This window comes from Myotis yumanensis, unplaced genomic scaffold (genome assembly GCF_028538775.1).
Source record: "Myotis yumanensis isolate MYYU_CA2020_CCGP unplaced genomic scaffold, mMyoYum1.0.hap1 SCAF_1, whole genome shotgun sequence".
In the NCBI taxonomy this organism is placed as follows: Eukaryota; Metazoa; Chordata; class Mammalia; order Chiroptera; family Vespertilionidae; genus Myotis; species Myotis yumanensis.
In genome coordinates, this window is record NW_027223752.1 from 30,242,831 (window position 1) to 31,227,171 (window position 984,341).

The 984,341-nt window shown below is 44.8% G+C and overlaps 16 protein-coding genes, 1 long non-coding RNA gene, 3 other non-coding genes and 5 pseudogenes across 58 annotated transcripts; 9 read left to right on the plus strand and 16 right to left on the minus strand.

Moving 5' to 3' along the window:
* The first annotated feature begins 16,587 nt into the window (after positions 1-16,587).
* Positions 16,588-22,457, plus strand: LOC139011335 (uncharacterized). Its single transcript, XR_011471596.1, has 4 exons — positions 16,588-17,429; positions 20,812-20,914; positions 21,476-21,774; positions 22,383-22,457. It is a non-coding gene; the product is annotated as an uncharacterized lncRNA (long non-coding RNA).
* Positions 22,458-34,703: 12,246 nt separating this feature from the next.
* On the plus strand, positions 34,704-101,623 carry MIDEAS (mitotic deacetylase associated SANT domain protein). 3 transcript variants are annotated; one of them, XM_070416926.1, is made up of 13 exons: positions 34,704-34,809; positions 79,150-80,851; positions 81,961-82,260; positions 87,199-87,544; positions 89,436-89,502; positions 90,237-90,379; positions 90,526-90,629; positions 90,973-91,048; positions 91,725-91,813; positions 94,655-94,804; positions 95,993-96,205; positions 97,631-97,827; positions 98,168-101,623. In XM_070416926.1, exons 2-13 carry the CDS (start codon positions 79,400-79,402, stop codon positions 98,328-98,330), a joined length of 3,300 nt encoding a protein of 1,099 aa, XP_070273027.1. In that variant the 5' UTR covers positions 34,704-34,809; positions 79,150-79,399; the 3' UTR covers positions 98,331-101,623. The 3 variants fall into 3 exon arrangements, with proteins under 3 accessions (XP_070273027.1, XP_070273029.1, XP_070273028.1); XM_070416927.1 differs by lacking the exon at positions 34,704-34,809 and adding an exon at positions 58,857-59,318; XM_070416928.1 differs by lacking the exon at positions 95,993-96,205.
* A 691-nt stretch (positions 101,624-102,314) lies between these two features.
* On the plus strand, positions 102,315-104,808 carry PNMA1 (PNMA family member 1). Its single transcript, XM_070416932.1, has one exon. It carries the CDS (start codon positions 103,025-103,027, stop codon positions 104,084-104,086), a length of 1,062 nt encoding a protein of 353 aa, XP_070273033.1. The 5' UTR covers positions 102,315-103,024; the 3' UTR covers positions 104,087-104,808.
* A 2,310-nt stretch (positions 104,809-107,118) lies between these two features.
* DNAL1 (dynein axonemal light chain 1) lies at positions 107,119-138,051 on the minus strand. Of its 2 annotated transcripts, none has more exons than XM_070417130.1 (8): positions 137,976-138,051; positions 131,485-131,523; positions 127,646-127,755; positions 126,350-126,405; positions 122,573-122,628; positions 116,663-116,789; positions 114,409-114,549; positions 107,119-112,088 (listed from the first exon to the last, which is right to left on the minus strand). In XM_070417130.1, the coding sequence occupies exons 1-8, from the start codon at positions 137,976-137,978 to the stop codon at positions 112,048-112,050; spliced, it is 573 nt and encodes a 190-aa protein (XP_070273231.1). In that variant the 5' UTR covers positions 137,979-138,051; the 3' UTR covers positions 107,119-112,047. The 2 variants fall into 2 exon arrangements, with proteins under 2 accessions (XP_070273231.1, XP_070273229.1); XM_070417128.1 differs by lacking the exon at positions 137,976-138,051 and adding an exon at positions 137,525-137,675.
* A 2,727-nt stretch (positions 138,052-140,778) lies between these two features.
* On the minus strand, positions 140,779-152,110 carry LOC139002249 (acyl-coenzyme A thioesterase 1-like). 2 transcript variants are annotated; one of them, XR_011470132.1, is made up of 4 exons: positions 151,452-152,110; positions 146,755-146,954; positions 145,806-146,592; positions 140,779-142,977 (listed from the first exon to the last, which is right to left on the minus strand). XR_011470132.1 is itself a non-coding variant. In XM_070403627.1 (3 exons), exons 1-3 carry the CDS (start codon positions 152,014-152,016, stop codon positions 146,017-146,019), a joined length of 1,341 nt encoding a protein of 446 aa, XP_070259728.1. In that variant the 5' UTR covers positions 152,017-152,110; the 3' UTR covers positions 145,794-146,016. The 2 variants fall into 2 exon arrangements, 1 of the variants encoding a protein (XP_070259728.1); XM_070403627.1 differs by lacking the exon at positions 140,779-142,977 and having other exon boundaries at positions 145,794-146,592.
* Positions 152,111-156,245: 4,135 nt separating this feature from the next.
* Positions 156,246-161,358, minus strand: LOC139011531 (acyl-coenzyme A thioesterase 6-like). Of its 2 annotated transcripts, none has more exons than XM_070417035.1 (3): positions 160,575-161,358; positions 159,971-160,173; positions 156,246-157,442 (listed from the first exon to the last, which is right to left on the minus strand). In XM_070417035.1, the coding sequence occupies exons 1-3, from the start codon at positions 161,029-161,031 to the stop codon at positions 156,840-156,842; spliced, it is 1,263 nt and encodes a 420-aa protein (XP_070273136.1). In that variant the 5' UTR covers positions 161,032-161,358; the 3' UTR covers positions 156,246-156,839. The 2 variants fall into 2 exon arrangements, with proteins under 2 accessions (XP_070273136.1, XP_070273139.1); XM_070417038.1 differs by lacking the exon at positions 160,575-161,358 and adding an exon at positions 160,350-160,480.
* Positions 160,912-245,085, plus strand: HEATR4 (HEAT repeat containing 4). 17 transcript variants are annotated; one of them, XM_070416939.1, is made up of 21 exons: positions 169,742-170,566; positions 172,292-172,357; positions 172,721-173,055; positions 174,818-175,707; positions 178,951-179,069; positions 204,292-205,235; positions 206,598-206,782; positions 207,849-207,989; positions 213,782-213,982; positions 215,314-215,457; positions 218,269-218,448; positions 220,865-221,025; positions 221,890-221,994; positions 224,687-224,805; positions 225,482-225,662; positions 226,213-226,282; positions 227,173-227,362; positions 228,020-228,098; positions 229,133-229,292; positions 231,455-231,510; positions 244,260-245,085. In XM_070416939.1, exons 6-21 carry the CDS (start codon positions 204,355-204,357, stop codon positions 244,416-244,418), a joined length of 3,012 nt encoding a protein of 1,003 aa, XP_070273040.1. In that variant the 5' UTR covers positions 169,742-170,566; positions 172,292-172,357; positions 172,721-173,055; positions 174,818-175,707; positions 178,951-179,069; positions 204,292-204,354; the 3' UTR covers positions 244,419-245,085. The 17 variants fall into 17 exon arrangements, with proteins under 17 accessions (XP_070273085.1, XP_070273105.1, XP_070273111.1 ...); XM_070416978.1 differs by lacking the exon at positions 172,721-173,055 and having other exon boundaries at positions 174,818-174,851; positions 175,427-175,707; XM_070416984.1 differs by lacking the exons at positions 169,742-170,566; positions 172,292-172,357; positions 172,721-173,055 and adding an exon at positions 160,912-161,280 and having other exon boundaries at positions 174,818-174,851; positions 175,427-175,707.
* LOC139011520 (peroxisomal succinyl-coenzyme A thioesterase-like) lies at positions 166,174-170,577 on the minus strand. The gene is made up of 3 exons (XM_070417029.1): positions 169,897-170,577; positions 168,840-169,042; positions 166,174-168,044 (listed from the first exon to the last, which is right to left on the minus strand). Exons 1-3 carry the CDS (start codon positions 170,363-170,365, stop codon positions 167,439-167,441), a joined length of 1,278 nt encoding a protein of 425 aa, XP_070273130.1. The 5' UTR covers positions 170,366-170,577; the 3' UTR covers positions 166,174-167,438.
* LOC139011549 (ATP synthase F(0) complex subunit C3, mitochondrial pseudogene) lies at positions 173,250-174,984 on the minus strand (annotated as a pseudogene).
* On the minus strand, positions 174,683-188,904 carry LOC139011509 (acyl-coenzyme A thioesterase 1). The gene is made up of 3 exons (XM_070417025.1): positions 188,236-188,904; positions 177,992-178,194; positions 174,683-175,661 (listed from the first exon to the last, which is right to left on the minus strand). Exons 1-3 carry the CDS (start codon positions 188,813-188,815, stop codon positions 175,086-175,088), a joined length of 1,359 nt encoding a protein of 452 aa, XP_070273126.1. The 5' UTR covers positions 188,816-188,904; the 3' UTR covers positions 174,683-175,085.
* RIOX1 (ribosomal oxygenase 1) lies at positions 230,437-233,580 on the minus strand. 2 transcript variants are annotated; one of them, XR_011471601.1, is made up of 2 exons: positions 231,228-233,580; positions 230,437-230,565 (listed from the first exon to the last, which is right to left on the minus strand). XR_011471601.1 is itself a non-coding variant. In XM_070417018.1 (1 exon), exon 1 carries the CDS (start codon positions 233,539-233,541, stop codon positions 231,637-231,639), a length of 1,905 nt encoding a protein of 634 aa, XP_070273119.1. In that variant the 5' UTR covers positions 233,542-233,580; the 3' UTR covers positions 231,148-231,636. The 2 variants fall into 2 exon arrangements, 1 of the variants encoding a protein (XP_070273119.1); XM_070417018.1 differs by lacking the exon at positions 230,437-230,565 and having other exon boundaries at positions 231,148-233,580.
* Positions 245,086-264,497: 19,412 nt separating the features above from the next.
* NUMB (NUMB endocytic adaptor protein) lies at positions 264,498-401,303 on the plus strand. 11 transcript variants are annotated; one of them, XM_070417051.1, is made up of 14 exons: positions 264,503-264,582; positions 291,882-292,001; positions 310,731-310,859; positions 336,906-336,990; positions 354,232-354,372; positions 361,322-361,396; positions 367,321-367,353; positions 385,148-385,222; positions 387,606-387,746; positions 390,461-390,665; positions 393,449-393,742; positions 395,287-395,436; positions 398,189-398,335; positions 399,191-401,303. In XM_070417051.1, the coding sequence occupies exons 5-14, from the start codon at positions 354,247-354,249 to the stop codon at positions 399,904-399,906; spliced, it is 1,962 nt and encodes a 653-aa protein (XP_070273152.1). In that variant the 5' UTR covers positions 264,503-264,582; positions 291,882-292,001; positions 310,731-310,859; positions 336,906-336,990; positions 354,232-354,246; the 3' UTR covers positions 399,907-401,303. The 11 variants fall into 11 exon arrangements, with proteins under 11 accessions (XP_070273167.1, XP_070273152.1, XP_070273215.1 ...); XM_070417114.1 differs by lacking the exon at positions 398,189-398,335; XM_070417101.1 differs by lacking the exon at positions 367,321-367,353.
* PAPLN (papilin, proteoglycan like sulfated glycoprotein) lies at positions 398,467-439,902 on the minus strand. The gene is made up of 26 exons (XM_070420916.1): positions 439,849-439,902; positions 435,153-435,268; positions 434,236-434,296; positions 433,830-433,932; positions 431,908-432,038; positions 430,007-430,130; positions 429,442-429,522; positions 429,177-429,349; positions 428,894-429,017; positions 428,344-428,470; positions 427,163-427,370; positions 426,231-426,413; positions 425,686-425,827; positions 420,191-420,283; positions 419,798-420,053; positions 418,692-418,806; positions 418,248-418,386; positions 416,921-417,329; positions 416,168-416,305; positions 415,883-416,004; positions 415,514-415,652; positions 414,784-414,921; positions 414,066-414,193; positions 413,837-413,945; positions 411,768-411,934; positions 398,467-403,751 (listed from the first exon to the last, which is right to left on the minus strand). The coding sequence occupies exons 1-26, from the start codon at positions 439,900-439,902 to the stop codon at positions 403,576-403,578; spliced, it is 3,756 nt and encodes a 1,251-aa protein (XP_070277017.1). The 3' UTR covers positions 398,467-403,575.
* A 17,304-nt stretch (positions 439,903-457,206) lies between these two features.
* Positions 457,207-525,116, minus strand: PSEN1 (presenilin 1). Of its 2 annotated transcripts, none has more exons than XM_070417145.1 (12): positions 524,993-525,116; positions 511,307-511,387; positions 511,088-511,215; positions 491,441-491,694; positions 489,086-489,227; positions 484,614-484,681; positions 477,841-478,061; positions 474,632-474,730; positions 471,760-471,846; positions 468,178-468,351; positions 460,183-460,301; positions 457,207-458,436 (listed from the first exon to the last, which is right to left on the minus strand). In XM_070417145.1, exons 3-12 carry the CDS (start codon positions 511,160-511,162, stop codon positions 458,281-458,283), a joined length of 1,395 nt encoding a protein of 464 aa, XP_070273246.1. In that variant the 5' UTR covers positions 511,163-511,215; positions 511,307-511,387; positions 524,993-525,116; the 3' UTR covers positions 457,207-458,280. The 2 variants fall into 2 exon arrangements, with proteins under 2 accessions (XP_070273246.1, XP_070273240.1); XM_070417139.1 differs by having other exon boundaries at positions 511,076-511,215.
* Positions 525,117-529,926: 4,810 nt separating this feature from the next.
* On the minus strand, positions 529,927-575,411 carry RBM25 (RNA binding motif protein 25). Of its 3 annotated transcripts, none has more exons than XM_070417169.1 (19): positions 575,243-575,411; positions 568,313-568,433; positions 564,505-564,554; positions 562,495-562,662; positions 557,970-558,027; positions 556,797-556,957; positions 551,914-552,099; positions 550,559-550,612; positions 550,248-550,331; positions 546,573-546,859; positions 544,813-545,035; positions 544,616-544,705; positions 542,437-542,510; positions 541,002-541,152; positions 537,608-537,932; positions 536,968-537,242; positions 536,550-536,648; positions 534,829-534,876; positions 529,927-530,351 (listed from the first exon to the last, which is right to left on the minus strand). In XM_070417169.1, exons 2-19 carry the CDS (start codon positions 568,416-568,418, stop codon positions 530,259-530,261), a joined length of 2,532 nt encoding a protein of 843 aa, XP_070273270.1. In that variant the 5' UTR covers positions 568,419-568,433; positions 575,243-575,411; the 3' UTR covers positions 529,927-530,258. The 3 variants fall into 3 exon arrangements, with proteins under 3 accessions (XP_070273270.1, XP_070273265.1, XP_070273279.1); XM_070417164.1 differs by lacking the exon at positions 575,243-575,411 and adding an exon at positions 568,545-568,661; XM_070417178.1 differs by lacking the exons at positions 529,927-530,351; positions 534,829-534,876; positions 536,550-536,648; positions 575,243-575,411 and adding exons at positions 537,389-537,462; positions 568,545-568,640 and having other exon boundaries at positions 537,123-537,242.
* LOC138999662 (U6 spliceosomal RNA) lies at positions 567,968-568,074 on the minus strand. The gene has a single exon (XR_011469419.1). It is a non-coding gene; the product is annotated as a U6 spliceosomal RNA (small nuclear RNA).
* A 10,443-nt stretch (positions 575,412-585,854) lies between the features above and the next one.
* Positions 585,855-633,566, plus strand: ZFYVE1 (zinc finger FYVE-type containing 1). 2 transcript variants are annotated; one of them, XM_070417187.1, is made up of 12 exons: positions 585,855-586,069; positions 588,310-589,252; positions 608,836-609,340; positions 612,652-612,866; positions 623,147-623,253; positions 625,437-625,545; positions 626,096-626,193; positions 626,286-626,403; positions 628,716-628,886; positions 629,610-629,790; positions 630,297-630,410; positions 631,927-633,566. In XM_070417187.1, the coding sequence occupies exons 2-12, from the start codon at positions 588,740-588,742 to the stop codon at positions 632,157-632,159; spliced, it is 2,364 nt and encodes a 787-aa protein (XP_070273288.1). In that variant the 5' UTR covers positions 585,855-586,069; positions 588,310-588,739; the 3' UTR covers positions 632,160-633,566. The 2 variants fall into 2 exon arrangements, with proteins under 2 accessions (XP_070273288.1, XP_070273296.1); XM_070417195.1 differs by lacking the exons at positions 585,855-586,069; positions 588,310-589,252 and adding an exon at positions 595,295-595,653.
* Positions 587,816-587,922, minus strand: LOC138999860 (U6 spliceosomal RNA). Its single transcript, XR_011469466.1, has one exon. It is a non-coding gene; the product is annotated as a U6 spliceosomal RNA (small nuclear RNA).
* Positions 633,567-638,725: 5,159 nt separating the features above from the next.
* Positions 638,726-664,558, minus strand: DCAF4 (DDB1 and CUL4 associated factor 4). 3 transcript variants are annotated; one of them, XM_070417216.1, is made up of 14 exons: positions 664,486-664,558; positions 658,437-658,533; positions 654,841-654,962; positions 654,270-654,427; positions 653,462-653,544; positions 652,160-652,262; positions 650,767-650,910; positions 649,871-649,920; positions 646,125-646,204; positions 644,356-644,454; positions 644,128-644,225; positions 642,454-642,627; positions 642,112-642,226; positions 638,726-640,232 (listed from the first exon to the last, which is right to left on the minus strand). In XM_070417216.1, exons 2-14 carry the CDS (start codon positions 658,523-658,525, stop codon positions 640,039-640,041), a joined length of 1,509 nt encoding a protein of 502 aa, XP_070273317.1. In that variant the 5' UTR covers positions 658,526-658,533; positions 664,486-664,558; the 3' UTR covers positions 638,726-640,038. The 3 variants fall into 3 exon arrangements, with proteins under 3 accessions (XP_070273317.1, XP_070273309.1, XP_070273307.1); XM_070417208.1 differs by lacking the exons at positions 658,437-658,533; positions 664,486-664,558 and having other exon boundaries at positions 644,356-644,451; positions 654,841-654,941; XM_070417206.1 differs by lacking the exons at positions 658,437-658,533; positions 664,486-664,558 and having other exon boundaries at positions 654,841-654,941.
* Positions 658,591-698,632, minus strand: LOC139014636 (CBY1-interacting BAR domain-containing protein 1-like; annotated as a pseudogene).
* On the plus strand, positions 683,636-683,826 carry LOC139001484 (U2 spliceosomal RNA). The gene has a single exon (XR_011470051.1). It is a non-coding gene; the product is annotated as a U2 spliceosomal RNA (small nuclear RNA).
* Positions 695,797-695,892, minus strand: LOC139000547 (U6 spliceosomal RNA; annotated as a pseudogene).
* Positions 698,633-699,626: 994 nt separating the features above from the next.
* DPF3 (double PHD fingers 3) lies at positions 699,627-971,071 on the plus strand. The gene is made up of 11 exons (XM_070417223.1): positions 699,627-699,658; positions 814,077-814,237; positions 833,660-833,767; positions 856,964-857,091; positions 865,161-865,256; positions 876,513-876,591; positions 896,511-896,648; positions 914,094-914,222; positions 959,512-959,624; positions 969,845-969,926; positions 970,458-971,071. Exons 1-11 carry the CDS (start codon positions 699,627-699,629, stop codon positions 970,526-970,528), a joined length of 1,137 nt encoding a protein of 378 aa, XP_070273324.1. The 3' UTR covers positions 970,529-971,071.
* On the minus strand, positions 788,152-789,678 carry LOC139008109 (small ribosomal subunit protein uS14-like; annotated as a pseudogene).
* Positions 943,808-944,970, plus strand: LOC139002262 (E3 ubiquitin-protein ligase makorin-1 pseudogene; annotated as a pseudogene).
* Positions 971,072-984,341: the final 13,270 nt, after the last annotated feature.

Sequence of the window (984,341 nt, forward strand, 5' to 3'; positions counted from 1 at the left end):
TGCACAATACAGGAGGCGGCTCCTCCCTGGCTGTAGACCTGGCCCCTTGGGACTATTTAGTTCTATTATTTCTCTCCTGCTCTTTTCTTCTTGCTCCTCCATGTTAAATACTTTTTTATAAATCTATTTTTAAACCTTGGTTCCTGAACAACTGGAAAGATAACTAAACAAGTAATATATAATGTTTTATCTGTGATTAAGGCCATCTCTACATGCACTACATGATATAAAAAATTGAAGTACTTAGGATGTTTAAATCAAACCCATTTTCCAGCTTCTCATCTCCAACCTCCCTTCTCCCAAACACCATATTTGCCTTAACATTGTACACACACTATATTTACTTGTCAAATTAATAAACAAATGAGTAGATGCCTTTGTGTGCTTAACACCATAGTAAGTGCTAGTAATATATCATACGTAAGCGAGAGTCCCTGACCCAGGGAAGTTTGTAATCCAGTTGGGAAGACAGGGAAGTAACAGTATATGGAGGATATAATAAATACCAAAAACAGTGAGATTGGCAATAAATGCTTCATTCATTGATCCATTGAGCAAATAATTATTAATTGTCCATTACATGCAAGCATTGTGGTATACAATGGTGAACAAGATCAGCACAGACCCTCCCTTCACCAAGCTTAGTCTAGAAGGGACTGGGATAAATAATCAGGTAGTTATAATACTGCATTGCTAGGGCTACAAGAAGGGAACCGTAATTAAGATTTAGAAAGAATTTGTAATCCTCATAATATGAGCCCATACCATTACCATGGCCCATTTCATTTAATCTTGATGTTTTCTTGACTAGATTGGTTTTATATTTTGACATGAATTAGTATGCAGTGCTATTGTTAAATAGAGTGTTGAATTTCACTCCCCAGAAAGTTTTCTCCTTCAGTAATGGAAAAACAAAGCATATGTTATTGCAGTAATGACACCCTCACTTCTGATCTTGTCATTTCACAAGAATCTTAAAACAGGAGTTCAGCTTAGAGAAGAGACCTTCAGAGGAAAGGCATGTGCCATAGGAACAACCTGAAAAGCTATTGTTTGCATTTCACTTTTTCCTTTTCTGTTCCCACATTCAATCTGTGAAAAGCCAGAAAAAGATGAGTCTCAGCATCATATAGCCTCAAACACTTCTTTTAAATAGTTCTTGTTTCTTCCCCAGCTGCTCCACCAGTCCTGTGAGACTTCTCTCGTGGACCCTCGGGTACTCCAGAGAGGACTTCCTAACACTTGGCCCCAGCTACTCCTGGCCTTCTTGGCCACTGAAGAAATAATGGGCAAGAGCTTGTGGTTTAAGAGCTGCCAATCCAGCTCTGGCCGGGTGGCTCAGTTGGTTGAAGCATCGTCCCATACACCAAAGGGTTGCAGGTTTGATCACCAGTTGGAGTGAGTAAGGGAGGTAGCCGATCAATGTTTCTTTCTCACATCAATGTTTCTCCCTCTCCCTTCCTCTCTCTAAAAAATCAGTAAACATATCCTAATTTTTTAGGATTAAAAATTTAAATTTAAAAAAAGCTGCTAATCCACACCTCAGGATGCCTTCTCATCAGAACCAGACTCAGTGGAATGCAATCAACACCCTGTCTCAGTGTTTATTATGGCAAGAGATCGTTTCATAAAAAGGTGTAGAGATGTAGAGATGATATGAAGTGAAAATAGACTAAGATTGTATTTGTTACCACCCGGGTATCTCTCTCTTCAGAATGATGCCTGTAATTCTTCACAAGGAGAAAAGTAACTGGGACCAGGAGATGCTCACCCATGTGCACGTTAACAGCACATGTCACATGAGCAGCACACTCTCGGGCTTTTAACCAGTTATCCGTTCACTACTGTAGTCATTGCCCATTTTTTCCTGATATCACCAATCAACGCTGTTATAAACATACCTCCTTTAGTTGATTTCACCATTTCATCAATCTGGACACAAATTGCAATAATATCTTCTGACAGCACACCATCGATGTGCCGGGGTGTGTGAGAGAAGGGGGACTAGGGAAGATTGGGGGGAGGGTATGTATAATTAACTGAGGAATGAAAATAAACTGAAAGGGGTATCAAGTGCAGCTAGTCTAAAACACGATGTGCAACCAAATCCTTGGCAACGGCGTGGAATGACTCTCAGGGAGAACATTCACTTACCAAACTATTTTCAGAAACTGGTTGGGAAGGATTGCTCAGCAGCAGACTGCTGAACATCACCATGAGAAACAGTTGAATGACAGACACATAGCAAAAGCGGATAGATGAACCTAGATAAATAAAGGTATAAGCATTTTTGTGTTAGAAGTCATACTGTTTTGAGTAATTTATTAAGAATTTTATACTTAAGGCTCAGCCAGAAGAAACTCTTATTAAGTAACTCTAGGTGACAGACACTTCAATAGGTGATGTAGTCATCCAACATTCTTCCCTATGCTCTGTGGTGCATGCAGTGCTGCAGTTGCTGAGCTCCCCATCTTAGATGTCTGTGCACACACACTGTCTCCACATACCAGGTACAGTATGTATGTGCATAGAACACATTACCTCTGACTGTAAAGAATAGCATAAGGCCCAGCTCATGCATGTGGGCACCACTGAAACACCTGGAAGCTTGCTGCTTGCTTCCTCGAGGCCTCCCAGGGCCAACTTTAATTCTACAGTTTTGCTTTAGACCCAAAGAGCTGCTTAGACTTGTCTGAAATCCAGCTGCTTTGGTGTTTCCCAGGGATCAGCCTGTGTGGGTCAGGTATCCAGATGGCCATGCTTATGAGATCCATTGGGATGTTTTTTCCCCTTTAATTCATCGTTTTCTCTATGCCTCTGTCACTCATAATCTGCAAGTGTGTTTCATTTAGCAGATCTTGACTCTGTCAGGCCCTGAGTTGTGACTGACGGGGTGGCTGTATTTTCTCTGCTGGGCGAATATAAACCAAAGGGACCAGCAGTTCTCGTGGGGTGGTCACTAAGGCAGGAAGGCTTCCAGGCCCACAGAAACCAGGGATAGTGCTACCGGCAACAAGGTGCACTGTTCCCTCAACAGCATGTGTCTCAGCCCCACAGGGCGTCCAGCGGTCTATGGCTTGGAGGCCTCACGCTGGTGCCACTCTCTCCCCAGCACATTGCCTCAGCACAACCGGGAGAAGGGGAGGAAGCATCCTGGGCAGGGGGCAAGGCAGAGAGGGTGGTGACAGCAGAGAGGATGGTGACAGCCCAGGGAATGCTGACTTCCGGCTGCAGTGGCCATGACCACTTCGTGTCTTCCTCCAGACACAGAAGAAGCACCATCACAGCCCCAGTTGCATGGATAGTATTTTGAAAGATTAACTTTTGTTTTTTCCCCTCCCTCTATATTCTCTTTCCCATTATGTTTTATTGCCTTAGAAACGCTGGCCGGGTGGCTCAGTTGGTTGGAGCATTGTCCCATGCACCGAAGAGTCACAGGTTTGATCCCCAGTTAGGGCACATACCCAGGTTTTGGGCTTGATTCAAGGTCGGGAGGCAACTGATCCATGTTTCTCTATCTCTCTATCTCTCTCTCTCTCTCCAATAGAAACATATCCTTGAGTGAGGATTTTTAAAAAAAGTATATGAAAGGGCAGATGGCAGTCTTTTGTTCCTTGATTAGCAAATCCTTCAGTGAATGTAGGTTTGTGTCTGAAGTAGAAGAAAGAGTAAAGGAAAAGGTGCTGGAGTTTTACAGCGGGACGGTTAAGAAAGTTGAAGGGAACAGATTCCCTTCCTGGCAGGGCTTCAGGGAGGTGGCAAAACCCCACAGAGGAAAGGCGTGGAGGGCCCCAGCCTTGAAAACAAGCTCATGTCCCCCAAGTGGGGCATGGAAACAAAAGTGCCTCCAGGTCTGGAGGGACTCCTGGGAGAGGCATGATGTCGTCTCAGTGTTAACGTTCAACATGACCCGGTGACAGCAGGGCACCTCCCACTTGGAACTGGGTAAGACGGTGGACTCTTCACCTGACCCCAAGGTGGGGAACCCCCAGAACGAACATTTTGGAAGTTGAACATTTTGCCTGTCTGTGGGGATGGGAGACTCAGGCAGGAACTCAATTGATACGGAAAACAAAGCCAGTACTGTTCTGCGCGCCAGACTTTGTGGACTGAGAATTGAACTGTCTGTACATTGATGGGGTGAGCTGTGGAGCTGAGGCTCCGTTTTCCAGCCTCCTCCCTATGTGGAACACCTTAGGCTCGGCCACAAGAGAAAAATCGCGTGAGATTCGGAAGGCAGAAGTGAGGCGGCAGCCTTGGTGCTCCGGAGGTTGACTCAGGACCTTGGGTGTCTCTGTGCTCACACGTCACTGCTGACTTCCTGGCTCACCTCACTGCTGCAGGCAGAGCCGCCGCTGGGCCCCCAGCTCCTCCGGTTCCCACTGTACTTCCTTGTTTCCTGAGATGATTCCCAATGTAAACGACTTGCACTCAAATTGTTATTTTATTCTTGGCTTCTGAGGAAACCTACACGGAACCCCAGGGAACAATGGACTGAATCTGATCAGGCTCAATGTGAAGATCTGCTCTAAGGGTTCAGAAACCATCTACAGGAGAGACAATGTCTAATCGCTGGTCCAGTGTGGGCACCACCAGAGCAGCTGCAGGTCTCAGAGCTGGAGCCGGTTTCTGGTTGTGCCTGTGAGAAGTTGAGGGGGTCCCAGGAGTCCCAGGTTTTTGGTAAATTTACATCCTGCACAGCCACACCAGGAGAAAACGAGTTATTTGTGTATAGCATGCCGCTGGTGCAAAGAGAAGCCCATGAGTATGACCCAGATATATCTGAGCCCCCATTTCCTGCCTTAGGGTGTGCTCTCTGGTCGAAAGAAACTCACGTCTGACTCCAGACAACCTTGAAAGTAACAAAGCCTTTCCTACATCTCTCTCACAGTCCTCAGCTGAGGAAAGAGTTACATTATCCGACACACAGCACGTTCTTCAGCCCCCAGATTGCACCCTTTCTGCAGGTGCTTCAGTCTTTAGTTCTCCGGCACCTCCAGCCCGCAGGGGGCTGTCTCACACTACCCCCCACCTCCCAGTCTGCACACGTGGTTTCCATGTCACACAAACCAAGAGTTGTGCTCAAGAGATTGGGGTTAGAGAAGGGCTCAAGGTAGTGGGGAGGGAAGACCGACTGATTTTATTTCAAAATTGTATTGTCCCTGTTGCATGTCAATTTTAATTCTTAAAGTTTCTCCTCAATTCGGGATCCACCACACCCTTCTCACCAGAGTCAGGCCGCCTTGCAGAGAAAATTAGGGTAGAATAACAGTACTCAGTTACCGCTCACTTCAGCTGGAAGACAGTCCCTAGTTTTTACATCAGTATTACAGGGAGGGTTGCTAACGGCTTCCAAGCCCATCAGTAACCTTCTTAATGTTGGCTTCAAATGCTGATGCAGGTAGCATGGCCCATTGCCCCTTGGCAAGATGTGAGTTTCTCTTTCTGCCCTGGCACAGTCAAGTGCCCAGTTCTCAGGTAGCACCTACCATTGTCCACACACTGAAATCCAGGCCAGGACAAAGGGCTTCAGAAACTGGCTGACCTCCAAATCCTTTCTCATTCCACTCTTTTCTGCGCTGATGTATAAAGTGAAAGTCAATGCGGTGAGACAGAGCAAACTCTATTTTCTCTGCTAATGGAAGAGAGTAGGAGAGAAGAAAACACAAAACAGGCTCTATCTGCACAGGGCTCACGTCGTCCCTCTCATGGGGGCTCGCTTACCTCTGGGCAGCTTGCCTCCGGAGGGGACAGCAGGGCTGCCGGGGCTGTGGGGCCAGGAACTCCAAGATGCACGAGAAAGGCAGCCCTGGAAGGCTGAGCCAGTTCCAAGGCCCCCAAGGGGTAAGCAAAGGAATTCAGGGCAGCAAACCCTTGCTACCTCCGTGCCATCCATCTAGCAAAACCCAGGCAACATGCCATGGAATGGGAAAAGATATTTTCAACTTGCAAAGCCCTGATATCCAAAATAAATACATATTGCAATAAATCAATAAGAAAGGCAACAACCCAAGGGGAGGGGAGGAATGGGCAAAAGACTTGAAAAGGCATTTCACAGAAGACAAAAACAAAACATTAAAAAGATGCTCAACATTAATTACTAGAATAATGCAACTTAAAACAAGAATGAGATACCTTTACACATCTTACAAAAGAAGTAAATATTTAAAAATCTGACAATATCAGCTGATAGTGACGATGCAAAGCAATGGGAACTGCTGGTGAGAGAACAAATTGGTTCAACGGAAAACTATTTGGCAGCTGAATATCCACAGATGCTATGCACAGAGCCTTCCGGCACCTGCCTCAAACCTGACCACTTCTCTTCCAGGTCTCCTAGAGCCTGGTCTGGGTTTGCTATAACACATAAATTAGACCTCTGAAACCTATATGATTTTATTAACCAATTTCACCCCAATAAATTCAATAAAAAAGAAAAAAACAAAGAAATGAGATCTGGTTTGAGGGGCTGGCATTCCTGTCTGTCCCTCCCTTCCTCCATCCCTCCCTTCCTTTTGTCCCTGCCTTTCAAAAGAGTGAGCTAAAACATACAGGCATAAAAATGCATAGAACACATTTGGACAGCTTAACAAATAATTGCAAAGCAACCCTCTGTGGAACCAACATCCAGATAAAGAAATAGTAACTATCAGCATCCAAGAAGATGCCTGTGTATCACCTGCATAATCACAATCCCCTCCATGCCCATTATAACTAATTACTATTCTCCTGACATTCGTGCTCTTAATTTCCTTCATAGTCTTTATAATCTTACCACCTATCTTTGAGCCTTGGCCAGTATGGATTCCCATGGAATAGTTTTCTCTTGCCAACATTCTCTTCCTCAGCATTATGTTCGTGAGAGTCGAGGATATGGCTGTAGGTAGTTGTAGGTCACTCATTTTCATTGCTGCATTGTAGTCCATCACATTAATACCTGTGCTACAGTGCATTTTCCCATTCTATTCTGCACGGACAGGGTTATTTCCAGCTTGAGCCCATTATGAACAACGCTGCCAAGAACATTCTTGAACATAAATCCCGGTGACATGTGCGAGAGCTTTTCCAGGGTGATGACCTAGCATGGCTTCCCTTTAATCCGGGCTTAGCACATTCATGCTTCTTCCCGGTCTCCTCTTTCAAAACTAGTTCTCAGGAAAGGTCATTAAATTCACTCATGCTCTTCCCTACAACTAAACTGACATCAAATGAATTAATTTTTAATAGTAGAATCTCAACTATTTGGAGGTTGGCGGAGGGGTGGGAAATCTATTAGGGTGAGCCCTGAGAAAAAATGTATAGCAGTAACACATGAACCAAGAAAACTAAAGACAAAAAAATCAAAACAAACATGAAAAATACCAAGGTGTTATATTTTTTAAAATCTTATTTCATACTTTCAATAATTTCGTGAAAGAAAAGGAACCTTAAAGACTGTGCTGTCTGAAAAGTCAAACACCAGACACAAGGAGTGAAGTCCCTTACCCAAGTCAGCTGGCACGTAATGGCTAAGCTAACTGAAGTGGTCAAGAAGAAGTCCTTAGGCCAGACACCCACACCCGAGGCCCAGCTCCATCAGCCAGATAAGTCATCTTCTCCAACAGGTTCCCTCGTCTGTGAAATTGACATGATGATAGTACTTACTTCATGAGGTGGTTCTCCTATCACTACAAACAGCAGTGCCTGCCACTTAGTAACTGCTCAAACAGTATTCGGTATCATTCTGATTACTTTAGTTTTTGAAGCTGAGTGTGGACTCTTTCTGTGAGAGCCCAGTAGCAAATAATCTTAGTAGGGTTCACTGAGGCTGTTGGGCAGGTTTAAGGAGGTAAACAGGAGAGAAGAGGGGAAGAAAGCAAAAGCGAAGCTGGAAAGAGAAATAAAAGGGGCACGTGTGCTAGGCAGGAGGAAAATGCCCAGTTTCCAGAGGTGGGTGGCTAAAGGCCAGTCAGAGGGGTGAGCAGAGGGGCTGGGGCCAGGGAGGCAGAGGGAACGCTGTAATAATAGGTCCTGACTGCAGAGGTCTGAGCAGGTCTTGCTGGGTGGGGACAGAGAGGTCAGAGGTCAACTATACATGAATAGCAAGGTTCAGGGGACGGAGTGGGCAGCCAAGAGTCAGCAGCTCCTATGCATGCTGATGGCTTCCCACTCAAACACCAAGAAGTCACTCCGCTTTTCTGTCTCGGGATTTTCTCCTAGCTTACAGCTTGCCCAATCTACTTTGCAGGCACAGCCACAGCAGGAAAGTGTGAGTGTGTGTATTGTGCGCACGCGAGCCAATGTCTCAATTTTCCATCCTTCAGAGGGACAATTCCAGGTAATTTTAAATGGCTCTTCAAAGAGTCTCCAGGGAAACTGTGCCAGCTATAACTAGCTCAGTAATGCATCTTTCATTGGCTTTCCTGTCTTCCCTGTTTCACTCTTCCCTCCTCCTGGTATTCCTGGGATAGCTTCCCAAATAAAATACTGTCACCAACATCCTTGTCTCAGTTCTGCTTTAGGAAGGACCCAAACTAAATTATATTATCTTTTTTTGTTAATCCTCACCCAAGGATATTTTTCCATTGATTTTTTTTTTTTAGAAAGGGTGGAAAGGAGGGGGAGAGACAAAGAGAGAGAAATATTGACGTGAGAGAGACATATCGATTGGTTGCAGGGCTAGGAAATAAGCCTGAAACCCAGGTACGTGTCCTTGACTGGAATCAAAACTGGGACTCTTCAGTCCATGGGCCAACACTCTATCTACTGAGCCAAACTGGCTAGGGCACTAAATTATATTATTATCATGTAGCATAAATCTGAGAGCTGAAATTCAAACAAAACAAAACATAAAACATTCCTTCCCAACCTCTAGCTCAACAGAGCTGAGGAAACGTGATCAAATGGAAATTAGGTTTCTTTCTTTTTCTAAAAGAGAATTATAAGAACAAAGAGTTGAGATCATAGCACAAGCTAAATGTGCTCAGATAAATTAATCAAATGTGGATGGGTATATGAATAGGAGAAAAAAACAAACTATAAAAGTATTAGAAGAAAATGTAAGCACTCTGGAAATATACCCTAGAAAACTTCTCACACAAGATGGACCACACACGAGGTTATTCATTGCAGGGCTGTTTCTGGTAGTGGGAGCTGAAGGCTCCAGGGGCTCACTACTAGGGGAAGGGATGAGTGAAGCAGTCAAGAGCAAGAAACTGCATGTACCACAGCCATGTGGATAGCTTGTAACACAATGTTGAATGAAAATAGTAAGAAATAGAATAAGGTCTGTGACACAATATCGTTTACATAAATCTTCCATACACATACTACATATTTTATAAGAAAACATACAAACCCACCAGAGTGATTGTCTGGTGGGCAGGAGGAATTGGAGTGGGAAATGGGAATAAAAGGAAATATTTTAAAAAGTGTCTTATATGGACCAGTGACGACTGCGTGGAGTATGAACCGAGGAGCCAAGGAGTGGGATTAGATCAATTCTGCACCTCAGGCCCGAAATGAAAAAGAAAATATAGGAAGACACTATTATAACCTTAATGTAGGGAAGGCTTCTTCAACAATGTAAAAACACATAAACCATAGAGTAAAAAAACTGTAACTTTGACTCCATGCACATGAGGCAGCTATAAGATTTCAACACAGCATTTTAGTAATAGCTAAAAATTGGAAATAACTAAAGGTTCACCCAGATGGAAATGGTTAGTTGTGGCCTATTAATACCATAGAATTGAATACTATTTAAGGTCAAAATAATGAAGCTAACCTGCATGTGCTGTCAAAGGGCACAAAAATATAAGGAGGCCATTCTCAGGGTTGTACAGGTCTCACCCGCCTCACCTTAGTCCTGACCCTGTCAGGATATATTGATAGGTTAAAAAAAGCAAGTCAAAGGAAAAACTATAGTACAATATAATATACACTATAAAATGTAGGGTGGAACAAAAAAGAAAGCTATTTTTTATTTATATATGTTCTACATATACATAAATGCTTAGAATGAAGTCTGGGGCATTTAAAAAATAAACAGGTGTCAAAAGCAGGATGGGGAGCCTTAAAGGTTTGCTCCATGACTAGTTTCTCTGTGGCAAGACCTTCCAGAAGTTTTGAGCAATAAGGCCAGTTTTTCCAAGTGGCACTGGGTTCATAAGCACTCATCTTCCAGTGTCATATCCCTGGAGACATTTTTGGGGGCCAGAGCCTGCACTTTCCAGAGCATTCCAGCAGGGGGCAGAAGCATCATGAGCCCGCAGCCCTGGCAAACTGCCCTGTGACCTGGAATTTAGGGCTGGCCCCGCCTGCTTGAGCAGCAGACATTTGGCCTGCTTCTCCACCATTAAAGACTGATTATTTTTAAGTTTTATCGCAGAGTAGCAGATTCGAATTTGTACTCTTCGCTGCATATTTTTAAAATTCTGAACATGCATTTGAGTTCAGGGAAAGGCCTAATTTTTTTTTTTTCAAAATGGAATTGGTCCAATATGTTTATTTTTTTTTATTATGGAAGGTGAATATATTACAATTTTTAAGTATAAAGTGGGAAACTTGTAGGTTTATTATCTGAAGAAAACACTTTAATGTATCTTTTTTCTAGACTTTTAAAAGCATATGTAATCACTTTACCCAAAGGGCCAGCATATTATACATACCATTTTATAGCTGCTTCTTTTCAAGTGGATCGACAAGATTGCGTAGGCATCTTTTAAGGGGTCAATATTAAGTTAATTTTGCATGCACGTTATTAATCCTGTTTTTCCATTAAAAGCATCCTGACACTGAGCAGGATAGACCAAGACTTCCATGCCATTGGGCTTCCAGTCTGGTCATGATGTTCTGAGCCGGAGGGCCTGACATTTCTAAGAGCAAACCAGCAGCAAAAGAAGCCAAGCCATCTTTGGATCTAGACCTCCAAATGGTGTGGAGTTATGACAGCCAAGAGCTTATGTCCCTCTGTGGCCTTTGGTCGGTTTCCCCACACCGTGGCTTCCTGGATGGTGGATGTTATTTCCATTTAGTGGATGACAGAAGATCATCGCAGATCAGCTTAAAAATCTCTCTCGGAAGAGTGACCAAGCTGTCCCTCTGCATATTGTGTGGCCTGACTTACTAGAAAGTAGACTTTGGACAGATAGATGTTAGCTGCTGCTCCTAGAGAAGGTGATTATCTCATTGTAGAAATGTAAAATGTAGCCCTTACTAATTACATCCTTCGGGGAGGTTTTGTTCCAAAAGAATAAAGTAATGGCCTCATCTGCAAAAATATGACAGATTTAAATTATCTTCCTTTCAGGCACTATCCTTCCAGGGGTACTAAATCTGAAGCCTAGAAAACTGCACCAGATGAAAAATAGAGTTTGATTTTTTTTTTAAATGAATTTGTTCCTTGTTTTTGAAGGGATTCAAATAAATAAAAAGTTGAAGGATTTGCTGATAAGTAGAACAAACATACCCTTTGGAGAGGATCAACAACCACACAAAACCAACGTCTAAGAAAACTAAGACTAATTTTGTTACCAACTTTGCAGGATTCAGAGAGAAGATGTGGTATCATTTGCTCAGAGGTGTAATGCAGGATTTCCAAAACCAAACATCTTGACAGACAATGGCTCGGACAGTGGCTGAACGGAATAATCAAAAGCAGAGGGACAATGAGCCCCAGCTGCAGAAAGGGCAGGGTCAGTAGTGAGGTGACAGCGTGCCAAGCTTCAAGGGCCCTTATGAAGAGTTCTGCAGCTGAAGTCCTTCTTCCTCAGTATTGAGGTCACAGATGATCTCCCCTCCCTGTTTACACCACTGAGCTTCAACCCACCTCCCAAACTGTCATTGCCTGGAGCGTCTCCAGCCTCAGTCTGTGGCAGAGAACAGCCTGGTTGGATCCCAGAAAGAATATTGTGTGTGTGTGTGTGTGTGTGCTGGTGGGGGGGGGGGGGGGGGCGGGACGGTGGCGGGGGGAGTGTTCTTTTAATGTTTTGTTTGTCTGTGGGTGTTTTTTTTACATGATGGAAGCCAAAGTTTATTGAAGGTATAAAAGTCCATTTCGCAGAACAACTGAATATGTGAATAACTTTATTAAGGAAGTATCTCATCCCAATGTAAAGGTAACAGACAATCAGAGAATATTATCCCAAACAAACCTGCTGTAAAATGCATTTGTCCTTGGGAGGTGATAGACCAAAAATGAAGAGAGGGGATGGTGAATCTAAATGTAAAAGCTAAAACTAAAATTCTTAGCAGAAAACAAAGGAGTATATTTTCATGACCTTGGATTAGGCAATCTTTTCTTAGATATCACATTAAAAGTACAAATGACAAAATAAAAAAACAGATAAATTGGACTTTACCAAAATGAAAACTCTTGCATTCCAAAGAACAACATCAAGAAAGAGAAAAAAACCTATACCTGAAACTAATGTAATATCAATTGTAATTTTAAAAAAATTTAAGACAATGAAAAAACCTAAAGAATAGAAGAAAATATTTGCAAATAATAGATCTGATAAGGAATTTGAAGTCAGAATAAATAAAACCTCCTACAACTCAATGATAAAAATAAAAATAACTCAATTTTTAAAGTGGGCAAAGGAATTGAATAGGTTAATAAGAGCATGAAAAGGCCACATCCTGCAATTCCATTTATATGACATATCTAGAGTAAGCAAATTCATAGAGATAGACAGTGGATTAGTGTTTGCCAAGACCTGGGTGAGGCAGGGAATGAGAAGGGACTGCTCCTTTTGGGGGTAATGGAAATGTTCTGGAATTAGATAGTGGTAATGACTGCACAATTCTATGAATATACCAAAATTACGGAATTGCACACTTTAAAAACGTGGGTTTTATAGTATGTGAATTATATCTCAATAAAACTGTCAAAATAGATACACAAATAAATTCAGAGGGAAAGGATGGAAGGAAAGAGGAAGGAAGGGAGGGAGAGAGGGAGGGAGGGAGGGAAGGGAAGGAAGGGAGGGAGGGAGGGAGGGAGGAAGGAAGGAAGGAAGGAAGGAAGGAAAAAGAAAGAAAGAGAGAGAGAGAGAGAGAGAGAGAGAGAGAGAGAGAGAGAGAGAGAGAAAGAAAGAAAGAAAGAAAGAAAGAAAGAAAGAAAGAAAGAAAGAAAGAAAGAAAGAAAGAAAGGGAAAGAGAAAAATGGCCCTAACCGGTTTGGCTCAGTGGATAGAGCGTTGGCCTGAGGACTCAAGGGTCCCAGGTTCAATTCCGGTCAAGGGCATGTACCTTGGTTGCGGGCACATACCCAGTAGGGAGTGTACAGGAGGCAGCTGATCAATGTTTCTCTCTCATTGATGTTTCTAACTCTCTATCCCTCTCCCTTCCTCTCTGTAAAAAATCAATAAAATATAGTAAAATAAAAAAAGAAAGAAAGGAAGAAAAGATGGAGGGAGGGAGGTCACAGTCCTGAGCCCCTCTCCCTGATGAGCAGGAGCCCCCGTGCCCTATATATTGACCTGCCCCACATGTGACTGCCAAGGGAGGAGTGAGGGACAATCAGGAGGAGACACTCATGGGCAGAAGTGTAACCAATACCTCTTAAAATGTCCCTTTTCAGTCGGAAAATCCTAGGAGCTGGCAAGTCATGGGAGCTGAGGACACCAGAATCGAGCAAGAGGGATTACAGGAAGGTAGGAGAAGGAGCAGGGGTATTCCCTGAGTTAAAAAGCATAGTCAATTTTATAGTTGCCTGGATCCAGGTGTGAGCAGAGGTGGAGATGTTCAGGGCACCAAGCAGATATTGGGTGGCTCTTAAGGAAACTGACTTAATGGAAGTAGTCATCTACTGTCCCCAAAGTGATCTGTGACATTCATTTTATTCAGTAAGCTTGTGGGCCTACCAGGTACTAGACATAGGCAATAAAAGGAATATAAGAGCCAGGGGCTTGCAACCTGGTGAGAAAGACAGATGATAAGTTACTCTATTAATACAACAGGTGCTATGATGAAAGTAGGTGCCAGAGCACAGAGAAGGATCACCAGATTCAGGGTGGATGATCAAGGAGGGCTGCCTGGAGGAGGAGGCGGCACTTGAGAGGAATAGTGCCTTTGAGGAGATGCTGCCATTTCAGGAAAATGCAATCTAATGAAGCTGACTAACCCTCTTCAGGGAGAGCCCATCACAGCTCACAAACTAATCATCTCTCCTTGTGCTGAGACCTTCATCTTCCATGAGGAAGGACTCTAAGCCAGAGAAGAAAACTGTGGTCACAGATTCTAGTTCTGATGCTGGACTAGGCACTGCACTGCTTTATAATGGTAGAGACCTTAGATCTATTCTACCTGTGAACAATTTTCTCCCCTAATGAATTAGAACTGTGCTCATTCTTCATGTAGATGATATAATTTAAGCCAATGCTCATCCTTTTATACAGGTGTGCGTGCATATGAAGAAAAAGTCAAGTCACCGAATGAAGATCCACTGAGGGGCAGTGGGGTGGGAGTCAGAGTCCCACCTGTAGATGATCTGTATAATCATCTAACCCTAGGCTTCCCTCCCAGGGTCTGAGGTGGGTGTCCTGTGCCTGAGATGGTGATCCCTTTAGCTTTCAGAAAGTTGGGCAGGGCAAGGTGGCTAGAGGAGCCCTGCCCGCCCCCCCCACCCCCACCCCGCCCCCCCCCACCCCCCACCCCGCCCCGGTGCTTTGCAAATGCTACCTTTGACCCTCTGTGTGCCGGGATATAAGTAAGAAAGGAAGCATTGATCTAGCATCAGTGGCATCGCCAGCTCCAGACCTCAAACTCTTTCTTACCAAGAAGGGCCAGAGACTGATGAGTAAATAACTTTTTTGCCATAGCCATACAACTATGATCATAGTTTCTGTTCAGGAAGAAAGGGTAGGGAAATACTACTGTCTCCCACAAATAAGTAACTCACAGTTCGGGTGACCCTTGGGTTAGAGTTCTATAAACCAGCAGGCCTAGCGAATACAATGGGAAACTTGGTCAACTGGAGACGGATGGTTCATACCGACTTTCAGAAGACGGAGGCTGAGCAGGTAACAATTTGATTCTCTGGGTCAACTGGATTAGTGAATCCTGTTTTAATGTAACATGTTCCCAAAATGGCTCTGTTATGAATTGTATTGTGTTTCCCTCAAAAAGATATGTGGAAATCTTAACCTCAGTATCTCAGAATCTGACCTTATTTAGAAATAGGTCTTTGCAGATGTGATTAGTTAAAATTAGGTCATTCTGGATGGAGTAGGAAGGACCCCTAATCCAATATGACTGGTGTCCTAGTAAGAAGACGGTCACATGAAGACAGACAGACGGGGAGGAAACCATGAAGTCAGAGACTGGAGATGTGCAGCTGTAAACCAAGGAGTGCCAGGGTTTGCCAGCTAACCAGGAACCCAGGACGAGGCAAGGAAGGATTTTCCTGTGGGTTTTGGAGGGAGCTGAACTCTGCTGAACTCTGAATTTGGACTTCTAGCCTCCAGAACTGTGAGACAATGAATTTCTGTTGTTTTTTCTTTTCTTTTTTTAAAATCCTCACCCAAGGATAGAGAGAGTGGGGCAGGGGGGGCGGTGGAGGAGAAACATCTACGTAAGAGAGACATCATTGGTTGGGCCTCCCACACGGGCCACACTCGGCTTGGTGCCTGGGAGAACCTGCAACCCAAGTATATGCCCTTGACCAGGAATCGAACCTGCCACCCTTTGGTTCACAGGCTGACACTGAAACCACAGCCACACAAACCAGGGCAAATTTCTGTTGTTTTAAGCCACCAAATCTGAGATGCTTGATTACAACAGCCCTAGGAAACTTACAGGGCCTCCCCAAGCTTATCAGTTTGCACACAAACACTTTGTAGTCTTTATTTGAAGGGCATCATTTCAGCATTTGTGTCCATAAATTTTGTTTTTGCAAAACCCTGGGACTCTGATGATGTTCTCGAGGGCGCTGGAGTGTCCTCATGGAGTCTAGTGCCTGACTCCCGGGAAGTGGGGTCAGATGCCTGGAGAAGCACCTGGAAATGCCGTTTTTAGGTCCTACCTGAGACTGAATGAGGGGAAATTAGACTTCTTTTTTCTAGTTTTTAAGAGACGTTGCACAACTCACACTTCCAGAGGCATTGATGGTCTTTCTCACTCATTCAACTCTTATTGCACACCTACTGTGTGTCTGCGGTGGGTAGACAGTTATGGCCCCTGCCCTCACTGAGCCTCCAGTCTAGGAGCAGCCTCGCACCACTCCACCATTGCTAACCCTCGCCAGGCCTCCTCGTTGAGCAGAAGTTTGCCTGACTTACAGCATATCCCCAGTGGTTATAAACCTCCACCTTTGAAAGAGGAGATGACTCTTTGGACTACCCAGAGTCCTTCCGAGCCCTGTCTGGGGAATGAGATGTATGATTAGGCTGAAAGGAAAAAATCTAGGTCTTTGTCTCCACCCCGCCCCAAAAAACCACAGGGGGAAAAAAACCCCAGACTATCAATACCAGTGGGACAGTTTCATAACTCATCAGAGGATGCTGTGGAAGAACAGTGTTATCAGAAAAGTTTTTTTAAAATATATTTTTATTGATTTCAGAGAGGAAGGGAGAGGGAGAGAGAGAAATAGAAACATCAATGATGAGAGAGAATCATTGATCGGCTGCCTCCTGCAAGCCCCACAATGGGATCAAGCCCACAACCCGGGCATGGGCCCTTGACCGGAATCGAACCTGGGACCTTCAGTCTGCAGGCTGACACTCTATGCACTGAGCCAAACCGGCTAGGGCCAGAAATTTTTTAAATGTCTTGTTACATCATGGTCATATAAGGAAATCCTTTTTAACTTAAGCCTACGGTACTCAGTAGCCTTTCCCTCCTTTCCTTTGCTCTAAAGGAGCAGGATCTTTAACTTTTTTTAAAAAATCCTTACCCGAGAACATGTTTATTGTTTTTTGAGAGAGAGAGAGAGAGAGAGAGAGAGAGCAAGGAAGATGTGAGAGAGAATTTTTAATAGGTTGCCTCCTGTACATGTCTGGACCAGGGATTGAACCCAAAACCTAAGCATGTGCCCTGACTGGGAATGAACCCGAAACCTTCGGGTGCAAAGGAGGATGCTCCAGCTAGTGGAGCCTTCTGGCCAGGGCAACGAGTGTGATCTTTATCTCCTCTTCTTTCTTTCTCTTAATCTCACTCGTAAATATATAGACGATGAGGTCTCAGACCTTTCCAGACAGCCATGCTTCCCTGAGCGATACTCTCGGTTGCCCTCATTATTCCTCCTGACTTGCCCATGGGTCTTCTTCCAAGGCCGTCATCTAATTGTGATGTGAGCCTCATCACAGCTGCCACAACACGTCACGAGACATGTACATGGCACACACTCAGAGCTGAAGCTGCAAGTGAAAACAGGAAGCAGGCAGGCTTTCCATTCCAGAGGGAACTGTCTCAGATGCCTTGGCGAATGACTCCCAGCTTCTGCCTCGGTGAGCTGACCTTTGTTTCAACCTCGAAACTATTTTGTTATGGTGTGTGGAAATGGCAAAGGTTAAATTCAGTGCTTCGGGAGGCAATCGTCTATCTAATAACCACCTTCTGTTATGTCGAATAAGACCATCTCTGCAAAGGGTGAAGAGGGATGCATTTACTCGTTCATTCACTCACCGGACAGGTATGAAGTTACAGGCTACTTTGGCAGATGACGGGAAATCTAAAGCTAGAAACACAGTCTCTACCCTTGCAAGGCTCATAGTAGGGAGAGAGATATAAACCGACTTGAGTGTAACCAGGACCTCTCGAGCCACTCTGCTAGATGTTGGAGACCTATCCCAGCATCCAAACCGCCCTGCTCTCGAGGCGTTCCGTGAGCAGGCAAAGGAGGGGCATACAGCGAGCATCATCAACAGAACTTGCAATCACCCTCTTTTTTTAAAGCCTCTCTGCTCCTTTCCCAAACTCTTCCTGTCACCTCATCCCACCCCAAAAGCAGGACCTTAGCTTTTTCTCTCCGCCCTACCTTACCCCTCCACTTGCAACCTGGTTTATTTAAAAAAAAAAAAGACATCTCAAGTGTCTCTCAAGACTGCTCCAGGGAGCCTAAATTCAATGTGTCTGGTGCTGCTGGACTGTAGCGCGTAAGGCAGGAAGCAAGAGACCAGAGAGGAAGCCTAGAGTCAGAGTAATGTGACCTCATCTGCAGATTATTTTTCATAGTGGCAGCACTTACTTTTAATTTTTTTTTACTGCTTCTAAGGTTGCAAGACTTGGTAAATAAGAAGATAAGATGCCCAGCTAAATTTGAATTTTATATAAACAATGAATATGTCTCACGGCAAATTTGAACATATTTATACTAAACATTATTTGTTATTTATTTAAAAATCAACCCTGACTCCCTCATAAGAGGTATTGTGTCCACCCATCAAGAGGTTTCTACTATCTCGCCGCCTCTCTTTTTGCGATGTTAGTGGCTGGTGATGATGGTCAAGGCCTAAATTGATTATTTCCCTAGAGATTGTAAAATAAATGTTCTAATTCTATCTACCTTTTTTCCTCTTCGTTTCTTTCTTTCTTTTTAATCCTCACCTGCGAAATAAGGATTTTTTTCCCCCATTGATTTTTAGAGAGAGGGGAAAGACACAGAGAGAGAAACATTGATGTGAGAGAGAGATGCATTGATTGGTTGCCTCCTGCTTGGTCCCAGACCGGGCCGGGGATTGAACTACAACTGAGGTACGTGCCCTTGACCGGGAATCGAACCTGCGACCCTTTGGTCCTCTGGCTGACGCTCTAACAACTGAGCCACCGGCCAGGGCTCCTCTTCATTTCTTAACTGGAATATGTCTATAAAGAGAAACTCGCCCACCAACTATTTGGTTTGCCTGGTCATTTTCATATAAGAAAAGTAAGATGCATGCTTAATTCTTTTTATTTATGCATTTTCAGAGTATGTAATTAGTTCCCTGGCATCCTCCAAAGGTGACCAATGAGCTGTGTTCTTTCCCTTGAATGTATCATTATGAACTCAGGGATTTTGACATGTATATCTTTTGATCCATTGCTATTATTATTCTTTTAGACATTCAAATTGTCCCATCTTTGGCCAGTGGGAGCCTCTGGCACTTGGCTTCTGAGTCCTTCTGATGCCACTCCAGTAGTCTTTGTTGGTCCCTTTGCTTTCTAGTGTAGCAAGATGTTCCAGATTCATCTTACACACTTCCAGCCCAGACCTGAACAAGACCTTTCTCTTAGGAGCCCCTTCAGTGGGAAATGATGTTGAGAGACCAAACCTCTCTGACTCCACTATTTAAAACTATAACAACCCGCTGGAACAAACACAAGTTCACATGCTCCCTGAGATCCCCTGGCCCTGATCTGATGATGCAGGCCTGAGAAGAATGGGGGAGACGACTGGCATAACCCAGGCAAGGGAGAAGAAGGGCCTGGATCAGGACAGGGAAATGGCACTGACTGAACTTACGAAGCAGGTTGACCTAGAGACCTCCCAATTCCAGACCAGGAGGCAAAGGCCAGGGCAGATAATTTCTCAGGATCCAAACCTACCCGCCAAACAGCCTTTCTCCGTCTCACCCTCACCCCAGGTAGACACACGTACCAAAACATCGCACCCTTTCCCAAAGCATAGAAAGCAGGATGCACACTGGGGTCCTGGACAAATGCCCAGCTGCCTCCAGGGTGGCCTGGTCTGGGGACAAAGCCGAGAAAGCGCCCAGGGTTTCCTTGTTCCCACTCCTGGGTTTAAGTGAATCTTGAACACACTCTTCCCGGCTACCCAAGGATTAGCCACGTGTTCCAGCAAGTGATTGAAAATCATTACTCGTCTCTTTTGGTTGAACCTCAGACGTTTGAAATGTACACAGCTTGGCAGGCTGGCCAGGGCAGCTGAGCTTTAAGAGGACGTGTCCCAGCCATCTGTTGCCCTGCTTCATACCAGCCTCTGCCCTTCCCGCTGCTGAGGAGCGCAGGGCTTGACGAGCAAATGCAGGACAAAGACAACTGCAGCCTTGGCCTCAAACAGTTGCTCACGCTGTGTCTTGAAGGTGGGGGGAAGGGAAGTTATTGCATCGTTTTCAAGTGCTGTGCCTTCAGACATGGAGTTTTTCCTTCATCTTAGAGATCCAGCCAGTTTTAGGAACAGAGACCAAGGACTTTCCTTGTGATTTCCCCTCCATCGGAGCAGCTCCAACTGTGCTCAGCTCCTCTGAGGTGATTCAGGCATGCAATGTGAAGATTAGAATTTCATTTTAAAATATCTAAGTATTTTTAAAGCTGCTATTAAACCCTGCGGCGTGGCTCAGTGGCTGAGAGTCGACCTACGAACCAGAAGGTCACAGTTTGATTCCTGGTCAGGCCACATGCCTGGGTTGTGGGCTTGATCCCCGTGTGGGGCTTACAGCCGATCAATGATTCTCTTATCACTAATGTTTCTATCTCTCTCTCCCTCTCCTTTCCTTTCTGAAATCAATAAAAGTATATTTTTTAAAAAGCTGCTATTCAAAAGTATGTAGCCTAAAACTATATGGATGCATTAAATAAACACATCTATCCCAAGGAGGTTTAAATTGCATCACCCTGGGGAAGGCAGTCAATTTTATTATTATATTTTTTATGAATAGACTTTATTTTTTCAGAAAAAAATTTTAGATTTGCAAAGAAATTGAGCAGATAGTACAGAATTCCCATATTACCCGCCCCCTTCCCAGCACCCACTTTCCCCTATTAACATCATTCATGGATATGGTACATTTGCCACAATTGATGGCTCGATATTGAGACATTATTATTAATTAAATCCATAGTTTATTCAGATTTCTTTAGTTTTTGCCTACTGGCCTTCTTTCTGTCCAGGATCCCATCCGGGGTACCACGCTACATTAAGGTGTCTGGTCTTCTTGGGCTTCTCTTGGCTTTCCCAGACTCTCCTTGTTTTTGATGACTTTGTGAGTGCTGGGTGAGTATTTTCCTCTGCTTGCAATCCCTCTATCAGGATTTATGTACTTTACTCGTGATAGACTGGAGTTGTGGGTTTGGGGAGGATGATCGCAGAGGTAAAGTGCCATTCTCATCACATCATATCAACGGCCTGTGCTACAACATGATTTATGACTGTTAATGTTAATCTTTTTTAAAAATGTATTTTATTGATTTTTTTTTTTACAGAGAGGAAGGGAGAGGGATAGAGTTAGAAACATCAATGAAAGAGAAACATTGATCAGCTGCCTCCTGCACACCCCCTACTGGGGATGTGCCTGCAACCAAGGTACATGCCCTTAATTGGAATCAAACCTGGGACCCTTCAGTCTGCAGGCCGATGCTCTATCCACTGAGCCAAACCGGTTAGGGTTGTTGATGTTAATCTTGATCACCTGCCTAAAGTAGTGTTTGTCAGATTTCCCCACTGTAAGGTTTTCTTCTTTTAAAAAATTTATAGAAGTGTGAACTCATAGATATTTATTTTATACTTCGGGTTATAATCTAATACTACTTTGTTTCATTCCTCAAATTGTTTCAGCTTTGGCCATTGGGAGCTCTCTGTCGACTCCTGTGCCCCCATCAATGCGGGCTTTTTGTGTAAACTCCGTTTTGTGAGGACTTTGGTACAAGTTCCATCTGGCGTCCCTGAGAGCGGGCTGGCACCGATAGTGGGTGTGTCTGCAAGAATCCATGTTGCGCCAGCCTGGGCACGTCTGCTTGTAAAGAGCAGAGCAATGAAGAACTGAGTACTTCCTGCACCAGCTCCACCGGGCTCCACAAACACCTTTAACAGTGACTATGGAGAGATGACATTGTCTTGTTTGTTTAGTACTTGCTGTAAGTTTTAGTTGTTTATTGCCTAACTTTTATGTTTATGATGAGGATAAAGAGCAGTTGTTGGATATTTTGATAATTACTCATTCAATTCAAACAAAAATTTCCAGTACTTTTCTTTCTAGTTTTTAGATCGGTTTAATTGAAGACTATTATAATCTCAAATTGGGGGGTGGGGGGGGAGGCTGTGGGTAGGAGTTAAGAACGCAAACTCTGGCACAGGACTTCCTTGATTTAAATCCTTGACCTTGGGCAAATTACTCCACTCCCCTGTTCCTCAGTTTTCTCACCTGTAAGAGGGGAATGCTAATGGTAGACCTACTTCAAAGGTTTGTTAATTGAGTTAATATACATAAATTGATTAGAATAGAGCCTGACATATAGTGGGTGCTGTGTAATGGTGTCTATCATTATTATTTACACCATCTGCTATGGTAAGAGTGTTTGTATCCCCCCAAACTTACTATGTTGAAACCCTAATTCCCATGGTGGCATTAGGAGGTGGGGCCTTTGTGGGTGATTAGATCATAAGGGTAAAGCCCTGATGATTGGGATTAGTGCCTTTATAAAAGAGGACCCACAGATCTCTCTCGTTTCCTCTGTCACGTGAGGATCTATGAGAAGTCTGCGACTCCAAAGAGGACCCTCATCAGACAATGATCTTGGACTTCCAGTCTCTAAAACGGTAAGAAACGAATTTCTGTTGTTTATAAGCTACAGCCTATGGTGTTTTGTTATAGCAGCATGAATGGACTAAGAAACCATTGATCTGTATGACCAGAATTTTCTCAGAACTCTGTGACCAAAGCAAAATACAAAAACAAGTTGGATGCTAAGACTGACATAAGACTGTAAATCGGTCAGGGTTCCGATTTAAAAATGCAACAGGAACCGGCTCTGGATGACTTAAGCATAAGAGGAATTTACAGAAAGCATGCTGGGTAGCCCACAGAATCTCTGGGAAGGCCAGAGAGCCAGGCTCAGGGCAGGAATGACAACAAAGGATGCTGGACAGCAGCCAAGAGCATGGCCAGAAGTGTGACACAGAAGCTGTCTAGAGTCCTGCCCTGGCCTCAGAACCCTGGGAAGCTTGTGCCACAACCAGGGCTGGGGCCTGAATGATGACCCTGATGCTGCTGATACCCTGGAATCTGGACATGACGACCACAGCTGCCACCCGCACGGGAAAAGGCTCTTTGAGGCACTCCCTCTGTGGTCCCTGGTTCAGGCCAGGGCAGTGCACCTGATTGGCCAAACACAGATCATATGTCTAAGCTCTGCAGATGAAGGAGGCTGGGAAGCAAGTGTCTGGCCTTTTCAGCCTCTATGGTGAGTGGTGAGCCTTGGGCTCTAATTTCTACTGAGACTCAGAGGGTGGAGTCTTCCCCACACCTGGGAAGGGATTCTGAGGCTGGGCACCCAAAATATGGCAAATGTCATCCATCACCCCTACTTCCAGATTTTGTTCCATCATATTAGCATCATTGATGGACTTCGTAAAAAGCAAAAGTTTGAAAAACACTGGCCCATTGCTCTGGTGTCCCTTAGATGTTTCAAGTCAGAGGTTTAGGTGACTAATTTCTGTGAATTCTAAGGAAGATAGAAGCTCTGCTGGCTGGATTTGGGTCGAATTTCATGGAGGCTCAGACTCTGGGCCTTAAAGGATGTTGCATCCCAAAATTTTGTAAGTGACAGTAGATGCTCCTGCAATTCATAAAATACAAATTCCTTTTTTTTTTTTTTTGGTATATTTTATTGATTTTTTACAGAGAGGAAGGGAGTGGGATAGAGAGTTAGAAACATTGATGAGAGAGAAACATCGATCAACTGCCTCCTGCACATTCCCTACCGGGGATGTGCCCCGAAACCAAGGTACATGCCCTTGACCAGAATCGAACCTGGGACTCTTGAGTCCGCAGGCTGACGCTCCATCCATTGAGCCAAACCTGTTAGGGCTGAATTCCTTTATTTTTTTATGTATTGATTTGAGAGAGATAAATGTGCTGTTCCACTTATTTATGCATTCATTGGTTGCTTCTTGTATGTGCCCTAACTGGGGACCGTATCTACAACCTTGACATATTGGGACAATGCTCTAACCAACTGAGCTACCCAGCCAGGACTGCAAATTCTATTATTTTTTTATTTTTAATTTTTAAAAAATCTTTTTTAAAAAATATATTTTATTGATTTTTTACAGAGAGGAAGGGAGAGAGATAGAGAGTTAGAAACATCGATGAGAGAGAGACATCAATCAGCTGCCTCCTGCACACTCCCTACTGGGGATGTGCCCGCAACCCAGGTAGATACCCTTGACCGGAATCGAACCTGGGACCTTTCAGTCCGCAGGCCAACGCTCTATCCACTGAGCCAAACCGGTTTCGGCAATTTTTAAAAAATCTTTATTGTTGAGAGTATAACATATGCTCCACCTTCCCCCCACCTCTCCCACCCCCATTTACTTCTTCTAGCCCAACCCCCGCCCCAGGCCTTCACCATACAAATTCTTTTAAAAGATACAAAACTGATTATTGTTTTTATCATTTTGCATTGTGTGGCTCAACAGATACTAAAATTACCATTGCCATCTGGAATCTTTGAAATTTTTTGCTCTGGGAAAGAAGCCTTCATATTTGCACGTTGGAAACCCTGTGCATTGTCTAAGTGGAGGAATGGCGTCCCAGAGGTGAAATGACTTATGCAAGGACACACAGCTGGTTTGGTGGCAGGCTCTGAGCCTAGTGCCTCAGTCCTTGGTGTTCCCTCTGGTCATGCTGCCAGCAGCTGGCCCAGGAGCGGGCCTGGCCTTCCAGCCCACAGCCACTGCCTTTCTGACAGGAGACCCAAAGCTGCTTTTGAATACTGGCCTGCGGCCACTGCTGCTGCTTTATTAATTCTTACGGTTTAGTGTGGGAAATCCTGAGTGGCTTTCTCTCGGCCTCAGGCTCCTCCCTGAAGAGAAGAAAAGAGCAAGCAGACAGTAGCCCCCACACTGGTGCTGGGCTTCACCTCTGGACTCCAGCCTCTGCTGGGCTCCGCTCTGGCTCCTCCTGAGTGTGGCTAATCTCCTGCCTTAACCTTTGACTTGTTCCAGATCCTGATAAACAGATTCCCTGGTACTGCAGTCACACCCTGGCTCCCAGCCATGAGGCTAGGTCAGATCCTACCGTCTGCTGCATGCACTCTAACAATGAAACAGCCTGTCTCCTGGTCTAGCCAGCCAGATCTGGACCCAGCCAACCCTGAGGAAGCTCCTGGAAGCAGGGCTCATACCCTGCCCTCCCTGGCATCCTCAGCACCCACCGTGGCCTAGCAAACCCTTGTTGAAGAGATGAATGGCCTGCTCTGTTTGGGTGCTGCCCACATCTAGTCATAACGTACTACAGCAAATGGAGGTGGAGGTGTTGAGAGGACAAACTGTGTAAACTACCTGGGGGCGTTTATGTCTTGTATTGACACTAGTTGTTTAGATCTGAACCCACAATGCCATAGACAAGATTTGGGCTGTGGCTTGCCCAGGTCAGAGCAGGGGAAACCGGTCTTGGGAATGCCAAGAGAACTTCAGGCAAAGTCAACTTAGCTAAACCAGGGAGAAAGACATCCATCCATCCACTGATTCATTCATTCATTCATTCATTCATTCAATAGATATGTATTGAGTACCCTATGTGTCCAGTTTTATGTTAGGCACCCAGAGATTCAATGATGAATGAGACAGACTCTCTGCCCTCAAGATGTTTAGAGTGAGGAAGACAAAGCAGGGAACTGGTATTTACAATAGATTATGAAGCAGGTGGAAATAATAGTAGCTAATATTTATTGAGTGCTCACTATATCCCAGACTCTGCATTAAGCTATTGACTATGCATTGTTTCAGGTTGTCCTCACAGGAACCTATTAGTAGGTACTACTATTACTTCCGTCTTACAGATGAGGAAATAGGGCGTGGAGAGGTTAAGTGACTTGCCCAAGGCCACACAGCTGGAATGAGTGGCATACCTACATTTTCAATTGAGATAGTTTTGCTATAGGGCCAACACTTCCCATTCCTCCACTATAGCTCTGTCTCAGCACAGTAGAGGAACGCACAGGATGCGATTGTAGCACATAAAAGTACGCTGAATGGAAGAGAGCAGGGAAGCCTCCTTTGAGGAGGTGACACATAAGCAGAGTCCAAAAGGAAAATGGGGAGGAAAAGGCATTCCAGATTGAGGGAACCACATGGACAGAGACTGGAAGCAAAGGCCAGGGTGCGTTAATTACTGATTAGTGAACACTGACTGTTTGCCAAGGACATCTAGAAGCTGTAACATCAGTGTCAACATCACTGGCTTATAGTGAATGGAGAGAAGACTCTAAGAGGCTAAAGGGTTTAGCAGGCACCAGTTCACAAAGGTCTTTAAAAGCCAGGCCAAAGGACAGGGGAGAGACGCTGAAGGGGAGTTTCACAATCAGATTGCACTTCAGATAGCTCAGTTTTTAATTATACTTTGGAGAAGGAATAGAGTCAAGCAAGACAGCAGGCCATTACGGTTGTCCAGTCAGGAGCTGACGGTGGCCTGCAGAGGGGATTGGCAGTGGCAAGAGAGAAAAGTAGCCTATGTTTGATTATGTTGTTGTAGAGGAGGTCACCCTAAAACCAGAAGATTGGTGGAGACCAAGACACCTAGGTAAGCCTCAGTGGGTCAAGGCTCAGCACTGGTCCAATGTCAGGCAAAAAGCCAAAGGCTAATCAGGTAAGTGGATGCTAGAAGAAAAATCCAGCAAAAGGTAGTGGGGACTCAGCAACAGGAATAAGAGGCCAATGAAAGGACTTCCGCTCCTGGCAGGCTGGTTGAGGAAAGAGAATTTTCCACTGGACAAGTAGAAATGGGGGAGTCAACGGGAAGCAGCACCAGGAACAGGGTCCCGAGATTATTCTGGACTGGCAGTGAGACTGAGGATGCTCATCTGCAAGACGGAGATGCAGAGTTCCTCCTGTGCGCCCCTTTCTCTGCCGGTAGCCAGATGGGTCCTATTTAATGGGGTCTGGGTTCAAGATCGGTGGGACAGGGCAATGTCGTGAAGGAAAAGAACAGAGCTTGGACCACAGACAGATTGAAGCTGGGACCTCATCTAGAGGCATTTACTAGTTTACGACTCCAGGCGAGTTACTTAATCTCTCCGAGCCTTAGCTCACTCATCTATAACATGAGGATAACAGTATCTACTCCAGGGTTATTGAATGGGAATAACAGTACCTATTGCACAGGGTTACTATGAGGATATGGAGGTTAACATGTGAAAGGCCAGAGTAGGTGCTCAGTCAAGCCATCAACTGTTCACCTTTATCAGAAGTCACTTATGTGCTGGGCCCTGGGCCGAGGGTTTCGGTGCCTTTACCTTCCCTAAGGGAGATATTATGATTCCCATTTTGTGGGCCAGGAAATAGGCTCAGAAAGATTAAGAAATCTGTCCAAAATCAATTGCCAGCAAATGTGTTTTTCTCCAATGTCCACCAGTGTTTTTCTGAACTTTGGTCTGCATTCTCTGTACAACTTTTTCTATATCAACTGACCACCTATACTATTCTTTGCCTGATATTTTATTAAAATTAGTCTCCATTTTTACTTTAATTCAGCGGTTCTCAACCTGTGGGTCGTGACCCCTTTGGCAGTCGAACGACCCTTTCACAGGGGTCGCCTAAGACCATCCGGCATATCAGATATTTACATTACGGTTCATAACAGTAGCAACATTACAGTTATGAAGTAGCAACGAAAATAATTTTATGGTTGGGTCACAACATGAGGAACTGTATTTAAAGAGCCAGAAGGTTGAGAACCACTGCTTTAATTCATTTGCTTTTAAAGAGAGCTTTATTGAGCCCTAACCGGTTTGGCTCAGTGGATAGACTCGAGCGTCAGCCTGTGGACTCAAGAGTCCCAGGTTTGATTCCAGTCAAGGGTATGTACCTTGGTTGTGGGTACATCCCCAGTAGGGGGTGTGCAGGAGGCAGCTGATCAATGTTTCTCATCGATGTTTCTAACTCTCTATCCCTCTCCCTTCCTCTCTGTAAAAATCAATAAAATATATATTTTTTAAAAAGAGCTTTATTGATATCTTAATTCACATAGCATCCAGTTCACCCATATAAAGCGAATTATTCAATGTTCTTTAGTATAGTCACAGAGTTGCGCAACCATTCCCACAATAAATTTTAGAACACTTTTGTAATAAATTTACTTTTAAAGGAAACTTTTTATTGTTCCCATAAATGGAAAACTTATGTTATTTACCATAAATGGCAGTCAAAACAAAAATTAAAAAAGCAACAACACCTAGGCAATGTTATTAAATGCTCTCTAGTTAGCACAGCCTGTGAGGTATCTGGGCTTGAGAATTTTTGCCAAAAAGGGAGATTAGTAGGTGTTAAAGACACACTAGCGCCCTAGCCAGTTTTGCTCAGTAGTTAGAGAATCAACCTTCCAGCCAAAGGGTTGAAGGTTTGATTCCTGGTCAAGAGCAGGTACCCCGGTTGCAGGCTCAATCCCTGGCCCACGTCAGGAGGCAAACAATTCATGGATCTCTCTCACATCGATGTTTCTCTCTCTCTCTCTAAAAATCAATGGAAAAATATCCTCTCGTGAGAAAAAAAAAAGACACATTAGCAGCAAACTGAGACCCTATTTTTAGCATAATCAGAAAAATAAAAAGATAATTAAAAATAAACTTACTTTTTCACTGTGCAATTCAATGCCACATCCTTGGACTCCCTATAACCACCCTGTGTGTACATCCCACACTTGCCTCCTTAAGGTAAGGAAAGTGACTTGTCCAACATCACACAGCTACGTAGTGGCAGATTGGATCTGGAATCCAGGCTTCTAAACTTCTAATACTATGTTCTTTGCACTATATATCACAGTCCTCTCTGCAGTCATTAATTTAAGTTGGTCAAATGCCTAATGTGTGTGCTAGACAGCCCTGTTAAAAATTCACAAAGCATATATGTTATAGCTAGAAGGAACCTCAGAAATAATCTAATACAACTCCTTTCATTTTACATGTGAGAAAACTGATGAATTTGTTCACCTAAGCATGTTTAGAATTGCCTGTCAGTCAGTTGAATAGGACATATAACTAATGATACAGCTACAAACAAGCCAGAATTAATATGATCCTCTCTGGTCCTGGGCTTAAATTAACAAAATTCCTGATATCTCAGTGCTGACCTAGCTTCAGTCTTACTCTTTAATTTGATCCTTTGGTCTGTCACAACTCTGATGAGTAGTTTTGAGATTTTTACTTTCCTTGCAAACTAAAAAGTTAGCCTGCCACAGTTTTATGGATGCTGGCAGAATGCACAAGGCTTCTGGGTCAGAAACAGAGGACTTCTTTAGTCACAGCAATAGCAGCAGCAAAAGTATGGACTTTTTCTTTTCTTTTTCTTTTTTTATAAGGGAATTTTAAATATATTTTATTGATTTTTTACAGAGAGGAAGGGAGAGGGATAGAGAGTTAGAAACATCGATGAGAGAGAAACATCGGTCAGCTGCCCCCTGCGCACCCCCACTGGGGATATGCCCACAACCAAGGTACATGCCCTTGACCGGAATCGAACCCGGGACCCCTTCAGTCCGCAGGCCGACTCTCCATCCACTGAGCCAAACCGGTCAGGGCTGGACTTTTTCTTATGCTGGTTCCCTGATCCCCAATTCCCAAAGATGGTGCAAAGAGGGCCAGTTGATACCTGAGCACACAGTAAGATACATCACGAGAGAGGAATCCAAAGCTTAGGGAACCAGATCTTAAATGACAGACAGCAGGCACGCCTGTACTTTGCTCTGAGAAAGACACTATCTTATAAAGATAGTCAGGAACAAGGGGCAGTCAGTGACTGCTCACAGGCATGCAGCAATGTGACAGACCCACGGAGAATTGTCTCCCAACAACTGTTAAGTACATATATGGCAAGCGAGCCCACAGTCCTCTCGCTACACCAGAAGGCAAGGGATGGGCAAGTGGAAACACAGGTTGACTAGTCCTGTTCTTTGCATATTGATTCTTATTGGTTTCAATTATGGAAAGAGTATGTGGAGGCTTGCTTGTGGATTTTGACACGTGTCTCACTTTTTTGATGCATGTAGCCTCAATTCACTGCCTTGACAGGATTTAGACAATTCAAATTACTCCTTTTGCATAGCTGCCAGAAACCTCCAGAAGCTCCATAACTCCACAGGAAGAAGAAGAGTATAGCCTTCCAAATGTTATTTGCTTCCGGAGATAGTGTATGCTGGGAAAACCCATGCTGGCCATACCTCAGTCATGTCTGGGATGTACACCCATGTCTTGCATCATGTCCATCAATACCTGTAATAAATGTGACAAGGTTTGCCAGTCACCAATCATTAAGATCCCTGACTTGGTTTAGTCTGTAATTTCAAACCAGGACTAATGGGTCACAAAGTCAGGCTTTATTTGTTAAATGAGCTCCATCTCTGAAGGCAGCTAGTTTGTATCTATAACCAAGACCCAGAATTCAGGCCTCTAGCTGTCAGGTCTCAAGGCTGTTAGTTTTGTTCCTCTGTCTGGAGGAAGATGAATTCCTAGGCTCATGGTCGGCAAACTGTGGCTCACGAGCCACATGCGGCTCTTTGGCCCCTTGAGTGTGGCTCTTCCTAAGCCTTAGGAGTACCCTGATTAAGTTAATAACAATGTACCTATCTATATAGTTTAAGTTTTAAAAATTTGGCTCTCAAAAGAGATTTCAATCGTTGTACTGTTGATGTTTGGCTCTGTTGACTAATGAGTTTGCCGACCACTGTCCTAGACTAAAGAAGACCGATGCAGTTCTGTACAGGAGCTTACAGATATTGCCAGAACCACACCAGGATCTGGGATATGGTCCACAGAGAGATTCTGTGGCATTCTATATAGGTCATCAGCCTCTTTGCAGCCACATCAGATGGGAGTTATTCAATGGGCTGGACTGAGGTAGTTGGAGTCTAGAAGGTGAGTCAGTGACCACACCCTCCAACTAGGGGCAAAGGGCAAACATTATGTCAGGAAACCAGGCAAAACTCATCACTACAGGGCAAAGGCCATTCAAGTGGAACAGCCTGGAGAGTAATTCTAAAATTTCTGGGAAGCCACAGATTGTCCAGCTAGTGTAGTAGGCTGCTCTAAGTATAAATATACTCTATACTAAAAAAAGGGTAATATGCTAATTAGACCGGGAGACCTTCCAGGAGACCTCCCAAACGTCCTTCCAGACAAAACCATGGTGGCAGGGCCGAGGCAGAGGTGGTTAGGGGCGAGCAGGCTGGCAGAGGGGGGTAATTGGGGGTGAACAGGCTGGCGGGAGGTGGGGGCAGTTGGGGTTGATCAGGCCGGCAGGCAGAGTGGTTAGGGGCGATCAGGCAGGCAGGTAGGTAAGTGGTTAGAAGCCAGCCGTCCCAGATTGAGAGAGGGATGTCCTGTGGGATCAGGCCTAAATTGGCAGTCGGACATCTCCCAAGGGGTCCCAGATTGGAGAGGGTGCAGGCCGGGCTGAGGGACATCCCCCCTGCATGAATTTCATGCACCGAGCCACTACTATAAATATAATCTAGAGTTGGTGATCCAAAGTGGTCCTTCCATCTCATTACCTTCTGGGGAACTCTATTTGGAATTAGGAAGTAGAAGGAGATATATAAGGGGTCTTTTTCCCTACCCAAGCAATGCACAAACAGCTTTTACACACAGTTCCTTGGAGCTGCTGTAAAGAGTTTTATTTCATGAAGATCCCCAAAGAGCTATAGCTGCTTACGGACTCTATATTCTGCTTCAGTGTATGGACCCTTGTTGTAATCCCAGACAGTACCGCACTCAGAAGAGGAGGGCTGCTTCTTCCCATAAGAAGTCATGAGACCTAAAGTCATCTCAAGAATGTCTAGCAATCTCTTGGCCTATGAACTCAATGACACCTCCCACATTAATGCTAAGACTGCCCTGGCCACTGGGCTTAACTGGTCTCCAGAGTGTCAAAAGGTGGTGGATTCAATCCCCAGTCTCTCTCTCTCCTTTTCAACCTTCCTCTCTCTACAAAAAAGAATAACAAAATAAAATAAAAATTTAAGTGGAGAATCTTTAAAAAAACACACACACAAAAAACAACAACAAAAAACTAAGACTGATGTCCCAGGACCAATATTTATTACTGATTGTGAAAAGACTTCCTCCCTGGTGCAGCGAGCTCAGCCTTTGAGCTGTGCACACCAGTAAATGTTCATCTGTCTCAAACAGGAAAAAGCAACCTGTGCAAGGTGATTGAACTCCAACCTCGATCCCAGGAATGCTGTGCAGGCTTCTGGGTTTGTGCCTTTCTGTTTATTGTGAAAAGAAAGATTTATTTAACCCGGCCAGTGTGGCTCAGTGGTTGCGCATCAACCAATGAACCAGGAGGTCACGGTTTGATTCCCGGTCAAGGCACATGCCCAGGTTACGGGCTCAATCCCCAGTAGATGGCGTGCAGGAGGCAGCTAATCAATTATTATCTCTCATCATTGATGTTTCTACCCCTCTCTCCCTCTCCCTTCCCCTCTCTGAAATCAATTAAAAAACAACAACAACAACATAAAAAAAGATTCATTTATAAACTCTGGGTGGTTGCACAGCCTTGCTGGGGCACAGTGCTCACCAAAAAGCACAGAATTTCCATAGCAGCTTTTGTTTTACTTTTGTTAACCTTTTCTACACGTGGCCTCTACATGGTGGGTGGCAGGCAAGTACTACAGTTAGCAATTCTGAGAATAAACTCCAAGAAATGGTTTGTGAATTGGATGGAGTTCACTCCTAAACCAGGTGGCTGTATACGGACTGAACGTCCAAGGTGCTGTCTTAGAGTTTCTAGCAGCCTGTCACTCTGGGAACCTCCCTGTGAGCTGGCATCCTGGGACTTTGGCCCACCCAGCCAGACTTCCTGCTCAGCTGTAATCTGAAAACTGGGCCTTCTCCTCCTCCGTGTAATACATGTATCTAATACACGATGTTTGGAAAATGCCACTGCATTCATTTTCTATGGCTACTGTAACAAATTACCACAAAATCGGTAGCTGAGAAATAAACAGCTTTTTATTTTACAGGCTAAAATGAAGGTGTTGGTAGGACTGGATTTCTTCCTTGGAGTCTCAGTGACCCCTCCACACAGGCCAGCTAGGAAGACAGTCATTGAGCACGTCTTTGCATTGACTTACGTCCGATTGCCCAAATGTAATTCAGGAAGGGGCCACGGCAGACAGAATAACAGTCCTCCACAAAATGTCCCTGTCCTAATCCCCAGAACCTGTGACTATATTAGGTTACACGATAAAGGGGAATTAAGGCTAAGATAGACTTAAGGTTGCTAATGAGCTGATCTGGAAATAGATTATCCTGGATTTTCAGGGTGGACCCATGTAATCACAAAGATCCTTAACAGTGGAAGAGGGAGGCAGAAGAGGCATCAGTCAGAGGGAGCCGTGGCTATGGAAGAACGATCCAGAGAGACGTAAGGCTTTGAAGTTGGAGAAAAGGGGTCATGCGCCAAGAAATGTGGGTGGCTTCTGCAAGCTGGAAAAGGCCCGGAAATGGATTCTCGTGTTGCTAGGAGAGCTCTGGTTCTCATGCTCCCCAGCCTTTGAGGGAGTCTGCCTTTGTGGTTTCCCATTGGGTGTGAAGGCGGGCTTACAGATCATTTCCCAGATGCCACTTTCCATCAGTTTCACATCCACCTTTCTGGGCAGACTTCACTCAACTCTATGGTTTCCTGTACTTCAGTAGAAAAGATGAAGCCTTGCAACCTGAGGTTCTGTGATCTAGCCAATGTGCTAGTAGAAGCAGTATCTGGGGGGAGAGGGGGGCGGAAGGAAAAGGGTGGATTTTCCCTAAATGATGCTTTTGAGCCACCTTTAAAAAGGTCCCTGTTTTCCACAACAAGCTACAAGGAAGCTAATGTTTCTCTTATGAAAGCCCTCCACTGCAGTTTCAAATGTCTGGTGTTTTTGTTGTTGTTGTTTTAAAGCCACAGCAAAGGCTAGCCCCGTTTTTTTTCTCTCCAGCTTTACTGGATCAGGAATTCATCCCCCAAGACTGCTGCTTAACTACTTTGTTGCTGTTTATCAGAAATAAAAAGATGGCTTTTTGTTGTCGTTCTCAGGGGTGAGCACATTTATTTTGGGTGATGATAACTTCCAGAATGACTCTTGCCTGAAGCTCCTCTTCTCAGGACTCCCTCCTCCCCTCCGAGCCTTCGGCTGGCGATGAAACACGGAATGCATCAGGCCCCAAAGAGATCCTCGGTGTTGAGTGTAAAGGAAGAGGTGGAAATCCGCAGGGGAGGAAACCATTTTGCAGCCTCAACATTTGCAGTCGCTGAATAGCCCCCTGAAGTGTCGTAAATGGTAACCATCCTGCACCCTTAGCACCGTGGAGGTGACGACGACGGATAAGCGTGCAGACAGACCTTTGGAGGAAATGTGGGGAGGAGACCCGTGTTTTTTAAGGTCCTGCTTAGGCAATTATGTGGCAAAACACAGAGCACTCTGCTTTCTGACCTGACCTTCTAGCTAGGCAACACCAAACTGAAAAACTTTCTCTCCTTCCTCCCCCACTGCTTTGTTTGTGGGTTGGGTGTGTTTCTCCTGGAACCTCAGCTCTCTGGGGCCCCTGCACCCCAACACCACCTTCCAGACCCGAGACCAGGCTCGACTGCACTTCTTCAGCGCAGACACGACCCGGCTGGAGCCAGCCTTTCCCAGAGGGGTCCAACCTTGGCGGACGGCCGCCCACTGCTCCCCGGAGCCGAGGGCGCGCAGCCAGGGAGACCGCACCCGAGGCCCTGAGCGCGCGGGCGGGCGGGCGGGCGGCTGCAGGGCCCGGCGCGCCGCCGCGCGAGCTGCTGGGTCAAAGCCTGGGCCGCGCCGCCCGCTCCGCGAGGAAGTGACGACTGCGCCGTCCCGAGAGCAACAAAGTTTGATCTGCGGGCCGCACGGTCCGCGCCCAGCGCCCCTCGGAGCCGCCCGGGGAACCGGCGCGCAGGTGAGCCGCGGACTCGGCGCCCCTCCGCCGCCGGGGCGCCGCCGGGGAGCTCGGAAAGCGTCCGGGCGGGGGCTTGGCCGCGCGGGCGGGGAAGTGGTGGGCCCGCCGCTCAGGGCGCCGGGGTGCGGCGGGCGCTGCAGGGAGGGAGCTCGGCGGCCGGGGTGGGGGCCCGGGCTGCGCGCTGTGGTCGCTGGTTTGCCGCGGGACTTCAAACAGCCCTGGCCGTAGGCGGGCCGCTCCGGGCTGTGCTGATCGGATAGGAGGGGGTGCAGGGAAGGGACTTAGGGCGGCCTGCATCTGGGGCCAGTCCTCCGCCCCGCGCCCCGCAGCCCGACAGGCGGGGCGGCGCAGCACCCCCCAGCCCCCTCCCCGCTTCTCCCCCTCCAGTGCTTCCCGGGGAAGCGTGCTGTTCCTCTTCTCGGCCCTCAGTGAGGTCGCAGGTAGGAAGTTAAAGGAACTTTCTCCCCACTTTCCTCTGCTCTGCCCTCCCGTGAGGAAGAGCAGAGCAACTTAAAAGCTTGGGAAAACAACCTTCCGCATTTCCCAAAAGCAAAGCCAGAGCTGCCCCCCAGCCCCCTTCAAACAAACCCCACCCTTTCCCCTCCCACACCGCGTCCTGAACCTGACAGTAATCACTAAGGCCTAACACTTGGCAACTTCGCCGTAAAAACTGTCAGCACACCCACGTACATGGGTGAGTGGTTTCTATACAAAACTCCAAAACCCGCTTCCAATGGACTCGGTGGCCTGTCGCCCGTTTCTGGTTTCTGAAACTGCTGGGACTGCAGGAATGTGCTGGGGGAACTTCGATGGTGGTTCCCGCCGCTCTCGGTAGCCTCGTGGCTCAGGGTTTTGTTTTGTGTTTAAGAACAGTTGAGAAGTTTATGACATCCCTGCAAAGTATTCCGGGGCTGGGGACCGGCGGGCCGGGCGGGTGGCTCCCGGGCCACGGCAACAGCAGCGGCGGGACGCGTTGGTGTGTGCAGGAATGTACGTCCGTGCGGTGGAGACTCCACACTCGGGATGGCTAGAGGTTGAATGGTGCAGTTCCTAGCAGCAAGCTTCCTGCCGGCCTGTAATTACAGCGCGATTGCACAGTCAGGCATTGTTGGCGTGTATGTTTATACACAGGCTATTGTGCAAGCCGTCAGTGGCAGGGAACAAAACGCAGATTTGCATTGCAAATGCCCGGGACAGATCTGGGCCCGAGTTGCAGTCACCGAGTTCTTTTTGGTTCTTAACCTTAGCTAGGTGATTTATTTCCTTGCCTCTCCCTTAACCTTGGACAATTTGCCAAACGCTCCATAAGTGAAGTGGACCCAGGAGGGCAGGATCCCTCCACTCCCACCACCTTGGGCAGCCTGAAAAGTATCCCAGGAGCCGTACCCTTATTTGTGTCTGTAGAAAATGTGGGATGACGTCAGCAGGAAAAGGAGCCGGGAGATGGCTATCAACCTCCCTAAACGGGAAAGCAGTTTGAATTAGCAGAATTGCATGGTGGCTTGATTGGGGCCTAGTTACAGAAAGGACACGTCAGACATGTGTGACTGAGCTGGCTGGTGAGCTAGACTTTGAGCCTTGAAGTGTCAGCTGCAGAAACTTAGTTGGTGGATCCTAATTCCTTTATTGTGTCCCAGGCAAAGGGAAAAGTGCTGGGGCTTTGAGACTACGTGTCTGTGACAGTGTCTGGGGTGGGGGTGGGGGAGTCAGAGGAGTGACTCATGTATTTTTCTCCAGAGGAGCCAGGGTAGTGGGTCCTTGCACCCCCACCCACTAAGCTGCCTGCTGCAGGAAGGGAGACAAGCCTGCAAGTGCGGACAGAAGTCAGCAGGTCCTCTTTGAGCCTCAGAGGTGGCTAACTGTAACAGAGGGATTTAAAACAGCCATAAAGCACGTACATTGCCCAGCCGGTGTGGCTCAGTGGTTGAGCGTGGACCCATGAACCAGGAGGTCGCTGGTTTGATTCCCAGTCAGGGCACATGCTGGGATGGTGGGCTCAATCCCCTGTAGGGGCATGCATAAGGCAGCTGATTGATGTTTCTATCTTCTATCCTTCTCTCCCATCGTCTCTCTAAAATCAATAAAAACATTTGTTTTTAAAAGCATGTACAGGTTGCATGCGGAGCCATTCACATTCCAAATCTCAACCCACTCTCTTCCTGCCCTAGGTGGGAGACTCTAGGGGGAGGGGGGGCAGCACCCAGCCCTGCTGAGGGTACTGTGTGGCTCAGTGGCATCGCCCACCGTAGTGCTGGAGCTGCCTCTCTGCTTAGAGGGGCAGGTACCAATGGCACCCTGGAGCTCCTCCACGCCTGGCTTTCTCCCCAGCCAAGTAACTGAGTTCCACCTGGAAGGAAAATGCTTTTTTTGCAGCCTCGTGCCAGCTGTGTGTCACGAGCACAGTGAACTTTTGTCAAACCAAAACATTAGGCACAATCCCAGGCAGGCACCTCTGTGCTTCCAGAGACTTGAGGAAAAACATGTGAAATTAGAACATTTCTGGGTATTCTGGGATGTACAGACACAGTTCCACAAGGAAATGAGGTTAAAAGTGAAAACACCAGCACAGGAGGAGTTCCCATGAGTTGCACAACCCCCTGTTCTGGGTACATTTGGTTTTTTATTGAACTTGACTTGTCAAGGTCCTGGTTAGCTGTCTCTCCTGACCAGGGCTGCTTTAGCTAGGGATTACTGGGGCCCAGCACTAGTTTTGAGGAACAGGGGGTGGGAGCAGGCTCTTCTGACCCCCAAAGAAAGACAGCTTTGAGTTTGCAAAGCTTTGTGTTCATGTGGGATCTGCAGAGACTAAAAGTGCCCAGAGGCCCCCCAGGAGTTGGAGCAGGAGGGGCACCCCTTGCAAAGGCTAGAGAAATAAGGAAACAGACTCCCTGGAGTTATGGAGCCACGTGAAGGAATTGCCCGCCCCTATCTTCAGCTCACCCTGGCCGGGTTTTGTGCATGACTCAGGCCCTGCCCCTCGCTTGCTCAGCTTTGCTTCTGCATTCACAGAGCTTGCCCTGCAGAGGTTTAAGACCGGAAACATAATCCTGACTTCCTCTCCCACCTTACCTAAATGCTGATTTATGGCCTGAAGTTGCTGCCCAGTTCGTGGCCCCTGAGCAGCCCTGGCTGCTGCCTCGCTATGCACAATTGGGAACAACATCGGAAAAGCTCTGAATCAAAACTTGACATGTTTAAAAAATAATTTCATTGTTTTAAGAGGAAAAACTGTTGGAGGTAATTAGGGGGCTCAGCAACTCTGGCAAAAACCCCGAGATGCCCCTGAGCGAGGCAGATGGAGAAGTCCCCTGCAAGAGGGTGGTCTTAGAATGGAGGCCTTTTATTTATGTATATTTCTGTTCATCTGCCTCCTCCCAGCTGTTTCACTCCTTACACCACAATGCAGTGTTTTGACATCACGATTTACCTCCAAAATAGGAGGCAGAACACCCCCAGCCAAAAGGGGGCATTCTAGATTCTGAAGAAAGTGCTGCTGTTTTCCAGACGCCTGGCGGTTCTGTCCTGTAAATTTGTTTCCTTCTTTAAAGCGGCCCCCCTTCATTTTTGCTTCTCCCTGAAGCATCTCTTTGTGAGACCCTTAAACCTTTTTTTTCCCCTCGTCTACATGACACAGGGCAATGCTTTACGACTTTCTGTCTCAAGTGCCACTTGAAATACACACAGGGCTTTGAATAAGTCTGGGATAAAGGGCCCCTCTGTAATCTCCCTTAAAATGCCTGTTTGCAAGAGTCACCCTCCTGCTCAGCAACCTTCAATGGCTCCCCACTGTCTGCATGGTAAGGTTCAAACTTCTAGGCTGGCAGTCAGGGGCCTCTACACAGGGGTCTGGCCTTCGCTGTTCTCCTGCCTGAACCTCCGCCCTGACCCAGTGACCCACTCTGTGTGTTTGTCCAAACTGCTGGTGGCAGCATTCCTGCCTCCCAGGCCTCCCTGGAATCCTGGAATGTCTCTTCTTTCATCTCTTCCACTTGGCTCAGTCTTGCTCTCCTCTTAGTCCTCCCTCCTGTTCATGTTCACCTTCTCAAGAATTCCCCCGTCACACTCTGTGGGCCTCCCCCGGGGATTCCAGTAACATCCATTGGGGCCCCAAGCTGAAGAAAATCCAAGGATTTTCAGCTTCTTTTGTGGGCCATGACTCCAATCATACCCTATATTCAGCTTTTTAATGTGCCTTTGGGTGGATCAGTATGATCACTCTTCAAGTACACTGTAAGGCCCTGTTTATATGTCTTTGTGTCCCAGGGCCTGGTGCTCCTCCACTCATAGCAGATCCCCGTAAATGATGACAATAGTGATACAAATGGCATTATTGTCTGCTTGTGCACAGGCACACACAGCCAAGCCACGCACCGAGGACCACGGTTCCCAGTCTTCATTCTAAACGTTTACCCAGCGCTGCCTCCTTCTGTCTGTTAGTCTCTCTTTGGTGCCTCCTGGCTTTGCACCTCATATTCTGCTCCATTTCCAGCACCCCTAACTTCTGGGTGCCAGACAGTGTCTGTCCAGCTTCCGAACTGGCTCCTCTTTGTCCTGATTTTGGCCTGTCCTATGCCCCATGCTGTCCTATGCCTGAGCACCGGCTCTCAGGGAAGACCATTTGTTGCCTGGGTTGACCTGGCCTCCCAAGGGAACCAGACTGATAGAAGGAGTCAGGGACAACTCTCAGGTAAGACTTGTGAGCAAGGCAAAGAGATACTTCTTGGTTGGTTGCAGGTTTCTTTTGCCTGAACAGGTATTGAACCTATAAAACTAGGCCAAACTCGCCCTGGCCAGGTAGCTCAGTTGGTGTGTGAAGTTTCAATCGCTCAATGCGCGCGCGCCTGCACGTGGTATTTTGTGGTATTTTATGGAAGAGCCACACTCAAGGGGCCAAAGAGCCTCATGTGGCTCGCGAGCCACAGTTTGCCGACCACGGGGTTAGAGCATCTTCCTGATACACCAAGATTGAAGGTTCAATCCCCGGTCAGGGCACATACAAGGATCAACCAATGAATGCATAAATAAATGGAACAACAAACCAATGTTTTTCTCTTTCTCTCCCTTCCTCTAAAATCAATCAATAAATACAAATTTTTTTGAAAAAATAAAGAAACCAAAACAAACAAACAAACAAACAAACAAAAAGCTAGGCCAAACTATAAAACTGAGTCTTGGGGAGATCCTGGCTAACCCCTAACATTGGGCTTGACTAAGAAGATTCTCGCCGAAACCGGTTTGGCTCAGTGGATAGAGCGTTGGCCTGCGGACTAAAAGGTCCCAGGTTCGATTCCGGTCAAGGGCATGTACCTGGGTTTCGGGCACATCCCCAGTAGGAGATGTGCAGGAGGCAGCTGATCGATGTTTCTCTCTCATCGATGTTTCTAACTCTCTATCTCTCTCCCTTCCTCTCTGTAAAAAAATCAATAAAATATATTTTTTAATAAAAAAAAAAAAAAGAAGATTCTGTTGTCTCCACCCAGTTCACATGCTGTTAATCTTAACCTTGCCATATAAACGAAATTCATTCTTTTTTAATTGAGATATAATTCACATGCCATAAAATGCACCCTCTAAGCCAGATTTTAAAAATGGTGCAGTCAATATGTTGAATTCAGTTTTAATAGGAAATTCTTGATGAACATATACAGGTGCAACTAGGATTTACATAGAAAAGTTATGCATAAATTGCATTTAATAAACAATATTTTTGAAAAGTGATGCATAAACTGCATTTAATAAACAATATTTTCTAGGATCTGCTGTTTCAGTAGATAATCAGTTTTTAGAACTGAGTAGGACCTTTGGGACTTCTTTCATCCAGCCCCTGCTTTATGGTAATTGCAGTAACAGTGTCTCAGAGAATCATGAAGTGAAGAATTTAAAGCTGGGAAGGGCTCCAGTGGTAACTCTCTCATTTTGAACTAAGGCTCAGAGAGGATAAGTGACTTCTCTAAGGTCACACAGCTGTGAATGGAAGAGTCAGAGCACGAACTCCACATTCCATTCCCTGTTGCCATCCTGCATTGATCACCTAGCCCCGTGGTCGGCAAACCGCGGCTCTCGAGCCACACGCGGCTCTTTGGCCCCTTGACTGTGGCTCTTCCACAAAATACCGGCTCTTCCACAAAATACTGACTTCTGCACATGGGCCACGAAGTTTCAATCGCACTGTACGTGCGCACCCGCACGTGGTATTTTGTGGAAGAGCCACAGTCAAGGGGCCAAAGAGCTGCATGTGGCTCGAGAGCCATGGTTTGCCCAGCCGCAGTTTGCATAATCAGCAGTTCCAGCATGTCTGATTGTAAACCAAGGATTCCATCTCTTTCGTTTTCTTAAGGCAGTACACAAAGATTAAAAAAGAAACTTAAAAAGAAAAATGGGTGCAGGGGAGGGCTTTAAGGAGAAAGTGGGGTGCTTTTTTAATAGACTTCTTACCATCATATTATCTCATTGCAATCTTAGTTGATCCTAGTTGTTATCAACCTATTGAGTTCCTAAAACCTCCTAACCAGTCTCAGTTGGTCAATAAAATTACTTGGTGTTTTCTATGCTTGGAACATAGGTTGTGCAACCCGAGGAGGTGGAGGAACCCTCGCAGTGGTCTCATGAGGGACTTAGGAGAAGGCCCAGGAACACACACTTGGCACCCCATGAATGGCCAATTAACGTAGGGCCATCAGCCATTCCTCACTGGGCATTTATGGAGCAGCTACAGTGCTCTCAGCACTATGTGTGGCACAATGAGGGCTGCAAAGTGGGGTCCCACCTGCTCCTGCTCCTTCCCCCCAGGAGACTGACAGTTCAGCTTCTGAGATAGGTTGTACCCAGAGGCAGAAACAGACACTGGGGTGGATCTGTCACCTAGGAGAATGGAATTTGGTGCAGTTGCATATTCTGGGGATCAGGTTCTAAAATCAGCATGTGAGCTGAAAAATAAGAATCCTATATAATAAAAGGGTAATATGCAAATCAACTGAACAGCAGAACGACTGGTCGCTATGATGCGCACTGACCACCAGGGGGAAGACACTCAATGCACAGGCATGGAAACATGGAACAGATTAATGAATCTCAGAGGGAAGGGGAGAGGGAGAGGGTGGGAAGAGATTAACCAAAGATATTTTATGCATACTAGAGACCCGGTGCACCCTCTTATCTCTGGCCTGCTGGGATTGGCGGAAAGTTGCTCTCCGAAATCCCCTGGGGGGTACTGGATTGTGAGAGGGTGCAGGCCAGGCCAAGGGACCCCACAGGTGCACAAATTTGTGTACCGGACCTCTAGTATAATCAAGATTAACCTTGGAAGTCCATTAGGAGGACACCAGGTAGGTGGCAGACATACTAGCTCTTGATACTTCATCTTAGCCTGTTCCTCCAGTTGTGGGAGAATTTACTCTTTCTAAGGTTGGGCACCAGATGAAGTGGTTGGCTTGAATTTGGGAGCTATGGAATAGTAAACATGTGTGTTTAAATACCGCAGTCTCATTCAGCATGCTGAGATGCTTGTTGGCATCTGCTATCCTTGAGGCAGCAGGTTCAAGGCTCTTAGCCCATGCTCACCCTGAAGAGATGGTGGGTTTATAAGTTAGGAAATAATCAGATGAGGTTAAGAAGAAAGGCTCTTAGAGTAGCTATGGAGTTGGTTTTATTTTATTTTTATATGTTTATTTAATTTTTTAAAATTGATTTCAGAGAAGAAGGGAGAGAGATAGAAACATCAATGATGAGAGAGAATCGTTGATTGGCTGCCTCCTGCACTCCCCCTACTGAGGGGGATCAAGCCCACAACCCGGGATGTGCCCTTGGCCAGAATTGAACCTGAGACCCTTTAGTTTGCAGGCCGATGCTCTGTCCACTGAGTCAAACCGGCTAGGGCCCTGGAGTTGGTTTTAAACTGTAGGTGTATCACCCAGGATTGCAGATGAAGGACTTAGGCTTGGGGTGACCTGTCATTGGTATGAGGCTGGGAGAGGGCAGTGCCAATGTGTAGCAGGTACTTTTCTCTGCTCTAAAGCCTAGTCCTCTATGCCTGCTCTCCTCTCCCCTTCCTAGTCTTCTGTCCCCAGTCTCCCTGCTACAGGCTTTTGCAAGAGGCCAAACAAGGCATCTTCTGTGTGAATCTGGGTCCACTTCTTCTGTGGCCTCCCAATAGCATGTGTTCTGGGACAACTTAGGAGCCAACAGCCACCCCCCTTCCACTTGCACTCCAAGGAGGCTGTTCTGAACTATCCAGTGAGCATTTAGGTTCTTGACCTCCCCAGTCATGGAGAAAAAGAAAACCAGCCATAGCCATAGCAGTGACAACCCTGCCCATCATGGTTTCCGGGGTCCTTTCGCTCATGCCCTCCATTTTTTCACTCACTTATGTTACATGCGTTTATTGAATCCCTACCTTGTGCTTTATTTGCTTTGTGCTAGGTACTGAGGATACAAAGAAAAAGGAGATTCAGCCTCCTGCGTCAGGGTGCTCATGGTCTGTGAGCGCTCATGCACAAAAGCCAAGAGCAGTTAGTGCCACAGATGTCACTGGGAGCATGTTCAGGGGTCTGCTGGGCTCAGGGGAGAGACTGGTCACTTCTGCCAGGCTAGCGGACTGAAGAATATTAGAGAAGGTGTAGGGTGGCCCCAGTGCCCTGCATGGTACCTGTGCTTAGTGAATGCTGTGGAATTAATGAATGAGAGGCTTTCTGGAGGAGCTGATGTTTGAGCTGAATCCTGAGAAACGAGTAGGCGTCCACCAGGTGGCAAAGGGAGTCAGGGCATTCTAGGCCCAGGGAGCATCTCAGGTGAGGCCTGGGCGTGACACAACACGGTCTGCTTTGGGAAGTGCAAGCAGTGGTGTGATGGAGCACTGTGGTGGGAAGGGGTGCTGAGAGGGGCAGGCCGGGGCCAGTCATGGCTAGCCATTTGTGTCAGCCAAGAGGTTTGGACCTTACCTCTTAGTGGGGAAGTCACAGAGGACTGATGGTGTGTGTGTGTGTGTGTGTGTGTGTGTGAGGAGGAGGGAGTTTTGCATTTTATGAAAACAGAAACCATGATTTTGTGCACCTAGTACAGTGATGGCGAACCTTTTGAGCTCGGCGTGTCAGCATTTTGAAAAACCCTAACTTAACTCTGGTGCCGTGTCACATATAGACATTTTTTGATATTTGCAACCATAGTAAAACAAAGATGTATATTTTTGATATTTATTTTATATATTTAAATGCCATTTAACAAAGAAAAATCAACCAAAAAAAATGAGTTCGCGTGTCACCTCTGACACGTGTGTCATAGGTTCGCCATCACTGAGTCCTAGTACAACATGTCACACAGAAAGTTCTCCATAAGTACTTATTAAATTGAATTGAAATTGATCAACCGTTGATCTTTGAGGAAGGTCAAGAAGGAGGACTGAAAACAAGGGTTGATTTAGGAATTAGGAAGTTATTGGGTCTTTGCCCTGAGGGCTTCTCATTTGATTTAACCTCCCTGTGAAACAGGCGGTGCAGATGTTACCTGCCCGAGGGTTGAGCTGACATGTGCAAGTTCTAGAACCCAGGTTTCCTGACTCCAACCCAATTTCCCTGAGCTGCTGGAGAAACAGGGATGAGGCCAAGGGAGCAGTAATACCTTTCATTTCTGATATCAATGCCCCAAACTGGGGCATCTGGTCAGAACCAGTAACAGGGTAGGTTGGTATTTGCAGCATGTATGGTATTTGTTCATATGTGTGATTATTATGTGGCTGTGATCCTCTCAGATGAGTGGGTATTTAGATTAGACTCTTTTCACAAAGGAAAAGATAGACTTGAGCAGATGTGTTGTCTCGGGTGCCTGAGGAGCCAGTGTGGAGGTTGAAGGATATGTTGGGGAAGTCCAGGTCTTAGGTCTGTACATGGCAGAAGCTGACTTGTGCCAGAATAAGGAGAAAAGAATGTATTGGAAGGCTATCTGGTGGCTCATGAAATGTCCTGGAAGACTGGAGAACAAGGCTCAGCATTCGATGAGGACCTGTGGGAAGTTGGGTGGCTGGAACTATAGCCAAGGTGATAATGCCACTGGCCTGGCATCACTGCTGCCAACTGACCTGGATGCTGCCACCCCCTTCAGAGTGAGTTCTGAGCTTGCCTTGCTTTTTCTGTGCAACTCACTCCAGAGGCAAAGCCCAGGCTGAGCATATGGTTGTCAGTTTAGCCCACATGTCCATGTTCTCACTGTTGGAGGTCCTGAAGACTGGAGGTTACAGCTTCCCCAGTGGCAGGTGGAACTCTGCTTCCCACCAGGACTCAATGCCAGGTGCCTGAAACCTAAAAACAGGTGCACATGCCAGATGGACCTGTGTCCACTGTAGAAGCTTGACCCCATTCTCATCCAGATTGGGACGGTGGGGCAATGCTGGACATGGCAGGAGGAGAGGGGGCATTTCCCTTGGCCACTGAAAATTTCCACATCTTGATCTTAATCTTTTTGGACATGTTTCTGAATCCTTTAGCTTCCAGCTAAACTTCAGGATTCTTACCTGCTCTGGAGAGCTGAGCATTTCATTAGCAACTAGAGGCCCGATGCATGAAATTCGTGCAAGAGTAGGCCTTCCTTCCCACCCTCCTCCCGCTGCCGGCACCGGCTTCCCTCTGGCACCCGGACCCTGGCTTCCTTCGCAGCCCTGGCTTCGTCCTTCTGGTCTGATTAGCATATTACGCTTTTATTATTGTAGATTGGACTTCTCCTCTGGAATCTGAATAATTCCAGTGGAAAAGAGAGGTCATCCAGCATCTGGATCGCCCCTGCACGTTAGATTTCACTTGGAAAAAGGACAGAGGCCCAGGCGTGGCTCTCTCTGGCTAACAGGTAGTTACAGTTTGAATTCTGTTTCTCCTCTGACGTTGGGCAAGACTGGCAGGGCCATGAGGTATTTGGGAGGCGCTACCTTGCTCTTCAGTTGGGAGGTCGGTGTTTTGGCTTCAGGCTTGGTTCGTGGAATGATTGAGATCGCTGGTGCCCAAGCTGGCTGAGGCGACAGGACTGGGCACCTTTCCAGTTCTGAAGATGTCGACCTAGTTGAGATGTTCTACCCAATAGCCTGCCCGAGAGAGAGCTAAAGGAAAGAGGGCTTCGTAGCATCCCTGCCCAGGTTCCTCCTCCATAAAGAGGGTCTCAGGTGAGTGCCTGCTCACTTCTTGCCCTCAGATCCTTGGCTGATAGCTCTGTGAAGCAACGGCATGATGATTGAAATCTTGGTAATTCAGTCCCAGTCAGCTTAGACAAAGGAATTCATTTCGGTTAAAAAGAAAATGCAGTTTTGGACTCTTGGCTGTGGTGTTCACTGGTGTGCCAAGAGCCTTTTCCCCGGTGCCTGGAAGCGGGAAGCTGCTGCCTCCGCGGAGCTGGGCGTGTCTTGGGCTGGATTCTCGCAACCAGACTGGAGGTGATTCCTGAGGCTGAGGCTTGGTCACCAATATGGGATCAAGTTGGCCCCTAGGAGGGATGGAGCAGGGCTGTTCCCAGCCAGTGCTGGCTCTGGTACAGTTCACACTGACCTGCCCATTTCTGTCTGGCTGAAATGAGATCGCATTAAAAGCAGCATTGAAGCAGAAAAGGAGTCTTGAGAGGCCCGAGTTCCTTCACTCAAACACAGCTTTGATCCCATCACTATTAAACACCTTTGAGAACTGCCCAAGCTCTGCAGGAGAAACCTCACATTCCTCAGAATGGGGCTTGTGGGAGCCCCAGCCCACCTGCCCACCTTCTCTCCTGCCACTCGCCCTTCCCTCGCACCCGTGTATGTCCTCTCTGCTCCTCAGTGGGCTTGGAAGAAAGCTGCCCTGTGCTGTGTGCATTGTCTGCCCTGCCTGGAATGCCCTCCCCGCCCTCTTCCTCCTGCCAGAAGTCACCTGCTTCCTGCTGCCTTCCTGATCCCCAGCCTTAGCATCTCTGTGGTGGAACTTCCTCACTGTAGGACGCTGGCATCAGGTGTGCCTTCTCCTGCCTGGCGCATAGTAGGTACCCCATGGGCAGCCTGAGAGGATGTGAGGGAGCAGTGGGCAGGCCCAGGACCTGGCCTGGGTCAGGTGGACGTCTGGTTGGTGAACGGGTCGTCTGCATGATGGCCTGTCTTAGCACTTCCTGGTGGAGCCACTGCCAAGGAAACCCCGGTGAGGGTGGGAAGGGACTTCGGGGACACAAAGCCTGGCGCCTGGGTCCCCCTCACCCTGAGGACTCTGAAGAGGCATCTGTGATAGGTGCTGGTTTAATGGTGGCAGAGACTTCCCTTCCCGCGGGCCCCAACCCTTAAAAAAGGATAAGTATCAGCTGCCCTTAGGGCACCCCTTAGCTTCCATGCCTGGTGCTGCCCGCTGGCTTTGCACAGAGAAGGAACTAGAGAAAACGAATCCGCAGATCATGAGAGGGAGTCTGGGGCTCTTTAAGACAGAAGCCCTATTTGGTCTGGTGATAGTCAGGACAGGCTGAGGCTCTTCTTGTGGAGGGGAAGAGGAAGAGATCCTCTTGACGGTGATTGCAGACCGCAGCGAGAGCCCCGAAGCAGGGCCTCGGGCCTTGGTCTGTCTATGAAATGAGAAGCTTAGACTGTATGTGGTCCTTTCCTGCTTGAAAATCCCACAGGCCTGTCAATGGAGCCTGTCAGGTAGTGTGTTTGGTGCATCGTAGTGGGGCCTACGGAATAGTTACCTGGGGCCTGCATGCCACTTAGAGAGTGCTGTGCAGTAGCGTCTTTCCCACCAGGCCGACGAGGAGGACTTTCTTTCTTTCTTAAAATGGAATCACCTTTAGGGCTGAGGCCACAGCATGCCTGGGCCTACTTGACGAGTGCATGGCTTATGTCATTTGCAAAGTATGCTTTCAGACCCTCGAAGCACAAATTTCCTTTAGAAATTTGAAGTGTGTCTTTGTTCTTGGCCCCTGGAAGACCAGCTCCGGGAAGTTGGGGGTGGGGTGGGTTTGGTGTCCAGGGAGGTGTTGGTTTGTTTTGGGAGGGACAGAATGTGGGATCTGCCTTTGTTTCTGCCCCCATAGAGCCTGCTCCTACCCATCCCAGCCCTCTCCCTGCTCCCCACATCTCTCTGTCGTCCTCCTTTATGATTATTCCTCCACAGCAAATCAGTTGAGCTACCTCCAATGTCTACCCAATCATGGGGTGTGCACTCCAGATGCCCAGCCCACTGGGGAGTTGGGAAAAGTGGATTTAAGAGGAGATCTTGACTGGTAGGATTGGGAGGTGTAATCAGGAAAACTACTTTGGAAAATAGATAATCCAGGTAATTCACACAAAACAATATATTTTTAACATGTAGAATGTGAAACTATAAAAATGTTAATTTCCTTTTACCTATTAGTATTACTCTTGGGAATTTATTGTAAGGAAATAATTCTAAACAGGAAAAGAACTATATGCACAAAGATATTTAGAGCAACATTGTTTAAAATAGCAAAAACCTGTAAGTAGCCTAAATGTTCCAGATGGCATATAATTCATGATATCAAGACACAGTGAATATTGTGCCACTGTTAAATTAATATGAAAATTATATTAACTCATGGGGAAATGTGGGTTAATTTTGGTGGAAAAGTGGCTTCTGATTTAGCAGGCAAAATTGTACATACATTTGATGAGTGCCTACAAACTGATGACATTGGCTGTACTATAAATTGGCATAAAGTAAGTACTGGATTTAGGTGAATCGGTTATGAATGGAGTATTTGTGTGTTTGAAATCGTCTTAGAAATATATATATAGTATACATGCTTAAAAAAAGACCTTAACATATCAAAGACTTTGGATCTGGGTAGGAAGGAGGCCAGGGGAGAAACTCCACGCCTCTCGTCTGTTACCACGAAGACAGAACTGCTGTGTGTAACCATCTGCACTGCAGGGCTGGAGAATTCAGATGGGCTGACTTGGGTCATTTAATAACTGGAGCTCTGACTTCACAGGCCCACTAACTGTGTGACTGTGGGGCTCCCCGCGTGGACTCTGCCTGGTGCAGGCGACTTCCAACTGGCTTCACAGCCCGGAACAGTTGTTCCCCGCCTGAGTTTCCAGGGAACCAGTGCAGGGAGCCTGTGTACATTGAGCCTAGTCTCTGAGCCACCCACTCACCTGGAGGCTGCCTGGCCCTGCAGGCCCCAGCCACAGGGGGAGGCAACAGATTCTCTTTTCTGAAGTTCAAACAGACAGCAGGGAGGATGTGCTTTGCAGCCCTGCCTAACCCAGGTGGAGCCTGGTCAGTTACTGTCTAGGGTGTTTCCAGGGTTGCACATATTCATTAAGGTATTGAAATTTAGAGTTGCCCTTTAGTGCTAGCCTCATTAAGCCCCCCGCATTCACCCAGCCTAGCTTTGGCTAAGCAGGCAGGACCCTCGGCCTCCCAGCTTGCCATGAGCTCTGCCGGGACTTGCTAACTGCAGGTATGGCCTTGTGACTGAGCGGCTGATCCTTTTCTGACCACATTTTCGTATCTCTGGCATTTCAGAGCCTCGGGATGCCCAGTGAACAGCCTTCTCACCCGCCACTCCCCCTTGGCTTTGCCTGTCTATGTGTGTAGCTTTTCTTCTCAGCGGGGAACTTTCTTGACATGTGGAAGGTCTGTTTGGGGGGGGCCCATGATCATACCTTCCCTGTGACCAGCACAGGAGATGGAGACTCCTTAGTGCTGTTTGGAGACACAAGAACAAGAGCTCTGGGCAGGCCTGGCCGGGGCAGGTTGAAGCCTGCACAACAGAAGCCACTGCAGCAGAGCACATGTGGAGAGATGGCCAGGCCCTGCTGGTGCCTGGTTTTTTCAAGCATCTATCTCCCAAGGCCATATTGCAGAACTGTCAGAGATTTGGAGGGTTTTTTGTTGTTGTTGTTGTTCCAAGATCAGACTGAAATAGAGCTTTACGGATGGAGGTTTGCCAGGACCAGAGAGAAATTGGAAAGCGCGTGGGTTCAGGGCACGCCTGGATACTCACGAGGGGGACGCAGGCCAGTTTCACGTTTTCCACGACACGCCTGCTGGTGTTATATGTTTGGAGGCCAAGGGTGGGGATGTATGTCCATGTGCTTCCTGGAATCTCGTGTTCATTCCTAGACGCTCTGATCCCATGCCCACCCTCTGCAGTGATCTCAGACCTTCTCCAACGAGATCACTGCTGATGGTGAATTAACTGTCACAGAATCTAAGTAACAAGCTGTCTTCCTGAGTCCAGGACCCAGCAATAACTGCTCATCTCAGTTCCCTAATTTAGAGACCACGTGCTTGCCCCAGGGTTGTCAGCAGCTCAATTTCTTGAAGCTTGAAACACATTTCCATAGAAACAATGCTATAAATGGTGGTTGGGCTCCTAGGCCGGCCCACAAAGAGCCCTGGTGTCACCTCCGTTGCTGAAATGGGTATTAGTAAAATTGAGAGCGCACATATGGCAGGAAGAGTTAGCACCCAGGACGTTGAAGGTTAAATGGTGTTGGTTAATGTGTGTAACTTTTGTTTCTTAGATGAGAGGTGCTCTCCCCGGTAAGGGAAGCTCTGGGGCCCTCCCCCCGCCCACAGTTGTAACCCCTCCTCCCCCAATTTACCTTCTTTCTTCCTTCCTCATCAAGCCAGGAGCCTGGGCTTCCCTGTCCCCTGAGACTTGGGTTGAGGTATTTTTATAATTAATAAATCCTGTTCAGCGGTCCTTACATCATCAATATCATCATCATTATTGCTATTTAAACCATCTTGACCAACTTAACAGAATAAACATTCTACCTTAGCAATTTACATTGTTCAGAATTCTCTTCTGATTGCTGCTAATATGCTTGTGGAAGTTTGTTTTTTAATATTTTTATTATTGATTTCAGAGTGGAAGGGAGAGGAAAAGAGAGAGAGAAAAAAAAGAGAGAGAGAGGAACATCAATGATGAGAAAGAATCATTGATCGGTTGCCTCCTGCACGCCCCACACTGAGGATCCAGCCTGCAACCCAGGCATGTGCCCTGACCGGGAATTGAACCATGACCTGGTTCATAGGTCGACACTCAACCACTGAGCCATGCCTCCTGGGCTGCCAGTGGACATTTTGACATAGTTTCTCAGTTTACCTGTACTATTTCTCTGTGCTGGCTTTGTCACCGAATATTTCATCAAATGGTTTCATCAGAATGTTGCCATGTGTCAGTCCCTTTTTAAAAAATTTAATTCTGTTATCATGCCACGCCATAATCTGAATGGATTTCAACAAGTGCCGTGAGGATCTTTTGTAAAAATTCTTTTTAGGAAATAATTTTAGTTTATTTTCACGGGATCTGGTCCTCTGACCATAATTACCTGGTCAAGGTGTTAAACTCTTATGGCGCAACGCCAAATCACATTCCAGAAAGACTCGAAGTTTACAGTGGCACAGCTATGAATGTGCAGCTGTTTGCTGATGGCCCTACCAACAGCAGTTTTCTTGTTTATTTATTTTCTTATTTTCTACTGACACCGGCCATAATGGGTCCTTAATGGTGTTCTAATGTGCATTTCTTAAATTGCTGCTGAGACTGTACAATTTTTCCTCCTAATGATTTACTGGTTGTGTTTCCTCGTGTGTCAAACCATGCTCATCTCCTGTCACTGTGGAGCCTCCCCACTTCCATCTATATTGGGAAGCACGAAGTCTTGCCTTCCCCACTGCTCCTTCCCTGGGTGGGGCCTGTCCTCACCTGGGCTCACTCATCTGCACACCTGCCTGGTTTCCACCTTCAGCCACTCAGGCCCTCATCTCTCCCCTGGCTGGGACTCTCCTGGGGTGGGAGGGCGTGGAGGGGCAGACACTGGGGGGCTCTGTGACCAAGGCTGAAGGGAGGTAGATATGCAAGGCAGGGGCTTGTCCGAGCGGTTCCAAAATAGGTTCATCGAGTGACCACCTTGGAGAGATTCTGGGAGGAGCCACAGGCTGTGGTCACCCACACAGAGGCCTGTAGGGAACAGGGGCAATCTCAATGACAGGCTGGCCGTGGGTATGAAAACAGTGCATGTGAGATGATAAACAATGGGCCAGTGGCCTTGGGAGGGAGGGCATCTGGGGGGGAAATTAGGATGTGTGAGTCCCATTATAGTGCTACTCCTATTGAAGTGCTATTTCCTTCGTAATGCTACTCCCCTTGCACTGCTACTCAGCTCCACCGCCCAGAGTGGGCTCAGTGTTGCCAGTGTTACAGTATTTTTCATGACAAACCAGAAATTCTGCTTTTTTAGCTTAAACCTCCTGATTTAAAAAAATTTTGACAATACATTTAAGTCAATTAAAATAAAACACATTATATAGGTTGGATAAAATATATCTGGAGGTGAGAATGGTTTGTGAGCCTCCAATATGTGACCCCTCAATATTTGACTTCCTTACTGGGAGAACACAGGCCCAGAGAAGTACCCTCATATAGCAGGGAGAAGGACTGAGGGAGTCCAGCAGTCACATTCCATCTAAATGACCTTGGAAGAGGTGTCGAAACTTTGCGAACCTTAGCCTCCTTATCTATAAAATGGGGATAATGGCTTCCTCTCAGGGTGCTGGGTGGATCCAGTGGGCTGGCATTATGCCACGCATTTAGTAGGCGCTCAGTAAATGTGTTGGTAGGTCCTGCGCGAGGTCATCCAAAAAAAATTAGAAGAAGCACCAGGCTTAGGCTTAGAACTTTACTCTTTTGACTACCAGTTCAGAGCTTGTTCCATATCACATTGGCCTGCTTTCATAGGAGCTCCCAGAGGTGTCTGGACACAGCCCTCCTTCTGATCCCGGGAAATTACAGGTCATTTTATGAGAGTTTGATTGTGCAATAGTACTGAGCTCAAGTCATGGGGCTCTCAGCTCCGTGGACTTGGACCTGCAGGCCCAGAACCCAGGAGATCAAGCTTCAAGGTAGTAGCAGCAGCAGCAACAGTAGTAAAAATACCATACAACACGGAACCTAAGAAGCCAGTGATTATAAGTTGCACCATTATTTTATGTACAACTATGAAAGAGACAATGCTGCTTATTAAAAGCATGACGTGCTATCAGTTGTAAGGTGCATCCTGATTTCAGAGATGTTAAAATGGGGGGGGAGATGTAAAATGGAAGAAATAGAACAGTAATAAAAATAACATGTTAAATTGTACTGCTTACCTTAAACTTTCGCATATATTATTTTATTCGTGCATTTATCAGCAAGCTTTTACTGAGCACCCACCATGTGCAGGCACTGTGCAGGCACTGGGAACACAAGGTCACTAAGATCTCTGTGCCCTGCAGAGGCGCCGATCCTAGTAGAGAGATGGCACAGTAAGCAGCTGCAGGAAAGTGTGTAGGGGATGGAGTAAAAATAAACAACAGGATGCCATGGGAGTTTAGGGGAGGCAGTGGCTTTTCTGATCCTTAGGAACAGAGACTGAGACAGTTTGGGGTGCCTGGGGTTGATTTAGGAAGTGCTGTCAGGAGGAAGGGAGTGAGGGCAGCAGACTAGGGCTGGGTAAGAAGCTAAGCGAGGAAGGATATGCTGCGAAAGCTGGATCCCACAGGGAGCCCTGGAACATGGATTGCACCACCTTGATCCCACCTTGAAGCACGAGGCCTAAACGTTTGGACCCATCCACTTCTTCCTCCACACCCTCCTTCCCCCCAGCCAATCATTGGCTGCCGTGTTCTCTCCCAGCAAAGACTCTCTTTGAGAAGAGGGCAGCTGTGGGCCCCGAGCAGCTGGAGGAGTGCACCAGCCTGATAAAGAAATACGAAAGGGTTCCAGCAGCATACACTCCAGTGTCCTTCCTCTGCATGACGGCATCGAGCAAGGCTTCCTGGAAGAGCTGCCATTCAGCTCAAGTCTAGTGGGAGCCCAGGGTATGTGTTTAACTTGTGGATGAAGGTGGCGGGAGGAGGAGCATGCATGAGAATGCAGACATCTTGGGGAACTTCAGGCTGTTTGGCTGTGTGGACCTGCGGCTGGGAAGTGCGGCAAAGCAGGATCGTGCCGGAAGTGTAAATGCCTAGCAGGCTGGCTACCCCACTGTCAGCTTTTTTCAGTAGGTGATGGGAGCAGTTTTTCAGAAGGTGATGGCAGTGTGGATGGTAAGTGTGCAAGACTAGCAGCAAGGAGAGCAGTTAGGAGGTGAGACAAAACGATAGCCAGCACTTACAAAAGACTTAACATGTGCCACATACTGCCTTAAGCTCTTCTCATTCCATCTGTAGATGAGAAAACCAAGTGGTTAAATACTTTGTTCAAGGTCATCAAGCTAGTATGAGCCAAGGTTTGGACTCAGGTCTCAGCTTGTGCTTTTAATCTGGACACTCCCATGAATATGAATTTTGGATTCTAGTACATGATGTATCAGTATTTGTTTTCATTTAAAAATAATGCTTGCCCTGGCCAGGTAGCTCAGTTAGTTAGGGCGTCATCCCGACCCACCAAGGTTGCAGGTTCAACCCCCTGTCAGGGCACATATAAGAATCAACCAACTAGTACATAAATAAATGGAACAACAGATTGACGTCTCTCTCTCAAAATCAATTTTTAAAAATTCTTTAAAGCATGTCCTATTGGATCTCAGGGGTTCTGCTCCTCTTGGACCACTGCCACAAGGTAGGGAAGCCGAGCTCCAGAGAAGAGCTAGTGAAGGCGTCTCTCTGGGTCTGGGTCTGGGTCTGCGGGGCATGGAGCTGTGCTGAAATGAAATGAGGCCCTTGGGAAGCTTGCGGCTCGGGCTCTGTGAAGAAGAAGAAAGGGTGTTTCTGTCCTCGTGGCCTTGCCTGGCAGCCACACCTGTTTTGTCCTCCTTCTCCCTATGCCCAGCCAGACGTCTCTCCCAGAGTGACAGCAGCAACTGGGGACATCTGCAGAAGCTCCCTCGCAGGCCTGACAAAGGCAGTCAGAACCTGGCCCAAGCCTGCAAGAGAAGGGGGGCAGGGGGAGGTCGGTGGGAGGGTCAAGAGATGTGGACACTTGTGGGCTGGTGTGGCAGGCATGGCCCTGCCCTGGAACAGGTGAAGTGAATGTGAACTGAGGAGGAGGGTCTCCTGGGATTTCAAGGGTTAAAGACCGTTCTGGGACTTCTCAGCACACAATTGCTTAACTTAATGGCTGGGTGGTTTTGAGCTCCAGCTCACTCCCAAAGGACATGGCAAAAAGAGGTACAGAGAAGGCACAGCCATCAAAGGACTGTCCCTGTTCAGGCTGGGTAGGCAGCACTGGGGGAAAGCTTGGTGGAAAGGACATGAAAAGCAGGGACTGGGCGAGAAGCCTTGGAGGGACACCAGGATGGGACACTGAACTGATGCTGGAAAGAGTCTTTCTGGGCAGAGCCCAGGAGAGGGTTGCCCTAAGGCTGATAGAGTGGACCTACCATCTTATAGAAGGAAAAAAAATCTTGCCTGGACTAGGTTCTTGAAAGGGAGAAGAAGCTGGTTTGGGGGGGGGAGGGGATTTAGAAAGGAAATAATAATTGTAATGTCTTATATGAACAAAGCATGATGCAGTATGAGGCAGTTTTGTCCTGTGATTCTCCCAAGTCCCTAGAGCAGTGGTTCTCAACCTTCTGGCCCTTTAAATACAGTTCCTCATGCTGTGACCCAACCATAAAATTATTTTCGTTGCTACTTCATCACTGTCATGTTGCTACTGTTATGAATCGTAATGTAAATATCTGATATGCAGGATGGTCTTAGGCGACCCCTGTGAAAGGGTCGTTCGACCGCCAAAGGGGTCGCGACCCACAGGTTGAGAACCGCTGCCCTAGAGGTGGGCATTCTTTCATTATTTGTGTAATAAATACGTTACAGCACATGGGCTCAGAGAAGGCAGGTGTCGACTTCGGAAGATCGCACAGCACTTTAGCTTTAGTTAGGCAGGACCCAGAGTCAGTCCCAGCATTGTGGGCTTGTGATTTCCTCAGTTGTATTCGTACCCCCAAATCCCCACACTCTGGTAAAGGTTGGTTATTCACTTGTACACACCATGTGTGCTGGCCTCAATGGAAAGGTCCTGACAGAGAAGGGACAATGGAAAAAGAACAGGTAGGCAAGCAAGGGATTGGGGGAGAAGGAAAACCCTCTTTTAAACTGCGAATGTTAGCAGCAGAAAGTTAATGGGGGAGGGGGGGCGGTGGTGAGAAGCTGGCTTCCTTGAAAGCTCCCCCCCCCCCCTTTATTGGGATATAATTCACATACCACAAAATTCACTATTGGAAGCTTCATGGTCTCAGGCTGTCCCAGAAATGGACACTCGTGCTGGCCACTCAGGGCAGTGACTCAGGGCAGGTCACTCTGAGCAAAGTCCAGAGAGCTGATGCAGCCCCAGGAAGCCTCTCTAAGGCCATATTCTATCCTCACCGGGACCCAGAGTTTGGAATCCTGTCTAGGGCGCTTTGCTGCCTGGAGTGTTTCTCAGCAGACACACTCCCTGTGAGCTGGGACTCTGTACTCTTCTCTTTTCCGCAGTTTGTGAAGGTCGATGGTGGAGAAAAGCCCCTTTTTTTCCTTCCCCAAAGGGCATCCTTTTTGGTTGCCCAGAAGCCTGTAGCAAGGGCTTGCTGGAGCTTCTAAAACCAAAACTTTCACTTCACATGTCAGTGATTCTGCACTGTCATATCTGCAGCAAAACTGACCTCCAGGGCTTTCTCGGAAGAGCCGCAGCTTTCTTTACAATTCCTCATCTGCCTGCCTTTGCGAGGTAGGCTTCCCCTGCCAGGCAGGGGCCACCTGGTCAGTCTTGAGCCATCATCCCCTACACACACACACACACACACACACACACACACACACACACACAGCTTTTCCTTCCTCTCTTCCTTTCTGAGATGGCCTGAATTTGGGAGTTTAGTTGGGGTGAAGGGATAAGTTGCTCCAACATGAGCGGAGCTCCTCCAGGTCGCTGACTTCCGTTTCTCATGCATCCTGCCATCTACCTCTGCTTCCTGGTCAGCAGCAGCAGCCCAGCGTGGGACAGGGAGGACGTCCTGGCGGGACTAGGCTGGGGAGTGTCCTTTGGAGTGGCTCCCACTTGTTCCCTGGAGGCTGGGTTCTGGCTCCGTGGTGGCAGGCTCTTCTAGGAATGTGCTCCCCAGCTGGGTATTCTGGTTGGTTGGGAACATCCCTGAGCTGGTCTGCACTGGCTCTCAGGGGCTCCTTCAAGGGGCGAGGCCTGAGGCCAGCTGTAGGGGCTAGGCTGTGGAAGAAGGTCAGGATGGCCACAGAGCTGCAGAGGAACCTGGCAGCAGTGCCAGCAGTGAGTAGTGGAGACCAAGTGGTTTTGCTTTTGCTTTCCTCACTTGCATGAGGTGTCAGTGGGAAGGCAGAAACGAGACAAGTGGAAAAAAACAATAAGGTTTTACCCTGAGCCTCTGCTTGAGAGTTTAGTCTCTACTTGGGGGCCTGCATACCTGAGCATCCGACCTTCAGTTGTTCACTGCCTTTCTCTGGGGGTGGGGGTTGGGGGGGGGAGATAAGAGCGGAGAGGTGACAAACAATTGGCTTGCACTGTGATCTTCTGCAAGTCACTTAACCTCTCTGAACCTCAGTGTTCTCATCCATAGAATGAGAGGGACAAAGCTCTCTCGCACTCAGGGCTATGAAGCAGTGTGTGTGGGGAATGTGCTTTGAGAATTGCTGTGAACAATACTGACAGATGTTAAATCAGAGCATGGGCTTTTCTTTTTGGAGGTGGTCCCCCAGCTCCTCCATTCACTTCATACAATCGGAGAATCATGACTTTTAAATAGGAAGGCATTTCAATAGCTCATCTAGCCCAGTCCCCTGGCATAATTATCTTTGTTTTGCAGATACGACTGTTTTAAGTTGTCGTTATTTTGTCCTACCTGTCATATCAGGGTGCAATTGAGCCCCTTTCCTCCTAGGTGGGGTGTGAGCTGGATGCACACAGGTGCTCAGGCCAGCAAAGGGAGGAAGAGGACAGGAAGGTCATGCCCCTTGGGAGCAAGTGTGGGTTTTTCGAGGTTTAGGCAGAAGGCCTGAGTGGTATGTCATCCACTCAGGAGTTGGGGGGGGGGGGGGGCTTGGGGGCATGCCCTTGCCCTGCAGGCTCAGAGGGCCTGAGAAACCCATTCTGCTGTCTCTCCTCTTCTCCCTGAGAAAAAGCAAGGGATGCACCTGCTTGTCAGGACTGGCCACAGGGGAAAAGTGGCTGTCAGAACATGTTGTTTTATTCCTTCAAATGAAGATCTCCTTCTGACCTATCTCCTTGGAAAACAAACAAAAAACAAAAAACAAAAATGGAAGGAACCAGGAAAAACAGGATTCCCTCCCCTGGACTTTCTATTGGCCCTGGAGCCTCGCTGAATGGGGGTAGTGGGGAGAGCAAGAGAACCTCCCAAGTAGCAGAAATGTTTCCAATCTTTTCAGCAGCCAGGCATCAGGGGGATAGTGGGGAAGGTAGAGGAAATGTGGGCACACAGGGAGAAGCTGCCCGAACCCTGGCCTCAGTTGCTCGAATTAAACCGAGCAGCTTTCATCACCTCAGTAATGGAGAGGTGGGTCTTTTATAGGGGCTGGGGCCGGTTTCTCAACAAACTCTACACGACTAGGATGCTGATGAGCCAAAAGTGAAACTTGGGAAGACTGTTAATGAAGTGCCTTGGAGAGGATTGTGCATGATTTACCGGATCCAAAACCAGAGAGTAATTCTTTGTGGAAGAAAGCGACTTGTGTCCTCCCCAACATCACACACACACACACACACACACACACACACACACACACACTTTCCTGGCAGGCCCGATGGGTTTCCAAACATTTCGTCACCGTCTCCTCCTGACCTTGGTGTGAAAGGAACGAGCCGCGTGGCCTGCTCCAGCAAAACCATCGGGGGGCGCCGCCTGCGCCCGGGGAGGGTGGCGACGGACTCGAGTGGAGGTGAGGTCTGCTGGAAATCCCCAGCCCGGGCCAGCCGCCGGAGGTTTAAAGACGCCTTCCCAGGCCTTATTTGGTCGCAGGAAGTGGGCGGCGCTGGGCCTGCTAGTGGAGGGGCCGACCAGAGACTGTTGTGCTGATGAAGTGGTAGAGCTGGTTCCTGCTCGCCGCCGGCCGCGCGCGCCGTCCGGCCTCTGGGGCTCCGCGCTCCCAGCTCCGAGTTGTGCAATCCTTTGTAGCACCTCAGAGTCCTCCTCCTTCGCTGTTGCCTCTCGCCCTCGCTCTTTTTTTTTTTTTTTTTTCAAGCTGTGAGCTCAACCGATGAGTCAGAGCAGTGCAATCCTGACACTGCATCGCAGGACTGGGGGTGACACGGAGGGAGGGAGAGCGATCGCGAGGCGGACAACACCGGCGCGGGGTGAGCCGAGGCTCCTGCGCCCAGAGCGAAGGGTGACAGCCCGCGTGTCCCTCCCGGGCCCTGCCAGCAAACTTCCCAGTCTCGGGAGGCGCGGGCTGGCGAAAGCCCTGCGAGCGCCGCGGGAGGCGGCGGCGCCTGTTTGTTTTTAAAATCGGGGAGTGCGTGCAGGCGGCTGGAGTCTAAAAGGCGACCGAAGGCGGCAGCCCGTGGCCGAGAAAGGATAGCCGATGCCGGAGCTCGGGCAGGAGCAGGTAAGTGGGGCTGCCGGGTCCGCGGGCCGAGGCCTGCACGAGGCGAGGCGCAGCCCGCCCTGGCGCGGCGGCCAAGGTACCCCCGGCTGCGTGCAAGCGGTGGCGGCTTGGCGCCCGGGCTGCAGCTCTGCAGGCGCGGCCGGGAGCCGGGGCTCGGGGCGCGGCGCGTCAACTTCTGCGGCCTGGGCAACTGTGTGCGTGGGTGTGCGTGGGTGTGGACAAGCGTTGGCTGTTCGGCAGCGCGCCCCTCCGTGACCCCCCCCCCCCCCGCCCCTCTCCGCAGCTGCGTGTGCAGCGCCAACTCGCCGCCGTGTTTGTGCAGCTACGCAACTCGCGCGCGGCCCCGGTCCACCCGGGCGCGGCCCCGGCAGGAAAACCCTCCCCATCCGCGAGGCTGGCGGCAGCAGCGGCGGCGGCGGCGGCCCAGGAACACGGCTGCTCCTCCTCCGCCTAAGCGAAACGTGGTGTCTGCAGGGACCGGCTTGTGTGACAGATCTCAGGCCCCGGAGGCGCGGAGAGGAGCTCGCTAAGTGCAGGAACTTGGTGCGGGAGGCCTCTTCCCCTTCTCCTTCCAGTGTGCACGGGAAAGTGGACATGGGAACTGCCCGCGCTGGGAGTTTGGGAACAGAGGTGCAGGGGTGGCAGGAAACGGGTAGAGCCCTAATTTAGAGTGTTTAGGGCGGGCGGGCTGGCCCCCACGGACCCCGGCGCTGCGGGTGCACCTCAGACCTGTCATCCCTCACACCGCCCCCGCCGGCCCTCGCGCTGAGGCCTGCGGAGCTCTCCCCGGGCTTCACCGGGTACTTGGTTTGGTGGTGTCTGTGCCAAACGCGGGAGCCTGGATTTTGTCTGGCCCCTGCACAAGGCCAGCTTGTTGGAGATAGTCATATCGCCTCCCCTATTCACATAAACAGAATCGTGTGCACCAGGTTGCCCCTCTGAGAGCCCCAACCCAGGACTCTGGATGAGGGCCTGGTGCCTGGGGGAGGGGGGGGGGGGTTTCAAGCCTCAGCCCCCAGGAAAGCAGACCTGGAGGAGATACCTGCCACTCAAAGTGGAGGCCTCTGGGGATTCCAGCCCAACCTCCAGAGTGAGCTACTAGAAGGATGAAAGGGGAAGTTACCAGCCCCATTTAAAACTTTGTTGGTCAGAACTCTGTCGGCTACTTCCTGCTTCCACCATCCCACATGGGACCTGTGTGCCCGGCTCTGGGGCCGGCGGGATGGGTGGAGAGCTGGCTGGGATGACTATGAAGGCCTTGGTGGCACGTGTGTGCAGGGGATTGCGGCGGGGGGAGGGGAGGTCTGGCTCGCTCCAGCAGGGGGAGCCTGGTCTGGTAGTGGCCTGGAGGTCTGGCCTCTCTCCTCCCTGCAGCTTCAGGATTGAGATGGGAGGTGTGGGTAACTGCAGCTCTGAGGGGAAGAAGTCACCTGTCCTGCTCCAGAACCTCCCAGGGATGGTGTGGCACATGCCCCTTTAGAATCAGAAATGCACCCTGGAAATTTCCAGGAGGTATTAGATGGTTTCAGGATGAGGGGGAAAGGAGAAACCTTCCCAGGTTGAGAATTCAAGGGCCCTCATTTTTTTTTTCTGCTCTGGACACTGAATAATAGGGGTGTAAACATTCAATTACTGTGATAAACCACCTCCTTGCATGGCCCTGGCCCAGTCTCCACTCTAATTGGACTGGTCTCTGGCTGATTAGTCTGAGTAGCTCCCAGGGGACAAGGTGGTAAGGAACCTGGAGGGCACCCTCCCAGCCCCCCATTCACGAAGCTTGCTCTGGGACTGCCTGCCCACTTCCAGTGTGGCCTCTCCAGTGAACCCTTACCTCCTCTATCAGCCCCTCACCCCACCCTAGGAAAGACTGACCCTGGGGATAACAGTTCAACTTCTAAGTATGGGATTTAAAAATAGTCAGAGCCCTCGCTGGGTAGCTCAGTTGGTTACGCAGTGGTTCTCAACCTGCTGGCCCTTTAAATACAGTTCCTCATGTTGTGACCCAACCATAAAATTATTTTCGTGGCTTCTTCATAACTGTAATGTTGCTACTGTTATGAATCGTAATGTAAATATCTGATATGCGGGACGGTCTTAGGTGACCCCTGTGAAAGGGTCGTTCGACCGCCAAAGGGGTGCGACCCACAGGTTGAGAACCGCTGGGTTAGAGCGTCCTGATAGGCAAGGTTGTGGGTTTGATCCCCTGTCAACATACAAGAAGCAACCAATGAAGCATAAATATGTGGAACAACAAATTGATATTTCTCTCTCTCCCTTCATCTGTCTCGCTCTAAAAATCAGTAATTTTTATTTTATTTTTTTGGTTAATCCTCACCTGAGGATATTTTTCCATTGATTTTAGAGAGAGGTGGAGAGACACAGAGAAACATCAATGTGAGCAAAACACATCAATTGGTTGCCTCCTGCACGGGCCCCAACCAGGGCTTGGGTCCAAGCCTGCAACCGAGGTACATGCCCTTGACTGGAATCAAACCTGGGACCCTTCAGTCCGAGGGCCAACGCTCTATCCACTGAGCCAAACTGGCTAGGGCTGGGCTACTGCTTTTAATAAATGGAGAGAGAGTGAGAAAAGACAATATGTAGTTACAGACTTAGCTGAGGACCTCCTGTGGCTCCAGAACCCAGGGAAGTTCTGCCCAGTGGAGCCAAGGCCTCTGGGCCCCTGAGTTGGGGAGGAGTAAGAGAAGGATGGTGCGGGTGGTCACACAGGGCTTAGTGGCCTGGAAGGGAATGGGCACAGTCCAGGACTCTTTGGCCTTGATAGCTCCTCTCCTGTAGTTGGGTCTCTCAGAAGGAAACCTTGCTGGTGGTGGAGTAGGGATGGCCACAAGTAGCTGGGAGTTTCTTCCTTTCCTTCCGTAGTCCTGTTTCAAATGCCACTTTGGAGAAGCCTCAGTCTTCTCCTCAACAATTATTTCCACTTTATGTAGTTATTTGTGTATATACTGTAGAATGGTAGTTAAAAACATCAACTCAGAGCCCAGCCGGTGTGGCTCAGTGGTTGAGCATTGACTCATGAACCAGGAGGTCACGGTTCGATTCCTGATCAGGGCACATGCCCATTTTGCGGGCTCGATCCCCAGTGAGGGGTGTACAGGAGGCAGCTGATGATTCTCTCTCATCATTGATGTTTCTATTCCTCACTCCCTCTCCCTGCCTCTCTCTGAAAACAAACAAACAAAACACCAACTCAGAGCTAGAGTCTCTATACCTCCTCCTTAGAGTTGCAGCGAGGATTCTATGAATTACTGTATATGTAAAGTCCTGAAAGCACATTTCAGCTTTATGGTAGCCTCTGCTCTAGTGTGAGCTGTATTGTTCCCACAATGCCTGCCTCTAGTAGGTGTTAGTGAACAAATAAATGAAAGATTTCCCTCAAAAAAAATGTGGGCTTGGCATGTGGTGGGCTCAGTGAACCCTGCTGCTGGGACTCATACTGCACCAGTGATCCTAGTGCTGGTGAACCAGGTTTCCTGGCACTGCCCTGTGGCTAGCCTTCTAGAGAATGTGTCCCAGTCATTCTGACCCCAGCAGGACCAAGTTCAGCTGTCTGCCTTTTGCTCATCCCAGGGAAGAGCTTCCTGCCTGGGAATCTGCTAACCTGGGCATTTCCTTTAGCCAGGCATATTGGCACCCTTCCTGTATTATGTGCATGCATCAGTTTAGAAGCAGCCTGGAAACTCCATTCTTCCCTGACTCACCAAAGGTTGCAGGAAACGCAGCCAGTGGGCTCATTCTGTTGGAAGGGTTGTTTCAGCACCAAAGGACTCTGATTGTGGGGGTGAACTAAAAAAACCTGTGTGTGCTGGGCTAGCGCTATGTGGAATGTGCTGAAGTCCCCAGTTCTTACTTAAGGGATCTGCATTTGCATTCAAAGCAACATCCAGGATACCCTGAGACTGTGAGCTCATTTTATGAATCAGAAGCATTACAGCATAACTTAGGTGTTAGAAACTGCTATTTGGAATCCAGATCGCCCTCCCTCCACCCCCAACACACACACACACACACACACACACACACACACACACTAACAGGGGCTCTCACAGTCATATACTTGGGAACAATAACAGCGGAACTTGTCCACCCCCACTTCCACCCCCACACTCAGAACACCATTCCTGGATGGTATGTGGACAGGACCTGAGCAGTGACTGAAGGAAACCTGGCTGGTGCATGAGAACAAGGCCTGGGTAGACCTGGGTTCATGCTCCAGCCTCTCTACTTGCTGGATGGCTTTGGGCATTGCTTAACTTCCTGAACTTCAGTTTCTTCATCTATAAAATGAGGATGGTAATAATACTTCACAGGGTTGCTCTGAAGGCTAAAAAAGATCCTGCATGCAAAGCAACTGGCCCACAGTAGGTACTCAACAGGTAATGGCTAGCATTTCACCGGCTCCCAGCTAGTTCAGCTGTCTACCTTTTGCTCCTCCCAGGGAAAAGGACATGAAGGATATCCTGCTTGTGGTAGGAGGGCAAATGAAGCTTATTTTCTAACTTCCCCGGCCCTGGCCCCAACTGCCTAAATCGGCCCGACCCTGGTGCCTCTGCACCTTTGCAAGCAATTCTGTCCTTGCTCAGCTCAGCTTCCCAGAGATCAGATTGTACAGTCGGGACTCTACCCGCCCAGGCCTCAGGCTGAACTGCTCACGTGGGTGGGAGGAAGGCTGCTCTCTCAGCCAAGGGAAAAGTCCCCTTGCCTTTGCTTCACCTGAAGCCTTTCTGTGTGACCTCAATGGAGTTTTTGGGTGGAGCCTGGGGTGGGAGTTGTCCCTCCAACGATCACTTTGGCTCTTTCACCAATTGAATAGGGAGAGAGGGTTGTCCACCAAGATATTATATAAGAAGAAAGTTGCCACATGTCAGAAAAGAGCTGGGGTTTTGCTGGAGTGGGGGTGTCTCCCGGAGGGACCCCGTTGCTGGCTGTGTTTTGCAGGGTCTGGTGGGGAGAAGAGGAGCCAGGGGCCTGAGGCTTTCCTGGCAGTGCTTTTTGGTCTTGCTCTGTCTGGAACATAGCCTGGTACTGCGGTGGCCTGGGAAGGTGCTCCCTGTTCCCTCTGCCTTTCTCTCCAGCCGCAGGGAGCTCTTGGTGTGAGCGTTATTTTTTCCAGGCAATGCTTCTTCCTCCACAGGTCTCAGGAAGGGGGGAGGGGAGCAGCCTGGGCAAAGTTTGTCCATTCCAGAGCTTAGAGAGAGAGAAGTATACCAGGCATGCAGCCAGAAGGGGGTTCCCTCTGAGGCCACCCACCTTCTCGGGGGAAATGGGGTTCAGAGAGGAAGGAAAATGATGAGGGGTTTCGATTCCCAGCTTTTTCCAGCAGTTGGGTAGACAGGAGCTCCAATCCAGACTGCTGTTGCCAGAATTTGCCAGTTCCCTGGAGGGGCAGGCCCCAGAGCTCAGAAAGGAGCTCAGTAAGGCTTAGGTGGTAAAACTCACATCCCTGAGAATGCTTGTAGGTTGGTTGGTCGTTCTCCCCCTCTCTCCTCTTCTCCCTTCTCCTCCCTCTTGGAACGTGTACCTGGCTGCAGCTCAGATCCCCTTCCCTATCTGATCTTGCTCTGTCCGAACCCCCAGCTGGCCCTGGTCATAGCCTTGGGCTTCCCAGTTCCCCGGAGTCATCCCAGAGCTGGAAAACGTGTTGAAACATCTAGTCCAGCTCCTTCATTTTCCAATGGGGAAGCTGGGAGGCAGTGAGCTCCTCGAGGTTCCCATAGACTGCCTCCACTTTCACCTGAGGGGTGCAGAAAGAGGAGCTGTTCTGTGGCCTGTCCCTGGTGCCTGCCCCTCCCAGTTTGGAAGTTGGGAGGGCCTCGTCAGTGCAGGAAGAGCCCAGAGGAATACTGTCTCGGCTCCTGGGTGTGGCTCGGCCCTCAGCTGGCTCCATAGTTATTTATTTGTCTGTTTGTGTGTATGTGAGTGAGTTTTGCGGTTGGGAGACTGGATCTGAGTGAAAGCAGAAGTACCCACGCTATGTCAGCTATGCAGCGCACAGATTGCACTCACAGGGACCGTCGGCCGAGGAAGAAAGGGGGCAGAGGCCCCTGTCCCCGGTGGCTGCTGGTGCTCTTTTTTGTCCCCGCAGCGGCGCTTGCACACTTGAGTGTAAACAGCCCTTCCATGTTGCTAGCAGCTGCCTTTCTTTGCTGGCTTTGGGCAGAAGAGGTGCCAAAAATAACCAGGCGGGCACTTCCACTTGTGGGACATTCACTGTGGTGGCTTCAGGACAGCCTTGCTTGCTCCCTGCAGGCCCCTGCTCAGACTTCCTGTGCCCCCCCCCCACCCTCCCCAGCCTCCCTCAGGTGCTAGCACTTTCCCTTTTATTGTTCTTCTTAGAGTGAGCCCAGGAGGGTGGGGACCCCATTACAGGCCTAGAAGCTCTGCCAGGTATTATCAGGGGACTCTTCTTGTCCTACCATGTCCCTGCAGGCCCTGCTGGCACAGCTGAGGCCAGGGGAGGCGTGTGCCGGGTGTGCCCTCCTGGACTCTTAGACTCCTGGTCCTGCTCCTGGCCAGTCCTGCTCTCAGCCAACTGTAGAACTGGAAGAATCAGACCATCTAGCCTCCCTCACCCCCCAGGTGGTGAAGACTGATAGTGATGCCACTCCTGCCCAGCAAGGGGGAGAGGAAATCACATTTATTGGATCCTTACCTGTGCCAGGTACTTCATGTATATACTAACCTCATTTAATCCCACAATAACTGTGCAATGAAAACATTATTATGCCCATTTCCCAATAGGGAAACTAACAGAGAGGCTGATGGTTAGAGAAGCCAGGGCGTAGTCTGTTGGACCCTGAAGCCTGTCTCTTTCTAATGCAGCTCCCATACTTCTCCAGGCTATTTTTGTGTGCACAGGGAGCAATGCTTTGACCCTTGGAATGAAGGGCTGATGGTAGGAATTCAGGTACCATTAGACTGGCTGATAGTGGAGATATTTGGCTGGGAAGGGTGGGAAGACCCTCTGGAGCCTTTATCTGCAAACACTTCACAGCCAGAAGCCCAGCTGAGCCACGAGGCCTGCTGTGGAGGGCAACAGGCTGTGGGGGTCAGCTATGTGGGTGGGGGTGGGGGTGCTGGGGGAGTTGCTCATGCATGTGAGGAGTGGGAAGGCTTAGTTTGGCCTCCCGGACACCTTCCAAGCGGCTCCTCCTCCCAAACATCCCAGCCTCTGTCGCCCTGAGATTATCTCTGGGACCATAGGCTGGGGGCAGGTGGGTTCTTGGGTCTTCTTGGTGGCTGCTGGGTCTGACCCCGGGGCCCATTATTCCAGCTGGCTTGGCCCAGGTCCCAGAGAGTCTGGTTAGTGTGTACTTGGGGCTTGGGCTGGATGTTCTGCTGGTGCCCAGTGCCAAAGGCCTCTGGGTGTATTTCAGGAACAATAAAGAATAAATCAACAGGGAGAAAAGGCCCTGCAGCAGCTGCTCAGAGACTGAAAAAACGAAAGGAATGTTTGAGCATTTGGCAGAGGTCCTGGATCTTGACCAGGGCCTGAGAAAGGGCTTGACACTAACTAGATGGCTGGGCAAGCGAGGCAGGTGGCTCACTGTGCCTACTCTGCAGCCCATCTAGGAGGCCCCAGGCAGAGACCCACCCCCACCCTTGCTGGTTTTTGTGCTTCTTTTCTTTTTTTCCTTTAATATATTTTTATTGATTTCAGAGAGGAAGGGAAAGTGGGGGAGAGAGATAGAAACATCAATGAAGAGAGAGAATCATTGATCGGCTGCCTCCTGCACGCCCCACACTGGGGATCGAGCCCGCAGCCTGGGCATGTGCCCTGACTGGGAATCAAAACACAACCTCCTGGTTCACAGGTTGATGCTCAACCACTGAGCCACGCCGACTGGGCGTTTTTGTGCTTCTCGGTCACTAGCAGGTAAAGGGAAGCCATATTGTTCCCATCTTTTCTGCTCCAAACCAGCAGGATTCCCCCAGCCCCCGGCCATCCGGTAGGTCTTGGTCCCTCTGGAACTGGCCAGGCAGTTGAGCCTGGGCTGATGAAACCACCACACCTAGACCCCCCTCCTCCGCCTCTCTACTGAGACGGACCAGGTCTGAAGGAGTGCTGGGTGTGAATATCCACCCAGGAGGCCCTGACCACAGCTCTCCAAGTCATCAGCCATGTGTCCTTGGACAAGTCACTACCTCTCAGGGCTTCAGTTTCATCAGTTATGAAATAGAAATCTGGACCAGTGATCTAGGGAGTAGGCAGTTAGTATCTGTCTCCCTTACTCAGGATGTGAAATGATCGGCGTTTATTTAGGAATGTAAGTTCTTGAGAAGACACCCATCTGAAAGCCCTATGCAGAGAAGAAGGTTGCTATGGCTGGGGCTGATATTTAGTGGTGGGGACCATTGGCACTAGTAGGAACCCAAGCCTGGAGCCGACTTGCTCCGGACCTCAGCGTGCTGGGGGCGGGGGACAGGAGTCTGGGCCCCATGGGAATTGGAGCATCTGACAGGCAAGAGAGAGTCGGCTTTATTTTTTAAAGCTGTTAGCCAACCATGGGTATGGGGCTGCAGAGTGTTGGAGGGGTGTGGCTTCCTCCTGAGCAGATGTTGAGCCTGTCACATGTTGACGCAGTGGTGGTAATCACCAGTAGCCTCTTCATCTTCAAAGCCACTTTCCTCCCGCCTCTCTTACCCACCTTACCTGACCAGTCACACTTGCAGAAAATCATGGAGTTTTTCAGGCTCTCCAGGGAGAAGACGTAGCAGCATCCATCCCAGACAGTGTGGTGTGGGGCCTCAAGTAGGAGGCTGAGCCTGAAGCCCTGGGGAGGAAGTTTCCAGATAGAATTCTGGGTTCCAGTGCTGGCCTTGCCTCTATACTCCTGTGATTTCAAGCAACTGATTTGACCCCTTGGATATTCAGGTTCCTCATTGAGAAAGGGGAGAGTAATAATACCTACCTTGCACTGAGGATTAAACAGGATCATGTGTGTAGAGTGCTTGGCACATAGGAGCACCCTCAAGAAACGTTAGAGGTGGTGAAGGTGGTGAAGAAGAAAGCCTTATTTTGGTGGTGTTGGGATTTCATCTTGGCTTCAAGCCCTGCCCAGTGTCTTGCCAAAGATGGGGTCTGCCTAAATGGAGACATGAAGCATTGTTATTGGAGTCCTTGATTCTGTGCCCTGCTTGCTCCTGGCTGTGTATCTATCTCCAGGCAAATCTATTTCCTTCTCTGGGCTGCTTTGTGGATGGAGGAATTGGACTAAATGAACACTGACATCCCTTAATATTTGGAATCTGTTCAGCTTCCCCACTTGGGCCCTGCTTTGCTGGTTGGCTCCGAAGAGGGATGCAAGCCACCTTTCCCCGTGTGCAGGCTCTTATTCCAGAGTGAGATCCTACTGACCTAGCAGCTCCCCGCTCACCTCTGCAGTCCCCTCACCTCAAAACCCTGTGGGCTCTCCCAGTTCCCAGGGGTTTTTATGGATTTCCCTGATCTTGAGGGGAACCTGTTTCTGGTGGACTGGGACTGTTTCTTGTGTGAGGGAGTGTTATATACTGTGCTCTACTTGGAAATGCCCCCAAGAAAAGCAGCAGCAAGAGGGAGCATGAGGAAGGAGAGAGTCCACAGCCGGTTTTTGTGGGGTTCTCACGTGTAGCGTTCCTTTTGAGGCCCACATGTATAGATTCGGGATTTTTTTAGAAGGATAATTGAGGGATTTTTCTGGATCTTGCTTCTTCCACTTTAACAGCAGAGTCTCAGTTTCTCTCTCTAAAATGAAGACAGTAAGACACCTTGATGGGGTCCTAGCCGGTTTGGCTCAGTGGATAGAGCGTCAGCCTGCGAACTGAAGGGTCCCAGGTTCGATTCCGGCCATGGGCACATGCCCGGGTTGCAGGCTTCATCCCCAGTGGGGGGCGTGCAGGAGGCAGCCGATCAATGATTCTCATTGATGTTTCTATCTCTCTCTCCCTCTTCCTTCCTCTCTGAAATCAATAAAGAAATATATTAAAAAAAAAAAAAAAAGACACCTTGATGGGAAGTTTGTAAGCATAGGTTAGGGTGTGACATGTGCCTGGCACAGGGGAAGTGCTCTACACATGTTAACTTCCTTCTTTTAGGAAGGATTTGCCTTTTGGATATTCTGTAGACTGGTTGGGGGAGTGAAATATTTGCATGTGAACATTTTCCCAAGGAGAAGCAGGGCTGCATAGCAAGCTGTTACAGCCCCAAAGACCTTTGCCTCCCCAACTTTTTAAATTCTGGGCTCAAACTTGGAGTCAGGCTCAGTGTGTGCTCAGTGTGGGGATGGGAGAGGCGCTTGCAAAAGTTGGAGATCTGAGGCCTCCTGGGGCTGTGCAGGTGTGGAGTACATGGTCTGAGTAAGGAGGGAGTGGCCTTTCTGAGCTGTGAGAACTTGACAGGTTCCTTTTGGCCTTCATTTCCTGCGAATTCCCCAAATTTCCTCCTATTGATTTCTAATTTTACCTTATTTTGATTGGAGAACATATTTAATATGATTTCAACCCTTTTTTTAATTTATTGAGATTTGTTTTATGGCATAACTTACGTTATATCCTAGAGAACATTCTATGTGCTCTTGAGAAGAATTAGTATTCTGCTGTTGTTGGGTAGAATGTTCTATAGCTATCTCTTAGGGCTAGTGCTTTATAGTGTTCAAGTCTTCTATTTCCTTGTTAATCTGTTTAGTTGTTCTGCCCATTATTGGAAGTATAATATTGGAGTCTCCAACTAATTATTGTTGAATTGTCGAATTTTCCTTTTAATTCTGACAGTTTTTTTTACTTCGTGTATTTTGGGGATTCTGCTGTTGGGTGCGTATACCTTTATAATTGTAATATCCTCTTGATGGATAGACACGTTTATCATTATAAAATTTCCTTCTTTGCCTCTACTAAGAATTTTGTCTTAAAGTCTAATTTGTCTAATATTTACATAGTCATTTCAGCTCTTTTAATTGCTGTTGGCATGGTGTATATTTTTCCATCCTTTCACTTTCAACCTATTTGTGTCTTTAAATTTAAAGTGTATGTCTCTTTTTCAAAAATAAATTTTTGTTGGTTACAGAGAGTAAGGGAGAGGGAGAGAGAGATAGAAGGAACATCAATGATGAAAGAGTATTTGAACGGCCACCTCCTGCACACCCCTTCCTAGGAATTGAGCTCGCAACCGGGGCATGTGCCCTGATAGGGACTCGAACCATGACTTCCTGGTTCATAGGTCGAAGCTCAACTACTGAACCACACCAGCCAGGTGAAGTGTGTGTCTTTTATAAACAGCATATAGTTGGATCATGGTTTTTTTTAACCCATCATCTCAACTTCTGCCTTTTAATTGGAATGTTTAATATATTTACATTTAAAGTAATTATTGACAGGGTAGGATTTTTGTCTGCCATTCTGCTATTTGATTTCTATCTGTCTATGTCTTTTTGTTTTCCTGTTGCTGTCTTCTTTGTGTTAAATAGATATTTTTGAGTGTACCATTCCTGACCTGTAAAATGAGACAGAGAAGAGTGGGGGTTAAATGAGATGCGCTTAGCACAGTGCCTGGCAAACAGTAAGTGCTCAGTGGACATGGGCACTTGGTTGTGCCTCAGGCACTGAAAGAGCCACGGTCAGCCCTAGGGCTCGCTGAGAGCAAAGAGCACCCACGGCTCCGTGGGCCCCATCGTGTTTCCTGGGCAGGCACAGCGCTCTGGCAGGCGGCTCCTCTGGGGAGTGAGGAGCAGTGGGTCCTTGGAAACGGCTTAATGGCAGCTGCTGGTCCTCTGGCCTCTCCCCTGCTCCAACACTTGGGCACCCCCTGGGCTGCTTATGAAGCATTGCAGATTTCCCACCTGAGCCACCCTCCACCCCTCAGCAGACCCATGAACCCATCTCTCAGGTTTGGGAACCACTGCTCAACACAGACGGGCAGCAGGGCGTGATAGAGACCTGGTTTGAAGTCAGCAGGCTTGGATTCAAATCCTGGCTTCTCACTCCTGAGCTCAGAATGTGACCTGGAATAAGTTCCTTTTCAGAGCCAACCTTTCCTCATTTCTCAGATGGGAATAAATGGTTACACAGTAAGCATTGAATGTGCGGGCAGTGCTGGTGGCTATTTCATATGGCAGTGGTTCATAACAACGGTGTTTCTTTGATTCCTGGACACAGGCCTTGTCCCCACTTCCCTGCCCTGGGCTCCTAAGTTCCTCACAGGCAAGAACCAATGAATAGTGGCTCCTGGACAGACACCTGGTTACCTGACAAACAGTCCGCTGCCCTCCCCACTGAGCCACACTGCCTCCGGGCCCTGCCTCTCCCAGCCTTGGTGCAGAAACAGAAGGGAATTGCCTGGCTGGCGTGGCTCAGTGGTTGAGTGTGGACCTATGAACCAGGAGGTCACTGTTGGATTCCCAGTCAGGGCACATGACCGGGTTATGGGCTCCATCCCCGGTGTGGGCGTGCACGAGGCAGCCAATCAATGATTCTCTCTCATCATTGAGGTTTCTATCTCTCCCTCTCCCTTCCTCTCTCTGAAATCAATTTTAAAACATATATTTAAAAAGTAAAGAAACAGAAGGGAATTATAGAAGCATTATGACATAGTGGTTAACACTGGGCAAGGGCATGACCATCCGAAAAGACTAAGGAAAGCATGTGCTGGAGGACTGCCTGGAGGAGGTAGGCCTTGAAGGAAGGCAGATTGTCAGAGTGGAGGTAGAGGTTCCAGGCAGAGGAAACAGCTCCAGAAAAGGCCCCAAATCAGGAAACTCTTGTTGGGGTGATCTGTTGTGTATGTATCTCTAGCCCCTGCACGGGACACCTTGCATTATAATCTGTGCTCTGTGTCTCTCCTCCACTGGACTGGGAGCTCTGGCAGGTAGGGACTGTGCCTTGTCTCCCGTGTCTCCCCAGAGCCTAGTGCACAACAAATGCTTGTGGAGTGGATGAAGGGGCCGTGAGCAAACCTCTGGTGCTGCAGAGGCTGTCTGTGTGTTGGGTGTGGGGGGCTGTAGGCAGGGCGAGGCCATGTTAAGGGAGGCCCCTGTGGTGATCCCCTCTGTGTCTTGGCCCAGGGCAGAGACCTGCTAGGGATCCAGGCCTTTCCGAAAAGGGAGGGAAAAACTGGAGCAGCCTACGGTGGGGTGAGCCCTGTAGAGCATAGTGTTGTGAGGAGACCAAGGGCTCCACCCGTCCCCGTGCGCCCCCCTCTAAAGGTTCAGTCACTGAGGTCCTGGCGGTAGGGACAGTTGCTGCGTGTCTTCTGGAGAGAGCCTGACCCCACCAGCTTCCACCCCACCACCCCTGGGTTCCAGAGCTCTGTTGGGAGGGGTTTTCCTGGGCTGCCTGTGAGCCTTGAGGCTCCATCCTTCCCTGGCTCTGCCTGGGACTGTGTGTTTTCTCTGCCTCAGCTTCCCCTTGAAGAAATGGGCCTGGTTATCTTGGCTTTTCATGAGCATCCTGGGGATTGGGGGAGGGGGATAATAGAGGTAGCCACCTGGAGAATGCCTCATCAGGCAAAGGTTCCCCTCTCACAGGATCCCTTTAAAAGCACCTCAGTGCTGGCATTTTAAAAAAAAAAAATATATATATATATATATATATTTGTATTGATATCAGAGAGGTAAGGGAGAGGGAGAGAGAGAGAGAAAAACATCAATAATGAGAGAGAATCATTGATTGGCTGCCTCCTGCAGGCCCCACACCAGGGATCAAGCCTGCAACATAGGAATATGCCCTGTCGGAATCAAACTGTGATCTCTTGATTCATAGGTTGACGCTCAACCACTGAGCCACGCCGGCCAGGCTAGTGTGGCATTTTTATAGTCAAAGCTCAAACAGCAGCCAGCTCGAACCCTGCCTGAGCCTTTTGAGCCTGATCAGCTTGACGGCTGAGACCCCTGGGACTCGTGGATCCCTGGCCCATCTACCTGGCCCCTGCCTTTCAGAGCTGAAGTTCAGTCTGGAGAATGATAACCTAAGACTCTTTCTAAACTAGAAGTGGGCAGCTTGTAAGGCCTGCCCTTTCATGCCCCCAGGGGGAGTGACACTTCTAAGAGGCAGGTCCTCCTCTTTGTAGCTGGTGTCTCCTTCCTTATTGGTTTGCAAACCCCGTGAGAACAGGTTTTGTGTGTCCAGTGGCTGGGAGAAATGGGGCCCTTCAGCCTCGCTGTGAACTCCGGTTACAGGGGGACATACAGCACTGCAAATGAGGGCACTGTGTCCAGAGGAAGGTCTATCTAGGACAGGGGTGGGGAACGCTCGGCCTGCGAAATCATTTGGTCTGGCCCTGCCAAGGCATTAGGGTGAGTTAATTAAATGTTTGACCAAATATAGCAGGCTGATTTTTAAGTTGATAATTGTGTATGGCCCTTGAATGATGTTATAAATATCCAAAAGGCCTTTGGCAGAAAAAAAGGTACTCCACCCCTAATCTAGGGCCTGGGCAGCAACCAAGATGGCAGTTCCAGGCCACATGCCCAGTTTGGCTGTAGCCAAAGGCCTCAGAGTATCTGAGAGAGCTTTTCAAGATGTGAGCCTGGGCTGCAGGGCCAGCTGGGCTGTGCTGGGCTCCCCTAGGAAGGACTCCTCATCACTGCCCCCCTGGCTTCCTAGCCAGACACCTTGGTGTCCTGAGGCCCAGCCCAGCCCAGCCCAGCCATATCAGGACGCACAAGGAGACAGACCCGCAGGCTCATGTCCCTGGCTGTGGTCTAAGCAGAGGAAGCCTTGGGGGAAGAAAAAATGAGGCAGGGGCAGTGACAGGGCTGGCGCTTTCCCAGTTGGCCTGCCTGTGATGCGGGGCAGCAAGTGACAGTCAAGGGGCAGGTAGCTTGTGGACCAGCAATTGGAGAATTTGTGTTTAGCTTAGTTCAGTGGTTGGCAAACTGCAGCTGGCGAGCCACATGCGGCTCTGTGGCCCCTTGAGTGTGGCTCTTCCACAAAACACCACGTGCGGGCGCGCATGTACAGTGCGATTGAAACTTCGTGGCCCATGCGCAGAAGTCGGTATTTTGTGGAAGAGCCACATTCAAGGGGCCAAAGAGCCGCATGTGGCTCGCGAGCCGCAGTTTGCCGACCACTGGCTTAGTTGATGAGGGCCTGGGGCCATTGATGGTGTGGTGGTTAGGAGGTGGGGCCTTTCCACTTTATCTCAGCATCACGGGAACTCTGATCGGGGAGACTAGAAATCAGGGTGGACACGCTGGCTGTGAGTAGTACCTCTGCCCAGGCATGGCTCTGACTCACCTTGGGTGCAGTCTTGAATGAGCATCCCAAGAGGCAGATACAAGCCAAGTTCCAAGAAGTGTTCTGCAGCTGGCAAGTTACTGGGGACAAGGAAATACCTACCTGGAATGTACTGTGCTGAGTGTTGTAGGCATTGAGGAGGCGTTAGGGGCTCATGGTGCAATTCCTGGCTTACCCTTGGGGTGAGGGGAGATTGTCCATGGGAAGCAGTCTAAGGCCTGAAGGATGAGGAGGACTTGGCCAGATGACAAAGGCGGAAGGTGTCCTAGGCAGAGGCACTGCCTGGTCAAAGACCTGGAGACAAAGCAGGAACAGCACGTTGAGACAGGAGCAGCACTGAATGGTGGCTCAAACGTGGCGGGTGAGAGAGGTGGCAGGAGCCCGTCTGCAGGGACTTAGGGGCAGGACAGGGAGTTTGGGCTTTGTCCTATGATAACCTCTTTGGTGCTCAGGGAACTGGCTGGCTTAGAGGTTTTGGGCCTTGTTGGATGCCCTACTTGGGTTAGAGATGCATGAGCTCTCACTCTCCCTCTTCCTAGTGTATGTTGCGGGGTAGGGGTGGCCCCGGTTGTAAGAGCAGGAGCTTGGAACATTAGCTCCAAGGGTCAGGGGGGTCCCCACATCAGAGCTGAGCCATTGGCCGCTGGCACCAAGCTGGGCACCTCCTTCCTGGCTGTGTGACCTTGACTCACAACGGTCTTTTCTCTCAGATGGACACACTGAATGCCCCAAGCATGTAAGTGTCCTTGGTCCCCTGATTGGTCATGGCTTGGTCCCATCACCCTGTGGAGAGGGCTCACTGAACTCTCCCAGCTACTGCTGGGCATGCGGCAGGGTTGCTGATGGCACATGGGGAACGGTATGTGTTCATGTTGCCATCCTGGGCGGGCATGGTGTCACCATCAGCACAGGACACCCAAGGCCTTTCCAGCACCTTCCCTCATGTGTCTGCAAAACACATATGCAGGTTCAGCGTTGTTTTCTTTTCTTGGCGCACATTACTTTCTTCTGCAGAGAGAAACTCCTTCTCACCATTGATCTTCCTAAAAGCCTCTCAGGTCCCAGCCTCCGATTACCAGACTCTACCTCGTCTTCTGCCCAGGGGTACCTGTGGGTCTGACCAGGGACTGGTTGCAGTAGTGAGGCGCCTGGAGGAAGGGAAGAGTGAATGGAGCCTTGACAGAAAGTCAGATTGAGAGAGTGGGTTGCCGTGCCTGGGGCCCCATGGTGACTGGGTTTCCTTTTGCTGTGTTCCTGCCTCTGATGTCAGAGGCCCTGCAGCTGGTCCTGGGGGTGAGCTGCCTGCAGGAGTTCCTCATTACACCCTCTTTCCTGCAACTTTGGGGAGTTGGCCCACAGGTCGGCAACCTTCAGAAGAGATGGCTTCCTTCCTTTTCCTCACTGTGAGGAAAGCCAGGCTGACTTCCACTGGAGAGAGGAGGAGTGGAGCTAAGCAGAAGAAATGGGAGGAAGTGGCTCAGTTCTGGCCAGAGTTGCAGGCTGTGAAGTACCAGCTGGGTAGGAGATGGAAGCCCCACCAGCAGCAGCCAGAACTGAGGCTGGGTGGGCTTGCAGGGGCTGGGAGTCCAGGCCCAGAGGGTGGGCCCGAAGTGGCCCGTGCCGCCTCAGACCTGCCTGCAGGTGGACCTCACACACATGCTGGCCCCTCTGTGGTGAGCCCCCGCCTCTTCCCTCCCTTTCTGTAGGCCTGCGGGTCTCAGCTGTCCTGGGGGAGAATAGAAGAGGTTTACCTGCCAAAGGTTCAGGCAGGGGCAGGGGCTTCCCAGGGACTGTGAGAAGGAATATCTGTGTCCAGAAATCCTTGCTCTGAGATGTTGGGGAGGGAAGGTGTGAAAGGAAGGTGTGCAGAGAGGAGCCTGGTGTCTTAGTGGCATGTCTTGGGGATAAGGAACAAGAGCTTGGTCTAAGAGTCAGACACACCAGCGTTCAAGTCCTGGCTCTGCAACATAATTAATGTGTGATCATTGGCAAGTGCCTTAGTCCCTCTGCGCCTCATCTAGCTCACCTGTGAAATGAATGTTAAAGATAATGCTTTGGCTTCATGCTGCTTTATAAAGCTGTTTTGGGAATTAAACACATATAAAAAAAGCACTTAGGACCTGCCCGGTACAAATACATTATTATTATTATTATTAACAACTACTACTGCTGCTATTTAGTGCCCTGCTGCCTTCCTCCCCTCCTGCCTCCAGGATTCCCAGGCATCTTCCACACTCCTCTCCATTCCCCAAATAATGACCTTTCTTTTCAGGGGATCCTAGGTCTGGGTGTCCGTGATCAGCACTCTTAGCCCAGCCAGCCAGTGGGGGAGACGGGGAGGCCTCTGCCAAAGCTTCTGGGGGAACTCAGCCTCCCCAGAATTGGCCCCTGGATTTCTTCTGAGCTGCTGGCCCTCCTTGATGTGCAGGGTCAGTGATGGGAGGCAAACCGGCTGAGCTTAACCCCTCTGGGCCTGACCAAATAGCTGCAGGTGGTCCGGCCTGGGGAGGTGGGGGCAGGAGCAGCTCTGCCTGGAGCCCCATTCACAGACTCCACTCCCACCTCTCCCCGCCCGGCTGCAGGGCCTGCCATCCTGCGCCTGGTGTCTGGGTGCCCTCCCAACGGCACACACGCACACGTGCACCACCTCCCATCTGCCACGTGGGCTCTCCCTGACCCCAGACTGGCGCGTCTCACTAGGTGACAGGGCTGTGGTGGTGGGGGGCGGGGTGATGTCTGTGTACTGTTGGTGGAGGAGAGGCCCCAGTTGAGATAAGCATGTAAGCGCCTGAGAGGCTTCCAGCCCCTGGGAGACACGTGGACCTTCCAGCCTCCCCTGGGCACCTCCCCTCCCCTCCCCTCCCCTCCCCTCCCCTCGGCTTGAGCATGTTCTTCCTGCCTCTGTCTTGCTTCTGCAGACTCGTACCTCTAGTTCGTTCCTGCCAGTTGGAGAGGCAGAGCCGGGCTCCTGTAGCCAGGACAGCCCCATCCTGCAGCTTGGAAATGGCACCCGGGGTTGTTTTCAGTCTGGGGCGAGCCTTTGGTTTCTGCTCCGAATTGGGGTGATTGTCAGGGAATGAGAGTTTAAAGTAAGAGAAAGGGGTTTGTTCCAAAGGTGCTTCCTGTTCCCTCCAGCACTCTGCTGGGCCAAGGTGCCTCGGTGCCCTCCTAGCCGCTGTCCCTCCTCCAGTTTCCACATGTGAAGAAAAGGGGGTGCAAGCGGGGAGAGTCTCCCTCTCTTCAGGGCTGAGAGCTGAGGAAGGAAATGGAGGAGGAAGTTCCTCCCCTTCTGGGTGCCGGTGAAAGTGAAAGGCATGCAGAGGCCGTAGTGAGTCACCAGCGCTGGGAGGGAAGGGCTGGAAGCTGCGGAAGCCTGCACTGGAGTGATAGCACCCGGCCTCCCTGGGGCCGGGGCATCTTGGGGTGTAGCCGGGGCTTCATACCAGCGCCTGCCGGGTTCCGCCCAGCCCCAGCCCTCCTCTGCTCTCTGCTGGTCTCCTGGGAACTCCTGGGCTGCTAACAGAGACCTGCAGCGTCTAGGGGCTGAGGGCCGAGGGCTGAGGTCAGCCTGGGCTTGCACATGCATTCCTAGGGCTTCCCTAGCCCCCCTCTCCTCCCCTCCCAGCCCGACTGGCTCAGGACCAGAACATTAATTAACCTGGGGAAGAAGTGAGTCATGCAGCTCCCACCCTTACCAACTTCCCTCAGGGAGGAAAATATAACCATTTCTGAAGAAAGTCTTTGAAAATACATGCAAGTTAGACATGTAAGTTATGCTGGTCTTGATTGTATGTTCTGTAGCAGGATAAATAGAGCAGCCTGGTTCTTTTTTCTCTCTTTTTTTAAATCAAGTTAGAAGACAAACAGAAGCACTTGAGTCACACCATGTCATAGAGAGGCCTTCCGGACTCGAGGTCTAGCAGTCTGCTCCCTCAGCATCATACCTTTGCTCTTTGGCAGTGGAGGAGGGTGGGTGAGCACTGCTGAGCAGCTGCTAGGTGGCATCCCGCCTCCAGCCTGCCAGGGCTGCAGAACAGGTTCCTGTGCTAGTTTGGGGAAGACTCTGGCAGCCACCCTCCCACCCAGCAGCTCCTCCCAGGGGTGGGGCTAGGACAGCACACACCCTTGTGGGGCCTCACCTGAGTCTAGTCTTGAGGCCTGGACTCTGCAAGGACCCGGTGGGCGCCTGACTCTGGGACGGCACAGTTGGGAATGACCCCTGTTCTCTCCACTTTCTGGTCTGAGATGTGCTTGGAGCGTCAGAGGAGGCATTGGCTGAACAAATGCTCCTTCTGGCTCTGGTGGGGGGGTCACTGCCTGGACAGGTGGGAGGGGACCAGGCCGGGCTGCCCAGTGGACTGAGGCCTGGCTTGAGAGGGGAAAGGAACCGGAACACGGCCTTCGTCGCCCCTTTTCCCGGCTTGACCGCCGGAGCTCCGGCTGGATCGCAGCCCCCATCCCCCCCGTGGCAGATGCCTTTGTGCAGTTCACAGATTACACCACATGCAGCAGGGCCTTAGAGGCCCCTCCGTCGTCCTTGTGCTGACGTCTGGGGCATCGTGGGAGGCTGTGGCTGACACTGTTGCTCTGCTTCTGTCTGCAGGCTCCAGGACCCCACGGAGCATCATGAACTGGGAAGCGTAGACAAGCTCACGAGTGTCTCCGTGAAGAGAGAGGAACCGCCAACAGTCCTTTCTCCCGGTGCCTGACCACATCACCCAGCACTTCTTCCTGCCCCTGTTCAGCTCCCACGGCTCCCGGACCAGGGGGCTCCCAGCAGGACCTGCCCCTAGGGGATGGGCAACTGGTGAAGTTAGGTCTCATCCCCCCGGGCCGGCCCAGTTGGCCACACCATGAACCTCCAGGCCCAGCCCAGGGGTCAGAACAAGCGGAAGCGTTGCCTCTTTGGGGACCAGGAAGCAGCTGCCAAGGAGCAGCCCCCACCCCTGCAGGCCCCACCACAGCCCCCGGCCCCTCCACAGTCCACCCGAGTGAAGGAGGAGCCTTACTTCGGCCACGAGGGTCCCACGGGGGCTGCCCCTGCCTCCCAGCCGGTGGAGCTCTCCAACAGCCTGGCCCTGCTGAACTCCGTGGTGTATGGGCCTGAGCGGACCTCCGCAGCCATGCTGTCCCAGCAGATGGGCTCGGGCTCCGTCAAGTGGCCCAACTCTGTGATGGCTCCAGGGAGGGGCCCGGAGCGGGGCGGGGGCGGGGGCGTCAGCGACAGTGGCTGGCAGCAGCAGCCGGGCCAGCCTCCGCCCCACTCCACGTGGAACTGCCACAGCCTGCCCGTCTACAGTGGACCCAAAGGGAGCCCCCATCCCGGCATGGTCGCCGCCTACTATAACCACCCCGAGGCACTGAAGCGGGAGAAGGGAGGGGGCCCGCAGCTGGACCGCTACGGAAACAGCGTGCGACCCATGATGCCACAGAAGGTACAGCAGGAGGTGGGGCGGCCCCAAGCGCCCTTGAACTCGTTCCATGTGGCCAAAAAGCCCCCAAACCAAACGCTGCCCCTGCAACCTTTCCAGCTGGCGTTCGGCCACCAGGTGAACCGGCAGGTCTTCCGGCAGGGCCCCCCGCCCCCCAACCCGGTCGCCGCCTACCCGCTCCAGAAGCAGCAGCAGCAGCAGCAGCAGCAGGCGGCCCTGCCCCAGATGCAGCTCTTTGAGAACTTCTATCCCATGCAGCAGCCGCCCTCTCAGCAGCCCCAGGACTTTGGCCTGCAGCCGGCTGGGCCACTGGGGCAGTCCCACCTGACTCACCACGGCATGGTGCCCTACCCCTTCCCCCACAACCCTGATATGAACCCCGAACTGCGCAAGGCCCTCCTGCAGGAGTCAGCCCCGCAGTCCGTGCTACCTCAGGCCCAGATCGCCTTCCCCCGCCGCTCCCGACGCCTCTCCAAGGAGGGCGTCCTGCCTTCCACCGCCCTGGATGGGGCTGGTACCCAGCCTGGGCAGGAGCCTGCCACCAACCTGTTTCTACATCACTGGCCCCCGCAGCAGCCGCCACCCGGCCCCCTGGGACAGCCTCATCCGGAAGCTCTGGGATTCCCGCTGGAGCTGAGGGAGTCGCAGTTGCTGTCTGACGGGGAGAGACTGGCACCCAATGGTCGGGAGCGAGAGGCTCCCATCATGGGCAGCGAGGAGGGCATGCGGGCAGTGGGCGCAGGGGACTGTGGGCAGGTGCTACGGGGTGGGGTGATCCAGAGCACGAGAAGGAGGCGCCGGGCGTCCCAAGAGGCCAATTTGCTGACCCTGGCCCAGAAGGCAGTGGAGCTGGCCTCACTGCAGAACACAAAGGTAAGAGTGGCATGGGGTGGGAGCCGAACCTGGCAGAGGGGGTGGGGTGAGCTGTGTGTGGGGAGAGCAAGGACTCCAGGCCCACGAGGGCACTTGTCTCACTTCATTAAAGGAAATGAAGGAACCTGTGCATTTCAGGGAATTCTGAACTCCCTGCATGCAAAGAATCTCTACCTCGGTGCATCCATAACCTGAAGGGAGATGAGGTTTATACAGGTGCAGGGTTGCAGGCGAAAGTGCATGTACCTGCATTTCCAGACCCAGTGTGCTAAACGTTAGCAGCTAAAAGACAAGAACGTAGTAGTCATTATACAGGTGATTTTACTTGTCAAAATGCATTGAACTGTAATTAAAAATAGGTGCCTTTTATTGTGTCAATTATACTGCAATAAAGTCAATTTAAAAGAAAAGGCAGTGACAGTGGGGGAGAAGAATGAACAGTGAGCATCCATATTGTACTTGGAGTTTCTTACACTTGGTCACAAATAATTTGATAGGGATGCTGTCATTTATCCTATTTCATTGCTAAAGAAATCCCAAGTGGGATTTCCCAAGGTCATAAAGCTAGCATAGAGGCCTAATATCTGACTCCCAAGCCAGTGTTGGCCCCTTCCTCTACTTGAGGTCTCAACCCCCGATGCCTGCAGGGCCAGGCTGATCTGTAGAAGGCTGTAGAATCTGACTTCACTCCAGCCAGCTGCCACTGGGAAAATACATATACAAAGACCGCCCTTACCTGCCACAAGTTCTCTGCTTGCTTTCTTTTACAGAGATATGTTTTAAATATTTAGATAATTTTTTATATGCCACTCACTCACTGTGCAGGCCAAGCAAAGTACATCTGTCAGGCACCTGTGGCCTGAGATGGCCATCCAGGGACCTACCACAGGCTAGGATGGGGGAACCTGGCAGAAAGGAGGTGATAGAGGATATTTGGGAATGTGGTGGGAGAAAAGGTGGTCAGGGTAAAAGGCCAGGTGATCGAAGACCATTGGGAACCATCATAGGTGTTCGAATCCCTGAATCGAATGGGACTAGGAATCCTAGACCAGCACATCGGACTTACCTTCTGAACCTCACCTCCGTTCTCCCTCCCTCCCCTTCTCCAGGATGCCAACGGCTCAGAGGAGAAGCGGAAAAGTGTGTTGGCTTCAACTACCAAGTGCGGGGTGGAGTTTTCGGAGCCTTCCTTAGCCGCGAAGCGAGCGCGCGAGGACAGCGGGATGCTGCCCCTCATTATCCCAGTGTCTGTGCCTGTGCGGACTGTGGACCCGTCTGAGGCGGCCCAGGCTGGAGGTGCTGACGAGGATGGGAAGGGTCCTGAACACAACCCCGCCGAACACAAGCCGTCGGTCATCGTCACCCGCAGGCGGTCCACCCGTGTCCCCGGGACGGATGCCCCGGCTCAGGTAGGAGAGGCTCCCCCTGCAAAAACCTCCAGTACCCGAGTGCTCCTGGGACCTGGGACCCTCTGGGGAAAGGACAGTGTGACTGAAGGAGCAGTTTAAGCAACCCATGGTGATAACTATTTCTGTTTTCCAAACCAGACTGGAAAAATGCACTATGGGGGACAATGAGACCATTTTATACTTGAAATTGGGACTGTCTGGGAGAATGTAGTATGTGTGAATCTCTTCCATTTCAGGTCACCAGATTTTGATAGGGCCTATAATATGGGTCAGGCCTTGTGCTAGGCACTGGGATGTAAATGTTTGCTGCTTCTGTTGGTGCAAGCATGCGTGTTGAAATCTCCTACTAAAATCGAGGTTTTGTCCGTTTCTTCTTTTAGTTCTGATGGTGTTGTTTTATACTTTTCTTTTTAATTGATGTTTTACAGAGAGGAAGGGAGAGCGATAGAGAGTTAGAAACATCGATGAGAGAGAAACATCCATCAGCTGCCTTCTGCACACCCCCTACTGGGGATGTGCCCGCAACCAAGGTACATGCCCTTGACCAGAATCGAACCTGGGACCCTTCAGTCTGCAGGCCGATGCTCTATCCATTGAGCTAAACCGGTTAGGGCTGTTTTATACTTTTTTGAAAAACATTTGTATTTCAGAGAGGAAGGGAGAGGGAGAGAGAGATAGAAACATCAATGATGAGAGAGAATCATTGATGGACTGTCTCCTGCAAGCCCCATACTAGGGGTGGAGTCCGCAACCTGGGCATGTGTCCTGACGTGAATTGAACCTCAACCTCCTGGTTCATAGGTCGATGCTCAACCACTGAGTCATGGGCTGTTTCATACACTTTAATTGATGTTGTTAGTTGCATATTCATTTAGAACTGGATTAGACACTTTTTCACTATGAAATGTTCTTTTTATCTTCAGTAATCTTTTCGCCTTTTAAAGTCCACTTTGTCAAATATTTAGCTTTTTTGGAGGGATGTGTATCTCTTCTCTTTTTTTTTTTAATCCTCTTTTTCCATTGATTTTTAGAGAGAGTGGAAAAGGGAAAGACAGAGAGAAATATCGATGTGAGAGAAACACATCTATTGGTTGCCTCCTACATGAGGCCTGACCAGGGCCTGGGCTGGGGAAGAGCCTGCAACCAAGGTACATGCCCTTAACCAGAATCGAACCTGGGGCCCTTTGGTCCGCAGGCCAACGTTCTATCCACTGAGCCAAACCGGCTAGGGCTCTTCTATCTTTTTACTTTATGCCTTTCTGTATCCTTCCGCTTTTTATTTCTTCTCATATCACCAGGCTTCTATCTCAGATTATTGAGGTGCTGCTTGGAGAACATCCTTAACATTTCCTGTAGTGTGAGTCAGTCAGTGATGAATTTTATTACTCTTTGATTGTCTGAATATGTTTTATTTCATCTTCATTTTTGAAAAATAATTTTGCTAGGTAGAAAATTCTGTGTTGGTAGTTATTTTCTTTTGGCAAATTTAAAGAAAGCATTCTAGCCCTGGCCAGTGTGGCTCAGTTGGTCGAGTGTTGTCCTATACACTGAAAGTTTGCCAGTCTGCTGGTCAGGGCACATGCCCAGATTTCGGGTGTGTGTGGGAGATAGCCAATTCATGTTTCTCTCTCATGTCCATATTTCACTCTCCCTCCCTCTCCTGTCCTCTCTCTCTAAAGCAGAGGTTCTCAACCTGTGGGTCGCTACCATCGGAAAACACATATAGCATATCAGATATTTACATTACGATTCATAACAGTAGCAAAATTACAGTTATAAAGTTATAAAGTAGCAACGAAAATAATTTTATGGTTGGGGGTCACCACAACATGAGGAACTGTATTAAAGGGTCGTGGCATTAGGAAGGTTGAGAACCACTTTTAGGCTAAAAATAAAAACACATTTAAAAAAAGATAAAGAGCCCTAGCTGGTTTGGCTCAGTGGATAGAGCGTCAGCCAATCCCGGGTTCGATTCCAGTTGAGGGCACCAAAAATAATAAATAAAAAAATAAAATAAGATAAAGATATCATTGTATTGTCTTCAGGCTTACATTGTAGTTACAGTGTTGAGAAATCACTATAAGCCATATTGTTGCTCCTTTGAATGTGAGGTGTCTTTTTATTTTGTGTGTTTTTTAAGATTTTTTTTTTTTTTTTGTCCTTCATTTTCAGCAGTTTTGCTGTTACACCTAAATATGGTTTTCTTTGTGATTCTCCTGGTTAGAGTTTGTAGTGCTTCTTGAATATTTCTTCTGCCCCATTTTCTCTCTCTCCTACTTCTGGAACTCTGGTTACACATTTGTTAGAGCTTTTCACCATGTCCCCTATTTTGTCTGTCATGTACTTTTCTATATTTTTCTTTTTTGAGTCTGACCTGTCTTTCAGTTTACCAGTTCTATTTAGCTGGGTTTAATGTGTTGTTAAGCCCATTCATTGAGTTATATTTTAGTAGTTTTTCAGTTACCAGATTTCCATTTGGCTAATTTTTAGAGTTTCTAGTTCTTTGTTGGAATTCTCAACTTTGCCTTCTGTCTTGTTGCACAGTTTTCTTAAAGCTTATTTCTGACAACTCCATTAATGGGATCCCCATGGGTCTGTTTCTATTATCTGTTACTTCTTGTGTTTAAATCACATCTCGCTTTCTTGTATATTCGGTTGTTTTTGTTGAATGTCAGATATGATATACAAAGACTTATGGAGGTAGTTGAAGGCTCTGGATGAAGTTCTCCTCTTCCAGAGAGAATTTATCTTTGCATCTGACAGGTAGCAAATAGCACCAGCTACCCTGGGTTCCTTTAATTTAACCAGAGATTAAATGGCGATAGAGATGAGATGATTTGAAGCTGGGCCTTATTCCAGGTGAGGACTCGTCTACTTCTGATCTGCCTCTGTTCTGAGGAGCTAGCCCTTTGGAGTTCCAATCCACAGGCAGGGAGTTGACCAGGCTCTGCTTCCTGGACAAGCCCTAAACTCCCAGTTTCATTCTGCGGCCTCCGTGAATTTATTTTAAAACTTCTACTCAGTTTCTCAGCCTCTCAGTTGCCTCTTCCAGTCACAGCATCCACTCTAGGGAAAACGCAACTCCAAATGCTGGCTCACCTCTTTGACTTTCCTCCTTTTCCTGGATCTTGGCTTTTTAATTCTTTTTTTTTTTTTTTAATATATTTTATTGATTTTTTTTACAGAGAGGAAGGGAGAGAGATAGAGAGTTAGAAACATCGATGAGAGAGAAACATCGATCAGCTGCCTCCTGCACATCTCCTATTGGGGATGTGCCCGCAACCCAGGTACATGCCCTTGACCAGAATCGAACCTGGGACCTTTCAGTCCGCAGGCCGACGCTCTATTCATTGAGCCAAACCGGTTTCAGCGCTTTTTAATTCTTTGCCAACTTATTTGGTCTCTGATACCTTCAGAAATGTGGTTTTTATATCGAGTCCAGATTTTTTTTGTTATTCTCAGCTGGAAAATTGGCCTAAATGCCTGCCCTCCGTAACAGAAAGGGGAGCTCCAAGATTAACATGAGCAGCAGTCTCTCCTCTCTGGAGTCTCATTCTCTGGTTGGTGGAAAATTTTGTGGTGGAGCCCGGAGGCTTGGGAAGCTTGTCCTGAGGATGGGCAGAAAGGAGCCTGAGCAACTGCACAGCTCAACACACTCATTTCAATGATGAGGAAATAGATCCAGAAAAGGCAAGAGGCGTACCCAGGGCCATTCAGTCAAGTGATGCCAGAACTAGCCCTGGAATTTGAATCTCCTGAAACTCTGTCCAGGAGTACTTTCCCTACACCAGGGTTTTGGGGGGAGGTTTAAATTTAGTTATTTAGTTATTTTTTCTGTGTAGTACAGACTTTTTCAATCTTGCACAGAAATATGGAGAATGCTATAATCGACCCCAATATTTAGCCATCAGAGTATAGTTAATCTTTTTTCATTTGTACCTCCACTTCTCCCTGCCACTGGATATTTAGAGGCAAATCCCCAACATCATATTGTTGCAACTATAAATACTTTGGTTTGTATCTGAAGTACATCACGCATTCGATTCCCAGTCAAGGGCATGTACCTGGGTTGCAGGTTCGATCCCTGGCCCTGGTCAGGGTGTGTGTGGGAAGCAACCAATGGATGTATCTCTCTCACATCGATGTTTCTCTCCTTCCTCATCCCTCCCTCCCTTCCACTCTCTCTCTAACAAAAAAACAAAAAAACAAAAAAACAACAACAAAAAAATCAATAGGGAAATAAAAGTTCTTCAAGGAAGGACTCTCCTGTTAATTTTGTTAGACATGGGCCCCCTGCCCAGCTCAGGTCTTGTCATATGGGGGGTGGGGGGTGTTTCCATTAATGCCTAGAGTTTACGTAGTGATAGCAGCCAGTATGTATTGAGTAATTACTATGTGCCAGGTACTGTCCTCAGTGATTTTCAATATTAATTCATTTAGTCCTCATAGATACCCCATTAAGTAGGCACTTATACCCATGTTAAAAATGATGATACACAGAGAGTTGAGTAATTTACTTTAAGTGGTAGGTAAGGGAGGTGGATCGCAATCCAAGCAATCCAGCTCCAGGGCCTAGGCCCTTAACTATAGTCCTCTGCCCTATCGCATACTTTACAGCAGGAACTATGGGCCCTGGCCCAAATTCAGACGCAAAAATGGTTTCAATATCTTTAAAGGAGTATTTTTGAAAATGGGGGTGAGGGGACTGGGGAGAAGAAGAATTTATAACAGAGACGACATGTGGTCCGCAAAGCCTAAGTGGACTGTTTGGCCCTTGACAGAAACAGTTTGCTGGGACCTGCCACCTGTCTCAGGCTTGCCTTGATGGGTGCGGTGGGCAGACTAAGTTTCAAAGGTGAGACCAGCAAGCAGTGGTCAAGACTTCAGCATCCCAGGACGTAGGAGGCTGAGCCGTCTTGCTTCTGTTTCCTTCTCCAGGCTGAAGACATGAACGTCAAGTTGGAGGGGGAGCCTTCGGTGCGGAAACCAAAGCAGCGGCCGAGGCCTGAGCCCCTGATCATCCCCACCAAGGCGGGCACTTTCATCGCCCCTCCGGTCTACTCCAACATCACCCCGTACCAGAGCCACCTGCGCTCTCCTGTCCGCCTGGCTGACCACCCCTCTGAGCGGAGCTTTGAGCTGCCCCCCTATACACCACCTCCCATCCTCAGCCCCGTGCGGGAAGGCTCCGGCCTCTATTTCAATGCCATCATGTCAACGAGCAGCATCCCGGCCCCTCCTCCCATCACGCCGAAGAGTGCCCACCGCACCCTGCTCCGGTCTAGTGAGTAACCCTTGCCTCAGGGGCCGTGTGGAGAGGGAGGGCAGTGGGCAGGGATGAGACCCATTTTATGGGGCTGCTAGGGATTGGGTTGGAATGCTGAGAGAAAAAGGGCTCCACTCTCTCATCTCTGAGAAAGAGCAGGAAGTTGTCCTGGTTCAAGAATACATGTGGGTGAAGGGGGGTGTCAGCCCAACGGCCTGGGTTCAAATCCCAATTGCACCATTTACTGTTACATCCCCTGTGCGAGTCGTTTACTCTCCCTGGGCATCAGCTTCTTCAGTGTTTAGATGAGAATATTAGTGTAGTGTTTGGTTGATGATGAAATTGCCAATATCCAACAATTTTTAGGTCCATATATAGTGGTTTCCTATGGTTCAACCTAATAGCTTAGCTACCGCAGAAGGTTGTGGTGAGGTTCAGATGCATTACCATATGCACAGCACGTCATTTCATGCCTGACGCGTCATGTTTGTTCTTAATATTACGTGGCAGATCCTTTCTCCTCGGTCATTCTGGCCAAGAGCAGACATTTTGGCTCGCATGGGTTTGAATTGTTGAAAAATGTTGCCCGCTCTACAAAAAGATCCATTTCCCAGAAGAATGTGATAATGCTATCTCCTAGGGTGGGGAGAGGATTCAGTGGGAGTAAATACTACCAGGCATAGCACAGGGGTGAGGCGGTGCCATCACCAGATTAACCTCTGATCCTGACCTCACCCATGGCTTAGCTCTCTGGTGCCCCCTGGTGTCTGTGAGTGAGAAACGGCTCACCTGGGCTGGCTGGCCTTCTGCCCTCACACTTCCACGCCAAGATTCAAAGCTTCTCTCCCTGCCTGGGTTGTGCAGGAAGAAGTCACTGTAGAGACCAGATTAGTAGCAGAGAAAAGGTCTGTCCATGCATGAATATTTACCAAGAACTTGGGTGTAAAGCCTCGAATCGGATCCTCTGAGGGCGCCAGTGATATAGGGGGACACCATGGTCTGTTCTAAGGAAAATACGGGGTCGTTAGAGAGTTAACATGGAGGCCTGGGAGACAGAAAAGCAGAGGTTCCTTGCGGTGTGGGATCAGCAGGCAGTGAGTGAAGCAGACCCTAAGCTCCAAAACCTGCAGAGGCTGCTAGCCTGGGGTAGGGAGGAAAGCATTCACGAGAGGGTGGGGCTAGAGCTGAGCTTGAACTGTGAAGGGGCGGGGAAGACACGCTAGGCAGAGGAAAGGAGTGTGACAGAGACATGGAGGTAAGACTGTGCAGGGAAAGTGAGGGCCCACGTGTAACCAGTCTGCTAGGACCCAGGGTCCAGGCGGGAGGGCGGTGGGGGGCCGAGGTGGAAGGGGACTGCTGAGGAGTGCAGGTTTTATCTCTCGTTGCAGAGAGGAGTCAGCAAAGATTCTGTTTTTGCAGCAAGGGAGTGTCTCTTGATCATGTGAGGCATTAGGAGATTAGCTCAGGAGAAACCGAGGCAGAGAACCCAGCAAGGAAGTGAGAACACAATTATGCAACAGCGATCTGCTTCCCCACCTCACTAGGGTGCAGAAAAGTTTCGGCCGCCTTCTTAGTACAACCACAGTTTCATGTTGGAGTTAACCTGGCGTGGGGGAGCTCCCAGGGCTAGGTTTTGTGCATGATTTCATTCACTCCTCACATTATTAACCGTAGGAGCCCCTTTCAGTGGGTGTGGAAAATGGAGGCACCCACATATTTAGTAAAGTTGCAGTCAGCTGTCACCATGGCAGGCTGGGAGCCGAGACTCGGGATGCCTGATTTCCAGGTGTGAACCTCTGTGAGTCACCACTGTGGTTCTAATGCTGGGAGCAGCCACCTAGGGCTGGGTAGGGAGGGCTTTGCTGAAGGGAGGAGGGGACGGTCTACCAACCTGCCTTTTGTCCCCTAGATAGTGCTGAAGTCACCCCACCTGTCCTCTCTGTGATGGGGGAAGCCACCCCAGTGAGCATCGAGCCGTAAGTGCAGCCCTGCCTCTGGCCCGTGGTGTGAGGGTGGCCAGTGGGGTGCAGGCATCCAGGCCGGCCTTTGGAGGAGAAGAGGGCTCTGCAGGGCCTGCAGAGGGCTGGGCGGCCACTCTGGGCTTTCTTTTCCTCACCCTGCTTCTGTGTGGAAGTCGCAGGAAAAGGAAGGGGCCGGTCTGGTTTGCATTTGCCTCTGAGAATTAGAAGGGTAGTCGGAGAGACTCCTTCCCCGCCTGTAAACCCGGAGCTCCTTCTCCCTTCCCAACACCGGGGCCTTGCCTTTCTGGCAGCACTTGGTGCCATTTGCCAGGTGTCCTCCCAGAAGCCAGATTCCCTTAGACCAGTGGTTCTCAACCTTCCTAATGCCGAGACCCTTTAATACAGTTCCTCATGTTGTGGTGACCCCCAACCATAAAATTATTTTTGTTGCTACTTCATAACTGTAATGTTGCTACTGTTATGAATCGTAATGTAAATATCTGATATGCAGGATGGTCTTAGGTGACCCCTGTGAAAGGGTCGTTCGACCCCCAAAGGGGACGCGACCCACAGGTTGAGAACCGCTGCCTTAGACCCAGCTGAGGCCTTGCCATGCTCAGCCTCTGTCAGCTGCCCTCTGCATCTTCTCCCATCCTCCAAGGAGAAAGTCAGATTCTGCCACCTGCCCCCCCCCCCCCGCCCCCCCCAGCAAAATGAGGCCTCACTTCCTACCCTTCCCACCCCTGCAGACGGATCAATGTAGGCTCCCGGTTCCAAGCTGAAATCCCCTCCATGAGGGACCGTGCCCTGGCAGCTGCAGACCCCCACAAGGCCGACTTGGTGTGGCAGCCATGGGAGGACCTAGAGAGCAGCCGGGAGAAGCAGAGGCAAGGTGAGAGGAGACTTGAGCCAGCAAGCCAAGATGGTCTTGGGTAGGTGGGTGGGCTGGTCGTAACCCCGCCCAGCCCAGCCTGCCCTGAAAGTGATTTCCTCTCCTCCCTCCCCATGCTCCCTCCCTCCCTCGCTCCCACAATGCAGTGGAAGACCTGCTGACAGCTGCCTGCTCCAGCATTTTCCCTGGAGCTGGCACCAACCAGGAGCTGGCCCTGCACTGCCTGCACGAGTCCAGGGGAGACATCCTGGTGAGACACCTCCCCCAGTGGAGGGAAGGGCCCTCAGGGAGGCTGGCCTGGATCCATCTCTGCTGCCCAGGAGCCAGGCCTGCTCACATGCTGATTTGAAACAGGCTGGAGGGTCCAACCAAGTTGGGGGTTGTAGGGGCTCAGCCCAAGGAAACCCTAGTTCTAAACTTCGCAGCACAGGGTCGTGCCATCCACCCCAGTCCCCGATTCTGGGTCACTGGGTCCCCGCCTCCGACAGAGCGGCACTGAGGGCCTTCTGCAGCTGGATTGCGTGAGGAGGCCCTCTAAGTTTTGCCCACTGAAACCCTGCCAGGGCCCTGACTTTTCTTCACTCCCCTTGAAGGAAACGCTGAATAAGCTGCTACTGAAGAAGCCCCTGAGGCCCCACAACCACCCACTGGCAACTTATCACTACACAGGTGGGCCTGGTGGGGGGTGGGTCTAGAGCCTGGAGCCTCAATGGGTCTCCCATCAGTGGGGCCCAGTTAGTGCTAATCACAGCCCTGGGTGGGGGAGATGGGGGGTGGGTAAGCCAAGAGCCAAAGCACTGACTCCAAAGCTGGGGTGGCTCTCAAGGGGCTAACTGTGCCCTGGAGAGGAAGACGGGAGGGCGTGGGCAGGTGGGAGCCCGTCCAGGCCAGGAAACCCAGGACACAGTACAAGGGACAGGGATCCGGGGACTGCCATCCAAACTGCCATCAGGTACCTGGGACTTAGCCAGCCCCTGGAGTGCCATGTCCCGTTCTGGACCCTGTGCTTTAAGAGGGACGTGGACCACTGGGCATCATCATAGCAGCTACTGTTCCCGATCCCTGTGGAGTGGTCCATGTCGTCTGTGCCAGGCTGGGCACCAAGGGTTTCGCATGCATGATCTCATTTAGTCTGCACAACTGGGGAGGCGGCTTCTATTATTAGTTCCCGCTTCACAAGTGAGGGGAGTGAGGTTCAGGGCCAAGTGACGGGGCTAGTAAGTGGCAGAAGCAGTTTGTGGAGCCAGCTCTGACTTGTCAGCTGGTCAGAATCGCCCCCACCCCCACCCCCGTGATGCTCACAGTCCCACCCACCTCACTACCCGGCTCCCTGTTTGCCCCGCAGGCTCTGACCAGTGGAAGATGTCTGAGAGGAAGCTGTTCAACAAGGGCATTGCCATCTACAAGAAGGATTTCTTCCTGGTGCAGAAGCTGGTGAGTTGGAGCTCTGTTTAAGGGGCAAGTGAGGGCAGGAGCTGCCTGTAGGATTTGTGGTTCCCCTACCAGTGGGGGCCTGCAGTCGCTTACCAAGCCCTCTTCAAAAGCACTTAATTCAATGCACTGAGTAGCCTCAGAGAATTTTGTAAACAAAACAAGGGGGGGGGGGGGATAAGGCTTCCCCCGGCCCTTGATTCTAAGCCCCCTTCCCTCACCTTAGGATAGTGTGGCCACACCCTGGGGTCTTAATCCAGAGAGAAGCCTGAATGGGTATCAGACTCAGTGGCATTGAACTTGAAATAGTGGTGCCCGGCTGGCATGGCTGAGTGGTTGAGTGTCGACCTATGAACCAGGAGGTCTTGATTCGATTCCCAGTCAGAGCACGTGCCCAAGTTGTGGACTCAATCCTCAGTGCGGGGTGTGCAGGAGGTGGTCAGTCAATGATTCTCTCTCGTCATTGATGTCTCTACCTCTCTCACCCTTCCTCTCAGAAAGCAATAAAAATATATTTAAAAAAAACAAAACCTAGCCGGTTTGGCTCAGTGGATAGAGCATTGGCCTGTGGACTGCAGGGTCCTGGGTTTGATTTTGGTCAAAGACAGGACCCTTGGTTGCTGGTTCCTCAGCTCTGGTTGGGGTGTGTGCAGGAGACAACCAATCCATGTGTCTTTCTCACATCAATGTTTCTCTCTGTCTCTCCCTCTTCCTTCCACTCTCTCTAAAAATCAATGGAAAAATATCCTCAGGTGAGGATTAACAAAAACAAACAAACAAAACCCCACAACAACTTAAAATAGTGGCTTCCCCGAGGGAGAGCTAGAAGAGAAGGAGGGTTGCAGGCTGAGCTGAGCCCTTCCCCGGGGGCCTGGAGCACTCGAAGGCCATAGTTCGTCTGTGGGAGGAGAGGTCACCCTACGATAAGGGGAACTGAGAGCAACCAGTGACTGTGTAACTGAACTGGGTGGGGCCTCTGCCTACGTCTTGTCAGACCCAGGGCTTCTTTCCAGTAACTCGGCTGACCAGGTAGCGGAGGCCAGAGCCTAGCTGTCCCAGCTTTATCTTGTCCTCTCCCTATGTTCTTCTGGGGGACTAAAGTGCTTTGCTAATTTGCAGGCGCGCAGCTTCCCACCAACCCCGTCTGGCAAAATCTGGGCTGTGGGAGAGTGAGTTGTGTGGCCCACTGAGGGAAAAGGGCTTCCAAGAGCTTGCTTTTTCCTCTTGGGATGGTAGATGGTGCCAAGGATGGCTCTGGGGACTGGGCAGAGTGCTGATGAATTCTCCTACAAGGGCCCTGTTGTGAGATCAGACATCTGCTGGGTTCCTGATTGGGCAATATTTCCAGGAGCCCCTAATGCCTTAATGAAAAGAACAGACCAGTAGCCAAACAGATGATCAGAGAGAATTGGCAGTAAACGTGCAAACGGGATCTAATTAATAAAGTTGCGATTTGGCCATTCCTGGGAGATGGAGCATGTCTGTTTCTCCTCAGGCCCAGAGGATCCTCTCTGCCTCCTTGGGCTCTGTGCATAGGACCTCAGTGCTGCCCAGAAGTTGGCTGAGCAGTCTGCGAGCCTGGGGGAGTGAGAAGAGTCAGAGGAAACAGCCTGTGTCTTCTGTGTGTGGGAAAGTAGCCCAGAAACTAAATCCAGTGGCCAAATAGATTTGTGAAACGGGAGGGCTAGGACTTCAGAGCGTGGGAGGCCCTTAGAGATAATCTGGTCTCACCCCACTCACTGTTTACACATGAAGAGACTTTTCCAAGGCCACACAGCTACTCAGTGGCAGAGTTAGGAACAAGATTTGGGCATCCTGCTTCCTTTTCGGGCTTTCCAGGGCTTATTAGCCTCCCTTGAGGATATGACAGTCCTCTGTCCTCACTTGTCAGTCGCTGCCCCTGGAGAGGAATGGAATTGTTTGTCCACACTGATGAAGAGAGTCTATGTTGCAAGGTCTGTCCTGGCTTTGAATGTGGAGGGTGGCCAGACATTTTTCTTTAAAGAATCTTTTTTTTTTTTTTTTTTTTTAATTTTAGAGAAAGAAAGAGGAGAGAGAGAGAGAGAGAGAGGTGAGAGAGATACATTGATCGGCTATCTCCTGCATACGACCCAACCAGGGATTGAACCCGCGAACTGGGCATGTGCCCTGACCGGGAATCGAACCTGCCACCTTTTGGTGTACGGAATGACGCTCCGACCAACTGAGCCACACGTGCCAGGACCAGACTTTTTTCCCTTTAAGTTTTTATTTTGAAAAAGTTCGAACTTACAGGAAAATTGAAAGAATAGTATAATGAACACCTATATACCCCTCACTTAGATATGCCAGTTGTTAACATTGGCTACATTTGCTTTCTTTCTGTCTGTATATAAACTTAAACATGCACCTATTCTCTCTCTCTGTTTTAATTAATAATTAAAAGTAAGTTACAGCCATCATGACACTCGACCCAAATATTGTCTAAAAACCAGGACTCTCCCGTAAAACCGCAGTAGCATTATCATCAAAGAAAATTAAACTGATAAGTAACACGCTCTAATATGCAATCCATATTCAAGTCTCCCCAGTGGCTCCATGATGTACTTTTTTAAAATTTTATTTTATTTCCAAGGTACTTTATTCATGGTGTACGTTTTAGCTTTTAGAAAAGTAGTGCTGAAGCTTGGTTTAGTTGAATTGGTCAGTGGTTTGTCAGAGCAGGTGTTAGAGAGATGCTTATATTTGGGGGATTGATTGAGTTTAGTGTTTGCTAAGTTTAAGGGGAGACATGAGGAAGGTTGGCGTATCCTCAGGCAGGTGAGCTGAACCTGGAACTCTGACCTCATTTTCGTTTTCAACCAGATCCAGACCAAGACTGTGGCCCAGTGTGTGGAGTTCTACTACACCTACAAGAAGCAGGTGAAAATTGGCCGCAATGGGACGCTCACCTTCGGGGATGTGGATACGAGTGACGATAAGTCAGTCCAGGAAGAGGTTGAAGTGGATATTAAGGTGATTTCCTTCCCATCCTCAGCTGCTGGGAGCCTGGGCTGGGGCTGGGTCCAAAGCAAGCCCTCCAGGAAGGAGTCCCTGGAGGGCAGAGAGAGGAAGGCAGTGTCCCTGATAACCCCAAGTTGTTGATGTCCTGGGCTGGGCACTGGCCGTGGGCCTTTGGGTTCCCCTCTCTGTTGGCCAGTGACGTAGTAATAACACCCTGTGTTGATACAGAACTTGGAGGAAATTTCCCACAGTATTTGCACCAGCGTCAATTTATTGTCCCCTCATAGCAGACCTCTAACACTGTTTCCCAAACTTTAGCCATTCATGTATCACCTTTTTGATTTCTGCTATTTCTGCATCCTACCATATGTTACCATTACTATTTCTGTCATTTCCACATACCACTTGTGCTATTCATATATTTAAGTCAACTCATTTTTACTCTAAAGGGAAGTTTTATATCAGAGTCATACATAGAAAACAAGTACTGCTTGGCATAGACGGTTCTAGTAAAAATTAGTGTATGAAAGTCAAGCAATGTTATTAAATTCTAGCTAGATACTATTATCTGCCAAGGCTCTGAAACGGAGGCCTGACCTCTCTTTAAGTCTGGAAAAGTGTAAAAGACACATTAACACAAACTGGAGACTTTCTCCTTAACATAATCAGGATTGAAAGAGGATTGAAAAGAGAATGTTATTTAATTCTGTCTGTGTATCCACCTAAAGTCATTTCTGGGGTTATAAGCCCACACTTGGTGACATGCTGCTCTAAGATGGGGTGGTTCGGTCCCCATTCTGCAGATGGGAAGGGGGCGGAGGTACAGAAAGCGTTACAAGATAGTTGAGAATGGAGCTCAAGTTGCTGCCTGGCTCCACCAGACCACCCTGCCCAAGAATGTGTCCCTGAGCACATCCGGGAAGATAGGTGGCCTGAGGCGAGGGCCTGGCATGCTCCCTCCCTGCCCCTGGCTCCATTTCAAGTGCTCGGTCTCATCCTGAAGGTTCCCAGGGCTCAAAGCTCACTCTTCTTTGCCAGGCAGACTAGGTGAGGGAGGGTGTGGAGTCAGCACAGGAGCCCGGGCCAGGACTCGCAGGGACAAGTGAGCCCTGGCTGGGTCAGAATCCGTGCACTATGGCTGCATGACTGAGCTCTGTGGCTGAGCTCTAGGGTCACTGCCCCTGTTCTTGTCCCCCATAGACTTCCCAGAAGTTCCCCAGGGTGCCTGCTCCCAGAAGAGAGTCCCCAAGTGAAGAGAGGCTGGAGCCCAAGAGGGAAGTAAAGGAGACGAGGAAGGAGGGGGAGGAGGAGGTGCCAGAGATCCAAGAGAAGGGGGAGCAGGAAGAGGGGCGAGAGAGAAGCCGGCGGGCAGCGGCTGTCAAAGCCACACAGACACTACAGGCCAATGAGTCGGTAAGTGTGACCTCCACTGGGGGAGCCCAGGGCCAGGAGAAGGGCTGGAGCTGGGCCCGAGGGGGCGGGAGGGAAGGCAGAGCAGGAACATGACTAGGATTGTCATCATCATAAGAGCAGGAAATGTATTCAGTGCCTGATGCTATTAACTCATTTAATCCTCATAACCCTATGTGGTAGGTACTGCCATTGTTCCCATTTCACAGATGAGGAAATTGAGGCCCAAGGTCAGATAGCTAGTAGGCAGCCTGACTCCAGAGGCTGCCATTAAATGTCACGCTCTACCGCTTTTGTCTTTGGGACGCAGCGAGCAAGGGTTTATGAAAACGCGGAAGGTGTGTGGGACATGGGGGAAGCATTCATGAGGTGTAGCTCAGGCAGGGCTCCCCTAAGAGAGCTGTGTCCCTCACAAAAATGTCTGGAACTGAGCTGAGGTCATTGGCGTAGCAATAATGGCCCCTCACCCATGTTCTCTGCAAAGTGCTTTCCTGCCCCCGATCTCATTAATTCAGCACAAGAACCCCATACAGTGTGAACCCTCGCTTGGCAGATGGAGGAAACCGGGCTCAGAGGTACTCAGTGACTTGCCTGAGGTTCCACCCCAGGTCCTAGTGCAGTGCTCTGTCCACCACATCACAGGCCAAGAAGCAAGACCTCCAGCCAGAGCTGTTCTTGTCAGGGAGGGGTCCCCCGAGAGAGGCTGGGGATGGGAAGAGTCTGTTGGGGGATCTGCTCTGAGAGTTTTTTTATTTCAGTGTTGTACACTGTGGACAGGCTCAAGGGAGTTCTGACGTTTGTCAACATTTTCCTGTAGGGTCGACCCCGTGCACATGCTTATGACTTCTAATAGCCATCTGGGGCTCCCCTAGCCCCTGAGTACATGCCCTGAGCACCCCTCTCCAGGTCAGCACAAGGTGTCTGTCCTCTGGTCTCTGGCACCTGCCTGGCGTTTCCCATGGTGGCTCATGGTGTCGTGAACTAGATGCCTGCACATCTTCCCCTTCCACGGGACTGTGCACTCTCCGAGGAGGGGCTCCTGTCTGTCACCTCTGTATCCCCAGCACCTTTGCATCACATGGACTTGAATCTCACTTATGGAATCAGGTCATGAATGGACTACATGACTGCAACATGAACACATGTGTCATTAATTGAGACACCAAGTCCCGTCAGATACATGGAGAAGTTCTGTGGCAGCTAGGGCTGTCCCACAATTACCGTACCAGCAACTCTGTAAAGATAGAGTTGGCCAAAGATGGAATGGGTTGCTGAAAAGGCAGTGAGTGCCTTGTCACTGAAAGGATTCAAGAGAATGCCAGGGCGGAAGTGTCTGACCTTTAGGAGTCCTCTGTTCCCTAAAATTCCAGAATTCGGGATCCTGTCTTCCCCAGATCTCTCAACGCCTCTTTGTTTCATTCTCTCCAGGCCAATGACATCCTCATCCTCCGAAGCCATGAGCCCAACGCCCCTGGGTCTGCTGGTGGCCAGGCCTCAGAGAAGCCAAGGGAGGGGCCAGGGAAGCCACGAAGGGCGCTGCCTTTTGCAGAGAAGAAGAAAAAAACAGAGACATTTAATAAGACCCAGAATCAGGAGAACACTTTCCCTTGTAAAAAATGTGGCAGGTAAGATGTGTCTCCATGGGGACCGAGGAGGGAGAGTGTTGGTGGTTGGTAGGCGGGTGGTAGGCGGGCAGAAGGAGGAGGTAGTCTGAGCTTTCGCCTTGTCTTCTGATTGGCTCAGAGGGTTTCTAGGGCTGTGATGTCACTCAGCAGAAGAGGGAAGATGGCACTGAATTAGGAACTCGTCTCTGCTTTAGTTGGAGGGTGAGGGTAGGCTTAGAGGCATTCACCTAGTCAGGGACACACACACCCCAGCCCCCCCCCCCCCACACACACACTCTAGCCTGGTGGCCCAGGGGGTGGGGACAGACCTCTTACTTGAGCCCTTCTTGCCTGGCTGCAGGGTGTTCTACAAGGTGAAGAGCCGCAGCGCCCACATGAAGAGCCACGCAGAGCAGGAGAAGAAGGCTGCAGCTCTGAGGCAGAGGGAGAAAGAGGCTGCGGCGGCTGCGGCCGAGGCCGCTGCCTCCCCCCACCAGACGGAAAGCGCTGGAGAGAGGAGCTGAGGCCCAAGGCTCCGCCTGCAGACCCAGGACTGGCCCCTCTGCCTGGGCGCCCGGCTCTCCCTGCACCAGCCTTGTCAAAGCGCCGCAGGCGCCCAGGAACTTACAGAGGGATCGAGGAGAGAGCACGTGGACTTTTCTCCGGAAAAACAAATAAGACAATAAAATAAACAGCTCTTTTATTTATAAAGGCCCCAGGAGCAGTGTTAAGGGCTGCAGGATCCAGTTCTCTGTGCATTCGGTCTGTCGGAAGTTGTCCTCATGTTTTCCTGGAACTATGAGCATCCCTGCTTGCTGGGGCTGCCCTCTGGGAGGGGCTCCAGCCGTTGCCACTGGTGCCTCTCACACTGGTTCCCCTGCTGCTGCGCAGTCTCTCTGCTTCCTCTTCCCCCAGCTCCCCTTGGTCACCATGGAGAGCCAAGCACAAGGTCACCCCATTGTAGCATTATCCCTCCGCTCCAGAGGACCTCAGAGGCCCTCCCCTGAGCGCTGGAAAAGGGGAGCTCACCCCTGCAATCCGTGTCCAGGCCTAAGCTGGTCCAGCGCTCCTGTCCTCAGAGGCCTCTCTCCCTTTGCTACTTGCTAGCAGCCTGCTGGGGCTGGAAAGTTTTCTCAAATGTTTGGGGAAAGGCCCATGTTCCTGCCCAAGCTCTCAGCCTGCTGGAGGAAGGGGAACTGTGAGGATGGGAGCTGCAGGGCTGGGCCTGAGGGCACTTTAGATAAGCCTTGGCTCTTCCTGCTTCCCACCTTTTGTGCCAAATACCTTTGGGCCCTAGAGACTGCTAAGGGAGCTTAGCCCAGGCCCAGGCCCAGCCTGTCCCTCCTTGGTGCAGGTTTCCTGCTTGCCTCTGTCCTGGCCTTGGCAGCTGCCACCTAACCCCACCCGGTCCAGCGCTGATATCCACAGCCCAGCCCCCAGTCCTGCGTGCTGGAGATTTCTGGATCCTTCCCTGGGAGGGGGAGGTCTCCTAACCAGATTGGACAGGAGCCTTCATTCCTTGACTTGTGTCATTTGGGAGCTATTTATTTATTCTTAATATTTAATTTTTAACATCCTCTCAGGGACCAGGGGCCGCCTGCTTTCCAGAGGCCCAAGTGCATTTATCCCAAAACAAGGCACCTTCTTGGCATCCGCGCCACCCCCCTGTCCCCAAGACCCTACTGCCCCTCACCATATTGCTCTGGAAGCTCTTGCCAATAGGAATGATAGTGCCTGCTGAAAGAGGGTGGGAAGGTGGAAGGTGTCACACCTAGAGTAGCAGGAGCAAGGGGGTCAAAGGCAGTTCTTGTTGCTACCTCTTCTCTAGCTGTACTTGCAAATTGCCTGAGAGGATTGGCTGGAGGCCAGAATTCTGGTTTGTTTCTGGCTTAAAGAAGCCATATTTGGCACGGAGTCACTAACAAAGGACTGGAAGATTCTGGAGGCCCCTTCACTTGCCAGCCCCACAGGAGGGCTGAGTTCTTTTTCTGATTTTGTCCCTCAACTGTCATTATTGTATAAAAGTTCAATGTGAATGCAAGTAAAAGGCAGGCCAACATGTTAGGAAGGAGCCAAAAAGCATTCTGCTAACTCCTGAGGTAGCCGAAAGACATCGTGTTGGTAGCTGGGGGTAGGGAGAAAAGTTTTGTTTCTCAACTATGCACTATCAGGTATTTTTCAGCATTCATGCATTTATATGGTTCTACAAGATCCCAGCTACAGGAGCAACAAAATGCTCCCCCCAGGCTCCTGGACAACTACCTAGATTTCCAACTTCCCAGTTAATTTCCTCCATAAGCTTCTACAAACTCAGTATCCCAAGATTGCAAACTTCTGGCATACCCTCCAGAAATAGGAAGGTAGCAAATTTAGTCTCTCTTCTAAATCACTTGTGTAATATGAGTGCCTTCGCAGCTTTGCCCCAAAGTGCTACTTACGTTTCCCAAGGTTTTTTCTATTTAAATTGTATTTTGTTTCAGGCCTCTTTATGGACATGCTATAACAAATCTCCTTTGTCTAGAGTGATTCTCCTTTTTCTAAACCCATGGAGACAAGACCAGGTGAATGTAGGTGGAGAAAATAAAAATGGTACCTCTCTGTATTAATCCCACCAGAACGCGGCATTTTAGAAGGAAGGGTTCGTGCTCCAGGATAGATTTATATCTAGAATGCATTGTGAAGTTAACATGCTTAGAGGGCAGATGCAATTGCGGCACGTGACCTGCCAATTAAGTAGGTGCAGCCATAGGAGCTGGCGTAAGTATACGTCCTTTATGGTGCTTTCTCCCTGTGAACACGTTAGGCTCATCTTTAGTTTTTCTTTTTTTTTTTTTCTTCTACTCAGCGCTCTTTGCTTTAAGAAGTTAAAATGACAAACACCTCCAGCTTCATAATGCCCTCCCACACCGTCTCACATAGCCGTCTCCCAGCCTCCATCTGCACTCGGCAAGGGCATGAAACTAACCTAGTGCCTGTATTTCCAGACCATTTCTGAGGTCTCTCACCCACCTGAGGACACAGTGCTTCGGAACTGTCCTCCAAGCCTTCAGCAGCCCCCTTCCCAGCGAAGGTACACACCCGTCCCTCCTGCCACCCCACCTCCACCCCTGGCACAGAGGTCGTGTGCTGCTTATGTCTAAAGGGATCCCCTATACTTAACTGCCTCAGTGACCTAACCTCTTTCTTCTCATGTGCCAGAGGTTAAGTTGAAGGAGGAATACAACTTATACTCAAGCCCGAACTGTTTAAATACGCTTTCACTGGGGCAGATTGTTCTTGGATGGTATTTATTACCAGACTGGCCAAGCCTATTAGGTTTACAGGAAGTATGCATACTTTTATAAAACAGTTGTATGTCCTCCACTATTTTGCTGTGTTAATCTTTGCCTCTGATAATTTGCAGCTGTTTCACCTTTTTCTCATTTGTCTCTCAGTTGAAGGCCTTGTTGGAGGGAACAGCACAGGAACAGCCTTGACAGTCTGTAATTATTGTATAAATATTTTAATAGCATATAAATAACTATATTCCTTTTATTTTGAAAAAAAATGATCAGACACTGCCTTTTGTGTGTTTGCTGCCTGTGGCACCCTTTTTTAAAAAGACTGTTACATATTAAAATAGTGTACATATATATAAATATTACCTCTTTTGCTGTACAGTTGTGATAGACCAGACTGAAGATTTTATTTTTTGTGTGCTTTTTATAAAAAAAAATTAATACACTAAAGAAAATCTTGCTGATGTGATTGTAATGTATCTATGTAACTTATTTACTTTTGAATGTTCTTCTGTATCTTTAAACCTTTTATTAAATAAGGTTTTAAAAATTCAGAGTTGAATGCTGTGTTCTTTAGGGGAGATTTTCACCATCTGGGATTGACGTAAGTAGGCCTTGTTTTGCTTGCGGGGGATTACTGGACATTTTTGAACCATAAGGATTCTGTTTTATCAGCCCATTGTCAATGATGTCAGAACTGGAGAAATTAACACACCAGCATTTTCCTGGCTACAAAGGTTACTGAATATAAATCTTTTAACAAAATTTTCGAGCAATCTCACTTCACTGTCTCACACAAAAACATGTAAATGGCACTCTTCCAAATTTTAGTTTCATTTAGATGAAATATGGAGGGTGGAGAATGCGATAAGGAAGCCCTGTGGCTGAAGAGGGTGTTTTCATGTTGAACCAGCCACAGTAGACACGTCCGTCTTAACGGACGCGTTTTCAACAGTATCATCTTAAATCCACTGTTCTTACTATCTTTTAAACGCGGTGCTTTGTTTAAAATAAAAAAACCTCTGGAAAATATGGAAAAAGAAATGAGCCATCAGAGAAACCAGAGCCCTTGGCTGTCACCATGGCAACCACTGGACCCCCGCGGGCGGCGGGAGCGCGCGGAGCTCCGGTCCTCTCAGGCACCGTTGCCATGACTACACTGGCGCTGGGTGGGCCGCGGGGCGGGGCGCGCGGACGCCACGCACTGGGCCGGCCCCGCCCTCCACTGCGGCAGTAACTGCTCGGCTGGCTGCGGGCGGACCACCCGGCGGCCGCTGAGCGCCAGCTCTCCGCAGCCCGCCGCAGCCGCCTAACCCGCCACAACTGCCGCTGCCCGCGCCTCCCCGGACCGCGGCCGTCCTCGCCGCCCAGTGGACTCCCTGCGCCGCGAAGACGCTCCTAGCGGACTGACCCTGCCGCCGCCGCTGCGACCTCAGGACAGACAGTCACTCCCTCCGGGGGTGGCACAGCCCTCGGCCGCCCGAACGCCCGGCTCCGACCGCGAACGCCGGATCGACTCCGCGAGCAGCGACTGCCCCGCGCCCGGCGGCGGAGAGGAGGCGGCCACGCCCCACCCCCGCGCCCCGGCGGCCTCTCCAGCCCGGCGGCTCCTGCCCTCGCCACCGCCCTCGCTCCGGGCCTTCCCGCCACGAGGCCGCACCGCGCCTGCAGGTGGAGGACCCCGGCCGCGGACCCCGAGGGGGCGCAAGATGGCTGCGGCCGCGTGACTGGCGGACCGAGCCTTCCCGACGCTGCGCTCCGAGGACGCGCCGGCCGACTGCCTGCGGCAGCGCAGGTTCGACTCCGGGACTAGCGCCGGTGGCGTCAAGCTCGCCTTCCTCGGGCGTATCCGGGGGGAGTGTCTGCCGTGGTCCTCGGCCCGGGGCCGCGGGGAGCCAGTCTGACCCGTGTCTGTGGCGTGGGCCCCAGAGAGTGGGAAGATGGCGATGACGCTGTTGGAAGACTGGTGCCGGGGGATGGACGTGAACTCGCAGAGAGCCCTGCTGGTCTGGGGGATCCCGGTGAACTGCGACGAGGCCGAGATCGAAGAGACCCTGCAGGCGGCGATGCCCCAGGTGCCCTACCGCGTGCTGGGGAGGATGTTCTGGCGGGAAGAGAACGCGAAGGCGGCCTTGCTGGAGCTCACGGGCGCCGTGGACTACGCGGCCATCCCCCGGGAGATGCCGGGGAAAGGCGGGGTCTGGAAGGTGGTCTTCAAGCCCCCGACTTCCGATGCGGAGTTCTTAGAGAGGCTGCACCTCTTCCTGGCGAGGGAGGGGTGGACCGTGCAAGACGTTGCCCGTGTCCTGGGGTTTCAGGCCCCCGCCCCGGCCCCGGGCCCCGACATGCCAGCAGAGATGCTCAACTATATCTTGGATAACGTGATCCAGCCCCTTGTGGAGTCCATTTGGTACAAGAAGCTGACGGTGTTCTCGGGGAGGGACATCCCGGGGCCCGGAGAGGAGACCTTCGATTCCTGGCTGGAGCACACGAATGAGGTCATAGGGGAGTGGCAGGTGTCTGATGTTGAAAAGAGGCGGCGGCTGATGGAGAGCCTCAGAGGCCCCGCCGCGGATGTCATCCGCATCCTCAAAACCAACAACCCTGCCATCACCACCGCCGAATGTCTGAAGGCGCTGGAGCAGGTGTTCGGGAGCGTGGAGAGTTCTAGGGATGCGCAGGTCAGGTTTCTGAACACCTACCAGAACCCAGGGGAGAAGTTATCGGCTTATGTCATTCGCCTGGAGCCTCTGCTGCAGAAGGTGGTGGAGAAGGGGGCCATAGATAAAGATAACGTGAACCAGGCGCGCCTGGAGCAGGTCATTGCCGGAGCCAACCACAGCGGGGCCATTCGAAGGCAGCTGTGGCTGACCGGGGCTGCGGAGGGGCCGGCGCCTAACCTCTTCCAGTTGCTGGTGCAGATCCGCGAGGAGGAGGCCAAGGAGGAGGAGGAGGAGGCTGAGGCTGCCCTCCTGCAGTTAGGCCTGGAGGGGCACTTCTGAGATGAGGGCTAGGTAACAGCTGCTTTGTGCTGTCTTATAGGTGTGTCTTAGTCAGGTCCTGTTTCTGGGGGGAAGTCAAGGCCTGCATATTCATGTAACATTAGTAAAGTTGTGCAAGGGAGCACCCTGAGCTGCTGTAAGTGTCATGCTAGCATGCTAAGATGCCAGGTAAAGGCACGGACACAGGTGCTCAGTGCAAGCTGTCATCTTGACATCAGTTGTGAAAAAATGTGAAACTTGTGAGACTGCTCATCGAGATATTTAAATGTGAAATTGCATGTTCAGATGTTTAGTTCAGAGCCTGGCTAACACAAGAAGTGTTCAGTAAAAATATGAGCTGTTGTTATTAATAACGTGAATAGTTTTTCTGTTTGATGCAAATTGTTCCTGATTTATATTGATAAGAAATGTGAACTAGATATTCTTAGTGGTTCAACTTGACAGTGCTGTTTCTTATTTTTCATCTGTAAACATCAGGATCAGTTTAATTGGAAAGTATCCTGAGACTACAAAATAGGGTATTAGAAAAGTACAATTATAGAGCTGTGTAAACTAAAATTTTCACTGTACAAGATATAAATTGCATGGAAGGTTAATATGAACCAGTTACAATATCCATTCCCCCATTTCAAATCCTTGTTGATTTGTATTTCTCTTTGTGCCGGTTCTAAGTGTTCTAAGTTTGAAGTTATCAAATACATGTACACAAATAAAAATATATTTAAAAATTCTAGTCTTCTCATTTTCTGACGTATAAAAAATTTTCAGTGTAATTAAAATCTGTATCTTTTCTTAGACTTCAAGTCACTAAAGAAAATCAAACCTCAGGTAAATATGAACTCACTATAAAATGTTAGGAAATCCAGAAATGGGGTTTAGGAGGTCATCCAGCATTTTTTCCTCCCCTTTTAAGTTCCTTTCAGCTAGAAGTGTTTGTTTTGCTGCAAGGATAACTCATACCTGTGTAAAATGAATGTTTCGGTTTTACAGCAGCCATTTTATATCAAGAGGATATAAAAAAGGGAAATATGGCTTAAAACATGTTTATTTGGCTACAGAGATTCAGTGATTGAAGATGTCCATCTTTTTTTTTTTTCTTAATATATTTTATTGATTTTTCTTTACAGAGAGGAAGGGAGAGAGTTAGAAACATCGATCAGCTGCCTCCTGCACATCTACTGGGGATGTGCCCGCAACCAAGGTACATGCCCTTGACCGGAATCGAACCTGGGACCCTTCAGTCCGCAGGCCAACACTCTATCCACTGAGCAAAACCGGTTTGGGCAAGATGTCCATCTTTTGAGATCCAGGTCCTAATCAATCCAGAAGTGGTTACATAAACATAATGTTCAGTGGAGATTTTCCCCCAGTAACAAGGCTTGAAAATTAAAGCCAACCAACCAAATAAATAAAATGATAGCCAACCTGTTATAACAATCATAAGGTAAAAATTATTCATAAAAGGCTAATATTTGTATATGTTCTAATAGATGTCTCTATACACTCATCTCACCTCCTTCACTCTCTTCTCTCTACACATCTCCATATATTTGACTCCCACAACAGAAAGGCAAATCTTCACTCCCCACAGACATGCCCTCATTCCCCCTCTCTCCCATTCACATCTCACATAGCTTCCCCTCCATCGCCCGGCCCCTCCAACACACAAACACACACACACACAATGTGCTGGATACACATACACTCCCCTCACTTCACAATCCTATTTCATACATTCACTCCCACCTTCCCCAGAACACTCCATCATAAACATGCTTCCCCCTCTATACCAGTCTCCCACCCCTGTCATACATTTCCATTTCTCCACATACATGTTCACACTCCTACTCTATACGTACACTCATAAAAACAAATAATGGGTTCATTTTTTAACCCAATATGTTATGGGCATCCTATATCTGCACATAGGAATGGATATATGTTCTTTTTATAGGTGCAGAGTTGATTGCATTTTAGGAGGGAGGGTCATCACCTAGGATTCTTTTATTATAACAATTGTATATATGTGTACACCCACAAATACTTAACACATGTATATGGTATAAAACAATGTCAGGATTTTAGATGTCCATCCTTTGTTCTAGAAAACAATGAACTAAAAATAATGAACTATTTATGATTCAAATTAAGGTTTTCTCTATGGTTTCATTACAATCTGCTTTTCAAAGGAGGACAGTAGCAAGAAATATATCCTTATAACCAAAGAACTACGGATTAAAGAAGTAGACTGTCAAACTACAGGGGGAAGATAGGGGAGGGTTGGGGGTAAGAGATCAACCAAATAACTTGAATGCATGCATATAAGCACAACCAATAGACGCAAGACACTGGGGGGTTGAGGGGAGGGCAAGTACCCCGGGGTAGGGGAGGCGAGGGGGGGGAGGTCAATGCGGGGGGGGGGGGGGAAGGAGATACATGTACTATGTAATACCTTAAACAATAAATTTTTAAAAATAAAGTAGAAACTGCACTGTAGGTCCTATTCTGTGATCAAAATAACATTTGGCTGACAGCGCAGAGTATGTGCTGGGAAAATGTGTAATGTTACTGCTAGTGCTCAGTTCTTCCTGTTTCTTGTCTGAGGTTATTCCAGACCACAAATCAAGGGCTCATCAGCCAACCTTAACCCTATACACTTCCGGAACTAAGGAAAGGACTAGGAGTGGTGAAGTGCAGCAGTAACTTGCTGTACCTGTAGCACTCTTTCTAGGATCCTAATCATTTTGAAATGGTGCCCAGAGAACTGAAGAAGACTTAAAGACCCAGAGAGAAAATTATCATTGGAAATGAGCTACTGGGGGGAGGGGGAGGGGGGAGAGGTGAGCGGGATAAAGAAATGAGTCAGTCTCTCCCTCACTCACACATGTACACACACACACGAAGCTGTGGAATATGTTATCCAAAGACAATTATTTTGGAATTGAATATTCAAAGTTCAGATAGTGCTCTTTATTAGCTAAAACTAATGGTTATGTAACAAAAAAAGATACAAATTAGTTTTTATAAAATAACACAATTTATTACTATTTTAAAACAAGTCTCACAAAATAACGTTCAGAAACTCAACATTTCTAAATAATTTAACACAATAACTTTAGTCATAAAGTTCATGCTACAAAATTCCTGCATATAAAAGATAATTACCAAAGTACTAATAGATGTTAATGGATGTTAAAATGTTCTTCAGAATGGAGTTGGTTCTAGAAGCCAAAGATTCTGGAATGATGCTCGTGATCATGACTGCCATGCTGGGAGAAGTAGCTGGCAAATGTATATTCCTTACAGCTACCAACCCCCCAGTCTGTTGATGGGATTGATCCCTTGAGGCAATTGCACCTCAGAGGCAGGGATCCTGCTGATCAAAGAAACAAATAATTTCCTACCCTCCCTAACATTAGCCACAACTTAATTTAGCCAACATCTACATTTTTTAAATCTAGGCGTAGGAAAGATAACTCATAAAGTTTCTGAGCAGGAGAACTGTACTTGACATGTCCCCGCGAGGCTGACTGCCAATGCAGTAGACATGGAAAGCGACACCAACTAGAGGAATAGGGGAATCCCAGCTCTGATTATGTCAACAGACAACTACTGCAGAGGTGGGCCTAATGCGAGCAAGAATGGGTTTGACTGTAATATCAACATGCAGGCAAGGTATTAACCTATGTGCCCTTTGGGAGTATTTTCAACCAACATCCATTTCATAATCTTAAAGTGCAAATCTACTGAAAAATAGTGTACTCTCTCCATCCCCTTGTTCAATTTGCAGATCATAATTTGGTTGGCTGGTTCCTCTCTAACCTGCCCAATATGGGAAATTAACTAGAATCCAGTTATGACTTTTCCACGAGTCAAGTGAAAATTTATCTTAAGTCAGAAAAGGTAAGACTCAGTTTAGTTTTTCCTTTCAGTTTTCTTCCTTTGCAGTCACTGGTTTATAAAAAGGCAGGAATAGAGATATAGATGTGAAATTTCTAAAGTTCAGTGATTTAAAAAAAAATACCCTTAAATCTTTTCATTGCACCTATTTTATGGTTTTACAAAAAACAACTCAAGCTAGAGTGAAGATAAAGGAATACGGTCAAGTTAGCTGTGTCAGAAACACCAACTCTGCTACACTACAGCTTGCTTTATACTTGACTATTTACAGACACAGTAAGCAGCCCAGGTTAGCTGTTAGCTTTCTCCCTTTCCCACCACTTACAATGTAAAGTCTTTGTGACTAAGTCAGACTGCAGTTAGACACAACTTGTGATCGATGCTTGACATTTCCCCCAATCTTTAAAGTTAATGATTAAATCCAACCTTTCTAGCTCTACACTTTCCCCATTTAGTCCCAAGAAAAGCCCAGGCAAAAGATTCTGGGTCACAGATAACTACCTTCAACTCTACTTACATATCACCAATTCTGACAATAAGTCAACAATTAAGATTCATTTCTTATTCCTCCTCAGTCTACTTCAGCCCACGGGTGAAAGTATCAGAAGAAGCATCTGTTCAAGTCAAAATTTCTCTTTCCAAACAGGAACCACATTTAAGTGCTTACACCACCCCTATTTGTGGAATGGATCCAGTAACCAGACATGCTTCTTCTGATCACATCCAAAACTGGTGTCCACACCAGCTAACTTTCATATATGATTACCAAATTTTATACAATATTTTTCTGTATTTAATGACTGCTAGTCTTTAAAATCCTGTGCATGACTCGACAATGAATGAACACTTTAAAAATGACATGCATTTTCTAAAGTATACTTAAAATGTTAAATTTTAGAGACAAAGCAAAATCTACCATAAACTTGGATTCTGTTGATAGTAAGAGAGAGGTAGGTTAATAATCACTATCCTAAGACAAGCAAAATGCCAAGATAAGACATAAAAGTTGAGGTCCTGCTGGGGGGAAAAATAAGTCGAACTCTCCAGTCCTGAGTTTCTAATGTGTTGTGAGAATTGTTAAAGTGAGCATTACAAAGAAGGGAAACACCAATGAACATTTCCTTCCCCCATGATTACTAAACACACCACCTTCTCTCCTGTAATAACTCAGGTGCCATATGGCTACAGAGTGAGAATAAATGGGCACTGGACAAAAGGAATGTTGGAGTAAAGCACTGGTTCTTAATTATGGGTGGATTTATTCCAGCCCATCTAGCCCAGGGGACAAATGGCAACGCATGAAGACATTTCTGGTTATCACAACTGAGAAGAGGGTTCTTCTAGGAAGTAGAAGCCAGACATGCTGCTAAACATCCTGTACACACAGGACAGCCCTCCAACATTATCAAGCCCAATGTTGATAGTGCCAAGGTTGACTCTGATTTAAAGGAACAAACTCCTATTAACAGAGAACACAAAAACGTTCAAGGCCTGACTAGGTAATACAGTTAGGGAACACAGAAAAGGTTAATTACTTGGTAGACTAAAATTTCCTGTGGAAATATTAAAATACTGAACTGATTCCAGAGCTCTACCATCATTGCAAGAATAGAAGAAATTTAAATGACCCACTAAAATGGCATAATGCTTCAAACCAGGAGCACAGAGAGAATCCATTACCAGTAGGTTAAAGATCTAATCCAAAAAGCACAAATTAAAGGCATTTAATATCAGCTAAATTTGCAGCAGTAAAGGATGAGTTAAGGAATGATTTGAGAGAATATTCTGAACTTCTTAATACACTCTATCTTCTATTTTCTATCTTCTGTTTCCTAGTGGATTCTTAGTTTCATTCCACGCAAAGAATACAAAGAAGTCATTCAAATATTTGTTGAGTGGAACTGACTATGGATATTTTGTGAAATGGACACAGAAAAGCATCTTACATTTCTCTGGGAACTACAGTGATTAAAAGACATTTAGAAACAAAGGGGCCCAGCTGGTATGGCTTAGTGGTTGAGGGTGGACTTATGAACCAGAAGGTCACGGTTCAAATCCTGGTCAGGGCACATGCCCAGGCTGCAGGCTCTGTCCTCAGTAGGGGGCAGGCAAGAGGCAGCCTATCAATAATTCTCATCATTGATGTTTCTATCTCTCCCTCTCCCCTCCTCTCTAAAAGAGAGAGAGAGAGAGGGAGAGAGAGAGAGAGAGAGAGAGAGAGAGAGAGAGAGAACAAGGTGAAAGAGAGAAAATTAGTTTCTCTATTGCAGAACTAAAATTAAGCAAAAATAAGACTGTAAGCCATTAAAAAAATTAAATATGAAGTCATCCATTCCCTATTATAGTCACTTCCAGAATAACTTTTAGAAAATACACCCATACATAGCAATATGGCTTCAAGTCTGCCTACTAGATGAAGTTCATACTACAAGAAAACTTTGGGCCTCAGAAGCTAAGACCCAAAGGCTTTGAAAGTGTAAGTCAGAGTTAAGATTTCTTCCTATCAGATTGTGAGGAAGAGCTAAAAGGAAGCTAAAAAACAATGTTGGGCTAATTTTTCCTTTTTAGGATTGATTGTCGAAGCAGTGGTCCCTTTTGATCAGCATGACTGAGAAATCATGTAATTCCTATTTAAATGATAACTGAAAACTTCTGAAACCCAGTACTACTTATGTAATCAGTTTTTGACTCATTTTTACACAAGTAAATGGGGAAATGAAAATCAATAGTCTCTGGTTGAGGGACTTCAGGCACAATTTGGCAGAGGGCCTCTGACTTCCTTACTGCAATCTATCACTGATTTGGTCGTGGCTTACTATGGACTTCATCTGGTTACTGACTACCATATCTTGCATTCTCAAAAAAGAATTTTTTTCTTATGTGATAAATTCTAAACTCTGCATCCAACTATTGCTCTGTAATTTTGAGGTTAAATCACCTACAATGCTTTACAGAGGAAGCAATCCTCAAAAATATTGCCATTTGCCTGGGATCCCATAATGAAACATCTCTTTTCTCTCCAATACCACTTACATAATTCATTTTAAGAGCTGTTTAACTTAGAACTTTTCTAAAAATATATTTTTCAATACTAAATTTAATTTATTGAAAGGTACCAGATCTAGTCTTTAAGTTCTATACCCTTAGAACAATCATTTCTACCAACATGGTGGTCAACAGATCAAAGTTATTAGGGCAAATTTTAATATATATGAATGACCAAGATTTAAACTAGGCATTCAAATATAACTACCACTTATATATATATTTCCTTATATAACATACAGAGAACTATTTACCCAAAAGTGTGCCTAAGATCAGGTCCACATGGGTAACATGGCCACAGCGCTAGTCAAAGGAATAATCATGACAGTCACTTTACCCACTGGCCTGGATCACGGAATGAATGAGTGACTATGCACAGTGACTTGAGTGGCCACACATGTACACACAACCTGAATTCCAGTTGACAATGTACATATTTTTTGAAAACCAAGTAAGTAAACATAACATGGGCGCTAAGGCCTCCAAGATATTAATTTTTCATTTTTTTCACCACAGCTTTTTCACTATGACTTTGGAGTTTTGCTTCTACGGCTGCTGCCACCGTGCTGCCTTTGGAACCAAAGGCATGACACATTTGTGCTTCTGAGTCGTAAGGGGATGGATCTTTAGGAAAGATGGTCTACAGATTCAAAAGTTAAGCATATATATTTAACTGCCTGACCTAAAAAAAAATTGAATGAATAACCACATTTATTCTTTTGTTAAAAATGATTGTTCAGTCTATAAAGGTTTCAGTAGATGGAGACTGAAGACAAAAAACTGAAAATTTGTAGTTTCTAAAAAGAGGACTACAACATATAAAGTTGGTGTTACCATCTGCGGGGGGCGGGAGGGGGGCACCGAATACGTTAAGAAAAAGAAAAAGACATCATAGATTTGTTTTATCTTAAGAACCTTTCGCTCCACACAGAATCTTTAAAACAGACAATTATACAAAACTTATCTATTGTTCTTATGACATTTAAATAAGTTAACACGAAGTGGAAAACATGGTGTTAGTTTTCTTCTTCCTCATCCTGTTTAATTACTGGGGTACCTAAAATGAAAAAGAAAATTATTTCTGGTCACTCTCAATAGACTGTTAAAATTCTAAACGAAAATATTTTCCCATTAACCTCAGAAGCTCTGAAATGCTGTGAAGTATGCCATAATAAAGTAATTTCATAAAATAATCTCTTTAATTTCAAATGATCCAAAAAGCCTCTCAGGAGAATTCTCAAAGGGATTAATATAAGTACTTAGGAATATATGGCTCTCTAAATGCAGAGTTGCAAATAAAAATGCTTACAGATGCCAGGCATAAAAAATAAAGCACTACGTACTGATAAATGTTTAATAACCAGCTGTGATTTGTAGCAGCTGCCACTTCCTGTGGTGTAAATACTCCCACCATGGCCATTCCGAGCTACTAACATGACATCACCCAACGTGGAGTCGAGAAGAGATACACACTCACTGCCCTTGAGAGCCTGTGCAAGGGGCCTAAAGCTCACCACTAACTTCAGCACTGAACTACATGTTGGGTCTTGGCAAGAGACTCCTCCTATCTGAATCTCAGTTTCCAATCTTAGCCAGCATGATTGGCTAAGAGTGGGTACCCCAAATAAAAAACATAATAATAAATAAATAAATAAATAAATAAAGCCCTATATATACGGAAACTTTGTAGTTAAATACAAAGAAATATTCTTCATTTTTCACAATAAAATATGCAATCCAGTATATCTGATTTTTTATGTTATTCCCCCAAATATTAAACATTGGTAATAAATTGGGGGGTGGGGAGAACCAAAGTACAGAAAACAAAGCACATCTGCAAGCTCTCACTGGCTGGACCAAGGAACTTCTGAGCTCCAGCATTTGAAACCTGCCCACAATCTTACCTAGTTAACTATTTAATCGTAATTCTTTAGCCAGTCACCTTCCAATCCAGCTAAACTAATAAACTCACTGTCTCCCAAACTCATCTTGCACACTCTTACCCCAGGACTCCTGGTTAACAAAGTTCTTCCATTTTGAAATGCCCTCCCCAACTATCCTTCCATCTAAACCTTATCCCCAATTAAGAACTAATTCCAGCCCAGCTGGTGTGGCTCAGTGGTTGAGCATCGACCTATGAACCAGGAGGTCCCAGTTTGACCCTGGTCAGGGCTCGATCCCCAATGTGGACATGCAGAAGGCAGCCGATCGATGATTCTCTTGCATCATGATGTTTCTTTCTCTCTCTCCCTCCCCCTTATTCTCTGAAATCAATAAAAAAAAATTGGGGGCGGGGGGTGGGGGGTGGAGAACCACCACCATAGTAAGCTGAGGTGGATAAAAGGGTTGAGTACTGGCCTTTAGATAGAAGTGGTGAGGGAGAGATAAAGAGGCCCAGAATAGGAAGGACAGAATGGCAGAGTAACAGGGGTGATGAAGAGGGGGCTGAAGGGTTGAGGAACAAGGAAACCTCAACCATAGACAACTAGGCCCTTTGGTTTTGGACTGTGAATATCGGTATGAATATGGTGATGAAGACAATAGGTAGGCTATGGGCTCTGTGCATCATTGCTTCAGGGGCAGTGTGGAAAGCAGAAAGACTGTCAGACTTACTGGCTTTTGTCTTTGAAAAGCCTAAGAAGATTACTGAGAAGATAAGAGTTTGTGTGGAGATGCAGAATGATGTGGAAAAGGAAGGGATAGTGGTTTTCCTCCAAATAGATATAGGTTTTCCTAGAAAGATATTTCCCTGGCTGGCAGAGAAAAAGGAAGTGTTGGGGTCTGGAACAGTTGGAATCCTGACCTGGGTTCCTGGTAGCACCACTGGGAATAGCTAAGACCCCAAGGGGTCTGTGACAATTATCATTTCCAGTTTTTAGATTCAAAAACAAAAACCGTTTGGTGAAATTAAGTAACTCCCACAATGACAAAAAAGATATTAAGTGGTAGAACTGGGATTAGAACCCAGTCAATTAAGGATATCCACTGACAGAGACACCTATCTTAGATCCTGTGTGTGTGTTTGTGGGGGAGAGGGTAAGAGAACACTACAATTTTTATCCAATTGTGAAAAAGTAGTTACTTACCATTTATGTCTAATTATTCTGCAAAATAGTGCCTGTGATTTGAGAATAAGCCCAACTTTTTTTTTATAAGCTTTTGATCTGAAGATGATCTTATACCAGTCTAAATTTCCTAAAAGTTTTTCATTTCACCCTGGCTCAAACCTGGACCATAAAATTTCCTGTGGACAAAAATGGCCTTGGAATAGAGCCAACCTATCATTTCCTTCAGTTTTGCTCCTTTTCATGATTCCATGTCATAAATTCAACTCTTATACCTATGAAATGCTCCTAAGCTGGCTCAGAGACACTCACCATCAAGCTTTTTCAGTCTGGGCACTCTCTTGGTTGCCTCTTCAATCCAGTTCCCCTCAGATGAATGTTTCTCTTCCAAGGGATTGCCTACGAACACCAGGTCTTCCAGGCAGGGCAGTTCTGCCAGCTTCACAAATTCAGCTACAGGTACAAAGAATACCTTCCACATTAAAATGGCAGGTTTTACTGCTATGCTTTCTGGGTTGAATTCCAATATCACTGATGGTGACTATTCAAGACAATTTGTCGTTTAAGATTTTGAAGGAAGTAAGGGTAGTTAGACCATGTGGACTGATTCTCTGAAAACATTACAGAAAGGGAGGGAAAAAGAAGACATACCTCCTCTACCTTTATGCTAGCCTAAGGCTAGGATAAGAAGAAGAAATGGAATTTACAATAAAAAGGAACAATAGCTCTAGCAGGTTTGGCTCAGAGGATAGAGCATCGGCCTGTGAACTAAAGGGTTCCAGGTTCAATTCTGGTCAAGAGCACGTACCTTGGTTGCAGGCTCCACCCCAACCCCGGGCCCTGGTTGGGGCTCATACAGGAGGCAACCAATTGATGTGTTTCTCTCACATCGATGTTTCTCTCTTCCACTCTCCCTAAAAAAAGTCAATGGAGGAATATCCTGGGTGAGGATTACAAAAAAAAAAAAAAAAAAAAAAAAACCACACACAAAAAAACCAACAAATCATTCACCAGTGATAGGTCTTCTTTATGTTGTATTGTATCAGTATGGGCTAAGCTAAACTGTCTGTACTTATTTCCTCTCTCATCTTTGAATTCTTAAAGCAACTCATTGGAGCCTCTACTGCAGAATTTATCACAGTTTTACAACTATTAGCTTATTAGAGGCCCAGTGCATGAAATTCGTGCAGAGGAGGAAGGGGGGCTGGTGTCCCTCAGCCTGGCCTGCACCCTCTTGCAATCCAGGATCGTTGGCTTTTAACCGCTCACCTGCCTGCCGGCCTGATTGTCCCTTAACTGCTTTCCCCTGCGTTCCTGGTTGCCCCTAACTGCTCTCCCCTGCCTTCCTGATTGCCCCTAACCACTCTGCCTTGGCCCCTGCCACTGTGGCTTTGTCCAGAAGGACATACGGAAGATGTCCGGTCTAATTAGCATATTACCCTTTTATTAGTATAGATAAACTAACCTTTCCACTAACCTGTGAACTCCTTGAAGGCAGAGATCGTGTCCTATTTAACTATGTATCTCAAGAGTCTGGCCTATAGTTCATGCACATAATAGGGCTTTAGTAAATACTGAATAAATAATGTACAATGTAAAAGCAACGCTCCCAGCCAGCCCAACTCAGTGGTTGAGCAGCGACCTATGAACTAGGAGGTCATGGTTCAATTCCTGGACAGAGCACATACCTAAGTTACGGGCTCGATCCTCAATGTGGGGTATACAGGAGGCAGCTAATCAATTATTCTCTCTCATCATTGATGTTTTATCTCTCTCTCCCTCTCTCTTCCTCTCTGAAATCAAAATATATTAAAAAAACAAAAGCAAAGTAATATAGATGTCAGATAAGCCTTCCACACAAGAATTATTAAGTTTAAACTGATTTCTTCCAGCCTTTGGACAATTAATTTAATTTTTTTTAAAATATATTTTATTGATTTTTTACAGAGAGGAAGGGAGAGAGATAGAGAGTTAGAAACATCGATGAGAGAGAAACATCAATCAGCTGCCTCCTGCACATCTCCTACTAGGGATGTGCCCGCAACCAAGGTACATGCCCTTGACCGGAATCGAACCTGGGACCTTTCAGTCCGCAGGCCGACGCTCTATCCACTGAGCCAAACCGGTTTCTGCTAATTTAATTTTTTAAAGATTAATAGGACCAGAACCTATTCAATTAAAATCATTCTAAGTAAATATTTAGATGTAAATTTTAAGCATTTAGCTATTTCCCTCAGTGGTTAGAAATAAATGTCCTCCTGCCCTGGCCGGTTTGGCTCACTGGATAGAGCGTCGGCCGGGGGACTAAAGAGTCCCAGGTTCGATTCCGGTCAAGGGCATGTACCTTGGTTGCGGGCACATCCCCGGTGGGGGGTGTGCAGGAGGCAGCTGATCGATGCTTCTCTCTCATCGATGTTTCTAGCTCTCTATCCCTCTCCCTTCCTCTCTGTAAAAAATCAATAAAATATATTAAAAAAGAAATGTCCTCCTTTTGTTCCTTGTTTCCTATTGGGCTATTTTCTATAAATAGAAGGTAGAAGTTAGCAAAGAGCCAGCCTCAGCTTACCCCAGTCTTTCACCTGGTTATTAGACATGTAGAGAATCTTCAATTTCTTCATTACATGGATTCCTTTCAACTTCTCAATAAAATTGTAGGATATCCATAGTTCTTCTAATGTGTCCCCTACGGCTTCCTGAAAAAGAAAGCAATTTTATTTTATTTTATTTTTTTTATTTTTATTTTTTGCTAAAAGTATTACAAAGGGTATTACATAAGTGTCCTTTTTCCCCCCCACCCTTGACAAACCCCTGCCCTCCCTTACCCCCCAGTGTCTTATGTCCATTAGTTATGCTTATATGCATGCATACAAGTCCTTCGGTTGATCTCTTACTCCCCTCCCTCCTGTCCCCCAACCCTCCCTGGCCTTCCCACTGCAGTTTGACAATCAGTTTGAGGCAGCTCTGCCTCTGTATCTATTATTGTTCAAAAGTTTGTAATGGTCTTTATTATCCATGAATGAGTGAGATCATGTGGTATTTTTCCTTCATTGACTGGCTTGTTTCACTTAGCATAATGCTCTCCAGCTCCATCCATGCTGTTGCAAATGGTAAGAATTCCTTCTTTTTTACAGCAGCATAGTATTCCATCGTGTAGATGTACCACAGTTTTCTAATCCATTCATCTACTGATGGGCACTTAGGCTGTTTCCAGATCTTAGCTATGGTGAATTGTGCTGCTATGAACATAGGGGTGCATATATCCTTTCTGATTAGTGTTTCTGGTTTCTTGGGATATATTCCTAGAAGTGGGATCACAGGGTCAAATGGGAGTTCCATTTCCAATTTTTTGAGGAAACTCCATACTGTCTTCCATAGTGGCTGCACCAGTCTGCATTCCCACCAGCAGTGCACAAGTGTTCCTTTTTCTCCACATCCTCTCCAGCACTTGTCGTTTGTTGATTTGTTGATGATGGCCATTCTGACAGGTGTGAGATGGTACCTCATTGTTGTTTTGATTTGCATCTCTCGGATGATTAGTGACTTTGAGCATGTTTTCATATGTCTCTTGGCTTTCTGAATGTCCTCTTTTGAAAGGTGTCTATTTAGATCCTTTGCCCATTTTTTGATTGGATTGTTTATCTTCTTTTTGTTAAGTTGTATGAGTTCCCTATAAATTTTGGAGATTAGGCCCTTATCAGATATGACGTTGGCAAATATGTTTTCCCACGAAGTGGGTTTTCTTGTTATTTTATTGATGGTTTCTTTTGCTGTGCAGAAGCTTTTTATTTTGATGTAGTCCCATTTGTTCATTTTCTCTTTAGTTTCAACTGCCCTAGGAGCTGTATCAGTGAAGAAAGTGCTTTGGCATATGTCTGAGATTTTGTTGCCTTTGTATTCTTCTAGAATTTTTATGGTTTCCTGTCGTACATTTAAGTCCTTTATCCATTTTGAGTTTATTCTTGTGTATTGTGTAAGTTGGTGGTCTAGTTTCATTTTCTTGCATGTATCTGTCCAATTTTCCCAACACCACTTATTGAAGAGACTATCTTGACTCCATTGTATGTTCATGCCTCCTTTGTCAAATATTAATTGAGCATATTGGTTCGGGCTAATTTCTGGACTCTCTATTCTATTCCACTGATCTATATGTCTGTTCTTGTGCCAGTACCAGGCAGTTTTGAGAAGAGTGGCTAAGAAAGCAATTTTATATATATGCTTATTTTTAAACTTTTTTCCTTCCTTATAAACATAAAGACAATGGTCTTCAGAGAGAACCGAGACCCACCTGTCCCCTGGCAGGAGAGCCGAAGGCTGTGTGGGAGTTTTTGGCATTAAAAAAGCCAAGCAGAACATTCTCTTCCTCTCTTCAAACTGATCTGAACTAAGAAAAGGTACTGAAACCACCAACAGGGAAAATAACAGCACTATTTGATCACTTTTATTGACTAGTATAGCTTTCAAATTACTTGCCTATATATTTTATTATTTTATCCTTGTAACATTTAAGATAGAAAAGCAGGTTATTTATTTCTATTATACAGAGCTTAAGGGCTTTTTCTAAGACCAGAATGTTATTAAGTAGTAGAGCTGGGTCTAAATTTCAGGATTCCCACCCCCCCTCCCAATATTTATTATGGAAACTTTCAAACATAACAAAAGTCAAAAGAATTTTACAGTAGACCCCATATCCACTACCCAAATTCTACCATTAATATTTTACTATCCTTTACCTATCAAATATCTGTCCATCTTTCATACAACTATCATTCCATTAATTCACTTTTTTGCATGTATAAAATCAGTTTCCATTATAGTAAGAAAATTATACCATACTGACTCTTAAATGATAGATACAGTCAGTGGTGGCACAAATGGCCCTCTTTCAGACATAAGACGGACTGTAGTGGTTCTCTCCGTCCTGGCGCTCTTAAATCAGAACTTTGTGACTTAACCAAACCCCTCAGCTAGTATTCTGATACCTTCACCAAAGTGATCTAGTTAGTATATCATATATGTCTGTCAGAAGGGGAAATCCATTTTCATATAATTTAAACTTTATTGCTTGCATTTTCATTGCAGTGCATCTGCATCCATTTCATGTCTCCAACTTAAAAAGTTTGAGAGCCAAAACCGGTTTGGCTCAGTGGATAGAGCGTCAGCCTGCGGACTGAAAGGTCCCAGGTTCGATTCCGGTCAAGGGCATGTACCTTGGTTGCGGGCACATCCCCAGTGGGGGGGTGTGCAGGAGGCAGCTGATCGATGTTTCTCTCTCATCGATGTTTCTAACTCTCTATCTCTCTCCCTTCCTCTCTGTAAAAAATCAATAAAATATATTTTTTAAAAAAAGTGTGAGATAGCAGAAAAAATACTGATTAAATGCTGACTAGTTGACTTAGGCTCAGTTCTGGGTTCTGCCACTTATTTAGTGTTGTTTTTATATGTGCAGATGAGGACTTTTGGTCAATTTTAATATAGCCAATTTGTTCAATTCTCCAAGTACTAATTTAGCTTCTACTTAGTTTTCAGCCATTTGGATGCAGCTCTTTTGCCATTACCAAATTTCAGTACATTTTGGGACTTTACTTGGGAATATTACTTTGTAGAACGAGAATTTCTTAAGGCATATTGACTTACAAATGTTGTACAGATGTTGAATGCCCAGGATGTGGTTCTGTCTTTCAGTACATCTTCAATCTATTCTACTGTCTTTTGTATTTCCCTAAATATAAGTACTTGCTAGCCAGCTCAATTAGATTACTATTTGGATAACTTGAGAAGTGATGAGTGCCTAAAATGTGAAACTGACATTCTACAAAGATGGACTAACAAATCCAAAAACTGGACGAAACAGCTGCAATAACATTAGCAGCACTAAATAAAACCTTAAAGAAAATTTCAAAAGGTGTGAAACCATTCCAAGAAACACAATTTTCTACATATATATTAAAAGTAAGTAATAAAGATGAGATTTTGGTGAAGCAATCTGGTGAATAGAATCAGTGAAACCTGGCTAAGTTTGTGTGAACCAATTCAGTAAAAACCATCATTCAATAAACTGGCCCTTTGGAGAACTGGGCATTGAGTGAACAAGCATTCAGCAAATTGGTTCACTTCTGCCAGTAAACAAATAATTTCTTAGTGACTTGCTCTGTAAAATGAGGAGGTTGGCACAATGAAAGACCACCTCACACTCATTAGGATGGCTACTATCAAACAAACAGAAAGTAAGAAATGTTGGCAAGGATAGGGAGAAATTGGAATCCTTGCACACTGTTGGTGGGCATGTAAAATGCTGCAGGTGCTATGGACCAGTTTGGCAGGTCCTCCAAAAATGAAAAATATATGATCCAGCAATTCTTGTGGGCATTTACCCTAAAGAATTTAAAAAAGGGCCCTAACCGGTTTGGCTCAGTGGATAGAGCGTCAGCCTGCGGACTGAAGGGTCCCGGGTTCGATTCTGGTTGAGGGCATGTACCTGGTTGCAGGCACATCCCCAATAGGGGATGCACAGGAGGCAGCTGATCGATGTTTCTCTCTCATCGATGTTTCTAACTCTCTATCCCTTTCCCTTCCTCTCTGTGAAAAATCAATAAAATATATTTTTGAAAAAAAGAATTTTAAAAAGGGTTTCAAAAAGATATTTAAATACTCATGTTAATAGCAGCTTTATTTACAATAGTCACCTTTTGACATGGAAATATATTACTAATATAAAAGTAGGTTTACAGTTGTGAGTACACAAAACAGAGTTTATTTGTGTATTATTACTAATTATTGTATTATTTATTATTATAACCTACTTTTGCCTAGCCCTCCATTGAGTGAGAAAGCAGAAAAAAAATATATTAACCCTGTATATCAATAGTACAAAATATATAACACACAGGCATACACATTTACACAGATATCCATTTGTATTTGCACAGAAAAAATATTAAAGTATACAAAACAATATTATTTGTTACCTCATGGAATTGGGGAAGTAGGTATGGAGAAAAAAAGATTTTCATAGTGTGTTTCATATACTTATAAATTGCTTGATTTGTTTTTTACAATGAACATATATTACTTTTAGAATTAAAAATTTAACCTAATAGATTTTATAATTAGTAATAAAACATATTGCATGCCTACTACATGCATTAAGCACTAAGGTAGATACTAATGAACAAAACCGACGTGCTCATTAGGATTTGTGCGAGCGACAGAAAGAGAGGGCGGGGGTGGGGTGGGGGAGGGATAAACAAGATAGAGAACAAACCAATAAAAATTTCAGACAGTAGCCAGAGCTGGTTTTGCTCAGTGGACAGAGCATCAGCCTGCGGACTGAAGGGTTCCGGGTTTGATTCTGGTCAAGGGCATGCCCAGGTTGTGGGCTCAATCCCCAGTGGGGGACGTGCAGGAGGCAGCCAATCAATGATTCTCTCTTATCATTGATGTTTCTCTCTCCCTCCCCCTCTCCCTTCTTTTCTGAAATCAATTTAAAAATTTTTCCAGACTGTAATTTATATATGTGTGTGTGTATGTGTATGTGTGTGTGTGTGTGTGTGTGTATTGTCAAGAGTTATTGTCACATTAGATATAGGGTAGCTGGGTCACTTTTGAGGAGGTAACATCTGAGCTGAAGTGTGAAAGTTAAGACGGAGCAAGTAATGTGGAAATCTATAGGAACTAAGAGTTTTTTAGGCAGAGGGAACAGCAAGTACAAAATTCAGATGGGAATGGACTTGGTATATTCCAGGAAGAGAAAGAAGGCCAGTAGCTGAAGATTACAGCTAGAAAGAAGAGTAATATGAAATGAGATACGAAAGGAAGACAGAGGCCAGAGCATATATACAAATGGGCTTATAATGTACCTTAATAGTCAGTTTTCAGTTTTATTTTATTTTTTAATCTTTTCTTTTAATTTTAAATCTTTATTTTTGAAAGTATTACATATGTCCTCTTTTCTCCCCATTGACCCCTTCCAGCCCTCCTTGCCCGCCCCCCCAGGTCTTTACCACCCTGTTGTCTGTGTCCATGGGTTATACATCCAGTAGTTTTCAATAGATACCTTCATTCAATTTAACATTCCATGTTTTACAGATTTTAGTGGTCGTGTGCCCTGACTGGGAATCAAACCCTGATCCCCCGGCTCATAGGTCAATGCTCAACCACTGAGCCACACTAGCTGGGCTCCATTGATTTTTTAGAGAGAGTGGAAGGGAGGGGGAGAGACAGAGAAAGAGAAAGATCGATGTGAGAGAGATACATCAATTGGTTGCCTCCCGCATGAGGTATGTGCCCTTGACAGGGAATTGAACCCGTGACCTTTCAGTCCGAGGGCTGATACTCTATCCACTGAGCCAAACCAGCCAGGGCTTTGGGACTTTTTAAAGTTACTTTTCTACTTTATAAAATTTCTTCAATGGACAAATATTATTTTCATACTAAGAAAGAAGTATATGCTTTTGTAAAGCAATAAATAGCAACCTACCAGTCCATTTAAGTTCTTTATGTTGTTTCTTCCTAAAGACAATATCCTCAAGTTTTCTGTAGCGGGGGGGAAAAAAAGCAATTTTTTGTTTATGAGAATCATATTATACAATTGTAAATCTAGTATACTATAGTTTTAATAAATTTTATATAATAAATGTATAAGAGTAAGGAAGGCTGTATTAATTAAAAGTGATAATCAAGTAGAAAATAAGGTAAACATGCCCTAGCTGGTTCGGTTCAGTTGATAGAGCATTGGCCTGTGGACTGAAAGGTCCCAGGTTCGATTCTGGTCAAGCCACATGCCTGGGTTTGGGGCTCGATCCCAAGTTGGGGGCATGCAGGAGGTGGCCGCAGGAGGTGGCCAATCAATGATTCTTTCTCATCACTGATGTTTCTATCTCTCCCTCTCCCTTCCTCTCTGAAATCAATAAAAATATATTTAAAAGAAAATAAGGTAAACACTACAACTGAGATTTCACATCATGCCAGTATTAATTTTTTTTAATTGTTAGCTATTTAGAATGCATGATCTTAAATTGATGGCTAATAAAAATATTAGAGGGATAAAATAAGAGCAAAGAAGATCTGAACTTTAGATTTGAGAGCATGTATATACTTCAAATCTTTTATGGTATGAGGACTCATAATAGAAAACATATTTAAGAATAGTATACCTCACTCCACAAAGGATTAGAAATCAAATTAATTAGTATTTTTTAAACCTTTTACTTTCAGTCTTTTAAATAATTAGATTGTGATTTGGTTTAAAAGATGCCTATTTGTATTTTTTATAAGGATGTTTCTATCTGTGTATCTATAGATTATTTGTGGAATAGAAAAAAGGAAGAAGAAACAATGGTTGCATCCAGTAGTTTTCAATAGACCCCTTCATTCAATTTAATAAGGGAGAAATTGAGAGTGTATGGTCAGAAGACTTCTTTTGAACTATTTACATAAAACCATGTACATGTATTATTTTCAAAATTTAAAAAAAGATTTCTAGTAAAACACAGGAAATCTCATTTGTTCTAAAAAAACTACTTGATTACTTATGCATAAATTATACATTTAGTTTTCACAACTTAAACTTCAATAACTACACTGTCCAACATGGTAACTACTAGTCACATGGCTATTTAACTTAATTAAAAATAAATACAATTAAAATTCAGTTTCTCAGTCACACTAGCTGTGTAAGGGTAGTGGCAACTGTTTTGGGAATGTGCAGACAGTTCTATTGGATGGCACTGTTCTATAACATCCATAAATTGATAGTTAAGAATACAAAACCAATTAACTGAGTTCAAATCCCAACTTTCTAGGGAAGCAACCAAACCTCTTTCAATCTCAGTTTTATCATGTAAAATAAAGAAATACAGTATCTATTTTATAAGCATATAAGAACTGAGATAGCCCTAGCTGGTTTTGTTCAGTGGATAGAGCATTGGCCTGTGGACTGAAGGGTCCCAGGTTCAATTCCAGTCAAGGGCACGTGCCCAGGTTGCGGGCTAGATCCCTGGTGGGGGGCGTACAGGAGGCAGCTGATCAGTGATTCACTCTCATCATTGATGTTTCTGTCTCTCTCTCCCTTTCCCTTCCTCTGTGAAAACAATAAAAAAAAAAATTATTTTTTTTTAAAAAGAACTGAGATAATTGTCTAAAACATTCAGCCTAGCCCGACCAGTGTGGCTGAGTGGTTGAGCATCAACCTATGAACCAGGAGGTCAGGGTTTGAATCTCAGTCAGAGCACATACCCGAGTTGTGGGCTGGATCCCAGTGTGGGGCGTGCAGGAGACAGCTAATCAATGATTTTCTGTCATCAATGATGTTTCTATCTCTCTCTCCCTCTCCCTTCCTCTCTGAAATCAGTTATATATATATAAAATAAAACATTCAGCCTAATGCCTAATCCATGGTAAGTACACAATATATGGTGTGTTTGTGTCTGTGTATCAGGCATATATGTTATATAAACTTTGGTTTTAATTAATTTAATTACTCTTTCTTTGTAAACATTTATAAAAGACGATCTTGGATTATAATAATAATTACCTACTTCATAACTATTGTATTAATCCTCACCAGAGGATATTTTTCCATTGATTTTTAGAGAGAGTGGAAGAGAAGGAAAGACAGAGAGAAACATCGATGTGAGAGAAATACATTAATTGGTTGCCTCCCGCACGAACCCCAACCAGGGCCCGGGCTAGGGAAGAGCCTGCAACCAAGGTACATGCCCTTGACCAGAATTGAACCTGGGACCCTTTAGTCCTCAGGCCAATGCTCTATCCACTGAACCAAACCAGCAAGGGCACTATTGTGAATAATAAAATGAGTTAGTGTATATAAAGGACTTAGAATAGTGCCTGGTACATATAAATGCTCAAGAAATATTAGTCATTTTCATAGTGAGGAATATGTTCTGTCTCTTTAGATAATTAACTCCTTGGGGACAAGAATCACATTTTATTAATCATTTTTAAAAATATTTTTTTACTGATTTCAGAGAGGTAGGGAGAGGGAGAGATAGAAACATCAATGATGAGAGAGAATCATTGATTGGCTGCCTCCTGCACACCCTACACTGGGGATCAAGCCCGCAACCCAGGCATGTGCCCTGACTGGGAATCAAACCATGACCTCCTGGTTCATAGGTCGACCATGCTCAACCACTGAACCATGCTGGTCGGGCAAGTATTATACTTTTTAAAAGTCATTGACACCTTAGCCGGTTTGGCTCAGTGAATAGATTGTCGGCCTGCAGACTGAAGGTCCCCGGTTCGATTCCAGTCAAGGGCACATGCCTGGGTTGTGGGCTTGATCCTCAGTAGGAGGCGTGCAGGAGGCAGCCAATCAATGATTCCCTCTCATCATTGATGTTTCTATCTCTCTCTCCCTCTCCTTTCCTCTCTGAAATCAATAAAAAATATATATATTAAAATAAATAAACAAGTCATTGCCAACTTGATAGGCAAAATATTAATATCTTGTTTTAATGTTTGTTTCTTCACTTGTGAATAAGCTAGGAATCTTAAGATAAGGTAAGTATCCTCAATTATCCAGGTGTTCCCTAAATGCAATCACAAGTAAACTCAAAAGAGAAAAACTAGACACAGACAAAAAAAGAGAGAATGCAATATGACCACTGAGGCAGAGACTGGAGTGATGTGGTTCAAGGAATGTGGCAGCCCTCAGAATCTAGCAGAGGCAAGGAACAGATTCTCCGCTAAAGCCTCCGTAGGGAGTGGGGCTGACAAAACCTTGACTTTGGCCAGTGAAACTGATTTCAGACTCTGGCTTCCAGAACGGGGAGGGAATAAATGCCTGTTATTTTAAGCCATCAAGTTTCAGCAGCCATGGGAAACTAGCACAAGAGTCAGAGCCTTGGCAACTTGGTAGGTGATAATGTCATTAACAAATTTAAGAAGCACAGGAAAAACAGGGATGATGAGAAATTAAAAGTTAAATAGAACCAGGATGAAACACAAGACAAATCTGAACACAAAAATATAACAAAAAATCTGATTTTTAAATTTAAGATATCTCAATTCAAACCCTTAGCTTTAAAATATATTTAAAATGTTCAGGTCTCATATATCTGTAATTTTCTTTGGATAATCAAACTTAAGACAAATGATTTATATATTCTCTCTGTCATCTGACAATTACTGTGGTTAAAACAGGTGCCGGCTTCTGGAATTACGTCGTGTCTCTGGAATGTTTATTCCAATAACTAGAAAATCCAAGAACCATCTGCTATTGTGGATCACTTACTTAAGCCGTTCAGGTTGGCAATTTTTTCAATGCAGTTTGTCGACAGTGAAAGCTTCCTTAAAAAGAACAAAGGAAAACTTGAATTAATATGAAAAAATTGTAAATCGTATATCAGAGATGATTTCTCTAGTGCCCATAAAAGATGATATTTAAGTCATACTTCCTTTTGTCAGTGAATTCTTTTATCCCCTTCAGAAATGGCATATATTCCTTCATTTTAAAATCTTCATAGTTTTTTCTGGTTACAAAAGTTAACATAGACTCATTGTAGGAAATTTAAAAAAACCTCTTTGAGTGCAATTTGGTGTTATCTATTAGATATTTTAATGCATGTATTCTTTGACACAGTAATTCATTTCTAGGAATACATCGAATTGAAATACTAATGCAAATACCAAAAGTTATATGAACTAGGTTATTGATTATATTATGATAGCAAAAAAATGGGGGGAAGTCTATAAACATCCATTAACTGAGGATTACTATACTGTCATGAAAACAAATGACACTGGGCTATTGACACCAACTTGAGATGTCCATGATATGTAGCTAAGTTTTAAAACCATCTAACAGAACAATACATTTTATTTTCTCATGTGTTAAATCTTTCAGAAATGTATATTGTAAGAAGCCATATGTAATCCTAACCACCCCACACTTTCCCCCAGATCACTTAGTTCAAGGAATTTTTAATAGTTCATATATATTTACTTAGATTTTTTCTATACATACTTTAATTATATAAAGACAAATTTTTAAAGGGAGAATATATACAATTCTTAGTCTTCCTTTATTGACAAAATGTTTTTAATATCTTAGTAAATTTCATGCAAAAATATAATAAAAACTAATTTTATTGAATATTTAATGCATGCCTGTTATTCTTCTAAGTATTTTACATGCATTAACTATTTTAACCATTACAACAATCTTGTGAAATATTAGTATCCATATTTTGAGAAACTGAGGTACAAAGATATGAGACAATTTGCCTAATATTCCATAGCCAGAAAGTGGCACAGCCAAATTTAAAACCCAAAAAGTTTGACTCTAGAACATGTGATCATATCCTTTCTGATTTGACTTGAAGAGGAATTATTCATTTTTTTACTTGATACAGTAAAGTCAATTACTATACAGTGTAAATTACTGATCAAATCTGCATATTTTCTAGTCATCCCCCTCTCCCAAGAACTACTAATGAAAAACTGAGTTCCTTAAACCTGGGAATATGGTGGGGGAATAATTCTTTAATTGTCCAGACAACCAGAAGGATGAATAAAGACGAGAACTTACTCGCAATTAGCAAGCATGGACAAGGATGCATCCATCTTCTCTATAGGAGGGATCTGGGCATAAAGCTTTACCTCTTTGGCCTCAGATGGCTTCTGACTGGTTTTCTCTTCCTGTGATAAAAATTAATTTGGAAAAAAATGATCCCTGATTGTAATGTGGAGTTAAAGGAGGCTAGAATTTCCCAAGGCTTTTCTATCTTTATTTCAAAATTATTATTAGAAATTAATAGTTCTGTGCATTTTTTTTTCTAACTATATTTTTATTGAATTCAGAGAGGAGGAGAGAAGAAGAGTGAGACAGAAACATCAATGATGAGAGAGAATCATTGATTGGCCACCTCCCACACACATCCCACTGGAGATCCAGCCCACAACCCGGGCATGTGCCCCTGACCTAATCTAACCCAGGACCCTTCAATCCACAGGCCGATGCTCTATTCACTGAGCCAAACTGGCCAGGGCAATTCTGTGCATTCTTAATTTTTTGTTGTTGTTTTTAATTCTCATTTGAGGATATTTTTTCCATTGATTTTTAGAGAGAGTAGAGGGAGAGACAGAGAGAGAGAAACATCAATGTGAGAGAAACACATAGACTGGTTGCCTCCCGCACAGGCCGACCAGGGCCAACCCTACAATCGAGGTAAGTACGTGCCCTTGACTGGAATCAAACCTGGGACCCTTCAGTCATGGGCTAACACTCTACACCAGTGGTTCTCAACCTTCTGGCCCTTTAAATACAGTTCCTCATGTTGTGACCCAACCATAAAATTATTTTCATTGCTACTTCATAACTGTAGTTTTGCTACTGTTATGAATCATAATGTAAATATCTGATATGCAGGATGGTCTTAGGCGACCCCTGTGAAAGGGTCGTTCGACCCCCAAAGGGGTCTGGACCCACAGGTTGAGAACTGCTGCCTATACAGAGTCAAACCAGACAGGGCAATTCTGTGCATTGTTTATAGTTCACTTATGGACCTTCACTGTTGACTCTGATAATCAAGGTTCTACATGGAAAACTAAAGTAATTCATTGTTAGATCTGAACCAAAGGGGAAAAAAGAGGAAAGAAAATAACTAATTTCTGTAATATTTAAAACTAGAGGCCCGATGCATGAAATTCGTGCAAGAGGCTTGGCCCTCACAGCCGCAGTGGCTTGCCTTGGCCCTTGAAGCCCTGGCTTCATCCAGAAGGTTGTCTGGAAGGACGTCCAGAAGGATGTCGGGAAGGTTGTTTGGCTATCCAGTCTAATTAGCATATTATGCTTTGATTATTATAGATCCTTTAAGAGCCTATCAATTAATAAAAGCAAACACAGAGAGAAGACCAAGATGGCGGCATAGGTAAACACCAGAGACTGCTGCTGCAAACAACCACTTCAAAAATACAACTAAAAGACGGAACGGACATCACCCAGAACCACAGGAAGGCTGGCTGAGGAGAGATTCTTTAACTAGAAGGAAAGAAAACAGCATACTGAGGCTCAGAGGAGGCACAGTGTGGAAAATACAAAGGTACCAAGGTGCGCGCGCAAAGCGGGCTGGTGGCTGAGAGCGCGGTTGTCATTTTCAATCAGGAGGGAGTCTCAGACTCTGAGCTCCAGATCCGGGCGAGTCTCTAGGGACTCAGACTCAAACGGGAGAGGCAGGATTGTCTGGCATCAGTTGGAACGGAGGGCACCTTTCTCTCCGAGGTTTGCAGTGGTTGTGGGGGTTCTGAGAAGCAGAACCTGTGGGAACGGGACTGAGAGCAGCCATAACTGCTCCCTCCGCCCACCCTGTTGATCCCGTGCGACCCGCCCTGCCCAAGCCCTGCGCAGAGCCATTTGCCGGATCGCCTCAGGCAAAGGCTAGAAGTTTTCCCACTGCAGATACAGCTGATTCTCACAGCCAGTCGGCCTGGCGGTCAAATCCCTCTAGTATTAACTACAACAATCAAGGCTTAACTAGAACAAGACTGCGCACAAAGACCACAAAGGGGTGCACCAAGAAAGCATAAAAAATGCTGAGACAAAAAAACATGACAGAAATGGAGGATATAGAGCTAAAAAATGCAATTTTGAGGGCTTGCAATAATGTGCTACAAGCTGCCAATAAACTTGATGAGAGCCTCACGAAATGTAATGAGACCCTCATGAAATCTAATGAGACCCTCGATGTTATGATAAAGAACCAACTAGAGATTAAGCAGACACTGACTGAAATAAAGAATATTATACAGACACCCAATAGCAGAACAGAGGAGCACAAGAATCAAGTCAAAGATTTGAAATGCGAAGAAGCAAAAAACACCCAACTGGAAAAGCAAAATGAAAAAAGAATCCAAAAATACGAAGATAGTGTAAGGAGCCTCTGGGACAGCTTCAAGTGTACAAACATCAGAATTATAGGGGTGCCAGAAGATGAGAGACAGCAAGATATTGAAAACCTATTTGAAGAAATAATGGCAGAAAACTTCCCCCACCTGGTGAAAGAAATGGACTTACAGGTCCAAGAAGCGCAGAGAACCCCAAACAAAAGGAATCCAAAGAGGACCACACCAAGACACATCATCATTAAAATGCCAAGAGCAAAAGACAAAGAGAGAATCTTAAAAGCAGCAAGAGAAAGAGACTCAATTACCTACAAGGGAATACCCATACGATTGTCAGCTGATTTCTCAACAGAAACTTTGCAGGCCAGAAGGGAATGGCAAGAAATATTCAAAGTGCTGAATACCAAGAACCTACAACCAAGATTACTTTATCCAGCAAAGCTATCATTCAGAATTGAAGGTCAGATAAAGAGCTTCACAGATAAGGAAAAGTTAAAGGAGTTCATCACCACTAAACCAGTATTATATGAAATGCTGAAAGGTATCCTTTAAGAAGAGGAAGAAGAAAAAGGTAAAGATACAAATTGTGAACAACAAACATGCATCTATCAACAAGTAAATCTAAGAATCAAGTGAATAAATAATCTGATGTACAGAATGAACTGGTGATTATAATGAATCAGGGACATAGAAAGGGAATGGACTGACTATTCTTGGGGGGGGGGAGGGGAATGGGAGATGCGGGAAGAGACTGGACAAAAATCGTGCACCTATGGATGAGGACAGTGGGTGGAGAGTGAGGGCGGAGGGTGGGGCGGGAACGGGGAGGAGGGGAGTTATGAGGGGGGAAAAAAAGAGGAACAAATGTAATCTGAACAATAAAGATTTAATAAATTAAAAACAAAAAAAAAGCAAACACAACAACAAAAACATCTTCCTGGAAAGAATTCATTGTCTCTAAATAACGTTTCCTTAAATATCAGGTTCAGACCTATATAAGATCAACTGTTTTCTTTGTCATTTCATCTTTCTGTTTTTATACATAATTCAGTCTGAACTAGAACCCCAAAATATAAAGAATTTTGGAAGATATTCTCTTTACAGCACAGCTGAGGTCACAACTATTTACTCTGCAGTAATTTACTACTAAGTTATACCTTAGAGTTTAATTTTGGTACTAAGTATACAAAATTAAAATTTAATTACCAATATATGCTGCCTAATAATATTTTCTAAGTATATCACAACCAGAATATTTATATTGATACAATCCACTGATTTAAATCAGATTTTCCCAATTTTACATGTACTCATTTATATATATGGTGTGACTGTGTTTGTATGGGTGCATTAAGTTCTACACATTTTTATCACCTATGTGGGTTCATGTATCCACCACCACAGTCAACATAACTAAGCAGTTCCAATACCACAAAGGTCCCTTTTACTGAATGGTCAGATTTAAATAACTATCTAAAAATTCTCCTTGCACGGTTTCTAAAAGAAGTTAAAAACTCATATACTCACCCATCTGGCTAGGGCTTCTTTGATTGTTGTTGCCTTTGCCTTAAAAAGAGAAGGAAAAACAAGGCTGTTTTTATTGGTGTAATCTGTTAATTTTTTTAAAAATATATTTTATTGAGTTTTTACAGAGAGGAAGGGAGAGTGATGGAGAGTTAGAAACATCGATAGAGAGAAACATCGATCAGCCGCCTCCCGCACACCTCCCACTGGGGATGTACCCGCAACCAAGGTACATGCCCCTGACCGGAATCGAACCTGGGACCCTTCAGTCCGCAGGGCAACGCTCCATCCACTGAGCCAAACCGGCTGGGGCCAATCTCTTAATTTTTCATGCAATAATTACTAGTCTTTGTATCTACCATTTAAAAAATTAACTTGTTTCTTTGAGACTTTATATGCAAAGAGTTTTTTAATTTTCTCAAATCAGATAGATTTATTTAAATACCTCTCTGAGAAATTAAGGGAATCATGTTGTAATGTCCATTTACATAACTCCCACTTGGTTTTCAAAAAATATATAGCTTTCAAAGCTTGATATTAAAACATGTCATTTCATTGATTCTAAGGTCTACATCTTCTTTCACATGTTAACATCTTTGAAATTCGGACGCATCTTCTAACCAGGAACAATTTACAATTGTCGTGGCCAGGTGGCAGTGGTGAAGTTTTAGAAAAACAAGAACCATTTTATCTCATATACATAGATTCCTTTTTATGCTTGCAAAGGATGACATATAATAAAAGTCTATATGCCTAAATACATTTAAAAGAACTCTGCCAATAAGTACAAAATAAAAATTCTAAGTGATAAGAAATTATTTGTTATAGTTCAATTCCAATTTATTTTTCTTTCTTAGCAAAACATAAAATAATGTCGCACCTTAATAATCAATAATACCTTAGATTCCATTTATTATGATATTTAAAACTTTAAAGATGAGAAAGGAAGACATCTATGGAATTACTGCTAGAGTTCCTTTAAAAAAAATAAAGAGAGCCCTGCCAGCGCGGCTCAGTGGCTGAGTGTTGACCCATGAACCAGGAGGCCATGATTCGATTCCCGGTCAGGGCACATGCCCGGGTTGTAGGCTCAATCCCCAGGGTGGGGCAGGCAGGAGGCAGCCAATCAGTGATCCTCACCCTCTCCCTTCCTCTCTGAAATTAATAAAAACATATTAAAGCGGCAGTTCTCAACCTGTGGGTCGCGACCATCGGAAAACACATATAGCATATCAGATATTTATATTACGATTCATAACAGTAGCAAAATTACAGTTATGAAGTAGCAACGAAAATAATTCTATGGTTGGGGGTCACTACAACATGAGGAACTGTATTAAAGGGTCGTGGCATTAGGAAGGTTGAGAACCACTGTTAGAGAGAGAGAGAGAGAGAGAGAGAGAGAGAGAGAATCTTAAACAAAACAAAGGGAAAGTTTAAAAAGTATATAGCATTATGTCTAGAAAATAAGGGCATAGTAATAAATAACTCTTGGGTTAAAAAATTATAAATTAAAGTAAAATAATAAAATAAAAGACAAGAAAGTAAAAATATGAGAAATACATATAACACGTAAAAGGAAACTTACAGCCTCAAATACATTTATTTTAAAAGAAGAGAGAACAAAAGATAGAAAACAAATAAGCTAAGCATTCAAGATATTTGAAAAAGTACATCATTATAAATCCAAAAAAGGCATAGGAAATACAAAGGAAGAAGTCAATGAGAAACAGAGCAGTGGGAAAAAGATTAATAAAACTAAAAGTTAGTTCTTAAATCTCTGGCAAGCCTGATTGATCAAAAACGAGAGATAGCCCTAGCCAGTTTGGCTCAATGGATAGAGCATCAGTCTTTGGACTGAAGGGTCCTGGGTTCAATTCCACTCAAGGGCACCTACCTCGGTTGCAGGCTCCCGGCCCTGGTTGGGGGCATGTGGGAGGCAACCAATTGATGAGTCTCTCTCACATCGGTGTTTCTCTTTGTCTTTCCCTCTCCCTTCCACTCTCTCTAAAAAATCAATGGTAAAAATATCCTTGAGTGAGGATTTAAAAGAAAGAGAGAGAGAGATACAAGTTAAAAATATAAACTAAATAAGGGGAAATAATACAGATACCACAGGGATTTTAAAATAAAATATGATAAGCAAATACATGGTAATAAGTTGGAAAAGCTAGGCCAAGTATACATTTCTAAAAACAAACAAAAAACAGAAAAGTGCCAGAACTGTCACAAGAAGAATCAGACCAATAACTATTTAAATCATTAAAAAGAAAATTGAAGAGATTTACCCTCATCCTCCTCCCCTAAAGCTCCAAGCCTAATTTTACAAATGAGTTCTACCAAGCTTTCAAGGAACAGATATTCCCTGTTATACAAGTTCTTTCAGGAACCAGAAAAAGAGGGAAAGCTGCCAGCATATTTAAGAGGCTAGAATAACTTGATGCTATAACGAGATAAGGAGCCCTCTTCATTTCTCAACACAGAGTTGAAAAGCCTAGATATGATAATAGGTCTCCAAAGCCAATGATGTATAATGAACATGATAAAGAAAAGTTTATCCCAGGAGCATAAGGATTGTTTAACAACAGAAAAAATTATAAAGGTAAATCATTTATTATTGGATTAAAAGGGGGGAAATCACATTTATTTCAATAAGTGGAGAAAAGCACTTGATAAAGTTCTACATTTTTTAATTTTAAAAACTTATTTCTTGGTTTTAGAGAGAAAGGAAAAGAGAGAGGGAGGGAAGGGAAGAAAGAGAGAGAGAGAGAGATCAATTTGTTGTTCCACTTATTTATGCATCATTGGGTGATTCTTGTATGTGCCCTGACCAGGCATCTAACTCGCAACCTTGGCGTATGGGGACAACATTTAAACCAACTGAAAAACCTGGCCAGGGCCCATAAAATCTACATTTGATATTAAAAGCTCTCATTTAAGAGTTAAAGGGGTCCCAGGTGGCTCAGCTGATCGGAGCATCATCCCATACATCAAAAGGGTGTGGGTTCAATTCCTGGTCAGGGCACATACCTAGGTTTCGGGTTCAATCCCCAGTCATGTGTATGGGAGCCAACCAATCAATGTTTCTCTCACACATGATGTTTCTATCTCTCTCTCCCCCTTTTCTTTCTTTCTAAAATCAATAAAAACATATCCTCAGGAAAGGATTTTAAAAATAAAAGAAAAGCTACATACCAAAAAGCTATAATAAGCACCATACTTAATGGAGAAATTCATTCATTTCAGCAAATATTCATTGAGTATCTACCAGATACCAAACATTCTTCTACATACCTAGTATATATCAACAGATAAAACAAAGATCTCTGCCTTCATAGAACTATTAGCAGGAGACAAATGGTAATACAATTTTGAAAATAAATAAATTATACACTATATTAGAAGATGACAATTGCTAAAGAAAGAGAAAATGCTGAGCTTGGTAAAGGATATCAGGATCTGTGTATATGTATGTGGAGGATGTTTGTTTTAAATGAGGTGGGTAAGGTGAGCCAGACTGGAATGGTAACATTAAAAGTATTCTCTTTAAGATCCCAAACACATCAAGGATGTCTACTATCACTGCTACTATTTAACATGGTACAAGAGATCTTTAAAATGTTATAATAAAGAGAAATACAAACTGCAATGGTTAAAAGTAGGAAACAAAACTCACTTTGTGCAGATGGTCATCTATATAGAAATCACATAGAATAAACTCACAAATATTAGAACAAATGGAGTTCAGCAAGTGAAGAACATTGTTGACAACGTAAACAAAAAACTGGGAGAAGATATTTTCAATGTAAATCCAGCAAAGGGCTGATATCTAGATATATAAGGAACTCCTAAAATTCAGAACCAAAAGAAATATGGAAAAGTTGGCAAAAAACATAAACAGAATATGCACAGAAACTGAAATCCAGATGACTAACAAGAATATCGTAAGGTATTCAAACTCATTAAGAATTGGTGAAACGTAGAATAAAACAATGGAATGCTAAAAAACATCCTCAGACTGGCAAAAGTTAGAAAGTTGGTGACAATGTAGAGAGAAGCAAAAACTAGTAAAGCCAATCTGGAAAGCAGTCTGACAGTGTGTAGGTAAATTAAATCTGCACAGACCCTACGACTCTGCAATCCCACTACTAGTATATTTCCCAGAGAAATCCTTGCATGGGTCCATAAAAAGACACATAAGAACACTTTCAAGTTGGAAGCAATCTAACTATCTATAAATTGGTTTATAAGGTCATTAATTCTAAGGCAGTGGTCCTCAACCTTCCTAATGCTGTGACCCTTTAATACAGTTCCTCATGTTGTGGTGACCCTCAATTTCATTGTTACAAATTGAACATAATTAAAGCATAATAATTAATCAAAAAAACAATATGTAATTATATATGTGTTTTCCGATGGTCTTAGGTGACCCCTGTGAAAGGGTCGTTCGACCCCTAAAGGGGTTGCGACCCACAGGTTGAGAACCGCTGGTCTAAGGCCATGCCATCCTGAACACACCCAATCATGTCTGATCTCGGAAGGTCACTAGTTCCTCTCTAGAGGGCAGGAATCAAAAACTGAAATGCCTAAAGAACCAATGGAACATCATTAATGGATAAAGCTGGCCATGTAAAGAGCCCCTACTTGGCTCTAGAAAACTGTTGACAGGGGGGACTTGGGACAAGAATTACCCTAATATCACATTTCTTCAAACATGAAAACTCCATTAATGAAAGCAACATCCTTATTTTATGTACCATTAAGAAAAGATGCTGCCAATTATATGACAGCAATACAAACATTTTCAATAATATAAAAATGTAAAAAAAAAATGTCTTATGGTGAAATATAGTATTTCTGATTTTTCAAAGAAGCCAGAAATCTCAGTCTTGTGAAATATCCTTTTTTAAGACACTGGAAGCTAATTTTTTTTAATTAAAAAAAAACACACAACAACTATGTGAGGCCCTGGTCAGATGGCTCAGTTGGTTAAAGTGTGGTCCCAATACACCAACGTTGCAGTTGGATCCCAGGTCAGAGAACATTCAGGAATCAGCCAATAAATGCATAAATGGGGGGAACAACAAATAGATGTTTCTTTCTCTCTCTCTCTCCCTCTCTTTCTCAAAATCAATCAATAAAAAAAATATGTAAGGAAAGTCCTTTATAAGTAAATAATACATTATGTGGGCCTGTTATTTCTGGAGGGCACCAGAACTAACAGTTTACAGCCTCCGATAACTTCATCTAATTACTGGTTCTGATTCTTTATTTGAAGATTTGCAATAATTCTTATGGTTCATGCTTGTGGGATTTAGAGTTTATTGTTTCTTTGCCTGAATATAAACCTAGGTTCCAGAACTTTTTCCTTTCCTTGGCAGTGGTTTTAGCTAAATGCCTGTGGAATAAAGTACGGAAGGGATGAGGAATACTTTAAAAAGAGTGGTGTTTAATCTCGTGGTTGAGGATGGGCATGAATGGCTTCCTTATCATTTCCATTTCTTGGGCTCAGTTTCTGCCCACCTATGTAGCATTGGAATCACATAATGAAGACAACTAATTATACTTATTCTTCATAACCTTCTCCATCCCAGCCAGACAATCACATCCTTTGCTGAACAGCTTTGGCTGGGTCTATAACTAACCAACAACATCCCTCTTCACGCTACTAGTGGGAACTGCCAAGCATGCAAGCAAGACAGAGCACATTTTAAGTAGGAATTGAGGAGCATCACTAGGTCAAGCCATTACTTCATAACGGTTTTCATTGGATAAACAGATGACAGATTTCAAAGCTAAGGCAGTATTTCTCAAAGTGTGGTGGGGCCCACTCCAATTTTAGAATAACTTGAGGTGCATTGTCAAAACGCACATGCCTGAACCTCCCCCATCATATTAAAAATTCATAATTTGTATTCCAACAAGCTTATATAGTATTTGGGCCCACTAAAATCATACATACGCACACTGACATTTGAGAAACAGTACCCTAATGCATTCTGTCAGACTGGGTTTCACAACGCTACCTAATAACTGCACTCACAGTCATTCAGGGCAACCTGCGCACATCACAGGTTTAAATACTGCTGCAATGGTGTGTCACGCATCACTCTCGTAGCCAGCTCCCCCACTCCATCTCGCTAGCGGCGGAGGGGGGCATCACTTCTTTGTAAAAGACATCCTCATTCACCCACTCCCTTCCATCACCGTTCCCACCCCAAGCCCCTCTTCTTCGAGAATCTCCTGCTCTTTGCCTTCCCTTCTCTTTGCCAGGGTCCCTCCCCACTAACCCAATCTCTAATCCGCCCAAGCCCCGTCACCCCAGACCACCCAGCTTCTCCTTCGCCCCAGGCCTCTGACTCCAAGGAGCCAGCATCCGCTCCCGGGCTCCCTTCCGCTGTTCAAGGACACCCTCCGCCCTCCCCACTCTACAATCACCCGTTCCCACTTCCAATCTCTTCTCGGCGTGGCTACCAGGCCTGGAAGAGACTCACCATTCCGGCGGTTGCTACTGTCACTGCTCCGGTTGCTAGGGCCCGCCGGGGTCAGTGCGCGTGCGCACTTCTCGGAGTTCGCCGTGGATCCCTACCCCCGCCGCTGTCCTTTCTCTCCGCCCTCAGGTGGCTGGAGCGGGGCATTGTGGGACGGCGGGGCGGCCGCCCGGGTCCTCCTGCCCCGCTGCCCATCGCTCCCCAGTAGCTGCAGCGCCACTGCCTGTGCCGCGCAGGGCTGGGAGCTGAACCCCGCCCGGTGGTCGGGATGTGCTTTTCCCTACGGAAAGCAGTTGCAGCTAATCTGCAGCGACGTACCTGCCGCAAGTTTAAAACTGGGAAACCTCCCTATAACCATTGCCCTTCCCATAAAAGGATTTGTAAAACTCGCTTCCCCTGCTAATTGCCCTTCCTGACCTTCTCTGGACCATCTGCTGCAATTAACCTGGCGTTCTCTCCCTCTGAGGGTACACGAAGCTAAACTCTGCCGAATTTTTTCAGTAACCTTCCTCCAGGATGCCAGAGGCGGCTGAAAACATAGCATTTAGGTTTCACATAATCCAAGTGTCTTTTGACTCCCAACTTTCAAATTAGCCAAAAGTAGTAAACATACTCAAGAGTTGCTAGGGGTCTGGAGAAATGGGACGCAGTTTATAACTGACACAGCCTTTCTGGAGGGCTGGTGGCAGTATTAAAAATACGGACGAAAAAGGCCACACACTACATCTGACAGTGTGCAGGGCGGCCTTACAAACCGGAGAGTCCGAAAGTACCCACAAAGGATGGTCTGAAATGGAACCTGTTGTAATGTACCCCGGGAATCACAGAAGGACGCCTCAAGAAGTCGAATTAAAGAGTCACATTTATTGCAATCCGGGACTATGAGGGGCCATTTTACTTTCCCAAATCTCATAGTGATAAGATGGCCGCAACACCAGATTTATATAGGCAAAAATCACAAAGGTATTGATTACATCTCAAGGTTTGGTTAGCAAAAAAGCAGTTTTCAGAAGCAGAAGCAGCATGTTAATTATAGTTTTGGGTCTCAGAGTCACTGAATTGACAGAAACACATTATCTAGAGCACTCGGGTCTGGAATGAGGAACCTGGGCTAAACTTAGGCATGTTATCCAAATTACAGTTTTGGGTCTCTGGAACACTGAGTCAACAAGGATACGTTAACTGGAGCCCTCTGACCTTGGGATAACTGTGCTGTCCTTCCCAGGTAAAGGAAAATGTGCTTTCTAAGACCAGTATGACCACAACCCATAGGATATTCACATTACAATCAATAAGGCATTTAATTGAATGGGATGATTTATATAATTCAGAAAATCAAAGTAACTTTTCTATTGTTAAACAAAGCAAATACGTACAGAAGCCAAACAGCAGGGTTAAAGTTAAACTACAGTTTCTACCTGAGATGATTGCTACCGTACTTCAAACCTTTCTACCTAAAAGCAGTCCGGGGCAGGTAGTCATGTTCTTAGGCTGGTACTTCCCTAACAAAGGTCAGTCTTTCCCAACAAAGCCTGTCTACTGTCTTTTTGCATCTAGGACAGCGGTTCTCAACCTCTGGGTCGCGACCCCTTTGGGGGTCAAATGACCCTTTCACAGGGGTCGCCTAAGACCATCAGAAAACACATATATAATTATATATTGTTTTTGTGATTAATCACTATGCTTTAATTATGTTCAATTTGTAACAATGAAAATACATCCTGCATATCAGATATTTACATTATGATTCATAACAGTAGAAAAATTATAGTTATGAAGTAGCAACGAAAATAATTTTATGGTTGGGGGTCACCACAATATGAGGAACTGCATTAGGAAGGTTGAGAACCACTGCTCTAGGATAACATACCTTTGGAATGACAGGGTAATTTCCTCCCCTCAATCCCCCACTGCTCAAGGCACAACCACTACACCAGAACAAACCACACACACCCCCACTGTTATTATCATGTTAATTGTTGACTGTTAACTATGCTATACCCACAAATGCAAAAGAAGTATGTGTCTGTTTTACTTTTTATCCAATCTCAGAGACTTCTCTGCTTTGCCCTCTCCGCCTCCCTAATCTATCACCAATGTTTTTCATGTAACCCCTTTAGGTATTGCCCTTTGATTTTAATATATCAGATAAGTGGTAAAACTGCCATTTCCATTGAGATTTTGCTTTCCTGCAATTGTCATCAGTTTGGCTCAAATAAACTCAAAACACTCTTACTGAAAGGGCAAGGGCTATGCCCTCCATCTTGCCTGTATCCTCCATGTTGGGGCCACTAGCGGCCTTCTTCCCGGAAGCCCAGGCCTCTGCTGGCCACGCCCGGGATTTTAAACTAACCAATGACAATCAAGGGAAGTGCGCGCCATAGATATGACCACATCCTGTGTAACAGGACCCGGCTTGCGCCTGGCCAATCGGCAGAGCACAGTCCTTTCTCCTGCCCTTACTCCGACCCCCCCCCCCGCTATATAACCGGTCTCTGGGCGGGGTTGGTTCTCTTGGCCACTTGGCTAGCCGATGTGTCGGTGAGTCTGGTGGATGGAGAGTTCAAGCTAGCTTGAAATACAGATTCTTATGCTTTTGCATCGGATTGGATGGCTCCCTGATGTGGTTTCTTGGGAATCTTGAAATCTGGGCATAACACTTACAAATTGAGACGTTTCTTACATTGATAAAATCTTTTAAAACTTTGCACCTTTGTGACTCAGCAGTTCCACTTCTAGAACTTCATCCTGAAGAAATAATCATCCAAGCACACACAGATATATGTTCAAAGTTTTAATAGTAAAAAGAAAACAACTCAAATGTCAACAAAATTGGTATTGTTGAATATCCAAACAATGACATAATACTTCCATTAAAAATGTTGCTGAAATGCATCTATTGGCATGCATAGTCATGATGTGTTAATTTAAAATGCAAGTTGTCAAACAAAATTTGTATTTGCTCACTTTGCTTGTCTATTTTTTAATTGCTCTATAATGTGGATGTTTTAAATTTTAGAATAAGAAATAAATTTCATTTTCAAAGATGTAACAATCACATTTATAAAACTAGGAAAAAGTAAAAATTTTACTGGAGAAAATAAAAATGTATATTTATGACATATCCAACTTTGTTCTTGTGTGTAGACAGTTAGACATGAGCAGAGCAGGGACGACGGGCCAGGTACAGAAGGTCACCAGTGTGGAAAGCCCCGGGTACCTAGCAACAGGCAAAACTGGTAAAACAAGGACCTTGCCCCCGGGGGTAACGTTTCTTTCAGTTTAGACCCCCTGACCTTTCCATATCGCAGGTCATGCGATTCGATTCGGACCCTCCCCTGACCTTTCCTCCCCTGGCATGTCACTAGTTATGCCGTAGACTCCCTGGGAGGAGGAACAAGGATTGGAAGAGTGGCCCCATTTGACTCCCTGAAGGGCTCCAGCATGAAGGTAACATCTAGCGATAACATCTATGCCTCACTTGTGTTTCAGCTCCAGGCCCAGAAAAGCAGCAAAACCAGACAAGCGATGCCATGGCTGACGTCTGGACCAGTTCATTGACTATGACCCCTGCCCTGGTACCGACCAATCGGCAGAAACCACAACCCTGAAAGGACACACCTGGAAAGCTGAGGACTATTTTATTGGGATCCTCCCCAGAGACGTCCAGATACATGCTCTCCCCTCCTCCTCTTCTTCGCCCCAGGTGTGTTACCTTTAACTTCCTCTTTGCCAAGCTCCAAGGGCCCTTCTTTTGCCTCTGTAACATCTTTCCTAAGCCCACACACAGCTGGCTCACTTTTCCTACCTCTGTGACTTTTTTTTTTCCAGATCTTCAAACCTGTCTACACTCTCCAAACTAGAATTATTATTCTCCTGCAAAAACCTGTTTTTGTTGATGTGGTTGTAATGGAATCTAATCCTTAAACATAGCTCATAACCCAGCAGAGTATTTCTTTTACTCAAAACTACAGATTACCCCAATCTTCATGATTGCTGAGAACATTATTTCTACATGTCATGAATATCTTTTATGTGCTGTATATAAACTATTTCCCACTATATAAACAGAAATTTTCTTGTCTCTGCAAATTAATTCACAATATCTTGGTACATTTCCCATCAAGTGCATTTTGAGTTTCACATCCTCAAAGGTTAAAAATATTCACACACACACCACACACACACACACACACACAAATATTCACACAGGAAAAGGAAAAAGAATTATATAACTTGGATCCTTCCTCTGTTCTTTTAAACCCTGCAAAATGACGAAATGGATTCCAAAAGCTGTTCACCAGAGAATATGGCTTGGGTCCACTTGCTCTTGTTGAAAGGGCCGGCGGGGCACGTGGCCCCGCAGGCATCCGGCAGGGAGGATGACGTGCAGCCATGGCCGAGGCAGCGCCTGACCAGATAGGCGCAGGCCCGCGGACGCCCAGAAGGACCCGGGCCGCCCTCCTCGGCCTCCGAGTCACTTTCGGGCCGAGCAGCGGGCGACCCAAGGGCCAGGTGGGGTGGTGGGCGGCCCGCCTCCCGGTGACGCCCACGGCGGCAGGCCTTGCATGGGAGCCGAGTGGCTGGCTTCCCATCCATTAAGGGACCTCCATTTTGTATGGAACCATGTGCTCAGCGAAGGCTCCTTCCCCCTTGGAAGGAGCCTCTGCTAGCCACACCCACCATTTCTCTGGACTAACCAATGGTAATCAAGGGAAGTGCACGCCATCGCTATGACCACATCCTGTGTAATGGGTCACCAGCTCGCACCTGGCCAATCGGTGGGGGGCACAGCCCCCTCTCCCGCCCCTACTCCAACCCTCTATGAAACCCCTGGTTCGAGCAGACTGCTCTCTCTTTGCCACCTGCTGCTGCGTCAGTAAGGAAGGTAGAGGAGCTAAGCCCGGGCTTAAAATAAAAGACTCTTTGCTTTTGCATCGGATTGGATGGCTCCCTGGTGGCTTCTTGGGAATCTTGAAATCTGGGCATAACACTTGTTGCAGGCCTGGATAACAGAAAGTTGAGGGAAATTTAATAAGAATAATAAGAATAAATTTAATAATAAGAATAATAAGAAATTTTATAATAATTTAATAATAATAAAATTATTATAAAACAGTGTCCCCAAATTTTAAAAAATCTAGCAGACCTTGTGAAAAGTATAGATAAAATACATAGTTTGAAATGATAGAAAACCAATTATGTTAAGAAGCCTTTAATTTTTAAACAAGAATGTGAATCCAATAAAAGAGAAAAATTGTCACAATTAAATGATTAGAAATTTAGCAAAATAGCTAAAATTTTTTAAAAAACACTTTATCACCTAATAGAGTGAATAATTCTTAGGTTATTAAGTCAAGAGATGTATAAATTCAAATTAGAATGAGTATTGTATCAAATTTCAATAGTCAATTTCACAGATTATGATTCTCATTAGTTATTTGCTGAAAAGCCAGTTCCTCCTCTCACTGTTATTGGTCTGTTTTAAAATAGTCCTCTTTTGCCCTAGCTGGTTTGGCTCAGTGGCTAGAGCAGGGGTGGGCAAACTTTTTGACTCGAAGGCCACAATGGGTTCTTAAACTGGACCGGAGGGCCGGAACAAAAGCATGGATGGAGTGTTTGTGTGAACTAATATAAATTCAAAGTAAACATCATTACATAAAAGGGTACGGTCATTTTTTTTTTTTTAGTTTTATTCATTTCAAACGGGCCGGATCCGGCCCGCGGGCCATAGTTTGCCCACGGCTGGGCTAGAGCATCAGCCTGCAGACTGAAGGGTCCCGGGTTTGATTCCTGTCAAGGGCACATGCCTGGGTTGTGGGCTCGATCCCCAGTAGGGGGTGTGCAGGAGGCAGCCCATCAATGAGTTCCTCTCATCATTGATGATACTATCTCTCTCTCCCTCTTCCTTCCTCTCTGAAATCAATAAACATATATTTTAAAAAATAAAATAATCCTCTAAAAAATCTTATATGAATAACCCAAAATTCAGGAGGATGTGTGGGTATGTTAATAATTTGAAACAATAAAAATAATGCTAATTTTGGGTGAACTATTAATACTACAAATTAGGGTGACAATACTTCATTTTCTGCCAAGAAGAACCCAAAATATAGTTTTGACCACAAGCTCCACTGATCACCCAAAAGCAAAGTCTAGTAATTAATACCTTCATTTTCCCCCTCAAGTATATGAAAAAATTAAGATGAGGGCCAGAACTTTTAATATTTGCTAATTCTACACACATTTTATCTTTTAAAAATATATATACAGCCCTGGCCGGTTTGGCTGAGTGGATAGAGCATCAGCCTGTGGACTGAAGGGTCCCAGTTTCAATTCTGGTCAAGGGCACATGCCTGGGTCGCAGGCTCGATCCCCACTAGGGGATATGGAGGAGGCAAGCAGATCCATGATTCTCTCTCATCGATGATGTTTCTCTCTCTCTCTCCCTTTCTCTCTCTGAAATCCATAAAAAACATATTTTTATGGATTTCTGAGAGAGGAAGGGAGAGAGAGAGAGAAACATCAATGATGAGAAAGAATAATTGATCGACCTCATCCTTCATGCCCCCTACTGGGGATCGAGCCTGAAACCTGGGCATGTGTCCTGACCGGGAATCGAACTATAACCTCCTGGTTCATAGATTGACGTTCAACCACTGAATCACGCCGGCTGGGCTCTACACATATTAAAGTTTAGAATAAATTTTCAGAAATTCAGCTAAGATTATTAAAATAAGTTAAGGCTCACCTAGCAAATTGTAATTAATTTTTGGTGAAGGTGGTGAAAGGTAGGTGATGAGTTCTGTCTTCCCCTGAAATAATTACATTGCTACATGGGACTAGAACCTGTAATCTACCTAGTTTTAAATATATTTTTGAAACCTAGTGTGGCCCTAGCCTGTTTTGCTCAGTGGATAGAGCATCAGCCTGCAGACGAAAGGGTCCCGGGTTCGATTCTGGTCAAGGACACTTACCTGGGTTGTAGGCTCCTCCCTGGCCCGGGCCCTGATCAGGGCTCCTGCAGGAGGCAACCAATCGATGTATTTCTCTCACATCAATGTTTCTCTCTGTCTTTCCCTCTCTCTTCCACTCTCCCTAAAAATCAATGGAAAAATATCCTCGGGTGAGGATTGAAAAACAAACAAACAACCAAAAAAAGAACAAAAGAAACCTAGTGTGAAGAAAAGGTTTTTTTAAAAGTACAAATACAGCCGAAACTAGTTTGGCTCAGTGGATGGAGCGTTGGCCTGCGGACCGAAAGGTCACAGGTTCGATTCCGGTCAAGCGCATGTACCTGGGTTGTGGGCACATCCCCAGTGGGAGATGTGCAGGAGGCAGCTGATCGATGTTTCTAACTCTCTATCTCTCTCCCTTCCTCTCTGTAAAAAATCAATAAAATATATATATTTTTAAAAAGTACAAATACAGAGATAAACACACTGTAGAGAATCTAAGTATGTCTTAGTAACTGAATGCCATTTTTAAAGCAGTATCTTGGGATTTCTAACTTTTCTTAAAGATCCTAGAATGGGTGGCAACTAGAAAAATATCAAAATCTGATTAACAACAGAGGATTCTATGAGTTCAGTCTACCACCAATTAGCCTCCAAGTTATCTTGTTAGAATTCATTTCAGCCTCTGACTGTTATGAGCAAGTTATCATAGGCCAATTGTTCCCTATTGTAAAACCAGGGACCTATATTTATCTTGTTCAAAACAGTTGTGAAACCTATGGGACAGATATAGCAAATTAATTATACCTTTTTTTTTTTTTTTAATCCTTGGAAGGATGGGTAAATGGCAGATTAAAAACCGGTTTTTAGCAATTACCTTGAGTTCAAGCTCAAACAAACATGGAGAAACATGGGTAGTACCGAAGCTACAGGCTCTGATGAACTTGAAGTGAGTGTTTTTACTTCTTTTAAAAGCTTGCCGAGGCCATGAGAAGTCCAGATCTCAGTCATCATTTGTCAAAATATCCAATCTGTCCCCTAATTTGTTCTGAGCATATTCTAAATTTAACTGTCTAGTTTGCAAGACTTTACCCCAGATGCAAGTGCAAAAACTCCAAGATCTTCTTCCAAGACTCAATCTGAGCAACAGCATGAGCTTTGAGCTGCCCACCTCCTAAAACAGGAACCCCTAATACCGGGTCCAGGGCTGCAGAGAAAAAGGGGCTGTAAGGGGGATCTATTCTGTGGCCAGCATTAGGGTAGCTTAAAAGAGTGAAATTTGTCTTCCCATGCTCTGTGAGGTGATGCACAGCTATGTCAGCATACACAGAGCTCTTCCAATGCCTGTCATCCTCTCCAACGATAAAAAGGAAATGGGCACTGGCTTTTTCAAGGGGGATACGGCTTTCCCGATAGGCTGGATCCAAGGGGTCCTCCAGCGCTTCTTTAATATCATACGCCCTTGAATTGGTAGCAGAGATTTTGTCCAGGTTAAAAGGCAGTCCCGGCAGGATCAGTCCACCACATGTAAGGGAAGTAGCTGTGTTAGAGATGCAGCCATTGATGCTCACAACTGCAGCTATATTTGGGAGAAAGCTAGCCATGGAAAGGGCCAACTCTGCCCCTTTCCCAGAACCAATCACTCCAATGTTAGGACCTTTGACCTGAAGATTCAAGAAAAAGACAAAGAAGGAGAGAGAAAAAGAAAGCATGATTGGTATTTGTTACAGATATCTTCTAACCCACTAGTACCACTTTCTATATTCACTCTCTCCTAACGCTAATGACTTTATTTTAAATACATTTCTCTCTGGCATCCCACTCACCTTTGGATGACTTTGCACAAATTTAGCTGCCTCTTCAAAGTAATCTAAATTTAAGTCCTTCATAATTGGAGGTAGATCTTCATAGCCAAAAAATGGCAAAGCCAGAGCAGCAAAACCTCGACAAGCCAGGAGACTCGCTCGAGATTCATTTAATCCTCCGTCTCCGAACATATCAATCAAACCAGGAAAAGGACCATCTCCTATAAACCAGGAAACAGGATTAATCTTGAATTAAGTGACAGAATATTTATTTATTTTTATTTTTTTAAAATATATTTTATTGACTTTTTTTTACAGAGAGAAATGGAGAGGGATAGAGAGTTAGAAACATCGATGAGAGAGAAACATCGATCAGCTGCCTCCTGCACTCTCTACTGGGGATGTGCCCGCAACCCAGGTACATGCCCTGGACCAGAATCGAACCTGGGCCCCTTCAGTCCGCATGCCGACGCTCTATCCACTGCGCCAAACCGGTTAGAGCTAAGTGACAGAATATTTAATAAACTGTGATACCCAGCTAACATTTTCTAAGCCAAATTCTAATTGTATCATTTATCTTTTTTAAAAAACATCTGCCTATTTGCTTTGAAAGAAAACATGTTTTGGTTGAAATAGGATTATTGTTGCGGGTTGTATGGTTGTTGTTTTTTTTAATATTTTTGTTGACTTTAGAGAGAGGAAGGGAGAGGGAGAGATAGAAACATGGATGAGAGAGAAACATCAATCAACATCAATTGGCTGTCTCCTGCACACCCCCTACTGGGGATCGAGCTGGAAACCCAAGCATGTGCCCTGACGGAATTTAACCAGAGAACCAGCGACCTCTCAGGGCATGGGATGACTGTCAACCAACTGAGCCACGCCGGCCAGGGCTCTGTGGGTGAAACAAACTCTCTTTGGGCTATTTTGAAGCTGTAAGTGTAAAATGCTTTTATATTTTCCCCCACGAGAAAATTATTGGGAAATTGAAAAAATACAAAAATTAGCACCAAAGATATAGAAGTGTTTTGGTTTCAAGTGTAAGTACCAATAAATCTAAGCAAACAGTTCTGCAGTCTTTGAGTCATGAAAGTATAATACCTCATTTTTAAAAAGATATGCATTTTAAAGGGCCGTTTGACTTTTCAGTGAACTTAAGATACAGAGTCAACAAATCCATAATTTAACAAGGTTTAAACTATTTTAAAGGTTTAATGAAGGTGTAATATAAAGTGAACAATATATATAGTAAAATGTCAAACTAATATCCTCCTTATGTTGATCTGTTATCTGTTTCAACATTCCTAATGGAGATTGTGCTATTATTCACCATTCCAAGAGAAGAATTTCTCAACCAATTGCCTCTTAGTGTTTTTCAGAAATATGTTTTTGTGTTTTTCCAATTAAAAGTGCCAGGCAAATCTACAAAAATAAAAGGCAAGAACTTAAAGATAGAAACAAAATTAAGAGATCTGAAGTCCCAGGACCAGAGGCCAGTTCTAAGTTTTCAAATCTAGAAATGAATTAGGTCAGCGGTTCTCAACCTGTGGGTCGCAACCCCTTTGGGGGTCGAATGACCCTTTCACAGGGGTCGCCTAAGACAATCGGAAAACACATATATAATTACATATTGTTTTTGTGATTAATCACTATGCTTTAATTATGTACAATTTGTATAACAATGAAATTGGGGGTCATCACAACATGAGGAACTGTATTAAAGGGTCGCTGCATTAGGAAGGTTGAGAACCACTGAATTAGGTCTATAAAAGTGAAAGCTAGGGTGTGGATATTAAGGCAGTGATTTTTATAAGGTGCTTTTCTTTTTTTTTTTATATATATATTTTATTGATTTTTTACAGAGAGGAAGGGAGAGAGATAGAGAGTTAGAAACATCGATGAGAGAGACATCGATCAGCTGCCTCCTGCACATCCCCCACCGGGGATGTGCCCGCAACCCAGGTACATGCCCTTGACCGGAATCAAACCCGGGACCCTTCAGTCTGCAGGCCGACGCTCTATCCACTGAGCCAAACCGGTTTCGGCTATAAGGTGGTTTTCTTAACATTCAGATATCTCAGTATATCTTGATCTGTTCTTTTTAAAATTAGATAAACTTTAATCATTTCTGAACTCAAGATTAATTTCAGAAGCCTAAAGCAAACCATGAAGAAGATGTAACATACTGACCCTCAAATCAGTCTGGTAATAGAGTTTGCAACCACAGGCTTCAAAATATTAATCTGATTTACCACATTAAAAAAATAGAAGTTAAAAATAAAAAAGTTTTTAAAAAGCAAAAACAAAACACAAAGAACTTAATTATTTTGTTTCAACTCAGTAATTTAATCCCTGATATGTAAATTTGCTAGGATATTATTGGCTATTTTATTATTTTTTTATTTTTTTATAATCCTCACCCCAGGATATTTTTCTATTTTTTTAAAAATATATTTTATTGATTTTTCATAGAGAGGAAGGGAGAGGGATAGAGAGTTAGAAACATCGATGAGAGAGAAACATCGATCAGCTGCCTCCTGCACATCTCCTACTGGGGATGTGCCCGCAACCAAGGCACATGCCCCTGACCGGAATCGAACCTGGGACCCTTGAGTCTGCAGGCCGACGCTCTATCCACTGAGCCAAACCGGTTTCGGCAGATATTTTTCTATTGATTTTTAAAATATATTTCTTTATTGATTTCAGAGAGGAAGGGAGAGAAAGAGATAGAAACATCCATGATGAGAGAGAATCACTGATCAGCTGCCTCCTGCACCCCCCCACCCCCACTGGGGACGGAGCCTGCAACCTGAGCATGTGCCCTTAGGCCAGAATTGAACCCGGGACCCAGTGGTCCACAGGCTGACGCTCTATCCACTGAGACAAACCAGCTAGGGCTCCATTGATTTTTAGAGAGAGTGGAAGGAAGAGGAAAATGGAGAAACACCGATGTGAGAGGGACACACATTGATTGGTTGGCTCCTGCATGCCCCCAACCAGGGCCAGGAGCCTGCAACCCAGGTATGTACCTTTGACTGGAATTGAACCCGGGACCCTTCAGTCTGGAGGCCAATGCTCTATCCACTGAGGCAAACCAGCTAGGGCTTTATTGGCTATTTTTTAAAAGCTGTCCCCCCCCCCGCCCCCCCCCCCTCCCCGCCACACACACATGTTCTTAGGCCTGGCAGGCATGGCTCAGTGGTTGAGCATGGACCTATGAACCAGGAGGTCAAGGTTCAATTCCGTCATGGCACCTGCCCAGGTTGCGGGCTTGATCCCCAGTGAGGGATGTGCAGGAGGCAGCTAATCAATGATTCTCTCTCATCCTTGATGTTTCTATCTCTCTCTCCCTCTCTCCCTTCCTCTCTGAAATCAATAAAAATGTATTTTAAAAAAAGATTCTTAGTTGTCCCTAAGAATCCTGAGGGTGAGAGTAGGGGTTATGCTAAACTGAGTTAAAAAAAAAATTAAAAACCTTAATATTTCACTCATTGTTTCACTTAGCCTGTATTTATGGAGAAGGTCATAGTTTGGAGCTCAAAGAGTTTTACTGCACCCTGATTTTACCATCACCTAGCTGTGTGATTTGGTTAAAATACTTTAGGCCTCAGTTTCCTCATGTATAATATAAAGTTGTTCTTTGATGTATGAAATGAGCAATGAAACAGTTTTCTCATTATGGTGAAGGTCTCCAAGGCATTAGAGAATGTCAGATAACAACAAAAAATGTTATCTTTGGCCCTGGCTGGGTAGCTCAGTTGGATAGATTATCCTCCCAACAGGCCAAGGTTTCAGGTTGGATCCCCAGTCAGGGCATATATTAGAATCAACCAATGAATGCATAAATTAAGTGGAACAACAAATAGATGTTTCTCTCTCTTCTTTCTCTCTCCCTTTCTCCCTCTCAAATAAATAAATTTAAAAAGAAAAGTCATCTTTACCCTACCATGAAGCCAGTATAAAAGAGTGAACGATATAATAGGACTTCAATCTGGCCTGTGTGGCTCAGTGTCTGAATGTCCACCTATGAACCAGGTGGTCAAGGTTCGATTCCATGTCAGGGCACATGCCCAGGTTGAGGGCTCCATCCCCAGTAGGAGGCGTGCAGGAGGCAGCCGATCCAAGATTCTTCTCATCATTGATGTTCCATTTCTCTCTCCCTCTCCCTTCTTCTCTAAAATCAATAAAAATATATATATTATATATGTCATATTATATGTACATATATTATATATTATACATGTCATATTATATATACATATTATATATACATATTATATATATATATATATGAATTTCAGTCACTTTGGAGCTTGAGCAAGACACCAATGAAAGACAGATATGTATCACTATTCTCGTCATTTTTTCCAAGATATGATAATGGCGAAAGTTAAATGAACACAAAGCTCTGCCTACTAGAGATAGGCAAACCAGCATTTAATGCTAGAAACTATACAGCCATCACGCTTAACACAGCAAAATCAGAAGGTATATGCTCCCAAGGAATAGTGTCTGCAGCACTAGGAATTCGGAGGGTGGGCAGATAAATTCACATTGAAATCCCAGCCACCAATTAGAGAAAAGATTATCGACACAAAGAAATGATGACGCTCGCTTTGTTTTCAGAGGACAAATCAGCTAGCAAAGCAGTCAGCCTTGGTAAGTGCATGCCCTAAAGCCCCTGCAAGGCCCTCGTGGGGAAAGGCGTGCTCACGCACCTGGGGGCAGCAGGAAGCTGCCCCGCACGCGGCCCGTCTGCAGCCGAACGCGGGACAGCTCGGGGCTGGAGAACCAGCGCTGCACCCGGGCCGAGGCCAGCGCCGGGCCCAGCGGCCCCTCCGGCTGCTGCGGCGCGCGGTGGACAGTCACCTCCACTTTGAGCGGGTTTTTCAACACGCCCCTGGGCATCCGGCCGAGGCAGGGGCCCCCGGAGCCCGCCGGCGTGAGGCTCCACAGGAGCCCCATGGGCTCCACGCCCTCGAAGTCGCCGCCCAGAGCCGGATCCCTGGCCAGGTCCAGCCCCCCGCGGGCGTCGGCCTCGAAGTGGGCCAGCGAGCGGAAGAGGCGGCCTCGGTGGCTGGCGGCCGAGGCCCTCAGCGTCACCCGCTCCCCGGGGCGCAAGCCTTCCGCTTTGATGTCCAGGAGCTCGTCGGCCAGACCAGCCTTGGGCGTGACGACCAGGGTCGCGGCCTTTTGCGAGGAACGGGACGGTGTGGGCAGGCCCCTCCGGAGCTGGCGGGGCGCCCCAGGGGTTCGGAGCGCGGCCCCAGCCGCCCGCCACATGGCGCCAGGGTCTTCGCGGGTTTGACCCGGGCCAGAGAGGGGACTGGTACCTGCCAGAGGGAGGGTCCGGGCTCGGGGACGCAGCCCAGCTGGGCAGGCTATGGCCCGAGGGGGCGGGGCGGGGGCAGGAAGGGGCGGGGCCAGAAGACCGACGGGGCGGGGCCAAAGTGGGCGGGGCGGTCAAGAGGACGTGGGCTGGTCCCTGGGGCGCCCTCAGCCAAGGACTGCAGAAAGGGGCGACCTCTGCAGGCCCTGGGGCCGTGGTGCTTTGGGAAAGTCTATGGTAGACCGCCTGAAAGAGGCACAAGTTCATTTCGAACCTACTCCTCCACCAAACCAGAGTGACAGAAATGCCGCCAGTTACCTTCTCTCCGATCCCTCACTGGCCACCAGGTGACACTGTTCCCTAAACCTAAAGGAGGCAACGTGTGCTGGGCTCAAAGGTTGAGCATGGACCTTTGGACCAAGGGCTTGCCAGCTCGATTCCCAGCCAGGGTACATGCTGGGGTCGCGGGCTCCATCCCCACTGGGGGGCATGCAAGAGGCAGCTGACTGGTGTTTCTCTCCATCCCTCTCCCTTCCTCTCTCTGAAATCAATAAAAATATATTTTTAAAAATAAGCATTGGCTCGCATTGCTCAGTGTTTAGAGCGTCGGCCCTCGCACTGAAGAGTCGTGGGTTTGATTCCTGGTCAAGGGCACATACCTGGGTTGCAGGTTTGATCTCTGGCCCAGATCCAGGTGCGTGTGGTAGGCAACCAATCAATGTGCCTCTCTCACATCGAAGTTTCTCTCTCTCCTTTCTCTCCCCTCCCAAGCTCCTTTCCACTCTCAATGGAAAAAAAATATCCTCAGATGAGGCCTAAAAATAATAATAATAAAATAAAAATCAGCAGAGATATCTTGGCTATCAGGATGCCCCCTAAGGACCAAGGGATCCCAGCCCTACATCAGAATCCCCAGCAAAGTCTTCCAGAGCTGGGAAGACAAGTCCCCAGAACTTCTGACTGTAAAAACCAGTGGGGATTGTGGCTAGGACAGAGGGCTCTGGAGTTCCAGGCATTCTTCTTCTTTTTTAGAATGAATATATTTTTACTGATTTTGAAATATGGTAGCAATCATCTCAGGTAGAAACTATAGTTTAACTTTAACCCTGCTGTTTGGCTTCTGTACTTATTTGCTTTGTTTAACAATAGAAAAGTTATTTTGATTTTCTGAATTATATAAATCATCCCATTTGATTGAATACCCTATTGATTGTACTGTGAATATTCCATTGGCCATGGTCACACTGATCTTAGAAAGCACATTTTCCTTTACCTGGGAAGGACAGCACAATTATCCCAAGGTCAGAGGGCTCCAGTTAACATGTCCCTGTTGACTCAGTGTTCCGGAGACACAAAAACTGTAATTTAGATAACATGCTGCTTTGCTTCTGTAAACTGCTTTTTTGCAAATCAGGTTCCTCATTCCAAACCCTGGGATGTAATCAATACCTTTGTGATTTTTGCCTATATAAATCTGGTGTTTCTGCCATCTTATCACTATGAGATCTGGGAGAGTGAAATGCCCCCTCATAGTCCCGAATTTGCAATAAATGTGACTCTTTAATTCAACTTCTTGAGGTGTCCTTGTGTGATTCGTGGGGTACATTACAACAATTTCAGAGAGAGAGAGAGAGATAGAAGCATTAATGATGAGAATTATTGATTGGCTTTCTCCTGCACGCCCCCCTCACTGGGGACCCAGCCTACAACTAGGGCATGTGCCCTGATGGGGAATTAGGAATTGAACCATGACCTCTTGGTTCATAGGTCTGACACTCAACCACTGAGCCACTCAGGCTGGGTCCAGGAGTTCCTCTTAAAGGGCTGGCCCATGGACTTACTTGGACTCTCTCCCTCTGAGGTCCAATGCTGGGGCAGCAGCTCAAAAGAGCCAGGGACATCCTGGGAAGAACGGAATTGTCTGGCTTCAAGGCAAAGGCTGAAGGGCAGCTTTCTCCCAGACAGACGTGCTGGCTGAGGCCATTGTTCTTTGCTGAGCCCTCCCCACAGAGCCGGCAGGCAAGCCATATCTGAGACTCTAACAACTTGGCTTACCCTGATAGCCCCATCCTGATGATTCCCTGAGACCCTGTCCCACCCAATTTCCATTGGCTTTTCCATGCAAATGGCCTCTCTTGCCTCATGCAACAACCCTGTTTAAGGCTCTCCATCTTTGGAGAATACATACATATGTGGCTGATCCCCTAGTTTTAGAAAAATAGCTCAAGACATTTTTACTTCTGCACCACAAAACCATCATTATAGTGCCCATGAATTTTGGATTTTGTGCATCTCTGCATGTGTCATCTGAAAAAATGAAATGCCTTTCACAAGGTTTTATCTTTCCAGTGTTCAAAACCACTTAAACTGGGCCTACTGGCCTTGCTCACTGGTAACCTGGAGGTAACGGTTCAATTCCAATTCGATCTGGGTCAGGGCACATGCCCAGGTTTCGGGTTTGATCCCCAGTAGGGAGGCGTGCAGGAGGCAGCCAATCAATAATTCTCTTATCGCCGAAACCGGTTTGGCTCAGTGGATAGAGCGTCGGCCTGCAGACTGAAAGGTCCCAGGTTCGATTCCGGTCAAGGGCATGTGCCTGGGTTGTGGGCACATCCCCGGTGGGAGATGTGCAGGAGGCAGCTGATCGATGTTTCTCTCTCGTCGATGTTTCTAGCTCTCTATCCCTCTCCCTTCCTCTCTGTAAAAAATCAATAAAATATATTAAAATAATAATAATAATAATAATTCTCTTATCATTGATGTTTCTATCTTTCTCTCCTTTTCCCTTCCTCTCTGAAATCAATACAAATATATATATATTTAAAAACAATGTAAAATGAATGTACATAATAGCTTGTGATTTTCAACTTGCTGAAGTATGTAACAAGTTTATATAAATATTTTTAAATGATCGGTGGTTGACAAAAACATCCATTTGCTTCCAAAATGGCCCATTGGCCTTTCTCACTCTGATGAAGTACATTCAAAAGTATTGGGAGCACAAAGGAAAACAGAACAAAGGGCTGAATTTGGTTATATTTTTTGATTTGGGTGTGTTGTTTTTTGTTGTCGTTTTCTTTTTTAAAAGTGTCTCCAATTAAATTTCTTTTAGGCTTCAACTGCTTTGAGCCACTAAGCTTCAAAGTAAAATTGCTGACAGCCATTTAAAAAACCAATATGTACACAGACAATAGTGTGGTGAAGGCCTGGGGTGGGGGAGGGGATGGCCTAGAAAGGGTCAATGGGGGAAAAAAGGGTACATCTGTATAACTTTCAACAATAAATTTTTTTAAAAAATCAATGTTTACAAATGGTTCCTTATTTCTTATCATTTTAAATCTAAACTCTCCAATTTGGTTTATGGAGACTCAATTATGTGACCCTAACATACCCTTAACTTTCTAGAAGTCCTCATCACGCAGTTCTGCACTATTTGAGCATATCTCCTCAGGCTGGAAGGTAATTCAAAATGTGCGAAGTATACTTTATCAGTAAGAAGAAATTGAGATCTAGGGCCTCATTCATAAAATAAAAGCAAAGCTCAGAGGTGAAGGGATTAAGATGTACAAATTGGTAGTTACAAAACAGTCAAGGGGATGTAAAGTACAGCATAGGGAATATAGTCAATAATACTGTGATAACTATGTATGGAAATATGGGGTGGGGGGAACACTTTGCATATATGCATAATCCATGGACACAGACAATAGTTTGGTAAAGACCTGGGGAGGGGGCAGGAGCAGGGGAGGGAGGGTCAATGGGGGAGAAAGAGGGGCATCAGTAAGGCTTTCAACAATAAAGATACATTTTTTTTAAAAAAACAAAGCTTAGTACAGTAGTCCCCTTTTGTCCATGGGGATACATTTCAAGACCCCCCAGTGGATACCTGAAACCATGGATAGTACCAAACCCTATATATTCAGTACTGTTTTTTCATACACACACACACACACACACACATACCTATAACAAAATTTATCAATTAGGCAGAGATTAATAATAACTCATGAAATAGAACAATTATAACAATATACTATAACAAAAGTTATGTGAACGTGCTGCTCTCTCTCTCAGAATACCTTCTTGTACGGAGCTCGCCCTTCTTGTGAAGATGTGTGATCACAATGCCTGTGAGATGAGATGAAGTGAGGTACTCAGAATAGCACGCAATTTAAACATATGAGTTGTTCGTTTCTAGGATTTTTCATTTAATATTTTCTGACCACTGTTGATCACAGGAAACTGAAACTGCAGATAAGGGGGTACTACTGTATCGATGTCCCAATGGGAATTCAAAAACAAGTCTTAAGCACACGTTCAGGAATGTGTACTGGCAAGAGTTAAGCAGAGTCCATCCCTTAAGGAACTTGAGTGGGCAGGTTCCCAAAGCTCAGATAAGGTCAGTTAGGGCCCAAGGTGTATATGGGACTCTTAGCAATACGGAATCTCAGTCCACAGAACAAGAACACAAGGCTAACTCTAGGCCAGCAATTGAAAGTTGGGCAAGCACTTCTTATGTTTCTCCTGCTTAAGGTTAAGATTGTTCTTACAAATAAGATCAGGGTTAAGCCTATACATTGGATAAAGTTCAGGGGAGGAAGGGGCAGACCCAGCAGTGAAGAAAATAGGGTTGCAAAGGTTGAGAATCCAGTAGGACCTGACAAGGAAGCCAAGATGGTTGCTTTGTTACAAAAAGATTCCTAGGTGCTCTGGAAAACCCAATACATGCTGCATGGATAGGATTTTTATTAATAGTATCTCATCTATGATTGTAAAGTTACAGTTTGCTGTTGACAGATGTCTCACCATTGAGATGTTTATGGAAGAAAGTTTGAATTTGCTGCCAGGCATCTACCTGTGCCCCTGAATGAGCCTTTAGCTCACCTCCATAGTATATTGGTAGGCCCAATACTGCATGCACAGAGGCTCTACTAGGAGGAAAATAAGGTGGGTCGATACAGTGACCAGTTCCTGGGTAGTAGAGTATCTGGGGTCTGTCTTTCCCATGGGCTTGTAACCGTTCAGAGGCCATATAAGCATAGAATTCACTCTTCCAGCTATAATCATCCATGCCAACAATAAACAGGAAGGGTCCCTGGGCCTTTTCCAATGGAATAAGACTTTGGTGGTAAGGTTTTTCCAGTGGATTATTCCAAATATTCATAAAATTGAACAGGCCTGACTCGGTGGTTGTATATTTCCCTAGGTCACTGCCGAGATCAGGAATAATCATATCCTTGTAATGCAGAGGAGCTATTGTGTTGGCCACACAGGAATTGATAACCACAGTGGCTGTGATGCCTTTCAAGAAAGAGGCCATTGAGAGACACAAGTCACCTCCTTTGGAGAATCCAAGGAGCCCAACACTAGGGCCTTTCACCTGATGAGGAGAGAGAGAGAATAAGCTTAGAATTCATAAGTAGAGGACATAAACAGTGATTCTATATTCTCTAGGCAGTTTTCTCAAATGTCACTTGCTTTCCTTCTTTATGCAACAATCTACAAGGTTCAAAAGTGTCTTCTAATAAGCAAATGAATTGATTTCCTAGTACACAGGCCTTCCACTAATATTTATGGGTTCTGGGTTAAGAATACACACAGAGAGCCATTCACCCTATACCTAAATATTTAAAAGTTAAATATCAAATGAACAAACGATTAAATAAAATATATTCTTTTCTCCTACCTTGATAATATGCCTCCATAACAATTTACAAGGTTCAAATTTAAAATCTTGGAACTCATTGGAGTTTTATACTGGAACATGACATAGGGGAGAGCCAGACCTGACCCCAATCCCTGGTCCCTGGCCCACCGCTCTTCTTTTCCACTCCTAGCTCCATCATGCAACTTGAGGGGCCTTTCACACATATGTGAACAACCCAACCAATATGTTTAAAGCCTTGGTGTATTAATATCGAAAGACCCTGAGCCCTGGCCGGTTTGGCTCAGTGGATAGAGCGTCAGCCTGCAGACTGAAGGGTCACAGGTTCTATTTTAGTCAAGGGCACATACCTTGATTGCAAGCTCAATCTCTGGCGCTGGTTGGGGGGCTTACAGGAGGCAACCAATCGATGTGTCTCTTTCACATCAATGTTTCTCTCTCTCTCTGTCTCTCCCCCTCCCTTCCACTCTCTCTAAAAATCAATGAAAAATTATCCTCGGCTGAGGATTAATAAAATAAAAAAAATTTAAAGCCTGGCTGGTGTGGTTCAGTGGTTGAGCACTGACCTATGAACCAGGAGGTCACTGTTTGATTCCCAGTCAGGGTACATGCCCTGGTTGCGGGCTCCATCCCCAGTGTGTGGCTAGGCGAGCAGGAGGCAGCCATTCAATGGTTCTCTCTCATCATTGATGTTTCTATCTCTCTCCCTCTCCTTTAAAAAAAAAAAAAAAAAAAAAGACCCCAAGGAGAGGCATTGGGCCTGAAAGCAGAAACAGTGCAGTTCGGCAGAGAATTCTGGGGTTCAAGATCCCAAGGGCATAGTGAGCGAGGGGCCACATAGGTTCCTGGTGAACACATTCCCTTGGTCCCTTGGACTCCTTACCCTGTGCGCAGAGATGCACCAAAGAAAGGCCAGAGTGTGGTCATCTAAAACAAATGGTCCAAGGAAGAAGCCTCTTTTGCCTAGGTTTGAGGGCAGAACTAATAGTATATACTGTTCTCTTCTTTTTTTCTGAGGCCTTATGTCCCCTAAATAAACCAATCATCACAGTTCAAGATCATCTAGGTTTTAGCAGCTCTGCTAAAAGACCAGTCCATGAATTTTAGCAGAGTTAAATCATCCTACAGACCTTGTAGAATATCTTATTCCTTAACATTAAAATGTGTGGGTCTCGCCCTGACTGGTTTGGTTCAGTGGTTAGAGCATCGGCTTGCGGACTGAAGGGTCCCAGGTTCGATTCCGGTCAAGGGCATGTACCTTGGTTGTGGGCACATTCCCAGTAGGGGGTGTGCAGGAAGCAGCTGAATCAATGTTTCTCTCTCATTGATGTTTCTAGCTCTCTATCCCTCTCCTTCTCCCTTCCTCTCTATAAAAAATATCAATAAAATATATTTTAAAAAATGTATGGGTCTCTAAGTTCAGATAGTAGCAAAGAGTATCTATTCCATTTATTATCACTACCAAAATATTTTAATTCATTTTTTTCCACTATCAGATAAGAACTTTCTCTGCAAAACCCTAATACCATTATCACACTTAACAAAATGAATAATGATTCCTTAATATCATCAAATACAGTCCTCATTCAAATATCACCAATTGTCTCAAAGATGTCTCTCTTTCTAGTCAAACTTTTTCTTCTACACATTTACATTAATCTTATACACGAGAAAAACTGAATCCGAGAGGGCAACTGCCTTATTCAGGATCATAAGGCTCATTGGTAGTAGATATAAAACCAGAACTCAAGGTTAGTCACTTTTTAGTCCAGTTCTTTGAATTATGGTCAAGAATTAAAGGGAACGCCCTGTCGGGGGGCGGGGGATCAGTTGACTGGAGCATTGTCTCATACACCAAAAGGTTGCAGGTTCCATTATTGGTCAGGGCACATACCCAGGTTGCAGGTTCGATCCCTGGTCTGTGCGTGTACAGGAGGCAACTGATGGATGTTTCTCTCTCACATTAATGTTTCTCTCTCTCTTCCTCTCTCTAAAATCAATAAACATATCCTTGGGAGAGGATTTTTTTAAAAAAGAATTAAAGGAAACTAAACAGTCAACTCTTAAGGAATTAGAGAGAGATGGGTAGAAATGGAAATAATAATCCTTTTAATAAAACTCCTGAAGGAGCCTTTGTGTCTCATGCCATACTTCCAGCCACCAAGTGTCCTGGTGGGCCTTTTGGATCCAGCCCTGTGTCCGTTCTGCTTCTCCCCTGCATTCCCAGGAGCACCAGAACCCACCTTTGGATGCTGCAGCATGAAGTCCACAGCTTCTTCAAAGTACTCCAAGTGCACAACATTCAGACTTTCTGGGAGATCTTCAAATCTGAAGTAAGCCAGAGCAAGCACAGCAAAACCATGTCCAGCCAGGAGGCTGGCCCTGTATTCACAAAGGCCACCACCACTTCCAAACAGATCAATGATCCCAGGAAAGGGCCCTGCACCTAGAGGGTACCACAAAACAAAAGGAGCTTTAGACTCTCAAAAGACATTCTTGGGTTTCAGATTTTGGCAATCAGGAAAGAGAAGTTTTTGAAACATGGAAAGTTGAGGGTGTGGGGGTTGGTGGAAGAAGGATCCTTTTTAATTTAACTTAAATATATTATATTAATATACATACAGTTAGCTGGTCCTTCTTCACCTGGGGACATGCCTGAGCGCCAGGGCCTCAGGAAGTGCCATTACACTTGAAGAAAAACTTCCACCCAGAATCCACAACAGACTCGGGAGCGTGGGGACCAATTTTGGTCAGTGGTTCCCAGGCCAGGCAAGAGGTCAGTAGGGTCTCGCACTCCACCCAACTCTCCAGAATGGCCCAGAATAGCCACGGGAGCTGGTCGCTCACCTGGCGGCAGGAAGAGCGTGGCGCGCACCCGGCCCGCGCGCACCGGCTCCCTCCGCACCCCGGGGGCAATGAAATCGCGCTGGTGCACCGTCCGGCCCAGGAGGCGCCCGCCCTCGGGCTCGTGGCCGTCGAGCACCTCCAGCTCCACGGCGAAAGGTTGGTTCACGTCCCGCTTCACCAGTCGACCCCAAGGTTTCTCCGCTTCCATGGCCCAGAAGAGCCCCATGGGCTCCAGCCCCGCGAAGCTGCCGCCCAGCGCGGGCGCGCGCGCCAGGTCCAGCTCGCCGCCGGCGTCGGCGCGGTAGCGCGCGTGGGCCCGGAAGAGCTCGCCCTTCTCGTCGCGCAGGGACACGCGCAGCGTGACTCGCTGCTCGGGGGCCAGGCCGCGCACCACGATGCTCACCGGCTCGTCCCAGCAGCTACGGCCCGCGGGCTCCAGCGTCACGGTTGCGGCCATCTCGGTCTCGGAGAAGCAGGGGCGGCCTGGCTCGGTGGAGTCGAGGGCGGGGCCTGGCGTCCCTTCACCTCCCTGGGGATCAGCCGCTATTGGACCCCTTGCGCTCACTACGTGCCACCGGGCTGGCTGGCTTGTTGACACCTTCTAAGCCGCTGTGTGAAGTCTTGTAGAATGGGTGCACATTCTCGAGTGCCTGAACAGGATAAAGTCTCTGCTGAGAGTTAATTGCTAACCCTGCAATCCAATGTGGTGAGTGTTGAAACAGAGGTACAAAGACCGCTGAGAGTTAAAGGATTGGGAAAGATATGGAACATTCCAGGAGTCTGGACTTCTAAAAAAGCTTCTCTGATGTGCACAGTTGACCTTTGAACAAGGGGCGGGGTGCGGTTAGGGACGTCAACCTCCGGCACAGTCTAAAATCTGTGTAACTAGTAATTAAGGGGATCAGAGGAGAAGCATAGGCCTAATCCCTCCCTGATCCCTCAGTCCTTTACCAAGCCTTTTCCCCTGCGCGAAGGGTCCCTAAAGCGGCTTCCAGAGCAGGTAGCTGTTTATGGGGTAAGACCTCCCTGGGTTCCAGGCTGGCCCTGCTCCTTTTAATAGTGTGGTGATTCTCATCTAGCTACGTAATTAAGCCCGTGACTCCAGTTTCCTTATCTGTAAAAGTTTTTTTGGGTGACGATCACAGCTCTGGTCACACGCAGTGTCAGTGTTGAGTTGTATCAGACTACTGGCAGGAAAAAAAAGTGGCACTTTCAAACGGGGTAATTTGAGGAGCGTTTCAGAACGGGACTATTTGCAAAGAAATGGGCAAGGTTAAAAAATGGTTTGGCGCAGAGCCTTGGGTCTGAAGGCTCAAGGGGAGAGGGCTGCCTGGCATGGGTGTAGCCTTCAGAGAGAGGCAGGCACCTATGGTGAGGTGGCAGGAGTGGTGAGAATGAAAACTGACCACATTGTCCTCTTGCCCTTGGGTATCTTGTGAGTTTTCAAAATAGCCACTTGCTCTCTTTGGCTGAACCTAACCATACAGCTCAGCCTACGTGGGTATAAAGCAGGGTGGAGAACGGTAGATGGAGCGCATGGAAGATGCCCAGCAAATGGAGGCTCAATAAATTTTATAAACTGAACAAAAAGATATCAGATGAGGTCCCCAGTCTCAGAGTTTCGAGAGCTTTCCCCAGTCCACCTCCTTCAGTAATTGCTGCAGCATATTTTTTTAAATTTAAATTCTTTATTGTTGAAAGTATTACATATGTCTCCTTTTCCCCCCCATTGACTTCTTCCCGGCTGCTCCCTGCAATACATTTTAAACACCTGTTGTTTAAAGTGTTTCAGGTTGGCCCAAGCTGGTTTGGCTCTGTGAATAGCAGTGATGGCGAACCTTTTGAGCTTGGCATGTCAGCATTTTGAAAAACCCTAACTTAACTCTGGTGCCGTGTCACATATAGAAATTTTTTGATATTTGCAACCATAGTAAAACAAAGATTTATATTTTTGATACTCATTTTATATATTTAAATGCCATTTAACAAAGAAAAATCAACCAAAAAAATGAGTTAGCGTGTCACCTCTGACACGCGTGTCATAGGTTCGCCATCACTGGAATAGAGCATCAGCCTGAGGACTGAAAGGCCCCGGCTTTGATTCTGGTTAAGGGCCCATGCCCCAGTTTGCGGGCTCAATCCCCCATAGGGGGCGTGGAGGAGGCAGCTGATCAATGATTCTCATCATTGATATTTCTGTTTTCTCCCTCTCGCTGACTCTCTGAAATAAAAAATATATATATTTTAAAAATAGCTGACTGGCGTGCAACCCATGGGATGAGGCCAGGTTAATACACCTCATAGCGACTGGTTGATCGGTCATTGTAGACGTTATGCCGTTAAGGTCGCTGGCCTTTTATTGTATAGGACTAGAGGCCCGGTGCACAAAATTTTGTGCACTCGGGGGAGGGAAGGGGGTGCCCCAGCCCGGCCTGTACCCTCTCGAAGTCTGGGACCCCTCAGGAGATAACGACCTGCTGGCTTAGGCCTGCTCCTGGGTGGTAGAGGGCAGGCCCAATCCCTAGGTGCAGCCCCTGGTCAGGCTCAGAGCAGGGCCGATTGGGGAGTTGGGGCGCTGCCCCGTCATGCACAGAGCAGGGCGGATCGGGAGGTTGCAATGCCACCCTCAGTCACGCTCAGGGTAGGGCCGATTGGGGGGTTGAGGCACCGGCCCCTGTCACACTCAAGGCAGGGTCGATGGGGAGGTTGCAGCGCCACCCCCTGTCATGTACAGAGCAGGGCCAATCAGGGGGTTGGGGTGCTGCCCCCTGTCACGCACAGAGCAGGGCCCATCAGGGGGGTTGGGGCTCCGTACCCTGTCATGCACAGAGCAGGGCTGATCAGGGGGTTGGGGCACTGCCCCCTGTCACTCACATAGCAGGGCCAATCAGGGGGTTGAAGAGCTTCCCCCTGTCACACACAGAGCAGGGCAGATCAGGGGGTAGGGGCGCCGCACCCTGTCACACACAGAGCCGCAGGCCAATCAGGGGGTTGGGGAGCTCCCCCCTATCAGGCACAGAGCAGGGCTGATCAGGGGGTTAGGGCGCCTTCCCCTGTCAGGAACAGAGCAGGGCAGATAGGGAGGTTGTGGCCCCGCCCCCTGTCACACACAGAGCCGCAGGGCGATCAGGGGGTTTGGGCGCTGCCCCCTGTCAGGCTGATCCCAGTGCCGGGAGCCTCGCAGCTCCGCTGATCCCAGTGCCGGGAGGCATATTACCCTTTTACTATATAGAATAGAGGCCTGGTGCACGGGTGGGGGCTGGCTGGTTTGCCCTGAAGGGTGTCCTGGATCAGGGTGGGGGTCCCCACTGGGGTGCCTGGCCAGTCTGGGTGAGGGGCTGAAGGCCGTTTTCAGGTTGGCGGGTGACTGAAGCTCCCAACTGCTCCTTGTTTTCTTTTTTTTTTTCTATTCTGGGCCAGCTTTAGCTCTGAGGCCTCGCTGCTGAAAACATTGATACAATGTTGTGGTCAGGCTGGCTGAAGCCCAGCTGACTGAAAGCCGGTTTCTGGGGTTTTGTTTAGCTTCTATATTTGCAACATAGTTGCTTAGAGTTGCAGTTGAGAGGCCGGCAACTCAGGCGGGGAACGTTGGAGTTCGCCATCACTGGAGCAAGCAAGCCTCCCTGTTCGCTTTAGTGCATGGCTGCCGGCCGCCATCTTGGCTGACAGTTAATTTGATAAAGATATGCTGATTAGCCAATGGGAAGGGTAGCAGTCGTACGCTAATTACCATGTTTCTCTTTTATTAGTGTAGATAATATTTCATTTATGGATGTACCTCCATTTGTTTATTCATTTATCTATTAAAAGCTATCTTGGTTGCTTCCAAGTTTTGGCAATTATGAATAAAGCTGCTATAAACCTCTGTGTGCAGGTCTTTGTGTGGTCATGAATTTTCAACTCCTTTGGGTCAATACAAAGAAATGCAATTGCTGGATTATATGGCGAGAGTATGCCAAACTGTCTTCCAAAGTGGTTATACCATTTTGAGTTCCTATTAACAATGAATGAGTTTCTGTTGCCCTTAGAGAGTGGAAGGGAGGAGGAGAGACAGAGAGAGAGTAACATTGATGTGAGAGAGACACATCGATTGGTTGCCTCCTGCACACGCCCTTACCAGGGCTGGAGATGGAGCCTGCAACTGAGGTACATTACCTTGACCAGATAGAACCCCAGACCCTTCACTCCACAGGCCTAATCAACCACTAAACAACCAACTAGGGCTTCATGACCTTATTTGCCATGAGGGGTCCAATCTTACGCCTGTTTTTTAAAAATATATTTTTATTTATTTATTTCAGAGAGGAAGGGAGAGAGAGAGAAACATCAAGGATGAGAGGGAATCATTGATGGGCTACCTCCTGCAAGCCTACAATGGGGATCAAGCCCGCAACCCGGCCATGTGCCCTGACCTCCTGGTTCTTAGGTCGACACTCTGCCACTGAGGCATGCCACTCAGACTCGTGCTTGTTTTTTAGTTGGGTTGTTTGTTTTCCTATTGTTGAGTTTTAAGTTATTTGTGTATTCTGGATACCAGTCCTTAATGAAATATGTGTTTTGCAGAGATATTTTTTCAGAATCTATGATTGTCTTTTCAATCTCTTAACAATATACTTTTAAAAAATCAATTTGAGACAAATACATTGATACTATGTACTAGGGATTTAAAAAAATAAATGAGACCTTTTATATCTGTAGGGATCTCACAGTGTAGAGGGGAAACTGACCCATAAGTGGTAAGTCCAAACATGTTATAGTAGCTGCTGTACACAGGTACATATAACATAGACTGGGGAACCAGGAACAGAATGGTCAACAGCACATGTTGTGGGTCAGAGAGAGATTTACAGAGGGTCAGCCTATGTAAAGGCAAGAAGTTCGACATGTTGAGAGTGTACTGTTTTAAGAGGAACAGTGACAGATGTGGCTAAGAGGAGCAGGAGGCAGATCATTGAGATTTTAATTAGATAAGCATACATGATCAGAATTGTATTTTAGAAAAATTACTTTGGCATCAGAGTGAAGATGATTTGGGAAAAGATTAAACTGTGAGACCAGGTAGGAGTTAAAAAAAAGTGCCCAAACTGAAGCATGGCTTTGCTTTAGATATGGAGGAGACAGTCTGAGGAAGGAAGTAGTAGTATCATCAGGTCTCACTGATGGGTATAGGAGAGAAAGAGGAAGAAAATTGCTAATCAGTAATCACCTGTGTTTTTTGCTTTTCCTGAATGCATTTTGCTATCTGTGTGGAGTAATATATTGTCTCCAGTAGTAATATTAATTTCATTTATACTCATAATTTTAGATAATTGCCTTTAGACAATACAGATTATAAACTATGGAAATGAATTTTTTCCTGATTCTAGTTTATGTAGTTTATATACCAAATTTTGAATGGTCTTGAATTAAGGTGTGTTTTATGTGATTTAATAATTTAGATTATAAACATACATACAAAAAAGCAAAAAAAAAAAAAAAAACCCACAAAACAAAACAAAAAATAAGCATACATACAAGGGTGTATGTCCTAGGTCATGATGTAAAATGTATTTTTTCCTGTAGGGTATAGTGAATAAAGATGAAAAAACACTGAAGTGAAGCATGTTTATTATTGTTTAATAATAAGGTACTATATCTACAATGTTAGATCACAAAAATTCTCTCCTCTAATATACATGATACACGGAAGTGGTACCTGACTTTTAAGTTGTCTCTCAACTCACCAGTCTCAGAAAATTACTTCATTTTATGGTTTGTATTATTTTTTTTATCATTCTGGTAAAATATATCAACAATTCTTTTTTAAAAAATATATTTTTATTGTTTTCAGAGAGGAAAAGAGAGGGAGACAGAAACATTGATGATGAGAGAGAATCATTGATCGGCTTCCTCTTGCATTTCCCCTACTGGGAATTGAGACCACAACCCTGGCATGTGCCCTTGGTCGGAATCAAACCCAGAACCCTTCAGTCCCTGGGCCCACACTCTATCCTCTAAGTCGAACCAGCTAGGGCTATCAACACTTCTTGATTCCACCTTTGGGTATATAGCTGAAGAAAGCCAAACACTAATTCGAAAGAATATATGCACCCTTTGTTCATTGCAGCATTACTTACAATAGCCAAGATATAGAAGCAACCCAAGTGTCCAACAGCAGAGGAGTGGATTAGAAAGCTGTGGTACATATATACAATGGAATATTACTCAGCCATAAAAAAGAATGAAATCTTACCTTTTGCGACAGCATGGATGGACTTAGAGAGTATTATGCAAGTGAAATAAGTCAGTCAGAGAAAGACAAATACTATATGATCTCACTTATAGTATGTTTATTATTGTTTAATATTATTACAGTACCGGGGAGGAGCCTGCCACCGAGGTACATACCCTTGATCAGAATCGAACCACTGAGACAAACCGACTAGGGCTTTGTTGTATATCTTTAATTGAATCTTCTATAATAGGCATGTGTTACATTAGTAACATTAGTGAAAAAATAACATTCAAAAAAATTACCTAGGCGAAACCGGTTTGGCTCAGTGGATAGAGCGTCGGCCTGCGGACTGAAAGGTCCCGGGTTCGATTCCGGTCAAGGGCATGTACCTGGGTTGCGGGCACATCCCCAGTAGGAGATGTGCAGGAGGCAGCTAATCGATGTTTCTCTCCCATCGATGTTTCTAACTCTCTATCTCTCTCTCTTCCTCTCTGTAAAAACTCAATAAAATATGTTTTTTAAAAAATTACCTAAAATATAACATTAATACCAATGACATGAAGTTGATATGATTAGGGAACAAGTTACTCCCGTATGATTATTAAACATGAGACTTGGACTTGTATCTCTCATGTCAACAAACCAATGCATTACAATTTGGAGGAAGCTCCTTTCTGGGTACCTCCAAGATGTGTGCAGAAAAAGGCCAGAATTTGCTTCCAAGCATCTATCTGGGCCTTAGAATGAGCCCTGGGCTCCCCACCCCAGATCACAGGCTTATCCAGTAATCTGTGCAGGGAAGCTGGGCACATGGGAAAGTAAGGAGGCTCGATGTAATGCCCAGTGCCAGGGTAAGAGATGATCTGAGGTTTTTCCTTCCCATGGGTCTGTAGCCGTTCAGAGGCTATTTGGGCATATAACTCACTCCTCCAGTTATGGTCGTCCTGACCAACGATGAAGAGGATAGGCCCCTGGGCCTTCTCTATTGGAATCATGCTGGGGTTTTCACACCCTCCTACAATATCATTCCGTATGTCCACAATGTCCAGGAGGCCTGAGAAATGCGTCTTGATTCTCCTCAGGTCATGGCCCAATGGTGGGATGCAAGTATCCTTGTAGCATATGGCTTTGCTTCCACTGAACCCAGATCCATTGATGGAAACTGTAGCTGAGATGTTCTTCAAAAATGAGGCCATGGAGAGACAAATATCAGCCCCTAAAGAAATGCCCAGAAGGCCAATGCCTGGGCCTTTTACCTGGAAGAAAAGAAGGGAGAAGAGTCAAGAGTCAAAAACCTACCCAATAGAGCAATGTTTTTTTAAATGCAACTAGATGTGCCACTAGATTTAATATGTGAACTGGGCACAAGAGAATCAAACTAAGCTGATAGGAGTTTCTTCCCACAGAGTAAAGAATATCTGGCTGGACACACAGCAAACACATCTTTAACTCACTGGCAAGTTTGGGAATTGGTTACACACATTCCAGAGAATCGACTGTCCATTAGAGAATGCTGAGTCATGGAGCCTATCAAGTTTAGGTGGGCATGGCCAATGTCTCCACATGCCTGGGTTCTAACTGCGTGGAACCAAGTTCTGTTTCAAGAAGTGAATCATTTATCAGATCCCATCAAAATATGCCAGCAAATGATTAACTTTATACAAACAAAGTGAGATTTCAGCTTAGCTTCTGAAATGCGTGGGCAAATTCTGATCAAAATCTGAGAACATACGCTGTTGTCAGAAAAAGATTAAGAAACAAGTATACAAAACTAACAACTCAGAAGCTCCATAACAATAGGAATTTTAATATTACTAAATAATTCCTTTAAATAAAATCTCACATGTATTTTATGGTTAATTCTGCATTGTGACTCCATCTGACAGAGAAAGTGGAACTAGGCACATAAAGTCAAGGAGTCTCCAAAAGAAATCTCTGTGAAAGAGAGTAGAGCACCATCAGAAGAGTATCACTGGCACAAATGCGTGCAAAGTGATACCTTCTGGAAATATATGGAGAGAGAATGATACAATAAAGGACATTAGGAGAACCTGAGGATGTTGAAGCATGTAGCACAGGGCTTCTTCAAAGTAGTCCGTATTTCTGCTGTCGAATTCCTTGGGGAGATCTTCAAGGCCGTAATAAGCTAGAGCCATTGTGGCAAAGCCATGGGCAGCCAGAAGGCTGGCTCGATACTCCAACAGGCCCCCTCCAACACCAAAGAGATCAATGATCCCGGGGAAAGGTCCAGGTCCTCGAGAAGGGAATATTATAAAAGGAAGGTATTGTATTATTGAAAGGTTTTGCTTTCCTTTTAGGCATCTTTCTAAATTATTTAGTGGGTTCATGTGAACCAAAGGGAAGAAAACAGTTCCCTGAATCACTACTGAAAAGAAAAGGAAGGTCCTTAGGGGAAGGAAAACCTATAGGGTACCTTCTCATTGATGAGTTTACCCTTCATATGATTCTATGATAAATTATCTGCAAGAGAAGTAGACATAGAATCAAGAATCTAAGGGCACATTGCTGGGTTTTTAAAAAAGAATCTTAAAACATAATTTTGTGTTGTATTGCATCAACAATGCTTTTTGTTGTGTATTCATATTTCAGCTGTCTATTTAGATCGAGGAAAGAGATACCTAGAGATGACTTTAGGTGAAGAAGGCAGGAAAGTCTGAAGTGTGCTCTGTGGTAGAGAGGCATGTGAAACGGAGGCAAGGCCCAGTGTACCCAGGCCACTAGGGAAGGGTGACATGGCAATAGCTTCCTTGACCATCATTTTGCGGAGACCTGTACGGCTGATGGTGAGAGGCCTGTAGAGTAGTTCATAGCAAAGTGGACAACATACCTACCGACCCTGATCCGGCTTTTTTTTTTTTAATCTGCATAACAGTACCCACCTCATTGGGATATCATATAAATTAAATGAGATTATGCAAACGAAGTACATAGCTCAGAGCCTAACATCAAAACACTCTGTTTTGGTTGTGGGGCCACTTATTTAGTCAAATGCCAACCTCTCTGACCCTGCCTCCGAGCCAAACTCTCTTAACACAGTACAGCAACCACTAAGGGCCAAGCGCATCTGTGGCCGCAACCCGGGCTCACCTGGCGGCAGGAAGAGCGTGGCGCGCACCCGGCCCGCGCGCACCGGCTGCCGCCGCACCCCGGGCGCGAGGAAGTGGCGCAGGTGCACCGTCCGGGCGAGGAGCCGACCTCCGTCAGGCTCGTGGCCGTCGAGCACCTGCAGCTCCACGGCGAAGGGCGTCTGCACGTCCCGCCTCAAAAACCGCCAAAAAGGCTTCTCGGGCTCCAAGGCCCAGAAGAGCCCCATGGGCTCCAGCCCCGCGAAGCTGCCGCCCAGCGCGGGCGCACGCGCCAGGTCCAGCTCGCCGCCGGCGTCGGCGCAGTAGCGCGCGTGGGCCCGGAAGAGCACGTCCCTCTCGTCGCGCAGGGACGATCTCAGCGTGACCCGCTGCTCCGGCGCCAGGCCGCGCACCACGATTCGCACGGGCTCGTCCCAGCGGGAGCGGCCCGCGGGCTCCACCGTCACCGTCGCCGTCACTGTCGCCGCCATTCTGGCCGCGCGCTGCGCTGTCCGGACGGCGAGCGGGGACGCGCAGGTCGGGCTGGAACCCCGTTGCAGGCGGCGGGAGCGCGCCGGGAGGTCGGACCGGATCGCTCAGGCTCCAGGGACGGCGGGCAGCTCAGTCATCTGCGGGGAAGTTTGGTCTCTTCAGAGCCGGGGACCGCGGGCCGGGTACTCGACTCCTCCGAGGTAAAAGCACCGGCGGCTCTCCTGCTCCGGGCGGGGCGGGGCGGGGCGGGCGGGGGGCGCAGGGGCGGCCTGAGGTCCGGGCGTGGCGCCCCACCCGGCGGATGCTTCTCAGTTCAAACCACCCTGGCTTGTGGAAGTTGCTGGGCAATAGATGCGTGGTGACGCCAGCACTGAATGAGTTTAGGCAGAATCCCAAGAATTCCAGCCCCTCTCACAGGAGAGGGTAACTAAAAAAGAAAAACTCTTCTTGGATTCTAAAACACGCTCAGATCAGTTCCATGAATTTCCACCCCCCGAACATACCCGCATAACCAAGCGTTGAGATCCAGGAGCACCACGGCCAGCACCCCGACGGCCACTTTCACCTCCCCCTTCCCGGAGGCACTCTACCCTGGCTCCCACAAAACGTGTTTTTTTTTTTTTTTCTGGCCGTTGTTTATGGAGACGAATCCTTCAATGTGTTTTCTTTAGTATCTTTCCTTTGTTTCTTTCTTCCTCCTTTTTTAAATTTATATTTTTTATGAATCCTCACCCGAGAATATTCCGCCCCCCCCCCCCCCATTGATTTTCAGAGTGGAAGCGAGGAAGGGGGAGGAGGGAGAGAGAAACACCAATGTGAGAGAGAAATATCCAAGGGTTGCCTCCCGCAGGCACCCCTGGCAGGGGCGAGGGATGGAACTGCAACCCAGGGACACGCCCTTGACCGAGAATGGAACTCCAGACCCTTCGCGGGTGGCCAAGGCTGTAACCATTGAGCGCATCAAGCAGAGCTGCTTTAGTGTCTCTGCTTTTGCTCAGTGATGACACCGCCATCTGCTCTGTGTCTGCTCTGCCGTTGGTGATACCAGAAGGAGGTGGCTGTCCAGTAATTGGGCTTCATGCTTCTTTGTTCCTGTTTAGTGGGAGAGCAAGAATTCCAAGTATGTGACTGAAATCACCTCCTTTCCCCTGGGTGGAATGTTGAGATGGGCTTACACCAAACCAAAGATCACCATCATTGAATACCCTTGCATCAGGGTGGAGTTGGCTTAGTCTGGACGCCTAGGACAGTGGTGGGCAAACTCATTAGTCAACAGAGCCAAATATCAACAGCACAACGATTGAAATTTCTTCTGCGAGCCAAATTTTTTAAACGTAAACTATATAGGTAGGTACATTTTATTAACTTAATTAGGGTATTCTTAAGGCTTAGGACAGTGATGGTGAACCTTTTGAGCTTGGCGTGTCAGCATTTTGAAAAACCCTAACTTAACTCTGGTGCCCTGTCACATATAGACATTTTTTGATATTTGTAACCATAGTAAAACAAAGATTTATATTTTTGATATTTATTTTATATATTTAAATGCCGTTTAACAAAGAAAAATCTACCAAAAAATGAGTTTGGGTGTCACCTCTGACTCGAGTGTCATAGGTTTGCCATCACCGCTGTAGTCTATAAGAAAAAGCTGCCCTAACTGGTTTGGCTCAGTGGATAGAGCATCGGCCTTTGGACTCAAGGGTCCTGGGTTTGATTCCGGTCAAGGGCATGTGCCTTGGTTGCGGGCACATCCCCAGGGGGGAGTGTGCAGGGGTCAGCTGATTGGTGTTTCTCTCTCATGGATGTTTCTAGCTCTCTATTCCTCTCCCTCCCTCTCTGTAAAAAATCAGTAAAATATATTTTTTTTTTTTAAAAAAAGAAAAAGCTGACAAAACAAAAAGCACTGTACTGTTTTTGAGTTTCAGGAGAAAAAATGTCAAGAATTGCTTTATTAAAAAATGTAATTGAGGAAATAACACCATAATCACAAGGTAAAGCATTTTTTATTTTAAATACATTAACCTTTAACAAAAAGTGTTGTATTAAGTCATTGTTTATTTTCACATTAATCATTGTTAAAATCACTTATGTAATTCATCTAAATAATGTTTTGCCAGCTTTCAAAACGAAATCATAAAGGCCCATGTGTATAACCAGAAACATAACTTAAAATTTATTTGTACTAGGAGAATACTTATTCATCTAAGAAGATATCAAAGAACTGAAAATATATTTGCTGTGAAAATTCTTAGTAGTTTTACAGCTAAGTAGTAATCCAACTAGTAATTTATAGCTAAGATGTTCACTTCCATTCTTTTTTTGTTTGTTTTAAATACGTTTCTTATTGATTTCAGAGAGAGAGGAAGGAAGACGGAGAACAAAAGAGAAACATCCATGAGAAAGAAACCTCAATCATCTGCCTCCTATGGAGATGGAGCACGAAACCTGGGCATGTGCCCTCTCCAGGAATCTAACCTGTGCCCTCTTGGTTCATGGGATGACACTCAACCAACTGGACCACACTGGCCCTGTTCACCTCCATTCTTGTTTGTTGTTTTTAATCCTCACCTGAGGATATTTTCCATTGATTTTTAGAGAGAGTGGAAGTGAGGGGAGAGTCAGAGAGAAACATCAATGTGAGAGAGACACATGGATTGGTTGCCTTCTGTAGGGCCAGGGATCCATGGAGGTATGTGCCCTTGACTGGAATTGAACCCTCAGTCCTCGGGCTGACACTCTAACGACTGAGCAGACCGCCTAGGGCTCAAATATGATACTATTTTTGATATTATATGCTGTGAAAAGCCACAGCCAGCATAGCTTTCAGGTTCAAAGGCTTGGAGAAAGAGCTGACGCGCAAATTAAAACACAAGACAAAAATAATAATTTTGAAATTATGGGGGGAAGTCAGGGAAAACTCAACTGCAGTAGTCAAGTTCCACTGAGTCTCCCTTCCCAGCTGCTTTTATTTACTAGAACACACAACTGCCTTTTAGGAATGCAAACAGACATATCAATGGTAATGTTTAGTAAACAGTAAGATTATCAGGTTTGGGGGGAGTTTGCTTTAGGCCTTTGAGTCAGCAGTAGGTAATAAAATGCAAATATTCACCCTGTGAATATCAAGAGCCCAAATTCAGCCTTCTGGCAGACTAATTGCATTTATATTAATTACTGTGGATCTTGGTTTCCAGCAATATGCTTTTCTTGTATGTTAGATAATCATTTATTACTAGAGGCCTGGTAAACGAATTTGTGCACCAGTGGGATCCCTCCACCTGGCCTATGGGATCAGGCTGAAACTGGCTCTCTGACATCTCCTGAGGGGTCCTGGATTGCTAGAGGGCACAGACCAGGCCAAGGTCTGCCCTGGTCCCCACAGGTGCATGATCGGGCCTGGGGAGGGACTGTGGGAGGGCTCCCGGGCATGTCTGGCCCATCTTGCTCAGTCCTGAATGGCTGGACTCTAGCAGCAAGCTAACCAACAGTTGGAGCGTCTGCCCTCTGGTGGTCAGTGCACATCATAGCGAGTGGTTGAGTGGCCTTAGCATATCATTAGGATTTTTTGTTTTAATTAAAGTTTTCATCTTTAATGAAATGACTTTGGAAATAATGTCTATTTCCATGACACCAATACTATAGTGCTCGGAGTCACAGTAAGGTACACAGAATTACATCCGTAATTAATATGAATGCCAACATTTCAAGCAGTAATTTCTGTTACATGGCAAACAACATCAAGAAAGCAACCATCAAACAAAAAAGACCCATAGCTTCAGATAAGGCAAATCTCAGGATAGCGTATGAAAACAGCTGCTGCTTCAGTGAAGGGTTTCTGGCATAACCAATGATAAGGCTGCCAAAGACTGTTCCAATACCAGCACCAGAACCAGCCACTCCTACTGTTGCAGCACCTGCACCAATAAATTTGGCAGCAGTATCAATGTCTCTGCTGATTGCACTGGTCTGAAACTCCCTTTGGATTAGCTGAGGCACACCATTCTGGGCCCCATTAAATACTGCACAGCCCTCTCCAGTCCTAGCCTCTGGTCCAGATAACACTGATGCAGAAATTGGTCTGTATGCAACTCTGGATCCAGCTCGGATCAGAGCGGGGCTGCAGGTGAGCTTGGTGCAGGCGAACATCTTACACTCCCGGGGCAGCGTGGCTGGAGACTGGGTGGCAGGCGGCTTGGGCTCCTCTCCCGCTTTTTTCCAGGAGGCGGCAGCGGAGGCGGCAGCAGAGGTCGAAGGAGTGGGGCCTATCATTAGCATATTATGTTTTGATTGGTTGAACGGATGACTGCACAACCAAACACTCAGCATACTAGGCTTTTATTATACAGGATTAAACAAATTCAACAAGTAATAGTAAATAATTAAACAAATAATTACTGAGCATCAATTATGTACAAGTCACTATTAATCAGTATTCTCACTTTTCCTTTCAGAACTAAAGCCTTGTGTGTTGGGAGAGACTGAAAGGTATGCCTTGTCCATCTGTTATGTTCTCTTTTCCTCCTAAACAACTGAAAAGGCATGTAGTTGACAAAAAGCATGAAAGTTCATTGGTAAGTTCATTTTAACAGTAAGGAAGGAAAAACTAAGTACTTATTAAAAAGAAAAAAACTACACTTATACACTAATTGCCAACGCGGTTCCCAGGATAAATTAACATCAGAGATGCCACACAAATAAAGGATTACAGTGTGGGTGGGATTATCCCAAGTGTTTGTGGAAAAAAATCTGGAGTTGCTTCCAAGCATCCACCTGGGCCATGGCATGAGCCCTAGGCTCTCCTCCCCAGATGACATTTGTGCCCAACAGGGAGTGCAGGGAGGCCCGGCACAGGGGGAAGTAAGGAGGCTCAATGTAGTGCCCCACTCCTGGGTAACAGATTATCTGCGGCTTCTCCTTACCATGGGCCTGTAAGCGTTTAGAGGCCTCATTAGCAAAGAATTCACTCTTCCAGTTGTGGTCATCCTGACCTACAAGGAACAGGAAGGTGCTCTCAGACCTTTCCACAGGAATGAAACTCTTCTGGTCGGGTCCTTCCAAAGGGCTGTTCAGGACATCCAAAATGTCTGCGAAGCCGTCCTTGGTTACCTTGATTCGATTTTGGTCGAAACCGAGAGGCTGCAAGGTCTCATCCTTGTAGTGTAAGGCTCCTCCGACATTGGCCACGGAGCCATTGATGATGACTGCAGCAGTGATGCCCTTCAGGAACGAGGCCATGGAGAGGCAGAGATCGCCTCCTTTAGAAATCCCAAGCAGCCCAACTCCTGGGCCCTTTACCTGAGATAAGGACCGAGGAAAAATAAGGAGCCCATGAATCAGTCTGGTGAGTAGTGCCTGGAATTGGGAGTCAGTTGGAACTGAGTCTAATGTGGGCTCTGCCATTTACCAAGGTTTGCAACCTGGGATATTTACTTATTCCTTCTTTCTATCTTCCCTTCCACCATTTCTCCATCACCACTGTTGGTGACTTTAGCCTCTCCGTTCCTTGACCTCCATGACTTTTTTCCTACCCCACTTCAGCCACCCATTCCCATTGTCATAACCTTAACCAAGTCATCATCAATAAATACCTCATCTCCAAAATCTCAGCTGCAAGCGTTCTACTCGCTAATCACCATCTTAAATACAGTGGGGCCTTGACTTACGAGTGTCCCGACTAACGAGTTTTTTGAGATACCAGCTGTCTCTCTGCCAATTTTTTGCATTGAGTTGACAGAGTAATTTGAGTTAACGAGCTCCTTAACAAGCTCAGTCTCCGAAAGAATTAAACTCGTAAGTCAAGGCCCCACTGTACTTCTGTTCAGCCATTTTAGTACCACCTGCTTCCATTTCTTTGAGACCTTGACTACCTTTTTTTTTTTTTTGCTATCCCTATCTCTCTCCTGTTCATTTCCTACCTCATCCAGTTTAGATTTCAAACTTCATTGTTCTTATCCCTCCCTTGCAAGCACTCTTAGCTAATACCCTTCTTCCTTTGGTCATACTTGCTTGGAAAAGTGATAACCTTGGTTAAATCCACCTTCACTTCCTCTAGGCCTGCATTTGTACAAATAAACATTGAAGGGAAAAATACACATTTGTGCTGGCACATCTTTACTTTCATGACCACACATTTCAAATGTGCATTCATACTGCCCATCACCTCTGCCACACTTCACTGTGTTTGCTTTCCACTTCTCCAAGGACAGGTTCGTACCTCTTCCTATTTGCTCAAGTCTCTCGAACCCCTCTCGATTCCCCTTCAGTTTCAGCTCTTCATACTTCATGGAGAAAATAGAAGCTGTCCAGTAGGAACTCTTCCTCATTTCCCCCTGCCTAATCTCCTTAGTTCCAAATGAGTTGAAGCTCTCTGCCTTCCTTCCTGGTTCCAAAAGTATCTCTGTTTTATCAAAGGCCATCCCCCTGCTTGGTTTGGGATCCCATCCACTCTCATTCTCATAGTCTTTGCTCCTACAACTACTTCTCTCTTTCTCCTCCTTCATAATTTTCTTCTCTCCTGGCTCATTCCCATCAGCGTACTTCCTGCTGTAGTAACTCTTACACTTTAATACCAATCGCTTGACCCCCAAAGCTACTCTGCCATAGTTTTCTCTCTTTCACAGCTAAATTGTGGAGAAAGTTGTTTGTAGTTGTTCCCTTTCTTGTCTTCTAATCTCTACTTAGTCTCCTCCAGGGTGATTTGGATTTGCATATTCTACAAGGACTGGTCTTGTCCTAGTGACCAAAGTCCTGTATTTTGAATGGCCATTTGACCTCTGACCAGCAGTTCTTTTTTCTTCTCATGGCTTCTACAACAGCAGCCTTGATTGGTTTCAAATATTTATTCCTCATGAAAGTGCTAGGAGTTAAATGATATTATTATCCCAATTTTTCAAAGGAGGAAACATAAACTAACCCCAAAGCTAGTATTTGGTGAAATCAAAACTCAAATTTAACTTTTCTCTATCTACATCTTATTCTGATTCCACTATACTCTATCATATCACTTTTTCTAAGAGCTCCTATACTTCCATTTACCATGAGCTCTAACTGGATTGTAAATTAATCTTCTGTTCCTCTGATACAGTGGTTCTCAACCTGCTGGCCCTTTAAATACAGTTCCTCATGTTGTGACCCAACCATAAAATTATTTTTGTTGCTACTTCATAACTGTAATGTTGTTACTGTTATGAATCATAATGTAAATATCTGATATGCAGGATGGTCTTAGGCGACCCCTGTGAAAGGGTCGTTCGACCGCCAAAGGGGTCGCAACCCACAGGTTGAGAACCGATGCTCTGGTACATTAAACTGGGGCCAGCTGGAGGCAGTGATTCCTTTCCCCCTCTCCTCTACTTCCTGTGTCAAACCTAAGGTTCTCAAATGTGTTGGGGCTTATTATAAGCCACTAGAATTTGAAATTCCATAATGCCAACTAAGAACTTCTTTACTAGTAGGAAATATGTCGTAGTAAAATATGATTGTATAGAAACATGGGAAGTGACTATAAAAGGTGGTATGTTGTGGTAAGGAGTGGCTGTCATGAATTAGTCAAGTTCTTGAAAACCAAGGGCATTTATGAAGAGGAGACCTGATATGGAGACCACAAAACTTAGAGAAATTCCAACCTGAGGGTGATTAAGCAGGTAGTTCACAGCTTCTTCAAAGTACTCCAGGTGGAGGGTTTCTATGCTCTTGGGGAGGTCTTCGTAGCCATAGTAAGCCAGAGCCATCACAGCAAAACCCTTCCCAGCCAGTAGACTAGCTCGGTATTCTGGAAGGCCGCCTCCAACTCCAAAAATGTCCACAATCCCAGGAAAGGGTCCGGGTTCTTTGAAAGAAACAAAACACAAAACTAAACTATTCTTGAAACACTTTTTAAAAAAATACTAATTTTAGGGAGACAAGAAGGGAGAGAGGGAGAGATAGAAATATTTATTGGCTGCCTCTTGCACACCCGCTACAAGCCCACAACCTGGACATGTGCCATGACCTGCAATCTGGTGTGTGGAAGGACACTCAACCGAGCCACATCAGCCAGGCTATCACTGAAGCTCTACAGCAGGCATGTCAAACTCAAAGGCTCACACGGGCCAAATAAACAAGGTTTAAGTTTACGTAGGCCGCAAAAAAAACAAAAGCTTCAATTTTCATAGAAACATAGGTTTATTTCGATAGAGACATGCTGAATACAAAGGGCTGAAATAAATGAGTAATCGTTAACATAAAATAATAGAACATTTTGCCCTAACCGGTTTGGCTCAGTGGATAGAGCGTCGGCCTGCAGACTGAAAGGTCCCAGGTTCCATTCCGGTCAAGGGCATGTACCTGGGTTTCGGGCACATCCCCAGTAGGAGATGTGCAGGAGGCAGCTGATTGATGTTTCTCTCTCATCAATGTTTCTTACTCTCTATCCCTCTCCCTTCCTCTCTGTAAAAAAATCAATAAAATATATTTTTAAAAAAATAATAGAACATTTTAATAAAAATTAACATTTTTTCTTGAACATTAACTTACCAGACACTGAATAACTGCACAGATTAATAAGCGTAACACAAATAAACCTATTTTTCTTGTTCTCTAAAAGCGAAATATTTCCTGTTGTGCACACCAAACAAGTCAGCCCAAGACTAATGCCATGGCAATCGGCTGCTAAAATATTCGCTGCTAATATTAGTGGAGAGAAATGGTGCACCTGCACGTAAGGTGAGTAAGGGAAATGAATGCAACTCGATTATAGTCATCAGTCATCAGTGAACATTGTAGTTGGTTATTAATAATTATGTATAACAGGATACTGTAAAAATTAAGTTATGAAATTTGTATTAAAACGTTTCTTACATACCGTTATATTAGCTGTGTCACAAAAATATTCGTTGTGGGCTGCATGTGGCCCGTGGGCCATGAGTTTGACATGCTTGCTCTACAGTGATGTCAAAAGCCAATTGTTGCCTACTTGGTAATGTCAAAGTTTTCTTCATAATCAGAAATGCTGAAAGACCCTTGGTCTTTAAAGATCCAGACAATGGCATAGACTAAGTCCACATTCCCCTCTATACTCAGAGCCTCAAAGCCCCACAGATTTTTACAAAGATTATGTATTACTTTGTGGTTAAAAATAATTTACAGACAATGAAAACAGCAAAATCATTGCCATCTCCCCCAAAATTGACAATGCCAAATGCTAGTGAGAGTGCAGAGCAATTGGAACCCTCATACATTGCTGGTGCAAATGCAAAATTGTACAGCCACTTTGAAAAACAGTAGGGCAGTTTCCTATAAAGTTAAACATAAACTTACCATATGATCTAGCAATCTCACTCCTAGGTATATTTGCCAAGGAGAAATGAAAATTTGTGTCCACACAAAAACTTGTATGCAAGTGTTTGTAGTGACGTTACTCATAATCTTCACAGATTTGAAACCCAAATGTCCTTCAAGCAGTGAGTGGATAAACAGCCATATAATGGAGCGCTACTAACACACCAGATACATCGAGCAACACAAATGAATCGCAAATGCATTATGCTGGACAAAAGGCTACATACACTGTATGATTCCATTTCCTGGGTACTTTCAACATTTACAGAAAAAGCTTGTATTTAACGTGCAAAATTTAAAGAATAATAATAAAGCAAACACTTTATATCTACAATTTTAAAAAACTCAGTACTGAGCATCAAAGGCCTCTGAATATCTGTGCTTCTTTCCTTCCTTTCCACTGTCTTGGCTTTTATTCTCTTGATTTTCGTTACCATATTACCACTTATGTGTGCGTGTGTTAAACAGTAATTTGTTTATTGTGCCTATTTTTTGAATTTTATCTCCATGGAATGAAATGGAATGTATTCTGGAATTTGATTGTTTCATTCAACAGTTTTTGAAGATCATTCATGTTGACTCTTGTGGCTGTAGTTCAAGCACTTTGCTGCTGTAAACATACCTTAATTGATCATTTTTACTGTTTTTGGACATTTGGCATGTTTATTGTTCTTGCTCTTACAAATAATACTTCTTGGTGCACATGAACCAGGAGTAGACTGATATAGTCAACTTTCTAAGTAAAAAATTGTTTTCTTGCCCAGCCAGTGTGGCTCAGTGGTTGAGCATTGACCTATGAACCAGGAGGTCATGGTTCAATTCCTGGTCATGGTATATGCCCAGGTTGCAGGCTCAATACCCAGTGTGGGGCGTGCAGGAGGCAGCCAATCAATGATTCTCTCTCACCATTGATGTTTCTATCTCTCCCTTCCTCTCTGAAAGCAATAAAAATATATAAAAAATATTTTAAAAAATTATTTCCAGCCCTGGTCAGTGGTTCAGTGGTTAGTGTTGGCTTGTGGACTGAAGGGTCTCAGATTTGAATGCCAGTCAAGGGCACGTACCTGTAATGCAGGTTCAATCCCTGGCCCTGATTGGGGCATGTATAGAAGGCAGCCAATTGATGATGTCTCGCTCACATGGATGTTTCTCTCTTTCTCTCCCTCCTGACCCCTCCCCCCCTTCCACTTGCTTAAAGAAAAAATAAATGGAAAAAATATCCTCAGGTGAAGATTAACAACAACAAAATTTTTTTCCAGGAGTAGATGAATATATTCCTTTTAGCAGTGTGAACTCCTTTCCCTCTACATACTTGTTAACAATTGGTAATATTAGACTTCTAAATTTTGAGGGTTTGAAATGTGTAGTTTTATTTTGCATTTCCCTGATTCCTAATAGTATAAGTATCTTTTTTAAAAATATATTTTATTGATATTTTTACAGAGAGGAAGGGTGAGGGATAGAGAGTTAGAAACATTGATGAGAGAGAAACATCGATCAGCCGCCTCCTGCACACTCCCTACTGGGTATGTGCCCGCAACCAAGGTACATGCCCTTGACTGGAATCGAACCTGGGACCCTTGAGTCCGCAGGCTAACGCTCTATCTACTGAGCCAAACCGGTTAGAGCTATATAAGTATCTTTTTAAAAAAAAAAATCCTCACCGAGGACATGTTTGATTTTAGAGAGGAAGGAAGAGAGAAAGAGAGAGAACAAGAAGTGATTTGAGAGAGGAATATTGGTTGCCTCCCATACTCTCCCTGACTGGGATCAAACCCTCAACCTAGGGATATGCCCTGATTGAGAATAGAACCCGCAACCATTTGGTGTACCGGACGATACTCCAACCAACTGAACCACTTGGTTAGGGCAGGATAAAGCATCTTTTTATTTTTTCATTGGCCAATTGCTTTTTATGTAATGGAAAAATTATCCAATAATTTCTTTTTTAAAAACTATATTTTATTGATTTTTTTACAGAGAGGAAGGGAGAGAGATAGAGAGTTAGAAACATCAATGAGAGAGAAACATCGATCAGCCGCCTCCTGCACATCTCCTACTGGGGATGTGCCCGCAACCCAGGTACATGCCCTTGACTGGAATCGAACCTGGGAGCTTTCAGTCCGCAGGCCGACGCTCTATCCACTGAGCCAAACCAGTTTCGGCTATCCAATAATTTCAAAAGATTTCCAGTTAATAGCAAGAGGCCTTCCTCCTTCATGCTAATTTTCTTAAACCTTAATATATATACTGTGGGAGCCTGGCCTGTATGGCTCAGGGGTTGAGACTCGACCCAGGAACCAAGAGGTCACCAGTTCAATTTCCTGTCAGGGCACATACCCAGGTTTCGGACTCCCCAGTAGAGGCTGTGCAGGAGGCAGCGAATCGATGATGTTTCTCTTTCATTGATGTTTCTATTTCTCCCTCTCCCTCTCTCTCTAAAAATCAATAAAAACATTATATATATATATATATATATATATATATATATATATATATATATATATGATGGGAATTATAAGCGAAGTTGTAAAATTGAGAAACCTCTAAGAAATTAAAAACTTGAAACTTCATTACAACTGTCTGGAAACTATTATGCTAAGTGAAATAAGTCAGTCTGAGAAAGACAAATATCACTTATTTGTGGAATCTATTGAATAAAATGAATTGACCAACAAAATAAGACCCAAAGCATGGAGGCATGGAACAGATTGACACACCTCAATGTGGGACTGGGACAAGAAAAGATAAACCAAAGAACTTACATACTTACTAGAGGCCAGTGCAGGGATTCATGCACCAGTGGGGTCTCTTGGCCTGGCCTGTGGGGATCTGGCCAAAACCGGCTCTCCAACATCCCCAGAGGGGTCCTGGATTGTGAGAGGGTGCAGGCCAGGCCCAGGGACCCCACTGGTGCACGGCCAGAGAGGGACGGCGGGAGGGCTCCAGGGTGTGTCCAGCCCAGCTCGCCCAGTCCTCATCGACCAGACTGCAGCAGCAAGCTATCCTATGGGTGGGAGTGTCTGCCCCCTGGTGGTCAGTGCACATCATAGCAACTGGTGCAACAGTGGAACACTTAGCATATAAGGCTTTTATTATATAGGACTAGAGGCCCAGTGCACATTTGCGGGGAGCGGGCCTAAGCCAGCAGGCAGACATCCCCTGAGGGGTCCTTAGCACTGCCACAGAGGTGGGAGAGGCTCCTGCCACTGCCACTGGGCTCACCAGCTGTGAGCCCAGCTTCTGGCTGAGCTGCCTTCCCCCTGTGGGACCACAGTGACCACCAGGAGGCAGCTCCTGTGTTGAGCGTCTGCCCCCTAGTGGTCAGTGCATGTCATAGCAACCGGTTGTTCTATTGTTTGGTCTATTTGCATATTAGTGTTTTATCATATAGGATAGGATAGGCATAGCAGGGGCAATTGGATAGTGAAGACCTACGGGATGGATAGGGGCTGGGGGGGGGGGGGGATAATGGAAGGGAAATGGGAGATATCTGTAATAGTATCAACAATAAAAAATAATTTTAAAAATTACAACTGTAAGTCGCTGCGTGCGTGAAGACACTAAGGGACGACTCACATACAGGACAAGACAGTGCAGGGCAGTGGGAAATTTCATAGAGCTACTCAGAACAGTGCAAATTGTAAAACTTTTTTTTTTTATTCTTTTTTTTTTTTTTAAATCTTTATTGTTCAGATTATTACATTAGTTACTCTTTTTTCCCACCATAACTCCCCTCCACCCAGTTCCCACCCCACCCACGGCCCTCACTCCCCACCCAGTGTCCTAATCCATGGGTGCACGATTATTGTCCAATCTCTTCCCTCACCTCCCACATCCCCCGCCCCCCAAGAATAGTCAGTCCATTCCCATTCTATGTCCCAGATTCTATTACAATCACCAGTTCATACTGTTCATCAGATTATTTATTCATTTGATTTTTAGATTCACTTGTTGATAGATGTGTATTTGTTGTTCATAATTTGTATCTTTACCTTTTTCTTCTTCTTCCTCTTCTTAAAGGATACCTTGCAGCATTTCATATAATACTGGTTTGGTGGTGATGAACTCCTTTAGCTTTTTCTTATCTGTGAAGCTCTTTATCTGGCCTTCACTTCTGAATGATAGCTTTGCTGGATAAAGTAATCTTGGTTGTAGGTTCTTGGTATTCATCACTTTGAATATTTCTTGCCACTCCCTTCTGGCCTGCAAAGTTTCTGTTGAGAAATCAGCTGACAGTCGTATGGGTACTCCCTTGTAGGTAACTGATTTTGTTTCTCTTGCTGCTTTTAAGGTTCTCTCTTTGTCTTTTGCTCTTGGCATTTTAATTATGATGTGTCTTGGTGTGGTCCTCTTTGGGTTCCTTTTGTTTGGGGTCCTATGCGCTTCTTGGACTTGGAAGTCTATTTCTTTCACCAGGTAGGGGAAGTTTTCTGTCATTATTTCTTCAAATAGGTTTTCAATATCTTGCTCTCTCTCTTCTTCTGGCACCCCTATAATTCGGATGTTGCTATGCTTGAAGCTGTCCCAGAGGCTCCTGACACTATCTTCGTATTTTTGGATTCTTTTTTCTTTTTTTTTTTTTAATATATTTTATTGATTTCCTACAGAGAGGAAGGGAGAGGGATAGAGAGTTAGAAACATCGATGAGAGAGAAACATCGACCAGCTGCCTCCTGCACATCTCCCACTGGGGATGTGCCTGCAACCAATGTACATGCCCCTGACCGGAATCGAACCCGGGATCCCTGAGTCCGCAGGCCGACGCTCTATCCACTGAGCCAAACCGGTCTCGGCTGGATTCTTTTTTCATTTTGCTTTTCCGGTTGGGTGTTTTTTGCCTTTTCGTATTTCAAATCTTTGACTTGATTCTTGTGATCCTCTGGTCTGCTGTTGGGAGTCTGTATAATATTCTTTATTTCAGTCAGTGTATGCTTAATTTCTAGTTGGTTCTTTATCACAACATCGAGGGTTTCACCAGTCTTCTTGAAGATCTCACTACATTTATCGGCGGCTTCTAGACAGTTCTTTAAAGACCTTAAAAGTGTGGTTTTGAACTCTATATCCAGCAGTTTGCTTTCCTCCAATTCTGTCGTTTGTGTTCTATTTCTTTGTCTCGGCATTTTTTATGCTTCGCTGTGTTGATAGAGTGCCTTTCTGTGCTAAGTGTCCCAATTACCTGAGGTAGACACTCTTGGTGCACCCCTTGTGGGCTTTGTGCACAGTCTTGTTGTGGTTAAGCCTTGATTGTTGTAGTTATCACTGTGAGGAATTGACCTCCAGGCCAATTGGCTGTGGGAATCAGCTGTGTCTGCGGTGGGAGAACTTCTGTGCTGGAGACACCCCTCTGGGGCTAGACTTGCTTCGATGGGGCTTTTGTGCTCACTGAGTCTGCCCCCTGAGTGTGTCTTTTATGGTTCCACGGAGCTGCAGGCTGGATGGTCCCACTCTGACCTCTGGGCTTCCTGGCTCCTGGATCTCTAGGGAGGTGCTAATCTAGCCTTTGCCTGAGGCTATCCAGCAAAAGCCTCCCTGCAGGGCTTGGGCGGGGCGGGTCCCATGGGATCAACAGGGCGGGATTAGCAATTATGGCTGCTCTCAGTCTTGCCCTCAGAGGCTCTGCTTCTCAGTGTCCCAGTAGTCGCTGCAAGCCCCATGGAGAGAAAGCTGCCCTAGGGTTCTGAGCGATGCCAGACAGTCCCGCTTCTCCCGTATGAGTGTGAGTCCTTAGAGACTCGCCCGGAACTGGAGCTCAGAGCCTGAGACTCCCTCCTGATTGAAAACGACAACCGCGCCCTCAGCCTCCAGCCCGCTCCGCATGCACTCCGAACCTTAGTATTTTACTTCAGCACTGCGCCTCCTCTGAGCCTCGGTATGCTTTTCTCTTTCCTCCTAGTTGTAGAACTTCCACTCAGCCAGCTTTCTTGTGGTTCTGGATGATGTCCGTTCCATCTTTTAGTTTTATTTTTGAAGTGGTTGTTCGAGGCAGCAAACTCCCGTGTTTACCTATGCCGCCACCTTGGTTTCTCGCAAATTGTAAAACTTAAGAATTGTTTCTTTCTGGAATTTTCCATGTAATATCTTCAGACCGTGGTTGACTGTGGTAACTGAAACCTCAGCGAAACACAGGTCTTTTGACACAATTCTTGGACCAGGAACTGGCTCTGCCTCTCTTAGTCTCTCCCAGCCTGAACATGCCCTCTGGGTCAAGCCACACAGTTCAGCTCTTCTCTCAACCTTTCTTTCCCAGCCCAGCAGCCTCCCAGGCGATCTCTCTGGCTCTGGTTTTCCCAGGCCTCATCAGGTACATTGTGGCTCCAATAACTCCCATGTTTGTCTGCAATTGCTCCAGGCAGATGTCTGAAAATCACCCACTGACAGATTTATGTTCGTCAACCTCTGAGACACTCTCCATCCCCACCCACAAACCGTATCAGAGCTGTGGATGAAAGCCCTTGGAGGCAAGAGCACCGAGTCCTCTCAAGCACACACAGAGCTGAGACACAGCATTGCAATGGCATCCTGCTTGCCCGCCTGCCCGCCTGCCCGCCTGCCCTCCACTACATTCCCCTAAAACCCCCGGTCTCCTTGGCAACGCCTGTTTTCCTGGCCTGCTTTCTTCCCAAGATCTGGAAAGACTTGGGTCTCCAGGCTTTTGAAACAAGATTAAAAGGTCTCTTTTATAGCAACTTGCGGAAAAAACTCCTCAGAGGAAACGTGGTTGGCAGGTAGAAAAACCGGGACCTGTCTCCCTGAAAATCACAGCTGTGTTATCGTTTTTCTCCACTGATCACTTCCAGATTATCATTCAGGGCAGACAGCCAATTAGCTAGCCCTCCCGGTCACAGAGCCCGTCTCTGGCAGCGCTCATTTCTCCACAGAAGGGAGCACGTCTGAAGAAGTGAAGGTGGGCCATGTGCAGAACCCGGGGAGGGAAAGCCTGTGAGTGAGTGTGCAGCACAGGAAGGTGAACCAAGAGCCAGCGCAGGCAGGAAGTTTGCCGAAGCCTCGGGACCAGGCCAAACACAAAAGCTTCCTTTCTAAGAGGAAAGAGGGTTGAGCTGTAAGGAAAAACAGAATAAAAGCACTGTCCTGAGTGAAACTCGAAGTGATAGAGCCTGGTCTTGGAGAGCGGAACCCTTGATTCAGGGTCTCACCTGCCTTTGGCAAGCAAGTTCTCTGCAGAAAAGTGGGAAGCACCTTTCTCAGGCTCTTGGCACCTGGCCATCGCTCAGATCTGCCCCAGGGGAGTGTGAACTACAGGCAGCCACCTCTGCTTTGGGCAACTGGGCCAAACAACCCTCTCCTCACTATGACTTCTTTGGAAAGATTGGGTCAGAACAAGATGTTGGCACATCCAAAGTCTGTTAATGAAGTTCACTAACCTGGCAGCATAGTAGGGACAGAGGTGTATAGGGAAAAGATTTGTGCAGCATTCCCTGTTTTCGGTGACAATGCAAACAAGTTGTGTCCCCAGGAAGCCATTGTTTTGGCAGGAAATTGAAATGTACACACAACCAATTATATGGTCCATACCTACTATGGGCTGGTACCCATAAGCACCAAGGACAAAGTCTGTCTTACTGATTTAAAGGGTTTCAATCAGCAGCTCCCTAACTCTGTCCTGAGGGGTACCAGTGTCCCCCAGGGTGTTAGTAGTCTTGTCAGTACATTCCTGTCACTGGAATAAGCTTAGGAACTACTTCCTTAAACAACGTTGGACAGGTTTCTTCACTGTGGGGCTCTTCACTGACCTTAATATGCTAATGTGCCTGTTAGCAGCATTTGCCAAGTGTGTTGACCACAGAGCCCTGTGTTCACAGCGGCTTCTTAAGATCTAATTGGACAGCCATGTTCCAGGGCACACAGTTGGGAAGAACTGCTACAGGCCCTCAGTAAAGAGATGGTGGAGACCTGGGACAAAAAAAAAAAAAAAAATTACAACTGTCTTTTCCTTTTCTTTAGTGTTAATCCTCACCAGAGGATATTTTTTCCATTGATTTTTTTGAAAGTGGGAGGTGGGGGTGGGAGAGGGAGAGAGAGAGGGAGGGAGGGAGGGAGGGAGGGAGGGAGAGAGAGAGAGAGAGAGAGAGAGAAAGAAAGAAAGAAAGGAAGGAAGGAAGGAAGGAAGGAAGGAAGGAAGGAAGGAAGGAAGAAAGAAAAGAAAAGAAAGGAAGAGAGAAAGAAAGAAAGAAAAGCATGGATTGGTTCCAACTGGGGGATGGAACTTGCAACCCAGGTATATGCCCTGGCCAGGAATCCTACTGGCAACCCTTTGGTTCACAGGCCCATGCTCAACCACTGAGCCACTCCACCAACTGGGCCACTCCGGAGGGCAGGATATCTTTCACTTGACTTCTCAGTTTTGCAGCTGGCAGAGCCACCTCCCAGCCAGCCTTACATTCCATTCCTGTTGCTTTGACATGTTAAGGCCCCACGGACCTCCGGAACATTGGGAGCCAACTCCATCCTTTCAGTAGAAGCGGATGAGGCAAAAAAAAAAAAAGAAAAAAAGAAAAAAAGAAGAAAAAATTTGAAGCGGTGTCACTCACCTGGCGGCAGGAAGAGCGTGGCGCGCACCCGGCCCGCGCGCACCGGCTCCCGCCGCACCCCAGGTGCAAGGAAATCGCGCTGGTGCACCGTCCGGCCGAGGAGCCGCCCTCCCTCGGGCTCGTGGCCATCGAGCACCTCCAGCTCCACGGCGAAAGGCGTCTGCACGTCCCGCTTCACCAGCCGCAGGAAGGGCTTCTCGGGCTCCATGGCCCAGAAGAGCCCCATGGGCTCGAGCCCGGTGAAGCTGCCGCCCAGCGCGGGCGCGCGCGTCAGGTCCAGCTCGCCTCTGTCATCCGCGCTGTAGAGCGCGTGGGCCCGGAAGAGCGCGCCCTTCTCGTCGCGCAGGGATGTTCGCAGCGTGACCGGCTGCCCCCTGGCCAGGTCGCTCACAATGATGCGCACAGGCTCGTCCCAGCGGCTGCGGCCCGCGGGCTCCAAGGTCACCGTCGCCGCCATCCTGGCAGGGGCCCAAGAGACTGGTACTTTAGCACTCAACTTTGGAGTTCTGGGCCGTGCCCAACTTCCCAGGCCCCGTCCGCAGAGTCCAGAAGCTCGCAGGACAGCAAGAGATGAGGCCATCTTTTTGCGACTTAATTTCAGACCTCGGATGAACTGAATGGGGATCTGGAGAAAGTTAGAACTGGTGCTTGAGAGCCTCTAATGGCAGGCCGCCCATCTGCAGGCTAAGCGCCCAATAGGCCAGGGCAGCCTGCTAAATTGACACTGGCCCTGCCAATCAGTAGCCTACTTTTTTGTTGTTAACCCTCCCTGGAGGATATTTTCCCATTTATTTTTAGAGAGAGTGGAAGGGAGGGGGAGAGACAGAGAGAAATATCCACGTGAGACAGAGACACAGCAATTGGTTGCCTCCCTCATAAGCCTAACCAGGGCCAGGGATAGAGCCTGCAAGGAGGTACATGGCTTAGACAGGAATCGAACCTGGAACCCTTCAGTCCGCAGGCCAGTGGTCTATCCACTGAGCCAAAACGGCAAGGCAGTAGCCTATCTTTGAAAGCAAGAGAGATCAGACTCACATGAACATGCTCAGAGCCTCCTGGCTGACAAACCTCCACCTTTTTTGGGAAAGAATTTCCTAGTTCTGCCTCTCCAAAGCTCTTGGGCCTGTGCAGTGGACTGTACCAGGGTTGCCCCTGAAGGAGCCTGCACAAAGCCGTCTCCAGTCCCCACTCTGAATGGCTAACTAGTGCAGGGCTGGAATTGAGTTTTAGCACTTGGTTGGTAATAATCATAGGTCTTTTAAAACGTGCAGTGGGGTATTTTGCTTGTAGTATTTGCGCATCTGATGACCTTCCACACCATGCCACCTCTGAGGGGCCTGGCATATTACTGTGTGAGCAAAAACAGCCAAATGAGGTAGCAATTATTATTATATACTGGATTCTCATGTTATTTCTGGGCAAATGGTATCTCCTCCTCATCCTGGATGTGAGGTGAAAACCTTTTCCTACTTTTTCATAAATTATAGATTTTACTCTGTGGTGGATTTTTTTTCATCAAACTTCAGTTCAGGCCTCTTCCAAGACCTTGTACTTGATTTTACATTTATAACTTCATATTCTTTTTAGTAGAGAAATCTGTAAACTGTATATACTTTAAGCAAGCCTATACTTTAAACAAACAAATTAGTAACCTAAATTGTCAGGAGGCAAAAATACAGAAAAGCATTTATTTGGGGTTTAAAGGAGCTGCAGATCTGGGCACACTGATTCAGGTAGCAACCCAAAGTGTCTGCTACAGAAGACAGGGGGTTTTTAAAGGCAAAAGGAGAGTTTGCATAAGTCATTCATAAAGAATTTAAATTGGTGCTGGCACCAGAAAACTAACCTTGGCTAAACAAAATTAATTGCTAAAGCTATCTCTGTGAGGAGTTGCAGGTGTTCTTACAGCATCCTAGAATATTTATAGTTTTGCCTATTTCAAAAGTTCATGTTCTGTCCAGTAAGGATGTGCATGAGACCCATTTCTTTAATGGCCTCTCGACTCCATTTTAAAGCTCCTTAACACAAGTGACTTCATTTTATTTCACATTTGACAAAATAGAGAGCCAGATATTTCTCCAGCAAAATAGCTTTATTCGGGAACAACAGAAACTTGTAATTTGAGACATGCAGTCTAAAGGTAAACCACTGCAAGTCCAGAGCAATGCTCCTTTATGGACTTGGGAGGGGCAAAGTGTGTTGCTTAAGGTCTCTGTCTCCCTGGAGAGCACTGTGAAGCTTGCTCTACCACAGTGGTTCTCAACCTTGGCTGCACATTAGAATCACCTGGGAATCTTTTTAAAATCCTGATTTCTGGGCCTCATCCTCCAGAAATTCTGTTTCTTTGTTACTAATGTTGTGGCCCCACCCATAACAAAGAAACAGAATTTCTGGAGGATGAGGCCCAGAAATCAGGATTTTAAAAAGATTCCCGCCCTGGCCGTTTTGGCTCAGTGGATAGAGCATCGGCCTGCAGACTCAAGGGTCCCAGGTTCGATCCCGGTCAAGGGCATGTACCTGGGTTGCGGGCACATCCCCAGTAGGAGATGTGCAGGAGGCAGCTGATCGATGTTTCTCTCTCATCGATGTTTCTAACTCTCTATCTCTCTCCCTTCCTCTCTGTAAAAAAAAATATATATATATTTTTAAGAAAAGATTCCCATGTGATTCTAATGTGCAGCCAAGGTTGAGAACCACTGCTCTACCAGAACATGGTTTAAAAATTTTTTTTAACAGGACTCAGTTGGTTTTAGTCAAGCAAGCTGTAGCCACCCACAGAAAAGACGGTCACTCATGGTTTAGATTAAGTTAACCACCTGGTCTTGACACTATTGTCCAGACTACCCAAATTCAGCACACCTGGCTAATCTCAAATCCCTTTCTACCTGCTCAGTTAAATCTTCCTTGTTAATCCCAAACCATAATAATCTCTCTTGCCTCCAAAGTCACATTTCCCGTGAAACCACTCACCTGGTCCTATTATTCTGCCTTGTAAGGGCTAAGAGCACTGGCCTCTGTAGCAGTAAGAATTGGGCTTGAGCCCTGCTTATTTGAGTAAATTTCTTAACCTAAGTCTCATTTTTTTCATCTTTAAAACAGAGAGAATGGCAGTATCTATATCACTGCATTTTTGTGAGTACCTGCCATTAATAAGACATGTAGCCCTAGCCCGTTTGGCTCAATGGATAGAACGTGGGCCTGTGGACTGCAGGGTCCTGGGTAAAGGGCACATGCCAAGGTTTCGGGCTCAACCCCAGTGGGGGGCATGCAGGAGGCAGCCGATCAATGAGTCTCTCTCATCCTTGATGTTTCTATCTCTTTATCCTTTTCCCTTCCTTTCTGAAATAAAAAAATATACTTTAAAAAATAGTAAGACATGTAATACTCCAGCAAAGTGCACCTCTTTTCTTCCCCTTAAACTGTAAGCCACTTTAGAGCAAGAATCCCTAGTGTCTGTATCATTACTGGTATTCTTCCTACCACACAGAGTTGTACCAAACAAGATAACATATTTGAAATACTTAGCACAATGCCCAGCATAAAATGCTCAATAAACATGAAAGATTATGTCATACTTTTGTTCCTTGGTAATGACTAACACAGAGCCTTACATATGTGACAGACCTGGGTGTGATTTCCAGCTCTTCCTAGTATCAAACTCGGTTTCCTCATTCCCATAAGGGTGATGAAACGTGTAATGCATATTAAGTACTTAATACAGTATCTGGCAGCCAGTGGATGCTCAATTAATATTAGGCCAGCTCCCTTTCCCATCTTCTATTCCCCTCTCCCCTCATTCCTCCCCCCCCCCCGCCCCCCCCCCCCCCCCCGCCACACCCCCCAAGGTCCTGGTTCCTCCAAATGGCCTGCAAGCTGGCAGCTCCTCTAGGATGAGAACTTCCCAATACGTCAATCTTTTCTTTTTTTTCCTTTTTCTTTCATTTTTAATGTTGACATTTATTTTAGGTGCTCCTCTTGCTCCCCTTTGCCCGCCACTTTAGCCTCTCCTCCTGCCGCCTCACAGGGGCTCTGAGGTCCCGAGGAGTCTGCGGGATCACACTCATCGCCCCGAACCTGGAAACCCGCGGTCCCAGGCTCTCCACATCCCTCCCGTCTTCCTTCCTTCCGCCCCGTTTTCTCTCCGCCCTCCCCAAACTCCATTTTTCGCCCTTCTTCACACTCCACTCCCTATCGCCTATGAATTCCCAAAGCTGTTCCTTTCTCAGTCTCTGACTTTACTTTCATCACCTCCCAGCCCCCCCAATTGCCCCGCCCCCCTCCCTAGACACCCTCCGGCTCCCACCAGCCCACCTGCACTTTCCGCCCCTTCAGCGCCTCTGCCGCCGCCCACTTCCCCCGCGTCCAGTCCTCCGGCCACAGCCGCTGGCCTTCTGGGGGCCTGTGCACCTCCTGGCCGCAGAGGAGGCCTAACCAGCTGGACCGGGTCGGGTTCCAGCCGCCTCAGGGAACAACCACAACAACATCCGCCAACGTTCAGGCCTCGCGCTAACTCTGGTTATTTTTATAGAATTATTATTATTTAAATATGTTTTTATTGATTTTAGAGAGAGAGGAAGGGAAAGAAAGAAACATCTATCTGTTGCCTCCTGCATGCACCCTATCAGGGGATCCAACCCACAACCGGGGCATGTGCCCCGACTGGAAATTGAACGATGTATGGGACGACAACCAACTGACCCACACCGGCCAGGGCTTTTTATTTATTTATTTTTATTTTGGAGAGTATGTTTATTAAAGCTGGGGACACCGAAACAAGGAAGGGCCTAGGGTAGAGGAAGTAACAGGAGGGAGGCTAGGTGGGGTGGGCTAGCCCCCTCCGGTGGGCTGCTTTGGTTCACTGAAATGACAGAGAAAAGGGTGTCTTTGGGAGAGGTTCAAAGCGTTTAGCTCAGTATGAGCTGCTGCTGCCCATTGCTCCCCTGGTTGCAAATTTCCTGGGGCCCCCTAGAGTTTAGGAGATAAACTTCCCCCCTGTGGGGGGAAGAAGAGGTGGAAGGGAAAGGCAAGGACGTGCTCCCAGGAGGGAGAGTGCACCGAACATGGTTAATTTTGATAGAGGCAATTAGGCTTTTACAATATTGAAGTATATTTCTTTTAATCAGCTGTGGATCAAAACAGGCAGGGACCAGGTGCATTAGGTGTCCTGTGACTATCTCAAAGGGTGACAGCTTATGAGTTCCAAAGAGGATGAATCTGAGATTTAGAAGGGCCAAGGGCAATGCTTTTGGCCAAGGTACTTGGAGGGTCTCTACAAATTTTGCCAGTTGAGTCTTAATAATGCCATTAGTGCATTCAACTAAACCTGAGGTTGAGGCATAGACTTGTCAAAGCACCTGATGGCTAAAATGGGTTCTCCAATCACTATGGAGTTCAAGGAGGGTTCCCCAAGTAGGAATAATCTTTTCCAAAAGCATGTCTGCCACAGAGGAGGCAGTAGGGAAAAGCTTCAGTCCAGTGAGAAAACAGACACACCATGACTAAGGGAAAAATGTGTGTGTGTGTGTGTGTGTGTGTGTGTGTGTGTGTGAATCCTTACCTGATGATATTTTTTCATTGATTTTTAGAAAAAGTGAAAGGGAGAGAGAGAGAAAAACAACCAGGATAGGGATCGAACCTGCAACCCAGATATGTGCTCTTGACTGGGAATCGAACCTGTGACCCTCTGGTGGGAGAGCTGACACTCTAACCAGTTAGCCACACTGACTGGGGCCTAAAATATATTTTTATCAAAGTGGCAGGAAAGCTGTATAAAATCCATGTGTCAAACTTTGAATGGTCCATTAGGCAACTTAAGATGTCCAGGAGCAGGGCAAACAGGCTTCCCTGGGTTGTATTTTGGATAAATGGGACAAGTGAGGTAAGCAATCTTTGCAGCCTTATTAATATTTCCCTACCAATACTGGTACATGAATGCTATCATTTTGTCAGTGGACCAATGGTTGAATGCATGTACAGTAGTTAGGAGTGGGAATTTTAGTGTTTCTAGTATTTCTATCAGAAAAAAAACCCATGGCTATTTGTACTAAACTAGTGGCCCGGTGCACAATATTCATGCACATTAAAAGGGAATTAATTAGAGGAAATATTTTAATATTGTTATGTGCACTTTCTCTATAATAGAAGTGTCAGAGATGAAAGAAAATTAGTAAAATGTATATGAAAATCTCCCTCTTGTCAGAGTCTGTGGCGTGCCACGGGACCCAGAGTCAAGTCCCCGCCCACCTGTGCACGCCTTGAAATCAGGCGTGAGACCCAGACCTGGATGGCCCCACCCCTGTCAAGCCCCGCAGGGTGGGGGACATGGCCTCAGGTACCCCGTCAAGCCCCGCCAGGTGGGGGTGTGGCCTCGGGCCCTGGCCCCTGTGCTGGGGTGGGGGACGTGGCCTCAGGTCCCCCAGCCCAGCCTCAGGTTCCGTGGCCCCAGCGCAAGGGCATGAGGGCATGACAACCATTTGCATATTAACTCTTATATAGAACTAGAGCAGTGATGGCGAACCTTTTGAGCTTGGCGTGTCAGCATTTTGAAAAACCCTAACTTAACTCTGGTGCTGTGTCACATATAGAAATTTTTTTTTATATTTGCAACCATAGTAAAGCAAAGATTTATATTTTTGATATTTATTTTATATATTTAAATGCCATTTGACAAAGAAAAATCAGCCAAAAAAATGAGTTCGCTTGTCACCTCTGACACGCGTGTCATAGGTTCGCCATCACTGAACTAGAGGCTCGATGCACGGATTTGTGCACCGGTGGAGTCCTTCGTCATGGCCTCCAGGGATTGGGCCAAAACTGGCAGTCCAATGCCACTGGCTGCTCCTGTCTTACGCTCCTGCTCATCCTGGCCCCACTGCGCCTACCGCCACTGCCACACTGCCACACTGCCACTCCGCTGTGGTCTTTGGGCTGCAGTGGCCAGCCATGAGCCCAGTGTCTGGCGCCCCTTAGTCAGCTGAGCAGCACTCCCACTGTGGGAGTGCACTGACCAGCAGGGGGCAGCTCCTGCATTAAGCGTCTGCCCCCTGCTGGTCAGTGTGTGTCATAGCAACTGGCCGACTGGTTGTTCAGTCGTTAGGTTGTCTGGTCACTTAGGCTTTTATATATATAGATAGGGTTTTTTTTAAAAAGTGTGCTAATACACAAAGTTTACCACTTTAAAATGTATAATTAATTAAGTACATTTACATTGTTGTGCAACCATCACCACTATCCATCTCCCAAACTATTTCATCATCCAAACAAACTCTGTACCCATTGAACGATAACTCCCCATTCCTCCCCACTCCCTCCTGCCAGCCCATGTAAATCCACTATCTGTCTATAAATTTAACTATTCTAGGTACCTCATATAAGTGGAGTCATTCAGTATTTGTCCTTTTGGTCTGGCTTTATTTCACTTAGCATGACTTCCAGGTTTATCCATATGTGTAGCATATATAAGAATTTCATTCCTTTTTAAGGCTGAGTAATATTCTCTTGTATATATGTCACATTTTGTTTTCCACTCATTCATTGTTGGATACCTCTTGACTATTGGGAATATGCTGCTATGAACATGGGTATACAAATATCTATTAGCCCTGCTTTTAATTCTTTTGGGTATATACCCAGAGTGGAATTGCTGGATCATGTGGTAATTCTGTGTAATTTTAGGAACCTTAGCCAAGGTTTTAATATTTAATTTTTTAAAAAGTCTTTTAGTCTTTTCATTTCAAAGAACATGCCCTCTAACCCTTTTGTAAGGGTCCCAGGGTCTGAGCTAAGGTACTAAAATCAGTGGTCAGGTTGATCAGGACAAGATGGCCAGAATAGCATGGTCCCAGGTCAGCTAGAAAGACAAAACCTAGGTTGAGGAGGGTAAAGGAGTCAAATATATGGTGATGGAAAGAGACTTGACTTTGGGTGGTGAGCACACAATGCGATATACGGATGATGTATTATAGAATTGTACACTTGAAACTTATTAGCCAATGTTACACCAATAAACTTAATAAAATAGATTATTGTATAAAGTTTACAGCTATTACTGACAATAAAAACTTTTGCAAAAAAAAAGAAAAGACAGAACTTTATGCCCAGAAATCTTCCCTGCTGTCAAGACAGGTAGTTATTTTCACAAAGGACTTCTGAAAACCAGTAACCTGTAAGCCTGAAATTTTACTATTAAAAATACAGGATATGGTGCTAGCCGGTTTGGCTCAGTGGATAGAGCATTGGCCTGCCAAGGATCTTGGGTTCAATTGCTGCTCAAGGTCATGTACCTCTGTTGCAGGTTCTGCAGCCCCAGTAAGGGTGTGTTCGGGAGGCAACCAATCAACGTGTCTCTCTCAAGTCCATGTCTGTCTCTGTCTCTGTCTCTGTCTCTGTCTCTGTCTCTGTCTCTGTCTCTCTCTCTTTCCCTCTCCTCCTTCCCTTCCACTCTCTCTAGAAATCAATGGGGGGGGGGGGGGGGGGAAACCCCTGGTGAGGATTAAAAAACAAAACAAAACAGGATATGAAGAGTCTCCTTATAAAAAGAGTAGAATTTGTTGATAATCTAGCCAGGATCTGGGGAGCAGGGGAGGTGGAATTGAACTGTGTGAAGGAAGCAAATTAAGCAGGGACAGAGATGAAAGGGGAATGGAAAAGGCCCCAACCACTGAAGCATGCCAGAGCTGGGTTCATGTGTTCCCTGCTTTGCCAAGACTCTGTAGGACTTAAGAACTCCTGTGGGGGAAAATATTGAGCTGCACAGACCTAAAAGTTTTCCTTCCCTTCCTTCCCTTCCTCCCTTCCCTTCCCTTTCCTTCCCTTCCCTTCCCTTCCCTTCCCTTCCCTTCCCTTGATGTGAGACACATAGATTGATTACCTCTGCACGTGTCCCGATCAGGGCCAGGACTAGCCTGAAAACGCGGTACATGCCCCTGACCAGAATTGAATCCAGGACCCTTCAGTTCACAGGCTGTTGCTCTTTCCACTGAGCCAAACTGGCTAGGACTAAAGATTTATTTTTCAAAGAATGACCAAGAAGTCCATTTTGTCACCAATCAATGCAATTTCCAAAAGCTCAGCTCACAAAGAAGGAAGTTTAATAAATAACTGAAAATACCCCTGATTGAACCCCCAGGTTCTGTGAGTAGACTCATGGAATTCTAAAGAGGTGGCTGCCAAGTAACCAATGTAAACAGTTTGGAACATAGGAAACTAAGGAAGGTTTAAGAGCAAAATCTTGCTTCCCTTTGAAGACTTGTGGGAGGCTATTTTGAAGGTAATTTCAAAACACTGCCACTTTACTGGTGTCTGAAAGGAGTCTATTAGCTCAGCTGAATGATGAGAGACAGTAGATGAAAGTAGATGAAAAGATTTTGGATTAGGTGTCAAAAGGGGCTGGCTTCAGGGGCTAACCAGTACGTCACATCTCCTCTCTGGGCCTTGGTTTTGAAATCTGTAAGATAAGAGTAGGAACAGATCACCTTTGTGGCAGAGTTTCCACAGTAATCTCAGGAGACAGCAGTATATGTATGTGATCGCATGGCTAGGAATGGAAATTAGAAAGCAGAGGGGGGGAAATGAAGGAAAATTTCTGATGAGAAAGAGGCAGCAGAGAAGGAATTTGAAACAAGTCCCCGATCCCGCTCTCCCTACCAACCAAGCTTCCATCATACATCCCACAGCTACCTCTTGGGGCTGTGGTTTCTTTAATGTGTTATAAACCCCTGATCTTGATGCAGAGGGTCCTTTAACAATATCTAGGATGGGTAGGAAGAGATCAACTAAAGAACTTGTATGCACATATATACATAACCCATAAGCCACAGACAATAGGGTGGTAAAGGCCTGGGGTGAGGGGTGTGGGCGGGCTAGAAGGGGTCAATGGAGTAAAAAGGGGGCATATGTAATACTTTCAACAATAAAGGTTAAAAATAAAAAACAAACACTATCAGAAGCTGACTGCCCTCCGGGTGCTACCTCAGAACTTGAGAATCTGTGGGTGGAGGTGAGACTATTACTTTTTTTAAAGCTTTCAGACATGAACTGTGCTAAGGTTTATTGCTTTTTAGTATTTTCTTCTGTGGCAGTTTCTACTGCTTTAATAACAGAAGGAAGAAAGCAAAATATTATTCTTTTTACACATATTATTCAACCCATGTCAACAATTTCTGCAGAATAACAGTAGCAGACCCAGGAGGAGAGGGGAGGGAACAGGGAAGGTGAATAGAGAGTGGAACTAAATTGGGAACTTCTGAGACATCACACATTTTGAGCTTAGATTCTGACATCAGGTTTTAACTGAAGGCATGTAGTTTAACCCTTCCAACCCCACACCTGTCTGTCCACCCAAGTACCTAAAAGTGCAGAGAGAATGCTGGTGGTTGCTGCCTACCAGATCGCAGGGCCTCGTCTGCACTTATGCCAGGTTGGAATAACTGTAGGATGCCATTTATTCAACTTCTTATGCTGTCAATGCACAAAGGCACCTGAGACCTGCCACTCTGCTTTGGGTTCTTAAGGGCTGTTTGTTGGGGGAGAGGACTGTGCCTCACAATGTTGGTTTGGATAATATAAATATGGAGTCTCCAAACTCTATTCATAGGCTTTTCTTCCCTCTCTATGCTTCATCTTCTCCTCCTCCTTCATCCCCTCCTCCTCCTCCTCCCCCTTCTTTAATCCTCACCAGAGGATATGTTCATTGATTTGAGAGAGAGAGAGAGAGAGAGAGAGAGAGAGAGAGAAACACTGATTGGTTGCCTCCTGTATGCACCCTGACCAGGGATCGTACCCATAACCTTTTTGGTGTACTGGACAATGGTCCAACCAACTGAACCATCCAGATGGGGCTATGCACCTTCTCTTTTAATTGCCTACAGCTCAATACTACTAAACTGTTCCCTAAGTGCCCAGTGCATCTAGCTGTGGGACCCCAGACTTGCCTTCTAAGGACAATAGTGCCAAGGAAACATGGTTGGGAAGTGCAGAACCTGGCCTTATACTTATCTTCTGACTAAATCCATCCAGGACAAGCCTCTTTGGATCAAACCTTATAACATTTGTCCTATCTCCATTCTTTTTCAAAATGTATCTGTCATGTATTTTCTTCTTTTTATATTATACTAGTGACCCGGTGCATGGATTCATGCACATTGAAAGGACATTAATTAGAAGGTGGTCAGCGGGGCGCGACTGGGTGAAAGGGGCCAGACATGCCCTGGAGCCAGCCTCCCGTGGTCCCTCCCTGGCATCTGCAGAGTGAGCGGGGTCCCTCCGGCAGGTGGGGTCCCTCGTCCTGGCTTGTGGGGATCAGGCTGAAATTGGCTCTCCAACATCCCCCGAGGTTTGCTGTTGTACAGGGTGTGGAATGCAAACACAAGTGTGCAGTAAACCAGATTCGGGGCCAACAGTGCCCCAGCAACATCATAACACATGGCCGAAGGTGAAATCGCACGGCCCCACAAGCAATCTGGCTCCCTCCTCTCTGGTTTTGGGGTGCATCACCCAAGAACTGCTGCTGCCAAGTCACTGCAGCTCAGCAGCTCCTGCATTGAGCGTCTGCCCCCTGGTGGTCAGTGTGCATCATAGTGACTGGTTGGACAGTTGGACACTTAGCATAGTAGCCTTTTATTTAGAGAGATGATAACTATTCTTTGATAATCCTATATAATAAAAGGCTAATACGCAAATTGTCCCCTAGGGAGTTCCACTGACAGGGAGTTTGACCACTTGCTATGATGTGTGCTGACCACCAGGAGGCAGCGTGAAACGAAGGCTCCGGCCAGCAGCCAGCAGCTGGCAGCTGGGGGAAGGAAGGCCCCAGCCTGTCCTGATTGCTGGCCAGGCCTAGGGACCCTACCCTAGTTTATAATAATTAATAATGATTACATGGTATTCTTTCTAGAATGTTGGCATTGTAACCAAAGATTCTTTATGTCCCAGGCTAATGGGCATATATCTAGGGATACCCCCTCCCCCAATCATTTCATATAGGTAGTCATCTTGTTTTTTTAAGTGTTTAGAATCAAAATGCCCCCTGCCTTAGGAGCAAGTTATTGATATACTGATATGTTAAGAATTATAAAATATTCCATTAGGCACTATGCAGGGCAGGAGAACACTAATGTTGTTTTTTTAAAATATATTTTTTATTGATTTTAGAGAGGAAGGGAGAGGGATAGAGAGATAGAAACATCAATGATGAGAGAATCATTGGTAGGCTGCCTCCTGCATGCTCCCTACTGGGGATTAAGCCTGCAACCCAGGCATATTCCCTTGGCCAGAATCGAACCTGCGACCCTTTAGTCCGCAGGTCAACGCTCTATCCACTGAGCCAAACCGGCTAGGGTACTAATATTGTTTTTAACTAACAGTTTATTTTTAACCAGTAAAAGTAGGTACAATTTCAGGAAAACTATCACCTTGTGACCATCCTCTACCCTTGGGACCATGTTGCCTTCGTGAAGAGATGGAACAACCAAATTCCATCTTATGTGCAAAAAATCCTAGAGGGATAGCATATCAATGATGTGGGACTTCATTTGAGTGAGGTTATCCATTTTGGCCAATGACATCTAGATGAAAGCTGGTCCTTAACAAAAGAAATCCACTGAGAGATGAGATTTAATACACAGAAGCCAGTGGGATAAATCAAGTCCTAAGGAGAGAAGGTACTGTGCTGAGTGTTATAAAGGAAAGAGAAATAAGTCAGATCTGAGCTAAAGGGCACCTTGTGCACAGGGCAAGCAAGGCAAGATAATTGTGTCATTGTGCATGCGGCCTACCTGCCCTCAGGGAAAGGCAAGGCCAGCACAGTGAGTGGTAGGGAGTGGGGCTTGAACCAAGGCCAGTGTGGCACAGAGGTTAAGTGCTCTGGAGCTGGACAGTGGCAGTTGGGCTTGAAGCATCACTGCTCTACTTACAACCTGTGTGATCTGAAGTAACTTATCTACCTCTCTGAGCTGCGGCTTCCCATAGGAAATAAAAACTATAATATCTTCCCTGTGAAAAGCCCTTAGCAAAGTACTCCCTAATTGTCAATTATCATTATTAGTCCAAGTAAGTGCTTCAGAAGGAAAAAAATTTTTGAAGCACTAAATCCAGGCAGTGGTTCTCTACAGTGTTTTCCATGCTAGCTAAAACCTGGAAACAGCTTGCCCAGTAATTAAGGAAGAGCTAAGATGATTTATACACTTGATAAAATATTTTGCAGCTGTTAAAAATTCTAACAATGATGACTATGAAACAATATGGAAAAGTACCAGGTGATTTTGAAGGCTAGCAGAGATAGGGCAATGCAGTTAGAGAGCACATATTTAATAATTGAAGTGTCACAGGATTAAAAGTTAAAACAACTGGCATGGACTAGAAGTAATTTATAAATTTTCATATGACATGGAGGCCTGGATAGATAAAGGAAGTTATGGAGCAGGCAGGAATTGAGCTGGGCCTGGGAAATAGAATTTGTGTTAAATATGCAAGAAAGGCTATCTATATATATAGATAGGCTAAGTGACTGACCGTACATCCGTGTGGCCATCCAACCAATGGCCAGTACATATGACACACACTGGCAATCTATGTATATAAAAGGCTAACATGCTATGTGTCCGTCTGGGTAATGACACCACATAGCAATGCCTGGCTTCCTCTGCCTAGTGCAGCCGTGGGCAAACTACCGCCCGCAGGCCGGATCCGGCCAGTTTGAAATGAATAAAACTAAAAAAAAAAGACCGTACCCTTTTATGTAATGATGTTTACTTTGAATTTATATTAGTTCACACAAACACACCATCCATGCTTTTGTTCCGGCCCTCCGGTCCAGTTTAAGAACCCATTGTGGCCCTCGAGTCAAAAAGTTTGCCCACCCCTGCCCTAGTGACTAGCCTCCTTGCAGTTTCTCTAGCCCGGGAACAAGACTTGCTTTATAGCCAGGTGGAAACATTTTACACTGACCAAATGCCTGTGAAGTGTTTTCCCCTGCCTCATCTCATTTGATCCTCACGGAAGTCTTGGAGTAGGTAGATAGGAGACTTGGTGGAATCCTATTTTCGTTTCATTAGCCAGAAAACTGAGATTTAGTAGAAACTTGACCTGACTGAAAAGAAGTAAGAAATGGTGGAACTTGAAAATTACTTCAGGTTTTCTCACTGTGCAGAATATAGTCAAACACTGCTGTAGTTAAATATTTTACTCTCTGTTCTCCCTGCATGATCTATAATAATAATCTGCTTTGTGTTGATATTTACTGCTGTGTTGCTGACAGTTACCTGAAAGAGAAGTTGGGGTGCTTCACTGGGCTGGAAGACATTTGGCTAAATCAGAAAGCAGGCCTAACTAAGCAAGTTTATTCTATATATATAAAAGGCTAAGTTGACATGCACGATACATATAAAACTCTTGCTGGAGCCAATAACATGCGTATGTTTCGATCTGTCACTGTTGATCATGAATTTGGTTGACACTTCTATTATAGAGAAAGGGTGAATAGCAATATTAAAATATTTCTTCTAATTAATTTCCTTTCAATGTGCACAAATCTGTGCACCAGGCCACTAGTCTTTCTATATAAAAGGCTAAGTAACCAGCCGTCCAGCTGTCTGACTGTTTGACTGGCCGGTACATATGACACACACTGGCAATTTAAAAATAAACGTTGACCCGCGCATGTGCGATACATATAAAGCTCTCACTGGCACCAATCTAGACAGAGTAGGAATATTCCTACCTGAACCCGTTTTCAGACATGGTCAGTTATATGTTGCTTTCTCTCAAGTTCAAAGAGCAAGTGACGTTAGAGTTAAAATTGTGAAGACTTGTGCCAGAAACCAATTCCAGCTTGACAGCAGGGCTGAATCTGGAAATTGCTGGTGGCATTTCCCCAAACCTGAAAAGGGATAATTGTTGGCTGCCAGATGGCTAAAAGGGCATCTTAATCTACATGTTATTGCCTCCTACTGGCCAAACACCTGAACAGCCATGGGCTAATTCCCGCATTCTGACAATGGACTCTACTAAACCCTGACCCTTTGAAGTGTATATCTCTGCCTCGCCTTAGGACAAGTTGTGTTAATAAAAAGCATGGGGTCCTGAGATGAGGAGACCTTAGACCTTAGACCTTAGACCTTAGACCTTAGACCTTACATCTTAGTTTCCTTTAAGCTAAGCTCCTCTGACCCCCAAATGCCTTTCAAAATTATGCTTCTTCTCTGGACTCCTATTTAATCTACACACAGCCTACTCCAGATTTCCTGAACCTTTCTTGATGCTGGGACATCAAAGGAAAATTAGTCAAGCACTCTGAAAATGTTTTTACTCTTAATATGGTACACAGGGAGATATTAGAATAAGTTGAATAAATGTATCAGTTATTATTTTTATCAATGTTGTTTTTATATCATCTTCTATTGTTTTTATATCATGTTTTTGTTGTTATATCATGTTGTTATTGTTTATTTATTAATCAATTTATATATTATTTTCATATAAATTTTACTAATTTTCTTTCATCTCTGACACTTCTATTATAGAGAAAGGGTGAGTAGCAATATTAAAATATTACTTTCCTATCAGTGTGCATGAATCTGTGCACCAGGCCACCAGTTTCATATAGAAGGCACAGATGGAAGCTCCACTATGTGAAGGGAGGGATACCCGGAGAAGAGCTAGGAGACCCCTTACGTATCAGGACAAGGTCATTAACTGGGGATCACACTCATGGAGAACCCCGAGTGCCAGGTTGAGTTGTCTGAACTTTATGCTATAAGCATTTGAACAGAGAGAAAGCAACGTTTGAGGAAAAACTGGAAGCATGGAATACTGTTGAAAAGCAGTTATCTCTCGTAAGAAGATGAGGGGCTGAGCTTTGGGGACAAGTGTGAGATTGGAAGCAAGGGTCCGATGCAAGGAATATTTGGAATGTTGTACCTGTTCTTTCTTCCATCCTTCTAATTCACACGACTTTCCCTCCTCCCATCTATCTTCCAAGTTCTTTTCTTTCTGTATTGCTATGGGTTACCAACTTCTATGACCTAGAGCTCTCACCAGTTCCTCTCGTCCCTTTAACAGGTCACTCCTCCAGGCCCTGCCTCTGGACCAGGCAGTGTGGCAGGAAGCATTTGCTGGGAAACAATGGCCAGGAACCAAAACGAAAAGACTTTTCTTCCTCAAGTTCTTTATCGGTCACTCCCCCGAAAGCTGAGAAGGGGCATGCTTTTCTCCTACCTAAACCCAAGAAGCACGGAGGAGTGCACCTCTATCTCCAGCGTGCCTCCAGTCTTTCACTTCAGCCCGCAGCACTGTGCAGACCTCAAGAACCAGTATTTTAAAAAGGCGGCTTCAAACCTCACCTTCTCTCAGGAGGTGGTGTGGCGGCGAGGGCTAGCCAGCTTTCCTTACAGCCAGTGCAGCTTCCATCACCTCTACAATGCAGACAGCATCATCCAGCCTCCCCACATCAGGAAGGCCCGGCCTGAGAAACCCGTCAGCTTCAAGTTGTCGGATTCTTCAAGTCCCTCAGCCAGGGTTACCTCCCAGGCTGAGAAAACAGAAAGTCCTACCTATTTTAGGAAGAAGCTAAGGAAGTCCAAGTCAGGAAGCACAGTCCAGAGAAAGTCTTGCCTTCCCATTCCTCTTTGCTGCATGGATCCAGACTTTCTGAGCCTGCCACCTACTCCAGATCTGGAACTGGAGGGGGAAACCTGGCTTCCGCCCCACGAGAAGGAGGCCAGAGCCTGGGAGGCCATCGTGCTGGAAAAGCTGGACAAGCGCACGGCCAGATGGATACAGAACAAGCGTCCTTTAAGGCCCGGGGTCTCCCCCAACAAGTGGCAGAGCTTCTTGCGCCAACAATACGACTGGAGCCACATCCGGGATGAGCTCAGTTCTGCCAGCGACCTGGAGCTCTTGAAAGAACTGGAGGAAGCAGAGATGGCGGATTTTGAGGAACAAAGTGTCACCCTGCCCACGGAGGAGAAAAAGGAGCCAGAGCTGCTGCTTCCTGTTTATTATCGGTAGACTGGCTGGGCCCCCGACATGCCTTTAAGAATCCTGGGCTTCCCTTCAAGGAATCCTGGGTGGGATGGCTTACACTCTCCCTTCAACCTCTTGTGTTTTCCCTGCCAACCTGCTCTGTCCATCTGCATAAAGTAAGGTTTTCAACCTCAGCACTACCGACATTCTAGGTTGCAGAGGGCTGTGCTGTGTATTGTAAGATGTTTAACAGCATTCCTATGGATGCCACTGGTACTCTCCAGTTGTGACAACCAAAGATGTCTCCAGACATTGACACAGGGGACAGAATTGCTCCCCGGTGAAAACCAGTGCCATTGAAGGGATTGGTTCTCAGCCTTTCCCTTTCTGCTGATCCAGTTATTGTCCAGGTGCTCCCAGAAATGTAAGCATGGTGAGAGTAAGGAAGGCAGAGCCTCCTGGCTCTGAGGTTTGGTCCTGCTTCCCTTTGAATAAGAAGCCAGCATGTCACTGACTCAAAAACTGACTGGCAGCAGGGCAGAGAAATAGACAACCTGAGAGAAGAGGGTTGCTGTGCGTGTCTCAGATTGTCTCCTCCTCATTTATAGCTAGAGGGAGGACTGGAGCTATTATGATACCTCTCATTCCCGAAAGTGAACTAAAAATAAGTGGAAGCTCATTTATTTATCCATTTATTAGTAAAATAGAAATCACATTCCCACTACTTTCCGGTTACTTTGCAAAATGCAACGTAATGAGATAGACATGAACCTATCTTTTAAGGTGCTTACAGTCTGTCCAACAAACATTAAGTAACCACACATAATGAAGTGAGGTACTGTAGGAGGAGGGTCCCCTTCCCCAAGTCCATGCATCCACCAAGGGCACCAGCGTTAAAGAAGGGTAATGCTGGGAGGATGGGACTGTATTGTGCTGTCCAGTGGCTACAGAAGGAGTGGCTCCACCAGGGAAGAGGGAAGGTGGCTGCAGTCAGGCCCTTCTGGCAGCTCCATATTCAAGTGGACCTTGGGGTCAAGGCCAATAGATAGAGGTGTTCTTTAAATGCTCATGTGTGTATGCGTTGAGCTTAAAAAGGAAGGGAGCCTGGCTGGTGTTGCTCAGTGGTTTGAGTGTCATCCCATGCACCAAGAGGTTATGGTTTGATTCCCAGTCAGGGCACACTCCTGGGTTGCAGGCTCGATCCCCAGTAGGGGGCGTGCAGGAGGCAGCCAATCGATGTTTCTATCTCTCTTTCCTTCTCCCTTCCTCTCTCTCTAAAAATCAATAGAAACATATTTTTTTAAAAAATAGGAAAGGGAGTGAGCTGTGGACCTGATGGAAACGAGAAAGTCCATCTCCTACCTTTCCCCCCTTTTCTCCCTCCCTCCCTCACTCCGGCCAAGATTGCCCAGTTACTCGCCTCAAGAGCAGGGTGTTGAAACGACGTCTGACAACAAGGCCGCAGCGGATATCCACAAAGAGATCACCTGCCAGTCCCCCGTCCAGAGCTACATCCGGCAGGTGACTCGCCGAGCTGGAAAGTTTGCTTACTCCACCGACAACACCTTTGAACAGGAGATTTACTTTGGTAATAGAGCTGGCGCCCTTTGGTGGGGGCTAAGGTAGATATGGAGATGGAAAGTAGCTGGGGGATGACACAGTCATGGGCGTGCATGAGGTCCTGGGTGACCCAGGTGTTCATGGTAACATTTCCATAACATTCCCTGCTTACTCTCATACGAGCTATTTGTGTGTGGGTTGTTTTTTTTTAATTTTTGTTTTTGCCGGGGGTGTGTGTGGGGGGAGAGGGGAGATGTCTGGTGGGGAGAAAATAGTTCTTCTTCTTCCTCCTTTCTCTAGCTCTCTATCCTTCTAAGGAGGCAGTGGAGGGTGGGATTGTAAAGCAAGCAAGATTTGGCTTTGGGAACAATCTACCTCTTCTCTGTACACCCTTCTCCCTCCTCTCACTTTGAGATATCCCCCCACTGAGGTGCTACATTGGAAAAAAATATATCACAGGCTTTGGAGTCAGGCAGATCCGAGGTTAAATCCTGGCTTAATCCTTTCTTACTAACCTTCAGCAAATGATATAATCTCTCTGAGCCTTATGTACCTTATTTGTAAAGCAGTATTAAGAAAAATGCACTTAATGTAAACAGTAGACAAGAAAGCACTTACAATGCGTCTTGCCCAACGCCCAGTAAATGCCCACCACCTTCCCTTCCAGCTCGCCTGGGCTTTCCCTTTAGATGCCTGGGCTTCCAGGATGCACGATCTAGGTCTGCATGTTCCACGCTGTTTATCCTTTTCTACTCCCATCTTGTTCCTAAAGTGCTATAAACGGAACGTATTCTTAAAGTGCTTAAGAAAAAGTACTGATGGAGAATAAGAGATGAATTAGGTGGCCCTTCATTAGTAAATAGCTTTTCATAGTGAGAAAGGCTCTGCCTTGACATCCAGGCCTCACAGAGCACGGCAGCCATGCGTCCTAGGGGCTTCAGAGGAGGGTAAAGTGAAATTGGATCTGGTCCCGGTGACTGACAACCCAGGAGGAGAGAGAAGGAAGGTGCTGGGGACTCATTCTTTCTTTTTTATTTTTTGTCCCCTCTGTGTATTTTATTTATTTGACTCATTATTTCCTTATCTGTTCATAGATAAAGTCCAGATCATCCACCGGATTGGTGCAAAGAGAGACCAGATTTTCCTGGAGAACCTCAACCAGTACCACAAGCAGCTAGCTAAGGTCTTCCCGGAAACCCCAGAAAGGTGGACCTCCCAGCCAGTTCCTGAAGCACGTAAGCAGGAAGCTGATAACGGGCATAAAGATGGAAATGTGGCCAAATGTGGCCATTTCCTTTCTTTTGAAAATTCTCACCGAGAATGTGTTTTTATTGATCTGAGAGAGAGAGAGAGAGAGAGAGAGAGAGAGAAACATTAATGGGTTGCTCCCTCTTGCCCCCCCCACCACCCCCCAACCGCCTGTTTGTGTCCCAACCAGGGATTGAACCCGACCGACACCTGCTGGTGTAGGGGACAATGCTCCAAACAACTGAGCCACACTGGCTCGGGCACCATTTCTTTAAGGTCCCTGTTTCGGAGGGCAGGGCACCACCAGCATCCAGGAGAGTCTCTTCCTACCAACTAGAAGTCGTCTCCCTGCCCTGGCCATTGGTTGGGCATCATCCCATGCACGGAAGGGTGGGCGGTTAGATTCCCGGCCAGGGCACATGCCCAGCCGATGGATGTTTCGCTCTCACATTGATGTTTTTCTCTTCCCCGCAATAAAAAATCTTTTTAAAAAATCATCTCATAAAATGATAAAATAGTAACTATAACTAGGAAGAGGTTTTGTGAAGCATTCATTCAGTTGAAATAAAATAAAACTTAGGTGTAATAAGTGCCAATAATTCCATCTTAATGCTTCCAGGGGACGCTTATCAGACCCTGATCAAGTACTCTGCTCTTTTACGTTGGGCTGGCTCTACCCTCCCACTCCATACTCAGGCCAATATCTGCTTCTCAGGCCATAGCGGCATCCTTTACCAGTACCTCATTTTGATTATGTAAAACAGAAAAGGTAGAGAGAGGGAAGGAAAATAGCTAAGAAATGAGCTAATGAAACAAAAAGTGCCCATTCTCCAAGAGACTATATATCCATTTCCCATGACTCTTTCCTTTGCAGTGTCACTGTTGAGGTGGTCCCCTCATGTGCAGAAACTAGTAGCAGTAGTGACCCATTCTTTTCCCACCCACCCCTAAACCTCTGTCTCTAGTGCTGCCTGGCTAGGTATCAGTCATTAGAGTAGAGATGCTACTCATGGTGTCTATGCATAGCTTCCCCAGCACCCACACCCACTCCTCCTTTGTTGAGGACCGCTATTATAAAGCAGTGGAGAAAGCACCCCAGCAGAGCCTTGGGTTAGGTCTTGGCAAGTCACCTTCTGGAGCTTTAGTTGCTTCATTAAAACTGAGACACTAGCCCTAGCCAGTTTGGCACAGTGGACAGAGCGTCAGCCTACGGACTGAAGGGTCCCAGGTTTGATTCCGGTCAATGGCACAAGCCGGGGTTATGGGCTCAATTCCCAGAAGGGGACCTGCAGAAGGCAGCCAATCAATGATTCTCTCTCATCATTGCTGTTTCTATCTCTCCCTCCCTCTCCCTTCCTCTTTGAAATCAATAAAAATATCTATAATAATAAAAGCATAATATGCTAATTAGACCAGACAGCCGAACGACCTTCTGGACGTCCTTCTGGACGAAGCCTGGGCTGTGAGGGCTGAGGCAGCCACCGTGGCTGCGAGGGGCAAGCCCCTTGCATGAATTTTGTGCTTCGGGCCTCTAGTATTTTTTAAAAAGAAAGAAACAAAGTGTACAGCCTGACAGAAAACTCTCTTAGTGTGCCTAGATCATCATGGTTCCTATATACCAAGCACAGGTTTTACAGTACACATCACAAAGGCACCACCTGTTTCTGCCAACAAAGTGTACTGTGCCTTTTCTCCCATAGACAGTCAAGGGGTTGTTTCTTTTTATGCTCCCTTTAGGTGACTTCTGAGGGGGAAGGTGGCAAGTGGAGGTATTTCTACCTGCCTGGAACTCAAGGGCTGGAAGCAAGATAAATGTTGGTAGTTGTACATGTTTATTCTCTTAAGAGTTTAACTGGCAGCGATTTAAGACTTTCTGACCACATCAATTTTAACTCCCTGGGCAGGGGGATACAGGAGGAACAGCTACTTCTCACTTCCAGGAAAGGGATTTTAAGAAGGCAGAGAGAAGTGGGGGAATGTCATATGGCCAAGGATCTATTCACTGGGAGCTGACCTGTCTGGAGCTGGTTCTGTGGCTTCTGGCTGTGCACATCCTACACTGCAAAGGAGGGAATCCCTGAACTCAGGGTGACTGAGTTCCCCCAGTGTGATCAAGCTGGGTGAGCACCATTTTTAGGGTGTGCTCTACATGAGCATCTGAGCTAGATTGCCCTGGAGTCTCAAAGGACTCTTTTTACATTAGAAGAAGTGGTAGAAGCCCTCCTTGCTCAAAGAAAAGAATTGATTCAGAGCAAATCTAAACACGTTTGAGTTGGAATGAGATCTGGAAAAACAGAAGCTGCTGATAGTGACAGATTAGAACATGAAACTAAGAAGCAATGTGGCAAATAACGAAATTAGTAGTCTGGAAATGTTTTGTTTTCTTTTTAAAATATATTTTTTATTGATTACAGAGAGAAAGGGAGAGGGAGAGATAGAAACATCAATAATGAGAGAGAATCATTAATTGGCTGCCTCCTGCACACCCCGACTGGGGATTGAGCCCGAAATCCAGATATGTGTCCTGACCTGGAATCAAACTGTGATCTCTTGGTTCATAGGTTGATGCTCAATCACTGAGCTATGTTGGCCGGGCCGGAAATATTTTTATCTGTTTTGCCTTCTTCTCTACACAACTACTCCTCTGAGAAAGACGCTTTCTGAATCTCATATCAGGGATCACATTAAGTCTAAAAAAATATAACAGCTATAACTTTTTATATAACAACTATCCCATCTAATAAAAGAGTAATATGCAAATTAACCGTCACTCCATCACAAAGATGGCGGCGCCCATAGCCACAAGATAGCGGCGCCCAGTCCCCTCAGCCCAGCAGCTGAAGTGTCCAGGCCTGTTGGCCAGGCAGGTGGCAGGGGAGGTGGGGAGGGGGGCGAGTGGCGAGGCTGGATCCACCCACTCTGGCGGCAGTTCCAGCCTCGCCGTTCCATCGCTGCTGGAGTGTCCGGGCCTGTCACCTGGCCGGGGGCCACGGGGGCAAGCAGCGAGGCATGATCCGCCCACTCCGGTGGCCGATCCAGCCTCGCTGCTACGCCACTGATGGAGTGTCCCGAGGCAGCGAACACAGGAGCAGAGCCGAGGCAGCAGAGACAGGAGGGAGCGAGGCAGTGGAGAAGGGTGGGCTTCAATCCCTTCTCTGCTTCACTCCAGCCAAAAGAAGCCCTATTCTTGCAGGAATAGGCCCGAGGAAGCCCTATTCTTGCAGGAATCTTTCAGCAATGGGTCTCTTGTACTTATATAATACTAGAGGCCCGGTGCACAAAATTCATGCACTCAGGGTGTGTGTGTGTGTGTGTGTGTGTGTGTGTGTGTGTGTGTGTGTGAGGGGGCGGGGTCCCTCAGCCCGGCCTATGCTCTCTTGCAGTCCAGGAGGCCTTGGGGGATATCCGACTGCTGGGGAGTGGACCTAAGCCATCAGTCGGACATCCTTAGCGCTGCCACAGAAGTGGGAGAAGCTCCCACCACCACCACTGCCCTCGCCAGCTGTGAGCCCAGCTTCTGGCTGAGCAGCGCTCCCCCTGTGGAAGCACACTATCTACCAGGGGGCAGCTCCTGCATTGAGCATCTGCCCCCTGGTGGTCAGTGCACGTCATAGCAACCGGTCATTCTGCTGTTAGGTCAATTTGCGTATTAGCCTTTTATTTATTTTTTTCCCTTTTTTAAAAAAATTAAATTATTATTGTTCAGATTACATTTGTTCCTCTTTCCCCCCCCCCCCCCCCCATAACTCCCCTCCTTCCATTTCCCGCCCCACCCTCCGCCCTCACTCCCCACCCACTGTCCTCATCCATAGGTGCACGATTTTGGTCCAGTCTCTTCCCGCATCTCCCACTCCCCTTTCCCCCCCAAGAATAGTCAGTCCATTCCCTTTCTATGTCCCTGATTCATTATAATCACCAGTTCATTCTGTACATCAGATTATTTATTCACTTGATTCTTAGATTCACTTGTTGATAGATGCATGTTTGTTGTTCATAATTTGTATCTTTACCTTTTTCTTCTTCTTCCTCTTCTTAAAGGATACCTTTCAGTATTTCGTATAATACTGGTTTAGTGGTGATGAACTCCTTTAGCTTTTCCTTATCTGTGAAGCTCTTTATCTGACCTTCAATTCTGAATGATAGCTTTGCTGGATAAAGTACTCTTGGTTGTAGGTTCTTGGTATTCAGCACTTTGAATATTTCTTGCCATTCCCTTCTGGCCTGCAAAGTTTCTGTTGAGAAATCAGCTGACAGTCATATGGGTCTTCCCTTGTAGGTAATTGAGTCTCTTTCTCTTGCTGCTTTTAAGATTCTCTCTTTGTCTTTTGCTCTTGGCATTTTAATGATGATGTGTCTTGGTGTGGTCCTCTTTGGATTCCTTTTGTTTGGGGTTCTCTGTGCTTCTTGGACCTGTAAGTCCATTTCTTTCACCAGGTGGGGGAAGTTTTCTGCCATTATTTCTTCAAATAGGTTTTCAATATCTTGCTGTCTCTCATCTTCTGGCACTCCTATAATTCTGATATTAGTCCGCTTGAAGCTGTCCCAGAGGCTCCTTACACTATCTTCACACTTTCGGATTCTTTTTTCATTTTGCTTTTCCAGTTGGGTGTTTTTTGCTTCTTTGAATTTCAAATTTTTGGTTTGATTCTTGTGCTCCTCTGGTCTGCTATTGGGTATAATATTCTTTATTTCAGTCTGTGTATGCTTACTTTCTAATTTCTTTATCGTAGCATCGAGGGTCTCATTAGTTTTCGTGAGGCTCTGCTCAAGTTTATTGCAAGCCCTCAAAATTGCGATTTTTAGCTCCATATCCTCCATTTCTGTCATGTTTTTTTGTCTCCGCATCTTTTATGCTTTCTTGGTGCACCTCTTGTGGTCTTTGTGCGCAGTCTTGTTCTAGTTAAGCCTTAATTGTTGTAGTTAATACTAGAGGGATTTGACCACCAGGCCGACTGGCTGTGGGAATCAGCTGTGTGGAAAACTTCTGTCTTAGCCTTTTATTATATAGGATTTTCTTCTGTTCTCAAAGTTCCAACTGTTATTTGTCCTAATTAGGAAAAATTCAGAGATGCTAAAATCTTTAAAATTTAGCAGCTTGAAGGACCATTCTTCCTCCCAAATTAAAAGCATAAAAAGAACAATTAAACTAGGAATTAATGGCCCATTATACTCTAAATTGCAATATATCAAATATCAAATTTTAGGAGCAAACCCTTTTACATCTATAATTATAAAAACCCAGTGGCCCTAACGCTATAACAACCAAAGACCAGCGCAGGTGGGCAGGGCTGTGAGCGCGGCAAGGCACGTGTGGATGGGCGGGGCTGCAAGTGTGGCAGGGCTGCCCATGCAGGTGGGCGGGGCTGCACAATTTTGTGTGCTGGGCTTCTAGTATAAACATATTTATGTGCCTAAAGGCTGCACAATTTTGTGTGCTGGGCTTCTAGTATAAACATATTTATGTGCCTAAAGGCTGCACAATTTTGTGTGCTGGGCTTCTAGTATAAACATATTTATGTGCCTAAAGATTTATTACACTTATAGAAAGGCTTGTAAATAGCTCAGCTTTCCCCCACCACCACCTTTCTCCCCCACCATCGTGGCTTCTCATGTCTGTAGTCACAGCTCCCTGTGGCACTTGTGCTCAGTTCCCTTTATAACCACAGGAAAGTTTGCTCTTGAGAACATTGTTTTGCCTTGGTCTTAGTCAGAAATAGGAATGAGATGCTGGTTGGAACACAGGGCCTAGGGCAGGACCTCATACTGGCACACTGCACAGCTTGCAGGCCCGTGAAAGGAGCCCCGCGCTGGACTGCTTTGCCCACCCCAGTCAAGGATCTGCTGGTGCAGGGGAGTGAGGACATGTCCATTAAGGCCAAGAAACTGAAGATGCAGGCAGACTCACTGAAGGAGGATGTGCCCTGGAAACTGCTGGTCCTGCGGAGGATGCTGCAGGAATGGAGGACTGCCTGGGCTCTGAGTGAGTGAAGGGGGTGGGAGGCGGGACATCAAGAGGTATCAGTATGTATTTCTGGAGGATGAGAGTCTCAGCTTGGACTGGTGTTTGAAAATCCATCCCTCTCATAAAACATAAAAATCTGGTTGCCTCATCAAGCTTAGACTAGACAAGAGCCTTTCTTTTCACACAATGCTAGTTGACATATGCATACTTTTTGCATGGGTGGGTTTTACTTCAGTAATCTGTGAAAACTCACTATGTTGAGAACTCTTCACAGGCAGGGACCCTAACTTACCTCTGAAACCTTATGTTCACTAAATAATGCGTGAAGGGAAGGTTGAAACATGCTGTCCAAGCAATGGAAATGTAATGGTGATCAAAAAAATCCCAAGAAATACTTATAACTATTTTATTCATATGGTAGTTGTCTGTGGTATAAACCACCCCTCTCCAAAATTCATTCCTGGAGTTGGGATTATCCTATATCTACTTTGCCCTCAGAGATATGGGAGTAGAAGTCTGAGTGACTGGGGCAGAGTAAGCACCTGGTAAGGACTGTTGAAAGCTATAAGATTTAAGGACTTAAGGGCTGCTGTCTTTCAGAACCTAAGAAACTAATTTAGCTACTGCAGGAAGAAGAGAGGTGATCAGATAAACATAAAAGAGTTGAAAAAGAGATACCAAGTAAAAGCCACTATTAGGGAGCATCTACAGATGGTGGGAGCACTGAAATGAAAGCTTGATACCTACAAAGAGAGCAGTTAGCAATACAGTGAGAATGACCTTGAAAGCCAGATGGAGGAGTCCTCAAAGGCAAGGAAACCTGAGGGTAACTTGCCAGGTATCTTGCTAAACTTTGTCTAGTTAACTCATGTACTATTCAGTCACTCAACATAGTATTATTAGTATTATTAATAATAATATTATAGTATTATTCCCATTTTACAAATGAAAAACCTCAGGCTCAGACAGGTTAAGTAACTTACCCAAGGTCACACGGCTAAGAATTGTGATTCCAAACCAGGTATGTCTGATAACAAAGCGCCCTTAACCACTATGTTTTATTGCCCCTTTTGTTTTCCAGATGGTACCAGTGAAGCTATTTAAGAGCGAGAGACAGAATATAGGATGAGATTTGAGGCGGGGGGAAGTTGTTTGGGACTGAACTAGAGAGTATATGGATCATCAGAGAAATAACCTCCCTAAGGATCCCATCTCTGAGGCCCTTTATTTTTCTGAGCTAATGTTTTGCTTGAATTGTCCTGGAGGGGGGGGGGGGGGGGGGGGGGGCGGTGCAGTATGTATCTAACCCTGACCAAGTGGTTCTCATCTCACTTTGCTCCCTGCGTCAGTCATCGAGTGGCGCCATAAGACAATAGAGGGTTTGCTGCGGGGCTTGGTGGACATGCATGATGATATTCGGATCCAAGCCATCATCACGTGTGCCACCGCCGCTTTGGAACGGCCCCGGATTGCCATCAGGCATGGGGACTCAGGTGAGAGCCAGAACTGGACTGCTTGAGCATACTAACTACAGGTTTCCCCTGCTATCCAAAAGTAGAATGCTCCTATGAAACCCTTTGTAAGCCAAAGTGGCGTGAAACAAAGCATTATCTCCCACTTTCTGAAAGCTCAAATGTGCCACTTCGTGTTCATGGAAGTCATTAGTATGGTAATGACATTTTTTAAATGCAAAAATCCTCTTCAGTTTTCTTTCAGTTAGCAAAAACAGGTTTAACAAGACACAGGACCCAATGATCCTATAGAATAAAGAGGTGGTATGCAAATTGACTGTCACACCCTTGCACAAGATGGCCACCCCATGTTGTCAAAATAGCCGCCACAAGATGGCCATCACAAGATGGCCGGCAGGGGAGGGCAGTGGGGGGCAATCAGGCTGGCAGGGGAGGGCAGTTAGGGGCGACCAGGCCGGCAGGGGAGGGCAGTTAGGGGTGACCAGGCTGGCAGGGGAAGGACAGCTGGGGGCAATCAGGCCAGCAGGGGAGCAGTTAGGCATCGATCAGGCTGGCAGGGGAGTGATTAGGGGGTGATTAGGCTGGCAGGCAGAAGCGGTTAGGGGCAATCAGGCAGGCAGGCAGGTGAGCAGTTGGGAGCTAGCAGTCCTGGATTGTGAGAGGGATGTCCCAGATTGGAGAGGGTGCAGGCTGGGCTGAGGGACACACACACCCAGTGCACAAATTTTGTGCACGGAGCCTTTAGTGGAAACTATAAATGCCATTGAAAGGACATAAAACCAATGGACCCTGATTCCTCAAGCACCCTCTCAGATGCCACCTTTTATGTGAAGCCTGGGCTGACACTTTTTCTTCTCTGCTGCAGGTAGCATCCTAATATTATTCCAGTCCTAATATTTATCACTCTATCATAATTGTTTACTTTTCTGCCATCGCTAGCAGGCAAGGAACTCTCTCAGGGCAGGGACTATTTGGCTCTACAAAACTGCCAGGTTTTTTAAAGTTTCATTTCACTTATATCCTGTCTATTGAGTTCCAGATATGGGCATTTTTCCTTCAAGTTTTCAAATTTGTTGCTTCCTGTGCTGGAAAACTCTTCCTCTCTTCATATGATTAATTTCTATATTTTCCCTTCAGTTTTCAGCTAAGACGTCACCTCCTCTGAGGAGTCTTCCCTGCCCCACCACCCAGACTTGGTTTGGTGTCCCTGCTAGACATGTGTCCACACATATACATTTTTTATTATAATTGCTTATTTCCTTGGGTATTAAATGGGATGATATATTTTCAGTGCCTGGCACATAGAAAAAACCTTCAATAAACAGCAACATATATCATAATCTTATCCCCAAATCTTCCACATACATACAAACATCTTTATCTTCCGCCAGAACTATGCCTTTCACGTGATCCCTTTCATGTGTCCTCGGTGTCTAGATTTTGTTTTGTTTCCTCCCCACACCTTCCCAAAGAAAATGATCTACTCATTATTTCTTGAGATAATCAATTGCTTCTATTCCCCTGAAATATATATTTCCATCTAGGTAATTCTTAACACATGGCATAGTGGATTGCAGCAGTAGTACAAAGGATAGATTAGAAGTCCTTAGTCACAGGTCCAGCTTCTTGGAAGTCAGTTAACTTCTGAGTTTCAAATTCCTTATCTATAAAGTGAGGATAGTTGTGGACAAAAGGTTAAGAAAATCCTTCCCCTTCTACTTGAGAATTTGAGCTTTAATTAAATGCATACCTGTTACTCTGCTAACCTGATAAAGACAGGAACTATCTTTATAGGCAACACTGTTTCTGATAAAAATGAACCCTGACTGATTAGTTACATTTGGAGTGGGAAGAACTATAAATGAAATGTAAATATGTAAAGGGGCACCTTCCTTCGGGTTTCCATGAATGCTGTGACTTATATAACAGCATTCCCTTTAGGGACCTAAGATGATATCTGTGGAGTTGTGATAAGAGATCCTAACTCCAGTGAAACATAAGACTTGTCCTCAAAGTGTTTTCCATAGTCCTGAGGTGTCCCCAGAGGGATCTGTGGAGTGCTATACAAACCACCTCAGGAACTCTGGCCAAAAGGAGTGCCTGAGGCCACCCTGTTGGCAAACTGTGCTCCCATCCTATATCCTTCGGAAGACTGGTACTGAGTGGCTTATAACAGTGTTGGCCTGTTTGTTAAACATACACATATTTCAGGTGAGCTCTGCATTAATACCTGCCTTGTCTACTTCAATAAAGGTTGGAAGAATGAATGAGTATGAAAACACTATATAGATGGCAAAGCACTACCTAAATATAATTGCTATTATTAAATATAATAGCCCTAGCCAGTTTGGCTCAGTGGATAAAGTGTCGGCCTGCAGACTGGAGGGTCCCAGGTTTGATTCCAGTCAAAGGCATATGCCTGGGTTGTGGGCTCGATCCCCAGTGGAGGGTGTGCAGGAGGCAGTGATCAATGATTCTCTCTCATCATTGATGTTTCTATCTCTCTCTTCCTCTTCCTTCCTCTCTGAAATCAATAAAGAAATATATTTTAAAAATAATATAAAAGTACAAAATGTAATGTAAAAATACAAAAACATATAGGGTAAATAGGTTGATTTTTATCACTAAAACTAATGGTGAAAGTCACCATAGCCTAGCTGGAAACATGGAGCTGGCATACCCAGCACAGAAGTGGGTCATAAAATCCTGCCCATTGTAGGGGCCCATAGAAGTAAGCACCTGCGACTGGTATGCGGCTATGGGAAGGAAGCTGTGTTTCAGAGAAAAGCAAAGGGGCCAGCACTCCCTTCTTCAGCTCTCTTTTGATCACAGACGAGAAGACTGTGGAAGCCCCATCAATCCAGGACTTGCCAGAGGTTCTACTCCCGCCTCTGGAGGCTGCTCTTGGTGACCAGAATTTCAATGTGCAGATGGCAGCAGCAATATGCCAATATGCCATACAGTCACAAAATCCCCTTGCCCGGGACATCATGCATACTGCCCTTTTGAAAGGTGAGGAACTCTCCATTTCTTCTGACCTGGGAATATGGGGTAAAGAGGAGATATCTTTTTATATATATATAAATATATACTTTATTGATTTTTTACAGAGAGGAAGGGAGAGGGATAGAGAGTTAGAAAAATCGATGAGAGAGAAACATCGATCAGCTGCCTTCTGCACACCTCCTACTGGAGATGTGCCTGCAACCAAGGTACATGCCCTTGACCAGAATCGAACCTGGGACCTTTCAGTCTGCAGGCCAACGCTCTATCCACTGAGCCACACCGGTCAGGGCAAGAGGAGATATTCTTACCATTAGCTTCTCCATCTGTTCCTTTCCATTGTCATGTCTGTGATGTCTATTGTATTGGATTTCAGTTCATCTTAGAACATAGAAAAAGTAGTTTTTCCTAGGTACTTTGACAAAATAGGTACACTGCCACCTAGTGGTGTTTCATAGATGTGTTTGACCAGAAACCATGCCCTTTCACACACCTGGATTTTGTTTAAATTGAAAATATGATGTAACAATATTTAAGAATACTTCCTGAAAATTAAAAATCACCACTTGAACACATCATGCTTCCATTTGTGCACATTAACTTATAGGCATTGTCCACATGCATTGTTGGAGTAGCAATACAGCAAAAAGGTCAAGTGATATGCCCAAGGTGCCTAACTGCTCAGAGATGTGCTTGTTCTTTGGGAAATTGGGAAAAGACAACTGACAGACTGGTTTGTCCTCCTGCATATAGAAGCTCAACAACTTGTTTCATTTGTTTTAAGAAAGCCTCCACTCCAGACTTCCCAATCTCTAAGGGGAGGAAAAACTGTATCTCTCAGCCAGGCCAGAAGTGCCTCATTGCTGTTACCTAACAAGAATCTGTTAAGATTTAACTCCCCCACCACACACACACACACACACACACACGTATGTATATTTTATTCTTTATAATCAACAAGCCACAGAAGATAAATTCTATGATCACACTTAATTCTCTCTAAAGGGTGCGGTCCAAAGCAGAAATCTTCCCTCTTCCCATAGAAAATGTAAGCATAGCCAATGAACCAATCTTTTTTTAAAAACTTTTTATTTATTTATTTTTAAAATATATTTTATTGATTTTTTACAGAGAAGAAGGGAGAGGGATAGAGAGTTAGAAACATCGATGAGAGAGAAACATGGATCAGCTGCCTCCTGCACACCTCCTACTAGGAATGTGCCTGCAACCAAGGTACATGCCCTTGACTGGAATCAAACCTGGGACACTTCAGTCCGCAGGCCGATGCTCTAGCCCAGTGGTTCTCAACCTTGGCTGCACATTAGAATCACCTGGGAATCTTTTTAAAATCCTGATTTCCGGGCCTCATCCTCCGGAAATTCTGTTTCTTTGTTATGGGGTGAAGCCACAACACTAGTAACAAAGAAACAGAATTTCTGGAGGATGAGGCCCAGAAATCAGGATTTTAAAAAGATTTCCAGGTGATTCTAATGTGCAGCCAAGGTTGAGAACCACTGCTCTAGCCATTGAGCCAAATCGGTTAGGGCTGAACCAATCTTTTTAACAAGAAAAATAAAAATGTAATTAGGGTGGGGATTGGATAAGAATTGAGTACATGTTAATTTACACATTGGGATATTTAAATCTTGGAAACATAGAAGTCATTGGGAAATATTTTTATTCCAAAAGAGGGCGGAAACAAGTATTCAGGTCTTTCACTTTCTGCCCTGGATGTAGGGAGCTGGAAGGAGTGTTACTCCCACCCTTACATTAAAAAAAAACCTTGACTAACTTCAAATATAAGGACAGACAATGCCTACAGGGAAAGAGAAGACATGAACACTCACTCACCTGAAGTAGATACAGCTGGGACCAGTAAGAAGCGTTCAGCTAGAATTGTGGTCAAATTAGTGAAGGCCAAGTACAGGCTAGATCTAGAAGAATATGTGAAATCTGTGAGGATATCAGAGATTGGAGAACCCTGTATCCTCTTATGTGCTCTTTTTCCCGGTGTGGGGAGTAAGAACCTCAAGAGATAGGAGATAGGGATGAGTCCTAAGAAGTACCCAGTGTGGTGCAAACCCAAGGGAAGAGATCCTGCTCCCCCCTCTATACTACATAACAGAAACCTTCATCTGTAGAAAAGTGGGAGTGGTAGAGGAGGCAATACCTTAGGAACTTGATGCAATTCATTGCAGCTGGGGAAGATTTCACTTTTGAGATTAAGATTTTTCAGTCTATATTTAAAACCTTATATATAATCCACTTAAATATGGTTAAATATGGAATTGGATTTCTAGACTGAGAGGGGCACAGGGAAGTGAGGTATGAGGCAGGTAACAGCCTTGGATACCAGCCCAAAGGCTGTTCTCTCTGCGGGGTAAACAGGTCACCTACCTGGACTCTATTCACCCCACCGTGGCAGGTAATAGCGTGGACAGCTGGGCTGCAGCTCAGTGCTTGGCTCTGGACGGTGTGGACATTTACCCTGTGATTAAGAGGATCCTCCATCAGCTGTTTTACAAGAAGAATGAGGACACTGAGCACCAGGCTTGCCTGCTCCTGAGCCATCTCAGTAGAAAGATGGTATGTGTGCATTACAGGGTCAGAAAAAGAAACCAAGTTTTGGGAACAGTTGGGTCTCAGTGCATGTAAAGAATCGAAAATGCAGGTGTGGTTGGGTAAGATGATCTCAAGCATAGGTAAAACTAGACTTGGAGTGGTTGAACTGGGGTGGAGAGGTGTATACAAGGAAAAGTGACAACAGTTAGCTTAGACTAGAGGAGAAAAGTAGACTGCAGATGGTTTCTGTGTATGCCGGAAGAGTTGTAACATGTAGAATTTTGCCACAAATTTACCCTTGAAACCACACAGACCTAGAATTCTGTTTACTTTCAGCAGAAACATGAAACACAAAGATTGAGGCACATAAAAATCATTTTAGAAGTAAAGGTAGTTAAAGTCAAGAAGAGGAATGCCCAGGCCTGGTAGCTCAGTTGGTTGGAGGAAACATTGATCAGCTGCTCCTGTATATGCTCCAACCGGGAATCAAACTTGAACCTGCAACCTTTTGGTGTTTACGATGACGCTCCAATTGCCTGAGCCACCCGGCCTGGACAGTTTAGCTTGTCAAATGAAAAAAAGGACAATAGCCAACACAACAATAGGCCAGTGTGAATGAATCAAAATTATACCTACTTTTTTTTTGTCAGATCGGCAAAAAATATATTTTTGGTGTGCTGCAGAATTTTAGTAACTAGTTTACGTGTGCCATGAGATGAAAAAGGTTGGAAGAGCACTCCACATTTTATAACCTATTCCTTGCTAGGGATGAGTATCTCACATGTCTGTGATATTATACTGGGTGCCATGTTAGGATGGAAGTTCTTCAAGGTTCTAGTACCTGTAAAGATGATCATGAACACCCATCCAAGTCTTTCATTTCCTCAGACCCTGATACACACCATGCTTGCTGTGGAGCTGAACAGCCATCAGTGGAAGGATCGGGTTGTGGCCTGCCGGGCTCTTTCACGGGTCAGTGGAAATGTCTGTTTGGTAAGTCTTCTCTTTCTGTGTTTCCAGGATAAAGTCGATGCTAGAGAGCCTTCCACCTTTTGCTGCTATCTAGTATCCCATTCTTACCAAACAGATCTCTGTCCTATTTACTTATTATTGATTTTAGAGAGAGGAAGGTAGGCAGAAAGAGAGAGCCATTTATTGTTCCACTTATTTATACATTCATTGGTTCTTTTTAAAATATATATACTTTTATTGATTTGAGAGAGAAAGGAAGAGAGAGAGAGACTCATTGATTGGCTCCCTCCTGCATGCCCCACACTGGGGATCGAGCCTGCAACCCAGGCATGTGCCCTGACTGGGAATCAAACCATAACCTTCTGCTTCATAGGTCAATGCTCAATCACCAAACCTCGCATTTTGGTGTGCAAAGCAAAAATCTGGCCACTCAGTATGATCACCTGAAGATGTTTTAGTCTGAATTAATTCTGTCTCAACTGCTATAGTACCCTGTTGACAGGAAGCACAGGCGTCACCTGGGAGCTGTTAGAAATGCAAAATCTCACCTCAGGTGAACTCAATCATAATCTGCATTTTAACAATATCATTTTGCCCTAACCGGTTTGGCTCAGTGGATAGAGCGTCTGCCTGCGGACTGAAGGGTCCCGGGTTCGATTCCGGTCAAGGGCATGTACCTTGGTTGTGGGCACATCCCCAGTGGGGAGCGTGCAGAAGGCAGCTGATCGATGTTTCTCTCTCATTGATGTTTCCAGCTCTCTATCCCTCTCCCTTCCTCTCTGTAAAAAATCAATAAAATATATTTAAAAAAAAAAAAAAAAACAATATCATTTTAACATCCAATTCATCTGCACATTCATCCCCTTAGCAGCTATCACTCAGGACTAAAAGTAAAAAGACATGCAGAGCAAGCAGGGGACAGGGTAAAGATGAGAACGTTACATCGGATTGCTGGAATTAAGAAAGGTAGTATGGCCCTGACCGGTTTGGCTCAATGGATGGAGCGTCGACCTGCGGACTGGAAGGGCATGTACCTTGGTTGCGGGCACATACCCAGTAGGAGATGTGCAGGAGGCAGCTGATCGATGTTTTGCTCTCATCGATGTTTCTAACTCTCTATCCTTCTCCCTTCCTCTCTGTAAAAAATCAATAAAATATGTTAAAAAAAAAAAAAAAGAAAGGAAGAAAGAAAGAAAGAAAGAAAGAAAGGTAGTATGTCCCTCAGTTCACCCATTCAGTAAGCAAGCAGTTTCTGACCACATCCTACATCAGGGGTCCTCAAACTTTTTAAACAGGGGGCCAGTTCACTGTCCCTCAGACCGTTGGAGGGCCGGACTATAGTTTAAAAAAAAAACTATGAACAAATTCCTATGCACACTGCACATATCTTATTTTGAAGTAAAAAAACAAATGTTTTCGGCGGGCCGCAGTTTGAGGACCCCTGTTACATGTTAGCACTGGGGATGCAAAGATAATGTCTTCAGTTGGTTATAAATAGCTGTAACAGAAACAGTTTTAAGATAGTATGGGGGTTTTCCCTATGCTTACAGAGGAGAGTTCACTGAGGAGATGACTTTTGAACTAAATCAGAAAAGCAGAGTAGGAAAACATCAGGTACCAGGTAGGGGTGAAAAACGGAGATGTTTCTAGCAGGGAGAATAGCTCAGACAAAATCAACAACTGTAATAATCTTTGTCCCTTCCCCTCTGGGAGAAGTATCAACTGTTCTGGTTTGTCTAAGTCAGGACATAGCAGTTTTAGTGCTAAAACCAGCAAAGTATCAGGCAAATTGCGATGAATTGGTCACCCTATTAATGCATCACTTTCAAATCTTAAGTCTTCTCAAGTACAGATTACATTGCCCCAACATAGTATAGGTTATTTTGTTTGTTTGTTAATCCTCACCCGAGGATATTTTTCCATTGATTTTTAGAGAAAGTGGAAGGGAGCAGGAGAGACAGAGAGGGAAACATTGATGTGAGAGAGACATCAACTGGTTTCCTCCTGCACATGGGGCTGGGGATTAAGCCTGCAACCAAGGTATGTGTCCTTCTTGTATGCATGCATATAAGCATAACTAATGGACATAAGACACTGGGGGGTAAGGGAGGGTAGTGGTTTGTCAAGGGCGGGGGGGGGGGGAAAGGATACTTATGTAATACCCTTTGTAATACTTTAAGAGGAAAATAAAAAAAAAACAAAAAAAACAAAATAGAAACAAAACAAAAAAATAAAAAAAAAAAAAAAAAAAAAAAAAAAAAAAAAAAGGTATGTGTCCTTGACCGGAATCGAACCCACAACCCTTCGGATCCCATCTTACCTGATCAACCCGAAGAGAGCATTACCCTGAGCTTCCCTTGTTGTGCACAGTACACTCACCATTCTGTGGGGACACAGAATGAGAGATCAGACCCAGGAAGGTGAGGGGATATATAGGTCACATAATTACTGAGTCAAATAGGCCAAGGCCATAGTATAGTAGTTTGAAACATGAGCTTAGAAAACAGACCTGGGTCTGAGTCCTGGCTCCAGCACTCAACTTGTTAACATTGGGCAAGTACATCTAAACCTGCATTCTGTCATCTGTAAATGGTTCTATCTGCTTTATTGGATTGTTTGAGAGGATTAAGTGATGGGTAAAATCTCTGAGCACAGTGTCAAGTACAAAACTGATATTCAATAAATGGTAGCTAATTATTACACCTACTCATAGGATATGAAACATAAGTTGATCCAGCTGATGTGGAGAGACTGGAATAAGGAAGTAAGACAAGCAGCTGCCGAAACTCTGGGGCAAATGAATCTTGGGAAAGAGCTGCATGATACAATCAGGTAAACTGAGGCAACATGAAGAAAGAAACTTTTCTATTCTTAAAAAATGTTCAGAGGCCCTGGGATTTAGCCAGCCAGCCTTTGGGGAGCTGCTCTGTATGCTCAGCATTGTACTAGGTGCCACTGCAGGATTATTATTTTTTTTTAGATAAAACAAAAGGTTAACAGTCCTTACAGATACTAACAATGTGGCTAAGGAAAGAATCATTGAGTGCCTACTAGGTGTTAGTCACTATTTTGGATGATTAAGAGTTCAAAAGTATGACATGATTCTGATTATACAGGCAAGATACACAAATATCTAATAAGGTCAAGTTTCATGGAGGACAGCTAAGACTACACAGGCAAAGAGAAGGAAAGACATTTGGGAGCCAAATGTAGAAATGAGCCTGGCACAGGTGAAGGCAGCAAAGAGAACTGTAGCAAGCAAGAGGTGCATGTTTAAAAGTGTCTTTTATTTAGTCATTCGACATAATTAGGTAATAGGGATTCAAGTAAATAAGACAGCCGAGTCTCTACCCAGTGAAACTTAACCTAATAGGGGATAAGGCTGACTAGGAAAGGGTGGAAATGGATAATGGAGAGCCTACAGAGGTTGGATTTTATCCTGAGGGCATTGGGGGGAAGGAGCATCAAAAGTTTGAAGAGGGGAAATAAAAGCACCTGTACTTTACAGAATCAAGCTGAGTCTAGGAAATTCCCAAGAGCGTGTGGAAGCCCTGTCTCTGATTAGTGGGCTCAAGCTCATGACCGCCAAGCTTTTCCCAAGCTTCCTAAACTGCTTCTCTGATGACTTCATGGCAGTTCGGCGAGCAGCCTGTTTAGCAGCAGGTGCCCTGCAGATCCGTAATACAATGGTGAGTCAAGGAAACAGGATCCCATCTTACCTGATAACCCGAAGAGAGCATTACCCTGAGCTTCCCTTGTGCATAGTACACTCACCATTCTGTGGGGACACAGAATGAGAGATCAGAACCAGGAAGGTAAGGGGATATACGGGCCACATCTATCAGTTGGGACCACATTTAGCTCCCAGCCAGCCCAGACTTTACTCTAGAGCACATCCTTGAATCTTCTTCTCACCTTATTTATGGGCTTTAAGATCAACTCCAGTGAGTGAAGTTGTAATTCCACATTATTAGGGGAAAACCTGATGGAGGTATTCAAAAGAAGCCTGTATCACCATATAGATCTGTGAGCTGAGAAAAACAATGGACAGATATGAGATAATTCAGCTAATATATTATGCGTGCAGGGTAATACTTCAGACTCCAGCTCATTTGTCACTAGGATATGTCATTTTTCAGACAAGAGGGGTCCCTTCCTCTCGTTCATTTTTGCTCTGGTCTTCTCCACTCAACATTGCCTTTTATCCATCCCAGGTGTTTTCTTTCTTTCTTATCCCAGGTTTTTGAATGCCTCCGGAATCTGATACAGAAAGATCCTTACTGGAAAATCAAGGCCTTTGCCCTTCGAGGTATGACAGAGAAAATGGCCCCAGCTTCTCAACCTCAAATATCTTTTCCATAAGCTAGTACAAATGACCCCCAGAATTTCTCTACTAAGGGGTGAAGTGTAGGGGAGATGATCACACTTGCTCAGAAGTTCCTTGCCTGAGAAATTCGATTATTTTTTGCTTTTAAATTTTTAGTTAAGGATCCTGAGTCTAGGTCAATGTCAAACTTGTTAAGGCAAAGGGGGTGACAGTCCCTGACAATTTAATTAGTTCCAAGTAGGAATCCACTTGGAAAACACTGTTGGATACACTTGCTTTCTCTGGAGATTTCAACTATAGGACTCTCTACAAGTGAGACCACATTCAAGACTGCTACAGACCTAAAACCCTGCCCTCAACATTTCCTAGTTTATTTTTAAGGATCTTCTACGTTGCTTGAGTCTTTGGCAGGTCCCTAGCAGAATCGGCCCTAGGTAAACCTGTGAAGTTATTGTTCCCCCTTTCTTCACCGATTGGCCCAGCTGACAGACCTGTTATGGGCTAGACTCCATGAAGTGTCACCAGGTATTCGACTAAAGCTTGCCATAGCATCACTCTGCCTTGACTAGGCTAGTTTTCTGAGTTATGAGTCACATATCTCATCCCTACATTTACCTACTTACGATAGGTATTCTCATATCCTAAGGGGCAAGGCTGGGATAGAACACCTCTCCTAGAAATCCTTTGGCGATAATGTTCTACTCAAACTCATCTCCGAAATTCTAATGGTGATTATCATCCAAAAGAGAAGAAATAAACAAAACAAATACTTAGTGGCTGCCTACACATTAATAAAACCATTTCTGGATGTTAGGATATAGCCAGATTAGTCTTAAGTGACAGTGGAAGACACTGCCCTCTGATCTCCGCAGCTTTGGGACAGATTGGCCAAGTGAGTCCCCCGCTGACAGACCTCCTGCTCTGGGCTATACACTATGAAGCGTCACCAGGTGTACGTCTAGAAGCTTGCCGTAGCATCCTAGCCCTCAACCTTCAAGGGGACCAGGTCAGGAACACCTTCCTAGACGTGCTGCTCCTAGAAAAACATGATGCTGTTCTAAAGTAAGCACTAAACCTCTGGTTCCTTCCCCTACCCCGGGTACTGCCCGTCCTTGTTAACAGAATACAGCCTTGTGGCTGCCTAATGGCTGTAAAAGCATGTGCTCACCTGTGCCATTCACCTACTTACCAAAATGGGTAACAGGAAAACGAATTTACATTAGATTGAAAGTCAAGCTCATATAGTTCACGCACCTATTCTCTATCCCAGGTGTTTTAAGTTATTAATTTATTCAATTAACATGTATCAAAAGTGCCTACTGTGACAACAGGCTTTAAAGTAAAAAAGTCTAGGTTTAAATACCAACTCATGCTATGTGAGTCCAAGTAAATTAATTAAACTCTCAGAGCCCCTTTTTTTCTCTTCACATATCAAATGCAGACGATAGTCCATTTTATGGATTTGTGGTGATTAATGTTCACTACCTGTCATAAAGACATTCAATAAATGGTGTTTATTAGTACCTTCAAATATATCATCTCAAAAACTAAGTAACATCCTTAAGAGTTAAACATCATACCACTTGAGGATAAGGCACAGCAAAAGTGCATAGTTAGGATTGGAATTTAGGATTCTTGACTGATTCCAAGTCCTGTATTTTCCAACCCCATGCTTTTTTAAAGGATAGAAACAATCTAAGAAGTCTTCTTATTTTTCAGGGAAATTCACCAGGCAATGAAGATACTCAAGATAGAACGTGAAGGAAACCAGGAAATGCTTCAGGAGGTCAAGAACAAGGTAGACAAATACAAGCTGTGTTTTCAAGGGAAAATTCAGGGCTTGCAAGAATTCTTCAAACCCTTTTTGCCCCTAAAGCATGTGTACACACCATTTCCCCCGATCACGGAAGTACTTTCTACAATCCTAGACAGATACCACATCATTTTTTTTATATAAGTTTTTTAAAAAATATATTTTATTGGTTTTTTACAGAGAGGAAGGGAGAGGGATAGAGAGTTAGAAACATCGATGAGAGAGAAACATCGATCAGCTGTCTCCTGCACACCTCCTACTGGGGATGTGCCCACAACCAAGGTACATGCCCTTGACCGGAATCGAACCTGGGACCTTTTGTCCGCAGGCTGACGCTCTATCCACTGAGCAAAACCAGTTAGGGCAGATACCACATCATTTGAAGACACAAAACATCTGTGCAAAATAGGATTATAAAATCCTCTTAGTAAAAAGACAAAACCAAAATCCTATTAGTTCTATTAAGTAGTTCTCAAAATCAGGGTTTGTTGTTGTTTATAAAATAGTTTCCTATTTTCTCCTCACCATCTCCTAAACCAAAGTTCTTCCCCCCCGCCCCTCCCCCCCCATAGGTATAATGAAGGAATGAGGGACTAGAGCTGGCCTCCTACATTTTCTTTTTCCTTCTGAACTTTTCTGATCTGGGCTCTGTCACCAAAAGAACACTAGCTGAATAGGTGGTTCTAATTTTTCAAAGCTGTTAGAGGAGTGGAAGAAATAGAGTGAAAAGGACTTTAAAAATGTAAAAGATTCTTTCTTCAGATATAATTCACAAAACCAACCTCACACCAAGCAGACATTTCGTAGCAGATTGCTTTCATCATGCCCAAAAAGCTAAAGTTAATTTTTCATTAACAAATGTAAAAATGTCCTACCAATATCACAAGAGAACAATGCTCTCTGGTATTTATGTACCACCTAATACTAACAAGCATGAGCAGTAAGTTACTTCACTAATGCTTTTTGATGATTTGTAGCCTAGTGGTTGTTTTTTCCCAATATTATTTGTTTTGATCTAGATTCAAACACTAAACCAAAAGGACTTGCTGACGCAGAAAATATTCAAGATAGAGAAAGCCATAAAAAAAGTAAAGGGGGAAGCAAAACATATTTACTTGCAACCCAAAGAGGGACAAAAACCAAAGAAACTCTGTACTTTTCTTCAAGAAACTTTTCAAGGTAGGTTTTCCAGGGGTGAGTCCTATGCTTTTAGGATCTGGATGTTTTTGTGGTTTTTTTTTTTTTTTTAAAGTTATTTTTATTCACTTCAGAGAGGGAGAAGAGAAGTAGAAACATCAATGATGAGAATCATTGATTGGCTGCCCCCTGCACATCCCCTACTGGGGAAGGAGCCTGCAAGCCAAGTATGTGCCCTGAATCGAACTGTGACCTCTTGGTTCACAGGTCGACCACATTCAACCACTGAGCCACTCTGGCTGGGCAGGATCTGGATGTTTTGTGACTTAATTATGAGTCCTGTAGGATGAGAGCCAGGAAAGGCTACTACCTCCTTTCCTTATTGGGCTTTTTCTGCGTCCTTCTGTTATTTTTTTCCTCCTCCTACACCTCCCCACCTTGCTTTTATTTACTGTTTTATCCCTTTAAAAAAATGAATGAGGGAGCTCTATTTGAACTGATTTGAAAGTTGGGGGGGGGGGGGGGGAAATGGCAACAAATACATATCTGTCAACTAATGAATCTAAAAATAAAAATAAACCAATAAGGAGAAAAAAAAAGAAAGTTAGGGGGGGAAATGACATTAGAAAAACAAGTACAAAATAAAAACTAATGTAAAACACCCCCAAAAAACCGTATGGGCTTACCTTTAATAGTGGTTACCTCTGGAAAGTGGGGGTGGAGGGAGAGCTATCATATTACGTATATCTATGGTTTTACAACTTTAAAAGAAAGACTTTAGCCCTAGCCGGTTTGGCTCAGTGGATAGAGCGTCAGCCTGGGAACTGAAAGTCCCAGTTTCAATACCGGTCAAGGGCACATGCACGAGTTGTGGGCTCGATCCCCAGTGGGGGACTTGCAGGAGGCAGCGGATCTATGATTCTCTCTCATCATGTTTCTCTCTCTCTCTCTCTCTCTCTCTCCCTGTTCCTTCCTCTTTAAAATCAATAAAAAAAAATTTTTTTTTTTAAAGAAAGACTTTATAAAGTTCTCAACTTTATATAACTGAACCTATCAGTTATGGTGACAGGCTCTTAAAAGTTCCAGATAAAATCTAAATAATGAGGTGAAGACACCAATCTGGACCAATAGATACTTACAAAATCTGTGTGCCCAGGCGTAGCAGCAGCCTCAGGTCATTCAGCCAGCTGCCTACCAGCCACCACCCCAAACCCAGGTCTTCTGGTTCCAAGTCCAATGCTCTCTCTGGTACACCAGGCTCTTTTCCACCAACATGAGAATATTCACTTGCCAGATATGGGGAAGTTTCTTCCAACTGCCAGAAAAAAAATGAGAGTGGAAAGTAACTTGAACACCAGCTTCCCTCAGGGCCAGCTCACTACACGCTGGTTTACTAAAACCTATGATATCATAACTAGGAGACAGTGCCAGCCACTGATGCAAACAAGCACTGAGCAAAAACATACTCCCAAAAAGATAATATATCATAATTTTTCTAATATGATTGTGCTGTTGGGGGTTCAAGTAGCATGATTAAAATGAATAAATTACCTCCAAAGTTATAGAATTGGCCCCAATCCTACAGCTACCAAAGTTACCTTTCACCTCCAGTGGTCGGCAAACTGCGGCTCGTGAGCCACATGCGGCTCTTTGGCCCCTTGAGTGTGGCTCTTCCACAAAATACCGACTTCTGCGCCTGGGCCACGAAGTTTCAATCGTACTGTACGTGCGCTCCCGCACGTGGTATTTTGTGGAAGAGCCACACTCAAGGGGCCAAAGAGCCGCATATGGCTCGCAAGCCAGTTTGCCGACCACTGACCTAGGCCATTATAGATTGTCCCCATCTTCCTTCCCCCCTCCAACATTCCTTCAAACCATGCCACATAATAATCTAGCCTTAGAAAAGGGAAACATGCTTTGGCACTTTAATAACTTTTAACATTCATACAAACTCACAATAACAAACAGGATACTAACCCCAACCCTCCCCCAAACTGATGAATGAGAACTCAAATTAAGGATGCAAAGCAATTCCAAATAAAAACTTCTAATGTCTCAAGCAGAATGACAGCAAGTGCTACACAGTACACTGAAGCCTGAGGAGGATGATTAAGTTCGTATTCTGAAATGATCAGGGATCAAGGTTACTTGGGTAGAAATAGCTTTTTTCCACCTCCAACTTCTGCTTTTATTTCTGTGCCTAGATGTGGTGGTTCCTAAAACATCCTCTGAGTGTTTTGACACTGCAGCAGGCCTAAAGGTAAGTGTGAGCACGGTGATGGTTATCAAGGTAAGAACGTGAGTTTTTTCCCCTCCAGAACAAGGTGGTGGTGGTAGGAAGAGTCAGCACTACTGCCTTGTTTCCAGCAATCAACGAGAAACTAGTTCAGGTAAGAGGCATCTTGGTGAGCAGCAACCCCTTATCATATAACATGGTGGCCAAGGAAAGCTGGTCCTCCACACTGTCACAGGGCAGGTCCCCTACTCTCACAAACTCGGGGTAGGAGCGGAGTAAGAGTTCCATGGCATCAGCTTGCTGGGGTAATATCTCCAAGCACTTGGGCTCTTCCAGGTGATAAACACGGGAGTTTTCCACCGTGTAATAGAGAAACAAATGGCCTCCCTCGCCCAACAGCCGGGCTATCCCATCCTGAAGCATGTGCACTTCTGTTTCTGTTGTCAACTGGGCTCCTACGTTCACAGGCTCTCCTGCCTCCCAGCGAATTGGGAGCCCGTAAACACTTAGTGCCCTCTCCCTGTCAGTTAGCACGGGAGGCAGAGAATCGTGGATGAAGTCTTTGGCTCGCTGGTCAGCCACAGCATCGACAGGAGCAAAGTGTCCCAAGCGGGCAACCAAGACCCGCACCTTCTCCATGAAAGCAGTTCTTCGAGGATCCTTAGAATCCGAATGCTGGGCCCCCATGTAATCCATGAAGTCTCGGGGCAGTCCCCTACGAAACTCCACGTTTTCCTCCATGGCAGCCTGCACCGCCAGAGGCAGCACAGCCTCCAAGAAGTCACCCCAGGTATTGCGCTGGTACGTGGACAAGGTGAGGTGGAGAGAGTGCACCCCATCCTGGCATTCGGCTTGGTGAATGAAGCCCCGAGGAAAATAGAGCAAATCTCCAGGTTCCAGCACGGTCTGCAGCACCGGCTCACCAAGGTCTTCCTGGCTGAAGTTGGGGCTGGACGTCAGGGCCAATTCCTCAGTCGGGACCCGGGGTCGGTAGACACGCCAGAGTTTCCGACCTTCCAGCTGCAGCACAAACGCCTCGATGTCGTCGTAGTGGGGGGCAAAGCCCTGCGAGTTGGGGGGCGTGAGGTAAACGTTGGAGCCCGCCATGCTTCCAAACTGCTCCTGGAGCACAGCCAAAAACTGCCACACGGTGGTCGAGAAGGCCTGGGGACAAAGGAGGCGCAGGGAGCAGCCGGCCTGGTACAGGGACCACGCGGCAGCGGGCAGGGCCCGGCCCGGCGGATTCAAGGTCTCGCGCCGCCCGTCGAGGTAGCGCGCGGCGTCCAGGTGCTGCCCAAACTGCACCTCCTCGTTGCGCAGCATGGCATCCAGGTCGGCGGTAGAGAAAAGACCCTGGTAGTAGGTGTGGTCCTGCCGCCGCACCAGCACCGCCTCCCGCTCCCACAGGCGCCGGTAGAAATGATCGGGTGGCATGGGCGCAATGAGCCATTCGAAGAGGCGTGCTGCCCGCCGCCGGCTGCTGGGGATGCGGTTCAGCTCGGCCAAGACGCGCCGCAATGGAGAGTCCCAGGCTGGCTCCCCGCCGGTGCCACCCACCTGCGACCCCGACAGCGTCGCGGGGGCCGCGGCCGCCAAGTGCTGGGCAGAGAGAAGCAGGGCCGAGGTCTCCACCAGGCGCGAGGGCGGCGCCGAAGCGGGCACCAGGCGCGCCGGCGGGGTCTGCGCCTCCACCAAACGCGCCGGCGGGGTCTGCAGGGAGCGGGCCGCGGGCGAGGCCTCCAGCAGCTCAGCAGGGCCCAGGTGGCCGTACGGCTCTCGCCGGGCCGCATCCGGGGTGGCCGTCGCCCCTCCAGGCGGCGGGTCCCTGGGACCGTCCACGGTCGATTCCACCCGCGAGTCCTCCGAGTCTTCGCTGGGCAGCGTCTGGGCCCTCAGCGCCGCCAGGCGGGACGCAGCGCTTCTCCTGAGCTGCCTGCGGATTTTCCTGGGCCTCAGGGGCAGAACCAGCACCGACCCGCTGTGTGACTGTGGCTGGCGCCGGCGTCTCAGCCGCCCGCGCCTCAGCAAACCCGCACTAGCCCGGAGCCCGTCCATGGTCGCACTCTCCTCCGAGCCGGGAGCCAGCGAGAGGGAGGCGCACGCTGGGCTGGTCGCCGCCGCGGTGTACTGTGGGAAGGGGGCGGGCCTCCAGCCCCCTCGTTGGCCACGCCCACTACTCCACTCAGCGCCTTCTGGTCACTGTATGAACCTTCATTTATTTTTACAATTCTGTAATACAACAACAGTATGTTGCATTGTGTATTCACCACGCCGAGTAAAATCCCCTTCCTTCTCCATTTATTCCCCCTTACACTCTTCTACCTTCCCCCACCCCTTTTTCCCTCTCGTCTGGTAATCACCATATGGTTGTCAGGAGGATTTCCTTTTTGTTTTTTGGGTTTTTTTTGCTTGATCCCGCCACCCTTTTCACCCAGTCTCCCAACCCCCCAACCCCGAACGCCCTTCCCCTCTGACAGCTATCAGTCTGTTCTCTGTCTCTACGAGTCTATTTCTATTTTGTTCATTAGATTCCACATATAAGTGAAATCATATACTTGTTTTTCTCTGGCTTGCTTATTTCACTTAGCAAAACAGTACTTTAATCGAAATGCGTGGCTTCACACTAGAACCAAGGAATCTCTGCCAAATTAACAGGGATTTCATATTTAGAGGGCAATTGTTTTAAGTATTTGTTTTTTTGTTTGTTTGTTTTGTTTTTGTAATCCTCACCGGAGGATTTTTTTCCATTGATTTTTATTTTATTTTATTTTAATTTTTTTAGAGAGTGGAGGGAAGGGAGGGGAAAAGAAACACCAATGTAAGAGAGACAAATCCATTGGTTGCCTCCTGGTTTGGTTGGCTCCTGGTTTGATTGCCTTCTGCACACTCCCTGACAGGGGCTGGGGACTAGCTGGTAACCCAGGTACCTGCCCTTGACCTGGAATTGAAGCCCCCAGACCCTTTGGTCTGTGGGTAGATGCTCAGAGCTAGAGGACAATTTATTTACTTATTTATAATTATTTTAATTTTTTATTGATTTAGAAAGGGAGGAAGAGAAGGAGAGAGAAACATCAATGTGAGAACTACATGGATCGGTTGCCTCTTGAACCTGCTGGGGATCATACCCATAACCTATGCATGTGCCCTGACCAGGAATTAGCCCGAGACTTTCAGGTGCATGGGACAATGCTCCTACCAACTGAGCCACTCCAACCAGGGCTAGAGGGCAATTTAAAAATCAAGTTGCTAGGGACTTCAGTAGAAAGAAAGTTGACTACGTAACTCTTTATTCTTTCTAGTCTCTGCATATTGCATGTCCCAGGAGTCCTCATTTCTGAACAGCATGTTACAGAGCAGTTTTTCACAGAAAGTGCATAAATCTTGTTTTCAAGAAATACCCTCAGGCAAGCTTTGAGATTTTTGTTTAAACCTTGGGTGGTTCTGGTCTTTACTCTGCAGGTGATGGGATTAATTGAAGCCCTCTGTAAATTCCTCCACCCAACTTCTCTTTGCACTTTCTCCATTACAAATTCTCCTGGTTGTTGCCTTCTCTCTGAAAAAGGAGTTAGGACTTGCATTCTTCTTTTTTTCTTTTTAAATATTTTTTTTTATTGACTTAGAGAGAGAGGAAGGGAGAGGGAAAGAAAGAACATCAATGAGAGAGAAACATCTATGGGCTGCCTCCTGCATGCCCCCTACTGGGGATGGAGCCCCAACAGGGGCCATGCCCTGGCAGGGAATCCAAGGGCCACCTTTGGTACAAGAAACAAGGCTCAATCAACTGAACCACACTGGCTAGCGCTCTATTTGCATTCTTGTTATCTGCCCTTCCCATCTGCTCTGGGATTTTGTTTCATTAGCTACAACTTCTCTCTCCAGAATCCTCAATCTCATCTCTGAATCTTATATTAACCTCTTTTTTAAAAAACTCTTTATTATTTAAAGTATTACATAAGTCTCCTTTGTCCCCCATTGACCTCTCCCCAGCCACTCCCACCCCCCAGCACATGCCCTCACCCTCCTACTGTCTGTGTCCATTGGTTATGCTCATATGCATGCATCCAAGTCCTTTGTTGATCTCTTATCCCCATGCCCCCTGCCTTCCCTCATAGGTCGGACAGTCTGTTCTATGCTTCTATGACTCTGGTTCTATTTTTGTTCATCAGTTTATGTTGATCATTATATCCCACATATGAGTGACATCATGTGATATTTATCTTTCTCTGACTGGCTTATTTTGCTTAGCATAATGCTCTCCAGTTCTATCCATGCTGTTGCAAATGGTAAGAATGTCTTCTTTTTTTACAGCAGCGTAATATTCCATTGTGTAGATGTACCACAGTTTTATAATCTACTCATCTGCTGATGGGCACTTAGGCTGTTTCCAAACCTTAGCTATTGTAAATTGTGCTGCTATGAACATTAGGGGTGCATATATCATTTCTGATTAGTGTTTCTGTTTTCTTGGGATATATTCCTAGAAGTGGGATTCCTGGGTCAAATGGGTATTCCATTTTTAATTTTTTGAGGAAACTCCATACTGTTTTCCACAGTGGCTGCACCAGCCTGCATTCTCACCAGCAGTGCAAGAGGGTTTCTTTTTCTCCTCATTCGCGACAGCACTTGTCTTGTTTGTTGCTTTGTTGATGATAGCCATTCTGACAGGTGTGAGATGGTACCTCACTGTCATTTTGATTTGCATCTCTCGGTTGAGTAGTGACTTTGAGCATGTTTTCATATGTCTTTTGGCCTTCTGTATGTCCTCTTTTAACAGGGGTCTAGTTAGGTATTTTGCCATTTTTTTTTATTAGATTGTTTATCTTCCTTTTGTTAAGTAGTAAGTTATGATGCCTAGGAATAATTTTTTTAAAAATATATTTTATTGATTTTTTACAGAGAGGAAGGGAGAGGGATAGAGAGTTAGAAACATCCATGAGAGAGAAACATCGATCAGCTGCCTCCTGCACACCCCCTACTGGGGATGTGCCTACAACCAAGGTACATGCCCTTGACCGGAATCAAACCTGGGACTCTTCAATCCACAGGCCGACGCTCTAGCCACTGAGCCAAACTGGTCAGGGCTCTAGGAATAAATTTAACCAAGGAGGTAAAGGTCCTGTGCTCAGAAAATTACAGGAAGCTGAAAAAAGAGATAAAGGAAGACATAAACAAATGGAAAAATATACCATGTTCATGGATTGGTAGAATCAACATCATTAAAATGTCCAAACTACCCAAATCAATCTATAGATTCAAGCAATCCCCATTAAAATACCAACTGCCTATTTCAAAGACCTAGAAAAAACTCTCCGAAAATTCATCTGGAATTAAAAAAGACCTCAAATAGCTGCAGCAATCTTGAGAAAGAAGAACAAAGTTGGAGGGGTCACAATGCCAGATATCAAGCTGTATTACAAAGCCACTGTTCTCAAAACTGCCTGGTACTGGCACAAGAACAGACATATAGACCAATGGAACAGAACAGAGAATCCAGTAATCGACCCAAGCCATTATGCTCAATTAATATTTGACAAAGGAGGCAACAGCATACAGTGGAGTCAAGATAGTCTCTTCAATAAATGGTGTTGGGAAAATTAGACAGATACATGCAAAAAAATGAAACTAGATCACCAACTTACATCATACACAAAAATAAACTCAAAATGGATAAAGGACTTAAATGTAAGACGGGAAACCATAAAAATCTTAGAAGAAGCTATAGGCAGCAAAGTAGCAGACATTTGTGGTAGCAATATCTTTATCGATATAGCTCCTAGGGCAATGGAAACTAAGGAGAAAATAAACAAATGGGACGACATCAAAATAAAAAGCTTCTGCACAGCAAAAGAGACCATCAACAAAACAAGAAAGCCCACTGCATGGGAGAACCTGTATTTGCCAACGATATCTCCGATAAGGGTTTAATCTCCAAAATTTACAGGGAATGCATACTACTTAAATCAACCTTTTAAATGTGGATCTCTTGTTTACAGGCACTGTGATAGGCATGACAGTTTAATTGTTAATAACAACATAGTCACTATCTCCATGTAATTACTGTTGTTTTGTACATAGATTGTCTTCATTTTAATTTTTTTAGATAAATTCCTAGGAATGGAATTTCTGAATCAAAGAGCAAGATGATTTTTGTGATTATTAGTAGGTTTTACTGAATTCCCTCTGAAGTTTACAATGTTGCAAGCAGTTATGAGCAGATTAGACTGCATGGCCTCTAGGGCATGTCCTGTGATTCTGGTTGATCTTTTTATCTGTTTTAAAAATATTTTCTTATTGGTTTCAGAGAGCAAGGGAGAGACAGAGAGAGAATCTAACTCTGAGTTCCTGGTTCATAGGTTGATGCTCAACCATTGAGCCACACCAGCCGGGCTCTGTTTGATCTTTCAATCCTCTTCCTCAGTCACATTCCTATCTAAACACTTGGCAAACCTTTTAGATTTTGTCCCTACCATATGCCACATCCACGCTTTCTATTTCTCACATGGTCTATTACAGTAGTCCTCAATTGATGGCGATTTTGCCTCCAGAAGTAACACTTAGCTTGTGGGGTGGAGAGGGGGAAGGGAATCGTATAACATCTAGTGCAGCTATTTTCATCCTTTTTCATCACATTGGTAGTAGACTAAGGAGGCAGAAGAAAGCAAAGCGGGGAAATCTCTAGGACTGGATATAAAGCAAAATGGAGAAACACTTCTTTTACATTGGTGGGTACAGGATAATTAATAATTAACATTCACAGCTCACAGAGATAGTATTTGGGAACAAGATAACAATAAGGGGTTCTGTGGTGTACTGATCTGGTGCCAGCAGTTGTGCCTTCCAGGGGTAGGAAAAGAAAATTACTCTGGCCCGGCCAGTGTGGCTCAGTGGTTGAGCGTTGACCCATGCACCAAGAGGTCCCCGGTTTGATTCCAGGTCAAGGCACATGACCAGGTCTCGGGCTCAATCCCCAGAAGGGGACATGTAGGAGGCAACCAATCCATGTTGATGTTTATCATCGATGTTTCTATCTCTCTCTCCTTCTTCCTCCTCTCTTTCAAAAATCAATAAAAACATTTAACAATAAAATAAAATGACTATAATGTGTTTTTAAAATATATTTTTATTGATTTTAGAAAGGAAGGGAGAAGAAGAGAGAGATAGAAACATCAGTGATGAGAGAGAATCATTGATTGGCTGCCTCCTGCACACCCTGTACCAGGGATCAAGCCCACAACTGGGGCATTGCCCTGACCAGAAATCTAACTGTGATCTCCTGGTTCATAGGTTGATGCTCAACTACTGAGCCACGCCAGCCAGGCCAATGTGTTTTGTTTTGTTTTTAAATGAAAGAAAATTACTTTGTCCTTTCAAAAGTATGTTATCCTAGAAGCATAAGAAAAATGGACAGAGCTCACTTAAGGTGAAGGTTGATCTTTGCTAAGGAAGTTTTAGGCCTGGGACATGACATGCCCAGTTAGAAATTTATGATCAGAACATCCTGTGTAGGTACTTTTGGTCACTGAGCTTGTTAGGCCTGCCATGTGCCTCCCACCTAATCCCCTGCTTGTCAAGTTTATTATGTAGCCCCTTTTCTTTCACAATATAAGTAGCCTCCAACCAGTCTCTAACTTTAGTCTCTCCCTAATCAATTTGTAACATAGGTAGCTACAATGTCAATTTTCTCAAGTTGTGGCCCCAAATGTGCCATTGTCCTGCTCAAAACCCATCTGTGTTCCCCATCGACCAATCCAAGCCCTTCAGCTAGATGCTAAAGTCACATAGTGCGACAGCCTTATCAGCCTTGACAACTCTGCTAAACATTACTTCTGCAAGTTAGACTATTTGCTGTTCCTTGCCTATGTTCTCCTTCACACATTTACTCATGCTGTTCCCCTAAATGCTGTCTCCCAATCATCTTTTGTCACTACCCTTATTTAAGTCTATTTCACATTCCATCTTCTCACCAAAGTCTCTCCTATCTCTAATCACAAGAGAACTTGGGCCCTTTCACATGAATTTAGCACATTGTGCTTGTTTTGGTATATAGTGTACTTGTCATAGTCTCTCCTAAACTTCATAGACTGTAAAATCCTTCAAGGAAAGGATTTCCTGTGCTTTTTGCTCTTACTTTTAACACACTGCTTTTCACACAGAAGGTGCACAGAAGTGTCTATTGGGAAGCAGACCCACCAGAATTGAGTCCCTCCCACTCCTAGTACATGGCATTAGCTCAGTCAAGTTACTCTCTCAGGCCTCAGGAATCCCATCTGTAAAATGAGAATAAAAATTGAACCTACTTCTTCTTCTTTTTAAACTTGTATTTTAGCCAGTTGATATTTGGGAAGTGCTATTTTAGTACAAGTTTATTATTATTTTTTCTTTTTTTTTTTTAACCTACTTCTTTATAGGGTTGTTGTAAAGATAAAATAATGCACATAAGGCACTTAGCACAGAGTCTGGTTTAAAGCTAAACACTTACAAATGGTAGCTATAATAATAATTTATTATTATGGCACAAAACCCTGTATTACCTATATGATGACTGGGTGTCACTAGCCTACTTCAGAGGAATCAGGAGTCAGGAAGGCAGAGAAGTTCTTGAATTGGGCAGCATGACAGAGTGGGATAGGGAGGTTAGATTGTTTTTGCATATGCACCGTGGAAGTTGAGTCAGTGGGGCCGATATCAGACAAAACCATTGTGTGAGGTACTGCTCTGTACAAAGTTACCTGGCCAAGAGCCAGAGTAGGGTCTGATACCAACCTGTTCTCCTTCCAAGTCCTGTGGCTTCGTCTAGGGCTGCAGTGTCTGAAGGAAGGGACAGCAGAGGGGCTGTGTGTGTGCTGATGGGGCTCTGACATGTGATCCCCTGGGGAAATGCTGAAGAAGGCAGGTCAAGTTTGTCAATAGGAGCTTTAATTGCCTTTTCAATGAGATTGGTTTTCAATATACAGTGGACACAGTCTGCAGTGAACAAGGGGGATGAGCTGTCCGTGTTTGCTCTCAAAGCCAAGGGACAGTCTGCTCAGCTAGAGGAAGGCTGTAAATTTGTCTTCCGCATCCTGTACAAATATCTCTTCCTCCTAGTCTTTCCTGTGACCTCATCTTTATTTTTTCCAGCATTTTGTGATTTCCTGGAAGAATATTGTTGCTGCCTTGTCTCCTAGTTTCCGTAGTGACTGGGAGGTACCTTTTGGAGCCTGACTTATCTTTAATTTCATCACTTTTCCTGTGGCTCTACTTAGTTCTCACTACAAAAGCAGCTATTAATAACCATTTTTAGGAATATAATTTAAGGACATGGAATAATGTTCCTAATATATCATGAGTGGGAAAAACAGACAAAATAAATATTACAGTTGGATCCCAGTTGGGGTACTTTGTGTGTCGATTTGTATGTGTATATATCTATTCACTCATACACAGATCCATTCATATTACTGAAAAAAATTAGGAGTCTTTCCACTGCAATATTCAACAGTGTTTATCTTTAGATGGTGGTCCAGGTAATTTTTATTTTCTTCTTCTTTGTTTATTTTTATGTTCTGGACTTTCTACATTGAACATGTATCATTTGTGCCATTAAAAATAGAGTGTTTTTTTAAAACTGCACTTTCCCTAATGCATCTTATTTTTTCCAATCTCTAATCATTGCTTGCCTAGCTCTTCTGTTTTTTTAATCAATATAATTCCCTTTAAAAAAACAACAACAAAGGAACTTGACGTTAAGATTACCACGAATCTTCTTTTTATGTCTATAGTTTTGCATTTTCCAGAATGTCATGTAATTAAAGTCATACATTATGTGTAGCCTTTTCAGGCTGGCTCTGTCACTTAGCAACCAGTATGCATTTAAAGAGGTTCATCCATGTCTTTTTGTGGCTTGATAGTTCATTTCTTGTCTTTGACCACTATTCCATTGTATAAATGTACCACAATTTGTTACTCCACTCACATATTGAAGGACATTTGGTTGCTTCTAGTTTTTGGTGATTATGAATAAAGCTGCTACAAACAAGCATTCATGTTCAGGTCAGACTTACTTTTTATCATGACTTGAATTTTCAAAGAGTGTAATAGAAATAATTGATAAATAGAGGAATACATTATGAAAGTCGAAATTAAAATGAAATGGTCCATTATAATTGATTTATTCATTTTTTTGAAAGCAATAAAAAACAAGGTAATAAATATTGGATTGGCTCTTATTATTTATAATACAACATAATTTGATGTGTAGCTGAAATTATGTTATTTGTGAAATAAGAAATGTTATTTCTTATTTTGACTGGAACCGCCATCTTCCAATAATTTGCCGAAGTGACTAACCCAAAGGGGAAGAGGAGAGGCACCCGCTATAGGTTCTCTAGGCCTTTCAGAAAACATGGAGCTGTTCCTCTGGCCTCATACGGGTGAATCTACAAGAAAGGTGATATTGCAGACATCAAAGGAATGGGCACTGTTCAAAAAGGAATGTCTCACAAATGTTACCGTGGCAACACTGGAGGAGTCTACAGTTACCCAGCCTGCGGTGGGCATTGTTGTAAACAAGCAAGGGCAAGATTCTTGCCCAGAGAATTAATGTACATATTGAGCATATAAAGCACTCTAAAAGCTGAGATAGCTTTCTGAAACGTGTGAAGGAAAATGGTCAGAAAAAGAAGGAAGCCACAGAGAAAGGCTCCTGGGTTCAGCTGAAGCGCCAGCCTGCTCCACCCAGAGAAGCGCTTTGCGAGAACCAGTGGAAAGGAGCCTGAGCTGCTGGGACCCATCCCCTGTGAATTCAAGGCATGACAAGTGCAAAAAAATAAAAGACCTCTGTACTGTTAAAAAAAGATACCATAAGAGGCATGGTATTCTTTCTGCAAATGTGTGAGTGGGCATATATCAAAATCTGGGCCCTAGCCGTTTTGGCTCAGTGGATAGAGCATCAGTCTGTGGACTGAAGGGTCCTGGGTTCGATTCCAGTCAAGGTCACATACCCGGTTTGCGGGCTCGATCCCCAGTAGGGGGCGTGCAGGAGGCAGCTGATCAATGATTCTCTCTCATCATTGATGTTTCTATCTCCTTCTCCCTCTCCCTTCCTTTCTGAAATTAGGCTTTTGAGATTAATTAAAGAATAATCAAGTATAAAAATCAGAAATAATCCCATTAAATTCTTTAGGTGTCATAATAAAAATGTTCCTTTTTACTTAACAAAAAAATGAAGATACATATACACAAAGACAAACTCACTGTTTGTAGTACCACTATAGGTTTGTTTCCTACAAGTGCACAATCTGATATATTCCATTTTGCTTGATTCCTAATAAAAAAAATGGATGGTGCATTTATAAGGCTGCATTATCAGGAGAGAACTTCTTTTTATTAGGCATGAAGTGAAAACAATCCTTTTATAATTTTGTACATTTGATTATTAGAAGAATTTTCTATAAACTAGCTTCTGGCCCTATACATTTCAAACCTTGTTTTTCCTCCATTACCAACATTCTTCAGTGTTGGGCACCATAGGCCATATTCTTATCCTGTACCTTCATGTCACATCACCAGTTTGGTGAGTACTATGGGCAGTAGTAGATTTTCTGTGAGGCAAACTTATGTCAGGACGACTAGCAATAAGCGAACCAGTGACACACTGGAACAGGCAGGAGGACTCCTGTCCTGGGGCCTCAACTTTGGAGGGCTCAGCTCTGACCTCTGGACAGATGCCTCCCCATAGAGCAAGGAGTCTATAGGGTCACACCCTGCCTCATAGACCACACACACTGGGTACCCAAGATTCTGGAATTCCCTGCCCATTTTTAGGGCTGTGTGCACTCGTGTCTTCCCAAGGGTGGTCAGCGTTGCAAGTGCGTGTACCGTTAGACTCAGGGGTGGCAAACAGTAGTTGTTCGGAGCAGTATGTGAACATAACTTGGGCACGCAGTCCAAAGTTTCTCCGTGTGTATGTGTGAGGTCCTCACAGTGTGAAATGGAGCTGAGAACAGAAAGAGATGGGTGGGCTGCAGGTCAGCTTTCCTGCACTGCTAAGTTTGGATAAGGAGCTCCAAAGAATCTAAACATTTCAAATGCAGGCCTGGTCTCCTGTCAAGGTAGGTGATAGAATGTATTTTACTCAACAGTTTGTTAGCTTGACTTACAACATTTAACTATTTAGACATATGGAAAATGGGATTCTATTCATACTTTTGTCCTAACCCAAGAATTCATTTGGCATTGAGGATATCCTCTTATTATTCCATGGAGTAATGCAGAAATCTGTTTGATATCAGAACTATTTAGGTTCCTGGGGATACTTTAATCTAGCTTTAATATAGGTACAGTCTCAACCCTGGCCAACACTACATTGGTTTGTGGGGTTGAAATAGAGCAATGCTGGGTCCCCAGGGGCTCTTCACCCTGAGTGAATCCACCTCCTCAACACATCCCAGGAATAAGGCTTTTTAGTCATAGCTACAAGAGTTTCTCAGAGTTGCTGCTACTTCTGCATAATAATAAAGACATAGAAGACAGAGGCTAACCTCAAAGATCATCACACAGATATATACTCAAGCCTTCTTGTGTGGACAATTCAGGTGTGTTCTCCCCATGAGGCTCCTGACTGGGTCAAAGGAGGCAGGTCTTAACCACATAGATTCTATTTTCATATTTATTATAGTAGTTCCTAGAGCTATTTTGATAAACCATGGCTGAAGAGACATTCTCTTTGGCTCTACATTCATATGAGACCATATGTTTTGCCTATGCACTCATGTGTTAATATTTCTCTGCAGCCTGTGAGATCTCGCACACCAGGTCCCTGGTCACGGAGTCCAGCCTTCAGCCTAAACACAAAAAGGAGAAATCAGTCATCATTTGTCAAAGATCTACGCACCGCCTGGGAAAAAAGGATTGCAATGGGACCATTTGGATCTGACAGCGCAGATTTCTAGCTGAGACAAGGTTTTTCCAGGGTCATATCCCCTTCCTTTGGAAGGAAAGGTGATTATTTCTAGGATGAACCCTTCTCTTGCTCCAAGACACAGGTAGCAGTGAACCCAGTCATATTCTTTCATTGATGTTGTATAATCTGTCATTATGCTTATAAAAAATATCTATTTAATAGTAGACTTGTTTTTTTATTAAATACTAGAGGCCCAGTGCACGAAATTCGTGCACGGGTAGGGTCCCTAGGCCTGGCCAGTGATCAGGGCTGATAGGGGCCTTCAGGCTGCCAGGAGGGGCCTTCCTTCGTTCCACACCACCCTCTGGTGGTCAGCGCACATTATAGGGAGCAATCGAACTCCTGGTTTCCCGGTCCAACTCCCACAGGGACACTTTGCATATTAGCCTTTTATATATATAGATATTTTTTATTGATTTCAGAGAGGAAGGGAAAAGGAGAAAGAGATAGAAATATCAATGATGAAAGAGAATAATTGATCAGCTGCCTCCTGCACGCCCCACACTGGGGATTAAGCCTACAACCCGGACATATGACCTGATCGGGAATCAAATGTGACCTCCTGATTCACAGGTCGATGCTCAACCACTGAGCCACACTGGCAGGGCTAGACTTGGTTTTTAAATATATTTTATTGATTTTTTTTACAGAGAGAAAGGGAGAGGAATAGAGAGCCAGAAACATCGGTGAGAGAGAAACATTGATCAGCTGCCTCCTGCACACCCTCTACTGGGGATGTGTCCACAACCAAGGTACATGCCCTTGACTGGAATCGAACCTGGGACCCTTCAGTCCACAGGCCGATGCTCTATCCACTGAGCCAAACCGGTCAGGTCTAGACTTGGTTTTTAATGTGTACCATTTACAGAGGGTTAAAGACATCATATTAAATGATAGAGCATATTTTTCCATATCCCAGAAAAGTCATACTAAATATAGGTCAGAGCTTCAAGTTTTACTAGAGTAAAAATACTGAAAGACCCAGCATCTTTTGCAAGCTATATAAAGAGCTTTCTGAAACCCAAACTAGAATCCCGTTTTTCTAGGAAGGAAATACTAGTAGCTTAGGTGATTTTTTTTTTTAGCCCCAAGCCTAGTCTTATTCTGGAGCAGGTTCTTTAAATGTAGCTCATGGGGAATGAGGAAGCCATGTTACTTGACTATTACTAGCACTGGACAAGCCAGCACAGTCATTTCCCCACTCTGCTGTGTGGGTGGGTGTGAATACTTTTAGATCCGTGAAAAGCATGGCCACAGTTTCACAAGGCCAATTAGCAATTCTCATGAGCCTCAATGTTCTGAACATATAAGTGATTTAAGCATCAAGAAAAGTTGGGAACTATGTCTGTGTCATAAGATGGGACTCTGTACCCTAACCGGTTTGGCTCAGTGGATAGAGCATCGGCCTGCGGACTGAAGGGTCCCAGGTTCGATTCCAGTCAAGGGCATGTACCTTGGTTGCAAGCACATCCCCAATAGGGGGTGTGCAGGAGGCAGCTGATTGATGTTTCTCTCTCATGGATGTTTCTGACTCTCTATCCCTTCCCCTTCCTTTCTGTAAAAAATCAATAAAATACATTAAAAAAAAAAAAAGATGGGACTCTGTATGAGCACATGATACTCTAAAAATTGCCTCAGAAGAGGAGAGAACCAGAATTCAAAGTAGTATGAATCCAGCTTTCTTTCCTAAATATTGATTGTTGTTTAAACCCTAAAAAGCTTTGGGACACCCAATGATTAAAATAAGGCAGTATGAATCTTTCTCTCCCTTTCTCTTCCCCTAATCACATCCTTTCTTTCAGCAGCACTGTTAACATCAGAAGTATGAAAAGCAATATTCTGAACCCCTACTAACTATGGAACATGGTGGGGAAAGAACACTGTGGGATATCAGTTAATCACGTAACAGAAAACCTTCCCTTTTCCTGGCTCATGTAACCCATATTTTTATTTTTTTTAATTTATTTTTTTAAGCACCGCTTTTATTTTTTTTTAATATATTTTTATTGATTTTTTTACAGAGAGGAAGGAAGAGGGATAGAGAGTTAGAAACATTGATCAGCTGCCTCCTGCACACCCCCTACTGGGGATGTGCCCGCAACCAAGGTACATGCCCTTGGCCGGAATCGAACCTGGGACCCTTCAGTCCGCAGGCCGATGCTCTATCCACTGAGCCAAACCGGTTAGGGCACCCATATTTTTATTTATTAGTTTACACCTCTCACCGAAGTGAAATAGTAATCTCGAAAGCACTATCACATATTTCAAAGTTATTTCCACATCTATCAAACCCGAGAATTCTGAGGTCTGGCTACCACAAGTCCTTTGAGACAATAAGTGATTTTGTGCCCTGACTGGTTTGGCTCAGTGGGTAGAGCGTCAGCCTGCGGACTGAAAGGTCCCAGGTTTGATTCCAGTCAAGGGCATGTACCTTGGTTGCGAGTACATCCCCAATGTGGGGTGTGCAAGAGGCAGCTGATCGATGTTTCTCTCTCATCGATGTTTCTAACTCTCTATCCCTCTCCCTTCCTCTCTGTAAAAATCAATAAAATATATTTTAAAAAATAATAATAAAAAAATAAGTGATTCTGTAAGAGTACTTTCTTGGCCCCTTTATCTTTGATTTTGTCACTTCGTAGTGAATGGACTTTATTGTCCACTCTGCATTGCTGGCAAGAACGAGAGAGCAGAACGGAACCCTCCAGTCAGTTAGCAAGGCCAAACAGAGGGTCTTTTAGGACGTCAGCACTGAGAGAGGTATAGCAGCCACAGAAGAAATGGCCCTTGTCTCTGAGGAGTTTACAAGAGGTTTTCTAAGACACACATACAAGAACCTTTCAAAGACAACATGCTCCATCTAGTAGGAATTGTGTGGCTCACAGAAGATGTTCTGTGGGAGTCCCTGTGAAGGGGGCTTTCGAGCACTGGAGTAGAGATGGAGGCACAAAACTTGCTTGGATCTCAGAGATTGCACAAGACTTAGATAGGCAGAGAGGAGGAGTGAAGACCTTCCAGGTGAGGGGAAGGACGGGATAAAGGGCTGGAGGAAGGAATGAGCATGGCAGAGGTCCATGACACTTCCCTTTTCCTTCCTGTTTCCAAATTGGGTCACTTGTTACTTTGCAATAGAGAAGCTGGGCATCCGTTCTCCTTACCCAATCCATTCATATTAACAAAATATTATAATGACAAAATACTACAGGAGTCCCATAGATCCTTTATAAAAGGCCTTGCCTGTCTTTCCTGACTGAAGCATTTGTAGGAGATTTTCTTCTCACAAAGAATGTCTTAGTTGTCTCCTCTTTATTGCTTCTCTTTTCATCTTTCATTCTTCTGCCACAGACATCCATCAGCTTCACTGTAAGCTTCTGTTTGGCCCAGCATGTGGGAGAAACACTGTGCTGACCCTCTCTTGGTCAAGACCTAAGGGACATTTTCATTTTCAACAGAGATTCATGTCTTCACTGGTTGACATACTTCATCTGAGTTAGCATCATTAGTGAACCAACTACATCAAGAGAATTCTTTCTGACCAGACCAACAACTAAGTGGTGGGGTGTGGGTCAAAGAAAAGCATCTGTTGGAATTTTTTCTCTCCCCTACCACAACCTCCTCTTGGTCCTCACTAATAATCCTCTCAACCTACCCCATCAATTTTAAAACATGTTATTTTTTAACTTGAGGCCTGGTGCACAAAAATGTGTGCCCTTGAGTGGGGGGTCCCTCAGCCCGGCCTGCGCCCTCTTGCAGTCTGGGAGCCCTTGGGGGATGTCTGACTGATGGCTTAGGCCTGCTCACCGGGGGATTGGGCCTAAGCTGGCAGTCAGACATCCCTCTAGCAGCCTGGGAGCCCTTGGGGGATGTGTGACTAATGGCTTAGGCCCACTCCCTAGGGAGTGGGCCTAAGCCATTAGTTGGACATCCTTAGCACTGCGGTGGAGGTGGGAGAGGCTCCCGCCACTGCCGCTGTGCTGGCCAGCCATGAGCTGGCTTCAGGCTGAGTGATGTTCCTCCTATGGAAGCACACTGACCACCAGGGGGCAGCTCCTGCATTGAGCGTCTGCCCCCTGGTGGTCAGTGCGCCTCATAGTGACCAGTCGTTCTGCCATTAGGATCAATTTGCATATTACCCTTTTATTATATAGGATTACAATTGTCATACAATATTATACTAGTGTCAGGTATAGACCATAGTGGTTAGACGTTTATATAACTTACATATGTCCCCTCAAAAAGTCTAATACCCACCTGACACCATATAAAATTATTACAATATTATTGACTGTATTCATTTATGCTGTACTTACATCCCCATGACTATTTTGTATCTGCCAATTTATACTTCTTAATCCCTTTACCTCTTTCACCTAGCCCTCCAACCCCTCTCCACTCTGGTATCCATCAGTTTGTTCTGTGTATCCATTTCTTTAAAAAATATTTTTTAATTTATGTATTGATTTTAAAGAGAGAGAGAGAGGAAGGTAGGAAGGCAGAGAGGATAGGAAGGAGAGAGAGAGAGAGAGAGACAGAGAGAGAGAGAGAGAGAGAGAGAGATTTGTTTTTCTACTTATTTGTGCTTTCATTGATTAATTTTTATATGTGCCCTGGTCGGAGATGGAGCCTGCAACCTTGGTGTATCAGGACAACATTCTAACCAACTGAGCTACCTGGCCAGGATTGTATTCATTTACTTTTATTTAATTGATTTCAGAAAGGAAGGGAGGGAGAGAGAGAGAGAGAGAGAGAGAAACATTAATGATGAGAGAGAATCATTGATCAGCTGCCTCCTGCATGCCCCATACCAGGGATCGAGCCCAAAACCCAGGCATGTGCCCTGACCAGGAATCAAACTGTGGCATCCTGGTTCATAGGTCGATGCTCAACCACTGAGTCTTGCCGGCCAGGCTGTATCCATCTCTTGATGTCTGTGTTGTCAGCAAATAGTCACCAAATGCCTGTATTTAATCATCATGGATATACCAGGAAGTATATGCCAATATTTTCTGGCTTTTAGGAGTTTGTTGTCTAGTTGGATAAAATGGGCTTGTTCACTGGAGGCAGTATCAGAGCCTCTCAGAGGTCAAGGTTGAGCTGAACACTGCCTTTTTTGAGACTTCAACTATTTTTTTAAATGAAGTGCCCAGCTGAATTTTTACAAAGGATGGTAGATTTTTTTTATGTATACACTTAACATTGCTTTTAACTAAAAAAATTGACTAACTTTTGAAATGATGTCAAAAATCTAAATTGATATCATAGCAGCATTATTCATAATAGCCACGAAGTGGAAGCAACCCAAATTTCCATCCATTGATCGATGGATAGAAAAAATTTGGTATATCCATCCAGTGAAATATTTTTTGTCAATAAGAAATGAAGTACTGATACATGCCACAACACAGTTGAATCTGGAAAACATTATGCTAAGTGGAGAAAGCCAGTTACAAAAGACCACATTTTGTATGATTTCATTTATATAAAACGTCCAGAATAGACAAAATTATAAAGACAGAAAGTAGATTAGTGGTTGCTTGGGGCTGGAAGGACTGGAGAGAAGGGGAATAGGAATTGACTGGTAATGAGGTTTCTTAGGGGGAATAAATATGTTCTAAAATTAGATTGTGGTGATGGTGGTACAACCCTGTGGTTATACAAAAAAACCCCTGCATTTTACACTTTAAATGGGTGAATTGTATGGTATGTTAGCTCTATCTCAGTAAATCTGATTTTTAAAAGTCTAAATTGAAAGCCTTTCATGACTGTGTGTAGGGCACCAGGCAGTGGTGTGTGTGGTGGACAGAACACGGGTTTCAAAGTCAAACACACCTAGATCCAAATATTCTGTTACTTATCCATCGTGTGACCATAGTTAAATTACTTAAATTCTCAGATTTCTTTTATTCACTGTAAAATGAAGAAAATAACTCCTATTTCATAGCACTGTTTTTTGAATAACATTATTGAACAGTTATTATGTTCTAGGCACTATTCTAGGCTCCGGGGGTACAGCAAGGACTAGGACAGCCAAGAATCTCTACACTATAGCTCATTTTTAAAAATGTAGATCTTTACATGCAATCTCTCCAATGTTGAATATTGGAGATTAATTTTAAAATAATAAAACCCTGTAAGCCAACACTGTGTAAAAACATCTGTGGGCCAGACTTGGGCTGGCAGTTCGTGAGCCCTTGATGTAGGTTTTTCAGATGGTGAGTTTCTAGCATATTGCCCACTTGGCTGAACCTTGGGCCCCTCAGCCTGCTCCCATTTGCTGCCCAGCACTAAATGAAGAATCATTCCTCATAAAATTCAGGGAAATCATCATAGCAAGTAGTTGAGCCAGGCAGTGGCCTGGATCCCAGCCCTCTCTGTAAGATGCTGCAGCCTTCCTCACTGACCCCGTGAGGCCCCCTTCACTTGCCATGCCTGGGCTGAGCTGGAAGTTTGTACAGGATGGGTTTGGAAGAGACTTGTGCTTCTCACGCCTTTCAAGATCATCTGTCCTCTGAGGACCTCTGTGGGAGGCCAATTCAGGACACAGTCTCAGATGTTAGAATTTAAACACATTCTTTTTCCTTTACTGGTTCATAGCTATCACCTCAACCGGTTTTGGCAAAAAATGTAAGTGTGCAGTAGCGGTGTAGGCAGCTCTTTTCTGGAACTCCATAATGGATGATTCATTTAATCTGTTTTAATTCTCTAACATATCCATGATTTCAGAAAAGGAAAAGCAAGTTTTAAATTTATCTTTAAAATATATATTTGATTTCAGAGATGAAGGGAGAGGGAGAAAGAGATAGGAACACCAATGATGAGAGAGAATCATTGATCAGCTGCCTCCTGCATGGTACCCACTGGGGATTGAGCCCACAACCCAGGCATGTGCCCTGACCGGGAATTGAAGCAGAGACCTTCTGGTTCATAGGTCCACTCTCAACCGCTGAGCACACTGTTGTAAATGTTTCCCTCCATGTCCCGCGTGGTTCAGGGTTCAGGATCTGGAAGAGGAGCTGCACACAAATGAAAGAGAAAGACAAGAGATAATTTGGGAATATTGGGGGACCAGGCAGGCAAGTCCAACTCAAGAGCAAGGACTTCCACTGGCGCTCAGGCCTCACCAAGCTTTTATTGATCTGGGATACACCTATAGCATAGCCCTTAGGCAGGCAATTTCCAGTAACACACAGACTAGCCCATCAGCAGGCTATTTCCAGTAATAGGCAGACTATCTTATCAATAAGGATTTACATGACTATCTGGTGGGGAAATTGCTTCAGCTACCATTGACTGGACTAGCTGGGTGCACAGCTCTGACCTTTGCTAGGGCTTCAAGGGTCACCAGCCTTCTGGGTTCTCTGTCTATACTTCTCTGCCAGTGAAGACTATAGGCGGTTTCCCACACCACACCAGCTGGGCTAAATTTATCTTGTAGCTATTCAGTTCAGAGTCAAACAACTTCATATTGCTCACTTACCCATCGACAGAGCAGTAGAGTTTAAAGCTCTGAGAAGAGGGGGTCTAGAGAGAGGGTTTATTGGACCATGCTATCCCATCGACACCAGACTCATTTGGAGTGTTTCATCCCATAGAGTCATGGAATTCCCTACAGCCTCTGAGTGTGAGTCTCCCACAGTGAAGCACATCGGAACTCCAAAGCCTCTGTACATGCAGTGCGATGTAGTAGGAAAATGGTAAACTCAAGTTCAAATTTCCTTCTGCTGTGAATAACTACGTAACCATACAAATTACTTCATCATTTTGAGTTTTACGTTCATCATTTGTAACACGAGAAGAAAAATAATTGTCTTATGGGTCAACTGCAGTGGTTCTCAACCTGGTTGCATATTAAAATTGTTTTATTAAAAACGTTGCAGCCTGTGCCACACCTTTTGCAAACTAAGCCAGAATCTCTGAGGGTGAAATACAGACATCAGTTTTTTAAAAGCTTCAGAAGTCATTCTAATATGCAGTCAGGATTGAAAACAACTGTTACTTGTGTAAAATAGGTACTCTTTTTAAAATTTTTATTTTTCCCATCACCATTTATTCCCCCTCTACCCTCTTCCACCTTCACTTCCCTCATCCCCCGCAATCACCACACTATCGTCCATGTCCATGAGTTCTTTCTCTCTCTTTTTTCTTTTTTTGCTAAATCCCTCTACCACCACCCCAACACCCTCCACACACACACACACCAGAGCTGTCTGCCTGCTCTCTACCTATGAGTCTGTCTCTGTTTTGCTTGTTAGATCAGTTTGTTCATAAAATTCCACATATGAGAGAAATCATATGGTACTTATCTTTCTCTTACTGGCTTATTTCATTTATCACAAACAGGTACTCTTTCGTTCTTAGTTATTCCCCAATTTAAGTTTCAAACCAGCAATTGACTATACTTTAGGTGTATGTTCCAAGATTGCACCACTAGGTGTCAGTCTTACCATACAGTTTGGCTCTTAGGAGCTTCTGGTTCCCGGGTCTTCAGACTTGTAACAAGTATGGACCATCACCACAACCGTTGGCTGAGTGCCTGTCTTATGCCAGCCACAGTCCTAATGACTCTTAAAACATGTGATTTTAATCCTATATAAATTGGGCAAGGTAGTTACTCTCCCAGTTATGAGGAAGCAGAGGGGCAGGGAGATTCTGTGACTTGTACAGGATACACAGTAAGTGGCAGAACTGAGATTCAAGCATCATGCATTCATTCACTCACTCAAAAAAGCCAAACACTTGCTATGCACGAGGTACTGTATCTGGTATTAGGTATCCAGGGGTGAATCAGGTATAGTTCTCATCCTCTGGAAGTTCATTTTTGTCTTTCACTTGTATGTACATTGGAAAAGAAAAGATGGGCGTCTCCTTTTACAGTTGTTCATGGCCTCGGGTCAGCGATGTCTTCCGAAGAACTCAAACACTGTGTTCCTAAGAGGGTAGAATCACCCTTAGGTAGAGTTTCCTGGGAGATACTATAATAAAATGTAAAAATTTTAGGAGCCTATTAAGAACCTATGAGGCTAGGGACGACATCTGGTCTGTTTTACCACTGTCTTACTTACTTATATTCTCAGCAACAAACTATTAGTGCAGGGTATGTGTCTAATTTCTGGTCAATGACTATTGACTGAATGAAGGAATGCCTTGTACTCTGCTAAAAGAGCCACGAGGGAAATATTTCAAGAAGTCTGTACCTTATTCTGGGAAGCAAATCTGAATATTCCCTTCCAAAGGGTAGTACCTTGTTCTCAAAAGCCCCAACTGATTCATCCCTGAGGTGGGAACGCCTCACAGATCCCGGAGAAGGTTCTAAATGAGCCAGGGACCAGAGGATAATGTTGTTACTAGATTTGGTCAGTGGATCCAGAGTCTAATGGCTTCTCTGGAGTTTGTTCCATGTCACAAGGATACCAGCTGTGCCTGTTTCTGAGTTGTCACCCACTAACCAAACAGCTTGACAAGTAAGACCATAGAGATTAGTGGGCTGGATTAAACCTATAGTCCATTCAATAGTCTCTTACCTTGGAGAAGAATATATTCAAGTAGTGGTCCTTATACCTGGTTATGAATCAGAATCACTTGAGGGAGCGGGTTAAGCGGAATCCCTCAAACTAGGAGAGGGACCTGGAATTCTGATGTAGGACCAGGGTTGAAAAATGGCCAGTTTATTCATGTATGGCCCTGCAACTCCTAAATTTGCTCTGATCTTTTCTGTATTCTTCTTATATTGCCTCCCTGGATAAGAGTTCCATGCCTTCATTAACTGCACTTTGAAGTAGTTTCCCTTTTAATCAGTCCTAAGCTTATCTCTACTGGAAGTTTCTAAATGGCATTTAAGCCCCAGGATTTGGAGATTTGAGAGAATAGTCTATGTTGATCATACCCACAATCTTTGTGATACTATAGAATTAGCTCAGCTTTCTCCCTAAAGCATGCCTGGCAGTCACATGTCCATTCTTAAGATTTTTCGTGGTTTACAAGCAGCTCTGGCTTCATCCAGTGATTCATTCTGCCTCAGCTAGACAACCTTTGCCCACTTTGTGCAATAGCAAAAAAATACAATATCTGTTTCTGTGAGGATTATGCCATGGATGGCTGCTACTTAGATTATTCAGGACAGGTAAACATTTGTTGTGAACTTAGATTAAAGTCCTGTTATAAATCTAGTCAGCCTATTAGCCTTGAAAAGGCCAGGAAAGGAAATATGCTGTCATTTAAGTGCTCAGTGAGTAACACATCCCTTCGGAGTGGCAATCTGGATGGTTTGCAAGACAGAAACCAGAGGTGGGAGTGGACAGGAGTGTTTATAGTACAGGGTAGAAGGGGGTGAATAGAGAAGGAGAATACCAGGGTCACATATCTGCCAAATAAAAAGGAAAAGGGTCTGGTTTAACCACTTCCTTAAAATAAAAAATAAAAAGGCTAAGTGGTTGGAGATGGATATTCACAATTGGGGTAATCATTTTGGAATCTCCAAGTGTCCCTTGATGAGTCAAAGTTTCTAAGTAGCCTTACACACATGTAAAAGAAAGAGAGCAGAAAGAGGGCTTGGGAGAGAGACCGAGAGGGAAAGGTGTTATCAGATCACAGCCTGCACATCCTTCTAGGCAACTTTTACTTGGCCAGGATCCAGGATCTGTCTGCACAGAAAAATTATTGGAGCTTGGTTGGAAATTGCTACCAACCACCGATGAGATTTCTGGTTGTATCCCTTATGGACCTCAACAATGACCCTGTTCTCAACTGAGGCTATTAGAGAACAGATCTCCAGGGACTGATCCACCCAAGATGAAAATACTGTGGCCTCTGATTTCAGTGATGCTCTGGCTCTGATATGATCAACAACTCAGAATAATAATAGCTCTTCCTGGCATTCTTCTCATCTAGAGATTTCAAAGCCTCTTACAAATATGTACCCCTCCCATAGGCAGCAGGTTAAGCAACCTCTCTGACATTCATTTTTTGCTTGGGGTCCTCCCATAAATTGATGACTAAGCTGGAAATAGAGTGTGAATCTCATGATTCAAGGTCTCACATTCAACACCCACTCCTTTTCACTACCAAATATTAAGCAGTTTGCAGGCTCCCACAGGGCACAGTTCTTTGCAGGGGCCTGTGTATCAGATCTGCCTGCTTCTTTGCTGTCATCACCTCCCACTGAATGCATTTCTGGTTCCCTGATGTCCTGGCAACTGGGCTGTGCCTTGGTTGTCTGGGATGTGAGAATTGTTGAAGAATCTCCAGAGATTCTTTATGGCTTGCCATCCTTCACCCGATAAGGCACACCCCCACCCCCAATCTCAGGGTCATCCAAGTACTATATCCTCCGACATTTTCTCCTTCTCTATCCTCAATCCTTACCTCCTTTTAGTAGAAGAAGAGGAAACCACAGACTAAGAGCTTGTGAGATAGGAAGGAATGGGAAGGGAAATTTTTTTATTTTCTCTCTGATTGCCCTCTTGTTCCCAGGAGGGGCTGAGGCCATGAACTTTGACTCTAATGAGAGAAGGAGGAAATTAGCAGGATAAGACTTTGCTTCCATCATTCATCCTGAAAGAGTTGCTTTTTTTTTTTTTTTTAATCAGGAGGAGGGATGACCCTTGATGGGGAAATCTATCTCAGAGCCTGAGGGCCACCATTGGCCCAGTATTTTAATTTAATTTTCAGACTGGAATGGTTTCACTGAGTCAGAGGAAACTGAGCTCTCCCTGTTCCCAGTGTTGGTAACTCTGAACAGAATTTCCCCAAAGGAATGATCCTGTCTATGTGAGTCCCACAGAGATTGGCAGTGGGATTCCAAATTCAGAGTATAGGGATGGCCCCATCCACCCCGGTGGAGGGCTTTATTTAGTCATACGTCACCACTGTGCTTTTACATACTAATTACTATAACCACTAGTGGTCATTATATGATAATTAGCACATTTTTTATAACTCCAAGAGCACCACCCCAAAATAAATGATGGTGTAGGATGGTAAGACAGCTCCTAGAGACAACTCCTGACTCATTCATTCACTAAATATTCAGTGAACTACTGCAGGCCAGACCCTGTGCTCGGCAGCTGTGAGCAGGACAGATGTGGTTCTTGGTATCTCAATGCTGTCATGCTGTAGGAGGGACAGGCACTAAGCAAGTTTACACATGGGGGTGGGGGTGGGGATAGGGGATGTATCCAACATAGAAGCACAGTATGTATGACAGGGATACCCAGCCCAGTGGTGGCTGGGAGAGGAGATGTCACGAGGCTCCCCTGCAGTAGTAACTTTGAAGGAGAGATCTGTAGGATTGTGTGGTAGGCAGTTAGAGAGACAGGAGCAGAGCAAGGACAATGAGCTAGGTACAGAAGGTCATCAGGGTGGAAAGCCCTGGGTACCTAGCAAAGGACAATTGTAGGGTGGGACCTTGAGCCAAGGGTGACATTTTCTCCCCTAGCATATGGCTGGTCATGCAGTTGGAACCCCCTGACTGTTCCTCCCTAGAGATAACATCTAGTCCTCAGTTGTATTTTAGCTCCAGGCTCAGAAAAGCCACAGAATCAGACCAGTTGACCCCATGGCTGCCCTCAGGACCAACTGCATTGAATAATGACCCCCTGCCATGGCATGGACCAATCAGTGGAGACCTAGATCCTGAAAGGACACACCTGGAAAGCTGCTGACTATTCTATTAAGATCTTCCTAGGCACCTCCCCTAAAGTCTCCACCCTTAAAACCTTTAGGATGAGGACCCAGTGCGCTCTCCCTCCCAGGAGCATGCCAGCGCCTTTCCCTTTTACTTTCCCTTCCCCCTTCTCCCACATCCCAGCCCCTGCCAATCCACACCTCCCCCCCCCCGCCCCCCCCCCGCCCCCGCAGGCGCATTACCATTACCTTCCTCGCTCCCAAGCTCCTAGAGCCCTTCCTTTGCCCTTCTATCTTGTTGTCTAAGCCCATTTCTTCTAGGGATTGCTTCTTCTACCTCTGTGATTTTATCCATCAATGTTCTTTTACAGTTTGGGTCTTGGCTCTGAATTCTTTCCTAGCCAGAACCCAAGTACTGAGGTTGGTGAGCCCAGGTTTGGTCTGACCCCACCGGTCAGACACCTGGTGCCGTTCCTGCGCCTGCAACAGGACGAGTAGGAGAGTAAACTTACGCTTCTATTCGCATAATTTCCCCAGAGCGTGTTGAACCCAGAGCTGCCTCCTATGAACCCCCCGAAGGAACGCCCAGGTTGTGCCAGTACAGTGCCTCTGACTGCTTCTGTACAGCCTGACGATACCTTGGGAAAATGGGAAGTTTGACACAACTGGAAGACGTCATTACTGTGTCCCACTAAAGAAAGTATTTCAGGGAAGAAGACGACACCAGTGAAGTATGCGTGAAAATCAGGTTTTCTTTTTCTACACCCAGGCCCCACTCTCTGTGCCCTTGGCATGGCTGAGTCTGGGACAGGAAATACGTTTGTCTCCCCTTGAGCAACAACATCCTTCTTATCAGCTGCTGCACGGAGAAGACAGTGATGTCCTTTTGCAGGAAACTAACAGGAAAAGAAAGAAAGCTCACCACTAAATACACTTCCTGAAGGCTAAATGAGATGGCCGCTGCCCGGGCTGCCTGTAGGAAAAGGCTGAGTAAATAAATACACCACCCCTATTGTGTAGGCAGACTTCCTGGGGGGCATGTCCTTGTCTCCTCGGCCCCTCTTTCCCATCTAAGATCAGCCATGCTGCAGAGAACAGACAGAGGTCCCCTCCGGCTACGGAGAGGTATTGTGACTCACAAGGCTCCTCTTTCTCAAACGCAGAGCAAACAGAGTTGAAGAGACAAGAGTCACAAGAAGAGGAACTTGATATTGCTACACACCTCTCTTTCAACCGCACACAACGTTCCTTTCAACTTCTGCTTTGAGTCTGTCTGTGAAAAATCTGGTGATGTCTGGGAATGTGCCAGGAGAAGAAGGGGTCAGGGCTGGTGCATCTCAGAAAATCAGTGGGCTTGTTTAAACCAAGCTGCACAGATGACTCAATTTGGGGGCAGAGGTGTAAACCGACATTATCTCTGAGTATTTATTGAACTCTAACAGTGGAGCACCACAGCCGAAACCACGCAAGAAGGTGACTCGAGATCAGGAAACAGTTCTAGTCTAAAGGATCCTAAGTCATTTCCTTGTAAGGATAGTTGTTTGTTTTCTGTGTGGAACACAGAAGGCGAGAACATGTACAAACATGGGGTGGGGGGTGGGTGGGAAAGGGAGAGGTGAGAGAAATACATAATCTGAATAGATACCCCTCTTCTGAAAAGATAAGTTGAGCTGTGCTCTTGAACCTTTGTCTTTCTACATTGTTTTTGGTTTAAAGATCCATCACGTTAGGAGGTGTTCCCCCCCCCCCCCCCCCCATCTTTCTCATATAGTAATCTTGGATGATCTCTGAGAAATGATTCAAAGCCAAAATAATGGGGTTTCCTTGATTATAGTTCCTCATTTTCTCTGGCCATAGGCCAGCCCCCAACATCCTACTCCCTTATAAGGAAGCCAGCTAGAACCCACCCTGCTGGCTCACTCCAACCTCTTCGTGATCTCTTTCAGGTTGCACACTGAACTCTCCGTTTCCAACTTTCTAATTGCAAAACTCATCTCCTCAGGCTCTCTCACTGCTCCCAATCCAGAGCATGGGTAGGATCCCCCTTCCTCTGACCTCAGTTGAGGAATGACTCAGACTGCACAGTGACAAGCTTTTTTTTCTTAGTATAGGGCAGGCAGGAAATGAACCTGGATCATGGCTTTGTTGCTCATATTTTATGAACTCTAAATCTGAAACTGTGGTCTGGCAAGTATAGTGTACATATGAATAAATGAGACAACATATTTGAAAGTAAGGCCATCCTGGAAAAGTTATCATAGTCTTTTTTTTTTTTTTAAATATATTTTATTGATTTTTTACAGAGAGGAAGGGAGAGAGATAGAGAGTTAGAAACATCGATGAGAGAGAAACATCGATCAGCTGCCTCCTGCGCATCTACTGGGGATGTGCCCGCAACCCAGGTACATGCCCTTGACCGGAATCGAACCTGGGACCTTTCAGTCCGCAAGCCGACGCTCTATTCACTGAGCCAAACCGGTTTCGGCAGTTATCATAGTCTTAACATATCCTTCCAGTAGCTTGGAGTGGCAACTAGAAATCATATTTTCATATAACGTTCGCTAATGGCTACTGAGCACTTACTGTGTGGTAGGTCCTTCTTAAATTATGTAGATACTTTCATTGACTTCTCATAAAAAGTTTCCTTCTATTAGCTAGAAGGGAGAGAAAACCCGTCATCATTTACTTTATAATAACATTAATAATAATAATAGTTATTATATATGTCAGTTATATAATATATGCCAGAGCCAGGCCCTGAATTGAATATTTTTTCTTTCACTTAATCTTTAAATGAAATCTATACGTAGGTATTATTATTATTATCATCATCATCATCATCGTCATCATCAGGCAGTCTGCTCCACAGATTTTTCTCCCTCCTAGTATTTACATCCTGTACCATGTATAATTCCCTCTCCTTTAGTGTGGGTGTATCTAATGACTTGTTTCTAACTAATAGAATGTGACAAAAGTGATGGGATGTCACTTCTGTGATTAGATTACAAAAGTCTATGCTTTTTGTCTTGCTAGCAGTGTTTCCCTTGCTGGCCCTTTCTCTTGCCCTCTTGCTTGCCTGCTCTGATGAAGTAAGCTGCCGTGTTTCAAGATGCTCATGGATAGACCCACCAGACAAGCACTGAGGGAGGCCTTGGGCCAATAGTTCCAGATATGGAGAACAAATACCGTTTTAAGCTTTGGGGTAATTTATTATGCAGCAAAAGAAAACTAAAAGTATTCCATTTGGTAGGTGAAGAAATTAATGCTTAGGGAGATGAATCAACTTTCCCAAAGTCACACAGCTAGTAAATGGCAGAGCCAGGGTTTGAACACATTCAGGTTCAAGAGTCTGAGTTCACGTCTACAATTTTATGAGATTTCAACTGATTGGGAAACTGGAGTTCTAGAAGACATTCTGTTTTCTGAAATCCTTGGAGTATAGCCATGTTTCCAGGAAATTCTTTGTGTGTGTGCAAAACGGATAGACAAAAGTTCAAATCATGCTAAGTACTTTGGCCCACTCCCTGTTGCAAAAGAATGGCTGGTCCACCCATAGATCTGGTGATAGTAACTGAGGGCTCCATTCAATGGCACAAAGGCAGCTGAGAGCTGCAGCCCATCCATTTTGGAAGCAACCAAGCCATCTTACTCATAATATGCAAGATGAGGAGAAGGTATGGTGTGCTATTGGAAAAATCACATGAGCCTTAGAATTGGAAAGCAAATGATTCTGCCTGAAAGAACACTCTCTTCCACTAATCTTTTTTTTTTGCTTCTTCCCATCCTTGAACTTTGAAACCACAGTGCTCTTTGTTCCAGCATGCAAAGCAGCCTGGCACTTCCCTGTGCTGGAAGGTCCCCAATTTGGGATGGTAAATACATCTTCTTCCAGATAGCTTTCCTTTGTTCATCCAGAGCTTCATGCCAGTGGTCACCTTTATGAAATCCAATGAAGATATACCCAGTTGGCTGGCTGCATGAGTGTGTCTTTCCTTGTCAGCTTTGCCCTGGTGCCAGAACAGCAGGCTTTGAACTCAGGGAGGATTTCCAGGTAGCAGAAGAGCAATGGTCCCATAGGGTAGCGTTCTGGCATGGTTCTCTTTTCAACCAGTGGCGGAGGCTGGTATAATTGTGCAACCTGGAGTAAAGTCCACAGCCAGGGAGGTGGGGTGAGACTCTAAGCTGGCTCAGCACTCTGGCCTCTTGATTTTCTTTTTAGCTTTCTTTACCTTCTTTACTGCTGGTCTTCTCTTTCTCTCTCTCATCTCTCTCACTTTTCCCTCTCTCTCTCTCGCCCCAAGCGCTCAGGGCCTCCTCTCCTTCCTCTCCGATCCCGTTCATCCCTGTCAGCCTCCTAACTCAGGGATCCCTAACTCTCACTCAGGGAACCACCTCTTATCAAATATCTTGGCTTGCCTCCAACTGCTGGCAGCAGGCAGCTCTGGCCCTTTCTGAAATCTGACTGATTTTCTTCTTCACTAGTTGTTCTTCTAATTCTTTGGAAATTGTGCGTAGAATCCAGGGTTTGTGTGTGTGTGTGTGGGGAGGGGGGGGGGGGGAGATAAAAAACAAAACAAAATAAACAAACAAAAAATTGAGCTTTTTCCTAGTGAGATTGCTCCGCTGGACTAAAATAGAAATGAAAGGAGACGTGGATTCTACCTCCTTGAAAAGTGATATGATGAAAAGAGGGCAGGAATAGCAAAGAAAAGAGCAGAAAGTAGCATCAGCATATACTAAAGCCCAAGGCAAACCATACGACTCCTTAGATAGTGGGACATCAATTCTTAGTCCTTCATTTTCCACTTAAGCAGGACTTATAAAGGCTGTTTTTGCCTTTAATATACCTGCCATCCTGGTCTTGCTCAAGTTGCTCTGGACAGATACCATCTGCACCACCTCCACAGCCATCCACACAACACAAAGCTGCAGACTCCCTGACTCCAGTGTTCTTGCTGTCTAAGAGGGGGCCTTGAGAGAGATGGAGAAACACATAGCACAGGAAAGAAAAGAGAAGTTGGATGGAGTAGTTACGTTATAAGGTTACACTGTGCATGCAAATTCAAGACATAGGGTATAAGCAATCACCTTCCCAGTATACTGCATGGGCTTTAAGAACACAATAGCTTTCTGTTGGATCAAAGGATACTCTTTAAAGCCCTCCCTCTTCAAGGCTTTATCTCTTCTTACTGGATTGTACATGTTCATTTTGTATTTCTCTTTCTTAACTTACTTTCACAAGGAATGGGAGAGGTACAGTGTATGTGCATGTGCGAGCAAAACATATCTATAAAATATTTGTTTAGTGTATAAAATAGCTGACTTTTGTGGCAATTTTCCTAGTTTTGGGATAGTAATTTTTTGAGCTCCTGAACTTATATGACCAACCTTCTTAGTGAGGCTAGCCTAATTCTATGTTCTCTATGGCACCTAGTCACTATGGATGTGCAAGAGCCATTATTACCCAAAATACCATCATAATGACCATGCCCTCCTGTGACGTTATTGTTTCCTATCTACCAGTACGTTAACTGCCTTCCAACTTGTTCTAAAATTGGTAGGTAGGACACATTGTCAAGACCAGAGAGAAGAAAGCGGCGGGTAATATATTACAAGGCTGTGTTCAGGACACATACTGATACCTCCTTCTCATTGGAGCATCTTTACATTTGCATGTTACTTCCTTTGTTATGGGATGTTAGTTCAAGCTTGCCTTGTGTCTTGGATTCCATCTTATCATGGTCAATGTCTGATCTTTCCTTCAATTGAATGATTCAGGCAAGTCTGAAGTTATTTTGGCTTTTCCACTTTCCTTTACAGGCTTTTGATGAGTCATTGAATTGAAGGGGAGGTTATTTCTAAATTGGAAGATGAGAGAGGGGGAGGAAAGTTCCAAAAAATAACTAGGAAAAGACACCTTGTTGTAATGTATAGTTACTGGAGGAATAATTTCTGCTTAGGTTGGTGATAGAGGTATGTAGTTTATAGGCTAGAAAATGGACATTGTTTTTTTTCTAGATAATGTATCATGCAATTTTAGACTCCTTGTAGCTTGCTCTGCAAAGGACAGGAGGGTAAATATAAGGGATATGGGACAAGGAGTTAGCAGAAAGAAGAAAGAGGCAAGCACAAATTTTCAAAAGTCCAGATTCTTGGTCCCACACAAGTTTCCAACTAATAAAGTAATGCTTATAAGTGGACAACCTCCTGGATCTATCCTAATCCATCTCTGAGTGAATTTGTCATGGCCCATGGGTTTGTGTATTATAGGTGGAGTTGTGAGGAAGGTACATTTAAATCTGTTTTAGAAATTGAAAGAGTAATCAGGACAGCATCTTGTTACTTAGGAGCAGGAAAAGTGGGTGGAATGAAAAAGAAAAGCAAAAAGCTAATGACGAATATATTTCTGTGAGCACAAGAATTTTTATAGCAACACCAGATTTCTCAAAAGCGCCTACTGTGATTTGTACCCAAATGAATAAAAAATGCAATCATTTATTCTTGTGCATTGTGCCAATGTGAGAAAAGAACTGCAATTCATTCAATGGTCCTAATTTAGACTGCTAGGAAGAGGAGCGGTTTAGAAAAAAGGGCAAGCTTTTTAAGTATCTGACACACATCTAGTAGGGCTATTTAAGAACTGCTGAACATTAAAATCAAGTTGCGGGGAGGTGGGAGGAGAGGAATTCTCATTTCCAGAGCATCACAAGGGTGAAATGTGGCCCATTTAGTACAAACTTGCCGATGGCTGCGTGGTCACTTCAGCCAGGGGTGAATCTGGAACCTGGAGAACTTTCAACGCTGCACTTATTAACGACGTTGATAATTGCGACTGAAATGGACCGATTTCTGCTAAGTAAACGGTTGTGCTTTGCCTCTGAACATGGAGACTTCTGGGAAAAACTTCAAAGAAACTGGGCGCATTGGGACCTCAAGAAAAGGAGGAATTTATCTACAGTGCTTTTTCTCTCCCAAGGAGTGGGAAGCACTTCTTAAACACAAGCTCTGATGTTGCTGTTTTCTCAGGACTGCCCTATGAATAAGCACGCAGTGATGAGCCGGAGAGAGGGATGAGTTCACAGAGTAAACTCCACAACAAAAGAGTTAACCCTTCCCGGGTAACCTCCGCTGTGAGCTTCGGCCCCTTCCTGGCTTTCTACTGCGCAACCAAACTGTGCTTGCGCCAATCGCGGCCGTCACATCGCTTACCAGTTGATTTCACAGACACTTTAGCCAGCCTATCATAACTTCGAATTGCCCAACCGCCAGCCAATCACAACTAAGGCTTGGTCTAGAACGCTCCAGGTCCGGGCGGGAGCTAATACCGGGTCCAGGAAAAGGGGCGGTAAGGAAGCTATGACGGACAAGTAAACTAAGCCAATTAGAGCAGAGAGCCGCTGCCTCACTAGCCAATGGAGAGGTAGGAAGTATAAAACGGGGTGGGCCTGTTGTCATGGGGGAGGTGGTGGCGCTTGGTGGCTTCTGGCGGCCGAGGTAGAGGCAGTGGCGCTGGAGTTGGTCGGGGGCAGCGGCAGGTGAGTGCGGGTGACGCCGGCCTGAAGTCTGGGGGCCGTCGCGGGGCGGAAACTCGAGCTCGGCGTTCCGGAGGCGGAGGCCAGAGGAAGGGGCGCTGGAGTGCGGGTCGGGCCGGGGCCAGGGCGGAGGCGGGGGCGGCGGCGAGTTCGCGCTGACTGGGCTGGTGGGAGAATGGCCCGGCTCCCGGCGGCGGAGTTCGCGGCGGCCAGGTAGGCTGGGGCCAGACCCAAGCGGGTCAGGCCGGGACGTCCCTTGGGACGTGGTGCTCGCTCGGGTCTGGAGCACGGACCGCGGCGCGTGTGTGTGGGGTAGGTCCCTGGGGAGACGGGAGCGACCGGGGTCCCAGACAGGGTGGTGACCGGTAATGACCCCGTCGGAGGACGGGGTGACTTGGGAATACCCAGGGCACAGTTTGGGTTCGAGGGCGAAGGGGAACCCTAGAAGTCGGGGAGCGGCCGAGCGGAGTGCTGGCGGGGGGGGTGAGGGGAGGGGGGTCGGGAAACTGGGAGGGGCCCGGGTTCGAAGGAGATGGGAGACGGAGGGCGGCGGGGGTCCGTGATGACAGGGAGCGACCTGAGTCCTAGCGAGGGCGTGGAGGAATGGCGGGGAGCGGGTGGGAACCCCCCTGAGCATCCGTAACAGTCGGAGGGAGGAGGACTCCGGGGAGTTAGGGAGCTGCGGGTCTTGGGAGGGTCGGTCCCATGGAGACCTCGAACAGCTTGGGGCGGAACCGGAGCGCCCTGCCCCCCCACCGCTGGTCTGGGATGAGAGACTCAAGGCTGAACTAGCAACTGCTGGGTCTGAGGATCCCCGGACACCGGGGGTGGGGGGGGGGGCGCGAAAAATCCTCGAGGAGTAACTCGGGTTTGCGACTGGGGTGAGAGGTCCAGCCGGGGAGTGGAGGCTCTTTGAGTTAGGAGTCTGGCTGATCCACCAGCAGGTGGGCGGGGAGAAATAATTTCCTTGTGGGAAGGGAGGAGAAGGTGGGGCGGAGCAGGGGCGAGCCGGTTGCCCCGGAGGAGAGCAGTGGTCTCGTGGAACTGGCCAGGAGACGAGGGGCATGAGCAGCGAGGTCATTAATAAGCTCTAAGGACGTCAGAGAGAGAAGAAACCTCAGCTTCCTAATGCGAAGGTGCCGTCCAGAACCAGAGAGAGGGTCCTGAAGGCAAGGGGAAGGGACTCACCTTCCAGTGCTTTCGGCAAGAAATTTGTTTTAGGGATGACAGCGGTAATATTAGAAAATAGGGACGTTGACAGGACGGGGGCATTTGGAAGAGGAAAGGGGAGGACTGTGAAGAAGTAGGACTGGGGACCTGAACAGAGAGAGGGGAGACATGCAGAGGAGGGGGCGCACCCTTGCCAAATTAGAAATACGTTTGAATTCTAGTTCCACCGCTTAGCTTAGACAGCTTCACCTCTCTGTGCAAAGGTTTTCTCATCTGTATAATAGGGATGATAGTAACTTCTACTTTATAGGTTTGCATTTTTCACACGAGTTAATATTTGTAGGACTTGTAGAATAGTGACTGGTACAGAGTAAGCGTGTGTCCTGGATTTTTAAATAGAGGATGAAGACAGACCAGAGTTCTTTAATGAGGTGGTTCTCAAACTTTAGCTTGCACCGGAATCACCTGGGGGGCTTGGTAAACGACACACGGCTGGCCCCACGGTATCTCTGATTCAGTAGGTCTGGGTGGGGCTTGAGAATTTACATTTACTTCAGGTGATGCTTAAGTTGATCCCACTTTAAGAACCACTGTTTTTTATTTATTTGTTTATTTTTAATTCTAACCAGAGGATATTTTTCTTTTTCTTTTTTTAAGAGTGGAAAGGATGGGGAGAGAGAGAGAGAAATTTAGATGTGAGATCGACTGGTTGCTTCCTGGGCCGGGGATTGAGCCTGCAACCCAGGCATGTTTCCCTGACTGGAATGGAACCGGGGGACCCTTCAGTCAGTGGGCCAATGCTCCATCCAGTGAGCCAAACTGGCTGGGGCAGGAACCACTGCTTTAAATGAAAACAATAATATTGTGGCAAACCTTAAAATACCTGCCTACCCTGCTAGGGTCAGAGGCATATTGCAAAAAAGATCTTAATCCAAGGGGCCCTCTATTTTAAGCTTGTTTTTCAAACTGTGGATCATGATTTACTAGTAATTTATCAAATCAGTTTTTAGTGGCTTACACTATTCCCTGTAGGGGGTGTGCAGTAGTCAGCCAATGGATGTTTTGCTCTCACATCGGTGTTTCTCTCTCCCTTCTCTCTAAAAAAAGAAAAGAAAATGAAATAGATGAACAGAATTGACTAGCATTGCACTTGGTAAGGAAAAGTATTGTTTTGGGAAATTTCTCTCATACATTTGTGTAGTAGGTCACAATGTAAAATGTATTTCTGACAGTCAAAAGACTGAAAAACTGTCTTGAGCCATACAGTGCAGCAAAAGCAGCCCCTCAGTAAGGGCTTATTATTTCTTTGTCTTCTGTTTGTGCTAATTCTTTCTCAGGTTGTGCTAAATTCTATTAAATTTCTTCAGTTTCTGATTTTATTTCTTCTGTGTTTGCCTTATCACATATCGTGTTGTACCTCTTTTTAGATATTGAGACTCTTTGGCACGAGAACTTAAGGGAGGTTGAGGCAGAGAAATGAAATTGGTGTTTTTCAGATGTGATGTGGCACACTTTGTTTCACTTATGCCTCCTTGTTTACCCTTTCTTTTTTACCACCCTACTGTAAAGTATTGTTTGTAAAAAACCCTAAATATACACAGACATATTAAATATTAACACTGATATGGACTGGTTTGAGAACAGTATATATATAGAAAATAAAAACCAAGTATGACACATTTCAAAAGAGAAAAGTGAAAGGATGTTTGTTTTTTAGAGTAAAAGTATCTTAAAACTGTTCATGGCCTTACACTAGTACAAAACATAATAGAAAAGCGTCTTAAAATATTTTTATTTTTTTAAAAATATATTTTTATTGATTTCAGAGAGGAAGGGAGAGGGAGAGAGAGATAGAAACATCAATGATAAGAGAGAATCATTGATTGGCTGCCTCCTGCACGTCCCCACTGGGAATCGAGCCCACAACTTGGGCATGTGCCCTGACTGGGAATGGAACCATGACCTCCTGGTTCATGCTCAACCACTAAGCTGCACCTAGATGGGCTAGGAAAGCATTTTTAAGGGAACCAGATCTATTTCACTGTGTATTTTAGATTTTTGGAGAGAGAAGAAATAGTGATGAAGCATGCAACAGACTGATGTACTAGTATTTCAGAGGTAAGGGGGCAGTGGGAAGAGGTTAACCAAAGAATTTATATGCATACTAGAGGCCCGGTGCAGGACATTCGTGCATTGGTTGGTGCGGAGGGGGTCCCTCAGCCCGGCCTGCACCCTCTCGCAGTCTGGGAGCCCTCGGGGATGTGTGACTGAGGGCTTAGACCTGCTCCTTGTGGGCAGTCGGACATCTTTTTTTAAAATTTTGTTTTATTGCTTTAAGTATTACAAAGAGTATTACATATGTCTCCTTTTTTCCCCCCTTGACATTCCCTGGCCTTCCCTACCCCTCAGTGTCTTGGATCCATTGGTTATGCTTATATGCATGCATACAAGTCCTTCGGTTGATCTCTTTGATTTTTCTATAAAAACTAGGTGGTTTATTATTTGAAAAGAGTTTATTTAGATCTGTTTTTATGGGTATAAGAACAGAGAAAAGCAGCATTGAAAACAGATTGTTGCATCTCTTTAAAATTTTAATCTAGTGGATTTATGTAACCCTTTCATTAATGTTTTGTGAAATTGTGAAGAAACTATTAATGAAGCTTTGCAGTAGAATGTTAAGATAATTTTTCTCTCTCAAAAATTATTTGTAGTTTTATTTCAAATTTTTATGTTTTGTTAAAATTTTTATTTTTGTTTGGAAGACTGCAAAACAACCATTGCATGTTTGAGTTGAAAATCATAAGTAATCTTTTCATAAAACAAATTTGCTAATTTTGGGGAACAAAGGTTCCAAGGATGAAAGCTTTTGAATTCCTTGCATTGAGTTAAATGTAGCATCACTACCACCAAAATGATTATTCTTTGAATTAGTGGTTGCCAACCTTTCGGACCTCACAGATCACCAGTGGTTCACGGACCACCGGTCGGCGGCTGCTGCTTTAAATCATTATACAGTTGGTGGGCACATTTGTTAGATCATTCAGGTCTTTACTAACTGATGGAGGAATGAAAAATCTTAATAATCACGTGTGGGAAAATGTAAAAGCTCATCCTTATAATATTAAGCATTGACTTGTTTTACTTCTGTTTTATTTTTCTTTATTGAGAGAGAGAGAGAGATGACTTGTTGTTCATTTATGTATTCATTGGTTGCTTCTTGTATGTATCTTGACTCCATCAAACCTGCAACCAGGCATATCCGGACAATGATCTAACCAACTGAGCTACCTGGTTAGGGCTACTTACTTTTCCTTTATTTTTTCTTACATATTTTTATTGCTTTTTAGAGAGAAAGTGAGAGAGAAACATTGTTGTGAGAGCTTAACATGTCTACTTCCTGAATGCCCCCCATCAGGGATCAGGCCCATAACCTGGGCATGTGCCCTGACTGGGCATCAAACTGGCAATCTTTTGGTGCATGAGACGAGGTCCAACCAACTGAGCTAACACTGGTTATGGCTACTTATTTGCTTCTCAATAAATGGACTTTAGTCAGTTGACTTATCCATAATTTAATCATACTTATCTATGAATAGCTTTGCTTGCTCAACTCATTTTACAGTGAGATTTCTTAATCAGTAGTGGTTTTTCAATACCAAAGAAACTGTGTGCTCCAGATGGCACAATTTAAATCATTTTAAATGAGACTCAATTTTACATATCAAAGATTATTCATGTAAATGATTTTCAAAAGTGGAATTCAATTAACAGTTAATTAAGTTTATTTTCTATTTCAGTAAAGTTTGTCTTTTATAAGGAGCTTTTAATCTGCTTTCTCCACTTCTTACTATATGGGTAGCCCGTAGCCCTCCAGCTACCCATATAGCAAATCCTAATGGAAATGTTGGTGCTTAAAATCTAGTACTTTCAAAGTACAAAACACCTATATTTGATTTTTAGTTTGCTGGGAGGATTCCTTTCATAGGAAAGGTCGCAGTGAACTTATCACCTTAAAGTAAAGTCTTATTTAATAGAGTACTTGAAAAGCTACATTTTATTTTAGGTTTAATATATTTTGATTTCTACATAATAGATCTTGAATTCTGCTGATTTCTGAATTCCGATGTTTCTTTGATAGGGCAAGGGAGAAAGGAAACAATTGTTTTAATTTTAAAATTTGCTTATCTTATTTTTAAAAAAATCTTGACATATTAAGTCTTTTATTTGCAAAGAAAATCTGTTTCAGTAATATATTGAAAATTTCATTATTAAAGGTAGAAATATTCTGTAAGACTTTAGGATGTTTATTCAGGTGTGAGACACACATACTGATACATATCTTATTGCCATATATGCATTATCTTATTGCCATATACTTTTGAGAATATAAAGTATACATTTAGAAATCTTGGGGCAAAAGGAGGGTTGAAACTAAGGGAGAATGAGAACACTGATGTGCTTAAGGGGGAGTCTGGAGCATCTGCAGGAAGTATGTCTAGAGGAGTGAGCTGTTCTTGGCTGCTTTCCTGGAGTGACATATGTAAAGGAGGATGATCCTATTTGCAAAATTCTCCCATGGACATATTTTTTGTTCTGTGTAGTTTCCATGGCTTGCTTTAATTCTTCCTTTGTTTTCTTCCACTCAGGAAAGCATGTCAGAATGCAAGGGAATAGACTGAGAATTGCTAGTCTTAGAAGCTGGGGGAGCCTGGGTAAGATATTGTAGATTTAGAAGAAGATTGGGCCCTGGCTGGTGGGCTTAGTGGTTAGAGCATCAGCCTGTGCACTGAGAGTCTCGGGTTGGATTCCTGGTCAAGGGCATGTATCTGGATTGCAGGTTCCATCCCCTCCCCTGGTGAGGACGCATGTGGGAGGCAACCATTCAATGCCGACACATCCATGTTTCTCTGTCTGCTCCTCCCCACCCGCTTCCTTCCGCTCGCTCTCTCTCTTAAAAAAAAAAAAAAAGTAAAAAAAAATAGAAGGTTGGACACGAGTCTCTCCTTCTGTAGCTCTTGGAAGTAGGTTCCCAGCAATTGTAACTCGACCAAGCCTTCTCACTGGTCCTTTCCAATGGAGTTTAGGATTAAGCAGTAGAAAGAGATTCCTAGTCATCTTAAATAAATTAACCAAGGAGCTGCTATATTAATAATTAATGTTCAGTGACTTCCTCTTCTCTCCCCACCAAAACTCTATTTCTCTCCACTTGCTTGCTGATACCTTATATTCTTCTAATCAAGATTGAAGTCTTGAGTTTTCTGGTCCGATAGCAAAATCTTAATTGTGGTAACTTGTTTATAGTATTAAGGTGTATATAGTTGATTAGGAAAATTATTATTTGATTAGATTTTTTCCAGTTTAGTTAGGGAGAAAGAGGGATTGAAAGCTGTAGAACATTGCTTAGTGCCTAAATATAAGCAAAGGGAAGCTAGGAGCACAGAAAAACAACAAAATTCATAACTTTATTTAAGATTGACTTTGGCTACCTTTGACCTTAGAAAAGTAAGTTAGTGATGCCTTTGTCTTGGTCAGCTATGCAAAAGTACACCTCAGGTACCTTTCAATTGTGTCAAGGGGTGCTGCTGTGCATAATTTATGAAGATTCATTTAATTACTTTTAATATAACCAACTTTGTTTTAAGGCATTTTAGCTGTCAGTATTCTTAAATAAAAATATTGTTGAAAGTATTACATATGTCACCCTTTTACCCCCCATTGACCTCTTCTAGCCTGCCTCCACCCCTAGCCTTTCACCACCTTATATCAGTATTCTTTAGTTTAGATATACTTTTTTCAACCTGTAATCTCACAGAACCATAGAATAGCCTGATTATGACAGAAATATATTCATAACGACCATATTATTAAATTGAAAAAGGCATAATTTGTGTTCTGAGGAAGCATGATAGAATGGACAAAGTCCAGGTTTTATAATTGTATGACCATGTTTTTTAAATCCTGGCTCTATTATTTTCTAATTGAGTAGTTTATTCAACCTCTCTTAGCCTCAGTTTTGTCATCTGTAAAATGGAGTTTAAATTATCCTCTTTACTAGTCTGATGGTGAGAATTAAATGAAAAACATTTTGTATAGTGCCTTACCTATAGTGGGTGCTCAACATGTAGCAATGTTAATTAGTAATAATTATAACAATATTAGGCCTATTATAGACTTCTCTTTCTAGGAAGGTCTATTATTCCAGATACTATGATTAGTGACAGTTAGGAAAAGCAGAGTTGACTTTAAAGTTTTACATGTATTTTAAGCATTTACATCGATTTGTTGTTTCACTTACATATGCATTCATTGGTTACTGCTTGTATGTGCCGTGAATGGGATTGAACCCACAACCTTGATGTATTGGGATGATGCTCTAACCAGCCAGGGCCTGTATTTTAAGCATTTATTATTTTGTTTTTGTGGTTTGTTTAGTTGGGTGGATTAGACTAAAAAATGTGGCAAATGAGGCTAATATTTTGTGTTGTCACTGGCTGTATCTCTAGCATTACCTGATCCTCTTTCAAATATGTATGCTTTTTTAAAAAAGTCATTTATTTATTTTATTATTATTTAATCCTCACTCGAGGATATTTTTCCTTTGATTTTTAGAGAGAGTGGAACAGAGAGGGAAAGACAGAGAGATATATCCATGTGAGAGAAACATTGATTGGTTGCCTTTTGCACAAGCCCGGACCAGGGCCTAGGCTGGGGAGGAGCCTGCAACTGAGGTACATGCCCTTGACCATAATCGAACCTGGGATCCTTCTGTCCACAGGCTGACACTTATCCACTGAGCCAAACCGGCTATGATTGTATGCATTTTTGTTAACAGTGGGAACCATTAACCTCACTGCTAGAAAAAACTAAACATTATAGATTTAATGATTTTAAGTTAGTTCTAAATTCCAGTTGGAAAGAATCAGGGTATCTATCTCCCCAACATTTAATACATTCCTCTTCACTATTGATCCAGAAGTAGATTTTAGTTCAAATCCAGCTCTACTTCCTTAGGCAAGTTAACTCTTTTGTATAAGTCCTGTACCTTCCTTAGTTAAGGATTTGGTCAGAGGTGAAAGAAAAAATTTTCTACATCTGTAGAAAATTGTTAAAAGCTTCATTTTCTTTTCTTTCCCTTTTTTTAAAAATCAGAATCAGCTTGTGCTGAGCAGATCTGTTCATTTATTTATTTATTTAATTTTGTTTTATTGCTTAAAGTATTACAAAGAGTATTACATATGTCTCCCCCCGCCCCCGACATTCCCTCGGCCTCCCCTACCCCCCCGTGTCTTATGTCCATTGGTTGTGCTTATATGCATGCATACAAGTCCTTTGGTTGATCTCTTACCCCGCCTACCTCCCCCCAACCCTCCCTAGCCTTCCCACTGTAGTTTGACAGTCTGTTCGAGGCAGCTCTGCCTTTGTATCTATTTTTGTTCATCAGTTTATAATGGTCTTTATTATCCATAAATGAGTGAGGTCATGTGCTATTTTCTTTCATTGACTGGCTTATTTCACTTAGCATAATGCTCTCCAGTTCCATCCATGCTGTTGCAAATGGTAAGAATTCCTTCTTTTTTACAGCAGCATAGTATTCCATTGTGTAGATGTACCACAGTTTTCTAATCCATTTGTATTTTCTCTTTTTAAAAAATTTGATTTCAAGGAGAGAGAAAAACTTTGATTTGTTCTTCTACTTATTTATGCATTCATTGGTTGCTTCTGGTAAGTGTGCTGACTAGAGATCGAACCAGAACCCGCCACCCTGGTGTATCGTGATGATGCTCTAACAAATTGAGCTACCTGGCCAGGGTGCTATCTTATCTCTTAAATTGTCTCTTAAAAGCAGGTGTATAATTTCCATAACATTCATCATGTAATGGGTTTTATTTAAATGTCATCAATAGCCCTGACCGGTTTGGCTCAGTGGATAGAGCTTCGGCCTGCGTACTCAAGGGTCCTAGGTTCGATTCCAGTCAAGGGCATGTACCTTGGTTGCGGGCACATCCCCAGTGGGAGGTGTGCAGGAGGCGGCTGATCGATGTCTCTCTCTTATCGATGTTTCTGACTCTCTATCCCTCTCCCTTCCTCTCTATAAAAAATCAAAATATATATTAAAAAAAAAAATGTCATCAATGAATGCAGTTTTTGAATGGTTAACCATTTTAAAGAGTTGATTCATTCTCTTTTTAATTATTTATTATTGGTAGCCTGAAGGAATCATATTTTCTATGATAGCCAAGTCTTAAGTATTTTTGCAAAGAATACAGTATTGAAAGTACTGGCAAGAAAATGAACTGTAAATGTCCATTTGTAGGACTGGTCATCATTTCTAAAAATGTTAATATTAACATGTTGCATCAAAAGCTATTCATTAAAAATTTTTTTTTATTGATTTCAGAGAGGAAGGGAGAGGGAGAGAGAGATAGAAATATCAATGATGAGTGAAAATAATTTATTGGCTACCTCCTACAATGCTCTGTACCAGGGATCGAGCCTGCAACCCTGGCATATGCCTTGACTGGGAATTGAGCCGTGACCTCCTGGTTCATAGGTCAATACTCAACCACTGAGCCACAGTTTATGCCGGGCAAAACTGTTCATTTCTTAATGATCTCTTTCTCTTATATTCTAGCTTAATTTTAGAAACCATACAGTTTTGGTATTTTATCTTGTTTTTGAGTTATTTGTGATATTTAATCTCTTCATAAAGTTATACATTTTTTGTAGTCAGGACTTTGTTTTATATTTTTTAGTATTCTCTGGCATACATAAATGTACTGAATGAATGGTGGGGAGATCCTGATTAGGGTTGAGTTTTACAACATCAAGTAAATGAACTTCAGTTGTCTGAGTTCAAATCCAGCTCTACTTCCTTAGGCAAGTTAACTCTTTTACTGGTAGCTTTAGTTTCTCATCTGTAAAATAAATTGCTTTGAGGATTATATGAGACTAGAGGCCCGATGCACGAAATCATTGCAAGAGTAGGGTTTCCTTCCCCCTGCTGCCGGCACCTGCTTCCCTCTGGCACCTGGGACTCAGGCTTTCCTCTGGCTGCCGGCAGGCACCCAGGACCCGGGCTTCCCTTGCAGCCCTGGCTTCATCCAGAAGGTGGTCCGGAAGTGCGTCCTGTCTAATTAGCGTATTATGCTTTTATTATTATAGACTAGAGGCCCGGTGCACAAAAATTTGTGCACTCAGGGGGGGTGTTTTCCCTCAGCCCGGCCTGTGCCCTCTCGCAGTCTGGGACCCCTCGGGGGATGTCCACCTGCTGGTTTAGGCCCACTCCCTGGGGGATTGGGCCTAAGCTGGCACTCAGACATCCCTCTGGCACCCCAGGAGCCCTCAGGGGATGTCCACTTGCCAGCAGGGAGCAGGCCTAAGCTGCAGTCGGACATCCTTAGTGCTGCTGAGGAGGCAGGAGAGGCTCCCACCACCACCGCTGTACTGGCAGCCATCAGCCTGGCTTGTGGCTGAGCAGAGCTCCCCCTGTGGGAGCGCACTGACCACCAGGGGGCAGCTCCTGTATTGAGCATCTGTCCCCTGGTGGTCAGTGTGTGTCATAGTGACCAGTCATTCCTGGTTGTTCTGCTGTTAGGGTCAATTTGCATATTACCCTTTTATTACATAGGATAATTTATGTAAAGAGTTTATCACAGTACATGGCCTTTAAAAGAGTCTTATATATAATGTTTATGTTGACCAATGTTAACATAATGAAATATGTCTACATATAATATTTGATGTAGATATGGAACCTAGTAGATAAATTTTCATTAAAAAAACATAATAAATAATTTTAATTAAAAAAAATGATCTAGCAAAATATAAGTGTCTTGTATATAAAGTTGAACTATGAGACTTAAACTTCATTTAAATATTAAAAATAATCTTAAAGCCCTCGCCAGTTTTGCTCAGTGGATAGAGCATCAGCCTTTGGATCCCGGATTCAATTCTAGTCAAGGGCACATGCCCAAGTTGCGGGCTTGACCCTCAGTAGCGGGTGTGCAGGAGGCAACTGATCAATAATTCTCTCATCACTGATGTTTCTGTCTCTCTCCCTCTCCCTTTCTCTCTGAAATCAATAAAAAATACATATATTTAAAAAAATCTTGACTTCTTTTCGACTCTGTTGTATTTTTAGTCCAGTCTGTGGAAAAACTTGAATATTTTAATTCAGCTACATTTGTACCTTTAAGTCACAGTAAAGTCTTAATTATTTATATCTAGATTAGCAGTGTTATAGCTAATCCCTAAATTCTTTTGATTATAAAGTGTAGCTATGGAACCTAGTAGATAAATTTTCATTAAACTCAATATCTATTTTATTTAAGATGATATTTAAATATTCAATCTCCTTGACATTGAATATCCTTATCAATAGCTTTCAATCTGTTACCTGCAACTCTTTGGATTGAGGGTGGATGTTTTCGGTTAGTAAAGAGTTTTCAGATCCATTTGCTCATCAAATATTATATGTAGACAAAATTAATACATTCTCAATATGCATATGTATACATACACATATATATTTAGAACTTTTATACATATGTATATATAAATATATGAAGGACATATTCTTACATATTTTTTTTTTTAATTAAATCTTTATTGTTCAGATTATTACATTTGTTCCTCTTTTTTCCCCCCATAACTCCCCTCCTTCCAGCTCCCACCCCACCCTCCACCCTCACTCCCCACCCACTGTGTTCATCCATAGGTGCATGATTTTTGTCCAGTCACTTCCCGCATCTCCCACACCCCTTTTCCCCCCAAGAATAGTCAGTCTATTCCCTTTCTATGTCCCTGATTCTATTATAATCACCAGTTCATTCTGTACATCAGGTTATTTATTCACTTGATTCTTAGATTCATTTGTTGATAGATGCATGTTTGTTGTTCATAATTTGCATCTTTACCTTTTTCTTCTTCTTCCTCTTCTTAAAGGATACCTTTCAGCATTTCATATAATACTGGTTTGGCGGTGATGAACTCCTTTAGCTTTTCCTTATCTGTGAAGCTCTTTATCTGACCTTCAATTCTGAATGATAGCTTTGCTGGATAAAGTAATCTTGGTTGTAGGTTCTTGGTATTCAGCACTTTGAATATTTCTTGCCATTCCCTTCTGGCCTGCAAAGTTTCTGTTGAGAAATCAGCTGACAGTCGTATGGGTATTCCCTTGTAGGTAATTGAGCCTCTTTCTCTTGCTGCTTTTAAGATTTTCTCTTTGTCTTTTGCTCTTGGCATTTTAATGATGATGTGTCTTGGTGTGGTCCTCTTTGGATTCCTTTTGTTTGGGGTTCTCTGCGCTTCTTGGACCTGTAAGTCCATTTCTTTCACCAGGTGGGGGAAGTTTTCTGCCATTATTTCTTGAAATAGGTTTTCAATATCTTGCTGTCTCTCATCTTCTGGCACTCCAATAATTCTGATATTAGTCCGCTTAAAGCTGTCCCAGAGGCTCCTTACACTATCTTCACACTTTCGGATTCTTTTTTCATTTTGCTTTTCCAATTGGGTGTTTTTTGTCGAATCTTTTGTTTGATTATTGTGCTCCTCTGGTCTGCTATTGGGTATAATATTCTTTATTTCAGTCCGTGTATGCTTACTTTCTAATTTCTTTATCGTAGCATCGAGGGTCTCATTAGTTTTCGTGAGGTTCTGCACAAATTTATGGCAAGCCCTCAAAATTGCGATTCTTAGCTCCATATCCTCCATTTCTGTCATGTTTTTTTGTCTCCGCATCTTTTATGCTTTCTTGGTGCACCCCCTTGTGGTCTCTGTGCGCAGTCTTGTTCTAGCCAAGCCTTAATTGTTGTAGTTAACACTAGAGGGGTTTGACCACCAGGCCGACTGGCTATAGGAATCAGCTGTATGGAAAAAGTCTGCCTTCTGGGGAGGCGCTAATCCAGCCTTTGCCTGAGGCGATCGGCAAATGGCTGTGCGCAGGGTTTGGGCGGGGCGGGATCAACAGGGCGGGCGGAGGGAGCAGTTATGGCCACGCTCAGTCCCGTTCCCAGAGGCTCTGCTTCTCAGAACCCCGGCAGCCGCTGCAAACCTCGGAGAGAAAGCTGCCCTCAGGTTCCAACTGATGCCGTATAATCCCGCTTCTCCTGTTTGAGTCTGGGTCCCTAGAGACTCGCCCGGATCTGGAGCCCAGAGTCTGAGACTCACTCCCGACAGAAAACGACAACCGCGCCCTCAGCCACCAGCCCGCTTTGCGCGCACACCTCGGTACCTTTGTATTTTCCACACTGCGCCGCCTCTGAGCCTCGATTTGCTCTTCTCTTTCCTTCTAGTTGTAGAGTCTCTCTTCAGCCAGCCTTCCTGTGGTTCTGGGTGATGTCCGTTCAGTCTTTTAGTTGTATTTTTGAAATGGTTGTTTGCGGCAGCGGTCTCCGGTGTTTACCTACGCTGCCATCTTGGTCTCCTCTATCTCCTACATATTCTTATGTAAGAATGAATTCATAGTAGTTTTGGTGGTTTTCACTGTTTGTTACATCAATGGATGTTGAAAATTTCAGCTACCATTTTCACTTTTAAAAGGCTTGTCATACTTAAAAGCTCTTGGCATACTATTTCTACCTTTTTCTTACCCAAATGTGCCATTTCAGAAATACTAGTATACTTCTGTTCCCCCAGTGTGGCATATGCATTTTAAAAAAATATATTTTTTAATTGATTTCAGAGAGGAAGGGAGAGAGAGGAATAGAAACATCATTGATGAGAGAGAATCATTGATGGGCTGCCTCCTGCATGCCCCACACTAGGGATCGAGCCGGCAACCCAGGCATGTGCCCTTGACTGGAATCGAACCTGGGATCCTTCAGTCTACAGGCTAACGCTCTATCCACTGAGCCAAACCAGCTAGGGTGCATATGCATTTTTTAAAAAAACAGCTTCATTCAGGGATAATTGACATATGATGAACTTGCACAATATTTAAAGTATATAATTTGATGAGTTTTTACCTATTTATACACCACAACCAGGATAAGGAACATACTACTATAAAAGTTTCCTTTTGCCCCTTTGTAATCCATCTCTCTTTCCACCCCCAGAGGTAACCACTAACCTGCTGTTATTATAGATTAGTTTGCATTTTCTAGAATTTTATGTAAAAAAGAGAAATATATGGTGTAACACCTTTTTTGAGAGAGAGGTCTGGCTTCTTTCACTCAGTCTAATTAATTTGAGATATATGTTATTTTGTGTATCAGTAATTTATTTTGATTGCTCAGTAGTATTTCAGTATATGGATATATCACAATTGTTAAAATCTGTCCTGTTGGTAGTCATAGGGTTATTTCTGGTTTTTAGCTATTCAAATAAAGCTTCTATGAACATTCGTGTAGAAGTTTTTGTATGAACACATATTTTCATTTCTTTTGGATATATATCTAGTAGTGGAATTAGTGGATCATATGGTAACTCAGTTTTCCAAAGCAGCTGTACTATTTTATATTCCCATTAGAAGTAGGAATGGGAATTCCATTTTTTCTACATCTTCACCACCACTTGTTGTTATCTGTTTTTTTATTATAGCCATTAGAGTTAGGATGTGATAATTCACTGTGTGTGTTTTAATTGATTTACGAGAAGAAGAGGAAGGGGGAGGGAGAGGGAGAGAGAGAGAGAGAGAGAGAGAGAGAGAGAGAGAGAGAGAGGAAAAGAAACATCGATTTGTTGTTTCACTTATTTAGGCATTCATTGGTTGATGGGCGATCAATCTGCAACCTTGGCTCTAACCAACTGAGTTACCAAGCCAGGGCTCATTGTGGTTTTGTTTGCATTTTCCTATAGGCTAATGATGTTGAGAAATTTTTTATGGGTTTATTGGCCATTTGTATATCTTCTTTGGAGAAATGTCTATTCAGATCCCTTGCCTATTTATGAAATGGGATATTTGTCTTCTATTATTGAGTTATGAGTTATAAAAAACCTTTTCATATTCTGGATACAAATCCCTTATCAGATGAACGATTTGTATACATTTTTTTCCAGTATGTGGGTTGTGTTTTCACTTTCTTTTAAAAAAAATTTTTAATCTATTTTTTATTGATTTCAGAGAGGAAGGGAGAGAGAAACTTCAATGATGAGAGAGAATCATTGATCAGCTGCCTCCTGCATGCCCCCTACTGGGGATCAAGCTCGCAACTTGGGCATATGCCTTTGGGAATCAAACCTGGGACCCTTCAGTCCACAGGCTGACACTCTATCCACTGAGCCAAACTAGCCAGGGCTCCCTTTGGAGGTTCCTTGGTCTCCCTGGGTTGCAGGTTCAATCCCATTCAGGAGGTAACCAATTGATGTCTCTCTCTCATTGTGATGTTTCTCTCTCTCTCTCTCTCTCTCTCTCTCTCTCTTTTTTCCCTCCCTGTCACCTCTCCCTCCCTTTCTTCCACTCTCTCTTAAAAAAAAAAATCATTGGAAAAAAATATCCTTGGGTAGTATTAACAAAAAATAAAATATTTGCTAATTTGGTAAGGAGAAAGTAGTAACTGGTTTCTGAAATTTGTATTTATTTGATCATTTAAAATATGAACATTAATCTTTAAGTATTTCTTTTTAGTGACATTATGTTCCTCTTCTTTGTCCATTTTTTTTTTGAGTGGTTGTTAATTTTTTTAAAAAAATATATTTTATTGATTTTTTTACAGAGAGGAAGGGAGAGAGATAGAGAGTTAGAAACATCGATGAGAGAGAAACATCGATCAGCTGCCTCCTGCACACTCCCTACTGGAGATGTGCCCGCAACCAAGGCACATGCCCTTGAACGGAATCGAACCTGGGACCTTTCAGTCCACAAGCCGATGCTCTATCCATTGAGCCAAACCGGCCATGGCTGGATGTTAATTTTTACACGGACCTGGGGATGGATTATATTAAAAGATGTGACTTCATTTACATAAATGATAAACAAAAAGTTGTTTCATGTCTCTCTTTTTTAAAAAAAATATATTTTATTGATTTTTTTACAGAGAGGAAGGGAGAGGGATAGAGAGTTAGAAACATCAATGAGAGAGAAACATCGATCAGCTGCCTCTTGCACATCCCCTACTGGGGATGTGCCTGCAACCAAGGTACATGCCCTTGACCGGAATCGAACCTGGGTCCCTTGAGTCTGAAGGCCGACGCTCTATCTGCTGAGCCAAACCAGTTAGGGCTCATGTCTCTTTCAATTTAGTTTTGCCTTCCCTCCCTCTAACTACTTTCTAATTCTGTCTGTTCTTGAATTTCATACAGTAATAAAGTAGAACAATTATGGCAATAAAAGCTATGTGACTATGGTCTCTGTCTCAAAATAGTATACTGTATTCACCCTTTTTGTGTTGATGTGAGATGATAAAATGCCTACATGAAATGAAGTGAAGTGAATGACCTTCTGACTATACATCATGTTGACCTTAAAAGTAAAACAGCAAAAATGGGTTTATTTGGGCACAGCAAAGAATGGCAATTTGGGACAAGCAAACTATAGTAAAAGCCATAGGCATGTCCAACAAACAAAGGGCCATTATTTTATAGAGAAAAAGGAAGAAATTGGGAAGGGTTGTTTCAAATGAAAGTTAATTGGATAGAAGCAGGAGTTCAGGGTGATGGGGGCTACTCATTGGTTGAGTTGCTATGGTAGTCGATATCTGTGGGAAAGGCAGTGTACATTTTTCCTGTTGGGGCCTGTAACTGTGATTCATTCCTGTTGGGGGTCTGTAGTTAACAATTCTTTCTGTAGTGGACCTCTAGTGAAGCTATATGAGAGCTCCCCCCTTTAGCCCCCTGTAGTAGACTTCTAAAGTTTACTAAGATTCTTACTCATTACTTTAGTAGTGTGAGATTTCACTTTATTAATTTTCACAGTCAGAAGGATCATCATCTCCTTTGTTTATATATATATAAATATAAATTTTTTTTTTTTTATTGGTTTCAGAGTGGAAGGGACAGGGAGAGAGAGATAGAAACATCAATGATGAGAGAGAATCACTGATCGGCTGCCTCCTGCACACCCCCTATTGAGGATCAAGCCTGCAACCCAGGCATGTGCCCTTGACCGTAATCGAACCTGGGACCCTCCAGTCCGCAGGTTGACGCTCTATCCACTGAGCCAAATTGGCTAGGGCCATCATCTCCTTTGGATGATCCTGGAGCATTGAGCCATGACGATGTCGGTGATTAGATGTCAGGAGCAGATGATGTCAGTGTTTGGGAAAATTTAATATTTTTGGACTGTGGTTTACTGTGGGTAACTGAAACCATGGAAAGCAAAACCATGGATAAGGAAGGGGGACTACTGTGCCCTTTTTACCAGTATTTTTATTTTTTAAGAATTTATTTGAGCCAAAACTGATGACACTGCTGGGAAGCAAGATCTCAAATGTTCCCTACTGTATCCTTTTTATTCGACTTCTTTTGCTTAACATATTTTTAAAATTCCTTTTGTCTTATGTTTATTAAGGAGACTTAATCAGTAGAATATTATAGGAATCGTATGTTCTTTTAAATACAATGCCATTAAAGTAGTTTCTAAACTACAGTTTAAGTATTCAGTTTACCTCAAGTCCAAGTTGTATCTCCTAAGAGTTTTCATCATAATAGCCATTGTAAGCCAATGTGGGGAATTTCTGGAGAAAACACTTCACTTAGGATGAGCATACACCAAAAATGCATAAGAAAAAAAAATGTGCAAATATATTTAAGAGTTTTTTAGGAATATCACTTAATAAAACTTTGGGATTTATTTGTGTCTTAAAAGCACCAATTAAAAAATTCCTCAAAAATTTATATTGTGGCAAGAACACCTAAGTGAGTTACTGAACAAAAAAAGGTTATTTTTAGTATAACAATTACCTCCAACTAAGGATTTTTAAAAATGAATTTTAAAATGAGACAGAATTTGAATAAGACATTTTCATTGAATAATAAATTCAAATAATTATTGTAAACAACAGATAAATTCCTAGGTGGCACCGTATTTCATTTTATGGATATATCAAACGTTGTTTCTCAATTCTTTTGATAGACATTTGCATTATTTTTAGTTTTTGCCTGTTATGAATAAGGCTGCTATAAACGTCCTTGTACAAGTCTTTTTGTGAACATGTTTCAGCTCCCTTGGTTGAAATACCTAGGAGTGAAATTATTGGGTTGCAGGGTAGATGTATATTTAACTTTATAAGAAACTAGAGGCCCAGTGCACAACATTTGTGCACTAGTAGGGTCCCTAGCGGCTGCTGGCTGCCGGCCAGGTACTTCCTCCCTTCCCCCGGCCAGCCCCGGCCCCTGGTCGAACTCCCAGATGACCTCCCAGTCAAGGGGACAATTTGCATACTATGCTTTTATTATATAGGATTGCCAAATGGTTCTCCATTAGTAGTGTTCTCCAGTTGCTCCATATCTTCTCCACTACTTCCTTGGGTTGTTAGTCTCTTTGATTTTTAGCCATTCTAGTGGACGTAAAGTAATATCTTAGAATGGTTTTAATGTATATTTTCCAGATGACTAAAGGTGTTGAGCACTTATTCTTTGTTGTTAAAATCTTTTACAAAGGCAAATTTGTAGATTGATAGTAAATCCTATATAATAAAAGCCTGATATGCAAATAGACCGAACAGTGGAATGACCAGCAGATTGACTGGTCGCTGTGATGTGCATTGACCACCAGGGGACAGATGCTCAACGCAGGAGCTGCCCCCAGCGCACAGGCCCCAACCAGCAGCTGCGAGGGGGGGGGGGAGGTGGTCAGCAGGCAGTGCCAGGTCCGCCCAGGCAGGTGCAAGTGGGAGCCCCAATCACCCTGCTGGTTGCCCCACAGATAGGCCCTGATCGCCAGCCAAGCCTAGGGACCCTACCAGTGCCTCTAGTATCTTAATAAAAGAATCATTTTAATTATTATATATGGACCTAGATTTCTTATCAGACTTGTAAGATCAGAGGTTATTTTGTAATTAAAAGTAAAATGGAAAACATTTATTTCTAGTATAAGATTTTTTAGAAATTTTATATCATAGTGAAATTCATATAGTTTTTTGGAGTTAAGTAAACATTTGCTGTTGATTAATGTTTGTAAGAACTTTATTTGACTGATAAGTAAATGATTCAAAAGGAAGACTCTAGACTGTGTTTTGTAGAGCTCTTTTTTGAATTTGGTATGTTGAATCATTGATTCAAGAACATTAAAATTGCATGATCTGGCTAGTAAACTATTCTGTGTTAGAGCCACACGTGAGAACTGATAGTCTAGTAAGGGTATCAGGTAATAATAATACTAGCAGCAGCTAACACTCTATCCAGACATGTTCTAAGCAATTTAAATACACGAATTTAGTCACCTGAATGAAGGTAGGTACTATTATTGTCTTTATTTTCCAGTTGAGGAATCTGAGATACAAATGTTAAGCAGTTTGCCCAAAATCATAGAGCAAGTGGTCTACTGGGATTCAAACTTAGTCTGGCTCCAGAACTCATACTTTTACTACTCATTGCTAAAGTGATTAAATTAAATGCAATCAGTTTTTGCATTCTTATAGTTTAAGATTTCTAAGTTTGTAAATAGACTCTCTACCAGTTTCTCTTCCTTTACTATCAGTACTCCTGTAATATATACCAGGGGTAGATTTATAGAATGAAAGTTTTATCTGACTTAACAGATGGTGGACAACCCTAGTAACCTGATATTGAGTGCTTTAATTTCTAGAGAAGATGTAATTTCTCTCTTTACCTTAGTTGAGTGTTGGAATTGGAGCAGTTACTTTTAGACGGTCAGCAGTGTTTGTTTAACTGGTCTTTGTGAAAGTCTCTAAATGTAAATGTTTAACATCCTTTGGAAACAAACTGAGTGAGATTTGAGGTTGATGGAATTTGTGTCTGAAAAATGTTGGACCTAATAACAGCACTGCCTAAATACTTGATATTCATAGATATTTATGTGTTGGCACAGATTCACAGCTCTTAAAATTTGTTTTCTTTTGGAATTCCCTGCATACTGAAACCATGGAACTCATCTTTGTCATTAGTTTGGGTTTAGATAAGATTAATCTTTGAGGGAAGGCTAGATTTTTCTTTTTTTAAAATCTCTTTTTATTGATTTCAGAGAGGAAGTGGGAGGGAGGGAGAGAGAGAAACATCAATGATGAGAAAGAATCATTGATCAGCTACCTCCAACATACCTCACACTGGGGATGGAGCCCGCAATCTAGGCATGTTCCTTGATCGGGAATAGAACCGTGATCTCCTGGTTCATAGGTTGACGCTTAACCACTGAGCCATGCTAGCTGGGTGGCTAGGTTTTTGGGGGCCAATTTCCTTGAATGAAGGTTTGGGGAGGGGAGGAAATAAAAGTATATATTGGCTTTGCCTTCACCATGCCTTTTGTGGCCTCCTCTACTTCTGGTTTGGTGTCATTGTATCATGGGTGATGTAAAGAAGTTGGGGTGGATAGGAAGCATTTTGTATGTTTTAAATGAGAGAATATAAATTCTTGAAAAAATAAATTATGAAATATGAGTTTAATTCCTGTGCTGCTACACTATGATTTGGGTAAGTGTTTTAACTTCTCTGGGTTTTTATTTCTTCTTTTATCAAGTGATGGTACTAGACTGGATACAGTTTTGGGAGGGTTTTGATTCTGAAATATTTAAGTTATTCTAATAATTATAATGACTATAATTCAGTTTTCTTATAGCAAATAAATAATACCAACACCATTTATTGAGTAGCATCTATTCCTCACTGATCTTCAGTGAGGATCTTAACTCATATTTCTATATACATGTGGGCCTGTTTTTATGCTCTAGTTACCTGTCCCTTAGTTAGTACTATACTATCTTTATTTACTGTAGCTTTGTAATAAACTTTTAAATATCTCATATGGTGAGGCCCTACCCCTCATTTTGTTGTTCTTTAAAATTATATTGATTATTCTTCTAAATCATTCTTAACCTTTAAAATTCTGTGATTTTTGTGTATAGTGCTGAAGTACTGGTTAGACTCTCTGGGATTTGATTGGTAATTAATACGTTCTTATTGAATGAATATATGACCAATTGCCAGTAAGGTTCTGTAAAGGCTTATGGATAACAAAGTATTATAAGTTAATAGTAAAATTATGACTGACTCTTGAGAATACTGCTAAAATACTTGGCTTTTCTTTTTGGAAGCATATAATTAAATTACTTTGAAATTTGGGTTGGGTGTAATATTAAATATCTTGAATGTTCTCCATGCCTGCAGCCCCATTCCATACTCCCTATGGTGTGCTATTCAATAAGTGGTGTATGTGTGTGTGTGTGTGTGTGTGTGTGTGTGTGGTTTTTACTCAAGAGAACTTGAAGTGATATGCCCTTTACTTTCTCTTCCTTTTAATAAGGCTATTTGGTTTGCTTTGAATGCTTTTTCTTTTTCATTCCAAGCCATAATAGAAACATCTTCTTACATGAAGGCTTCCTTTAGTTTCTTTCTTTTTGTTTTTTATTATTCCTCACCCGAGGATATTTTTTCCACTAACTTTTAGAGAGAGTGGAAGGGACGGGGAGAGACACAGAGAGAGAAACATCTATGTGAGAGAGACACATCTGTTGTTGCCTCCCGCACTCACCCGACATGGGCCGGGGATCGAGCCTGCAACTGAGGTACAAGTCCTTGACCAGAATCAAACCCATGACCCTTTCCAGTGGTTCTCAACCTTCCGAATGCTGCGACCCTTTAATACAGTTCCTCATGTTGTGGTGACCCCCAACCATAAAATTATTTTCGTGCTACTTCATAACTGTAATTTTGCTACTGTATGAATCGTAATGTAAATGTCTGATATGCAGGATGTATTTTCATTGTTCGCGACCCACAGGTTGAGAACCGCTGCTTTTTTAAATTTTATTTTTGCTAAAAGTATTACAAAGGGTATTACATAAGTGCCCCTTTTTCCCCCCCCCTCCCTTGACAAACCCCTGCCCTCCCTTACCCCCCAGTGTCTTATGTCCATTAGTTATCCTTATATAGATGCATACAAGTCCTTCGGTTGATCTCTTACTCCCCTCCCTCCTGTCCCCCAACCCTCTCTGGCCTTCCCACTGCAGCTTGACAATCAGTTTGAGGCAGCTCTGCCTCTGTATCTATTATTGAGAACCGCTGCTTTAATCCAAGGGTCAATGCTCTAACCACTGAGCAACTGGCTAGGATGAAGGCTTTCTTATCACTTTCTCTACATTTTATCTCTTTCGATTCCATAGCGCTTTGTTCCAATACTACGTGACATATTGTCTGCTTTGCATTATAATTAAGTATACCTTTTCTCCCTAGATTATGTACATATTAGGGGCCCAGTGCATGAAGATTGGTGCACTGGGGGTGAGTCCCTCAGCCCGACCTGCACCCTCTCCAATCTGGGAGCCCTCAGGGGAGCCCTCTCCAATCGGGGAGTTTCTGTCTGTCTTTGCAATCATATGAGTGAATTGTCTGAGACCCCAACCCAGTTTGGTTTATTTCTCACAGAATAATAGAAGCATTTTTTTTTCTTTGCTTCATTGGTGGAAATTTCCTGGAAGTTTTAGGATATCTTCCCTTTAATTTTTCCTAGGCACTCTGATTTTACTTATGTCTCTCACCTTTGCTTTCCCTCCATCCCCCACCGCAACAGTAACTTGCTCCAGGCTCACTTTGCTCTAGTGTCTAGGACAGGGGTCCTCAAACTACGGCCCATGGGCCACATGCAAATACAAATATTGTATTTGTTCCCGTTTTGTTTTTTTACTTCAAAATAAGATATGTGCAGTGTGCATAGGAATTTGTTCATAGTTGTTTTTTTAAACTATAGTCCGGCCCTATAACGGTCTGAGGGACAGTGAACTGGCCCCTTGTTTAAAAAGTTTGAAGACCCCTGGTCTAGGAGATCCATCTGCCACCAGAACTACAATTCCCAGCATTCCTGGTGCTCCCCACGTTCTTGGGTTTTCCCTTCCTGCTCTGTCTCCATCCCACAGCCTCCCACTCTGCCAAGTCCTCCAAGCCGCCAGCTCTCCCTCTCTGCTCTCTGTCTAGTGGCTTGGGGAACCTGCAACCTTGGTCGCTGGGAGCGACCAAGGGAGCCATGTCCCCCCAAGCCTCCGGCTCTCCTGCTCTGCTCTCCACCCGGCAGCTTGGGGAAGCAACCCAGGGAGCCACGTTCCCCCAAGCTGCCGGCTCTCCCGCTCTGCTCTCTGCCTGGCGCCTGTGTATGCAAATTAACCCGCCATCTTTGTCGGGTTAATTTGCATACTCACACCTGATTGGTGAGTATAGCAGAGGGATGGTCAATTTACATGTTTCTCTTTTGTTATATAGGATAGGGAACAGGATTCTTGTCACTTTGCCTTATTGTTTTTCTATTTTTTTCCTTAAATTTTATTGATTTTTAGAGAGAAGGAAGGAGAGAGAAACATTGATGTGAGAGAGAAACATCAATCAGTTGTCTTCTGTATGCGCCCTGACCAGGGATTGAACCTGCAACCTGGGTATGTGCCCTGACCGGGAATCAAACCCACCACCTTTTGGTGCACAGGATGATGCTTAACAAACTGAGCCACACCAGCCAGGGCACTTTGCTTTATTCTTTTTTTATTTTTTAAAAATTTTTATTGATTATTTACAGAGAGGAAGGGAGAGGGATAGAGAGTTAGAAACATTGATGAGAGAGAAACATCAATCAGCTGCCTCCTGCACACCCCCTACTGGGGATGTGCCTGCAACCAAGGTACATGCCCTTGGCTGGAATCTAACCTGGGACCTTTCAGTCCACAGGCTGATGCTCTATCCACTGAGTCAAACCGGTTACGGCACTTTGCCTTATTCTTTACTAGAGACCCGGTGAATGAAATTCGGGCACGGGTAGGGTCCCTAGGCCTGGCTGGCGATCAGGGCCAATCTGTGGGGTGACTGGTGGGGTGACCTGGGGCAGCTCCTGTGTTGAGCGTCTGCTCCCTGGTGGTCAGTGTGCATCATAGCAACTGATCTTTTCATCGGTCATTCTGCCGTTTAGTCTATTTGCATATTAGGCTTTTATTATATAGGATAACTCGCACAGTTCCTTGCATGTAGTGGGTTCTCACTGGTGTTTGAATTGAATTAACGATCTCACTCTATCCAGTTTCTCAGTGGTTAGAGTGTTGGCCTGTGGACTGAAGGGTTGTAGGTTCGATTCAGGTCAAGGACACATACTTGTTGCAGGCTTGATCCCCAGGTATGTGTGTGTATGTGGCCGGCAACCAATTGATGTGTCTCTATCTCTCACTTGATATTTCTCTCTCTCTCTTGTCTCTCCCTCTGTTTCTCCCCCTCCTTTCCACTCTCTCTAAATATCAATAGAAAAAATATGTTCTAGGGTGAGGATAAACAGAACAACACACACACACACAAAATAATCTCTGCCCTCATTGAGCATATAGAGTAGTGGGAAGAGATGCACAATAAGAAGATAAGTATATTGGAAAATTGCCATTTGAGAACATGTGACGAAGATAATGATACATTCAAAATAAAAAATGTTACCTTAATCCTGCCCACACTTTTGTTAATAGTCTCTTCATTAAGCTCTCTTCATTCATCCCTTTAAGTGTGCCATCTGTTTTAACTCTGTTTAAGGGGCAGTCTCAATGAACTTGTGGAAGTGGACCAGTTTGGAGTAGTTAAATACAGAATGAAGGTTAGAAATTAGAGACTGTGAGAGTTGATACTTTTTTGAGAATTGTGGCTGCAATGGGTAATTGAGTAATGGGGGAGGAGGTAGAGCATAGCTGAGTAGGGAATGATGGAATACTTTAAAAAATTTATAGTGGGAGATAATGGTACATATTTACATGATAATGGCACTGATCTTATAAAAGAGGAAAGATTGATGATACAGGAGAGAGTCAATTATGGAAGGAAGGAAATTTTCAAGTGCAAGAGATAATATAAAGAGCAAACTCCGGTTGCCCTTTAATAATAATCAGAGATGCTTACTCATTTTAACGTAGGGGAAAAAGAGATAGCTGGTTTAGTTTGGGTGGGATGTTATAGATTTGGTTGTGGAAAGAGTAGGGAGCTTTCCTCTGATGGCTTCTATTTTCTTTTTTTTTTTTTTAATTAAATCTTTATTGTTCAGATTATTACATTTGTTCCTCTTTTTTCCCCCCCATAACTCCCCTCCTTCCAGCTCCCACCCCACCCTCCACCCTCACTCCCCACCCACTGTGTTCATCCATAGGTGCATGATTTTTGTCCAGTCACTTCCCGCATCTCCCACACCCCTTTTCCCCCCAAGAATAGTCAGTCTATTCCCTTTCTATGTCCCTGATTCTATTATAATCACCAGTTCATTCTGTACATCAGGTTATTTATTCACTTGATTCTTAGATTCATTTGTTGATAGATGCATGTTTGTTGTTCATAATTTGTATCTTTACCTTTTTCTTCTTCTTCCTCTTCTTAAAGGATACCTTTCAGCATTTCATATAATACTGGTTTGGCGGTGATGAACTCCTTTAGCTTTTCCTTATCTGTGAAGCTCTTTATCTGACCTTCAATTCTGAATGATAGCTTTGCTGGATAAAGTAATCTTGGTTGTAGGTTCTTGGTATTCAGCACTTTGAATATTTCTTGCCATTCCCTTCTGGCCTGCAAAGTTTCTGTTGAGAAATCAGCTGACAGTCGTATGGGTATTCCCTTGTAGGTAATTGAGCCTCTTTCTCTTGCTGCTTTTAAGATTTTCTCTTTGTCTTTTGCTCTTGGCATTTTAATGATGATGTGTCTTGGTGTGGTCCTCTTTGGATTCCTTTTGTTTGGGGTTCTCTGCGCTTCTTGGACCTGTAAGTCCATTTCTTTCTCCAGATGGGGGAAGTTTTCTGCCATTATTTCTTGAAATAGGTTTTCAATATCTTGCTGTCTCTCATCTTCTGGCACTCCAATAATTCTGATATTAGTCCGCTTAAAGCTGTCCCAGAGGCTCCTTACACTATCTTCACACTTTCGGATTCTTTTTTCATTTTGCTTTTCCAATTGGGTGTTTTTTGTCGAATCTTTTGTTTGATTATTGTGCTCCTCTGGTCTGCTATTGGGTATAATATTCTTTATTTCAGTCCGTGTATGCTTACTTTCTAATTTCTTTATCGTAGCATCGAGGGTCTCATTAGTTTTCGTGAGGTTCTGCACAAATTTATGGCAAGCCCTCAAAATTGCGATTCTTAGCTCCATATCCTCCATTTCTGTCATGTTTTTTTGTCTCCGCATCTTTTATGCTTTCTTGGTGCACCCCCTTGTGGTCTCTGTGCGCAGTCTTGTTCTAGCCAAGCCTTAATTGTTGTAGTTAACACTAGAGGGGTTTGACCACCAGGCCGACTGGCTATAGGAATCAGCTGTATGGAAAAAGTCTGCCTTCTGGGGAGGCGCTAATCCAGCCTTTGCCTGAGGCGATCGGCAAATGGCTGTGCGCAGGGTTTGGGCGGGGCGGGATCAACAGGGCGGGCGGAGGGAGCAGTTATGGCCACGCTCAGTCCCGTTCCCAGAGGCTCTGCTTCTCAGAACCCCGGCAGCCGCTGCAAACCTCGGAGAGAAAGTTGCCCTCAGGTTCCAACTGATGCCGTATAATCCCGCTTCTCCCGTTTGAGTCTGGGTCCCTAGAGACTCGCCCGGATCTGGAGCCCAGAGTCTGAGACTCACTCCCGACAGAAAACGACAACCGCGCCCTCAGCCACCAGCCCGCTTTGCGCGCACACCTCGGTACCTTTGTATTTTCCACACTGCGCCGCCTCTGAGCCTCGATTTGCTCTTCTCTTTCCTTCTAGTTGTAGAGTCTCTCTTCAGCCAGCCTTCCTGTGGTTCTGGGTGATGTCCGTTCAGTCTTTTAGTTGTATTTTTGAAATGGTTGTTTGCGGCAGCGGTCTCCGGTGTTTACCTACGCTGCCATCTTGGTCTCCGGCTTCTATTTTCTTAATGAAAGTGTCTTAAATTAAAAGTGGTGGGAGGAATAGAGAGGAAGGGTGAAGTGTTTAAAGATTGGGGGAAATATATAAAACAGCCACTACAGGGATCTTTTAGAGTAATATTGCTGTGGTTGAGGTTAATTGTGAATTTATGACAGTAACTGTTCTCCTTGGATATGTGATTTTCTTCAATATTCTACTGCTCTGTTGCAGTCTTGATGGTGAGTTGGAGGTGCTAAGAGAGAGGGAGAGGAAAGAGACATGGGAAACATTGAATTGATTGTGAGCAGTGATTATATCGATGAACTGTGAAACCTAAACTGGATAAAAAGAGTGAGTTGGAAAGATCAAATCTTTTATTATATGTATTTCTTCTTTCTGCTTCCTTCTCATTTATGTCCAAAATGACCAGAATTTATACACACTTAGCCACTTGGAATCTCCCATTCTTGTGTTTCATTCTAATGGTTTAAAAAAATCATTGAATTTATTGGAGTAACATCTATATACAGTAGGTCCTCGTGTTACATCGGAGATCCGTTCCTATGGCGCGATGTAATGTGATTTTCGCCATAAGTTGGAACCCATCTACGTAAGCACCTACGCCACTCACATGGAGCACATACACAGCAGTAATGAAGTGAAACAGTAAAAAACATTTAAAAGAAAGATAACAATTCCTGACCTTTATTTGTGGTAAATAAATAATAAAAAACTTAAAGCAAATATGTACATATGTCGAAATGACAGAACTTTTTTTTTATAAATAAATGGGAGATGGCGACGTAACCATGAAACAACGTATGTCAAGTCCAATGTAACCCGAGGACTGCCTGCATATAAAAGCCGAAGTGACCGAACAACCCATTGATCCGTCGCTCTGATGCGCACTGACCACCAGAGGGCAGACGCTCAATCCAGGAGCTGTCCCCTGGTGGTCAGTGTGCTCCCACAGTGGGAGCACCTCTCAGCTAACTGGAATGAGCAGTGCTGGGATGAGCTGGGGTGGCTCCCCAGCCACCTGCCGCTTTGCATACTACTATATCCCTCGGGGGATGTTGGATGCAGGTTTCAGCCCATTCCCTGCAGGCCATGCACAGGGACCCCACCAGTGCATGAATCCGTGCCCCGAGTCTCTAGTTGGTTAATAAAATTATATAGGTTTCAAGTGTACAATTCTATAATACTAGAGGCCTGGTGCATGAAATTTGCGCATTGGGGGCGGGGGCAGGAAGGGTGTCCCTCAGCCCAGCCTGCACCCTCTCCAATCTGGGACCCCTTGGCGATGTCTGACTGCCGGTTTAGGGATCAGGCCTAAACCGGCAGTCAGACATCCCTCTCACAATCCGGGACTGCTGGCTCCCATCTGCTTGCCTGCCTGCCTGCCTGATCAGCCCCTAACCACTCCCCTGCCAGCCCGATCGTCGCCTAACTGCTCCCCTGCCGGCCTGGTCACCCCCAACTGCCCTCCCCCACTGGCCTAGTCACCCACAACTGCCCTCCCCTGCCTTGTGGCTGTGGGCGCCACCATCTTTGAGGGTGTGGCAGTCAATTAGCATATTCCCTCCTTATTGGCTGTGGGCGCTGCCATCTTTGAGGGTGGGACAGTCAATTAGCATATTCCCTCCTTATTGGCTGTGGGTGCCACCATCTTTGTGATGGCATGAGGGCCAATTAGCATATTCCCTCTTTATAAGGATAGTATCTGTATATTGTGGGATCTCCCATTTTAAATAAGCAATTTAAACCCACATTCAAGCCAAATGGATTGAAACACACACACACACACACACACACACAGAGTTAGTGACCTATAGAGCTTGTGAGTGTGATGTCAAACATAACGTTAAAGACTATTAATTTTCAAGTCCAACTTCCTTTGTTAACTTCTTTCTATAAAAAGAACACAGGAAAATAATTTCCTCTGAAAATATCTGGATCCATTTAAGATCTTTCTATGAAATTTGTGACAAGATCGGAACTTAGAATAACTGTTATTCACTGTTAGTACAGTCTTTTTGGAAAACAGTGTGGCAAGCTCTCATGAACAGTTAAACATACACTTACTATAATGAACCAATAGCCCCACTGCTAAGGATTTACTTAAGTGAAATGAAAACCTATAGTCACACATAAATGTATGCTAATGCCCCAAACTGGAATCAATCCCAAATATACTTCAACTGATGAACTGATAAACTTTGGTACATCCATACAGTGGAATACTACTTGTCAGTGCATATAACAACATGGATGGATATCAAATGCATTATGATAAGTGAAAGGAGCCAGACTCAAAAAGCTACATATCCATTTGGCTTGAATGTGGGTTTTTTAAATAATATATTGGAATAAGCAAAACTAAAGGGACAGAAAACTGACTAGTGGTTGCCAAGTTGTAACAGGATGATTTGACTACAGTAGATGAGGACATTTTTGGGGGTGTTTTCTATTGTTTGTATATGATCTATGTCTTGATTGTCGTGGTGGTTACATGATTGTATGTGTTTTTCAAACTCAGAGCTGTAACTTAAAAGTGAGTTTTAGTATATATAAATTATACCTCAATTAAAGTTCTAGCTCATATGTAACCATAATAAAAAGTGCTTTAAAGAACTATGGCCTGAAAAAAATTTTTTTTTTTTTTAGATTCTACTTTTTTTTTTATGGGAGAAAAATGGTGCATAAGCATCATTAGCATTTGTAAAGTTCTTTGAAGCTTAGAAAACTTGTAAATGATGAGTTTGTCTACACCTAGCAAACATTCCTATCATGTTTAAAAAAGTTACAAAATATATCCTTCTTACCTAAGGAAATCAGAAGCTAACACTTTTGAACCTTTTCTACCTTCCCAGCAAACCAATAATGATAATCTGAAAGATTATTATTATTATTATTATTATTTTTAAAATATATTTTATTGATTTTTTACAGAGAGGAATAGAGTTAGAAACATCGATGAGAGAGAAACATCAATCAGCTGCCGCCTGCACACTCCCTACTGGGGATGTGCCCGCAACCAAGGTACATGCCCTTGACCAGAATCGAACCTGGGACCCTTGAGTCCGCAGGCCGAAGCTCTAGCCACTGAGCCAAACCGGTCAGGGCCTGAAAGATTATTTTTAAATGCAATAATGTTACAAAAACCTTTTTCTAACTAGTAGCCTCTGGCAGCTCCAATACTAAGCAGCCAGTTTCCCGTAGTTAAAGAAAGTGTCTTTATAACTAAAGTTATTGATCATGTCTAAGCAAACTTTGTGATGTAGGATCTCTCAAATTTAGCCTTCCTATTATCAGCCAGACACAGGACTTTCCTACCACTAGGAAGGGAGTGGTTTCCAGCTTTGGGATGACACAATTGAGAGGTTCTGAAAAGGAATTAAAAATAGTCTCTAGAAAGAATAACTCAGAATAAAAAGTGTGCTTCATTAAGCATAAAACTAGTAATCTATCACTTAGAATTTAAGTGATAGACCTACCTCTGCCCCTAACTAGCTGTGTGACTAGCTAACCTAATCTAGACTTCAGGCTCTTTGTCTATAAAACAAGGACATTTTATAAAGCCTCTTGGGCTCTGCTTCTGGACCAGGAGCCGAGGAGGCCCCAGTCTTCAGTATCACCTTTTTGCATTTATGTTCCCTATCACTGAGAAGTATTTATTATTTTTTTTGAGCCAGCTATGTTTACTTATATATTTGATACATTTATATATTGATTGTTATTTGGGTGAATGTCCTACACTATCTTGACTAGAAGCCTTTTTAATCTTTCAAAGCCATGGTTTCTCATATTGAAAATTGGAATTATAGTCCCGACCTCTTAGTGTTTCTTTGTGTTGATGAAATATATACACACTTGTATTTATATTATTAGAATAATGCCTAATATATAGTAAGTGATATATATATACACACACACACATGCATGTACATATATACACACATAGACATATATATAGCTGCTATTATATTTCTTTTAAAAAAATATATTTTATTGATTTTTTACAGAGAGGAAAGGAGAGAGATAGAGAGTTAGAAACATCGATCAGCTGCCTCCTGCACATCTCCTACTGGGGATGTGCCCGCAACCCAGGTACATGCCCTTTACCGGAATCAAACCTGGGACCTTTCAGTCCGCAGGCCGACACTCTATCCACTGAGCCAAACCGGTTTCAGCAGCAGCTGTTATATTTTCAAGTGAGTCCTGTACTTCCTTGTTGGTTTCTGTGTGTGTGTGTGTGTGTGTGTGTGTGCCAGAACTCTTGTCAATCACTTTGAAATTTCTGTAAATGTGTCTGGGGATTGGCATGTCTTTAGGCTTTAGGACAGTGGTTCTCAACCTTCCTAATGCCGTGACCCTTTAATACAGTTCTTCATGTTGTGGTGACCCCCAACCATAAAATTATTTTCGTGCTACTTCATAACTGTAATTTTGCTACTGTTATGAATCATAATGTAAATATCTGATATGCAGGATGTATTTTCATTGTTACAAATTGAACATAATTAAAGCATAGTGATTAATCACAAAAACAATATGTAATTATATATGTGTTTTCTGATGGTCTTAGGCGACCCCTGTGAAAGGGTTGTTTGACCCCCAAAGGGGTCGCGACCCACAGGTTGAGAACTACTGCATTAGGGTAAGACATTTAAATCTAATTTTAACCTATGCCCCTAGCAACCTTGAATTGGAGTTTTTTAAATAATAAATTACTTTTTTTTTTTCCAATATAACAGCAGACTGAAATGCTTTGTTTGTATTTGTGGTCGTGTTTTATTTTTTTTTCTTTATTTTTTAAAAAATTCTTTTATTGCTTAAAGTATTACAAAGGGTATTTCATATGTCTCCTTTTTTCCCCCTCCCTTAACATTCCCCTGGCCTCCCCTACCCCCCAGTGTCTTATGTCCATTGGTTATGCTTATATGCATGCATACAAGTCCTTCGGTTGATCTCTTACCCTCCCCTCCCCGTACCCCAACTCTCCCTGGCCTTCCCGCTGTAGTTTGACAGTCTGTTCGAGGCAGCTCTGCCTCTGTATCTATTTTTGTTCATAAGTTTATAATGGTCTTTATTATCCATGAATGAGTGAGATCATGTGGTATTTTTCCTTCATTGACTGGCTTATTTCACTTAGCATAATGCTCTCCAGTTCCATCCATGTCGTTGCAAATGGTAAGAGTTCCTTCTTTTTTACAGCAGCATAGTATTCCATCGTGTAGATGTACCACAGTTTTCTAATCTGTTCATCTACTGATGGGCACTTAGGCTGTTTCCAGATCTTAGCTATGGTGAATTGTGCTGCTATGAACATAGGGGTGCATATATCCTTTCTGATTGGTGTTTCTGGTTTCTTGGGATATATTCCTAGAAGTGGGATCACAGGGTCAGATGGGAGTTCCATTTTTAGTTTTTCGAGGAAACTCCATACTGTCTTCCATAGTGGCTGCACCAGTCTGCATTCTGTGGTCGTGTTTTGGAAATATCCAGGTAGTTGATATTCTTTTAAGTTCTATTGCATGTAGTTTCCATTAGCTACTAATAAAAAAATTAGTGCAATGTGTCTAGAGATGTAGAAGTTGTAATGGAGTGAATTTTAAGTAAGGAAAAAGGAATATAAGACTGTATATAAGGGAGGAAATAAAGTGGTTTTTGAGGTAGAGATTTTGGCTTAGACAACCATAGTTATGACAGAGGTAAAGATCATCTTTGGGAAAGAGGAACAAAAAGGAGGGATAAAATAATAAAAGATAGACTTTCCGTTTGTATGTTTAGATTATAACTAACATGCTTGCATATTATAACTCCTGAAGCCTTCACTGTACTCTAGTGAATTAAACTTTGCCCATGAATTCAGAACCATACATTTTTTTCTTTTAAAATAGAAATGTCAATTAAGTTATTTTTTCTTCTTGAATTTTGGTTTTGAATTAGTGTCTTGTAGATTATTATCTACTATTTTTAAGGGAAGCCTGAGTATATTATTCTGCCCTTTAGAGATGTGTCTAAGAAGATTAGGCTTGCTGATATCTGATCTTAACTTTCTTATTTCTTCAGCTGAAATAATAAGCATATTACTTCCTTTTTTCTCTTACATCAAGCCCTAAGAATGCCTTTGCTTTTATTTTTGTCTTATATTGTAAACTGTTGTGTGCATATAGGTGTTTGGAACCATGAAAGTCTATTATTAAATAAGAGTCATGTATCTTTTAAAGTTTTAAAGTTGATCTACCTGTCATAAATGAGAGCTAATTCAGTATGCCAGCCCATCTTGTAGCCATTCTCAGAAGAACTTCAGATAAGTATTTCTGAGAGGACTGATCTAGTGACAATGTTAGAGGTTAATCAAGATTTTATAAAGTTCTTAATGGTTATGCATGTCTCCTCTAACTGAAGGGTCGTGTGTTTGTTTTTTGTTTTAATGTTTGTGTGCCCCCAAAATTCATGTGTTGAAATCCTAACTCCCAGTGTGATGGTATTAGGAAGTGGGGCCTTTAGGAGATAATTAGGTCACGAAGGTGGAGCCCTCATGAGTGGGATTAGTGCTCTTTGAAAAGGACCCCTTAGAGCTCTCTTGCCCCCATCTGCCATGAGAAGAAGATGACCAGCTATGAATTAAGAGGGCACCAAATCTGTGGACACCCTAATCTTGGAATTCTCAGTCTCTGGAACTGTAGGAAATAAAGGTTTATTTACTGTTTAAACTGCTCAGCCTGGTAGTTTGCAAATAGCAGCTTGTACAAACTAAGCCAAGAAGTAAAAACATTGTGCTTGCTTTCAAGAGCTAGAGATCGTAGCATATAATAGCATAGTTTTGGAGATTTAAAAATAGGGGTTCAGGTCGGGCTCTACATTTATTATTTGAACTTGGGCAAGTCTCTTACTACCTCTAACTCATTTCTGGAAGTAAGATGTGCCAATTTATGGCATCTGGTCGATGGTCATTGGTGCCAATTCAACACCAACAGGAATACCCAGTTTGGGATGCATTGAAGAAGGAAACTTGACTCAGTGCAAAACAGCTCAATTGTGATAGAGCACGACTGTGAAAACAGCAAGGCTCTGAGGCTGCCCTGGAGCCAGGCCCCTCTGCTTGCAGACAGCTCTGCCGCTCTCTGGTGTGCTCCGCTCCGCTCCGCTCTGCTCAGTGCCAGTCTGCTTTGCTTTGTGTGTGGATCTGTGGTCTGCTCTGTTCTGCTCTGGTGAGACTTTTATGTTTCAGCTCAGCCAGGGATATGCAATCTTCAGTCTTTAGAAAAAGGGAAAATGCACTCCCAAACTGAAAGGTTTTAAAAGAGACTTGTTAACTCTTGTCAGACCTACTGTGGGATTCTGGAATGTTTAAGTAGAAGATGATGGATCTTTGTGAAGTAGTATAGTTTGATGGAAAGAACACAGGATTTGAAATCAGGTTTTGAAGTCTGTGTCAGTTTATTAACTATATGACTTTTACCTTTTTGAGAGTGTTCTCATAAGTAATATGAAAAGAATAATGATATTTATCTCATAGAATTGCTATAAGCATAGTAATTAAAGTTTGCAATTAACAAATTAAAATGAAAATGCTTTATAAACTATAACATACTTCTTGAGAGTTACTGTGTTCTTCAATTGGGACATTGGTTGTATTTAGTAAAACAACATATGGGTTGCTATCATATGGGTTAAAAGATTGCCCACCTTTGGTTTGATGTATCACTTTTATTTAGGCTGATTATCCTTAGGTTTTTGTCTGCTTTTTTGTTTTCCTTAATAATGAATTTTTTCATAGAATGAGGATTCCTTCTTTGCCAAAGTAATCATTACATTCAGCTTTGTGGTGTGGAGACTACACTGGGATCTAGCCTTTCTTGACATTACTGGTTCTTAAAGGTCAGAACCTCCCCTGTTAGGTGTTTGGGTCTTTGAGGTGCACTTCTGGTTGCCACAGTGATTTGGTGGGGTGGCTGCAGCACTGGCTCTGAGTGAGCAAGGAGCCAGGAATACCATACATACCACAAGGTATGAGAGAGTTCTGCATGATTTTCGAACATTCCGCCAGATCTCCTTTGTAGGTGAAAAACTTGTTTGTACTTATCTGATCCTAATTCTGTTTTACATTTAAACACAAAGTATTTTTTTCATGGTTTTAATAGATATTGGATTTTCCAGGAATGCAACTGTTGCGTAAACAAATTGTACTTTATTTGTTTTGTTCAGAAATTTAACAATGGTTGTTAACTTTTTCAGAAAAATCATATTACCAATGCATTGCCCCTCATGGTATCTGATTTTCCAGTACAACTTATTGTGTTAATTTACATTTGTAGCTGTCACATTCATGGCATTTTTATGTATCAGTGCAAGTGTCTATTTCCTTATTAATATGAATTCTAGGATGGTTATACTTGAGCATTTACAGAATAAAATATGTGATTTTATTGAAGATTACTTTTTTCATTATCTTAATTTTTAAAATCAAAGATAGGTAAGTGACCTACTTGCATTTAATTTTAGGTTTATGCTCTTAAAATAACTCAACTTTCATTTTGTGGGGTTTCAAGATGGAACCTGTATTTAACAGAAATCTTTGTTACCTTTCTAGGGGAAGGTAGAAGATTTATGTTGGCCTACATTATGGGTATCTGTCCTCTTCTTCCCTTCCCTCTCCTTCTCCTCTCCTTCTCCTCTCCTTCCCCTCTCCTTCCCCTCTCATTTTCTATTTTCCATTTCTACTATGAAGTATTTGATACATAGACAAGAATGTGGTACTGTATCCTGTATAATAAAAGCCTAATATGCAAATCAACTGAACGGGAGGGGGGGGGATGACCAGTGGAATGACCAGTTGCTATGATGCACACTGACCACCAGGGGCAGACACTCAACACAGGAGCTTCCTCGGCCCCAGGCCAGCCAAGGCAGGTTCCAGCGGGGCCCCCTGCAAATCGCCCCATCAGTCGCCCCACAGATCAGCCCTGATCGCCAGCCAGGCCTAGGGACCCTACCCGTGCATGAATTTCATGCACTGGGCCTCCAGTATATAAATAATGAAGCATATAATAAAACCAGTACCTTTGAACCCACCCCCCAGCTTAAGAAATAGAACATTGTTGGTATATTTCTCCTTGATTTTCATTCAACTGTCTCTCCACCAGGGATAAAGCTCTTCAGAATTTTGTTTCATTTATCATTCCCTTCTTTTTAAGTTGACCCCAAATTTCTATGCATTTCAAAAATATATTGTTTACTTTTGCTTATTTTTTAACTATTAAAATGGAACCATATATATTCTTATTTGCTTTGGCTAATCAACATTATATTTTATTTATTTATTTATTTTGATGATATATAAATTTAAAAAAAATCTTATTGTTGAAAGTATTACATATGTTCCCTTTCTCCCCCATTGGCCCCCTTCAGCTCCTCTCCCCCCCCCACCCCCCGCCCTCCATCCCAGGCCTTTACCACCCCACTGTCTGTGTCCATTGGTTATGCATATATGTATATAAGGTCTGTGGTTGATTACCTCCCACCCACCCATCCTCCCCTGCCTTCCCTCCAAGATTCTGCACTCTGTTCCATGCTTCCATGTCTCTGGATCCACTCTGTTCATCAGTTTATTTTGTTAATTAGATTCCACATATGAGTGAGATCATGTGATACTTGTCTTTCTCTGACTGACTTATTTCACTTAGCATGGTACTCTCCAGGGTCCCTCTTTGCTGTCTCAAAAGGTAAGACATTCTTCTTTTTTATTGCTGCATAGTGTTCTGTGGTATACTAGTAAATAAATATACCACAGCTTTTTGATCTACTCATCTACTGATGGGCACTTGGGCTGTTTTCAGATGTTAATTATTGTAAATTGTGCTGCAATGAACATAGGGGTGCATACATTCTTTCTGACTGGTGTTTCGGGTTTCTTAGGATATATTTCTAGAAGTGGGATCGCTGGGTCAAATGGCAGTTCCATATTTAATTTTTTGAGGAAACTTCCTTCCGGTTTCCCTAACGGCTGCACCAGTCTGCATTCCCACCAGCAGTGTACTAGTGTTCCCTTTTCCACATCCTCGCCAGCAATTGTCATTATTGATTTGTTGATGGTAGCCATTCTGACAGGTATGAGGTGATACCTCATTGTCATTTTAATTTGCATTTCTCTGATGATCAGTGACTTTGAGCATTTTCTCATGTCTCTTGGCCATCTGTATGTCAACTTTGAAGTGTCTATTTAGGTCCTTTGCCCATTTTTTTTTTTATCCTTACTCAAGGATATTTCTCCATTGATTTTTAGAGAGAGTGGAAGAGAGAGGGAAAGACAGAGAGAAATATTAATGTGAGAGAAACACATTGATTGGTTGCCTCCTGCACTCGCCCCAACCAGGGCCCAGGCCAGGGAGGAACCTGCAACTGAGGCACGTGCCCTTGAGTGGAATCAAACCTGGACCTCTTGGTCCACAGACCAATGCTCTTCCACTGAGCCAAACCAGTTAGGGCTTGCCCATTTTTTAATTGGAATATTTGTTTTCCTTTTGCTAACTTGTATGAGTTCCTTATATATTTTGGATATTAACCCTTTATCAGATGTATCATTGCCACATATGTTCTCCCATACCATGAGCTTCCTTTTTGTTTTGTTGATGGTTTTTTTCAACATTATATTTTAAAATTTATTTAATCTATAGTGATATGTGTAACTGGTTCATTTTCGCAGATACATGTATTAATTGTATGACTATACCACAATTTATCTTTTCTCCTAAAGATGCACATTTGTATTTTTCCATTTTGTTGATATTACAAACATATTGTTTATGTCATCAGCATACATGTATAAACATTTCTCTACAAGAATGAGTTATAAACATTTTTTTATGGTGACTCCTCTAACGTACATACACACAGTTGAAAGAAAAATGAGAATCAGTATTCATCTTTACTTATTACATGTAAAGCACTCATCTTTTCCATTCTATTCCTCTCTTTCTCTTTAAGGGCTGATTGTGACCTAATGATTCCACTGTTGATTTTTCACAGTTCAAGCTAGTAGTATTGGTTTTCTTTGGAGCATGGGTTTGTTGACCTGGCTTTCCTTTGCTTATAAGGAGGGAGTCAGAAGGCAGCATCCCATGAGGTGAGAGTGCACCTGACGAAGCAGGAGCACTGCTTCTACACCTGAAATATCCTGTTCAATAAAGTTTCAGCTAGGACAAAATTTGGATTCAGTCCTTAAGTACCTGCCACTCCTTGATAGGATGAATTCCCTAGGTATGCCCTAACTAAACATTTTAAGTTATGCTGGAGTCACACCTTTCTCTAAGGAGTCAAGGAACAGGATGATGGGATTGGTTGGGGCTTTCTGTTCTTAATATTTTATGTCAGATTTGGTTCCCCCTTTTACTTGTTTTGGCCATAAACTGTGTATTCTTGAAGCTCAGATCTCAATAGTGTACTCTTCAGTTTTCTGGAGAATTTCTAATATGCATATTCAGATATTTCAGATATTTTTATTTGAGTTCTTCATTCTTTTGTGTTCTACTAGAGACCTTGAGTTTTTTGCCAAAGAAAAGAAAGCTAATTTACATGGGACTTTAATCTCAAGTAGTTTTAAAATTAGGCAAAGAAGCTACATGTTTTAGCTCTGATTCAATGTTTCATTATTAGAGTATATATGCAAATTAACTTACAGAGCTATGCTTTGAACCTCAGTGTGAATATTTGCACTTGGTACTATTCTTTTTTTTTTTTAATCTTTATTGTTGAAAGTATTACATATGTCCCCCTTTCCCCCCAATGACCTCTTCTAGTCCAACCCCAGCCCCGTCCCCCCCAATTGACCTCTTCTAGCCCAGCCCCCACCCCAGACGGTACTATTCTTGATGACTGTGTTGGGGGGTCCTAAATAATAGGACAGGCTCAAGAATAACCAAGATAGTGTTTTGGTGGGCTTTTCTGTTTGTTTTAATTTCATTTTTTAGGACTCAAAAATAAACACAATGTTCATTTCAGCCTAGAAGTTATTAAGGTTTGCATTTTTTTATTGTGATAAAATACACATAACATATAATTTACCATTTTAACAATTTTGAAGTGTATAGTTCAGTGGGATTCAATATATTTACATTGTTCAACCATCACCACCATCCATCTCCAGAACTGAAACTCTACCCATTGAACAGTAACTCCCCATTTTCCCTCCTTCACACCCAGCCCATTGTAACCACCTTCTTACTTTCTGTCTCTGAATTTGACTATTCTGAATATCTCATATACACAGAATTATACAATACAGTGTGGGGCAAAAGTAGGTTTACAGTTGTGATTATGTGAAACAATTTATTCTTTTTAAAAAAAATTATATTTTATTGATTTTTTACTGAGAGGAAGAGAGAGGGATAGAGAGTCAGAAACATCGATGAGAGAGAAACATCGATCAACTGCCTCCTGCACACCCCCTACTGGGGATGTGCCCGCAACCAAGGTACATGCCCTTGACTGGAATCGAACCTGGGACCCTTCAGTCCGCAGGCCGACGCTCTATCCACTGAGCCAAACTGGTTAGGGCAAACAATTTATTCTTGTATTATTTATTACTGTATTATTTTCCATATGAACCAACTGTAAACCTATTTTTTCCCATTCTGTATTTGTCCATTTGTGTCTGCTTTATTTTACTTAGCATAATGTCTTCAAGGTTCATCCATGTTATAGCATGTGTCAGAATATTGTTTTTTTAAGGCTAAATATTTCATTATATGTATATACCATTTTGTTTATGTGTTTCTGTCAATGGACACTTGGATTATTTCCATCCTTTGGCTGTTGTGAATAATGCTGCTATAAACATTGGTGTGCAAATATCTGTTTGAGTCCCTGTTTTAAATTCTTTTGAGTATATACCCAAAAATGGAATTGCTGAATCATATGGTAATTCTATGTTGAATTTTTCTGAGGAACTGCCATATGTTTTACTGTTTTTCTAACATTCATATTATTTTACTTTAGATGTATTTATAATAAAGAGTTAATATGCTAATTAGACCGAACAGCAGAATGACCATCCAATGACCTTCTGGACAAAGCCAGAATTATAGATATGCATTATTATTTTTAATGGCTGTATATGCCACAGTTTATTTGTAGATGTTTCTGTTAATAATCTGCTATTATAAACTATACTATGGTTCATTTATTCATCAGATATTTATTGAACACCTACTATGTGCTAGGCATATGTAATAGCTCTTCTGTACATACATATTTGCACACATCCATTTACTTAGGATAAATTTTTTAGAAGTAGATTAGGACCGTTGGGTTAAACTTTAACTTTAGGACTATTGGGCATATTTTGAAATGTGGTTATTTTCCTCAAAGCTTTTATACTGATAAACCATTGTTAGATACAGCCCTAATAATAGTAAATAGGGCCCAGCTGACATGGCTCAGTGGTTAAATGTCGACCTGGAGGTTACTGTTTGATTCCCAGTCAGGAAACATGCCTGTGTTTGTGGGCTTGATACCCAGTGTGGGGCGTGCAGGAGGCAGCAGATCAATGATTCTCTTTCATCATTGATGTTTCTGTCTCTCTCTCCCTCTGTCTTCCTCTCTGAAATCAATAAAAAAATATTTTTAAAAAATAGTAAATCGGAGTGCTAGATTCCCTATACCTTATAAAACACTGGATATTATTGATCTTTTTAGTATTTGTCAGTCTGAAATGATATTAATTTGTATCTCTTTGGTTACTACTAGTGAAGTTGAACAACTTGTGCTTAGGATTTTATTTCTTCTCTTGTCAATTGTCTATTTATGTATTATTAATTTGTAAAGCTCCTTATATACTAAGGATATTAAATCTTTGTTTTATATTGTAGATATTTTTTCCAACTTATCATTTGTCTCTTAACTTTTCTTCATAATGTCTTTTGCAGTGTAGATGTTTTATATTCAGTTTTAGTAGTCCTTTACAATTTTTATTTTGGTCTATTGATGGCAGCCTTGTCCCATCCTGATTTAACTTTAATATTTTTTATGCATATTTAGAGATTTCTAGAAAATGTTTTTTAGAAATAGAAATCTCTGTATGAACTGATTACATCTATATTTTTGACTAAATTCTTTTTGTATTTTCTTCACCCCCCTCCACCTAAACCCCACCCCACCCCAGGTCTTCCCCACACTATTGTCTGTGTTTCTGACTAAATTTATTATTCTAAGTAGTTAGGAAAATTAGGTGTAGAAGGTAGGTGCGGAATCAGAATTGTATTTTAACCTTTTTAAAAAATGAAAATCTCATAGAGATCAATTAAAACTTTTGTTAAACCAATACTTGCCACAGAAAACAAAGCACATATTGAGCCTAATTTGCTTTTTATTGATCTCTAAGGGTTAGGAATGTATTTCCTTGTTCCTTGTTAATTTAGATATGTAGAATATGGTAGATGGGAGAAATGATATAATAACCCAATGAGATATTCTAGTATTCACTTGCTCTAAAAATTTCTTGATTGTCTGTCATCACTAGAGGGTATTGAAGTGGATGCTCCTTCTGTTTGTATTCTGCTCTTTGCCTTTGTAGCCACTTTGGCTTTTGTTAGTCCCTAAATCACATTCTTTAAAACCTTTAATGGCTTTTAATACTCTGTTCTGTTGCTATGTGTCTCTAATTTTTTTTGTCTTTTCTGTACTTTTCTTTTTGTTTCTTTCCTCTATTTCAACTTGAGCTAAGGATTAAAAGCACTTATTTCTTCTGGTTTTGAAGAAATTAAACATAGCATGTAATCTAATTTTTTATATACAGTTTAGAGTCCCAGTGCATGAAATCCGTGCATGGGGGGGGGGGTGTGTCCCTCAACCCGCCTGCACCCTCTCCAATCTGGGATCCCTCACACAATCTAGGACTGCTGGCTCCCAACCGCTCGCCTGCCTGCCTGCCTGATTGCCCCTAACCGCTTCTGCCTGCCAGCCTGATTGACGCCTAACTGCTCCCCTTCTGGCCCGATTGCCCCTAACTGCCCTCCCCTGCCAGCCTGATCACCCCTAACTGCCCGCCCCTGCAGGCCTGGTCTCCCCTAACTGTCCTCCCTTGCAGGCCTGGTCGCCCCCAACTGCCCTCCCCTACTGGCCCGGTCGCCCCTAACTGCCCTCCCCCTCCTCTGCCGGCCCAGTCACCCCTAACTGCCCTCCCTTGCCAGCCTGGTCGCCCCTAACTGCCCTCCCCTGCTGGCCATCTTTGACCACATGGGGGCGGCCATCTTGTGTGTTGGGGCGATGGTTAATTTGCATATTACCTCTTTATTATATAGGATTCTCTCCAGCTCTGTGTATATTTTAGGCTACCTTAAGCTCTGAGTGCATAGCTCTTCTGGATAGTTGAGTTTACTAGCTACTTGAATGATAATGTATATGTAGAGGAAGTGTCATTGTCATTTCACCTAAAATATAATATTAATAATGATATAATGATAAGATAAAAAAAAGTATTGAGCCTTATGAACTCAATAGTGAATCTGCCTTGTGAAGAGTTGGAGGAGTTTAGGGATCATCTGGTATCTATTTTGTTCCCTCTACAAATATTTGCCTGGCACTGATTTGGTCTTAAAGATACAATGAAGTGCCTGGCTTCATGGAGCTTATAGTCTTTTATGAAAAGAAGGTTGTGAAGAAACTGTGTACCCTTTTTATTTTCAATTATAAGAGAAAGTTTATTTAGAACATTACAGAGTTAGTAGAAGTGAGCCAGATGAGCTGTATAGGCTCTGGAAACAAGTTGCAGAAGCAAAAGAAGGAGCGAACTCCTTGGAGTTTAGGAGAAAGGCACAGGTAATGCTTCTGGGGGAAAGAAGAGAGGTATGGGAAAGGTGCGGGCATACTTCCGAGAAACTGTGTAATCTTATTTAAAGGACTAGAGGCCCGGTGCATGAAATTCGTGCACGGGGTGGGGGTGTCCCTCAGCCCGTCCTGCACCCTCTCCAATCTGGGACCTCTTAGGGGATGTCCGACTGCCAGTTTAGCCCCGATCCCTAATTTGCCACCTGCTTTCTATTGTCTGAATAGTAACGTTGATATGAAGAACCTAGATAGTGGTGTAAACATATGTGATAATGTTTAATTTGCTTTTGTTTCTACTCATACGTTTTTGTACATAAAGAAAGTGGACTTCAAAAAAAAAAAAGAATCCTCATTACATTTTGGTAGTTATTAATATGTCCAAAAGAAAAAGGTTCTTATTTCTTAAATGCCAAATTGGTAAGGAGGAACTGTAAAGTAGGAGGAGGGGAGCCTGAATGAGTGAACTAGGTAGGACAATGCTTCTCAAAGTTTTTGTTGTGTGTGAATCACCTGAGGAGCTTATTAAAATTCAAATTCTTATTCAGTAGGTCTAAGATAAGTCCTGAAATTTTGTATTTCTTGCAAGCTCCCAGATGATACCTATGCTACCAGTTTGTGAACCACACTTTATGAGTAACAAGGAATGAGTGCTCCCATTTTGAGAAGAGTAATTTGGAGTCATGCATCCAGGTTTGGAGTTGTGAAGTGGTACATCACATTTGGCCTTGGTGAAATAGAATTATAAGAGCTGTTAATGTTCATTCATATACTAAGAGAGGGTAGGGTATAAAAACCTATTTTTTGAATGGCATCCAGAATTGAACTTGGCTGGTAGATGGGTTTGAAGTCTTTGAAAAGTTGGTAGGAGATGAAGGAGACAAGAATCATCAGCTACAATGAAAGTAAATACTCAGATAAAATTTAAAAGTTAAGTGTTGACTAGGAAGACTAATTTGTTATTGAGAAGATTTCCTCCTCTCTTTGTACTTACTCTAACATAGCAATTCTAGTTTTAAAAAGTTGAAGTGAATGCTGTTTTTAAAAAATAAATAATATAATATTTTCCATAGGCATATTTTCTGTGGAAAGTATGTCAGATTTCTTTGTTTTTAGGTTTGCATAAGTCTTAAATGTTGTTTGTAAGTTGTCTTTGATTTGTTGCTCTAGTGAAGCGGTTATCAACCTGTGGGTCACGAACAATGAAAATACATCTTGCATACCAGATATTTACATTATGATTAATAACAGTAGCAAAATTACAGTTATGAAGTAGCAACAAAAATAATTTTATGGTTGGGGGTCACCACAACATGAGGAACTGTATTAAAGGGTCGCGGCATTAGGAAGGTTGAAAACCACTGCTATAGTGGAAGCTACTTGGAGCATAAACAATCTGGGAGTTAATTTATGTTCATAGTATTAGCAGACTTTTTTTTTTAGCAGAAGACTTTCAATCTTGGAAGTAGTGTAAAATGTCCAATGGGCATTGAACATTTATCCATAGGGGGAAATTTGGCAAGCCGAATCTTTGAAATAGCAGACTTTTATTTAGTTCTGTGTTTTCAGAAATTTATATTTTCTTTCTGGTCCTATTTCAGTAATACTCTATATTCATAGTTCCTCTTTAATATGGCACCTAGCCTGCTTCAATCTGAAAATATTGGAAAATTACTAACATTCATAATTTATTATGGCTCCATGTTTTAGTATCATTGAAATACTGGTTTCCTTTAAAATAGTTACAATATGATAAGGAGATTTTTAAATTTATTGTGCTGTAATGGAGGAAGAAATATGTGAAATGTAATCATGAACAAAATATAAATATTGCTTTAATTATATTGGCTCATTATAATCAAATACATGTGAAGTGTTTTCACTAGTAACATATCCAATGCGATTTCCGGCATATTTGAAAAGCATTTGCTACACCCATTGTTCTCTGTGGTTGTGTGTGTGTGTGTGTGTGTGTGTGTGTATGTATGTATGTATGTGTATACGTATTTAGTTCTCTTTGAACACAACTGTTAAAACTGAAAGTAAAACATCAAAAGCATTATAATCTGTCTGTTCTAGAATCAGGCCAATGAAGAAATGAAGTGAAACACATTATTAGCTAAAAATACATTTTGCAAATTACATGTGAAATTGTTTTGTGAGAGCATCTATCTATTGGTAATGAAATTTAGCTTTTCTTAATCTGTGTGTTTTTAAAAACATTATTATCTGAAAGTAGGTGTCCATACAAAATAAGTTTCTAATGTCTTCCAGTTTTTAGCTCATTTTTCCTTAGAATCATATAAGCCTTTACTATATATTCTGAGTAGTGAATGAATATTCAGAATGTTAGAAGTAGAAGGAATTTTAGAGCTCATGTAAATCATACAGACACTAGAATTTCTAAAGAGAATTTTAGATTGTTTGCATGGGGATACAGGCTTTTTATTTCCACCCTTTGTGGTATTTAAAAAACAGCTACTGCCAGCTGGCGTGGCTCTCTGGTTGAGCATCGACCTATGAACCAGGAGGTCAAGGTGTAATTCCCGGTCAGGGCACATGCCTGGCTCGATCCCCAGTGCGGGGCATGCAGGAGGCAGCTGGTCAATGATTCTCTGTCATCATTGATGTTTCTCTCTTTCTCTTTCTCCATCTCTCTCTACCCCTCTCCCTTCCTCTTTGAAATCAGTAAAAATATATTAAAACAAACAAACAAAAAACAAAAAAACAGCTACTGTCTGTCACATCATCTCATTTTAACACCAAAAGAGTACGAGGGACAATCTCATAGTAAGCACAGTTGTAACTTTACACCCATGTTTGGTCATGGCTGGCACCTATTCAAGGATTAGATTTCAGAAACCATTATTTTATGCAACCTTCTCCTTTCAGAGATGACGTTTCTGAGCCCAGGGAAATATCAAAGTTCTTAACAAGCAATGCAGAATGATAAGTGAGTTTAGAACTAGGTCTTCTGATTTCCAGCTCAAAATTTTGATCATGTCCTCTTAATCTTCATCACATGCTGAGACTTAGGCACAGATAATTTGTGCTTTAACAAAGTTCATATAGCTAGTAAGAAGTAGAGCTGGAAGTTGAATCCACATCAACAACTCCACTTTTAGTGAAACCTGTGCATTCACTTCCATGTAATCCCACTCTATCAGCCTCTATTTAGTTGTAGTGATGGAATTATAAGTGATTGAGGAGATATCTAAGTTAAGCATTTTCTTTCTTTGAAAATTTCAGATTTTGGCCTTAATCAACTTCTAGGGAAGAGGACCAGTGCCTCTGTTCTTGCAACCAAAGATCTTGATCCATATCCAGAGATTGGAATATTGGTGGACCAGCCATCCTCAAACACCTGACTTAGGACAAGTAAGTGAAAGAGAGAGTAAGGGTAAGAAAAGTAGAATGGGTGCTAATGTTCTTCCTTTCTTTTTCTTGTTAGATGCAAACATTTGACCATCTTTAAAAATTTAACCCTTTATCTTGGTAAAAACAAAGCAGTTGGAATCTTAGTTGGGTGGGGCCAAACATTTTCTTGATTGTAAAATACATGTCAAAATGTTAACAGTAGTGAAACTGACCGGCCGGCGTGGCTCAGTGGTTGAGTGTTGACCTATGAACCTGGAGGTCATGGGTTTGATTCCCAGTCAGGGCGTATGCCTGGGTTGTGGGCTCGATCCCCATTGTGGGGCGTGCAGGAGGCAGCTATTCAATGATTCTCTCTCATCATTGATGCTTCTCTCTCTCTCTCCCTCTCCCTTCCTGTCTGAAATAAATAAACTCAAAAATATATTTTTTAAAAAAGCAATGGTGAAACTTAGAGTAATTAAAATTTTCTTTCTCTTTTATACATTTTCTTTTTTTTTACATGCAATAAACAATATTTCAACAAAAGGATTTTAAGTATAATAATGTTACATGCAGTAAACATTAATATTTTAAAAAATGATTTCAAATATAATGTTACATACAATACAAACTAATATTTCAAGAAAAAATTTTTTAAATATAATATTACCCAAACTGTACAGTCTCTATGCATTCTCCAAAGTATATTCATGAGCACATGTTAGTTATCTATTGTTGCATAACAAACCACCCCAACTTAGTGGTTTAAAACATTCCAGTTATCTGTTTTGCTTATATATCTGCTATTTGTGCAAGGCTCACTAGGTGGGACAGCTTGTCTCTGTCAATATGTGGTGTGAGGTGGAGTAGCTGGAAGGATAGGGGTGGCTCAAGGGCTGGGAGCTGAAATTATTTGAAGTTTTGCTCACTCAGTGTCTGGTGGTTAATGCTGGCTGTTGGCACAGACCTCAGCCTGGGCTGTCAGCCAGAGCACCTACACATGACCTCTTCTTTTGGCTGATTGATTTCCTCACAGCATGGTGGCTGGGTTCCCAGAGAAGAGAGCAAGGCGAATTTGCATGGCATATTTGACTTCGTTTTGAAAGTCACCTAGTGTTTCTCTGCTCTCTTCTATGGGTTGAGGTAGTCATAAAGGTCCACCCAGGTCCAGAGGAGGAAGGTAGACGTAGATCCCACCACTTGAAGAGAGGAGTATGAACATCACATTATAAGAAATGCTATGGATGGAATCTGCCATTGTAGCCATCTTTGGAAAATATAATCTGCCACAGTTTATATTAATTTTTGTTTTTGTTTAGAAAACTTCTTTTTCTTTTTCTTTGTGAAAATATATTTTTATTTCAGAGAGGAGGGGAGAGGGAGAGATAGAAACATCAATGACAGAGAATCATTGATCAGCTGCCTCCTGCATGCTCCCCACCAGGGACCGAGCCTGCAGCCCAGGCATATGCCCTTGACTGGAATCGAACCCGGAACCTTCAGTCTGCAGGCCGATGTTCTATCCACTGAGCCAAACCAGCCAGGGCTTACTTTTTAAAAAAAAAAAATCCTCACCCCAGGATATGTTTTTATTGATTTTAGAGAGAGAGGAAGGGAGGGAGAGAGAGGGAGAGATAAAGAGAGAAACATCTATTAGTTGCTTCCCATATGAGCCCAGACCTGGGATTGAACCTGAAACTTAGGTATGTGCCCTGACCAGGAATCGAACCCACAATCTTTAGTGTACAGTTGATGCTCCAGCCAACTGAGCCTCCTGGCCAGGGCTGTATTACTTTCAAGATAAAGAATATAAATAACATCGGTATATGAAAAAGAGGAGTATTTACTGGAAATTATGGTGTATGAGTCCAATAAGAATTTTGTGTGCTCCTCTTGTCTAATAGAGTCTGATACTGAAAGTAAAATGCCTAAACAGGAAGAAATGAAATACATTTTGAATTTTCTTTTGTATCAACAAGAAGAATACTGCTATTATCAGAAGTAGAGACAAGAACTTATAAACAAGATACAAAATAAGAATTGTAGTTGGGGTTGTGTTTTTTTTTGAGAAAAAGCTAGTTATTTAGTTCAAAGTCTACTTGGGTATTTTGTTTTGTTTTGTTTTAATAGTTTTGAGAATTATTTGGGAAACTGGTTTCCAATACATATAATAGATTTGAGAAACTAGTGCCAATATTTGGTTGTCTTATTGATCACACCAATGATCAATGATTAATTGCCTGTGACAGGTTTGAATATAGCTGGCACTTAATTTCTGGATGTAATGGGATAATATTTTTATTTATCTATCTATCTATCTATTTATTTATTTATTATTTTCTTGTTTAAAGTATTACAAATAGTAGTACATATGTCTCCTTTTTCCCCCCATTGACCTTCCCCGCCTCCTCTACCTCCCAGCACATGCTCTTACCCCGCCCCCCCCAGTGTCTTGTGTCCATTGGTTATGCTTATATGCATGCATATAAGTCCTTCCATTGATCTCTTACCCCCTCCCCCCCCAACAATCCCCAGCCTTCCTGCTGTAATTTGACAGTCTGTTCGATGCTTCTCTGCCTCTGTATCTATCTTTTTGTTCATTAGGTTATAATGTTCTTTATTATATGGGATAATATTTTTAGATAATCCTCTAAGCATTACATGGGGGTGTTGGTCCATTCACAATATCTGGGAAATAAGCTCTAGGGAACATCTTGTTATCTATTAGACTCAGAAAAGTTTCTTGCTGTCTAGGTGCTTTCCCGTTCCTCGGTGATTTACATCATATTAGCCTAATTAAGCAGAGTTGGCTCAGTACTCTTTCCCCAGTACTCACAGGTAGATAGATATTTTGCAGTGAGAAATGACTGAACCAGGTATTGTGACAATAAAGGTAACCTCAGAAACTTGTTCTCAACTGTGAATAATCAGAATTGACTGAATTTATGAAACAATATATTTTAGTTCAAAAGGTACAATAATTGGGAAAGCTATTTTGTTCGTTTGTGTTTTGTTTTTTTTGCATTTGAAAACAAAGTGAGATGTTTTCCCATAGACATAGATTGGGATTAATGATTATAGGTAGTGTAAAATATTGTATTTTAACAACAAAACATATGAACATATATACAACATATTTAAGTGATTAACTTGCCTTTTTTGTTTTAAGCATTTTTTTTTAGCCCACTTTTGATTTTAAGAAATCTGAGTAGATAAATTGCTGATAACATCTTTGTCAGGTTTGTTCACTGCTTTTTTCTTGTCTCCATTCTACAAGACCTATGTTTGAGGGGATAAAAACTCCTTAAGTGAGTGAGATCTACTTTCTGATTGAAACTAAAACAAACAACAATAAAAACTCCAAAAACACCCTATAGAAATTACAAACATAGTGGTGTGAGTCTATGGCACCTTATTCAATCCCTGGAAGGAAGTAAATGATAAGGTTCTCTTGTAAACATAAATTACTTTGGCCTGGCCAGTGTGGCTCAGTGATTGAGCAGTGTCAGCCCATGAACCAAGAGGTCAGGGATCGATTCCTGGTCAGGGCACATGTCCAGGTTGTGGGCTTGATCCCCAGTGGGAGGCAGCTCATCAGTGATTCTCTCTCATTGATGTTTCTCTCTCTTTCTCCTTCCTTCCTCTCTAAAATTATTTTAAAAAAAAAATATATATATATATTTTAAAAGATAAATGACTATGTAAATATTTTTTAAATGTAAAAAGAATTGAATAATAAAGGCAGAAATTATATTTCTTTGGTTAGTGATTCTCCTACTTACCATTATTTTTTGGTGAGATTCTTATTTCTAAAATTATAATAATTCTCAGTTGAAAAATGGCGTTCAGTTCATGCTTATATAGGTTTTTTGGCAAAACAGAAGTTGTGTGACTTTCTTCTTGTTCATGTCTTCCCCCTTCCCCATTGTTAACAAGTATAGTACCTTTTTGTATGAAATGTTTAACAAAAATGTTTAAAATTTGTAGTAAGGAAGTGATTATAGCAAAGCATAAAATTTACCATAGTAGCTATTTTTAAGTGTACAGGTCAGTAATGTTTAGTACATTCACATTGTTGTGCAACCAATCTCCAGAACTCTTCATCTTGCAAAATTGAAATGCTATAATCATTAAACAACACCTCCCTATTTTCCTCTCCCTTAGCCCCTGGAAACCAACATTCTACTTTCTGTCTATGAATTTGACTAATCTAGGTACCTCATGTAAGTGGAATCAAACAGTATTTGTCTTTTTGTTTTTGACTTATTTCACTTAACATAATGTCTTCAAGGATATTCTGTGTTGTAGCATGTGCCAGAATTGCGTTCATTTTTAAGGTTAAATAATATTCCATTATATTCATTTAACTTAAAAATATTCATTTTACTTTAGTATGATGTATAATTACATAGGAACATTTTACTGGATACTGTGGAAAACAAAATGAATTTTAAATTTAGTTGTGAAGGTGAGCTTTTCGTTGTGCAAGGTGAAACTTTGCTTGAATTTTGGGGCCTTGGACAAGTTATTGAATTTATAAGTATCTGTTTTCTCATCTGTGAAATGGGGTCAATAATACCTAACCCCATTTAGGGTAATTATGAAGAGTGAAGGAGATAATTTATGTAAAGTAACCTAATACAGTGCCTGCTACATTGGAAGTACTATAATAAGAGATATTATGATTATATTTGTCTTGGGGGGTGTACATTGTAATAGAGTGGAAGAGCATGGACTTTATAGTGGACAGATTTGATTTTATTCCTAGTTCCACTTTGCACTAGATGTATGGTCTTAGACAAATCAATGAATCTCTATAAGAAAGTTTATTAATGTGTAGTGTTTATGTCTCAGGATTTTTAGAAGGACTAGAGGTTATATATGTACAATGCAGTACCATGTAGGCTCTCAGTAAAAGGCATCTGTTCCTGCTGTTTTTAGTTATCATTTCTTATTTTGGAATCCATATAATAGAGAATCAGTCATTGAATTTACTTTAGGAATTTATGTGAGGTTTACTTTGTGCTAAGAGGAATATTGTTGATTAATAGTGAAATTTTAATCTGTTCAGAAAAATTTGTCAGCTGCAGAAATTGGACTATTACTGTGGGAAACAAAAAGATTTTAAATTTTGTTGTGAAGATGAGCTTTGGGTTATGCAGAGTGAACCTTAGCTTGAATGGTATTGTGCTGTGAATCTCAGTTTTTTTTTGTTCAACACTGTTTTAAGATTGAAACATAAGTGTAAATCTAGTTTATAACTACTGACTGTTGCATAATATTTCATTGTATATGCATTTCTACATTTTACTTATGCATTTTTCTAATAATGGATTTCTGGGTTTGGCTTGGAAACTGCTAACACAAATAGTACTGCTATAAACCTCCTTATACATGTCCCCTATTAACTTATGCAAAAGTTTCTCTGTAGTATATATTGTGGAAAGGGAATTTTAGATACTTAATTTCAGTAAATATTGCTAGATTGTTTTCCAAAATGGTTACCCAGTTTATGCTCCCACCGGCAATGTATTAGGGTTCCAATTTCCTTTCATCCTCACCAGCATTTGGTGTTACCTCTTTAGTCTTGTCAATCTGATGGGTATACTAGTAAAGTATTTTGTCTTAATTGACATTTCTGTGATTGAGTGTGAGGTTGAGTATCTCTTTACTTTTATTTTAAATTTATCTTTATTGTTGAAAGTAATGCAGATGTACCCTTTTTTTCCCCATTGACCCTTTCTAGCCCATCCCCTCTCCCCTGGCCCCAGGCCTTCACCACACTATTGTCTGTGTCCATGGGTTAAGCATATCCTATATAATAAAAGCCTAATATGCTAAGTGTCAAGTTGACCAGTCATCCATTCAACCAATCAAAGTGTAATATGCTAATGACATGCTAAGGCTGCTCAACCACTTGCTATGACATGCACTGGCCACCAGGGGGCAGATGCTCTAACTGGTAGGTTAGCTTGCTGCTGGGGTCTGGCTGATTGGGACTGAGCAAGACAGGCTAGACACGCCCTGGAGTCCTCCCGCAGTCCCTCCCCTGCTGGCCAGCCTCCTGTGTCCCTTCCCAGCCCCAATCATGCACTAGTGGGGTCCCTTGAACTGGCCTGCACCCTCTTATAATCGAACTCCTCAGGGGATGTTGGAGAGCCAGTTTCGACCCGATCCTGCTCAACACAGGAGCTTCCTCCTGGTGGTCAGTGCGCTCCCACAGAGGGAGTGCCACCCAGCCAGTGGCGAGCACAGCGGCGGTGGTGGGAGCCTCTCTGCCAAGAGATCTCGGATTGCAAGAAGGCACAGGCCAGGCTGAGGGATCCATTCCCAAGTGCACAAATTTCCTGCACTGGGCCTCTAGTATGCATATAAGATCTTTGGTTAATCTCTTCTCACCCACCCACCTCACGTTCCCTCTGAGATTCATCAGTCTGTTCCATGTTTCTATGACTCTGGATCTATTTTATTCATCACTCTGTTTTGTTTGTTAGATTCCATATATGAGTGAGATCATGTGATACTTGTCTTTCTCTACCTGGCTTATTTCGCTTAGCATAATACTCTCCAGAGGGACTGCTAAATTGCAGCTATTAAGAACTCTAATCTAAATTGATTATTTTTCAATATGCTAATAGCTTTTTATTATAAAAATAAGAATGTTCATTATAAAACAATCTCTCTATATATAAAAGCCTAAGTGACTGACCAGCCAGCTGTTCTACCAATTGATTGGTAGCTATGACATGCACTGACCTCCAGGGGGCAGATGCCCAATGCAGGAGCTGCCAAGCTGCGGTGACTTGGCAGCAGCGGTTCTTGGGTGATGCACCTGGAACCAGATAGAGGGAGCCCGATTCCAAGGTGCGTCACCCAAGAACTGCCCTCTTGCAATCCAGGACCCCTCGGGGGATGTTGGAGAGCCGGTTTCGGCCCGATCCCCACAGGCCAGGCCGAGGAACCCCTCTGGTGCTTGAATCCGTGCACTGGGCCTCTAGTTAAAATATAGAAAACCATAAAGAAAAGAAAATTCTCATAATCTTTCTACTCAAAGATAACTGCTATTACCATTTTACCTTATATACTTTTAAGTGCCTTCCTAGGTGGTATACACTGGCTCACTAGGCCCAATAATTAATGAATTATGCAAGCCCAAACCATTGATAACTTCATATTAGCTATGATGGCAGTAGTTACACCATGGAAGTTGGCAAATGCCACAAATCACAGCTTCCCTCTTCGTGCCCAATTCCATCCAGAGCCAAATTATTAACACACTACTGCATATGTACATTATATCAATAAGTATAGATCTACTTTTTTTAATGGCTTCATAGAAGTCCTTGCATAGATCAGTGGTTCTCAGTGTGGTTCTTAGACTTTTATTAAAGAGCAGTTGCAAACACTAAAATTGGCCTTTATCCCAATCTTCATCCTTAAATGACTTTTTCCCCCTAGAATGATTGCTTTGGACTTGAATGGCAGTAATAGAGTCTGCCAAATTGCCAAGCTTCCAGATTTATACAGCCTTAGAAATAATTTGATGAGTTAATAATTTACTGCCTTAATTAAGCATTTAATAATTTTGTTCTTAGTGATATCTCCAAAGTTTACAGTTTTGACTTGAATAATTAGTTCTCATACGTACTGCTTGCTCTGAAATAAATGATGAACATTGGCGATGAAATGATACCCCCATTATTCTTTAGTGTTTTATCTTACCTTCCACTATAGTATGGTAGCTTGGGTAACTACGTAGCCTTAGTCAAGTTGCCTAATTTCTTTGTGCCTCAGTTTTCTTACTTATAAAATTGAGCTACTAATACCCATCTCACAGGGTTATCATCAGGATTAAATGCAATATGATATGTAATGTGAATAACACAATTCTCATAGGCACTTAGTAATTGATAAATTCCTTTCATTTTCTCTTCTTAATATAAGTGTTATTCATAAGTTTCTTCTTTTTAAATTTTTATTGAATTTATTGGGGGTGACATTGGTTAATAAAATTACATAGGTTTTCATATGTACAATTCTATAATACATCATCTATAAATTGTGAGTTCACCACCCAAAGTCACCATTTCATAAATCTCTTCTTTAATACTTCCTCTCCTTATACCAGTAGTTCTTAACCCTTTTTGGGGTCTTGTCCTCCTTTCAAAATAGGACATAGGTAATGACTCCTCTTACCAGAAGAATGCACATGTCTATTGAACTTTACCTGCAGTTTTGGAACTTTATAGACACCGCTCTCCCACCATCTCCACCGAAGCTCATGCATGAACCAGGTTAAGGATTTTTGCACATCTTCTTTTGGCATACTATCTAGTCCTGAATTTGATTGTCAAGTCAGTGTAGATGGCTCCTAAATCTGGTTCTCTCTCTTGTGAACTTCTACCTGCTGGACATATTTATCAGGTTATCTTTATGTAGTAGAGAGATTAAAATAAGTGAATAGAGAGATAAAGCACACATTTTAATTACTGATATTATAGGCTAAATAATTTTTTTTTAAATATATTTTATTGATTTTTTTTTTTACAGAGAGGAAGGGAGAGGGATAGAGAAACATCGATGAGAAACATCAATCAGCTGCCTCCTGCACACCCCCCACTGGGGATGTGTCCGAAACCAAGGTACATGCCCTTGACCGGAATTGAACCCGGGACCCTTCAGTCTGCAGGCTGACGCTCTATCCACCGAGCCAAAAACGGTTAGGGCTAGGGCAGGCTAAATAATTTTTATGACATTGTATGGCTTGACTTAGAAATCTGTGCTCCCTGTAGACAACAGTTAATCAAGCTAAATGAGGTTAAATACTAAGGCACAACTGTCTAATTTCCTGGTGTATCTGTTAAAGCTAACTTGTAAACTTTTGAAAAGGGTTTTGGTCACAAATTGTAGCCAGAAAATCAGTTTCCAAGAAACCACAAAATATGGTAACTTCTTTTATTTTTATTATTTAAATATTGTGGTAACTTCTTTTAGATTATAGATTATAGCTAAAATGTAATTTTATCTAAAAGTTCGCTGTTTCAGCTAGTATTATGGATGCCTGTGTGTTACTAGAGCCTCGTGCCTTCATCTCTTCCACTCCTTCTACTCCCCACAGTTTTAGTTAGGACTCTAATAGTTTCAGGTGACAGAAACCCAGTTTAAGGGGGAAAAAGAGTTATTGGCCCAAGTAATTGAATAATCCAGAGTCAAATATGATTTAGTAGAGATACTAGGGGCTCAAAAGACTATCTTAGTTTTATTTCTTATTTCTCAACTCTGTTTTTCTTTGCCTCTTTGCCTTCTAAGACAGGTAGCTTTCTTCATGTAGTCAGCTTCAGTTTATATTAGTTTATATTTGCAGTCTCAGAGAAGAAGAGGTAATCTTCTCCATCATGTCAGAATATGAATGATTCTTAAACTGTGGTCCCTGGACCAGTATCATCAGCATCATCTAGGAATTGTTAACAATATAAATTCTGGGGCCTCTTCCCTGACCTATTTGATCAGAAACCTCAGGGCCCAGAAGTCTGTGCCTTAACAAGCCTTCGCGGTGACTCTCATGTATGCTAAAGCTTGAGAACTCCACTTATCTGTGTCATCAGTGCTCACAGCTGCCTCAAACAGGAGAAGGCATCTTCACTATTAGAAAAAATTTGTGGTTTTATTACAGTCCATAACAAGCACAGCTGGAAATTTTTTTATATATATATTTTTAAATTAAATCTTTATTGTTCAGATTATTACAGTTGTTCTTCTTTTTTCCCCCATAGCTCCCCTCCACCCGGTCCCCCCCCACTCCCCCCCCCCCCCCCGCTGTCCTCATCCATAGGTGCACGATTTTTGTTCAGTCTCTTCCTGCATCCCCCACACCCCTTTCCCCCCCAAGAATAGTCAATCCACTCTCTTTCTATGCCCCTGATTCTATTATAATCACCAGTTTATTCTGTTCATCAGATTATTTATTCACTTGATTTTTAGATTCACTTGTTGATAGATGTGTATTTGTTGTTCATAGTTTGTACCTTTACCTTTTTCTTCTTCTTCCTCTTCTTAAAGGATACCTTTCAGCATTTCATAGAATACTGGTTTAGTGGTGATGAACTCCTTTAGCTTTTTCTTATCTGTGAAGCTCTTTATCTGACCTTCAATTCTGAATGATAGCTTTGCTGGATAAAGTAATCTTGGTTGTAGGTTCTTGGTATTCATCACCTTGAATATTTCTTGCCACTCCCTTCTGGCCTGCAAAGTTTCTGTTGAGAAATCAGCTGACAGTTGTATGGGTACTCCCTTGTAGGTAACTGACTGTCTTTCTCTTGCTGCTTTTAAGATTCTCTGTTTGCCGAAACCGGTTTGGCTCAGTGGATAGAGCATCGGCCTGCGGACTGAAAGGTCCCGGGTTCGATTCCGGTCAAGGGCATGTACCTTGGTTGCGGGCACATCCCCAGTGGGAGATGTGCAGGAGGCAGCTGATCGATGTTTCTAACTCTCTATCTCTCTCCCTTCCTCTCTGTAAAAAATCAATAAAATATATTTAAAAAAAAAAAAAAAAGGATTCTCTCTTTGTCTTTTGCTCTTGGCATTTTAATGATGATGTGGCTTGGTGTGGTCCTCTTTGGATTCCTTTTGTTTGGGGTTCTCTGCGCTTCCTGGACTTGTAAGTCTATTTCTTTCACAAGGTAGGGCAAGTTTTCTGTCATTATTTCTTCAAATAGGTTTTCAATATCTTGCTCTCTCTCTTCTTCTGGCACCCTAAAAAAACATTTTTAAAGTCCTCACTCAAGGATATATGTTTATTGATTTTTAGAGCGAGGAAAGGGGTGGGGAGAGAGAGAGGAGAAGCATCCCCATGAGAGAGAAACATTGGTCAGTTGTCTGCCATACGCACCCCAACTTGGGATCGAACTTGAAACCTAGCATATGTATGTGTGCTGATTGGGAATCGAACTTGCAGCCTTTTGGTGTATGGGACGTTTTAACTAATTGAGCCACCCGGCCAGGGCAGAATTTTTTTTTTTTAATTTAAATTTCTGCAAGGTTATTGTCTGTGCAGTTCATTTCAAGCATTTCAGTTCTCTTTAAGGAGATGAGTTTCTCTAATTTTTAAAAAAAATATTTTTATTGATTTCAGAGGGAAAGGAAGAGGGAGAGGAGATAGAAACATCAACGATGAGAGAGAGTCATTAATCGACTGCCTCCACACCCCCCACTGGGGGTTGAGCCTGCGGCCCAGGCATGTGTCCTTGACTGGAATTGAACCTGGGACCCTGCAGTCTGCAGGTCGACGCTCTGTTCACTGAGTCAAATCAGCTAGGGCTCTCTAATATTTTTATGATGCACTGTCAGGAGGGAAAAAGGAAAGCAGAGTAGCATTTTTTGGTGCCATCTATATATCATGGTGCTTTAATCCCTCACACAGTGGTTTTGTGTCCCCATTGTTGCTGAAAGAGGTTTAAAAAGTTTCCTAAGGCAGTGAGTGTTTCTGATAAACAGAAAAGTAGAGTTTGAATGTAGACATTCAACAAGCATTTATAGAGGACCTACTATGTGCTGGGACCTGTTCTAAGTATCAAGAGTACAAAATGCTTAAGATCTAGTTTTTGTTTTCAAGGAACTCAGTCTTATAAAGAAGATAGACAGTGCAGGGCGATGATTCCTATGACAGTGCTATCTAAAGAGTGGTTTGGACCCCAGCCTGTGTGGCTGTTAGTTGGAGCATCATCTCATACACTGAAAGGTCTCAGGTTCGATTTCCAGGCAGGACACTCACCCAGGTTGCGGGTTCGATCCCCAGTTGGGGTGCATGCTGGAGGCAACCGATAGATGTTTCTCTTTCTCCCTCTCCCTTCCTCTCTCTCCAATAAAACAATGAAAATATATCCTCGGGCAAGGATTAAAAATTATACTATAGAATCACTAGAAGAACTGTGTCATAGATAATACTGGGATATAAGAAGATACAAGCAGAAACAGAAATATTAAAAGAATAGAAATATTTATTATTAGTTAAGTGGCTTTTTGTCTCTAAGCAAGCTTTTTTTTCATCCTTAAGGTAGAGAGAGTTCTCTGAAGGTCTCAAGGATGGAGCTGATTTGGGCCACACATACACATACCCCACCCCAGTAGATTTGATTCTTTTTAATGAATGGGCCATTATTAGCTTACTAGCTGCAGAATGACTCCAGGCTTCACAAAGGTATCCTAGTCATCTTGGGGACTTTTCAGACAGCTAAATTCTGGGAACTGAGTTAGAATTGAACGAATGGATGGAAGTTAGTTGGGCCATGTAGCAAATGAGCTACCTTGTTATCTTCAACTGCTTTGTGTATAAATGAAAAAACCAATACCCTCTCATATTTCTTCATGGTTTTGTTGGTCTTGAAAACAGTCTGTCAGTTTTTACTGTATATTCTGCTAACTTTATGACATTTTGTCAAGGAGTAAGTACATTCAAAAACAGAATATAATAAAAGAGAACTTGTTAATTGGTCATGATGATGGGACTTTTTTTTTTCTAAATAGCCATTGCATATTTTGACATTCAGATATAGACATTTTTACTCTTAAATTTGATTTTATCTACTTTTAATATCTGGCAGTGGAGAAGAGAGTGGTTAGCTTTTTGGCTGAGAGAAACTCCTTTTCTTAACAGAAATAAGTTGCAGTGCATTTCTTTCAATTTTAAGTAAAGATGAATGAGTTTCTATCTTTTTCCTGGAATTTATATTATATCTGGAATTTTCTATATTTCTTACTATTTTGCTTTTTAACAGTAAGTGCAATATGGTAAAGTGAATGTCAGCTTATTTTATAACAATGTGAAAATTTGTCACAACACATTGTTTTATTTTTTTAATGTAATTTATTTCTAGTGTGTGTGTTCTATAGTTACCTCAATTAGTGATCTGGTTTGTAAGCTTTACATTTTATTCTTCTAGGATTTGTCAAAATTCTTGGAATTTTCTGGAAAACAAGTCCAATAGATATGTTGTTTCAACCATTTAATTTTTTTTATTTGAATCACTGTTCTTAATAGGGGATATTAATCTTGCCCCTACAGGAACTTTCGATTTGATGTGAAATACATTAACTGGCTGAATGTGTATCTGTCAAGTTTCTTCTTTAATATTTGATTTACAAATGATTAAAAACTTAAAACTGAGTTGTCAGACTCACAATAGACAGTGCTGATTTTTTAAAGAAATAACAATAACTTAATAATGTGTATCATTTATTCTAATAAACTTCTACCAAATTTTCTTTCTGCTATAATACAGTCATTAAAATTTTAAAGTTATGACTTAAAATAAATTTTTTCTCACAGGAAGTCATAGTTTACAAGGGAGAGGTTTTCCAGAATTTTAGTTTTAGTGGTAAGATTTCTTCTACTAGAATTCTTAAGAAAACATTTGATAGATTGTGTGTCCTTTATTACCTTTTTTTAAAAAAGTATAATCTTAGTGATTAGGATTGGGCTGAGCACTTATCAGAGTCCCAACAAAATCTTAGTGGGTTGCTAGATACTGAAGACCTTAAAAATTCTAGACTTCATTACATAGAACACATTTTGAATTGGAATCTTCTTTATTTCTGTTTCATTTTGTTTTCTGTCAGAATTTTCTGGTAGTATTTAGTTAAGATGCAGGGATTTTCTCCTAGAGATCAGGCAGCCTGTTCTTCCCTTAGGAGAGTTATTCAGTCTTTTTTATTTGTGGTATGTGCTTACCAGGCAGAGTAGCCACTGTATTCTAGTAAGAAAACCTATTGCCAAAACACCCACTAGAGCAGAAAACTGACCTACTTAATGCTGACAAGTGAAAAAAAGTCTGTGGAATTGTACCAGCATTGGATCAACTTCTCTTATGGTAGATAGCGTGGGGGTAAAGAGGATAAGAAAGGATAGTGAACTGCTGCATGGGAGTAACAGAGTAAGAGAATATTAAAATGACTGAATGATTTGATTAAAAACTATTCATTTGGTAAAACTTGAAGACCTCTACAATGCAGCAGTTCTCAAATCACTTTAAACTTAAAAAAGAAAAAAAGAATAGGAAATTCCTAGGGCTTTCATACTAATAATCTAGAAAATCCCTGTAGTTAAGGTTGTTAGCCATTATTTTATGAATAATTGTTTTTTGCAGAATCTGGTAAATTTAAATTTTTTTCAGTTTATTATTTTATCAGAATAGTACATTTTAGAATTTATAGATATTGAAGCAAAGTAGAATATTTATTTACAGCAAGTGACTATGGGCCTTACCTTATCAAAACTCATTGTTACCATTGTTATCCAACCTAATTTCTCTGTTCTCAGAAACATTAGAATCTAAATTTTAGAGCTGTGCTATCCAATACAGAAGCCACTAGCTATATGTGGCTATTTAAATTAATTAAATAATAAAATCTCTAGTTCCTCTGTCAAATTAACCACATTTCCAGTGCTTACTAGCCAAATGTGGCTGTGGCTACAGATATTGAACATTTCATCATTGTAGAAAGTTCATTTGGATAAGATTGTTCTCAAGGCTGCCTTGTTCTAGCATGCTTTACTTGGCATTGTTAACATTTTGGGCTGAATAATTTTCTGTTCTGGAGGCCTTCTACGATGTTTAGCAGTATTCCTGACCTTTCTACTCACTAGATACCAGTGGTGTTCACCCAGTTTGATAACTAAAAATGTCTTCGGATATTGCTGTATGACCCCTGAGAAACAAAGTCAATCTTATTTGAGAACTACTTATCTACTTACATATATTAGTTCTGTATCAGATAGTTTTTATTTCATAAAAAGCTTAGTGGCTTAAAATAAATCACATAATAGCTCATGAGTATCTGGATTGGCAGTTTGGCTTGGGCTATATTGATCTCTGTGATCTGACAGTGGTTTGGCTGGGGCTAGATGGTATAGAATAACCTCATTCATATGTTTATTGGTTGGCAGGATTTTGGCCAGGGTAGGGGTAAGGGAGTTTATTTTCTACATGGCCTTTCCAGCAGACAGATTCATTCAACTAATGGCTGAAAGTTCTAAGAGTATCAAGAAAAGACAAATCCATCTAGTCTCTGCTGACATTTCTAATGCCCTATTGGCCAAAGCAAGTCACATAACTAAACCCTCATTGCAAGAGCTAGAGAAATACTCTTTTTTTTTTTTTAAATATATTATTTTGATTTTTTACAGAGAGGAAGGGAGAGAGATAGATAGTTAGAAACATCGATGGGAGAGAAACATCGATCAGCTGCCTCCTGCACATCTCCCACTGGGGATGTGCCCGCAACCCAGGTACATGCCCTTGACCGGAATCGAACCTGGGACCTTTCAGTCCGCAGGCCGATGCTCTATCCACTGAGCCAAACCGGTTTCGGCTAGAGAAATACTCTTGATAGGAGGAGTAGCAAAGTCACATTGTAAACCTGCGGTCGGACATCCCTCTCACAATCTGGGACTGCTGGCTTTTAACCACTCACCTGCCTGCTTGCCTGATCGCCCCTAACTGCCTCTGCCTGCCTGCCTGATTGCCCCTAACCCCTCTGCCTGCCTGCCTGATTGCCCCTAACCTCTCTGTCTGCCAGCCTGATCTCACCCCCAACTGCCTTCCCCTGCCAGCCTGGTTGCTGCCAATGGCCCTCTCCTGCCGGCCTAATCTCGCCCCCAATGGCTCTCCCCTGCTGGCCTGATCGCCCCTAACTGCCTCTGCCTCGGCCCCCACCACCATGGCTTTGTTTGGAAGGAAGTTGGACATTGGGAAGATGGCCGGTCAACCCGATCTCATTAGCATATTACCCTTTTATTAGTATAGATAGATTATATAGAATAGGATTGCTTAAATGAGGGGGGAAAGCCTTTATCAGTAGGAGGAGATGCTATGGGCAGACAAAAATACATAATCCCTGTATCTGGACTGATAGTCGGCCATATGCACTCTACTGCCAAACCAGTCATTAAAAAATTGAACCACTTTCTTACACCTTACACCAAACAGCTATTGCCCTTAAAACCCCTCCTCTGCCCCCACCTTAGGCTCTGTCTTCGCAGTTCACCCAGATTAGGTTCTGATTGGTCAGTTTCTATGCCAGTTCGTGTCAAAAGCTCTGCCTCCTAGGCAGCCATTGGCTCCTCACAGTTCACTCAGATTTGGTTCTGATTGGTCAATTTCTAGGCCAGTCAGCGTCAAAAGCTCCGCCTCTTAGGCAGCCATTGGCTCCTCGTACTTCACCTAGATTTGGTTCTGATTGGTCGGTTTCTATGCCAGTCAGCATCATAAGCTCCGCCTCCTAGGCAGCCATTGGCTCCTTGCACTTCACCTAGATTTGGTTCTGATTGGTCGGTTTCTATGCCAGTCAGCGTTTCTGGGCCTGATCAGAGAGGTGGGGCTGATCAGCAGCCCCAGCTGAGGCCCAGAGAGAAATCAAGGTGGGGCTGCTGGCCAGGCCCGGAGAGAAAGAAAGAGGCAAGTGTTGATCAGCAGCTGCCACAGAGGCTCTGGATCAGACCCTGCTTCTCTCTGCAGGCCTCTTTCTGGGCCTGATACGCAGCCCCCTCGGCAGTCAGTGCTGGGTCACCGTGCCCACAGCGGTGGCAGTCAGTGCTGGTCTCCATGGCAACCCAGCACTGACTGGAGGACTGACTTTCGGTCAGTTGAGCCTTCAGTCGTTTTGGACATTACAGACCCTGGGTTTTTATATATTAGGATTAGGATGCTTTGAGATTATTTTCTTCATAGGTAATTCCTATTTTTTTAGTGTGAATCTACTGGTAGTTTTTGTCTGAAAGCATTTTTAAATTTTGTCTTTATTTTTGGAGGATATTTTTATTGGACATAGAATTCTAGGTTGGCATTTATTTTCTTTCATCATCCCATTGTCTTCTGATTCAGTTGTTTTTGTTAGAGAGGCAATGTCTTTAATTTTCATCAGCTTTCAATAATGCTTTTCAGTGGTTTTCTTTGTATTTTGAGATGCTTAAGTTCTGTAGACCCTCTTAATTTGTAGCTTGGTATCTTGTCAAGATATTAATTCTGCTCCACTCTTTCACTTTCTTCTGGGATTCTAGATATCTGTGTGTTAGATTTTTCATCTTTTTCCCCCCCTGTACTTTATCTGGATAATTTCTGTTTTCTAGTTCACTTAGTGTCCAATATGCTGTTACAAGCACCTGTTTAATAATTTCCCGTTATGTATTTTTTAAATTCTAGAATCTCCATTTAATTTTTTTTTATAGATTCCAGTTTCCTGGTGAAATTCTCATTTTGCCATCTATTTTCCTGAACATATCAATCACATATTAAAGTCTGTGTCTGATAATTACAATATCTAGATCCCCTTTTGGTCTTTTTCTGTTGTCTGATTTCTTCCTTGACTTTTAGTCATTTGATCCTGTCTCATAACATTCCTAGTTATTTAAAAAAATCAATGTCAGACATTGTGTATAAGAAATTATAGAGGGTCTTGATGATGATATTGTTCTCTAGAGAGGATTTAATTTTCTTCTGGTGGTAGTTAAAAGTAGGAGCAGATGACCTTGATCCAATACAGGGTTGAGATGACTTGATTCTTTGTTTTAGACTTCTTAAGAGCTGATTTAAATCCAGTTTCCCCTTACTCCAAGAGTGTTGTCTTTCAGAGGTATCAAATGGAATCCTGGGGTGTTTGCCAGGGCCTCTCTTCTTGGCAGGCCCTGAACTGTAATTTTTCTTTTTCTAGCACTGTGAGGCTACCAAAAGTTCTGCTTACCTTTTTTGCTTCAAAATAGGCACTTTGCTTAGCTTTTGGCCTCTCACTCCCATGCAGGTTAGGATTCAGTGAATACCCTGAAGGGAAGAGCAGTACAGGATGTCCAGGCTCACTTTTCTGTGGTTGCCTTTTCTCTGGAATCTTAGCTCCTCAAATCCTGCCTGTCTCGCTAAATCCTGAACTCTAATCTCTGTCTCTGCAGTCCTGTGAGACTGCCAAAAACTCTAGCCTGCAGTTAGTTGCCTCAGAAGGAAAAAGTAATGGAGACTGTCAGACTTAACTCTGCATTTCCCTTTTCTCTGGTATTTTAGCTTCTTGCATGCTGGTTGCTTTCTTTGTTAATTTTGTTTTTAAATCCAGTTTTTATAGTTAAGAAAGCCAGGAGAATTGGTCTGGTATAATCTACTCTGTGATAATCTGTAATGGCTGTCTTTAATTTTTTTTTAATATATTTTTATTCAGAGAGGAACGGAGAGGGAGATGAGAGATAATCATTGGTAGGCTGCTTCTTACATGCCTTCTACTGGGGATCAAACCTGCAATCTGGGCATGTGCCCTGACAGGGAATCGAACAATGACCTCCTGGTTCATAGGTCAATGCTCAACTATTGAGTCACACTGGCTGCCTTTATTTATTATTAAATACTAGAGGCCTAGTGTACGAAATTTGTGCACTCGGCGCAGGGGGGAGGTCCCTCAGCCCGGCCTGCACCCTCTCGCAGTCCGGGAGCCCTCGGCAGATGTCCGACTGATGGCTTAGGCCCACTCACAGGTATAAGCCATCAGTTGGACATCCTTAGCGCTGCTGTGGAGGCAGTGTGAGCACTGCTGCACTCGCCAGCCGTAAGTCCGGGTTCTGGCTAAGCAGGACTCCCCCTGTGGGAGCACACTGACCACCACGGGGGAAGCTCCAGCATTGAGCATCTGCCCCCTGGTGGTTAGTGCGCGTCATAGGGACTGGTCGTTCTGCCGTCGGGTCAAAACCGGCTCTCTGACATCCCCTGAGGAGTCCTGGATTGTAAGAGAGCGCAGGCCAGACCAAGGGACCCCACCAGTGCATGATCGGGGCTGGGAGGGACACGGGAGATTGGCCAGAAGGGAGGGTTTGTGGGACAGCTCCAGGGTGTGTCTGGCCCATCTTGTTCAGTCCCAATTGGCTGGACCCCAGCAGCAAACTAACCTACTGGTCGACTGTCTGCCCCCTGGTGGTCAGTACACGTCATAGCAAGCATTGAGCGGCCTTAGCATATCATTATGCTAAGTATATCATTATGCTAAGCATATCATTAGCATATTATGCTTTGATTGGTTGAACGGGCGACTGGACGACCAGACACTTAGCATATTAGGCTTTTATTATACAGTGGGGCCTTGACTTACGAGTGTCCTGACTAACAAGTTTTTCGAGATACGATCCGTCTCTCGGCTGATTTTTTACTTTGAGTTGCGAGCTAAAATTCAGGTTACAAGCCAGCTTCAGATACCCCACCGCTAGTTGGTGCAGCAAACGTCACAGTGAACGCCACAACATCAGCCCAGCATCACGTGTCTCACTCGTTCACTTTTTGATTTGACATACAAGTAATTTGAGTTACGAGCTCCGTCACGGAACAAATTAAACTCGTAAGTCAAGGCCCCGCTGTATAAGATTTATTGAATATTAGTAATTTATAACAAGTATTATAAATAATTTAAAACATATATTAATTACTGCAATAAACTTGACATATAAGGATCCTGCCCTTATGCAGCTTATATTCTTGTAGGGAAGAGAGGTACTAAGTACATATTTATTTATATTGTGATAAGTAAAGAAGTGAGGGGTATTATGAGCTTGTTACAGAAATTAGTTCAAGTGAGAGGAGGTAGTCAAGTACAGTTACCTTGAAGAAGTGATATTTGAGCACAGCTCTGAAGGATGAATGGAATTAACTTAGGGAAAAGTAAGAGGTTCTTAGAACTATGTCTTAGCAACTTTTAGGAGAAAAGAAGCATAGAAGGTTTAAGGCATCCAAGAAGGCCAGTATGGATGGCCTGCCTGATAGGCATTGGCTAAATTATGCCAAGCTTTGTAAACCTTATTAAGGATTTTCTTATCTCTTTTCCTGTGTCTTCCAATTCTGATCAGATCATTAATCTGATTCTAATGTACCTTCTCTCCCAAGACAGTTAACTTTTTTTAATCTAGTTATTTTATTCAGTACAAGTATGTTAGGTGCCTTTTGTAGACAAGGCTTTAAGTTAGGTACTGAGGTTGATTAATGACAATATGAAGCATTGGCTTTAGCTTTAGATTCAGATAAACCTGAGTTTAAATGTCAGCCTATTTATTAGCTGTGTGATTTTGCATCAGTTACTTAATATCTCTGAACCTGAATTTTCTTATGTGTTAAATACTAATAAAGGAAGTGATAATAGAAGGATTAAGTTAGCTAATTGGTAAATATATCCAATAAATGGTGACTCTTTGTAATATTATACAATTATAAACCATGAACTCTACTCTCAGGGTGCCTAAGTTCTATGACATATGACATACACCAATAGTTATAATACATAAAAGGTAATAAATGTTATAAGTAATGGGAAAAAAAAGTAGTGATACAGAGGGAGGAGATATTACATTCAGACTTGGAGATTTGGACTGTTTAATGGTGAATATAGTATGTTTGTTAGACTTGGAGGTAGCTATTTTCAACAGTTAGACATATAACTATACCATTCATAAACATTTACTTTTTTATCAGACTGAACAACCAAACTCCTGATTTGCTCTCCTTCTGTCCTCTGCATCTTGGTAAATGGCAATACCATTCTTTTGATTGTTCAGCCAGCAGCCTTAATTAAAGATTATCTTTCACTCTTCACTTTCTCTGTATACATCCAATTCATTAACAAAATCCTTTCAGCTCCACTCTTAAGATATATCCAGAATCCTGAGAGTAGAGTTCATGGTTTATAATTGTATAATATTACAAAGAGTCACCATTTTGGAAAGGTCCTGAAAAAGAGCAATGGAGTATTATAAATTTATTCATTTGGTGATTTCTGTTGCAACTGCTGCTCCAAATGTGGTCTCTACTGGAGCTGGGGGCACAAATAAAAAGTAGACTACCTAATCTATCTCCACTGCTGTCACTCTGGTTCAAACCATATCATTTCTCACCTAGATTAGTTTAATAGCCTCCTAATTGGTTCCAGCTTTATGATCTATATATCTATATACTAGAGGCCTGGTGCACGAATTTGTGCACAGATGGGGGGGTCCCACCGGACTGTCCTAATCGCAGCTGATTGGGTGGGGCTGGCCAGGGGGAGGGAATGCGGGAGGTTGTGGGCAGCCGATTGGGGGAGGGGCCGTGGGTGGTTGGCCGGTCCGCCCCAACCCCCTGGTTGATCTCCCAGTCGAACTCCTGTTCCAGGGGACAATTTGCATATTAGCCTTTTATTACCTATCTATCTATCTATCTATCTATCTATCTATAAAGAGCCAGGGTCCGTAATGTCCAAAATGACCGGATGGATGACCGAACACCAGGCTAGGGAGCTGAAGGAGCGGGAGCTGTGGGCCCAAACGACCAAAGGGCCTATCCAGCTCTCACGGCGTGGCGGGGCAGTGTCTCGGAGGCTGAGGAGCCTCGCAGGGCGGGGACTTTGAGCACGGAGCTTTGTGGGGTGGTGAGGCAGAGGAGCATCGTTGCGCGGGGTCGGCTGAAGCCGAGGAGCCCCGCGGGCCAGGGGCTGTTAGCATGGAGCTAAGTGGAGCTGCTGAGGCAGAAGAGCATTGTGGGGCATGGGCAGCAGAGGCCGAGGAGCCTCATGGGGCGGGGGCTGTTAGTGTGGAGCATTGCAGTGCGGCAGAGGCAGGGTGGGGGCTGTGAGCGAGGAGCTTTGCAGAATGGCTAAGGTCGAGGAGTCTCGAGGGGTGGGGACTGTGAGCGTGGAGGTTCACGGTGCAGTGGCCATGGAGGTGGAGGAGTGACGCTGGGCAGTGGACATGGCCCTAATTGCAGCTAGGCCTAGGGACTCTGCACAATTTAATTGTGCACTGGGCCTCTAGTCTTATATAATAAAGAGATAATATGCATATTGACCCTCACACAAGATGACTGCCACAAGATGGTCGGCAGGGGAGGGCAGTTGTGGGTGATCAGGCCAGCAGGGGAGGGCAGTTGGGGGTGACCAGGCCAACAGGAGAGGGCAGTTGGGGGCAACCAGGCCTGCAGGGCAGGGCAGTTGGGGGCAACCAGGCCTGCATGGGAGTGGTTAGGGGTGATCCGGCAGGCAGGAGAAGCGGTTAGGGTCGTGGTTGGCAAACTGTGGCTTGCGAGCCACATGCGGCTCTTTGGCCCCTTGAGTGTGGCTCTTTCTAAGCCTTAGGAGTACCCTAATTAAGTTAATAACAATGTACCTACCTGTATAGTTTAAGTTTAAAAAATTTGGCTCTCAAAAGAAATTTCAATCATTGAACTGTTGATATTTGGCTCTGTTGACTAATGAGTTTGCTGACCACTGGGTTAGGGGCAATCAGGCAGGCAGGCAGGTGAGTGGTTGGGAGCCAGCAGTCCTGGATTGTGAGAGGGGTCTCAGATTGGAGAGGGTGCAGGCTGGGCTGAGGGATACCCCCCTCCCTAGTGCATGAATTTCGTTCATCAGGCCTCTAGTATCTAATCTAATAATAGACAAACATGGTAATTGACCATACCTCCGCTACGCTTCCCATTGGCTAATCAGCAGAATATGCAAATTATCCCAACCAAGATGGCGGCTGGAAGCCACGCAGCTGAAGCGAGCAGGAGGCTTGCAGCGGCCCGGCTCTGAGCTCCACTCTGAGCAACAAAGTTGCAATTATAGAAGCTAAACAAACCCCAGATACCTGCTTTCAGCAGGCCGTGGCCTCGGAGCTGGAGTGGCAACAAAGTTTCAATTATAGAAGGTAAATAAATCCCAGAATGAAAAAAAAAGAAAAAAAGGAGAGGCTGGGAGCTTCATTCGCTGGCTTGGCCAGCCTGAAAACAGCCCTCAGCACCTCATCCAGACTGGCCAGGCACCCCAGTGAGGACCCCCTCCCTAAAGTGGGTGCGGGCAGCCTGAAAACAGCCATCAGCCCCTCACCCAGGCTGGCCAGGCACCCAAGCAGGACCCCCACCCTGATCTGGGACACCCTTCAGGGCAAACCAGCTGGCCCCCACCTGTGCACCAGGCCTCTATCCTAGATAGTAACAGTAATATGCAAACTGGCCCTAACAGCAGAAGGACTGGGAATGACTGGTCACTATGACACACACTGACCACCAGAGGGCAGACGCTCAATGCAGGAGCTGCCCTCTGGTGGTCAGTGCACTCCCACATGAAGGAGCTCTGCTCAGCCACAAGCCAGGCTGATGGCTGCCAGTACAGCGGTGGTGGTGGGAGCCTCTCCTGTCTCCTCAACAGCGCTAAGGATGTACTGCAGCTTAGGTCTTCTCCCCGCTGGCAAGTGGACATCCCCCGAGGGCTGCTGGGCTCCCAGGGGGATGTCTGATTGCCAGCTTAGGCCCAATCCCCCGGGAGCAGGCCTAAGCCAGCAGGTGGTCATCCCCCGAGGGGTCCCAGACTGCGAGAGGGCACAGGCCGGGCTGAGGGACCCGCCCCCCCCCCCACCCGAGTGCACAAATTTTTGTGCACCGGGCCTCTAGTAGGATATAAAAGCCTAAGCAACCGGTCAACTGAACAACCGGTCAACCGGTTTCTATGATGCACACTGACCACCAGGGGACAGACGCTCAACACAGGAGCTACCCCTGGTGGTCAGTGCGCCCCACAGTGAGAGCACCGCTCAGCTCAAAGCCAGGCTCACGGCTGGCAAGAGCAATGATGGTGGCGCGAGCCTCTCCTGCCTTCGCAGCAGCGCTGCCGAGCAGTGGCAGGCAGGCAGGCAGGTGCAGCAGGGCTGGGATGAGCGGGAGCAGTGCCGTGCCTGGCCCAGGCTTGGGCTCCTCCCTGGCACCTGCCACTTTGCACCCTTCTACCAGGCCAGGCCTGCAGGGATCAGGCCGAAACCAGTAGTCTGACATCCCCTGAGGGGTCCCAGGTTGCGAGAGGGTGCAGGCCAGGCTGAGGGACCCCATCAGTGAACAAATCTGTGCACCGGGCCTCTAGTCTGTTTATGATGCAGTAGCTAAAGTGATCCTTTAAAAATATAAATCTCATTATTCCTCTGCTCAGAACCCTCCAGTGGCATTCATCTTATTAGGAATAGAAGCCACAGTACTTGCAATATCCCATGAAACCCTATGAAGCACTTGACTTTTTTTCTGACCTCATATCCTACTCTTCCTTCACCAAGGATGCTGTAGCCACAGTTGTAAAAAGACTGTCCCCCTCCCCCCAATTGTATTGTCTTTGCTCTTTTGTCAAACATCAGTTAACTATATTTATGTGGGGCTTTAATTTTAGAATGAGTTAGTCAGTACCCACAAAATAACTTGCTGGGATTTTGAGTGGAATTGTATTGAACCTGCAGATCAAATAGGGAAGAATTGGTATCTTGACTCAATAGTAAGTCTATGAACATGAAATATCTCTCCATTTCCTTAGTTCATCTTTGACTTTATTCTTCAGAGTTTTGTAGTTTCTCATATAGAGCTTGTACATATTTTGTTAGATTTGCCCTAAATTATACCTAAATATTTAATTTTTAGGTGCTAATGTGAATGTTTTTAATTTCAAGTTCCACTTGTTCATTGCTGATGTATAGGAAAGTAATTGACTTTTCTATATTAACCTTATATCCTGCAACCTTGTTATAATTGCTTATTAGTTCCAGGAAGTGTTTGTGGGGTTTTTTGTTTTTTTTATAATTCTTTTGGATTTTCTACATAGACAACCATATCACATTTGTGAACAAAGACAGTTCTGTTTCTTCATTCCCAATCTGTATATCTTTTATTTTATTTTCTTGTCTTATTCCATTAGCTAGGATTGGTGAGGCTCTGACCGGTGGTTAGAATGTTGGCCCGCACACCAAAGGATCTCAGGTTCAATTCCCAGTCAAGAGCATGTACCTGGGTTGCAGGTTTGATCGCTAGCCCCTGTCAGGAGGTGTGCAGGAGGCAACCAATCTATGTGTCTCTCAATTATTGGACTGGTGATATTAATAAAAACTCACCTTGATAATAGTATTGATGAGCCGTTTAACAATTATCCTACAGGATTTTTTGTAAAATATTATTTCTATTTTTTCATTTTCAAAAAAGATTTTTATAATATATTTCTAAAATCATCACCTTCAAAGAAACACCTAACCTTATTACAAAAAGGTATATTACTGGTAAATGCAGGCATTGGTAGAAATGTGATTATTTATTTTTAAATAAATAAAAATTGAGATTCTAAAGAGCAATAATGACTGTTTAGGTTGTTTTGACTAGTAAAATGTCAGGTATGATAGACATAATCACTCTTTGGTGGCAATGATAGGTCTACCATACTTGGATGACATGTCTATTTCTTTCTGGTTTTTTTTCTCATAAAAATTGCTTCCTACCAATGCTGGGAATTGCTTCTTCTTGACATAGCTCTTCCTGTTTTGAGCTCCTTGAATACTGCTGGTCTTAAGAAGGATATGTGTGGAACGGGACTTGTGGGAGTTGTTGTGAACAATGTCTTATCTGTTTGTCTCTTTCTGTATGTACATACAGTATTTTATATTCCAAGATCCAGTAGTTTACCTCTAGCCATTTGACTTTTATCTAAGGCAGTGGTTCTCAACCTTCCTAATGCCGCAACCCTTTAATACAGTTGCTCATGTTGTGGTGACCCCCAACCATAAAATTATTTTCGTTGCTACTTCATAAGTGTAACTTTGCTACTGTTACTAATCGTAATATAAATATCTGATATGCAGGATGTATTTTCATTGTTCGCGACCCACAGGTTGAGAACCGCTGAAAGGGAATTATTTGTTATGAATTAGAGGAGATTGTGGTGCTACATTAGTGTGTGGATCTTATAGTTTACTGCAGTGACTTGCAGTAGTCATCTTTGTTATCTATAATAATAAAAGCATAGTATGCTAATTAGACCGGATGTCCTTCTGGACGAACCTGGGTCTGCGAGGAAAGCCCAGTTCCCAGGTGCTGGCAGCCGAGGGAAGGAAAGCCTACTCTTGCATGAAATTTGTACATTGGGCCTCTAGTATTATAATAAAGTCCTGTTTTCTAGGGAAATTTGAGAACCTCCTCTTTTAATTTTGTTTCCTGTATTTTGTTTAGTTACCATATTAGTGTAATGTAGCAATAATTATGTTACTAACAACAATTTTGTGAGATTTGTGTTATTCTCATTTTACAGATGAGGAAACTGAGGCTTGGTGAAGTTACGAAACTTGTCCAAAGTCACACCGCTTGTAAAGGGCACAACCAAGATTCAGAGACAGGTCTGTCCAACTTCAAACTCTTAATCATGGGCATGAATCTTTTAAATAACTGTGAAATATCAACCTATGATAAGTTGTATTGATACTAATATTGCTTAACTATTGTTTAACTTTTACTGATACATTTTTAATGGTGAGTTTTTTTATCCATAATAATTTTGTATCTTTTAAATATAGTATAACATAGTAATTAAGGGTCTGAGACTCTGCATTTGAGTCTGGGTATGAGTCCCTAAATTTCTCCACTTACTTGTGTGACATTGGGAAAGTTAACTAAACTTTCTATACCTCAGTTTTCCTATCTGTGAAATGATGATAGCAGTCTTATACATCTGATAGGGTTGCTGTTAAGATTAAATGACAATATGTAGAAAGCACTTTTAATAGTGCCTGGTACCCAGTATTATCATCCAGCAACCAGTAAAACATGATCATTATTTCTAATTCTGTTTAGGAAATTTGAATAAAGCCAAATTTGAGAGGCAATATAAGATATCACAAAACTGACATGAACCAAAATTAAATTTGAATAAGGTAAATATAAAGAAAATCATACATTTGATTGAGTTCAGATCTGATGTAACGCAAACTGGGCAACTGCTTACAGGTCTCACATGTACAAGGGTATTGTATGTATGAGAACTACAAATAGGTCTACTGGGATACCCTTTTAGTCCAGTACAATCATTGTATTATGAATGTGTTTTGTCTCTTTTCTTTTTTGTAAAAGAAATTTGTATTTAGAATAGATGTATACATTTTTAGGTGGCTTTTAAGGAGATGGTGTTTTGGTAATGTTCACAAGAATTACCAAGAACAAAAAAACCTTATGGGTTATGTAAAATGTTGGCTATATTTTATCACTTCCAGGAGTGGTTATCAGAGCTTACATATGGTGAACCAATGGGTTTGGTTGATGTTTGAACCAATGGGACATTCAACAGAACTCAGCTGAATACTATCATGTGCTCTTCATTCATACTTGTTCAATGCAGCTGTCAATTCTGAAGTGCCATATCAGCTATTACTACAATTTGGTTAAAATAAAATTCTTGTAATTAGTGATAATAAATTTATGCCAATTGCAAAAATATCTATGAACAGGAGTAATTTGAGTCAAGTTACGCAAAAGTTTAAAGAATGCTATCAGGCTGTAAGGAGATCTGGCTGCAAAATCTGTTAGCCCATTGATCTCCCGGGTTGATTTGGCTAATCTGGCTGGCTAGGTGAGTCTCCCCTTCCTTCCTCACCGATGTGTGCCCCTCCTGAAGCTGCACACTTTGTTGAAGAGAATTACCTTCCCCAATAGAGCAGAGTACCATTTCTCTACTAGAATTTTCAAATAAACTCTCAAAAGCTGTTATTTAAAAAATGGGACTTGTCTTATATGCGAGCCCAAGATCTCTATTGCTTTTAATCTACACATGCATTTAATTTCTTCTTTTCTTCTTTTTTTTTAATCCTCACGTGAGGATATATTTTTACTGATTTGAGAGAGAGAGAGAGAGAGAGAGAGAGAGACATTGATGTGAGAGAGAAACATCGGTCAGTTGCCTGCTATACATGCCCTGATCAGGAATGGAAACCAAACCCACAACCTTTTGGTGTATGGGATAACACTCCAACCAATGAGCCACCTAGCCAGGGCTAATATATTCTTTTTATCATATTGAGCCTTTCTGTCCTTAAATATGGTCTATCTTTCTAGTTTTTTTATATTTAAAAATATATTTCAGTAAAGATCTTTTCTCCATAAAAATCTCTCAAGTCTTCTCTTAGATTTAATTATTAGATACCTTATTTCTTGTTAATATTGTAAATCATATATTTTTCTTGTTTTTCTTTTCTATTTGCTGCTATAAGCTTTTTGGTATATACATCTCTGTTCAGCAACCTTACTAAAATATTTTATTAAAGTATTACAAATGCAAATTTTGTCTTCCTTTCCAGTGCTTATGCCATTTTTTTTTCTTGCCTTACTAGACTAGTTAGGACTTCTAGAACATTATTCAATGCAAATGTTAATAGAGGTCATTCTTATGCTGCACCTAATTTTTGAATAGTGGGCATTGTTATGTTTCACCATTAATAATGTTTGCTGTAGATTTTTGATAGACACTCTATAGGTTAAAGACATTTCTGTTGCTAGTTGGCTAAGATTGTATGTGTGTGTGTCAGAGAGAGAGAGAGAAGAAGAAGAAATATTGAATGTTATCAGATGATTTTTTTGCATTATGAGATCATGTGGTTATCCTCCCTTATTCTGTTAATGCAGTGAATGACAATGATATATTTTCTAATGTTGAATTACCCCTTGCATTGCTGGAATGAACCCAAATTAATCATGGTGATCTTTTCTTATACATTCGGATTTAGTTTATTAGTACTTCATTTAGGATTTTTGCATCTATGTTCATGAGTGAAATTGGCCCATAATTTTTATTTCTTATGTTGTTCTAATTTGATTTTAGTATCCAGATTATGCCGACCTCAAAGAATGAGTTGAGAACTAATTTTTCTTTACCCCTCTGAAAGGATTTATTTAAGACTGGAATGATCTATTTCTTAAAAGTTTGGTTGAACTTCTGTTCAACTTGTCTGGACTTGGTATTTTGGGGGAGGCATGTGGACTTAGTATTTTTTGAGAGGTATGTTTTCGTTTTCTACATGGTTTTAGGGTTTCTGTTTCTAGTTAGGTCAGTTTTTAGAACGTTGTTTTTTTGTTTTTGTTTTTTTTTAAGAATCCATCTACTTAAAATATTTGGCATAAAGCTATTCAAAGTATTATTTTGTTATCTTAAATTTCTGCTAAGTAATATTTTCCCCTCTTTTTTTAATCCTCACCTGATGATATTTTTTCCATTGATTTCTAGAGAGAGTGAAAGGAAGGGAGAAGAGAGAAATGGAAGAGAGAGAGGAGGAGAGAGAGAGACACATCAGTGTTGCCTCCTACACACACCCCTGTAGGGCTGGAGTACCTGAAACCAAGGTACGTGCCCTTGACTGGGAATCAAACCCATGACCCTTTGGACCACGGGCTGGCTCACTAACCACTGTGCAATCAGCTAGGGCCAAGGACAAGATTATAATAGGCCTTAAGAATAGCTGGAACCAGGGACTTAGAATGCTACTAGGACCTTACCTTTTGCCACACTGTCCAGGCAAAAAGGCTTATCTTTTTGTTATATTTAACTTATCTTTATAAAAACACCAAGAGCCTGGCCAGCGTGACTCAGTGGTTGAGCATCAGCCTATGAATCAGGAGGTCACGGTTCATTCCAGGTTAAGGAACATGCCTGGGTTGTGGGCTCGATCCTCAGTGAAGGGTATGCAGGAGGCAGTCAATCGATGGTGTTTCTTTCTCATGGATGTTTCTTTCTCTCTATCCTTCTCTCTTCCTCTCTGAAATCAATAAAAAATATATTTAAAAAAAATCAAGATTTTCAGTTTGGATTACTAAGAGACAGAAAATGATTTAGGAAAACTAAAAATAAAGGGATAGATGAAGGTATACAAGGGAAAATGGAAACAAAACAAGGGCTACTCTGTGAGCATTCTTTTCAGTAGCTTTTTCTCCCCTTCCTGATAACAAACTTTAATGAATAATCAATATTCCATATTACTGAGACTTCTTGAGGTTCCTGGGAGACTGATTTTGTGTTCATAATAGAATGGCAATTTTCTTTTTCTTCTCCTCCTCCCCTCTCTTTTCCTCCTCTTGTTCTTCTTTCTCTTCTTCCTTTTTTCCTCAAACTTTAACATCTTTGAAACTATGATGCATCTCTCATACTGAGAGGCATCTTACTATTGATGGTATTTCACAATTAATGAACAATTATTAACAATTTTTTCTTCGTTAGTGGAACATAAAATAATGATGCATGTTGTATTCGATAGTATCATAGCTTTGATGAAATATACACTATTATATACATACTAGAGGCCCGGTGCACAAATTTGTGCACGAGTGGGTCCCACTGGCCCGACCCAATAGGGGCCAATCAGGGGCGGGGCCGGCTGGGGGAGGCGCCTCGGGAGGTTGGCGGGCTGGCCCCAAACCCAATCGGGGTGGGGGGCTGACGGGGGGCAGGGCCTGCCAGGGGGAGGAGCTGCGGGCAGTTGACCAGCTGGCCCTGCCCCTTGGTTGAACTCCCGATTGAACTCCTGGTCAAGGGGACAATTTGCATATTAGCCTTTTATTATATAGGATGATGACTCTTCATTCCATCCCATTCCCTGCTTGACATGCCCCCTTTTTGGTTCTCATATCTTATGTTTATATCATTCAAGACCTTAAAGGAGGAAATAACCTTTATTTTCTCACCCCGGATCCTCTTCTTCCAGCACATAGCATAATACTTTGTTGGACACAGGGTTATATTTCATTAACAATTAAGCGCCAGGTTTGTTTTGTCTTCCTTTCTGTTTCAGTCACTGGTGACTGACATGGCACTTAAGGTGTTAAGGTAAGGGTGTAGGTATAATGAATCACAGCATAGGCTATGACATATTCATATTAGTGACCAATATTTTAGCTTCATGTGAAAGGAGAGTAATACCTATGTTAATTAAGATCATTTGGATATACAGAACCCATTGCTTCCTGCCAGTTGGAGAATTTCTTGGATGGATGCTTAGTCATCTGATGATGTTCAAGAAGGAGTTTAACCAATGAAACAAAAAAGTAATTATAAAATATAAGCCACTATGAAGGAAATGAGAAGAGTAATACAATAAAGAGTTATAGAAAGTGGTATTTAGAAAGTGGTAAAAGGAGCCCTTATCAATGAGATGACATTTAGGTTGAGACTTAAAGTATGAGTGGGAATCATAAGTTCTTGAAGGGTCTGAGAAAAAAGCATTTCAGAGAGAGGAAAACAGCAGGCACAGAGTGGGAAAGAACTTGCAATTAAATGAAAAGATCATAGTTAGTTGGGGAGAATGTCACTTCAAAGTAAGAAAGGCAGACTGGGGCTTTCCCTTAAATGCTAACATTTACTGAGTATTTGTGGTGTGCTTGGCACTGTTCCAAGCACTTTGTGGGCAATATGAATTATTATGCCATACTGACTTCCTGGATGCTGAGAGTTTGGTTTAATTTGAAGATGCACTGTTATGCAGTGCCATGATCCATTTTACATTTGTAAATATTACACTGACTACTTTGTATACACAGTTGATCAGAGGGGGACAGTGGAGAAATAGAAATTAATACTAGTTGATGGCATATACTAGTCGGGGTAAGAGACAAAAGTTGTCTTGGACCATGGTTCTGATGGTAGAGATGAGCAGTGAACAGATTTAAGATATATTTTACAAGTCTTCTGTTGATGGTTTGTATAAAGGGAGAGGGCTGTGAGGGAGAGAAAGGAGTCAGACTGGAGAGAGTTAAAGAATTGGAGAGATAATTTGTGTATAGATAATTTGTGAAGTTATTTGTCAGTAAAGGAGAGCAGAACTGTTCTATTTCTATAAATTTTCAAGTGGCATTTCTGTGTGTCTGTCTCTCTTTTTAAAATTCTTGGACCCAGTTATATTTTTATTCTAATCTGCCTCTCCAGATTCCAGCACCTTTTTCTCATCCCACACTTGACAGATGCTTAGAGGAAGAAAGTAGTGTAAAAAGTAGGCTAGCATTCTCAGCAGTTCTGCCCATTTTTCATCAAAAAGTTCCTTGCTAAATCAGTCCTCGCTGGCTATATCAGAGCAAAATTATCTTGTTCTATACGTAAAGATTTAATTCTTGAAGGCTGTCTGTGTTATGCAGGGTTAGGGGTGATAGGTATTATATATTTTTAGCTAAGTCTTTTTTTTTTTTTTTAAATATATTTTATTGATTTTTTACAGAGAGGAAGGGAGAGAGATAGAGAGTTAGAAACATCGATGAGAGAGAAACATCGATCAGCTGCCTCCTGCACACCTCCCACTGGGGATGTGCCCGCAACCAAGGTACATGCCCTTGACCGGAATCGAACCCGGGACCCCTCAGCCCGCAGGCCGACGCTCTATCCACTGAGCCAAACCGGTTTCGGCTAGCTAAGTCTTAATGTACCTTAACAGGTAAAGGTACATTAACTGAATAATTCAGTTATTCAGTTATTTTCTCAATTGAAATGAAGTGGTCAACTAAAAGATAAAACTGATTTTGTAACTGAAAGAAAAAGTACTCAGAAGAGATAGCTTTTTAGGAAAATGTTTCTTAAAAATATACAGGTTCTGGTTTTGAAGCCACCTTTGACTGCAGTTTTAAGTAGACAGGGTCTTTCCTCATTTTATGAAGCTCTGGCTTTCCATTATTATCTTTTAGGAGTAAATAAAGAAGCCACATATCAAAACAAAAGAAAGAATATTTTGGATAAGATGAGTGGGAAGATGAAAATTAGTAAGTTAATTTAAAGTCAGTTAATAGGTAAGGATCACAGACTACTGTTTAAATCAGGGGCTCTTAAATTTTTGATAGTTACAGAATCCTTTGAAATTCTGATGGAAGTTGAAGTTTGTCTTAGAAAGTGCACAGACACATGTACATTCAGATTTGTACATAATCTTATGATGTTGCTGAATCTGAAGAACCTGTTGGGTATATGATACCCTGATTGAGAACATGTGATCTAAATTGTAATCAGGCCTGAGGAGTATGTGGCTGGAGAGCTTCGACATTCAAATTGTGACAATGTTCTCTTCTCAAATATCAATCTTTAGGATATTTCAGACAATTTATTGTTCAATTCAAATCATTGGTCTGATAGTTAATAAAGCAAAGTGTTTTAGTTTTAGTTATTGAAAAATTACAATACTCTGTTCTTAAAATATTCTAATTCAAAATGCCATAGTTGGCACAGTTTTCAGAAATAAGGTAGTACAGTATTCAAGATACCCTAACCATACGTTTCCTATTAATATAAAAAAAAGTTGAGCCCTAGCTGTTTTAGCTCAGTGGATAGAGCATCAGCCTGTGGACCAAAGGGTCCTGGGTTCACTTCTGATCAAGGGCACATACCTTGGTTGCAGGCTCCTCCCTGGCCCGGGCCCTGGTCGGGGCTCATGCAGGAGCACACCAGCCCACGTGTTTCTCTCACATTGATGTTTCTCTCTGTCTTTTCTGCTCCCTTCCACTCTCCCTAAAAATCAGTGGAAAAACATCCTCGGGTGAGGATTAACAAAAACAAACAAAAAAGTTCAACTGAAATATAAACAAATTTTAAATTTACTGACGCCCAGGTTTGTACAGAAGCTGAATGAATATATTTTTTTAGCAGTAGGTTTAAAAAAACCTACAACCATTTGTTCTATGTACCTTTCCATGAATCTGTTTATAAATTAACTTTTATCACAAAACTGACTATGAACTTTAAAAATGAATTTTATTAGTCCTGTGTTTATCTCACTGTTGTTAATGAAGTTGTACTTTGTTGCTATTCATTTGGCTCAGTGCCTAAGTGAAACATCTGAGCCAGTGGTACAAGTTAATAAGTTATAAATTGTTTCCTGTTAGACAGATTATGCCAGTTAGGAAAATTAATCCAAAATTCTTAGAATTTATTGTTGAATAGGATTGAGTAGATGACCTACCTCTAAATCCTTTGGCCATGCTCTGAGTCTAGGATTCCTTACATTTTTTCACTTACTTAACTTGACCAAATAAAAAGATTTTTTTTCTTCACTCTAAATCTTGATCAAGTTCCACATCATAAGAAATACTAAAAATCAAAGAGAGAAAATTCAAATATGAAATACTTTATGCTTGTAGTAAAATGTTCTAATTTAATGTAGTGTTGATTTAACATGGTATTTTATGAGTAAACAAATTATTTATTTTTTTAGCAGATGGACAGTCAATACATTCTTTTTCATGTAACTTACCCTATAGAATTCTGGGATAGAATGATGAAGAATACAGTGCAGTTGTATATATTCACATTCAACCATGTTTGTTCAGAGAACAGTAAAATAAAAGTCATAGTTTAAAAATGATTTAATTAAATTTAGATATCTTGCTGTTCTGCTCAGTAAGTTTCTGCTGTACATTGTTTTTGCGCCTCCCATGGTCTGAGCATGCCCTGTGGTTCTAGTGCTAGTTAGAAATTTTTCTCACAGCATAGACCCTAAACATAAGCTTGCTATTAAAAAAAGAAATATCTAGCTGTGTTGCAAGATAGTGTAATATTGTACTTTATGGATGATTTAAGGCATTCCCAATATAATTTTAAATTTATGTGATTTTTGCTTTTATTGCTATCTTTGGGACTTAACCCTGTGAGAAGTAGAATGTCCTGACTTAACCCTGTGAGAAGTAGAATGTGTTAACAAGCTAATCTAAGAAAATTCGTGAATTATTTTTCCCCAAAATATTTTAAATGGTACTCATGATTTTATATTTTAGCTTCTATATTCTTATATTTGGAACCAACTAATACTGTTGTAAAAATTAGAGTAATTTTACCATTTTGAGTCACTCGTGTTTTTTTCTTATAGGGAAACAGTCGTCAGTGTCAAGTTTCCTGGGTGGGTCTTATATATCTACTACTAGAGGCCCGGTGCACGAAATTTGTGCACTGAGGGGGTGGGGTGGCGCATCCATCAGCCCTGCCTGCACCCTCTCACAGTTGGCTATCCTCAGTGCTGCTGCAGAGGTGGGAGAGGCTCCCGCCACCACTGCTGCGTTCACTAGCCATGAGCCCGGCTCAGGGCTTCTGGCTGAGTGGCGCTCCCCCTGTGGGAGCGTACTGACCACCAGGGGGCAGCTCCTACGTTGAGCGTCTGCCCCCCTCCTGGTCAATGTGCGTCATAGCAACCAGTCGTTCTGCCATTTGGTCAATTTGCATATTAGCCTTTTATTATATAGGATGTATATCAAGTATGTGCTGTAGTTTTTTTTCCTTTTTCTGGAATTCTCATCCTACTTGCATGGTTCACTTTTTTACCTCCTTCAATTCTTTGCTCAGATGTTGCTTTAATTTAAAAATTTATTCCTGCCTCCAGCACGTCTAATCCGGATCCCTCTTAACCCTGTTCATCTTTTTTTGCATAACATTTACCATCTTCTAACATACCATATAGTTAGTGGTGTGCTGGTGTTTCACAGCTAGTTCACTGAGCATAGTTCCATCATGAATGATGGTTGATATTTTTGTTTATATTAATGAGTAAGATGAAAGTGAAACAATGAAGATGTATGTCAGAATTTTACTCATTTCTCAATGACCTGAGAAACTGCTTAGCTGAACTGGATAATAGTTTTCAAATAATGGAAGAATATATCCTCAAATTTTTGGGGCTATTCATAATGTAATGGTTATTGACACCACACACTTTTTAAAAAATTTTTTAAAAGAGGAGAATGATGATTTTTATTTTTTAAAATATATTTTATTGATTTTTTACAGAGAGGAAGGGAGAGGGATAGAGAGTTAGAAACATCGATGACAGAGAAACATCAATCAGCTGCCTCCTGCACACTCCCTACTGGGGTTGTGCCCGCAACCAAGGTACATGCCCTTGACCGGAATCGAACCTGGGACCCTTGAGTCCACAGGCTGACGCTCTATCCACTGAGCCAAACCAGTTAGGGCAACACCACACACTTTTAAGTTTAATCTGCATTATTAACATTTGTTGCATTAGTTTCTTAGAGCTAGACAATCACAAAACAATAAATCAAGCAGTGATTGGTAGTTTTGCCAAATTCCGTAGAATAAATACTTTGACCATGGCCAATTTCAAGCCTCAACATGAAGTCACTGAACATGATTTTGTGAAGAGATGTACACTAGCCCAGCATTATGTAGTATTTCTACCATACAGATACAAAAATCATAAATAACCCCAGGAGCATAGTTAATAGTAAAATAATTAGGAAGTGATAAAATTTTTAGTATTTATTACTTTTGTTTTAGAATAACTTATAAGTTTATATAATTTAAGTTGTTTTTTTAAAAAAATATATTTTTATTGATTTCAGAGAGGAAGGGAGGAGAGAGAGAATCATTGAATGGCTGCCTCCTGCACACTCCCTACTGGGGATTGAGTCTGCAACCCGGGCATGTGCCGTTGACCCAAATCGAACCCAGGACCCTTCAGTCCACAGGCCAATGCTTTATCCACTGAGCCAAACGAACTAAGGCTATATAATTTAAGTTTTAACAAAGGCTGTGTTTAACACCCAGTTTGCAAACATGTTGAAAATTTAACAGTTGGATCTTGTCACCCAGCACACCACTACTAGTATAAATAATTTGCCTACTTATTATCTGTCTGACTCCTTCATAGAGGCATGGGTTTTGTTTTGTATTATTTACTGCTGCAAAGCATCGTAGGCAATCAATAAATGCTTGTTGAAATTTTTTAATTAAAATATCTGTGGTCTTTTATATGTAATTTAAAATAATTCATGTAAGCAAATGCCAGTACTAGGTGCTGAGTAAAATATAAATCTTACCTTCAAAGAGATGTAAACCTTTTTTTCTTCATTTTTAAATATAAAGTTTTGATGATAACAATAGCATAAAAATCTTATTTCTCTGAATTATTAGAAGCATGCTGCTCTGAAAAGAATAGAAAGGCTTTCAAATTTGCCTAGCTGAGAGAAAGATATCATATGTTCCCTTTTTTTATAAAAAGGAAAAGATAAAGCATATATACATAGAAAAAGACAGAAATAAAAACCTCTGAAAGTAAATGAAGGCTGTTTCTGTTTAGTGGGATTACAAGTTATTTGGACTTTTCTGTTTCTCCTGTACTTTACAAGTAACATCTATTACTTCTGTGATAAAAATTACTTTAAAATCAGCTTCATTGTCATACCAAAATGAATTTCCCCAAGCAAACAGTGAAGATGATTATTGGTTTACAGTCTTATCATCCTGGGATTTTACTCAATTCTCACTGCTACTCTTATTTTCTAAACTTTCCTAAAATCTCCCTTTTCTCCTACACCACCACCGCTGCCCTAGTTCATTCAGTCTGTCATAACTTGCCCCAAATATTTTAAAAGTCTCCCGACTCATCATCTGCAGCCCTTTCCTCTTCAGATTTGTTTTCCATACTGCCACTAGAGTAATCTAACTGTATTGCAACTCTGATCGTGTCACTGGTGTTTTTTAAACCTTTTAGTGACTTCTGATTATCTATAGGATAAAAATCAAGACCTGATCCTTCAACCTCATTTCTGCGCTTCTCTTCCTACATTACTGCCTAGTGTTTGATTTCCTTCATCTGTGCTTTTGTTGATGCTGTTGCCTCTATCTGAAATATCTTTTGCTTCCCACTCCCCAATGTATGTGGCTAGTTTTTGTTCTTCCTTTAAAACTTAGCTCAGTCAATATTCCCTAGAGCAAGCGTGTCAAACTCGCCAGCAGCATGGATGCAGTCTGCCGGCTGCAAGTTTGACATGCTTGCAGTAAATGTATCCTGAATCTAGACTGTGCTTCCAGAGTATACTCTGTATAGTGCTATTATTATAGTCACTATACTATATTGTGCAGAAATCAACATTTTATGAGGGAAGAGTCACCTAAAGGCAAGAAGGCAAGTTGTCTTATGGATTTCTCTACGCACCAGCATTAACAGTAGGGCCCATCACATAGCAAATTCTCAAAAAATTTTTACTGACCCAAACGGGTTGGATAAGAGGGAGAGGACTTAGGAATAGGAGATAAGAGGTGATGATTTAACTTTAAATAAATGTATTTGAGGCAACATCAGTGTGCTCAAATATAGAAATTTGAGTAAGAGAGCAAGACTTAGAAGTATGATGGGAAAATGGAACTTCCATTTGACCCAGTAATCCCACTTCTAGGAATATATCCTAAGAAAACAGAAACACCAATCAGAAAGGACATATGCACCCCTATGTTCATAGCAGCATAATTTAGAATAACTAAGATTTGGAAACAGCGTAAGTGCCCATCAACAGATGAGTGGATTAGAAAACTGTGGTACATCTACACAATGGAATACTATGCTGCTGTAAAAAAAAAAAAAAAGGAATTCTTACCATTTGCAACAGCATGGATGGAACTGGAGAGCATTATGCTAAGCGAAATAAGCCAGTCAGAGAAAGATAAATACAACATGATCTCACTCATTTGTGGAACAACACAAACTGATGAACCAAAATAGATCCAGAGACGGAGAAGCATCAAACAGACTGTTCAACCTATGAGAGAAGGCGGGCATTGAGAGGGTAAGAGATCAACAAAGGACTTGCATGCATGCATGTGAACATAACCAATGGACACAGACAGTAGCAGGGTGAGGGCATGTGCTGGGGGGTGGGAGCGGCCGGGGAGAGGTCAGTGGGGGAAAAGGGAGATTTATGTAATACTTTAAACAATAAAGAATTTTTTTAAAAAGTATGATGGGAAATCATCATAATTGGGATATAGGTTGGATATTTTTCTTTAAGGGAAGTTGTCAAAGTGATTTCTTTGTCAATGGGAGGTTGGCCTGCTATTACATCTGCAGTGTCTTCCAACACTGATGATTCCCTGGTCTTCTATGTCTACATCTACCCTACCTAGTAAATACCATCCTATATAATGAAAGAGAAACATGTAAATTGACTGTCCCTCTGCTACGCTCACCAGCCAATCAGGCGTGAGTATGCAAATTAACCCGACAAAGATGGTGGGTTGATTTGCATACATAGGCGCTGGGCGGAGAGCAGAGCAGGAGAGCCGGCAGCTTGGGGGGACGTGGCTCCCTCGGTTGCTCCCCCAAGCCACCCGGTGGGGAGCAGAGCAGGAGAGCTGGAGGCTTGGGGGGAGAGCAGAGCGGGAGAGCCAGCAAGAGAGTGGAGCAGCTTGGGGAACTTGGCTCCCCAAGCTGCCAGACAGAGCAGAGAGGGAGAGCTCTTGGAGGACTTGGTAGAGTGGGAGGCCAGGGGACAGAGACAGAGCAGGAAGCGAAAACCAAGAGCGCGGGGAGCACCAGGAATGCTGAGAATCGTAGTTCTGGTGGCAGACGGATCTCCTAGACCTGTGGTCGGCAAACTGCGAATCGCGAGCCACATGCGGCTCTTTGGCCCCTTGAGTGTGGTTCTTCCTAAGCCTTAGGAGTACCCTAATTAAGTTAATAACAATATACCTACCTATATAGTTTAAGTTTAAAAACTTTGGCTCTCAAAAGAAATTTCAATCGTTGTACTGTTGATATTTGGCTCTGTTGACTAATGAGTTTGCCGACCACTGTCCTAAACCAGTGGTTCTCAACCTTGGCTGCACATTAGAATCACCTGGGAATCTTTTTAAAATCCTGATTTCTGGGCCTCATCCTCCAGAAATTCTGTTTCTTTGTTACTGATGTAGTGGCCCCACCCCATAACAAAGAAACAGAATTTACGGAGGATGAGGCCCAGGAATCAGGATTTTAAAAAGATTCCCAGGTGATTCTTAACACAAGCGAACCTAGCCAGATGCTGGATGGGACTGTGCAAGTATGAAGCAGAAACTCTGAGCAACGGCTTTAACCCTAGCTCTGCTGAAGACAAAAGTGATATGAGATTTTGGGACTGGAACATGTGGTGTTCCCCTGGGTTCTTTGTCCGTCCGAGTCAAAGAATGAAACCACAGATGGAAGATGGTATAGCAAAGGTGGGAATTTATTGAAGAACAGGCACAGACTCCCACATGGGGAGGGGAAAAGAGTCCTACCCAGCCCCTTCTTCCACATTTTATAAAGGCTGCAAGTCCCTGTGACCTGATATCCCCTCTGATTAGCCACTATCCCCCTTTTGATTTGGTCACTATAGCAACTCCTGAGCTCAAAAGTCAAACCTCATAGGGGACATGTGAGGCCCTCCTTCTTAGTTTGTAAATATAGGCCTTTTGCTACTCCTGGTTTCCTTGTCTTATGGAAATGTAACCTTTGTAGCTCTGTAGCCCTGTGTTTCTTCCATGGACCTCCTTAATTTTTCTAAACCTGCTTTTTTCACCCCTAAAAATTCCTATTTCAAAAGGGGACTTTTTCCTTGGCTTGATGGAGGGAAATGGAACCTTGGAAACTCGGGGGGTTAATTCCAATCAAATATCACGAGTTTTCCTGAAAAAATAAATAAAAATAAATAAAAAGATTCCCAGGTGATTCTAATGTGCAGCCAAGGTTGAGAACCACTGCACTAGAGCAAAGTGAGCCTGGAGCAAGTTACTGTTGCGGTGGGGGATGGAGGGAAAGCAAAGGTGAGAGACATAAGTAAAATCAGAGTGCCTAGGAAAAATTAAAGGGAAGATATCCTAAAACTTTCAGGAAATCTCCACCAATGAAGCAAAGAAAAAAAAAGCCTCTATTATTCTGTGAGCAACAAACCAAATTGGGTTGGGGTCTCAGACAATTCACTCATATGATTGCAAAGACAGACAGAAACTCCCGGATTGGAGAGGGCTCCCTTGAGGGCTCCCAGATTGGAGAGGGTGCAGGTCGGGCTGAGGGACCCACCCCCAGTGCACGAATCTTTGTGCACCGGGCCCCTAGTCTAATATGATGGGGGTCTATTTTATCTTTTAGTTTCTTCAAATTTATAGTACAGAATGAGTGATCTACATAAAGGCAGAGGATTGAACTACTTTTTGTCATATATGTGACAGGCACTGTGTTAGGATGTAGGGGTACTATTTAAACAAAATATAGTCTACTATTAAGGAAATAGAAAGTTGCTAAAAGTTTTGATGAGTACAGTCATAGAAGTAAGCTGTAGGTGTTAACGGGAGTCATATGAAATGGAAGGACCTAACCCAGGCCAGGTAGGGGCTTGTCAGAAAAAAATGCTAGCTTTCTTGAAGACTCCTGAACTGACTTACTAAAAGATGATGAATAGACTTTAACCAGAGGCAAACAGGAGAAGGTCTTTCTAGGCACGGGGAGGAACATATACAGACGTTCTGAAAGAGGGCCTGTCTTGTTTGGAGAATTGTAGTTTAGTATGGCTGGAGCTTAGCATGTGAATGGGGACTGGTGAAAAGATTGGTGAGTGAAACCAAATGAAAAGGACTGTGTTTGCCCTGCTTAGGAATTTGGGCTTGAAAGTGAACTGAAGCAATTGAAATTTTAATCAGTGTAATTGCGTGGTCAGATTTGTGTTTTAGAAAGCACTCTGGTAGTAGTCAGGAGAACAGAGTGGAATGGACTTCTCTTGGAAGCAAAAAGACCATTAAGTGAAAGGCTTTTGAAATAATTTAAGCAGAAATATCTAAGGCTAGTAGAACTCGTGGTGGTGGTTGGGGAATGAATTAAAGATATACTAAGGAGGCAAAATCAGTGGAGTCACTGATCAGAGAAAGGGTAATTGCAGTGATGACTCTTAGGTGTCTGGCCTAACTAACTCGGTAGGAGAGTGGTCTATTTGTTAAGAGAAAAAAATTAAGTAGAAAGGACTCACTTGGTCAAAAGATTCTTAGAGTGCCAATTTGAGCAAGGCGTATAGGTGTTTTTCATTTTCTGGTATTTGTGTATATTTTTTAAGTGTGATATGAAAGAGTATAACAGTATGTATAATCAAGGAAGCTTATGTAATTCTTTTTGGAAGTCTGTTAGATTAAGGTGGACTCTCATTTAGCTTAGTTTAGGAAGGAGTGATCTACTTCAAGGCAGAGTATTAGACTACCATTTGTCCAGCCCTTTGATTATTTAACATCTACCTCCTATGCTCTGTAAATCAGTTTTGAATTGAGAAATAATAAGCTCATTTTTAGAAAATCCAGAGATTTTTTACATTGCCATTTGTCTGTCAGACTTTTTACCTTTTGAGAAGATATGTGGTAAGATTGACTTATCTGTGTAAAGTAGCTAATTTGATAATAGTTCTGTTGTGTCATTATGCATTTTAAAATACAAAATGACTTTCCTCAGAATGCAAACTTTGATTTTCAAGTCTTTCAGTGGTGTCACGTGGCAATCAATGTTTAATCTCTTGCTGTTTAACACTCCTGACAAAGAGGATGTTTCCTTTATGTAGCTTTGTCACTCATTTTCTCAAGTCTAGATTTCTTTTAGGCTGTGAGGTACCTAAAATAATGAGCACTGCAACTTAACAAAAAATTGGAGGTATTTATTTTATTTTATTTTATTTATTTAATTAAAAATATTTTTATTGATTTCAGAGAGGAAAGGAGAGGGAGAGAGAGATAGAAACATCAGTGATGAGAGAGAATCATTGATTGGCTGTCTCCTGCAATCCCCACACTGGGGATCGAGCCTGCAACCCAGGCACATGCCCTTGACCGAAATCGAACCCAAGACCCTTCAGTCCGCAGGCTGACACTCTATCCATTGAGCCAAACCAGCTAGGGCTAGAGGTATTGATTTTAGATTTTGAGATTTGCTCTGTAAAGGGACACTTACTCATTATGTTTATTCATTGGTTCTTGAATGTTCTGTTATTTCTTATCAGTTAGGTCTTCCTTCTCTATAGTTTTGTGATTTCTGCTGCACCTTTGAAAGCAGTAGAGAAGTGCCTCTTTCAATAACAAAACAAAAAACTGACTATAGTTTAATACTTTTTAATTTACAGAGTTAATGATGAGACTTGTGCTACTTCATTAATTCGTGCTCAATCCCCAGTAGGGGGTGTGAGGAAGCAGTTGATGAGTGATTCTCTTGGACTTCTTTCATATCTGTAATGACTATAGATATGAAAGTACATTCTGATGTCATATTGCTTGTAAGAAATTTCTTCTTTAGAATAATTTTATCCTAGTAGAACTTTTCCTTTAAACACGTTTAAAAGAAACTTTATTTTATTCCTTTTTGTAAAACACCCTTTTATAAAATGGTGACTGTAGTCCCTGCTTTGCTTACTATCTTCAATAATAAGCCAAAAAGGTCCCCAGATTTCAATGTTTCAGACTGAATTTTTTTCCTAAGAAGTATGAAAGTTTTCAGAAATTTTTAACAGTGTATAGTTTGGCCTACATGTACAAATTTTCATTTTTAGGCGTGAGAATGGATTTGAGAGGTAGATCAATAGGGATATACTCATTGAATTATTATAATTAAAGTCTCAGAATAACATCTGTGCAAATCCTAAAAGGTTATTGTTGTTTTACGAGACTAGTATTCTAATTGTCTTCAAAATGTGAAATGATTTGTTTGAGCTTAGTATTAGAGGAAGTATACTAATTGCTCATTTCCCCCCAAACCAAAATCTTTACTTTGATACATTAGTTTTTCATTAATATTGTAAACCAAAATTTAAATATGTGAGAAGGTAATAATTACTTTTTCATATTTCTTTAACTCTGTCTGCAGGTTGTAAAAATTAAAATGAACAAACTACGGCAAAGTTTTAGGAGAAAGAAAGATGTTTATATTCCAGAGGCCAGTCGTCCACATCAGTGGCAAACAGATGAAGAAGGGGTTCGTACCGGAAAATGTAGCTTCCCAGTTAAGGTAAAAGATCACGTTTCTATAAATGTATGTGTAAAAAAGAATGGGCAGTTTATTATATGTGAAGTACCATTAATTAGGAAAGTTAAAAGAAAAGCCTCATAAAACTAATCCTATTAATAAAAGCCTATGTGGTCATGTCGCCCTCACACCGTAACGAGCGATCACCAGGAGGCTGCGGGCGTGCACGGGTGGATGGGGGCTTGATGCTGCATGCGCAGCGTGGAGGTGGGTCCCACGGCTCCGTGTGGTGAGGCTGGGGGTCCCGCGGCGAGGCCGAGGTCCCGTGGCTCAGGCAATCCATCAAGGCCTACCTCTTTGGGGTGATTGATTGTGGGGCTCCTGCACTGTGAGAGGGCACAGGCCAGGCTGGGGGACACACACACACACCCCTCTGGTGCACGAATTTCGTGCATGGGGCTTCTAGTATCTTCATATTCTGTTTCAGTGATAGATTTAATAAAACAGGTTAAAATTAGTAATTTTTCTCTTTATATTTAAACTAGAAGCCCAGTGCATGGATTCGTGCACTGGTGGGGTTCCTCGGCCTGGCCTGCGGGGATCAGGCCAAAACCAGCTCTCCAGTGTCCCCCAAGGGGTCCCAGATTGCAAGAGGGCAGTTCTCAGGTGAGGCACCCTGGGATCGGACTCTCTCCTCTCTGGTTCTGGGTGCGTCACCTGAGAAACACAACTGCAAAGTCATCACAGCTTGGCAGCTCCTGCATTCCCCCTTGTGGTCGATGTGCTTCATAGTTACTGGTCAGTAGGCTTTTATATATATAGACTAGAGGCCCAGCGCACAAAATTTGTGCATGGGGGGGTGTCCCTCAGCCCGGCCTGTGCCCTCTCGCAATTTGGGACCCCTTGGGTAGGGTCCTAGGCCTAGCCGGCGATCAGGGCCTATCGGGGCTTTCCTTCCGCCGGCAGCTGTCCCCACCCCCACCGCTGCCACTGCTTGCCATCTGTGCGGCGCTGTCCCCTGCCACTGGTCACCTCCCTCTGTGGGTGACCGGAGTGGGGTGCGATCACTTGGCTGGCCTGGGCCTCCCTCTGTGGGGTGATTGATCACGGGGCCCCCAGATCGATCGCCCAGCAGAGGGAGGCCCCCTTCCCCATTGATCGCCCCGCCGGCCGGTGGCCAGGGTCTCCCTCTTTGGGGCAGTTGATTGCAGAGCCCCCCCATCAATCTCCCTGCAGAGGGTGGCCTGGGCCTCCCTCAGCGGGGTGATCGTGGGGCGATGGCGGGGCCCCCCGACCAATCGCATTGCACCCGCCTTGGCTGGCCTGGCTCCAGTGTGTGTCATAGTGTGGTCATCCAGACAGTCGTTCTGCTGTTTGGTCGTTCGGTCAGTTTGCATATTATGCTTTTATTAAAATCGGATGTTTTCTTTGTGTACCTTTGTCACAATTTTCTCACGTAGATATCTCTTTTAGGCAAGCAGAGTTAAAGAACTCACACTTCTTCATCTCAATGCTTGGTACAAAGCTATAGTAATCAAAACATTGTAATTCTGGCATAAGGAATGATGTATATAGAACAGTGATGGTGAACCTTTTGAGCTTGGCGTGCCAGCATTTTGAAAAACCCTAACTTAACACTGGTGCTGTGTCACATATATAAATTTTTTGATATTTGCAACCATAGTAAAACAGAGACTTATATTTTTGATATTTATTTTATATATTTAAATGCCATTTAACAAAGGAAAATCAACCAAAAAATTAGTTTGCATGTCACCTCTGACACGCGTGTCATAGGTTCACCATCACTGATATAGAACAATGAAAATAGAATTAAAAGTACAGAAATAAACCTATATGTCTATGGCCAATTGGTTTTTTAAAAGAGTACCAAGACCATTCAATGGGAAAGAGTAGTCTCTTCAACAAACTGGAAGAGAAAAATGGATTTTCACGTGGGAAAAATAAGAATTTAGACCCCCTGCCTCACACCATATACAAAAATTAACTCAAAATGGATCAACGACGTAAATATAAAAGTAAAAATTGCCATAAATCTCTTAGAAGAAAAAACATAGGGGTAAATCTTTATGACCTTGAATCTGGCAATATATTCTTTGATATGACACCAAAAGCATGAGCATCAAAAGAAAAAATAGATAAACTGGACTTCATTAAAATTAAAAACTTTTGTGCATCAAAGTATGTTTTCATAGGAGTGAACAGACAACTACAGAATGGGAGAAAATATTTAGAAATCAGATAAGAGTCTAGTATCCAGAATATATAAAAGAACCTGATTTTAAAATGGGCAAAGGACTTGAATAGAAATTTCTCCAAAGAAGATATACAAATGGCCAACAACATAACATCATTAGTTATCAGGGAAATGGCTTATCAGTACCACAGTGAAGTAACACATCACACCCAGTTGTATGGCTATACTTAAAAAACAAAAACAGAAAATAATGTATTGACAAGGATGTGAAGAAACTAGAACCCTTATATGTTGCTGGTGGGAATGTAAAATCATTCCGCTTCTGTGGAAAGCAGTTCAGTGGTTTCTTAGAAAGCTAAAACACAGAATTACCATATGACTAAGTAATTCCACTGAAAGGTATGTACCCCAAAGAATCAAAAACAGGTACTCAAATACATACAGGTACACTATGTTTATAGCACCACTATTGACAATAGCCAAAAAATGGAAACAGCCCAAATGTCCTTCAGTGGAAGAATGGATAAGCAAACTGCAAAGGAACATTACTCAGCTATAAAAAGCAGTCAAGTACTTATACATACTAGAATGTGGTGAACCTCAAAAACAATATACTAGTGAAATATGCCCGAATACAAAAAGTCACATATTGTATAATTCCATTTACATGAAATATTCAGAATAGGTAAATCCATAAAGACAGAATGCAGGTTATTGGTTGCTAGAAGCAGTGGTAAGCAAATGCTTAATGGGTCAGGTTTTCCTTTTGGTGTGAAAAAAAACATTTTGGAATTAGATAAAGGTGGTGATTACACAACACTGTGAATGTACTAAGTGACACTGAATTATTCACTTTAAAATGCTTAATTTTAGGTAATGTGAATTACATCTCAATAAAAAATGTTAAGATATTTATTATCCACTCCCAATAAATCATCTTAGCAAAATAAGAATAGCATAATATACTAGAGATATACTAGAAGTCTGGTGCACAAAAATTCATGCACTCAGGGGGTCCCTCAGCCCGGCCTGCGCCTTCTCACATTCCAGGACCCCTTGGGGGATGTTCTTTCCGGCTTAGGCCCACTCCCCAGGGGATCGGTCCTAAGCTGGCAGTCAGATATCCCTCTGGCATCCCAGGAGCCCTTAGGGGATGTCTGACTAATGGCTTAGGCCCGCTCCCCACAGAGACATCTTTAGCACTGCCACGGATCCTGCTGCCGCCACCACTGTGCTGGCCAGCCATGAGCTGGCTTCTGACTGAGCAATGCTCCCCCTGTGGAAGTGCACTGACTATTAGGGGGCAGCTCCTGCGTTGAGTGTCTGCCTCCTGGTGGTCAGTGCACATCATAGCAACTGTCGTTAGGGTCAATTTGCATATTACCCTTTTATTATATAGGATTCTTTAAGTGATTGAAAAAGTCTCCCAGAGTCATGCAGAAAACATTTACATTTAATTTAGGAGGAAGGTGAGGTTGCTTTATTCAACATATTTAGAATTGGCAATCATCTTTGCATAAGAAAATAAATAAAAACTGTAAATGTGGGAAATCAATACATTTTTTGTTGTGTTTGTTTCTGCAGATGATGTCTATATGAAAAACTCAAGAGAATCAACCAAAAAATGTTTCAAAGGATAGGAAATTGCAGGGTTTTGGGCTACTTATAAGATATACTAAAATCAATAGATTAAAAAAAAAACAGTTTAGTTAGAAAATATTATGGGTCTTCTGATTCTGGCAGAATGTGGAGTAATCTAACAAAGAAATACTACCAATATAAATATCTAGAAATACTGAATACATTTTCAAACTAAGTTTTACTCTTAAAACACAGCAAGCATTTAATAAGACAGATCTCTTTAGTAACGAGAAATTAAGAAGGGATTTGGAAGCTGATGGGTACATGCCCAGGCTGTGGGCTCAATCCCCAGTAGGGGTTATGCAGGAGGCAGCTGATCAATGATTCTCATCATTGATGTTTTTTTTTAATATATATATTTTTTATTGGTTTCATAGAGGAAGGGAGAGGGAGAGAGAGAGAGAAACACCAATGATGGGAGAGAATCATTGATTGTTTCCTGCAAGCCCCCCACTGGGGATCAAGCCGCAACCTGGGCATGTGCCCCTGACCAGAATCGAACCAGAGAACCTTCAGTCTGCAGGCTGATGCTCTATCCACTGAGCCAAACTGGTTAGGGCTCATTGATGTTTCTACCTCTCCCTCTCCCTTCCTCTCTGATATCCATTAAAAATATATATTGAAAATAATAACAAATTAGCCTTGGCCAGTGTTGTTCAGTTGGTTGGAGCATCAGCCTGCACAGCTGCAATGGGTTCAATTCCTGGTCAAGGACACATACCTAGATTGTAGGTTTGATCCCTGGTGGGACACATGTGGGAAGCAACTGATAGATGTGTCTCTGTCATAGCGATATTTCTCTCTTCTCCCCTCCCTTCCACTCTCTAAAAATCAATGGGAAAAATATCCTCAGGTGAGGATTAATTAAAATTTTTAAAAAACTAGACAGTAATATGTGCCAAGGTACCAAGAATGAGATGTCAAAATTTCTTAAAATGTCAGAACAGTGATGCAAACAGCTCAGTTGCTGAGATTATACTCTTTCCCAGTACTTGATTTTCCTTTTTCCTTGGACCAAGAAATTAAGAATATATTATTGGGCTTTGAAAAAAGCAACATGTCAACTGAACATGAAGGAATACTTTCTAAAGCTGAATTCAACCAGAGTTAATTTAAAAGTTCATTCATCACTAACTTCTAAACGAAAAATACAGCTTTCCAGAATTTGAGTGTAATATGCCTATCACTGTAGCATCTGACTGATGAAACAGTAGTCTTCAGTGACAAAGTACTCTATTATTTCTGGGTGTGACTTCAATTTAACCATCTAGAACTAGTTGACAGAGCCACCAAATCTTACTGGACAGGGCCCGAGCCCAGAGAGGGTTGCCTCGGGCAGACTGGTAGTGTGTGGGTTCTCGACTTTGTACAGGAAAGATTTCACAACACAAATCCAGGTGATTTTGAAAGTATATTTATTAAAGCTGAGAACAGTGAAACAAGGAAGGGCTTAGGATAGAAGCCTAGGCGGGGCTGCTTTGGCTCTCTAGAAATGTAATGGGAAAGAAGTTAGCCGAGGTGGGGCTGCTGTCAGCTCATGGAGAGTCAGCAAAAAGGGGCCTTGGAAACAGGTTCAGAGGGTTAGCCCGAGACAGCTCCAGGAGATGCATGCCTATGGGGGAAGAAGAGGAGAAAGGGAAAGGCGTGGTCTAAGGAGAGTGTGCTGGGACCTTTGTCTTGAGGGTTTTAAAGGCTGGGAGTTTAGGGGTGGTCTTAGGGGAGATCTCAATAGAATATTCATCACTTTCCAGGTGTGCCCTTTTAGGGTTGTGGTCTCCACTGATTGGTCAATACCAGGGAAGGGAGTCATTACAGGTCCTGGTTTTGCTGCTTTTCTTGACCTGGAGCTGAAATACAGCTGAGGCCTAGATGTTATCTCTAGGGAGGAAAGGTCAGGAGGGTTTGAACCGAATGACCAGCTATGGAAGAAAAGGCCACCCTGGGGGGAAGATCCAGCACCAGTTTTGCCTGTGGCTGGGCACCTGGGGCTTTCCACCCTGGTGACCTTCTGTATCTGCTGTAAATTGCTCAGCCCGTTTGTTCAGTCATCAGCTTGCTTTCTCTATTCCACTTGCCAAGAAATTGTCCTAACTGTTTACTATCCTGGCTCACAAACACTTGACATTTTTAACAGCCTATAATATTAAATTAATTTTTTTCCAATTTAATAGTAAAAAAGAGATAAGCAAAGATGACTAAATGTGGAAACTGTCTTAAAACTCACACTATCTCTTATTGAGCCAAAATGGCTGAAGCTAGCACTACTTAAATACCATCTTCAGCTGAAGACAAATGAAAATGTTGCAGGCGGGGGTGTCAGTTAAGGGAGGAAAAAAACACACTATAAATGGGTAAGGTTGTTAGATTTAAATCTTTATCTTCAGAATTAATAAGAGTTTCTAGAGATAAGTTTATTCTTCTCTTCCTGGGATAGCAGGGAGACACCCTTGGAAATGGAGAGTTCCCTTACAAAGGTAAATGTGCCCTACAAAGGATAGCTTCTACTTGGATTTCAGTGCTTCTCCATTGTATGCTGTTTCTTAAAATTGCCAGCCTAAAATAATCCTTATGCTAGAGAGATATTCTGGGGTGACAAAAATGTGTTCCCCTACAGCTGCTAGGCTGCAAACCCATACAGTCTATTCTGCCCTGAATACTGTAGGCAATTATAACACAGTGGTATTTGTGTAATGTGTTGCATTAGGATGTTAAGACAGCTAGATGTCACTTGGCAATAGGAATTCTTCAGTTCCATTTTAATCTTATTGGAGCACTGTTGTATTTGCGGTTTGTCTTTGACTGAAAGGTCGCTGTGCAGGACATGATTGTATATCTTCTTGGATTTTGTATGATTCATATTTGCCCTAAAGAGAGTATACTCTTTCATCTTAGAACTATATATAATGCATATTTACCATGTCAATGTAGAGAATATCCTAGCATGTAGAGAATTTTTATAAGTTTATTTGAGGCAAACTCTCTGCATGCCAGAAGTAAGATCGCAAATGCTGCAGAGAAAAATCCTTCCCAGAATGACAGTTTCCAGTTTCTTTTGATACATTTGGAATTGAGGGGATGGGGAGCTACTCAATAAACATAGCAAAAGCCCTAACTTTTTTCTTCTTTTTACAGTACCTTGGCCATGTAGAAGTTGATGAATCAAGAGGAATGCACATCTGTGAAGAGGCTGTAAAAAGATTGAAAGCTGTATGTATTTGATGGTTACCAGTATTGGTCTATATGCTGTAAATATTTTCTTGAAAGATTTTGCTCATAAATTTTAGTGACCCATAATCCAGTTCTTACTCTTAAAGCAAAAGATGTGAATTCACTGATAAAGAGTAGCTCATGTCCATCCAAAGGTGTAAATTATAAAGATCAACTTCTTCAATTTAGGCCAGACAGTATTCAAAAGGTTCTTCTGGTTCAGAACCATATTAAACAAGTAGTATGAAATCTTTCAGATAAATAATATTCTAAAGCCAGGATAAAATTGTTACAATTAGTGTCTTAACCTAACTGAGATAACTGGGTTATAAATTACTGATTTTAAATTTACTATAAGAAACGGCTTTTTAGGAAAAAATAGAAGATGGGGATATCTGTGTTGGGAGGACTTATTAATTTGACTGCTACTCCCAATTTCCTTTTGTACACCCCTCAAACATAAACAGTATGTCACCCTGCCTCTTGCACAAACTTCAGCATATTTGATAAATAATGTTTCCTTTCCTGTTATGCCATAGAACACATCCTAGGCACATGCCTGTGTATTTAATGAAAGGAGAGAATGGATTCAGAGTTCATAAAGGTTCAGATTAAAGTGTTTATTTCATATTTTGGATAGATTTGAAGAATGTTTCATAAACTCTGACAGCCCTCTTCACAACCTCCTTCTCTCCAGTGTTTCGCCTTCTCCACCCCCACCCCTTGCTCTGAAAGCTTTAAGCATTACTTCTGCATGCCTTTGCCCCGTATAGCATTAAATACTTGTTGCTTTGGATTTGCTGGTATGGTGGGCTGCCTTGATTTTGGCTACTAATGAGTGCTTTTTCTCAGTTTACTTAATAATGAAAACTTTTCTGCTTCTTGATACATTCTGTAGGACCTCTTTTCTATAATTCCTCAATATAAAAGATATAAAATCAAGGAAGCAGCCACTCAGAGAAATGAATTATATCTTGGAAGAAATGCCTAAATCTGTTGTAGAAGGGAAAGGAAGAGAAAAATAACTGATTATACTACGCAAAGAACTAAAAAAATAAAATAAAATATCAATGTAGATACAATATATACTATACACATACCTTTACCTTAGATTACCACAGGGCGTGTGCAGGAAGCAAAGGGTATGTTTACATACCCTTAGAGTCAGATTTTGGTCATTTAAATTCTTAAATGATTGAAGCCCTTCCTAGTCTTTCTGTGCTCTCCAATTACCATAATATTAAAGAGACTTACATCCATGTGTTATGGTACATGAAACTATAATTTATAGACTTGCTATGTCCACCTGAATATATACTTCCCAGTTAAATACAGCTTCAGAAAATGTAATTTTTCAAGAAATATAAAGTCAATCTCTTTAACAAAATAATTTTAAGTTCACTGGAAAAATAAGATGTTTAGCTAAGAACAATTTAACAGTTTAAGTAATGTAATGATTTGTCTTAAGTCATTTAAGGAATTATTTTTAATCCCCACCCGAGGTTATTTTGCCATTGATTTTAGAGAGTATGGAAGAGAGAGGGAAAGACAGAGAGAAATATCGTTGTGAGAGAAACACATCGATTGGTTGCCTCCTGCACTGCCCTGAGCAGGGCCCAGACCAGGGAGGAGTCTGCAACCGAGGTACGTGCCCTTGATCAGAATCGAACCCGGGTCCCTTCAGTCCGAAAGCCAATGCTCTATCCACTGAGCCAAACCAGCTATGGCTAAAGAACATTTTAAATGTCATAAACTACTGACTGAAAGCAATAGACAAATCAGTGAATATACTAGATGGACCTGAAACAAGCTATAAGTAGTTATTAAAGTCTTATAACTTTGTTTTTTAAATAATTCTTTATTGTTGAAAGTATTACATATGTCTCCCACCCCCCCCACCCCACCCCCCATTGGCTCCCTCCAACATCCTCTGTCTTATAACTTCTGTAGCTTACGGTTAGAAGGTCACTGTGGAATGAACCTTTAGAAAGTCTTTTAACTCAGAGTATAGCTTCAGGTTCACTCTCTAAATGAGGAAAATCTAAGGATGATTTAAATTTGACCAGAAGTTTTAAGAAATGGTATTTAGTTGTTTAATGAGTAGTTAACCCTCTTAACTGTCTAGGTTTTTTTAAAAGCCAGTCAGAGAAAGACAAGTACCATATGATTTCACTCATAAGTGGAATCTAAGGAGCAAAACTGAACTAACAAGCAAAATAGAGGCAGATTCATAAATGAAGAGCAGGCTGTCTGGGGGGTGAAGGTGGGCTGGGAGGGTGGAGGGATTGAGTAAAAATGGGAAAAAAAGAACTCAATGCAGACAACAGGTGGTGATTGCAGGGGATGGGGAGAATGAGTTGAGTGGAGATGGAGGAGGGTATGGAGGGATAGATAGTGATGGAAAAAAAGAGAAAAAAAAACCCTACTTTTAAATAGAAATATCTTTATTATATAGGTAGTAAATTTCATTGTATAAAATACAAATGAACAAAAACAGTACATAAAATCTCTTGCAATCCCAGAGATAGCCACTATTTACCATCGAGTTTTAGAACTAATTTTTTAGTTGAGTGAATGTTTTTGTTTTATTTTACCTTTTTTTTTATTTAACCAAGAAGATGAAAAACTATAAGCATGATTATTTGAGTGCAGGACTATTTAGATTATAAAATTTAGTGAGTTTTTATTTTCACCAGAAATAGGAACCAAATTTGTCACTTAAAAAATTATACCTATGCTTAAAACAGTGTCTGGCACACAGTAGCCACTCAATAAATATTTCTGGAATGAATATACAGAAAACAATTCAGTCCTCAATATGTGGTCAAATTGAATCTCATAATAATCACCATAACCATAATTGCATGTCATGTTTTTAAATCCTTTTGCATAACTTTAAAAGATCCTTATTTCCCTATAGTATTTTAAGATTTTTTTAATTGATTTTTAGAGAGAGAAAGGGAGAGGGGGAGAGAGATAGAAACATCAGTGATAAGAAAGAATCATTGATTGGCTGCCTCCTGCATGCCCCCTACTGGGGATCAAGCCTACAACCCAGGCATGTGCCCTAACCTGGAATCAACCATGACCTCCTGGTTCAAAGGTCAATGCTCAACCACTGAGCCACACCGGCTGGGCCATTTCTGAACTTTTCATTCAAGAAATTCTTTGAAAATTTTCAGACCAACCCTATCCAGGAGACTTGTAGCAAATGTTGTTATAATTTTACATAGGGAAACATGTACTTTTAAAAAATAAGCTTAAAGTTTTAGGTAACTGATGTCAATTTCCTATTTATTGTACTCGGACGTCCCCCTTGTATAAATACTCTTTCTAACACTGTACTGAGAAGATTGCAGCAAGTGAAAGTCTTCAGTTTGTTGTTCTTCTTAGATCATATTAATCACAAAAATTCATGATTTTGTCTTCTTTTCATATTTTTGCTATGCAGAAATTCTAGTTGCCTCTCTCCCTAACATTGATCCTAACAAACATCTGTAATCAAATATACCAGATGCTTATATTATGCCAAAAGCTATGTCTCTTTAGGTGTTTCTGTTTACTTTTATAGATCATAAAGCTTCCTCTTAGAGTTTTAAATAAATGCAAGCAAATATAAAAGTGTACAACCTAAAGATTAAAGAAAAATAGCATATCCATGGAAGTAGTTTGAATGTCAGTACTTTAAAATTTGAAGAATTATATAGCTCAGATGTACCAGTTAAATAGCAAAACAGTCACCTTAAACTTAACCACCTAAGTGATCTTTAAACTAAAAATCTAACATTCCAGTGCTTTTTAAATTTATGGGGAATTGAGGAAGCAGAATAGTTTGCAAGTATAGTTTTCTTTTTCCTCAAAGTAGCTCTTTAACATTTAGGATTATTTTAACTTCAATTAGAAGTTATCTGCAAACTTAACATTCTCAAATGAAGAGATACTAAAATAAAATAGTACTTTAAACATATGCTTCTTAGAGCCTACATATGTTTTGTTTTTTACTTTGTGTACATAAAGTTAGTTTATAGCTATTTTTAACTCAATTTACTTTGTGACATAATTTCACAAATTAACCACTTAGGGACTTAGATTGTATGGGATTTGTCTATGGATAATCTGTTGTTCATTTTCAGTGTCTTTATGTCATAGTGCTAGATGAGGAGTAATGTAATTTATCAATCTATTCTGTAAAAAATTTATCAGGCCTTTGATTATCTTGCTTGACACTGATCCAAAGTGCCCTTCCTTTTAAAAGGTCTTTTCTTCCCATTGTCTCTGTAAATGTGTCTCCCTCTGTCTTGGTTTAGACTAGTTTCATTATACTATCAGTTTCTAATATGTTGATTTTTTTATTCACTATTTGATATATTTTTTTCCTAATATATTTTTTTGTTTTAGCAGGTAAAAGAATCATAACTTAATTGTTTAAAAATATATATTCTCTAATAACTACCTTTTTATGCATTTTGCACGTCAACTTTTTTCATTAACATCCGAGATCTTTTATAAAAAGAAGTCAAACTCCATATTTAACAAGTGCTTTTCTGGAAACTAAATTAAATATTAATGGATCTCTTTCCCTTACCTCATTATCCTTAAGAATGGTGAATCTGTTAACTTTGGCTGCATCTTTAAAAGTTGATGGTTGCTCACAGTCTAACAAAACTAGGGTCATCAAACTTGGCAGCAGAGATAAAATGTCAGTCTTATTGTGATAACTACCCCAATTACTTTATTATTTTTCCAGCTTAAGTTCAAAACATTTTATAGAAATATTTGATACTGCTTATCATTTTCAAAACTTAGGGAGCAAGCAAACTATTCAGTTTTTGAATAACTTTATAAATTGTCTGAGAGTCAAATTTTAGGACAGTTGTCTTTTTCTAGATATTTGCCCATCATTAAAAACTGATTATAAAAAGTAAAGGCTTAAAGTATAATTCAACGAAGTCTAGAAAATGTAAAGAAACTTAAGCTAGCTTGGGTAAATTCGAATCCATCTTCTTTGCATAAATTCAGATTTCAAATGGTGGTCAGTTTTAAAGTTTGTATGTACTTAAAAATTGGTGCTGAGACCATAAATAGCTATGTCTGTCTCATGTGCATAATTTCAGGATTGTATACTTGTAACTGTCCATGCAAGTTCTTTTTCTAAAATAGTAACATTTAAAAAGAAAACAAAACCCTAATCCTTAAATGTCAGTTGTGGTCCACAGCTGTGGTTTTGTTCTCGTATGCTTGTTTTCTCTGCTCCAGTGAAATCATTAGCCTGTGTTCTTTATAGAAGATTTATTCTATTTGCAATAGAACATATTTATTATTTCCCCATGATTGCCGTGGAATTGATCAGCACATATACAGATTAATCCTATTGCATAAGTAAGGATTCTCTAAGTGACATCTTGAACTCAGTGAGAAAAAGTCTGACAGTGACCCTTGCTGCACATTCATAATTGAATTTTATGTGTTGCTATATGATTTTGTGATCGTTTGAATGTGAACTGGTTTTATAATTGATGACTTCCACTTTTCAGTTGAAAAATGTGTATGGAACTAATCTATTTACTATTCACTATTATGAAATTTAAAATGCAAATCTCACGAAACCAATATGTCCTAATATTTTTCTCTGCTACCAAATTTGGATAATCTCTGTTCTAAAAGTAGAGACTATAAACTAATTAATTGCTCTGCATGGATACAGGTTTGATTTCTTCTCATTCTTTCCATGGATTCTTAGGCCATGTAGTATGTTTCCCTGCATTTTCATGTCACTTCTGGTATGGATAACTCTTTAAAACTCACTCCCTCCCCTTCTCCTACTTTGCCCTTTACCCAACTTCCATATGTGCTTATTGGTGTGAAACCCTGGGACATTAAGCCCATACAATAATAGCGCTCGACTTGTCCCCCTGTTCCTCCAGGAAAGGAAGTTCTTCAAAGGCTTCTTTGGAAAAGTAAGTTTGATGCCACATTTGTGCTTGCTTTATAAGGAGTTACACCCCTAGTATAGCACTGACATATTTTTTTTTAAAGGAAATACAACTTTGGTATCTTTGTAATACAGCAATTGATTTGATTATATATGGAAATTAATGAATTGGAAAGTTGCTATCTATGGTATTACTTTGTCTGTTGATACTAAATCTGATGATTCCTAGGAAAGTCCAATAGCAAAGTAGGTTAAAAAAGGATTGTCTCTTTATTAAGACTAGGTGTTAAATTTAATTTGATATTGCAAAACTGTTCATATTAGTTGAATTTTTTAGAAGTGGGTTTTATTTAGTGTTCTATATTGACAGAGAAGTGGAAAGAAATATTAAATTCAAGTGAAAATTAAATGTATTGCAAATTTTACACTCAATGCTATTTTTTTCAATCTAAGTTAAATTTCAGGTGAAGTTCTACAGAGCCTAAATAATCTACCTAAATTCACAGATGTAATAAGTGGTAAAAACTATGATTTGAACCCAGATAATCTAACTCTGGAGCCCACATTCTTAATCACTATGCTATATAGTCACTCTGTTTTCCTATTATTTTACAAGTGAACTTTAAAAGATTTAGCCTTGAAAGATGCTAATAAATAAAGAGCTTCTGGGAAAATTACTTTTATTCTCTTTCTCCTTCAAAGGTAGTAAGTAATTAACTTTGGCTTTATCTCTAGTTAATTTACTTTTTTATTAGTTAAAGCATTAAAGAGTCTTTTTTGGGACTCTTTCCCCCTCCCCACGTGGGAGTCTGTACTTGTTCTTTAATAAATCTCCACTAAAAAAAAAAAAAAAAAAAGAGTCTTTTTTAGTGGTTCAAACTAACATTTTATTTATTTGGAGATATTTAAATCATACTAGTGAGTTTGACTCCCATAGGATTTCCTTAAAAGATGCTAAGTAATCCCATAATGGTACCCATGAATAAATGTGACTATCAGAATTTTTTCTTATGTTATTGCAGGGAGAATTATTTTTATGACAGGCTGATTTTATTCTAATACACAATTTTTAAAATTACAAAGTCATTCAAAGAGTTTGGAAAACAGAGGCAGGAGGAAGCATCACTTATAATCTTATCAGAAGTGTACTTTTAAATGCAAAACTACTTTGGAGCCTTTTAAATCTTTCAGGTTGCCATCATTCAACTCACTTTCACACTGTTTTACAAGAAATAGGCTGGGGAAAGAGACTTGTTTTATTGAGTTCAATTGTGGTTTGATAAAAGCTGAAAATGAAGAATTCATAGGACATATAACAGGGAGTTTTTATCCAGTACAGTTTCTCATGAATTTTGACTCTTTCTTAGCCTTTACATCATATGTGATTTAATGATCTCAGGATAACAAGAACAACAGTTATCAAGAAATGTTTCCATCAAACATTTGCATAACAGTAGGTAGATGTAAGAATTATCAGCCCTGATTCTGAATTTTTAAGTCATGGCCAGGAGAACTGCTTCCTCTTTTCACCAAGTTGCTACCTGGACCTGACTACCCAGCACTTCCCTGTTCCTGCTGATGGGTGCAGTGCCTCCAGAAACTTGAGCCATAGGGAACAGATACACCTGGGCCTGTTACCGGGCTCTAGTATTAACCCATTGTAAAAGGGAAGGGGGGAAAACACTGAGAACCCGAAATCATTTTTTCCAAAGTAGCTGCATTAAATTGCTCATTGTTTTAGGGAAGTCAGGAATATACTCAACTTTTTAGGAGGTATTACAGGCAGCTTCATTCGTGTATTTGGCCATACGAGGCCAGTACTCTATTACCAAGTAATTATTGGGCACTTAACATTTGAAAAAGGATTTCATAATTTTAGTATATTTAAGGAGCCCCATGAGCTAAATAATCTATATTCCTATTTTTATGAGGAACTGACTGAACATGGTGATATAAAATGCTTAGACCTCCCATCTATGTCTCTTTTTAAAACCATTGTATTAGAAAAACTTAGTGCAATCTGCCTCCTTGAGTTTTTCTCCTGTGTCCTGCTTACTATTCACACAAAACACTTCAATTCTGGTCACCAAATATGTGTAAATTTTTCCCACACTAAGCAATTCTCTGCAACACCAGCTGGGTGTCCTACAATTTAACTCAATTCTGACACTGCCTAGAGATAATGTCAGATCACACATGTTAAGGGTTTAGTCCCACAACAGTGCTCCCACTCTATGTCAGATGCAAATTATAAGTAGTCGGTCCCCAGGTTACTCACAACTTCTGTCCAGTTTGGCTACAAATTGGAGGTTACCATGATCTCTTCCTCAGGTTTGATTAATTTGCCAGAGCAGCTCACAGAACTCAGGAAAACACGTTTGCCAGTTTATCAAAGAATTTGAAAAAGGATAAAGATAAACAGCCAGATGAAGAGACACATAGGGTGAGGTCTGGGAGGGTCCCAAGCTCAAGAGCTTCTGTCCCTGTGGAGTTGGGGTGTGTCACCCTCCTAGTGTGTATGTGTTTGCCAACCTGGAAGTTCTCTGAACCTCGTAATATTGGGATTTATGGAAACTTTCTCACGTAGGCATGATCAGTTATTCCTTTTTCAGCTCCTCTTCTCTTTCTGAAGGATAGGGAGTGGGGCTGAAAATTCCAAGCTTCTAATCACGGCTTGTTCTTACTAGTGACCAGCCCCCCGCCCCCAGAGTCGTCTCATTAGAACAAAAGATGCTCCTAGTGCTCTTACTACTTAAGAATTTATAAGAGTTTTAGGATCCTTATTTCAGGAACAGGTCAAAGACCAAATATTAGAACAGGAGATGCTCATAATGCTTTAATCACTTAAGAATTTACAAGGGTTTCAGGAGCTCTGTGCTAGGAACCTAGTGGCTGAGACCAATATGTTTTCTATTATGTTACAGGCATTTACTTGTATTCATATAGAGCTTTCTAGTTTATGATATGCTTTGACCTACTTTCCAATTTGCTACTCACAACAGCTCAGTGAATTAGACAATACAGTTCATGAAACTGCATTTACAAATGAATGAATTCATTCAAAAGAGGTCACCCAGTTGGTAGTAAATGGCAGTGCCTGCCTTGAAACCAAGGTTTTCTGAAACCTGGTGCAGAGTTCTTTCACCTACCCGATATTGATGTTCTCGCATTCAAAAGTATTGGCCTTTGCTTTCCTCAGGTATACCTTAATTATAATGAATGAAGAAGTGCTTAATGCAGAGGACACGAGACAGGTCAAGGGCCTGATTGCTTTCCATAAATATGCGTTGTATGGCCTGTGCATGGTTTATAAATTTGAATTGGGTGCCAGTATTTCAAACATTGAAAGCTTGCAAATACACAGTAGGATATCTGTTTTAAGAATTAGAAGGTCTGGCCCTAGCAGGGTTGGCTCAATGGATAGAGCGTCGGTCTGTGGACTGAAGGGTCCTGAGTTCAATTCCAGTCAAGGGCATATGCACGGGTTGCAGGCTCGATCCCCAGTAGGGGGCATGCAAGAGGCAGTCGATCAATGATTCTCTGTCATCATTGATGTTTCTATCTCTCCCTCTCCCTTCCTCTCTCTGAAATCAATAAAAATATATATTTTTTAAAAAGAATTAGAAGGTCTGGCAAAATGGCATGCTTTCTACGTGACAACAGTAGTGGCTTGGGCTGAGTAAGCTAGCAACTATGCCGTTTGGTTGTCTGTCTGCCACAGTTCCTGCAACTTCTTATTGTCCTTACACTCAGCCGGCTTCTCTCATTTTATTACCTGTTTCTAACCCTGTAGAGTTTGTGAACTCCTCCCAAGGCTATTATGTCACTTTGATTTAGGAAGGAGTGGGTAACCATGTCAAACTGTATAAAAATCACCCAAAATATATCTTTTGTAGCAAATCCTGTTAATGTACTGCCAAATATGGTTTTTATGCTTTCATGATTATTAAATGCCATCGTAAAAATGATTATGTTTTAGAGAATTCATGGTTTAAACATAATGCATGGTGATATTGATTTCACCTAATTCTCAAGAATAAGACATTTCATGGTACTTATGACCCACTTAAATCAGGATACTCTCATCTTCATTCTATTTTAGATTTCCCAAATTTCTCCTCTGTGACAAATTGTGCTTAGTGCTTATTTTCATTCTGGATCCTTTTCTTTAAAAGTATTAGAATAGCTGCTGCCTCTTTCCTTTCATTCCTTCCTGTTTTTTAAATTGCCATGCCCTTCTTTAAATTTTATTTTCCTTGCATTTTATTGATACATCTTTTAGGATTTGGTTTATTTTTCTTTTTGAAATACATTATAACACATTCCTGAAGAAAAACAAAAAGTCCCAAGAGTAATCAGAAGATTTCCATTCATCCTTGGTTTCATTTTTTCCTGTGACATAATCAACTAGTATGTCACATGCCCTGGTCACAGACCTTTTCTAGATTTAAAAAAATCAATAACCTAGGAGTTTTTTAAAATTGGTATTTATGAAAAACCCAGTGGTTCTCAAGCTTCAAGTCATAGCTGGTGGCCAAGACATGCTAGGGACTGTGCTAGGCTATCCAGATACAAGACAGTCTATATTTTTTTAGTCCATTTACTCTATTTTTAGATGACTATTTGGCACCTCCTTCTCTTTTCTTAAACCTCCAGAATTTCTTACTTTGTTCTCTCTTTCAGCTGATCACCTTGCCTCCTACTTCACTGAAAAAATAGATTCAATCAGAAGAAAACTCCCATGTGGCACTTCCAAATCTACTCACCTACCTGCATCCATGCCTGTATGCTCTCTTTTCCCTCCTATACCAGGATGCACCTGCTGCTGGCTGAGGCCAGCTCCTCCAGTAGATTCTGATTATTCCAGCTCCTCCTTATTCTAGCAATGCTACCCTCTGTTTCCTCCACAATCAGTTTTCTTTGTCTAGTGCAGTGGTTCTCAACCTTCCTAATGCCGTGACCCTTTAATACAGTTCCTCATGTTGTGGTGACCCCCAATTTCATTGTTACAAATTGAACATAATTAAAGCATAGTGATTAATCACAAAAACAATATGTAATTATATATGTGTTTTCCGATGGTCTTAGGTGACCCCTGTGAAAGGGTCGTTCGACCCCCCCAAAGGGGTCGCGACCCACAGGTTGAGAACCGCTGGTCTAGTGGATCATCCATTAGCATAAAACACAAACCATCCTTTAAAAAAAAAAAAAGGTATCTTCTTGGTGCTTTCAGTTCCTGCTCTCCCATCCTTTGTTAAACTCATTTAATCAGGCTTTTGCCTTCACCACTCCTCAGTTCTTCCTCTCTTCCAGTGTTCTTGTCATCCAACCTATCAGCACCATTTGACATAACCCATTCCTCCGCCTGCCTTGAAACACCCCAGTTCCTTGGAGTTCAGAGATCATACTCTTGTCTATTTCTTACTAGAGGCCCGGTGCACGAGATTCGTGCACTCGGGCGGGGGGGTGGGGAGGACCCTTAGCCCTCTCGCAGTCCAGGAGCCCTTGGGGGATGTCCCCCAAGGGGTCCTTAGTGCTGCCGTGGAGGCGGGAGAGGCTCCCGCCACCGCCACCGCGCTCACCAGCCGTGAGCCCGGCTTCTGGCTGAGCGGCGCTCCCCCTGTGGGAGCACACTGACCACCAGGGGGCAGTTCCTGGATTGAGTGTCTGCCCCCTGGTGGTTAGTGCGCATCATAGTAACTGGTCATTCCACCATTCAGTCAGTTTGCATATTAGCCTTCTATTATATAGGACTAGGGGCCCAGTGCACAAATTTGTGCACCTTGAAAGGATCTGTGGGCCTCAAGGCTGCATTGGGCACAGGGGTGGCTCTCGGCCCATTCTCTGCGCCCCTCCCCAGCCCCCTCCTGCCACGGCCTAAGGTCCCTTGTCTGCTGGCAGCCCCACTCCCACTGCCACTGCTCCCACATGCTGATTGGGGCCGGTGCCAGCCGCAGGTGTGAGCGGTGGCTGCTGCCCCAATCGCCCCTCAGGAGCATGGGGAGGTGGAGAAGCCCTCGGGTGATCAGGGCTGGCAGGCACCGGCAGTGGGTACAAGCAGCGGCACCAGCGCCAGCAGCAGGTGTGAGCGCCGGGCGGGACTGTGGAGCACGGGAGCAAAGAATTTTCAGTAACCACCAGAGACTCATCCCAAAGACAGTGACTGGCGCCCCGCCTTGGTCTGGCACCCCCGTTCATCTGCTCCACCATCCCACCCTGGCCAACACCCGCTATGTTCCACACACCCCCCCGGTGGTCAGAGCATGTCATAGTGACCAGTTGTTCGGCTGTTCGATCTGTTTGCATATTAGGGTGTGTGTGTGTGTGTGTGTGTGTGTGTGTGTGTGTGTGTATTATATACATACATACATACACACACTAATAAAAAGACAAACATCCAAATTGACCGTACCTACGCTTACACCTTAAGCCACGCCCACCAGCCAATCAGAGCGACTATATGCAAATTAACTCAACCAAGATGACGGCCGGCAGCCACGTAGCTGGAGCAAGCAGGAGGCTTGGTTGCCCCAATGATGGTGGAAGCCAAACTTCCCACCTGCTGCGGCCGGTTCTGAGCTCCATTCAAAGCAACAAAGTTTCCATTATAGAAGATAAATAAACCCCAGATACCTGCTTTCAGCCGGCCATGGCCACAGAGCTGGAGCAAGCAGGCTTGCAACGGAGGAAGCCAAGCTTCCCTCCCACCCGCCCTGGCCGGCTCTGAGCTCCTCTCAATGCTACAAAGTTTCAATTATAGAAGGTAAATAAATCCCAGAATTAAAAAAGAAAAAGAGGAGAGGCTGGGAGCTTCCGTCGCCAGGGAGCTTGGCCAGCCTGAGAACGGCCCTCAGCCCCTCACCCAGACTGGCCAGGCACCCCAGTGGGGAACCCCCACCCTAAAGGGGGTGTGACCAGCCAGCAAACAACCATCAGCCTCTCACCCAGGCTGGCCAGGCACCCCAGTGGGACCCCCACCCTGAAGGGGGTGTGACCAGCTGCAAACAGCCATCAGCCCCTCACCCAGGCTGGCCAGGCACCCCAGTGGGGACCCCCACCCTGAAGGGGGTGTGACCAGCCTGAAAACACCCATCAGCCCCTCACCCAGGCTGGCCAGGCACCCCAGCAGGACCCCCACCCTGATCTGGGACACCCTTCAGGGCAAACCAGCCGGCCCCCACCCATGCACCAGGCCTCTATCCTATATAATAAAAGGGTAATATGCAAATTGACCCTAACAGCAGAATGACTGGGAATGACTGGTCACTATGACACACACTGACCACCAGGGGACAGATGCTCAATGCAGGAGCTGTCCCCTGGTGTTCAGTGCGCTCCCACAGGGGGAGCTCTGCTCAGCCACAAGCCAGGCTGATGGCTGCCAGCACAGCAGTGGTGGCAGGAGCCTCTCCCGCCTCAGCAGCACTAAGGATGTCCGACTACAGCTTAGGTCTGCTCCCTGCTGGTAAGTGGACATCCCCTGAGGGCTGCCGGGCTACCAGAGTGATGTCTGACTGCCAGCTTGGGCCCAGTCTCCCAGGGAGCAGGCCTAAGGCAGCAGGTGGACATCCTCTGAGGGGTCCCAGACTGCAAGAGGGCATAGGCCGAACTGAGGGACCCCCCCGAGTGCACAAATTTTTGTGCACCGGGCCTCTGTGTGTGTGTGTGTGTGTGTGTGTGTGTGTGTGTGTGTGTATATATATATATATATATATATATATATATATATATATATATAATGCTGCCTACCTCTGTGAACTCTTCTCTACTTCTCCTTGATGATCTCATAGTGTCATGGGTTTAAATATTGTCTCTAGTGCTGTGAGTTTGAAATTTTTATCTCCAGACATCTTCCCCAAAATCCATAGTGGTTTATATATTAGAAGCAGTATAGCATAGAGGTCAAGGGCACAGAATCTGGGGGGCCAGATTGTTTGCATTTAATCCTGGTTCAACCACTTACTAGCTTGTAACCTTGGGAAAGGTTCTTAACTTTCTGTACCTCAGTTTTTCCATCTATGAAAAAAAAAAGATAATAGCCCACCAGCGTGGCTCAGTGGTTTAACATCGACCTATGAACCAGGAGGTCACAGTTCAATTCTGGTCAGGTCACATGCCCGAGTTGCAGGCTGGATCCCTGTGGGGGACGTGCAGGGAGCGGCTGATTGGTGGTTCTTGACATTGATGTTTCTGTCTCTCCCTTTCCCTTCCTTTCTGAAATCAATAAAAATCTATTTTAAAAAAAGATAATGATAATACCAACCTCATGGGATTGTTTTAAAGATTAAATGACTAAGTATAAGCAAAGTGTATGAAACTTTGCCATAGTGGGTGTTAGGTATCGTTATCATTATCATTAAACATTTCACACCAGATAGCGCACACTAACCAAAATTCTATCTTTCTCTCCCAAGTTAATCTCCCCTCATCTTCCCCAACTCATATACAGCAACTCTGTCTCTGTGCTCTAGCCAAAAATTCTGGATCTTATCGTTACTTCTCTCTCTTCTATACCCTATATCCATTCCATCAACAGTTTCTGTCTCACTATCTCCACCACTGTTGCCCTGGTCCAAGCCAGCTTCTCCTTTCAGCTGAATCATTGCAGTAGTGTTCTGTTTCCTCTGTTTTCATTGTTGCTCCCCTGCCATCTGTTCTCAGGATATCAGCCTGAGTGATCTTTCTAAGACAGGAGTCTGATTGTGTTGCTCCACTGTCCCAGATCCTTCAGTAGTTTCCTGACCTAATCAGAGCCTTTTGGGCCTTGTAGGCCACTATACATGAATTCCCTCTGTTCCTTTTCCTGTCTTCTCCCACTCTCACTCTCACCCCTCTGTTCCATCCACACTAGCTAGTCTCCTTGCTATTCCTTGAGCACACCAGGTGTGCTTCCACCTCAACCTTTGCACTTGCTGTATTTTTCCATTCTTTGTCCAAAAGCCCCATTCTCAGTGAGGACCCTATTTTAAATTCCTAATACCATGCTCCTCCATATACACACACTATTTCCCTTCCTAGCTTTATTTTTCTTTGATTGGGCATATCACCATTTGTCATACCACACATTCTGCTTATTGTTCATCTCTTCTTCACTAAAACATAACTCTGAGGACTGAGGTCCTCATCTAAAGTTTTGTTCACTGCTGAGTCTTCAATGCCTAGCATAGTAGGTGATCTACAGTAATTGCTCCAAAATATTTGAGTTAGTGAATGAAAAAAAATGAATGAATGACAGATACACTGGTTTCAAGTTCACCTTGTAGTGGGAGAAATCAGACATTTAAAAAATGGTTAGCAAATTGTGTAACATTAACGTACCAATAGACAGTGGTTCTCAACCTTCTGGCCCTTTAAATACAGTTCCTCATGTTGTGACCCAACCATAAAATTATTTTCGTTGATACTTCATAACTATAATGTTGCTACTGTTATGAATTGTAATGTAAATATCTAATATGCAGGATGGTCTTAGGCGACCCCTGTGAAAGGGTTGTTCGACCGCCAAAGGGGTCGAGACCCACAGGTTGAGAACCGCTGCAATAGAGCAAAGGAAGAATGTGAGAGGTTGTGATGAAGGTTTCTGGGAGGAAATAGCACCTAAGGCTGACTTAAAACTATGAGTTCCAGTTAAACTTAAAAGAGAAAGGCATTTCAGACAGAAGGAACAGCATTAACAGAATCACCGGGAGGAGGAGACCAACTCGATCATTCATTTAACTTAGGGATATACGAAAGAAACAGAAGATAAGACCCAAGTTTCAGGCATGGATGACCAAGGGATGGGGAAATCATTCATTGTGACAAGAGGTATGATGAATTTGGTTTTGAAGAGATTAAATTTGAGATGCCTATGGATTTTTCATTTCTGCTATTACAAACGTTTGAAATATGAATTTAATATTAGAATAATTCATGGGTTTTCCCCCTCTCCTCAATTAAAAGTGATTTGGCAAATTAGGAGAGCTAAATTGCCTCCAAATTTCTCTCCTTTGCTTTTTGGTTCATGATATGCTACCATCCTTATTTTCCCCAAAAAAATGCTTCTAAAGGCCTCTCTCAGTTAAGAAAATGCAGGAAATAGTATAATTTGGTGTCCCAGATGAAAACTTACTGCACTTTCAATGAAGCAGTCATTAGAGAGATAGTGCCAGTCTCAAATCCTGGAGAAAGCTGCATTTCTTTCCCTTCACTGCTTTGTCCTTTGGGGAATACTCACTGTATCTTAGAATGATAAGACAAAATCTGTTTATTACACAATTACATTCAGAAATTCAAATGTCATCAAACTACAAGATTTTCAGGCCCTTGTCATGTTTTAAAATGAAGCCATGTTTCCTACAAAAGGAAAGAAGTCTCTTCATTTATTACAAGGCACACCATATCATGGTTGTCTGTGAATATATTATTACTCTGTAATGATGGTTATCTGTGTGTAGGTGTGACAAAAAGACTAATCCATGATTCTCTACAAATTGGGTACCTTGATGGCCTCTTTGGTTTGTAGCAGAAAGCTTTGTAAACTAGAATGGCAAATCTCTGTTACTCAGAAAGAGTGACATGCTCTGCCCCTGCTGCCTGAACTGGTGGCTGCTGTTGCTTTGTAACACCTCATAGCTATGCCAAATTATGCTTCCATGTGTGTTGATAGCATTTCTTTACGTCGGCTTACCTAAGGACATCTGCTTAACCTTTTTGCTCTTATATGCCCAGCAGAATTGTTTTGCCTCCAAATATTACTTCTGTTTATGTTATTTAATTGCATGCTCTTACCTCACTGGGATTTTGGGAATCATAGAACTTTAGAGTTGGAAAGCACCTGAGATCTGAGTCATAGTTTAAAATAATAGGACATAAACACATTTGAAAACAACAAAATGGAAAAGAAAAATGATTCAGGGACATAATTCTAAACAGGTTTAAGATTTTAATATCATGAATTACCTTTTCAAAAAGATTAATTAATGTTCACTTTTCAGGGATCACAATGATTTATATCAGGTTGGCATCTGTGACACATTACTTGTTTTGTTGAATAAAGTTTTATTGGAACAAAGCCATGTCCATTTGTTTACTATTGTCTATGGCTGCTTTTGTGCTACAGTGGCAGAGTTAAGTAGTCATAGCATAGAACGTATGGCCTGCAAAGCCTTAAATATTTATCTGGTCCTTCACATAAAAAGTTTTGTCAATCTTTGATTTAAACAATTTAAAAACTTATGTTTCCAATTGGAGACCTGAAGAACTTTCCTAGCTAACACCAATATGTAAAATGAAAGATCAACTGTAAGGATCTTTCAGCCTACTGAGGATATCACTAACTTGTGATCTTCATCCTTTTTCAATTTCTTTTTAAAATGGTGTCTACTGGAGATAGGTTTATAGATAGGGAGATGGCATTCTTTATTGTAATTAGTTATTTCAATTGCCTTTTATTGTGAGTAGCTTTTAAATTTAGAGAGAGTGATCTTACAGTGAACTGAGCTTGTTTTGTTATTATTTCTGTGTTATTTTTACAACCATTGTGTTTCTTCACTGGTGTTTTCATGTTAAGATTGCCTGTGCATTTCTCTTGCAGTGTAAGTTTCCTGACTTAGTAAATTGTAATGGATCTACTCACTACCTGCTATAATTTCCTCCAATATCAGCTTGCTTAATTTCTGTGTTGGTTTATATCTACCCATAGTAAAAGGTATTTAAGGCAGATGACAATTTTAAAATTCTAAGTTGGATATTTAGAGAGTTGAGTGGTTACCTGAAAGTTATACTTACATTTGTCATCTTTCACTCATAGGTGAGCTTGAGCCTTCTACTCAGATTTCACCAATTAAATTCGAAGTGCTCTCCATGTTAGATTCATTTTCTTCCCTCAAAGAATAAGCAATTTTCTCTTTTCTGTAAAACTGTGTTTTTTGTACATTGACACTAGTCAGTGTGAATTCTACCTATAACCTTGAAATTATTATTAAAATAGAAAGTGTTGGAACAGTGGTGATGAAATAATTCTGAATGTCTCTCACCTGCATTACCCCTACCTCATTGTTATTAGTTTCTGAAGTAGTAACTAGTCTTTTTTTTTTTAAAGAGATGTTTGTGGCAAACTCACTCTCTAGTGGACATGTACTTTTCGCTTTTTTCATAGCAGCACCCACGACCTGGCCTCTTTCTTTTTCTCTACCTGAATAAACTTACTTTATTCTCAAAAAAAAAAAAAAAGGGTGTTTGCATCACTAAGATGTATGTAAATTCTACACTTTATACTTAGTTATTTTTATTTTATTTATTTTATTTTATTTTATTGCTGTTTGGTTAGCTAACTTGTTTTTAGCTCCTTGGGATTAGCTTAAGTGTATAGTTTTAGGGCAAACAAAAGCAAAAACTTTTACCTTCTCTCTGTGACTTTTATCATTTTCTAAAAGTTTCTTAGGAATCCTAGTTTATATTATCAGAATAAAAGACTAAAGTTCACAAATAATACAGAAGCATTGCTACTATAGAATCTGGGAGGGAAGTCTGAACTTAATTTAGCTACAGGTTCTTTGAGCCTTAGTATCTCAGTATCTGGTGTAAGTGGCAAACTAGAGTGACATCTGAGTACCAGCACCCAGGTGTATGAACAAATACAGAAAGACTTTATATTTGTTTTCTTCCCCTCTTTAGAGAGATCAGAGGCCATGAAATATGACAAATACAGTACCTAACTGATAGGTTAGCACACCACCATTTTAAAGACATACCTCAAGCCCTGGCCAGTGTTGCTCAGTTGTTTGGAGCTTCATCCCGTACACCAGAAAGTGGCTGGTTCGATCCCTGGTCAGGGCACATACCCAGGTTGTGGGTTTGATCCGGGTGAGGTGTGTGTGAGAGGCAACCAATAAATATTTCTCTCTCACATCGATTGATGCTTCTCTCTCTCTCTCTCTCTCTCTCTCTCTCTCTCTCTCTCTACCTCTCTCTCTCTCCCCCCTTCCTCTCAAGAAAAAGAAAAAGGCATGCTTCAAAAATAGACATGTTTCTATGACAGTGTAATTGGGCTAAGAAAATGTTATAATTCCCTATATATGATAAGGAGAATAAATGGGGAACAATCCCATTTTAAAATGGCCTTTTATTTTTCCCACCTTCAGCCTCCCAACTCCTTGAAGTATATTTATTTATCTATTGGCTCAGATATTGAATATTGCAGGCTATAATTGTAGTAATCAGTAAGAAGATGAATAAAACTTCAAATTTAAATTTCTTACACAGGATTTTCAGTGCCAGTGACAGTCTTCTGTGTCACTAATCAACAGTTTCCTATTTCCTCCAGCAGATATTTAGCACATTTATTCCTTCAAAGTCCGGCTCTGTACCAGGCATTGTCCTGGGCTCCAGGGATATAGCAGTGACGGAAATAAGCCTGCCCTCACAGAACTACCTTCTAGCGGACTCCTGACTGCTACCTAAGTGCTGGTACATATGGGCAGTTACCGTTGGTGGGATGATGATTGTCCCAGTTTTCCCGGAACAGCCCCAATGTGACACCTGTTTCACTTTCAAAAGGCTCCCAGTTTGGACAGAAAATTATATGACCCACCCTAGTTCTAAACTTTTTACATATGTTAATTCATTTAATCCTCATAATAATCCCACGAGGTATGTAAGATTATTAGCATCATTATACAGGTATGGAAACTGAAGCATAGAAAAGTGGAGTAGTTTGCCCTTGGTCATATTGTAAGTGGCAGAACCAGAATTCAAACCCAGACAGCAGCCTGGTTTCAGGGTTTGTGCTCTGAGTTCCTGTGCTATACTGCCTCCAGACGGCTATTGTCAATCTTTCTCTTACTCTGCATGTCTCCCTTCCTCTCGCTAGCCAAGTAAAGCAAGTGATCTCATTTCCTTCACAGATAAATTTGTGGCTCTCTCAAGTAAACTTCCTCAACTTGCCACTCCCTCCTTTACAAATCTATCTTCATTTCTATTTAGCCTCACTCCATCCCTCCATTTCAAGGAAGGGGACGTCTTTCTTTCTGTTTAAAACTTGTACTCTAGTCCCATCCCATCCCACCTCCTGGATGATTCTGTTTTCTAAATTATTCTTCTCTTTTTCTAGGAGGGCTTTCAGTCTCCATCTTTCCACCGCTTTTCCCATTCAGCATGTAAGCATGATTTGTTGTTGAAGATATCACTCTTTCAAGAAGCTTTACTGTTGGGAGGTTTTTTTTCAAGTTTATTAGTAACATAATGATAAATGGCTATCAATTATTCATTACCCTGTTAAATTCCAGGTACTGCATATATCTCTGATCCTTTTACCAACCCTGCTACAGATGAAGAAATGGAAGCTCAGAAGACTGCATAACTTACTGAGCTTATGAATAGTGGCACTGAATTTAGATTCATATTTATCTTCATTCTGTTGTTGGTACATCATGCTAGTTTATCACAATTCTTAAAGACTTCCCTTGATCATGTGCCTCTCCCCCATTACCCTATACCCCTCCTTTTTGTAAATAAGCTTTTTCAAAGAGCGTATTTAATGCTCCAAGACTCTTCTTGCCTCTCATTTGCTTCTCAGCCCATTCTAGTCTGTCTTCCACCTCTGTATTCATCAGGACCTTCCAGAGACAGAGCCACCATCTGTTTCTCTCTCATATGTATTTAGATTATCTATCTCTACATATATTTAGTTAGAGAGCGGGTATTGATTTTAAGAATTGGCTCATACAATTGTTGGGGCTGGCAAGTCTGAAATCTGTAGGGTAGGCCAGCGGGCTGGAAACGCAGGTAGAATTTTAGTATTACAGACTTCAGGCAGAATTTCTTCTGGGGCGGGTGGGGGGCGGGAGGAACCTCTGTTTTTACCCTTAAAGCCTTCAATTGATTGGATTAGTCCTCTTCCACCATATTATCAGGGTAATCTCCTTTACCTAAAGTCCATTGATTGTAAATGTTAATCACACCTACAAAATACTTTCACAGCAACATCTAAACTTGTGTTTGACCAAACAACTGAGCAACCATAGCCTAGCCAATTTGACACATAAAACTAATCACACAACCTCTATCACTATATTGTGTCTTCATTGCTAAATCAAATGGACACTTTTCACATCTTTTCAAACTTGATCACTTTGCAACATTTGACATTTTGGACCACCCCATTACTTCTTGAAACCCTTCTCCCTTAGTTTCAATCACCCATTTTCCTGTCCTTCTGGTTATTTCTTTTCTTATATTTCAAGGACTTAACTCCTTTTCCTACTTCTTTCATTATTGATAGTCTCTTCTAGCCTTGGCCCTTCTATTATTCCCATGATTAATGTCTCTCAAATTTAAAATTCCATCTAGAGTTCTCTATTGAGCTTCAGACCTATTTTTCAATTACCTGTTGGACATCTTCACCTTGATGTTGCACAGACATCTCAAATTTTGCTTGTCCAAAATTGAAGTCTTATTCTTCCCCTTCTCAAACTTGTTTTTGCATCTCTTTTATTCTCTCTTTTTAAAACATGTTTTTACTGATTTCAGAGAGAGGAAGGGAGAAGGAGAGAGAGATAGAAACATCAATGATGAGAGAGAATCATCAATTGGCTGCTTCCTGCATGCCCCTTACTGGGGATCTAGCCTGCAACGTGCCCTGACCTGGATCAAACCCTGACCTCCTGGTTCATGGGTTGACACTCAACCACTGAGCCACACCAGCCAGGCTCCTTTATTCTCTTTCTTATTTAACCTCTCTAGCCAGTTACCCAAGCCAGGAACCTGATAGGAATCCTCAACTTCTCCCTTACAATTACCATGTAAAACTTTCTCCTCTCCATCCCAGTCTTAATCAAGAAGCTCAACCTCATTTTCTCGCACCTGAAATCTTGTGGTCTTTTTGCCTCCTATCAGTTTCTTTCCAACCCCTCTACCCTGCTGCCAGAGTGATGTTTTAAAAATGAAAATCTGTTTAATTGTGTTTAAATTCCTCCAGTAGCTCCTAATTGCCCCCAGAATTAAGATGGAATTCATTAGTTACTCCATGCATTTTATGTAAAGCCCTCCGTGCCTAGGCCTTTCTTACTCTTTATCTCTCACCATGCCTTGCTCACTCATCATACTTTCAAGCCAATATTTATAGAGCCCAGATTTGCCATGTCCAGTATTGCTGTTTTTTCTGCCTGGTATGTCCACTACTTTGGTCAGTTCCCTCCCTCCTTACCCCCATCTGGGACATCTAAAAAAATTATTTTAGTACCCAGTTCTGTCTTCTCCTTTGAATAACCTTCTTTGATTCCACAGATTTGACCATGCCTGCTTTCTGATATCATTATACACTAGAGGCCCGGCACATGGCATTCGTGCACTGGGGGTGGGGGCGGTCCCCTCAGCCCAGCCTGTGCCCTCTCGCAGTCCAGGACCCCTCAGGGAATGTCCACCGAGGGGTCTGTAGCGCTGCTGCGGAGGCAGGAGAGGCTCCCACCACTGCCACTGCGCTTGCCAGCCATGAGCCCAGCTTCTGTGGGAATGCACTGACCACTGGGGGGCAGCTCCTGCATTGAGCATCTGCCCCCTGGTGGTCAGTGCACGTCATAGCAACTGGTCATTCCGCCTTTTAGTCAATTTGCGTAGCAGGGTTTTATTATATAGGATTGTTTTCAGTTCTGTAGCACTCATCACTGTATTTTTTGTTTATCTGAGTGTCACCTTTCAATGGGCTGTGTGAATTCAAGTACAGTATTTCCACTGTCTGGCATATAATAGGCTCTCCTCAGATGTGTGGTAGTGATGGAGATGATGAGTCCGGGTGGATCACACAGCTCATTCAAATAAGGCCATTCCTTTCCTACCGAGGAGTGTTGGGTTTGGACACACACACAGGAGAATGGTAGACGTTTCTTTATCTTTCCTTGTCCCTTCTAGAAGCTGCTGCTCCAACTTTTAGTACCTGGTCCCTTTTGATATATACTTTTTATGATGTTTTGATATCTATTCTCAGCCCTCACTTTGCTTTTGCTTTATTTTGCTCATATCCTTGGAGCAGTTAGAAAGAAAGAAAGCTGTTAAATTGCTATTACAAACTCCCACTCTCCTGTTTTCATTCCATCACAGGAGAAATCTCATATATAAGCTTTTTCCCATGTGATTCTTATGTGCAAAAGAAGTCTTTTCTTAGCAGTAAAAAGAATTCATGTTATAACAATATTTTCAACAGTTTTTTAATTCTCCTATGTCTCCAAAATGTCTCCGTGCATTTTATGTCAAATTAAAAACTAAACTAGTTCTGTCTTAATCCTGGAAGAAAAAAATAATGGTTTAAAGAAAGAATGAAAAATTATTGGGTTTTTAACATGAAAATTTCAGATGATCAAGGTCCTGCTGTATACATTGGGGTCACAGGGTAGTAGAACGGTCAGCATTTCAATTTAGACTCATGTACTACTTCCTACTCTAAATACACTCGTAGAAGCTACTTGTGGTGTAACTCCTTATGTGTTTAAATTTATCTGACTTGTGATTTTCTTGGTTTATTTTTTAAATGAGTGAAGAATCTACTTATGAATTCTTTGCCCTTTATGGAACGTGTTATCTTGGTTTTAATATATCCCCTCCCCTGTACTTATTTTTATTGTATTGTTTTGCATTGCGTTTCTAAAATAATGGCTTTGGCTTGTCTTTTCCTGAATGTTTCTGCAGTTTGGTTTGAGTATATGGCTTTGGGCACCTCTCCTGGACTCCATTTGTACATGTGAATTTTGGAAGGCAGAAGTCAGTGTTTTCTATGGAAGATGACTTTTTAAAATATACATTATATGTGTGTGTCTCTCTCCTTTCTTTTTGGTTTCTCTTAAAAGACTGGAAAGAAAGCTGTTAAGGCAGTCCTGTGGGTATCAGCAGATGGACTCAGAGTTGTGGATGAAAAAACTAAGGTAAAACTTTTACAAGCTTAAATGTAAGCTCATACGTCTTTTTAATTCCTAATGATCATTTATAGTGCCATTAAGCAGTTGTAGTCACTCTGTATCCTTCACTTTGTCCAAAGTACAATCTTCTGAGACTAGTTAATGTTTAGGAAGCCAATTAGTTACTCATTTACCTTATAAAAAATAGAATTCTCTCCGCATTTTGCCCTACATGACGCAGCATGTTTAGCCTACCAAGCATTTTCACTTAATGTTAAGATCTGAGTTCTATTTCTGTTGTTACACATTTAAAAAAAATGTTTAACCCCACAAATTTGATGTAAAAGATGATGGACCTTTTACCACAGTTTAAAAAATATTTTTAAATATGGTGGACCACATTAGAAATTTCTTCTTGTTCCTTAACAGAACTCTGTTTTTAGAAAGTGATATTTGAATTGATTGCTATTTAACTGAAAACCCAATTTAAATGAAATCTTAAGAACTAGTAAATGACTCATTAGATTAACATTTACTTAGAATCTACACAATATCTCAAATCAGAGGTAGCATTTTGCATTTGAAAGAATGTGATCCTACATACCTATAAGAATAGAGACATATGCCCTAGCAGGTTAGACTCAGTGCATAGAGGGTCGGCCCGCAGACTGAAGGGTCCTGGTTTTGATTCTGGTCAAGGACATATAACCTTGGTTGCAAGTTCCCTGGCCCTGGTTAGTGTGCATTCAGGAGGCAACTAGTTGATGTGTGTGTGTGTGTGTGTCTCTCTCTCTCTCTCTCTCTCTCTCTCTCTCTGTCTCTGTCTCTGTCTCTCCGTCTCTCCTCCATCTACTCTCTCTAGAAATCAATGGAAAAATATCCTCGGGTGAGGATTAATAAGATTAGAGACATAGACTCTTCCCTTAGAGAGCATATAGTGTTATATAAGTATATTAATCATTAATTTAAATTTCCTAAGAGACCTAAAGTCTGGAGAAATTTTGGCAAGAAGGCAGTTTTTCAGAAAAACTAAAATGTCACCTGACTTGGGAGAAAGTCTGACCAGTAAAGAGCAGTTTGATGGGTAACTTACCAGATACATTTTAAGTGATTTAATATAACTGCATTTTAGTTATTTTCACCTTCCATCAAAGGCTTTTTCTTAAGTTCAAGAGAAGTGGTAGTGTTAAACGTACATGAATCTTGGAAACAACAATCATTTTATTTAGATTATTTTTAAGAACTTATAAGTGTTTTGTATGAAATTTGTACATGGAGGCTGTTTTTAATTGCTTTGTATAATAATGAGAAAGTGTTGTTTCCCCCTGGTGGTTGCTTATAGCACTGACACTAATTAGTCTTTACACACAGAGTGATAATAATAATCAGTGGATTGTCACTCTTGGACCTATTATGAGTGGAAAAGAAATTTTGCAATCTGTATAGTCTATAAAGGGATCATATTTAGAATATATAAATAACTCCTACATATCAATAAGAAAATTACAGACAACCCAAAAGACAATTTCTTTGCTAAAGAGGAACTTTATAGTAATCATAGTTATGCAAAATAAAATCATAATGAGCTGCCAAAAAAATTTTATTTTCAAATCTTAAAAAAAAAATTAATTTGTTTTGAGAGAGAAACATCAATTTATTGTTCCACTTATTTATGCATTCATTGGTTGATTCTTGTATGTGCCCTGACCTGGGTTTGAATTCACAACCTTGATGTATTGGGATGATGCTCTAACCAACTGAGCTACCTGACCAGGGCCAGAGTTGCAAATTTTTAAAAAATTGACTGGCAAGTTTATGGAGCAACAGGAACGCTCAGCAATCCTACATAAAAGCCATTTGATTTAATTTTATGTTTTACAGCCTCATCTCAGCACCTAGGGATTCTAGGCCATGAAAATATCACACAGAAGAGCCTCAGAATCTCCAGATTTTTAAGAACATTTTGTGTAATGTTTATACTATGCATATACTGGGTCATTCAGCAAGTATATAAACAGAAAGTCCTCAAATTTTAATCATCAGTAAGTTAATAAATAGAAATTTGGGGAATGATGTTATTAAATAAGTTATATGGAAATTGGATTAAATATATTGATTTACATATATTGCACATTGAACATGGGCTCTACCATAATAAAATTGTAATCAGCAAGCATATGTTTTAGAACATGAAGACGAAGTGAGAGAGGCCTCTGGACAGAGGACCTCATGGGATCTCTCTAAGGTCAAATTCTTAGTATTCAGACTGCTGGCCTCAGATTCAGCTATTCCATAGGTTCAGTGCATTAGGTGTGAGGATTCCGTATTATAAAACGAACATTCTGTGCTTTTTCTGAGAAGGTTGAATAACCTCATAATTCTCTGTTCCTTTGTGTTTCCCTTTTTCAAGGACCTCATAGTTGACCAGACAATAGAAAAAGTTTCTTTCTGTGCACCAGATAGAAACTTTGATAGAGCCTTCTCTTACATATGTCGTGATGGCACCACTCGGCGCTGGATCTGTCATTGCTTCATGGCTGTCAAGGACACGGTGAGTTCAACCTGGATTTCATCATGACTAGCCTCAGTCAGCAAAGATCCTTCCGGGTTGGCTCAGTCAAGCACTTTGCACTTGACAAGTACGTGCTGTTACAGTGCTTGGAAGTGCCTACACTAGTCTACTTTCGTTCCTTTTATTCAAGTAATCCACACTCTTGGTGTGACCTTGCAACTCACGGAGCAAGATGACTGACTAGGTGAGATCCATGGTCATTAAAGGAAAGTAGAAGTATTCTGGGAGGGTGACTGCTACACTTTATTTGAAACTTTTCATTATTAGAACCATTTTCAAGATCTTACATGTATTTGCTAAGACATCTGGGTAGATGATATTGGCATTTGAAAGGTGCTTATAAATTTATTTGCAAAGAAACTCCACTACAAATGAAAGAACTGAGTTGGAGTGTATTTCTAATTAATTAAAAAAACAGAAATACTAAATTATGGTATAATGAGTGTGCTAGAAATTGTTACATGGTAGAAATTTTTCATCTTGTTTAAAAATAGAGAATAACCTAATGTATCATCCTTCATGTAAATTACCTAAAATTCTAATATGAAAGATGTCTTTTACATGTTGATGGTGATTTTAACTATAGTTTTAGTACAGCATTGAGTGTATAATTTCTGAGTTTTTAAAAGTCAGACAGAATGAGGCAGAATAGCCATTCACAAAGGTTACAACTTAATACATCCTTGGCAAGGTTTAACCTTAGAGTGGTGACCATATTCTAAAATTGACCAAAAGATTTTTTTTTCTTAAGTTCTTGGAGACAGTGGTATAAACAAATATTAAGAGCTCAGGCTCTGAATCTGATATGGGTTCCAGACCTGATTCTGGTTCTCACTAGCTGTGGGATTTGTAGCAAGTTACTTAACATTCACTAAGTCTTAGTATCCACTGCTATAAGATGGAGATAACAGTTGCAAAAACTAACTTACATTAATGAATTTAAGCACTCTTAGCATAGGATCTGGCCCATGGTAACTGCTCTCAATATAGTGATTGTTATTCCTAGCCAGTTTGGCTCCGTGGATAGAGTGTCAGCCTGTGGACTGGAGGGTCCCAGGTTTGATTCTGGTCAAGGGCACATGCCCTGGTTGCAGGCTCAATCAGGGGGGCATGGAGGAGGCAGCCAATCAATGATTCTCATCATTGATGTTTATATCTCTCTCTCCCTCTCCCTTCCTCTCTGAAATCAATAAAAAAAAAATTTAAATAGTGACTATTATTAAAGCTATTTCTCCAACTGGGTCTGGGATGGGGCTTGAGGAGGGATCTGTCTTCAAGAACTTCTGCCTGAAATCTAAAGAGAAAGAATAAGCTTCCTTGGCCTATACCTCTGTCCTTATAATAGAGCTGTGTGCAAATGCAAACGGGTTCTAAGACTCCTTCGGTACTCTCTCCTATTCTCTGCTTTCACGCCTACCCTTATATCATCCTATTAAAAAGTTAGAAACTCGTGGTTTTATAAAAAATAAATCTGTCAGTTTTTAAGCAGTCATGTGAAATTTTACATTTTATAGTCACTGAAATCTTTTTTTTTTTAATATATTTTATTGATTTTTTACAGAGAGGAAGGGAGAGAGATAGAGAGTTAGAAACATCGACGAGAGAGAAACATCAATCAGCTGCCTCCTGCACATCTCCCACTGGGGATGTGCCCGCAACCAAGGTACACGCCCTTGACCGGAATTGAACCTGGGACCTTTCAGTCTGCAGGCCGATGCTCTATCCACTGAGCCAAACCGGTTTTGGCAGTCACTGAAATCTTAACAGTTTATTGTCATGTGAAGAAAGCAGTTTTTTGGTTTTTATTGGAGAGAGTGGGAGGGGAGAGGAAGAGACAGAGAAACATCGATGTGAGAGAGACACATCAATTGTACGTGCCCTGACCAGGGCCTGGGATCGAGCCTGCAACTGAGGTATGTGCCCTTGACCAGAATCGAACCCAGGACCCTTCAGTCCGCAGGCTGACGCTCTATCCACTGAGCCAAACTGCTTTAACTTTTGCATGTGTGTGGTTGGGGGTAGAGTTGGGGCTAAGAGAGAGCTAGAAGAATATAGGGAAGGTATAGGAGAAAGCCTGAAAGCCCTTTGGGTCTAGAATGGGAAGGGGTGCTTGGGAATAGTATTCAGAAAGGGGGGGACTGAGAAAGCTAAGCTTTCCTTTGCCTGATTCCCTTTTCATTGCTGGAGTTGTATTATTTATTCGAAGTTTTAAGTTTGCACCTTTTATTCCTAGACATGTTGACAGTATATTTAAGCTCCTGAACCTTGCCCTGCCTTTCCAATGGTTCTTAGAAATGCTTGGTAAATATTTCCACTGTTCCCCTAAATAGCAAATAGGGTTTTGCATTTCAAGACTTAGAGCTTGAAACCTTCAGCAGTATCTCCTAACCTGATGGCACAGCTACTGTGAGTGACAGAGGGAGCCTCACTAATAATAAGAAGGTCTCAGTGGCTGCTCACAAAAGCACAGGTTGCCGATTGTCACTTTACTCAATGCCTGTTACAGTAAAGTATCATAGGTATTACCTAAGGTAATTTATTTAAACTAATTTGGCATATTAGTATATTAAAATCTAGGTTAAGCTCCCAACATTTTGCCTTGTGTAAAACAGACTTATTTGTGGTCCAAACTCATTTGTAATTGTTGGTACAGTAACTCTAAAAACATTCTGTGAACCTTCTGTTATGTACAGGGTGAAAGACTGAGCCACGCTGTGGGCTGTGCTTTTGCGGCCTGTTTAGAACGTAAGCAGAAGAGGGAGAAGGAATGTGGAGTGACGGCTACTTTTGATGCCAGCCGGACCACTTTTACAAGAGAAGGATCATTCCGTGTCACAACAGCCACGGAGTTAGCAGAAAGAGAGGAGATTATGAAGCAAATCCAAGATGCCAAGAAAGGTACAGTCTGTTCTACTACAGTGTGTGTTTATTAAACAGTTTTCCCCAGAGGGTTAATTTTTTGAAGCTATCAGGGCTAAGCTTTCTCACAAAGAGAACTCTTAGCAATATGTGAAGAACTCAAGAACAAAGCTGGCCCTGGCCAATGTTGCTCAGTGGTTGGAGTGTCAGCCCACACACCAAGGGTTATGGGTTCAATTTTTGGTCAAGGGCATGTACCTGAGTTGCAGATTCGATCTCTGGCCCGGGTCTGGGCACTTGCAGGAGGCAAGCAGTCGATGTGTCTCTCTCACATCAATGTTTCTGTTTCTCTTTTCCTCCTCCCCTCTTTCTTCCCTCCCCCACCTCTCCCTCTGTCCCTTCCACACTCTGTAAAAAATCAATGGGAAAAATATCCTGGGTTGAAGATTAATAACAACAACCAAAAGCTGAAAATCTAAACAAAGTCCTTTCCTTTAGAGTAGTTTGTTTAGTGGCTTTGAAACTGTTTACCCTTTTTATTATATTAAGCTACCTGGGGAAGCTAAGAGTGCAGTTGAATAAGCTGCAAAGACATTGCCCTCCCTGTGTTTAAAAACAAAATGGAGAAAATCTGTTTCTGGAGCAGATTTTTAATTCAGATGCATCTGATCTGTGTGAGAAGCAGATGCTATCAGGAACCTACATCTTGCCCTAGCCGGTTTGGCTCAGTGGATAGAGAGTTGTCCCTCAGACTGAAGAGTCCCAGGTTCGAGTCTAGTCAAGGGCACGCACTTTGTTGCGGGCTTCATCCCGGCCCTGGTTGGGGTCCTATGCAGGAGGCAACCATTCAATGTGTGTCTCTCACATCCATGTTTCTCTCTCTCTCAGTCTATTAAAAAAAAGAAAGTCCTTAGGTGAGAATTAACGACAACAACAAAGAACCTACATCTTAAAGGAAGAAGTACAAATCCCAGGTCCAGGCTGCAAAGGCCCTACTGACATGCTGCTGGGTGCTACTGTTCTCACTATATTATTACTGCCTTTTAGTGCTTTTGTGAAAAAAAGTTCCTAGATTTTGAGAAGCTAGCCCCTAGCTCTTTCTCCTATAGCCCTGTTTATTTTAGTGTGTGATTTTTGCAGAATGTGTTTTCAGGTACACATGGCAGCATAGTGGAAATGTACACATGCCTGTACAGGCATTCAAGCTACTCAAGAGTCTGTTGCCTAAAGTTGGGTTGGGTGTATAGTGAGAAGGCTTGGTGAAATGCTTTGCATTCTTGTGTATAACTGAGGTTGAAACAAATATGGCATATTTTGGAATTAAACAATTCAGTTTAAATATAAATTAACATAACTTTGCTATTTTTTATCATATTCTTTCAGTTCTAAACCAGCCATTTTGGGTAACTTCATTAATCTAATAACCAAACAGCTCTAATTTTTAAGACCAAAAAAAGATACATGTTTTTATTTGAAGCTAAATTATTCATTGTGATTACAGTGGGGCCTTGACTTACGAGTGTCCTGACTAACGAGTTTTTCGAGATACGAACTCTCAGCCGATTTTTTTTGCTTTGAGTTGCGAGCTAAAATTCGGGTTACGAGCCAGTTTCAGATACCCCACCGCTAGTTGGCGCAGCAAACATCACAGTGAACACCACAACATCAGCCCAGCATCACGTGTCTCACTCGTTCACTTTTGATTTGACATACGAGTAATTTGAGTTACGAGCTCACGAAACGAATTAAACTCGTAAGTCAAGGCCCCACTGTAGTTCATTTCTCATAAGCATTTATGCCAGTATCCTAAAGAATAAGAAACATCGTGTTATTTTTATTAGGAAATTTAATGTGGACAGCTGTTACTTAGTGTGCTCGGTGACCTTCTGACTGGAAGCGTGCTCTTTAACACCACCACATAACACTCCATGCTCCACACAGCAACTGCCAAAGTGGTAGCATCCCAACAGCTATAGCGGGGTTGTGAGGGGAGGAAGTGCTAGAGATTTTCCACATGCAGATTGAGTCTCAGCTGGTACACACATGGAAACAGTCTTATATTTAGTTTATTCCAATTTAAAATTTTACTTCTGTATGCTTTTATTCAGATGAGCCACGATGCATATTGTCTATGATAGAAAGACTGCTTTATGCCATTCTGTAACATCTAATCAAACTTATGCTTATTTAGACTTTTAACTGCCACTCCCAAAGTCCTCTACCCCAAACAAGTAAGCAAACAAACATTGGAAACCATAAACCAGCCTGGCCAGCATGGCTCAGTGGTTGAGTGTCGACCTATGAACTAGGAGGTCACAGTTCGATTCCTGGATTGCAGGCTGGATCCCCAAAGTAGGGTGTACAGGAGGCAGCCAATCAATGATTCTCTGTCATCATTGATGTTTCTATCTCTCTCTTCATTTCTGAAATCAATCAATCAATAAATATGTGTGTGTGTGTGTGTGTGTGTGTGTGTATTTTTTAAAGAAAACCATAAATCATCATTCTTTAAAGGACTTCACATTAGAAGTTCATCTGTACTATTTTTTTAAGCTTGTTCAAAGGCTTATATTATGAATCACTGCATGAAAATCAGAGATCTAATATGTGTGTCTCGGTAGCTATATCATGGGACATGTAGTAGGTTAAATCTTTTATTTGTTTGAAAAATAGATCTGAGCCTTGCTTTTAACCTGTCTTTTAAGAGACATTGGGAAGGAGATGGGTAAAGGACCTACCAGGGTTTTTGAGTTCCTCAGTTGTGTAAGCTCCAATTATCTGAAGACATTGCTAAGGTCCTCTTTCTCTTGCTTGACCTTTAGCTGAAGCAGACAAGACAGTTGTTGGTTCATCAGTGGCCCCTGGCAACACTGCCCCATCGCCGTCTTCTCCCACTTCTCCCACTGCGGATGCCACTGCCTCTCTGGAGATGAACAATCCTCATGCCATCCCACGCCGCCATGCTCCAATTGAACAGCTTGCTCGCCAAGGCTCTTTCCGAGGATTTCCTGCTCTTAGCCAGAAGATGTCACCCTTTAAACGCCAGCTTTCCCTGCGCATCAACGATTTGCCTTCCACTATGCAGAGGAAGACTGATTTCCCCATAAAAAATGCAGGTAATGCAGCATCCACCTGGCTCGCTGGTGCTCTAGCACTGAAACATTATTGTCACTTCCAGTCGAAACACTAATCCCACCGAACTAGCCCTCCCTCGCCCCCCCAGGCTGGTTTATGGTTATATGTATCTTGTATCATTTCCCATCGGGAGAAAAACAAGGTTCCTGGAGGGAGATGTGAAGCATTCATTTCTCTTCAACAGACAAGTAATAGAGCCATAATGGGAATTCCTAGCCTGAGCTATAAGATTTGTGGTTTGTCCTGATGGAAGTGTACTTAACTACCTCTCAGCCAGCCTGCTTCCAAACATCAAGGGTCTCAAGTTTCCATTCTTATCCTGCCATTTGGGACCCAGCAGGGAATTAATTATAAAGATAAACAGCATCACTGTCAGATGTACCAGAAGAAATGGATAAGTGCTCATTGTTCTTGTGGCTGGTTGGCTCCATAGGGAGGAAACTCTAAACAGGCTTCCTGTATGAATCTAAGATCTGTTGTTCATCAGAGACAGTGGGCTTGCTCACACATATTCATTACCTTTCAGAACTGCCACACAGTGCTTTGTGTGGCCTCTGTACAGCTGAGCCAGCCCCGGTAGTTCTATCCTCATCATAAGACCCGGAGCTAAAGTGTCAGATCTGGTCAGTGCTTTTATTGGACTCTATTTCACTTCACTCTGAGACACACCCAGCCAGTGCTTCCTCAGAGCGTGAGGAAGCTCTGTCTCCATAGGGCACTCTCACTGGAGGTGGTATAAAAGTACAGAGAGTTAAGTTCTCTTGACACATGAAACTGGGCCTAAAGAACAGTTCACTAGACGATTACCGAGGGTTGGTCCAGCTCTCAGCTCCTATAAAAACGGAAACTCCAGATGCTTCAAGTACCTGTTTTTAGTTTCATTCTGGAGCAGATAGGAAACAAAAACTAGCATTCTCTTTTCACAGTTGAGCAAATAAAGGAACAGCAGACATTTATCTTCCTCAGTGACACACAGTATCCCGGAGTCAGCATCAAGAACAAAGCCTCGAGAGTCCTGGACCTCAGTTCACTTTTCGATGTTTTCACAGTTACTATACTTTGTACTTTGGACGAAAATGAGAGTGATGACATTATCATGGATTATCATAGAGAAAAGGACTGAGCATCCACTGGTGCCCTTGACTTTAACCCATTTTCTGATAGTTACTAAATAGCTTCAGAGCTTAAATCACACCTGTGAACTGGTTGGAAGACAAACAGGTCACTCATGTCTTCCAGAAACTTCTGGCTAACATCTTGGCACAAAAAGGAATCTGGGGATTTGCAAAGGAGGAAGATATACCTCAGTACATGAACTATTGACATTTCATACCTCCTGACCTGAAAAGCCAATGAAATAGTGGACAGTAATTCTTTTTAAGCTGCTTTTATAGCCCCACCTGTCAGTTGAGACTTTTGCTTTCACAAATAAGGGATACAGTATAAAATGCCACCTTGTACCATACTGTTCTATTTGTATTATTGAGTGTTTCTGTCTGGAGCCATTTTCTGTTTGTCTTTGCAGTGCCAGAGGTAGAAGGAGAAGCAGAGAGTATCAGCTCCCTGTGCTCACAGATCACCAATGCCTTCAGCACACCCTCCGAGGATCCCTTCTCATCCGCCCCAATGACCAAACCAGTGACAGTGGTGGCACCACAGTCTCCTACCTTTCAAGGTTAGTGCCCTGTTAGCCTGCTCAGCTTTTCTCTCTGATACTGGCATTTCATGATGCTGCTCACTAACTGTAAGTTGGCATCCTGAGTTTTCCGAAAGCTGGTCAGACTCATTTCCCTGTTTGATGTCTCAGATGGATTCATTTCCCTGTTCAACAGTGTCCTTGCTCTTTGTTCCCCTTCCTGTTTCCTGAGATGTCTGCATTTGTCATTTTGCATGTACCTACCTATCATTCATCCTATTCTATTAGGAGCTATAGTCCCAACCGACTGCTTCATTTGCCCCTTCACTGTTAAAAGTCAGCGTATCCAGCCAGTTCTCCAGACGCAGCAGTCATCAGAGTTGGTTCTAGGTTATTCTTTCTTTAGCACAGTGGTTTTCAACCCAGGGTGATTTTGCCCCTCAAGGAAAATCTGGCATTCATTGTCTGGAGACATTTTTTATTTGGGGTTTTGCAACTTGGTAAAGGGTGATTGCTAATGGCACCTGTGTAGAGGCCAGAGCTACTACTAAACATCCTTCAATGCACAGGCTAGCCACCCTTACAACAAAGAATTATCTGGTCCAAAATATCAGTAGTGCCAAGGTTGAGAAGCCCTGGACTCATCTAGTCTCTACCCAGTCTCAGGAGGCTCCTACAGAAAAAGGTACTTCTTTTGGCTCTTTAGTTCATTGAACCTTCTATAACAAGTGTCCTAGAATTTGACTTTGTGGCATTGAAGAGTCACTAAAAGTTGTTGTTTTCAGAGTTACTGAGTTAGCAGTTACTGACTCAGAGGTCAGCACAGAGTCTGTATTACTTAAATTACAGACTTAGAATTTGACCTCCTTATAATTGCCATTTCTTTATTTCTTTTGAGAGAGAGCTCAGAAAAAGCTTTGCTGTGAGAACAGTACCCTGCTCCTGTTGGAGTAAACTACAACATGTTTTTCCTACAAGGAATCTCTTTTTAAAAATAAACCTTTATACCAAGGGTCCTCAAACTTTTTAAACAGGGGACCAGTTCACTGTCCCTCAGACCGTTGGAGGGCCGGACTATAGTTTTAAAAAAAACTGAACAAATTCCTATGCACACTGCACATATCTGATTTTGAAGTAAAGAAACAAAACGGGAACAAATACAATATTCGTATTTGCATGCGGCCGCGGGCCGTAGTTTGAGGCCCTGCTTTATGCCTTTAAAGTCATGTGTGCCAAATAGCTTTCCATCTGACAAATATTTATAATATCAGTAATAATAGGCACAACTTATTGAGCCCGTGGTGCCTCCTGCCACATCATGGTAAGGACTCATGCATGTTCTCTCTCTCTTAATCTCTACAACAACCCTTTGAGGTAAGCATTACAGATAAGGAAAATGAGGCTCAGAGAGCTTAAGTAAATTGCCCAACTTGCACAGCCAGGATTTAAACCCAGGTCTTTCTGAATATAGTACCTGCTACATCCAACTGACTATATGCCTATTCACAAGGCAATGAGTGTAAAACTGAATAGAACATAGTCTTTTCCCTGCCTTTCAGGGGCTCCCAGTCGAAGGGTAAGCTAGTTTTTTAGACAAGCCCTGGTAAATAGTACCAAAGCCACAGCATGGTTGCCTCGTCCTAAAGAGGGAATAGTGATAGTGTAGGCAGGGGAAGGTACCTGCTTCTATGCTCCATAATAAATATGAATGATAGATGGACTGAGGAGTAGCAACTGATGAAATAGATGCCCAGAGTACAGGAACAAGGTCTCAGGAGCTTTTGATAGGGGAGACAAGAAAAGAATAGTAGGGGCTTCGAGATATTATCAACATTACCAAAGAGGAAAAAATCTTCCAAAAAGGAAGATAAAATTAATTATGTAGTTAATTATAGATTTACTAAGCAAATGAAAACATATACCAAGTTTGATTTCTCATCTGTAATGGGGATAATACCAGCCTTACTAGGTTTTTGAGAGAATTAAATGAGATAATGCACACTAAAGTATTATTAACATAGCACCTAGAACAGCGGTTCTCAACCTGTGGGTCACGACCCCTCTGGGGGTTGAACGACCCTTTCACAGGGGTCGCCTAAGACCATCGGAAAACACATATATAATTACATTTTGTTTTTGTGATTAATCACTATGCTTTAATTATGTTCAGTTTGTAACAATGAAAATACATCTTGCATATCAAATATTTACATTACTATTCATAACAGTAGCAAAATTACAGTTATGAAGTAGCAACGAAAATAATTTTATGGTTGGGGGTCACCACAACATGAGGAACTGTATTAAAGGGTCGCGGCATTAGGAAGGTTGAGAACCACTGACCTAGAACATAGTATGGAATCATTATATTTATCCCATTGTTGTTACTATTGCCATAACTTGGTCTTTGGGAAAGTGATAGGAGAGGGAAATGCTTTATATACATCATTATGCCAAAGGCTATGCATTAGCTTTTTGCTGCTTGTAAGACAAAGCCGCTCTGTTCAATTTAATTTGAAATTGTTTTTCTAGGCTTTCATTTCCTCTCCCCCCTACACATAGTGTCCTAGAACAGTCATTTGACTCCAGATAGCCATTTTCATTACAACCTCTAATTCCCTCTTTGCCAAAAGGTTTGTGTATCCACTACAAGATGGTATGGTTATCCCAACACCAACTCTTCTGTCTGTTCCATCAGTATTGCACATTGGCCTGACTGACCCAGCTCCAACAGGTCACCTGTGCACCCTGCATGAATTAACTCCATTGATGTTGTCTGCTCCCATTGTAGCTAATGGCACTGACTCAGCCTTCCATGTGCTTGCTGCTAAGCCAGCCCATACTGCTCTAGCATCCGTAGCAATGCCTGTGCGTGAAACCAACCCTTGGGCGCATGCCCTTGATGCTGTTAACAAGGGAATTGCAGCCACACATTCGGGTAAGGTGGCCACAGATGGTGGTGAGGATTCTGGGATCAGCTAAGTGACCCCGGTTTGAAAATCAGCCATTTACCTGAGTAGGAACCAGGGAGAAGTGCTTTTAGGAAAAGTATATTCTCTCCTGGAAATAAACTACTATTAAGAAAGGATGGAGAAGGAGAAAGAACTGAAGAGGTTAAATTGACAGTTCTTAAGACTATGGAACAGAACCACCCATAGAACTTTCATAAAGTACAGATTCCTGGGCCTACCCTGAGGGGGTCTGTCACTGGATTTGGAAATAGGTAGATAAGCCTATAGGATGAGGGGACCCTGCCTCCTATAATGAAGGCCCAAAAACAAGAGCTATAAAAAACACTTTATTTTTGCTTTTCTATACTTTCTAGTTTTTCTATAATGAACATTTAACCATAAAACCAAGAGAATTTTAAACAGTAATAAAGGCAGTTCATCAGGAAGGCAACATGTGTCAGGAAGCCAGGCAGGGGTCATGAGGTACAGAACCAAGTATTTTCTCTTCGTTCTGTTAGAGTAGAAGGTGAATCACCTTGGGCCCTTTGCGCATGTGCAAGATGGTTCCTGTACCATAGATGAGCCACAGCATCAGGGAAGGGTTTCCTGTGCCAGCCAGCTGCCTGGTTCAGTGCAGTTGAGCCATATCTAGACAGCTCCTCAATGTGGCTGAGACAGCAGCATGATCTGACACATGCTGCCGCAAAACTCCTCTGCTAGTAACAGATTATTCCACTAGAGGGATTTGCTCCACGTTAGGATCATTCAGATAACCAAGATCATCAGGTGAAGAAAAACACTCCGAAAGACTGACTCTTTTCTCTCTCTCATGTTGGTTCCAGGGACCGAGTGGGGTCAATCTTCTGGTGCTGCCTCTCCAGGTCTCTTCCAGGCTGGTCACAGACGTACTCCCTCTGAGGCTGACCGCTGGTTAGAAGAGGTGTCCAAGAGCGTCCGGGCTCAGCAGCCCCCAGCCTCAGCTGTCCCACTGCAGCCAGTCCTCCAGCCGCCTCCACCCACTGCCATCTCCCAGCCAGCGCCACCTTTCCAAGGGAATGCATTCCTCACCTCTCAGCCTGTGCCAGTGGGTGCCGTCCCGCCCCTACAGCCAGCCTTTATCCCTGCCCAGGCCTATCCTGTGGCCAATGGGATGCCCTATCCAGCCCCTAATGTGCCTGTGGTGGGCATCACTCCCTCCCAGATGGTAGCCAATGTGTTTGGCACTGCAGGCCACCCTCAGGTTGCCCATCCCCATCAGTCTCCCAGCCTGGTCAAGCAGCAGACATTCCCTCAGTATGAGACAAGCAGTGCTTGTGCCAGTCCCTTCTTTAAGCCTCCTGCTGAGCACTTCAATGGTTCTGCATCTTTCAATGGTGTAGATGATGGTAGGTTGGCCTCAGGAGACAAGCACACAGAGGTTCCTATAGGCACTTGCCCCGTGGATCCTTTCGAAGCCCAGTGGGCTGCATTAGAGAGCAAGTCCAAGCAGCGTACTAACCCCTCCCCCACCAACCCCTTCTCCAGTGACCTACAGAAGACGTTTGAAATTGAACTTTGAGCAGTCCCCATGGCTTATGTATTTTGTCTGTACTTAGGCAAGGGCAGGGGGAGGGTGAAGGTCAAAGGAGCAAAGGAGACTTTGTGTTCCCAATAGCACACTTTTCACTAATCCCAAAGGTCCCAAGGAGTATGTCCAGGTGTGGAGTGCTGTGTGGGGTGATTTTTGAAAAAAGTGAGAAAACCATTCCTAGAGAAGAGCTGTCCTGTTAGGCTAAAGAAGTCAAGAAAATGTTGCCCTTTGTCCCCCTCCTGCCTCAGCCCCTTACAAATCTCTGACAACAGAGAGGCAGATGTATCTGAACAGGAATCTGTATTCAAAGCACATTTAATGGAATATAGAACACAACGGGAAGCAAAACGATCTCCCTTTTTTTTCAGGCCATGCACCTGCCTCCTCTCAATACTGGCCCATCTTAGAGATTGAGAATAGGGTGGCCTATGCTTGGGCCGAGGACAAGAGGCAGGCGGTGCTGCCAGAATCCCAGGAGGGCGCATCAGCAGCTGCCCAGCAGAGCTATATTTTAGGGGTAAAGTTGAGCTTCCATTTTGAGTAAGAATAAATATTATAAATATATATCAAAAAAGCCAAATCTTTATTTTTATGCATTTAGAATATTTTAAATAGTTCTCAATATTAAAAAGTTGTATAAGTTGTAAGTAATCTTGCCAAAGGTAAAAGGGTTAGCTGTAAGAAATTGTACATAAGATTGATTTATCGTTGATTTCTACTGAAGTAAAAGGGGAAAAGCTGGAGGTACAGACCGGATCCCTCGCTTATTTGGTATCAGTCATTGTAAGTAGAGTAGCACATTGCAACAACAATCATGCTTATGACCAATACAGTCACTAGGTTGTAGTTTAAATAAAGAAAATGAAAGAGTAGTATTGTCCTGGTTTTAAACCTATGGTGAAATTCTAATATTATTTTAATGGAATCAGTCTAAATATGCTCTATAGAGAATATGTATTTTCTTTTATATATTGCTGCAGTTTCCTTATGTTAATCCTTTACTTGTTTTAACACTAAGGTGACAATGACATCATATGCATAGACTGGAACGCAGGTTATTCTGTTGGTTTGTCATGTGGGTCTTGGTGGGTTTTGTTTTGTCCTTTAAGTGTATTCCCATGAGTTTTGTGGGGGTGGAGTTTCTGGTTTTATTAGGTGTGTGTGTGTGTCTCCGTGTGTGTCCTCGTCCCCCTCCCTGTGGACAGAACATCCCGTTGCCAGTTGCAGCCACTTGACCTCTGGTAACAACGTGAGATCCCATCTCATTTTTACTTTTGAACGTTGGCCTTACAATCAAATGTACGTTATATATATTTGTACTGATGAGAATTTATAATCTGCTTTAACAAAAATAAATGTTCGTGGTAGAAGCTTTTGCCCATAAAGGGCTGTTCTTTCCCCTTTTCTTTATTAGCAGTTGACTTAGTTCTTTCAGGTCTTGTTCCCTCTCTCCATTCTGCTGTTGCTGCAGCGCTCTAGTTTGGTGGCTAGAAAATCTTTTATTTTCTAATATATTCTTTTATTATTATTTTTCAGAGAGAGGAAAGGAGAAAGAGAGAAAAACATCAATTGATCAGTTGCTTCCCACACGCGCAACCCTCTGGTGTGCGGGCAACACTCCAATTCTCACCGGACAGGGCTCTGGTATATTCTTATAGTTCATATTTGTATTCATTCTTTAGGCTTTGGTTGATCCTAAATGCATCTCTAACATCCTATTCTTGCTGCCTAAAGTGTGGTCTGGACAACAGCATGGACTTCACCTAGGAGCTGGTTAGAGATACAGAATCTCAGCTCCCCACCCTCCTCCAGACCTTGTAAGCAGAATCTGCATTTGAGCAAGATTCACAATCAGATGTCCAGGGCTGGAGCAGTGAGTCTCAACCTTGGATATGTATCAGAATCACTTGGGGAGCATTTAAAATCCTCATGGCTGGGCAGTACTCTAGACCAATTAAATTCAAATCTCTGGAGAGTGGAACCCCTGGTTCTGTTTTTTAAAGGCTCCCACTGTGGAAGAGGGTTGAGGACCAGTGGTTTAGATTGAGTTTTACTCTCACCTTGAACTTCAGCCCACTAGTCTGTGACTAGTTCTAAGAAGAGCTAGCTAACCTCAAACTTACCTTCTGGAAATATGTTACCAATGGGCCAAATACTGGTTTAATTAAAGAACTGGGGAGTCCAAGAAAATTAGAAATTTTCTAATTTCTATAGCAAAACCAGCCATGGTAAATCAAAGGGAATGGTCCTCAATATTTTTAAATGGAAAGAAAAGATCTGTGCCTTGGCCCATGATAGGTAGACTAGTAAGTATCCCTCACTCAGCCAGCATGATCATGATGAATAAAACCTTTCCCTTAGCACCTATCTTTCCTATGTCTCTGAATAACCTGTGTCACTAGGCCCAGCCAGCCCTCTGGAGGATTTGTAAAAAGTTAAGTGGAAAGGGACTAAGAAGCCACATTGAATCCAGGGCTCTTACTTTAGCAGCAAAGAATTGGAAGTCCTGAGATGCAGAATCACTTCCACCAACTCAAACCATTTCTGAAGCCACTTTCTTATTATTATTATATTGCCCTCCCCTCCATTGGGACCACCATCTTGCTGTTGCTGGTTTCTTTAAATATATATATTTTTAATTTACTTCAGAGAGAGGGAAGGAAAGGGAGGCAGAGATAGAAACATTAATGGTGAAAGGGAATCATTGATCGGTTGCTTCCTGCACACCTCCTACTGGGGATCAAGCCTGCAACCCCGGGCATGTGCCCTGACAGGGAATCGAACCCTGACCTCCTAGTTCATGGGTTGATGCTCAACCACTGGGCCACACTGGCCAGGCTGCTGTTTTTAATAATAGACTGGCTTTTATCTGGCAGCAAACATTTGATTCACAGATTCCTACTCAAGAAGGAGCGGCTCCTTGTTGGTCTCAGTACAGAGCAGGGCCGTCGATCAGCTCCATACAGGTGTAAGGCGGTCCTCACAGCCAGCTCTTCTTGTTGGCCTCAGGAGGAGGGCTTCCGGCTCCAGCTTTCCGATGAAAGTAAGCAGCTTTTCCAGTTCTTTCATGCTCAGATAATAATGCAACTGCTACCCTTTCATACTAAATCCCTAGGTGAGCCTTACCTCATAGTTCACTTTCCTGAGAGCTTTCACCAATGTTATGCTGTTAACCATATGCACAGCTGGGCTTGAAGCTGGTTGCTACTTACTACCTGGAAGGTTGAGAGAGGGACTAGAGCACAGGCCACTGTTTGACCCTAGATGAGATCTAGTTCTAGCAAAGCATCCTTCCCTGTCACAGCGGGAGTTAGGTAGGTGTTAACTAAAATAGTTATACACCTCTCTATCCAGCTTCACATGAAGAGAGAACCCTGGTAGCTCATTTTAAAGCACAGTGAACTGCTCCTGTGTACCAGAAATTATAGAGGGAAGTTGTAAAGTAAAGGATATCCTAATCCAAACAGGTTTCTTTCCGTCATGTCAGAGATGCTGATCTGGCCCCTGCTGAGGCTAAACACTGGGTGGGTGGGGTGGGGTGGGGAGCAGTGTCTCCGAAGATAACTCCCTTGGCAGCCACAGAGGAGAGAGCGAGAGTCTCCCTGCCTTTCTCCCCAGCCCTACGAGTTGTTTCAGAACTGGGGCTGGAGCCGGCCTTCATCCCTGCTGCCAGACTGGCTGTGCATGAGGCTGGGCACGAGAACAGCTGGCACAGCAGAAGCTGGAGTAATACTCATTGCCACAGAGCTGGGCCTGCAGGATGAGCTCACAGTTGGCCAGCTCCGGCTGATCCATGCAATCCCTGCCGGGGTCCCTCGGCTGGATGGCCAGTGCTGCAAAACAACAAGGGAGAAAGAAAGGGTAAGGAAGCTCTGTGCGCTGAAGATTTCTCACCATTTCATTTCCTTGAAAGTGGCACTGTGGCTGTCAGATTCCCCCCAAAATGCAGTTGCTCTGTAACCTTTCAATACCTGTATGTACAACTACAGGAGGGATCACAATTTCCACCCATTCTTTTTTTTTTCTTCAATTACAGTTGACATACAATATTATATTCGTTTCAGGTGTGCAACATAGTGATTACACATTCATATAACTTAAAAAGTCTCGATAAGTCTAGTTCCCATCTAAACCATGCATAGTTATTACAGTATTACTGACTATATATTCCCTATGCTGTACTTTACATTTCTGTGACTGTTTTCATAACTGTAATTTGTATACCTTAATCCCTTCCCCTTTTTCACCCATCCTCCTCAACTCTCTCCCCTTTGGAAATCATCAGTTTGTTCTCTGTATCTGAGTTTCTGTTTTGTTTTTTTGTTTTTTTTTTTCAGATTCCACATGTAAGTGAAATCATATAGTATTTGTCTTTCTCAGTCTGACTTATCTCACTTAGCATAATACCCTCTAGGTCCATCCATATTGTTGCAAATGGCAAGATTTCATTTTTTATGGCTGAGTAATACTCCATTTTATTTATATATATATATATATATATATATATATATATATATATATATACCACATCTTTATAAAATAATTTAGCAATACTTGGGTTGCTTCCATATCTTGGCTACTAAAAATGCTACAATGAACATAGGAATGCATATGTCTTTTCAAATTTGTGTTTTGGATTTCTTCAGATAAATACCCAGAATTGGAATTGTTGGGTCATATGGCAGTTATATTTTTAATTTTTTGAGGAACCTCCATACTGTTTTCCATAGTGGCTGTACCAATCTACATTCCCACCAACAGTGCATGAGGGCTCCCTTTTCTTCACATCTTCGATAACACTTGTTGATTTATTGGAGATAGACATTCTGACAGGTATGAAGTGATATCTCATTGTGATTTTAATTTATATTTCCCTGATGGTTAGTGATGTTGAGCATCTTTTCATATGTCTATTGGTCACCTGTATATTCTCTGTGGAGAAATGTCTGTTTAGGACCTTTGCCCTTCTTTAATTGGGTTGTTTGGGGGTTTTTTGGTGTTAAGTTTTGTGAGTTCCTCATGTATTTTGGATATTAACCCTTTATTGAATATCTCAATGAATATCTTCTCCCATTCAGTAGGTTGTCTTTTCAGGTTTTTTATTTTTGTTTCGTTAATCCTCACCCGAGGATATTTTTCCATTGATTTTTTTTTTTTTTTTTTTAAGAGAGAGAGAGTGGGAGAGAGGGGAAGAGACAGAGAAACATCAATGTGAGATTGGTTGCCTCCCACATGTGCCCCATCCAGGGCCGGGGAACAAGGCTGCAAACAAGGTACATGCCCTTGACCAGAATTGAACCCATGACCCTTCAGTCCACAGGCCAACGCTCTACCCACTGAGCAAAACTGGCTAGGGCTCTATTGTTTAAAACTCTATTTCATTTATTTGTACTCTGATCTTTATTATTTCCTCCCTTCTCACTTTGGGCTTTGTTTGTTCTTTTTTCTAGTTCCTTTATGTACAAGGTTAGTTTGTTTGAGCTTTTTATTGTTTTTTTGAAGTAGGCCTGTATTACTATTTCTTTCTCTTAAAACTGCTTTGGCTGTGTCCCATAGATTTTGGGTCATTGTGTTTTCATTTACATTTGTCTCAAGGTATCTTTTAATTTCTTCCTTGATCTCATTGTTAACCCATTCATTGTTTAATAGCATGTTATTTAGCCTTCATGTGTTTTTGTCTTTTTCAGTTTTCTTGTTTTGATTTCTAGTTTAATACCATTGTGATTGGAAAAGATGCTTGGTATGATTTCAGTTTTCTTAACTTATTGAGACTTCTTTTATGGCTTAACATGTTGGCTATCCTGGAAAATGTTCTGTATGCACTTGAAAAGAATATATATTCTGCTCTAAGGTGAAATGTCCTAAAAATGTCAATTAAGTCCATCTGGTCTAACATGTCATTTATAATTTCTTGTTGGATTAATCCCTTTATCATTATGAAATGACCGTCTTTGTCTCTTGTTACAGCCCTTGTTTTAAAGTTGATCTTGTTTAAGTCTTGCTCCCCCAGCTTTTGGGATGGTGTCTATCAGCATGAAATATCTTCTTCCATCCCTTTACGTTGTGTGCTTGTTTTTCTAGCTGAAGTGGGTCCGTTGTGGGCAGCATACGTGTGGGTCATGTTTTTCTACCCATTCAGTCACCCAATGTCTTTTGATTGGAGCATTTGGTCCATTTACATTTAAAGTAATTATTGATAGGTATGTAGTTATTGCCATGTTATTGTTTTTGTAGTTCTTCGCTGTTCCTTTCTTATTCTCTTGCTCTCTTACAAGTGTATGTTGGTGACTTTCTATAGTATCGTGTTTGGATTCCCTTCTCTTTATTTCTTGCATATCTCTTGTAGATTTTTGGTTTGTGGTTACCATGTGCTTCCATATGTTTATAGCAGTCTATTTTAAGTTGATGGTTGCTTAAAGTCAAACACATTCTAAAATGACTATAATTTTTACTCACCACCTCCACGTTTATGTTATGGTCATTTTTTACTTCCTTTGTGTGTGTCCCTTATTTTATTACTGTAATTACACATGATCTTCCTACTTCTGCTTTTAACCTTTGTACTAGCTGTTGATCCACTGCCTTAATACTGTTTGCCTTTGTCAGTGAGAATTTTTATTTCCTATGATAGCTTTGCAGGGTAATCTTGGTTATAAGTCTGTGCTTTTCATCACTTTGAATATTTCTTGCCAATCCCTTTTGACCTGTAAAGTTTCTTGTGAGAAATCAGCTGACAGTCTTATGGGACCACCTTTGTAGGTAACTAACTGCATTTTTCTTGCTGCATTTAAGATTCTGTTTGTCGTTCACCTTTGGCATTTTAATTATAATGTGTCTTGGTGTGACCTATCTTGTTTGGGACTCTGCACTTGTATGTCTATTTCCTTTGCCAGATTAGAGAACTCCTTTGTCTTTATTTCTTCAAATAGATTTTCAATCCCTTGCTCTCTTCTTCTTCGGTACCCCTACGATGCAAATGTTGGTTTATCCTGCCCTAGCCAGTTTTGCTCAGTGGATAGAGTGTTGGCCCTCGACTGAAGGGTCCTGAGTTCGATTCCGGTGAAGGGCATGTGCAGGAGGTAACCAATTGAGGTCCTGTTCCCCTCCCTCCACTCTCTCAAAAAAAAAAAAAAAAATGTTGGTTTATCCCAGAAGTCCCTTACACAAATTTTTTTTCATTCTTTTTCTTGGTTTTTCACTATCTTATTTTCCATATCTGACTCTGTGTTTCATCTAATCTGCTATTGATTCCCTCTAATGTAGTCTTCACTTTTGACTGGTTCTTTTTTTTGTATGATTTCTATCTCTTTGTTGAGGTTCTTACTGAGTTCATCTATTCTTCCACTGAGCTCATTGAACATCCTTATAACCAGTGTTTGAACTCTTTATCTGGTGGATTGCTTGTGCCCATTTCATTTAGTTCTTTTTCTGGAGTTTTGTCCTATTCTTTCATTTGGAACATGGCTGTCTCTTCATTTTGGCTGACTCCCTGTGTTTGTTTCTCTGTATTAGGTAGGTCTGCTTTGTCTCCCAGGCTTGGCAGAGTGGCCTTATGTAGCAGGTGTCCTGTGAGGACCAGTGGAGCAGTCTCCTTATTCACCTGAGCTGGGCGCTCCAGGAGTGTCCCTTATGTGGGTTGTGTTTGCTCTCCTGTTGTAGTTGAGCCTGATTGCTGTTGGCATGTCAGTAGGTGAGATCGACCCTCAGGCTGACTGGCCATGACTACAGAAAAGCTGTAAGGGCTGACCCCAGGAGCAGGAGTTGCTTTAGCAGATCTCTTGTGCCAGCCAAGTCTGCTCGTCCGTGTGTTGTTTGTGGAACTGACTGGGTGGTACTTTGGTGTGGTCTGAAGCTGGCCACTGGCTGTGTTGGTTCTGGAGGCTCTTGGGAAGGGCTCTGGTGCAGGCCAAGGTCAGCCGCCATCTGTGCCTAGCTTGGGGCTGCCTAATGGGAGCTACAAAGTGATTTGCGATTGGTTGCTGCTTGTGCTGGGCTTGGGGGCACCCAGGAGAGGCTAAGCTGCGAACTGAGGCCAGCTGCCATAGTGCCATATTGTGGCCACTTAGTTGAAGCTACACTCCAGGCCAGCATGCGCTGCAGCTTATGCCAGGCTTGGGCCACATAATGGGAGCTACAGGGCACACCAAGACCAGCTGCTGTTTGTTTGGGTTTCTGGACCTTTGGGAGATTTTATGAAAGTTTGCAGCAAGGACAGCTGCTTTTGTGGAAAAGTCACTGGAAGCGGCTTAGGTTGGCTATGAGTTGGTTGGGCAAACAGTGTTGGCCAGGTTAATGGAGAGCTCAGACTTGGCACCCGCCTCCCACCTCGCCGGCTGGGTGTGGGACTTGCCCTCTCCTACCAGTCTCGTCATGGCTGCTTCTGTATATCCTTAGTTATAGGACTTCTGTTTCCTCTTCTTCAGGCGGTTCTCTAATTTAGGTATAATTTGATGTGATCGTGGGGGAAGATGAGCACAATATTTACTCTGCCATCTTGACTGGAAGTCATTTTTGGCCCTGCTTTAGCATGCAATGGTCCTCCCGTTATTCTTTTGCCACCTCAGCACAGCCCATTGCAGACTCCCAAGTATTGACTGACTAGATGATTAAACATCTCGAAGTTAACTCCCTACCCTTACTGTTGAGACCTGACAAGCTAAATGCCCTCTGCCTTGGCCTTTAGATTGGGAAGAAGAAAGAGTAGGAACAGCCCTAAAGAAAAATTTTGAGTTGGCAAGTGCTGTTTTGTCCTCTCTCTCACTGGTTTCCTCCCTCCTCAAAGTTTTGTTTATTCAGTAGTCCCAGTTTATCTTAGTCACTTTGTTTCCCTGTTTCCCTCTCCCACCGAGAAAGCAGTGCGCGTTAGTCAAGGTGATAGGAAAACGGCCTTGTGAGCAATGCTCTAATACTGAGCACAGAGCACTGGTCCCCTCCTTGGCATTTACTAGGAGCTTCTGTATCTTACAAACTGCGAGAGTTTCCGTCTGCTGCTTCATCTTAGGGCCCAAGTGGCCTATCTACTTAACTTCCTTTTTCTTTCTGGCAGGGGCTGTTCCCCGCTTGGCTTGGTCCTGAGTAGCACTTTCCCTAAAGTCAAACCTCTTGGACCTCGGGGAAGGCTTATCCCAAAGTACAACAAAATGACCATTGACTATAGAGGTTAAGCACACCTGCTCCAGAGCCAGACTTCCGGGGCGCAGTCCTGGCTCTCCCACTTGCCAGCTGGCTGACTTTAGGCAGATACTTAAGCTCTCTGTTTCCCCATCTGCAATGGGCACATGAGTGTTTAACTGTGTTTTTTCCCTGTACTATTTTCTATTTCTAAACAATATTTTAAGCAAAAAGAATAAGTCCTCATAGTAGAAGTATGTCCCTTACTCTATTACTCTAGAGAAGCGGTTCTCAACCTGTGGGTCGCGACCCCTTTGGGGGTCGAACGACCCTTTCACAGGGGTTGCCTAAGACCATCGGAAAACATATATAATTACATATTGTTTTTGTGATTAATCACTATGCTTTAATTATGTTCAATTTGTAAATGAAATTGGAGGTCACCACAACATGAGGAACTGTATTAAGGGGTCGCGGCATTAGGAAGGTTGAGAACCACTGATCTAGAGCAAGCATGTCAAACTCAAAGGCTAACACGGGCCAAATAAACAAGGTTTAGGTTTAAGTTTATGTGGGCCACAAAAAAACAAAAGCTTCAGTTTTCATAGAAACATGCTGAATACACAGGGCTGAAATAAATGAGCAATCGTTAACATAATAGAACATTTTAGTAAAATATTTTTTCTTGAACATTAACTTACCAGACACTGAATAACTGCATAAATTAATAAGTATAACGCAAATAAACCTATTTTTCTTGTTCTCCAAAAGCGAAATAAACAGCAAACAAGTTAGTCCAAGACTAATGACATGCCAATCGGCTGCTAAAATATTCACTGCTAGTATTAGTGGAGAGAAATGGTACACGTAAGGCACGTAAGAGAAATGAATGCAACACGATTATAGTAATCAGTCATTAGTGAATGTTGTAGTTTGGTAATTATGTATAACAGGATATTGTAAAAATTAGGTTATGAAATTTGTATTAAACTGTTTCTTACATACCGTTATATTGGCTGGGCCACATGCCCACGAGTTTGACATGCTTGCTCTAGAGGGTGACTGGCTCAAGCACCACCCCCGCCCTAATGCTAACACTAATTTTAGTGTTCGCCACCAAACCGTGACTAGGGCAAGGTGAAACCCCACCCCACCCCCACCCCCCAAAGAAAAAATGGCTGCAGCCTAATCCATGGAATGAATACAGTTAGGAGGGAGGCCACTTCTAGTAAAGAAAGATGCCCCCAAAATATCTAAGATTAGCAACACGGTAGTCCAGCACGGGTGGGAGAAAAGTGGCCGACGGAGGCCATAGTGCTGTTTCCAAGAGGCAGGTCACAGCAGACCTTTCAGCATGGTGTCCCACCAGCCTTCATCAAGCAAGTTTCCCATACAGACGTGTCTACAGAATCACGACCGTCAGGGTCCTCCTAACCGCTCTCTGTCAAATAAATCTGTATTCTGGTTTGTCTCAAGTCTGGTAAGCCTGGTTATTATGTAGACAAGAGATGGATCTGCTGGGCATCATCGGAGGCGGGAAGTAGCTCCTGCAGTAGGAGGCTGTCACCAAGTATCTGAGCACCTGGTGCTGCCAAGACCTGGGCTGGACTCCGGGGACATGGGTCCAGGTCGCTGTTCTAAGGAGCTCACAAACTGGAGGCCAAGTGTCAGTCCAACTCCCTAAGCGACACTTCTACCAGACTTTCAGCCCCTAGCACTGACCAGTCCCCACCCTCATTCTGGCAGCCAGGCGCGTGCCCCCCTCACATTCTTCCCAACCCCGGGCACAGCCCTGCTGCTCAGTGAGCCCAGATGGAGGGTACATGGAGGGCACACTGGGCGTAGGGCAAAGATCACCACCATCCTCCCCACCCTAGCCGCCTCCCCCCTCCCCCCCCCTTCCCCCCCCCCCCCCCCCCCCGTCCCTCTGGCTTATTTGAACACACAGCTCCTGTGAGATTGAAGATTAAACCACAAGCTGTTTCATCAATTCTAAGATGCACTTATTTTCATATTTTAACACCTGTCAAATTGGACTGCAAATTAATTAATGGTGTCTTAGCATTGAATTAGCCTTTTTTTCCTTAGTGGTATGAAAATGCATCTTAAAACATGGTATTTAGATTTAATAACAACTTAGAGCAAGAGCTAGAGAATATAAGGCTGACATATCAACTTACTAAATAACGCAAGGAAAATTCTGCCCACTTACAGGTGTAATAGTTTAGTGAAAAGAACATTTAAGTATGAGGATTAGCGCCATCTTGGCCACAAATCTGTTGCATGACCTGCGGCAGCATCCCTGGAGCTCTCCCGCTGAGCGTCTCGCTTGTAAGATGGCGGCACTAACCCCTGCCTTTCCTTTCTGGGCATATGATCAAAGGCCTTACAGGCACTTTCCAATCGTAGGACCATGTTTTGCCGCCCTAATTAGAATGGACAGATTTTAATGACCTGCCTTAAGTATTATAAACTTCCAGTCAGTCCTGTTTCTCAAAATAAAACCAGTAAGTCTAAAAAATGGTATTTAGCATCATCTATTAAGCTATTAGCAGATGCCTGTCATCCACTTATTTCCTTCATCCTCACTATAGCCTGTCGGGCAGTGAGGAGAGGAAGGCTCAGGGGGCTAAGCCCCTGCCCCAGTCACACTTCCAGGAACTGGCAGAGCGAGTCAGGACTCGGACCAGAGTCCCCGGGACCGCAGAGGCTGCTCGGGAACAAGCAGCCTTTCCTACCTGGTGGGACCACCTTCACCTCAGTGCTGCGGCTGACCGCCTGGCTGCCACGGTAGGTGCTGCACGTGTAGGAGCCCTGGTCCCCGGCCCGCAGGTTGTGGATCAGCAAAGTGCCATCTGGAGACTGGTGGACACGGTGGCCATCGGCCCGTATCGGCAGCCCGTTCCTGGAGGGGAGAGGACGTGAGAGCTGTCCAGAGCCAAGAGGCAGGGGGAGGAGGCAATCCAAGACCTTTCCAGAGTCAGCTGCTCCCTCTTTGTGGACAGACAGCTGGCCCTCACCTCATAGAAGAGGTGGGGCGGTACCCAACAGACAGGACATTATCAAAGCGAAAGAACTCAAGTGACACACACACCAACCGAGCACAGCGCTGAGGGCTGTGACTGTGCCTCCGCCCCGCAGGAACCACACTCCATTAACGAAGGACGGACGCAGGCAGCCAGGAGGTGCCGGGCCCTGTGCTGGATGAAGCACGTAAGCATTCCCCGCCCCCAGGCACTGGGGTGGGGGTGCAGGTGTTGGAGGGAGCCTGGCCTGAGGATGAGGAGAGGGCAGCATGGGGACGCGGGAGCTTGGAGGAAGGCCGTGGCCGGGGCGCGGCTCTGGTCAGGAGAGTGGACTGGATCCAGGGGGTAATAGGACTGAAATGGTATCTACTTTGAAAGGGTCTCTGACTGCAGTGGAGGCTGAGGGACAAGCCTGAAAACAGACCAGGTCAGAGGCTGCTGCACAGGTAGATGACACGGGCAATAAAGGACTGGGAGGAGGGTCAGATGTGGGAGAGGAGAAATGGAGGATAGCGGTTTCTAGGCTGGGGTGCTGGGGGTGCCCCTCCACCATGGGAGACCCAGGACAGTGATGAGGGGTGAACGGTGAGGTTATTGTCCACCATTTTGCATTCGGGTGCCTGTGAGATACCAGGAGGCATCGGGTTTGAGGTCGGGACCCAGATCATGCATCACCACTGGGTGGTCCGGAAACGTGTGTCTGCGTGTTTGCCGAAGGCGATGTTAGATAAACCGAGGACCAAGGCCCAACCCTGAGGGCCATTGGCTCCTAAGGGGTGGCTATGAGGCGATGAGCCAGCGGGAAGAAGCAGGAAGGGCACAGGCCGTGTGGGGATTGGCATGTGTCCAGAGGATTGAGGAGCAGGGCAGTAGCTGGGGGCCTTGGCCAGGGGTGGAGGTGAGGCCCCCGTTCGAGGGCTGCGTGGGTGGACAGGTGCAGACATGCTATAAACAGAGGTGCTGTGAAGAGGAAACTGCTCAAGGACCCGGATTCAGGGAGACACGGGGAGTCCTGAGCGTGTTCCCACTGGGAAGAGCCGGGGGAGGCAACGATATAAGCCTCGTCCAGGGTGAGGGCCATTCCTGTCCTGGGATCACCCTTCACTTGGCCAAGAACATCCTTCCCCTCCTCAGCCTTCAAGGCCCAGCCAGTCACCACATGGCCGCCCCTTCCTGATTCCCAGAGGGGAGTCGGCCTCGCTCTTCAGTGCGCAGACAGCGCTCAGGGGCGACGGGCATCTCCCGCCTGAGGGTTTCTGGGGGCTCTGAGGATCCGGGATCCCCAAAGCCAGCCTACTCGACTCTGCGAGGAGGAGGAAGACAAAAGGTGTGCGCTGAGTGAGTGAATAAGACCCCATTTAGAACGAATGAGTCCTAAAAAGGCTACTGAAGTCCCCAAAGCTGAGTGTGGCCCAGTGGTTCTCAACCCCAGGGAAGATTTGGGCAACATTTGGAGACATTTTTTATTGTCATGACTTGTGAGGAGGTGCTACTGGCACCTAGTGGGCGATGGCCTAATGATGCTAGACATCCGACTGCACAGGATAGCCCAAAATTATCGGGTCCAAGTTGGCACCAGTGCCGGAGTTGAGAAACCCTGGTATGGCCCAGCTAAGAGAAGAGAGCCGTCCTCTGGGGCCTCACTGTGTAGGCGCCAGGCCTGGCGGCAGGAGTGGGAGAAGGGGGTGGGGACGGCGGGGACAGCAGCATCCCTGCAGAGAGGTGGACCGCCCGTGCTCGGGCTGTGCAGCCTCGGGTGCAGGTCTGTGACGGAGCCTTACCGGGACCATCTGATGTTCACACTTTCTCCTGCCACCACGCACAGCAGCCTGGCCGTGTCACCTTCTGGCACCGTCACCGTAGAGGGCAGCCCTGTGATCGTCAGCTCCCCTGGGCCCAAGGAGGGGGCACTGTTATCCACTATGCCGAGCCTGCCCAACCTGTGCCACCTGCCCTCCCAGGCCACTGGCCCCAGTCACCCTTCCATTCCACCCTCCCACTGCACCTTACCCAGAACTCTGAGCTGGACCCATCGCTGGTCTCGGTCCTGCCCATTGAAGGCGACACAGGTGTAGAAGCCACCATCTTCCACAGCCACTTGGCTGATGACCAGAGAGCCATCGGGCAGCTGCTGGTGTCTGGGGGACCAAGCAGAGTCGGGGGCTCCAGCCCTTGCAGATGGAGACGGGGGGGGGGGGGGGGGTCTTCCTTTCCAGGTGGGAGTGGGTCTGACAGGGCCAGTGGGCAGCCAGCTGCCAGCACTCTCATTCACTCGAAGGTGCCTGACTCCTAACCCCGGCAATAAATCATTTCACGTTTTCTGACACAAATAATGTGTGTTTCCAGTTTTTGCTCCACTCATTTAGTGGGCTCACATCCTGGTCCTGCCACTGAGGAGCTGTGTGGTGTTGAGCTTCCGTGGGAAAATGGAGTAGAATTTCATGGCTCTTCTGCAGACTGTGGTGGAGACCGGCCTCACGCTCACGTGGGGCCACGTTAGCCGTTGTGACAGCCAGGACTGTGCCTGCCTCCTTCCTCCCCCAGCCACCACCTGTTCGCTGCCCTGTTCCTGTCCACTGACTGCTCTGCAAAGGCCCAAGGAGCCCTCTGCCCAGCAGCTCCATCTCGAGAGCCCCTGACTGGCCAGTGACTGCTGGCAGCTCCTCCCCCCACGGGCCTGCACAGGGTGGGGTGGGGCCGGCAGGGCGGGGAGAGGCGCTGACCGGACCTGGGAGAAGAGAGGGTCTGCCCGTCTCTCTGCCATTCGATGGTTGGGGGTGGGAAGCCCTCAGTGCGACAGGTCAACCGGATCCGCTGGCCGGGATGGGCGTCCACCACCCCGGGCTGGCTCTGGTCCAGGCGCAGCCTGCAGAACAAGCACCCACAGCCCTGAGGGGCCCCTGCTGCTGCCCCCCTGCCCCCTCCCCCATTCCCATCCATGCATGGGGTCGGGACCTCTGCACAAGCCTCATGGCCCCCTCCTTCTCCAGCCAGACTGAGCTTCCTAAAACCACCCCTCTATCTGCTAAGGACCCATCAACAACTACCGGGGCGAAGTCCAACGGCCACCTCCCCTTCCTCCCCCCTCCCCCCAGACTCTCAGACTGTCTCCTCCGCACCCCACACATCTGACTCCAGGTTGTTGGCCTGGGTTCCCTTTAGCCCCCCGCACCCCCTGCAAACCGTGCTCTTCTTCAAAGCTGTCCTGGGCCCTGACCCTGACTCTCTTCCCTTCCCGCAGCTCCTGAGTCCTGGGCCACAGCCCTGCCCTGTTCCCACTGTTCCTCCTCAAGAGGCTGAGCTCAGGAGCCATGCTTTTCTAGTTCTCACCTTGCAGAGCCCTGAGCAGGGGCCAGCCAGCCTGGTCACACCAGCCTGGGGACCCGTTCTTCCCTTCCCCCATCCACTGATCTCCACGGACCCTGGACCTCATGGGGGAGGCATTGCTGCCCTGTTACCTGGTCGAGGGCTGTGGGTGAGGAGAGGAGATGCCCCCCAGGCCCCCAGCATCCCTCCCTAGGCTGGAGTCCTGAGGACGGTGGCCCGGGGCGGGGTCCCTGGTCTGAGGGAAGTGCCTTGGCATGGTCACGTCACCCCCTGTCATGAGGCCAGGAGGAGGAAGGAGTGAGCTGGGGTGGGAGGGAAGGGTCGGCCCTGAGGCCAGGGTGTGAACGTGGAGAAATGAGGGCCACAAGGAGCAAGCCCTCCACCCAGCCACCTGAGTCCATGGTGCATGCCTGGGCCCAGGGGAGCCCGGCTCAGGCCCTCTCAACCAGTCCCTTCCCCCTTGGGGCCCTTGAGAACCCATTGGGGGAGGGGACAGAGACCTTTGATGCGAAGCTGGATCTTCAGAGAGTCACGGCCTGGCCTGGCGCCACAGCTGTAGGTGCCAGCGTCCTCTGCCCTCAGGGGGCTGATGACCAGGGAGCCATCAGGCTGCGGCCTGTGTCTGAGTGAGTGGGACGGGGGCTTGAGCTCTGGGCTCCTGAGGGCAGCAACGAGCCCGACGCCCCTCAGGCCTCAGTGCTCCAACCGGAGGGGACCGTAGCCCCCGCTCACCCCCATCCCAGGGGAATCCGAGGGGCTGCCCCTGGGGAGGATCCCAAACACACCTGTCAGAGGAGAGGGGCTGCCCGTCCTTCTGCCACCTGGGAGGGGGGTCCATGGAGGCGACACCCGGGCAGAAGAGCCGCACCTCCCGCCCCAGGGGCGCCTGCACCAGAAAGGGCTCCGCGCCGGCCAGGCTCACCCTGGAAAGGTGGGCGGTGAGGACCTGTCCTACTGGCACACCTGCCACGACCAGGGGCCCTTCGTCAGTGTGGCCCATCCCGTCACGGGCACGTGCGGGGCCAGCGGGCGTCCTGGGAGGCCAAGCTCCAGAAGCCCATGGACTAGGGCATCTGCCCTCCCATCCGCCCCACAAGCCCAAGCACTGCCCCTCGGCCTGGCCCTGACAGCAGCAGGGGCGGCTCAAAGCCCAGGCGGGGAGAGGGCGGGAGGCCGCCAGGCCAGTCCCGTGAGGACCAACACGCTCCTGCTGCATTTTGTTTTTAATCTTCCCAAACCTCTCATTACTATGACACAGTCCCAAGAGCAGTGAATAAGTGGAGCCCACCCTAACTGTGAGCCAGTGTCACCATTTCACAGGCAAGTCATGAAGCCCAGCTAGACAGACCCTGGGGACACTGGCAAGGTCCGCTGGCGAATCCGGGCACCGCCAGCTCCTGGCTGCCTGCGCGTCCCCAGGTGTCGAGGCCTCCAGGCGGGATGGGGAGGGAGGGCTGGCTGACCTCGGGGTTTTAGATCCAACGGCTCGGCCCCTGGCCCGGGTCCCTCTCTCCCTCCCTGGGAAAGGCTATGCTCACCTGGAGGAGGAGCTGTGGGAGGGGGGTGCTGGCCGCCCAGCATCTCCGCCCAGCCCAGGGGTGCTGGACCCCAGCTCCGGGCCCCAGGGCCGTTCTCCTGAGGTCTGGGGGTGGTGCACGGCCCCGGGCCTGTGCTGGCCGGCCTCCCGCTGGCCTCCCGGACTGCTGCCACCACCAGCTCTGTGGGTGCTCTGGCCAGCGGCCCCGGGCTCGGGTTGGCGGGGCGCGTGTTGAGACCCCCGGCAGCTGCTCATGCACTCCTCCTCCGAGGCAAAGTTGTTGGCGTTGCCGTGGCAGCCGCCGTACCAGAAGCGGTTACACCGGCCCACAGAGGCGATGAAGTACCAGCGGGGGGCCCAGTCTGTGCAGGCGCCGAGGGCGCTGGGCAGCAGGCACCCCACGGGGTATGCTGAGGGCAGGAGCACGCATGTCACTCAGGCGGCCAACGCGGCCCAGCAGAGCCCTGCCCAGAACTACCCACATCCCCTCGGAGACAGGAGCCCTTCCCATTATGGAGCAGCCTTCGCCCCTGCCCTGCCCTCACCCAGCCCTCACCCGGCCCTGGGGCAGAGTCTGTTCCCTGACCTGCCCTGAGCACAGAGCAGCCTCCTCAATCAGCCTGACCACCTCCACCCACAGAACCAGAGCCTCCCAGAAAGTCAGGCCTGGGAGCTTCCGGGACAGGCTCCCCCGCACCCCTCCCATCCCTGACCAGGCCCATGGAGTCCACACCCAGAGCAACCCGAGGGCTTGACCCAGCCATGAGCCCCAGGAGCCTGTGCAGGTGCCCAGCGAGGGGCCACCCTGTGCCCAGGCCCCTTCGCCAGCCTCTGAAGATGCCTCCAGCCCCACCTGCCTGTGCTAGCAGCCTCCCCGCCCAGCACAGCCGGCTCCACTCTCCACGTTCAGACGTGACCATGGCTGGCCCCTGCCTAAAGCCTCTTGCAGGCCCTGACCCCCAGCCTGCCTGGCCTTCAGCATCTCCGTGTGGGTCCCCAGAATCTCCATCCATGCATCCCTTGCTCCAGCCTCAATACCTCCTTCCAGGACTCGACCCAGGCAGGGCAGGGACACCCCACCCACCGGCACTGACCTATACCACCCCTGCCTCCTCTGTGGGATCCTCTCCCTCACCCCCATGGCAGCCAGGCCGCCGCAAGTGCAAACCGCTGGGAATGAGAACAGTCTGCTGTTCCCTGGCCTGGCACCTAGGAGGCGGTTGGCACATCCTGGTGGAAGAATGAATGATCCACTGAGCCCAGGAAGGTCGTTGGCGTTGAGTGGGGGCCAGAGCTGCCCACCCGGCTGAGGAAGGGCATCCACTCACCGTAGCTGGGCTGGCCCACGCAGCCTTCCCCAAAAGGGCCTGCTGCCGAGGCCACGTTGTCATAGCAACACCCAAACTGGGAGCCCCGGCACTCAGTGGGCTCACTCTGCTGGGCCTGGGGCTGGTGGGCCTGGGGCACCTGGGGAAGAAGCTGGGAACAGATCAGGTTTCTGGTGGGCTCTCGGGGGCCCGGGAGAGGATGGCAGGGAGCGGAAGAGACAATTATGAGCCCACAGTGCAGAACCCCAGCCCTGGGGGGAGATCAGAGGCCCGAGAACAGCAGATGAAACCCCAGCCCCAGACCATCTCTGAAGCTTGTGTCCTCGAGAGGACGACCCAGGCCTACAGGCTTCAGAGACCTCCTCCCTCCAAGGCCAGAGCCGCAGCGTGGCACAGACCAGGTTCCGGGCTGGGCTCCCGCCCACACATGAACGGGACACTCACTGTGGAGGCCACTGCTCTCGACCCTGACCTCCTCCTGTTGTCGCCGTTAGACTTTGCGCAGCCAGCTTGATGGGGCCCCTCAGCCACAGACACCCCGTCAGGGCAGCACCCATACCTAGGCAGACATCACAGCCCTCTCCTCACCACCTAGTCCCTTCCAGGGACCCTGAGCTCCCAGCACCCCCGGACTCCCTGCACTGGGGGCTGACCAGGGGAGGGTCCAGTAGGAGAGGCCGCGTCCCTGAATGCAAGGCATCCCATCGCGCATACCTACCCCAGACTCGGTGTCTACCAGCCACTGAGCGGCCAGCAGGGAGGGCAACACTGACACAGTAAGCAGAGGTGCAGCCCTGATAACTGGCAAATCCTCAACTCACACATCCCACCACCAGAGCGAGGAGGGGAGTGAGCCAGGCCTGCCAGACCATCGGGCTCCCAGGGAGCCTTTATCAAACAGCAGCAGAGGGAGACGGGGCAGAAAGAGGGTCCGGAAGCCAGCACGCATTTCTCCTCACAGCCAGGACTTGGGAGGGAAGGTGAAAGGAAGATCGGAGCAGAGCACCGTCCCCGTGCCAGGCACTGTGGGACCGGTCTCAACCTCACAGTCACCCCAGTTAATGGCTGTCACTGTCCAGTTCTCAGCAGAGGAAGCCAAGATCAGAGAGGTGAAGTCACTTGTCCAAGTCACCCAGCACACAGCTAATAAGTGGCTGAGCTGGGAGTCACCCACAGGCCCCTGGCCCCAAAGTCTGGGTCCTTAGTACCTTAGCCCTGAGGGAGTGGGGCCTGGTTTGGACAGAAAGCTGAAACCCAACCCCCTGTGCCTTCCCAGAGCCTCAGGCGACAGCTCCAAGCTGGCCTCTGCAGAGGAAGCAGGCCTTCCACCCCCACCCGCACGCACAGCACAAAGAAGCGCAGCCAGAGGAGGCAGTCAGGGCTGCAGCCACCTCCGTGGTCCCCATTCCTGGGCTTGGCAAACCACCCACCCTCTCTGAGCAGAGGCTGTCCTGCCCGCCCCCCCATTCCCTACACACACACACACACACACACACACACACACACACACACACGCCTCTCTGACCTGGTGAGGAGGAAGAGGCATCTACCTGCTCTGCTGACAAGAGGCCCCGGGGCAGCCTTGCCACTGTGGCCCCAGAGAGGCCGTGTGGCCATCGGGGCAGCACCCGTGGGGGCTGTGCCTGCAGTCCTGGGGCTCCGGGCCAGACCACAGGGGCTGCTGTTCTGGGGACGGCTGCAGAGAAGAGGCTGAGCCTGGGGCTGGCAGGTGGGGGTCCTGGTCTCCTCTGGGGTTACCCGGAGTTGAGGGTTGCTCCCGGGGTGCCCACCACTGGTCTCTGGAATCTAGAAAGACGAGGAAGCAAAGACACGTGATGTGTCCACATCAGACCCCCTTCTCTGCATCCCCCCTAAACCACTCACCCCCACCCCCAACCTCCACCTCCAGGGCCCTGGGTCGGGGCTTCTGCCAAGCTTCTCACCCAAAGCGGGGGCCTCCCGAGGGCCCAAAGACATCCAGGGGGCCCTGAAGCTGGTGTGCACGTCCTGCCCGCTGGGGGCTTCTGGGGAGCCGGCTGCCGGGGTGGGATGCAGAGGGTGGAGGAGAGGAGCGGCGTGAGCCATGGCCCGCCCTGACCGGCATCTGCTCCCACCCGCTGGTCAGGCAGGCAGGCCGGGGGGACCCAGCACAGCGGATGGGAAATGAGCGGTGCCTGTGATTTCATAAGACACCCGTCCCACGTCTTAAAAGAGCCTTTAATCACATAGAAAATGCTAATATTACATGTTCAGCAAAAAGGAAGCCAGATACAAAGTTAGCATCTGTTTGATCCCAACTATAAAAAAAAAGACCAAAAGTCATACACAATTCTTTAAAATTGGATTGTTGAAAGAACAAATAACCCAATTTAAAAACGAGCAAAGAAATTGAACATGCATTTCCCCAAAGTTACGCAAATGGCCAAAAAGCACATGAGATATTCAACGTCATTGGTCATTAGGAAATGCTAAACACAGCCGAGATGAGACGCTGCTTCGCACCCACCAGGATGGCTCTAATAAAAGAAACCCGAATAGCCTGGCCGGTGTTTCTGTCTCTTTCCCTCTCTCTTCCATTTCCTCTAAAATCAATAAGAATATATATAAAATATATCTATATATTTTAATCTGAATAATAACTGTTGAAGATGTGGACAGACTGGCCTGTCCTCATTGCTGGCAGATGTGTAAAACGGTGCAGCCACTGTGGTAAAGTCTGGCAGTTCCTCAAGAAGTTAAACGTTGGGATTACCATAGAGTCCATCAATCCACTCCTAGGTACAAACCCGAGAGAAATGAAAACCTATGTCCACACAGAAACGTGTACGTGAATGCTTGCAGCAGCACTACCCGATACGGCCAAAGGTGGCAATTACCCAAGTATCCATCAGCAGATGAATGGGTAAACAAATGGAGGTGTATCCATAGAAGAGTTATTCAGCCATAAAAAGCAATGGCATTGGGGTGGGAGGGAAGAGATGAACCGAAGACTTATATGCATATATGCACAGCCCATGGACACAGACAATAGTGTGGTGCAGGCCTGGGAGGGGCTGGGGGCTGGTTGGAGGGGAGTAGAGGGGGGAAATGGGGGCCATCTGCAATACTGTCAATAATAAAAAAATAAATTAAAAAATAAAAAGCAATGGCGTGCTAGTGCATGCTACAACTTGGTGCACCTCCGAAGCATTCTGCCAAGTGGATGAAGCCAGGCGCTAAAGGTGTACGCATCTTTTTCCTTGATACAGTCCAGGATGGGCAAATCCACAAAGACAGAAAGCAGATCAGGTTACGGGGGAGGACGGGGTTCACAGGAAGTGATGACTCGGCGGGTCCACCACGCTCTCTGGTGTGAGGAGCGTTCCTGAAACCAGGGGAGAGCTGGTGGTTGAGCAACACTGACTCCACTGAACAGCACCAAGTCAAACACTTTAAATGTTTAACCGCATGTTATGTGAATTTACCTCAGTAAAAAGAGTCCGTATTAAAAGTAACTGGATTGCTCGAGGGAAGAGTAGAAAGAGAATAATGAAAAGCAGCCTGGTCCGGGGCACCTGCCCGGGTTGTGGGCTCATCCCAGTGTGGGGCGTGCAGGAGGCAGCCGGTCAATGATTCTCTCTCTCATCATGGATGTTTCTCTCTCTCCCTCTCCCTTCCTCTCTGAAATTAAAAAATATTTTTTAACAGGAAAAAGAAAATATAACAAAACATTAATTGTAGAATTTAGAAGGTGGGTACACAGCGCCTCACTATACAGTTATACAGTTTCCATATTTAAAATTTTCCCCTGTCTTGTTCAGCTGGGTAAATTTGCTAAAAATCATGAATTATATCATTAGAATGGGTGGATGTTATGGCTTATTACATTCAATCACCATGACAGTTATTCAAAATGTTTTTCATTATAAAATGTTGGAGAAAAATGCAAAAGACTAAGAAAACGGAAATTTTTAAAAATGATGAATAAAATGAGACTTAGAGAACACACCCAAACGCTCAGAGTGGAAGTTTCTAAGGGCTTTGTGGGTGAGTGTGTGTGCGGGCGTGTGCGCTGGGTGGGATGGGGGGTGGGGGGTCCTTTCTTCTATTTGTTAGCGTTTTTCAAATTTTCCACAATAAGCACATTTTTACACAATGGAAGAAAATTAAAAAAGCAAATGAAAATTCCATTCCCATGTGGACTGCATCTTGCCAGTCCCCAGGGAATATTTACAAAATAATAAGGGTTGGAAGACTTCAGTAGGCATGCAGTAAAATCTTTGTTTTCGTGTTATTGCCCTCCCACCCAGGCCCAAACCTCTCTCCGGACTCAAATTCTCCCTCCAGTTCTGTCACTCCCCCCGCCCCGCCCCCCCCCCCCCCCCCCCCACATTCTCTCAGACCGAATTCCCAGTCCCCAGCCAGCCTGGGACTCTGCCTGCTGTCCTGCCACCTCCAGGCGAGAGGCACCCGTCTGCCAAGCCCACCCTGCCTCCGCTTCCCCTGTGGACTCTCCCATCCATCTGTTCGGCTTCCCCTAGAGCCCAGGACCCCTTCCCACACACCCTCTGGGTCAGGCTCTGCTGGCCCGGCACCTGCCCCTTTGCTTCTATTGCTTTTATAGCACTGGCATGTCTGCGGCCTGCTCCCCACCCGGCTCCTGCCTCCCAGCTGTCACCCCGTCAGTCTGACCCTTGGGCAGATGCCCGGTTTGTCCTCCCCAACAGCTTTCATGGCGTCACCGCTTCCTCCAGAACTTTCAATGGCTCCCGTGGGCTCTCCTGACCAAATAATCTGAGCCCTAAGCAGCCCGCAGCCTGAGACCTCCCGTCGCCACCCTCGCACCCTGGGCTGAGGGCAGAGTACTGAGCACATGGAATGTGGTCAGAGTGATGGAGAACCTGAGTTTGACATTCTTTCATCAGGACTCATTTAATCTTAAATTTAAATACTGACGCTTGATTCATTTATAAGAAAACACCTCAGTATGTTTGGAACAACTTGGATAGTCAATCTACTCTTTCGACTGCACATTTTATGAAATCCAAACGTTGATCACCTATGCCAGTGAAATGTTAGCATCCGAACGGAGCTGTGCTGTAAGTGCAAATTATATATTGGATTCTGAAGATTTATTTTTTTTAAAAATCTCATGTAGAAAGAATGCAAAAATATTCCCTTCATAATTTTTATTTGAATGCACATTAAGTAAAATATGTTATTAAGTATAAGTTTACTTATTTCTTTTTATATTTTTAATGTGGCTCTCAGAAAACGTCTAACGCCGTCTGTGGCTGGCGTTCTATTTCCATTGGCGAGCACTGCTCCGGAGTCTAGAAAGAGGAGGGAGCAGAGGCTGCCGGGTGTCCACTCAGGCACCCACCCCCATGGGCCTCTTCCTTTGACCCCCGACCTCCTCCTGGGCATCCGCTGTCGGCACTACAGCATCAGTTACAGCAACGGGAACCCCGCAATTCCCCACTCTCGCCATGAGCATCTATGAAGCTCCTAGAAATCATGAGACTGGAAAAATGGTCACAAACCAAATGGCCCGAAAGGGGAAAAGCAGACACAAAGCCACAACGTCACTAGGAAGTACGCGAAGCCGCTGCTGGGCGGGATCAGAGGTGAACTAAGCTTCTCTACATAAACTGTTCCTCTAATTTCTCCAGATTCTCCACCATGAGTGCACATCACAACCACCACTGTGCCGGGTGGGCGGGGCAGGCTGGGAGAGGACAATGGGGGAAGGGGACACATGTAATACTTTCAACAATAAAGAATTTTTTTAAAATTATCATGGAGATTATTTCTCTAACAACTCAGCCTGGCCTGGACGTCTCCCTCCGCTTCCTTCCCTTCTGCCGTGTGAATGCCTCTCGGAGGCTCAGGGCCACCCCTGTAGGAAGGTGTCCAGGGCCCTGGGGCCCTGAGTGGCTCTAGGGAGCTGGATCAGAGGAGCCCGAGGGGCCTCCTGCTTATGCATCACGAGGGCCAGGCTGAGGCCGGAGCCTCTCCGCCACCACGGCCCACACTTTGCTCCTGAGTTCTGTGGCGCAGGCACGGTGCCAAGCAACTCCCCACAAGCCTGGAAAGTCCCTCTTACCAACCCCGTTACACAGATGGGCAAACAGTCAGAGAGGAGGGGCAGTTGCCCAGGCCGCATGGTTGGTGGGCAATGGAGTGGAGATTTGAACCCAGCCCAGGTTAGCTGTGGACTCCTGGCCACTGGTTCTTGGCCTCCATGGAATCCTACTGCTCCCCATCTCGGCTCACAGGGCCCCCATCACAGTTCACGGGGTCCCCATCACGGCTCACGGGATCCCCATCACGGCTCACGGGGCCCCCATCACGGTTCACGGGATCCCCATCACAGTTCACGGGGTCCCCATCACGGCTCACGGGATCCCCATCACGGCTCACGGGGTCCCCATCACGGTTCACGGGGTCCCCATCACGGTTCACGGGATCCCCATCACGGTTCACGGGGTCCCCATCACGGCTCACGGGGCCCCCATCACGGCTCACGGGGTCCCCATCACGGTTCACGGGGTCCCCATCACGGCTCACGGGATCCCCATCACGGCTCACGGGGTCCCCATCACAGTTCACGGGGTCCCCATCACGGCTCACGGGGTCCCCATCACGGTTCACGGGGTCCCCATCACGGCTCACGGGATCCCCATCACGGCTCACGGGGTCCCCATCACAGTTCACGGGGTCCCCATCACGGCTCACGGGATCCCCATCACGGCTCACGGGGCCCCCATCACGGCTCACGGGGTCCCCATCACGGCTCACGGGGTCCCCATCACTAGTATGTCAGGGCCCAACACACCTCTCCACTGCACCAGAAGGCCACCCCCACACCCCAGCCAACCCGCACTTTCCTGAATATCACATCCTCACACCAAGCAAGTGCTCACCCCTATGACCTTCCTCCAGCAGCTCCTCACGCCTGGGACACCCTTTCCCAGTGGGGACAATGGGGGCGGGGAAGGGGGGCGACAGACGCAGAAGCAGTGTGTAAGGACAATCTTTCCTGGACCCTCTCCCCTCACTGCACTCAGTCAGTCAACAAACACTCACTGAGTACTGCCACATGCCAGCGAAGTCCAGTGGGGCTGTGAGCAGGAATAAGGAAGGCAGAGACCTGGCCCTCAAGAAGCTTATAACTAGTAGGCCCTGCAAGTCAGATACAACCCTGCAGCCCAAGAAACTAACCTAAGGGTGACAGCAGGTACAGCGAGCTGAGGGGTGGGCTAAGGGACGCTACCTCTGAGGGGAACAGGGCTGGCTCAGTCGGTGGCAGAGAGCTGCACTGTGGGTGGCGAAGGCTGCAGTAGAGGCAGGGGTGGAGGAGGGCTGTCCAGGGGCTGCCGCAAAGGCCCAGAGGCAGAACATGCTGGCTAGGTGTGCGGTGGGGCAGGGGCCTGGCCGGCCTCCACCCCGTCCTTACCCGGAGGAAGAGGGCAGGGCTGCGTGTTACAGGGCTCCACCTCTGCAGGCTTCCACAGCTGCAGGCTCCCGCAGTGGCTGGGTGGCCCAATGGCACACGCCACCTGCCGTCTCCGAGTGCCCGAGCTGCAGCTCTTGGAGCACTAGGGTCCATGGGGTGAGAAGAGAGAACACCATGTATATAGAGAGGACACTATGCAGAGGGAGCAGGCCCAGGCGCAGGGAGCGGGCCCCAGGCACAGGGAGCGGGCCCCAGGCACAGGGAGTAGGCCCAGGCACAAGGAGCGGGCCCCAGGCACAGGGAGCAGGCCCCAGGCACAGGGAGCAGGCCCAGGCACAGGGAGCAGGCCCAGGCACAGGGAGCAGGCCCAGGTGCAGGGAGCGGGCCCAGGCGCAGGGAGAGCGCTCTTGAGGGTACCCACAGGGAAAGGAGGGAGGGAGGGAGCCTGATAATGCATGTCAGACCCACGGACAGACATGTGTGCAGCCACCACCAGAGACCAAGGGACCAGGACTGGGCGGCAGGCACTGGGGGCAAGTACTCACTGGACTCCAGGCGCCTACGTGCCAGGCCTGGTCACTGAGGCGGGGACAGTCGTCGTGCACACAGGGCTCCGAGAGCGGCGGCTGGTCCTTAAAGGAGCAGGCTGAGGCATGCAGCAGAGACCCCTCGTCGCCCCGGCAAGTGACGCTCCTCCTCCGGGTGCCGGCACCGCAGCTGACGGAACACTGTGAGGACCAGGCCGTCAGCAGCTGCTTGTTCTCACCCCAGGAGCCACGCTGGGTCAGACAGCGGAAGGCCCACCGGCCCGGCATGGAGGGCGGACAGCACCCTACTGCCCAGGCCCAGCTCCCAGGACCAGAGAGGCTGAGTCACTCCCCTGAGGTCACACAGCCTGAGCCACGCATGCTGACGCCAGGCTGAGGTGCATTTTCCACCTCCCCTCATTTGCAACTTGGACACAGTTAGGTGTCCGAAGCCATGGCCAACAGCCTCGACTGCGCGAGCCCCTCCCTTGCCCCCAAGCAACGTGCCCAGCTGCCTCCCTGCCACGGCAAAGCCTTGCCCGCCCTGCCTGGGCCCAGAGGAGGACAAGCAGTGGAGCAGGAGGCTAAGCACCCGCTCCTTGTCCCAGCTTTGGCCACAGCTTCCAAGCCCACCCAGCAGGTGACTTTATTGCAGGGGTCCTCAAACTTTTTAAACAGGGGGCCAGTTCACTGTCCCTCAGACCGTTGGAGGGCCGGACTATAGTTTAAAAAAAAAACTATGAACAAATTCCTATGCACACTGCACATATCTTATTTTAAAGTAAAAAAACAAAACGGGAACAAATACAATATTTGTATTTGCATGTGGCCCGCGGGCCATAGTTTGAGGACCCCTGCTGTTTCCACGGCAGAGAGCAACCCTCCCAGCCCTGCCCTAGGCCCAAGACCCAGCTTCTGACTTCCGCCCACCCCTGCCTGGCCCACCTCACCTCTCCCCAGGGCTCCTCCCGCCAGGCTGCACAGCGCTGCAGGTTGCAGGCCTGGGTGGTGGCGGGCTTCCCGGGCAGGCCTGCACACTGGACCTCTTCCATCGCCTCCTCGCCGCCGGCCCCATCGGACCAGACGCAGTAGACGGAGCGGGACTGGGAGCCACCTCCGCAGGAGGCCGAGCAGGGTGTCCAGGGCCCTGTCTTCCAGCTGGCAGGGAGCAGGAACCGGCAAGGCTGGCCCAGCAGCAGGGCCCAAAGCCCAGGCCCGAGGGGGTGCCAGCTCTCACACACAGGAGTGGACTGGAGGCCCCCCGACCCGGCCCATCCTCTGACCATCCGGGCCTGTGCAGCTGGGGGGCAGAGAGCTCTGCACAAAGGCCAATCCCCAGGCCCCCTCGCCATCTCCCACCACCGCGTGCTGGCCCCTGCACCACCAGCCAGGCTGCCTCCCTCTCAGCTCCCCTACCTTCACCCGCATCTCCCTGTGGCCTTCTCACCAGGTCCCGTCACCCCCAGCCAGACTCCAGTCCCTCAGGGTCTGACCTTGGTTGGGGGCATTGCCCAGAGGGGCCGTGCTCAGCCAGGTGCGGAGTGTACGGAGTGGCCCTGCCTGGCCCTGGGGCACAAGGACCCAGGGGAAAGGGCAGCCCCACCACACATGCAAAGGCCCACCATCCGGAGAGGCCAGCTGCCACCATGGCAGGAGGGCGGCGCCAGCCCTGTGGGAGCCTGTGCCTACAGACTACCTGTCCCACCGGGCCCTGCAAGGCGCCAGGCTCCGGGCAGGTGTGGTAAGAGGTGCTCTGTGCACGAACAACTGAACAACGGCATTGCAGGCACCCTCAAGCCCTTCTGCCCAATCCCTGGCCACCCCTGGCACCTGCCGAGCCAACCCCCCTGCGGGCTCAGACAGACGGGGCCTCCAGTACCTTCCCCAGCCCTCCAGCCACCAGCCTGGACGGCCAGGCACTGTGCGGTCAGGATAGCCGGGCCTCATGCTCAGGCTCCTCCACTGCCTCCCCAAGGGACAGCTGCCTCTGCCCCCGCTCCAGCCACAGCCGTGGGGAGCCCTGGATCACCCAACCTCTTTGCCCAACACCTCAAGCAGCCAAGGCACCCCAGCCCCTCCCACCCAAGTGCTTGGGCCCCGCCATGGGTGGAGGGGCTGGCAAGGGCCTCACCGTTGGGTCTGTGGGCAGGAGTGAGGGCTGCAGGGGCGGCGGGTGGCCGGCCGTGGCTGGTGCTGGCACATGTGGTCGGGGTAGACCTCATTGTCGATGGTGCAGAACACGGGGCGGGACTGGTGACCTGCAGAGCCCGGCCATGGTGGGAGCTGGTGAGGCAACAGGCACCGAACGCCCTCTCTGGGCCAGGCCCACGCCCGTCATCTTGATCAAGCCTCAGACGACCGGGGTAAGTGCCGTCATCATCTCCAATTCACAGATGAGGAAACTGAGGCTCGGAGTTTTAGCTACGAGTGACCAAGCGCCTCCATCCCCCCGCCCCCAACAGCTGGTCATGGGCTCCAGGCTTGGCCTCTACTGCCATGGAACCTTCTCCTAAGAGATCTGGTTCTCCCAGCTGAGGTGGGGGCCCTTTGTGGAGCCCCCGGACCCCAGGGTTTCCCCAAGGTGCCCCCGGACCTGCAGATGTCTCAGGTACTTGTCCCCCTCCCTCCTCAGGGCTGGAGCGTGAGGAGAGGACGGCCTGTCCCCTGGGCCGCGGCCTCACCTCCGCCACACTCAGCACTGCAGTCGCTCCAGGAGCCGTGGCTCCAGCTGAAGCCGGGCCAGGGGGTGCTCAGGGGCAGGTGGTACTCGTAGCGCACGCCGGGGCTGGACTCCTGGCTGATGAGCTGCACAGGGGGGTCCTCCTTGAGGCCTGTCACCGACAGCTCCCCCCTCACTCGTTCCCACAGCCCTCCTGCCGGCCCAGGCCCGAGGGACCTGCCACGGTCTCCAGGGGACCGGGTGCCCCCTTCACCCCAGAGGTCTCTCCTGCCAGCCCTGCTCACCTCGATGACCAGGGGCTCCGAGGTGGGGCCGCGGGCATGGAGCCGCTCCGGTGCCAGGTCCCCCTCGGCACCCCGCTCGTAGTGCAGGACGGTGCTGGCCACGGGCAGGGCGCGGGCGGCCTCGATGGTCCAGTGCCCGTTGAGGTAGTACTCACCCTGGATGCTCTTCACCGCTGTGCAGGGCGAGCCCCCCCCTCCCCGTCAGCTGCCAGAGCCCCCACCTCCCCTGCCAGAGCCCCCACCTCCCCAGACCCACTGTCCTCACCCAGGAAATTCCTGCTGGCAGCCACCTCCTCGATGCGGATGCTGGTGGCCCCCGGGGGAACGATGAGGATCTGGTTGTAGCCTGAGGAAGCGGAGACACCACTCAAGCCATAGGGAGGAGCTGGCCCTGAGGGCACCCTGCGCCCAGCTGCACAGACGGGGTCAGGGGAGGGCGAGCCGGAGGCCGCAGGGCTGGGCTGCCTGGGGATGAGTGTCCCCAAAGAGGAAACAGCTTTGCAAAGGCCAGAGAGGGGGGGGCAGGCTTGGGCACCCAGACTGACTGGAGAGGGCAGATAGGGAGGGACGAGAGAGGGCATGTAGGTGGCAGCAGTACAAGATCACACGGGATGCGTGGGCAGAGGTCGGAACCATCAAGGGCCCACAGGATCCTGTGAAAGGGTTTGGCCTCACCCTGATGAGCCATGACCTCGGGCCTTTGAGGCAAGATCTGAACGCAGGTCAGCCCTCAGTGCCATGACCCCCGAGAGCCAGAGCAGCAGACGGGCAAGGAAGGCACAGGCAGCAGACCCAGTCCCAGCTGCCTGCGGAGCCCTGGAGGACCCCACCTCTGCTGAGGTCACCGACGTCAAAGGTGCCGGTGACCGGGTAGCAGGTGGTGCCGTCACCCCCACACTGCAGACACTTGTCCTCCTGCTTTGACGAATCGAGCTTGTGGTCACAGCCCACAACCTGCCAGGCAGAGATGAAGGAGAGTCACCGACACACCGGGATTCGAACCCTGGGTGCCTGGCCAGGTCAGGGAGGAGCGTAACTACAGTTGACCCTTGAACAACACCGGTTGGAAGTATGTGGGTCCACTTGTATGTGGGTCTTTTTCAATAAATATACTGGAAATTTTGGGGGGGATTTGCAACCGTCTGAAACACCTCTCAGATGAACCAGGCAGCTTAGAACTATCAAGGGCTGAGAAGACCTGGATCTGGCCTGTGGCTGACAACCCACCTCTTTTGCCTGCTCAGCACCCACCTCCCCTTCTCTGGCAGTAACACCCCATTTCCTTTGGGGACCATCTCTCCCACAGAGCTTGGACAGAGCTCCCCAACAGTGGGTTTGGGCAAATCGGTGGGCTGTAAGCCTCGCTCAGAGAGAATGGTTGAGAGGAGGCCCAAGTTAAAACAAATCAGAGGCAACCCAGGTCACTGAAACTCCTGGGAATGGAACGACCTTTTTCCCGGGGAGTCGCCAGGCTGGGGCAGCCGAAGCCTGGAGCTGCTGGGGGCCGTCCTCACAGCCCAGGGAAGGAGGCTGCCTAATCCTAAGGCGGAGCCGCAGGAGGGAAGGACCACAGGCAAGGAGAGAGGTTTCCGCAGGCGGCATCACGCACATGCCTGCAGCCAGCCAGCCGTCCCCCGTGGCTTTTTTCTTTTTCTTTTTTTTCTTTTTTTTACGGTTAATTACCATGTTTCTCTTTTATTAGATAGGATTGCTTAAAGTATTACAAAGGGTATTACATATGTCTCCTTTTTTCCCCCACCCTTGACAATCCCCTGGTCTCCCCTACCCCCCAATGTCTTATGTCCATTGGTTATGCTTATATGCATGCATATAAGTCCTTCTTTTTCTTTTTTAAGATATTACAAATGTGCCCAGACCGGTTTGGCTCAGTGGATAGAGCGTCGGCCTGTGGACTCAAGGGTCCCAGGTTCGATTCCGGTCAAGGGCATGTACCTTGGTTGCGGGCACATCCCCAGTAGGGGGTGTGCGGGGAGCAGCTGATCCATGTTTCGCTCTCACTGATGTTTCTAACTCTCTATTCCTCTCCCTTCCTCTCTGTAAAAAATCAATAAAATATTTTTTAAAAAAAAAAGATATTACAAATGTGTCCTAATCTCCCCATTGTCCCCCATCCCCCACTCATGCCCGCACACCCCATGTCTGTATCCATTGCTTATGCTTATATGCATGCATACAAGTCCTTTGGTTGATCTCTCCCTCTTAGCCCCACCCTCCCCTACCTTCCCTCTGAGGTTTGAGCATCTGATCAATGCTTCTCTGTCTCTAGATCTATTTTTGTTTTTTAAAGTTCGTTTTAGCTGGGTTCTGTACTTGCCATCCAGGGGTTGCTCTTACTATGGGGCTAGAGTTTTCATAGGGCAGTGATGGCGAACCTATGACACACGTGTCAGAGGTGACACGCGAACTCATTTTTTTGGTTGATTTTTGTTAAATGGCATTTACATATATAAAATAAATATCAAAAATATAAGTCTTTGTTTTACTATGGTTGCAAATATCAAAAAATTTCTATATGTGACACGGCACCAGAGTTAAGTTAGGGTTTTTCAGAATGCTGACACGCTGAGCTCAAAAGGTTCGCCATCACTGTCCTAGGGGAAAGGTAAGAAGGTCATAGGGCATCTGTGATGAAAGGCAGCTGAGAAGCTCGTCTTGAGAAGACACCCAGCTCATGAGGGCCACTGGCACTGCTGGGGCCGGGGACACTCACCCGGCAGACGCCATCCACACAGACGTCCGGTTTGCCAGGCTCGCAGGGCGTCCCGTCCACCACGGCCTCCCTGTGCCTGTAGTAGAAGCTCTCCCCCTTGGGGATGCAGGCCAGCTCACACTTGTTTGGGGCTGGGAAAGGCAAAGGGGAAAGCAGAGGTCCTAGTGAGGTTCAGGCCTAGCCGAGCCACAGGGGAGCATGGGCAGGGCCAGAAACACACAAACTGGGGGGGTGGGGGGAGCCCTCGGAGCAGCCCCCACTAAGGGGCTCAGAGTCCCACTCCCCTCCCAGGGAGAGGGGATGTTCTCCACAAAACTGCTGCATCTCTGGGGCTCAAGTCTAAGGGGAATCCCAGAATAAGGGAAACACTGGACCTTCGAAGGGGTCTGCCTCAGCATGATCTACAATAACCCGAGTGCGAGCAATCAGGGACCCTCTAAAGAATGACCTATCTGCAGGACGTACGCACATGAACACTTTTGTTCAAAATTATAAAAACTGGCCCGGCCGGCGTGGCTCAGTGGTTGAGCATCAACCTATGAACCAGGAAATCATGGTTTGATTCCGGGTCAGGGCACATGCCCAGGTTGCAGGCTCGATCCCCAGTAGGGGGCGAGCAGGAGGCAACCAATCAATGGCTCTCTCTCAGCATTCTCAGCATTGATGTTTCTCCCTCTCTCTCTCTCCCTTCCTCTATGAAATCAATAAAAATACATTTTTTAAAATGTATGAAGCCTTGCCCTGGCTGGGTGGCTCAGTTGGGATGCTGTCCTGTACCCCGGTGGGTTCAATTCCCAGTCAGGGCACATACCTAGGGTGCAGGTTTGATCCCCCGTCAGGGTGCGTACAGGAGGCAGCCAATCAATGTTTCTCTTAGACTGATGTTTCTCTCTCTTACGCTCTCTCTAAAAATCAATAAAAACATCCTCAGGTGAGGATTTAAAAAAATGTATGATGACTATACAAGAATGTAGGAAAATGCTTGTCACAGAATGCAAAATGGTACATAATTACAAATTAATTTCTCGATGTCATAATTACAAATATGTAAACACATGGAGAAAATGAGGTGAAAGGGCCGGAATGAAATGTTAGCAGTGACCCTAGAAAGGAGGTGGGGTTAGGGTCATTTTTTTCTTGTTTGAATTTTTACACTGATCTAATATTTTATACGCAGTTAAAAAGCCCAGACTGCTAATAGGATTGTAATAACCTCCACAGCAAAGCAGGCACCCCTCTGTGGCCCTTTCTAGCCTTTTCTCCGTGTTCCTATCACATGGAGATACTGAAATCATTTTCAACAGATCCCTCAGAATTCAGGAGGAGCAACAAACGCAATGGTCCCCACTGGGGCACCCCCTCTAACCAAGACCCGCCCGCACCCCAAACGCACTCAGTGACTTGGAACCCAGAGCCCACAGTTTCCAGGCAGGACTGGCGGTGAGCAGGGGACTAACAGGCAGAAGAATTACCCTGCGGTACCTCCTGGCTCATTTGAAGTGTTGTAATTACTTCAAATGTTGTTGTTTCTTCCTGAACTGTATTGCTCTAAAAATTCACAACCTACATACTTTCCTCAAAGCTACCCAGCGCAGCCGGGGCCCAGGACCCTGAGGACCGGGCTCCTGCCACTGGCCCTGCGCCCCTCGCCCCTCGCCACCCTCAGCGCCGCTCTGTGCACAGGGCTCAGGCCAAACCGAGACCCGGGCTCAGATGGCAGAGCCACGGCCACGCTTTGTGTGAAAATGCACGGGGGTCGGGGGCAGGTGGGCGGTGCCGGGCTGCTCCGGGATTTCCAATGGGGCTGACAACGGGGTACACTGCGGTGAGAAGCCACGAGAAACATCCCCAACAGCTGGGAGGCGCAGGAGCGCGCCAGGCGGGGCGCGGGCGCACTCACCCCCGTAGTGGGGCGCACTCACCCCCGTAGTAGGGCAGCCACTGGTACCGCCGGCCCTGGAACTCGCGGCTGTCGAACTCCCCGCACTGCTCTGCCCGGAAGTCGCGGGCACCTGGGGGGCAGCTCTGCGGGGGCAATGGGGCCAGAGAGGAGGAAGGGGGGGACCCACTGGTCCCCGGGAGGTCGGGTCCTGTCCCCCCAACGCCTGCTGTTGCTTTGGGGAGGCGGAGTGGCCGCCAGGGCTCCCCTCCAGGGGCGCGGGGGTTAGGGCTGCTGCGGGGAGAGCTGCGGAAGCTGTCCTTTCTGTCATTGGGGGTAAGGAAGGGGCTTCCGCACCCGCGGTGCACGGACAGGAGGCACCTGGGCCGGGATGTCCCCGGGTGGCGGGTCTAGGAACCTGCCCCCTCCCCCTCCCGCGTGGGCTTTACCTCGATGTGGCACAAGCGGTGTCTGCGAGTGGGGCCCACGCAGCTGGAGCCCCCATCTCTCCTGTGGGACAAGAGCACCAGTAACCCAGCACCCCAGTCCTCCGGGGCTCTCCCGCAGCCCCAGCCTCTGTGGGACTCCTCTGCGGGCCAGAGAGGGAAGTCTGTGTGTGTGGGGCGGGGGGGGGGGGGGGGGGGGGGGGGGGGGGGGGGGCCTGCCCACACACATAAACCCCTCAGTAGGTGCCGTGAGCCCCTCGTTTGTATTTGGGAGGAGACTCAGAGCCCAGCCGTCCTGGAGTTTGACTAACTGGGGGCCACTCTGCCTCTGAAGGTAAATTTCCAGAGAAGCCCCGAGTTCTGCTCTTGGAGGTGAAACGGGGTGTAAATGCCCCCACCTGGTTAGGTGATTCTGCCGCTTAAGGAGAACCAGGCACCTGGGATAGCATCTCACTTTGGTCTTCACACAGGTTCTCAGAGTGACTTAAACCCACTGACGGGCAAGGTGTCATCGCCCCTTCTTTTGTGCCCACCCTCTATAGCACAGGACACATAGTAGGTCTTAAGTCACGTGAAGGGAAAGATCTATACTTGACAAAGGCTGAAGGTAGAGACACTGCACGGGTTAGCATGGCTGAAGATTAATTTGACGGGAATTTACTGCACCTGCCGTGAGCTCTCACTGCATTGGGAGCAAGAGACTCAGGGGTGGGTGAAGCAGCTTGGCTCCAACCCCCCCCCCCCCCCGCCCCGAAATACAGCTGATAATGGAAGCCAAGTGGAAGTACCCGGAAATGATGGATTTCAAGTACTCCATCCATGTTGCACCCAGGACAAAGCTACTGCAGGGGGGGTTCTGCCCAGGTGACCCAGGACCCAGATGATCCCTGCCCCTGCCCTGCTTTCACAGGCTGCCCTACCTCTGCGAGTAGCAGAAGCGCTCCCTGAAGCTGATGCCCCCTCCGCAGGTCCGGCTGCAGGGGCTCCAGTCCCCCCAGGGGCCCCAGGTGTCACTCTGCCGCCTCACCTGGGGAGCCTGGAGGAGAAGACACGCTCAGGAACCGGAGTTAGCACCCAGGGTCCCCACCAGGGCACCCAGAGGCTCACGCCAGCCCTGCCTACAAACAACACTCCCCACCCCCGCGGGCGTCAGGGGCGCTCTTCCTCCTGGAGCCGCTCTTAGGACCCAGCAGCACCGCCAGGCGTCCCGGCACAGTCTACCGCCAGCCAGCTTTCACCAGAAGGAGCCGGAGCAGGTCTTCCCTCTGTCCCAGCAGCCACCACGGCTGCTCCTGCTCCGTGCCAGGCACTATGCTCCCTGACCATGCTCTCCACTGGCCTGTGCAGAGTCCGATTTGACAGTCGAGATGCCTGCAAACTGCCTGGGGGGAGCCCCTGGGTCAGCAGAGCAGACTTTCCCAGGAGGGAGACATAAAAGGGCAGGAAGACAGGCGGCCTATGCAGGTGTCGCCTGCAGGCAGGGCCATGCTTCCCCAGCACCCAGCGTGGAACAGCCACACCGCGCCTGTTGCACTTGCTTCTGCCCCGTGTGGTGGCCTCCCACGGGAAGGGTCTGTGGTTCTGGGCTATTGAAATAAATTAATCTACTCCTAGGAGGGGCTGGGGGGGAGGTTGTGGTTCCTTCCGGCCACTCTGGGCAGACTCCCAGGAGTTCCCCAGCGTCTACCTTCCCTTTCTCCCATGGTAAGAGAATCCTTGACTTGTAGCTGGACACCAGGCTGCTCCCCCCCGCCCCATCCATTTCCCAGACTTCCTGCAGCTAACGTGGCTGTATCAGTAATTCTCATCAATGAGATGTAAGTGTTGGGCAGCAGCCCCCAGTAATCTCAAGAGACAGCTTGCACGTGTGTTTGTCCTTCTTTCTCCTGTACTCCTCCCTGTTGCTTGACAAGCAGGTGGGATGGCTGGAGTTGGAGCAGCCTTTTACACTAGGAGGTAACTCAGGAATAGAGGCTTCAAACAGTGCAGCAAAGATAGAAGGATCCTCCGCAGGTCTGGCCCCAGGGGCTCCAGTCACCCCAGGTTTGAGAGACCAAACAAACCTGGACTTCCGACCTCTGGGTATTTAAGTGGGAGAGGGATCGCCTCTCTCTTGTTGAAGGACTGTTATCTGCGACTCCATAACAAGAATATATCCTCATAGATAGTTTTCCACCAGAAAGATCTGACACCTGCAGCTGCAACTGGAAGTCCACATGTGACACACATGTTCTCTCGTTTAATCCTCAGAGCAACCTGACATCTGGGCACCCACTGCGAGGAGGTCGAAGGCTACTCGGTGTTTCTAAGGGAGAAAGTACCTGGTAGGACCCAGGCACTCAGTGAACCCTGATTTCATCGCACAGCCAGCTGGGGGGAGGGGGGTAGTATTCCCCCAGTGCATGGATAAGGAGGCAGAGGAGCCACGCATAAACAAGTGGACGCAACAGTACTTCAGCTTCACCCCAGGCCTCCGTCCCACCTACCTCACGTGAGACACAGATGAGCCCTAAGGAGCTGGGCAGGGGTTAGGCTGACCACTGCTTGCCAGGAGGCAGAGGTTATGTCTTATTTGCTGGAAGGGACTTTATTTTAGGGCATCACCACCTACGAATCTCTAGTGGGGAATCACTCCCAATTTCCAGAGAAAGAACTCAAGGCCTAATGTGGGAAAGCAAGCCCCCCTCCCCTTCTGCTGCGAGCCCCCAGCAACGGCACAGGGTCTCAGGCGAGTTCATGTGCCCGCAGTTCACCCACAGCTCAGCTCTAACACCCCTGGTGCCCACGCCGAGTGATCCTGGCTTTACAATACAACCAGCACCCTGAGTCACAACAAACCACACAGATGTGCTGAACCACACACGAAACCAAGAAGGAACGGCCGGCCAGACCAAAGGTCTTAGCTTTCACGCTTCAAACTCTTTATCCTCAGTTCTGGCTGGGGCGGAATGGCCAGGCCCTGAAAACCAGTGAACCAGAACAGCCAGGTGTTCTCTCAATGAAATTTAAGCTGGAATTCACTTGATCAAGTTTCTGTCTTAAAGGGGAAGACATTGAGTGTCGAGGGTGGAAGGTGACTTTCCAGGGCCGACCAGCACACACACACACACACACACACACACACTCACTCACACATGCACAGCCTCATCAACACATTCTAAGCTGCGGCCAAGGGGACTGCGCTTTCTCATCCTGCTGGCCTGGTCTGGTTACTAATTACCCGCTGCCCAAGGCCTGTCTGCATGTCAGTCTCGCTCCTGAAGCACAGCCCCTAAGCCTCTCCAACCCACCTTCCCGGGGCAGGGCTGGGCTTACTGTGCGGACAAGGCAACAGGGACCCCTCTGCCACCAGCCACCCTGTGGGGGCGAGGAGGATGGGGTGGGGGGAGGACTGGCCTGAACACGGGGCTTTCTAAACACCCAGCCTTGCAAGCATCCCCTGACCTCACCCTCCCGGCACCTGTGAGGCAGGCATCCACCGGCCCAGGGCCACCAGCCGGCGGGACTGGGGGACCCAGCCTGCCAGATCCGGGCTGTGCCTGTCCACTACACACACTGTCTCAGAGGGAAGAAAGCACATTCAGCCAGGAGCGGCACGGGCGCATTTTGTTTCCCTGTAATTACCCAAACCACAAGCTGGGCTGACTTGGGAAGCCAGAGTGAGCTGGTCCAGTCCGCCCGCACCTGGCCTGTCCTCACCTGCCTCCTGCTGCTCTCAGCACCCCGCCCACTCCTCCTGCAACTCCCACCGGGGCAAGGAGCCCCCCTTTCCCAGGGGGACTGGCTGCCCACAGGGAACAGGTGTGAGGAGTATGAGAGAGGAGGTGTGTGGGGGGGAGTCCAGGGGGCTGGGAACCCACGGCCTCAGGAAGCCTCCCCGCACTGGGTTGGGGGAGGGGGAGGGGCGTGGTGACTGAGCCACTCTCTGCTTCGTCCCTTCTTATCCTCCACTCACTGTTGAAGCTGCACCCTGCCGGCACTAGAACAGCTCGAGAACGGCTGGGGGACCCTGTGGTGGATCGTGCCCCAGCCAGAACCAGAACCAGGGGCCGCAGAGCAGTGAGCCTGGCCCACACCGTCCCCGGGACAGTGGAGGAAGGGGCAGGAGAGTGCTCAGCCGGCAGGCCCAGCCCAGCTGAGTTCACCCCCTGCTGAGCAGGTCGGAGACAGCTACTCAGGTGTTCCTAAGGGAGAGAGCACCTAATAGGGCCCAGGACACTGGGAATCCTCACTCATCTCATCTGCACGGCAACCTGCGGGCGGCATGATGACCCCAAATTGAAGGAATCTGGCTGGTGATTTGCCGTTAGTGGGTGTCTCTGGGCTTCACCCTGGGGTTTGAGGCCGGGTGCCGCGGACCCTTCCACTGAGCTGTGGCCTTCGTGCACCGGCACCAGGAGGAACCCCCCAAGGACCGGATGTGGCACTTAGGGAGCAAGGTCCATGCAGACTTGACTATGGGAACCCGGCAGGTGGTGGGGAGGCCATGAGGAAGGAGCCCACCACGGCTCGGCTCGGTGGCCTGTGCTGGATCGCTGGGCTTTGGAGGAATGCCGGCTGCCCACCGCTGCCTGCCCTCCGGGCCCCTCTCATCCTCAGCTCACACTCCCCCAGAGCTCACATTTACCCCGGCCCACCCCAGGCAGCACGCTCAGTCCTTCCTCTCCCTCCCGCCTCACTGAGGAAGGGCAAGGCTGAGCTCCCCAGGGCAGGAGGGGGCCTGGCTGCCCCTGTGCCTTCCACCCGGCAATGCCAGGGAACTTGGCAGGACCATGCCCAGCTCTGCAGTGACCTGCTCCCTAAACATAGCTGCCTCGGGTAGAAGATTCCCTTGTCTCAGGATCCACACATGCTCTCTCCAGGGAGCCCTGTCCTTTGGCTCCTGTTAATGAAACAGCTACTCGGCTCATCAGTTGGCTCTCTGTGCCCACTCTCTACATTTGCACCAGTGAGGTAGCCACTAGCACCGTGTGGCTATTTAAATTAATTAAAATCAAATTTAAACATTCAGGTCCTCAGTTGCACTAGCCACTGTTCCCTCGCTCAACAGCCACGTGGACACAGTGGCTATCTTATTCGAAAGCACAGATGGAAAATATTTCCAGCTTCTCAGAAAGTTCTAGTGCAGCCCCGCTCCAGATGCTCACACCCAGGGGACGGAATGGCTGGCACCCCAAGGCCCTAGGCCCACAAGGCTGAGGGACAGCAGGGTTTGGTCCCTGGCATCTGGTGGAGGGGGCCACCTAGCTCTCACCTTGGCTGGTGCCAGCATGGCCCCCCTCCTCCCACCCGGGAAGACCACCCCAGGGAGGGGTTTCCAGCATTAGCTGCACCCAGCACCTTCTGAGGGGGTGATGCTGAGGGGGTGCCATTCCTGCAATTGCAAACTGCACCCCCAGCCAGGGGAGCAGTTCTGGCCGCCTAGGTCAGCCCTGTCCTACCTCTTTTTGAAGGAGCTCAGGCTGAGGACTCGCCTCCTCCCACCCCATCTCCCCGACCTTGGCCCTCTCCTGGGGTTGTCGCCACCGCCAGGGGACGAGAGGGGGGATGGGTGGGGACCCCAGCCGACACCCGGCCCCCAGCAGGGCCACCCGGCCCGGACAGGGCCGCACTCACCGAGGCCCCCGGCGCCGGGGCCAGCAGCAGAGCCAAGAGCAGGAGCAGCTGCATCTCCGCCTGCGAGAGAGGTCGGGGTTGGAGCGGGCGGGGCAGAGCAGGCGCCGCCCCACCGCAGCCCCGGCCTCCGAGGCCGGTCTGGAGGGCGGCGGGGCGTCTTCCTCCTTCCCGCCCCGCACAGGTGACCGCAGGCCGCGGGGTAGGGCGCGAGGGCAGCCCGGACCCTGCGAGCGCGGCCGCGCCGCTCACCGCTCGGGAGGGAAGTAACTCCTTTCAGGGTTTCGGAGGGAAAAGAGGGCAGTTGAAAGCACTTCCTTGTTGAAAGCTCAGATTTAAAGCAATCAGATCCACGCTAACTCAGCGAGAGATGCCTTTGTAAAAAGCCATTCCACAAGCTGTTTAAAAACTCACTGATACCGGTTTTTACAAAGTCTCTTCAGGCATTTTAAAAACTAAATTTAAATGCTTTCAAAATGTTAATTGTATCTTACTTTAAACCCAGGCCAGTATTTCTCTGTACTGGGGGAGCTCCCTGGCGGGTCCCTTAAGTTAAGCAGTGTGTGTGCACGTGTGGGCACTGTGGGCACGTGTGCAATACGGGGTGTGTGTGTGTGTGTGTGTGTGTGTACGGAGTGCCTATGGATTTGTCTGTGCGCGTGTGCACGTGCAGTGGGGTGTGTGTGTGTGTGTGTGTGTATGGAGTGCCTGTGGATTTGTCTGTGCGCGTGTGCACGTGCAGTGGGGTGTGTGTGTGTGTGTGTGTATGGAGTGCCTGTGGATTTGTCTGTGCGCGTGTGCACGTGCAGTGGGGTGTGTGTGTGTGTGTGTGTGTGTGTATGGAGTGCCTGTGGATTTGTCTGTGCGCGTGTGCACGTGCAGTGGTGTGTGTGTGTGTGTACGGAGTGCCTGTGGATTTGTCTGTGCGCATGTGCATGTGATGCGTGCACGGGCAGTGTGGTGCGTGCTCCGGCTGCGCAGTGTGCGCAGTGTGTGCAGTGTGCGCAGTGTGTGTCCATGTCACTGTGCTGGAGAATGGAATAAGCAGTGTGTCCCGTTCAGTGCAAACCATCAAACGGGTACGGACATGAATGCTTAAAATTTAAGATCTGAATAAATTAATTTAAAAAGTTAAGATCTGTAAGTATGCTAATGTTCTTTTAGTTTTTAAGTACAAAGTGAGTTCAGTTTGCAAGGCTAAAACAGAGCAAACATAAGCCAATTTCAGCAGAATTGAACCTGGCACGTGTAACGACCTACACGTTCCGTTCCTTTAGCACCAACAGTGGTTCATGTCGTCCTTCTCCTCACGGTCAGATCAGAGAGTCCTAGGGTCGTGGGGTCGCGGGGGCGAGGCGGGCGGCGGGCTACCTCCCTCCCTGCGCCCGCACACACTGTAACGCTTGCGGGAGGGGAGGAGGCGGTACCGGGAGCCTCGTTCCGACTGAAACCGGGGAGCGGCGGGCGATGCTCTCTGCAGGAGACGCCTTAGGGGCGGGGTGAGCCGAGCTAAGGGGGAGACCAGAGAAAGGACCGGGGAAGAGCTTTCCTTCTCATTGTTACCAGGGACGCCCGGGTGCGGGCCTGCCGGCTTCCCGCCTGGGGTCCCCGCGCGCCGCACCCCCGCACCGGCACCAGCGGACGCGGCAGCACCGCCACCCCGGGCACGTGCTCGCGCACCCCACCCGCCCGGGGACCCGCCGGGTGCAGCCCCCAGAGGCGCCGCACGTCGGAAGCGGCAGCCCCCACCGGGTCCCGAGGGCGCGCGGGGCGGAGCGGTGGCCAGCGCAGCTCCCACCTCGGTGGACAGAGCCGGGCAGGGGCCCCTCGGGGGCTCGCCACCTCCCCGACCACTGCGGGCCAGGCGGGCGATTCCGGCGGCAGCCCCGGGGCGAGCCGGACTACGGCCCCTCCGACTTCCTACTTGTGTCCCGGAGCGCCATCGGTACCCGCCCCGCCCAGCCCCGAGCTCGGCCTGGCCACGCAGAACGCACGCGGAGGTTGGACTTGCTCTCCCCGGGGCCGGCTGGTTTCCTCCCGCCCCATTCCCCCACCCCCCACCCCATCCCCGCCCCTGCTGACACCCGTCCCGATCCCGGGGTGAGAGCATGCCCCCCGCGGAGAGGCAGTGGTGCCCTTGGGTCTGAGCCAAGCCGCGGCTGGTCCTGCACCCTGCGGGCACCGGGGTTTCCCCCTGTGGACGGGCCGGTCATCTCTCCAGTCCATTCCCTCTGTGCCCAAGCCTTCCAGCTTTGTGCCATCACCCTCCACACTCACCTTACATGCCACACGTCTCGCTGTCCAGCCCCTGCTTGTCTTCTCTCCTGAGTTCTATACTCTGGCCACACCCGAGTTTTCCCACGGACACGCCGCTGTTTCCCCCACCAGCTGGCTTTTCCCGCTGCCCAGAATGCACGCTGGAAACCCTCTACCATGCAAACTCCTACTCATCCCTCAGGACCCTGGTCAAATGTCCTCTTCTCTAGAAGCCTCCCCCACCCCACAGCAGGCAGAGTCCTGCCCCTGCTCTTAGTCGCGGTCCCTGTCTGCTGTCAGGACATAGGGTGCATCACACGGCAGGAATCTGCGTCTCCCTGACTCAGCTGTGCGGTCCCTCAGGGTAAAGCTTGCATCCCTATCACCTGTGCCCAGGGCACTAGTTGGGATCAAGGTAGGGGCGCAACAAATGCGATACATTTAATTTCCTCTCCTAGTTGTCCTTCCACCCAGGCATTCTGCCTGCCATCCCTTTTTTGGAGCTGGAAATCACCCCCCCCCCCCTCACCCCAGGAAAACAGCGCTGGCCCTGGGGCACATGGGCAGCAGGAGGTCCCTTTAACCTCCTCTTCTGCCTCTGCCCTTGGCTACCCCAGCCATTGGTCATTTCTCTTCTGGCCTCCACTGGGGCAGAGAAAAGTCCCCCATGGGGAGCTCACCCCTAGGACTCCCAGCCCCTGCAGGTCATGTCCCTAGGCCGGACGAATGCTCAGACGAAATGCTTACTTAAAGAGCATTTTGAAACTGACCCATTTCTTACCTACCAGAGGAGAGAGGAGGGGCAGCAGCTGTGTAGCAGGCCCCTGGGGACTCGTGTGAATTCTTAGGCAGAGATAAAGCCTGGCGGAGAAGAGGCAGTGGAGTTACCCAAAGCCTCTCTAGAAAAGGAAAAGAGTTTCTTCCGTTCAAAAAGCTCCACTCCCTGCCCCCATCAGCCTGGGATCTTCTGCACTTGGTCAAAGGTCCCCTGTCAAGTGGGAGGAAGCCGTGGGGGGCGGGCAGCCAGGCATCTTCCCCATCTGTTCTTGTTTTTCCTCTGGGATCCCTTCTTCTGAGACACTCAGGCCCATGACTTCTTACTCCCCACCCAGCCGTGAAGAAGACCCAGAATTGGGGGAGGCAGAACCCGCACACAGTGCTGGGGACAGCCCTGCACCCACCAGCTGGGCTCTAGCAGTTACTGGCTTGAGCAAGGACTTGTCTTCAAACCTCAGATCCTGCCACCTCAGAAGGATGTGAGCACAAACCTAGCACATAATTGTTACACACAAAAAATGGAGTACACAATTGGTGTGAACACAAAAAAAGGTCGCATAGAAAGACCCCAAGGAAAAGGGTAAGACCATCCCTCCCGTTGTAGCTTCCCCTCTGCACTGACCCTGAGCCACTCACTAGCTGCACGAGGCTCCCTTCCACTTAGGACAGCGGTTCTCAACCTGTGGGTCGCGACCCCTTTGGCGGTCGAACGACCCTTTCACAGGGGTCGCCTAAGACCATCCTGCATATCAGATATTTACATTACCATTAATAACAGTGACAACATTACAGTTATGAAGTAGCAACGAAAATAATTTTATGGTTGGGTCACATGAGGAACTGTATTTAAAGGGCCAGAAGGTTGAGAACCACTGAAGTCGTAGGAGTTAGGGGTAGTCTGGTGAGGAGGAGTGGGAGGCAGGTAGCAGTACAGCCCTGGGAGGCAGACAGACCTGGGCTGGGAACCTGCTCTGCTTCCCATTGTGTGTGAACTTGTCATGTCACCTCTTTAAGCCTCAACCGGCTCACACAGAGGGTGACAACGTAATTGGCTCTGTAAAGTTCCTAGTAAGTGCTCAGTAAAAGTTAGTTCCTCTAGCCCAGTGGTTCTCAACCTTCTGGCCCTTTAAATACAGTTCCTCATGTTGTGACCCAACCATAAAATTATTTTCGTTGCTACTTCATAACTGTAATGTTGCCACTGTTATGAATTGTAATGTAAATATCTGATATGCAGGATGGTCTTAGGCGACCCCTGTGAAAGGGTCGTTCGACCGCCAAAGGGGTCGCGACCCACAGGTTGAGAACCACTGCTCTATCCCATGCTCCTTCACCTGTATCCTGGATTCCCTACACCTTGACCAGCTCTGCAAGTTGCAGTTCCACGCCCCGGCCAGGAAGTGGCCAGATCTCTTTGTGAGATTGGGTTCGGATGAGAAGCTGGAGAGAAGAGGAAGGGGACAAAGACCCAAGAGCCTCAGGGCTCCCAGTAGGCACCTCCTCCAGGACGCCTTCCCGATGCACGCCTCTGTGCACTTGAGAACTACTACAGTGATACATTTATCCTCTTTCTCCCTCTAAATTGTGAACTTTCAAGGGCAGGGATCTGTCTCTTTCATCACTGCATCCTGGACCAGAGTTCATGGCGCTCCTGAAGGTATCCCTCAGGAGACCAAGGTGTGGGAAGCATGGCCGATTGACAGCCTCCAGCAGCCACGCCCCAGGACTATGTCCTGAAGGTTCTCCTTGCTCCCTCCATTTATGTTCCCCAACAGATCTCTGCACATCCAACCTGACCTGACACAGGGTTCTTGATTGCAAACCACAGAAAGAACTTCATTAACCGAAACAGAAACGCTTCTGAGAGCAAGGACACTGGGAGCTCATAGAATTGACAGGAAAATGGAGAATCAGGCACAGAAGTGGGCTGGCACCCCTGCCAAGGTCATAGTTCATGGCCCAGGAGCAGATCTTGTTAGGAGCTGTCCTGCTGGGCACCAGACTGCTGCAACCACCACTGTAGGTGACACTGACCCCTGCCACCCCCAGGAACGGTCCTTGGTCCTTGTGGACTCCAACTCCAGCAGGAGCAGGTCTGACCCTGACGGCCAGGGCCCAAGAGAATTGGCAGCTCCCAGATGCTGGGCTACCCCGAAAACAAGTGTCCACGCTCTCCCTGCAGCTCATTGCACACGGTTTTGGTTGAAATGAATTTAGAAAATGCTACTTCCCTCCTCCTCCTCCTCCTCCTCCTCCTCCTCCTCCTCCTCCTTCTTCTACTTCTTCTTTTTCTTCTTCTTCTTCTTCTTCTTCTGTGTCTGTTCACTCATTTAGTCATTCCTTGCATATGTTTGAGTGCCCTCTGTGTGCCAGAAGCTCCCTGGGGAAAGACCCACCCAGTAGTGGCATGTGTTTAGAAACCAGTTCTCCGCTACTGCTTGTGGCACTGATCAATTGCCAGGTGTGAGTACCCAGGGCTGTTTTCAAGCTACAAAGATGATGTCATTAGCCAGAAAGCTGGGAAGAGATTCGCCATCAGCTCTCCCAAGCTGGGGGCTCCAGCACAGACTGTCCTGCCCTGGGGGAGTTGACACTGCAGTGGGCAGTGCATGGATGTTAATTTAGAATAAATGACTCTTTCAATCTGAGTATCACTATTTTCACTGTGAAAGTCATAGAACCACCTGGCCTGTGTGGCTCAGTGATTGAGTGTCAACCCATGAACCAATAGGTCACTGGTTAGATTCCCCGTAAGGTCATGTGCCCTGGTTGTGGGCTTGATCCCCAGTAGGGGGCATGCAGGAGGCAGCTGATGGCTGTTTCCCCCTCATTGATGTTTCTATGTCTCTATCCCTGTCCCTCTATAATCAATAAAAACATTTTTTTAAAGTCACAGAACCTATGATACAGCCCACTAGTAACACAAAAGGAAAAAGAAACACCTCACACTTAAGGATCCTTCCATTTATCACCCGCCGTCTCCCACCCTCCAACACAGTTCCCTCAACAGTCATCCAAGGGGGGGGGGGGGCGGGGCGGAGAGTCTGCCCCTCAGCTTGACGCTGAGCTTCCAGATGCCACCCGATCCTCTGTCCTGCCTCTTGCTGCCCTAAGCCAGTCAGGGCCTTGAAACACCCACAAGACCGCCAGTGTGAGGAGCACTCACTCGGCGTGCCTGACAAGGGCTGTACAAGACCAGCCGCCGGCCTCTGGAGGGCAGTTAAGCCCTCAGAGCTGGGACAGAGGTGTAGCTCCGGACCCTCCTGCAGACCTGCGGCCATCCAGAGGGAAAGAACAGGATTCCTGGGATGTTTCTCAGAGGCATCGGGCCAGCTATGTACGCACCCCACCTGCCCCACCTTCAATCCAGATCCTGGGAAAGGGCGCCAGGAGGAGGGTGAGGCCTGTGAAGAAGCTGGAGTTGGGGCAGGAGGCCAGAGCCAGAGCAGCAGCGAAGGGGTAAAGGCAGGGCTTCCAGAAAACCTGACCTGGTTGGCTCCCACCCAGCGGCTCCAGCCTGAGATCTCATCCCCTCCCTTCCACACGGGTGCACGCGCGCGCGCGCACACACACACACTGCACACGCACGTACACACACGCACGCACACTGCAAGCATCTGGGCTACAATCTCCAGGGGGTGGGGTGGGGGAGCGAGCTGCCCTCCCTCAACCTCCACTTCCTGAATAGGAGGGGCTGGGGACCCAGGCCCCCACCAAGGTCAGTGTGAGGTGCTCCAGCCTGCAGAGCACGGCTGAAGGGTCCCTCTCAGCTCAGGGTGGGCGCCCTGGCCGCCACAGCAAACCTGTGTCCTCGGTTGGAGGGGGTGGTGGCTTCAGGGCTCAGTCCTGTGGAAAGAAGGTCACCAATCTTGTCTGGGATCCTGCCCCCCCCCTCCACTCCCAGCTCAGTGGCTCCTGCTGTTGCTGCTGCCCCCCTTGCTGTAGGGTGGGGTCCTGATCCAGAGGCCAGCAATCAAGGCTTTTTGGATCCTTTCCTCCTGGCCTCTCTCCACTACACTCCAGGGCACTTCTCATCTCCTCTGCTCCATTTGGATAGTTCTCAGTCCAGAAACTGAGAGGTATCTTTGCCTCGTGCCAAAGGCCTGCAAACATTACCCAGGAAGTCAGAGGACCAGCGCCACTCGATTGGGAAACAGACTTCCCAAAGCTCAACCGGAGTGAGGGGAACGCCCCACTAACTTCACGCCGCGTTTCTCCAACCTCAGCCATGTGTGCCCTGTGGTCCGGGACCCGCCTTCACATAACGCCGCTTAAAACCAGGTGTAAGCTCTTTATTTTTGCAGCTTTCTTATAACGAGTATCTGATTACAATATCTACTTCCCATTCCCTTATCAGAAGCTCTTGGGGCCAAATGTGTTTCAGAATTTTTCAGATTTTAGAAGTTTCTAAACTGTCCATGATAAACCTCCCCCAGCAGGTTCCGGGATCAAAAGCATCCAACCAGAAAGTATGACAAAAAACAAACAAAAAGAAAACACATATACACACTCTCACAGCTCTGCCGAAAAACACAATATTCCCTCCACAGGATCAGTCAAGACTCTCGAGGGCCTCGCAGAGTTCCGACAGGCCAGGGCTCACACATTTATGGGAAACCTTCCAGTTTCCAAACCTTTTTTTTTTTTAATCCTCACCCAAGGTTATTTTCCCCATTGATTTTAGAGAGAGTGGAAGGGAGGGAGAGAGGGTTGGGAGAGAGAGAGACATTGACGTGAGGTGAGAAAGACACGTCAATCGGTCCCCTCCCACATTCACCCCAACCAGGGCCCAGGGCTGGGGATCAAAACTACAACCCTTCTGTGCGGGGGGCCAACATCTATCCACTGAGCACACCGGCTAGGGCAGCTGTGGGCAAACTAGGCCTGCGGGCTGGATCCGGCCCGTTTGAAATGAATAAAACTAAAAAAAAAAAAAAGACCGTACCCTTTTATGTAATGATGTTTACTTTGAATTTATATTAGTTCACACAAACACTCCATCCATGCTTTTGTTCCGGCCCTCCGGTCCAGTTTAAGAACCCATTGTGGCCCTCGAGTCAAAAAGTTTGCCCACCCCTGGGCTAGGGCTTCAGAGCCTTCTGAATTTCCTAATGACCAACAAGGGCTGCAGCCCGGCACTGATTTAACACGGCAGGGCCGCGGAGCGCAGGGGTTCTGGAGAGCAGCATCAGCACCGTGCACAGAGACAGCGCCTGCTGAATCCGTGGAGTGGGGGCCCTGCACGCACCCCACCCGGTGTGGGGGGCTGCGGGGCTGGGGGAACGCAGAGCCTGTTCACTCAGCCAGCCCGGGTTGGGGTCTGGCTTTGCCCCTCGCTGGCCGGGACATCTCTGGCAAGTTTAACCTTCATGCATGGCAGTTCCTTCATTTTCCAAAGAAGACAATAGAGTCATGTAAATAAAAATAAAGACGAGGCCCTGGCTGGGTGGCTTAGTTGGTTAGAGCATAGTCCCGATACACCAACGTTGCAGGTCAGGGCACCTAGAAAAATCAGTCAGTGATGCCCAGTGGTTGAGCATCAACCTAAGAACCAGGAGTTCACGGTTCGATCCCGGACAGGGCATATGCCTGGGTTTCGGGCTCAGGCTTGATCCCCAGTAGGAGCATGAAGAAGGCAGCCGATCAATTGTTCTCTCTCATCATTGATGTTTCTATCTTTCTCTCCCTCTTCCTTCCTCTCTGAAATCAATAAAAATATATTTTTAAAAAAGAATCAATGAATGCATGAATGAGTGGAATAACAAATTGATGTTTCAATCTCTCATCAATAAATAAAAATAAAGAATACTACAATTTCAAATTTCCAAGACACAGCAGCAGCTTTAGTGAGATTTTTTTCCCCCGACCTTCCTCCCCAGCTGCCCTGCTCACCTGGCGCCAGCCCCCGCGGGCCCCGAACCACCGTGACCCAGATCCCCACCAACCCTGGAGCCTGGCTGCCCGGCTCGGACGCAGAACGCACTGCCCACTGCCGCCCAGAGCGGGACGGGGCCCCGACCTTTAGTGAGAAATTTTGAGAAACATTGTCAGACTGCATTTTACAAAGGAGCAAATGAAGGCCCAGAGAGGTGATCCAGAAACGGGTCTCCAGCGCCCCCTCTGGCGGCAAGAAGCATAGGCTCTGGCCTCGGACCTCCCTGGGTAGGCCAGCCTCTCCCACTTTCTTGCTGTGTGTGTCTGGGACTGTTACTCGTCTCCTCCAAGCTTCCGTGTTCTCACCTGTAGTGTGAGGATAACAGCCCCCACTCAAGGGCGGGGTGAAGGCGGCCAAGGCGATGCTTGCGATGGGCTTAGCACAGTCTCTGGGGCAAATTCATAGCAGATGTTCAATGGACATTGGTTTTATGGGGCAAGTGTGTTCCTTGGGAGCGTTTCTTGGTTAAATGAGGGGCAAGCAGAAGTGTTAAGAACTGCACTGTCCTCTCGAGTTAGCATGGAGACACTGACCCGGGACAAGCCCATACATTTCTCAAGATGTCACAGACGTGCTCTGGGGGAGGAAGCCTGTTTGGATTTGGCCCTGACCACCAATTTATAAATCCTGGGCTCCTAAGCAGGTAAGGCCAATGGGCTCCAGGCTCCACGCTGTCCACACAGCCTTGTAAACACGGGCAACACTGGTTGTTTGTTCTTCCTGAAAGCATGTTCCCACACACGTGCTGTTTATCGTCCTGCACGGAAAGCCCCTCCCGTGGACCCAGAATCCACTGTTTACTTCGTTTATTCACCGTTGATTGAGCAACTCCTAGGAGCCCTGGGATGGGATGAAGACACACACCCAGCTCCCTCCGACCTCCCGGGGAAGCTGGCCCTCGCACCTCGGGGAGCAAGGCAGCCACCTGAGGGAGGTGCACCCCTCGGTCTTTGTGAGTCTGTCCTTGGGGCTCCCCTCACCTGGCTCAGAGGCATCAGGGTAAACAAGACGGTTCCCTCTGCCAGCTTCCCAGGGCAGGGAGCCTATGCAGGGAGCTGGTCTACGGCCCAAGGCTGCCTTGCTCTGAGAAACACAAGGAGTGTGTTGGGGTTGGGGGGGAGCCTCAGGAACGCCAAACCTCAGAAAAAGGGAGAGAAGCAGCAGGGTGGGGGTGCGGGGCTCCCCCGAACCAGGGACAGAATCCTGGGGCTGGGCGGTGAGAAACTTAGGCTGGGGTGAGTCAGGGAGGGGCTGTGGGAAGCAGCTGGGTTGGCCCAGTTCCCAGTGGGGAGATGGGGCCAGACTTGTTTCCAGACCCGAGAGCAGGGGCCCGGCCAGGGGGCGCCAGGCCTCGCCTTCCTCCCCGCCCGCCCCACCGGCAGGATGGAGTGCTGCCAGGGAGAGACAGGCAGAGCCTTCCAAGCAGCCAGGGGCCGGTGGGGAGGGGACCCAGAGCACCGCCTGCCAGGGACATGTCAGCAGGGCCTGGCACAGTGGCTGGCGGCCCCCAGACCTGGTCTGGGGTGAACTCCCACTGGGATGGGGACTCTCTGGGTCAGATCACTCGCCTCTCCTCCCAAAACTGTTTACCAGTGCATTTGACTTAAAAACAAAAACCCACTCATGCAACAATGATCAAATGCTCGGAGTGCCTTGGTGAATCGTGTCTTTCATGACAAAAGGTTGCGCAATCACTTGCAACAAGTCTGTGACTTACCCCGTGGGTTTACCTATAGCACAAGGTGGGGGAGGGGGATTCCGACCCTTTCCCGTTGGGAAGAGTCCCCCGAAGGATGACCTGCTGCACGTGCACAGGGCCAAGGACCCGGCTCCTATCCCTCCCTGTCCCGGGGTCACTGCCATGGCCCGTCTGACACAAATGGGTGCTCTGGCTTGCAGGGCAGTTTCCTACATCACCACGCAGTACAACAGGCTGTGCCACCGATGGCGCTTGAACCCCGAGGCAGGCTGGCTTCACTGTGGAGACCCAACAGGGCTGAAGGCCCTCGCACGCACATCCGGGAACTCATTTCTGAATGCCACTGCCTGGCCCAGCTCTCCCAGCCCTGTCCTGGAGAGCAGACACCCTCACCCAGTGGTTCTCAACCTTCTGGCTTTTTAAATACAGTTCCTCAGGTTGTGACCCAACATTAAAATTTTCGTTGCTACTTCATAACTGTAATGTTGCTACTGTTATGAATCGTAATGTAAATATCTGATATGCAGGATGGTCTTAGGTGACCCCTGTGAAAGGGTCGTTCTACCGCCAAAGGGGTCGTGACCCACAGGTTGAGAACTGCTGCCCTCACCCCTCACGGTGTCCGCAGACTGGGCCCCGAGGCCCCTGCAGTTATCTAGGAAAGAAAAGCCCTTCCCCTCCACTGGGATGTTGCAGTCTTCAACCTGATGATGCTTTTCAAACAGGGTGGCCTTCTGCCTGGGTTATTTCAGATCTGAGCCCTGACCTGGGGGTGGGGTTAGGGGTGGGGAAGCAGGGGAGGCTGGGTCAGGAGTCTCCCAAACAAGGATTCCAGGCAGGTCCCCACAGTGACAATGGCAGGATGGTGCAGAGGTCCTTTTCAACATTTCAGAAAAGCTGAAGCAATCACACATTCCCATCTACCTGGCTCGGGCAAGTTAAAACCCCGTCATCGCACTGAACAATTCAATGAGATGCTATTTCAGAGCAGACATAGGAGACTCCAATTAGTGAACAGAAAAACCAATGATCGCATCAGGAGAAGCCCGAACCTCTCCTGCTCCTTGGCAGGTGTTGGAGGCGTGGCCGTCACTGACAGCTGCGTCTGGAGGGGACGCACACCATTACAGAACTACGGAACGGCAGGTACTTACGTGTCGTGTAGCTATGCTCACCTGCTCCCCGTGTTGTTTCCACTTTTAAATCACCCTGTACATGTGCCTTTGATTCTAGACCAGGGGTCCTCAAACTTTTTAAACAGGGGGCCAGTTCACTGTCCCTCAGACCGTTGGAGGGCCGGACTATAGTTTTAAAAAAACCTATGAACAAATTCCTATGCACACTGCACATATCTTATTTTGAAGTAAAAAAATAAAACGGGAACAAATACAATATTTGTATTTGCATGTGGCCTGCAGGCCGTAGTTTGAGGACCCCTGTTCTAGTGGCTCTTGTGTGGGGCGTGGCTACAGTGTTTGGACAGGTTCATGCCTCGGACTAAAGAGCAGGCACAGTCCGTTCGTGGCCACGTGCGAGTCCCAGCTTGGAGGGCAGAGCCTTCCCAGCACAATTACAGCCAGCAGCTGTAGTGTAAGCTTGAACCTAAGGTCCGAACACGTGACCCCACGTGCCTGAGTGATAGAGTTCAGGTGCATGTAGTTGAGTAGGGTTGAAACCCAGGAGAATGTTGTAAACATCTTGATCACGCCCTTACTTTGCCTCGTGGCATCTGCTATAAAATAATGACACGGATTGTGGGCGCTGGCACTGTCCCTCAGAGAAGCAGCGTCCCACCGAGACCCAGCTTTCATTCTCCTCTTTTAATCCTTCATCGCCCCCACTCGGGTTCACCCTTGGCCGTGCTGCCGCGGCACACTCTTGACTAGGTCTGCTCCCCCAGAAAAGGAATCACAGTCAAGTCCACCTCGAGGAATGCTGTGGGTCAAAGGGGAACAGAATCCGTCCCTCTTCTGCACGAGGAATTGACCCTGAGTTACTACATAATTGAAACAAGTTTAGAAAGAAACCAACAGATGAACAGAGGGATCAAGAGTGTGTCACCCCTTCTCCCAAGAACTAGGCCTCCCACAAACCTGGTTTCGGAGGCTCTCCTGTCTCTCCCCTCCCGAGGGCACAGCATGCCAGGCTAGAAGTGCCAGCCCAGCGAGAGGATCAGTCTTTGCCGGGCATGGCGCCCCGGTGGTGGGTCAGGTCACCATCCTCCATGGTTCCTACAGTCATTCAGAAACGGATTTGGCTTGCTAATTGAGTTTTCCTTCGAATAAACCATCTTAACTTGAACACCAATGATCCTTGGCTACCTTCCACAGATTTCTTCCTTCCTGATTTTAGTGTATGTTCTTTGCCTTTTTTGCCAATTCAGATTCTCCCCTTCTTCCCAAATTTGGTTCAAATGTTATGTTTCTGGAGAAACTTTATCTTTACCCTGTCCTTTGTGGATCTTTTACCCTGCACTCCCATTCAAACCGGCCGCTGTGGTTCGGTGTTTGAGCGTTGACCTATGAACCAGGGGTCGCAGTGCCCAGATTGAGGGCTCAATCCCCAGTAGAGGGTGTGCAGGAGGCAGCCAACCGATGATTCTCACTCATCACTGATGTTTCTCTCTCTCCTTCTCCCTTCCTCTCTGAAATCAATTAAAAAATGATTTTTAAAAAATTCAATGTGGCCGAAACCGGTTTGGCTCAGTGGATAGAGCGCCGGCCTGCGGACTGAAGGGTCCCAGGTTCGATTCCGGTCAGGGGCATGTACCTGGGTTGCGGGCACATCCCCAGTTGGAGGTGTGCAGGAGGCAGCTGATCGATGTTTCTCTCTCATCGATGTTTCTAACTCTCTATCTCTCTCCCTTCCTCTCTGTAAAAAATCAATAAAATATATTTTATAAAAAAAAAAAAAATTCAATGTGAACATTGTGTGGCTTATTCTCAAGTACGGTGCCATTTCACCTTTAACCAGATCCTATCCCTGCCCCAGAGAAAACAGTTGGGCTACACAAAACGGTGGTACCTACCTAGTGATGCAGAAAACCTGACCTCACGACTCTCGCTCCTCAACCCTGCTCCAGGGCATTCTTCACTCTCACTGAGAGCACCACGGCAAGGCCCCCGAGATCAGAAACCTCGCCCAGCGATGACAAGCCGTCATGCCTCTGTGGGACCCTAGTGACACTGCCTACAAGACTCATAAAAGCAATGATACCTCTGATTCCAGAGGACATGGGCGCCTTTCCTGTTTCTTGATGCCCTTAGCCACTGCCGCCGGGGACACATTCATCTTGTAAACCCTCCAAAGGCAAAGGTCGGCTTTGGTTTCTTCTGCCACAAAGGTAGTTCTGATCAGTAAACCTCAACATTCTGGGTGCTATCACTGTTTCAAAACAAGAGGTTTGGTGGAGTTTGGGGATGGTGATAACATCGATGCTCTAGCAGGCCAACAAAAGTAATGTTGGTATTTTCTACTGATATGACCTGCTCAATGGTTTTTAAAAGATAATCCTCTGGCACATGAAGTAATTGCATTGTACTGCCACCACAAACGTGTCCTGCAAGTTCTTGTTTGGACAGTTTTTACATGAATTTGAGTTAAACATTATTTTTTAAAATATTTTTTCAGAAACTAAGTATTAAGAATAATTATGTTGAGACTTCTCATAGGCTCAACATCGCACCTTCAGAGGCGCAGCCTGCTACTACCCGCTCCACTGTGCTCCGCGTGGAGGACAGAAACAACGTGTGTGCGTTTCAAACTGTTTCCTGATCATCGCTGAGTGCCTCTCACACATTATACTACTTTCATGTAGGAAAACTCACACAACTGGATCCATGCAGCCTTTATTCCTCTGACAAACACAGGAAAATCTGCAACCATCTATCAAAATAACCATCTCTCTTACCAAGAACTTGAAAGGAATTTTAGAAAGATGCATCCACACGTACAAAGCAGTGTCTGCAGGAGCAAAAGCCAGACCGTGAACACGTGGGAGTAAATGATCCAATGAACCCGCATCCCAGCCCCGCCCATCACACAGGAAACAGAACAGGCCTGGACTTGCCCTCCAGACAGCTGAGTTTGAAGCTGCCCTGTTGCAACCATTATTTATTTAAAAAGGAAAATTGCTTTCTGGCAAATCCTCCCTGCTACGCAGATCAGACTGAAGTGCTAACACCGCACTCCGGGGCCCTGGGGGACCCAGCTACTTCCTCGGGGCGATGTTGCAGCTGCCGGAGGCCCTGGGAAAGCTCTGACGTTCAAGAAAGGGGTTCATTTCAGCTCCAGGCTGATTTTTAAGACACAAATCTGTGGTGTTTCCTAGCGGAGGGGGGACCGGGTGCCTTCAGATGACTTGGGACGCGAGCACGCTGGCAGCCTTGTTGGTACACTCTGCCTGGCAGTTCCAACGAGGGCTGTGAAAGCTGAAATCGTTTTTCATCTTCTGTGTTTGGGGGATTTTAAAAACTGGAGAAATCACAAGATCACGTCTGGGCTCACACTTATGATGGTGATACTTTCTTCCCAGAGCAAAACCAAATGTCCAGTTTTCAAGTCTCTTCCTAAATCAAGTCACCTCTGTAACATCAATATTATAAGCACTCAAAAACAGTAACTGTGAAAGGCGTTAATGACCAGTACCGGATATTTTAGAGATGTTAAAGACGGCATATACCAGAAAACAAGAGACTACAGCTGCATTCTGAGGATAGGTCTTTTTAAAAAAAAAAAAAAAGTTTTTTATTGATTTCAGAGAGGGAGAGAGAATTGATTGGCTGCCTCCTGCACAGCCTCTACCGGGGATCAAACTAAACTGTGACCTCCTGGTTCACAGGTCAACGCTCAACCACCTGAAGACAGAGCTTACTCACTGTTGTGTCTTTAGACTCCAGCACCATGCAAGAGATTGAACAAATCTTTTCATAGTAGTGTCGGAACTTTTTCTTCCAGGGCTAGATCACAAGTGGGGAATATGCGAGGCTGGGCACCGGGCACAGGATCAGAGGCTTCCTCGAGACGCCTGGCCCTGGAGGTAGCTTAACTTCTGCCTCACATTCTACAAATTATGAACAAGACGACTGTTGCTTCCATAGTGAAATCAGTAATTTGCTCACTTACGAATGTTTTAAGTTGCTCAGAAAGCTTCTATTTTTTTTTCTCATCAAGAAATTTAGTCATTCATACGGAGAGCTGTGACCCGAAGACCACACACTAACCTACCAAGAATCAAAAACAGGAAAGTGAGCCCTTCCTCTTTGAAAAAACTAAAAATCTTCCCAGTGTGGTTGTTACTTCCACAGGCTGGTGTGTGGCGCCATGCTGCATACAAAACCTCCACTCTGCCGGCCAGACTCAGACCACTTAGCAGCCACTTTTTCCTCCTGTTCTCCTTCCTTTCATTGAGTGGGCTGGCTCGGCTGGCCAGGCTTTCTCATTTGTGTGGCCTGGCCCCGTGGCCACCCCCGGCTCAGCGGACTTGCTACTGTTCTCTTCAGTGACAATCGGTATTTCCCGGTGGGAGACTAGCACTCTGAAATTTCAGGAATGACTGAATTGATTCTAAGAAGATCTGAAAACAAAGTTCTGCGTCTGAGATGGGCGATTTAAAGAATACAATGTGCTCTCTGTGCTGAGATGTGGCTCCATCTTGTAGAAAGTGACAGATTTCTTGCAATCTTTCTACACGGGACAGTAACAGGATCTAAACACACACACACGCACACACCCTCTTCTGAGAGGAGGACCCTCGCACAGATAAATTTCTCCAGATTAGGGTTCCCTCAAGGCGGCTTCAGATCAGATTGGTGTTCAGGGGGCTCTGCGGTAGCTGTTGAAAGGTGTGTCTTTCTGGAGTACCCACGACACTGCCACATGACTGAGGAGAAAAAGAATCTTGGAAAAAAGGGGCTAAACAAAAACAGACGGGAGAGCACCTACTCCTCTCAGCCTGGCTTTCTTGGCACGGCTTGCTTTCCCCCAGTTCTCAACCGCCCAATACGAGCCAGTTTTCACTTGCACTCAGGTCAGTCCCAGCACGCTGCTCCTCAAGGCAGTTTCTGGGAGATATCCCACGGCAGGAAGCAAACATCCTACCCTCCAGGAGAAGCAGCCCAGCCGGGGTTGTAGACAGGCTGAGAGAAAGCGGCAGCAGGTCGAGGAAGCGCGGGTCTCTCTCCCGCCAGATGGAAACTACGTTCCTCACAGACGCTTAGGGTCTGATCACTGGCCCAGGGCGGCCTGCGGCAACAGAAGGGTTGTGCCCTGGCAAAGCCTCGCTTAGAGGTGCCGTGTGCCCACAGGCGCTGGCTCTGTTTATGTGCGTGTCCAGCTGAACGGCCTAGGCCTGACCCCACTGCCCAGTTGACACAGAGGTACACGGAGACGAAAGGCAGAAGGGAAACCACCAAGCGCCCACTGAGAGGTTCTGGAGGAGTCACTCGGGCCTCCTTATCTGCCCACAGGACATGAGCTCATCTGGTGCCACTGGCTGTGGAGGCCCCTCTTTCTTCTGTCGGCACCTGGCTCTCCGCCGGCTCACCAAGGGCAATAATGGGTTCCTCATCTCCTGCTGGCACAGACACACCTGGTTCCTGCCTTTCTACACCACCAGCTCCTGGCTATCGTCTGAACTCTGACCTACTGGCAGAGACACTCGGTTGTACTAAAAAAAGAAAACCAGGACAGAAAGTGCTTCACCACCCATTTCCTCTTCTTTAATGCGACTGTCTTTGGGCACACACTGTATTTGCTACTGAGAAATTATGACAGCGAGGCTGATAGCACTGATTCATAACACATTCTGTGCACCACACAAAGGAAATCCTAGATAACGGATCGTCTGCTTCCACACAGAGCTGTCTTATGAAAGAACCGTGTACGGGGGGAGTGAAGGGAGAGACGGGGAACAAAGAAGGCATCGAGGGCAAGCAAACCTACAAGTCTGTCTAAAAATTAGGAATTTGGGGGCAAAACCAGAATTACCTAAGGGTGATAGAGGATCGTTGTTATAGTTCCATTATTTCCAGAAATTACTGAACTTGGAACCTGAGGTTAACACTTCTGAGATAAAGCAACCTCAAATAAATTCATACTGGCCTTGGGAGGAAATGGCAACCATAGATGGTAATGAGTTTCAGTGCTTGAGAACAAAAATCGTCAAAATCAACTTACACATCTGACTTGACCCAAGGTGAAAAAAAAGTCTTATTTAAAAAATGATAAGTTTGCAGCAAAAAAAGTTTGAGAGTGAAAGTTTGAACCCCTTTTCACCTTCCCATTTTGCTGCTGGTACCTGCTTTCCTCACAGTACCTCCTGAAAAGGTTTAGAGTTCAATACAGACTGATTAGGTTTACACACGTTTACGATGATGAGTCCTGTTTGGTTTAACCACTCCATTTAACACCGTGCTGATGGCAGCCTGAGAGTCTGCAGTGCTGGTAGAATCCACCTCTGAAGCTGCTGGTGGGAGCACAGCAACTTTTTGGCCCATCATTTTTCTTTGTCCTTGTCCCTAAAATCTGGTAGTTTTTTCCAAGGGACTCCGTCCACCACAATGATGCATGTTCAAAACCATTTTCTGTAGACACCTCCTTCCAATGGCCAATAGTGCAGGTGGTCAGGAAGACGTGGAAGGAAGCTACAAAAAGTCCAGCTGGGAATTGTGACTTTGTTAGATGTAGACACAGGAAAATCACCGTTGTTCTTCCCAGATTTTATTATAGTCAAAGGAGAAAAATCCATGGAAGTCTCATCACAAATCTGCTAAATATAAAATTGATGGAATGCTAACTGGTCCATAAAGGGCTGCACAAGATAATCTGTGGCAAAGTAGAAAACAAGCCCAAAGGTGATGGAGATCGGAAGAGCTGGCAATGCTTTCTTGAAAATGGCGAGGAGTAACAATGTAAGGCACAGACCCTGGGGGTAGAGGGGCCAAGACACAACCCAGACATCATTATGAAAGTATTTCGTGCAAAACAACTCAATCGCAAGTCTCGCATTTAATTTAGTTAATTGAATACAATCCTCTGAGGTTAAATTTTAGAACAAATGTTCCCATTAAACCCGGAAACAACTTTTATCTTCCTCTGCAACACAGAATTCATGATGCACACATTCTTGATTCTTCATTCCCTAATTCTAGGTAAGGAGTAGAAGCTGAAAATAAGTAAACTATTCTTGAAAAAATTTAAGTAATACCAAAAATTCTATCTAAAATATAGAGTTGGCTACTCTCAGTTAAGTTTAGCTGCCTAAAATCCCAGAATTGCCCTAGCCGGTTTGGCTCAGCGGATAGAGCGTCGGCTTGCGGACTGAATGGTCCCAGGTTCGATTCCGGCCAAGGGCATGTACCTTGGTTGCGGGCACATCCCCAGTAGAGGGTGTGCAGGAGGCAGCTGATCGATGTTTCTCTCTCATTGATGTTTCTAACTATCTCTCTCCCTTTCTCTCTGTAAAAAATCAATAAAATATATTAAAAATAAATAAATAAAATAAAATCCCAGAATTGAAAAGCTGGGGGTGGAAGTGGGGGCCGGGGGGGAGGCAAAAAGGTACACAGAGTATGCCGATAAAAGTTGATAAAAGTGCCCCAGCCAGGTGGTTTGGTTGGTTGTGGGTTCGATTCCCGGTCAGGGCACATATCTACGTTGCAGTTTTGATCCCTGGTCAGGGCCCATGGTGAAGGCAACCAATTGATGTTTCTCTTTCTCTCTCCCTCCCTCCCTGTCTCTCTAAAATCGGTAAACATATCCTCGGGTGAGGAGTTTTTTTTTTTTTTTTAACTTTATGAAAATTATATTGCTGCTCTCTTGGAAACAGAACAGCCCTATAATATAGTCCATTTTTACTCTAGTTATTGAGGCACTAACTATAAATTCTGGAAGCTAAGCATCATTTCAGGTTTATCCAGAATAAATACTTTTCTTCTTAAAAGATACAAGACATCCAAAAAAATTAACCTCAAAAGAGAAATAAAATACAAGAAAATTCTAACTGGTTAGATTATCATTATAAATCACAAAATAAATGCAATATAAAGGCTGTCATGTAACTTCACTCGCATATGAAACATCAAAGAGAACATCTTTAGTAAAAAAAAAAAGGCAGTAAGAAATATCTTCTGAGTTATTTACTTAAATCATAGTTCTGAAAGCTTTAGGATTCATGTTGTGGCTCTATGCGTAAGCTCTATAGGAGATCATGCATTGCGTTAACTTTTCTCGCCTCATACCTGCTGCCCAAAGGAACTCTGTAGCCTCCAGGTTGTGGATCACATGCAAAAACCACCACCAAACTCAGGCACTAAGTGAGGATCTACTCACCCCTTTAAAGACACAGCTAATTTCCATCATATTTATGCTGCCTGAAGCAGTGGTTCCTAATCAGAAGTACTTACAGAATTTCCTGGGGAACTTTAAAAATAAGATACACAATTGAAACAAATTAAATAAGAATATCTCAGGATGGGGGACACAGTTTTAAAAGGTCTCAGGTGATTTTAATGTGTGGCCCAGTGGAGAACTACTCAGGCGAGGTCTAATTTTTTGTTTTTGAAAAGCTCCCAAGTGATTGGAACACTCAGCCCAGCTGGGGTTAAATGGGACTGGCTGAATCAGAGCTGAGATGAGGTGTTCTGACATGTTTTTATGAGTGTATACTTACAATTAATATGGCTACAAAACAGGCTATGGTTGTGTTCCAGTCTCCACTGGCTGTGGCGGAAGCTTTTCCGACCAGAACACTGTAGAAAATGAAATCTCCTAATCCGAGCTTTACTCCCCCTGAAAAGGAAAGATTACAAATATAAAAAGTTTGTCACTCTTTGCTATGATTTCACAATTCAAAAATGTCACTGCTCTACTCCACCCTGAATGAGAAGTCAGTAAATGATATCATACACAATTAGGCTTGAGCTAGGTCAGTGATGGCGAACCTTTTGAGCTCGGCGTGTCAGCATTTTGAAAAACCCTAACTTAACTCTGGTGCCGTGTCACATATAGAAATTTTTTGATATTTGCAACCATAGTAAAACAAATATTTATATTTTTGATATTTATTTTATATATTTAAATGCCATCTAACAAAGAAAAATCAACCAAAAAAATGAGTTCGCATGTCACCTCTGACACGTGTGTCATAGGTTCGCCTTCACTGAGCTAGGTTTTTTTCTCTTTCTCTTTTTCTTCCTTTCTTTCTTCTTTCCTTCCTTCCTTCCTACCTCCCTCCCTCCCTCCCTCTCTCTCTCTTTCTTTTGTTCTTTCTTTCTTTTTAACAATAGGATTTTCAGCTTCTATGTGGCCGACTCTGGGATCTTAACCAGATACTGCTGTTACATATCAAAAATAATAACACTAACTAATTGTCATCTTTTGAACGCCTAGTTTATACCTGGCACTTGTTCTAATAAATCCTCACAAGAACCCCTATGAGAAAAGTAGCACGCCCCCTTTTTAAAAACAACTTTATTGAGGTACAATTTATTTCATAAAATTCACCTATTTGTGTAAGTGTAGAATTCAATGATTATAAAAAATTTAGAATTGTGTAACCATTTCCACAATTCCCACATTTCCAACGCCCTTATAAAATACCTTGTGCCCATTTAGTTAATCCCCACTCCTACCCAGGCCTTAAGCAGCCACTGACCTGCTCTCTCTGTAAATCTTCCTTTTCTAGACAGTTCATAGAAATGGACTCAGACATTCTGAAGTCTTTTGTGATTGGCTTCTTTCACTTAACGTTTTTGAGGTTTACCCATGCTACTTCATGTCTGTAGTTTGTTCCTTTTTACTGATGAATACTTCCCTGTTGTATGAATATACTGTAAGTTTGTTTATCCATTTACCAGGTGATGGGCACTGGGACTGTTTTCAGTTTCGGACTATTATGAATAATGCTGCCACGAACATTACTGTACACACATATTTTTGTGTGGGCAGATTGTTTTCACTTCCATGGAGTCAATCCCTAGAAGTGGAATTGCTAGGTTATATGGTGAGTTTATGTGTAGCTTTTTGAGAAACCGCCAAATTCCTTTTCATACTGGCTTTGTACCACGAGCAATGCAAGAGGGTTTCAGTTTCCTCAGATGCTCACCAACACTTAGTATTACTAATTTTTATTTTTTAGTCAAGCCATTCTTACGTTGAGTAGCTTTTCATGTGTTTATTAGCCATTATATTTCTCCTTTGGTGAAATGTCTATTCAAAGCATTTCCTACTTTTTACTGGATTATCTTCCTATTAATGGAGTTGTAAGCATTCTTTATATATTCTTTTTTTTTTTAATCTTTATTGTTTAGATTATTACAGTTGTTCCCTTTTTCCCCCCATAGCTCTCCTCCACCCGGTTCTCATTCCACCCTCTGCCCTTACCCCCCTCCCACTGTCCTCATCCATAGGTGTACGATTTTTGTCCAGTCTCTTCCCGCATCCCCCACACCCCTTTCCCCCTGAGAATTGTCAGTCCACTCCCTTTCTATGCCCCTGATTCTATTATATTCACCAGTTTATTCTGTTCATCAGATTTTTTATTCACTTGATTTTTAGATTCACTTGTTGATAGATATGTATTTGTTGTTCATAATTTTTATCTTTACCTTTTTCTTCTTCTTCCTCTTCTTAAAGGATACCTTTCAGCATTTCATAGAATACTGGTTTGGTGGTGATGAACTCCTTTAGCTTTTTCTTATCTGTGAAGCTCTTTATCTGACCTTCAATTCTGAATTATAGCTTTGCTGGGTAAAGTAATCTTGATTGTAGGTTCTTGCTATTCATCACTTTGAATATTTCTTGCCACTCCCTTCTGGCCTGCATAGTTTCCATTGAGAAATCAGCTGACAACTGTATGGGTCCACCCTTGTAGGTAACTAACTGCTTTTCTCTTGCTGCTTTTAAGATTCTCTCCTTGTCTTTTGCTCTTGGCATTTTAATTATGATGTGTCTTGGTGTGGTCCTCTTTGGATTCCTTTTGTTTGGGGTTCTCTGCGCTTCCTGGACTTGTAAGACTATTTCTTTCACCAGGTAGGGGAAGTTTTCTGTCATTTCTTCAAATAGGTTTTCAATATCTTGCGCTCTCTCTTCTTCTGGCACCCCCATAATTCGGATGTTGGTATGCTTGAAGTTGTCCCAGAGGCTCCTTACACTATCTTCATATTTTTGGATTCTTTTTTCTTTTTGCTTTTCTGGTTGGGTATTTTTTACTTCTTCATATTTCAAATCTTTGACTTGATTTGTGCAATCCTCTAGTCTGCTGTTGGGTTTCTGTATAATATTCTTTATTTCAGTCAGTGTATGCTTAATTTCTAGTTGGTCCTTTTTCATATCCTCAAGGGTCTCACTAGACTTATTGAGGGTCTTCCTAAATTTATCAGCAGTTTCTAGAAAATTTTTGAAAAACCTTATAACCGTGGTTTTGAACTCTATATCCAGTAGTTTGCTTTCCTCCATTTCTGTCATTTGTGACCTGTTTCTTTGTCTCCGCATTTTTTATGCTTTCCTGTGTTGATAGAGTGGCTTTCTGTGCTAAGTGTCCTATAGGGCCCAGTGACTCAGCCTCCCCAATTACCTGAGATGGACACTCTTGGTGCACCCCTTTATGGGCTGTGTGCACAGTCTTGTTGTAGTTAAGCCTTGACTGTAGTTGGTATCACTGGTAGGAATTGACCTCCAGGCCAATTGGCTGTGAGAATCAGCTGTGTCTACGGTAGGAGAACTTCTGTGCTGGAGACACCCTTATGGGGCAAGACTTGCTTCAGTGGAGCTTTGGTGCTCACTGAGTCTGCCCCCTGAGTGTGTCCCTTATGGATCTGAGGAGTTGTAATCTGGATGGTCCCACTCTGACCACTGGGTACACTGGCACTTGGATCTCTAAGGAGTTGCTAATTTAGCCTCTGCCTGAGGCTACCCAGCAGGAGCTATGGAGAGATCTGCAGATTCCTCTTCTTTGTTTGGGGTTTGGAGGTGCCCAGATGAGGCCCAGCTGTGAAGCAATGCAAGCTGCTATGGGGCCTTGGGCCTTCTTTTGGATGTTCTGGGTCTCTCTGACCCAGCTGCAGTTTGTTAGGTAATTTTAGATTGCAAAGGGCCAGGTCATTTATATGCAAAAGCCTCTGCACACAGCTTGGGTGGGGCGGGGTCTCAGGGGATCAACAGGGCGGAGCAAACAGCTACGGCTGATCCTCAGTCCTGCCCTAAGAGGTCCTGGGTCTCAGTGTCCCGTGGTAATCGCTGCAAGCACCTCTAAGAGAAAGCCGCCCTTGAGTTCCGCCCGCTGCCAGACAGTCCAGTTTCTCCCCGTATGAGTCTGGGTCCCCAGCGACTCACCCGGAACTGGAGTCAGGGCTGTCGGGAGCTTGTGCCTCCCTCCCAATTGAAAAAGACAACCGTGTCCTCAGTTGCCAGCCCTTTCATGTGCGCCTCCGTACCTCTGCACTTTACTTCCGCACCTCCTCTGAGTCTCAGTGTGCTTTTCTCTTTCCTTCTAGTTGTAGAATTTCCACTCAGCCAGCCTTCCTGTGGTTCTGGATGATGTCTATTTTGTCTTTTAGTTGTATTTTTGAAGTAGTTGTGGAAGGCAGCAATTTCAGGCGTTTACCTATGCCGCCATCTTGGTTTCTCGCATTCTTTATATATTCTAAGTACAAGTTCTTTAACAGGACTTGCAGTATGATTTGCAATATTTTCTTTTCTGTGGCTTCTTTTCCTTTTCTTTATGTTTAAAAAAATTTTAATTGTGGTAAAACACAGTCCAGTGGCATTACATACATTCACACTGCTGTGCTACCATCACCACCAGCCATCCACAGAGCTCTTTTCAGCATGTAAAACTGAAACTCTATACCCACTAAACAGTAACTCCTTCCTCTCTCCCTCCAGTCTCCTGGCAATCATCTTTCTACTTTCTAAGTTGGACTACTCTAGGTACTTCGTATTAGTGGAATCATATAGCATTTGTGGTTTTTTTTACTGGATTATTTCACTTAGCATAATGTCCTCAATGCTCATCTATGTTATAGCATGTCAGAATTTCCTTGTTGCCTCGGTTACAGAACCCATTTCCGGAAGATAGGGGCGGAGGGGCCTGAGAAGTACAGTCTGTTCCACATGTGGGTGAGAAGGAAGTGGAGTGATGACTAGTAAGATCTTCCTGAGAAAAACCAGTGCTCTTAAATCATGGACACCAGAATGAAGTCTTCTTAGTGGAAAAGATAAACATCTGACCCATGACATTCGATGCTATGAATGACAGGGCGAGCTAGCCTTCCCAGGGTGAATACACCCATCATTACAAGGGTGCAGCTCTACTATTTAGTATTTAAGAACTTGTGTGATCCAGGGCAAATTGATTAATTTCTTCAATCCTCAAATTCCTCAGGTATAAGATAGAGATTACAAAGCTATTTCATTGTATTGTCATCAGAGTTAAAAATAATACAGGAAAAGTTCTTGCAACACACTAAACAAATGGTAGCCTTACAAAGAATTTTGATTACAAATAGTAAACACTATAAGAAACTAAAAGAAACTTAATTTTTCAGAAAAAGAATGCTACCGAAAAAACTTTTTAAAAATAATCCAGGGGGAGGGGAGGAATTAGCATTTATCTGATAAGGAACTTGTATCTAGAATAAAGAACCACTATAACTTAATAATTTTTAAAAAAAGATATAAAAAATGGGCAAAGAATTTGACTAGACAGTTCTCCAAAGAAAACACAAATAACCAATAAACACACAAAAAAATAGTCAACATCATTAGCCATCAGGGAAATGCTAATCAAAACCATAACCACTTTATGGAATGATTATAATAAAAAAGACAAAAACAAGTGTTGGTGAGGATGTGAAAAAATTAGAACATTCACATATTGCTGGTGAGATCGTAAAATAGTATAGTTGCTTGGAAAATGGTCTGGCAGTTCCTCTAAAGATTAAACATAGTGTTACCAGATGACCCAGCAATTCCGCTGCTAGGTAAATACCCAAGAGAAATAAAAACGTATATAGTACACACAAATATGTTTACATGAATGTTCATAGCAACAGTTTGCATAAAAGCCAAAAATAGAAACAACCCAGATGTCCATTAACTGGAAAATGGGTAACAGTTGTGGCATATCCATACAATGGAATTGTGTTTGGCTATAAAAAGTAATGAAGTACTGATATATGCTATAACATAGATGAGTCTTAAAACATTACGCTAAGTGAAAGAAACCAGTACAAAGGACCACACTTTAATAAATGTCCAGAACAGGAAAACATAGTAAGACAGTACACATGGGTTGGTGTTGAGGGGTGTGGAGGCTAATGAACGGGTAAAGGTTTCTTTCTGAGGTGATCAAAATGTTCTAGAATTCACTTGTGGTGATGACTGCCTAACTCTGAATACAATAAAAACCAATGCACTGTATAATTTAAATGGGGGGATGGAGAGGTGGCACCTAAAAAGTGTGGGTTTTATGCATGAATTGTTATAGTAAGTGAATTATATGTCAATATAGCTTTAAAAAAAATAATGTATTGAATTAAGCTTAAAATTATGGCCTGACATTTTTTTCACTTAAAGTTTTGTGTAAATAATAGCAATATTATGATAAATACTATAGTAATACTTCACAGAATTCATTTTAATTAAGAGATAAATATAAGTATATTTTATTAGCAAAATTAAAATAGAGACAGAAGCCCGGCTAGGGTGGCTCAGGAGTTGAGCATTGACCTATGAACTAGGAGGTCACGATTTGATTCCTGGTCAGGGCACATGTCCAGGTTACGGGCTCAATCCCTAGTGTGCAGTGTGCAGGAGGTAGCCGATCAATGGTTCTTTCTCACCATTGATGTTTCTAACTCTCTCTCCCTCTCCTTTCCTCTCTGAAATCAGTAATAAAAATATATTTAAAATAAAATAAAATAGAGAAAGAAAACAAAGAAGTAATCATCAATTTTTTTCTTTAGCACTTACCAAAAGGACAAATTTTATTGACCTATAACCAGAAGAAACTGAATCAGTAAAACCTAAGAAAAATCAGTTGCTGGGAATTTATTTTCTTTAAACAGCTCACTTTTATTTATTCAGTCAAAATAAGACATGGCTAAACAACTAAAATCACAGCCCTGGAAACTGCTGAAGTTAGACATAATGAATTAATTATATGCTATTGCCAAGTATGCTAAAATTGGCTGCTAGCATTTTTCTACTATTTGCTAATAATGGCAGTCTAAGCCTTCTGTTGTTTTTTTGTTTTGTTTTTGCCAACTCTGAAAAATAATTTTAAGTAATTATGGTATTCTTTTAATATTAAAAGAGGCATCTGATGGTCTACCAAACACAAGACATAGTAAAGACAATGATGGTGACTGTTCACTTTAATTGTAAGATTTCTCTATATGACCTCCAGCAGCATAATATGTGCCTAGCTTAAATATAATAGCATAATAACGACTATTTCCTATTATCTTTTCAATAAATATAAACATATTAAAAACTGCCTGAAACTTACTTTACCTTTATACTACTAAAATCTCTTCCTTGAAAAAATAGCAAAACCCTTTTCTCTCCTTCCTTGAGGTAAATAGAAAAGAACCTCCATGAATCAACTCCCCTCTCCTGGAAATAGCAGGTACTTTCATTGCTCTGATAATTTTAAGATTAACAGTAGTGCACTGGGGATGAGCCTGCTGCCCACATGATGTTTGAAGGAAGAATATTTTTGAAATTCAATAGAAGACCAACTGCCTTCACACTGAAAAAAAAAAAGTTTTACATTTCTAATTAAAGGCTCTGTTTAGTTTTCTGATTAAATGTTGATTTTTAAAAGGTTGTCCTGGAAGACATATGTGTCTTTTTAGAAATCAATTTCTAGTATAAACAGAGATGGTTATCAGTAACCAGAAGTCTGGTTTAAAACACTACTGTAATCAGAGTGTTTGTGTGTGGTAGTGGATCCCAAAATGATGAAGTATTAGTTTATATTGGTCCCAGACAAAGAAAATATTCATCTGAAGTTAGGAGGAGGTTGCCAACAAAGGAAATAACAATGTAAAAGACTGAAACATTCAAACCCATTGATCTTTGTACAGCAAAAAGTAAAAAATATTAATAAAATATTTGTAACAAGAATACTGCAGCCATGAAATCTTACTGGAAAAATAAAAAAATCTTTGACCTTATAAAACCAATGCCAAAGATCAGATTGTAAAAGGCCAATTTCAAAAACCTGAGGGGCAAAATTTGACCCATAAACAAATGATGCTATGAGAAAAGCACCGAATAGCTCAGCTGGCATGGCTCAGTGGTTGGGCATCAACCTATGACTCAGGAGGTCACAGTTTGATTCCAGGTCAGGGTACATGCCTGGGTTGTGGGCTCGATCCCCATTGGGGGGCATGCAGGAGGCAGCCGATCAATGATTCTCTCTCATCATTGATGTTTCTATCTCTCTCTTCCTCTCCCTTTCTCTCTGAAATCAATAATATATATATATATATATATATATATATATATATATATAGGCACTGCCTATTGTTATTTCCCACTAAAAGCTGTACTGTTCTTTAGAAGTAGACTAGTGCTCTCGGTTCATTTTATTTTGGGAGGGTTTCATGCTGCAGCACCTACAGGAATCCATGACTTTCAATTACAGAAATGCACATACTTTCCTCTGGGTCCTCACTGGCTAGGATGCTGCTGGAAATCTCCTGTACAGCACTTCGTGACTCAGTTGTAGAGTGATGAGGTCCCAGGCGACTGTCCCGCTGGGCTTCCCACTCTTCACTGAAGCCACCATCATCACTCTCTGTCACAGGGTTCTGTGACTCACTCCCTGTGTCTTCAAGAAAAAGCAGAAATCACAACTGTAATATTCAGAAAATTTTCTTAATATCTTTAAGAAAGTTACATGGAAACAGTAACTACTTGATCGTCATTATAACTGGTTAGTTGGCTCTTAAACCACAAAACATGGGCTGTAGCAGGGCCTGCTGACTGCTTACCCAATAGCCGTTTCTCCCCTTATTCCTGAGGGCAGTCCTGATGTGTCTGGATTTCCACCTCTCGCTCACATGACTCAGGTGGTAAATCCTGATCGATCCAACTCCAGCATTCCTCTTTCCAATGAAAGTTCTGAGGCTGTGGGTTTGGTACTAGTCAATGTGTGATGAGGCAAAGCCTGCTAGGAATTTGGGGGAAATTTTTCTCACTCTTTACTAACTGCCCTCCTTTTCCCCTGGATGTTGTCTTATCTGGATATGATGCCTGGAACTGTACTTGTTATCTTGTGACCACGAGGAGCAGTGGGCTAAGGACCAAGCCTATATTTAAGGATGGCACAGCAGGAAGACGGAAAGAACCTGGGCCCTTGATAACACTGATGAGCCACAAAATTAACCAACCCTACAAATGTCTACACCTCAGGACTCTGGTCATGTGAGAGAACATATTTCTTCTTGTTTAAAGCAAACAAGTTGGTTTTTCTGATGGTTGCAGCTGAAAGCTTTCTAACCACTCGTTTCTGAAAACTCAGCTCTGGCTTTAGTGCCTAAGTTATACAAGAGACCACTCCTGCAGGTAGGGAGGTGAGGTGGGGGTGGGTAGAGAACGCATTTTTTATGGGCTAGTCATTTTGTGATGACTGTCAGTCTGGAAATTGTGAGCATAACATGAGAGTCTTGAGAACCTTCCACACATAAAAAATAATTATAATATATTAAGTGGAGCTGATAATTTTTTTGTTGTTGTTTATAAAAGTGACACATGTTCATAGCAGAGGTAGATTTACCATGAATAAATTAAGCCTGCACACTTCAGGCCTCTCTCTTACATACATTTTTTCTGGGAGGGGTCCTCACAATTTTATATCCTTTTCTTAACCAGGTCACCACAAAATGGAATATTCCCTGGTTTGGAGTTTGTAAAGTCATATAAGCATAAGGTTTAAAAATAAAACAACAGTCCCTGCTCTGTCCCTTCCCTCCTCCTAATTCTCACTCCTACTTTCAAACTGCTCAGCTGTTTCCTTTGGTATTAACCCTCATAATTAATTATAAATAGCATGTTCATAGTGTTATATCTTGATGTTTTTATTTTAGGTTAAAACTCAATCACTTCCTACAGGGAAATGAAGCATAGCTTTCATACTCATGCACACATGGAAATTTACCTCTCCCCATATTCTCACTTCGTCATAATTTTATGTTAAGTTCAATTTTTATACTATCACAATGCAAAAAGTATTCACAACTAAAATACTTGGCTACAACCAGAATATACTCAAATTACATTTGCTTCTTCTGTATGACTTTTGTTTTCTCTGGAAAACTGCCTAATTTTTTTCCTTAACTAATTTTCTATGTATTACGACTAATTCATCCTCAAACTCTTAACAGAGTTCATAGTCAGGTAACCTCCCAGGTCTGTTCTGTTCTTTCCTTGTATAGACATCGCTCCTGGAGGCCTATGTCCTTTTGCCCCAAAGTGACCTCTAGTTCCTCTAGTGTTTTCCCAGGGGGCATTTGGAACTAACTATGCTGGAGGAGTTTTGAGTTGTAATACCTGGAAGTCACGATTAGCATTTAGTGGGTGAGGGGCCAGGAATGTTAGACATCCTGCAGTGGGAGAAGTCCCACATGACTACCAAGAACTGCCCCACCCAAAATACCAACAGCACTCCCCTGAGGACTCTGCAGCTTATCCAGCTCCTTCTCACTTCAAGGCCCCTGCCCAGGTCGTTTCCTCTTCTGGAAAACACTTATATTCTTCATCTAGGATCACTTCCCAAGGAAGCCTTCCTTGACTTTCCAGAATAAATGAAATTCTTCTACATAAACTTTCATAGCACCTTAGACTTCTCCTTTATAGGACTTATCAACAACTGTATGAATTATCTGTTGAATGTTTGTGTCCCCCTAAATCAGTGGTTCTCAACCTTCTGGCCCTTTAAATACAGTTCCTCATGTTGTGACCCAACCATAAAATTATTTTCGTTGCTACTTCATAACTGTAATGTTGGTACTGTTATGAATCGTAATGTAAAATATCTGATATGCAGGATGGTCTTAGGCGACCCCTGTGAAAGGGTCGTTCGATCGCCAAAGGGGTCGCGACCCACAGGTTGAGAACCACTGCCCTAAATAGGCTACAAGCTCCACAGAACGGGGTATCTCCTTCAGTGCTATATCCCCAGTACCTAGCAAAATATCAGGCACAGTTAGGTGCTCAATCAACATTTATCAAAAGAATAAAATCTTGATATGCCAAATAAACACACATACTCACATACATATAAACATATATACTCACAGACAATCTTTTAATTTGCTTTAGCTTAACACAGGTTAACATAATAACCAGACTTGTAGCAATTATTTCCAATATATTTCCTACTTCTCTACCAGGTCTACTGCGGGTGCAATGTCACCTTGTTCTGCTGCTTTGCTTACTGCAGAATGAACCTGAAATCTTTGGGTCCCAAATAAGAATTCCAGTTGAAAGTGTCCTCAGTTACCCAAAAGCTGAAACAGCAGTTTTCTTGGCTCTATAAAACCTAACCCTTTCCTTTCCTGACAAACAGCTCAGTGAAGGCCCTTTTCACTTCTCTCACCAACTTTTATTCTACTTGTTTTTCAGCTTCCTCATAAGGCTACCCATTTGCTTTTCTTTAAAAAAAGTTTCCTTTCTTCTTGACTATTGATATTGTTTTGTTATTCAACTCTTTCTAGTAACTTCTAACTTATGTTCTCCTTAATCTCTTCAGCAGTTTCCGTACGTGGGCCTTTCCATCTCCCCTCCTAGGTCATCATCAGCCTCCTCCAGAAAGTCATGTCCTCCCAGAATGTTTTATCTTCTCAGTATAATCATGATCACATCCAAAATAAAATTACTTTTAAGTCGGTCTGGCCATGTCAAATAACAGATTCTCATTTTCAACAGGTTTGGAGAGAAAGGCTACCTGTTCTTCTTAAAATCAGCCTCCACTTGAAACTCTCATACTGGTATTAATGGTACGCAATGGGAGAAATTCTTAACCTGGGTGCCTTGGCTGCACTATTGGGTTTGGGCCATCTGGACTCCTTAATATTTATCTGTATTTTTACTGGGTATTACCACAGCTTTCAGGAGATTCTCAAAGGACTCTATGACCAAAGAAAAAGGTTACAATCACCACTTTATAACTAATTGTTAGCCTATAAAATGATAATGACTTTAAACTCCAGGAAATTACCAAACAAAATATACCTACTTTGTTCATTATAATTGGAGTTTTTGGATACCTTCCTTTGGGCTTCTGGGTCTCCTTTTGCCATATTCACCAACCACACCATGGTTGCTGTTGAGAAAGACAGAGGTCCAGGTAAGCACTGGAAACACAGAAGGAAAGTGCACGAAGAGACAGCAGGCCATCAGTTCTCCACACAAATCATCAATCTTCTTCTTTTTTTCTTTTAATCTTTATTACTGAAAGTATTACCTAGGTCATCCTTTTCCCCCCATTAATCTCTTCCTACCAATCTTCTTAATGTCCCCTAAAGCATGCTTAAAAATCAGAACTAAATGCATTTTAAAAAACACAAAAGGTTCTCTTTGATTCTGGCATATAAAAAGTTCTGAAATTAAATGTTTACTGTAGTGTTAAAACTGCAGCTGCTATTGTAAAACTGCTCATCATCATTTATAGTCCCTGAAAAGTAACCAAAGGAAAACTCTTCAGGCCGGCAAGATTCCAGTGCAACAGTAACTGGACTAGTTGAATTTCCTAAAATAGTGTGAATTCACGAATAAAAACTACTTCTTGGAACTAAAGTAGAGGACAAAATAGGGTTCACAAGAGTATCATATGCCTATTATAATTCTAAAAGTGGTGGAATAAGTTTCCTTCATATCATGTGTCGTTTCTGGGATTTTCAATAATGCTAGCCTGTGTTACATATGGAGAATAAGAAAAAATATACATACATAGATACATACATATGTATCTCTGTCACATTTTAATTAAGAGATAATATCAATACTTTAAATGGTGCTCCTCATATATTTCATGGAACTAAAAATGGTATAGACCAGTGATGGCGAACCTATGATATGTGTGTCAGAGGTGACATGAGAACTCATTTTTTTGGTTGATTTTTCTTTGTTAAATGGCATTTAAATATATAAAATGAATATCAAAAATATAAATCTTTTTTATACTATGGTTGCAAATATCAAAAAATTTCTATATGTGACATGGCACCAGAGTTAAGTTAGGGTTTTTCAAAATGCTGACACGCTGAGCTCAAAAGGTTCGCCATCACTGGTATAGACCCTACTGGAGGGGAATTTGGTAACATCTAGCAAAACTACATATACATTAACCCTTCGACCCAGGAATACCACTTTTGCAAAGTTAACCTGAAAATACACCAACAATAATATAAAAATTCATATAAACATGTACCATACAGGCCTACACCAGGAACAAATGCCCCACCTGATCATAGTAAGCAATTTTAACAAGATACTTGGCGTCTATGTCTCTCTTGCTTTTTATCACAAATTTTATCATTATATCCCTGTTCCTAATACTCTTAGGCTTCTTGAATAACTTATGAAAAAAATACACAAAAAAGAGGCTGAAAATTCTATAATAGGCTATTTATTCATGACTTTATTATTCTGAGGTTAAATAAGTTACATTATACAATAACACAACTAACTGGTCAAAGTCAACATAAGCCAGGCAGGCAATGCACTGTTCAACTAATCCAAACCCAAATAAGAGAAACAGAAGGCAACCATCATGTACCAGGCTTATGGATTTCTGTAGCCTTCTTGGCAACACGGGCAGCAGGTGTTTATTTGATTTTCTTTCTTTATGCAAATGAGAAAATATTGCTACAAACTCTTTTAACATTTAATATTACTACAGAAATCAGGGGTCTACCGCCTTTTCCTATAAAGGGCCAAACAGTAAACATTTCAGGCTTGTGGGTCACATCTGGTTTTTATCACATATTTTTCTTTATTCTTCTGCTCAAGAACCTTTTATGGTTCTCCAGTGATCATGAAAAGCATAGAGAGCTAAACCAGTCACTCAAATCTACAGTTGATCTTGCTGTAACCTGCTTCTCTAAACTCTCCCTAGTATTCTCCCCATTTTGTACTCCATGTTCTAGTCAAATTAAACACTTTAAATTTGATAAAGAGGCCCCACACTTATACCTCCAAGCCATTCTGTGATAAGCCCACTTATGGAACTGATTTCCCTCTGTGCTTGCTGCAATCCTGCCATATCCTTAACAGATTCAATCCAAATGCTGTCTCTTCCAGGAAGCCTTCCCTGCGTCCCCAGCCAGACTTCCCCCCTTTGAATTCTCTCCACTTGGTGCCTCTTCTCACTCTGATCACTTTCTTCCTTGGATGCTGCTTATTTGTATACTTTCTTATCTGACCTCTAAATTGTAAGCAAACGAGCTCTGAGGGAAGGCAAAAGTATCTTAATCATCTTTTTGTCCCCACAGTGCTCTACGGGAAAAGATTGTCAATGCCCAATAAATATTTACTGAATTATTAGGAAGAGGATGATTCTAAAACAAAAAAAAGGCAAGCACATTCTGAAGGAACAGTATAATTCTTTCATAAACTCTGCAATATATGTCTATAACAAGTACTCAATAACACTTCACTAGTAAGATTTTAAGTGAGAATACTGGCTCCCCAATTTCTAAATATTACTTCTACCTTGCCCTGACCAGTGTGGCTCAGTTGGTTGAGCGTTGTCCCATGCACCAAAAGTTCTCTAGTTCAATTCCCAGTCAGGGCACATGCCCAGATTGCATGTTTGTTTCCTGGTTGGGGTGAGTGTAGGAGGCAGCTGATCTATGTTTCTCTCTCTCTCTTTCTCTCTAATATCAATAAAAACCTATTTTTTTAAAAAAAACTTTAATTATTTCTTCTCTCTCTACCATGTCAAATGGAAGGTAATAATTTGCAAGGAAACAGAGATCTGCAGGAGTTCCATTAAAATGCTTGCATTTAAGATGAGACAAAGTACCATGATAATGACCTAGTCACCTGTTTCAGTTCCTATAAACTTTAAGCTGCTTCCTAATTTAATACCATTCCAAAATACTTACAGGAGTAAATGAGAGCCGGAAAGAGAGTTTCATTTCTTTCCTGAGCTGTTTCAACCAGCATACGAAGTGGGCCTTTTGGACACAAAACAGCCACTAAATCTAGAAAGAGAAAAATAGAAAAGACATCTGAAAAAATGTATTGGCTAAACTTGTAAGTAGGTGTGTTAGAGAGAAATTAGCCAATGGAGAATATTTATATATTTTTTTTAAACAAAAAGATGTGAAATGGCCCTGGCTAGTGTGGCTCAGTTGGTTAGGTGTCTTCCCGTGCACTGAAAGGTTGCTGGTTCAATTCCCAGTCAGGACACACTCGGGGTCACTGCCTCCATCCCCAGCAGGGAACATGCAGGAGGCAGCCGATCCATGCTAGGCTATCACATTGATGTTTCTCGCTCCCTCTCCCTTCCTCTCTCTAAAATCAATAAACTATTTTTTTTAAGATGTTGAATGAATATGAAATAAATGGCAGGTAAACGGATATGGGGGGCAACCTAAATAAAACCCTACAGATCTGTGCAAATTTTATTTTGGTTCTGACGCTATTTGGTTAGTTTACAATGTATCATTATTGGGTTCTAGGAATAACTCTTCCCAGTTTGAAGAAAAGAGGCAGAGATAATTGCAAGATAGAACTATTCTAGAGCAATTGTCAATGTCCAATAAGCAGAAAACAGGGACAAGCCATTTGCAAACAAACCATACCTATGAGCCACAAATAGGAGCTTTATTCTAAGAGGAATTTAATAGAGGGTATTTGATTGAACTTTTCAAAATATGAAGAGCAGACAAGAGATTAATCTTCTCTCCTTTTAAAAAATAGTATATGTACTACTTATGGGTACTTGAAATAAAAGTGCAGTAAATTTAAACAAAATAAAATAATAAACTTTTCTATGAGAGAGTTTAGCATTTCTTTAGTTTTCCTGTCAAAAGCACTTCATAAATATTTAGGTCTTAGAGTATACCTGTTTTCACAAAAATAGCAACTGAGAGAGGAAGCAATATGCCTAAATTATTCTTTTTCTGGTCTAAATTAGTCTTGATTCTACCACCATCTCTTTCCAATAACTCCAGTTGTTCTTACATTTTCTATCATGAAAATTCAGAATATGGAAAATAATTTCAAACATTTAAAAATATAAAACAGGTAGAGCTACATTTTAAAGGAAAACTTGATAGCTTATGGTGACATTCCAATCATTCCGATGCATTTAAGTAAAACATCTCATGCCTGCAAATGGTCATGTCTTGTAAACTACTACTACTACTAAAAATAATATAATACACACACACACAGACACACACACACAGAAATTGCTACTCTCACTGCTTCCACTTCAATTTGTTTTGGATAAGAAATTTGTTGTGTTCCTAAATATTTTTTGGTGTGCCTCAGAATTTTAGTATTAATTTATGTGTGCCATGAGATGAAAAAGGTTGAAAATCAGTGCTCTAAATATTAGGCACAAAAGTTTTGCATTTTAAAGGAACTCAAAGCTCTGTAGAGGTAATTATTTGTATCATATTTGAAGGAAATAAAGGGTTGATGGGAAAAACAGTGTAATGTAGTAGAAAAAAATACTGATCTTGGGATTCCAATTCTACATCAAACAGGGTAAACCTGGGCAAATACTTCACCTATATAAACTTCAGGTTTCTTAGCAAAATGTGGTTAACAATGGCACTGAACAGAACATATTAGTAAAATCTTTGACTACAAAGTATTTATTAGTTACTGATTGGATGAAGTACAGCACTGACACTCTTAATCATAGCTATGGAATAATTGATGAGTACTTTGCAAATCATCAAGTACTATTCTATTTTCCTAGAGGCCTGGTCACGGATTCGTGCACTGGTGGGGTCCCTTGGACTGGCCTGTGGGGATCGGGCCGAAACTGGCTCTCCAACATCCCCCGAGGGGTCATGGATTGCTGGAGGTCGGTTCTCAGGTGACACACACTGTAATTGGGCTCCCTCCTCTCTGGTTCCGGCTGCGTCACCCTAGAACCGCAGCTGCCAAGTCACCACAGCTCGGCAGCTCCTGCATTGAGCATCTGCCTCCTGGTGGTCATTGAGTGTCATAGCTACCAGTCGAGTGGGACAGTCGATGGTGGCTTAGACAAGATAACCTAAAGTCAGGCATAGAGGGCATATGACTTTAGTTTTATATGAGCACGGAACCAATCCAATTCTATTTCCATACACTTTTTCTTCGACACTCAATTTGGGATGATGAGGTTTCCTAATATAGGTCCCTTGACATTTTTTAATAAGCAACTGTATAGGAATAAAAAAGCACTACCTACTTATAATGTAGAAACCACATACTGACCTCTAAAAATGGATCTCTTTTTGTGGCTTTCATGCAGGGCAACAGCCACAGAGTACACACTTGTACAGCTGCCTTGGTTATTCGTGGCTAAGGCACATTCTGACTGTTCAGGACCCATGTAACACTGGTTGTTTATGAATTTGAATCTCATACTGCCCAAATAAGTTTTATTTTTAAAAGAATAATTCTACCCAAGTGCCTTATAAAAAGCAGATAACCTAATTTTTATTTTAAAAATTAAGTGAGCCCAGCCAGTGTGGCTCAGGGCTTGAGTGTTGACCTATGAACCAGGAGGTCACGATTTGATTCCCAATCAGTGCACATGCCCAGGTTGGGGCTCGATCCCCCATTGCAGGAGGCAGCCGATCAGTGATTCTCTCTCATCATTAATGTTTCTATCTCTCTCCCTCTCCTTTCCTCTCTGAAATCAATAAAAGTATATATTTTTAAAAACTAAAATGAGCATTTTATGTGTTAAGCACTCTGTTAGTGCTTACAAATTCTGGGATGCATTGTTCCCATTTTCCAAATGAAGCAACTGAGGCTCAAATAGGCTGAGTCACATTCCTAAGGTCACAAAGGCTGTCAGTGGCACAGATAGGATATGAATCTAAGTCTCCTGACCAGAAATCTGTATCACTGAGTTAAACTGGAGGCAGTAATAAAATATTTTTAAAGATGTTAACCTCAAAAAATTGAAATCTTTATATGAAAAAGATGCCATAGCTAATTAACTATTTACTGAAGGGCTGTGGGATACAATCATTATCATTTTCATAAGTCAAGATAACTGGAAGAAGAAGGAAAATACACCAGGTGAGGAATCTCTGTGATGATAAAAAAGAAAAAGAAAAAAGTCAATCCCGGGTTTTACCATATACTGAAATCACAGCCAAGATGAGCCACGCAGTCCATTCTGGGAGGTACTTGATAAATACCAGGGCCATGAGGGCACTGATCATGATGAGATACGCCTGCTGGAGTCGCAGTGGACCTTTCCAATGAATGGCAATCATTCCCACCACACCAAAATTCCAGATCAGGAGAGCAATAGTAATGTAGTCTACGGCAACATTATAGGTTTTAAACACTTCCCTGAAAAAAATGAAAGAGGTATAAAAAGATTTATGTATAATAATTTTTATCAAAACAGTTTAGAACTATGGTTTCCAATCATTAGATATTCATATCCCACCTTCATATTTTTAGCATATCTTGTATCAACTGTGCTATTATGTTAACATTTTTCTTTAAATTAATTCACTTTTCTCCTCAAGTTATTTTAACAGAAAGCTGTATCATTCATATAAATGAGAAACCAGAAGCATAGACCGTATCTATAAAAATAAGTACAAAAACTAAACAAGGCCATATACCACCTAAAATAACTAATTATACAATTTGGGAAACTCTCGTTTAAAATATCTGAAATTATAACAAAGGGATGGGAGGAATGATTCATGTAGTCACCTGTAATGCTGGTTTTAATTCTGGGCAGGATTAGAGAGTGCAGAAATTTTATGAAAAAAACCAGCACTTCATTTTTTAAAAAACATGTTTTCCCCCAAAATCTATGGTAGATATGTTATGGTAGAACACTTGCTATCTGTTCAAATAAAATGCATTAAAATAGATAAATAAAATACCTAAAATTGACAAAAATGAAACATGAACAATTAATTTTCTAGCTAGGATGTATGATCCTATATAATAAAAGGCTAATATGCTGCCTGGCTGGTGTGGCTCAGCAGTTGAGCAGTGACACAGGAACCAAGAGGTAACCAGTTCGATTCCCAGTCAGGGCACATGCCCAGATTTCGGGCTTGATCCCCAGTGGGGGCTATGCAGAAGGCAGCCAATCGATGACTTTCTCTCTCATCAATGTTTCTATCTCTCCCTTTCCCTTCCTCTCTCTCTAAAAATCAATAAAAATATATTTTTAAAAAAAGGCTAATATGCAAATTGTCCCCTCAACCAGGAGTTCGACTGGGAGTTTGGCCAGGAGGTGAGGCCCAGGAGGCGGGGCTGGCCAACCGCCCAAGTCCCTTCCCCCTGGCCGCCCCAGCCCGATCTGCCCAGATCCCACCCGTCCAGGCATTCATGCACCGGACCTCTAGTATCTTCACAAGATGAAATTTATAAATCCATTAAAAGACAGACACACACACACACACACACACACACACACACACACGACACCGCTGCCTTAAAAAAAAAGCTCATTTATGAAACTGTGTGAGTAGGAAGAGCAATATATCGATATATAACTCCTGAAAGGATGCAGGACTTATCTTTAGATGATGGGAATCTGGTTACTTTTCTCTTTATAATTTTGTGAAATAGTTTTTTTTTTACAATGAATGCTTAGTTGTGTTTTTAAAAAATGATTTCAGAGACTGTGAGAGAGATAGAGAGAAAGAGAGAGGAATATTGATTTGCTGTTCCATTCATTGGTTGGTTCTTGTATGTGCCCGGACTGAACATCAAACCCAAAACCTTGGTGTACTGGGATGACACTCTAACCAACTGAGCTACTCAGCCAGGGCCATTTTTATAATGAAGAAAAATACTATTTTAATTGGGAGGGGAGAGGGGATTCCACCATCTATAATAATAAAAGCGTAATATGCTAATTAGACTGGATATCCTTTCAGATGAAGCCAGGACTGTGAGGGAAGCCCAGGTCCTGGGTGCCAGAGGGAAGCCGGTGCTGGCAGCTGGGAGAAGAAAGGCCTACTCTTGCACAAATTTCGTGCATCAGGTCTCTAGTCTAAAAATAAAGAAATTACATGTAAAAAAGATACCTTGGGTAAATGAGAAAGAAAGCACCCATTTAATTTAAGCACAAACTTTGGGTTCCAGAACTATCCAGAAAGATGGTTTTGAGATTTTGAAAATTAAAAAAACTGTTGAAATTTCTGGACAATGTAGCTATTTGTATTAAGTATTTTAGATATCCTAGCACTAAATACCCACCCCACATAAATTATTATTAATCTTTGGCTAGGTAATACATGCATAACATATAAAAATTCACATTATATACTATGAAAAGTTTTCCTCCCATAGTTCCCCTCTCCAAAGGAAAGCACTATTATAATTTCATGTGCATTCTTTTATTTTTTAACTAGTAGCCCGGTGCACGAAATTCGTGCACATTAAAAGGGAATTAATTAGTGGAGATATTTTAATATTGCTATTTGTCCTTTCTCTATAATAGAAGTGTGAGAGATGAAAGGAAATTAGTAAAATGTATATGAAAATAATATATAAATTAATAAATAAACAGTAACAAAAGGATTTAACAACAACAGAGGCATGATATAAAAACAACAAAAACATGATATAAAAACAACAGTGATGCAAACAATGACTGATAAAGTGATTAAACTTATTCTAATATCTCCCTGTACACCACATTAAGAGTGAAAACACTTTCAGAGTGCTTGACTAATTTCCCTTGTGATGAAGTATTTAGAACTTTAACTATAACGTCACATGCTCTTCAAACTCGAGAGAAAGCAACATATAACTGACCATGTGCGAAAACGGGTTCAGGTAGGAATATGCCTACTCTGTCCAGAGTTTGTCCTTGTGATTTATTAATAGTCATCACAAATGCTGGCATCACGGGAAACCGTCATTGAATCAATTTAAATGGGAGGCCAGTGTCAGATGGGGACAAATCAATTCTTGGAATCAGAACAACCTCTCCCTCTGCAGATCCTGTTAATACTTCAGCTTCGATAATGTTAGGTCGTAATCTTTTGATAATAAATCTGGTACCATTACAAAGACCCCATTTACTATTGAGATTTCTCAATAGCATGATGATTGCACCCACTTTCAATTTTAATTTATGACCCGGCATTCCTGAAGGACTAATACTATTAAGAAATTCGATGGGAAAATTTTCCTTTTCAGCATCATTTGTGGAATCAATATAATCATCACTCAAATATGTGTGAAAATCTCCATCAAGTATATCCAAAATTTCTGCATTTAATTTTTGAACATGCTCATTTTTGGACAAAGAATTGCACGTTTAGATATATTTTTAGTAATATCTATAGATATAGTAGCTTCAATAATAGATCCATTACAAATCATTTTACAGGGGATTTCAATAATATCCATTCCTAAATGAAAACTGCTATCAAGTTTGCCATCTCCAAGTTTTACTAACCATCCACTATAAGCAGAATCCTCTGATCTCATATTTGATATAAGAGACAACTTTCTGAAACATCCCCAAACATTGCAGTACTTTAAACTCGTTTGTACTATGGCCGATCACATAGCATGTGGTACAATACTGAGACATGTCAAAAATCCCTTCCAAGAAGAACTTTCCCACCAAATACAACATTCAGACTCATAATTTCTCTTAGTAATCTGTCTATGGCGTTTATAGCATGACTAGATGCCATGGAGCATTCATCAATAATGAGAAGTTGGGCCTTTTTAATAGTTTTAGCAACTTCACTCTTTATATTGAGTCTAGAAATTGAAGTTTCATTTAATGGAATCGGTAATTTATATTGGGTATGAAAGGTGCTTCCACCGAGAAGTAAATGTGCAGCAATTCCTGTAGACACTGTGGGTAAAACAGTACCACCACTACCTCTAAAATAATGTATTAAAACTTTATACAGATATGCAGGTGAATAGGATTCCTAGCTGGCAGGCCCCAGACAGCAAGCTGGCCACCTGTCGATTCCGTGAGGAATGGGGCTCCCTCCTCCCTCCTGTCAGGGTCTGGTTTGAAGGCCGGCCATGCCCCCTGTTGGGCCAGACCCAGAGTTCTACCACACTGTGGCCTCTGCCTCAGCAACCCAGGACTGACGGCTGCTGGGCACTTCTGGCGCTCCGAGGGTGGGTTCTTCCCTCAGGCCTCGTGGGAAACAGCTCAGGGAGGGTACAGCCCTTGGCAAGGCAACCCAGGACTCAGTATTTCCACACTCCGCTCTGAGGGCGGGTTCCTGCCTGAAACCTCGCCCCCCAGAAAACAGCTGTGGGAGGGCGCAGCCGTTTCCAAGATGACCCCTGCAGGACTGACTTCCTTCTGGTTGGTTGAGCTTTAGGACGTAATGTTACACCCAGGGTCTTTATATAAGTAGATTTTTTAAGAATATGTTTTTATTGATTTTTATAGAGAGAGAAGGGAGAGGGAGATAGAAACATCAATGATGAGAGAGAATCATCGATTAACTACCTCCTGCATGCCCTCTACTGGGGATCGAGCCTGCAACCTGGCATGTGCCCCAACCAGGAATCGAACCAACAACCTCTTGTTTCCCGGTTCGACACTCAACCGCTGAGCCACACCAGCCAGGCTCATGTGTATCCTTTTAGAGAGCATCTATATCATATATACACTTCTTTATTAGACACAAATGACAGCATATTATTACACTGTTCTATACCAGGCTTTTTCCTCCTAAAATAATGAAGAATTTTCCACATTAGTATATCAGAGCTGCCACATTCTTTTAATGGCTTTTTTGTATGGATGTACCATAATATATTTAATCAGTTTTCTATTGACTGATATTTAGACTGATTCCATTCTTTTGCCAAGAGAAACAATTCTACAATTATTATCTTTTAAATTACTAAGTTCAGTGCATATACATTGAAAATGTTAATGGCTTTGCCAAACTGCTCTTACAAGTTATACACCAGCCTGGCTGGTATGCTCAGTGGTTGAGCATTGACACATGAACCTGGAAGTCACGGTTCACAGTTTCATCCCCAGTAGGAGGTATGCAGGAGGCAGCATATTGATTCTCTCTTATCATTGAGCTTTCCCTCTCAACCTCTTCTTTCATCTCTCTGAAATAAATACATATTTTTTAAAAAGTTATACACCATTGTGTGTTTGTTTACTTCCCTGCAACCTTACCAGATTAGAATATTAATCCAACTATACTTAGTGATTATAATTGTCTTTTGGTTAGTTTTGAAACCAAGTAAACGATCATTTTATCTCCAAATATTGATAATTTAACCATCTTTTACAAATTCTATAGCTCTTGTTTTATTTCTCTCTCATTTAGTTGTGTTTACTATTCCCTCCAGAGCAATGGCAGACAATAGCAGTGAATAGTGATAAAGGAAATCCCCATCTTGTTCCTGACATTAATAGGAATGCCTCTACTTCCCTATGAGGTGATAATGACCTTTAGGTGAGATTCATACATTTTATGATGGTAAAGAAGTAATCATATGTTTGGTTTTTTATAGGATTTGATCAAGAACATGTGCTGAATTTCATCAAATGCCTTTTAGCATGTAAAGATGATGGCCTAGTAACACAGTGACTTATATTGAAATTTGCTAATAATGAAACAACCTTCCGTTCTGCAAACAAACTCCACTTGGTCATAATATATTTTCCTCCAATGTATTTCTGAATCCTGTGTAATATTTAGTTATTCCTTTTCTATCAATAAATGGAATTGGTCTACTGTTTCCTTTTACTTTATAATTTATAGGGTGTTGTTTTTTTTTTGTATCAATGTTATGTTGGCTTCATAAAATGATTCTGGAAGCTTTTCTTCTTTTTCTATGTTTCGGAACAGTTAAAATACTATTAGAATTTTCCAGTCCTAGAAGGTTTAATATGAAACTATTTGTGCCTGGTACTATTTTAATTGGTAGGTAGGATGGAAACCTTTTCAATAACTTTCTGCTGTTTCTCTTTACCTCTATTTAGATTTTCTACTGCTTCAGTGGCAGTTTTGAACTTTTCTTTTTTTCTAGAAAACCACCGAGTTCTTGCAGATTCTCTCATTTGTTTCTTTTGTCTGTCCTTATTCCCAATGCCTCTACCAAACTTTTCCATTTATGCATTAGTTGTTGTTTTTTTAAATTCTCACTTGAGGATATGCTTATGGATTTTAGGGAGATAGGAAGGGAAAGGGGTGCAGAGAGAGAGGGGAGAGAGAAACATCAATCAGTTGCCTCCCTTACGTGCCCAACCCAGGATCAAACTGGCAACCTAGGTATGTACCCTGACCTGGAATCAAACCTGCAACCTTTTTTTGGTGGAAGGGACAATGCTCCAACCAACTGAGCCACCAGGCTGGGGCAATTTATGTATTAGTTTTATTGCTTCTGTTCCTAATATAAGATCTATCCCAATGATTTACAAACTTGATTCAGTCACTGGGGTTGAGAAATCTCTGAACCTGGCAAATCTCTGAGCCTCTCTACTCTTTTCAACAGATAGTTCTACTTTTTCTATTTTATATGTGAAATTTTCAAATAAGATTTCATTTGAGAGAAAAAACAACTTATAAAACAATATAAAAAATTGAAAAGCAATTAAATCATGCATACACTTTCTTGAAATCCTTTAACAATCTGATTTATAGACTTTTAAAAAATTCTTTATTAAAATAATTAGGTAAGTTCTTCACTAAAAAAGACTTAGAACTGATTATAGTCTTGAGTTCTTTCAGTTCTACTTATTATAAGCAAGGATCAATAAAAGAATATCCCTACTTATATTAACTTGTCTTATATATACCAAGTATGACTTACATATGGAAACAATTATAATTTAAGAGTAATTCATCAATAAAGGACATGGCTTTAACAGAATTAATTTCTGAAAAATAGACTAAGTATTTCACCACTTACCCCAAATAAATGAATGAGAAAAAGAACAGCAACAATAGAGATGAAATGATAAGCCAGGCATGGATGACCTAGAAAAGAATTTCAATATAAATAAGAGAGCCCATGACCAAAATAAATTGCAAATTTCTTTCTTCAAAAATAGTATATTATTTCTGCATATGTTATTCTTTTCAAATTGCTGAACACATATGGCTTTGGGTTCAGTGCATTCTTTCTTTTTTAAAATATATATATATATATATGTATTTTTTAAATTGATTTCAGAGAGGAAGGGAGAGGGAGAGATAGAAAGAAACACCAACGATGAGAGAGACTCATTGATCGGCTGCCTCCTGCACTTCCCCTGGTGGGGATCAAGCCCACAACCTGGGCATGGGCCCTTGGCTGGAATTGAACCCGGGACCCTTCAGTCTGCAGGCCAACGCTCTATCCACTGAGCCAAACCAGTTAGGGCTCAGTGCATTTTTATATAGAACTCTTTGGGGCTGAACAACTCATAATGGTAAATAGAAATTTCAGCAAGACATATATAGACTCTCATTCCTTTGGGAATAGATAAAATTTTAAAAACAATGAATTCTAAAATGCCAAATTATCAATAGGGTCAACAGTTGACATTTAAACTTTAAAGCAGCAATATTTTCAGTGGAGGAAATTTGTAGTGTTCCTGGAATAAATAACAAATTAAATGAAATAAGATCATTGATAAATAACATTCAATAAACTGGAAAATCAGCTATTCAGTTAGATGACCTTTGCATGTACACATTAACTGTAAGAGAAAATAGGCTTTTTAAACTACATAACCATTTGACAAAACCATTCAGATTGTTAAGTTTCAATAAGTATTGCAATGCTTTCTACATTTATTTTCCATTACAAATGTATTATTATTACGAATTCTTTGAAAATCATTATCACGCAGAATTCAGAGTACTATATAAATATTAGTCTATTACTCATGTTCAGTTTATTAATGTGAGAAATAGATCAGAATTTGATTTTTATAATCTGTTATACAAGATAAAAATTTTAAATGATAATTTCATGTAATGGGCATATTTGGGAAAATACTATACAACCTAAAAGCATGGAGTTTTGCTGGGGTCCAACCCCAGCAGGTCCAGGGGTCCCCAAAGGTGAGGACGGAGTCGGCGAAAAAGGAATGACACGGAGACAGCATTCAGTTGATCAGCTGCCTAGCCAGGATCTCTAGCCAGGAACTCCAGCCGAGTTCTGGTCAGGATCTCCAGCGAAGTTCCGGTCTCCAGCGAAGTTCTGTAGCTAGGTTCTGTCCAGGATCTTTTGCCATGTTCTCTGGCTAGGTTCTGGTTAGGATCTGATGAGGATCTGATGTTTATTGTCTTGTTACATCCGTATTTATACCAGCCGATTTTAATCCTGTCAATTTCTATTACAACGGTTAGGGCGTTTCTTATCTCCATTCCAGGGAGTAAAGATTATGTAGCTTAACTACCCGCCTGGCACTTAATTAAGGGGTTGTATCCCCTCCCTAACCTCAGGGAAAAATCCCCACCTGGGGAAACAACCTTTCTCAGGGAGGTGACCTTGGTTAAAACACATGGCGCTAAGGAGAGAAAACATATTAAGAACAATATGCTATATATGCCAGGTCCCTTGAAACATATGCTGTGCAGATGTTTCTTCTCTGCAGCGACTGTATCAAGCAGCAAGGATGGACCGTCTCCCGGCAGAGTTTTTAAAAACAGAATAAGCATGATAAATTGTCAAGAACTTCTAACCAAAAGTGAAATTATTCCAAGGTGCATAGAACCATTATTTGCTTAATTTCAATGAACTTTATTGCTTAATGACAGACGGAGCTACTTAATAACATTTCCAAACATATCTCTTAACCAGAACAGATCAAATCGAACCTTGAAAAAAGGAGAGAAAGAAAACCTCTAAATCAAGAATATTGTTTTGTCTTCATTTTTTCTAAATCTCCCAACCCTAACCTCCAGATCCAGTTGTTCAGATAATCAGACTCTAAGCTAGCAAAGTCTAGATATGATTAGGATTTATGTTCATTTGCTCTTGTGGTTCTGTTTTGATCACCCAAGGTGATCTGTGATTATGAATTCTTTTTAAAAAATTACTTTGGCCGAAACCGGTTTGGCTCAGTGGATAGAGCGTCGGCCTGCAGACTGAAGGGTCCCGGGTTCGATTCCAGTCAAGGGCATGTACCTGAGTTGCGGGCACATCCCCAGTAGGAGATGTGCAGGAGGCGGCTGATCGATGTTTCTCTCTCATCCATGTTTCTAACTCTCTATCTCTCTCCCTTCCTCTCTGTAAAAAATCAATAAAAATATATTTAAAAAAAAAAAAGATCTTGAGCTCATGTTAGCATAAGGTTAAAAAAAAAAAAATTACTTTGCCCTAGCCAGTTTGGCTCGGTGGATAGAGCATTGGCCTGAGGACTGAAGGGTCCCAGGTTCGGTTCTGGTCAGGGGCACATGCCCAGGTTGCAGGCTCGATCCCCAGTGGGGGACGTGCAGGAGGCAGCCATCAATGAGTCTCTCTTATCATTGATGTTTCTCTCTCTCTCCCCGTTCCTTCCTCTCTGAAATAAAAAAAGAAAAATTACTTAATTTTGCTGTCTTTCTTTAAAAACTTTATCAGATTTAACTTCTGGTGTTCTTCCACAAACATTCTATTATAAAAAAATTTTGAACACAGCAAAATTTAAAGATTTTTACAGTGAACACCCATGTACCACCTAAATTCTATACTCACGTTTTGCTACACTTGCTTTGTAACATTTCTATCCATCTCTCCTACTTATCAAAGTAACCTGAAGATACCTGTACATTTCCCTCTAAATACTTCCACTTCAACAAAATATTCTAAAGGGAGCTCTTACTCTATTGCATCTGGAAAAAACAAAAACAAAAAACAACAGAACTTGAGCAGAAAGATATCTCCTTATTTGCATCGTGCCCCTTCATACTCACAAGCCTGAGCTTTGAAATAATCCAAGTTACAAAACTTAAAGAGTATATACAATATCATAGGACAGAAAAGCTTTAACGAGTGGAAGATGTATACTGCTATTCCATATTAGGCTCCACATTAAAGGCTGGAGTAAATATTAAAAATTGGAAATTCTCATCCTTTTTGAGAAATGCTTTTTACCTTGTTATTTTGTTTTGTTTTGATTTTTAGCAAGGGAACATGAAGATGTTGTTTATTTAGAAACATAGCATTGCCCTGGCCTGGGTGGCTCAGTGGGTTGGAGCATTGATCCCCACTCTGGTTGGGACACATGTGTGAGGCAACCAATTAATGTGTCTCTCTTACATCGATGTTTCTCTCTCACTTTCCTTCCCCCTCTCCCTTCCTCCTCTTCTCCCTCCCTCCCTCCCTCCCTCCCCACTTCCTCCCTCCCTCCCTCCCTTCTACTACCTCTGAAAATCAATGGAAAAAATATCCTCAGGTGAGGGTTAACAACAACAACAACAACAGAATTTAAAAATCAGAACCAAGTAGTAATAGTTTTACATTCTGCATTTTAACACTTAATTTTTTGTCACAGATATATTCTGCCACCAAATATATTTTTAAATGGCAGTAATATTATATTTATATAGATGAACCAACAATTTAACCTTTTCCTTATGCATGAATTTGTCAGTGTTTCTTTTTTTTTTAATTATAATTTGTGCTAGGATGAATATCCCAGCATGCAAATATTTTCAGCATTTGTAGTTCTTTCTTCAGAATAAATCATGAAAGCAAAATTACTGAATCAAAGTCTAGAAACTTTTTCTAATCATTATTGACACATATTGGTTTAGTGACTTCACAAAAAAAAGGCTAGATTAATCTTTTCAAGTCAATAGGTAAAATAAGTTAATTTGTGTGTGTTTTTTTTAATATATTTTATTGGTTTTTTTACAGAGAGGAAGGGAGAGGGATAGAGAGTTAGAAACATCGATGAGAGAGAAACATCGATCAGCTGCCTCCTGCACACTCCCTACTGGGTATGTGCCCGCAACCAAGGTACATGCCCTTGACCGGAATTGAATCTGGGACCCTTGAGTCCGCAGGCTGACGCTCTATCCATTGAGCCAAACCGGTTAGGGCTGAATTTGTTATTTTAATATGTATTTTTTGTTGTTTTTAATCCTCACCGGAGGATATTTTTTCCACTGATTTTTAGAGAGAGTGGAAGGGGGGGATAGAGAGAGAGAAACATCAATGTGAAAGAGACACATCGATTGATTACCTCCCGCACATGCTCCTGACTGGGGCTGGCAATGAACCTACAACCCAGGTATGTGCCCATGACCAGGAATCGAACCTGCGACCCTTTGCAAGCTGTCACTCCAATCACTGAGCCACACCAGCCAGGGTTAAGACCTTTTTCTTTACTAGACCAAGTAAAGTATAGATAGAAAACCCAATCATAAGAATATGGTGGAAAGCAAAGCTCTGTCTCTCATGCTCACCTTATAGCACCTGTATTTATATAGAGCCACCAGGAGAATAGTCATGACAACAATGACGCTGATCATGATAGCAGCATTCAGAATCGAGTGCAGGGCTCTCTGGCCCACAGTCTCGGTGTCTTCTGTGAACGGAGTATAGATTCTAGAACAAAACCAAACACAAAGCCCCAGATAAGTGTTAGTGGATAGATATCCCAAGCCATATACTCTCTCCAACTTGAATTTTGTTTCCTTGATTCAAATGATATATCACTTCTGCCCATCTCATCAACCTAGCCAAGAAGTTTTAACCTAAGAAAAACAGCTGTCAAAATAGTGCTTCAAAATAAAAGATGTCTAAGATATGGAGAGTTGCGAACCAGACCCTGACTCCATCTAGTGGATGCTTATCCTGAAACAATTACCTCATCAAATATTCTTTCTCCACAGCTTATTAGGATTTGCTAAAGAACCAGATTCTGCCATATAAACTACTGAGGATACAAGGGATAGTCAGAGGAAGTAATATGGTTTATAATTATTATCTTTCATCTTCAGGGTGACTGCAACTGGGGTTGTCTTGAGATAATGTCACATATCCATTTCCCCTTGTTTCTCATTCACACAAAAACACGTTTATTCTTGGTGCCAATGTTCCCAGCTAAAAGACTTTAGTTCTGACTCCCTTATAGTCAGGTGTGGCCATGAGACTAAGTAATGGCCAATGAGTTATAAGCAGATATATTGTGTGGAACTTCTAAGAAAGAGTTAATTCTGCTGAGAGAGATGTTTTATGTCCTTTTCTTCCCTACTCCTTCCTGCTGTCTGAATGAAGGCTAGGGCTCCAGCACCGATAATAACCTAGAGTATAGACCCTGAGATAACCTAGAGTATAGCAATAAAGAAGAAAGGAGCCTGAATCCTTGATGAATGTGAAGCCACTATTCCAAACTGACTGACCAGCTCTGCACTACTCCATCAAAGAGAGATAAAGCATGTATATCATTTAAACTAGCTGTTTGATTTTTTATAACGGGGTAAGCAAACTTTCTGCAAAGGACTAGAGAGTATATATTTTAAGTTTTGTGGGTGATATGGCCTCTGCTGCAACCACTCAACTCTACCATTATCCTATAAAAGCAGGCAGAGACAATATATAAAAGAATGGACATGGTTGTGTTCCAGTAAAACTTTATTTACAAAAATAGGTGACAAGCAGAGCTGCTCTGTGGACTATGACTTACTAATCCCTGTTCTATAATATGTAACCAAGTTAAATCTAATTTATACAGAGAATATTAATCTCTTTTAGCTATTTTCTCTATTTGCCGTTACTCATTGTCTTAGTCTTTCTTTCAAAAATTAATACCTTGGCTTTCAGAACCCCATGTAGTTTTTCAGGTATTTGCCACTTTCAAATTCTAAAATCCATTTAAAACTTGTTTGAGCCCCACTAGGGTCCTAGAGACAGAACTAGGTGACATAAGAATCAAGGGCTGACACCAACAGCACCAGAGAATCTACACAACAGTTCCCTAAGAGTAGAGCGTGCCAGTTTGTACGAATTCTTCATCCTTTCATTTAACAACTTTTATTACATACCTCATCCTGGAAACAAAGTGCTCTGATAACACAGTACAGAAGGAAACCAGGTGTTGAGTAAATCATGTAAATAAATTTATATTTGCATATTGTTATAAGTGAAAAAGAACAGGTTTCTATAAGAAAGTACCTAATTTTATTAGTAGGATCAGAGCCTTTATATTTGGAATTAACATTTAAGCCAAGATCAGAAGGATGCTAGGACATAATCCACCTAAATTAGAAAAAGAAAGAACATTCCATGCAAAGAATAATGGGCTCAATGGCCCTGAGATGGGAAAGATTACTATTTAATGCTTTACTGGCTCATTACAAATAAATTCAGCCCTTAGTGACAGCATACAGGAAATATAATTCTGTAGCTTTCATTTTTTCTACTTAAAGCAGCGGTTCTCAACCTGTGGGTCGTGACCCCTTTGGGGGTCGAACGATCCTTTCACAGGGGTTGCCTAAGACCATCGGAAAACACATATATAATTACATATTGTTTTTGTGATTAATCACTATGCTTTAATTATGTTCAATTTGTAACAATGAAATTGGGGGTCACCACAACATGAGGAACTGTATTAAAGGGTCATGGCATTAGGAAGGTTGAGAACCACTGACTTAAAGCATCAGGTAATAAATAACGCCTCACTCTCAATTGCTTTTGACTGAAAGAACTCTCCAGCCTTCATGCCCCTTCAGGGCAGAGGCCTTCAAGATAATGACATGCAATGAAGAAAAGCTATGATGACCTTGAGAATAATAAAACAAAACATTCATACATACAACTGCCCATCCTTCCGGGTATAAAAGCTGACGGATTTGATGGTAGCCACCACCACCACCATACAGAGAGTCACGGGGACAAAGAGCATGATCACATGTTTGGCGCCATATTTCAGTGTCAGCTCCTCATCTTCTTCTTCATCTTGTTCCACCACCTGCAGTGTGTTACCCTGAGGTCCTCCATTAGATAATGGCTCAGGGTTGCCCCGCCTCCGCCTTTCGTTGCTGTGCTCATGCCGTTCTCTACTGTCATTCTAAAAGCAAAAGAAAAACTTTTTCAGTAAGTCAGACTCTCAGCAGAATCAAATTATTCTATATCAAAAACAGAAAATGTAACAGTCAGACCTGAGATTAACAATAGGCTCACAATTACTTGAGTTCTAAAAACTTGAGATAAGAGAACCAATTTATAAGAAGTGAAGTGTGCAGTTAAGAAATCTAGATTATTTACCAAATTCCCTAAAGGAACCCAGGTCCTCCCTTTCACCTGGATCTTGGCTTTCCTCGCTCTCTCGTTCCATTCCTAACCTAATACAATTACACTCATCCTTTGAGGTTTGGCTTAAAACTGACACCTACGTAAGAACTTTATTTGCTGCAGCTTCACCCAGAGAAATCCCAGCTTTTCCAATTCATGAAGTGCTTTCTACCCGTGATTTTACACCAGTTATACAAAGAACTATCACACCTCATTACCAATAAGACTTAAAATCCTGTACTGATGTACAAGGGATCTCTCTGTAATTATTTCTTACAGTTGCATGTAAATCTACAATTATCTCAAGTATGCAATTTAAAAAAAATCTTTACAGTGAGAAATTAGGCCTTAAACAATTATAATATCCTTGCCCTGTTCCCACTGTGCCCTGAATAGAGTCGGGGACAATAATACTTGATGAATTATGGAATGAAAGAGAACCTTTCTTAGATTCTACTTTCCTTGGACTCTTAATCCAAATACCACTGTATTACTTTTATCCTTATCCTGGGTTTCTCCGTTCTTATTTTTCAAGTTTGATTTCCTTTTTGGTATCCCTGTTCATGTCTAAACTCAGTTTTTAATAAAGGGTAGAATGAATCCCAAGGGCACTAACAATAACAATAAATAAAAATCTATATATATAAAAGCCCAGTGACCAGAACGGCAGAATGACCAGAACGACCGGAATGACCGGTGGCTATGACACACACTGCGGCAGCCAACCAGCCTGATCCAGGCCCCAATCGGCACCCCTCCTGGCCAGCCCAGCCCCCAACACCCCAATTGGGGGTGGAGCCAGCCGGCCAGCCGGCCAACCACCCGTGACCCCCCCCCTCCACCCGCAGGCCTGGCCCTATGGGCCCCAATCAGGGAGGGCCAGCTGGACCCCACCCATGCACAAATTCTCGCTCTGGGCCTCTAGTAATAGATAACAGGAAAGATAACAGATACTCTTCTCCCTCCTCACTGATAACAGAACAGGTTGATAGTCACTGTTGCTGGGAAGATGTAATCAGCTTGGTTGAGAAAGGGTTCTCTTAGGAAAACATGTTATTCTCATACCTCATTTCTGACTACAGATATACCTAATAGAGTATTACCATTATTCATTAAAAATACATTACACACTTAATAATAGCTTAAAATTATTATAATGTAGCAAGGATTGACATGTACTTGACATTTAATTCTCACAGATACCCCATCATCGCCACTTTATAGGTAAGGAACAGCCACAGCTAGTGTTACAGAGTGGGTTTGAACCCACATATGCCTGACTTCAGAAATCAAGTTCTTAACCACCTCAATTTGCTGTTCACAAGACAACACAAGAGCTCTGTAGACTGTGAGCTGAGTTCTCTTTTACTTTACTTTCAATATATTTATCCCACAGGTAATTATAAAAATTCTATATTCCAGGTACTCTTCTGTGGCAATACAGAAGTTAATAAGATCTAGATGCTTGCTATCCTTAAGAAGTCCCTAAGTTAGTTTCAATATAGAATAAACATTATATTAGAGATAAAAATAAAGTGCTACAGGACTATAATTCTGTGTGGTCAAGAAAGGCGACATAAAAGATATGATTTTTGAACAGAAACTTCAAGAGTGAATGTAAGGTAAGTGGGCTCCAGGCAGAGACCACATGAACTGTGGCGCAGACATGTGAAAGTGCTGGACAGACAACCAGTGAGTACTCCAGAGGTGGCTGGAGAACAGGGTCTGTCAGGGCTGGTGGAAGGAAAGCTTAGGAAAGGTTGTAAAAAACCTTGTTTGCCATGCCAAGGACTTTAGACTTCGTCCTGTAGGCAACAGAAAGTCATAAAAATTGTCTCAAGGTTGAGGAAGTGACACATCAGATTATGACTTATTTCTAAGAAACTTGACTGAGTGGGGATGGAAACAGGGATGTGTAAGGCACACTTCAGAAGCAGAATTGAAGGGCTTTGTGAATGGTCAGGAAGGAGTCAAGGATGACCCTGGAGGTTTCTAGCGTAAGAGAGCAGGAGGGTGATGATGACACTGACTGAGACTGCGACCCCAGATGAGCAGACTGGAGGAAGGAGAAGGTAAATGTAAAGTATTCACACTCGGGCAGGAAGTCCAAAGGCAGTTAATAAGAATTTCAAGCTCAGAAGAAAGTTGGGGGAGGTCATTAGTTTCTATAGTTATGGAAATGAATGAACTCTCAGGGAGAGAGTGTAGATGGAAAGTAGGAACAGTATGAACTTACTGGTCATTAATGTAATACAACAGCTGTGGAAAGAAAAATATGCTAAGGATGTTATGTTTGTGACTAATGTTTGGCAATAGAATTATGACCAACTTGACAGGTCAATTATGCACAAAATAAACTAAAATACAATTAATAACAACTCATTATATGGTATTTGATAATGTACAAAGCACTCTCACATATCTCAATCATTCTTTTCAGATGTTGAGAGGAGTTAGTAGGTGAACACTAAAACAACTTGTCCAAAATCTCACAGCCAGAAATCAGCAGAGACAGAGTCAAATTCAAGTTTCTTGTTTCAAAATTTGTGTTCTTCCTATGGCACTAGAGCTGTCCCATCAGGCTATATGAACAGTTTAACTGAGTAAGTCTAGCATGAAAGAGGCAATCATAGCATGCTCATTCACATTACTCAACTGGATGTTCTGGTTTGTAAAGAACATTAGCCAACCCCACCCTGCCCCACCCCCAGAAGCTGATATGGGAAACTAGAACACTGTTTCTCACACACACACACACACACACACTCCCTCTTTATAGTACTTTAGATACTATTTTTAAAAATTGACTATATGTTTTAATTTCATTTTTTAAAGTACAATTTACTTATTTAAACAGTTCATGTGGTTCTGAAATCTGAGTATAAAAAGGTGTACAATAAAAAGTTTCCCACTTAACTATCTACTTAGTTTCCTAATCTCCCAGGTTACCACTGTCATTGTTCTCTGCAAAGTTTATCAGAGTTTCTTCATGTACATACAAGCAAATATAATACATAGCTTCTTCCCCCTTCTCACACAAATGGTAGTAGCTGAATAAATGCACTGCCCTGCACTTTGCTTAAAAATCTCCTAGAGATTTTTTTACATCAGTACACAAAGAACATCCTTATTCTTTTTTTTTTAGGTTATATGCAAATACACCATTTATTCTTTTTTTTTTTTAATGCTTTTATCGATTTTAGAGAGAAAGGGAGAGAGAGAGAAACATCAAACAGCTGCCTCCTGCAGGCCCTCCCCACCCCCACCCCCACACCGGGAAATGAGCCTGCAACCCAGGCATGTGCCCTTGATCGGACTAGAACCTGGGACCTTTCAGTCCGCAGGCCAATGCTCTATCCACTGAGCAAAACTGGCTAGGGCAGAACATCCTTATTCTTAAAAACAATTTTTAATCATCTATATAGCCAGTACATAAATTAATTTATTAGGCCAATCCCTTAATGACTGACATTTAATTTGCTTTGAACGTTTTTGCCATTACAAACACTGCTGCAATCAGAATGCCCCCTATTAACTTATTTCACGTGTGGGGGCATATTTGTAGGATAAATTCCCTGAAGTAAAATTGCTGGGTCAAAGTACTCATGCAGTAGAGATACTGATTATTGCCAGATTACCCTCCCTATGAGTTGTATCAGTTTAAAGACTCCGCAAAATAGAAAGAGTGCCTATTTTCGACAAGTCCTTAATTAAAAATCAGTGAATGCCAGGTACTAGGTGCCAAGAATATAGTATTCAACAAGACAGAAGAGGTTTCTGCTCTCATGAACTGATTTCAGGATAGAGATAGATAATAAGCAAGATAATTACAAAGTGGGATGGTACTATAGCAGGGTGATATGAGAAAGAATACTTGGGCCCTGGCTGGGTGGTTCAGTTGGTTGGAGCATTGTCCCAAGCACCAGAAGGTTGCTGGTCTGATTCCCAGTCAGGGCACATAACCTAGGTTGCAGGTTTGATCCCCAGTGGGGGCATGTATGGGAGGCAACCAATCAATATTTCTCTCTCACATCGATATTTCTCTCTCTCTCAAATCAAAACAACCACATATCCTCAGATGAGGATTTTAAAAAATTACATGGGATACTTTTCTGAGGAAGTGACATTTGATCTGAGACCTGAAGAATGAGAAGAATGAGAAGATGTGAAAAGCTTACTGTACAATAAAGGATTAACTCAGCAGGTCAGGAGTGTCCAAACCCTGCACATGACAAAGAAAGATCTGGCCTTGTTCCTGGAAGATAACCTCTAAGCCCTTTCGATATATTGCTTCTGTTTACATGAGGCCTTGGCCACACTGCTAACAATGTGATCTATGGTGGGAGTCTTGGCCCATGTGGTATCTGCTTGACTTTGGGAAGAGCTAGAGAACTATGGTCCGCCATGTCTATGTGATACCCAATAAAACTCCTGGACATTAAGGCTAAGTGCACTTCCCTGGTTGGCAATACTCCATGCATGTGGTCACATGTTCCTGGGAGAATTAAACACTGTTCCCATGACTCCACTGGGAGAGGACAACTAGAAGCTTGTGCCTGGATCCTGCTCTATATTCCTTCTTCTGTTGCTAGTTTTAATCTGTATCCTTTCACTGCAATAAACTGGAAGAGTGAATTTAACAGCTTTTCTGAGTTCTGTGAATCCTTCTAGCTAAAAACTGAACCTGAGCATAATCTTGGGGAATCCCAAATATACCTGTACACTGAAAACTACAAAATACTGCTAAGAAAAATTAAAGAACAAAAGCAAAAATAGACATATGGACCACATCAAACTTTAAAACTTCTGTGCAGCAAAGAAACAATCAACACTGGGCAAACTATGAAAACAGCTCACTTAAAAACACACATATTATCAGATAATTCCATTTTCATATAAACTTTCAAAGAGCATAGAGGGCCCAGGTACCCTTCACCGAGTTTCCCATAACATTGGTAGCTTCAGTGGTTCCAGGATACTACCACCCAAGACACGTGCTCAGGCACGTCTCACCGATGTGCCTCCCTGTGTCCACTCTGTATTCTGGACGCTGGATGGTCCCATCACCACAAAGATCTTCGTGCCTTTATCTCTAACCCCAGACAACTGCTAATGAAACAATTGTGTTGGAAAAAAAAAAAAAGAAACAAACAATCAACAGAGTGAAGTCAACCATGGAATGGGAGAAAAATATGTATAAATCATATACAGTGGGGCCTTAACTTACGAGTGTCCCGACTAATGAGTTTTTCGAGATACGAGCCGTCTCTCGGCCAATTTTTTACTTTGAGTTGCGAGCTAAAATTCGGGTTACGAGCCAGCTTCAGATACCCCACCGCTAGTTGGCGCAGCGAACGTCACAGTGAACGCCACATCATCAGCCCAGCATCACGTGTCTCACTCGTTCACTTTTTGATTTGACATACGAGTAATTTGACTTACGAGCTCCGTCACGGAACAAATTAAACTCGTAAGTCAAGGCCCCACTGTATCTAATAAGGGGTTAATATCCGAAATATATAAAGAGCTCCTACAATTCAACAACAAAAAGCCAACCCAATTTTAAAATAAGCAAAACTCTTGAACAGACATTTCTCCAAAGAATATATACAAACTAGAGGCCTGGTGCACAAAATTCTTGCACGGATAGGGTCCCTAGGCCTGGCCAGCAATGAGGGCCGTGGCCTGGCGCTGCCTGCTCGCCGATCATCCCCGCCTTGGCCTAGTGCTACCCGCTCACCTGCTCCACCATCCCGCCGCTGTCCCGCTCTGGTCGGGGCCCATCAGGGCCGGCAGTGCCTCCACTGCCGCCTGCTGCCAGCGCCGCGTCGCCGACGCCCGCCATGTTCCGCGCCGCCCCCTGGTGGTTAGTGCACGTCAAACTCCCAGTTAGTCGAACTCCCGCCCGTAGGGACAATTTGCATATTAGCTTTTTATTATATAGGATGGCTAACAAGCATCTGAAAAGATGCTCAACATTACTAATCATTAGAGAAATGCAAATCAAATTATAATGAGATACCATCTTATACCCATTAGGAATGCTACTATAAAAACAAACAAATAGAAAATAACAAGTGTTAGTGAGGATGCAGAAAAATTGGAACCCCTGTGCACTGTGGTTACGAATGCAAAAATAGTGCAGCTGCTATAAAACAGTATGGAGTTTCCCAAAAAAAACTAAAAAAAGAATTATATGATCCTGCAACCCCACTTCTGGGTATATATCCAAAAGAACTGCTATCAGTATCTCAAAGAGGTATCTGCAAACCTGTGATCACTGCAGCATTATTCACAAGAGCTAAGAGATGGAAGCAACTCAAATGCCCATGAACACATGGATAAAGAGCCCTTGCGTTTGGCTCAGTGGATAGAGTGCTGGCCTGGAGACCGAGGGTCCCGGATTCAATTCCAGTCAAGGGCACATGCCCGACTGCAGGCTCGATCCCCACTAGGGGGCATGCAGAAGGCAGCCAATCAATGATTCTCCCTCATCATTGATGTTTCTATCTCTCTCTCCCTCTCCCTTCCTCTCTGAAATCAATAAAAATGTATTTTAAAAAAACGAAAAACAAAAAAAAATATGGATAAAGAAAATGTGGTGTATACAAACAGTGGAATATTATTCAGCCTTGAAAAGGAAATCTTATCACATGCTAAAACATAATAGTAAGTGCAATCTGCAAGTTACAAAAAGACATTGATGATTCTACTAATATAAAGTATCTAAAGTAGTCCAACTCTGTGGGTGGAGATGGGCAAAGGGGGAGGGGGAGGAAAGACACCTATAATAATGCCAACATTAAAATTTTTAATAAAAAATAAAAATAAAGTAGTCCAATTCAAAAAAACTGTAGTTGTTGGGGCTGTGGGTAAAGTGTCAGTTTTGCAAGCTGAAAAAGTTCTAGAGATCTGTTGCACCACAATGTAAATATAGATTAATACTACTGCACTGTATATTTGCCCTAATGGTGTGGTTCAGAGGTTGAACATTGACCTATGAACCAAAAGTTCACAGGTTCGATTCCTGGTCAGGGCACATGCCTGGGTTACAGGTTCGATTCCCAGTAGAGGATGTGCAGGAGGCAACCAATCAATGTTTCTCTCTCATCATTTATGTTTCCATCTTTCTATCCCTCTCCCTTCATCTATGAAATCAATAAAAATATATATTTAAAAAAGAAAGGATTTAAGAATGATTATAAGATTTTTTTTAAAAGTCAAATACTCAACTCTACTCTTGGATTATATTCTACTCTCAGGTATGTGAATCATATTCTACTCTTAGGTATTTACTCAAAATAAATAAAAACATGTGCTGGCCAGCATGGCTCAGTGGTTGAGCATTGACCTGTGAACCAGGAGGCATGGTTTAATTCCCAGTCAGGGCACATGCCTGGGTTGCAGGCTCGATCCCCAGTATGGGATGCAAGAGGCAGCCGATCAATGATTCTCTCTCATCACTGATGTTTCTCTCTCTCTCTCTCCCTCTCCCTTCCTCTCTGAAATCAATTTAAAAAAAAAAAAAAAAAAAAAGAAGCTAGACAAAAGGGTGTGTATCATATGGTTTCATTTATATAAAATTCTAGGAAACCAAAACTATAGTGACAAAAATTTGATTAGTTGCTACCTAAGGATGAGGAGTAGTTGGGGAGGGGCAGGAGGGAAAGTTTACAAAGGAGCATGAGGAAACTTCTGAGGGTGATGATTATGTTCATTATCTTGACTGTGGTGGTTGTTTCAAGGATATATACACGTCAAAACTTATCAAATTGTATACTTTAATCCTCACCCGAGGATATGTTTATTATTATTATTGATTTTAACAAGAGAGGAAGAGAGAAACATGGATATGAGAGAGTGATATCTATTGACTGCCTCCTGCATGTGTCTGGAATGGGGATTGAATCCACAACCTGGGTATGTGCCCCAATCGGGAATCAAGCCCACCACCTTGCAGTGCACAGACAATGTTCTAACTGGGCCACACCAGTCTGGGATAAGGCTACTTTTTAAAAAACTTTTTATTATGGAAAAATTAAAAGAAATACTGTCAGAAGTATATAATGAAGCTCCATGGGTTCACTCTTGGTGTTTTACATTCTATGGGTTTTGAAAAATGTGTAACATGTATCCATCATGCCAAGTAGAATAGCTTCACTGTCCTAAAAATCCTCTTCTCTGGCCCTGGTTAGTGTGGCTCAGTTGGTTGGAAGGTTGTCCTGTACACCAGAAGGTGGCAGTTCAATTTCTGGTCAGGGCACATATCCAGGTTTTGGGTTCGATCTCCAGTTGGGGCACATGTGGAAGGCAATCCCAATGATGTTTCTCAAACATCGATGTTTCTTTCCTTTCTTTTCTTTTTCTTTCTCTCTCTTTCTTTCTTTCTTTCTTTCTCTTTCTCTCTCTCTCTCTCTCTCTCTTCCTTCCTTTCTTCTTTCTTTCTTCCTTTCTCTCTCTCTCTCTCTCTCTCTCTCTCTCTCTCTTTCTCTTCCTTCCTTCCTTTCTTCTTTCTTTCTTTTTCTTTCTCTCTCTCTCTCTCTCTCTCTCTCTCTCTCTCTCTCTCTCTCCCCCCCCCCTCTCTCCCCTCCCTCCTTCCTCTCGATGAGAAAAATTAAAAAAGAGAATGTTTTAAAAAAAATCCTCTATTCTCTGCCTCTTAATCCCTCCTTTCATCCTCTATCCTGGCAACCACTGATCTTTTTACTGCCTCCATAGTTTACCCTTAAAGGCTATTTTTAAGGTTAAAAAAAAAAAAGTTTTGCCCTAGCTGGTATGGCTCAATGGATAGAGCATCGGCCTGCTGACTGAGGGGTCCTGGGTTCGATTCCGGCCAAGGGCACATGCCTGGGTTTCGGGCTTGATCCCCAATGGGGGGCGTGCAGGAGGCAGCCAATCAATGATTCTCTCTCATCATTGATGTTTCTCACTCCCCTGTTCCTATCCTCTCTAAAATCAATAAAATATATTTTTTTAATAAAAGAGTTTTGTAGCCATCATAAATGATTTCATTTCTGAGGCAGAGGGGAAGGATTACTCACTATATAAATGTTGTACGTTTCAGGGAGGGCGGGGCCCCACAGGAAGTGGTATGTGGGAGGCGAGCTCCTACACCATTATGTCAGAGGCGTCATTTTCATTCTTCTCCCTTCCCCTTATTCCGGAACCTGATGCAAGTTTAGGTCCAGTCACCCAAGGCATGTGGACCCTCAAGCAGGGCTAGTAATTCTCAAGCAGCAAACATTGTGGAAGTGTTTTTAATACAGTATAGTGCCTGCCTGTTTTCTTTTTTAACCTTGTTTTCTGCCAGTCTTTTAAAGGTTTATATCTATAAATAAAAGAAATACTATAAACAAGTTTCCAAAAGCTTTTATGCTATAAACCTGCGTATAACATAGAAAGTAAGTGTTCTCCTAATGTCTGCCCCACAACGTGAGCATAGTGAGCAATCTGGTGTACCTTTAGATTTTTTCAAAGCCTTGTCATGCAATATGTTCCTGTCACTTAATATATCAGATGCCAGTACATATAAATATACCTCAAACTTAAATATTGTAATACCAGCACAGTAATAATTATTATTGACCCATGTATGTGCTAGGCACTATGCTAAGCACTGAAGTTAGTTATCATTTAATCCTAAGATGCAATTTATTAATATTGTAAACTTCGTTTAACAAGTAAAGAAACTGAAGCTTAGAGAGACCGGATAATCTGCCAAAGACCACAGAGCTAAGAAGTTCTAGAGCAGAGATTGTGTGTGTGTGTGTGTGTGTGTGTGTGTGTGTGTGTGTGTGTGAGATAAAGGTAGAAGAAGTGAGTTGTGGAAGAAATGAGCTAACTGGGCTGTTTGGACTCAGGAAATAAGTTACAGAGGCAAAAGAAGGGCGCTAGGAGCTTGGGGGTGGGGGGAAGCATAGAGAATGCACCTGGGGTGAGAGGGAAAGGCTTGGGTATGCCAGAGTGAGAGAGAGTGTGCACTCTGGGGAAAGAAGGATGTGGGGAAAGGTGTGGGCTTGAGAGAGAAAGAGAGAAAGCGAGAGAGAGAGAGAGAGAGAGAGAGAGAGAGAGAGAGAGAGAGAGAGAGAGATACTAATTCAGACAGTTTAGTCAATAGATCCTATTATTAGCCATTACCTTAAATTACTGACTGGGTAAATCATAAGTAACATAAGATTGAGGTTATCTCCAAATTCTTACTATTACAAATAATGCTTCAATAAATATTCTTGTCTATATTTCTTGGCACTCTTGTGGTAATGTTTCTAACTAGGATAAAATCCTAGAAGTGAGTGCTAGGTCAAAAGGTATGTGCATTTTTAGATTTAATTGCCAAATTGTCTCCAAAGGGTACATGTATTTGCAGACTCAGTTGACTCCAAATACGAATTCATAAGAAGCACATGAGAATGCTTATTTTCCCTACACCTTTAGTAGCAATGGGTATCAATCCTTACTGATAAGTGAAAAATAAGACATTTTTTTCTGTTATTAATCCTTACCCAAGGATATTTTTCCATTGATTCTCAGAGAGAGTGGAGGGGAGGGGGAGAGACAGAGGGAAACATCGATGTGAATGTGTCTCATCCACTGGTTGCCTCCCTCACGCACCCTCCTTGACCAGAATTGACCCTGGGACCCTTCAGTCCACAGGCCAACACCCTATCCACTGAGCCAAACCGGCTAGGGCCATTTCTTTATCTGATTATTAGAAAGGTTGATCAACTAGTCTTTTTATATATTTATTGCCCCTTTATTCCTTCTTCTGCCATATATATTACTCATATCCTTTGGTAATGTCATTGAGTTATTCATGTTCCTTTTGACTTCAGAAGAATTATTTGTATATTAAGATATATCTGTCATTATGCATTACCAGCCTTTGATCAGTTTATTTTACGACTTTGTTCATGGCAGTTTTGTCACACTTAAATTTATAATTTTGTATTGTTGAATATGAATTTAGGTGATTTTACAAAGAAAACAACTTATTCTTACTATACCCCAAATTGCAATGTTTTTCAACATATACACGTATGTACAGTTATAATGAATGTTCACAAAGAGTGCATCCTACTTTACTCATCTAATATTATTTCATGAATACATTCCCATGGAATAGCAGGCAACATTCCTAAAAAGTTACAATGTATTCCATTATGTTGATATGATAGGCTACATAGTATTACTTACTTTAAATGATTATCTATACTAATAAAAGCCTAGGTGGTCATCACCCTGTGATGCCCTCAAAGCCTAGGTAGTCGTCACGCTGTGATGCCCTCACGCCATCACAATCCATCACCAGGAGGCTGGTGCCGCTGGCCACCGGGCCCGCCTCCCGGCTCCACTCTGCATGGAGTGGGGAGGTGGGGCCCAGTGGCTACCCTGTGCAGCGAGGCCTGAGAGTCCCGCGGCTCCACGCACCACAAAGGCAGGGCCCCTGGCTCCAGCCTACCTCTTTGGGGCAATCCATCGAGGAGCCCGGATGGGTGGGCAGGGCTCCTGCACTGTGAGAGGGCACAGGCCAGGCTGGGGGACCCCCCCCCCCCAACCCCCGAGTGCACAAATTCTGTCCACCTGGCCTCTAGTTTATTTATAAATTTATAAGAAAAGTTGCAATCCTGTAAGACTTTATAGGTACTGTTTGGATTTCTACAATTAGAAATGTGAGGTTCCTAAGCCTACACTGTACAAAAAACTATTAGAGTAGCTTAACTGAAGAACTGGCAAGTTATGTGGAAAACTTGAAAATATTAATCATAGGCAATATGTTTCCAACGGCACACAAAATTCCATCCAGCACCTGCCCAAGCTTTTTGATTCCCTAGAGTTAGAGCTTTCACTATTACTCTAACATCAAGGAAGGCAGTCATTTCCCTGAACAGTGAATATTAACTGGTTAGAGATAATATTTAACATTTATGGGCTATTGTGGTAGGCTTGAACTAGAGTTTTGGGTTTTTTTTAACAAACTATTAAGATGTGTGCCAAGGATTTCTGACTTTATTCTCATACAAAGCAAGCATTTTTCTCTGGAGGTCACCAAGATTGTAAGTTCTTTTTTTCCTTACTTCACTTTGACATAACTGGGAAAACAAACTCATACTATAAACAGTACAACAACACTGTCAAAGGCTGATTGGACCTATGAACCCAATTCAGTTTACATTTAGATCATTCCTTTATTTTTTTTTTTTCACCTCAAGATCCCAAGTACTTAATCCTCACTTTAAATAGCTTGTAGGCTTGTTTTCTGTTGAATTTTTTAGGATTTCTCACACTTAAAAAAAGTGACCCATCATCATCTAAAATGAGGTTAGTTCTGCCAATCTATGAGTTTCTAACAAAGTTCTTTACATTTAATGTTTTTAATTTAGAAAAAATATTGCAGATGACTTCATTTATAAAGATCAGACACGCCCTGACCAGTTTGGTTTGGTGGATAGAGCGTTGGCCTGCAGGCTGAAGGGTCCCGGGTTCGATTTCGGTCAAGGGCATGTACCTTGGTTGCAGGCACATCCCCAGTGGGAGGTGTGCAGGAGGCAGCTGATCGATGTTTCTCTCTCATCGATGTTTCTAACTCTCTATCCCTCTCCCTTCCTCTCTGTAAAAAATAAATAAAATATATTTTTTAAAAAAAAGATCAGACACATTTTCATGTTGTTAATTTAGTGACTGAAGGTAATGGATTTATATAAGTGTTCTTCAGCAATTGCTTTATATAGAGAATCATTATTGACCTTTTCATGGTTTACTACTTTAAGGCTTCTTTTTTAGGTAACAAATGACTGATATTTTCCATTCTAAATTAAAAAGGTATTATAATTTATTTCCTTACAGACTAGAAAATTTAGATCAGAATAAACTAATATGAATGAAAATACTGAGTATTCTGCCTGGCTGGTATGGCTCAGTGGTTGAGCATCAGCCCAGGAACCAAGAGGTCACCGGTTTAATTCCTGGTCAGGGCACATGCCCAGGTTGCAAGCTTGATCCCCAGTGGGGGCCATGCAGGAGGCAGCCAATCAGTGACTTCCTCTCGCATCGGTGTTTCTATCTCTCTATCCCTCTCCCTTCCTTCTCTCTCTAAAAATCAATTAAAATATATTTTAAATAATTTTTTAAAAATAAAACCACTGAGTATTCAATTTATAACTAATAGCTTTTCTTTAATGTCAGTCCCTTTATTTCTTAACTCAAATATAATGCTTCTTAAACTATGGTCCCTGGACCAGAAGCACTGGCAAGATCTGGCAATTGGTCAGAAATGCAAATTATGTGGCCCCATCCCATTCCTAAAAAATCAGGAACTCTCCCAGGGGATTCCAATGAACACTAAGATTTGAAAATCACTGCTCTAATATACAATATAAATGAATTTTGGACTTCAAAAACATTTTTTGTATCTTAGGAAAGCAAAAAGTGCTCAGCTAATCCACATAAAGGATCTAAGTCTGTACCAAATCAAAAGATAAGTTTTCACTATTCTGGCCCTGGTCAGTGTTGCTCAGTGGTTAGAGTGTCAGCCTGCACATGGAAGGTTGAGGGTTCAATTCCCAGTCAAGAGCACACTCACATCCCTGGGTTGCAGGTTCACTCCCACCTTCTTTGGGGTGTGTGCAGGAGGCACACACATCAATGTTTTTCTCTCTCTCTCTCCCTCCCTCCCACACTCTCTCTGAAAAAGCAATGGAAAAAATATCCTCAGGTGAAGATTAACAAAAAATAATTTTTTTCACTATTCTGAAAAATATATTTTTAATTTCCTCTAGCTTTAGTATATTCCTGTAATGTCAGTAGAAATGAAATGGAGGCTGACTTCTGGCAAAGAATTATGACAAGTCAAGGAAAAAGAACGCTACCCATCAAAATTTTGCTTCAGAAAAATACCTTACAAATAATTTTAATAGGCACAGTAAAAGTAAACAAAAGGATTATGGTAGATCACAAACTATAATATTAAAAAAGGGCCGCAATATTAAAAGATTGTTCTTGTATTTAACAAATCCACTATTCAAAAAGAGAAATAAAAGACCACCTTTCAATTAATCCACAAAAAACCTCATCGAGTCTAATTTAAATTTGGAACTATCCCCATACTATATAATAAAGAGATAATATGCTAATTGACCATCATGCCCTCACAAGATGACGACGCCCAGTCCCCTCAGCCCCACGGGGGGGGAGGGGGAACAGGCATGCGGCGCAGCCAGGCCTGCCCCCAGGCGGGTCCAGCCGTTCCGTGCACCTGCAGATGGAGTCCCCCAGTGAATTTTCATGCAACCATTACCTTTTTAAGAAATCCTTACCCAAGGATATGATTATTTCTTTTAGATCATCTGTTCTCGGGGAACAGGCCTAAGCCAGCAGATGGGCATCCCCCAATGGTCCCAGACTGTGAGAGGGTGCAGACTGGGCTGAGGGACCCCCCATGTGCATGAATTTTCATGCACCGGGCCTCTAGCTTTTTCATAAACAACAAGAGCATATACTTATACAAGGGCTTCTTTATAGCTAAAAAACTTAGTAAGATTCTTTTCCTCTTTCTTTGGATTGAAAAAAAAATACACCGGTGCAAAAATGAATACATAAACTTCATATTTTTCTTTCTCAGAATTTTTTTTCATACACTATCTCCTTTCAGTATTATGATTTTACACTTTTCTGATGTAAGCGACAATTTGAAGAACAGAAAGTTAACTGGAACATGTTTGGGATTAGAAAACTGAGTTTTAAGTTCCAGGTCTGTCATTTAACTTTCTGTGATCTTGGATAAGCACTGAAACTGTAAAATGGAGCCCTAGCCAGTTTGGCTCAGTGGACAGAGCATTGGCCTGTGGACTAAAGGGTCCCGGATTCAATTCTGCTCAAGAGCACATGCCTGGGTTTTGGGCTCCATCCCCAGTGCGGGTAGCCGATCAATGATTCTCTCTCATCACTGATGTTTCTCTCTCTCTTTCTCCCTTCCTCTCTGAAATCAATAAAAATATATTAAAAGAAAAGAAACTGTAAAATGGGAACAATGATCCCATGATAACTGGAAAGTATGAAATGTACAAAGATCTTTTTAAGTTACAGATTGCATTTTTTAAAAATATATTTTATTGATTTTTACAGAGAGGAAGGGAGAGGGATAGAGAGTTAGAAACATCAATGAGAGAGAAACATTGATCAGCTGCCTCCTGCACACCCCCCACTGGGTACATGCCCTTGACTGGAATTGAACCTGGGACCCTTCAGTCCGCAGGCCAACGCTCTATCCACTGAGCCAAACCGGTTAGAGCACAGAATGCATTTTTAAGGAGATAAACAAAACATAAACTTATTTAACATCACATTATCAATAGCAGAGTCAAAATTAAACAAATCAGGCCTGATGTTCTAGATCAGTGGTTCTCAACCTTCCTAATGCAACGACCCTTTAATACAGTTCCTCATGTTGTGGTGACCCCCAATCATAAAATTATTTTCGTTGCTACTTCACAACTGCAATTTTGCTACTGTTATGAATCATAATGTAAATATCTGATATGCAGGATGTATTTTCATTGTTACAAATTGAACATAATTAAAGCATAGTGATTAATCACAAAAACAATATGTAATTATATATGTGTTTTCCGATGGTCTTAGGCAACCCTGTGAAAGGGTCGTTCGAACCCCAAAGGGGTCGCGACCCACAGGTTGAGAACTGCTGTTCTAGATAGTGTGCCCTAATAGACCTGGAAGGTACCACTGAGAACATTAGCACTAAGACTTGCTAAAACTAAACCATGAACACATGTAATTATCAATAAAAATCCTGTGTCAATTGTATCTCCTCTATAGCACCCTTTATTTTAAAGGGATATTTTATTAGTCACTAAAGTATAAAGAATGGCAGAAAAATCCTATATAATAAAAGCGTAATATGCAAATCAACCAAATCGACCTAATGGCAGAACGGGGCATGCAGAAAGCAGCTGATCACACTGATGTTTCTCCTTCTCTCTCCCTCTCTCTAAAAGTCAATAAAAATAACTTTAAAAAATATTTTTAAAAATCTTTATAAAGAACATAACAGCCCTGGCTGGTGTTCTCAATGGTTAGAGCTTTGCCCACACACCAAAGAGTCTAGGGTTCGATCCCCAGTCAAGGGCACGTACCTGGGTTGCAGATTCAATCCTCGGCCTGGATTGGGGCAAGTGTGGGAGGCAGCTAATCAGTGTTTCTCTCTCACATCAATCTATGTCTCTCTCCCTCCCTTCCTCCCTTCCACTCTCTTTAAAATCAGTGGAAAAAATGTCCTCAAGTGAGGATTCAGCAACAACAACAAAGAACAGCATGTGGCACTTAGTGAGCTCACCATGGTTAATGTAGAACTGTATTATTTATATCCCTCACATCCACATTCAGGTTTTGTGGGGCTTTTATGGTATTACTAGAGACCCGGTGCATGAAAATTCATGCACTGGGGGTGGGAGGGGGTCCCTCAGCCTGGCCTGCGCCCTCTCACAGTCCAGGAGCCCTCAGGGGATGTCTTACTAACGGCTTAGTGCCAGATGACAGGAAAGGGATCGGAGTCAAGGAAGGCAAGGCCTCACTGATAAGGTGACTCATGAGGTAACGCGAAGGAAGTGAAGTTAGCCATCTGAGAAGACTGGGAGAATGATTCAGGGCTCAGAGGCAGAGCTGGGGAAGCAGTGAGTGAGGGAGAAGGTGCTAAGAGATTAAGAGAGAAATGATGGGGATGGAGAGGGAGAGGTTAAGACCTCAGGACCAGATTTTATTCTGAAATGAGATGCCTTTGGAGAGCCTGGGTCAAATGAGTCACATATAACTGTGTTTTTTTTCAAAACGTTTTAGTTATGGAATCTTTTGTTCAAGGGATCCACAGAAGATTAATATGTAACACAGATAAGGAAAAGGTACTTAGAAACCTGACTATGCTGTTCCCACTTTCCCTCTCGCTCCTCTCAAGTTTACAAATGAGGACAGTCTGTAAGATCCAAATGTTCATATCCTGCATCCAGAACTTCATAATCCAGGCCCATCCTAACTTTTCAAAAAGCTGTTCCTAGGGAATCGCAAAAAAAGAGTAAATCCAGCTGCTGACCCATAGTAGAGGAACAAATGTGCTGCCACAAAAATCAGTCTCTGTAACACCTCTTTATCAACCTAGTACCAAGGCACAAGGTCAAAGTCCCCCACTTCCCCCCTCCTACACCTCTCAGGCTACATACTACATGGTGATAGCTTGTGTTCCCTTTCAGGGCTTCCTTACATATTCATTTTCACTTCATTTCACTTAATTAAACATCTTCGAGCAATACCATGTGATCTACCTCTGTTGACATTTTCTCTGGATGTAGCCTCCCTGTCAATTTATATTTTAGGAAAATTCTTCCTCCCCTAGAGTTATTTCATCTATCAGTATTGACTTCCCCATTTTCACTATTCTAAGCCTATGCATCCTGGAAAGTCTACTTTGTGAAGCCATCCTCCCCACATTTTGACCTTCAATTGGAATTCCAAATCTTCAGAGTATGAAGGGACCTTCCAGGCCATGTAGTGCTCTAGTTCACTGCTCATTCCATGGACTAACCCTTGTGGGAAAGCACAGGAGTTGGTTGGAAAGTCTGTAAGGAGGATTCTCCAAAAGGTGGGGGGCCTCTTAGGGAGACCTTGCCAAAGGCGGCAGCCCCTGCCTTGACTTTTCCAAGTAAGTCTGAGCCTCCAGGTGTTTTGCTGATATCTCTATGTTTAATCTTTAAGACCGACCTTGTAGAAACATGTGCTTTCTCAAGGATACTTACCCTGCTAATTGTATCTAGAGCAGTGGTTCTCAACTTTCCTAATGCCGCAACCCTTTAATACAGTTCCTCATGTTGTGGTGACCCTCAACCATAAAATTATTTTCATTGCTACTTCACAACTGCAATTTTGCTACTGTTATGAATCATAATGTAAATATCTGATATGCAGGATGTATTTTCCTTGTTACAAATTGAACATAATTAAAGCATAGTGATTAATCACAAAAACAATATGTAATTATATATGTGTTTTCCGATGGTCTTAGGTGAAAGGGTTGTTCGACCCCCAAAGGGGTTGCAACCCACAGGTTGAGAACCACTGATCTAGAGGTTAATTTTAGTTCAAGCTGTAGTTATAATAAAAGCCTAAGGAGGCAGGCAATCAGGGCTGTTTTGGTGCCTCCTGCCAACCAGCCCCTTAGCCTCTCTTTCACGGAAACATGTGTCAGAGTAATCTATTCATCCCTCACTCAGGGTCTGCTGGTCAGTCCTGGCAAACCCTATGCAGATGTGGCTGGTAGTCTTCTGGCCTTTGTGACTGCTTTTAGTGACAAGCACACACTGGCCCACAAGGCAGTCCACACCCTTTCAGACATACAGTAATTGTGAGAAAATTCCTCTTACTATCCCAGCACCTGTTTCCTGGTATCTTCCACCACTGATTCTGACCTCTGGTTGAATAGAGGGAAGTCTGATTCCCGGTCCTCGTGCACCCTGCCCAACTCATAGTTGGCCTTGTGTTTCCCCCCATTTTGGCTTTGCCTCTAAAAATTCTAATTCCCCAACCATCTCACAGGTCCTCTGTGGAAACCACCTTCAATCTGTAATGATTAGCTAACAGTCACAGACAGATCTGATGTCTCTGTATATAGCTGGGGAGGTCTCTGTGTCCCATGCCACAGATTATACCTGATCCTCCTGCTCTTCCTTGAACTAGCTTAGGACTGCTACACTTAGCCTTGCATTCATCATCATGCACTTTGTCATGGACGTTCACTGAGCACTGTCAGGAACCATACTAGGTACTAAAAAAATAAAAGTCAATAAAATGTACTCAGCCTATAGAAGAGTAAGAGCAAGAAAGATAGAATAATAAATAGGTGAGGAAGTTGGAGAGGCTTCAATGGAAGCAGTGCTATCTGAGCCAGCGATGAACTATACAACACCAATGCCTCACACAGCCTTGCGTCCCCAGCACCAAATGGAACAATGCTTTGCGCTCACTTGAAGTTCAGAAAATACGTGAATGTGGTAAAATTGAGAAACCTGCTCAGCCCCCTCAGCCTCTTTTGGAGGTGAGGTAGGGTGATCAGTGAATCCACAGTCTGACAAAGGCAGTTACAGAGATTGACAATGTACCTGGCTACGTACAATATTGCTCAGGTGGTTGTCCTCGGACATCTGTGCATTCTGGAAGTAGGACAAGGGTGCAGGCAACTCTGTCATTGGAGCAACTGTACAGAAATACCTTTTCACAGAAAACAAGGCCTCTTGGGGTTCTGAAAAGGGAGACAGAAAGCAATCCTTTGTACATTACAATTACACTTTTATTTTTAAACACTTTCATAAATTAAATTAGGTGAAACCAACCTTTCTTTCATGTGTCTCCTCCAAGCCGAGCTTCCCAAGGACCTCACAGGCTGCTGTCACTTGCAGACTCCTGGATTAGGTCTGAAATAGGGTTTTATAAGGTTACCCAGAGTTGGTAATCCATTCACACCAATCAAGTACTTAAAAGACCAATCTATAAGCCATCCATTTATTAATTTGCCATGAACTGATAAACATTCTTAAAAAATATTTTTTGTTAATCCTCACCTGAGGATATTTTTCCCATTGGTTTTTTAGAAAGAGTAAAAGGTAGGTAGGGAGGGCAGAGGAAGGAAGAGAAAGAGAGAGAGAGAGAGAGAAACATTGATTCGAGAGAGACACATTAATTGGTTGCTTCTGGCAGACGCTTTGACCAGGGCCAGGATGGAACCTGCAACCCAAGTACATGCCCATGATTGGGAATCAAACTTGAGCCCCTTTACTGCTCAGGCCAACACTCTCACTGCTTAGCAACACTAGCCAGGGCTCAACTGACAAACCTTTATCAACTCAAGATACCTCTTTGGTAATGAGTAGATCTATTTTAAATTTTTTTTATATTTTATTGATTTTTTACAGAGAGGAAGGGAGACGAAGAGGGATAGAGAGTTAGAAACATCGATGAGAGAGAAACATCGTTTCGGTTGCCTCCTGCACCCTCCCTACTGGGGATGTGTGCAACCAAGGTACATACCCTTGACCAGAATCGAACCCGGGACCCTTCAGTCCACAGACCAATGCTCTATCCACTGAGCCAAACCAGTCAGGACAAAAAAAAGTATTTTTCAATCACAAAATAATCAATGATTTCAGATTTAGAACAAAGGGAACTGAATAATCTTAAAGAATGTTCTCGACATTTCTTCTTTCCTTTTTTTTTTTTTTTTTTTTTTGAGAGACAGGAAGGGGGAGAGCGAAACATTAATGTGAGAGGGAAATATTGATCAACTGCCTCTACACACCCACTAACCAGGGATCAAGCCAGCAATCCAGGAATGTGTCTTGACCAAGAATGGAACCAGCAACCTTTAGGTAAATGTGACAACATCCAACCAACTGAGCCTTTAGGTAAATGTGACAACATCCAACCAACTGAGCCACACTAGCCAGGGTTGTTTAGTGATTTTAATTTTGCCAAAGGCCGGGTAAACAGGTAACATCCATATATTTTTTATTTATCCTCACCAGAGGATCTTTTCCCATTGATTTTGTTTAAAGAGAGTGGAAGGGTGGGGAAGAGACAGACAGAAACATCAATGCGAGAGACACATCGATTGGTTGCCTCCCACAAGCACCTTGACCAGAGCTGGGGATCGAGCCTGCAACTGAGGTACATGCCCTTGACAGGAATGGAACCCGGGGCCCTTCAGTCCGTGGGTCGACGCTCTATCTACTGAGCCAAATCAGCTAAGGCAACATACACTTTTTATGCCTGGCCGGGGTGGCTCAGTGCTTGAGCATCGACCCATGAACTAAGAGGTCACTGGTTCAATTCCCGTCAGGGCATATACCTGGGTTGTGGGCTCGGGGCATACAGGAGGAAGTTGATCGATGTTTCTATCTCTCTATCCCTCTTCCTAAAATTAATAAAATCATATTTTTTTAAAAACACATACAGCCCTAACTGGTTTGGCTCAGTGGATAGAGCATCGGCCTGTGGACTGAAGGGTCAGAGGTTCCATTCCAGTCAAGGGCATGTACCTTGGTTGTGGGCACATCCCCAGTCGGGGGTGTGCAGGAGGCAGCTGATCAATGTTTCTAACTCTCTATCCCTCTCCCTTCCTCTCTGTAAAAAATCAATAAAAGATATTAAAACAAAACAAAACTCATACATATTTTTAAAAAGCAGAAGGGGCCCAAGTTCAGTGACTTGGTTAAAAATCACAATTGGTCAGACCAGGACAAAAATTAAAGACTTCTGACTCCCAGCCTCAGGCCTCTCCTTTGTATCCAAGGACAGCCTTCTTTACATGTATCACTCTGTCCCAGAGTCCACCCTTCTCAGGGACACATTCCTATTTGCCTGTCTACCTTAATCTCCATCAGCCAGTTATTTATTTTAACTTTCCTTTTCATAGAAAATCTTCAGAAATGTAAAAGGAAAAAAAAATCTGTTTGCAAACCTAAGCAGAACTCTAATTCATATGTAGTATCTATAACATTACCATGTACATATTTACATGAAAGCATTTTGTCAACATCTGGTATCATGTCCACTTTTCAGGATCCTCTACTTCCTAAATTCTCCACTATCTACACTAATAAAAGAGAAACATGGTAATTGGCGTACGACCATTACCCTTCCCATTGGCTAATCAGCATATCCTTATGCAAATTAACTGTCAGCCAAGATGGCAGCCGGCAGCCATTTACTGAACCGAGCAGGGAGGCTTGCCTGCTTCAGTGACTGCGGACTCCAACGTTCCCCACGTAACTTGCCGGCCTCTCAGCTGCAAGTCTAAACAACTATATACTATGTTGCAAATAAGAAGCTAAACAAAACCCCAGAAACCAGCCAGACTGAAAGCCAGCCAGACCGAAACATTGTATCGATGTTTTCAGCAGCCGAGGCCTCAGAGCTAAAGCTGGCCCAGAATAAAAAAAAGAAAAAAAAAGAAAACAAGGAGCGGTTGGGAGCTTCAGTCACCCGCCAGCCTGAAAACAGCCCTCAGCCCCTCACCCAGACTGGCCAGGCACCCCAGTGGTGACCCCCACCCTGATCCAGGACACCCTTCAGGGCAAACCAGCCAGCCCCTACCCATGCACCAGGCCTCTATCCTATAAAGTAAAAGGGTAATATGCCTCCCGGCACCGGGATCAGCAGAGCAGCGAGGCTCCCGGCACCGGGATCAGCGAGACAGGGGGCAGCGCCCAAACCCCCTGATCGCCCTGTGGCTCTGTGTGTGACAGGGGGGAGCTCCCCAACCCCCTGATTGCCCTGCGGCTCTGTGTGTGACAGGGGGCGGGGCCACAACCTCCCTATCCGCCCTGCTCTGTTCGTGACAAGGGAAGGCGCCCCAACCCCCTGACCAGCCCTGCTCTGTGCCTGATGGGGGGAGCTCCCCAATCCCCTGATTGCCCTGCAGCTCTGTGTGTGACAGGGTGCGGCGCACCAACCCCCGCCCCCCCCCCACAGGCCCTGCTCTGTGTGTGACAGGGTAGAGCCATAACCTCTCCATCGGCCCTGCCCCAAGTGTGACAGTGGCGGCGCCCCAACCCCCTGATCGGCCCTGCTCTGTGGGTGATAGAGGGTGGCGCCCCAACCCCCCTCCACAGGCCTTGCTCTGTGTGTGACAGGGTAGAGCCATAACCTCCCCATTGGCCCTGCTCTGTGCGTGACAGTGAGGAGCTCCCCAACCCCCTGATCAACCCTGCTTTGTATGTGACAGAGTATGGAGTCCCAACCCTCCTGATGGGCCCTGCTCTGTGACAGGGGGCAGCGCCCCAACCCCCCTCCACGGGCCTTGCTCTGTGTGTGACAGGGAAGAGCCATAACCTCCCCATTGGCCCTGCCCTGAGTGTGACAGGGTGCAGCGCCCCAACCCCCTGATCCGCCCTGCTCTGTGTGTGACAGGGGGCGGTGCCCCAACCCCCCAATTGGCCCTACCCTGAGCGTGACTGAGGGTGGCATCACAACCTCCTGATCCGCCCTGCTCTGTGCATGACGGGGCAGCGCCCCAACTCCCCAATCGGCCCTGCTCTAAGCCTGACCAGGGGCTGCACTTAGGGATTGGGCCTGCCCTCTGCCACCCGGGAGCAGGCCTAAGCCAGCAGGTTGTTATCTCCCGAGGGGTCCCAGGCTGCGAGAGGGCACAGGCCGGGCTGAGGGACACCCCCCTCCCCACCCCCCCAGGGCACAAATTTTTGTGCACCGGGCCTCTAGTTTTTATTATAATGAGTTTTCATAAAAAAAAAAAACAAAAAAAAACACATACAAGTAACTTTTTCTTCTAGTAAAGGTATCAAGTTCAAATTAACCCTTCGTTACCTATATTTGGCTCACTCAAAACATGACAAATTTTTTTTGGTGTTGTTAATCCTCACCTGAGGATATTTTTTCCACTGAATTTTAGAGAGAGTGGAAGGGAGGGAGGGAAAGTGAGGGAGAGAAATATCGATGTGAGAGACACATCCATTGGTTGCCGCCCGAATGTGCCCTGACCAGGGCTGGGGATCAAACCTGCAATCCAGGTATGCGCTCTTGACCAGGAATCAAACCTGAGACCCTTCAGGAAGTGTGTGCTCTAACTATTGCGCACACTGAGCAGGGCATGATGAACTTTTAATGAAGATATCCTTTCCCTTCTATCTTATATGCTTCCATGTATCCATACCTATCTTTCTCCTCCCCTCCAATTTTGGCCCACAGTTAGCTGGCCTGGGATCAGGGGATTGCAAATTAATGTTAATTTAATAAGACATAATTAATGTAAATTTCCTTTAAAATAAATAAAAATAGACATAATGGTTACTTTTATGAGGGTTATTCACTAGAAGGGGATACATGGGAAACTTTGGAGGAGACTGTTAATGTTTTGTTTCTTGATCTGAGTGGTAGTTACACAGGGGTTTCAGTCTGTGAAATGCACTAAGCTGTACACAATTATGATCTGTGAGCACATTTCTATATATTCCAATTAAAAATTTAAATTGACCCTGGCCCGAATGGCTGTGTTTAGAGCATCAGCCTGCGCACTGAAGGGTCATGGGTTCAAATCCCAGTCAAGGGTGCATACCTGGTTGTAGGTCTGGGGGCGTATGCAGGAGGCAACCAGTTGATGTGTCTCTCTCACATCAATGTCTCTCTCTCTCTCCCCCTCTCTGCCCTCCCTTCCACTCTCTCTGGGGAAAAAAAATCAATGGGAAAATTTTTTTGTAATTGATTTTTGTGGGAATAAACCTATATCTAGGGTTACTCATACTATTGGTCCTGTCTTTTAAAATAAGTAAAATTAGGAATTAGCAATATGTATGCTAGTTTACTCAAAAGATAGATGGATTCCAACAGAACAGTTATATTTTCTAAGTACTCAAAGTAAATGTTCTGAACTATGCTTCTAGATTTTTAAAAGTTAATTATCTAATTAAAATTTTAATATGAATGTAATAATGATCAGCAAACAGAGCATATATTATTCCCTTCTTTTCCACAATAAATTTGTACAGCACCTACCAACTCAGCTAACACACAAATGCCAGAGGATGGCAAAGAGAAAAAGTTGCAATTGATTACCTCCACTGACGGTTCTGAAGAGTATATCAAATCATTGAAAATATAGCTCTATTACAGAAAAATCCTTAGGAATCTGTCATTAATATTCTCATATGATCCTTCAGAAACAAATCAAGTAAATAAGACAGTGTTAGCCAAATGAAAGTAAAGGGCAAGAAAGAGCAATGCACAAAAGTAAATAAAGTGTATTACATTTACACGTAAAAAGGAGAAGAAAAGCCCAGCTGGTGTTGCTGAGTGGTTGAGCATTGACCTATGAACCAAGAGGTGATTCAATTCCCAGTCAGGGCACATGCCGAGGTCGTGGACTCGATCCCCAGTGTGGGGTGTGCAGAAAGCAGCCGATCAATGATTCTGTCTTATCATTGATGTTTCTAACTCTCTCTTCCTCTCCCTTCCCCTCTGAAATCAATTTAAAAAATAAAATATATCTATATATATAAAAGGCTAAGTGACCAGCCGACTGGCTGGTAACTATGACAGCACACTGACCACCAGGGGCAGACGCTCAACACAGGAGCTGCCGAGTGACAGCAACTTTGCAGAGTGCCCTCTCACACTCTGGGATACCTCAGGGGATGTCGTACTGCCAGTTTTGGCCCAATCCCCGTAGGCCAGGCTGAGGGACCCCACCTCCTGGAGGGACCCTGCTCACTCCACAGATACTCTTCAAGCCCCGCGCCGCCCCAGGTGCAGCCGGCCTGGGGCCGGCTTGGGAGGGACCATGGGAGGTTGGCTCCAGCGCTTGTCCGGCCATCTCACCCAGTCCCGCCCCGCCGGCCACCTTCTAATTAATTTCCTTTCAATGTGCACAAATCCATGCACTGGGCCTCTAGTATATATATTAAAAAAAGAGAGCGAGAAGAAAAGTGATTATTTATTCACTAAATAGCTGTTTACTGGCTATCTACTTATATCAAAACTGAAAGACAGACACAGATTTAATTATATATGTTCACTTTACCCAGTCCACATAGGAAAACAGTGTGGTACACAGAAGTTCGATCCCTGGTCGGGCATGTATGGGAGGCAACAGATCAATGTTTCTCTCTCACATTGATTTCTTTCTTTCAACTTCTCTCTCTTCCTCTCTTTAAGGTCAATAAACATATCCTCAGGTGAGACTTAAAAAAAAAAGATAAGCTATAATGAGAATATAGACATTTTATTTTTTATTGTATTTTCATTTGTTAGTTTTAGAGAGAGGGGAAGGGAAAGGGAGAGATACACAGAAACATCATCAGCTGTCTCCTTCATGCCCCCTGCGGGGGATCGAGCCCAAACCTGGAAGCAAACTGGTGATCTCCTGGTTCATGGATCGATGTGCAACCACTGAACCACACTAGCTGGTCAAAAATATGGTTGTTTGAAGAAGTTTCCATTATTAGCCTTATGCTTATAGGATCTTTTCAGCTATTAGAAGAAACCATACAAACTGATTATCATACTGGAGCTTTCTCAGACAAATCTTGCAAAAATCAGCAATACAGTAATCACTTTAGCATATCCCAATACTATTTTCAAAGGCACATCCATCACATTTACATGTGAAAAACTAAGGCTCAGGAAAGGTAAAAGAATTTGCCAGTGCATGAGGAAATAACACCGGTTCCAGAACCCAGGTCTTCTGATGCCCAGTCCAGGTCTTTTCCAGTTCACCCAGAGAAAGCTCAGGCTTCCACTAATGCTTTGAAGATCAAAACACTACAAGGCAACCCTCCCCGGAAGAGCTGCTCTGTACATGGAGCTCAATATGAAGAAGAGACAGGCAACAGGGTCAAGCTAGGTCTTCACTCAGGCCTGGCGAACAAACGAACACTGTTGGTACAAAGAAAGGAGCAGGCAGAGGCAGATTTGAGTCTGGTCCAGTAACAGCTGGAAACAAGTGATGACTCCGTGGAGAAGGCCAATGACCCCACTGTTAAAGCAGCGCGGCAGAAGACACTAGTGGACTTTATAACATTCTTAGCAGTGCCCTGAGAACAAGAAAAGATAGTTGTTGGGAACGAGAATATTTCATGTGACCTGGATTGCAGAGGGAGTGGGAGTGGGGACAGAAGTGCATTTTGGTGTTTTCTCTCTCTGGCCACCTGCTAAAGATTTTCTGAGACTGATAGAGCATATTTGAATTCACTGCTATCCATTTCCTTTTCCTCAAGACACCTGTTCAATCAGATAAAGGAAAAAGAAATCCTTTTCTGATGGTCAACTATAATTTCTATATACGAAGAGACTAAAAACAAGAGGATACAAATAATATTGAAACTTAGATGTGCTCAACAGAAAAACTTAACCAGAAAATCTTCTATCCATGAGCACCTGAAAAAGTATCACAGGAGCAATGTTTAGAATCGAAAATAATTTATAAAAAAGTCCTATTTAAGGAAGCACCAACAGAAAAGTACATTTCTTTCACTACATCCTCATAACAACTAAACCTCAAAGTCTTATAGCATGTTTACTTAATTACTGATACCATTTTCTTTCTTTACTTTCAGTGATAAATGTAAACAAAATTTGTACTTCACAGAAACAAATATCTTCATGGAAACATTTTATCATGATCTTCTCAAGAGCAAAGGGCTTTTGGCTTGTTTTAATGATTCTAGCCCAGGGGTGGGCAAACTTTTTGACTCGAGGGCCACAGTGGGTTCTTAAACTGGACCGGAGGGCCGGAACAAAAGCATGGATGGAGTGTTTGTGTGAACTAATATAAATTCAAAGTAAACATCATTACATAAAAGGGTACGGTCTTTTTTTTTTTTTAGTTTTATTCATTTCAAACGGGATCAGGCCCGCGGGCTGTAGTTTGCCCACGGCTGTAATCTAGCCACTTGATTGGTTTCTCCTTCACTTAGAAAATGACCAAAACTATTTTTAAGAAGTGTCTTTGTATTGTAATGCTAAGAAGTTTTCAAATGTCAAATAAGCTTGTGATTTATTCTTTTTCCACACAAGTACTTAATCAACCTTAATGTTTGTTAATTTGATTAATATTTTTAAATAGATTTTTAGAGAAAGAGAAAGGGAGAGGGTGAAAGAGAAATATGGATGAGAGAGAGACATGGATCAGCTGCCTCCTGGCACACCTTGTACTGGGGATCTGAGCCCACAACCGGGCATGTGCTCGCTCTGACTGTGAATCAAACTGGCAACCTCTGGGTTCATGGGACGACGCTCAAATAACTGTGCAACACTGGCCAGAGCTTAATTTTACTTTGACAGCTTCTTCCTGGGAAAGCAGCCCAAGTTCTGATTATATGGATGGGTTTGGAGACCCTCTATTTGTTTTTAAAAGCTCACATCCAACAATAAAAGCAACCAATCTCCAAAATTTATTAAAAAAATTTGAAATTCATTTCAAGTTTTAGGAATGCATCCTGAAAAGACTCCTCTGAATTTTAAGAGCAAATAATTTCCCCATCCCTACAAGAGGCTTTGTGAAAATGGTAGACTCTAAAAAGAGCAAGGATAGTGATATAGCCTATTCGGTGATTTTTTTTCCTCCTTCCATCCCACTCCACTTCTGTGAACCATCTGTGGTAGATTAGACTATTATTTAGCAAATATTCACTCCAGCATCCCCAAGAGAAAAATACACTTCCCCTCTCCAGTGATGTTAGGCTTGGCTCTGTGTCTTGCTTTGGCCTCAAGCTGGGTATAGCATACTACCCACCCATGCCTTTGGGCACAATCATAATGATACTGTTGTAAATAACCTGGTTATTAATTAACAGGGAAGGAGCAAAGGAAAGGCCAAATAGACACATGCCTAGTAAAGTCTGGATGAAATAGGGAAGGTACCTGTCTGTCCCACCTGGGAAAAGCTCATCGGCCAGAGTAAAGCATGGCCGCTGCAAGTGAGGGAAGATTTCAGCTATTTCAACTCCTAAACCAAAAAGGTTTACTCTCTCTTGTGTGCTGGGCTCCTGGCTCCCTTGCTGTAGAGGGCATGCTCCCTGCATTTGTCCACATGGCCACACACAATGGACTATCACTAGCCTGGTGTTATATTGGACCCAGCTCCACAGAATGGACACTCTGGACACTGGCTTTGCTTCCAGCTCAGCTACAACACTTTCAGGACTGGCTTAAGGAAAATGGGACTTTTGAAACCCAGGGATGTAACTCCACACAAATACAGATCATTCATCCTCCCATGCCAGTCTGAGAAAATTCTTTTTTTCAAGATACCATAAGAACCCGACCACAAGCACCCAGTGGAGAAAGGGATCTCCCACTTCCACTGGTGGACTATTTTCTACCCACTTCCATCAATAACAATATGACTTGCTTTGGTCAATGAGATCTTAGCAGATGTGGCACAAGCAGACACTTGAACTGTGCCATGTAGTAGGTAGGCCTTGCCTTCTTGTACTTCTGCTGTTGCCTTGAGAAGAGCTTACCATGGGTCCCTTCAGTCTGGCCCCAGAATAAGACATGCAAAGCAAAATTGCTCTAGCTGATCCACAGATCTATATCTTGAAGCAGAGCCTTGAGTGCTCTAAGGCACTGAGTTTTGAGGGAGTCTGTTATATAGTTATCGTAATTCTTTTTAAATAATAATGGTTATGTGGACTCGGAACAATAAAAATTAACAAAAACTTACAAGTCCAGAATCCTTTATCTGAAACCCTTAGAACTAAATGTGTTTAGAATTCATATTATTTTTCAGGTTTTATAAAGTAATATGATGTAAGTACCATTTATCTATCTATCTATATATATACATATACATATATATATATACACACACACATACATACACATACACTAATAAAAGAGAAACATGCAAATTGGTGTCACTCCGCTATACCCACCAGCCAATCAGAGCGACTATGCAAATTAACCCAACAAAGATGGCGGTTAATTTGCATATGCAGGTACACAAAGATTGAAGGCTCCAGCCGGAGTGAAGACTGAAGACTGAAGACTGAAGACTGAAGAGGCTTGGCTTGCCAAGCCTCGCTACAGCCAGACTAAAGGCCTGGGTCCCTGGAGCCAGAGGAAAACCAGTGCCAGCAGCCAGGAGAAGGAAGGCCTATTGCGCGAATCTTCATGCAACAGGCTTCTAGTATATATATAAAAGCCTAAGCAACCGGCCGACCATTCGATCAGTAGCTATGATGTGCACTGACCACTAGGGGGCAGATGCTCAACACACAGGCATGGAAACACAAAACCGACTGATGAATCTCAGATGGATTCGTGCACAGGTGGGGTCCCCGGGCCTGGCCTGCAGGGATCAGGCCAAAACCGGCTTTCCGACACCCCCCAAGGGGTCCCAGATAGCAAGAGGGCGCAGGCCAGGCCAAGGGACCCCACCAGTGCACCAGCCTCTAGTATGTTTTATAATGGCCTCTTGAGAGCTTAGACCCACAATATCAAACACATTAATAAATATGTAGCAAAACATATAAGTAAACTTAAATTACACAAACAGGTTAAATATCAAATAAGTTATGAAAAGCCTTTCAATTTTTTCAGAGGCTTTTGGATTTCAGAATTGTAGATATGGAGCTATCTTATCAATATTTGTATAATTATAAAGAATCAGCCCTAGTCTGTTTGGCTCAGTGGATAGAGCATCCGCCTATAGACTGAAGGGTCTCGGGTTCAATTCCAGTCAGGGGCACATGCCCAGTTGCTGGCTTGATCCCTAGTAAGGGGCATGCAGGAAGCAGCCAATCAATGGTTCTCTCTCACCACTGATGTTTCTCTTTCTCTCTCTTCCTCTCTAAAATCAATAAAAATATATTTTTTAAAAAGAATCTCTCCACCCCCCCCAAAAAAACATTTAATTTCAATAACTCTACATAGAAGATATAATTACCCTGAGTCATTGTCTTAAATTCACTGTGGAAATGGGGAGAATACAATTTATCTTTAATGGGGGAAAAAAGACTACTTATATCTAATTAATTTGTAAATCATTGGCTATTCAACAAAGCTTGCATTCTCTCTTTTGCTTTATTTAGATCAACTTAAGAAACTTAAGAAACTGTGCAAACTAAACATTATACCCTTTAATCAACACTTATTGGGTTTCTTCTACATACCCAGACACTGTGAAAGGTGCTGGGGATGCTACTGAATCCAATAACGCTTCTGTTTACTTAAAGAGCTTACTTTCTAGAGGGAAAGACAGACAAATATCTTTTTATATTAATTACATGTTGAAATCAAAATGTTTTAGATGTCATGAATTATATAAAATGTTATTCAAATTAATTTTACCTATTTCTTTCTGCCTTTCAAAATTTGTTTATTAGAAAATTTAAAATTAACATTTGAAACTTTATCTTTTTATTGGACAGTGGTGCTCTGAATCTTCAGTTCTTTCTGATACACCAGGCCTAATGCTGACAATCCCTGACAACCTCTTCCTTCCTGGGGCTTCCCTCCCTTCCTCAGCTTTTGTGACACTGAACTAACCATAGAGGTTTTCCTCCCACCACTCCGTTCTCCTGAGCTGGTGGACTCCTCACTCTTCCACCCCTAAGTGTAAGTGTTCCTGAGCTTGTGCCTGGGTCTCCTGGTCCCTCCCTCTCCTAGCGTGTCTCATCCACTGCTTCAACACCAACTCAAAAGTCTAAGGGACTCTCATGTTTACAGCTCCAGGCCTGCCCAAAGGACTTCCTCATCTTCCTCTCTACAATAGTGCTTTGCTCCTAACTTCCTTATTTGTGTCACCAGCTCTCCCATTTTCGAAACTTAAGTGTCCTTGTGAACTTGATACTTTATTCCTTGCTCAATCGGCTGCCATGTCCTGTTCATGGTTTTTCTTTCTTTCTAAACCTCTGCTACCACCAAAGATCAAACTCTCATTATATCTCCTTTGATTATGCAAAGTCACCTCAATTCTCTTATCCCTTCTAGCCCCAACTACCAGATTAATGTGCCTAAAGAAAGCTCTGACAACAGTGCCACACTTTCAAATCACCTTCCAAATCTGCCTGGCATCTAACACATGCCGGACAAGCAGTATTAGGGGTCTTCGAAAGGTTTTTCAGTATTTTTATCTGCAAGAAGTCTCACCCTGTAATAGTGGAAGAGTACTAGCCAAGGGAACCTGGAGAGGGAGGAAGAGAACTACATAAATTTTGGTAACTTTTCTGCTAGGATGATTCTCAGAGACCAACTCCAATCCTCAGGTTCTCGGCAAATGGAAATTCATGCAGCCATTAACTTAAAATCCAGCAGTAAATGGTGTCCATTCGGAAGAAAGGATACCCAGAATTGTGGGGACTTTCTACCCAAGAACCAGGAGTGGTAGAATGGAAAACTAGATGACAGGTGGCACCTCTACAGTCTATTTATTTATTTTTTGTGGGGGGAGGAGAGGATCCATGCACTCAATAAATAGACCTATTTTTTCATTGTTAAAGGGTTGTTATTAAACATGGGTGAGGGTGGGGCTTAAGTTGGTTGAACTTTGCCAATGAGTTAAGGAAAACTGAAATAGGCTTTCGCAGGTGACTGAAATTAGCCAAATGCAACAGGATCCAATCTACTTTCCCATTTTATCTTCCTTCGTAACAGTCATTTAACGTTCAGGCTGGATCACTGGACAGGAAGATCCAGAGGACCCCTGTTTGTCGAACACCCTACGGTCACAATGTCCTCCCCACTTCGACTCCAAGGGTGAAAGCCTTCCCACTGCAAAAGATAATGCAAATAACAAGATCCCCTTCAGCAGATGTGATCTCTACCTGCCTCAAACGCCAACCAATGTATTTGCCTTTACAATGTGCTCTGCCTTATAGTTATTTGTACACTATGCATACTATCTCCCATAGTAAACCTTGGACACGTTATTCATCTTGTTCAAAGCAGACAAATGATGCTTTTAACTTTATCATTATTTTCCTCCAAAAGGAAAACAATCTGAGCGGGAAGAAAACACAAACATGTAAGGCACAGGCAAGGCATCGGACATACATGCCTTGGGACAGTCCGATCAAGGCAAACGCATCAGACCCTGCTTTCCGCTTCGAACGTGAGACATGAGGAACTTTTTTAACCCTGAGTGCCACTCGCCTCCCCTGGACCGGGACAGTCGGCATGAGGCGTGGAGTTTCCTCCGTTGCTCAACCTGGCTGGGCGCTACGCGCTTCCCCTTTCTCCGGCTCCACTGGTCAGGACGGCCAATCCCGGCCGCGGCACCTGCGCCCTCAGACATCTCCGAGACATCAGCACTTCCGGACCGAGGCTCCGAAGGTCTCGCTTCCACCCGACCGCACGCTGCGCCCCGAGCCCGAGAAATGGGCAGCCCCTCTTTACTTGCCACACGGGGTTCCAGTGTCCCCTCCCTGCCGCGCCCCGCTCCCCATCCTCCAGGACGCCGGCTCCGCGGCCGGGACGGCGACAAAGGGCCGGCCGAGCCTGCGGCCGCCCGTGTCGACACTGGATGAGGGGCGCCTTCCTCTCTCCCTGGACACCCCGTCACGCACCTACTTCCTCCTCGCCGCCGCCTCCTACGACCGCCCGCAGCCGAGGTTTCTTCGCGAGCAGCGCCTGTTTTGTTTCCGATGTGAAATCTCGGCTTCAGGAGCTGCCCGGCCCAGGCCCCGCCCTAAAGGCTTCACCGCTGTCGTCATTTCCGGTTCTGGCGTCGTTGGGGGCTGGCCCGCAGGCGAAGGGGTGGGCTCTAGAGGGAGCAGGGAGAGACCAGAGGGTTGGGGCTTCCGGTGGTGTGGGCGCGGATTGTCGGAGTGGGGGAAAGCCTGCGCTCTAGCCGGCCTGGGACCTGGGCGAACTCGCCTGGAGTGTCCGCTTGAGTCGAGGTAGTCTAGGATCCGAGACAGGTCGTGAGCCGGGCCAAAGTTTCTGCGTATGCTGACTGGGCCCAGTGTGTGTTCTCCAAGCCAACAAGTTACGGCATCGTAAACCGAAAGTTTCTTTCATTCTCTGTATTACCTACAGGGTCTCTCAATGTGAATCAGCTGCACCAGTCAAGAGGGTGCTAATTAAAATTGTAAATGCTTGTGCCTTCTCTTTCCTCGTTGAATCAAAACTTCTGATGGGTGAAGCAAGCCTGAGAAACCTCATTTTAAACAAATGTCTGGGATTCTCGGGATCCAAATTAAGAACCAGTCTTCCTAAATGGTAAGCTTCCAGAAAGCAGGAAATGGCTTATTTTTGTAATCCCGAAACCTAAGAGTATCTGGCACACAATGAGTTGCTCAAAGGTCAGCTACCATTAATGTGTGATGTGGCAGACTTGGGAGTGTCTTTAATTCAAACAACATGGCTTGAGAATGTTTACTCATTTTTGTTTATAGAAATTACTAGAGGCCTGATGCACGAAATTCATGCAAGGGGCTTGGTCCCAAAGGTCAGCCATCCGGTCTAATTAGCATATTACACTTTTTTTATTACAGATCTTTCCTTACTGCACATTTTAGATTGCCAATTTCTAATTTGGCCTTTATGAGTCAAGTAATAAAATGAAAAGTGAATATCTGTTAAAGATGAAAATATAAGCATTCAAATGCAAATAAACATTTCAATAATTTAACGTTTTTAAAAATCTACCCATTTATCAATAATTATAAGCTAAAAAAAGTTAATTATAAGCTCACTTTGGTCTAAAGCAGTGGTTCCCAAACTTATTTGGCCTACCGCCCCCTTTCCAGAAAAAATATTACTCAGCTTCTGGAAATTAATTTTAAATTTTAATAGCAGTTACTCATCGCCCCCAAATGCACCTGTGGCCATCACTGCCCCCCTGGATCGCTGCAGCGCCCACCGGGGGGCAGTAGTGCCCACTTTGGGAATCACTGGTCTAAAGTATGAAAATAACAGTTCCTGGGTTTGAAATACATATATCTGAATTCTGTTTTCTTCTTGTCATCTAGACTGTTTCTTTGCCTATTTAGGATTCCTTCTCATATCCTTTATATCTAGTTGTACTCACAAATCAATTTCACCGTCTACTGCTGAGCAAAAGCTATCTCTCAATTTTATACTATTAATAGAAGGCTAAAATATGACCAGGAAAAATTTTGACATAAAACCTTTCAGCAGTTTCTGCATAGATGTGAAAACATTTATAGAACTCATTAGAAAGAACCGGGTAAATAAGCCTCATATACACATTAGTATACCTACCTGGCTTACATTTACTTGCATTAAAAAAAAAGTTATACTCCATATGAAAGAAGAAAAAAGTAAGTTTAGTACACTTTGACTTTCAAACTGAGTTTCCTCACTTTGTCCACCATGTCTAGGATCTGTGCCTGAAGAGTACCTGATACAGCACTCTCCACTAAGTAATCATTAGCTTCTACTATTACATAGTTTATCAGAAAGCACTATGAGAAGATTCAAATTAACAACATAAAGTTCTGTAAGGAGGAAATGTTCTGGGACTGGCTAGGAATGAAGCCTATTAGAGTTGTTCTCAGCCAACATTTTTGCAAGAGATTACTTTACATTCATGAACATACAGAATAGGTATGTTGATTTGCCTCAAAAATGTTTTCCTTTTAAAAATCTACTTAAAAAGCCCTTGCTGGTTTGGCTCACTGTATAGAGCGTCAACCTGCATACTGAAGGGTCCCAGGTTCAATTCCAGCCAAGGGCACAGGCCCAGGTTGTGGGCTCCGTCCCCAGTAGCATACAGGAGGCAATTGATCAATGATTCTCTCATCAATGACGTTTCTATCTCTTCCTCTCCCTTCCTCTGAAATTAATAAAAATATGATCTTAAAATCTACTTAAAAAGAAAATAAAGCTGCATTTATGTAGTGTTAGGATAAAATACTGGTACTGAGTAGATACCTTAAACTGCTAATGAAGTGTAGTCCTTGGATGCTTTAGCATTCGCATCATCATTGACTTCAGGCCCCACCCTACTACTAAGTCAGAGTCTGCACTTTAACAAGATTCCTCCAAGAGATGCAGTGCACATTAAAGTTTGATCTTAAAAAAAGTCAGCCCTGGCTGGTGTGGCTCATTTGGTTGAGTATTGTCCTGTACACCAAAAGGTTGCAAGTTCGATTCCGGTCAGGGCACAAGCCCAGGTTGCAGGTTTGGTCCCTGGTCAGGGTGTGTACCAGAGGCAACCAACTGATGTGTCTCCCTCTCTCCTTTCCTCTCTCTAAAAAAAAAAACCAATAAAAGTACATTTAAAAAAAACTTAAAATAACTTTTCCTCCTATAAATAGACATACATGTTTTTTAAATTATTTTATGTATATGGTCAAATGAGGAAAAAGCGTGTTGGTTTTTTAACTGCCTTTTTTAAAAGTATTTTTTATTGATTTTAGAGAGGGAGAGATAGAAACATCAATGATGAGAATCATTGATCGTCTGCCTCCTGCACGCCCCCTACTGGGGATCTAGCCCACAACCCAGGCATGTACCCTTGGCTGGAACCAAACCTGGGACCCCTCAGTCCCCAGGCTGACGCTCTATCCACTGAGCCAAACCGGCCAGGGCTTACTGCCTTTTTTATATCTGGAATGGGCAATATGAATCAAGCAAGGTTTCCAAACTGAAATTCAATTATGGGCAAATGGTAAAGACGACTTAGAAAGCTCAAGCAATTTAGTAGAAATTTTATGTGTATTCTCCCAAACACTTGAATACCCCAGCAGTTTATACATGTCCAATTCTTTACATGTAAATCTGAAAAACTTAAAGTTTAAGCTTGGTGGTAAAACCTGACTTAACTGACAGTAAGCTATTAATGTAATGATCTTTAACCTAGTGACTGATCATTCCTGCTCTGCCACAGAAATGTTAATGTATGAACTTGGATTCTGAGGCAAATCTCTCTGGAGTTGTTATGCAGTATATGGTATGTGTCCCCAAGGGTTCCAGATATGGGCCTTTTAAGATAAATATAGTGAAAGAGCAAGAGCAAAAGAAATTAATACCAACATTGACTAAATAAAACAGCCAATATGATGCCTTAGAAGTGGTAATATGGTAAGAGAAAATAGGCATAATGAAGCTCAAACAAGATGTTAGGCTGAGGGTCAATCTGAGAAAAAGCTAGTAAATGAATTTGTAAATTTCATGTTTCTGAAATTTTCCTTGAGAAACCAGAATTTAAAATATTATAACACTAAAAGGGGATATCTCCATAGACATTTAGATTAATCCAAAATAAGGTAAATGGTCTCTTTGACCTTTAGTTACTAGTAATACTCAAATCAATTCAACCCAGAATTTCAAGTTTCTAATATGCACCGCACAATTACAACATGTCACTTACTTAATAAGACTGAAAGAATGAGTCCCCGAGATCAAATATATACATTTTTAATATCTGAAATATTTACATAAGGGAACCATGTCATGGTTCAATGTTAAGAACAGTGTTTTCAAATGTCCTCTTAAGATGTAAAAAAAAAAAAAATCTAGTAACTCAAGCTTAGTTAGGCTTTATCTTCCTATTCCCAATCTTCATCTTTAAATAAATACTTAGACATGAAATAGCTGCACCTACTTTATATTTAGAACTGTTTAAAATTTGTTATATTTTCAATTAATTTTGCTCCCTGGTGAAGTTCTGATGTACAATAAAGAAAGCCCCATGTGTGTCTCCAACACCATCAATGTATTTTTAAACTTTGATGAGCAGAGGTAAACAAGGTGTGTGCTTACACACACACACGCTATAAAGCCTTTACAAAACAAAAAATTAGTGGTAACTGCCTTAAATGATGTACTTTACCCTTAAAAATAAGATGTAAACTTTTATAAAATGCCATGCTGAAATTCTATTGTATTTTGTCAAACTTTCCTAGTCTGTAAAATTGCCTAATTTTATCTTTGTTTTTAAAAAGTATTTTTCATTTATGCTTTTTATTTTTTTTAAGCAAAGGGGCACACCAAAATTAAACTAAGAACCAATCAGTGCAATCTAAGGATCTGCCTCATTTCTGAACAATGAGATTGGGGGGGAGAGGGGAACCACTGATTCACACTCCCATAAAAGAAGGGCTGAAGCAGCCAGCTATCAACAGGAAAACCCCATTCTGTTCAACAGACTGTTTCTTGCCGTAAGAGAATAACATGCTCTGGGAGACTATTAACCTAATTATCCCAGACATTTGGATTGGCACAATACCATGTTTCCTTTACAATTATATTTTTCAATTAGAAAATGTTCAAGGGAGCCCTCCAAAGCAAATTAGGGAAAATACTTTTATATATACATTCACACAAACACATTCATACAGAGATACAGTAGGAATGGATGGTCTCCTAATTTTCACACTCTAATTTTAAATTTCATGCCTTCATGAAAGCCTGCCAATTCTGATCAAGGGGGTATGGGTAATAGATGTGGGCTGGTATTCTTTCTATTAAAATTGTTCATGTTGGTTCCTGTACAGTACAGTTCAATATTAAGTGCAATTCTGCAAAAGAATCGGGGAGTCATTTTAATATTTACAAGGAACAAATCAGCAGAACAAGATTATATCAGATAGGCTGTGTACAGTAGCTGTGGCTTATAAAACATACCAGTAATTTGTACCTGGTTGAGTATAAAGAGAACCAAGGTAGGATTCAGATGTCTTTACAACCAAGGGAGTACACAGGGAATCAACAAATTGGAGGACAAAAAAAAAAAATTCACATTTTCTACATTTAAAAAAAATTACAGATCTCACAAATGTCTTTGAAGACAAAAAAATTTTTCAAAGTCCTTTGGGGATGGGAAAGACGATATCTGAAATGGAACTCTCAATGTACAGAGTTTTACTTCACAAGACCAATTTTCTTGGCTTCTGTTTCATATATCAATAATCTCCACATTTTGACTATAAAAACTTCTGCTTCTTCATCAAGTACCTAGGAGGAAAAAAAAAGAGCAACATATGTAAGATAAGCAATCAGCATCTCCCAACAATAGTGACTGCTATAAAAAGGGCTTTTACCCACTGACAAGCATTTACTTTCAATAAAATGACAAAGGAAATCTGTCTAGTGTGAGAAATGTAAATTACAAAAATGCATTCAGCAAAATTCCATGGCTTACTAAATACTGACACCACAGTATGTTCTTGGTGCAATTTTTATCCTAACTTTTATCTTTTCAAATAGTACATATAGGCATGTTTTGAAAAACTATATCCTAAGGGAAGCAAATGTTTTTTTTTATAACAAATACAGTAATTTAGGCAGAACTAGTTGTACAATTACTTAATAACTTTAATACAGAGTATCACATTTACCTCCCCAAAACAATATTAGCATCTTAATATTTATGGCGTCCGTATGTATGTGACATTGAATTAAATATTAAATGAGAATATATGTAAGGTATTTAATACAGTGTCTGAGATACAATAAACAGAGGAAGTGAAAACTGTCATCATTACAAAGGAACACAAGACTAGTGAATAAATTAAAGATCATATCCCCTTGACAAATAAATCAAATTATCTTCCTATCTACATGAGTTAGGTGCACCATGTCCTCCTCAGTACCCTGCCCTCATCCCACACATGTAGTCAGTCAGTCAGCCCTCCACACCAGAGCTGTAGTGAGGTAAAATGGAGTATCATGCTTCCTTCTACAGGAGGCAGCTGTGACTAAGCTTCAGGGTGTCACTGCCATGGTTTGGAGAATAATGTTACTAGTTTAGATTAGGAGTTAAGCAAAACGGACCTCTAGTCAGACTACTTGGCTTCCAATCCCACTTCTACCTCTTACTAAAGAACCTCTGTTCTCTCATCTATGAAACGAAGAAAACAGTAGCTACTTCACACTGATTCATAATTTAAAATTCTATTATGTACAAAGTGCTTTGAAGAATGCCTAATACCTAAAGTGATCAGTAAATGCTTACGAGTAGCCAGAAATTTTGACGTTTGAAACATTTCCCTAAATTTACTAATGATGACAAACTTTTATTCAAACTTTTATGAGCCAAACTTGACCAGCAGTTCAAGAAAACTATGCTACAACCCTAATTATTATGGAAATAGTACCTTGGAAATACAGATAGAGGCACAAAATGCAACCAAAGTTCATTAATTTAGCCAATACCGGTTTGGCTCAGTGGATAGAGCGTCGGCCTGCGGACTGAAGGGTCCCAGGTTCGATTCCGGTCAGGGGCATGTGCCTGGGTTGCGGGCACATCCCCAGTGGGAGATGTGCAGGAGGCGGCTGATCGATGTTTCTCTCTCATCGATGTTTCTAACTCTCTATCTCTCTCCCTTCCTCTCTGTAAAAAATCAATGAAATATATTTAAAAAAAAAAAAAAGTTCATTAATTTATGTAAAATGAGGAAAGGCACAGTTTGAAAAAGTCCTATTTTTAATAAGAAAAAAAATACTACTTGAGCTAAAAATTGAATCTTTTATACAAGAAATAGAAGGAACCATGAGCTTTCAAAAAACTGGTTGGCAACACTAGTTGATTGGTTTCCTTCCTCCCACTGTGATCAACAATGAACCAGAAAATAATCAAACCATATAAATGATTAACCAGTAAAGAGTCTAACTCCACCTAATCAGTTTGGTTCAGTGGGTAGAATGTCGGCCTGTGGACTTAAGGGTCCTGGGTTCAATTCAGATCAAGGCATATACCACGTTTGCAGGCTCAATCCCCGGCCCCACTTGGGCATGTGTGGGAGACAACTAATCCATGTGTCTCTCTCGTCTCTCCCCCCCGTTTCTACTACCTCTAAAAATAAATGGAAAAATATCCTCAGGTGAGAATTACCACACACACACCCCCACCAAAAAAAGAGTCTAACATCATACTTCAAATATTAAAATGAATTAACACTGACACATGGCATCCTCACTTACAAGTGATTACAACTCTACCAAGAACAAAAACTAGAACACTGCCTGACTGGTGTGGCTCAGTGGTTGAGTACCAACCTATAAACCAGGAGGTCACAGCTCAATTCCTGGTCAGAGCACATGCCCAGGTAGCTGACTCAATCCCCAGTGTGGGGCATGCAAGAGGCAACTAATCAACGACTCTTACTCATCATTGAGGTTTCTAAACTCTCTCTTCCTCTCTGAAAATCAATAAAAATATATTTAAAACAAACAAAAACCCAACAAACCAATAAAAATATATTTTAAAAAAATCCCTCTGCCCTGGCCAGGTGACTGAGTAGGTTGGAGCATCATCCTGTATACCTAAACATTACGGGTTCGATTCCTGGACAGGGCATACTTAGGTTGTGGGTTTAATACTAAGTTAAGGTGTACATGGAAGGCATATGTGGGAGGCAGCCAATTGTTGTTTCTCTCTCACATAAATGTTTCTCACCCCCTTAAAAAAAAAAATCAATAAAAACGTGTCCTCATGCCCTAACCAGTTTGGCTCAGTGGATAGAGCATCAGCCTGCGGACTGAAGGGTCCCAGGTTCGATTCCGGTCAAGGGCATGTACCTTGGTTGTGGGCACATCCCCAGTAGAGGATGTGCAGGAGGCAGCTGATGGATGTTTCTCTCTCATCGATGTTACTAAGTCTCTATGCCTCTCCCTTCTTCTGTGTAAAAAAAAATCAATAAAATATATATTTTTTAAAAAGTGTCCTCAAGGAAGGATTTAAAGAAAAAAAAAATTACATCACTCTGCCCCAGAAAATCTGTCCAATTGCCATATTAGGCACCCCGCCATCATCTGAACTGATTCACTACTTGTATTCATATACATATATATTTTTTTAATTGATTTCAGAAAAAGAAAGGGAGAGGGATAGAAACACCAATGATGAAAATATTGGGGATCAAGCCAGCAACCACAGCATATGACCCCACCAAGAATCGAACCGTGACCTCCTGGTTCATGGGTCAATGCTCAACCACTGGCCAGGCCACTACTTGTATTCTTAAACATTCTACTCTCTGTAACTTTCCAGTTGTTTTATTCCAATACATTTCCCACCAGTCCAGATTCAAACTACCAGCTCTATTCTAATAGTTTTTCCTTTTCCTCCTATAGCTTGGGGTTCATAAACCATTCAATCACTCTCTATTACCTTTACCATCAATATATTTCCTCCTCCTTTTTCTCACAAAACCACAATATTAGATAAATGCAATCACTGACTCTACTGTAATATCCAAATAAAATGCAATTGAGAATTTGGTATTTACTTCCAACATTACCTGTCCAAATGACAACACATCCATACAATCTTCAAGTCTCAATTTAGATGGTTAATTCCTGTGATGTTTTCCCTACCTATTCTCAACACCATCAGATGCTCTATCTCCTCTGCCCCTTTTTACATATCCCCATCATAGCAAATATATTACATTATTGGTATACCTGTCTTCCTGATAGTTCAAGGGCAGATGTCCCACCTTATTATGCTTCTAACACATCCTCTACCAAGTAAGCACTCAATAAATGTACTCTAAAGGTATTAATAGGTCCAGAACTTACATGTATACCCACAAACATGAAAAGTGGAAGAGGGGAGAGACTGGTAAAAAAACAAAACAAAACCCAACTTTCATGTGGTCTAGTCATATATTGTTGTGGGTGCCTTAATCTTTTAATAAATTCAAATTTTAACTTTGGCTTATAAAGAGATTCTGGACCAACAAAGTTAAAAAAAAAAATCAAATACAGAAGTTAATTTGTTCACATAGATTTTTTAAAAATATATTTATTGATTTCAAGGGAGGAAGGGAGAGGAAGAGAAAGAAACATCAATGATGAGAAAGAATCATTGATCAGCTGCCTCCTGCACTTCCCCTATTGGGGATCAAGCCGGAAACCCAGGCGTGTGCCCATGACCAGAATCGAACCCAGGACTCTTCAGTCCACAGGCCCATGCTCTATCCACTGAGCCAAACCGGCTAGGGCTGTTCACATAGATATTAATTAAAATATTAATAACAGCCTTAGCCGTGTAGCTCAGTTGGTTAGCATATCATCTCAATACACCAAAGGCTGTAGGTTTGATCAGGGCACATACAAGAATCAATCAATGAATGCATATATAAGTGGAACAAGTCGTTGTCTCGTTGTCTCTCTCTCTCTCTCTCTTTCTCTCTCTCTCTCAAATCAATAAATTAAAAAATGTGTTAATAAGCCCAGCCGGTGTGGCTTGGTGGTTGAGTGTTGGCCCATGAACCAAGAGATCACAGTTTGATTCCAGGTTAGGGCACATGCCTGGGCTTCAGGCTACATCCCCAATAGGTGGCATACAGGAGGCAGCCGATCAATGTTTCTCTCTCAGGGATGTTTCTATCTCTGTCTCCACTCCTCTCTCTAAAATCAATGAAAATGTATTTTAAAACATACATACATAAATAAATGTATTAATAACACTGAATTTCTAACTTACCATGGCAACATCATCTAAAATGCTCTGCGGTGAACTATGAGCCATAACCTAAAAGAAATAAAAAATTATAATTTTGAAAAATAAATGAAAACCTATCAACCAACCAAAAAAGCAAGAGAGTCAAGTAATTTTAAGATACTTTCAAACTAGTATGGGAATTTCTTGTGGGTGAAGAATCTTTCTATAAATTTCTTAATTCCCCAAATCCCACTCTCTGGAATGGAAATTTGACACCATAACTTGGGCCCTTAATCTCTATAGTATCTGTCTTCTAATTCAAATCCAGTCTTACAAGTTTTAATGCTACAATAATTATAACTGTAAAGGGCAACCTAAATCTGCTACACCTAATGTTAAAATAGGGAGAAAAATAGCATATTCTTACATGTAATTAGTTATTCCTTTATAGAAATATGGTACTTCTACTGTGATGTCTTAGGGGATGCTTGTAACTTACACTTTTCTAAGGTGGGTTTCAAGAAGATAGGGGGAGTTTAAAGAGGATATCCACCACATAGTAATCAATCAATAAATTCTAGAGGCCCAGTGCATGAAATTCATGGACAGGTAGGGACCCTAGGCCTTGCCAGGGATCAGGGCCCAACGGGGCCAGGCCAATCGATTGGGGTCTGCCGGCCGGGGGGAAGGACATGGGGGAAGAGACTGCGGGAGTTTGGACATTGGCTCCAGGAGGGAGCCAGTCCTCGGCCTCCCTGGGAAAGGGGCCGCCCGCGAGGCGACGGTCACCGGGCTGGGCACAGAAAGAACGTACACTGGACACCACCATCCCGGTTCCCGGCCTCCCCCCTCCTCCTTCCCTCACTGCCGCCCCACCACTGCAATGGCCTGGGCCGGGGGGGGGGCAGACGACGACGACAAGGTGTGGAAGGTTGGCCACTGGCCCCAAAGAGGGAGCCAGCTCTTGGCCTCCTTGGGAAAGGGGCCATGTCCACCACCACCCACACCCAGTTCCCTGTCCCAGCCCAGGGTTCAAAGGCCTCAGCGGGGTCAGGAGGCAACAGTCAGGAGGCAACAGTCACCGGGCCAGGCGCAAAAGGAACAAACGCCAGACACCAATCCCCGCCATCGGCACCCTGCCACCTTGTGGTTCCTGCCTCCCCACCATGCTGCCACCAGGGCCTGCCAGTGAGGGGGGAGTAGAGGAGGGACAAGGGGAGGGACTGCGGGAGGTTGGCTGGCCAGGGGAGATTGGCTGTGGGCACCTCCTGCATTAAGAGTCTGCCCTCTGGTGGTCAGTGAGCATCATAGTGACCAGTTGTTCCGTCATAATGGTCACTTAGGCTTTTATATATATAAATTATGCTCTGACGAAAACTATTTTACTCCTCCTCCAAAGGATGGATGATTGACAAAGAAACTGATAAGACAAGCTATCAGCTATCTCCACAACACCTCAACTGTACTTCAATACCATTCTAACCATTAAGACAAGAAAGGGGTGGGGCAAGGCATTCTTAGGGGGCAGGGAGAGAGCAAAATTGGCAGCAGCCAGCAATTCTATCCTCTTTGACCCTTTGAAATGAAAGCATGCAGCCTAGGGGTCTGAAATAGGGTGGAGGGATTCATTTAAGTAGCCATGAATCTCTTAACTGAAACTAAACTATCATGGACTTAACCCTACAAGGTATTATATTTTCGAAAATGTCCCACATTTTAAAGTATGAAACAAATGTTGCGGATGGAGAGAGAAAAAGACTAACCTTAGAACAAACAAAATCAACTAATGTAGCTTCTTCTTCACCTATGTATTCTATAATTTTCTTATTAATCCAAGGTCTAATTCGTCGTTCCATCAATATCTGAAAAATAAAGGACGGTTACTAAAGTAAAGAAAATTTTTATTACACTTTAAAAAAGTCTACAAACTTGTGGTTTTTTCATAACATTAAAATATAATCTTTCACACTAGGAGAGGTACATATCAAGATATATTTACTTCTAATTTATGAAGACTTCAAGTACCACCACTAATTTCCCCAATAATTTACTAAATTCTCAGCAATGTCAAGATTCCAGCTACATTATCATCACTACTTGTCATTAATGGCATCAACTGAATCTGTATGCTATATTCAAAACCACTTACAATAAAATGGTGAAATACAATTTACTACTCACAGAGTCCACAATAGACCAATCCAGGGGATAAGCAAAAAGCTCAGGTTTGGCTGTAGGGATTTTCTCAATGAGACTCTTAATGTGTTTGCGCTTTTCTTCAGTGTTTACGGTGCCTTTAGCAGCATTTTTATCATCTTCACCATAATCCAAGGGAACCAGTTTCCTTTTTCGGGGTACATCATCACTGTCTTCATCCTCAAATTTGTTAAAGACACTATCTACAGGGAGTTTCTTTCTCTTCACAGAATTAGGTTGACCAGGACTATTGGAAGCACCTATAGTAAAAACACTCTATTAGCATGATGACTTTATCTTGAAATGTTACATTTTATAACCCACCATCCCCTCAAAAGCAGTGCAAAATATCATTTCACAAGTCTCAGAGAAAGATCCCAACTGTAAAAAATAACTCACTACTCACAAGTGCTAGAAAATTTAACTTTTCATTTCTTCTCAGAACTCGAGGCAGCTGCAGATATAGGAGCACTAGTAGAACTATGAAAACAATAGTGAGCTAGAAAGGCATTTTTGAATTTTTTCTATCTACCTACCAAGCAGCACATATTTATTTTTCCTTAAGGCAAAATTCAGGAGTTTGCAGAGGGAAAAATAAAGACAAAGGAAATAAATGCTAACATACCCAGTTTAAGACTCAGTCCTATTTTTGGCCTATGCTCCTCAGGTTGTTGTTGATCTGGCGAATTTTCATGAGGAATAATAATACCACAGGGAGACTCATCCCCAGGAGTGTTGGGGGTTGCATTGCCACTGGCAGAGGAAACAGATGGGGCAGAACTGATGGGCCTCAGAGTTGGTTTAAGACAGGGCTTCTGCTCTGGCTCTTCTTCCTCTTCCACGGGTTCCTCTCGTTTTTCTTCTTTTTCTTGCTTTTCTTCTTCCTCTTCCTCTGATTCTGGTTCTTGCTTTATTTGTGGTTGTCTGCGCCTCTCAGCCTCTTGTTCCATCTAAAAGAAAAAAAATAATCTAACTCAGACCACAACTATACTCAATTCAACTGGCTTTTTGTTTTGTATCTATAATGAAAAAAGCATAATATGCTAATTTGACTGGATGTCCTTCCAGACAAAGCCACAGTGGGGAGGGATGAAGCAGAGGTGGCAGAGCCCCTTCCCCCCCACCCCCGCCCCCGGCCGTGGCAGCAGTGGGGGCCAGGGCCAAGGCCCTTGCATGAATTTCGTGCATCAGGCCTCTAGTTATCTTTATAAAAATCTCTATTTTTTTTTTTCATTAGGAATAGTGGAAAACATTGCTCACTTCTATAATCAGAAAGCTAAGTAAATCTGTAAAGTAGATGAGATACTTCGAAAATTTAAAAAAAGGTTTTACAAATATTCTTCAGTGGTGTTATATAAAACTTCAGATTAACAAAGGTAAATACATAATAAATAGCTCACTAATTCAAAATGAAAAGTATGTTTTTATAATTTCATTAAGGACATTATAACCAGAGTCCTGGCTGGGTGACTCAATTGGTTCGAGTGTCATCCCATATACCAAAAAGATTACTGGTTCAATTCCTGGTCAGGGCACATAACTAGGTTGCGGGTTGAATCCCCATTCAGGGTGGGTGCAGGAGGCACCCAATTGATGTTTTTCTCTATCTCTCTCTCTCAAAAAAAAAATAAAATTTTTTTTTCAATAAAAATGTGTCCTTGGGTAAAGATTAAAAAAAGGAAAAGAAACTATAGCCAGAAGTTTTTTGTTTTGTTTTTATAAATATATTTTATTGATTTTTTACAGAGAGGAAGGGAGAGGAATAGAGAGTTAGAAACATCGATCAGCTGGCTCCTGCGCACTCCCCACAGGGGATGTGCCCGCAACCAAGGTACATGCCCTTGACTGGAATCGAACCTGGGACCCTTGAGTCCGCAGGCCGACACTCTTATCAGCTGAGCCAAACCGGTTAGGGCTATAGTCAGAAGTTTTATTTCAGAACAGTATAGACAATACATGAGAGGAAACACAAATCCTCAGCTTGGACATACACAATCATTTCTTTCCCTTTTTTTTGTTTTTACTGATTTTAAAGAGAGGAAGGGAGAGGGAGGAGAGATAGAAACATCAATGATGGGGGGGAAGGAGGGAGGAAGGGAGGGAGGGAGGGAGGGAGGGAGGAAGGGAGGAAGGAAGGAAGGAAGGAAGGAAGGAAGGAAGGAAGGAAGGAAAACGAAACGAAACGAAACGAAAAGAAACATCAATGATGAGAGAGAACCACTGACTGGCTGCCTCCTGCACAACCTCTATTGGGGATTGAGCCCGCAACCTAGGCATGTGTCCTGACCGGGAATCCAACCATGACCTCCTGGCACTCAATCTAGAGCCACATCAGCCGGGTCACAATTATTTCTTCTTTCTAGTTAATGACTAAGGGTAGTAGCCACTTATGAATTCACAAACAAAAGAAACAGGGCAATGGAAAGAATTTAGGACTCTTAAGGCCTATAACAATATGAACATTCCCCCTGAAATTATGAAAGATAATAAAAAATAATCATGAGAGCATTACAAACTTTTAGATGAAGAGATCAATATTTTAAGCATGAAACAAAAATAGAAAATAAAAATATATCTAAGGCCCTAACCAGTTTGGCTCAGTGGATAGAGCATCAGCCTGCGGACTCAAGGGTCCCAGGTTCAATTCCGGTCAGGGGCATGTGCCTGGGTTGCGGGCACAACCCCAGTAGGGAGTGTGCAGGGGGCAGCTGATCGATGTTTCTAACTCTCTATCCCTCTCCCTTCCTCTCTGTAAAAAAATCAATAAAATATATTAAAAAACAACAACAACATATATATATATATCTCTAAGAAAACATTAAAATTCAAATTCATTGGTAGACACAGAATTAAAAAATAAAATCATCACAACCTAAATGTTACAAGACTAACAATATGCCACAATAGTGAAAGTATGAAAAAAGGCATAAGGGCTATAAATTGGTAAAATTCTGGGTGGAAGATTACACCTGATTTAAAAGCACCAAAACACAGCATGTAAATGATAATCCCACTTATAAAACTTATGTGTGAGTGGAGTATATGTGACCTGTGTGGTAACATTTAAAAAGTAACTACTCATTTATAATGATTATAAATGGCTAATAGAAATCAGGTGGTCTTTAATCTCATTATTGTGTTCTATGTTGTCTAAGCTTTCTATTTACTCATGTAAGCACTTTATCAACAGAAAAAAGATCACTATTTCATTTTGAAAAATAAAAGGGACATGTAAGACATAGTTTCTGTTAATAACATGCAACAGATTTTAAAAACTTTGTATGACACACTCTATTCCTAATCAGCATGAGGTATGCCATGTCCTATGATAGTCTTTTCCTTTCAAATGACAAACTATTCATAAAAAAACATTTTTATTTTGGAAACAAAATATTTAGGTTGATAGTGACAGAAGAAACTTAAACCACAAAAGCACACTGTAAAAAGAGGTTTCTAGCTAAGTGTCATTAAAAGACACTCATTTAACATAATACTTCATAGAAATAAATGAATAAAACATCTGAAAGATTTTTAGAATGAGCCAATACTGATTATTTGTGCAATAATAGAAAGAAAAAGTAGTAATAACCTCCCCAAAATAACAAGACTCATGGTGCCTAAAAGTATATTCCCTTATAAACTAAACCACATCATAGTCGGCTTAAGATGACATGCTACCAATTGTCACCCCAACAAATTTAATAAAATAAAAAATTTTTTTTAAAAAGGCCCAGCCAGCATGGCTTAGTGGTTGAGCATCAACCACTAAGATGAGAAATTCTTTCTCATCATTCTCCTATGAATAAGAAGATCATGGTTCAATTCCCAGACAGGGCACGTGCCTGGGTTGCAGGCTCGATCCCCAGTGTGGGGCATGCAAGAGGCAACCAATCAATGATTCTCTCTCATCATTGATGTTTCTACCTCCCTCTCCTCCCTCTCCGAAATCAATAAAAACATATTTTTTTTAAAAAGATGACTTCATGATCTTAAAATATTGTTATGTGATAGTAACTCACCCTCTGAAGCTCTGCATCTGGATCCGGATGCCCTTCTGCCAGAAGTCGCTGCCTGATTTCCTCTAGCTCTTCCTTCTCTCTTTTCCTATCCCGTTCATCTGCTTCCATTTCCTTTTCCCTGTCACGCAATCTTTTCTGAAGAGCACTTCCTCTGCAAAAGAAATCGAAACAGGACATATTTAAAACTCAAACCATCAATTATTGCACATGATGTCTCCAAAATCACTTTCTTTCAATACTAAAACTGCATTCTAAAAGACAAAAGACCCTTAATGTTCTGTATCTGCAGACATTGTGATCTCTACATGTTACTATTTAATAAGTAAGCATTGTCTTGTCACTTATAACCATGCCTCATTGTTAAGTCATTCTAAATAAGTATCTAAATCAAGCAGAAAAGTAGCTTTGAGAGAAAAAGGAAGTTCTCATTTTGTGCCTATTCCACAGGGAAACCCCAAAACATAACCTATGTTTGCTTGGATGCTAAGCTGTGAAAAATTAACACAAGAAGCAATAATAATAGATCTGTATCTTCAATTAAAATAAATGATTTCCCTGTGGAAAAAAGTACTAGTAGTACAGAATCAATAGAAAGCAGAGGTTCTCTCCATATAGCACTTTATTATACCTCAGAATGTTGAAATTATACACTGCTATTTTATGATTCAAAAATTTCACTTTTTTGCATTTTCCAAATAATCAAATTCTTGAAATTCTTTCCATTTAATTTGCTAATTCTGATGTTTTAGCGCCTGAATATTAAGCTTACCTACATATTAAATGCCTTTACTACATGTCTGGATCATATGAGGCACATGAGAGATTTTTCAAAAATAAAAATACTGACCCCTATCTTCAGGGAAATTATAGTATGGAGTACAGGGAGCCAAACAAAACCAATTTTACCACCATGCCATAAGTGCTAGAATGAAAGTAGTTCAGACACGCTGTGGAAAACAAAGAGAAGAGGGAAGGCAAAGGATTCACCAACTCTCACTTCACAATAATATATCAATTGGTTGGGAGAGGAGGATGGAAGGGTGGTTCAGATTACTGTGTGGCATTCTTTAAATCCTTGAAGAAAATAATTTCTAGACCACTCCAGACAGTCATAAAGATCAATTATAACTTGCTATAAAAACTGAACCTCTTTAAAATACATGAAGAAAAATTTGTAATACTATATTATCCCTCCTCCCCCTCCCCCCCGCCCGCCAAAGATACATAGAAATGTCAATCCTTTGCCAACAGTGCTTTCCCCCACTGCCCAACCACCCCCTCCAGAATAGCATATCAGCTATGGGTGCGATTACAAGAGGGAATATGAAGATTTCGTTCTTTATTCCGCTGAATGAACGTGCACTCTCTGGTAGACAAGGGGAAAATATACCTAATGAAATGCTAAAAGTATGAGTTCATAAAGCAAGGTCTTTACCTGTAATATTTGGGATCATCTCTATCATCATCATAATCTTCTAAGAATTCTTTTAGTCGTTTAGCTTCTTTTGCCTAGAAAGGATAAAGTGTGCAAAGTTAACATAAAAGTCATTTAAGTTACACCCTCCCCCTTTCTTGGGAACAGATTTTTCTTATCCATACCATTTGAACTTTATAATTCTCATATACTTCATATGTTAAATGTAAATAACAGTATATGTCTTTTGTCTTTTACTCATAAGACAAGTCAGAATTAGGACTTATCTGTAAAATAAAAACCACCGACAGTATGCTATAATAAATTTGTTCCCTGAATATAATCTTCAAAGTACAGTAATTATCTTCTAATTAATGAAACCTAAGCAAATCAGTAAACAAAACTGAAAGTTATCTTACTAAATTTGTTAACTGAATAAAAATATTTTACACATTTTCATTTGTAAATGATACTGTAAGTACTTTTTGTGAAATGCAGGGTTAAAAATTTAAATCATGTTCATGCATCAATTTAAAGGTAATGCCTATCTCACTTTGAGTACACAAACCTCTTATTCCTACTTTTGGAATTTCAAATATACAACAAATATTATACTTAATAGCAGTTAAACCTAACAATTATATATGCATACATATATAATCTACATCTATTATATCAACAACTACAAAGCAGGTAATGGTAGGTTTCTGACTGCAGTAAAATTTTAACCACTTCATCCAGTTCAAATGTTACCTCTATAAAGACTTCCCCAATCTAATCATTTATCTATGACCAGCTCCTCCCCCAGTCTCTCTCTGTACTCCAAAAATACTGTGAACACACCTTTACCATCTTAAACACTCTCACACATGCTATAGTAAGTACCTTATCTCCCTGACAATATTACCCACTTATTTCAAAATTAGAAGCATTGTTTATTCTTGTATGCCCAGTACTTAGCACAAGGCTGGGATATAATGTACACTCAAAATTTGTCAAATGAATAAAAGTAGATTATCAAGTAGCAATGACAATACAAATATCTAAATAAAACACAGGAGGGCCCACAAGGTAAATACTTAAACAAACGTAAGTTATCACTCCATAAGAGTGCAGAAACTTCCACTTTTTACATCCAATGTTTCTGTTACTGGAACATTTTTATAATAAGCAAATAACTGCTAAGTTTCCAAATAAAAAATTAATAGGAAATGTTTTTCTCGAAAGATAGGTTTCGGATTTGCTTATAGGAAGCAAAAGTCACTTTAAACCTATTCCACAATTATTTCTTCAAATAATTACGTCTTTTACTGTATTATTCTCTTCCTACTTTCTAACCTAGGGATGAAAAATAAATTCTAGAACGGGAGCTACAATCCAGGGAAATAAGAAGTATTTTAAATAATTCTATGACATTAGTGGATGTACTATTCAGAACACCCATACTATCTAGCTAGTTGCTGCATGCACCCTTTTGGTTACTTACAAAAATTCCCTCTATGTCTCATGTTCAAAACTATTTGAAGAAGATTCCTAACTTCAGTGAAGTTTTTGGAAGAATAATCTCCAAACTGGAGATAAAGAAACTTTCATGAAATTCTGGTAAAGACAGAACACATGGAACATACTACTGAAGCAAATACTATGATAAAATATATTTTTGACATTTTACTTAGTAACAACCTAAACCAATTGTTCACTGTTACAGTTTATCAAACAAAGCAAATGTGAAAAAAAGACGTATTTTTTATGATTACGTATTATATAGTAAAAAGAATAAATAGTAACCGAAGGAAAACCTATAATCCATAAATGTTATATAAAGACAATTTTGACTTATAAAACCAGAAGTCTTATAAAACCAGAAGTCTTCTCAGGACACTCTCATCCATCCCAATGTACCAACCAATACAGAATATCAAAGCTTCTTCTTCAAATTCAAAAATGTTGCAGATTCTTAATCAGAGAACGTTCTATAAATTCTCATTTTATATATTACTCTATGACAGATTTACTTTGAAAGAATACCAAAAGATAATTTGGTATAGGTAGCAAAAATGTGAAAAATAGAAGGGAATAAAGATTTTGGTTACTGAAAGTGTCTCAAGGTTATTTGAAATATATACAAATAATATTATGCTAGGAACGATTTGACCTCATTTATATCTAAAAATCACTTATTTTTAACCTAGATTATTACCATTTCTCTTCTCCTTTCCTCTTCTCTTTCAGCCTCTTTCTCATACTCCCGGGTTTTCTTCCGTTCTCTGATTTCCCAATTCTTAAGGCGCTAAAAACGAAATTGTCAGAGCTTTAAAAATATACACAGGGTTCTAAAATTTTTGCATAAGCTACTAAGTACTCAACTTTACCAATATAAGCATTTCCTCAATTTACCTCTTGATAAGCAGCTTCTTTCTCCCGGAGTTTTCTTTCAAGTTTTCTTCGTTCATATGCATCTTCTTCATCCTCTTCTCGATCCCTTTTCTTGTCTTTTTCTCTTTCTCGCTCCCGTTCCCTTTCACGCTCTCTTTCTCGTTCACGCTCTCTTTCTCTTTCACGTTCTCTCTCTCTCTCTCTTTCCCGCTCCCGCTCCCTTTCACGATCTCTGCTCTTTTCTCTACATAAAAAAAAGATTTTTAAAATTCTGTCATTCTTTTTGTTTTCCTTTAAAAACCAAGGTAGAGAACAACATATATTATGAAACAGACAAGCCAGAATTCAGCATTTCATTTCTGCAAAACTGTAAACTCCTTTATATTCATCAGAGGCACAGAATAGAATTCTAGCCCCAAATTCTGAATTCGGTGTTAATGCATATTGGTATCTCAGAAAATAAACCAAGAAACCCTGGAAATAACAAATACAAAGGGCTTCCCTAGCTGATTTGGCTCAGTGGATAGAGTGTCAGTCTGCAGGCTGAAGGGTTCCGGGTTCAATTCTGGTCAAGGGCACATGCTCGGGTTGCAGCCTCAATCTCCAATAGGTGGCATGCCGGAGGCAGCCGATCAATGATTCTCTCTCATCATTGATGTTTCTATCTCTCTCCTTCTCCCTTCCTCTCTGAAATCAATAAAAATATATTTTTTTAAAAAGAAAAGAAATACAAAGGCTAATGAACATATTAAAAAATAGTTTATTTCACTTGTAGTCAAGGAATGAAGGTGATAAAGGGTGCGGAGAAAAGAGCATTTTGTCATGTTACATGGATAAATTACAACTATAGGAGCAATGAAAAGTTCTCAAATATTTAATTTGAAACAATAAAACCAAATTGCAGTATATGATATAATGCCATGAATCTAAATACAAATATATAGTATATATGAAAAAATACACTGTTCTGTAGTATAAGTATAAAGACACTATTTTATATATGTAAAATGCTCAATAATAGTCAAAAGGATACTGGTTATTCCAGGGGAGATGGAAAAGAAGAATTTTAATGCCCACTAAAGATTAAGAGCACTAAACTTCCAGTTCCAGTAACTGATTAACTGACTTAAAGGGGACCTCCCTTCAGGTACAATCAGATGGAAAATCTGCAAGCCAAAAATGTGTATTTGAAAACTAGCTTGAAAAAAAAAAAAAAAAAGATGTGCTTTTCTCTCTTCTCTCCTTCTACTCTCCCTTTTCTTCCTCTTCCTTCCTTTGCTAATTTTTGCTCCCTCATTCTTAAAGAATTTGAGATCAATCAACTGAAATCAATATAATTAAGAAAAATTTCTAAATAAAACAAAAAGATGAGATTACTAGGACTTATAAGAGGTGAGTTGTGGGCGTGCAGTGGGCTACAGGACCAAATCGACACCAGAGGCTAAAACTAGAACTGACTTCCCAGTATAATGGACCTCCATGAAACGGTGACTAGAAGAAAAAGGCCAACGGCCCAAAAAGACAACAAAATTCTGTCTGCCCAGGGCACTGGATGGACAGTTGATATGTTCTGGGTCTGTAAAAACTGGCTTGAGACAGAAAGTAATCCTAAAATTAAAACTGTTATTTTCACCAATGTTTTACATACGTTATACAGCAAGCCAGGCATGCTCTGTGGCTAAGGAAGTCCTCATCACATAAATGTTAAGTCGTCCTACAGAGTGCTAACCTGCAGTTCAATGAAAGCTATCACGAAAATAATAACTTCTATAAAGCCTTACCTTGATCGACTCCGATCCTTATTCCGATCTGAACTCCTTTCCCGATCGCGGTCACGATCTCTCTCTCGATCACGATCCCGATCTCTCTCCTTTGTCCGGTCACGATCCCTATCCCGTTCTCGTTCCCGCTCCCGTTCCTTCTCCTTTTCTCGTTCACGTTCTCTTTCCCTTTCTCGTTCTCGTTCTCGCCTTTCTCGTTCCCTTTCACGCTCCCTCTCTCTTTCTCTCCGTTCTTTCTCAATTTCCTGTCTTTCTTTTTCTTTTTTGCCTTTCTCTTCTTCCAGTTTCTAGAAACCAATAAAAGTACTTTTAGAGTTAATCTGTAGTTCCAATATTCAGATTTTTCCCAGCACAATGCCCAATATTAACAACAACAAAAAAAACCACTGGTACTTTGCTATTAAATATTTGTGGTTTTACTTGACAAATTAAATTGAAGCAATCACAAGACTAGATAGATTTCGTGCAAAACCATATACTCTACACAGACCAGGAATCTCCAATCTTGGATGCTGGGAGATTGTGTCAAGTGTGGCTAGCCACTCAATGATTATATAACTAAAATGATCATGAAGAATGTGTTGGTTTATAGAGTTCTAAAAAGACAATCAGTTAGCAAAAATGTGATTCTTCCCATTATAAATTTCTGTAAATCAGTGGGATTATGGATACTAATTTCAAACCATGACTTCCCACTACCTAAAGGTTGTGATTAAGGGTTTTAAAAAGGAGGTGGAGAAGAAGAGTCAGGTCACTGTAACACAACTAAATAGTATGTCTTCTAATATGCCCACCCTCCAAAAGGCAAGGTAAATTCAACCAAGATCTGCCTCACTATCTGTGGAAACATTTACTCCCACCATTACAAGATGGACAGCCCACCAAATTCAAAAGTTTGAAAAATCACTCACTTCAAGCAAAAATTTTAACTTAACTGTAAAAGCAATATATTTGTGCCCATTATGCCTATAAGACAATAAAAATATATCAACAGTGATAAATCCATCCTGGGAAGGAATGATTGTGTATTAACTTACAGATGCTGTGTTAGGACATGGATCGCCAACACTGGATTAACCTTGCCTACAAGCTATGTTTCTGGGAGGAAGAGCAAGTACATGGTTCACAAATAAACCAAATTAACAAAGTCAGACCAAGTTTGTACCCTCACAAGATTACCAGCGCACCACACGGTTTCTATACAAACTCAGAAGAAGAAAAAATACCCCAAACAGGAAAAACAAAACAAAAACAACACATTTATCTCTTTGGTTCCATGTTTAGAGTCACTGAAATGAAATTTAAACTGTAACAATAAAATGTTCATTTTTTCTTTTCTCAGTCATGTAAAGCATTTAAAACAACTTTAAAAAGCAATCTTACCTTTTATACTCTTTTTCTCTTGCTCATGGATCAGAGAACTGATAGGATTATGAAAGAAAAGCTAATGCATGAAAAATCAATATATTCAGCTGCTGTGCCAGTCTGTACGAAAGTAGAATGCAGGCAAAGCTAATACTGAATACATTGAGATTACAAAGGAAAGAGAAAAAGAAATGGTAGAAAGAGGACAGAAACTAAAGGCTATTTAAAGGGGCAATTCTAATTTTTCAAACAGTTCTAATGGATTACAAAAATTTTAATTGTAAAATGAGGCTAGACTACATAACACTTACCTCAGTGTCATACACTTATAAAGAAATTTGTTTATTTCTGAGATAAATACTTACAGACTTTAGCTGTTCCAATAATTTCTTTTGTAGAATTCCTCAACTTTTTTACTCTTGTTTATTCACTGCACTACTTATTTCTTAGGTGTATAGTTTCACTTATGTAAGTAATAATTTCTTTCAGAACTCATTCAAAGTTTTTGTTCTAAGTAAATGAAAAAGTGAGTGAATCTGGTCCATACTAAATGCATTTCTAAAAGATTATATATGTGGTAAATAGATACACACACATATATGTATTTTAAGACACAGACTGAAGAAAGAGGAAATGGAGACTAAAATGGTATGAGTAGTGAAATAATGAAAAGGGAAGAATAGAAAGAAATCATAAATCTTACCTTATTCTCTCTTCAGACTCGTCCGTGCTGTAAATGGACGCCCCCTGCCACGCTGATACCCTGACAGTCTGTGGTTATTTAGTAAACTCATACCAAAACATGCAAAGGTTCACTGAGCTCATTTTTTGTTACTCAAGTTTTAAACATTTCCTTTAACCATCCACCCAATAACAAGAACAGTTTTTCATTTTGACCTTTTTGTTAAAGCACATTTTGGAAATTAGAAATATTCCCCCACCCACCCTACAGTGAAATAAGTCTAAGGAAGTCAAATGCCTGACAGCTTCTCAAACTCTGAAGCAAATATCTTGAAATAATTTTTTAAAAACACGATTTTGTCATACTTTACCAATGACATGACCGGGATTAACAAATAACAAAAAGGGGGTAAACCACACACACAACTGTATACTGTTTTCAAGCTTACTCAGACTCTGAGTTTGAAAATAAACATAGCCAAAAGTATTCCTCTAAAATGACTTCCCACAGGCTATCCCTTTAACTAAAAATTAAGCTGAGGGACCTGCATTTGCACTTTTATTCATATTTAATTCCTGAAAAAGCACTGTGTATGTGAACTAGGGTTGGGCATGGATAATAAGTGTTCAGCAGCATTAATTCAATGGCATTAATTATCAACTTGGAATTTTAAAAGCAGTAAGAAAAAATAAGATTAAATAAAAGAAAAAAATGAATTCAACTTTTCACTGAGTTAAAAGTCACTCAGTCTTATGTGGAAGAACCAGTAATACCTTACTATCTTTAACATCAAAATATATTTCATGCAGTGTTTGCATTTTACTTTCCAAAAGCATCAACTTCAACATCAGCGAACATTCACAGATGCACTGTCATTGAGAGAAGCTTTCAATAGGCAAAACTCGTGAGATTTACTACACACAAATACCCATTTCCAAGCCAGTTACCCCTTTGCATATTTTTCTGAGGGGGCATCCATAAATATAATAAAAAACAGAAGCTCATACTTACATCCTATTCCTTGTTACTTTCCAAGCTGAGTGTTTCATCTTGCATTAGTCACCATATGATCTCTATCATAATGGTGGGGGTCAATGAATAGATTAGCTTTATGGGCATTTACAGTTCTTCCATGCATCTAAAATTTGGTAAGTCTGGTAATCACTGACCTACTTTTTTAAATCTCCCCCTCTCAAATTAAATCTACACAAATATAAATCTTAATTTTTAACCTCAGCTCTAAAGAAAAGGTTTTCCTAAGATTAAGTTAAATAAATGCCCCCAGAAATACACTACAGTGTATGTTATCCTGTCCCCTTGAATCTAGTTTAAATCTGACCTTGATGTTTATGTTGAAACCTAAAAATAAAATTAGCTTTTATTCATATTAAAGTGAGATGACTGCAGAGTAGTCAGTAACTAAAAAAAAAAAAAATTAAATATAATATGTCAAGGTCCACTTTAATATGATATTGGTCTTGTTTGTTTCTATCTAAATATCAATTAAACCTATAAAAAGCATTTAAATTTATATCCTAATGTAAGGTTGATTTTTTTTTTTTGTCTGTTTGCTTTGGATTCTGTAAAAAGTCTAGATTGATATCAAGTGAAAAAAACAAGAATACTACCTTGTGTGTATCTCTGAATTTGCTGATCTCTCGGGATATCAGGTCTCTTTTGTCTTCTTCCATTTCTATAGCATTTATATCTTCCTAAAAGACAGGGGACAGGAGGGAATGCATAAAGATCAATCTAATAAAAAGCAAAGGTTAGATATTCTGTACAGGTCTTACAAAAGATAAGAGTAAATAAATAAAAAGAACTTATATAGTAACAAATGTAATGATCTAAGTTAGTGAAAAATCTGGTAGACAAGAATTAAAAATGTGACAATCAGCAGTGAACATATTTATTGTCAAAGCCTTCAATGTAAACAAACCTTAGTGATGAGTGGATACGGGATCAGAGGTGCCACTGGAAATCTGCGGAAAATCTGCAAAAAAATCCACAAAGATTTTTTTTAAAAAACACAAGAGTTCACATTAACCTGCAAAACAATGCTATTTTATACTATAAGCATTGCTTCTGGGACATTTTCTTGATTTCAAATTACTTGATAATAAAAATATTTTACTCACTCTTAGTCTACAACCTCTCCCATCACCTCCTCTCCCTCCATCTTCCCTAAGCAACAGAATAAGGAGGGTCTCATACTAGTGGGGCTTTTTTCTTGACCCAGATATAGGAAACAATCATACCAATAAAATGTATCCATAATTCCTGCCGTAGAGCAGGATTTCTTTGATCCACTCTTACCAATCCATATCCAACATATATGTCTAGTTACTTTCTCCTTTCCCATTAACCTCAATTACCCTGTACCTGACTAACTCTACCAATTACCATTCCCAACTATCGCCATTTCACCAGACAGGTATTTATGACCATGTGAGGAAGAATGAGACAAGTAATAAAAAAAATGTATTTGGCCACAAACAAAATTAAAGCTGGCCTAATAAGGCAATGAAATCCTAAATGATATGAACCTTGATATTAAATTATAATATGTTCCATATTACTTTTTCACGTATATGCAATCCATGCATATAAAATAATTCTGATATTTTTAAAGGACACTCCCCATAATTTCTCTTAGTTTATTCAAAAGAAATTAGTATAAGAAAGCCAAACATTTTCTTTCAACCTGGACTCCCTAACGTTCAGTTAGCTTGGTCAGACAGAGTGGTTATATTAATACACTGCAGAAGAGTGTGTCATCTTGTGCTGCTCTTTCACAGTTTTCCAGCTAGAATTTGAACAGCATTACTGTCCATGGAGGGGAATGAGACGTGGTTATAAGGAGACACAGCTAAAAATTAAAGAATGGGTAAAAATCTTCAGTGAAGGATACCAGCGTCCTGCTTGGAGCAGAGACTGAACAATAATTAGGTAAAACAAGGCCAGTCCTTCATAGCCAAAAACATTTTACTGTAACCCTTAATATAAGTACTACCATCACTGAAGGTGGTTTTTCCCTTACTCAATTTGAATCCACAGCTAAGTACAAGCTTAAATGCCAGTGCATTTTAAACACAGTAAACAGAAATGTTTTGGTAAAAATATTAGGAGTTAATTGGTAGGACAGGTCAAATTAGGCTTAACAGTACAATTATTGTAAATGCTAGTCATTCTTCTATTTCCCCCTCAAAAGTTAAAATGTACTGAAAGCACAAGAGTGACACCATAAAAAGTAAATTGTAGAAATGACAGTTGTCAGAATTTAATAACACATACGTCCTCCTTCTTTTCCTTCTTCTTCTTCCTGGGGTGAGAGTCAGATTCTTGTGAAGGGGCATTGAGCTCACTGGAGTATTCACGTATTAAAATTTCAATGGCCCCTTTGATCATCTGATCTCTTCTCTTAGTTTCTTCATCTAAGGCTTCTTCGTCATCATTAGTGACAGTTTCTGGCCTAGCAGTCTTAAAACAGAAAACAAGGCAAATTCAGGAGGGGGGTTGGGGAGAATTAACTGAGAAAAATGAAAAACATTCTAAGAGCACACAAAACAAACATGTTTTCTTCAAAATAATCTATGTAGTTTGCCTGGGCGGTGTGGCTCAGTGATTGAACAATGACCCATAAACCAGGATGTTGCCAGTATGATTCCTGGTCAGGGCACATGCCCAGGTTGTAGGCTTGATCCCCAGTAGGGAGCATGCAGGAGGCAGCCAATGGATAATTCTTTCTCATCATTGATGTTTCCCTCTCTCCCTCTCTGAAATCAATACAAATATTTTTTAATTAAAAAAAACACATCTCTGAGGTTCTATTAAATGCAGACCTGATTCTGCTCTTAGCTTTATAAAATAAACTTTCATCATTTCTTTCCCTTTCTACCCTTGGTAGCTAATATTTTGACCCCTACCCAGCTATAATTGAAGATTAAATCATAGGACTAACATACTGCACAAAACATCTGTCAAGCTTTCCCAGTTTTTCAGACTGTCTTGCTCAATACTTGCACAAACTAAGAATATTTCCTAACTCAACAGTTGAAAATGTAATTATGTGAAAAAAGCGAAATATAATTTTATGTACACTATGCTAGCCACTATTTAAAATCAAAAAGCACATTTAGGTGAAAGGAACAAAAAGCACTAAGACAGTTTTGTACAATTAAATGCAAGCATCACACAGGTCAGAGGTGAAACAATGGCTTCTTTTCCCCCCACCCCTGCTCTCTAAAATGTCTATAATGTGGGAATGCCACTTATAAAAATCATATACTGCCCAGCTGGTGTGGCTCAGCAGTTGAGCATCGACCTAGGAACCAAGAGGTCAATTCCCAGCCAGGGCACATGCCCAGGTTGCAGGCTCGATCCCCAGTGTGGGGTGTGCCAGAGGTAGCCCATCGATGATGTTCTTGTCTCATCGATGCTTCTCTCTCCATAGCCCTCTCCCTTCCTCTCTCTAAAAATCAATTTAAAAATATTTTTAAGAAAAAATCATATACATACTAAGAAAAAAAATCAACTGTAAATACTGCATGAGTCTTTATTCCCATGACTTGCAAATGTAACATTTAAAAAAACAACACAAAACTCATGTTGTAATGCTTCTCACAAATAAGCAACTATTTGTAAAACGTCATTATTTTTTAAAAGAGGTCTAGATTGTGACTTGTGTTGATATGAAAAAAAATTACTGGCTTCACAAGAATAGGTCCAGAGACAAATGGGGGGGTGGGTGTTAGAGAGCAACCCAAGGACTTGTATGAATGCATATTAGCATATCTAATGGACACAGGCACTGATGTGGTGGGGGCTTGCCTAGGATGGGAATGGCTGGGGGGAGGGGGGTCAATTGGGGAAAAAGAAGACAAATGTAAAACTTTAGACAATTAAAAAAAATTATTGGCTTCTACTGTGGTACTATTATTATTATCGTTTCTAGGTTTTATTTCAAATCTCCCAGTTAAGGAATTAATCCAGTTCAAAACACAAAATTTACAGACTGACCTCAAAACATTGGATAATTTTCCGTTACTCTCAATTCCTCTCTTCTTAAAACTTAAAATGGTAAAGAAGTGTGAAAAAACGCAACAAAATAAGCTCTTTTCAGAAAAATTTAAGAGATTCAATAATAAAGCTACTGGTTGTAAAGTTGGAAAACAGCCCTTCTAGGCTTCTTTGGCTCTGACTTCTAGAATCCAAAAGAAGAACTTTGGGGCAAACGCAGAGCTCTTTCTTTTGAGGAAATGTAGATTTGGCCAGACTAATTAACAGGCAAAGATGTGAAGATGTTCCTACCTATAGCATCTATCAATTAAAGTGTAACATAAGTGTCTCCTTCCAGAGATTATCTGTACTTTCAAAACTTGTCAGAATTCATTCTTGAACATTAACAACCACTAACTGTGACATTCAAGCAGATAGCTCTACCTCTATTGCTGAATAGCCAAAAAGCAACAGGACATGGAATAGATCAACATGGCTACTTCAAATGAACTAATTCTACTAAAAGTGAAAGAACTGCTTATACAAATTCTGAAAAATCTAAATGAAAACTTTCAATCAAGCCATTAGACAAGACACATAAATCCTGTTAAAATTCTGGGTCAGAAAAATCTCTCTTCCTAGATGAGCTTGTGGTGTTTTGTGATTTCTTTTAGTCAAAGAGAACTACCCAACTAACTGTGTTTTTTCCTTTCTGCCTGGGAGCCAGAAAAATGCCTGACTAAAGTAACACACAAGTTTCTCAAAGTCTTATTCTCCTATCATCCACCTTAAGCCACTATTTTCTAAATTTCTCCCAAGAAATCAATAAAGGAGTAAAAACAAGTAACCTCTCATATTTTATCTTGGAAAATCATGACAAATCTGCAATCTACTCCACAGTATAGTTATACCTGCCTAAGTCACTTCAAAAAAATTTTTTCTAACAATTGCTTGACATTTTTTAAATCCGCATTGTTGAGGAAAACTGACATTCTAGAAAAATAATGTACTGTCATATGACTTCAAACACCTGGGCACCATGCCAAGTGTACACAGGAGTCATGCCTATTTATTTTTTAAAATTTCCATTTATCTGAAAAAATTGTTTTTATTGGAGGTGGCTTTATTTCCATTCTTGAAGAAAGATATAACCAAATTAAAATTGTGTTTGCTCTGGCTAATGGTGATTTACAAGTTAAATGAGTCACAAAAAATCGTGCATTTCCTTATTCACTAAGTGCTTATTCCGTTTTTGCTATGGGCAAGACATTATACTAGGTTCTGGGGAGGTACAAGATAAAGGGACACACTCTGTGAAGTTACTGCCCTTTCTATCTTATACTCAGAGAATGGAGGAGGATAGAAGAATGAACCTGGGTATAAGAGGCAGTGAGAGACGGAGAAATACAAACAATATGTACTACAAAGCAGACTAACTTTAACAGCAGAACAAAACTGCTTGATATAGGAAGAGATCATTTAATTCTGCCTGAGGGGAATCAAGGGTTAGATATGATGAAGCAAGTAACATTTTTAAAAAATATATTTTATTGATTTTTTACAGAGAGGAAGGGAGAGAGATAGTTAGAAACATCGATGGGAGAGAAACATTGATCAGCTGCCTCCTGCACATCTCCCACTGGGGATGTGCCCGCAACCCAGGTACATGCCCCTGACCGGAATCGAACCTGGGACCTTTCAGTCCGCAGGCCGACGCTCTGTCCACTGAGCCAAACCGGTTTCAGCGCAAGTAACATTTTAATTACACTATGTGAATGGGCAACAACGACTTGAGATGTCCGCAAAGCTCAAGTTAAGTTTGTATGGATACATGACTGAATGGAAGGGGATGAATGGGAGACACTAGAAAGGTAAACTGCAGCAAACAGTAAGAAATCCAAAACCATTATGGATGGATGAGCAGGGAGTAGGCATACTTATAATTATGTTTTGGAAATATAGCCAGTACTATAAACAGTCAGATGAGAGGAAACTAAATGCAGAGAAATAAGTTAAATTATTGAAAGTCCAAGGAAACATGGGAAAAAAGCTAATTACAAAACAATACTTTAAAATTCAATCCTGTATTTATGAAGGAAAAATACACATATTCCAATCAAAACTATATTCATACACACAGAAAACTGTCTGGAAAAACATGGAACCAAAATGTCTACATGCCCAGAAGGCATGGCTCAGTGGTTGAGTGTAGACCTATGAACCAGGAGGTCAGGGTTTGATTTCCCATCAGGACACATGCCCGGGTTGCGAGCTTGATCCCCAGGTAGGGGGCATACAGGAGGCAGCCAGCTGATGATTCTCTCTCATCAATGATGTTTCCACCTCTCCCCTTTCCTTCTTCTCTGAAATCAATACAAGTATATTTTTAAGAAACAAATCAAAAAACAAAATCTCTACAGTTACCAAAGGTGATGGGATTATATGGGTGATAATTTCTTTTTTATAGTTTGCTTTAATTGATGAATCTTTTTTACAAAGAATATACAAGAAAGCTATTTCTATTTTAAATGATAATAAAAGTTTGAAGAGAACAAAAGGCTGTTTTGTTTTTGTAGACAGAAAAATAATAAATCTATATTGGATCTGGTCTGCTTGAGGTGCCAAAAGGAAGTAGGAAGAAAGGAATAACAAAGAAACACAAACTCAGATTTTAGCTATTTTTTGCTTTGTTGAGATAGTAATGCATACATTACAATACAATATATAAAAATTCCTTCTCTTTAGGTTATATAGCCACCCACCTGAGGAAAATAATAAGACTTATTTTCAGTATTTTAGAACCTGCATACTTCTAAAAGAGAGGGCAACTAATAAAAATTGTGTAGGTTGAAATATATTTTGTACTTACTTACAAAGCTGCCTTAATGAATTAGCTCTGTTTGGAATAGTCTGTACCAATGTTTTCTCTGGCAAGTTAACCTTGTCCAGCCTCCCTTACTACCTTCATCCCAACCTGGAACAAGCAAACCAACAGTCATCCACCCACAATGGGTAGATAAAAGACTTAAAATAACTATAAACTATAAAATACCCTCCTGCATGTTAGTAGTCACAGGCCCGATGGGATTGTAAAGCCCCATATTAGATTCACTCATAGTAAGTATTTACACTGAAAGAGCACATTTGGTCTAGAGAAGATAACACTATGGAAAACATACCCCATTAGAAGCTTTCTTCTTTGCTTTCCATTCATCCAGTTGTGCCTTTGTCTTTGCATCAACTTTAACAAGCAGTTTCTTCTCTCCAATCTGCAGGTCATGCAATAACCTGAGTGCACGGAGGGTAGATTCAGGCTCCTTATACTCACAGAATCCAAAGGCTAGCAATAGATGTAAAGAATTAGTAAAATATCACTATAATAATGATAGATGAAGAGTATTTATGGAAAGTTAAAATCATTAAGAGACCAAATATTGTAATACAAGGATTATTCATGTTGTCACTCCACCCTTTCCTTCAATTTCCTTTGAAAAGGGTTTCACTTTTACACCCTTAACCAAAAGAACAAAGACAAAAACAGGGGAAAAAGAAAAATTCTAATCAGGCAAACTACTACTTATTAAAAGTGCTGATAATATAGTTAACAAATTCAACACGTTTCATGACTGTTAATTATGTCATGAACTCATTCCATCCAGACTTCCTAACAGCTATAAAGGAGAACAGCCTGCTTCAACATAAATACAACATTTTTCTGAGAAGTTGAACTATAAAAGTAACAATCTCTTATGCTGATTATTCATCTAATTTTTTTCTGTATCTTTCATTTTAATAACTAGTCTTACTATTATTACCATGACTTTATATCAGAGATATTAAAACAAAATTAAATTAAAAAAGAGTAACCTAGCCCTAGCTCGTTTGGCTCAGTGGATAGAGCGTCCGCCTGTGGACTGAAGGGTCCCAGGTTCAATTCCAGCCAAAAGCACATGCCCGGATTGTGGGCTCAATCCCCAGTGGGGGGGGCATGCAGGAAGCAGCAGGTCAATGATTCTCTCTCATCACTGATGTTTCTATCTTTCTCTCCCTCTCCTTTCCTCTCTGAAATCAATAAAAATATATTAAAAAATAATAATAAAAATTAAAAAAAATAAAGAGTAACCTAAAAATTGGAAGTAAAATTAAACAAGTAAATCCAAACATTTACATAAGTTAATGATGTAACCATACAGAAAGAAATTATTCTGAGTGAACTTAAAACAGTAAATTTAACCATACATTTTTAGTGTGACATATCCTAAGGACGTCTAAAATTACTGTAAGTGAAAAGTGAGGTGAAACAAGCCAGTAAATACTTAATGATCTCAATAAATAAAGAAAAAAGAACCTACCTTGAAGCTTTCCAGATGCACCTTGTACTCTCTTCCAGCTTAAAACCAAGCCACATTTCTTAAAAAGGAAAAAAAAATGTTACCACTTAACAAAATTAACTTATAATGCAAATAAGAGCACAACTCTATTAGCACTAAGAAAAAATAGAAGCAAAAAAAAGATCATATTAGCAACTAAGTTTCTTAAAATTCTCAGTTCCTACAAATCTATTATATGAAAGAAATATATAACAAATTATTTCAAAGAAAAATATAAATTCTTACTGATTCTTTGGTCAGTGGGTAGAGCGTCGGCTTGCGGACTGAAAGGTCCCAGGTTCGATTCCGGTCAAGGGCATGTACCTGGGTTGCGGGCACATCCCCCGTGGGGGATGTGCAGGAGGCAGCTGATCGATGTTTCTAACTCTCTGTCTCTCTCCCTTCCTCTCTGTAAAAATTCAATAAAATATATTTTTTAAAAAAAATTAATTTCCAGGGGGCGCTGAGTAATATTTTGTCTGGAAAGGGGGCGGTAGGCCAAATAAGTTTTTTTTAAATATATATTTTATTGATTTTTCACAGAGAGGAAGGGAGAGAGATAGAGAGTCAGAAACATCGATGAGAGAGAAACATCGACCAGCCGCCTCCCGCACATCTCCCACTGGAGATGTGCCCGCAACCCAGGCACATGCCCCCGACCGGAATCGAACCCGGGACCCCCCAGTCCCCAGGCCGACGCTCCATCCACTGAGCCAAACCGGTCTTGGCCCAAATAAGTTTGGGAACCACTGGGCTAAAGTGATTCTACAAAGCCAAGTAGATCTAGAGGTCAACAAAAAGCGGGGGAGGTGGCCCTGGCTGTGTAGCTCAGTTGGGTAGAGCACCATCCAAATGCTAAGGTTGCAGGTTCCATCTCCAGTCAGGGCACATACAAGAAACCATCAATGAATGCATAAATAAGTAGAACAAGAAATCGATGTTTCTGCCTCTCTCTCTCAATAAAAAAATAAAAATAAGGTAGAGTGGAAAATGGGGTTGAAGCATGAAGCTGAATAAAAACAGGTGCTTGCCTAACAATATAAATACAGCATAATTAAAGTCAAAGTTCTTCTCAAGTAACTACCTTAGTCCCCAACCCCAGAGAACAGGAAGAGTTTTGTCTGAAGAAGGTGAACACACAAGCTTGTGATATGAAGCACCAGATATGAAGGAAAATTTGGATAAGATATCGAGTGGGTAACAAGGAAAAAAGGTAAAAGTATAAGAAATGCTTGAAAAAAAAAAAGAAATGCTTGAGCCTGGCCTGTGTGACTCAGTGGTTGGTTATCAACCTATGAAAGAGGAGGTCACGGTTTGATTCCTGGTCAGGGCACATGCCTGGGTTGTGGGCTGGATCCCCAGTGGGGGATGTACAGGAAGCAGCTGATCAATGATTCTCTCATCACTGATATTTCTATCTATCTCTCCCTTCCTTTCTGAAATCAATAAAAAATATATTTAAAAAAAGGAATGCTTGAAATTAGCCCTTCAACCCCAACCCATACAGGTAGCCAATCATATACTCATGAGGCATGAACCAAGTTTTCTAGAGAAAACAACCAGCCTCAAAGAAAAAAACCTCCACATATGAATATTTAATACAGCTGGCTGTTGGTTAGATTGCTTAAAATAAACAAACCCAGTATAAAAAAGCCTTTTAATCCCTCTTTTTTTTTTTTAAATATATTTTATTGATTTTACAGAGAGGAAGGGAGAGAGATAGAGAGTTAGAAATATCGATCAGCCACCTCCTGCACATCTCCTACTGGGGATGTGCTCGCAACCAAGGTACACGCCCTTGACCGGAATCGAACCTGGGACCTTTCAGTCCGCAGGCCGACGCTCTATCCATTGAGCAAAACCAGTTATGGCTTAATCCCTAACTCTTAAACATGACAGACAATCTAGGATCACCAGACATTTAAGGGAACACCTAAAAGTGGAAGAGAAATAAAAGGCAGAAAAGAGATCAATTTAGGAAACCAAAGAAAGCTTAAAAACAAAGCACTCTGTTGCACATATAAATCAAGAACAAGTTTTTTAAAGGGATATTTCAAACTGAAAAAATATACACATCTCCTCCATACAAAAATTTGTACACAAGTATTCTTAGTACCATTATTCATAGTAACCAAAAAGTGGAAACAAACTAATTGTAAATTAACTGAAAGAGTAAACAAAATATGGAAGAGCCATTAAATGGAACACTATCAGGGCATAAAAGGGAATGAAATACCAATCTATCTATATAAAAGGCTAATCTTCGGGTATGTTGGAGAGCCATTCCTACAGTGCGACGATTTTTGCCTTTTGCCTTAAGTTGGAGTCCACCTACATAAGCACCTATGTCACTCAGATGGAGCACATACACAGCAGTAATGAAGTGAAATAGTAAAAAAAATTTAAAAGAAAGATAACAATCCCTGGCCTTTACTTGTGGTAAATACAGTAAATAAAAGAAACATAAAACACATATGTACATACATCAAAATGACAGAACATTTTTTTTTTCACAAATAAATGGGAGATGGCGACATAACCACGAAACAAGGAACATCGAGTCCAATGTAAACCGAGGACTGTCTGTATGCTAAGTATCCTTCCCACCTTCCGACAGGTCGCTATGACACACACTAAACCACCAAGGGGCAGATGCTCCATGCAGGAGCTGCCGTGATGCGCACAGAGAAATGGCACAGTGGACCTGGCACCCACAAGCACCAGTCCACCAAATTGCCGCCTATGCTGCCAAGACCCCATAGTGCAGGGGTCCTCAAACTTTTTAAACAGGGGGCCAGTTCACTGTCCCTCAGACCGTTGGAGGGCCGGACTATAGTTTAAAAAAAAACTATGAACAAACTCCTATGCATACTGCACATATCCTATTTTGAAGTAAAAAAACAAAACGGGAACAAATACAATGTATGTATTTGCATGTGGCCCGCGGGCCGTAGTTTGAGGACCCCTGGGTTAGAGTGTCGTCCCAAGATGCCAAGGTTTTAAGTTCAATCCCTGCTCAAGGCACATATAAGAATCAACCTATGAATGCATAAATAAGTGGAACAACAAATCGATGTTTCTCTCTCTCAAATCAATAAATTAAAATATATGTATGTGTGTGTATATACATATATAACCGCAAGCAATCAATCACACAAATTCAAGGGCGGGGGAGGGGGTAAGAGATCAACCGAAGGACTTGTATGCATGCATATAAGCATAACCAATGGACGCAAGACACTGGGGGGGTGGGGTGAGACATATGTACTACTATTTGTAATACTTTACACAACAATAATAATAATAATAAACTCTTCAAAAACATCAATGAGCCCTAGCTGGTTTGGCTCAGTGGATAGCATGTCAGCCTGTGGACTGAAGGGTCCCAGGTTCGATTCCAGTCAAAAGCCTGTGCCCGGGGTTGCGGGCTCAATCCCCAGCAGGGGGCCTGCAAGAGGCAGCCAATCAATAATTCTCTCTCATCACTGATGTTTCTATCTCTCCCTCCCTCTCTGAAATCTATATATATAGTCAATGTTACAAGACAAAGAAAACAAGCAAACCAAAAAAAAAAAGGTGGGGAGAAGGGAACTATAACTTATAAATAAAATTTATTAAAGAAGCTGTCTAACAAGGTGTGACAATTAAATGTGATGTGCAATCCTTGACTGGATCATAGGTCAAAAACAAAAACATGCTATTTTGGAAATTATAGAGAAAATTAAATTTTAAAAATAGAGCATGCATATAAGCATAGCCAATGAACATAAGACACTGGGGGTAGGGGAGGCCGGGGGAAGGTCAAGGGGGGGGAAAAAGAGACATATGTACCATTCTTTGTAATATTTTAAGCAATAAAACAAAATTTTTTAAAAAATGTTTTAAACTGGTCAAAAAAAAAAAAAAATCTAGTCCTAGCCAGTTTGGCTAGGGTCCCGGGTTCGATTCCACTTAAAGGCACATACCTTGGTTGCAGGAAGCAACCAATGGTTCGATGTGTTTCTCTCACATCGGTGTTTCTCTGTCTTTCCCTCTCTCTTCCACTCTCCCTAAAAATTAATTGAAAAAATATCCTCAGATGAGGATTAACAAATAAATAAATAAATAAATATAAATAACTTATAAATAAAATTTATTTTAAAAAGAAAAAGATCTATGTATATTAGTTAACAATACTGTATTGTCCTTAAATTTCTTAAGTGCAATAATGATTTTGTGATCATATAGGAGAATGTCTTTGGTCTTAGGAAACACAAGAAGTATTCAGAGGTGAAATATCTTATCACAACTTACTCTCAAATTACTCAAAAAAGGTATGTAGTGTGTGTGTATATAAAGAGAGTAAATGTGGCAATGTTACAGGGTAATCACTGTACTGTTTGTTCAACAGTATTGCTGGATTAAAAATTTTCAAAATAAAACAAATTCAGAGTCTTCTTTCTGCTTTTTGTTTAAAATTTATAACAAAATTAAACCTTTTAAATGAAAAATAAACAATTTAACTTACAGCAAGGAGCTGTCTTATGAGCATGTCTGAGGCTTTCTCAGAAATGTTGCCAACAAAAACAGTAGTAGTAGGACCACAATTTTCATCATTTTCCTTTGCCTTTAAGCCTGGATGATCCTTTCTTGCTCCCAAATGCTTTCCAACCATGGACACAGTGGGTACTAAGACCTAGAATTAAAAAAGGCAATAATATTTGATCTGGCAATTAAACTTTATCATGTTTAATGTAACATTAGGCTAAAATCACCAATGTTAAATTAGTAAATACAGGGTGGGGCAAAAGTAGGTTTACAGTTGTTCGTATGGAAAATACAATAAATAAATAATAAAGCAAGAATAAACTGTTTCATGCACTTACAACTGTAAACCTACTTTTGCACCATCCTCTATGTAGCACATTAAAAGGTCTACATACTTAATCTAAAGCTCTTAGCATTTTTCATTAATACAAACATTCATGACAAGGAAAGTCCCACTTTCAGATTACCTTTCTTTAAAACCTTGGAAAAGCAAAAATAACTTGGATAGAAACTTTATGTTTATCCACAAGTTTCTTCACAACTGTACTCTGTTTAGCATAAAAGTTCAATTATCCCTACTAAACTTCTTATAAAATATTCAAATACTCCCATAGCACTCCCCCACACTTTAAATTTACCCTTTATCACTTACTTGAATTTCTAGCTTATTGTCCCTTTATTAACTTTAAAGTTCCCAAAGGAAGAAATAGTCTTACTCTTCATTTTATCTGCAAGTGAATTTAGCAAGACACCCACAATAAGCACTGAATAAATACTGGTGAACTGGGGGAGCTGCTCCAAACTCCAAATGCTATCTTTTCTTAGGCTGAAATGTAAGAAAGTAAGAGTACCTATCATGGGGAAGCTTTCCAAAATGACCAAACATTGGTGCCTCATGCAAGAAAAGCTCGACTCCCCCCTAGTATGCAGAACCTATCTTCTTAGTGGTCTGCCTCACAGCAGATTCCTATTTGTCCACCTACTTCATATCTCCCTTTTAACATGAATAACACCACTCCCCTCCCTTTTCAAAACCACAAATAGAAAAACAGTTGAAAGTAACATCTAGCCTCTCTCATAGTGGAATTCCAAGTGAAGCCTGATATTCTACCAATGAACTCAGAGAAATATCTGGTTAAATAATAGTTAAGAGGGTTATTATTTATTCGTGTGTTATAATATATTAACATTCTTAATTAAGATGCTTTGATGAATGTGGAGAATTAAGGTTCAAGACCTAAGAATAAATAATGAAACACTTCCCTAGAGGAAAGGTTTCATTAAAACTACAAAGCTTGAAGGTATAAGCTTTAGGTCATAGTAGAAGACACACAAAAAAATAGCTCGGAAAGGGCTAAATATTAGGTAGGTAGGAGGAAAAGAATAGAACTATATTCAACAAAAATTTCATTTCAAAACTTTTATTTCTGCTAGGATAATTCTTACACTCTTTTAAGAGATCATATCATATCATTCTCCTATCTCCGGAAACCAAAACACGAGGAATAATGAAAAAGACAATGTCCTAAATCTGAACTAATATGTAAATCAGTCTAGAGAATGAGAGAGAAACCATAAAACTATCTGGGGAGCAGTTTTAGGAACAAATGCACATATGCACAGCTGAATGAAAATGTTACTTAATCAAGTAAGTAGTATGATAGAAATGGATGCCCACATCCTTCCTACTATTCTTTTAAATGCTTAAAATAATTTATCTAAGCTTATCAAGCTTTTTAGTTTTAAAAGCACTAACATATCTCCTAATTTCCTCCTTAAAATTGATTATACTTACAGCCGTAGATGGGTAATTCAGCTGGTTAAAGCGTTGTCCCAATACGTTAAGGTTGCAGGGTTTGATACCCAGTCAGGGCACATACAAGAATCAACCAATGAATGCATAAATAAGTGGGAAACAAATCAATGTCTCTCTCTCTCTCTCAAATCAATCAATAAGTAAAAAATTTACTTACTTAACAATTATACTTACAGTTGGAGCAGGAGCCATAATGCTCATTGGTACAGGAATCATTGGGGTTCCTAAAGAAAAAGCATTGCGAGTTGTAAGCACACAATTATATTTGACTGTATTCTGTATCAACTACATGCCATACATACAAGTACTAGAGGCCCAGTGCACAAAATCTGTGCACGGGGAAAGGGAGGTCCTTCAGCCTGGCCTGCACCCTCTTGCAATCCGTTCACTCCTAACCGCTCGCCTGCCTGCCTGCCTCATTGCCCCTAACCACTCTGCCTGCCTGCCTTATCGCCCCTAACCACTCTGCCTACCTGCCTGATCACCCCTAACTGCCTCTGCCTCGGTCCCCACCATGGCTGCTTCATCCGGAAGGACATCTGGAATGACGTCTGGAAGGTCATTCACTGTCTGGTCTAATTAGCATATTAAGCTTTTGTTCTTATAGATACTTATAGTTAATTTAAGTAGAAATGTAGAACTAATGAGATACTGCACATCTTACTTTCAAAAGCAATGTGGTATCAGGTCAATCTATATGTTTACCTACAACAAAAAACTACTCTTTTTTTTTTTTTAATATTTTAATAATTTTTATTTCTTAAAGTATTACAAAGAGTATTACATATGTCTCCTTTTTTCCCCCCCTTGACATTCCCCCAGCCCCTACCCCCCACCCCCCCCTGCCCCGTGTCTTGTGTCCATTGGTTAATCTTATATGCATGCATATAAGTCCTTCAGTTGGTCTCTTAATCTCCCCCCCCCCCCAACCCTCCCCAGGCTTCCCACTGTAGTTTAACATTCTGTTCAATGTTGCTCTGCTTCTGTATCTACCCCTGTTCATCAGTCCATACTGGTCCCCTTTATTTGTCCCAACCTCACTGGAGTAGTCTCAACCTCACCAGGGCCGTCAGAGCCTCACCAGGGCCGTTTCAACCTCACCGGGGCCGTCCCTACCTCACGGGGGTCGTTTCAACCTCACCGGGGTCGTCCCTACCTCACGGGGGCCATTTCAACCTCACCGGGGTCGTCCCTACCACACCGGGGCCGTTTCAACCTCACCGGGGTCATCCCTACCACACCGGGGCCGTTTCAACCTGACCGGGGTCGTCCCTACCTCACGGGGGCCGTTTCAACCTCACCGGGGCCGTCCCGACTTCACCAGGGCCGTTTCAACCTCACCGGGGTTGTCCCTACCTCACGGGGGCCGTTTCAACCTCACCGGGGTTGTCCCTACCACACCGGGGCTGTTTCAACCTGACCGGGGTTGTCCCTACCACACCGGGGCCAAAAAACTACTCTTAAAGTAACAAGGCTACCAGAACCTGCTTTTGACTTAAGGAGTATAAAATTCTGGATAGTTATTGATTCATATTCATCTTATTCAGTACACCCGCAAAACCTGCACTATCACAAATACAGATTCATTTATGTATTAACAATATTAATTAATCCTTTAAAAGTAAAAAACAGCCCTAGCCAGTTTTGCTCAGCAGTTAGAGCATCAGCCCTTGGACTGAAGGGTCACGGGTTCAATTCCAGTCAAGGGTAAGTACCCTGGTTTCAGGCTCCATGCCTTGCCCTCGGTCAGGGAAGGTGTGGGAGGCAACCAATTGATGTGTCTCTTTCACATCGATGTTTCTGTCTATCCACCTCCCTCCAGCTCTCTCTTAAAAAAAAAAAATCAATGGGAAAAATATCTTCAAGGGAGGATTAACAAGAAAAAAGTAAAAAACAAATCCTTTCGCCTAGCCGGTTTGGCTCAGTGGATAGAGCGTCGGCCTGCGGACTGAGGGGTCCCGGGTTCGATTCTGGTCAGGGGCGTGTGCCTGGGTTGCGGGCACATCCCCAGTGGGGGGCGTGCAGGAGGCAGCTGATCGATGTTTCTCTCTCATCGATGTTTCTAACTCTCTATCCCTCTCCCTTCCTCTCTGTAAAAAATCAATAAAATATATTTAAAAAAAAAAAAATCCTTTCACATTTTTTTTCCTTTAAGTATCAAACGATAAATTATTTGAAAACCTAGGAAGAATCTTGTTATACCTGGTTCTTTAATAAAAACAAAAAGTGGCCTGGCTGGCGTGACACAGTGCTTGAGCATTGACCTATGAAACAGGAGGTCACAGTTTGATTCCACATGCCCAGGTTGCAGGCTTGATCCCCAGTGTGGGCGTGCAGGAGGCAGCCAATCAATGAGTCTCTCTCATCATTGATGTTTCTACTTTTCTCCCTCTCCCTTCTTGTCTGAAATCAATACAAATATATTAAAAAAAAAAAAAAAATTGGCCCTGGCTGGGTGGCTCTGTTGGTTGGAGCATTGTCCCTTATATCCAGAGGTTGGAGTTTCAATTCCCAGTCAGGGCAGATACATAGGGGAGGCAACCAATTGGTGTTTCTCTCTCTCTTCCACTCTCTCTAAACATCAACTAAAAGTAATGGAGGGGCAAAATAGTATCTATCCTATATAATAAAAGCCTAATATGCTAAGTGTCCGGTCATCCATTCAAAAAAATCAAAGCATAATATGCTAATGATATGCTAAGGCTGTTCAACTGCTAGCTATGATGTGCACTGACCAGCAGGGGGCAGGTGCTCTGACCAGTAGGTTAGCTTGCTGCTGGGGTCTGGATGATTGGGACTGAGCGAGAAGGGCCGGACACACCCTGGAGCCTTCCTGTGGTCCCTCCCAAACTGGCCAACCTACCTTATCCCTCCCTGACGCCAATCATGCACCAGTGGGGTCCCTTGGCCTGGCCTATGCCCTCTCACAATCCAGGATCCCTCAAGGGATGTTGGAGAGCTAGTTTTGGCCTGATCCCGCAGGCCAGGCCTCTAGTATATATAAAAGGCTAATATGCAAAGTGTCCCCTTGGGAGTTCTCTCGCTTGCTATGACATGCGTTGACCACCAAGGGGCAGCGCAGAACATGGCAGGCAACCAGCGGCAGCAGCAGGGCGCTGAGAGAGCAAGGGAAGGGGGGGGGGGGGGGGGGGATCGTGCGGTGGCAGTGTGAGGGTGGCAAGGAAAGGGAGAGGCAGGGAACGTGATGAGCCCTGATCGCTGGCCAGGCCTAGGGACCCTACCCGTGCACGACTTTGGTGCAACAGGCCTCTAGTATACAGAATAATACTCTGTATCTGTGTTAAAAGAAAAAGTACTAACGGAGCCCTGGCCAGATATCTCTGTTGGTTGGTTAGAGCATCGTCCTAAAACGCCAAGGTTGCATGTTCCATTCCTGGGTAGGGCACATACATCAATCAACCAATGAATGCATAAATAAATGGAACAACAAATCAATGTTTCTCTCTCCCTCTCTCTATTAAAAAAAAATCAATTAAAAAAACCCACTGGTGAATAAAATAATATACTTATATGGCTTATAATATGCATTAGAAAATATCTGGAAGGACAAAGAAAAAACTAAAAATTCTGTGGGAATGTAATAAAATTTTTTCACTGTGTATTTTTTCTATTTTTTTAAAATATGGAACACTTCACGAATTTGCGTGTCATCCTTGCGCAGGGGCCATGCTAATCTTCTCTGTATCGTTCCAATTTTAGTATATGTGCTGCCGAAGCGAGCACTATTTTTTCATTTTTGAACCTCATGAGCTATTTTTTTAGGTAACTTTTTTTTAAAATGTCCCAAATGAGTTTATAATCAGTCAGATAAGAAAACTTTTCTGCCATAGGAAAATGAGACATCACATTTCCAGAATGATATTAACAGACATCTTTACTACTAACAGTCACACACATATCTTCCTAAAAGTAAATACTACAAAAGTATAGGCTAAAACAACTACAGTACTCACAAAATTACCTGGAGGTACAGGTGGAGGAAAGCCAGGAAACTGTGGTGGTGGAATCCCTGGTGGGAGTGCTGGGATTCCCATGGGAGGGCGATTCAAATGTGGGGGGAAAGACATTCTTACTGCAGATGTCTAAAAAAGAAATCATGACAAATCATTTTATTTGAAAATTTTACAATTCAATATGCCTGGTTTGTTGGCCTTCATTTTTAGAGTATCTGCAAAATTCTAAAGTTTTCTTACCCAAAGGAGTTGGCAAAGACCCTCTTTTCTCTGTCTGTCCATTGAGAATTTTTAAAATTTAGATCTTTTCTAAAATAAGTTCCCAAAATGTACACGATCTAAGTTCAGGATAGACTCCTACAATCATATGGGAATACATATAAAGGAAGAAAAAAATTTTGAGGTTCAGTTAATATCCAAAATTAAATACGAAATATCAATGAATCTTTTTAAACCAAACTCAGAATCCAGGAAGGTTTCTAACAGTTAAAAGTGTTCTGATACATTCATTTTTAATACATATCAGCACCTTTCTGAAAACTAATTTACAAAGTTACACAGTATTTATTGATTCAGTGTTGGCCAGTTCCTCAAGTACAAATGACTGTCTCACTGAACTATAAACCTGGGGGTAGGAGACATCTTAACATCAGGTCACATAGTAATCATTCAAATACAGAGAACCGCCCTGGTCTTTGTGGCTCAGTTGGTTAAAGCATTGTCCCGATAAGCCAAGGTTGTGGGTTCAATCCCCAGTCAGGGCATATACAAGAAGCAACCAATGGATGCATCAATAAGTGAAACAACAAATCAATGTTTCTCTCTCCCCTCCCCATTCCTCTCTCTAAGAATCAATTAATTTAAAAATAGAAAAAATTTAAAAATAGCCCTAGCCGATTTGCTCAGTGGATAGAGCCTCAGCCTATGAACTGAAGGGTCCTGGGTTCAATTCCAGTCAAGGGCACATGCCTGGGTTATGGGCTCGACCCCCAGTAGGGGGTGTGCAGGAGGCAGCCAATCAAGGATTCTTTCCCATCATTGATGTTTCTCTCTTTTTCCTTCTTCCTTCCTCTCTGAAATCAATAAAAATATGTTTTTAATAAATAAATAGTAAGTAGGTATCAGTATAAATTAAAAAGGGGAAATGCCAACTAATTTTACTATAAATGTCTTATATTTTTAAATAATCCTTTATATTTTTGCCCAAAAATAAAAACAAATACTCTATAAGAAAAAGTGTATCTCCTTTTAAAACAGAGACAGCTACTGTCCTACTTACAGAAGCTCTTGTATTATAATACTCTATCTCAGCACTTTTCTTAGGAGGACAGTTGGTATTAATACCTGTTGAATAAATGAATGAATGAGTAAACAAATTAACTCTAAGGTTTTCATTAAATAAATCTATTAAGAAGCTCCCATGTGCCAGGTACTATGCTAGCCTTACAATAATTATAAATGGAACAAATATCCTCAGGTGAGAATTAACAAAACAAACAAAAAAAAGAATTAAAAAAATTTCATCAGACTACATGTTTAATTTAGTATATGCCAATATACCCATTCCATGCACTTCTAATTTTTCTATGAAATATTTCCCTTTTACTTCACACTGTTCAAAACTTGCTTATTCATAGGTTAAACTTCAAAGGTAGAGGCAATCTTAATAAGACAATGGCCCTTCAATGACATTCAGAACACAAACATTTCTGGTGACTCTAGATAAATATTATTCACTTTCAAACATCCTAAAATGGGAGTCTCAACCACTTATTTCAACATAAATTTTTATATATTTTGATATGTGAAAATAATTGAGAAAAAACTTTTAAAACCATAAGCAAAGCTGATCAGATTTTACCTATAATTGATCAATTATAATACACTTATAATAAATTATATAGATATTCAAAGTTGATACTTTGTAGAATGAAGTTGGAAAGAGAGTTAGGGAGTGCTTTATTTTATTTTTATTGATTTCAGAGAGGAAGGGAGAGGGAGAGAGAGAGAGAAACATCGATGAGAGAATCACTGATCAGCTGCCTCCTGCACACCCTACACTGGGGATCAAGCCTGCAACTCGGGCATATGCCTTGACTGGGAATCAAACAGGTGACCTCTAGGTTCCTGGGTCGATGCTTAACCGCTGAGCTACATCCTGGGCGTGCTTCATTTTAAATACAGTGAGTGGTCAGAAGATGACATTTGGACAAAGACTTGAATGGGCTGAAGTAGGAAGCCCTATTTAATATTTAGGGACAATAGCCCCAGCTGTGGGGGCTCAGTTGTTTGGAGCATCTCCAGGAACACCAAAAAGGTTTCAGTTTGATTCCCAGTGGTCAGGGTACATTCAGGAGGCAACCAATCAATGTTACTCTCTAAAGTCAATAAATATATTCTCAGGTGAGGATTAAAAATGTATATATTTTTTAATCTGGGGCAATAATCTTCCAAACAAAGAAAATATAAAAAGCCAGCGGTGGGCATGGAATACTTGCAGGAGGAACAGCAAGGCCAACAGCTGGAGTACAGTGTGTGAGGAAAGTCAGATAAATGTAAAATATTACTGGGGGAGGAGCTTCAGAGAGTACAGGGTTTTGTAGGCCACTGTAAAGAATTTGGTTTTTCCTCTAAATAAGAAGAAAAACATTTAAATTTAAAGGATTTCTTATTTGGCTTATTTTAACAGTGTTCCTGGTCACTATGTTAAGACTGGAGAACAAGGGTCAAAGCAAAACACGACTTCAATAATCCAGAGAAGAGAGGGGGGCCTGGAACAAGTGGTATAGTGAAAGTGGTAACAAGTTGCTAGATTCTAGATATATTATGAAGCTAGCCAACTGCTAAGGGGAATGTGTGTGGGATTTAAGAAAAGGAGAGATGGAGAGGTTATTTTTATTAGCACTGAAAAAAATTTATTTTTTTTAAATTATTAGTTAAGGTATTACAAATGTGTCCTTATCTCCCTCATTAACCCCCCCCCCACTCATGTCCTCATCCCCCTGTTGTCCATGTCCCAGCACTGAAAAAAATTTAAATAGCATTTTAAAAATACTTGAATAGGAGCTCTTCACTTTTAGAAGAGTCAAAGCATTTTAACCAGATAAGTAAAAAATTAACAGAAACATACAGGGTTATGCACTTGTCAAAATTCACTGAAATTAAAATGGGTGCATTTTATTACATGTAAATTTTATCTCAATAAATTTGATATTACCCCATCCCCAAAAACCAAACTTCTAAATAAGATTTATCTCTACCGCCAAACCGGTTTGGCTCAATGGATGGAGCGTCGGCCTGCGGACTGAGGGGTCCCGGGTTCGGTTCCGGTCAAGGGCATGTGCCTTGGTTGCGGGCACATCCCCGGTGGGGGGTGTGCAGGGGGCAGCTGGTCGATGTTTCTCTCTCATCGATGTTTCTAGCTCTCTATCTCTCTCCCTTCCTCTCTGTAAAAAAATCAATAAAATATATATATTTAAAAAAAAAAAAAAAAAAAAAGATTTATCTCTACCACTCAACATATGCATGCACTTCTGCTTTTCTTTTCCACTTTACTCTTTCAAACCAGTCTTTTTTCCCTGCACTCCTGAGAATACCATTACTGCTTATATGCATTCCTCCATTGCAGATTTATCCTGATAGAAACAAAATATTTTACATGGGATAGACTTACAAGCTAACCCCATCAAGACACTGACAAATTTCTGAAATCGTAAAAGGCAAATGAACCAATAAACTCTCCTCAGCAAGTAATCCTATACAACTAGATTCACTCAATAAATATATATGTGCCCAGTTCTTTTCTAAGTATTATTTTTATTAGTTCTGAAAGAGCAAATTTAAGTTATATAGTTATACACCAAGTAGTGGTTCTACACTGACTATAAAAGATTAGTGTAGCATGCACTGTTTCCTGCTCTGCTTATAACCTGGCAAGATACAATGGACTGACATAACCTCCCCAGCCTAAGCAAAGCAAGCCCCTCAAAACATCATTTCTCAAAATGAATTTCCACAGACCTGCTGGAGTCTTCAGAAACTACTTCTAGGAAAAAAAGTGTCACATGTCCAAAAAAGAATGGGAAATGCTTAGCCACAAGTTTCTTTTATAAGAAAGCTTTTCATAACGTTATCAAAGTGTTTTGAGTCTCCCAAAAGGGAGCTGATAATTTCCTGAGATTTCCACTTTGCCATTTTACCATTTTCAATGATAAAGGTAGTGATAGTCTGGAGTGGAGTGGAGTGGGAACGGAAGTGACTTGTAAACAGCAAAGAGGAATCCGTTGGGGTAATGGTTACACAATTCAGTACATTTACTAAAAATCATTGAATTGTAAGTTTACAATGACTGAATTTTATGCAATTACACTTTAATAAAGCTGCTTTTTAAAAAAGCAATACCAATTCAGGACAATTTCAAGCAAAATCCAATTAAGACCTGCAGATTAGATAATATTGTAGCAATATTAATTTCCTGACTTTGACCATTGTACTGCTGTTAAATAAGAGAATGTCCCTGCTTTTAGGAAATACACATTTGGGGGTTAAGGAACACCACACACATGCAACTTACAAGTAAACATTTCAGAAGAAAACTGGAGAAAAAGGGGAAAGGATAAAGCAAATTGGCCAGGTGATTTGGGTAATATGGGTGAAAGGTATTTGAGAATTCTATGTACTATACTTGTAACTTTTTTAAAGGTTGAAATTATGTCAAAATAAAGTTTATAAAAAGCATTATCACTATTCTGGTTAGTGGGAACATCATATTTTCTTATTTTCAAATTTCAAAAAAAAAGCTAGGTAAAAGCTATTCAAAAACTTTGTGAGGAATCGAAATTATTATAAATGGTAGCAGCAGTGTCAAAAGACTATCGAGAAATTTAAAAACAGAATGTTTTTGTAAGACCTTAAAAGATTCAGACTGCTTTTGCTTCCAATGTTATAAAATACTTAATGTAAGTTTCCCTTAAATTATGTATAATTAAGTATAAAGCTCATTTATCTGGGGACAAAAATGTTGACTTTAAGTCTGAAGTAGCTACCCAACGTTAAAATGGACTTATTGGACTTATTTTTAAAATATATTAAGAGCCTTAACACTGGAAAATATAGCAAACACAAAATAAACGTATTCAAACTATAATTAGTATATGGTGCCTATATGCAACAGTGGGACAATAATTTTCTTCCTAACTATGTGCTCTCTACCAAAAAAAAAAAAATTTTAATTACACTCTGGGGACCAAAAATGGAAATTCGGTAACTCCGAGAAGATGAATTATTTAATAAAAACTCGCGTTTTTATTTACTTTCATTTACAAAAGCCTTCAACATACATTATCTCACTTAATCTCCCAAATTACCTTGTGTAGATATATTCTCCTTTTACAGATGAAGAAGCTAACTTGTCCAAAGGAACACAATGAGTGGGTGGGGACCCCCTCAAGGTCCCTAATATCCTGCAATTACCAATCCAAGGGCTGTTTTCACTGTGTCATAATGCCCCTTTCTAGTAATATACCAATGAGAAACTTTGCATTAAGGATTAACTTCTACTTTATAAGACTATCCACAGAAAAATAGTCTATTCACAGTACACTGGAAGAAATGTTAGAATCAGGGTTAGGCTCTTGTACTTCACTGAATATTCTTAAATAACAATCCCGGTTAAGATGGACTAAACACTACGTTATTTGGGTATTGCACTAAGGATTTTACATACATTCAATGAATTTCCAATCTCAATAATCCATGAAGTGAATACTGTCATAATCCTTATTTTACAGATGAGGACAACGAAAGCTTTTAAGAAAAGTTAAAATTTGTAATAGTGTAGCATCTACGTATTAAATCACGAGCAACTGATAACCAATGAACGCCTTCCTAGGCTTCTGAACGTTTGGGGAAACAAATCTTAAAAATTAAAGTACCCAAGACAACGTGGAAGTTGTGTAGACACTACTGTCAACTACCTAAGGCACAGTACTTCCCACTACTGCAGTCCGGTGCAAGAGAGGTCCAATCTCTTCCCTCCTTTTGGTCCGCTCCACTCTGCCCAGTAGCAACATGGCTTTTCCATGGCCATACCAATCCATATTACATAACTTCAAAATAATCTTCATACTCCTAGATCTAGTTCGAAAAACGTATTTAAGAAATAGTACTGAAGACCAAAGAAGGGTGAGAAAGAAGTCACACATTTTAATGTGCAAGCTTGGTCATCGCCCCTAGACAGAATGAATGGAGGTACAGTTCACGGCAACCTCCACTGGAGGAAGGGGGCAGGACCACAACACTCATCACAATCTTAGACAAGCAAACGAGGAGGGCGCTTAAAAAAGAAAGAAAGCGGGCATTAACTACATTCGGGGGTACGGAGGTAGGTGGGCAGGTCACCCAGGGGCGGGCTCTCGGTGACCCGAGGGGAAGGGAGAGAGAGATCCGTCGGTAGCCGGCACCTCTCTAAAAAGGGTGGATGCTGGCTGGCTTCTCGGCCGAGCCTAGGCCAAGGGAGTCCTAGGCCCGGAAATTGTACCGTAAGGCTCCGAAGGGGGCCTCCGCGAAGGGCTCCCCAGGGGCCGCGGACCAATCGTTTTGTGGCCAACGTGGATCCCAGGAGGTGCCGAAGGGACTCCCGGTGGCCATCCGTGAAAGGAAAAGGAAAAGTGGGCGACAATGCGAGGAGAAAGGCTCTGGCGGTAAGCGGGTCCGGCCTCCACGGACTCCTGCTCGGCCCACCGGTTTCCGAGGCCTTAGAGAAGTGAGGAAACCCAGGCCTCGCGCCCCTCCCCTCCCCCACCCGGCCCCCCTCTTTACCCTCGTCCCACCCCGGGCCTTTTCGGAGCCTCCCGGCTTTTCCTTCCTCCCCCCCCCCCAGGCCCCCCCACCGAGCCGAGGTACCCGGTTTCCACACGCGTTCAGAGGCGTGAACTCACCCGCCGCCGAGACAAGGGGACTGTCTCCGTGGCCCTCTGGGCTCCAGGTTACCGGAGACTCCACCGGTTCGAGGTTTCTGCGCGCCGCTCACCGGGAGACTGGTTCTGAGGCGACCACTCGCAAAGGCCGCAGCGCAAACACTGCCGCGCTGCGCGGGGAGCTTCTGGAGGTCTTCCTTTTGCCCGGCATGCACTGCGGCCGAAACCGTGGAGAGAAGCACCATAGAGAAGAACGCGTATAGAGAGCCCTCACTGTCGGCACTCAGTCACCACGCCCCGGGAACGACCATAGAGAAGGAACGCCTAGAAAGGCTCGAGCTGTAAATTACGACCCACCCGGCCATGTTTGATTGGAGCCGATTGAGTCTTGTGACTGCGGGACGCCATCTTGAGGTCAAGGTTTCCGCTGGACCCTGCGCGAGCGACGTTAGAGGATTTCTCACTTATTATAGTTTGTGTCGCGGATTAGATCCTTATTTGAGGTTCGATGGACGGACCAGTCGGCCCTCACACAGCACCTTAAGCCCCAGGGGCTGCTCTTCCCCTAGAAAACGATGGCTTTTTATTTGTTCCAACACCATTTCTCGCCTCTATGCCCTCTTCCACCCCCACCCCACCCGGCCGAACTCGACGACTCTGGGTACCGGGAGAACTGGCCCCGGTGGGGTTCTTTTGTTTATTTGTTTTAAGTGCACACACACCTCACATAAATGCTTATGCTCACTGGGAGGGCCGGTGAGGTAGCTAGATGTTGGAAATACCTCAACCGACCTGTAAAAACATTCCCCATGGCTTTCATTCTCCAACGTAAAACAAAACATAAAACCACTCCGCTAACTAGATTAAGGAGAATAAGCGGATCACGAGTGATTAGATTATTCCCTGGATGGGCTTAACGGTCAATAGCTATTGACAGGCCTTTGTTTCCCAACCGCTTGCTTCTCAGAAGGCTTATAATTTATTCAATATGAAGTTACTGTCTCCATAAAGGACTGTGCTGGGCTGAGTGCTAGGCGCTTGGTAAATGGGAGTAAGATGGGTTTTTGTTGTTGGTTTTTGGGGGAAGTGAGGTTTTATTTCTGTCCTGGAGGACCTACTAACGACGCGGAGCCGATGACAAGTTTTGATCAACTGTATGTAAAATGGAAACGTATCTAAACAGTTCCTACTTGCGTTGTTTCCTATTTAATTTGACTTTAGAGAACGAATCACCATCTACTGTTGTATGTATTTTTTCTTATTCTGTGGTCTGCCTGCCCTACCTCACTAGAATGTAAACTTCAAGGTGCAGAAACGCTGTTCATTGCTGTATTCTCAGGGCCTAGAACAAAGCCTGCATGCAGCAGGTGCTCAATAAATAATTGTCGAATAAAAGGAATTAGTACAGCCCTGGCCAGTGTGGCTCAGTGGGTTGAGAGTCATCCCATGCACCCAGGGGTCCTGGGTTCAACTCCAGGTCCAGGCACAAGCCCAGATTTCGGGCTTAGTCCCCAGTAGGTGGGCAGGAGGCCGCCGGTCAATGTGACCCTCTCACATCTATGTTTCTCTCTCCCTTTCCCTTCTGTCTCTCTAAAATCAATGATAAAAGCATTTTTTTAAAATATATTTTATTGATTTTTTACAGAGAGGAAGGGAGAGAGAGATAGAGAGTTAGAAACATCGATGAGAGAGAAACATCGACCAGCTGCCTCCTGCACATCTCCTACTGGGGATGTGCCCACAACCCAGGTACATGCCCTTGACCGGAATCGAACCTGGGACCTTTCAGTCCGCAGGCTGATGCTCTATCCACTGAGCCAAACCGGTTTCGGCAAAGCATATTTTTTTAAATGATACATGATGAGTCCTGCGGACTGGAGGGTCCCAGGTCAATTCTGGTCAAGGGCATGTGCCGAGGCAGCTGATGGATGCTTCTCTCTCATCAATGTTTCTAACTATCCCTCTCCCTTCCTCTCTGTAAAAACCAATAAAATATATATTTTTTCTTAAAATGATACATGATGAGTACCAACAGAAAATAAAATGCAGCCCTAACCGGTTTGGCTCAGTGGATAGAGCGTCGGCCTGCAGACTCAAGGGTCCCAGGTTCGATTCCAGTCAAGGGCATGTACCTTGGTTGCGGGCACATCTCCAGTAGGGGGTGTGCAGGAGGCAGCTGAATCAGTTTCTCTCTCATCAATGTTTCTAACTCTCTAACCCTCTCCCTTCTTCTCTGTAAAAAATCAATAAAATATATTAAAATAAATAAATAAATAAACCTTTCACTACTTGTAGTTTGAATAGGAAGTCCCAAACCCTAGCCAGGCCCCTTAGGACACAGGGAGAGACTTTATAACCCAGTTAAAGCCCTAACATTGTACCAAGCACTATTTTATTTCATATTATTTTATACTAGAGGCCCGGTGCCTGAAATTCGTACATGGGGGGAGGGGGTTCCCCTCAGTCCAGTCTGCACCCTCTCCAATCCAGGACCCCTCAGGGGATGTCTGTCTGCCGGTTTAGGCCCGATCTCCCTAAACCAGCAGTCAGACATCCCTTTCAAAATCCTGGACCGCTGGCTCCTAATCGCTCACCTGCCTGCCAGCCTGATCACCCCTCACTGCCTCTGTGTGCCAGCCTGATCGTCCCTAACTGCCCCCCCCCACCAGCCTGGTTGCCCTAACTGCCCCCTGCTGCCAGCCAGGTCGCCCCCAAATGTCCCCTCCCTGCCGGCCTGGTCGCCCCCAACTGCACCCCCCCACCGGTCTGGTCGCCCCCAACTTCCCCCCTGCTGGCCTGGTCACCCCCAACTGCCCCCCCTGCTAGCCTGGTCCCCCTCAAGGCCCCTCCACCAGCCTGGTCACCCCACGCAGCTGCTGTTCAGTCGTTTGGACGTGCCTCACCAACCCCCCTGCTGACCTTGTCGCCCCATGCAGCCTGCTTGTTCAGTTGTTTGATCATCCCTCACTAAGCCCCCTGCTGGCCTGGTCGTAGGCAGCCATCTTTGTGAGGGTGTGAGGGTTAATTTGCATATTATCTCTTTATTATATAGGATATTTTATTGAGGATATTTTATTTATTTTTACAGAGAGGAAGGGAGAGGGATAGAGAGAAACATCGATGACAAACATTGATGAGCTGCCTCCTGCATAAGCCTTACTGGGGATCGAGCCTGCAACCAAGGTAGATGCCCTTGACCAGAATCAAACCCAGGACCCTTCAGTCCATGGGCCAACGCTCTAGCCACTGCGCCAAACCAGTTAGGGCCCAAAGCACTATTTTAAGCATCTTACAAATATCAGCAACTTTAATTCTCACAGTAACCCACCAGAAGTAGAAACTATTGTTAAACAGATAATGAAACTTAGCCCTGGCCTGTGTGTCCAATGGTTAGAGTGTTTCCCTGTGTGCAGAAGGGTGAAGGGTTCAATTCCTGGTCAAGGGCACATATTTGGATTACAGGTTCAATCCTCAGCCCCAGTCTGGGCACATGCAGAAGGTAATCAATCAATGTGTCTCTCTCATGTTGGTGTCTCTCTCTCTCTCTCTCTCTCTCTCTCTCTACCTTCCCCCTTCCACTCTCTCTTAAAAAAAAAAAAAAAAAACAATGGGAAAAAATGCCATCAGGTGAGGATGAACAAACCTAGCCAGTGTGGCTGAATGGTTGAGCATGGACTTATGAACCAGGAGGTCACAATTCGATTTCCGGTCAGGGCACATGCCTGGGTTTTGGTCTCAATCCCCAGTTTGGGGCATGCAGGAAGCAGCCAATCAATGATTCTCTCTTATCATTCATGTTTCTCTCCCTCTCCCTTCCTCCCTAAAAAAAAAAAAAAATCAATAAAAACTTTTCTTTAAAGAAAAAATTTTCTTTTTGATGATGACTAATTTACCTACTTTTTCTTTACTTGTGCTTTTGGTGTCATAGTTACAATCCTGTTAACCTAATCTAAGGTGTCTTACTCTGTTTCAGCTGCTATAAAATACTATAGATTGAGTACTTATACTAGTAAATAGCGGAAATCGATTGCTGATAGTTCTGGAGGCTAGATCCAAGATCAGGGTGCCAGAATATCAGGTGAGGACCCTCTCCCAAGTCTCCAACTTACTGTGTCTGCATATGGTGGAAGGGCCTAGGGAGTTCTGTGGGTCCGCATTCATGAGGGTTCCACCCTCAGGACCCAATCACCTCTCAAGGGCCCCACCTACTAACCACCTTTAGGATTTAGAATTTATTTATTTATTTTTGTTAATCCTCCCCCAAGGATATTTTTCCGTTGATTTTTTAGAGAGAGAGGAAGGGAGGGGGAGAGAGAGAGAAACATTGATGTGAGAGAGACACATCAATTGGTTGCTATTTTTTTAAAATACCTTTTTATTGATTTGAGAGAGAGATCAATGTGAAAGAGTAACATCTATCGGTTACTCTAACCGAACTTGCAAACTCACCCAAACCAGGGACCTAACCCAAAACCTGGGTATGTGCTCTGACTGGGAATCAAACTGGCGACCTTTTGGTGCAAGGGACAATACTCAACCAACTGAGCCACACTGGCCAGGGCTGGTCATTAGGATTTATACCTATATTTTTTCTAAAAATTTTATAGTTTTGACTCTTACATTTAGGTCTTGGATTCATTTGAATTAATTTTGATATATGTTGTGATAGGTGTACAAATTCACTACTTTGCATATGAATAATCCAGTTATCCCAGCACCAGTTGTGGAAAACACTATTCTTTTCCCTATTGAATAATATTGAAACCCTTGTCAAAAGTCAATTGACAAAAAAAAAATCAGTTGACCATAGCCCTAGCCAGTCTTGCTCAGTGGATAGAGCATGAGCCCCAGGACTGACGGGTCTTGGGTGTGATTCCTGTCAGGGCACTTGTAAGAGGCAACCAATCTATGTGTTTCACTCACATCTATTTCTCTCTCTCTCTGTCTCTCCCCCTCCCTTCCACTCTCTCTAAAAATCAATGAAAAATATATCCTTGGGTGAGGAATTAAAAAAAAACCGATTGACCATAAATGGAGGGGTTTAATTATGAACTCTCACTTGTATTTGATTGATCTATATGTCTATCCTTATAGTACAACACTGTTTTGTTGTTTTTTGCTAAACCTCACCTGAGTTTATTTTTCCCATTGATTTTTTTTTTTTTTAGAGATAGTGGAAGGGAAGGAGGGAAGGTGGGGGGGGAGAGAGAGAGAAACATCATGGGAGCCCAGCCAGTGTGGTTCAGTGGTTGAACATTGACCCATGCACCAAGAGGTTGCCAATTGGATTCCCAGTTAGGGCATAGGTCTGGGTTTCAGACTCAATTCCTAGTGGGGGCCAGGCGGGAGGCAGCCCATTGAAGTTTCTCTCTTTCTCTCTCTCTCTCTCTTTCTCTCTCTCTCTCTCCCTTCTTATCTCTCTAAAAATCAATAAAAATAGCCCTAGCCAGTTTGACTCAGCGGAAAGGGTCAAGGGCACATACCTTGGTTGCAGCTTTGATCCCTGGCCCTGGTTGGGGCATGTGCAAAAGCAACCAATCAATGTGTCTCTCTCATATCAATGTTTCTCTGTCTCTCTCTCTCTCCCTTCCACTCTTTCTAAAAATCAATGGAAAAATATTCTCAGGTGAGGCTTAACAAAAAAGTAAAAATAAATAAATAAATAAAACATGTTTTAAAAAGTCCTGTGAGAGAGACACATTGATTGGTTGCCTCCTGAACATGCCCCCTACTTGGACAGGGATTGAACCTGCCAAGTGACCTTGACTGCAATTGAACTGAAGACCCTTTGGTTCAAGGGCTGACACTAATCACTGAGCACCCAGCCAGGCTAGCAGAATACCGTTTTGATCACCGTAGCTTTGTAATAAATTTTGAAATCAGGAAGTATGAGTCTTCCAACTTTGTTGTTTACAGGATTGTTTCAACTTTGTTATTCAGGGTTCCTAGCAATTCCACATGAATTTTAAGATCAACTGTCCATTCATAATAAAAAAATTTAAGAAATGCCCTAGCTGGTTTGGCTCAGTGGATAGACCATCCACCTGCAGACTAAAGGGTCCTAGGTTCCATTCTGGTCAAAGGCAATGCCCGGGTTGTGGGCTTGATCCCAAGTAGGGGGAGTGCAGGAGGCAACCGATCTCTTTCTCCCTCTTCCTTCCTCTCTGAAATCAATAAAAAATATATTTTAAAAAAAATGTGGAAATTTTTATAGAAAATTCAATAAATCTGTAGGTTAATTTGAGGAATATTACAATCATAACAATAGTCTTTCAATCCCAAAACACAGGACGTCTTTCTATTTATTTATTTCTTTTTTAATTTTGTTCAATAATGTTTTAAGAAATATTTTATTAAAGTGTAATTGATATACAATATTAGTTTGAGGTGTACAATATAGTGATTCTGCACTTACATATCTTACAATGTGATCACCATGATAGGCCTAGTAACCATATGTCACCATACAAAATGTTTACAATATTTTTGACTCTTCCTTTTTTATAATATGGCACATCATATGGCAAACAGGTCATCCTCTTGAACATAACGAAACATGTTGGTAAAATATTGAAGAGTCAACAAGAAGATAAGGAATTATCAGACCAAAATCTAGGTGAAGGCAGGATCCAAAGAGTAAGTAGAACGGTGATGTCACTTTGCCCTGGGGCATTTACCTTACTTGGCAATTGAAGCTTGGTTTTTCTAGGCCTTGTGGGGCAAGTGGGACAGATGGGTGCTTCAAAGCGCCACAGTTTCAGTGTCAGGGTGAACTGCAAGTAAACACTGTCGCCCAACAGACTGGAAAAAAAGTCCTCTTGGAAGGGGGAGATTTCAGGGAGCTGTAGAGGGGACACAGGACCATCAGACTGCCCTCTTAGGGATATGTAACCCAAATATACATCTCAATGGTTAAAAACAAAAATCCCAAACAATGCATATAGTTTAAAGTGGTCCCTCCTGGCAGAATTGAAAGCAAATCCTCTCTGGTGGAATTAACCTGTATCCTAGGCCTCAAAAACTTCCCAGAAATAATTTTCCAAGGAAAACCCAGCTCAGAGTAAAAAAAAATAAGCACACAAAAAACGAGAATGAGTAAAAACAGCTAACAGAAACAGATCTGATCATTCCAACCATCTGTTAGCCCAGCCGGGTGTGGCTCAGCAGTTGAGCGTTGATCTAGGAACCAAAAGGTCATGGTTCTATTCCAGGTCAGGGCGCGTGCCCAGGTTGTGGGCTCAATCCCCAGTGTGGGGCTGCAGGAGGTAGCCAATCAATGATTTTCATCATTATTTATTTTTTTACATTATTCAAAACATATTTATTCATCATCATTATTTTAAAACATTTTTATTGATTTCAGAGAAGAAGGGAGAGGGAGAGAGAGAGAAACATCAATAGAGAGAGAATCATTGATTACTGCCTCCTGCACACCCCACACTGGAGATTGTGCCCACAATCCAGGCATGTGCCCTGACCAGAATCGAACCTTGGCCTCCTGGTTCATAGGTTGATGTGCGACCACTGAGCCATGCCGGCTGGGCTTTTCTCTCATCATTGATGTTTCCCTCTCCCTCTCTCCCTCTTTCCCTTTCTCCAAAATCTGAAGTCAATAAAAAATAAATACATTAAAAAAAAGAATTAACCAATGAATGCATAAATAAGTGGAACAACAAAATGATGTTTCTCTCACTCTACCCTCTCCCTTCCTCTCTATCTAAAATCAATAAATTAAGAAAAGTTTTTTTTCATTATTATTGACACATTGCACTTACATAGTAAAAATCTTCAAGAGTATAAACGTATTCAAAGAAAGTCTTCTTCCTCACCTTAGTATACTCCTTGGAGGCAACCATTTCCCACAGTTTAAGGGGTTCTTATAACTTTAGGAAATATAATTTCAAATGAGTAGTTTTGGCTTTAAAAATGATTAAATACCGCCGAAACCGGTTTGGCTCAGTGGATAGAGCGTCGGCCTGCGGATTCAAGGGTCCCAGGTTCGATTCCGGTCAGGGGCATGTACCTGGGTTGCCGGCACATCCCCAGTGGGAGATGTGCAGGAGGCAGTTGATTGATGTTTCTCTCTCATCGATGTTTCTAACTCTCTGTCTCTCTCCCTTCCTCTCTGTAAAAATTCAATAAAATATATTTTTAAAAAAATGATTAAATACCATTTTGTTCCCAGGATATGTTAATATACTTATTTTATAATTACTAAGCAAATTATTAGGGCTACAAAAAGTTATAGTGGTGGTCTTAGGAACAAAACTCTCTAGGAAAATTTTACAGCAGGTGAGCCAGTCTCAAGAGCCTAGCTAAAGACTTGCTTTCTTAACCTTCTTTCTAAAATTTCTTCTTTTGCCCTAACTGGTTTGGCTCAGTGGATAGAGCTTCGGTCTGCAAATTGGAAAGGTCCTGGGTTCAATTCTGGTCAAGGGCACAGGCCCGGGTTGCAGGCTGGATCCCCAGTAGAGGGTGTGCAGGAGGCAGCAGATCAATGATTCTCTCTCATTATTGATGTTTCTATTTCTCTCTTCCTCTCCCTTCCTCTCTGGAATCTATAAAAATATGAAAAAAACTATTAAGAATGCTAAAATAAATAAATAAATAAGAGTTTGTGACTAACTCGGAGATAGGTTCTTTTTTTAAAAAAAATATCTTTTATTGATTTTTAAAATATATTTTATTGATTTTTTACAGAGAGGAACGAGAGAGATAGAGAGTTAGAAACATCGATGAGAGAGAAACATCGATTAGCTGCCGCCTGCACACCCCTCACTGGGGATGTGCCCGCAACCCAGGTACATGCCCTTGACCGGAATCGAACCTGGGACCCTTCAGTCCGCAGGCCGACGCTCTATCCACTGGGCCAAACCGGTCAGGGCAGGTTCTTTTTTTTTTTTATGCTTTGGGGCTAATTTATGTGCAATTATGGAATTTTTATAACTTCATTATTTTTCAAATCAGCACATTTAATCAAGTAGCTGTAAAATAATTCTAATAGAGCAAATACTAACATAGACTTTTCTAACTTTTTTTAAATGATCTCACTTATGTTTTATTTTTTTCCAGTAAAGTCTTAGATTATTTATTTATTTAATATATATTTTAAAAATATATGTATATTTTATTGATTTAGAGTGGAAGGAAGAGGGAGAGAGAGAGAGAAACATCAATGATGAGAGAGAATCATTGACCAGTTGCCTCCTGCACACCTCCCACTGGGGACTGAGCCTGCAACTCGGGCATGTGTCCTTGACCGGAATCGAACCTGGGACCCTTCAGTCTGCATGCTGACACTCTATCAACTGAGCCAAACAGGCTAGGCTTATTTTTTATTTTAAATAATTTTTCAGTTACAGTTGACATACAATATTATATTAGTTTCTGCTGTACAACCCAGAGATCAGACAATACATAACTTACTAAGTGATCATCCCGATAAATCTAGTACCCATATGACACCAGACATAGTTGTTAGAATGTTATTGACTACTAAAGGCCCAATGCACAAAAATTGTGCACGGGTAGGGTCCCTAGGCCTGGCCAGCAATCAGGGCTGATCGGGGCCTTCCAGCTGCCGGCCAGGGCCTTCCTTCCAGCTGCCGGCTGAGGAGATGGGTTCTTGTCCCAGCTTTGTCAATAATTTGCTGAGTGACCTGTCAAGTAACTCAACCTTAGTATTCTCTCCTGGGTTAACAATTATCAAGATAGAATGATACGTTAGAATTGGCAGAGACTTGAGTTTATACAGTACAATTTCTTCATTTCATGGGGTGATTGAGCGACTTAACCCAAGAGCTTTCTAGAACAAGCTTTCAGTCTTGGCATCTTAGATCAGTGCTCTTTTGACTACATCAGGCTTTTTTTTTTTTTTTTTTTTCAGTGTTGTTCCATGATTCAAACAGACAGAAAAAACAAAAACAACCCCCAAAGTGAAAACATTAAACAAATATATGGCCTTTCACATAAAGCCAGATAACACTATTAATTATTACCCTGCACTGAAGCCTGCAAGCTTATCTGACAATATAGTCTGTTTAACTTAAGGATGACTTAAAATTCAGGAACTATGTAAGGAAAGGTCAGAAAAAATAAAAGGTAGGGGAGGTGGAAATTAATGGTTGGCTTGGCGAATACTGGTAAATGGAAAACAAAACTCACAGGAGTACTTTTATTCTCTTACCAATTCTTTTTTCCCCCTAGTTTGTGCATGGTGAAATTGAGGAAGTGGAGGCTGTTTTTACACATTTCTGAAGGAATGGTGGGAAATAAGGGTTGTTTGAGATGAAATTACCTTGCGTATACTACACATTACATCAATTCTCTAACTTAACGCCATCCTTTCTGGGGCCAATGCCCAAAACAAGGCTCTGAAAACAGCAGAAACCACAGTCAATGCAAAAACTCCAACTCCCGAAATGCTTCATGGCTTGTTTCCACCGCTTCCTGGCAAGAGCAATGTCTTCAGTACTGGGAGTTGTAGTCATTCCGGGCCCTCACTTCCGGCGCGTAGGGGAGGATGCCCCTCCAGGAAACTACATTTCCCAGGAAGCTATGCGTACCATTCTCCGCGTTTGGAGCGTCAGACTCCACCCCCCGCCCCCTCCTCCCTCCTAGGGCTGCACAGCTCACGCCTTCCTGTTAGTCGGACCTGGTAGAAGTTCACTCCGATCAGCTGATCACAACTGACAACAGGAGAGGAGGAAGCCCGGGAGGCTGCGAAGGAGGTGGGGGGCGGAGATGGAGATGAGGATGGATCCTCCGGTGCCCTGAGAAACAGCCCCCGCCCCCACCGGCGCCCCGTGGTCCCCCGACGCCGCCTGGCCGCAGCCGAGCTGCTCCATGGTGGGGTCCCCTGGCCGTCGCGGGAGGGGAGGGAAGGGCACGGCCCTGCCGAGGGGACGGACCGTAGTCCTGGAGCTCAGGCTGCCCCCAAGGGGGGGTGGCGGGTGCGGCTGTTGTGGGGGTGGGGTGGCATAAACAATAGATTCGGCTCTGGCCTCTGCCAGTGTTTGTGGGGGGTTTGGGGAGACCTTCTTTGTTCTTCGACTCTGCTCCTACCCCTCGGGTTGTGGTGGTGGTGCCCGGGAGGAAGGAAGGGTGAGGAATCCCCTGGCTGCAGGGAGATACCGAGTAGGGGGCAGAGTGGGCATGTTTGCTTTGCCTGGCGGGCGGGGAGGTGTTCTTTTGAAGGCTGATTTTATATTTCTCTCAATTGCGACAAATTTTTGTTTTCGTGTGGGAGCTAGTTGGGGCACGTCTGAGGTTAGAGTGTAAATAAGGTCTCCTAGTCACTCCCTTCGCCTTCCTTGTTTATCTAAAAATAAGATTGATCGGTTGATTTCTGTGTAGGAGGGGTAGGAAGGAAATATCTGAAAAGAGGGCTTTGCGTTTCGTTGGGGCTTTAGAATGGGTGTTAAGGCGAAGGGGAGTTTGGAATATAATTGTAGAAGTCACAAAAGCCCCTTTCCTGCCCCAGTTAAATATTTTTTTAAAGAGTTATTTTTAAGTTTTTGAGTAACAAAGGGAAAAAATGGTTTTAACTCACTGCAGGTCTGGCTTTGCGGTGGGCCATAGTGCAGGAATTCTGTCTCCTGTTGCTCTTTTTTTTTCAGTTAGAGAAGGAACAAAAGGAAGTACAGTAATTGTTTTATATATTGTTTTCAAGCAAGAAATGGTGATTCTTGTTTCCAGGTTTAGAGTTCTTAATAGACATCTGTCTAACCTGAAACAACTCTAGTACTTGGATGGAGCTAAAGTTTATTACTATTATCATTTCTTTAGCTTTTTCAGGCTTCTTTTTCCATCTCTCCCAATTGTGGAGTGCATGTGGGGGTGCAGAAGGTGTCCCTCCAAGGATTTTTTGCTTAGTGATTTAAAAAATATCTATTTTTATTTGTTTCAGAGAGGAAGGGAGAGGGAGGGAGAGATGGAAACATCAGTGATCAGAGAGAACCATCGATCAGCTTGATCGGCTGCCTCCAGCATGCCCCACACTGGGAATCTAGCCCTCAACCTGGGCATGCGCCCTGACAGGGAATCGAACTGTGACCTCCTGTTCATAGGTCGATGCTCAACCATTGAGCCACGCCTGCCAGGCCAGTGATTTTTATTCTGAATTTAATAACTGAGTGAACAGAAAATTTCTGTCTGGGAAATAAAGTAGCAAAGTCTCTTAAATGCCTTGGGCCTAGAGGTAGTGGTTATTTTCAAAGGACAACTTGACCATAATTTTGAGAAGAAATTGCTAGGTCAGAATGATTTTTAGAGAGAGGAAGGAAGAGGAATAGAGAAATAGAAACATCCGAAGAGAAAGAAACCTCTATCAGCTGCCTCCTGCATGCCTCCTACTGGTGATGGTGCTGCAACCGCTGCATGTGTCCTGACCCACAATCTATTCATTGATCTCTTGGTTCATGGGTTGATGCGCAACCAGTGAGCTACACTGGTGAGGCTGAGCCAGTGTAAATTTTACAAGCAAGAATGAGATTTCTTACAGGAGTTTTGGTGTTGTATTTAATCACAATCTTTTTTTTTTTTTTAAATCCTCACCCTAGGGTATTTTTATTCTTTCCAGTGATTTAAAAAAAAAAAAAAATGGAACTCTTCACAAATTTGCATGCCATCCTTGCACAGGGGCCTTGCTAATCTTCTCTGTATTGTTCTAAGTTTAGTATATGTGCTGCCGAAGTGAGCACTCCAGTGATTTTTAAAAATAATTCTTTATTGTTGAAAGTATTACATATGTCCCCCTTGTTCCCCTATTGACCCCCCTCCGGCCCCAGTGATTTTTTTAGAGAGAGTGGAGAGGATGGAGGAGGTGGGGAGAGAGAGAAAGAGAGAAACATTGATGTGAGAGAGACACATCGATTGGTTGCCTCCCGGCACTTGTCCCAATGGGGCTGGGGATTGAGCCTGCAACCGCGGTACATGCCTTTGACTGGGAATTGAACTCGAGCCCTTGGGTCCGGTGGCTGATGCTCTAATCACTGAGCAAAACCGGCCAGGGCTTTTTTTTTTTTTTTCCTTTAAAGGTGTACTTCTGTTTTTAGATGAGTGAAATCCTTTTCCTTCCTTTATTTTAGGTATCCCCTGAAGTATTGCCTTGAGGTTGGATTATGTTGAAAAGCTTCTGACCACTCTCTTTCATTACCAAAACCTTGTGCTTGAGGCCCAGTGAATGAGTCCACCTCAGTGAACACGTCAGCTCTCTCTCAGATAGCCATAAAAGACCCTTCCAAGTTAATTTGGACCACATATTTGTCTGCACTTTATGGAGGATGAAACCATCAAACCAAATGAACATTGCTGCTGATACAGAAGCCTTGGAGGCAGAAAATTAAAAATTTGAACATTTGTGAGTGTGTGAAGAATTCTAATGGGACACTGAGTGTGTGTGTGTGTGTGTGTGTGTGTGTGTAAGTGTAAGGTGTTCAGAACCCTGTGGTATTTCTGTGTGGTCTTCATCCTCAAAGCCTTTGTTTTCACTGCTGGGGAAAGCCCAGTGGCTGTTTTATGGTGGTTGGTTTCCTTACCAACCTGAGTATGAGTGCTCAGACTTCCCCAGCACAGAAGGGCCTGAACCCAGGGCTGATGTGCCAGGAAAGTTACGCCTGCAGCGGGACTGACGAAGCTGTCTTCGAGTGTGATGAGTGCTGTAGCCTGCAGTGTCTCCGCTGCGAGGAGGAGCTCCATCGGCAGGAGCGCCTGAGAAACCACGAGCGGATAAGACTCAAACCTGGCCACGTCCCGTACTGTGACCCCTGCAAGGGCCCCAACGGGCACTCACCCGGTGTTAGGCAGAGGGCAGCTGTGCGGTGCCAGACCTGTAAAATCAACTTGTGCCTGGAGTGCCAGAAGAGGACTCATTCTGGGGGTAACAAAAGGAGACACCCCGTTACCGCCTACCATGTCCCTAAGGGCCAGGATTCACTGGAGGAAGAAGAGATGGATGAGGAGACCAAGAGGAAGAAGATGACTGAGAAGGTTGTGAGCTTCCTCCTAGTAGATGAAAACGAAGAAATTCAGGTAAGCCCTTGGGCACTCGTGGTAGTGGAGCCGATCTGTTGTTGGAAGGTAGCTCTCAAAAGGAGAGCCTAGGGCAGTGATGGTGAACCTTTTGAGCTCGGCGTGTCAGCATTTTGAAAAACCCTAACTTAACTCTGGTGCCATGTCACAGATAGAAATTTTTTGATATTTGCAACCATAGTAAAACAAAGATTTATATTTTTGATATTTATTTTATATATTTAAATGCCATTTAACAAAGAAAAATCAACCAAAAAAATGAGTTCGCGTGTCACCTCTGACACGCGTGTCATAGGTTCGCCATCACTGGTCTAGGAGGAGCTCCCATTTTATCATTAAAAGGCAAGACCCCTAAAGCTTAAATTGCAAGGAGTCAGGTTTAGTTCCTTACCAAGTTGTGTGACCTTGGGCTGAATTTCTTTCTCTCTCTCTCTCTCTTTTTTTCTTTTTGGACTGAATTTCTTTACTTCTCCGAGCCTCAGTTTTTTCATCTATAAATTGGGAACATTGAGACTTCATTGGTTTGTTGTGAGGATGAAATGGCAGTTTTGTATAGCTTATTGCATAATAAGTGCTCAGTATATGATAGCTGTTGTTATTGTTAGGAAGAACTGATTTAGAACAGTTTTCTGAATGAGAGCCTTTGGCACATTGTGAATAAATGTGAATGATGAGGGATTGTACCTGTGCAGGGAAAAGAACCACCTATAGTGAGTACCATGGAAGTGTTAGGCAATAAGTCATAAGCCTGCTCGCTCCATTTAGAGAAGCAGGTCTTTTTTTTTTTTAGTATGTTTTTATTGATTTCAGAGAGAGGAAGGAAGATGGGGAGAGGCATAGAAACACCAATGATAAGAGAGAATCAATGATTGGTTGCCTCCTGCACGCCCCCTACTGGGGATTGAATCTGACACCCTGGCATGTGCCCTGACTGGGAATCAAACCATGATTTCCTGATTGATGGGTCGATGCTCAACCACTGAGCCACACCAGCTGGTCTTTAAAAAGTGGCATTTGAGCCCTAGCTGGTGTGGCTCAGTGAATAGAGCGTTGGCCTGCGGACTGAAGGGTTCCGGGTTCGATTCCAGTCAAGGGCACATGCCCAGGTTGCGGGCTCAATCCCCAGTGGGGGGTGTGCAGGAGGCAGCCAATCAATGATTTTCATCATCGATGTTTCTCCCTCTCTCTCCCTTCCTCTCTGAAATCAATAAAAATATATTTTTTAAAAAAAGTGGCATTTGAGCCCTGGCTGGTGTGGCTCAGTTGGAGTGTTGTCTGTGCACTGAAGGTTGCGGGTTCAATTCCTGGTCATATACCTAGGTTGTGTTTCAGAGTATGGGAGGCAACCAGTCCATGTGTGTCTGATATTTCTTTATCTCTATCATCTCTCTCTCTCTCTCTCTCTATCTCTCTCTATCTCTATCTCTATCTTTCTCTCTCCCCTCTCTCTCTCCCTCCCTCTCCCCTCTCTGAATTCAATTAAAAAAATTTTTTTTAAGTGGCATTTGATAAGGATAGTATTCTCTCCAGATGGGCTCTTCTTATATTTTCGTGTATAGGCTTCTGATCAGTAAAAGCCAGTGAGGCACCTGGGATTACAGAAGGACTGAAGAACATTTGATTGGATTCTGAGTTGGGGAGAGGGTAGTGTATGACCACTAGGGGCGATTGGGGAAGGGGTGGTATAATGGTATAGTTTCCAGAGAAGGTAGTATACGTAAGGTCTGTGCTTTCGAGTGAAGACTGCTTGATTCATATCCTGGCTATAACACCTGCTGGCTATATAACCATGCAAGTTATAAGCTCTGGGCCTTCTACTTCATAGTAGTAGTTGAGAGGATTCAAAGATATTAGGAATGGGAAGGATTTGTCATAAGGCCTGGCACGCAGTGTCCACTACCAGTCTGTTGCAGTAGTTTTTTTTTTTAAATCTTTTTTGTTGAAAGTATTACATAGGTTCTCTTTTTCCCCCAATTAACCTCTTCCAGCTGGCTCTTGTCCTCCTCCCAGTCCCCCCCCCCCCCTTTTTTTTTAATATATATTTTTATTGATTTCAGAGAGGAAGGGAGAGGGAGAGAGAGATAGAAACCTCAATGATGAGAGAGAATCATTGATTGGCTGCCTCCCGCTCTGCCCCATCCAGGGCCAGGATGGAGCCTGCAACCAAGGAATGTGTCCTTAATAAGGACCCTTCAGTCCGAGGGCTGACACTCTTATCCACTGACACCAAATTGGCTAGGGCTCTTGGGTTTCTTTCATAAGGGACCCATATAATTCCACTCAGGAGGCTTTATGCTAATGACCTAATCACCTCCAAAGGCGCCATCTCCTAATACCATCATATTGGGGGTTAGATTTCAACATGTGAATTTTGGAGGGGATACAAACATTCCGTCTGTAGCATTGTATTTTATAGATGAGGACACCGAAGCACAGAGAGAGGAAGTAACTTGCCAAGATCAAGTTACAGTAAGTGGCAGAGGATTTGAACACAGGTATCTGGCTCTAAGATCCTTGCTTTGTGAGACTTCTGCTATCTCTGACCAAATCTTTTAAACTTTCTAGTTAAGCTTTATATGGTCAAAAGCATCAGATCACCAGTTCCTCATGGCTGCTGTAAGAATCAAATGAAACAGCTCTATACAAATGTAAGACTTGTCATTGCAGAACTCCTTCCTCATAGCAATAAATATTCTATGAAAGAAAAAAAAAAGAAGAGAAAAGGGGAATAAAAGAGAAAGAGAAAAGACAAAAAAAAAAAAAAAAAAAAAAAAGACCACAAAAAAAAAAAAATTCAGCCCTGACTGGTTTGGCTCAGTGGATAGAACGTTGGCCTGCAGACTCAAGGGTCCCAGGTTCGATTCTGGTCAAGGGCATGTACCTTGGTTGCGGGCACATACCCAGTGGGGAGTGTGCAGGAGGCAGCTGATCGATGTTTCTCTCTCATCGATGTTTCTAACTCTCTATCCCTCTCCCTTCCTCTCTGTAAAAAAATCAATAAAAACATATATAAAAAAAAATTCAATGAGTTAGGCCCCAACTTTGTTTTTATTTTCTTGTTTCTAGGCATCTGTGTACATAAGGAACATTTAGCAGCTTATAGGCTGCTAATGTTATGTGTGGTTTCCTCAAATTCTATGGCCTAGAGTCTCCTAAGATTTGTTGCTTGTGATTCAAGTATTCAGTTTCTTTTGGAAAACTTAAAGGACAAAAAGTTACCTTTTAGAGGTGAAAATTTTTTTATCACGTTGTTGTCATTTGAGTGGGTATTGGAATTATAAATTTGACGAGAGACTAACTTTTGGTTTCAGAAGTGGAAACTCATTTGTGGCCTGCTAGCCAAAGCCACTCAATAATTCATCACAGTTATTGACCATATGTTATGTGCCAGGCACTTTCTAGGTTCCAGGGATACATGGTTAATAAAACTTGGTCCATGCCATCATAGAACTTACCATTTAAGTGGGGAAAGCACAGTTCACATATGTAAAACACATAAACAGGTGGTTTTTAGCGAGAGAGAGGAAGAGGGAGAGAGAGCAACATCAATTTGTTGTTCCACTTAGTTATACATACATTGGTTGATTCTTGTATGTGCCCTGAACGGGGATCGAACCTACAACCTTGGCGTTTTGGAACGACGACCTAACTGAGCCACCCAGCCAGGGCCTGCAAGATGATTTGGAATCCACTCTTGCAGGAGAGCCAGGGAAGGTTTTATAGTAGAGGTGACTTATAAGCAAAGACCTGATGACTGATACTACCTGGGCAAATAGACCTCCAGAGGGAAATGGGAACAGAAAGAAGGTGGGACTGAATGTTTGAGTATGCCAGTGTGGCTGGAGTGTGTTAAGGAAACAGGTGCAGAAACAAGCAGGTGCCAGATCACATGGGGCCTTGTAGACCATAGAAATAACTGGATTATGAGAGTAATCTGTCTGTTTTATGCCAGAGAGTCACATCTGATAGAACTTTTTTTTTTTTAATATATTTTATTGATTTTTTTACAGAGGGGAAGGGAGAGAGAGAGAGAGTTAGAAACATCGATGAGAGAGAAACATCAATCAGCTGCCTCCTGCACACCCCCTATTGGGGATGTGCCCACAACCAAGGTACATGCCCTTGACTGGAATTGAACCTGGGACCCTTCAGTCCGCAGGCTGACGCTCTATCCACTGAGCCAAACCGGTTAGGACTGATAGAACTTTTTAAGAGATGTCCCTTGACTGGAGTGTGAAGACTAGATTGTGGTGATTGTAAGGGGACAAGAATGAAAGTGGTGAAACCACGTAGGAGGCTATGGCAGAAGGTGAGGTGAGAGGTGGCTTAGATTTGGTGTTATCATTGACATGATGAGATGGAAAAACATTAATGAATGAGGGACAAAGTTTGGATGTAAAACAAATGCTGATATATTGGGTGGAGGAGTGAGGGAATGAGAGAACTTAGTGGTGACTCCTGGGCTTTTGGTTTGTGCAAATAGCACCTGCTTAATACCCCAACTTTTATTGAATCTATAAAACTAAAAGTCTTTAAGAACAAAATTTATACAATAAAGAGAGCTAAATTAGCCTCATTTGGTATTAAACTAACACAGTAATTCTCAACCAGGAGTGATTTTGCTTCCTTAGGGGGCATTTGGCAATGTTGAGACGTCTTTGCTTGTCACAGGTGCGGGTAGAGGGGGGTGTGCTACTGGCAAGTGGGTAGAAGCCAGGGTGCTGCTAAGTATCTTACAATGCTTAGGGCAGCCCCCCACAAAAATAATTATCTGCTCTAGCTGGTTTGGGACAGTGGTTAGAACGTCGGCCCATGGACTGAAGGGTCTCGGGTTCGATTCTGGTCCAGGGCACATACCTCAGTTGCAGTTTGATCCCCATCCCCAGTTGGGGTGTGTGTGGGAGGCAACCAATTGATGTCTCTCACATCGATGTTTCTCTCTCTCTGTCTGTCCCCTTCCCTTCCACGCTCTCTAAAAATCAATGGGGGAAAAAATCCTTGGGTGAGGATTAACAAAAATAATAATTATCTGGTACAAAATGTCAGTAGTGCTGAGATTGGGAACCCGATCTAACAGATGAAGGTTTGGTTGAATAGGAGACCTGGATACTAGTGAAGTGGAAAATATATCAGGAACAAAATATTTAATCGGTACACTAGTTTTTTTTCACTCCTCAGAAGTAATCTAGGTGAAATCAGTATTTTCTTTTGGCATATTTTGTAACCCCTCCAGTGAAATAGTTAGACTTTCTGGGTTGTGTTCGTTGATTTTTCTAGGCCCAGTAGAATGGTGCTAGGCAAACCAAAGGACTTAGGGATCCATTGTTTACAGCCCATAACAAGTAGATGATCCACACTGACAAGTCATTGTAATCTCTTGTAGAGACAACACCCTTAGCAAATAACTCAAAGGTTAGAAGAATAGTTCTAATAATTAGGATTCTTCGAGGGGACGAAGAGGATAGTAGAAACTCAGATATCTTATCAGAATGTTTATTAGTAAAAGGGGAAAAGGATTCAAAATTTTCTCTTCATTCTTATGTACACATACATTTAAAACCCATTCAGGTTTTTTTTTTAAATAATCACCCCATTCTCCTCTTTGTCTCTTTTCTAAGAACTTCCTATAACTGTCCTCTTGCCAAGAGAATAGAGCAGCAGCCTGACAGGAAATTTTCCCTGTTTCCTCTTCATGCTGACTGACCCCCTGACTGGGACATTAGGAGAACCAGGGATGTTTTCATGCCGAAAGACTCCTCATGCGCAGCATGCAGGTGCTAAGGAAGCCAGGGAGCCGGGGTGGTCAATGAGAAGCTAAGAAAATACCCACTGAGGCAGGCCCCCCCTTGACTAAGAAATTGACGCCTTGGGCCCTCCAGGAAACGGGAGACCAAGGGAGTCTTCTTTGTCCTTCCCTCCGCGAAGTCAGTGGTGGACCTCATCTCACTGAGACCGTCCCTTTAAGAAGACCCATCACGGTACTTGGCTGCGTCACTTGTTTACAGTCCCAGAATAGTGTGGCTCAGAATACTGGGACTTGGCTTTTTTTTTTTAAGTTGGCTAAAAGAGACATTATTTTAATGGGATTCAGGAATGGAAAATAGCGGAGGATGTTTTCCGACTATGGGAATCCTAACCACACATCGGCTGTGCTAGACTCATCTGCTGGTGACTCCTTGGCCCTTTGTCTGCTTCCGGGTCTAGGGTACCTTGCTGGGCAGGGCTCGCTCTTTCCAGGCCCTTTGTTTCAGACCGGTTGGCAGAAACCCCTTAAATCTGGTCAATAGGTCATGAGCCAGGGGGGTCATCATCTTCTAAATTTCGGGACATCCGCATTTCTCTCTCCCTGTGGCCGAACTCTTATAAGGACCAATTTTGGTGCCGTGGCTGTTAGCCTTTTGGTAAGTTCTGGTCAGAACATGAATATATATACTTACTATTGGTTCTTAGATGCTATATTTTAAAAAGTAACACAAAGCCATAGATCTGTTCAGGAGCTGTCTGTCTGTCAAAATAATAAGCAATAATTGGAGGAGCAGCAGAGGCTCCCTCCACTGCTGCTGCCTTTTACTTCTATAAGCCCCAGTAAAAGCCCCTTTTGTTTAGTAATAATGGTGGAGGGGGAGGCATTGTATGGGATTACTGGGAAATGCAGGGTTGAGGATGACTCAGACGGGCAAAAAAATGAAAGAGCCCCTATTGTGTGCCTTCAGTTTCTGCTCTGCATCTTCTGCTGTTATACAGGCTCCTGGCATTTAACCTGCGAGGCTATTTTGTTTAGTGCAGGGCTGTTTAAAATTTGACCCATATAAGCCATCAAAATCACTGTGAGTCAGCTTTTCAGGGAACTTATTTTTAACTATTTCAAGTTACCTCCAGTTTGTGCAATTCTTTTTTTTTTCTGGTCTGTCACTTCCTTAAAGTGATTGATTTTTTCTGGAATTGGTCAAACATTTGGCTTTTTGAGTCGGGGGTAGTATAAGAGGAAGATTTCCTATTCTGTTGACCTTATATGTTTTCCCTGTGGATGCATCTCCTGGCCGTACCACCTTCGAGTTTATCCTGGAGATGGTGTAGCAGGGAAGGGCTTCTGAGAGCTGGCTAAAGTTTTCTGGGGAGTCTTGCTTGCTTTGGGAGGAGCTCCCATGAGATCATTTCTATCTGGGCTTAGAACTGCTGAATGAATTGAGCACATTTGATTGGTCGTGGGAAATCAGAGGAAAGCTAATGGATGCGACCCCGAAGAAGGGATTGTAGAAAGTTGCAGGCAAGAGGAATTGGAAAGACCTATGGGAAGGAAGGACACAGTAGGATTTTTGGAGGCAGGAAAGGGTGGATGCTTCCTTGGAGGATGTTTTGTACATTTTGCCTCTCTTTCCAATGACTGTTGGCCAGAAATTAAGAGGCTCTGTTTAAACTGTTTGTGTGGTTGTCTTGGTAGTGGCTGGCGTTCTTGGGAAAAGAGCGTATATACCAGCCATATGTAAGCACTTGACCTCTGCCTTCACTTCACTGGAGGATGATTCTACTTTCTAGCAGCTCTGGAAAATTTCCCCCTCTTCCTGATTTCCTTCTGCTTGTGACTGAATTCCTGCTGTCTTTCCCAGGGAATTTGAGTCTATCAGGGGTGGGCAAACTTTTTGACTCGAGGGCCACAATGGGTTCTTAAACTGGACCGGAGGGCCGGAACAAAAGCATGGATGGAGTGTTTGTGTGAACTAATATAAATTCAAAGTAAACATCATGACATAAAAGGGTACGGTCTTTTTTTTTTTTTTTTTTTAGTTTTATTCATTTCAAACGGGCCGGATCCGGCCAGCGGGGCCGTAGTTTGCCCACGGCTGGTCTACATGGTGGAATGCTTGAACAGAACTGACAGAGCTTGGTTCTGGCCTGTAGGCACAGACACCCCAGCTTGAGGTTGCGAGAGCACTTCAGCAGTCCTAGAGTATGTTAAAGTTCCTCTGCTTTCCAGCCCAGTTGCTTCTGCCTAGTGAATATGTCATCCTTATGACTAAACTGTTTTCCATAACCTCTCATAACCTTTTTCAAAGAGCTCAATTCAATTTACATGTGTCATTGAACAACAGTTGTAAACATTTATTGAGTGTCAATTATGTGCCTTATTAGTTTGAGTAATCTCTGAAAAACCTGTCGCTTTTGGGGGAGGGGGAAGTTTCTGTCTAGAACTAAACATAAATGATTTCAGGTTAATGTACTGTTTTGCGTTATTCGTGACATTCCTTTTTCTTTCATTACCACAGAAAATGGAGTTGCTACTTTTTTTTTTTTTTAAAGGATTGACCTAGATTTTGGCATTAAAGTGCAGCCTTCCCTGACCATCATATTTATAAGAGCAACCCTTATCCCCACCTTGTAGTCCTAGTCTTATATCCCGATTTCTTTTTATACCACTTATCACCATTTGACATGACATAAAAAAAGTACATGATGTAACAAGACTTTTAAAAATAAGCTCTTTTGTGGTATAATTTACACATTGTAAGTGTATAGTTCTATGAGTTTTGACAAATATATGTACACGAGTAACCCCCCTGTCCCTCACCAAGGTCAAGGTAGAGAACATTTCTATCCCCCCAGAAGGTTCCCTTGTGCCATTTAATTAATCAACTAATTAATTAATTAATTTTGAAGATTTCTAATTGGTTTTTAGAGAAAGAGGAAGGGAGAAGGAGAGAAAGAGAGAAACATCAATCAGCTGTTTCCTGCATGCCCTCGAGCCAGCAACTGGGCATGTGCCCTGACTGGAATCAAACAGTGATTTCCTGGTTCAAAGGTTGACGCACAACCACTGAGCCACCCTGGCTGGACTGGGCAGTGATTTTTACCTTTTCTGTTCGTCAGCATCTAGACAGTATTTGGCACATAGTACGCACTCAAATATTTGTTGAATGAATGAAATGTGTTAATGAGAGTAAATAAATGTAACAATTCAACAAACATTTAATGAGTGCCTACTATGTGCTGACAACTGAGGGAGATACAAAGTGGTAATAAGACACTGAATTTGCCCTTGGTGAGAGGACAGTCTAGTGCTGGTAGAAGACAAATACATAGAATAAGGTGGATAATGTCAGAGTGGTATGGAGAAAATATGGCCATTCAGAGGAGTGTATTATTGCTGGAGGAGTTACTATTGTTAATTGACTTTAAAATAGTTACTAGTATATGCTATATTCTTACTTAACCATGGCTCTACTATCTCACTCCATATTGAATAGAAACCAGACCCCTCTCAGTTTCGGACCCAGACACCAAAGATCTTATAAAGCTGTGTCATCTATTAAGATCTTCGGCATAGCCCTAACTGGTTTGGCTCAGTGGATAGAGCATCGGCCTGTGGACTGGATGGTCCCAGGTTCGATTCCAGTCAAGGGCATGTACCTTGGTTGCGGGCACATCCCCAGTAGGGGGTGTGCAAGAGGCAGCTGATCGGTGGTTCTCTCTCATCGATGTTTCTAACTCTCTATCCTTCTCCCTTCCTCTCTGTAAAAAATCAATAAAATATATTTAAAAAAAAAAAAAAAAAAAAAAAAAAAAAAAAAGATCTTCGGCATAAACTGTGAGAAGAGCACTTTAGTGAGTCTCTGGTTTAGTGATAATTCTTGGAATCATTCTTTTGAAGATTGAATGCTTTCTTATGCATAATATATGTATTATGCAACCTTATAACAGCTTTTTTTCCCGTTAAATTGAAGATACATCCTTTTGAGGGAGGGAGTGGTAAATACTGAGAATCTTCCTTGTCCCATTATCCCTAATTCTATAAGGAGGCATTTATTGGAAAACTTCCCTCAGGAGGGTTTTTAATTGGGATAATGGAATGAAAATTCTGTAGTGACTGCAATAAGTGGCCTGGAGGTAAACCAGACAGCTACAGCAATAATGTCAGGCAACACTTCTCTAGCATTTGCTACATGCCTCCACTGTGCAAAGTGCTTGATGTACATCATCTCATTTAATCCTTCCAGCAAGCTGAGGTTCAGAGAAATAACTTCTTTAAGGTTATTCTAAAGTCAGTGAGTGGTGGAGGCTGGTTGGCTGAACACTTAACGGTAATATGGACTGTTTCATTCTAAAGAGACTGTAGCATCTGCATTTTGTGCTGAGTTTATTAATTTGTTTTAACAAATATGTGTTGATTTCCTATTATGTGTCAGGCCCTGTGCTGGGGCTGCAGTGGTGAACAATACAGACCAGACCCCTTGCTAGCATGGAGTACATTCTCTTTGGGAATCTCAGAAGCAGGATGATGGTAACAGAGATGATGGGTTGAGAATGAAGACTGAGAAAGAGAAAGGTTGAGTAAATTATCTCTGGTGTAATTCAGGTAGAGGTAGACTTAAACCTAGCTCTCTTGTCTTCTCTCTAGCCTCAGTTTTTCACTGCTAAGTCTCAGAGCCTTTACCAGCCCTCATGCTCATTGTTGTTTTTGTGTTTTTTTTTAATATTTTTATTGATTTCAGAGAAGAAGGGAGAGGGAGAGAGAGAGAAACATCAATGACAAGAGAGAATTATTGATCGGCTGCCTCCTGCATGCTCCCTACTGGGGATCAAACCCACAACCCAGGCATGTGCCCTGCCTGGGAATCAAACCGGGACCTCCTGGTTCATAGGTTGACACTTAACCACTGAGCTATACCAGCCGGGCTAGGCCTGTTTTTATAGCTGGTCACTTAAAAGGGGAGCTGCGTCTCCCATCTGTAAGCTCCTTGGAAGAGTTCTTTGAGGACCGTGTGGCTCTTGAGGATGCCTCAGTAATTCCAGCCTGTGCTCAGAATTCAGCTTTGCTTTGGAAAGCTTTCTATCTGTCTATATTATATAAAAGACTAATATGCTAAGTGTCCATCCGACCAGGAGCTATGACACGCACTGACCACCAGGGGGCAGACGCTCAACGCAGGAGCTGCCGAGACTCGCACTGGCCATTTACAGAGAAACAGTACTGCAGACCTGATGCCCACAAAGCAACACTCGGCTTCCCCCAAGTGGGACACAGGCTCCCACCACCACCTGGAGCAACAGCCCACCAAATCGTGGCTGATGCTGCTGAGACCACATGGTGCAAAATGCGGCCCACAGCCCACTCTAGCCCAGAAACGGTGGCTGTGGGCGCCAGTAACGATGTCATGTAGCAATGCCTGGCTTCCTCTCCCTAGCCACGACTAGCCTCCTTGCAGTTTCTTCAGCCCAGAATACGACTTGCTTTATAGCCAGGTGGAGACATTTTACACTTTAACTAAATGTCTGTGAAGCATTTTCCTGTGCCTCATCTCATTTGATCCTCATCACAGAAGCACTGGAGTAGGTAGATAGAAACTCAGTGGAATCCTATTTTCTTTAGATTTAGAAAGTTCAGAAACTTGACCTGACTGAAAGAAGAAATGGTGGACCTTGAAAATGACTTCAGGTTTTCTCACTGTGCAGAATATAGTCAAACACTGCTACAGTTAAAGATTTTCTTTCTTTTCCCTGTGTGATCTACAATAATAATCTGCTTCGTGTTGATATTTGCTGTGTTGCTGACAATTACCTGAAAGAGAAGTTGGGGTGCTTTCTTGGGCTGGAAAAAGTTTAGCTAAATCAGAAAGCAGGTCTAATTAAGCAAGTTTATTCTTTATATATAAAAGGCTAAGTTGACTCACCCATGCACGGTACATATAAAGCTCTCACTGGCGCCAATTGCACGCGTGTGTTTCGATCTGTCATTGTCAATCGTGAATTTGGTTGACACTTTTATTATAGAGAAAGGGTGAATAGCGATATTAAAATATTTCTTCTAATTAATTTCCTTTCAATGTGCACAAATTTGTGCATGGGGCCACTAGTTCAGACATAAATGGAGAGCTGAATAGGTTGAAGTCAAAGAGACTGATCATGAAGCTAAAAATGACTATTTTTTAAGAATTTATTGTGTGGGTCATCTCTACATAGAAACAATCTCTCTCTTGCTCTAGAGTACGAGGGGAGTGGCAGGCAGTGTCCGTGAGGCCATGTGTCAGAAGACATGGGAGAATTCCTGACCTCTCAAGTAATGGAACACTTTGGGGACACTGGAGTGGAAGAAAGTGATCTTTGCCCTTACCAAATGTGTTCAGTGTATTTGTGAAGCCAATCTCATGCCTCCAGTGGTCTTAAGAAAACATTTGATTGAGAAACAGTTGTTTTTATATGATGCTATTGATACATACATGTATAAACACAAAGATATACAATTCTTTTAGGATAGAATGAGAGACCTTTTTCTGAACTCTCTGGGTTAGAGAAACAGGTTTACTAGAACTTTCTGGCAGTAGGGGTTTGCTATTGGAATGGAGTCTTCTTATCATTTGGGCTTTAAAATTAGAGTGGCCACTGACTGGTTGACATTGTTTAAGTAAAATCCTGTTTGAAATTAGGCCATGGGCTTAAATCATTGCCTAGAGCACTTTTTTAAAAAAAATATAAGGCTGCGACGGCCCCTGCGAGGCTGCGATGGCCCCTGCGAGGCTGCGACGGTCCCTGTGAGACTGTGACAGCCCCTGGGAAGCCAGTGGAACCGTGTGAGCCGCCCAGACGGCTTCGTCGACAGCCTGCGAACCAGCTTGCAGCCCCACGAACAACTACTACCCGAAGGGCGAGAGGGGCGAGAGCAGCTGTAGTGTTGCTTTCTCCTCACTTTTGGTAGCGAAATCCTCATTTTAAACATAAGAGGATATATTATTTTAAAAAGCTGTTACGTGGCTCCATACCCTTTCTGAGTAGAGCGTGAACAAGTCGTGAGAGACCTTCCGAGCACAGGGACATGTTGCGGATGGAAATAGCTACATTTTCCATGTGTATGACCCGGCGACAAAAAGCGTACACCTATGGATGAGGACAGTGGCAGGGTAAGGGCAGAGGGTGGGGTGGGAACTGGGTGGAGGGGAGCTATGGGGGGAAAAAAGGGGAACAACTGTAATAATCTGAACAATAAAGATTTATTTAAAAAAAGAATGAAGTACCAAAAAATAAAAATAAAAAGACAGTTACAAAGAAAAAAAAATAAAAAATAAATATTTTATTGATTTTTATAGAGAGGAAGAGAGAGGGATAGAGAGTTAGAAATATCGATGAGAAAGAAACATCAATTAGCTGCCTCCTGCACGCCCCCTATTGGGGATTGAGCCCTAAACCAAGGTACATGCCCTTGACCAGAATCAAACCCGGAACCCTTTTTCAGTCTGCAGGCCGAAGCTCTATCCACTAAGCCAAACCGGTTAGGGCTGGAGCATTTTTCAACATGATGAAAGTCAGTCTGGATTTTTCAAGGAAGAGTTCCCTCACCTTCCACTTCCCTTGTCCCTTCCCTGGAATAAGGAAACTAACCCAAGTTCTATGCCTGTGCTGCTCTCAATTAAATGAAATAATCAAGTTATAGCTTCCTTTTGGGATAGTGGTCCCAGTTCTGATAAGAGCGAGAATCTGGTTGGTTTCAGTGGGTTCGGTCCCTTCCACTAAACTCAGCCAAAAATGGAATGAAAGCAAAGTAAACTGGAGGCCAACCAGAAAAGTAATGAAGAGGAACTTAACTTTGGGAATAACTATTGACTTAGACTGGGCTTTATTTTTTATTAATCCTCACTTGGGATATTTTTTCATTGATTTTTAGAGAGAGTGGGAGGGGGGAGAGACAGAAAGAGAGAAATATGGATGTGAGAGAGACACATCAATTGGTTGCCTCTCACACGCACCCCGCCCAGGACCAGGGATCAAGCCTGCAGCCGAGGTATGTGCCCTTGACGGGAATTGAACCCAGGACCCTCCAGTCTGCAGGCAAATGTTCTATTCACTGAGCCAAACTGGATAGGGCGACTTAGACTAGTTTTAGAATCTCAATGGAGAGGTATGAAATAATCTGTTGGGTCTTAGCTGTGTGGCTCAGTTGGTTGAGCATCATCCTGTGCACTGAAAGGTCACTAGTTCATTCTTTTTTTTTTTTTTAATATATTTTACTGATTTTTCACAGAGAGGAAGGGAGAGGGATAGAGAGTTGGAAACATTGATGAGAGAGAAACATCGATCAGCTGCCTCCTGCACACCCCCTACTGGGGATGTGCCCACAACCAAGGTACATGCCCTTAGCTGGAATTGAACCTGAGCCAAACTGGTTAGGGCACTAGTTCATTCTTGGTCAGGGCACATGCCCAGGTTGCAACTTGATCTCTGGATAGGGTGCGTGTAGGGGAGGCAGCCAATCGATGTTTCTCTCTCTCTCCCTCTCCCCCTCTCTCCCTCTCTAAAACAGTGGTTCTCAACCTTCCTAATGCCATGACCCTTTAATACAGTTCCTCATGTTGTGGTGACCCCCAACCATAATTATTTTCGTTGCTACTTCATAACTATAATTTTGCTACTGTTATGAATCGTAATGTAAATACTATCTGATATGCAGGATGTATTTTCATTGTTACAAATTGAACATAATTAAAGCATAGTGATTAATCACAAAAACAATATGTAATTATATATGTGTTTTCCGATGGTCTTAGGCGACCCCTGTGAAAGGGTCGTTCGACCCCCACAGGGTTCCGGACCCACAGGTTGAGAACCGCTGCTCTAAAATAAATAAAAACATTTTAAAAAATAATCTTTTTGGTTCAGGGGTGGAATTTATGATAAGCATTAGATTTTTATTGAAAGCAAGCAAGTGTCCCTCAGCTCTTCCTATTGCTTTGGGTTAGGAGCTGATTTTTGCCTTGGCCACAGGGAACACCTTTGTAAAGATTTGAAGGACTGTATGATTGTAGTTGGTACCAATTAGATCCTCTTCATCCAGAGAGGCCAAAACTGAAAGAACCTCAATGCTGAGCTACTTTCCTTGGGATTGTTTTCTGTTGTCTTTGGTGTTTAATTTCAGGAGTCTGACTGTGTTCTGTTGAACTTTACGGTACTTTCCAAGGCTCTTTACTTCAGCTCCTTCCCCATCTCTTGCTTTTTCCTTCCCAGGCCTCCTCAGAACAAAGCCCATGTGATTGGTCATTCCTCCTGGATGATTCTGTGAGGGCTGAGAACGAATTTCTTTTTTTTCTTTTAAAATATATTTTATTGATTTTTTACAGAGAAGAAGGGAGAGGGATAGAAAGCCAGAAACATCGATAAGAGAGATCGATCAGCTGCCTCTTGCACGCCCCCCAGTGGGGATGTGCCCGCAGCCACGGTACATGCCCTTGACCGGAATCGAACCCGGGACCCTTGAGTCCACAGGCCGACGCTCTATCCACTGAGCCAAACCGGTTCGGCTGAGAACGAATTTCTTCTTCTTCTTCTTTTTTTTTTTTTAAATATATTTTATTGATTTTTTACAGAGAGGAAGGGAGAGAGATAGATAGTTAGAAACATCGATGGGAGAGAAACATCGACCAGCTGCCTCCTGCACATCTCCCACGGGGGATGTGCCCGAAACCCAGGTACATGCCCTTGACCGGAATCGAACCCGGGACCTTTCAGTCCGCAGGCCGACGCTCTATCCACTGAGCCAAACCGGTTTTGGCGAGAACGAATTTCTTAAGGGAGACTTGTCATCATTCTGTTGCCTGCTTGGGTCAGAGGTTGACTGCTGGATACTTTTCACTACCATAAACTGCTCTGAATTCTAACTTAGAACAATGAAGTTCACTGAGTACTGTTACTTTTCATTTTAGAAACTTTACTTAAATCTCTACACAAAGTGAAAAGCTCTGTGAGTGAAGTGAAGAGGTACACTGTTTTCTTAAAGATGTGTATACTATTAGATGCCAACTTTACTAAGAGTCAACTATAAAGCCAGTATGAATGATAATATGTTGTTTTGATGTAAGGGAAAGGAGGTATCAGAAGCAAGCAACAAGCATTTTTTTAGGTAGAATCAGTTTAGATTTCACCATTGCTGCTTTCGTACCTGAAATGAGCAACTTCTGAGCACCAAGCAGGTCCCAGCCCAGCTGCTACTGCCGTGCACCTGGATGTCTTCCCAGTGCTGGTCTTTAAATATTAACGGCTAATATTTATTGAGTGCTTACTTTGTGCCAGGCATGGTGCTATGCAAAGTGGGATCATTGATTACAAACAGGAAGAACCAGTGGAGCAGGAGCCTTGTTCCCTTCTGGCCCTTTCCTTCCCTCATCAAAGGGAGTCTTCTTTTTACTTTTTTCTCCCCTGACTGAAAACTAGTCTTACTACCACCTAGGCCTAAGCTGTTCTCTCCTTCTGGCTCATTTAAAGAAGAATTGAGTAGTAAAACTGGGAGCAAAATTATGTGAAAGATACAGGAAGGAAAAATGAACCATGTTTTCTGTTTGCAAGGCACGTTTCATTTATCTATTTATTTGATTAGCAACCACTACCCTGTAAAGGGAGGCAAAAGTGGTTATATCCCCATTTTATACATGAAAAAAAATGCAGTCAGTGCATGTTAAATGATTAGCCAGGGCTGTCAGTAGAAAACCAGCCTATGGCCCTGGCCGATGTGGCTCAGTTGGTTGAAGCATTGTCCCTGTGTACTAGAAGGTCTTGGGTTCGATTCCCACTCGGGGCACATACCCACGTTGCTTATTTGGTCCCCAGTTGGGGTGCATATGGGAGGCAAACAGTCCATGTGTCTCATATTGATGTCTGTCTTTCCCTCTCTCCCTCCCTAAAATCAATTACAAGGAAAAACAAAACAAAACAAAACCCAGCCTAGAGCTTTGAGCTTCTTCTCCCAGAATTCTTTGCTCTAGACTCAGTTGTATATACCCAACACATGAACAGATGTGTTTAATACATTACCCAGGATACCAAGTGCCAAAATAATATCCCAGATGCTTATAGGGAGTGTTTTATTTTCATCCCAAATGAATTTATGTATGTTATGTACATCATTTAGTCAGCACTTAATCAATATGAGTAATGAGACATTTCTGTATCTGAAGGCTCCCATGTGTCCCTTTATAGGTGCCTGTTCTTACATATATGGGTAGCATTTGTGGGCTAACAGATTCCTAACAGAGTAGATTTCTAGGGGAGAAAATCTTTAGATGTACTCTTCAACCCTTATGGATACTGAGGGGACTGTTTGAGAAGGTGAATGGCTCTTGTGGGGGATCACTGACCTTACCTGACTCCTTGCTAGTAGAGGTTTATGGAGATTTTTAAAAAATATATTATTTTGTTGATTTCAGAGAGGAAGGGAGGGAGAGAGAGATAGAAACATCAGTGATGAGAGAGAATCATTGATCGGCTGCCTCCTGCAAACTCCCACTGGGGATTGAGCCGCAACCCGTGCATGTGCCCTGATCGGGAATCGAACTGTGACCTTCTGGTTCATAGGTCAGTTCTCAACCTCAGCCACACCAGCTGAGCTTGATGGGGCTTTTGTTTTGTTTCTCCTGCTGGCCAGCTTAGCAGCTTGGAACCAGGCTGGCTGAGTGACACCAGTCTAAAATGGGCTGTTCGAGTGCAGAATCTCAGAGGGAAGGCGGGGGAGGGTGGGTGGGTGGGTGGGAGGTAATCAACCGAATTGCATATATATATGCATAACCCATGGACATGGACAATTAGGTGGTGAAAGCCTGGGGTGGAGGTGGGCTGGAGGGAGTTAGTCGGGGGAAAAGGGGATATGTGTAATACTTTCAACAATAAAGATTTAAAATAAATAAATGAAATGGGCTGTTCCATGTAACTTCTTGTTCCTCTCAGTTGTCTGGTAAATCATGAGCCTAGGTTGATTGAATGAGGCTGCGTGTTAAGCCCTAAGGAAGATATAGGGTGGAGAAAAGTGATTAAAATGGCAAACAGGGTGCCTAGCATTCATTTATTCAATAGCTGGACATTGAACTCCTCCTCTGTGTCAGGTGGTGTTCCAGATGCTACAGATGTAAAGAGAAAATAGACAGGGTCCTGCCCCTTGGATATAGTGGGCATTTAGAAAATTATTGGTATGATCATTAACGTTAAGGCTCCTAACTAGGTAACAGTAGTGATGTTATTAATAGAATAACGAGTGGTTTACCATCTTGAGGTTATGGGAAATGAGGGCTGATATGATCACATCCAGTGGTCTATTTACATTTCTCTAGCTCCTCTTTTTCAAACCAGCATACTCTTGAGTTTCAGGAAGGTGTTTTTTTCTCCTATGGCTGGAGGAGACTTGCTGTAAAGGTTCATCACTCTTTTAGCTGGAGTAAAACATTACTTGTTTGGATTAGGAGTTTTGTTCTTGGGAATCTGTGTTCTGAGAGTAGTGGCCCTGAGAATCTTTTGGGATCTCCTGGTATTTCATTGGCACCAGGTCTCTTCCTTCCTGGCCTTACTTTTTTTTTTTTTTAAATATGTATTTTTATTGATTTCAGAGAGAGAGAGAGAGAAACTTCAATGATGAGAGAGAATCATTGATTGGCTGCCTCCTGCACACCCCACACTGGGGATTGAGTCCGCAACCCAGGCATGTGCCCTTGACCAGAATCGAACCTGAGACCCTTCAGTCCGCAGGCTGACGCTCTATCCACTGAGCCAAACCAGCTAGGGCCTGGCCTTTAAAAAAAAAAAAAAAAAAAAATATATATATATATATGTGTGTGTGTGTGTATGTATATATATATGTAATACATATATTTATATATGTATAAATGTAATTATTATTTTAGAGAGAGGGCAAGGGGGGGAGAGAGAGAGAGAGAGAGAGAGAGAGAGGGAGAGAGAGAGAGAAACATTGAGGTGTGAGAGAAACATCGATTGGTTGCCTTCTGTACACGCCCCCACTGGGGATGGAACCCTCAACCCAGGCATGTTCCCTGACTGGGAATATAACTGGCAACTTTCCGGTAGACGAAATGATGGTCCAACCAACTGAGTCACACTGGGTGGGGCCTGGCATTACTTAAAAAATATATATATATTTTTATTGATTTTAGAGAGGAAGGGAGAGGGAGAGAGAGAGATAGAAACATCAATGATGAGAGAGAATCATTGATTGGCTGCCTCCTGCATGCCCCCTACTGGGGGTCGAGCCCACAACCCGGGCATGTACCCTGACCGGGAATTGAACTGTGACCTCCTGGTTCATAGGTTGACGCTCAACCACTGAGCCACACTAGTCAGACTGGTGTTGAGTGCTTTACATGCCCTGAACACTAGTCCCTTATCAAATATATGATTTACAGATATTTCCTCCCATTGTTTGGGTGTCTTTTCACTGCCTTAGTGATATCCTTTGCAGAATGATAGCTTTCATTTGTGATAGTCCATTTTATCTATTTTTTCTTTCATTGTATTGCTTTTGCTGTATTAGCTAAGAAACCATGGCCTAATCCAAGGTCATAAAAATTTGTTCCTATGTCGTCTTCTGAGAATTTTGTACTTTTAGTTCTTCATGAGTACTGAGTTCTGATACTGACTGAGGCTTTAGAAGTTCTGTTAGCTCTTTGCTAAGTGTAGGGGCTGGGTGGAGCTGTTACACTGGGGCTTCGTTTCCTTGCCACTTTAACAAGTCAGTCATGGACCTTGACTCTGGGAAGCACTTGTTCTTCTTGCACATGTTTCTAGCTACTTTGCCATTTCCTGATTTCATTGTCTTTTTTTTAAAGGTGTCTAATGAAGAGGACTTTATTAGGAAATTGGACTGCAAACCTGATCAGCATCTGAAGGTTGTTTCCATTTTTGGAAATACTGGTGATGGGAAGTCTCATACCCTCAATCACACTTTCTTTTATGGCCGTGAAGTCTTCAAAACCTCCCCTGCCCAGGAGTCCTGCACCGTGGGAGTGTGGGCAGCATATGACCCAGTCCACAAAGTGGCAGTGATAGACACGGAAGGGCTCCTGGGGGCTACGGTGAATATCAGCCAGAGAACACGGCTGCTGCTTAAGGTCCTGGCCATCTCAGACCTCGTCATCTATCGAACTCATGCAGACCGGCTGCATAATGACCTCTTCAAGTTCCTTGGGGACGCCTCAGAAGCTTATCTGAAGCACTTCACCAAGGAGCTCAAGGCTACTACTGCCCGCTGTGGCCTGGATGTGCCCTTGTCCACCCTGGGCCCTGCTGTTATCATTTTCCATGAGACTGTGCACACTCAGCTACTGGGCTCTGGTGAGTAGATGGGGTACTGTGTCACACATTGACCTTTCTTGGTACCAGGAGGCAGCCGTTGGGCTGTAATAGCAACTTGCTGGTGGCGATTGGGCAAGACATAAGGAAGTGTTTCCAGAAGGACGGAATGAATCAACCATGTCAAAATCTTCTGTGGCCGTAGCCAGTTTTGCTCAGTGGATAGAGGATAGGCCTGTGGACTGAAGGGTCCCGGGTTCGATTCTGGCCAAGGGCACATGCCTGGGTTGTGGGCTCGATCCCCAGTAGGGGGTTTGCGGGAGGCAGCTGATCAATGATTCTCTCTCATCATTGATGTTTCTTTCTCTCTCTCCCTCTCCCTTTCTCTCTGAAATCAGTACATACATATATATGTATATACTAGAAGCCCAGTGCGTGAAATTGCGCAGCCCCGCCCACCCGCACTGGTCTTTGGTCATTACAGCATTAGGGCCACAGGCCTTTTATAATATACACACACACACACACACATATTTAAAATCTGCTTATGGTCAGGATGAGGATCACGAATTGTTGAATGGCTTTGGCAAAATAGAGGTCCTTGGTGATCTGTATAAGACCTGTTTCCCAGGGATGGTGAGTATGAAAGCCTAGTCAGAGTGGGATTGAGAGTGAATAAGAGGAGAAGAATGAAGGTAGTGAGTATATTCAACTCTTTCAAAGAGTTCTATAAAGGCTAGCAGACAAATAAATGATAGCTGCAGGCTAATGTAGGAATTCAAGGAATTTTCCCTTTTGAAAATATAAGATGAAAGGTATTGCAGATATTTGTGTACTGATGAGAGTAGTTCACTGGAAAGTAGATTAAGAGACAGCAGGGCCATTGGACTAATGCACAGTGGAAGAGTTGGCCTTAGGAGCATGGATAGTTCATCTGTAACAGTGGGAGAGAAGATAGAGTATATGGACACAGTTGCAAGTAAGAGGTGTGTGTGTGTGTGTGTGTGTGTTGTCTTATGGTTTCTGCTTTCTTAGATAAATAGGAAGCAAGATCATGACCTGAGAAGGAGGTTGAGGGAGCAGGTGCAACAACAGTAATTGGATGCAGGTGGGAACATTAGTATTGTCCCTGAAAGCAGTTCCACCATTTACCTGTTCATTCAGTTAACTAAGTGCACAATGTGCTGAGCACTGGGGCACCAAGCTGAAAAGGAACACAGTTCCCACCCTCAAATAAATCACAGTCTAGTTGGAGGAACCACAGGTGTTCTGTTCCGTAGGTGATGTAGGTACTGGCGCTGTGGGAGTGTGGAAGAGGGACACGCTACACCTTCTAATGGGATCTAGGAAAGAGGAGGTGACATTTGAACTCTAGAGACTTGGCTAGGTAGCAGAGGGGAAGAGGGATGCTCTAGGAAGGGCAAATCCCTAGTGGTTTGAAGGAGGAAGTTGGGTCCAGGGAACTGTGGTGGTTCTACTACAGCTTCCCGACTTCCATTGTGGCCCCCTTCAGTGCATTGCCACACAGCCTCCAGAGAGATCTTTTTAAAAGCTTAGTTTATAAATTAGATCATGTCATACTCCTGCTTACAGCCTGTCAGTGGCTTTGTACTACATCAAAATAAAATCCAAACTCCTAATTATGGTATCCTCACTCTAACTCCTAGCTGCGTCTCTGAACTTCTCTAATTATCCTCCTTCATTCCCTCCCCTCACCCACTAAATGCCCTCCCCTCTTCATGCGTTTGTGTACGTGCACACACACACGACATGTGTATACTCCCTCCACTAGTCCTGTCAGCCTTTTCTCTGCTGACACCTTTGCATGTGCTGCTCTTCCCCCCGCTAGTCATAGGTTTTTCAGAGTCAACTCTCATCTCCTTGGAGCCTTTCCTGACTGTCCCGGAAAGTTGTTCCTGCATCCTGGTGGTTGTGCTCTCCTTGCATCCCCCTGTTCATTTGCATCAGGGTACCGTTCGCTATCTGAAATCATGCTGTACATTTGCTTACTCATTTTGGATCTTTTCCTATTCGAATGGAAACTCCACGAAGGCAGGGACCCTGCCTGTCTGACTTGCTGTATCTAAACTGGCCTAGTGCTTGATACATGGTAGGCTCTCCTCTAATGTTCACTCAGTGAATAAACGAAGAGGCTCAGTGTGTCTGAAGCATAGATTATATGGGAAAGAATGGTGGAGATATTCTTGGGAATCATCATGGATGGCTGTGACTCAGTTCTTAAGTTTGATGAACTGGAGAGGCATGCCTCGAAGAGGCAGGGAGACCAGCCAGGAGGTTTTCACAGTTCTAGGTGGGAAGTGATGGGGGGTGAGCCAGGGCAGTGGCAGTAGGAGGGAAGTGGACAGACTGGGGCCATATTAAGAAGTTAGAATATGGAGGACTTTGGTTTGGTGGGAAGACAAGAAATCTAAGTGTTCCAGAATGGAAGAAGAAACTCATAGCAATTGATGGTCAGGTAAGGAGAGGAGGTTGGAAATGCTAAATTTCGAATGCCTCCTGGAATCAGCATTTTTGTGGTACTTTGGATCTTTATGGCCCAGGATGATGCTCTAACCAACTGAGCCACACCGGCCAGGGCATAATGAGCAGATTTAAAAAAAAAAGAGTTTCTTGAAGAATGTACAGAGAAAAAAGTTCACGTCATATCAAAAGTGTATAACTTGATGAAATTTCACTACCTGAACATACCTGTGAAATCAGTTCGAGATCATGACACACCAGCACCCTGTTCATAGAAGTCCTGCTCAGTCCTTCTAGACAAGGGTAAGATGAATTCTAACAGCATGGATTGGTTCTGCCTGCTTAAGTATTTTGTATATATATGGAGTCAGACTTTTGTAATGAAAGACAGGTGACTTTTTAGTTTTTTTTTAAAGAAAAGTCACTATTGCCCTGGCTGGGTGGCTCAGTTGGTTAGAGCACTGTCCCGTACACTAAAAGGTTTGGGGTTCGATCCCGGATTGGGGCGTATGGAAGGCACCTCATCAGTGTTTCTCATTCTCTCTCCCCCTTCCTCTCTCTCTCAAGTCAGTAAAAACAGCTCAGATGGCGTGGCTCAGTGGTTGAGTGTGGACCTATGAACCAAGAGATCACGGTTTGATTCCCAGTCAGGGCACATGCCCGGGTTGCAGGCTTGGTCCCCAGTGTGGGGCGTGCAGGAAGCAGCCGATTAATGATTCTCTCTCTCACTGATGTCTCCATCTCTCTCCCTCTCCCTTCCTCTCTGAAATCAATAAAAAATAAAATCAATAAAAACATATCATCAGGTGAGGAGTGTAAACAAACAAATAAATGAAAGGTCACTGTTCATGCACCTATTTTTGCTTGTCCAGATCACCCGTCAGAGGTGCCGGAGAAACTCATCCAGGACCGTTTCCGGAAGCTGGGCCGCTTCCCTGAAGCCTTCAGTTCCATTCACTACAAGGGAACTAGGACTTACAACCCTCCCACGGACTTCTCTGGGCTTCGGAGAGCTTTGGAGCAGCAACTAGAGAACAACACCACCCGTTCTCCCCGACACCCAGGAGTCATCTTCAAAGCCTTGAAGGTCAGTTGGCTCCCGCCTCGCCTCGAGTGCTTCTCACTGGAGTGCCAGTGGGTGGTGAGAACACTCAGTTCTCCAGCTTTTGTTGATACTGGTGATTGGAAACCTGGGCTGAAAGAGAGGTTATAGGAAAAGGAAGCGCATGAGTGGAGTTTACACCTCTCAAATGACATCATCTTGTTAGGAGCTCGAGTGCAGAGGAATCTTAGGTGATAGTTAAAAAGTGATAGGTCCTGCCCTAGCTGGTCTGGCTCAATGGATAGAGCATCGGCCTGCAGACTAAAGGGTCCTGGGTTCGATTCTGGTCAAGGACAAGTGCCTGGGTTGTGGGCTCGATTCCCCAGTAAGGGGCATGTAGAAGGCAGCTAATCAATGATTCTCTCTCATCATTGATGTTTCTAACTCTCTGTCCCACTCCCTTCCTCTCTGAAATCAATAACAATATATTTTTTTTAAAAAAGTGATAAGTTCTTATATCAGAGAAAAACTAGGCTTTTAGGGAATAGGAAAAAGCATTAATTTATGGGTGGTGTGGCCTAGCTCTGGTGAGCCGACTCACGTTGAGGCTCAGATATGTGGACAGCCCTTTGGTTTTTCTTTATATAGACTCACCTGTTTCTGTTTTTAAGCTAAATTAATTTATTAAAGTAAGCAACATTTTGTAATCATTATAAATGGAAAACTAGTATCACAGGTAGAAATTTGGCCAAGAAAAAAACAAAAACATATATGGATAACAATAATTGCTGTTTATGAGGTACCAAAGTTCACAGGATTTGTTCATTTAATCCAGGGGTGGGGAATATCTGGCCTGCATACTGTGTAAGTTTACTCTTGTATTATTATAATCATAACTTGCATGTGTTTTTCTATACCAACAACTGTAAGCCTACTTTTGCTTACTCTGGTATATATAAACATTGAACATCTCTCATTTTTCTATCATCTCATATAATTGCATATATAATCTAATTTTAAGTATTTTTGCTTATTTGGTGTCTTCTATTGCTTATTTTTAGTATTTCAAGGGTTTTATTTCAACACAGTATTTTATCTTCACTATGCACTTCTTTTATTTTTTTAAATATATTTTTATTGATTTCAGATAGAAAGGATAGGGAAAGAGAGAGAAAGAAACATCAATGATGAGAGAGAATCATCGATCGGCTGTCTCCTGCATGCACCCCACTGGGGATCAGGCCTACAACCCGGGCATGTGCCCCGGACCAGAATCGAACCTGGGACCCTTCAGTCCTCAGGCTGATGCCCTATCCACTGAGCCAAACCAGCTAGGGCTGTACTTCTTTATTTTACCATTATTTATAATGAATTCATGAAATCCATCTGGGTGAAAAACTGCTTGCTTTTTGTGGTTTGCTTTGTGTACACCTCTGGGTTACTATGGCTTGAGGCTTAGGACAGAAGTGCTGGAAAGGAGCAGGGCCTTTGGGGCAGTGCTGGGGCTGCAGAGCCTGGAGAGAGAACAGGGGAATGTTAAGAAGATTGGAGCTGGGATATGAGGATGCCCTGAGGGTGAGGGGACAGAGACTGGGACTGGGAGGGGAAGGGAGGAGGGGGTAGAAGTGAGTTTGGCACAAAGCTAGGCAGGCCCTGGTTTACACAGGGAACAACTTGGGGCCTAGGCTGATTTGCTTAACCCATTGAGTTTAAAAGGTCTGCAGTAGGGCACAATGTCAACAGTTAGTGAATCTGGGTAAACTGTGTATAGGAGTTCCTTGTATTATTCTTGCAGTTTTTCTACAAGCTTGAAATTATATATCAAAATGAAAAGTTACCCTCCAAAAAAGGTTTGTGGTTTTGGCAGAGTTTTCTACAGGCTGGATGTTTGTGTCTTCCCAAAATTCCTATGTTGAAATCCTAACGCCCAGTGTGTAGTGTTTGGAGGGACTTTGGGAGGTGATTGGGCCATGAGGATGGAGCCCTCATGAAGGAGGGTGATGCCCTTATAAACGAAGCCCCAAAGAGCTCCCTGGTCCCTCCCCCCAAGAGAGGACACAGTTAGAAGACACCATTTATGAACCAGAAAGCAGGTTCTCAGCAGAACCTGACTATGCAGGTGCCCAGACCTTGGACTTCCAGCTTCCAGAACTCTTAGAAATAAATTTCTGTTAAGTCTGTGGTATCTATAATAATAAAAGCGTAATATGCTAATTAAATTGGACATCCTTACGGACGAAGATGGAGCCGTGAGGGAAGCCCAGGTCCTGGGTGTCGGCAGCCCGAGGGAAGCCTGGTTTCTGGGTGCCAGAGGGAAGCAGTGCCGGCAACCAGGGTAAGGCAGGCCTACTCTTGCACAAATTTCGTGCATCGGGCCTCTAGTTTTGTATAGCACCCCAAATGGACTAACAGTGGTTAAAAGCTTGGGCTCTGGAGTCAGACTTGTGTCAGATCCCAGTTCTGCCACTTACCAGCTGCTTAGTCTTGGCAAATGAATTCAGTTGTTTGTTCATTAAACAAATAAATGAGTGCATTTTGTGCCAGGTAGAATCTGAGGTGCTGGAAATAGAGTGGAACCCAAGATAGACAACACTTGTAGCACTTTCTTCAAACATTTTTCCTCATCAGAACAATCTTAATAATAAAAGCATAATATGCTAATTAGACCGGATAGCCGAACTACCTTCCAGACGACCTTCAGACGAAGCTGGGGCTGCAAGGGCTGAGCCCCTTGAACGAATTTCATGCATCGGGCCTCTAGTAGGGGTAATGATAGAATGTTCCTAGTGAAGTTGAGGTGGGGAATTAAATGAGAACAACATATGTTAAGAAGCAACATACTAGTTCAATAAGTATTAACTGTTGTGAATAATATTAAGAAAGAAACTATGAAAAATGATTGTATTTGAATAATTCATAATATACATACTTCTAATTAGAATTTGAGATTAAAGTGTACTTAGATGTATAGGCTAGTGGCCATGTAAGGGCTCAAAGGTAGTTAGAGTGGAAGATCACACCCAAGTATTGCAAACATTCTCCAAAGAGGCTGAATCCATACTTTGTTATGGGCTGTAAATCGGATCAATATGAGTTTTGACTGCAAGGCCAATAGCTGGGTTAATGTTTAAATAAGACCATCATCAGGGACACCGAGTGCTTAAGCAGTAATTAGTGATTTTACCCTTAAGAGTCTTGGGTGGCCTACTCCAGGCCATTTGTTGGGCACTTTTAAGAAAAGTAGTTACACTGTATTCTTAGGAGGTGATATGAGTCTCGAAGCTTTCTGAGATTAAAATGAGCATCGTCAGCTGAGTTCTGATGATTTTTGATAGTGGTGTCCTCAGAGTTTCACCTGGACCCTACCCTACGTTTTCTGTTCTCTGAGGTAGGTAGTCCCTCCTTAACACTAACTCACTATGCTGTACTGAGACGTGGGACCCACTGCTCTTGTCCATGACAAGGCATTTTTTTGTTTAAGCATATGTTTTGGGCTCTCCCCAGGAAATTGTAGGATTCTTCTAAAAAATTATTTATTTATTTATTTTAGAAAGGAAGAAAGAGAGTGAGAAATCAATTTATTGTTCCACTTATTTATGCATTTATTGGTTGATTTCTGTATGTGTCCTGATTTTTGTATGTGATTGAACCTGAAAATTTGGTGTATTAGGATGACGCTCCAACCAACTGACCTACCTGGCCAGTGAGTGCCAGTTGTGGGGTTCTTGCAATTTACTCAGATCTTTGAAAAAAATGTTTTTGTCTTTTTTTGGGGTTGTCTGGTTTTAATCCACTTTATATTAGAAGTTGTCAATTCTCTACCACTTTAATAGGAAGCTACCTGTGAGGACTATATTTGGCAAATTGACCCACTAGAATTTTATTGCTGTTAAAATACATTCTAACTGAAGCCTTCATAGTTCGTAGCAGTGTATAATATAATGGCTGTCTATTCTTCTCCACCTTTTAAAAATTTTGTTTTATGTTGTATTTATTTTTACAAATAGCATTGAGTCCTTTTTGGAACAAAAGAGTGGGGATGGGTATAAACCAGTGATTTTTAAACCAGTGTGCTGCAAGAATTTTTAGAACATGCAATATCTGACTATTTAGTCAAGGGCACTGACCTCTTTTCTCTTAGATTGTCAAATAAAACAAATGACGTTCAGCTGGTGTGGCTCAGTGATTGAGCGTTGACCTATGAACCAGGAGGTCACGGTTCAAATCCTGGTCAGGGCACTGCCCAGGTTGTGGGCTTGATCTCTGTTAAGGCGTGTGCAGGAGGCAGCCAATCAATGATTCTCTCTCATCATTGATGTCTCTCTCTCCCTTCCTCTCTGAAATCAATTTTAAAAAATGACAACAGCCAACACAACAATAGCCATCTGCTGTAAATGAATGAAAATTATACCATTTTTTTTGTCAGATTGGCAGAAAATATATTTTTTGGTGTGCTGCAGAATTTTAGTAATTAGTTAATGTGTGCCATGAGATAAAAAAGGTTGAAAATCACTGGCATAAACAGATAAATTATCATTGCCAAAATAACTTGTCTGTCTTCCTGTTTCATTTTTTTCCTTCTCTCTCCCTGGCATTCTTTACCTTGTCTAGTTCCTCCCTAACTCACTGAGTGAACACTGAGAAAGCTAGGGATAGATTTATATGATTATTTTTCTATATGATTTTTAAAGTTTTAGATAAAATATACAGGAATATTATTAGGAAAAAATATAAACCTTTTAGGAAAATGGAGAGACAAAACATATAAAAGGCAATAAAAACTGTGATGCACCAGTAAACTTCAACTCTCTAGTACAGCAGTTGCCAACCGGTGGTCTGTGGGCCACTGGTGGTTCGTGAGATTTGAAAAGTTGGCGAATGCTGGTTTAAGGAAACCTTTGGAGCAGCAGTCGCCAACTGGTGGTCCGTGGAACACTGGTGGTCCGTGAGGTCCCAAAGGTTGGCGACTGCTGCTCTAGTAATCAAAGAAACAAAAATGAAAATCACAATGATACAAGGGCCAACACTGAGAAGTCTGGCAATAAAATGTCTATATGAAGCAGTAAACTCTTATCAACTGCTAGTTGAGTTAAAATTCTTAGAACTACTTTGAAAAGTAATTTATAAATATCTAGTAAAGATAAAATATGCATAATATATGTTCTAGCCATATTTCTAGGAATTTGCCTTAAAGAAACTTCCACAGGAACACAAGGAGACTATATGAGGATGTTAATAGCACTTTGTAATAGCAACAAAATGCAAACTAAGTGTGCAAAAAATGGATAAATTGTGGTATTTTATAAAAAAGAGAATTGGGTCATGCCCTAGCCAGCTTGGCTCAGTGGATAGAGTATCAGCCGGCGGACTGAAAGGTCCTGGGTTTTATTCCAGTCAAGGGCACATGCCTGGGTTGCAGGCTCCCAGCCCTAGTTGGGGGCGTGTGGGAGGCAACCAGTCGATGTGTCTCTCTCATCATTGATGTTTCTATCTCTCTCTCTCTCTCTCTCTCCCTCTCCCTTTCACTCTATCTAAAAATCAGTGGGAAAAATATCCTTGGTTAGGATTTAAAAAAAGAAAAGAAATGGAGACACAGAGAGGTGAATTAATTTGCTTGAGATGACTTATCTAGTAAAAGTGGTGGAGAAGAATTTGAGTCAGGTAGTCTGGCTCCAAGTCTATGCTTTTAACTCTGCTCTATTCCTTCTCAATAGTTATTCCACTTCTAGGAAGGTCAGAGCATGGGGCCATCTTTTAAGGTTCCTGATACATATTGCTAGTTGCCTCTAGAAAGGACATTCCCATAAGTTGTATTTGTGTATTTGGTTATTTTCATTGAAAAAAGTAATTTTTTTAAATTATGAAAGCAATGTGTGCTCATGATAAAACAATTCAAATAATACAGAAATGTGTATGATATTGAGTCCCTTTTTCTGCTCTCCCCCTCACTCTATGATAACCATTGTTAATATTTTCTTGTATATGCTTCTAGAAATTTCCAGTATGTGTATATAATATATTTTTCTCCCTAAATAAATGGGATCATAGAGAAGTTAAATTCTTTTAACTTCCCTATAATCTCTTATTCTGCAGGTAACCATTGTTAGTAGTTTCTTGTATATTCTTCTAGAAATTTTCAATTCTATATAAGTGCATGTACACACACACACCCCTACTCAAATTTTTCTTCCTTCAAAAATGGGATCATACATTCATATTATTTCAGAACTTGTTTTTTTTCCACTTAATTATGCATCTTGGTTATCTTTCTATATTAGTATATAATACATGCATCATTCTTTTTAATGCCACTTGGTATACTTTTAAAAAGTTATTACCTGCATCTGAGTTACGTGGTTCCACCTGATTGATGTAGCACTGTTGGAGCCAGAGGGAGCCCAAATGCTGCTTTTCATGGTCTTTATCGAACAGGAATGTGTTTAATGAGGAAGATTGAAGAGTTTGGAGGGAGAGAGAGAGACAGTCACTTCCTGTTTTAGTGGCTTGCCCTTGGGCTTCCTGATTAATCCTGCTGACCTGCCACATTGTGGTCCAGGCCCGGTGCCTCTTTTGCAGCTGGGTTATTTCCCACCTCCTGACCACTCACTCCTTTGTGCAGGTTCTATAGTAGCAACAGGCCAGATACCTACAAGCAGAGCATACCTGAGTAAGCAGGTGAATCTTTTTAAAGAAAAGAGATGCTCAGATCCCTATTGAGTAAGGGAATTTAATATTGAATTAACTATGTTGTCTGTATTACAGTTCTTAATAATTGAATCATTTTAAAGTTGAATTTGTATAGGTTTTATTTAATACTTCTTTTAGCCTCCAATATTTAAATGTAGAAACTCTGACTTTTATCACATCAGGATGCATTTAAGTATTTAGAAAGTTATTATATTCTATTGGGGGTGGCATCATTGATTGCATAAGAGTCCATTTTGAATCAGAACATTCACTGCCAGCCCTTGATGACTGGGGCTAACCTTTCAGGTTCAGTAGAAAGAGCCACACTGTTGCCAGGACAACTAAAGTTCAAGATCACCTGGTCTCCAGGCAACCTTTTCCAGACTTACCTCCAATGCTTTCCCAAGCTTTTTCAGGGGAGTTCCTTCCCTGCCTTTCTCTCACAGCTTTGGGACCTCAGAAGGAGGAGAGCCCAAGATCCCTGGAATGATGTGAGGTTTGGAATTTTTGAAAGACAAAGTATATGGATTAGGTGGTAGTATCTTTACTGGAAAGTAACAATCAGGAAGGAGGACAGCTTCTCCTTACCCTTGTATCCAAAACACACTAACCTCAGATTTTTAAAAAGCAGTTACTGAATATTCCCATACTCTTGACTCATGTGAAGTCCTCCTGAAGCTTGTCATGGTCTGACTCATTATTCCAGTGACTTGTGAGGGAAATACCATGCTTTTCGTGTGTCCCAGCATTTCAGAGGATGGGTGACCAGCATATGAAGTGCTGCGGCTGGTTAGACGAGGAATTCTCTTTCTGATGTCATAAGAGGGTACTGTTGCCTTGGCCAACATAAACTCACAGTTCATTTGTTTAGGGCAGGCAGTGATGGAGGTTCTATGGGCACATGTACCATGGGAGTCAGGTTGCAGATCGTTTTGTGCGCAACTTTGAGATATGTGGACATGCCCCGACTTTTCCTTCTAGTATCCTCATTTTATAGATGAGAAAATAGGCACAGAGAGTGCAAAGCTGCCACTGCAACCTGAAGTGACTTGGGGGGAGGGTGTCTCATGTTTAATTTCTGCAAATTTTCCATTTAGTTTCATACTATGTCCATGCTTGTTTTTTATGTAATAACTAGAAGCCCAGCACACAAAATTTGTGCATGGATACAATCCCTAGGCCTGGCCTGCGATCAGGGCCATCTTCCCTGGCAGCCGGCCCCACCTCCCACTGCCACCCACACCCGGTTCCCTGTTCCCCATCAGGCGATCGGAGCCTGCCCGCCTGGGGAAGGGACCAAGAGGTTGACCAGCAGGCCCCAATTGGGCAATTGGGGCCTGCGGGTTGGGGGCAGCTCCTGCGTTGAGTGTCTGCCCCCTGGTGGTCAGTGCGTGTCATAGCGACCAGTTGTTCCACAGGAGGTTGATTTGCATATTACCCTTTTATTATATAGGATAGTTTGCTCCCCAGATCTTTCCGTAAATTGATGCATTAGGAAGATAACACTACATATCCCACCAGCTAGCCCCAGAGGGTCATGCACACACCTTTAAGAAATACAGCCTACAAGGTTATCAGTAATTTGTCCAATCAGGGAGTAGTTAACCTAAAATTAGAGAGGGCCTGTGGGTCTGGGATAAAGCCTGGCACAGAGGCAGAGCCAAGGTAAGGAGGGGGAGAACAGAAGTTGGTATGTGCATGGGGGGGTTGGTGCTGGCACTTTATTCCTAGGTCCTAGCAGAGCAATCAAACCATGATCTCTTGGTTAGGACCTTCGCTAGGAGTTAGAGGATATAAAGGTTGGAAACTTCTTTCACAATGTTTAGGAGATGAAATACAACAGATCCATAGCTTTGCATCATTGCCTAATTACTCAATACTGATTTGGTTGTTGAATACAAAAGGGCTTCAGAGAAGGCAGAGTGTAGTGTGTTTAAAGTGATTGAGAAGGTATTATAAAAAAGGTGAGTCCAAAAAAACCCCCTGAAGGACCAGCCAGGATGGCTCGGTGGTTGGGTGTTGACCTGTGAACTGGGAGGTCATGGTTTGATTCCTGGTAGGGGCATATGCCCTGCCTGGGTTTCGGTCTCAATACTCGGTTGGGGGCATGCGGGAGCTGGCTGATCAGTGACACTGTCTCATCATTGATGTTTCTTTCTCTCCCTCTCCTTTCCTCTCTGAAATCAATAAAACAATATATATTTTTAAAAATCGCCAAAGGATGGATCACATTAAGAAGTACGAGAGAGGAGAGCAGTTTGGGCTAGAGAGTGATTCTTGCCTTGCTTCTCATTTATTCTCATTAATATTCATATGTATATTCATTTATCTTTTCTCTCAAAATCTTAGTGTTTCCCTAAGTTAGTTTTTACAAAATTACCCCCAAGGCAACAGGATTTACATGTATTATTATTTGTCAGATCTCTTTTGGGGTCTAAATCAAGGATTGCCACTGGGTTGGCCATTGCTGGCAGTTGATGGCGTATAGGCTCTGCGTTATCCTTGCAGAAGCTGAATTTGAATGCCCTTAGGTCAGTGGTTCTCAATCTTGGCTGCATATTAGAATCACCTGGAATCTTTTTAAAATCCTGAGTTCCAGAGGATGAGGCCCAGAAATCAGGATTTTAAAAAGATTCCCACGTGATTCTAATGTGCAGCCAAGGTTGAGAACCACTGGTTTAGAACCTAATCTGCCCTTTTTCCAAATCTCATCTTAAAATTTCTTTTGGCTTTTACCAAAGGAAGTAACATCTTGTCCTGTTGCTTTAGACTACTTTTCCTTCTCTTCCCGTGAATAATGATTGTCTGCCTCAGAATGGGAGACGGAAAGATAGAAGCTTGGAACAGTGTGCACTTAATGATTTTTGAAGCCTGGAAAGCCCATTCCTATTTAATTTGCATTACTTTTTCCACTGAATGTGACTAAGGGCCTGGAAGGAGGGAAAATCAGCTTGAAGAGTACTTTCAATATAAAGTAGTGTGTAAAAACAGGATTAGAAATGGAAGCGCCTCTCAACGTAAAAATTTCAGTTTGCCTCTGCAAATACCTTATCTTTCTTTTTGGCATTTTTTTTGGCCCTTTGCTGTCTTTTGGGTTACTGTAGTTGATAAAAGGCTGCCAAACACTGCAATAATTCTTGTTTTTTTGGCCGATGACATACGTTTCTGCATTGAGATAGTTCTGTGGCCTAGTAAACTCTAAATGCGTGCCTATGGTTAGAACTGGATAGAAGCCCACGAAACTCTTGCTTACTGCTCAGCCGTGTCTCTGACTTAAAGACGAACCCCCTTCTCAAGTCTTGGTTTCTCGGTCCCAGCTTTATAAGGATGAAGTGGGCATTAGTATCTATGGAGGTTCTGTGTGAGGTGTTTATAACCTCCAAGGTAATTAGTAGAGAACAGTAACTTTGTTCACTTCTGACCTCTCGGGAAACGGGCTGGTTCTTTCCAGGCAAGTTGGGCCTAGGAGGTTGAAGGTAAGTTCCCTCTTCCTGCTGTGGAGCCTGTAAGAAATAAGGTGTGTGTGTGTGTGTGTGTGTGTGTGTGTGTGTGTGTGTAATCTTAGAAAGGAAAGTCGAGGAAGAGCCAAAGCACAGGGCTCTCTGCTGTGCCTTCATGTCACCTTCCCTCCTCGCTAGGCATTGAGCGACCGCTTCAGCGGTGAGATCCCCGATGACCAGATGGCGCACAGCTCCTTTTTCCCAGACGAGTACTTCACCTGCTCCTCCTTGTGCCTCAGCTGCGGGTAAGTGAGGCCAACTGTCTCCCCATCTTGGGAAAAGAGACTCAGAATGGTGCTTCTCAGTCATCAGTGGGCATGCAAGTCACCTGGGGTCTGGTTAAATGAAACATTCTGATTGATGGATGGGGTGGGGCCCGAGATGGTGATTTCCAAGTTCCCAGGTGATCCTAGTGGTCGGGGGACCATACTTTGAGGTTGCAGGGGATTCCAGGACACATGGTTATGAAGAATCTCCTGAAGATTTCAGCCTGGTTTAGATGAGAAATTGACTGGCTTCCGGTTTGGGCAGTTTTTACTATAGAAAACTTTAGGTTGCCTGTTTCCCCATGTTTCTCCTATCAGGGCTTTCAATCATAGTTATTCCATTTACTCAACTAATAGTTGATAGAGAGCCCAGTGTGTGCACAGCACTGTAGTCCCTGTGAATCCTAGTTGATTCCTTTCACTGTGAGGGCAAATGCTTAGAGCACATTAGAATTATCCAGGGAGCTTGCAAAAGTCTCCAGGCCTGGGCCCCACCTTCAAGGAGGCTGGTTTAATGGGTCTGGGGTGGGGCGTAGACACTGGAATACTTAAAAGGCTCCTGAGATTTTTCTAATGTGTAGTCTGAGTTGAGGACATTGCATTAGAGCAGTGCTTCTCAAACGTCAGTCTGTATATACACCACTTTGTGATTTTGTTAAAATGCAGAGTGTGGACAGCAGTTCTGGGTGAAAATCTGCATTTCTAACAAGCTGCAAGTGATGCCTCTGATGCTGGTCTGTGGACCACACTTTGTTACAGGGGATAGGGCCGTGGTCGGCTGCGGCTCTCGAGCCACATGCGGCTCTTTGGCCCCTTGAGTGTGGCTCTTCCACAAAATACCACGTGCGGGTGCGCACATTCAGTGCGATTGAAACTTTGTGGCCCTTGCGCAGAAGTCGGTATTTTGTGGAAGAGCCACACTCAAGGGGCCAAAGAGCTGCATGTGGCTCGAGAGCTGCAGGGCATTGATTCTCAAGTGAGCATGCATCAGAAACAGCAGAAGGACATGTTAAAACAGATCGGTGGGTCTTGACCCCACAGTTTGATTTAATAGGTCTGATTAGGGCCTCAGAACTTTTATTTCTGGTAAGTTTTCAGGTGATGCTGATGTTGCTGGTTGGGGACCACACTTGGGGGGTCACTGGATTAACGTGAGCTGTTGAGGGCTGTTAAATCACAGTTTGGTGACTTGACTGAAGCAGCCCGGGGGATTTAAATGCAGCGTGTCACAGTCAGATTGCAGTCTCCACGTCGTGTCCTCACTCCCTGCCTTCCCACCCCTTCACCACTGTATTGTCCTTGCTCACATTTGCCCATCTACAGGAGGAGACCTTTCTGTTCTGAGCCTTTTCTGTTCTGATAGCCTTTTTGCATTGAACCCAGTAGGCCACCGCCAGGCACTGAACCGCTTGGCTCTGAATCTGTAAAAAGGACTTGGGTGTTGGATTAGACGGCCTGGGGTGGGGAGAACTAGGATGATCTTGGACAGAGGGATGTTCGTTGCCAGCGTGACTTATCTTCCTTTTTGCTTGCCCCGTGAGCCCCCCGCGAGGGGCTAGGCTCCGTTGGATCGTTGCTTTCCATTCTAGCTGAGCTTCCTCAGGGTTTCAAGACTTTCCTTCTCCATAGGGACATTCTGAAGTTCTGATCTGTATGCTGTGCTGTCAGGGTGGCCAGGCTCGCTGTTCGTTTGGAAGGTTTTCTTGTCCGGCTTAAGCCTCCTCTTAGTGCTTTGCCAAATGTTGGGGGATGGTTTTTGTTTGGCATCTTGGCAGCCTGTCCTGGTTAAACTTAATTCATGCTGTTTGGGTTTTTCAATTTCCTGAGAGCCATTCAAGATTCATCTCTTGTCAAGGTGGTATCTTCTGGCGCCTCCATTCCTACTGAGGGGCCAGGTGGTGTTTCTAAGAAGAGTGTCTCCATTTCGCTTTTTCTCCTCAGATAAGGTACTATTTGCTCTACCTTTGTAGTGATGCTGATTGCAAGGACACGGGAGGCCTGTGGGTTCCTGAGACAAACTGTCCTCTGTGCTCAGTACCCGGGGCCTTGTTCATAACCAAGGTCTGGTTTGGGCCCCATCTCTGGCTCAGGGTCAGATTCTTCTGCGTAAGTAGCATCAGTTCCATTGGCCGCCTCATTGTCAGCTTTTGGGCTTCACTCAGGGCTGGATGTAAGAACAGCATGAATCATGGGAAAGAAGGAGTACCTCATGAAGCCAAGAGCCGCTGCAGCTACTCCCACCAGTATGACAACCGAGTTTATACCTGCAAGGTGAGTCCCCGAGCTTCTCCCTGCTCCAGCAGCTGGCTGCTGGTCCACCCTCCTGTTGGAAAGATTGGCTTGGGGCAGCTTTGCTGCATCCCAAAGTATTTGATGTTCAAATGGGATCTCTCTGGAACTTCTCCCCAGCTCTAACCAAAATAACTCACACATGTTTGTTGCTGGGGCCTCGTGGAACTTTTTTAAAGCTTATTTTCCCCTTAGTCTCTTGAGCTTGTAGGCAGGGGTCACATACACTGGCTGTTTGTTCTTCTTACGCACAGAAGCGCTCTTCAGGAACTGAGTTCTGATTTCTTCTGTCTGTGATGGGTGTATAATTGACAGCTTAGTTTTGGGGCCTGGGGTGGGGATACATTCAGTTCATGACCATTCAGGGCACTGGCATCTTTAGAGAAATGAACTTTCTTCTGATGTGCTAAACTCGGCGTCTGTAGACCCTCAGACGGTATGGTTTGTGGGGAGTGGGTGCTGGACAGGGATGTGAAGAGGCCACGGGGACTGGTGTCCAGAGAAGAAGCTGGCAGAGTGCTCCATGTTTCAGGCCTGCTATGAGAGAGGCAAGGAGGTCAGCGTAGTGCCCAAGACATCTGCTTCCACCGACTCCCCCTGGATGGGTCTTGCAAAATATGCCTGGTCTGGGTGAGTTTAAACAACATAGCTAAGGGTTGTCTGGTGTGTTTGTTTCCCCAGAAACCTGGCAGGGTAATAGTATCTATTTGCATTCCTTGTAGGTATGTGATCGAATGTCCTAACTGCGGCGTGGTCTATCGTAGCCGGCAATACTGGTTTGGGAACCAAGATCCTGTGGATACGGTGGTGCGGACAGAGATTGTGCATGTGTGGCCTGGAGTAAGAGCAGTTTTATTTATTATTCTTTCTCGTGTATCGTTCAGTTATACATGTGTGTGGAAAAGTGGAACTTGTTTAGAAATAAGGTTAACCATGACTTTCAGTATTTTGGTGGTTTAGGAAGGCATGATCTAAAGAGCTTTTCTTGTTCTAGTTCGTTAATTATTTTCATTTCTTTTTGTATACATACTAGAAGCACAACTTGAAATAAAGTAAATAAAAAGTTGATCTATTGTTATACTGCCTTTGCAAATAAAACTTCATTTTTATCTATTTTAAAATATGTTTTTATTGATTTTGAGAGGGGGAGAGAGAGAGAGAAACAGCTATGAGAATCATTGATCTGCTGCCTCCTGCACACCCCCTATTGGGGATCAAGTCCACAACCCAGGCATGTGCCTGACCAGGAATTGAACCTGCAACTTCTTGGTGCATGGGTCGACACTCAATCACTGAGCCACACTGGCTGGGCAAAACTTCATTTTTTAAAAAATATATTTTATTGATTTTTTATAGAGAGGACGGGAAAGGGAGAGGGATAGAGTGTTTGAAACATCGATGAGAGGAACATCGATCTGCTGCCTCCTGCACATCCCCCACTGGGGATGTGCCCGCAACCAAGGTACATGCTCTTGACCGGAATCGAACCTAGGACCCTTCAGTCTGTAGGCCGACGCTATATCCACTGAGCCAAACCGGTTAGGGCAAAACTTCATTTTTTCATATTCTCTTCAGTCATTTTCCATATGCATATGTTTATATAGTTGTAATTATAATTTACATGCCATTTATCTGCCTTTTTTTCTTACCGTAATACTATTTCCATATTGCTTCCATTTTTCATGATTCCATTTGTAGTCACTGTGTAACATTATGTCTAGTGTTATAGTTTGATTCTCCATTCCCTTTTTAAACTTTCATGCGTGCTGTTTATGATTTTTTTTTAATCATCAAAGAAAATGCGATAGTGACCATCTTTATGTAAGAAAACCATTTCTTTTTTTGGAAATTTTCTTGACGTATATTCTAAGAAATGGGATTACTATAGACCCTTACTATTTTTATTTATTTATTTTATTTAAAATATATATTTTATTGATTTCAAAGAGGGAAGCAGGGGAGAGAGAGAGAGATAGAAACATCAATGATGAGAGAGAATCATTGATCGACTGCATCTTGCATGCCCCACACTGGGGACCAAGCCAAGCTGGCTGGGCGACCCTCACTATTTTTAATTTGACTTTTGAATTCCAAATGTTAGAAAAATAAATTTGTTTATGAGGCATTTATATGTTGCTTTGATTCTGCAGTAAGCCACAATTCATACTTGGAATTACTCATAAATCACAACATATCCAAAACCTTTCCCTTCATGGAAAAAAATAAGCAGTTTTCTCGAAGGGACTTACGTGGTGATGTTCCCCTTGTAGGGTGATTCCTAAAGCCACCGGTTAGTCCACCTTTGAGCTTGCCTGGATCCTGCAGGTACCACATAACTGACAATTTCCTATTGTTTTGTTCCTCTTCTTCCCAGTCTCGCCTGACATGATGGCCCAGGCTATTCTGGTCCAAGGGTTTAATATGGCCTCACACTAGTATAACTTTCTCACAAGGTGTTTTGTGACTGTCTTTTGTTTTTGATCTGCTATAGTTATTTCTTGCAAAAGCTATCGTCTCTGTGGCAAGATTGTTTATAGTCCAAGAAAACAGTAACACTGTAGTGTACTTTTAGGCTGCACTCCTCATCGTCCTTGGAATTAGGGAATACAGGCTCCTCTCCTTCTGTTCATTCATTCATCCATTCATTATCTCAGCATATGTTGTTGAGTACCCTGTGTTCAGAATTGAACTAGATACTTACAAAATACAAAAGTGAAAAAGATAGGATATTGTTCTCAGAGAGTTTACAGTCAACTACATAAACAGATACTGTTCTTACATGTGGAAACAGGATTCCTGGAGATGTGCAGATATTAGAGGAACTGAGAGGAAGGGTTCCTAACCCAGCCTGGGTTTCCTGCGGGAGGTGTCATCGTTAAATGAGTGTTTCCTGGAGTGTATATCTTGTTTGTGGGCAAACTCAGTCCTGATTGAGCAGCTGCGCACCAAGTCTTACGGTCGCCTTGAAGAGAATCATTCGTCATGACTGGTTGGTGTGCTCTTGCCTAGAAGGTCTGTCCCTGTTTTTCTCTGCCAGGGAGTTTGTGGTTCTGAGTTGGCGGTGATGAGTGTGCCGCTCACCCAGGACCCCCGCCCTTTTCCTTTGAGTCCCTTCCCTCAGAGCGTGATGGGAGCCTGCGTTTTCATTTCAGACTGATGGATTTCTGAAGGACAACAACAATGCTGCCCAGCGCCTCTTGGACGGGATGAACTTCATGGCTCAGTCGGTGTCTGAGCTTAGCCTTGGGCCCACCAAGGCTGTAACATCCTGGCTGACAGACCAGATAGCACCAGCCTACTGGAGGCCCAACTCCCAGATCCTGGTACGGTGCGGCAGGCTGCTCCTATAGCCCTGGCATGGCCCGTCTTGCTTGTGTCGCTGCACCCTGTCCCAAGCTTGCTCTGTGGGGGAGGTGTGGAATTTCTCTCCCTGTCAGGTTAGCTCCTCGAGCATTGGAAAGGGGGATGCATTAAGGCAGGCAGTGTCCTCTTCGCCCCTAGAGTACCTTCACGTTATTCTGCAAGTGTTTTCTTTGTGATAGATTTTCCCTTCCTTACCTGCAAGGGCCAATCATTACTGATGAGATGCCTAAGATCATAGATACAGAATCTGAAGGTCAGGAGCCTTTGGAGATCAGTTAGAGTCATCCTAGGCTTGATCCATAAATCTCGACAGCACCCACAGCAAAGGAGCACCCAGCTGTGGCCCAAATCCTTTGACGGGGAACTTGCTCCGCACCAGCTTCCCAGAGGCTCTTTTGTGGGGCCATTAAAAAAATAGACTCATTTCTCTTCTGGCTTAGATTAGCCTTCTGAGAACCCTGTGACTCAGCCACATGATTTGAGAACCTTTCCCTGCACTTCTTGGAAGAAAATGATAATCACAGCTGCTTCAGTGGCTGGAGGTTTTAGGGCCCCTCCCTTAGGACTGGCGGGGTCCTGCCGTTTCAGGGTGGTCCTGTGGGCCTCCCCCTGGGTATTGGTGGCTTTCTCAGCTGAGGAGACATGAGTGACACCTGTCTCTGTCTGTTCTGGGCTTGGAACAGAGCTGCAGCAAGTGTGCTACGTCCTTTAAAGATAACGACACCAAGCATCACTGCCGGGCCTGTGGGGAGGGCTTCTGTGACGGCTGCTCATCCAAGACCCGGCCGGTGCCCGAGCGGGGCTGGGGCCCTGTGCCCGTGCGAGTGTGTGACAACTGCTATGAAGCCAGGAATGTCCAGTTAGGTAACGTGGGGTCTGGGAGCTGCAGGGTGGAGGGCGGGACCTCTCTCCTTGGCACTGGGTGTTGGGAAGTGGACTCCCATAATGCCCACCCTGTTCCTAACTGCATCTACTGACAGCAGCTGCTCCCGTGGTCTTGGTCAGCCTGAGCGCTGGGGTGCTATTTCTTGGTGGTGGTGGGGGGTGGTTAATCCTATCCTGTGTTTACCAGACATGGCTTGGACTGAGTCTTCTCTTGGAGAAGGTTCTAGGTCATGCTCCTGGAAGCTCTCTGCTCTACTTTAAGGAAAGGTTAGAAGATAGCTCTCGAGGGTTGAGGTAAAGGACTAACACGTGCCACCCGTCTCAGGGTCTGGGCTGACCTGACCCGCAGCCCAGCCCCTGGGGATAGTTGCCGGGCAGCACAGTGGTACCTGGGGAAGAACCCAGAAGCGCTCTGCTGCTGCCCTGAGTTTTCCATTTGGGAAATGACTAAGAGCTGACGGCTTTTCCTTTATCATTGTCTACAGATGTCGCTGAGGCACAGACGGATGACGAAGGTGGGACACTAATTGCTCGGAAGGTGGGCGAGGCTGTGCAGAACACTTTGGGAGCCGTGGTGACAGCCATGGACATACCACTAGGTGGGCCCGGCAGTGCTGCTCTGGGTGTAGTGTGTGTGGGATGGAAGGCTTCAGAGGGCCCTGGGCTGTCATTTTGTCAAAGGCTTGCAGACCCAGGTTGAGTCGGGCAGCAGGAAGGTGACTGAAAATTGATGAACATTTGCTTAACTCTGTGGAATACCTTAGTGGTTTCATGTTTCTATCCAGAGGCCATTCTCTTACACCACAGATTGCTGCATAACAAACTACCTGAACATGTAATGGCTTCAAACAACCACCATTTTACCACATCTCACAACTCTAAGTCAGGGAGAGTAATCCTTCTGTTTCAAGTGGCATTGCCTGGTATTCCAGTGTGGCAGCTGGACTGTCTCGAGGGTCCAAGCAAACCTAACTCACTTGCTGGGCCTTGGCAGGGATGCCTGGAAGTAGACCCTCCCTCTCTCTCCATAAAGCCTCCAGGCCTCTCCTGTGGTTTCTTCGTTGGTAGTTGGACTTCTTTACATGGTGGCTCAGGCTCTAAGGCTAATATTCCAAGAGACAAGTAGAAGCTGCCAGTCTCTTTTAAGGCCTGGGCCTGGAAACTTGTACAGTCTTCTGTAGGCACAGAGCCTGCCTAGATTCAAGGAGGGGGCACGAGTGTCAGAGAATCTGTGGCTGTGTTTAATCTGCCACACCAGCCAAGCTATTACTCACTTAGGATGTAAGATAGCTCTCCACGTCTGGCCTGGTGGAATGGGGTGAAGACCAGGCATTGTAACCAAGATGGGAAGAGGGAGAGGAAGGGAAACCCACCAGTGTGTGGAGGGCTTAGGCAGGGTTGTCCGGGCTGGGGTACTGCAGCCCTTTGTAGGGGAGAGACCAAGGTCTCCTGGGTGGGTGAGAATGAAAATTGCTTGTAACAGAATTAATCACTGTGGCTCACAGGACGAGCAGACAGTGAGCTTTGACTCCAGGGTGTAGGAATAGATGGATTTGCCCAGGCTTGAAGTTCAGGTTGCATCTGCTGTCATGGTAACTGGGAGAGGCAGGCTGCCCTTGGCGCACAGAGCCTGCCAACTGTGCTCACCCGCTGTCGGGTCTCAGGCCCCTGCGTAAGACATGTTAGTTCTTGTAATCCCCGTAACAGCTCTTGAAGGTGGGTTGTTAAAGATGAGGAAGCTAAGACCTGAGAAGTAACCTCTTGTAATCTTGCAGCTGCTAATTAACTGGTGCTCAGTGGAACTGGCATTCAAATGAAGATATGTCCTGACTCCGACTTCTTGTTGCTCCAGTGGTTCTTAATGCAGCTGCACCTTAGGAACACCAGGAGAGCTTAATAGATACGCACATTTCAGGTCCTGGGCCCCCGCCCTGAAGATTGTGGCCTGGGTGGAATGGGTGAAGACCAGGCATTGCCCGTGTAAAAGGTCTCTCGGTGATTCTGTGTGCAGTTGCATTGGGAGCCACTGGAGGGTCTGAGGACTCCTTCGTGCACCGTGGGACGGGGTGTTGGGTTCCGAGTGTCCCGCCCAACATGGTTCCTTCCTTGCCACAGGTCTGGTGAAGGATGCGGCCCGGCCGGCGTACTGGGTGCCCGACCACGAGATCCTGCACTGCCACAACTGCCGGAAGGAGTTCAGCATCAAGCTCTCCAAGCACCACTGCCGGGCCTGCGGCCAGGGCTTCTGTGACGAGTGCTCCCATGACCGCCGGGCTGTCCCGTCTCGAGGCTGGGACCATCCTGTCCGAGTCTGCTTTAACTGCAATAAAAAGCCCGGTGACCTTTAACCCCAGCTCCCTCTCCCCATCCTTCACAATTCCTTAGGTTCTCAGGGTTAGAAACAGAAGTCTCATCAAGGTAGGCTCTCCTCCTGGTCACCTGTGGTGGTGTGTATCCTCTCTGCTCATCCTGGGGCCACTTTCCCACGGTGTGGGGTAGGCAGATGGCAAGCTGGGGTGAGCCTGGCGGCAGGCCCGAAGGCAGAAACCCCTCGGGGCAGAGGACTGAGCAGCTTGTCGAAGCCGTTGCATTTATATCAGTTAAAAATAATAAATATATCCCCGTGTCGACATACGAAAGGCATATGGAGTCTCCAGGCTGCTGGTTGCAGACTGAATGCAGTCTGTCCCCAGCGCAGGGATAAGGTGGCAGTGGCAGCAGGTCTTCCCATAAAACCGAGCCAGGTACAAAGCCACTGTGTTGCTGGCCACCGTTTCTTCTTCCCAAGCCTTTGAAGCCTCTCCTTCCCTTTCCCTTTAGGCCTCTTGGTTGCCTGGGGAAGTGAGCTTCCCAGGTGCTTGCTTGGAATAGCCCGAAAGGGGTCTGTCTACCTGGGCCCTCCAGAGCTGCATCCCAGGCCTTGGCCTAAGCCTGTTTCAGAGACCACTCAGCCTAGCGTGCAGGTCACCGGAGTGGGTGGAGGGTGAGGGGTAGGGTCCTCAGCCCTAAGAAGTCAGAGTCCGGGTGATGTGACACCCTCGTACCCGGGGAGAGCTTGGAAGGAAGTGGGTCTCCCCAACAGTGTTTCCTGCTTGTTGCTGCTTCTGTCTGTGCATCCACTCGGCTTCCCAAAGGCCATACCCTGCTCCGAAAGAGAGCACCCACTTTCCGCCCCCTCTAACCTTCTCAAGCCACCATCTGCTTCTGAGTGTTGCACTAGGATTTTTATTGCTTATTTTGAAGTGTCTTAATTCTTTGTTCCCAGACACATGACCCCTCTAGCTATTGGAGGGGTGATCATGAGCAATCTTCCAGGGAAACAGAGCACAGAATGGACTGTTAGTTATTTTCTGTTTTGGTTTTTTTGAGTATCTATAAATATTTCAACAGATCATGAAGAAACAAATTCTCTCTGGTCCTTGCAAGAGAAGTCAAACGAACTTTTGCTTCTCATTAAGAGCTGGGACGTCCATCTCTGGCGTGACTGGAAAGACTGTTGTGCTGAATCCTGTCATCATGGTGGACTTTATCTTCAATGGCCAAAAACGAAGATATAAAAAGTGACATAGTTTTTGACTGAACTGGTGGGTGGGCGGAGCTTCAGGGGGTACTTGGCGGTCACTCTGGTGTGTCAGTGTGACGGGAGCCCTGGAATGTGTTGGTCTGCAGACCTGCTCCCTTGCTCCCATGGCCGTGACAGGCCCTACTCTAGTACTGTGTATCAACTTCGCTGTTATAAAGGACTTCCTGCTGAACGCGGACTCTGCGGCTCCTTCCTTTCACGTCATCAGTAAGTCTGGCTCCCTCTTTCTAGCTGATAGGAAAGTAGCTGGTGGCTTTCCAAGCAGAAGCCAAGCGAGTGGCGTATTTCTAGGGTGGTCATATTTTACTGGTAAATGCCTCAGGTTATTACTCTAATAAGAACTTAAAAAGCATAGCCAAAAACCACAAAACCATGACATGAGTTTTAATTTCGTGACAATGAGCTGTTTTCCCCCAGCTTTGCATAGATAGCATGCCCCAGCCCAGTTGGCTGACTTGGACCAGGAACTTGGTGGATATTCCTTAAGTGTGTTCAAACTGATGGTCAGAGAACTTTCTAGGGCTCCACACCTGCTCACTCACCGTGCTGTTCTCTTGTGCTTGGGCTGTTCAGCAGAGCTTTCCACGGAGGTTGAGACCAGGTTTTGTGGGGTGGGGAGCTCAGAGCACAGGCTGAGCTATGCCGGCCTGGTCCCGGGCAGGGCAGCGTGGTGGGTGCTGTGTGGTGCCGTGGTAGCAGCTGCTTCACTTGTGTTCTGAGGGTTTCACTCTGGTGGCTGTGGGCTCACATTCCCTGGGGAATCCGCCCTCAGAGGAGGCGAGTGTTACCATTGACATATGGAAACTACAGGTGGTGGTGGTGGTGGTGGAATTTTTGTCGTTCCCCTGCCCTGTCTTGTCTGTCCAACTCCTGTCGATCCTCCACTATTGCTTCATTCTGGTGGCTATTAATTACACTTTGGTCTTTGTCCCTTCCCTTCTTCTTTGCCCCATCTTCTCTTCCCTTGTCTTTCTCATTCCTGCTCAGGGTCCCTTTTCTTCTTTTCTCTCTGCTTGGGTCGGCCGGGCAGGGTGTGGAGGGTTAGGGGAGAGATGTATATGGTGTGGCCCTGTTAGACCTGTTTGTACTGTGGCCATGCGGGGGCGCCCCTGAGCATGGGAGTCTGCCTAGCCACAGGAATGACGCAGAACAGTATTCTGAACTTCCTTTCTCACACTAGTCAGACCAACAGGAAAGGAAGGGAACCCAGTGTCAGAGTCACACCAGGTTCTGTCTTCTCGCTCCACACATCCAGTCCTAGCCTCAGCTGAGTATCAGGTGGAAGCCAGCTCAATACAGAATGAAAACAAAGGCCTAAAAACCCCCACTGAGCTCTAGTGTACATACACATTTCAGCTTGATTATTTTTCTGAAACTGAACATATAGTCAACCAGCACCGGATGAAGAAACAACATAACTACACCCCAGGAACTCCTGGTCCCTCCTTACAGGAGGAGTATCCACTAACCCAGTGGTTGGCAAACTCATTAGTCAACACAGCCAAATATCAACAGTACAATGATTGAAATTTCTTTTGAGAGCCAAATTTTTTAAACTTAAACTATATAGGTAGGTACATTGTTATTAACTTAATTAGGGTACTCCTAAGCTGGCCTTTGCTAAAAATGTCCTCAATCTGATTGAGGTATGTTTGCTGAGGTCGACCCCTTCCAATTCTCCCATCCACACTCGTATACTTGTTTTGTCTATCTCCTTTCGTTCATCCTCTCTATATGTCCAGACCATCTCAACATACCTTTCTCAATCCTTGACACTACATCTTTCACTCCACAATGTTCCCTAAAATTAACTTAATAAACTTTAAAGTTTTAAGTCAACTTCACACTGTACATGCGCGCCCGCACATGGTATTTTGTGGAAGAGCCACACTCAAGGGTCCAAAGAGCCGCATGTGGCTTGTGAGCCGAGGTTTGCCGACCACTGCACTATCCCAACATGCATTAGCACAGATTAGTTCCTCCCCATGCCCCCCTTTAGGGAGGGGCTACATGAAGTTGTTTTTTAGATTTTTTTGTGTGAATTTGAGCCAAATTGTCAACAGTTGCTGGGAAGCAAAACTTAATGGATTGATATAATGCTTCGCATAAAGTTGTTTTTAAAAACATCTTATTTATTGATTTTAGAGCAAGAGGATGGGAGACATTGATTTGTTGTTCCACTTATTTATGGATTCATTTTTTTTCCTTTTATATTTTTATTGATTTCAGAGAGGAAGGGAGAGGGTGATAGAAACATCAATGATTAGAATCATTGATCTGCTGCCTCCTGCATGCCCCCCCCTCCCCCAGGGGATTGAGCCTGCAACTCGGGCATGTGCCCTGACTGGGAATCAAACCGTCATCTCCTGGTTCATAGGTCAATGCTCAACCACTGAGCCACATTGGCCAAGCTTAATAGTTGGACTTTTCAGAGGAAAAGGAATGGAGGATAGTTTGCTCTGAGCAGAGAGCAGGTAAGGGAGGAACTTGAAACATGTGTCCTGAGAGCACCAGGTGGGAGGTGGAGATGGGGCAACAGGATGAGGCATATGTGATCAAATCTCAAAAGAACACACATTTTATTCTGAGGCACAAGAAGCCGTTGAAGGGAGGGGTGTTAGCCAGGCAGTGGGAGGCCTGGAGAGGCAGACTTAAAGGAGTGGGCCTAGATGCTTTTTACATCATCAACTAATTGGGAAATGGAAGGAGAAACTGAGTTTAGCCTGCAATTGTTTTCGGAGATGGTTATGTGAAAGATTTAGACCAGGACAGATGTAGGGCTGACAGGTAAGTAGAACTAACTTGGTCTCAAAGGATGCTTCCAGGGACACTGATTCTGAGTAGCCTCCAGAGCCTATGGGGCCAGCTGAATTCTAGGGTGGCTACCCAGCAAGATGGTGTGTGAGGCACGTGTTTATCTGAGGGCATTTTTGATAGCCAGTATGTGCCATTGTTCTCATTTCTTTTTAGAAGGCTACAAGCAAGCAAACACGAGGCCATTTGACAAAGGGCTTATCATAGCTCAGGGCTGCTGTCACCGCTGCCTGCTCATTCTCTACCTGGGGAACAGGGCAAAATGCTTAATAGACATGCAAGTGAAAAATGCTTCGAGACTGTGTAACATACTAATCTTTGGAATACTATGTTAATAAGCAAACAGATCAAAATGCTTAATCAACTTCTCAGCTAAGTTTAACTGCTTTTCATACAACCTAGACTAAATGTTATGAGCAGTGACTGCTAACTAGACATCAAGAATAAATTGCTAAATTTAAATTAGAACTTTGAAAGCTTCCCACTTTTAAAAAATAAAGCCTAATGAAAATCTAAAATGGGTCTTCAACAAATGTATTTAGTTAACAAGAACTTGGGCTATGTTAAGAGGTATATGGTGATAGGACCACGCTTGTCAAAATTCACCTGGTATTCTCTTGAGTCGTCAGAATGTCTCCACTGTCTGGGGAGAGAGCAAAGTTGAACTGAGTAGCCAACCATGGGCTTTGGGCTCCACTGACACAGTACAGAACTCTATTGGTAGTGGGGGAAGCTCTGCAGTGGACGTGCAGTAACCAGTGATTCTAAATTGCAGATCCTGTAATGAATGAACTTGTGTATTGTGGTAACTTAGATCTTGAGAGAACAAAAGTATGTGTGGATGTTAAGGTCATGGCTCAGCATTTATTATGCTTGTTTGTGCTCTTGGGCAGGGGCATGTCACCAAAGTTACTCCAAGAGACTGCAGTAAGTGGCCACCTGGACCCTTCGATCAGATAGATATTTCCTGGGACCCATGTACAGGCCAGTATGCCAGGGTTGCCAATACAGGGACAAATCTAAATTATTAAACACAGAAGAATTAGCAAGCTTCTTACCCACTGGTGCCAGAAAATTTCATTTACTTGGTGATTAAGTATCATGAAATGTTAGCATCTCGTGTTTATGCTTGCACCGAGTCACTTCCTGATTTCTCCAGACCACCAGTTATAATGGCAAGTATGGTCAGTGACGGGAAGAGCATGAAAAATAGAGAACGTGGTCTCAGGTCTTCTGGTTCCAAGTCCCAATTCTCCACTAACAAGGTCTGTGATCTGAGGCAAGTCACTCAACATCTGTGCGTGGACTTCTCTACCTATTAATGATGCTAGTAATTTTTATATTACTAATACTGTCCTACCTCCTTTATGTGTAGTTATTAGGTAAGATGGTAAAGGTCTTTATAAAATATGAGGCACTAAAACTATTATAACATGTAGCTCATTTAGCAGATGACCAATCATTTTCATCTGCTTTTCTTTTGATGTGTTTCTCTGTACACTAAGTTGTATTAGTTTGAGTTCTGGCAGGAAGCAGATGTAACGCTCATGGGGGTAGCTGAAGCATTCTGGGCTAGCAGCAGTGAGGTGCAACTACCAGCTGTGGGTCTGAAGGGACAAATGGAGAGAAGTTCCTGGAACCCAGAGAGCTGTGTTCCAACAGAAGTTGTTGGAATGCAGCCACAGCCGAGCAGGAGAGGAGCCAGGGACAACAATTCCATCTCTCCTGCCCTTTGCTTTCCTACCGGTAGGTCCTCCTGGCTAAACCCACTGTGGTAGGAACCCAGGAGGTCAGCTTGGGGAACACAAGAGCAGGTGAAAAGGGCACACAGGTGGATCTGTGGGCAAACAAAAGCTCCCCAGCAAAGCCATTAGGGCTGATGCCAATCTCTCTCCCTTTTTCCTTGTTGGGGTCCAACCCCAGCAGGTCCAGGGGTCCCCAAAGATGTGGACGGAGTCGGTGAAGAAGGAATGACACGGAGACAGCGTTCAGTTGATCAGCAGCCTAGCCAGGATCTCCAGCCAAGTTCTGGTGGTTATTGTCTTGTTACATCTGTATTTATACCAGTTGATTTTAATCCTGTCAATTTTTATTGCAAAGGTTAGGGCGTTTCTTATCTCCATTCCAGGGAGTAAAGATTATGTAGCTTAAGGGTGATTGTTCTTAGTTAAAGTGATTAACTACCCGCCTGGCACTTAGTTAAGGGGTTTTATCCCCTCCCTAACTTCAGGGAAAAATCCCTACCTGGGGAAACAACCTTTCTCGGAGAGGTGACCTTGGTTAAAACACATAGCACTAAGGGGAGCAAACATATTAAGAACAGTATGCTATATATGCCAGGTCCCTTGAAACATATGCTGTGCCGATGTTTCTCTCCTGCAGCGACTGTGTCAAGCAGCAAGGATGGACCGGCTTCTGGCATTTCCTCACCCAAGATTGAAGTACATGTTCGTGCAGCTGGTTTGTCCCTACAGTAGCCAAGCATCATGATCAAATCATTAATATCAACGACCATACCAAGGTTCTTTCTGGTTTATTGTTTGGTAGAAAAACATGCTCTTTAACATTTGGTATAAACATCTCAGAAACTGCTTCTCTTAGACAGTAAAAAAGTCAAAGCCTATTTTCTTTGAGATGGGGCCCTTGAATCTGACATTCAAGTCCCATGAGAGAAACAGGAGCTGCTGTGGCTAACATTTTGAAGGATGCCTCAACAAAAGGCACACGAAGGCCTGCTTAAAACATAGGGCTAGAGCAGGGGTGGGCAAACTTTTTGACTCGAGGGCCACAATGGGTTCTTAAACTGGACCGGAGGGCCAGAACAAAAGCATGGATGGAGTGTTTGTGTGAACTAATATAAATTCAAAGTAAACATCATTACATGAAAGGGTACGGTCTTTTTTTTTTTTTTTTTAGTTTTATTCATTTCAAACGGGCTGGATCCGGCCCGAGGGCCGTAGTTTGCCCACGGCTGGGCTAGAGTCTCTAGCCTCTAAAACAGTGGTTCTCAACCTTGGCTGCACATTAAAATCACTTGGGAATCTTTTTCAAATCCTGATTTCTGGGCCTCATCCTCCGGAAATTCTGTTTCTTTGTTACTAATGTTGTGGCCCCACCCCATAACAAAGAAACAGAATTTCCAGAGGATGAGGCCCAGAAATCAGGATTTGAAAAAGATTCCCAGGTGATTCTAATGTGCAGCCAAGGTTGAGAACCACTGCTCTAAAACTATCCATCTTTCTACCCAATGCCTGTGAATGATAAAGAAAAGGAGAATCCCAAACATTTGTTCCTGATACTGAGTGTGAGAAGGCCAAACTTCAACCTCAAATCTTTCTCTAGAAACTCGAGGAAAAGGACTTTCCTCTTCCCCTTCTCTCCAGCTGGCGTTCTCAAGTACAGATAGATGCATGTCTTTTTGGGACCCAGGCACTGACTAGCCTAACAGTCTCATTAGGCTTCTTGAAAGGGCTTTTGGTGAAAGAAGCTTTAATTTAGGTATTGCTAATCTTCAGCCCTTAGAAAAAGTAATTTTTGTTTTATAAAAGGGGGAAGGGACTACTCTAAGGAATTCAACAAAAGGAAATAGGTACCTTTTATGAAAAGGACTTTCAAGCTCTCTGAGCCCACAACTTAACTGACATACATTACTAAAGTGTCTCCACAAAAAACATAGCACCTTCATGTCCACAGCAGCTGGATGGATGGGATCTGTGCACACAGAGCATCCATTTAAAATGCCTTCACTGGAAACAGCATATGGCAGAGGTATGGCTACTCTTTACTCCATTCAGTCAAATCCACATGCCTGCAGGCTGCTCTCTGCAGAATTAGCTGTAAGTGAAGTAGTAAAGGTCCTGCTGGACGGCCATGAGCAGCCCCGGCGCTCCCCGGACGCCCCCAAGCCGAGATGAGAAGGCCACACTGGGAATGTTGGTCCTGGAGGTGGGATGTGGGGAGGGTATGGTTCTGAGCAGGTGGGTATCGCGGAGGCTCCAGATTCTCGTGTAGCAGTCCTGGCCCACTAGGAGAGGGGAGACAGACGCGCGGCAGGTTAGCGAGAGTGCAGAGAACTCGTGTGCATGGCTTCTCATGACTCCCTGGGAGCCAGAACACAAACCCTCAAATGGAAAATTTTTCTACTGGTAATATGTAGTTTTTGAAAATCAAAGTTATGGGTCACCCTGGTGCTCTAGAACCATAACTAGTTGCATGTATTCAAAGTGACAAGCTGCACCGACTGGCTGTGTGACACCCTGGAGGACTTGCTGGTTGTCCGGCTAATGGGTGGGCTCTGCGCTGCTCAAGAGGGAGCCCAGCCCACCCGGTCTCGATGACATGCAACCGCTTTCCTATTTATAAAACAGTAGCCAGGAAGAGCTAATGACTTCATTACACCTGGGGACAAACTAGGTGCAACTCTCCCCAGAGCTCTTTCTGGCTTCACGACTTAGTTCTCCAGACCACGTGGCCGTCAGGGCTCAGTGATGAGGAATGCGACACTAGCACCACTGGTTCCGGTGGTCCAGACACATGGTATGCGTCCTGGGGAGCTTCAGGGGAAGAGGGCAGGCACCCGAGGGACATACAGCCGGTTGCTCCTGTAGCGCAGGCCACTGACCCTGCAACTGGCCCCCAACCCCCATCTGCCTGTCAACAAGGTGTCTCTCTTCTCTATTAGCCAGAACACTGAACTCTTCTGAGCTGAAAACCCGTGGAAAACAGACTAAAAGGAAGGTAACTGCTGGTGATGGTGACAGTAGTAAAGGAGCCCAAGAAAGTTCTAACCAAGTGATGCTGCTTAGCCACAAAATGGTTTCAGGGAGAAGTACTATCTGTAGGGGTAGCAGCAAGCTTGAGGATCTAAGAAGGCTGAGAATATATTCCTTAATGTCAACAGCCTACTATTTCATCTGTCAAACCACCAAACTTCCAGCTGCCAGAATATTCTATTGTCCACAAACAGTATAATCTTGTAACAGCTTTCAATGGGGCTTAGTGGCTAGACAGCTCTGCTTCCTGTTCTACAAATCATGGATCCAAAGGGATGGTGTTACAGGAGCCAGGCATCAGTTTCTTTACACTGGCCTTAACTTCTTTTCCCAGCATCCTCTTCTGGAAACACACACAAGTTCAAAGAACAGGGAGCCCAAGCTTTTTGACGGGAAGTTGCATAATGGGATAAGGTCACACTGAATGCTGACCTGGTGAACAGATGTAAACCCTACATCCAAGTCTCCCAAACTGCTGTGCTACTGCACCTGACCTGCCTGTTACTGAAATGATGTTTGTCCGCTGATGTGGGAACAAAGGGCTGTCCCATATAGTCTTCCCAATCCCGACATGTTGGGGACCAGATGTAAGCTGGCAAGGTCCTTGCACCTGTAGGGACTAGCAAGACTGGGACCCTTACCCACACAGTTTTCCCAGACTTGTTTGGATGGCGGTTATCAGTAGAATAAGAGCAACATTTGTAGAATGAGAACAGCCTTTCATAGCTTACCAAGAAGTCTGTAACTATTTACTGAAATATGCTGTACTGAAAACTTGTCCTTCTGCTGTGTCCTTCCCTTAGAGATTAAGAGGAACAAAGAATACATTCCTCTTGACAAACCTCCTATTCAAAATGTTATATATAAATAGTATTATGTAGCTAATAAAGTTGCTTCAGTTCATCAAGAGAACTGGGGTCCTCCCGATCCCGCTTTCCTGTCTTTCTTTCTTTTCTCAATTCCCACCTCCCTGCCTCAGCCCGGCTCAACCCTGTCAGGCTGGCCCTGACACCGACAGTCCACGATCCCTATATTCTGTTCTGTTTTAAAGTAATGTCTCCCTCAGCTGCTTCAGATGCTGGGGGCCTAAGGGATAGAACTGGTGGATGGAACCGCCCCTGCCCCAAATACCGGCCACCAGGACTCCTTCCTCTTCATGCACGTGCAGTGGCAGGCGGGCGTACTCGTTCACGTGACCTTCGTACTGCCTTACACACTTGGTGGTCCTCAGGTCCCACAGTTTGATCTGAGGGAAGAAGCACAAGGGACCATTAAGGAGGGTCCAGCAGGGACACTGGTGAACCCCAGGAATGAGGGAGGGCAGGTGGTCTCCAAACATCTCTTCCGGTTAGAAAAATCTAAGCCTCAAACTCCTGAGACCTAGACTCCATCAAAAGCACCAGAACCAGTTCCACGTCTGTCTAGACCAGACTGGACTCCCAGCAAAGCAGCCTCCTGCACAGCCTACTGTACCTTTCCAGCCATGTCGGATGCCACCAGGCACTGCTCCTCCTGGAGGACTTTCACAGATGTCACCGGTGAGTCGTGGAACAGGCTAGTGGCCTTCCAGTTATTGCCTTGATTTCGACATCGAATATCAATGGCAAAGATCTCCCCAGAGCGACAGCCATTAAACAGCAAAGGAGTCTGTGGAAAGAGGGACTGCTTGGTACCTCCCGCTAAGGCCGGGAGGGGTGTGCCCTCCCCCGTCCCAGCTCTCCTGGATCAGAGGTGTGGGTGGTCAGAGTTTGAGCCTCAGTGGAGTTGGGAGGGTTCCTAATGAAAGCGAAGAACTGGGCCCATGTGTCCCCCCAAGGTCGTCCCCACTGGCCCCTTAGGCCTCACTCTAAAGCCCCAGTGATGGCGCCCTGTCTCCACCAAGATTGTGTGAGAAGCTGGGGTGATGAGGATGGAGTAGGAGAGATCAGAGGTCTGGGTAAGACATGGGGTCCTAAATAGAGAGGGAAGATGGCTGAAGAAACCTGAATTAATGAACTTTGTGCTTACTACTGGAAGCAGACTGGCATACTACCTCCTCATTTCTAAAGAGAGACAGCATTTTCTATGGAACAAGTTTTTGAAATATAGTAAGACTAGAATTCTGATTTTTAAATTTATAAAATGTGTAACTTGAAAGCTGTGTATGAAACTATTAAGGACTATGAACTGGGACTTAATTTATATACTAAAAGAACTGCTTGTGTCCTAGCCAGTGTTGCTCAGTGGATAGAGCGTCGGCCTGTGGACTGAGGGTCCTAGGTTTGGTTCGGTCAAGGGCACATGCCCAGGTTGCGGGCTCGGTCCCCAGTGTGGGGTGTGCAGGAGGCAGTAGATCGATGATTCTCTCTCATCATTGATGTTTCTCTCTCTCTCACCCTCTCCCTTTCTCTCTATAATCAATAAAAATAAAATTCAAAAAAAAAAAAGAAAAGAAAGAGAACTGCTTGCCAGGCTGGTGTGGCTTCAGTGGTTCTCAACCTTCCTAATGCCGCGACCCTTTAATACAGTTCCTCATGTTGTGGTGACCCCCAACCATAAAATTATTCTCGTTGCTACTTCATAACTGTAATTTTGCTACTGTTATGAATCGTAATGTGAATATCTGATATGCAGGATGTATGTTCAGGGGTCGCCACCCACAGGTTGAGAACCGCTGGGCTAAGTGGTTGAGTATCGACCCATGAACAAGAGGTCCCCAGTTCGATTCCTAGTCAGGGCACATGCCCGGGGTGCAAACTCAATCCCCATTAGAGGGTGTGCAGGAGGCAGACTATTGACGTTTCTCTCTCATCAATGTTTACATCTCTATCCCTCTCCCTTCCTCTCTAAAAAAAAAAAAAAAAAAATCAATAAAAACATATTAAAAACAAAAAACTGCTTGTCCTATTGGCTAATCCAAGTGCTACTTAAGAACTGCTAACAGTTCATTTAAACAGGAAGTTGGTTAAAGCCAGTTGAGCCAGGCCTTTCCGGATCAGTCAACTTTCACTCAGTAAAGACACATTTAAGAAACCCTTAATCCTTCCTCATGCCATTTTCCTCTGTAAAGGGGGGATGAGGAAGAACTGTCACATGGGAATCCAATTTCAATCCAGCAAAATTTCCACTCTTGGGAAAGTGTATTAGGCCCTTCCCAGTCCCACCAACCATGACGGCAAACTGCTGGGCCAAGACATCACTGCTCGTCCCAAACGACAGCCGGTGTCCCGTCACCACGTTGGTCACCAGGACCCACCGAGACAAGCCTGACAGAGACAGAGATGGGGCGGAGAGACAAGTGTCACTTGTGATCTGGGAGAGGGATTGCGGGATATGGGGACATAAGGTCTGAAACGTCCTTTTCTCTGGGAACCTGGGGTGGCAGCCCTGGCTCACCTGTGCTGAAGCAGTTATTTGCCTGGATGTTCGAGGACCACGCACACGACCAGGCCCCAGGGATCCGGAAACTGCAGAGCATGCCAGGCCGGTCTCCTGCTGAGAGAAGCAGTGAGTGTACAGCATGGCTGCCCTCAAGGGACAGAGACCTTCCCTTCACGCTGCCATGTCAGTAACCACCGGTTTGGGAAACCTCCAGGAACAGCTGCTCAGGGGCATGCAGGAGGCAGCCGAACAAGGATTCTCTCATCATTGACGTTGCTATCCCTCTCCCTCTCCCTCACCCTCTGAAATCAATAAAAATATATTTAAAAACAAACAAACAAACTGTGGTGTTAGAAGTCAGGATAGTGGTTCCCTTTAGGGAAATGGTAATTGGGAGGGTATTGGAAATTCTGTTTAACTTGGGTGGTGGCTATATGTACCTTGTGATAGCTGATTAAACTATATACTTAAGACTTGTGCCCTTTATGTATGTTTTATCAATAAAAGAGTTTATTTAAAAAATGTTTTGCTTGATATTGCACATCTAATAATGTGATCTGAGATTGAAGCCCTCTGATCTGTGGCTCTACATTGCCTCCCCGATAGCCGCTAGTCTTTTTAACACTTCTGGACGTCAGGAAAGATTTATATATTCATTCTCAGAACAGCCACTTTTGACCAGGGACCCCAGAGAACCAGGGTGGTTTTTTTGCTACCACAGAACCCAGGATGTTTTGTGGGATTGAGCCCATAACCCGGGGAGGGGGAGAGGGGGAAGGGGGCATGTGCCCTGACCAGGAATCAAACCGTCACCCTCAACCACTGACCCGCATGGATCAGGCCACAGATTAGTTTTAAAGGCAAATTCTGAACTTCTCTTGGCCTGTTTCTTCATCTGTAACTTGGTGATAATACCTGCTCCATACACTAGCTATTCAATGAAATGCCAGGCCCTATGCCAAGTGTACGTGACTTCATTTAACACTCCATGTAACCTGATGGGTGGGTATCATCTTCACTCTGCAGAGGTTAAGTAATCTGTTCAAGTTGGGATTCGTGCTGGTCTGCCTGAAGCCTGTACTCTTAGAGGCCTGACCCTTGTCTAATTGATCCTAATTCTCTGAAAGGCTGGAAACTCAATTTTCAGAATGCTGCCAGGAAGAAGTCCAGAATTCTGAACTGCCTTCAGCCAGAGAATGTAAATATCCCTAATAACACCAGTGGGCCGCACCTTTGTGAATGATCTGTACCAGCAGCTCAAAGGTTTTGATTTCTTGCATTGATTACACATACTTTTAAGTGTTCTGGCCCCTGAAATGACCCAAAAGAAGGAAATATGTAAAGATGCCAATGCATCCCTGACCAGTGTGGCTCAGACAGTTGGGCATCGTCCTACGCACAGTTCGATGCCTGGTCAGGGCACTTGCCTGGGTTGCTGGCTCAACCCTCAGTAGGGTACGTGCAGGAGGCAGCCAATCAATGATTCTCTCATCACTGATGTTTCTCTCTCCCTCTACCTAAAAAACAATGGAAATATTCTTTAAAAAGAAAGATGCACATGCTTCCAGTACGAATCCTGGGTCAGGTGTAAGGACTCCCCACAGGTGCTGCTGTCCCCATCCTGCGAGCTCTGATTGGTTCACTCAGCCTGTGGTTCCTACCCCTCCTTGTACAATCCTTCGCCAAGGAGCTTCTGGTGTTGCTGGCTGTAGCCTCTGGGAGGCAGAGGACAGAGACCGCTGTCACCGTACCCCCTTATTAAAAAAAGGGGGGGGCCCTGGTACCTGGATGACTATTGACGAACAGTGACGCTGGGAGCAGGGTGGCACAGCCCGGAGTCTCTGCAATTCCCATGAGGCACAGCCTGGAAACTCTGTTAAGGACAGTCAAGTACAAGCTCTCCTCTGGGAGGAGAATGGGCATTAATGCCCTTCAAAAAATTACAAAAATAACACCCGTAAAGCCAGATTTAACACATTCACATTTCCCATATTTAGTTTCAGATGTTTTTAAAGGAAAAAATGTCACAGACACAGCTAACAGCCCTCTCTGACCCCTCCCCAGCCCAATTCTCCCTTTCCCTCACCCAGAAAGAAGCACTGTTCTAAAACTGGTCTGCATTCTAGGCCGTGTTATCATGTCACAGCATATTTGTCCATGAGCAATAGAAAGAACTGTTACTGTTTTAAAAACATATGTAAACAGTATCACACAGATCAATCTCCACTGTCTTCTAGATTTATCAGTGTTGAGGTTTGTAGCCCCAGTTCCTTCATTTACACCATTTCTTTGTATAAATGCATCACAATTGATTTATTCGTCTTCTGCTGGGCACTTAGGTTGTTGTTTCTTTTTGCTCTTCTGCTGGAATGAGTGCCTTCCTGTCTCCCAGGCCCATGTGTGGGAGCCTTTTCTAAGGCAGTATTTCTTAATCCCAGAGTAAGAATTTAATTTTACAGTACTACATGCCACACACACAAATATTTGAAATAAAAGTTTTATAAAATATTAGAGGCCCGGTGCACAAAATTGGTACACTGGGCGGAGGGGAGGGGGATTTTCCCTCAGGCCGGCCTGTGCCCTCTCACAATCCAGGACCCCTTGCTCCTTACCACCCGCCTGCTCGCTGCTTACCGCTCGGCTTGCTGCTCCTTAGCGCTGCTGTGGACTGTGCTCGCCAGCCCTTTGCCCGGCTTCTGACTGAGCGGCGCTCCCCCTGTGTGACCTCCTACATTGAGCGCCTGCCCCCTGGTGGTCAGTATGCATCATAGCAACCGGTTGTTCTGCTATTTGGTCAATTTACATATTAGGGTTTTATTATATAGAATTTGCCCTTACTAAGTATGAAACTCATATTTCCTAGTCTATTTCACTTTAAAAATGCTGCTCACAAATTCCTTTCATAGCCCACTGACAGGCCATGACCTGCAGCTTGGAAGCTGCTCCTATGTCTATACCTAGAGTGGATGGGCCTGTGGGCTGTAAGGTTCTTGCATCCCCAACTTCCAACTTAAAGTGGTTATATCAATGCACTTATCCAGCACTGCTCCCCATTCTCCACATCTGTCAAATCTTGGCACTATCAGACTTTGAAAATTTGTGCTTATCTGAAAGGGTAAAAATCTTCCCATTACTTAAATTCGCATTTCCCTAACCATAACTGGGTGTACTGATTCATCTGATTAATCGTGTGGGTTTCCCTTCTGAACTGTCTCTTTATATTCATTGCCTACTTTTCTATTGTACTGTCTTCTGATTGATTTGGTTCCTCTCCCTTTCCCTTCACAGCCTAACTTCTCTCAATCAGAACCTACATTTATCCCCACTCCTTGCCTTTCTTTCACTCAACTCACTAAAATCCAGGTATGACACCTTTTCAGTAAATGTCCTCCCCAAGGTCTCCGATGAGCCCGTTTCTGAATCTGATGAACACCCTCCAGTCCTGTCCTGTGGTCATGCAGCACAACTTCTAACTACATACTCCTTGTCCTCCACGCCACCTCTCTTGGAGTTCCATCTTTGGACTCTTCCAAACACCAGCATTGCCTGGCCTGGGTCCCAAGCCTCTCAGACTCGTGCCTCTCCTCCACTCCTGCTCATCACTCACTCCCTCTCCACTGCCCGCTTAACCTTGCAGCAGCCTCTGTCTGAGGTCTCACCTTCGTCAGCCTGTATAAGAAATGACTCCATGATCACAGTCTTCCATGGGCATCCCACATCCCTGAGGATTCAGTCTTGCAAGGGCCTCCTTAGCCAGAGACATCATGGATACCCATGTGCATGGTCTCCTGACTCTTTCTTCTGATGGAGCACTGGCCCCTTCTTTCCATGTAGGAATCACCTCCAGGCAGGCTGACCCAATACCCGCATCCCTCTGAGATCCAGCTGCAACACAGACATCACTACAGACTGATCACCTGTGGAACTGCCCATCTCCAGCACTTTGCACAGGTACTGTATATGCTCAGTAGATGTCGGGGGAATGAATACACATACACACATCAAAAAATATAAATATTTGCAAAGCAATCAGGCAACATTTTTGGCAGTCTGTCTGATGCATGTGTGTCATGTTGCCTTAGATAGTAAGTATCTCTAGTGTGGAGGGCAAGGACGTGGGGAAAAAGTCCTTACACATGCACTTTCACTTACGTGGCTGAAACCCAGGTTACAGCCAAACTTTGGAATGACTTAGAGGGCCAGAATTGTAGATTTAATCCTGTAACAGGCCACAAGTTAACAAAGAGCCCAGCAAGTATAGAAGAGAATTTAGTCTAACCTTCCACCACTCTTTGGGGAAAATGCAGAATGCAGGTCTCAAAAGGTACCATTTTTATAAAGGAAGCAAGCTCCATGTTCTGCAGCAGGAGCAGCAGGTGCACAAAAGCCTGAAGATTACCCGAGATGACCACCGGAGGGCAAGCCGCTGAGCAAGCTATAGACCATACTCTTCATACTCTTCAAACCAAATTACACAGATTTCTATCCTCTTCTCAGCCCACAGAAACATAAAAAAAATACCATATTGTTTTTAAATTTAAAAATGAGAGTGAGGTTGTTGTTTTCTCTCTCTCTTAAGGCTTGGTCTCTTCTGTCCTCTGGTAACATCATCACAGTCATAGGTGGCGCCATCACCCCAAAAGAAAGCCACATAAAACTTTCAATTTACCAAACATACAGTTTTGTTTGTCTATGTAAAACTTATAATCAGATCTCTAATTTAGGCTCTAAAACCCTCTGAAACAGAGTCACTGTCATACATTTAAAAACAGGTTCAGATTCAGCCATACATGCCAAGCACTGTGCTAAGTGCATTCACAGATGTTAACTGTTAACCGTATGGCAACTCATGAAGTAGGTGTTGGGTACCAGTGGTCATCATTTTAATAACTCATTTATTATGGAAATGATTCAAGGCAAGACTCGTTAACGTGTGGCTTTGGCTTGGGGTCATACAATATTCTTCTGTGAATCACATGTCGGACAGTTGTCCTATGCATCGAGAAACCCCATGGACCCCAGACGAAGGGCCCAGCTACCTTGACACTGCACTACTGTGCTCCCAGCAAAGAAGCCCTGATGGCTCTCTGGGAAGGCAGAGACTAGAATGAAGAGTGCTCCAAAGAAGGCCATCTCTGCTGGGACCTCAGGTCCAGAGCCCACAGGCCCATGCCCTATGCCAAAGGAACCCCCTTTCTCTGATGCCTGCCTCAGCCCCCACCCCCAAGGAGGCCCACTCCACCTCGGGACGACTGCAGCTCTTGCTCCTACCTCTGCTTCAGGAGGATTGGGGGTTCCTTCCCAAGATTTTACTGTTCCTTTCTTCTTTATTCTCTGCTAAAGTTCATAGTGACCTTAAAGTCACCCCAGGACCTCAACTACTTCCCTGAGCATCATGGGAATCCTTATCTTCTACCATGCGCAGTGCTCTTACTGAAAGAGTGAAGTATGTGCAGAATGGTCTAGTCTTCTGACTTCTAAGATACCACTTTACAAACCCCACCAAACCTCTTCATCTGCCAAAAGATACAGAATGTGAGAATCCAAGTGATTCAGCGAGGCCCAGCACACAGAGTTCACCTGGTGAGGAAGCACATAGCAAGACGGCAAGATTGGTCTGACCACCAACTCATGGAGAGAAACAGATTCTTTCTTGTGGAATAACTTGTGGGGATAGATCTCCCCTTTAAAAGGGGCTGGAACAGGCATTCTGAGAACAGGAAGCTCCTGTCCTAGCACATAGAGCCTTAAAGAGGAACAGGGAGGAGGTAGCGCGTAGGCCTTAGTCCTGCACGGGCCTCACAGTGAGACATCTGGTAAACCCTGTAGGGCAGGAATGACTTCTCTTCAACGGCAGGAAACAAACCTAACTCTGAAGGCATACTGGATCTCACTTTACCCAGAAACCATTCCCATCTCTTGTGGCTCATCCCAAAGAACAGAAAGTCACAGCTTCTTACCGTACAGATGCAGCTGTCACCCTTAGACATCAAGCTTTTCACATTTATGTAAACCTCAGTGTCAGCCATAGACTGGCTGAGCGACTGACACATCGTCCTGACACTGGGAGGACCCTCCACCCCGGCTACTGCAGCCCACCTCCCAGGAACTATGTGCCTTGTGTGGGCTCCTTCGAACCAAGTCAATCCTCTTGAAGGGAAGTCCGTGCAACCAGCTAAGGAAGCACCACTTCAAGTCTTCCCACATCTAAATTCTTTTCTCTTTCAAGACAAGGAACTCCTGAGGCCCTTTTCTTCCGCCATGGTTCTCAGGATCTACAACTCCATTTCTCCCTTGGGGAAATGAGGCACAGAGCACTGGCTTCTTCCCAAAGTTCTCTCCTCTACTCTGACTTTGGCTAACCACTGCAGTGCCCCTGGGCCCAAAGGCAAGTGGGCTGCAAAGCTAAAGGGGAGGGCAGAGTACCTTCCGGTTGGTGAAGTAGAGGTTTTCGTGCATATGCACCCGGAGTGTGGGGGTCTTCAGACCGCGCAGGCTGATGATGCCATACTTGGAGCCTCCAACCTTGACATCATTCACTGTGAAGAGCCGGTCACTGTTGGTATCCGCCTGGAAAGGGAAAGTGGCTTGTAGGTGACTTCGCAGGCCTAACACCATCTGTCCATCTCTCACAGCCCCCGTGTCTGCATATTCACCAGGTGAGAGCTCCTGTCCATGAGGGAGCTCGGAGATGACCTGAGGGGAACTTACTGCAAGAAAGTATTCAGAGCAAATGTCTCCCCAGACACATATGGGGGGAGTGAGTCCTGGCCCCTGACACCCTTATGAGGAAGGGCTCTGCTATCGAGGTCTCCTGGGGCAAGATGTCAAGGGTCAATTCTGCAGCTTCAGCCCCTAGTCCTGTCAGCAGGTCATCAGGCTGAGGCTCTTTTTAAAAAATATATATATATATATTTTTTATTGATTTCAGAGAGGGAGGGAGAGAGAGATAGAAACATAAATGATGAGAGAGTCATTGATTGGCTGCCTCCTGCACGCCCCTTACAGGGGATTGAGCCTGCAACCCAGGCATGTGCCCTGATGAGGAATTGAACCTTGACCTCCTGGTTTATAGGTAGACATTCAACCACTGAGCCACAATGGCCGGGTGAGACTCTTTGTTTTGTGTGTCTCTCTCACTTTCTGGGTTTTCCCTAGGCCTCCAGGAAAGACAGGGCTTGCTGGGCAGGCCATGCTCTACTGTGACCTCGAATCCCCAGTCTACCTGAGCAGGCTGGCTCCTTCCGTTTGCAGTGGATCCTCTGCCAACATTTCCCTAGACCCTGGACTCAAGTAGTTGGCCCTGGCTTTCAGCCCGGGTCTAACCAAGAGAAGATTTTTGCTCCCTGTAAATGGCATGATGATGGTGGGTGTGCAGGCCAAGGGTCACAGGCTTACAGGCCCCTGCTACTCAGATCAGAACAGCAAGCAAGGGAGTAACCTGCTGTTGCTACTGAGGACACTGGAGCTCTAGGGTTGGCTACCAAATCCTGCCCAGTATAGGGAAGATTAGAAGCTCCCGAACCACTGTGTGCCCTTCTGATGGGTCTCAGTCAATGTGAGGTGGGCCCTGATTCTCATGTCAAATGACAGAGCTGTAGTAGGGGGGACAATGGTCGCCATGGCCTTCCTTGCCAGTTTGGCACCTGCTAATGGGTAGCCAGTAGGTGCCTGTTAAAACTATAAAACCTAGTGGACACATGCTTTTATGCAACTGGCATCTACACAGCCAGGCGTGATGGGAGCCAATGCCAGGGCATAAAGTGTCAGGCACGGCAGCAATACCCCCGGCATCCACATGTGGCTCCCTCCCACTCACCATTATGAGGTTAAATCGGTCGCTTGCCAAAGCGGAGGGATCGGAGCTGTGAACCTGAACCTTCTTCCTCTGCATGCAGCTCACTCGCAGCTCATGGGCTAAACTGCAGGGGGAAAGAGAGGGGCGGGGAGGGCATGGGCACCACACCTAGACACCCATGAGGAAGATTCAGAGCGTCTGCCCTGCCCCACACCCTGAAGACCGCCTCACCTCGTTGGCCCTCTCCCTATTATCTCTCAGCAACGGAAATGAGCAAGATCCCAAATAAATCCAATTTTAGAACTCTCAGGAAAACTAAAGCAAAGAAATGAGCGGCCCATTTACAGGGTCAAAGAAAGTTAGAACTCGAGGAATCTGTTTTGGGATCATCTGGTACAACTCTTTCTCGAGACCAAGAGAAGGTGCCTGAGAAATGAAACACGCCGAAGGGCACACACCCAGCTTATGGGAAGGGCCCAGGCATGCGGCCGCCCATCTTACTGCCCCTTCCCCCTCCATGAAGGAGAAAGCATGTTTTAGGGAGAAGAACAGGTCTTTTTACCTAGATAGTTATCTCTTTTAGGGAAATGAAGGAGAGGCATGTTCCTACCTGCCCTTCCTCATACCTCCTGCAGGGCTGGCCTACAGGGAAGGCATCCTTGCTCCAAGATGAGAGCTGTGTCCCCTATAAACCACCCAAACTCAGGGTGTTTCTTCCCCTGTCCACACAGAGTGGGAGGCAGCAGAACACAGGGGTTAGGAGCTCCGGTTTGGGAGTCAGACAGATCCCATCCTTTCTGGCTTTACCTTGAGAAAAATCACTCCCCTCTGAGCCTCAGTCTCTTCTAGAAACCAGAGGAGGTGTCTGCCTATCTCACAGGGCTCTAGTTAGAGTTATATCAGGAATCATAAGTACTTAAATAAAGTTTAGTGCACATACATCTATTTAATGTTCTATTTTTTGTAACTGATTAGGTAAAGAGAAAAGGAGGCAGAAATCTCACAGGAATGAAGTGATAAGACCTACTACTAAACTAAACACGATTTATAAGTAACGGAGAAAACATCCTGAGAAATTTCTGCCCAATTTCTCTGCCTAGGTCCCCTCTCCTCTCTCCGGCCTCCTGCGGACGTCTGCCCCGTGCTCTAGGAGTGATTCTCTCAGGGCTGGTTCAGCAGCAGACGGCAGGCTGTGAGCCAGAGCTCCTCAATGGTGAAGGCTGCTCACAGAGCAGCTATGAGCTATGTGGTCTCCTGACTGGATTCTTGGACCATGGAAATAAAAAACAGAAAAAGAATACTCGTGAAGAAGCACCGACTTACCGGCAATAACTGATGGCGTTGAGAAAACCCAGCTTGCTTTTTTGTAACAAGGAAGTGGCATTAAATCCCATCCTGGTTATTTTCTAAATTAAAGAAAAAAAAAAGATAGATTCAGTGAAGTTTTATGTTATACAATAACAGAATATTTTTAGTTCCATAGGATGCAATGAAGAAACAGGTACTAAATTGGCAGAAATTATATGCAATAAACCGATGGTCTCCTTGGCTGGTCTCCCATCGTGGCAAGAGGAAAAGCCTATCACAAGCAAGAATGTGTGACTGGAAGGTCTGCTCAGCGCCTCTGTCCAAGCCCCCCAGTCAAGCTTTACCTGGGGAGAAGCCGCCACGCTAGTGAGTGCAGGAATGGCCCTGGACACTCAGGTCTGCATCGTGCTTTCCATTCGATCTATGGGGACCCAGGGCCCCGGATTTTCCATTCTGTTGCCCCGTAGCCATCCAAATGTCCTGGCATCTAAGAAACCCTCATATCCAAACCATGTACCCCGGTTTTCTATTTAAAATATACAGTTACTGAAACTGTATCATGCTGCTTTTCAAGATTCCCCCAGGGAAGGACAAATGTGAGAATTACTGATGAAACTCTGCAAATTGGGAAAGTGGAGTGGGAGGGGATTGCTCGCTTGTTCTATTCTCTTCGTCAGGTTCCTGTCAGGGGAAAGTCAACACCACATCCCAGAAGTGCACTAAGCGGAGCGTGCAGGGGTGCTGAATGGGCACCCGCCTTCAGCCGTGGGTGCAGGCTGGCAGGGGTACAGGGGACAGGCGGCCCCCCGAGCGTGGAGCCCACCTTTGTCTGCCTGTCCTCTTCTTCTAGCAGCTGCAGCCTTTTGTGCTCCATCGCCTTCTGCTGGATGCCTTCCTTCGTGAGGGGGTTGCAGTTGTTATGTCCAGGGAGCAAGCGGAAGTACCGATTCTTTTCGGGGTCAAAGTAATACCCTGGTAGATCTTTAGTCAAAAGAAATAAAATCCAACTTAAAACACCGTGACCTGACCCTTCTAGAAAGGAGCCCAGTGGCCTGCCCACCCCAGCTCACAGCTGCCTATCTTTTCTAAGGGGCGGGAGGTGGGCTAGCATTGTCAGTCACCATCCTGGGCCCAGTTCAGGGATGGGGGTGCTGTTTGCCTCAGGATCACAGTTCTTGGCATACCCAGTTCCTCCCTTTACTGTTCCGATTTGCTCCCAGAATTTCCTCTAAGCCCAAATGAGCTGGTAACACACATGGAGTTCACCCTCCTGCAAGTGCAAACACACAAGAGGAAGGGCGGCCTGAACAGACATAGCCAGTTGACGAGTCAGGACTAGGTTTCATCTTTCCCTGTGGGCAGGGCCAGGAGTCCTAACCAGCAGACTGCCTTACCTGGCACAGAAGAACTCCCAGCTGTGCTGGTCGAGGTCGACGGGGCCTCCCCATCGCCGTGGTCGGAATCCTGTGGGCCTTGCTGTGCCCCTGTGTTACACCTGTCGACACAGTCATGGTAACTTGCAGGGAAGGGCTGGAGACCCAGTCATTCTCTGACTGTGGGGTCCTGGCAGGGGTAGCTCAGTGCCACAGCCTTCACCCCGGACCCTCTCACCTTCCATTACTTGGGAAGCATTAACCCCGCTTTTCCTTAAAAGTAGTTTACCTATTGCAAACACACCAGTTAGAGCAAGGTTTTGTCTCTCATCCTTAAGAGGATGATGTCATAGTAATTCCCTTTTCTCATCTCCTCACTTGAGCACTTCATGAGGTCTTTTGGAATTTTCTGGATGAAAAGAAGACCAGAAATCTTTGCCAGTAAGAATTCTACCATGCACCCCTATGTTCATAGCAGCACAATTTACAATAGCTAAGATTTGGAAACAGCTTAAGTGCCCATCAGCAGATGAGTGGATTAAAAAACTGTGGTACATCTACACAATGGAATACTATGCTATGGTAAAAAAGAAGGAACTTTTACCATTTGCAACAGCATGGATGGACCTGGAGAGCATTGTGCTAAGTGAAATAAGCCAGTCAGAGAAAGATAAATATCACATGATCTCACTCATATGTGGGATATAATTATCAACATAAACTGATGAACAAAAACAAAAACAGATCTAGAGACAAAAAAACACTGAACAGACGGTCCAACCTCAGAGAAAAGGTGGGGCGGGGGGTGGTGGTGGTGGTGGTTTAAGAGATCAACCAAAGGACCTATATGCGTGCATATTAGCATAACCAATGGACAAGGACACTGGAGAGGTGGGAGCGTGTCTTGGGGGCGGGATCAATCAGGGAAAAAGAAAGGAGACATATGTAATACTTTAAACAATAATAATAATAATAATAATAAAGAATTCTACCAGCTGGGCTCATTTATAAGACCAGGTGAATTTCATTCTTTACTGGATCCAGCAATACAGAGCTTAAATTGTACTTGGCTACCCAACTTTACAGATGGAGAAATTGGGGTTCAGGACACAGAGGTGATTTGCTCAGCGATACTGAGATAGAGCCATAGTTTAAACACTCATTTTGCAAAGTTACCTTGCTCCAAGATGAGAGCTGTGTCCCCTATAAACCACCCAAACTCAGGGTGTTTCTTCCCCTGTCCACACAGAGTGGGAGGCAGCAGAACACAGGGGTTAGGAGCTCCGGTTTGGGAGTCAGGTCGATGGGGCCTCCCCATCGCCGTGGTCGGAATCCTGTGGGCCTTGCTGTGCCCCTGTGTTACACCTGTCGACACAGTCATGGTAACTTGCAAGGAAGGGCTGGAGACCCAGTCATTCTCTGACTGTGGGGTCCTGGCAGGGGTAGCTCAGTGCCACAGCCTTCACCCCGGACCCTCTCAACTTCCATTACTTGGGAAGCATTAACATGGCAATTATAGGCTAAAGGATATAATGACAGTGCAAAAGACCTACTTTTAGAATCCTGATAAAATCCTCCTTAAAATCAAGAACTTCCCCTCTCCCTCCTCCACACCAAAAGGAGCACAAATTGCAAAACGAGGTTGAAGGAATGAAAGAACTTCCTCTTTTGTCTATAAATACTAACGATGCATGGTTTCAGGGAAAATTTATTCTCCCTTTTTATGGCCCAGCGCTCCCTGAGGCAGCTCATCTGTGATCAGCAGCAGGAGGAAAGCAGGATGAAGTGTCCTAACAAATGTCTGTGTGTCTCGGCCAAGGACTGCTGCTCCATTCTCTCCCCATAGAGCCCAGAAGGTGGCTGTCCAGCGTGTTTCCACACAACTCTGCCAAGGCTGAGCTGAGACTCTTGCACGGATCACACTGTACTATGCATTGTGCTCTTGTGGGAAGGCCTGGGGCACAAAAAGTATCCATGGTTCTCCTTTCAAAACATACAAACACTGGGCACTGCCCCCATCTTTCTACAATACTGGTCAAGTCTGGGACTTCGTCTGAGAGTAATATTTTATTCTGCACCTAAAGAGGCCCATCCCCTACAGAGGGCCTATCAGGAGCCAGGCAGCCCGTTAGGGGCTGTATATACATTATTGTGAACTTCACGAGAGAAGTATTGTACAAGAGTAACTCAGAGTGATTAAGTAACTTGCCCATAGGAAAAAGCAGTGTGTCAAGCTCAGACTTCTTAATCCCAAAGCCCTTGTTCCTTCCACATTTTTTAAAAATATGTTTTTATTGATTTTTTATAGAGAGAGGAAGGGAGAGGGATAGATAGAAACATCAACGAGAAACATAACCAATTTGGCTGCCTCCTGCATGTGCCCTGATCAGGAATCAAACCGGTGACCTCTTGGTTCCTAAGCCCGTGGTCGGCAAACTGCGGCTCGAGAGCCACATGCGGCTTTTTGGCCCCTTGAGTGTGGCTCTTCCTAAGCCTTTGGAGTACCCTAATTAAGTTAATAACAATGTACCTACCTATATAGTTTAAGTTTAAAAAATTTGGCTCTCAAGAGAAATTTCAATCATTGTACTGTTGATATTTGGCTCTGTTGACTAATGAGTTTGCCGACCACTGTCCTACGCTGATGCTCAACTGCTGGGCCACACCAGCCAGGCCATTCCACAACATTTTGATGCTTTTTGTTATTTGGTTTAAGCTGGTCTAAAGAAGCATCATGGCCTTTGACACCTTATAACTAGAAATCTATCCATTTTGAAAGGAGGTCTGGAGTATGGAAGAGTTTTAAAATTGTCAGACAGGTCCCCTTTGGTGAGGTGGGGGCTGTGCAGACTTCTTATGGCCAGAAGTCACACCAGCAACCCTGACTGTGAAGAGGTGTCCTCTCCTGCCATGAGGTGATGGGGGTATCTTGTTCTGAGACTAGATTGCTTGTATTTCCTTCATGCAGAAAAATAAGTAGAGTGGAAAATGTTCATATTGGGATTTCAACTAATTACTGACTAGGCTTTATTTTTTAAGCTGGGTGGAAGGTACACATTCATTGTACTATTCTTTATACCTTTTTGTGTTTTTAAATACTATATTTTATATATATGTATGTGTGTGTATGTGTATATATATATGTGTGTGTGTGTGTGTATGTATGTATATATATATATATATATATATATATATATATATATATCTTCTTTCTCAGGATTTACTGAATTAATTAATTACAATTCCAGAATGCTATTGTCATCGGATGGGAAAAAAAAAAAAAAAAAGACAGGAAAAGAGAGAGGGAGTCTATAAAATGGAGAAGCAATCCTCCTTCAGTAGTATCAGATAATGTCTACTCTAAGCTCATGGCTAGTGCTCTGGCCAAAAGTCATGGTCGCTCTGAAAACAAAGAAGAGTGTGGCCATATCTCCTCACTACTCAAGGTGTGGCAGGCAGGCTGACCTGCAGCAGCAACTTCCCCTGGGAGCTTGTCAGAAGTGCAGACTCTCGCTGGGCCCCACCTCGGACCCTGCATTTTGACGAGATGCCCAGTGACCCACATGCACGGGAGGGTGCTGGACAATACCAGAATGGCACCGGGGAACAGCACTTGCCTCTCGTTAGGTCTGTGTTGTCTGAGTCTAGGGTTCTGCCGCTGGCTCCTTCTTCCATGTCTTCTACTTTTCCAGCTGCTTTTATGCATTTCTGCTCCTATATGAGAAAAAAAGAAAATTACATACAAACATGTGGGTGCATGCACTTTTCTGTTCACTTCTTGATAGTTCCTTCATGCTCACAACCAAACCCAACCTGGTTGTCATCAAAGCCGCCACCCCAAGCCTCATCTGTAAAAGGCAGCCTTCCAGGTGGAGACACCGATAAAATCCAATGTGTCTGAAGCCACTTTTCTGGCTGAGTTCTCTACCTCACAATTGACACCTGGCCTGACAACTTGCTAACCTCTGTCCCCTGGGTCACTGTGTGAGCTGCTGACAGACTCTCACAATTACTTTAAGACAATAGTTTGAGCCTGACATGAGATCTCTCTTAAGTGTGCTTCTTTCTTCTTCTTACCAGATAATACCAGAGCACATACTTTTCCCTTCAATCTATACACATCCTGTTTGCAGTGAATAGTTTAGTATAGAGCAGGGAAAATTGTGAACATAATTAACCGGGGACTAGTGTGCATGGCTTCTCAGTATGCTTTCTAAGGAGTGTTTTAGCTTTGAGCACACACTAGCAGTTACCAAGCTTTTTTTAAAAAAAAAATAAGGAATGAGATGAAAGCACTTCTTAATAACACTGATATTGCCATATTTATTTCAAGTGGTTTTTAAAAATCTTATCTTTTATAACCTGAATCTATCACTTAATCATCAAAATATCACAAGTTTTCACAATGGGAATCACATTCATTTTATAAAACAACTAAACTGTGGTCCAAGGACCAATTGCTGTAAGTTTCAGATTTTCTCAACACCTGGTGATTTTTATCTCTCCACTCACTGGAGACACTGATGACATCTGACCTAATACATTTAAAAAACACATTCAAATGCCGTAACAAAATTGGGAAAAATTGGGTTGAATGTAAACAAAGAATAGAAGTCTATTTGCCTTTACTTCCCAACTTATACTTAAAAAATAAGTAAAAAATATATATGTATGTATGTACTGATTTCAGAGAAGAAGGGAGAGGGAGAGATAGAAACATCAATGATGAAAGAAAATCATTGATCAGCTGCCTCTTGCCCACCCACTACTGGTGATTGAGCCAGCAACCTGGGCATATGCCCTGATTGGGAATCAAACCGTGATCTCCTGGTTCATAGGTTAACGCTCAACCACTGAGCCATGCGGGCCTGGGCCCCAACTTCTACTTTTGAGTTGAGAGTGCCTGTTAGCATCAAACAGAGCGCCAGAAGTCTGGACCTACATTCCAGAATTCAGCATTTACTCAACCACTTCCGTGTCAACCTATGATTGTGAGTTGGGGTTATTTAGATACAAAGACAGAAAGAAAAATTTAATGGGTATGGCACTTAACCAAACATTTCACAAATTCTATAACAAATTTCTTGATTTGCTAGTGGGAATGTAAAATACTGCCACCACGTCAGAAAGTTTTGCAGCTCCTCAAAAGGTTCAACATAGAGTTACCATTTCAGTCAGCAAAACCCAGCAGAAATGAAAACACATGGTCACACAAAAATTTTGAGAGGAACATTCACAGCGGCGTTATTCATAATTGCCTAAAAGAGGCAACAGCCCATATTTCCATCAGCTGATGAATGCATAAAAATGTGGCATCTCCATACAACAGAACGTTATTTGGCCATAAAAAGAATGAAGTACATGACACAACAAGGATGAACCCTGAAAATATATGCTAAGTGAAAGAAGTCAGACATAAAATTGAACGATTCAACGTATATGAAATCTCCAGAATAGGCAAATCCAGACACACACACACACACACACACACAGTATTTTATAGGGGCTGAGGGGGGTGATGGGGGAGGAAGAGGAGGCAGAGAGTAAGGAGACTAATACAAAGGTCTTCTTTTTTTTTTTTAAAGCTTCTTGCAAGTCCATTTTTCTATTATGAAGAATTGTTCTTCCCAGTTATCACAAATAAGATGATAAGTGCTGATTAAGTTGTTTTATACTTCCAGGAATAAGAGACTAAGGGAAAGGTTATACCTTATTAACTAGGTGGTAGCTTGATAAAATTTTTATAGGATTTTAAATGACTTATGATAGTCCATGTGTACTTATGCTTTCTTAGATACCACCAGATTACTAGCTTTTCAAAAGCTGTAGCACTGCCCTGGCTGGTTTGGCTCAGTGGATGGAGCATTGGCCTGCGGACTGAGGGGTTCCGGGTTCGATTCCGATGAAGGGCATATGCCTGGGTTGTGGGCTCGATCCCCAGTGGGGGGTGTGCAGAAGGCAGCTGATCAATGATTCCCTCTCATTATTGATGTTTCTATCCCTCTTTCCCTCTCCCTAATCAATAAAAATATATATATTTAAAAGCTGAAGCACCAGATATACTTTAGTATGACAGCAGTTTTTTTTAAAAACCATAATCAGGTTATTGTGACTTTCATTTAAACTAAAATTTATGTTTCACGCATTTGTAAAACACAGATCTATTGGTATCATATTTCCTTTATTCTGTTTGGTAAATTTACAGATCAAATGATGATACGTTATGTTTCAGTAAAAGCTTAAAAATGGAAAATGTCTTTTTACTTAAAGTTTCATGCAATAGAATTTACATTTAATCAGAATGACTAAATGAGATCTTTTTCTGGAGTCAACCTCAGAGAAGCTAAATGGAATTGGTAGATCTTTTAGATGTTGTTGCCTACTTACTACTTATAATAGCACTCCCAGCCAGTTACAGTGCATTAATGTGAAGTACCTTGAAATCCAAGGGGGTGAGGGCTCATACAAAAGGATCACATATTACTAGGTAGGAGTTTGAAATGCCTAGGCAAGTAATATTTTTAAAACCTTAATTTTTCAGTCAGCATAAATTTCCTTTAATTTTCTCTATTTTCAGTACCATTTCATTTTGAGGCTTAACATAGCAAGCCAATATAGTTTTAAATATAGTAATCCTGGATTCCGAGTTATTTTAAGATGAAAAGGGAAAAAAGAAGTGTACTTAGGGAAATTAATTTCTTCTTCTTTAACATTTAATTCTTCATCTTCTGCTTGTTGATCCTTTCTTAGTCGACAGGTGGACACCTGTCCTGCTCCAGAGACCCCCTCAGCTTACAACAATCTCTGAAAAGGCAACTGTGAATTTGCTCTTACAGTATCTAAACAAGATGGATAATCTGGCAGATACCTAGAGCTTCTGAAAAACCTCTAAATCTTTTGTGTATTTTGGTAGACAGCAGAGTATACCTCCAAAGTTTTGCTGTGAATAACATTTCAGTAGTGATAAATTTTGAAAATATATTCTTTATATCCTTTATCTGCTTTTTAAACCTACTGTTTCCTCCAGATGAGAGTTGTTTGGGTAGCATCCACTGTAGCTCTCTGTAACATGAAACATGTCCATCAGTTTGCTGACTTGTCTGCTTAGCTTCTCCATTCCTTGCTGCTAACGTTGCTCTGCGGTCATCCCATTTCAGATTTACAATAGTTCCAATGAGCTTTCAAAAGTTCAACTCTTTTGGCTGCAAGTCTTTCCACCTCCACTTTCCCATAATCCTGAAGTTTCAACCTTCACTTGTTGAAAACACCTGAGCAGTTTTTCAGGACCTGCTTCAAATTTGGGGTCTCTGTAGAGACCTACTCCTGGATCTCATTCACCCAGAGATTGGCTTTGTCTCGCAGTCTGGCAGTTTTCCACACAGGACTGGCAAAGATTTGGCTCTGCACTCCAAAGTGCCAGTGCTTTTGTTTTGAGCATTTCACAGGTTTCTGGATAAATGGTGTCTTTGCCCCAAGACACCATTCTGGGCCTGCCTGAAAAATCCGGAAGGTGTAGGCCCAGAAAAATCCCAGACCCAGGAACCTTAAGGCTTGTGGGGTGGGGCCCGGCTAGCCACAAGAGGTTGCAGTCAGCCTCCTTCCTGGCTGCACGCTTCAGTCCCCTCCCTCTAGCCCAGAGAGGTAGGTCCAGAACTCCCCGAAGGCTGAAATTCAATGTGAGCGAGAGGCTCTATTTGCCCCACCTAAGCTTTCAGGTGGGGCAGCCCAGGCAGCAGGGCCCCAACACCCTGCCTAGCACAGGGCTGGGGCTGGAGCTGGAGCCCAGCAACACCGCTCGGAGGCGCCTGGGACGCACTGGGGTCATACAGTTTCTTTTTAGGGTGATGAACATGTTCTGGAATAAGAGATATCATGTGATGGCCACACAATCTTTCGAATATGCTACAAATTGTACACTTTCAAAAAGTAAATTCTATCTCAGAAACGAAAAAGATTTACTACAGCAGTACTATCATATTTAAAGAAACATCCTAAATAATTTAATGAACAACACAAACTGATGAACAAAAATAGACCTAGAGTCATAGAAGCATCGAACAGACTGTCAAACCTCAGAGGGAAGGCAGGGAAGGCAGGGGTGGGATCAACCAATGAACTCTCATGCCTATATTCATAACCCATGGACACAGACAATAGGGTGGTGAAAGCTTGGGGTGGGGGTGGAGGCGGTGGTGGGGTAGGAGAGGTCAATGGAGAGGAAAAGGGGGACCTATGTAATACTTTCAACAATAAAGATTTTAAAAATAAATACATAAAAGGAAATAATGATACCATTTAAAAACAAGGATACACATTTGGAGGGGGATGAACTTTTTGTGGAGCTATGTTGGTAAGGGTCCCAATAAAAATCCACTTTCAGAGGGAAAAAAAATCCTAAATATCCAACAGGAGAATTAAGGTTATAGAGACTACTAGACTGTAATGTGGAAATGCTGATGCCATCGGTTTATGGAGCAGAATACAAAATGACCTCTACACGGAGCTTGCTGTGCCCACCTTGGGTGGGTATATAAATATTTTTTAACTCTACAAATGAGGAAACAGGCGTAGAGGGCTCAGTAGTGTGGCCCTGCTGGTCTGACGCCTGGGCTTGGTGACCACAGGACGCCCAACTACAATTGTCACCATTATTTAAAACTGGAGTCCGGGCTTTGGAATTTTGTTTTCTCCAGAAAGTCTTCACACACGCTTTCTTTGCTTCTGGCTGTTTGATTTACAAGACAATGTCCCCACACCCATCGAGGGGAAGGAGGTATCATGGTTTCTTTGGTAAAGTGGGGAGACACAGGGCTTTCTGGACACGCAGGTACTGACGTGGAAAAGACGGCTTTCCCACTAATGCACTCGGTATGCAACCCCGAAAGTGGGTCCAACCCTGGGCTCCACTACTTGCTACTTCGTGCGTTACCCAGGGCCAGTGGCAGCCTCCATGGGCCTCTTACTTGTCTGCAAAGGTGCTACCTACGACCTCTCCGGGCCGGTGAGCGGGGAACCTCACGATTGTCAGCATCTGCGGTGCCCAGCACTGGGGGTCTGGGAGCGCCCAGCCTGCGGCGGCTGTTCCACTGCCCCGTTCGGCAACAGCCAACCACAACCTGAACTTCCAGCAGTGGTTCTCAACCTTCTGGCCCTTTAAATACAGTTCCTCATGTTGTGACCCAACCATAAAATTATTTTCGTTGCTACTTCATAACTGTAATATTGCTACTGTTATGAATCGTAATGTAAATAGCGGATATGCAGGATGGTCTTAGGCGACCCCTGTGAAAGGGTCGTTCGACCGACAAAGGGGTCGCGACCCACAGGTTGAGAACCGCTGCTTCAGGGGACTCGCCGACCCGCCACTGGAAGGTACTGGGGTGGCACCTTCGGTATCAGGGTTTAGGAAAGCGCTCCTTCAGGTCCGACACTGCGCAGAGACAATCGGAGCCCCTCCCCGCCCCCACCGTGTCTGCGGCTGCGGAACCGACCGGACCGGACAAACCGGGCTCCTCCAGCCCAAGACCCCAGCTCCCACTCGCGCCAGTCAGGCCGGCGACCCACGTGCTCGGCTCCTCCCCACACGCCTCTGGCCCATCCCGAGCTCTGTCCAGGGGGCAGCTGCAGCCCCTGGACCGACGGTCACCCCAGCCGGCAAAGACTTACTCGATTAGAGGGTGCTCCCCGGCTCGCCCTCGGGCCCAAGCTCGGCAGAAGCAGTGGGGAGCGTGGAAGGACCCGGAAAGACCAAGATTCAGCGCCCACCAGTTAGTGGCGTCCGTTTTAGTGCTTTCGCAGCGGATAGGGCCATGGCGGCCGCCCCTCCCTTATCATTGGACGAGGCTTCTGACTGTCTACGCCAATAGGGTGGATCCTACGGAGAGGGCGGGGACTGGGGGTTCGGCTCCGCCCAAGGCTGGCGAAGTGTCCGCAGGCGTGTTTGGGACCGGCTCGGGGGCGGGGCATGACGCTAGTGGGCGGGGCGGGGCGGACAGGGGCGGGGCTGGAGGCTGCGCTCGAAACCCAGAAGCTCCAGGCTGCCTTCCCTAGCGGGGTGGGTGGCACCGGCTACCTTCTCTGGTAGTTAGCAGCCCATTGATGCAGCCTGTGGGAGTTCTCCTGCCTCTCGGGGAGAACTGAGACTTGGGGAGGAGGAAGGATTGTGTTGTGGGAAGGGCGAAGGAGGCTCGGAGATGAGGGAGGGAAAAAGGAACGGGCGAACAGGTGGTGGTGTCTTCAGCAGTGACAGCAGGAGGCTGAGGCTGCTAATCCTAGGTCCGCGTAGCTCCAAGGTGCAAAGGAGATTGTCCAAAACTGCAGCCAGAAGGCCTCGCTTCTAGTTCTAGGTTTAGTTCTGTTTCCTACTTGCTGTGTGACCTGGGGTGAGTCTCTTCCCTTTCTGTGCCTTGATTTCTTATGTTGAAACAAGGCAGTTGACCTGATGTTCTGATGTTCTTTCCAGCACAAAGTTTGTTCACACAACCAATATTTTCAGCATATTCTCAGTGCTGTGCCTGTTTCGGGTATCTGCTGACAGCCAGCAGATCTTCTAAAAGGGAAATGGAAGCCTGTGATGGGCACTGGACCAGAAATGACAGTTTTGGGAAGAGAGCTGGGTTCAGATAGGCCAGGGTTGTTTTTTGCCTCAAATGGGCCTGGTGTGCATGTGCCTTGTCCTGTTAACCCAGGCCCCTGTGAGTGGTTGAACCCATTGGAATTTAGGTTGTAGGATTTATCAACTCTACCTGTGTGTGAAATCATTTAATCAACAACAAAGAAGGTAGGATTTCTGCTCTCAAAGAATTTACAGGCAGCCCAGCCCAGTAGCACAGTGGTTGAACGTCGACCTACGAACCAGGAGGTCATGGTTCAATTCCCAGTCAGGGCACATACCTGGGTTGTGGCCTCAATCCCCAGTGTGGGGCGTGCAGGAGGCAGCCGATCAACGATTCTCTCCCATCATTGAGTTTCTATCTCTCTCTCCTTTCCTCTCTGAAATCAATAAAAATGTATTTAAAAAACAAAGAATTTACAGATAAATGCACGGTGTGGAGTAGGAAGAGGTGGTGAGGGGAATGAGAGAAGCGAGTATTTTCAGAATAAAGGACAGCTTCATGAAGCTTGCGTGGCCTGAAAGAGAAGACAGAGAGAAATTTCAAGCTGTACACACAACCTGATTCAAGGAATAGTGAGGCATTCCTTTTGGCTGGATGGGAGGGGAGACTCGGAAGGAAAACCAACAAGGTGGGTTGGGGTCAACTCAAACAGGGAAAGGAGCAGGCAAAGGCAAGCCTCTGAGGGATTGAGAGTTGGGGGCTAGCACTTTTGCTAGGAGTTTATTGCAGCAACAGTCCCCTTGAAAGGTAGCGTAGAACCAGAGTGGGGTGGCTGGGATGGAAGGAAGGGGTGGGAGACACAAACTTGAACTCTGTGGGAGGAGTCAAACTGGGTTCTCAACTGAAGAGCTGGGGGTCACTGGAGGAAGTCCGAAGGTGTTGGCTGGGGGCTTGCTGAGTGAGCGAATGGCAAACAGCCAGTTAGTGGGCTCTATTGAAAGAACAGTGGGGTAGGCATCAGATGACATTTGCAAATCAATGCACAAAGGAAGCTGGGCTTTTGCAAACCATTTGGCATCTTTGAACCTGTTTCCAGGTAGGTGACATGAGGATAATGATAAGGTTGTTGTGAGGAGCAAGTGGGATGACGGTAAAACATCAGTGCCTTCTTTTATGAGGATGGCTTGGTATCTGAATGGTGCATATTATCAGCCAAACTTAAAATGATTATTTTTTTTTAAATTTCATTTCCGGAATTGGAAGCCAAGGCAAATAAAAGTTTTTCTTTGAAATGGCACCTAAAATGACTCAACATTACATTTGACTACATAAAAAACAACAACAGTACTTTTATGGTAAAGTCGTTGTCATGTGCCACTTATTTTTAAAGCCTTTTTCATTTATTCATTCTGTTAATTACAACAGCACTGTGAGGTAGGTACTATTATTATCTTCACTTCACCGATTAATTGAGTCTTGGAGAGTTAATTCACACAGCTGATGCATGGCACAGCCAGGATTCAAACTCAGGCAGTTTGGTATATTTGTATTTTATCCTCATCCTGAGCATATGTGTTGGTTGTATGTGTGTTTTTTTAAAAAAATATACTTTATTGATTTTTTACAGAGAGGAAGGGAGAGGGATAGAGAGTTAGAAACATCGATCAGCTGCCTCCTGCACATCCCCACTGGGGATGTGCCCACAACCAAGGTACATGCCCCTGGCCGGAATCGAACCTGGGACCCTTCAGTCCGCAAGCTGACGCTCTATCCACTGAGCCAAACCGGTTAGGGCTGTATGTGTGTTTTTAAATTGATTTTTAGAGAGAGAGGAAGGGGAAAGAGAGAGAGAAACATTGATGTGAGAGAAAAACATCTATCAGTTGCCTCCTGTACGCATCCCAAACAGGATCAAACCCAAAACTTAGGTATGTACCCAGGAATTGAACCCACAACCTTTGGATGTATGGGAAGACACTCCAACCAACTGAGCCACACTGACCAGGGCTAACTTTCACTTCTTGATTAATGTGATGTTGGCCAGGCTTCTCCAATCTAAAGTTACTCTTTTTTTATCATTATTAAAAATCTTTTAAAATTTTGTAATAAATTATAAACTCAATGGAAGTTGCAAAAATAGTAGAGAGGTCTCTGCAGCTTTCATATAGCTTCCATCTTACATAACCATAGCTCAATATTACTCTTATTCTTTTTGTAATTTGGTTAGTATTTGAGAGTTTATATAAATACTAGAGGCCTGATGCATGAAATTCATGCAAGGGGCTTGGCCCTCACAGCCCCTGCTGCCTCAGCTGGCCCTCACGGCCCCTTGCAGCCTCGGCTGGCCCTCGCAGCCCCAGCTTCATCCAGATGGTCATCTGGACGTTCTGCTGTTCGGTTTAATTAGCATATTAGCTCTTTATTATATAGGATTCTATTCTTTATTAAACAGTCAACCAATTTACTTATTTATGGACTCATGGTTTCCTATGTTATTCAGTGGGTTAAATCCATTCTTCTTATTTATTTTGATGTTCAAATAGTCCCAGTTTGGCTAGTAGGAACCTCTTCAAATGGTCTTCTGGTTCTTTTGACATGTCCTCATCATTCTTTGATCATTTCCTTGCTTTCTGGGAAAAGATGTTCCAGGTGCATCTTGTACTTTCCCTGTCCCAGGGATGAATTAATTCTCTAAGGAGTCCTAGTCCCATTTAGTGGAGATTGGTACTTAGAAACTGAGATCTGAGTACCAAGTGTACTCATTTCTATTAGGGTGTCCCTGTTCCAGGGCCCGCTCAGTGGTTACAGTTGGGAATATACACCCACACATTTACTAGTACATACACAACACACACACAAACACATACACACATTTACAACTATATTTACTTGCATATCTATCTATCTATCTATCTATCTATCTATCTATCTATCCATCTATCTGATGGGGAAAATAAGACATTTTGGGGGTGCTAGCAATCTGAATCTGTGCCAGTAACCTAATGTACATTCTCGATAGCCTATAATTAAGTCACTGCCCCTTTCTCCACAATCTGGTCTTGCAAGACCGGTTTACCTAAATACTCACATTTTACAGAGGCCGTAAGCCATGAACAATACACAACCCCTGGAGGGGGTTATCGGAGCTGGCGCCAGGCCAGGCCTTTAGGTGTGGTCTCACGGCCCCCATCCCAACACACGGGGCTTTTTGCAAAGCCCATGAAAGGTCCGAAGTCCCATCCATATTTCAGGGACAAAGAAACCAAAGGGTATAAAGGGAGAACTTCCTCCATATTGGTTTGCTCAGGATTTGGAGAGAAATCTCCCTTGAGTCACTGTACTAGTACATGTGAAACATCTGAAAATCAATGGGTTTTTCCTGTATCTCCAAGTACTCCTGTGTATTTTTTGGTGACCTGGTAAATTCTGTAACATAATATCTATCTATCTATCTATCTATCTATCTATCTATCTATCTTGTCTCTCTCCATCTATCTAAATATCTTGAAAACCATGAGTTCACATCAATACTTCCAATTCTAATCCATCACCCCAGGGCTCATTGAAATTGTGAGAAATAGCTCACCTGTTCAAATTTCAAATGACAGACTAGGAAACAGAAGCATGGCAAAAATGAGACTTTTAATTACACTCTTGAGAGTGGGCGCCCACAGGGACACATGTGGGGCAGGGAACATAGCCTATTTATTGAGACCCTCCTCCAGTTCCTCATTGGCTGAGTACTATTTGGTCACCTATTCCCCAATAGGTCGCCTAGGTCTTGCTGTCTCCCATTGGGTCATTTAAAAAAATGGGCTGGGGCCTTTTCTAGTTGCCTCTACCTCTCTTTGTCTAGGGCAGTGGTTCTCAACCTTCCTAATGCTGTGACCCTTTAATACAGTTCCTCATGTTGTGGTGACCCCCAATTTCATTGTTACAAATTGAACATAATTAAAGCATAGTGATTAATCACAAAAACAATCTGTAATTATATATGTGTTTTCTGATGGTTTTAGGTGACCCCTGTGAAAGGGTCGTTCGACCCCCCAAAGGGTCGTGACCCACAGGTTGAGAACCGCTGGTCTAGGGGAATCTTCCTAGGATATGTGCTATCGGCCACGTGGACAGCTCATACCCTCTCCCCACCCCCACATCTTGTTTGCTCTGGGGAAATTCAGTAATGGCCTGGCCACATGCTGTTTCTTTTCTATGACAATAAGTTAGAGGCAGGTTTCTTACAAAGTTCGCTCCTTTTCCATGTTCGTATCTCCCTTCTCTAACAGTGAAATTCCCATTATCTTGAATTTATTTACTTACTTGATCAAGTCCTCTGGATATGGCCGTACATATCTTTGCCACCACCCCCTCCCCAATACAGATGTCCTCCTAGCCTCAGCGGGCTTTGAGAACCTGTGCTGGCCACACTCTCCATCCCCACCAAAGAGGATGCCTTCCTCGTTCCACCTGGGCAGCCACACTCCACGTGGGATATAGTTTTGGACAAACAAAATCCTTGCTTTCAAGGAACTTAACATTTGGCAATGTAAGATATAGTCAAACCTGTGGAGAATTTTTGTGAGTTTATTTGAGCCAAATTGTCGACAATTGCTGAGAAGCAAAATCTCAACGGATTGAGAAAATGCTCCGGGGAGTGGCAGTTTTGCGCCTTATTCTATACATTCCAATCAAAAGAGGAGATGTAAGTGGGTGACATAAAACCCACTGGTGATAGATTAGGAGAAAGCAAAGTGGTGAAATCTCTGGGGTTGGATAAAAAGTAGAATGATAGACATATACTTCTCTTGTGGGTGCAGGATAGTTAACAGTCAACAATTAATTCAATAACAATGAGGGGACTTGCAGTCTCTGCTGAGCGGTGCCTGCACGTCTAGAAAAAGGAAGATTACGGTGACATTCCAAAGGCATGTTATCATAGAGGCAAAAGGACAATAGATAGGCTGTCAGGGTAAAGATTGACCTTTGTCAGGGAAGATGCCGGCCTAGGACATGACTACCCCCCATCAACTGCTTTTCGTTAAGAAGTTTTAATTTCAGACCATCCTTTGTGGTTACTTTAGGTCTCCGAGTTTGCAAGGCTGCCACGCAGGCCTTCCCTGAGCTAGTCAGGTTAGTGAGCCTGTCAGGTTAGCATGTGGCCCCTTTCCGTCCACACATTCTAATGGTGGGAAAGGGGGAATTAAGAAATAAAAGTGAAATTGTTAAGGTCTGATCAAAGAATTCAATCAATACCTCTGCCCCAGGAACTGGCTTTGCAAGATATTTCACTATGGACATTCTCTTTGCTGAGACCACATTTCACTTGCTGCAACCACATTCCATGATCTCCCCTCCAGGTATGCATAAAGAAATCTCCATCAGAAAAAGCCGGCCAAAAGTCCTTTAAAAGCCGCTGACTCCTGTCAGTGGGTGCTGGAGCCATCCAGGCTCAGCTACCTGGTGTGCGGATGATTGAATAAATTCGTAATCCCTCACCATTCTGGCCTCGTGTGCTCCTCCTTTGGCGACCTAAGAAAAATATCATCAGGTAATGATAAGAACAGTGGAAAAATTAAACAGCATAATGTGATAAAAAGTGACTGGGCTGCTGATGCGGGTTGCTGATGTGTTGATTAGTCTCTTCAGGCTCAATCTCTCCCCGGCTCTCTCCAGCCTTCTTTACCCTGCTCTGTGCATACCTACAAAATGCACAACATTGGCTCCTCTGCTGCCTGCCTTCTGATTCAAACAGTAGGAGACAGGCGGGTGGGAGGAGAGAGAAATCCCTGCCTGCTTTGGGATGTACTTTCTGGCAGTAGCCCCTCCTCCAGGAGCAGCTCTCCTCAGGCTCCAGAAATTCCATTGCCTCTCCTGGTTCTTTCCCACTGTTGCTAGTATATTGGTGCCCCTATGGCCTCGTTTTCCTTTACCCTGCTGACACCTTCGTTAACAATTCCTTTGTTCAAGTCTCTTGAATCACCCAAGCTGAATTGTATTTCAGGAAAGAGCTCCTTGAGGAAATGACTAATTACTTAATTATTGCGAATCATTATTTTCAGGTTCGTACATCTTCGTATACCATGCGAATTTCAAAAACGTAGCCTGATTAGTTAAAAGAGAAAACCATTAACCAGACTTATCTTTCTGGAATTGAGTGCGGAATGGATTTTCTTCTTGTCCTGCCCTTGACCCGAGGGCCAAGTAGCTTGTGTTGTGCTTTAAAGGAGGTGTTATGTACACTGCTGTGACTCTCCCCACCAGCATCCAGATTATTCAGTAATGCCATTTTTTAAAATCCTCACCCGAGGATATGTTTGTTTGTTTGTTTGTTTAGAGAGAGAGAGGGAGAGAGAGAGACAGAGAGAGAGATCAATTGATTGTCTCCTTTATGCACCCTGACTGGGATGGAACCTGCAACCTTTTTTTTTTTTTCAGTGTATGGGAGGACCCTCCAACCAACTGAGCCACCCAGCCAGTAAGGCTATTTTCTTTATGGTCAGAGCTCTATTTCCTCCAGCAGGCTCCGTCCTCAGCTGTGCATATCTCCACTCCCCGTCCTAGGAAGGGTCTCAGCCATTAAGAGTCAATGGAGCCCTTGAACACACATGCCATTGCAGGATCCTATTTTTTCACCTTCTTTTATTACCTTGTCTGCTTGGTGCCAAGGATCATGCTCGCATTTAGAGGATCCCCCCCCCCTCTGTTATTGAATTTATTGGGGTGACATTGGTTAATAAAATTATATAGGTTTCAGGTGTACAGTTTTATAACACATCATTTGTATATTGTATTGTGTGTTCACTACCCCAAGTCAAGTCTCTTGCCATGACTATTTATCTTCGCTGTACCCTCTTAGAGCAGTGTTTCTCAACCTTGGCTGCACATTAGAATCACCTGGGAATCTTTTTAAAATCCTGATTTCTGGGCCTCATCCTCCGGAAATTCTGTTTCTTTGTTACTAATGTTGTGGCCTCACCCCATAACAAAGAAACAGAATTTCCGGAGGATGAGGCCCAGAAATCAGGATTTGAAAAAGATTCCCAGGTGATTCTAATGTGCAGCCAAGGTTGAGAACACTGTCTTAGAGGATTCTTAAAATAATTTTTAAAAAATTTCCCCGCCTCTGCTTAGCATTTGCAAGCCTGAGGGTCTTCCAAGAATGGTCTAAATTGGAGAATGAGAAGAGTACCTTATTATAGTTTCCATGAGCATCATTTATTTTCCCAGCAAGATAGCAGAACATTAAAAGGATGTGCATTGTTTCCCATTGTTACCAGACCTTGAATGCCAGGTTCTTGAGTCTCAATGTCATAGAAATGAGCACTGAACTCTGTACAAGATCAAGCAGATAGAGTTTATTGAAAAGAGCTTGTACCAGGCCTGGCTGGTGTGGCTCAGTTGGTTGGGCATCGTCCTGTGCACCTAAGGGTTGTTGGTTCGATTCTAGTCGGGGTACATGTACCCTGTTGTTCATCCATGGTAGGGGGTGTGCAAGAGACAGCCGATCTATGAGTGTTTCTCTTTCTTCTCCCTTCCTCTTAAAAAGTATTTTTTAAAATTTAGTCCCTTAGAAAGGAAGGAAGGAGGAAGGAAGGAAGGAGGGAGGAAGGAAGGAAGGAAGGAAGGAAGGAAGGAAGGAAGGAAGGAAGGAAGGAGGGAAAGAAGGAAGGAAGGAGCTTATGCACAAGAGGGTCAACCAGAAAAGAGAAGTCAAGCTTCCGGAGGGGTTCTTGTGGATGGCTTATATAGGGGCCTTTGGGTGGGTGTAGGGTTTGGGAATGAGGATGAGGTCAGTTTTCCCTAGTTCGTCTTCTGGTGGTGGTTGATCCCGGGGTAGTCACAAGATGTTTCCCATGGCCAGTGGGCCACTCAAAGGACCTGCACAATAATGCTTGAGCAAATATTCTAGCTACCATTTAATTGACAAAACAACTATGTTACAGAACATGATGCTAACAGAGGATGTGATCGTTGTACATTCTTTCTTTTAAGGATGTGGTTAGGTTAATTTCAACTACAGAATTTTACTGAAAGTGAGGAGCCCTGGTCAGGCTTCTAAAATGGAGTTCTTTTGGTCAAAATGGAATCCAGATTTTACCCTTATACTGTCTCACCATGACTGGTTTTATCAGTGTCAACAGCTTCATAGACATCAGAAGCTATAGATTGAGAGAAGGAAAAATATCCTGTAGAATAAAAGCAGGGGGAAAGAAAATGACCCCCAGCCAGTGCTGCTCAGTGGTTGAGCGTTGACCCATGAGCGTTGACCAAGAGGTCACGGTTCAATTTCCAGTCAGGGCACATGTCGAGAATGCAGGTCGGTCCCCCGCAGGACCAATAGATGATGTTTCTTTCTTATCAATGTCTCTATCTCTCTCCCTCCCCCTCTCTCTAAAAATCAATGAAAACATATTAAAAAAGAAAAGAAAAAACTTGAAAAAAACCTGAGATACATAAATGTTCCAAATCTCACTGTCTGTCTGGTTTCTTCTGCATTTGACATCTGTTTAAACCTGATGGGAGGATTGCCTTTAGGGAAAGGTATGAAAAATAATATAAATGGAGCCACTTCAAAATGGAGTTGGAGTTGCCATCTCAGAGGAACTGTCTTGCAGGTGTTACTCCTCAAATCTTTGGAGTGCTTGGACTGGGCAAAATAACCTTTGGGCTGGGCCTAAAGCAGCGTTATATGCCAGACAACTGTTTGCAAAGCCAACAGGAAAGCAGACATTCTCACTACTGGACTGAAAATTAAAGACATTCTTTAGAATTAGCACCACCACCACGTGTAGCTAAAGAATAACTTAGCTTATTTGCACCTATAGAAATTCCTTCCATGACATAATACCAATAGAAATTCCTTCCTTCTATTCATGTAATTATTCCCCTTTTCTTTCTCATAAACCCCCTTGCCTTCACCCCTAATTAGAACACTATTTGGGTTGCTGCCTGAATTAGGGCTTCCTGACTAGCTCTTTTTTTCGGATCTTAAATAAATACTTGTTATCTCTCACTTTGGCCTTTTATTTTTAGGTAAACAAAGGGACTGGGGAAGATCTCAGCTTCAGTTTAGCCTTAGGAAACTACAGTAAGACTTGAAGCAGAACTGAATTCATCAAGAAACTTGTGTGTTCAGTGTTTGAGCATGTTCAGTGGCCGGTGTGGTTCAGTGGTTGAGCATCGACCTATGAACCAGGAGGTCACGGTTCAATTCCCAGTTGGAGCATATACCTAGGTTGTGAGTTTGATCCCCAGTGTGGAATGTACAGGGGGCAGCTAACCAATGATTTTCTCTCATCATTGATGTCTCTCTCTCTCTCTCTCTCCTGAGAAGGCTAAAAAGTGCTAATTCAATGTAATCCTGATATTTGGGGGGCTAGCAATTGGAATCCATGCCAGCAAGCTAACCTATAATTAAGTCATTACCTCTTTCCCAGAAACTGGTCTTGCAGAATCTGTTACAGAGGCCATAAACCTGTGAACAGTGCACTGCCCGGAGGGAGGGTTGTTATCGCTGGCGCCAGGCCAGGCCATCAGATATGGCCTGGAGACCCCCAACTCCTGAGGGCCTCTTGCAAAGCCCGAGAAAAGGTCCAGAAGCATAATCCATATTTGTGGGACAAAGACCACAGGGAGATATAAAATGAAGGCCCCTGCATGTTTCGGTACTCTGATTTGGAAATTATTTCCTGGAGTCCGCTGGTGTAATTAATACAGTGTCTCTCAATTTCTTTTTTCCTGGGGTCTTCTGCAACACTCCCTCTCCCTTTCTCTCTCTGAATTCAATACATTTATATATATATTTAGAGAAAGAAAACTGTGTGTGCATATGCCTGAGGAGGCTTTTAAAAATCTGATGGGTATATTGTTCCTGACCCCAGGAGAGGACATAAAGTACTGGACTCAGCTTTTCTGTTATGTTTTCTGGAATCACACAGTAGAATATCAGATAAACCAAGAAGGCTAATGTAAGGGACCTCTTCAGTCCCAAAATATCTCCCCTCATCATCTCTCAGATGAATTGGCACTAAAAGCTACACACTCACGCATAATTAGTTTCTTCTTTGTCCTGTCCCAAAGTTGATTCCTACTCCTTTGCTATGCATTAAAATAGGCAATTTGAGGTACTGTAACCCCGCCTTTCCAGATTAGAAAATGATTACACTGTGGATAAATGAGATGATGTATTCGAAAAGAAGACAGTTTATAAATAATGTTGTTTATTATTAACCATACAGCCTAGAGCAGTGATGGCGAACCTTTTGAGCTCGGCGTGTCAGCATTTTGAAAAACCCTAACTTAACTCTGGTGCCGTGTCACATATAGAAATTTTTTGATATTTGCAACCATAGTAAAACAATATTTATATTTTTGATATTTATTTTATATATTTAAATACCATCTAACAAAGAAAAATCAACCAAAAAAATGAGTTCATGTGTCACCTCTGACATGCGGGTCATAGGTTCGCCATCACTGGCCTAGAGGTTCAGACAGTGTGCTCTGGACCCAGTTGGCTTGTGTTCAAATTCCTCTTTCTTCAGGAATTTGGCTGTGGGACCTTGGAAATATTACTTGACCTCTCTGAGCCTCATTTCCCCCAAAAGTGGGGATACTAAGGGTATCCACCTCAAAGTGAGGGTTGAATGCACTTGGGTCATGCAAGTCCAGAGCCTGAGCCATTGTGAGCGCTCGGTAACTCAGTGCAGCTGAACCCCAAATTGCATTATAGCCTCTTCCACAGAGCGAGAATTCAGCCATTCGGCTGGACTGCCTTGAGAGAGCAGGGAAGGGAAAGAAGAGTCCCAGAGCGAGGTTTTCCAGGCATCTGTCTTCCCGCTCTGAGGCATGGTGAGACTTCCTACATCTCCTCTTCCGAGGCAGCTTCTTCAAAAGAGGGCAAGTGGCCTTGGCCGTGATGCTCAGTGGGTTGGGTGTCACCTCCTGCACCGAGTTCACTGGTTTGATTCCAGTTGCATCCCTGGTGATGATCAGGGAACATGCCTGGGTTTCAGGCTCAATCCCCAGTGGGGAGTGTGCAGGAGGCAGCTGATTGATGTTTCTCTCTCCCTCTCTCCCCCCCTCCTCTCTCTACAAGCAATAAAAACATATTTTTAAAAAAGGGTGTCCGCCATGGTGGATTTCTCCCATAAGAGCCATAACCACTTTATCTTACAAGGAGGGTTCAGCAAAACACGCTTGTTTCTATAAATGGCTTCCTCTCAGCGAACCTCTATGACAGTGTCTAATGGTGAGGTTGGCTCATTTTCTGGAACCAGATAAACATTTGCTCCCACTAGCCCCACGGTGATAGCGTCACCGTTAATGAGCTGCAGTGTTGCCGGTTGCTGCCGGAGCCATGAGGCAGCCCTGGTAGAGTTCTGTCTATTGCCAGGGGAGGTGTCAGAGGCACAGGCAACACGGCGGGCGCTTCCAGCCCCAGCAGCTCCTGCAGTTGGGAAGCCAGAGCAATCATTCTTAGACGTTAGGAGAGAGGACAGAAATTCCGAGAGCAATAAAAGTGAGTGAGATAAAGGTTTTGAGGTCTATGATTTAAAGTTGTTTCTTCAGGTTTCTGAAATTTTAAATAAGGTAATGCAGTAGTGCAATGGAAGGCACACTTCTTAAGGCAGTATCCGTTTGAGCAATGCCCTATTAAGGAACAAGCTTCGAGTTGGTTTGCTTGTCCGAGATTGCACTCTGGTGGAAGCCTATACTCTGGTGCTCAGTAAATATGCATTGTAGGTGCTGTGGTGGGCTGAGCCATTGGAGAGATCTTCAGAACGAATAGGATCCATAGCAGTGCAATAGGCACAGAATATATGTTGTGACAAAATCCATTGGTCCCTTCATTAAACCAGCCTCTACAAAACACACTGAGGTTGTGCACGGCCAGTTTGGATGGCAGAGAATACTGAACTTGCATGAACATGAGATTGCTACAGAAATAGGCACTGAGGCAGGTTGATCTATCCATCACAAAGCATTTGTAGGTGCTGATTTTATTTTATTATTATTTCTTTTTTTTTAAAGATCAATGAAACCAAGAGCTGTTTTTAAAAATATATATTTTATTGATTTTTTACAGAGCGGAAGGGAGAGAGATAGATAGTTAGAAACATCGATGAGAGAGAAACATCGATCCAGCTGCCTCCTGCACACCTTCTACTGGGGATGTGCCCGCAACCAAGGTACATGCCCTTGACCGAAATCGAACCTGAGACTTTTCAGTCTGCAGGGTGACGCTCTATCCACTGAGCCAAACCGGTTAGGGTTATTATTCGTTCTTAAAATAGATTTTTACTGATTTCAGAGAGGAAGGGGGGAAGAGAGATAGAAACATCAATGATGAGAGAGAATCACTGATTGGCTGCCTCCCGCATGCCCCACACTGGGGATCGAGCCTACAAATCTGGGCATGTGCCCTTGACCAGAATCAAACCCGGGACACTTCAGTCCACAGGCTGACGCTCTATCCACTGAGCCAAAACAGCCAGGGCTGTAGGTACTGATTTTAGATGAGGATGTTTTTGTATAGATGGACTGAGATGTGCAGGCAGGTGAATGTTCTAGTCAAACCTCTTGGTGCAAAGTAGTAGAAATCCAGTCAGGCTAGCACTAGCCAAAGTAGAATTTAGCGCAGTGATGGCGAACCTTTTGAGCTCGGCGTGTCAGCATTTTGAAAAACCCTAACTTAACTCTGGTGCCGTGTCACATATAGAAATTTTTTGATATTTGCAACCGTAGTAAAACAAAGACTGCCGGGAGCCGGTCCATCCTTGCTGCTTGACACAGTTGCTGCAGAGAAGAAACATTTGCACAGCATATGTTTCAAGGGACCTGGCATATATGGCATACTGTTCTTAATATGTTTGCTCCCCTTCTTGGCGCTATGTGTTTTAACCAAGGTCACCTCTCCCCGAGAAAGGTTGTTTCCCCAGGTAGGAATTTTTTCCTGAAGTTAGGGAGGGAATAAAACCCCTTAACTAAGTGCCAGGTGGGTAGTTAATCACTTTAACTAAGAACAATCACTCTTAAGCTACATAATCTTTACTGCCTGGAATGGAGATAAGAAACGCCCTAACCTTTGGAATAGAAATTGACAGGATTAAAATCAACTGGTATAAATACAGATGTAACAAGACAACAAGACACAGAACCTAGGGACAGAACCTAGAGACAAAACCTAGACACGGAACCTAAAGACAGAACCTAGAGACAGAACCTGGCAACAGAACTTGGCTGGAGAACCTAGACAGAACATGGCAGGAGAACCTGGATAGAACCTGGCCGGAGAACCTTGCTACAGAACCTGGTGACTGAACCTGGCTGGAGAACCTGGAGAACCTGGCTGGAGAACCTGAACAGAACTTGGCTGGAGGTCCTAGCTAGAGATCCTGGCTAGGCTGCTGGCGGGAGAACCTTGCTATGCTGATCAACTGAACGCTGTCTCTGTGTCATTCCTTCATCGTCTACTCCGTCCACACCTTGGGGAACCCTTGGACCTGCTGGGGTTGGACCCCAGCAAAAGACATATTTTTGATATTTATTTTATTTATTTAAATGCCATTTAACAAAGAAAAATCAACCAAAAAAATGAGTTCGCGTGTCACCTCTGACACGCGTGTCATAGGTTCGCCATCACTGATTTAGTGGGAGGATTTTAGAAGATGTCCTTGTATCCAGGAGGAGGCTGCACTGGAGTTAGGAACCGCATGCCAGGAACCCAGGTGATTTTCTCTCTGCCGCTTAAGAGCTACATGAACTCTGACCTCTGCTCCTCTACACATCTGATTGTTCTCCCTGACACAAATCCCTGCAGCTTTGTGTCCACTCTGATGGGCAGTAAAATAAAATCTAAAAAGTCAAACAATGTTTTAGAAATGAGTAGATAGAACTAAAAAAAAAAAAAAAAACACAACAAAAAATGAAAGAAAAGACTTCAAGGACAATGAAAACAGATTCAGATCTTCTTGGCATCAATTGGTATCACCAGGGCATGAGAGGGAAGAAACATCCACGTCCCCCAATAATAATAACACGAGAGTGGAGGGAACCAGGACTGTCAGGCCAGCCTGCGTGAGGGACGGGACGGGAACCTGGGTGGAGCAGAAGGAGAAGAGGTTTTTTTAGTGTGTAAATATCAAAACCAGGTCTGTGTGCTTGAGAACTTGTTGATTTCTGCAGGACCATCCTGCTGACTCAGGTATAGGCAATGCTATCTAATAAAGAGGGAATATGCTAAATGACTGCCACGCCCTCACAAGGTGGCGGCACCCACAGCCACAAGATGGCAGCGCCCAATCCCCTCAGCCCCTCCTCATACAGCCGGAGTCCCCCAGTCCCCTCAGCCCCACAGGGGAGGCAGTTGGGGGCGATCATGCTGGCAGGGGAGCAGTTAGGCATCAATCAGGCCGGCAGGGCAGCGGTTAGGGGGCTATCAGGCTGGCAGGCAGGTGAGTGGTTAGAAGCCAGCAGTCCTGGATTGTGAGAGGGATGTCCGACTGCCAGCAGTTGGACATCTCCCGAGGGGTCCCAGATTGGAGAGGGTGCAGGCTGGGCTGAGGGACATCCACCCCGTGCATGAATTTCGTGCATCGGGCCTCTAGTATAGGTAATAAATTGAACATATCCTTGTAGCCTCACCTGTGCTACCTAGGGATAGCTGGCCTAGAAAAGGTAAAAAATGCCCTGTAAGAGCCCTAGCCGGTTTGGCTCAGTAGATAGAGTGTTGGCTTGTGGACCAAAGGGTCCTGACTTCGATTCCAGTCAAGTGCACATACCTTAGTTGCAGCTCCTCCCTGATCGGGGCCCTGGTCAGGGCTCGTGCAGGAGGCAACTAATCAATGTGTTTCTCTCACATCGATGTTTCTTTCTGTCTTTTCCTCTCTCTCTAAAAATCAATGGAAAAATATCTTTGGGTGAGAATTATCAACAACAAAAAATAATAAATTTAATAATTAAAAAAATACCCTGTAAGAATGAAAGTGAGATTTAGACCAAAACTCGTTAGGTAAGGCTGAGCGACGTAGACATCCATGTAATGGGAGTATTAGGGGCCTCTGGGTCAGAACCTGATGGGGTAAGGAGGCCACCAGCACAGGAGAAGAGTGTTAGCGGGGGCTGAGGTGGTTCAGTATAGGGGGTCAGAGCTGCAGTATGGTGAGGAGGGCTTATACACGGGGGAGGGATGCTAGTGATGTTAGTAACAGCAGGGTCAGCCCACTGGGGTATTGGAGCTGAGTGGGGTAAGGAGGATATCTCTTCAGCTGAAGGGTGGGCTGGGGAGTGTGTGAGGAGCACTGATAGGAGACTGGTTATGTAATGGGGCAGAGGTAGGAAGGTGGGGGAGGGTGACAGGTATTTGTTTGCTTGAGTTGCCATAACAAAATACTACAGACTGGGTAGTTTTAAACAACAGAAATTTATTGTCGCACAATTCTAGAGGCTGGACATCCAAGATCAAAGTGTAGAAATCATTGATTACATACTGATATAACTAAGTGAATACATAAATGAAGAGAGAAAGAAGTTTTTCTTACAGTAGAATGTCAATGATTAAATAGAAAAGGGATGGTGGAGTTAGAACCATCACTATTTGGCAGCAGGTATAGTAATAATTCAGCAAAGAAACATTAGTGGATGCGAAATTAGAGGGCAAATGTTTGATGAGATAATTTCTCAGTATCTCCTAAAAATACTTATTAACTTTACTAGAGGTCTGATGTACAAAATTCATGCAAGGGTCTTGGCTCCCACTGCCGCGGCAGCTGCCTCTGCCTCTGCCCCTGCCCTCCATGGCTTTGTCCGGAAGGAAGGACGTCCGTAAAGATGTCCAGTCTAATTAGCATATTACGTTTTCATTATTATAGATAGTGGACCAACCTGGCAGATATCACCTTAATCAAGTGACCAAAGTTAATATCAATTATAACACAAATCTAGACTGGGTACCATCTGATAGGATACAATGAGAAGAACACAGCATCACTTTTGTAGTATCCCTGTGAAAAACACATAACCAGAATCTAACCCAAGGAACATCAGACAAACTGGTATTGAGGGACATTCTACAAAATAACTGTCCTGTAATCTTCAAAAGTTTCACAGTCACGAAAGACAGGGGAAGTCTGAGGAGCAATTCCAGACTGAAGGAGACTAAAGAGACGTGACAATTTAATGCAGCATGTCATTTAAATCAGGTCTTCTAATTTTCCGGAGGATATTATTGAAACAATAGGCAAAACTTGAGTGGTCTGTAGATTAGATGGTGATAATGTATAACATTAATTTCCTGATCTTGATGCTTCTATTGGGTTATGTAGGAGAATATCCTTGCTGGTAAGAATAATATATTAAAACTAGAGGCCCGGTGCACAGATTCATGCCCAGCGTCTGGTGCCTGAAGGTCGGCTGAGTGGCACTCCTGCTGTGGGAGCTCACTAACCACCAGGGGGCAGCTCCTGCATTGAGCGTCTGCATGCTGGTGGTCAGTGTGCATCATAGCGACTGGTCAAATGGTCAACGGGTTGACCGGTCGACCGGTTGCTTAGGGTTTTATATATATAGATGTTTGAGCATGATGGGGCATCATGTTGGTCACTTATTTCCAAATGGTTCAGAAAACAAGAGGTTCTTTGTTCCAGTCTTGCAAATTTTTTTATGCTTAAAATCATGTCTGTTACAAAATAATCTAGACCAAAAATGAAAGTAAAATATTGTATTGGAAAACATAAACTGAGAGTTTACTATCAGCAGATTAACTAAAGGAAATTCTAAAGCACAATTTTTTTTGCTAGGTAGAATGACAATGACCTCAGAGAAGATTAGAAATAAAGGAAGGAATAAAGAACAAAGAAAGGGGTAAATACATGGGTACTCTAGAAGTCCTTGACTGTAGAGATTTAAAATAAAATACATGTCTGCCCTAACCGGTTTGGCTCAGTGGATAGAGCGTCGGCCTGCGGACTGAAGGGTTCCAGGTTCGATTCCGGTCAAGGGCATGTACCTTGGTTGCAGGCGCATCCCCAGTGGGGAGTGTGCAGGAGGCAGCTGATCGATGTTTCTCTCTCATCGATGTTTCTAATTCTCTATCCTTCTCCCTTCCTCTCTGTAAAAATTCAATAAAAATATATTAAAAAAATACATGTCAATAATAACATAAGTTAGGAGAAGGATATGTGGAATTAAATGCTATAAAATGTCTTGAATTTTCTAAGAAAAATGTAGATACACTGCCCTAGCTGGATTGGCTCAGTAGATAAAGCGTTAGCCTGCAGACTAAAGGGTTCCGGGTTCGATTCTGTTCAAGAGCACATGCCAGGGCTGCAGACTCAGTCCTCAGTGGGGGACATGTAGGAGGCAGCTGATCAATGATTCTCTTTCATCACTGATGTTTCTCATTGATGTTTCTATCTCTCCCTTCCTTTCTGAAGTCAATAAAAAAAATATGTTTTTTAAAAATGTAGATACACTGATTATATTTGATTTAGATAAACCAAGGATGCATATTCTAATTTTTAATATACACATTGAAATTTAAAAAAGAAAAAGAATATATAACTGCAAAAAGTGTAAAATATAAAATAATAAAAAATGCTCAGTCAATCCAAAAGAAGTCAGAAAGGTGAGAAAAGAGAACATAAAATATCTGGAACAAGAAGAAAGCACATAGCAATATAATAGATTTTAATCTGAATATATCAGAATTTACATCAACTGTATGTAGACTAAGTGCTTCAGTTAAAAGACAAAGAGTATCGGACTGAATAAAAAACAAAACAAAACAAACCCTGCAATTTACAAGAGACACATCTAAAACGTAAGGATATAAAACATTTGAGAGTTAAGGGGAAGTAAAAATACACCATGTTAACTAGAAAAGAGCTGTGTGGCTGTGCTAGTATTAAGCAACACAGATTTTAAGGTAAAAAGCATAACTAGAAATAAAATAGTCACTTCATAATGATTACAGGTTCAATTTACTAGGGTATGATGATAAATCTACCTTTGAATGCAGCTAATAATTATGGCTTAAAACATATAAAACAAAAATTGACAGGACCACAATGAGAAACTGAAAAATCCATAATAATGGGCTATTTTAACATGTCTTTCAGTAACTGACAGGACAAGCAGACAAAGATCAGGAAGCACATTGAAGATTTGAACAACATGATAAGCAAGCTTAATTTAAGGGACATAACCAGTTTATGCAACACTCCAATAACTGTAGAATGCATATTATTTCAACCAAGTAATTTATCACTTCTTGGCCTTGTGGCTAAGATCAAGTGTAGTATCTGTTTTTATCAGTTTAATATCTGATATGTCCTGTATCCGAGGACAATATATTAAATGGATTTTTGAAATTAAGAGATGGAATAGGAACTTGCTCTATCCACTCCACTCATCGTCCTGGTATTAGAGTACTTCTAGGAATGATGTGCGCGCGCACACCACACACACACACACACACACACACACACCCGACCAAGTAATATTTATAAAACCTGAATATATATACTGGACTATAAAGGAATTCTTGATACATTTTAAATGATTGAAATAATAGAATGTGTGTTTTATGACCACGATGCAACTATGTCAGAAACCAATAACAAAGCAATAACTAGAAAGTAAATCCCCTTGTGTATGCACATTGTATTAGTCAGCTTTAGTTAGGTTATCATGCAAACAATCTCAGACACCCCTTGACTTGCAACATCGACCAGCTGCCTCCTGCACATCTCCTACTGGGGATGTGCCCGCAACCAACGTACGTGCCCTTGACCGGAATAGAACCTGGTACCTTTCAGTCCGCAGGCCGACGCTCTATCCACTGAGCCAAATCGGTTTCAGCGAAAACATTTTTAAATTATATTACAAATGGTACCATAAACAAAATTCATGGGCAAATGATAGATAGTACTTGTAATATAGATTGTAGTCCAAGAGTTAATTTCTATAAAGTAAATTTTAGAAATTTCAGCACCTATACATTGACAAGAAAAATACTAGATAATAATGCAATAGAAAAATGGGCAACAGATACGAAGAGAAAATTCACAGAAGAACAAGCCCAAATATCCGACTGCCATATAAAAAGATGCCCAAATTTCTTGTTGGTTAGGACAAGGCCATTGGCAGTCCTTCCCGTGAACTAGAAAAAGTTGGGGCCTTTTCTCTGTACTGAACAGAGTCAGGGTGCCAGGTTTTGCAAGCCATTTGTGGGCTACATTTCAACCCCATAAACTGCACAATGCATGCAATGGTCCAGACTCAGAGAAATGCAAATTAATTATGAAAGATTGCTTTATATCCACCACACTGGCAAAAACTTAAAAAGAGCTATAAACCTGTTGCCAGGAGGGATATGGGGGAATGTGTGCTCTCATACATTGGAGTTGTAAAGCGTTCCAGCCTTTTAGGAAGGCAATCTGGCAATATCTATTAAAATTAAAAATACATATTCCACTTCACCCCAGAATCCTACTCCTCGGAATCTATTCCATAAAAATAAAAGTGCTGATTTGTACGGACATGTGTGCGAGCGCGTTTATTGCAGCACTGTTTGTGGCTGCCAAGAACTGGAAACATGGTGAATGGCCATTAATCAGGGAATGGCTGAAAAATTAAAATATATTACCCCATAGAATATCACATGGCCATTAAATGGGATGAATTATAGCCTTACCAGATGTCTGAGAGAGATTTCCATAAGTTACCGGTGAGAAAAGCAAGATGCAAAATGAGCTTAATATGATTCTATTATTATTTAAAAAAGAATCAAAAAAATCTTCGTGTGTGTGTGTGTGTGTGTGTGTGTGTGTGTGTGTGTGTGGTAATGAAGGGAAGTGTATGTGGCCACACCCTAGGTTGTTAATTGTAGAGGAAAGTTGTCCACAATAAAAACAGTATGATACAATCCCATTTATGTAAAACTGTATGAATGTCTGGTGTCTGTGCATAGATGTGTGAGCACATACATAATTGTGTACAGGCCCTGGCCTGTGTAGCTCAGTGGGTTGGGCACCGTCCTGTGCACTGAAAGGTTGTTGGTTGGATTCCCAGTCAGGGCACATGCCTGGGTTGTAGGCTCCATCCCCAATAGGGGGTGTGCAGGAGGCAGCTGATCGATGTCTCGCTCTCACATGGATGTTTCTCTCTCTCTAAAAATAAAAATGGATAATAATAATAATAATAATAATAAAGAAATGCATGCAAGGAAGCTCCCTTCAGCGTTACTGATTCGGATGGTGAGATTTCAGGGGATTTTTATTTTCATGGTTGTTTCTTTATATGTTGCTCCCACTCTTTATAATGGACATGTGTTATTTTTATATCCAGGAACAAGATGAAGTTATCTTCATCTCAATAATAAAATAACAACAAAAAAACAAATATACCCCAAACTCAAAGTACTAATACGACTCAGTAACACCCACATTCTTATTTATAGTGGGCTTGAGGGGACTCCGCTTGAAAAAGGGATGGAAAAGAATGAACAAAGCAAATGCCTATTGCTCTGAAGTATTACCTCCATCACAAATTATGGGGCAGTGGGGAAAATGTTTAAAGCCACACACATATTTGTTACAGCACATCCTTTTGATGGTTTCACTGTGTCAGCAGAATTATTTGCTGCTTTTTGCAAACTTCTAAAAACTTTTAGTAGAAGTTTGGTATTTATTTTTTCTTTATGGGAGGACTTTGAGACGAGAGGGAGAGAGGTACTACACGTTAAAGGTAGGGAGACCTCTCCAGCAGCTGGGGGCACTGGCTGAGTGTTGCCTGCTGCTTTGAAGATGTAGGTTTTGTCTCTTTGAAAGAGGTTTCCTTCCTGCTTTTCAGATAGCTAATAAAAGTAGCATTACGTGAGATTACAAACCCAGCATTGCAAAGGTTAGATTGAAGAGTGAAATTTATTCTTGTGTTTTGGACTTGAGAGAAGAGTTGCTTGGATGGGGGGTTTAGAGATGGGGAAGCTTGTTGATCTAGTTTTAAGTCGAGGCTACCAATTAGGAGGGATTTGCTTTTACTCAGTTGTCCTTTTACAAACCGAAGAAAGAAGGGAAATCTTTTCTCCCTGTACATGGAGGGTCCCGAGAGTGTGCTTAAGGAGCTGTTGAGAGGTTTAAATGGACTCGTAGGGATAAAGAGCTTCAGAATGGTGCCTGATTTGGGGAAGCACTATGTAAGTGTTGTTATTATTAATCTTTTTCCATTGGTTAAGCTCAGTTGTCTGCTTGCACAGGATGCACTTATTTGGGGGAGAAATGGCCTCTACCATAGACTATTGATGTAGTTTGGATTCTGAGATACTGTCTGAATTACTTGGCTCATGATACTTCACCCAACACCGTGGACTTGAGGGCACTAAATTCTATTTGATGGCAAATTAAATCAATGGTTACATATAGTCACTTCATAATGAGACGTAGGGACTTAATAGGCTATGAAGAATACTTTTGATTTTCTTTAACTAATTGTGTTTATCAACAAAAATCAGCTCCTGATTCTCTGTTTGGGATAGAAAACACAGAATACCTAGTGTTTTTTTTTTGTTAAGGATGTCTTTTTCTAATAATTAAAAAAAGAACCTGTGAAAACATCAGTGATGAGGGTGAATGTAAGGGGTTTTGCTTCCGGGTTTGGTGTTCTGCTTCATCCTGTTGTAATGTCCCACCACCTATCTGACCTTGACTGTTTGAGGATGCCATCACGAACTCTCTGTACCTCCTTCACTCTCCCTTGAGCTCTGCATAAGCTATTTTGACCCACACACTGGGAGAGCGCCCTGGGTGTTAGAAAGTCAGGAGCCCTGAAAAGAAGGCGGGAGAGAAGGCCTCATTCCTCTGCCTTCGCTGTGAGTCAGAAAAAGAAACCCCCTGCAGGGCTCCCAGATTTTAAAAGCACCTTGGCGCGTGGAAGGACAATTGTGTGAGTGCAGAGCAAACTGGAGAGGACGCTGCCCTTCTCCCATGTCATGTGGTCCTTACTTAATATAGAAACCAGGTAACTGTGGCAGCCAGTTGGTGGCCTGAATGTTTCCTCCCAGTGCTAACCTTCCTGCCTGACTTTCCAAGTGTGGAGTGAGCTCCTGTTTTGGTACCGTCTCCCAAAGAGCTTTGTCTGGGGCGGGGGGGGGGGGGGGGGGGGGGGGGGGCTCGGCAGATTTGTACTCTTTTCTCAGCAGAACCATGTGCCCTTGCTTGTATTTAAGGCCTCTATCCGGTCTCCCTTTGTGCTCTTGGTCCTGGAAGGAGACTGGGAATGATAATTTGAGTTTTCACCGTCTGTGAGCTGGGCACCTTTCTCCAGTGTCTGAGGAATAAATCTGTCTGTGACATCGAGGCCAAATAAACAGTCATCCGAAGCAGCATCAACCATCAGGAGGTATGATCTTTGAGGGTTTCCCAAAAGGGGGGGCATCTCAGATCATTCTGCTGGATGTTCGATTCCAGGGAACTGACCATTCAGGGGACATAAATGTAGGTTGTAGATACAACATAGCATTGACGTAGGAAAAATCAGAAGGTGTAGATTTCACAAGCCATGGAAGTAGCGTGGTGCGGGTCATGCATTCAGACCGAAGTGGCTTAGGGTGTGTCTCTCCACGTTCTCAAAGCAGGGAGAATGCAAGTCCCAACACACTGCTGGCTATCCCAGCAATCCAGGCACTCATATCAAAGTGGACCGTGGCATGCCGGGCTTGGCTTTTTATTTTTTTAAATCTTCTTAAGACTTGCAGGCCTTCTGGGCAAAACTGGAATAGCCAAGGAATACCTACTCCATATATCGTTGAATCCACTGAATATAAGTTTCTGGCAACAAAAGAAACTGGACTGGCAAGCAATTTGTGGTAAGCCCCTGAGGTTAATCTTTTCTTCTACTCTTAGTGAATAACAGATCTGATGCCAAAACTGCTTTGGCTATGGAAGTGGGCTACCTACCACCCCCGCCCACCCCACCCCACCCCCGCCCCCCGCGCGCCGCCGCCCGAGTCAGCATGGGTGATAGATCAATCAAGTATGTTTTACTGCTTTAACAGTATGTGGGATCATGGGTAATCTTTTCTCAGAGGCCAGCCATGTTCTCCACTCCCTCTAGCTTTGCAGGTGGGTTCGCCAAAGCTCGGAGAGGAAAAGATGACTTGCTTTTATGACATATACATTTTGTTGACCCAGAGGAGTATTCTTTAATTTCGACATTACCCAGCCATGGTTCTTACCACCTGTATCACTCGGAAAGTATCCTAAAGTCTGAACAATCAAGTTTTCTATTGATTCATTGGTTTGACAGGTGTGATGATGTTCATGACACGTCAATGCCCTGATGTGGCATGAATCCAGGATTGTTTGCCAAGGACCTAATGCCGTTCACTCATTCAACGCTCATCCTGTGAATATCTATTACGTTCTAGAACGTCATAACAAAAGGACTCATTCGTATCATATTGATACTTCTTCAACTTTTTCCTGTTTTTGAGCAGAAAAAATTGCTGGGTTGGTCAGTTTCTTCCAGGACTGGAACCTTGCAAAAGTTCTGCAACTTTGCGTCTTTGAAAGGATGTTTTCCTCACTAATTGACACTAGAGGGCGCTCAATTGCCAGTAACAGATTTGGGCAATTGGACATCAAGCACTATTTCAAGACTGGTTTTACTCTTTTTAGTAAAAATACAGTTGCACCCCTCCATCCTCCTCCTAGTGAGGTACCAAAAGAGGAGACACTCTAGCCTGGACTGGAGTAGAGGTTGGTTTCCATGAAGGCTTTCTCCCCTAGAACCCAGGCTTTTGAAATATCCATGTTAACAGTGAGTAACAGTAACTTGCCAGTAACCGTGCATCCTGGAAATAACATTTAGTTGCATCCTATAGTCATCCAACATATCCACAGATAATTCCATGAGACCCCGGAAGGAAATTTTGAAAAGACTGACTGCTTTATAAACTCAGAGCACTTATCAACAAGCCAACTGGGCTCTTGTTTTGCTATTTCGTCTAATGCCCCTTTCCCTCGAACACAGGAAAGGCCTCCCGTTTTGGCCCAAGACTATTCGCCATTCCTTATCATCTGTTCTTTTCCTTCTTTGTACCTCTTAAGCACCAACCAGTGTTCAATTTTTCATCCTCCATCTAAGGAGACAGGGGAAGGTTTTCTCAAGTGCTTACTATGCAGCAGTTGCTTTTCTTTTTATGTCACATTATCACATGTATTCCTCACAGCAACCCTTAGATTCTAAGGCTTAGAAGATTGTCAGTATCCCCAATTTACAGATGAGTAAACTGAGGTTCAGGAATAAGTCACCTGCCGGAGGTTGTGTACCTTTGTAAATAGATGAGCCGGGATTTACTTCTAAGGTTTTCTGATTTTGCTCTCTTCTGAACTGCCCTCCTTAACTGAGACTTTCAGATCCTTTAGTATTGTTGTATTATTCCTTGTCATTGTCCTTAGTTTTACCTTATGAAAGTTTAACCACGATCCACAATTTATGATAAAAACTAGCTGCCGAAACCGGTTTGGCTCAGTGGGTAGAGTGTTGGCCTGCGGACTGAAAGGTCCCAGGTTCGATTCCGGTCAAGGGCATGTACTTGGGTTGCGGGCACATCCCCAGTAGGAGATGTGCAGGAGGCAGCTGATCGATGTTTCTCTCTCATCGATGTTTCTAACTCTCTATCTCTCTCCCTTCCTCTCTGTAAAAAATCAATAAAAAAAAAAAAAAAAAAAAAAAACTAGCTACGGACATTATAAAAATGAAAATGGACCTCAATTCTGACAATATCTTCCCTGCAACCCCCATTATATCTCCGAATTAAAAAGAAAACCAACCTTGACATAGGAGTAGCTTTGGTCATTAGGGAGAAGAGGTACTTGGTTCAGCCCTCGTTTTATGAGATGCCACCCCAGCGTAGCTCATATGCAAGATGAAGACACTTACTTTTGACTTTATTTGAAAGACTGCCTCGAAACACTAAAGGCCTTCAGAATCTCTGTTAATGAGCTCATTTGTTTGGTCAGAGTTAAGTTTTACTATTTCAAGGAATTTTGCTCTGTGTTACTTGGCTTGAAGCAAGAGGCTAACATGAATGCAGAATCACCAAGTTGAAAATTGAGTTCCCTCCAATAGTCTACATTTCCTAGATGGCTAACGGAGTTCTAACGGAGAAAATGGCCGTAGAAGCTTTTGGGTTAGTGGGCTTCTGGCATTTATTATGAGTAGAGATTTAAAAAAAAAAAGCTTTATTGAGATATGATTCACATACCACACAATCCACCCATTTAAGTGTATGACTGAATGGATTTTAGTGTATTCACAGACATGTGCAACCATCACCACAGTCAATTTTAGAATATTCTCATTACCTCTAGAAGAAATCCCATATCCTTTAGCTGTCACCCTCCTATTTATTCCCCTATTTCTGCTCCTCTAGTCCTAAGTAACCACGAATCTTTCTGTTTGTATGGTTTCCCCTACTCTGGACTTTACTGTGAACAGAATCATACAGCATGTGGTCTTTGGTGACTGACTTCTTGAGTATAATGTTTTCAAGATCCATTCATGTGTGGCAAGTATCAGTACTTTATTCTTTTTTTATGGCTGAGTAATATTCCATCGTGTGGATACACCACCTTTCATTTATCCATTCATCTGTGCCATGGACATTTGAGTGTTTTAACCTTTTGGCCTGTATGAATAATGCTGCTATAAACATTCATGTACATGTTTCTGTGTGGGCATATGTTTTCACTTCTCTTAGATCTAGGCCTAAGAGTGGATTTGCTAGGTCACATGCTAACCTGTGTTTAATAATCTGTGGAACTGCCAACCTCTTTCCCACAGCAGCTGAACCATTTTACCGTCCTACCAGCAATAGACGAGGGAGGGAAACAGAAAATGAGATGCACCTAAATATATGTGTTTTAACACAGCTATGGCTAAAACTCTGCGAAAGCCAAAAGTAGCAAGTAACTTATCTGAGACCCATTTAACCCACGTAGGTTTAAATTCAGGCTACGAAATGGGTAAGATTAAAATATTGAACATCAGCTTTCTGAACAGGCTTTCTGGAAACATGATGACGTTCAGAGTTGTTGCTCATGAGCCCACTCATGTCTAGAAAATACCCCTGGTTTTCAGAATTGCCATTGAGTTCCAACTATTACAACATGGCAACTATGCACAAGTGTGTCCGTTGTGCAGGGATGAAATAGGTTAGTGAAAAAGGAGAAATCCGATGACTTTGGAAATTCAGGTACCAAATAAATCTCATTTCTTGCGTAGACCTTACTAATCCCATGCCATTGGATTCTTGCCTTTCCTCTTTACCAGAGCCAATCGCTTACATTTTGTCTCTTCTCCCAGCAGTCCCACCTCACTCATTTCCCCTGCTTGCTTCCTCTCTCATTATTCTGTTTGCGGCTCTGGACCCTCTGGGCTGTGCGCCTCTGACCCGGAACCAACGTTGCACTTGAGAAAGTTATCCGTAGGATGGCTGCCCTGTTGGCTGCGACGCCTTTAAAATGCACAGGGCTTTCTGCGGACTTCAGGAACGTGTTCTCACCTTCCTTTCTCCTCTCAAGCAGAATAGACGTGGAGTTGAGATCCCTTTGCAGCTATGCAGGCCAGAGTTCATCGCCTTGAGCTGTGAGAGAACAGAAAACATCTGCTGCAATTCAGCAGGCCTCTGCCCCCCTCTTTGCCAGAGTGTGGGGCATTTTAGGTCCTGTGGCTTCTGTCCATCATTCCTGCTTGTGGACACCTATTTTTATATGGTGGTGTGAGTATCTGCAAAACAACCAGACTTAATATGTTCCCCTGTGCCCTAGCCGGTTTGGCTCAGTGGACAGAGCATTGGCTTGCAGATCGAAGGGTCCCAGGTTTGATTCTGGTCAAGGGCACCTGCCCAGGTTTTGGGTTTGATCCCTAGTAGCGGGCGTGCAGGAGGCAGCCAATCAATGATTCTTTCTCATCATTGATGTTTCTATCTCTCTCTCCCTCTCCCTGCCTCTCTGAAATCAATTTAAAAAATATATGTTTTCCTGTGCTTGGCCCTTCGATTTCTCCTGGATGTGTCCTGCCTAATAACAGAGTAAAAGCTGAGATCATGTAAGGTGTGAGTAAGGGAAAGAGGTGTCTGGAGTGTCACCATACTTAAAGCAATACCCCACAGAAAGCCCTCTTTGGGAGCCCTCAGGGCAGTCATGTTTGCAGATGAAAAAAAAGTGTCTTTACCCAGGATATGGCAGAGGGGGTGAATTGATTTCTGCACAGGTGGATACAGACTTAAGGGAAATTGGTTTATGTTTGTCTTGGTCCAAACATGGTTCTAGCCACTCCCCATGATGGTATTGGTGGAAGGTTTCTTTTTCCTGCTCCTTCCTGTCCCTCTCTGCAGGAGGACCTTGCCAGTTGCTTTGATTTAGGATGCTGGAGCTGCCAGGATTTCAGATATGATGTCCACGTGGGTGCACCGAGGGAGGACTTGGAAAATTTGGACTTGGGAGGTAGCGGAGCATGGAAGAGAGGAGTTAGTTATCTTAAAAAATAGACATGTCAAGAGCTCTCCAAGCAGTGGCTCTATCAGGAAGGACCGAGGGGCACGTGTGATGGTCTGGTATGAGTGAGGGGGAAGTGGGGCAGGGGCCAGACTTCAGAGTCGACTGTGATTACTCCGTGTGACTTGAGTGGAGAAAGCTCCTGTATAAAAATACCCTGTCTGCAGCCTTGCCTGGTGCCTAAGATTCTAATCAAGCACTGCTTCTTCGTGTGTGTGTGTGCGCGCTGCGCGCGCGTGCGCGCGCGTTTCATTGTGTATCTCATGGAGTCTTGAACATTCCTTATGAAGATTTTGGGGTGTCCTAGAATTCCCTCTTAAGATGCAACTATCCAGGAGGGAGACTCCTGTAAGCCCATGCAGGGCGACAGGGTAGGGATTAGGAGGAAGGGATTTGGAAGAGGTTCTTGATGGAGGATGGAGTCCATAGAGAAAGGAAAAGCCTGAGGAGGGGGTTGCTTAAAAGAATCCGCCTCGGCCACTGTTTTCCCAGGGGAAGAGATTCAGACCACCATTAAGGGGGAGATTGGGAGGTGGGCCTGCTAGTAAGGCAAGCCCCTCTTTAACAAGAGGGTGTCTCAGGGCTTCATTGGCCTTCAGACATTGGCCTTGACTTCCGGTTTCCCCAGTCAAGTGGAATGGACTAATGTCATTCCCAGGAACCAGAAACCTGGCATCATCCTGGGCCACTCCCACCTCCCTCAAGCCCACAGGGAGCCAGCCACTGAATCCTACAGGCTCTACTTCCTTAGAAATTACGAACCCTGCCTCTTCCCTTCTCCGCCTTTCCAATATGAGTCCTTTAAAGTTGGGGACTGTCTTAGGTCTCTCTGTACCCCATGGCCCAGCAGATGAGATGCATGGTGGGACAGAGTAGGGAATCTACAAATGTTGACTATATGAGTGAGCTGTTCTTAAGTTATGTTTTGGATCTGGGAGGCCTTTTACCCCTTGGCTCATTTCTAAAATATACCCGACCAATGCCCTAGTTCAGTGGTCGGCAAACTCATTAGTCAACAGAGCCAAATATCAACAGTACAACGATTGAAATTTCTTTTGAGAGCCAAATTTTTTAAACTTAAACTATATAGGTAGGTACGTTGTTATTAACTTAATTAGGGTACTCCTAAGGCTTAGGAAGAACCACATTCAAGGGGCCAAAGAGCCGCATGTGGCTCGCAAGCTGCAGTTTGCCAACCACGACCCTAGTTCAATGTGACCTTTCCCATGAAGCCTTTCCCTCCCCCAACATTAGGGGTACTTGCTCCCTCCATAGAGGTTCTTTGACATATACCACTTTCCCCTTGTTTTATATCAATGTATGAAAAATCTTAATACCATGAAACCTTGAAAACCCAAAGGAATGAATGCACTCAATAAAGACCCAAGGATGTGTCCACTGGGGTTATGGGCACCATGCCAGGAGAAGGAGAGACTGGCTGGGCGGGCCACTTTTCCCTTTTAAGTCACATTAAGTAATTACTTGGCTTGCTTGTAGGGTTGGGCCTACTATCTTTATTCTCTCTCCAGATGGATGGGAATTGCTTTAGGAGGATGGTTTCCATGTCTGGTTTGTTTTTATTTCACCACCTGTGCCTAGCACAATGCCTCTCCCTCCCTCCAGTGGATAAGTGAATGAATACACTGAGTTAATGGCAAACAGCAACATTGGTTTTCTTTGGACTCTACCCTGATGTAAGAGGTTTCAGAGGTATGGCCCTAGGAACATCTCACATACTCAGAATTTGATTTCATGAAAGGAGTAAAAAACACCTCCACTCTCATCCCTAAGAAGAGAGAAAACCAGACTGCGGTTTTGATGGCCCCTCTTCAGCTCTGTGCCTAGAACATGCCAGTGCTGGTATTGGATCTCAGGGAGCCAGCATGGCCAACCAGCTGCAAAGGCCATGACTGCTTGTTTTGTGGGTGAATAGAGGGACTGAGGATGAGCTTGTTCTTCTGTTTTTGTTTTTTTTTAGAATACATTTTTTATTAATTTCAGACAGAAAAGGAGAGGGAGAGAGAGATAGAAACATCAATGATGAGAGAGAATCGTTGATCAGCTGCCTCCTGCACACCCACCACTGAGGATTGAGCCCACAGCTCAGACATGTGCCCTGACCAGGAATTGAACCCTAACCTCCTGGTTCATAGGTCAACACTCAACCACTGACCACACCGGCCGTGCTGTTCTTGTTTTTTTAAATACCTACAGGACTTAAAACTCCTTCAACCTGCAGAGTCCTCTAGGAACTGCATTTATTTTGGATGGTTTTTGTGGCACACTTCATAGGAACTCTGGTTATTTGTGAGGCCTGCGTCTCCTTCCTTTACTTCTCTCTCTTACTCTATGTGCCTTAAAAAGTCATCTGGAGCCTGGCAGGTGTGGCTGAGCGTCGACCTATGAACCAGGAGGCCACTGATCCCGGGTCAGGGTACATGCCTGGTTTGCGGGCTTGATCCCCAGTTGGAGGCATGCAGGAGGCAGCCAATCAATGGTTCTCTCTCATCATTGATGTTTTTCTCTCTCTCTTCCCCTTCCTCTCTGAAAAAAAGAAAACACACACACACACACACACACACACACACACACACATATATGAAATCTAATGCACATTTTAATTTTCTATTTTTTTCTATTTTCAAAATTGTAATTAGCTAATACCAAATAAAGTAAATACACAATTGCAAAAGAAAGCACCTTATTGTCTTAATGGTGCAAAAAAACAAGAAAGACAACATAAACTTATCCAGATTTAAAATTAGTTGTTTGTGTTGTGAGTAAATGCCATTTAAAAACATTTTTCAATAGAAAAATGATTTGTAAATCAGTTTGTAGAAGATTTAAAAACTCAATGTTTAATAGAAAATATGGAACATTGCATGAATCTGTGTGTCATTCTTGTGCAGGGGTCATGATAATCTTTTTTTAAAGCATTTTTAAAATCCTCATCTGAGGATATGTTTATTGATTTTTAGAGAGAGGGGAAAGGAGAGAGAGAGAGATTCTCATTGATTGGTTGCCTCCCATGTGTGCCCCTCCTGGGGATTGAACCCAAAACCTAGGAATGTACCCTGTTTGGGAATTAAACCCACAAACTTTTGGTGTATGGGACAACGCTCCACCCAACCGAGCCACCTGGCCAGGCAAGTCCATGATAACCTTCTCTGTATTGTTGTAATTGTAGTATAAGTGCTGGTGACGCAAGCAGGACGATTTCACTTTCTGATGTGTCATTTTATTCAGATCCCCTACATCTTTTATGTCAACAGGAAAGTATTAAATATATTTATAAAAAAATTTATCAGATATTGAACGTTTGGACACTTGACATGTATTACATCATTCAATCCTGGAAAGAGTCACATGAAGTAGGTTCTATGATTTATTGCCATTTTTTTTCTTTTTTATTTTATTTTCAAAAAATTCTTTATTGTTTAAAGTATTACATATGTCTCCTTTTTCCCCTATTGACCTCTCCCTGGCCACCCCCACCCCCCAGCAAATGCCCTCACCCACCTAGTGTCTGTGTCCATTGGTTATGCCTATATGCATGCATCCAAGTCCTTTGATTGATCTCTTACCTGTCCCCCATCCCCCACCTTCCCTTTGAAGTTTAATGGTCTGTTCGATGCTTCTCTGTCTCTGGATTTATTTCTGTTCATTAGTTTATGTTGTTCATTATACTCCACAAATGAGTGAGATCATGTGATATTTATCTTTCTCCGACTGGCTTATTTCACTTAGCATAATGCTCTCCAGTTCCATCCATGCTGTTGCAAATGGTAAGAGTTCTTTCCTTTTTTATAGCAGTGTAATATTCCATTGTGTAGATGTACCACAGTTTTCTAATCCACTCATCTGCTGATGGGCACTTAGGCTGTTTCCAAATCTTAGCTATTGTAAATTGTGCTGCTATGAACATAGGGGTGCATATGTCCTTTTATTGCCATTTTCGGATGAGGAAACATTCAAGTTGCTAAGTAAACTTGCCCAAGATTACACAGTTGGCAAGTGGGGGACTCAGGACACTTTTAACCATATGTAGCACTCACTTCCTTGCAAAATTAATGCAAAATTTAACATTCTCCAAAATGGTTCAAATTACCTGTCTCCTTTTGAGAGGTGCACACTAAGCCCCTCATAAAGTGATTGAGTGTTGACCTATGAACCAGGAGATCACGGTTTGATTCCTGGTCAGAGCACATGCCTGGCTCATAGGGGCGTGATGGCGAACCTTTTGAGCTCGGCGTGTCAGCATTTTGAAAAACCCTAACTTACGTTAGCTGGTGCCGTGTCACATATAGAAATTTTTTGATATTTGCAACCATAGTAAAACAAAGACTTATATTTTTGATATTTATTTTATATATTTAAATGCCATTTAACAAAGAAAATCAACCAAAAAAATGAGTTCGCATGTCACCTCTGACATGCGTGTCATAGGTTTGCCATCACTGTCCTAGGGGCATGCAGGAGGCAGCCAATCAATGATTCTCTCTCATCATTGATGTTTCTATCTCTCTCCTCTCCCTTCCTCTCCGAAATAAAAAAAAATATATATATATATATATATATATTTATTTAAATATATATTTAAAAAGCAAGGCTATCCTACTTATAAAAATCCTGTTTTCAAGTCATTATTTTCTCAATTCAATCATTATAAAATGTAACAAATGATTAAGTTCTGGATTAAAATTTCTCAAAGTGAAGACAGCTCTGGTCTGCCATTTTCAAGTGTGCCAGGTAGTGACAAATCAGGCTGGTTTCTGCCTCTGGGCCTTAACACAATAAATGATTATACAGGCTTAGGGTATATATTTTTGCTTTAATATGCAATATAAATGTATTCCCCCTCTCCTATTAAATCGTTAGCCTTATTCAGAGCAGGCTACATTTTCTGCTTCCTTTATCAAGGCTGCACATATTAAAATACACTGTTGTCTTCCACTATGAATTGCTGTGATTTTGATATCTCAAAGAGGCTGGTGGGAGTTCTGACTGATACTTCAGCCTCATACTTCTTGCGTCAGAATACAGTGCTTGCATTTTAATGTTTTCAAGGCACATCCCAGGCAAAGTCCTAACTTTTGAACTAACCCCTTGAAAATTTAATAAGAAAAGGATTTTTTTTTTTCAAACTTGAATTTTAGAAAAGAGGATAACTTTTCAAACTGCAAGGTGCTGTACAAAACAATCCATAGCAGTTGACTCTGCTATCAACTGGGTAGAAGGAAGGGGTTAAAATGGTCAAGTCTTACAAACATACTGAATTCAGCCCTGTTCTGTTTATTTGTAACTCTAATAGTGTATGAGTTGAATTCTGAAAGTTTTGGAACTTAAAAAAAAAAAAAAAGAGTTTTAGTTTCATTCATGGCCTGGAGAGGAGCTCTGAGAAAGGAAGTGAGAGGGCACAGCTTTGAAGAACTGGCAATTTGGCCTCTCCTCTTCCCCCTTTCCTCCCCTCCCCCACGATCTTAGCTATTTGACCTGATTCAACAACTTTGGGATGGTAGCCAGATTTCTGTATGCTGACGAGGCCTCTAATTCGGGATTTAGTGCGATGTCACCCACCTCGAGCTTCCCGACTGCCCCGCGGAAGACGGGCTTCACAGAAATCTCCCAATTTTGTCCCGGGTTCGCCAGCGAGGAGTTCACACAGACTCTGAACACCTCCAGGCACATCAGATTACTCATTAGCGAACCCTTTTCACCTTCTATCTAATAGTGAAAGGAGAGGTCAGAATCGCGAGTGCTGCTCGCCCAAAGAGGTTCTGCCCGCCCCCAGGCTAGGTAGCAGAAGACGTTTCCAAAAGCTTCCTTAAACCTTCCCTGCACCTAAGCCAGGTCTGAGAGCGAGGTCCCACTCGACTCCCCAGGCGCCCGGAATCCGATCACTGCAGCAGCTCCGTGTGTGTGTGTGTGTGTGTGTGTGTGTGTGTGTGTGTGTGGAACAGGAGAGGTGGTGGTGGGGAGCCGCGCGGGGTGACCACCGCTCATTACATAACCACAGCCCGGCTGCCAGAGGGAGCCTCCGGGCCTGACATTGAGACTTTCCAGGAGGGAGGGGAGTTGCTGTCCTGGAATCGCCAGGAACAGCGGCGGCAGTTCCAAGAAACCGAGAGAGGAAGGTGCCTGAGATAAAGAAAACACTTCAGGAATGAGAATGTTAAAAAGCCGCGGGACCCAGAGCAGTAGCAAACGGCTGGGCACGTGTAGTAATTTGTCAGATGAAGCGGCAACCTTCCAACTTTTGCCCGGGGAGCGAGGGATTTGCCCATTGGGGGATTAAAAACGTAATAGAAAAGCCAAAAACTAATGAATGGAGTTCAATGGTTTGTTGAAAATACATAAATATTTCTGTCCGGAAGCGCGAACTCTATGCAGTTGCCTAGAAAGTAGAAACAAACCAAACTCTCCCGTGCGTCTCCACTTTCCTCAATCCGAAAGAGCAGCTCGCGCGGTACTGCCCCTTTAAGACCTGCTCGCTCTCGGGCTCTACAAAAGGGAGTGACCTCTGGGCTTTGACAGCTCCCCTAATAACTACCACCGTTCAGGCTCCGCCCACCTGGCGACCAGTGGCTCCGATTGGCCAGCGGGCCGGTATCCCGTGCTCTGATTGGCTCCCCGCTTCCCCTGAGCGAACCTTTAGAACTCTGAGACAGACAATATTCTGTTACATTGTAGCAAAATGGCGACTGTCATTCACAACCCCCTGAAAGCGTAAGTAAGACTAAAAAATGTACATATTCCGCGTGGTTTCAATATGAAAAAAAAGGCGCCTTCTGCGAGCGGAGCGCTGCCAATGCACTGCGCTCGCAGGCGCCTGCAGCCGCCGCGGGGCTTCCCTCTTTTCTTTCAGCTCTTACTTCTTCATCTTTTTTCCCCCCAACACGCAGAAATGTCAGGAGATGCAATTAACAAGAAGAAAATTGTTACATTTGTGTTCTGCTTAATTGGCGCAGGGAGCGAGAGAAGGGATACCGGCGGGGAGCCCGGCGCCCGAGCGCTCTGCAGCTAGGGGGTCGCGGGCAGCTCGGGGACAACGCGGTCCCCGGAGTGCCCGGCCTCGCGGGGCGGCGAGCGCGGCGCGGGGGGCGGCCTCGCGGGGGACGGGCGCGGGGCAGGGGACGCCCGGGTGCACTTGGCTGAGCTCCGCACCTCCGGAGCCCGGGTCCCGGCCCGGCGACTCAGTCCGCCCGGGCGAGCGGACCGCGGCTGCTCGGAGTTTGCAGGGAGCTCTCCGCCTTCCGATCGCTGGCGGAGAGTTTGTGTAAACCTCCCGGAGTTGGGAGGACCGCAGGGGGGCAGCGGGTGCCGGGAGCCCTGGGGCCCAGGTGGTTGCTCGGAGCTTTCCTGCCGGGGCAGCCCCCGGAGCGTGACGGCGCTCCGGGCGGTCGCCGGTATGTCTGTGTGTCTGTGTGTGTGTGTGTTTGTGGGTGAACGGGCTGTAGTAATTAACGACTCGGCTTAACTTGGCGTGGATTTGGAAGCCAGAGGAGCTGCAGGTCTCAGGAATGGTGCTCTCGCTTCCTCCGGGTGAAAAGCCGAGGCGGGCGGAGAGGCAGCGTTTGCTCTCGGCCGGAGCGAGGGGCAGGTGCCTCTGGCCGCCGGGAGACTTTGAGCGGACGCCCAGATCCGGGACGGAGGGGGCGGGCTGCACGAGGACACGCGGGGGCCAGTCCCCGCGCCCGACAGCCAATTCCTGCCTGCCTTCCTCCGCCTTTTCATCCTGGCTTCCTTCCTTCCTTCCAGTCGGTGGAACTGCTAAGCCGCCAAGTCCGCTCGCGATCGCGGAGCCGGAGGTGGCTGCGGGAAACTAGCGTCGCTCTAAAAGGGGTGCTGTTGGCAGCGATGTTGGCAGAAGGGAGCTCCCTCCGGATCACCGCGCGACGTGGGTGGGGGTCCGCGCGGGGAGAATCGGGTCTTCCCAGCTGTCCTGGAAGCGGCGGTCGAGGGGAGGGGGAAGTGCGTGTGTGTGTGTGTGTGTGTGTGTGTGGTGTGTGTGTGTGTGTGTGTGTGTGTGTGTGTGTGTGTGGTTCGTGCCGAATCCTCGCGGGTGCGTGGCGAACACCCACCCAGATACTTTCAGCTCCGCGCAACGGCGTCCGCACCCCTAGCTCCTCCTGGAGTGAAATCCAGGTTCGCACCCGGGGGCGGAGGGGGTTAGGGGGTGGCGGCGGCAGTGGGATTCCTATTGCGAAGGAACGCTCGGGGAGAATGAAACGCGTTTGTACCAGCTCATCTCCCATCTGCAATAGGGAACAGGGGTAAGAATGTCCCAGGTCTTGGAGTTTTACATATACACGTACACACGTTAAAGCTGCTGTTAAGAGGTCTTTTGAACCTGAGGCTGATCAGAGAGCAGCGGCTCCCGGCATCCGTCCTGGCTGTGGAGGGCTGATACACTGCACTTGATCGCCACAGCCTCTCTACCCAAGAAAGAAAATGTTTTATGGCAGAACAAATGGGCGTAACTTCGCCGCATCCTCTCTCTCTCCTCGCGGCTCGCGCTGGCCACGCCGCTGATGCTGTGAGTTTTTACCGAGCCTTTGGCTGACTTGCAGTTTAGCCGAAATCACATACTCAGGTCGATGCCTCCGGGTCAATTCAAGTTAGAGGAATCTCACGTGGGCGCCAGGTTTGTTGCCTTTCGGGAAAGCGGTACCCTGGTTACCCTGGAGCCGGTGTACGCGCGGGCGGGCGCAAAGTCTCCACGCTCCAGGGTTGCGCCACTCGCTCCAGGTTTTTGTTTATGTTTTTTCCTTTTGGACCGCAGAAGGGTACGTGTTCCGGGGAGGGTGTCTGTGTAGGGTTAGAGGTGGGGGGAGGGATAGAAAAGCGGTCTGGTTAGTGGAATTAGTTATGAATTTTTATACTCGAACTTTATAATTAGAAACAGTTGCAATGGGATGCATTTGTAGTTCCGAGTCGCCGTACACGCCTACACTAGCATACACGCAACACTCCGGCCGGCTTTTTCTAGGTGGGAGTTGAGTGGTCCTTTGTAATTAGCTGCTCCTTTTTGTACCCCAGCCCCTTTCCCTGGGGGTGAGAGGGTGTAAACAATACCCCGGCCAGCCGAGCCTCCTGCAGGAGCTTTTAACCTCCTAAGGCGGGAGGAGGCACGTTGTTTTTTGGGAGACGTACACCATCTGCCTTTATTTTTTTAAACAACTTGTTTAATAAAACACCTTATTTTTCATTTGTTTTTAAAAGTTGCTGATCGGGAGACAATACACACGTGAATAAATTATGCATGGACTAAATTAGAACAAAGCGCAGAGGCTCATCAAGCCAAAAGGCTGCGTGGATGATGGTGCTGGGAGGAGGGGGTGGGGGTGGGAGGAGGATGGTTTGGAGACCTGTTTTCTTCCTCATGTGTCCCTCCTGACAATGAAACGTAGCTGAATGACATTAGCATTTTCTCTGTGTGCTTTTGAGCCTCTCTCCCCTAAGGAAAAAAAAAAAAGCCAGACACTACTGCCGCCCCCTACAGAAAGTGGTCAGGTCACACAAAGGTTTCTTCTAGGACTGGGGGGTAAAGTGGTGGTAGATAAAGTTCTGAGGATAAATGAGATCAGGTTTCATGCCACACCTCTGTAGGGCTCTGTCTGCCCTGAGTATTGGACATTTTTCATTTATACTTTCTCCATGTGGGACAGTCAGTAATTCAATAGCTCAGGTAGCTGGATGGCACAATTTGAATCTCATTGCTTTGGGGTCTTCCTTAGGAGCCCCAGCCCCTGGAGCCACATCTCCTCTCCTCCTCTCCGCAGTTTGGCTTTCTTCCTGCCTGCCTTTGATCACCCCTCAACCTTCTTTCTTATTCCTCCTCCTCGTACTCTTCACCCCCCTTCTCTCTGAAGCTGACAGCCTGGCTTCTCTTTCTGTTGTTGCCGTTAACATCTTATTACTGCCCAACAGGGCGTTAGGGGCAGAAACAGGAGCTGCCTGGACTGATCAGATCACAAAGGGGGCTCGGCAGGTGGCCACACAACCAGGCAGTCACATCTGGACAAATAGAATTTAAAAGCATAGATGGACATGTATGAAGTGTAAATGGGCATTACACGTTATTTAATTTAGCAGCTACATTGTCTGAGCCTAGATGTGTGAGTCACCTCCACTTATTACACCTATAAGCAAGATAAGGACCGTGTAATGAAGTAATTACACATGTAGGTAACATAAATATGAATTGGATAAAGGTCTGTGTGTAAATCAGTCACGTTACATATTGTGTTCTGGTTGATATCTGCATGCCTAGGAAACATAATGTTTTTTTAATATAAATTCTAATCTTACTTGCTGTCCTAGTTCAGGTAAACCACCCTTCCCAAATCCGCTATCAACACGAAACAACTTACTTTTATTAAGTTATCATGACTCTGGATTGTATGCACTTAACTGGGAATGTCTGCCACCTTCTGCCAGACTTGATTATGCACATATGAATCTATTATTATAACTGCCTGCTTAGAAAAGAATAACTGTTATTATTATTTAATTATTCCTTGTAAACCAACAGGGCTTTACCTCAAGTAACTATTTGTTTATAGAGAATGAGACCAGTAAACTAATTTCTCATGCTTATAATTGTGATCATACAAAATTGTACTAAAACTTTTTTTGCTAGAATTTTCACTTGCTTAGAGTTATTTATTTTTATCTCTGTTTAGTTATTAAGGACACAGCTCTGGGAGAATTAGATATACTTACATAGCTAAGGTCAGACAGCAGGTCATGTGTATAGATGGACCTCAAATCTTCATCTCTATACATTCTGTGATCTGGATACAGTGCATTCTAATCTGAAGTGGTTTTGTGCCTGGGAAAGTTGTGTCATTGTCAGCCACTTAGAAGCCAGACTTTGCTCTTGCTGTGGCAGGTTAGATACCAGAGACAGGGGTTAGGGGGGACGCATTCCTGGTTCTAATCTCCTCTTAGCTCTTTCTGAATGAGAGGAAGAGGGAACATTGAGGTTGGGACATTGTGAGTTTGCAGCCTTTTATGGACATTGTAGCCCCTTATGAAAAAGGACCCTCAGACATTTTAAACCAACAGATGCCTAAGAACCACCTTCTCCATCTGCTTCTGGTTGCCACTGGAGGGGGGGAAAGCGCCCTGAATTCTCCAAGCTTCATTAGCGCACATTATTTTTCAGTGGGAAGAATGTCTGGTTTGGATGAGATACCCATAAAGGAGACTAATTTCTGCCAGAACCCAAGTGGAGGCATTGTCTCAGGGTAAACCTCTGAAAGTAGCCTGGCCTGCAGACCACCTGGGAGCCACCCAGAGATCACAGTGGAATGCAGCTGCTCAGATCCATACGGTGGGCTGAAATTCAGGGGCAACTTCATTGGAGACTTATCTCCCTGACTTTTTGGAATTATGCAGGTCACTGGAATTTGGAATACATCTGAGAAAGACCATCATATCTGAAACTGCTTCAGAGCCATCTGCTCAGACAATGCAATAAAGAAAGATGTCGCAGGCAGCATGCTTTGTTTTGAGCTGGCACCAGAAAAAGAAAGGAAACTGAGTCTGCTGTTTCCGTTCTCAGTGCAGCCACACTGACTGTAGTGGTGGTGGGGGCTGGGCCATATAAAGGCAGCAGAGTCCAGGCCTGTTTTTTATCCCAACCTCTTGGGAAGTACCTTGTAGTTTTTTTCTGAGTGTACTGAGAGTCACTAGGAGACAGAAATGTAGCCTACTGTGGCAAGCCCCCGGCCAAGGAAATGCCACAGCCGTTGAAAATGGTTTTTGCCCAGGCAGGTTTCCCTTGATGGGCCTATGTGAAAGCATGACCCTAGTTTTAAGTAGTCTTTAAGTTTGTGGGTATGTAACAAGGAAAGATACAGAATTGCCTGGGCCTGGGGTGGGGATAGGTGAGTGGATAAAGACCATCGAGTGTTCTGGAACTCTGAAAAGATGATTAACACCAAGAGAGTGATGTTATGACCCATTGTAAGTTCCCAAGTTGTCTTTGGTTGGGTGAGTGACTGGGGAGAGATGAGGTGTTGTGTTTTTGTAATTTGTTTTTCTTATTGGTCCGGTTACTCGTGTTTCACAGTCTGTCAAACCATATGGATGAATGGAGCCAGCATCGTAAAACTGTCACCAAAGGAAGGTTTTTGAAGCCTGTGATTTGCATCAGAGTTTTAAAAGCAGTGGCTGGGAGGTGCTGGGGGTGGGGGAGGGGAAGGGCAGGCTGTTTAGAATTTCTATATAGAGTGTTTGCGAATAGTCATGTGTGGGGGGTTAGGCTCAGAGCTTCTAATAATGGCGTTCAAAGAGCTGACCTTGAGTCCTCCACCACCCAGGCCTCAGTTCTGAGCCTGGGGAACAAGGATGGCACAACCTAATCCTTCTTTTGCCACCCTCTCCACCATCCCTGAATCCAGAAACTGCGATCATCTCAGGCTGCTGGGAAATGAATGAGGTTTTTTCGTTGTTGTTACTCACTTCGAAAATCTGCTGTTTTTATTAACTGTAGTTGGAAGCTCCACCAGAAAAGGTTTTCCAGTCCCCAAACTTTCAGTGTGACCCTATCTCAAGTGCCATCAGTGTGGCCCTGTCTCAAGCTCTGACCCTCTTCCACATAATAACCGCAAAAACCCAGCCATTTCTGACCAATGGCTAGTCTTTTGCAGTTTTATTTATTTATTTAGTTTAGTTTAGTTTTGGTTAATCCTCACCCGAGGGTATTTTTCCATTGATTTTTAGGGAGAGTGGAAGAGAGAGGGAAGGACAGAGAGAAACGTTGATGTGAGAGAAACACATTGATTGGTTGCTCCTGCTCATGCCCTGACCAGGGCTGGCCACGGGCCGGGGAGGAGCCTGCAACCAAGGTAGGTGCCCTTGACCGAAATTGAACCTGGGACCCTTTGGCCCACAGGCTGATGCTCTATCCACTGAGCCAAAACGGCTAGGGCTTTTGCAGTTATGATGATTTCAGAGTAATGGAGGAGAAAAAGCTCTGGGAGAGGAGGCGTTGAGTTCTGCTCCAAGCCCTACCATCATTTAGCTGTGTGGTCTTATACACAGAACTTCTCTGAGCTGCATATTCCTTGTCTTTAAGATGAAGGTTATACACCTTGATTGCCCAAATTCCTTTCAGGTCAAAAACTTTGTGGCTCTTACTATGGTCAATTAGGACAGGGAGAGGACAGGGGCCAGAGTTCAAATTCGTCCTTGTTTTAAAAGTGTGACGCTAAGTGGCTAGAGCAGTGGTTCTCAACCTTCCTAATGCCGCGACCCTTTAATACAGTTCCTCATGTTGTGGTGACCCCCAATTTCATTGTTACAAATTGAACATAATTAAAGCATAGTGATTAATCACAAAAACAATATGTAATTATATATGTGTTTTCCGATGGTCTTAGGTGACCCCTTTGAAAGGGTCGTTCGACCCCCAAAGGGGTCATGACCAACAGGTTGAGAACCGCTGGGTTAGAGTGTCGGCCCCTGGACCGAAGGGTCATGGGTTCGATTCCTGGTCGAGGGCACATACCTTGATTTATCTCAATGGGTGAGGATTAAAAGTGTGGCTCTAAAGTGTTGTTAAGATGGGGATTCCTCTGTAATTTCATCTTCTCTGGTCCAGTCTTGCCACACTGTGCTACCACCTGGAGTTCTAGTCGAGATGGAACTTCCTCTCCCTTCTCAGGGCCTAAGGCTGAGGACCAGGTGGTGGTCCATTTAGAACATGGGCTTTTCTTCTGATTTTCTCTCTTGAACACTTTCCTTCTCATTATCACCCCAACCAGAGAATGGAAAGAGGAAAGAGGGGTGGGAAGACTAATTGACTTATTTTGCTTTATATAAGCACTCAGATAAAGTTTTGGTTGTGAAATTACTGAGAATATCTGCCGTTTTCTCTCACTTTTCTTTAAATGTGGGGAGGGAGAAGGGAACCAAGCAAAAGTTTTTCTCCTGGATTTCATTTGTCCACATCTCCCTGGATCTGCCCTCTCCTCCACCATGGCACCCATCCCAAGTAACATGGAAATAAAATGCTTATTTTACTTCTATCTGGGCAGCCTCAGATACCTGGCTGTTCAGTGAGCTGCAGTAGGTGGACCTGTACTGGTGTCTCACTGAGCTTTCTCTAGTGTATCCTGTATACTGCTGAGGAAATGGAGGTGCCCAGCAGACCCATCGCTGAGACTGGCTGGACCTTGGTGGGTATTGGCAGTATCTTGATTGGAATTCACTGCCTCTCCTTCAGTGATATACCTCCAGAACATCCCAGATTCCTCTGGAGTCACTATTATTAGGCTTTCCTTTGGTTGAAACCTCCCTTGGCGATTTTCTCTACACCTAAAAAAGGAAGAGGGGCTTGCAAACCCATCACAGAATTCACAGAAGCCAAAATTGTAAGACTTAGGCAGACCGCAGATAGAGGTAGCTTTTCTTTTCTTTTTTTAAAAAACTTATTTTTATTGATTTCAGAGAGGAAGGGAGAGAGAGAGATAAAAACATCAATGATGAGAGAGAATCATTGATTGCTTCCTTCTGCACCCCCCTGTTAGGGATCAGACCCGCAACCCAGGCATGTGCCCTTAACCAGAATCAAACCGGGGACCCTTTAGTCTGCAGGCTGATGCTCTATCGGATAGAGTCTATCCACTGAGCCAAATTGGCTAGGGCCAGAGGTAGCTTCTTAGTTTTTGTGGTAATTGTGGTAGAATAAATATGATATATAACTTAATATTGATAACATTTAAATGTATCATTTTAACCATTTTAAATGTATAATTCAGTGGCATTAAGTACATTCATAATGTTGTGCAGCCTTTGATACTGTGCATTTCAAAAACTTTATTTTATCAATTCCAAATAGCCCCTCCCACCTTGTAGTACTTGGTAACCACCATTCCATTTTCTATATTTATGGATTTGCCTATTCTAAGCATCTCATATAAGCAGAATCATACAATATTTGCCCTTTTGTGACTGGTTGATTTCACTTACATAGTGTTCTCAAAGTTCATCTATGTTATAGAATGTGTCAGGATGTTCTTCCTTTTTATGGCTGATTATATATATATATATATATATATATATATATATATATATAGCGCAGTTATGGTGTTTTGGCTAGGATCAAGCCTTGGACTAATGAAAGGACAGGGTCCTCTCATTGCCACGTGCAAGTCCCAGCTGGAGGGCAGGGCCCTCCCAGCACAATTATAGCCAACAGCTGTGGTAGTAAGCTTGAACCTATGGTCCAAATACGTAGCCCCACGTGCTTTGTGATAGAGTTCAGGTGCATGTAGTTGAGTAGGATTGGAACTCACGAGAATGCTGTAAACAATGTGATCACGCCCCTACTTTGCCTCGTGGCATCTGCTATAAAATAAAGACACGGCTTGTGGGCACTGGCGCTGTCTCCTCATCAGGGAGCAGCATCCCACTGAGACCCAGCTATTATTCTCTTGTCTGTCTTTTTCTTAATCCTTTCACCCCCCAACTCGGGATCACCCTTGGTCGTGCAGATATATATATATATATATATAATTTTGCTTACTCATTCATTCAATGATGGACATGGATTATTTTCGCCTTTTGGCTATCGTGAATAATGTAGCTATGAACGTGGGTAGATAAGTAGCTTTCAATTGTTTTGGGTATATGCCTAGATCCCCTTCATTTTTAGGCTCTTTAAAATGTACAGGCAACCCCACATCATAAAATAAAGAAAAATACTATTATAAAATTCAACTAATTTATTCCCCCATCCCTGTAGGAATATCATTATTTTGGGAGTTGAATGCCCTAGAAACCCAGAGACTCACTCCTCTCATCCCTAGCCACAAAGATTGCCTTCCCTTTGTCCCCTTCCCTTCCCTTCCCTAAGGGCAGGGACTCTGTGAGGGTCTGGGTTTGGGTTTGGAGAGGCTCTAGGAGCAGAGCAAAGTTACCTAGTGAGTCTTGGGGTGAAGGTCTCCTGGGCAGAGAGGTTTCATCTGGTGACAGGGAGTTAAGGGAGCATCTGGAATGACAGGACAGCTTGAAAGTCAAGAGTTAGTAAATCAGGCCTGTCTTTTTATACAGTGAAAAGAGCTGAGTCTCCTTTCTTCTCCCTTTCCCTACAACCAGCCTTGTTTACCCTCCAAGGGGCCCGAATGAAATAATGGATGTGAAAACATTTCAGAAGGTGTAAAGAACAAATGGGAGGTGTTACTAGAACTACAGTTTCCTGTAGCTGACTGAGAGTCAACAATACCTCATATACGAAACATTATTTTAATATATTAAAACTAAAATAAGTGAAAGGAATCTGCTATTACACCTCGTGTGCAATCATTGTTTCTCAGGAAATGCAAAGCCTTACTCATCCAGCTGTGTGTAAATAGACCTGGGATTGCACTGGGATTTTCCCATTGTCTGGGCTTGAAATAGGTGAGAATATGAGCTCAAGGGAAGCCCTGGTTTCATTTCCCATTGGCTGCCCTGAACGAGTCCACCTTCAAATCAGGGGAAACAGAAGCCGGAGGGCACAGGCAGCCCTTTCCTGGAACTTGGGCTTGATCACCATCCAGACTCCTCCTTCTATCAAGAGGACTCCAGGGAGGGGGAAGGGCTGAGGAGCTTGAATCTGCTCGTGAACAAGAGGAGACCAGCGACGAGAATTGATTCTTTAAAAAAAAAAAAATTTTATTGATTTTTTACAGAGAGAAAGGGAGAGGGATAGAGAGTTAGAAACATCGATGAGAGAGAAACATCGATCAACTGCCTCCTGCACAGTCCCTACTGGGTATGTGCCCGCAACCAAGGTACATGCCCTTGACCAGAATTGAACCTGGGACCCTTGAGTCCACAGGCCGACGCTCTATCCACTGAGCCAAACCGGTTAGGGCAAGAATTGATTCTTTATACAAAGTAGATTATGGAGAGCATCGTGGTGGTGGTGGTGGTGGTCACATCTCAGAATTAGACTTAGATCTTGGTTCCTAGCCTTGGAAATGCTTCAGATTCAAGCTTGCTGCAAAACGACAATATTCTTTTACTTTGTAAAGCAAATTAAGTGAAAATGTCATTCGGACTCCCATTCTCCTCAACTAGCAACTCTTTTTTTTATTTTTATATTTTTATTGATTTCAGAGAGGAAGGGAGAGGGAGAGAGAGATAGAAACATCAATGATGAGAGAGAATTATTGATTGGCTGCCTCCTCGAGCCCCCCATTGGGGATGAAACCCCCAGCATGTGCCCTTGACCGGAATCGAACCGGGGTCCTTCAGTCTGCAGGCCAATACTCTATCCACTGAGCCAAACCAGCTAGGCTCAACTAACAACTCTTTACTCATCTTTGTTTGCTGCCCGTTGAGCTCTATGAGAATTGTCCCACCTCTTTTGGACCTTTGTCATCCTGTCCTGGCCAACACTGGCCAGCCTGCCCCTCAGCACCAAGCAGCAAGGCAGCCTGCCTCCCTGCTAGGAGCTTCCACTCCAAGGAAGGCGTCTAGTGTCTGATTCTCCTCCCAGACCTTTGCTCTTTGGCAGGGCAGAGTGAGTGCCTGCACATCAGGGACCTGACTCCTCCAGGCTTCTAGGGAAACCACTGTCACTTGGGGTGGGAGTGGGGGTGGGGAGGGGAGGCAGTGTGATGCTGGGGATGGGGGAGGGCAGGGTGGATGGGGTAGTGGGAGTGGAGAGAATATATTCTCTCCTGCTAATTATTTTCCCTGAGGACTTAGCCAATGCAGAACCATCTATTATCGTGGGAGCGCTCTATGGTGGTTCTGCTTGTGATGAATGCTAAGTGGAAACAAGCAAGAAAAATTAACAGGCGGCTGCTTCTGTCCACCTAATTAAAATGCATATCCAAATGCATAATTCCTTATGTTTCCCCATGCACACACTCCCCTTCCCATCCCAATTCTATGGAGGAGAAAAAACACTTTCCCCCAGCCATTTCTCTTGATTATATTTCCATCAAGGAAGAACTGGAGAGGGTTTCCTTAGAATAGAGAAGTGCTGTTCTCGTAACATTTCTAAAATTGCTGGGTTTTTATTTAGACTGAGCCCGAAATTCTAAACTGTTTTGTTTTGTTTAAAATAAAAACTTTATCTGGTTGCAAAAAAAGGGGAGGAGGAAAGGAATAAAGAAAGAAAGGGGGAAAAATAGAAAGCAAGCAAGAAAAAAAAGTTCCCACCATTTCTGCTGACCTTTTAGTTTTGTGCTCAAAGTCTGGCTTGGATCGGCAATGAGAATTTTGAAGGTCTTTCCCATCTCTTCCTCTCCATTTCTTCTCTGGACTTTGCACTATTTCCTCCAGCCCCCAGAGCAAACATAACCCAGGGTTTTGTAGAGAGATTGGAGAAGATGCATCTACCTGTGCCCATCAGGTGGAGAGAGAGAAATAAAGCCCCAAAGCCTCTGAACTGGGGAGGAGACCAGAGATGCAGGCTTCATGGTCCCAAGTATGTTTTGAATCAAACAAACAATACCTCTCCATCCTTATCTCCCTCCCTCTTTGTTCATTGATTATTTTTGCTCCCTAAGAAAAACAACTTTATTTGGTGTCATAAAATATTTAATAAAACTGGAAACTTAAGTCACTGTTTTCAATTCAACGTCACTGCCATCTCTGTGGCAGCCCTTCCCGCTCTCCGCGCACCCCCCCCCCCCCCCCCCCGCCCCTCCCCAAAGCCCCTTGACTGCCCTCCACAGCCGCCCCAGCTGTTGATTTATCTGGGCCGGCTGGCTCAGCAGTGCATGGAGATTGCTTTTAATTAACTCTCTTCATTTTTCCCAATCTTCAGGGAGCAGCAGCCCTTTAATGATTTTAATATTTTATCTGGATTTATATCGCCTTATTTGTTGTTGTTTGACTTCTGCATTTGCTCTTCCTGCCTCTCTTCCAGACTGATATATTTATTTGCCCCTTCCCCTCGCCCCCAGGACCTTTCTGGAGAAGAGATGATGGGTTCTGAAGAAGGCCCCGCCTTCCCAAGCGTTCTGCCCTCTGCACCGGGAGAGGCGATTAGAATCTTTGTTTTAGGATCCCAGTCTCACCTCACTCAACTGAAGGAGTTCCTAAGCTTTTCATTAAAAAAAAAAAAATTCTGAATTTTAGCCCAGCCAGTGTGGCTCAGTGTTTGAGTATCGACCTATGAACCAGGAGGTCATGGTTCCATTCTGGTCAGGGCACATGCCCAGGTTGCAGGCTCCATTCCCAGTGTGGGGGGTGCAGGAGGCAGCCGATCGATCAATGATTCTCTCTCATCATTGCTGTTTCTATCTCTCTCTCTCTGAAATCAATAAAAATATATTTTTTAAAATCTAAATTTTAGAAAGTGAGGTCTCTTTTGTTTGCTGTCTCTTCGAGGGAGTGAACTGCCCTGGAGACCTGGATAAAAACTTCTTCCTGGGTTCCCCGTTAGCTGTGGTTTGAGGTCTGTCATCTTGCCAATATTTCCACCCCCCCCCCCCCCCCCCCACAAAGTTCCATGGAACTGCTGCAGGATGATGACTTTAGGGCAGGGCTGGATGTCGGTGCAGTCAAGCCTTTGTGCCACTTTATGCATCTTTAGATGTGGCTGGCATTCGCTCAGCAACTGCTTGAAAAGTAGTTGTATCTTCAGCCTGAAAGAAGCACCAGTTGCCTTCTATACTCAAGGCTGCCTTCTCCTTCAACCCTCAGTTCCCTGTCCCTGGTCCCTGTGCCTACTCCCCAGTGTGGGAAAACACACCGCCATTCATCCGTACACCTTCCCAGCTCCCTCAGCGATCCTCATTTTTGGCTGCAAAGTCTGCTCCTTCCCCCAACACTCCCAGAGAGGCCTGGCAGGCAGACCTGCGTGGGGCTAGTTTTCAGAACCAGCGTGTCCACAAAGTGCCCCTTTGGCCTCTCAGTTTGGTGGTGTGTCTTTAGGGTCACCTGTTGCTAGGCAACTGCCAACTAAAGTTTGAGCCTGATCTGAGGATTGCAGTGAATTGCCCTGGTGACTTGTATCTACGTTTAGGGACTTGGCCTTGCGATCCTGGCCCTGGGAACAGGAGGGTGAGAAGACCTTCTTCCATGTGCCTTTATGGAAAGAGGTGTTGGTTTTTCAAGACTAGCTTAGCTCCTGGCACATAGTCAGGACACACACATGTTTGTTTTGGTGATGAAAATGGTGATTTCTCCCCATCTCCTTGCACCCACCCCTTTAGTTCTGAAAACCTATGATGTGTCTGGTACTAAGCTCTATGTGGATAAAGAGATGGAAAACCATGGCTTCTGCACCACAGACTGGTGTTCAGGTTACCAGGTGTCCTTCTGAGTGTGTCTTCTTCACTTTTCCTTGGCAAGTGCAGGCCCTTTTGAGAATCCTATGCAAGTTTTGGACCAGCTCCCCAGAGAAAATGCACATAGGTGTGAACATCTGCATATGGTTTTATGGGGGTCACAGCCCATCAGTGGATGCCCTAGAGGTCCATGGGCTCCAGGTTAAGAAGCTCAGAATGAGAGATGTGAGTAAACTGGTTATCCTGAAAGCCTACTTCTGTGTCCCTGCTCAGAGAGAGGGAGACCCTCACACCTCCCCACAGTCTCACCAACTACTTGTGGCTCCTCCAGCCCCACCCTGTCCCAGATCCACTTGCTTGACATCTGCCTGCTCATCTTCCAGATGCTTCAAAACCTTCTCTGCCCCAGTGAGGCCCTGGCCGAACCTTGGGTCACATTGGCCTCAACTCCCTTGTCCCCATTGTCCCAGCATAGTCTTCTCTCTTGGCCACTGAGATACTTAACTCTGGTTAGTTAGAATGTAAGGCCCTGGAGGACTGGGATGGTGTCTGCCTGTACCTGCTTAACCTTAGGACAGGGGTGGGCAACCCCTGGCACGCGTGCCAAACATGGCAAGCCAGTAACTTTTGCTGACACGTGAAACCCTCTCTTATAATCTTCCATTTACAATTTTTTTCTTAATATCGACTTTTTTTTTATTTTTCAGATAAATTCAGTGTAGGTGCATCTTAGATAAATAATTTTATATAACATGTATACATTAAAAATTAAATGTATTTTTAATCACCATATACTGTGTTTTTGTCGCTCGAATGAATTTTATTATTTCTTCAAGGTTCTTCACATACGTACACCTTAAGAGATATCAAGTAGGTGTAACATGTTCTCAAAAAATTAGGGTTGGCACGCAGAAGAATTTTGAGTCAGAGATTTTGCTGGTTTTGGCACGCGCTCACACAAAGGTTGCCCGCCCCTGTAGCGTAGCACGCGTTTAATAAATTTGTGTGAAATTACAGAGCAAATGAAGCCAGCAGACAGAAACACGGCTCTTCCCGCCTAATTTGTTTCTAGCCCTTTAGAGTTTCTCTTCCTCTCCCTTGACTTCAGGAGTTTGGAAAAGGCTGCAGAATCCCTTCCCCCAAATTCGTTCGTTTCAGAGGTGGGAACACAGGCACAAGCTTGGCCTTACCTGGATGAGCATGTTCGGCTGTGATGAATGTCAGCATCACTTACTCTAGCCCCTAGTTTGTTGATCACTTCGTCCTTGCAGATCTGAACACCATGGCTTTCCCTCCTTTAGTCTTGGGAAGGAAAGGCAAGTCTTCCTGCTTTGTTCTCTTTCAGGGACTAAGTAGCTGAGAGCTTGTGAATAGCCACCTTGATAAATTGACCCCATTTTTATTGAGTGCATACTATGGCTCAGCCTGTATCGGATTACCTTTAGCCTTCTTTGTACCTTGAGGACTTTTATGAGTTTTAAGATGGAGGAGACCAGAAGGTGAGAACACTGTAATGATTTAAACCATGGCTGGGATCTGGTGAGAATCTACTACGCATCCTACTGAGTTTTGGAGGTAACTATAGCCCAGTCACTGTTTTCAGATACATATTCTTTGAGACAATGCCTTTCATTGTACCAATGCCTAGATAGATATAACCCTTCCCGTGACTCAGTGTCCCAACCATGTTCAATGCAGATAAATTCACTTGATGATGAAACAAGAAAGGATATCCCAGGGATTATGTGAGAGTCTTTGGTTCTCATATTGAGAGAAAAATATCTATCATTGTAACTTTGCTGTGATCTCTAACCACTTTTCCACCCTCCTCATTCTTCACTGTTGGGGCGACTTGGAAGAGACCTGGTTCTGTGTCAGGAGGAAGGTCAAGACCGAGGTTGAGATGGGCTTCCCAAGTCAAGTTTTAATTCAGATCCTAGTCCACTAGATATCCTTCAATGCAGAAAGCCAGAGAAAATGCTGATGGTGCACGAAATATGGGCTGTAGTAGCAGAGTTGTACAAAGACGTTTGTCAACTCAGAAAGGTCATACTGCACTAGGACTTACTCTTTTTTAAATAAGATTTTTAAATTGATTTTTAGAGAGAAAGGAAAGGAGAGAGAGAGAGAGAGAGAGAGAGAGAGAGAAACATCAATTTAGGAGCCAAACATGCATTAGTCGGTTGCCTCCTGCAAGCCCCCTAACAGGGATGGAGCCCACAACCCCGGGCATATACCTTGACCAGGAGTTGAACTGGCAACCCTTCCATGCACAGGACAACACCCAACCAACTGAGCCACACCAGCCAGGATAGCTCTTTCCCTGGAAGGTCCTCTCCCTCAGCCCTTGTATGTGGCCCTTCAGCACAGAGGGCGCACACAGGGCCGTCTGGTTCCTGGTGCTCATTTCCTTTCTGGGCAGCCATCCCAGTATAACAGATACTTATACATATTCTGTCCTCATTTTATCTAATTACACACATCTCTGGGGGATAGGGAACAGGTTTGGATCATTCAGTTTTAGGTCAGTTATGCACAGGACAGTGAGGTGAACACTGATCTGTAGAGTTCTGTGGAAGGTGGAAGGTTTCCACAGTTCCCTGATCCCAAGCACAGCAGGAGGCATTGTGTGCCATCTCAGGTGGCGTGGGGTGGGGAGGGATGGAGCTTGGCTGGTTCAAGAGTCTGAATGTAGGAACTTTTCTGAGACTGAGTTAGCGCTTACTATCCTTGGGGAAATCGGGTTATTTTATTATCTGATGAAGTGTCCAAGTGAGAGGACCCAATAATACCGGTTTCTCTTCTGGTGATCATTTGTTCTTACCCGTTACCTGCCTGGAGTGTGTTCGGGTTCCCGAGAAGGACAGAACAAAAGACGCTCTGATCGATGGAACAACCTTTATGATTGCCCAGTGCGGCCGGGAGTTCCCGTCTCCTTTGTGACCCAGATGAGCTGGTCTGGACAATGTCAAAGCGCTGCCATGTCCCCACTTTTCTCCGAGACCCAGAGCAGGCAGCCCTGGGCAGTCCAGCTTCCTGGCATGTCTCCTCCAGGCTCTATTGTAGCTTTTCAAATCCCCAGGAAGGAAAAGCCCGCTAGTTACTCTTTCATTTTCCCTGTGCTTTTTGCTTCCTATTTTATTTCTTGGCTCAGACCAAAGCCTCCCCGACATTCTCTGAGCCCTCAGAAAAGAATCATCCACTTAATGCTTCACATCAAGGTTTATACCTCCAGCCTCGGTTTCCTTCTGACCTCGTGTCCCTTCATCCGTACCCCATAGACATCCTTCTCCTCCCCTCACCCACACCCCGCAGCACACCTTGATTAAAAAGCACTGAAGGGACACAAAGGGAGAGAAGAATACACCGCGTTGTCCCCAGGAAGGCGCACTCAATCTTATGAATGTGGGAGTGTGGAGAGAGGAAGGAGAACAGGGCAAAGCTTGTGCACAGCAAATGGGTGGGAAGAGGCCCTGAGAGAAGAGCGAGAGAAGAAGCGGGGAGTGTGAGGTTACCAGGTGGGGAGTAACTGCTCCCTCAGTGAGCAGTCCAGCCCTGAGAGGGTCTGTGAAATAGACGGAAAGCGGGCCCCATGGTTTGGGATGTCAGGGAAGGTTTCGGGAAGGAGGCGGTTCTGAGCTGATGGTGGGAATCTGGTCAGGCTCAGAGGAGCAATGGAGGGTAAGGATGGGGAAGTCCAGGTGTGAAAGATCTGGGAAGCATTTGCGTCATTCCTTAGAGAATCCCCTTCTTTCCTGGGGAAGGAAGCCAGGTGGGTGGGACAGCAGGAGGATCTGTTGGGCTGGATTGGGGAGGGGGTGTCTGTGAACAGAAGGTAAAAATGGGAGAATAGCCTGGGGCCAAGTTGGTCTGAGTGGAGCCAATTCCTAGGAAGTACTTGAATGCCAAGGAGGCCAAAAGGGAGTCCCTGAGGGAGGTTGAGCTGGCAGCCTGTGTCCCGGCAGGGAGGGTTGTCCACCTCCAGAGGCTTCCTGTCACTCAGGTTGAACTGAATCCCGGTTGAACTGAAACCAGGACACCTCCCAGAGGGGCTGGGCACAGGGGGACACACTGGGGAGCCTGTGCTGGTGTGAGCCACCAGTCCTGTCAGGTGCAGGACAGCCCTGCCCAGTGCATGCGCACATTTGCTAAGTAGGGCAGGATTGTGGGGTAATCCTAAATGGTGGATCTAAAAATGCCTTTCCTCTTTACCCCAGCGCGGTGGCTCAGTGCTTGAGTGTAGACCTATGAACCAGGAGGTCATGGGTTGATTCCCAGTCAGGACATATGCCCCGGGTTGCAGGAGGCAGCCAATCAGGGATTCTCATCATTGATGTTTCTCTCTCTCTCTCCTTCTCCCTTCCTCCCTGAAATCAATCAAGATATATTTAAAAACAAATAGATAAAAATGCCTTTCCCCTTTTCAATGCTTTAAACGACAGCCACCACCACCACCCATAAATGGTATAAATAAAGATACAAATCCAGTCCAGGGAGGCAAACACATGCTGATCCTCACAGTGCAGTCAAACCTGGTGTCCTGAGAATGAGCGTCCCAGTTCAAAACAAGGGAGCAAGGCCGCAGGTCTCTAAGCCGCGCTTCCTCTCGCGGGGATTGGTTGCTCTGAAGATAGCGCTTCCCCACTCCCACCCAGGCACACAGGCACCCCTGTCACTCATTTAAGCTTCCCACCTACATGTTGCCTATTCTTCCCGCAGGAAGGCCGAGGGCCCAGGGAGCTACCCTCCAGCTCTCCCTTGGAGCCGTGCACTCTTTGAAAACTCAAACACTTTGTCCCAACGAGTGTGGCAAGCAAAGGCTGTGTGGCCGATAGCCTGGGTGTTGGGGAGTCTGGGTTCACATTCAAGCCCCATGACTGTGGGCAGGATGGCTAATTCCTCTGTTAGAGGGTTGTTGGAAGAATTAAATAAGTTAATATGTGTAAAGTGCTTAGAAGAGTTGGCACCTATTACCCTGCAATAGATGCTCACAATGACCCTGTTTTTCCTTCTGTAAAATGCAGACATACTAGCTGATATTTTTCTCACATTGGCATTTTAAGAAAAATGAGATAAGTAGGAGAAGCTCTGATTTTCTTAGAAGAAAGGGGTTCCAGAGCTCTATGGCGTTATTAATTTTTTTTTTTTTTTTTTTTACTCTTAGAACAAATGTGCTGGAAGAGACTTTGAGAAAGATTTGTCTATGGGACGCTTTGTCCAGCACTTCAGATTATTGCTTGCTACTTAATCAGTGCTGACATCGGGTCCTTCTGAGAAAGAGCCAGCATTCACAGATGCAGAAACACAACACGTGGAGGTGGACTGAGTCTGTGTCGTGACTGGACTGGCTCACACTTCATTCCCTGCCGCCTCTTCCCGGGAGGAGGCCGGTGCTTCCCGCCTGGATGAGGACTGCCCTTTGCGCAGCCAGGAAATGGCTTGGGAGTCCTTCAGACCAAGGAGGGTGGGCGTCGAGAGTTGGTCTGGTACACACACCATCATCAGGGTGGACACCTTTTTTTTTCTTGGTGTAGTAACCTCTTTATTTACTTATTAGTATAGTTTTATTGATTTCAGGAAGGAAGGGAGAGGGAGTGAGAGATAGAAGCATTAATGATGAGAGAGAATCATTGATGAGCTGCCTTCTGTGGGTCCCATACTGAGGATCAAGCTCTCAACCCAGGCATGTGCCCTGACCTGGAATCGAACCATGACCTCCTGGTTCATAGGTCAGTGCTCAACCACTGAGCCATGCTGGCCAGAGAGGGTGGACATCTTGTTCCTTCGCAGCCCTCCTGTCCTGACAAGTGTGTGTGTGTGTGTGTGTGTGTGTGTGTGTGTGTGTACACCTTCCCAGCACACGCGTTTGGTAGGCAGTAACCTGTGCTTGACAAGCTGGCATTCCAAACTCCAGATCTTCCAAACACCAGACCCCTATGTTATTTTTAACTGTCCAGTTTTCCATGTGGTGTAATTGATGGGACTCGATAGCCTAGTCAGAGAACCTAAACTTTGGCTTGTTTTGCATCCCTTGAATGGGCATATGTCTGACCAAGCAGAAAATGCCCTGTTTTCGGAATTGATTGTTCTAAATCTTGCCCCCCTCCCCCACTCATCCCTGGGGAAAAGAAGCAAACACAAAGATAACCTGAGCTCGCCTGTTTCTGTGGCTGCAGATAGGAGGGAGGAAGATCGTTTCTGTCTGTGACCTTCTCCTCCCCCCTCTTTCTGAGTCCTGATAGTGAGGGACAAAGCTACGTTTTCAGAGAGATAACAGGGAGGGCATTGAGGAGGTTGGCACACAATCTTTTCTGGGCCTCTTTCTCAGCCCCCACATTCCCCAAGGGGTGAGTCACGTTCTCATTGTCCTCCGGGGACAGTCCTGGGCAGATGCTTTTATTTCAGAGAGGCTGAGATCTTATGGTGTCCAGTGACCACCAATCTTGTGATAATTGAGAAGATTCTCAGTTGCCCACGTCCAGGAGAAAGTCGTTTTCTTCATTCACGTCTCCCCAGACCATGGCTTACTTGGCGTGTACAATGGACCAGCGACCGTGTATACAGTGGATGTACAATGGCCAGCAAAGCCAACGTGGTCCCTATAGTTGTGGAGCTTACAGTCCAGTTGGGGAGAGAGACATTAACCACGCAAAAATCCAAATTAAAGTTGGATCAGTGTTATGTTGGAAAGCTCAGGAATGGTACAATAGGTTATTGCAAGGGGAACTGTTGTAGTCTGGTGTGCTGAGGGAACGTTTCCGTGAAGAGGCAAGATTTCATCCCAGGCCGAGGGGACAGCAGGTGCAAAAGCCTTGGGACATGTTGGAGGAGCCCAGGAAGGCTGTCGGGGCTGGAACACCAGCGAGAAGGGGGAGGTGTGGCTCAGACATGGGAAGGGAGGTCAGGAGGGACCTGACACACAGGGCCTTGATGGGTATTTTAAGGATCTTTACTTTCTCCCCAGAACCACAGAAGGATTTAAGTTAGGAAGTGATTTGATCCAATTCATGCTCTAAAAATTCCCCCATCTACAGGGAAATTTAGCAGTGGGGCTGGGGAAGGATGAGATGAGTGAGTTCTGAGGAGGCTTTAACATTTAAAAACTAAAAATGAGATACGAGCGTGCACAGGAAGGACGAGGCATTAGCGGCCCAAGGCTGTGACCGTAGAGCTTTCCTTCAACGGCTGCCCGTCTCCTGGTCGTTCCCAGTCCCGTTTGGTAGCTGAGAGGAACTGACACCCTGCGCCCATCCTTGGGAGCTGTTGATCCTGGTGGAGAGATTGGTTTCCCTCCCAAGCTGAGCCTGAAACCGTTTGCCTCCCTCTGTTGTCCCTGTTGCTCACTCCAGGTATGCCTTTGGGCTTCTCAAGGCGTGGCTTGAGGTCTACCTGCCTGGGGGCACCTGTGTGCTGATGGACAGGTAGGTTCCTGGGTTTCCCACTGGACCCTGGAACCAGAATCTCGGGAGTGAGGCCATGGAGTCTGATTCTTCTGCCGGTGAAAGCCTGAGAACCACTGTTCACCGAGCACTGCGCGAGCATCTACAGATGTGACGATGCTTTCAATGTGCGTGTGGTAAACTAGGTGCCAAGTGCTTGCGAGGCACAGATGGTCTTCCGTGGGCCTCACAGTAATGCATGCGAGGAGACGCATCCCTGGTTACTTCGGCGTCCTATTGACACGGTTATAAGATGATGGATTTGCTGGGCGGAGGGGGCGCAGAGCCAAATGTCTGACTCCAAGCGCTCCGCTTTGCCTTTCTCTCTTCACACTTCTATTCTCCAGTGGGCAAGCTTAAAAAGTATCGCATTCTTACAATTTCCAGATGTAGTTACTTAAAAAAAAAAAAGATCCAGTACCTTTTCGTGGGCTCAGGAGACCCATCTAGAGAGTGAGTATCCAGTGAGTACATGAATCATGTGGATTCATTGTAATTGTTATGATAATTTTTAGTATGGGAGATAGTAAACCTACACAGAAGGAGACAGAATAGTGTAAGGACCCTCCATGTATTCATCACCCACCTTCAACAGAAGCGGGCGGGCATCCTTCCACTTGTTTAGTGCATACGTCTCCTTTTTTTTCCTCCTCCTCCATTGACCTTCCCCCGGCCTCCCCTACCCCCCAGCACATGCCCTCACCTCACCCCCCCCCCCCCCCCAGTGTCTTGTGTCCATTGGTTATGCTTATATGCATGCATACAAGTCCTTTGGTTGATCTCTTACCCCCCCCCCGCCCCCCCCCCCCCGCAAACCCTCCCCGGCCTTCCCGCTGTAATTTGACAGTCTGTTCCATGCTTCTCTGCCTCTGTATCTATCTCCACTTGTTTAGAACTTGCCCTGTGATGCTTTCATTGCTATGTCCATTGAATGAAATAGACCTGATAGGAGGAGAATGGGTGGAAGGGACAGAGAAGCTTTCAAAGGACTCCTCCCAGCTAATCAACAGAGGGAGAGAAAGCTCTTTTGACTCAGTTTGTGCCTCCATCGTCCAGCTCATAGGCAGAGCCAGTGCTGGGGATTGCAGATCTAGGAGGTACCTTAGGGACCCCTGGGGGTCTCCCTCACTGTCTAGACATGACAATAAAGGCAAAGCCTGTGGATAGTCTTCTGTCCTCACACAGCTACTAAGAGTGGGGCCTGGAACCCAGGTCCTCCTCACACACCGTGGAGGGGCTCTTGGCAGTTTTGCTCTTGGAGACAGAAGCCCTGTGAAAAGCTGTCCAGAGCCCGATGGTTGAAGTGCCAGGATCTGGCCACCTCAGCCTTTGCTTCCTCCTTGTGAAAAAGACCCTGGGTGTCGCCTGGAGTTTTCCTGGTCTGGCTAGAGAAGATGAATACTGGTGGAGGTAAGGTGGCCACATGCTCTCAGTGTTCCTTAGCTCTGCTTGCCCGAAAACTCTAGAATCTCTCAGGCAAAATATGACAAATGAGTGAGTGCCATAGATTTTCAGGTAAGGAAGAAATCAGTGTCACTGGCCAGCTTCGTGGAGGAGCTGGAAGGGGCCAAGATAGATGGACAGAATTGGGGAGCTGAGGAGAAAGTAGCCTTCCCTTTAAGAGGGGAACCGATCTCTCAGCCCAGCATATAAATTAGGAATTATTTAACACCTCCTTAAGCAGCACGCTCTGTACTGCACAGGGGGATACTAAGAGGCTGAGGATACAATATCTGCTCTTTAGGAACTTTCTGTCCAGTTGAGTGACAGGATATATACTGAATATTCATAAAAGTGGAAAATGGTAAGGCTATCAGATGCAAGATGACTTTAAAAATTTAAAAAAAAAATATTTTTATTCATTTCAGAGAGGAAGGAAAGAGGGAGAGAGAGATAGAAACATCAATGATGAGAGAGAATCATTGATCAACTGCCTTCTGCACGCCCCCTACTGGGGATCGAGCCGGCAACCTAGACATATGCCCTTGACTGGAATCGAACCCAGGACCCTTCAGTCCACAGGCCGACACTCTATCCACAGAGCCAAACCAGCTAGGGCCCAAGTTGACTTTTAAGATAAGCCTAAGGAAGAGTGTAGTGGAGACCAAGAAATGAATCACCAAACAGAACATAGTAACAACATTGATGGCCATGTCCCCAATGTCTTCTGTGTGTGTGGCCGTGTGCTGGATGCTGCAATAAGTGTGTCATTACACAGCAGCTTTTACAGGAATAGTCACACTCGTTCAGCCACCATGTCCTCCTGAACACCTGTATTCTGCTCGGCAGCCCTGTGCTATATGCTTTACACATATGAACTCATTTACTTCTCCTAGGAACAGATATATTAACTATTTTACAGATGAGAAAACTCCAGAGTTTACTCATCTTGCCCCAGACCCTCAGGTGTGGACCTGAGTCTGTCCGTGCAAATGAACTTGGGTTCAAAAAGGAACAGTGTGAATACCAGCCAGACTGGGCAGCTGGGAGAGATAAGTTGGGTGGGTAATGAAGGACCTGCCTATAAACACCTGTGTGAAAGCTTTGGTGCTGATCCTGGAGGTGCCAGGGAATTATTTAAGGTATGGCAGGGTGGCTGTTGAGGGTGATTAATTGGCAGAATAGTTTGAGTGGGGAGGCTGTGGCAGGAACACAGACTGGAGCCACTGGGGTCTCTGGGAGGGGGTGGCAGTGGGAATCTGCCTCATCAAACCAAGTAATGAAAACCCTCACAGCCCATCAAACTTAATTAAAATCAAATAAATGCTCCGGCAAACCCACCTCATCCCAAGTAGGGGAGAGACTCCAGATGACTACTGGGGCATTTGTGCTGGTTTCAATATGGCCGCAGGGACATAAAGCTTCAGCATTATATAATACTAGAGGCCCGATGCACGGAATTCGTGCAAGGGGCTCAGCCCTCGAAGCCCTGGCTGCCTCGGCCAGCCCTTGCAGCCCCTCACAGCCTCAGCCGGCCATCATAGCCCCGGCTTCCGGACTGTTGTTCTGCTGTTCAGTTTAATTAGCATATTAGCTCTTTATTATATAGAATTTGTAAAATATGCCTATACTCTGTGTTCATGGGCTCCCTTCCACATTATGGTTTCAGCCCTCAGCTGGGTCTTCGGTGCCCCATCATCATCTCTTTTCTCACCCCCTTTTCATTTCTTCCCAGGGCAGTTGTTTCAGTATTTTGCCATTTACCTGAAAACGCTTCCCATCCTCTCACTCTCTGCAGATGATTTCACCCCAGACTTGTTCAAGAAAATCGAAGCCATGAAACAAGTAACTTCCCTGTCATCCTGCCCTCCATCTCATCATGGCAAAAGCCACTTCTTTAGAGGGGTCTCCCCTGCCCACCCCCATCTAATACTGTCCCTGCAGCATGCTCCCAGTACCCAGTGTATTCTCTTCACAGTGCATATACAACCATCAGATTTATCTTCATGTATTTGTCTGTTCGCTTGTCTTTTGTCTGCCTTTCCCCTTAGAATGTAAGTTCCACGAAAGTACAGACTTGCCTGCCTTGGGCACTGCAGCATTCACAGTACCTAGCACATAGTAGGCGCCCGGGATATGGAAGTCATTCAGAAATAGAAATGAATGAGTGAAGCTAACCTAAGACAAATATCACATGATCTCACTTATTTTTGGAATCTAATGAAAAAGGGAATTGACCACAAAATAAGACCTGAAGCATGGAGGCATGCAACAGACTGACATACCTCGATGTGGGGTTGGAGGGATGAGAAGAGATAAACCACAGAACTTATATACTTATGCATAGCTCATGGACACGGGCAATAGGGTAGTGAAGACCTGGTTGGGGTTAGGGGTTGGAAGGAGGGAGGTACAGTGGGGGAGGGGAGATGGGAGAGATCTGTAATACTATCAATAATACAAATATATTTTAAAAATTAATGAGTGAATTGCCATGGCTTTAGCCAGCACCCAGGATTCCCTCTTCCTCTCTCCTCCTGACTAATCTACTATCTAATCCACTCCACCTGGATGTCCCCTATCAAACTTATATCTTAAATGAATTCGTCTTCCCCTAAAGCTGCTCATTCTTTCAGGGTTCACTATCATGTAAGCAAAATCTCAGGGTCATCTTTGGCTCTTCTCTCTCCTCACGCCCACATACACTTAGTCCTGTTGACTTAACCTTGGCAATGTCTCTGGACTCTGTCCCCTCCTCCATTTATCTCTCATTCAAGCAACATGAGTGCTCATGGGGACACTGGCAGGAGCTTCCTGACTTCCCAACCTGTAGTCTCTCCCCATGTCAGGCTATCCCTACCCACAGGGAGAGCTTTGCACAGTTTAGTTCTTTGTACTTTCAGTGGCTCCTACTTAATGTAGAATCCATCCATCCATCTATCCAGCCGCCCTCCCATCTATCCACATTCCCATGCATCCATCCATCCATCCACCCACTATTTACTGAGTTCCAACTCTGCACAGCACGGTGTGAGGTGCTAGGGTACAGAACAAGATAGTGAAATCTTTGCTTTCACATTAATTTTCAATCTTGTAGGTAGGGACATATAAACAACCAAGATCATTCAAGTATTACAGGTGTTTTTTTATTCACTCATCAAATATTTATTGAGCCCCTGCTAAGTGCCATACACTGTCAATAAATAGAGTCCCTGCCTTCACAGAACTCTCTCATTCTAGTGAAGGAGACCAACAGCAGACAAACACACATGCATAATTACTATGGAGAAAAATAGAGAGGTAAAGGGCACATGTGTGTGCGTTTGCCCCTTGTGGAACATGTTCAAAGATGGCTTCACAGAGAAGGTGATGATTGAGCAGAGACCTGTAGGACAGGAGCTAGTGGCACTTGCAGATATCTGGGGGAAGAGCATTCCAAGAAGAGGGAACAGCCAACACCCCGTGCCATGGGCTGGGAGTGAGCACTGGGGAGTGTGTGTAGGGCATGGTGGGTTACAGGGGAGGGAAAGGAATCTGTCCTACATGGAGGGACCAGGGAACACTTCTCATGACCCCCATGCCTCTGCCTAATGAACCCTTGCAGTTTCCACTCACCTTTCAAAGTCTGAGCCTCTTCCAGGCAGAATCAGGTGCCCCTCTGTGGGTCCCCTAGCTCTTTGTTCGGGCTGGTGGAACAGCACAGTGACGTCTGAGGAGCTGTCTGTGCCAGTCACTCCACCTGCCAGAGCACCTCAGGAGAAGGAACCGTATCTTAGATGTTTCTTGGTCTCCAGCACCTTGTACGGTGTTGGTCACACAGTAGGTAGTTTAATGCACATTTGAAGCAAATTCTGTTGCAAAAAAATATGCATGTTTTGTTACCAGACCTCTATGTAGCCATGCAGGCAGATGCACATGCCCTTTTCCTCACATCAGTTGCTTTTTTTTTTCTAAGAGTCCCCCAGTTCCTAATGAAAGCAACAGGGTCATGAAATTAATTTGTCACTCTGGTGCCAGCTCCACTGAGCTGACTCATGGCTTGGGAAGGGTTTTTTAAACATGTGTTTCTCATCCATGTGCTCATTTCTCTTCCCTTTCTCAGGCATCTTCTCTTCCCCTCAAACTTGTGGGTGGTGACAGCCTTCAGGTCTGGTGGCACCTGTACCGCCTCCTCCTCTGAGCAGATGTTTTCCAGCTTTGGGCCTGAGGGGAAAGGAGGTGGGCCCTGACTTGGGAAGGGTGACAGAGAGTAAAAATGAAATAACATTCCCTTCCCTCTTGAAATTCACTGGAGCATATTTGTTTGTTTGAGAAAGGCCTGAAATGACATATAGGCTATGAACTGAATCGTATGTCTAAGGGAATTCCGTGATCCTCCCCCTCCTCCCCCCTCCCCCCAGATGGAGAGAGAAGAATATTTCCAGGTGTTCTGGAATTAATTCGTTAATTCAGTAAATATTTATTGAGCACCTAGGTATTCTGGGTGCTGGACATAAAGCAGTGAACAAAATGGGTGAAGTTCTTGTCTTCCTGGAGCTTACATTCTAGCGAGGGCAAACAGGTGGCAGTCTGAGTAAGAACGTATGTGAGATGGCGATAAGTCTTTGAGGGTAACTAAAGCAGGGAGGTGAGGCGAGGAGTGTTGGGGGAGGGCAGTTTAAAATGAGGTGACAAGGGCTCTGGCTGGTTTTTCTCAGTGGTTAGAGCATTGCCCTCAGAATGAAGGGTCTTGGGTTCGATTCTGGTCAAGGGCACGTACCTTGGTTGCAGGCCCGATCACCGGCCCTGGTCAGGGCATGTGTGGGAGGCAACCAATTGATGTGTCTCTCTCACATCAATGTTTCTTTCGCTGTCTCTACTCCTCCCTTCCACTCTCTCTAAAAATAATAATAAATAAATAAATAAAATAAAATCAGGTGACAAGGGAGGACCACACTGGAAAGTGACATTTGAGGGTCATCTGGGGGAAGAGGAGTCAAGGCAGCAGAAACAGCACGTGCCAAGGTCCTGAGGTGGAAGTGTGCCTGGTGTTTTGAAGAACAGCAAGGACGCCAGTGTGGCCAGAGCACAGTGAGAGAGAGGAACAGTAGTAGGAGAACTTTGGCTTGTCTTTCTTTGGAATTGGGAACCCATTGGAGGGTTTTGACAGCATCACCCCGGCTGCTGAGTAGAGATTAAATGGAGGCCAAGCAGGGGATGAGTAAGGAGGCAGTGGCTGGGACCAGGGTGGTAATTGTAAAGGTTGTAATAAGTGGCTGGATTCTGAATACGTTTTATAGATAGGAATGACAGGGTTTGCAAAGCAATTGGAAGTGAGGTGTGGCAACAAGAAAAGCGTCATGGATGACTCCAAAGTTTTTGTTTTGAGCTAGTGGAAGAATGGGATTGCCAAGATGGTGAGAACCATGGGGACAGCAGGTGTGCGGGGGCTCTGCTTTGCCATCTCTTAGACTTGAAATGCTGACTTGCCATCCAGGTGGAAATGTCCAATAGGCAGGGGTGTTGTTGGACCTGCCCTTGTTGGACCTCCACCCAGGGAGGAGATTAGGACACACTATCCGGCGTGTCTCATTGGGACCTGGATGCAAACTCATTGCCCCACAGGCACAGGGGAGAATCTCTGGGTATGTGCCACTGCACTTTAATTCTTTTTTTAAAAATATATTTTATTGATTTTTTTTACAGAGAGGAAGGGAGAGGGATAGAGAGTTAGAAACATTGATGAGAGAGAAACATCAATCAGCTGCCTCCTGCACACTCCCTACTGGGGATGTGCCCGCAACCAAGGTACATGCCCTTGACCGGAATCGAACCCGGGACCCTTGAGTCCGCAGGCTGACGCTCTATCCACTGAGCCAAACCGGTTAAGGCTAATTCTTAAAAAATTATTTTTAAAGTCTATTTAGATTCAATTTAAGAAATAGTAGCACCAACGACATGCCAGGCATTATACTAGGTGCTGAGGATATAACATAAGAGTAAGACTGAGATGGCTTTTGCCTCTTGGAGTCTATAGTCAATGGGAAAGTGTGCAAAGCACGGATTTTTATTAGTACAATGGCAAATCCACAGGTGACGTGAGAATAGACCCTGTGTCTTGATAAATAAATGAAAACCTTTATTATGACACTCTATTTCCATTATATTGTGATAAAGCCAGAAAAAGTAAAAATGTTTTTGGTTTTTCCAAATTAAACATATATATTTTTGGCCAAGAACTTTGATGTTGGAAGTTTCTGTGCACTGAGTGCACGCACAGGTGATTCGCTGAACAATGCTCAGCATTCTCCTGTGACCAAGCGTTCACATAGGCGATCCCTGGTATATTATCAAGGTCATATAAGTCATCCTGGGCAGGGAAGTTTATTTTTCAAAACCGCTACAATCATGCCTGCTGGTAAAACATTACCTAGTTCAACCAAAACTCTTGTTGAAGTGACGGCAAAGGCTGTGAAAACTCTGCTATGAATGTGCCACCTAGAATGGCAAGGTCTGGCTGTTCTTTCCTCTGCCACCATTTACTTACCTGGTAGTCTTGGATCATTTTGGTCTTTGTGTCCCACGAACGGGGAACTGGGCTGGGGTGGGTAGTTGGGTGGTATTCTCTCTCTTGGCCTTGGATCATGTCTTTCCTTATTTTGGACACGATCCCGGCTGATTCAGGGAAGCTTTGGAAATTATATCCGTGACCCTAAATCTTGGAGGGTTGGGAGATGACATCTATAGTAGCTCCTCCTCCTGCATGAAATCTCGGCGAAGATGGCAGTTTTGTCTTGTTTACCACTGACCCCCAGCACCTGACTCAATATCTGGCACAAAGCAGGTGATTGGCAAGTATTTGTTGAATGAAGGAGTGAAATGTGCCCCTCCCCCCCAGCCTAGCTGTCCTGTCTCTAGAGCAAACAGAGCCTGACAGTAGCTGACCGAACAGAGGAACAGAGGCGTGTGGGAGCATTGCTCTGTCCCTGGGGCAAGGGTAAGGTCAGATCGAGTGGCCTGATGCCCAGAACATAGCAACAGACCTAATGGATGATTCTAGGAGGTTGGGGGAATGGTGAGGGAGTGGGGGAAGTCACAGAGAACAAGTGAAGTTAAATTGTGATAGTCATGGGGAAGAATTAGTCGAGGATGGCAAAAAGCTCGGGTAAAAAGGCTGTCAGCTGGGGCCTAGCTTAGCTTTGAGGAGATATTGCTTCCCTTTTGGCCTTCAAAGAGGTTCCTTTTCCCCCATATGTGTTGGAAATTTTCAAACAGACATAGTATAAGGGACCCTCAGATATGCATCACCCAGCATCAACAATTAGCAATTCATAGTCTTGTCTTATCTGCAACCTACCCCTACCCTCCCACACCAGAGGTTATTTTGAAATAAATCCCAGACATCATTTTATACATAAATCTTCCAATATGGATCTAAAAATGATTCTTTTAAAAATCATAGTCAAATTTCATTCGAGATAATAATAACTTCTTAATATTATAAAATATCCAGCTAGTGTTGAAATATGTCTGTGTATATGTTTGTGTGTGCATAGATATTACTAGTGGCCTGGTGCATGAAATTTGTGCACATTAAAAGGGAATAATTGGAGGAAATATTTTAATATTGCTATTTGCCCTTTCTCTATAATAGAAGTGTCAGAGATGAAAGAAAATTAGTAAAATGTATATGAAAATCTTCCTCCTGTCAGAGTCTGGGGTGCACCATGGGACCCAGAGTCAAGTCCCTGCCCACCCGTGTGCACCTCAAAATCACGGGAGACCCAGATCCAGCTGGCCCCACCCACATTGGGCAAGATCCAGACCCAGCCAGCCCCACCCCCCTCAAGCCCTACCAGGCGGGGGGTGCAGCCTCAGGTCCCCCGGCCTGGTGCTGGGCAGGGGGTGCAGCCTGAGGGCCCCTGTCAAGCCCTGCTGGGTGGAGGGATGCAGCCTCAGGGCCCTCGTCAAGCCCCACCAGGTGGGGGGCACAGCCTCAGGTCCCCCGGCCTGGTGACGGGGCGGGGGTGTGGCCTGAGGTCCCCCATCAAACCCCGCCGGGCGGGAGGCATAGCCTGAGGTCCCTTGTCAAGCTCCACCAGATGGGGGGTGCAGCCTCAGGTCCCTGCTGATCGCTCGTTAAGGCTCGTTACGGGAACCCCACCTCCCCTGTGGGCACAGCCATCTTGTGCTATGGGAACCCTGCCTCTGCTGTGGGTGTAGCCATCTTGTGATGGTGTGATGGAGTGAGGGTCAATTTGCACACTACCGCTTTATTATATAGGATTATTTTAGCGGTATTTTAAAAATAATAAAGCTTGACTGGTGGGGGTGGGGAAGGCACATTTTACTTCTTCATTCTTGTTGCCCATCCAGTGTGGCTCAGTGGTTGAGCATCAAGCCATGAACCAGGTCACGATTCAATTCCCAGTCAGGGCACATGACTGAGTTGTGGGCTCGATCCCCAGTGTGGGGTGTGCAGGAGGCAGCCGATCAATGATTCTCTCTCATCATTGATGCTTCTATCTCTCTCTTCCTCTTCCTTCCTCTCTGAAATCAATAAAAATATATTTTTAAAAAAGCTTATAGCATAGCTCCTAGCACATACCAGGTATGAAATAAATGTTAGCTGTAATTGTTATTGGTATGAATAGCAGCAGCAGTAGTAATTGTATCATTCTTTTCTTACTCTACTGGAATTGTCAACTAGAACTCAAAGTCCCCCCGCCCTTTGCCTCCACTCCCCTCAGGTTCCTAGTTGCAGATGGAACCCAGTTTATAACTTTGACTTTGGCTTTGGCTCTCTTCCTGCCATTGGGAAGAAGAGATTATATCATGTGGGAATTCTTTTCCTGTATTGCGTCAGCTTCTGGTTGGCCATTTACTTTCGGTGGTCAAGGTTCATGTGTCTTCTCTCGACATGTAGTTTAGTGGTGCTGCCTTAATGAAAGCTTTGCAAATAATTACTCTAAACTCTTCAAATAGAAACCCCGGGCAAAGGGCTGGGTGCAAGACGTCTGGCCTTCAGTCTGCTGACTCAGCAGCTCTACCAGCACCCTCCTCCAGGCCCTGGGTCCATCAGGTCACTAATGGAATCTGCTGGAAGCAAATTAACTCCTGAAAAAAGGGCTAACAAATCACTCCAGCTGTTGGTGTCTGCCCTGTGATGGCTGGCATGTCCCCATTCGCTCCTGGGTCCTCACCCCACATGTCAGACCTCTCCCGGAGACCCCTGCTTTCTCTGGCGTGGTTACTGAGGAGCCTCCAGGCTGTGCTGGGATCTCAGCCCATCCAAGCAGAGCTATGACCTGTGCATGTGAGAAGGCCATCTGTGCGGCCTGATGCCCTCTTGTATGGGAGGCCTGAGAGCTGGCTTCCTGCAGTATTCACACTTCTGGGTGTGGATTGGCTTCAACAGTTGGTCTAAGTCGAAGCTGGGAAAAAGAGGGCAGGTCTAGGAGGTAACAGCTATGCTTGTAAGCCTGGGCCTAGTCCTCCTTCTTCACCTGGTCAGATGTGTATTCTTTTTAAAATACTGTCTCCCATGGGGTGGGATCCATGCTCCACATGGGTCTGTGCATTCCCCTGCATTCCTGGCAGGCAGTTCCCCTCCCTCCACCCGGGCAGGGTTTGGGGGCCTTCACAAAGCAGGTTGGGAAATGCTTGCTTCCAGAACTGCCAGGCTGCCATTGTGATCTCCTTCTCCCTCTCTCTCCTCACTGCTCTCGCCTCCCCCACAGTGGCCTCATGGATTCCTGAGTAAATTGAGGGTGTTCTGATGCACCAGTGTATGGACTCTGCTGGCTGCAATAGGGGTGGTAAGAGAAGAAGAAAAGATGTTCTTCTGTCTCAGAGAAAGGGAACCAGGGGGAAGGATTTTGTGGTTGGGGAACCCCCAGCAGCATCCTGTGATGCCGGAGGGAGAGAATTGGAGTGATGGACGGGGGTGGGTGGTGACTGAGGGTGTGTCGGGGGTGGAAGGAACCATAGACATCTCCTTATTCTGTTGATGGAGAAAGTCCATGTTATCCTTGCCTGAAGCCATCTTATGTGAAGGCCCAGAGAATTCCCATCCAACACTTGTTTCTGTTTTTCTTTCCAATTCACTCTGCTCTCTCATAGCAGTGGTTATCTAGACCCCAGAGCATCAGTTTGCTGAATTCCCTGCCTAAGAATAGAAATTACACCTGAGTGCGGGTATCATGATCTGGGGCTCCTGCTCATCACTTGAGCCTCGTGCCATTAAGGTCCAAGCTAACAGCACCCGGTGTGTTCACTCCTGATGCCATTTTCTCTCTTGGCCTCATGGCCCAGGGTTGTACATGTTTGCCTTGCACCAAGTTTACACATGGGTTAAACTCTGGCTCCATAGAGTCCTTTGTTGTCCCTACCACCCCCTTGGCCAGTGGGGCTCCGAGTTTATCTTGGTTGAAAGGCTCTTTGTAAAACTAAGCTGCGTAGAAGCAAGGTGAGCTCAAGGAGAGAGCTCCAGGTTGGTACTGAGAAGGCCTACGTTCAGTTTAGGTGGCCAAGTCTTCTAGACAGGATCCAGAGTGGTCTTCTCAGACCAAATACCACTGAACTGCATTTCAGTGTACTGAACAGACCAACACTTCTTTACAAAGCATGTTGCTCTGGTCAGTTCATCACTCTGTGCCTCAGTTGCTTTTTCCATAAAATGGGGCTAATAGTCCTGGCTGGTGTGGCTCTGTGGTTAGAGTGTCAGCCCGAGCCCTTAAGGGTCAAGGGTTCAGTTCCAGATCAAGGGCATGTATCTGGGTCCCGGTCACAGTGCTTGTGGGAGGCAGCCAATTGATGTTTCTCTCCCACATCAGTGTTTCTCTCTCTCTCTCTCTCTCTCTCTCTCTCTCTCTCTCTCTCTCTCCCCCCTATTCCTCCCTCCCTTCCACTCTCTCTAAGAATCAATGGAAAAAATATCCTCAGATGAGGATTAACAAAAAAATGGGGCTAATAATAATGGTCTATTATCTCACCAGGGATAAGAATGAGATGGCACATGTGAAATCTTGAAAATACGGCAAAGGATGAGTTCAGTTCCTAGTTGTCTTAATTATGGGTATGTTTTGTCATTGCAAATAAATCATTTTAGATTTTATTTCATTCATCTCAGATAAAAATGTGGCGAGATAGGGGGTACATCATCCTTGCTTAACAAAATCAGGGTAATCGTCACTGGTGAGTCAGTACTGGAACTGGCAGAAGCTGGGCCCGGGGCCTCCCAGTTTGGTCCCCCACCCCTTCTGCCAGTTACTTTTTCATATTTTATATCAAAGTCTCAATTGTTCTTTCAAGTCCTATGTAGTCTGGGCTCTGATCATGCAGGGCTGCACAATTCATATTAATATGAAAGGTGAGGGTTTTCTTAGCCTATTTCCCTTCATTTCTAAATTAGTATCTGAAAGGAGAGGGCAAAAAGTAGAATTGGAAGGACATCTATGCCCCTAAAGAAATGCATCCTGGTTTGTTGCAAATTCAGGTTCCCTCTGGTGACTTTAAGGATTGTGATGAGTGAAGTGTGAATAGTAACTGATTAGCTGCAGAACTTCTGGGACTATTAGAGAGTTTTGATTTCAGGGTCAGGTTGAAATTGACAACTTGATTTTGCTGTCCAGCTCTGCCAAATGCCAGGAGTTCAAGTGACTCAGGATGCACATTTTCCTTCATTTCAGATTCCCAGTTACTAATATGCTGATCACAACTGTATCTAACTGTATTCACACACACACACACACACACGTAAGTGAAAGTTGTGTATATGAATTGGATTTTCCTATTGACCTCATCATTCCAATCTTGTTTTTCTTATTTTTTTTTTAAATTTTCATTTCTAATGACTTTGCAACTGGTAAAGGCCCTTTGAGGTTAGGTCTCCATTTCTCAAGCTTCCAGCTGAAATAGTCTCTAAACATTCACTTAAATAATGAAACAGCTTAGTGTCACTTGAAAAGTCCATTTTTTAAGAGAAGGAAAAGAAGATTTTAATCATCGGAGGGGTTCCAGCCTACCTGTTGGTTTGTGAGTTTGTGTGTTCTGGCCATTCGTAGAGACCAGGGAGCAGGGGCAGGAGCCGTGTCTTGACTGTATTTCTCAGGTTATCACCGACAAAGTCAAGTCATGAAGCCTGAGTCATCTCCCTGGTCTTGGAGCTTTGTTTCTGACTCAGTGTCTGCCCGGTGGAGCTTCAGCCTCCCCCTCTGTGAAGCGGGTTTCAAGATATTGTCCTTTCTTAGCTTGATGCATTCTGGGTGAAGCGACCGAATGTTGACAATATTGAGATGAAAGGTTGAAATTTTTCTGGTGCAAAAGCCAGCAAAATAGTTCTAAAACCTATTGGCTTACTTTGCATGGATATAGGAACAAAATGCCTCACTTAGGGGAAAAATAAGTGTTCTTAGAGCAACTTTTTTGTTTTATTATTTTAAACATTTAAAGTGTAACATGCTATTATAAAGAGTGCATAGCATAAAACAAGACAAAAAAAGAATAGAAAGCCTGGCTGGCAGGGCTCAGTAGTAGAATGTTGACCTATAAACCAGGAGGTCGCGATTTGATTCCCGGTCAGGGCACATGCCTGGGTTGTGGGCTCCATCCCCAGTGTGGGGTGTGCAGGAGGCAGCCAATCAATGATTCTCTCTCATCATTGATGTTTCTCTCTCTCTCTACCTCTCCCTTCCTCTCTGAAATCAATAAAAATTAAAAAAGAGAATAGAAAATAAAAGACTTCTTCCCCAACTGTCCATCTGCTGCTCACTGAAAGCATACATATGTATACCCAAGGCCATGTCAGAATAGCTCTTAGTAGTTGAATAAAAAACACACACACACAAGTCAGTTGTAGCGTAATTTCCCTTACTTCTTTGGCGATATGGGTAACTTGAGAGAAAACTCATTCAGGCCCTTTAGGAAAATACTTTCTATAAACACTTAAATAGAAAGTGTTTATAGACTCCACTAAGCCTACAATTTGCACATGGCATGGGCTCTCCTTAGTGGTGCAAAGAGTACATAGTGTGGCAAAGAAAGTTATTCTAACTTTTTAACAAAATGCAGGCTAAAAACATTGAATGTAGAAATCAGTGTGGATGGTAGTAACACTGCCCGTGTGAGTGGAAGAGGATTGTGGGTGTCCTTATCATATTTGATTAGTGACAAACAATTTTTCCAGGTATCTCAGAGCAAAATATTAAAGGTCAAAGAAATGTGCAATGTGAGAATGTGTGATGTTTATTGCCAAACACGGTGACAGGCTGTGATCCTTACCTATAGGAACTTTGGATCGCTTCTCTTAAGATGGAAAGACCAGGTGGACAGCACATTGCCTCGGTTCACATACACAAATCCTCCACCACCCACTTTTCAGGAAAGTGGGAGGGGCTACCAAAACAGTTCTGTGTGGCTTACTGGATCCAGATTTCAGCTCCCCCTCCCCCCAACTCCCACAGACTCCGTGGTCATTAGGCTAAAGAAGGGGTTTTGAGCCGAAGTCCAGTGCTTTGAACTCTTTTTCTGATGCCGGGCTTGGTGTACACAGAGCCATGCTCAGGACTCCGGCTCTATCTCACTTTGCAGCCGCCTCTGGGATGTAGCAGTAGGAGCCGTGAGGGACACCTCCACGGCCTCCTCCTTTGCCCCAATTCTGTAGGTTCATTCTTTTCCAGCAACTTGACTCTCTCTGGAGAACCAGATCCGGGGCCCGGAGCCCAGTGCTCTTTTTTTTCCTCCTCTCCCCTCCCTTCCACTACCGGCGGCACCTCTTAGCTTCCACATCCTCAAAAGGGGTAATGTTCTTCTTGAAAGCGTCTTTTGAGGATTAATTGATGTTTGCTCTATGCTTTGAAGAGAGAATCCTATCAAGTCGAGCTGCTGTCCTCAAAGCTGGCCCTGGTTCTGGCTGGTGCTGGGTCTGGCCAATCAGGACACAGGGTGAGCGGGCCTCTCATTGGCCGCCTTTCTGGGCATATCACTTGCCTGCGCATCACCCTCAGGGAAGGGCGATCACCCAACGAGGAGGCACAGACATGGTCTGTTTTCCACTTGCAGAAAGAGTTCTTTGCCGCAAAGTGAGCATCCCTCGGAAGTTAGTGTGTGGCCATCTGTGACATTTTCTCATTGAGAAATTGTTCTTTTCTCTCCCCCTTTAAAAGCTTTATACATGCAGGAGCGAGAGGAGTTATAATCTGCCACCTCTCAAAGAAGTCCGTTTGCCAGGCCATTTATATGTAAATTGTGTGTGGTTTGGCAAAGAAAAGGACGTTACCTGCTTCAAGATAAGCATTTTCATCTCAATGAATTCTTTGTTAGAGTTGTTTAATCACAGAAATGGAAGCTGCAACCTACTTTTTGGGAAAATCCAGGTGATGCAGTTTGAGTTAAGAGCACGAAGGTTCTAAGGAGAAGGTGAACGAGGTGATAGTGGTGGTGGTGGTGGTGGTGCGGGGGATTGTTTTAAGGACAGACCAAACAGGACATTAAAAGGAAAATGAGTCAAAGATAAGCTTAGTTGTCTTGTCTTCACGGAGGGTAAAGCTGGAGGACAGCGCCGGCCGAGCATGCTAGGGTTTTCTTCCAAGTCCTAGGATGGGCCTCAGGATGGGAGGAGGATGGAGGACCTGCTGCTCACCCATTTCAATGGGGGCATTTCAAGGGGAGCCTTCATTTCCTGCTGTATCTGTCAGCCCTCCAGCACCTGACCCTGATACAGCCTTGCCCTTAGGGCGAGGGTGATAGGTTTGATCAAATAATGACCCTAACAGAGGGGAGCTTGTTTCTCAGCACAGATCTTATTGCCAGAAATCATTGTTTCACTTTTCTAAGTTATATTCCTGGCCTCTTGAAAAATCTAAGACCTGGCCATCCTGAACCTTCATTCCACAAAGGCAGCCCTCCGTGGGCTAGTGGGGCAGACACTGTCTGGTTCACCAACTGGGCAGGTGTTGACTTCTTACTTGCCTGGGAAATTAACAAGAGGATAGTGTATTAATCCAGAAGCACATGTGTGTTCCCACATGTACACACACACCCCTTCAGGATTTAGGCCCAGAGGGGATTACCTTATAGAAAGGTCCCACCTCAGCAGGTTCAGTGTATATAATCTGAGCAACAGATTTGAGAAAAGTTAATCTTGGGGTGAGATGAGGAGAATCAGATTATCGTGGCACACAAGAAAAGAGATGTTTGTGACCTGGGTGTTGAAAAGTGAAGTGCCTTTCTTTGGCGTGGTGCCTCCCTACCTGGCTCCTGACTCTACTTTGCTGAACCTAGGGATGATGAGGAAGGAGCTGGTGAAGATGAAGAATGGCTGTGTGTGCCTGGCTGGTGTGGCTCAGTGGTTGAGCACCTACCCATGAACCAGGAGGTCACGGTTCGATTCCAGTCAGGGCACATGCCTGGGTTGCAGGCTCGATCCCCAGTAAGGGGCGTGCAGGAAGCAGCTGATCAATGATTCTCGCTCATCAGTGATGTTTCTATCTCTTCCTCTCTCTGAAATAAATAAAAATATACTAAAAAAAAAAAAAAAAAAGGATGGCTCTGTGGGCAAAGTTGGGGAGAAAGTGGGATGTGAAACTTGGACCACACCACTATCAGGTTAGATGACCAGATTTGGCCCCTGCCGGCTTCAGGGAAGAGAGTTGCAAGGCTTGGCAAGAACTGTGCACAGGGGAAGGCAGGAGGGCAAACCTAAGGGAGGTGGCTGAGGGGAAAGGGCACAGGCTTGGGTGGCAGCGGCATGGGTAGCAGAGTGCAGAGGTCAGGGGGCAGCAAGGGCAGCCCAGGGAGCAGAAGAGAACAAGAGGAAGATAGGTGGCCCCGGAGACCAAGGCTGTTTGCCCTCTGCCCTGCTGTAGCCTGGTTGGTGTTTGCAGCCCTGCACCAACCACGCACAGAGAAAAAGCATCCCGGCCACTCTCGAAGCTCTGTGCATTAGGCATCTATTCAGATAAGCACAAAACTTTGTCCAGCCCTCCAAACTTGCAGTCATAGTTGGGATTATAAGCCTGTCACACGTGAAGAGAGGCAGGGTAGCAGAGTGGGTATGCAGAGATAAGTTTAGGGCTCAAACAACATGGGGTTGGATCTGACCTTTGTCACTTACTAGCCATGCAGCTGGGGCAAAATATTTAACTTCCTTTGGAGCCTGATTGGCTCATTTGGTGGTAATAGCCTTGTGGGGTTGTGAGGACGAAGTGAAGAGGAGTGCTGAATGTATGTGAAGGCCTGCCCCATAATAAGGGCTCAGATTGAGCTCATCATTATTGTGAAAAGCAGTAACCTCAGCTAACTTGTGGTGAAGCACAACATTCATCACCTCAGCAGAGAGATGACACAGATGCAGTAGAAGTTGACTCCTCCCCTATTGAAAACGCTTCCCTAAATATAGACTCTCTATAGCCTAAGATCCTGTTTGGAAAAAAAAAAGACAGGAGACATTGTACCCACCTGGATAAGGTCATTTACTGAGCTTGGGTAAGTCTGTTTGGCCTAGTAGCACCTGGTTTACATAATGGTGTTTTCATTCATCTAACAAATATTTGCTGAGCAACTACTATCTATGTTCCAAACACCAAGAAAGGGATTGATGTTGATGTTGTTTCTTCCTCCCTCATCGATGTTTATATCTCTCTTTCCCTTTCCTTTCCTCTTTCTATAAAATCAATAAAAACATATTTAAAAAAGAGAGAGATCCCCAAATGGAATGGTAGATAAGAGCATCAACCCATGAACCAGCAAGTCACGGTTGGATTTCTGGTCAGGGCACATGGCTGGATTGCAGGCTTGATCCCCAGTAGGGGGTGTGCAGGAAGCAGCTGATCAGTGATTCTCACGTAAGTCCTAGGGTGAATACACCAAGCTGGCAAAGTACATCCACGAAGTCATTCATGGACTGAGGTGTTTTATTTATTTTATTTTTTTACTATTTTGCATCTCTAAGTCTGTGTTTCAGGATGTGGGAAGTAGGAGGTAAGGAAATCCAGTGGCCACATCTAGGTGCAGGGAATGCTGGGAAATGTAGTCTAGAGAAGATGGCCATGTGCTTAGAGAAAAGGGGGGGATGGTAGGGGGAAGTTATAATGAAAAGAAAAAAGGGATAATGAATACTCAGGGCAGTTTGCAGTTATGATTCAGGGAGACAGAGAAGTAAATGAAGGCTTATAACAAAGTTAGGCACATGCTCCCGTCAAGAGCACGGACTGTAACCCTTGAGTAGAGAAATATGTTGTGGCTCTCATGGGAACTTGGGCTTTGGAATCAGACTTCTGGGTTCAAATCCCAGCTCTCTCTCTTATCTCTGGCACCTGCCCCACGGGGTTGGTGTGAGGATTAACTGAGTTAATCCACATGAAGCTTTTAGGACATGGTCTGACCCAGAGTCAGTGTTCAGGGAGTGTAAGTTATTACTGTTGGGGAGTGAGGACAGGGTGTGTTGGAGAAAGTCAGTTGATTCAAGGTTATCTGGAGAATGGCTCACAGATTTGTCACCTCTCAGTTTTACAGCTCCCCACAGGCCTTGTCTCTCTGATTGCAACTTTGGGTGTTGGCCCCTTCTCATCATTGAGAAATGTTAATGAAGGTAAACAAGGCTATCTGAAGGGGGTGGTGTTTTTTAACTTTTTTAAATAGAATCAATTTGTGTTCACCTGGACTGGACCTAGGGGAGAAATTTAGAGAGGATGTTTCAAGGTCACATTCAGCTTTCGTAGGAGCCAATGAATTTAGCACCTGGTCCACGGGCCTCTGCTGGAAGAGTAAGAGCCCCTCTTGGGTGTGCCTCCAGGTAGAGAGCTCTAGAAATTATTTAAAAACACTGCTACTTAGCTAAATAGAAGGAAGAGTGAACAGTGAGGCCCCACAGGGGCCCGGGGAGACTTTTGCTCTTGGGGATGACCCTGGTGGCTTCCTAGGGCCCCTTCAGCAAGAGGAGAAATGGAAAAGCTGGGTGCGGCACTGGCAGGAGATGGGGTGTCCTCTTACCGGGAGCCGGTGTGCTGTGACATGCAGAGGGTATCACGTTTTCCATCTCCGGCAGGTGTCATGTGGAAAGAGAACCTTCCTCACTTCAGAACAAGAGCCTTAACTTTCCTTGGCAACTCACAGAGTGGATAGATTTTAGCAGATAAACAGACATTGGAAAATGGTTTTCTGCCCACTTCCTCTGCACTGTTTCATTTTTTGGGAGTCTGAGGAGCTTTCATACCGCCCGGCCCCCCCCCCCCCCCCCCCCCCGCCCCCCAGCCCCAAACTCTTACAGTCAGACTTTCCAATAATCTGGAAAGTAACATTTGATGCTGTACCTGTCACAATGGGCACCATTTTTGATTCTCTGAAAGCATCTAATTGACTCATAGGAAATGGAATGGACACAGAGAAGGGAACGCATGTTGGAAGATTCATACGTGTTTAGGATCTCGCCTGTGGCTGTGGAGAGACCAGCAGAGGTGGGCTAAAGGGGTGTGTAGAAGCTGGAGGCCCTGGTAGGAGCTAGCTCAAGAGCAAGTAGGCAAATGGTTGTGTTCCTGTCTGCTTCTCGTCACCTTAGCTGACCTCTTGATTTTGACCTCTGGGTGTCACAAAGATCTGACACCTGGCCTGCCTGTGTCTGTAGGTAGTCATGGCCCAGTGTTTTCACCCACATTTTCTCCAGCTCTATGAAGCTCATTTCTTCCCTATCACTAGTTCCCAACTGGGCCTTCACTGGGCCTTACCACTGGGATTAATCATTTCTTTTCTTTCCCTTAAGAAAGGCTTATCAAGGAGGTAGAAGCTGTAGTGTAAGCTGTTTAAATTTGGATCTCCCATTCATGGAGAATGCAGGCAAAACTTTGACGTTATTTCTGCATGATAGCATATGTGTAATAACCAAGGTGTTCATCAAAAAGTGTCAACTCTAGTCTGACCGGTGTGGCTCAGTGGTTGAGCATTGACCTATGAACCAGCAGGTCACCATTTAATTCCTGGGTTTCAGACTTGATTCTCAGTAAGGGGTTGTGCAGAAGGCAGCCTATCAATTATTCTGTCTCATCATTGATGTTTCTATCTATCCCTCTCCCTTTCTCTCTGAAATCAACAAAAATATTATTTTTAAAAAGTGTCAACGCTAGTCTGCCTGTACCACACCATCCATGGAGCACTCTGAATTAATATTTAAAATAATAGGTTCTGTAATTCTCTTGAGATCATAATCATCTTATATTATACTAGAGGCCCGGTGCATGAATTCGTGCACCAGTGGGATCCCTCTGCCTGGCCTGCAGGATAGGGCTGAAACTGGCTCTCTGACATCCCCTGAGGGGTCCCAGATTGTGAGAGGGTGCAGGCCAGGCTGAGGGACCCCTCCAGTGCATGATTGGGGCCAGGGAGGGATGCAGGAGGTTGGCCAGCAGGGGAGGGACCATGGGAGGGCTCCAGGGTGTGTCCAGCCCATCTCGTTCAATCCCAATCAGCCAGACCCCAGCAGCAAGCTAACCTACCAGTCAGAGCGTCTGCCCCTTGGTGGTCAGTGAACGTCATGGCGAGCGGTTGAGTGGCCTTAGCATATCATTAGCATATTACACTTCGATTGGTTGAATGGAAGACCAGATGACTGGACACTTAGCACATTAGGCTTTTATTATATAGGATTTGAATTTGTGTGTGTGTATGTGAAAATTATGACTTTATTAAGTATGATCATTTAAATGTGCCAATAATGCCCAGCTGGCATGGCTCAGTGATTGAGCATTGACCTATCAACCAAGAGGTTCGATTCCCAGTCAGGGCATATGCCTGGGGTGGGGGCTCAATCCCCAATGTGGGGCATGCAGGAGGCAGCCAATCAAGGACTCTCTCTCATCATTGATGTTTCTATCTCTCTCTCCCTCTCCCTTCCTCTTTGAAGTCAACAAAAATATATTAAAAATAAATAAATGTGCCAATAATTATTGTAATCCTACTTTGCACTTCTTCATTTTTTAATAAAGTGGGCCTCTCTGATTTCTGAGAGGCTCTGTATTCCAGCCTGCTGGGTGAGTGGTGAGCAATCCTCTTTACAGAAGAGGGCAATTCAGGAAAAATAAAACATTTACAGGTTGTTCCTATCCCCCACCCCCAATCAAAATGAAGAGAGTTTTATTGAGTCTCATGACCCAGGGGTGGATGGGGCGGGTGTCAAGGAATGTTTGTTCTTACAAGTTACTCTACTGAGTAGAATAATATTAGTGAGAAAGTGGGCACTGCTTTTTAGTAAATGAAAACTTAATATCCGGGCATTTACAGAGAGTGTTCTAACTTTTCATTCTGAAATTAGACCTCTGGATGCCTGTGTGATCCTCGTCACTACATGGACTACCTTTGTAACCCACGGACCAGTGTTTTTTATATCTCAGAACCTCTCTTATTCAGCGTAGTGTCCAACACCTAGTAGGGACTTAATAAATGCTTATTAGGAAGCAATATGTATAATGGTTAGGAACACAGACTGTAGCCGGTGTTTGTGTGGCTCAGTTGCTTGAGCATCCTCCCGTGCACCACGAGGTCCCTGATTTGTTTCCCTGTCGTAGGGGCACATGCCTGGGTTGTGGGCTCAATCCCCAGTAGGGGCGTGCAGGAGGCAGTGATCGATGTTTTTCTCTCCTAGATGTTTCTATCTTTCTCTCCCTCTCCCTTTCTCTCTAAAATCAATAAGAATGTATACAAAATTAAAAAAAGAACAAAAGAACACAGACTCCAGCAAGACTGCAGCTCTGTCACTTTCTAGCTGTGTGACTTTGGGCAAATTACTTAACCTCTCTGGGTCTCAGTCCCAATCTGGAAATTGGGGATTATTTCAATCCCTACCTCATAGATGGGACTGAATGAGTTAATGTAGGTAAGCAATGCCTACCATATGTAAACCCTACTTGTCAGCTGTATTGTCATTGAACTGAACAGAAACCCAAGTTTGCCTCTTTTGCTAGAGCCTTATAGAGAATCTCTTTCCAACTCTGGCTCCCATGTTGTCACCATTGATTAGATTTTCTCTCTAGTTTCTTTTTGTGAAAATGAATTTGATTTCCATATAAAATAATTATGCTCTTTTTCCTCATTCCAGACACTTTCTAAGGAAGAGCAGCAAAACAAAGAACCCTAAATGTTTTTGAAGCAACCTGTGTCCGCCTGTAATGTGTAGAGCATTATGTTAATTACCTGGGTTGGAGGCTGCAAGTCTAGATTTTGCAAAACTGCTCTTTTTCAAAGAGCTCGAGTTTCTGTGTCCTCCTCGCGCCCCCCCCCCCCCGCCCCCTTCACCTCTGCTCACAGAATGCTCTTCCTCCCCACACTCGCATGGACAGGAGCGCTCCTGGAACATATACACCAGGTAAAACCTGGCTCCAAGAGCCTTGCCCACCTGGTTACTCTTAATCACCTTCATGTTTGTCCATTGACTTAGTTTGTAAAGTTTTAAAAATTAAAGTATAGCGTACATACAGGAAAGTGCACATATGCTCAACTCAATAAATTTTGATAAATTGAACATACTTGTGTCATCAACACCCAGATTAAGAAACAGCAGGATAGAAGCCCAGCTGTGCCCCTTCCTGTCATTACCGCACCCCCTACCCAACCCGCCAAAGGAGACTGGACTGATTCTAACCACATGGAGCGGAATCTTAGTCTGGTATGTCCACTCTGGTGTCTGGATTTTCCCCTTTAACGGGGTGAGATTCAGCCATAGTGTTGGCTGTAGCTGTAGGTTGTTCATTCTTAGTGCTGGAAAGGATTCTGTCATGTGAGCACAGTGTGATTTCTCTGCCTGTCCTGCTCTTGGTCGGTATGCGGCAGTTTCCAGTTGGGGACCTCTGTGAGTCGCACATGCTGGCATGTGTCTTTGAAGGCCTGCAGGGTGCGTACCTCCCAGTGGGATAGCGAGGCCAGAGGGTGGGCAGTGCAGTAGTTGCAGCCAATTGCTCTTCCAGAATAGGAGTGCCAATCATCTGCTTGATTATGATGAAGAAAATTATTCCATATTCAGATTTGATTTGAGTTTTATTTTTTTTCCTTTTTTATTGAGTTTGGGGGGACATTGGTTAACAAAATGATTTGAGTTTTAAAGCAGAATAACATTACACTAATTCTGCTGATTTTTACTATTCTTGTTGCATACATTCCTTTCATGTGTATGAGCCATATGGTAACCAGGCAAAGTCATTTGAGCTGCGGTAAGTACTTCTTTTTGGGAAGCTCTTGAAAGACGTTTAGAGCTGCCACCTGAAATGGAAGGATTAGGAATTATTTTTTTCCTAAAATGTCTGCTTTGTTTTCAAGGGTAGAAAACAGTAATCACCACCCCTCACCCGCCTTGCAAAAGAAGGAATTTCCCGCCCCTCCACATGCTTATACCTTTGAGTGAATTTAGAGCTTAGGGAACTTTTGAGTGAAAATCAAACATCAGTGAGATTATTGATTTTCCAAAATTTGCTCCCTGGATCACTCCTCTCATAATTGCAATCACAGTTGCCCCTCTTCAGAATTTGACCAGGCGGGGCAAATGGAGAGTCAAAAGTCCCTCCTTGCAGTCCTGACTTTTGGTTGTAAACAACCACAGTGCAAGGTGCTTCAGGAATGCAGAGGTAGAAGTATATATATGTATATATATACTTCTGAAATATATATATATTTCAGAGAGGAAGGGAGAAGGGAGAGGGAGAGAGAGACAGATTGAAACATCAATGATGAGAAAGAATCATTGATTGGCTGCTTCCTGCACACCCCACACTGGGGATTGAGCCTGCAACTGGGTATGTGCCCTGACTGGGAATCGAACAGTGACCTCCTGGTTACAGGTCGATGCTCAACCACTGAACCACGTCAGTTGGCCAGAGGTAGAAGTTCTTCACATCTAGTCCCAGACACCTCTGAGTCTTGAAGATAATTCAATTGAATCTATTAGTTTTGGCCCTAAACAACAAGGTAGAAAAAACATCCCATAGACAGTGGTTCTCAACCTTGGCTGCACATTAGAATCACCTGGGAATCTTTTTATTTTTTATTTATTTATTTTTTAAAATATATTTTATTGATTTTTTGCAGAGAGGAAGGGAGAGAGATAGAGAGTTAGAAACATCGATGAGAGAGAAACATCGACCAGCTGCCTCCTGCACATCTCCTACTGGGGATGTGCCTGCAACCCAGGTACATGCCCTTGACCGGAATCGAACCTGGGACCTTTCAGTCCGCAGGCCGACACTCTATCGACTGAGCCAAACCGGTTTCGGCTGGGAATCTTTTTAAAATCCTGACTTCTGGGCCTCATCCTCCGGAAATTCTGTTTCTTTGTTATGGGGTGAGGCCACAACATTAGTAACAAAGAAACAGAATTTCCGGAGGATGAGGCCCAGAAATCAGGATTTTAAAAAGATGCCCAGGTGATTCTAATGTGCAGCCAAGGTTGAGAACCACTGCCATAGAACAATAGCAACAATCTCACTTCACACACTTCTTCCTCATAAAAATCTCTCACAAAAGCGCTCTCAAACCCTGCAGCATGGGGCAGTCTTTATTTTATTTTACAGATGAGACAATTAAGACCTGTAGGGTTGACTTGACACAGCAAGACCCTGGAAGAACTGGGGGTTGGAGGCCAGGCCCAGGTGGGATTGGCTCTTCTAGGAGCAGAGGGGCCCTTTTCTAAGAGGAACTTGAAGGATCTGTGCTGTACCTGGAGCTCAGCATGAGGTCCTGTTGATGGGTGGCTTCCACATTCTGGAGCTTGGCATTTTGTCTGGTTAGAAAATGATCCTTGGCCTGGAGCCGGGGTGGGGGCAGGCGGGAGGGGGTCAATGGGGGAAAAAGGGGAACATATGTAATACTTTTAACAATAAAGAAGTATTAAAAAAAAGAAAGAAAGAAAATGGTCTTTGGTAGGGACATATGTACAAGGAATTTATTGCTGTTTTGTTTGTAGTGGCCAAGAATTGAAACCGAATACCCATGAGTAGGGAAATGGCCCAATAGCTATGGTACCTTGCTACCATGGATCATTACAGAACCATTAAAAGGATTTTGGCACAGTAACAAGAGGGAGGAGCTGGCCGGTGTGCTCAGTGGTTGAGTGTTGACCTATGAACCAGGAGGTCATGGTTCGATTCTTGGTCAGGGCACATGCCTGGGTTGTGGGCTTGATCCCAGTGGTGGGTGACAGCTACCAGTCAATGGTTCTCTCTCATCATTGATGTTTCTATCTCTCTGTCCCTCTCCCTTCCTCTCTGACATCATATATAACTTCAGAAAAAAATTTTTAGAAAGAGGGACGAGAATGTATCTAATATATAATTCTATTTTCTAAAAAATATTTTTTTATTGACTTCAGAGAGGAAGGGAGAGGGAGAGATAGAAACATCAATGATGAGAGAAATCATCAATCGGCTGCCTCCTGCACACCCCACACTGGGGATCGAGCCCACAACCCTGGGCATGTGCCCTGACCGGGAATTGAACCGTGACCCTCATAGATGGACGCTCAGCCACTGAGTCACACCAGCTGGGCTATAATTCTATTTTTAAAAAAGTATTTTTATTTTTCAATTACCGTTGACATACAATATATAATTCTATTTTTGTTAAACAAATAACCCCACTATTCATGTGTGTGTGTGTATGTGTGTGTGTGTGTTTCATAGGTTTTGCTAGTGAGTGTTCCCTGTGTGTACTTGCTGGCCCAGTTTTGGATAGCAAAGCTCCTCACCTGGGTGAGGGGGAAACAGCCTGTTCGGGCTTCTGTTCCCAAGGGACCAGGGCTCAATGGAAAAGTAGGGCATCGGGACACCTACCTCAGGACAGGTGAGAGGCAGACTGGCGTGTTGAAAAGGAGGATGGTTTTACTAAGTCTGACATCTGGTCCCTGAGCTGGATCAGCAACCACTTAGGGGTGAATGCTTGGCCTTTCATGGGGACATTGCTCCATTTCTTCCTGCCAAACCACCCCCACCCTGGGGCCCACTAAACACAAAAGAACTAACAGTAGTGGCTTGTTTGGTGGCCTGGTAATGCGACTTCTACCCAAATCACCGAGCGCTTGTGCTACGGCCAAAGTTGCCCCTAAGTAGGTACTTAAGGTAAAAATCTCCGTTCTGCAAATCTGTGTCACCTGGGGTAACCCCTCTTTTCTTTGCCTTGGTTTCCTCATTCACAAAATGGAGATCGGGGTTTTCTTTTGCTTATGCTTGAAAGAAAATGTGATACATAATATGTATTTTTAAACAAAAAGAGACATATTATATATTTAGAAAGATAGGGCCAATGGTGTGTGTTAGGTTTTGGTTGAAAACAACAGTGCTGCTGACATGAACAGTTGTTGCCATTTAAATTGAATAAGTCTGGACGTTTCCAGTGTGACAGGTGCTGTGTTTTAACAATGGCATTGATGACTTCCAGGAGCTAGCCTGTTACGTGAAGGTTAACCTGACCGCGGAGAGGGGGCTGCTGCACAGACGGCCTTCCCTGGGCCCTCCTGCTCTCTCTCTGAGGCAGATGGCCGCCCTACTCCTGGCGGGATGCAGCGGCTGGAACGGAAGCCACTGCCTGCTGCCTTCCTTCCCTGCCCAGCAGAAGCCCACAGATCCTGGGACAGAATGAGGAGGGAGCCTGCAGCAGGCTGTCGTCTTCACTCAAGGACTTGCCTGCCCACGCCCACACTTTTACTCTGGGCCCACAGATTGCAGACTGAGCCTCATGGCCCAGTCTTTCAGGGCCTCCGTTTCTTTATCTTCTCAGTGGAACAAAGTTGTGATTTGGAAGAGTAATCTTATTAGTTTTTTAAAGCGTGGGACGAGGTCTTCAGAACCTGGTGCACAGTAGGAACCCAAGGAAACCCATAGCGATCTATGGATGGACAGTGCGAAAGGTAATCATTTAGGAAATATTGTTCTTTCTCCCTTTGCGTTCCTCTGTGCATGATAAACTGTGGGATTTGTACTCCTTTTCCTGCATCCTATTCTTCTTTGCATTTATTTTACTTAAAAAGCGACTTCCTTCTGAGCAAGTAAGTAAACCTGGTAGGACCTCACCACATGTCCCTCTCCTGTTAGCATTTCTGAGAGGAGAAGGTGCAATCTGTCTTCTGTTTGGTTCTGCTCAAATATAGGGATAGACTGGGCAGCGTCAATAGTTTTTCTGCATCCTAGGACTGCTCCTAACACTTCTCTGCTCTCATTAGCACTATAGAGTCTTCGGAGATCCCGGGACAGTGTTGTTTACCTGGATCTGGATAGGACAAGGGCTGGAGCTCCCAGTAGGCTCCCAGGCACTGGGTAGGAGAGTGTCCTTTAGAGAAAAGGGAAACAGGTACACCCAGATAGAATGATATTACAGTAGGCATGGCAACCACAGCAGTCATAATCTTCCCACGGGGTGGTCAGAACCCCAAGAGAGGCCTGGATTCATTGTGCTACTTTCCCCATGGGACGCAGGAGCAGGGAGGCATGCGGACGTGTTGCTTACTCGATGGCTAGAGCAGGCCAGAGGTTTCGCTTTCTACTCCAGATCTGCTTCCCTGCTCTGACAGTCTCTATTTAGAGTGGTGGTGCGCCCCCTCGAAGCATTTGCATTCTGTTGATTTATTATCCAGGGTTGCCCTGGGAGTTTGGCTGGAGAAGGGAGCAAAAAGAGAAGGAAGCACATCATTGAAGAGGGAAGTAGAGAGATGAAATTCTCGGCAGGAAGTTCTGCAGAGCCCTGGAGCTCCAGCTTCAGGATCTCCTTGGAGGTGCTGATAAACGCACCATCTATCTCCTGACCTTCACTCGGCGTCTTTCGCCTTGACTTTTGCAGCAGATGGTTTTGAACTGGAGTAAACCATGCAAGTTATACTAATTTCAAGGTTAACTTACGTCCAAAGTCCAAAGAGACAAGATTCAAAGCAATGTCCCAATGTACTGTGTGGACATAAAGCTGCTATATGGGTGGTGAATGCTGGCACTCTGGACAGCTTGGAATGTTGTCTCAGGAGGTCAAATTGAACACAGTGCAAGGGGTTGAGAGTTGACTAAGGAGCATGAACCAGGTGGTTGCTATTCTGGGGCTTCTGGGTACCCTGGGCCCAGAAATCATCCTCCTTTTCTGATATTAGGGGGTAACTATGCCCAGGTCATGCTGGTTGCTGTCTCTCTGTAGGTCAAATTATAGCTTGTTTGTCTCCCTGTCACCCTGGCATTGTGGGGTCTTAGAAATGAGGCACTTGACCTTGGCATGAGTAGCTATGGTGATGCTGGATGCTCCATCTCTACTCTTCAGCAGAGCCACCCACCCCCAACCTCTGGAAATTTTAAGGCGTTTAAAAGTCTCTTGAGTCCTGGCTGGTGCGGCTCAGTTGGTTGAGCATCATCCCATGCACTAAGAGTTCACCTGTTCAATTCCTGGTCAGGGCATGCGTCCAGATTGCTGGGCTCGATCCCCAGTAGGGGCGTGCATGAGGCAACCAATTGATATTTGTCTCTCATTGATGTTTCTCTCTTTCTCTAACTCTTCCTTTCTCTCTCTCTCTAAAAGCAGTAAAAAACATATTTAAGGGCTTCTTGAGATGCATGCTCTTTTGGCTTCTTTGGTCAGAATATCTGAAGTTCCTGTTGTAAGCTAGAGAAATGGTTCCTCCCGCTCCTCTTGACTGTGGGTAACTTTTGTGAAGTGAGTTAGTTACTTAAAAATCTTTTATTGAGGTAAAATTCACATGACATAAAGTTTACCATTTTACCTGTGTGCAGCTCATTGGATTTTAGTGTTTTAAAGTGTACAATTGAGTGGGTTTTATTGTGCAGCCATTACTATCTAATTTCGGAATATTTTCCATCACCCTCAAAAGAAATATTGGACCCATTAAGTAGTCGCTCCTCACTCCCCACTTCCCCCCAGCCTCTGCTCACTGTCTCTGTGGATTTCCCTATTCTGAGCATTTCATATCCATGGAACATATGCGGCCTTTTGTTTCTGGATCCTTTAACTTAGCTTGTTTTCAGTGTCCAATCATAGTGTAGCTTGTATCAGTATCAGTATTTTATTTCTCTTTATGGTGGAATAATCCATTGTGTTGGTAGACCACATTTCATTTATCCACTCATCAGTTGGTGGACATTTTGGTTACTTCCACTTTTTGGCTATGATGAATAATGCTAATATGAACATTCAAGTATAAAGCTTTGTGTGGTCATATATTTTTAAATCTCTTGAGTATAGACTTAGGAGTGGAATTGCTAGGTCATAGAATAGCTCTACGTTTCATTTTTGAGAAACTGCCAGACTGTTTTCTACAGTGGCTGTACCATTTTACAATCCCACTAGCTGTGTGTGAGGGCCCAGTTTCTCTGTATCCTTGCTGATCCTTGTGATTATCTGTTTTTGTGATTACAGCTATCCGAGTGGTCTGAAGTATCTCATTGTGGTTTGGATTTGTAGTTCTCTAATGATTAATGATGCTGAGTATCTTGTTTTTTGTTTATTTCTTCTGAGTAGTATATTTTCATGTGTCCAGTGGCCATTTGTATATATATTTTGGAGAAATGTCTATTCAAATCCTTTGCCTTTTTGTTGTTAGGAAGCTCATCATGGATCCTTACTATAGTCCAGCATGGTGTGACCAGCCTGTGGAGAGGGAGTGTAGCAAGTCACTTAAAAGCAGGCTCAGGTCTCTGCCTGTTAGGCCACTCCTTGGTGTTCTCTTCTTCCTAGCCTTCCCTGTTAACAGTCCTTCCCCTGCCCTCCCCCAACCCAAGTTTCTCTCCTTGACCCAATTCTTATTTTGGTCTCAGTTCCTTCCCAGCTGACTTCATCCACACCCAGGGCATCCATTTCCATATATGCTAATTACTCCCTATCTAACATGCACCTATCTAACCTGGACTTCTCTCTGGAGCTCCATGTTTGCATCTCCAGGAAGAATCTCAGTATGTTCAGCACTTACTACATTCCTCTCCTCCTGAACTCCCCACCTACAAAGTCAAAAAAGCTATGGGGAGTCTTGGGCTCCGGCCCCCCTCTCTCAGGTGCTGTTCCTTTGCTCTCTTCAATAGCCCTTCTAATTTGTCCTCAGTTCTCCAGTCCCATTCTGACTGCCTTAGTTCAGATCTTTGTTATTTCAACCCCACTCCCTAATTTTGAGCTATTTCCCTAAACTTCCTTCTCCTTTGTCTAGCATACAGGCTCTCCTGGTTCTGACCTCTACCTGTCTTTCCAACCTCGCACTCCCTTACGTTAGCCATAAGAAATTCCTTTGGGTTTCTTGAATGGGTTGTATTCCCTCAAGCCTCCATGACTTAATGTCATTCCAGTGGCAGGAGTTTCATATATGTGGTTAAGGATAGATTTTCAGGGATGGATTATGGATCCAATATTGCCTAAATGGAATACTACTATGGATAGAGAACATTGTGGCTGTGTTGGGTGTGGATTTTGATTCTGGGACTTATTTATGTAAAAGAATTTTCAAACTAAATAGAAACTAAACCTAATTTTGTTGTATTTATAAACCACCTGTATTGCAAAGGTGATGGACTCTTGGAACACTTCTGACATTTGCCCCATCCATACCCCGTTGTTACTTTAGTTACTTTCTGAACACAAAACACCAAGATATGTGATGTGACTAGCATATGTGTATTTTCGGAGCTTATGGGACAAAATATTTGAAATCAGATTTGGATCCCAAGGTTGCCATAGCTGCTGGCTAGTATGAACACCAGCATTGCATAATTTGTTTGGGGCCCTACACGTCTAACCTCTGTAATGTCTAAAAACTTTTTCTGAGAATGTTAGTCCTTAGAGAAACCAAGTGAAACTACAGGAGTGATTCCTGGCCCTTTCCAAATAATTTTTAAAATTAACTTAATTTCACCTGGCCAGTGTGGCTCAGTGGTTGAGAGTCTACCTGTGAACCAGGAGGTCACAGTTTGATTCTTGGTCATGCTCAGGTTTGGGGCTTGATCTTCAGTAAAGGGTGTGGCAGGAGGCAGCCGATTAATTATTCTCTCTCATCAGGCAGAGCTGCCTCAAACTGATTGTCGGACTGCAGTGGGAAGACCAGGGAGGGTTGGGGGACTGGAGGGAGGGGAGTAAGAGATCAACCGAAGGACTTGTATGCATCCATATAACCATAACTAATGGACATAAGACACTGGGGGGTAAGGGAGGGCAGGGGCTTGTTAAGGGCGGGGGGGAAAAAGGACACTTATGTAATACCCTTTGTAATACTTTTAGCGAAAAATAAAAATTAAAAGAAAAAAAAATTATTCTCTCTCATCATTGATGTTTCTATCTCTCTCTCCTTCTCCCTTCCTCTCTGAAATCAATAAAAATATATTAAAAATATAAATAAAATGAACTTAGATTATTATTTAGTGCTGTATCTCTCTCCTTAAAAATTGTACTTAGAAAAATTTCAAGCTTCCTGAAAAGTTGCAAAATAGTACTGTGAACATCCTATGCTCTTTGCTTAGATTCCACCATTTACTAACATTTTCCCACTTTAGTTTTCTTTCTCCCCCCACACCCCGACTTTTATGCACATGTGTGTGCACACCCCCGCACCCCCACACACCCACACTTTCCCCAAATGGTCTTTAAAGGTTGTTCTCTTTGTATTTTGGACATAGTATCAAATAGTCTGGCGAACACAGATGATGCCTGATGGGGCAGAGAAAGAAGCGGCCGATTCCCCGATGGAAGGTGATTTATTTCCAGAGTTTCCAAATGGATGGAGAAACCATGGGACTAGATCAATGGCCCCTTCCGAGAATTTGCTAATCCTCTCCTCATCCAGGCTGCAACCATAATCTGTATTTTCAGGAAGAGTGAGGTTTAGTTCCTAATATACTTTCCTCTTCTGGGCATGTTTTGGAGGCTCAAATAAAAATCATTGCCAAACCGAAGCCTTGAGCACTTGTCTCAGCACTGCCACTGGCTTGGATGATTCTGAGCGAGTTCTTTTCTCTCTCTGAGTCTCAGTTTCCCCCATCTGAAAACGAGAGCTTGGACCACACTTCCTGTATAAGTTGCCTCCCTGTGCACACGTCTTATGACCTCTGATGGCAAGGAAAACTCAGTCCTTTGGGAATCTGTCAGAAGATGGTTAAAGTACTTGTGAAATGAACCCCAGAAACTTATTGCTGGCTGGGCTTCTGCCAGGACTGAGTCTGGTTTATAGCGAGGAGTGTTTTTCCCCTTGTAAGAGCTACTGGTGCTCAGTCTGTGGGGGCGGGAGGAGGCTTGGTGGGGATTGAGGAAGTAGCAGGAAGGCTGACTTCTTTGTTGCAGCCTCTCCACCTCCCCTTCCTTTGAGGTTGCCTCCTTGTTAAATTTGTCCTTCTCCTTGCTTCCCACGCCCTTTTATAGCTACTTTTGTTCAAGGATATTGCCACCTCCTTTTTCTGTGCCTGGCCCACCTCCAGATTAAATATCTAAGGAGGACAGAATCAAACTGAAGATGTTGATGCTGGGTGATCATAACAGTGGACCTAAACAAGGCTGCACTCTCATGGGGGGGCGGGGGGTGGTGGTGGGGGTGGTGGTGTAGAGTTATTCCAAATCCAGGTAGTGGGTAGGATGTTGATACTGTCAGCTAGAGGCTTCCACAAAGTTCTTACTCACAGAGCCTAGGGCAGAGGTCCTGGACAGTCAGACTCTTTGTATGGGTTTAATCCCATTTGAGAACATTCTGGTAAAGGAGATAAGGACTTACCTGTGGAAAGGAACTGGCGAGAGAGAGCAGAGTGGTTGGGTTTGTTGAAGACTCACTATACTGTATGCAAGGTCCTTTACCCAGAAAGTCTTAAGTCTGGACAGCACGATTAATGTGCCAGACGCTGTGCTTTGTGTTATAGAAGTGGTAGAAATATATTAATAATTGTCCTACCTCCTGCCCCGGCAGTCATGTACCAGGCATGTTGCTGAGTGGGCTCCTTCCATTCCATTTAATTCTCCCAACCACTCTGATAAGGTAGGTGCTGCCTTCATCCTGCAGGGCGGAAAGGGAGGCTTAGCACAGGCACTTGCTCAATGTCAGGCAATGAGTAAGCGGCAGAATTAGAGTTTGAGTTCAAGTCTGATTCCATTTCCCTTCCTCTTAACCTCTGTGACTCTTGTTCCTCAATGCTGACTTATGGATTGATGTCAGTCTATGATAATGTTTTCACTGGTCTAAAGTAAGGATAATATAACTAGATTTTTAAATAAGGCTTACTTTATTCCAGTTCAGTGGTTCTCAACTAAGAAGTTTTGCCCCCAGGGGACGTTTGGCATGGCCTGGAGACATTTTTTGATTGTTACAACTTGGGAATGTTACTGTTATATGTATAACTAGAGGCCCAGTGCACAAATTTGTGCACTGGTGGGGTCCCTTGGCCTGGCCTGCGGGGATCGGGCCAAAACCGGCTCTCTGACATCCCCTGAAGGGTCCCAGGTTGAGAGGAGGTTCTCAGGTGATGCATCCCGGAATTGGGCTTCCTCCTCTCTGGTTCTGGATGCATTACCAGAGAACCGCAGCTGCCAAGTCACTGCAGGCTCCTGCGTTGAGCGTCTGCCTCCTGGTGGTCATTGTGCATCATAGCTACCGGTCGGACGGTCACTTAGGCTTTTATATATGTAGATGAGTAGTGGTAGAGCTGCTGCAAAACATCCCATAGTGGCCCAGCCAGCGTGGCTCAGTGGTTGACCATCAACCTATGAACTAGGAGGTCGAGGTTCAATTCCCAGTCAGGGCACATGCCTGGGTTGGGGCTTGATCCTCAGTAGGGCATGTGCAAGGGGCAGCTTAGGGATGATTCTCTCTCATCACTGATGTTTCTGTCTCTCTCCCTCTCCCTTCCTCTCTGAAGTCAATAAAAATATATTTAAACAAACAAAAACATCCCATAGTGCACAGGATAGCTACCCCATCCCCATAGCAAAGACTTATCCTGCCAAAGTGTCAATAGTGCTAAGGCTGAAGAACTCTGATTTAATTAAAAGGATTATCCTTAATCCTAAAATGATAGTGTTTTGACTTTTGGGATATGTATTAAATGTCCTTTCTATTAAACAACGCAGTAGATGCCAGTTTGTAGGTGGCAGTTGGTTTTAGAATGTCCTTATTTGGCAAAGTAAAAATAGTTGGCAAGACTAATGTTGTTCCTTTAACTCTTTTTTTTGTTGTTGTTAAAAATTTCCTGGACCGTGAAATCCAAACATCCAGGAATTACTCTATCTAGGAATTATTAAAAAATATTGTGTGTTAAGAATTAAAGAAGGAGGCCCTGGCTGGTGTGGCTCGGTTGGTTGGAACATTGTCCCATACACCAAAAGGTGGTGGGTGTGATTCCTGGTCAGGCACATACCCAGGTTGTGGGTTTGATCTCTGGTTGGGGTGCATTCAGGAGGCAACCCGTCAATACTTCTCTCTCACACAGATGTTTCTCTTTCTCTCTCCCCCTTCCTCTCTCTGAAATCAATAAGGAAATTATATAAAGAAAAAGAATTAAAGAAGGAAAGAATCTTGAGTTGCAAGGAAGGCAATGCCTAAGGGGCCCTTGGAACTCCTGGGGTTTGATTTAGTAACAAACATTCATTGACCACTTAGCCCATAGTACTGTGCCAGGCCTGGAGGGAGGTAAAAATCAACTCTTGCTCTGTTGAGTTACAATCTCCATAGGACAAAAAGTGCACATGCACAAAGCGAGTAGGGAATAAGGAAAGAGCCTGGCACACAATGGCTCAGTTTAGTCTCTAGTTGATGTGAACATGGAAACCAAGGGGTTTTTACAGGAAGGAATTTTAGATTCCTAGCTTGGGTTTTCCATCAAGTAATTTATATGACTTTAGGCACTTAATTTCTTTGCCTCTTGCTGTCATATTGGCTTCCTATCTTGGGTGAGGGCCTCTCAAACCTCTTGAGAAAGCCATTTCTGACACCTCCTTTCTTTCCCACCTCCAATGGGGCACCCAGTCCTGTTGATTCTAATTTGGAAATGTCTCTAGAGCAGGGGTGGGCAACCTTTTTGTGAGTGCGTGCCAAAACCAGCAAAATCTCTGACTCAAAATTCTTCTGCATGCCAACCCTAATTTTTTGCGAACATGTTACGCCTACTTGATATCTCTTAAGGTGTACGTATGTGAAGAACCTTGAAGAAATAATAAAATTCCTTTGAGTGACAAAAACACAGTATATGATGTTGAAAAATACATTTATTTTTAATGTATACATGTACACTGATAGTCAGTGGGACTTTTGCTGCTGCATCACTGATGACAGAGATTTTACATCAGGTTTATATTTCGTGACCTTCAGAGATATGCACGAGCTACTACTTTCATCCGTCAGGCTACTCCTATTATGAGACTTAACAAAAGTCATCACTGAGAACAAAGATTCACAAGTGTATGTGGATGAAAACATGGAGAGTAATGCTGTTGCAAAGTTTTTTAAACAGAAAAAATTTTCTGGAATGGCATTCCAAGTCCTTAATAGTTCGTTTTCGACACTTCTCTCTGGTACTCCTGTCTCTAATCGCTTTTTTCCAATGTTTTCCAAGTGAACTCTAAGGTCAATAAATTCCTGCTTCCAAATTGAGCTACTCTGAAATTCAATTAACTGCATTTCAAAGTCAGCCATGTCTATCCATGAAAACATTTGTAAGTTTAGTTCCTCCAGTTTCATGCTGTCTGGAAACCTCATGAATTTTGCTGTCTTTTCCAGTTCTCTGAATTTCCCAAATCGAGAGAAACATAGAAATTTATTCCCCTTTCGTTAGTACCAGTGGGCAAAGCGAGAGAGAAGGTTTCATTTTTATAGAGTGAAATTTTGAATAAGTAGGTGAGGCGGTTGTCTTGTCAACGAAAACCATTGCATCTGAGGCTGAAACCAAAACACTGGTCGGATCTAGGAAGGTAGGGAGAGTTAAGGCAGAGGCATAGAAATTGCTCTTCCCCTCTCTCGTCAATCCATGTCTATGGTCTTTAAGATAACTTGTTATGTAAAATTATTTATCTAAGATGCACCTACACTGAATTTATCTGAAAAATAAAAAAGTCGATATTAAGAAAAAAATTGTAAATGGAAGATTATAAGAGAGGGTTTCGCATGCCAGCAAAAGTTACTGGCGTGCTATGTTTGGCACGCGTGCCAGGGGTTGCCCACCCCTGCTCTAGAGTCTTCTCAGTCTCTTCCTATTCCATCCACCAGATGGAATAATCTTGCTAAAACACAAATTTAATTACACCACCTGACTCTGCTTAAAACCCTCAGTGGTTTCCTCATTGCCCACAGGGATAAAGTCCAAACTCCTTGGCAAGGCTTTTTTGGCTCTGTGGTCTGGGCCCAGCCTATTACGTCTTCTGTCCTGTTTCTCATCCTTTGCCCTTTACTGCCACTCTCTCCATGGTCTGGACATTCTAGACCGCTCACTCTTCTCTGAGCACAAATCACCCACGTCCCTGGATTTTCCTTTCCTCTCTTTTCTATTTGGCAAAATTATACTTTTTTCTTTTTTTTTTGGTAAATCCTCACCCAAGAATATTTTCCCATTGATTTTTAGGGAGAGTGGAAGAGAAAGGGAAAGACAGAGAGAAACATCAATGTGAGAGAAACATATCGATTGGTTGCCTCCTACACAAGCCTTGACCAGGGCACAGGCCATGGAGGAGCCTGCAACCAAGGTACATGCCCTTGATCAGAATCGAACCCAAAACCCTTTGGTCCGCAGGCTGATGCTCTATTCACTGAGCCAAACCAGCTAGGGCCATACCAATTTTTTATGGCTTGTCTCAGTCCTCTCCTCTGGCAGATGCCCCACATCCTGGAGACAGAGTTATTTCTGCATCTCTCCCCACTGCACTGTGAACCTGTTTGAAGAGAGGGCCTGCATTTGTCTTGCTCTGACTTGTATACTTTATACCAACCATTGTTGAGTAGGAAACAAATGGATAAAGGAGGAAAAATTTACAGTGGAGATAACAATGTTTATCCTTTGTTACCACCCAAGGTTGCCCATGGCATAAACATGAAATCATGTTTATCGGAGGACTTTGAAAAATGAGAGGCTCTGCAAATGCCGAACAAGGTATTCCTCATTGTTTTGAAAGGAGAGATAGTTAACCTTTGAACCAGGGATGAAAATTCTTAGAATTTCCTCGATGATATCACCATTAACATGTGTGCACCTGTACTTAATGCAAGCACGCACACACAGACTGCAGTTGACCCTTGAGCAACATGGGGGTTTGGGGAGCTGACCCCCCGCCCCCACGCACAGTTGAAAATCCGTGTATAACTTTTGACTCCCCAACAACCCAACTACTGATAGGCTGCTATTGACCATAAGATTTACCAATAACATAACAGCTGATTAACATATATATTTTTTATATTATTATATACTAAATTCTCAAAGTAAGCTAGAGAAAAGGAAATGTTAAGGAAATCATAAGGAAGAAAAAAATATATTTATAGTATTATTGAAAAATATCCTCACCTAAGGGGACCCGTGCAATTCAAACCCTCCATGTTCAAGGGTCAACTGTATTTCTAAGAGTAAAGAGAATTGTTGTCGGGTACTGAAAGTTGGTATGCCAAATAGAAAAATCAAAATGGCCAGAATTTTGCACAGTTCTGCAAAAATGTACCTCATTGGTGCAGGAGCCAACGTGGCATGAATTGTGACTCGGTGATATGGACCTGGCTCAAGCTCTGCCTCCAGTGATAACTCAGCCTTTTCTTTCCCAGAATGAGGGCTGCGCCTACAGACACAGGGGCAGGAGGGAAGGGCCTGGTTGTCTTTTTCTTTTATGTCCCATTTTCTTTCTCCTCTTTCCAATTTCTGTTTTCTGAATGTTGTCTGCCTCAGTCACCCAGGTTAAATACAGTAAATCCAAGAAAGAAACAACAAAGAAATGAAGCGAGGTCTGGACTTGTGGAGTACTTTTCAAATACTATCATTGTACTAACCTTTATTAGTGATTCTGTGAATATACCTCATTCCCAGCACCAGCTCTCATAGAGGGCAGGTCTTTTCTTTGTACATTTTTGCACCCTCTGCAGGTGCCTCGCACCATGGTCGGTGCACGTGAATGTTTGCTGAATAATGAATGAATGAGCTCTCTGAGTAAGAACGAAGTATACCTCCTCACCAATTTTTTGGTGCATCAGGTCTCTCGCTTATCTTTTGTATTTTCTGAGAGAAGAGATTTTACTTCCTTTTACCCAGATCAGGATACAGGTAATTTTCTTTGGCATTCCCTCTGGGCAACCCTCGCTGTCACACACAGGTTTGATTCTCGTCCAGACCACCCCTCAAGGACTCAGGCTTTGAGTCTTGGGGCTGGACCCCTTCACTTCTCAGACCCATGAAGGTTGCCCTGTCTCAGAAAAGGGGAGTGGGGGTGTAGGGCAGGGTACAGGGAAGAAGCCTAAAGAATTAATTGGTTAAACTTTATTACAAAGGCTGGTCTGATTGTGTACAGGCCATTAAAAACCATTATTATCTTCCCAGGCATGTCTTAGGGAGATAAGGAAAATTTATCCCTTGTTTTGACTTCAGAATTTCTTTTTGGTTTATTGTTTGATGCACTATTCAATTTTCTTTCCAAATGTCCCTGGTCTCAGACAACTTTTTCAAGTTGTTGGCAGGGGAGGTTCAGATTAGAATCCTTTAATTTTAGAGTTGGAGGAGACCTGAGATAAAAAGACCGCTTCTAACCTACCCGCTGCCCCCCCAACTCTCCCTCATAGCAGAGCAGTTCCTGGACATACCAACTCCTGGGGTTATTTGCACTATTGGTCTCTGAGCAGGGCAGTCTTTTCTCATGACCTTCAGTGAATCCTCCCACTTCCATGACCATATCTACTCTGCTGAGAAGACTTTCTAGAGCCCTCCCCCACCCCAAATTACCAGCTCCTTACTTAGCATTCCAAGAACATTGTACACATCAATGAACGGGTATCTAACTTTGCCATCTTCTGAGATAGGCATATCTAGGCTTCCCCTGAGTGGGCTGGGCAGAACCCTGGAGGGCCTGCACCCACATTCTAGACAATCTGTCTCCCCCAGGGGCCTTCCTGAGGGTGTGGCTTTCCATCTGGACAGATATAGGCATCAGGAGGTGGGCTGTGCCTACCCTGTAGTGATGAGTTTTTTGCCCAGTGATCCTATAGAATCTTCTATATCCTGGACCTGAAAAGAAGCCCTCAATCCTAGATACTGAAGCTTACTTTTTAGCTGATAGAGTCTGAGCGTTCTCTGCGAGAGAGAATCAGCGTGGCAGATACTGGGCACCCACATGTTTATTGAACAAATGAAGGAATGGATGTAGAAATAAGGAATGTCAGCTAGTATCAGGTCACCCCGTATGGGTCTATGTATTCAAATTTTTAAAAAAATATATTTTTATTGATTTCAGAGAGTAAGGGAGAGGGAGAGAAAGAGAAACATCAATGATGAGAGAGAATCATTGATTGGCTGCCTCCTGCATGCCCCCCACTGGGGATGGAGCCTGCAACCTGGGCATGTGCTCTTGACTAGAATCAAACCTATAGGCGGACACTCTATCTACTGAGTCAAACCAGAGAGGGCTCTTTGAATTCAATTTAATAAGTACAGGGTGGGGCAAAAGTAGGTTTATAGTTGTGAGTATACAAAACACAGAGTTTATTCTTGTTTATATTTATTCTTGTATTATTTCCTGTTCTTGCACTGTTTTCCATATGAACGACTATAAACCTACTTTGTCCCACCCTGTATTTACTGAGAGTTTGCTCTGGAAGAGTTGGTGCTAGGGGTCAAAAAGGTGTCATGTAAGACCCAATTCTTGACATTCGAGAATTTATGTATCTACAGGGGAGTGAGACTAATTATGAGACAAGGCAGGTAAGCATACATGGAATTGACATACAAGCAACTTGTTGAAGGAGCATAAAGGGCGGTGGATTCATTCTGAATGGGGATCAGGAGAGCTTCTGGAAAGATTTTTTTTGGGATTTCCATGAACAGGAAAGAAAGATTGGTGGACAGCAAGGGCAAACGTTTTGAGACCTGAGAGTAGCCTCAGCTTGTCACAGACCAGTCTTCACTGCCCCTGTCTAAAGCCACATCTCTCCTCAGCCAGGGTGGCTCCAAATCCATCTCAGACAACAGCAAGTCATCCCAGGAATTTTTCCAGGCGTCTGACCCTGGGGCAAGGCTCAGAGCAGACATTCCTTTTGTCCAGACTTTGCTGGGGCCATGGTGAAGATTTTTGCTCTTTGGCGAGGGTCTGGGACAAACTCTGAGATGTGAAGGTGGGTAAACTCTCAGAGCTGGAGCCCTCCGTTTCCATGAGAGTGTTCTTTGCCCCTCCCCCAGCCTTCCTCTTTGTCAGGACAGGAGCACCCTGTTCTGAGGCTTTGCTCATGCTGTTCCTTATCCTCCAAGGCCCTCCTCAAAGGCCTGAGCTCCTTCCAGAAGGAAGTGCGCGTTTTACGTGCTCTAAAGCGTATCTCCAGCTGGGATTGCATTGGGAGATCAGCCCCTCCCTGTCTGTCCGATGGATGTGGCTGGGTGGCTGTCCGGAAATGAAGGAGAGAATGGAGCTTCTTAGCCTCCCAGTTTTATTACAAACAAGTGTCCAGGGTTAACATGATTTTAACACATTAAAAAAGTCATACCCAAACCTCCGAGTTTTCATGTCCTCAAGATAACGGCTTAGTTATGGTCCAGGAAGTGGGAGGAAGCCAAGAAAGAATGCTTGATCTTGGGGAGCAGGATTGGGTGCAGAAGTGTCTTGGAAATGGAAGGGAACCTTGGCTCCCTCCTACAGCAGCCCCTCAGCCCATTTATAACTGTGGGTGAGCTCCCCATCTCCGCGTCGCTTATCTCTGCCTCGCATTCACAGACACACATGCCCGGAGTCTCTCTGGATGTTGGCCAAGCCAGTTGGGAATACATAATAGCTGAGAGATGGGATGGGGGAGTCCAACACGTCCTTGCATGCCGCCATGAAGGTCTCCCCTTCTTTCCCTCCTTCTAGCCTTTTTTTCTGGCATCGGTACTCAACTTCATGGTCCCACCTCCCAAACCTTTGAAAGAAGGGAGATCCAGATTCCATATTTGCAGATGGCTGTACTAGTAATAATGGACACCCTTTGGAGAATGGGAGGAAGGTTTTGGTGAGCAGATTTAGATCAAATGGTGTTCAGCGAAAGGTCTTGTGAGCTTAAAACCCTCTTTATAAAGTACCTCCCTCCCCTGCCCCAGCTTGCTTGTTTTTTTTCTGAGCAAGATAATTGGTTTTGCTTTAGTATCTTCTATTTGTCCTGGAAAAAATAGGGATGAAAAAGAAAAGGCCCGTGGAAAGAAGATTCTAGCCTGATGGGGGCAAGGGCTCCTGGGAAATTTGGTGCGGACTTGGAGCCTGCACGGGAGTGTGGGGGAGGCAGATGGTGCGGGATCCTGCTGTTAGTGCTTTCGCTCTGGGAGCATCTCTGATTTGGGTGCACAGATGGGCACCCCTTGAATCCTTGATTATTGACAGAACTGCAGTACAGCTGCGAAAGCTGTATCTTTGTTTTTGAAGATGTCTTGGGCACAGAGAGAATGGATCCTTTCCATTCCATAGACAAAAGCTAGAGTGGCCAGGGGTATTCTGGTATGCTGGTTTCTTCCAGTGTCTTTAGCTCAACACCATGGGATTCTGGGAAATGGCTCACTTCACCTTAGGTGAGTTGGGCAGTACTGACACATAGGATTTTTTTTTGTTATTGTTGTTAATCCTCACCCAAGGATATTTTTCCCATTGAGTTTAGAGAGTGGAAGAGAGGAAAGGGGGTGGGGGGCGGGGGGAGAGAAACTTCGATGTGAGAGAGACACATGAGTTGGATGCTTCCCAAACAAGCTCCAACCAGGGCTGGGGATCAAACCTGCAACTCAAGTATGTGACCTTGACCGGGAATTGAACCTGCAACCATTCAGTGTGCAGGCTGATGCTCTAACCACTGAAAACACTGGCCATGGCAACACATAGGATTTTTTTTTGTTTTTAATCCTCACCTGAGGATATTTTTCCATTGATTTTTAGAGAGAGTGGTAGAGAGAGGGAAAGACAGAGAGAAATATCGATGAGAGGAACACATCAATTGGTTGTCTCCTGCACAAGCCCCGACCAGGGCCTGGGCCGGGGAGGAGCCTGCAACCGAGGTACGTACCCTTGACCAGAATCGAACCTGGGACCCTGCAGGCTGATGGTCTATCCACTGAGCCAAACTGGCTAGGGTGACACATAGGATTTTAATAAAGTTAGATGACTTTCCTTGTTGCTTTACATTTTTAGTTAGGTGTGTGTGTATACAAATATGTGACAAATTTAGCCCATAGCTGCTGGCATGGAAGTGGAATTAGATTATGGGTTGGTTATGGGACAAGATACTAATGTTTATTTCTAGGATGGTTTGATCTTTGTGAACTGTATTATTTTTGTTTGGTTTCTTATTAATATTCCTCCCTGTATTAGTTGACTCAGGATGCTATGATCAAGTACCACAGACAGAGAGGCTTAAGGACAGAAATGGATTGCTTCATAGTTCAGGAGGCCAGAAGTTCAAGATCAAGGTGTCAGCCTGGTTGGTTTCTGAGAGGTGTTTCGGCCTCTCTTAGCTTCTGGTGGTTAGCTGGCAGTCTTTGGTGTTCCTTGGCTTGTAGAAGCGTCACCCCAATCTCTCTCTTCCTTCTCCCTGTGTACATGTCTCTGTGTCCAAATTTCCCCCCTTTCCAAGGACACCAGTTTTATTGGATTAGGACACATCCTAATGACCTCATCTTAACTAATTAGATCTGCAATGGCTCTGTGTCCAAATAAGATCACATCTGAGGTCCTGGGGGTTAGGCCTTCACAGATGCATTTTGAGGAGACACAGTTCAATTTATAACACTCCTTCTTCTAAAGAAAAGTGTTATTGTTGTTGTTGTTGTTTTTGAAAAAGAAAGATCTCTGTATGTCAACTGTAATTGAAAATTGATTTTTTAAAAATTTGAAAAAAAAAAAGACCTCTATTGGGTAAAAAATGTAAACACTACGGAAGAATAAATCAGGAAAGAAGAGTCAACCTAAGTCTTCTTCCCACGCCTGTTCCCCTATCCGTAGATTCCAATACAGAGGCAACCCTGTTACCCGTTTTGTTGTTCCCTCTGTTTTTCTAGAGGTCATATGAGCATAAATGTTCATCTATTCTTTTATTTCTTCTCCCTTCAAAGAGTTACATTCCAAATGCCCTGTTCATGTTTTCCTTTTTAAATTTAATATATCTCGGAGATTATGTCCAATCACCACTGCACTCAGACCACCTGGGATTATTCCCTATTAATAGGTATACGTCTGGCTGAAACCGGTTTGGCTCAGTGGATAGAGCGTCGGCCTGCGGACTGAAAGGTCCCAGGTTCGATTCCGGGCAAGGGCATGTACATTGGTTGCGGGCACATCCCCAGTGGGGGGTGTGCAAGAGGCAGCTGATCGATGTTTTTCTCCCATCGATGTTTCTAACTCTCTATCCCTCTCCCTTCCTCTCTGTAAAAAAAATCAAGAAATATTTGTCAAGGTCCTTCCATGGACAAATGTTTTATATTTTGTCACGTTGAGTTACCCATCCAATGGCTTGTTCTGTCAGTGATGAAAATGCTTGCATATGGATGTCTAATGTTGATTGCTCAGCTTTGATCATTCTTTCGCGTAGGTTCCTAGAAATGGCTCGGGTAATCTAGCAATTGTTAAGCCTCTGGGCCCTTATTGCCAAATTGTATTCCCCAAATGTACCAGTTTATATTTTCACCACCAGAGCACCCATCTTGCTCTACAATTCCAGCATTCTTATTAACACAAACAAAATGCCTTATCAATTTGGTCTGTAAAATATGGCATTTCATTGTTGTAATATTTTACTTGTTTATGAGCTATTCTTATATCCTCTCTTGGTGGCTTGTCTGTGTCCTATGGCCTTTTATCTATTAAGGTCTTAATGTTTTTTATGATCAGTTTGTATGTGTACTTTACATATTAAGGATATCGGTTTGTTAGCTCATATATGTAGCAAATGTTTTTACCACTTTGTGGTTTGACTTGAAGTTTTTTAAAAATCAACTTTATTGTGGTACAGTTTGCATACAACAAAATACACTTATTTTAATTATGTAGTTTTATGAATTCTGACAAATACCCATGTAACCACAGCTCCAATAGGGTATTTCTATTATCCCAGAAAGTTCCCTTGTGTCTCTTTGCAGTTCACCCCATTTCTGGCCCCAGGCAACCATTGATCAATTTTCTGTCACTATAGATTAGTTTTGCTGCTTCTAAAATTTCACATAAATAGAATCCTATACTAGATACTATTTTTCTTAAAAATATGTTTTTATGGATTTTAGAAAGAGAGGAACGAAGAAAGGAGAGAGGAACATCAACGGGCTACCTCCTGCACGCCCCCTACTGGGTATGGAGCCCACAACCTGGGCATGTGCCCTGACTGGAAATCGAACCAGCAACCTTTCGGTACATGGGACACTGGTCAACCAACTGAACCACACCGGCCAGGGCAATATGTACTCTTTTGAATCTAGCTTATTTTACTCAGCTTAAAAAGAAGATTTATCCATGTTATTGTATTTAGTGGTAGGTTGTTTCTTTTTATGGCTGAGAGAATTCCATTATATGAATATATCATACTTTTTTATTTATTCACCAGTCGGTGGACATTTGTGTTGTTCACAGTTTGGGGCTATTATAAATGAAGCTGCTACGAGCATCTGTGTATACGTCTTTTTATGATCACAGTCCTCTCCCCCTTTCTCTTGGGTAAATGCTTAGAAAGGAAACTGCTCAGTTAGATAGCAAGCACATGTTTCTTTATAAGCAATTGCCATACTCTTTTCCAAAGTGGTTGCGCCATTTTATATTCCCGTCAGCAATGTATGAGCATTTTGGTTGCCATACATCTTTGCCAGCACTTAATATTATCAGTCTTTTTAATTGTAGCCGTGTTAGTGGGAGCGATAGCTTGTGATTTTAGTTTACGTTTTCCTGATGACTGATGATCCTCAGCGTATTTTCATCTGCTTGTCGGCTGCCTGCGCTCTTTTGTGATGAGTCTGTTCAAATTTCTGCTCATTTAAAAAAAGCGGATTGCTTGTCTTCTCATTACTGAGTTGCTAAGGTTCTTCATATATTCTGGATATAGGTCCTATGTCACATATATGTACTATAGGCTGTGAGGTCAGGATTAAGGTTTTTAAAATTGTAAAAAACTTTTTTTGTTTTGTTGTTGATGTCTTTAGTTTTGGTAGGGCAATGCTGGCTTTGCAAACTGAATTAGCATTTTGCTAGATACTACAGGGACTATAAAGGTAAGCTCCTTAAAATACAGCGTAGGGAATATAGTCAATAATGTTGTAATGACTATGTATGGTGCCAGGTGGGTACTAGACTTACGGGGGATCAGTTCATAAATTGTATAAATGTCTAACCACAATGCTATATACCTAAAACTAATATAAAATAATATTGAAAGTCAACTGAAAAATCGAACCCCTGCTGGACTCACACATACTCACACACACCTACACGCACTCCCCCCTCCCCCCCCGCCAAGTATGATGAAGGCATAGTTTGATGGGCTCCATAAGGGAAGTACAGATGAACTGCTGTTGGCATTCAGTGAAGGAAGAGGCTATGGGAGGCCCCAGAAAAGGCTTCCTGAAGGAGGTGACACTAAAGAAGGGCTTTATTAGGGCTGCAACGTTGCCCAACTTGGGGGCAATATTCAAATGCTAGTCTAGGTCCATAGCATAGAACCTGTATGGTGCCCACTGGAGTTGTTAGGCATAGTGGTCCTGCTAAACGAAGTCTGCCACCTGGCTGGTGTGGCTCAGTTGGTTGAGTGTTGTCCCATGCACCAAGAGGTCACTGCTTCGATTCCTGGTCAGGGTACATGCCCGGGTCGTGGGCTTGATCCCCAGTAGGCAGCAGCTGATGGATGCTTCTCTCTCATCAATGTTTCTATCTCTCCCTCTACCTTCTCTCTAAACTCAATAAAAACATAAAAAAAAAAAAAAAAAAAGAAGTCTGCCAGCCAAGAGACTATCCACTTGGAAATGGGGAAGGTGGGTGGTATGGGCAGGTGTTCTGGGTCAGAGAGGTAAACTTGTGACTGGTTGTTTTATATAATGCTGCCTCCCCTTCTTTTAACTTAAAAACTCCTTTTGATCTGTGTCTTCTGGCCATTAACGATGGGGATGGAGGGCCCTGGGGAGAGCGGTGGGAGTTGGGGGACCAGGCCTCAGCTCTGTGATCAGCACCCCAGACACATGATCTCATTAGTCCTCCCACCAACTCTACAATTGCAGCTTCATTATTTCCATTTTTGCAGATTAAATAATGAGACTTACCAGGGCTGCCTGGCTTGCCCAGGGTCAGGGGCTGGTGAGAGCAAGCTGAGACTGCAGCCCTGCCTGCTGACTCCCTGAGAAAACTCAATTTCTGGGGAAAGCAGGCAGATAGGAAAGGCATGGGTGCCCGGGGGAGGTCGGGACTAGATGCTGATGAGTGGGTTTGCTCTGATTTAGCAAAAACACCCTTTGCACTGTGGCAGGGCTGTTGCTGACTGGCTGCGTGGTCAAGTTTTGCAAAGCTTCCCAAGATCCTTTTGCTAGAGGGCTTTAAAAGCTGCAAGCCCTCAGCAGTTTTTCCCTCCAAATAAATCCCATCAGGGTTTTACTGGCTTACATGCTCCCCGGGATGACCGCATGTGTCCCTCACCTGAGCAGCACTGCTTTGCACTTCCAACACTTCATGTCACTTAATGACTCTCTGGGAAGAAATTCTCCGCCAGCTTTATCTTCCGGCCCTGACATCGCTTCTCTACCTTCACTTTATCAAAACCCCCTGGTTTTGCCTGGCCAGTGTGGCTCAGTGATTGAGCATTGACCTGTGAACCAGGAGGTCACGGTTTGATTCCCGGGCAGGGCCCATGCCCAGGTTGTGGGCTCTATCCCCAGTAGGGGGTATACAGGAGGCAGCTGGTCAATGATTCTCTCTCATCATTGATCTCTCTCTCTCTCTCTTTCTCTCTTTCTCTTTCTCTCCCGCTCCCTCTCCCTTAAATAAGTAAAAATATATTTTTAAAAACACACACAAAGCCTCTGGTTTCTTCAAGAAGTATGGAGTGGAGCACATCAGGGACAAAGGAATACCAGGCCTTGTTTTGATCCCAGACTTGGGGGTTGGCCCCTCTTCTTGGCCTCATTTTCAAAGCAGCCCCTGAAAAACAAGGGTGCTGTGGAGAAGCTCAGGCAGCGAGGAGATGCCATGTGTCTGGGGAGTCAGAGGACGCCCTGTCTGAAAGCCCCCTATTCCGGTCCCCCTGACCACTCGGAATGCCCTTATCCTCAGACCCCTCTCAGGGACCCTTGTCCGCTTGTCTTGGGGGCATTTGGCCTCTTGTCCTTTGTTTGGTCACCGTGGGTCCTGACTCTGCCAATTCAGAGGCAAACAGAGATCGGGCCAGGTCCTGGCTGCCCAGCCTCGTCCGCAGCATTACACACTGTTCTGTGTCAGCAGAAAAACTTGCATTCTAGAGCCCTCTCTCCCACTGCCCAGGAGTCCCCTCCCCCAGCCTGGAAGGGCTCTGTGCCCTGCCAGCCCTGCCCACCAGGCTCAGTGCCCCCTCTGCCCACTAACAGGGCTTCAGGGATCCTGAAGTGCAGCTTGGTGGCTCTCAGTGGCTTCACGGGAAGCATTCTGGGTTGGTTCTCCTTGCCTCCACCTCTTTCCTAGACTTGCCAAGGATGACGCCTGTTAGCCCCTCCCAGCTCCTAAAATACCAGCCCTGCCTCCCGGACCTGCCAGAAAATGCTTAGCACATTAGCGGGTTTAGCCGCCACGGCTGCAGTCATTTAGGAGGCTGCAGAGCACATAGATTTCACTTTGGAATTCTGTCCAGCCGCTCGCTATTTTGACAACACTGGGTGGCACCGTTACCAGAAAACTACCTACCGGGGCTGTGAGATGAAAGTGCCTGGGGGCCTGGGGCAGGGGGCAAGGGAGGAGGGGGGTGGGGGTGGGGAAAAGCAAGGAGGGGTGGTGGGCAGTAGCAGTGACTAAGGGACTATGTGAGAGGTGGGAGGAGGGTGCCAGGCCCTGTTCTCCCTGGCTGGCCTCCCTTCCTGCCCACTGGGGCGTGCTTGGAACAGCCAAGTCCTAGCAACTTATTTACCATTGCCTCCGTGCTGTGGCTTCCTGGTAGCAGAGGCAAGAGGCTCCAAGGCTGCCAGAGAGGCAGCCACACAGTTAAACAAAATAGCTGCGCCTCCCGTCTTCTTGGACTCGGAGTCCCTGCTGCACTTGCTTCCCTGCCACTTAGAAGCTGAGCGCTCTGGAGCAGGTCCCCAACTCCGCGACTCACAGTTTTCATCTGCAGAATGGGGATCATGTGACCAGCGCCCCCTCCCCCATAAGGTGGCCCTCCACCCACAAGACTATGTGCCAGTGGTTTGTAAACCGTAAGGTGACAAACATTTGCATTCCTGTGAGCTCCTGGAGGGCAGGGACTAGGTTTGGTTTATCTTTGAATTTTCTTGCACAATGATAGTCCACAATGGTGTGTTGGATAGAAAAGGAAATATGGTGACTTTCTGGAAGTTTCTGATCTTCGTATTGTGAGGAAACATAACGAAGGCTGTGGATGTGTTTGTTAGTGCTGCTGTAACAAAGCGGCGCGAACTGGGCGGATTAAGCAGCGGAAATGCGTTTGCCTCATAGTCCGGAGGCCAGACGTCGGAGATCAAGGTGTTGGCAAGGCTGGTTGCTCCTGAGGGCTGCCCCAGGGCCCCTGAGCTCTGGGGGTGCTGGCGGTCCTTGGCTTGTAGAAGCATCACCCCGATCTCTGCCTGCATCCTCAGCTGGTGGTCTCCTGTGTACATCTCTGTCCAAATTTCCCCGTTTTATAAGGACACCAGACAGATTGGGTGAGGGCCTGCCCTGATAACCTCATTTTTTAGCATCTGGCTGAGGCTAGGGAAGACCAGGGCCCAGTGTGCCAGGCCTGCTGGGAGCCGAGCTCTGGTGCAGATGCAGGTGGGCGCTGGGGGAGGGGCACCGTTTTCTACCGCCTTTCTTGGATTAAGGGATGGGGTTGTCGCCTAGAGTGATGTGTTTTTAAAAAAATATATATATTTTTATTGATTTCAGGGAGGAAGGGAGAGGGAGAGAGAGATAGAAACATCAAGGAGAGAGAATCACTGATCGGCTGCCTCCTGCACACCCCACCCTGAGGATCAAGCCCTCAACCAGGGCATGTGCCCTGACCCAGAATCGAACCGTGATCTCCTGGTTCACAGGTTGACACTCAACCACCGAGCCACACCGGCTGGGCTAGAGTTAGGGGTGTGTTTTTTGTTGTTGTTTTTTTTTACTTTCTGAGTTGCTTCTGTTAAGTAGAATTACTCCATTTATGTTTTAGACCCAAATCCGGTCTGTGTTCTGACTCTTTTGCTTCCTCTCTGTCCCTTCAAGCTGCGAATCCCATACACATATGACCCACCCCCCTTTATGTGAAGCGTGGACTCACAACTGCCTATGGAGGGCACTCCTGGCGTGAATGTGGTTCACGTTCTCGTCCCCTCCCCTTTCTCCTTTTGCCATCCTTTTTGTCCAGCACCAGTGTCCCCCCAGGGCATGCTTCTGGTGGGGAACCCGCATTCCATGTGTGACCCCCTTTCCTCTGGGTGCTTGCACATCGGCAAGCATGTTCTGAGCTGGTGGGATTGAGAGCGACTGTGTCCTGGACCCCAGTGTTGGTGCTGGTCGTGGAGGGCACGGGGCACTGGGTACCCCGGGTAGCCCTGCCTTTTGGATGTCGGGCTCTACCACCATCCAGTCGCCTCTTCCTCAGGACCTGTTCCAAGAGGGGCTGACACGGAAGGGGCGTTTATCAAAGTGAACCTACTGAATTCCTGCCACGTGCCCGGCACAATACTGGGACCTTTCCATCCTCTTTCTCATTTATTCCTCTCAATAATCCTAAGAAGCAGGTACTTTCAATATCCTCATTTTCCAGATGGGCAGTGGAGGTTTTGAAAGGAAACAAAGGAAATGCAAAGTGCTTCAAGCCTCTCAGTTAGTGAGGGATTTATGCACCCTTCCGGACACTTCAAGTTCTCTCTTAGCCACAGGGTGTCTCAAAGGGTGGGCTGTGGCTCACTAGCATCACAATGACCTGGGGAGGTGAGTGAAAAGTCAGGTAACTGGTCTCCACCCTGATCTACTGAATGAGAGTGGGGTGGGGCTGGGAACCTACTTCCCAAACTTATACCCCAGGGACTCTTCTACACACCAAGGACTGAGAGCCACCCCCAGGGGACTGCTCCGCCCCAGCTGCCAGTCACCACCGATGGGGTTCTGAAATGCGGGGTCCCTGTGTTCTGCTTCCCACCTTTATGAAGCCTCCCAGTGCCCCCCTCTCCTTGGTGTAGAGCGGCCCCAGAAGTTCTGGGTGGAGGCAGGGCCATGGGGCTTGCACGTGGGTTGGGAGAGTCTTGCTCTTTCTGGAGACCCTCGAGTGCCTCCTGCTCCGCTCTGCCTAAGGTCCTCCATGGAGGGGCCAGGCCTGGTCACCAGGCAGCAGTCAGGCCAGGGCTGGGCAGACCTCAGCCTTGTTTGGTGCTGGTTGAAGTTTTCCCATGACTGACAGGGAGCAAATAGTCCAGAACAAAATCTTGGCGTGACCCTGGCAGAAGCATGGGGTGCTCCCTGGGAGCTCCGTGGGGAACCAGACATCCTGTTCCCCTGTTTGTCCTCCGCACTCATTCTGCCTTTGTCAACGTTCTTCCCTCTCTCCTGTACCCACAGTTCATTTTGCACCCTCTCATCAGAATACAACACCACCACCCAAAGCCCTCCTAAAAACAGTACATTCCAGCAACTTAAAAAAAAATCTGAAGTAGTGTTGTCCTTTTACTAATTGGGCAACAATTACTTGCTCACCCAGAAGCTTTATATTCTTTTATAAAAAAAATTGATTTCAGAGAGAGAGAGAGAGAGAGAGAGAGAAACATCAATGATGAGAGAGAATCACTGATCGGCTGCCTCCTGCACGCCTTACACTGGGGCTCGAGCCTGCAACCCAGGCATGTGCCTCGACTGGGAATGGAATGGTGACCTTCTGGTTCATAGGCTGACGCTCAACCACTGAGCCATGCTGGCTGGGCTTTAAGTTCTAGTCTATAGAGCCCCTGCCCTACCCCTTTTTCTGAGATCTAGGAGCACAACATGCAGGGCGTAGCTTCACGGGCTCTTAAGAGCTAGAACGTAAGGCCCATGAGGCAGGAACCTGCCCAATTCCCAGTGTCTAGAAGGTCTGACATGTGGTTGGTACTCAGTGACCGTTCCTTGGCTGAATGGGTATTAGAGCTGAACGGCACTGCCAGGGTAAGCTTGCCCAGAAGGACCAGGTGAGCAAACAGAGGCTCAGAGAGGTGAAATCACTTGCCTGAGTTTGCACAGCAAGTAGGTGGTGTGGTTGGGGCTGGAACCCAAATCAACAGGATTCTGGTACTCTTGGAAGTCTATCCTCAGAGCTCAGAGACCTCTAGTTGGTTCTCTGGTAGGAGAAACTGGTCAGACAACTCTCTTTCTGGATCCAAGATCTCTGGGGCCAGGATGGAAGGCACAGGGGAATTTCCTCCCCTCCCAGAATAGATAGCATCCCTGAAAATGCCGGCGTGGACTCCCAGGCTGACACTCTAAACACCACCTCATTCTGAAAGTAAATGGTGAACTATTTTCACACACTATTAAAATTTTAATTTAGAAAACTCCTGTCTTTGGAATGTAAAATTTACCATATTCCGAGTGTCGAGCAACTTACTAGAACCTTCTTGTCCATCCCACTTGTGAGCCCTGCTTGTGGGAAAGAGCCAGTGGGATTTGACTAGCATAGTGGGTCAAAATATCTTGAGTTCAGAATATCTTGAGTATATAAAAATGTCCACTCAGTTCATGGTTCTTTTCCCTTCCCTCTCACTCCTCCTTCACAGAGCAGGACATTTTGACACTGTGTGGGGGTGTGTGTAAAAATTAATATGATTAACATGAGTATCCATAGATAGTCCTCAATTTCATCTCATTTCTGCTGCTCTCCACCACTGGCCCTTACCCCATTTCTGATCTTCCCCTCTCCCAGACCTTTCATTCATCTTTTAAAAAAAATTATCTTTATTGTTGAAAGTATTACAGGTGTCCGCTTTGTTTGTGTGTTGTTGTTTTTTCCCATTGACCCCCTCCACCCTGTACCCACCCCTTATGAGTGAGATCATGTGATAGTACTTATCTTTCTCTGACTGGCTTATTTCACTTAGCATAATGCTCTCCAGGTCCATCCATGCCGTTGCAAATGGTAAGAGTTCTTTCTTTTTTGCAGCTGTGTAGTATTCCATTATATAGATGTACCACATCATTCATCTTTGGCCTCCTCTTCCTAATTCTCACCCTATCCCAGACCTTTACTCCCAACCCCCATTACATCTCTTACCCCATCTCTGAGCTTATCTTTTTCCACCTCTGGGATCAGGGTGGGGTGACCTCAGGGAAGGTGGAAAAGTAAATATGTGTTTCTCATATTACCTGGTATTTTTTAAAAGCTGAAAGTTTAGTGGGATTTTTTGTGTTTTTTTTTTTTTAGGCATTAACAAAAGGCCCTTCTGCCCAAACTAGCCAAGTCAAAGGGCAGGATCAAAGCTATGTGGGAGACAATATTAAGTGTCCTTTCTGACCTGTCAATAATAATAATGATAACAATAATGAAGTATTTATTGAGCCTCTGCTGCATGTTAAGTGCAGCACTTCCCTTGTGCTTTTATCCAATCCTCACAACAATCCTTATTTTATTGACGGGAAACAAATGTTTGAAGGAGTTTGCCTGAGGATATACGGTGGGTAAGAAAGGCAATTACAGAATTACGAAGTGACATAAACTCATGTAGTTCATGTCCTGAATGCGTAACGTGTTTGCTTCAGGTCCCTGGATGTCCAACTTGTGGTTCGGTGTGATGATGAGACGGGCCAGGACAAGTGGAATAGGGAAACTGAGACCAAATAGTTAAACAGCAGTTTGCAGCTATCTAGAAAACCAAGATGCCAAACACTTTCAGCCATCTAGTAAGTCCTATCTCCCCTAAACCAGGGACACTGAAGAGTAACTGGTTTGCACTTCTCCTCCCAACCAGAGGGTAAATAGCTCAAATCACCCTACTCAGGGAGACAGATAGCAGAAATCCAATGAGTGCCCTTTGCCAGCCACACCCAAGGACAGATGAGGTTAAGAAAGTAAACTTGATTTCGGCATATCAGCATAAAGCAGATGGATATTCTATTGAGATCCTCCCCTAAGACATCCCCTAAACGCCCAGTCTTTAAAGCCCCTCAACACCAAGGTCCAGCGCTTGTTTTTCCCTCCTAGGAGCATGCCACACCTCCCCCACCCCTTTCTTCCCCCACAGGCATGCACCTCCTAAACTCTAAGGGACCCCACGAGGCTTGCAACCAGGGCAGCAATGGGCAGCGGCAGTTTGTCTCAGACAAACCCCCTGAACCTGTCTCCCAAGCCCCCTTTTCTCTGACTTCTTAGTGAGCCAAAGCAGACCCCCCCAGGCTCATTTCCCTAGCCCTTCCTTGTTTCATTGTCCTCAGCTATAATACGCAATCTCTAAAATTCACCTGGACATGTGTTGTGAAATTTTTCCTGCATGAAGTCAAGAACCCACACACTACTTGCTGGCTCTAGGCAGACCTGTTCAGGACCAGGTCCCCTTTCCTAACAGTGGTGGCCTCTGAAATTCCTCAGATCAGAGAAAACCCACTTCCGCTACCCTGTAGGTAGGCACGTGCTCCCTCGGGCCATGCTAGCAGTAGACCCGGACACAGTCTTCCAAAGGGACAGACTATAGTGAGGAATCGTATAGAGATGAGATTTGGTGTCAAATTTCTCCCTGATTTTGCTGTATTTCAACAAATATTTGAGTACTGGGCAGTATGGGGACTAAAAAGAGACCGGTCTATTCTATGTCTTCCAGGAGTTCACAACTTAGAGGAACCTAAGAGTTAACTGTTGTAAGGCACACAAGCAAGTGCTGACAGGCAGTGGGGCAGTGAGTGGAGAATTGGGGGGAGGGAATGACATACAAAATCATGTCATGTATCAGAAGTCATTGGTTGGACTTCCATTAGGTTTCCCACACTTCCAGAATAGTGTTGGCTGTAAGAATAAGCTCTCTCTCCCAATGAAAAAAAATTATGACAATGTAAAATGCTTTTCCAAATATTGTAGGATTGCACTTTGTTAATGCAAGAGGTACTGAGTGTGAAGGCTCTTTGAGTCCTTTAAAACAGTTGGCTAACGTCAGGTAAAAGTTGGAGCCAAGGGAGTAGATCTGGAGAGATGAGCATAGGGGTAAGGACTGGGTCTTTTCTGTTGCTCTGTTCCCACCACGGAGCACAGGATGCAAGGACCCTTCCTTGAGGGAGCTAAATAAGTCATGGCTCTGAGAGTTTCAAGGAATATGTGGTTAATGCTGCCAAATGTTGGTCAGATAGCGCGATGACCAGGCAATGGAAACAGGAGGAGGAAATTAGCAATTATGAAACAGTGGCTCCTGAGGAAGGATGGTTAGAGCTGAGGAGATGGACAGATGAGAACATTATCGTATATTCGGGAAGGTCTTCTGTAAATGTGAGGAATGAGGTTACAGTATGGACTCGGTGCTTTGTCACCAAAAAAGATTTCTTTAGGAAAACAAAAGGGTTGTAACCCAGGGCACACAGACATGGCAGCTTACACACTGCACTGAATGGCAGGATGAGAAGTACTTTGAGAGGGGAAAGAGGAAGTTAAGAGGAAATGCAGTTGCAACCATAGCTTACTGTAAGCTTAGCTTTCCTGGGATGACATAGAGTGTGAGAACTCTTCCCATAAGCCTTAGCTCCTCTCAGGGACTCTCCTCCTGATCATATTTGCTTAGTCTCCGTCATCACCTTTTTCACTAGGAAGGGACTTGGACAGTGTACAAGAATTACCAGGCCGCTCCTAGGATAGTGTGTGGGAAGGTGAAGGAAAGGAGGCTGAGGAGTGGAGAGGCCGAAGGTGTCTGAGAGGGAAGAAGCCCTGACTGGAGTCCAGAAGAGGTGGGAACGCATTCACGGTGGCTCAAGATGAGGGTCCTCTCTAGAGTGAAGAGCGATCTTCTCCTTAGAAACTGGAGACGTGTTTGAAAAAACAGTCCTATTCCCATACCCTTGCTATGACTGCACACAGAGATGGATGGCCCCTGTGCCTGTGCCGCACTGTTTCTGCTCCTCTGCCCTGTCCGTGCAGGCTCCACCTCGGTTTTAGAAGCAGCAGGTTCTCCTTTTGCAGTGACGGCCTGTGGAGGCAGGTCCCAAGCCAGGCCGGGGCCGCACCTTGAATTGAGAAGCCCATGTGTCTCCAGGGCTGAGAGGAAAGCAAAGCTCAGAGAGGAAGAATGACTTCTTCAGTGTCTCCCCCGGTTACTGAAGGTATGGAACACACATTTATTGAATAAGCCAAGGCAACAGCTAGTTATGGCAGAGAGATGAGAATTCAAAAAAATTTTTTTGTCACTGTATTTTCCATGACATCACCCAGGGTTCTATGTATTTTGTACCAAAGCCTCTGGAAACTGCCTTCATTAGAGGAGTTTTCAGGAATCTCTTTATTAATTGCGTGGATTCACTGAGTAGAATCAGATTCAACTCCCTTTGAGGGCCTCCCATGTGTCATACCCTAGCCATGGCACTTTCTCATGCCCTCTACTCCTTCCTCTACTTTCTGCCTCCTTATTGCAAAGAAAGCATAATCTCCCATCCCCTTCCCCCAAATGCTATAAACGCCAATGAAAGAAGGCCTTGTGCTTAAATCATCATGAGAAAAGAAACAAATATCCCAACCTCATATACTAGTAAATGTGAAGGGTACTGGTTTGGGGAAGCTTTTAGTCTTTAAATTAGGGATTTTGTAGATGGTTGTTGTTTTGCTGTTGTTCTTGTGGGATGGTATCCAGTATTCCAATGTTCACGTAATGCCTTGACTTCGCTATCACTTCTCCTAGGATAATTATAGGTTGGAATAATGTACTTATTGTTCTGTTCCACAAAGAAGCGCAGTCATGGAATTGATGGGCCGGCGCTGGTGGGGGTGCAGTGTGGCTCTGGAAGGAGGATCTTTGTGTTTCTGGGAGTGGGGATGGCCATGCTGCATCCTGAATTATTTTTCTTACTCCATTCTTTGGGTCCCTGTCCACCTGGGCCCTCTTCCCCCAGTTGTCTCTCATTGTCCTCACCCAGTTCTCTCCTGAGGTTACCACCAAGGGCTGGGCACGGTCTGAGGACTTCAACCATAGATGCTGAACTAGGATGTTGACGGAAATATTGAAAATTCTCCGAATGAGGTGATTTGCCTGAGTATGGCCGCCTCAAGGGCGCAGGGCATTGCAGATGACCTCAGAGGTCATCCTGGCCCATCTCTTTCTCTGGTCAGATCTCATTTGAATTGTTCAGACCCCGTTTCAGCACAAAGCTCATGATATGTCTGGGACATATTGAATACTGTAGGCATTCATTCACCGTAAGCTCGCTGAGTGCTCACTATGAGGCTGGCTCCTGGATACGAGTATATAGCGATGAGAAAAAAAAGGCACCAGCCTGCCCTCATGGAGCTTCCACTCGGGCTGCCCAGGAGGCCGCTAAAGGATCCGTAGGTGTGTTAGGTCCACTGGACTCCGATGAAATCCAGGTCTGGGTGACAAGCTAAGCTTGTCTATTGTAGCTTGAAAACAGAACTAGATCTTCGTGGCCTATGTATCAGCCATTGCCAGGCAATATGTTTTTTTGTTAGTGTTTTTCCCCCTGTAGTGAGTGAGCTCTTTTAAATTGAGCTGTCCCTTGGAGATTTTATAGTAATACCTGTCTCTCATTTTCCCCCCTCCTCTACCTCCCCCTCTCACCGGATCCTTCTGCATTGGCGCTGGGAGTCATTTACAGAAGTGTTTCTGACTCAGCCATAAGCAGTTTTTTGACCAAGCACCACTGGCATCTGAATCGGACCTGTTACCATGAGCCTCGGAAGCCATGCCTTCCTACCTCACCCTGAAAGAGGAAAAGGCAGGCTTCATTGAAACCAGGGGACACAAGGGCCACTGGGCTCTATGAGCACAAGCTTAGAGGAGAGGAGGACTTTCCTATCCTTGGAAGGGACCTGCCTCAGTTGTGCTGCCTAGGAAGGCAAATGCCATAATAAATTTTCTTTTCCATCTAACACTCACGTTTATCTGGGGGTCCTGATTTTATTTGATGACTTTACAGAGTAAGGTTGGGCACAGGTGGAGAGGTGGGCAGTGGGGTGGGACCCTGTACCCCACTGGGCAATGGTGGCAGGTGTAGGATTGTAGTGCTATAGCCCTGAAGGATGATGTGACAATTGTCCATGACCAGGGTATCAAACTGAGACAGGTTATGAGATGTGAGATCAAAAGATCTCTGCCACGGCACCAGCCGTGCCTCTGACCCATGCCCGTCAGAGTGCGACTCTGACCAGAAACAGTTGAGCCCAGCGAGTTCCTAAGGGGCTGGGTTAGCCTCTGGGGGTCCCACGGTTTGTGTGTGACCAGGTGCTAAATGATGGACTACGTGTCACCTGCCTTTCGATGACAGACTGTGTCTGTCTGGTGATGACCGCTCCTGAGTTTGTTTAAACTACATTTTGGTATTTTCATGTACATTTGTGGCATGTGGAAGTTTTACATAAAGTGGACTTGATTTAGAGAGAGAGAGAAAAAAGGATCTCTGCCATTCATGGTCTTTGGAGAAGTCACCGTGGAAGAGTAGCCCTCACACGAGCCAAGAGAAAAGAATGACTTTAGCCTTGCTTCTCACCCTGTTGTATCTGAAAATACATTCTGTAAAATAAACAAATGTATTCCCTTTGTATATATTTTGAAAAGAGTCCAAATTCTTTCCTCCTGGTTAGTTAAAACAAACACCCAGGGCTGAAAGCTATGTGTTCAGGGACCATCCAGAGTGTGTCCCGGGCCTGGGTCTGTACAGGGCGAGAGGTTCAGGGCATAACATCTTAGCTCCCACTCCCAGGAGCTAATTCTGAACGTTGATACCCACACGACTCTCAAAAGCACAGCGTGTGAACACTGCACAGTCCCTTGGAGATCAGCTGACCTGAGAACCAGGAACTCACAGAACTGATGAGTTGGGAGGGTCTCCCTTAACAGAGGAGGGAACTGAAGCCCAGACAACTTAGTGATAGGCTACAAGCCCGAAACAGCCCAGCCAGACCTGAACCCAGGTCTCCTGACTCCCAGGCTGGGTACAATCTACTGTGACTCTGCACTCACCGGTCTGTTGCCTCTCTCAAATGTAAGCATGTTGAAGGCAGGGACCCTGTGTGCCGTCTGTGGGAGCCAGTGACAATCCTGTGCACCCACCTGCTCCTGTTAGCAACAGGCGAGGGAGCGTTTGCTTGCTGGTACCTACAGGCTGCCCTTTGTTGGTGCCACTCTCTTTGCTCCGCAGCAGGAATTGATTTTCCATAGTTCATCCCATGCTGGTGTCTTCTCGGCTGTGGGACCCAGTCACCCAAAGGTGGATGCCTGGCAGGGATGGTGTCCGCCAAGAAGGATTCATCCTGAGGGAGCTGGTACTTCTGACCCCTCCGCAGCTAACCTTCCTTCTCTTCCTTCCGTGGAGTATTTATGTGCAGTTCTGTTTCCTCCCACTGTTCTTTGCCTTCATGCCCTGGCTCTGAGGAGAGGTGAGGTCCAGAGCCCTCACGTGTGTTTTGTGCCTCACAGTCAGGGTGGCGTGCTTAGCATGACCTGGCCTTGTCCAGCGTACTCGGCGTGGGTGCTGCTTTCCTGGTCTGACCGCACTGGGCACCTGCATGCTGAGCAGAGACAGCTAAACCCGCCCGGCGATGGGCTCATTCCTTGGCAATCCCTGGAAGAAGGAGTCTTTTGCTCCCAGCTTTGTGATGACTTCACAAAGACAACAAAAGGGGGAACTACGATTCACAATGGAGTGAACGCTGTGTAGTTTCTTAAGCAATTGCCTGCACCGTGAGCGTGGGTAACCACAATGGATGGTTCACAGCATGGTTCAGTGTGACTCACCACGACCTTACGGTCATGGAGACGCCTTCAGCCAGGTGGCTGAGGGACAGGCCTCGCCTTGGCTCGGAGCCTGGTCTCTACTGCTGCTACTTTTCTGAGTGTTTTTTGTTCTCAGTTCTTTGAGCCACTGAGTGTCACTCCATGGCCACCTTGGACTCCCCATGTTCTTGTTTCAAGGCTGGAGCTTCACGGATACATTTGTAGACGTTTGCCTGCAATCATTCCCAGTTCAGACGCAGAACACAGCGCCTGCATCCTCTGAAGCCCCTTTTGGTTTCTGTGGCTGCTGCCCAGATCCAAGTAGATGCTGGGGACTGAGGAGAGGCTACTGCCTAGGGCCAGGTTTTCATCTGAAGTAGCTGCCTGAGTGCCAGGAATGGTTTCTCCTTGTGCTGCCGTATTGGTGAGACTGCGTTAACCACCCTCGGGCGAGAGGAGGAGAACCGTGGGGTGAGTGCCACCCAGAGAGTCATCCCCTCGCATTGTAAGTGGAAATAAGTCTCTGGTTATTTCCTTTCCCATTTTATCAAATGGTCCCCTGACTGCAGCGATCTGAGGGTTTCATTGTTCATCTGTGTCCCGCCTAATTGTATGTAGGCTCAATTTGTAAACAAATATATAACTACCTGCCTATCTGCCCATCCGCTAATTCATCCATTATCGATCCATTGATTGATCGATCCATCCAATAAAAGAAGGTAAACTTATATACTTAAAGGGGCCAAGCAGATAAAGTAAATAATAAAAAAAAAGGGCTTAGTAAAGACAGTAGGGAGTGGCGGGGACTGTGGTGAGCGAAAGAGCACAGTTCAGTGAGCTGCTGTCTACCACTTCCCCTGCCTGCCTCTCAGGTTTGCTATGTGGCTCCTATGGCCACAGTGAACCATCTTTTTCTCAAGAGCTTGGGTTTGAGCAGCCTAGAGGCATTTGGGTGGGGCCGGCCCCTGCAGGCTTGTGTAGAACCTGTTGTGTAAACTCTGGAATGTGCATCAGTTGCTTTTTATGGTTGCAAATGGCAAGAAACGCAACTCAAACTGATTAAGCACAAAGAGGAATGTACGGGCTCGAGTTCCTTAAAGTTCAGGAGTGTATCTGCTTCCCTCAGGACTGGGCCTAGAGGCTCAAGCAGGTCCTCTGGGCTCCCTCCACCTCTTCTTCTCTCAAGTCTGCTTTCCTTCGCATTGGCCTCCTCTGCTGAAAGGCCTGCTTCATGGGTGTCTCCCAGCAGCGGCAGGTACACATTTTTTTTTTAGCCTTTTCATGTCTAGAGAAAGAAAGCACCTTTTCCCCACAGAAGTCCCAGGATCGACCCTGTCTTGCCTGAGACTCCATGTTCACTCTTAAAGCCGTAACTGAGGCCTGGGAAGGTGGTTTTCACACTGGCCGGGGCTGGGTCACAAGCCTGTCTGAAGTTGAGAGGTGGAGTGGGGTTGATTTTATGCAACTGATGGTGGGGGAAAGGTGGTTCCCTGGAGGAAAACAGAGGTGCTGCTACTGGAAAGAGGAGGAATGACAGGCAGGCAGGCAGGCAGCCCATGCCCACCACAGGGAGGTTGGGTTAATGGAAGCTTGGGCTCTTATTTAAAATTTATTTAATTCTCACCCAAGGATATTTTTCCATTGATTTTTAGAGAGAGTGGAAGGAAGGGGGAGAGACACACACAGAGAGAAACATTGATGTGAGAGAGACACATCGATTGGTTGCCTCCCACACATGCCCTGACCAGGGCCAGGGATACGTGCCTTTGACTGGAATTAAACCCAGAACCCTTCAGCCCAAGGGCCAACACTATCCACTGAGCCAAACCGGCTAGGGTAACGGTGGGCTCTTATAACGGTGGGAAGCAAGACCCAGGTCACGAAGCAGGACTAGAGCTGCCCACCCTTTCAGCCTTGCCCCCAGTTTGAGTAGCGACCACCTCTGACCTCTGTCCCTCCCCCGCCATCAGACACAGGAGGAGGAGAGCACAGCGCTCAGTGGGCATAGGCGGTCTCTTTTAAAAATATATATTTATTGATCTCAAAGAGGAATGGAGAAGGAGAGAGAGATAAAAACATCATTGATGAGAGAGTCATCAATTGGCTGCCTCCTGCACGCCCCACACTGTCTTGCGCTGCCTCCTATCCACTTCCAAGACCCTTAGGTCTTTGGAAACCTGATGGTTACTCTAAGCTGTGACTTTCGAAAGTTTTGGAGTTTTGGGAGAAGGCAGTCCCCCAAGAAGGTCCTGAAGTGCTTGGATCACTCTGAACTTCCAACCAGAGTCTGCTGTGAGGAGGCGTTACCAAGACGAAGGGTTTTCTTCCAGCAGCCAGACTTGGTCTCAGAGCTCCACTCTACGGAGTCCAAGGCAGGAACTGAGGCCTCAGAAGACCCATACTTGGAATTTGGAGTCTCTGACCTGCCACCCTGGGCAGAAGCTGCTGGAAGGGAAGAGGGAGCAAGCTGTATCTTCAACAGCTGGCGCCCCAGTGCGGCCTAGTGGGGACCGAGAGTTCTCCGTCGGAACTTTGATCCCAGAGGGTGAATCAGGCAGGTGTCTTGTCTGACCTTAGTCATACGTAATCCTCACTGCCAGGAATACCAGCTCTCTTCGGATTGAGCAACAGTTTCCTTCGTGCCCTCAAGGATAATTTTAACTGTTTCCTTGTTTGTCTTGTTGTTATCTTTGAAAATAAGGCTACCAAAGAGTAGAATACTAAAAGGAAGATAAAAAAAAAGTATATGGAGCCTGGCTGGTGTGGCTCAGTGAATGAGCGTCAACCTATGAACCAGGAGGTCGCTGTTCGATTCCTGGTCAGGGCACATGCTTAGGTTGTGGAGTTGATCTCCAGCAGGGGGCATGCAGGAGGCAGCTGATCAATGAAGTTTCTCTCTTATCAATGTTTCTATCTCTCTCTTTCTCTCCCTTCTTCCTTCTTAAATCAATAAAAACATTTTTAAAAAGTAAATGGAGCTCATAAAGGATATATTTATGAAAACTGTCAATAAGTAAAACTCTGTTTATAGAGGAAGCAGAATTGTTGATGGTGGAAAGCACCCAAGACCCTTCACACCCTATCTTATTTGCCACCACAACCCAGTAAAGTTGACAGGGAAGAACCATTTTCTTTTAATATCTATTTTACAGATGTAGAAATAGTAATTAAGACAATTAGTAAGGTCTTGCAGTTACTGGGAGAGTTGAATCTAGAACCCAGATTTCTAAACAGTTAGTCTAGTTTTTTAATCGCCTTACCCTACATTCTATGTGCATGTGAAACTTTCCTTTTTCACTTGACTAAGCTTGGGAAAAAAAAATGTTCATTGAGAGAATAAAGATAATGGGTTTAAAAAAATATTTTTATTAATTTCAGAGAGAAAGGGAGAGGGAGAGAGAGAAACATCAATGATGAGAGAGAATCATTGATTGGCTGCCTCCTGCACGCTCCCCACTGGGGATCGAGCCTGCAACCCAAGCATGTGCCCTTGACTGGAATCGAACCTGGGACCCTTTAGTCCACAGGTCGACGCTCTAGCCACTGAGCCAAACTGGCTAGGGCAATGGGTCTTTTTATTAGGTATCTGTAATCCACGCTGAAAATAGTCCTTAAACCAAAGTAACTCATTAAAATTATGAGAGCTGACAGAATTTCAGCTTTCCAGCATGTCATTCATTAATTCACAATTCTATTGGTTCATCGATTCAGAACTTTCTTCATGAAACAGTTACTGTGTAGCTATTACACGCCAGGCCTTGTATTGGCTATTGAGGGTCTAAAGGTGAAAGAGACACTGGTTCCTATAAGATTTTCTGCTTACCAAAACACCCCAAAACTGGTGGCTTCTAACAGCAGCCATTTATTTTGTTTACTCTCCTATGGGTTAGTGATTTGATCTGGGCTCAGCTGGGTGGTTCTTCTGATCTTGGCTGGGCTCACTATGTGTCTGTGGTGCGGTGCTGTGTAGATTGTGGGCTGGCTGGTCTAAGATGGCCTCAGCCAGGATGACGTATCTCTGCTTCATGTCTCTGCTCATCCTCCAGCAGGCTAGCCCAAGCTTGTTCACATGCCAGGCAGCAGGAACCCAGGAGGGCAGAGGAGAATCTTGCCTCAAGAGACCTGGACTTGGAACTGGGACAACCTAACTTCTCCTCTTTCCTATCGGCCACAGCATGTCAACGAGTGTATCCCAGCATACTGTTCAGCTTCACAAAGGCAGCCCCACAGTCTCCTACCCCTGTGATCTGCTTAGTCCTGTCTCCTCCATGCCTTGTGCCTCTTGTCACTTCTCTACACCTCCCTCTATCCCACTGGGAAGACCTGCCCTCTTTCCTCTTTCCTTTTCTTTAATTCTACCTACCTTTCAGATCCCACCTTCATAAAACCTACAGCAGTGATTCCAGATTCAACTGACCTCTCCATTCTTTTTATTGGCAACACTGCTTGCAGACAGCATTTACTACTCACAGGATATTTGAGTTAGAGGGTGAAGATTCGAAAGAAATATTCCTGCCTCGAAGAGGCCTATTTTCTAGGAAAATGGAAATAATAAACAAAACCTCCCTCATCGAGGTGTAAGGATTAAAGGATTTATTATGCATACAATGCTTAGCATCGTGTCCGAGACATAGGAAATGCTCCGTATACTCAACATGCCAAGGATTTTATGTGTAATTTAACCCATGCAACAGTTTTGTGAGAGGCAGATTCTTCTGTCTCCTTTTACCGAGGAGTAAAGGGATGTCATTGGCCTAAAGTCACAGCTAATTAGCAGAAGATCTGAGATTCAGATTCTAGAACTTTTTTTTTTTTAAACCTCAACTGAGATGAGGATGGAAGCCGATGTGATGGAATGTCAAACAAAAAGTGATGAATCCAATGACTCACGACGTTGTCACAGAAAGGTGAATCCTTGTTCCTTTGGTCCTGCCTCGGTTTGCCTATCTTCAAAATGGGAAGGCAGAAAGAGTCATGATGAGAACCGTTGGCTGTCGCCTGTAGTCCAAATTGATTATGACACAATTTAAAATAACACACAAATGTTTATACAAGGAAGACCTGTAGGGGGATGGAGCATGAGTCTGTGGTAGGGTGCTAGAGCCTCACACTTGTGTTCTTTCTGCAGAAAAGGAAACGGAAATCTCTGTCCCTGGACCATGTCCAGACTAAGAACTAGGATCATAAGCCCTAGATCATTGGGTGCTTCTTTTGAGGCCTCTCAGGCTGCAGCATGACACGGCGGTTCTGCTTTGGGCTGAGCAGACCCTCTGATTCCTGGGGCCTGTGGGGCCCTCTGGTATTTGCTGTCAGTCAAGTAGTTCCCGTCAAACTGGTTTATGTAATGACTGGAACTGATAGAAGCAAAATAACAGGCTCGCAGGACGAGTGGGCAGCTCAGTAGTTACCGTTCAACCGTTCTCAAGTGCACTTTGTAGCAGACCCCACCTCTGGTTCCCCCTTCAAAGATGTCCACGTTCTAATCCCTGGCACCTGTGACTATGTTACTTTGTATGGGAGAAGGGACTTTGCACGGGTGATTAAATGAAGGACTTTGCGATGGGGAGATTTTCCTGGAGTATGTGGGTGGACCCGACATAAACACAGGGTCCTTATCAGAGGGACGCAAGAGGGTCAGAGTCAGAGATGGTCCCGTGGCAATGGAAGCAGATGTCGAAGTGATGCAATGGAGGAAGTCAGCCACAAACCGAGGAGTGCGGGCAGTTTCTAGAAGCTGGAAAAGGCATGGAAACATTCTCCCCTACAGACTCCAGAAGTAACGCGGCCCTGCTGAAACCGTGATTTTAGTCCTATCCAACTAACTGCAGACTTCTGCCCTCCAGAACAGTCAGATAATACATTTATGTTGTTTTAAGACACTGAGTTGGTGGTAATTTGTTATCGCAGCAATAGAAAACCAATACACCACCTTCCACATGTCCTGTTGAATGTACCGAAGTTCTAGCCTACTATGGCTCCTCCTTTCCATCCCAGTGCCCTTTAAACAAAGGTGATGGATGGTTGGGGGTGGGGCTGAGAGATCTGTGCTACGCGTTAGGTTCCTGCTGGTGGGGATGGCTTTGCACTGAACCATCCACACAGTCAATGGTTGTGCTTTTGACCACTGACCTTAGTGGCTAGATAGCTGACTGGTGGTGGTGGTGGTGGGGGTGCGGGGGGCAATCTGAACCAATGGCATTGAGCTATTTTATTTTTTAACACATTCTGCTGCTGCTCATCTGTGTGGGCAGAGAGGCCAGTGGAACAGACAACTGTGAGTTAACGCCTGAGCTGTCCTTTTTCTGCCGCCAGTGGTAGCAGCGAGTGGAAAGTGGGACCCACGTCATAGAAACAACTGTGATCTTTACGGACCACTCCCAGTGAGGTTATCTCATCTGTTCTCAGTGATCATTTGAGGAGAGTCTTATTCTATCTCCATTTGACAGAAGAGGAGAGGGACGCTCAGAGATGTCTACAGGTCAGGCAGCAAGCAAGTGAGGAGCCGAGTCTCAAACCTGGCATCCTATGGTGGTTCCCAGCCCTTCACCACAATGCTTCGCTGCCTCTCCTACGGCGCAGTATGCATGGGATAGACATTCCTTACACACTCACTGGCTAAGTGAACGAATGACTGTCATTCGCATAAGCCAGAAGCAGAGTTGGGAAACCCCATCCAGAGGTGGCAGGGTAGGCTGAGGGGCTGCCAGGAAAGCCAGCCGGACAACAAGAAATTGACTCCTGCAGGTGCAGAAGTAACATGGAGCTGGCTCTCTTACTTAGCATCTCGCCTCCGGACTCCTCGGCAGGCCCAAATAATTCTCATTGAATTTGCTGGTGTCTACCATCCAGCAGAGCTCCAGGTGCCGAGCAGGAAGTGAGGATGGTGATCTCTCAGGGGCTCCCTTCCCCTGGGATCCCCTCACCCCATCTGTGGATGCTTCCAGTGGCCCAGCTGGTCATCTAGATGGGAGCTGGGTGTGGGCTTGTTCATTTCCTTTCCAGCTCCCTGACTACGGAGGCGAGATGGGGAGAGAGTGATGATGGAGGTAAACTTAGTGTGAAGCTGCAGGGGTTTTGCCTGCCTAGCAATTACCAGGGTCCCTAATAGACTGGCTGCTTGTGCGGATGTTTCCTCCCTTTTGCTTTCTTTCAGTCTTGCTTTTGTGAGAAAGAAGAGGAGTTACTACGGATGAGCCTCCTGCCAGATAATGAGTAGACTCAGCTGTCTCCCCACTCCTTCCCGCCATCCCCAGGAATGTCTTGTCAGCCTAGTGGCGGGCTTTGCCCAGCCAGTTCCTATGGGATGCTGCTGCTCTGTCCAGTGGCCTTGCTAACATTCAAACCTGTAAAGAACTTTTGTGAGTTTACTTGAGCCAAACTGTGGACAATTGCCAGGAAGCAGAATCTCAACATATTGAGATAATGCTCTGGAGAATGGCGGTTTTTCACCTATTTTTATAAATTACCAGCAAAGGAGGAGATGTAAGTGGGTTCCATGAAATCCATTGGTGATAGATTAGGGAGGTCGGAGAAAACAAAGTGGGGAAACCTCCCGATTGAGTAAAAAAGTAAAATGATAGACACATGCTTCTTTTAACAGAGGTGGGGACAGGTTGTGCCCTGAGGAGGCATTGGTTGTACCTTGAGGGGTCTGAACAAAAGGGAAGTTACAAGTTACCCTGACATTCCAAAGGTTTGTTATCTTAGATGCAAGAAGACAATAGGCTCAGTTAAGATCAAAGTTGATCTTTTCTCAGGGAAGATAAGGGCTTATGACCTAGACTGCTTTTTTATTTAAAAAGTTTTCGTTTTAGACCATCCTTTATGGTTACTTTATTTTGTTTTATTTTTTATTTGAAGGTTTAAAAAAAAATTATTTTATGTACAAAGAGATGGCATTCTGTCATAAGGTAGATGTCTTGAAATACCCATTCATGGAAGTTCATTTAGTCCAACTTAATGAAACCTATGTCCTTCCCGTACTGACGGGAACACCGGCGGCACATGTTGAGGCTGTATTTCCGGATCAGACCGTGGCGGTTTGAGCAGACGCGGCAAGAACCGGAACCCTGGCCGAAGCTCCTCGGCTGGCTCCAGTAGAGTTGCTAGTGACCCTTCTTGCTCAGGGTTACTTCGTCATGGCAAACACTATAGGTCTTTGTGGTTACTGTAGGTCTCTGAGTTTGCAAGGCCGCCTCACAGGCCTTTGCTGAGCTAGTCAGGTAGCATGTGGCCCTTTTTTGACCACAGCCTCATGGCGGCTGTCTGACACTTTTGGTTTCCTTTTCCTCCAAATCTCCCTCAAATTATTACTTCATTTGCAGTGCTGGTCAGAGCAGGGCAATCTATTGAATGTCCTTCTTTTGTTCTCAGTTTCTCCATATATTCATTGGGTCTAATCATGTTTGCCATTCTCCCATCTTTAGGGGAGATTAAATTTTTGGTGTTTAAAGGGAGGGATGGAGAATGTTTTTGATTGGTGTGACGACAGTATTCAAATTCCAGCAGTGCACAGATTTCAAGATGAAACCCAGCTTTTTATTTCAGCAGGGTTTCTTTTTTTTCCTCCTTCTTTTTAAAGAACATTCTGGATGTCTTCCAAACAGTCTGTAAAATACTGGGGGAGGAAGCCTTTCACCTAGAGATGTCCCATCAGTGATTTAAGGTTCGGAGGGGCTGAGGGAGAGGAGGTGCAGGACAGCTCTGCAGATGGGGGCCCCGTCTCATGCTGGGTCCCTGGAAACGGCCTCTGCTAATTGGACCTTGTCCTGTCAGGACACATCAGACAGGGACAGGGTGATGCCCAGCCTGGTGGGGGTGGAGTGGTCCGCAGGAGCGGGTGTGGCTGCGGGCTGGGTCCCAGGAGCGCATTGTTCCCCGGGGAAGGAGAGCGGCCAGCAGTCATGTGGACGGAGGTCAGGAGGCTGTGCTGAGCTGGTTCTCCAGGAGCCCAGGAGAGCCAGGACCCAAGTGTGAGCTATTTTGGGCTGCGCGGTGGCAGAGCTGGCGTGTGTGTGTGTGTGTGTGTGTGTGTGTGTGTGTGTGTCCGTCCTCAGAGTGAAGATGTTTGCCTCCAAGAATCACTTCCAATACTAGAAATGTGGCTTTTTGTTGCCATTGCCTTTCAAAAAGAAAAATAAAAGCCTTTAGCCGTTGAATGGTGTTAATGGGGAATATAAATTCTGGCTGCGGGGAGGAGGGAGGAAGCACAGTCCCTCCAGGTCTCGCAGCAGGAATCTTCCCCCTCTTTTCGTTGCTGCCCGGCCCCTCCGCCCTCCCCTTCCGAGTTTCCTTGTGACCGTCCCAGGCATGCGGGTGGAGGGTCTGTGCCTGCGGGCATGTTTTGCTGAAGTGCTGGTATGTGCCAAGGACAAGCACATGGCTCCCAGCTGGCTCTGCAGGAAGGAGCTGTGGGGACATGTTCCAGTCCCCTGACTGGTCAGCACTCACTCACTGTGGCCAAGCAGCGCCATGCCTCTAGGACACAGTGACTCCAGGCAGCGTGGAGCCTTCCACACTTCCCCTAACCCATTTCCCACTCCCCCTGACCCTGTCCAGGTCACGGGTGGCTTGCGCGTCTCTGAGTGGCTGCCAGGACTGAGTTTGAGTCATGGTCCTCCTGCAGGAGGAAGGGATTGGCCACAAGGCAGTGCGGACTGGTGAGACATTAAAGTCTCTGGACGGGGGGCCACCTGTAGTCTATTCCCAGTGCTGCCACTTAGCATCTCTGGGGTTTTGGTTAAAGTCCTGTCCTCGTTGAGCTCCAGTGTCTTCATCTGTTAAGATTAGAGTGAACACATGCAAATGGCAGCCGATACTGTCCCTGGCCCATAGCAGTTGCTTGACGCATGGCACTGTGATGACCGAAGCTGTGGTGTTGGCTTTGTTAGAGCTGCCAGCACACCATCTGCAGAGTCCCTCCGGCAGGACAGACTTTGGAGGCATCGAGTAGGAAGAGTGGTGGAGAGATGTCGGGTGTGTTTCCTTCCACGTCCTGCGTGGTTTAGGGTTCGGGATCTGAAAGAGGAGCCGCACACAAATGAAAGAGAAATGACACGAGATAATTTGGAAATGCTGGGGAGCCAGGCGGGAAAGTCCAACTCAAGGAGAGGGACTTCCACCGATGCTCAGGCCGCTCCAACCTTTTATTTGATCTGGGGTAGCCCTAAGGTAAGGAGGTTTCAATGACACACAGATTAGCTCATCAGTAGACAATTTCCAGTAATAGGCAGACTATCTTATCAGTAAGGATTTACATGATTAAAGGTAGGGAGGTTGCTTCAGCTACCATTATCTAGATGAACTGGTTGGTATCTAGATTAACTGGGTGGTGCACAGCTCCGACCTTTGCTAGGGCTTCAAAGGTTACTAGCTTTTGGGGGTCTCTACTCTTCTCTGCTAGTGAAGACGATAGATAGTTTCCGACAGAGAGAGAACTGGAAGGGTCAGGGTAAGAGGTCATCAGCACAGAGACCTGACCCCAGCAAAGGGGACCCTTGGTTGGACCTGACAACCACGGTTCTATTCCAGTCACGGTCAGGAGCTGGCTGTGGTCCTGCACGCTGCCCCGGGGGACCCCTCTCCCCGCAGTGTTACCTTGGAAGTTAGCAAAGGGGCCGGTGGGGCTCAGGCCAAGAGCAGAGGCTGCCAGGGCAGACCTTCCAGCCACAGTCAGCATTTATTTATAGGTCTTGGAGGGAGAGGGCACCCCAGGCCTGGACATGGCAGCTGCAGGCAGCAGGGGGCAGGAGGCAGGGAGAGGGTGGGGACAGTAGTGGGGAGATGGTAGAGGTGCAGGGGCCAGGAGGTATTTGTGTGTTGGAGAGTCAGGGTTCCAGCAGAAAGCAGTAGATTCAGAGTGGACTGTGGAGTGTTTAATAAGATGGGTGTTTATAAAAACACTAGTGGCCCGGTGCACAAAATTCGTGTGGGGGAGGGGGAGTATCCCTCTGCCCGGCCTGCATCCTCTCCAATCTGGGACCCCTTGGGGGATGTCCAACTGCCTGTTTAGGCCCGATCCCTGGATTGAGAATCGGACATCCCTCTCGCAATCCAGGACCGCTGGCTCCTAACTGCTCACCTGCCTGCCTGCCTGATCGCCCCTAACCACTCTGCCTGCCAGCCTGCTCGCCCCTTACTGCCCCCCCCCCTCCCCCGCTGGTCTGATCACCACCAACTGCCCTCCCCTCCTGGCCTGATCGCTCCTAACTGCCTCTGCCTTGGCCCTGCCATCATGGCTTTGTCCAGAAGGACGTCCAGACGGTCTCTCGGTCTAATTAGCATATTTTCCTTTTATTAGTATAGATGGTCAGGGAAATATCCAGGAAGATAGCTCACACCCTGGGGGCTAGGTCAAGGGCAGGGGAGAAGGTCAAGGGGATCTAAGATGGTCACCCTGAGGAGAGGGCTGCTAGACAGGAGCCGTGACCTGTAGTGGAAGGATGCAGCCTCTCCCCAGTGTCCCCGCACAGAGGCGGCTCGGGGAATAAATACTGCATCTCACACTCTTCCTTCTCTCTGGTTGGCCATTGGCACTTGCCATTGGCCCAGGCCATCAGAAGCACAGGGAAGGGGACAAGTGGTTCAACATACAGGACAGACTCTTGTAGGCACCGAGCAGGGGGAGGGTGGTAGAGAGAGACCTGGAAGGATCATTGTAAGAGGTCAGCACAGAAAAGCAAGGGATGGAGAGAAGTAAGCCTGGGGACATTCGGGTGAAGACAGAACAGCTGCTGAGGGAACCCAGCTGGATTAATATCATGGACTCTGGGAGGCAGACAGACTGGGAAAAATCTTACCCTACTTTTGTGTGGTCTTGGGTAAGCCATATCACCTTTCTAAGCCTTGATTTCCACATCTATAAAATGGGGATGATAAAGATACTATTCTCTTCCTCGTAGTGGGGCACAGTGAAATACTGAGGTGCCTGGTACATGGGAAAGGCTCAATAAATGAAGATAGAACAGGTAGTGGGGTTTGCTTAAAACATAGTGTCCAAAAGAGCAGCCAACATGTATTGTGTAAGGCCCAGTGTGGGTATCATTTAGACAACTAATATTTATCGAATGTCTATACTATGCCATGTACCCACGTAGAGGCAGTGGGAATACAGGGGTGAGCAAGCTAGTCCAGTCTTTCTCTCAGGGAGCTTATGTATCTACTAGAGGCCTGATGCACGAAATTCATGCACTGGGAGGGGGGTCGTCCCTCAACCCAGCCTGCGCCCTCTCACAGTCCGGGAGCCCTTGGGGGATGTCCGTCAGTCACACATCCTTAGCGCTGCCACGGAGGCGGGAGAGACTCCGGCCATGGCGGCTGTGCTTGCCAGCCGTGAGCCTGGCTTCTAGCTGAGCAGCGCTCCCCCTGTTGGAGCGCACTGACCACCAGGGGGCAGTTCCTACATTGAGTGTCTTCCCCCTGGTGGGCAGTGTGCATCATAGCGACCGGTCGTTCCACCATTTGGTCGTTTTGCATATTAGCCTTTTATTATATAGGATTGAGGAAAGACAGGGGGAAAGTAAATATAAATAAAATAATTTTTAATGGTTGGCGAAGTGCTAAAAAGACCACAAACCAGTGTGATGGGTAAAGAATGAATGCTGTAGATAAGAAGTTTGGGGCCTGGCTAGCGTGGCTCAGTGGTTTAGCATCAACCTATAAATTAGGAGGTCATGGTTCAATTCCCAGTCAGGGCACATGCCCGGCTTGTGTGCTGGGCCCCCTGTGTGGGGTGTGCAGGAGGCAGTCGGTCAATGATTCATTCTCTCTCATCATTGATGTTTATATATCTCTCTCCCTCTTCCTTCCTCTTTGAAATCAATAAAAACATATTAAAAGAAAAAAAAAAGTTTGGGGAGGGCCTCGAGGAAGTAGGAGGGAGCAGAGCCCTGAGGTGCAGAAGCAGCCAGCCCTGCAAAGAGGAGAAGAGGGTACTTGGTGAGGGACCTGCAGGTGCAAAGGCCCCGAGGAAGAGGTTGGTGTTTCTGGGGGACAGAGGTGGCTCTGGAAGCAGAACATTATGCTGCTACTGTTACCAGAAAGGGGACCCGGCCCTGGTAGTGTATGGGTTATTGACTTTGTGCAAGAAAAATTTCACAATACAAGTCCAGGTGATTTTGAGAGTATGTTTATGAAAGCTGGGGACAGTGAAACAAGGAAGGGCCTAGGATAGAAAAAGCAACAGGAGAGCCTGGCTGGGCTGCTTTGGCTCACTGAGAAGCCAGAGACAAGGGAGCCTGGGGGACAGGTTCAGGGTTTACCTGGGATGAGCTGCTGCTGCCCATTGCTCCCTCTCTGCCCATTGCTCCCGGTCTCGTGGGATCCCTTAGAGTTTAGGAGGTGCCGGTGGGGGAAGAAGGGAGGAAGGGAAAGGCTCCTGGGGGTTTGTTGTGGGGGTTTTAATGGCTGAGAGTTTAGGGGAGGTCTTGGGGAGATCAATAGAATGTTCATCAGTTTATACTAATGTATCAAAGTAAGATTTAGTTTCTTAACTTCATCTGCCCTTGGGTGTGTTTGGCCCAAATGGCACTAAGTGGATTTCTGCTACCCGTCTCCCTGAGTAGGTGATTTAAACTCTTTACCCTCTGGTTGGGGAGAAGTGTAAACCATTTACTCCCAAGTGTCCTTGGTTATAGAAGACAGGATGTTGCGATTTACTAGATGGCTGTAAACTACTTGGCTGTTTATCTGTCTCAGTTTCCCTATTCCGCTTGTCCTGGCTACTAGCCTGTCTCACTCCTAGCATCTCTCTGTAGGTCAGCGGTTCTCAACCTGTGGGTCGCGACCCCTTTGGAGGTCGAACGACCCTTTCACAGGGGTCGCCTAAGACCATCGGAAAACACATATATAATTATATATTGTTTTTGTGATTAATCACTATGCTTTAATTATGTTCAATTTGTAACAATGAAATTGGGGGTCACCACAACATGAGGAACCGTATTAAAGGGTCACGGCATTAGGAAGGTTGAGAACCACTGCTCTAGGTGAACGTGAGCACTCAGAGGCAAGTTCTTGGCCTGGCACCTCTTCACACTCCATGACCATTAGCTGTTGGCTGTTGTTGTTATTACTTGGATAAACATTATTTTAGAAAGAAGTGGTATCAATAAGTGGGTCGATACAATATAAAGTGTTCCACGGGCTCAGCATCCACTTACCATCGAGGCAGAGTGGAGTGGTGGTGAGAGCTCAGGCTTCGAGACGAGGTGGCCAGTTCAAAGCCTGACTAGGCCACTCCTCAGGGGGCCTTCAGCCTATGACTTCAGCGGAACCCCAGTGTCCTTACTGTAGAATGTGGGATAGTAATGGCTTCTCTCTCATGGGGTTGCTGCAATCACAAAATGCATTACTGTTTCTAAAGCACCTAGAACCGGGCCAACCCACAGTGAGGGCCGCCTGGTGTACTGACTCAGGAATGCAATGCCAGCACGAGGAGCTAGGGGCCAAGGCCCCTGCTCCCAGGAGCTTGCTCACAGTGGGTCTGGGACACGTGTTTATGGAGATCCTGGCACCCAAGGCAGCATATGATGGTTACTGAGTAAGTGGCCAGACCTTAGTGGAGGGAGGCATCATCGGAGGACTGGTGAGGGGGGGCTTTGAGGAGGGATGTGAAGAAAAGAAAAGAAAATTAATGCTGACCAGCTCTGATGTCATCAGTCAGGAGGAGACAAACACAATCCACTCAGTCTCCCCCAAGCACTGCTTCTGCCCTTCCCTCATGGCCTTTCCCAGCAGTCTGCAACCCCCAGGCCTGGCCTCAACTTCACTCTCAGGCCTATCGATGGGAGGCAGCCTCCAAACCCCCTCTGTCAGCTCCCATGGAGCCCTTAAATCTCCTGGAAGTTGTTGAGACTCTTTTACCTTTAAATTCACCCACATCAGAGCGGCCAGGAAAGGTTAGAGGTCAGAGGACAGAGGTCGGGTGCTGGGAGGATGGGGGTGAAGGTGGATAGCACTGTTTATGGAATGAACCAGAACCCCGCATGCCTGGCAACTGGCAGATACTTCTGGTAAGATAAGTGGAACCCTCTGCAAGGTAATTATTAGAGAACATAAATTCCCCTGATAACCTGTCTTGGGAGGAGATATTGATGGCTGTGGGGCATTTGCTGGAGGTGGTGCTCGCTCCACCGAAATTGGCTCCCGTCCCTCGGCCTCCTCCTTTCCCCTAATCAGCCTTTCATCTAATCAGCTCCCCTGCCCATCCATCCTCCCCCACAGACCTCAGCCTCCGGCTCAGGTTGGCTCTTTTGGACTCTCTTAATGATGAAGGTCCCAATACACAGCACAGCCACATGCATCCCTGTGGTTCTACAGGAATGGTGGGAAAGGTACAGCCCCCAGGAGGAAAAGCTTCTAAGAATAGAAGGAGGCTCTGAGCTTTGCCTGGGCCCAGGTCCCCAGGATGAGCACTAATTGAGTGCTGCCGAGTGAACGTCAGGCTCCGGGAAGGGCCGGGGCTGTGCCTGGTCCCAGGGATGGAGACAAGGTAGATCAGGCGCTTAGTGTGGGCACCTGTCTCGTCCCTTGATTTGGCTCTGCCCATATCCCATCAGTCCGAACATGTAAGGATAATTCTCTCCATTTGACAGATGAGAGCCTGGGGCCCAGAGGGGTTGAGAAGCTTGTCAAAGACCTACAACGACTAAGTTCCCACTTCAACCTGGGACCGAGGTCCAGCCTTGATTCCCCCATTAGCCTGTCACCCCCACATGAGATGATAGAATGTCTTCACCAAAACAGCTGAGGGCTGGGATGCTTCTGTGAGCCTTATGCCGATCCTCTGGAGAGGGGAGAGATGGGTGAGCCAGGCAGGGAGGCCCTGTAGGTCGAGGAAGCCTGGATAGGAGCCTTGGCTGGCGCCTGGGGGCTCTTGACTTTATGTGAGTGAGGGAGACAAGGGGCACCATCCTGTTTGACAGAGAACCCCAGGGAGGGGCACTGCTCTCCCCCCCCCGGCCACCCCCCCCCCCGCCCCCACTGCCTCAGCAGTAGCCCTTCCCACCCACCAGGAGGAAGTGAGGCCTGTGCATCTAAGAAGGGTCCTTTCGCCCATTGGACAAAAGCATTTCCCAAGTGAGAAAGGGCTTTCAGGGGAAGCTAGAAGAATTAATTCTCAGTGTTGCGTTTTGCTTGCTGTAGTTAACAATCATTATTTAAATAGGTAGGGTGAGCTAGTGCTTGCTTTCCTTAGTGTTAACTGTATTTATGGGTTTTTATTAAGTTATACCAAGCTGGGATAATTGTAAAAATATTTGCTTAAGCTGCGTGGCTCTGGGGCCTCCCAATCTACTTTCTCTCATTCCAAGGATGGAGTCATTTCATTATTCAAGTTTTATCCTAACAACTAAAAGTCAGCGGACTTTTTCTGTAAAGGCCCATTTTAGGTAAATATTTAGGTAAATATCTTAGGCTTTGCAGGCCATGCGATGTGCTGGAACTCCTCAACTCTAACACTGTAGTGTGAAAGCAGCCACAGACAATACGCAAGCGAATGGGCATGGCTGCCTACCTGTTGAACTTGACTTACAGACATTCATGGTGGGCCAGATCTGGCCCACGGGCTGTGGTTTGCAGACCCTGCTACACACATGGAGAAGTCCCTCAACTAGGAGCCTGGACACAGTCTACCATTGGCACTGCTCCTGTGCGACTGAGGGAAATCCCTTCACCTCTCTGGTTATTGATTTTCCTTGTAATACAACAGAAGCACCAGACTGGACAACCTCTGACCCTCTGGGATTCTTAAACCTGGCTCTTTAGTTATTTGAATCTGGCATCTTTCTTTCCCTCCTGTCAGTTTGGAATCACAGGGCCTCTCAGGACCATCACTCCTTACTCACTTGGGGATATATTTGGTTTCTAAACCACCTCATGCATTTTGCCTTTCTCGGATGGTGTCTTTTCAGGCAGCCCCACCACCAACCCACTTCTTGAGTTACTGGGAGGTGGCTCTGTGATAGGAAAGTTGACATCTGGACAGTTTGGCAGTTTGGGAAACCCAGGCGCAAAACAGAGAAATAATTAAGATTGCCCAGCAAATCAGTAATGCTCTTAGAGAAACCGGTGCCTCCCGAACAGGAAGTGTTGTTTGAGTTATTCTAGTCCTGGAGGCACCACCCACTGTGAAGGGGCATGGGCCCTGTGAGGCTGATAGGATAGTGGCTAAGAGCAAGGTTCTGGTCCGAAATTGCCTGGGCTTATATCTTCTCTTGTCTGTGAAATAGGGGGAATACATGTAAAGTGCTTAGAAGTGTGCCTGGCACACATAGTAAGTGCTCAATAAATAGTAGCCATGCCGCCGTTAATATTATTAACATCATCGTGTCATCCTTCTCTACATATGTGTCGGGTGACTCTTCCTCATTTTTATACTAGACTCATCTTTAACTTTTGGATTGGAGATGGGGGCTGAATTATTTGCTCCTGACCTGTATAATAAGTGACTTTTGCTGAGGTGGAAAGATTGAGGGAAGAAGACTGGAGGGAGAAGGGAAGGGAAGGGAAGGGAAGGGAAGGGAAGAGAACGGAAGGGAAGGGAAGGGAAAGGAGGGGAGGGGAAGGGAAGGGAGGAAGGAAGGAAGGAAGGAAGGAAGGAAGGAAGGAAGGAAGGATGGGAGGGAGGGAGGGAGGGAGGGAACTTGGGTTCATGAGGAAAGGAGGATCAGATTCTAAATTTAGTCATTCTTCCTTTGTAGTTGGTGTGATGGGAAGAATAGACCTTCCTAAGCAGTATGGAGGTTTGATACCCTTTGTCATTGTGAGGGCAGATTTAGGTATTTCCCCTTTCTTTTGGTTTTGGTTTCCCAGGATAATATATATATTAGTACATTGTTATTGATTTCACAGAGAAAGGGGGAGGGAAAGAGAGATAGAAACATCTATGATGAGAGAGAATCATTGATCAACTACCTCCTGCACGTCCCCTACTAGGGATTGAGCCCACAACCCAGGCATGTGCCTGCCGGGAGCCGGTCCATCCTTGCTGCTTGACACAGTTGCTGCAGGGAAGAAACATCTGCACAGCATATGTTTCAAGGGACCTGGCATATATGGCATACTGTTCTTAATATGTTTGCTCCTCTTCTTGGCACTATGTGTTTTAACCAAGGTCACCTCTCCAAGAAAGGTTGTTTCCCCAGGTAGGGATTTTCCCCTGAAGTTAGGGAGGGAATAAAACCCCTTAACTAAGTGCCAGGCTGGTAGTTAATCACTTTAACTACGAACAATCACGCTTAAGCTACATAATCTTTACTCCCTGGAATGGAGATAAGAAACAACGCCCTAACCTTTGGAGTAGAAATTGACAGGATTAAAATCAACTGGTATAAATACAGATGTAACAAGACAACAGGAGACAGAACCTACAGACAGAACCTAGAGACAGGACTTGGCTGGAGATTCCACACAGAACCTAGAGACAGAACCTGGCAAGAAAACATGGCAAGAGAACCTGACTGGAGATCCGGGCCAGAACATGGCTGGAGAACCTAGACAGAACATGGCAGGAGAATCTGGAGAAGCTGGATGGAGAACCTAGCAAGAGAACATGGCTACAGAACCTGGCTGGAGATCCTGACCAGAACTTGGCTGGATCCTAACCAGAACTTCGCTGGAGACCAGAACTTCACTGGAGATCCTGACCAGAACTCGGCTGGAGTTCCTGGCTAGAGGTCCTGACTAGGCTGCTGATCAACTGAAGGCTGTCTTCGTGTCATTCCTTCTTCGCCGACTCCGTCCACACTTTTGGGGACCCCTGGACCTGCTGGGGATGGACCCCAGCATGTGCCCTGATTGGGAATCGAACCATCACCTCCCATTTCATAGGTCAACCCTCAACCACTGAGCAACACTGGCCGGGGCCCCAGGATATTTTTACCATTTTCATCAGAGAACCAAAATTTGGGGACATGACTAGCCCCTCGGTCAGCCTGGCTTTGTTCTGTCCTTATTAAAAGGTTTCCAAGCATGTGCCTCCAAAAACAGCAGGCTCGAGACGGTTTGCACAGGCTGCTGCCAAGAGAAATTGGGGTGACTGTGAACCTCGTGGCAGGTTAAATGAGACTCAGTGCTTCTTTGTTTGCCTTGATGTCCCTCAGAAGGATGCCTGGAGATCACTTGGTCTGCAGGATGTTTGCTTCTGTAGGCTGATTTAACCAACTCTGACAGGAGGGCAGAGGTCCCCCAGCAAGGTCAGGACCACAAATCCCATCCCAGCAGGTGCATGATGAGGAGACAGTGCCCTCTGGATGACCTTCAGGTTTCCATTGATTTCCTGTCAAGCAGTGCTTCCCTACCCCCATCCTGCTCCTGCCCCTGCCCCTTCCCGTAGGCTCAGGGCTCTGGATGAGGACATGGATCCGTTTTCTGAGAAAGAACATGCAGAAGAGGTTAATTCAGAGAGAGGCCCTTTAAAGGACGTGGAGTTGCTATGTTGGGGACCATCTTCTGGCACTACTAGTTTACAGTGCTAATACCAGGCCTGGAATGTCCTTTAGGGGCATAGAAAAGAGTGGCTGATGTCACAAATGGCATCCTTTACCCACTTGGCCCCACTTCTCTCCAGGTTTTGGAGTGTGGAGGTGGCATTGTGGGGTCATGAGCAAGATTCGAGTATGGACAGTGGAATGGGTCCCTAACCTACTGTCAGGAGTGTGTTGGGCTGAGAGGACCAGAAGGGAGAAGTTGGCAGTGTGAGCCTCATCCCCTGCCCTGGGGCCTCTCCAGCACTGACCTTCTTGCCCTCTGGAAGATCAGGCTTCCATAACATCCAAACTGTCGGTTGCAGGTAGACCTAGATCTTTTATTTATTTGTTCAGTGTATCCATTTCCGATGTGCCAAATCCTGCGTTAGGTCAAGGGATCCAGTCTTAGACCGGGGAAGGAAGACCCTCATCTCATGGAGCCCACAATTTTATGTAGAGACAATCAGCAGGCAAAGAGAGAAAGGAGGAAAAATTTTTAAAGTGGTAAGTATTATGAAAATGTAAAGTAAAATATGAGACAGCCAGGGCTAGAGCAGGAGCTGAATAGAGTGGGCTACCCTAGAGAGGGTAGATTGAAGAAGGAGAAGGAGAAGATCTGAGAGGAATGTATACCAGGAAGAGGGAGCAGCATATGTAAAGGTCCTGAGGTGAAATGATCTTGGTATATTAGAGGGACAGAAAGAAGTACAGTGAGGATGGAGTCCAGTCGGCAGGGAGGGCAGGAGACAAGGTGGAGTAGGAGAGGTGGGTGTGGCCAGACAGTCTGGGGCCTGCAGTCACGGGAAAGAGTTCGGATTTTATTCTGAGTGCAATGAAAAGCCATTGGAGGGAGTTAAGGAGGAGAATGTCATAATCTGATTTCCACTTAAAAGAGATCATTTGGTCTTCTGTGTTGAGTATTGACTGCAGAAGTAGGTGTTCTTTGTGGTTGTGTTTTAAATGCCAATATTCCCTTTACTGGAGGAGGCAGCCTGGAGGCCCTTCGATTCCAGCAGCAGAGATGGGTTCGGAGGATGTGTTTGTCCAAGAATTGTCTCTGATCAGTGGTGTGCTTCTGCTGACAGTCACACCCAGGGGACAGCATCCTGGTGCCCAGCTCATCGTTGGGGTTTCAGAAAGGACTCAGCCTAGAAACCAGGAAAGTAAAAATATTTTTCAGTCAATGAGGTTTCTGTGATGGGCGTGTGTTTTTTTCTAGGTATGCTTCACCCTAGATAAAGCAGTCTTTTTTTTACTTTTGAAAGGTGGTTGCATTCTACACATTTTTTAGTCCCTGGAGGAGGCATTTATTTTGTCACGTCTGGATGCCATTTGGAAGGCAAACCTGGGACACAGAAAAGCTGCAGTCTTCTCCCTCCCCAGAGCACCCCCCTCTCCTGACCGTCCCCCCCCCCCCCCACACACCCCCACTATTTACTGGAAGGAACCACACTGCTTTCCTCCCTCCTTCAGTCTCTTGTCCTTGGCAGCCCCTTGTCTTCAACCCTGAGTTGCATATGTCATCACAACACCCAGTGGCAGCTCAGAAATCATGGCCACGTTCAATATAAATTCCGTCTTGCTTAGATAGCTTTGCATAATAAGTCCCTGAAAAGTCTTCACCAGAGTGGATGCCGCAAAAGGAATTTATTGGGTCTAGCGGGCCCAAACTGAGTGGCATTCAAGTCATAATGGGGTTCTTAGGGTTCCAAGTCTGCATCTGACAGCTTTTGCAAGGCAGCGCCCTTGTCTCCCATATGCCTTTCCTGGGATGTTATGAAAGTCAGAATCGCTGCCAGAGTGACCACTCTAAGGATGCCCCGACCAGGCCTCTGGGATGCTTTGTTAAGGACGAAGACATCTGTGGGACTAGTCTGCTACAGGTTAGTGCTTCCAAGTTAATCCAGGCCGCCTGCCCGAACTAAACCAGCCGAGTTACAGTCAATTAATTGGGCCTTCCAATTCTGTCATTAAAATATGGCCCCAAAGCCTCACAAGGCCCTCTTGCTCATGTCCTTGCTTTGGAGGTTGGGGAGCTATCTTTAGATAATCTTCAGATTTCTCAGTCACTGGGGGATCTGTCAGAACTACAGATACCTTAGATCACATCTCAAGCCTACAGAATCAGAATTTCACAGCCCCCGCCCCACCCCGACTGATTCTGCCACAAACCAAAGTTTGCAACCAGAGCCCTAGGCCCTTCTCCTGGAGAGTGGGGTGATGGCATGCTTGATAAGCACCAAGGGATGCTTCCCGCATCAGCAGATGACGTCACATAGTGAGCTTCTTGTAAAGTTCAGAGAAGGAGAATATCTGCATCTTGTGGTGTGAATATTGCAGATGGAGAAATGAAAAAAAAACCCCAAGAGCTGAAGGAAAATTCAGTAGGATGTGAACTTGCAGGATGTCTGTTTTCAGATGCCTAATCCTGTGCCGTGGAGAAGCCAGATAACTTCACATGGAGAAACTTCAAGTGTCCCAAGCCTCTCTCAACTGCGAAGCTCCCATTAGTTTGCTAAGGATGGCATGGCGTTTCAATCGAGCAATCCATATTGACCACATGCTTCTGAATTCCCTGCACTATGCTTGGTTGGGTAGCGCCGAGTATGGAACGCTTAGTCCCTGTCTTCAAAATGTTATAATCTAGTCGGGTGGGGAGAGATGAGGAGGGCAGTTCAGGTGGGGAAAACACAAGTGAAACATGTGGGGAGCTCAGAGAAGGCAGAGAGCAAGCATTATTGGCCGGGATAAGTGGGAGGCTTTCCAGAAGAGGCAGGACCCAGTCAGACCACGGGCAGAAGGCAAGGATTCCAGGTGGGAGGAAGCGTTTTGTTGGAGTCCAGGGGTAGGGCTGTCTGCTGCATGTATGTGGAAAGATCAGATTATTCATCCATTCTTTCTTCTTTCAATTCAACATGGCAAGCTGTGCTGGGGTTGGGGGCAAAGTGACAAAAGCCAGATGCAGTCTCTACATTTGGGGCAGGCTTCGGACTTCTGGAATCATTACGCAACCATTTCGGTATTCTCCTGGATGCCTGAGGTTCGACTTCTGCCACCCACTGCCTTCTGTCTTAGGACAGAGGTTCAGGCGGTCACCGAACAGCCTTGAAGACACTGCAGCAGTGAGTGTGGTGTGTATGTGTGCCACGTGGAGGGCACGGGCCAGCTCAGGCAGAGGGTCACTCACAAAGTGGCAGACAATATTACTCTTTGGGGGAAGGAGAAAGGAATGACCACTGATCATACCCACATGTGGGAAATAGAATTTAGACTCAGGGAGGATGAGTCACTTGCCTCAGGGCTGTGCAACCAGTAAGGGGTGGAGCTGGACTCAGATCTGCCTGATTCCCAGTCTCTGTCCTTTTTCCTCTGCTCCCCATACCCCTACCCCCCCCCCCCCCCCCCCCCCCCCCCGCCCATACCTCTTCAAGGGCCTTGACGGTTTGGTAAAGGAATTTGGGCACCTTTGAGAGCCATCTGGGCTACTATACTAAGAAGTCCAAGACTAAACGCTGGGTTGAGGGCGAGTTCTTTTTGTCAGGGTGGGTAGGAGAAAAGTTACAGTGATTGTAGTCAGGAGCCTGCTGCAATAACCCGGGAGCTGAACTAAATGAGAGCGATTGCAGACATTCTCTCGTATTTTTTTCCCCAAAGTTGCAAGTAGACAGCCATGCGATCTAAAACACCGACCTATATGTGCAAAAAACTCAGGAGACCACACCCATGCACGCAGAATATGCTTTACCACTCTCATTTAAACCCCTACCGTAGGCGATCGGCAGAGGAATTGTTGGAAGCAATTCAACAAAGACTTATTAGGCACCTACTGTGTGCTGGGCTCTCTGTACAGGACACTGGGGTAAATCAATAAAAAGGCCAAGTATGCACTGCCCCCCAGGGAGCCTTTCATGTTGAAGTTTCTGTGAGCAGTGCCTCCTGGAGTTGTTCAGTGCAAGTCCCGACTGGCTGTGTGCAGTGGCCCTGTGAATGTGGTCGGTGCCCTCGTGGAGTTTATAGTTTAGTAGGGAAGACAAATATTAAGCAATGAATTGAGTTGAAATTGATATATTGATATTATTAATAGTAGTGTTATTGTTGTCTTTGTTGGAAGGGGACAGGATGAGGGAGGAAGGGGATTGGAATCTCTTACCCATCACCTATAGCCCTTTCCTATGTTAAATATCAGAAACACTGTCTTAGTCAGCTTGGGCTGCTATAACAAAACAAACATAGACTGGATAGCTTAAACAACAGACATTTATTTTTCACAATTCTGGAGGCTGGGAAATCTGAGATCAGAGTAGCAGCACAGGCTAGTTCTGGTGATGGTTGAGGGTTTTCTTCCTGACTTGCAGATGGCTTTTCTCATGCTGTCTCTTCACATGGGGGGGGGGGGGGGGGGAGGGGGGGGAGGGGTGGTGGTGGGGGCGGGTGGAGAAAGTAGAGAGAGAGAGAGAGAAAGAAAGAGGAGAGATTTCTCTTCTTATGAGGGAACTAATCCCTTCATCCTCAAATGTTGCATCTCCAAATACCCACACTGAGGGTTAGGCCTTCAATATGTGAATTTGGGGGGCGGGTGGGGGAGACACGTATTTCAGTCCATAGCAAACACGAAACTTGGCTTTGTGTCAAGGGCAGCTTTAGGAACAGTATAACTATGAGGAAAGTGAAAAGCTTCCCACCTTGCCCAATATTGCCCCTCTCTTGCTAATTATAAAACACTACAGAGCCAGGCTGGCATGGCTCAGTGGTTGAATGTTGACCTATGAACCAGGAGGTCACAGTTTGATTCCCTCTCTGAAATCAGTAAAAAATATATTTTTAAACAAAACAAACAAAACACATACACACACACAAATTACATAAATGGGAGATGGTTTTCCATGCCTCAGTTAAACATACTTAAATGCACACAGGAGGAAGTTAGTCTGTTGCTGTAGATGAGTTTTATTGTGTTTGTGGGCCGCTGTGGAAGTATGGGTAGCTGGGTGGGACAGCAGAAAATCCAGGTGCCCATGCACAAAAGAGCAGCCCCTGGGGAAGGAGGGGACAGAAATCCTGCCATAGTCCAGGGCTTCTGTTTATCTCTGCTGATTCCTGTTTTTGTGCACAGATAACTGTGATGGGCCAAGGTCCCTTTTTACAGTCCAAGGGGATTTGTGGCCATGCAGTGGGAATGGAGGAAAAGGACAAACCCTAAGAAAGGAAAGAATTCAGTGCCAGATGGAGTGAAGGAAAGGGAAGGGCCAAGGACAGCTCGCTAGGGAGATAGGAGAGCAGTGTTCCTCTCCCCATCCCCGACCCTAGAAGAGTGGAGACTCCGGGGCGGGAGCAGGTTCTGGCAAGAGATGAGGAAGTTGCTTTTGGACAGGTGTTTGCGGTAAGGCAGGGCGTCTGTCCTTGGGTCAGAACACAGGACCAGAGGGACAGTGAAGAGCCAGAGAGCCCAGGTGTCTGGGTTGGAGGGCTGGGTCTGGAATCTATGAGAACAGCAGTCAGGTCTCAAGGGAGAGGGAAGTGAAAATGTGAGGAAGGAGAGGAGCAAGAGTCTTGAGGGTTGTGTGTGTGTGCTACGGGCCCTGAAAATCACCGTTAGAGCCTCCCTGGCATTCATTTTGGAGCAGTCTCACTTTTCCCACTGTGGGTCCTCTTTGGCCCCTGGAATCCGTTTCTCCACAGATGTGCTGCAGGGGGGTCATGGAGCACTCTCACAGCTAGGCTACTTTCATTCTAGGTGGGTCCTAAGGGAGCTCACCCCTCACAAAGCCCCAGGCCCAGGCAGCCAGCACGGCTCCACGCGGAGAGCCCAGCAATTGGTTCCCTGGCCTTCCTCGCTTCTGATTGCAGTCGTGAGTAGCCTGAAGTCAGCTGCAGACGAGAACATCGTTCTACTCTGCCTGTGCCAGCCTAGGACGTCTATCATCCAGCAGGAAAGCCAGCCCTCTTGGTTTGGTGTGGATAGGTGATGGCTGAGGCTTGGCTGTGCCTGACCCAGCCTGTGGCACGCTGGTCACCACTTCACAAAATGAGTCATTCGCTGCCAGCTTTTCCTTGCTCCCTCTGCCCCTTGCAACTCAAATGCAAATGTCACCTCTGAGATCCTATCACTGTGGGGTATTTTTTTTTTTTTAAAGAAATACCACATTGAAAAGGACATTTGTCCTCTCTCCTGTTAAATTGCTTTCCATGGGTTAGGGAGACCTGGCTATTATTTTCTTCTAGACAGCAGAGCAAGCCTTGTGAAGATTTTGGCTAATTAACTTTTGGAGAAGAGCTGCTTGAATTTACCAAGGAGGTTCAAGCCTCCTTTCTCCTCCCATATCTTGGAAAAGGCTTTACGTTTTGTTTCCAAATCTCTGCCATCGCCCGGTCTGTTTAAAAGTGCCTTCCCTGGAGAGGATGGCAGAGAGGGTGTTGGATGTCACATTTTTGCAGCTTCAATCTTTAATACAGTTGTTCCAGTCCCCAGGAAGCCTTTTCTGTTTACATAAGGGAGGTATTATTCACACAAAGAGTACATTTAAAAATACACCCCCAGCATGCCTGTTACTAATAACGTTGTATGTTATGAAAGTGGAAAGTATTTAGGATGAAATTAATTTTCACTCAGTGCACCACTTTGTTTGACTTTCTTGTTCCATTCCGCATCGGGCACGGACTTGGCCAACCTCACTTTTCATTTTCTTTTCTTTTTTAAAAAAATATATTTTTATTGACTTCAGAGAAGAAGGAAGAGGGAGAGAGAGATAGAAACACCAATGATGACAGTGAATCACTGATCGGGCGCCTCCTGCACGCCCCCCACTGGGGATTGAGCTTGCCACCCGGGCATGTACCCTTGACTGGAATCGAACCCAGGACCTTTCAGTCCATAGGCCAACACTCTATCCACTGAGCCAAACCAGCTAGGGCCTCACTTTTCATTTTCAGCAAGTTCACTTTCTTGTTCCTCTCTTTTGGATTGAAGTTGTTGGAAGTGAGTTACGAGCATAGCAGGAAAAGTCCAATTTGAGCACCTACTATAGATTCCTTTTGTCTTGGCTTCCAGAAGTTTGTTTTAAAAATGGAGACTCTCTTCTCTCCAGTTGATGAGTTTTAGTGTACAATTTTCTTTTTTTAAAAAATATATTTTATTGATTTTTTACAGAGAGGAAGGGAGAGGGATAGAGAGTTAGAAACATCGATGAGAGAGAAACATCGATCAGCTGCCTCCTGCACACTCCCCACTGGGGATGTGCCCGCAACTAAGGTACATGCCCTTGACCGGAATCGAACCTGGGACCCTTGAGTCCACAGGCCGACGCTCTATCCACTGAACCAAACCGGCCAGGACTCTTTTTGTTTTTTTAATGGGTTATCTTTTTGCAGACTTTCTGGGGTTGGAGTAGTTAATATCTCTTTTGGCAGTCTCTCCAAAGATTGTGGGAAAACAGATAACTGCTTCTCACATTGGACACCTCCCTGTCACGTGTTCTTTCGTGTCAGCTCCCATCAGTGTGGCGTGGCTGGTCGCTGTGCTGTGGAGGGAGCTGGAGCATCAGGGCGCCCTGGCCACGCTGGCCACCTTGCCTGTGCTGAGCCATGTCACTTTAGGAGACGTTTAAGCTGGTGGGACACACATGCGAACACTTTGTAGGAAATGTTTCTTTATTTTTGATCAATCTCATGATCCTTGTTACCAACCTTGATTACATCAGCATATGTGTTGTTATGTTTTATAGCATTTTAATGGGCTTTCATTGCCCTTCCCAATTCAGTTGCAGCTGTGTAACTATTACAATTTGATTACAGTTTGGTTTTCAACTGGTGGGACACTTTCTGAACACGTTTTGCCTTTCTGTTGGGTGAAGATATTCAGAGTTGAAAAAGGAATAAAGGGCTTTTTTTTTTTTTTAAGGGGGCATGTCAGTAAGTAATTTTGAAATGATGCCTCAGAAGCTGCAACAATTGTATCCTCCTAGAATGAGAAATTTGCTTTAAACTCTTTGGTAGACTCTGATACACTGACTTAAAAATAAAAAAAGTGTGGGAAATTTTATTTAAAATTTGCTTTCTTTATTCCTCTAAATATTTTGGTTTAAGAGATATATTATTTTTAACTTAGTGACTTTCCCTCCCTGATTTTGGCTTTTCAAATCTACATAGAATCAAAACAAAGGGACATTCATAATGTTGCTTCAAAATGAGCTACTTGATTCTCCCTTTGGCCCTGCGTTCCCAGGCTCTCCCCTTCCGGTCTCCTCCTCCTCTCTGTGAAGAGGCTCAAGTTCACCTGGCAATGATTATGTTATGACATTTGTATTCAGGAGCCATTTATTAACCTTCAACATGTGCCTATCTGTCATTTATTAGGTATTTGATCTCATTGATTTTTTTTGTGATTTAAATTTCAAAATTTTGCTCTTTATTAATTTGGTAGGCAAAACAAATATTATTGCTATAACTTTAAAGATTTAATTGAATTATTTTCAATTACAGTTGACCTTCAATATTATTATTTTTAAATCTTCATTGTTTCGATTATTACAGTTGTTCCTCTTTTTTCCCCCCATAGCTCCCCTCCACCCGGTTCCCACTCCACCCTCTGCCCTTAAACGCCCCCTCCCCCCACTGTCCTCATCCATAGGTGTACGATTTTTGTCCAGTCTCTTCCCGCACCCCCCACACCCCTTTCCCCCCCGAGAATTGTCAGTCCACTCCCTTTATATGCCCCTGATTCTATTATATTCATCAGTTTATTCTGTTCATCAGATTTTTTATTCACTTGATTTTTAGATTCACTTGTTGATATATATCTATTTGTTATTCATAATTTTTATCTTTACCTTTTTCTTCTTCTTCTTCTTCTTAAAGAATACCTTTCAGCATTTCATGTAATACTGGTTTGGTGGTGATGAACTCCTTTAGCTTTTTCTTATCTGTGAAGCTCTTTATCTGACCTTCAATTCTGAATGATAGCTTTACTGGGTAAAGTAATCTTGATTGTAGGTTCTTGCTATTCATCACTTTGAATATTTCTTGCCACTCCCTTCTGTCCTGCATAGTTTCTGTTGAGAAATCAGCTGACAATCGTATGTCAATTGTATGTCCCTTGTAGGTAACTAACTGTTTTTCTCTTGCTGCTTTTAAGAATCTCTCTTTGTCTTTTGCTCTTGGCATTTTAATGATGATGTGTCTTGGTGTGGTCCTCTTTGGATTCCTTTTGTTTGGGGTTCTCTGTGCTTCCTGGACTTGGAAGTCTATTTCTTTCACCAGGTAGGGGAAGTTATCTGTCATTATTTCTTCAAATAGGTTTTCAATATCTTGCTCTCACTCTTCTTCTGGCACCCTCACAATTCGGATGTTGGTACGCTTGAAGTTGTCCCAGAGGCTCCTTACACTATCTTCGTATTTTTGGATTCTTTTTTCTTTTTGCTTTTCCGGTTGGATGTTTTTTACTTCTTTGTACTTCAAATTTTTAACTTGATTCTTGCAATCCTCTGGTCTGCTGTTGGATCTCTGTATAATATTCTTTATTTCAGTCAGTGTATACTTAATTTCTAGTTGGTCCTTTTTCATATCCTCAAGGGTCTCACCAGACTTACTGAAGGTTTTACTAAATTTATTGGTGGATTCTAGAAAATTCTTGAAAAACCTTATAACTGTGGTTTTGAACTCTATATCCAGTCATTTGCTTTCCTCCATTTCTGTCATTTGTGACCTGTTTCTTTGTCTCCGCATTTTTTATGCTTCCCTGTGTTGATAGAGTGGCTTTCTGTGCTAGGTGTCCTATAGGGCCCAGTGGCTCAGCCTCCCCAATTACCTGAGATGGACACTCTTGGTGCACCCCCTTGTGGGCTTTGTACACAGTCTTGTTGTAGTTAAGCCTTGGTTGTTGTAGGTATCACTGGGAGGAATTGACCTCCAGGCCAATTGGCTGTGAGAATCAGCTGTGTCTGCAGTGGGAGAACTTCTGTGCTGGAGACACCCTTATGGGGCAAGACTTGCTTCAGTGGGGCTTTGGTGCTCACTGAGTCTGCCCCCTGAGTGTGTCCCTTATGGATCTGAGGAGTTGTAATCTGGATGGTCCCACTCTGACCACTGGGTACACTGGCACTTGGATCTCTAAGGAGGTGCTAATTTAGCCTCTGCCTGAGGCTACCCAGCAGGAGCTACGGAGAGATCTGCAGATTCCTCTTCTTTGCTTGGGATTTGGAAGTGCCCAGATGAGGACCAGCTATGAAGCAATGCAAGCTGCTGTGGAGCCTTTGGGCCTTCTTTTGGATGTTCTGGGTCTCTCTGACCCAGCTGCAGTTTGTTAGGTAATTTTAGATTGCAAAGGGCCAGGCCATTCATATGCAAAAGCCTCTGTGCACAGCTTGGGTGGGGTGGGGTCTCAGAGAATCAACAGGGTGGAGCAAACAGCTATGCCTAATCCTCAGCCCTGCCCTAAGAGGTCCTGGGTCTCAGTGTCCCGAGTTAATCGCTGCAAGAACCTCTGAGAGAAAGCTGCCCTGGAGTTCCGCCCGCTGCCAGACAGTCCAGTTTCTCCCCATATGAGTCTGGGTCCCCAGAGACTCGCCCGGAACTGGAGTTGGGGCCATCGGGAGCTTGTGTCTCCCTCCCGATTGAAAAAGACAACTGTGTCCTCAGTTGCCAGCCCTTTCCACGTGCGCCTCCGTACCTCTGCACTTTAATTTTGCACCTCCTCTGAGTCTCAGTGAGCTTTTCTCTTTCCTTCTAGTTGTAGAATTTCCACCCAGCCAGCCTTCCTGTGGTTCTGGATGATGTTCGTTTTGTCTTTTAGTTGTGTTTTTGAAGTGGTTGTACGAGACAGCAATTTCAGGTGTTTACCTATGCTGCCATCTTGGTTTTCTCAACCTTCAATATAATTTGATATGAGTTTTAGGTATGTGCCTTACATTTGATCAGTTTTTATAAATGTTATATTTTTGGCCTTTGAGAAGGATACTATCTTAAAATGAGTAGCATTACCACATGTCCAAGGATACCAAAGATTCAGGAATATACAATTTACTGTGCTTAATCAGAAAACCAGAAAGATCTTTCTAGGTTTTGAATTGAATTATTTTGAGTTCAAAATCAACTATTATTATTTTAAATGCTTCTTTTATTTATCATCAGAAAGTTCTTTTTTTAAAAAGCTCTATTGAGCTTTGTTTATTTATTTATTTTTGTTATCCTCACCTGAGGATATATTTACAGATATATATGTGTATATATCTACACTAATAAAAGAGAAACATGGTAATTAGCGTACGACCGCTACCCTTCCCATTGGCTAATCAGCATATCCTTATGCAAATTAACTGTCAGCCAAGATGGCGGCCAGCAGCCAGGCAGCTGGAAGCGAACATGAGGCTTGCTTGCTCCAGGGACTGTAGACTCCAACGGCCTCTGAGCTGGCAGTTTGAAACATTCTAACAAATATAGAAGGCCCGGATCTCAGAGCTAGAGTTATACATTGTTTCGATTATAGAACACTCAGCAGCGGAAGCCTCAGAGCTAGACCCAGAGCTAAAGCTGGCCCAGAATAAAATAAAAAAAGAGAAAAAAAAGGAGCGGTTGGGAGCTTCAGTCAACAACCACCAGCCTGAAAGCAGCCCTCAGCTCCTCACCCAGACTGGCCAGGCACCCCAGTGGGGACCCCCACCCTGATCCAGGACACCCTTCAGGGCAAACCAGCCAGCCCCCAGGCCTCTATCCTATATAGTAAAAGGGTAATATGCCTCCCAGCACTGGGATCAGCGGAGCCGCGAGGCCTCCTGGCACCGGGGTCAGTGTGAGAGGGGGCAGCGCCCAAACCCCCTGATCGCCCTGCGGCTCTGTGTGTGACAGGGGTCGGGGCCACAACCTCCCTATCCACCCTGCTCTGTGTGTGACAGGGGAAGGTGCCCCAACCCCCCCCACCCCCCTAGGCCCTGCTCTGTGTGTGACAGGGTAGAGCCATAACCTCCCCATCGGCCTTGCCCTGAGTGTGACAGTGGCAGCGCCCCAACCCCCTGATTGGCCCTGCTCTGTGCGTGACAGGGTACGGAGTCCCAACCCCCCTGATGGGCCCTGCTCTGTGCGTGACAGGGGGCAGCGCCCCAACCCCCTGATTGGCCCTGCTCTGTGCGTGACAGGGGGTGGCGCCGCAACCTCCCCATTGACCCTGCCTTGAGTGTGACAGGGGTCGGTGCCCCAACCCCTCAATCGGCCCCACCCTGAGTGTGACTGAGGGTGGCATCGCAACCTCCCAATCAGCCCTGCTCTGTGCATGACAGGGGGCGGCGCCTCAACTCCCCAATCGGCCCTGCTCTGAGCCCGACCAGGGGCTGCACCTAGGGATTGGGCCTGCCCTCTGCCACCTGGGAGCAGGCGTAAGCCAGCAGGTCGTTATCTCCCGAGGGGTCCCAGACTGTGATAGGGCACAGGCCGGGCTGAGGGACCCCCCCCCCCCCCAAGTGCATAAATTTTTGTGCACCGGGCTTCTAGTATAATATATTAAAAAATATTAAAATATACTTTAAAAATTATTTTTACTGATTTCAGAGAGAAAGGGAGAGGGAGAGATAGACACATCAATGATGAGAGAAAATCATTGAGTAATTGCCTCCTGCATGCCCCACACTGGGGATTGAGCCCACAACCTGGGCACATGCCCTGACCAGGAATCAAACCATGACCTCCTGGTTCATAGTTTGGCACTCAACCACTGAGCAACACTGGCCAGGCCTGAGGATATTTTTTCCATTGATTTTTAGAGTAGAAGAAAGTGAGGTGAGGGGAGAGAGAGAGAGAGATGAGAGGGACACATTGATTACCTGCATCCAAGGTATGTACCCTTGACCAGGAATCGAGCCTGCCACCCTTTGGTGCACAGGCCAATGCTGTATCCACTGAGCCCAACGGTCAGGGCAGAAAGTTATTTTTCTGTAAGTGTGTGGTTTTAAAAGACTGGTGCATGCCCCTCTTTACCTCCTTCCCTAATCATAGCTCTCCCATCATGGATTGTCTCCTCTGTCCTTCTAAGTCTTTTATTTAGATAGTTTGTCTATTGCAGGGGTCCTCAAACTACGGCCCGCGGGCCACATGTGGCCCGCCGGGTGTTTTTGCCGCCGCTGTGTGCATAGGAATTTGTTCATAGTTTTTTTTTAAACTATAGTCTGGCCCTCCAACGGTCTGAGGGACAGTGAACTGGCCCCCTGTTTAAAAAGTTTGAGGACCCCTGGTCTATTGTAATGGAAATCTGTGCATCTATGCTGGAGAGTAGGGTTCATTCTAGACCAGTGGTTCTCAACTTGTGGGTCGCGACCCCTTTGGGGATTGAACAACCCTTTAAAAGGGATCGCTTAAGACCATTGGAAAACACATATATAATTACATATTGTTTTGGGGATTAATCACTATGCTTTAATTATGTTCAAATGAAAATACATCCTGCATATCAGATATTTACATTAAGATTCATAACAGTAGCAAAATTACAGTTATGAAGTAGCAACGAAAATAACTTTATGGTTGGGGGTCACCACCACATGAAGAACTGTATTAAAGGGTCGTGGCATTAGGAAGGTTGAGAACCACTGCTCTAGACTGTCTTTGCTGGCAATCACTGAGAACAAAGTGTGTCTCCTGGGGCATGTTAATGAGGGCGCTCTAGAAGCCGGCTCTTCCTGAGGTCCCATGCACAGGGTGGTTCCAGAGCTAACTCTCTTTGGAAATGGAACCGCGTGCTTCCTAGAACAGGGACTTGTCATTCTCGGTGAAACAAATGTCCAGATCTTTCTCCAGCAAAGTTGGTTCTCTGGGGGACAACACAAGAGTTGGCAGTTACGGCCGCTCTCTAATGGTGACTCTTGTCCAAATCCGAGAAACAAAGGAGAGGAACCGTTTCTGGGCTTGGGAGGGGCTGCAGTCCGGGAAGACTCAATCGGCAAAAACGAAAGTTGGAAGTTCTGTGACTCCTCATTGCTGGCGGCGTCCGCCTCCCATTGGCTGCGTGGCGGCTGGACGGGCGGCTGCATGGGCGGCGTCCCCTCCGGGAGGGAGCGCGGGCATCACTTCCTGCGGAGGCCATAGCGGCGCGTCGAGGGGCTGGGAGCGCTTCGGCCACCGGGATGACCAGGGCGTCGGGTCTAGGACGGCTCGGTCCTAAGGGTTCTCGCTTCCAGGCTCCAGACCCCGTTTTAAATGAGGTCTCGGTTTACTAATTCCCCAGTGTGCGCTCGGGGCCCTGGGTTCTTGGAGAAAGAGGTTTCCAAGGTTCCTGGTGGGTTCCTTCCAGGAACCAGAACCGCTGGAGAGGCGACCCCCGGTTGGATGTGCCCGCGGGCCAAGCCCCGGCCCTCAGCGGGTGGGTAGCGCTCCCCAGGCTGTGAGTCGGGTTCCCTGGCCTCACCCTCCTCTCTGTTGCCCGCCAGGCTCGGCGACCAGTTCTACAAAGAGGCGATCGAGCACTGTCGGAGCTACAACTCGCGGTTGTGTGCCGAGCGCAGTGTCCGGCTGCCCTTTCTGGACTCGCAGACCGGGGTGGCCCAAAACAACTGCTACATTTGGATGGAGAAGCGGCACCGGGGCCCAGGTGAGCCTACCGGACGGGCTGGGTTAGGCCTGGGAATCCCTGCACGCGGGTGGGGGTGGGGCAGGCCGGACCGCGGGCAGGGTTCTTCCTAGAAACTCGCTGATGTTTGTAGCTCTTTTGTTTATTTTTAAAATTGATTTCAGAGAGGGAGAGGGAGCGATTGAAACATCAATGATGAACCATTGATTGGCTGCCTCCTGCACGCCCCCTTCCCCCACCCCACCGGGGATCGAGCCCGCAACCTGGGCACGTGCCCTTGACCGGAATCGAACCTGGGAGCCTTGAGTCTGCAGGCCGATGCTCTAGCCACTGAGCCAAACCAGCGAGGGCCCTTCGTAGCTCTTGACTGGGGTTCGATTCCAGGTCAGGGCACATGTCCAGGCTGCGGTTCTGTCACCGGACAAGGGTGTACGAGAGGCAACTGATCAATGTTTTTCTTTCACATTGATGCTCCTCTCTCTAAAACTAATAAAGTTACTCTTAAAAAAAAAAGAGAGAAGACTGGGTGGAGATTATAGAGGTAATTAAAACCTGTTATATGAGTTTCAAACCCATGCGAAAGCGGAGAGAATAATAGAATGAATCTCCATGTGTTTATCACCCGGAGTCAACTATGACCAACTTATGGCCACTCTTGTTTCATTTACGCTCTCCTCCCCCTTCCCTCCTTGACCTCAGGTTATATTGAAGCTAATCAAATCTGTTCTTTGTTGTTGTCTGTAAATGTTTCAGTATGTATGTCTAAATGGTAATGAGTTGCCCTAGCAGGCTTGGCGGAGTGGATAGAGCATCAGCCCGCGGACTGAAGGGTCACGGGTTTGAGCATCAGGCTGGGGACTGAAGGGTCTTGGGTTTGATTCATGTACCTTGGGTTGATCCCCGCCCGAAGGGGCGCGTGGGGGAGGCAACCAATAGAAAAGACATCAGTGTTTCTCTGTCTCTCCCTTTCCCTACCATTCTCTCTAAAAATCAACAAAAAAATATCCTTGGGTGAGGATTAGCAAACAAACAAAAAAATGGTAAGAACTTAACCCCTCTTCCCCCCCAATAAACCAGGAATAGCTATCAAAGCTCAAAGTTTCCCTGGCTGCCCTGGCTCGGTGGTTAGAGTGTGGGCCGGCGCACCAAAAGGTTGAGGGTTTGAGTCCCAGTCAAGAACGTGTGGGAGTCAACCAATCAATGTGTCTTTCTCACACTGATGTTTCTCTTTCTCTCTCCCCCTTTCTCCCTCCCTTCTACTTTCTCTAAAAAAGCAATGAAAAAAAAATCCTCTGGTGAGGATTAACAAAAACAAAAAAAGAAAAAAAAAGGGGCGGGGGCTATAAGGGGTAAATGGGAGAAAAAAGGGGACATATGTAGTACTTTAAACAATATAGATTTTAAAAAAACTTCAAAGGAAAAAAAACATGAAAAAAAAAAAGCCACTCAAAATTAACAGTAAATTGTTGTTAATCCTCACCGAGAATATTTTGTTTTTCTTTTTTTCCCCTTTTTATTTTGAGAGGGGAGAGAGCAACATTGATTTGTTGTTCTACTTATTTATGCATTCATTGGTTGATTCTTGTATGTGCCCTGACCGGGGATCAAACCCGCAACCTTGCCATATTCTAACATACATCAATAATTCATTCCTTTTTTATGCTGAGTAGTATTCCATTGTATGGCCGGAATACATTTTGTTTACCCATTCACCTTTTGATGGACAGTTGGATTTGTTTCTAGTTTCTGGCTATTACAAAGTTGCTGTGAGCATTTGTGTATAAGTCTTTGGGTGGACATGTACTTTTATTTCTTCTGGGTAAAGTACCTAGGGGTGTAATGACTAGAATGTAAAGAAGGTGTATGTGTAACATTTTAAGAAACTGCTAAGCTTGCTGTCAAAGTGGTTGTATCATTTTACATGCAACCCAACAATATACTTGAGTTCCAGTTCCTCCATATTCTCACCACCACTTGGTATGGTTAGATTTTTAAAGTTTTAATCATTCTAAGTTATATTGTTGTCTCTCAATGTGGTTTTATTTTGAATTCCCTAATTAACAATGATGTTGAACATCTTTTTTTTTTTTTTTTTTTTAAATATATTTTATTGATTTTTTACAGAGAGGAAGGGAGAGAGATAGAGAGTTAGAAACATTGATGAGAGAGAAACATCGATCAGCTGCCTCCTGCACATCTCCTACTGGGGATGTGCCCGCAACCCAGGTACATGCCCTTGACCGGAATCGAACCTGGGACCTTTCAGTCCGCAGGCCGACGCTCTATCCACTGAGCCAAACCGGTTTCGGTGATGTTGAACATCTTTACAAGTGCTTATTTACTATGCATATATGTTCTTTGGTAAAGGGTTCACCTTTTAAAAAAATATATTTCATTGATTTTTTTACAGAGAGGAAGGGAGAGGGATAGGGAGTTAGAAGCATCGATGAGAGAGAAACACCGATCAGCTGCCTCCTACACCCCCCGCCCCCCGCAACTGGGGATGTGCCCGCAACCAAGGTACATGCCCTTGATTGGAATTGAACCTGGGACTCTTCAGTCCACAGGCCGATGCTCTATCTACTGATCCAAACCGGTTAGGGCAAGGGTTCACCTTTTGTCCATTTAAAAAATAGATTGCTTGCTTGTTTTGTTGTCATTAAATTTTTATAGTTCTTGGTCATAAAAAGGAAGAAAATTTTACCCTTTGCGACAGCATGGATGGACCTGGAAAACATTATACTAAGTGAAGTAAGCCAGTCAGAGAAAGACAACTACCATATAATTTCACTCATAGGTGGAATTTAATGAACAAACTGAACTAACAAAAATAGGGACAAACTCATAGATAAAGAGCAGGCAGACAGCTCTGGTGGCGGGGATGAGGTGGGATGGGTGGGGGGATGAGGGTATTGGTGTGTGGAAGGATTAGAAGGATTGAGTAGAAAAAAGAAAGAACTCATGGACATGGACAACAATGTGGTAATTTCAAGGTGGGGGGAGTGAGTTGGATGCAGGTGGAAGAGGGTACAGGGGGGATACAAGACCTTTATTTGACATACGCTGTGAAAATATTTTCTTCCAGATTGTTTCTTGTATTTTCATTATCTTAATAGTATCTTTCAAAGAGCAGGTATTTAAGCCGAGCTGATCAATTTGTTATTTTCTAAATTGTGATTTTGTTGTATCTAAGAAATTGCTGCCTTAATCCCAGGTCAAGGTGTGTTTTTTTTTTTTTTTTCTGTAGAAGCTTTATAATTGAGGTTTTATATTTAGGTCTATGATCCATTTTGAATGAAATTTTTAATATGGAGCAAGGTATGGATTAAAGTTTTTTCTGCAGATAGACATCCAATTGTTCCAGCATAATTTGTTGAGTTATGAATTGCCATTGTACCTCTGTAAAAAATTAGAGGCCACATGTATGTGGATCTATTTCTGGACTCTCAATTCTGTTTCACTTATTTGTCTGTCTTCACACTAATAACTCACTGTCTTGATTATTGTAGTTTTATAATGCATCTTGAAATCAGATAGTGTGTTAGCCCTCCAAATTTGTTCTTTTTCCAAGGTATTTTGGCTATTTGACCTTCTTTGCACTTCCACGTGAAATTTTACAATCAGTGTGTCAATTTTCACAAAAATATGTGGGATTTTGATTAGGATTGTATGGAATCAATAGATCAAGTAGGGGAAAATTGACAGTTCTAAATGTTGAGTCTTCCAACCCACAAATATGGCATATCCCTACTTATTTATGTCTTCTTTAATTTTTCCCGTCAATACTTTTTATTTTTCAGTATACAGATCTTCACATTTCTGTCAGGTTTATCTCTAAGTACTTAAAATATTTTTGATATTGCTGTAAATGGACTTTTAAAAATTTAAATTTCTGATTTTTCTTTACTAGTATAGAGTACAATTAAGTTTGTAAATTGATTGCATATCATGCAACCTTCTAAACTCATATTAGTTCTATTAGGTTTCCAGAGATTCCACAGCATTTCCACATAATTGATTATGTTGTTAGTAAATTAAGAACATTTTTCAATATAGACAAGTTTTATTTTATTTGTCTATTGCACTGGTTGTAATGTCCAGTGCAATATTAAGTAAAAGTGGTGAGAGGAAGCATTCATTGTTTCATTATTTTTAAAAATACACATTTTTATTGATTTCAGGGAGGAAAGGAGAGGGAGAGATAGAAATATCAATGATGAGAAAGAATCATCGATTGGCTGCCTCCTGCATGCCCCCTACTGGGGATCGAACCCGAAAGCTGCCCTTGACTGGAATGGAACCCGGGACCCTTCAGTCTGCAGGCTGACGCTCTACCTACTGAGCCAAACCAGCTAGGGTCATTGTTTCTTTATTAAGCATGATGTTAGATGTAGGTTTTTTTTGTAGTTCTTTATCAGGCTGAGGGTGGTCCTATTTCTAGTTTGAGCGTTTTAAATCAGGAATGGATGTTGGATTTTGCCAACTGATTTTTCTGAGTCTATTAAGATGCTCATGCAATATTTCTTTTGTGGTTTGTTAATATGATGTTACATTGATTATTTTTTTCTGCAAAAAGCTTTATTGTTTCATTCGATCCAATGCATGGGAGAGGGCTTCAAGGTGGTTAAAAGAATGGCTAGTAGTTTTGGGAAGAGGCTCAGGTAAAAGCCAGGCACCCGGGGATGCAGAGGGACCTCTGAAAGCCCTCTGGGCTCCAAAGGCCCCTAGTTGTGCTTGAAGGTGAGCCTTTCTAAGAGATACTTGCCCAGCCTGGGGGGGCGGCCAGCCTGCGGATGTTAGTCAGGTGGTGGCCCATCTTCTTGATCAGTTTCACCTCCTCATCCAGGAAGTGGTTCTCCAGGAGGTCACAGAGCTGAGGGTCTGCGTGGTAGAACCCAGGGCCTGCAGCTCCAAAAGGGTCTGGTTCAGGTGCCTCTCCAAGGCCAGGGCGGCTTGCATGACGTCCTGAGTTTTGCCCCACTGACCTTGGGGAGGCTTCAGCATGTCCGGGAAGAGAATGCGGCCACCGTGCTTGTTTTGCCCCTTTAAGAGATGCTCAGTGCCCTCGCGCTTCTTCTCTGCCAACTCGTGGAAGTAGTGGCCCACACCCTCGAGCGCCACTTCGTGGTGGTGGAAATAGAAGCCCAGAGAGAGGTAGGTGTATGGGGCCCGCAGATGCAGGTTGGCCAGGTGGTTGATGCAGCAGCCTCCACCCTGGTGGAATAATTCTGACCAATTGGGAGCTCATGGTTGTTCGGCAATAAGGAGTTAAGGTAGAAAATAAAATGGTGTGTTGGCTGGTCCGGGAGGTGTTTCTGAAGGTGGTGACTCGATAAGATGGAGGAGAGTGGCCCAAGGCTGCAAGAAGCGTCCCTGGGTCAGTTCCATCTAATGTTGAAGCAAGAGACAGATCCGGGACCACTGAGGGCACTCTGATTTTTGAATGTTAAACTGACATTGCATTCCTAGGATAAACCCTACTTTGCTACAATGTATTAATCCTTTTTATATATGGTCAGATTCACTCTGCAAAAATTTTAATAGAGTTCCTTATATTTTTTGAGAGATATTGACCTATAGTTTTCTTGCAATCTATGTAGTTTGGATATCAGGATAATGTTGGCCCCATAAGGAGTTGGGAGGTATTCCTTCCTTTTTAGTATTCTGGAAGAATTTATATATAAATGGTATTTTTTCCTTAAATGTTTTGAGCATTTGCAAATGAATCCATTTGGACCCTGCAATTTCTTTCTGGGAATGTTTTAAACTACAAATTTAATTTCTTTGAAAGATACCTAAATATTTAAGTTATCCATTTTATCTGGAGTGAACCTTGATAGTTTTTGACTTACAAGGAATTTTTTTCCATTTCATCTAAGACAGTTGTTCATACTATCATTATCCTTTTAATATCTGTAGAATCTGGGGTAGTAATTCCTCTTGTATTTCTTACATTGATAATTTGAAATTTTTTATCTGATCAATCTGACTAGAAGTTTACCAATTTTAATGATATTTGTTGTTGTTAATCCTCACTGGAGGATATTTTTCCATTGATTTTTAGAGAGAGTGGAAAGGAAGGGAAGAGACTGAGAGAGAAGAACATTAATATGAGAGAGATACATTGATTGATTGCGTCCTGCACAAACCCCAACCAGGGCTGGGGATTGAGCCTGCAACCTGGGTACGTGCCCTTGACCGGAACTGAACCTGGGACCCTTCGGCTCTATCCACTGAACCAAACTGGATAGGGTGCAATTTTATTGATATTTTAAAAGAAGTAAAGCCTGTCTTGCTTTTGGTATAATGGATACTTTTCAATTTTTTTTTTAGTATGTTACAGTTTCTTCTCTGATCTTTATTTTCACCTCCCCCCCCACTTACTTGTATTTAACTTGCTCTTCTTATTCTTATTTCTTAAGGTAGAAACTGAGGTCATTGCTTTGAAATCTTTTTTCTACTATAGGCACTTAAAAATATAATTTCTAAATAGAAATACTACTTTAGCTTTATTTCATAACATTTGATATTGTGTTTTATTTTCCTCTAATTCACACATTTTGTAAATTCCCTTTTGATTTCTTCTTTTACCCATGGATTATTTAGAAGTGTGTTATTTAGTTTTTAAACATTTGGGGGATTTTCAAAGATATGCCTATTATTTATTTCTAATTTAATTCCATATGGTCCAGAATATGTTCTCTGTTGGGTAAATATCCTCTTTGGTCTGGAAAAGAATGTGAATTTTCCTGTTGTTGGAAAATTCTGTAAATATCAATTAAATCAAGTTGGTTGATAGTGTTGCTCAAGTCTTCTACATCCTTACTGATTTTTCCCCCCATTTGTTCTATGGATTATCAAGAGAGAGTATTGAAAATTTGATTATAATTTGACTATAATTGTGAGTTTGTCTATTTCTCCTTACAATTCTATTAGTTTTTGCTTCATAGATTTTGAACCTTTGTTTAGCTTCATAAATACTAGTATTTAGGATTGTTATGTCCTCTTGATAAATTGATCCCCTTATCATTATTTAATGACTGTTATTTCCACTGATATTCTTTATTCTAAAATCTACTTTCTCTGATATGTATATAGCCATTCTAGCTTCTTTTCAAAAGAAGCTTTTTTATTTTTTTATTTTTATTTTTATTTATTTATTTATTTATTTATTTAAATATATTTTATTGATTTTTTACAGAGAAGAAGGGAGAGGGACAGAGAGTTAGAAACACCGATGAGAGAGAAACATCGATCAGTTGCCTCCTGCACGCCCCCCACTGGGGATGTGCCCGCAACTAAGGTACATGCCCTTGACCGGAATCGAACCCAGGACCCTTGAGTCCGCAGGCCAACGCTCTATCCACTGAGCCAAACCGGTTCGGCTCAAAATTAGTTTTAACATGGTGTATCTTTTTCCATTCTTTTACTTTTAATATATTTGGGTCTTTATGCCACAAGATTTTTATTTTTTATTGGCAGTATATAGTTGCATCTTGTTTTTGTTTTGTTGTTGTTAATCCTCACCCAAGGACATTTTCCCATTGATTTTTATTGATTTTTATTACTAATTAATTAATTTATTTACTTATGTATTTATTTTTTACATTTTTATTGATTTCAGAGAGGTAGGGAGAGGGAGAGAGAGATTCATTGATCGGCTGCCTCCTACACACCCCTCACTGGCGGCCGAGCCTGCAACCTGGGCATGTGCCCTTGACCGGAATCGAACCTGGGACCCTTTGGTCCACAGGCCAATGCTCTATCCACTGAGCCAAACCAGCTAGAGCTCCATTGATTTTTAGAGGGCGTGGAAGGGAGGGGGAAAGACAGAGAGAGAGAAACATCAGTATGAAAGGCACTTTGATTGGTTGCCTCCTGCATGTGCCCCGACTAGGGCCAGGGATTGAGCCTGCAACCGAGGTACATGCCCTGGACTGAAATTGAACATGGGACCCTTCAGTCTGCAGGCCGATGTTCTATCCACTGAACTAGACTGGCTAGAGCATGTCTTGCTTTTTTAATGTGCTGGGGTCCAACCCCAGCAGGTCCAGGGGTCCCCAAAGGTGTGGGCGGAGTCGGCGAAGAAGGAATGACACAGAGACAGCGTTCAGTTGATCAGCAGCCTAGCCGGGATCTCTAGCCAGGAACTCCAGCCAAGTTCTGGTCAGGATCTCCAGCGAAGTTCTGGTTAGGATCTCCAGCAAAGTTCTGGCCAAGTTCTGGTTAGGATCTCCAGCCAGGTTCTGTTGCCATGTTCTCTCGCTAGGTTCTGTCTCTAGGTTCTGTCTAGGATCTTCAGCCAATTCCTGTCTCTAGGTTCTGTGTGTTGTTGTCTTGTTACATCTGTATTTATACCAGTTGATTTTAATCCTATCAATTTCTATTCCAAAGGTTAGGGCGTTTCTTATCTCCATTCCAGGGAGTAAAGATTATGTAGCTTAAGCATGATTGTTCGTAGTTAAAGTGATTAACTACCCATCTGGCACTTAGTTAAGGGATTTTATTCCCTCCCTAACTTCAGGAAAAAATTCCTACCTGGGGAACCAACCTTTCTCGGAGAGGTGACCTTGGTTAAAACACATAGCGCCAAGAAGGGGAGCAAACATATTAAGAACAGTATGCCATATATGCCAGGTCCCTTGAAACTTATGCTGTGCAGATGTTTCTTCTCTGCAGCGACTGTGTCAAGCAGCAAGGATGGACCGGCTCCCGGCATTAATGTAGTTTGATAATATGCTTTTAAAATTTAAAAAAATGTATTTTTATTGATTTCAGAGAGGAAGGGAGAGAGGGAGAGAGATAGAAACATCAATGATGAGAGAGGATTATTGATTGGCTGCCTTCTGCATGCCCCCTACTGGGAACTGAGTCCCAACCCAGGCATGTTCCCTGACCAGGAGTTGACTCATGAGCTCCCAGTTCATAGGTTGGTGCTCAACCACTGAGCAACACTGGCCTGGAATTAATATGCTTTTTAAATTGGTCTTTAGTCCATTTACACTTAATGTGATTTTTGTTATAGGTAGATTTAAATCCATCATTTTGCTATTTCCCATTTATCAATCTGTTCCCTTTTTCCTCGTTTTCTTCTTTTGTGGGGAATAATATAATTTTTATGATTTCTATCTCATTTCCTCTGGCTTATTAACTATAACTGTTGCTGTTTTAGTGATTGCTTAATGATTATAGTATGTATCTTTAATTACAGTTTACCTTCAAGTGATATTTTACTAATAAATACTCTATACTAGTAATCTTATGGTGGTAAACAGAATAATGCTCTCCTACCCCAAAGATGTCTACATCTTTTTTTTTTTTAAATTTAAGTTCTTTATTGTTTAAAGTATTACATAAGTCTCTTTTTTCCCCCATTGACCTCTCCCTGGCTGCCCCCATCCCCTAAGGATGTCTACATCTTAATCCTGGGAATTTAGGAATATGTTCACTTACATGGCAAAAAGGACTTTGAGACGGGGAGATTATTATACATTATTCAGATGTAATCATAAGTGTCTTTATAAGAGGGGGCAGGAGGGTCAGAGTCAGAGCAGAAGATGTGACAATAGAAGCAGAAGTTGAAGTGATGTAACAGAGGAAGGGGCCACAAACCAAGAATGTAGGTGGTTTCTGGAACCCAGACTAGGGAAGGAAATAGATTTTCTCCCAGACACTAGAGAAGGAATGCAATCCTGCTGATACCTGTAGTTCAGTGAGACTGAACTTGGATTTCTGGCTTCTAGGATAACAAATTGGTATTGTTTTAAGCCTCTCAGTTTGTGGCAGTTTATTGCAGCAGCAATAGGAAACTAATACAAGTACTAGTAAGTGTATTTTTATTTTTCCCTTGTTGACCTTTGTGTAATTGTTGTCATATATTTTATTTTTACACATGGCATTAAACCTCATATTACAATTGTCTTTATTTTTGTTTAGTCAATAATCTTTTAAAAAGTTTTAAAGAATAAGAAAAACCATCTTATATAATTGCTCATGTAGTACTAACCATTTCTGATGCTCATCATTTCTTTGTGTCGGTCCATATTTAGATCTGGTATCACTTTCTTTCTGTGTAAAAAACTTCCTTTAACATTTTTTGTAGTGTTGGTCTGCTGATAATTCTTTCAACTTTTGTATGTCTGAAAATATCTTTAGTTTGTCTTAGGTTTTTGAAAGATTTTTTTTGCTGGGTATAGAATCTAGGTTGACAGATGCTTTTCAGTACTGTAGTGATGGTGAGTGAACCACCGTTTTCTTGCTTGCATTGTTTCTATATAATTTATGGATCCTCTTTCTGCTTTTAATATTTTCTCTTTATTAGTGTTTTTGGACAGTTTTTATTATGATATGCCTTGTTATAGTTTTCTTCATGTTTCTTGTGCTTAGTTTGGTTGAGCTTCTTGGATCTGTACGTTTATAGTTTTTATCAAATTTTGAAAATTTCCAGCCATTACTTATACACATATTTTTATTCCTCCCCCTTTGGAAACCATACATATATTAGACTGTTTTAAGTTGTCCCACAGCTCACTATGCTGTTCTTCTTTTTAAAATACTCTCTTTTCCTATGGGTTTTACTTTGGATAGTTTCTATTGCTGAGTTTTCAAGTGTACTGATCTTTTATTTGGCAATGTCTAAACTGACATTAACCCCTTCCAGTATGTTTTATATCTCACACATTATATTTTCATTTCTAGAAGTTAAGTTTAAGTGTTTTAAACAATCCTGTTTTTTCTAAACTTTTGAACACATGGAAAAAATAATAACTTTTAAAGTTATTGCTGCTAGTTCTAACATCAATTTCAGTTTTGTGTACATTTCAATTGATTTTTTTCCTCATTATAGATCATATGTTCCACCTTCTTTACATGCCTGTAATTTTGGATTGGATGCCAGACATTGTGAATTTTATCTTGCTGGGTGCATTGTATTGTATTCCTGTAAGTGTCTTGGAGCTTTGTTTTGGGACAGTTAAGTTACTTGGAAAATGTTTGATACTTTTTTGTCTTGCTTTTAAGATTTCTTAGGTAGAGCTAGAGCAGTGCTTAGTTTAGGGCTAATTATTCTCCATTAGTGAGGCAAGACCCTTCTCCGTACTCTGCCCAGTAATCTGTGAATCATGAAGTTTTTGCAAGTGGCTGGTAGGAACAGACTATATCCTGCCCCTGTACACACCAAGCACTGTTACTTCAATTCTTACCAGATGGTTCTTTCCTCAGAATTGAGTAGCTTCTTCACAACCATGTACTGATCAATACTGAGCTGAATACACAAAGGGGATGCTGTGGATCTCAACAGCTTTCTCTGTGCAACTGCTGGGCTCCACCTGTGTTCCTCCCCCTTGTGTTATAATCGGGGCAGTAATGGGGTCCATCTTGTTTGTTTCCAGTGTCTTGGGGATCATTGTCCTTCATTGCCTAATGTCCAGTATCTTAAAAACTTTTGTCTTCTTTTTTTCCCTTCTATTTCAGGTGGAGGGTAAATCTAGCCCTTGATACTCCATCTTAGCTAGAAGTAGATGTTTCCTTTTTTATTTTAATATTAGAGGACTGGTGCACGAAATTCGTGCACTCGGGGAGGAGGGCCCATCAGCCTGGATTGCGAGAGGACACAGGCCAGGCCGAGGGACCCCACAGGTGCATGATCAGGGCTGGGGAGGGACACGGGAGGTTGGCCAGCTGGGGAGGGACTGTGGGAGGGCTCCAGGGTATGTCCGGCCAGTCTCGCTCAGTCACGATTGGCTGGACCCTAGCAGCAAGCTAACCTACCAGTCTGAGCGTCTGCCTCCTGGTGGTCAGTGCATGTCATAGCGACTGGTCGACCGGTTGACTGTCTGCCCCCTGGTGGTCAGTGCACATCATAACGAGCAGTTGAGCAGCCTTAGCATATCATCAGCATATTACACTTTGATTGGTTGAATGGCCGACCGGACACTTAGCATATTAGGCTTTTATTATATAGGATAGTACTATTTTGTAACCATATAAAATATTTACATGGTTCTAAAACAAATCTATAAAGCATAGTATATTGAGAGAAAGTCTATCTCTATTCTTTTACATTGTTTTTTTCCTCTATAGGTAATGTTCTCTTTTTTTTGACACTATATTTTTGCTGTGTTCTCTTTTTTTATGTATATTTTTATTGATTTCAGAGAAGAAGGGAGAGGGATAGAGAGAGATAGAAACATCAATGATGAGAGAGAATTATTGATAGGCTGCCTCCTGCATGCCCCACACTGGGGATTGAGCCTACAACCTGGGCATATGCCCTGACTGGGAATTGAACCTGGGACCTCCTGGTTCATAGGTCGACACTCAACCACTGAGCCACGCCAGCTGGGCTGCTGTGCTCTCATTTTAAGTAACTTTTTATTTTTAGTTTTTTGTTTACCTTTACATTAAAAACTATGCAAACATACAACATATTTATGTGTGTGTATCCCCATCTGTTAAGTAAATGATAGTATATTAAGCACATATTTTCCACCTTGCTGTGTTCACTTAACAGTATATCCCATAGCAGTGTATACTTCCCTCTCCACCCACCTCTCACTTCTTTTTTTTCTGTTTCTCAACAGCTTCATAGTAGTCCTTTGTGTGAATATACAGTTGTTTATTCAACCAAGTCCCCATAGATGGACATTGGGTTGTTTCCAGTCATTTTCTAGTATTGAAAATACTACAGTGAACACACATTTTTGTATTTTTGCATGTGAATCTGTGATATATATTCCTAGAAATGGAATTGCTGGGTCAAAGGGCAAATTCATACACAGTTTTGCTATATATGCCAAATTCTCCTTAATAGGGTTGTGCCATTTTGCATTCTTATCAGTGGTGGATGAGATTGGTAGGCATATTCCTAACAGAACAATATTTAAGGTACAATAGAATGCTTCATGAAAGGGTGAAAGCTAAAATTTTTGAAATAGAGGCTGAGGTGGAGCCTCTTGTCTGGGATGTTGGAGAGGCAATTTTTGTATTAGGTAAGCGTCAGCCACAAAAACTTTTAAATTCCATCCTCACATTATATCCTACTATTCTTTTTTAAAAAATATTTTTTTATTGATTTCAGAGAGGAAAGGAGAGGGAGAGGGAGATAGAAACATCTATGATGAGAGAGAATCATAAATCACCTGCTTCCTGCATGCTCCCCACTGGTGATCAAGCCCGTAACCCGGGCATGTGCCCTGACTGGGAATTGAACTGTGACCTCCTGGTTCATAGGTCGACACTCAACCACTGAGCCACACTGGCTGGGCATAATCCTACTATTCTTAAAATAATTCTCCCAGTGAATTTAGAAAGAATGCCCTTGTGGTTTATTTGATTCTCCACACATTTTATATGCCTTACCACAGTGCTTTTACATCACCAGGACGCATTTCTCCTTGAGCAGTTTTAGTTGGTGATGGGGTAGGAAAGGAGAAATGAATTCCACAAGAAGTGGTTTGATGGGCGGGTAGGCTGGGTGTTCTTTTCCTGATCACTCTGGTATGGGGAGCTGCTTATGGCGAGGGTAGGACTCTGGGTTTCAAGCTTGCTGCGTGTGAACCAGCAACGGGGTGGCTCAGTGGGGAGTTAGATAAGGTAATGGAGAGGTTTTGAGTATAGGCTGTGGACTAGACCACCCTTATGAGCGTATGACCCCGAGCCAGTTATTCAATCACTGTTAGCCGTACTCTCCTCAATCTCTAAATGTCTCATAGGGTTGTTGTCACGATGAGGTAACAGTGAGTGTGGGGTGCTAGCCTATAGCAGAGGAAGAGCTCAGTAAATGTTAGCTATTGTTACTGTGCCGGCTTCTGAGTGTGGAGGGACCAGTGAGGGGCCTGGGAACCCTGGGCCAGAGGAAAGGTAGGCAGCATTTTGGATTTGAGGTCTACCCTGCCAGGGCAGTCTTGGCACATAGGAGTCTGGAACAGAATCTTAGAGCGAGAGGAGTCATAGAGAAGAATGGGAGAGGAAGCAGGAAGGGGATTGTTGGTGAGCCAAATAGGCAGCCATGCTGGGTGCCGAGGTGTGGTGCCAAGTGCCCAGGACTCTAGACTTTCAGGGAGGAGAAGAGGCACCGATGGCCTGAGATGGTTCCGGAGTGCTTCGCTGAAGAGGTAGTCCATGAAGTCAGGGCAGCTCTTAAATAAGCCAAGCCAAGAGAAGAGGGCAGAGCACCAGGAGATGACACGGGTGTAAGAGCTTGTGAAATACATCTTTCCCACTCCTCAAGCTCTACCGGGGGCTTGGTACTCATCCCTCCAGCTCTGTGGAGTTGGCCCAAGTTGACATTTCAATCACTAACATTAATAGAGCACCTATTATATGCTGGGCCCTGGGAGTATAAATATGAGTACGATTTGATCTAGTGCAAAGTTCCTTATGTGGGAGTTTTTCAAACTACAGCTAATGAACCTCTGATCTTGTGGTTCAGTAGGATTTGGCTCGGGCCCAGACCCCTGCCCTTCACAATAACTACTGATGCAGTTGTGATGCCCGTCTTGGTGAAGAACTTCTGGCTCATGGGCAGGTGTAGTCACTGCCTCTTTCCTCCAACTTCTGTTTCCCTCTAGTTCCTTGGACTCTCAGTTAGCTCTCCTTCATACCCTGGTGGGCGGATGGGTTGGATGGGATGCAGATGACACCTGTTCACTTTTGGGACAGAAGGTGAACACATTGGCATAAGTTACAGGAAGGCAGATTTTGCTTCAAAAGACTAGCAGGGCAAAACTCTATCATAGTAAGAATTGGCCCACCGTGGTAAGTCTGTTCTGTGAAGTCATGAGTTTTCCATGGCAAGGAGGGTTCACTAGCAGCTGCGGGTTTGCCTCTGGGACAGCGGTTCTCAACCTGTGGGTCGCGAACAATGAAAATACATCCTGCATATCAGATATTTACATTACGATTCATAACAGTAGCAAAATTACAGTTATGAAGTAGCAACGAAAGTAATTTTATGGTTGGAGGTCACCACAACATGAGGATCTGTATTCAAGGGTCTCGGCATTAGGAAGGTTGAGAACCACTGCCTGGGAGGTGCTGCAGGGAGAGCCCTTTACTGGGTGGGTTTGACCTGTCACTGCTCCGCTTTGGGTGGGAGTAAAGGAAATTATTACTGTTCATCTTTTAAAATTCTGTTCGTATCCCATATCATCCTTTCTTCCCTTTTCTATCCCACTTCATCTTCTGAGTTCTTAATAGTTCATGCTTTCAAAGATGCTCCTGACACTAAGTATCCACCTGCTGAACTTGGGCGATGCTGGTAGCAAGCAATTTGTCTGACTCTGTTGATCATAGAGGCATCGTCCATCCTGCTAAACTTTTCTATGGAGCCAGTACTCCCCAACCCCTCCAGCAAGTGTGTGAGTTCCTGTGTGTGTGTATGTGTGAGATGCTTGCACACGAATGAGTGTTGTAACTGTCATTGCACCTAAAAGTAACAGGAAAGCAGTTTACTTAGTGGGATGGAGGGCCTTGGTTCCCAGGGAGGACTGATCTGCCCTCTAGTCTCCCTTTTCTCTCCTCTATATCCCAACCCCCAGCCTCAGGCTGACTCCTTCAGCTTAATTTTCCAGGCTGCAGCAGTGACTCCACCCTCCTTTTGCCTTCCCCTCCTCCTTCCTCCACCTACCACACACATGGGCTCTGAGTTATGTGCCTCCTGTTCTAATGAGATAAACAACATAACTCTCACGGGGCTCTGTTCATCCCTTTCTAAGTGGAACTCCGGAGCTGAATGCATTGACCCTATAAAGGCACCCTGGTGCCTGTCAGCCTAAGGAGGAGGGTGAGGAAGGGGGACAGGAGCCCTCAGAGAATTGTTGGGGCTTTAGGCCTGTTGAGATGAGGTGGAGTCAAAAAAGACCTCAAGGGAGGCCTGTTTCCATTCTCGTGGCTACAGAAGCAAAGAGCAGCCTGGCCATGCGGGTGCGAGGCCTTCTCATGTCACGTGGGCGTGGAGTCCAGACTCGTTTAAGTCAGCTAACTCATAATAATTACTGACATTTGTACAAGGTTTCATGATGATAAAGAGCTGCTTCTTGAATATAAGCTAATCCCCATGACAGTCCTTATAAGGTAAGTGCTATTAACACCCTTACCTTACAGGTGAGCAGGCAGTCTCAGAGAAGTGTGACATTTCTCAAGGTGACAGGGAATGGCGGTGCACAGACTCATGTGCTCTTCTCTGCTCTGTGGAGCTTCTCCAATTCATCAGGGAAAGTGAGAGAATTAAATAAAAAATGTCCCCTCTTCTGGACATTTAAACTACTTACTAAAATAGACTCTCCCAGGCGAGTGGGCCTGCAGCTACAAGCTGAGTGGTCTGGGGCTGCCTGTTGCTGCTGACCAAAAAGTGCAGTGACCACATTCTCAAGGAGGGCATAGGCTCTGGAAAAATGTTGACAATTTTGACCTCTTGTCACTTAGACCTTTTGAAAGTATTGGTCTGGACCAGTTCCTTCTCGCTCGTATGTTTTTGGTCAGGTTGGAAATACCATGAAATAGCCTGTGGGAGAGAAAGAGTCTAAGGTACAGAGACTACCATGCTGGGGTGGGTCGGGGTTCAATTCTGAACCCACCTCCTGGGATCCCTTTTGGATAATTTGGTTGTGGGTAGATGAGTCTCCTGGAGTCAGGAACAGCAGGGGCAATGGTCATTCACTTTCTGTATTTCTGAGTCTGGTTCATTTCTGGTTGAACTTATTTGGTAAATATTTCTTGAAGTACCTGCCAGGCACTGTGCAAAGCACTGGGGATACTCCAAATGGACATAGTTCCTGCCATCCTAAATCTTATAAAACTAGTAGGGGAGACAGTCCAGTAAGCAGGCAATGAATGACAATACCTTGGGGGAAACACGGGGAATGTTGGGATCCAACAGAGAAGGTCATTGAACCAGTCTTAGTACATCAGGGAGAACATCTAGGCAGTAACTAGATGATGCTTAGACATCCAGAGGTTCTCACTCAGACATTGGAACCATCTATAAGGTTTTTAAAAAAGTAAATTGCCCAATCTCCCCACCTACCTACATTTGGATTGGGTAGGTCTGGCATGAATTTTGGCTATTGGTGTTATTAAGAAGTTCTTCAGGTGACTTTGGTTTTAGTTTGGATTAAGAGCTTCTGACCGAAGAGGAGTGGGCATTGGTGGGACTAGTTCTGGAAGAGGGAGTAGCAGGTCAGTCCATGTTCTTGGCCTTCACTGGATACACCAGCCCAAGAGATGGCCAAAACTCTTGTAAGGGACCAAGAATTAGTGTGCCCGTTCAGGAATTATAGGGTCAGAGATGATATGGTCCGGGACCAAACCACACCAGAAACATCGAATTATTCCCCAGTGATGCCCTCCCTCAAAGAGTGGTCCAAAATGGACCTCCAGGGGAAGTAGAGCAACATTACTTTATCTGATTAATTTGGTCATCTATACATTAGCACAAGTCTGGTTCCCAGAGTACAAGGAGCTCAGAACTTCAGGATACTCCTGTGCAGAAGGCCATGAAGTTATCAACAAAATCAAGTATTAAGTATTAGGATGACTCTTGGTCATGACAAACCCTTAGCTCATAACACCAGGCTCCATCACCTTAATGGTTTCTAAAAATCAAAAGGGGGAGGGTTAGGGACCTCCAACTTGTTCATAACCTCGTGACCCGTGGGAGCAGCTTTGTGATTAAAAGTAAAACTTAGCTCATAAAGAGAATTTGAAAAATTTGGTTCCTTTAGTGCTGGAATAGGTGCCTCTGATTTGAACCCAAACCAAAAAACAGGTAGCGATGACTAGTAAAAATGAAAAATGAATAAATGGGTATATAGCAGACATTTCTATTGACTTCTTTTTTTTTTCCTGCAAAGGGCAAAAAGTGAAGCCAGTGTCCATCTTAACATTTTTTCTCTCCAAATCCTCACCTGAGGACGTGCTGAGAGAGAGAGAGAGAGAGTGAGAGAGAGAGAGAGACACACACACACACACTTAGATGTGAGAGAGGAACATCCATTGTTTCCGTATGTGCCTGACGGGACTGAACTCTCAACCCAGGTGTGTGCCCTGACTGGGAATTGAACTGGCAACCTTTCGGTGCACAGGATGACGCTCAACCAACTGAGCCATCAGCCAGGCCCGCTTAACTTTTAAAGGCCCCCAAATGGCAGACACATGGGGATATAGTCCTGTTGTCTGAACCCCATGGGTCTAGATTTAGGAAGGGACCCTCTCATGTGAAGTTGCCTGCATCTAACAGTTGTCATGTGCCATATTTATCTACAGAGGACTGAATTGTGACCCCAATTAAAGTGAAGCTGGAACATATTTGTTCATTAATTCATTCAGCAGATATTTAGTTTGATTGTTCAGTGTGTCAGGTTCAGTTCTGGTTCTGGGGATTCTGAGAGGAACAAGACTAAGTCCCTTTGCTTGCCAGTCTTTGCACTTTAGCAGGGGTGGGTTAGTTGGCTGGTTTATTTTGGGGTGCATCAGGTAGTCTTTCTAGTCTGCAGATCACCTAACCAGTCTCAAGCCCTTCTCCCTCACCCCTCAGCCTCTACCCCTTGCTCTTTTCTCTGGGAAGAGACCATGGTCTAGTGTGGGGAGTCCATGGTCCTCCAAGGCTTCTGGCTGCCACACTATGTGTCACAGGAGCCATAAGAGTGTTGCCTAATGAGCAAGAAGGCTCCTCATGGGTTACTTGGCATGACAGATGATGCTGGTGTGGGACTTTGGTGCCAAAGGCCAATTAAAGTGGAGAATCTTGTTGGGAGACAATGGGTGCATAAGCCCAGCCATAGGACCCCTGCCCATTTTGTTCTATCGGGCCCAGGCAGGTAGGTGGGGGAATATAGGTTTGCTGGTTTTCTAGGCATCGTGGTCACCAGAGCAGGCCTGTATTCTTATGGAGGCTGCACAGGGCTCCCTTTGGCTTCAGTGAGCTGCCAGCAGCTAACTGGGTGGAGGAAGCCAGTAGGTAGGAGGTCTGGCTCCTTGATCCTGTTTCCTTGCAATGTTTTCTAATCTGGGCTGACCATTGATAGGCAGACTGACTTCTGCTCCACCTTGAAGGGAACTTGCTTGACTTGCGCAGAGGGCTAGTCGATGGGCAGTAGCTGAGATCCGTTGCTTTGGAAACACTGGTGACTATGAATCTGGAAGGTCCCTCTTGTGGTCCATAGGTCCACAGGTCCCTCTGACCTTCTCCCCAGGCCAGGAAAAATAGAACTGGTTTTGGTAAAAGTGATGGCTCTTTTTGGCCTGGGCTCACGGAGACAGCACGGTGGAGTAGACAGAGCAAGGGTTTTGGGGTCAGATGACCTAGGTTCTACCTCAGTTCTACCATCTATCAGCTGTGTGACCTTGGGCTTCTTTCCCTGTGAGTGAGAGGGTTAGACAGCGTGGTTTCCTAGGCCCCTTCCAGTCTGGAGCCTTTAATCTTTACACTGTCTCTGTCCACAGGCCTTGCTCCGGGCCAGCTCTACACATACCCTGCACGCTGCTGGCGAAAGAAGAGAAGATTGCACCCTCCTGAGGATCCGAAGCTGCGGCTGCTGGAAATAAAACCTGGTCAGTATAGTCTGGAGCTTGGGTGGGCCCGTGATGGGAGAGGTGGGGAGCACTGGGCTGGCCCAGGACAAGGTGACTTTGCTCCTTTGTCTGTAATGCGGAGTTTTCAGGAGCGCGAACGTGCCCACATGATGTTGAAAGGTGTGCCTGCTCTCATATCAACTTGTCCATGTGTCCATCAGAGCTTCCCTCCCCTCTGGTGTCTGGTGCAGGCGCAGGGTGGGAACAGGCCCAGGATGAATCACGGTCCCACAGAACAGGAGGAGCTGCGGCTCTTAGGGTCGGGTAATACCTTCCTGTGGCTTCAAGTAAAGAAACTGTGTGTTCCTAAGGAGGAGGGTGTGTTGGGTACCCTTTCCCACCCTCACTGTGGATGAACTTTTGGAGCATCTTACATGAAAGGGCCATTCACTCAGATGGAACCATCTTGGACATGGAATTGGAAGAGTGTGAATAATTAGCCTTTAGGTGATGCTGATTGCTTTGTGACCTGCAGAAGGAATGGGTTGGTATTCTTGCCTGCTTACTGACCTTTTCTTATACTTCTGACTAGATGGCCATCTTCAGACCTGTGTCTGCTTGCAGCAAGGCCAAGTGATTGCCCTGGGACTTTGCTTTCAGGAACCTCTGGTTTTGGAGGGTGCTGGGGCTGGAATGTGACTCAGGGCAGTGAGAACTGTGCTGTCAGGTAGAGCAAATGCAGAACTGACACGTTTCATCCCCCTGTCACCAAAGCCATGCAGACCCAGCCTCACCCCTGCCTTTTCACCCTGACCTCTTAGGTTGTGTTTTCTCTGCAAAATCTCGACTTAAAGTTGTTCAGAATGTTTTCACTCGCAGTTCCATGGTTAGGCCTGCTTTCACTATATGCTTCAACCTAGGCATTGCCTGTGTACAAGTTTTATTTGCTAGGGGTGGGAGGGAGGGGGCTATATTCTTCAATGCACTTCATCCAACCTCTCAAAGGGCCTTGCACAATTTACAGGCCCTCACATACACTCAAGGGTCATGACTGAGATGGTTCCACCCCCCAGCCCCCCGACGGGTTGTAGGAGAGCCAAGTGTCTGGGAGTGGCACAATCCAGTAGACGTATCACGCAGCCACAGGTGGCATTTTACATTTTCTAGTGGCCGTATTAGAAACAGGAAAAAGAAACAGGTGCAGCTGATTTTACTGATAGATTCTATTTCACCCAAAATATAAAAAACATGATCATTTCAGCATGTCGTCATATAGAAATTATAAATGCGATATTTCCCCTTTTTTTGGGTATTGTTTTTGAATGCCTGTGTGTACTTTACACTCTCGGTCCCTTTTATTGTGTACTAGCCACATACAGTGCTCAGTTGGCCCCAAGGGGATAGTGGTGCCCATTTTGGTCAGTGTGGTTCTAGAACTACACTCAGCATATGGTTTTGACCAGCACAGGCATCGCCCGGGAGCCTGGCAGAGATGAAGAATCTTGGGCTTCACCCCAGACCTGCTGGGTCAGAAGCTGCATTTTATTTTTTTAATCCTCACCCGAGGATTAAAAAGACATTATATATATATATATATATAATGTCTTTTATAGAACCAAAGATATTTAGCACTGTAAAATACCTCAGACATTATTAACTCCAATTCCTTGTTTTATTGAAGTCCAGACAGGTTAGGAGACTTTGCTCAAAGTCACACAGCAATTCCTGTGGGAAACAGCAGAGAATCCACATTGTTTGATTTCTCTGTTTAGTGCTTTTTCTGCTTTCTCATGCTGCTGATAAGTATTCTAAAAGAAACTTGAACAAGGCTTTCTCCCCTAAAATCCTTGTTTATAATGTGTGTGTGTGTGTATATATATATATATATATATATATATATATATATATATATATATTATTAAAATGCACCCAAGAGATAGTCGGAATTCCTCCAGTCATTGATGTCAGACTTTCAAATCGAACTATCCTACCGAAAAAGGGAAATTGGTTCTGTAACAGTAGATCTCAGAGTTCACTAGTTTCAGGCTTAGCTGAATCCTGGTGCTCAAGCTTCATAGTGAGGGCTTGTGTCTCTTCTCTTCATGGGGCATAGCCAGCAGCAGCCCCAGACTCAGTGCTCAGCCACACCCAGCAGAAAGGCAAGTCTCCTTCCACAGCTGAGCTGGCTGGGTTTCTGTCCGTCCCACCAATCACTGCCACCCAGGGGCTGGGGCGATCTGATGGACTCATCATCATTATATCACAGTGTCTGAAAAGCACACTGGCTTACAAAGCCCTTTACAAATCCTTTTCATTTATGGCACTTCATTGGTCCTGACCCTGGGAGGCAGAGAGGGAAGGACAGGGTAAATAAGCCCATTTTACAGGCCGGGGAAGTCAGGCTGCAGACAGAGCTAAGGAGAGTTTACTGTGCTGCTCACATATCTGAGAACCAAGTCTCACTGTGAGTGGGATTGAGGCAAGAAGCTACTTACGAGTGTCTGGTCCTTCCACTTACGGACGTTTACATCGGGCACGCTGGCCTCCCAGCGGCAGGCTATGGAGCAGCTGGGGTTACAGCTGGCTTTGGACTTCCCCATCCTTGGGCCCGCCATGACCTGTGCGGGGAGGGAAAGGATGACCCTAGCGTTTGCTGTGGCCAAGTCCCCACCAGCACATTGTGCGTATCTGTGATCATTAGAAAGTTTTCCTTGGGCAGAAGCTGAGGGGGCTGTCCCTGGTCTCAGGTAGTAAAGGCCCAGCCCCTGAGATGCCCGGAGTGCTGGGGGAGGACCCGCTCTGGAAAGATAGTGCCAACCTGGACGAGGGTGACCCTCAGAGGCGTGGCCACATCCCAAGGTGGAAACAGATCCCAGCTAAGTTGGGCTCACCTGAGGCAGGCTTACCCTACAGGCCAGCCAGTGCCCAGGCCACCAGAAACAAGAACCCAAGGCTGGAATGAACAGCTTTTCAAATGACAAAGCTGCTTCGCGGATGGACATGTTTCCCTCTGGGTAATCAGACCTACTACTAAAAACCCTCAAAGCCTTGGGCCAGATGTTTGCCATTTCCGTGTCCTGGCTGAGTCTGTACTACTAGGCCGGGCCTGGCCCTCAGCATGTACCCCGACATCAGTCTGCGACTGCAGGTTGTGAATCAAGATGCCAGGGGAGTGTCTGGGAGTCAGGCCTTGGCCCGCAAAGCATCAGGGCCCGTCCAGAGAAGCGAAGCAGCACAGAAATGCGTCACCCGACATACGGCTGCATTGGATTTTTCACACAAGCCAAAGTTTCAGAAAAGGACCTTCCTCCAGGGCCTCAGTGGGCCCAGGTGGGGCCTAGGAAGAAGGCGTCCCCTTTGGATGGACATTTACAAAACGATGCCCCTTTGGTCGGTTAGTACAGCACACGCTGGATCTCAGCCCCCGGTCAGCGTCTCTGCCTCATCATTTGCAAAATGCAGTTTCCAGCTGAGAGGATCTTTTCCCTTTTGGGGGGTATATCCTTCTCAAGCACTTGGACAGTATTTTAAAACAGTTCTCTCTTATTTGTATTCTATTTGGTTTGGGTTCAAAAAGGACTAGGTTTTTCGGTTGGTGCTTTTAGGTGCGACTCAGGGTAGAATCACTGGTCAGAGTCCCTGGAGAACTTGCTGCGAATTCGTAGTTGGTGTGAACAGTCAGCTGGGTGGACGGATGGAGACGGACGTTTTCAGGGCTAGAGGAGCAGGTGAAGGAGACAGATGGAGGGAGAGGCCAGGGATTTGCTCTCTTTTACCCCCTGCAGTGGAATTGGGAGTAACCTTTCTGAAGATCAATGCATAGAGCCTGTCAGTATTTTAAAAGCACATGCCCTTTGACCTAGAAATTCTGTTGCTAGGAATTTACCCTATAAGTAAATATATAGTAACAAGGTAGAAGGTTGCCCTTTGTGACATTGTTTGTAACGATAACAACAAAGGGTGGAAACAACCAGAAGGTCCATTGATAGGACACTAGTTAAATACTACAGTACATTCATAAAATGGAATGGAATGGAAAGATGTCCAAGATCTATTGTCTAGTGGAAAGATAAAAAGCAAATTGCAACATTATGGGCAAACCTGCTGAAAATCGATAACTGATTTGTTCATCCTAGGCTGAATCTCTACATTTATGGAAAGTGGAAGACTGAATTTGTGTTGAAAGAAAACCCACGAATGAACCAACCACCCTTGGCCCCCCTCCACCCCCAGCCCCTATAATGCTCTTCCTCTTCTCTCTCTTCCCTTCCAGCCTCCTAGTGTGGGCTCCCTTGGACAAACCCTCAGAATCTAGTTACGTCTCTGACTCTTGGAGCCTCCCCTGGGCTCCCCCATCAGCACCCTCATCTGCTTGCGGGGAAGGAGAGGCATTCTCCTGATTTGTGAGAGATGGGGGCGCTGGCCTGGAGCAACATTGTCTCAAGGCATGAGTTTCCTTCCGTGTCAGACCCTTCCACAGATAACGAGGGGGTGCCACAGATATTTATCATGCCGCCCTAACCGGTTTGGCTCAGTGGATAGAGCGTTGGCCTGCGGACTGAAAGGTCCCAGGTTCGATTCCGGTCAAGGGCATGTACCTTGGTTTCGGGCACATCCCCGGTAGGAGGTGTGCAGGAGGCAGCTGATTGATGTTTCTCTCATCGATGTTTCTTACTCTCTATCCCTCTCCCTTCCTCTCTAAAAAATCAATAAAATATATATATATATATATATATATATATATATATATATATATATATATATTTTTTTTTTTTTTTTTAAAGAAATTTATCATGCCAGCACCCAGCGTGTCCCTCCGGTCTTCCTTGTTTCCTTGCCTGAGTCTAGCCAGTGGCAGGCAGCTTTCAGCAACAAAAGCCAGGGTGTCATGTGGGTCAGAGTTGTCCTTCACCCCAGGTCTGCAGAGCTGAGAGCTCTGACTGGGAGCCAGGTCAGGGCAAGGGAGAGGGGGTGCATATTCAGGAATCTTGAGGGACCTTGGGGAAGGTCTGAGGACAGGGCTGCAGATCCAGCCGCTTCTGGTTCAGCCTCCCGAAGCACAGACATCGTTGGTGCCGAGGAGACATTGCAGGGTAGGGAGTGGAGAGCCGACCGCTGCTGTTATTTGTTCCGGGGCTAAATTAGACAGCGATGGAGTTCACCCCAGTCCTGCTGTCCTCATCCCATCTCCCTCACTGTGAACATTCCGCCCCACCTCTGTTTCTTTACTATTTGCTGAAGATAAAAATGTGTCTGTGTGGGGGTGGGGTGGGGCTGAGAGCTGGGGAGAGCTCTTTGGAATTTGAAAGCATTCCCAAAGTCCCTGAACCTATGCGTTTCTCACGCCTAACATCACCCCTCCAATCAGTCTTGAATAAATATCTCGCAACCTCCTACTTGCCTGGGCACCTGAAGGACAACACACGCGACATTATTTCTCTCCACTGACTGACAATGGAGTTCAGTGTTCTCTGCAGCCTGCACTTGGCCTCAGAGGCGACTGCAAGGTGTCTCATGGTGCAGCCACCACAATTCCTGCAACAGGAAGGCTTGGGTCAGGGGCCTGGTGTCCGAGAGCAGCGCCCTTGGACCTTTCCCCCAAGAATGGAGCTCTGTCCTTGGGAAGGGGGAGCCGAGCTGGCAGGAGAGAAAGGTGGATAGTGAGTATCCACCAGAAGGCCCCGAAGCAGGACAGATGTTGGGCAAAAGCCAGCTGATGAGAAAAGAGGCCTTCAACTCCCCCTACTTCCTCTCCTGTCTTTTTTTTTTTTTTTGAATGAAGAAACGAAAAAGGCTGGGAACAAACTTCCACTTGTTATCCCTCTGGATTAAACGCTCGGATCGTCAGCTTAGATCAATTTAGCCTCTTCCAACCCTGGACTTCTTGGTCCCCATGGTCTAGGGCAGATTTTATCTTTGTTGCAGAGGTTGGGAAACTGTGGCACAGAATTAGGGAGTTAATTTCCTGGGGGACACAGTGGGGAAGCCGAGGAAGGAACCTGGGGGAAGCCTGTTGGAACGGGCTCCATGCTGCTCCAGGACCCGACACACATCCATCCTGTCCTGTTGCTCTCGGACCAATAGGGTTTTTACAGCCGGTGTTCATTCTGCTCCCGAAATGTACCTGCGGCCTGTAAATCTCTCTGCTCTTGGGGAGCAAGCGCGGCTCTCTGCCACCCCTGCCAAATTCCAAGGGTGATGGGAGGGAAGGCAGCCAGGAATGGAGTTCTGGTTCTTTCTCATGGTTTTCTTTGGCAGCCACTCAATGGCTGGGGATGAATGACCAAGGGAATGGCCCCGCCACACGTTGTTGGGGGACCATGAACAGCAGGGCAGGGACCATGAGAGACGGCAGCCTGGGTGCTCTAAAGCAGAGGGTGCCATAGCTGGCCAACAACAGGTCACAGGGACCCTCCGAGGGCTGCCCCCCACGGGAGTGATCCCGACACAGCCTGAGTCCCGGCTGCTGGGCAGGGGTGGAGAGGCCTGTTCGCTCGCCCAGGGTGCTGTCCCCACAGCCCAGAACTGCCAGAGCTCTGCAGATGGGAGCAGGCTGCGGCCAACTTCCCCAGCTTTTGAAAATCCTGCATCTTAATTAGTTCCCCACTGCTTTTGTACATGGCCCACATTTTAATAGTCTCCAGGCCTGTTCCACAGTTTGCTCTCGGATGTTCGGCGTGATTTCTCTTCTCCTTAAGACAGTCCCCCTGGCTCCTCCGGCACCCTCCCAGTCTGGGAACAACTTAAGGAGCGCCGATGTGCCAAGCATGTAGCCCGAGATTGATGAGCCTGTCAGCCGGCTGCCTCTGCCCCCTGGCCTCCTCCCTCCTGTGTGCTCCTCACAGGGATGAGGCAGGCTGGGGTGGGTGAGCTGGGGGAGGCGAATGCAGAGACCGGTGGAGCCCCTAGCCAGGTGTGAGCCAGTGGGCAACGTGACCTTCTCCTGGCTCGCAGAGGAGCCTGGCTGTGTCCTTCCGAGGGGAAAGGACGTTGCAGCTCCCACCCCCATCTGTCAGTGCTTATCTGTCTCTGCGGGGGGCTGGAGGGTGCCTGAGCTTGGTCGGCTGGAGAATGGATGCCTTCAAGTGCATCAGGGGGAAATGACCAGTCATTTATCTCTTTCCTGCAGTGTCAGAGCCTGCAGCCATCCATCCATCCCGGGCCTGCAGCTTCTTCAGCTCTTGTTGGCCTCATGAGTGTGAGAGCTGGAGACAGGTGGGCGGCCCCCGCAGCCCCCGCTTCATGCTGTGACTGTTCATGGCTTTTTAAAAACCTTCCTGGCATCTCAGGGAAGGAGCTGGGTCTGGGGACAGCCCGTGCTGCCTTGGCACTGGCAGGAACGCGCTTTGAAGGCAGAGGCGCACCCGTTTTTTTCATCTGTATCCCAAGTGCCCAGAACATAGGCTTGGCACATAGTAGGTGGACAGTAAAGACTTGTTAAAGGAATGAAGGGAAGGAAGGTGTCCGTTGTTTGATCTCAGGCTTGAAGACCACGGCTTAGCTCTCACCATCGCGTTTCGCAGATGAGGGAGACGGAGCCAGAGAGGAGCAGGCTGCGGCAGCTGACCTTGCCTTCCCATCCCGTGTCCAGCCTGGCCTGTGGGGCCTGTCCCAGCGTTGCATCTTGCCTCTCTTTGGTAGGAACTACAGCTGTGCTCTGCGGGAGAAAATACATCAAACAGGGACCCCAAGGTCTGGGTTCAAGTTCAGACCCCTCCATCCACTGGCTGTGTGGTTTTGCACAGTTACCTAACCTCTGGCCTTGAGTCTTCATTTGTAAAATGCAGCATGGCAGCTGCTCTGCTCACTTCACAGGGTTGTTCTGAGAGTCACATGGATGGTGGAGCTGAGGGCGCAGCACGTGCGAGGAGGCACTGGGGTGCCCTCTCTGTGCCACACTGCTGGGCGGCTGAGGGGGCCTCTGCCATACTGTCCCCGTGCCCAGCACCGAGGGTGCACTTGTTGAGGGAGATCCCTGCTCAGCTGGAAGGGTATGTGCTGTCTGGCCCAGAATGGGAACGTGTTCTGCGTTGGAGTCTTTTCCAAATCTGTTGTGTTCCACTCTGAGGAGAGGAAGGAACCCTGGCGTCTGGCTATGGGATTGACTCACCTGGAACAGAACCACAGCTTGCACTAGCTCACACCTTGCATCCCAGAGCTCAGCCCTTTGGCATCTATTGCCTGGGACACATAGATAAACTGGGCAAGACTTCCCTGCTTTTATTAACACCGTGGTGTGCTAGGCAGTGCCCGCCTGGCTGAGTCTTTTCTTCTTATTTTCAAAAAATATATATTTATTTTATTGATTTCAGAGAGGAAGGGAGAGAGAGAGATAGAAACATCAATGATGAGAGAGAATCATTGATTGGCTGCCTCCTGCACGCCCCCTACTGAGGGGGATTGAGCCTGCAACCCAGGCATGTGCCCTTGGCTGGAATCGAACCTGGGACCTTTTAGTCCGCAGGCGATGCCTGTCCGCTGAGCCAAACCGACCAGGGCTGAGTCTTTTCTTCTGTCCTTGGCCTCGGCTGGTCCACCTTCTTCTGAGTACTGGCACCTGGCCTCTACACCTGGCCTTCATTCTGTTCACTCTGTGGGGATGCCCGTTGCTCAGGGGCCAGGGAACTGTGCCTCAATACATACTGCCTCTGGATGTGCTGCCAACCAGGATGTAAGTGCATGAGGACAGGGCTTATCTCTATCATGAACCGACCTCACCAAAGCACCAAGCTTGGCTCATTGGTGCGGCTCCACACTCAGCACTGCAGTAACTACTGTTTCCCCGCTTCTGCCCTCATCCCCCTTCAGTTATTGATCCTGGTAAAATGTGAGCATTATCATGTCACTCTTTGCTTGAAACCTCCAGTGGCCTCCGATCGCACTCAAAGCAGAAGCCAGCTTTCTCACAGGGACCTCACCACCCTTCAAGGCGCCCCTAACTCTGAACTGGGCTCCTCTTCCACTGGCTCACCGTGCCCCAGGCAGATGAGCCTTGGCACTGATAGCTCCTTGGCCTGGAATGTTTATTTTAGGTATTTTTTCTCCCCCATTAGAATATACCATCTATGAAGCAGGAGTTTTTGTCTCTTATGTTCACAGCTGTGTCCCTAGCACCTAAGAAAAGAGTCTGGTACATAGAAAATGTTTAATAATTATTTGTCAAGGGAAGAAATAGAGCAAGGCATCCTCCATGTGGTTCTGCCATGATTTCCAATCTGCAGGCCAACGCCCATCCTGGAATTGAAGCGGGGCGGCACCTCCGCCTTCGAGCTCTGCCTCCTCCTCAGCCTCCTCTGTCCTCTGCGGGCTATGGACTCAGCGGACTCAGCCTCTTTGCTTCCATTCTCTCGGGGCCCATGCCCGGGTGGGGTGGAAAGGTGTGCCCCACTGTCTCTCAGGCTCTGAGAGTGTCAGGGGTTGAGGAGTTAGTGGAGAAGTGCAAGGAGAGGGAGATGTTAGTAGACGAAAGGCAGGGAGCTCCTAGTAACTGAGCACGCCCCCTGTGCCCAGCACTCGATAGTTTCCATGATCTTACCTGCCCCATAACAACACCAGGAAGTGGGCTTTGTTCTGCCAGTTCTATAGATGAGATCAAGGCCACGTGTGTGTTTAAGGCACTAGAGCTGACATTTCACCCCAGAGGGGCCTCTTGTGCTTTCCAGTTATCTGCGTTCTCTTCAGCTATTTCTCCACTCAGTCCATCCCCATCATCCTTCCTTTCCTCCCGTGCTGCTAAGCTGCCCTGGCTTGGTGTGGTGGCCAGCATGGTGGTGAGCTTCCTTTAACAGTGTGGGTGTTTTTCTGTGTCTCGGGTGGGGGGATGCTTATCTGTGGTTCTGGCCTCTGTGTCGGCTTACGAGTGGGTGGGTAGGTACAGCAGGTTGTGGGAGCCAGAGGCCATTTGGGGGAATGATCAACCCTCCTGTTGTGTGGATGGATATTCTCGGACTCTTAAAAAAATATTTTTTTATTGATTTCAGAGAGGAAGGGAGAGAGAGAGAGAGATAAAAAGATCACTGATGAGAGAGAATCATCGATTGGCTGCCTCCTGCACGCCTCACACTGGGGATCGAGCCTGCAACCCAGGTATGTGCTCTGAAGGGAGTCAAACTGTGACCTCCTGCTTCATAGGTCAAAGTTCAACCACTGAGCCATGCTGGCCGGGCTATTCTGGGATTCTCGAACATGCGATAACAAGGGCCTGAAGGGTGCAGTCTGGGTGATGGGTCCTCAATGTGAACCTTATCTATTTTGAGCTTTGTGAATCACAAAACAGGGAGTCAACGGCAGCCAAGAAAATGGCACCCCTGAGGAATGAGCAGATGGATTCCTGGGCCTGCCACCATCTCAGGAAATCAGGTCTTTGGCTCCCCCCAATCTCTTCCCCTGTGGGGTGAGATAACAATATCCTCCCCTCCCCCCGTGAGCCTGATGGGGATACATGAAGGAATGATGCTTAAGCTCCTTGCTCCTTGGTGTACGTTGATGTATAATAAACCCAGGGAAATATGATGAGTTTAACTCCTCGAAATAATAAGCACCCAGAGAGAAAACTGCACATTTGTATTTTTAAAGAAAAACTAGAGGCAGGTTAAAAGAAAAATCTGAGCACTCATGATGTAGCAGGAGGATCGTCTGCCATTGTCTGTGGGATTTCTCCCTCCCTCTTGCACCATAACTCTACCTCCGGGCCCCTGCCTCGCAGAGAGCTCGTGATGGATGGACGGATGGATGTGCCTTGTCGGGTGTTTCACTGCAATTTCCCTCGGGGCAGTCTGTCTGTTGGCAGAGCACAGCCTCCCGAAAGATGGTATCTCTTGCAAACTCGACAGCTAACAGACAGCTCCTCTCTTTGTATATTTCCCCAAAGAAGAACTGTCTTAATCTGTTTTTTTATGTGGCATATTTTATTATAATCCATATATGACTTGCAGGTTTTCAGTCCTCCATCCTGAGCCAAAAACAAAACAAAACAAAACACACACAACAACGCGTGAAGAGTCAGCGGCTCCGTGAGCCTGTGACATCCAGGCGTGTGCATTTTTAAATGACCTGGGATTTAATTACTCACTGTGCTCCCATGTTGTACTTTCAGGCTCATCTTGCCTGCATCCTGTTAATGAGCTCAGTGGCTCCAACAGCCCAGTGGAAGCTTTGCTTTTGGTGTGTTGGGTGGTAGGCTTGGGGCACCTGTGTCCAAAGCCTGTGGCTTTGATCTCCATCCAAGAGGGTGCTGCCCTGTCCACCCTGTCCACAGCCCTGGGGAGAAGCCGGCCATTGCTCTTCACTATTGATTTTCTTTATTTCTTTGCCTTTATTTGTGATTTTCTTTTCTTTCTTCTTCTTCTTTTTTTAAAGACTTTCTGTGCTTCAATCCTTGTTTGTCTAAGAGGTTTTTTCTTATTTGGAAACCGATTTGCTTCGGTTTGCACAGAAGCTGTCTCTGGTGTGATGGATCGTGCTGGAAGTCACCCAAGGAGTATCTCTGTTCCCAATTAGAAGTGGAGGCAGAGCTGCGTACGGGGCCCAGGGAGGCGGCTGGCTTGGGTGACAGCTGCTGCCACTCTGGAGAGAGTAACGATCCGTGGGTTTATATCCATGTGTATAAAATCAGGCTAATTTAAAGATGAATTATGTGTGTGTTTTGGACCATTTTCTTTCAATGTTAAAGGTTTGATGGCTCCTATCAGGTTATGTGGTCCCTAAATTTGTGTGAGATTCAAATTGAGTACACTTTTAAAGAATGACTAAATCCTACAACTAGATGAGATGTATTCGGATAAAACAGAATCAATGAAATCCCTCAGGGATTTCAACAGGGCGCATGTCTGGACACACATTGTGCAAAAGCTTGGACCTATTATCTTCTTTCCCCTTCAGTTTGGACCTCCTGTGGTCAGGGCCAGAGAATGTACCCTGTGCTGGTTTGCTGGGAGGCCCTGGCTAGCATGTTACTCTGACCTTGCAAGCCTTACCCATAGTGCTTTGAAACCAGGGTTTGCCAGAGGTCAGCTAGAATGCTGTCTTAGAATGGCAGTTGGCCAGGTATTAAGCAGGCAACATTAAGAACCATATTTAATGTTTTTCCTGTTTTTTGAAAGCAAATTATAGCAAACATTACTTTTAATGGCTACCAACCTGCCCTAATATGATAGCCACTAGCTACATGTGCCTACTGAATACTAGAAATGTGGCTAATATGAATTGAGATGTGCTATACGTATAAAACACACCAGATTTTGAAGACTTAATGCAAATAAAAGAATGCAAAATATTGCATTAATATTTTTATATTGATTACGTGTTGAAATGATAATATTTGTATATACTAGTATTCAGTTAGGAAAAATGTATTATTAAAATTAATTGCATCTGTTGTTCTTTACTGTTTTTTAAAAAATTATTGATTTTAGAGAGGAAGGGAGAGAGAGAGAAATATCAATGATGAGAAAAAAATCATTGATCAGCTGCTTCCTGCATAATGTGCCCCCCCCCCCCCCCCCCCACTATGAATTGAATTGTGACCTCTGGTTCATAGATCGATGTGCAGCCACTGAGCCATGCCGACTGGGATGTGCTTTACTTTTTATTTATTTATTTTTAAATCTTTATTGTTGAGATTTTTACAGATGTCCCTCTTTTTTCCCCCCATTTCCCCTCTCCACCTGGTTCCCGCCCTGCCCCAGGCCTTCACCACCCTATTGTCTGTGTCCATAGGTAATGCATATCCACACTAATAAAAGACAAATACGCAAATTGACCATACCTTCACTATGCCTTAAGCCACGCCCACCAGCCAATCAGAGGGACTATATGCAAATTAACCCAACCAAGATGGCGGCCGGCAGCCACGGAGCTGGAGCAAGCAGGAGGCTTGGTTGCCCCAGTGATGGAGGAAGCCAAGCTTCCCGCCTGCTGCAGCTGGCTCTGAGCTCCACTCAAGGCAACAAAGTTTCAATTATAGAAGATAAATAAACCCCAGATACCTGCTTTCAGCTGGCCATGGCCATGGAAGCCAAGCTTCCCGCCCTGCCCTGGCCGGCTCTGAGGTCCACTCAAGGCTACAAAGTTTCAATTATAGAAGGTAAATAAATCCCAGAATAAAAAAACAAAACAGAAAAAAAGGAGAGGCTGGGAGCTTCCGTCACCGGGGGGCTTGGCCAGCCTGAAAACGGCCCTCAGCCCCTCACCCAGACTGGCCAGGCACCCCAGTGGGGACCCCCCACCCTAAAGGAGGTGTGGCCAGCCTGAAAACAGCCATCAGCCCCTCACCCAGGCTGGCCAGACACCCCAGCGGGACCCCCACCCTGATCTGGGACACCCTTCAGGGCAAACCAGCTGGCCCCCACCCGTGCACCAGGCCTCTATCCTATATAATAAAAGGGTAATATGCAAATTGACCCTAACAGCAGAATGACTGGTCACTATGACACACACTGACCACCAGGGGGCAGATGCTCAATGCAGGAGCTGTCCCCTGGTGGTCAGTGCGCTCCCACAGGGGGAGCTCTGCTCAGCCACAAGCCAGGCTGATGGCTGCCAGCACAGCGGTGGTGGCGGGAGCCTCTCCTGCCTCCTCAGCAGCACTAAGGATGTCTGACTGCAGATTAGGTCTGCTCCCTGCTGGTAAGTGGACATCCCCCGAGGGCTGCTGGGCTGCCAGAGGGATGTCTGACTGCCAGCTTGGGCCCGATCCCCCTAGGGAGCGGGCCTAAGCCAGCAGATGGACATCCTCTGAGGGGTCCCAGACTGCAAGAGGGCATAGTCTGGTCTGAGGGACACCCCCCCCCCAAGTGCACCAATTTTTGTGCACCGGGCTTCTAGTCTATAATAATAAAAGTATAATATGCTAATTAGACTGGACAGCCGAACGACCTTCTGGACTTGATTCCAGACATCCTTCTGGATGAAGCCGTAGCGGCGGGGGCCGAGGCAGAGGTGGCTAGGGGAAATCAGGCAGGCAGGCGAGCAGTTAGGGGCGATCAGGGCAGGCGAGTGCTTAGGGGCTATCAGGCAGGCAGGCAGGCAGAGGCAGTTAGGGGTGATCAGGCAGGCAGGCAAGTGGTTAGGGGTGATCAGGCAGGCAGGCAGGCGAGCGGTTAGGAGCCAGCGGTCCTGGATTACGAGAGGGATCGGGCCTAAACCGGCAGTCAGACATCCTCCGAGGGGTCCCAGATTGCGAGAGGGCGTAGGCCGGGCTGAGGCCCCCCCACCCCCCGCCGCCCCCCATACAAATTTCGTGCACCGAGCCTCTAGTATGCATATAAGGTCTTTGTTTAATCTCTTCCTGCCCCTCCACCACCCTTCCTTTTGAGAATCATCAGTCTGTTCCATTTTCATGCCTCTGATTCTATTCACCAGTTTATTCTGTTCATTAGATTTCTTATTCTTTTATTTTGATTTTTAGATCCAGTTGTTGATAGGTATGTATTTGTTGCCATTTTATTGTTCATTTTTTTGATATTTTTCTTCTTCCTCTTCTTAAAGAATACCCTCCAACATTTCATATAATACTGGTTTGGTGCTGATGAACTCCTTTAGCTTTTTCTTGTCTGTCAAACTCTTTATCTGACCTTCAATTCTAAATGATAGCTTTGCTGGGTAGAGTAATCTTGGTTGTAGGTCCTTGCTGTTCATCACTTTTTTTTTTTTAAATATATTTTTTTATTGATTAAGATATTACATATGTGTCCTTATACCCACGTTACCCCCTACTCCCCCCCCCCCCGCTCATGCCCTTCCCCCCCCCCCCCCCCCCCCCCCCGTTGTTCATGTCCATTGGTTAGACCTATATGCTTGCATATAAGTCCTTTGGTTGATCTTTCCCCCTTACCCCCACCCTCCCCTACCTTCCCTCCAAGGCCCGACAGTCCAATCAATGCCTCTCCATCTCTGGATCAGTCCTTGTTCATCAGTTTATGATGTTCATTATATTCCACAAATGAGTGAGATCATGTGGTATTTATCCTTCTCTGACTGGCTTATTTCACTTAGCATAATGCTCTCTAGTTCCATCCATGGTGTGGCAAATAGTAAGAGTTCCTTTTTCTTTTTCCTCTTCTTAAAGAATACCTTTCAACATTTCATATAATGCTGGTTTGGTGGTGATGAACTCCTTTAGCTTTTTCTTATCTGTGAAGCTCTTTATCTGACCTTCAATTCTGAATGATAGCTTTGCTGGATAAAGTATCTTGGTTGTAGGTTCTTGCTATTCATCACTTTGAATATTTCTTGCCACTCTCTTCTGGCCTGCATGGTTTCTGTTGAGAAATCAGCTGACAGTCGTATGGGTACTCCCTTGTAGGTAACTGACTTTTTTTCTCTTGCTGCTTTTAAGATTCTCTCTTTGTCTTTTGCTCTTGGCATTTTAATTATGATGTGTCTTGGTGTGGTTTTTTTTGGATTCCTTTTGTTTGGGGTTCTCTGCGCTTCCTGGACTTGGAAGTCTATTTCTTTCACCAGGTAGGGGAAGTTTTCTGTCATTATTTCTTCAAATAGGTTTTCAATATCTTGCCCTCTCTCTTCTTCTGGTACCCCTATAGTTCTGATGTTGGTACGCTTGAAGTTGTCCCAGAGGCTCCTTACACTATCTTCATATTTTTGGATTCTTTTTTCATTTTGCTTTTCCGGTTGGGTGTTTTTTTCTTCTTCGTATTTCAAATCTTTGACTTGATTTTTGCGATCCTCTGGTCTGCTGTTGGGAGTCTGTATAATATTCTTTATTTCAGTCAGTGTATGCTTAATTTCTAGTTGGTCCTTTATCACAACATCGAGGGTCTCACTAGATTTCTTGAGGATCTCACTACATTTATCGGCGGTTTCCATAAAATTCTTGAAAAATCTTAGAACTGTGGTTTTGAACTCTATATCCAGTTGTTTGCTGTCCTCCATTTCTGTCATTTGTGACCTGTTTCTTTGTCTTCGCATTTTGTCTGCTTCCCTGTGTTGGTAGAGTGGCTTTGTGTGCTAGGTGTCCTACAGGGCCCAGTGGCTCAGCCTCCCCAGTTACCTGAGGTGGACACTCTTGGTGCACCCCCTTGTGGGCTTTGTGCAAAGTCTTGTTGTAGTTATGCCTTGATTGTTTTAGGTGTCACTGGGAGGAACTGACCTCCAGGCCAATTGTCAGTGAGAATCAGCTGTGTCTGCAGTGGGAGAACTTCTGTGCTGAAGACACCCTTCTGGGGCAAGACTTGCTTCAGTGGGGCTTTGGTGCTCACTGAGTCTGCCCCCTGAGTGTGTTCCTTATGAATCTGAGGAGTTGTAATCTGGGTGGTCCCACTCTGACCACTGGGTACACTGGCTCTTGGATCTAAGGAGGTGCTAATTAAGCCTCTTCCTGAGGTTACCCAGCAGGAGCTACGAAGAGATATGCAGATTCCCCTTCCTTTTTTGGGTGTTTGGGGGTGCCCAGATGAGGCCCAGCTGAGAAGCAATGCAAGCTGCTGTGGGGCCTTGGGCCTTCTCTTGGAAATTCTGGGTCTGTCTGGCCCAGCTGAAATTTGTTAGGTAGTTGTCAGGTTGTAAAGGACCCAGGCATTCATATGCAAAAGGCTTTGCAGCAGCCTGGAAGGGGCGGGGTCTCGGAATCAACAGGGTGGAGCAAGCAGCTATGGCTGATTCTCAGCCCTGCCCTAAGGGGCCGAGAGTCTTAGTGTCCCGGTAATTGCTGCCGGCACCTTTGAGGGAAAGCCGCCCTCAAGTTCCGAGTTCTGCCTGCTGCCAGACCGTCCAGTTTCTCCCTGTATGGGCCCTGGGACCCCAGAGATTTCCCGGAACCGGAGTTCAGAGCAGTCGGGAGCTTGTGACTCCCTCCCGATTCAAAAAGACAGCCGCGTCCTCAGGTGCCCGCCCCTTTCCGCGCGTGCCGGAGCCTCCGTACCTCTGCACTTTACTTTCGTAGCTCCTCTGAGTCTGTGTGCTCTTCTCTTTCCTTCTAGTTGTAGAATTTCCACTCAGCCAGCCTTCCTGTGGTTCTGGATGATGACCGTTCTGTCTTCTAGTTGTATTTTTGAAGTTGTTTTCGGAGGCAGCAATTTCTGGTGTTTTCCTATGCTGCCATCTTGGTTTCAAAAGCCTGTTCATCACTTTGAATATTTCTTGCCACTCCTTCCTGGCCTGCATAGTTTCTGTTGAGAAATCAGCTGACAGTGGTATGGGCATTCCCTTGTAGGTAACTGACTTCTTTTCTCTTGCTGCTTTTAAGAGTCTCTCTTTGTCTTTAGCCCTTGGCATTTTAATTATGATGTGTCTTGGTGTGGTCATCTTTAGGTTCCTCTTGTTTGGGATTCTGTGCTTCCTAGACAGAGTAAGTATTTCTTTCACCAGGTAGGGAAGTTTTCTGTCATTATTTCTTCAAATAGGTTTTCAATATCTTGCTCTCTGTCTCTTCTTCTGGTACCCCCATAATGAGAATGTTGGTACAGTTGAAGTTTTCCCAGAGGCTCCTTACACTATCTTCATATTTTTGGATTCTTTTTTCTTTTTGCTCTTCTGGTTGGGTGTTTTTTGCTTCTTTATATTTCAAATAGTTGTTTTGATTCTCAGAATGCTCTACTCTACTGTTGAATCCCTATATATTATTCTTTATTTCAGTCAGTGTATGCTTAATTTCTGACTGGTCCTTTTCCATTTTTTTGGAGGTTTCTAGAAGATGCTTGAGTAACCTTATAACCATGGTTTTGAACTCTGTATCCAGTAGTTTGCTTTCTTCCATTTCTTTCCTTGGTGACATGTTTCTTTGTCTCCACATATTGGCTGCTTCCCTGTGGTTGTTTCTATGCATTGGGTTTAGTTGCTATGTATCCTTGAGTTGGTAGAGTGTCCTTGTGTAGTAGGGCCCAGTGGCTCAGCCTCCCCAATCACCTAGGTGGACACTCTAGGTACACCCCTTTGTGGGCTGTGTGCACAGTCTTGTTGTAGTTGAGACTTGATTGCTGTTGTGTCACTGGAAGGAATTGGTGTCCAGCCCAATTGGCTGTGAGGACCAGCTGCGACTACAGTGGGAGAGCTGCTGTGCAGGAGACACCCCTATGGAGCAGCACTTGCTTCAGTGGTGCTTTGGTGCTCACTGAGTCTGCCCCTTGAGTGTGTTGCTTATGGATGTGAAGAGTTGTAATCTGGTATGGTCTGACACTGACCACTGGGTACACTGGCTCTTGGGTCTCCAGGGAGGTGCAAAGCCAGCCACTGCCTGGGGCTGCCCAGTACGAGCTACAGAGAAATCTGCAGATTCCTCCTCTTTGTATCCTCTTTGGAAGTGCCCAGATGAGGCCCAGCTATGAAACAAGGCAGGCTGGGGCTGGTGCTGGGTCTTGGGCCTTTTATTGATAGGTTTGGGGTTCCCTGTCCCAGCTGCAGCTTGTTTGAGAGACTTTTAACCTGAGCAAGGACAGGCCATTTATATGCAAAAGCCGCTGCATCTAGCTTGGGTGGGGTTGTAAATTGGATGAGGCAGGTTTTAGGAAATCACCAGGGTGGAGCAAACAGAAATGGCTGCCAATCAGCCCTGCTTCCAGGGAGGTTCTAGTATAGGAACAATGACCCCTGTGAGCACCTCCCTCTGGGAGAAAGCTGCCCTGAATTCCTGCCCCAATGCCAGACAATCCAGTTCCTCCTCATATATATTTCTGCTCTCCGGAGCCTTGCCCTGGTGCTGGAGCTCAGAGGAAGCGGGACCTTATAAGTTTATTTTGTGGTGCCAGCCTCTTAAGAGGAACAGCTGGGTCTCCAGCAGCCTCTGTGTCACTGAGCTCCAATCTGCACTGGTTTTTACATCCTGTAGTTCTTACTGCTTGTAGGGACTTCTTTTCCCAGCTCTGGGACCGTGGGCTGGGGGTCTGGTGTGGGGCTGGGGTCCCTTGGTCCTCCAGGCTGCCTCCACAGAGATGATCTCCCTTCTGATTAAAAAAGTGGTACATGTGGGGGCCGGAATAGCCCACCAGCCTGTTTCGTGCCTCCGCACTTCCTACCAGTATCAGTGTGCTTTCTTCTTTACTTTAGTTGTAGGGCTTCCATTCAACCAGCTTTCCAGCGGTTCTGGATGATGGTTGTTCTGCATTTTAGTTGTAATTTTGATGTGGTTGTGGCAGGCAGCCAGTGCAGACATTTACCTATGCCGCCATCTTCAAATCTCCACTCTTTACTTTTTAAAATGTGGCTACTAGAAAGTTTAAATGATGTAAGTGGCTTGCCTTATGTTTCTATTGGATAGTGCTGCTGTACCATTAAAATCATTATTATTCAAACTTTTGTAATAATAATATGTTGCATTTAGAGGGCGCTTAGAACATCCCAGGCTCTTTACATATATGATCTAATTTTGAATCTTAAATTTTGAATTGAAAAACCAGCACAAGAATTGATACGTCTCAGTTTCCACTCTGTTTCTCACACTAGTTTTGTGAGTGGATCTTTTCAGTTTCTATATGTGGTGTATTAACTTGTTAATTCTCACACCAACACTGAGAAATAGTATGACCATAACCACTTAACACAAAAGGAAATGGAAACTCTAAGGTTTACGTAACTAGCCAATGTATGTGGCAAGGGTAGGGTTTGACTCCAGGGCTGTCTGAAAGCAGAACTTCTAGGAGCCAAGGAAATATCTTGACAGTCAGGCAAGAATGATGCCACTGTATCTCTCTGTGACCCTGGGAAAGTCTCCTTAGTCTCTCTGTGTCCACTTTCCTCATTAAGGGGTTGGACTTCAGATGCTATTGGAGGTTCCTTCTAGCTCATTTCATTGTTGCCATTTTGGTTTTCTTTCCCCTCTTGATTCTTCTGCTGTGCCCATCTGGTAAAGGACTAGAAGACCAAGGGAACAGATTGAATTATAGGAAAGCAGGATGGAGGAATATTTAGCATGGGAGTAAGAGGGAGAAGGAGGAGGAGGAAGTTCAGATGATGAGAAATTCTATATGAGGTCTGTACTGTGGTGACAGAGTGAACACCACATGGGGATGTTCAGCTAGAACAGCTCAGAGCCATGACACAAACCTGCCCTCCACCTCAGCAGAGATCTGCCTTTTATCTCAAAGTAGGAAAACTATGGAGAGAGCCTAGGAATGCAGTGGAAATGTGCAAAGATTTGGAGAAAGACTTTTCAAGAGAGGCAAGGCAGTCTGTACAATTAGATTAGGTGAGTGGGTTCTGGAGGCAGATTGGGGTTAAGGCGGACTTTATCCCTTAGCAGCTGTGTGATATGAAGCAAGTTCTACACCTCCCTCAGCTGCAGTGTCTGCATCTATAAAATGGGATCACTGTACTTTCCTCTTGGGTGGTGGTGGGGATTAAGTAGCAATGACAGCTACCGCGTTTTGAATGTTTACTGTGTGCCAAGCACCCTGCATATACACACAGATATCAACACCCACTAGGGTCATTAGGGCTCAGCCTGGGCCTGCAAACTACTAATAAGGATGCATTAAGTGGAGCTCTTGTCATGATCTTAATGGCCTCTAGAAAATATTTGGTTGCATTCTTGCCCTACTGTATTACTTTATTTTATTATTTAAAAAATATTTTTATTGATTTCAGACAGGATGGGAGAGGGTGAGAGATAGAAACATCAATGATGAGAATCATTGGTTGGTTGCCTCCTGCACAACCCCCACTGGGGATGGAGCATGCAACCTGGGGCATGTGCCCTGACTGGGGATTGAACTGTGACTTCCTGGTTCATAGATTGACACTCAACTACTGAGCCACGCCAGTTGGGCCTACTGTGTTACTTTAGATGAAGTTACTTCTCTGAGCCTCTCAAGTGACTCATTTATAAAATGAGAGGATTAAAACAGATGATCTGTAAGGTTTTTTTTCAGCTCAAAATGTACAATTCTGGAAGTAGGGTTTATTCAGTGTTGAGAAGACTAAGGGGCTACTAAAATATGAACTTCAAATATATAGCTATGAATGATTATTGTAAGTTTGAGGGATGGTGAGCAGCTCTTCTCTTTTGACCTTGGATAGGACATGAGGCGGCACACTTTAATTGTTTTAGACCTGGCTTTGGAAGCCTTTTCTGACTTGGGAGGAAGATTAATATGTCATTGGAGCAGGCTCTGAAGTTGTACACTCTGAACTCATTAAAGCAGACAGTGGACTTCTTCTGACACTCCATTTCAGTGTAACTTCACACAGGCCTTCCCTGATCCTGTGATCTAAACAGACCCCCACCTATTCTTCCTTCACATTTCACTCTGTGGGGTTCCTTTAAAGCCCTTATTACAGTTTGTAATTGCATGTTTATTTTGGATTTAGTGTTTAGTGTCTACTTCTTTAGATTGTAAACTACCTAAAGGCCAGGACTGTCTTTGTTTGGCTCCCCTCCTGTGTACCTAGTTCCAGCACAGCAGTGGTCACGTGGCAGTGCCTGGTAAATATTTGTTGCATGACTAGATGGATGGGTGAGTTTCAGAGGTGGTTGATTGGGTGGCATTGCTTCTTGATGGAGTTGGATCCTCTGCTTGCCTTTATTGGTAAGAGAAATCCCAGAGACCTTGTCTCACAAGGGACGTTAGATACTGTTCCTTCTTCCCGCTTTCTTCTGGGGCTGGTCACCATGGATAGGTATTTCTTTCTCTTCAATGGGTTGCTTAGTGCCCCTTCCCTGTGGACTGGTCAGCCTGCATCTGGTTTTGGTGGAGGAGTAGAAGGGGTAGGAAGAGTTCCATTTGAGTCAGAACAGAGCCCGGGGAAGCAGGGCTTGATCTTGCTGGTTATTTCCATTTGCTCCCCCAGATCCACTCTTTGTCCCTTTTTATACCCTCCTGGGCTCCAGGAAGTTGACCTCGGTAGACTGCATCAACACAGATCCTTGGTCTCTGGCTTCTGGTTGAGGCTGGCCGGTGGGAGGGCAGGGCAGGAAGATGAGGACAGAAGGAGAGAGAGGCTGGGCTATGTGTCCCCATGCCTCCGTGCTGTGAACCTCTGACCTGCGGGCTCAGCAGAGAGGGAGGCTCCTCTGCTGCAAGCACAGCTCCTGCCCGGGAGCTCTGCTGTGGCGCCCCCTCCAGGTTCTTACAAACACTCCCCTCTGTCCCTCCAGGAATAGCAGTGATAATGACTCCCCACTGTTAACTCTCCTGGGCTGTTTCACCGTTCCCTTTTGTTCCCTTCTTCTGCCTACACCTCTGTGAAGAGTCCCTACACTAATTTCTCAACCCCCCATACATTCCTCTGCCTGTTTTCTAGGCCACCATTCCCTCGTATTCTTGCACCCATTTTATCTGATACAGGGTAGGGACCTCACATCTGATTGTCAGGGTGGGCATGAGGTACAGGATTGGAGGAGAGTTTGGAGGAATATTTTGTAGTGAGTCCAAATATGGTCATTTGTACCTGAGGTTTCCGCTTTTAATGAAACAACAAAAAAACAAACCTTCCTTTGAGTTAGCAGTTTGGGGGACATACTGAGGAAGGGATTCAGCTCTTTCTGGTCTCTCTCCTGGGCAGGGCCGGCTCTGGCTGCCACTGCTCAGCTGGCCCCCTGACCTCCAGCCCCAGGTAGCTGATCAAACTCCTGATGTCTTCAGAAAAAACGCCCTGGTGTGCGGAGCTGCGGATCTGGGCCTGTTAGGCATCTGTGCTTGCTCTTTCTCTTCCCTTGGCTTTGCAGGCCTTCGCTTCCCTGGTGAGTTGTTAAGAACAGCCTCTGAGGTTGAAATAGCTTTTCATGGAGCAGACCTGAGCTGGCAGCCAGCGTGGCTGAGGGGAGGTCACCGAGTTGCCTAACGAGAGGTGGGCTGGAGGGAGAGAATAATAAGACGTGAGGCTGGCATTGATGCACCGCGATAGAGTTTTCAAAGAACTTAAATGCAAAGGCGCACAAAATGGCCAGGTGGGGTGCTTGGCACTGCTGTCCTCACTTTGTAGATTCAGGAAAGGTCTCTGGGGTCCTTGAGTGCTTTGCCCAAAGTCCCAGGGCTGGAGAGTGGCAGAAGCTGGACTGAGACCCAGGCTGTCTGATCCCACGTCCAACCGGCGCCCTTTCTGCTCGACCTCTGCCGTCTCTGAGGGCGCAGGCAGGGTTGGAATCGACCTCAGGGATTGTGAGCTGGACCCAGAAAAGCTGGACCCAATTGCAGTGTCCTGCTCCACTTGAAGGAGAGAGCACAGGCGGCCTGGAGCCTTAGCCAGGAGCTCTGGTTCCTGCACGCCCTCAAGGGCCGTCTCCTGCCCCTCCTGTCCCTCCTGCTTCTAGTGGCCTGACCCTGCTTTTCTGTTCTTGTGTTTCAGAGGTGGAGCTGCCCCTGAAGAAGGACGGGTTCACCTCAGAGAGCACCACGCTAGAAGCCTTGCTCCGAGGCGAGGGGGTTGAGAAGAAGGTGGACACCAGAGAGGAGGAGAGCATCCAGGAGATACAGGTATTTCTGTGTCCTCTGGGGGAGGAGGGCGCCCCCAGAGCATCACTGGGGACTCTAGTACCGGCTTGGGTCCTCCTCTCAAGGGCCAGGGCTGCATCTCAAGTTCCCTCGTGGCACATTCTTTTCTGATGTAACGTGTCTCCGGGAAGAAGGCATTTTTCCTCTCAAATCCGTTTGTACTCAAAATATATCTTGGGGCTTGTTGTGTGATAGGCATGGCACTACATCCTAGGGGCACTGTGGTGAGCAAAACAAATGCCCTGCGCCGCCCCCTCCCCCCCCTGCCCCAGCAAACAGTTCATAGTCCAGGCTCAAAACCTCAGTGTTGTCTGCATTGGCTGATGCCAAGTGAGTCCCTGCCTCACCCGGCCCCGCCTCACACCCCTTCCCCAGCTATAGTTCCCTCAGTTCTTCCTCAGCACCTCCCACGTTTCCCTCAAGGCCAGTGTAGGAGTCACCCTCCCGGCAACCTCCAATTCATCAGGAATCCCGTGACTGTGCCCGCAACATAGACCCAGGGCATAGCCCCTTCCCGCCACATCCACTGCTACTGCCCTGGGCTCCCATCTCCTATCTGACCTGCTGTGACTCCTTTCTAAATGGCCCCCCTGCTGATTTTAACATGTAAGTCGGATCCTGTCATTCCTGTGCTCAAGGCCCTTCAGGGGCTCCTGTTCTCCCAGAGCATCAAGGTCCTCTACCTCTCTCTTCCCCGTTCCCTTTCTCACTCTGCTCCAGGCGCCTGGCCTCTTTGTGCTGCTAAGGAGCACCCTGGGCACACCCTGCCTCTGACTTCGCTCTGGTGTTTCCTCTGCTGGAGAGTCCTTTCCCCAGCTGTTGTCTCTCTCCCTCACCTTCCTCAAGTGTTTGCTTCCATCTCCCCTTTTCTCTGAGGTGCATGTAGCCTGACCCCTGACCCCTGTATGGAATACCACGTCCTGTGCCCTGCGCCCCTCCCCAGCACCCCCCGCATTCTCCTATTTTGCTCTTCTTTTCCTTCCCCCCACAGCTCTTACCACTGTCTAGTGCTTTGTTTGTTTTCTGTTTTCCTCCAAAAGAATGTCAACTCCTCAAGAGCAGGAGTCTTTGTCTGTCTTGCTCATAATATATCTCAACACCCAGACAGTGCCGGGCACACACTAAATATTTAATGAGTGGCGCCTGAGTGGACAGATCTCTCCCAGTCCCATCCCCAGTCCTTTCCCTCTCCAGCACGGCCTGCTTTCTTAGCCGATCTTTCATCCCGAAACACTTCCTCTTGTGCCACCCCGTTGCTGAAAAACAGTGAAAACACTTTTGTTTCCTACTAAATAAATCCGGGGCCTCTTCTCTCTGCTCCAAACCTGGATTGCAGGCTTATTTCCCACTACGCCTGTCCTCCCTCTGTTCTTCGGCCTTCTTCCCTCTGTGCCTGGGGTCATGCTGTGTCCTTTATCCGCTGTGCCTTTCGTCCTTCTCCACGTGCACCAGTCCCACCCATTGTTTAGGCTCGGCTCCAATGCCACCTTCCCCATGAAGCCTCCCCACAGCTGGACAGTCTCTTCTTGCCTCTGGCATTTAGGGTATCTAGTACTGTTTTTTTTTTTTTTTTGCTATTTATGTATTACCCTCCATTTTTGGACTTTCAGATCTTTGAAGTCAACATCTGTCACATCTGTATTGCCCATTCGAGTATTTTTTGCTCATTTGGTGTAATGTGCCTGAATCAGTGATTGGGGCAGAACCATTGCCCAGAAGCCTTGATGCTCTAGGGCAGTGGTTCTCAACCTGCCTAATGCTGCGACCCTTTAATACCGTTCCTCCTGTTGTGGTGACCCCCAACCATAAAATTATTTTCGTTGCTACTCCATAACTGTAATTTTGCTACTGTTATGAATCATAATGTAAATATCTGATATGCAGGATGTATTTTCATTGTTCGCGACCTATAGGTTGAGAACCGCTGCTAGTGTCTGTGGCCCTTGCCCTTTACAGCTGGCGGTGGGTTTGAGTTCTCAGGCAGCACTGGGCTAACCTATGGGATGTTACCGTGGACCCATCATCATCATCACCATCATCCCTAATGTAAACCAAATGCCGACTGTGTACAGAGCATTGGCTACCATCTACTGTGCTAGAAGCTGAAACCAGGACCATAAGCCAAGTAAATGTACATGTTTTTATTGGCTTAGGGACAGTTTTATTAGTATTTTTCATTCATTCTTTCAACCAAAGTTTGTTGAGTGCCTCCTCTGAGTAGGCACTGTGCTAGGTTCCAGGGAAAGAGATAAACCACCATGAGAGACCTTATATTCTGGTGTGACATGCAGACAGAAAGCAAGTAAACCAATAGAATAGTTGCATTTCAGGACCAATGCTATGAAAAGAACAGAATATGAAGATGCAGTTGTAAGAGAACAAACATTTTAGGGAGTATCGTAAGGCAGATGGGCATTTAACCTCAGTCCTAAGGGATGGGAAGGAGCCAGCAAAATGAGGGTTTTAGGCAAGAGCTTTCTGGGCAGAGGAACAGTTTGGGTGAAGGCACAGGTAGATCTCAGCTGGTGTTGAAAGAACAGAGGGCCTGTGTGGCGGGAGCACAGTGCCAGGGAGACAAAGGCCTCGGATGGTATTGGAGGGGTGAGTGGGCCGGAGCACTCTAGCCTCCCAGGACATAGGAGAAGAGGCTCTTGATTTCATGAGAAATGAAAAAGGAAGTCATATGGAGGATTTCAATCAGGGCGATGAATTTGTGTTTCATTAAGATCCCTCCTGCCCCCACATGGAGGGGAGACTGCCTGTAGGGCCAACATTGGAAGGAGGGAAGTCAGGAGATTTCTACAGTGTTCCACACCAGAGATAATGGAATATTTACTTTTTAATTTTTTTGTTAATCCTCACCTGAAGATACTTTTTTCATTGATTTTTAGAGAGTTGAAGCGGGGGGGGGGGGGGGGGGGGGGGGAAGAGATCGATTAGTTGTCTCCCTTGTGTGCCCCCCGCCTGGGGATCGAACCTGCAACCCAGGTATATGTCCTTGACTGGGAATCGAACCTGAGAAACTGCGGTCTGTGAGCTAATATTCTGTCTGCTGAGCCACACTGAACAGGGCTGATAATGGAATCTTTAAGAATTTCTTCTCTAAAAAACACAACCACATATCATTGTGATCATCACTGTAAAGACTGTTTAGAGCAGTGGTTCTCAACCTGTGGGTCGCGACCCCTTTGGAGGTCGAACGACCCTTTCACAGGGGTCGCCTAAGACCATCGGAAAACACATATATAATTGCATATTGTTTTTGTGATTAATACTATGCTTTAATTATGTTCAATTTGTAACAATGAAATTGGGGGTCACCACAACATGAGGAACTGTATTAAAGGGTCGCGGCATTAGGAAGGTTGAGAAACACTGGTTTAGAGTAACAGGGACAAAGTTATTTTGAAATGTGTTCATTTCCCAGATAATGTCCTTGGACAGGGAGATCAGCTGCATCTCTAGTTGGACACCGCTGCCCTTCACTCCCAATACAGGATACCCCTCTTCCTCCCTCACCCTGAATATGGCCTTTGTTTGTTAGGAACTCTTGCCTCCTCCCGAGTTATGGAGAGTGGCTTCTGGTATCAGGGCCTTGGTGCAGGAAATGCAAACACACGGGGCGGGTGCTGTCACATCTGAGGCCTGGCTCACATACAGGAGGTTCTAGAGACACAGGGAAGGAAGCTGATGGGAAGAGGGAGGGATGGAGCCTGGGGAGAAGTCAGTTTACTGCTGGACATGGAGGCCGCGTAGCACTTCTGGAGGCTAGTCAGCTGTCTTTACCAGTCTTTCACTTTCCAACCTAGAACCCATGTCACAGATAATAAACATCTTCATAATAAAAAATGAGAGGAGTCAGAATTGTGCTTAGGTGCTAGAGGCAATGACCTTTAAATTCGAGGCACTTAGAACTTACAATGATTAAATGACTTGAAGGCTCAGAAAGTTTCCAAGATGGCTGTATGAACAGTAAGAACAGTCGGAATAACTACATCTTTTTACTGAAGGCTGCAGAGCATTTTACTAGTCCTTGTCTTGCTTGGCTTTCACTCATATTCCCACTTTCCGTTCAAAAGCTAAGATGCAGGGAGGCTAGGAGGCTTGCTCTGGGCCTGCACCAGCGTCGCCTAGCTCAGGCCAGAGGTCATGTCCAGCAGACGATGCTCCTCAGTAGATGGCTAAGGTTGGCCCAGAGACTCCTCAGTGCTGTCAGCTGATGACTTCCTGGGTAAACCGAGCAGAGAAGCCAGAGAAGAATTGACTAGACTGGTTTTGAGTTCTTTGGGAGGGTTTGGTAATTCGCAGTATCCTGACCCCTGTGATTGGAAGGGAATTCTCTGACAAGGAGGCAGTGGGAGAAGGTCACTGGTGACTTAATTCCTGGGCTTCCTGCTTTGAGGGCAGGCCAAAGGCATTGTCCAGGAGGCCACTTGGACAATGATGGTGATACCAGATGTTGGTGTGGTAGGTGCTGCTTTTTAAGCCTTTTCATAGCTGTGTGATTGTTGCACCGTCACCACAGAGTGGATGCTGTTTGTTATCCTTTATAACACGGTGGCCACCACTTTGGTAGCCTCTTCCTGAGTCACTGAATTCTGGTCAGTCACATGGGCCTCTTTTCTGCTCCCTGGACAAGTCATGTTTCCCTGCCTCAGGGGGTTTGCTCATGCTGTTCCGCTGCCTGGAATACTCCCCTCTCTCCCTTCTCCCTATCTCATTCCAACGCTAGTCTTTCTTTCCTTTATAGCTCAACTTGCTTAGGTCACTTTCCCAGGGAAGTCCTACCTGGCCCTCAGATTAGTTAGCTTTCCTTCTAACACCCTCTAGTAGCCGCTGGAACGTGCTTGTCACTGTTCTTTATAGAAGTTGCAATTACATGGTTATATATGTTGTTTAAACCTGTCCTCCCTTCACTAGACTTTCAAAATCCACGTGGAGCCAGGACTGTAGCCGTTTTCTGGCTTGTCTAGCAGAGCACCTGCTATGTAGTCAGCACTAGACAAATGTTTGTTGGTTGAATGAGTGAGTGAATTTCTGGTTTATAATTAGGAAAACACGCATGAGGAGAGGATGACTCACCCTAGGCCACACTGTGAGTCCATAAAGGAACCCCAGGGTCCCTGTCATGGAGTCCAGTGAGCTCCATGCTCTTCCCCCTTATCCCACTCCCACTCTGGGGGCTGGGTCCTCTGCCACAACCTATCTTTCCCTTATACCTAGAGATATAAACCTCCCCACACCTCCCTCAAACGGAATGAAGTGCTCAGGTTCCCTACAGGAAGGGTGTGCCACAGTACAGCTTGGGAACTTCAGACAGAGGGCTGAGAAACAGATGGGAATCTCTGAGCTGATGAAGCTGACCTTGCTTTGGTCATGGATTTTCTGTATGGTATTGAGCAGTCAAATCTGTTTTCAGTTTGTTTGTTTGTTTATTTATTTATTTATTTTTAATCCTCACTCTAGGACAGCCTTGGGCAAACTACGGCCCGCTGGCCGGATCCGGCCCGTTTGAAATGAATAAAACTAAAAAAAAAAAAAAAAAAAGACCGTACCCTTTTATGTAATGATGTTTACTTTGAATTTATATTAGTTCACACAAACACTCCATCCATGCTTTTGTTCCGGCCCTCCGGTCCAGTTTAAGAACCCACTGTGGCCCTCGAGTCAAAAAGTTTGCCCACCCCTGCTCTAGGACATGTTTTCTATTGATTTTAGAGGGGGGGGGGGGGGGGGAGAGAGAGAGAGAGAGAGAGAGAGAGATTGATGTGAGAGAGAAACATTAATTGGTTTTCTCCTGTGAGCACCCCAACCGGGGATCAAACACACAACTTAGGTATGTGCCCTGACTGGGATTCGAACCTGCAATCTTTTGGTGTACAGAATGATGCTCCAACCAACGGAGCCATCCAACCAGGGCTAGGCTTAGTTTATTCTCTGCAAAATGGAAATGAGGTTCTCTTCTATAATGACAGAGCTGTTAGAGAGAGAGAGTGAAATTTTTGTCTTTAAGCCCCATGATAAGTAATGTTCTGTAATGAAAATAGATCCATTTTTTTTTCTTAAAAAATAACAATGGGTGATTAAGAACAGCACATTAATGTCAAATTCTGGTCAGATGAACAGGAAGTTACTTGTTTTCATCAAACAGGGCAGGGTTCCAGTGTGGCAGGGAAAGGAGAAACCTATTTTCATATTTAGAAACAAAAGGATAATTACTTAAAGAAAGTAAGTTTTGACAAACTTGGCTCCACACAGAAAATTGCTCCTACCAGAGTATTTTCTTTCTTTTTTTTTTTATTGTTTAAAGTATTGCATATGTCTCCTTTACCCCCGATTGACCCCCGCTACTCCCACCCCTGAGGGCATGCCCCCACCGCCCCTGTGTCTGTGTCCATTGATTATGCTACTATACATTCATACAAGTCCTTTGGTTGATCTCTAACCCCGCCTCTCCCCTACCTTCTCTATGAGGTTGGACGATCTGGTCAGTGCTACCTTGTCTCTGGATCTGTTTTTTGTTCATCAAATTATGTTGTTCATTATATCCCACATATGAGTGAGATCATGTGATATTTATCTTTCTCTGACTGGCTTATTTCGCTTAGCATAATGCTCTCCAGGTCCATCCATGCTGTTGCAAATGGTAAAAGTTCCTTCTTTTTTATAGCAGCGTAGTATTCCATTGTGTAGATGTACCAGTTTTTTTAATCCACTCACCTGCTGATGGGCATTTAGGCTGTTTCCAAATCGTAGCTGTTGTAAATTGTGCTGCTATGAACATAGGGGTGCATATATCCTTTCTGATTGTTGTTTCTAACTTCTTGGGATATATTCCTAGAAGTGGGATCCCTGGGTCAAATGGGAGTTCCATTTTTAGTTTTTTGAGGAAACTCCATACTGTTCTGCACAGTGGCTGCACCAGTCTGCATTCCCACCAGCAGTGCAGGAGGGTTCTTTTTTCTTCACATCCTCTCCAGCACTTGTCGTATGTTGATTTGTTGATGATAGCCATTCTGACAGGTGTGAGATGGTACCTCATTATTGTTTTGATTTGCATCTCTCAGATGATTAGTGACTTTGAGCAAGTTTTCATATGTTTCTTGGCCTTCTGTATGTCCTCTTTTGAAAAGTGTCTACTTAGGCCCTCTGCCCATTTTTTGATTGGATTGTTTATCTTTCCTTTGTTAAGTTGTATGAGTTCCCTGTAAATTTTGGAGATTAAACCCTTATCTGAAATAGCATTGGCAAGTATGTTCTCCCATGCAGTGGGCTTTCTTGTTGTTTTGTTGATGGTTTCTTTTGCTGGGCAGAAGCTTTTTATTTTGATGTAGTTCCATTTGTTTGTTTTCTCCTTAGTTTCCATTGCCCTACGAGCTGTATCAGTAAAGATATTGCTACGACATATGTCTGATATTTTGCTGCCTATGGAGTCTTCTAAGGTTTTAATGGTTTCCCATCTTACATTTAGGTCCTTTAACCATTTTGAGTTTGTTTTTGTGTGTGGTGTAAGTTGGTGATCTAGGTTCATTTTTTTTTGCATGTATCTGTCCAATTTTCCTAGCACCATTTATTGAAGAGACTGTCTTGACTCCATTGTATGCTCCTGCCTCCTTTGTCAAATATTAATTGATCATAATGGCTTGGATCTATTTCTGGGTTCTCTGTTCTGTTCCATTGGTCTATATGTCTGTTCTTGTGCCAGTACCAGGCAGTTTTGAGAACCGTGGCTTTGTAATACAGCTTGATATCTGGTATTGAGATCCCTCCAACAGGATTGCTGTGGCTATTTGGGGTCTTTTTTGCAGAGTATTTTCTTTTGAAAAACACATCTTTGTCAGAAAGAGTTGTAAAAGTTCGGTGTTCTAGGAGGATTTGACTAGAAGGGGCCCAGGGGTTTGAAAGAGAATTGCTATTGCCAAGCGCTCACTCTGGGCAGCATCTTCACTTTGTTAAAACACAGCAAAATGGGACACCCCCCAAATACCCTTGATTTGTTTTCTCCTTTGCATTTTATTTCTTAACTCCTCTTTATCTTCTTGTCATTTCAGAGAGTCTTGGAAAATGATGAAAATGTAGAAGAAGGAAATGAAGAAGAGGATTTAGAAGAGGATATTCCCAAGCGAAAGAACAGGACCAGAGGACGGGTAAGCTGGGATGCCAGGAGGGATGAGAGAAATCAGGGAGGCGAGGTCCCACTGCAACTAGAGAGAGAGCAAGAGAGCACATCCATGGTCTTCCTTGCAGAATTCCCGGAGCGGAAAACACCAGAGGGCTCTGATCCTGGGTGATAGCCTGCAAGCGTTTAGGGCTGGCAAGAGGGAGAAGAGGCAGAGGGTGCCCCGAGGGGAGGGGGATGCTGAGGCTTAAGGGAGGTTGGGGGTGGGAACAGAGGGAGGGTGGTGAACAAGGAAAATGTGATAGTTGTCCCCGTTTCTTGGCCATGAAAGAAGGCTGAAAGTTTCCTGGCCCCGCCGCCCCCCTCCGCTGCTGGGGCTGCCCCAGAATGACAGGGTCAGGACACCTGCTTTGGGGTGTGTTTCATTAGGCAGAGAGTAGGCCCACAGCTGGTGGTTCCCAAGCAGGTATGGCCTGGGCTTTGGAGGCTGGTGGGATGTGGCCAAAAAAAAAGCACCAGAAACCTGGGGAAAGGCAGAGGGGAATTCTGTGGTGGAAGGAACAAAAATATGAGAATGGCTCTTAAGGGGAGGGAACCAAACCAAACTTAGGTATTCAGGTTGGTCCTCCAGAGTGCTCATGTTCAAGCCCTAAGGGGCCCTTTGTGGTCATCTTCATGGGTCTGCAAGGGCATCTGACAGTAACCAGGTGCAGAGGATCTCTGGGGGTAAACCGCCGCTCTTCATCTAGAGAATGAACTCTTAGTCCTGTCTGGCTCCTTCAGGCTGCAGGCAGGACCCTATGTTTTTCATGGACAAGAGGCTAGTCCTGGGTGCTCCGTGGGTTTTGATCTAGTGCTAAATGTGGGCATACCTCTCTGTGTGGTTCCTGTGCCTTAGTATACAGCAGACCCACCAACAATGCCTTTCAGAATGCAGGTCCCCAGGACCCAACCCCAGAGGTTCTGCTTTGGGGGGTCTGAGGTGGGGTCTGGAAAGCTATATCATAATGATAGGTCACTGGTACAAGTGCTCCAGCTCTGCCCACACTGAGCCGAATTGCTCCAACCTGTTGACAGAAGCCGGACTTTCCGAGTCTGGAAGGGCAGCCCTTTGATGCTGCATGCCTTATATAGTTGGCATCCCGCTTCAGCTATGATCGCCTTTTGACACTCTTGTTATATCTGTTCTTTTCTTTCACTTTGTCTTGGTTTGCATGTTTTATTTTATTTTAAAAAAAATATTTGAGGATATTTTTTCCCCCATTGCTTTTTAGAGAGAGGAGAAGGGAGGGGAGGGGAGGAGGGCGAGAGAGAAAGGGAGAAACATCAATGTGAGAGAGACATTGAACTGGCAATCCAGGTATGTGCCCCTGACTGGGAACCAGACCCTCAACCCTTTGGTCTGTGGGCCGATGCTGTAACCACTGAGCACACTGGCCAGGGCTAGCATGTTCTTTTTTTATGTGTGAAATATTTGAAAGCAATTCCTAGACAGTTTATCATTTAACCTGCATATATCTCAGTGTATATCTCTAACATATCACTATCATATCCAATAAAAAGAACAACTATTCTAATATCTACTATCAAGTCTCTGATGACTTTTCTCTGCTATACCCTCCCACACACATGTGTTTTTTTCTCCATTCCATTTATTTGTTGAAGAAGTTGGGTAGTTGATCTTGAGGAATTTCTCACATTCTAGAGTTGGCAGACTGATACTATTTAAAGTATTCCTCTGTCCTCTTTATTTCCTGAAAACTGGTGGTTTGATTAGAGAGTTGGTTAGATTCAGGATATTTATGTGTATAAATATTTCTTTTGGTGGGGCAAGAATCTTTCCCAGGTGTGATGTATGCATCTTATTGCATCACATCCGGAGGCACATGTTGTCTAGGTGTTCTGCTTCTGGTGGTGCTAAGATTGATAGGTGGATTTGGGTGTTGTCAGCCTGATCTCTTTTTATAAGCTCTCCATTGAGTTTTCAACTAATTGTTTTAGCAGCCACTGATGAACTTGCCTCGACCCATGAGTTCATTGGAGGTTGCAAAATAATGAATATCTGATTCTATCATTGAAGGAGGCTTTATTTTTTTATTTTTATTTTTTTTTTAATATTTTAATAATTTTTATTTCTTAAAGTATTACAAAGAGTATTACATATGTCTCCTTTTTTCCCCCCCTTGACATTCCCCCCGGCCCCTACCCCCCGCCCCCCCCCCGCCCCGTGTCTTGTGTCCATTGGTTAATCTTATATGCATGCATATAAGTCCTTCAGTTGGTCTCTTAATCCCCCCCCCCCCCCCAACCCTCCCCAGGCTTCCCACTGTAGTTTAACATTCTGTTCAATGTTGCTCTGCTTCTGTATCTACCCCTGTTCATCAGTCCATACTGGTCCCCTTTATTTGTCCCAACCTCACTGGAGTAGTCTCAACCTCACCAGGGCCGTCTGAGCCTCACCAGGGCCGTTTCAACCTCACCAGGGCCGTCCCTACCTCACGGGGGCCGTTTCAACCTCACTGGGGTCGTCCCTACCTCACGGGGGCCGTTTCAACCTCACCGGAGTCGTCCCTACCACACCGGGGCCGTTTCAACCTCACCAGGGTTGTCCCTACGACACCGGGGCCGTTTTGACCTGACTGGGGTCGTCCCTACCTCATGGGGGCCGTTTCAACCTCACCGGGGTTGTCCCTACCACACCGAGGCTGTTTCAACCTGACCGGGGTCGTCCCTACCACACCGGGGCCGTTTCGACCTGACTGGGGTCGTCCCTACCTCACGGGGGCCGTTTCAACCTCACCGGGGTCGTCCCTACCTCACGGGGGCCGTTTCAACCTCACCGGGGTTGTCCCTACCACACCGGGGCTGTTTCGACCTGACCAAGGTCGTCCCTACCTCACGGGGGCCGTTTCAACCTCACCGGGATCGTCCCTACCTCACGGGGGCCGTTTCAACCTGACCGGGGTTGTCCCTACCACACTGGGGCCGTTTCAACCTCACCGGGGCCATCCCGACCTCACCGGGGCCATCCCAGCCTTACCGGGGAATCAGGAAGTTTGGCCCTCTGTCCCCTGCCGGCGGCTCCCCACCAGACAAAATCTCCAGGCGTTCCTGGTGGTTGAACATCCAGCACTCCTGCCCTCCACCAAGTGCACAGACTGCCTGTCTGCTGTCCCCCAGTGCCCCACAAGAGACTGGGACCAGTGGGCATGTTTGTGCGCTTGCTGGTACAGCAGTTCCACAGTGCCGGCCCAGTCAGGCCCAGCCCTGGCCGGCCCCGGACCCGACTCTGCCCCCCGATTGCGTCCCTCCCAGATGCAAGGAGCTGAAATCTGCAGCCTGCTGGGATGGGCTCTGTACTTGGTGCCTCTGCACATCCTACTCAGTCTCAATGCGCTTCTTTCTATGCGAGGAGTTGAAATCTGCAGTTTGTTGGGTTGGGCTCTGTACTTGGTGTCACATCCTACTCAGTCTCAATGTTCTTTCTCTCCTTCCAGTTGTAGAGCTTCCACTGGGCCAACTTTCCCATGGTTCTGTATGATAGGTGTTTGTCTGATATTTGGTAGTTTCGATGTTGTTGTGTGAGGTAGCACGCACAGGTCTCTTCCTTATGCCGCCATCCTGGTTCTCCTGGGTCTGCTTCTTGAGTGTGTCTCCCATGGCTGCGAGCAGTTGAAGTCTGCAATTTGTTGGGATAGGCTGCAAAAGCGCAGGTGGGTCTTTTCGTGCACCTGGCACAGCTTGGATGGGGATGTAAATTGATTAGGGCTGAGTCTCAGGGAGTCGCCATGGCGGAGCAAATAGCACTGGCTGAGTCTCCGTGGCCCCTTGAATCTCTGCCAGGGCTTTGTGTCCCCCAGTGCCGGCGAGCAGCTGTGCAACAGAGTCTCCCTCGCTTTCTGATGGCTGCAAGGCCGTGCTGCCTCTCCCCGTAGGGTCTGGTGCCTCATGATCCCGCCTGAACCAGCTCAGTGGATTTGAAAGTTTGCAGAAGCAAAGGCGTTTCTACTTGTGAGTCTGGCACAGCCCAGATGGGAATGTAAATTGCATAGGGCAGGGTCACAGGGAGTCGCCGGGGTGGAGACTCAGCAGCCCCTTGCCTATCCAGGACACCAGGACATTGCGTCCCCCAGTACCGGCGAGCAGCCGAGCGCCAGAGCCTCCCTCGCTTTCTGACCGCTGGAAGGCCATGCCGTCTCTCGCCTTGGGGCCTGGGGCCTCAGAGACCTGCCCGAACCAGCTCAGTGGATTTGAGAGTTTGTAAAAGCACAGTCATTCCCTCTTGTGCCTCTGGCACAGCCCTGAGGGTAGGGCGGGGTCACAGGGAGTCGCCAGCGTGGAGGAAATAGCGATGGCGGCGTCTCCGCGCCCCTCGCCTCCCCGGGACACCAGGACTTCTTGTCCCTCAGTGCCGGCTGCGTGTCAGAGCTTCCCTCGCTCTCCGACCACTGCAAGGCCGTGGCCGCCTCTCCCTGTGGGATCTGGGGCCTCAGAGACCCGCCCCGAGCAAGCTCAGAGGATTCGAGGGTTCGTAAAAAACCGAGAATCCATTTGCAGCCCGCGTGGCATGTGACTGCGTACCTCTGGTTTTGGTGCCTCCGTAGCTCCCACTCAGTCTCACTGCGCTTCTTTCTTTTCCTCCAGTTGTAGATCTCCCACTGGGCCAACTTCCCCATGGTTCTGAGTGGCGGTTGTTTACTTCATAGTTGATAGTTTCTATGATGCTGTGAGAGAGCAGCACACACAGGTCCGCTCCCTACGCCGCCATCTTGGTTCTCCTCTGGATATTAAGTCTGAAGGAGGCTTTAGAACGTAGAATTTCTGGGCTTTTTGTGAGCTTCAAGAGCTGTGTGTCACCTCCAAGCCTGCTTCCTTCCCTTCCCTCAGCCCAAACCAAACTTAGGTGAGTCGATTGTGGAAGGAGAATGGTCTTCACATCTTCTCCATTCCCAACCTAAACATCAGTGATTGAACTCACAGTCATTGAATATGAGTAGGGGGTTTTGGTAGGAACATTAGCAGTAGCAGTAGCAGCAGCCATTTTTACTTACTGTACTTACTGTATACCAGGCACTGTGATGGGCTAGTTACAGTACGAGCTGACATATGGAGAGTGATGACTGAGCACTTCAAACTTCATCTACTGCACTGGCCACTGTGGCTGTGAGCACGTACAATGTTGCTGGTTCAAACTGAAATGTGCTGCAAGTGTAAAATACACTCCAGATTTCGAAGACATAGTACGAAAAGAATGCAGAACATCTTCATATTTTTTATTGATTCCATATTGAAATGATAATATGTTGGCTATGTTAGGTTAAGTAAAATGTGTTACTAAAATTAATTGCACCTATTTATCTTTTTACTTAAAAAAAAATGTAAGATGTGTCTACTGGAAAACTTAAGATGACATGTGTGGCTTGCATTGTATTTCTGTTGGCCAGCACTGCTTCTTCCATTTCCATAAGTTGATATTATTATTTCCAGAGAGGTTAAGTAACTTGCTCAAGGTCATCCAACCTAGTAAGGAAGAAGTCAGGATTTGAACATACTCTGTGGTTTTTCCACTGGGTCACGTGTGGCCCAGTCCCTAGCATGTGGCCAGTGACCATTTTTTTGAATGAATGATTGAATGATGGGAAAAGAAAGAACAGTCATATTTTAGCTTGTGGGAGCTGAGAGAAGGTCTGGGGCTGGATGGGGCCTAGACCAGCACCGGGCCCACCTTATGATGGCCAAGGGGCAGTTGAATGGCTCTACATTGTGCAGTGACATTGTGGACCTGTCACCCATGGTGGGAGCCATGGGAGGGCCCTGATGAGTGTAGGCGGGCCTATCTGGGCTGGAATAAGTATATGAAGCTGCTCAATTAAGTCATCCTTTACAGTGGTGTGTTTAAGCTGCTGTTGGCTCCTGGAGAACAGTCACACCCATTTCTGTTGCCAGGACTGAAAGGCAGTTTAAGGCCATGTATCTCAGCATCAGTATCACCTGGGAGACTGTGAGAAATGCAGGACCCCACACTTCACCCTAGATGGGCTGGATGAGAGTCTGTCCTTTACTGAGACCCCGGGTGCTTTGTGTGCTCATTGAGGAAGCCAGGCCTAAGGTAGTGTTTGCAAGAACAGCCTCTGTCTTGTTTGAACCACGAGTTCAAATCCCAGCCCCACCACTTACTAGACTTTGGGTGAATTATGTAACCTCTGTGACCTTGATCAAATTATATATGTACTCTGAGCTTTGGTTTCTTCATCATTAAAATACACAGCCGATTTTGAGTGCTTAATAAAAGGCTAGATATTATTAGGAGGGTACAAGCAAAGGGAACAACAACTCTCAGAGTTCTGACAATGGAGATTCCCTGAAGGGTAAAAGAAATTCGGACCCAACAATTAATGATTGTGTTTGTGGTAACTTTACTCCAAGAAATCTAAGCTCTTTAAAATTCATAAAATTCTTGGAAATCATCCATGTTATCAATAAGTAGATCAGTCAATCAGTAAGTATTTATTGATGCATTGTGGTATAGTTCAGTGCTTCTCAAACTTTAATGTGCATACGAAGCACGTGGTGATCTTACTAAGCTGCAAATTATGATACAGTTGGTCTTGGAAGTGGGGACTCAGATCTTGCCTGGTCTACAAGCTCCGGTCAGTGCTGCTGGTCTGAGGACCACACTTTAAATAGCCATGAGATACAGCAGTGGTTCTCAGTTTTTTGCGGGGGTGGGGGGGGTGGGGGTGTCTCAGGAGCTCTTTACTTGAAAATAACTGAGGGACCCCCCAAAAGCTATTGTTATGATAGGTTATAACTAGTGCTACTTATCAAAACAGAAAAAGTGTTAAATGTAAGTGTTCATGTCCTGTGGCCTCTAAAACTCCACTGTGTGCTTGTGAGGGAATGAGAGTGAAAAATTTCAAAGACGTTTATTACTATTACAAAATATTTTTGACATTGAAGTCCCCCTGAAAGGGTCTCAGGGACCCCCCAGGATTTCTTGAGATACTATTTGAAAACAACTGGTATAGAGGAACTAGCTCTCTGAGTCTGTCCCAGTCGAGGGCCTTTAACCTGTAGGACATTTAACAACTTAAGCAAAAATGGGAAGTATTTGAAAAGCCACCGGGACATTGCTCCAACTTTGAGCAATGAAGATTGAAACCTCAGGAAGGGCAAGAGAGTGGCAGGGACTCGGGACTGGGAAAGAGTAAAGCACTCTGGAAGCTTTTGGCCTCTACTTCTTCATTCTTCTCTCGCACAACTGCCTTTCCTGTCTCTGTGCACATGACCGCCATGGCTCCTGCACTGATAGGTCCCTAGGTCAGCTGCCTGTACTAACCAACTGTTTTCCAATTCCAAGTTCTTTGGAACTAGAATCTGTTCTGTCCAGCTTAGGTCAGGTGTCCACTCCTGAGCCAGCCAATCAGCTGTGGCCAGACAGAGCAGCGCCATGTGGTGCAGTCATGGCTGCCATGGCCTACCAGTGTGTGAATGAGAAATGGAGTGGAGTGGGGTGGGCATGTCTCAGAGAGGGAGAACTGGTTTCTTTTGGGTAATCAGCTTCAAAGTTTTCTATAACAGAGTCTGGAAACCTTGGTCCTGTTTCTTCTATTGGCTCTCAGACTATGGACAAGTTGTGAACCTTCCCTGGACCTGTTTTATCAAGTGCCAAATGGGAATAATAGTATTTGCTCTAATTCGTAGGTTATTGTAGGAGTTAAATGAAGTAGTATATGTGAAAGCGCTTCAGATGCCATAGTGCTAAGTGTTGGGGATGCATAATAAAGTATGAAATGCATCTTTGCTCTCAAGGATGTTGGAATTAAATTGAGGAGAAAATAGCAGCAGCCATGATACAATTAGAAAGCACAGGCTTTTGACTGTGCACTAACCAAATGCAGTGAGAGTTCAGAGGAAAGAGAGAGATCAACTTGGGCAGCGAGGGGGAATAATTTGTTGAGCACTTCCTGTAGACGTAGCACTATGCTCTGTGGTTTCACACACCCTTAGTTCTTTCTCAGCAACCCTGCAGTAGAGATGTTGCTATGCCCATTTTACAGTTAAGAAAGGTAAAGCTTAGAGAAGTAACTTGTCCAAAGACACATGGCTGGTATTTAAACCTGTGTCTGACATTGAAGCTGATGTTGTTTTTACTCATCAATGTGGCAAGAAGAAGATTCTTGGAGGAGTGGAATGTTAGCAGGGCTAAAGCATGGATCAGATGGGGATGGGCAGAGAGGCAGGTCCAAGACAGGCATCATTAAAAATAAAGGCGTGAGCTTGAGGTGAACCTAGGGGCATTGGCATTAAGTCACCATTGGATGTCAGTGGGCTTTAGATGGCAATGAATGAATGGCCATGGGTTCCTGTCCTTCACTCCCTTTTTTTAAAAAAAAAAAATGTTTTTATTGATTTCAGAGAGAAGAAGGGAGAGGGAAAGAGGGATAGAAACATCAATGATGGGAGAGAATCACTGATCTGCTGCCTCCTGCATGCCCCCTACTGGCTATTGAGCCTCAAAGCCGGACATATGCCCTGATAGGGAATTGAACCGTGACCTCCTGGTTCATGGATTGATGCTCAACCACTGAGCAACACCGGCCAGGCCCTTCACTCCTTTTGTCTAATTGGTCTAGGAGTCACACAGGATGGATTGGGTAGGGCAATGCAGAGGTAGAACCCCAGCTTGTGGGTTCTTTGAGCAGTGCGGAGGTCAGTTGATGAGCTCCTGGATTAAATGTGGACTAGATGGGAAATGCAAAGCCTAAGATGACCTTTGAAGGAAGGAACAATAGCACATGGATATAGAGGATAAAAGAGAAGAACCAAAGATGATGGACATACTGATCCACCCACGGATTGATTGATTCATTTTTTCAGCAAGTATTTATTAAGTGCTTCTTGAATGGCTGGCCCTATGCCAGGTTCCAAGGACAGTTGTGGCTAAAATAGACATGTGCTCCACCCTCATATGGGGGTGACAAGAAAATCAAGTACACCAACACGTGTGTGATAGGATGTCAGACAATGTTAAGTGTGGGATAAAACAGAAAGCAAGATGGGGAAAGAGAACGATGGAGAGGGTATGAGTGGACAGAAGTTGATCAGGGAGCCCAGCTGGCGTAGCTCAGTGGTTGAGCGTTGACCTATGAACCAGGGGGTCATGGTTCGATTCCCAGTCAGGACACATGCCTGGGTTGTGGGCTCAATCCCCAATGTGGGTGTGCAGGAGGCAGCCAATCCATGATTCTCTCATTATTGATGTTTCTATTTCTCTCTCAAATCAATAAAAATATATTTAAAAAAATAAGTTGATCAGGGAGGGCTTCTTTGAGGAGGTGGCATTCGAATAAGATGAGTAGGATTCTGAGTTTCCAAGCTTGAGATATTCTGGGAGACTAGAGAGCTAGTGCCAAGAAGAATCCCTGGCATGTGCTCTCAGTGTTCTATAGCTATGACCCCCCCTTTTTGCAGTTGAGGAAACTGAGGTGCAGGGAGAGTGTGGGAGCCTGTAGTCACCTGGCTGGTCAGCCCTGCAGATTGAAATGAAACCCTGGCTCTCAGCCGGGCCCTCCCCTTCCCCTCTGAGCCTCCAGCAAAGCGCCTCCTGTCCCTGCCGGTATTTTTAGTCTCTAAGAGCCCCTTCCTTGGGACTGCTGCTGCCTCGTCATTCTGCCTGACTTGCTTTCACCTACTCCCAGGCGACTGTGACGGCTGCGGGCTGCACACGTCAAGCTGTCCCTGGCTTCACCGAGGGTGTGTGTGGGGGGGTGGGGTGGGGTGGGGGTGGGCAAGGGCAGCTGAGGGTGACCACCCTCCGTGTCATGGGCAGGCTGGGAAGCCTGTCGGTGCCTCAGGGTGACTGCCAGTGCACCTCATAGCTCCCTCTTTGGGTCAACTGAGTAATGAGGGCGAGAGGAGGGGGCTGCTGGCTGCATTGTGTATAGGGGTGAGGGGCTGGGAGGCAAAGGGAGGGAGGAGGGGGGTGGGATTTTGTAATTTGCTTGCCAGGTGGTGTTGATTGTGAAGTGTGTGTGTGTGTGTGTGTGTGTGTGTGTGTGTGTGTGTGGTTAGGAGAGAGAGAGAGAGAGAGAGAGAGACTGAGAGAGAAAGAGAGAGAGGTGGGGTGGGGGGGAGAAAGAGAGAGTGAGCATGCATACACAAGCAACCATCTCAGGCCTTTTGACCCCGAAGTCCTCAGGGCTACTTTTCCCGGCCAGGTCCCTGGGACTGCCCCATCTTCCCTGCATTCCATGTTGCTGCCATTTTACGTCTCATCTGCTGTGCCTTTCTCTCTGTCCCCAAAGACCCGGCAGGCCCTTTCCTGGTTGGGAGTTTACTGCTACTCATTACCAGAGAATGACCCTGAGGAGACTAGGGTGCTACACACGTGACCAGTGTGGGACTTTTCAAGTTTTAAAAATAAACCTTGCTGCATTCTTGCAGCTACTGTCCCGGGGCCGCAGAGCTGCTCCCTAGCTGGTCTCTTCTCGCCTCGAGGTTGAGCTCATCCCGCCCCTGCCCAGGCTATGCCGACTCTTTCTGGAGGTGCACACGGGTGCTGGTATCAGCAGTCCAGCTTCAGGAGGCCATGAGCAGCCAAGGTTTCTGTCACTGGCCGGAGGCTCACGGCAGACCACACAGGGAGGCCTCAGCTGAGGCCCACCCCTCTGGAGTTGGCTGAGCCGGGCTCATGCCCTGTGCCCTGATGCCAGGCTTGGCTGGCTCTTGAGAGACCTGAGTGGGGGAGTGTGAACAAAGGGGCTTGGCTGATAACGGTAATTATGCTACTTGCTCCAACACGCCCATCATCTGGCCAGCTGAGGGGAGCCAGTTGGCATCTCCATTTGGTAGCAACAGAGCTGCAAGGCTAAGGAGCTGGAGGAAGAGGTCCTACTAGCCACAGGAGAGTAAGGACACTTGGTCAGTAGAGGCTTTGCAGTGGGACTGTCCTGAGTTAATGTCCTGGCTCTGCACTTAGTAGCTGAGTGGCCTTACACAAGCTGCCTACCCTCTCCAGTTGCCTCAGTCTCCTGATCTGTTAAGTGGAGCCCATAGTAGTGTCTCCCTCTGGGATTTGTGAGTAGCTGAGCGATTTGGGGTAAGTTACCTCACTTCTCTGGGTCTTAGTCTCCTGGCCTGTAAAAGGGGGTTGGCATGGGCACAGATGTGGTGAAAGGGAACGAGGAGATGCAGGTGAAGCACTCGGGGCCTCACAGTACATGTTCAGGGCCTGTGGCGATGACCAGAGTAACAAGCATCGTGATACCCCATGTCTCCCTAGGCCCGTGGCTCTGCTGGTGGCAGGAGGAGGCATGACCCCGCCTCTCAGGAAGACCACGACAAACCTTACGTCTGTGACAGTAAGTACAGGCGACACCGCCTTCCTTCTCCTGCCCCTGCCCTTACCCCTGTCCCCACCATTCCTGTGCTTCCCTGCCTGTCAGCCCCCAGCCCAGGCTTGCTGGCTCCTCCTCTGGGGCCTCTCATCCCAGCTCCCATGCCTGTACCTCCCCTCTGTCACCACCTCCTCTCTGCCCTCATGTTTCTGCCTGAGGAGAGCAAGTGGGAGGCCTTGGGTGCTGTGCTCCTCTCTCTGGCAGTACCCTTCCCTTCTTTGTAGCTTTTCTCTGTCTCTCTCACTCTGTCTCCTTCAGATCCCTATTTCTTTCTCTACTTCAGAGAATTACAAACAAAAGCATAACTCAGAATCCTCCAACAAAAGTGCTTGGTTCCGGTGGTTTGTCATTTGTTTCCCTTTAATTTCCTTTTTCTCTTCCTCCTGTCCTACATAGGGCAAGTTATGACTCTTTCTCTGATGATCACTTAGTTAATAAATGGCTCTTGATCCATCTCCAGCCTTTCTTGCCTGATTCAGAAACATCTTTTGGACAAGCGGCTGCCTGGCTCCTGGGTGTGGGGTCTGCAGGCAGAGCTGGGGAGGACCGAGCGAGAGAGTGCCGGGGTCAGTGGTGGTGGGTGGACCAGGGACTGGTGTCAGAGGTAGAGGCTTTGCTGTCAGCTGGAGGGCTTTTGTCTTTCTCACCTGCCAGAGCATTGGATGGTGGGTTTAAAATCCCTGCCCTAGTTATCTTCTCACTGTATCAAGCACCATCTGCTCACTCCATGGCAAGGGCAGCACTCAAAGCCGCATTCCCTGACCATCTTCCCTTCCATCTCCTCCTCTCTCTGAGGATGCAGAGCTCTGCCACAGGGCGCTGTGGTGAGAATGGCAGCAAAGTGGCTGAGGCAGGGCCCTGGTGCAGCGGTCCCTCCCGGCGTCTGCCCATCTCGCCAGCGTTTGCAGTCTCTGTGAGAGCGGGGGGAGAACTGGGAAGATGGGGCTTAGGGGGCACTTTGGAGGTGGTGCCATTTCCCTCCTTCTTCACTGGACTCTTGAGTTCAAGAGTTGTTCTGTGGCCAGTGAGGTGACAGCTGGTTGGAGAACATTTTGCTAGAAGACCAACTCCATGACTCTTACTCGGTTTATTTTTTTTTAAAATTTATCTTTATTGTTGCAAGTATTACAGATGCCCCCCGCTCCACCTCAGGTCTGCCCCACCCCACCCCCAGGCCTGCACCGCACTATGGTCTGTGTCCATGGGTTGCACATATATGTACTAGTATATAAGCTCTTCGGTTAATCCACTTGGCTTCTGAACACACCGTGCAGATGACATTCGTGACACAACTGCAGGTAACATCTCTATCCCAAAGCAACTCCATTTTAGGATGAGGGGAGAGCAGGGCCTGGGGCCTGATCCTTCTTGCCATACCAGGAGGTGCCTGGTTTGGCCTGGGTCTTGCCTCCTAAATGGGGTTCATCAAAGCCCAAGCTGGCCCTGGGGAGGTCCTCAGGCCCCTCCCAGAACGGGCTTTCCGACGGTGCCAGCCAGTTGCCAACAAGAGTGCCAGCAGCTGCTTTGGAACTGGGGCTTTGCCTTGTGCTTCCTCTTTTAAAAACTTTATTTTTATTACGTGATTTTTGTGCTGCCATAGATAGTGGAATTACTTTTTGCTCGATCACTACACCTTTCATCGGTTCTCAGCCAATGATAGGACCCTGTATTCCCAGACACACCATGTGTCCTTCACCTACTCTCAGTCCCGCTCCTCACTCCTTTGTCATCTGTCTCCACAAAGCGCCCTCATGGTGTCCCTCTCTTGCCCGGCCCCCTCTCTCTGCACAAAGTGCTTGCATCACACCCTCCCCCCCAGCTCCGGTGGCTTTGTGTAGGGCTCTCAGTGCCATTTGCTTTTCCTGTTCCCTCCCCACCGGGTCTTTTCCTCCTTCTGTTTATGCTGTGGACCTTGGAGGCCTGATTACAGGCCCGATGTGGGCTTTCTGGAAGTCTCCCTGTCGGACTTCTTGGCTCTGCCTGCACAGGCACTGCCTCCCTTTCCTCTGTCAGGGGAGTAAGGTCCACCCTGGATTGCCCTTCTCTTTCTGGCTCTCTTAGGAAATTGTGTGGCAGCTCAGTGATTAATAGACTTTATTTTTATCTGGTGCCCTTCAGACATGTGATCCTTTGGGATAGGAATGACCTTTGGAGAGGTCATGAGGCCCACTCTGCACCCCAGTACTCAGCAAGGAATGCTTTTAATAATCTCTAATGCATCCTAAGTAGAGAGGTGTCTGGTCACCTCCTTGAATTCCCCAGGGATGGTGTTACCATAAGCTGACCTTTCTTCCATGCTTTTAATAGCGCTTGGAATGATTGTTTCTCCTTAAGAGGAACTGAAACGTTTCTCTTCTATAGGCTCCCTTGTCTTTTGTGCATCTTTCCCCTCCAAACAGGTACACTGAGCATTTTGTTCCGGAGGCGCTCTTAACCTCTCCTTGTGTTCTCAGTTTACCTCGGGTCCGTCCCATCACCTCTGTGACAGCCTGCTCTCCATTCCCTTCCTTCCAGCACTCCCAGGGGAAGTAGCGCCAAGGCTGTTTGGCTGAAAGAGTAACAGACACGTTTCCTTGTTTATTTTACACGTCACTTCTTAACGCCACCCACGTCTGTAGAGCGTAGAAATACCTGACCGCCCCGTTGCACTGTGTGCCCGTGACTCCCACACGGTCAGAAGTAGCTAATGTCCCTCTGTGTTGTGCTCTTTTCTACTTATGCGTTTGATCATTTCTTTGTCCATAAATCACTTTGCATTTGGCCCTATTGAGTCTCAGTAAAGACATATAATAATATGTGACTTCAATATGTAGGATTCAATAAAGGCAATTTTAAAGACATTGCCCAATAGTTAAATTTTATTCTCCACAGATTCCTGATTGCTGCCATTTTTGCATCATCTGTGGTTTGATTTACATAATCCCCACTCCATCTTTCAAGTTATTTTTGAAAATATTAGGCCACCTTGGACCCCACCACCTCCTTCCGGGTTTATGTGGAGTAGCAATAGCCATTTTTTCAGATGTGATTGTATTTAACCCTTCTGGGTTATATTTCTAAATATAGTTGTCCTGTTATGTTCTTGGCCCAAGCTTCCCTTTCAAGATAGGTGGTTGAAATATTAGCTTAGCCGTTAACTTCAGGTGATAGATAGTTTGCCTATTGCCTTTCACTCAGCCATTGAATTTATTTCATCTCAGAGAAACATTAAATCATCTAAACATAATTTATTTTTTACCCAACCCATGGTGTGTGTGTAGATGAATACTTCATTTTCCAGCAAGTAACCAGTCTCTATTAATTATCCGGAGCATTTACCGAGCTTAAAGATTAAAGTTCCACTTCTTCCCTTTCAGTCTCGTGCTGAAGGAGAAGTGTTCATTACCCACAAGCAAAGCCACTGAATAGAACTTTGTGGGAAAGGCGGTCATGTTTGTCAAAGTGTGGATTTGGACCATCAGCCCAGAGATAACCTAGATGTTTATTATAACGTAGATTCCCGGCCTCACACCAGACCACTTGCATCGAAACCCCTGGGAGCAGGCTCAGGACCCTGCATCTTTTGAGGGCCTCTGAGGGGGAACTTAGGAATACTGACTATTCAGAATGACTGGTCTATTTCATCCGCATTCGGAGGTTTCTGGCCGACTGCTCAGCGCTTTTTTATTCCCCGCTTTTTGCATCTGGAAGTTCTGTAGTCTCCAGGAATTCTCCAGGCAGAGTGCCACTGGCTTGCATCACTGTTTTAGTTGGTCTCTTTAGAATCTTTCCAATTCGTTCAGTGTTGATATAAAACTCAGCAGTCCCATATCTAACTCAGCAATCCAGCACTTGACATTAATTAACTTAATAGCTTTAAATCCTAATAGTATCATTAGCCCCCTTTTATATGTGGTATGATAACTGGAGATAGACATACAAAGGGAATCCTTGGGTTTGGGCTACTGGGATGTTTTAAAAAATCATTTTGAGAGTTTGCCTCTTCTCTTCCTAACGTACCTGACCTTGCATTTTCTGTTAGCATCACTGGGGCAGACTCCTGATGAGAGACTTGAGTTTCCATTTTCTTTGTTCAAGGTGCATCATAAGAAAGAAGGTGGTAGTAATGGGGTGAGATTCAGGGAGAGGAACATTTTGTCTCTAAGCCTTAGCCATTTGGGGAGAGCAACACAGACATTTTCCCTTTTGCTGGGCACAGTGGGAATGGTTTGTGAAGTCCCCCCCCCCTAAAAATTAATGTTAATATGGAACATTTAACATTTAAATGTTTAATTTAAAGAACATTTAACACGAGACCTACCCTTTTAACAAATTTCTGAGTGTACAGTATGTATTGTCGACTACAGGTGCAGTGTTGGATTGCAGATCTCTAGAGCGTATTCATCTTGCTTGATGCAAACTTGATGCCCGTTCCACTCTTTATTGCTATGAATATTTTTAGAAATATATTTTATTGATTTTTTACAGAGAGGAAGGGAGAGGGATAGAGAGTTAGAAACATCAATGAGAGAGAAACATCGATTAGCTGCCTCCTGCACACTCCCTACTGGGGATGTGCCCGCAACCAAGGTATATGCCCTTGACCGGAATCGAACCTGGGACCCTTGAATCCGCAGGCTGATGCTCTATCCACTGAGCCAAACCAGTTAGGGCTATTGCTATGAATTTGACTTTTTAAGATACTTCATCACTGTGGAACCAGGCAGTATTAGTTTTTTCTGTGATTGGATAGTTCCCTTAGTACCATGTCCTCAAGGTTCATCCATGTTGTCGCATATTGAAGAATTTCCCCTTTTTAAAGGACAAATAGAGTTCCATTGTATGTACATCCCTCATTTTCTTTCTTTTTATTCATCTGTTGGACACCTAGGTTGTTTCCACATCTGGCTCTTGTGCATAGAGCTGCAGTGAACGTAGGAGTGCTAATATCTCTTTGAGACCCTGATTTCAGTTCTTTTGAATAAATACTCAGAAGTGGGATTGCTGGATCTAATTGTAGTTCTATTTTTAATTTTTTGAGGAGCCTCCGTACTGCTTCCCACAGCAGCCTCACCGTTTTGCGTGCTCACTGACAGTGTGCACGTTTTCCAGTTTCTCCACACCCTCTCCAGCTCTTAGTCTTTTGTTCCCAGTTCTTTTCTGATCACGGTGATGACTCCTGCTGACGGTGCTCACAGTGTGCGGGGCACTGGGCTAAGCATTTCACATACATGGTTTCTGTAAATCCTCACACTAACCTCAAAAGGTAGGGACAGGTGACCTCACTTTTCTGTGAAAGAAACTGAGGCTCAGAGAGGTGAAGGGATTTGTCCAAGGCCACGCAGCTGGTGGATGCTAAAGCTGGGGTAAGAATCCTGGTCTCTCCAGGCCTGGAGCGGACAGGCCCCAGGACACCTCGCACACACTGCGGATGGAACCCGTCCTCCTGCCTGGGGTTTGTTCTCCCTGCGCGCCTGCTCTATGCGGTGAAGCCTGCCTCACTGTTGACAGGTGGCTCCTTGGTGTCAGATTGGCAAGCGGGAGTCAGGCAGTAATTACAATGGCAGTGGAATGGAATGGATTATAGAGTTCTGAGCCTTTTAAATTCTCCCCCCCCCCCCTCCGACCCCCCAAACTGAGGCATTAGGTAGATTAATGACAAAAGGCTGGGAGTGTGACTTCTCTCTAAGTCATGGCCTGTCTTCACACATCAGGCGTGAGTCCTGTCCGCTCAACCTCTGCATCAGGAAGAACCTGCTTCTCCCCCATCCTTACCCCACAGACATGCATTTCTGCCTGGGTGTGGCCTGTGACGGAAGCCGAGACCTCCGCAGGAGTGCCTCCCTTCTAGAAACCCCGTGCAGTAACCATGTCCAGTTGGGGGCAGTGGCAGAATAGGGCCTGGGGTCCCCTCCTGCTCTTCTTGGCTTACTGGAGGGAGGAAGGTTATGGGGCAGAAAGCCAAGAAATCAGGGTCTGGCCCTGGTTCCACCCTCAATGGCCATGGCACCACTTTTCTCACTTGCCAGTGAGGCAGGTTCCTTTCTTGAGTCTTTGACCTTCCCGATCAACACTCCTTCCCTCCACGGTGGACTCCTTTCTTCCCAGGCAGTGGCTTAACAATGAGGCTCCTCACCCAGGAGGCACGGTGTCAGACTGTGGGATATCACGGGATCTCTGCCTTGCGCAGGCGCAGAGGAGCTGCAGGCTGGGAGGGCTGTGCATGGGGCAGGCACAGCTTGCACCCGAGGCAGTCCCAGAAAATCTGCTTGACTGCAGCCTCCTTAAAATTCCTCTCAGTTTCCCCATACCTGAGCGCACAGGGAGACTCAGATGACTATTGCAGTCTTATTAAAATTTTTTTGAGGGCATTAGGCTCCACATTCTCTAAGACTCATGCGCTTTTAGCTTCAAGCTGCAGTGGAAAAGCCAATAACTGCGGCCTTCAGGCTGGCTGCCCTTGTCACTGAAGGGAAGCCGGGCTCATCACTCAGTTGTCACAGCTATTATCTTGCAGGTCCTTGCGTGGGGGGTGGGGGGTGGGTGGGAAAGGCTCTGTGCCCCAGAAACTTGATTTGTGGAGCAGGGCCTGTGGCATGGGATTGATCCCTGGAGATTGAGTGCGTTTGTTATAGTGAAGCTGGGTCTGTTTAAATATTTAAATGCCAGCATGTCATGGACACAGGTTGCAGAGTGTCCCGGCAGGGCTGGCCAGAGGCAGGGCTGGGGAGGGGCTGGTGTTGCTCTTTGATGTCCTCATTTCTCTTTTTCCTTTGCTCCCACTGCCTGCCTTCCCCCTCCCACTGGCCCCACCCTTTAACATTCCCAGGAATCTTGCCCATTGGCCACCAACCCCAGGTTCGCCTCTTCTGGGCTGTAACTCACATCCTCTCGAATTATTGTCTCATCCAGTTAGAACCTTGTTCTCAGCCAGCTGTTACTTGATGGGAACTTTGTGGCAAATAATTCCTATTAAGATGTGGATGACCAAGAAGAGGGTAGATATTAACAGTTGTAGAGGTTCTTTTTATTTAAAAAATTTTATAGAAATAGTATATGTTCATTGCAGAAAAATCAGAAATTATAGATAAGCATAAAGGGAAAAATAAAAATCACCCATAATCTTACTCCTCAGAGATAACTTACGTCTTGTTTTGTTGTATACTATTTTAGTCTACACATAACACACACACACACAATATATGACACATATCATTTTAATCTCTCCCCTCCTCCCACCCCCCATTAAAAATACATGAAGAACATCTTTCCATGTCAATAAAGTTATTTTTATGATGACATTTTAGGGCTATCCAGTGCCTACGTACTGAATACCACCGTTTGCTCAATGTTCCACTAGTGGATGTTTAGACAGTTTCAGATTTGTTCAGCATTGCAAACAACATTGCAGCTAGGTCTTTGCATAATGCTTCGATTATTTCCTAGAAGCAGAATTGTGAGGTCAAAGAGCCTGGTGCACAGCCTCTGATTTCTCTCATTTGAAATCACGGCGGGGCTGGAGGGAAGCAGGCGCAGGTCATTGCCGCCCAGGTTAAAGAGAGCTGGGTGAGCGCTGGCTTTGGAGTGAGAAGGCTGAGGGCAAATTGTGGCTGTTCTGCTTGTCATCTGGGATTTTAAAGAAAATCACCTGGGCCTGGAGTCTCTGTTTCTTTAGCTGTGGAGTGGGGATGGTCCCTGGTTGGGAAAACTACGTGTAATAATGAGTATATAAAGATGTCTGCACGTGGCTTGTGCTTCACGAATGTTTCTTTCGTCTTTTCCTTTTCCTTGTTTTCTCGGACTCTGATGCAGTTGGAAAGATAAGGCTGATATCGCACGGGAGGTGACACACTGCCAGGCAGTCTTTCACTGAGTGGACAGTGAGCGCTGCAGGACTGCAGGGGAGGGAGTGGTCAGGGGCTGCTGGCTGGTGTGTCAGGGTGCTTCTCTAGGATGCCAAGCAGGTCCCTGGGGGAGTGACACAATTTTGATATAGGAGTTTGAGGGAACTTGCAGGACATCCAGGAATGTCTAACAGGTATTAATGGACGTTTGTTTCTCCAAAGAAAGTGAAGCACTTATACCATTGTTGTAGGTGGATGAGGGCCTGCCTCAGGGAAGGGTCCATGAGACACACCAGAGAGCGTGGGGCTCACAGATAAAGCCAGCTCTGTATGGAGGGAGCAGTTATGCCAGCCACACACCCGGAGAGCCTGAGAGAGAGCATGCTGGCCAGTCCCAAAGATTTCGGGGCTGCCACACCTTAGGGCAACTGGTTTGACTTTTTACCAGGAGTGGGCAAACTTTTTGACTCGAGGGCCACAATGGGTTCTTAAACTGGACCAGAGGGCCGGAACAAAAGCATGGATGGAGTGTTTGTGTGAACTAATATAAATTCAAAGTAGACATCATTACATGAAAGGGTACGGTCTTTTTTTTTTTTTTTTAGTTTTATTCATTTCAAACGGGCTGGATCCGGCCCGCGGGCCGTAGTTTGCCCACGGCTGCTTTTTACCTTTCTCCATTTACCTTCCCCCCAGATATTGACAATTATATTTATTTAAAGTGTTTTTATTGTAATATTAAAAGAGAATTTATACTTTACCCTTTGAGCTAATTAAAGGCATGCTCATGTAGAACTCACTGGAGTAGGAATCAAAGATACTGTCCCTACAAGGAAGGGATGGTGGTCAGAAGAAGATGGTTCTCCAGTCACAAGCCCAGAGTTTGAATCTTTGCTATGTCACTTCCTAGTCATGACCTTGCGCAAATCCCAAAACCTCTCTGAGCCTCGGTTTCTTTTTCTGTCAAGTGGGGAAAATAAGATTGACCTTAGAAGGTTTTCAGGAGGGCTAATGGGATTGTGTGTAAAAACAGCCCACTTCTTGGTTCACGTGCTCAATAAGAATTTATTTTCTTTATACTAAATTAAGAAAGTGTACTTATTTTGTACCTAAGTTGGTCTCCTAGTTCTGTTCTGTGCATTGGCTGCTGGAATTGTTGGGACCAGGGAAGCAATTTGATAAATTTAAATGATCAAAAATAGCTTTACTGGGCCTGGCCGGTGTGGCTCGGTGGTGAGCGTTGACTTATGAACCAAGAGGTCACAGTTCAATTCCCAGTCAGGGCACAAGCCCAGTTGTGGGCTTGACCCCCAGTACGGGTTGTACAGGAGGCAGCTGATCAATGATTCTCTCTCATCATTGATGTTTCTAGCTCTCTCCCTCTCCCTTCCTCTCTGAAGTCAATAAAAATATATTTTTTAAAAATAGCTTTAATGGCCTCAGCCTATTTTGCTAAGTGGTTATAGCAGTTGTCCTCAAACTACGGTCCGGTCCACAGGCCACATGCGGCCCGCCGAAAACATTTATCCAGCCCGCCGGGTGTTTTTGCCGCCGCTGCCTGTCCTGCTTAGCAACCGACTCGTCCCAGGCCCGCAGTGCGCATGTGTGGAATGTCTGATGGACAGTGAACTGGCCCCCTGTTTAAAAAGTTTGAGGACCCCTGGGTTAGAGTCTCAGGTTTGATTCCTGGTCAAGGGCAAGTGCTTCTGTTACAGGCTTGATCCCTGACCCGGGTCTCTCTCACATCAATGTCTTTCTCTCTCTCTCTCTCTCTCTCTCTCTCTTTCTCTCTCTCTCTCTCTCCCCCCCTCTCTCCCTCCCTCCCTCCTCCTTTTCCCTCCCTTCCACTCTCTCTAGAAACTAATGGAAAAATATCCTTGGGTGATGATTAAATAAACAAAAAAGCCTTATTGAATATGTATTGTGTGCTAGGCACTCTGGTAAGCACGTTATGAGAGTAGACTCACCCAGTTCTTACAACATTTAGATAGGCATGAACTATTATGATCCCCATTTTACAGACAAGGAAACTGAGATTGGAAAAATTAAGTCACACAGCCTATTAGCTGACCCAGGAAAGCTGGCCCCAGGTTCACCAGAAGTCTATTACTGCTTCCCAGCAGGGCAGGAGAGAGTCCCACTAACACATCTAATGCTTTGGTTTTGTGAGTTTCCACATTTCTCTGCCTGGGATCCAGAATCAGGTTATAAGGTATTTTGAAATGAAAGGTTTGTTGCTTATTTCTGTTCTTGCAAGTTTTTGTTTGTTTGTTGTTGTTGTTGTTTTTTAAAGCCAGGGTCACATTCACATACAGTAAATTCCTAAAATAAGCAGAATGCCCTCCCTTAATGGAGACACAGGGCTTCCGGATCCTGCAGAGCCAGGGTCAGGGAATGTGGCTTTGAAAAGTTGGGGTGTTGCACTCCGCCCCTGCTCTAGCCAATGTATTTCTATCTAGAAGAATTCAGTTTAAAATAAGCATCGGGTGGCTCTGAAGAAGAAATAGAGAAGCACAGGAAGGCAGCTGTGGACCTGCGGCGAGGGGTGTGGGCAGTACCCGAATGGCTGCTATGGCTGGAGCCTACACTGTTTCTCTCACAGTTGAGGGAGTAATTGCTTTAGGAGGCACATGGGCCTCAGAGGACCCAGAGAAATAAAGTTGTGAAATGCTGGAATGGAAGACAGAGACCCTCTGATCCAGCTGCCATGTTTTACAGATGTGGCAACCAAGAAAGGATGGGATTTGTCCACAAGTGTTGGTGTCAGAGCCAGGGCCAGACTCCAGGTCTGCAGCGGGCCACCCACGCTGCTGCCTCTGGGCTCGCAAGGGTGGGGGAGGGGCGCTCACCTGGACTTGCCCGGGAGGAGCTTCTTGGTGCCCACCTGTGGTAGGAATGGTAGGAACGGGACCAATCTCTTAAACTTGTGGAGCCCTCATTGGCTCTTGAGAAAAGCCAGGACATTTAAAAGTCATAGGCATTGCCCAGCTGGTGTGGCTCAGTGGTTGTGCATTGACCCATGCACCAAGAAGTCCCCAGTTCGATTCCTGGTCAGGGCACATGCCCGGCTTGTGGGCAGGTGTGCAGGAGGCCAATTGATGTTTCTATCTCTTCCCTCTCCCTTCCTCTCTCTCTAAAATAAATAAAAACGTGGTTAACAAAAAAATCTTTACAAAAAATAACAAGTCATAGGGATTAACACCACCCTGAGCACACAAGTCAGCGCGGGTGGCCTTTTGTAGTATCCCCTGGGTTTTGTCCCCAGCTGAGCCATGCCAAGGCTTTATCACTTGGGGCTCCTCCCCACTTGGGGGTTGGTGGTAGGCAATCCTCCATCCCCTAAATCAGTGGTTCTCAACCTTCCTAATGCCGCGACCCTTTAATACAGTTCCTCATGTTGTGGTGACCCCCAATTTCATTGTTACAAATTCAACATAATAAAAGCATAGTGATTAATCACAAAAACAATATGTAATTATATATGTGTTTTCCGATGGTCTTAGGCGACCCCTGTGAAAGGGTCGTTCGACCCCCACAGGGGTCGTGACCCACAGGTTGAGAACCGCTGCCCTAAATGGTTGAGCAGAGAGAAGACAGGATTGTCTGGCAGGTTTGGGGAGCCCCAGATGTCTATGAACCAGTCTGGTAGGGTGTGATTATCCTGCCAAAATGGCCTCTTGTTTTATCTGTGTCAGCCCCAGATCCACTCAGGCTGATAGGAAGAGCATTTGATGGAGGAATGATTGTGGAGGGATGGGCAAGATAAAGGGACTGACAAGGGAAGGAGTGTTCCTTCCCCATCCTGAGTCCCAAGGAACGTAAGGACAAGTGGCTCCCGGGAGCCAGAGCTGTGGAGGGGCCGTAGGCCTTGCACCAGCACGCTGGCCAGGCAGGGATGGGCAGGGCACAGATCCCCAGCTTCCCTCATCTCACCTGCCGCTCTCCTGCTGATGCTTCCTGCTGGCCAAACTCCATCAGAAGCAGAGGGCAAGAGCTGTGTGTAGAGATCAGCTCCAGGCACAGAGCTTGGCAAATAGAGAATGACTAAGTGCATCTTTAGTCATGTGCTTCGAAGTCGCACAGACCCGAGTTCCAATCCTGGCTCTGCCATTTATCGAGTTGCTTCCATTCCCTCAGCCTCAGTGTCCTCATCTGTAAAAGGGGATGCTGATCCTCACTTGTGACCTGTTGTGGGATTCAGTGTGAGACTGTGCGCCGGACTGTACGTGTGGTGCTTTGGCGGCATCGGCAGCAAACAGGCATTGCTGGGTGGGTTTTACAGAGCAGCTGTAGAGAGAGGGAAGTGACCTCCTTGGGGTTGTATGTTAGTGTCACAGGGAAGAGCTGGAAATGAGATGCGGCCCTGTGACTCCCAAGGCCCAGGCTTTGTCTCTCGGACGCTCATCCCGTAATTGCTTTCAGTCGCTGCTTTCAGTCTCTCGGAAACCACTGGCTCAGATACCCACTGCGTGCTCCAAGTTGGGCTGATGAAAATGTGCCAGAGTCATTAAGTTATCAGTGGGGAAGGCGGCCGCTTCTCCTCCGCGGGAAGGATTCTGCTGTCTGCTGCAGCAGGCTTTGTTCACACAAACTGCCCCTGGTTCTCCCTCCTCCTCTTCCCTCCCCCCTCCTCCCCTCCTCCCCTCCTCCCCTCCTCCCCTCCTCCCCCTCTCCCAGACAGGGAGTGAGTGGGGTCGGGTTGGAGTGGGTGGCGTGCTGTAAATATTCTGGGGCAACACTGAAGGTATTCATAACTCCAGACGGGAGGTCCTGCCTGGAGAATCCAGCTCTGCATGGGGAGGTGGGCAAGCACTATTTCTGCAGCTTGACAGATGGATCCGCTCCGGGGGAAGGAGAGAGAGGAAGGCAAGCTGGACCTTCCTTACTGTCACAGCCCTTCCTCTCCATGCGCTTCATGCCAGGAACACACAGCCCAGGGCATGCTCGCCAAGGTGAAGAGAAGGGCCTTGGGTTGTGCGCAGGCAGGTTGACTGGTCCCCGGGGTGATGGCTTCAGAGGTGCGTGACGCAAAGCAGTTTGCCCTGGGGAAGGAGACTGGTGGGAGGGTGGGGGCGCAGCCCTGTCTGAATGCTTCAGCAGTCTTGGGGAGCAGTCTGATTCTGCATGACAGATAATTCCAGAGTGAGATTGCTGACATGATAAAAGGAGAGCAGATGGTTCTAATACTTTATTTTCAGAATGTATCTCTCCCCATCCTCTTTTTCTTGCAACTCCATCACCCCAGACTTCAGAGGAGAAAGTACTAGGAACCCCCTCCCCTTTTGGGTTTATTTCCTTTGCTGACCCACTTTGATGGCAGCGGTGATAACAACAGCTGACAATGGCTGAGACGCACTGTGAGCCAGGCACCGTTTACATGGATCCTCTCACGTAGCCCCCACAACTGTGAGGTAGGTGTGCTGTCATGATCTGCCCAGAGAGGATGCTGAAGCACAGAGAGGTTTAGCAACTCCCCCAAGATCGCACAGTCAGCAGCAGAGCTGGGATCTGAATCCAGGCAGTTCAGGTCCAGCCTGCCTACTCCCCTCCTGTAGATCCTGTCCCTCTGAGGCAGGGCCGACCCCAGAGCAGGGCCAGAGCAGCCCCTGGTACTGACAGGACCACTGCTGTGTGGCCCACCACTCTGGCCAGATTTCCAAGGTTACCTCCGGGGGGAATTTTACTCCTGACCCAGGACTGATTGGGTCCTGCTAGGGTTCATCTTGGCAGCAATTACGATACCAAGTGGGCTGTTTGGAATAACCAGCCCCAGATCTCCACCCCTGGCCCTGGCAGCTTTCCAGAACCAGCTACCTAATTTGCGGGGCCTAGTGCAAGATGAAAACGAGAGGCCCTTTGTTTGGAAGTGTAAGAATTTCAAGATGGTGACAGGAAAGCATTAAACCAAGCGTGGGGCCCTTCTGAGCCCGGGACCCTGTCTGAATGTGCAGGTCACACGCCCATAAGTGTTCAGAGTGGTAGGGAGATGGGATGAAATACAGAAGCTGATTTCCCTTCTCTTCCAAGCCAGTCAGTCAGGGTTTCCAAGGCATCTCTTCTCATCTAAATGCTGCAGTCTGAGCTGGATGCAGTTCAACCGTAATAAATCTTAGAAACCTCTTGTCCCTGGGATGAAGTCATTCCAAGGACTGGGACTTGGGTCAGCAGCTTCCTTTTGGGGTCAGGCATCTTGCTTCATTATCTCTAATCCCTTCTCACCCTGACTTTCTTATCCCCTCTCCTCCCCCTTCTCTCTCCCTTGAGCCCATGATCCTGCTCAAGGAGCTACTCTGCAAAGCAGCGGTCGCCAACCGGTGGTCCAAGGAACACTGGTGGTCCGTGAGGTCCGAAAGGTTGGCGACCGCTGCTGTGAAGGACAAGCCCCCCTCAGCCTCCCTGATCCCACAGGCCCATCCGCCATCAGCCTCACTCTTTCCTTCCACAGCCATACTGGAAGGGACAGTCTGTTGGGCCCGTCACTGCTTCCTCCTTCCCAGGAGCTCCCTATTCTCGCCTCCTCTTCCTCAAGGTTGCAGGTTCCCTGTGCGTTAAGTTCACCTAATTGCTAAACCCAGTGGTCTCTTCGCAATCCCCATTTTTCTTGACCCTTAGTCATCTGACACTGTTCTGGCTCTGCCTGTGTGCCCGAGTCTGCTCGTCTGTAGGATGGGGGGAGGTTGCTGTGAGTGAAGGACTGGAGCAGGCCTGGCACATGGCACTCACTCGATAGTTAGCCAGGATTGGTGGCATTGCTACTGTCCTCTGGAAGCCCTACTCCTCTGTGCTGCTGACTGCTGTGCGAGTCTTTCTTAACTAACTTGTTAGACATCAGTTTTTCTTTTTCTACCCAACTCTTAAAAACCACAGTTTTCTGAGATCTATCCTGTGTCCACACCTTTCATCTCTTTCTCCATCATCTCTCCTCTCCATGTCCATCACCTATTTCACCACCCTGCTAACTGCAGAATCCATAAATCTTTCCCAAGCTCCAGGTATGTAAGCCAGCCCCAGACCGAACTCATTCTCTTCCTGCATCCTCTTACCAAGTTGCCCAAGTCAGAACCATGGGTGTTTTTATTTCTTCCTTTAGCTGATACTGAGTGCTGGCCATGAATCAGGCCCTGAGCTGGTCCCTGGGACTGTCAGACGCTGTGCAAACACATGGGCCGCCATGCTTCCTGCCGGTGGGAGGGGCACATATTGGTACATGATTGGTTCTGGGAAGGTAACAAACCGGGATCCTAATTTTGATTGGAAAGACTTCCCAGGGGAAGGACATTTGAACCAAGATCGGAAGGATAAGGAGGCATTAACCTGGCAACTTGGGGTGGGAGACAGTTTAGGCAGAGGGAAAAGCTTGTGCCAATGCTCTTTGGTGGAAAGAAAAATATTCAAGAAATGGAAAGGCCAGTGAGTGGGAGGCGAGGGCTGAGAAGGAGGTGAAATGTGGCCTCGGATGAGGCAGGGAGATGGGAAGAGGCTGAGGAGGCGGATGGGGCTGAGGAGGCAGACGGGGCCGGGGAGGCGGATGGGGCTGGATAGCACATGGCCAGGAAGACTGTGTTAGTCTTTCTAGGCATCTCCTTGCTGTTTAAACTGCTTTCTACCAGATTCTCTCTCTTTAAACCCTCTCCCATCCTGAAGTCCTCATTGTTTCACATGTAGAAAATTAAAATAGGGACCCTCAGTGCGGATGAAAAGTTCTGACTTGGTCAGCGGGTCCTCGGTGTTTACGAGGGAAGATGGCCGAGCAGGTGCCCAATCTGTGCTGTTTGCATGTCTGGGTAACCTCTGTTGGTCACCGGTCGCAGGAGCAGTTTTCAGAAGACTTGTAATTGATCAAAACATTTCAGAAAATTGGAGGATAGACAGTGCAGAGACATCCACAGATGAAACAGGAACCTCCTGATCATCGAGGGCGGGATTGGGTGACGAAGATGGTGTTCCCATGAATCACAGTGCCCCCCAGGTTACTAAAGACTTTGCCGCATTTGATTATATACTATGAACGGATGAAAGCAATCTGAGAGATTTGACTAGAAAAGGTAATCAAGTTGAAAACAGGTGCTGTGCTTTGTCTGCCTGGTGATATCCTGCTCATCTCTCAAGCCGCAGCTCACCCCACCTCCTCCGGGAAGCCACCCCACCCACTCAGGCCCAGGTGCTGGCCCCTCTTTGCAGGGTGCATGCTTCCCTCTGGTGCATTTATCCCACCTTCCTTCTTCCTTGGCTTGTAGGCTTCCTCTGCTAGACTTTGAGCCCCTTGAAGGAGGGGAGTGGGGCTCATTTAACTATTTCTGGTGCCACATGCCTGGCCCCCCATGTTAGATGGTTAATAGTGTCTTTTTTTTTTTTAAATAGATGGTAGAAGCAGGTGAGGGGAAAACGAAACTCCATCTGGAGAGCCTATGTATAGGAACCATGGGAAAGGGGTCTGGCTTCCAGGACCTTGTTGTGCTGCCTGGACCTTTTCTTCTAATGGTGACCACAGGTCTCAGGGCAGCCTCTCACTGCCATCCATTCAAAAGGGCAGGTGCATACAGGGCAGGCAGAGTCAAGCCTAAATATACCAACCTTCTAGCAGTGTTTTTCACATGTTAGCATGCATCACCTGGAGGGCCGGTTAAAACACAGATCACCAGGCTCCACCCCAAGACTTTGTCAGTAAGTCTGGGATGGAGCCCGAGAATTTGTATTTCTTACAAGTTCCCAGGTGATGCTGATGGTGCTGGTCTGGGGACCACTCTGAGAATCTCTCTTCTAGCAAAAGGCTTTGCTCTAAAAGCAGTTACTCTCTGTGGTGCTGGGGAAGGAGATACGGGAATCTTTTTGCTTCATTTTGGTTTTGCAGGTTTCAAGGACTATTGGTGTGAGATTAATATGGATAGTTACACCAGATTCTACACCCTTACCTCCTCCCCACTCCAGGCTCTTCCACAAAGTGTTTCTGTGTTCATTCAGCAACTGTTCCGTGAATATGTTTTGAAGATTTAATGCGTGCATGGCTACAATGAGGTGGAGTTACTGATATCAAGATGAAATCGATGTGAAACTGTCCTTAAAGAGAGGCCCTTTAGTACAGATACAATTAATTCAAGGAGTCCAAAGAAGAAATGCCTACTTGGATGGGTAGAGAATCTCCATCATTGGACTTGGCCCAGGGCAGCCTTCTAGAGTATTCATGGGAATAAAACGATTTGATAGATAATTAGACCAATGGTACTGAGATCCTGAAATTCTGTGATTAAGGAAGACAGTGGTAATTGACATAACAAAATGGCAGAAATTAAATGCTGAGGGGTTGATAGTGGGATATCTGCAGGCAGCCGAGGTTTCCCCATGTAAATACTGATGTTATCGTTCGTATTTTAATCAACATTTATTCCTTACTAACAGTATACTTGGTGATGAAATGGATTTATATCTAATGACCCCGTAATTTGCTGTTCATTGACCTCTTGACATTTAAAAGGTTAACTAGAAAAAGCCACAAGCAAGCCCAGAGTATGCCTCAGGGACCTCTTTAGGTCCCACTTCCTGAGGCAAATGGAATTGAGATGTGTAGTACCATTTAAATTTTTTTTTGCAATATTTACAGCAGGGAGAGGGAGATAATGTAAGTAGCCAATTGTAAGACTTAAATGTATAGTCAGTCACTAGGTCACCAGCTTGAATCTCAGACTCTCACCTTACTAAGAAAGTCAGACCAATTGCCACATTCTGTAGTGTGAGGCAAGGGTCCAAGTCCCCCTTTCAGGAGCATTTGGTACTAAGGGCATGGCAGACCAAGCCGACGCCTCTCACCCCTCACTGCCATCTATTGGGATCTGGGTACTAAGCGAGATAGTTTACAAATATGACTTATAATTCCTTTAACCATCTTTCATGGTAAGTATACTGTCATCATTTTCAGATCAGAAAGGAGGCACAGAGAGATTATATGTCTTGTCTAATTTCTCTCAGCAAAACTCTGCAAGTCAACATAACGTAGGTGCAAAATGCAATATTAGTGAACAGAGTGGTGCAGTGTGTCAAATGGATGGTACACCCTGACCAAGTGGAGTGCATTCTTGAACCAAGAATGCTTCAGTAGTAGGAACCATTAGGAAATCAACATAATTCACTATCAACAAACCAGAGTCATATATGAGTAGGTGCTGAAAGGGCAGTCAATAGAATTCTATAATAAAGCTCTAAAGCAGGAATAAGAGAAACTACTTAAATTTGATAAAGACTAAAAATTGGCCACATATTTTATTCAAGTAAGTGAAACACTAAATCCAATGGCATTAAAATAGGAAAATCTTGCTATTTTTAAGTGTCGGGTTAGTGATTCTTACAAACTAATTAAGCTAAGAAGATAAGTCGTTTGTACAAATAAGAGAAAGAAGAGATGACATCTATTTTTTTTTTTTGCTAATGGTTGTAATACCTGAAAAAACGAAAGGGAATTTAGTAAGAAAAGAAACCCTATGAGAAATAATAAAGGAATTGGGTAAGATGGCTGGAAACAGACCTTCTCTATACGATGGAGGTCACAGAGCCGGTCAACTTGGGCACCTGGAACTAGCATTTGAACCCAGGTCTGACGATGAAGTCTGTACTCTTTTACCTTATGAAATATTCACACTCACTACTATAACAGAGTCATGTGAAAAGGGTTTCTTAAAGCTCAGAACTTCAGATTTTTCCACAGATCAGGTGGGGTTGGCTCTGCTGGGGAAAGGTGGGGACCTGATGCGAGGGTTGGCATAGGATTTTTATTAGAAGAACCTTGAGGCTTCTGCTACCGGCAGTGTCATTCCTCTAAGGCAGCGGTTCTCAACCTGTGGGTCACGACCCCTTCGGGGGTTGAACGACCCTTTCACAGGGGTCGCCTAAGATGGTCGGAAAACACATATATAATTACATATTGTTTTTGTGATTAATCACTATGCTTTAATTATGTTCAACTTGTAACAATGAAAATATAGCCTGCATATGAGATATTTACATTACGATTCATAACAGTAGCAAAATTACAGTTATGAAGTAGCAACGAAAATAATTTTATGGTTGGGGTTCACCACAACATGAGGAACTGTATAAAAGGGTCGCGGCATTAGGAAGGTTGAGAACCACTGCTCTAAGGACTGAGATATCATTGGGTGAGATTGGGGGTGGTGATCTGGTCTTAAGTTATTTAGCCAGACTTCTCAGGTACTGAGCATTTAACCAATAGAACTGCCCCCTTTTCTTCTTGGACATATGTATGTTGCTTATTGCCCTTGTCTCAGAATGTCCATTTGAGAAGTAATGCTTGCAAAGACATGTTTTTAGAGATTTGGGGTATTAGGCTGCCAGGGCATCAAGGGCATAAGCTCTTGGTTGCCCCACATCTACCAAACATGCCTTGGCTTCATGGTTTCCATGGTGGGAGTGGAACTCGAAATCATTGAGTGATACATCAAGAATGTTATCCAGATCAAGCTTTTCTACTTCAGGCACAGTCAACCACAGGAAGGTAGATGAAGTAATCACAGGAATCCAAGGGACCTGGCTTCTGGTGGCTCTGCCACGACTAGCTGTGTTCCCAGGCAAATCACTTAGCCTTTCCGGGCCTCACTTGCTCTGTCTGTGCCATGGGGTGTTGGACTGGTGTTGAACTCCCAGTCCAACCTTCAAAGTTAAAATAATCATCACAATACCATGTTCTAATTGCATAGAGATTATCTTATCACCAACTACCCTGTGAGGTAAGTACTATTATTCCATTTTTCCTCCGAAGAAGCAGGCACAGAGAGGGTAAGTGACTTGCCTAGGGTCTTACAGCTAGGAAATGATGGAGCTCTCACACAACTTTCATCTTCTACTTCTGTGGTTTTGCTTTACACGGACCCATGTTGTTATAGTGGTTTTGGTCCTGTCCAGGGAGTAAGGGATTGGGGGTGGCAAAATCTTTCTAAAGGAACCCCAGCTCCGGAATGGATGGGTGGGAGTCACTCCCTGGGAGAATGATGGCAGTGGCTATAGAGGTTGCTGACATTTGTGTTTTTCCTTTCTTTCCTCTTTCCTCTCTAGTCTGTGGCAAGCGCTACAAGAACCGACCAGGACTCAGCTACCACTACGCTCACACTCACCTGGCCAGCGAGGAGGGGGATGAAGCTCAAGACCAGGAGACCCGGTCCCCACCCAACCACAGAAATGAGAACCACAGACGTGAGTTTCCAGTTTTTGGGTTGGGGCAGTTATGAAGTGGGTGGGCAGGGCTGTGGAGCATTCCTTTAATTACCTGTGGCATCTTCTGGTAATGACCATTGGTTGGTCTCAATCTCCTGTGGTGAGTTGGCTCTTTCAACCCAGCCTCAGCTGCCCTTGTGGGGTCAGCTGAGTCCGAGGCTGAGGGTGACTGGGCTGGGGTGGCACAGCAAGCTCTGCTGTCTGAGGAAGGAAGGTGAGTGTTCAGGCAGAAGGGAAATGTCCTTACCTGGCCATTGTCAGATGCCAGAGCTGCTCCTCTTTCCTCAGCTCCAGATGGTCCCTTCACAGCTGCTGACCCGAGCATATCCCTCGGCTATGTCAGTTCATACAGATACTCCAGATGTCTCCTTGGCCACCAAGAGATGTAGAAGATTCTTGATTTATTGTCTTGCCTGTTATAGGGTCTACAATTTTGGCATAGGGCTCTCCTGCCTTAGAAATGCTGCCCTGGAGCCTCCATGCTCTTTGCTGGAGCACTCAATCAGCAAACATGAATGCATTGGGTACACTTGATATTTGGGATGTTGGGCTCGAAGACCCCAAATAATTCCCAAGATTTGTTTTTTTGTTTTTATTCTTTCTTTCCTCAACACCCAGTTATGATTTAGGAAGTCAAAAAGGGCTTAGCATTCACCTTTTGACTTCCCTCTTCAGCATTCCTTATGGGATGAGATAATGGAACCTTGAGGACTTACTTCAAGATGTGGGCATTCTAAGATCATTAGGTAAACAATAACTGTGGACATGCCATGTGTTTTCTATTCTTTTTTTCTTTCATAAGATTGGCTGACAGGCGGTCTTAAAGTGAATAATTCAGTGTAATTAAAGGGATCAGACAGACCTTTAAAAATATTCAGACTCTAGGATTTGAGAGTGATTCCTCTACATTTCAGTCAATTGATGTTGATTGGCTGCCTTCACCAAATATTTGAAATAATTAACACAATCCTTGGCCAAGACCTTTCTTTGGATTCGTGTGGGTTTTTACCTAACCACCACCCCACTCTTCCCTTGTCACATTGCCTTCTGTGTCATTATGCTCAGGCTGCCATAATAAAGTACAACAGAGTGGGTGGCTTAAAGGACACAGATTTATTTTCTTACAGTTCTGGAGGCTGAAGTCCCAGATCAATGTGCTGGCAGGGTTGGGTTTTCCTGGGGCCTCTCTCCTTGGCTTGTGGATGGCTGCCTTCCTGTTGCCTCCTCACATGGCTGTTGCTCTGTGCATGTGCACCTGCTGTCTCTGTGTGTCCATATTTCCTGTGCTTATAAAGACACCAGTCAGATTGGATTAGGGCCCTCCTAACAGTTTCATTTGAGCTTTTCTTCTTTTTCTTCTTCTTCTTCTTTTTTTTTAATGCTTTATCCACTGAGCCAAACTAGCTAGAGCCTCAGAAACTTTTTTAAAAATATATTTTATTGATTTTTTACAGAGAGGAAGGGAGAGGGATAGAGAGTTAGAAACATCGATGAGAGAGAAACATCGATCAGCTGCCTCCTGCACACTCCCCACTGGGTATGTGCCTGCAACCAAGGTACATGCCCTTGACTGGAATCGAACCTGGGACCCTTGAGTCCGCAGGCTGACGCTCTGTTCATTGAGCCAAACCGTTTAGGGCTGAGCTTTTCTTCTTGAATCACCTCTTTACTGGCCCTACCTCCAAATATAATCACTTCCTGAGGTATTGGCTTCAACATATGAACTGTGGGGGACAGAGATCGCCCCCTAAAACCTTTCATTCTTACTAACTTTCAGCGTTCCAGACTTTTGTGTTTTCTTACCTAGTGTTGTCATATGGACAGAGCTGGACAAGCAGGGCAGGAGGGTCTGAGGAGCTGCAGTGCCAAAGTCTGTCTTCCCTTTGGGGTGAGGTTTCCTTGGTCCAGTCAGCCTTGCCTTTCAGAAAGGAAAATATTTGCATCTCCATGTCTCTCCTCTTGTCCCTTCTCTCATCTGAGTGGCCAGGGTGTAGCTATGGTCTTCTATCAGGAGGAGGCTGAGAGTGACTTTGATTGGGTTGCTGTTGGGAAAGCATTTCTTGGCCACGGTTGCTCTCTCTAAAGTATTTATTAGGTTGCCATTATTTCTCACTCCTCCAGCGCTGGCTTATCTCCTTGACATCTCCTCTCAAAGGCCAGGTCTTTGTTCCTTTGTGTATGTGCTCTCCTCACACTAAGGGTCTGGAATACTTCTGTCTGTCTCTTTTGTGTGTGCACGGTGATGGCCACAGTGGGGGAAGGCTCTGATGGCCCCTCGGGTACACTGCAGGCCCTTAGCTCTTCCTGCGGTCCCCTCCCGCAGGCTGTTGACTTCGGAGATGGGCCCTTGCATAGTTTTCTCTGTCCCCCAGGATTTCCTCATACACTCTCCGGGGTCAGTGTCTCCTGCTTCCTCAAGTCCTCACCTTGAGGACGGCTTTGCTCGGCGAGGAAGCTGTGTCTTCCCTTCCTTCCTTCCTTCCTTCCTTCCTTCCTTCCTTCCTTCCTTCCTTCCTTCCTTCCTTCCAGATGGAGACACTTCCTAACAGATCTCATCCCGACGCTTGTTCTCCTCTCCCTGTGGGTCTGTTAGTGAGCACACTCCCTCCAGCCCCTCTGAACCTTTCTCTTCCTTCCCTCCTTGCTGATGGAATTGGGTTCTTCAAAAGGACCATCTGGCCCTAGCCGGCTTGGCTCAGTGGATAGAGTGTCGGCCTGCGGACTGAAGGGTTGCAGGTTTGATTCCGGTCAAGGGCACATGCCTGGGTTGCAGGCTTGATCCCCAGTAGGGGGCGTGCAGGAGGCAGCCGATCAATGATTCTCCCTCATCATTGATGTTTCTATCTCTCTCTCCCTCTCCCTTCCTCTCTGAAATCAATAAAAATATATTTTTTTTAAAAAAGGATCATCGGACTACCCAAGGATTTGAAACTGCAGAGAAAGGAATAACTCTACCTGGGCTCCTCTGGGGCCTCCTCTCACAAGGAAGGTTCCAGAAGCCTCACAAACACCTTTTTCATGACATCTCTCAGTGACCCCTTTGTGATTAACCTCAATTTGGCTACTGGGGAGGGTGGGGCAGAAAGGCCTTCAATGTCCATAGAAGCCATCCTTTTCCTCTTCCCCCATTTCCCTGGATGAATCTGACAGACAGCAATTTTCCCCAGATTCTCTGCACCACACCGGCCACCCGTCAGCATGCTGCTCTGAATGTGTGCTCGGGTTCCTCCGCATTCCCCTGGTGAGCAGCCCCCAACCATTTTCTCGGGAGCACTAATTGCCGGCATCCTTAATACCCAGTCATTAGCTGCTCCCACTGCTTGTGGTGGGGGTGGGCTCCCATCCGTCCTGCCCCTAAATGCCACTGGGGCCGTGTGGTGAATCGAATGTGACAGCTCTGCAGCATCCTCAGGTCTCAGCTCTGTGATCCTCCCTTGGCAGGGCTGTGGAGTGGGGGAGGGAGGCAGGGAGCTTAATCCTCGAGGCTAATCTGCAGTCCCTCAGGAACTGGCCTGGACGCTGGACGCCAGTGTGGTGGGAATGCTGACTTTTCCCTCTTTAGCTGTAGCCTGACCCGAGCTGCTGGTGAGCACAGGCCTCTCGGAAAAACAGCCCTACAGACGCAGGCATTTCCAGGGCCCTGGGCAGCGGCGTTTGCACCACCTGCAGCAGAGAGGCCTTTTGACTTTGGTCCTCCTGCTGTCCCTCGCTGCATCTCCCCCAGCTGTGTCTCCAGCAGAGCCCATTGCTCATCCCTGCTCCTGCTGCTGCTGAAAGGGCAGAGTGGAGCTGGCATTGACCTTCCCCCAGCCACACTGCCCTGTGCTGCCAGCTCAGCATTGACTGCCATTCCTCCCGTCCTCCTGCCCCCTCCCAGCTGATGCTCTCTGTCCTTTGTTCCTCTCCTAGTCTCTCATTTTCTCCTGAGCACACGTTTCTCGTCCTCCTGTAGGCTTGTCCCCTTTCCTCTGTGCCCTGGCCTGTCTCCCTCAGCTACGGCCACCCCAGGGCTGCTAGGAGCTCCAACGCTCCCCTGGGGAGCGAGTGCTTTTCTGATGGGGTCTTCCCCGCCTGAGCTGCTGCCCTTCTCTCCCTGTGAGAGGCTGGATTCTTCTTTCTTCCTCCATTTCTCTTACTACCTTCATCTTTCTATAAATGAAATCACTGTGCGTGTGTGTGTGTGTAAGGGAGGGAGTGCTTGGGCGGGTAGGATTCTGAGAGGGGTCTCTCAGAAGCATTCTGTTGTGACTCTTTTAATGCCACTTTGGTAGACAGCCCCAGAGGGGCCAAGGTAGCAGAAAGAGCACTAGATTAGAACTCCAAACTCCTTTGGCACAGGCTTACAAGGTCAAAACTCTCCCTGAATTTCTTTTTACCTTCTCTGTGCAATGGGACTCTGTTACAGACAATGTTTTTAAGGTATCTTGGCGTGGGTGTGAGCACATATGAGGTCCTAAACCTGGATGGAAAAGCTATGTGAATAAATTCAGTCTAATCCACTCATCTGTGCGTCCGTCCATCCATCCATCTACCCATCCATCCATCCATTGGTTTAGTAGCCATGCGCTGAGTGCTGCCTTGTTCCCTGTCCTTGAGCAGCTCCCAGTCTTGCGTGGGCACGTGTACTAGGACACGTGCAGGGTGGGTGAGGGAGCAAAGGCTCTGAGGCACACACAGTACACGTCCACTCCATTGGGCTGGTGTGCTCTCAGGGCAGCAGCAGCACCTGGGACTTGTTGGAAATGCAGATTCTTGGCTCCAGCAGACCTCCTGAAACAGAGACTCTGAGGGTGGGGACCAGCAACCTGTGTTTCAAGAAGCCCTTCAGGGCATTCTGGTGCCACTAAAGCTTGAGCACCACTGCATTAGGGGATTTGCAGAGGCTTCACTAAGGAGATGACATTCACGGTAGCCCTTGAGGAATGAGGAGGAAGTATTCAGGAGATGGAGGTAACTGCATGTAAAAGGCAGGGAGGTATGAAGTAGCATGGCATATCAGACCATTGGGAATAGTTGGATCTGACGGCGTTGAAAGGATGGTAGACATGTTGGCAGAGGCCACAGCTGGAAGTGTCTTCTGTGTGTGGTCGTCATCTTGTAGGAAATGGAGAGCGACAGTAGCAATTACTAGAGGACAAGAACCAATAATTTATAAGGAAATCTGTCTGGCGTAGTATTAATTGTTAAATGGTATATCTCTTTTATTTCATAGTGTAAATTAGTATAAAATGCTCTCTATAACATACTTGGAACTCCTAAGAGGAACATGTTTTTTAAAATATGGGTCTGTAAAATTTATTTCAAGCCTATTTTAAAGTCCATGGAGTGGAAGTCAGGTTGTCCTAGGTCTCAGGAGGTCTTAGTCTTCCCTATACATAGTGAAGGCTTTCCCTATCTATCCTTCAGGAGAAGGAAAGGCCCCATTGTCAGGTACCTTTGAAGCAAGCTGTACTTTATAGAACTGAAGGAGGAGAGTCGAGTTGATGAAGGGTAATGGCTGATTAGATAATCTGAAAATTAGTCTGATAATGGGAAAATTATCTAAAAGAAGCATATGATGTCATTGCCACAGTGATAGGAGAGATATAATAGATGTTGTCTTCTGACTTCTCTGTCCTCTACTGCATGGCCCTGGGGCAACAAGAAAGACTGACACAAGCTTAGAAATGTTGGGCCTGAAAGATGCCAGAAAAGCCATAAATAAACTGACACAGCCCACTACTTACCCAGCCTCCGTGCAGGGAAGTCAGGCTTTGTTACAGGTGGCAGAAGGGAAATTCAGACATGGGACTCTGTCTGGGAAAGTGAGCTGCTTCTTGCTTCCTGAAGAGCAAGTTTGGAAACTAACAACAGGTGTTTTTTAGGTGCATTATTTCATCCTTATTTAAGCAAGTAGCTTACAGATTGCAAAGCGAAGAAAAACCCAGGGGTTGCTTTGGCCTTGAGAGTAGACTTGGCGTTCATTTCCTAGTCCTGTGGATCATCCACACCCAGTGGCCGAGAGAATGGCATTGGAATTGGCCAGGCCAGGGTGGGTCTCGTAACTGCTACTCTGGTCAGTTACTTACAGGTCTCTGCGTTTTTGTTGCCTCATCCATAAAGCCGCAAGCATAATCACTGGACTTCATGGGGTTGCTGCGAGTCTTCAGCGGGGTGGTGTGGGCGTTTGGCACCAGGCCTGCACGCTGTGAATGCTGATATCCCATCTCTGTGCCATTTGGACCAACAGAGCATGTCTGTGACCACAGATGGCTGATCTGAGTCAGGGCCCATCTGCGACTGTGCGATACTGTGGTGCTAACTGCCTGTGGGGGTCTCATTGGCATCAGGCATAAATATCAGAATCTGACCTGGCCCTGGCATATCCTTTGCTAAATTTTAGATATGGGACACCAATCCTTCTACACAGGCTGCACATGTGCATTTATTGAGAACGTACAGTGCATGTGCCCACTTGTGGGGCTTAGTGAAATTGGGCCTCTGAAAAGGCATCACATGTGGCTCAGCCTTAGGAGACCTTCTGGTTTAATTGGAAATAAGATGGATGCTGGAAACCCAGAGAGAGGAAGCTGTGGGGCAGAATGTAGCCAAGTGTGGTATTTATCATCCTGTGTCCCCAGGACCAGGCATGCACCCGCCACCTGCCTTCCTGTGAGTCTCTTATTTCTCATACATATTTTACTTACTCACCTAGAATGTTCAGGATTGAAGAGTTCCATGTCCTAAGAAACGATGATGTCAGTACTTGCCGACATTCCTTGAATGTGTCAGACACTGAGCGAAGAGCGCCACCTTTATCTCATTCATTCCTCACAACAAATGAGGTGGGCGCTATATCCCCTAGAAGACATACCAAGATGCACAGAGACTGAGTATGTGCCCGTGCATGGATGGGAATGCTCTAGTCACGTGTCACTTCTTTTCCTGCCTTATCAGAGATAAAATTATTTCCCATCTAGGAGAGGAAAGAGGCAAAGAAATTGTGGAACACCTACTAGGCACCAGGCAATTTACATGTATCATCTCCCGTAATGTTACAAGTCCATGAGACGCATGTTATTGCTTTCAATTTGCAGAGTAGAAAACTGAGGCTCAGAAAGGGTGAGTAATTTGTCTCAAGTAACATGAATAGCAAGATGGGAAGCTGAAATGTGAATGTGCTTGAGGTGGGCACCGTTCAGTTACGTCAGCACATTGGGGCCCACGTGATGGATCCCAGTCTTAGTCCGGGATCTTTGTCATGGTCCTGCTGATTGCTTCTAATTTTCACCTTTAGGCCAATTGTCAAATGAATCATATTGCCTGGCGACTTTTCAAGAGAAATTAATGTTTCACTGGGCAGCATCTTAGTTAGCTCAGGCTTCCATGCCAAAGTAGATGGGGTGGCTTAAACAACAGGACTTTATTTCTCACAGTTCTGGTGACTGGAAGTCCCAGATAAAGGTGTCAGCAGGGTTGGTGTCTGTGAGAACTCTCTCCTTGGGGTGGTTTTCTTATGTCCTCACAAGGCCTTTCCTAGGTTCATGTGGGCGGAGAGAGAGAAACAAGCTCTCTGGTGTCTCTTCTTATAAGGGCACGAGATCCCGCCATGAGGGCCCCATCCTCAGGACCCACCTAACCCTAATCACCTCCCAAAGTCCCCATCTCCACTACCATCCCATTGGGGTTAGGTCTCCAACGTATGCATTTTGGGGGAGACACTATTTAGCTCACAGGGAAATTTAGTCTCCAAAAGTAATTTGAACTGTGTGTGGTGCTATATGGACCTCATCCCCTCATTACAAATTCTACTTGAGACATTAGTTTATAAATGCGTTTTTTGTTTTGTTTTGTTTTGTTTTGTTTTCAAATATATTTTATTGAATTTTTACAGAGAGGAAGGGAGAGGGATAGAGAGTTAGAAACATCGATGAGAGAGAAACATCGATCAGCTGCCTCCTGCACATCTCCTACTGGGGATGTGCCCACAACCCAGGTATATGCTCTTGACCGGAATCGAACCTGAGACCTTTCAGTCCGCAGGCCGATGCTCTATCCACTGAGCCAAACCGGTTTCGGCTATAAATGCGTTTTACTTTTAAAAAATCACACATTACTCCGTTCAACAATTTTGAAGATTCGTCCTTGGCTCTTTGTTTTCTTTCACCACCCACCCACCCAGGTCAGCTCCCCTCCAAAATATACCCCAGATCTCTCCCTTTCTTCATCTCCTAGCCACACCGGCTCCTTCTTGGATCATTGCTTCTTCTTTTTTGATTTCTCAGCCTCTCTTCTTACCTCTTCTAGTCTATTCTTCTCTTATAGTCTATTTTATTTCAAAGTATAAAATAGATTATGCCATTCCCTGCTCTCAATACTTTTATCACACTTGAATACAACTCAAACTCCTCACCTTGAAGGCCTGCATTTTTTGCTTCTCAAAGTGTGGTCAGCAGCACCAACATCACCTGGGACCCAGGTGATTGTCTTGTCCAGGTTTTCCCAGGCCATTCCCAGTTTGAGACCAAAAATCCTGTGCCCTGGCAACCCCTCAGTGCCACCCAAATCCAGACAGTTGACTACCTTTCAGGGAACCTTAATAAGAAATGTGGAATCTAGGGACCTATCTCTAGATTTTAATCATAATCTGAATTTTAATGAGACCCCTCACGTTTAAGAAGCCCTGGCCTCCAAGGCCTACCAGCCACTCTGATTTGACTTCCCTCAAGTGTGTGGTTGTGTGTGCTCGGGGTAGGGCAGTATCAAGTGGGCCAGCTAACAGCCATACTACCTGGGTTCAGAGGCAACATAGCCACTTACTGACATGTGACCACAGACAAGCTACTTAGCTTCCTTGTGCCTCAAGTGCCACCCATGTAAACCAGAACATGAATGTGTCTGTCTCATAGGGTTACGTGGTGATTAAATATTCATTCAGATAAAGCACAGCATGAACAGAAAATACGTGTGATGCAGTGTGTGTGTCTCACATGTTGTGTAGAGCCATGGTTCTCGAGCTTGCGCACAATAATATCCCTTGGAGGGTTCATTAAAACACAGACTGCTGGGTCCCACCCCAGATTTTTGCTACACCAGTAGGTCTGCGGTGGAGCCCTCGAATTTGCATTTTTAATAAGTTCCCAGGTGAACCATTGCCTTAGAGAAATCCAGCTTTTGAAGACTGGTTTTCAATCTATTTCTTTAGAATTATTTTCTTTTGGATGCACTGGGTCAGGTAACTGGCCAGGAATCAGGCTGCACTGTTAAATCTAACGGCTAGCCTTGGTTTCCATTCTTTCCTAACGTTCCATTCTACCTGGGCAAATGTCTCCATAGCTCCCAGCACCTGCTGCCTGGCTTGCTTTCTGGGTGTGTCCCCATCTGGGCCCTCCTCCCTGGCTGGGTTTTCCCTCAGCTCTGGTGCCTGGATTCTGTCCTAATTTTGAGGTCTGAAACTTGAGGCTCATCCTTTTCCTTTTTCTGAATACTGTTTTTCAGTCTGAAGGACCCAGAAAATGCTGGTTCAATGTGGACCGATGGGGTTGACATACCTGAGTCCCATGGAGGTGGTGGTGAGGAAGGGTGCAGAGGGGCTGGGGTGGGCAAGGTAGGAAGGAGGCTTCCTAAATTCTAATAACACAATAATATCCCGACAACCTAATGGGTAAAGCTTAGCTGATGCTAAAACACCAGGATCAAGATGTCCTGTAGTTCTCTAGGGGAATGACACTTCATTCAGAGCCCTGTTGACATAGCTGCTCTCAAATGAAACAATTTCCCCCTCAACTGACTCATTTGGTGGCAATGATATTTGCTGCACCAGGGCTTGGACTGACCCATACGACCTTCTACTGGAAAATTAAAACATCTCCTGTGCTTTTCCTAATCAGCACTGAGAAGGGTAATCAGTTTTGCTTGGTCTTTTTCTCCCTTTCCTGAAGCATCTGTGACAGACCTGGTGTTGCTGGCCCAAGTCTGGAGCACAAAGGACAGTACTGATGGGTCATTTCTGGCCCCAGAACTGTGATGTGGTGTCCAAACTGCTGGCCAATTGTAACTCTAACCAAATGCATCTGTCAAGATGGAGACCTCAGTGTGAGAATACATGTTTTCTGTTTCTATAGCACAGTGTTTAGGAGTAAATATTCTCAAGGCCCGTGTCTAACAGTATGCGTTTTGTATTTCATAAAGATGGAGGAAATGAAGGTAGATGCAAAGAAGAGTGGGATGGCTGATACCACATTTTAAAACACAAAAACACACAGTAAAACATGGCCTGTTTTCTCATTGGCTGGTGCAGGGCTCCTGGCAAGAGACTGAACATGGGACTCAAGGGGTTCTGGGGCCAACTGAGCCTGGGGGTTCTTAATTCCTTCCATCTGGTTTTCTAAGAAATACCTAAGGGAGAGGATTCCTGCAGGAGGGCAGACCTGTTGGCGGCGGTTCCTTCCTTCCTTCCTTCCTTCCTTCCTTCCTTCCTTCCTTCCTTCCTTCCTTCCTTCCCTTCTCCCCTCCTCCTTCTCCTCCTCATTCTCCTTCTTCTTCATATATTTTTATTGATTTCAGAGAGGAAAGAACATATATATATATATCAATGATGAGAGAGAATCATTGATCCACTGCCTCTTGCACGCCTTCCACTGAGGACCAAGCCCTCAACCTGGGCAGGTGCCCTGACTGGGAATCTAACCATGACCCGGTTCATTGGTCGACGCTCAACCACTGAACCATGCCGGCCGGGCCCCATTGGCTTCTTCACTGCAGCTTTAGTCCCCCATTAGTCATATTCCTCACTCTTTCTGTCCCTGCCATGAACGGGACTGACACTGGCAGTGCCTTAGCATGGTCACTCAGAACTTGGGGGATACTTTACATCCACTCGGTTTCTGGTTTTTGACTTTTCTTTGCCTGGCAGATCCTCCCCCCACCCAAAGCCTCTGCCAAGATTTGTTCATTCTTTCATTAAGTGTTGTCAACTCCCCGTCAATCACTGCGCCAGGTGCTGGGGATTCAGAGATGAAAGGCACTGCGCCTGCCCTCAGGGAGCTCACGGCAAATAGGGAAGAGACACCTACATAAGCATGAAGCAGCATGAAAGACTGAGCTCCTCTGGGTTTGGAAAACTTTGTTTTTCTGTCTCTTCTTTCACCCTATTTAATACTCAAACAATGGGCCTAAAAGGGACACGAAGACGCCATCTAGCATATTCTCTCGCCTCTGAGTAGGCGTGTACTCAAAGAACTGAGTCTGGGGAAGCCTTTCCAGGTACAAAGGCCTCTTCGGAGACGCCTGCTCCTCTGACCACGCCTTTGTGTCACTGCCTTCCTCTGGTAGCTTGTGCTCCATCCAGCTCCTTCTTTCTCATGTTGTCCTTGATAATTCGGAGTGTGGCGACTTAGCTCCTTCCATAAACGTGACGACATTAAAACAGCCCTGGGCCTTCCCTTCTCTAGCGGTGCCTGGAATCGTTCTGCACCAGCAGTCCCTCCTAACCCTTGTCCTACGTTCTCATTGTAGTCAGTGTCAGGCAGCAAAATGGCCAGTGAGGAAGGCAGTTCTCTGTCCCGTGAGTGGAGCCTGGTGTCAGTTTTCCCACCAGGCTCCGGAGTCCCTGCCTTCCTTATTCGGGGAGGAAGGCAGCCTTCGTCTTCCTCCAGGAGCCCAGGGCAGGGCCAAGGTTGCTACTACGTGTCCAGGAAGAACCAGCCTGAATGGGGTCCCAACATTTTTATTCTTTGGATCTGTGGGATTTATTTTTTCATCTCTTCTAGGGAAGCAATGAAAAAAGGTGTCAGGCCTTGGAGATAATTTATATGAGTAAACACGCAAGGCGTAGGGTGAGCAAGAGCATGAGAATTAAGGCCATTTATCCAGGCTCTGAGGCTTTGTTTGCCCTCTGGTCCAGCCTTTCTCACAGTCTTTATCTCACCACATTAACCCTCTTCTCGCTGTTCTCCTCACGGGCCCAGCACACATCTCTGCACAGCTGCCTTCTGGGCTCCAGCCTTTGCTGCCTCCCCCTCCCCCGCCCTCGTCCCTCATTAAAGGCTGGGTAGAAGGTAGCTGATGTGGCCGTGGCCTCCAGCTGAGGCCTGCTCGCTGATTCTGAAGGGAAGGCACGTTGCCTTACACCCCCTCTCTTCCCTCTCCCCGTCTCCAAAGCTTCCTCCTCCAGCCTGGCCTGTCTGTGTGGCCAGCCTGGGGCTGCCTTTCCCTCTTTTCCTGCCCCCTTTCTTTACTCCATCCTGTGAAGCTGCGCTCTGCACAGCCAAGTGCACCAGGCGAGGATGCTTTACACTTGAGAGATGAAGTAATAACAGGTGGCAAGACCAGAGGCTGCAGGAGCCCAGGATTCCAGTTGCCATGGAAACATGTCAGACCTATGGAGGGATGGGAACTGTCAGCCGTGGAGGGTGGTGGGGGGACAGGAGAGGCACATTTCCTGGAGGGTTCTCCTCACTGCCCCCCGGTTCCCCAAGGGCTGTGCACTCCAACTAGCAGGCCCCGGGAGACCACCGCTGGACTGGGGCCGGGGCTGGTTCAGGGCTGGGTGGCGGGCACAGAGCATGGCCATGTGTTTGTACACACCAGGCCCTGGCAGGCGGTCCTGAGCGTCTGCTCAGGATGTGAAGTCACGCTTTTGTGGATGTGCCCTGGAGCAGCCTAAGCTGGCTGGCTTCCTGTTCCCCTAGGACACTTGGGGCGGAGTTCAGATCTTGGAAGAGCCGGATGAGGGGCTGTTGCTGATGCCAGACTGTCCCTGCCGCCCATTCCTTCATGTGTGGCAGGCATATCGCAGCAGAGATCAGACGGAACTGGAGAAAGGCAGCCCTGTTTGGGTGGTAGTTCTATGGAAGAGTTGGGGCCGTGATTGCCATAGACACGGCCTGATTGAGGTAGAAAACCCCATAGTGTGTGTTTTCCAGAACGACTGCGTAACCCCTCCTGAGAGTGGTGGTGGGACAGTTCGGGGCTTGGCTGTTCTTCCTCTTGGTTTGATTTATATGAATGCTCCCTCTACCTTCTAGTCCCCCTCATCCCCCTCAGGAACTTTGTTCTTGATTTCTATTCTTTTCTTTCATTGAGATTTTTGGAGTTATCTGCCCAGATAAATTCCTAAACTCTTCAGGCTCACTTTATTTTCTCAGCAGCTTCCTTGTATCTCTTATATGATCTCAGCCCATGAACATTAATCAACAGAAAACCAAGTCCATCATTGCGGGCGCTGCCACCGAGATACCACTCGGGCCTTTGCCCTCACTGTCATCTTATTCTATAAAGCGGGACTCAATTTCCCATAAGCAGGGGCAGAATCTCTATTTAAATCCCACTTGCAAGGTCTGGGCAAGCTTCCTATTTATAGTAAAATCCTTTTTCTAATGATCTCAGATACAGTACCAGGAAATTGCTCACCCTGGGTCAGGCCATAGGCCAACAGAGCCGTGGTGTGAGATTTAGTTTAAAAAAATCCCTCCCCAGGCTCCTGGAATCTCCGGAGAAGTGTTTCTTCTGCAGAGCATATGACAGTAAGCAGGTCACCGGGATGGATCCCTGTGAGAGGGACATTAAGTTTCAGTTCAAAGGGAATTTCCGCTTTTACCAGGCCAACCTCAACTTTTATTGCTTTGGGATTCCTAAATAATGGGTTAGGTGAATGAAGAGATTTCTGAAATATTTTATATGCAAATGTTGGTCAGAAAGTGTTTGCCTCTGGAATTCCCAGGAGGCAAACACTGGGGACACAGACAACCTGGAGGTGAACCCCGGAGCCAGCCCTTAATCTCTGGACTTCAGTTACCTCATCTGTCAAATAATCCCTACTTCACAAAATATTTTTTTTGTGTGATAATCCATGAAATACCATATGTAAAGCATCCAGCGTAAGATCCATCACAGTTTTGTTGTGTAATAAGTGTTTGCTGCTTTTTCTTCTCGAAAAGCTGTTGAACAAGAGGGAGGCTGAGTGGGCAGATGCAACCTGGTGTCCCCTTCTCAAGAGACAATGAAGCGTAGTCTTACAAACTTTTCTTGGATGTTTGCATGTAAGATGGTGCTTCACCTACCATCGTAGGGGCACAGTGTTGTTCTTGCTGCAACCCAGGGCTCTCAGCTACCGCTCCTGTATTCTCTGGGAGTTAGAGATGACTGACCAATCTCTCTGGACATGGACCAGCTCTGCTCTGAGGACGAGGGAAATAAACCAGGCAGTGAATGACATTCAGCACAACAGATAACTCTGCCCCAGAGAAAGCCAGCCCAGTGCTCTGTCCCTGCTGGGAAGTCCCAGGGGTGGTATCACTATGCTGCCTGCTTGCATCTCTGCCGTTCTCTTCTGAGCCCTTCGTCCCACACGTTGTTAACCATTTCCTGTGCACAGGCCCGTGGGTGTTCCAAAGATGTGTTTGACGTGGTCCCTGACCTGAAGGAGTCTATCCTTTAATAGGGGAGATGAGGCAGGTGTACACATGCATAAGCAAGAGAAGCAACCTCAGCAGTGTCAGCAGAGTGCCCGCCCCAAAGCCTGGTTGGGGAATTGGGAGAGCTGCATGGGAGAACTCTCACCCCAAAACCGATCCTAAGTACCAAAACGTGTATGAGAACCAGGTGCGAAGACTATCTATGAGTCTACGCCATTTTACCAAGATGGAAGAAAGCTTTGAGCTCACTGTCATGAGAAGACAGTAGGAACTGAAGCAGAAAGGATTTTGCTGGAAATGAAGTGTAACCATTCAGTATCCCTTCCTATCCTGGGTCATTGCTCTACTAAAATACAGCCCCTCCCTCCCCCACTTCTAGCATGTCCCAGCTGCATACACCAGGGCCTACAAAGATTGTAGCACCTCTTCACCTCCTGGGCCTGGCACTTTCTGTGGCCAATAACCAACACCAAAATATGTGGGGACCCTGTTCTGATTCGGTCTCCTCAGAAATTTCTCTTCATCAGATGAATTAAATTCTGTTCCTTTGGTCTTTTTATATAGGATCCATTTCTCCATCATTGTCTTCTTCGCTCTACTAGATCATTTCTGAATTTTTTATTTCTTGCCATATTGGAGTCCCTGATTCAATGGTCTGGGTGTTCTACCAATGGTCTGCTGGTGGTAAAAACTGTAAAGGATTATCTGGGAGTTCTTATACTCTATATTCTACTTCCTTCTCCTCATAACTCACAAGTGATACAGTGGGTTGGGGACGACCAGCTTCTTTGGTTGCTTAAAAGATTTTGTGAAAGGGCAGAAAAAAATCTGACATAATAAGAGGTCCCTAAGAGAACAGGAGAGAGACAAATGGTGAGATAGGGCCTCCTGAGAGTTATTGTGAAATGATACACATGAGATTTTTTTTATCGATTTTTATGTGGGAAGCTACCTACGTTGTAACTGGCATCTCCACATTTCATATCTAGTTCATGCCAATCCTGAAATCTAACTTTTGTTTACATTCAGCCCCTACATTTAATACACCACACTTTTTTTTTGTCCACCTTTTGACTGATTTCCATGATAGCCTCTTGGTCAGGAAACCCTGAGTTTACTTGCTTCATAGATGTGCCTGGCTTTTTTAAGAGAGTTCCAGAAATGGTTAAGATGGCAATTGAGAGGGAAGGAAGAAAGGGACTTCCTTCTGGATTTGGGCAATGAAAATTTTACAGGCAGATGTACTGGTTTTTGGCGATTTGCGAAATGATTCTCTATGACATGCAGATGCCTTTGAGATACAGAGACTGATGTCAGGGTGTGGCGGGCTCCTCTGTGTGCCCCCAAACAGCCAACACTTTTCTTGCAGAGACTTGTCTGCCTCCCTGAAGATGAAAATCAATGACTTAGAAACTGATTAAACAATCCAAATAGCAACTGATAAATGGATTAACCCCCTGTAATGTGATTCTGCAAGCTTTTGTCTTCTGCCTTTCCCAGGTAAGTTTTTCTATTCCTGGAGGCAAAGCAGAGGCATGGAGGAAGCAAAGGCCAGAGGGAATCGCATTAAAGTGGGTGAATCCGTTTATCACTTACTGTCTGGATAGTATTTCTGCTCACATATCTGCTTCCTTTTACAGCTTCGTACCCTACGGGACCCTGATTAATGTTAGCCAGTGAATAATGAAAGATAGCAGGCATGGGTATCGCGAGGAGGAGGATGCCCCGTGGTTTAGGCTGATCCCATAAATGGAGAGATGTTTCTTTCTACTCACAAACAGGGAGTGTTAATGTGACAAAGACATGTCCACAATAGGGCCAGGGAAACAGAGGAAAATGGGGGAGTTTCTCCCGAGGCAAAGAACCTGTGCAAGGCTTTACACCAGGCAGTAGAAACTGAGAGTGCTCTCAGTGCTCGAGGACAGGTGCTGTTCTCATAAGGGTTTGTTTTAAGACGATGTACCAAGATTTTTCTCTGTCTGTATAGGACTTTCATCATGGGCGGCTTATGAGGATCTTAAGCCTCAAGGCACACTCACTAACTCGCTTTTCAGTCCATCTCTGGCCTGAGGCTCAGCTAAGTGTCCAGTCTGATTCTAGGCACGTGGGTTCTGCTGATTATCTAGTCCTGGGTGCTTTCCATGACCAGCGAGTCTGGACTTTAGGGAGATACAGCTGAGCAAGAGTGAACACCTGTGTACCTGCCAAGATGCTCATCAAAGTCCCCAAGAGCATCTGCAGTGTCCTTTCTGGAAATGAACGCTGCTTTGTTTTCCTTTTCAGGGATGGTAGGACTGTCTCCTAAACAAAAGCATCTTTCCGAAGGGCAAGGCCTAAGCATCGACCATTCTCCCTCTCTCTCTCTCTTCTCTCATATTCACATTCTCTCTCTCTCTCTCTCTCTCGTCACACCACTGTTTATGGCTGCCATCTGCTGTTTGGGGCCTTGGCCCTGAGAGCTGCTTGTTCAGGGATGAGAGCAGTTCACTTGACTAGCAGGCCTGGATGCTGTGCCCATCCAGGGATGCAATCAGAGGAACAGGCTTGTTTCTTCTAAAACGCAGAGCTGGGAAATATTGCAACAATCAAAGTAAACTGGGTGGCTTGCGAAACATTGACACTATTTTTAAAACATGGTTTTATTGATTTTAGAGGGAGAGGAAGGGAGAGAGAGAAATATTGATGTGAGAGAGAGAGACGTCAATCGGTCACCTCCTGTATGCAACCCCTGACCAGGGAGCAAACCCAAAACTTAGGCACGTGCCCTGACGGGGAATCGAACTGGGGATCTTTCGGTGCATGGGATGACATTCAACCAACTGAGCCACACTGGCCAGGGCAACACTGGTACTATTAAACTGAGGAGGGTCAAAAAGACCCCAACTCAAGTTAACAACTTGGTCGTAACAAAACCTCAGATTCTAACTTCATCTTTTTTTCTGGAGCAGATTTTGCCAGACTGTGGGTGAAGAGGGGGCAGTGGAAACTGATCTCAGTCTAAAATTCAATTAAAAAAATGTTTCTACAGCCCAGAAAGGACCGGATGGGACAGTCATTCCTAATAACTACTGTGACTTCTGCTTGGGAGGCTCCAACATGAACAAGAAGAGTGGGCGGCCTGAAGAGCTGGTGTCCTGTGCAGACTGCGGACGCTCTGGTGAGTGCCACCCCTTCCTGCACCTGTGCCCATAGACCAGCAGCTGTCCCCCCGCACGCCTCTGCTGTCTGCCATGGGGTGGAGGGTGGGGTGGGGAAGTTGGTGGTGGTGACGATTTCAAGTACAGAGGAGTTTTCAGGTCATTGGATATTTTTCTACTTTGGATCTCAAGAAATCATGCCTCGGGAGCCAGGGAAAAGGGAAGGGAGAAATTCTGGTCTTGTGTTTGGCCTTTTCATGAAGTGGATATTCCTTTGTGTGTGTTGTTGTGAGATATGTGGGGACACCTGGAGACACACGCAACACTTTCTTGTATCGGGTGCCGTACATGTAACACAAAGCTGCGTTTGTTCTGCGGAAGTGCCTGGGCGCACTGGAAGGTACGGAAACATGAATATTGGGGCAGCAGCTACATTTTGAGTTGTGGGAGTCAGAGACCCCTGCGCTGCTCGGTAGTAGCATAAATATCGCATCCGTTGGCCGCTCATCCCATTTTCTCATGTGGAACCAAAAAAGAGACCCTGATAGAGGAAGGAGTCAAAAGGGCAGTGTTCTTAGGGCTAATCTGAAGTTGGCTTGGCCTGTTTTGAAATTTTCATTTCTAACCTCTCCAAAGACTAAAATAAAAAAAGACTTTGATCCTGTTCTTTCATTCCTAAAATGAATTCAGGTTTTCAAGTTTTGCTCAAGCTGTTGATTGTTTTTTAATTCTAACCAAACCGTTACTTTTGGCTGGTTGTGGTTGGTTGTACTACCAATTTTTCGTAGATTTTTATGTCATAACAAGGCCAACGAGAGATTTCAGACTTGTGTTTAGTCTCCTCAACTATGGACTCTTGTAGGTGAGATGCAGTTCAGTTGGACACTGGATCCAGCAGCGAGGAGGCCCTGCTCCTTCCACACGCTTCCCTGTGTCCTTTCTCCTCCTACTTCCAAGAATAGGGCTGAGGTGACCACACCTGGGTGTACCGGAGCAACTCCATTCTTCCTTTGCTTGGTCCACAAACTTTAGCGCTAGTCTTTTTCCTTTTCTTTTTACTTCATTTGGCTTTTGGGTTGTTTAGATTCAAGACTGACTTGAGAAGTAATTTAAAAAGGAGTGGTTTCCATTGCGTGCAAATCTCAACATGTAACACTTAAGGACCCTGACAGGGTGGCCCACTGCAACCCTGTCAGTTCATTTACTTTGCAAACATGATACCTAAAGCTGAACCTTTTACTCTCCTGGTGCCAGTTTAGAAAAGAGGGCTTGTGTGATAGTGGACTCTGGGTTTTAGATATTTAAAAAGAAAATGAAACAAATGAAATGCAGTTCAGTATTTTTAAAGTGAACGACTGTCAGAAGCGAAGTCACTTGGTGTGATGCTATAGGCAGAAGGCTATGGACCGCGGGGGACGTGCTAGAGAGGGCAGCTTCAGGATCCTCATTACAAACTACTTCCTTCCCTTCCTTCCCTATAAAAGATGAGGTACTTGAATCTGATTCATGGGGGACCAGACGTGGGCAGTTGATTTTTTTTTTCTATCCAAACCCTTTTTCTTCACAGCCTTTTACTCAGCTTTTTCTTCCCAGGATCTGTCTGCTTTGTGACTCAGGGGACTATTTTAACCAGCCTAGGTGTTCTCATTGCATTTGCCAAGGATTAATTTTGGTGACTAATTTAGTCCAGGTCTGCCTCTGATTTTCCTGAAACAGTTGATACCTTGGGAATAAACAGGTGGCATTAACCCATGGGATGTGCTTGTAAAGATAGGGGGCAAATACTTCTCCAGGGCCTCCTGGAGTTTTTCCAAGGAAGAGTGTGGAGCTTGGAAGAGCTCTCGTTCCCTCCCAGTCCATCCCACTTCCTGTTTCCAGGGGAGAAAATGAGATTCCCGATCCTGGCACCGTAACTGGCCTATCGTGACCTTATTTGGGGGTAATCCTGGGGCCCATTTAGAATGTAAACAGTTTAAACCTGAGTTGTATAAATTTCAGGAAATAACTCCTATTTTTTCACTCTCTTAGTGCTCTGAGTTAGATTTGACAACTCTGGACTTTCTGGGGTAACGAAGACCTGGGCGTGTGTCGTGGCTGGAGTGTGTGTGTGTGTGCACATGCATGTGCATGGGCACATGTATGTGGGTGCAGATCACACTAATGTCCTCCAGTGGTTAAAGAAAACGAGAGACTCTTATTACCTACCACATGTCGGACTTTTCAGCTTCTTTTTTCTTTCTGTGCAAATGAGCCACATGGTGTAAGGGCAGAATTGAACGGGTACTGAAAGAGTGGGATTAGACACAGGTAAAAACAAAAATAAAGCAGATGGAGGCTTAACCGCCTGGAACGGGTTATCTGACAGTAATACCTTTGCAGAGCTGCCTGTCAAAGTGAAGGACACACATTGTGCAAGAAACACCCATGGAAAACACCAAAGAAACACCAGCCGGGCTAACACCCACCAAGTCAACTCATTGCCTGGGGTGGGGCTGAGTGAGTGTGTGTGTGTGTGTGTGCGTGTGTGTGTGTGCTCACGCATGTGCGTGCATACAGAAGAGAAAAAAAATCTCGTGAGGAATCTTTCACTCATGTTCAGAGCTGTGGACGTACATGTTATGGTAGAGACAATGCCTTTTCAGGGAGGGAGGAATCCTTTTCCCTGGAAATGTTGGCTTTGTCCTTTTACCCCAAATCCCTGTCGCCAGGTGATGCACCCAGTTAATCTCTTTTGGTGCAAATGGTTTATGATCTTGCTATGAAGCATAATGTTGTAATAATATAATAAGACTATTAATAATGCTGTCTGTTGCTTAACCCATGTGCTGATATATTCATCATACATGTCAGCTCATTTGGGAAGAGAAGGCAGGAAGGAGAAGGAGGCAGCGGCCGCAGCACGCACCACGGAGGACTTATTCGGTTCCACATCAGAAAGTGACACCTCAACTTTCCACGGCTTTGATGAGGACGATTTGGAAGAGCCTCACTCCTGCCGAGGACGCCGCAGTGGCCGGGGCTCGCCCACAGCAGACAAAAAGGGCAGTTGCTAAACCCATGAATGGACTCTCTGGGCAATTAGCCATCACCCTCTGACTTGGTCATTGTTCTGGTTCTGACACATTTTTTTAAAAATGAAAGACAACCTTAGATTTTCCCTTCATCCTTGCTTTTTCCTCTTGCCTTCCATCCATCCCTTCCCCCTTGTCCTCAATTTTGAGTATGTACAGCAGAAGCACAAACTACTGAAACAAAACAGAACAAAAGAGCAAACTAGTCCTTCAGAGAGATGGCCTCGTGATGTGCTGTTTATTTTCCAGAGCAATGAGAAGTTAGGCGCACTGTCTCTCGGGGGAGGGGATCTTTTTGATATGAGCAGAGTTGATTTCCTCAGTGTTCCTATTTATTGGCAAAATGAGGAGAGGAGGAATATTGGGTTTGGAAACAAAGAACCAATTACATTAAATAAATTATTATTTATATATTCTAACTATTATTAGAAACTGACTTTTTTTTTTTTGAGAGACAGAGAGAGAATGAAGGAAAATCAAAGAAATTGAAGTAATACCCTGTTTAGAAGGAAGCCACTGGGGGAGGATTGATTCCAGGAGACCCGGGCAGGAGGAGTTCCTCGGTGGGAGATGATTGCACTCTGTACCCCACGGCAGGCCCCCTCCCCATTTCTCATCCCTGACCTTTCCGGCTTCCTCCCTGCTTGCGAGAAAATGTCAGCAGTTGCTGAGAAGTGCGGGCTGCTGTGTGCCTCCCTCCAGCACCTGGGTCCCCCCCAGCAGCGCCTGCTGGGCTCCTCTTCTCCATCAGCGGAGCCACTGTTCGGTGGTTGCTGGTTTTTCCCTCACTTTCCTCCTGGTGAAGAGCGATTTCCAAATGCAGGAACGGAACGTAAGCAGAAAGTCATGGACTCAGCAACCCGAGCTGCGCTCGAGGAAGAAAGAACGAAACCTGAAGTACATTTCCCTGCCCCACACCCCTCTTTACAAACGTAGAAATGCCCGTTGGATGATCAAGTCCTCCCGTATCCTATTTTTTATAGTGCCCTCCAGGCACTTTGTTTTATGTTTCCAATAGCATCTCCTGCAATAAAGCAAAGCCACACTTGCTCAAGGCCCCTGGGGCGATGGAGAAGACCACCCACCTTGTTGGCAGTCCCAAGAGTGAACAGCTGTGCGGGCCTAGTCAAAAGGTATGTCTTGGCTGACCTGTCTTACCATGAGGGCAAACCATCATAGTTGTTTTTCCCCCCTTACTTTCTTTTCTTCCCTCCCCACCCCCACCTACCTTGTCTTTTGTGGGGTGTTTTTTTTGGGGGGGGGGCGGGTTGGATCCCCTTCTTAGTGTGAGAGTGACTCCCGGGTAGCCTGCCCCTCTGCCGTGTCTGTGCATGTACCCCCACAGGGGCCTGGCCCTAGTGTGAGGACTGAGCTTGCTTCGGGCTCTGTGTGGAGAATGGGGGGCTTCTGGCTTCTGGCTCAACTCTAAGAGAAAGTGCCTGGGGAAGTGCCTACCTAATTGCCTCCCACGGCTACACCTGGAGGGGGTGTCCAGGGAAGTGACCTGGGCGTGGGCTGCTGGACTTGGCAGGAACGCGGGCGCCTGGCCATAGGGGGACTGCATGTTGAGGTTGGCCTTTCTTGCTCCAGGTACCAATTTAACAGCCAAGGGGATGCATCCAAATGAAAGCAGGTCTATGATTAGGCACAGCACTCACCTGAGCTGACCTGAAGATTCCGAACTCCCACTAAGTGCGCTCAGGTTCTTTGGCCTCCATGAGAGCACGGGTCCAGAGACATGGGTTCTGCCATTTGGCTTGGGTTGGGTGAGGAGAGAGGCCACCCAGGCTCTTAAGTGTCTGGGAAGATCCGCTTTGACGGTCCATCCTTTGCAGACCTTCGGTGAATTAGACATCTCGTTAAAATAGCAAACCAACCAGACAAAAGCAAGGACCAAGCAAAGAAACCCACAGGCGGGCCCTTTGTGCTTCTCTGGTACCTGAAACAGGCAGGGCTTCTGCTCCTCTCCTGCTTCAGATATGGACGTGCTCGCCTGGGCGTTTGTTCTCATTGTGAGAGAACGAAAGTAACAGCCTCATCCAGTTTGGGGATGTCCTGCCTCATCTGTATGTGGTCCCGTTCCTAGGGAATATGGCATAAACCCCCAACAGTTAATATTGCTGCATGTGCACGTGTGAAAAGCCAATATAGTTGGTTCCAGTTGGTTTCTGCTAAGGGGATACAATCTGCTCTTGCTGTCACTCTCCACCTCTTCACCTGTTCTATTACTTTGAGTCAGATATTGGATTCATGGCATTATGACTTCCTCTCACTGATGAACTGTGAGCTCCCATGTTAATAAAAGCATGTCTGACCAATGGATACTGTCATTTGAAATCTGTCTAGTTGTTTGTAGTCCTGAAATTCTTAATGACAGCCTACCTTTGAACTTGAAAAAAAAATTCAATCCACATAATTAAAACAGGTTATGAAAACCCACCTAATTTCAGAGTCTAGCTTGGAGTTCTGAAGGGAACGAAGAATGAAGAATTGTTTAAACAAGGCAAACTCCCATGGGAAGATTTACCTGAGGATGGCTAGCGCTTATCTGTTTTATGTTTACTACTATAACTTGGTTTTCCTTTTCTTCTGTTGGGGATAGTAGATATCCTCATCTTTCTCAGTTGGTGTAGCCAATGCGAGCATGGTCCTATATCTTAGCATTGCCTGAACACCTTGTCTCACCTTAATCACTGTATACAGACTCAGAATTTACATCCTTTAAAAAAAAAAAAGAACGAAAAAAAGAACTGGGAGGTACTTTAAAGATGATCAAGTTCAAATCTTTCCTTTTTTAGTTGAGAAAGATCAACTCAGAGAGGTTAGATGAGTGGAGTGAGAGAGCAGGATGGATGCTGATTTGGAGGCAGATGTGTTAAGGTGAAAGAAGGAAACTCGGGGGTTATAGGAGGAGGAAGCTGGATGTCCTGAGTTTCCAGCCACCTTGATGGTTGATGTTGCATCTTTCCCACCCTCTCTCTACGTGACAATGGCCAACATTCATGTGCCAGACATTGTCCCGAGTCCATTCCCTGGAATAGTTTATTTAATCCTCATGACGACCCTCTGAGGTAGGTGTTTGTGTTATTCCCAGTTTACAAATGGGAAAACTGAGGCTCAGTAATAAGGTGAAGAGATGTACCTAAGGCCTCACAGCTAATACGGAGTCAGGTTTGATCCCTGGCCACCTGGCCCCAGGACCTCCTGTACTCTTATATTATGGTTCTGTGCGGCCCTTGCAGGTTCCTACATATGGGATATAGGAATATAATACAATATTCCTATGTGTAATCTAATAATAGAAATATTAGTTCATTATTAAAGAGAGACATGGAAATTATTTAGATGAGGAAGATTTCAGAAGTTCAGCGGATGCATAGTGACTTGTTTCATTTTATATACTTGACAAGGATGTCACCATCTCTACATAAGTAATAATCCTTGTCATCGAGAGCTACTTTGGTGCCTCCATATTCTGGGAGAACTTTACTCCCACTTTCAGTAACTGGTTGAACCTCTTCACCCGTTCCTTCAGAGCCCTATCCAACAGCTACTACTTTTTGTTTGCAATACTTTTCCTTGAGTTTTTTCTGGAAGCATAATGCCTCCTTTGGCTACAGTTATGGCTGCACTTCAGTTAATACTTGGTCAAAGGGGGAAGATATACATTGGGGCCTTGACTTACGAGTGTCCCGACTAACGAGTTTTTCGAGATATGAGTCATCTCGGCCGATTTTTTGCTTTGAGTTGCGAGCTAAAATTCAGGTTACGAGCCAGCTTCAGATACCCCACCGCTAGTTGGCGCAGCGAACGTCACAGTGAACGCCACATCAGCCCAGCATCACGTGTCTCACTCGTTCACTTTTTGATTTGACATACGAGTAATTTGAGTTACGAGCTCTGTCACGGAACGAATTAAACTCGTAAGTCAAGGCCCCACTGTATGTGTATATACCTCCCTTGATTTTTCACAGGTCCAGTTGAAAGAAGGGGTATTTATAATGAATATAGCTGTAAGTGGTAGCCTTATTAAAGGATTAGAAGAGTAAGCAATTAGGTCCCCAAAAAGAAAATTCCAATTAAAATTCTGTGCAGAAAGTTATAGAAAGCTCGACATTTAAACCTCATTTCTAGACATTCCCTCCTGATGCCTACTAGGAACAAAGGTCTCCTTTTTCTGTGACCTCAGGAATTGCAGCAGTTGTATGAGCAGTCAACACATCTATTGTTTTATTGTTGCTTTTGTTAAATAAGTATCACTTACTCCAAATTTAACATAAAAGAAATTAGAGTTATCAGCATGAGAACGATTTAACTAGTTTCCTTTGTCCTCAGCTCAATAAAGTGTCCACCCAAAATGTTTCAGAAACATCATCTAATTTTCTGAGTCCTAGCCCAAAGATAGGAGAATCAAATATATAGAACTTTCTAAATTTGTTACAACATTCACATCCCCTGGGGGAACTGTTGATGAAAAAGGTGATTATTGTTTTGTCTATCTGATGTTTTTCCCTACTTAGAGCAATCTGATCCTTTATTTCTGTTATTGAGACCATGTGGAGATCAGACCCTCTAATCACAGTAACACTGGGAGTGAGAAATATGCATTTCATTTTTTTAAAGATACTTTAAAGTCAGTAATGCAATTTGCTACTGGTCTTTTAGAGAGAAGGATTTAATAAAAATATGATGTGCACATCAATAGTATCCCTTTAAGTCTTCCTGCTTACTTTGCATCTCTCTATGCTCCTAATGGGCTGCAGCCGATATTGCCTTTAGATAGCACTTGAGGGAACACAACATCATTACTCGAGGAGAGAACTAAAGGCTGCTTGGAGGGTCTCACTTCATGGTGGAGTAAAATTAATTAATATTATCCCAATATGCCTCCTGTTACATCTGATGAATATGATCTTGAACTTCTACTTCAAGTTTGAGCAGGCTCATGTATTAGGCACTTTTCCATAGGGGGTTTTCTTTACCTTTGGAAGTGATGTTGCTTGTGTATTACCCGAGTCAGGCATTTTTGGTCTAGTGAGTAGAAACCTACAGGAGAAATGAAAAGTTCTGGGTTTGGTCTCAATCTTGTGTGAGTTTGTTGCCATGCATCTCTGCCTCAGTTTCTCAATTCCTAGGCTATGGACATTTCTTACCCTTTCATAATACATAACCACATTCTTTCATGGTGATTCTTCAAACAGCCCTGTGAGATGTGATTTGTTTTCATTTTACTGATGAGGAAACAGACTCCATCAGGTTAGATGATGTGTATGAAGTTGCAGGGTAAATGGTGTCTGGGTCTTCTAATACTCTTTCCTCAGTCTAGATTGACTTCTCCATCTTTCCTCAGTCTAGATTGACTTCTCCATTGACCACATTTTGAGGATTTCTTGAGTAAAATCACTAGAGGGCTTTGAGATCTTGCATTCAAGACTTCTTTGGATTGAGAGGAGGAGGTATTTGATGCTGTCTAAACAAATCAAATGATTACCCAGCCTCTAAACACATTAGAATTCTGCCAAGGAACAGCAGTGTCTAAGTCCTCGTGAACTCCTCCCAAGAACGAAGGTTGAGCTTTCTAAATGGTCATTGTTTTGGTGGTGACATTGGGGGGCCAGTGAGGGTGTGAGTAGTGAGGAGGCAGGGAGTGAATAAATGCTCCAGGCCTTGTTTTAGTCACATGCCAAAGTGCTTCTAACACTAAAACATTGAATTATATGCTACTGTTGTGCTTCATAAAAGTGATTTCTGACCGTTTAGTCAAAATAACAGCATAGGAAAAATCATTCTGCCTGATTGATTTACCAAATAGCTGAGAATGATGGCAGATCCCTGTCAGAACTGAATTACCAGCTAACAAGCATTGGCAAGTAGGTTTTCAAAGTATCTCAATACTGGCCCTTGACCAATGACTAAGACTTATTTTTTTTTTAATTTTGAAATAAATTCAGAGTTACAAAAAACTTACACAAATTATATAAAGAATTCCCATCAACTCTTCATCTAGATTCTTTAAAAAACCACAGTATAATGATCACAATGGGCAAATTAACACTGACACCGTACTATAACCTCCAGACCTTATTCAGTTTTTGCCAATTGTCTTACTATGTCCTTTTTCTGGTCCAGGGACCCAATCCAGGATCACCTGTTCTTTTCGGTTGTCATGTCCTCTTAAAGTCCTTTCATCTAAAGCAGTTAGTTCTGCAGTCTTTCTTTGTATAACTTTGATACTTTTGGAGAGTACTGTTTAGTCATTTCTTAGAAAGTCCTTCATTTTAGGTTTGTGTGCTGTTTCCTAATGATGAAAATCAGGTTATGCAGTTTTGGTAAGAATACTACAGAAGTGATGCTGCATCCTTCTCAGTGCATCATATGGGGGGGGGGGGGGACGGGACATAATTTATCCCATAATGTGGCTCAGACGTTTGGCCTTTCAGCTTAGGTTCAGGCTAATATGTTTGATTCAGGGTAGTATGTTTGATTCAGGCTAGTATGTTTGATTCAGGCTACTATGGATGATAATACTTTCATTCACATATACCTTGTTTATTTGGCAACTAGGGACTGGGTAACTGCTCAGCGGGTTGGATGTGTTGTCATGGGACGACAATGGGATTCTTTTTGCTGTGGGTCAAAGTAGTCAGGGAGATGTCTCTTGTCAGAGAGTGGAGGTAGAGCAATGTGCCATAATTATTTATTGAAATAAAATGAGTAAGCAATGTTTCTGAGCTAATTAGTGGAAGGATTTAGTGTGTTACTCCATACATAGCAGGTGCTTCATAAATATTGACAGAAAGGTTGGAGAAGTCATACATATCTGGACACAGCATCCATTGGTCAAGTCAGAGGGCTGCCTGGGATCCAGGAGGCAGCGTGGTGGTGAGAGATGTAGGAGGGAGAGTGAGGATGTGAAGACAGGCATGAGGGGAAAGTGGAAGCTGCGTGGAGGGACGGAAAGTCAGCCTCCTTGAAAGGGACTGAGAGCAGAAGACCAAGAACACGGCAGGACATTTCATTTGGCCGGATGTTGGCTCCACCAGACGAATGAAAGAGAAAATGGATGTTGGGAGCACAAAGCTGGGAACCAACCAGCTATTTTCTAGGTGGCTTATGTGGGCAAACGAAGATGAGTGTGTGTACATGTGTGTTGGGGAATCAATTGTAGAAATTTGAGGAAATTGAAAGGGCATGGTGTATGGTTATTAGAAAGACTCACTAAAAGTGTGACAGGTGACATCTGACCAGAGGGGTTAAGGGCATGAGGAGAGGGTCAGAAAGACTCCTGGCAGGGGGTGAAAGTCTGACTGGATGCCCAACCAGAGAACACACAGCAGACACTCTGGAAGGGCTGGAGAAAGGGCTGGAGGCAGGTGGAATAGCAGAGATGAATACCAAAGAAGATGAATCTGGGAAGGGAGACCAAACAAGCAGATCTGTGAAGTGAGACAGTGGGGTGGGATGGGATGGGATGAAAAGAAACTCGGCCGGGTATGAGGGGAAGGCTAGATGTGGGTGAAAGCAGGCGAGTCCCAGCTTTCGGAGTCCATCTAATCCAGACCCACACACCTGAGCAGTGAGTAATAAGACCTTGAGCAGTGGAAGGAGAGGTGGGGGATGGGAGTTTTAGCTTGGAAGAGACGGAGCTGCTCATTTGATTTTGAACATGGCTCCCTTTTGGCTTGGCTCTTGTCCCGTTGAGCCCCTCCTTCCTTTCCTCTCTCTCTTGCCACTCAGTTCAGTGTGAGCTGGGCACTGTCCAGGCACCCATCTCTGCCCTTAGGAACTGCTTCTGGGGTGAAATGTGATAGTACTTGGTTTTATTGCTTACTCTTTTGTGCCGGCTACTCCATTCCAAAGACTAAAATAACTTAGCAGATTTCATTTCAGAAGCAAAATCCATGCCTGGTTGGTACCCATCCAGACTAAAGGACCCACCTGGTTTGAACTGCCCCCAGGTTCCAAGTCTGACACTTAGAAGTACTGGGCTAGTTGAGCACTGGCATGGATCTCTTGGCTTGATTCTCCGAGTAATTCAGACTCCCTGGAATGCCTTGGAGCATTGTTTTGGGTGAGGGTGTGTGGATGAAGCAGTGGCCTTGGGCCAAATGGAGCATCAGTTAGGGTTTTCTGTGACTGCAACTGGTCCTGTACCATAGAACTACTCATTTCTACTTAGGTGATGGGAAGATAGATTGCATCATAATGGCCTTTTGGGGGTATTTTATGTGCTTGCTTTTTTTTTTTTTTTTTTTTTTTTTAATCCTCATCTGAGGATATTTTTTCCCATTGATTTCTAGAGAGAGTGGAAGGTTGGGAGGGAGGATGGGAGGAGGAGGAGGAGGAAGAGGAGGAGGAGGAGGGGAAAAGAGAGAGAGAGAGAGACATGAAATGGTTGCCTCCCACATGTGCCCCTACTGAGGTTGGAGGAAAGTACGTGCCCTTGACTGGGAATTGAACCTGTGACTCTGGTCTGCAGGCCGACACTCTAACCACTGAGAAAAACCGGCCACAGTCTGGGGTGTTTTAACAGCGAAAAGATTTAGTTAGTTTGGTTTCCAAGCGGAGGAGAAAAACCAGGTTTTGCTGACACCCAGTTTTGCTGCTGCGCCACCTAGGAATGGAAAGGCCAGCTGTGTCCTCTGTTTCTTGTGTCATTCAGCCGCCGGGAGCATTGACCTGCCCGCTCCGGGCTGACTTCCTGCTGCTGGAGCTCAAGGCACGGGAGACACAGTCTGCTCTGGTCCACAGCCATGGCCTCATTAGTGTGGCAGTCAGTCAGTTGTTTTCTTTCTTTCTTTTGTTTTGTTTTGAATTCATTTCATTCCCACCACCCCCTTAATTTTATTCTTTCCTTTTTAGGGAGTTGTCCTGTGCTGTTGTTTTTTGTTTTATCTTTCGTTGCCTTTCCCTCTGCAGTCAACTCTATGACCTGCGGACCCCGGCGTCCTTCAAGCAAGCCATTTCCGAAGAAGGTGAAAGAAGGCACGATGATTGCACCTCCTCCTCCTCCTCTTCCTCCTCCTCCTTCTCTTCCTCTTCCCTTGCCCGGCCCCCTCCTGCGCGTGTGTTTCAGCCAACACAGGAGCCTGAATTTTTGTGGAAAACCCTCCAGCTCAGCTCAGAGAAGTCTCAGGAATGGCCTCCGTTTTTGCAATAAGAAGATTTTTTTTTTCTTTTTAAAATTCTCCATTACATTTTCTTTAAATGTCTGTGAGGAAGTACCCAGGTCAGACTGGAACTGCTCTACAATAGAAATAACTGAAAACAAACTGATGAGGAAAAAAAAAAGTTCACTATTTTATTTATTTCAATATTTAAAAGAAAAATGTGCTGATGTGGCACATTATTTTTATTTAAAATACCTTCTACTTCGAAAGTGAAACGCGATTTTGTGAAGATATGAAGTCAAAAGAGTACGTAATGTAAAATAAAGACTGCATATTAACTAAGGAAAACACCCCACATTTTAAATAAGAAAATAAAGTCAACTCTGCTCTCTCAGGCTCTTTAAAAAGCCATTCATGTATGTGCTTAGGTATTTTTATTTCTGCCAGCTGGATGTGGTAAGTGAGGAGTGATCAGGTTTTTTTTTTCCTTCAAAAGTCTATCGAAAGTGTTGGTGATGTTCAATGAGTGTTACGTCTTGACTGAAATAAATTAGCCACAAAGGCTATCAGCAGTCTCTCTGCGCCCCCTCCCCCCAAAAAACCTCTCCCCTAACCCAGGCAAGCCCCATTTATCTGAATGTCAAGAAGCAGCTTGCCTCCTGGTTATCATGTCTGACAAGGCCTGGTTCTGAAAGGAATTCCACCTAGTGATTAAATATATCCCTGTGAGTTCAACAGATTCAAACACAGACAGTTTTGTTTAAAATAATGCAGTGAAAGAAGAAGAAAAAAAAGACAGACTGAGCATCAGCCGAGATGATACTAATTGGTCTCCTAACAACTAGAGGAAGCTTGCAAAGGGAACCCTCTGCTGAACCGGCTTCAGGGACCGAGATGCTGGGGTCCCGAGGCCAAGAAAGGCCAACCTGAGTGAGGGAACCTCAGAGTCAGTTGCCGGTGGGGGTAAAGGAGAAAGGCGAGTGTTCTGACGTGTCCTTTTATGGCCGTGTGAGGGGAAGGGAGTGTTATGGCCTCTGAAATATAACTCAGTATCGTGCCCTTGGCCTAATGAAGGAGCCGGTTGACCGGCTGGGGCGCTGGGTTTTACTCCAGGCCTTTTACACGGCCATGCTCTTGGGTTTCGCTCACTTCTCAGCAGAGTCTTATTAAATGTACAGGCTCATGCCGGATAGTCTTGTCAGCAAAAGTCCTCTAGTGACGGTGCTACTGAAACGGTTTTAAGCTGGAGAATGTCTCTTTTGTCTTTGAAAGGGGAGACTGGATGGGCACCACAGTCCCGCCAGCCCTTTCAGATTTCTCATTCAGGGCCAGTCCTCAGGGGGAGATCACCAAGAGTGTCTTTGTATCATTTGTAGCCCTTTGCTGTGACATTTTCTGATAGAAAATGTCCCCTTTAAAAATGCTAATAATTATAATAATAATTCACTCTCCAACCAACTCCCACAAGTTATAACATGTGTAGAATTGTGATAAAGCTTTGCATAATGTAGGGTTTGTATCAAGTGTGTGTAAGTTTCTGTTAAATAAAAGCCTATTTCCAATGCTCCTATAGCATCTCTGTAAATTTTGCTTGACCAACCTCATCCTACATGAGCTCAACTTTCCTACTGTGCTGTTGAAGAGACTCCTGAAAGGATTCTGCCCATTTGCTTGCCTGGGATTTGTTGAACCCTATGGTTTTATGTAGGAGCACAATCTAGAACAGTGGATGGCACTGGTTTGGCTGACAGGTGGTGGTGGCATGGAAAGTGAACAATGCCCAGGGTTGATGGCAGCATCTGCTCTGAGTCCAGAGTTGCTGTCACCAGCCCACCACCACCCTGGCCATCGTCACCTTCTCCACTGTCAGGACAGGTTTACGGAGAGCCTGGGACATGTGCAGATGTAATACCCATGCCCAATGCTGCCATATCACCAGTGCCAAGAATAGTTTTGCAGAAGAAAGCAAGGTTTAGTGCAGTGATGGCGAACCTTTTGAGCTTGGCGTGTCAGCATTTTGAAAAACCCTAACTTAACTCTGGTGCCGTGTCACATAGAGAATTTTTTTGATATTTGCAACCATAGTAAAACAAAGACTTATATTTTTTATATTTATTTTATATATTTAAATGCCATTTAACAAAGAAAAATCAACCAAAAAAAATGAGTTCGCGTGTCACCTCTGACACACGTGTCATAGGTTCGCCATCACTGGTTTAGTGTGTGCTTGGAGCATGCTGGGAAGTTCACGTTTCCATCACCTGAAAGGTGCTCTTGCTGTAGCCTCCCCAAGCTGCCAGTTGGTTTGGCTGTAAGCCAGCCCCTGTGATAGGCTGCTTCTCGTGTGGAGGTGGGCAGTCTTGTCTGATGAGTCCTCTAGGTCAGATAGAACCAGACCAGCCGCAGGCCAGGCCTAGCCCGCAGAGCATCGCCAGCCAGGTGGGGTCAGGTGGAGGCGGGGCGTGGCCTTGTGCTGCTGCTGCTGGCACTGTAGCTTCTTTTAGAGCAGTGGTTCTCAACCTTCCTAATGCCGCGCGACCCTTTCATACAGTTCCTCATGTTGTGGTGACCCCCAACCATAAAATTATTTTCGTTGCTACTTCATAACTATAATGTTGCTACTGTTATGAATTGTGATGTAAATATCTGATATGCAGGATGTATTTTCATTGTTACAAATTGAACATAATTAAAGCATAGTGACTAATCACAAAAACAATATGTAATTATATATGTGTTTTCCGATAGTCTTAGGTGACCCCTGTGATAGTCTCATTCGACCCCCAAAGGGGTTGCGACCCACAGGTTGAGAACCGCTGTTTTAGAACAATCATCACATTTTGACATTTGTTATGGACTTTGTAAATTCCCCTAGCACTAAAAAGGGACTTTTTTTCTTCAACATACCCTCCTTAGGCTTTTAAAAAAATTGTGGTAAAATATGCATTACATAACATTGATCATTTTAACCATTTTAAAATTACAGTTCATTGGCATTACGGACATTCACATTGTTGTATAACCATCACCACCATCCATCTCTGGAACTTTTCATCTTCTCAATTGAAACTCTGTACTCATTCCTCCAGAATATTTGTTTTTTTAAATTTGTTTTTAAAGCATTTTATGGCTTATATGCATCTTATTTCAGAGAACACTTGGTAAGAGAGTGAAACCACAGTTTATGCAAAGCGGTATGCAGAGACTAGCTTGGGTCGGGGCTGTTTGTTTGGTTGGGGTGGGGAGGAGGTTATTCTGAGTAAAAGTAGTTTATTTTCCTTATGATTTACAAAGGAGTTTGCAAACTCTTTCCCTAAAGACCTACTAGTAAATACTTCAGGCTTTGCAGGCCACATCTGTTGCTACTACTCAGGTATGGGGTTTTAGCATGGGAGTAGCAAGCCATAGACAGTATATAAATGAATGGGCATGGCCCTATGTTCCAATAACACTTCATTTACAAAGATAGGCAGCTGGCCAGATTTGGCCCAGGGCCCATAGTTTGGTGATCCCTGATTTAGAGATAGTGACTATTATACTGTTAAGTGGGGATGGGGGTGGTCATATTTAAGGCCTTTTCTAAGCCTCGGGACTAAGGAAAAGAATTTTCCATCACCAAGTGAAGGGCTAGAGGTGCATTTCATGATCAGTAATGTAAGTTGTATGAAGCCCATATGCAAAAATACTTCAGAGCCAAAAAATTCCACCACAAAGTTTTAGAAGCTTGTGATTTTCTAGTTTGGGTGCTGAGTCCAAAGTGCAATAGTGCAATGCTTACCAAAAGAATCTATAAATAATCAGCCAGTCTGCGCGGAGGACATGGTGACTAATACCGTTCATCGCTAGCACCTTACGTAGGAAACAAGGCCAACTTTAAAGTAACTATTTGAGTTCATGCAGATGGCTCCTCTGGGCTAAGTGAACACAGTAGAATTCCATCTGTATGACATAGATGGGACAGACATTCAGTGGAGCCCAGCTTGGGAGGTATGGAGTGTTGTGGTTAAAGACATGGCCTCTGGTGGCTAATGACCTGCAGTGGCTGTGGCTCCCTGACGTGGGTAATTATGGAGCAGGTGTTGAGGATGCTGCTGAGATGCATTTCTTCCTGAGAACTCTGCTACTTGTGGGCATATAGCATCAGGACTTCCCCTAACTCCTCACCTCATATCCAAAATACAACAATAAGAAGTACGTTTACTCCTTGAACGGTGGACAGAATTCCGGATGTCAGACCTACTACTGAATTGATACAGAATCGAAACTTTCTTACCAATGGAATATGGGATGATCCTTAAGGGTGGCCTGTGAGCCAGTTATGCTAGGTGGCAGCAGCCATGCAAATTTACAGAAAATATCCTCTTTGGCCATTACTGGAGGATGCTCAATTGTTTGGAGAAGTTCCGTGATTTTTCAGATCTCAGTGTACCTTCTAGTGGAGTTTATTGCTAAGATCCCTGAGTTACCTCCAAGTTTCCTTGAAGGGGGCAGCAGTTGGGATCAGGATGCTCTGTGTTCGATCCGTTTGCTCCAAGCTCCACCCTGTTATCACATCTGAGTTGCTCAGGTGTCAGTTTTTAGGCACAGACTACAAGGAGAAAGATCCTTTAGACCGAAAGTTAGAAAATCTTGATTTGTATTTTACATAAACCTGGTGTGAGAAGCATAGTCCCTGGCTACCTGACCTTTCTTTACACCAGAATAGGAAATACTTTGGAGGTGATAACAGTGGTCATAAACGGATCAGCACCGACCTGATAGATATAATAATGTTAACTGTGCTATTAGTGATCGCCTGGTAAGGCATCATCATAGCTGAGGTGGATCCCCAAGTCCTAGTGGAACACTAGCTGAGGAGTATTGTGTATTTTTAAGTAAGCAAGGTACCAGGCTGTGTTCTATTGGGAATACAGTATGAGGGCAGGGAAGCACTTCCCCCACTCCTATTTAATATTTGACACTACTATGTTGGAATTAAGTGAAAATAATTGTGAAAAACCCAGAAAGTACAGAAAAGATTATTAACAACATGTTTAAAGGGATGAACAATAAGCCCTTTAAGAAAAAAATTAAAGTATTTGGGTTAAGTTAGGGAAGAGAATTAGGGGGCATTTAATAACCATCATTATGTGTATTGAGAAAAAGACACTGACCAGTTGCTTTTGGTCTCTAGACTGGAGAGGTATCTTGGTGCTTAGAACAAGCTGACAAACAGTTCTTTTGTTGACGTCAATAATTTTTGACTATTAGGGCTGATTAGGGAACTCACTGGTAGCCAAGCATTTCTCCCATGTGGAGTTAGGGGCGTGGCTAGATGACCTCTGAGGGTCTGGTCTAGCTCTGCAAGGCTATGAATTGCAGCTGGTGCCCTGAAGGAGTTGGTGCCTGACTCACCCCCAGGGAGTTGGGAGGCACGGGGACAATTAGTCTCATGAATGTGCATTATGATCATTAACCAAAATTACATCTCTAGGCTTACTTCTAGCCATACTGAAGCTGTGTCCCAAGCCTGTATGGGGACTCCCATTGTTTTAGTGTGAGACACCAGCTGGAAAGTGAGTGTGGTGGCAAGCGACATTTTCCTTAAGAGAAACCAGATAGTGGGAGACAAAAACAGTGAGAATCAACTGAAAAGGACAGTAAGACCAAGAGGTCACAAGGTGAAAATGGTTCCGCTGAAAACTCCACCTGAATTCCACTCTGGGGCTCATCTCCCTGGAGTCCACCATGTGCAGCAGCATCTTGGGTGCATGGGTTTTGTTCTTGCTCATAGGCCCTGAGTATTATTCTCAGCTTGATTTTGGTTGAAAGACCTCATTACTGTTCATGGTTGTCTATTCCCTTCTCCCTAACTTAGGTGAAGAAAGGTCTTATTAGAAGACAAAGTTAATTTTGGATATATACACACACACACACACACATACATACACACACACACACTCTAGAGCAGTGGTTCTCAACCTTCCTAATGCCGTGACCCTTTAATACAGTTCCTCATGTTGTGGTGAACCCCAACCATAAATTATTTTCATTGCTACTTCATAACTGTATTTTGCTACTGTTATGAATTGTAATGTAAATGTCTGATATGCAGGATGTATTTTCATTGTTACAAATTGAACATAATGAAAGCATAGTGATTAATCACAAAAACAATATGTAATTATATATGTGTTTTCCGATGGTCTTAGGCGACCCCTGTGAAAGGGTCGTTTGACCCCCAAAGGGGTCGCGACCCACAGGTTGAGAACCGCTGCTCTAGAGGCCCAGTGCACAAATTTGTGCACAGGTGGGGTCCAGCCAGCCAGCCCCAATCAAGGTCGATTGGGCCCAGACCGCTGGAAAGAGGGGCTGTGGGCGGTTGGCCAGCCGGCCCCACCCCCTGGTCAAACTCCCGAACTCCCGGTCGAACTCCTAGTCGAGGGGACAATTTGCATATTAGCCTTTTATTATATAGGATAAGACAAAAATCTGCCTGGGAAGAGCAGCGAACAGGATTTCCTCTACATATCTTGGAAAAGAATTCTGATAGAATAATTCTGCTCAGTGTTTGACTTAAGTCACAAAGATTGTACTTGATTTAGTGTGTGAAGTCATCTTCCCGAGAACCAGAAATGTAGCAGAAGTTGGGAATGGAGATAACTGTAAGAAGGGTTGAAGGAGGCCCGTGATGAATGGCTAGCATGAACACTCAGTCCGAAACCTCTACTTGGCTGAGCTATGGGTTCAGAGAGACTGGCAGTTTGTAATCCTGAAAACTTCCTGAGTTAAAATAGATTCTGTTTCCTTCGTAGACATCAACCGTTTATCTATAATTGAAAAATAGATCAATACATTTTTACCACATTCTGTTACTTTGTATAATGACCCTCTCTGATTATTGGTTTGCTTATGCTACTGATCAATTAATCAAACATTTATTGAATGTATTCTATGTTGCAATACTGTGCTAGGTTTTTGCAGGACATAAAAGAGAAGCAACAGGGAATTAAAACAACTCTGGGAGATACTTTCTATGTGCTAGTTACCAATGGGCTTTTTATGGATGCTAGTTTGTTAAAGCCGTATATCAGCCCTTTCAGGTTAAGATTATTTCTATGTCACATAAGTAGAAATTGAGGCTCAGAGAGATTGAGTTGACAAAGGCAGTAGTGACAGCTGGTAAAGTCTGATTTTTCTAACCAAGGGTTTTCTACTTATAAAATTCTCCCTACGGTGATAAACAACATCTTTTTTGTTCTTCAGGAGAAAAGATGGTTAGCCTATTATTCAAGATGAGACTATTTATAGTTAAGTGCCAAGTTGGTGCAAGATATGAGTGCCAGAGGGCTCAGCAAGGGGAGTTACCAGTGCAGGTAATGAGGAGGAGTTCATAAAAAGCTGGACACAAATGGGTGGTCAAAGAGAAGGCTGGCCCCTGATAGCAACAGTGGGAAATTCCTATGCAAAAGCTCTGAGGTAGGCCTGCAGCCAGAGCAGAGATCATCAGGGAGGTGGTGGGGATCCTAGGCTGTGGGGAGAAGTCATAAGAATGTAAATAGCACCCACATTTTAGAGGCTGATCCACAAAAAAGGAGGAACAGTCAGAAGTCAGGGGTGATATGTGCTCTTGAACAGGATGAATGTGACATTCATGTGAGGACAGCTGAAGTTCGCATGCCAGGAAGTTTGGGCTCGTATTCACTTCCCCACAGGGTTGCCGCTGACCCTGTCGTCCTCATCTTGCTTTGTATCAAACCTGGTGGTTAACGATGCCGTGGGCACGTTCCACCAAGTGTTATTCTGAAACCGGAGGCACGGTTATCATACTTCCTACTCGTTTGCATTTGGGGAGGAAAGTGGGATGTCCTCAGTGGGTTGGCCCCAGAGAGCTTTGCACTTGAGGCTCAAAATCTATGATTATCCTCGGCAAGTAAGAGAAAGGGTTTATTTGAACAAGTACCCTCAGACGGAGGTCACTGAGTATGGGAGGAGAAGCGAGGAAACCAGGCTCAGATTCTGGCCATTATTGGCCTTGTTAGTGTGTAGAAACTCCCTTCCGCATGAGTGCCTGGAAACACTGAGCCGACCCACTCTTTGGAGGCCTGAGATTGCCCTCCCCGGGTCCTCATTTCCATCTCTGTCTTGATGTTGATCTCTCCCCACTTCATCTTGTCGATGGCCCCCTCACTGGCCGCTAAGGCTGGCAGAGGTGTAGCCATGTGTGAGGAATATGGACTGCGAGTCCCAAGAATATGGACCGTCTCCACAGTGGCCAAGAATGGTTGGTGCTTCCTGATCTGCTAAATAGCCACCACACTCTCAGTGTAATCTTCCTAGCAGCCTTGCTGGGTTACTGTCCCACATAGCAAATGACTAGACCAACGCTCAGAAGGGTTAAGTGTCTTGGCCACAGCCACACAGAAGTAGGGCCCAGACTAGACTCGAGATCTTTCTGATACTTATATTAGTGTAATTGCCAATACTTGTTTTTGCCTATAGTGTTTAATGACAACTGTCTTGACTCAGACATGGCTAAAAAGTGGTAGAGCCGTGGGCTAAAAAGACTATCAGCATAGAACTGAAACCCACAAATGAATAAAACCCACCTTCCCTCTGAAAAAAGGAAAAATGATTGGATGCCAGCCTCTGGACCCACCCCTCTTCAACCCCCTACCCTTGTCCCCCCAACATTTAGACAGTACCTGCCTCGAACAAAGATGAGATATTTTTTTAAAAATATTTTATTGATTTTTTACAGAGAGGAAGGAAGAGGGATAGCGTTAGAAATATCGATGGGAGAGAAACATTGATCAGCCGCCTCCTGCACACCCCGTACTGGGGATATGCCCGCAACCAAAGTACATGCCCTTGACCGGAACGAACCTGGGACCCTCAAGTCCGCAGGAGCTCTATCCACTGAGCCAAACCGGCCAGAGCAAAGACGAGACTATTTATAATTAAGTGCCAAGCACTGTCTCACCAAAGCTGGTGTGGCTCAGTCGGTTGAGCATCTTTCCATGCAATAAGAGGTCACTGGTTCGATTTTTGGTCAGGGCACATGGCCAGGTTGTGGGCTCAATCCCACAGTAGGGGCGTGCAGTAGGCAGCCATTGATGTTTTTCATGTCAATGTTTTTCTCTCTCCTTCCTCCCTCTCTCATCAATTTTTTAAAAAAGCACAAAATAAAAAAGCCCTCTTTCCTTCATTTGCCTTACACTGTAACCCCTGAGTAGATCTGGCACAGCCAACATTCCCGCCCGAGTGTTAATTAACTGTTCCATGCATCCACCTCTGTCACCCACGAACTGGCTTGAAATTTCACTGTGTGCCCCGCAGCGGACACCAGGCCTGCCTCCCGCGTGCATTAGGTCTGTCGCAGGCAGCCCTCTGAATTGGTGTGCCTTGTAGAGGTTGGGAAGGTTGGCTTTAAAAGGAGCTCCTGCGTGGTGATTGGCCCAGGGAGTGATGTGAGACAGCAGCTTGCCCTCTTTGCTCCCTCCCATTAGTTTCAGGAAACTCTGTGCAGCTGCTTCCCCTCTTCTGGTCTCTCTGCTGTGCTAATCGCAGCTCATTTCTGTTGCATGCCTCATTTCGGGGGAGAGCACTTCATGGCTCCCAAAATGTGAACAGGGAAATGAAGGACCGTTTCCAAATGAGTCAGCCGGTTGCCGCTGGGACTGCCGCCCCTCTCTGGGAAGGCCCCGTGACTTGTTCCAGGGTTCCCTGGGAGAGCTTCCCTTGGGCGTTCCCTCTGGACCAGACGGGGCTGGCTTTGTACAGTAAGGGAGAGAAGGGTCCCGGGGGTCACTGAGGGCCAACTACACATCGCCGTAGGCTCTCTAATCTCAGTATAGTTTGGGACTTGACTTATGAGTGTCCTTACTGACGAGTTTTTCGAGATACGAGCTGTCTCTCGGCCGATTTTTTGCTTTGAGTTGCGAGCTAAAATTCAGGTTATGAGCCAGCTTCAGATACCCCACCGCTAGTTGGCGCAGCGAACGTCACAGTGAACGCCACAACATCAGCCCAGCATCACGTGTCTCACTCGTTCACTTTACGATTTGACATACGAGTAATTTAAACTCCTAAGTCAAGGCCCCACTGTACCTCTTTTAACAACCCTGTGGGGTTGGGCCCATTTTGTGGCTGAGGGAACTGAGGTGGAGGAAGGTTAAGTGGGGACTTGCCCTATGTCAGGCCAATGTGCATGTCTACGTGACTTCAAAGGCTCTTTCCTTTTTAACCATTTAATCCAGGAGGGGGACCCTCCTGCGTCCTCCCCATCCTTCCTTAAATCAGGGGCTTTGGGCTTCTCTTTATTTTTGTAACCTCCCCTCCAACTTCCTCTGGGAACCTTACTTCTTCTGTAGTAACAGGAGTCCTGCTGGCTCCTGGGAGGACCCATCTGGCTGGGAGTCCTGTTTCCCACTGCTGGTCAGCACCCTGGGTTAAGCCAGGATGCTAACGAGCCCCGGTTTCCCAGCTGCCCTGGCCAGTCGCTGTGCCAGCAGCTCTGCAGGGCCAGCTTAGGTGGCTGGGCGCTGTCAGCAGGGAGCAGAGTGCTTCTTCTCACTCCCAGGCCGGGCACTTTTCCTTTGCTGGGGCTTCTTTGCCTCATCACCTCATTTTTAAGGCCTTCGGCGTCCTTTGGTTGACCTGCTTCAAAAGAAACTCACTATCTTTGTAAATATTAATCAATTTAACTTGGTATTAGTCAGATGATCTTGCAAGTTCCAGGGTGCCATTTTGGTGAGAATGTAATATTTTTTTAAAAATGACTTACTGTTTTCATCACCCCATCTTCCTGTCTTACCCTCATTGTCTAAATAGAGGAATGATTCTTTAAAAAAATTTTTTTATTTAAAAATATGTTTTTATTGATTTCAGAGAGAGGAAGTGAAAGAGAGATAAAAGCATCAGTGATGAGAGAGAATCAGCAATTGGCTGCTCCTGCACAACCCCTACTGGGGATCGAGCCTGCAACCTGGGCATGGGCCCTGACTGGAAATTGAATTGTGACCTCCTGGTTCATAGGTCAATGCTCAACCACTGAGCCACACCAGCTGGGCAGGAATGCTTCTTAGAGACCCCATTTCTCTGAACGCCTTTAGAGCTGTCATTTCTCAAAACTTCTCCCTCCAGGAGGCTGTGAAAAGGGAGCTGGGTGCCGAGAAGATGGTGCCCGAGAAGGTTCTGGCCGCCGGGTTTGATGTGCACTCATCTTTCCGGAAGGCAGGCCAGGGAGCAGTCAGCTGGCGAGGCCCCAGGAGCTGTTTGCTTTGCTGGCTGAACAGAAGGGGCAGCCAAAGGCTCAGATGCCAAGGTTCCAGACCACCGGGGCACACTGCCAGGGGCCAGCCCACGCTGTGGAAAGACTGAGGAGACCTGGGTTAGAGTCCCAGCCCTGCTGCCACCCTGCCTGTGACCCTGAATAAGTCACTACAGATTTGGGGCAGGAGGGGCTCAGTTTCCTTGTGTGTTTAAATAAGGGTTTGGACCTGATGGTCCAAGGTTCCCTTTGGTGCTGACAGGTTCTGAGGGGACCGAGTCCAGAACCCGTGATGATGCTACGCTGTCTGAGAAACTGGTTTGCGTTGTAACCGCAGCTTTTTGGAAGCAAGTTCTTAAGCCACTGGGGTCACTTCAATGGGGGAAGTTTCAGGCACTGCTACAGGGCTCTGTGGAGGGAAGAAAGCAGTTTCTATCCCCCTCCCAACCCAACATGACCACTAATCAGGTCTTGGAGGTAGATGCCTCCTCTGCCTACCCACACCTGTGAGTCTGAGGACCACCCACTCCACCCACCTCGCTCCCTGATTGAAGGGGCAGATGGGTTAGGGTGGGACAGGGCGTGTTCTGTGTGGTCTGGGGCACCGTTGGGGTGCACGCCTGCAGTGAATCGTTGATGCCTCCCAGCTCTGGCTTCCCAGCTCTGGCCTTCCAGAGGGCAGGCCCCATAGCCCCCGAGGCTGGGACTATTTCGGATGAAGCTCTGCTGGCTTGGGTGCCGCCTGTCCTAGGCTGTTGGGTACAGAGAAGAGACGTCAGAGCTGGTCCACAAGGGAGGAAAGGGACACAGGAGGGTACTGCCAGGATCTCAGAGGTCACTGTGGACCTTGCAGCCCGAGGCTTTGGACTCCCAGTCGGTGCTCTGTCCCCCATAGGGCTCCTCCTCCGGCTCCCCCTTCTCCAGGCTGTCTCCTCTGTCGCTTTCAGGGAGCGAATGAACTGCTTTGCCTTGAATCCTTTCCATTCCTCCCCTTTGACTCTGAGGGCAGGGTTTGGAGATGGCCTTGACCTGGGGTATTTCCCTGGAGTGCTGTTAATCCGGGATCCTAGATTAGCTGCCACAGCTGCGAGGGCAGTTCCCCCAAGACCTCACGCCACCCTGCTGGTCCTCAAGGGCAGGCTGGAGTGTGGACGGCCTGGGGCGTCAAGAGGAGAGCTGGACCTCAGGGCAGACAAGCAGCGGGTCGGGAAGCTGCTGGGCGGTCAGAAGGCCCGTGCCCTGGGGAGGCTGCTCCTCGGCCCTGGGCCTCTGGTGTCAGGAGAAGGGCCACCCCCACTGCCTGTTTCTGTGACCGAGCCGTGTGGTGTGGCCCACGTGGATGTTGGGATAAGCGTGGGTTTGAATCCTGCCTCTGTCACCCCCCTCCCCCTGCGAGGTTGTGTTGAGCGAGTTACTTCCCTGCTCTGCATAAAATGGGGACAGTGACACCCAAGTCACAGGTTATTTTAAGAATCGAATGAGGAAGTGTGTTCAAAGTGCTTAGCGTCCAGGAAGCACCTTGATAAATTGTGGCTGTTAGAAGTAATAATACAAACGCCCTTTAGGGAAGATTCAGAACTGAGTCTGCATCTTTTTAGGAATTTGGCCAGAGTTCTGGTTGTGTCTTCTGAATAAGTAAGGACTGATACCTTGTTCTTAGTTCATTCTCTTACCCATTCCTCTAGCTTCCTTGTCTCACATCTCTTCTTTGTCTCCTTTCTTCCGCCTCCAATGTTTTCCCCAGATTGGCTAATTCTTCCTCTTCTCACTTTATCTCTCCTCTCTGTTCTCATGATGCTGAGACCTCTTTACTTATTCAGGATCCAAAGTGCATCCTGGCAGTTCTGAGAGCTGGTGCCATCCCGCTAGTTCTGTTTTCTGTGAGTTCTACCTCCCCCGTCATGAGGGTACTACAGCCCCCAACCAAAGGCCTCCCGCTGGCTGCAGGGTCCCCATCACCCCCTTGAGATGAGAATGTCACCATCTTGAATCTTTCTTGCTTTCTATTCTTTGGGTTCCTAACCATCATGACAAGTGGATTTATGAGCCTGGAACCCAGGGGAGAGGTCTGTGTTGGAGACATCAATTTGTGTGTTACAATTGTGTAGATGATATTTAGGGGAAGTGAGTTTAACTAGGTAAAAAGAGATGTTTGGAGTAAGAGAGAAGAGAAGGATCCAGCAAAGGAGGCTGAGAAGGGGCAGCCGGGGAGGACAGGTGAGTGTGTGGAGGAGAGAGTGTGTGGAAGGGGAATGGAGCACTTCAAAGAGCTCCCTTTGAAGGAGTTGTGCTAAAAAGAGGAGCAGGAACTGGGCCCTCAAAGGGGGGTGTGCTCATTGGGAAGGGTCTCTTTGAAAGATGGGAGCTCTTACAACATATTTGCATGCTGGCAGAATGGTGAACTAGAGAGAAAAAGTGATGATGCCAGAAGGAATCATAGGAGGAACAGAGTTCCCTGGGAGTGTGAGAGGTTGGGATCCAGGCACAGGTGGGGGTTTGGCCTCAAGTAGGATATTTCATTCCTGATAATAGGAGGGGGGCGGGGCACAGTGTAGGGACATGAGTGGCTATGCATGGAGAAGATAAGATAGTTTATTCTGATTACTTATATATTTTTCAACTAAGTAGGAGAGTATGAGGAAGGAATGTGAGGTGTGGGATATTTGAGAAGGTGGAGAGATGTGGGAGAGTAATTTGACCAGGGAAATATGGGAGCACAGCCAAGATTTGTGGTCACTATTTAAATGGAGACTGGTCAGCACAGAGATGTGCTTTTCTCTGCTTGGGTTCAGGTGGAGGCTTGGGCTTGACTGGAGTGAGAGTAAGGAGGAAGCAGGGAGAAGGGGGTAAGCAGATCTATGCAAGGATGTGATTTTAGGGATGGAATGGAGTCTGTGGTTATGGGTGCATGAGAGGCGATGACAGAGAGGGTGGTATGTGGTGAGAAGTGGTGTGTCAGTGGATTGGAGCTTCCGATGAGATTAAAGAATTGATGGTATCCTGCCTGACTGGGTGGTTCAGTTGGTTGGAGTGTCCTCCTAATATGCTGAGGTTGAGGTTCGATCTCCTATTGGAGAATATTCCGGAAGCAACCAGTGAGTTTATAAGTGGGCGGAGCAGCAAATCAATCTCTCTCTCTCTCTCTCTCTCTCTCTCTCTCCTGCCTCTCTCTCTAAAATCAATAATAAAAAAAAAGAGTTGATGGTATTCTGAATAACTTAGGACCAAGCTGGCTATTACTAGTGTTCTCTTTGGAGTTTTGCTCAGATATATTTCCCTTAAAATAGTTGAATAGACACTAAAATAGAAAATGGCAAAAAGCAATGCTTGTTTTGTAACTGTTTAACTTATTCACAATTTAATGAGCACAATTAAATTACATTGCAAAGATATTCAATATTTAATGATGACACAGTGGAAATAATATCTTAAATCTTTCCTACCTCCATTGGATCATTCACACACTGGGATGGGCATCTGTGTATGTTTGTATTGATACAGAGGAAATATTCTAAGTTTAGTTGGTCATCTAAACAGCCTTATCTTGGGCAGAGAGCATATGTTGCCTGTCTCAAGCTGCTGAAAGGAAGCCAAGGCCTCTTGTTTATGCACAAGACCCACAGGTTTCTGGCAAACAGAACTCCCATCAGGAAGACAGCATCTGCCTGGACGCTGGCCAATATGAATTGACATCCTCTACATCCAATAATCACAGGGCTGTCTACAACACTTAAGAGAATGTTGACAATAGGCTGTGAGGTTGAGAGAAATACAGAATTTCTGGGAATGGGAATAGATGTTTATTTCTTGGTGCCAAAACAAAGCAGAAGAGTGGTAAAATCTTGCCTATTATTTTTTTCAACATGTTTTCCAGTCTGACAAAACAGTAGCACATACCCTGTTGCCGTGATCCTCACAGTAGAAGGATAAGGTGGGCAGGAAATGGTTCGGAGCCCGCATTTGACCAAGGCAGACCTAGGTCACAAGCCACTGGTAGACTTGCTAGTGGTCCCACATGCAGGAACCTCAAGGAGAATCTAGGAGGCAGAGGGTCACCAAGTGGGGTCCCGGGCTCCTACATCAGGATCACCTCGGCACCAGCTGAATGGCAGGTTTCCAGCTCCTTGGGCCAGGGGAGCTGCATGTGTATGCACTCAAGTTTGGAAGCCACTGGGTCAACAGGATGGCACTGCTGGGGAAATGGGAGGACCAGAGACCGACAGTTCCTTTCTGGGATCCTGTTGTCCAAAGGAAAAGGAAAAATTCCTCCTCGAGGCAGGGAGACGGGGAGAGATGGGCGCTTGGTATGTGTGTTGAAGGAAGAAGAGTGGAGAAGGGTCTTCAGGGGGATTGAGGGGCTGGTAGAGTGGGCATCAGAGGGTGAGAACCTGAACAGGGAACCTGATTTAGATCCGCCTACATGGGCCTTGGCCACACAGGACTTTTAGACTCACCATTCCGCTTCCAGCCATGAAGCTCTGCCCCTGACTGTTGCCCCAAAGGGCTTTTTAAAAATATATATATTTTATTGATTTTTTACAGAGAGGAAGGGAGAGAGAGAGTTAGAAACATCGATGAGAGAGAAACATCGATCAGCTGCCTCCTGCACACCTCCCACTGGGGATGTGCCTGCAACCAAGGCATATGCCCTTGACCGGAATCAAACCTGGGACCCTTCAGTCCGCAGGCCGACGCTCTATCCACTGAGCCAAACCAGTCAGGCCCCAAAGGGCTTTTGAGGGCTGGTCATTCCTGATGGCGTTCTGCAGGGCGGCACTGGGGATGCTGTGCGTGTGTGCTGGGTGTAGAGTTGGGCAGTTTCCCCAGCCTCCCAGCTCTTGGGTTTCCTTGTCTGCTTTGGAGAGCAAAAAAGGCTTCCCAGAAGTGGGGCCACTCAGCTCGTCTTGACAGATGAATAGAGGTTCCCAGGGAAAGCAAAGGGTGGCAGTGGTATTTTATTGGTTCTTTTATTCATATACTGGAGGCCTTGTGCACAAAATTCATGTGTGGGGGGGGTCCCTCACCCCTCCTGTGCCCTCTCGCAGTCCAGGAGCCCTCGGGGGATGTCCAACTGATGGCTTAGCACTGTCGCGGAGGCGGGAGAGGCTCCTGTCACCGTAGCTGTGCTTGCCAGCCGTGAGCCCAGCTCAGGACTTCTGGCTGAGCGGCGCTCCCCCTGTGGGAGTGCACTGACCACCAGGGGGCAGCTCCTGCGTTGAGTGTCTGCCCCCTGGTGGTCAGTGCGTGTCATAGTGACCGGTTGTTCTGCCGTTCAGTTGATTTGCATATTAGCCTTTTATTATATAGGATGAATTGACATTCACTCATTTGATGAGAGCTGTTTTGGTGGAGAGGTGGGGAGGGCAGTCAGAGGAGAGAGAATGAAGACTGAGTGGGTATCCCAGAAAGGAAAGGAGTGAAATTAGAACAGTACATGTCAAAATCCACTGTGCGCGTGAGTCACCCAGGGATCTTGTCTAAATGCAGATTGAGGTTCGGGAGGTCTGGGCTGGGCGTTTCTAACAGACTTCCAGGTGATGCTCATGCTGCTGGCCCATGGACCACACTTCAGGCAGCCAGAGTGTAGACAACCTGCTCAACAGGTTTGGCTGTGAATGGAGTCAGACTAAGGACAGTGCGATCTTTGTGTGCAAAAGTGTGACGTGTAAAAAGAGCGATGGTTTTGGTGGGGTGGGGCGGGGGAGAAGGAACATGGCAAGTGCTTCTCTGTGTGACTGTTGCATAGGATCCAGTGGTGGTTGGGCCTGTGGTTGTAAAAGAAGACGAATCTAAAAGGGCAGTTATGACCTGACAGCAAAGAGCCTTAGGAGGCTAAGGAAGTTACTTCCTGCCCTGGGCAATGAGAAAAATAGGAATTCCTTAATGAAGGAGTGATATATTAACCACTATTTTAAAAAACCCTGTGTTAGAAGTCTTCCAGATTATTTTCTATAACAGAAGTATGCGATTGGGAATCCTGTCTGTCAGTCCAACCACAAAACCATTTGGTTTCCGGTCCTAGTTATTCTGATAAGGTGTTCGACTCATAGAAAGGAAAACAGGAGTTAAATATGTATTCTAGAGCCATCCTGCTCCATCCTAGAATCCTTTAGTAACTCCCACGTGGCACGGAGGACACCCATTCCTTCCGAGACCAGCCTTGCAGGTATTTCATGCACGGGGTTTGTAAGGAAGAAGATACCTGTCGCTACTCGCATGACCTCTCTGACAGTCCATACGGTGTGCTGTGCAAGTATTTTCAGCGAGGGTACTGTACTTACGGAGGCCGCTGCAGATACGAACATAGCAAACCATTGAAACGGGAAGAAGCAACTGCTACAGATCTAACTGCAAAACCATCCCTTGCTGCTTCCTCAAGTCTCTCATCAGTCGTTGGACCGATGGTTGATATGAATACGGGCGAGGCCGAGTCAAATTCAAACTTTGCAACTGTAGGAGCAGGTTCAGAAGACTGGGTGAATGCCATTGAGTTTGTTCCTGGGCAGCCCTACTGTGGCCGTACACTCCTGCAGGGCTCAGTGACCAAGGAAGAGCCAGAGAAGGAGCCAACGGCCGTGGACACGAAGAAGCAGCTCTGTCCCGATGCAGCGGTGGGAGAGTGCCGCTACAGGGAGAACTGCGTGTGTCTCCACGGAGACTCCCGTGACATGTGTGGGCTGCGGGTCCTACACCCAGTGGACGCAGCCCAGAGATCACAGCACATAAAATCTTGCATTGAGGCCCATGAGAAGGACACGGAGCTCTCGTTTGCCGTCCAGCGCAGTAAGGACAAAGTGTGTGGGATCTGCATGGAGGTGGTCTACGAGGAAGCCGACCCTAGTGAACGCCGCTTTGGGATCCTCTCCAACTGCAACCACACCTATGGTCTCAAGTGTATTTGCAAGTGGAGGAGTGCTAAGCAATTTGAGAGCAAGATCATAAAGTCCTGCCCAGAATGCCGAATCACATCTAACTTTGTCATTCCAACAACACGGCGTGCAGGTATTTTGGTGAAGGACGTGGGAGCTGCCCATTTGGAGACGACTGTTTTTACAAGCATGCGTATTCCGATGGCCGTAGAGAGGAGCCACAGAGACAGAAAGTGGGAACATCAAGCAGATACCGGGCCCAACGAAGGAACCACTTCTGGGAGCTCATTGAGGAAAGAGAGAACAGCAACCCCTTTGACGAAGAAGAGGTTGTCACCTTCGAGCTGGGCGAGATGTTGCTTATGCTTTTGGCTGCAGGTGGGGACGACGATGAGCTGACAGACTCTGGAGACGAGTGGGACTTGTTTCACGATGAGCTGGAAGACTTCTATGACTTGGACCTATAGCAGCTTTGCCTGGCGTGGGAACTGGTCTGCTGAGCCCAGACAGTGGCTGTCCCCTGTGGTGGTGTGGCAGCGCCCGTGTCTCCTAGGCAGGCCTAGCAACTCCAGGTGCTGTCGTAATACTTCGTACCCAGGGCCTGTCTTCTTACTCCCTCACCTTTCCCCAAGGAGTATGTTGTTTCCTCTGGTTAAAAAGTTACAAACATAAACCTTAAAGTTAGTTTTTTGTAACACGAACTTAACTGTCAGACAGTTAGTGTAGGTTTGTTGTGTCATCTGTTTTCAACCAGATTCACACAGTTGGAGGGTGTTCATGGACGTGCTGCACTCATTCTAAGGACCCAGGTTCAAAAGCCACAGCCTTGGCCCTGCTTGGGGGTCCAAGAAGAGGTGATGGGTGAAGGATCCGAACTGTGGCAAGTAGCCTGTGCTCCAGACCTAGAGGCGGATACTTGAGGTTTCTGCTGAAATCTGCACGTCTGTGTTTTTATATGTTCCCTACCCCACAATCCCTACCCCGTGCACTTGTTCTGTGGTTTTGGTCTCTTGATAATTGCACACAAGCAATGACTACTGGATAACCATAACCAGGTGCGAATGTGTGGAGATTTTTACTGTTCAGTATGACAGGAAGATTCTAAAAGAATGACTTACTGGCATAAAAGAAATGCAGAATTGAGGTGGACTCCCAAGAGCTGGTAGACTTGGCATGTGTGAGTGCGAGTGTGTGGTCAGCCTCACATCCCTGCCTCGGTGCAGTGTTCTTAGCCTTAGTGGAAAACCTTGGCTTAGTGGCTCAGCCTCGTGTGGTAACTAGATCTTACAGGACAAAGCAGTATGTTGGTAGCTGTTACTAGAGCAGTGCTAGCTTTGTCTGTCTATATGAATAAATGGGCTTAGCCATAGAGGGTAAAACTATCTGGTTATCCCATATCTTAACACAAAACGGGGTTGTGAATACACAGTTGTATTTAATGCTTAATGATCTCTTACCCTCTCCAGTTCAGGCACCTTTTGGCAAACCTTTGTCCTCGCTTGAGGGGTTTTGTTGTGAGGTTTCTGTGTTTTTGTGGGTATGTGCCTCATTCCATCCCTGTACTTTGCAGGTAGACAGATGTGATTCAAAACGGTGTTCTAAGGTGTTTCTTGTAGTGGAGTCATTGGTTTGCAGTCATAAGTTATGCTTTCCCACTCAAGGGGGGTGGGGTTGGGTTGGTAATTCACAAGACAAGCTAAATTGTTAGAATTTCTTGATTGAAAAATTTAGCTTGAATTTTGTTGCTGTTTCCTGAAAATAACTTGGAGATGTTCCTGAGTTGTCCCATCGACTGCTTTTGATTCCTTGGATCCCACACATTCTTTCACTTTAAGAAAAACAAGTCATTGTTACAGAGGTCTCTGTATTTTACAGCTGCCCTTTTGTAAGAAGCACTTTCCCAAATAAAACAATAAAAAACCCTAAAAAAAATATGTATTCGATTGGTGACCTGCTTATGGTTTGAATCCTTAATTCTCACATGAGGCTTATAACCTATTAAGCTTGGCTTCCAGCTCAGAGGTGGCCCCTAGGTTTCCTCTTGTGTGAAAACTCAGTGGTGCAAGCTGTTTGCAGTACTGTGTTGAGAAGGATCCTAAGGTCTCAGACATGAGGATTGGAAGAGAATGTTGACTTGACTAGCGAAGTCTGCCACAGTATGGGATGGCATAGTGGCATATGTCCCACACATTTAGTGATCCCTGAGGGAGGTCAGATTTCCCATGACGTATTCCTAATTCTCTCACCTGTTCCTTGGGTGCCTTCTTCTTGCTGGTTCTGGGATGGAGTTGATCACCACTCGTCCTGAGGGGCTTTGTGAATCTTCAAACAGTTGGGATGCTCTTGTCCACCTTTACAAAGTACCCGGAAGGGCTCTCCTGCATCACGTTAATATCGATGAGTGTTTGTACTGAAGAGACTGCGTGTCTTAGGGCATCATCTCTATTAAATCGGAAGACAAATGTTGGTAACTGGAAATAGCCATTGATTTGCTTTCTCCTGTAGTATCTCAACTCCCTAATTTATCTAGAGGAAAAAGATAAAGCCCATGTACAACCAACTCCTCCAGCTTTCCAGATAAACAGTGAGGTCAGTTCTCATTTATGAATTTGTTGGATAAATACTTGTTTAATTGTAAGAGAAAACCAGATTAATTTAGATGAGGATTTGGCCGGTGGAAAATGATTTGTCAGTTGGATTGAGTAGCCAAAGGTGTAGATCAAGTGAGGGGCGGAGGGTGGCTCTGGGTTGGGGTTTGGAATAAATGCTGAGTGAATACAAGGCCAGATGGTGCTGGGTTTTGACGTGCTCCCATGGAGCCTGAGGATGTTTCTCTTTTAAGCAGTGTTGGTTCAGCATGATGTCTGTCTCCTTGTTGAGGGTGTTGAAGGACATTAGGGACCTTGTGGCTCAAGGAACCTGGGTGAGAGGCTTCCGGGGAAGCTGGCTGTCACCATCCCCATCCCCATCCCCTTTTCCCATTCTCCTGCCATCGCAAATTGGAAAGTGAATTATTGACTTGGGAGAATCGGGATGAAGAGGGAAAAGAATTCAAAGGAGTTCGTGAACCTTTTTGGGGCTTTGGGGCCATGGTATAGTATGGCGATTGCAAAAATGGGGGCCCTTTCTGTCTGCTCTTTTGTTCTTGTCCTGAATGAGGTGAGTAAGGAGCATTCATGTCCTTCCTTGTCTGACAGTGTAATGGAGGTGTCTGGGGCTGATGTGAAATTGGCTTTGGATGCCAGGTGTCTTTTTGTGCTCCTCTCAGAATCTCCAAAGAGAGAGAAGGTGATAGGCAGTCCATTCAGGCAGCCTCGGGAAGGAAAACTAGCTCCCTGTGTGGGATAGGTGGCCCATGTGTGGGATAGGGAGGTCCTCACGCCAGCCTCTGGCAGAGGAGCTGTGGCCAATGGAACCTCTGTTGATAGTCTCAGGAGCCGAAGCCCAATAATGCCACCATGGTCTGCTGACCTATTTCCGGCAGCCTCCAGTGCCCCTTTGTGTGGCTGGACTGATTCACTTCTGGGCGAATCTTCCTCAGGGTTTTCAGGCTTAGTCACTGCCAAATGGTGAGGACTTGATGCCCTGCCTCACGGGAGCAGGCCCGGCTTCCTGAGGGACTTTGCTAGAGGCATGAACACTGAGTCCCAATCAGGGACAGACGACTGATACACTTTGTATGTTTCAAACTGGGGCAACTGAGGCACAAAGAAATCCACTGCCCTACGTTACTGTGCTTTAGCAAACCTCTTTCGAATAAAGGGGAAATGTTAGATTTAACAGCTTAATGTAAGGCTAAAACTACATTCGGTTGGCCGTCTTGGAACATGTAGTGAGAGACTGTGGGGCTGAGTAAAAGGCCCACAGGACGGGAGTGTAAAGGCATAGATTCGAGCCCTGGCTCCACTGCTTGCTGACTCTCTAAGCCGTTCTGAGCCTCAGCTTCCTCACCTGTAAATCAGGAGTATCTATATCTGTTCTGCCTAGTTCACAGGATTGCTGTGGGGAATCAAATGAAAGCAGTGAATATAAAGGTATGTACTTGAGAATGTGATGAGAAATTATCATGAAGATATCCAAGCACCACTTTCTTGAGGCCAAAATACTGAATGTAGGTTGTTGCTCTGCTTATATTGACTTGTTGAACTTCCAGGACATCCCTGACTTTCTAATATGGGGGACTTGTTCCAGAAACCTAAATAGAAATTTGTTAAAGGCGGGAGATAGGCTCAGAAAGGTGGAAGGAGGGTGAGCAGGGTGAGGGCGAGACGGGGAAACAGAGGGCAAGCCTAGAAGCCAAAGATGGCAGCTTCTTTGGTGGAGAGGCTGCCCTCCTGCCCACACTGTGCAAACAGGTTGGACCCAGGAAACTGTGGGTGCTCTTGTGCACTGTGTGGTTTCACACCTATTCGCTTCTTTTTTAGTCCCTACATTGTCACTTAAATTATCTTAGTTCCCACTATTAGCTCTTTTAAAGAAGATTCATTCAAAAAAATAGCCCTCCATGGAGGATTGAAATGAGATGACATCCTAAAACCCACTTCCACCCTTCACTGTTCAACCCAGTACTGGGACTCAGTCTAAGCAGGAATCCTGTCAAATGTCTGGTTTTTCTAGAGTCTTCCCTCCAGACACCTTTCTGTTCCTCCTTAGCTAGTGTGTGAGTTATCTATTGCTGTGTAACAAATTATCCCCAAGCTCAGCAGCTCAGAACAACACACACTTATTGTCTCATAGTTTCTGAGGTTCAGGCGTCTGGGAATGGCTTAGCTGGGTGGTTTGGGCCCATGTTCTCTGATGAGGTGGTAGTTGAGAGATGTTTGGGGCTGCAGTCACTCAAGACCTGACTGGGGCTGAAGGAGTTGCTTCCAAGTTTCCTCACAGGTTGTTGATAGGCCTCAGTTCCTCTTGGGCTGTTGAACTGAGGACCTCAGGTCTTTGCTGGCTGTTGGCCAGATGCCACTCTCAGTTTGCTGTCATGTGGATCTTTCCATAGGGCAGCTCATAACACAACACTTGGTTTCTTCCAGAGTGAGGGGAGAGAGCAGTATAGGCATAGGTATAGGTATAGGTATAGGTATAGGTATAGGTATAGGTATAGGTATAGGTATAGATAGATAGAGAGAGAGAGAGGGAGAGAGAGAGAGAGAGAGAAATGGAAACCTGAGTGCCTTTTTTGTTGTTGTTAATCCTCACCCAAGGGTATTTTTCCATTGATATTTAAAGAGAGTGAAAGGGAGGAGGATAGACAGAGAAACATTGATGTGAGAGAGACCCATCAATTGGTTGCCTCCTGCATGCATACAGTCGGGCCTGGGATTGAGCCTGCAACTGAGGTACATGCCCTTGACTGGAATCGAACCCAGGACCTTTCAGTCAGCTGGCAGACACTCTAACCACTGAGCCAATCCTACTAGGGCATGAGGACCTTTTTATAGCTTAGTTTCCAAAGTTGCATATCATCACTTTCTCTTTACTATATTTGTTAAATCAAGAGTTGGGGCATAGCCAACACTTCTTGAAAAGCAGAGGATCAAAGAATTTATAGTCATTAAAAACACACACAAAACTACCATAACCACCAATATTGGTGCCTGGGGATCATTTCCATTCTCCACTCCCCATTCAGTCTCACTGGCAATTCAGATCTCCTGCCTGTGGCATCAACTTCCCCCCTGGATCCGGGCATTTCTGGAGTGTGCAGAGCCTGGAGCCGTGGAAGAAACCTCCACCAGGACCCGCCCCAGCCTTGCAGGCAGGGCTCCGACACCTAGAATTGAAGAGCTTCAAAAGGTCAGAAGGAAAGAACTGGCTTCCAGAGACTTGATGCATCTCCTCGGGCAAGAATGGAAACGGATGCTGGGAGGACCTACCTTAAGCCGTGGAATCTACACAAAAACAAACAAACAAACAAAAAAACAAAAACAAAAAATGACCCCTGATATCAACAAATGGAATCAGACAAAGATAATATTCGTAAGACTATTTTACATGGTGCGTTCAAGCTTGAGCGTGATGGACAAGCCTGTGGAAGGAGAAGCATGTTGTGGGATGATCTTCTCATGAATTCTTTCTTCTACAACATGGAAACCATCCTGTCATCCAGAGAGGCATGAGGGCCCACTACTCCTGGAGATGATTTTAATTCGAATCATCAGTGACTTGATAATACGTTCTCTCCAGTTCTTACCTTGCTTCATCTCTCTCTTGATGGTGGTGGCCATCTTGTCCTCTTCCTTGGACGCCATGAAGAGCTTTCCAGGTTCTCCTTCTCCTTTGTGACCACATCATCTCTGTTTCTCTCACTGAGCTCTCTTCCTGATGCCCTTTAATGCCTTCAGTTAAGTGATTATACCCCCGCCCCCCCGCACTCCCCCCCCCCCAACGAGGTCCATGTTACTTTTCACTCTGTGGCCTCTCCCTGAGTGTCTCACCAAGTGCCAAGGCTTCATCTGCTGCTCACACATGATGATTTCTAAGTCTGTTTCTCTAGCCTGGTCCTCTTTCCTGAATACAGACCCATATTTTCTCATTGGCTCCTGGCCATCTCCACGGACTGTCTCATCTGCACAACAAACACTATGTGCCGAAATGGAATTACAGCTTTCTGTAAGCTTACCGACTCGGTTTCCACTACAGTGTTATCAGCTACTCGGTGCCTCGACCTAGGAATCGTGACAGAGTGAAAATCAGATCTTTATACCTGCATAAGGGGCAGAGGGTTACCTACAATCCTCTTTTTCAGCTAAAGATTTAAAAGGAGAGTCAACCTGAGCTGCTCGTATTGGTGTCTCTCTACTTTGACGCCCTGCCTGGTACTATCTGCTCACTGTCACATGGCAGCTCAATGCAGATCTGCTATTCCTCATGGATGAAACCTTATCCAAGGCCTCTCTGCCTGAGGATTCATTGATAACCCATGTGTTCAGCCCATCTTACTGACTGGGGGGTGGGTGGTATGGTTGATGAGAGTGCTTTTTAGGTTTCTAGATTTCTTTTGTTTTCTGTCACGGAACTGAACCAGGATTGGGCTAGTCTAGTGGAAAAGTTGGCATAAATTCTAGCAGTACTGACTGCTTATTTTAATTTTCTTCTTATTTTTTTTTCCACTTTGAGTTTTAGTAGGCAAGTTTTAGAAGGCTTGTTTATCCCATCAACCAGCTGGGCAACTTGGGATCAATAGTATTTCTAAAAATGCTGTTTAGGGTGGCATGGACAGAGCCACAGCTTCATGGATAGGAGACTCCTATCCTTTCACAATTGGCAAACTAATGCCCAGAGAGGCAAAGGGTCTTATCCAAGGGACACAGATGCTGCAGTATATCTGAAATTGTGGTTCTTGCTCCAGGAGGGCAGGGTGGTTTTCCTCATTGCTGTGTCCCCAGTGCCTAGAAGAGTGCCTGCTACATTTATTCAGTCAACAAACAATGTTGAGGGAATGAATATATGAATGAATTATCTGTGGTCCTCAGTGCAGCGACTAATTGGGGGCTCTGGGATTGTTCTGTGGCTCTTGACATCCTTCTAGGGCTGTGCCTTGACACCAGGCTGGGCCAGCCAGGTAAATTATATAAGCCAGGTCCAGGCTGTTCCATCTCATTATTTCACTTTAAGAGGATCAATCACAATGCCCTCAGGTTATAGATGAGACTATCTTGGACCATACTTGACCATGAAAATTTGAGGAATTTCTAGGGCTATTTGAGAATGGCCCATGAGCCTGTAGCTGTTTAGCCCATTAAAAGTGCCTCTAACACTTTGTATGTGCTTTGTATGGCTACTGATAATAATGATCAGCAGGACAATCTCTGTGGTTTGCCTCCCGAATGGTACCTGGGTGCCCTGGAGTCTGACAGCTGGAGAGAGGATAACAGATCTCGAAGTCGAGTTGAGCTTGCTGCAGTCAAGTGTTTTTGCCAAGCAAAAGGCAACCACGGCTCACACCGCCATTTATTTTTAATGTGTTTTTTGTTTGTTTGGTCCTTATTCTTTCCACACTTTTTCTTTTCTTTTTCCTCTTTGAAGTACATTAAAAATGATACGGAAAACAAGGAGCTGAGCAGATGCCTCTGGAGTGCCACTCTGGTCGATTTGGGGCAGATGAGAGGGGAGCTGGTGGACCATTGCAGAAGGTTTATAAAACAGGCTTGAGAAATAATTCAGTGAAGAGGCAGTGCCTGGTTAACATACTGGTCATAATATATTTCCACAGGATTAACTTCTTGATTGCTTAGAGGTTCACCCTTTTACAGACTAACTATGACAACTCAGAGCCTCATTCCCTCTACCTTATAAGCCGGGTCTCAAAGTGGAGGAGGGGGGAGACGGAGAGAAAATGAGAATGAATGGATCTGATGGAATGAGATGGCTTCCCAAAGTGAGCTAGTAATATTTTTTTTCTCCTCAAATTACTCTTTAGCATGGATGATTCAGATTTGACTGCACTTTGCATAAATTCTTTAGCTAAAGTGTCTTATACATTTTTGCAATATGTTAATATTGGAATTTTTATGTGTGTATGAATATAGAGAACGGTTAGAAATTTGAGCCAAATTATTTTCTAATGAATGCTCGTGGAGACTTGTTTTTGATGCTATTTCAGATTAGAAGGATCCTACGCATTTTATATTATGTAATTTCTATAAACCAGGCATCAGACCAAGGAGCACAATTTGAGTTTTACAATTTCTTGCCAGAGAAACAGGGATATTTAGGTTCTCCTTTCCTGAGAAATCAGTGTTTAAGAGATCAACATTGATGAATAAGGTAATAAAATATAATTAGGTGGTTATCATTTAACAATGAATAAATAATAGACCGTGATAGTTCCACGGTCTATTTGTATCTGTTTTATTTATGTTTTCAGCACATACCTATCAAGATAATGTGTCCTTTTCCTGGAGCTCTAGTTTAATCAGCGATGTGGCTTAGCCTAGTCAAAATTAAATACTGGCAGTAATAAAATAAAAACCTCTTTTAATAAGGATCATAATGTAAGAGACACATGTCATAGCAATTTCTTTTTGCCCAGGGTTCGTTGAAGATGAACCGTGTTTCTCTCACCGTACCTACAATCTATAGAGTGATCCTGACAGGTTAATGACTTCTAGTGCGAGCTTAATCAACAAGGGCAGATATTTTCATCCCTAAAAGGTTGGAAATATTCGTGCGTGGGCAGTTGTGTATGCGCATGTGTGGACTTAGGCAGCTACGACTATGAAACTAACACTAGTTTTGCTTGGGTATTTGTCTGTGTGCCTTCTCACTCCAATACCACAAAATCCCACACGCTCCCCCTGGAATATTCTCAGCATCTATGCACGTGGTTCTGAAAAGACATGAGATGTGTCCTTCAGGTGGCGAGGGGGCAGTCACTGCTTCAAATGCCTGCTTCCTCTCTTTCACTGAGTCCAGTGGACGGTAGGGCCATCCATGCCAGCCTCGTGGACAGTCTTCTCCCTCCTGAGAAGCTCCGCACACACCACAGGTTCCTCTTTTCTTCCCCTGAAGCCAAATCCCTATTGTCTTGAGAGCCCTGCCCACAAGTAAGGTCTCCGCACATGGTTGCCATCAGTTACATTTCCTGGTTCAATGTTTTGGGAGGATGGAGGTCAGTTTTGGACGGGGTTGGGGCTGGATTGAGAATGCCTTTCACCGCAGTCAGGAGATTTTCTGGACCCTCCTGATAGAATGAATTTGGAGGAACCGTTCAGGAAGGACTGGTATTTAATGATCTGGCCAGGATGAATCATGCACACATCCTGCTTTCTAAGTTCATTTTGGTAATTGGAATCTTATAAATGTCCCGTTGAATCATCTCACCCAGGGGGACCTGGGAGGGCTGTTTTCCCTTCAATCCAATGGGCTACTTAAATAGCAGTGCATGGATTGCTTGCCTTAAGAAAACGAAGTATTTAAAAATCCAGATTTCCAAGCTAGTGCATTAGAGAGTGATGGTTAACTTTACAGAAGAGATTAAGATAGGATTCTTTAAGTAGCAAGTGACTACAAGTAAATTGCTTTACAACAAATGTGCTGCCTCTTTTTTTTTTTTTATACCACCCTTGAATTGGAAAGACTATATCTATTATCCTTTTACTTCTAAGGATTTTAGGAATTAGTTCTGGGCAAAAATAAGGCGTTCTAGCAGTAAAACCTAGAAATGGGTTTCTAGCATTTTCCTTAGAAACTTCCTTTTGTCCAACAGTATGCATTATGGCAGTCATTTCCATGACAGATAAGTTTTATTCTTACAGTGCTAGCTGGTAAGTGACTTTTCCAGCTTTTGGAGACAGGAAACAGGTAGCCAGCCTGTTATGGTGGCACAGACAGGAGGACTTAGCTTTGGACATAGTTTTTGTACCTCCTGATGGCTGGTTGGGTGCCTTGGCTTTTTGTGCCTCACCCTCCCTGGTTGAGAAGTTGCATCCTCTGACACTGAGTGAGGTCTTGAATTCTGAGGCGAAGGAGCCTGCAGCCAGAGCTGAGGCTCATCTTAGTCTTACATCTTATGGAGGCTCATTTCTGTCCTACATTTTGTAGGGGAGCACGGGGTGTGTTGTGTGACTGTCATTCCCTTCTGTTAGGTTTGAAGGTCTTTGCGGGGAGGCTGATGACTTTCAAGACTGAAACGCAGAGAAAGCCCTTGGGACTTTTTCAGAGACTTCCAGCAGGAGTTTCCAAAACCCACTTGCTACCGTTCACTGGTTCAAAACTATACCAGGAAATGTCTTCAGAGCTCAGCACAGTGGTCTGAGAGAACTTGAGCATAGAATTGGCTCTCAATAAAGATTTATGGAGTGTTGGTGGCTGCATGAAACACACACATCCCCCACCCCCACCCCATGCCCACCTGCGGAGGCGGCTCCAGTTGGCCTGTCCCACACCCTGCTCTGGAATGTGCTGATCTTCCTTCCGGGAAGAGGACACTGTGAAGAGTGTTACTATTAGTAGGGCAGCTTTGGCTCTGATCTGTCAACTCTCCCTAACGCCAGGCCTTTATTGAGCAACGACAAACTCAATGTGGTAGTCCCTGTGGTAGTCAACTCGGCTGACCACCCTCTCCTTGAAATTTTTTCTTTGGCTGCTGTGACCCCATGCTTGCCTGGTTTGGGTCTTACCTCTCCAGCCATCTTCTCGGTTTTCTCTGTTGATCCTTTCTTTTGAGCTTTAAATATTTGATTCTTCAAAGCTCGGTCCTAGATATTTTTCTCTCTTCTCCTTTCTTCTTTCTTTGTGCTCTTTTTTATTTTCCTAGATAATCTCACTAATTCTCACCCATTTAGCAAAAATTCTAAATTTAACGTCTAGTTCACACTTCTCTTTTGAGCTCTAAATACACATATTTCACTATCTACCTGACATTTCCACCGGAAGTCTCACAGACTTCCCAAATTCAACCGAGCAAATCCTCCCCTCCTCCAGTTGGTCCCTGTATGTTTACTGTGGTCTTCCTCACCTGAATAAGTTTCATTGCAGCCCACCTAATTTCTTAGGTCAGAAACATGAGAATGATTCTCATCATCTCCCTCTTCCCACTCTTCTGAAGTTCACACAGTAGTTAAGTCCTGTCAATTATATCTTTAATATTTCTCAAATCCCCACCTTAGTTTAATCATCCTGTGTCTCTCCTGGTAGCTGCATCAGCTTCCAAACTAATTTCCTGTCAACATTTCTTGCATCTCTACACTATCCCTCCCTACCCCCCATTTTCCTGCCTCCTTTGTTCCCCAACCCTCTCAAATTTTCTCCTTAGCAGTTCCTTCCTCCCTCCCTCCCTTCCCTTCTTTCTCCCTCCCTTCCTCCTTTCCTCCCTCCCTCCCTCCCTTCCTTCCTTCCTTCCTTCCTTCCTTCCTTCCTTCCTTCCTTTCTTCCTTTCTTCCCCTGCCCCCTTCCTCCCTCCCTTCTTCCTTCCTTCCTTCCTTCCTTCCTTCCTTCCTTCCTTCCTTCCTTCCTTCCTTCCTTCCTTCCCTCCTTCTTAGTGATTTTAGTTTTTATTTGTGTTTTCCTTATACAAAAAGACCTTTTCAACTTTTTATTTTGAAATAGTTATAGCATCATAGAAAGTTATTAAGTATATTACAGAGAGGTCACATGCACCCTTCAACTAGTTTCCTGCACTGGTAACATCTTACATAATTATAGTTCAATATGTCAATTGAGCCTGGCCGGTGTGGCTCAGTGGTTGAGCATGGACCTATGAATATGGAGGTCATGGTTCGATTCCCAGTCAGGGCACCTGCCCAGATTGTGGGCTCAGTCCCCAGTGTGGGGTGTGCAGGAGGCAGCCAATCAACGATTCTCTCTTATCATTGATGTTTCTATCTCTCTCTCCCTTCCTCTCTGAAATCAAGAAAAAAAAATATTTTTAAAAAACAGTCCATTGACATTGATGCAATTGCAGACCTTATCCATCTTTTATTGGTTTTACATGCACACACACTGTGTACTTATGTGTGTGTATGTATAATTCTCTACAATCTTACCATATATGTAATCACCACCACAATCAATATTCAGAACTGCTTCATCACCCCAAAGATCTCTCTTGCTAAAGTACGTTCCTTTGAAACACAGTGTGATCCAGTCCATGCCTTGCTTACAACTCTTTAATGATTTTAAAGCCCCAAATCCTTAAATAAGGGATACCAATGCCTGTGTGATCTGGCTCCAGCGACATTGCCAGCCACCTCCTGCCTTTCTCCGCTTGCTCGCCAAGCCTCTGCTCACTAGCCTTTTATTTCCTTAATTTGCCAAGTGCCTCCACTGCTCAGGGCCTCCACACCTGCTGTGCTCACCAGGAGCTCCCCCCTCTCCCATGCAGCTACCGCCTCACTTCTCAGGAAATGTTTCCTTGGCATCTCGGACTAGGTTAGGCTCTCCTATGGCTTGTTTTCATTGCCAATTATGATTTCCCTTCATGGCACCTATCACACAGTTGTAAACAAATAGATATGAGTATGGCTCATTAATTTGAGTTCTCTCTAATTAGAGGTGTTGGGGGGTATCTTGCTCACCACTGTATCTTTTCTGTCTAGTGCAATGGCTGGCTTAACAGTTGCCCAATAAATAGTCGTTCGTGAACAAATTCATGAATAACTATTACCACCTGGCTGGTTGTGGCTGGGCTGTGGCCTGAGCCCATGGAACTGGGCAGAGTCAACTTGCTTGTATGGTTACCTGCTCTATGAACTCATCTGCAACCTACCCAAGGGTGTCCTATCTGAGACCTTGGGCATTTGTGGCCCATACCACTCAGAATCTCAAACTGGGATTTCCTCTCCCATTCCAATCCTGGTATTCTCTCTGAGAGATTAGAATAGGAATGACCCTGGCCACTGTTCTTCAATAGATCTTTGAGATGCTTTATCAACTGGATGTTCATCCAGGCTTTTGATGCCGGGCTTTTTTCCCTTCGGGGTCACTGCCAAGGTGTCAATTTGAGAGGGTTATTAGTCCAGAGCGTGGGAGTCTCTAAGCTGGATGGCTCCTGAGAAGTCCTTGAAAAGCTTTTAGATCTGCCTTCTCCTCGATACTTCTACCTGCTCTTTGCTAAGTGGTCCCCACGTCCCCATCAATGAATTACTCTCTCAGAGATGACAGTGTGGTTCGTATTTGTGGAGCCCCAAATTTGAAGGGTCCTTATGTCGACTGAATAGACAGTATGTGCCCCAAATGACCCTGGTGTCACTAGCTCTGAGGACTTGGAAGGGAGGAAATGGGAGCCTCCTGCTGGGATGGCTTTGCCAAGGGGTGGTGGTACCACGTGGGGTCCTGACCATCTGTGGAGGGCACTGGGTTGGTGAAAGTAACTCTAATTAGCACCCCACCCTTGGTCTCTAGTGTCCTCCTTTAGAAGTACATAATAACTCATGTGAGAGAGGCAACACAACGCCTATATGGTGGGTTGGGCAGCGTTGGAGCTCTGGAGAAAGAGGAACCCCCAGCAGTAGGCAAAGCTGTCAGTTCTTTTGTGATAGAGACAGTAATGGGCTCTGCCCTGAATGCTCTGCGCAGACTGACAGCACTGGGGGACCTGAGAGCATCATCCAAGCTTCCTTTCCCTGCCAAATAGAAGGTCAAAGGTCTTCACATTCTGTGGCTCAGACCTGTCCTCTCACTGCCCGAGGGTCTCTTTTGGGTGAGCTATGGCTGACAACAGAGTCCAGCTCTGCAGGCCAAGCCTCAGAATTGGTCCATTGGGGCTGTGAGCTCTAAGGTGATAGCTTAATGTCTCTCCCCGATCCTGCTATTGGCTTGGCTAATGTGATACTTGGGATAGAGAAGAGAGTTAGAGACAGTGACCAGTCGTTTTAGGATAGACCTGGCCATTATGTACCCTTTGCTGTGATGCTGCACTTCTTGGCCCTCCCTGCTAGGCCACGTCCCCCTAAAGCCCCTGGTACTGTGCAGACGTGGACTCCCACTAATCTCCTGGGCATGGGCAGGGATGCTCTGGATAACAGTGCAAGGCCTTGCAGAGCCCCTGAGCTCTGTCCCTGGAGTCCTCATACCCCCTCTCCTGTGCCCTGAGGCAGTGTGGTGCACACCTTTGTGGATCAGAAGGCCCAATTACAAATAGCTTTCGTGTGTCGCTCTTGCCATAGTTGATGCTGGGGCCGGGAGATAATGCAGGTGACTCTCACAGTGCAGCCTTGTGCCATGTGCTATGCAGCGGCCTTTCTGTTTCTCTCTGATCACCACTTGCTGTCCTCATAACTGGCTACACCTCTAGGGGGAAGTGCTCTTAGGGCAAGAGGATTTGGATGGCATCTATCCCTGGTGGAAGGGTTAATGCCCATCTCTCTCTTTAGGCCTTGATCTGATGATGTAATTGTGGGCAGTGGGGAGTGTGGGGAGGGCCCCATCTGGGTCCCTAGTTTGTTTCCCAACACATGCTACTCTCACCCCCTCTCTAAGTTGGGCATAAATGTGTTTTCAGCTAGTGGTGTTGAGGGGTGACAAGTCAGACCCTCTGGCCCTAATGCTGCCGTTTCTGCTTCCTTTAGGTCACCCAACCTGCCTGCAGTTCACCCTGAACATGACTGAGGCTGTCAAGACCTACAAGTGGCAGTGCATAGAGTGCAAATCCTGCATCCTCTGTGGGACCTCGGAGAATGATGTGAGTTTGGGGCCACCACCAGGAGGTAGAAGTCCATGGGGCTGGGAGTCCTTCAAGGGGAGAAGAGGAAAGCAGGACTCTTGTAATTCGTGTCCCAGAGAAAGGGCCAGTGATGACCTTCCCCTTCCCCTTTGACCCCAGAACACTTGGGACCCTTGTACCACAGGGACCTTGGTTCCCCTCAGGAATAGATTATATAAAAAAAGGCAGAATAAATGCTTAATTCTTTCCCTTTTTTATTAGTTTTCAAATATAACAGGGTGGGTTCAACACCTATTCATGATGAAAACACTCAAGAAAATAGAACTTGTGGGATACTTTCTCAATATGACAAACTTTTTTTTTTTTTTAACCTTAGAATGAAAGCCATTATCTTACTTATGGGGAAACACTAGAGGCATTTCTACTAAGATCAGGAACCAGATAAGGATGCCCGTTATCTCTACTTTTAGAGATATTAGCTAAGGCGGTTAGACATGAGAGACCAACTAGAAGCATATGATGGTAACAAAGTAGTAAAACTCAATTTCTTCTTTTTAGTTAAATTCTATTTCATAAGCTATAATAGTATATCTGAAAACCCAAGAAAATGAATGATAATGCTAACTCAGATATTAGAGTAGCAAGATATAAAATTACCATGCAAAATTAATAGCCTTCATATGCACAAATAATAGCAAATAATTAAGTTAGAGGACATAATAGTAGAGAGACTCTACTTATAATAGCAACAAAGAAAAATACGTAGAAATGAGGTTAATAGTAAATGTGTAAAACATATGAAGAAAAATTTAAAACACCTTTGAAAAGATACAGAAGTAGTCTTGTACAAATGAAAAGACATGGTGTGATCTTAGATAGAATGAGTCAACATTATAAAGATGTCAGTTCTTCCTAAGTTAATTTACAAATTTAATTCAAGCCCAGTAAAAACACCAGGTTTTTTTTTTTAAATGGAACTAGACAAGTTGATATTGAAGTTCATATGGAAAGAAGCATGCAAGAATAGCCAAGAAAACACTGAAAAAAAAAGTTTTGAGGGGAGACTAGCCCTACAAGGTGTTAAAACATACTGTAAAGCCTTTATCATTAAAATAATACAGACAAATAGAACAATGGAATAGAATGAAAACCCATAAATTGATCCAACTACATCTGGACATTTAGTATAGGATAAAGGTTTCATCTAAAATTACTGGCTCAGAGATGGACATTTCCATGAATGGTGTTGGGCCAATAGGATAACCATTTGCGGAAAGGTAAAATTACGTCCACATAATACATGAGAACAATCTCCAAATGGGCTGGGTATCTAAATATAAAAAAATAAAACCATATTAGTCCTAGAAGAAAACATGGGTGAATTCGTTTTTAACCTAAATATAAGGAAATATTTTCTGTGACTCAAAATTCAGAAGCAATAAGAGAAAATATTGAAAAACTTGACCACAAATTTACATAGTAAAAAAATACAATAAAGTAAAAGGACAACTTACATACTGGGAGAAAATATTTGCAGCATTTACTACAGATAAAAGGCTAGTATCACTAATATATAAAGAACTCTTAAAATTTGAAGGACAAGGGATAAGAAACCTGATAGAGAATGGGAAAAAGACATGTAAGATAATTCACAAAAGATATGTAAATGGCCCCCAAAGTTTGGAAATTAAAGTTTAAATGTACTTATAAGGAAATTCAAGTTAAAACAAAATGGAGATTCTATTTCTTTCCTATAAAATTGAAAAACACCTTCATACATTGTCAGTGGGAATACAAAGTGGTACAACCCTTCTGAAGGGAAATTTAACAATACCTAACACAGCTGCTATGCACTTACCTATTGCCTTAGCAGTTTCACCTTAGGAATCTACCCTGATGATACACCACTATCTACTCTAAAGATACAGCACTATGAAAATACATGTGCATAAGGTTATTCATGGTTGCATTGTTTATACTTGCAGAATATTGCTCATATGTAGAATGGTTGAATAATGATGGTATAGCTACATAATGGAGTCTATGTAGCTGTTTAAGAAATGAGGCAGATCTTTATGAATTTATATGGAGTGATTACCAGGATATATTTTAAATGAAAAACACACACAACAAATTAAAAATGTATAGTATGCTGCCATTCTTGTAAGAAAGGCATGAGAAAATATACATATATCTGTTCACTGTGTAAAAGAAATACAGGAAGGATTAAACAAGAAGTTAAAGAGATTGGTTATCTACAAGAGTGAGTAGGAATTGGGTAGAAAGAATGGGGTAATGAGGGTAGGATAGTATGGATAAGGAAGGTGATATTTCTCTGAGAATGCCTTTTTGTATAGCTCTGAGTCTTAGAACCAGGGTATTGTTTCACATACCTACAATAGATAAATACTGAAAAACAACCAGGATGTGGGGGGAACCGAAAGTGGAATATGAGCAGTAACAAATTACCCTAACTGTAATATAAATAGACTAGAGGCCTGGTGCACAAATTCATGCATAGGGGGGTAGGGGGAATAGTGGACCGCAGGAGGTTGGCCAGTCACAGGAGGTTGGCTGTGGGAGTACACTGACACCAGGGGGCAGCTCCTGCATTGAGCATCCGCCCCCTGGTGGTCAGTGTGTGTCATAGCCCCCTGGTGGTCAGTGCGTGTCATAGTGGTCGTTCCGGTAGTTTGGTCATAATGATCACTTAGACTTATACTATATATAGATAACATAACCATACTGAAGGGTGGGGTAGGAAAGAATTAATTTAAGTAACTTTGGAAAGTAGTATTTGTGTATAAAGAGAGAACTAATTATACAAATTTTGTACTGTAGTGAGTATATTTGTTTATCACAGGCATGTGATTTAGTCATTCTGAAACTACATGTACACAGGTTTGAACTAATAACTATATATTGTGAATAACGAGAGTCAGGTTTCTCAATGTCCTAGAAAAAAATATTCAGATCTTTTTTCAAATATTTACGTGGTTTTGGGTTAGAATAGGAGGTATTGATAGGAATTTATGATTTCAATATAATATTATATACATATGTATTTATATTCGGGGCGTCCCCAAAAAATGTATACACACTTTAACAGCTGATAGCTCAATTTTCTAAATGAAATGTATTTTAATAAACATTGCCTTTATAATTATTCAAAGTGTGTGTATTTTTTGGGACATCCTATGTATCTATAGCTATCTGTATGCATAAATATAGATGTGTGCATGTGTATGTACACATACATTTATTTACTTCCTAACTCTGTCAGCTGGGAGGGCCTAGAAGCAATGACAACCCAAGAGCAGTGAGGACCTATAGCACCCAGATATTGGTTTCTAAATACAGTTGACCCTTGAAAAATGTGGGGTTAGGGTACTGATCCCCATGCATTAAAAAATCTGCTGTATAATTCCTGGCTGTAAAAATCAGCAGGGCCTGTAACTGAGTGAGATGGAGGGCTGTGAGTCCCAGGCATTCCTCTTAAAGGGCCCACACATGGACTTACTTGGACTCACTCCCTGAGCTCCAGTGCTGGGGCAGCAGCTTGAAAGGCACCAGGGACCTATGGGGAGGAACTGAATTGTCTGGCATCAGGGTGAGAGCTGGAGGGGCAGCTTTCTCACAGACAGAAGTGCTGGCAGAGGCTGTTGTTCCTTTGATGAACAGAGTCAGCAGGCACCATATCTGCGTCTCCATTAACTTGGTTCACACTGTTCTCTTCATCCTGGTGATTCTCTGAGACCCTGCCCCACCCAATTTGCAGGCCCACCCATACTGTTTCCATTGGCTTTTACATATAAATGGCCTTTCTTGGCTCATGCTTCAGACTTTCCTAAAATCTCTCAAACAAGCAGCATCTGCCCCATACCTCTTGCAAAGGCAGCCAGCCTTGGTTCTAAGTTTTGCTAATCTGGGGCACCTCCAAGCCCAGCACAAGTAGCAGCCATCTGCAGATCACTTTGTAGCTCATGTTGGGTGGCCCTGAGCAGAACACAGGTGGTGGCTGACCTTGGCCTGCACCTCCAGGGAGGCCCCAGAGCCAGTGCACCCAGAGGACAGCTTCATATTACCACATTGAAACACCACCCAACCACCTCCACAAGCAACACACTCAAGATGCAGACTCAGTGGGGTGTCAGAGCCCCACTAAAGCACGTCCTGCTCTGTTGAGTGGGCCACTACACAGTTGATCCTCCACAGTGGGGGAGGATACACATTGAGTGCCCAGCTCTGGTGAATGGGGAGGCTTTGCTACTGGACCCTATAGAACATCTACTACATAAGACTACTCTACCAAGCCTGGGAGATGTAGCAGCTCTACCTAATACATAGAAATAAACCCAGGAGGTTGCCAAAATGAGGAGACGGAGAAGCATGTCCCAAATGAAAGAACAGAACAAAATTCCAGAAAAAGAACTAAACAAAATGGAAACAAGCAATCTAGATGCAGAGTTCAAAACACTGGTTATAAGGATGCTCAATGAACTAAGTGAGAACTTTAACAGCTTACAAAAGGTCATGGAAACCAGAAAAAAGAACCAGCCAGAAATGAAGGCTTCACTAACTGAAATGAAGAATAATTTACAGATAATCAACAGTAGAGTAGATGAAATTGAAAATTAAATCAGTGATTTGGAATATAAGGAAGCAAAAAACACCCAATCAGAACAGCAGAAAGAAAAAAAGAATCCAAAAATATGAAGATATGTAAGGAGCCTCTGGGACAACTTCAAGTGTGCCAACATTTGCATCATGCACGTGCCAGAAAGAAAGAAGAGGGGACAAGAAATTGAAAACATATTTGAAAAAATAATTACAGAAAATTTTCCTAATGTGATGAAAAAAATAAACACACAAGTCCAAGAAGCGCAGAAAGTCCCAAACAAGATGAACCCAAAGAGGCCCACATCAAGACACATCATAATTAAAATGCCAACGGTGAAAGACAAAGGGAGAATCTTAAAAGCAGCAAGAGCAAAGAAGTTGGTTACTTACAAGGGAGCTCCCATAGACTGTCAGCTGATTTCTCAACAGAAACTTTGCAGGCCAGAAGGCATTGGCAAGAAATATTCAAAGTGTGAAAAGCAAGGACCTACAACCAAGATCATTCTATCCAGCAAAGCTATCATTTAGAACTGAAGGACAGATAAAGAGGTTCCCAGTCAAGAAAAAGTTAAAGGAGTTCATCAACACTAAACCAGAATTACATGAAATGTGAAAGGGTCGAGAGGGAGAGGGAGAGGGAGAGGGAGAGGGAGAGGGAGGAGAGGGAGAGGGAGAGGGAGAGGGAGAGGGAGAGGGAGAGGGAGAGGGAGAGGGAGAGGGAGAGGGAGAGGGAGAGGGAGAGGGAGAGGGAGAGGGAGAGGGAGAGGGAGAGGGAGAGGGAGAGGGAGAAGGAGAAGGAGAAGGAGAAGGAGAAGGAGAAGGAGAAGGAGAAGGAGAAGGAGAAGGAGAAGGAGAAGGAGAAGGAGAAGGAGAAGGAGAAGGAGAAGGAGAAGGAGGAGTAAAATGGCAATGAATACATATCTATCATCAATTGAATATAAAAAACAAATAAATAAGCAGAACAGAAACAGACTCATAGATACAGAGAACATGTCAATCTGTAACTGAAAAATAAAAAATGATTTAAAAAAGAAAACATGACAAGTAAGTACAATATGGGATCCTGGGGGAAATGTCATAAGTGGGAAAACTGGTGAAATTTAAATGAGTCTGCAGATTAGTTAGTAGTGTCATGTTTATGGTAATTTCCTGCTTGTCATGATTGTACTATGATAATGTAGATGTTACCATTAGGGGAAACCGAATAAAGTGTGTACAGGAACTCTTTGTACCATTCTTGCAACATTTCCTTAAGACTAAAAGTATTTCATAATAAAAAATAAAAAATAATGGGATGTTTCCTAGCGTCTTCCAAAGGTAACAAAGTTTTTTTTAAAAAAAATGTAGTATCTTTATGAAATCAAGGATTTAAACATATTTAATTTGTTTCAATCCATTACAGTTAAAATTGTCCCATCTTTGGCCAATGGGAATGTAATTAGGGAGGACCCTGAGATTTTTTACTCAGGCACCTTGAGTCTTTATGACTCTAATAGTTTGAGAGTGTCCTTGTTTTCCAATATATAAAAGTACTTATTAATTTCAAGCTCCAGACCTAAAATCAGCCATTTCTCCAAGGATTTATGTGTGTGTGTTTTTAAGTGGGCAATGATCTTTAGAGAACATAACATGAATGCTAGCGGTGCTGATTTTTACTGTATTATTCATAGTTTTGGGGCATTTTCAATGGACAGAGCTAGAAAATATGTTTTGTTTGTTTTAAAGATAAAAAGCACTATAAATTAACATTGATACTTCCAATTCATGCACAAGACTAACTATAGAGTTTTTATTTAACATCATCAATCTTACATCTATATTTTCTTTAAACTATGTCACAATTGTTTCTTCTCAATACCATCCATTTAATCCACACACAAAAGTCTCTATCAATTCCACTATTATCAACAACATGATTTCTAAAAAGAAATACACACACACACACACACACACACACACACACATTTGCACTTATTTTTGTCCTAAGGTGTATTTGACTAAGGATGTACAATCAATCAACTTATTTTAAAGTCACTTGGAATAGTTTCTTTCTATTTGGTTATGTCATCAACTAATACATAATTAGATGGCTTTGTTTCATTCTTCTTTTGTTTTTAGGGATAATTAAAATGTGAATTTTGCTTTATGACTTTGTAAAATATTTACTGGCTCCAAAATCAAATTTATAAAATAAATAGTATATTCAAAGAAATCTAGCTTCTATCCCTATCTCTTTTACACTGTCTTCTCACTTTGCTTATAGGTAACCATTTAAAAAGTCATGTTTTATCTTTCCATTTTGTTTTAGTGTAAGCATATGTATGTGCATATGAATCCATAAAAACATGGATGCATCTTAGAAAATGGCAACCAATGTACATATTTCCTCCACCTTGCTTTTTTATTGAAAATCCTGGAGATTACACCAAAGCAATACATAAATATAATCTTATTTTCTGCCTACAGTTGATTCTAATCCTTGGCTTTACAAATAGTGTTCATGCTGAGGTGTTTTCATTGATGTTGACTTGGCAGAGCCTTAGGGGAAGAATCAAGGGGTGAGGCTGCTTGGGCAATAGGGTTCCTCTCACATAGTCAGGGATTTGTACTGCACATCCCAGAGTGGGATTCCCATTCTCTGGAACTGTAGCCATAGGTGGAACCTGCTTCTTGGATACTTGGGAGTAAGAGGTCTTTAAACTGTGTTTTTCATGGGGGTTAGCATGAGCTGGGATTTCTTGGTGGTTTTGACAGGCAATTATCCTGAAAAGCAGATGGGAAAGAAGAGATTATGGTGTTAGATAGTGATCAACCCATACAAATATCATTTAAACCCACAGATGTCTGCTTTCCCTTTAGGAGAGTTCAATCTGGGCATTCAACCTTCTTGTATTTATCATATTGGCACTGTAGTAGGGTTATCACTATGTGTAGGACACTGGTAATACTGTTTCTGATGAGTCTCTCCCTATTTCCTGTCTTCATCCTAACTCCTCTCTCCTCGCATTACCCCTGTATTATATGGTCATATAGCTTACTTCTGCTCTGACAACCATGGTGTAACTCCTTTGGAGTAAACCACCCTGTCCTGTTTTCATTCTACTTCTCTGACTGCTTCTTAGTCTCTCTTTTTTTTTTTCTTTCCAAAAGTCTATTCTTGGCCTTTGTCTCAGAACCTTAGATCTGAGTCCTTGATTTTTCAATGAAAGCTACTCTTTCCTCAGAAAAATGTACATTTCTATCTGTATACAGAATTGTGCATATAATTTCAAGGAGTTCATGAACACCTTTCCATGAGCACAAATTTAAGGACTTCTTCTCTCACACACTCTAGGCTTCCTCTCCCAGGACCATCATTGCTGTTTAATCACAAATGACTAACAAATCCATATCTCACACCCAGGCCCCTTTTCTGACCTCCACATGCTTCTAGGGCAGTGGTCAGCAAACTCATTAGTCAACAGAGCCAAATATCAACAGTACAATGATTGAAATTTCTTTTGAGAGCCAAATTTTTTAAACTTAAACTATATAGGTAGGTACATTGTTATTAACTTAATTAGGGTACTCCTAAGGCTTAGGAAGAGCCACACTCAAGGGGCCAAAGAGCCGCATGTGGCTCGCGAGCCGCGGTTTGCCAACCACGGCTCTAGGGCATCCCTCCAACATAATCTGTAGAACATACCAGTATCTATAACTGAGGCTGCTCTCTCCTTCCATAGATCTGTTCCTCTGTCCATGTCTCAGTGGGTAGCTATATTATTTGACTTGCTGTCCATGCCATAACCCAGGAGATATTCTCGATTTCTTCCCTGTCATTCTCCACATCTAGTCGGTGACTCTTAGATGGGAGCAAGGGCCCTTTGATTTCCCCCATGACACAGCCCTAGTTCAGGCCACCGTCATCTCCCACCTGGATGGCTACAGCAGCCTTTTAACTGGTCTCTGGTCTCTAGAAGCAATGTCTCCCCACCTGGGTAACTATTTTTGCACAGTAGCTAGTGAGATCTTTCTAAATTGCAAGTCTGACCATGTCACTCCACTGTTGCTGACTCTTCAATAGCCTCCCATTGCCCCACTGAAAGGTCCTGGCATGATTCAAAGGCCTTTCATGACCTCTCCCTCTTCATTGTTTGCTCACCGGGGTTTCCAACTTCTATATCTACTTTTTCCAGGATCTCTGCACTGGTGAGATTTGACATAAAACATAATTTTACAAACATCTTATCAGCTATCAAAGCGGGTCCAAAGATCACTGAATAGAACAGGGCTGGAGAGTGGTGACCAGATCCCAAACCTTTATTTACTGAGGAGCTTCTATGTGCAAGGAAGTTCTGAAGGAGATGCAGAGATGAGTAATTCAAGGCTCTGCCCCAAGGGCCTCATAGTCCACAGAGGAGTGTACAAGAGGCATGTTCCAAATGAACTGTTTAACAGAATAGTTAGATGTCTACCACACACAGGGCTTTGTAACATAAGGGGAAAGGCAATTCAATGTCATAAGGGAAAGAACTGTGGGGATGCAAGTGGGGATAGACTAGTGAAGCTCTGTGGGGAAGCAGGGGTTGAAAACTTGAAGAGTGGGCAGGGAATGGTCCAGAAGAGAAGGGGTCAGGGACTGGGAGAGCCTCCAGGAAGAAGGACCTGAAGGAGGCCAGGGCATACTGTGTCCTTGGAAATGAACCACAGCTGGAGGGCCCTGTTCTCACCTGGGCTCCAGCCTCCAGCTCCTGAGGAGGTTTTGGGGAGCTGAAAAATGGCTTCATTTGCATTTCTCTAGATTCACATATGAAACACTAAAATGGTTCTGAGGTGTCATGGATGTTACCACCAAGTATGGTTGTTGGGTGTTTCACAGATAGAGTGAGGGGTTCAGAGGAATTGAAGTACAATTTTCAGATGTCTAAAGTATATTCTGTGAACTGGGCAATCATCATGGGAATATAGAAATGCATAAATTTAGTTTTTTGCCCTTACAGAGGCAGAGTTATCGGCTATGGGAGTTCAAAAGAATAATGAATCCCTTTAGCTTAGATGTGAGGTGGTAGTCAAGAAAGGCTTCTTGGAGGAGGTATGATTTGAGCAGAATCCGAAACTAAGGGTAGGATTTGCATAGCTGGGGAGGCAGAAGGGGAAATTCCAGGTGTGGGCAAAGCATGCTCAGGGGACAATGAAGACTCTAAATGGGTTCTGGAAAGGGGTGCCCCAGGGAGGTTGATCTGTGGAAATAAGGCCAGTGGAGCCCTGGCCGATGTGGCTCAGTTGGTTGGAGCATTGTCCTATACACCTTAAGGGTCAAGGGTTCAATTCCCGGCCAGGTTTGATCCCCAGTTGGGGTGCATGTGGGAAGCAACTGATCAATATTTCACTCGTGCATCGATGTTTTTCTCTCTCTCCCTCTTCCTTCCTCTCTTTATAAAAATCAATAAAAGCATGTCCTCGGGTGAGGATTAAAAAAATAAAATAAAAAAGAAGAAGAAGGAAGAAAGCCAGTTTCAGCTGGCATTCAATTTAAAAAAAAAGAAAAAGAAAAACAAGGCTGGTAGAGTAGGGAAGACATTGGCCTTAAATAATTCAGTCTCATTCTCCTTCTCATCACCTACTCTGTATTCCACCAGGACCAGCTACTCTTCTGTGATGACTGTGACCGTGGCTACCACATGTACTGTTTAAACCCCCCTGTGGCTGAGCCCCCAGAAGGTAATGGGAATGAGGTCGACAATCAAAAAAGCAGCTACCACTCCCACTTATTGAGGCCTCTAGGGTTTAGGCCTTGTGCTAAGGTTTACATATCTTGTCTCATTTAATCATCACAACCCTACGAGTTAGGTACGACCACTACCATTTGACAGATGAAGAAACTGAGGCACAGTTCGACCACCTGAAATTTCAACTTGAGGCCCGGAGAGATGTTTCCCAGAGACATGTGGCTGAGAGGGTGGGAGGTGGAGCTTCCAGGGGAGCTGGCCAGGCCTGGGGATGCTGGTTACGAGGCAGGACCAAGGAGGGAGGGTCTTTCCAACAGTTCAGCTGGTCCTCCCTGAGCACTTGTGGTTTTCTGAGCAGCACTTGCTCTCCTGAGCTGCAGGCTCCAGCCCGTTTTCAGCACTGGGATTCGCTCTCTGAATTGTGAAAGTCCAAAGAAAACAGGGCTTAGAAGAAGTGAGGGCCCAGGGTGGGGCTTGAGGGTTGGGAGAGGTGCCGCTGGTCATGCCGTCTTATTTCTCGTAGGAAGCTGGAGCTGCCACTTGTGCTGGGAACTGCTCAAAGAAAAAGCCTCAGCCTTCGGCTGCCAAGCCTAGGGCCCCGGGTCACCGCAGGTGACTTGCTGCTGGAGAGGTTGAACCAGAGCCCAGTTCAAAGCCGATTGAGCCCCTACTCCCATGTATCCAGACAGACCAACTGTGAGGAAAGCCAGTAACCAGAGGGCGTGCCACGCGGAACCAAGAGGGCGAGCTGTCTACGTAGCTCCCACACACAGGTCTCCACACTCCAGCCCGCCCGCCTTGTTTCAACCAGAAGGATCTTGCACTTTTGGAGAACAGCCCAGCACTGCGGCCCTCTCACTGGTTCCCACCATCTGTTACTCGTGTGTGTGCTGTTTCTACCTATTGTCTTCTAAGAAATCTTCTCCCAGCCTCCTGCCTCCAGCTTAGGCTCTTCACCCTGAAGTCAGCCGAGGAACAAAGGGCTGTGAGGAAGCCTCTCTGGAAACTTCTAGACCCAGAGCTTGGAGGCTATCTTGACAGTGAAAGTCCCTCCTTGTTCCTGGTCTGTGTGAAGAGGAAGAGCTGCCTTCTGGACCGGGCAGATGTCCAGTGGCATCACAGCCAGGGTGGTCTGTGCATGGGGCTGGGGAGGGAGGTGGAGGTCCTGGGGGGCGGGAGGAGACATTCTGAAGACAGTTGTGAGGCCCTGCAACAGCCAAGAAGTATTTGTTACCATCAGGAGCGGCTCTGCTGGGCGGTTCCTTCACCCTCGGAACTGGGGCATCCTTGAGGTGAGACAAGCCACAGCCGCTGGCAGAGAAAGATGTTAGACTCTGCCTCCCAACCCGCCTGGTCTGGAGCTTTCCCGGGTTGGGGGGGCGGGGGGGGGCCTCAAGAACCAGGAAGGTGAGTGAAGAAGCCTACACAGTTGAAAATCTAAATGTTGGTAAAAAGGTAAAAAGGACTGCCCCTTCAAGAAACCCTTCAGTATTGATGTGACACTACGAATTCTCTTTCCCAAGTAATTCTTCCTTCCACCCAGTGTGTGTCTGCCCTTGTGTCCTGAGACCTGACTCTGGAAATTTTAGGATTGGGGAGAGATTGTCGTTACCTAGACAATAACTGGGGTGATGGGATTATTCATGACCAAGGTGGCGGCCTTGCAGAGCCTCAGCTCAAGGGCCACTTTTCTCTCCTAAGCTCCCCGGTACCAACTGGACTTTTTCTTTTTTTAATGGATCAAGAAGAAAGAGGCTCAGATTTCGAGCAGTCTGTGTTGGAAGGCCACCCTGTAGGCTTGAGCAGCTTGGGCTGTCTTTGAATCTCACAGGCAGTGGCAACAGCAGCAGCGCACAACTGACAGGTTTCTGGGAAAATCATTTGCCCAAAGGGCAGGTCTCGCTGAGCGGGACCCTTGCGCATGCTCCGCTCCCCTGAAGTCAGCTCCGTCTCTGTGGTCCGCTGCTTACAACAAAGGCCGAGTTATTTTTAGCCCTTCAGCCCTGAAGAAGCCCCTGGAGACCTGCAGACGGCCGAGATGGGCCACTTCCGCCTGCTGCAGAGTTCACCCTGCGACTTGGCAATGCTCTTGGCCGGTGGACCCAGGCAGCCTGGCGTGGAGCCGAGCCCTGTTGGTCTCCCTCAGTTCTTTGCACCTGGGGCTAGAGATGGGGGTCACTCTCCTGCAGGGGCCTGTGGCCTCGGAGGGAGTTACTTGCATGTGCAATGATCTCATTTAAAGGGCCCTGTCCAGGTGGGATTCCATCTTGCTCAGGAGATAGTTCCTTCTCCCTGCGGGCAGGTGAGCCTGTTTTGGGAAGCTGTCGTGTTGTCACATCATTTGTTCATTTGAGGGTTACATCTCTTCTCCCGACTGCCCTGGCTCTCTATGCCCCCACCCCCTGCAAACCAAAGTGGGGTGTCCTCCAAGCCGATGATTGGTTTTGAAAATCACTTAAACTTAATTTTTTAAAAAAAGTTACCAAAATTGTTCCAAAATGCCACAATGGCTTAAAAGTTAAAAAAGCAAATTTGAAACAAAAGCTGTGGCCCTACTACTTGCCGGGTCTTCTTTGGAGGGTGTACAAATCCATTCCCACTTTATCACAGACAATGGGGAGGTCCTGTCCTACCTCCAGCCACACCTGCCACCCACAGAAGCTGTGAGGGTGGGGGTGAGTCTTGCAGCCAAGGAGGGTGCTGTACCTGCCACACTGATGGGGTGCTCAGGGCTCTGGAATGGACATCAGGAGGGCCCAGATCCCTTCCCGGTTCCCCTCCCTGCAGGATGGGCCCAGCCCCTTCCTCTTTGGAGAGCAGTTTCCCCATCTGGAAAGGGGTTGGCAAAGCCAGCAGTGGGATGGCACTTTCAAGGTACTCAAGCAGACACAGTCACATTTGTATTGAAAATACCACATTTGTATTGAAAATACCACATTTGTATTGAAAAGGGAAGGTGATGGTAAACTTCACATTGGTCTTTCTTTGAATCCCAGAGAATGAGCCAGAATCATAGGGTGTGCATGGATAATTAGGGTTTTAATTTTGCCTCTGGCATGGAGTAGTTGTGTGACCTTGGGCAAGTCACTCAACATCTCTGAACCTGAGTTTGGAGATAATAATATTTGCCCTGCCTAGTCCACAGTGACACTGGGAGACCTAAAGAGCGTGATGTTATATAAATGACCACCGAGAGCAGTGCTTGTCAGGGAGGGACTCCAAATAATTTCTATGCCCCTTTTCTAGTGTGAGTTAGCCAAGGTTAGACACCTTCTTAGAATCTCCATTTGACCAAAGGAGGCTTATGTTCTAAGGGCTGTGCTGCCTGTGGTCAGGGCCACTAGGCCAAAGCTGTGACAAAGGAAACCCTGACTGTGCGTGGGTGTGTGGTGGGAGGTGGGGGGTTTACCCTGGGGTTGGGGACTTCAGGATGACGTTACTCGAGATACTCCCTTCTGCAAGATCAGTGCCGCCTAGGCGGGAGCTAACTTCTGGAGAGGACTGAGATTCAGTTCAGCGGAACATTCACCTGAGCTTTTTCGTTGAAAGCCTAGCTCCTCTACTTTGTAGCTGGGGGACATTGGGGAAAGGTCTTGACCTCTTTGAGCCTCTTTCTGCACATCTGTAAGGTGGGAGATGTGGCCTCTCCAGCAGGGCTGTTACTGGGGTCAGGGTGATGCTGGTGATGCTGGCACGAAGGTCCCCACAGCACAGTAGCTCTGGTCATTGTGGATGGAGGCCACCACGTGGAGATAACCACGCTGTCGATTCCCAGCTCCGATCTTTGGGAAAGCCAGGGTGCCTTTGTTTTGCTCCGATGTGGCTCCAGCCAACCAGGGAGGAGGTGAGGCTGCAGGATCTAAGCCGGAAGTTGAAACCCTCTGTTTCCTGTAGGTATTTTTGAAACACTGCTTTTTGGGCCTGCAGCGAATGGAGGAAACAGACAAGGCTCCTGCTAGGAAACTTACATTCTAGCTTTTCTTCTCAACTCCCCACAGACTCATTGCAGGCGCCTCTGGCAGGAGCCGCAGGTCCCAAGGCTCCCCTGCTCCTGTCATCGCCCTGGGGCAGGTAGGAAGCCCAGGCAGGCAGCCAGGCAGGCCTGCAGAGGCACTTCTCCCCCAGGCTCAGCTCCCTGTGACGGAACCAGCTAGGAAGTGGGTGGGTGGGGGAGGCCAGACTCCTTCTGAGCTGGGGAAGATAATAGGCTTTAAGCGGGGAGGGGGGAGAGTTAGGGTTTCATAGTGATGATCATGATACACTCATGGTGCATATTAGTCTTTGTGCTTCAAACAGCGCCATTCCTTTTGCCCCTCCCCTTAAAACGTTCAGATATTAAGGAAGGAAATGAGATGGCTATTACTACTTTCCCAAGGGGGGCAAGTTTAGGGGACAGACCTGTGCTCTTCTGTGTTGTTGAAGAAAGATTACTGGCCACCTCAGGCCTCGGGGCTCATCGAAGAGGGTCTGTGTGTGGGGTGGGGAGCCCCGAGGACCACCTTCCCTGCCCACAAGCTGGTTGTCAGCCTCCCTTCCTCTCTCACTCCCCGACCCCCAAGCCCTCCCTGCTGCCCACTACAGGCCCCTCCTCAGAGTGTCCCTGTGTATCACAGCCCAAGGGCAATGATGACTCACTCCAGGGAAGATGTCCCCCCCCCCCCCCCCCACCGGGCATGCCTCCCCTTCCCCAGCTGTGCATCTGTCACTGTGGTAGGGTCACGTCCCTGGAGAGGGAAGGGGGAAGGGGCACTCCAGGAGGGGGCGGAAACCTGCTTTCTACTTAGGAGTCCTGGAGCTAAATAGCTGGGGGGCTGGGATGGAAAGGAAGAATTGTTACAATCCATCACCCCCCTTTTCCCCACCCCCCGCCTCCTTAGGCCCATGATCCTAGACAGCGTGATTTTTTTAAAAAGCCCAAACCTTTGCCCAGTTCTGGACACCAAGGCAGAGGTCCCCTGGCCTCATCTTCCTGTTGGTTGGGGGGCTTCCGAGGGCAAATAGGGCAGGAGCAGTGCCCTCAGCTGGCTGGAGGTGGGAGGTACAGAGGTCTCCTGGCTGCACCCCCTGTGGATTATCCCACTCCCACAGGGAAGGTGTCCTGACTTTCTGAGGTAAGCTGCCGAGGTCCCTCCTGGTCTGGCTGGGGAGGCGGGGCTGGTGGGGGAAGGGATGGCAGCAAAGGCTGGGCTACATGGGGTGGCCTATCGAGTGGAGGGCCCCCAGGCACTGCTACCAGAGGCCGGCCCGGAGGCCAGCAGCGGGGATGTGAAGGGGGGGAACCTGGCCAGTCCTGCCCTAGCCACTTGGCAAAGTGAATGGCGTTCGCTCTTGTGTGCTCCCCTGTTTGGGATCTTACTCCCCACCCCAAAGGATGCTTTTGGTGTTCCCATCAGCCCCGTTTCATCTGGATTCCAGGTGAGGACTGGGGAGGATGGTGGAAAGTGGCGGATGCTTTACCTGCCTCAGGCCTGCAGGTCTCCCACCCAGCCCTCAGCCCTGCTGTCTCCTGGGTCTCCTGGATCCGTGGTCAGCCTGGGGGCTCCCTTCCCCATCCGGACATAGAACCTTGTTATGATTCTCCGCCAGGGGCCACAGCCGCCGGCCCTGGGTGTAGAAGGTGCAGAACAGATGGGTTAGTTCCGGCCTTGGGGTCGGCCAGAGGAGGGTCTTTGACCCTGGGAATCGGGGTCCTTCCTAAGTTGGCTGGAGACCCTCGGTGGGGGGACAGCTAAGGTAGCTTCTGAGCGAGGTGCGAGGGAGGAGGGCAGAGGAAGATGCCGGTGGCCGCTGCTCAGGTGCCCGACTGGGCGGATGGAGAGCCCCAGACGGGGCCGAGTGGGAACCGTTTGAGCATCAGCAGCCGCTCCCAGGAAGGCTTGCTGGTGGCACCCCTCCCTGCTTCCCGCCCAGGCTGCTGGGAAGAGAGCCCCTCAGGAAGGACCTCCAGGAAAGGGGGGAGGGTGGGGTCAGGCCTGCCTGGTCTTCACCAGTTGGTTTTCCCAGAAGGCATGCTCCCTGGGCAGGGGGAGGGGGGAGGGATTGGAAGTGGGTAGGTTCCCAGGGAAGGCTTTTTCTGGGCTGAGAGCCTGGCAGTGTCCCCCTCAGATGGCTGAGACCTGAAGTAGCTCCCCAGGGTCCCGTGAGGCTGTGAGGTATAAGGGGGTTAAAGGGCACGGGAATGCCCATTGGTCCCTTTGTTCCCAACGCCCTCCCTTCCTTTGCTCCAGTGCTCGAAGGAGGGCCCCTTAGGGTTCCCCCGGGTCCCCCAGGAGGAGGACGTGTTTGTGCTGATGGTGACATTTCCCAGGGCAGGCCAGAGGAAGGCGGGACAGGACTGGCGGGCAGCCAGACCCCCTTTGACAGAGATATGGTTACAGAGAATGACCTGTAGCCCAGGCGGTGAGCAGAGTGGCCGTCTGTCCGTCTGTCCGACAGCACCGACCCAGCCTGGCAAATGAGCCCTGCTGGGGTGGGGAGCGAGGGCGGGTAAGCGGTCCCCGTAGGAAGTGGGGAGGCCCCCGAGTCCCTGGGACCTACAGTTTCCCTTAGTGACCTCCCCAGGCTATAGCTACATGCACTGCACCCGGTTTGCTTGCCTCTCTGCGTCTATTACTTCTGTCAATGTCAGTGCTATTGATGGTGTAAACAGGAGTGTACCCCCCTACCCCCACTTAGTGAACTAAAGCGAACCCTGTGTGTAGCTTCAGGATGAGAGGGAGGACCTGCCCACCACCAGGAGCTGCCGGACAAGAAGCGTTCAGGGGATTCCCCTAGCTTTCACTCCTGCGCAGCCCCACGGTTGTATAGAGAGCCTTGTGCTTGGAAAGCCGCTGGCCACAAGGACTCTCTTCTCTCCCCTTCCTTCTGCTGCTTTGGGGAAGGCCTTGGGGGGCAGTTGGGGACTTGGGGGAAGGTCTTGATTCTGCTTTCTAGTAAAGGGACACAGATTTTCTGGGTAGAATTGGGTTGTGGTTTGTGTTGACTTTGCCTTGTTGTGTTTATATCCCACCCAAGACCTTGGTTCTCCTTCCTTATCCTGCCTTCCCGCTCCTGCTCCTGTCCCCCGCTCCCCTCCTGCCACCGGTGGAGTGGTGGTGAGAGGAAACAGTGGCACAAGAGAGAAATATCCCCCCTGCACATTGCCCACCCGTAGCTGAAGAGGCCTAAGTTAGAAACAAAAAGAAGAGCCGCCGCTGGGTACTGTGTGCGGGAGAGCATGAGATGGAGATCTCTGAGCAGAGCGGTGGGAGCAGGTGGCGGGAGAGGCGGGTGGGGCATCTGTCCTCACGGCGTTTGGGAAAGGGAGGGGTGTCTACCCTAGCTGCCCACCACTCTGCCCCCCGCCCCCAAGGAAAATGTACACTTTTCTTGCCTGCCGTGAGAGGTTGCTGAGCAGGCTGGTACCGGCTGAAACACTTGGCAGGGCCCAGGCTACGGGCAGGGCAATGCTCTGGATCCCACAGGGGCTGGAGAAATAAACCCCATCCTGACCCAACCTTCGCATGGCTTTTCAGTCCTGAAACATCGCAGTGACCTCTGATCGCCATGTCTCCGTGGACATCTCTAGGCCTGTAGGTGAGGCAGACTTGGGGGTGCTTCTTCCAGGTGTGGGTACAAAAGAGGGGAGCCATTTCCCCAGTACACCCCATCCTATCACACTTCTTTCTTGTCTCTTTCACCCCATGCTCCAGCTCTTTCTGAAACTCAGTCATAAAAGAATGGCCAAGAGCGTTGACCTCCCCGCCATAGAAATGCCTGCTACCGAGGGTCTTCCCTTCATACTCCCTGAACTCCCTCCTCATTGGACTTCCTGCTGGCTGGACAGCTCAGCATTTTGGCCCTGAATGCTGGGGGACTTCAGACAGGGTCGAGGACTGAGGCAGGCACAGCTTTCATGAGGTTAGAGGGGAGGGTGCAGACTTGGGAAGCTGTGTAACGGTCTGAAGATGTCTCCACCGGCTTCTGTAAAAAGCGACCACAGCAACAGACAAGCGTCCCCACCCCCCCACCCCCGCTAACTGACGTGTGCCGTGACCGACGTGTGTGTGACCGTGGTCTCAGTGTGTCGTGTGTGCACTGCTCCTGTCTTCCGGGGGTGCTCCTTCTCCTGTGTGTCCCGTTCCCACCCTGTGGCTCCTGATGTGCAAAGTGCTGTGTGTTTCTGCCCGGCCTACGGGGTGCATCGTCCTGGAGGGGAGCCGTGTCGCATTTCCCACGGTCCTGAGAGGATGTGCAGGTTTGTGACTTCGCAGGGAGCTGCTTTCTGTGAGTCTCCAGGAAGATCTCCAGGCTGGAAGCAGCCTGTGTCTGGATTTGGACTCAGTGACCAGGACTCGCCCGGAGGCAGCGTCAATGACTGCATGCAGAGGGGCAGCCCCAGAACCGGATCCCTCCCGCTCCCCCTGCCTTGGCCACTGACCCTGACCCTGACCTGGTTCTGGGAGTGAGGCCTGGAGAGGCCAAAACCTGGAGCCACCTTGAGGGAGGCACCAGGCAGCCTTTATCTGTCAAACCCTGGACATCCCAGCCCCCTGTGGAGCCCCTGCAGGCTCACAAAGACTAAATACAGGCCCGCCCCGTCCTTGCTGTGGTTAGTATCTTGTTCTGTGGTTGGTTAGCAGTGTTGGTGACCTATGTAGTGAATCTTTTTTGTCTGAAATTTAGAGAATGTGTAAACAAATAAAAGGCTTTAAAACTCATGGGAACTTTTGGTTATTGCCCCACACCCCACCGCCTGTCTTTACAAATCAATTACAAATGTATAGATCCTGTGGAAATAGAGCCTTTTCATGTTGGGGGGGTGCAGTGAGACTACATGTGTGAGTGCACATGTGTGTGCATGTGTGTGTGTGTGCGTGCGCGCGTGAGCACATGCATGCATGTATGTCAGGCTCCAGAGAAACGCTGGTGCTTTTGTGTTTGTAAGAAGACTCCAGGAGCAACGTGTTCCAGGTCTCAGTTGCTCCTCGCGCTAGAATTCTGACCCTGACATCCACATCGAGCTCCTGGGAAGCCGCCGTCAGGGCAGCTTTCAAGGTACCGGGGGCAGGTCAGCTAAGAGCTTCCTCTGAGGACACCCCTCTGGGAAGAGGCAGGGCATTTGGAAGAGAACCCCTGCAACTTCTGGGGGAGGGGAGGCCAATGATTCAGAGGTGATGACCAGCTGAGGCGGGCGTCAGGGGTCGTGGTGGGGGAGAGACCTCAGCTCAGGACCCATCTAGAGGGCAGCTGAGTCATCGCTCCTTCCCTCATCAGAAACCACCTCCATAAAAGGCAGGGAGATGGTGCCCTGGGAGAGGAGCGGAGGTCTTTGCAGAAGACACATCTGCCCTGAGAGTCCCCAGTCTGCTTAGCAACCACCGTAAAGGAACAGCCTCTGGGAGCAGGACTCCCCGGCCACGGCCACGCAGGAATTGGTTGCCCAAGGCTGCAAGCTGGGAGCCAGTCTTCCAAACACAAGTTTCAGTTCAGCAAGTAAATAAAGCTTGTCCTCTATGCCAGACACTGGGACTGCAGCAGAGGAGACAAGGCCCCACCCTCAGGGTGCGCACAGGTCAGGCAGGTAACAGCACCTCATGAGGAGGGCTGGTCAGTGAGGAAATCTGGGGAGGTGGATGCAGGGCAGGGACTTATGGGCACAGTCAGTCAGTGCTTTCAGCTGGGAACTACCTGTGCCTCCCAGGAAGACATAGGTGGACATGGCCGCAGGGAAATACCAGGTCCTGTCGGGCCCCTCTTCCAGTAGGCGCTCCCCCTGCTCCTCAGTAGCCTCTCCTTTGCGAAGCATAATGTAGGGTTGTTTCTACCAGAGGAGACACTGATGGTTGCTGCGGACACGGGCCGCAGAGGGAGTGAGGTCCCCACGCAGGGGCCTGAGCAGAAAGGCCAGCGGGGCGCCTGGCTGGCAATGCTGAGCGGCTCATTGCAGCAATGGGGGGACTCAGGCTCCTGACAGAGTCCAGGCAGGAAGAGGCTGCAGCAACACCCACGCACAGGCCTTTCCTCTGCATGGAGGGCGGTGACGTCTCTGCTTTGACCCCACGGACCCCAGCGTTGCATCCCTGGCTCGGATGCTACGAGGGCCTTGGGGGAGGCAAGAGATGCACAAGGGAGGCTGGGCCTGGGAGCGTTATCTGACACAGACCAGGAGCTGACATGCTCCCAGGAGTCGCAGGGACAGGGGAGGGGACCCAAATTATCTTCAGGCAAACTCAGAGCAGAATGGGTTTCCTTTGTTTTTTCCTTGGGGGGAGGAAAAGTGTGTGTGTGTGGGGGGGGGCCTAAGAGGAAGGGACCACTGGGATAACACTCGTTAGGGCCTAGGGCAGTGATGGCGAACCTTTTGAGCTCGGCGTGTCAGCATTTTGAAAAACCCTAACTTAACTCTGGTGCCGTGTCACATATAGAAAATTTTTTGATATTTGCAACCACAATAAAACAAAGACTTATATTTTTGATATTTATTTTATATATTTAAATGCCATTTAACAAAGAAAAATTAACCAAAAAAATGAGTTTGCGTGTCATTGCTGACACGCGTGTCATAGGTTCGCCATCACTGGTCTAGGGGGTGGCGGTGGCAGACTGGACACTGGGAGGGGGAGTGAGAGGGCTGGGCCTTGTGTCACCCAGGTGGCTCATTGGGGACATGTTAGATACATGTTAGACATTTTAGCACGGGTTTCTATAAAGCCAGCCCGAGATGCAGGCAGGTTTGGGCAAGGAGCCCCCAGACCAGATGGATTTGCATGCAAACGCCCAGGGCTGTCCTTACGCTCCCCCACACGCACCCAAGCTCACCTGTGTCAGAGGCCCTGGGGCATCTGAGAAAGCCCTTCTCCACCCAGCCCCTTGGAATGGATGGTTTAATGCCAGATGCAAAGAAGCCAGACGGGTAGGTTGTTGAATAACACTGGTTTCCTGAGTAGATTCTGCAGAGCCTAGGCTGATGGAGGCACTTTGGGGGGTGCCCAGAGGCCTGGGGGGACAAGGATGGAAGGAAGGTTCCTGAACCCCAACCTTCAACTCAGATCATTGATCAGAACAGCTCTGATTTCTTTCATATACTAGTAGTGCTGCTTCTACTGCTTAAGAAAGCACAGAACACAACAACTTTAAAACCATGTTTGGGGCTACATGGTCCTGGAGGTTGTGGAAGGCAGTGTGATGATGCGAGGCCACCAGGGGCCCTGGGCCTTTGACCCTCCGCCAGGTACAGATGGACCTGGTTGCTGCTCCCAGGTTTCTCCCAAAGGGGCCTGACACACAACCAGCCCCCGCACGCCCCCCCCCCCCCCCCCCCCCCCCCCCCCCCCCCCCGTTTTCTCTTAAGCAGAGGGGAGGAACCTCCAGGTCTTGACCGGGAGGTTTCACTACTTCCTCCTCCCCTTGGGATCCCTGCAGCCTTTGGTGCTCACAGGCCTCCCTCCCCCACGCCCTCCGCCTACCAAGGTGCTCTGCTGTCGCCTCCATCACAGCCTCAGGCTGTGCTTTATCGGGACCAGAACAACAGTGTGCTCCCCAGGCTGGCGGGCTGGGAATGTTCCGGCTAAACTTTAGGTAATTAGCATTGTTAATGCTCAGTTCTGTACTATTACAGCTGTGAGCCTCATTAAAGTGTCCCTCCAGGGGGAGGCAAGCGAGGTTCAGGTGTCAGCTCCGCTCCTCGCCAGCGCCCACCTGCCATCACCAGGCCTCTGTGCTCAGAAGCCTGGTTCATTTCCACCCCTCCTCCCGCCTCCCACTCCCTGTCTGCTGGCATCTGGGCGGGGACCTGCCTTTCCCAGCTGGGCCTCACTCCTTCCTGCCCCCTCTCTTCTCCGGCACAGAAGGAGCTGGGGCGGCTGGGGGGCTGCTCCCTCTCCCTCCCACTCAGAGAAACGTGCCTACAGGAGGGAGGGGAATGGCTGCCAGACCTCGGCCTCAACTCCACTGTGAAAGAAAGGGCTCTCACCTGGGTGGGGGAGCCTGCCCTCTGAGTACTGGGCTTTTTGTCCAGGACTGTTCCTTCCTTTACTTCCCACCCCCCCGAAGAGAAAAGCCAAGTTCTGGTGCCCTCACCCACACCCCCCACCTCCTGGCTGGATTTCCCAGGCTCGACTGGCATCTGCTGCCTCGGCCCCTCATCGGAAAGAAACCTGAGTCCCTCTGGCTTTAATTTCTGGGATTCCTGATTCCTGGGAGGGGCGGCAGGGGACAGGCTATTTGCCAAACAGAGAAATATGAACCGCTCTTCAACCCCCTAGAAACCTGGAGGAAAATAATGCCAGTCCCTCTAGGGACTAAACACAGGCTCAGCCCCAAACAGGGAAAACACAATTCCGGAGGCCTCTGGGATTGAGGGGCAGGGGGGCTGAGGAGAGCCCAACAGGGGTCCAGACCCTGTGTCAGAGGGTCCTGGAAGCCCTTCCGGATGAGCACAACCTGACCCTCTGCTGTAGGCTGCCGACGGGAGGACACCAGGAGCTCAGGCTCAGCCTCAGAACCTCCCAAGGGAAGCAATGGCACCAGCAGGTACCCAGGCGACCTTAGTTCAGGATGGAGTGACGGTGTGTGGTCCCGGATGCAGGCGCGCAGGGGCACATGCTCAGAGGGGCATGGGAGCAGAGCCTTGAGGGATGTGTAGGACTCGGATGGCAGAGATTGGGGTCAGAGTGGGCTTTCCAACTGGAGAAAGCAATGTGAACAAAGCCCCCCCACACCCCCCACTTTATTCCAGGGACACGGGGCTGGCCTGGGACTCGTGTCTTGGGCACTGGGACCTGGGCTGCATCCCAGATCTAGGGCAAACTCTTCCCCAGGGCCCTGGTTCCATCCTGACGTCACAGAGGGCCTTCTTCTGAAGCTGAGAGCGGGTGCAGAGGCGCTCGGAACCTTTAGCCCGTGAGAGGAGAGCCGGGGTCTCCCAGCAGCTCTCTGGCCACCTGGTTTGACATGTGGGATTAGGTCCTTGTAACCTTTACTCCGTCTCCCCTCCGTAAGCTATTCTCAGCTCTTTAAACCTTAGTCTGGATCAGGGGTGGGCAAACTTTTTGACTCGAGGGCCACAATGGGTTCTTAAACTGGACCGGAGGGCCGGAACAAAAGCATGGATGGAGTGTTTGTGTGAACTAATATAAATTCAAAGTAAACATCATTACATAAAAGGTTACGGTTTTTTTTTTGTTTTTGTTTTTTTTTTAGTTTTATTCATTTCAAACGGGCCGGATCCAGCCCGTGGTCCGTAGTTTGCCCACGGCTGGTCTGGATCCTTTTCAGGTGGTTTCTTATGATCCTCATTTTCCACAACTACTCACAGCTTCTCCAACCCTCCACTGCCTTCAGCCAATGGGCTGGAGCGTTTCCTATCTAGAACGCCACGGTCCTCCATGCTCCCACGTGCTGGCACCCACAGCCTCTCCACCCACAAGCACGATGAAGCTTCAGCTCAGCCCTCTCTCCTTGGGAGCCTTTCCGACTTGGCCAGGGAGCACCCCTCCTACCACCAGGATGGTACATTCTTCTGTTACAGCACCTGGCACCCTGCCCGTCTGTCAGTGTTCTCGCTGGCCTTCCCCATCAGACTGACCTGTTTGAGGGCACAGGTCACTGGAATCCCACTTGCCTTGGTGCATGTTCAATGGCTGGGTGGATGGAAGGGTATATGAGTGAGTGAGTGAACAGCAAATCAGAGAGAATAAAGGGGGGTGAGGGTGGAGCACAGGCATTGGTCTTTGTCCCTCTGGGGCAAAGCCCTGGCAAAATCAGCAGCAGATCTCTGGCTGCGAGCCCTGGGCTCTGGGGCAGAGGGGGTGGGAGAGGCAGGTGGCTCTGTTGGGCGGGAAGGACAGGGTGGATGGGCCTTGACCCATCTCTCTTTCCTGGGTTACACGGTCCACTTAAAACCCGAATCCTTCAGGTCCCGCTGCATTATTAAGGATCGATATTAAGTGGGCCGCCCCGTGTTCCTCTTAAAGGAAATCCACTTTGCCCTTAAAGAAATAATAAATTATGAAACGTGTCTCCATGCTTCTCTGGGGCGAAAAGACCAGCTTTCTCTTTAAAGCTCACAAAGGACCCTGAAAAAATACATGATTAGATGAGTCCCTAATCAGACCCCCACAGGCTCAAGCCGCTGATGAAGAGCACCTGCAGGTGCAGGGCTTCCCATCTGGCTCACAGTTACCCTTGACTTTCACGGACTCGGTAAGAATCAAGGTCCCTCTTCCTCCAGCCAGATCCACCTTTGGAGGGGGGATGGAAGGCAGCGCGTGGGTGACCTTTTAGTTGTGCTTCTCCTGTGTCATAAAATCATTAGCTTTCCTCGAGTTGTGCCATTTTAAAAATATACACCGCACTCCTGTATGCTTTTAATTATGTCTTGAGGCCAAAATGATTACTCCTGAGAATGCAGATCCAATTACACAAT

Excerpts from the sequence above, each read along its gene's own strand:
- MIDEAS (XM_070416926.1), top strand. The coding sequence starts at position 79,400 with ATGAACCTCCAGGCCCAGCCCAGGGGTCAGAACAAGCGGAAGCGTTGC. Across the intron at positions 90,380-90,525 it reads CCGGGAGAAGCAGAGGCAAG|TGGAAGACCTGCTGACAGCT; the intron begins GTGAGAGGAGAC and ends CCCACAATGCAG. Across the intron at positions 97,828-98,167 it reads CCTTGTAAAAAATGTGGCAG|GGTGTTCTACAAGGTGAAGA; the intron begins GTAAGATGTGTC and ends GCCTGGCTGCAG.
- PNMA1 (XM_070416932.1), top strand. The coding sequence starts at position 103,025 with ATGGCGATGACGCTGTTGGAAGACTGGTGCCGGGGGATGGACGTGAAC.
- DNAL1 (XM_070417128.1), bottom strand. Across the intron at positions 126,406-127,645 it reads TCCATGCTTGCTAATTGCGA|GAAGCTTTCACTGTCGACAA; the intron begins GTAAGTTCTCGT and ends GTTCTTTTTAAG. Across the intron at positions 114,550-116,662 it reads TAACCAGGTGAAAGACTGGG|CTGAATTTGTGAAGCTGGCA; the intron begins GTAAGCTGAGGC and ends TTGTACCTGTAG.
- LOC139002249 (XM_070403627.1), bottom strand. The coding sequence starts at position 152,016 with ATGTGGCGGGCGGCTGGGGCCGCGCTCCGAACCCCTGGGGCGCCCCGC. Across the intron at positions 146,955-151,451 it reads CAGCTTCCTGCTGCCCCCAG|GAGATGGTCCTTTTCCTGGT; the intron begins GTGCGTGAGCAC and ends CCTGGTTTATAG. Across the intron at positions 146,593-146,754 it reads TTGTGCAAAGTCATCCAAAG|GTCAAAGGTCCTAACATTGG; the intron begins GTGAGTGGGATG and ends TTGAATCTTCAG.
- LOC139011531 (XM_070417035.1), bottom strand. The coding sequence starts at position 161,031 with ATGGCCGCAACCGTGACGCTGGAGCCCGCGGGCCGTAGCTGCTGGGAC. Across the intron at positions 160,174-160,574 it reads CACGCTCTTCCTGCCGCCAG|GTGCAGGGCCCTTTCCTGGG; the intron begins GTGAGCGACCAG and ends GGTACCCTCTAG. Across the intron at positions 157,443-159,970 it reads TCATGCTGCAGCATCCAAAG|GTGAAAGGCCCTAGTGTTGG; the intron begins GTGGGTTCTGGT and ends TCTCCTCATCAG.
- LOC139011520 (XM_070417029.1), bottom strand. The coding sequence starts at position 170,365 with ATGGCGGCGACAGTGACGGCGACGGTGACGGTGGAGCCCGCGGGCCGC. Across the intron at positions 169,043-169,896 it reads CACGCTCTTCCTGCCGCCAG|GACCTGGACCTTTCCCCGGG; the intron begins GTGAGCCCGGGT and ends TCCCTTCTCGAG. Across the intron at positions 168,045-168,839 it reads ACATGCTTCAACATCCTCAG|GTAAAAGGCCCAGGCATTGG; the intron begins GTTCTCCTAATG and ends CTTTTCTTCCAG.
- LOC139011509 (XM_070417025.1), bottom strand. The coding sequence starts at position 188,815 with ATGGCCTCATCTCTTGCTGTCCTGCGAGCTTCTGGACTCTGCGGACGG. Across the intron at positions 178,195-188,235 it reads CACGCTCTTCCTGCCGCCAG|AACCCGGACCCTTTCCTGGG; the intron begins GTGAGTGACACC and ends TTTCTTTCAAAG. Across the intron at positions 175,662-177,991 it reads ACCTGCTTAATCACCCTCAG|GTAAAGGGCCCAGGAGTTGG; the intron begins GTTGGAATTTCT and ends TCCTTATCTCAG.
- HEATR4 (XM_070416984.1), top strand. The coding sequence starts at position 204,355 with ATGGCCAGGAACCAAAACGAAAAGACTTTTCTTCCTCAAGTTCTTTAT. Across the intron at positions 206,783-207,848 it reads TGAACAGGAGATTTACTTTG|ATAAAGTCCAGATCATCCAC; the intron begins GTAATAGAGCTG and ends ATCTGTTCATAG. Across the intron at positions 226,283-227,172 it reads CAAGGCCTTTGCCCTTCGAG|CTTTGGGACAGATTGGCCAA; the intron begins GTATGACAGAGA and ends TGATCTCCGCAG.
- RIOX1 (XM_070417018.1), bottom strand. The coding sequence starts at position 233,541 with ATGGACGGGCTCCGGGCTAGTGCGGGTTTGCTGAGGCGCGGGCGGCTG.
- NUMB (XM_070417066.1), top strand. The coding sequence starts at position 354,247 with ATGAACAAACTACGGCAAAGTTTTAGGAGAAAGAAAGATGTTTATATT. Across the intron at positions 354,373-361,321 it reads AATGTAGCTTCCCAGTTAAG|TACCTTGGCCATGTAGAAGT; the intron begins GTAAAAGATCAC and ends TTCTTTTTACAG. Across the intron at positions 385,223-387,605 it reads TTGTGGATGAAAAAACTAAG|GACCTCATAGTTGACCAGAC; the intron begins GTAAAACTTTTA and ends CCCTTTTTCAAG.
- PAPLN (XM_070420916.1), bottom strand. The coding sequence starts at position 439,902 with ATGCAGCTGCTCCTGCTCTTGGCTCTGCTGCTGGCCCCGGCGCCGGGG. Across the intron at positions 426,414-427,162 it reads GGGAGGAGCCCTGGGGAGAG|TGTTCCGTCAGCTGCGGTGC; the intron begins GTGAGGTGGGCC and ends TGGTCCTCACAG. Across the intron at positions 413,946-414,065 it reads GGTCCAGCTCAGAGTTCTGG|GGGAGCTGACGATCACAGGG; the intron begins GTAAGGTGCAGT and ends CCTTGGGCCCAG.
- PSEN1 (XM_070417139.1), bottom strand. The coding sequence starts at position 511,162 with ATGACAGAGTTGCCTGCACCCTTGTCCTACTTCCAGAATGCACAGATG. Across the intron at positions 491,695-511,075 it reads GCAATATTGTACGTAGCCAG|AATGACAGTAGAGAACGGCA; the intron begins GTACATTGTCAA and ends TTTTGCTTTTAG. Across the intron at positions 471,847-474,631 it reads TCCGGCTCTCATTTACTCCT|CAACCATGGTGTGGTTGGTG; the intron begins GTAAGTATTTTG and ends CTTTCTCAACAG.
- RBM25 (XM_070417164.1), bottom strand. The coding sequence starts at position 568,586 with ATGGACAGACAGAGAAAAGAGGGTCTTTGCCAACTCCTTTGG. Across the intron at positions 542,511-544,615 it reads AGGAAAGGAGAAGAGAAATG|GCAAAAGAAGCTAAACGACT; the intron begins GTAATAATCTAG and ends TATCCTTTCTAG. Across the intron at positions 534,877-536,549 it reads TTGATTTTGTTTGTTCTAAG|GTTATGGCTCATAGTTCACC; the intron begins GTTAGTCTTTTT and ends TATTTCTTTTAG.
- ZFYVE1 (XM_070417187.1), top strand. The coding sequence starts at position 588,740 with ATGGTGGTTGGTTTCCTTACCAACCTGAGTATGAGTGCTCAGACTTCC. Across the intron at positions 612,867-623,146 it reads TCATCTTCAAAGCCTTGAAG|GCATTGAGCGACCGCTTCAG; the intron begins GTCAGTTGGCTC and ends CCTCCTCGCTAG. Across the intron at positions 626,404-628,715 it reads TTGTGCATGTGTGGCCTGGA|ACTGATGGATTTCTGAAGGA; the intron begins GTAAGAGCAGTT and ends TTTTCATTTCAG.
- DCAF4 (XM_070417216.1), bottom strand. The coding sequence starts at position 658,525 with ATGCATAAAAGCAGCTGGAAAAGTAGAAGACATGGAAGAAGGAGCCAG. Across the intron at positions 654,963-658,436 it reads CAACACAGACCTAACGAGAG|TTACCATGACTGTGTCGACA; the intron begins GCAAGTGCTGTT and ends CTTCCCTGCAAG. Across the intron at positions 652,263-653,461 it reads AACGCCATCAGTTATTGCCG|TTTAGCCCATGAGCTGCGAG; the intron begins GTAAGTCGGTGC and ends TTCCCCCTGCAG.
- DPF3 (XM_070417223.1), top strand. The coding sequence starts at position 699,627 with ATGGCGACTGTCATTCACAACCCCCTGAAAGC. Across the intron at positions 857,092-865,160 it reads AGAGCATCCAGGAGATACAG|AGAGTCTTGGAAAATGATGA; the intron begins GTATTTCTGTGT and ends TTGTCATTTCAG. Across the intron at positions 959,625-969,844 it reads GTGGGACCTCGGAGAATGAT|GACCAGCTACTCTTCTGTGA; the intron begins GTGAGTTTGGGG and ends GTATTCCACCAG.